Below are 935,297 nucleotides of genomic sequence, written 5' to 3'. Positions count from 1 at the left end.
ATCTCTGAATATGGCACACTGCTTCAAGAGGGAGTGGAGTTTCTACAAAGACTTCCCGGTGTTAGATTTGTGAATTCTTAAGCAGCTTCATAATAGAAAGTCACTATCCTGGAACTTTGTGTGGAAGGTGTTTGATGGCAAGTGGATAATGTTTTTCAATCCTGTCTGGGTCAGATACACTATTTATTTCTGATTTAGTAATATTCTGGGTCATCGTACTTCTAATGTCTGTATGATCAAAGTAAAAATGAAGACAGGTGGAAGTTAAGTGCTAGCCGATATACAAGAGGTCCTAGATGCATGAGACAAGTGAGTAGGGAAGACATAGTTGGAAAGTTGAGATTAAAATGAATGAGTGAAATATCAACTCGATTAAGAGCAGGCTGGTTAAAGGCCAGGTAAAAGACCTAAATGGATGCTAAAAGTGGGTAGGAAGGCATGCTAATACTTATTAGGAGAGTGGTGACTAAAAATTAGAACTGGGTAAAATGATTCACTTAAGTTGCAACTTGAATCTCAGTAAATAAAAGCATGCACATTTTCAACGGGTTGACTTCACTCAAGACACAGATTTCAAAAAGCATAAAAATAGAAGATAAAGGGTGTCGTGGGATAGTGACTGTGTTTCTATCTCTGGGCCAGAAGCTGACAGTTCAAGTCCCACCTGTGATGGAGGCTTTATAACATATCCAAAGAGATGGGTTCAAAATTTGAAAAAGTGAAATAATTTGTCACTATTTTGGAGATCGTGCAGTTTTCAGTTGTACACTACATTGTTTATATACAGTCAGTTTATCAAACTGTATTAATTGCACATCCATGAAACCTGGTGCTCTGTGTTCTTGAACGTATATTTTAAATTGATCACTGACAAAGCTATATAATGTGAAAAAAAATCTGAAAAAAATAGTTTTTCAATTCCAGTTTTATCTTCATGTTTTGAAGCATTTCAATACAACTATTCAAGCTCCAATGGCAAGGTAATACCTCCACAATGAATACTGAAGCAAGGGAATTAATGTTCCGAGATGATGCTTCATTAATTTGAAGATGAGATTTTGTTGTCTTGTCGATCAGTCTGAGTAGGTGACTTTCCGATAGCCTTTGTGTCTCTGGATGGCTTCGAGTCACCAGGCAACAGAACAAGTTTCTGACTTTTTAGTTTCTTCATTTCTCTTCTCTGTTTTCGAGCTGTTTTCAGGGCTTTTGACTTCAGAAAATTATCTTCTAATTGATAGATAAGCTCCTCAATTAGCCCAACCTGTAATCAATCATCTATTAATATTTATTTAAATAATTCCTCTCCTTGGAATGCCAATGAAAAATATTGCATACAAATGGTTCAATTTTGAATTTTTTTTTTGCTTTTGAACCTGACTGGAATTCGTTACCAGGGTAAAATATGCCCTGAACTAGATTTATCCTAAACAAATATAGATAGTGGAAAAAAAAATAATTTATGGACACTAAGAAAATTCAGCCAATCTAAGTGCTTAAATCAACATTGTACTATAGTCTGGACGTTGACAAATGGTCAGGAAACGATTCTTGTTTTTCATGGCATCAGGATAAATGCAAAATTGTCAAATCTCAAGGGATGAGAACAAATTATACCATCTGTGGTAAATTGATTCTGGCTCAGCTATTGCCATAAAGAAAGCACTGGTGAAATATAGGTCCCCAAGCTCCTGGGTAATCAAAAAAGGTGCAATAAAAGCCAAGTTTCTGGTATTGAGACTGGCTGTAATGGAATGAGGGGTATGTCGGGTTCTAAGAGATCAACTGTGTTAGGGGACTCTCGAGTTTGAGGTACAGACAGACGTTTCTGTGGCCAGCAGTGAAAAATCAGAATGGTGTGTTGCTTCCCTGGTGCCAGGATCAAGGATGTCTCAGAGAGGGTGCAGAATGTTTTCAAGGGGGAGAGGGGCCAGCAAGAGGTCATTGTCCACATTGGAACCAACGACATAGGAAGGGAAAAGGTTGAAATTCTGAAGGAAGATTACAAAGAGTTAAAAAGGAGGTCCTCGAGAGTAGTAATGTCTGGATTACTCCCAGTGCTATGAGCTAGTGAGGGCAGGTATAGGAGGATAGAGCAGACGAATGCATAGCTGAGGAGCTAATGTATGGGAGAAGGATTCACATTTTTGGATCATTGGAATTTCTTTTGGGGTAGAAGTGACCCCAAAAGAAGGACATATTGCACCTAAATTGGAAAGGGACTAATATACTGGCAGGGAGATTTGCTCGAGCTGCTCGGGAGGATTTAAACAAGTAAGGTGGGGAAGGAGGGGGGGACCCAAGGAGATAGTGAGGAAAGAGATCAATCTGAGACTGGTACAGTTGAGAACAGAAGCAAGTCAAACACGGCAGGCAGGGACAAGGTAGGACTAATAAATTAAACTGCACTTATTTCAATGCAAGGGGCCTAACAGGGAAGGCAGATGAACTCAGGGTATGGTTAGGAACATAGGACTGGGATATCATAGCAATTACAGAAACATGGCACAGGGATGGGCAGGACTGGCAGCTTAATATTTCAGAATACATATGCTACAGGAAGGATAGAAAGGGAGGCAACAGAGGAGGGGGAGTGGCGTTTTTAGTAAGGAATAGCATTACAGCTGTACCAAGGGAGGATATTCCCAGAAATACATCCAGGGAAGTTATTTGGGTGGAACTGAGAAATAAGAAAGGGATGATCACCTTATTGGGATCGTATTATAGACCCCCCAATAGTCAGAGGGAAATTGAGAAACAAATTTGTAAGGAGATCTCAGCTATCTGTAAGAATAATAGGGTGGTTATGGTAGGGGATTTTAACTTTCTAAACATAGACTGGGACTCCCATAGTGTTAGGGGTCTAGATGGAGAGGAATTTGTTAAGTGCGCACAAGAAAATTTTCTGATTCAGTATGTGGGTGTACCTACTAGAGAAGGTGCAAAACTTGACCTACTCTTGGGAAATAAGGCAAGGGAGGTGACTGAGGTGTCAGTGGGGGAGCACTTTGTGGCCAGCGACCATAATTCTATTAGAGATAAATAGTGATGGAAAAGGCAGATCTAAAAGTTGAAGTTCTAAATTGGAGAAAGGCCAATTTCAACAGTATTAGGCAAGAACTTTCAAAAGCTGATTGGGGGCAAATGTTTGCAGGTACAGAGACGACTGAAAAATGGGAAGAAGCCTTCAGAAATGAGACAAGAATCAAGAGAAAGTATATTCCTGTTAGGGTGAAAGGAAAGGCTGGTAGGTATAGGGAATGTTGGATGACTAAAGAAATTGAGGGTCTGGTTAAGAAAAAAAAAGGAAGCACATGTCAGGTACAGAGGGGACAGATTGAGTCAATCCTTAGAACAGTATAAAGGCAGCAGGAGTACACTTAAGAGGGAAATCAGGAGGGCAAAAAGGGGATATGACATAGCTTTGGCAAATAGAGTTAAGGAGAATCCAAAGGGTTTTTACAAATACATTAAGGACAAAAGGGTAACTGAGGAGAGAATAGGGCCCCTCAAACATCAGCAAGGTGGCCTTTGTGTGGAGCCCGCAGAAAATGGGGAAGATACTAAACCGAGTATTTTGCATCAGTATTTACTGTGGAAAAAGACATGGAAGATATAGAATGTCGGGAAATAGATGGTGACATCTTGCAAAATGTCCATATTACAGAGGAGGAAGTGCTGGATGTCTTGAAATGGTTAAATGTAGATAAATCCCCAGGACCTGATCAGGTGTACCCTAGAACTCTGTGGGAAGCTAGGGAAGTGATTGCTGGGCCTCTTGCTAAGATATTTGTATCATCGATAGTCACAGGTGAGGTGCCAGAAGACTGGAGATTGGCTAACATGGTGCCACTGTTTAAGAAGGGTGGTAATGACCGCATCTAGACCGCATCAGGAGCAACGGATACAATAAACGATATTAGTGGATGTGCAAGTAAAACTTTGATGGATGTGAAAGGCTCCTTTAGGACCTTGGATAGAGGTGAGAGAGGAGGTGTGAGCGCAGGTTTTACAGTTCCTGCGGTAGCAGGGGAAAGTGCCAGGATGGGAGGGTGGGTTGTAGGGGGGCGTGGACCTGACCAGGTAGTCACGGAGGGAACGGTCTTTGCGGAAGGCGGAAAGGGGTGGGGAGGGAAATATATCCCTGGTGGTGGGGTCTTTTTGGAGGTCTTTTTGGAAATGTCGGCAGATGATTTGGTTTATGCGAAGGTTGGTAGGGTGGAAGGTGAGGGCATCAATGTGGACTTCAACAGTTTCCTCATTTCCCCTTCCCCCACCCCACCCTAGTTCCAAACTTCCAGCTCAGCACTGTCCCCATGACTTGTCCGGATGGTCTCCTCTACATTGGGAAGACTGGGCCCCTCCTAGCAGAGCGCTTTAGGGAACATCTCCGGGACACCCGCACCAATCAACCACACCGCCCCGTGGCCCAACATTTCAACTCCCCCTCCCACTCTGCTGAGGACATGGAGGTCCTGGGCCTCCTTCACCGCCGCTCCCTCACCACCAGACGCCTGGAGGAAGAACGCCTCATCTTCCGTCTCGGAACACTTCAACCCCAGGGCATCAATGTGGACTTCAACAGTTTCCTCATTTCCCCTTCCCCCACCTCACCCTAGTTCCAAACTTCCAGCTCAGCACTGTCCCCATGACTTGTCCGGACTTGTCCTACCTGCCTATCTCCTTTTCCACCTATCCACTCCACCCTCTCCTCCCTGACCTATTACCTTCATCCCCACCCCCACTCACCCATTGTACTCTATGCTACTTTCTCCCCACACCCACCCTCCTCTAGCTTATCTCTCCAAGCTTCAGGCTCACTGCCTTTATTCCTGATGAAGGGCTTTTGCCCGAAACATCAATTTCGCTGCTCCTTGGATGCTGCCTGAACTGCTGTGCTCTTCCAGCACCACTAATCCAGAATCTGGTTTCCAGGATCTGCAGTCATTGTTTTTACCCTGTACATGTATTTGGAAAGGCAAGGACTGATGAAGGATAGTCAACATGGCTTTGTGCGTGGGAAATCATGTCTCACAAACTTGATTGAGTTTTTTGAAGAAGTAACAAAGAAGACTGATGAGGGCAGAGCGGTAGACGTGATCTATATGGACTTCAGTAAGGCGTTCGACAAGGTTCCCCATGGGAGTCTGATTAGCAGGGTTAGATCTCATGGAATACAGGGAGAACTAGCTATTTGGATACAGAACTGGCTCGCAGGTAGAAGACAGAGGGTGGTGGTGTAGGGTTGTTTTTCAGATTGGTGGCCTTTGACCAGTGGAGTGCCACAAGGATCGGTGCTGGGTCCACTACTTTTCGTTATTTATACAAGCGATTTGGATGTGAGCATAAGAGGTATAGTTAGTAAGTTTGCAGATGACACCAAAATTGGAGGTGTAGTGGACAGCAAAGAAGGTTACTTCAGATTACAACAGTATCTTGATCAGATGGGCCAATGGGCTGAGAAGTGGCAGACTTTTCCCTGGGGTGGGAGAGTCTAGAACTAGAGGGCATAGGTTTAGGGTGAGAGGGGAAAGATATAAAAGAGACCTAAGGAGCAACTTTTCATGCACAGGATGGTACGTCTATGGAATGAGCTGCCAGAGGAAGTGGTGGAAGCTGGTACAATTGTCATATTTAAAAGGCATTTGGATGGGTATATGAATAGGAAGTGTTTGGAGGGATATGGGCCGGGTGCTGGCAGGTGGGACTAGATTGGTTTAGGATATCTGGTCAGCATGGACGGGTTAAACCGAAGGGTCTGTTTCCATGCTCTATAATTGAATTATGCAAAAACTGGGAAAAGAAAATTTGCAGGCACAATTTGCAAAGCAATTCACTCAAACCTAAATATTTCACAAACCATTGGTTTAGTTCCAATTGCATAAACCATTATATTGATAGTGTTACCTTTTCAGCTTTGTTCCAAACACATTCTCCATTATTCCTGTTTCCTTCAAGTGTGTCAACAGCATCTGTCATTAATGAATGCAGCTGTGGTGTAAACAAAAATCTGATCAATTGAGTACCCACAAGAAAGTAATATAACTGAACCTAAAGTTCTACCAAAAAATCCTAAAATATTGTGTGATCAGCCATTCTAGATTAAGTTGTAGTATTTTTCTCGACTGTTAGTAATGAGAAAGTAACAAGCAGCGAGTTGCATGGGACATTGGTATGTTTCTCAAAGTTCACTGGTGCATTTAAATAAGATATAAACTATTTTCCCAAAACTGACTTTGAGGGAGTACAGCCATAATGCTTCAACAGCTTGATTATTTATAATGAGACAGCCAATCTTTCATTGAGACAATCAGCATTACATGATTAGCATTTTAAATGCTATTTTGTATTCTGTTAAAGGAAGTAATTTCTCATTAAAACATGGTCATGACTGATAGCAACTTTCAAGATACCTATGATGCAAATTGTCTGTGAATTTGCCAATAATTCACATGATAATACGTGGTTTGGAATCTGACATACTTCAATACTTCAATACTTCCAACCATTGCAAGCCTTATCTAGTTTCAATTATGCAATAATTGGAGATATCAAATTCAAAGATTATAAACAATGAAATTCCTACTGCTGACCAGCAAGGAAAAAGGGGTTGTGGATTTTTTTTGGAATAGATCATTCATAAGATGTAATGTAATCATTCAAAATCTGAAAGCAACATCCCTTGTCTCATTTCACAAATCATGCAGGGCAAAAATAAACTCGTACTTATCTACTTGCAAGTGATAGCTGGTATGACCATATGCAAGAAATCAGGGCAGTCAGTACCTGAAATCCTGGCAGCAGATTGAATGCCTTTGTTTGTATTAGTCCGCTATGTCAGCTGCATCAAATAATGGCTATTGAACATGAGAGACTTTCGTAATATGATTTATATTTTCAGTGTACTGCCAATTCATATATGGGCAATATGCAGCATGTCCTCACTTAAACGTTGTGATTAGATTAGATTACTTACATTAGATTAGATTAGATTAGATTAGATTACTTAGATTAGATTAGATTAGATTAGATTACTTACAGTGTGGAAACAGGCCCTTCGGCCCAACAAGTCCACACCGACCCGCCGAAGCGCAACCCACCCATACCCCTACATTTACCCCTTATTACCTAACACTAAGGGCAATTTAGCATGGCCAATTCACCTAACCTGCACATCTTTGGACTGTGGGAGGAAACCGGAGCACCCGGAGGAAACCCACGCAGACACGGGGAGAACGTGCAAACTCCACACAGTCAGTCGCCTGAGTCGGGAATTGAACCCGGGTCTCTGGCGCTGTGAGGCAGCAGTGCTAACCACTGTGCCACCGTGCCGCCGTGGTTCCATTCCTGAATATTTTATTGCAAATTATTTCAATTAAACAATTTTTAAAAATAGAATCAGTTAAAATCAGTTATTCCTTCAGCTATTTCTCACTTGGGGACAATCCATACACTGATTGAAATACTCATCATACATGAACTGCAGAGTTCACTTCCAGCTGAAATAGAGTGTAAAACAACATACAAGATAGTTACAATCTAAGTCCAACATGTTATGAAATGTTTCATGGCAGCAGGCTAAATGTAAAATTGTCAAATTTCAAAGGATGAGAACAAATTATACTGTTTGAGAGAAAGGTTCTGAGTGGTAAATTGATTCTGGCTCAGCTATTGCCATAAAGAAAGCACTGGGGAAATATTGGTCCCCAAGCTCCTGGGTAATTCAAAAAAAGTGCAATAATTGAATTATGCAAAAAAACTGGACAAAAAATGTTTGGGTTATCTGTGGTACCGTTCTTCAAAATTGACCACGGTCCCTCTATTGCATGAAGTTGGTTGGTGCAGATAGTAGTTGAAATCCCAGGATTACCAGCATCAACTACATTGATAGATTCCAACACTTGAGTTATGAGTTTGGAACAGAAGCCAGGAGAAGAGCAGCTCCAGAACAGTCTCTCAATTGAGCAGACGGTGGAAACAGGAGCCAGGGAGATGAGCAATGGGAAGTGAGACAGATGTGAAGACATGGTTAGGAGCCTGGGCAAATTGGGACTCCAGAGACTTTAAAATGGGAATGTAGGCTGGGAATGGGGGCGTGGGATGTGTGTGTGCACGTAGATTGGTGCCCTGTGATAAATACATCATTTATATTTGATTAAGGGAAGAACGAAATTGCATTTTGTTTAATTGTGGTTAATCTTTAAACTATTTCTGTTGGGAAGGAAGTTTCTAAAATAAAAAGTAAGCACTGTGCTTTTATTGCTATTTCAAGGCTCAAACTAATGTAACCTTTGGCGAGCAAATGAAAATGCTTTCGGATGAGAAGTGGATAGAACTTTTACACAAATACACAGCTATGTTTTAAAATGGTAACTTAAAAGTATGTAACAAGTCTATTAGTTTGTACAGTTATATTGAACTTTGGGTGTCAAAAGTCATTGTTGGAATCATAGGTGAGTCTTGTAATTTAAGGGATATTGATAAAGCTGAATGCTGTCCCAAATTTATCAACAGGGCTATTTAGGCTGAAACTTATTTACTGGGAGGTGACATTACATTTTCCAAGAATGAGCACTGTGTGTTTGCTGGTGCCATTTTCGTACAGCTGTATGGAATTGGTAAACTAAGAGGGACACGTTGCTATAAATGGATGATCTTATAAGTTGATTTAGCATGTGAAAGAATGAATGAGGAAATGGTTGGAAGTGATATCAATAACCTAACAATTACTTTGAAAGAATCCAACCAGGAATTGGGTATTTATTGTTTATCCAATCTAAGACTGACCACAAACAATTCATGCACTAAATAGTCAATTAGACTTCAGAATACCGTTGATGCACTGGGGAGCATGTAGTAAGGATCAAAAGGGCCTTTGTTTTAGTTGTTCAGAGCACATGCAGGAAGACAGAGAACTTCAATCAATAGATCAGAACAAGAAACCAGTGCACACTGCTTTTACTGAGTATTATTTCTTTTGTACTTAGGATGTAAAAGTTATTTCTACCTGGATTTTGTTTTTGTAATAATCAGGACTAGTAAACAGTTGATTGGTTCTCTGAAACTCAGTCTGTGATTCTAACTGACATAGTTCTTATAATTAAAATTAATTTGCACCCCAAAATCTTGCAGGATTGATGTAGGAATGGAGAAAAGGTAACAATGTGCACAGCGTAGGACACAACAGGAGATTCTAAGACAAACAATTGTTAAACAGAAATTTATAACATTAAGTGGACATATTGGCACTACTTTTACCAGATAATCCCTTCTGAAGCATAGATGGGAGATGCACATGTGGATCCTGCAGAATCTCCAATCACAACAGCCGGAACAGCCTGAAAGTTTAAGGATTCTTCTGGGTAATTATCCTACACCCCACCCTGTCAAAAGTATCTATTCACAGAAACTGAAGTATTCTGCTTAAGTTAATAGGTACTCATGAAAGATTTGATTATTAAATATATAGTCTGACTCCTGAATAAGTATTCAACTGGTGCATAATTTAATACTTGTACCTCTAACTTTAAGATCCTGGGATCCAAAATCATCCATCCACCCGAAAGTACCCAGTGTTGCCCTCATCCTAATGGTTCCCTTTGCACGTGGATGCATGAAGCTGTGCACAGACACAAAGTATCACTGCAGGTTGAGGTTCTACCTGTTCCCAATGTCAAAGGATGGGTCTGGCCTTGTTGCCATGGAACACTCCAAGTAGTTGGACCGTTCTATATCACCTGACTTTTATGGAGAAATTTGCAAAGAAAAATACCTTTGACCACAAGTCTATCAGGAAGTGGTCAGCACATAGAATTCTCGAGAACCTGCAGGAAAATAAATCCTCTTGGGTTGTTCCCTGAGCAGACAGTCAAAGTCATTTGGTACAATGCCTCATTACCAGAACTTACCAACAAGCACCAAGACATAGTTTGGTTGGTGGCAAGAAGGGCACTACCTATGAGATCTTTCATGTATGCCTGGACTCTATGCGCTGCTCTCCAAGCACTTGTGGGGTATAGGGACTAGAGATTGTCACACATCTCCTGCTGGAATGTGCCTTGGCAAAGGAAGTTTGGAGGAAGTGGCAGTGGGTTTTGTAGAGGTGTGTCCAGAGTAGCTGCATGAGACAGGATTCTGTGCTCAGCTGTCTGTTCCCCGAGACATACACCGAGACAAATGGGGACTGTGCCTAGAGGACCACCAACTCTGTGAAACATGCTTTGTGGACTGCCCAAAACTTGCTAGTTTTCCAGAGCAAAGAGTTGACCTTGAATGAGTGTTGCAGATTGGCACATTTCAAGGTCCAGGACAATGTGCTGAGGGACCCACAAAAGCTTGCATCAGCTCCCGTCAACGCTAAGTGGGGAAAGGTCACCGTTTAAGTTCTTTCAGTCTGTTCGGTTATTGGACCCTTCTGGTGCCTCAAATGTATGTAAATATAGTCTTGTGCAAGTAAGAAATGCCTTCGGTTTGTTTGTTGGATACAGTCAAACTCTAATGTTTGGTTCTTCATATGCTACTGTACAGAAATGAACTGCTTTAGTGGCTATGTGGAGATATTTTCTATGAATAAAATAAAGTTTGAAATAAAGAAATTCTGAAAGCTGTGGCACATTGATTTAGTGCCAAGAAGTGAAATAACCTTCAACAGCAAAGTAAATAAGAAAGTCATAAAGAACAAGAGAGGTCCAATAGAGAATTTTCCTCTAAACATGTGAGATTTTTATTCTTTTTGATGTGCAGTGTAAATACTAATTCACATAAACAGTGCTTATTTGATTAGTATTGTTTCTTGTCAGGTAGAATTTATTGTTTGAAACCACCGCACCTGTGTGAATAATTTCAGTCAATTACTAGATCTTTGAATTTCTCTTTAAATGTTAATGGTCAGAAAATGCTAGTGCCACCCTCCTAACATCCTGGATGTTTTAACCTCGGTGTTAGTTATAGCCTACGCAATACAGGCATACAACATCAACTACAGAGGGTGAGGACATTCAGCCATATCTGTACGGTGGCTCAGTGGTTAGCACTGCTGCCTCACAGCACCAGCGACCCGGGTGATTCCACCCTTGAGCCACTGTCTGTGTGGAGTTTGCACATTCTCCCTGTGTCTACGTGGGTTTCCTCCGGGTATTCAGGTTTCCTCCCACAATTCAAAGATATGCAGATCAGTTGAATTGGCCATGCTAAATTGCCCATAGTGTTAGGTGCATTGATTAGGGGTAAATGTAGGGGAATGGGTCTCGGTGTGGACGTATTGGGCCAAATGGTCTGTTTCCACACTGTAGGGAATCTAATCTAATGTAGGGAATCTAATCTGTTACCTGCTGGTTAGTCTTGTTACTGGTAACATGTCAGATGGCAATTAGAGGCAAGTTTGATGAAATATGTGTTGATGCGCTGATGAGATGTGGATGTGCTCAGATGAAGGTGAGGTGAAGTTATAAATGTTAAGAGTGACTCATGATTGATAGGGAATATTGGTAGTTCAGCGATTGGGATATGATGAAATTGAACAGTGTGTGAAGCTAATGATGCAGTTGGTGATACATGGTCAGTGAAGAGCCATTCTTTGTACTGAACAACTTGTGACAGGTCATGAAACGCCTTGCAGAACTTTGTCCTGGTCCTGGAGGTTAGATTTCTGACACTGACCACAATGGCTACCAGATCACATTGCCTTCACAACATTTGTGTGGAAGGATTCCTTGACCCTTGTAAATAGATGACACATCCTCTCCACTTTCTGCATGAAGACCTCCAGTGCAATATCTTACCAAGTCTCTTATGAACATCGAAGAAATATATTACATGCCACATTGTGTTAAAATCACTCATATGAGTTACACAGCATTGGGTCAAAACAAAAGTTCACCCCCCAGAGCAGCAGACTGATTTAAGTGTGCTGGTAAGCTTGAACTATCATTCTAGTTTCTCAAAATTTTGTACAAGTAGCTACTCAACAGTGCACATATCACTGACTGCAAACCATTAAATTACCAGGCAGCAAAGTTAAATAAAAATTGGAACTATGGAAGCAAAAGACATTGTTGAAATGGAATTTGAAAATAAATGGCACAGACCCCAGTGGATAAAAGAGGAACTAATAACAGCAAAATGTGTGCACTACAAAAAAGGTGTTACAAAAAAACTTACAAGGGATTTCAAAATGAAGATAAAACTCTACACAATTAGTAAAAACAGAATGGTAAGGTGCAACGTGGGATCATTGAAAACTGAACACGGTAAAATCACAGTGAAAATAAAGAAATGGTGAAAACGCTTTGTGATTACAGTCAAGCCTGCTTGGCAACATCAGAAACTCGATCCCCTGACCTGTCCGGACTTGTCCGACCTGCCCAGCTCCTTTTCCACCTATCCACTCCACCCTCTCCTCCCTGACCTATCACCTTCATCTCCTTCCCCACTGACCTATTGTACTCTATGCCACTCTCTCCCACCCCCACCCTCCTCTAGCTTATCTCTCCACGCTTCAGGCTCTCTGCCTTTATTCCTGATGAAGGGCTTTTGCCCGAAACGTCGATTTTGCCTGTCCTCGGATGCTGCCTGAATTGCTGTGCTCTTCCAGCACCACTGATCCAGAATCTGGTTTCCAGCATCTGCAGTCATTGTTTTTACCTCTTTTACAACATCAGAAATCTACAGGTTCTCCACATTTTACATTGCCATGATTTACACTGTTTTGCTTTAATGCCCTTTTTCAGTTTTGTCTGTTTCCCCAGTTAAAACTGCAGTCCTTGCTTTAATATTACAGGCATTGGTTCTGATATAGGCAGCAAGGTTTGCTTACTGTCTATACCAGAACCAATGCCACATATGAATCATGCATCACGACTCCATGCTGGTTTTCAAAGGTAATTGAATTTGACAGCTGGAGGATGTAGGCCAGGAAGAATAAAGCTGGAAATATAAAATGAGAAAATTGAAATCAATTACACAGAAATTGGGAAGGATTAAGGATAATGGGGGACATAAAGAGAAATGAAACAGACAGAAAAATAACTCTTGTTTTTATAAAAAATCTCCCAAAAATAATTAATTAATTTCCAAAGGAACAAAACTTCAATATCAATGTTTCAGACCAGAGAGATCAGTTGACAATAATTATCAATTAGCACATGGTTTAAAAAATCACTTCCTCTTGAATACACTACCCCTCACTTTCTCCTGAAGAATTGGTAAGGAATTAGTGGTTTAATATCCAAAATTCATGCCATTTTATATTATTCAACATAGGTCCATTGGTAAGAATGGTAACAATAAACCCAATAGAGGAGCACAGGTAATTGACAGCGATTGACTGTTTCCATGTTTAAATACACATGTCAACACCTGTTGATCCTTGATTTACTCCATAATAATGGATACTGCTATCAGCATCACTGAATTTTGGGTCAATAATAGCAAACATATATTTCATTTGCAATTTAAAAGATCAGAGGCGGCTAAAAAATGACTAGTGGCAATAAAACCAACTAGGTTAAATATTTGTATGATGTTATTCAGCAGAGACAGCAGCAGCTGAACCTGTACTGCAACTTTTATAACTCAACCCATCAACCACAAATAAAGCAAAATCCGAAAAAAAGAATAGTTATTTACTATGAATTACAGTCAGCAATATATAATTTACAAATGTATAAAAATATAATTATAGGAGTTAAACCAAATAAAAATTGGAATTATGGAAGCAAAAGACATTGTTGAAATGGAATTTGAAAATAAATGGCACAGATCCCAGTGGATAAGAGAGGAACTCATAACAGCAAAATGTGTGGACTACAAAAAAAAGTATGACAATAAAACTTACAAGGGGTTTCAAAATGAAGACAAACTCTAGACAATTATTGAAAACAGAATGGTCAGATGCAACATGGGATCATTGAAAACTGAACATGGTAAAATCACAGTGAAAATAAAGAAATGGTGAAAACGCTTTGTGATTACAGTCAAGCCTGCTTGGCAACATCAGAAATCTACAGGTTCTCCACATTTTACATTGCCATGATTAACACTGTTTTGCTTTAATGCCCTTTTTCAGTTTTGTCTGTTTCCCCAGTTAAAACTGCAGTCCTTGCTTTAATACTACAGGGGTTTTAATCTTTATCATGCTGCGTACTTCAGAGTATTTGGATTTGTGAGCCACCATCCGTGTTCTTTGTTTACACGTGCATCATCAGTGTCTCATGGGGCCATATGAATCGCATCACTGTACTTGCGGTTGGGAAAACTTTATTCACGAAGATTGTAAATATTTGTGCAAGTACTTTAAGACTTTTATATCAGCATGATTCATGGACTCCTTGAATTACTTCTAATTTACAGAGTTTTCTGCAGTTAAAAAGAAAAGCTCCTGTACAGTACATGACTTACAAAAGTTGCTGGGAGACTGCTTTTATTGCATACACGTGAGGGGCCATTTTAAGTCAGTGGGAGAGCACAAGTCAGAAAGTGATATTAGAATCTCTTATTCAAGACTTGTCTTCCAATCCCTTTCGAACATGAGCCAGAAACACACAGCACGTGATGCTGACAAGGTTAAGCAAATCGTGAGAAGTGTTACATAATTAGATATTCATTAGATTAGTGAGAAGCAGCATCTTGAAGAACATGGAAAGACTCTTGATGAAGATCTTTACACTGGAAAGACAGATTATGATGTCATCTAACTGTTAGAAATATACAGTGTCCGTCTGATCTGGAACTTATACAGTTATACAACATTCATCTTTTTCCTTTAAATAATAAGAATCCTTTTTTTGATAATATATCTTTATGAATATCTTTTACATTATTTCTATAAATTAAGGTAATGCCTTGGTGGGAATATGATAAGAATGGATCTAGTCTTGTTCCATTTGTTGCAATTTGCTATGTAGTTTTATTCTAGATGTGCTTCTGCTATCACAGACGAATGCATATCATTTGTCATAGATGCGTACAGTAGTTGGCATCTGGAATTATATCTATTGTTGTCATCCTGTGTAACAGGTGGTCGATTATCCCAAGTAAATACTTCTGACATATTCCAATGGAAATTAGTATGACAGGAATCAATTCTTGCTCAGTTGAATAAAATGACATGGCACATGATAACCAGGAAGTGGTGTTCCACTAGGATCTGTGCTATCACTTTCACCATTTAGATAAATAAAGTGAAATTAGGGATCAGAAATATCATTTCAAAATTTCTAAAGAAACAATCAGTTTGTGGTATAATTAATGCTTAGGAAGGCGAAGGATGAGATCAAAACTTGAAGCCTTTAAAAGTAGATAGTCACTAATAAATCCAATAGAGAATTCAGGAGAAGCTTCTTTACCCAGAGAATGTGGATGGTGCCACAGTGATATGAATACCCAACTAAGTTCACAAACATTATCCTATGTGACCAAAGCAAATAACAGTGTTCTGCAATGTTGCCACCAAAGATTCCTCCCCTGTCAAAACAAGTATCAAACAGGGTTATGTCATTTGCAGTTTTATGCCCCAACCTATGATAAATTTTTACCAAGCAATACTTAACATTACTTTGCACAGTAATATACTGAATTTGGAAATAACATTTTTAATATGTGAACATTTAAAGCAGAAGATGTACAGAAAGTTGTTTTACCAGTTCAATTTCATGTTGACTCATTTCGTGCAGATACGGCATGGTCGCTAGTTCTGCAATAGTTTGATTAATCACTTGTGCTTGTTCCTTCATACGTTTTAGCTGACTCAGGTAACTGGCGTACTGTAGTTTTTCGATAACACCTGCACCAGGGCAAATCCCCCCCTGACCCTCATCAAAGAAAGACATGTTAGAGAGATGATATCAAAATATTTCAGATCACTGACAACTTACTCAGAGTTACTTTTCAAATATTCATTTCCTATTAATAGAAGGTAAATTGATTTCAAGCAAGTTGCTTTCCTAAATTGTTTGAACTCTGCATGCTTAGTGTCTAACAGTCTTACCGAACATTATATCTTTTATTACTGAAATTACAGCTTAAAATTAATTATATTTTAAAATTATTCCTGCTATAAATTTAATCTTAGGTACACAATGAACAGTTTTCAACATAAACAAAATTCAATATTCGATGTATAACCATTGGTTTCATAGTGCAGATACTGTACTGTGACTTATGCTTATAAAAGTATGTTCAATGCATGCACATGTTCTGGTGCAGAGGAATAGGTAGTGCATTGGGTCAGAACTAGACTTGAATTATGTCCAATAAAATAGAATGCAAGTCTCTTGTCTGATTAATTTTTATACATATATGTTAGTAAATATCTTGAGACAGCACTTCCTGTTGACAATACCATTGGCCACCATTTTCAGCACACTGTTCATAAAATAATATTGCAGAAAATTCTTTGAAAATGCCATCCTATTTGCCTCCATCCCCATTCATTTTTCATAACAATGCAACATTTTTTTGTTCAGGCAAATATCCAATCTACCTTTGAATGTTACTGTTGAATCTGCTTCCACCATCTTTTCAGGCAATGTATTTGAGATCATAACAATTAACCAGCCATGTCATAAGAACAATGCTAAGCAACTTCCTCCATTCCCACCACCAAACCCCCTTGCACCTCAAAGCTAGTGCCTGAAATCTATTCATTGTTTATTGATCCTCCTATGAGTAAAAACATTTTCTCCCATTCTACTTGATCAAAACATTAATACTTTGCAACTCATTTCTAATGAAATACTTATGTCCACGCTTAAAATAGAAACTCTGTAATTGCATCACCCAGTAATTCTGAACTGTCTAGAAATAAATCTAGAAATCACTCAAAACATTTTGAAACAAATTTCTCATCTGGAAATTTTAGAACCAATAGTTTTTTCAATAAATTTATAACAAGCAAAATATATTTTGAAACATTATGAAGTTCACTGAAGTGTATATTTTCACATTGTCTTTTGTGTCCCAACTTTTGGCATGGCACAAATGGAATGAAATTATAAAGTAATCGATGAAGCTAGTGATCAGCAGTGGGAACCACTGTGATGGAATATCTAGTGGCCACTCTGTCAAGACCAATAGAACTTCAGACCACCGATATTTAAAAGTACAAAGAGGTGTGAGAATAGAACTTTAAGTATCATACTTTATGTGTGATTCTGTTCTTATATACAGCAATGGGCATAGTGAGGCTCACTCCACTGAGAGTGTCATAGATGTCATGGACAAGGCAGCTGACATCATCTCTCAGGATGATAGCTAATCTGTTTCTGCTGCTAGTTTTACATCTAGTGCCCTCTCGGTTACAGCCAGCCAGCTGAGTTAAGTCCTGGCCAACATCGACATTTAGAAGTCTGTTCTATTGGCACAGCTCCTTGGGAGCGACCTAGCACTGGTATCTCAAATACCATCAGTCGACATTCAGCAACCTTCCAATTCCCAAACTGACACTAGAGGGAAATCACGTTGTTGGAGTATTTGAATAAGTAAAATATCACAGAAGTCAAGAAAAGAGCCTTGCATTGATGTGGTGATTGTTTCACAATTGATAATTATTTTGAAATATGGAATTAAGAGTGACAGAATAGCTTGCTGATGTGTTTTGTTTTCTTAGCTGCTGACCTTAATATTTTTAATTATGTTTGTACATTACCAGAGAAAGTGTATATTTTCAGGACATTCATGTGGTTTGTCTGCGTGTACCTTTGCTTTGGTAGGAAGGAGAGATTATTCAGCTGAACTTCTCGATAATTACTTGCTGGCACATGATTCTAGCACATGGTGGGGTTGCCTGCCTTTTCTCTTGATTAACACCTTCATTTTCCTGCTGATCTTCATACCACTTTCATGCATTTTTTTTCTTTTAGATGTCTGGGGGCTAGCCTTTTTACAGAGCAAAATTATGCTATATACACCAGATGACAATAAATCTATTTGGGCCTGTACTGCCTGTGAAAGCAAACAGGCCTCTTTTGCAGAAGGTCAATTATTCTATTATCTTTGCTGGCAATAATATTCAATAGCATCTGTGCTCAGATAACCACAGGAATCAAAGTCAGCTGATCGAGAATAAGTCTCATCCCCAGTCAACTGACCTGACTTCCTAATTTCCGGGTGCAAGGGAGATAACAACACTGTGCCCTAGTTGTAGTAAGCTGGGCAGGATGTACTGTTTATTGTTGTGTACAAGTTGCACATTCAGGAGTGGAATGTCTTCCTTTACATGCACAAAAAAATATGGGTAGTCACCGAAACCTTGAAAACATCTCTGGACTTAACATTAAGTGGGTTTCTCTCTGAATGCTGTTACCAGATCTGTAAAGTTTCCATCATTTTCTGTTTTTATTCTCAGATTTCAAGCATCTGCAATATTTTGCTTTCATCAGTATAGTTACTGGTCACATACAGTGTTAGGTCTCCACGCTTTCCCGTTCTCATATCAGCTGGACTGTGCAATTTTTTTGATGAGGATACTCTTTCATCTCATCCAGCTACAATGGCCGACCAATGGAACCCTCATTTATAAAATTAACTGTGCTGAAAGCAAAGTACAGAAAAAACTCTACATTTCCAAAACACTTAATGATATATTTGCAAACACTAACACTTGCCTAATATAAGGGATGGGAGGGACAGGTCTTATGAATTTGCAAATTAAGAATAGTACAGAACGACATGACAGAACAGCAGACTCCCATGATTTAAATAGTTACAAATCACACAACAGCAGATTAAAGTCCAACAGATTTAATTGGAAGCATGAGCTTTCGGAGTTTCGCTCCTTCATCAGATGGTTATTGAGTGCACAATTGTAAGATGCAGAATTTATGGCAAAAGTTTAGTGTGATGTAATTGAAATTATACATTGAAAAATATATTGTTAAGTCTCTCATCTGTTAGAATGACCATGATAGTTTCACTTCTTTCATATGTAAATCACAAAACTTTTTTAAAAAATTACATTCTCAGGTTAACTGTAACAATTGGTGTCAGCGCAGATAAGATGATGAGATGTTGAAAGTCATCCTTACTTCCATTGGGCTAACAATTTGGGCATCCCATAATAAACTTAGGAACCTTATCCAGGGTCTGGTTATAACAACAAGGACCATTTGAGCTAATATTGTTGCTCTTCAATCTAAAATGTTGCTGGCTAAGTTCATTGAGGATCTGCAATTTGCAGGACAAAACATGGGTCTCCCTTTCTATTCTTCCCTTCTAGCTCTCCACACCCCCTTGTTTCAATGATAGAGTCATAAAGATGTACAGCATGGAAACAGACCCTTCGGACCAACCTGTCCACGCCGACCAGATATCCCAACCCAATCTAGTCCCACCTGCCAGCACCCGGCCCATATCCCTCCAAACCCTTCCAATTCATATACCCATCCAAATGCCTCTTAAATGTTGCAATTGTACCAGTCTCCACCACATCCTCTGGCAGCTCATTCCATACACGTACCACCCTCTGTGTGAAAATGTTGCCCCTTAGGTCTCTTTTATATTTCCCCTCTCACCCTAAACTTATGCCGTCTAGTTCTGGACTCCCCAATCCCAGGGAAAAGACTTTGTCTATTTATCCTATCCATGCCCCTCATAATTTTGTAAACCTCTATAGGGTCACCCTTCAGCCTCTGACGCTCCAAGGAAAACAGCCCCAGCCTGTTCAGCCTCTCCCTGTAGCTCAAATCCTCCAACCCTGACAACATCCTTGTAGATCTTTTCTGAACCCTTTCAAGATCCACAACATCTTTCTGATAGGAAGGAGACCAGAATTACATGCAATATTCCAACAGTGGCCTAACCAATGTCCTGTACAGCCGCAACATGACCTCCCAACTCCTGTACTCAATACTCTGACCAATAAAGGAAAGCATACCAAATGCCTTCTTCACTGTCCTATCTACCTGCGATCCACTTTCAAGGAGCTAGGAACCTGCACTCCAAGGTCTCTTTGTTCAGCGACACTCCCTAGGACCTTACCATTAAGTGTATAAGATTTGCTTTCCCAAAATGCAGCACCTTGCATTTATCTGAATTAAACTCCATCTGTCACTTCTCAGCCCATTGGCCCATCTGGTCCAGAACCTGTTGTAATCTGAGGTAACCCTCTTCACTGTCCACTACACCTCCAATTTTGGTGTCATCTGCAAACTTACTAACTATACGTCTTATACTTGCATCCAAATCATTTATGTAAATGACAAAAAGTAGAGGACCCAGCAACGATCCTTGTGGCACTCCACTGGTCACAGGCCTCCAGTCTGAAAAACAACCCTCCACCACCACCCTCTGTCTTCTACCTTTGAGCCAGTTCTGTATCCAAATGGCTAGTTCTCCCTTTATTCCACAGCTTCCACTTGCTTCGCTGAGGTTAACTTTTTAAAAAATTAACAAGTAATCTTTCTCTTATCCTGTTCCTTCTAATCTTGCTCATTTTCATTACCAAACCTACAGCTCCCCCGTTGATTTACATTATCAACATATCACTCAACTTTATCCTTTCTCTTTTTCCACCTTGACTAATATTCAGTTCGTCTTAACCTGATTCCATTTCCATTGCTCCAGTAATAAGTCAGCCCTCAACTTCAACCTGCTATTCCCTTCTACCCTTATTCTCTTGTACATTCTTTATAAAGATGCTCTCAAAGTTCTGTTTAGCCCTCTCTATTTAGTACATTTACATACAGTTGTTAAGTTTTAGAAACTGTTTCTCAGCTTCAAATAACTTAACGTTTTTAACTGTCAACAAATCAGAAATGAGCTAAATAGCTGGTTTTGAAATTCAACCGTTTATATAAAATTGAAGTTAGCATTGAAAAAGACAATTGCTCACCTCATGCTCCCTCCCCAACCAGTCTCTTTTTTATGTCTTTATTTATACAGCCTCTCTTCTTCTGATCCCCATCTCTCCTATCCTCTCCCTCTCAGCTTCATATGAAATTGTAGAGTGCAAAATTATAGCTGCAATACTGTTATTTATTTAATTATTTTCTCTCTTGTAGGAAGGCACATGCAACAACATAAAAAGCTTCACTTCCAAAACAAAACTCAATATAACTTACGTACTAATTTTTTCATTTATTCTTTCATGAGATGTGTATATTGGTGGCAAGGCCGGCATTTCTTACTCATCCCAAAATAGTAGTCTACCGGGGTGGATATGTCAAAACTACTGACTGCTAAAAAATATTTTGATTCAGTGACAGAAACAGCAATGTAGCCCCAAGCCAGGTATGGGGTGAGTCTTGGAGAGGAACTTGTCATTGATGGTGTTCCTATGCATCTGCTCTCTTTGATCTCCCGGTAGTACAGGCTGAGTTTGGAAGGGAATTAGAATCCCTAGTGTGGAAACAGGCCCTTTGGCCCAACAAGTCCACACTGGCCTTTTGAAGAGTAACCCATCCAGACCCATTCCCCTACCCTATATTTACCTCTGACTAATGCATATAACCTACACATCCCAGAACACTATGGGCAATTTAGCAAGGCCAATTCACCTAATCTGCACATCTTTGGATTGTCGGAGGAAACCAGAGCACCAGGAGGAAACCCTCGCAAACATGGGGAGAATGTGCAAACTCCACACAGACACAGAGGCTGGAATCAAACCCAGGTCCCTGGCGCTGTGAGACAGCAGTGCTAACCACTGAGCCACCGCGCCACCCTAAATTGATAGGAAACTTGTAAAATTGTTGTAGTCATCTTATTGATGGTGCACACTGCTACCATTGTATGTTAGTGATGGAGGGGGTGATTGTTCAAAGTGGTGGATGGAGTGCCACTTAAAAGGGTGCTTTGTTTTGGATGGTGATGAGTTTCTTCAGTGTTGTCGGAACTGCATTCACTCAGGCAAGTGGGGGTTATTTCCATATGACACAGGAGCAGAATTAGGCCATTTGATCCATTGAATCATCAGACAACTGACTTGTGCATTTCAGATGATTGGAAGGTTTGGGTAGTAAATTGTCATACTCAGTATCATCTTATCAAGACTAATTAAGGAAATATAACAAATATAAGTCTTGTCAGCTCACAGCCCAAGACAAAATAAAAAAAATAAATCCCAGCCTCTGACCTGCTCTTGTAGCCACAGTATTTCTTTGGCTGGCTTATAGTTGGTTAGATCTCCAACTCTGATAAACTGCAAGGACATCCTGGCCTGATATGACTGGCTTCCAAGAACCAAAAAAGAGCTGAATTCCAGAGATGACGTGGCAGTGATTGCCCTTGACATCAAGGCCATATTTGTGGCATCAAGGAATGGTTGTGGTTGTAGGAGTTCAGTCATCTCCACTGCAGGACATCTCTGCAGGATTCCTCAAACTAATGTCCAAGGCCCAGCCATCTTCAGATGCTTCATCAACAACCTTCCCTCCAGTGAAGAGATGCAGAGGAATAAGGATCACCTTAATGTTTAGCTGTCAAGGATGATAAGTGCACAACAATTTTACTCATTCCCCTACCTTCCATCTCCATATATGGTACATCTGCAAACCGAATGACCACTCCCTTAAACCTCTATTAAATAAAACTGAAAGTGCTCAGTCAAGTTCTCAATCAATGACAATGTAGATTTAGAAGTGCCCTGAAAAGATACTGTCGACCAAACAGCCAAATGTATTAAAGGTAATAAACATGATGACAAATGCATTCCTCAAACATGTCAAACAATAGTTCTTTTCTTTAGAGATTTTACTCACTCTAGCATTCCAGGTTCGATTCCTGCCATAGCAGATGACAGAATTCGAATTAAATAAAAAAAACCTGAAATTAAGAGTCTAATGATGATCATGAAACATTTGTCAATTTTCAGAAAAACACTGGTTCACTAATGTCCATTAGGGAAGGAAATTGCCATCCTTGTCTGGTCTGGCCCATATGTGACTCCAGACCCACAGAAATGACTTTTAAAAGCCATCTGAGGAATTCGGGTTGGGCAATAAATGTTGACCTAGCCAGTGAAGTCTCATCTCGTGAATGATTTTTTTTCAAAAATCAATTGAGATGCTATCCTTACGGTATGAGGAAAGTTGATAGAAGACATTCGCTGCTCATATTTGGATCCTTATGATTGCTCATGGACAACAGTGTCCCAGTACTTTCAGCTGATAAAACCCAGCTGCACATCAGTTTCCACCACAGCAATCTGGTCCTCTCAACTTGTTGACACCATACATAATTTGAGATGTGGTAGAAAAGCAGATGTAAGCATCATGTACTATTTCTACTCTGTGTCAGAGCAAAAGACCTATAGTTCATGATGTCTATGAATGTGTGGTGATTTGAAAGCCACTATTAATGTGATCCACTATTTCGAAAGTGGAGTCAAAAGTCTGGATGGAAATTGCATGAGCTTCCACTAAAGGCACATGGGCTAGTAGCACAGATTCATGTAAAGGCTAGGTTATATTGTTCCAGAAGGGGACAAACTGGAACTAGACTACTCCATCATACAGCCTTGATGTGGCAATGCCTTGACAAGCCTTACAATACTTGCATTATTTGTTAAAAGAGGTTTTCTTTTTAAGCCTGTATCCTTGAGGTTCCCATCTTTGTTCTGATCAGCAGAGTTGACAACTTCTCTGTTTGGTAAGTCATTTCCTGGGCTGATCCTGGCATGCATATCTGCTCACCCTGACTTTTGGGTGTTTCACCAGAGGGGAGTACCTCTCCCTGTCCCCACCCTAATATGCTCTTGCCTGAATTGGTACCAATCATAGTGGTAGTGCGTGGGAGAGATGCAGCACTAAACATCGCATCCTCTGGAAGACTGACCTGAGATGTGTTTAACATCACCCATTTTGAGAAGTATCTTGAGGAAAAAGAAGAGATAATAGTTAGTAAAGCACTGCAAGGTTGGACATTGGCAGTTGGAAGTCTTCAGAATGAAAGATAAAGTTGTCAAGCTGTTTGAAAGTGATTTTTGCTGAGATGAATGAAGAGGTACAAGTAATAAGTAGACTGCTCAAACAAAATGCATGCCTTGCCTGTCCTGATGTGCAATGCTTTACTATACTACTAAGGTCCAGGGGTTTTTGATTCATCTGGATGAAAATTATGATTCCGAGCATTCCTCCCTTTACATTGTGTGCTTAATGCAAGATTGACCCTTACTGTGCAAATTATCATCATATAAGGCAGAAAGGAGCTACCACTATTGCGTGCTTTGTCCTGTAAAAAGTGAGAATTAGCATCAGTGGGTAGCTTATAACCAAATATGTGTCGGTAACCCCATACACTTGGGAGCTTGAAAAAATATTGCGATCAGACATGATGAATAGACACCTATATATTTGGTATATGATAAAAGGAATTGTCATAATCCACTTGGGAAAATGTACTGACATTCGAGCCCTACTATTCCTAGGGTCATCACGAGTGAATGATTTAATCAAGTTACTGAAAGTTCCCCAATATACATGTATGATAGACTCAGGTGAACAGAAAACACTGATTAAGATTCTGTACATAACAAGAAACTACCATTTATTACAAATAAATCAATTCTAATCTTAGAAACAAAATATGAATTATCAAATTAAACCATTGCTGGCTAATCCTCTCTTTCCTAAACCCTTACATATATGCAGACTGATACAAACAAACAAACGTAGATGTATTGGGTGGACAAAAAAAAAACCGAGGAGACAGTTCAATAACTCTAGACGATAGGATTTGATGAGGTATTCCTTTTGTTTTTCCAATCTCCAACCTCATTATTTCCCAATTCTATCAGTTCTTTAATAAAGACACAAAGTGGGTAACACATTAATTGTTTATTCTTTTGATCACTCATTCAAGGCAACTTTCTTACCTCACTGCAGACAAGAGAGAAAAAAAGAGATGCTGTCTCTTGAAGTCTCGAGACCTTCTGCCACAGTATTGTGCACGCACAAGCTGTACACTGTCCCAAGGATCAATCAGAGAGTTGTCATGCTGATAACTCTTAGCCCACAAAATTGGTCCTGATTGGACAAACCAATCAGAAATCTGTTTCGAGATGATGTTTGCTATGTATACACACCTATGGCATCTCAGACATCTCCCCCCACTGTTTGAACATAGCAACAGTGTAATCACAATTTAATGAATTCTAGTAAGTTGTTTTTCAAAGTGCGTAGTCCTTTGTTTAAAACAATCTTAGTCCACAGTCCAAACAGAAAGGTGTGGTCATAACAGAGTCCTGTGAGGACACATTGATTTTGCAACAGCTATCATTGCACATGTTTGGCACATTTCATTCTGCTCAAATCTTGCTCCATGTTAAAGGATATCATTAAAACAATATGCTTTCAATAGGAAGACATGTCCTATAAAGATCTTAGCTGTCTCGTATTCTGTTCTGATGTTTACATGTTCAAGTTACACTTGCAGACTATTCTTCCACTAATAAATAAGAGAATCTGCCCTGTTCTTGTTACACTACTTTCCTTTATCTGAATACTCAACAGATGAATTATTTCCTAAATCCATTCTGTCTACAAACAAATCCAGGCACACATTTAGTTCCATTTCATGATTTATTCATCATGATTAGACTGCGGCCATCAAAATGGTTTTTCCTACCATTCATAGAAAGACTTGCCACAATTATCAGAAACGCAATTGATTCTGAATAACAACCTAAGGTACACACCAAACTTTGACCCACTGTGAGAGAGTTTATAAAAGAATACAAGTTAATGGACTTTAGTCCTTTTCACATAACTTTAAGTGTTAAGCATAATAGGGATTAGAGCTTGAAATGAAGATTATAAAAGCTAAAAGTATAAATCCATATGTTTAGCCAGTATTTAATGTTTATTTTCTTTAAAGTTTCAACATTAAATTGAAAATATACAACTTCAGTTATAATGTTTATTAATGGTAGGAAAACAATTCTTTAAACATAGTGGGAGTAATTTTCATTGACTGTTCCATCAATCCCACTACTACTGTAGTTATAATAGAATGATTTCAAACAAAGTTTAAAACCTGGATAAGGTGGATCTTGGAACTTAAAATTTCTCATTAACCCTTGGAAGATTCAAAACCTGAGCACACCTTAACCAGATCAAATTAGACGGAAGTACAAGTAGCATGCTCTTTATGGAGGAAGTGTCCTCAGCCCTTAAATTATAGAGATAAGACTGAAAAACCATTTAATCTCATCAGACTTGCCTTCTGAAAAATACCTCTGAACCCTAATGAGGGATGTAGAGGTAGGATGAAGATAGCAGTTTAAAGATCATGTGATGCCATGCGTGAGATAGGCTCCTTCTATCTCTCAGCAAGTGTGGACAGTGCAGCTGGAATGACCTCCATCCACCAATTGTACTCTTTGCCACCTTCCCCCACACTCCTCTCTGACCTATCACCTCCATCCCTACCCCCATTCACCTATAGAACTCTTTGCTACCTTCTCCCCAGCCCCCCCCCCCCCCCCCCCCGCCCGCCCAATTTATCTCTCCACTCTGGAGACTCCCTGCCTCCATTCCTGATGAAGAGCTTTTGCCCGAAACGTTGATTTTCCTGCTCCTCAGATGCTGCCTGACCTGCTATGCTTTTCCAGCACCACTCTAATCTAGACTCTGGTTCCCAGCATCTGCAGTCCTCACTTTTGCCTAGTGCAGCTGGAATGCCTACCTGTACACTGCAGGTTCTTTGCTGTTGCTCCAAACGTTTTCACTTTGTCAATGGCCTTTCCAACATCTACAGCTTCCAACTTGCTCTCTCCATTGTAAACCCTGTCTTCACCATTTGCTCTTTCCACTTGTGACATATGAATCACCAGGTTAAAACCCAATCATCATCTTAGCCAGGCCCATTGAAGAGTCACAACTGACATCTTGCAGGTTTTTGAAAGCCATGTGGGTGATTACACACTCAAATTCGAGGTGTTAAGGGAAGAATCTTAACTGATCATTATTTACATGAGCATGTTTCAGTAATCAGGTCAACTCTGTGAGCACTGTATGTCACACAGCTGTCTGACATTTAAGTCCACAATCAGGTAGCTGGGAGGATCCCACTTCCAAGAGCTAAGCACAGCTTGATTCCATTAAGGTTCAACATCTCCTTATCTGTTTTGTGAAAGCTGGAGGGTTGCCTTTAATTGCCTATCTTGGACTATGCTCTTTTTGACAAGAAACAAATGAAGTGACCAATGAGTGAGAGTAAAGTCATGGTTCGAATAGGTGGTTAGATAGTACTAATGTGTAAAGAAATTGCGTAAGGATGAGGTAAGTATCAGTGGTTAAATGACATAAGGATGTGAAATATAAATATAAAGGAGAGATGGGTGTACTTGTACGTTATGTTGGCATCTGGAGTGATCCATACAGTAGGATGCAGTTGAGTGTGCCATTCAGTATTCCTGCTTTACTTACATCACTAAATTGCTTTTGACATTAACCCCATGCATGTGGTACCACGCTTGTACTGTTACTGACCTTGTGGGCAACTTCCAGTTATACTTAATACTTTCTTAGTTTCGCTGGTTGGCTTCTACTTCCCATCAGTAGGGAATAATATCTCCTGTAGACCCTTACGCCTCCCAGCATTACATTTATGGTGACATGACTAAAACAAAATAAAACCTTTGAAGTTTGCACTCCATTTTGTCAATTTGTTGTCATTCCGTTCTTGTTTCCTGGATCCATCAAATTTTATTTCTAGTGTCCTTTTAAATAGCAAATAGAAATTGATTCATGAAGGTCAGCAACAGACTTCTGGTTCAAGTTAAATGGTTGGGAAGGCTGGAAATAATATGTTAATGAAGATGCTGGGAAAAATAAGCCATTGCTTGTGGATTTACAAGTCCTTCCAGGCTTCACGTGTGTTAGTTACTGGTCTGTACCTCCTGCCCCAAACTCCGTGTGTTGGGAACTTACAGTCCTATAGCGCTTAAAATCCTTTAATCCTATAGCGTGGAAAATGAAAACATGTCACACTACTTGTCAACAATAACAAAGAAGGATAAAAAAATAGTGTGAGGTTATTTACTCTGCTTTTGTCCAAAAGTTGTAACAGACACTTGAGAGAACACCTGAAGACACTTTATCTAACTTATAGGTGGCAGTTGCTTAACACTTTCAAGGCACAATAAAACAAGATTATGAGAATTATTAACAGGATGGAGCACTTGAAGCAACAGTTTTATTGAAACTAAACATGTGTGAATTTCCGAAAAAACTAGAAAGCATCAAGAAAAATATAAAGTTACATTTTAAAATCTTCACTTGGATTGAATTATACACTTTGGTTAAGAATCAGCGGGAGATTCAAAAACAGTGTAAGTTAAAAATAACTTGCAGTTTGTTTGCAGCAAAACTGCGGTTTAGCACTTTGCACCAGAAAGGTGAAGAGTTGGAAAGATACAGGACAGAATCTTTGGCTTTCTAAAGCTCCAAATGACAATTTGAGAAACAACCTAAACTGATATTAATTTTTGGATAATGATATCAAAACATTCAGTCAAAAAGAGGAAAATGTCAATTTGCAATAACTGAAGCAAACTGGTTTAAGTATGTAAGAGCATCCTGCATTTATAGTAAGATTTATTTGTCTTATTAATATAAGTCTGAACTACAATTTTGAGAATAAATCATTACTATCTGTTCCTTATATTCTTTTGCTTAGCTTCCCACTTCCTTAACACATTGAAATTTGTGCTTCTCCAATCTAGGCCTCTTACTCATTATGATCTAAATTGAAGTTCCACATTCATGATTTCAATGAACCTGGACAAGGCTTAAATAATTTAATTTTAATAAGTGTAATGCTGTGACATCTCCAAACTGACTTGAGTTTTCTCTGTTATTCAATTTTGCATTCTACAAACTTCTGGAAACAGTAGGCTACTTGGCACATGAATGAATTTGAAATATTCATCTGTATAAATTTGGCTAATTTCAAGTTGCAGATGTGATAGGAAGGAATTTTATAGTTTCAAAAGAAAGAACTTGCATTTATATGATTAGATTAGATTACTCACAGTGTGGAAATAGGCCCTTCAGCCCAACAAGTCCACATTAACCCTCCAAAGAGCAACCCACCCAGACGCATTCCCCTACGATTACCCGTTCACCTAACACTACAGGCAATTTAGCATAGCCAATTCACCTAACCTGCACATCTTTGGACTGTGGGAGGCAACCGAAGCACCTGGAGGAAACCCACGCTGACACAAGGAGAATGTGCAAACTCATGCAGACAGTTGCCCGAGGCGGGAATTGAACCCAGGTCTCTGGCGCTGTTAGGCAGCAGTGCTAACCACTGTGCCATCGTGCTGCCCTTGCCCTTCCTTTGTCTCCACACACCCAAAAGCTGTTTGTAGTTTGGTTTATTTACAACATTAATAAATATTTACAAGGCTATGATATCATACAATAACACATATATTACTCATATTAATGTACATTACACACCTATGATTGACTGTGCTGACTTCATTACGGAGAGAGTGTGACTGAATTTGAGGCAGCTACCTTTATATCCAAAATGACATCACGTAACTGTCTTAAATATACAGGCCTATTTGGTTGGGAATCTGTGTCATATACTTCCCTCTTTTCTCTTTAAACAAAAACAACCCTTTCCAATTACATGTACAAAGGTACATATCCATAATTGTCTCTATGTATTCAGATCACAGCTTGATGGGCATATGCTATAACCAAATCTGGTCCTTATACAGTTATCACAATTTGTTAGCATAGCTTCACTCTGCAGTGTGCAGATGAATGTGTGTAATGTGTCATTGATATGTAGTGTTGACCGGCATCTTCAGTAGGAGAAAGTGAGGACTGCAGATGCTGGAGATCAGAGCTGAAAATGTGTTGCTGGAAAAGCGCAGCAGGTCAGGCAGCATCCAAGGAACAGGAGAATCGACGTTTCGGGCATAAGCCTTCCTGAAGAAGGGCTTATGCCCGAAACGTCGATTCTCCTGTTCCTTTGATGTTGCCTGACCTGCTGCGCTTTTCCAGCAACACATTTTCAGCAGCATCTTCAGTATTCAAGTTATCATGCTGTGTGATAGGTGGCTAATGATATGCAATTTGGATATGTCATCTATTTCTTCGCAGGACTTGATCATTACTCATTACTACATATGACCTAGGTTGGACACAACACATCTTCCCATGAGCCCATGTTTTTGTATGAAAGTCTCTAAATTGTATGATTTGTCCTGGTGCAGGTTTGGATAATTGCTGCATGCTGGTTGACCATGTTCTTGCACCTTGTTTTTCTTTCTTTCTAATAAAGCATTGAGCACGTGTTTTGGTGATGAGAATGTGGGAAGGATTGATTGTGTGAATCTGTCACCCAACCAAAAGAGATGCTGGTGAAAGTAAATCGTATCCTAGAGTAACATATAGATTTAACATAGCTATCCAAAAATCTAGGTACATTGCTTTTCATTTAGTGACCATAGGTTTTTTTTATTTATTCATTTTTGTGGGATGTGGGCATCACTGGCTAGCCAGCATTTATTGCCCATCCCTAGTTGCCCTTCAGAAGGCGGTGAGCTGCCTTCTTGAATCACTACAATCCACCTACTGTGGGTTGACCCACAATGCCATTAGGGAGGGAGTTCCAAGATTTTGACCCAGCAACAGTGAAAGAACGGCGATATATTTCCAAGTCAGGATGGTGAGTAGCTTGGAGGGAGACTTGAAGGTGGTGGTGTTCCCATATCTGCTGCTCTTGTTCTTTTAGACAGAAGTGGTCATGGGTTTGGAAGGTGCTGTCTAAGAATCTTTTGCAAATCTTTTCAGTGCACCTTATAGATGGTACGCACTGCTGCTACTGAGCATTGGTGGTGAAGGAAATGCATGCTTGTGGATGCAGTGCCAATCTAGTGTGTTGCTTTATCCTGGATGGTGTCAAGCTTCCTGAGTGTTGTTGAGGCTGCATTCATCCAGGAAAGTAATCCATCACACTCCTGACTTGTGCCTTGCAGATGGTGGACCGGTTTTTGGGAATCAGGAGGTGAGCCACTTGCCACATGTTTACATGTTTACATTCTGGTGACTGAGTATATCATCAAATTCCCTTTAATTCTTCTCAACTTTGACCTGTTCTTGTAAATACCGCATTTCTGTGGTGAGTCCAGTTGAGTTTCTATAGTATGATCAGTGCATGCTGCAAGATTGTTTGACTGAGGATAAAGAGGAGAAGAGGTCATGTAATAAAAACTTATTTCCTTCATGTTTGTTGGTAGGATGCACCAATGTACTGTGGACCTCTACTGGGCACAATGCATTGGGTTACACTGTACATATTGAATATAGTTAATGCATAATACCTGTTGAAGTCGTAGTATCTTTGATTTGAAGAATTAAAGGGAATTTGATGATATACTCAGTCACCAGAATGTAAACATGTCTTTGCACAAGGATCAATGCCTCAGAAGCAATTTTGTATGGAAGGAGACATTCTCTTGATTATTGAAATTTATGTAATTGATCTATTTCACACGACTTGATTAACGGATCGATTATATGTATTTGGTCTAGCATGTCTGGGTTAGAGCTTGTGGAATTATGACTTTTTACTCTTGAAGATTACATTCTTGGAAAGTCATATTCATTTCTGAATGATCAAAATTAATGTACTTTCCCAGGGACCTGTTGGATGTGTTCAGGCTACCCACTGATGATTTTCTTGTGCTGCTGTAACTGGTCATCATCTGATGAATGCTTGTTGAACCTGCTGTGATTGGCTGTGACCAAAATGTCTGAATTAATGTTGCAGTCTGAAATCTTTGATGTTGAAACTGAGGACTTTGTCATGTCGTGCATCATATTAAGTTGCAGACCTATGCATGTTGGTAGACTGATAATAACCAATTTCAATGATGTATAAGGTTTCAGGTGTCAATCCTGAGGATCCATATGGCGTTGGAGGTGCATAATGCCCATACATTGGATGTCAAACACATTTTAAGTGCTTAGCATTTTTTATGTGGACTCCACCCTCTAGTGCCTGTCTCCTGAGTACATCTTGCATAATATGCGTAAAGGGGTGAAATTTATGTTTGCATTTACACCAGTACCAATCTTGGGAATATATCATTTGGATGGAGATAAAGGTTCAGCTTTTCTGATGGCATCCATGTGGTGTGTCAAGTTTACCATATCTGCCATCTGACCAGAGTCTCTAAGTTGTAATAGTGTGGTTACCTCCTGGGATTTTATTGGCACGCTTATGTGCCATAGATGGAACTTTGAATGCTTTTCTGGCATTGATCCTTGGTTGCCTCTTCTTCATATCTTGCTGTGAAGCACTATGTTGCACTTTGCATTTCTCCAGGTACTTGCAGTTCCTACACATTTTTGCACCATATCCTTTAGTAAAACATAATTTTTATATCTCAAAAGTACTAGAGACTACCTTGGTGAATGAGACAAACCACACCTCATGCAATATTTGGATGTTTCACTGAACCTACAGGTAGCGACAATTGTTATCGCAAAGTCAACTACTTACAGATGCTGCTGGTTGGCTACAATTGCTTCAAACCTGTGTCCTTCTGCTGTCAATGGTATACCATTTTGAGTTTGTTCAGATGTGCTATTTGGAAGAATTTAATGGGTGTTGAGGCAATAATCAGTTCCATAAGCCTTTCAGCTAAGTTAGCTTTGATGAAATCACATTCCGTACTCTTGCATCAACATCTGCTTATTAATTGGTCAGAACTAAACGAACTAGCTGTAACAACTAGCTTTTAGTACACACTTGCTGTAACTGTCTTCTGGAAGTTACACACTGCACCATGATGCCATTTATGATTTACTTTTTTGTTAGTCCACATATAGGTGGGTTATTCTTGAGTCAGATACCTGAAATTTATTCACAAAACTAACTAGTTACATGCAACAATATCATGCAATTACACACATAGTCAGAGTTCTATGTTTACTTCTGCTACTGTACTACATTGACTGACTATATTGGCCATGTTACACACAAAGAGTAACTGATGGTGAGGCAGCTACATTTATATTGGAAGGTTACATATTATGATATCATGTAACAGTCTTAAATATGCAGGCCTGTGTCTTCTGAAATCTTTGATATAATATAACATATTCCAAAGTGTTTTACAGTCAATTACCTACTCTTTGAAGTGGAGTTACGAGTTTAAGGTAGATGGCAGTTAATTTGTACACAGCAAGTTCCACAAAAAGCAGTGAGATAATGATCAGACAATCTACTTCAACCTTGTTTGATAACGGATTAAACATTGGCCAGAACACTGGGAAAAACTTCCCTGCTCTTATCAAATAGGGAAAATCACAGGGATATTTTACATTTGCATGAGTCAGCAAAGTATAGGATGTTGGTATAATGCTTCATTTGAAAGGTGGTAACTCTGATAATGCAGCATTCATTTCTGCTTGTTTTCTTTTATTCACTCATCTGTCAATGTACTGGACAGGCTACAATTATAAAATAAATTTAGTGGTAGACTTCCAATGGTGATAATTCTCCCAAATTATTACTATAACTTTGCAGAACCATAAGACCATAAGACATATGAGCAGAAATTAGGCCATTCAGCCCATCGAGTCTGCTCTGCCATTCAATCATGGTTTTTCAACCTCATTTTCCTGCTTTCTCCCCATAACCTGTGATCCCCTTGGCAATCAACAGCTTATCTATCTTTGATTTGGAGAGGGTGGTGTTGGAATGGGGTGGACAAAGTAAAAAAAACACACACCAGATTATAGTCCAACAGGTTCATTTGGAAGCACCAGTTTTTGAAGCGCTTCTTCTTCATCAGGTGGTTGCGAAGCAAGATCATAAGACACAGAATTTATAGCAAAAGATAACGGTGTCATGCAGTTGAAATGATTTGATCTTATGATCGGCACGGTGGCTCAGTGATTAGCACTGCTACCTCACAGCGCCAGGGACCCAGGTTCAATTCCAGTCTCGGGTGACTGTCGTGTGGAGATTGCACATTCTCCCTGTGTCTGCGTGGGTTTCCTCTGGGTGCTCCGGTTTCCTCCCACAGTCCAAAGATGTGAACGTCAGGTGAATTAGCCATGCTAAATTGCCTGTAGTGATAGGTGCATTAGTCAGAGGGAAATGGGTTTGGGTGGATTACTCTTCGGAGGGTCGGTATGGACTTGTTGGGCCGAAGGGCCTGTTTCCACTCTGTCGGGAATCTAATCTAACCATAATCATCCTGCTTCACGACCACCTGATGAAGAAACAGCGTTTCAAAAGCTAGTGCCTCCAAGTAAACCTGTTGGATTTTAAACTGGTGTTGTGTGATTTCTAACTTTATCTGTCTCTGTTTTAAATACATTCATTGACCTGGCCTCCACAACCTTGTGTGGCAATTAATTCCACAGATTCACCAATCTGTGGCTAAAGACATTTTTCCTTATCTCAGTTCTAAAAGGTCTTCCTGTTACTCTAAGGCTGTTCCCTCAGATCCTTATCTCTCGTGCCAATGGAAACATCTTCCGAATGCCCACTCTGTCCAGGCCGTTCAATATTCGGAAAGTTGCAATCAGATCCTCCCACATCCTTCTAAACTCCATCATGTTTAGTCCCATAGTCGTCAAACGTTCCTCATATGTCAAGTCTTTCCTTTCTGGGATTATTCTGGTGAACCTCCTCTGGACCCGCTCCAAGGCCAATACTTATTTGTGAAGTATGGGGCCCAAAGTTGCTCACAATACTCTAAATGTTGACTGACTACAACCTTATGAAGCATCAGAAGTACATCCCTGCTTTTATATTCTAGTCCTCTCGAGATGAATGACAACATTGTATTTGCCTTCCTAATTACTGACTCAACCTGCACATTTACCTTGAAAAATCTGGACTAGGACTCCCAAGTCCCTTTGCACTTCAGATTTCTGAATTTTCTCTCGATTTAGAAAATAGTCCATGCATCTATTCTTCCTACCAAAGTGCATGTTGTATTTCACCACCACTTCTTTGGAGGTTGGTGGAGGTTAGGGCCAGGCCACTTCTAGAATGTCCTGAAATAGACAATAGACAATAGGTGCAGGAGTAGGCCATTCTGCCCTCCGAGCCTGCACATCCATTCAATATGATCATGGCTGATCATCCTTAATCAGTGTCCTGTTCCTGCCTTATCTCCATAACCCTTGATTCCACTATCCTTGAGAGCTCTATCCAACTCTTTCTTAAATGAATCCAGAGACTGGGTCTCCACTGCCCTCTGGGGCAGAACATTCCACACAGCCACCACTCTCTGGGTGAAGATGTTTCTCCTCATCTCTGTCCTAAATGGTCTACCCCGTATTTTTAAGCTGTATCCTCTGGTTCGGCACTCACCCATCAGTGGAAACATGTTTCCTGCCTCCAGAGTGTCCAATCTTTTAATAATCTTATATATCTCAATCAGATCCCCTCTCAGTCTTCTAAACTCAAGGGTATGCAAGCCCAGTCGCTCCAGTCTTTCAGTGTAAGGTAGTCCCGCCATTCCAGGAATTGACCTCGTGAACCTACGCTGCACTCCCTCAATAGCCAGAATGTCTTTCCTCAAATTTGGAGACCAGAACTGCACACAATACTCCAGGTGTGGTCTCACCAGGGCCCTATACAGCTGCAGAAGAACCTCTTTGCTTCTATGCTCAATCCCTCTTGTTATGAAGGCCAGCATGCTATTAGCCTTCTTCACTACCTGCTGTACCTGCATGCTTACCTTCATTGACTGGTGCACAAGAACATCCAGATCTCTTTGTACTGCCTCTTTACCTAAATTGATTCCATTTAGGTAGTAATCTGCCTTCCTGTTCTTGCCACCAAAGTGGATAACCATACATTTATCCACATTAAACTGCATCTGCCATGCATCTGACCACTCACCTAACCTGTCCAGGTCACCCTGTAATCTCCTAACATCCTCCTTACATTTCACCCTGCCACCTAGCTTAGTATCATCAGCAAATTTGCTAATGTTATTACTAATACCATCTTCTATATCATTAATATATATTGTAAAAAGCTGCGGTCCCAGCACTGATCCCTGCGGTACCCCACTGGTCACTGCCTGCCATTCTGAAATGGAGCCGTTTATCACTGCTCTTTGTTTCCTGTCAGCCTACCAACTTTCAATCCAAGTTAGTACTTTGCGCCCAATACCATGTGCCCTAATTTTGCTCACTAACCTCCTATGTGGGACTTTATCAAAAGCTTTCTGAAAGTCCAGGTACACTACATCTACTGGATCTCCCTCGTCCATCTTCAGAGTTACATCCTCAAAAAATTCCAGAAGATTAATCAAGCATGATTTCCCCTTCATAAATCCATGCTGACTCTGACCTATCCTGTTACTGCTATCCAGATGTGTCATAATTTCATCCTTTATAATAGACTCCAGCATATTTCCCACCACTGAGATCAGACTAACTGGTCTATAATTTCCTGCTTTCTCTCTCCCACCTTTCTTAAAAAGTGGTACAACATTAGCCACCCTCCAATCCCCAGGAACTGATCCCGAATTTATCGAACTCTGGAAAATAATTACCAACGCATCCATGATTTCTCGAGCCACCTCCTTCAGTACCCTGGGATGTAGACCATCAGGCCCCGGGGACTTATTAACCTTCAGACCTAACAGTCTCTCCAACACTAATTCCTGGCAAATATAAATTCCCTTCAGTTCAGGTCCTTCAGCCACTGTTACCTCAGGGAGATTGCTTGTGTCTTCCCCAGGGAACACAGATCTGAAGTACCAATTCAATTCTTCTGCCATTTCTTTGTTCCCCGTAATATATTCCCCTGTTTCTGTCTTCAAGGGCCCAATTTTAGTCTTAACCATTTTTTTTGCCTTTCACATACCTAAAAAAGCTTTTACTATCCTCCTTTATATTTTTGGCCAGTTTACCTTCGTACCTCATTTTTTCTCTGCGTATTTCCTTCTTAGTAATCCTCTGTTGTTCTTTAAAAGCTTCCCAGTCCTCTGTTTTCCCACTTATCTTTGCTATGTTATACTTTTTCTCTTTTAATTTTATATGTTTCTTAACTTCCCTCGTCAGCCACGGCCACCCATGCCTCCTCCTAGGATCTTTCTTCCTTTTTGGAATGAACTGATCCTGCATCTTCTGCATTATACACAGAAATATCTGCCATTGTTCCTCCACTGTCATCCCTGCTAAAGTATTGCACCATTGAACTTTGGCCAGCTCCTCCCTCCCATAATTCCCTTTATTCAACAGAAACATTGTCACTTCCGATTGTACCCTCACCCTCTCAAATTGCAGATTGAAGCTTATTGTATTATGGTCACTACTTCCCAATGGCTCCTTCACTTCGAGGTCCCTGATCAATTCTGGTTCGTTGCACAATACCAGATCCAGAATTGCCTTCTCCCTGGTAGGCTCCAGCACCAGCTGTTCTAAGAATCCATCTCGGAGACACTCCACAAAGTCGCTTTCTTGAGGTCCAATACCATCCTGATTCTCTCAGTCTACCTGTATGTTGAAATCCCCCATAACAACTGTAGTAGCATCTTTGCGACAGGCCAATTTCAGCTCCTAATTCAACTTACATCCGACATCCAGACCACTGTTTGGGGGCATGTAGATCACTCCCTAGAGGGTCTTTTTACCCTTAGAATTTCTCAGCTCTATCCATACTGACTCTACATCCCCTAATTCTAGGTCTCCCCGCGCAAGGGACTGAATATCATCCCTTACCAACATGGCCACCCCACCCCCTCTGCCCGTCAGTCTGTCCTTACGATAGCACGTGCAGCCTTGAATATTAATTTCCCAGGCCTTGTCCACTTGAAGCCACGTCTCAGTTATCCCCACAATATCGTATCTGCCAATTTCCAAAAGAGCCTCAAGCTCATCCATCTTATTTCTAATGTTTTGTGCATTCATGTATAGTATTTTTAATTTGTTACTGCCCTCACCATTCCCATCAACTCCTATTTCACTCAACCTTACAGCATGATCCCTTTTTGAGTTTTCTGTGGCCATTCAGCTGATACCTGCAATAAACAATGGAGAGAAGACATCTAGGCCAAAAATTCGAAATGGTGTGCAACAAATGACACTTGCAGCTGGATTAATATGAGAACTGTAGTGGACAAATTGGTTATTTGGTTAGTGAGATATGTATGTCTCAGCATCACAACAAAAGTAGTTCTGGTCTTCTACAAGGAACAGGATTCTTTGTGCATTGTGAGTGTTGAGACTGATGCTGAGCACCCTTCCACCAATCATGGCTCTTTCTGCCGTGATATGGGCTATTTGTTCCTATAATGGGAGACATTAAGTGAGGTGAAATGGGGTTGGCTCAGTGGATAGTACTGGTTGGAGGGAATGAAGGTGGTGAGATGGACTGGACGAGTGAGTAGGTGGTATTGAGACCATGGAGGATTTGTGGTGTGGTGTTTGGGAGAGAATGGGAGCAAGCGAGTTACATGCAATTATGAGTGTGCTACAGCCTTGGTGGGAGGTGAGTGTGATGACAGAAATAGAGTGAGCGTGAGGTAGCACAGAGCAGAGTGCAGCACTTACACTAGCAAACCGGAGAATGTCGCTGACTTCTTGCAGGACTGCTTGCCATTCCTCAAACTACAGATACAGCATGCACCCCAGCGACAACCTTGAACCTGCTTGGGTCTGGTGGTGTGGCCTCCTCTCCTGTCCTCTGGGGAAGTGACTGCCCTCATTTAGGCAACTCCACATCCCGGTCAAAGAATTACAGTGCCATTCTCCATTGTCAAGCATTATTGGAAAGCCTATCCTTCAATAAGCAGAATAGCTCTGGTAAGTCAACGGTTGTCTGGGTGTACAGCAGCTTTTTAAAGATGGACTGGGTGTCAGGCTCTAATCTTTTGGTGGCAATCTGGTGAGTGATAAAGTCTTCTGGGAATGGCAGGTGGAAGGATGGGGCTAAAATTGGGCAAGAGAGGCATCATTGGAGCACGGTAGGTAATAAAATGAGGCGAGTTTAATAAGATGCTGAGAAAATCACTTCATGAAACCAGATTATACTGACACATAGCCAGAAAGCAATTCAGCCCTTTGATTTTAAACTCTCTGCACTCAAATATAAAACTGAAGACCCAATAAATTTCATTAATTTTTATATTGTGACGATAGATAGTTCAGATCATTTTCAAAGTTATTGAAAGGAAACTGAATGAATCTCATTGCCAATTATACTTGTGCCAGGGCTTTTACATGGTGTCCTGATGGAAATGTCTTTAATGTGACTTTAAATGTTTATGCATCCAGACACCTGGTAAAAATATGGGCTCTCTGTTGGCAAACAAAGTTGTAGTGAGTTTCTTGATATAAGTAACAAAGACTTAAGTAATCTGAAAACTATTACTAGAAGACTCTATGATAGTGAAAAAGGCATTGTTATGCTTTCCTTTATTGGTCAGAGTACGGAGTACAGGAGTTGGGGGGGGGGGTCATGTTGCGTCTACAGTATACAGGACATTGGTTAGGCCACTTTTGGAATAATACATGCAATTCTGGTCTCCTTCCTATCAGAAGGATGTTGTGAAACTTGAAAGGGTTCAGAAAAGATTTACAAGGATGTTGCCAGGGTTGGAGGATTTGAACTATAGGGAGATGCTGTTTTCCCTGAGGCGTCGGAGGCTGAGGGGTGACCTTATAGACGTTTGTAAAATCATGAGGGGCATGGATAGGATAAATAGAGAAAGTCTCTTCTCTCGAGGGCATAGGTTTAGGGTGAGAAGGGAAAGATATAAAAGAGACCTAAGGGGCAACTTTTTCACACAGAGGGTGGTACGTGTATGGAATGAGTTGCCAGAAGAAGTGGTGGAGGCTAGTACAATTGCAATATTTAAAATACATCTGGATGGGTATATGAATAGGAAGGGATTGGAGGGATATGGGCTGGGTGCTGGCATGTGGGACTAGATTGGGTTGGGATATCTGGTCGGCATTGACAAGTTGGACCGAAGGGTCTGTTTCCGTGCTGTACATCTCTAGACTCTATGACTCTAAGTGTCTTGAAATCAGCCCACATCACAAAGTACAACAGTGACTTCAACTTCAACAGACAAAGCTGCAGTAGTACTGGCTTTTGCCTGAATGCTCTTACCAATGCTCTTTTTTATAGTGCCACTCAGTGACTGCCAGAGAAGACCATGATGTCAGACTATGCTGGTCTGGTCCAGTCGCTGCAAACCAAACACTCTGAAGGAAAGTCAAGCCTTATAGGAAGATGATCAATGCTCCTCTGCTCTGCCAGGCTAAATGCCACATCTTCCACCTCGTCTCATGCTCTATCACTCTCACTACTACATGCAACATCTTCCTTCACACTGTCATCCACTATGAATATGCATCGCCTCAACATTGACTACTTAGTCACTCAGGACACCTCATCAATTTTTCCCACCATCTGCCATGTTGGGATTCGAATCTCTATCCTCAGAATATTAGCCAGAGTTTCTGGATTACTAGATCAGTGAAATTACCACAAAGTCTATACCTCCTTATCAAGATTAGTTAGGATTTGAACTGGGTGTGTAATAACCAATAACAACAATCCACAAGTAACAGTACAGGGACCATTGCTGTATACAATTTGCACTCAATTTTGACTTGAAATACAAACAAAGACCTGCTAATTTCTGTGTTTTGTGCGCAGGGAGGGGAGAGGTGTTATTGGGTATGTATGGGAGGTTTGGGACAGTCAAAACTGAATAAAACTACAGCAAATTACAGAAGGACAGTAAAAAAACAAAGAATCAGCAAATAATTGGCAAGTGGATGTTCAACAAAGATAAATAGGAGATAGTACATGATTTTGATAGAAAGAATAGAGATTTATTATAAATAAACTCATTAACTTTGAAAGTACAAGTCGAGGATGAATAGTAGAGGAAAAAAGAAAAGGATCTTCAAGTACAAGCATAAATACCTTAATCACTAAAAATTGTGCCACAAGTTAACAAGGCCTCAGAAATAGCAAACCAAGCATAAGGCTTTATTGCTAGTGAAATGGAATTGAAAAGTACAGAACTCAACTTGTATCGAACCTTGGACTATAAATGAATACTGAATGCGAGTTTTCTCATTTTATAAGAAGGACAGAGAGACACTGGAGAGGGTGCATAGAGATTTATGAGGATGACAGCACAATTGGGTGGATTCACAAATCAGGAAAAGATTGACATGCTTGGTCTCATCACTTGAACAAAGGCTTAGGGGTGACGCATTAGATATTAAAGATGATAAAAAGTTGTTGATAGAGTGGTTACAGACAGAATGTTTGCTCTTACACTGGATGAGTGTAATCTGAGGCTATTGATAAAAGTTAGTAACTAAGGTATCCAAAATAAATTGCTTTATTCAAAGTGTAGTGAGAACATGGAACTTGCTATGATAAGTGATTAAAGTGAACACTTGCACTTTAGGGAAGTTTGGACAAGCACATGAGAGAACAGAATAAAAGGTTATGATGATAGATTCAGATGAGGAAAGATTGGAAAGAGGGTTGAGTGAAAGATAAATACCAGCATTGACTGGTTGGGTGAAATGGCCTGTTTCTACACCACAGATCCTCTGTAATTTCATGTACTAAACTGAAGTCAATGTACTGGGATAGCTGTGACAAAACAAAGTCATTTTATTTATGAAACTATTGGCATAATTAACAAAAGGCAGCACTGATTGAAAATATTAGAAATCAACTGATTTACTGTTCCTCTAAAGTAATTAAATTTTTCATAATACCCCTAGAATGGTTCACTTGGTTAATTTTATAACATTTTAAGATAATTAAAACAGAACAAAATATCAATGCCATGGGTATAAAGTTTCAACTCCTTTTGCAATTAATTGTAACATTTTAAAATAATAAAAGGAATAAAGCATCAAAGAGGCCAACAGACAAATAAAAACTTCATTCAAAACCAATTTCCAATTCTTCCTATCATTTTACACAGTTGAATCAATCTCAAGAATTTTACCAACATTTGGTTAAGAGCACATTTACAGGGTCTACTGCAATAACATTATACCAGCTACATTACATTACCAATCTGAATTTTCAATAAAAACTAGTTATCTCAGATTACTGCAATTTGAATTATTTGAGTGGTGTCCAAAAGTTACATTGTAAATAAATATCTTAGAGTTTATTTCTGCCTCAGGTATTCAAAATATTAAGACAATATCTAATTCGTGTTAATTTCTCCACAAATTTTAAATGCAAGTGGCACACTCTAGCTTTTCCCTTTAAAATATCTCATGAGTGCATGTAATTTTAGGCATTTGTACAGCTCACTTCATGATAGTATTTCAATCTTTCTAGCATTAGCTACCTATCACTGTTAACTTTAATGCTTCCTTCTCGTCACAATTCCAACACTTCATATTACTCAGAAGTTCCTCAGAGATCTGTGATCTTTCTTTCTTTCATGGGATGTGGATGCCACAGACAAGGCCAGCATTTGTTATCCATCCTTAATTGCCATTGAACTGAGTGGCTTGTTAGGCCATTTCAAAAGTGGTTAAGAGTCAACTACATGTATACAGGCCAGGTAAGGTTTCCTTCCCTGAATGATGTTATTGAACTAGATTAACAATAGATGATAAGTTTCATGATTAAATTACTGAGAGTAGCTTTATATTTGAGAATTAGATATTTTGGAAAAAGCAAACTGTTATGACATACCTCTGGAGCAGATAGGAAGTAATGAATTCAAGTAATTAAATTCAAATCACCTGCCCTTTGGGAGTTAAACCCTGTCCCCAGGCCATTAGCCTGGGCCGCTGGATTACTTGTCAAATTGCAACGCCACTGTGTCATTGTCTCACTTAAACTGAAAATTATTCACTTCCATACAACATTAACTAAAAGTCGAACAGAAGTTGGAAGCATACCTTCCTTTCAATGGTGAATGCAATATACAGAACCCAATCTATGGGTGATGCATGGGCAGGAATAAAATGTGAGAACTTCCTTTAACTGTTGTGCCTAGGTTTACTCACTGAGTAATGGTGAAAGTAATATAATCTGTAACTTTTTGCTTTTATAATCATTTATAATCTTTGAATGTAGGCAATAATATTTTAGATGCATATATATGTGCCATGAAATTGCATGAGGTGGGAATACCTTGTTAAATTGTAACTTGTGACAAAAGTCAGGCAAAATGAAGGAATTATAGGTCAGGTTTTGTACATATTACCAATCCACTAAATGAGTGCTATGGATGAGCAGGTTGTTACAGAAATTTATAATTTTTGGCCTTATTTTCATTTCCATTGATTGGATAGTATCTGTAAGGTGACTGTAATGCTTGGAATGAGGCCAGTCAGGTGAACCCAAAAGAATAAGTTCTCTGATTGGGGGTGTTATAGAGTCATGGAGTAATACAGCATGGAAACAGACCCTTCAGCCCAACCTGGCCCATTCTGAATGTGGTACCCACTCAGTTAGTTCCAACTGCCCACATTTGTTCCATATCCCTCTAAACCTTTCCCATCCACATACCTACCGAAATTTTTAAAAAATGTTGCTACTGTACCTGCCTCAAATTATTCTCTGGCAGCCAATTCTATATGTGCATCACGCACTGCGTGAAGAAGTTGTCCCTCAGGTCCTTCTTAAATCTTTCCTCTCTCACCTTAAACCTATGCCCTCTAGTTTTCAACGTCCAACCCTGGGGAAAAATAAATTATATACATTCATCCTATCTATGCCTCTCATGATTTTATACACTTCAATAAAGTCATCCCTCACTCTTCTAAGTTCCAAGGAATAAAGTCCTATAACTCAGGTCTGCAAGTCCTGGCAATATCCGTGTAAATTTTCTTTGCCCACTTTCCAGTTTAATTATGTCTTTTCTACAAAAGGGTGACCAAAATTGTAAACAATACCCCAACTGCAGCCTCACCTATGACTTATCCAACTGTAACATAATGTCTCAACTCCTATACTCAATGCCTCGCCCGAAGAAAGCCAGCAGGTTAAATCTACTTTTGATGCCACTTTCAAAGAACTATGTACTTGTACTCCTAGGTCCCTCTGTTCCACCACAGTCCTCAGGACCTTACCATTTATTGTATAAGTCCTACATCGGTTTGACTTTACAAAGTGCAACACCTCACATTTATCTGTACTGAATTGCATTTGCCAATCCTTAGCCCAGTTTTCCATCTGATTAAGATCCCTCTGTAATTTTGGATAATCTTCCTTACTATCAAAGATACCTCCTAATTTTGCATCATCTGCAAACTTACTGTCAACCTGCTTCAATCAGGGAGTCCTGGATGACAGACATAAACAGTAGTGTCAGGGGCTCTATTCACTCTAGGAGCCAGCTCTGAGCAAAGCAAGGTCAGTGTCATCCACTATGCATGTAAGAATAAAGGGTGACTTGGTGACAGGATACTGGCCTTTGTGGACTTATTTCAGTGGTGATGAGGATGGGATTAGTGATGTGAGCATGATAAAGTACCTACTGGCTGAGCTCATCAAACCAGTCCAGTTTGCAGAAAAGGGCTGCACCAGTTGTATTAATTGTGAAGTCCAACAGGTCGGTTGTCCTTCCTGAGGATTTTAAACAAACGGTAAATCGCTCCTCGCAGCTGGACGAATACCCAGTTCCTTGCATTGAGCATTCATACGCAAAGCTGGCAGGAGTGGGTGGAAGCTGTTCTTCACAAAGCTAGACATGAGATATGCATACCCACAATTGCAACTGATAAGGATTCCCAGAGGAATGCTACAATTAATACCCATAAGGGTTTGTATCAACACACGAGACTGCCTTTTGGTGTATCTTCAGCCTGTGCCATTTTCCAGCGGATGATGAAGAACATTTTACGAAGTCTACTGCAGGTCACCATTTATCTGGAGGATGTGCTAATAACTGTGAACACCAAAAAAGAGCATTTAGAGGACTTGGACATACTGCTGAAATGTTTCTTCCAGACAGATGTATGCCTTAGAAGGGAAATATGGATGTTCCAGGAATCCCAAGAGAGCTACTCGGTCTACATAGTTGACAAGACCAGGTTACACCCATTGGAAAGTGTCCCAGCTCCCACATCTGTACTGGAGCTTAGATCTTTCTTTAGATTATTATTATGGAAAATTTATAGGTAACCTGCCCTCCATTCTGTCACCCTTATATCTCCTCTTGAAAGGGTCAGCTTTAGGAATGGTTTTGTAGCCAAGATGTAGCCTTTAGGAAAGTGAAGAAGCAGCTATCTTCCTTTAATACTTTGATCCCAAGCAAGATATGGTGCTGACATGTGATACCTCCCTGTACGATATTGGGGTAGTGTTGCCTCACTGGTCGCCCAATGGAGAGGAACACCCATCGCTTCAGATCAAATTCAGTGGTTCAAATGCTGAGTGCATATGATTAGAAGTTGGAACACTGTCCGGGAGGACAATTAGCAAAAGTGGATGCCTTGAGCCGCCTCCTACTGGCGGATTCACCACCAGTGGTGCTGTCACTAGAAGTGTGTATTCTGGTTTTAAATATTCTGTTCAGACTGTGAACATAAAAAGATCCCATCTGTCAAAATTAAAACAGCTGGTGGTGATGGGGGAAACAAAAGGGCCATTACAACCAGAAACATTTCTGGACCTGGCAAGACGAGATCGCCATATTATTATGAGCAAGAATGATTTTTCCAAGAAAAAGTCACTGCCAGATACTGGCTGAACTCCAAGGTCATCCAGAGGATTCCAAAATAAAGATGTTGGTGAGAATGATGGCCAGAATTGGATGTCGACATAGCTGCATTGGTGGGGCAGTGCCCAGAGTGTCAACAAGGACAAACATTAATGCCAGCAACTCCCCAACGTTCATGGGACTGGCCAGGTAAACCGTGGACTCAGTTACACTTCAACTATGCGAGTCCTTTCATAGGCTCTATGTTCTTAGTCATTGTGGATGCTTCTTTAAAATGTTTGGATATGCATACAGTTCATTCGGCAAAGACAGGGACAACGATTGAAAAGCTGCGAGCATCTTTTCCAATATATGGACTCCCAGACCATATGGTCACAGACAATGTGCTATCATTTATCAGTAGCGAATTCTCGTATTTCCTAAACTCAAATGACATTTGGCATATAAGAACAGCTTAATATCATCCATTGTCCAATGGTCTGGCAAGAAGAGCAGTCAAAGCTTTGAAGGCAGGCTTAAAGAAACAGCCTACAGCTTCACTCAATACAAAACTGTCCCAGATCCTGTTTGATTAGATCCATCCTTCAAGCAACTATGGACAGCTCCAGCAGAATTGCTAATGGGGAAAAGGCTCCATAACAGGTTAAAGTTAAACCTCCCGGACCCTTGGGGGGGGGGTAGAAGCAGCAGGTATGCCAATGCCAGACACAAAACTCCTCTAAGTGAGAGAGGTAATTTACTTCAGGATTCGGAGTTTGGTGTTGAAACTACGGGAATGGCCCTGCACGTGTAAGGAGCATGACTGATACGATGTCAGGTCGTATGTTGTACAAAGTTTGGGTATGAGAGGCTATACTGAACAAGCATCCAGATGACATGAAAGCTGCAACTGCACAAACAACACAGGAGCAAAACATACCCGGCTCCTCAGAACATCTGGCAAGGAGTTCATTCCTGAAGAAGGGCTTATGACCGAAACGTCGATTCTCCTGTTCCCTGGATGCTGCCTGACCTGCTGCGCTTTTCCAGCAACACATTTTCAGCTGTGAGTTCTCCCCCTCCACCTAACTTCGAAGAAACCTTTAAGGACAAGATGGACACAGCAGATATTGCAACTTTGATGCCGCTACCACCTGAAAATGAATAATTTCAGCCTAGATGCTTGACATGCAAGAAGCGGTCTACAATTCAGTACATATTGCCAGTATCCAAGTTAGAGGCGGAGGAAATGGACTTGTACAAAAACACCTCAGGGAAACGAGAGGAAAAGAGTTGGCCTACTTCCCAGGACTTCGAGGGGGAGGCATGCTCTGATTGGAACAAGGTCAGCCAGATGGACCTCATAGAATGAGTTCCCTGATTTGGGCTGATAACACCCTGGTCTAATTAGAGAGTCCTGGCTGACAGATATAAACAGGAGTGTTAGGGGTTCTGTTCACTTTAGGAGCCGGCTCTGATTTGGCAGGTCAGCATCACATACTATGCAAATATAAATATGGGGTGATTTGGTAATGGGATATCAGCTTTCCTTGAGTTATCTCAGTGACCTCAAAGCAAATCAGAAAATGAGAATGTACAGAAAATTCAAATGTGTCTGAAGAAAAGCTCATTTAGAGAGAAAACTTTATTAAAATGTCGTCTCAGGTCTTTCAAAGCACTTTGAAAACAATTAACTAATTCAAAATGAAGTGCTTCCTTGGGCTGAGTTAATATTGTCCCCAGACAGGTTTGGTGGTAAGGAGGGTGGTAAGTGAGGACTCTGCCAAACTCTCTTTTGGCAATACATTCTAGGATCAACTTATATTGTATGCTCAGATACTTGAGGGGAAGTTTGAGCTTATGACTTTGTGACTTTTATTCACAGAAACAAGCTGAAAGGTTGCAACTTAAATAAGGGTATTTGTGATTTGGATTTTAGGGACCAGGTCAAATAAGTGCATCCACAGTTACACCCTCATATGATGTTGAAAGAAAATGGGTAATCCTGATTTATTCATATCTACATAGGAACACTTCAATATACTTTTGGATCTAATGTGGATCTGATAAGATTCAGATAGTTTTCATAAAATGAGTAATTAAGAAAAGAGTTACTAAGTAAGTTAGTGTAAGAGGATCAGAGAGTACTGAAACTGCACAAATGGACCTGGGTTTAGCTGGAGATTGAGGATTAATACAGATATTTCAGCGTTTTACAGATATTATCGAATACACCAGTTAATGCTGATTGGCAGTGAACTGCTAAGCTCTGTTTACGTTTTAGTTTTAAATTGGTCAGGCCTTTCCCCTGGGAAATGAACCAATGAATGGTTATCTCCTATTTTGTTGAGTTGAAACAGGTACAGTGGAGGTACGTGTTCTTTCTGCCTGCAAAGAATAGGGCGCTGTGTACTAAAATGTGTAGTAGGTACACCACGCTGCAAGCCTAATTGACAATCCTAAATTGGTTAGAAGCATAATTCTTCACACACTTACAATTACCCAGGAAATGATGGCTAATTGTAGAGTCACACATAGTATTGATTATTGTCTTGTTAGTTTTGCAAGTGTGGGCTGGTTGGGTGCAGTCAGTACCTTAATTGCTTTGAACAGCCAAAGGGATATGCTGTTTGATACGATCTGCCAGTCAATGTAATATGCAGCCTACATACTTGACATCACACTGGCCCTGAAATTCAGAAACCACATTACTCATTTTGGTTAATAGGCAGAATTTATTTTTGGCTTGATGGCAGCATCCTATAAGTGGTGAACAGACTGCATAGTAGCATTGTGAAATATCTAGCTTCCCTATTTCTAAAACTATACACACATTACCATTTTTTAAAGTTCATCAAATAAGTGATAGCCATTCACAAGTTCATTTCTCAGGACAACGCCCTGGCTGATCAGAGTTAATCTGCCTAGGTTAAAACTTAAACTAAGCCTGGGTAGTTAATTGACTGTCAGCATTAATTGATACATTTTCCATGGTAACATCTCTACAAATCAGAGTCCACTTGGCAACCAATCAGCATTCTCTTCTTATGCAGTATAAATGTTGGTTCTCTTCTTGCTTTGGTATTGTTGCAAATTGTCCAACTGATTGCAAGGTGAAAAGCTTTGAAAAAAAAGTGTTTTTTCAACAGTATTCAAGTTCTGTACTACCAAGCTACTATTAAATTTAAAATGATTGAGGGATGCAATTTGCCTGGTGTAGAGAAGTACTTAATCTAGTTGAGGAATACAGAACAATGGGACACTGTCTTCAAAACAGAGCTAAGTCATTCTAGACTGAAATCAGGAATATCTTTTCAGACATAGGATAATGGAAATCTAGAACTGACTACCCAAAAGGCTATGGTGTAGGGCCAATCAAAATTTTTAATTTCAAGTTCGATAATTAAGGATGCAAGAGGATACATAGTATAGGTAGGTAAGTGGAGTTGAAATACAGATCAGTCATGATTTAATTGAATGATAGATCAGACTTGAAGGGATGAATGGCCTTTTCCTGTTCCCTGTGTTCCTATCTAAATCAGCTGGGTGTGAGCAGGGTGAAAGCAATCGTCATCGCAAGGTGTCATTCTGGATTCATCCCAGTTTTCAGGTTACCTTTCATTTTCAAGCCATAGGTGATCTGCCAGGTCAAAATGCATTTTCCATATAAGCAGCTCACTGATTAAGAGGTCACAAGTTAGGCTGCAGATTTTCAAGGGCCTGAAGTAGTTTAAAGAGAGGACGTAATTGTTAGTGGACAAAACAAGTAAACAATACCGAACTTTTAGAAAAAATTACTAGGGGCACGTGGAGTTGCACAAGGTCCCAAACGTTTGTTAGACTTTGGAGAATGCTCAGGCTGAGCCTCTCAACTTCACTATCATTAGTCTTTCTTTGAGCTACAGCATATTAATTTTCTGCCTTTTACAAACACTATGGAACAATTCATGACTAGATTCAAAACTAGAATTGGTAAACGAGCATTTCAGACAAAAACTGAAGTTTTGTACCAGATTGGAAAAACTTTTTACATCTTTTTGTAAGCTACGAAAAGTATAATGGTGCTTGCAATGTTTTTGTACAGAGCTTTCCTGCAGTAGGTGGTAATTTTTCAATGTTAGGTAAGAAAAACAGGACTGTGAGTATTCAGGCAGACACAAACAATCATTGGTGGAAGACGTGGGATGGATGCTACTATTAGCAAGGACTCTTGGATTATTCATCTGATTACTCAGCAATCACCCAAAAGCATTGGCTGCAGCATAGTCATCATCTATATTCTGTCATCTCTCAAACAGCAGGGACAGAAGCTTCGTATAACTTAAAAACATTATGCAACTATTGATAAAAATCAACACAGACCTGCATAGATATTTTTTAATCAACCTGTTTAGAGATGTTATTATACATGTCTGGAGCAGGGGGGGAACTGAACCCAAGCCTCCTGGCTAAGAGGTAGAGACACTATCATTGTAGACAAGATCTGCATAATGTGTTATTGTTCGTTACAAACAAGTTGAATAGTAGTTGTGTGATTCCTGAAGAAAGCCAACTATGTTGCTTGAAAGAGCCTGATAGGTGATGTGAGTACAATTGATGATATCCTAGATTTTGGTTATTCCTGAAATCTGTAAAATACAGAGCCCCGTCCTGGTCCTTTTGGATATCTACAGGAAAGTGATGAATATATTAGCTGTATCAATTGTCTGTTTAATATAAGATTGTAGACTGATTGAACATAGGGACAGAAGAGGACCAATCAGCCCATTGAACCTGCCTCAGCGTTCTAGTCATGGCCGATCATCTCCTCAATGCCATTCTCATAAACTATTTCCAAATCCTTTAATGCTTAGTCTCCAAGACAATTATCAATTTCTGTCCTGAACCTGATGAACTACACTTGAGTTTCTACAGCTCTCTGAGGTTGGGAATTCCAAAGATTCACCACCCTCTGAGTAAAGAAATTCCTTCTCATCTCAGCCCTAAATGGCCTGCCTGTAATCCTTAAAGATATCTCCTGGTTCAAGAATTATTAGCTCAGAGAAACATCCTGTCTACAACCACCTCGTCACGCCTTTTATGAATGTTATGTTGAATGAGACCACCTCTTTTTCTTCAAAACTCTGGAGAATACAGATCCAGTTTCCTCAATTTCTCCTCATAAGGGAATCCCAGGAAAGAATCTGCTAAGCCACTGTTGCACTTATTCTATGGCAAGAATACTCTGCGGGAGGAGACCAAAACTGTGCACAATACTCTAAAACTTACTGAGCCTCTATACCACTTCAGAAAATCATCATTACTTCTGTAGTCAAAGGTAATCAAAGAGGGAAGGAGGAGGAAGGATCTGTGATAGGATACAAGTGATTGTAATCAAATGATGAATGGGATGCTAGTACAAAGCAAAAGGGGATGGTAATGGTGCACATAAAGAAACAAATGGTATATCTAGACAGGTGTAAAAGTGAACAGCTCTGTCAGAAAAAAATACAGCAGTGGTTGTGATCTGAAATTGTTGAGCTCAGTTTTGAGTTTGGAAGGACGTAAAATGTCTAATTGAAAGCTAAGATGTAATTTTGTGAGCTAAAACAGACCTTTACTGAAATAGTTCAAAGTAAAAACAGGTGGAGAACTAAATATGAGCCACAATATGAATAATATGTGCCACACTTGCAGACTGCGTAGAGGTTTTCCACAAAGTAGTTATCCCATCTATGTTTGGTTTCCCTCATGCAAAGCACACTGCAAATGCAACACACTAAGTTGGAAGAATAAATAAATAAATGGCTATTTCCAATTTCCATAGTAATATGTTTTTGTATCAATGAGTACTTACCCTGTACTTACCAATTCTGACTTTAGACAAACTCAAACTTGTATGCAATATTAATCATTGCTCATGCCTCATAAATCTCTATGTTGATTTGAAAGACTGTGCTGAATTTGGACAAAGTTTTTATTTGCCTCTTGCAATGTATTACATTATATTCATGTTGATATTCTCAGTGCTGCAAGTAAAAACTAAGGAAGATTGATGCAAAGCTTTTTAAAAACATGTTGATTACGTACTATTTTGTATAGAAGATAAATTGTGTTAATACCAAAGCAGGCACCAGAATTGGCTGATACTATACATACTATAATTTGCACCCAGATCAAAATATTCTGTTGCTGTACATCAGATGATAAGAGTCAGAGTAGTCATGTCAAATTAGAGAAAATTAGGGCAATATATTGTAGAACTGGGTTACCACTATTTAAGAAAAAAATATACAACATACACATATAGACATTGAAGGCAAAAATTCTAATTTATCGTGGAAACTGTCCCAATCTTAACAGATATATTATGTTACAATGATTGACATTTTGTGAATTACTTCCCTTGGGGATTTTCTATTCCGCTGCTATAGCTTGGGCCTCATCCTCATTTACATACATAATTGGGGCTTCTGCTAAAGGTATGGCAGTGGGTAAGGGAAGCCCCAAAGAAGTTTGTGGCATTTTATTTTGAAATTAACTTTAATGCTTCTTTAATTCTTACAACTGACTCTATAAACAATGGATAATTCACCTGGTTGTTTGCTCAATTATATAAATACTACAAAACAGTGAATATTACAGATTTCATTATTTAATAGTTTTCTTCTAAATAGGTGGGAAGTCTGCATTGTGAAAATATGCATTATATAACATATTGAGCATTTGTAGAACTGGTGTGTGTTGTAGGGCATGTTTTATGCACTTGAAATTTGATAATTCAGTTTAAGATATAAATGGAGGCAGACTAACAAGAAGAAAAACTGCCATAATCAGTTGCCTTTGTAAATCCATCTTTCTGATGTAAATCTTCAATACCAATAAAAGTTTTCAGTTGTTCCATGAGTCCACGAGTCAATTTAATAAATTTAATACCCACAGCTAGTTTAGTGCACAGTGTAAAATCTAAAACTGGCAGAATTTTCCTCCCAAGGATATCCATGTTCTTCTCAACTTCTTTTACAGTAAGTGACCAAAAGGGTGTTCTAGATTCTAGAAAATATTAAGAAACATATATAGTTTTTCCATCTGATTTTGGAAAGGGCCTTAAAGTACGTAAAATAAAATTACATTGCGTATGTGTATTAAAAAAGATAATTATCATAGAGTCAAACATATTGGTAACAGGCTCTTCGGTCCAACCAGTCCATGCCGAACATAATCCCAAACTAAACTAGTCCCATCTGCCTGTACTTGGTCCATATCCCTCCAAACATTTCTTATTTGCAGACTTATCTAAATGTACTTTATACATTGTAACTGTACCCACATCCACCACTTACTCTGTAAGTTCATTCCACACACGAATCACTCTGTGTAAAACAATGCCCCTCATGTCTTTTTAAAATCTTTCCCCTTTCATTTAGCACACTTAAAAATAAACCCCGAGTTTTAAAATACCCCACCCTAGGGAAAAGACACCTGCCATGCACCTTAGTTATACCCCTCATGATTTTATAAACCTGAATAAGGCCATCCCTCAACCTGCTATGTTCCAGTGAAAAAAGTCCCAGCTTATCCAGCCTCTCGCCTTAACTCAAACCCTACATTCCCGGTTACATCCTAGTAAATCTCTTCTGAACCCTCTCCAGCTTAATAATATCCCTCCTATAATAGGGCGACCACGACTGGACACAACCTCAATGTAATGTCTCAACTCCAAACTCAAAGATCTGAGCAATGAAGGCAAGTCTGCTAAATGCCTTCTTAACCACTCCATCGATATGCGATGCAGACTTCAAAGTATTATGTACCTGAACCCCGGATCTTTCTGTTCTACAACATTACCCAAGGCTCTACTTTTAATTGTATAACAAATGTTTACAATTTTTACCAAATGCAATACCTCACATGTGTCCAAATTAAACTCCAACTGTCAATCTTTAGCCCACTGACCCAACTGATCAAGATCTCTTTGTAATCTTAGATAACCTTTTCATATCCACTCTACCACCAAACTTGGTATCATCTGCAAAATTACTAACCATATTTTCTGTATTCTCATTTATACAAATGACAAAAGTGGACCCAGCACCAATCCCTGTGTAACACTACTGGTCACAGGCCTCCAGTCTGAAAAACAACCTTCCACCACCACTCTCTGTCTCCTGCCATTAAGCCAATTTTGTATCCAATTGGCAAGCTCACCCTGAATCCCATGTGATCTAACTTTACTAATGCAGAAGGAAAACTACCATGCAGAACCTTTTCAAAGGCTTTACTAAAGCCTCAAAAAACTCAATCAAGTTTGTGAGACATGAATTCCCTTGCACAAAACCATGCTCACTATACTTAATAATTCCATATCGCTCCAAATGCATATAAATCTTATCTTTCAGAATCACTTCCCATGTTTCGAGTTGTCTGACCTTTTTATTTTATGGGAAAAATTGGAAATCAACTAAGCTTCTTTAAAACAAGGTGGATTTGCATAGTTTGAAAATCACAGGGCAGCAATTACAGAATTGTTTTTAAAAAAATCACTCAGCCCCTAGAAATGCATATAAAAGCCAAATGAGCCACTTCTTAAGGTTTGCAATTTGGAGACGACTTTAAACTCAAATGATAAGTTAATTCATACCAGGCTTGGTAAGGCAGGATCACCTGTACTCATTTTGGAAATGGCAAAAATGTTTCCTTTAGGTTCATTTCCAAAGAGAGGGCAGAATGATTATCCAGTATCCTGACAAATCTATTTGGAAATCAGTGGTCAGTTAATCAGCCAGTGAACAAACATTCCATTTACTGGGAACATAGAGGGATAAAGCCTTGAATCAGACAGTCAATTTTTAAACAGATGACTGCAGTAGAAACTAAGAATCAGAAAGCTTGTTTTTGCAGTTCAAATTTGCCTAAAGAAAAAGGCAGATGGCAATTTTAATCTAATCCATTAAGTGGAAATTGAATGATATTGGCTTAACTGTCCATTTTATATTTGATATAATTATATTTTCCACTGAAATCAAAGGAGAGTAAAATGAGATGGAGAGGGACTGGACAGGTAAGAAATCTCGCTGATGTAATTCCATCATTTGCCCGCTTGCCAGATTAGGTTAACATTGCCCTGCAGTGTGAAAAATCAGAACGTCTTCTCATAAAAGGGACAAAGTGTATGATTTATTATTTTTCAAGGAGAGAACCAAAAGTTAACAAAAGAATATAAGATTTGTTTCCAACTGTTTCGCTGCAGGTTAATTTAAAGTGACAGTCATACAGCACAGAAACAGACCCTTCGGTCCAACTTGTCCATGAGAATCAAATTTTCAAATAAAACTAGTTCCATTTGTCTGCATTTGGCCCATATCCCTCTAAATCTTTCCTATTCATGTACATGTCCAAATGTTGTAACTGTACCTGCATCAATCACTTCCGCTGGCAGTTCATTCCACCCTCTATGTAAAAATGTTGCCCCTCAGATCCCTTTTAAATCTTTCTCCTCTCACCTTAAAAATATGCCCTCTAATTTTGAAATTTCCTACCCTTGGGAAAAGACCTATGCTGTTTGTCTTATCTATGCCTCTCATGATTTTGTACACCTCTATAAGGTCACTCCTCAACCTTCTATGCTTTAGTGAAAAATGTCCCAGCCTATCCAGCCTCTCCTAACTCAAACCCTCCATTCTCAGTAATACGCTTCTAAATCTTTTCTGCAATTTGTTCAAATTAGTAATTTCCTGCCTGTAGCAGGGCAACCAGACATTTGTAAACTGTTAATTCATATCAAGGTCACTAGACCAGAAACGTTAACTCTGATTTCTGACCACAGATGCTGCCAGACATGCTGAGATTTTCCAGCAATTTCTGTTTAATTCATATCTGGCTTTGTTCTTTTAACTTACATTTTCATCTACTATTGAAAGATTGAAAAAGTACATTCAGGAAGATAAAATATCCAGTTCAGTTCACAACAGGGCCCCATTGTTACAATTCAGGGCACACAATTATATAATAAGCTCTGATATTATAGGATCGAGGCACTGGTCGAAATATAACATAACAAAATTACTTGCAGTGTGATTAGCCTTGTTGCAGTCAGAAGAATATTTAATATAAACCTGAAAACCAATAATTATAAAGATTTTAAAACAATTCATCAGGCTTACTTACCAATGATTTTTATTATCCAAACATTATGAAGGCAATGAAATTAGAATGCAGGAGAATGTCTGCACTAAGTTATAATTGATATTCAAGTACTGAACTTGCTCAATCAATGGATTCATAGAACCGGAAACTAAGGGCCTTCAAGCAGTCCAAATGTGACACATTATTCAACCACAAATCAGTTGTTTTCCAAAGGTGAAAGCTGATCATTGCCAAAATTCACATTTGTACTAAATATATCTCCACCTAACCTCAGCAATACCATGCCTTAAATATTTTGAATACAATCAGAATTTAAGTTAATACCATAATTTTAGCATACACTATATGGGCACGTGTAAAATCACATGCAAAGTTCAATATACTGCTAGTTACTACTTAAGTCTACAATCAGTGTGTGTCCATGCTGTTTTTCTAGTTTTCTCTCTCTGTCTCCTGAATGAAAATAATTTGTCTTCTGAACAATTCTGCAGTTCGATATACAGCTTGAAGTCAGAGTTCAGTGAATCACAGTCAGAATGGGTCACAAATGGATTAAAAGCTAGCAATCTGGTAACAATAGTAGATTTGTGGTGAGAAGGAAAGCGATTCTCATGCCATCATCAAAAGAAAGCATTGAACCTCTCAAACTGAGAACACAAAAGTTAGCATCCAGTTTTCATAACCAGATGCCTTATAGTTAGATATTTATTGAGTCGCCTCTGCATTTAAATGTTTGTGGCACTGGACTAATGAGGGCAATGCTGCCTGTTTGGGAGCACTCAGCAGAAATTTTAAATCATGCACTGTCAGTACATGGTGCAGCGTGGCCTGTCCCTCTTAAACTTTGTACTTATTGGAAAGAAACTGCTGCTGATTGCTTATACTGACATTGGCTGGAAATAAAAGATAGACAAATGAAACAATGGGTAGTCTGCTTCTAGGTTCATAGATCTAGTGCTGGAGGCTTTAATGGTGAAGATTAAAGGAGGTGAGGGATCCTGGGCTATATTTTGGATGAAAACCATAAGTACCAACACCGATACCAGAAGGGAACTATGATTCTATGTTACTATCACACAGTCAGCCGAACATGATCACAATAAGTAGTCATAGAGCCATAGAGTCAGAGAGATGTACAGCATGGAAACAGGCCCTTTGATACGATTCATTCATGCCAAACAGATATCCCAACCCAATCTAGTCCCACTTGCCAGCACCTGGCCCAAAACCCCCAAACCCTTCCAATTCATATATCCATCCAGATGCCTTTTAAATGTTGCAATTGTACTAGCCTCCACCACTTCCTCTGGCAGCTCATTCCATACACGTATCACCCTCTGAGTGAAAAAGTTGCCCCTTAGGTCTCTTTTATATCTTTCCCCTATCACCTTAAACCTATGCCCTCTTGTTCTGGACTCCCCCAACCCAGGGAAAAGACTTTGTCTATTTATCCTATCCATGCCCGTCATGATTTTATAAACCTCTATAAGGTCACCCCTTAGCCTCCAACGCTGCAGGGGAAACAGCTCTAGCCTATTCAACCTCTCCCTATAGCTCAAATCCTCCAATCCTGGCAACATCCTTGTAAATCTTTTCAGAACCCTTTCAAGTTTCACAACATCTTTGTTCAGCAACACTCCCTAGGACCTTACCATTAAGTGTATAAGTCCCAAAATGCAGCACCTCACATTTATCTAAATTAAACTCCATCTGTCACTTCTCAGCCCATTGGCCCATCTGATCAAGATCCTGTTGTAATCTGAGGTAACCTTCTTCACTGTCCATTTGTCTAATTGAAAATTAGCTTCATTGAAGCCTAGGGCTATTCAATTAAAAGGTAGAGAAATAGGAAATGAGGTACCAATTAAAGGAGGCAATGGCCTAGTGGTATTATCGCTGGACTGTTAATCCAGAGACCCAGGTCATGTTCTAGGGACTGGGTTCAAACCCCGCCACAGCAGATGGTGAAATTTGAATTCAATAAATATCTGGAATTATGAATCTAATGATGACCATGAATCCATTGTTGAAAACCCCATCTTGTTCACTAATGTCCTTTAGGGAAGGAAACTGCCATCCTTACCTTGTCTGGACTACATATGACTTCAGACCCACAGCAATGTAGTTGACTCTCAACTGCCCTATGGGCAATAAATGCTGGCCCAGCCAGTGACACCCTCATCTCATGAATGAATAAAACAAAATGGCAGCAGCAACTGACTTAATAGCTGACACTGACACTATAATTAAAGGGATGCCAACCCTGCATGCGTTCCTGTACTCTTTTAAATAACTGCCTGACTACTATGCAGAAGACACTCCTTGCTGACAATTGGCACAACACCCACTCGCTGCTGACTACTGGATGGAAGAACCTGCCCTCAGTCCTGTGTACCAGACAGAAGAATACCCCACTGCCAGTATCTGCTGACTACCAGGTAGAAAAGCCCTACTGCTTACTACTAAGAAAGCAGCAGATTACTAAGCAGAAGATGTATCCTGTTGACTATTGGATAGGTGATCCCTCCCGCCTGCTGACAACTAGGCAGAAGACCTCTCCTGCAAACTACTGAATAGAAGAACTCGAAGGAACTGAACAGAAACTGCTGCAACAATGGCAGATCGGACAGCTCCACAGTTTAGTGATGCCTCACCATATATTCCCCTTAAACTGCAAAGGGAAAAGCAGGAGGTCTGTTCCCCAAAAGTCCAGAAAGCAGACAGTACAAGCTGACCAAGCACGCCTGGTAAGAAATTGCAAAGGTGAGCAGCAGTAGGGTGAGCCAGAGAAAATGTATTCAATACCACATGACCACCTTCTCTCTACCAAGAAGGGTTCACTATTCTGCTTTCCTTTTTGTGGGATATAGGTAAAGCAGTGTTACTTCTGCAACCATAATTGCTTATTCACATCAGTATATAATTGCTTCAGCCAAATTAATAATTGCTTATAAAATAAACTAACACAGGAATTAAAACTATGTGGAAGAAATACATAGTTACTTTTCTTTAGCTAAAATGTGCATACAGGAATGGAAGCCTGCAAATAATGGAAGATGTTACAGACAAACAGATAAGGTGAAAAGAACATCAAGATATGCCAAGCTCAGCACACTTCCCTCATGTCAGCACTGGAACAAGACAAGTCACTTACAAGTCACTTGCAAGAACATTTCAATAAAATTTGCTGCTTCAGAATTTGACTCGGACTGAAATTTATTACATTGTGAGCTCTGTTTCTCACACTTTTTTTGAGCTTTCATGTGGCTATGTGAGAGAAAGTGACCACCCAGTTGTTGGCAAGTGGATCAGCCGCAGCAGCAAATCCCATCAGGTGCGACGTTGCATCTAAAAGTATTTGTGGGCTCCCAACAGGTCCCTATTGAGAAGATATATGGAGGAAGCATTTGTGTACCAAATGGTTGCCACTAAAATAAATGTTGTGTTAATCTTCATGGGAAAACAACAGTATTTCTCCTTCAGTTTATAGGAGAAGTGGTCACTGAGCAATACAGGACAAGACCAACTTGGACCTCTCAGACCTGTATGTACTAACTCTAGCAGAGGAAAAAGCCTGGAGAATGGAATGTCACATTATTCTCTGCACCCTTCATCAGCACAGGTACTCTCATTCATTGCATATGTGCATGTGAGTAGATTCAGGGTCACAAGCTGTCCACGTATGTCACAGAAGCAACCTAGCAACTGGCAGATGCTGTAACAGCTGAGAACACTGGCAGTCAGAAGACAATGGGCGACCAAGTCCATGGTGAGCCCCCTAATTGCCTGCCTCTGCAGTTATCAACAATTGCTGCAACTGAATAAGGAGGTGAGGTAAAATCTAAGAGTGCTGCCAGATGAAATGCACACATGATGAAGGAGCTAGTCAAACCATGAGCTCCAGGAAGAATGTCAAAGTGAAAAGAGATGCAGTGTCCACCATGTCCTTGTCTGTCTCAGGTCAGTAGGAGGTGACAGGATAAAAATGAGTCTTTATTTCACTGATTGTAAAGGCCATTGGACCACACAAATAAGGTGAATGAGATTGTCATAACGTCCCTTCCAAGTCTCTCAAACCTTTCCCCTGTAGTGCGAGGATTTTTCATCATATACTGTCAGTTAATCAGTCTTCTCCACATCCTCATCATCGAATTTGAAGTAGTAATCAATTACATCATTATTCAACATCTCCTTCCTCGGTTGTGCTAGGTTGCACAAAGCATACTATTCAAGATTATGCCTGGAGACTACTGAAGGACTTCACTAGATCAATCTAGGCATATGAATCTCATCTTCAGCAATTCATGTTCTGCTTGACAGTTGCCAGGGCGGTCTCCCTGAGGTAATGGATTACTCCTCTGCTGTGATACATAGGGTTGCTCGCTGGCATGGTAATCAATGTCTTCAATGGGTAGCCCTGGCCCCTATAAATCCATCCCTGAAGTTCTGGAACTGGAGTCTATCTGAGTGTATAGGCGTTATGGCTGTTCCCAGAGGACTCAACACACATCTGAAAGATGCACTTTTGCTGGCAGTAAACAACTGTATATTGATGGAATTTATATTGATATTTATATTATATTGATTAAGTTCATTTACTAATCTGTGAGAGACTTCATGGCTAGGCATATGCAGTTGCTAGTCACCTTGTCCCTGGGGAACCCAGCAACATCGCTGAAGCTAATGAACTTCTCTATCTGACTGTCTGAGGTAGCTCAGGTTTGAATAGAGTCACCAGCCCCCTCAAAATTGGCACTGGTGAATTTCCTTGATACAATGACGGGCTGCCATCAGGGAGATCCCATAAATATCTCCAGTGGATCGTTGGCAAAATAAGGAGGTGCAAAATTCAGATTGACAGTGATCTTTGGAGTCAGTGGCAATGAGTGTCCAAAAACCCCATGATTTCTGAATCATGGTGCATAAATTCATTATTTCCCCACCAAAAACTTCAGGCTGCACTGACACTACTGCTTGAATAGCTGGAGATAGTAAGCTGTGTATAGTAGACTTTCTTATGATTACATGTTGAAGTTACAATCTGGTCAATTGGAATGGTATGGATTCATGCATGGCACATCTGTGCTTTCACCCTTCCCAAAATGAGTGCAATATAGCCCGAGTCAGAAACAACTGAAAGTATGGCCTGTGGTGTTTGTAGCACTGTCTCGAGCAACACTAGCAGCCAAAATAACTTCAAGGAGCAAATAGAAAAATATCAGCCTAATTTAATACATTAAAATAAGTTTGATTTAATTTACATCAATTTTATTTTAAAAATCACCCTACTTCTAAGGAACATTTTGGAAAGTTGTTTTCAAATAGAAAGGGGGCACTGTGACAGAATGCCTGCAATTGCTGTGCCATTTGAGCACTTCAGGCCATTCACATGTTCTGGAGATCCATATGTGCAGGACGTACCTCGAGCTACTCAGACTCAAGTTGAGGGTTTCCAAGTTTAAAGGATAGCTTGATTCACTTCCGACAATAACGAATGCTGAATATTTTCAAAATTATGGGTTCCAAGAGGTGATCACCCTTTTACCCAGATAAAGTTAGGAATTTGTGAACAGCCATTCAGAAGGGTAGGATGAGAAAGACGGAGTAAGAATTCTAAGGAAGAATGGCGGTCTTTGAAGAAGTATAGTCCTAAATCTAGCATAGTAGAGGTATAAAAGGCATTGGAAGAATAAAACAAAGTTAAGGAATGCAGTAGTAACTGAGGATTCAATACTCAAGGAAAAAGTAGGCAGTTCTGCTACCATCATCTTGATTCTTATCCTGTCTCCCAAGTGTTTGGGAGAGGGATGTTACTAAAAGGCTACAGAGCTAGAAGTCATGGTCCACTTGGTATCAACAACATAGAGAAGAAAGTTGAGGTGCTGCAGTTAGCTTAAGAAACTGTGCAGGAAGTTAAAAAGCAGCACTTTACTAGTGCCATACGTTAGCAAAAATAGAAACAGGAGGAAATGGCAATTTAAGGCAATGGCTAGAGACAAGAGTTAAAGATGAAAATATTCAGATTCATGGGAAAGTGGACCAATTCTGTTCAAGGTGGATAGCTTCTACCTGAACAGAGTGACTAGAAATATTGTGGCAGGTTATATAGTGCTGTGGGAAAAGGTTTGAACAAATTCAATGGGAAGTTGGGCAACAAGATATAGCATTAAAAGCAAAACAAATGTATACAGAGGATTGGGCGGGACTTGTTGATGAAGCCTTAGCATTTTCCTCAATGCCTGTAGGGACATCAATTTAATCTGATATTTCTTTGTATTTTCTATGATTCAATCTAATTTTGTATTATTTTTAACTCTGATTTCCCTAGTCCTCTGTACACCCTGTTTTTGCTTTTATTGCTATATTTTGTTTCCCAATTTCCTGTTGAATTTGTTCAAAACTTTTTTTTTAATAAACCTCTTCAGGTACATTACTACACACCTCTGGAACAGTTTAGACTTCAACCTGGGCCTCCTGGTTTAATATTTTCACACAGCACTGTTGAAATTGCTATCGTATTTCTAGTCACTCTGTTAAATAAGGTGGACCATCTGTGTATCATTTTAGGGTATAGAGGATTGGTAGAGACTGAGTTACAAATGATACAGAATTAGGTTGAATCACAAAAAATATTAAGAGATGTTAGGTTAAATTGCTGCTCCTGCAGGCAATCAAGGAAGATGCTAAGGTTTGGTCAACACCAGCAAGAGACCTACAACACTTCGATTCTTGATTCCCAAGGAGATGAAAATTATTGGTAGTATGCAAGGATGTAGAATTGAGAGTGACTCCAGATCAACCCTAATCTTATTGAAGGATGCAGCAGGATCAACGGCCAACTGGCCTACTCCTGTAAAACTAACATAAGATCAACTAAGCAGTGATTCTGTGTATTATTTAGAATATAAAATTAGGAAATGGAGTTAGGAATAACAGCACAGGGTGTCGACTAATGTAACTGCAGTTAGACTGTACTGTGATGAGCATACTCCTTCTCAAAGGATTGCAGATTATTTAATAAAGTGATTATGAGTTGCCTTGCTAGTTATTCTGTTCAAGTGATACACTTGTAATTCTGGTTTCACAAACTTGAGCATTTGGAGTTTCTTTGAGGGATGACGAGAGTTCCCAAATCGTGGAGAAAGTTAAGGAGCACTGCAGCAATGGTGATCAGAGTATCATAAGATTGTTGGGGAGATTTCACTGGGGCGTTTAATGTAGGGCTAGGGAGGGAGACACTTCTAGCCCTGAAATGGTTAACAACAGCCAAGCGAGCTGCTGCAGGCGACTGCATGACTACCTAGCTGGAGCTTGTAAGGGATGTGCATAATGTTAATTAAATCTTGGAGCCTGTAAATACCAGCCAGTATCAATTGCCCCATCGAAACTCGGGATTAATAAAGAAACCGATCGGAATCTGTAACTGTTAGACAAGTGTGAATTGCTCTATCGGAACCTGTAACTATTGAGTGTGAATGGCTCTATTTAAGTCTAAAGTTGATAAGTGTAATTGACAATTTAGTTAAACTGAAACTATTGAAAATGGCTAGCCTGTCAGACGCATAGTAATTCCTTGAAACAATGAACTATTGAATACGGGATCAGAACCGCTCCCGGGGATGGCTGAGCCGTTGTCAAGCACAGCAGGAGCTGGACAGGCACTTCGATACGGCCAATAGGAGGACGGATCCCCAGCGCGCGCAGATGAATGGACCAATGGGGAAGGCGAACTGACCGGGGACTCCAGGCAGCGCGAAGTATAATTGTGTCAAGTTTGAACAGGAAGGGAGAACGCCTTCTCCAACAAATGCATGCTTGTAGATTCGTTGTACCAGTTAAGATTCTGTGAATAAACTGCTGTCTGCGTCTAACCATAGCTGCCAGTGTGAGTCTCTCCTTCCGAAAGAACACGCAAAGACGGGACCCCGCGGGTCCGTCTTAACAAGATTTAGATTAATTAAGGAGAAGGACAAAGAGTAATCTAGAATAAAAGTACATAACAGAAGCATAATTCCAAAAAATTAAGGAAAGATTTGCCAGAGTAAGGTGGTTTGAGTCAAAGACTATAATGGAAAAATTGCTGGCTTTTAAAGACCATAACTCTGGAATAATCTTACTACATTGCCACAAGGAGATGGGGAGGGCAACCAAAGATGTCAGTGCGGAGACACAGTGAATCTTGGCCACCAAGAGATTTGGCAACAGAACCACACTGCCACCTCCTAGGAAAGCCTGTACATTATGTGCCAATCTGACAACTGGAAGGTCATCAGTCGGCCTTTCATGGGATTAGGACCCCAGGCATGGGAAGTCCTTCCACTGCCTCTGATTGGCGACAGCTCTTTTGTATAGCAGTATCACTGAAGAGGTGATGACCATTGAGGAAATACATCCTCTAGATGCCGAAGATCATGGAATCACTCAGATCAGAGGTGAGTCGAATCCAGAACGGTTTTGTGCTGGTATATGTCACTGGGGAGAGGGGTATAGAAAGATCAGTAGCAATGTAGAGTGTAGCTTTTTGTGGGCTTCCCTTCCAGGTCCCTTGATTAGGTATTTAATAGTCTTGAACACGGCATTGTTAATATAAATGGCAGTGGGAAAAGGCTCTTAAATGTGTAATAATTGCTCTCTTAAGGACCTCAATAGTCATTGGGACTGTAAGATTGTCCATGAGCTGCCCTGTCACGGAAACAACTGAAGTGAAGATGGGAAGGGGGCTGGTATCCCACTCACTAGCATCCCACCTGACTAAACTTCACCACTATCAAACATGTCATGAGAACATAAAATACTATGTCTGGATGAGAATGATATTACATTTCTGTGGAAAGTAAAATTGAAATTGCAGAGGCACTGCACAATCTTCCAATCCTTAAGGAATGGTATCGAGAGAACTGGGGCATTTATAAATTAGATTTTTTTTTTAAGAAAGGTAAAACAGCAAATCTGGCAATTGCAAATGACTCCAATTCACATCAGTTGGGAAAGCTTTTAGAACTATATATCTGGGATTAAGAGGGAGGATAGATAAAAGCAGCACAAATGGTGTTGAACATGTGTACTTTCAAAAGGTGTTTGATAAGGTATCACATTTTTTCTTTATACTTTCATTGGTGTTGCTCGCAACAGCCATATTTTGCTCATCCTAAATCCTCTTTAAGTGGTCTGATCAGCTATTTTAAAGGGCAGTCAAAAGCCAACATAACATGTGGTGGCGGCTGGTACAATTGCAACATTTAAAAGGCATTTGGATGGGTATATGAATAGGAAGGGTTTGAAGGGATAGGAGCCGGGTGCTGGCAGGTAGGACTAGATTGGGTTGGGCTATCTGGTTGGCATGGATGGGTTGGACCGAAGGGTCTGTTTCCGTGCTGTACATCTCTATGACTCTAAAATTGGAACCCATGGAGTAAAAGGCACAATAGTAAAATGGATACAAAATTGACCGAGAGTTAGAAAATGCTATCGTCATCTTTTGGTTTGGACTGAAGAATACAATGGTGTTCTGACACAATAATAGTTTGGATTTAGGAGGACAGGGCACAATTTTGACATCTGCAGATCACACATACTTTGGAAGAGTGGCATCCTTTAGCAGTAGGGAAGATAGTAATATATTTCAAAAGGACATAGAAGGTGGAAGAGACATACAGATGGGAGGTGAAATTCAAAGCATTTTAGTACGAAACATTTTGGTTGGAAAAATGCACAAAGATAACACAAGTTTAATGGCATGATTTTAAAGGGAGAACAGAGAGACTTGGAGATGTTTGTGTACAAATTTGTGGAGGTAGCAGGACAGGTGAACTGCAGTTAATAAAGCACATGGTATTCTTGGTATAATGATTAAGAGACAAAGAGTACCAAAGCCAGGAAGCTATGTTACATTTATAATTATAAAACTAGTTATACAATGAAACTAGTTCTACTTCAGAACAGTACATTTGCTCATTTGAGAAATTTTATAAAAATATAGCTCTTATTTTCTTTGCTTCTGGATTAAAAGTACCACGGTCAATTGTAGTGCCCATTGGGATGGAATTTATAGGTGGCTGAGCAATGTGGCAAGATATGCAGCACAATCAGGCGACAAGTATGATGATCCAATCTCAATACTGGGAACAACTTGTACCATCTTCATGCTTTTCACAAGCAGAATGGTGAGCTTCTCAGTAGGTGAGTTGCCAATTTACAGTTATTATTGCTGTCAAATGTCTTGTTAGAAACCCAACCCGCCTCATTAATAATCAGCCACTCATCTTATCAAACTCCCAAATAAACTCAATGTCAGGAAAACTTGACAAGAAAACCAGTGCCAGCACCTAATGTTTTCAGCTCACTTCTTGTTCAAATTGACATCTGTGCAGGTACTCTTCATGGATTCTAGTCATATGCATTGCATGCCTGCAGAAATTAGCATCTCACACTTGACAACCTCTGATAACCCTCATGACACATCACTAGTCCATCTACAGAATGCTTCTACACTTCAATGCTGTACCATTAGCTCACATTGTAATGCTGCAGCAAGCACACTGTACTCTCAGGGACTCAAATCCAGCTCATGAACTGGACTAGGTTGCTTGGTCGGACTCTTAGCTTTCTCTCACAGTACTCACTGACTCTTAGCCCCCCAGAATGCTCACAGAATTGCTGTTTTGCCTTTCTGTGCTTTGTCCCTTGAGCCAGAGTTACCAGGCTCACATTACTTCTGTCTTGCTTTGCTGTTTGGCACAAAGCCAGTTAAGTTGTCATAGTTGTCAAGAGGCCTCAGTCGGATCATGAGTACAGTCATAGCTCAGGGATTCCTGGCACAGTAAGTCAAGAGCAGCCTCTTATACCAATACAGACCTTGCTTGGGACAGGCAGAGTCAGGACCCTCTCTTCATAAGGGATGTGCCGAATGACAGGCAGCACACCATCCATCCTGACCTTATCTGCCTTATTGTTGGCTGTTCTCCTCATTGAATGGGAGAGGCAGGTAATATGCAAGGTGAAAATGGTTGGAAAACTAATACTGGAGGCAGGAGGGGTCTTGAATTAATGAGTAATTAGCATAAAGGGCATGCAATATTAGTGGTGTCAGGATTTGGGATGGGTTAGAGTGAGTGGTCAAGATGTTGCAGGCAATAGTGACAGTCATAAAATATGAAGTGGGTTCATTAGCAGAGACAGAATGAGTTTGAGGTATTTGAGGGAAAATGGTGGAATCTACCTTGCCGATTGGAAAAATGCACTGACCTTCTTCTTAGTGTTGAGTATTCCTGAGATGGTTGAGAATGCTTTAATCAGGGTAACAACCCAGACCAGGCTGGCACTGTTTGGGGATCGTGGCCTCCACCCTCCTGGGGGTGAGGACATCCCATGTCAGCATCCTCGTCCAACAGGACCTTCAGGACTCTGCCTGCAATGCAGGATGCCAATATCCCCCGTCTGTCATGTCTGGGATAAATATTAGTAACAATGCAGCAACTGTGGACTGACAGTTTTCGTCTGGATGCATAATGGGTTTTTAAAGAAGTTGCTTGTGTAAGAAATGCCAGTCAATTCTGTCACATCCACTGCTTAGCAAGTTGTTCCAGGAACAGTGTGTGGTAAGACAGGGTGGATGTTGAATGTCAGAGATGCTGTGAGGGCATGGTAGGTAATTAATGAAGAAAGTTTGGTAATATATGGCGAGAGAACTCACTAAGCCACATGGTGTCAAACCCTTCAAAAAATTTGACACAACTCAGACTTAAGAAAAAAAAACTTAAGATCAGTCCTTCAAATCAGATATCTGGGATTGAGACAAAGGTCAAATTAGCACAATATCACACCAGGCTATCCTTCTGCCTCTTTGGAGAAAACATTTTAGTCACTGGCGTAATCAAATGTGAATGTCGCATTATGAAGACTGCAATTAGCATCATTTAATGTGCAAATCTGGGAAACATTCTGTTCTAGAAGTTTGCATTCCATGTGTGTTTGACAGAAATTGCTGTCACAAATGACTAATTTTAGCAAGTTGTCACAACTCTTCATTTCTGGTGAGAAAATGATTCACAGGAACAAAGTTTAACAACTTGAAGAATTACTTCATATGAATAAAGTGGACCACAATAAGACAGGATATTTGAACATTAATTCCCTCATGTTGCTTAGTATTGTAGAAGTGGAGGCTAGAGGTTTTCCAAAAACTGAAAAGCAAGTTATAGGATCTGTGATCATCAGGACACATTTGTATTACTATGGAAGCAACATTTATATAGCATCATTAGTTTAGCAAACATATCACGTAATATAACCAGACAAAAATCAACACTGAGCTAAAGGATAAGATATTAAATGGAATTTTAAAAAAAAGTTCTAAGGAAGATCTTAAAGGAGAGATTAATATGATGATTGAGAAGAGAATTCTAGACCTTGTTAGTTAAAGGCTGGGTCATCAATAGTGAAGAAAATAATCAAGTATGCGTTAGAGGTCAATGCCAGTGGAATGCAGATTTCTCAGAGAATTGTAAGGCTAAAGGAAGGTGCAAAGATAAAGGGTATAGCCAAGAAGGGATTTGATTTCAGGGTGAGAATCTTAACATATTTGCTCAACTGGGAGCCAACACTGAGTTGTAGAAACTGGGATAGGATGTGAACACCAGAGTTTTGGATCAGTTAGAGTTTACAGTGACTATAGAATGGGAGGATGCCCAGCAGTGTATTTAAATAGTTAGATCTGGAGCTAACAGAAATGGGAGAGAATATCAGTTTAAGAGGTAGAAGCAAAAGTAGGTAATGTTGAGGAGGAGGAAAACTTAGTAATGGAGAGAATATGGGTCAAAAAGTCCAGGTTATTGAAGTTGCAATGGTTTTGGTTTAAACAGAAACAGAGGCGAAAAAATTTTCTCTGTTGAGCTCGGACTAAAGTATAAAATTTGTAGTGGCAGCCAAAGGCAAGAGTTCGATATATCGTTGTGTTTAATTCAAGGAAACTGTGGTCCTTTGAAGGTTGACAATAGAGACAATGGAAAGATTGAGGGAAGTCGTGGAGAACTTGAGTTGTACCACATCAGCATTTATGTTGTACCTAAACCTATGTTATCAGATGTGGTTGAGGGACAATGCATGGGTGAGGAAGAAGAGAGAGGTAAGAATAGAAAAATCAGAGGATTCTAAGTTAACAGCACAGGAGAGCGAAGAAAAGTCATGACTAAAGATGTTCTGATTGTGATTGGATTGAGGACGTTGGGTCCCAATGTTATGGGGCATGTTTGATATTTATTTTGAATAGTGACAAGCTTGGAGGGGATCTTGTTTTATTTTTTGAGTTGGAGGAAAGCCTGCTACGAGCAAGGTGAGTTGGAGGAAGGTTTGCAATGAATAACTTGCCCAGCTGAACTCTCTCATTCCTGAAAAGAAAACTCTCTACATCAGTTCAAGGTAAAAATAATTTAATTTTTCAAATGAGTGATTTAAAAAAACCTTTTCAAGATTGTATTTCCTGAACAAGTTGTGACTGCAAGAATTCAGAGGCAACCTGGCATATTTCCTTTTCAAGGGTGTTTATATCTACACCATCAATTCCAGGCCCCCACAATGTTGATTAAAACCAAAATGGGTCTGTTTCAACTTAGTACTGGCAACAATGGCCTGCTGAGTTTGAACTCTTGTGTGAATCACACTTGCTCTTTTCCATCTACTGGCAAAAACTGGGTGTGTCAGAAATAGGGTAAGATTTCCATTTTGAATCCTGCCTGCCAATTTTAAAGACCTGCATAGTCTTCCTGACACAGTGAAAATCCAGTCCCTGATCCTTTGGAGTAAATTTGGAAACTTTTGAGCTTAGTGATTTTATTTTTGTATTTTATAAGTTCATTATAAAATAATGTCTATGGCTCATTCCAGAGCAACATCAATCCTGAACAGCGAAAAACCAAAATGTAACCAGCCTTTTTGTTCCTCTATATCCTATTCAGACTGTATTCTCATTTACTATTTTTAAATTTAATGCATACTACTTAGTGCTGTGTTGCAGTACACTATCTGCCAGCACACTGCTCATTTGCTTATTCTTGCTTCAACACTTCTGAGATTTTTTTGTTTTTTTCTTCAAGTTTCTTAGATAAGCACAATTGTAAACTTTAAATCATCTTCCTTTATTGGTAATTTCAGAGAATTCATGAAAGAATGAAACCATGAAGTCCAAGCACTAATCCTGAGAGGATATCAATCTGATAAAGGCATTCCTAGAATGTCATGGTCAATGTTTTGATTTTCAGATTGAAATTTTGAAACTAATTAATTATGTAAGGAGGAGTTAGGAGCTAAAACCAAAGTTTAGCATCAAATCAAAACTCATACAAAACATCTTAAAATATCAGTTTAAAAATGTCTAATGAGCAATTAGAATACTAGCTGATATTCGTGAACAAAAAGCGAAATACTATGTTCAGTTTTAACCCCTCATCCATCATGGTGAAAACCAAGAAAGGGGCCAACCAAAATGCAGTGATGATCTCCCTAGCATCATTTTTCTGCCTTTGTTTGACTGTAATTTTGAATTGCAGATAGAAATGACATTTGTTCAAAGTAGCCAAGGTCCTTTTTACATATCCAGAATGAGTTCTGATGACTACCAAATGAGCCCCGATTTGCTAATTTCATCTGAAGTCTGATTGCTTGAGCAGCGATGATTGTCCCACGGGACATAGGAGTCAAGGTCAGAAGATGCCCAACATCTCGTTTCCTTTTAGACCAGGATGAGTGGTAGTGCTCCCAAGGGCTCACATGAAAACCCTAGGACACCCTTGTCCTGAATCTCCTTTCTAGAATACTGACCATATACCAGATATTGTGAACATGAGTCCCATGGTGGCCTTATGCCTCACAATTTTAAATCTATGGCAGCTACTTCGTGGTGAATTTCTGGTTATATTCATTGACTATTACCTACGTGGTGTAAGGTGGCTCTTTGGGATTGTGAGTAGTGCTAGTTGATTAAAATTGAGGCCCATTCAAATTTAGCATTGGCATTAAATTTTAAAAGAATGAAACTTCATTAACTAAACAAACAGTTATAAAGAAAGACTTTCTATTACACGTAGTAGGCTGGATTTTAACTCTGATGTAAGAATGTAGTAGAGTCTTGCACCCAATGGGGTGGACTCAGAGATTTTAACCATTGATCTCATTATCACATGGCCTCTCATACTCATTGAGAAAAGTAAGTGTAGGAACAACACTGATTCACAAATCTAGCAGTATAAAACAAAATTCTATTAACTCCTTTATGTAAAATAATGGTTTTACATTCTTAAAATGCAGACAAAATATGGAAAAATACATGGAGAGGAATAGAAGTTCAAAAAAACCTTGGGTATTTGGATGCGTGAATGAATGACCATGTTAATATGAAAAATAAATCCTATTGACATAATTTGAATAAACTTCAACTACCAAAATTAATTTATATTAATTAATATTTTAACTAAACCAATGATTGCATTGATTGTGCCCTTCTGTGGTTTATTCAATGGAAACTGAATCACTGAATTTATGTAGTTACTTTTTAAAAAATTTGTTCTGTGGATGGGCATTATTACCAAGTCAGTATTTACTATTTGTCCCTAATTGCCCATTAGAAGTTGATAGTGGGACGTCTTTTAGAATTGCTGCAGTCCTTTCTATGTTTTTATATATTATTTGTACCTGATGTTTAGGCATAACATAGCCTAATATGGTCCTGATTTTGTGTTCAAGAGCATGCACATATTTCCAACTAGAAGTATGCTGCCACCATATTGATTAAGGCAGATGTTAACATTGAAAAGGTAGAACAATTCATTTCAGTGTTCAATTTTTGAATGCCATAGTGCTTCACTCATTGCATCCTAAACTTACAAAGTTCAATGTTCAAGGAAAGTTACCTAATTAGAGATATTGAAAGTAATCATCCAGTATTTGCAGCTTAGTTAAAGTTTGTTATTTTAGACTGCTGTTTGACTTCCGGACATTTCTCGAATGCATTGTACTGCTCTGGAAAATTAACATTATCTAAAAACAAAGAATTTGCAGTTTTTGTGCTGATATTGGCTGCCTCAGAAGTAGTTTGACTATGTATATGAGTGGGACTGCCCACGTTATTTTAAAAAGAGGGAAAAGGGAGAAATTACAACGCAGGGTAGCTGGGAAAAGACAGAGGAGGGGACTAGAAAAAATCCACATCAACAGAAGTTATTAAAAGACCAATTCTACATTAACTTTTGTTTTTTAGGAGCAATAAATGAGATCCCTTCACCTCACTAACAAAGCTATCTTCCAGCCATGACTCAAGGATTGGAACAAAACATGGCCAGACTGTCAAGGTCACTCATGGCCTGGACTTACTTTTCACAAGTTCTTGGTGGGTTTCAACAAGTCAGCTATGTATCTCCATTCAACAAAACTTGCCTGGAATCACACTCTTAGTGTGAATACAATATAAAAAACACAATTTAGGACCTGAATATGTTAAAGACTGTTAGTGGTGAGACTCCGAAAATCACTCCAATCATGAGCCTTTATCTGCCAATTCTGTACTTATTTTTGTGCTTCACAGTACTTGCATAATTTCTGGAAATAAAATTAGCAGGATGATTCATAATTCACGAGAAACTTGAGATATTTAAAATTAACTTCTGCTGGAATAGCTTGTCGAGAAATAAAATGCAGTTGGCACTAAAGAGCAGAATTGTGAGATTCCGAAAGGAAATCATCTGGTATTTGTAGGGACTAAAATCAATACAATTGCAACTTTTGGCTGGTATGTGCAAAGTTCAGTTAAGAAAATATGTTGAGATCAATGCATGACAAAGTAGTTCATTAAGTAAAGCCATAGTTACACTTAAATGACCGCAATAACTTTTGAAAAGATTATTTTACCAGGGTTAAAAGGATTATACTTAACTTCATATTTTTTCTAGTCCACCCCTGTTGAACATGCTATTGACACTCTTAACATCTGAGACTAACTTAAATTTTGATGAAACTAATATTAAATCACAGTTACAAAAAATACTGTGGTAGAATTTTCATTAAGATTTCTTCAATTGTCCTCTATAACTTTTAGGCAGATGAGAAATCCCAGAGAAATAGTAGAAATGCAATTTGTGCAGTACCTCTAGGATTGTCATTAATTGTTGGCTAAAGCTATAGCAAATATTTGGGACAATGCCTGCCAAAGCTTTACAGTAATATAATCCATGTTTTACAATCAATTTACAATGAATGCTTCCTCTAATTTCCCATCATTGTGTGAACTGGTTTCTTGCACTGTATAACCCCACACGATTGCACATGCACACACTGTCTATGCATTGTTTGTCCTCGCATGGTGCACTCCTACATCTACTTAGCTTTAAGAAATGTTTCATATCGATTGATAATTTCTTTATCACTTACTGTACCTGTGAAAGTTGGTGATCTTCTGTTTAGGATCTTTTCTAAGAAGTTGCCATCCTCAGGATTCTTAAAACCAAGTAGCAGCATGTAATGTTGGGAAAAGGTTTCGGACCAGTCAACAGTCTGAGGCAAGATATGATTTGTGCCAGGATCTGAAATATTATCATACATTTCAATATCATATTTCTTGTTTCAAAGTTATTAAGTCTACCTTCAACGAAATTAAAAATCACACAACACCAAGTTATAGTCCAACAGGCTTAACTGGAAGCACTAGCTTTCGGAGCGGGGCTCCAAAAGCTAGTGCTTCCAATTAAACCTGTTGGACTGCCACCTGGTGCTGTGTGATTTTTAACTTGGTACACCCCAGTCCAACACCGGCATCTCCAAATCATACCTTCAATGAAATTAGTGATAAGATCAACATTTCCTGAAATAGTACGTATGATTTTGGATAAATAAATTTACATTGTGGTACTAAGATATTGACAATGGAGGGTTGAATTTCAAAAGATACATCCAAGGTGCATCTCAGGCACACCTTCCTCAATGTGATCCATACTACTGAAATATCTTTAGATAAATTGTAAGCAGAGAAAAGATTTAGAGCAGGACAATACAAGAACATTTCCATATAAACATTACTCAACTCTTCAGTTAATTTGGATGCAGGATATTATATAATATTTTTCATTATGAATTTGGTAGGCAATTTGTCACAAAGACAATATTCGTCAAATATGTTTATACCACTATGGTACACAAAATGTAATATAGGTTAGAAACTCTAGAAATTAAAAGCAGTTTCTATTGACCACATATTGTTATTTTTAATTATGTTCTGAGAATAGCATGGAAATCGAGTTGAGCATGGTCAGGGTTTGCAGCAAGACCTGATCACATCTTATCTGTATGTCATTAAATTTTTCCTGGGGTTTGAGTAGATTGACTATGATGGTACACCATGAAATTGCAATGAATCAACACTAAGTTTAAAGCATGCCTGTGATTCCTTGAATTGTGAGGAATTTGGCAGCAGTTCAATTTCAAATGGCTGTTTTCCTTTATTATAAACATAACAGTGTGTTGTTAATATCACGAGTGTACTTGCTATTCTCTGGAATTCTGAATAACTGGCTTTTTAAAAAAATACATCATTCTTTTTAATCTGGTTAAGTATTTTATTGCACAATATCTACTAATTGATACTGTAAACAGATGGCATTTTTTCTTCATTTGTTCTCGGAAAGAAAATGGTATTGACACCAGCTAGTGTATGATATCCATCACAAACTGCAATTGAGAAAATAATGGTAAGTCATAGAGATGTCCAGCACAAAAACAGATCCTTCGGTCCAACTCGTCCATGCTAACCAGATATCCTAACCTAATCTAGTCCCATTTGCCAGCACTTGGCCCATATCCCTCTAAACCCTTCCTATTCACATATCCACCCAGATGCCTCTCAAATGTTGTAATTGTACCAGCCTCCACCGCTTCCTCTGGCAGCTCATTCCTCTCTCACCCTAAACTTACGCCCTCTAATTCTGGACTCCCCCACCCTGAGGAAAAGACTTGTCTATTTACTCTATCCACGCCCCTCATGATTTTATAAATCTCGATAAGGTCATGCCTCAGTCTCTGACACTCCAGGGAAATCGGCCTCAGCCTATTCAGCCTCTCCCTATACTCAAATCCTCCAACCCTGGCAACATCCTTGTAAATCTTTTCTGAACTCTTTCAAGTTTCACAACATCCATCCAATAGGATGGATACCAGAATTGCACACAATATTCCAAAAGTGGCCTAACCAATGTCCTGTACAGCTGCAACATAACCTTCCAACTCCTATACTCAATGCTCTGACCAATAAAGGAAAGCATACCAAATGCTTTCTTCACTACCTTCTACATCACTTTCAAGGAACTATGAACCTGCACTCCAAGGTCTCTTTGTTCAGCAACACTCCCAGGACCTTTACATTAAGTGTATAAGTCCTGCTCTGATTTGCCTTCACAAAATGCAGCACCTCACATTTATCAATTTGCCACTCATCGGCCCAGTGGCCCATCTGATCAAGATCCTATTGTACTCTGAGGTAACCTTCTTCACTGTCCACTACACCTCCATTTTTGGTGTCATCTGCAAACTTACTAACTATACCTCCTATGTTGACATCCAAATAATTTATATGAATGATGAAAAGCAGTGTACCCAGCACCGTTCCTTGTGTCACATCACTAGTCACAAGCCTCCAGTCTGAAAGGCAACTCTCCACCACCACCCTCTTGTCTTCTACCTTCAAGCCAATTCTTTATCCAAATGGCCAATTCTCCCTGTATTCCGCGAGAGTTAACGTTACTAACAAGTCTACCTTGAGGAACCTTGCTAAAGGCCTTACTGAAGACCATATAGATCATGTCCACTGCTCTGCCCTCATCAATCAAGTTCTTGAGACATTATTTCCCATGCACAAAGCCATGTTGACCATCTCTGATCAGTCCTTGCCTTTTCAAATACGTGTAAATCCCATCTGTTAGAATTCCCTCCAACAACTTGCCCACTGCCGATGTCAGGGTCACCGGTCTATAGTTCCCTGGCTTTTCCTTACCACCTTTCATAAATAGTGGTACCACGTTAACCAATCTTCAGTCTTCCAGCACCTCTCTGTGACTTTTGATGATTCAAATATCTCAGCAAGGGGCCCAGCAAACACTTCCCTAGCTTCCCACAGTTCTATGGTATACCTGATCAGGTCTTGGGGATTTATCTTTTTTTTATGTGTGTTAAGACATCCAGCACCACCTCTGGAATATGGATACACCTCCTTGAATTACTGGAAACTGTTAGAGTAGGCATTCCTACTATACTGTTACGTAGGGAGTTCAGGATTTTCATTAAGTAAGAGAACAATGATATTTCCAACTCAGGATGGTACATGCAGGGGGTGCTGACTCCATATGTCATCTGTCCTTGTCCTTTGAAATGGTAGAGAAGGACCGGTCACATCCAATCCTGAATGGTAGAGGACAACTAAACAACTGACTGCAGGAGGTGGGTTCAGAAATAACCTCAAAGAAGGGGGATGCTAATACATTAATGCAAAATATGTAGATGATATATTTGCATCCAACTTTAGCCAGATGTATGTAGTTGATGAGCCAGTTGCTTCGCCTCTCCTGAGATCCCCAGCATCACAATAAAAAAATCCAGAATTGTTGCAGATGCTGGAAATCTGTAATAAAAACATAGGGGAGACAATAGCCAAGTGGTATTATCGCTAGACTATTAATCCAGAAACTCAAGTAATGTTCTGGTGACCAGGGTTTAAATCCCACCATGGCAGATGGTGGAACTTAAATATGATTTTTTTAAAAATCTGAAATTAAGAATCTACTGTATGACCATGAAACCATTTTCAAAAAAGCCCATCTGGTTTGCTAATATCCTTTAGGGATGGAAATCTGCCTATAGGGACTATTAGTAGCTGACAATGGATAGTGTGTGATAGCACCCATATTATGACAAGGCCTGATGTCTAGGAGTGGGGGCAGGTCCTCAAGCCCCAAATTGTTGAACTCGATATTAAGTCTTGAGGGCTGCAGGGTACCCAAGCAGAAAGTAAGGTGCTGTTCTTCGATATTGTTCTTCAAGCTTGCACTGAGCTTCGTCTTCTGCCTCATTAGAGCCCATCTTTGGGGATCTATCTCGACCGATCATTTACTATCTCTCTCTGTCTGTCTGTAACCACCTCCAACCACCCCCGCCCCAAACCACCACTACCAACCCCGATACCATCTTCTGTATAAAATCCATCCCTTTCCTAGCTACTATCAGTTCAGAAAGAGAGTCACTGGACCTGAAAGGTTAACTCTGATTTCTCTCCACAGATGCAGCCAGATCTGCTGAGATTTTCCAATTTTTGTTTTAGTCTTCAATCAATTTGATTCATGCAAGAAATGGCTAAATGCACGAAATACTACAATGGACATAGGATCTGACAACATTTCAGCAAAAGTACTGAAGACCTGTGCTCCAGAACCAGCTGCATCTCTCATCAAGCTGTTCTTTTACAGCTACAGTAATGGTACCTACCTGGCATTGTGGAAAATTTTCCTCATATGTCATTTCCAAAGAAATCAGGATGAATACAATCCAATCAAATGCTGTCTACTCTCCATTATCAGTAAAGTGATGGAAGGGGTCAAGAGTTATCAAACGTTTTACTTCCTGTCACCATTGCTCCATTGCCAAATAATTTAAACCTATGCTCTCTTATTCTTGATACTTCTACCAAAGTTTTCACCTATCCACTTTGTTCAGATCAATCATGATTTTGAATACCTCAATCATAACTGAAGGTCTTCATCTTTGCAGTCATTCTCATGAATCTTTTCTAAACCCTCCCTATTGGCTTTGTATTCTTAACATGAGATGCCCAGATTGAATGCAATACTCCAAATAAGGATGAGTCAGCGTTCCATACAAATTTAACATCACTTCCTTGCTTTTGAACTGTATGTTCTTATTACTACAGCCTAGAATGATGCATGTTTTACTAAGCAATATCTCAACCTGCCCTGACATCTTCAATGTTTTATGCATATCGGTCTCTCTGCTCCTGTATCTCTTTTGAATTCTAATCTTTATTTTGAATTGTTTCTCCTCATTCTTCCTACTAAAATGACAGAATCACTTCTTTGTGAAACAATTACATCTCTCTCCTGTTCACCATTTCCACCAACTTGTTCATGTCACCTGGAAGTTCGACAATAATCTCTTCACAGTTCACAATACTTCCATATGTTTCGTTGTCTGCAAATTTAGAAATTGTACCCTGTACACCAACATCTAGGTCAGTAATATATATCAAGAAGTGCAAAGGTCCTAAAGTCACCAACAGTTATATATATCGATTCACTGTTTTCAAGGAGTATAAAATACACCTACTAAAGCAAACAAATCCCACGCAGCTCTTTGAAGGAAAACATAACTGCATAGTGGCTAATGGCTACACAATTAGAATTTTGTAAAGAATTCAATTTTGTCAGAGAGTTCCATTATCAGATCAGTTTTATTATGAAATAACTGATAACACATCACCAATATTATGCATTATTATCGATCAAATGTTTAAAGGGAGGAAAATAGTACAAATAACAATATAACTTCATTACCTGCATATAAATAGTTGGCATAAGCAGGATGTTTTTTCCTGAAAACATCTTTTATTTTTTCGATTTGTGCAGCAGTTGGTTTCACTGCAAATGGTGTGTACATAACTGAAAATGTTTCAGCTTGTGTGATACCCTCTTCCAACATTGCCTAGTTTTAAAAATAGCAAAATACTACATTTAAAATGGAACAAGTTCATCACAAACAACAAGAATTTAATTTCTGTAACACTTTACTAGTGCAGGCATTTCAGACCACTGTACAAAATAGTCGAGACAGGTTGATTGAATCAGTTGACTCAAGCAAGGTGAGGAAAAATGGAGGATGTGTTAAAAGCACAAAGAGAGAGTGTTACATGAATTTTTATACCAACAAGTTTCAGATGTTGGGAATAGTGTTAGCTGAAAGAGTTTTGTTGGTAGTAAATTAAAGAAAGTAAAGAACAAGTAAAGTAGCAACTAACAAGTAATGTCAAACAACAGAGAACCACTACCAAAAAAGCAGCAAGTTCTTGCAGGGATATACAAATAGAAGAAAACAAAATGAAGTTGGGTGTGGCAAAGGCAAGAATTATTTTTGTGGTTTGCTATGTAGCTCATTTGAGAACTAGCTTGGGGTCTGGGGATAAGAATGCAAATCATAACCTTTTGAATGAATTGTAGTTTGTGAAAAGTGGAAGCAAAGAAAGCTTCAAGGAGGACATTTTATCATGATCAGTATTCAAAAACCATGAATATCCTTATGGCTATTTGTGTGTCTATGCATTACACAAAAATTAAACGTGTCACGTGCTTGAGGGTTCATAGGTTTGGCTGGGCACAGCATGTAAATTTATAATTTGCATAACATTTAATATTACTGGTTCCCATTCTGGCTGAAAAAAACTGCAGCTTTGAGTTCAATCAGATGTTTACCATAAATATGCATGCTTTATTTATATATGCTACTCTTGCCTTTATACAAACTAAAAGTTAAAGGAAGTGAAAATCACATTGCCCTGATCAGGTAAAGTTCTTAAACATAAAATTAAGCAATATACAGACAATAGTAATATCATCATTCAAAATTAAATGTTTGGTGATGCATTCCAATAAGTTGCTCGTTTGAATTCATGAAAGTATACTTAAAGTTCCCAGGATTCTGCTTAGATATTATTTTATTCTATCACTGCACTTTTAAAAGAAAGGCTTGATTAGCTCATTTGGCTGGAAAGCTAGTTAATAATGCCAACGGTATGGATTCAGTTCCTACACTAGTGGAGGTTACCATGAAGGACCCTCTTTCTCAAAATATTTCCTTCCTGAGACATGATCACCCTCAAGTTAAACCGCCAATCATCTCTCTTTAATTAAAGAACAGCCCTATGATTTGTGGGCGGCACGGTGGCACAGTGGTTAGCACTGCTGCCTCACAGCGCCAGAGACCCGGGTTCAATTCTCGCCTCAGGCGACTGACTGTGTGGAGTTTGCACATTCTCCCCGTGTCTGCGTGGGTTTCCTCCGGGTGCTCCGGTTTCCTCCCACCATCCAAAGATGTGCAGGGTCAGGTGAATTGGCCATACTAAATTGCCCGTAGTGTTAGGTAAGGGGTAAATGTAGGTGTATGGGTGGGTTTCGCTTCGGCGGGTTGGTGTGGACTTGTTGGGCCGAAGGGCCTGTTTCCACACTGTAATCTAATCTAAAAAAAAATGATTCAGGTAATCTATGGCACCTTTACCTATTCTGAAAATAGCTTGATTTCATTAAGAATTAGTAACATTAAATACTAAGTTGGATGTATTGCAATTGTTTTAGTTTAATACTCAATGATTCAAACAGTTTATTCCTTTCAAAAGCAGAATTTAGTTAATTTATCTAACCACTTAATTAATTTCCTGGTATATTTTGATTCTGCATAATTAACTATAGTTTCATTTTGATCTTTTTTTGTGATGGTGAAATGGAATGTGTTTGTAACCATTGAAAAACTATTTCTATAACAATGGAAGAAAAAGGCTGTCAGCGCAATCCATATCCATTCTGTCTCATTAGTGCCCATGAAGTGATACCAGAGGATGCAACAAAAAGTCTGGGCCTGACACAAAGATGAGAACAACCACATGAATGGTGGAAAACAAATGCTTTTATTTATTTCTGAACCATTTTCAGAACTGTTTAACCGTGCCACCGACATGCCTCCGTTCATGTTCCTATTCCTTTTCCTCCTGCCCCATTGTAGTAAGCTTCCTGTTCCATAGATGGGGTAGAGTCTGCTAAGCAGGGCAACCTATTAGCCTTGGATGTTTGGTGAGGTGAGCCCAGAGGGATTTGTGTATGTATGGCCCAAACATGCTAGAGGCAAGTTGACCTTCCTCAACCTCAACTTCCAAGGGTTAGGGTGGGCAGGCAGGATGGTGTTGGAGGACCTGGCAATCTCTGGAGCATCCTGAGCGGAAACTGCCAAGAAGCATGTGTGTAGTTCCTCCTCCAGTTGGGTGCCTCCATGTGAGGATGGGTAACCTGGACTGGAGTTTAGGTTCCCCGTCCCCACTCTCACCATGATTTTGGTCCTAAGGATTAATGGCTGGGGCATTGAAGTGTGTCCCTAGAGCATTCTGAGGGTATTGGATCTGTCTTTCTATGGCAGTTGTCAACTTGTCCATAAAGGCATGGTTTGCTGCACTGCTGCAGTTTTTGGGCAGAGGGCCGATGTGTTTCGCATGCTTATATGATTTGTCTGATCCATCTGTATATATAGTTGAAGCCCCTCATTGCTGAGAGCACAGGGTCGTCTCCTGCTGAGAGGATATGAGCAGGTGCCTCAAATCTGACAGTCCTCCAAGTGCCATAGCCTGGGCATTTCTCCCCCATCCATCTGTGGAACAGTTACTGTGTGGCCCACAATCTGTGCACCTATCGATTTCACAGTCAGATTCGGAGCAAATGTGAATGCGCCTCTCGATGCTTCCACCAGATCCTTGACGCTGTTGTCATCAGAGATTAAGGGTGTGTGTTCTGGGGTAGACAGGTAGTTCTCTGGAAATGTACTTGGAAGATTAGCTGCACCTGTAAGACACAAAGGGAGAAGGTATTATGGCTGGTGATTAGAAACAGTATTTGAGTGTGACTCTGCCTAGTTAATGTCAACATTTCAGCTTAACAACTGGTACTTACTCAGAAGGTAGGAGGTGAACTTCCCTTCATCTCCACAAGTGCAGATCTATACTTCCCCTCCGAGAACAAGAATTCTGTTCTTCTTTAAAGTTTTCATGAAGGTCTGTAGCTCAGGAGCTGGTTGGATTCGTTGCAGGTCTGTTCACCGAGCAGGTAGATTTGTTGGTAGACATATTGTCCCTTTTCTAGGTGACATCATCAATGCTGTTTGCCTCCTGTGAAATGCTGCATAAATGTTCTGCTTTGAATTTACATAGTTCTGTTCGAGTTGTTTCCGGTTGATGCCGGTCCCAGTTTTCCGTTACAGCAGTTTGTATATTGGGTCCAGGTCAATGTGTTTGTTGATGGAGTCCAAGGAAGAGTACCATGCTTCCAGGAATTTCCTTGCTGTTCTTTGTATGGCCTGTCCTAGTATTGTTGTTTTGTCCCAGTCAAACTTGTGGTTCTTGTTGTCCGTGTGTATGGGTATGAGGGAGAATTTGTCGTGTCACTCGGTTGCTAGTATTCCTGGATGCGGCTCGTGGGTTATGTGCCTGTTAGTTCTACATTGTGCTTAGTGCAGTCACTGCATGGGATTTTGTAAATTATATTGGTCCTGCACATAATAGGTTTCTGGTCCTTTATTCTAGTGAGCCACTGTCTGAGAATGGTTGCCAGCTTGTGTGCTGTCAAGATCCCTAGTGTTCGGAGTAGTCTGGTTGTCAGTTCTGAAATGTTTTTAATGTATGGGAGAGTAGCCAGTGTGTTGGGAAGTATCTTGTTTTCTTGCTGTTGCTTGTCCACCAGCCATCTGCGGATGAAGCTGTGGAGGTATCTAATTTTGGCGAAGACTTTGTATAGGTGTTCTTTTTCCTGTCTTCAGAGTTCCAGGGTGCTGCAGTGTGCTGCTGCTTTCTTCAATAGAGTCCTATTGCAGGTCCTCTTTTGGGCATTCAGGTGATTGCTGTTGTAATTTAGGATCTGATCAGTATGTGTGCACTTTTCTTGTGCATTCATATTCTGTGTCCTTGTAACTATTACATCTAGGAATGGGACTTGATTGTTGTTCTCTTCCTCTCTCATAAATCTGATCCCAGTGAAAATGCGGTTGATCATCTGGTTGTGTGTTTTCTATTTCAGGTCTTTTAATTATCACAAAAGTGTCATCTATATACCTAATTCATAGCTAGGGAGGGCTGTCTGTTCGAGTCTTTGCATTACTGCTTCAGCTCTGAGCCCCAAGATGGGTAAGCCCTTAGGTGTCCCATTGACTTGCTCATATACCTGGCTGTTGAAGTCTGTTGTTAGCCAGAGGTCGAGTAGTTTTAATTTGCTGACTTTGTTGATGGGTTTGTATTTGGTTTGTCTTTTCTGGTTGTCCAGGACTTTTGTTATAGTATTTTTTTAGCTAGAGTATACCAACTGAAGTAAATCATGCCGTAATATCGAATGAGATCATCAGCTCGTCTTTGTCGATCTTCATGTTCCCGATGTTGTCCAGAAATTCCTGCGATGAGTATATCAAGCGTGTCGCTCCGCGAATAAGGTGTTGAAGTCTTCGCTGTAGTTCCTTAACTAGTCTGTGCATGGGCATTCCTGGGAGGGACACTGAGTCTGAGTGGGGTGTCAGGTTTATTTACTTTTGGGAGTCCACATAATAGTGGGGTGTTCGTATCTTCTGGTTTCATACTTTGTAAGTCTGTCTTGGTTATGAGTCCATTTCGATGTGGGTTCCGTAGTGTGTTGATGATACTGTTAGCTATACTGGTGTCAGATCTGAATTGCTCTGTTGGTAGGCGTCGCTATCTGTGAGTAGTTGCTCAGCCTTTTGGATGTAGTGTGTCTTGTCCATTACCACTGCCATTCGGCCTTTGTCAGCTGCAACTATTACTATATTTGTGTCCTTTCTTCATCTTTCCAGGGCTTTTCTCTCCTTTATGTTCAAGGTGTTCGTTTGTCTTCTTTTTGTCAATGTGGGTATTGTGATTTGTCTACTGGTCTACTGTAATGCATTGATGAAAATGTGTTGCTGGAAAAGCGTAGCAGGTCAGGCAGCATCCAGGGAACAGGAGAATCGACGTTTCGGGCATAAGCCCTTCTTCTTCCTGAAGAATTGTCCATGTGTCCAATAATGTGAAGCAAAAACAGCACTTCATGATATATACAGTGAATACTTAATCAGGGTAAGAGTAAAGAACCAGGTGAACATAAACCTGAACTTTAGAGGGCTAGGAACTTTACATCAAGTGTCAGTACATGTGAATGAAAGAAGTAAAAAGTGCCACATGTTGATAATCTAACATGAACTCTCACATTAGCTATGATTTGAGATATTTGGGGAGCTCCAAATGATAGGCGGGTATGCAATTTAAATACTCAAAGAGGGAATCATCTGAAACTTCAACCGTGCATTCTAGCTTCAATCTCCATGTTCATGGGATTCCCAGGTTTTCCGCATCTTGCCAGGATCCATAGGCACGATGACAATTGGCATTAACAAACCAGGTTGTCAGTCCCAACTCCTCAAATGCAATACAGCCAAACACCCTACCCCTACCCACTAGGCAACCACAGAAGATGCAGGATTTTCTCTTTTACCTCCTGCTTCATCATTGTCCAGATGAAGTAGCAAATGACTTAACCCCCATCAATCTAGTCTACTCTACTCACTGCTTAAATGTGGTCTCCTTCAAATTGACAAGACCAAATGCAGGTTAGATGACTGCTTTACAGAACATCTTCACTCTGTCGATAAGAATGAACCTGAATTCCAGTTGCTTGCCACTTCAATATGCCATCTTGCTCTCATGCTAACTTCTTTATCTTAGACTTGTTGCAGTGCTCCAACAAAGCCCAATGCAAGAGAGTGAAACAGCATCTCAATTGCTGTTTAAGCACTTTAGAGGCTTCACAACTCAACACTGAGTTCAACTATGTTATTATGAACATTGTCCTCCATATTCATTAACAGAGATTTACAGAGAATTTGATGCGAACACACTTTTAAACACGCAAGAGATTTATATGCTGAAACTATAACTACAACTTCCTTTTTGTTCCATATGATTATATTCCTGTGGCTTTAGCAAAGCTAGAAGCAGGCAGCTTGTTCATTTGTTCTGATAACTAAAATGCTTATGACTAATACCTTCTCAATTCTGGTGAAAGTGAGGGCCCACCAATGACTGCCCCATATAAAATCAACAATGTTGATATTTTGTTTCATTTAAAGTGTAGTTATCTAATTCTGTCATTAAGACTTGGAGACCATACCTCTTCATCTCCAAACACCATTCACTCTAGCAGTCTGTTAATTTCTGGAGTTTTATTTTCTGCAGTGGTCAGACAGAGTACAACTGAAGGGAGTGCAGCATGCAGCTTCCGTGATTTTTTTCTGTGATTTCTTTTTATGCAAACCAAGTTATGAAAGAAAGAAATTAATTGTGATGAAAGGTTGGATGTTATGTGGCATTAATATGTGGTTACAGTGTCGGCAGTGGCTGCTCAGATTGGAATGCGAGATGTCCTCAGAGAAAGAGATGAGGAGAACAATAATTTGTATTGGTCTATGGAGTGCTGTGTAGGAAAAAGCTTGTAAAGTCAGAGCAAGGGAGTTGGTACTTGTCATGTCACTCACCTCCCCTGCCCTGATGAGGTTATTGAATGAATCTCTTTTATCAGTGTATTTGTGAGCAAAAACACTTCCACTGCTCACCTCTTCAGCCAGATCCACACACACACACCTACTTCTGTTTGAAGACTAGTGTCTCTTCCTCCCATCTGTTGGGAGGAGTTTCTCTTTTCACGTCCATTTAGGAATCAGTAGTTCTCCAAGAATGCCTCAGAAAACATGGAGGTGGCCTTTACACACTGCAGGCACTGTTGCATCCTCGCAATTGAGTATAAATCCCATTCTGATAAGGTCCCTTTACGTAGTGAGACAAAACTGGACTTAAACAATTAAGCGGCCACACCTAGTTACTCCAATTGGTCATAAAACTTGGAAGTGGGATATTAGTGTACAGCTAAGTTAAAACACTACTCCACTAACTTTCAGGATCTTATTCTGTTGGCGTCCTTCTCCAATCTGAGCAAATCTATCAGTTAAAATCCTACCCTCGGAATCAAAATTTTGATTCTTCAGATCTGAAGTCCAACACAACCATCAATGCCTGAAGGATGTACTCTTACCTGATTTGTAATGAATTTTTAAACTTGTCTGCACCTGTGTATTGACTATAGTGTACTCATACTCCTATTCTTGAGAACACATAAACAAGGAGGACTTTCCTGTCGGCTTTGAGACCCCAATTATGGCCCACACAGACTGGAAGAAAAATTAAGGCAGCTATGTTTTCTGAAGTGGTCTCCCAATTGGCTCTCTCTGCATTCTCCAACCTGGTAAGGATGGTGGATAGGTTCCCAACTGAATGGGTTGAGTAGAAAAGAAAATCACCAGGATCAATAGCTCTAGAGCCTTGGCTGTCCATTGCAATGTATGGCTGAGGCAGGTAGGGGACTTCTAGGGCACATCAACAATAAGATGCCCTTGGAGGCGTAAATTCAAACAATAAATTCAAGGGATTCAAGCAGGCAGGCTCCTCAGACCTCACGGAATCCATCCAGCAGCAGCATTTGGGCCCTAGTTCACCCGTTGCTATTTTGGCTCCCTCTTTAGGGAGTGACACCACTAGCTCCAATAGCCTCCCCTACAAGTGGGAAGCAGTTCCACTGGTGGCTAAATGCTGGTGAGCCAGAAAAATTGTTTATTATTTTAAGGATTTGTTATTTTGTTGCCTGTCTGCATTCTGGTTCACATCTGGGAAATTTCTCTAATTGTGGAAATCCCAACTATTTTGCCAGCCCCCCCCCCCCCCCCCCCCATCACATTTAGATGGCAATAGTTCAAGGCTTAAATAAAAATACACCATGTCATTTTGCAATACTGCAGTTGATAAATGTATTTTGCAATAATTTATCAATTTTGTATTCTAATACCAATTCAGGTCATTTTTCTTTCACTTAACAAACCTCACCTGCCAGTAAAGCTTGACGTGTTTACTAATGTTTTGCTCCTTTGCTCCATGCAGCCAATAAATGTAGTCAGCAATCATAGCGCTTCTAATGATAAAACAGAATACACAAATAAAATAATACCACTGATGTTTTTGTGGTTTTGAAGAGGGTTTGACCTTCACTTGCAACATACACATTTAGATTAAATTCACAGCAGCCCGAAGTTTCATATTTCTCTGTAAATTAGGCAAATATAAGCAGTTGTAAACACACTGCAAAGTAGTATAATTTAAAACAATCAAGATAATGGTAGCCAATAAAATTACATTATTATTGGGTTGCCTGTCAAGCAGGGTTGCTACACATTTTATGCCAAAAATGAATGTGTTGAGAGCCATTGTGATCATTTAAGATCCAGTTAAAATCTATGTTTCAGCTATTTTGCAGGACTTTTGGAAGTACCATGTGGAAGATCTGGAATCTGATAAGCAACACTACAAGATACATATTCTGAGACTGAAATGTGGCCCAAGAGATATGGTGCCATAGGTGTGGAGGTGGAAATAGGATGAACAATAGCACTTTGTGTTGGTGGAGTGGGGTGTGGAATAAATCTGTTTTCTTTTGCACATTTTTAAAATGTGAAATTGGAAGGGACATTCCAACTCCTTTTGGCTCCATATTCAGGTCAGTAAATTTCAAAACATTTCAGTGCTACACCAATCGGAAGTCTGGTTTTACTCAGCACAGTTACGCCATCATTTTTTTCTTACGGCAAACTAATCTTGCATTGGAAACATCAAACAGGTACAAAGCTCCTTAGTTTTTACATATCATAATGGCCTAATGTTTGTTTCAGATCTATCTCAATGCCAATTCTTTGCTTCACTAATATGTGAATATGCATTGATAGATGGAAAGGTGCATGAACTGGTTGTGTAGACAGCACACAAGAAAAGGGTACTACATAGTGAAATTTATAGGCTTAAGTATTGAAAGTGGTGGGGTATGAACCAACAAGACAACAGAATTTCGTATTCTGTTCTCTAACCTTTGTAGCATCTTATTCTGGCACAAACATGCATGTTTCTAATCATAAAGTTTAACTTATGGTTTTTTTAGCTTATTATTGTCAAGCACCAAATATCACCATTAACTTACAACACCAGTTATTTCCTTATTTATTAACCCAAATAGTCTATCACAGTGTATTTCCAGTACAAGATAGAAATGACAATCCATTGGAGGACATGGGTTACTGTGGAAAGTGGATTTATTGATGGTCATAACCATCCTCAATTAGAGGGGACAGTGCAGCACATTGATTTGACTAAACTGTAGTGCTGGGACAGAAGGGGCTAATGTTGTTACATGTGGTCGTAACAAAGAAGTGTGTGGGAATGTGTGGAAGCACAATAGTGATGAGCTTGACATTAAATGCCAGGAAAAGAAAGTCATATTGAGGTTTGGGAGAGAGGGACCTGATTACCAGGGACCTGATGGTTACAGATGACTTGTACATAGAAGATGCCTAACAGACAAACGCAACGAGAACATGCCACAACCTAACTCACTAGCTACTCTACCTTACATAAAAAAACATCTCGGAACTGACAGCCAGACTTCTCTGACCACTTGAATTCATGACAGTCCATTAACTGACAGCCAGACTTGGACAACAGCTCACCAGGACAAAAGACCCTATACCCATCATGTGTAAGATTAATGTAATTTACAGGATTCCATGCAAAGACAGCACAAAACACTATATAGGGCAAACAGGCAGACAACTAGTAATCTGCTTCCACGAACACCATCTAGCCACTAAATGCCACGACCAGCTGTCCCTAGATGACACAGATGACAAGAACCCCAAATTTGATTTGGACAACACAACAACCATCAGACAAGCTAAACATAGGAGAGCCAGAGAATTTCTAGAAGCATGGTACTCAGCCACAGACTCCATCAACAAGCACACTGACCTAGACTCAATATACTGGTCACTAGAGTGAACAACTGGAACCGGCAACTGGAAGCAGCAGAAATGGAACCAAATAAGTTTCAGAAGACACAATACAGCAGCGCTTCATAGGAAGCTCCAAAGCAACTGAAGATGTCACCTAGACAGGAGACAAAACACCTGCATATCAATTTCCCAGCTCAGTGAACACACCCGCAACCATGACAACCCACACCAGAGCTACAAATCTTTACACAAATCTTGTACATAGAAAGCTTGTGACTCACAGTACAGGTTGAAGTCATCTGTAAGCTCAATATCTTGGATAGGAAATGCACACAGTGTCCAACTGTGGGATACAAACCTTGGTCAGAGGCAATCTTAGCCATGTCTTTGGTCATTACAAATTGATCATTGCCATCATAAGCAGAAGTAATCACAGGTGATTAACTTAAAAGTGAAACTTGCAGGCCCTATTCACAAAGACAATCTACGATCTCAAAGGCTACACAAAGGCACGAAGCTGATTTCCTCCTACCTTTAACTGTAAGTCTATTCCAATATATTCTTATATGCAATGTTGCCTTTTTGAGTGATATGGAGTGTGAGGGTGGGGAAACAAAAATCTCAATAATCATGTAGCACTACAATTTCCTACTGTATTTGCATGACATGTCTTGTACTGCATTCATCAGAACGAGATCCTTATGCCCAAGATCCACTGGGCATGAAGATATTCCGTTGCCTCCTTTTCAGAGTTCTTCATATTCCAATGGAGGAGTGTGCTAAATCATTATTTGTGATGCCAACGCTGACTGCTCGCAATATTAAGGACCAAATCGGTTTTTGATATTCACTATACAGGGTCATTGGAACTATGACCAATGGATACTGATGGGTCAGTGGCTGAGGTGCTATGAAAGTGCAGAGAAACAAGTGCACCAGCAAACCTATGACCAGCAGCAATCCAAAAAGCCTACAAAATAAATAAATCACATCTGAAGATCCCCTCAAGATGGACAGGTAGTACATTTTCCAAAGTCTATCAATTTTGATGCTATTTTTCTAGATAACTAAGGTGCAGTCTCACCACTAATTGTGGATGTCCTAGAACAAAAGGAACTAAATTATTTTAGGATATCTAGTTGGCACAGACGAGATGGACCGAAGAGTCTGTTTCCATGCTGTATATCTCTATGACTCTATAACTGCTGGAGCAAGACCTGTAACTATTCTATCCAGTTGGCTGTCAAGGTGATTGCTAGACTAAATATTTTTGCAGCTGGCTGCTTTCATGGATCCCTTGGGGATCCATACAGGATCTCACAAGCCTCAACCCAGAAGTGCATCAAGGCTGTTAGCATTTGAGACATATCAATGGCTTCATCTCATTTTCTTGTGATGACGTCAGTGCTGCAGCTTTAACTGTAGGCATTGCCAACATAGCTGCTTCCCCCAAGTTAATTGACATGTCACATTGAGAGTGCCATACCATAATATGGCCAACTTCATCAACAGTAAAGAGGATCACTCCATCTATGTACAAGTCATCTAGAATCATTAGTACCATATACGAGGAGTAAGTGCCAAAAGTATCCTTGGAGTTGCCACAAGGCTCATATCATTGAGAACTCCGATGTTCCTGCCCCATTTCAAGACTGGATGCTTTACAAAGATGGTTCCTGGGAGACAAGGAGCCTAACCTCTGCAACCATAGGTGATGACTCCATTGCAGGTCATTCTTCAACCAGGGCCATAAGAGAAGGCGATAGCCCTGCTGAAGATGAAGTTCTGATGCTTGGATCGCAGAAGGCAGGACTGGGGGTGGAGTGGCCTTGCAGTACAGTCCAGATAGAGCGTCCTGCATAAACCTAGCATGTCGTAGTCTGCATAACAAGTGCAGGCAATTGAAGAATATGATGGACACTGAAGAGATGGGAGAGTAGAAACAATCATCTAAGGATGAAGATGAGGTCATTGAGAAGGAGGAACATTACTTTCAACATTATACAGTGCTGCAGCTTCAAGCGCAACAAGCGCTAGATATGTATTGGAAGCAGTGTTGTTGATTGAATGAGAGGATCACATGTAATTTATTGTTTTCACATTGTTAATGTTAACTCTTTTTGGTAAACATGAACCATTCTTTGAATTATAATTATCTTAGGGACACTAACTAGTTCTTGAAGTGCACAATTTTCCATTTGACTTAATATTTAAAAATTAAATTCCCCAAACTAGTTATTCTCATAAAACATATGAATCATAAAAACAGCTATTCATAGCAACATAATTTATTGACAGATGATCTCATCAAAGAGTTTAAAATGATAAAGTAATGCAATAGTATAGATAAACAATTTCCTTTGGAGTGGAAACAAAACAATTGCTCATTGGCTGTAATCACATTAATCATGAAAATGTTTACCTTGCATGCATCTCAGTTACAAACATCTTAAAGCATAAATGTTTTATTACTAAAAACTTTTTTGTCAAGTTTAAGCTTGTTACTTTATGTTGTTTTTGTTCCGTGTTAAAAAATACCTTAAAATTAAAACTTACTTCAAACCTTTACTCCAATAGATTCACTGTTTCATATTTGTGGAAGTTCCCCTACCTTGCAGCTTCAGTATATCGTTCCAAACAACGGAAGACTGTGGCTTGACGAAGATGATTACGGAAGTTAATTGGATTCAATAGTATGCTCCTTAGGAATTATAAAACAAATGAAGAATCAGGCAGTTACAAAACTGACTATTGACCTCTGTATGGTTTTTACTGTGTGTGTTTTGGCAAGATGATTGATCAAATATTTAAATTGTAAGTGTGTTGAAAAATTCCAAATACAGATACATCCAGGTTTGTTCCTGTCAGTTTTCCGACACACCAAAGAAGGGTTCACACAATCAACTCACAGAGATGCAGTGATTTCATTCCTTAAATTTGATGTAGAAAACCTTAGTAGTAGTGTTTTCAATGCATTTGTTTTTTTCTGAGAGAATTACTTGCTACTTAAAGAGCTTAAATATAGTGGTGAATAACATGTTGAAAGAGCTGCATGCATTCCTGTTTGCTTCACCAGAGTTTCTGTATCACATTACTAAAGGTTATTTGTTTGTTTGGAGGGATATGGGTAGGTGGGACTAGTTTAATTTGGGATTATGGTCAGCATGGGCTTGTTGGACCGAAGGGTCTGTTTCTGAGCTGTGTGATTCTATGACTCAGCAGCATTCAGCTTAATGACGTTATGGAATTATATGTATTATATTAATTTTATAGAACCAAACACAGCTCCAGCTAGGAAGACACCTTTAAGTTTATTTAGGTGTCTGACTCCAACAATACAAGGCAATTCTATTTCCTCAAAGGAGTGAGTTATAGAATTTTATCAAGAACATCACTAATCCAAAGCAAATAAAGTTGGCCCTAGGCATTTTGTGGCATTAATATCAGGTCAATCAGACCAATGAAAATCTACATTATGCAGTATGCACTCAAAACATATTTGGTGATCTGAGTAAGTCAAATAATAGAATTATAAGATGTACAGCACGGAAGTAGACCCTTCAGTCCAACTTGTCCATACCGACCAGATATCCCAATCCAATCTAGTCCCACCTGCCAGCACCTGGCCCTCACTGTTATTCATACATCAATTATGCTAATACTGAAGAGGTTGGAGTTTTAAAACATAAAACTTAGGGAGAGTGCTCACATAGGCAAATTGCATAAGGAACAATTAAGCAGAGAAAATCATATTCATAAGGATCTTTTTTTAATTTATTAATTTAAATTGACATAAAACTATTAATGCTCACAATCTGCATCATTCAATTTTCCTCATAGTCTACTCCACTGATGCTTTAAATCCAAATGGTCTGCTACCTTTGTTTCCAATACAGAATGGATACTATCACCATAAACAGGAGTCAACAACACTGTAAAGTTGGGAGTGCATTCTGTCCCATTGCTTTATTTTTAAAAGCACCAAAGTATCTTTTATTGTTGAGTTGGCATGTAATGAATTGATTATAAATTCAGTATGGTTATTTATTCATTTAGTTACTTGGAATAATACGAAAATGTAAATACAAATATTTTGAGTATTGCTGAAAAAAGACATCTTCTCTTGCCCTCATTAGGATAATTTGCAAGAATCATCAAGTGGAAAATAACTCCATTGGTATGCTAGAGGAGAGTGATAATAATTGCAAGTAGACTGTGATTGGTGGAGGCATTGCCAGGGAAAATTAAACAGTTAATAATAACTGAAAATTACGACTGATTTGTTTACATTTTATAACAGGAAGGTTGACAGTGATTGGTCAAAGCATTGTTCTGGAAAATGAACCATAAAATGGCTTTCACCTGTTTTGTTAATGTTTTGTCCATCATACAAATGAGTAATGTGATATGTGAATTTCAGTGCTGGAATGATGATTAGTCCATACTGAAAACCGGCAGATCACATTCATCAGCACACCCTGCTTATTTGCAAAACGCAAATATTGATCATACCCAATCAGCCAGTACTTGCAAAACTCAGAAAACAGTGTCCAACATTGGGTGTGATTTTGCAACTGGACAATATTTACTAAACAATCCTGTGAGTGCAAAGAATTATGCTGGCAACCAATTTGGGAATGTCAGTCTGGCTCACGGTATACTTCCATTAAATGGAAGGCCCTGTTCTTTGCAGGAAAAAGAAAACGTAAATCACAAAATAGTAGACAGTCACTCTCAATCAATGTCAACTAGGCTGGTTCAAAATATAAACAAAATTTGACAGTTAACTGTCAGTTATCATTAATTTGCACATTCTCCATTACAAATCCTCTGTCAAAACAATGTTCACTTGTTAATCAATCAGCAATCTCCTCTCATATAGTATAAATGTTGTTTTCCTTTCGCTTTGCTATTTCTTGCGAATTGCCCTGATAAGCACAAGTCTAAAAGCTTTGACTCAATGTATCGTTTTTCTCAATACTCAGATTTTGGATGACCAAACAACAATAAATACTATTAATATAAATACCACAGCTGAAAAAGCAATTTTGGTGATGACCTCCAACCATAAATAAGGATCTTTTTTAAACAGAAAGATTACCAGTGACTTAATGCCTTGATTTTTTCAGAACTAATGAAATAAAAATAGAAAACATTACAAATACACAAGAGCTGGTTCCCAACCTCCATAAAAAGGGATAATCACAAGTCCATGCTGTTGGTGGGAGAACCTCCTCACCAGCAGTCAAAACAAATTCATTAATAATTTCTGACCATGAATTTTGAACCATTCACTTTTATGAGTTTATGGCATTACATTTCAAATTGTGATTCACTACCACTGAACAAAGTTCTCTACTGGAAGCATGGATTCATAAAAATACTATAGGTGGCTCTACATATGAAATATCACCTGCTGTGCATTTCCAGAATTCAGATTTCTACTTACAATTCTTTATTTGCCTTTTATCATTGCTGGATTAAATATTAAGTTCATAAGAAATAGGAACAGTAGTAGGCTATTCAGCCCTTTGAACCTGCTCCACCAAAAGGATCATGGCCAATCTGACATTCTTCACGTCCACTTTCCTGCATTTCCTCACTAATTCTCCAACCGATCAAAAATCCGTGTATCTCAGCCTTAAGTATCCACAAAGTTCCAAAGATGCACAAATCTCTGAAAGAACAAATTCCTCCGCATTTCAGTCTTTAGTTGGTGCCTCTTTATCCCATGACCATGCCCTCTGATCCTAGACTCTCCCATGACAGGAAACATCTCCTTGGCATTTACCCTGTCAAGAACCTGAAGAATTTTATATGCATCAATGAGATCACTTCTCATTCTTCTAAACTCCAATGAACAGAGACCCAACCAGTTTAGCCTTTGCTCATAAGACAATCATTTCATAGTGGGGATCATTCTAGTAATCATTCTCTGAACATCCAATGAAATAATATCTTTTCTCAAATAAAGGGTACCAACACTGCTCAAAGTATTTGAGATATTCTGGAGCAGGACTCACACATTTTGGTTATTATGACAAATGGTCGATTTCGATAGAAAACTACAATAATTTAAAGGTGCTCAGGGTAAATGGTCCAGCAATTCTTTCAGGGATGTAATTATATCATTCAATAACAATCAATAGGCTTTACCTGTGAGCATGATTAAGAGCTAGGTCTGGTCTTCTCATGCGCAGATAGCAGGTTACAAGTTTAGTTTCGATAAAACTGGCAATACTTGAAATCTTTTCATAAGATGCATAAAATGGATTTCCTAGAACTGCTCCTTTACTACAAAGCTATGCAAAGCAAAATAATAGAGTTTATATTAGCAACTGCAACATAGAACTATAATTATTAATAATTACTCCAACTCTATAAGACAATTTAATCTTTTCCATTCAAATTCACAGACTGTACAATATGAATCAAAACAAATTACAAAGCCATACTTAGATGGCTCATTGCACTAGTCAAATGTTGGTATTCTGCCCAGTTCTGGTGAAAGAGACTGAACAACAAGATAAGCTCGTTTATGAACAAATGAATAGGAGCATAAACAGGCCATGGCCCCCTGAGTTTTCTCTGCTTGTCAATAAGACCATTGTTGATCTGATTACAGGGTGTTCTTACTTAAAATTGAGGTTGTGTTCTTGAAAATCATGATATTAAGTGAAAAGACTGTAAGTGAAATGTCAGTTTCCCATGGAATCAGTGCCAAAGCCAGAGATTGATTCCTTAGTGCAACTTTTGTCTGTTAAAAACAATGTAAAAATGAAATATGATACCATAATACATGGGCAACATTGTGCATTCTTAGCTGAAGTAACTTACAACACAAATCATTAAATATAACAGATGCACCATGTGAACTCAAATTAACTAATACTCATCAGTCTTTCTCAAGCAAATCCTCTGTCTTGGAGATGATTTGCTCCCACTCTGGCTGATGGCTTCTGAGTTAGCTGAAAAGTTCAATGTACAAACTGCAGACTCTGACATGTGTGAGCAGATGTTACTTGGAAGATCAATGGCTGCCTGTGTTTGTGTCATCCCAATGAACCTTCGCTCATTTTAGTTGGTCATCATGAGTTGCTGGAGATGTTTAGCGTATTCAGAAATGCTTCAGGTCATCCCAAAGTTAATTCAGTGGAGGTGGCTTTGAGTGATTTAGAGCCTTGCTGCAATATATATTGGCCATGAGGAACACCTTTCCTCTTATTGGATTTTAAGGATCTTTTGAGGACACTGCTGGTTTTGAGTTGAAGGCAGCATGTAACAGCAAAGTCTTAGTAGATTTAATGTAAAATCAAGATAACAAAGAGTCTTGAAAGATGTATCCAAGGGCTGTAGGACAGTTCTGTTTTTCTATTCCTGATAGATCTCCTTCTAAGAGTTAAACATCTTAACTGGTTCTTCTGTTCACTCCGGCACAGCACTCTATTCAGACCGTTTTCTGTCTCAAGTACCCCATCCATGAATTGAAAAATTCTTGCTTGTTGTCTTTGTCAAACTTTGAATGTGTGCAATTTCAGCATATACCACCTCTTCAGCTTGTTAATTCTTGATGCATTAAGTCCTTGTTAGGCAATTACTCTTCGTGGGATGCAGGTAATTTCACCATGTCAGCCTTAATAAATTGGCAACCCCCTATCTTGAAACAGTAGCCACTACTACTAGATTCACCCATAAGAGGAATTGTTCCTTCCATGTGCAACTTGTCAAGATCCCTCAGGATCTATCATAATCAAGTCAACTTTTACTTTCCTAAACCCCAATGGATACAAGCCTAACAGGTAAAACCTTTCCTCAAAAGACAGCCTGCTATTTCCACAAATTAATCTAATAAATCTTCTCTCAACCATTTCAAATGTGTTTACATTCTTTCTTAAAAATTAAACCAATAATGTACACAGTAGCTCAAACGTGGCTTCACCAATATCATGTATAACTGAAGTATAACCTCCCTACTTTTGTATTCATTTCCCCTCACCATCAGTGCTAATAGTCCATTGGCTTACCTAACTTCTTGCTGTACCTGCATACTTACCTTCATGCACTAATACACTCAAACCCATCTCCACTGAGACAGCATCTTTATAATTTAGGTAGCATCTTTAATGTGTTAAAATCTCCAAAAGGTGCTTCACTGTGTAAAATTATCAATCAAAATTTGACACCAAGCCACATGAAGAGATGTTTGCATCGATGAACAAAAACCTTTGTGAAATGGTTAAGTATTAAGGAAAGGGGGATAGAATGCAAATGCAACGGTTTGGTGGGAGGGCATTCTGGAGTTTAGGGCTAAGGCACCTGAATCTAAAATAGTGAAGAAAATTGGGGATATATAAGGTCTGGAATTAAAAGAGTGCAGCCATCTCATTAGACTCTAGAGCTTTAGGAGGTAACAGAGAGACTTGGTGTGCTAAGGCTACAGTGAGGTTTAAATGTATGAGAATTTTAAAATCAAACTGTTACTAGACTGTGAAGAGGAGAGGTGAACAGAACATGGTGAGAGTTAGGCCATGGACATTAGAGTTTTGGATAAGTCCAAGATTTTGGGCAAGCTCAAGCATGATGGGTTGCTGGTTTGCAGCACTGCAATAAATATATTTCGAGTAAAGGTTATAAAGGATTCAGCAGCAGATTAACTGAGGTGGGATTGTAAATGTGTGATAATGGAATTGAAGCAAGCAACCTTGACAATTTAGAGGATAGGTAAAAACAATGACTGCAGATGCTGGAAACCAGATTCTGGATTAGTGGTGCTGGAAGAGCACAGCAGTTCAGGCAGCATCCGAGGAGCAGTAAAATCGCTGTTTCGGGCAAAAGCCCTTCATCAGGTATAAAGGCAGAGAGCCTAAAGCGTGAAGAGATAAGCTAGAGGAGGGTGAGGGTGGGGAGAAAGTAGCATAGAGTACAATAGGTGAGTGGGGGAGGGGATGAAGGTGATAGGTTGGGGGCGGGGGGAAGGTGGAGTGGATAGGTGGAAAAGAGGATAGGCAGGTAGGACAAGTAATGGGGACAGTGCTGAGCTGGAATTTGGAACTAGGGTGAGGTGGGGGAAGGGGAAATGAGGAAACTGTTGAAGTCCACATTGATGCCCTGGGGTTGAAGTGTTCCGAGGCGGAAGATGAGGCGTTCTTCCTCCAGGCGTCTGGTGGTGAGGGAGCGGCAGTGAAGGAGGCCCAGGACCTCCATGTCCTTGGCAGAGTGGGAGGGGGAGTTGAAATGTTGGGCCACAGGGCGGTGTGGCTGATTGGTGCGGGTGTCCAGGAGATGTTCCCTAAAGCGCTCTGCTAGGAGGCGTTCAGTCTCCCCAATGTAGAGGAGACCGCATCGGGAGTAACGGATACAATAAATGATATTAGTGGATGTGCAGGTAAAACTTTGACGGATGTGGAAGGCTCCTTTAGGGCCTTGGATGGAGGTGAGGGAGCAGGTGTGGGCGCAGGTTTTGCAGTTCCTGCAGTGGCAGGGGAAGGTGCCAGGATGGGAGGGTGGGTTGTAGGGGGGCATGGACCTGACCAGGTAGTCACGGAGGAACAGTCTTTGGGGAAGGCGGGAAGATGTGGGGAGGGAAATATATCCTTGGTGGTGGGGTCTTTTTGGAGTGGCGGAAATGCCGGTGGATGATTTGATTTATGCAAAGGTCGGTAGGGTGGAAGGTGAGCACCAGGGGCGTTCTGTCCTTGTTACGGTTGGAGGGGTGGGGTCTGAGGGCAGAGGTGCAGGATGTGGACGAGATGCATTGGAGAGCATCTTCAACCACATGGGAAGGGAAATTGCGGTCTCTAAAGAAGGAGGCCACCTGGTGTGTTCTGTGGTGGAACTGGTCCTCCTGGGAGCAGATACGGCGGCGGCGGAGGAATTGGGGATACAGGATGGCATTTTTGCAAGAGGTAGGGTGGGAAGAGGAGTAATCCAGGTAGCTGTGGGAGTCGGTGCATTTTGGGAAAGCAAATCTTAGCAGGACTTATACACTTAATGGTAACCATTTTAGTTGGTCATCATGAGTTGCTGGAGATGTTTCCAGAGTATGGATGCAAGAATTACATGAACTGGCTTTAATGTCACCAGTACAGTGAAAAGTTTACAAGTTACCACTTTCAGTGCCATCGGTACACATTTTTAAGTACAAATTCTAAGAAAAATAAAGAAATAGGAGTTCAGAATAACAGTGCTACGCTTCATCTTGAGGCTGGGAGTATGCATCTGCATCAAGGTTAGGAGTCCACATTTCACCCCAGACATTGCAGATACCATCCAAGGACAGGAGGAGAAAAGAAAAAAGAGAGAGAGAAAAACTGAAAAGAAACGGATGAGCTCTGGCTCAAGAGTCCTACGCTGCCAACATCTTGGAGACCTTTTTTTGATAGTGGGGATTCAGTAATGGTAACACCATTGAATATCATGGGGCAATGGTTAGATTGTCTGTTATTGGTGATGGTCATTGCCTGCCATCTGTGTGGTGCGAATACTACTTGCCAACTTTCAGACCAGGCCTGGATATTGTCCAGGTATTATTGCATTTTAACATAGACTGCTTCAGTATCCAAGGAGTCGTAAATGGCGCTGACCACTGTGCAATCATCGGCATAAATCCCCATTTTTGACCTTCTAATGGAGGGAAGATCATTGATGATGCAGCTGAAGATGGTTGGGCCGAGGACACTGCCCTAACGAACTCCTACAGGGACGTCGTGGAGCTGAATGACTGACATCCAACAACCTTTATGCCAGGTATGTTTCCAACCAGGGAAGAGTTTGCCCCAATTCCCATTGATTTCAGTTTTACTAGGGCTTCTTGATGTCACACTTGGTCGAATGCGGGCCTTGATGTCAAGGGCTGTCACTCTCACCTCAACTTGAGAATTCAACTTTTTTGTCCAATTTTCAACAAAGGCTGTAATGAGGTCAGGAGCTGAGTGGTTCTGGCAGAACCCAAACTGGACAACTGTTGCTAAGCAGTGCGGCTTGATAGCACTGTTGATGACACCTTCCATCACTTTATAGATGATCAAATAGACTGATAGGGCAGTAATTGGTTAGACTGGATTTGTCCTGCTTTTTGTATACAGGACATACCTAAACAATTCTTGGATAGATGCCAAAGTTGGAGTTGTACTTGAACAACTTGGTTAGGGTTGCGTCAAGTTCAGGAGCACAGATCTTCAGTACTATTGCTGGAATGTTGTTTGCAGAATCCAGTGCTTACAACCATTTCTTGTTATCATGTGAAGTTATTTGAACTGGCTGAAGACCGGTATCTGTGATGCTGGTGACCAGTGGAGGAGGCTGAGATGGAACGTCCACTGCTGGTTGAAGATTGTTGCGAATGCTTCAGCCTTATCTTTTGCACTGATGTCCTTTCATTATTGTGGATGGGGATATTTGTGGAAACTCCTCCTCCAGCATTTTGTTTAATTGTCATTTTCTCATTCACAACTGTAGAGCTTAGGAAGAGCAAATATGTTGAATAATTAAACCGGAGAGAAAAAGAAGTAACATCTGAGTAAAACTTTAGAGCAGATGGACAGGTTAAACTATGTGGTCCAAGTAAGTACTATTTATGCAGATATGAGAATTATATGGGAAAAAAAAGAATAAATTAAAGGCACAACATTGGAGGGTACGACAGAGTAGCATGATTGAGGCATGCAATACAGTAAGAACTATATACACCAGGCAAGATAGGAAAAAATTGCCGAGGGAGAAGGATGGCTTTTGTGATTAAGGACAAAATCGCTTCAATGATAAATGAGCATATTAGAAAAGTTAAGCAGACTGCAAGTTATAGGCAAAGTGAAGAAATTGAACCGGACTTTCAACTGCAGTAAGAGTTGTGAATAGGCCTTTTGGTGGCAACTGTAAAAAGTGCTATAAATGTAAGAATTTAATATGTATACAGTAAAGGCAGAGTTTGTATTTAAATAGGGACATTTAATTTTCAAAAAGGTGATGATAAGCAGACTAGAATGATAGAAAGATAGTGAATTTCTAACATGCATTCGGGATAGTTGTCTGCAGAAACATGCCCAGGAACCAAAAAGAGGGCATGCTGTATTGGATTTAATGATGTGTAATCAGCTAGATTTAGGTAACAGCACAATAGCACATGAACATTTAACTAATAATAAATAATCACAAAGTGATTCTGTTCAACATAATGTTCTGAAGGGAAAATGCAAAATAGCTTCTATGATTCTAAGATTTGGGTAAAGTTGAATTAAATGGAATGAGACAGAAACTGTCCAAGGTCACTTGGGCAAATCAGTTAATGCAGAATGACAGTGTCTGTTAACATTGAAGACTGAACAGAGTAAACACAGGTTCTTCAAAATAATACCAGAATTTATATTGTAAATTATTTGGACAGGTTGCATACAGTTGGCTTAGAATTCCTTGAGTTTGGAAGATTGAAGTGTCATTAACTTGATGCATTTAAGATAATTAAGATGATAAATAGGTTTTTTTATATTAGATTTAGCTGCAAGGAAATTACTTCCTTTTGTGGAGAACCCAAAGCAAAATAGAACTTGTTGGGTCAATTGAAATTTTCAAGACAAAGCATACTTGTCGAGAAAAGTATGGATTTAGAACAAGGGCAGTTAAGTAAATGGAGCTGAGGGACACAGAGAATGGCAGCATAAGCTTGCATGGATGAATAGTTTACTCTTGCTCCTGCGTTTTCCAAGCAGTTAATCTTTAATTTTGTAAAATATGTTTAGAAACTTGTGTTTTCTTAACATTTAAAGATAAATGTCTAACATTGAAAACTATTGTAAGATTTCAAAAGAAATCTTTGAACAGTTGACTTTGATGTGTCACGAGTTGTTCTCAAACTGACATCCAAGATTTGAGTTATACTGACACTTTTGAAGCTGCTTCATACTTATACAATTGTGGCATTATCAATTCAGCTGGTTTACTCTGTGAATGAGAGCTCTAAGACATTTGTTTGAGCATTCATCAGATGGAATCAAATATTTTATCCATGCTGAATGGGCAACTATTTATAAGGAGCCATAGTCCCAAAAGGGCCATAGGCATCACTTTCCATTAGAAAGAAACAATTAGTTTTATATAGCTTGAGGATAACTACACCACAAGCATGGGGTAAGATGACGAGTCTGGTGTCCAGTTGGTGCAGGGATTTAACCTGTATTGTTGGCTTTTATTCTGAACCATCTACCAACAGAGGCTACTGCATACAAATCAATAAACCATCAGGAAAAACACATATAATAATGAAGAATGTAAAAGCATACAGACAAATAGCAGAGAATGGAAATAGAGTATAAAGGTACAGCCAAAGAGATAATCCACCACATGTATGATGGGCTGAATGGTCTTTCTCCTGCTAAGTTTCTACCTATCAATGGATCACAAAGCTGCTGCTGTGGTCAGCATATCATCTGTATCTGCTGTGTGCCATAATGCTGTATTTTTTGAATACCATATTGTTACACACTTCAAATACTTGGTACTATTTTTAAAGAGTAAGTAATGTGCAAATGACACAGGGAGTGATTGTATAATCTATCTAATGTCCTCTTCAATTAACCATACGAAATGAGTATTGCTCATTTTCTTGTGGAAAACTATCATGTAATTAATGGACTTTTTATGATTTGTACTGAATGCAAATGTTTCTTAGTTACTTCAAATGGAGGAATTATGAGACTTCAAATGGGTAGAAATGTTAGTTTCCTTTGAATATTCTAACAGCAAAGGACCACAAACCAATGCATATGTATCAATTCATCAGACTGACTTCAATGTTTCAGCATTTCAGCATTTAATTCAGTTGGTACAAGATTTTGATTTTATTGTCACGTCTATCTTACAGTAAGGACAGAATATGAACTATTGCTATAGATTCATTTGTACATTAACAATAGTTTGAAGGAAGTGAAACTTGAATTTTCAAAAGTAAAGAAGCAATATATGTCTGGGTATGCCATTTATCTTGGGCTCTAATTGTTAAACCTAATTTATGTTTACTTTATAATTTGGTGTATTCAAATGAGATTGATTGAGATACTTGGCAGTAACTTGATAAGAGCAACATGGACACCAACATGAGGGGAATTTTTGGATCTAACATCTCAATTATGTCAAAGGAGGGAACTCCAGGCCACAGTCTAACACTGAATTTGATTTACTTTGTAGCTCAATTTAGACAGCTGAACATCGTCCAGCTCCAAAGGCAGATGTTCTAAATCACAAGCTTAAATGAGATTGTACATCAATTTATAAATGCATCAGTCTTCATATGTACACTGACAACACACAGCTTGATTTCACCATCACTTCTCTCAACACGTTCACTATTTCCATTTATTTGATATTCAGTACTGGATGACCATAAATTTTCTCCGAATAGATACTGGGAAGATTGAAGGCATCGTCTGTGCTCCCCTGATATACTCTGTTTGTAGCCATTAATTTTATCACCCTCTGGTCGAATCATTGTTATGACCCCAAAATGACGTCCAACCACAGATAAGTATTATCAATAAGACTGCTCATTTCCACTTCTGTAATATTGCCCAGCTTCATTTTTGCTTCAGCTCATCTGCTGCTGGAATTCTCACTTGTACATTTCTTAACTCTAAATCTGACTGTTCCAACACACTTGTAGGTAAACTTGTAGGTCATCCAAAACCGTGCCGAAATCCTCTTCTATGATCCCTGAACCGATTCACTGAACTGACTGTGAACAGATGGCCATGGAGTGGCAGATGGAGTTTAACCTAGATGAATGTGAGGGACTACATTTTGATAGGGCAAATCAGGGCAGGACTTATACACTTAATGGGAAGGTCCTGGAGAGTGTTGCCGAATAAAGGGACCTTTGAATGCAGCTTCATAGTTCCTTGAAAGGGAGTCGCAGTTGACCGGGTAGTGAATGAGGCATTTGGTGTGCTTGCCTTTATTGGTCAGTGCATTGATACAGGAATTGGGAAGTCATGTTGCAGCTGCACAGGACATTGGTTAGGCCAGGTTAGGATACTGTGTTCAATTTTGGTCTTTTTTTTTTAGGAAGGATGTTGTTAAACTTGAAAGGATTCAGAAAAGATTTACAAGGACGTTGGCGGGTTTAAGATAGATGGGAATGGCTAAATAGGCTGGGGCTATTTTCTCTGGAGTTTAGAGGTTGAGAGGTGAACCTCTAGAGGTTTGTAAGAGGGGCATGGATAAGGTGAATAGTCAAGTATTTTCCTCAGGGTATGGGAGTCCAGATCTAGAGGGCATAGGTTTAAGGTGAGAGGGGAAAGATTTAAAAGGGATTGAAGGGGCAACTTTTTCACAGAGGGTGGTGTGTGTATGGAATGAATTGCCAGAAGAAGTGGAGGAGGCTGGTAAAATTATAACATTTAAAATGCATCTGAAGAGGTATATGAATAGTAAGGGTTTAGAGGGATATGGGCCATATGCCAGCAAATGGGAGTAGATTAATTCAGGATATCTGGTCAGCATGTATCTATTGGACCGAAAAGTCTGTTTCTGTGCTGTACATCATTATAACTCTGTTGTTTCTCCTTATGACAGCAGATATCCTGTTTGGAGAAACTATGAGCAGCTTAGGACAGGGGGCACTATAGGCTTGGTTAGCTCATCTGGTTGCATGGTTGATTTATAATGCAGAATGACACCAAAAGTATGGGTTTAATTTTCAGAAAGGCGAAGGTCACATTGAAGACTCTGCTTTCTTAACCTCACCTCTTGTCTGAGGTATGGCAACACTCAAGTTAAACTCACCAACAATGATCTCGCTATAATGAAAGAGTAATCTATGGTTGTCTGGGACTATGGTAACTTTCATTCATTAAAATCAATTAAAACTACAATTTGGTTTTACGTACATAAGAAGTTTAAACCATTGCAGATAATTTCACTAAATATAGGGCGTCATCCAAAGTGTCCAAACTAATTTAAGCTGTATTTGTAAATTTCATATTTTTGTCTTGTTTCGCAAGATTTGCTGAACACAAGTTACAAACTCTATGCTATCTGTCTTCCGTCAATGCAATTGTTTATATGCTAACTTAAATGATGTAGTAAAGTTCAATCTCCCTTGCTGATAATAAAGCTAAACAGCTGGAGATTAGAGATTAGAATACAGTGGAGGAAAGACTGACTACATGATGCTTTATAAACAAGAAAAATGGTTTGGTGCATGCAAGTTCAGCAAAACCCATACATTATGGTTTGGGAGAGAATCCTTTAGGTTATGTGTCCACCAGTCTGAAAATAGGATCTGGCTAGTTATTGCCTGCAGATAGTCTGGTGTTATTGGAGAGTGAATAAAATGTTTGTCCAAGGCAGGTTTGAACTGTATGTTGTCAATAGGTAATGATCAAAACGAGGAATTCTGATCAATCAAGCTTGGGTACACTGAACCCTAGCTAAGATTGTATATTTACAAACAGTCCAAAGATTGAATCTGAGAACTTAGCCTGCAGAAATTTTGAGGAGAAATACTGGGTCATTGAGATTTTTATTTTGGCATTGCTTTGATACTTCTAAATCAATCATAGAATTGTTACAGCACAGAAAACCATTTGAAATATTATGCCTTTGCTGGCCCTCCTGAAGAACAAATAACAGAATGCTACTCCTTTGCCCTCTCCCCATATCCTTGCTTTTTCTGCATTTCAGATATTTAGAATATTTAGAAAATGTAGAAACAATTATGTCACAGAAGGAGGCCATTATGCACGAGGGCACAAAATAATTTTTTTGTTAAGTTTTCTTGAGAATTTCTCGGCTACATTTTGATTTTCGGGGGCAATTTTATTTCCAGGGACTCATTTTCATTCCAATTTATTCATAAGGTGATGTAGTCATATATGAACATCACCTTCTGTATTTGTGTTGATGTATGGGTTACTTAGGCTCACACAAAAGCAGAATGAGATGAATTTATAAATATCCTCAGTAATGCTCAACTCTTATTAAATGAAAAGTCACAAAACACACTAGAAGTACATGGAAATTCCATCTTCATTTGCGAGGAATTTTTGCCTAAGTGATTTCAAATTTTCTTGGCTCAGCTGCAGATTTCTTGGTCTCCTCTCTATACAACCTGCTTTTCCTCTCATCACTTGTAGTCTCCCTTCCACTAGCTACCGGCTCTCGCTTGCAGCCTCTCTACAGATATATTCTTGTAGTCTCTCCGCCTGTCCCCTATTTCAGTCTACCCCTCTATCCCTACTGCCACTAGTGTCCCCTTTGCCCACATCGCCTTTCAGAATCTTTCCTCCCGCCACTTCCTTCTTTCTTACCCCTCAAATCTTTTGCAGCGTTTCTTTCCTCCACACACCTAGGAACCTGTATTTTCCTAAACCACACAACATATCTTACATCTCCCCATACCCCAGTTCTGACAGACAGAACTCCTGACAGATGGCTCTCAGGCCTCAGCGCTCCCTATCTGAGCGTCCCTCAGAAATGACAAAAGGATCCTGGCTTTGGCATCCACGCTTCTGCCCTCTCCCACTGCTGGCAAAAAAGGCCCCAAGCCTTGACATACTCCTGCCTCAGCATATTTAGCAAAACAGAAAATAAGCCTGATAAATGTATCAGAATTCTTTGGGGAAATAGCATGCAAATAGATAAAGGGGACATATCTGGATTTTCAGAAAATGTTTGATAAGATACCACACTTTAAGCTATTCAGTTAGGAAAGCGGCCATGGTGTTGGAGGTAATATATTAGCATGAATAGAGATTTGGTAACTAATAGAAGACAGAATTGGGATAATGGGCACATTTTCAGATTGGCAAAGTGTAACTAGTGGAAAGCCATAGGGATCGCTGCTGGGGCCACAATTATTTACAATATATATTAATGACTTTGATGAAGAAAGTGAATATACTATAGACCAGATTGGGGACGACATGAACATAGGTGGAAAGGCAAGTGGCGAGGATGGCTTAAAAAGTCTGTAGAGAATAGACACAGGTTAAGTGAGTGGGCAAAAACTTGGCAGATGTATTATAATGTGTGAAAATGTGAAATTATGCATTTTAGTAGGAAGAACAGATTAGAATATCATTCAAATGGAGAAAAACAGCAGAAAGCTATCACACAGAGGGATTTGGGAGTCATCATGCATAAATCACAAAAGGCTAGCATATAAGCTCAGTGGGTGATTGGGAGGCAAATGGAATTTTATGGCCTTTATTTTGAAGTGAATTATGTGCAAAAATAGGCTCTTGCTAAAACTGTGCAAAGAACAAGTCAGATCACAACTGGAATACTGAGAGCGGTTTTGGGTCCCTTATCAAAGGAATGAAAAATTGACACTGGAAGCAGTTAGAGAAGGTTCACTAGGCTGATAACAGGTATGGAGGGACTGTCTTATAAGGAAAGGTTGAGTAGGTTTAGCTTGCGGTCATTAGAGTTTAGAAGAATGATAAGTGACTTTATTGAAACGTAAGATTTTTAGGGATCTTGACAGGTTAGATGCAGAAACGCTGTTGTGCCTCTGGTAGAGTCTAGGAACAAAGCACAGGATTTCTGAGTAAGAGTTCATGCATTTAGGACAGAGATGAGGAGAAATTTCTTCTGAGGGTAGTGAATCTTTAAAAATCCTTTACCGCGGAGAGTTGTAGAGCCATTAAGTATATTCTGGGCAGATTTTTAATCACTAAGAGAATCGAAGGATATGGGAAAAAAGCAGGAAAGTAGAATTGAGGATTACCAGATCAGCCATGATCCAACCAAATGACAGAGTAGACTTGATGGCTGAATGGCCTACTTCTGCTCCTAAGGCTATGGTCTTATGGTACATGAAAACACAAAGGTTATTGATCATTTTGAAAAGCAAAGAGAATTTGGGATTTACAGAAAAAGAATGAACCCTACAAATGCTCAGGTTGTAGTCAATCATTGTATCAGTGTGTTTCAAAGCACGCCACGAACAGTCCCAAATGGTATACTCGAGTATTCAAAACTTAACATGAAATGAAAGTTTTGGAGGAAGAATATGGTGTTATAGATGAAAGAGAGGGTGGTGTATTGGTTACAAGAAGTTCAGGTTAGTGATGAATATGCTTGTGGCAGAGTATTTTCATAGAGTCATAGAGATGTACAGCATGGAAACAGACCCTTCAGTCCAAACCGTCCATGCCGACCAGATATCCCTACCCAATCTAGTCCCACCTGCCAGCACCCAGCCCGTATCCCTCCAAATCCTTCCTATTCATCTACCCATCCAAATGCCTCTTAAATGTTGCAATTTTACCAGCCTCCATCACTTCCTCTGGCAGCTCATTCCATACACATATCACCCTCTGCGTGAAAAAGTTGCCCCGTAGGTCTCTTTTATATCTTTCCCCTCTCAGCCTAAACATATGCCCTTTTGTTCTGGACTCCCCGATCCCAGGGAAAAGACTTTGCCTATTAACCCTATCCAGGCCCCTCATAATTTTGTAAACCTCTATAAGGTCACCCCTCAGCCTCCGAGGCTCCAGGGAAAACAGCCCCAGCCTGTTCAGCCTCTCCCTGTAGCTCAAATCCCCTGGCAACATCCTTGTGAATCTTTTCTGAACCTTTCAAGTTTCACAACATCTTTCCGATAGGAAGGAGGCCAGAATTGCACGCAATATTCCAACAGTGGCCTAACCAATGTCCTGTACAGCTGCAACATGACCTCCCAACTCCTGTACTCAGTACTCTGACCAAGAAAGGAAAGCATACCAAACGCCTTCTTCACTATCCTATCTACCTGCGACTCCACTTTCAAGGAGCTATGAACCTGCACTTCAGGTCTCTTTTGTTCAGCAACACTCCCTAGGACCTTACCATTAAGTGTATAAGTCCTGCTTAGATTTGCTTTCCCAAAATGCAGCACCTCGCATTTATCTGAATTAAACTCCATCTGCCACTTCTCAGCCCATTGGCCCATCTGTTGTAATCTGAGGTAACCCTCTTCGCTGTCCACTACACCTCCAATTTTAGTGTCAACTGCAAACTTAATATTAGACGTTGGAACTGGCTAAAATGCTACCAAAACTCTGAGTAGTAAGGATCAGGACAAAGTTAAGGAATTTGAGAGTTCCATCAATTTCAGATTTGGAGATGATAATACATTAAAATGTTTGAAAGGAGTGGTTATACCTTGTAAAATAGTTGGAATCAATAATTTAATTAGCATGGGTGCTGTGTCCACTAAAACACCTTGATCAATAAGTCAGTCAATGAGGAAGATAGCACAAATGATATGGATGATGGAAAATGACAAAGCTATTGTCTTTTACTAATCTGTAATTTTGCAACTTACACAATTAGGATAGCAATGTGTGTCTTTGAATGAAATATAATCTCTCAACTAAAGAAATTAAAGAAATGTTATTAGCATTAGAATCAGAAATTTAGAGTACAAAATTATGTCAAAATTACATGGGCAAGTTCTCCATCCAATCTCCAAACAGTTAAAAGTTTTAGTGAAGGATGCTGGAATAAGGCATGTGGGGAGTACAATAAATCCAGAGGGGGTTAATGATTGATATGAGATTTGCATGAAATATTGAAGACAGTCATGGCATATACTAAGTCTGCCATTAGGTAGTAGTTACGGATTAATAGGTATGAGATAAAGAAAAATAACATTTTGATTTGTCATTTTGTAGGTTTAGCAACCAGATTTTGTCAGTCAACAATACTATATATTAAAGATAAGAAAATAATTGTGGAATAGATAACAGAATATAGATAGGGACTGAACTTGAATCACAAGCGAACTTGGGCCACTAGCAAACTTTTTCATAGATAATAGGGGTGGAGACTGATAATGATGAATTTAGAGATGTTTGTGTGAAAGTGAATAGGTTTGAACCAAGCAGTAGCAGATGAAATGGTTCACAAAATTTTGGCAGATCAGCAAAACTGTAAATTATCTTCTGTAATACCATGGGCTGTCCATGCTAAGAATTTGTTGCAGATAGCTGGAGGATATAGTCCATATCAGAAAGTTGTTGGTAGGAATCCTACAGTTCCATCAACAATAAATAACTCCAGTTTGGGAATGAGTTACAATAAACTATTTTTTCAGAGCATGTCAATGTACCGCATGCAGGCAGAAAGACTTTCAGTGAAGCCCAAGTATCAAAGATTTCAGCCAGAATTAAGACATCAAGACAGACCATTGGAAACTAGTTTTAATCCAGGAAGTATGGTTTATTGTAAGATAAAGAGGATTGTAAGAGGAGCTCAAATAAAGGAAAGGCCCGGGGAAAATGATTAGTAAAGACAGAAATACAGGAATCACACTGTTCAGGCACACCTTTCAAGATTGCTTGGAATGGATTAGAAATTTACAGGATCTGAAGGCATTATTGAAAATAACGAGGAGCCAGCCACTTCTTATGCCCAAATGTTTCACAGCTACGAAGATCAAATCGACAGCTTGTCCAATGATGGACAGATTGGTTCCGATAGTCAAATAGTTACAAAAGGGAACAGTCAAAGGTAAGTCCTAAGGTCAAATATTTATCAAAAGAGACTAATCAATAGAGAATTGCAACATTATAAGCAAAGCAGGAAAGGCTACTGAAAAATATAAATGCTGGATGAATGTACAGGATGAGGGGCAGGAGGTTAGGTCCCTAGATTGGGATTATGAAATCAAGACAAAATGTAAACTCAAATAGGAAGCGGTGTGGGAGTGAAAATGCCTGGAGAAGAGATACAGACCATCGAAAACAGTCCTATTAAAAGGAGGGGAAACTCAATAAGTGGCAGTCTTCCAAGAGTAGGCAAGGTAGTTTAACTAGGTCAAGGGAAGAGATATAGTACAATAAAGCAAGGCATGTGGCGCAAGGTTTTGAAGAAAACTGGGGAGTCAAGATTTCAGAGTAGATTCAGCAACATCAGGAAAGGTAATTTTGAAAAAGTTCTTCATTAGTAACAAATGCTTGGAATTAAAGACCAATAGATATTAAAGCTGCACTTCTGTTTGTAAATCAGCTCAAGAAAGACGTCTTTCCTCATGCAGCAAAATAGGCACCAAATGCAGTGAAGAAGCTCTGGAAACTATATAATTATGTACATGGCCTAAATGATGCTTCTTGAGTTTGGCACTTCTCAGTAAGGTTTGCCTTCCTAAAACTGCGCTGTCTTTAGTTAAAGTCAGACCCTGCATGTTTATTGAAACCATGACAGGCAACATTCAGACCTTATGATGCACACAGATAATATTGTTGTAGGGTGGTAGCAGCGAATTTAAAAACACTTATAAATGGGCTTATAGCAAAATCAAATTTGAAAGTTAGGCTTTTGAGACTTTTAAATACATTGGATTAGAAATCAGGCAGAATGGATTGAGTCTCACTTTGCATCAGCAATCTTATCTGTAAAATGTTAATTCCATTATTAGTCAAAGTATGGTCTCACAATGATGCAGAGGCTTCCAAAACTGAAATGGAAGAACTCTGAAGTCTACTCAGATGGCAAAATTAGCCAGATGGCAATTTGTTCTTTAGCTTGGGAAGCTAAAATGATTAGAAGAATAGTAAAACATATCCTAGCAGCAGAAATTCTCACGGTCAGAGAGGAGGAAGATATGGTGGCTTTCTTAGTTCAAAAATTGGGAAATCATCTAAAAAGGACTCAGCAGCATTACCCATTGAATGCTGCCTTAATATTAAGTAATTTTTGGGATAACATATACTGAACAAAAGATTGAGGACCAATATTGTAGTTTTAAAGTAAATGTTGGAGTATGGAGAAATTTCCAAATTGAAATGGGCGAATTACAGCAGCCAGCTATCTGGAAGGGGTAAGCTCTAAGAAACTGTTGGATGTACTGGTAAAAGGATGATTGGAAATTTAATTGGCATAAAAGGGAATATAACATGCTGTCATTTTATATATTTTGTTTTGTTGTTTTATTAAATATTGATTTATTTAAAAAGAAAATAATGGGTATCTGTTAACACTTAATATTATCTGAAGGGATATCTGAGACCTAATGGAACAAGAAAATTAGTGATTGATATATTAAGGATTAATTGGGTATGAATTGGCTGTATCAAAATGGGGAGCTAATAATCAGCAGGTGATAAAACTCTCATAATAAAATATGGATTTGGACTCAATTCAAAAACAATTTTCTTCCAGTGTATAACATCTAACAGGTTTGGAGGTTCTGATGGTTGCTATTTTATTTGGATAAGAATGGGGACTTCAAGTTGGATATGCTAACTTACTATGACAGTGTGTTACAGAAAGCAATTCAAGTTGAGTTTTCTAATTCTCTCATGCTATTGATATTGTGCTGGATGACTGGAAACATTGCACCATTCATGAAAAAGACAAGAACGTATAGATTGAGTAATAACTTGGTAGTCAGTTTAAGACAATTGGTGGGAAAATCACTGAATGGTTGAGAGTGACTGCATTATTTAGAAAGGCATGAGTTAACGAAGGTTGGAATGGATTTGCTTGAAGAAAGTCACATCTAACTTAATTCTTTTCAAGTGACAAGGTTTGGAAAGACAGTACATTTTGATTCAGTTCACATGGCTTTTAGCAAAGCTTTTGACACGGATTCATCTGGCAGGCTAATCAGAAAAGTAAGATCCAATGAGATCAGAGGACAAGTAACATGTTGCATTCAAAACTTTCAGTGACAGGAAGCATAATGGTTGACAGGTGTTTTTGTAACTGGAAAACAGTTTCTAGTTGGGTTCTGTAGGGCTCTATACAAAATCTCTTGCTGTTCAAAGTATATTGATGGTTTCTTCTGAAATGTAGAGGACATTGTTAACAACCTGGAAATTGATTTAAAATTTATCAAAATAGTTGATGGTGAGAAAGCAAGCACAATGGGCCAAAGGACCGTTTTTCTGTGTTATTAAAAAAAAACTTTAAAGAAAGCTGTAAACTGCAGGAAAACATGAGTTGGTCATGTTCTAGGACAACTCAATTAGATTACCTACAGTATGGCAACAGGCCCTTTGGCCCAACTAGTCCATACTGACCCTCCAAAGAGTAACCCACCCAGACCCATTCCCCTAACCTATATTTACCCCTGACTAATGCACCTATCACTTTGGGCAATTTAGCATGACCAATTCACCTGACTGGCACATCTTTGGATTGTGGGAGGAAACTGGAGCACCCGGAGGAAACATACGCAGACACGGGAAGAATGTGCAAACTCCACACAGTCGCCGGAGGTGGGAGTTGAACCCGGGTCCCTGGTGCTGCGAGGCAGCAGTGTGCTAACCACTGAACCACCCCAACTCAACCTGATGAAATACTGAAATGCATTTTGGGAATGCAAACAAGCATGGGAATAGATAAGATACTGGGAAGTTGAGAGGAATACAAAAAGCATGGAGTGCGTGACTACAGATCCCAGATAATAGCAAAACAAATAGACAACATGGATGGGAAGATGTATGAACGTTCTCCTTCAGTAGATAAGATAAAATAAAAGGTTACGTTGTGACTGTGTAACAGTGTTGTCTGATAGAATTTAAGTGCTTGTCAACATTGTGGTGATCAAGTCATCATATTTGTGACAATTTTTAAATAATGCAATAAATATTAAAATTCAATCTTTTGAAAATAGATTTGAGGATCCAAAGTGTCAGCAAACAAAAAACACTCACTCCTAGAGCTCAGAGGACAGCCTCAGAAGCTTTTGCAATCTAATTATTCTGTGAAGCAAACCTGCTGTATACATTCTCAAATGATGGTAACAGTGTGTTCCAGTTCACGGGGAAAAAAATTCAAGAATAAACCATCTTTATTTGATCGGAATTGATTTAGGAGGAGATTCTGAGTGGAGCGGGTGATGGGAATTGACATAAAAACATACTGGTTTCTACACTTAATCACATTTTCCTGCTCTTCTTTGTCGGCTTTAATGTACTGTATATACTAGTGTATACGCCGATCTAATGTATATGTCAACCCCTTATTTTTGGCCAAACAAATCTTGTTTTCCATATATCTTGTGTATAAGCTGATCCTACTATGTCTCATTAAATCACATTCATTCATTTATACAGTGACTCTATTCATTGCTCTTGTTTACTATATTGCATCTCTATTCATTCATTCATAACTCTACACTTGGTTTACTACAGCACGGTTTAATTCATTCAGACTGGTACTAAGGCTATCAGAACTTAGCGCACTTTGTTCAATATAATTTTTCAATGTAATCATTTTAATTGTCTTATTATATCTGAATAAAAGTGAGATATATTAGCTACATACCTTTATATCTTTAGTTCTTAACAAATGTGCTGAGATTCATAACATACCAGAGTAAATGGAAGGGGAATGGAAGAATTTGGCGGGAAAGTTCAAGACACTTACACATTCAGAATTTTAAAAATGTTTCATTTTAAGTGTGCCATTATACGAGGCCATGATGATGTTGAATAGTGTAATTTTTGCAGGATTTCAATGAATCTTTGACAGGTTAAATTTTTGTACCGGTTTCTTGCTTTTATCTGGTAATTACCTTTGCCATAATTCATTATGTTTTTCTTCTTTACCCAGGATTAGTTGTGTGATCAAATTGACTTTTGCTAATAATATGGTATTTTGAACTGCAACATGAATTTCAGCCCCTCAAAGCTTGTACCCGTGTATTAGTCAACCTCCTAATTTCATTTTTAAAAAAAGTCTTCAAAATTCGACCTATACACGAGTATACACAGTCGCCTAAACCTGTTGTCCGAAAATTAATATAGTGCATAAATGGGTGACCTAAAACCTTACAAGTTTTTATCTGACCAAGATTGAGCCAGCATGGATTTGGAAAGAGCAATTAATGTTTTATGATGCTGATGAACGTTTTGAACACAAGTGTGGATTGGAGAAAAGAATGGATGTTATTAATATGCATCTCAGAAGGCAAGTCCTTCAAAATAGACCATTAGCTAAAGTTGAAGGCAAATCACGAATCGAATTATCTTTTCTCAGGGGCTCGATTTGAGATTTTCGAGATGGCTACTTTCTGGTTTTCAGGGGCATCTTTTTCATTCTCACCAACTCTGTTACTAAATGATGCAGTAATGTCATTACATTATCATCTGTACTTGTGTTGATGCTTTCAATAGATAAGATAGCATAAATATCAAGGATAATGTGCACAAATATGCTAACAAATGTGTCAGGATACAACTGACATCCAAAGAAGGTTCTTTGTGGTGAAGTAGCAATGTCTTTGTCTCTGAGCCAGGGTTCAGGTTGCATCTGCTCTCGAGGTGTGTTATAACATCTCTGAACAGGTTGTTTAGAAAATATTGACTGACTTCCAAAGATTCAACCGTATAACCAGGAGAAGGGACACAAATTAATTCTGTCGTGTGAAGCTAGCCAACAGATGGCAATGGTTTAATCCACATGCACTTCACATTTTATTGATTTATTTTCCAAGGTCTTCTCTTATGATCAGTCTTGTTTTATTAAGATAGATTGGAACCCCTCAACAGAAAAGACCCCTAATTACATTGAAGAGATTTGTAGAGATGATTAACTCACTAATCATATCCTCCCAATGCCATACTTTATGTAAAATGGACATTAAAATTTGTACACAAATACAGGAAAAGACATATTGGCTGTCCAAAATATCCTTAAAGCATTTCGCCAGCCGGACAGTACAGATGAAGCTATATCCAGTTACTACAGATAGGTTTAACAGAAACAATTTTGAATTTAAAATTGAATTTCTCCTCCAAACCAAGAGCACAGCAGAGCTATACATAAGAAATTTGTTCCAGTCTGTGCAAATTTATACATGGTAAAGTAAAAGATGACTGTATCTTCAAAAGTATTCCAGGCTCCAAACATGTTACGACTTATGATTTGGATAATATACAGGGTATTTGGAGTCACAAAGCAGCAAAATTAGAAGCGTTTATCAATATCTTCAATAATTAGCACCTTTCCATTAAAGACAGAATACACAACAAAAGGTTAATTTCTTAGACACTACAGCAATTGTCTTATTCATTCATGGAACATGGAAATCCACAATGCAATTAAAAGCGGACTTCCAGGATTTTGACCCTGGAACAGTAACTTATCTTCAAGTCAGAATGGTGGTGTTCCCAAGTATCTGCTGCCCTTGTCCTTCTCAATGGAAGTGGTTGTGGGCTTGACAGGTGTTGTCTAAGGATCTTTGGTGAATTTCTGCAGTGCATCTTAATAGATAGCACATAATAGGATTGAGAGTGAAGGGAGTGGATGCTGTGGATGTGGAATGATCAGGCAAGCTGCTTGGTCATGGATGTTGTCAAATTTCTCGAGTGTTGGTGTGTTTCATCCATCCAGGTAAGTGAGGAGTATTCCATCACACTCTTGAATTGTGTCTTGTAGACAGTGGACAGGCTTTGGGGAGTTGGGAGATGAGTTACAGTCGGTTTTGCTATATTGTGCTTTTCTTCAATGCAAATTTGCTATAATGCAACTGACAAATTTAGACCATTATTTGTAGAACATGAATTTTCCTTACCTGTATTGGCTATAATGTAATTTTGGTACCATTGGTTTAATTGGTGCTGCTCTTCCACGATTTTCTAATAGTGTGGGATCATACAGGAACGGAACTATTGCATTATGGCAGAACAGACTGTATTTGCCGCAGTATTCCTTGCCTTTGATCTGCTCTTCTAGCCATTGTAATTATATGGTGAGTCCAGTTCAGTTCAGTTCCTGGTCAATGGTAATCCCAAGGATGTTGATAGTGGGGGGATTGAGGATAAAACAGTTAAATGTCAAGGGGTGATGGTTAATGAAGTAAGTCCACAGAGGCTGGTATCCCATCACCAGGTCACCCTTTATTTAGACATGAAAAGTCCTTGACAGTGATCCAGCTCCATGAGGGTCCTCTTTCTGAGTGAGCAGAATGTCTGACACTCATGTTCTTTTTTTTCCTTTCTTTCCCTGTGCAGGTGTGAGACACAGTGAAAGACACAAGGTGCACAAATTTTTATTCAGTTTCCACCACCAGGAAAAAAGGACATACCCGAGTGGTCAGTGACAAGCGATCCCCTCCACATCAAAGGGCAATGCTGTGTGATCAAACAGTGAAAGGGAGGGCAGGGATTAAATCAAAATCGAGTTGGAGGAGGAAATAATGCACTGCACTGCACTGCACTCCACTCCCTGTGGTGCCCACCTCTCCCTGAACAACTCCAGGGTGTTGGTGGTCACCGCGTGCTCCTTCTCCAGAGACACCTGGGCTCTAACGTAGCCGCGGAAGAGGGGAAGACAGTCGGCCCTAATGACCCCCTCCACGGCCCGCTGCCTGGACCTGTTTATGGCCAGTTCAGCCAAGCCCAGGAGCAGACCCACGAGTTAAAACCAATACCAATTCATGCCGTGACAGTGGCGTACCTGCCAGCAGGAGGCAGCTTAATGCTACTTGGCCTCACGGACGGTGTTCCAACTTATAATTACATGCACACAGTGTGACAGTCCACCATTGAATCTGGCCTGAAGTTATGGGCGGCATTGCCTTGTCCTCTTTAATAGACCTTGCAAGGGTTTGTGATTGGTTGTTATTTCAAACTTATGTCCGTAAAGTTATTGGTGACTCCAAATATGATCACTAAATCTTCTTTCCACACCTGGGCGTATTTACATTCTGCATTAGCCAAAGTCCTGGATGCACATGCTATTGGGTATTCTTCTCCATTGGGCCACTTATAAGCGAATACTAACCCGACGCTGAACTAGGAGACATCACATGTCAATACTCAATCTCATTTGAGATCAATACTTAGAAGATGATAGCTGGCTCTTCACCTTCCTAAAAGCTGTGGTTTGGCTATGTGACCATTTCTAAGGATGACCCTTTTTAAGAGTTGTTGCAAAGGTGCCAGGATGAAGGCCAGGTTATGTATGAACCTTTAGTAATACTTCACTAGCCCAATGAAAGACCTAAGCTCCAGTACACCTGATCACAAGTGAAATCTGGTATTGATGTGCAATGCCTCCCGATTCAACATTGCATTAGTATTAGCTTATAGTTACACATTTGATCACCTTCACTTTACCTTGCAACCCAATCTCATCGACTCTATAGCCCAAGGTCACTTGGGTGCCTGGAACACCCATTTTCCCCTATGAAGGCCTGGGAGAAATGTCTCAGGACTGTGTCCAAGTTCTCTAAGTGCTCTTTACTCATCCTCCCTGTTATTAGAATGTCATCTAGATAAATGGTGACCTGGGGTAGACCCTGTAAAATGTTCTCCATGGTCCACTGAAAAATTGCACAGGCTGGCAATACTATATACTCTTTGGGTATTAGTTATAGCATATCTCTGGGAATACTCATCTAACCGCAACTGAAAGTACGCATGGCTCAATTCGAGCTTCATGAAGGACACCCTCCAGCAGTTTTGTGTATAAATCCTCAATGTGAGGGATTGGATATTTATCAAACTGCAAAAAGCAATTACTGTTTGTTTAAAATCCCCACAAAGGCAAACCAATCTATCCAACTTCACAGTCGATTCGACTGGTGGTTGCCCATTCTGCAAACTAGGCTGGTTTGACTATTCCTTCGCTTTCAAGCCCAATTTCTGCTTCTACTTTTACCCTTAAGGCAAATGGCACTGGGTGGGTATTACAGAATTGTGGAATTGCTTCCTGGTTCATATGCAAGGTTGCTCTGGCTCATTTGATAGCCCCTAGACTTCCCTGAAAAGTGTTTGGGTATTTAATTAGGACTTCACCCAGGCAGCCAGTTTCCAATCCAAAAATGTTGAGCCAATCTAGGTGAATCTTTCTCACCCCATTCAAGCTTGGGCCCGAGCATTTTACTACAATCACTCTGCCAAGGAGATGCAAGTTCTGGGCCTCTTCCACCACCAAGCCTTAGCCACCCGACGCCTGGAGGAAGAACGCCTCATCTTCCGCCTTGGAAGCCTTGAACCACATGGGATCAGTGCAGATTTCACCAGCTTCATTTCGCATCTGTCCCACCTTATCCCAGATCCAACCTTCCAACTCGGAACCGTCCACTTGACCTGTCCATCTTCCTTCCCACATATCCGATCCACCCCTATCTTCATCTATCTATCGCATTCCCAGCTACCTTCCCCCCCAGCGCCACCCCCTCTCCTATTTATTGGACCCCTTGGGCCACCCCCTCATTCCTGATGAAGAGCTTATGCTCAAAATGTTGACTCTCCTGTTCCTCGGATGCTGTCTGACCGGCTGTGCTTTTCCAACACCACATTCTTTAACTCTTCCCCAAGCTGAGTCAGACTGGCTAGGTTATCTACTTCCATCGGAATACACTGCAATGCATACTCTCCACTTTTCATATTTTCCAATGATAAAGCCAGTTGCAGACCCTGTTTGAAGTCCAGTTTTGGCTTCAGCTAATAGACACTTTTGCATGGTTACATCATTAATTCCACACACCAAAATGGTTTCTCAGCATCCTATTAAGGGTTAAACCAAAGTCACATGCCTTGGCCAGTCATCTTAACCTAGTCAAAAATACTGACAGGGAATCCCATGGTTCTTGGTAATATTCCTTAACTAAATCTATCAACTCTTGAAAGGTTTCAGTATCTGGTGCCTCAGAGAAAGTTAGGCTCCTAATATCTGAAAAAGCTGTGGGTCCACAGGCTGTCAGGAGAACTACGTGTTGCTTTTCATCTGCCTCAATGTTTTTTGCTCAGAAAAGAGAAGACATTATTTCCACATACTGGGCCCAGTCTTCAAAAGCACACCTGAACAAGACAAGTGTCCCAACTAACAATATGGTGCTAGAATTGCTGACCCCAATTCAAAGATGACTGTTGCAAGTGAATTTCATCGAATGGGTGTCGCCCATTCTCTTTTGGATGAATTAGTACTTCTCCATGCTGCAGCATGCTTTTCTCTCGTTTTCCCTGCATAACTCTACTCGGGCCAGTATCCCGTCACCAAGGCACCCTTTATTATATGTGGAGAGTCTTGATACTGATCCAGCTGCCTCAGAGACAGCTCTCAAAAGTGAGCATGCTGTGTGACACTTCTGTTCTCATCTGTCAGCTATAGCATCATTATTGGACCAGATTATCAGCCCCAATCACAGAACTCATTCTATGAAATGCACCTGGCTGACATGGTTATAATCATTGCAGTTACATTGTTACTTAGTTAGATGGTCATTTCCTGGCATTTGTGCGGCAGGAATGTTACTTGCCACTTTTCAGCCCAGGAGTGGATATTGCCCATGTCTTGTTGCAGTTGAATATGGACGGCATAGAACCTATTAATATTGTGACTATGATGTCATAACAGCTTGGGGAGCTAAGATGTCCATTGAAAACATTCTCAATTTAAAAAAATCTGGATTGTAAGCTTCCTATTTCTTGGGCGGCACAGCGCCTCAGTGGTTAGCACTGCTGCCTCAGAGCACCAGGGACCCGGGTTCAATTCCAGCCTTGGACAAGTATCTGTGGAGTTTGCACATTCTCCCTGTACCTGCTTGGGTTTCCTTTGGGTGTTCCGGTTTTCCTCCCACAATCCAAAGACGTGCTGGTTAGGTGGATTGGTCATGCTAAATTACCCATAGTGTTCAGGGATGTGTAGGTTGGGTGCATTAGTCAGGGGTAAATATAGGATAATGGGGTAGGGAAATGGGTCTGGGTGGATTACTCTGCAAAGGGTCGACAGGCTGGTTTCTACACTGGATGGATTCTATGATTCTAAAACTCCAAACCTTGATGCAAAGATTACAGAGGTCTTGAGTGAACTAAATTGAAATGATCAACGGAATACAGAGGAAGGATTACTTGAAAGTTGGGCTGCAAATGACATAGTTAAGGTACTGAAGAGTCATGTTAAGACCAAACCGTAAAAGGTAAGGTAAAGGTGATGAAAAACAGCAAAATAGAACTTTGTGCAGCATCTATGATAATTGGAACAATTAAGAGAGAACTTTGAACAAGCTAATCAGAGGAAAGTCCTATCTTGGCTTAGTATTAGCAGATAATAGATATGGCTAATAGGGAAATACACCAAGAGTATCAAGTTGTCAGCTCCAACAGCTGACCAGAATCTGGTTTAGAAATAATTGTGGAGTAACCTTGGGTAAAGCCCTGGGAATGATATGGGGCTCCCAGAAGCTTAATATGCATGAAGGAAAATTATGCTAATTTTACTTAAACATTTGACCAGCTTGCAGTGAAAGGAAGAAGTAAAACCAAATGCTAACTGGGCAGATGGCTGGTGCTAATTGTCATAAGACTTCTGTGATTGCAAAAAGGGATAAAGGAGACTGACAAGAAGAACATTGGAAGCAGGTGTCTCCTGTTTACATGAGCCTTGGAATGACAGACTTATGATGGTCTTGGGCAAGGGTATATAAGCAAAGATTCTGGAAAGTTGGCAGAAAACATTAAAAGAAAACAGGACATTGGAGACATCAGGAATGACAAATTGAGGCCCACCATCGTCACCTAGTCTGAGGAAGGACATTTTTACTATTGATGGAGTCGAGCAAAAATTCACTAGACCGATTCCCAGAAAGGCAGGATTGACATATGAAGAAAAACTGCATTGACCAGGCTTGTACTTACTGTAATTTAGAAGAATGAGGGGTGATCTCATAAAAGCATATAAAATCCTGATGGGACTGGCCAGCCTAGATCCGAGAAGAATGTTCCTGATGTTGGGAAAGTCCAGAATTAGGGGTCACAGTCATTCAGGACTGAGATGAGGAAGAATTCCACACTCAGAGTTGTGAACCTGTGGAATTCTATACCACAGCAAGCTGTTGGAGTCAGTTTGTGAGATAAATTCAAGAGGAGCTCGAAGCAGCCCTTGCTGCTAAAGGGATCAAGGAGTTTGGAGAGAAAGCAGGAATAGGATACTGAAATTGCATGATCAGCCATGATCATATTAAATGGTGGTGCAGGTTCGAAGGGCTTAATGGCCTACTCCTGCAATTATTTTCCAAGTTTCTGTGAAGAGGAGATCCTGAGTTTGGAACTCAAAAGAAGATTATGAATTGTGGAGGTGAGCCTGGAAACGAAATGGATGTGGGAGGTTAAACCAAATATTATCTCATAGATCAGCTGTATGTGAAGCCTTCAGTAATAGTTTCCTCCTGAAAGGAGCAGGGATATCTTGCTGCATTTCCAAACGATCTTGGTGAGATTACGATAATGTGTGCTGTTTCGGTCTCCTTATCAGAGGAAGGATGATCTGGCCATGGAGGGAGTAAAACTAAGGCTTATCAGATTGATTCCTGGGAGAGCAGAACTGACTTATGAAGAGCGAGAGAGAGAGAGCGTGAGAGAGAGAGAGAGAGAGAGCGCTAGAGAGAGAGAGAGAGAGAGAGCGCGAGAGAGAGAGAGAGAGAGAGAGAGAGCGCGAGAGAGAGAGAGCGAGAGAGCGCGAGAGAGAGAGCGAGAGAGCGAGCGAGAGCGCGAGAGAGAGACTGGATTGGTTAAGGCTTTATTCACTGGAGTTTAGAAAGATAAGGTTGAGTCTCAAAGATCTGATGAAATCCTAACAGGACTAGACAGAGTACATAAGGGAAGGATGTTCTTGACAATCACGTAGTCCAGAACTGATGTCACAGTCCAAGGATAGGAGGTGGGCTATTTAAATCTGAGATGAGGAGAAATTTCTTCACTCAGATAGTGGTGAGCCTGTGAAATTCCCTGCCACAATAAATTGCTGAGGCCAAAACATTGAACATTCAAGAAGGAGGTAGACTTAGTTCTCGGAACTAAAAGAATCAGTGGGATTGGGGAGAAGACAGGAACAGGATACTGAGCAGGATGATCTGCCATGATCAAATTGAATATTGGAGGATGCTTGAAGAGCCAAAGGGCCACTCCTCTCCTATTTTCTATATATTGAATTTTATTGCCTCCATCTCAAACTTAACTGTAAATTGAACTAAATTTAACAATGCTATTGTGCTAATTCTTCTACTTCTAAGTGTTATTTCACATTTGGAATGAGCTCTCTAAATGCCTGATTGCATTCTAACCAACCATTGGCATTGTAACAGGAGAAAATAAAGTTAATTTAAGCCTAGTGATGAAGTATGGTAGGTACCTCCAATGCAGTTCTGAATCGCCCTGCTGCAACTGAGTACTTCTTCTGGTGGTAGTAAAAACTTGCATCCTTTAAAGCTTTAGCAAGCCATTTATCCATTTGGGGGGCCAAATTCAATGCACAGGAAGTCATAGATTCTCCTGATTTGCTGGCTTCATCCACTGATAGAGTACTTTTGTAATCTTGGGATTCTATAAATTCATACATTATTTGTTGTTCATCAACATATACCAATTTTGTTTCAACATCCATTACACTTTTTAAGGGCACACGAGTGAGAGATTGAATTACTGGTGGATCTTGATGCTCTACTGTTTTCAATTCCTTTTTGTTGGCACATTTTTCTTCATTCTCTAGTTTTCTTTTTATCCCTAAGCTGTCTAATGTACTCTTTCTCTTCAGCTTGACCTTCCTTGTATGTGTCATTCTTTGGCTTAGATAGGATTCTGGTGTTCTGCTACATATTTTGTCATTCCCATCAGGAGGTCTAGGATGATCAGCTGCATCATCCGACGTACTACCTTGAGATATATTGAAAGTATTTACTTCTTTTTCAATTTTAATGTTGACAGTCACATTCTGTTTTCCATCTGATTTTTTCATAATTGTCGAAGCCATATTCAAACATTGATATCTAAATGAAGGTTACAGAATATGAATGATTAGAATTTGCTTTGTAATGCATATAACTTTTATCACATCATAGTATGCCTCTAAGATTTTGGTCCATTTATAATGTATTGATTCTGAATGTTGCAATGGCAACTTTTATTTTTCAAGGCCCCTTTACGACAAAAAAAATCAAAGCCACTTTATATTAGCAGAAGGAAAAAGGACACAATGGGTCAAAGATATGGTCTTAAAGACAGGTCATATATGGAAATGGGGATGTGGAAGGGGCCATGGAGGAAATCTCAAAACCAGTGAGAGCCAGTGACATTGGAGAACAGAGGAGTCTTCCACAAAAGACCAAAGTCAATTAAATGGAGAGTTTGTGGTTGTGTGCAAACAAGCTGTTGAAGTTACAGGGGGTATGGCATGGATAATATGATAAATATAAACATGAGTTTCAATGGTCAGTGATGGCCCAATGGTGGACAGATTTGTTCTTTTTACTGGGAAAAAAAAGGCCAGTCAAATGCCGAATAATTCAAGGTAAAATAAAGGAATATCCGAGAAAATTGTATCAGAATGTTTTCCAAATAGTTACCTTTTAGAATCTATCACAATCTGTAAGCTGACTGTTCCAATATGGATGTGATTCAAAAGGTGCATAACAGTAAAATGTTAACTGCTGTAGACTGCAACCATACAACACAGGGAAGTTCAGAATGTTGTAATAATGCAGAGGGGAAAATAGATCATCCTTTTGCTTTAGTGCTTATATACATTTAAGCAGCAAATATTTCAAATTTTGAAGTGTTTCAGCACCTAGTGCAACTTAGTGAAAAGTTTAAATGATAAAATTAAATTATCTTTAAATAAGTATACATGGAGATATGGTAGATTGTGTATCTGCAGTAGATTTCTTCACCTCAAATCAATCTACATGAGTAAATGAGGGCAGCGCAACTTGGAAATAGTTCAACACACAAGAAAGAGGGAGTAATACCTGGACAGTTTGCTCCAGATCCTGATCACACATTGTAGAGGGACTGCACAGTCAGACTGGGACTGCTGTGACTGCTATTGTACAAAGTAAAGAAATGATGAGCTATACGAGATAGAGAACACGGAGCCACAAAAACAGATCCTATCTAATAGGCAGAATATACTTGTTGCCTTGGAGTATGACAATAAAGATTCTTGGGCAGACAGCCAAAATGCTTTATATCTTGGAGCTCAAGATCATTCACAGAGAAGGAAGGGAAGTGTAGTGTAATGTGGCTGTTGCACCCAATTCAATAATTAGGGAAATACATAGCATCCTTTGAAAGTAGGATCCAGAGGCCCACATGGTACCATCTCTAATCAGCTTGCAAGCATATTGCACAGAAAGCAAAAGGATCCATTTTTGTGCTCCATGCTAAGAGGTAAAAAAAACGGATAGAATACACAAGGGTTTGGGTCAAAATCCTGGAGTACCCTATCTAACAACAATTTGGTTCTACCTATAGCACATGCACTGGTTCAAGGAGGCAGCTCACTAACATCTTTTCAAGGAACGCAATGGCCTCGGATTTATCACTACACTGTTAGTCCAGAAACTCAGCTAATGTTCTGGGGACCAGGGTTTGAATTCCATCATGTCAGACAGTGGAATGTGACTTCTATACTAAAAATCAAAAATTGGGAATTAAGAATATACCGATGAAACCTTTGTCGATTGTGGGCAAAAACCCATCAGGCTCAAGCAGGGACATATATCATCCTAACCTGGTAGACCTACACTTGACTTTAGAGCCACAGCAATATGGTTGACTCGGATTTGCCCTCTGAAATGGCCTAGCAAGCCACTCAAATGTATCAATCTCTATGAAGTCTCAACAAAAAAATGAAGACCACCTGGCATCGACCCAGGCACCGAAAAAGACGAACGCGGAAACAGCCCGGTCAATCCTGCAAAGTCCTCCTTACTAATATCTGGGAGCCAGTGCCAAAACTGGAGATTAATAACTGACTAGTCAGGCTATAGCCTGACATAATCATACTCACTGAATCATACCTTGCAGACCATGTCCCCGGTACCATAATCACCATCTCTGGCTATGTTCTGTCCAACCAGCAGGACAGACCCAGCAGAGACAGTGGCACAGTGATATACAGTCAAGAGGGAGCTACCCTGAGAGTCCTCATGGCTTCTGGTTAAACGTGGACAAGGAAGGTTCCTGCTGGTTTGAACATACCATTTGCCCTCTTCTTGATATTCTACATCAGTAGAACAATGACACCCTTTGAGATGGAGGCAGTAAAATTCAATATAGAAAATAGGAGAGAAGTGGCCATTTGGCTCTTCAAGCATCCTCCAATATTCAATTTGATCATGGCAGAACATCGTTCTCCATATTGAACACTTGGAGGGAGTACTGAGGGCAGCAAGAGCGCAAAACATACACTGGGTGGGGGATTTCAGTGTCCTCCACAAGGAATGGCTCGGCACTGGTTGGTTGGGTCCCAAAAGGACATAATTGCTACACTGGGTCTGTGGCAGATGTTGAGAGAATCAAAAGGAAGGAAAATGTGCTTACCTCATCCTTACTAATCTGCTGGCTGCAGATGCATCTGTCCATGTTAGTATTGGTGAGAGTGACCACCACATAGTCCTTGTCGAGATGAAGTCCCACCTTCACATTAAGATTGCCCTTCATTATGTTGTTTTGCACACTCACTCTGCTAACTGACAGACTTCAAACTCATCTATCAACTCAAGACTGGGCATCCATGAAGTGCTATGGGCCATGAACAGCATCAGAATTATACTCCAGTACAAACTGCAACCTCATGGTCCCCCTCAATCACTACCATCAAGACAAAGGATTAATCTTGGTTCACTGGAAAGTGTAGAAGAATACATCAGGGACAACATCAGGTGTACCTAAAAATAAGGTGTGAACATGTCCAAAGAGGATGACTTGCATGCCAAACAGCATAAGCAGTAATTGATGGACAGAGTTAAGCTCCTACAATCAATGGATCAGTTCTAAGATCGGCAATCCTGCCACCCCCAATCGTGAATGGTGGTGAACAATTAAAGAACTCACTGGAAGAGGAGACTACAAAAATCCATCTCTGTCTCCTCCCAGTGGTCCCTAGCATCACAGAGATCAGTCTTTAGCCAATTCGATTAATTCGCGTTATTTCAAGGAACGATTGCAAGCCCTAGATCATGCAAAGGCTATGGGCCTTGAGAACATTCCGGAAATAGTACTGAAGACGTGTGCTCCAGAACTGACGTACCCCTAGCCAATTTATTCCAGTAAAGATACACAAGTGACATCTATCTAAAAATGTAGAAAATACCCAGGTATGTCTTGTACAAAAAAGGACAAATCCAAACAGGCCAATTACCACTCTATCAAGGTCATCAGCAAAGTAATGGAAGGTGTCATCAACAGAGCTATCAAGCAGTACTGGCTCAGCAATAACTTGGTCAGTGATACCCAGTTTGGGCTCTGCCAAGGCCACTCAGTCCCTGATGTCATCATAGTTTTGGTTCGAACAAAAGAACCGAATTCCAGAAGGGAGATGGGAAGTGACAGCCATTTATATCAAAGCTATATTGAACCAAGTGTGGCATCAAGGAGTCTTAGCAAAATTGGAATCAACAAGTATCAGAGGGCAAACTCTCCATTGGTTGGAGTCATATCTGGCATATAGAAAGATGTTTAAGGTTTGTATAAACACTTGTAGCTCGAGTGCTGGTTGCTGTAATTATGGGTATGTTCACCATGCTCGGAAATTGTATTACAAATGTTTTGTCCCCTGTCTAGGTGACATCTTCAGTGCTTTGAAGCCTTCTGTGATGTATTGCTGTACTGTGTCTTCTGGAATGCATTTGGTTCCGTGGTTGATGATTCCAATAATTCGTTGTTGTGGCTGATATATTGGTTCTAGGTCTATGTATTTGTTGATAGAGTCTGTGGCTGAATGCCATGCTTCTAGAAATTCTCTGGTTGTTCTCTGTTTAGCTTGTCCGATGATCATTGTGCTGTCCCAGTCGAATTTGTGGTCCTTGTCATCGGTGTGCATGGCTACTCAAGACAGCTGGTTCAGGCGCATAATCGCTAGCTGGTGCTTGTGTATGCGGATTGCTAGTTGTCTGCCCTTTTGTCCTAAAAACTGTTTTGTGGAGTCTTTGCATGGAATCTTGTAAATTATGTTAGCCTAGCACGTGATGGATATAGAGACTTTTGTTCTGGTGAGTTGTGGTGAGCTTACCTTAACCCTGAAATGTACTTGGATGAACACTTGAGGTATAATGACATTCAAGGCTACAGGTCTTGTCGAGTGAAGTGAGACTTGTGTGGATAGTAGTATATTTTTGGCAGTACAGATTTGATAGGTCAAAGGGCTTCTTTTTTACTTTGAGTATGATTCTAACAAAAAAAATCAGAACTACAAAAATGGGAGAATGAATTAACAGAAGCAAAACGACAAGAACAAAGAAATTAATGGCAGGGGAAAAAATGTTTCCATGCCAGCGTTTTAAAAGAAACAGATGAGAATTTTGCGGATGCCTTTATTACAATCTTCCAAAGGAACTGTTGTCTTAGATTCGAAAACTGTTCATTATTTTTTTAAAATATTGAGAGAGAAAAGACAAAACACAACAGAGCAATTAGGTGAACATCTGCATCAGGAAATTACCCAAATCTCTAATTCTCAAAATTGTGATTGAACATCCTGAACACTTCTATTTGAATGGAGGAACTTCTAAAGGATTGGTGACAGCTCACAAATTTGGCTAAACATTTTTAACAGGTGATTTAAGCGGTAGACTGGAGAATGTCTTATGATACTTTTTATCTGGAATTGCAAGAAGTCTTCAAAAAATCTTTCTTGAAGAAGGACCTGGCTATGTTGAAGTGCATGAAACTGAAGGCAAATTGTTGAACTGGTTCGGATTTTAGCTGAGAAGCATGTGACTGAGAGTCGGGAAAATGCCCGAGTACTTAAGTGATAAGATGTGGTAAGTGATGTCCCACTGGGTGGTGTTTTTTAAATACTTAGCTGATGGGATAGAGTCACATATCAAAGGTTGTCAATGACATAAATATAGGTTGCATTATAGATGGAAGCATAACATTACAAATAGTTCAAGCAAATGCATAAAGCTGTAGCAAACTCAGTTTAAGTGAGCTCATTGACTAGTTGTCCACTTTGAACTTGAGAAGGATCAAAATACCAAAAAGCGGAGGTCCTTTAAAAATTATTAAAACAGATTATTAAAATGTGACTTAAACAGTGCAACCTTAACACAGTGCTGGGAGTTTGGAGGATGAGGGAACCTTAATTTCTCTCTAAAAATTTTAATTTGTTTATCGTTATTATTTAACTTAAAGTTACATTTAAATTCAGCACCTGAGAGCCTAAGCAAAGGATACAAACTGTCCACTGTGGAACAGATGTAGTTAGTTAAGAAAACTAGAATGAGCTTGAATGGGGGCTTTTGTGATGCACTGGTAATGTCTCTACCTCAGAACCAGGAGGCCCACGTTCAAATCCCACCTGTAATAAAATCTCTGAAAATATATTTTTTAAAAATGAACTTGGAAGCATTCTTGTGCTGCAGCGACAGTCTCTCTATCTCTTAGCAAGGAGGCCTGGAGGGTTGTGTAATAGTCAACCCTGGCACTGGTTTCATTGAGTGGGATGAAGAATAGTTGGACAGAGTGGAGTATCACAGTTGTTCTGTTCCTGAAACTCAAACTCCTGATCTACAATATGAGTATGAGCTTCAAAGAGTGCTTGTGCCACAATGGCAGTGCTCAGAAGGCCAAACAGCCTGGATTCCAGCCACACCTGCTGCAGAAGTGTGTCACACTTCTGAACTGGTCGATTTAAAAAATATATATAAATTGAATGGAGTGTTCGGTGCTTAGTGAGTTAGATGAGGAGGAGAAGGACGTGCTTCTTTGTTTTTTAAAAATCTTTTCACCCTGTAGAAATTGGTTTTTACTCTTATTGTTGAGTTCTAATTTAAGTGCCTAGGATAAGGATCTGATAGGTGAATAAGGGTGCACAATCTACTTTCTTCCATCTCATCTCTAATTTATAGTAAATAGTCTAAATATAGGTTTAATGTGTATTAGTAGGCATTCCTAGTTTGTACTTAAGAGAATTTTTGACATCACTATGTCTCCATTCCAATGACACAGAAACAGATCTAGCAATGTGTTCTTCAGAATGAACTATGCCAAGTAGATCAATTGGGAGGGGGGAGCATTTAAAGGTAGTATAATTGTTAATGTGTCATAAAATTTAGGATGATGGTTAAAAAAGAATAATGAACAAAACAGAGTAAAATAATTAAGTAAGGGAGAGCTGACATCAATGGGCAGGAACAGAACTGAACTGGATAAACTGAAGTCAAAAGTTGGGGACATAAAATGTAGGTAAACAACAGGCTATTTTCAGGGCAAACAAATCTAGAGTTCCCTGGCTGAGAAAAGAGATAAACATTAAAGGAAAGAAAAAAAAGTAAGCTTATGTCAGGTAGAAAATACAATCGAGACCAAAGCTAAATGAAGAAGATTCAAAAGGAGGTGAAAAAGCAGAGGTAACATCAAAACAGAGTGGCAGCTAAGTAAAATGAAATCTTGAAGTCTTCTACAGGGTACATAAATATTAAAAGGATGGTAAAAGAAGTAGGACAATTAAGGATGAAAAAGAGAGAGACACATGGAGATGGGGAGCATGGTTCAGGTTTGGAATGAATACTTCGCATCTATACTGAACTTGTATTAGACATTGATTGGACCTCAGGAAAAAGTGAGGACTGCAGATGCTGGAAATCACTCAAAACGTGTGGTGTTGGAAAAGCACAGCCAGTCAGGCAGCATCCGAAGAGCAGCAAAGTTGACATTGAGCATAAGCTCTTCATCAGGACTGTGGAGGGGCTCAAGGGGGCTACTCCTCCAATGCTGCCTGACCAGCTGTGCTTTTCCGGCACCACAATGTTTGACATTGATTGGACCTCAGCCAGAGCACTGCATGCTACACTTCTCGAAGGAAACATGTTGGAGAGAGTGCAGAAGACGTTTGCAAGAACCATTCCAGGATGACAAATTTCAGTCATGAACAAGATTAGAGATGTCGGGACTGTTGTCCTTGGACAGGCAAAGACGAAGTGAAGATTTAGCAGAAATTTTCAAAATCATAATAGTCTGTTCAGAGTAAGTGGGAAATACTATTCTTACTTCCAAAAATCAGCAAGATTGAAACTACACAGATTTGTGATTTGGAAGAATATCAAATGTGAGCAAAAAAACTTTTCACACTGCAACTAATTCAGATTTATAATGCATTGCTTGGAAGGGTGGTGGAAGCAGGATCCACTGAGGCACTGAAGAGGGCATTAGATGATTGTTTGAATAGAAACAATGGGCAGGATTATAGATAAAAGACAGGAGAATGGCACTTTGCCAATGCTAAATTGGACAGCCACAGACAAACTAGGCCAAATGGTCTCTTTCTGCATTGAAATGATTCTGCTATTCTGTAATGGACAGGCACAGACAATAATCAAAGGCTAATTGAATGCCAGATTTTACATATGTTTTGATTTGTTCCAAAGATGTGAGCATTTCTGCAAGGTCAGAATTTGTTGCTCATCCCCAGCTTGCTCCTGAGAAAATGGTGCCATTAGGAAGGGAATTTCAGGTTCACTGTCCAGTGGTAGGTAAGGAACAGTGATAATGTTCCACGTCAAGAGGGTATATAGGCAAACCAGCAAGTGATAGTATTCCCAAACATCTGCTGTCTATATCCTTCTAAGTAGCAGCTTTGGAAAATGACAGTGAGGAGGCTTATTGAGTAGTTGCAGTGCACCTTGCAGATAGTACACATTCTGCCACTATGCACAGAGGCGTAGGTTCAACAAGACAATGCTTGAACTTTAAAAATTAAATTCTGAAGGAAGAATTTACACAAGCTAAGGTTGTATTCCCTTGAGTTAAGAAAATCAAGGGGTAATTTGATCACAGTTTTCACAATATTAAACAAAATTGATTGTGTATATAGAGATAAACGGTTTCTGATTCAGAACATAACCAACATATTAGAACTAGACGTTTCAAGAATTAAGTGGAGGTGGGTACTGCAGATGCTGGAGATTAGACTCAAGATTAGAGTGGTGCTGGAAAAGCACAGCAGGTCAGGCAGATTCAGAGGAGCAGGAAAATCGACATTTCGGGCAAAAGCCCTTCATCAGGGATGAGGCCTCGTTCCTGATGAAGGGCTTTTGCCCGAATGTCAATTTTCCTACTCCTCTGCTGCTGCCTGACCTGCTGTGCTTTTCCAGCACCACTCTAATTTTGACTCTTTCAAGAACTAAGCTGGAAGCATCTCTACATGCAAAGGATTGCAGGACGTTGGAACACTTTCCACAGATAGTAATTTATTCTAAATGATTGTTTATTTTACATCTACTGTTGATAATAACTTTAGTTAAAAATTGAGGCAATAGTAGAGTTTTATGCCCAAAAAATCGATTCTCCTGCTCCTCAGATGCTGCCTGACCTGTTGTGCTTTTCCAGCACCATACTCTCGACCCAAGGAAGGATAAGACTAGGTTTTAAATATTCCTGGGTACAAGGCATTACAGTATGCTCCACATACCTTTACTTGTCTTGTAGGCGGAGCAAAAGCTTCAGCTGCTTTGTCTATTGCAGAGAATGAGATATCACCAAATATCAAAATGCACACACCAGTGAGTGGGGTCTAGATAACTCCCATGGTGTTTGATTAACTTAGATTCATGGGTTTCTCCTCACTTCTGCTGCTCTTGCTCTTAAAAGCACCTATGCGGGGGAATTCTTATTGAAAACACTGCTTTTTGTCTAACGATTTAAAACGCAAACTCCAAAACAGCAGTAGCAATTAACAAACGGGAAGAGCAAAAATATTCTTCATCTCAAACTTTGTTAAAGTAACCAACCCAAGGAGGATCTCTTTAACAATAATAATACATCTGTCTATAATGTGTCTTGGTATCCAGCAATATCTCATTTTGATTTTTTTTTTGGGGGGGGGGGGGGGGGGGAGGGGAGCAGACCTTTGAGGTAATGACTGGGAGTCCAACATTAGACTTCAGTAAATCAGTTTGGGCTATTCTGCATTCATACAAGGATCTGTATAAAAGGAGAAGCTCACCTGTTTACTCTTTTGCTACTAAATAGTTTGATTTTTAAGTGTGCCTATTTTTGAATTAGTGAGGTTAGGGATCTCTAGTGTTCAAACAGTGGAATTCAAATGGCCAATAAAAATGATTACCCATACGTGTACCTCGGTACGATTATTGTTTATTCAGTGAAAAAAATCATGGAAATTTAAGCATTCTATATTGGAAGTGAGTGCCACATCATCAGGCAAACGCTCACTATACCAGATGAATTCCCCTAATAAGTCATTTATTTATCGTAGGTCATTTATGCTTATACTGAGGAATGTTTATTAATTACTACTCATGTCTACAAAGCGGACACAAACATAATCTAATATTTGTACAATGCCTAAAACTTAGGCTACAACAGATAGTGAAAGTAATAAAATTTTCCAAAACCTTGACTTATCGTTTCTACTTACTTTTAAAGCTACGGACAGGTACTCCTCCTACACTCCAGATGCTGCGGTACCTTTGACCGTAAGCTTAGGCGCGTGCGCCGTGTTTGAAAGCAAACAGTTGGTGACGCAGAAGCACGCGGCCCCCCACCCTGCCCCGCCCCGCCTCACAACACTCCGACCCGCTCCGCTGATTTTGGTTGTACTATGAGGCGTCTGTTCTGATATTCATTATCTCAAATAGATTCGTATTTAGAATTGACCGGGACCTGACAATTTTCATAAATGTTGAGCATACAACAAATCTCTTCAAAATGAATAAGTTTTCGTTCTGAAGCCAAAAACACAAATTGCTGGAGAAGCTCAGCGGGTCTGGCAGCACCCGTGGAGCGAAACCAGAGTTAATGTTTCGAGTCCAGTGACCCTTCTTCAGAACGAAAATTTCGTTCTCTTCGCCGTGGTGGAAGTAGAATATGGGTGGGTAGAACTCCAATAACAATTTTAAAAAAAACTGCTGGAAATTATAGAATTTCTACAGTGTGGAAAGGAGCAATTTGGTCCTTGAGTCTATGCTGATTCTCAGAAGAGCATCCCACCAGATCCTTCCCCCTTCGCTTTCCCCATAACCCTTCATTTACCATGGTTAATCCACCCAACCAATGCATCTTTGGATTGTGGGAGGAGACTGGAATACCTGGCTGAAACTCATGCATACATGAGGAGAATGTGCAAACTCCACACAGTCATCCAAGGCTGGAATTGAACACAGGTCCCTGGCACTGTGAGGCAGGGATCTTAGTTGAAAATGGAAGATGCTGAAAATACTCAACATTTGAGGCAGCATCTATGAAGAGAGAAACAAAGTGTTTTAAGTTCATAAACATGTAGCTGAAACTGAACATGATGGTCTGGCAAAAGGTGGGCTGGATCCTTATAAATGGGACTGTTCCATCCTCGTTTGTACAGTGCAAAAGGACAGAACAACAGTAGCTTTGTGAAATGTTGGTTGGCATCTCATATTGCTTTTATTGCATCACCCTTCCTTAGGCACCCAGCTTCAAGCTACAAGAAAAAGTTAAACATTTGCTAGATTCATATTCTCGACAGGGATCAAAAATCAATTTAACTCCTTTTTTTTCATTCACTGAATGTAGGAGTCACTGGCCAGGCCAATATTTATTGCCGATCCCTAAATTGCCCAGAGGGTAGTTGAGAGTAAATACCATTTCAGTGGGGCAGGAGTCACATGTAGGCCAAAGAGAGGACTTCAGATGATGGAGTTCAGAGTCGAGAGTGGGGTGCTGTAAAAACGCAGCAGGCCAGGCAACATCTGAGGAGCAGGAGAATTGATGTTTCGGGCAAGAGCCCTTCATCAGGAATTCCTGATGAAGGGCTCTTGCCCGAAACAACAATTCTCCTGCTCCTCAGATGCTGCTTGACCTGCTTTTCCAGCACCTCACTCTCAACTCACAATTAGGCCAGACCAGATCAGAGTGGCAGACTTTCTTCCCTAAAGGATATTAGTGAAACAAGTTGATCTTTCCAACTGGTAATGGTTTCATGGTTATCATTTGACTCTTATCCTGGATTTTTAAAATTAGATTCCAATTCCACTATCTACCTTGGTGAGATTTGAAACTGGGGCCCCAGAACCTTACTTGGGTTTCTGGATTAATAATCTAGTGTTAATACCATTGGTTAATAGCAATAAATAATAATTAAGAGTTACTGATAACCAGTTTGGCTCACTTTTAAAGAAAAAAAATATGAAGGCAACTTTCTGCTTATGTAACAATATATTCTTTCAATTTCAATCCCAACAGAAGAGTTTTCATGATGAAGGCAGGTGTCAAAATAACTGAGGGATCTGACAACCCACCATTGTGGTAACGCCAGGTTGTCTGGAGTTTATTTTCAAACCTGCTGAGGGTGAGATTTCCCACAGGAATCCTCATTGACTTAAATTAATGTTAATGTCTCTGAAAGGTACATGTGAAAAAAAGACATCAGAAATATTAAATGCACTAACAATATTTAGAAAAGAGATATGCAGTATTAGCTATTAAGCAAGTTATCTAAAAAAAATCTTGAATCTGCTGAAGTCAGTTTTACAAACACAAACTGTGCCCAAGAGCCTTTGAAGATGTTTTGAGACTGCAATGTATATCTAAACTGTCGCCTTCAGGAATTTGTGGGTAGGTGAATGTTTGCTCTAAACTGCATAAGAACTGTTTGTTGCAGAAAGAAAAGATCTTTATGTTGTTTCGTAATCTGGTGTACATCCACAGGCAAAATATTCACCCAAGTGACAGGTAGTTAATTGATCTCAGCTGTTATATTCATTCTTCAGGTTATGATATCCATGATCAGAAGTGTTTGTTTAGTGGGCATGTAGACGACTGTTAAAGCTGAGCTGCACCTGGGAGTTTCTGCTGCAAATAGGACAGAGTACCTTGGACAACTGAGTTTTGGATGAGCTCCTGACTTAGGATTTTCTCTCCATGTGTTTTCTTTCTGCCGCTGGTCAGTACTGGCTTTTGGAGGAAGTAGCAGCTTTACTTGATTGTGCCAGATGCAGCGACCTTGGATGATTTTTTTTCCAACATGTGGTCTTCATATCAAAACCTTTAAGTGAGACCTTCAGTGTGCCATTGTCATGCTTCCTTTGACTGCTGTGAGAGTGCATCCCAGACTTGAGTGGTCCACAGAAGATTCACTTTAGTAAGCAAATCATGGCGTCAAGCTTTCTGGTACATGACTAATCCAACTCAGTTGTGACTGTCCACGTGTATTGTGTATATCTGGTGAACGGAAGAGGGTTGTATCTATGAGAGCCGCTCTTTGTTTTGAGGGTTTTTCAGCACTCAGTTAGATTTACCCACTTCCTTGGGGCAAAGTTAAAAATCACACCACACCAGGTTATAGCTCAACAGGGTTGTTTGGAAGCACTAGCATTCGGATCACTGCTCCTTCAGCAGGTAGCTGTGGGACAGGATCATAACAACAGAATTTAAAGATTACAGTTAAAAGATGAACAATATACCATTTCAGTTGTATGATACTGTAATCTTTTGCTACCTGATGAAGGAGCAGTGCTCCGAAAGCTAGTGCTTCCAAATACAACTATTGGGCTATAACCTGGTGTTGTGTGATTTCTAACTTTGTCCACCCCAGTCTAAAACCAGCTCCTTCACATCATTCCTTGGGGCAGTAATTTTTATTTTAAACAAGTTATGCATTGCTTTTGGAACATAAAAAAAATCCTTTAAAAAGGAGGAAGGAGAGAGTTTCGGGAGAGCGATCATGTGGCAAGGTCGGAGACTGAGGAATTGCATAAAGCTCGGAGTTCGGCTTTTAATGAAGCAGCTAACAAGTGTCGTTTCACACCTGTCAGACTGAGAAATTACACAAGGGCTCTGGTTATCGGGGTTTCACTAAAATAACAAAGCAGTGAAGTTTCACAGCTGAAGTAGGAGGTCCAATATCCAGCTTTCTTGTGTAACTGTAGAGGTATCAGTGATTTGAGAAAAAAAACCCTGCCTGAAAGTGTAGAAGAGGGCAACTTCTGGATTTTGAGCCTGGTCAGCTCAGAGTTTGATTTGAAGACTTATAACACTTCTCAGACTGTAATGGTGAGTAAGGTGAGGGCACTTTTTTTCCTTGTCGTGATTACACTGTGAACTTTCTCTTGATTGACTTTTAATATTAAGGATTGGTATTGAGTTATCCCAACGCAATAAGACTGTGCTAATGCTGCGTTTTTGAGCAAAGTGTTATATTTGTTTTTAGATAACTTCTGGGTCTATTTATTGTTAAAGGGGCAGAGATGTGCACTTCCTGTAAGATCTGGGATATCAGGGAAAATTTGAATGTTCCTGTCTGTCTGCAGTGTGTCTGGGTGCGAATTCTATTGGATCGCATGGATTGATTGGAACGGCAGTTCGAGGCAATGAAGAGTTTACAAGAGCAAGTGGGTGTGATGGATGGCAATTTCAGGAAGGCAGAAAAACCACAGATACAATCAGCGAGATGGTTAGCCACTACGAATGACAGGAGAAGTAGCCAGGTAGTGCAGGAGTCTCCTGTGGCTATCCCATCTCAAACAGACATGCCATTTTGGATACTGTAGTCAGGGATGACCTCTCAGGAGTGTATAGCACTAACAGCAAGGTTTCTGGTACTGTGACTGGCTTTAGTGTAATGAAGGGTATGTCAAGTTCTGAGCAATTGATTGTAATAAACAGATGTTTCTGTGTCTGTCAACGAGAAATCAGGATGGTGTGTTGCCTCCCTGGTGCCAGGATCAAGGATGTTTCAGAGAGGGTGCAGAATATTCTGAAAGGAGAGAGAGACCTGCAAGAGGTCATTGTGCACGTTGGTATTAACCACATAGGTAGGGAAAGAGATAACGTTCTGCAGAGAGGATATAGGAAATTAGGCAGGAGGTTAAAAAATAGGTCCTCGATAGTAGTAATACCTGGACTACTACCAGTGCCACTTGCTAGTAAGCGTAGGAATATGAGGATAGAGCAGATGAATGTGGGGTTGAGGAGCTAGTGCAGGAGACAAGGTCATATTTTTAGACCTTTGGAGTCTCTTCAGGGGTAGAAATGACCTGTATAAGATGGATGGGTTTCACCTGAATCGAAAGGGGATCAATATTCTTGTGAGGTAATTTGCTGGTGCGATTCGGGAGGCTTTAAACTAGTAAAGGATTGGAGAGAGGGGTTGGGGTTCTGGTGGGAACCAAAGCAATAGAGAGAAAAGGCTGAGGCTGGTACAATAAAATAGTGGAGCAACTCAATTAATGAAGAGCAGAGAATGGGTTATTTATTAAACTGCATTTAGATTACCTACAGTGTGGAAACAGGCCCTTCAGCCCATCTAGTCCACACCGACCCTCCAAAGAGTAACCCATCCAGACCCATTTCCCCCTAACTAATGCACCTAACTCTATGGGCAATTTAGCATGACCAATTCACCTAACCTGCACATCTTTGGACTGTGGGAGGAAACCAGAGCACCTGAGGAAACCCACGCAGACACGGGGAGAATGTGCAAACTCCACATGAACAGTCACCCGAGGCTGGAATCGAACCTGGGTCCCTGGTGCTGTGAGGCAGCAGTGCTAACCACTGATTATTTTAATGCAAGAGGCCGTTTCAGATAAGGCAAATGATCTTGGGGCATGATTGGGAACATGGATCGAGGATATCCTGGCTATTACAGAAACATGGCTCAGGACTGGGATGGGCAGGACTGGCAGCTTAATATTCCACGGTATAGATACTATAGGAAGGATAGAGAGAGTGGCAAGAGAGGAGGGGGAGTGGTGTTTTCAGTTAGAGATAACTTTATGGCTGTACCTAGGGAAGATGTTCCTGAGAATGTGGAACTGAGAAATAAGAAAAGGAAGATCACCTTGCTGGGCTTATATTATACATGCCCCGATAGTCAGCGGGAAATTTAGAAGCAAATATGCAAGAAGATCTCAGATATCTCTAAGAATAATAGGGTTGTAATTGGATGGGATTTTAACTTTCCAAACATAGAGTGGGGCTATCGTATTGTTCTGGCATTGTTCTGTCCACTGAAATTTTGTGTTCTTCTTTAATCAATCTGTTAGCAGTGCCACTACGCTGCTGAAGTTTGGAACAAACTTCCAGTAGAATCTGCTTGGTCCCAAAAATCGAAGCACCTCTTTCTTTGAGGATGAAATTCCTTAATGGCCTTCGTATTCACATTCCTTGGGGTCAACCTTCCATGTCCGATGTTATGTCCCAAGAATGTCACCCCTGCATTCGCGAATTCTGTTTTCTTTACATTTATTATCAGTTTTGCTTCTCATAATTGTTCAAAAAGCTTGCCAATTGTACCATGTCATCTTTCCATGACTTGCTAAAGATCATTGCATCATCGAGATAAACAGCAGAATTTGTTAATCCGGCTACAACTCTGTTCATGAGTTTTTGGGATGTGGTGGGTGTGTTGTTCATTTGAAAGGGCATCACTTTGAATTGATATCCCATTTGGGGTTCCAAATGCAGAAACATCTTTCGCTTTCTCTGATAAACATCCCTACTAATAACCATGCAGTAAGTCCAACTTTATGATGTAAGTAGCTTGTCCAAATTCCTCTATACAATCCTCCAATCTTGGTATTGGATAGGAATCTGATTTTGTTACAGCATTCACCTTCTGATAGTCCACACAAAATCATTGAGTTCCTTCAAGTCTGGGAACTAACACGATTGGTGAACTCTACTCACTCTGACTCAGTTCCATGACATCTTCATTGAGCATCGCATCCACTTCCATCTGGATCAGTGTGGCTTTGAGACGATTACGCCTGTAGGGGCATTATTTTCTCAGAACAGCATTCCCTATTTCCACCTCATGCACAATAGTATTAGTCTTTCCCATCTTATTCCTGCATATGTCCTCATACTGCTGCAACAAACCTTTCAATTCGGTTCTTTGTTCCTGAGACAGATGGTTCGCTAATCTATCCCACTCCTCAAGGACTTCCTCATTATTTAAAGTATTTTGAGGCACATCAAACTCCATGACACTAACAACTGTTTCTCCAGTTCCCTCTACTTATTATAGTAAGGTTTCAACATATTCACATGACGTACCCAATATAGTATTTTTTTCTAACTGGCATCTTTACCGTAGTTTACCTGACTCAACTTTTTCTCAATTTGATAGGGACCACGAAACCTGGCTTTGAAGGGATCTCCTACCACAGGTAACAATACTAACATGTTGTCCCCATGGGAAAATGTCTGAATTTTAGAGTTTTTATCTGCCACCTGCTTCATTCTAAGCTGTGCCCTCTTCAGGTGCTGTTTAGCTAATTTACCTGCCCAGATTAATCTCTCCCTCACCTCAGATACATAATCCAAGTGTGAGATGTCTGACTTTGGTCCTATCAATTTTTCTTTAATTAATTTCAAAGGCCCTCTCACTTCAAGTCTGACTATTAGCTCAAGGGGAATAAACTGAGTATATTTGTTTGGGGTATTTCTAATAGCAAACAGCACAAATGGGATATCTTTCTCACAATCATTCTGGTAATCCTGACAATATGTTCTTAACATGGTCTTTAGGTTCTGAATCCACCTTTTCAAGACTCCCTGAGATTCAGGATAATGCTGTATGCCTAAGCTATCCATGACTTCCTTAAACAGCCTAGCAGTAAAATTAGGCCCTTGGTCTGACTGAATGTCTCTGGGTAGGCCATACCAGGTAAAGAAAGCTACGATTTCCTCCACCATCCTTTTTGCCTTGATACTCTGAAATGGAATTGCCTCCGGAAATCTGGTAGACACATCCATTATGGTTAGCAAATATTGATTCCTATTTTACTTTTAGGGAGGGGACCTACAAAATCAATCATAACCCACATGAAAGGCCCTTCAAATGTGGGAATTGGCAACAACGGTGCTAATTTTATTACTGCCTTTAGCTTACTTACCATTTGGCATATGTGACATGTACAGCAAAATGTTACCACATCTTGTGCAGTCCAGGCCAATAGGAATGCTTTAGTACCTTAGGCTGAGTCTTCCTCACACTGAGATGACTTCCTACTGGTAATTCATGTGCTATCCATAATACCTCCTGTCTATATGCTCCCAGCAACATAATCTGGTGCACGTCTGCCCATTTTTGCTCTGCACTAATGTGCCGTGGTCTCCATTTTCATCTTAGGATTTTATCTTTAAGATAATAAACCTCAGGAATACATTCGATTACTTTACTGAGTGTGCATCTACATATCTTTTATTGTCTCGTCTTTCTGTTGTACGTCCACTAGCCTTTCAGGACAAAACACTTTTGCCTGACCCTCTACCTGTTAGGTTTTTCCTACACATTACTTCAAACAGGGTATCAGCTAACTGAACTTTAACTCCTTCATCTTTCTCTTTAGTATGTACTTCTTGCTGGACTTATGACAGTGGAATCTTTTTACTACACACACTGGAAAGAGTCAGGGTATTTGTATTTTTATCTCTTGGTTCCCTGGTTTTCCTTTGGCTTCTACACAACAAAGGGTATCACTCTCACCTTGGATCCTGCTAAATCATTGCCAAGAACAAACAGTATTCCTGTAATTGACACTCTGTCGATCACTCCTATTGTTACTTCCCCAGTCATGATTTGGCCTTCCAATCAGTTCTTATACAGGGGAACACAAAATTTCTCTCCATCTACTCCATAAATTACCACTCTCTCAGGTAACATGTCAGAAAGAGTGTAAATACTTTCATCACTTACTATTGGAGACTGATTAGCTCCTGTTGTAATTTCTTTCCCTTCTCCCCCTGTCCTTCTTGAGTAAAGTTTGCCCACAGAGATTAAGTCTTTGTAGAGCTCTGGCTCTAACTCAATACCCAGCCTCTGCCTAGGCTGTGCACACTCCTGCAGCTCCTCAACTTTTACTGGGGTTTCCTTTACTACTTCCACTAATTCCACTGGCGTAACCTCTTTTACCACATCTTTTTCCACAGTGCCTTACTTCAATGACCAGCACCCGTGATTTTATGTGTCCCACCTTACCATCATGAAAACACCTGAGGCCTTTCACCTCGTTTTCACCCTCGTGGGCTTCTTTTTTTCACCTGCTTTAAACTACTCCAAGTGTGATCTACTCTTTGTCTTGTAGTGAAGAATTTCTTCTTCTCCAAATTTCTGTCCCTCACAGGATGAAATTCCTGTCGGATGCTAACTTGCACTTTATGCACCAATGCATAATGATCTGTCATCTCTGCCGCACCTCTCACTTCTTGAACTTTCTGTTCATCCGCATAGGGTTTTATCATCTCAAGAAATGAGTTTTTAAATACCACTAATCTCTCTTAGAGCCTCATATGTCTTATCTATTTTTAAGGCCAGCACCCATCTATCAAAATTGCTTCTGGTTCCTTCTTTATGTTTCTGAACCACTGTCTAGATACTTTTGGTACCAACTCATAAGCACTCAAAACAGCCTTTTTGACACCTGCATAATCTCTTGACCCCTTATCTGACAATGCTGCAAATACCTCACTAGTTCTGCTTACCAGCTTATTCTGAACTAGCATTACCCACAAGTTGTCTGGTCACTCCATCTATCGAGCCAATCTTTCAAATGAAATAACAAAGGCTTCAACATCATTCTCATCAAAATGTGGCAATGCTTTAACAAATTAGTATACATCACTACCTTCACACTTCATCTCCATCCTGTTAGCTTGACTTTCCTGACTAATTGGCAACTTCTGAAGTTCAAATTCTCTCTCACTTTCTTTCTGCTCAGCTAAGAATCTTCTCTTTCTTTCTTTATCTTCTAACTCCAGTTGCCTCATCTGCAATTTAAGTTTTTCTAACTCTACTGCACTTATCTGTGTCTCTGATACACCTAAGTGCTTGACCAACTCCATTACGATTTCTGGGCAAATTTGGGAAGCATCTTCAAACCCCAGAACCTCTTTAGCAATCTTAAGAGCCATTTCTCTCATTTTTAATTTCATCAATCACAAGTAACTGAAATTAAACAAATTTTCTCACCTAAGTTTTATTTAATAATCCAGGACACTAATCAAGTGTTTAAATCTGCTGGGATCTTTCATACCCCAAATCTGTTCAAATCTCAGACTGGATCTGTCTAAACCTGTCCAAATCTATCTAAATCCCGGACCTGACACCTCAAACTGTTATAAGATGGAGGTGAACTCCTTTGTTAATTAAAACGAACACCCAGAAAAGCTCCCCTCACCTCAGTAATCTGTTAACATATGAGTGACAGATTCCACTATTTAAACACAATAACTTTAATTGATTTTTTAATTCTAAAAGTGAATATTCAGCAGCAACTATTCACAAATCTAAGCTTCCATTTCTCTTAACTGCTTACTATCTGCCTCCAACTCTATAACAATATGCTGTTCCAATAAGAGAATTATTAAAATTACATCAACTTAAATTTAAAACCACCCAGTCTCTTTCTTCTTCTGTGTCTTCACTCTTCTGGCTGAGGATCTCCCGGTATTGTCCTCGTTCTTTTTACTGCGAGTATGTTTCACATGAAAAAGTACTTGTGATAGCGAGTGTTTTCTAATTTCTTTGAGAGTAAGATTTTAGATGGGCAATTAGCTCTCCAGCAGTTTCTTTTTCTATGGCAGTTGGTCTCTGACCAAATTTCAAAATTCCACATTCTTATACCCCCTCAACAATGGATCATCTCATTGGTTCGATGTTGGCAAAACAGTAAATTCAAACTTGATTGGGTTTTCGTATCCTGGGACATACATAAACTGTTAAATTTGAATTGTTGTCAAAACAGTAACCAAAACTCATGTATCTTTTTCACAGCCAAAAGTTACATATTTTTAAATTTCCAGTACATTCTGGCACTGCCATCCAGCCATATACACAGGTGCTTGTAAGCTCTCAGTTCAGAACAGCATTGGCTCTGCCTTAAAGGTACAGTACACACGTTCAACTTCATAACATAAAGTAAATATGAAGGTTCAGTGTCAATTACGTACATACAATGTTAGCATTCCTTTCAGGAGGGTTGTCCCTTTTGAAGCAAGAGCAGAGATGTACTACTGAGGCTGTTTAAGGCTGTGATCAGATGCATTTGGCATTTGTGAGCAGTTTTATGCCCCATATTTAAGGACGGATGTGCTGGTATTGGAGGGGAATAGAGGAGATTTACAAGAATGGTCTTGAGGGTGAAGGGCTTGTCATAAGAGGAAAAGTTGGGCACTTTGGGGCTGTACTCAATGGAGTTTATAAGGATGAGAGGGAACTCATTGAAATGAAGACTACAGAGGATCCTGGATAGAATGGATGTGGGGATGATGCTTCTATTAGTAGGGAGACTTGGAGCCAAATACACAGCCTCAAAGTGAAGGGACAACCTTTTGGAACTGAGGAGGAATTTCTTTCAGCTAGAGTGTGGTTAATCTGTAGAACTCATGGCCACAGAGAGCCATGGAGGCCAAGTCATTGAGCCTTTTTAACACAGAGATAGGTAGGTTTTTGATGCATGAGGGCATCAAGGGTTACGGAGAAGGTAGGAGAATGGGATTGAGAAAAATATCAGTCATGATTAAATGGCAGACTGTATTCAATGTACTGAATGGACTAATTCTGCTCTTATATCTTATGATCTAAAATGCTGTTGAAACTCAGAGTTAATGTTTTGAGTCACTCAATCATATTTAAAATGTTAACTCTGTTTCTCTCCCCACAAACACCGTCAAGACTAGCTGAATTTTTCAGAATTTTCTCTTTTCATTCAGTATTACCATCAGCTCGGATCACAACAGTATTCTAATACCTTGAATGGATTTTAAAAATAAAACAGAAAGAATTTACATTCAAAGGATGTATTTGTGTTCACCATCCAATTCACATATCAAGAATGGTGTTGGACGAAATATCAGAAGGTTGTTCACTCTTAAGTGAATTGCATCACAGCACAAGTCTATCTCCAGAAAGGAAAACTGTGCAACAACCAAAGTCTGTGACAATCTTTATGTGGAGCAAGTGAGTAAACTTTGTTGCATAACTCTTGACTTTTTTTCAGTTTAGTATTTCACTTTTCACTTGAAGTATATTTGTAAGTATGTTTCGATCACTCCTAAGCCTCCAAGCCAATCAGTTGTTGCCTTGAAGTCATTCTTTTTATTTTAAAAAATGGATGTGATGGGACAGTTTCTGGTTTGCTCCCTAATTTTCCAAGCCTTAGTTGTCGTTTAAGTTATTGTCAGCTTTATTGTATTTCAGCATTTGATGTGTGATGTTCTGTACTGAATAGTTCTGTTTTAACTGCAAATGAAGATAAGTTACAGTCAATTGCGAAATGATCCATTTTATAATTAGCTGAAACTGGTAGAAAAATCTGGTTCTGTGAGATTAGAAAAGTGGAGATACATTAAATGTCTTCTGCATAAGATATAGGGTTTTTGCTTAAATTATATCAGCTGAGAAAAGTAGTGAATTGCAGGCAACCTGATTGCTCAGTAGAAAAAGCCATGTAAATAGGGATTTTTCATGGTGAATAATTCTTGAATTATTTGAATGTTATCCTCTATGTCAATGACATTCCATCAAAATAGCTCTACTAATCTATTCAATGCACTTAACTCTAATACAGCATTAATGCTCTGATGGATAAATATTCTCAGCAAGTGCTTACAGAAATCCTTTGAGTAAACATTATCATTGATCAAGTTAGTTCCAACAACTTAGAGAAAAGAAAGACTGCTTTTGAAAATATCTGGGCATCTCAAAGCGTTCTATAGCCAATGAAGCATTTTTTAATGTATGGTCATTTACAGAGGATTAATAGTTGTGAGAAATTAGTTGAAAATTATTACATTGAATTGAAAATTCGACTTACATTGGCAAACAGAATGTCGTGACCATACTTGAATGGAATTGACAAAGAAGACTCGATTGTCTTTTCTGAAGCAATTGTGGTATGGTCTGCTCTCTGGTCACTCAAATGGATTAGCATTGATTCCAAGTCAGTGCCCAGAATCAGTTTAAGTTGCGAATGAGCTGTCAGTATTGCTAAATCTTTTGGTAACATTTTACGAATTACTACATATCAAGAAGACTTCATTGTTTGTAATAAACTTTGAGACATCTTAATGACACATCAGGTTCAATATCAGTACAAGTCTACCCTTTTCTGACTATTCAGGCATAGAAAATATTGGAGAAATTTAGCAGGTTTGGCAGCATTTGTGGAGAGGGAAACAGAGTTAATGTTTTAGGTTTGGTATGACTTCTTCAGTTTGTATTGTCAATTCTGTTTATTTCTCCACAGATGCTGCCAGACCTGCTGAGTTTCTTCAGCATGTTTGTTTTAGATTTCCATCATCTTCAATATTTTGTCTTTATTGCTTCAGACATGTCTGCCATTACCCCAAAAGCCTTTGAATTTCCCAGTAAAACATTCATAATATATTCATATCACACATCATATATGGAGAAAGTGAGGACTGCAGATGTTGGAGATCAAAGTCGAGAGTGTGGTACTGGAAAAAGCACAGGAGGTCAGGCAGCATCTGAGGAGCAGGAGAATCAATGTTTTGGCATAAGCTCTTTATCAGGAGTGAGGCTGATTCCTGATGAAGGGTTTATGCCCGAAACATAGATTCTCCTGCTCCTCGGATGCTGCCTGACCTGCTGTGCTCTTGCAGCACCACATTATCAGCCATTATATCTTATGTGTAATATTTAGTATGTTTATATTTTATGTCAATAATATATAGTGTGTAGTGTGGACTCTCCATCATTGAATACATGGAGCACTGCAGTAGATATTTTTGGTCTCCGAGATAATCAAGGGAAACGGGGAGCAGGTAAGACAGTTGAGTTGAGGACCAAGATGAGCCATGATTGTGTTGAATGGAGGATCAGGCTTGATAGGCCATATTGTCTACTCCAACTCCTGTTTATTGTGTTTGTTGTGTTTACTCATTTGTTCTGCTGGTACAGTACATTATAAATGTGTACAATGCATTTTATCTGTTATATCTATTGATCCATTGCATCTACTTGTTTTTTTGTATGCCCCTGGCTATCTTTCAAGATTCCACTTCAGTTGAGGTTCCAAGTCAATTCCGGAGATATTCCATTCAATATTCTGTTCTCCTGACATCACATTACACAATTGCCAGGCTGATCATCTCCAAAAAAAGATAAATTACCAGTTTTTCCTTAACATTCAATAGCATTACCACTGCTGAATCCCCCACTATTGACATTGTGGGGATTACCATTGAACAGAAACCGAACTAGTCATTTAAATACAGTGGCTACAAGAGAAGATCAAAGACTAGGAATTCTGAAATGAATAGTTCCCCTTTTGATGCCCCAAAGGTGTAAATCAAGACTGTGATAGAATATTTTCTACTTGCCTGAATAAGTTCAGTGCCAGCAACACCCAAGAAGCTTGACACCATTCAGAACAAAGCAACCTGCTTGAATGGCACCCCATCTACCACCATAAACATGAAGTAATTTCACCATTAGTGCACATTGATAGCAGTTTGTACAATTGACATGATGTGCTGCAGAAACTCACTAAGATTTACTCAACAGCATCTTCCAAATCAGTGACCATCATCATGCAGGACAAAAAGGACAGCAGATGCATAGGAGCACCACCAACAGCAAGTTCCCTTCAAGCCACACATACTGACTTGGAACTATATCACCATACCTTCCGTGTAGCTGAGTCAAAATCTTGGCATTCCTTTCCTAGGAACACCACGGATATACCTATCTACCTTGGACTATTGCAATTCAAGAAGACAGCTTCTTAAGGCAATTAGAAATAGGCAATAAATGTTGACACAGCCAGCTGGACTCAAATCCAATGAACGATTAAAACAAATGGCTGACAGATTCGGTAATTGTTCCTCTTCTTATTTCAGCTAGATTTGCGCCACTTAGTATGTTTTCGTATGAGAATTCCAATAACTTTTATCTTTGTGATTACTTTTCACAACAATTTCGCTCAAGGCTTTCAGAGAATGTTGTGATTTTGTATATATCTCAGCAGAAACAGACACTGGGAAAATGTTTTGAAATGCTGAAGACACGGAAGTTTTGCAGGATCAGTAACTGTCATTTTCTACTATGTGATCTTAAATTCATATAACTATGGTAGATTTGTCACCCACTATGTATCCGTTAAACCGTCCCTTGCCAGGAGCTGGACTCAGTAATGCTCCATAAATTGCATTCATGCACTTTGGTGTACGTTTAAGGCTGTTATGGGATGCGCTGAACATCCTTTGCAGCCTAATATACATTTTAAGATATCTTCATTGCTGCCCCTGTGTAAATGAGCGTTCTGTTTGTCTTTTGAGGCGTTGGTGTCTTTTCAGAACCATTGCATTTTGTCCAGGAGGTGTCCTACATACTTAGGAAAATGCATTATTATTGCTCAAGTTAACTAGTCATTTCGATGACATGAAATTAACTTAGAAAAATAATGTAGAAGTCATGTGGCTGTGCCATCAGTGGCATAGTGCCAGTAGCGAAACTGGATTGCCCAAGAAATAAAAGACAATAGAAAAATATTTATTTTAAAATCTGGACCATGTTTGAATAATCTATAAAAAGATATTTTTGCTACGTATCTGACGCTGACGTCAGTTCTGACGTTCGAGGAGTACCTTGATGTGTTCCCAATGTTCATGAATCCACTCAAATCGGACTTAAGATGTATTTAACTCAGCTAGGTGTATAATTTGCAGCGCTTGGCTTGGGTAAATACTGTTTATTGAGAAAAAGGATTCTAGTAAGTAACAAACTGCACGTTTGTTACCTTACTTCCGGAGGTATTCTTGAATATACGTCCGTGAATGTATTAAAATTTCCTAGTCTGCATCTGCGAACGATTTAGGATCCGTAACACAAACATCTGTAAATGCAAGCAATATCGAGAAAAGAATGAATGTATCAGCATCATTGAAAAAGCAGAATCGAATAGCTCTAGTCCGCCATTGGATTTCTTAAGGCTTTCAGATGTCGATTGAACTGGAATGCACATAAACAAGGATCGGAAGGTAGCAACATCCGAAACCTTTGTTTCAACAATGGATATTGTTTCTGGATTTCTGTGATGGCTGTGTGGATTTTATTGGAGACCGCAGACATATTTTGAGAGGAGAGAGGTAACGCATGAGCGGATGAGCGCTAAATGTCTGGAGAAAGAATTGGAAGGTGAGTGCCCTGAATGGTTAATATGGAGCCGTATGTCAAACTGTTTCAGTGGTGCTCGCGAAATGAATGAAACTTTGTTTGCGGTGTGCGCTGCTGGCCGAAAATCTTCAGTGCCACGGCTTGCAGCGTTTAACTTGCCCTTTTTAAAATTAGGCCGGGCAGTTCATTGATCTTTGAATCAGGCGTCTGAAGAAAAGGGTACAATATTCTTTTTTTTCAGAAATGGAAAAGCAGCGCCAAATTCCATGTAGTTGATCATTGCCGATCAACTTACGCATTCCCGCGGGAACATTCCATTTGCAAATTTCATGGAGTTGCAAGGGGGAATGCTTGTATAAATTGGCAATATTTGTAATCCTTATTGAAACAGTTTGCCTTGAGAGCTGTCATCGGGACGTGAGAACCAAAATTATTTTTTGATGCCCAAATTATAATGGATGAGTCTAACATACCATTGCAATTTCTATCTTCTTTGTGGCTCTTAAGTGCTATCTATATTCAAGTGTTTCGCTTTCCAATATTGTGTTTTCCATACGCTTTGCATTTATTTTCATTTCACTTTGCTAATCGTGGCTAACCGCTGGTGCTGGTGACTGTAGTAACGCGCATATTTTAATACGATGGGAAAATCAGCGGACGATGTCATAAATCATGCAGAAATGTGTCCACACATAGTGCAAAATAGAGTCCTGGCGTCGTAGAAAATACCTAGTTATTAGATTGAAATTTTTTTTCGTTCGTGGTGCAAATAACTACAGCGCGTTGATGTCGGCCTTGCAAGGTCCTGAACTGTTAGCCAGATTAATGCCAGATAGCTTTGCTTTCATGCGGTAATTACTTTCTCATAATTCACTGACCATGTTTTTATATGTAAATTCATGGCATGCAGTCGGTAATTTGAACAGGTTTACTAGTGTAGACTAGCAGTCAATTCCTGAAATTCGCCTGTAGATTTTTGAGAAAATATATACAAACTTGACAACCAAGGCAGCTTTAGTTTTTAGAAAATACATAAATGAGAGTTTATCAAAATGTATCGATTAATTATTTTCAAATAAAACGAGTACATAACGTTAAAACGCAATTTGAATAATCGATAATCAAATAAAACAAAAAAACTGCGGATGCTGGAGATCTGAATGAAATTGCTGGCGAGTCTTAGCAGGTCTGGCAGTATCTATGGGAGAAAGCAGAGTTAACGTTTTCAGTCCGGTGACTCTTCATCAGATCTTTTAGCAGTTAGGAAAAAAAGGTGCTATTTATGCTGAATAATTTGACACCTTTAATATAATAAAACATTCAGGATACTTCACAGGATGCTTATCAAACACCATTTGGCACCATGTATTAGGGTTGATGATGAAATGTTCGGACAAAGAAGTTTTTAAGGAGCATCTTATTAGAGCAATAAAGACAGAAAAGGTTAAGGAGGGAATTTATGAGCTTGGATGCTTGGCCTCCGGCACAGCTGTTAACCACAGGTGTTCAAGACGCCAGAAATTGAAGAAGATTGTACTATTGGAGGAATTATGGAAATGGGAGAAGAATGAGTTCATGTAAAGATTTGAAAGGATGAGAATTTCAAAATCAATTTGCCCAACCAGCAGCCAGGGTAAGTCAGTTAGCACATAGATAATGGGTAAAGGGGATTTGATATAATTTAGGTGGCAGAGTTTGGACTAGTTTTAAGTTTATGGAAGGAAGTAGAGGGCTAAGAAGTAGAAGCAGTGCTTTGGAATATCAGATCCAAAGGTAACAATGGGATGATTGTGAGTTTCAGTGGCAAGTGAACTGAGGCAGAGTTGAAGATCAGCCATGGCAATAGCTGAGAGAGTTGGTAATGGTAAATCTGAAGGAAAAGGTATATAAGGAGAGGAATTTATTAACAATATCTACGAATCAACTCATCTTATATATGCTCTGGTGGGTTAGGGAAAAGGGCAGAAGTGGTTCTGACAGCTGATTAAAAGGTCTCAAAGGTTACAAAAAAGTATGCAAGCTCTTAGCACGTTGGAGGTGAGAGTTGAGAATGCTGAGCCAGGTGGTTAAGAAGATGATTTTCAGGAAAGAAATAGTGGTGTAATAAAATAATTTTCCAGGAATAATTATAGTTTTGGTGGATGAGAGCAGGACCTAATAGCACTTTATATCATTCAACTTTATGTCGTCTGGCAGTTAATGGCTAAGCCAATTTTCCCTCCTGGCACCTTCCCCTGTTACCACAGGAATTGCAAAACCTGTGCCCACACCTTCCCCCCCACCACGGTCCAAGGCCCAAAGGAGCTTTCCACATCCATCAAAGTTTCACCTGCACTTCCACATATGTCATTTATTGTATCCGTTGCTTTCAATGCGGTCTCCTCTACATTGGGGAGACCGGACGCCTACTCGCAGAGGACTTCAGAGAACATCTCCGGGACACTCGCAACAATCAACTCTACCGCCCCGTGGCTGAGCATTTCATTTCCCCCTCTCATTCTGCCAAGGACATGCAGGTCCTGGGCCTCATCTTCTGCCTTGGCACCCTTCAACCCCAGGGCATCAATGTGGACTTCACCAGTTTCCTCATTTCCACTTCCCCCCACCTTACTCCAGTTCTAACCTTCCAGCTCAGCACTGTCCTCATGACCTGTCCCACCTGTCAATCTTCCTTCCCACCTCTCCGCTACCCTCCTCTCTTACCTATCACCTTCACCCCCACCTCCTTTTTCCCCAGTCTCACCCCACTCCCATTTATCTCTCCAGAGGCTCCCAGCCTCATTCCTGATGAAGGGCTTTTGTCCGAAACATTGATTTTCCTCCTTCTTGGATGTTGCCTGCCCTGCTGTGCTTTTCCAGCACCACTCTAATCTTGAGTCTAATCTCCAGCATCTGCAGTACCCACCTCCGCCTAGTCTCTTTGCATCTCCCCGGACTTGAAAAAGATGAGGATTATACAAGGGAAAGCATGTGTGAGAGAGTGCGAGGAAGAGTTTTAATTGGTTTCAGGCCTTAAAAAGTATGAGTGGTTTAGTAGATTAGTAGTTGCAGAAATTATGTGGTGAATGCAAGGCCAAAGACTCAAGAGTTGATATCTTGATCAAATTGGCAAGATTAATCTCTATTGGGTATGCTTGATGGAAAGGTTTCCGAGGAGATTAGAATGGGCTATTTGAGTTCTCCTCGTAGGAATGCAGCAATAAGTGTCTTGATATACCTGGAGAATGCCAAATGTTAGAGGAATGTTATAGGCTTATCTTAGAGACAGTAGAGCCCAAACAACCAAGAGTGTAGAAAGATCAAGGAGTGGTTAAGGGTTAGGGTCAGGATTTGGAGAGTAAATTAATCAACAAGGAGAAATTAAAGGAGGCCTGAGATGAGACAGAAGGGAGAAATGAAGAATCTTGATATAAGAGAAGCCCAAGAAACCAGAAAGCAAAGACATTAAAGCCTCCTTTAATTTCTCCTTGTTGATTAATTTACTCTCCAAATCCTGACCCTAACCCTTAACCACTCCTTGATCTTTCTACACTCTTGATTGTTTGGACTCTACTGTCTCTAAGATAAGCCTATAACATTCCTCTAACACTTGGCATTCTCCAGGTATATCAAGACTTGGAAAATAGCAAGTGCATGTTAAGGAAAGCAAAGGACTGTCATTGTTAGGAGATTGCCACTTGCAGATTTATCAAGTGGTTACTTGTAATTAGAAGTGAATTGCACCTACTATTAGCTAGGGAACATAAGCAGAGAGGAGACTGGGAGAAAGAGCAGTGTAGGAGAGAAATGACCAGGGAAAAAGATATGCAAGATAAGGCTCTCACTCAGGAACTGTTCGAACAGCCAACTCGAAAGCACAGCAACAGTTGGTGTGAATCATAAGTTTACAATTGCTAAATTTGCACCCTTAACAAAATGACAATCATGACCTTGAATAATGTTCCTTTTTTGAATATCTTTATGTTGAATATCTCCTACCAAAATCAATACCATCATCAAGAGGGATAACGATAGACATGTGCAAATAAAAGGAAGTATTTTAATTTATTGTTGAACTGTATTAATGGAGTAAATGTTTCTGATTTAACTTTATCCATTAAGAACCAAGCTTTTTAGGTATCAGTGAAATAACTGAAACAGAAAGTTTTGCAAACCATTTCAAATGGTCTGTAGGTGGCAGTGCAGATCTAAGAACGCAGTTTTGACAGCAACAATGATCTGCTCTAATTTTGTAATATCACAAATCATGGCAGAACACAAGAAAAAATATTATCAAATCAAATGTATTTAACACTTTGTCTTGTTACGTAAGACTTTGCTAAACACGTTAATGCTATGATTTGAGCCTGTAAATGCACCTTTCTCAAGATTTCAAAGCAGAAATACTGTACTAGATTTTGAATACATTCTATAACGCATTCTAGAAGCATTAGATAAAGTATATGGAAATACTCTGAGTTTGGAGGCAGTGTTGTTACATCATACCATGGTTTGCAAATCTATTACTTTAAAATAGCCTTTCATTAATATTATGGCCATAATTTGATTTGATTAAGAACATAAAACTCATAAATGGTATCAGCATAGTGAACAGATATATTCACCTTGGAACCAAAGACTCTCCTGCTGATTACAAAGAAGAATCATATTGGATTAGAAATATTAACTCTCCATGGACGTTGCTAGATCTGTTGAGTTTCTCCAGCACTTTCACCTTTTATATGTGCATTTTCTTGATTGTTGCAAATGAACAGTGAACTTATGGAACAGGTATTTAAATTATTAGAGGAACCCTATTAACAATGTTGTTACCATAACTTTATGATGAATGCAGAGATATTTATTTTATCAGTATTCAGATTATATAATATATGCACTCTTCAAACTAATTGAAGTATTTCTCATTAAATATTAATTTTCATCCATTTTTGGGAGATAATCATTTAAGTGCACCAGTAACTGACATTGGTTTGATTTGTCCAAAGAGCGTCAGTCTCACAAAGATCACTACTCTGTCCCCTTTTTGCAAAAGAAGGACTCCTCTTTGCAAGAGATGATGAGAATGCAACATCTTGATACTTTGACGTAAATTAGATTGTATATTGTATTGTCTTGATAATTTAAAAGCAGATTCTGGAAAAGCAAAGTCTGCCATAAGTGCCACATGTGAATTTTTCACTGTCAATGGTGGAGGATGATCTTTGCCAATTCCTTACTTGCAGGATTGGTGAATGATTTTTGTGTTTCTGAAATTTATGTTGTTATGGTGGCAAAAGTCTGCCACAGTTGGTGCTGCCATTTATATTGATCACTAGCTGGTTTCCCATTTGTCATGGTTGATGTTAAGGACTTTCATAATTCTTTTGACAGCATGCTTGGATTGGAGCTTTGGTCATCCTGCTGGTCACTTGTCACACGCTAACTTCTCGGATATTATACATTGAGGATTTTGCCATCTTTCTTGTTGTGCACATATCTAAAACTTTGGTTGATTTGTGCATTTTTGGCCTGTTGTCCTGGAAAGAACTGCTTCATTTACGACTTTTTTTTCCCCCTGAGATGCTAAAAATGCAATTTAACACCAGAGATCGAAGTTGTTGACCCATTTTTCTTGGGAGATTGAATTTGTGCAGGCTTTACTGCCATATTACAATGTGTTGAAAATACAGACTTTGTAGATAAGAGTCTATGTTCCGCAGTTCTGTTTGTATTTGAAGGCCTTTTTTTTAGTTAGCTTTATTTGGTAACTGCATTTCCAGTGCATCTTCTGAGCTGTATGTCAGAGGCAGGTGGTTTGATCCAAGGTGACTGCGTGTTTCTGAAATCTGATCACAAGCAGAGGCACAATACCCTTTCATGAACTAGAATTTTCTTCACATCGATGGTGACGTAGGTCACAGGCATCAGGTAGATCACTATTCATTTAGGATCTTCAGATGCTTTGACTTGGTTTGATTATATGGTTTCTCTACCTATACTGGTTCTACTTTTATTTGAGCCTTTTCTCTGCATCTAAATGAAAAGGATGCTGTTAAATGAAGAAGATTCTCCTATAACTGCATCCAGCTCATGTTATACAGCTGCTTTGTGTCCACAGACTCCTTTAAGTTGGATGAGTAACTTTGTTAGGTTTTATTGCTTTTCTGTGTCAGAATATGAAAGAATTGTAAGTAACTTCCTAAATAACTCATTGTTTGTTCACTGGATGGTAGGTCACTCAAGTTAGGAATTGTTCAAGTCTCCTCTTGCCCCATCCTCACTGTATCTTTTATAAGCCACTGTCTTTACTACCTGAATAAAGCGGTGTTGCTTCAACATATTGATGTAACATAGCCTATTCGTTTTCTGGTGAACTGGAGGGAGTCAATAGATAATTTACTTTACCAATCGCTTTTGCTGCCCTAAATGGACCACTGAACTGTGTCTCAATGATTCATCTTGTAAAGATAGTGATACCAACACTTCATCTCCTGGCTGAAATATGGTGGATTTGATATGATTGTCAGCCCAATGTTTCATGGGTATATGTGATGTTCCGAGGTTTTCTAGAGCTACTTTGCATGGTCCTGTGCACCACTCCTGGAACACTGATACATATTGCAAATAGAGAATGCAGCCTTCTATCTTAAAAAAAAAACACTTCTTTAATTAGTTTTGGAGGACCCCTGCTCTCTCTCTCCTATGTACTTGTTCGCATCTCTTGCGAAATACATAGTCTTTTTCTCCTCACTCTCTTGTTCTCTGTCTCTCTAGAGTGTGCTTTCTCTGTCACTCTCTCCTTCTACACCCCTCATGCTTCCTTCAGTATTCGAAGTCTACCTATGTCTGTCACCTTGGAATCTTTCTGCATCTTCTGTACATCTAAGACTTGGTATGACTGTTACTCACTTGGCTCGTAATTGCACCTGAAAACCCATGTTACAATACTGAATTCCTTTTTCCATGTTGATAATTAATTCAAAAAGACTAAGACTAGTGGACTAAAATGTGAATTGCACGTGACAAGCAAAATAATTTCTAGCCCTTTATTCCAACTTTGAGCGTATTCATTTTAGTTTGCTCTGATTATCTCTTTGAGGGTTCGATGACACCTTTCTAAAGCTTATTGTTTCAGCAGGAGGTATGCTGAAGACTTTTACTGTATTATGCATAGTCTGCACAAACTTCCCAAAAACGTTTACACGTGAAATTAATCTGACTGGATCTCCACCATCAATCCATATTGAGTGAAGAATTGGTATTTAACATCTGTACTTTTACTTTAACAGTGATTTGGCCTCTGGTAATCAAGTAGCTATGTCCATTATAAAAAGATATACTGATGTCCTGCTTTTGTTTGTGGTAAATATTCCAAGCTGTCTGCTAATATAATTCCTAAAAAACAATGGTGAGGGAATTAAATTTGCTGGTTTGATGTTATTCCTTTTCCAACAGCTGATATGTGTGATTAGCTTTATAAAACTATTAAAATCCAGCTAATAAAAATGTCAACTTGTATGTGTGTGAGTTTTCTGGATTCCTCCATGTTCTGCTACAGGGATTTCATGAGCTATCTTTAATGCTTGGGTAGTATATTTGACTATATTTTGGTAGTACCACTATCTAGGGAACTGCAATTCATTCTTCCTCTTCAGGTCTTTGATGAAATTTTCGCTTCCTCATCAGAACCCCACATTTAATATGTTAACATTCTCGGATCCCTTGGCTTCAACTTCAGTTTGAGCTGATTGGGTTACTGCCTGGATCGGTTTCCTGTGTCTCAGGATGTTTTCTTTGAATATCCAAATCTCCAAATAAAGTTTTCGATCGCCAAGTATCTGGTTATGGTGACAATTTGACTTTCAACAATAAAAGTTGTTCAGCAACTGCTTGGGTGGGAAGAAAAAAATCCTGGAACCTTTTACTGTAACTGCTCTATCTGACTTCACTTTGTCTTTTGGTAACTACTGGAGAAGCTATGGTACTGCAAAATCATTCCCTAGGAGTTGTTAGCTGCCAGAATGTTCTCATACTCTTTCCCACGGTTTTCGTATTTTTCATGTTCCCTATGATAAGTACAACTAATTTATAACAACTTGCTGGAATTAATTGATATGGATCAAACTGTGAAACACATTTTGAATCTTGGTTTTGTGTTCAACTGAGATTTATTGATATATTGTTGACCAGTGGTACATGTCACAGACATTTTAAAGATTATGTGTCTCTCCCGTACATATGTCTCTATATCTGGCCTCTTAAAATTTTTCATCCTCATCTAAACTTTTTGGTTTTCTGCCCGTTCACTTTACCTCCATCTACGCTCTCTATCTCTCTCTTATGTATTTGTTTGCATCTCTTGCATCCCACCTCTCCCCCACCCCTCTACACCCTTTATGCTTCCTTCAGTATTCAAAGTCTACTTGTGTCTGTCTCCTCGGAATATTTCTGCATCTTTTGCACATCTGAGATTTTGTGTGACTGTTACTCACTTGGCTCGTTAAAAATATAATAAAGAGACAGAAAATAGAGAATGAGAGAAAGCTGGCTAAGAATATAATAACATTTTGAAGATTTTCGACAATTATTTGAATAGGTTAAAGGTAACTAAAGTTAATGTTGGTCCTATTGATAATGAGTCTGGAGACCTCATAATCAAATGTAAAGAAATGGCAGAGGTTTAGAACATTTATTTGAGTTTGTCTTCATGTAATAGACTTTGCAAAGGTAACTAAAAATCAAGAGGTGATAAGGAGATATTAACTTAAAACAATCACTGTCATTTGGGAAAGGTTGCTCAGAAATCTACTGGATCTAAAGGCTGACATGATAAAACCTACTGTTGGCAGATTCATTAATTATGATCTTTCAGAGTTTCTTAAATTCTGGAAAGTTCTCAGTAAATTGGAAAATAGTAAATGTTAACTTCAACTCAAAAAGGGAAAATGTAGAAAGCAGGAAACCATTGGTCAGTTACTCTAAAGTCTGTTTCAAGGAAGGCATTAGAAGTAATTATTAAGCAGGTTATTGCAGGATACTAAGACAATTACGATGTAATCAGACAGAGTCAATTTGGGGAGTGTGAAAGGGAAATCATGTTCAACTAATCCTTTTTTCTGAAGTATCATTCAAAGTAATGGTAATTAGTAGGTGTGATGTACCTGGATTACCAAAAAGGCATTTGATTAGATGCCTTTTGTGCAAGATAAGAGTGCACGTTGCAGGAAATACGTATTAAAGGATGTTTAATGAAGTTAAGTAAGTGTGTATATATTGGAAGATAGGGTTAAGTTTGGGTAAACGTGAATGTGTCCGTTTTGACAGGAAGGATAGAAAAGCAGTTTACTATTTAAATTGAGACAATTTGCAGGACTCAGTGAGATGGGATTTGTGCAACCTGGTACATCCATCACAAGTTAATATGCAGATCTAATAAGTGATTATGAAGATAAATAGAATGTTATCATTACTTGAAAGGGGAATGGAATACAAAAGTAGGAAAGTTTTCCTGAAACTGTACAAAGTATTGGTAAGTCCATGTCTGGAGTCCTGAGTACAATTTTGGTCTCCTTATTTGAAATAAAAGATATAATTTAGAAACAGTTTGGAAATGGTTTAGTCATTTATTTCTAGGTTGAAAAGCTTATCTTTTGAAGAAAATTGAACAAGTTAGGCCTACATTTGAGTTCACAAGAATGTAAGATGATCTGAGTAAAACATGTGAGACCTTGAGGGACTGAATAAGGTGAATATCCGAAGGATGTTTACTCTTTTGAAGGAGATTAAAACCATGGGAATTTTCAGAGAATTTTAGGACAGAAATGAGAATTTTTATCTCTTGGGAAGTTTTTTAGAATTAGAAATTCTCTTTCCGAGAAGGTGGTGGAATTTGGGTCTTTAAATTTACACAAGGTTGAGTTTGATAGCTTATTCATCGACAAGAGTATTCAGGGTTATGGGGTATATACAAGAAAATGGACCACAAACAATAACCAGATCAGCCATGATTGAATGATGGAGAAGATTCGAAGGGCCATGTGGCTTACCTCTGCTCCTAAATACTATATTCAATTGACTTCTACTTCACAGGACTAAATGTCAGGTAGAATTCTGAGATTAATCTCTCTCACACATGATATATTGCACACACATATTTGATAGTAGAAGCTCAAAGTACCTGTGCTTACCTTGGTGAAGAAAGTGGCAAACGTCTGGCAGAAGAAATTTTTGAACCAAATTACATTTCTGCAATACTTTTTAGTTTGGGAATGTTAACTTTGGAGAAAGAAAACAGATTTCCTTGATGCTTTCTCATTGTTCCTGTTTAAACATTTTTAAGACCATAAGACCATAAGACATAGGAGTGGAAGTAAGGCCATTCGGCCCATCGAGTCCACTCCGCCATTCAATCATGGCTGATGTGCATTTCAGCTCCACTTACCAGCGTTCTCCCCGTAGCCCTTAATTCCTCTAGACAACAAGAATCTATCAATCTCGGCCTTGAAGACATTTAGCGTCCCGGCTTCCACTGCACTCCCTGGCAATGAATTCCACAGGCCCACCACTCTCTGGCTGAAGAAATGTCTCCGCATTTCTGTTCTGAAATGACCCCCTCTAATTCTAAGGCTGTGTCCACGGGTCCTAGTCTCCTCGTCTAACTGAAACAATTTCCTAGCATCCACCTTTTCCAAGCCATGTATTATTTTGTACGTCTCTATTAAGTCTCCCCTCAATCTTCTAAACTCCAACGAATACAATCCCAGTATCCTCAGCCGTTCCTCATATGTTAGACTTGACTTTGTCATACTTTTTTTTGGAATATTTGGTCAAGATTTTTGTATGGTTTTACTAATATTTGGAGTGCTCAAAGCAAGATTTCTAATAGTTAACCTTGTGCTAGGTTGAGTGATTTCCTTGACAGTTTTGTTACATTTGCAGATGTTTACCTAGCTGGTGCATCATTTCTGCTTGAAGAAGACAGAGCAAGATTTGGACTGATTTTGTTGCTTTTTGACTCTTTCTGGCTGGTTAATGATAGAAAGAAAAAGTGAAAAGAAAAAGTGCGATTTTGTTGGTCTTGTAAGTGTTTTGAAAGATTTTCTGCACGGAACTGGGTTTTTACTTGATTTCAATTTAGTCAGTACGATGTGTCAATCCACATCATAAACAATGAACGGGTTTTTGAGTCAGCCATGTTTATTTTAATCCCTACAAATATGTTCCACCACAAGGTTTTAAATTATTCTATATGTGCAACTATGAATCTTGCAAGTCTTGCCTGGAAGGATTTGCATTGGTTGATGAAAATCTTCCTGTAGAAATGCAGTTTTCTTGTACAACTTCTCTCATAATAATGGAGCTAGATCATTCAGGACCAATAGCCTTGTGGGCAGAGTAAGGGCGTGTATTGGGTGTCTTTCCCCTTTGGGAAATTATGATCCTAAAAGGTAGTCAGCCCCCATCCCCGGTACTCCAATCCCTGTTTTGTTGCTACCCTTTTCCTCCAGCTACAAATAGAGGGGCCAACTGATTCTCAACTTCTGCCTTAAACTTTCTGAAAATTGAGCAACGTTTGGCTGCTGGCAGAAACATTGAAGAATACTTAGACACGTTAAACAAGCAGAGGGAAATATTTCAAATAATGAAGACACAATGTCTGACACATCTCCATCCTTAACTATAGGATCAAGATTTAAACTAACGAATGACATTGCTGCGTTTTGATGTGTACTTCTTTTCCACATGACATTCTTTGACATTGTCTCCTGCCTTGTGTTGCAAGAATCAAATATTGTATTAATTACTTGCTGCAATCTTCAGATATTACAATCATAATCTGTCAGGTTTCATGGAATGGATGGTAATAACCGTGGGATGAAAGATGTACTGTAATGTGTTAACATGATTTGCAGGATGTGAGAATAGTTGACATGAGCACGGTAGGTGACATGGACAGGGACTAGGAACATGATGGCAAGTAATACCCAAAAGGCTTGATTATGGCACAGAATAATGGATGGAATATTCCTTTATTTTTCTGCATTTCACCCTTGCTGCCCTTTTATTCATCTGACAGTGGCCATCTCCTTCCAAAAACAGCTTATCATGCTGCAAAAAATGCCTTCTTTCTGGTCTTCCAATATAACCGCCCCTCAAGGCACAAATTTGGGATAGCAACACTTGCATATCAAGCTTTGAAATGTAGACACTCCTTTTTCCCTTTTTTCTTTTCAACAGTTGTTCACTTCTTTCAAAATTGTATGCATATTTAGCCTTTTAACAATGTATACATAGTGCATTTTAATTGATTACATTTTTGCATTTAAAAATGAAGCTATCTCTTGTAACGTGAAATCATTGCACTCACAATATAAAATACAATGAAATGAACTGGTATCATCTTGACAGAGAAGAATAAGGGATGATTTGATGATAGTGTTTCAAATCTATGAACAAATGGGCAATGGACTTTTGTTGGCTCATGCCCTTTTGCAATTTTTCCAAACCCATGTATGCACGAGAATAATTTGTGTGCATCTTGTGTGAATTCTTTGAATACTACACAGCTTAGAGTGAATACTGGGATAGAGTGTTCTAATTGACTGAAAGGTCTAGAAGAACTGTACAGAAATAAAAGGTTGAAATGTAAAATCATGAGCAGGGAAACCTGCTTTACAAAGAAGATTGTGAGGATGTGTAGTATTTTCACTGGAGTCAATGAGTGTTTACAGGCAAGTAGAACCGAATATCTTGCTTGAATTTGGAAGTTGCTCAGTTACCTTTGCTGTTTTTATTGGTCGTTCTATTGAAGATGTGGACTTTTTTGCATCACATAAAGACAGGGTGGCTAAAAAAGGCATTTAAGCATGCTTGCATTCATTGCTCAGTCCAATGAATCATATTGAGGTGTTACGGGACCTTGGTGACACCTCTTCAGGAGTATTATGTCCAGTTCTGGTTGCCCAGTCATAGGAAGGATACTATTAAGCTGGAGACTGTTCAGAAGAGATTCACCAGGATGTTACCAGGTATGGAAGCTTAGATTTATAAAGGAAGTCTGGGTTTTTATTCACTGGAAAGTTGGAGATTGAGAAGTGATCTTATAGAAGACCTTATCATGAGGGGTATAGACAGGGTTAATGGTAGTTAGCTTTATCCTAGGATGGGAGATTTCAAGACTATTGGGCATATTGTTGAGGTGAGAGGAGTGAGATTTAAAAAAGGCATAAGGGACAAATTTTTTACAGAGGGTGGTTTGTTGTGGAATGAATTTCCTGAGCAAGTGGTGGATGTTGGCACAATTACAATGTTTGAAAGACATTTGGATAAATGCATGCTTTGTTTGGAATTATGTTCAGACCAAAGGCCTGTTTCCATGCTGTATGATTGTGTGACTCTCAGTGCACGCCTTGTTAACCATCAAGAATAGCTTAGCTATTTAGCTGAAGGATAGGTGAAGAAAAGAAATGTTAAACTAGGACCACTGCTCATACAGAAGATATACATAAATAGGCTTATTGAATTGACAAACACCTTTCTATGTTGTGCCTTCTGCATCTGCCATAAAGAATGGAAAGTTCTGAATTGTTGTGAATCTGAAAATATAGAATGAAGTTTTAAAATAGTAATTCTTCCTCTGTGTATGGGTATGCCTACTTATGTGCATGGACCATGTGTTTCTTCTTGTTTGTTTCTTAGTAGTTTTTGTTTTTGCCATGTCCCATTAGAAATTTTGTTAATAGCGGGAACATTGCTGTGGAAAATGCATGGACTGTAAAATAAATTGGAAGGAATTCTAGTTATTATGTATCACAAACCTGTGTTTGGAGGATTTTAATGTGAATTTCAAAACTGTATTGAATACTAATCTGGAATTAAAAATGAATGAACAGAGACAAAGAAGTGCTTTACAATGTTCCTGATCAGTATTAAACAATATTCAGGTAAAGATAAGAATATTGGGTATCCTTCTTCTCCAAAGTACATTGATATTATATGCCAAGTTCCAAGTATTATAAACTACTTAAGTAATCTCCTGACAGAGCAGTCATCACTTATGCATAAAACATGCCCAGAAATATGCATTTGAGAAACTATTAAAATAACACCAGCAAATTAGGTGATAAAAGATTTTTGAAGTCTGTGCTACAAAGTACAGGTGCAGCTGTTTGAAGAGAAGGATTTGTACACTGAAGTTTGCACATTATGACTTGCCACAGTCATGTGATTTTAGTTGTTTTCAGTATCGAGGCATGAAAGTAATAATCAATGAAGTCAACATATAGAACGTGGTGTTATAAGTGTACATCTCAAATTATATGATTTTGATAACTGTAAGAAAACTAGATGCTGCAAGAAATACTAGAACTAATTAAACACCTCAGTCTGTAATTTTGTACTGGGGGAGTCAATAGACTTTGAATTTTCCAGTCCTTGTTCCTGTGGAGGTGAAAGGCAATTTGTGACAGAATTGAAACTTCCTTCAGTCTGAGACTGAACAAATAAGACTAGCAACTCCATTATCTGTGCTGGGGAAATAGTGCTACAAACTGAATTGCATTCTAAATGTCCCTGAGGAGCAGACAGGAAAGATCTTGATGGCATTGAAGACCCATTTGGAACCCTCTACTGATTTTACTTATGAATGATATGTGATGAACTTTAGAGCTCAGGAAGGAGTAATTACAGAAGGACTAGCAAAAGTATCAAGTCCAGAGTAGAGGATGGAAATATTGTGGGGGCACCAAGGAAAAGAAAAAGAGATATATTCAGCGTGTGGAAAGTATTTCCCTAACTGCAGGGAGCGGGCAGGAATTTGTAGTAGTCAGATCAACTATGTGCATATTGAATGTGGAGCAGTTTTGAGGGGCTTACTCTTGCTTACCCTACTTTTGTGTTTAGAATAATCAAAGATTGATCTTAGTTGAGAAAAATCCAGAGATTGGAAAGGTTTTGGGCAGTTCAAAGGAGACCTGAGTGAAGTTAGATACAAATATAGTTTCTCCCAGAAAAAACAGAATTGTTCAGATCAATGAAGGAAACAGGTTACCTCAGTGAAAGAGTTTAGTTTGTGAAAACTTCCAGGCAAGGGGAGATCTGGTTAAGAAGCATGTATTGGTTATTTAAAACTGAAAAAGTCTAAGATCTCAGTTATATGAGTGTTCAAAGTAAAATACCTCACAGCTCATAGGACTGAAATTGAGAAGAAACAGTTAAGTTAAATCTACAGATTGGATAACAAAACAGTTTATCTGGAGTTTTGAGTAACTGTAAAGTAGTAGTTTTGGGGAGTAGTTGGGAGTTTGTTTTGCTATGTGCCCTGAAACCTTTCAAACTGTTTTATATGTAGGTAGCTTGTTTTGTCTCTCTTGTGTATGACAAACATATGTTTTATTGGTAAAACAAAGTCTGCAGCCTGGCATGCTTATGACTTTAAGCAAAAATCTATCAAGCTCGATTTAATTCTTGAATTTCACTTGTCCCATGGTAACATCAGCTGGAATCATAGAAATAGGGCATAACAGGATAGATGTTGAAAGGATGTTGCCCATGTTGGAGACATAAGAACTATGGGACATAATTCAGAGATCTCCTATTTAAGATGGAAATGAGTGGGACTATTTTTCTCTCAGAGGGTCCTGAGTGCTGGCACTCTTCCACAGAGAGAGGCAAAGGTGGATTAATTGAATATTTTTAAAACAGAGGTGGAGAGTCACTGAACTAATAAGGAATTGGTGGTCCTTGAAGATAGGCAATAAAATTGAGTTGAGGCCACAATTAGATCAGCCGTGATCCTACTGAATGACAGTGTAAACTCGAGCTGAGTGGTCGACTGCTCCTAGTTGCATATGTTCCTAAAAAATCATTCATAAAAGCCATTTCAGAACTATTCAGCCTTGTACATTCTCTTGGCACCTTTGCTGTATCAGTACTTCTCCCTGAAGCCACTCCAGTAATTGCAATGTGGCTGGTGGAAGGCAACTGAGGTTCATTGGGCATACTGCAGATTGCTTCACAGTGTAATCTTAAGCAGTCCTAGGCCGAACTTCAAATTGTACAATCTTATCATGAGTAGCAATAGTCAAAGTCAGTTGGCTGAAATTATTAGCAGTGTGCCAGTGCTGGTAGGATAAATGCCATTAACTTGAAAACTGCATCATAGAGTCACTGGCAACCTCCCCCATCACTAGTTATGTAACAGCAATTCTAGTAATATTTTAGAGGACATTGCAGATTTCAAGACAGCTGTGAGGTGCCACATCGCCTTCCTGAGCACTGCTTTGTGGATTCATGGTGCTACGAATGTGCACGTGCAAGGCATCAAGTTGGGTTTGGATAATAACAGACGTATTTCTTCTGATCTCTGACATGGGCCACCAGATGCTAGATCGCAGATGGATCCACAAGTGCTCTAATGGAGTTGGCTACAAATTTCTTGCTGGATAAAAGAGACGCCAAGCTCCTTTACCAAGTTGGGGATTAACTCCACCATTCTCTGTGACAGTAACAAGATCATCTATGACAGGCGTGCCAATGTACTAAGCACTTGGTTTGCATCTGTATGTACTCACCTGTACATTGGCCCACCAAGGTCCTCTTTAGTACTTGTTTGTGTTCTTGTCCTCTGATAACCTGGTCCTCTTCCCTTCATTTGTGCTGCAGACCACTTGTAGCCCATGACATTCCACGTGATAATGCATGTGGCTGAAAAATGTCGGATCATCAAAGCTTTTTCATTAAGGGGGTATAGTTTATTACTTTGACAATGAGAGTATTGGCTTCCATTGATAAGCTTCAGGCACACAAGCTCATAAGCATTCTTTGACAGTAGGTTGTTCTTTTAACAAATTGCTGTTTACAGTCATAACAGTACCTGTCAAAACACCCTGTAACACTCAAATTGAAATCTTTCTTGGCTGTTTCATCTGTCTCGCAACCTTTCAACTCCATTCTCAAAAATGAAGGCACTAAATCTGCGATCTAGCATCTGGTGGCCCATGTCAGAGATCAGAAGAAATACGTCTGTTATTATCCAAACCCAACTTGATGCCTTGCACGTGCACATTCGTAGCACCATGAATCCACAAAGCAGTGCTCAGGAAGGCGATGTGGCACCTCACAGCTGTCTTGAAATCTGCAATGTCCTCTAAGATATTACTAGAATTGCTGCCTTCAAATTCCTCTTTGGGGACATAATCATTCTTCAAATAACTACAACTTTCTTCTTTCTAAGTTCTTCTTTGGCTAACTCATGCTGTCTAACCTCCTTTCCCTTTGGGATTTTCTTACTTCAATCTCCCTTTGAATTTCTCACTGCTTTTCTCTTCTTAATTCAGGTCTTTTCATTTCTAACTTTTTTCACTTACGGCTGCCTTATGCACTTTAACAAGAAAGATGTAGATTCCTCTTGAATCCAATGAATTCAAAAATCCCACGATGAACCCACATTTCTTATGATCCCAGCTGATGTTATCACTGGACAATTCAATCTCAGGCAGGAACCTAGCTTGGTAGGTTGTATTTTGTTTTGTCTTGGTTTTGACAAAGTGGTATTTCCATGAAACATTAACACTCAATATTGTAGATTTTCCTTTAACAATAAACAGAAGTTTATTAACAAAAGGTAGAAGTTAAAATAGAATAAGTCAAACCATCTACTTCCAATCCAAGATTTTTAAAGACACAATGTAATTATTATCCTATTAATCCCTGTACACCCCTTTATTCAATGAAAAGAAACAAAACAGCTTTTGAATAGTACCCAATCTACATCCCTGGTACAACAACCAAATCACCACTCATACAATACTCAAACCAGAGTCCTTATATCGAGCACCTCAGTAGATTTAAGTCTCTCATGACATCTCCTTTTAAAGTAGAATTGTAGATAGCTTCTTCCAGGAGCTATCCCACACCAGTTAATGTATGCAGTTTTATGTAACTCTCTTAGGATTTTGTCCCAACACTTCCGGTTGGACTAACACTAATTCTTCACTCTAAGGTAGCCTAGTTCACTTTTTATCCTTCCCTTCTATTGATTTTAGGTAGTTTGCAATCATAATTACCTAATAAAGACAGTCGATGATTTGTAGCAGTTTTCTGATAGTGTATTGAGTTTAAGAAATAGCAGTTTAGATCTGATAATGTGTTACATTACATAGTTAGGCAAAGAAAGGAAATATATAGTCCATGACAGATAAGAATGCTACAGTGATCCTACAGCCATTCTGTAGAATGGAGAAGCAGAGGCAATACATTCTCATTTCCCATATATCTTGCATTCTTTTGTGGTAGTCTTTGAAGGCAGCTTTTTTTGTTCTTCAGAAGCGGAAGTCAATGCCATAATTGGCATCAGCATGCCAACACTATTGCTCAGTGTGGAACCTTGGAGCAGCTGCAATATGCACAACCATTCAGCTTAAAGGGAATGTTGTTCTCAGGAGCACTCATGGAGTCATACAGTACAGAAATAGACCCTGCGGTCCAGCCAGTCCATGCAGATCATAATTCTAAACTAAACTAGTACCACTTGCCTGTGTCTGGCTCATATCCCTCCAAACATTTCTTATCCATGTACTTATCTAAATGTATTTTAAACATTGTAACGTACCTGCATCCACCATTTCCTCTGGAAGTTCATTTCACACACAAATCAGTCTCTGTATAAATAAATTGCCCCTATGTCTTTTTAAAATCTGTCCCCTGACCTTAAAAATATGCCCCTAATCTTGAAATCCCTCATCTTTGGGAAAAGACACCTGTCATTCACCTTATCTGTACCCTTCATGATTTTATAAACCTCTATAAGATCACTCTTCAACTTATGAAAGAAGCCCAGGATTATCCAGCCTCTCCTTATAACTTAAGCCCTTCATTCCCAGCAACATTCTGATAAATGTCATTTGAACTCTCTCCAGCTTAAGGATATCCTTCCAATACAAGGGCAACCAGAACGAGACACAGTATCCCAGAATAGGCCTCTCCAATGTCTTGTAACCTCAGCATAAGAACCCAACTCCTACACTCAAAGGTCTAAGCAATGAACCCAACTCCTACACTCAAAGGTCTAACCAGCCAGTCTATATTTGACACAAACGTCAAAGGAATATGTATCTGAACCCAAATATCTCTGTTTACAGCACTAATTTTAAGTATATAAGTCTTGCTCTTGTTTGTTTTACCAAAATGCAATATCTCATATTTATCTAAATTAAATTTGATTGGACACTCTTCAGCCCATTGACCCAATCAATCAAGATCTCTTTTTAATCTTAGATAACCTTCTTCACTGTCCACTATATTGTCAATTGTTATACCACATGTCCATATAGCCACCCCATTACAAAAATGCCCAAAACTCAAATTAAAAACTGAAACAAAAAAGTTTTCCCTTAAGCTGGATAAAATCAAATCCTTCACAAATTTTTTGGCTCCATTATTTACCTTGTGTCATCAATTTTCTTTCATCGAAAAGAACTCTGGCAGAGATCACCCTGTGCATGGGCTGAAAATCTGTGCTGTAAACAAGGTCCAGGCAAATGGTAGAGATTTGTTACTGTCTGTAGGGGAGACCAGTTTCTTACACCCTTTTTAAATGATACTTTATCTCTTTGAAGGGATGCTACTTTTTTTTATAGATATTTTAATTAGAAATTTAACATTTTTAGAAGTTTACAAAAATAAACAAAGCTCTCAAGTACAAACATTGATATACAATTAAATCTTAAATAAATAATAACCAAAATTTAACAAAAGAAAAATACCGAGAAAAAAAACCAAAACTCAACTAACTACTAATCTAACCTACAACTAACCAGAGTGTATATTTTAGTCTCTTACATTATTCAAATAAGAGAAAGAAAAAAACCCAATGGATAACACAGAAATTGGGTAGTGAGATACATGCTCGGAATATATTAACATCAAATATAACAAAACCTGCATTCGTGCGGGATTCCTCTCCCAAGGGGCCCCGGACCAGCCAGGTTCGTAATCTCAATTAAGTAAAAGCCCTTGTTAGGACAGCCGAAATATCTGTATTCATATAATTCAAGAAGGGCTGCCATATTTTATGAAATTATTCGGTCTTTCAATGCACCATATTTGTAAGGAAGTCAAGGGGAATACATTCCATAATTAATCTGTGCCAATTTGAAAGTCCAGGGGGGGCCTCAGCCACCCAGTTTACCAAAATGTTTTTCCTTGCACAGAAAGAGAGAATAGAAAATAGTCTCTTCCAGTGCATATCCAGGGAGGGTAAGTTCGAAAAGTCCAAAAGGAGAGATACAGGGTCCACTTTAATTTCCGTTTCTAAAATTTCTGTCAGGGTACTTGCTACTTTAGTCCAGTATCTATGGATCTTATGACAGGTCCATAGGCAACGTACAAGAGTGCCTTCCTCTATTTTACATTTGGGACACATTGGAGATGCTCCTGCCTTAAATTTTGCCAATCGATCCGGTGCTATATGGGCCCTATGAAGTATCTTCAGCTGGATAGCCTGAGTTCTGTTACAGATGGTGATTCTTCTGGCGTTTTCCCAAATGTCATTCCACGTTTCTAAAGAGATTTCTAGTCCCAATTCCTGATCCCATGTTTTAAGCAGATTGTCCATATCTCCCAATACTTCATCAGGTAGTAAATGATAAATAGTACTGACGGGAGATACCCCCATTGGTCGTAGTACTCTACATTCTCTATCTGATTTATAAAGACTATCTAATAACATAGTCTTCTTCTGTATATAATCTCGAATTTGGAAATATCGAAAGAGGTCTCCATTAGGTAATCCGAAATTCTGACGCAGCTGTTCAAAAGACATCAGGACCCCATCTTTAAATAGGTCCCCTAGACATGAGATACCCCTGGATCCCCAGAGTTTAAAAGTGGCATCTGTAAACCCCGGTTGGAATTCCCATGCTCCCACTATCGGCGCATAGGGGGATGTTTTATGTGAGTTGCCCTCATTTTGCCGTATTATAGTCCAAGCTTTAATTGTGTTTAGTATTATAGGGTTTTTACAGTGATCCGTAATGATTTTCCTCTTGTCTGAAAATAAAAGGTTAATAAGTGGGCTTTTTATTTGAGAAGCCTCGATGTCCAGCCAGATTGATTGCGGATGAGACAAGACCCAATCAGCTATGTAACTTAATAGGGAACTTAACTGATATTTCCTAAAATCTGGGAAGTCCAATCCTCCCCTTGCCTGTGGAAGCTGTAGCTTCTTCAGCTTAATGAGGGGCCGTCTATGATTCCAGATGAGGGAACCCAACCAGCCATATAATTTACGTAGTGCCAGCCTCGGCAACATCACCAGAAGCATTCTCATAGGGTATAGGAGACGGGGCAGGACATTCATTTTAATTAGTGCTATTCTACCCAGCCAGGAAATTGGACGGTCTCCCCATCGTTGGAGGTCCTGCCTTATCCTTTCCAGTAAATGCACAAAGTTAGCCCTGTATAACTGACCAAATACTGGGGTAATAAAAGTGCCTAAATATAAGAAACCCTCCAGGGACCACCGAAAGGGAAAGTGGGATCCGTCCACTAAGTGGGGTATCATAGCAAGGCCACCCATTGGCATAGCCTCCGATTTTGAGAAATTAATTTTATAGCCTGAGAATGCGCTAAATGTATTAATAACTTGGATTAAGTGAGGTACGGACATCAGAGGATTACTGAGGAATAAAAGAACCTCATCTGCATAAAGGGTAATTTTATGTTTACCTGTACCAATCCTCGGGGCCGTTATATTAGGATCAGCCCGTATAGTTTCTGCTAGTGGTTCAATTATTAGCGTAAATAGCAATGGCGAGAGAGGACATCCCTGACGGCAGCCCCTACCCACACTGAAGCTATCCGAACCTAATCCATTGGTAACCACAACTGCTTTGGGATCACTATACAATGTTGAGACCCATTTGGTAAACACCTTTCCAACGCCAAACCTTTCCAATGTGTAAAACAAATATGACCATTCAACCCGATCGAATGCCTTTTCTGCGTCTACTGAGACTACTACTCCTGGTATCTTTCCCTGATGGCAGGCTTGAATCATATTCAAAACCCTTCTAATATTATTGGTTGATCTACGGCCCTTAATAAACCCCGTCTGATCCTCCTTTATGATATGTGGCAATACCCTTTCTAGTCTCAATGCTAATGCTTTAGAAAGGATTTTAAAATCTACATTTAGCAAGGATATTGTTCTGTATGACACACAATCTTCTGGATCCTTTCCTTTTTAAGGATAAGAGAGATATTTGCCTCTTTCAGCGAAGGCGGGAGACAGCCCTGACTGTATGCGTAGTTATACATGTCCATAAGTGGACCAGCCAATATTCCTGTAAATTCTTTATAGAATTCAGCTTGAAAACCTTCTGGGCCAGGTGCCTTTCTGCTCTGAAGTTGCCTGATTGCGTCAAGTATTTCTTGGACTGTTAGGGGAGCATTAAAGACCGATACCTGTTCCGGAGTTAGGTCCGGAAAGGTCAAATTTTAAAAAAATGATCGCATCCTCCTAGTCCTGTCTTCACAATCCTGTGATTTATATAAATCAGAATAAAATTTTCTAAAGATTGCATTAATCCTTTTATGATCATGAGTCAAAATACCCGTACTTTCCTTGATAGACGTGATAGTTTGAAGGGCCTTTTTTTTCTTTGCAAGAAATGCTAAGTATCTACCCGGTTTGTTGCCAAATTCATATAACCTTTGTTTTGCAAATAATATTTCCCTCTTAGCCGTTTGCGTGGTGTTTAGAGCTGTCCTAAGGGCCGTAATCCTTTGCAATTTGATAATAGAAGGTCTATCAGCGTATGCTGTTTCAGCCCCTTTTAAGCGAGCTTCGAGCAGACGCTGTTGTTCTCCCTTTAATTTTTTTCTGGGTCGCTGAGTAGGAGATGATCAAACCTCACTCGTAAGCTTTGATGGTCTCCCACATCATTGATGGGCTGCTAGCCGTACCTAAATTAATTTCTAAAAAAGTTTTAAATTCTTGAGAGAAGTACATTACAAATTTACTATCTTTCATCAGAAAGGGATCCATACGCCAATGCCGAGGGGATGTCCCGTTGTTCCTCGCCTTGATTTCCATATATACAGCAGCGTGGTCGGAAATTGCTATACTACCTATTTTACAGGATGATATGGAATTTTAAAAAATCGAGGGGCAAAAAACATATCAATTCTGGTATGACATTTATGTAGATTGGAGTAAAAAGAAAAATCTCTGCCCTGTGGATGAAGACATCTCCATACATCTACTAATCCTAATTCTTTGTTCAGATCCACCAATTGTCTAGATCTGGGAGATACTCCTGCAGTACTCTTGGGAATCCTATCTATTTCCGGATCCATAATACAATTAAAGTCTCCCCCTATAATTGTATGACAGGCACCAAGAGCCATCAATTTTGAGAAGGTGGAAAAGCACAGCAGGTCAGGCAGGTCAGGAGAATCGACTTTTCGAGCATAAGCCCTTTATCATTCCTGCTTATGCCCGAAACGTCGATTCACCTGCTCCTCAGATGCTGCCTGACCTGTTGTGCTTTTCCAGCACCACACTCTCGAACCAGTAAACTACAGTCAAACTAGAATCACGAAGATAATTCTCCACTGGTTGGAGTCATACCTGGTACAAATGAAGATGGTTGTGGTTGTTGGTCAGTCATCTCACCTCCAAGATCTCCCTGCAAGAAAGAAGTTAGTGCCCTAGGTTCAATCATCTTCAGTTGCTTCATCAATAACCTGCCATCTATCACAAGGTCTTAAGTATGATGTTCATTTTTCATATTGTTAGCTAGATGTCAATGTTGTAGATGTACTGGAATAGCTTGGCTTTTCCGTGCTATTGCTGGAATGTTGTCAGGGTCCACAGCCTTTGCAACGTTCTGTACCTTCAGCCATTTCTTGATATCATGAGGAGTGAATTGACTAGGCTGAAGACCGGCATCTTCAGATGTTCTTCACATCTACTCTATCCAGACCTCTCAGTATTCTGCAAGTTTCAATGAGATTCCATCTCCCCGCCCATCTTTCTAAACTCCATTGAGTACAGCCCAGAATCCTCAACTATTGCTCATATGACAAACCCTTCATTCCAGGATCATTCTTGGAAATGTCCTCTGGACTCCCTCCAATTCCAGCACATCCTTCCTTTGATAATGTTCCCAAAACTGCTCACATATTTCAAATGCAGACTGACCAGATGTAGTGATTGTTATGAAGTCAGCCAGATGGACCTCATAGAATATGAGTTCGCTGATTGAGACTGTTAATCTCTTCCAATTAGGGACTACTGATTGACATAGAAAGAGTGAGTATCTGAAATACTGACACTCTGATGTCTGATGCTGAATGAGGCAGCATTATAGTCAAGGATTGTTCCTGTGTAAATAAGGGGTGACTTGGTCACAAGATACCAGCCTTTGTGGAGTTATTTTAGTGGCAACAACAAAAGAACATGCCCCTGAAGTGATTCACTTGCAACAGTCATCTTTGAGTTGAGGCAAGAATTTCTGGCATCATGCCGATATATGGGAAGCTTGACTTGTTCAATCCTACTGTCGAAGACTGGATCCAGTATGTGAAGAGAATGCATTACTTTTTTCCCGACAAATCAGATGAGGGTATATAAAAGCAATGAACAATTTTCCTGACAGCTTGTGGATGTGCAACTTTTTCGGTTATTAGAAACCTAACTTTCCCTGAGGCACTAGATATTAAAACCTTTCAAGAGTTGATAGATTTAGTTAAGGAATATAACGACCCCAAGGTTCCTCTAATTCTGAGACGCTATTGATTTTACTCAGCAGTTTGGCAACTAGGGGAGTCCTTAACAGATTTTTGATGAGGTTAAGTTGACTGGCAGAGGCATGTAATTTTGATTTAACCCTAAGTAAGATAGTTGGAGATCATTTGATATGTGAGATTAATGATGTGACCATGCAAAAGTGCCTACTAGCTGAAGCCCAACTGGACTTCAAACTGGCACTACAGCTGGCTTTATCATTAGAAAATACATCAAGTGGAGCTTATGAGTTACAGGTTATTCTGATGGAAGTGGATGCCCTCTCCAATCTGATTGAGCTTGGGGAACACCATTGAATGAGGGCAATTTCATAGCCTTACTCAGGACATATCTGAACAGAGGGACTGAAGGTCAACTGACAGCAAAACCCCAAAACAAAGGCAAGCCTCTGCCAAATTGTTAAAATTTTCTGCCAGATTCCGGCTGGCAGGCCATTGTAGTTGCTGTTAGTATGAAGACTTGAGACAGCAAAAGAGTCCCACTAAGCTTGAATTGAGTAAAAGAACTCATAGGCCAATATCCAGGAGAGTATGCACCTTGGAAAATCCACCTATAGCTGGTTTGGAGCAATTAAATTGCTTAGCCACATCTAAGTCATAACTAATCAAAAAAAAACATCTGGTTATATGGTTACCTAGCTCTAGTGAAGGTTAATACCAGCACAGCTGTATAAATGATTGCGAGACCAGTCTTCACCAAAATTCACTTTGGACTCCAACCTTTAAGTTTGCACAAGACCTCAGTCAGGCTGAGAAACTATACCAGGGAATCTCGACAGAATAAGGCTACAATTTTGGTTCCAGTCTCTTATAAGAAGCAGCTGGTTCGTTACCACTAATGTAGTGAAAGTCTCCAGCCCAAACTTGTTGGGGCGATATTGTTTGAGGCAGATTCCACTTGATTAGCTCAATATTTTTCCATTAGAAAATGGCTGCCTGAGTGAAGTCCTAATTAAATACCAGACAGGTTTTCATAAAGGTCTAGGGACTATCAAAGGAGCCAAGGCCACCTTACACATTGGGCGAAAGTGGAGATGCTGGAGATTAGTCAAGATTAGAGTAGTGCTGGAAAAGCACAGTAGGTCAGGCAGCATCCAAGGAGCAAGAAAATCAATGTTTCAGGCAAAAGCCCTTCATCAGGAATGAGGCTGGGAGTCTCGGGGGTGGAGAGATAAATGGGAGGGGGGTGGGCCTGGGGGCAGGTAGCTGAGAGTGCAATAGCTGGATAGAGGTGGGATAAACATGATAGGTGGGAGAGGAGTGTGGAGCAGATAGGTGGGAAGGAAGATTGACAGATGGGACAGGTCATGAGGACGGTGCTGAGCTGGAAGGTTGGAACTGGGGTAAGGTGGGGGAGGGGAAATGAAACTGGTGAAGTCTACATTGATGCCCTGGGTTTGAAGGGTTCTGAGGTGAAAGATGAGGCGTTTTTCCTCCAGGCGTCGGGTGGTAAGGGACTGGCGGTGGAGGAGGCCGAAGACCTGCATGTCCTTGGCAGAGTGCAAGAGGGGGTTGAAATGTTTGGCCACGGGACGGTGGGGTTGATTGTTGCAGGTGTCCTGGAAATGTTTTCTGAAGTGCTCTGCGAGTAGGCATCCTGTGTCCCCAATGTAGAGGAGACCGCATCGGGAGAATGGATGCAGTAAAAGACGTGTGGAAGTGCAGGTGAAGCTTTGATGGATGTGGAAGGCTCATTTGGGGCCTTGGACAGAGCTGAGGGGAGAGATGTGGGTGCAGGTTTTTAATTCCAGTGGTGGCAGGGGAAGGTGCCGGGAGGGGAAGGTTGGCTGTTAGGGAGTGTGGACGTGACCAGGTAGTTGTGAAGGGAACGGTTTTTAAGGAAAGTGGATAGAGGTGGGGAAGGAAATATATCTCTGGTGGTGGGGTCCGTTTGTAGGTGGTGGAAATGTCGGCAGATGATGCAATATATGTGGAGGTTGGTGGGGTGGAAGGTGAGGACCAGAGGCATTCTGTCCTTGTTGCAGTTGGATGGGTGGGATTCGAGGGCGGGGGTGCAGGGCATGGATGAGACGTGTTGGAGGGTATCTTCAATTACGTGGGAGGGGAAGTTGCTGTCTTTAAAGAAGGAGGCCATCTGGTATGTTCTGTGTTGGAACTGGTTCTCCTGGGAGCAGATGCTGCGAATGTGGAGGAATTTGAAATGCGGGATAGCATTCTTGCAGGAGGCAGGGTGGGAGGAGGTGTAATTCAGGTAACTGTGGGGGTCAGTGGGTTTGTAGAAAATATCCATGTTGAGTCGGTCACTGTTGATGGAGTTGGAGAGGTCCAGGAAGGGGAGAGAGGTATCAGAGATGGTCCAGGTGAACTTACAGTCGGGTGGAATGTGTTGGTGAAGTTGATGAACTGTTCAGCTTCCTTGTGGGAGCAAGAGGTGACACCAATGCAGTCATCAATGTCATGGAGGAAAAGGTGGGGAGTGGTGCCGGTGTAACTCCAGAAGAGAGACTGTTCTATATAGCCGACAAAGAGACTGACATAGCTGGGGCCCCCGCGGATGCCCATAGCTTCCCCTTTCGTCTTGAGGAAGTGGGAGGATTCGAAGGGGAAATTGTTGAGGGTAAGGACCGGTTTGGCCAAATGAATAAGAGTGTCAGTAGAAGGGTACTGGTGGGGATGTCGGGAGAGGAAGAAACGGAGGGCTTGGAGGCCCTGGTCATGGCGGATGGAGGTGTAGAGGGTCTTGGTGTCCATGGTGAAGTTGAGGCACTCAGGGCCAGGGAAACATGAAGTCTTGGAGGAGATGGAGGACATGGGTGGTGTCCCGAACATATGTGGGTAAATCCCCACATCCCCAAAAGTCCCTGATGCAGAATCGGAGGAATAGGATCTATTGCAAAAATGGCCCAGAGGTAGCTACAGAAAGAAGAATGGACCTACACACTAGGACTGAGGGGTAAGGATGTAGTTATTGGAATGAGGTCAGCCATGTGGACCTGAAAGAATATGAGTTCCCTGACAGTGGCTGTTAACCTGGTCCAGTCATGGAGTGCTGGCTGCTAAAAATGCAGGAATGTCAGGGGCTCTATCAGTCTAGGAATCAGAGCTAGCTGGGTCAGTGGCATGTACTATGCACGTTAAATAAAAGATGGCCTGGTGACAGGATACCAGCCTTCGTGGAGTTCTTTTAGGAGGGTTTGAGTTATAAGGAGAAACTGGATAGGCTGGGGCTTTCACTGGAGCATAGGAGCTTGAGGAGTCACCTTACAGAGGTTTATAAGATCCTGAGGGGCATAGATAACGTAATTGGTAAAGTTTCTTTTTCCTAGGGGACAGGTGTTCAAAACTAGAGGGCATAGGTTTAAAGTGAGAGGGAAAAATTTTAAAGGGACCTGAGGGACAATCTTTTTACACAGAGGGTGGTTTGTATATGGAATAAACTCCCAGAGAAACTGGTAAATGCAGGTACAGTTATAACTTTTAAAAGGTATTTTAACAGGTATATGAATCGGAAAGGTTTAGAGGGATAAGGGCCAAATGTGGGACTAGTTTGGTTTGGGAAAGGTGGTTGGCATGGACGAGTTGGTGTCTTTTTCCATACTGTATGATTCAATATAATGTCTGTTGATAAAAAATTGGGCATCAAAGAGTTCACTGCACTGAGGATATGATTCTATGCCAACTGGAATTTAAGGGAATTCAATCCTTTGTCGTTCTGGTATTTTTCTGAATTAACATGCTGTGTCTGCATGACAGTGTGCATGCAGTCAGTGGTACATTGGGTAAGGCTACAATCTTTGTGAAGCCATGTGCACACTGGTTTTTCATGAGAAAGAGAAAATGCAATGCATTTCCATCTTATGGTCATTAACTTTCTTTTTACAATAATGGATGGCAAACTTAGATTTTGGAATTTGACCACTACTCCAGACTAGAAGGAGACCAGTGCAAACAGGTTATGTTGACTTTACAGTCACTGGCAATGCCATGTGGTTGCAAAAGGTAGAAGACATCTGGGAGCATGAGAATGGAGCTGCCACACAAACTTTTTCTAGTTTATGGTTGTGTTGGGAGAAATATTCCCTGAACAAACTAGATGGATATGGCCGCTTGCTGATGAGACTCGTAACTCAGTTCTCCTGCTTCTTCTTTAAGCAGCTTGTCCTTCTCTATCTCCTTTTTGTTCAATGTTTCCATCATTTTCTGGTCAGCTAATGTAAAAACATTTGATAATCTCCTTATATAGCAGTAGTGGATAAGATCTGTACTGTTGTCGAATATATATTCAGCTATGCAAATTTAAGAGAGCAACTGAAGTGCTGAGGTTGAAAAATAATATCATTAAGGTCAAATCACAAGGATCTATTTCCGTGCTGTACAACTCTACGACTGACATCATGGTCTGCCTATTCGAAATATTTTTGGATAATACCTTTGGGTAATACTTTGGTGGATACACAACATGACTAAAGCCAGTGTTTTTACAGTCATCTCAACGTGCCAATGCAGCTTCACTCTGTGGTGATTGTCATCCATGATTGTCATCATGGATATCTGTGTATCATTTATTGTTGATGTGTGGCTCTTGTCTGGGATGATAGCTTCAGTATCTGAATGATCATCCAGTGCGATATATGGTTGATGATACACAGTTTGGATATTTTGTTTGCTTCTTCACTCATTATGCCTTCTATGATCGAGGCTGGAAAGAGCAATGTAGGATTTTTCCACAAACCAGATGAGTTTGTTCAAATATCTCAAACATGTATACTTTGTCCTGGTTCAAGTTGGAATAATTGTGTGCTCATTGATAATGTTCTTTTACCTTTTCTTTTCTCTTTGCAGCAATGTATTAGACACTTCTTTGGGTGGTGAGAACTGGGTGAATCTGTCTCCCAACATGAGAACTGATGGTGAAGTTAAACCATTGTCCAGAGGAGTAGCATGTAGATTTAACATAGCTATCTGAAAAACTTGGCATGTCCTTTTATATTTAGTGATCATAGATTTTTCAGTATATATAGTGTGTTCTGTGAGACCATTTTATCAAGAGTAATGAGGAGAATATGAAATAGTTCAAACACCCCAGTTCCTGACATGTTTTGGAAGGATGGACTTGTGGACTGTTGTTGGATGCAACTTGTTAAGAAACACAGAAGATACTGAATCTGATCATCAATGTGTCAACGATCATTGCACTTATAGTATCTTTGATTTGTTGCACAAAAGAGAATTTGGTGAAAAAGGTCAGTTACCAAAATGTAATCATGCCCTTGGAAATGGAAAAGATCAGTTACATTGTTACACCATGGCTCAGAGGGAATCTCGTGTAGAGGAAGAAGTTCTCTTGATTGTAGAGGTTGATGGAATTAATAGATTTTACGTTATTTGATTAATTTACTTCAATATATGGATTCATGTTTTTTGTGCCATTGTAACTTATGTGTGTGCAATATATTATTACTTGATAGAGCTTGGGAAATTATGACTTGTTTGTCTTTGAAGGTTACATTCTTGGACAGTCTTGGAATGACCAAAATAAATGTACTAGCTCAAGGACTAATTGGATGCAGTCAGGCCATCCAGTGATGATGGATGAATTTTTTGACCTATTACAACTGGTCATCATCTCACATAAATTGCTGATCTGGTCTGCTTGGATGTGACCAAAATGTTTAAAACAAAAAAATCTGTAATTCAGAGTGCGTCAGGCAGATCCGTGTGTTTTTCTCAATACAGATTCCAGCATTTGCAGTAATTTGCTCCTACCAAAATGTTTAATATTGATGTTGTAACTATCTTCCAATTCAAATTTAATAATATCCTCTTGTGGGTTTGAAAGAATATCTTTGTTTTGTGGGCTTTGAAAGTCAGCTAAGAGCATTGGAGATGGTCATTTGGGAACCTGGATATTATTGTACTTGTTCTAAATCATACCCTTGGACTTTCACAAGTAAACATTGTAGTCATGGAAGTGCTCAAGAAGTTTAAGACAGATAATTTCTAACAGGTTCTGATCTGTATGAACAATGAAATGCTTTACAAATAGAGTCATCGAGATGTCCAGCACGGAAACAGACCCTTCAGTCCATGACAACCAAATATCCTAAATTAATCTAGTCCCATTTGCCAGCATTTGGCCCCTATTCCCTAAACCCTTCTGATTCATGGAGACATCCAGATGCCTTTAAAATGTTGGAATTATACCAATAGTTTTGAGTGAAGTTATTGTATCTTGAAACAAGAGCAAGAATCTCTCTTTCTGTATTGGAGTAGATGACTTGAACTGCCCTTAACAATCTCAGAAACAAATGCAATAGTTTAGTTGTCCTGTTGCAAAAATGCTCTGAAACTTAATTGAGATGAACATATTTCCAATTTAGTGAACTTGAAGGGCCCATAATATTGAAATACGCACTGTCTGGATGGTAAAGCATTTTGAGAGATTGAAAAATATGCTGATGATCTCTCTGCCGTAGCATGAATGCGTTTTTGAAGAAATTTGGTCATAAATTGAGAACATACTGGGATAAAATAAACTGGGGCAGCTTTGTTTTGCAATATAGATACCTTCTATACATTTGTTTTGGTAGGATCAGTTCTAATAATGGTTGATGAGCAAAATAAACTGAAGAATGTGATTTGTTTGGTGTTGATTGACATTTATTACAGTTGAAAACAGGAGTTGATGGAGGTTTGCACCAACCTCATGTTTAGTTTATCCAGGAACTGCAATGTCATCTGCAATACAGAGGCAAACTAGTAGATTCTCAGTGATACAATCCCATATGCTATTGGAATAGGTCCTGGCTCACGAATAATCTAATGGTAATCTGGGGAAACAGCATCAACCTGAAAATTGTCTGTACTTGTGACTGCACTAAAAGAGCTCTACAGACGAATATTCATTCTTGGCATCCAACTTGGAAAAATGCTTGGCACTTGAGAACTTGGGATCCACCAGGTCAAGTGCAGGAATCTTGTGCATTTTTTTTGTATTGTACAGTCACCTTGAATTTATGCATTTAAGTTTCAAGATGGCTACAGTAATCTGGTCCACAACTGTCTGAGCATATAATCAGCTATTTGCCTCCCTCCCTTACCTCCCCTCCCTCACCTCACACCATGCTTGACTTCTCCTGCTCACATGGCTCCGAGGACTGAGACCCGAGCACCGCTCCTCCTGGCTGCTTCCACACTTGGTCTTTTGACACTCGGAACGGGGCATCGCAGTGGCAGCCCAGCCTATAAACTGCCCGCCCACCAACTGGAATTTCTGTTGCTACTGCAACTTCAGTGAGATTTTTGTAACACACCCCCACTCAGTGTTTATCTAACACCCATAATTTTGAGAACAAGCCCTGAGCCCAGTGTTTATATAAACCTCCCAAGTGATTTTATAACACCCCAACCACCCAGCATTTTTATAACACTCAGTAATTTATTAACAAACCCATAATCCAGTGGTTTAATAACGCCCAACAATTTTATAACACACTTCAGCCCAGTAATTTCTATAAATCCACCCCCAGCCCAGTGCTTGTATAACCCCAGCCCAGTATTTTTATAACGCTCCCTGTAATTTTGTAACACCCCGTCTAACGTTATATTATAACACATTTCTGTTTTTTTTTAAAACCCTGAGTAATCTTTATAATGCCAGCCGGATAATTTTATACCGCCCTTTCAGCCCAGTATTCATTTTTTTAATTAAAAATACCTGAGAGTCCAGTGTTTTATAAAACACCCCCATCCAGTTTGTGCTTTCATAAACACCCCCAGGCCAATATTCTTAACACCCTCCCAGCCTAGTAATTTTAAAAAATACTCAACTACCGGTTCAGTGATTTTATAAACCCCCCCCCAACTGAGTTTAATGGTTGCTTAAATATATATTCCCCCAACACCAGCCCAGTAATGTTTTACAACCCCGCCCCCCCCCGCCTAGTGATTTCACAATCACAGACTGAGAATGACTAGCGTAATGGCAGCAACTGTGCTGTCCTTCTTCTCTCACCTTCCTCTCACTCTCCTCAACTTGGACCTTGCACTAATCCAGCACTGAACTGTTTGGCTGCACTCCACCACAGGCAGTCTGACGCCAAACAACAGTACCTGGTCTCCAATTGTCTTGGACTCCCTGCATCACATAACCAAGACCTTGTGCTGCTAAGTCTGTGTGGTAACTGGTGTGTAATGGTTTCTCCAGGTTAGAAGAACTCTCACACAGGCACCCTTGCACACCCTCGGGATGAAGTTTGGGACCTGGAACATGAGAATTCTCATGGATAGTCCTGCCAGTGACAGACCAGAACCCAGCACTGCCATTATTGCGCAGGAACTCAGGCGCTATGATATTGATATTGCCACCTTCAGTGAAGCCTGGCTGGCAGAGGAAGGACAGCAGGGAGCAAGGTGGTGGCTACACCTTTTTCTGGAGAGGTAAGTCCAAAGTAGAGTGCTACATCTATGGAGTTGACTTTGCCGTTAAAGACAAACTGGTGGACAAACTCAAAAACTCCTCCTGTGGAATAAATTTACATCTCATGACATTCCGATTCACCCTTGCTCGGAACCAATACATCATAGTATTCACCATATGCACCAACACTTGATGCAGTAGCTGAGGACTAGGAGAAATACTACTCCAGCCTTGACCAATCTCTCTCATTGGTTCCTACAGTGAACAAACTAATTATCCTTGGTGACTTCAACACCAGAGACGGCAGAAGTGCAGGTCTTTGAGGTGGTGTAATCAGGAAAGAGGGAGTTAGGAAGCAAAACTCCAATGATGTTCAAATGCTGCGAATACAACCTCCTCATCACCAACACACTGTTCTGCCAAAGGGACAAATACAAAATAATGTGGCAGCACTCACGCTCCAAACACTGGCACCTCCTTGACTATGTCATTATCAGAGCAAGGAATCGGAAAGATGTTAGAATCAACCATGCCATGACAGGAGCCAATGACTGCTGGATGGACTATTGTCTGATCGAAGCAAGGACCAACATAAATATAGCCCTGCCGCAACAGAGACAACAGAAGCAGTGCCACAAAACATTCAACATTGAAGCACTTAAAGACTTGGAAAAAGTAGAAACTTTATTGCTGGAACAGCACAGCAGGTCAGGCAGCATCCAGGGAACAGGAGATTCGACGTTTCGGGCACAGGCCCTTCTTCAGGAATGAGCAGAGAGTGTTCAGCAGGAGAAGATAAAAGGTAGGGAGGAGGGACTTGGAGGAGGGGAGTTGGAAATGTGATAGGTGGAAAGAGGTCAAGGTGAGGGTGATAGGTCGGAGTAGGATGGAGGCGGAGAGGTCAAGAAGAAGACTGCAGGTCAGGAAGGCGGTGCCGGGCTGGAGGGATCCGGCTGAGACAAGGTGGGGGGAGGGGGGATGAAGAAACTGGTGAAGTCCAAGTTCATCCCCTGCGGTTGGAGGGTTCCCAGTCGGAAGATAAGACGCTCCTCCTCCGACCGTCGGGTTGTTGTGGTTTGGCGGTGGATGAGTCCAATGACCTGCATATCCTCGGTGGAGTGGGAGGGGGAGTTGAAATGCTGTGCCACAGGTTGGTTGGGTTGGTTCGTCCGGGTGGCCCAGAGGTGCTCTCTGAATCGCTCCGCAAGTAGGCGGCCTGTCTCCCCAATATAGAGGAGGCCACACCGGCTGCAGCGGATGCAGTAGATGATGTGGGTGGAGATGCAGGTGAATCTGTGGCGGATATGGAAGTTTCCCTTGGGGCCTTGGAGAGAAGTGAGGGGGGAGGTGTGGGCGCAAGTGTTGCACCTCCTGCGGTTGCAAGGGAAGGTGCCGGGAGTGGTGGTTGGGTCGGTGGGGGGTGTGGATCTGACAAGGGAGTCGCGGAGGGAGTGGTCTCTACGGAAAGCTGATAGGGGAGGGGAGGGAAATATATCCTTGGTGCTGGGGTCTGTTTGGAGGTGGCGGAAGTGACGGCGGATGATGCGCTGTACATGGAGATTGGTGGGGTGGTAGGTGAGGACCAGTGGGGTTCTGTCCTGGTGGCGGTTGGAGGGGCGGGGCTCAAGGGCGGAGGAGCGGGAAGTGGAGGAGATGCGGTGGAGGGCACCGTCGACCACGTCGGGGGGGAAATTGCGGTCCTTGAAGAAGGAGGCCATCTGTGTTGTACGTATTTTGAACTGGTCCTCCTGGGAGCAGATGCGGCGGAGACGAAGGAATTGGGAGAATGGGATGGCGTTTTTACAGGGGGCAGGATGGGAGGAGGTGTAGTCCAGGTAGCTGTGGGAGTCGGTAGGTTTGTAGTAGATGTCCGTGTTGATTCGGTCGCCTGAGATAGAAACAGAAAGGTCTAGGAAGGGGAGGGAGGAGTCCGAGACTGTCCAGGTGAATTTGAGGTCGGGGTGGAAGGTGTTAGTGTAGTGGATGAACTGTTCAACCTCCTCGTGGGAGCACGAGGTAGCGCCGATACAGTCATCAATGTAGCGAAGAAAAAGATGGGGGGTGGGGCCAGTGTAGTTCTTCAAGGACCGCAATTTCCCCCCCGACGTGGTCGACGGTGCCCTCCACCGCATCTCCTCCACTTCCCGCTCCTCCGCCCTTGAGCCCCGCCCCTCCAACCGCCACCAGGACAGAACCCCACTGGTCCTCACCTACCACCCCACCAATCTCCATGTACAGCGCATCATCCGCCGTCACTTCCGCCACCTCCAAACAGACCCCAGCACCAAGGATATATTTCCCTCCCCTCCCCTATCAGCTTTCCGTAGAGACCACTCCCTCCGCGACTCCCTTGTCAGATCCACACCCCCCACCGACCCAACCACCACTCCCGGCACCTTCCCTTGCAACCGCAGGAGGTGCAACACTTGCGCCCACACCTCCCCCCTCACTTCTCTCCAAGGCCCCAAGGGAAACTTCCATATCCGCCACAGATTCACCTGCACCTCCACCCACATCATCTACTGCATCCGCTGCAGCCGGTGTGGCCTCCTCTATATTGGGGAGACAGGCCGCCTACTTGCGGAGCGATTCAGAGAGCACCTCTGGGCCACCCGGACGAACCAACCCAACCAACCTGTGGCACAGCATTTCAACTCCCCCTCCCACTCCACCGAGGATATGCAGGTCATTGGACTCATCCACCGCCAAACCACAACAACCCGACGGTCGGAGGAGGAGCGTCTTATCTTCCGACTGGGAACCCTCCAACCGCAGGGGATGAACTTGGACTTCACCAGTTTCTTCATCCCCCCTCCCCCCACCTTGTCTCAGCCGGATCCCTCCAGCCCGGCACCGCCTTCCTGACCTGCAGTCTTCTTCTTGACCTCTCCGCCTCCATCCTACTCCGACCTATCACCCTCACCTTGACCTCTTTCCACCTATCACATTTCCAACTCCCCTCCTCCAAGTCCCTCCTCCCTACCTTTTATCTTCTCCTGCTGAACACTCTCTGCTCATTCCTGAAGAAGGGCCTGTGCCCGAAACGTCGAATCTCCTGTTCCCTGGATGCTGCCTGACCTGCTGTGCTGTTCCAGCAATAAAGTTTCAACTTTGATCTCCAGCATCTGCAGACCTCACTTTCCCACTTGGAAAAAGTAGCCTCATACAACCAATTCCTGTGTACAAACCTAGCAATCTTCAGTGACACTGAGTCATAGAGTCCTACAAGCATGGAGACAATCCCTTTGGCCCAAACTGATCCATGCCAACCAAAATGTCCACTTATGCAGAATTTCCCTGCACTTGGCCTATATCCTTCTAAACCTTTCCTATCCATTTATTTGTCCAAATGCCTTTTAAATGTTGTTAATGTCCCCGCCTGCCGGCCGCTCATTCCATATGCATACCACCCTCTGTGAAAGAAAGTTGCCTTTCAGGTTCTCTTTTATTCTTGCCCCTTGAACCTCTAGTCCATGATTCCCCAAACCTGGGAAAATGACTGAGTGCATTCATCCTATCAATGCCTCTCATGATCTTATATACTTCTATAAGACTCCCCCCTTCAGTCTCCTATGCTCTGAAGGAAAACGTCCTAGCTTGTACAACCTGTCCCTATAACTCAAACTGTTGAGTCCTGGCAACATCCTTGTAAATTTTTTCTGCACTCTTTCCAGTTTAATAACATTCTTCCTTGAGCAAGGTGACAAAACCTGAACACAGTACTCCAAGTGCAGCCTCACCAACATCCTGTACATCGCAACATAACTTCACAACTTCAATACTCAGTGCCCTGACTGATGAAGACCAGTGTGCCAAAAACCTTCACTTGTCCGTCTATGTGACTCCATATTCAGAGAACCATGCACCTGAACTCCAAGGCCCTTCTGTTCCATTACACTACTTAAGGCCCGACTATTCACCATGAAGCTCCTACCTTGATTTGACTTGCCAAAATGCAAGACCACACACTTATCTGTATTAAATTTCATTTGCCATTTCTCGGCCCACTTGCCCAGCTAATCAAGGTCCTGCCGCAATTTCTAATAAACCTCTTCAATGTCCACAATACCGCCTGTTTTAGTGTCAACTGCAGACTTACTAATCATGCCTATACATTCTCATTCAAATCATTGATATCGATAACAAACAGCAATGAACCCAGCACAATCCTGAGGCACTCCACTAGTCACAGGCCTCCAGTCTGACAAGCATCCTTCCACTATTACCCTGTGCTTCTTATCATCAATCCAATTGTGTATTCAATTTACCAGCCTCCCTAGGATTCCATTCAATCTAACCTTCCAGAACAGCCTACCATGTTGAGTTGCAGGATCCTAACAGTCTATAGTCTGCCCTTAAGATCACCATCATCAATGCCAGCAAAAACTTAGTCATCCACTCAATCAGGAAACACCACGACTGGTTTGATAAGAATGATCATAAGATCCAGGAAGTATTAAGCGGAAATAAATAGCATTTCTGAGTATAAATCTTCTGAGTAGTCAGAAGTGAAAAAGCAGGCCTACAGGCACCTAAAGACAGAGGTCCAAAAACAAACCTGAGACATGAAGAACAGATGGTGGGTAGAGAAAGCCAAATGAATGGCTGACAGCCTTGACATGTATCGTTTCTTCTGTGCTGTCAAGACCACATACAGACCAAACACCCAAGGTCCCACCCCTGCTGGCCAAGGATGGAAGTGATTCTTATCAAAGATAAAGAAGCTATCAAAAAACCTTGGGTGGAGCACTGAAGAGATCTCCTCAAGCAGGATCTGTCATTGATCCAAGGTTCCTTGAACACATCTCATAGCAAACTACTTGCCATGAGCTGAGCAACACCACAGCTTCGCTCGAAGTAGAGAAGGTTATCCACCAGCTTCAGAACAACAAGCTGCTGGAGGAGATGGTATCCCCACTGAGGCACTGAAGTGTAGAGGCAAAGAATTCCTACTGCAGCTACTCGCCCTTGTCTGCGTTATCTTAAAAGGAGGAGAGCATCTCAGGAGAGCTTTGAGATGACTCCTACCTCTGGCTGAGAAACTCATCCCAGAGTTGTAGTGAAGCTTTCAGCCATGAAGGAAATCATGAATGGTCATGATTTTCACCATGCAATAGCTGCAAGAGAAATACAATGGAATACCACTATACATGGCCTTCTTTGATCTTGCAAAGAAGCATTATGAAGCTTTTTCCACAGTGTTTACACCATGAAGTTTCTCACTGTCCTTTTCCTGCTCCACGATGACATGCAAGTTGTCGTAATGACAAAAAGTTCCACCACTGACCTATTCCTGTTTGGATCAGTGTCAAGCAGGGTTGGGTATCGCATCAACATTATTCTTGATCTACCTCGCTGCAATACTTCACCTTACTGCCGATACGTTCTCCCTTGGAGTGAAGCTAACTTACAGAAACTGTGGGTCAACCTCCCCCATCTTCCAGCAAAAACCAAAGTCACCAAAACCAGTGTCATTGAGTTGCAGTACGCAGATGATGTTTGTGTATGTGCAATCTCAGAGCATGTACTCCAGACCATCGTCAGTACTTTTGCGGAGGCATATGAAAGTATGGGTCTTACCCTAAACATCTGCAAGATAAAGGTGGCATTGTAGAGAAAACTCTCAATCATCAAGGTTAACTGAGCCTTAGAAAACATTGACCATTTCCAATACCTTAGAAGTATCCTTTTGGCCAAAGCAGCTTTCGATGAAAAGATCCAGCATCGCCTCCAGTGTGCTAGCACAGCCATTAGCCAATATAAGAAAAAGCTGTTCGAGAACAACAACATCAGGTTCGACACCATGATAATTGTTTACAGAGGTGTAGTGGTCCCATGCTTCTCTATGGTTTGGAGATATAGACTGTCTACAGCAGACACCTCAAGGCACTGGAGCAGTACCACCAATGCTGCCTGTTCAAGATCTTGTGAATCTGCTGGGAAGAAAGACACACCAACACCAGCATTCTTGAATGGGCCAATGATCCCCACCATTGAGGCCACAATGGGATGGGCACATCATGCACATGACCGACATGAGACTCCTCAAGCAGGTGCTCTACTCCCAGCTTCAAAATTGCAGGCATGCTTCAGGAGGACAGAGGAAGTGCTTCAGTGATACCCTCAAGGCCTCACTGGCAAAGTGCAGCTTTCCCACAGACACCTTGGAATCACTGGCGTAAGACCGTCCAAAGTGGAAGAAGAGCATCTGGGAAGGCATTGAGCACATTGAGTCTTGCCAACAGAAAAAAGTGAAAGTCAGGTGAAAACAGTGAAAGGAGCATGCTACCATACCAGTGTCCCACTCACCCCTTCCCACGCCCCAAGTGTTACAGAGTGGTAATGGCATCAATCTGTACAGACACCTACGGATTCATCCTGAGAGTGGAAGAGAATTATCCTCATCTGTGAGGACCACCAATGATGATACACATACATGTATAGTGCTATCCTTTTTTAAAACAAATATAATGGAGCCAAGCTAATTAGTATGATGTTTCAGATTCCACCTGATGCTGTTTTGTGCCATGGCGTCTCTTCAACTTTTTCTTGAATGTGAATATTGCACTTACAAGATGGGTCAATGCTGGGTATCATTTTTCAGATGTGACATGGCATCACCTTTCTTGTTAGTAGTTGCTGATAGAATCATAGAATCATATCGTGCCCATCCAATCTGCACTGACATGCAAGAAACACCTGACCTTTCCAAACTAAACCCATTTATCAGCACTTGGCCCATAGCCTTGAATGTTATGATGTGTAAAATGCTCATCATTGTTAACAATATTGCACAGTTTCAAATATCACAGACTTACACACACAATCTGGGTTTTTGATACCACTGTACATTACACACAGCTGACTGAGTGAACACAATACACAGACTCCCTGACACAGAGTGAGTGACTAACATGAGGAACAGCACATGTCATAATGTCATTTAACTGTCTTAAAAATACTGGTGTGCTTTGTTTGAAATGTATGTCATAATACAACAACACCTAAAATACAGTTGCTACCCAAACAATTTTGCAAACATGATTTCAACTCCCTGTTGAAGATTTCAATTCACCCTGAACTCAGTTTTGCAATGGAGGTTTCTTTGAATAATATCTCCTGATGTTATTCAAACCTAAATTGACTTGACCATTCTTCGGATGATGAATTAAATTCAAGGCTGGTTTTGTGATTTGGGTAGATGTAAAGTACCTTATGATATTTCTAAAACAAAACCCAGGGTGATTTTTAGTACCTTGTTCATCATTCTTCTCTTGTTCAATACAATAATAAAGTTAACTAGTTATTCATTCATAACTTGCAATATATCCTGCAGAACCTTTATTTGGATTAATTGACTGCTGTGTTTGTCTATATAACAATCCCAACTAAACCTAAGTCTATGGTCCGGCCCCGCAACTGGATTCTCAACTTCCTGACCGACCAACTGCAATCAGTGAAGATAGGCAACTGCGTCTTTTCCATGACAATTCTTAATTCCGGTGCCTCGCAAGGCAGCCCCCTATTGTACTCCCTGTAGACCTATGACTGTATGGCAAATTTTGTCTCAACTCCATCTACAAGTTTGCTGATGACAGCACCATTGTAGGCTGGATATCAAACAGTGATGAGATGTAATACTGATAAGAGATAGAATGCCTGGTGATGTGGTGCAAATATAACAATCGTTCCTTCAACTTCAGCAAAACCAAAGAACTGATCATTCAACTTTAGGAAGCAAGGAGGAGTGCACGCCCCTATCTACATCAATGGAGCTGAGGTGGAGATGGTTGAGAGCGTCAAGTTCCTAGGATTGATAATCACCAACAAACTGTCCTGGACCACCCAAGTTGATCCAACGGTAAAGAAGGCACAACAACGCTCCTTCTTGCTTAGGAGGCTAAGGAAAGTTGGCATGTCCATAACGACTTTCACCAACTTTACAGATGCACCATAGAAAGCATTCTAACTGGATGCATCATGGCTTGGCACTGCCCTGCCCAGGTCCATAAGAAACTAAGTTGTGAACACAGTCTAGATCATAATGCAAGCCAACTTTCCATCCATTGGCTCCATCTACACTTCTTGTTGTCGTGGAAAGGCAGCCAACATCATCAAAAACCCCTGCCATCCCAATTATAAACTCTTTCAAACTCTTCCGTCATACTGAAGACAGAACAGCTTAAACACACATATCAACAGTTTCAAGAACAGCTTCTGCGTCATTATTATTAGACTTCTGAATGGATCTCTCAAACTTCAAATCTCATGTTGTTCTTGCTTTTTGTGCACCTTCTTTGCAGCCGTAATGTATTCCTTGCTCTGTTCAATCACTGTATGATCTCTGTATGTTATGAGCTGCCTGTATTGCATCCAAATAAAGCTTTTCACTGTAGTTAGGTACCTGTGACAATAAGAAATCAAATCAAATATTGACCACACTTCAAAATCAAATTCATGAGATGTGAAATGCTTATAGGTGGGCTAAAGATGATAAAATAGTGTAAGTCAAAGTTGAATGACTTGCCTATTTTTTATTATATCTGTATGTTTATTAACTTAAATATCTGGAACATTTTTCCTCTGGTTGTGAAAATAAATTTAGCTGCTGGAGCTTCTCTTTTATATGTCTTCTTTTATGGCCATCAATGATTATGGTTGTTATTTTCTTTTGAATGATTCTGTATTGTTTTTGAAATAAGGTGCCCAAGACAGTATTATCTTCCAAAATTACCTTAATTATTGATTTGCACAATGTAAATGTTACTAATTTTCAATTGTAATCCAATGCAATTCCAAATACAATTCAGAAATGACTTTATCTTATTCACAGCTGCTCCGCATTGAGCCTTTAGAGTCAAATCAATTTTCACTTCTAACTACTCTTTCTTTTCTACAATTACCAGTGTTTCTCAGGAATATACTTTGAAATTGCTTGAGTGAAAATGGATAACAAGAATAAATGAACCAATTCTCCAATTAAAATCTTCTGGACTGAATGATTTACAAAGAAATACTTGCAAGGGTTATTTTCAAACTTTTCATTATTGGTGGACAATTTCACTTGCCACCAGAATATTGTAGTTATTCAAGTACATGTTGCATATGCTTTTCTAATCAATATTACTTTTGTTGTCTCAAGATATGATCTTTTTGTAGTACACACAGCAATTGTTCCTATAATTTATTTCCATCTTAAACTCATTTGCTATTTCTCAATCCACATAATTGTTCTGAGTCTCCTAAGAACATGAAACTTCTGAGTACTCATAACACAAAGCAATGTTGGTAGATTAGCAGAAAGTACAATATCATGAATATTCACATTCTGAGAATAGTTGGCAAAGGCATAATATTTTTGCCAGATAGTGCATTCTGTATTTAATATCACACACATCAATTTCTTGATCAGATCTTGATTTTCTGTTTGTAATCTCACATGATGAACTTCATAAAGTGTCTATTGAAAATCCAAGTTGAACTGGATTACCTTCAACTACACTTGAAACTTGATTATCCAAAAGAACTCTAGCCAGTTTGAGAAAGATTGAGATTACCTTGGCTGTGGAGATTTAGTTAATTGTTGTCTTTCCATTGGATGCAATTAAATGTTAGTCTGGAAATTAGGTATTTGTGGAACAAAAGTAATATCTGATGAGCAAGAAGCAAATTATTTTGCACTGGCTTACTGTTTTACACACTTTTAGGAGGGCTATCAGAATTATGTGATAAGATTACTGATTTTACTATATCTTCACAATCCCTCTCTGTAGGTTTATTATTTGGATGTGCATTGTTATTTAACCACCATTAATGATTCTCAAAACTTTTATCCAAAAGAAGGTACAAGTATCTGCCTTAGCTCAGTGGACTCAGTGGTAATACGTTTGCCCGAATCAGAGGGTTATGGTTTCCAGTCCTATTGCAGTGACATTGAAATCTGCATTTAGTATAGAAAATAATCTTTAACTGCTGATCCCTGATATTTAACCCGGATATTAGTCTGGAATGTGGAATCTTGTCTACTGTCTCCGCATACCTTGACACCGTCCTGTCCCCCTTAGTCCAAGAACTCCCCACCTACGTTTGGGACACCACCCATTCCCTCCACCTGCTCCATGATTTTCGCTTCCCCGGTCCCCAACGCCTTATTTTCACCATGGACATCCAGTCCCTGTACACCTCCATCCCCCATCACGAAGGACTCAAAGCCCTCCGCTTCTTTCTTTCCCGCCGTACCGACCAGTACCCTTCCACAGACACCCTCCTTCGACTGACTGAACTGGTCCTCACCCTGAACAACTTCTCTTTCCAATCCTCCCACTTCCTCCAAACGAAAGGAGTAGCCATGGGCACCCGCATGGGCCCCAGCTATGCCTGCCTCTTCGTAGGATATGTGGAACAATCCATCTTCCGCAACTACACTGGCCCCACCCCCCACCTTTTCCTCCGCTACATCGATGACTGTATCGGCGCCGCCTCGTGCTCCCACGAGGAGGTTGAACAGTTCATCCACTTCACCAACACCTTCCACCCCGACCTCAAATTCACCTGGACAGTCTCAGATTCCTCCCTCCCCTTCCTCGACCTTTCTATTTCTATCTCAGGCGACCAAATCAACACGGACATCTACTACAAACCAACCGACTCCCACAGCTACCTGGACTACACCTCCTCCCATCCTGCCCCCTGTAAAAACGCCATCCCATTCTCCCAATTCCTTCGACTCCGCCGCATCTGCTCCCAGGAGGACCAGTTCCAAAAACGCACATCCCAGATGGCCTCCTTCTTCAAGGACCGCAATTTCCCCCCCGACGTGGTCGACGATGCCCTCCACCGCATCTCTTCCACTTCCCGATCCTCCGCCCTTGAACCCCGCCCCTCCAACCGCCACCAGGACAGAACCCCACTGGTCCTCACCTACCACCCCACTAACCTCCATGTACAGCGCATCATCCGCCGCCATTTCCGCCACCTCCAAACGGACCCCACCACCAAGGATATATTTCCCTCCCCTCCCCTATCAGCATTCCGTAAAGACCACTCCCTCCGTGACTCCCTCGTCAGATCCACACCCCCCACCAACCCAACCTCCACTCCCGGCACCTTCCCCTGCAACCGCAGGAGGTGCAAGACTTGCGCCCACACCTCCCCCCTCACCTCCCTCCAAGGCCCCAAAGGAAACTTCCATATCCGCCACAGATTCACCTGTACCTCCACACATATCATCTATTGCATCCTTTGCACCCGATGTGGCCTCCTCTATATTGGGGAGACGGGCCGCCTGCTTGCGGAGCGTTTCAGGGAACACCTCTGGGACACCCGGACCAACCAACCCAACCACCCTGTAGCTCAACATTTCAATTCCCCCTCCCACTCCACCAAGGATATGCAGGTCTTTGGACTCCTCCATCGTCAGACCACAGCGAAACAACGGTTGGAGGAAGAACGCCTCATCTTCCGGCTAGGAACCCTTCAACCACAAGGGATGAACTTGGATTTCACCAGTTTCCTCATTTCCCCTCCCCCCAGCCTGTCTCAGTCAAATCCATCAAATTCAGCACCGCCTTCCTAACCTGCAATCTTCTTCCCGACCTCTCCGCCCCCACCCCAGTCTGACCTATCACCCTCACCTTGACCTCTTTCCACCTATCACATTTCCGACACCCCTCCCCCAAGTCCCTCCTCCCTATCTTTTATCTTAGCCTGCTGGACCAACTTTCCTCATTCCTGAAGAAGGGCTAATGCCCGAAACGTCGATTCTCCTGTTCCCTAGATGCTGCCTGACCTGCTGCGCTTTTCCAGCAACACATTTCCATCTACTGTAATCAACATAACCAATGATATATGGATGTTACAGCATTGACTGGTCAAGGAGATTGAATATGTGGCGTAGCTTAAACAGTACAACTCATACAAGGAAAAGGCATGCAATTGGTCTTTGTGTTCAGGGTCTTATGGTAAGCTGTTATCTCAATGGCAAGAAGTTCTTACTGGGAAGTCTATTTTGCTTCCTGTTGTTGTGGTTGCGAGGAGTGTATGTTACTTCATTAAGAGTTGTTTTGCTGTAAGATCTTGATATATTAACAAGCCAAGGAGGACTATATAAACCATATGACCGGCCTTGTGCAGCCTTGCAAGAAGCATGGTGACTGTATACATAGTTATCTGTAACTGCAAGTTATAGTCTAGACTGTATTTAAACCTATCTCAGCCTCTCTAGTGAACTGAATCTATGATACTTTGGAATCGTGTTCAATAATGACTGAGATCAGTTAGTGGCAAAAATATTCTCTTTATTGAGTATCTGCAGTAGCACAGTTCAAGGTTGCGATGGAATGTGAAGTACAGTTTTACTGTACCTCTTTATACACAGTTCTTATGTACAAACTTTTAGTGCTATGGTGTTACATAATTGTATCTATTGTACACAAAAGTTTGCGTGACCTCTGTCCTGTGGAAGCAGGAAATAGTTTAAGTACGTGTTAATTGCTGGCTGTTACTCCTGATGAGATTAGAATGTCTGTCTAGTCTGACCTTGCATAATTCAGAGGTGTTAGTCATAGAAACATAGAATAGAATCATAGAATCCCTACCTTATGGAAATAGGCCATCAGTCCTAACAAGTCCACACCGATCCTCCAAAGAGTAACCCAACCAGTCTCGTTCCCTTACCTGATTATACTACATTTACCCCTGACTAATGCACCTAACCTACACATCCCTGAACACTATCGGCAATTTAGCAAGGTCAATTCACCTAACTTGCACATCTTTGGATTGGATTGAAGGAGGAAACCAGAGCACATGGAAGAAACCCACACAGACACAGGGAGAATGTGCACACAGACAAAGTTAAAAATCACACAACACCAGGTTATAGTCCAACACGTTTATTTGAAAGTACCAGCTTTCGAAGCACTGCTCCTTCATAAAATGAACCATCAAACCAACTGCTTTAGCTTTGTCCACCCCAGTTCAACACTGGCTCCTCTACATCATGTTCATACAAGTAGTTGCCCGAGGCAGGAATCAAACTCAGGTTCCTAGCGCTTTGAGGCATCAATGCTAACCACTGAGCCACTGTCCCAATGCAGTGTCTTTTTATCTTTCAAGTTAATAATGTTAGTAAAAATACGAAACCTTTATGATCTAAATAAGTGAGAAATTATACATGTACTAAATAAACATATGGAGAATAATAAACTGATCTCCCACAGCTGGGTCATGAGATTTCATTTACTATTGCCGGTTATGACATTCATTCATGCAGCTTCACGAAGTGCTGTTTTGACAGTAAGTTTCATTGAAGGGATTAGTTGCCCTGTTTAATATGTATTTAAAAGTACATGCTAGTAGAGAAAACTGTTTGATGTTCTGCAAGCTATTCAGGTCCAGAAAGATGTTTATTAAGAGCTGATTTATGTTATAATCTTTCCATAGTTTCAAGTGAGTTATGGAAACACGATGGTGGGGATAGCATTGTTCAGAATAGGATATAGTATTAACACTTATTCAGGGGTAGCCTTTGAAACAGAGACACTTCTTGCGGCATAGGGCCAATAAGAATTGAAAGGTGTAAAGAAGCAGTAATGGGTTGGAAGGGATGTTTTAATTTAGTTTGTATTGTAATAGTAAAATGTACTACATTTCTATGAATGAATAAATGGAAACGCATTATAGTAAACATAGTGTGCTAGTAAGTGAGTTGGTAAAGAGTTATGAATGGGTGGATGGATGGAAACATGGTATAGTAAACATAGTGTGCTTGTGAGTGAGTTGGTAAAGCAAATACAATATCTCACAATCTCCCCTTTTGATTCTACTGAGACTCTTCAAAGAGAATCACTCATTTCTTATAACTAAAATGTACCATTTGGGTCTTTCTGATGTTGGACGGTCTTGCGGGGACATGGCTCATAATTGGGAATGGTTCATACTTTTAATAGCTTGTTAGCAACTGCATTTCATAAAAAGAAAGACAAATAGAGATAACTATTTACATGCAAATCTGAATATCCTGATAGTACAAAGACTGCAATAACCATAATTGAAAAAAATGACCGTAGGCACTGTGGTGGTCAGTTAGTCTCTAGTTCCGCTGTATCATAGGATGCCCATGGGAGGTGTGAAATCCAGGCCTTCTTGACAGCTGACTGAGTGATCAGCAGCACCACCTGGCATGGTCCTTCCCACTTCGAGTCTAAGTGTTTCTTGTAGATCTTTTTCACAAGAACCTATTCGCCTGGTATGATGTTGTGACCTCTCTCCAGTGGGTCCTTCTAGGCAACCAATACCTGTGAGGAGGCAGAACTTACAGCATCTGTTAGTACTTGGCAGTACAACAATAAGGCATCACTCATAAAATGACAGTTGGCCCTCTGTAGGTCTGTTGTCCCGGATTGGCACGTTGGCCTCCCTGTCACTACTTCAAATGGACTCAGACCTGTTGTTTTGTTGGGGATAGTCCTGACAATTTACCAATAGCACAGAACTATTGGTAAAGCTTGGTGCCAGAGTCATCCCTCCTGGGGATATTTAGCCAGTTGCTGTTTCAGGGTCCAATTCATTCTTTCCACCTACTCCGATAATTGTGGATGATAGGGACAGTGAAAGTTCCAGTCAGTCCTCAATAACCGTCAAACTTCTTGACATACTGTTCCCATGAAATGGGTTCCCTGGTTGTGGGAAAAGGTTTGCCACCCTGCCAACCCACAATAGGTCCACAAAAGTAAAATTGGCCAAACTGTACAAAAACACCCAGAATGCCTCAGCAGGGACCAAGTGGGCTGACAAGGGAAACTAGACAGCACTTGCAGGCAAGGAAATACACTTCAAGCACCCACGAACAATGACAGAGCACTACAGATATTCCAAAGCCCCGAGGGCAGTTTCACAACCCAGCAGTACCAAAGCCACAAAAAGAGCAGGTCAGACAGAGAGGCACCAGCAAGAGCACTACTCTCAGAACAAGACAACAAAAGCACCTCACCATTTCAGAGAAGACATTAGCACCTACCTGCGAAGAGGAATGGAAGCTCCGAAACCATCGATACTGTCAGGATGTTGCTTTGTATAACGAATTAGGACATTCCTCTGATAACTGTTTTCCAATTAGCACCATTCTAACTAGGTTACTCCATTTCCAGATACATTGTATTTTCCTCATTTCTAATTAGCCTCATTGTATAGGATTATTATCAAAACCGGGTTCTTCCTCAGCTCGAGGAAGAGAAATTCTGATCTACCTGTCAGTGCTTTGTCAGCCTAGTCAATTTCTCAACTTTATTGGGTAAATTCCTCCAACACTGGTCCAAGTCAATATTGGTGGATAGTCCTCACCAGGGCATGTAATTCTAAGACAGTACTTTGGCTGTGAGATTGGCAGTGGCCTTTCTCATGGGAGCAGCTTCCAACTATCTGGAAAACTTGTCGACAATTGCAAGGATGTCTGAATATCTTGACAGTATGGGAGCAAGAAATAATCAACTTGCAAGTGCTGGAATGGCCCTAGAGGCACTGGTGCCTTCAATTGGGAACTTGCACTTGGCTTTAGGGTCGCTCTTTTGGCAAGTGAAGCAGCAGTACATTACTGTTTCAGCATATTTTTTGAAATCTCATCCCCATCAGCTCTGGAACCGGGCTATCATCTATTCAGGCCACAAATGTCCCCATAAATAGATGTTTTGACTGGTCGTTTTGATTCTTGATGTCTCTAAACTCCATCTTTGCATATCCTGTGTTCTTTATCAATCTATTCTCAATTCTCCTTTTGGGAACATTCACTCTTCATTGTTTGCAGATTTTGATTTGCTGTCCCAATGTTGAACCGGCAGACCTGCACTTGAGGCTCTTTGCAAGAGTGATTGGAGGCAGCTGTTTTGGCTGCCTGATCTGCCAGGGCATTATCCTGGGCTTCCATGATGTTATCTTTCATGTGGGCTTTGCATTTTATTCTGGCCACTTCTTTGGGCAGCTGGAGAGCCCCCAGCAAATCCATGACTTCATTCCCATTTCTGATGGGGGTACCTGCAACCGTTTGGAATCCACACTGTTACATAGTTGGCCAAAATTGTGGGCAACTGCAAAAGCATAGTTGAGAGAATGTGTAAATGTTGGCAGGCTGATGCTCTGCTATTCTGCAGGCTTCAATCAGAGCCCATAATTTTGCTTGCTGTGTTGATGCTCCGGAAGGGGTAGGCCTCCCGATGTCATGACAGTGCGGAGTGTCATGATAGTCCTTATACCATTTTCAGCAATACGAGCTTTCAGTGTAAAGGATGGGGTCTGGATTTTGTAAGGCCTCATTCATCATTTGGTTATGGTCCTCCAATTCCTGCAGGATTCCAGCACAGTCATGGTCATCTTCTTCCCTTTCTGCAAGCACCGGTAATAGTGTGGCTGGATTGACCGGGCTTGCACAAACTATTTGTAGATTAGGGGATTCTCGGACTGCTGTTCATCAGGTCCATCTGTGATACATTATTCCTAGACAGCAGTGTGTATACAGCATGCGTGCATTTAACTATTAATCTCTGACACCAGACTCTCAGTAACTTCTACCACCATGCACGTAACTTGCACCGTGCTCAAAGAGATTCCCTCATCCAAGGGCTACACTGTCCAATTTCCCTAAGTAATACCCAACAGCTCTCAACCATCCCAATGTTCGCTGGCCAGCAGCGCTGTCACATAGCTTTCCTTCTCGTGGACAAATAATGTAGAGGGTTTTCCATTACTGGGGATCCCCAATGCTGGTGTGGAAAAAAGTGGTTTCTTTAGGTTCTGGAAGGCTTCTTCCTGTTCCTTTATCAGTGCAATTTGTTCTTTTGAGTCCCTTTCCCCCTTTAGGATGTCTGTTAGGGGCTGGGTTAGTTGGGTATATGAATCAGCACCACTAAAAATTACACAGACCCAGGAAAGCCCTCAGTCGTAGGCTGTTTGGTAGCCTGTATGGCTACAGTCCAAATTTGAATGATTTCCCTTTTCCCATGGGTGATTTTCTGTCCTGGATGGAGTACTTTTTCTGAGCCTTTTCAATACTGGCCTTATGACCTTTTGTTGCAGGTGGTTTAGAAGGGTCTTAAGGTCTATCTCATATTGTTTTTTTCATTTCTGAACCTATCAGTATAGCATCCCCGGAGGTGGTTTTGTAAAGCCCTATGGTATACAGTCAGGCTGTTGTGTAATTGCTGTGGGATCAGATCCATGTGTACTGTTGTTGCTGTACAGTAAAGGCAAACCATGACTGTACTCCAAGTTCTAGGGGTACTGACCAGAAGCCGTTAACATATCTATGACAGAAAACCACTTGTAGTCTGGTGTTGAGGCACTGAATATAGTGGAGGAGTTGGCTACTAATGGGACCTTTTGATCAATGCATTGGTTGGCTTTCCTGTAATCTATAGTTAATCTCATTCTCCACCTGCCTTTCACATGGGCCACAGCAGGTTGTTAGAGGTGCTGTGGGTTTTTACCAAATTCCCTTTTCCCTCTAACCTATAAATTATTGGGAGGATTCCTGCAATGGACTTCAGGCTGATGGGATACTGTTTAGTGCAAGGTGGAGTGGTTCCTGTAAAATCCATGGGTTCCATTTGCAGTAACTCGCAGTCGTCCTTGTCGTTAGCCCTGATGGGGTGATCTTTTAATTCTTCCCTTTGTAGTGTTCTAATGGACCATGTTATCTGTCCATCAACGAAATGTAAAGCCAAATTTAGCTGGCTGAGGATATACATTCTGAGGAGCAGCTAGGCTACAGGTCCTACCATACAAAAGTTATTAACTTGTTGGGGCCAAATTCAGTGTGTATGGGTTTGGGCCTTGTAATTTCAATCCTGTCAGCTCCTGTTCTGTAAGCTGTTTTCACTGTCCTGTTTAGCGGGAGTTTGGTTTTGTACTTCTGGGATAAGCATGTCAATCTGCTCCTGTGTCCAAAAGGCACTCAATATCCAGGTTGTCCACCCTTGTGGTCATGTATAGTCTATCTCTCCTCTGCTGGCATAAAGCTAGTAGGGAGCATAGAGGGGCACAGGGTAAAATTCTCTGTTTTTTGTCATCTTCAGAAACTCCTGCTGCTGCTAGGTAGTTAACTTTCTAAACTGCTCTAGGAGATTGGACTTACACCCAGTTTTTGGGGTCTCCTCTTTCTTATTGCTTATTGGGCGACTTCGCCCTTTTCCCTTTTGCCAGCACCCCCAGCCCAGTGGCCTTCCTTCTCACAGGTGTAACACTTACCTGGGCATTTGTCTTTCTGGGGTTACTGGGGTTTGTCCCATTTGTCCTGTCTGTAGGGCATGCAATTTGGCGCCCTTATCTCGGTTGGATTGGTGGGCTCAGTCCACCAGGTCATTATAATTAGTCCCCCTCTGGTGCAAATCTGTATTGGTGAGCTTTACCATCTTTATAAGCTTAAGTTTAAGTCCAGTCACAAAAGCAGACTTCAGCAGGCCATAATTACAATCTTCAATATTCTTGTCATCCTGCACGTTTGGGACTCCCACATACTCTTTCCAAGCCATCCTAAACCTTTCCTTGTATTCTGGGACTTCCTCTTTAGATTTTTGACAGCAAGCTGTGACTTTAGTCCAATTAGTCTTTGGCGGACTATACCCTTGTAACTAATGCAAGCTGCCAGCTTGCAGCTCTGCTGTTACTCTCCAAGATGTGGAGGTGTTGATGGTGGACTGGGGAGGACAAAGTTAAGAATCACACAACACAATTAGGGCGGCACGGTGGCACAGCGGTTAGCACTGCTGCCTCACAACGCCAGAGACCTGGGTTCAATTCCCGACTCAGGCAACTGACTGTGTGGAGTTTGCACATTCTCCCCGTGTCTGCGTGGGTTTCCTCCGGGTGCTCCGGTTTCCTCCCACAGTCCAAAGATGTGCAGGTCAGGTGAATTGGCCATGCTAAATTGCCCATAGTGTTAGGTTAAAGGGGTAAATGTAGGGGTATGGGTGGGTTGCGCTTTGGCGGGTCGGTGTGGACTTGTTGGGCCGAAGGGCCTGTTTCCACACTGTAAGTAATCTAAAAAAAACAACTGTAGTCCAACAGGTTTATATGGAAATACTCGCTTTCTGAGCACTGCTCCTTCACCAGGTAGCAGTGGAGCATGATCATAAGACACAGAATTTAAAGCAAAAGATCTTAGTGTCATGCATGCGACTGAAACGATATATTGAACAAATCTAGATTGCTGTTAAGTCTTTCATCTTTTAGAATGCGTTTCAGGTTTCAGTTCATTAATATGTAAATCTAATGAACTTCTTTCCAGTCACATCCTTGAGATAACTTGAGGTTTTATAAAATAGATGAGATCTCAGTGTAGACAATACATTAATGATGTGAGGTTAGAGTCTGTTTGTATCCCAATCTTGAGTTGGACTGGTTCTATCTCCAAAGTAGGAATTTATAAAATGTTACGAGGATTGACTGCCTGCAGATTGTGTGTTTTTTTGAACAAAATAGAATGTATCTGCAATTATAATTCTGCAAATGCATATTCACCCCATAGACTTATATGTGCGTGTGTGTGTGTGAGAGAGAGAGAGTGTGCATGGGAGTGTGTGCGTATGACTGCATGTGAGAGTGTGTGTTTGTGTGTGTGTGCACCTCCTGGGGGTGTATGTGTGGATCTGAGAGATAGTGTTTATGAGAGAGTGTAAGAGTGTGAGTGTCTGCTTGTGTGTGAGAGAGTGTATAGTGTAGTGGGGTCACCTATAGTGTGACACGAACCTAAATCCCAGTTGAGGCCATCCTCATACGTACCGAACTTTGCTATCAGCCTCTGCTCGGCCATGCTGCATTGTTATGTTTCCTGAAGTCCACCTAGGAGGATGGTCACCTGAAAATCCACAGCTGAATATCCCTGACTGCTGAAGTGGTCCCTGACAGGGTGGGAACATCCCTGTCTGGTGATTGTTGCACAGTGTTCATTCATCAGTTGTTGTAGCACCTGCTTGGTCTCACCAATGTACCATGCATCGGGGGTATCCTTGCCTGCAGTGTATGAGATAGGAAACATTGGCCAAGTACATGGTATATGGTGCCCCACGTGTAATGGTAGTATCATTGTTGACACTCTGGTACATCGTGCAGTGGTTGCCCTGACAAGGCTGTATGTTGTTGTGGAGAAAGTGAGGGCTGCAGATGCTGGAGATCAGAGCTGAAAATGTGTTGCTGGAAAAGCGCAGCAGGTCAGGCAGCATCCAAGGAACAGGAGAATCGACATTTCGGGCATAAGCCCTGTTGTTGTGGTCGATGTTACCCTGAAGACTGGGCAGTTTGCTGTGGACAATGATCTGTTTACGGTTTGGAAGTTGTTTAAACGCAAGTAGTGGAGGCTTGGGAAGGTCTTGGCGAGATGTTCATCCTCATTGATAATGTCTTGCAGGCTGCTAAGAACATGGCATAGTTTCTCCTCTCCAGGGAAGAACTGGACAATGAAGGTCCTTCAGCACCTTCAAGTGAACGTCGTGTTCCTTCTCATCTGAAAGAAACCTGTATATGCGTAGGGCTTTGTCCGTTGGGGATAGCAGTTTTAATATGTTTAGGGTGGAAGCTAGGGAAATGCAGCACAGAATGTGATTGATATTCTAACAGGTTTATTTGGAAGTACTAGCTTTCAGAGCACTGCTCCTTCACCAGGTAACAGTGGAGCATGATCATAAGACAAAGAATTTAAAGCAAAAGATCACAGTGTCATGCATGCAACTGAAACAATATATTGAACAAATCTAGATTGCTGTTAAAGTCTTTTATCTTTTAGAATAGGTTGCAGGTTTCGGTTTATTAATATGTAAATCTAATGAATCAAATCTGGATCCCTGGTGCTGTGAAGGAGCAGTGCTAACCAGTGAGCCACCATGCCACCTCACACAAATATATATAAGTCTGCGGGGTGAATGTGCATTTTCAGAATTGTAATTGCAGATACATTCTATTTTGTTCAAAAAGCACACAATCTGCAGGCAGTCAATCCATGTGACATTTTATAAATTCCTACCTTGGAAAGAGAACCAGTCTGACTCAAGATTGGGATACAGACAGACTCTAATGCATTGTCTGAGCTGAGATGTCAACTTTTTTTTTAAATAAAACCTTAAGTTATCTCAAGAATCTGATCTGAAAATCTGGGATTGACATATTAATGAACTAAAACCTGCAATCCATTCTAAAAGGTGAATGACTTAACAGCAATTTAGGTTTGTTCAATATGTCATATCAGTTGCATGCAGGACACTGATCTTTTGCAGTAAATTCTGTGTCTCATGATCGAGCTCCACAGCTACCTGATGAAGGTGCAGCATTCCGAAAGCTAGTACTTCTAAATAAACCTGTTGGACTATAACCTGGTGTTGTGTAGTCTCCAAGGGCACCTTCGACTGCCTCATGGAAAAGGAATCCTTTTCTTTTAGTGACAAAGACATTCAGAATCTGTACCCAATTGTAGAGATGAAGCATATATATTCCCCTTAAACAATTTAGGCTTTCCCATGTCTTGTAGGTCGTGGGCAGCTCATTGGGGTCACTCACTCACCTGAATACTTACATTCGAGGCAATTTCTTGCCATAAACAATTTCATCTAATTTGGATGTCTGGACATGGGAGATTTGAAAAATGGCCAACTCACGAGAGGTATAAGGATCGCATTCAGGGCTGAGATCATAACTCTAAGAAGGAGATTCATTACGTTCAGCGTAGTGTCATTGCCCACCCCTATTCACCTATTGTACTCTATGCTACTTTCTCCCCACCCCCATTCCCCTCTCATTTATCTCTCCACTCTGCGGGCTCCCTTCCTCTATTCCTGATGAAGGGCTTTTGCCCGAAACGTCGATTTTCCTGCTCCTCGGATGCTGTCTGACCTGCTATGCTTTTCCAGCACCACTCTAATCTAGACTCTGGTTTCCAGCATCTGCAGTCATTGTTTTTAACTGTAGTGTCAGGGACTGGTCAGTTTCAATGGTGTCTTCAATGATTCTGCCAACCATGCCAAGTTGTGAGATCATGTTCACTAATGGCCGAGATCAGTGAGTAGCGAAAATAGCCTCTTTACTGAATATCCACAGTAGCAGAGTTCGAGGTGATGACAGAATCAGAAGTACAGTTCTTACATAGCATTGACATTTTAGCACGATGGTGTTACATAATTGTATCTATTGTTCACAAACGTTTTCGTGACCTCTGTCCTGGGGAAGCAGGAGATAGTTTAAGCACTTGCTAAATGCTAGCCATTACTCCTGATGAGATTAGAATGTCTATCCAGTCTGAGCTTGCATACCTAAGAGGCGTTAATATTTTTGTCCTTAAAGTTAGTAAAAATACTAAATCTATATGAGCTAAATGAGAAAATATATATGTGTACTAAATAAAAGTATAGAGAATATTAAACTGATCTCCCGCAGCTGGATTGTGAGATTTCATTTACTTTGGCCGGTTTTGACATTTGTTCATGCAGTTTCATGTCATAGTGGACCTATTTAATATGTATTTAAAAGGTACATAGTAGTAGAGGAAACTGTTTGATGTTCTTCAATCTATTCAGGTCCTGAGAGACGGTTATTAAGGGCTGATTAATGTTATAATCTTTCCAAAGTTTTGAGTGAGTTATGGAGACACAATGAATGAGATGGCATTGTTTTGAGTAGGTTACAGTATTAACACTTACCCAGGGGTAGCCTTTGATACAGAGACAATCCAAATACTACTTACAGCCTGGGGCCGATAGGAATTGAAAGGTGTAAAGAAGCAGTAATGGGTTGGAAGGGATGTTTTAATGTAGTTTGTCTTGTAATACTAAAATGTACTATAAAGTACAATTTTATGAATGAATGAATGAAAAATGCATCATAGTGCGCAAATGAGTGAGTTGGTAAAGCAAATGCAATATCTCACAATATACAGTTGCATTACTTACCATTAACAGAAGAAAACACAAGGAAGAAGAAAGTTAACTAAAAGTGTAACCCTTTTAGTGCCGAAAATTAGCAGACAGTTAAATCATTTGGTGTGCTGTCAACATAAGAACGTAAGAAATAGCAGCAGGAATAGGCCATTAGGCCTATCGAGCCTGCTCCATCATTCAATAAAATCACTGCTGTACTTCTTATGGACTCAGCTCCATCTACCCACCCATTCACCATAACCCTTAATTCTTCTACTGTTCAAAAATCTATTAGGAGAAAGTGAGGACTGTAGATGCTGGAGATCAGAATCAAGAGTGTGGTGCTAGAAAAGCACAACTGGTCCGAGGAGCAAGAAAATCGACATTTCGGGCATAAACCCTTCATCAGGAGTGAGGCTTGTGGGCCAGTTGTTGACAGATAAATGTGGGGGGGGGGGGGGGGGGGGGTGGTGGCGGTTGGCTGAGAGGGGAACCTTCATCCAAAGCCCCAAAGGATCCTTTCACATCTGACAGAAATTTACCTGTACATCCACAAATGTCATCTGCTGTATCTGTTACACCCAATGTGGTCTCTTCTACATCGGGAGACAGGACGCCACCTTACAGAGAGTTTCACAGAACATCTTTGGGACACCCACACCAACCAATCCTACTGTCCCGTGGCTGAACACTTCAACTCCCACTCCCACTCCACCAAGGACATGCAGGTCCTGGGCCTCCTCCATCACCAACTCTAACCACACAATGCCTGGAGGAAGAACGCCTTATTTTCTGTCTCGGCACCCTGCAACCACATGGGATTAATGTGAATTTCACCAGTTTCCTCATTTCCCCTCCCCTTACCTTATTCCGTCCCAAGCCTCCAACTCGGCACCGCCCTCTTGACCTTTCATCTTTCCTATCTATCCGCTCCACCATCCTCTCCGACCTATCACCTTCATCTACCTATTGCATTCTCGGCTACCTTCCCCCCCCAGCCACACTCCCCTCCCATTTATCCCCGGCTCATAAGCCTCATTCATGATGAAGTGCTTACGCCCGAAACATCAATTCTCCTGCTCCTCGGATGCTGCCTGACCTGCTGTGCTTTTTCAGCACTACACTCTCGACTGTTCAAAAATCTATGTTTGCCTTAAAACACTCAAGGAAATAGCCTCAGCTGATTTACTGGGCAAGGAATTCCACAGATCCACAACCCTTTGAGTGAAGAAATTCCTCCTGAACTCAGTCCTAAATCTGCTCCCCCTTATTTTGAGGCTATGTCCTTTAGTTCTAGTTTCACCCGCCAGTCCAAGCAACCTCCCTGCTTCTGTTCTATCTCTTGTTTTCGTAATTTTATGTGTTTCTACAAGATCCAATGAGTACAGTCCCATACTCAATCTCTCCACAAAAGGCAACTTCTCAATTCTGGAATCAACCCTAGTGAACCTCCTCTGTACCTCCTCCAGTACCAGTACATCCTTTTTCAATAAGGACGCCAAAATCGTACATAGTATTTCAAGTGTGACCGCACCAGCACCTTATGCAGCTGCTGCATAATCTCCCTATTTTTAACCTCCATTCCTCCAGCAATGAAGGACAATGCTCAATTTGCCTTCTTAATTACCTGTTACACCTGCAAACCAACCTTCTGTGTTTCATGCATAAGGATACCCAGGTCCCTCTGCAAAGCAGCATGCTGTAATTTTACACCATTTAAATAATAGCCCATTTTGCTGTTATTCCTGCTAAAATAAGATGACCTCACATTTACCAACATTGTACACCATCTGCCAGGCCCTTGCCCACTTACTTAGCCTATTTATATCCCTCTGCAGACTTTCAGTGTCCTTTGCACTTTGCTGTACTATTCATTGGAGTATCATCTGCAAACTTTGGCACACTATACTTAGTCCCCAACTCTAAATCATTTATGTAACTTGTAAGCAATTGCAGTCCCAACACTGATTCCTGAGGCAGACACTAGCCAAAACACCCATTTATCCACATTCTTTGCTTTCTGCAGCTATTAGCCAATCATGAGAACTGAAAGAACTTTGGATACTGTAAATCAGAAACAAATACATTCTGCGGAAGGATCACTGGACCCGAAATATTACCTCTGATTTCGCTTCACAGAAGCTGCCAGACCGGCTGAACTTTTCCACCAACTTCTGTTTTTGTTTGTGAGCCAATCATGAGAGTTAGCTGTCTGGTGAAGAAATCATAATTTGGACAAATTCGAGAGGTTAATTGGAAGGAAACCTTGATATTTCCTTTGGTATTCCTACCAACACCAGCTGATGTTTGCACATCCCAGTTATGACATTTTAGATAAGAATCAATCATGGCTGAGGAAATAATGGATTACATATAAGTGTATGTGTAAGCAGTTAAACAGCTCATAATGTAAGAATGTGTTAAAGAGCTTTCACTTCTTGGATACAAATTGAACATAATGTATTTGGTGGAGCCTTCACAGTTGTCAGATTCAAAATGCCAAAACTAAGTCAGGAAGCAGGGAAAATTAAGTGGCACCTTCTTTTGACATTGCGCATGCGCGAAACTGCATGAAGACTGGCACTGACATCGTGCATGTGCAGAATGGTGCAGAGTCTTTGACTTGGACATTGGCGTATGCACAGAATGGCACAAAGACTGGCAAGGATGTTGCACATGCGTAGAATGGCACGGATATTGGAGCATGTGCAGAATGTCACACAGATTTTGGAGCGGACATAGGCATATGTGCAGAATGAATCGCATGAACTGGTGCGAGCTGGAATTGCATTATTGCCAACTATTCTCAAAAATAGTGTTCTCTAATTCTTCAGCAACGTTATAGCCAAATCACGCTGCTGAAACACATGTTATCCCAGAACGACCTGTACTTTTTCTCCTTGTGAAATTGCATGGAAATATTGAGAACTGGGATAGAAGTATAACAAATACAAGACATGACTTAATATTTTTGCACTAAATAGAGCAATGGGGATTAATTACACAATTAGTGGCAATTTAATCCATACCTGCCAGATTATGGTTGAAATTCTGAATTAGTGGTGCTGGAAGAGCACAGCAGTTCAGGCTGTTTTACTGGAACAGTTTTACTGCTCCTCGGATGCTGCCTGAACTGCTGTGCTCTTCCAGCACCACTAATCCAGAATCTGGTTTCCACCATCTGCAGTCATTATTTTTACCTTATGGTTGAAATACATGTCAATATGTTAGACACCATTAGAAAATATACAGTTTTTTTTCTTTTTAATAAAATCATATTGTGTATGAACTCATTTAGTTCGGGATGGTTTTGAGTGATCCACCTTTAGGATTAGAATAATGTTTTGTTATCAGCATGAGTTTGAAGATAATACATCTTTGACAGCTGATTTAATTGATATTTTCATGATTTGTGCTTTTGTAACAGGTTGCTTTCATGGCTATTTAAAAAAAAAAGTGATATTGCTCCCCTCTAGTAGTACCTAATGCAACATCTCCCAATGCGGTATCTGGAAGGTCAGATAGCTCTGGAATTTTTTGAATTCAATCATACTGTTTGTGTAAATTTAATAAGACAGCAGTTCTGTGGTCCTATTTTACATAAAAATATTCAATACACTATCATTAAAAAAATTAGAAATACAAAGGAGCTTTAGGCCAATGGTGTCTAGCCTTCCAACAGATCATGTACAAATCATGTTGTTAGGAGACACCCTCCAACTTTGTTTAACCTCTAGAGGGAGATCAATAACCACAGATGAATCTTTACATTTTATACAAGCTTACTAGGCTTCCAAGAATAACTAAACAAAAATAACAGAATATCAAGCAAATGTTACATCCTTTTTCTTTTTGCATTTCCATCGATGAATTACATTACAGTATTTCTACCAGGATGAGACAAAACTCTTCCAAAAAAATATTGCATACCAAAGAATTCATACGTTCCTAGACTCTTGTGGTGCAGTCATGGTGTCCCTACCTCTGAGCCAAGAAACATGGGTTCAAGTCTTATCTGCTCCAGAAATATGTCAGAAAACATCTCAACAGATTGATTAGAATATATCTAAAAGCATCTGCCCATATGCACAGGAGATAGAGAAGTTAGCCATTTCATTTATTTCTCCTTATCATTTAAAAACTTCTTTACTATTCAATTTAAAAAAAAGAACAATTGTCAACATTAACAGCTTGATTTTTTTTTCTGCATATGAATCTAATGATTAATACTAGACTGGCAGAATTTAATTGTCTGTTGCAAGTACTGCCATCTTCAGCATCCAGGTGTGTTGGTCCTTTAGGGGCCTACATGGTCGAATGTGTAAGAGAGTAACCACCTTCTGATCTAACAATGAAAGCCTTGTAGAGTAAACAAGATGTCATTTATTGCCTCTTTGCAACTATTTACCAGTTGTAAGAATAGGTTCAACTTACTACAAACACTGTTTGGAGAACCTAACCTTAGGTCCATCTGTCATGAGATTCTACTTTACTTTCTCAGCAAGTCCTTGTGACATCATCACAGTGTGTCATGCTTATCAATCTCATATTAACCCTTCCAAACACATCCAGACTCATACATTGTCAGGTAACAGTTACCTACTCAAGGAAGCTTTTCCTTTGAAGTGACTTTTAACAATTTATAATATGCTTCAGTGAAATCATTCTCACTTTCATTATTTCTACTCCATCAAACAAACTAAATTTGCTTCATTGCTCATGCAGCTGGTCAAACTTGTCTTCCATTTCTGGACAGTATTTACACAATTCATGATTTAATTCAAGAATTCGAATTGGGTTCTCATTGAAGATTATCAGTCATAACTGCCCACTTTCTTACGTTCATATTTATCCATGTTTTGTCATATTGTTTATTGCAGTTTGATGTTCTGGAATTTTGGAACACAGTTTTTAACAGAATTACTTTAGTGACTACATGCTGATATGACATTTTATTTCAAGACAATCTGAATAAAGCAATGTGCAATGATAGGAGTATTAAAGAAAGAAAATAGGTCATTGAATATAAAAAAAAGTAAGCAATTTGGTCAATCATATTTGTCCTATTTATTACTTAGTTAGATCTATGTTAATCTGATTTATCTAGTTCCTCATAAATTTCTAACCCTATGCCAGTTTGTTTTTAAATGATGTTTTAACTTGTGTCTGAAAGCATTGTGATTAAGGTCCATTCTTCGAAAAATAAGCAGAAACTGATGGGAAATACTGTATACATATGTTCAATCAACCTCAGTCAAGGGAAAAGGCAGATCTCAGGCATGTACTTTGCATTTTACATTGATTTTCATATTTTGTAGATTTTCTGAATGTTTTTACATTATTACATTTGATTATTCTACACGTGACAATAAGAATAAGCTATTTTTGTGAATGATGGCTGCGTATTTTCTTTAACTCAATTCTTGTATATAAAAAATGTTATGAATTACATTCCCTATTCAAACTGCGGCCTAATCAATCAATGTCTTAAATAAATTCAACATAATCTCTTTGTTTTGAAACAAAGGAATGTTAAATATAAAAACACGTTTTTCTGGCATTTTCTTCCTAACATCGATGACTGTATTCTATTCCGAGATATCTCTCGTTCCCCAACCACATTTAATTTAAGTATATTTCTAATTTGAGTTTTCTTTCATTTTATTTCACAAAATGTGCTGCATAAAAGTTTTCTGCATTGATCCTGACTTGCCTTGTAGCCGGTCACTTTGCTAACTTTCCATTATCTTTCTGCAATCTTTGTTATTTTTTTTCTTGCAGTTTTCCAGGCATTCGAAGCATTGTGAAAGCCTTCAATTATTCCTATCATGTTCATTTTGAAATTAAAAACAAAACTCGTCTCAAATACAGATCCAGAGAAAACACTGGAGTAAAACAAAGAACTGCAGATGCTGGAGATCTGAAACAAACAAAAAGACAGAAATTGCTAGGGAAATTCAACCATAGCTCTGGCAGCATCTGTGGAGAGAAAACAGAATTAATGTTTTGAGTCCAGTGACTCTTCTTCAGACGACCTCTCACAGGGGTTAACACAGTTTTCTCTCATCAGATGCAGCCAGATATAGAGTCATAGAGATGTATAGCATGGAAACAGACCCTTCGGTCCAACCCGTCCATGCCGACCACATATAGAAAACTGGCTAACCGGTCGAAGGCAGAGAGTGGTGGTAGATGGTAAATATTCAGCCTGGAGCCCAGTTACAAGTGGAGTTCCGCAGGGATCAGTTCTGGGTCCTCTGCTGTTTGTAATTTTTATTAATGACTTAGATGAGGGAGTCGAAGGGTGGGTCAGTAAATTTGCAGATGATACGAAGATAGGTGGAGTTGTGGACAGTGAGGAGGGCTGTTGTCGGCTGCAGAGGGACTTAGATATGATGCAGAGCTGGGCTGAGGAGTGGCAGATGGAGTTCAACCCTGCCAAATGTGAGGTTGTCCATTTTGGAAGAACAAATAAGAATGCGGAATACAGGGTTAATGGTAGGGTTCTTAGTCAGGTGGAGGAACAGAGGGATCTTGGGGTCTATGTACATAGATCTTTGAAGGTTGCCACTCAGGTGGATAGAGTTTGTAAGAAGGCCTATGGAGTATTATCGTTCATTAGCAGAGGGATTGAATTCAAGAGTCGTGAAGTGATGTTGCAGCTGTACAGGACTTTGGTTAGGCCACAGTTGGAGTACTGTGTGCAGTTCTGGTCGCCTCACTTTAGGAAAGATGTGGAAGCTTTGGAGAGGGTGCAGAGAAGATTTACCAGGATGTTGCCTGGAATGGAGAGGAAGTCGTACGAGGATAGGTTGAGAGTTCTCGGCCTTTTCTCGTTGGAACGGCGAAGGATGAGGGGTGACTTGATAGAGGTTTATAAGATGATCAGAGGAATAGATAGAGTAGACAGTCAGAAACTTTTTCCCCGGGTACAACAGAGTGTTACAAGGGGACATAAATTTAAGGTGAAGGGTGGAAGGTATAGGGGAGATGTCAGGGGTGGGTTCTTTACCCAGAGAGTGGTGGGGGCATGGAATGCGCTGCCCGTGGGAGTGGTAGAGTCGGAATCATTGGCGACCTTTAAGCGGCATTTGGATAGGTACATGGATGGGTACTTAATCTAGGTTAGAAGTTCGGCACAACATCGTGGGCCGAAGGGCCTGTTCTGTGCTGTATTGTTCTATGTTCTATGTTCTATGTTCTATATCCCAACCCCATATCCCAGCACCCTGCCCAAATCCCTCCAAACCGTTCCTATTCATATACCCATCCAAATTCCATACACATACCACCCTCTGTATGAAAACGTTGCCCCTTAGGTCTCTTTTAGATCTTTCCCCTCTCACCCTAAACCTATGCCCTCTAGTTCTGGACTTCCCAACCCCAGGGAAAAGACTTTGCCTATTTACCCTATCCATGCCCCGCATAATTTTGTAAACCTCTATAAGGTCACCCCTCAGACTCCGACGCTCCAGGGAAAACAGCCCCAGCCTATTCAGCCTCTCCCTACAGCTCAAATCCTCCAACCCTGGCAACATTCTTGTAAATCCTTTCTGAACCCTTTCAAGTTTCACAACATCTTTCCGATAGGAAGGAGACCAAAATTGCGCGCAATACTTCAACAGTGGCCTAACCAATGTGCTGTACAGCCGCAACATGACCTCCCAACTCCTGTACTCAATACTCTGACCAATAAAGGAAAGCATACCAAACGCCTTCTTCACTATCCTATCTACCTGCGACTCCACTTTCAAGGAGCTATGAACCTGCACTCCAAGGTCTCTTTGTTCAGCAACACTCCCTAGGACCTTACCACTAAATGTATAAGTCCTGCTAGGATTTGCTTTCCCAAAATGCAGCACCTCGCATTTATCTGAATTAAACTCCACCTGCCATTTCTCTGCCCATCGGGTCAATATCCTATTGTAATCTGAGGTAACCCTCTTCGCTGTCCATTACACCTCACAATTTGGTATCATCTGAAAACTTACTAACTGTACCTCTTATGCTCACATCCAAATCATTTATGTAAATGACAAAACGTAGAGGACCCAGCACCGATCCTTGTGGCACTCCACTGGTCACAGGCCACAGAAAAACTACCCTCCACCACCAGCCTCTGTTTTCTACCTTTGAGCCAGTTCTTTATCCAAGTGGCTAGTTTTCCCTGAATTCCGTGAGATCTAACCTTGCTAATCAATCTCACATGGGGGTCCTTGTCGAACGCCTTACGGAAGTCCATATAGATCACATCTACTGCTCTTTGTTACTTCCTCAGAAAACTCAATCACGTTTGTGAGACATGATTTCCCACGCACTATGCTTCACCTAACCACTTTCCATCTCACTGTACTAACCGAGAATTCCCTTCACTCAGGTTAATGAAGTAGGGAAACAGTTTTCTGAATATATTCAGCTATTGTTAACTAATCTGTTCAGACATATGAGATACTTCCAGTCAGGTAGGACTTGAACCCAAGGCTTATGGCTCAAGAGTTAGTGTCACCACCACTAGCCACAAGAACCCTAAAAGCAATAGTCATTATTAGTTAACCAACCATTTATTTTAGACATTTTATGACACTTCTCCAAAGCAGGTGGAACTTGAATCCGGACCTTCTGATACAGAAGGAGGGTGCTATCACTATGTCACAAGATTTGCAAAATGATATTTGAGAGACTTCCCCTCTACATTTGTGGATATTTTTAATCAGTCTGTTCAGGCACATTATGACATATGCCTGGGGTATACATGGGACTCAAACCCATCCATTTGGCCCATAGGTCAGGCCATCACTCTGTCACAAGAGCCCTTTTATTATCCTTACGTTTTGCAAAATGCCTTCTATAATCAGCTCCCTTATGTTTTAGCCAGCTTTAATCCTGTCATTTAAAAAAAAAGAACACTTAAAAATAGCAACAGATAAATGTCAATCCTTCTCTGAAAGATGGTCAACAATTTGAAAATGTCACTAGGCCTCAGTTCTACCTTTATTTCTAAAACTTTGCACATTTCTTATAATCACATCAGTTTCACCAAATGCTCTCCTCCTTTCTATTTTCTTACTAAGTTGGGTAATTTTCCTGCTCTTTGAATTTGGCTCTATATACTAAGATACCTCCTTCTCTAATTACCAAGTTTATTAATTTCATTGTCATTAATCTTCACTCCTCTCCCATATATTCAAAGATTTGGGACATAATGTTAATATAACCCACCCTACCATGAGATTGACAGGTTTTGATTAGATAAAGTTTCACACAGCCAATTTTTGCTTCCATTCACTTAATTTGATATAACTAACTTATGTTAAAATTAGCCCCTTAATCCTCCTTCACATACAAATTGAAGTTCACATTGCATCTTTAAATAACCATAGACCGAAAGTATCAGTTTGACTTACCTAAACCCTGCTTGTACATTCATTTTACTGGCTATATATCAAACTGTGGACTGATCTATTCAATCTGCTACTTGTCGCCGAGTGTGGAATACCACTTTTTAGCCCCAACTCCCATATGTCCAAGTTAGCAACAAGTGCAGGCCATTCGGCCCATTGAATTACTCCGCCATTTAATAGTCTCAGTGCATTTTGTGTCTTTTTTATTCAAAAAAAGTTTGCGTCTCAATTTTCAGGGCGGGCTGTATCTTTTAAAAAGACAAACCACGTGTTTTTAGATCTAATGATTCAAAGAAGATCACCAAGATTCCAGTATGGTGCTGCAAAAAAACACGAAGGTAAAATAGAAAATGGCAGAGTAGGAAGGTGCAAGTTATTCAGTTGCCGCTAGGTGAATCTGTGTGCCGTTTTGAAGTGCAGCCGAACGGGAAAACCTGTGTCAAAAAGCTCATCACGAAAAACAGATCTCGAGGCTCTTAGCGAAATGCATCCGATCTGTGAAAGGTTTACAGCGCAAATGTCTTAATTTCTTTCGGATCTTCTATGTTGAAGATGGAAACCTCTGGGGAAGTCAGCAAAAATGAGGTTTACCGGAATCTGAATTGTTGTGGTTAGGATTACCCCGCCGAGATAGTTGTACGATTGCTGGGTTTTAATGGTGGTGGATGGGGAAACTATTACAAATTGGAGAAATGTTGGTATGTAGCCTCTCAACAGCAGTAAGCGGGATCGTTTCGCATCTGAAATCGCCGAATGCATCGTGTCGTCGATTGGGGTGAGAAGGGGAAAAGCAAGAACGATTCTTCAAATCGCATGTTTTTTTTAATCGTGTACGTGAATAGCTAACAAATGCCAACCGTTTGGTAAGCGCAGGGATTGTAGCTTGGAGCTTTGGTACTGGTAAATAATTTTGGTTTATAATTTTGAGCATACGTGGCATACGGATAATATCCAATAGATACAATATTATTTACAATACTTTTAAAAATTGATTTAGGGGCTATGTGATCGGAAACGCTTGTTTACAGAAAACGGTTGTCAAGTGTTGCATTTTCGACTCAAAAATGTTAAAATGTCATTTTTTGTGCTTTTATCTTATACGTTGGTTTGTAATGTCAGTGTCTTATACTGATTGATCAAATATTTTTGTTATTCAGTATAAATTGTAGAAAAGCTTTTGAGTGTATCATTGGCAGAACGAAAACAATTTTCAGCAGCTTTAATTAAGATAAACCGTACAAATTACTTGATATTAATTGACACATAATTAAAGAGTTGAGCTTTCATTAAATACCTAAGTAGGGCATGATGTCAGAAATTCATCTGATCTCCAGAATAATTGTACAAAATCAAATTACGGACTAATGTAGTTTTAATTCTACCTTATTTTAGATTTGCATGTTGTTTGATATGAATTTCCATTATGTTCAGTATTTTGGTTTGGAAATAACAAACGTTTACATAGCTTTAAAAGAGCTACGTAAACATTTGTTATCAACAACAAAACCAATACTCCTGATGTTCTGATTGCTGTGAAATATGGCATTTTTTGCAAGAAAACAGGGTATCTGGTAGCTCTCCTTAACTGAATGTACATATCTTTTAAAATCCAGTAAAGATACACCAAAAGTACATGTTTTGTCATTTTAAGATATATCAAAACTAAATTTCTTTCGTCTTTAAAGCTCCCAAAGCAAAAATACTGCTTTAGTGTTCTTGGGTAATATCAATCTGTGCTGTCACAGAATACATTAAAATACTAGCGTTTTCGCCGATAACGCCAAAGAAAATAAGTTGATCGACCATGGATTAATGAGTAGCTCATTATTTTTCGAGAAAGTGTTAAATGTTGTTAGTCGACTTCAATTGATCGTAAATGTCTTTATTAAAAGTGATAGAAATTGTTCTATTGCTCGATGTAAAAATCGGGACAATGTTTTAGACCATAAAATCGACGCTCGTATTTAAAAGCTTTATTATATCACTGATCTCGGCGAGTTATTTATTCTAATGCATATGCTTTAGAATTCGGTCCAATTCTATGACTACTCTCCATTGAACAATGCTACTTAACTGCAGGCAACAAGCATGAGATTTAAACTCAGAATACTATTGCAAAATATTAAGTTGAAGTTGTGGAGTAGTTTTCGTATTGCTACCGGATTTATTCTTGGGATTTATTAAAATTTGGTTTCACTTGATACTTGTAGTTTTTAAAAGTATTTAGAAATCCTATTGGTAAACTTATAAATGCAATCGAAGGTTCAGAAAATAGCTTTAATAGTCACAAAGCATCTCCAGTGGCGCGGCATGTTGGCTCAGTAGTTAGCACTGCTGCCTCAGCACCACGGATCCCGGTTCGCTTCCACCCTCGGGCGACTACCTATGTGGAGTTTCCTCATTGGATGCTCAGGTTTCATAGTCCAAAATATGCACATTAGTTGGATTGCTTATGGGAAATGCAGGGTTATAGGGATAGGATCGAGGAGTGGGTCCGAATGGGACGCTTTTCGGAGGGTTGTGTGTCCTCGATGGGCCGTATGATAGGCTTCTGGATTAGTGGTGCTGGAAGAGCACAGCAGTCAGGCAGCATCCAAGGAGCAGCGAAATCGACGTTTCGGGCAAAAGCCCTTCATCAGGAATAAAGGCAGTGAGCCTGAAGCATGGAGAGATAAGCTAGAGGAGGGTGGGGAGAAAGTAGCATAGAGTACAATGGGTGAGTGGGGGAGGGGATGAAGGTGATAGGTCAGGGAGGAGAGGGTGGAGTGGATAGGTGGAAAAGGAGATAGGCAGGTAGGACAAGTCCGGACAAGTCATGGGGACATGAGCTGAGCTGGAAGTTTGGAACTAGGGTGAGGTGGGGGGAAGGGGAAATGAGGAAACTGTTGAAGTCCACATTGATGCCCTGGGGTTGAAGTTTCCGAGGCGGAAGATGAGGCATTCTTCCTCCAGGCATCTGGTGGTGAGGGAGCGGCGGTAAAGGAGGCCCAGGACCTCCATGTCCTCGGCAGAGTGGGAGGGGGAGTTGAAATGTTGGGCCACGGGGTGGTGTGGTTGATTGGTGCGGGTGTCCCGGAGATGTTCCCTAAAGCGCTCTGCTAGGAGGCGCCCAATCTCCCCAATGTAGAGGAGACCGGATCGGGAGCAACAGATACAATAAATGATATTAGTGGATGTGTAAGTAAAACTTTGATGGATGTGGAAGGCTCCTTTAGGGCCTTGGATAGAGGTGAGGGAGGAGGTGTGTGCGCAGGTTTTTCAGTTCCTGCGGTGGTAGGGGAAAGTGCCAGGATGGGAGGGTGGGTTGTAGGGGGCGCGTGGACCTGACCAGGTAGTCCCAGAGGGAATGGTCTTTCTGGAAGGCGGAAAGGGGTGGGGAGGGAAATATATTCCTGGTGGTGGGGTCGTTTTGGAGGTGGAGGAAATGTCGGCGGATGATTTGGTTTATGCGAAGGTTGGTAGGGTGGAAGGTGAGCACCAGGGGCATTCTGTCCTTGTCTTGCAAGGATGCCTGCCTTGAAGAAGTTTTCCTCCTCTCTCTACAAGAATCTCAGGGAGTCCGTCTCCCACTGCAACTCCCAGGTCATTTCCTCTGCCCTGAAACATCCGTGATACCTGGTCAGGTCCACGCCCCCCTACAACCCACCCTCCCATCCTGGCCACCGCAGGAACTGTAAAACCTGCGCACACACCTCCTCCCTCACCTCTATCCAAGGCCCTAAAGGAGCCTTCCACATCCATCAAAGTTTTACTTGCACATCCACTAATATCATTTATTGTATCCGTTGCTCCCGATCCGGTCTCCTCTACATTGGGGAGACCGGACGCCTCCTAGCAGAGCGCTTTAGGGAACATCTCCGGGATACCCGCACCAATCAACCATACCACCCCGTGGCCCAACATTTCAACTCCCCCTCCCCCTCTGCCGAAGACATGGAGGTCCTGGGCCTCCTTCACCACCGCTCCCTCACCACCAGACGCCTGGAGGAAGAACGCCTCATCTTCCGCCTTGGAACACTTCAACCCCAGGGCATCAATGTGGACTTCAACAGTTTCCTCATTTCCCCTTTCCCCGACCTCACCCTAGTTCCAAACTTCCAGCTCAGCATTGTCCCCATGACTTGTCCGGACTTGTCCTACCTGCCTATCTCCTTTTCCACCTATCCACTCCACCCTCTCCTCCCTGACCTATCACCTTCATCCCCTCCCCCACTCACCCATTGTACTCTATGCTACTTTCTCCCCACCCCCACCCTCCTCTAGCTTATCTCTCCATGCTTCAGGCTCACTGCCTTTATTCCTGATGAAGGGCTTTTGCCCGAAACGTCAATTTCGAAGCTACTTGGATGCTGCCTGAACTGCTGTGCTCTTCCAGCACCACTAATCCAGAATCTGGTTTCCAGCATCTGCAGTCATTGTTTTTACCCCGAATGATAGGCTTGTATACTATAGGGGTTCTATGGTTACTGTATATTCCTAGTCTTTAATGGTTATTTGAAATATTGAGTACTTTGTTGCTGATAGTGAACTTGTGTGATTGCTTGATTTATTTTTGACCCGTCGAAATTCAGAAGCTTCGTTTACCTTTTTTGTGGGGGTGTTTATGAAGTCTCCTTGAAAGGTCAAGGAATGGCATGTTAGAATGAAGCTGAAACCAGACTGTTCTGCTGCTGTTTGTGGATTGTAAACTGAGAAGCTCAGTAGGTTTAGCAGCACGTGTAGAGAGAGGAACCAGAGTTAATGTATTGAGTCCAGTGGCCCCTCAAAAAACCTTGAAATTCTGCTGCTGTATCTGACTAAGCTCTGCTGAAGGGTCACTGACTTGAGAAGTCTTGAAACTCTTGTTTGTTTTCACTCTACAGATATTGCCAGACTTGCTGAGTTTCTCCAGCACTTTATTTTTACTTCTGATTTCCAGCATCTGTAATTTTTACTTTTTTTGCTTATTGATCATTTTGCTTTTTGACTGAAGATGCAAACATTTTTTGACAAAGCTGGTCATAAGTTATCTCAAACTCAAGTACTTTGACCTTGTGGTTTTTTGCTGTTACTTTGAATACGTCTGCCTGTTCTGGCAGTCTTGTATTTATTTCTCTTTCTCACCTCTTGTCTCATTTCACATGTAACCTCTATTCTTCCCTCTTATTTTGTTGTAGTAGTAACAGAAACAATAATCTCAACCACTTAGATTCTACAATCATTTCCAGTTTCTCCAGTGATATTTTGCAATAGGAATGACCTAGGTCAGGAACCAGGTGAAATTAAAGGGGTGTGGTGTTGAATGCGAGTCCCCTATCCTAAGTACATTGTATTCTTGTTACCCTATTAGTAAGTGGTGTTCAATGCATGGAATATTGATTGACCAGTTAAAGGAGGGTGGTATGCAGTAATCATGAAACTGCCTTGCTTATTTTTGCTTGATTCTATGATATTGTATGGCATCCAGTGTTATATTGAATATCCCAAGGATGACTCACTCCTAAATGTATACTCCAGTGCCTTTTAATAGGTATATCTGTTGGTTGGATAGGATGCACCCAAAAATGACTGGCCAGAGGACTCTGGGATGTTTGGCTGACAACATGGACTTATTTAATGCCTGTAACATTCAAAAGAATTTCACAGTGCTTCATGAGCATTTTAGAACAAAATGACATGAAATCACATGAATATATTGGGCCAGATTAGAAAAAAGTTGATGAAGTAGGTTTTAAGGAATATCAGAAAAGAAGAGATGAAGGGAATTTCAGAGCTTAGCTCTCAGTAACTGATGGTACAGCCACAAAGGTGGAGCGATTAAAACTAGGGATGCTTCAAGTCAGAATTTGATAAGTACAGATATTTCTGAGGACAGTAGAGCTGGGAAAAGTTACTGAGCTAGGGAGCTGCAAGGCCAAGAAAGGATTTGAAAACAATGATGAGAATTTCAAAATCAAAAGTAATAGTTATTTCAAGCCATTGTTTGGAGAGTCTTGGTTGACAGGTGTCAACCAAGAGGGACTTTCCAGATTCATCAGGTCTGGGTGTCCCATGATGTAACTAGGATTAGGTTGATGCTGGTGGTGTATCTTGCTTTATACTTGTAACTTTTTAATTCTAACAGCTCAATACAACCAAGTAGCTTGCCGACCCATTTCCAAAGACAAACGTGAATGAAATACATTGGTGTTGATCTGGAATCCACGTAGGCTGGGCTAGCTAAAGGCAGTAGATTTGTTTCTCTAAAGGATAGTGGTGATCTACATGCCTTTTTAAATTTCATACTCCCCATTACTGATACAGTTTGGTTTATTCAAGATTTATTTAACAAACTCATTTAAATACAATTTGAATTTACTCTGGAGCATTCATCCATGCCTCTGAATTATCAGCCCTTTAATGCTTGAAGTCTGTTTTACTATTCTTTCTGAACTTTGACATTTGCAAATGTTTAAATAATGTGTTCAATACCCAAATTCAAGTCATGTGTATCAAAAGGATCTGTCCAAAATCAACCCACTAGAAAGGTCTTTCCAGCTTGAAAATCAACTATTAACCAACTATCTGTTTGTAACCCATTTAGCTAAATTCATATCCATTCAACCGTTGACTATGTAATTGCATGGCCTTTAACTTTGCAAGTAAACCAATAGTTTGCACTTTTATCAAATGCCTTTTGGACATACATATAAACAATACTAAATTCAGTAGCCCCAATCTTTATCAATTAACTCAACCAAACTGGTCAAACAATATTGGCTGTTATTATAGCAATGATGATTTGAAATTTAATACACAATGCTGGAGAAACTCAGCAGGTTGAGCAGCATGTGTAGAGAGAGAAATAAAGCTAATTATGTGACTTCCTCAGATTCTGAATTCAGGTTAAGAATTTCAGAGCCTAAAATTTATCCCACGTTTTTCCAATGAAAATTCATATTTTTCCTCAGATGAATGGAATTGGGTTTCTGAAGGTTTCTCTAATTTTGTCAGGAGTGTAAAATTTTGCCTTTGTTAAGGCTTCGTAAATCTAACCATGAGATCCAAGGCTACTGCAGTTTTCATTCTTGGTTTTTACAGTCACCTTTGGACTCCTCATCTCAGTCAGACTAGATAAGGTTTTTACGTTGAGCATTTCATCCTTTAAACTGCTTCACCTTTATTTTTTTACCTAATTTAATTTATTTACTATTTGTTCTTTCACTGTGATATTTGCAGCATTCTCTTTGTTCAACATAGATGCACCATACTCATTAAATAGTTTGGCCATGTCCTCTGCTTGCATAAGATCTCCTAGCATGCCTTACCCTTTCTTGTGTTTGTAGAAGACTTGTATTCTCTTTTATGATCCCCTAATTTCTCCTCATTTACTGCATCGGCCCTCTGTCATCTTTTTCAGATACCCACTGTACCTTTTGTATATTCAACTTACTTCATTATTGTTTTATGAGTCTGATATTTATAGTAAGCAGCCTTTTACTGTTTCATTCTAATCTTTAACTTAAGTCATCCAGGAAGGCTGACTGTTGATTCCCTCTCTTTGCTCCTTGTGGGAATGTATCTTGTATATACGCAAACTATTTGAATAATGCCCACCATGCATTCCTTTTTATCTGCAAATGAGGATACTTTGCTCTCAGTTAATGATATTGTGATCACTGTTTCTTAAATGCGGTCCCTCTGAAACTTGCTTGAGTTGCAGCACTTTGTTCCTCAGAGCTAGATCAAGCACTGCTTCCTTTACACATTCCTGTAGAAATTTGAGGAATTCTCCCCTCTCTTTACCTTTTGAAGGCTATTTTTCTAAATACAAAATAAATAATTAACATTCTTTATGAACAATACTGTAAAGCTTTTGGATCTTTCTATATATTGCAAATAAAAATAATTTCTAAAGTTCTGTTTGCTAGTCATATGAATATGGGACAGTAAGTTTCTTAGTGATTCTTTTAAAAGATTTTGAATAGAATTTTTCAAATTCATGTGTTGAAGTTATTGTGAAAAGAAACACTAAGATGCACAATGGGTACAAATAGTGGAAATTTGCTGTGGTGATTGCTTCCTTTGAGGGCAAGGGTAGTTTTATGGATTTGGAGGGCTTGTCACATGATTTTTATTACACTGGCACAATTTTTCAAAATCACTTAGTACTGAACATCATTCATTTTTGAATTTCTTTGCTCGTTGGAATTGGTTTATTTAATTTCAGGCAAATAGCAATTGAAGAGAATAATAAAACAAGCTTGGCAGGATTTTGATAAAAGTAGAGATGCTCGGAGACTGATAGGCAAAGTTAAAATTGGGGAAAATAAGGAAATGAAAGTGACATTAAATAGATACTTTGCATTTGTCATCATGATAGAAATATTCCCAAAACAGTGGTAAATCAAAAGGTCTAGTGAAAATGAGGATTTTGAGTACATAATGTCCCTAGTACTTTCATCTTTAGTAATAATCTGAAATTGTTGACAAATCTCCTGCATCTAACAGAGTGCATGCTAGAGTTGTAGAGTTCGATACATAGCGAATATAATTTGATCTTCCATCATTTCCTAGATTCTAATATAGCTCCCATAGTTTGGAAGATAGTAAATATAATTTTTTTTTTAAGAAACAGAGGGGATTTGGTAGCTGTAGGCCAGTTAACAGCACAGTATAGTACAATAAGTGTAATTTAACCATGTTCAGAAATCTATTTTTCTGAACATGGTTAAATTACAATTACATACTCACTATGATTAAGCACAGTCAACATGGATTTATGAAAAGGAGGACGTGTTGACAACTTATCGTTTTAGAAGATGTGAAGATTGCAGCGGCAACCCAGCAAGTCTGAGTCTGTAGCGCACCTCCCAAGACTTGGGCAAAGTGGGCCACCCGCCTTCACCGCACTCACCAAATCATTTAAAATAGTTTTTACTTAATGTAATTTGTTGCTCAGTACTGAATTTAAACAATCTAATCTCCTGTAAAAATGACTAAAGGGAAGGGAGCTCGCAGTTCTCAGCAGGCAGGAACCCCTCCCCCACCCTTCCCAGCTGCAGCAGAGGCATCCAAAGCCGCCCCGGGGGACTTACCTACGGTGGCGAGCCTCATGGAAATAATCTCCAAACTTGACGCGAAGATCGACGCCTTCATCGAAGAGTCCCTGAGCAGATAAAAGCTATAAAAGTACGACCGAGACATCGAGGAAATCAAGCGCTGAGTCAGGGGCGGGGGCAAGGATATGGTGCTCACTGTTAACTCTAACTCTGTAGTATATTTGAATTTTCTTCATCCTATCGTGGGGTGTCTGGGTCAAGGGTGGGGCACTGGTTGGGAGAGGATATGATGGGCTTTTGGAAAGGAAGTGATGCCCCCCTGGGAACAAGGGGAAGAATCTCCATTTAAATATGTTTTTTATATATTTTTAAATTTAGAAATAGTTTCTTATTATATTGATGTGAGTGTATTAAAGAGCATTTAGTTTTGTGAATTTTATATGCTCTATGCTCGGGATGTTTTGGATAGGGTTTCTTCTCCTGTGGGGTCTCAGACTTGCACGGACAATTATGGTTAATCAGTCATTTAAATGGTGCACCTGGAATGTCAAGGGGAGTAATTCACCAGTCAAAAGGAAGAAAATATTATCAAACCTCAAGGAAGAAAATATTATCAAACCTCAATAAAGAAAGGGTTGATATAGCTCTCTTACAGGAGACACACTTATTGGATAAAGAACACTTGAAATTACCACAGGGTGGATTTGATCAGGCCTTCTTTTCTTCCTGCAGCTCAAAAAGTAGGGGAATTGTTACCCTTATTCGGAAGAATCTTCCTTTCAAAATCCAAAATCAGATAAAAGACGAATCTGGATGATATATTCTGATTAAAGCCTTTGCAAATGGAGAGGAAAATGGGATCTTAAATCTGTACTGTTCCCCGGCACATTCTTTTAAATTTATAACGGAAGCCTTCTCAAAATTGATGGCTCTCGGTGCTTGTCATACAATTATAGGGGGAGATTTTAATTGTATTATGGATCCGGAAATAGATAGGATTCCCAAGAGTACTGCAAGAGTATCCCCCAGATCCAGACAATTGGTGGATTTGAACAAAGAATTAGGACTAGTAGATGTATGAAGATGCTTTCACCCACCAGGCAGAGATTATTCTTTTTACTCCAATTACATAAATGTCATACCAGAATTGGTGTTTTTTGCCCCCTCAATTTTTTTTTAAAATTCCATATCATCCTGTAAAATAGGTAGTATAGCAATTTCCGACCACGCTGCTGTATATATGGAAATCAAGGCGAGGAACAATGAGACATCCCCCCCCCGGCATTGGCGTATGGATCCCTTCCTGACGAAAGATAGTAAATTTGTAATGTACTTCTCTCAAGAATTTAAAACATTTTAGAAATTAATTCAGGTACGGCTAGCTACCCATCAATGATGTGGGAGACCATCAAAGCTTACGCGTGAGGTTTGATCATTTCATACTCAGCGACCCAGAAAAAATTAAAGGGAGAACAACAGCTTCTGCTCGAAGCTCGCTTAAAAGCGGCTGAAACAGCATACACTGACAGACCTTCTGTTATCAAATTGCAAAGGATTACGGCCCTTAGGACAGCTTTAAACACCACGCTTACCCAAACAGCTAAGAGGGAAATATTATTTGCAAAACAAAGGTTATATGAATTTGGCAATAAACCTGGTAGATACTTAGCATTTCTCGCAAAGAAAGAAAAGGCCCCTCAAACTATCATGTCTATCAAGGAAAGTACGGATATTCTGACTCATGATCATAAAAAGATTAATGCAATCTTTAGAAAATTTTATTCTGATTTATATAAATCGCAAGATTGCGAAGATAGAGCTAGGAGGATGCAGTCATTTTTTAAAAACCTGACCTTTCCGGACCTAACTCTGGAACAGGTATCGGTCCTGAATGTTCCCTTAACAAGCCAAGAAATACTTGACGCAATCAGGCAACTTCAGAGCGGTAAGGCACCTGGCCCAGAAGGTTTTCAAGCTGAATTCTATAAAGAATTTACAGGAATATTGGCTGGTCCACTTATGGACATGTATAACTGCTCATACAGTCAGGGCTGTCTCCCGCTTTCGCTGAAAGAGGCGAATATCTCTCTTATCCTCAAAAAAGGAAAGGACCCAGGACCCAGAAGATTGCACGTCATACAGACCAATATCCTTGCTAAATGTAGATTTTTAAAATCCTTTCTAAAACTTTAGCATTTAGGCTAGAAAGGGTATTGCCACACATCATAAAGGAGGATCAGACAGGGTTTATTAAGGGCCGTAGATCATCCAATAATGTTAGAAGGGTTTTGAATGTGATTCAAGCTTGCCATCAGGGAAAGATACCAGGAGTAGTCTCATTAGATGTGGAAAGGCATTCGACAGGGTCATATCTGCTTTACACATTGGAAAGGTTTGGCGTTGGAAAGGTATTTATCAAATGGGTCTCAACACTATATAATGATCCCAAAGCAGTTGTGATTACCAATGGATTAGGCTCGGATAGCTTCAGTGTGGATAGGGGCTGCCGTCAGGGATGTCCTCTCTCGCCATTGCTATTTACGCTAATAATTGAGCCACTAGCAGAAGCTATACGGGCTGACCCTAATATAACGGCCCTGAGGATTGGTACAGGTAAACATAAAATTAACCTTTATGCAGATGATGTTCTTCTATTTCTCAGTAATCCCCTGATGTCCGTGCCTTGCTTAATCCAAGTTATTAATACATTTAGTGCATTTTCAGGATATAAAATTAATTTTTCAAAATCGGAGGCTATGCCAATGGGTGGCCTTGTTAATATATCCCACCTATTGGACGGATCCCACTTTCCCTTTCGGTGGTCCCTGGAGTGTTTCTTATATTTAGGCATTTTTATTACACCAGTATTTGGCCAGCTATACAAGGCTAACTTTGTGCATTTACTGGAAAGTATAAGGCAGGACCTCCAGCGATGGGGAGACCTTCCAATTTCCTGGTTAGGCAGAATAGCACTAATTAAAATGAATGTCCTGCCCCGTCTCCTATACCCTAATGAGAATGCTTCCGGTGTTGCTGCCGAGGATGGCACTACGTAAATTGTATGGCTGGCTGAGTTCCTTCATCTGGAATCATAGACGACCCCTCATTAGGCTGAAAAAGCTACAGCTTTCACAGGCAAGGGGAAGACTGGATTTTCCAGATTTTAGGAAATATCAGTTAAGTTCCCTATTAAGCTACATAGCCGATTGGGTCTTGTCTGACCCCCAATCAATTTGGCTGGACATCGAGACTTCTCAAGTAAAATGCCCACTTATTAACCTCTTGTTTTCAGATAAGAGGAAAATCATCACGGATCACTGTAAAAACTCTATAATACTAAATACAATTAAAGCTTGGAATATAATGCGGCAAAATGAGGGCAATTCACATAAAACATTCCCCCATGCTCTGATAGTGGGACCATGGGGGTTTCAACCAGGGCTTACAGATGCCACTTTCAAACTCTGGAGATCCAGGGGTATCTTCTGTTTAGGGGATCTGTTTAAAGAAGGGATTGTGATGTCTTTTGAACAGCTGCGTCAGAAATTTGGATTACCTAATGGTGATCTCTTCCGATATTTCCAAATTTGAGATTACATACAGAAGAAGACTACGCTATTAGATAGTCTTTATAAATCAGACCGAAACGTAGAGTGTTATGGCCAATGGGGGTATCTTCGGTCAGCACTATTTATCATTTATTACATGATGAAGCATCGGAAGATACGGACAATCTGCTTAAAACATGGGATCAGGATTTGGGACTGGAAATAATGTGGAATGACATTTGGGAAAATGCCAGAAAAATCTCCATCTGCAACAGAATTCAGGCCATTCAGTTGAAGATACTTCATAGGGCCCATATAGCACCGAACCAATTGGCAAAATTTAAGGCAGGAGCATCTCCAATGTGTCCCAAATGTAAAATAGAGGTGGGCACTCTTGTACATTGCTTACGGACCTGTCATAAGATCCGTAGATATTGGATTAAAGTAGCGAGTGCTCTGACAGAAATCTTAGGAACGGAAATTAGAGTGGATCCAGTATCTCTCCTTTTGGGCTTTTCGAACTTACCCTCCCTGGATATGTGCAGGAAGAGATTATTTTCTATTATCTCTCTTTCTGTGAAAGGAAAAACATTTTGGTAAACTGGGTGGCTGAGGGTCCCCCTGGATTTTTGAATTGGCACAGAATAATCATGGAATGTATTTCTCTTGACTTCCTTACAAATATGGTGCACCGAAAGACCAAATTATTCCATAAAATATGGCAGCCCTTCTTGAATTACACAAATAGAGATATTTCGGCCATCCTAACAAGGGCTTTTATTTAATTGAGATGGCGAACCTGGCTGGTCTGGGGCCCCTTGGGAGAGGAATCCCGCACGAATACAAGTTTTGTTATGATCGGATGTTAACACATTCCGAGCATGTATCTCACTACTCAATTTCTCTGTTATCCGTCGTTTTTTTTCCCCTGAATAATGTAAGAGATTTAATTATACACTCTGGTTAGTTGTAGGTTAGATTAGTAGTTAGTTGAGTTTTGTTTTTTTCTCTCGGTATCTCTTTTTTCTATTTGGTACATTTTGGTTATTATTTATTTAAGATTTAATTGTATATTAATGTTTATACTTGGGTTTTTTTTATTTGTAAACATGTAAAAATATGTTAAATTTTCAATAAAAATATCTATAAAAAAATGTAACTTGCTGGCTAGATGAAGGGAAAGCCGGTGGAGCAGTAACAAGGTGGAGGAAGTATTCCATAAGGATCAGTGCTTAGGTCTCAATTATTTGTTATCTATGTTAGTGATTTTCCTTAAAAGGTGAGACTGAGATATGTTTGATATTGTAACCAAATGCTGTACATATCAGCCTACTTTTAAACTGTGTTTTGCCTCTGGACAAGTGGATGGTTTATGGAATGTGCTGAATAAACGCAGCGAGCCAGATTTTCCAAAAAGTGGTAATTTCGCGCAGTGGCCTTCTTTATTATGAAATAAGGGAGCTCTGCATTTCTGATGAAACAGAAATATTTTATTCCTGAGAGTGGAAGACAAGCATTAGCTCTGAAGCTCCTCCAAATACCTTGCAACTAAATTCTGGAATAAGAAAATACTAGCAGTTCTCTGTACATGACTTTTGCTCGCTTAATGTTTATTTTTTAAAAATAGTAACATTGTTTTTGAAGTATGTTGCGTCTTATTAGAAGATAAAACTGCAAAGATACTTGCTATTGCTAACTTGTTACATGAACAAAAAGCAAATTGTTGGAGAAACTCAAAGTCTGGCAGCATTTTTGCAGAGAAAGCAGAAATAACATTTCAAGTCCAGTGACACTTCAGTTTTAGATCTTCAACAGCTGCAGTTCTTTGGTTTATTGTTATATGTGTAATTAAATTCTACCCAGTTTTGAGTTTAAACTTAAAACTTCACTTGAAAGAAATATACCAACAAGTCTGTGGACTCATGAGCAATATCTGGAAATTGAATAAAGCGTGAGGCAAATGTAAGATACACTGTAAATCCTCCAACTCCAATGGTAAATGCAAGGGATAGATGAGGCTTATAGCTTCCTTTAAATTAATGAATTCTTTGTTTATGCTCCTGATTTGGGTCAAGTTGACAGTTTCAATTTTATTACTGGTTTGAAAGCATAAAACTGATGCAAAAATAAATTCTCTTTTAAATTGAATACTTTGAGACAAAGAAATGGAAGATTCTCTGTACATTTAATAAAATTGCACCCCTGTTAGGAGCCATAGAATATTTTCAATATGTAAGAGTTTATTTTCTAAGTTTTTCTTTGTGTTTTGCACAATGTTTTGCAGTGAATTTTGTGATGCACAATTTGGAAGAAGAAAATTAGGCCATGTTAAAGTGTTTATTATGAACAATTGAAACTACTTTAAAAGAATTTTCTTCATAATTTCAAAAAAAAACCCTGCCCCAGTTCACCTCACTGGTACAAGATGTGTGTGTCACCTATATAAACAGGATATGCAACAGATAAAATAGGCCTGCCCTACTTGGATGGCATTCTTGAGCTCAAGTAGGGTGATGCCAACACTAAGGAATGGAACACTTTAGATCTTAGGCATGTAGTTTGCAGCATCAAGAAATGGAAGAACACTGGAAAATGTTTAAAATAGTGATTGTCGAATCCGAGGGAAATATCTATTTATAATCAAGAGTAGACTAGCAAGTAATGATGCACTATTGTTGAATAATGGAAAAGCAAAATTGAAATTAAACGACATACAGTAGACAACAAAAGAGTAGATGTGAAAAAAGAACACAAGCATTTTGAAGTGGAGATATAAAGAAAAACTACAAAAACTGAAATGTTATTGAATGGGTTAAAAAGTTCCACAGAGACACAAATAACAAAAGGAACATTCCAGTAGAGCTACTAAGGGACACAATAAACTCTTAGATATTTAAATGGAAAAACATGGAATTATTACTTTGGTATCGACCATAGAAATAATTATGGTGCACATGACATTAGAGGAAGAAATACCAATATGTGTAAATACATTTAAGTTAGAAAGGGAAGAGACAATGCATACACAAATCAAACTTGGGTTATAAATAAAAAATAGAAAAATATGAATATTTATAGTGGTTCTGTATAGGCCCTGGGAAAGTAGCACTGAAGTGCGAGTACATCTAAATCTAGAGATTAGGTAAATATAGAGAATTTTAACTTTCTTCTATCTTGGAATAAACTAGTTTGAGAGAAATATGGTGACTTTCTTGTTTAGAATACTTTTCTGCAATGTTATAGAACCAAAAAGGAGATAGACTGTTTTAGATTTTGAAAGAGTAATGCTCCAACTTTAGTTAGCAGCTTAGTATTGCATGAAAACTTATCCAGTGGTGGTAATGATCTGATCAAATTCAGTGTTGCTTAAAGAAATAAAATGTAAAATAACTGCTGAAACTTTAAATTAGGAAAGACTAATTAGCCTTTTTTTAAAAAAAAAAGACTGATTCTTCTATTTAACCAAATAAAGAACTGTAATTGCTGGTGATCTGAAACAAAAACAGAAATTGCTAACAAAATTCAGCAGGTCTGGCAGTAATTGTGGCGAAGAAGCTGAGTTAACATTTCAAGTCCGATGCCTCTTTATCATAACTGATAGCAGCTAGCAAAATGTGGTATTTAGGCTGAAGACAAGTTTGGGTAGTGGGAGAGGAGAGTGATTGGGGGAGACAGAATCCAGAGAGAAGGAGGTAGAAAAGGGTAGGCAACAAGAGGATTATTGATTGTAGGGGAGGGTGGAAGAGAAGCTGAATAAGTGGCAATTAGAGCTGAGAGTGTGATTATTGATTGTAGGGGAGGGTGGAAGAGAAGCTGAATAAGTGGCAATTAGAGCTGAGAGTAGAAGAAAATGATAGGCCACGTTGAAAGCATGGGGTCCAGGGTGTACTAGCTAGATTGATAGAGAACTGGCCAGGCAACAAGAGACAGAAAATAGTAATGGAAGGGGGTTTCTCCAAAATGGAGATCTGTGACCAGTGGTATTCCACAGGGATCAATGTTAGGACCTCTGTTGTTTATGATTTACCTTCCTCCAGATCATTTATGTACAGGTGGTCTGATTAGCAAGTTTGCAGATGACACTAAGATTGATGGAGGAGCAGATAGTGAAGGGGACTGTCAGAGAATGCATCAGAATATAGATAGATTGGACAGTTGGGCGGAGAAATGGCAGATGGAGTTCAGTCTGGGGAAATGCGAGGTGATGCATTTTGGAAGATCCAATTCAAGAGCAAACTATACGGTAAATGGAAAAGCCCTGGGGAAAACTGATGTCAATGAGATCTGGGTGTTCAGATCCATCGTAACCTGATGGTGGCAATACAGGTCAATAGAGTGGTCAAGAAGGCATATGGTATGCTTTCCTTCACCGGATGGAGTATTGAGTACAAGAAATGGCAGATCATGTTACTGTTGTATAGGACTTTGGTTCAACCACATTTGAAACACTGCATACAGTTCTGGTTGCCACATTATGAAAAGGATGTGGATGCTTTGGAGAGGGTGCAGAGGAGGTTCACCAGGATGTTGCCTGGTATGGAGGGCGTGAGCTATGAAGAGTAGTTGAGTAGATTAGAATTATTTTCATCAGAAAGATGGAGATTGGGGGGGGGACCTGATTGAGGTCTACAAAATCATGAGAGTTACAGTCAGGTTTGGTAGCAAGAGGCTTTTTCCCAGACTAGGGGTCCCCTGTTCAAGGGAGATATGAATGGAAACGTGTTTACGCAGAGGGTGGAAAATATTGCCAGCAGATGTGGTACAGGTGGGCATGATAGCATAATTAAAGATGTATCTGGATAGATACATGAAAAGGCTAGGAGTAGAGGGATATAAGAAACTAGGCGACAGGTTTAATAGAAGATCTGGATCGGCACAGGCTGGGAAGGCCAAAGGACCTGTTCCTGTGCTGTAATTTTCTTTGTTCTTGTTGTTCACTCCATGTAATGTAATACTAGGTCTGAGTGTGGCTAAGAATGGAATGGCTGTGTTAAAAGCAGCTCATATCATGGCATGATGGTTTCGGGGGGGGGATGGGAAATGTGGTGGTTGGGAAACAAAGCAAGGTCTGAATCACACTTTAAAGTTATTGAATTCAATGTTGAGTCATGGAGGCTGTAGGGTCCCCAAGCAGAAAACGAGATGTTGTTATTTGAGCTTACTCTGAGGCTCACTTGAACACTACATTAAGCCTATGACAGAAGTGTTGGTTGAGAGCACAGTGGTGTGTTGAAGTGACAGGCAACTGGAAGCTCAGTGATTTTCCAAGCTGTCACCCAGTCTTTGTTTGATCTCCCCAGTGTAAGAGAGACAACCCTGAATAGCGCATACATGGAGTAGATTGAATGAAATAGAGGTAAATCGCTGCTTCACCAGGAAGATGTGTTTAAGACCTTGGTTAGGGGGAGGTAAACAGGCAAATGTTACAACTTCTGCGATTGCTTGGGAATATTCCGCTGGGGCATTGGGCATGGAGGAGGAATGGTCCAGGGTGTTCTGGAAGGAGTAGTTCCTGTGGAATGCCGATAAAGGAGGGGAGGGGAATATGTCTGGTTGTGGAATCCTGCTGGAGGTGACGGAAATGGCAGCTTACAATACTTTGAATGTAGAGATTGGTGGGATGGTAAGTGAGGACCGGGGATCCTATCATTGTGTGGGAGGGCAGAAGTACGGAGTGAGGGCGGAAGTGTGGGGAGATGGGTCAAACATGATCAAGGGTCCTTTCAACCATGGTAGGATGGGAACAGTCAGTTGAGGGAAGAGGTGACATTTCTGAAGTTTCCCTATGGAAGGTGACAGTGTCAGAACAGATGAGATTGAAACTTTGGCAGAATTTTGTGGAGTCCTTGCAGGAAGCAAGGTGTGTGGATACATAGTCAGGTAACTGTGGGAATCAGTGGGTTTCTAATTGATATTGGTGGCGAGTATATCCTCAGAAATGGAATTAGATTTCAAGGAAGGGAAGGGAGGAGTCAGAGATGGACCAGGTGAAGGTGTGGGCAGAGTGGAAATTGGAAGCAACTTCTCTTTAACTTCTCATTAATAGAACAATATCTCTGACAGACTCTCCTGCAGGCTGTCAATACTGTGATGATGCCTTGAACCTTGTGTTCAAATCTTGAGGTATATCTTGAACCCATAAACTGGCGGAGGCACAAATGTTAAACAATGAGCTATGATCGACACTTTAGATTGAACATGCTTGAGGGGCTGATTGACTTGTTGAAACGATAGGAACAAAAATAGGTGGCCATTGTTTCTGGTTCAGATGTCTTGCATGATTTCTGTTGAAGGAGTGACTGAAAGCATGTATAGTGATAATTTGGTTGAAATATAGACTTGATTGGCTCTTCTCGTAAGATTCAGTGTTGAGTGGATTGTTGCTGTTTGTGAAGTTATTCCTGACCTGACACTTCTGCACACTTCTCTCATAATATTGCAATCCTATCTGAAACTGAACTGCAATCACTATCAGGGAACTCAGTCAGCATTGAGCAGAGTTGATGAAGACGAGACCCATACTCTTTAATGGTACTAGGTGCCATATGGTAAGTATTAAAATCCAGGGTCGGTGCTGAGAAAGTAGTCAGGGAGTTTAGTGAGGGATGGAGGTTGATCAGAGGGTGTGTTAGAAAGATTGTGGATTACTGAACGTCAGACTAAGTTTTAATTGGTTTAACATTTCCTGGGTAAGTAGTTTGTTAAATACCATGGGCCTGACACAAGCCTCTGACTCTCGTTCAGAATTGCAAACCTTTGCAGAGGATCACATTGCAGGGGGTACTTACGAATGAAAGAAATAGGAGTACATATTGCACCCCAATCAAATAGATCATGACGGATCATTTACCTCTGCAGCATTTTCCCCTACTTGCTCCAAGTCCCTTTGTGTCATCAGCATCCAGAAATCTATGCTTCCTGTCTTGAACATGATCAATGATTGAGCTTCTACAGTCTTCTGGTATCGAGTTCCAAAGATTCACTATAGCCTTAGTAAGGAAATTCATCCTCATCTTAATCTTAAATAACCTGATTAAAGGCAGATTATTTATAGACTCACCAGTCAGAGAAAATGTCCTGTTTTCAGTGATCGTATTGCACCTTGCAATGACTTTTAAGTTTCAATTTTTATAGGCAGGATGTTGTTAAACTTGAGAGGATACAGCAAAGATTTACAGGAATGTTGCCAGGACTGGAGGGTTTGAGGCATAGGAAGGTTGGGGCTTCTTTCCCTGGAATATCAGCGGCTGAGTGACCTTCTAGAGGTCTATGAAATCATGAAGGGCATGGATAAGGTGAACAGCCAAGGTCTTTTTCCTAGGGTGGGAGGGGGTTGGGAGTCCAAAACTAGAGTGCATCGGTTTAAGGTGAGAGAGGTAAAATTTGAAAAGGATCTGAGGGAGCAACGTGTATGGGAATTGGTGGAGGCAGGGGCAATTACCATATTTTAAAAGGCATCTGGATGGGTAGATGAATAGGAAGGGTTTAGAGGGATCTCGGTCAAATGCTAGCAAATGGGATCAGGTCAGTTTGGGGTGTCTGGTCAGTGTGGATGGGTTGGACCAAAGAGTCTGTTTCCATGCTGTATGACTCTGTCTGTAAAGTCACCTCTCATTCTCCCAATTTATAGAGAACTTAGATGTAGTTTTCCAAATATCTCCTAGTAAAATAATCCTGTCATACTAGGGATTAATCTGAGGAATCTCACTCTCTGACAAGTACATCCTTCATTAGATAATGAGATCAAAACTGTATACAACCCTCCACATGCAGTCTCACTAAGGTTCTGTACATTAGAAGCAACCTATCTTTCTTTACTCTTGTACTCCAATTTAAAATCCTTTGTCAATTCCCAGGTAGATCCATGTATCAGAATTGCCCCAGGGTCCTAATGCAAATTTTCATTTCTTTTAGTTTGCTTAAAAGAATGTGATGGAAAAAGAGGAGATCATTGGGTAGTATTCCTCACTCTGCTTAATTAACATGCAAGGTGTATACGTAAAGCAATCAAATGGTTTGAGTAACCAAGATTTGAGTAGTCCAAGATATATTGATATTAGTGATTAAAGGCAGGATACATTCTTGATTAAACAAGAGATGCAACAAAATTCCTCTACTATCACTGTCCGTAGCATCAGGTACAATATGCATTTAAAAATCTATAATGAGAGACTTCTAAGACACTGGGTGTTATTCAAGGAAGACACAGACATTTGTAATGGTATTCAGTGGTAATGCACATGGTGATAAGGATCTAGTTAAGGTCAAGGAATATAAAAGATCTATTTGTTTTAAGTTCAAGAATGACAACACTTTGCATCAGTAATCATTTTTTCAGTGATCTCAAAATAATCCACTCTTTCTTTTGGTGTAGATGTAGCCTCTAGTGATATACCCTTACTGTTGATCAAGCTTTCCATGATAGAAACACAAATGAACCTAGTCATGTTTCATGATTTTTAAAAAGTCAATGATGTATAGTTTACTCAACCAGGACATAATTGCATACACCCTTCATGAAACTTGATATTGTCTAATCAGAATATATAATTTTAAAACAAGTGTTAGTGGATTGACATAAGATGATAAGAATCTACAAAAAAAACAGATGTCTTAATTTTTAATTTGCTCATCCTTTTTATCATAAAAGGCATGTTTGATAATGAGTACACAAGGCTTCTTAGAGATATGTGAAATACACAAGTATTGAAAAATGCTGTCCTATCTGGTTGTGAGATATTTTAGCAAAGTAGTAACGATGGATTTAAAGCTGTTTAATAAGAACAAAAGGATTTTCATTTTTCATATTACTGTCCTGACAACCAGATTCAGTCTTTCTACACATGCTAAGAATTAAAGGGTATTCTAGCTAAACCCATTCAAAAATGTCTGGGTGTCAGACTGGAAGCATTGGCTAGATTTCCGACTGATGATGGGTGGGATCCAGAACTTGCTAGTGATGAGTTTTTAGAGGTGCGAGAGACATTTTCATATTGTGGCCATGAACACTGCAGCTAGAAGTCCTTTCAGCAGTGGACTCTGAAACAACCACCTGATGAAGGAGCAGCGCTCTGAAAGCTAGTGCTTCCAATTAAACCTGTTCGACTATAACCTGGTGTTGTTTGATTTGCAACTTTGTACACCCCAGTCCAACACTAGTATCTCCAAATCATGACTCTCTAAAATAAATCATGTGATGATCATAAAATCTTAACATGGAGCTGAAGGATGTTGCAGGTTATAGAGATTAGATTAGATTCCCTACAGTGTGGAAACAGACCCTTCGACCCTACCAGTCCACACCGATCCTCCGAAGAGCAACCCACCCAGATCCATTTCCCTCTGACTAATGCACCTAGCACTATGGACAATTTAGCATGGCCAATTCACCTGACATGCACATCTTTGGACTGTGGGAGGAAACCTACCTCCAAATCTAACACCTGGCCAGGTTCATTACCCAGAACCAAAATCCAATGTGGCCTTGCCCATTGTTGGCTTGTCTACATACTGTGTCAGGAAACCATCCTGCACACATTGAACAAAAACTGACCCATCTAAACTACTTGAACTATGGTATTTCCAGTCAATATTTGGAAAGTTAAAGGCCCTGTCACTCTCGCTCCTATCCAGAATTATCTTTGTGTCCTTTCCTGTACAGCTTTCAAGTGCTTGGAGGCCTACAGAACACTCTCAACAGGGTGACCTCTCCTTTCCTGTTTCTAACCTCAGCCCATACTACCTCAGTAGACGAGTCCTCAAACATCCTTTCTGCTTCTGTAATACTGTCCTTGATTAACAATGCAACACCTCCCCCTCTTTTACCATCTTCTCTGTCCTTACTGAAACATCTAAATCCCAGAACCTGCAACAACCATTCCTGTTCTGCTCCAAAATGACCACGACATTGAAGTCCTAGGTACCAACCCATGCTGCAAGTTCACCCACCTTATTCCAGATGCTCCTGGCATTGAAGTATACACACTTCAAGCCACCTTCCTGCTTGCTGGCGAACTCTTGTGACCTTGAAATCATATTTCTGACCTCGCGCCTCTCAATCTCCTAGACAGTGGAACAACAATTTAGGTTCCCAGCCCCCTGCTGAAATAGTTTAAACTCTCCCAAAGACCATTAGCAAATCCCTCTTTCCCCCCCCCCCACCCCCCAGGATATTGGTACCCCTTTGGTTCAGGTGTAACCATCCTGTTTGTAGAGGTCCCACCTAGCCCAGAATAAGCCCCAATTATCCAGGTATCCGAAACACTCCCTCCTGCACCATGCTTGTAGCCATGTGTTCAACTCCTCTCTCTCCGTATTCCTCAACTTGCTAGCGCATGGCATGGGCAACAAACCAGAGATAACAACTCTTTGTTCTAGCACCAAGCTTCAACCCTACCTCCCTGAATTTCTGCCTTAAATCCCCAACCTGTTTCCTACCTATGTCATTAATATGCAATTACATTGCTGAGTGTGGTCTATAGACCGCCAACTAGTGAGTCATGGAACAAATATGTGAGGACATTTAGAGCGATATCAATGTTATAAAGTAGGTGGTACTTTTAAAAAGCAGCACCAGTGCCCTAGTTTAATTTGGATGAGGGGTCAGCAAAGGTCAAGTATTTCTAGATTGTGTTCATAGAATTTCTTGTAGCAGTAGGCTCCTTTTAGCTTATTATCTTTGTAGAGACAAACGATTTTTTGAGAGATCTGAACTTTCTGTTGGATTATTGAAAGAATGGCACATCAAAATTTCATGTTTTAAAGCTTGCTGTAGCAAATGACTAAAATATTATTGACGATTTGTTTAGGTAATTTATGCTTTTCAGAAAGGAATATTCCTCTTTCATTCTTAACACCTACCACACAGTCCATTGAATTATAGTCCTGTTATTGATAATACTCTGTAATTGATTCCAGAGTCTAGAGGGTTACATCCCCTCTTTGCCAAGTAGTAACTTACAGTGACCTTCTCCAAGCACTTGCCACAGATTTCAGTATTTGTCTTAAAATTCACTACGAGCAGTAATCCAGTTCTGATGAATCTCTGTTTCCACAAGTTTCCCAGAATCTGGAAGGCTATAGGATGAATTTCTTCAGATAGGGACTGTCTCCCTCCTGCGTCAAGTTGTGGTAACTCACAGGGTTAAGTAGTCTTTTGACTCTGATCTACAGATGGAATATTTGCTTTCTGTCTGTGATATTTCCTGATTAGGGAAACCTGTAACCTGAACTCAAATTAATTCTTCTCCCCTCTTCTTCATGGTTAAAAATCACACTACACCAGGTTATAGTCCAACAGGTTTAATTGGAAGCACGCTAGCTTTCGGAGCGACGCTCCTTCATCAGGTGATGGTGGAGGGCTCGATCGTAACACAGAATTTATAGCAAAAATTTACAGTGTGATGTAACTGAAATTATACATTGAAAAATTGATTGTCTGTTAAGCCTTTCATCTGTTAGAATACAGTGATAGTTTTACTTCTTTCATGTGTAAATCACAAAACCTTTTTTAAAAAAGTTGCATTCTCAGGTTAGCTGTTAACAATGGTGATAGCTAGACAATATGTTGAAGGTGTTGCCCCCCCACCCCCCCGTGTTCTCTGTCTATGCCATGATGTTTAGATTGATTCTAATCTAAAAAGTGAGATAACGGAGTTTTACATAAATTCATGCAGTTTTTGAGCAAAGTACAATGTAACCCTGCAAGTACAAATTCACCCCACAAAATATATGTGTGCATGTGAGTCTTTGTTTGTCTGTCTGTGTGTGTGTGTCTGTCTGGGTTGGGGGTTGTGAGTGTGAGAAAGTGTCTGTGTAGTGAGTGTCTTAAGTCTGTGAGAGGGGTGCATGTTTGAGTATGGGAGTATGTGTGTCTGTAAGGGTGTGTGTGGTTGTCTGTGTGCGCATCTGTGTGTATAGGAGTGCCTGTGTGTGTGTGTAGGAGTATCTGTATGTGTGTGTGTATAGTGCAATGGTGGTCACCTGTAATGTGACATGAACCCAAGGTCCCTGTTGAGGCCCTCCCTATGGGTACCGAACTTAGCTATCAGCCTCTGCTTGGCCACTTTTCTCTGCTGCCTGTCCCGAAGTCCACCTTGGAGGATGGTCACCCGAAGATCCGAGGTTGAATATCCTGGACCACTGAAGTGTTCCCCAACTGGGAGGGAACCCTCCCGCCTGTTGATTGTTGTGCGGTGCCCATTCATCCGTTGTTGTAGCCTTTGCTCGGTTTCCCTAATGTACCATGCCTCCGGGCATCCTTGCCTGCAATGTATAAGATGGACAACATTGGCTGAGTCATATGAGTACCTGCCATGTACAAGGTGGGAGGTGTCCCCATGTGTAATGGTGGTATCTATGTCCACACTCTGACATGTCTTGCAGCGCCTACCATGACAGGGTTGTATGGAGTTGTCCTGAGAGCCGGGCAGCTTGCTACAAACAACGATCTGTTTGAGGTTTGGCGGTTGTTTGAAGGCAAGTAGTGGAGGTGTGGGGAAGGTCTTGATAATGTGTTGCAGGTCACGAAGAACATGGCGTAATTTTTCAGCTCCTGGGAAATACTGAACAACGAAGGGTACCCTGTCGGTTGCATCCAAATCATGTCTTCTTCATGATAACATGAAACAGATTAACCTTGCTTCCAGATAAAAATGCTAATTAGCAATCCTTGATTCTAGCACTCTTTCATCTTAGAAGTAAAGTGACACTTTACAGTATAACTGTTTACAACAAGATACCAACAAACTTTTCCCAGAACTTTGGGAGACTCCGTCTACTTATAGTAAACTAAGAGATGACCACATCATAGTGAAAGCTATTCACACTATGATATCTTCTCTATGAAACCATTTCATCTGCCTCTGATCTGTAAATATCAACCATTAAATTCACTGTCAGGCAGATTGCAGAACAGATCACGTAATCTCCTTCAATTTTGCTTAAATTAGTTAATGTTCCAAAGTATAAAAATACTATTAAAATCCTAATCCTAACAAGCTGTAAATATTTTCATTAGCAAGTACAGAGTCACCATTATATCTGTGGTTGGTTGCGAAACTGAGATGAGATATTAATTATAATTGAATTACATAGGTCTGGAACTGCAATGGTAGGTACTCAACCTTTGTCCTGCACTGAGCAATCTGAAAATAAGTCAATTGCATTAAAATTTGGCCATATTTTATTGTCACTTAGGTCAACAGGTATTTTTCTTTATACACTCAATATAACAATTGAAGGAAATGGAAGGAGCAGTTAATTATTTGGTAAAATAATTGTAGAGCTCCAAAAGGAATACGTATTATATGAGAATGTATTTTAAATACTTTTAGGGTATGTCATAGGAATGTCGCCTCTAGGTAGTACAAAGAGTATGCATGTGCAGAAACTCCACATGGCAATGTTATGTTGCTGCCGAGCAAAGAGTGAAACTGTTCTCTAAATGAAAGTATGGCCTATTTAGCCAGCCTTCTAGCTTTCAGTGAAGCTGCTGTGTGCTGGGTGGGGAGAAAGTCCTCAGTGCTATTAGCACTCCCCACCAGTGCAAACTTGAGTCAGCTTTGACCCCACTCCTAGCTTCTGCCATTCCTGGATTTTCAGTCACCGGCTTCCCTTGGACATGTAGAAATTTGGCCTCTGTGTAGAGCTGCCTCAGTCACGTTCTGGCTTGGATACATCGGTAAGTAATGTCACTGAACCCATTTGTGCAGATGGCTATTTTGACAGACGTCTTTTGTTTGGGAAAGTTACTTTTGTTATTAACTTTTTAGGAAAATACACTTAAACATGTATAATTTAAAAAATATTATTTAAAAGATTACAATTCTCTTTGATGGAAGCAAGGCTTTACAGGGAAACATACACTGTGGTCCACACTTTGCAAACGAGAGTATAGGTTGTTCTACCATTCAGTTAGGTCATCACTGACCTACAACCTGAACTCTACTTACCTGCATGAAATAAAACCAGTAACTGCGGTTGCTGGAGATCTGAAACAAAAACCAAAATTGCTGGCAAAACTCAGTACGTCTGGCTGCGTCTGTGGGAAGAAATCAGAATGTTTCAAGATCGGTAACTCTTTATCAGAAAATGCCTGCATTTGTTTCATATCCTTTGTTATATCTGACCAAAATTAGACATTCTTTGTTGTTCTAAATTCAATATTCTAAACTTGGAGAACTGGAAATTTAGGTCATCGTGTAATTTAGAAAAAAAACTCTGGTGATTTTGTACCAGACACTCTGAGAATTGGTGCCCAGAACTGAATAATGATACTATGTGTATTACTGAAACATTATTCCTCACTTTTAACTTGCAGTCCACTAGAGATAAAGGCCTACCATCCAATAACTGTTTGGGTTACCCTTTGTACCTGTTACACTAGATTTTGGTGATCCATGCATGTTTAGGCATCCTGTCAGTGAACAAAGTCCTTCACATTTGCCTCTCTTGGAATCAATGTCAATTACTTCTCGTTTGCTCACATTAAACTCCGTACACAAATTCAACGGAATTTTGTAAAACAATTGGAGAACTCAGAACAACAGGACCCAATAGTAAAATTATAGCTTAGCTATTCAGGAGTGAAATTAAAACAGTTTACTGTACAGTGGATAGTGGAAAAGGCTGTGGATTGCTAGGCCGATTGAAATTTTGGTGATTGTTGCAAGGTTTTGCTTGAGTAATTAAATAGATCAGATATAATCTGAAGCATGATGGGTTGAATGCCTTACACCTATCCTGTTTTAGGACATGTCTACATAATTTCTGTGGTGAAATTTGAATTAGAGTATCTGGAGCATTGTCAAAGGGGTAGACAATGAAAGTGTGTCCTCTAAAGATATTTAACTAATGTCCTAATTAAAGAATAAAAACAAAGTGCTGGAAATATACAGTAGATCAGGCAGAACTGGTTAGAGTAGTTCTGATGAAGTATCAGCATCGAACTGTAAGTCAAATCTTGTTTCTCCTCACACGTGCCTGACCTGCTAAGTATTTACAGCATTTTCTGTGTTTGTTTCCCATTTATAATATCTGTAGTAGTTTGCTTTGGTAATCGATAATGAATATTCTCATTGTGTTTATTTCTAAGAGGTCCATCTCATTTTAATATTTACAGTTTATCATGTATTATTGTGGTTTGAGTTTGTTAATGGTTTTAGTTTGCAAATCTTTGAAGTCTGTATTTCAGTGACCAATATTTCAAAGATAACACATTATAATATTACACATGGTAAGCAGATTTTGTAGGCGAGGCAGTAGTTGAATATTGGATGCAGTTTTCCAGGAAGACAACAAGAAACTTCTGGATCGTGAGACATGAATGCCTGCTTGAAAGACTACTTTTTAAAAAAAAACATAATGTTAAATACTGCCATTAGTTAGGATTTTGAGTATTTTGGGATGTATTGCTTTCAGGTGAAGCAGTTACTTAAAATGTTGAAATAGACTCATTGAAATAAGTTTTTTAAATTCATTAATAGGACGTAGACATTGTTGGCTGGCTAGCATTCATGCCAATGCCTATTTGTCCTTTGAGAAGGTGGTGGTGAGCTGCCACCTTGAGCTGCTGCAAAGGGAATTCAAGGAGCAATTGCATTACCATAGGAGTTAAAGAAATTGCTATAAGAGATTAATTAGGTTGAGGTAAAATGATGTGATGTTGAAAGATGAGAGGATTATGTAAATATGAATTGCTATAACTTTGTAGAAAAAGTAGAATGACCATGTTTATTGGTGGAAGGTTGGGTGATGTGGAAAACCAGATTTATTTGGGACTTGGCTTCACACAATATTTTAAAATCAGAATTTTCAAGAATAAGGTAATTTTACTAAAATTACTAATGTAATACGGAAATTTATCACAGGTTTTATAGTCCACACCTTACCTTAATGGTAAATTCACGGAAAATCATAGGCAACAGATGGAGTGCCTTGTGCAGCTTTGTAATTTGCACTACATGAAGCTTATTGAAGTGAGAGTGTAAGGCAAATTTACTGGACTGCTGCTTGGTATGAGGAAATGCAAGTATGGAGAATTTTGACATCTCGGGTATTTACATCTGAACACAGGAAATTAAGGACATTTAAAGCTATTAAAATGTGGCAGAGTACATAAACCGAATGGGATGAAATTGATTTCTAGCAAAAGTGCAAAATTAACAGCAGCAAATCAGTTAGCTGTTCTTAAAAAAAGTGGGCATATAATGGGTTACTGATTCATTACCATCAGTTTAGCACTGCCACCAAAGATCAAATTTCACCCACAGTGTTTCTAGTTCTAAAATGAAGAGTAAGTAAGTACAAGAAACTTAGGTGAGACCACAAATAACATTTTTACATAGAGTTGAGAGACTGGAATGCACTTATAAAATGACTGAAACAAGATTGTGGCAACATTTAAGAATATGTTAGATATGTAGTTGAGGCTAAAGGTGTAGGGTGTTGATAAATGGAGGAAGGAGTATTTTGGGTCGATGAGCTATGACTATTGCACTTTTTAAAAACTCAATCATGGGGTGTGGCATTATTGGCCACCCCTAATTATTCTTGAGAAAATAGTGAGCCATCACCTTTATTTGTTGCAGTCCAATGATTAAATATTGTGCACAAGTTTAAAGAGTTTAGACAGACAAGCAGTGGAACTGTAACTAAAGATTCAAACTAACAAATATGATACAGCAAGAGTTCCTTAGAATATTCTTCCACGAAGCCCCAGTCTCATGTGATATGATGTCAATAATGATGCAGTTTAGTTTTTAGGGTGCAGACATTAACTCCATATGTTACACTTCCCTCCTATGTTTGCTATATATCCATTAAGTGTGCTTACTACAGAGCATAAATGATGGACATTTTCATTCTACTTCTATCTTTTTCATCCTGCCCACGCTTCAAGTCTTTGTGATCAAAGGTATTAATCTCCCAACAGTCTTCTCCATTTGTTTTAAGAAAATGAGAAATTTACATATTATCTTGCCTTGGTTTTAAAGGCAAACACAATGCAGAATAGAATGCCAGCTGTTCTCAACAGCAAGTAACTGGGCTGTGATACCTATGTTACCATAAAAGGCAAAAGCATTGAAGATTGGTCAAATCAAAAAATGACTTGAGAAATAAACCTTCAGGACCTGAACTCTCAAAAACAAAAAAAAGAAAGAAGGCAAACTGAGTTTCCTGCTCTTATTTGTACATTGTAGAAAGGTGAAAGCAGTGGCTTGGTGGGGAGGGGGGAGGTGCTGGTGTTGGGAAGAAGCATTTTTCTGTTCCCATGCTGAACTTGACTGGTGTATTTTCCACTGCTGCAACGATGAAAGAGCTACATGGCACTTCATCTGAAGGAAATGGATAGATGGAAAGAAGAGCAAAGAACATTGAAAGGAAAGTTCTGAAAACATAAAAATGATGCCTGTACGGACCCTACGCTATTAAGTTCTCTTTCTGTAGGTATTGCAACAACTTCCATAGTCTCTTCAGTTTGTAGCTGGTAATCTGCAATGATATCTCAGGAGCTCCAACAGAAATTATGATTTCCCATCATCAATAATAGATTAAACTTGAAGAATTAAGGGAATTAACCCCATAAGACTCTTTATTGTGGGCGGCACGGTGGCATAGTGGGCGGCACGGTGGCACAGTGGTTAGCACTGCTGCCTCACAGCGCCAGAGACCCGGGTTCAATTCCCGCCTCAGGCGACACACTGTGTGGAGTTTGCACATTCTCCCCGTGTCTGCGTGGGTTTCCTCCGGGTGCTCTGGTTTCCTCCCACAGTCCAAAGATGTGCAGGTCAGGTAAATTGGCCATGCTAAATTGCCCATAGTGTTAGGTAAGGGGTAAATGTAGGGTTATGGGTGGGTTGTGCTTCGGCGGGTCGGTGTGGACTTGTTGGGCCGAAGGGCCTGTTTCCACACTGTAAAGTAATCTGTAAAGTAATCTAAAATCTAATCTAATTTATAATGAGGGTCTTTGGTAGCTCCTCCATTTTAAAATTATGATCTGTTGACTTGTTTGAAGAATCCAAACGATTCAGTACTATCATTGGGTATTTTGTCTGCAAGAGCTAACTTGGTGTGAGACAGATGTATAGTTTCAATACGACTGTTTAAGAGCATTTCTATAACAGGTTACAATTGTTATAGGACATTGCTGGGTTCAATGAAATAAAAAAAAATCACCCTCTGTTTGTTGTCTTCAATAAATTGCTGATTATCTTGAAATAAGACAACAGAGCTTTATCAAGGCCATAACTTACACTGTCTGGAAAGAGTATAGCAAGATTCAGAACCATTTCTTGTATCTTTCAACTTGTTCTCCTTTCCGAAAGAAAATTAAGATTTAAAATGTCGTCTTGTGACTGGTTAGTTTTATTTTTGCATATTTTTCATGCTTTTTCTACCCTTTTACTCAAATAAAAGTCTGCAATATTTTCTTGTGGTCCTAGGGAATGGAGTCAGTGTAATAAATCCCTTCCTGTTTCTACTGCAATTGGTAAATAAAAATTATTCAAAGCTTCGCAAGCCTGTGTTTTTCTGATTTTAAAAAAAGAACTTGATTAGGAATAATACATGCAGAGTGTCAGTAATCTCTTCCTTTTGAACGTAAATGACAGAGTTCACATCAAAATATGTAACTGCTCTCATTGCAATGCCTCCAGCAACCTGAAGTTAAAGATTATGAGGACATAAGACAGTAGCAGAATTAGACCATTCAACCTATTGAGTCTGCTCACCATTTGATCATGGCTAATATGTTTCTCAACCCCATTCTCCAGCCTTCTTCCTATAACCCTTGATCTCTTTACCAATCAAAAATGTATATATCTGTCTAAAATCAGAGACTTGGCCTGCACAGCCTTCTGCGCAATATGTTCCACACGATAACCACCCTCTGGTTGAAGAAATCTCTCCTCATCTCACTTCTAAGTGATAATCCCTTTGCTCTGAAGCTCTGCCTTTTGGGCCTTAATCTCTCCTACTAGTGGAAACATCATCTCTATGTCTATGCAATTCAGATCTCTTGGTATTCTCTAAGTTTCTGTGAGATCCTCTCTCATCCTTCTAATCTCTATCATATACAGACCCAAAGTCCGCAATAGCTCCTCATACAACAAACCTTTCATCTCCTGGATTGTTCTTGTAAACCTCCTCTGGATCCCTCCAGTCTTTCCATAGATATAGGCTCCAAAACTGCTCGCAATATTTTAAATGCGACCTGTTCAGACTCCTGTACTGCCTCAGTGGTATATCTCTGCTCTTGTATTCTAACCCTGTTGAAATGAATACTACCCTGCATTTCTCTTCCTAACTGCCAACTGCACCTGCATGTTAACCTTCAGAGAATCCTGACTCCCAAGTCCATTTCTGAAGCCTTTCCCCATTTCGAAAATAGTCTTAGCCTCTTCTGACCAAAGTGCATAATCTCACACTTTCCCACATTGTATTCCATCTGCCACTTCTTTGCCCACTCTCCTAGCTTGTAAGATCTTCTGCAACCTCCCTTCTTCCTCAACATTACCTGTCCTTCCATCGACCTTTGTGTCATCTGCAAATTTAGCAACAATACACGAGTCACTGTCTGCCATCCTGAAAAAGACGCCTTTATCCTTACTCTCCTGCTTTCTGCCATTCAGCCGATCTTCTGTTCATGTCAGTACCTTGCCCTTTAATACTGTGGGCTCTTATCTTATTTGGTAGCCCCCTGTGCACACCTTGTCAAAGGCTTTCTGACTAGAGAAATTCAGGCTTCAACCCCTGTGTTTCACTTGAATGTGCCGTCTTCTGTATCCAATTCAAAACTAGCTTTTTTTGTCATTAACCATGGTTTCTGCTTACTAGAAGCAGTCTTGTAGACCTAAAACTTTCCCTAAGAAATAAACAGTCTTGTTCTTCGTTATTCTCTGCTTAATGAACTGTTGTACATTGTAACAGTGTTTTTTTTATCCACGGATGAAAGTTACTGTCTGGTTTAGCATATTACCTTTTAAAGTGGCCTTTCTTACGACATGCCATGACTGTGCTCTCTCCCTTTTTGCTCTGGAGTCTGGTGCATCTTCTCCTCCCTCACTGTCTTTCTCTTTCTTTCCCCCAGCAAAAAAATCTAAAGCAACTGAGATTGGAAACTAAAAATTCCAGGTTAAGTTAAACTGATAAATCAATTTAAAAAGATACAGCACCCCACCAGAGCTCAGATAACGACCCTAGTGCAGTACAGGCTTGGATGTAGAAAGCAGGCTGTTTCCAGAAATTGAGAATAGACAAATGTGTAGTTGCTGCAACTGTTTCTGTTATCTGAGGTAAATATAACTGATTCAATGTCCATCATAAACAAGTTCTGGTTCTGCAAGAATGTAACATCTCCGGTGGACCTGATGGATGTGGAACTTCTAATGGTTGTGCACTGCTCTTGGCTAGGGATCAGGCTAAATCCATTAAGAGAAACTGAAGTTCTTCATGAGGCAGACAACATTTTGAAGGTCTTTGTGACTGAGATTGACACACATGCTGAGTGGATTGCTAAACCAATTCATAACATCTGTCTTAGTTATATATATTAGTTAAATATAATTTACGAAACAGTTGCAGTAAGCTCAGTCAGTTGTTGTTTTGCAAATGAGCTGGGAGGCCCTAGTTTCAAATCCTGCTCATGGGGTTGGGAGTGTTAGTGACAGGGTTAGATTTTAGGAAACAAAATCTGACAAATGTGAAAATGAAGACTCTTATGAAGATGTTCAATGAAAATGAACATGGGGAAAAGTTGAAAGGGCACCAGCAAATGTTTATAACGTAATTTATAATTGAGCAATTTATTTTTTACCTAATGTTTAACTTTTATATTGATTTTGGGTTATAAGGTAAGAGTGGTTACCCATGATATTTAGTTGTAGTTTTGTTTAATTATTTGTATAATAAAAACATTTATATTTAAATCTGGAAAGTTGTGGCTTTATTCATTTAGTAAGTAACTGAGGTTTCAGATTTTAAAAAAACCATTAGAATGTTCCTGTTCTTTGAGATCAAAATATATTAACGACTTAGACTTGGTGGTGCAAGGTGCAGTTTCAAAACTTACAGATGTCAAAGCCTAACAATATTGTGAACTGTGAAGGAAATGCAGAGAAAAAGAACACAAAATTGAGCAGCACTGTAGACAGTGACAACAGTATAAAATTATGACAAGATATTGTTAGATTATGTGATTGCAGTCCTCACTTTCTCCTAGATTATGTGAATGGGCAAGCCATGGCAGATTTATTTTAATATAGGTGAGTGTGATTTTGGATTGAGAATAGATTAAAATATTATTTTAGAAGGCACAACATTAAAAACAGAAGATGTCTAATGAGATTTGGGGGTTCAGGTGCACAACTTTCTTAAAATTCCAGGTGCAGAAAATAGTCAAGAGGGCTAATGGATTGCGGACATTCATATCTAAAGGACTGGTATATAAGGATGAAGACATTATGCTGCAGATATACAAACTCTAGTTAGACCCCACTTGAAATACTGAAAGCAGATCTGGGCACCACACCTTAGGAAGAATGTTTTGGCCCTGGAGTTAATTCATTACAGATTTACAAGGATGATACCTGAACTTTAGAGTTAAATTATGAGGAGATATTAGACAAATTAGGCCTTTATTTTGTAGAATTTAAAGGTTAAAGGTGATCTAACTGAGGTCTTCAGCATATTTAGGGAAAGACAGGTTAGCTGAAGATAAGTTAATTCTACTGTTTGAAGATTCTAGAACTGGGGCATAGTCTAAGAAATAGGGCCAGGGCTTTCAGGAGACATATTAGAAAGGAAAGAGTAAGGGAGTATTGGAACTTTTTTTTTCTCAAATGGCAGTCAATGCTAATTCAATTGTTGCATTTACATCTGAGCCATTTTTAAATTAAGCAAGGGTATCAAGGGATATGAGTTCAAGGCAGACCTGAGAGTTAGGCCACAGATCAGATATGATCTTATTGAACAGCAGGGCAGGTCGAGGGGCTGAAAGGTCTACTCCTAGGAACAGAGGAATAGGAAATAAACAGGCTTGTGTAATAGGTAGATCTGTGGTAGACAATTTTTATGCAGCCAGTGGCTTTGCCTTGTTGTTTTTACCAGTGTAAAATGAAGGATACCATTTTCTAGAGAGTGTAGGAATTGACCGACCTGGGGCTTTGTATGCTCAAATCATTAGAGCTAACAGGACAGATCGTGAAGGAGGTTTAATAAAGTATATGAAACCTGAGTTTTGCAAATAGAATACAAAAGCAAGAAAACTATGGTGAACTACATAAGTTACTGGTTTAGTTTCAAATGGAACTCTGTGCAATTCTGGGCACCGCACTTTCAGAAGAATGTGAAAGCATTGGAGAGGATGAAGGACTACAGAGGACTTCAAATAAGGAAGAAGGATTGCAGATATGTGGACAATTTGGAAAAGTTGGGGTTGTTTTCCTTAGGAAGGTTTCAGAGGAGATGTGATAATGATGTTGAAGATCACTTGAGGCTTAGACAGAGCAAATGTAAGGGAACTGTTCCCTTTGGAAGGGTCAAGAGCCAAAGGACATCCACTTAAGCTGGCTGGCAAAAAAAACTAACAAAGATGTATGTAGCACTTGAGAAAAAAGGAATGTGTGGCTACAGGGTGCAGACAGGGGAGTGGGACAATCTACAAGGAGCTAGTGTGGAAAGAATTGTCTAAAAGGCCTCCTTTTACAAAATACAAAAGGCTGTACAAACTGATGTCCAGAAGCAAAATTAAGAGAAAAACTAATTTTTCTCTTGTGAAAGAGAAAGGAAACAAAATGCTGAAAGAGTTTATGGATTGAAATTGTGTAGGTCAGTGCTGAGTCTATAAGGCTGTGAAGTGTGTATTTGAAAGATGAACTACTGCATTTTGAGCATATGGTGGACTGCATTGAAATGCTGTGAGAAAACCGAGCAGGGAGGTCAGTTTGAGAGCATGTTCGAAAAGTAAAATAATATTCAAAATTTTCTTTGCATCTACCCTATGCAATCCCTTCAGTGCATTGAAGAAATCTAAAATTCATTTGTCTGTTTTCTCAAAAACACCCAGTCAGTTCAGATTTTCCTCGTATTATTCTTGTATGTCACTTTAAGTTCTTCAATAAAGTCTCTGTAATTTTTCGCACAGTCAAGAACAGAACTGTGCATGTTATACTAAGTGTTTTGCAACCAGAGTTTGATATAAGCTGAAAGTATTTGCTTTTCTTTTCTATTCTTCTTGAAATTAACTGAGTGCTGCATTTTTATGGTCTTGTTATTCTCCTTTGCTGTTTTAAATTATTTTTAAATCTGTACTACCAGGAGACATTTGTTTCCAAGGAATATTGTGAATGCACCATTTCACATTATATCCAAATTCATTATCCATATGCTTTCCTAATCTGCAAATTTATGAACATTGGATGGTATTGTTGTCTTCCTACATACAGATCATTCTGTATAAAATGTGCATTTCATCAATGCTAATTTGCTGGAACGTAATTGCTGAATTGGGGATGCTGATTCCACAGCACGAACTTTTAAAACGTATGTTGGGTGTAATGTACTTACAGTGTCAGCACTTTAAATACTGTTTCTAAAGCGGGATTTTTCTCTGTCGTAGGGTTGCACAAGAATACAACCATTGCATTATAGAAGAACTGACTCTAATAATTATAGCCATACCCTATGACTACAATTAACCCCAATTTGATATTATCTGCACGTCTTGAAATTATGTTTTTGATTTTCAAGTTCAGATTATTTCTACAAATGGTGAACAATAGTAGTCACAGCATGAACCCTGTGAAATTCTACTTCCCACATTCCATTGGCCTGAATAAATATCTAATCTCTACTTTCTATGTAGCAGCCAATTTGTCCCCATGATTCATTACACTTTGACTTTCATCGGGATTCTAATTTATGGTATCTTACCCAAAAACTTCTGAAAATTTAAGGAAAGAATATTTTGTTTGCTGCATTGTTAATAACTTAGTTGCCTCAAAGTATTTCAGAAGAATATTCTGAATGTTCCCGGTTTTGTTTATATCCAAGATTATCTCATCATTATGACATTATTGTTCGTAGGAACTTGCTGCCATGTTTCTGACATTTAAAGAAAATATTGCACCTTTAAATATGCCTTTGGGCATGAGAACTTTGGGATGTTCTGGTATTGGAAAAGTGCTAAATAACTAAAAATCTTTCCTTATGCATGTTTCTGTGCAGATTCATTTTAAAATAAGTGATTTGAGAAGTTAGTTTGCATTGATGATTCACGTCGAAGATGTTCTTACAAATTTAAATGAAGTACTTGGTAGCTGGTGTTTTATGTGCTGGGAGTCCAAGGTTCCCAACGTTTATTTCACTTTTTAAAATGTCTTTATGGGTATGAATATTGCCAGCATTTATTGCCCATTCCTAATTGTCCAGAGGACAAGATGACAATTTGTTTTAGTGATGTTCATTGTTGTCATATCAGCATGGACATGAGTCTCAAAGATTTGAGCATGACCTCAGAGTCAACTATATTTGCTGTGGGTCTTTGTCAGACAGAGAAGGTAAAGATGATAGATTGCATTCTCAATGGACATGGGTGTTTTGCAACAATCAGCAGTTGTTACGTGGTCACCATGAGGCTAGCTTTCTATTAGAGACTTTTATTGAATTGAAATTTCACTATCTGACATGGTGGTATTCAAATCCATGTCCCTCAAACATTAACCCAGGGTTTTAGATTGCTAGCCCAGTGACACCAAACCCTCTCCTCTGCACCTCTAATCCTTGGGTGTAAGGGAAGTTTTCAAGATTATGATGATTGAATGAGAAACATGCCAGTCACCTTATCAAAAATAGGACTGAAGGATCATGCAGCAAGGTTCTAAGGTTGAGACTTTAATTGGAACATGTGAAGCAACATTGTCTAAATATTACTTACTCAGCAACTTAGAGTAGTGAAGAATTGTTTTTTGGACTGGAGGCTGTGACCAGCAGTGTTCCAAAGAGACCGGTATGGGTCCAATTTTGTTTGTCATCTATATTTTCATCTAAATCATTTATATAAAAGGCATGGTTAGTAGGTTTACACATGACACCAAGACTGGTGGCATAGTGGACAGTGAAGAAGGTTTTCTAAGATTACAAAGAAATCTTAATTAATTGGATCAATGGGCTGAAGAGTGGCAGCTGGAGTTTAATTTGGTAAAACAAACCAGGGCATGACTTATACAATTTAATGGTAAGGCCCTGGATAGTGTTAGAACAGAGAGACCTAGGGGTTCAGGTGCAGAATTCTTTTGAAGGTTGCATCACGTGTAGATGCTGTGGTTAAGAAGGCATTTAGCACATTTGCCTTCATTGCTCACAATTTTGAATATAGGAAATGAGATTATATTGAGGTTGTACAGGATATTGGTGAGGCCTCTCCTGGAGTACTGTGTGCAATTCTGGTCACCCTATTATCAGAAGGTTATTATTAAACTGGGGAGGGCTCAGAAGAGATTTACCACGATATTGCCAGAAATGGAGTGTTTGAGTTATAGAGAGGCGCTGAATGGGCTGGGACTTTTTTACTGTAGTGTAAGAAGTTGGGAGGTGACCTTTAGAGGGGTACAAATAAGGTGAATGGCAGGTGCCTTTACCCTAGGCTGGGGGAGTTTAAGACTTAGGGACATATTTTTAAGGTGAGGGAGAAAGTTTTAAAGATCATGAGGGGCAAATTTTTTTAAAGAGTATAGATCATATGTGGAATGAAATACCAAAGGAAGTGGTGGATACGGGACAGTTTCAACTTTTAAGTCATTTAGATAATTACATTAATAAGAAATGTTTGGAGAGATATGGGCCAAGTGCAAGCAGGTAGGACTAGTTTAGTTAAGGATTATGGTCAGTTTAGACTAGTTAGACCGAAGAATCTGTTTCTGTGCTGCATGACTGTCTGATTCCATTATACTTCCAAAATTCAGAAGAGACATTCGCCATTTAAGCTTTTAACATGAGTGGTAAGGAGTTGTATGATAATTCCATGTCACAGTTATGCTTAATATTGTCCCTTAAGTGGACACTATTTTTCTGGGAGTAGCTCTAAGCTATTCACCACTCTCAAAATGACCTGGTTCCCTTTTCCTTTCCCATCTGGGTAACTTGCACTTCTAGAACTGACTTGCATTGAGATTTTTTTTTCTCTGAATAACCTAAACTAGGTGAATTTTCCAACCTCCCTTAAATCCTCATGAATATTGTCTCTTCATTCGTGTGAGCTCCTATCCATGTTCTGCATGGTGACTAGTAAAGTCAGTATAGTCACTGGTTCATGTGAAGGATTGGCTATCTTTGTCTCTTGTTGTGTCTTCTAAATTACTACATAGTAAATTGTGGCTGTGAGGTTCATGATACTTTTGAAACCCTGTAACTCAATATTTTAATGGCTTTTAAAAAAACATTCACTCACAGGCTGTGGCGATTGCTAGCCAGGCCCAGAAACTGTTGCCTAGGATTGGTGTAGTTTGTGTAGGGTTGATATACTCTCGGTGCTGTTAGAAAGGAAGTTAGAGGATTTTGACCCTGTGAATTGCAACTTTCCCTTCCCAAAACCCATTCCATTAAATCATATTTCACATGGGCTTTAGGTCTTTGGATTTGATTTCATTTATTGTAGTCACATGTACCTAAGTACAATGAAAAGTTCTGTTTTGCGAGCAGTACAGGCAGATCATAACAAAGAACAATATACAGATAAAAGATGCTTAGACAGAGCAAGGCATACAAGGTTACAGCTGCACACAGGAGGTGCAGAGAAGCAAGGAAGAAGCTGTTCTTGAAACTGTGTGTGTTCAAGCTTATGTCTCTTCTGTCTGACAGAAGAGGTTGGAAGAGAATATTACCCGGGTGGGAGGAGTCTTTGATGTTGGCAGACTTTCCACTGCAACAAAAAAGTGTACATGGAGTCCATGGGATGGGAGGCTGGCTTCTGTGATGGTCTAGGCAGCAAACAGTTGCCAAACCAAACCATTATGTACCCACATAGAATGTTTTCTATGATGCTTCTTTAAAGGTTGGTGACGGTCCTTACGGACATGCCGAATTTCCTGAATCTTGCTTCAGCAACTGAGGAAGAAGAGGTGTTGTTGTGCCTTCTTGACCGTTGCATCTACGTAGGCTGTCCAGGACAGATTATTGGTTATTGTCACAACTAGGAACTTGATGCTCTCAATCCTTTCCACCTCAGCTCCGTTGTTGTCGATAAGGACGTCTCCCCCACCTCCTTTTTTCCTGAAGTCAATGGTCAGTTCTTTTGTTTACACTGGGGGAGAAATTGTTTTCATTGCACCACAATCAAGCAATTTAACTCCTTCCTGTATTCTGTCTCATCCTTGTTTAATATGTGGCCTATAATGGTGGTGTTGCTAGCAAACCTGTTGATTGGTATTCATATGAAATTTGGCTATACAGTCGTGAATGTATAGGGAATACAGTAGGGGGCTGAGCACTCATCCTTGCAGGGTGCCAGTGTTGAGGATTATCATGGAGGTGATGATATTGTCTATCTTCACTGGTAGGGATCTGTGGGTCAGGAAGCTGAGGATCCAATTGCAGAGGATGGAACCAAGACCTAGTTCTCGGAGTTTTCAGATTAACTTGGTTGGGACTGTAATGCTGAAGGTGGAATTACAGTCAACAAGTAGATGTCTAACATAGGTGTCCTTGTTATTCAGATGTTCCAGAAATGCATGTCGGGCTAGGGAAATGGCATCTGCTGTGGATCTGTTTCACCGGTAGACAAATTGCAAGGGATCAAGGCAAATTGGGAGGCTAGAGTTGATGTGGGCCATAACTCACCCCTTGAAGCATTTCATGATTATGGAGGTCAGAATCACTGGGCAGTAGTCATTGAGGCACATTGCATGTGTTTTCTTTGGTACTGGGATGATGGTGGTCTTTTGAAGCAGGTGGGGACTTAATATTGTAGTAGTGGTCTATCTTCTAAATTGGAGACCTTGAACTTCATTCTATTGGAATTAACTAGACAGCCTGAGGTGTGATATGTTATGAATTGAGACACTAGTCTACAGGTCTCAAAGGAGTATTAGTAAAGTCTCCCCATTGACTGCAGTTAGCTCTCAATATTGTTGTCGTGTAAATATCTTGCACTACCTTCACAATAAGTCAGACTATAAAACATCGCAGCAAAAATCGAGACTGCTCCATCATTCAATGAGATCCTGTCTTATCTGCTAGTTTTCAGCTCCACTTTTTTGCCTTTCCCTCCAGAACTCCTGATTCCCTTACTTAAGTCAGAACCAAAAAGACATAGCTACTAGGTTGGGTCTAGCAGGCAGCAGGTGATGAGGGGAAAAATATACTTGTCCTTATCCTTGCCAATCTTCCAGCTGCAGATGCATGTGCCCATGACAGTATCAGTAAGAGTGACCACTACACAGACATTATGGAGACAAAGTCCCACCTTCGCATTGAGAATACCTTCCATAATGTCACCACGCTAAATGGAACAGACTTCGAATAAATCTCGCAACTCAAGACTAGGCATCTATAAGGCATCATTGCCATCAATAGAAGCAGAATTGTACTCCAGCACAACCTGCCTGGCATGGCCTGGCCCATCACACTTTCAACCATTTCTATCAAGCCAGCAGATGAACCCTGGTTCAGTGTGCGTACCCAAAAATGAGGTGCCAACTTGGTGAAGCTATCAAACAGGACCACTTGTATGCTAAATTGCAGAAACAGCGAGTGATAGACAGAGCTATGCAATCCCGCAGCCAAGAGATCAGATCTGAACTGCAGTCCTGCCATATCCAGTCATGAATGGTGGTAGACAATTAAATAACTCCCTGGAGAAGGAGACTCCACAAATATTCCCCTCATTAATGATGGAAGAGCATGAAACATCAATGCAAAAGATCAGGCTGAAGCATTCGCAGTAATCTTCAATCTGATGTTCCAAGTGGATAATTTCATCTCAGCCTCTTCCAATGATTCCCAGCAGTACAGATATCAGTCTTCAGTGAATTCAGTTCATTCCATGTGATACCAAGAAACAGTTGGAGGCACTGAATAGTGTAAAGGCTGTGAGCCTGACAGCAAGACAACTAAAGAATTGTGCTCCAAAACTTGCTGCTCCCCTAGCCAAGCTGTTCCAGTTACAACACTAGCATCTACCGACAATCTGGAATATTGTCCAGGTAAGCCCTTTACACAAAAAGCAAGTAAATCAAAACTGGCGGATTACTGTCCCTCCATCAGTGTACTCTCAACCATCAGTAATGTGATAGAAGGCGTCATTAACAGTGCTATAAAGCAGCATCTGTACAGCCATAACCTGTTCAATAACATCCAGTTTGTGATATGCCAGGGCGACTCAGTTTCCTGACCTCATTAGAGCCTTGGTTCAAGCATGGACAAAAGAGCTGAATTCCAGTGGTGAGGTGAGAGAAACAACCCTTGACATCAAGGTTGCATGTGACCAAATGTGGCATTAAGGAGCCTTATCAAAACTGGAGTCAATGGATATCGAGGGCAAGCCCTCTGCTAGTTGGACAATTGGTTGTTGGAGGTCAGTCAGTTGAGCTCCAGGATATCTCTGTAGGAGTTTCTGAGGGTCGTGTCCTTGGCCCAACCATCTTTAGCTGGTTTTACAATAATGATCCCTCTATAATACACTCAGAAACAGGTATGTTCACTGATGATTGCACAGTTTTCAGCAGCACTCACGACTTCTCCAAATTGAAGCAATCCATGTTCAATTGCAAAATGATCTTGCACATATCCAGATTTGGGCTGATAAATGGCGTAATATTACTGTTTTAAATAGTAATGGAAAACAATAGACCAGGTCTAAAAGTTGAAGTTCTAAATTGGAAGAAGACCAATTTTGATGGTATTAGGCAAGAACTTTCAAAAATTATATGGGGGCATACATTCACAAGTAAAGGGATGGCTGCAGAAAATGGGAATCCTTCAAAAATGAGATAACAACAGTCCAGAGACAGTATGTTCATGTTAGGGTGAAGGGTAAGGCTGATAGGTTTACAGAATGCTAGATGACTAGAGAAATTGAGGTTTTCAGCAATAATAAGTAAGCATATGACAGGTATAGACAGCAGAGATCGAGGGAAAACACGCAAGAGTATAAAGGCGGTAAGAGTATCCTTAAGAGGGAAATCCGGAGGGCAAAAAGGGGACATGAGATAGCTTTGGCAAATAAGGTTAAGGAGAATCCAAAGGGATACATTAAGGGCAAAAGGGTAACTAGGGAGCGAATAGGGCCCCTCAAAGATCAGCAAGGCTGCCTATGTGTGGAACCGCAGAAGATGGAGGAGATACTAAATGAGTATTTGCATCAGTGTTTACTGTGGAGAAGGACATGGAAGATTGAGAATGTTGGGAATTAAATATAGTGACGTCTTGATAAACATCCATATTAGAGAGGAGGTGGTGATGGACACTTTAAGATGCATAAAGGTGGATAAATCCCTGGGACCTGATCAGGTGTACTCTGGAACTCTGTGGGAAGCTGAGGAAGTGATTGCTGGGCCCCTTGCTGAGATATTTGTATCATCGATAATCATAGGTGAGGTGCCAGAAGACTGGAGGTTGGCTAATGTGGTGCGATTATATAAGAAAGGTGGTAAGGAAAAGCAAGGGAACTATACACCTGTGAGACTGACATTGGTGGGTAAATTGTTGAGGGAAATTATGGACAGGATTTATATGTATTTAGAAAGGCAAGGGCGATTAGGGATAATCAACATGGCCTTGTGCATGGGAAATCATGGCTCATTAACTTGATTGAGTTTTGGAGCAGTAACGAAGAGGATTGATGAGGGCAGAGCGATGGATGTGATCTATAGACTTTAGTAAGGCGTTTGACAAGGTTGCTTGTGGTAGACTTGTTAGTAAGGTTAAATCACTCTCAATACAAGGAGAAATGGCCATTCAGATAAAGAACTGGCTTGAAGGTAGAAAACAGAGGGTGGTGGTGGAAGGTTGCTTTTCAGAATAGAGGCTTGCAACTAGCATGGTGGTGTTGGGTCCACTGCTTTTTGTCATTTTATATGAATCATTCGGATGTGAACATGCAAGGTATAATTAGTAAGTTTGCACGGCACCAAAATTGGAGGTGTAGTGGATGCTTCCTTAAGAGGGAAATCAGGATGGTAAAAAGGTTACCTTAGAGATCAAGGAAACTTGATCAGATGGGCCAGTGGGCTGAGGAGCAGCAGATGGAGTTAAATTTAGATAAATGTGAGGTTCTGAATTTTGGAAAGGCAAATCAAGGCGGGAATCAGACACTTAATGGGAAGTGTTGCTGAACAAACTGATCTTTGGAGTGCAGGTTCGTAGTTCCTTGAAAGTAGAGTCGCAGTTAGCAAGGATAATTTAGATTAGATTAGATTCCCTAAGGGATAGAAACAGGTCCTTTGGTCCAACAAATCCACATCGACACTCCAAAGAGTAACCCACCCAGACCCATTTCCCTCTGACTAATACACCTAACACTACGGGCAATTTAGCATGGCCAATTCACCTGACCTGCATATCTTTGGACTGTGGGAGGAAACCAGAGCACCCGGAGAAAACCCATGCAGACACAGAGAGAATGTGCAAACTCCACACAGACAGTCGCCCACGGGGGGAATCGAACCTGGGTCCCTGGTGCTGTGAGACAGCAGTGCTAACCACTGAGCCACCGTGTCGCCGCTAATGAAAAAGGATTTTGGTATGCTTGCCCTTATTGGTCAGTACATTGAGTACATGAGTTAGGAAGTTATGATGCAGTTGTCCAGGACATTGGTTAGGCCATGTTTGGAATACTGCACGCAATTCTGGTCTCCCTGCTTTACGATATTGTGAAACTTGAAAGGGTTCAGAAAAGATTTACAAGGATGTTGCCAGGGTTGGAGGATTTGAGCTGTAGGGAGAGGCTGAAGGTATTTTCCCTGGAGTGCCAGAGGCTGAGGGGTGATCACAGAGGTTTATAAAATTGAGGGGCATCAACAGGGTGAATAGACAAGGACTTTTTCCTGGGGTGGGGGAGTCCAGAACTAGAGGGCGGATAGGTTTAAGGTGAGAGGGAAGAGAACTAAGGGGCAACATTTTCATGCGGTGCGTGTATGGAATGAGCTGCCAGAGGAAGTGGTGGTTGCTGGTACAGTTACAACATTGAAAAGGCATCTTGTTGGGTATATGAATAGGAAGAGCTTGGAGGGATATGGGGCAAATTCTGGCAAATGGGTCTCGATTTATTTAGGATATCTGGTTGGCATGGACAGGTTAGATCGAAGGGGCTGTTTCTAAGCTGTACAGCTCTATAACTCCAATTAACATTCACACCACACAAATGCAAGGCGATGATCATCTCCAATAAGAAACAATCTGGCCACCATCTCTTCACGTTGTGAATAGTGTTATCATTAATGAATCCCCCTCTATCAACATTCTTGGGGATATGGTTTACAAGAAACAACTGGACTTGTGACATGAACACGGTGGCTACAATAACAGGTCAGAGTTGGGAATACTGCGGTGAGTAACTCAGCTCTGGACTGCCCAACTATCCATCATCTATAAGGCACAATCCAAGACTGATGGAATACTCCCTACTGGCCTGAATGAGTGCAGCTCCAACAACTCTCGAGGCCTGACAACCGTCTTGATTGGCACCACATCCATTCACTCCACCACCGATGCTCAGTAGTAGCAGTGTGTAACGTACTTCAGGATGCACTTCAGAAATTCACCAAAGATCCTTAGACAGTACCTTCCAAATGCACAACTACTTCCATTTAGAATGACGAGGGAAGCAGATACTTGGGACTACCACCACCTGCAAGTTGCCCTTCAAGTCACTCCCCATCCTGACTTGGACGTATATTGCCAATCCTTCGCTATCACTGTGTCAAAATCCTGGAATTGAAACTCTAATAGCGCTGTGGATCAACCTACAGCACATGGCCTAAAGCAGTTCATTAAGGCAGCTCACCACCACCTTCTCAAGGACAACTAGGGATGGGTAGTCAATGCTGGTCTAGCCTGCAATGCCCATGTCCCATGAGTGAATTTAAACAATACAGAAATTTTATGCCTTCTGAAACAATTTGGACAACGAGTAGAAAGTGCAAGACAGAAACAAATGTATTTTTCCCCATGTTATAAAGGAATGATTAATTGACAAGTACTTCATCACTCACTACTGAACTCAAAATGGTCTGTTAGAGAAAACCATCTGAAATTAATTGCCTACTTATGCTGGCCATTTGTTGAGTTGAAGATGTAACACAGCATGGTGCGAATGGCAGGGCAATGGGCTTGTCATGCATGGTTTGGAAACATGTAGAGTGGATAGATGATGATGATAACCAGAATCTAGCATTGATTTGGCACTGAATCTGCTTAGTAAACAATCCCAGTGAAACATATGTTTTGTTCCAAGTGGAGTCCTCATCAGACCATTATTTATAAGATCAAGGTCCAGATGAGATGCCCTTTCAATTGTTTTGGATTTTTGAGTGAGTATTTCTAAACTCAGCAGGAAGTCAGCAAAACTGTTTTTTTCCTCTCGAGCATCTGCCTACTGGAATAATGGAAGCTACAGTTATAGCAGCTATGGTACGGAATGAGTTGAAGCAAAGGCAGCAAAAAGGAATGAAGTGTGCAGAGAGTAATGGAAGAGAATGGAAATGACAGAGGTGCCAAAGCTCTCTTGATTCTGCGCAGAGAGTGAAACTTATTTCTGTGAGGTATCAACCCAGGATAGATGTCTTATAGATCACCACCCTTCAATCCACCTGTTCAGTATCATCATAGCGTCATCTTGGCCAACACTCGAATTGCAAACTACTAATGAAAAGTGCCTTCCAAGTTAGTTATCAAATATTCAACTGGCATTCCCATTAGTGGACTGTTCACCTTGAAATACTTTATTGCAGAGGCTTGTTAGTTATATGCAGCGATTTATCCATAATTGAGAAGCATGCTACTCAATTTTCTTTGAAGTGGTGAATATTACTAGAAATTCAGTTCCAAATAAATAAGAAGCATCACAAACTAAGTAAATTTCGTATGCAGAATCCTCTTTCAAGGTGATCAGAGACTTCCAATTTTTGCTATTTATTTGAATTTTTAAGCAAAACCACATTGAATTTTAAATTTGAAATATTTTGTTTCATTAATCACAACATTTGATAATTGGCTACAAAAATTGATGTATAATCATAATTCAAATGGCAGTTTAAAGATCTCAATCTTAGAAAAAAAATGAAATTCCATTGCTGCTATTTAATAAAAGGTGCAGTATTTATATATAAGATATTTTATATTCCAACTAAACCTCCATAGAATGCTTGTGGAATAATGCAAAGCAAGTGATAAAGTCCACCTTCAAATCATCACAGTTCAGTATCTGTGCCACCTATGCTCTTTGTCCATTAGTATGTCTGGGGATCAGCTTCAATAACTTTGAAACATGGAAATAGATGGTTACTTACATGGATTTCTTCTGATTTTGAGGGTGAGAGAATTAAATGGTTGTTTAACTACAAGCAGAGATTCTGCATCCTCTGTAACAAAAATGGATATGGCATATAAACATATCTCTTTTGTCCTGTCAGTCTTGTCATACAAAGTTGATTGCGAAGAACCAAAGTCTGAGAATAGTTCTTGTAGACTTTAATGCTTGAAATAAGATCTTCCTTTGATTACTTTTGTAATACTGGGGTGATCGTAACATCTGTATTGCATTTTTTTAAAATAGTGGACAGTCAATTATCATATGTCTGATTATTGCAAACAGTAGTTTAACTAAAAAATATATTTTAACATGTAAAATAATGTAAAGTTTCAATGTAAACTGTTAATAATTTAGGAATTTATTTTGATATTTACATTATTTATATTTTACAGGCCACAGATATCTTGATACGCATAAGTGAAAGGAAATCCACCGTGGTCAATCAATTTCTTCATGTTGGCACAAAAAAGAAATTTTATGATGCTGACTGAAAAATAGCAACAATTGTCAATTATGAAGCCCATAGGGGAATACTGCTGATTTTAAAGGCTTCTGGGATTTGCCTTAGGACTCTGTATAAACTTGTAGCTTGCTGAGATTTCAACCAAATACCAAACAGGATCTCTATATTTCTGGAGACCCATTGTAGAAAATGTCACTTCACCTGGAGAGGCAACCATGGCTCAACTGCATATTTAGAAGGGTGATGGCTCATCCAGTGCGAATGGGATTTGATATAACCTTCCTTCTATGGATTCTTGGATTTGCGTTAAAAGGCAACCTGGTGCTCTGCCAGAAATTAGATGACACTTATCCAGTTGTGAACACCAATTATGGCAGACTGAGGGGGATTAAAAAAGAACTGAGTAATGAAATCTTGGGCCCAGTAATCCAGTATCTAGGTGTACCATATGCTGCTTCACCAACAGGAGATCGTCGCTTCCAACCCCCTGAACCCCCTTCTTCTTGGTCAGAAATCCGAAATGCCACACATTTTGCACCAGTCTGTCCCCAGAATATACATGGTATGTTACCAGATGTTATGCTTCCAGTGTGGTTTACTGCCAACTTGGAAGTAATTGCCTCTTATGTCCAAGAACAGAATGAAGATTGCCTCTTTCTAAACATATACGTACCTACTGAAGATGGTGAGTGTAAACCACAAGGAACAAGGAAACCTAACCTTAGTTTTTACTCAGTGTTTTATCTTTACTTTATTTAGGATGCATGACATAATATTTGCATGTTTGTATGTGTGTGTATGAGTGTGTATCAATGTGTGCATATGCATGAAGCTTTCCTGATGCATCAAATCTGTATTCTGTCCCCACTCATTTTTTACCCCTATGGCACGACCATTGAGGTGGATATTGGTCCTCCATCCCCCTCTCACTGACTTAAGAAAAGGTGCATAAATTGCTCATTGTGTGTGCAGACACAATGAGTTGGAAACCTGTCTTTGCAGAAAGGACAATTTTAAGTCAGTTGGTGGTGTTGCATGCTCCTGCTGTCTGTGATGGAGCTCATGTTATTTTTTAGTCTTTTATTCATTTTTCAGTCAAAAGAATATCGAAGGAATGTGCCAGAAAACCCGGCAAGAAAATATGTAGAAAAGGAGGTATGTATAAAGCTTGGAGCAGAAGAGGTTGCACTTCTCATCCAGAGACCACCACTGATACTTTAAGGCAAAGGTCAGCAAATGTCATGTAATTTATGACATTAGTACATAAAGCGGAAAACATGGATTTAAATCTTGCTAAAAAGGCAACACCCACTAAAGGAGAAAGCCTAATTTTATAATTTGTCTTCCATTTTGCCACCTGGCCAATAAGAAAAGTTATATTTTACTAGACTTTTTCATGTGTTCCATCTGCTATTTATATATGTTATTATTTATAAACTCAGATTTCAAATGTTTGTTTTCTATAAAATATTCTGCAAACCCTTATAGATGCTACCATAGCAAACAACTCAGAGGTGATTAAAATCTACCATGAGTTTGTCCAATTTAGATTTTCTTTCTCTGTATTTGAGACTTTTTTTATGAATGGTGATATTTCAGTGATTTATTGGCTGAGATGTGTCATAGATTCTTGTGATCAAAGAAAATATTATCTTTGGACTGGCTGTCACTGCACTACGGCAACTTCTCATCCTGTTTGCATGAGTATAAAAGGAATTTCTGGCAAACTCCTAATGAAGAGGCAAACTGACAGAAAGTTGACAGATATTCAGGGCCATTGAATTTCCCTGCCAGATGTGAATTGTGTTCTACTACTACCATAATATGATATACTGAAATACTTCAAAGCAAATTATGAAAACAGTGCATCAATGTGTAAGCAAACTGGTTTTACAGAAGGCTCAGTTAGATTTAAAACAGCAAATAGATTTAAATATAAATGCAAAGAAACCCACTTTTTAGTAGAGAAACAAGGTTGGATCATTGTTCATGCTTTTTTTTACTCTATATGTGGAGTATATAGAAATTTAATACAGTCTCATGTCAATTCAGTTCATAATTGAGCTCTGGTCTAAAATAGTGCATTTTATGTCAGATTATCCTGATGACATTTGATTAGCAGGAATGTGGATTAAGTAAGGGTAGTGTGAAGGAATAGTAAAGTATTGAGTCTTAACAGCAGAACTGTAGTCTTCTATTGTAAGAACCTCTCAGGGATCTTAGAATTAAGGTCACTATTACCTTCATGTTAAATTGACTCCTTGAATTAGCATGCTTCATTTTTTTTAACTCATGCTGTCATTACCACTCTCTACCTTCATACTGTTTTTGCCATTCTCTACCGATTATAATGCTAAAAACTTCACTGAAAGACTAAAATATTTGCTCCGCAAATAATTTAGAAATAAATCGGGGTGCCCCATTTTAATCTTGTTAATCTGTCATTGTCATAATTTTTAGAAAAATTATTTACATGTTAAAATTGAATCTGACATCTTCAAGTGTTTCGCTTTTCGTTTAAAATAATTCAGTAACTGATGTTTATGTTGATTATCAAATATGATAAACTCCATTCTACGTCACATTACCTTTAATGGACTTGTAAACACTCTCGTTGAGCAATCTTGAGCAATGGTTATGGCTCATAACATAGAATAACAGTGAGATTACAAACACTAATAGATAGAACTAGTATAAATTTTACTTTGCGGACTTGATTGACCTCTTCTGGACTGTATGCTCACCAAGACATTTCACAAAACTGAAACCTCGGGAACAGAATTGGAATAGAGTGTTATGTCATGAGCTGTGATTTGACTGCTAATATAAAGAAATAATATAGAGGCGGGCTGAAAATGGGAAATTCACATCAGTGCTCATCATAGTATTAACAAAACAGAGAACCATGAAAACAAAATTCACAGGCTGGAAGTTGGAGACAAAGATCAATTTGAAGAATAAGCTGAGAGAAATGTTGATAAACATCTTCAAATGTTGCTGCACTTTGATGTTGCTGATATCTGTGTGGCACTGAAAAGGGATGGACACCTGGGAGGATGGCTTTTATACAATGTTGAAAGCCAGTGCATATGTGGAAAGACTATAGAGTTAGAAAAAACGCTCGAAATATTAAGCAATTTTAAGAAAAAGGATTTATTTTTCTCTCTGGATTCTTTGTAGATTAGTCAGAATTAAATATATTAAGTGAAAGAGGTTTTTAAGAGTGAAATTATTGTGCCCCTGATAAGAATAAAAATGCTCTTTATTTTTATTGAGGTGGTCTAGTATTGTCTAGATACTAAAGAAAAATTTACTGATTTTTATTGAATATGCTATACTTTATATTCTAATGTGGAGTGATACATTTGGAACATAATTATCAAATACTATAAAATTAAAGTTGCAAAGTTTAAAAGGAGTCACGTCTGTCTATAACATCTCTTACTAGGATGGTCTTACGAGGATAGGATTTAAGGCATATAACTGTATCCTTTGTATGTTTTGCCTGGTCACCTTGACTTTAATTGGATAGCAGTGAATTCCAATTAGGAATCCTTTATGATTTTAAGAGGAAAGACTGAAATTCTAAATCTGCAATGATTTTAAAATAAAATTAATTGAAATTGGCAATGAAGTTAGAATGCAGTTAGTTAATTTGTTAACAGGCTCTAATATAATTGAATGTTACAAAACTTGAAACTCATTTATTTAACTAACTGCATAATACTTCAGAAATATATATCCGTGCATCTCATTTGTTTGCAAAATGCATTTGTTACCTTCCCTGTGAGAAACTGTAAAACAAATAACAGTATTTATCAAATAGTCCCCAAATCAAAAAAAACATCAATATCCCCTTTGTAGCTTTTACTTGAAGTTGAATCAGAATCAGCATACATTCCACATGAGCTAACAAATAGATAATTAGTAGGCAATTTACAGTCCGTATGAAGTACAAATTATTCGTGGAATAGCATATACTACAAAAACAAGCTGAAAAGATTACAAGTATTCACACCACTCCCTGCACAAATATGGCACGATATGAATGCTCAATTGTTTAAACAGTGCCTTCATTACGTTGTCCTGTTTCTTTTTTCATTAAGTTTGGTTCTTGGGACATTTCAACAGTAGCTCTATTCCTTCCAAGTTCCCCAGATCTAGGCACTGGAAACAACAACAGCAAACATAGCCATGTTGTCTCTGCAAAGTCTTCCTTACTAACATTTTGGGGGCCACTGCCAAAATTGGAGAATTATCTCAAACTAGACAAGCACAGTCTAACATTGTAAAATATAATTCCATGAGTATGACTATTTCCCAGACACCAGATCACCACCAACAGGACAGACTCAACAGAGATTGTGACACAGTGGTGTACATTAGGTGAAAACTGCCCTGGGAATCCTCAGCATTGACTCCAGACTGCATCTGGTCTCATGGAAGAAGGAAACCACCTAATTACAACATGCTGTCCTCCCTTGGTATTACTCCTCCTCCACGTTGAACAACATTTGGAAGAGACACTGAGTACAGCAAGGCTGCAGAATATACTCAAAGTGGGCAATTTCATTGTCCACCACCAAGAGAGGCTTGGAAGTAGCAACACAGATCGAGCAGGACATCTTCTAAAGGATATTACTGTTAGACTGAGTCTGCTGCAGGTGAAAGTGAGGACTGCATATGCTGGAGATCAGAGTCAAAAAGTGTGGCACTGGAAAAGCACAGGCGGTAAAGAAGTATCCAAGGAGCAGGAGAGTTTATTTTTCGATCCTCGGATGCTGCCTGACCGGCTGTGCTTTTCCAGCACCACACGTTTTAACTCTGAGTTTGCAGCAGGTATTGAGGGAAACCAAAAGAGTGAAAACGCTTGATCTCACTATGCCTCCTGTCCATAAATTATTGATAACAGTGACCACTGCTCTTTCTGAAGATGAAGTCCTGCATTCACGTTGATACCACCTTACATCATATTGCATGGCATTATCACTGTGCTAAACGGACAGACTTTGAAGAGATCTAGCAACTTCAGGCAGGGTATCCATGAGGCAGCATCAGCCATTGTCAGTAGTATTGTACTCCAACTCAATCTATAGTCTCATGGCCCGATATATTCCCCACTCTATCATTGCCATCAAACCAGGAGGTTGATTCTGTTTGATGAAGTGTAGGAAGCCATGCCAGGAGTAGCACCAGGCATATCTAAACACTAAGTGTTAACCTGGTGAAACTACAAAACCGAACTGTGTATACCAAAGAGTATAAGGAGCAAGTGATAGACACAGCTGTATTTCCACAACTAACAGATGATATCTAAGCTCTGCAGTCCTGCTATATTAAGTCTGAATGGTAGCGGACTATTAAACAACCCAGTGGAGGAGGCTCCTCAAATATTCCCATCCTCAATGATGGGGGGTCCCAGCACAACATTGCAAAAGATAAGGCAGAAGCATTTGCAGCAATCTTCAGCCAGAAATACTGAATGGATGATCCATCTTGGCTTTCTCTGGTGGACTTTGGGACCTGACAACATTCCAGCACCAGTATTTCAGACATGCTCTAAAACATGTCACACCCCTTGCCAAGGTGTTCCATTACAGTTATAATAATGGCATCTACCCAACAATGTGGAAAATTACCCAAGTATGTCCTGAAGAAAAAAATCAGGACAAATCCAACCTGGCCAACAACTGGCCTATCAGTCAACTCTTGATCCTTTGAAAAGTGATGGAAAGTATCATCAACAATTTAACAAGCAGTTCCTGCTCAGCAACAACTTGCTGAGTAAATCCAGTTTGGGTTCTACCAGAGCCACTCAGCTCCTGACTCTATTTGCAGTCTTGGTTCAAAAAAAGACAGAAGAACTGAATTCCAGAAGTGAGATAAGAATGACTTCAAATGCAACCTTGTCATCAAGGACAGATTGTGATGTCAAGGAGCACAAACAAAATTGGAGTCAATGGGAATTTGGCGGGGGGCAGCTCTCTGCTTGGAGTCGTATCTGGCACATTGGAAATGGTTGTGGTTGTTGAAGGTCAGTCATCTTAGCTCCAAGACATCTCTGCAGACATTCCTCAAGGTAGTGTCCCAGACCCAACCATCTTCAATAGGTTCATCAATGACCTTCTCTCCATCGTAAGGCGAGAAGTGGGGATGTTTGCTGATGACTGTATGATGTTCAATATTGTATGCAAGTCCACTGAATCAGTCCATGTCCAATGTGACAAGACCTGGACATTATCTAAGTTTCAGCTGACAAGCATTAAGTAACATTTTGTGCCCCATAAATGGCAGGCAACGATCATTTCCACATGAGAGAATCTAAATACCACCCTGACTCTCAGTGCTGTTTCCATCAGTGAATCTCCTACTAATCAACACCCTGAGGGTTACCATTGATCAGGAACAGAATCTGACTAGCTTTAAAAATACAGAAGCTACAAGAGCACATCAGCTAGCAATCCTCTTCTGATAACTCCCCTCCTGACTCACTAAAGCCTGTCCATCATTTAAAAGATAAAAGTCAGGAGTATGATGGACTACTCCTCACTTTTGAGTGCAACTCCAACAACACAAGAAGCTTGGCACCAGCTGGGACAAAAAAAAAATGCTTTGTTGGCACCATGTTGACAAATATCCAATTCCTCTACCACTGATGCTCAGTAGCAGGACCATCTACAAGATGCACAGCAGAAAGCCACTAAGACTCCTTAGGTAGCATCTTCCAACCCATCCACAACAACCAATCCATCTATAAGGACAAGGGCAGCAGATATCTGGCAAAACCACCATCTGCAAGTTCTCTTCCAAGCTACTGACCATCCTGACTTGGGAATATATCAGTGTTCCTTCAGTGTCTTTGGGTCGAAGTCCTGCAGTTTCCTCCCTAAAAGAGTTGTGCGTCTACCTCCAGTGCATGGACTGTAGCAGTTCAAGAATACATTTCATGACCACCTTCTCAAGGGCAACTAGGGGTCAGCAACAAATGCTGGCCCAGCCAACGATGCCCACATCCCATGAATCAACTGGCAAAAGAAGTCAAAAAGCCATTTTGCATAATCCAAGAAAATTGTAATTGATTTCTTTTTAAAAGTCCTTTTCAAACATTGTTTTAAAAATGTGAGGAATCTGTAATTATTTTTAAGATATTCCAAATTTTCCTTGCTATATGAGTTCTGCGTTACCACCCCTCTTTAGGAAAAAAAGGGCCAATTTTATACATGAAGCTAATAATGCTTCATACTTCTAAAACAAGCTGTGGTACAGACATATAGTCATACCTTACAATCGTTCAAAATCCAATATGTTCACTTGAGTAAGACATTAATACCATCTTTTGTTCTTTGAACCCTTAAAAGGGTATCTGTGATATTGTTGTTTGACTTTTAATGAAAGCTGAGTCCAGTGTAATGAAGAATAAATGTTCTTGAACTTAAAGTAAAACTTAAAAACAAAAAGGCAAAACAATCTTTCTAAAATTAAACAAAGCTGAAGTGTAGTGTAAGGAAGTAAAGCAGAAAGTGGCCTTGCTGAAATGGCTTCCAGTTGTTGGCTTTAAATCTTTTCTGTGAACTCTTAGGTTGTGATCTTGTAGACTAAACTTTTTATTTTTCACTCTTCATGCTGTTTTTATTCAAAAGCTTTATTGGATTGTACACAGTTTGGGCAATGAAATAGCATTTGTGAAGGGCCCAATATATTTTATCCCTTTTGGTTTGGTTAACTTTGTCAAGATTGTTGATGAGCCACTAGGCTTTTGGGAATTGGCAGTGTGAATTGGAATCCAAGAAGTCTCCTTTTCATTACACATTTGATTCAGAAAGCATACTTTTTTTAACATCAGAAAGTAAATTATTATTCACTTTTTTCAAAGAAGGTACAGATCCACACTGACAGACTTTAATTCCCAGCCTCCATTTTCTTGCATGCCAGCAGTTTTTGCTTTACACTTTCAGATTTTAGGCAAAAATATTTCAGTCAATGAAACATTTGAGTTGTCCAGAATTGAATATATTGCCCTATTTAACATTAGGACCTTTCTTAAATTAGAACCAAAATGCTCAAAAGTTAACCCGTTGTTTTTCTTTTTCAAGAATCCGTACCTGCTTTTGTGCATGCTGTTGAAATTTTGTTTGGCTGCATCTAAGAATTTTAAGGTTATATCGATGTTCAGCTAAGAAAGCTTGAAGTTCTTGTAATGCAGCTCACAAATGTTCTTGATTTTTTTCTCAGCTTTACTTCTTCACACTGCACTTCAGCGTTGTTTAATTTTAGAATGATGATTTTGCATTTTTGTTTGTAAGTTTTACTTTAAGTTGAAGGTGATTTATTTTTCTTTGCACTGGATTCAGCTTTCCTTCAATTTCTTTATTGGTTTTGAGGTCCATTGTAAATTATATTGCCTTGTCTTGCTAATACTTTGCATTTTTAATTCTGATGGCTTTCAGCATCCCCAGCTGTGAAGAGCTTTTCATCCTAATGCTTCATGTCAGTTTTAAAATAAATGGGATAAGTTTCTGATTTTTTAAATAACTATTCTACAATAATTAATATTTTGAATATTATAAGCTGTTCTAAGTTTTTCAGCTTTTCATATACCGTTTGTTTCAGAAGCCTTAATGGGCTTTCCCTAAGTTACTGGAAACAGGAATATCTTTTCCCCAGGCAAGTTGTTTCCTAACAATAAATCAACACCTTCAATGGGTAGATGAGGTGTTTTAATCCCAGTAGGCACTGCTAACATTTTTCAAGAGAAATCCTAACATCTACATTTAACAGAAAATACTTTACAATAAAAACAGGTTCCATGATGTTCACAAAAAAACTCCATATAAGCATTACTCACGTAACACAATAATTTTACTTATTTGTATGCTATTAATCCAGTTTCATTTTTAATCTAACCAATAAAGTAGTCCTGATTTTTTTTGAATTCCTGATCACATTCTTCACTTTCTTCCGGGGACCAACCCAAATTTATCTTTCAGCCCTGCTTGTTATGGACTAGGCCAGACCAACTCAAAACATTTCAAGAAGGTAGCCCAGACCCTAACTTTGATAGCTGTTTTAAGCGGTTGAAAAGTCTATGTACCAGGTGTGATTCAGCTGGCCCAGCCACTTGGTTTTAAACAAAATTTATTTACACACAAACCAAAGAGAGCAGAATATAGAATAAAATAACTTATCTGAAAACCCAATTGACTCTATTGCAACTTAATGTTGCTGTACCAAATACTTGCTACATTTCCATAAACACATCCTTGGCAAAAAATCAAACACAGGTTCTTATAGGAGAGATGTTGGAGAGAGAGAGAGGATCAGCATAGAGCTGTTTCTTTGACCAGTAGCCTCAATAAAACCAAACCTTGAACTGGGAGAACTTGCTATTCCCGTTTAACTATACAAATGTTTTAAAAGAAAGACTTAAAAACATTCTCAAGTAGATAAACCCAGACATACTGGAACCTCTGGCTTTACAACCCCTCTGAAAAAAAGTCAAGGACAGAATACATTGTTAAAGGAGCAATATCGTCACATTCTGAATTTATTTTTTTTATTTTTAGTATTCCAACTATTCTTCAAGGTATAACATTTCATGGGGATCCTTAGATTAGATTTTGACTAAGCGATTGGGATAAGGAATTTCTTCTCTGAGGTTTGTGTGTCTTTGAAACTCATTGTCACAGAGAGCTATACGGGTAGAGTCTTTGTGCATATTTACGACTGAGATAGACTCTTGATTATTAGGGGAATCAAAGGTTATGGTAAAATGCAAGAAAATGGAATTGAGGAGTGCAGGATCAGCCATGGTCCTACTGCATGGTAGAGTAGGCTCCAGGGACTGACTGGCATACATCTGTTCCTAGAGGTAAAAACAATGACTGCAGATGCTGGAAACCAGATTCTGGATCAGTGGTGCTGGAAGAGCACAGCAATTCAGGCAGCATCCGACGAGCAGCAAAATCGACGTTTCGGGCAAAAGCCCTTCATCAGGAAGGTTCCTGATGAAGGGCTTTTGCCCGAAACGTCGATTTTGCTGCTCGTCGGATGCTGCCTGAATTGCTGTGCTCTTCCACCACCACTGATCCAGAATACATCTGTTCCTATCCTTATTATTTTCTAATCATCCAGTTTCTCTCCAGAAACTTAACTAAGGACTTTTCAGTTCAAATTTGAAGCTTCATTGCATTCTCCAACTGTTGGTTTCATTCAGGTTTACTGTGGTTTTTTTCTCAAACTTCAAGTGTAGCATATCTTGTAAGGTCCAAAAAGGTAAGTAACTTTTTTTATTGAGATTCCAGGACGACTACTGATGCTGAAGGCTTCTGACTCAGTTCTTTCACCAACAAGCAGAAGGCATTGTTGCCAATTATCATTTACCAACACTGCAGACCTATCAACCTGCTTTGAAAACTTGAACCCCTTCTCATAACATTGCAAAATAATTCTGATTTCTACTGAGAATGTTCAAAATTAGGTTTTTACTTTGGGAAATCTAACAGAATCATAGAATTGTAAAAGTAACGATCTTGAATTCAGTTAAAATCAGCATGGGATTTCAAAAAACAAAAGCTGCATTAATTGACATTGCAATATTTGGGGTACTACTCAAACAAGCAGATGCAATCTAGCCTTTGATCTACAAATTTTGTGAGCATAGTCAGAATCAGTCAACTGTCACAATTAAAGAAAGGTTGTGGTTATCAATTTTATTGTTGAATCATGTGGTGAAATTCTATTCTGGAGATTCACACCTGTGAGAATGCTTGTTGTGAGATGCTGAGGGGTGTTCTAAAATTTCTCAAAGTTAAAAAAAGTAATGAAATTCAATTGTAAATTCTGCTAACGTGCTTTTGAAAAAGCTAGCCCACATGCCCAGCTTCTTTCACCACAGCTGATCTGTTGAAATTATCCAGTTCTCTCAGTAGATGCTTGTTTCTTGACTGACACTCTTTTATTCTAAGTTAAAGATACAAAAAGCATGTCATGTGGCAGTTGCACATATCACCTGATCAACTTTATTATTAAGAGTTTGTGAGCTTTAGCTCTGAAATGTTTTAGTTGTGATTCCAGCAGTTCTTTTCTAACAATGGAGAAACCATGATCAGGGTTGTTCCCCACTCGTGCAAGACTGCTCTTTTTCTTGTGCAGATTTCTTTTACTGTTTGGAAGGTGTTGAGAATGCTTTTGTCTTTCAACCTTTGCTGGAAGTTTTTCTGCAGTTGTTTGTGCTTCTTTAGTGGGGCTTCATTGCCTAACATCAGAAATTTAAGTGGTGACGATGGCAGTCAGTGAAGCCCCAAGCCAGATTGTTGAGGTGACAATGACAGAGCATGAAAATGATACACTCACTGACCACACTTTCTTCAATAAGATTTGGATCCTGTAGATGTGAAGACTTAGACATTAGATTTGAAGAGTTGGACACCTAGTCTGCAAAATAACCCAAGTGCTGGAATATTTGATACAAATTTCGAGAATGAGGGGCATGGATAGGGTAGATAGACAAAGTCTTTCTCCGGGAGTGGGGGAGTATAAAGCTAGATGGCTTGGCTTTAAGGTGAGAGGAGAAAGCTTTAAAAGGGACCTAAGGGGCAACTTCTTCATGCAGAGGGCAGCACGTGTATAGAATGAGCTGCCAGAAGAAGTGGCAGAGGCAGGTACAATGAAAACATTGAAAAGGCATCTGAATGAATATATGAATAGGAAGAGCTTAGAGAGACATAGCCAAATGTTGGCAAATGGGTCTAAATTTATTTAGGATATCTAGTCAGCATAGACGAGTTGGACCGAAGGATCTGTTTCTGTCCTGTACACCTCTATGATTCTACAATATCACTGCACCCATGAAATTCTTCAAGGAGAAGAAAAACATGTCACAACTGTGAATCCCCAGCAGAGCTGCAGCAACAGGACTGAGTTGTAACTGTACATCTCTACAGCACCCTACACCTGTCAAATATGTGACATTCCTCACCAGGTGTGTTGAAAGTGCTGGGAACTTCATTGAGGTTAAAGATGTCTTGCTGATTTGAACCAGCAAATATGATGTCAAAGTGACTCAAGGTGAACAGAAGGGAGCAATACTTTTCACTCCCTCCAGCTTTGCTACCTGGTCTTATGGTTATATAACATAGAAGATACCCTTCAGCCCATCAAATTTATGCTGACCTAGTGAAAGTAATCCTGCTTTACAGCTTTTAGCCCGTTGCCTTAAACATTGACATTTCAAGTATTCATGCACCTACTTTTTAAAGGTTGAGGTTTCTTGGCACCACTACCTTCCCAGGCAGTGAAATCCAGAGCTAGTCTATGTTGAATAGCCCAAATGTTTGTCATTCTTGTGACAGATGTGACTATGTACCAGCTGACTGCAGCATTCACCTGTAAGGAAAGTAACCAGAAAGGCCATCAAACAAAGCTCTGCAAGAAAACTAACTGCTGTGCCTCTGTGCGGACGTAGACCATCTCAATAACACCTGTCAAATTGAATTAGCTTTATTGTCACATCTCAAATGAGTAAAGTGAAAAGTTTATAAGTTGCTACTTATAGCACCATCTTAGGTACAATCCTTTGTTACAGAATAGAGAAACAAAGAAAATAACTTGTATTACAGCTATGCACAGAATGGTCATAGGTCAGAAAAAACAAGTAGTAAAGTTGAAAAGGCCAAACATCATAGTCTCTCTCTAAAGGCTCTCTGCAGCAGACCAATGTAGGCAGTCTCCACGTGGTCTGATCGCTGGCTGCTGCAATGCTCTGAGCTGGGTCACTATCCTCGCTCCCACACAGAGCTGCTACCGCACCAGACTGCTACCTCCGCTCTGCACTGGGCCACTGGTTGTTGGCATCCCCGCGCTGGCCGCCAGTGTCCTCGATTTGGGCCGCTGGCTGCTCCCATCCCAGCTCCTCTCGCTTTGGAGGCTGGGGCCAGTTTTCTGAGGCGGAGAGAGTGAGAAAGAAGAAAAAGAAATAGCAGAGTGGAGGAGCTCTTGCCGAAGCATATGTTGCTGCCACCATATTACCAGAAGTGCTGTCTCAATTGCACAAAAGCACCAAAACACAAGGAGGGAAATGCTGGGAACCATGTATGAAACCACCACTGGGGTGTTCTGCAACTCTCCACTCTCTCAAAGTATTTCAGTGAGCATATTAAGATGAGACAATGAACAGCACAGTGAGGGAGAAGAGGAAGAAAAAAAATTGTGTTCTGCCAAACCAGTACTGATCACTGGGCCACTTGATCTTTCCTGACCAGATCAAAGGAGGAGGAATCGACAGATGAGCATCTGGGTGAGTAGCAGTTGCTGAATTAAAGCAAAAAGATGGGGCCAAGAATGAAGGAAGCCAGTTCCCAGACCAGGGACAGAAGTGACTCTCATTCTCATCCAAAGAATAGTAATCCCTTTCATCACACTGTAAGGACCTAAGTGGCATCTCCAGAAGAGGTGGCAAAGCTCTAGGAAGCAGATGACAGAGCCAAACCATCTGAAGACAGCAAAGATGCCAGAACACGTGAAGTGAAAAGGGCGGTGGATCTCAGCTCTGTGCCAGCAGCATCTGCACTCTCAAAGGGGAAGACTTCACCAATGAGAAACCATCCAAATTTCTCATTGGAGTGAACTCTTCCAACCTCCTCCACCTTTTGATGTCACCTGAGTTGAACAGTTCTGATGTGCCAGACCAGGGCAGTTTTCCCAGCCTTTGCAAGTGAGACAATTTGTAAATGCCAAGGAAATGTAGGTACAGACCTAAGGACTGAAATTGTTGGAGACAATGTTTGCAGGAAAGGACAAAACATTGTAAAATGGATATTAACATTGTTTCAATTAACATGTGTTAATAAGTCCACTACATGATGCCACTCAAACTTGGGTCACCTGGTCAGGGTTAGAACTGAATTGCTATTTCGACAGAATCATCTGATACCACACTTCAGCTCCTACTTGCAGTGGCCATGGTGATGGTCATCTTTAGGGCGGCACAATGGCTCAGTATTAGTACTGTAGTCTCAAAGCACCAGGGACCCAGGTCAATTCCACCCTCTGACAACTGTTCATGTGCAGTTTGCACATTCTCTCTGTGTCTGTGTGGGTTTCCTTCAGGTGCCCTGGTTTCCTCCAACAATCCAAAGAAGTGCAGGTTAGGTGGTTTGGCCATGCTAAATTGCCCATTGTATCCAGGAATGTGCAGGCTAGGTGGCTTAGTCATAGGAAATGCAGAGTTACAGAGATAAGGTAAGGGTTGGGTCCTGGTGGGATGCCCTTTGGAGGATCAATGTGGACTCAGTGGGCTGAATGGCTTGCTTGCACACTGTAAACATTCTATGGTCTGGGACATCGATCTGATTGGAAGGAAACCACTCCCATTCCTGCTGACTAGATGTTCTATTGCAAGTAGATGTTCTCACCATTTCCAATATTAAGGTGGCAGTAGCAAGTACCCCTTACAAAGTGTAACATGCAGACCTGCTCTCCTCTAGTTAATTGATGTAAAAACCTTGAAAGCAATGAGCGGTTGGCAATCGTTTAGCCTCCACTGCTGCAGGTGATACCCAAGCCAGTCGCTTTGGATAGGGACTTCAACAAGATCATCAATGCAGTTGAAGGCTTTGGCAGGACCAACAGCATACTGAATGCCATGTCCCAACTCCTGATGGTAACAGTATGTTGTTGTTGTTTCTGTATGTTCACAGTTTAATTCATTGATGTCAGGCTAGTAGTCTTCTCTGATCATGCTTCCTACTGGCAGACTGTTGCCCACATAAGTTTTAGATTGGCGGCAGGTAGAAATGGATGCTGAAGGTGAGTTTGCTGACCCCAAAAACATTGAGGAACCCAAAAGGAATTTCAAATGTTGGGTAATCATGAATCCCCTGTTTTCCTCTCACTAGAATGTAGGAGACTCGATTAAAATGTGCATTAAGAAATTCTTCATCCTCAAAAGCATTCAGAAGACAAAAGAACAACAAAGAAAAAGTGCAAATTCCAGAAAATTATCCAGAATCTTTCAGTTGTCCAGTTAATGGGGATCAATATCCAGGGGAACTTGAAGAACCCAGAAGCCAGAAAGTCCTAATCTTTGTCTTAGATGCCTCTAAAAATTATATTCTGATCCAAAGTCCTTTCTGATGAGTAGGATGAGATATACTTTCATTTCCCCTTTGTGATCAGCTCTGTCATTAGCAGCCTGAAGGAAGATGGCTTAGTAAAGGTGTCAAAATCTGACATTTCAATGATCAGTGAATCCTTTCATGCCTCAAATCTACAGACAGTGCAGTTTTGCAGCCACTTCTGTCCTCTATCACTTCGATCTTAGATGACAGTGGCCCACTTGTCCCACATCCTAACTCGAGAAGACCAGACTAAAGCCCGTGAGTCCTTTTTGAGAAGAGGAAATCTCCCAGAATTGACAGCTTATGGCCAGGTTGTATGCAATGCTCTGGATCTTGATCAGCCCAAACCTGCTGAAATTATGAGTATGTTTCTAATGAGCATCAAGCCAGAATCCACAAAAAAAGGCATCATTGCCCTCAGTTACAAAGGAAATGGGAAGTGAAAGAAGTTAGAAATAGGTGACACATTTCGCTGCTGAATATCAATTTTAAAAATCTGTCCAAAGTCATTGCTGATTCATTCAAGTTTACTCTGCAATTGAAGAATCACCCTGTTCTATACACCGCAAGAAGAATTCTGGAACCATCACACCAGCCAGGGATATGACTGCTTATGTGTGAGACAGAGGAATAAATATCTGCCTTATCAACCTGGACCAGGAGAAGACCTTTCACTAAAAATAATGAATCTACATGATGGAGGTGTACACAAATCAGCAGTCAGTGAGAAAGAATCAAGAAAGGCTACTGTCTCAACTCTGCCTGGTTCATGCATTACATTGACTCAGCAAAACATTCTATCAGGAAGGATGTGGGGATAAGAGGAGTAAGGTAAGAGGACAATCCCTGGCAGCAGAGGACTCGGTTGAAATTTTCCTTGTAAGTGGATTACATCACCTGCTTCTGCTTGCATCTATTTTGGAAGCATAGGCTGATGAGCATCTGAGACCAGTTCAAATATGTCTCTGGAGGCAAGATAAATTACAGCAAGAGTGAGGCTGTGTTCTTTGGGAACAGGGTAGACTGATCATTTCACTGTTGAGTCAGATTATTTGAAGGCACTGAAAACGTGGTTTGGAAGAGTCGGGATATGTGCTAATAACTGGAAAGAGCATGTATCTACAGTAAAATAAAAAAATTAATGCTATATTAACAAAAATATTACAATCCATTTGTACTTTGTGAGCTGTTATGATCTGGAATGCATTGCTTGAAAGCATGGTGAATGCAAATTAAAAATTTCTGAGGAGGGATTGCTGAACCTGGAATGTTACTCTGATTTCTTTCCACAAATGCTGCCAGACCTGCTGCAGCAATTTCTATTTTCGTTGCAAATTTAAAAGTAACTTTTACACGGAAATTAAATAAATATTTGAAGTGGAGAAATTGGAATGGATGTGTGCAAACAACAGGAGGAAGTGGGACTAATTGCTAGCTCTTTCAGCAAGCTGGCACTGGCATGGTGGATCAAAGGGCTACCACTGTGCAAGGCAGATTCCAGAGTGAGGCCTGGTGTGATACACCATAAGTTGTTATAATTTTGCAATTTGTTTAACATGGTGGTCAGTCACTGAACATATTTACAAGCAGTTGTCAATGTCAGTTTAACAAAATAATGGCAAAATGTATTACATAGAAAAGGAAACAAACATTAACAATGTTATTATATGAGAACTATTTGAATTAGTTTTCTTACAACTATCAGAAATAAAGATTCAACTGTTTATCCTCAGCAAGAGTTTACAGATATGCCAAAAGGTAACAGTGTTCCACTTTAAAATTCTTTGCTTGGGGGCACATCTATAATTGTTTTCTAGGGATGCCATCCTGATTTCAAAATACTTTTTCAGAATAAACTTTTTTTTTTACCTTCAGCGTCCTGTAGTTTTCTGCTTCTGGAGTTACTCAGGCCTTTTTCCCCAGCCATGACTGTTTTAGAGCCTGCTGTTTTAACACCTTTTTCCTCTCACTGAACCAGTACACACTTCCTGACCTTCTGTGTGATTGTGTCTTGCCATGAAACTGGAGCACAGTTGCTAGGCTGCAATGTTTTTCTTTTTCCATTTCTAATGCAGAGAACTGATTGCCATAAGCTCTAACCTAAAGTTGTAAACCTGCATTTTCCCCTTGTTAAAAATGCATACATCAACGAACCTTTAGATAGCCATGCACCATTCAAAACTCAAAATGAAACTAAAATAATGTAGAAATACAACGCACTGTTGAAGATGTACATCATTATTTCACTTTGGAACCCATATAACAATATATCTTAATCTTTGTAATATTTATAATCCCTTTCCTGCAAATAGACTTAAGATGATAACTGCTTTTAACTTCTGTAGCTCAGGACCCTTTCAAGCAAATTTGAGAAACAAAAGCAAGAGCAGAATTTAGAAAGATATGGACATGCAGATGCAAATTATTGACTGGCTTTACACATGAATCATCCATCTCATAAGCTCGAGCCCCACAGAGATGCAGTAGATGGCAAGGGCCATATAGTTCTTTGGAGTTTCTGGCTTTCCTTAGAATCCTGGGTGTTATTGATAGCAGCGATATTGTAAGGGAAATGATGCATAAGTGAGACCGTTACTTATAAAACAGGAAGGGATTTCACTCTAAGAATGTGCTGATAGTTTGAAGATCTTTTTCAACACAGATGTGTAGGAAGTTGCCATGATCCTCCAGCATTCATTCTTCATGGTATTTTAAAGGAATAAATAAAGAAAAAAATAAAGACCTACTGGATGGCATTTCTGACATGATGGAGAACCCCGATCTGACAGCACCAAACAGAATCAGAAAAGCCCTATGAAAAAATATGTATGGTTTGTGATTCAGAGATCCATTGAGGTTCTGAAAACTCGTCATGTGCTGTGTGCCGCAAATGTACAGTAATTTGATTGTGTGCTTTACCCTTTCATTGCTGATTGTGCACTGAAAACTGAAAAGCATCAAAAAGCATCTAATCGTCAGGCTTCTCTTTTGTAACATTTTCTATCTGTTTTGCACAGGTCAACTGCTTCCTCTTCTGGTTAAGATTTTTTTTCTTTCAGTTTGTGTGTTTTATTAGTAAGGTGGCATTTGGTGCCAATCAATAGTTCCCTTGAATTGAATAGTTCTATAGGCAATTTCAAAGGGGAATCTGGAGTCAACCACGTTGCTGTGGGTCTGAAGTCCAGTGAATGCCAGAACAGGTAGGGATAGCACATTTGCTTATCTAAATTACAGTAGTAAACCAGATGGGTTTTTATGAAAATCAACATCGGTCACATGGTTACCATTAGACTAGGTTTTACTGTATTCACTTTTCACCATTTGCCATTGTGGTATTTGAACTTGTGCCCAGACCATTAGCGTAGTTCTTAGGATCGATTATTATTGTTAATGATCCAATCACATGACAACATATTGCTGGAATAGTTATTATTTTCATAAATAGGTGCTGTATTTTCTATACTAAATCATTTTCTCAAATGTAAACAGCATATTCACATTTTATCCTGAGTACTCGTACCTATTCCACACTCTTTCTAGTATTCCAATGACGTGCCACCTTAAGGGCAGAATCACCACCTTACAGACAGTGTATGATAGACCTGGTAAGTTTGGTAAATGGACACCCAGGAATATAGATCTCTTATATCATCAATCATTTTGGAGTAGGAATTAGAAAGCTGCATCATTGAATTCCTTTGTTTTCCCTCACTCACCTCTGATATGAATATGAGTTACATTACCAGGACTCTTTCCCGATTTAATCAAAATCTTGAGAAGATATGCAGTGTCTAACTTGAAACAGGAATCAGAGTTATCATCTAGAGTGCTGCAAAACCAAGCTGAATAATTCTTTGAAAAGTTTCCTGCAAAATTATCTAGCTGAGTTGCCTGACCAGCCTTTAGGTACGTGTGGAAGGAATAGAAGTGTGAAGAAGAGTAGAAGAATGTTAGGGATGAACTTGGGCCAACAGTTGTGGAGCGAAATGGAAAGCAAGTGCTGTTACTGTCTGTCTTCAAAGCTAAGATTCTCCAAAATATGTGGCTGCAATTCTAAAATAGGCATTAGAACCTGATTAGCTTATTCATGTAAACCCAACTGTTTTAGCTGATTGCCTTGTGGACACTCAGTCTGCAGCATCCAGTTTGGTAGCTGATTTACCTCTACAGGAATTGTATATGGAACACCCTTCCCTAAAATCCATACTTGCAGACTTTGTGTCTGGGGTGGCACGGTGGCTCAGTGGTTAGCACTGCTACCTCTCAGTGCAAGGGATCTGGGTTTGATTCCAGCCTCGGGTGACTGTCTATGTGGAGTTTGCACATTCTCCCTGTGTCTGTGTGGGTTTCCTCCAGGTGCTCCAGTTTTGTCCCACAATCCAAAGATGTGCAGGTTAGGTGAATTGATCGTGTGAAATTGCCCAAAGTGTTCAGAGATGTGTAGGTTAGATGCATTAGTCTGAGGTAAATATAGGATAATAGGGTAGGGGAATGGGTCTGGGTGGGTTTCTTTTTTGGAGGGTCGCTGTGGACTTGTTGGACCGAAGGGCCTGTTTCCATGCTGCAAGGATTCTATAGATTCTAAGTATTTGGTTCAATACAGGTCAGTCTCTTACCCTATATGTTGGAACAAGATCAACATTATATAAAATTTTGAGAATACCAGTTACTGTTTTATTTTCCAAATGTAATAATTCTCCTTATTGCTCCTCTTGCTTTTTACAGTTAAATTAATTTTTACTTCTACTTTACAGTGTCATTTTTTTTCAAGATTTTTAAACAAAGGACTCAAATAAAGATATCTTTATCTACAATTAAGCAAGAAAAGATATCTTGCCCCTCTTTGAACAAACAGTTTGCAATAAAGTTTCAACTTGGTTAGAGGAATAAAACAGTCAATAGAAGATTAGTTCAGTTTTCCCTTCCATTGTCTGAACTTTTGTTAAAAGTTCATATTTTTGCTTTTTAACATTTGACTTATTCCATGTACTCAGTTTGCTATGAGTACCTATTTTGTGTAGAAGTTTGTTTTGTTATTTGACAATTATTTCTCAAATGCAAATCTAATCTGAACTTTCATATCAAAGTTGCTGTTGTTGATCACGATTGATTCCAGTCTTTGATTCCCATTAAAGTCTTGGTTAATACATCTTGTTAGATTGTGTCTCTTCCATATTTAACTGCATTGAAGGCTAACAGAGGATGTGAATAAAAGCAAAAATAATAACAATGTAGCAAAAATATGAAGGGCAAATGGAGAAGTCAGGAGAGGATTTTATGTTCACATCAAACATGCAAGGAATAAATTCCATCTCAGCAAACATCATTGTTTAACTTTTACTGTTAGCAGTACCAGAATGGTGCCCACTTTTGACCTTGCAGAAAACCGCCCACAAACATTTAACAGGATCTGTGATGTTAATTTATTCTTTTATTCTGATGTCTTTTTTAATCCGGCTTCATCATAAGGACATCTTCAGTTTACAAGATGGTGAAGTGGTCAAGCAGGCTGAGTAGCTAATTCAGTTGAAAGATTCAGTAAGAAAACCAGGAAACAAAATAGCTTGACAATTCATATTTCATTTTTGTTAAAAGCAAAGTGAAGATTGCTACATTAAAAAGAATATTAAGGTTACAGTTGATATATCATACTTGATCAGTTGGACCAATGGGCTGAGGAGCAGCAGGTACAGTTTAATTTGGATAAATGCAAGGTATTGCATTTTGGCAAAACAAACAAGAGCAGGACTTATACAATTAATAGTAGGGCCCTAGGTACTGTTGTCAAACAGATACATAATTCTTTGAAAGTTATGTCACAGATAGACAGGGTGGTTAAGAAGGCACTTTGCACGCTTGCCTTCATTGCTTAGACCACTGAGTACAGGAGTTTGGACATCATGTTGAGATTGTACAAGATACTGGTGAGGCCTCTTCTGGAGTATTATTCTGGAGTTCTGGTCGCCCTTCTATAGGAAGGATATTATTAAATTAGAGAGCTTTCAGAAAAGATTTACCAGCATGTTACTGGACAGGAGCATTTGAGTCATAAGGAGAGGCTTGATAGGCTGGGACTTTTTTTTCACTGGAGTGTAGGAGGTTCAGGGGTGACCTTACAGAAGTTTATAAAATCATGAGGGAAACAGATATAGTAAATAGCAAGGGTCTTTTCCCTAGGGTGCAGGAGTTAAAAACTAGCGGGCATATTTTTAAGGTGAAAGGAGAAAGATTTAAAAGGAACCTAAGGCGTAACTTTTTCATACAGAGGGTGATTTGTGTGTTCCAGCAACTAACCATACTGTTAAAATCTCTGGAACTGCCAGAGAAGTGGTAGATGCAGGTACAGTTACAACATTCAAAAGACTTTTGGACAGCTACACTAATAGGAAATGTTTGGAAGGATATGGATGAAACGCAGGCAAGTGGGACTAGTTTAGTTTGGAGAAACTTGGTAGGCATGGACAAGTTGGACCAAACGGTTTGTTTTCATGCTATTTGACTCTATGAGCTAATCTTATTAATTTTAAAAATCAATTGCATCGTCGTTATAGCACAGAGGGAATGAGACCCCATGCTTAATAAATTTACATTTCAGTGTCAGAACGTTTGTTAGTTATGACTTAGTTTGCTATTAAAACAGTAAGTCTCATCTAACAATCCTCCAAATTCTCAATGCATTTTACATGGAGAACATAAGTAAACCAAAGTTCATGTGAAATCACTGATTGTATCAATTACATCATGAAGCTGGCTGCACCACATTCTCTATGGAGCTGACAATCTCTGACAGCAATTTCCGGATTTCTCTATTTGTGAATATGCAGAAACCACAACTTGATGTCAGTTGTGTATCACAATGAAGGCCGATGCTGTCATTTTCACCACTTTTACAAATGTGAATTCTGGCACAAAAACTGCAAATTTGGCTGGCCTTTGCACTTAGCAAGTTTTAACGAATGCTAATGAAAGACCAGTTAATCTTCTGCTGGTGACACTGCTGAAGGAGGAATATTTACTATGCAGCTGGAGCATTTCCTTCTCTTTGAAAATACCAACAGAAGAACATATGTTTCTTAGCATTATATAATGAACAGAAAATTTTATGAATGGAGATTATCACTAAATATGCAGATATTTTAATTTCATATGTAGTGTTATGAACAGAAAATTAACACATTGGTGCAACCTAGACTGCAGAAATCTCCATGTTTTATGTAGTTATTTTTGTTCCCTGTAGCTTAAATACCTTATCCTTTAAATATGATCACTCATGTTGCGCATACCTCTACTAAATTGTATTTGAAGTTTTATTATTTAAATCAACTCCTATATATGACTTGCTATTGTAGCACATGATGAAATGTGACATTTATCAGCCATCCTTTGCGTTGCTGACCTTACCTAACTTTTCTGAAACAACACTTCATACAAATTACTAGCTTTGGAAATATACTTCACTTTAAAGCCTCATTAGTGTATGATACTACTTTGATTTGATCTGACAAGTGGAGAGATGCACCCTCTCAAAAATAATAGATCAAGACAATTGGCGAACACAGTATTTCACAAATGTTGTAAACTGGTTTAAAAGTTGTCAGTGGTGCTTTTATATAGCTATTTAATATGCTTCTAGTGGTTCCTCTGTTATTTTAACAATGGCATTAATAACTTCAAATTGCAAAAGAGAATTTATTAGAAATGCCTTGCACTTTTGTATGATGTGGTTCAATGTAATTTACAGGCACATGTACTAAATTCCTTATTCCAGAATTTGAAAAATATGATTATAACTCTACTTAAACTCCTTGAAGAAAAAATAATTTATAAAACTAATTTATGGCTTTTTGATCAGTTAACTCAGAAAAATTATGGTTCACAACCCAACTAAAAATTACTGTCATGATTAGGAAATCTGCTAGTGGATATATTTTTTACATTTCATAGAATGCGGTAAGAGGAGTTATTCTAAAGTTGCATATTGTATTGGAGCACAGAATGTACCAGTAATGACTTAGGTTATGGGTGATTTGGGACATCCAGAGTATGTAGTTAAGATACAATAAAATGCATGTTCTTCCTTTTAGGGTTGTGAAAATTGAGGGAATTAACTGGCTTTGCATCTATTTGTGTATGAAATACTAATTAGTAAAAAGGAAACATTTTACATACATTTTCAATTCAATTGCCAGTTTCCTATGTGGATAGGCTATGTTACATTTATTTGACCATTCTCCTCTCTATCGTTTCATTGGTGGCTAAGGCTTTAGCCATCTGGATCATATTCGGGAATTTCCTCCGTAAGCATTTGTTTTTTCAAATAAAAAAATTTCCTCAACCCACAGTTTGGATATGTGGAACAACTTTTGATGCCGATATGTTAAGCACCTTGGGCCATTTTCAGTTAGAGGTGTATTCCTTATTGTACAGATTCCTCAAACCTTGATCAGAAGCCCACACAAATTTACAATTCTGTGAAACTGGTTCAAAAACTTGGATCAGGAAACATAGATTCAGCTTTGTATATTCATTCATATTTTACTAAAAATATTCCTAGTTCTCTGACCCTGTTTGTAATGGCATTCCCTAATCTTGAGTGTTTCTTAGCAATAGGTACCAAAAAATACAGCCATTGTTGAAGGTGGTGGTCTTAACAACTTGCTACGCTGTAGCAATTGGCTTGTTTCTATTTTTTTAAAATTGTCTTTTTTATAGTTTTATACTGTAAGTGTAAACTTTAAAGTTCAAATGGAATATATATTAACATTTTACTGAACAGCATAAGTAGGGGTAATTTGTACTTTCAGAATTTTAAGAGCCATTTTGATTTCCTTTTAACCTGGTAACTACTCACTTGGAGCAGCTTCATTTGGTCAATAACTTTAGTTACTAAGGTTAACATTTAAGTAACTGATTCAACATTGATGGGTCACAGAGATGCTGCAGTTGTCTAAAAGCGGTGTCAGTAGGTTATGGTTAGCTGTGATTTAATGGATCTTCGGAGCAGGTTAGGCAGTAGATGGGCTCACAAATTGAATGGCCTATTCTCACTGGCAGGAAAACTGACCCAACTTCTTCAGTGGTAGGAATGGGTGGATATAGGGTACCTTTATCTACTTGTTATTAACTACTTGTTAATTGTGCTCATTATTGAGCCACTTAAAAACTATTATTTCTAATCCCACCAGGATTTAGTGGTAGTTGAGAGATCCTCCTGAACTTGAGCTGGTCTGCCACCCTCCTGGAGGCCACCCTGCAAACCCAATTGGTATTTCCTCTTTCAAAAGCAGCTGTTATCCAATTTAAGGCATCCAGCACCAGGAATGGGATGCACATTGAGAGCTGTCCCAAACCAAGGTGATCAATTTGCCCTTACTGATTAGGACTTGAAGCAATTCAAATCAGGATCTAACAACTAAAAAATAAGTGTGTTTACTCTAAACACTTATAACACATGACAGATAAAACAGTCAGTACTAGCAGGGCAGCGGTAGACGTCCGGTACATGGCCACCGCCATCCGACGCCTTAAAACGGCGGTGCTTGGACCCGACGTAGTGCACCAGTTGGAGGACGCTCAGGTGTGCGGTGGGATCCCATCTGCGCTCACCCCAGCCCGGACGGAATTTCACATTGGCCCCAAGGTCCCGTACTTCCTGCGGGAGCCCGTGCCCCACAACCTGAGCCGCCTTCAGAATTTTAATTTTGTTCCCTTTCGGGGGTAAAAAGGAGGGCCCTGTATAGACTGCTGCTGCACACCGTCCACCTCTTCTCCCTCATCCACCATCCGGACACGCCTTGGCATGCCCATTTGCCACCGGGCGGTGGGGATCCCCAGTGGAGGGCTCTCTACGCAGGAGTCCTCCCCCTTTCTCTCGGGGATCTGGGGTGGAGGGTGCTGCACGCAGCAGTCCCCTGCAACCGCAGATTGCGGTGGTTCACGGACTCCCAGCCCAACTGCTTGTTCTGTGGCGCTCTGGAGTCCGTGGACCATGTATATATTGGGTGTGGGCGTTTGCACTCCCTTTTTGATTTTCTGAAAAACCTCCTCCTCTGCTTTTGGTTGCACTTCAGTCCCACACTCCTGATCTTTGGGCACCCGGTACGGAGGAGGGAGGGCAGGTCTGAAGACCTCCTCGTGGGTCTGCTCCTGGGCCTGGCCAAACTGGCCATCAACAGGTCGAGGCAGCGGGCCGTGGAGGAGGTCGTTAGGGCCGACTGCCTGCCCCTCTTCCGCGGTTACATTAGGGCCCGGGTGTCCTTGGAGAAGGAGCACGCGGTGTCCACCAACACCCTGGAGTTGTTCAGGGAGAGGTGGGCGCCGCAGGGAGTGGAGTGCATTATTTCCCCCTCCAACTCTATTTTGATTTCGTCCCTACCCTCCCCTTCAATGTTTTGATCACACAGCATTGCCCTTTGATGTGAAGGGCAGTGCTTGTCACTGGCCACTTGGGAGTCTTCCTATCTTCCTGGTGGTGGAAATTGAATAAAGATTCATGCACAAAAAAAAAGAAAAAAACAATCAGTACTCCACCAACTGTGTGATTTTAAACTATGCCAAATCCAAGTGAACATTGATTCACGAATAAGATAGACAAGGCTCAGATGGTTTGACACAAATATTATGGGTAGAAAAATCTTGACGAGGAAAACAAAATTGTGCAGATAAAGGTCCAGATTACAAAGTGGGGAGTTATTTCTCGTTGCCATTTTGATTTTATTGACGGCATGCTGTTATCTTTATAGCAAAAGATATTCTTCAGTGTTATTGTACATCAAATGGATCTAGGTCTTTTGTATTAAACTCTTCCCTTTCAGTTTCTTGTTTTTCTTGTCTTTTCACTTTTACAGTGTGAAGGATGAGAGATGTTTGTCAACTCTAGGTTTTTTGGCTGCATTTCTGTTACAAATCTGTAGCAAACTACAGCTGAACCAATCCAAGGGCTGTCATCAGCTCAACTGCTGGTGTTACTCTGTCTCAAAAGCAAACTCGCTGCTCCATTAGCAATACAGTGAGGTAGTTGGTTAGCTCGCCTAGCTGTTGGATTATTGTGCAGATGTTTCATTACCACAGTGAGTAACATCAGTGCGACTTCCATGAAGCGCTGTTGTACTGACCCGCTTGGTTTTTATATTGTTTGGTCTATTGATGCAAGTGTCAGTTCTGAGTCTTCTCTGCAGCAGTTTGTTGTGTTTGTTGGTGGCCTTTTTGGTTAAAAACCAGGCTTCCAAGAACTCTCTCGCATATCTCTGGTTGGCCTGTCTTAGGACAGTAACTTTGTCAAAGTTGAATTGATGGTCCTCTTGGTCTGTGTGGATGAGGGAGAGTGGATCATGTTGTTTAATAGCTGGTTGATGTTCCTAGGATAGGCCAACCAAGGGAATTCTTGGAAGCCTGGTTTTCAACTAAAAAGGCCGCCAACAAGACATAGACCCAGTTTACAAACAATTGCAGAGAAGACCTAGAAGTGACACTCACACCAACAGTCCAGACCATATAATAACCAAGTGTACAGCACAACAGCGCTTCATGGAAGTTGTGCTGATGATGTTACCCAGCATGGTATTGAAACGTCTACATGACCCAACGGCTCGATGAGCTATGCAGCTACCCCATCCACAACCTGAACTATAGATCTTTGCGAAAACCTAAAAGAAAGCAATATAGTCATGTAAGGCAAAATCTGTACATCATTTGATTCTTCAATTTGGAAATTTCTAATATTTTAGCTATCTCGTCGTGTATGATTTCTATTCAATTTACTGTCCAAAAAGGAAAATATTTGGCACCTTACAATGTGCAGTTGCTTGCCGTATACATACAGGTCCCAAATTTTCATAAGGAATGAGGGAGGGGATGGTGCTGAGAACCATTCTCTGTCCTTGCTGCTGTACGCCCTCTCCTGCAACACCCATCTTGCGACCTCCGTCTAGTAATCTCTGATCTGTGTCTGGGCCCGCCGTTGATCAGTGCTTGGAAATCTCGTTATGATTACCAGTCTTCTATCATATCAGGATAGGTGGAAAATGTTCGCGCTCTTGAGCAAGTCTGCTTCTGATTACCAAACCTGCTGTTTCCTTTTATTTTATTGATGTTTAACATCAACATTCATCTTACCTCCACTAAAGCCATTAGAAGGTTGGATGTTTCGGGAGGCTGCAGCAGCAGTAAAGGTGGTGTAGTCTGTTCCTTGTGGCCATTGCAGCTGTGTCCTGGTGGATCCTGCGGAGTAGAGGTCTGCTTTATTGGATTCAGTATCTTCGGCGGTGTGATGTGGCCAGCCCCGGATTCCTTGAGACGGCTTTGACATTATCTTCCGGCCCGGGATTCCAACAATCTGGCGTGTTGGTCTGCTTGAGTAGCGGCTTTGGCAATGAAGTTGGTCCAGCCTGAGTTTCCAAAAGCCCGAGATTTAACGATTTCAATATCTTACTGCTTTCTGTAGCGTGGAAAATGCGGTTCCTATCTTTTCCTCGACCCTGGGAAGCTATGAGCTGTGAATTGAACAAAGATGGACTCGTCCTAATTTTTTTTAAAATATGATTTTTGTAATTTATATGGGCGCCAAAGTGTGGTGACTGAAACACTTTTCACCAGTGATAATAAATTGTTATTCTGTTCTGCACAGATGATCTGGAACCTGTAATTGAACAAGCAACTCTACCTCCTTAGCCAATCAGATTGAAGAATTGTCACTGAGCTGGACAGGGTCTCAACCATGAATTGCAGGTCATAATATTTAATTCAATGCAAAATTACAAACTGAAAGTGAGGGGAAGAAAGATGTGATTAAGGTAGGGCAGTCAAAGTGACAAAGTATTTGAATTTTTAAAAAAATCTCTGACCATAATTAAAATCTGAAGGAATGAGATTTCAGGCTTTCAAAAGTTCAATTTCTCCCCCTAGTATACTTGATCCTGACAGTAGGCCTTTCCCTGGCCAGTTAACTACCTAACTGGCACAAAATGTGGTGGGGTGTCTCACCGGCTCTTTAGCCAGCTGCTGGGACCCTGGTCCCTTCCATGAGATTCCACCTATTGTATTTGATGCAGAGTTTCGGGAAGATTTAAATATACCAGTTGGCTTGAACTGAGTGAAATAGTAAGTGAACAAACAGATGGATAGATATCACTCAAACTTAAATGGAAGAGTACCTTTTCAGCAGTAGTGTCACTGTATGCTTATGTTTGTGATGAATTTTGTTAATTTTCGCAAAAAGAATCATAGAGATATACAGCATAGACGCAGACCTTTCAGTCCAATTCGTCCATACCGACCAGATATACTAAATTAATCTAGTCTCATTTGACAGCATGTAGCTCATCTCTCTCTAAGCCCTTCCTCTTCACATGCCCATCCCAATGCCATTTAAATATTGTAATTGTATCAGTCTCTGGCAGCTCATTATATACACAAACCATCCTTTGTGTGAAAAAGGTGTCCCTTAGGTCCTTTTTAAATCTTTCCCATCTTACCCTAAACTTATGCCCTTTATACCTGGACTCCCCCACTCCAGACAAAAGAACTCGTCTATTTATCATATCTGTGCCCTCATGATCTTATAAACTTCTATAAGGTCACCCTTAGCCTCCGACACTGCAGGGAAAACAGCCCCACCCTATTCAGCCTTTTGCTATAGCTCAAATCCTCCAACCCTGGCAACATCCTTGTAGATGTTTCACCTTGTTGGTCTGTTCAGCATTGTAGTAATGAATGCTTAGATTTACATATCCAAATGCTAAAAATATTAAGTACACTATTAACATTAGTTTATGCATTTAGTTTTAGTGTAGAGTGCAGATCAAGGGAGTGGTATGTAGAACAACTTCTCCACTCTCCCAGTGAATGTGCTGGGAGGCATGATACATATTTGTTGTCATTTAAATGTAATTATGAATTGTGAGCACTAGCTGCTTATTGGGAGATGGAACATTCATCTGTTTTCCATTGGCTAGTGACACTTGATAATCAGAAACTTCACATAAAATTATTTTGTTACGGGTCCAAGGTATTCTGGTGTCCATGGAGCAAATGTGAAAAAGAAAGAAGTTAATCTCTCTTTCATTGGACAATTATTCCAGACAAAATTGTCAAAAACAATAGAGAATGATGGAATAGCATGTCAATTTGAGCAGCATTAAATGTAGTATGTTGCAACATTGCAGGAAGAAAGTTAATGACTTCACCAGTACTGTCAAGGGAAGACTCTTCTTTGCGTCACTCTCTGCACAACCCTACTCTGCCATACTCTATCCCTAACTTCAAACCCACAAGGGGTCTAGTCAGTGTACAAAGTTGGAAAGTGTTCCCATTCATGGAAAAATCAAGAATCAGGGATCACTGATTTGAAATGATTGATAAAAGAAACAATGGTGACACGAATTTCATAAATGTCATGTTGAATACGTTCTGGAATGTGTTTCCTGAGATTGTAGTGGAGGCAAATACTTTTCAAAAAGATTGGGATTATTTTCTGAAGAGAAAAGAAGGGGAAACATAGGGTATGTGACAGTAAGTTGAATTGATCTTGCAGAGAACTGCACAGACATGACAAGCCAAGTGCCTTCCCTATCTGTGTTGTAACCATTCTATAATTCACTGCACCTCCTTCAGCTTGCCTTTGCAAATTACTACAGCTCTCAAATACTTTAACCTGTTGCCCACATTTGTCATTGTTCTATATTGAATACAATGCCAAACAACTTACAACAGCACTGCATGTAGTAATCCACTACCTTTCTTGCAGAGTAAAATTATGCAGAAGGGAGAGTGCTGTGTTGCACCTGCTTGCATAAGTCACCAACATGATTTGTGCAGAAAGTACTTAAAACTGTATCTTACTGTCAGGCTTGTGCAACTGCGTAGTTTTGCTATTGCATGCTAGCCTTTTCCTACTTCATTTTCTAAACCACTTAGACATCACGCACCTTGCTGTATCACATGGAAGAGAATACTCCTGTAAATGTGGCACCACTCATTCTCACTCTTCCAAGCACTGATACAAAAATTAGCACCCATGTTATTTGGAATATGAGTTAATGGGATCTGCAGTAAATGATACACCAGATTCAAATGAGAAAAAGAAATCCTATCAGATAGGGACAGAGGGTTGGAAAGTCAAAGCTACAATTCACCAGAGGACAACCTCTCCTCTAAGCTCTGTTGAAGAGAGCAGAAATGCAGGCTGCAGGAGTCCAACCGTAAAAGAAAGATACTTTCTGTGCACTGTACATGGGCAGCAGTCCAATATATTGAGCACTGAACTTCCAAAACACATCTGAGGTGGGTGGACTGGTTCGTTCTCAACTTGTGTAGTTTTTTAGATTACTAAAGATTAGATTAGATTACATTACAGTGTGGAAACAGGCCCTTCGGCCCAACAAGTCCACACCGACCCGCCGAAGCGCAACCCACCCATACCCCTACATTTACCCCTTACCTAACACTACGGGCAATTTAGTGTGGCCAATTCACCTGACCTGCACATCTTTGGACTGTGGGAGGAAACCGGAGCACCCGGAGGAAACCCACGCAGACACGGGGAGAATGTGCAAACTCCACACAGTCAGTCGCCTGAGTCAGGAATTGAACCCGGGTCTCTGGCGCTGCGAGGCTGCAGTGCTAACCACTGGGCCACCGTGCCGCCCACCCAGTTTATATCAGTGGCCCAGTATGGAGTGTGGTGGCAGATAGTGGTCAGACCATGTGGAGGCACCCTGTGCTGGTCTGCTGCAAAGATCCTTTAGACTGAGACTGTGATGTTTGTCTCTTTAACTTTGCTTCTAGTTTTTCTGACCTATAGTTATGCTGTGTATTGTTATAATGGATGTTTTCTTTTCCTTACTTCTCTATTCTGTAACTAAAAATTGTACCTAGGTACCTTTGTACCAGATGGTACTGTAGGTGGTGACTTATAAACTTTTCACTGTACTCATTTGAGTACATGTGACAATAAAGCTAATTCACTTCTCTCAAAAATCCTTTTATCGATACTTCAAATCTGTGACCCAGGTTACCGATATTTCTGATAAAGGAAATGTGGCCTTCCTATCCAATCTGTCTAAGCTCCTAATAATTTTCTATGCCCAAATAAATCTCCCTCAGCGATCTTTGTTCCAAAAAAATGGGTTTAACTAATTATTGTCACATTGTGCCTGGGAGCTTGAGGATGTAAATTGTTTGCCATGTTTCCTATTTTCATCATGACTACGCTTCAGAAATACTTGATTGGCTGTAAAATGTTTTGGATACTTATTGCTTGTGAAAGAAGCAATATAAATAGATGTCTTTTAAACAATCTCTGTCTTTCCTCATGACCTGAGAACATTATAATAAATTTACTCTGTATCATCTGATCTTATCATATTCTTTTGTCTTTGGTGATCTGGACTGCTACACAGTATTCCATCTGTGAGCTAACTGATGCATTATACAGTTTAGCATAATGTTCGGATCTTATGCCTTGGCCACCAAGGAAAAGTAGTCTGTATGTCTTCTTAAATATCTAATCTCAACAATTTGGAGCCCAGAGTCTACATGATAATCATTTAACCAAAATTGGATAGGTTGTTACTATTGATCCCTGCTGTGCAGATTTGGATGCAGCAATCCCAAAAGAGGACATCATCTTGATAAAAACATGAAGATGTTGATGGTGTGAGAGATGATTCTATATCAAGTAGAAATGGACTTCTCCATCGGTGATAGCATAGTGATAACAACAATGGACTAGTAATTCAGGGGTCCAGGCTAATGTTCACCTTCCACCATGGCAGATAGTGAAATGAGTTCAATTAATACATTTGGATAAAACTTGATAACCATGAAATTATTGTTGACTTGTCATAAAGACCCACCTGCTTGATGTCATTCAGAGAAGAAAAACAACAAAAGTGGTTGACTCTTAGCTGTATTCTGAAATGGTTCAGCCAAGTTTTTGATTATATCAAAGTATCACAAAGTCTAAATGAAATGAAACTGGACAGACCACCCAGATTGACCTAGACACTGGAAGTGGCGATGACAAGCCCATCCCCCAAAACCCTGCAAAGACATCCCTTACCAGGACTGTATCGGAATTTAGAAAAAATTGGAGCTTATTGAATTGCAGGATCCTGATTCACTTAACAAGGTGGATACTCTTCAGCTTATAGGCAAGGTCAGAACTAGGAGACAGAGTTTAAACATAATGTTCTCAAAAGTTTTTTCTTGAGGGTCGTGCATCTTTGCAACTATCTTCCCAAGAGGATTGGAGATGGGGGTCAATGAATACCTTCAAGGCAATGGTTTGTAGATTCTTAACACACAAAAATGAGTTCTAGATCATTGCAGGTAGGTATGAATGTGGAATTGAGGCTACAATCAGACCAGTTACAATCTGATTGAATGTTGAAGCAGGTTAGATGTGTTAAATGGCCTACTCCTAATTTGTGTGTTCGTAGGACTACACATTCGTATACCCTCCGTCTTCACATTGAGGATTCCCTGCATGTCTGCGTCTAGTATCCTGCTAAATGGAATAGATTTCAAACAGATACACCAACTCAAAACAGCACCCATGAGGCACTGTGGGCTATTCAACAGTAGCAGAATTGTATTCAACTACAGTCTGTAACTTCATGGCCTACCACTTTGTATGATTACCATAATCTTATGGATCAATCTTGCTCAATGAAGAGTGCAGGATGGTATGCCAATAGCTACACCAAGCATACTTCAAAAATGAGGCATCAGTGTGGTGAAGGTACAGTGCAGACTACTTTAATGTCAAACAGTGGAAGCAGATAGAACTAAACGATCCCACAATCAAGATCAGAATCAAGAAGTGCATTACTGCCACACACATTTGTGATTTAACCACAGACAGGGAGACGAGATTCCATAAATATCCTCATTCCCAGTGATGGGAGAGTTCAGCACATGGTGAACTCTCCCATCATGGATTTGGTTCTGGGTAACGAACCAGGCCAGGTGTTAGAATTAGAGGTAGGTGAGCACTTTGGGGATAGTGACCATAATTCGGTGATTTTTACTCTCGTGATGGAGAGGGATAAGTGTGTACTACAGGGCAAGAGTTATAGCTGGGGTCAGGGAAATTATGATGCGGTGAGGCATGACTTAGGATGTGTGGCCTGGAAAAGTAGACTCCAAGGCAAGAGTGTAAATGATATGTGGAGCTTGTTCAAGGAGCAACTATTGAGTGTCCTTGATAATTATGTACCTGTCAGGCAGGGAGGAAAGGGTCGTGCGAGGGAGCCGTGGTTTAATAAGGAATTGGAATCCCTTGTTAAATGGAAGAGGGCGGCCTATCTCAAGATGAGACGTGAAGGTTCAATTGGGGCGATTGAGAGTTATAGGATAGCCAGGAAGGACCTGAAGAGAGAGTTAAGAGCAGCAAGGAGGGGACATGAAAGGTCCTTAGTCGGTAGGATTAGGGAAAACCCTAAGGCTTTCCATAGGTATGTTAGGAATAAAAGAATGACTAGGGTAGGAATAGGTCCAGTCAAGGATAGTAGTGGGAAGTTGCGTGTGGAGGCGGAAGAGATTGGGGAGACACTGAATGAATACTTTTCTTCAGTATTTACTCAGGAACAGGGCATTGTCGTCGATGTGAATACTGAGTCACAAATAAGTAGAATGGATGGCTTTGAGGTATGTAGAGAAGAGGTGTTGGAAATCCTGGAAAAGGTGAAAATAGATAAGTCCCCTGGGCCTGATGGCATTTATCCTAGGATTCTCTGGGAAGCAAGGGAGGAGATTGCAGAGCCATTGGCCTTGATTTTTATGTCCTCTTTGTCTACAGGAGTAGTGCCAGAAGACTGGAGGATAGCAAATGTGGTTCCCTTGTTCAAAAAGGGGAGTAGGGATAACCCTAGTAACTATAGGCCGGTGAGTCTCACTTCTGTTGTGGGCAAAGTCTTAGAGAGAATTGTAAGGGATAGGATTTATGCACATCTGGATAGGAATAATGTGATCAAGGATAGTCAGCATGGTTTTGTGAAGGGCAGGTCGTGCCTCACAAACCTTATTGAATTCTTTGAAAAGGTGACGAAGGAGGTTGATGAGGGGAAAGCGGTAGATGTGGTATATATGGATTTTAGTAAGGCGTTTGATAAGGTTCCCCATGGTAGGCTACTGCAGAAAATACGGAGATATGGCATTGAGGGTGAGTTGGAGGTTTGGATTAGGAATTGGCTGGATGGAAGAAGACAGAGGGTAGTAGTTGATGGCAAAGTTTCTTCATGGAGTGCCGTCACTAGCGGTGTTCCGCAAGGATCTGTTTTGGGACCATTGCTGTTTGTCATTTTTATAAATGACCTGGAAGAGGGGTTAGAAGGTTGGGTGAGCAAGTTTGCGGATGATACGAAAGTCGGAGGAGTTGTTGACAGTGAGGAAGGATGTGGCAGGTTACAGCAGGATATAGAGAAGCTGCAGAGCTGGGCAGAAAGGTGGCAAATGGAATTCAATGTAGCTAAATGTGAGGTGATTCACTTTGGGAAGAATAACAAAAAGATGGGGTACTGGGCTAATGGTCGGATACTTGGTAGTGTGGATGAGCAGAGGGATCTTGGTGTCCATGTACACAGATCTCTGAAAGTTGCCACCCAGGTAAATAGTGCGGTGAGGAAGGCATATGGCGTACTGGCTTTTATTGGTAGAGGAATTGAGTTCCGGAGTCCTGAGGTCATGATGCAGTTGTATAAAACTCTGGTGCGGCCGCATCTGGAATATTGTGTGCAGTTTTGGTCGCCATACTATAGGAAGGATGTGGAGGCACTGGAACGGGTGCAGAGGAGGTTTACCAGGATGTTGCCTGGTATGGAAGGAAGATCGTATGAGGATAGACTGAGACACTTGGGACTGTTTTCATTAGAGAAAAGAAGGTTTAGGGGTGACTTGATTGAGGTGTACAAGATGATTAGCGGGTTAGATAGGGTTGACAGTGTGAACCTTTTCCCGCGTATGGAGTCGGGTATTACAAGGGGGCATAGCTTTAAATTAAGGGGGGGTAGATATAGGACTGAAGTTAGGGGTAGGTTCTTCACTCAGCGAGTCGTAAGTTCATGGAATGCCCTGCCAGCAGCAGTGGTGGACTCTCCCTCTTTATGGGCATTTAAGCGGGCATTGGATAGGTATATGGAGGATAGTGGGTTAGTATAGGTTAGGTGGGCTTGGATCGGCGCAACATCGAGGGCCAAAGGGCCTGTACTGCGCTGTATTCTTCTATGTTCTTCTATGTTCTAAAAGATGAGGCAGAGAATTTTGCAAGTATATTCAGCCAAATTACTGATATGTTGGCTTCCTCTTGATTTGAACATGACAGATGCCAGTTTTCAACTAATGTGATATGAAGAATTGCTGAAAGCTCTGAATACTGTAAAGGTTATGGGCCCTGGCAATGTACCAGCATTGGTCCTGAAGGCATGAGCTCTAGAACTATTCAGTCCCCTAGCAAAGTTGTTTCAGTGCAATCACAACATAGGCGATTATCCACATTTCCAGGTAGTTGCCAATATTTGTCAGGCATACAAAAGGCAGGACAAGCTAATCCAATCAGTTACTTATCCATCTACTGTTCATTAGCAAAAAGGCAATGAAAGATATTGTTGACAGTGCTATCAAGTAGCATTTACTCAGTAATAACCTGCTCACAAATACTCAGTTGGGGTTCTTTCAGGGTCATTCAGCTACACACTTCATTGCTGTCTTGGCTCAAACATGGACAAAAGAGCTGAGAGGGAGAGAGATTGACCTTGATATCAGGGCAACATTTATCTAGGTGTGGCATCAAGGAGCTCTAGCAATAAGAGTCAAAATAGGGATCACGAAAAACTGTGTTTAGAGTCATACCTCATACAAAAGAAAATGGTTATCATTGTTGGATTTGTCAGTTATCTCAGCCTCAAAAATCACTGCAGGAGTTCCTCAGATTAATTTCCTGGTTCCAACCAGTAAGTTGCTTCATGAATGACTTTTCCTCCATCATGAGGTGAGAACTGGGGATGTTTGGTGATTGCATGATGCTCACCATTTGCAATTCTTCAGAAACTGAAACAATCTATATCTATGTGTAGTATGATATGGATAATATCTGGCTTGGGTTGACAAGTGGCAATTGCCACTGCCTGGCACTTCTGTTGCACAAATGACCACATCCACCAAGAAAGAATCTAACCATCTCTCCTTGATATTCAATAGCAGCATTAATGTCCAAAGGATCACAATTGAGCAGAAACTGAACTGAAATTTACATAAATTCTCTATCAACACAAGTGGATCAGAGGCCAAGAGTTATGATAAGACCATAAGGCATAGGAGCGGAAGTAAGGCCATTCGGCCCATCGAGTCCACTCCACCATTCAATCATGGCTGATGGGCATTTCAACTCCACTTACCTGCATTCTCCCCCTAGCAAATGATGCAAATATCTCAATGACTATTTCCTCCATGCCTGACCACCATCTACAGAAGTTAGGAGCATGATGTGTTTACTTGCCTGATTGTTATAGGAGCTGCACCCGGTCAAGAAGCCTGATGCTAAAACAGGACAAAGGCTATTTGATCCACACTTCATCTGTCATTTTCTGCATTCACAAATTTCACCACCAACACAGTGAAAGCAGGTGGTCTCATCTACTAGATACACTGCAGTATTTCACCCTTGGACAACATTTTTCAAACCTACAATCTCTACCACTAGAAAAGCAAAGGGGCAGAGACGTGTGAGCGCCAACACTTGCAAGGTCCCACCCAAGTCAAACAGTGCTCTTCAATATTGACGTTTCTTCACATCTTGCATTTACACTTCTAAAAACACTCAATGCTTTCATCCCAATTGAAGGAGGCAGCTGATCACCCTCTTAAGAGTGAAAATTTATAAAAATATCTGGGATGATTGACAAGCTTTCCAGTACCTCCACCTTGCATAAATTACGTGCATAGAATAAGTTTTCTTTTTTTGAGCCTTTGAGTTATTATCTCTGTCTTGAAATACATGGCTTTGAAAGGATCACCCCATCTGTCGATCTTTTTTTGGTTGTCTTGGTTCCAGTGAACCTTTTGTGGGAATATATGGAACAAAATAGATCCTTTGTGGCATGAGCAATTAGCATTTGAATCACTCAAATGATGGTTCAGCATACTTACTCATAAAATGGTATATGGACAACTCCCAACGAGGAGCACCATGGAATGTTTCTACATTGCCCTTTGACATAGTCAACCTTACCCCAATGAGTACAAAACAAGTCATGTTGCACAAGTACTGTAGGAGATCCTCAACACTGTTTGATTTCTGATACCTTGTTTTCCCAACCATCACATGACCCACAAAAGGCAGAGTTGCAATAAGAGCATGTTAGGAAATATTTACAGTTTAAATTGAGAGGAAAACAGCTGCTTGCCCTTGTGCAGCTATGCGATCTCAAATTGACTTTGTGAATTGTGGCTTGCAGATATTGCTTTTAGGGTAGTCTGTGTTGACTTCTGCTTTACAGAGATGACTATCTGTAATGACTTATGAATGGTCAAGATTGATTGATTGTAACCAGGATTTTGATCCTACACAATTGGACTCTGCATGCATTTCCCATTTAGATTTCCATGTTGACAGATGACTTCAGCCCATGCCAGTGCCTCAACAATGCAAGGCCCTTCAGGGGAAAGTTGCATAATCTCAAGTAAAGTCGGCATATTTAAACGGAATGAAAACATTTGTTGTTCCTACTCCAGTGTGGTCACAGCCACTTTTGACTTCCAGTGTACATTTTACAAGTTGCATGAGTATAGAATGCAAGTCACTCTTGGCATAATGAGTCCCAGATTCAGCCTGATAATCAAGCCTATCTTCATGAAGAATCACCACATTCCTTTCTTGCACTCTCTGTCAAGCCCATGAGTACTGAAACTCCATGTATACCCACATACTTCTTTGAAATCTGACTGTTGCGATACGGGGTAAATCCTCCTGCTTAATGTAAAACCAGCAACACAAATGATTTATCCCATGCAGTAATCTGTAAATAATTGTGTGGCCAAGAACTATTTAAAGTAAAAATTAACGACTTTATTTCTTAAAGTGTAACAGAGAATAATTAACTAACCACTATTTACAATTTCTTCCTCTAAGCAATCGTTTACCTTCCCTCCTAAAATGCTAGTCTGATAAAACTCCCAATTAAGATTTACAAAACTACACTTCATGTCTGAAAACCAGGCAGCTTTCATTCTTCTTTTCGGACCTTCCTGTGTTGTCTTTTCTTCTGAGGAATTTCTGTGTCACAGGTTACTGATCAAAACGGTACTTTTAAGGAAGCTATTTTCAGGCAGTCTTTACATGCTGAGCTTGTCAGTTCTCCTCTCAACTGTTGTATTTGTATACCCCAAAGCATCAGATTTTGTCATTGGCTTTTAAGATTGTCAATATATTAAACTCAAACTGGATTGGAGTTTGATATTTTTCAGAGTATAATTTAAATTGACTGGCCGAATTTGAATTTGTTTTTTTCTCCAGGCAACGAGCTAATGGAGTTGTTCAAGCAAGTGTTACGTTGTTGCCTTATTGAGAATACTTGATGTTGTGTCCGGTAGTTCTGCCGCTTTTAACTCTCTTAGAGTACACCCACATCTTCATAACATAAAATTGCCCTCTGAGTTCTGGCCACGTAGCGTAGTCCTGCCAATCATCATGCTGCCTAGTCTCCAGCACCTGTTGAGGTGAGAATGGTTGCAATTGTCGCTAACTACTTCTCCTTTCTGCAGTAATTCATGTTCTCCAATGCACTGCCATCTTTGCCCTCACCCTACCCAGCAGATATATGCTGAGTTCTGGAAATGTCAGGTGCTGAGAAACGGAGAAATAAAGAGCTGCATCTGCCTTTCCTCTTGAAGTCATCGAAGCTCTCCCAACATTGGTCCTGGAAGGTCTTCTGACATTATTGTTATCCACCAATCTATTGCTTCCCCAAGCACAATTTTACTGCTGTTCCCTGCCTGAAACAGATGAACTGCTGTCAGTGGAATTTGAGTGAGTTATTAGAATTAAAATAATCTGGGCCTTAGTTTAAAGTGATGGAGCTTCTAAAATCATGCCCCTGTTCACAGTGTGTAAAATTGCTCTGGAGTTAAAATGTGTTATTTTCTTTGAAAAATAAATTGTGATTTGTTTTAAACACAAGATGAGTAATTATGGGCTTGTGGTGTGGTTAACACAGTTGGCTGGATGGTTCAGACAATGGAAGACTGAAGTGTTCAGACCCTGTGCTGGGCTGAGGCAGACTTGGAACTTGCTGCTAACCCTGCCCCATAGTAAAAGCACAACATATGTTGTGGTTCAACAGTTCTCGAATAAGATAATACTAGGGAGGAATAATTGTCTTTAAAAAAAAATGTTCACTAGTCTGTGGTACAGCAGAAATGCTGTTATTCATTGCAAGTTGTGAGTACTTTTCATAATTCACATAAACAATTCAAATCTTACTCCAGAAGTAACAATGCAATCAAATGAATATAACCGCACTGGTGCATGAAAATCATGGTTTCCATTGTTCTTGTAAGAAAATTATCCTAATCTCACAATTATGGGCATGAAACAGAGGTGAAATGTATTGCTCATATAAATTTAATAATTTTTTTGAATATAGTTCTGAAATTATCCAGAGAAAATACAAGGGCAAACATTTAGGTGAGGCAGTGGGTTGGTGGTGTTATCATTGGGCTATTAATCCAGGGACACAGGTAATGTTTTGGGACCTGGATTCAAATCTCACCATGGCGGATGATGGAATTTGAATTCAATAAAATGTCTGGAGTTAAGAAGTGAATGATCACAATAAAACAGTTGTCTGGAAAAACCTGATTCATCAGTGTCCTTTTCGGGAAGGAAACTGCCAACCTTACTTGGACTGGTCTGTATGCAATTCCACGCAAAAGTAAGAACTGCAAATGCTGGAGATCAGAGTCAAAATTAGAGTGATGCTGGAAAAGTGCAGCAGGTCATTCCTGATGAAGGGCTTCTGCCCGAAATGTCGATTTTCCTGTTCCTCGGATGCTGCCTGACCTGTGCTTTTCCTGCACCACTCTAATCTTGACTCTGTATGCAATTCTAGACCCATAGCAATGTGGTTGATGCTTAACTATCCTTTGGGCAATCAGAGATAAACAGTAAATGCTGGCCTAGCTCGCTTCACCCACATGCTGAATGAATAAAAAACAATGCAAATTCTACCAAAATATTTGTTTAGGACTTGTAACATTTGTATAGGATAATGTGGGCTAAGTACCCTTAAAGGAATGTGCAATATTTTTCAACAGCCACTCAATACCATTTATATTCAGTTTTTAATACTAGAGTTTATAACACGTTGATGAGTCTGCACAATAACAACCAAGACGTCTATCCTTGCTGCAATCAAATGAAAATACGTGGGAGGTACTGACTGATATCATAGGAATATTGTGCACTACAATTTCTTCAAGTATAATTTATTAGGAAGCATTGTTTGCTAGATTTGGAAAGAAAATTAGGATTACAAAAGCAATATATCATAATACATTGCATTGACTGCTTTGGATACACTTAATAATGACCACCCTTTACTAATGAACCAGTTTTTGTACCAGTGTAGGATCTCTAATGTACTGTAACAGTCTAAGTGGATGAAACTGTAGCTTGCCTTGATTGTTTTACAGGCTCAAAATGAATCTATAATATATTAAACTGTCATCTACGTCATGTATAACTGAAGCTCACCTGAAGAACATCAGTTGAGTTGTTGAATTCTTTCTGCATTGCAGGTGCCTGCTGAAGTAAAGCATGGAAGTAATTAAAGCATTGTGCTGTGATTTCTTTTTCTGATTAGAACCCATTTGGGAAATTGGCATGTCCTAGCAGCTGGTTTGTCAGCTCTTAAACCTACCCTGTAAGCCATGGCAGAAATAGTCAAGGATCAATGCATGCAAGTATTGCTGAAAAAGGTCCGAATTGAATTCGCTAAGACTCTGGTTAGCCATTTCAAACTTACTCAGCTAATTTTAGCTTTAATTGCAATTTTATTTGAACTGTTCACAGGACATAGATGTCACTGGCTAAGCATTTACTGCCCATCCCCAGTTGCCTTGAATGAGGTGGTGGTGAGCTGCCATATTGCACAGCTTCAGTCTTTGGTGTGGAGGTACGTGCTGTGCTGTTCGGAAGAAAGTTTCAGGATTTTAACCCAGCACTAGTGAAGAAACAGCAATATAATTGCAACTTGGAAGGGAACTTGCACCTAGTGGTGCACCTAATCATTTGTCTTGTCCTACGAGGTGGTGAAGGTTTTGGGTTTGGGAGGTTCAATACAAGGAACCTTTGTGAGTTAGTACAATGCATCTTGTACGTGGTGCAGACTGCTGCCACTGTGGCATCAGTGAATGGAGTGAATGTTGAAGATGGTAACTGAAGTGCAAGTCAAGTGGACTGTTTTGTTCTGGATTGTTTCAAGCTTCTTGAGTGTTGGAGCTGCATTCATCCAGGCAAGTGGAAAGTATTCCAGAACAGAGCTGGTGTGTGCCTTGTAAATGATGGACAAGCTTTGGGGAGTAGGAGGTGAGTTACTCACCACAGGACTCCTAGTCTCTAACGTGTTCTTGTAGCCACTGTACTTAAATAAAAATATAAGAAATAAAAGCAGGAGTAGGCCACTTGGCTCCTGCCATTTAACAAGATCATGCTTTATCTGCCTAGGCTTCACTCCTCTTTTGTGCCAGTTCATCTTCGACCTCAAATCCCTGATATTTCAAAAATCTATCTCCCTTCTCTTTTTAAATATTTTCAGTCATTGAACCCTCACAACTCTTTGGGTAGAGAATTTCAAATAATCATGATTCTCTGGGAGGAAAAAAAAATCCTTTGCATCTCAGTTTTAAATTAGTGTTCCTTTGTTTGAATTCCCCCATTGGTAGAAATTTTTTTTGATATCTATCTGGGGAAGCCTCCTCAGAATCTTGTAGAAAGATATAAAAGGGACCTAAGAGGCAACCTTTTCACGCAGAGTGATGTGTGTATGGAATGAGCTGCCAGAGGAAATGGTGGAAGCTGGTACAATTACAGCATTTAAAAGTATTCTGGATGGGCATATGAATAGGAAGGGTTTAGAGGCATTTGGGCCAAGTGCTGGCAAATGGGATTAGATTAGTTTAGGATGTCTGGTTGGTATGGACAAGTTGGACTGAAGGGTCTGTTTCCATGCTGTACATCTCTATGACTGACCAGATTTTCTTCCAACAATGACAACCAATCCCATTTATGTTAGGTCTGACTCCAACTAGGAGAGAGTTTTCCCTTTTTATTTGCATTAACTCCAGTTTTGCTACATCTGTATTACCTTTTATAGTTCTTTGCTTCAGGTCAGTCAGCCTAACATCAGGAATTGTGCCTGACTAGCTTGGTTGCTTTCTTTAATAGGGTAACAGAAAGATCGATCAAGGTTGAGAGTGGATATGCACCAGTGGAAAAAAGTGGTGGGTGTTTTTTTTCCAAGATAGTTCCTCAGAAGATCAGTATGTACCTGTTACTGTTTACATTGTTTGGCAACTCTGGTTTCAGGAGCAGTGTGACAAAGCTGTAAATGATTTGAAACTTGGCATAGTCATAGTTCATAAAGAGGAAATTTACAGGCTTCAGGTTGTTACAGACAGGATGGAAATAGGGGCAGAATCATGACAGATTGAGGTAAGTGCAGAAAAGTGTGGAAAGATGCACATTGGGAAAGCTAATATTGAAAGGTAGTAAACTGTCATTGGGCAATTGCAAATGGTTTGATAAGCAGAGGTCTTATTTTCCATGTACACAAAACCTTTAAAAATTGCAGGCCATGTTCATATGGTAAAAAGCAGATTGGGTAGTAGGGATTTTAAGGACTGTAATAAAATATAATAGTGAAATGATCATTCCAGAAATTCATAAATTATGTTTATATCTCAGCTGGACTATTGTGTACAATTCTGTGTCCTGAACTTCAGTTAAGGCAAAAGGACAGAACAATTGTACAAGTTATACATAGTTCCTTAACTATGTGCTTTTATATAATGAATTTCCCAAAGTAATTTAAAATTGCCAAGATTGATACAGGACCATAAGATGCAGAGTTTTCAACTGTATGATCAACACCATTTGAAATGAATTAAGTTTTGCTTGAGACAGTTGTAATCTTTGCGTAAGAGAAACAGTCTATTATTGAGAAAATATAAATTGAATGTTCATATCATTACTACAACCTTTCAGATTGCTGCATAGAACTCAAAATGCTTGATATGGTTACAAATACATATTGATCTTTCTTTAAGATTCATACAAACTCCAACAATTTTCAGTTTTTGCGATTATAGTCATCATGGGGGAGGGCCTTCAAAATGCACGTGAACTGAGGAAATCAGGTTAGTAATGGATCCCAACAAAAGAGATTTGTGGAGTGAGATGGTTTGTTGAAGCAGTTTGTGGTAGAACCCTCTAGGGAATAGGCAATTCTGCATTCGGTGCTGTATAATGGGGCAGACTTGATTAGGGAGCTTAAGGCTGAAGGAACCCCTAGGGGGCAGTGACCATAATAAGATAGAATTCACTTTACAATTTGAGCGGGAGAAGCTTGGATCAGATGTAATGGATTACAATTAAGTAAAATTAACTACAACGACTTGAGGAAGGAGCTGACCAGAGTTAATTGAAGGGGAACCTAGCAGGGAAGACACTGGAGCAGCAATGGCAGGAGTTTCTGGGGTAATTTGCTATTTACCACAAGCAGAAACATATTAAGGAGAGGACAAGACAACCAAGGCTGACAAGGGGGAAATTGGCAACAGCGTAAAAGTAAAAGGAAATGCATAAAATGTGGTGAAGATTTGTCGGAAGCCAAAGGATTGAGAAGTCTTTAAAAACCAACAGATGTCAACTAAAAAAGCAATAAGGGAGAGAAGATAAAATGTGTGGATAAGCTAGTCAACAATGTAAAAGAAGATTCTGAGAGTTTTTTAAGAGATGTATAAAAGGTAAGAGCAGCAAGAATTGATATTGGACCACTGGAAAACTACTGTCGAAATAGTAATGTGGAACAAAGAAATAGAAAAACTGAATAGGTATTTTGCATCAGTCTTCATGGTGGAAGATACCAGAACTTAGAGTGTCGGGGGAAGAGGACAGTGTAATGGCCATCATTAAGGAGGTGCTGCAAAGCTGAAAGATCTAAAGGTGGATAAATTACCCAGATTGTATGGACTACACTCCTAATTTCTGGAGGAGACAGCTGAGAGATTGTAGATGGTGGTGATCTTTCAGGAATCACTGGAGTCAGGAATGGTCCCAGTACACTGAGAAATGGCTAATGTAACAAACTTGTTTAAGAAGGGAGGGAATCAGAAGACAGCAAATTATAGGCTGTTCAACTTGACCTCAGTCATTGGTAAGATTTTGAGTCCATTATTAAGGATAAGATTGCAGAGTACTTAGAAGTGCATGGGAAAGTAAGGCTGATTTAGCACAGCTTTGTCAAGGTGAGGTCATGCCTGACAAGACTGTTAGAATTCTTTAGAGGAGGTAATGAGCAAGTTAGATAAAAGTGAGAGAGTAGATGTGATCTATTTGAATTTCCAGAAAGCCTTTGACAAGGTGACGCGCAGGAGGCCGCTAAATAGGAAAAGAGTCCATGGTGTTAAGTGTGAGGTAATGGCATGGACAGAGAATCAGCTGACTGGCAGGAGGCAGACAGAGGGGATAAAGAGGTCTTTTTCAGAATGGAAGCTGGTGACAAGTGGAGTTCTGCAGGGGTCAGTGGTGGCACCACAACTATTCACATTATACATTTTCACTCTGGATGAAGGAATAAAGGGAATTGTTGCTAAGTTGGCAAATTACACTGGTGGAAGGACAAGTAGTATTGAGGAAATAGGGAGGCTACAGAAGGATTTGGATAGGCTAAGAGAGTGGGAAAAGAAGTTGCAGATGGAATACAATGTGGGAAAGTTCGAGGTTTTGTACTTGAGTCAGAAAAACAAACATAGACTATTTTTTAAATGTGGAAGACTTAAGAAACCTGAAGCACAAGGGAACTTAGGCACCCTAGTTCAGCATTCCCTTAAGGTTAACATGCACATTTGGTTTGCAGTTCAGAAGGCAAATGGAATGTTTATGTTCATTACAAGAGGGCTAGATTATGAGAGCAGCAATATGAGCGGCTATATGAGGCTCTGGTCAGACTGTATTTGGAATATTATGAACAATTTTGGTTCCTGTATCTGGGACAGTACTGACCTTAGATATGGGACCCAAAACTGTTCATAATATTCCAAATGCAGTCTGCCCAGAACATTATACAATCTCAACAATACATCTTTGCTGTTGTACTCTAGCCCTCTTGTAATGAAGGCTTTCTGGAAATCCAAAAAGATCACATCCACTGGCTCACCCTTATCTAACTTGTTCATTACTTCCTCAAAAGGAGATTTACAAGACTGATCCCGGGGAAGATGGGCTTGTCATATGAGGAGATTTGTACTATATGGAATTCAGAAGGATTGGGGAAGGAGGGCATGTGGGATCTCAATCAAACTTAGGGAATACTGTGAGGACCAGGTAGAGTGGACATTGAGAAGATGTTTCCAATAGTAGGAGAGACCAGGTCCTGAGGGCACAGCCTCAGATTGAAGGGATGAGCTTTTAGAATTTAGATGAGGAGGAATTTCTTCAGCTAGAGGGTGATGAATCTATGAAACGCATTGCCACAGAAGGCTGTGGAGGTCAAGTCATTTAGAGTATTTAGGCTATGCATAGATATGTTCTTGATTAGTGAGGGGTGCTAAACATTTTGTAATCATCAGCAAAGATCCCCATCGAGAGTGTAGTTCTGGAAAAGCACAGCAGGTCAGGCAACACCCAAGGAGCAGGAGATTCGACATTTTGGGCATAAGCCCTTCATCGGGAATGAGGCTTGTGGGCCGGGAGAGTGAGAGATAAATGGGAGGGTGGTGGGGCTGGAGAAAGTGTAGTTGAGAATGCAATAGGTTGATGAAGGTGGGGGAGAAGGTGATAGGTCTCAGAGGAGGGTGGAGCAAATGGATCGGAAAGATGGACAGGTCAAGAGGGCGGTGCCGAGTTGGAGGCTTGGGACAGGGATAATGTGTGGGGGAGGGGAAAATGAGGGGAAACTGTTCATCAACTTCACTAACACCTTTCACCCCAACCTCAAATTCACCTGGGCCATCTCTGACACCTCCCTCCCCTTCCTGAATCTCTCCATCTCATTCTCTGGCGACGGATTAACCACGGACATCTAGTACAAACCCACAGACTCCCACAGCTACTTGTACTACACCTCGTCTCACCCTGCCTCCTGTAAAAAAAAGCCATCTCTTATTCCCAATTCCTCTACCTCCACCGCATCTGTTCCCAGGATGACTAATTCTGCCATAGAAAATCCCAGGTGGCCTCCTTCTTGAAAGACCGCAATTTCCCCTCCCACATGGTTGACGATGCCCTTCAGCACATCTCCTCCACTTCCCGCACCTCTCCCCTTGAACATCACCCCTCCCAATGCAACAGAATCCCCCTGGTTCTCACCTTCCACTCCACCAAACTCCGTATACAATATATATCATCCTCCGTCACTTCCCACACCTACAAACAGACCCTACCACTCGGGATATATTTCCAACCCAACCCCTATAGCATTTTGGAGAGACCATTCCTTCCACGATTCCCTTGTCAGATCTACGCCCTCCACCAGCCCTCACCCCACTCCGGCACCTTCCCCTGCCATCGTAGGAAGAGCAAAACCTGCGCCCACACCTCCCCCCTCATCTCTGTCCAAGGCCCCAAAGGATTCTTCCACATCCGACAGAAATTTACCTGTACTTCCTCCAATGTCATCTACTGTATCAGTTGCACTCGTTGTGGTCTTCTGTACAGTGGGGAGACAGGACACCAACTTGCGGATCATTTCAGAGAACATCTCTGGGACGCCTGCAACAAGTAACCCCACCTCCCCATTGCTGCACACTTCAACTCCCTCTCCCACTCCACCAAGGACATGTAGGTAGGTCCTGGGCCTCCTCCATTGCCAAACCCTAACCATCTGATGCCTGGAGGAAGAACACCTCATCTTCCACCTTGGAGCCTGCAACCACAGGATTAATGTGGATTTCACCAGTTTCCTCATTTCCCTCCCCCCACTTTATCCCAGCCCCAAGCCACCAACTCAGCATTGCCCTCACCCTGTCCATCATCTTTCCCATCCATTCTCTCCACCCTCCTCTCCGACCTATCACCTTCACCCTCATCTTCATCTACCTATTGCAGTCTCTCAAACCTTTCCTCCAGTCCCATCCCCCTCCCCTTTATATCTCAGCCTCTGGCCCACAAGCCTCATTCCTGAGGAAGGGCTTATGCCCAAAACATTTATCCTGGTGCTCCTTGGGTGCTGCATGACCTGCTGTGCTTTTCCAGCACCACACTCTCGACTTTGATCTCCAGTCCTCACTTTGTCAAAGCAAAGATCCCCATTTCTGGTTTCAATTTTCATTTTTGCTTGCATTAAAACCTGTTGGGCAAATTGAAATGGACTGAAAATTTGATCTCCCCACATCAAAGTTCTTTTGAAATTGTACGAACTAGCAGAGACTTTTTAAAAAAATTCTTGCTTGAGTGGGCTAGATGGTGAGATAGACAAATTGTATTTAAAAAGCTATTATTTGATGTACAAATGTAAATGCTTTGAGGACTGTATGTTTTGTAGATTAAAGTTTTCTGCTAAACAGGTCTGTTATGAACAGCTCTATTATATTGTTGTAGGTGATAAAAGCCATCTGTTACTTGCTATTAAAAATGACAGTGAAATGAAATGAAATTATTTTGGATGACCTCCATCTTTCCTACATTATAAATTGTAAAAGTTATCTATATTTAAATTCCACTTGTGAATCCACAATTATTTTAGTAGGTTAATGTTAGGTAGGGGTCATGTTTTCTGTCTCCTGATGGAGTTGTGAATTGGATTATGAAATGCTGAACTTAAGTTTGTTTTTATTGGAAACATGTTTTTTTTTCATCTGCCCAAACTCACTCATGTGGCCTTTTGGCAGGTTGGGAAGTCTCTGGATATGAATTGCTCATGTACCTCATATAAGCTCAGGAACCCCAACGTTAACTCTGGAGAAAATTGTACTTTCCTCCACACAGTTTGTGTGTACTATTATGGCTTTTTGTAAGCCTGAAGAAGAAAACACAAACCCACACCAACCACCCCCATCCCCTGGAGAGTTTGTGGCTGAAATGACTGCCAGAGGCTGCTATCCCATCACCAAGGCACCATTTATTTACTTGTGCACAGTACAATGGCTCCTGCCTGCCAGCTCTGAGTCAGTCACCTGAACTGAGGAGATTCTTAATCTCCTGTTTATTTTTTTTAAATTAACTAGTACAAATTACAAAACTTAACAGTAAACAGCAGTTTACAAAAAAGAGTAATTTACAGGAGAAAGGGGCAGCAAAGCCGGAACCCCACCATACAAGCAGTTCACAGGGAAAAGAGGACAAATCCCAACTCATCATATAAAAAGGAAACAGTAGACAATCACATATAAACAGTCCGATAAACTGAACGATAAAACAGTTTGTAACACAGACACCCCTGTCAACCTAGTAAAAACACCCATCCCTCTCATCTTCTGATCACTCAAAGGCAGCCTGCCCCTCCCAGCTCTCAGTCCACCCCATGCCCCTACTGATTCTCCATCCGCCCTGATGGACCTTCCGGTCACCTCAGCTTGTCCTGTTTCCCCACTCCATCCCAGGACGACAGCAATCAGGACAGTCTACCCATCTTCCGGCTTCCCTAACCGCCCTTCTGGCCACCTTTTAGAACAGCCTGCATGGTATCTGCCCGGGTTGACAGCCCTGAGGTCACCTATCCACCGTCCAGCTCTTGGTCTGCCCTTACATGCCATCCAGCTTGTTGACTACCCTGACACACCTTCCAGCCACCTCTAGGACACCCAGCCCCTTTCCTGGGACGATGGTATGCAGGGCAGCCCACAAGTCTTCCAGATCTTAGTCTGTCCCTACTCTCATCTTCTGGCTCCTGGCCAGTCCGGCACACCTTCTGGCCACATCTAGGACAACCTGTCTCAATTACGCCTTCTTGGGAAGACAGCGCTCAGAATGGCCTACCCACCTTCCGCCCTTCAGGACGGCCAACCCACCCTCCAGCTCTCAGGGTGACAGCTTTCAGGACGACCTGAGCCTCCCGCTCAGTGAGGTCTGCCAGACCCAGGGATATCCAAAACAGTGCAGGTGATAAACCCAACAAGCAACAAGATAGAGTCAATTACCAACAAATGGAGTCCCTTCTGGTGCAGAGAGTCCATTACCATAAACAATTCTCTTCAGAATGCAGAACCCATTCCCAGGAAGAGTCTACTCCAGTGTGCAGACTGCATTGTCAGATATTAAGTCCACAACTAAAGGCAGAATCCTCTTCAGTATGCAGAGTCCACTTCTGAAGGCAGCAAATGCACACCCCACCTCACACAAACACATGTTCAGTCTCCATAGAGGCCTGGTCTATCCAGAGAGAACCTGGTCCACTCCGACAGGCAGCAAATGCTCACCTCTCAGCACACACACACAGGAATTCAGTCTTTATAGAGGCCTAGTCTACCTACAAAGTGCCAGATCTACCCACACAGGAACAATTCATCTGGAAAGGTGTATTATCTCACATGGACTCAGTCCAAACACCAAAAAGAAAAACAGAGTGCAAGGGCTAAGCCCTGCCACAAAATCAGCATTGTCCTTTTCTCAAAGTGGGAGAGAAAAACAACAGTAACACACAGGCTGTAACCAGCCAGTGAAACAACAGGTTCCTAGTGAAAACTGAAATAGATCTGAAACACATTGACTGTGAATGCCAGCCAGTTCAGAAATCAGTCCTCAATTAAAAAAAAAGAATACAAGTTAACAAACTGGCTGTATAGATCAGCCAGTTCTGGAATCAGGATTCCCTAGAAAGCAGCAGTGCACACTGGCTATATCCAGTTAGCTCAGAGTTAGTCACCTGAATGAAAAACATTCTAATCTCCTGTTTATAATTTTTTTACAGTAATTGAGACCGGACCCAGGCACCAGCAATAGTGTTCAGCTGTGGGCATCTCATGTTTGTACTGGTCAGTCAGGGCTTTCCTGATTGGGGTTGTTAACCTGTGCCAATCAACAACCTCGTAGTTCCAACCTCTACACTCTGTCCACCCCCTACAAAAAGTCTGGGAATATAGGCCTGGTCTTTGGCTTTCGCTTTTCCTGCACCATTTTCATCCCAAGTTGGGTTCCTCTGATTTAAACTCTAAAAAGAGAGGGAGGGGTGTGGTTGTACCAGACCATAGCCCACCTCTTGCATCCATAGCATCTCGGGAGAGTTTCCTCCTCCTCTTCTCGATGTAACAGTATCATCGTTACATCCACCTCGAACTCTGAGGTTTGCTCAACATGAGATGGAAGGGAGAACCAATGGTTTCTGACAGGCCTTCTGGCTGTTCTGAAGGTCCAGATATGTTTTGCTCCTGCCCTGTTTACAAGGTTACAACTTACAAGTGATCCAAGTGTTTGTTCAGGACTGTATCACGTATCCAAACTTTGTAAGTCACATGACCTCATGTGAAAAAAGCCTTGTACCCATACAGGGCCATTTCTGGGGTTCTGGCACCAAACTTTGTCCCCTGAATCTCTGTTGCTTCATGGTGGCCTGTGACTGGCACTGGCATTTCTGCTGCTGTTTCACCACCACCGTGCCCCACCACACCATTCCTCCTGGGTCTGGGAAAATCAGGTTTAACCTGATGCAGAGTCTTCTCCCCATCAACAACTGTGCTGGAGCTATCCCTGTTGTTGCATGTGGGTCATCCTATAATTGATCAAGAACTAAGACAGTTTGGTCTCAATTGACACTATAGTTACCTTCTTTAAGCCTGCCTTTAACGTTTGGGCTGCTTTTTCCACTAGACCATTGGATGATGGATAGTATGTGCTGAATGCCATTTGACTTCAGGAAATGACATTGCACTGTTTGTGACTAATACTTCCAGAAGTCCACACATCTTAAATAATGCTCGCAGCTTCTCAATCGTCATCCCAAATTTGCCGAACAAACTTTATGCACACCCAGCCATTTTGAATGGGCACCTGCAATTCCAGGAACACTGAGCCCATGAAAGAACTGGCATAGCTGAAAATGTGTTGCTGGAAAAGCGCAGCAGGTCAGGCAGCATCCAAGGAGCAGGAGAGTTGACGTTTCGGACATGAGCCCTTCTTCAGGAATGTGGACGCTTCTTCAGAAAGAACTGGCATAGTCAACATGCTACAAAGTCCAGGGTTTTCCTGGCCATTCCCACAAATGTGGGGGCACTAATGGTGCCAATTTTGATGGCACTCTTGGCACTGCCCCATCAATGTAGCTAGGTCGGCATTCAACCCCATCACAAGATGTGCTTCTTGCAAGCATCTTCATCTTGGGATAACCCTGATAACAATTCAGCCAGTATTTGGGTTGCGATGGCCTTTCTGTTTTGTGCATTACCACCAGCTGTTATAGTTTCGCTAGGACAGGATATTTTTGTGTCCACAGTCAGGTATTGTCCGCAGTGAATGGAAGAGTGTCCAGGAAGTTGTAGATCAAAATGGACTGTTCCGGGGACACACAACCTGTGAAGTATCTGCCAGTGGACAGCGGCTCAAGGTATCCACATTCGCCACTTGGCTTCTTGGTTCATGTTCTAATTTGAACTTGTATGCACTGAGAATAAGGGCCCAACGCTGAATTCTACCATAAATGTTTTTTGACGGTACCAACTTGTCTTCCTTTAGTAGCCCTGGCAGGGGTTTATGATCTGTTACTATGACAAGTTCCCAACAATAAAGGTACTGATGGAAGTTTCTTACCCTAAAGGTGACCACCCAACTATCCTTCTTTATCTGGGCGTATTTGCGTTCGGCATCAGCTGAAGTCTGGGAAGCATACGCTATTGGTCATTTCTCTCTATTGGGCCAGCAGTGAGCCAACATTACCCTGATACTGTCTGGGAGGCATCGTCTGTCAGCACCGCCTCTTGTTTCAGAGCATAGTGGGCCAACACTTTAGATGACGATAGCTGCTGTTCCACTTCCCTAAAGGCTACTTCTCAGATAAGTGACCATTTCCAAGGCTGACTGTTTTTCAATAGCAAGTGTAAGGATGCAAAAATGGAGACCAGGGTATGTATGAATTTTCCAAAAAAAATTTCATTAACCCAAGGAAACACCTACGCTATGGTACAGATATGGGAGTTGGGGCTTCTTTGATCACCCTCACGTTCTCTTCCAACGGGTGTAGCCCAGTTTTGTCGACTCTGTAACCCAAGTAGGTCACTTGAGGTGCCTGGAACACACATTTTTCCTATCTAAGGAGTATGCCCACCTGGAAGAAATGTTTAAGCACTATGTTCAAGTTCTCCAAGTGCTCTTTATTGGTCTTCCCTGCTATTAGTACATCATGCCAACCTCTGGTAGTCCTTGTAAAATGTTCTCCATGGTCTGCTGGAAAAGAGTGTAGGCCGATAATACCTCAACTGGCAGTCTGGTATGTTGATATAAAGTCTAGATTAGAGTGGTGCTGGAAAAACACAGCAGGTCAGGCAGCATCCGAGGAGCAGGAAAATTGATGTTTCGGGCAAAAGCCCTTCATCAGGAACCTTTTGCCTATGTTAATATAAACCCTAATGTTAATTGTAATGTAGTTCTAGGATTCCTCATCCAATTGCAGTTGCAGGTAGGCGTGGCTCGTGTCCAGCTTCATAAAGGACAGCCTCCCCTTGCCAACTTTGCATACAAGTCCTCTCCAACCGCGAGAAATGGTTTACGATTAGTTTAAAATCCTCACAAAGGCGAACTGAGCTGTTAGGCTTCACAATCGGTATGACTGGTGCTGCACACTTTGCAAACTGCACTGGTTTGATGTTTCCTTCACTCTCCAGCCTCCTGATTTCCTGCCTCTACATTTACCCAGGAGGCAAATAGCAATGAATGGGACGTATAAAATCTTGGAATTGCTTCCTGGTCAACATGTAAAGTGATTTTCACCCCCTTGACAGTCCCAAGCCCTTCTTGATTACTCCTGGATATTTTACTAGGACTTCACTGAGGCAGCCATTTTCTATTCAAATAGTATTTAGCCAATCCAGGTGAATCTTTCTCAACCAATTCTCTCCCAAAAGTCTTGGGCCTGAGCCTGTTACTACCAGCAGTGGTAACTGCACCACCTGCTTTTCATAGGAGTCGGGAACTGAAGTCGTACCCTTAGTCTGCAATGGTTCCCTAGTGTACATTCTCAGTCTGTCTGAGGATTTGGCAAACGTATAGGTTGGCGTCCCAGTTAAGACAGATATAGCTGTGCCAGTATCGACCTCCAAGGGAACTGGGTGACCATTTAACCAAACATTAATTTCAATTTGTTCCAAATTGGATGTCACTAAGCACATTAATTGTTTCAACGCACATCTCTATGACTCTATGTAGGGGGACTTTCCAGGATGTGCACTCTCCTGGATACTGGCCGACAAGTTTTCTTACTCAGGTTAGGCTTTGTAGAGAAAGTGAGGTCTGCAGATGCTGGAGATCTGAGCTGAAAATGTGTTGCTGGAAAAGCGCAGCAGGTTCAGGCAGCATCCAGGGAACAGGAGAATCGACGTTTCGGGCATAAGCCCTTCTTCAGGAATGAGGAAAGTTTGTCCAGCAGGCTTTGTAGGACCACTTTGCTGTCTCGAGTCAGTGTACCAGCAGCAAATACAATGGCTTGCCAGCCCAGCTCCTGAAGACTTTTTTAGCCACTTAGCTGAGGCTTGACTTTGTTGTGGGGTTCTGCTGTGGGTTGGCCTAGGATCCCTCTGCTCAGGATATGATCTGTGTGAGGCTCTGTGATTACTTACATTAAAGTGGTGTTCTCCAGGCTCAATTGCACTAGTGAGGGAGTCCACTTCCATTGGGATGCACTGTAGTTCCCATGCTCCACTTGCCTCGTTTTCTAATGAGAATACCAATGAAGTGCTGGTTTGAAGTCCAGTTAAGCCTCCGCTAGTAGGCACTTGTAGATGATTATGTCATTAATCCCATATACCAATCGGTGTTTCAGCATCTCATGCCTCTGCCAGTCTTCTCAACCTCATCAAAAATATGATAGAGATTCCTCCATTTCTCCAACAGCTGAATAAAACCAATAGCATCTCAGAATTACAGGATGTTTGGGATTGTAATATTCCTTAACCAACTCAGTCAACTCATGGAAGATTTTAGTGTCTGGTGCCTGTGGGAAAGTTAAGCCCCTTATAACCAAGAATGTTGTGTGTCTGCAAGCACTTAGAAGGATTATCCATTGCTTTTCATCTGCCTTAATGTCACTTGCCTGGAAACATTTTTTCCATTTACTGGGCTTAGTCTGCAACAGCAGGATCAAATGAATCAAGCTTCCCAAATAAAGGTACGATGCCAGAAATGCTTAGCCTAACTCCAACGTGACAGTTGTAAGTGAATGTTGTTCAGGCATGTCCTGTTTTCTCTAGTCACCACTGAAATAATTACATCGAGGCTGGTATCCCATCACCAAGTCACCCTTTATTTACTTGTGAATAGTATGCTGGCTGTGGCCAGCAAGCTCAGAGTCAGTCGCCTGAACCTAGGATTCTAACCAGGTCCCCAAAAACAGAATCCAGAGTAACACACTGGCTAATTTTCTCTTTTGTATTGTAATTACATTAATAATTGAGAACTTCAACTACCCAAATATCAACTGAGATACAGGTAGTCTGAAAGGCACATACATCTGTGTTCAAGAGATTTTTGTTTTGCCAGTACGCAACAAGACTGAAATAACTGCTCTGAGACACTATCCAATCACCAAGCCACTACTATTTACATTTGTACAGCAGACTGGTTGTGACCAGCCAGCTCAGTCAATCAGTCGCCTGAACTGAGGAGATTCTAATCAGGTCTCCAAAAAAGGAACCCACAGTACACAGTATCCCTAGTACCCATGTTGTGTGTGTGCAGGTGTAGGACACAGTGAAGAACAACAAGTGCGTAAATCTTTATTTATATTCCACCACCAGGAAGAAAGGAAACACCCAGTGGCCAGTGACAAACAGTACCCTTTTTAACAAAGGGCAATACTGAATTGTCAAAAAGTGAAAGGCGGGGGGGGGGGGAACGCAGGGATTAAATCGAAATAGAGTTCGAGCGGGAAATAAAGCCCTCCACATCCCATGGTGCCCACCTCTCGTCTCCTTTTTTGTTATTTTATTAACCAGTACAAATTACAAACAAACAGTTAACATGAACCGCTGTATTCAAGAAACAGCAACTTACAGAGGAAAATGGTGGCAAAGTCAGACCCCAAACCCCACTGTTCAACCAGTTTTCAAGGAAATGAAGACAAACCTCAAATCCCACTTTCAGTCACCACAAAAGTAACTGTAACAAATACATACAAGACAGTCCTATCAAATGAGAAACAGATCCCCCAGCAACTCACCTGTTCTTCCCACCCTCCGCCCCTTTCGGTTCCTGGTCCGCCCCCATGCCCCTTCTGGCTCTGTATACCCCATGCCCCTTCCAGCCACCTCTTGGACAGCCCATCCTGTCTGCCCCCCAGATGACAGCAATCAGGATGGCCTACCCCACCTTCCGGCTTTTCCAACCGCCCTTCCGACTACCTTGAGGGGAGCGCATCCTGGAGTGACAGCGCTAAGGATGGCCTACCTGCCTTCTGATTCTTGGTCTGCCCCTATATATCACCTGGCTCTCGCCCTTCCCAATGCGCCATCTGGCCTGTGGACTGCCTTGGTAGACATCCAGGCCACATCTAGAACAGCTCGTCACCCTCCCTTGGGAGGGATGTGCAGCGATGTGCTACTGAGATTTTCTAAAGCTCTGGTTAGGCCCCATTTAAAATACGATGTCCAGTTTTTGGGCCCCACACTTCAGGAAGGACATACTGGTACTGGAGCGTGTCCAGTGGAGATTCACACGGATGATCCCTGGAATGGTAGACCTAACATACAATGAACAGCTTAGGATCCTGTGATGGTATTCATTAGGGGTTAGAAGATTGAGGGGAGATCTGATAGAAACTTACAAGATAATGCATGGCTTAGTAAGGGTGGACGCTGGGAATTTGTTTCTGTCAGGCGGGGATACTAAGGCCTGTAGGCACAGCCTTAGAATTAGAGGGGGTCAATTTAAAATGGAACTGAGGAGACATTTCTTCAGCCAGAGAGTGGTGGGTCTGTGGAATTCATTGCCACAGAGCACAGTGGAGGCCAGGACATTAAATATCTTCAAGGCAGAGATTGATAAACTCTTAATCTTGCAAGAAATTAAGGGATACAGGGAGAGTGCGGGTAGGTGGCATTGAAATACCCATCAGCTATGATTGAATGGCGGAGTGGACTAGATGGGCTGAATGGCCTTACTTCCACTCCTATGTCTTATGGATGATGGCGCACAGGTCAGCTCACAAGCCTTCTGCATCTCAGCCTGCCCCTACATGCCTTCTGGCCCTCCGTCGCCAAACAAAGTGAAAAGAAAGGAAACCAGAGTTCAAGGGCTAAGCCCTGCCACAGATACAGCATAATCCTTCTCTCAAAGGACAATAAAAGAGTAACACACAGGCTGTAACCAGCCAGTGAAATGACATGTGCCTCATGAGAACTGAAATACACCTGAAACACATTGACTAAGAAGGTCAGCCAGTTTAGATATCAATTAAAAGGAATACCAGTTAACAAACTGGCTGTAGAGATCAGTTCCCCAAAAAATCAGAAACCAACAGCAGCAGTACACACTGACTGTGTGGCCAGCCAACTCAGAGTCAGCCACCTGAACTGAGGAAATTCAGTTGCTCAGCCAGGGCTTTCCTGATTGGCCCAGATTAACAACCCCAATCAACGACCTTGTAGTCAACAGTGTCAACCTAGTTCTAAGTTCCACTGTGGCCATTCAGGGACCATGCTGAGGGAATGATTTTTGATAGTTGAGTGTAAAATGTTTTGACATGTTCAAATATCACAATTGGATACTGTTAAATGAGGAAAATTTATTTCTAGTGCAATAACCGATCATAGGAATCGCTCCTGCAGAGGTAAGTTGAACCTTACACTGACTAGCATAGCGTACTTATTGTCATTATCGTTTTACAATTGCCAAAAGTGAAATAATACATTAGAGAGCTTAAAAAAAATCATCTTACTCCCTGCTGTCATAGTTGGTGCTGCGATTTAAATCGACTGACAGTTATAGCTGTTTAAAATAAACCTGCCTTTGAAAGTTTATAAACAATCTCCAGATCTGGGAAGCAGTCCCTGAGCAGCATGAGAGGAAGTGAGTCCTGGAGCAGCACAACTTATCTTGGTGCAGCTGAATGCCAGTGCGGGACAGACTGGAGGCTTGCAGTGGAGTAGGACAGTTGTTGGACTGGGGCCTGGTGTGGGTGGTCAGACGACATGCTGCACTGCTGCTATTTGAAATTCTTTATTGGACTGTAATGTCAATCCTTTAACTATGTTATAACTATCTTATTTCTAGCTCAATTTTTAGACACTAAGTAATGGTACAACTTCTCCTTTTATTCCTCTTTTGTAACCAAGACTTGGACCGAGGTACTTGTACCTAAGATAGCGCTATTAGAGGCAGGAGAAAGTGAGGACTGCAGATGCTGGAGATCAGAGTTGAGAGTGTAGTGCTGGAAAAGCACAGCAGGTCAGGCAGTGTCTGAGGAGCAGGAGAATCAATGTTTCAGGCATAAGCCCTTCATCAGCTATTAGAGGCAGCCAAGTACACATGACAATAAAGGATATTCTAATTCTATTCTAATTCCATTGATTTATAGGCCCTCTGCTTTGAAACAGAAATAGTCAGTATTCTGCTTTATCAGCTTTAGATAATGTAGCTAGAAGAATTTGTTGTGATGGCTGTAGCCATTATGAATCCTAGGCCTGTCTGCAAAAGCTTCTGTTATGTTTAACTTAGCAGGTGATCTATGATCCAAGAACACATTAACATTTTAAGAAGCTATCATCACAAATTATAGGTTCTCATTTGTTTACAAAAGCAAAGACATTTAAAGGAGCACAGGGCCAGTGTTTTTCTTTCCAGAAACACTAATAGTGTTTTTGAATTCAGAGTTTTATTAGATTGTCAGCGATTTATTTTCTAATGAATTAAATTAATTCCCGTTCCAATTTTTTGCCTGTTGATGACTGTACGTAGTGTGCATATTCTGAGTGGATATGAAGGGTGCAAGCAATGGACCTGTCATAATGATCAGAGTTGAAATTAGATGAGTGAGGTAAGTAAGGGATGAGGTTTAAGAGGCATTTAAATGGTATTGGGAACTGGGATAGGGAACCAAAGTAGACCTTTGCACCCACATATTGTCTGTATTCCATTAATCTGTATTACAACATGCACCATGGATCAGATTCCCCAGCAAAGTCTCACAGGGGCTTTCAAAGGTTTCACCAAGTCACAGATAGGGTTTTCCAAGCCCATGGGAAAATCTGGCTCACTATGTCACCATGTCCCTGGGTTGGGGGAGTCCACAACCAGAGGGATTAGGTTTAAGGTGAGAGGGGAAAGATTTAAAAATGACCCAAGGGGCAACATTTTTATGCAAAGGATGATGCGTGTATGGAATGAGCTGCCAGAGGAAGGGGTGGAGGCTGGTCCAATTACAACATTTAAAAGGCATCTGGATGGGTATGTGAATAGGAAGGGCTTAAAGGGATATGGGCCACATGCTGGCAAATGGGACTAGATTAATTTATGATATCTGGTCAGCATGGACGAATTGAACTGAAGGGTCTGTTTCCATTAATTACATCTCTATGACTCTATATTAGGGTAAATCTTGAAATCTTCCATTTCAGTAGGGAAGCTACGCTCTCAAACAATGTGGACTTGTGCTGAATTTTTTTTTTGGCAAAGTACAAATTGGTTCAGGATTTTTGTAAGGTTTTTTGCCAGGAGACCTAGCAAGATTTCTCACAGCATCCAAGCAAAATCACCTCAACAATTACCTACCCCAACTCTATTGTCCCACCCTCCCATCCAATTCATTTTGATTTTACCACGTACTGTTGTAGAACAAATCTCCTTTAAGTGAATTTCTGCCACAAATCCATCATCCTTTGTGGCCTTGCTGTCTTTGTAAGGCCACTGTGTGCCTGGAAGAATGTTGGCAATCTGCAGTACCCTTCACGGGCTATGTAATAATGTGGAAGCCATTAAACCAGACTGCTATGGCACATACCCAGCACGGCTGATACTCCCTTACACATATGATCACACTCACTCAGTCTTGTTGCTATTTAACGACCAGACCATACAGTTTTTTTTCTGTTCTTAGCTACATCCCATTGAAACAGCACCTAGGATTATCGCTACTTTGCCTCCAATGTCCCCTCCACACTGAAATCCCGTCATTAGAAGATCATCAGACAAGCAATCCATGAAATCCAAAGGTGAGCTTTTATATATAGCCAGCAAAAGTGGTTTCAAATGAAATTAAGAGGCTTCAGGTTGCAGTCCCAATGCAGATCAAATGTTGGCACCTTGACCAGCAGTAAGTTTAGGTTCCATAATGGTCTGCTGAAACCAGCTGTCATCTACGGAACTGTGTGTCAGTCAGGTTCTACCTGGTTAGTAGTGCCCAATGCAGCTGTGCTCAATCATGTATAAAGTGAGCTTCCTCCTCTCCTTTGTCCTCATCCTCCCCTCCTTCAGAAACATGCTCCTTTTCCCCCAGTTCCTCAGCACTTGTCGCTGCCTCAGTACCTACTCCAATTGTGCAGCAGCAAAACAGGATTACGCGGCACACTCCATCTAGATTATATTGGAGTCCCTCCAGAATAATTCAAGCAGCAGAACTAATTTTTCAGTAACCCGATCACTTGTTTTGCAATGTCTCTAGTTGAGGCATGGACAGCATTGTTTCTGTATTCTGTATCAATCAGGGCTTTGCATAATGATGTCATGAGCCAAGGTCACAGTGGGTAGCTTTTATCCCCCAGTAATTAGCTTTGTAAGGCTCCTGGATTCTCATGAGAGTACTCCAGGATGTAGGAATTATGGTAGCTTCCAGGCGAGTAGGCATGCACTTCCAGGAATGGTAACAGTGTTCACTAATCACTTAAACATTAAGACAATGGGACCCTCCCTAGTCATAGAGTCATACAGTCATACAGCATGGAAACAAACCCTTCAGTTCAACCAGTCCATGCCAAACAAAATCCTAAACTAAACCAATCCTATCTGCTTGCTCCTGGCTCATATCCCTCCAATTCTTTCCTTTTCATGTACTTATCCAAATGTCTTTTAAGCATTGTTATTGTACCCACATCCACCACTTCCTAATTTCACATGCGAACTACCCTGTCTTTAAAATATTATTCCCCATGTCTTTTTTAAATCTCACTCCTCTCACTTTAAGATTGTGTCTCCTAGTTTTGAAATGCCCCATCCTAGGGAAAAGATAACTGTTGTTAATTCTATCTACACCCTCAATTATTTTATAAAGTTCTATCAGGTTACGTCTCAATTTCCTATGCTCCAATGAAAAAAGTCCTAGCCTATCCAGCCTTTCTTTACAACTCAAATCTTCCATACCCGGCAACATCCTGGTAAATCTCTTTTGAACCCTCTTGAACTTCTTACAACATGGCAACCACAACAGGATACAGCATTCCAATTGGAATCTCTTTTGGGGTAGAAGTGACCTGTACAAGAAGGACGGATTGCACCTAAATTGGAAGGGGACTGATATACTGGCAGGGAAATTTGCTAAAACTGCTTGGGAGGATTTAAACTAGTAAGGTGGGGGGTTGGGACCCAGAGAGATAGTGAGGAAAGAGATCGATCTGAGATGGGTACAGCTGAGAACAGAAGTGAGTCAAACAGGCAGGGACAACTAGGACTAATAAATTAAGCTCCATTTATTTCAATGCAAGGGGCCTAACAGGGAAGGCAGATGAACTCAGGGCATGGTTAGGAACATGGGACTGGGATATCATAGCAATTACGGAAACATGGCTCAGGGATGGGCAGGACTGGCAGCTGAATGTTCCAGGATTCAAATGTTACAGGATGGATAGAAAGGGAGGCAAAAGAGGAGGGGGAGTGGCAATTTTGATAAGGGATAGCATTACAGCTGTGCTGAGGGAGGATATTCCCGGAAATACATCCAAGGAAGTTATTTGGGTGGAACTGAGAAATAAGAAAGGGATGATCACCTTATTGGAATTGTATTATAGACCCCCCCCCCCCCCCCCCCCAATAGTCAGAGGGAAATTGAGAAACAAACTTGTAAGGAGATCTCAGCTATCTGTAAGAATAATAGGGTGGTTATGGTAGGGGATTTTAACTTTCCAAACATCGACTGGGACTGCCATGGGTTTAGATGAAGAGGAATTTCTTAAGTGTGTACAAGACAATTTTCTGATTCAGTATGTTGATGTACCTACTAGAGAAGGTGCAAAACTTGACCGACTCTTGGGAAATAAGGCAGGGCAGGTGACTGAGGTGTCAGTGGGGAGCACTTTGTGGCCAGCGACCATAATTCTATTCATTTTAAAATAGTGATGGAAAAGGAAAAGAATGCTGGATGACTAAAGAAATTGAGGGTTTGATTAAGAAAACGAAGGAAGCATATGTCAGGTACAGACAGGATAGATCGAGTGAATCCTTAGAGTAAAAAGAAAGTAGCTGAAAATGTGTTGCTGGAAAAGTGCAGCAGGTCAGGCAGCATCCAAGGAGCAGGAGAATCGACGTTTCGGGCATGAGCCCTTCTTCAGGAATGAGGAAAGTGTGCCAAGCAGGCTAAGATAAAAGGTAGGGAGGAGGGACTTGGGGGAGGGGCGTTGGAAATGCGATAGGTGGAAGGAGGTTAAGGTGAGGGTGATAGGCCGGAGTGGGGGTGGGGGCAGAGAGGTCAGGAAGAAGATTGCAGGTTAGGAAGGTGGTGCTGAGTTCAGGAGTTGGGACTGAGACAAGGTGGGGGTAGGGGAAATGAGGAAACTGGAAAAATCTGAGTTCATCCCTTGTGGTTGGAGGGTTCCAAGGCGGAAGATGAGGCGCTCTTCCTCCAGCCGTCGTGTTGCTATGGTCTGGCGATGGAGGAGTCCAAGGACCTGCATGTCCTTGGTGGAGTGGGAGGGGGAGTTGAAGTATTGAGCCACGGGGTGGTTGGGTTGGATGGTCCGGGTGTCCCAGAGGTGTTCTCTGAAACGTTCTGCAAGTAGGCGGCCTGTCTCCCCAATATAGAGGAGGCCACATCGGGTACCATTGTCTTGGTAAAAAGGCTGCTTGCTCTCCTAATTGTATTGCCTTTCAGTACAAATGTTTCAATTTGGGTGCTTCCTGTGTACCTGCAAACCCTGAAGCTGCTCACGAACGTCCCTTTTTAAATCTCTAAGCGCAGAAAAAAGACACCTTTTAAAGGGACCACACAATTCTTTCCCCATTTTACAGTTTTACAAATATCAACTTTGCAACAGTGCTAAATGTCTTTGAAACACCCTGTGACACACATTTCAAATAATTATGTACCTGAATCTCTAGATTCCTCTGTTTCCAAAACTAACTTGATGAATTCTGCAGCATTGTGATAAGGCCTTTTCACTGCTAGGTGTGTACAGCCAGTTATGTTCCTTATTGCCTGAGTTGTAGCAGAGAGGATGGTGCCCCCATTCCTGCAAACCACAGTTTCTCCCTCCAGCATCAAGCATACTTCCATCAATGTCCCAGGACATGCAGAGCTTGTGCCCTACTTGTACCTCACCTATCCCCAAAAAACAGAATAGAAATTGGAAATCTTTGGTTTTCCTGTGGACCCCATACATGATACATGTCTCCTTCAGCTGAATGTTCTTTCTCCTTTTCAGTGACTTGCTACTGCTCCTGGGCTTGATATCAGCCGTGGTTTCTCTGTATCAGCCTTTGCCAAGACATTCTATCAAAAGGGAGAGCCTGCTGGGCCCTGATCCCTTTCCCATCCCAGACCCATTTTAATCATTCAATATTTTATTGCATTCAGTGCAGACCATCATTAAACTTAGATGACAGACTCTTGGAGTAATTGGGGAGAAAGTGAGGACTGCAGATGCTGGAGATCAGAGCTGAAAATGTGTTGCTGGAAAGGCGCAGCAGGTCAGGCTGCATCCAAGGAACAGGAGAATCGACGTTTCGGGCATAAGCTTCCTGAAGAAGGGCTTATGCCCGAAACGTCGATTCTCCTGTTCCTTGGATGCTGCCTGACCTGCTGCGCTTTTCCAGCAACACATTTTCAACTTGGAGTAATTGGTCAACTTTGGTCAGCATTCGCCTCTTAAGATCATTACTGTTAATTTTAGCAGCATTCAGATGCCACTGTTCAACTTGTATAATGGGATGGTGCAAATTGTTTTTGATCAGTAGTTGAACTGCCAGCACATTCATTCTGCATGAAAGTGGGAGCCAAATTGATTGCAAATGAAATGTGGCTGGACTTAGCTTTATTTATTTGCGTCTTCAATGACCTAGTGTCCAGTAGTTGTGAATCCTGTGCTTTTGCCTTTGAAGTGACACTAAATCTGCCCACGCAGGATGTTACACCAGTCAATTTCCAGTTGCATTTCACATCGTGAACACCAAGGGATGGCAGTGCACGCCATCAGCATTGGGCTCAGCCAGCCAGTCACCAAAGTATTCTTGCAGCAACTTTTCAATGTTAGTTGCAGGTGTATCCTGCAATGCAAGTCTCTAATTCCTAAATGACTTGCAAGTGGATTGGAGAGTTGCCACGATGCTTGTGGATGACAGGTGTCTGCTTGATCCTTGGCTACCAGCAAGCATATACCTATCATGCTGCCTTGAGATGCTGTTTGGTGATGAGCAGCATGAAGGCTTCTTATGTTGATGTGAGGTCACTAGGTACCTGCTCTGACTTCCATGTCAAGAATTCTTAACTTCAAGATCATTTGGTGCATTTGGTAAGACAGTGGAAGTTGAATATCAATAAGTTACTTGAATATCAAAGAGGTGAGTTGAAGTGTTAGTAAGGGATTTAACAAGTTATAATTCCCCTAATTGACAACTTGTTGCTGCCTAGCCAAAAAAATGGTCTCGCTGCTCAGAAACAACAAGATGTATTGAGTTGCTCATGATGTCAATGTAGATCTGATCAGATTCCTCGTTTGATTCTGCCACCAATCTTGCTGTAGCCCACATTGGTCAGGTCCCTGGAAGGTTCTGTCCAATGTCACTGTAGACTCCAATACTCTGACTTGTGTTTTCTATAACAGCATCTTTACTGGAAGTGCCTATCATTGTTTAGAACTTAGATCATAACCATAAGACCATAAGAACTTCAATTTGAATCTCATCCAGCCTGATGGAATTAAGTTTCTCTGAAATTTGGTTATTCTCAATGCAAAGAAAGTGGATTTGAATCAAATTTTCAGAACTGTCTGTAGTTCAGCAGTTATGGGCAAGCTTGTTCTGGTCAGATGATGTAGATGATTTATACTGCAAATGTGTCACTTTGGTTTAGTTAGATCTGTTTAACTGAGGTTTAGATTCAGGTATATATGATTTGTGTGACCTGAGGAGACATATGGAGCTGAATTTTCCAATATTTTGGCTAAATGCCAATTTCAGAGAGTTCAATAGAGAGTTTCCTGGGATTTCTGGCTGTCACCATGCCTCCCTGAAAGCTTGTCCGGGATCTTTCAATATGATATCAGAAACTGCAAACCTGAATGGTACTGGTATAAGTGAGAACCTCCTGGCTATTCAACTTTCAAAACAACTTGCATCCATATGTAATGAGCTGAAAGCATGTGATAACACAAAGAAACCTTTCCTGATGACTTGTTGAAGTGCCAATCTCTGCGTGGCAGCCACCATTTTTAAATTCAAAAATAGAAAATCCTGGTTTATAAAACTGGATTTATGTCAGTGCTGCCCGTAAGGAAGTTGAATTAAATTCCATACATATTTTGTTGACTTGTGTATTGAAGTTAGGTGAAGATCACCTTTTCTGACCTGATTAGATCAATAGATCATTTTGCATAATTGTTTAGACAATTTAAGCATTTTTCGGAAGCCTCATTGAAAACAGGGTCAGCAGGGTCCAAAGGATATTTCTATGGGTTATTAATCTATACTGTTTGAACTGGCCATATGTTGTCTTCAAGTGAGTGCATTGAAATCACTCTGTTGCCAGTCATGTTGACTTTTGGCTCAGTTGATTCTTCAGAAAAGTGAATCAGTTTTTTTCCTAGTGTTACTGGTGTTACTTAAATCAATTAAATGAATATTCAGAGTTGGAATCAATTTTGTATACTCACGAGTATTTGTTTTCATATTTGACAAACTGGAACAAAGTTTTATCTGTTTGACTGCAGTCTTAATTCTACCATGAGTACTTTTCCAGTCCAATACTTTAGTTATACTATTTTTGTTTGGCATTGATTACAAATATTTGTATTGTAGTAATCATATTTTATACAATAATATATTTGTGTATTTAACAATTAATTCACCATTGTATTTTTCATTTTTTATCCATTGGCCTGCTGTTTGAATCAGTAATATTACTTTACAATATCATGTTTGAAAATTCTGTATTTAAATTTGATGAATTTTTAAATCATTTGACATTATACATATATTTTAGAAAGCTAAAAAACTAAAAACTGCAATTAGTTCGAACATGATTTCACAATTTTAGAACGCCAAAACACACACATTTGCTGTGTTCTTGTGTTACATAGAAAACATGAACAACCAAACAATATTATTTGGTGCAGTGAAAGAAATCAGTGAATTGTTATGTCTGTGAAACATAAAATCCCGAACAGTGTGGAAAGAGGCCATTTGACCAGTCGATTTTGCACCAATCCTCTGAAGAGCATCTCACCCCCAACCCAGCTCCTCACCCAATTCCTGTAACCCTGCATTTTACTATGGCTAATTCACCCAACGTGCATATCTTTGGACTGTGGGAAGAAATGGATCACCTGATGGAAACCCACACAGACACTGGGAGAATGTGCAAACTCCAACAGATAGTTGCCTGAGGCTAGAATCGAACCCGGGTCCCTGGTGCTATGAGGCAGCAGTACTAACCACTGAGCCACCATTAAACGCCTTAATCATTAATCTTGGAAAATATTGAAAATATCAGTGGTTATAATTTATTGGGACAAAAGGACATTTTACTCCTGTTTTCACTTGTAGGACTCTCTGTCTTGCAACTCCAATTAGTCCAAGGAGGACATTTGTTGAGGGCTATGGTGGGGCGGAGTACTATCATCAAGGCGAAGGCACCTGCTTTTCTTTCTGAAAGGAGTTTCTTCTTATAAAATTTAAAAACATTTCAGGAAAATACCTGAGTGGGAAAGCCTGCCATGAGAATCAATTTCGTAAAGAAGTGCTATAGTTGCTGTTTCTCTGCATGATTACATGTTATTGTGCACAGTGAGTAATTCAAGCATGTATCAAATTTGAAACATGTCCCAGGTCAATTGGTCTTAATCCATGAACATTCAAATTTTTTACACTCTGATTTTTAATTTCCCATTGGGATTGAGGTTTGCAACCTCATTGTAGGTGTGCATGCGTATCTGCTCAAGTTTCTCAACATAGGTGCTCAGAAGTATGTTGTCAAGAAATGAAATGAGTTTTACTTCTTAGCCATTTTTTAAACATTGACATGTTTTGTGACAAAAAGTAATTAGAACTGCGTTTTGCTTGCTTGACACCTTCAAATTCTTATTTAGAGTAACCGAATTTGAGATGCTTCAGGTTTACACACTAGTTCAAAGTAATTAAAATAAAAACCAAATCTGGGATGCACTCTGATCTGGCAGCATTGTTTATGAAAGAGATAGAGTTAACATTTTGAGTTGAATGTGACTCTTCAGAAGTGAAGGAAGGTAGAAACATGATGGGTTTAATCTGGTTGAAAGGGGAAGGAAGAACAAAAGAGAAAAGATAAGGCAGGACAGGAAAGATTAAATGTCAAAGATGTCATGGAAGAAAAAGCAAAGGGATTTGTAGTCATTGTAGTAAAGAGATGAAACATTTGTCCAGTACGAGAATCAGTGCCAGATCATTAAAGAGCTTTGTCTGAAAACAAGAATACAAGAAGCAAGATTCCATTTGGCACTTGGCAAGAAAACAAAATCAAATTGGGAATCAGCCTGTGTTGTGAAATTGTTGAACACAGTGTTAAATTCAGAAGGTTGTGAAGTGGCTAATCAGAAGATGAGGTATAATACTTTGAGCATTGAACTTCACTGGATTGCTGCAACAAGCTGAGGACTGAAATGTGAGCTTGAGACCAAGGTGCTGATTTCCAATAAGCAACTGGAAGTGTGGGGTTAGGCTTGCAGACTGAGTGAAAATGCTTCCTCAAAGCAGTTACTAAATCTGGTTTGGGCTCCCTAATCTCAAATTTCGAGACAACAGCATCAATCGCCCCAATACCTCAATTTATTCCCACTCCTAAATGTTATGCTTTAAGCCAATATTCCTACTTATATTTTGTCCTGGAACATTTCACATCATTAAGTTAAAAATCACACAACACCAGGTTATAGTCCAACAGGTTTAATTGGAAGCACACTAGCTTTCGGAGCGTCACTCCTTCATCAGGTGATAGTGGAGGGCTCAATCCTAACACACAGAATTTATAGCAAAAATTTACAGTGTGATGTAACTGAAATTATACATTGAAAAATTGATTGTCTGTTAAGTCTTTCATCTGTTTGAATACCATGATAGTTTCACTTCTTTCATGTGTAAATCACAAAACCTTTTTTTAAAAAGCTGCATTCTCAGGTTAGCTGTTAACAATGGTGATAGCTAGACAATATGTTGAAGGTGTTAGCCCCCGTGCTCTCTGTCTATGCCATGATGTTTAGATTAATTCTAATTTAAAAAGTGAGATAATGGAGTTTTACATGAATTCATGCAGTTTTGAGCTCAGAGTTCTACATGAATGCATGTAGCTTTTGAGCAAAGTAATGTAACCCTGGAAGTACAAATTCACCCCACGAAATATATGTGTGCGTGTGGGTCTTTGTCTCATGTGTTTGTCTGTCTGGGTTGGGGGTTGTGAGTGTGAGAAAGTGTGTGTGTAGTGAGTGTAGAGTATCTTAAGTCTGTGAGGGGGAGTTTGAGTGTGGGAGTGCATGTGTCTGTAAGGGTGTGTGTGGGTGTGTGTGTGCGCGTCTGTGTATAAGTGTGTCCGTGTGTATGTGTGTATAGGAGTGCCTGTGTGTGTGAGAGTGTGTGTGTGTATATGTGTGTGTAGGAGTGTCTGTGTGTGTGTGTATAGTGCAATGGTGGTCACCTGTAATGTGACATGAACCCAAGGTCCCACTTGAGGCCTTCCCTATGAGTACCGAACTTAGCTATCAGCCTCTGCTCAGCCACTTTTCACTGCTGCCTGTCCCGAAGTCTGCCTTTGGGTGTCCATCCTCCAAGATGGACTTCGGGACAGGCAGCAGTGAAAAGTGGCCGAGCAGAGTCTGATAGCTAAGCTCAGTACCCATAGGGAGGGCCTCAACTGGGTTCATGTCACATTACAGGTGACCACCATTGTACTATACACACACACACAGACACTCCTACACACACACATACACACACACTCTCACACACACACAGGCACTCCTATACACACATATACACAGACGCGCACACACACACCCACACACACCCTTACAGACACATGCACTCCCACACTCAAACTCCCCCTCACAGACTTAAGATACTCTACACTCACTACACACACACTTTCTCACACTCACAACCCCCAACCCAGACAGACACACACATGAGACAAAGACCCACATGCACACATATATTTTGTGGGGTGAATTTGTACTTCCAGGGTTACATTACTTTGCTCAAAAGCTACATGCATTCATGTAGATCTCTGAGCTCAAAACTGCATGAATTCATGTAAAACTCCATTATCTCACTTTTTAAATTAGAATTAATCTAAACATCATGGCATAGACAGAGAGCACGGGGGCTAACACCTTCAACATATTGTCTAGCTATCACCATTGTTAACAGCTAACCTGAGAATGCAACTTTTTAAAAAAAGGTTTTGTGATTTACACATGAAAGAAGTGAAACGATCATGGTATTCAAACAGATGAAAGACTTAACAGACAATCAATTTTTCAATGTATAATTTCAGTTACATCACACTGTATATTTTTGCTATAAATTCTGTGTGTTAGGATTGAGCCCTCCACTATCACCTGATGAAGGAGCGTCGCTCCGAAAGCTAGTGTGCTTCCAATTAAACCTGTTGGACTATAACCTGGTGTTGTGTGATTTTTAACTTCGTACACCCCAGTCCAACACCAGCATCTCCAAATCATTTCACATCATGGTTGTCTGTGAATTCACTGTTCCTGACCATCTTTATCAATTACGTAAACCTGTTCAACTCTGTGTTGTAATGCTCCTTTATTTACATCAATACATGGGTTCTCAAATGCAGTTACTTAGTGCAGTGTTTAAAGCATTTCTCTTCACATTCAATTTAGATTGGTTTGTTCTCTCTTATTGATGTCAGTCATGTAATTAGTTACGTGCGGATTTGCTTGAATCCCAGAATACCACACACACGGCATCTTCTCTTGCTGTCTCCTTACCATCCCAATGTCCCAAATATACTTTCCAAATGAAGCAGCAATTAATTGTTGTAGAGATTGTCAACATTACTGGCAAGGCCAGCATTTGTTTCCATCCCTAGTTGCCTTTGCACTGAATGTTTTTCAGAGCCAATTCATAGGGCAATTAACAGTCAAGCACATTGTTGTGGTAATGGACTCACATGTAGATCAAACAGATAAGGATGGTAGATTTCCTTTCCTAAAGGACATTAGTGAACCAGATGCATTTTGACAACAATCACCAGTGGTAGTCATTAGGCCAGCTGTTATTTTAATTCCAGATTTTCACTGAAGTGCAATATCACTATTTGCCACGGTTGGATTGCAACCAAAGTCCCCAGAATATCTCTCTGGGGCTCTGGGTTATAGTCCAGTGACATTGACTCTGTATGGCTCAGCATATGTCAGTTCAAATTAATTTGATCACAACTAAACTTGTATGAAGTTTGAAATGTACATTTGCAAATGGTACATTTTGTGATATGTGTAAATTAAAAAATTATATTGTGTAACTTTTCTAATATTATTGGAGTCATAAGATTAATTTATAGTGTAGAAGGAAGCTTTTCAGTTACCCATTCTGTCCCAGTTCTCCATGGAGGAAATCCACTTACTCCCATTTCCCCTATTCAATACTTAAGCTACAACTTCCTTTCATTTAAGTGCCATGTCATTGTTTCCATCACACTTGAAGATAGATAGTGAGTTCCAGGTCATTAACACTCATTGCTTTTTTTTAAACTTTAGCAGCTCTAGTTCCCAGACCAAATGGTTAAATCGGTGCTGCATGTTTCTACCTAATGGCCCAATGTTTACAATGCAATGACAACAGTTTACCTGGTGAGCATTTATATGGTTGAATGCAATGTGATGTTGATTGGTAAACTGTGCCTGTCTATTATAAGCAAGTTGGCAATATATCTGTCTAATGTAGTTTTACTGAAGACCATTGAAGGTTCTGAAAATTGCATCCATTTAATAAATTATGTGGCAGATGGCTGATGATAATACTCTTCTCTTTTATCCCTGAAATAAAATGGCCACTGATGACCTCTGAGCTTTAAAAACACATCTTTAACATTTAGCATGCAGTCTACATGCATGACAAAAACAAACAATAATAACCACACTCAACTGTAATTAATATCTTCACCCATCAAAGTTGTTAGCAAGCATTCAGTGAAAAACTATTTAGACAGTATGCCAGAATGATAGTTTTAGGTGATTTAAATTCACTCACCCCTAGATGAACATGTTTAACTAAGAAATTGATCATTTTCATTCTTGGTAAACAACTAAAGAGTACAATAGAATCTGATAAATGAGTGGAAGCAATAGTGTACATATCGGTTATCAAAAAAAATCAATGTTACTTCCTTAAAATTTGATTGGCTGTTTATCCAAGAATACTCATTTCAATGACAAATCATGAGCAGAGAATTAAATGGGGAAAAAAAAAGATGTGATAAAGAGAGAGCAAGAAAAAGGGATAGTTTAAAATCTTAACAATAATTAAAACATGGAGTAAGCCTCAAACTTGTGAAGTAAATTTTAAGTGCCATAGAGGTTGCTTGGTAATGATGAAGACTTAGTGTGCCATTAAAATTTACTTTATTAGAACATACAAACCCTACCATTTTCTGGCAAGTTCAGTGTGTACATATCACACAAATCTAGCAATTTGATGGCATTTTGTGCATTTCAATACCAATGCTTGCAGCAAGACACTGTTATTCCACTGCAGGCCAACTATAAAGTCATAGAGATGTACAGCATAGAAACAGACCCTTTGGTCCAACCCGTCCATGCCGACCAGATATCCCAACGCAATCTAGTCCCACTTGCCAGCACCCAGCCCATATCCCTCCAAATCCTTCCTATTCATATACTCATCCAGATGCCTCTTAAATGTTGCAGAGGTAAAAACAATGACTGCAGATGCTGGAAACCAGATTCTGGATTAGTAGTGCTAGAAGTGCACAGCAGTTCAGGCAGCATCCAAGGAGCAGCGAAATCGACGTTTCGGGCAAAAGCCCTTCATCAGGAATAAAGGCAGTGAGCCTGAAGTGTGGAGAGATAAGCTAGAGGAGGGTAGGGGTGGGGAGAAAGAAGCATAGAGTACAATGGGTGAGTGGGGGAGGGGATGAAGGTGATAGGTCAGGGAGGAGAGGATGGAGTGGATAGGTGGAAAAGGAGATAGGCAGGTAGGGCAAGTCCGGACAAGTCATGGGGAGAGTGCTGAGCTGGAAGTTTGGAACTAGGGTGAGGTGGGGGAAGGGGAAATGAGGAAACTGTTGAAGTCCACATTGATACCCTGGCTTTGAAGTGTTCCGAGGCGGAAGATGAGGCGTTCTTCCTCCAGGCGTCTGGTGGTGAGGGAGCGGCGGTGAAGGAGGCCCAGGACCTCCATGTCCTCGGCAGAGTGGGAGGGAGAGTTGAAATGTTGGGCCACGGGGCGGTGTGGTTGATGGGTGCGGGTGTCCCGGAGATATTCCCTAAAGCGCTCTGCTAGGAGGCGCCCATCTCCCCAATGTAGAGGAGTCCGCATCGGGAGCAACGGATACAATAAACGATATTAGTGGATGTGCAAGTAAAACTTTGATGGATGTGGAAGGCTCCTTTAGGGCCTTGGATAGAGGTGAGGGAGGAGGTGTGGGCACAGGTTTTACAGTGCCTGCGGTGGCAGGGGAAGGTGCCAGGATGGGAGGGTGGGTTGTAGGGGGGCATGGACCTGACCAGGTAGTCACGGAGGGAACGGTCTTTGCGGAAGGTGGAAAAGGGTGGGGAGGGAAATATATCCCTGGTGGTGGGGTCTTTTTGGAGGTGTCGGAAATGTCGGCGGATGATTTGGTTTATGCGTAGTTTGGTAGGGTAGAAGGTGAGCACCAGGGGCATTCTGTCCTTGTTACGGTTGGAGGGGTGGGGTCTGAGGGCGGAGGTGCGGGATGACTGTCCTATAACCCCTAGTCCAGAAAGTCCCCACATACGTTCGAGACACCACCCACGCCCTCCACCTCCTCCAAGACTTCCGTTTCCCCGGCCCCCAACGCCTCATCTTCACCATGGATATCCAATCCCTCTACACCTCCATCCGCCATGACCAGGGCCTCCAAGCCCTCCGTTTTTTCCTCTCCAGACGTCCCCAACAGTACCCTTCCATCGACACTCTCATTTGTTTGGCCGAACTGGTTCTCACCCTTAACAATTTCTCCTTCGAATCCTCCCACCTCCTCCAGACCAAAGGGGTAGCCATGGGCACACATATGGGCCCCAGCTATGCCTGTCTCTTTGTTGGCTACGTAGAGCAGTTGATCTTCCGTAATTACACCGGCATCACTCCCCACCTCTTCCTCTGCTACATTGATGACTGCATTGGCATCACCTCGTGCTCCCGCGAGGAGGTTGAGCAATTCATCAACTTCACCAACACATTCCACCCTGACCTTAAATTTACCTGGACCATCTCTGACACCTCCCTCCCCTTCCTGGACCTCTCCATCTCCATTAATGACGACCGGCTTGACACTGACATTTTTTACAAACCCACGGACTCCCACAGCTACCTAGATTATACCTCTTCCCACCCTACCTCCTGCAAAAATGCCATCCCTTATTCCCAATTCCTCCGCCTCCGCCGTATCTGCTCCCAGGAGGACCAGTTCCACCACAGAACACACCAGATGGCCTCCTTCTTCAGAGACCGCAATTTCCCTTCCCACGTGGTTAAAGATACCCTCCAACACATCTCGTCCACATCTCGCACCTCCGCCCTCAGATCCCACCCGTCCAACCGTAACAAGGACAGAACGCCCCTGGTGCTCACCTTCCACCCTACCAACATTCGCATAAACCAAATCATCCGCCGACATTTCTGCTACCCCCAAAAAGACCCCACCACCAGGGATATATTTCCCTCCCCACCCCTTTCCGCCTTCTGCAAAGATTGTTCCCTCCGTAACTACCTGGTCAGGTCCATGCCCCCCTACAACCCACCCTCCCATCCTGGCACCTTCCCCTGCCACCGCAGGAACTGTAAAACCTGCGCCCACACCTCCTCTCTCACCTCTATCCAAGGCCCTAAAGGAGCCTTCCACATCCATCAAAGTTTTACTTGCACATCCACTAATATCATTTATTGTATCTGTTGCTCCCGATGCGGACTCCTCTACATTGGGGAGACTGGGCGCCACCTAGCAGAGCACTTTAGGGAACATCTCCGGGACATCCGCACCAATCAACCACACTGCCCCGTGGCCCAACATTTCAACTCCCCCTCCCACTCTGCCGAGGACATGGAGGTCCTGGGCCTCCTTCACCGCCGCTCCCTCACCACCAGACGCCTGGAGGAAGAACGCCTCATCTTCCGCCTCGGAACACTTCAACCCCAGGGCATCAATGTGGACTTCAACAGTTTCCTCATTTCCCCTTCCCCCACCTCACCCTAGTTCTAAACTTCCAGCTCAGCACTGTCCCCATGATTTGTCCGGACTTGTCCTACCTGCCTATCTCCTTTTCCACCTATCCACTCCACCCTCTCCTCCCTGACCTATCACCTTTATCCCCTCCCCCACTCACCCATTGTACTCTATGCTACTTTCTCCCCACCCCCACCTCTAATCTCTCCACACTTCAGGCTCACTGCCTTTATTCCTGATGAAGGGCTTTTGCCCGAAACGTCGATTTCGCTGCTCCTTGGATGCTGCCTGAACTGCTGTGCTCTTCCAGCACCACTAATCCAGAATCTTAAATGTTGCAATTGTACCAGCCTCCACCACCTCCTCTGGCAGTTCATTCCATACTCGTACCACCCTCTGAGTGAAGAAGTTGCCCCTTCGGTCTCTTTTACATCTTTTCCCCTCTCACCCTAAACCTATGCACGCTAGTTCTGGACTCCCTGACCCCAGGGAAAGGACTTTGTCTGTTTGCCCTATCCGTGCACCTCATAATTTTGTAAACCTATATAAGGTCACCCCTCAGCCCCCGACACTCCAGGGAAAACAGCCCCAGCCTGTTCAGCCTCTCCCTATAGCTCAGATCCTCCAACCCTGGCAACATCCTTGTAAATCTTTTCTGAATCCTTTCAAGTTTCACAACATCTTTCCAATCGGAATGAGGCCAGAATTGCATGCAATATTCCAACAGTGGCCTAACCAATGTCCTGTACAGCTGCAACATGACCTCCCAACTCCTGTACTCAGTACTCTGATCAATAAAAGAAAGCATACCAAATGCCTTCTTCACTATCCTATCTATCTGTTACTCCACTTTCAAGGAGCTATGAAGCTGCACTCCAAGGTCTCTTTGTTCAGCAACACTCCCTAGGACCTTACCATTAAGTGTATCTGCTAAGATTTGCTTTCCCAAAATGCAGCACCTCGCATTTATCTGAATTAAACTCATCTGCCACTTCTCAGCCCATTAGCCCAGTTGGTCAAGATCCTGTTGTAATCTGAAGTAACCCTCTTCACTGTTCGCTACGCCTCCAATTGTGGTGTCATCTGCAAACTTACTAACTGTACTTCTTATGCTCGCATCCAAATTATTTATATAAATGACAAAGAGTAGAGGGCCCAGCACCAATCCTTACCTGTATTTAACTGCTACAGTTGCTTGAAGTTGTTTTTCAATTTGCACTTCAATAGTAAACATTGTTAGCCTTATCACGATTTTCATACCAAAAATAAATTCTTAAAATATACACCATTTGAAATAAAGGTAAGTGAGGGCTGATTGCCAATGTGGATGTTTAAGATAAGGCAGATAGCTTTCTTGGAGCACTGATTTATTTGGATATAATGGATCCATAGTTCCTGATTTACTGTCCCAGTGAGTGCCATTTAATCAGAAGTGAAAATCTAGGTGAAATTCTGTACCATCAGAGCATTGTAGAATCCCTACACTGCAGAAGCAGGCCATTTAGCCCCTTGAGTCTGCATTGACTCTCCGAAGAGCATCCCTCGCAGACCCACCCTCTACCATGTCCCCCTAACCTTGCATTTCCCATGGCTAATCGAGCTAACCTGCATATCCCTGGACACTATGGAGAATTTAGCACAGCCAATCTGGCAAACCTACACATCTTTGAAGTGTAGGAGGAAACTAGAGCACCCGTTGAGAACCCACACAGGCAGTTGCATGAGGGTGGACTTGAACCCAAGACTCTGATGCTATGAGGCAGCAGTGCTAAAAGTGGAGCAACTGTGCTACCCCAAACTTGTATGTTAATTATATATTAAGAGCAAATAGTTTTTTGAGGAAATACATGTGACTGGGTTCCAAAAGGGTTTTAATAAGGTGTCGCACAACAAACTCATGTAATTTTAGAGACTGTGAAATAAAAGGAACAATACCAACGTGGATACAAATTTAAAGTTATTTTCAGACTAAAGGAAAGTTTATAGTTGAGCACAGCAGAAATCAGCATTAAACACCTGTTATTCCAGATATATTAGAATAAGCTCGACTTGGATGTAGAATTTCAAATTTCACTGTATCAAAGTTTGGAGATGCTAGACAACTTGGAACTATTGCAAATCATAAGAGTTTGGAAAAGTTTGAAGAAAACCTGGCAACATGGTGAAGTGGGCAGAAAAGTGGCAACAAAATTTAATGCAGAAGAGAATTGTGAAATAATTCCTTTTTAATATTTCCATGTTACATTTCTACATCTATATTTTTGTAATGTAAATTGCCTATGTACGTTTTTCCCACAGCAGTTATACCCTTCCAATGTTAGTGGTCCTGTGTCCACACTAGCAGCAGGATGTAATTGCTGTCTATTTACATTGGCAATTTTCTTTATAAATGTAGAAATAGGAACTTAGAATGAGAAATAAAAGTTGACAGGAAGTGATTATGGATGCATAATTTTACTAATTTGTATAAATTATACATGATTACTATAATTAAGCCTTTGATTATTAGCTAAAACTTTGCTGATTTTTCCAAGTAAACTATAATTTAGGGTCATTTCCTACAGTGCAAACCACTATGATTTCTGAAAGTTTGTAACTTTTCTATTTCACGAGAAAGGCAGTGAGGACAGAGCATGTTGTTTTAATATACTTGAAGAGGATAATGATCATCAAAATAGATTATTCTTCTGAAGTGTGCAACATATTGTTTAGAGTGGTGTTACAGTCATCATTCAATGTTACTACAGTCCTTATTGTTGCATATGAATTGCCATGATGTGTGACAAGTATTTAGTTAAATCTAAAAACCTATACAAAAAGTAAACAAGATAACATTTTATTTTCAAACTTCTTACTTTCTTCCATCCTTCATTCCTTTGAAAAGTGAAATCCTTATCACACTGTCTTTCTTCACTGAAAATAGGTTCAATTTATCACTCCTGTACTTCTGTAGGCACTGACAATGTTTAGCACTCTTCAGGTAGTAAGCTAAAATAGAAGATAGACAGTGAAGACTAGTGTTGAATAGAATCAGAATATTACTGAATGAATCAGAATTTTTTGTCAACATTAAAAAGACAATTAAAGGCACTCTGCCTGTGTACAATATAGTATAATAAAGCATGGACGAGTCAGACCGAGAGGTCTGTGTCCGTGCTGTGCATCTCTATGACTCTAAATGGGTATAATTTAATTTCCATCACAGAGACGTAGAGACAAAGTAATCATGTTAGGGAATTAAACGTTCAATAATATTTGCCATTTAGGATGGATAGTATGATATAAATTGTGTGGTTTCTCTATACTTTTAAAATTGTTTATTGTAAATTTAGGTATTTGTTTTGAAATTAATCTGTACATTCTGTATGTTGGAGTTTAATGATTAGCTTGAAAACATTTCTGTAACAATGATGGCTTCTTTTAAAGGTGTTTTTGAGGCCTAGCTTCAGAATTAATCAATTTTTGTTAACCTTGGATTATTTTGCAAACCAGCAAGATAAATAAAGGCATTTCAGCGTTTTGTTTTGGAGATTCCTGGAACTTTTGTATTAGCTGAAAGAAAATATCCATAGTTTAGGAAAAAAAAACAGAAAAAAGAATTCTTACTAAGTTTCGAGTAATCCTTTGAAGCCCTTCATGAAGATGGCTATATTGACTAGCACTCCAGAGAAAGGAAGGTGATAGTGGTTACCTAAGACTACCTTGGAGTGAAGATTAGTGATAGTCCCAGACGAGAAGTGTTGAGCTAAAACTCTGTAGAACATAGAACTGAATATTTAATCTCAGGTGTCTAATACCTCCCTATGAAGCTAGTTATAGTTCCAATCTATACATTATAGTCACAAAGCTATTGAGATGTTAGAAATAAGGATTTGGTGAGTGTATTGTATGATTTCTATTTTTGAGTACTCTACAAGGTGTGTTTTGGGCACAATGCAAAAAATTTGCTTTTCTTTTCAAATTAGAAAGGAATGTTTTGGGATTATATTTTTACTATCTGCTTAAAATATTTTGAACTTATGTTATTAATACATTTTTTGACTTATTCTACTTCAACTTCATTTCTTTTCTTAATAACTTAGATTTTATTATAGCAATAAAACATGTGGCATCGCATGTTTATGTTCCGGCGACCAACCATGCTCTTAAACTTCTGAATGAAGTGGGAGGTGCAGGTACAGTTACAACATTTAAAAGACATTTGGACAGTTACTTTAATGTCTAGAGGCATATGGGCCAAGTGCAAGCAAATTGGATTAGTTTAGTTTGGGAAATTTTATCGGCATGGACAAATTGGACCGAAGGGTCTTTTTCCATGCTGTATGATTCTATGGCTGGAAAACACATTAAAATTAGATTAGATTACTTACAGTGTGGAAACAGGCCCTTCAGCCCAACAATTCCACACCGCCCCGCCGAAGCGCAACCCACCCATACCCCTACATTTACCCCTTACCTAACACTATGGGCAATTTAGCATGGCCAATTCACCTGACCTGCACATCTTTGGACTGTGGGAGGAAACCGGAGCACCCGGAGGAAACCCACGCAGACACGGGGAGAACGTGCAAACTCCACACAGTCAGTCGCCTGAGGCAGGAATTGAACCCAGGTCTCTGGCGCTGTGAGGCAGCAGTGCTATCCACTGTGCCACCGTGCCGCCTATCAAGCCAGGTTTCAGCTTTACATCTGACTTGTCTAGCTGGGAATGTAACAATCGTCAAAAAGGAAAAAAAGAGATGGGGTAGCATTCCTAATGAATTTGTATTCCTAATAAGATCAATGCATTAGTGTGAGAGAGAAACCTAGACTGAAGGATAAAGTTGTGGAATTGGTTTATATGCAGCTAAGAAACAGCAAGGGACTGTATACATTGGTTTAAGTTGTTTATAGGCCACCAAACAGTAATGATAATGTTGGGCATGGTATGAATCAGGAAACTAAAGGTGCATGTAATGTGGTAATACTGTAATAGTGAATGATTTCAATTTACATATCGACTGGGTGAACCTGATCAGCATTAATTCTGTGAAGAGTGAATTCCTGGAGTGTGTATAAGATAGGTTTCTGGAGCAGGAATCCGTTAAGAATCTAACTAGTTTATCTTAAGTGTTACAGAATGAGAAAAGGCTAATTTAATAACTCTGCTGCAAACTAGCCTTTGGGAAATAGATGACCGAATTTCATTATTAGTTTGAATAGGATATACTTCATTCTGAAAATTAGGATCCTAAATCTGAAAAAAAAAGAAACTCTCAAGGTATGAGGGACAAGTTGACTATGATAGTTTGGGAAAATACTGAAAGATTTGACAGTAAACTGGCAATGGCGAGTATTTAAATAAGTCTTACATGGTTTACAACATGTTTCCAAGGTACAAACATCCAGTGCCAAAGGTAAATCATCTGTGGCTAACAAGAAGTGTCAAGCCTGTGTAGTAAGAGCAATTAAGAACTCAGTAAAGGCAGACCAAGGAACTGATGAAGTGCAAAAATAATACAAAAGAAAGCTAGCAAGGAATAGAAATGCAGTCTGCAAAAGCTTCTTAAGATAGGTAAAAAGAAAAAGATTAAGTTTTACTATGTGGGGATTTGTAGGTGGAGACCAAAGAAATTACAGTGGAGAACAGGAAATGACAGAGAAATTGAAGTTACTTTACAGAGGAAGGTAGAGAAAATCTTCCAGAAGGACAGTGCAACCAAGGGACTTGTAAAACTGAGAAACTGAAAGAAATGGTATTAATTAAGATATGCTTGATTGATAAAACTCCTGGAGCTGATGCGCTTCCTCCCAGTTTTGGAGTAAGTGATTGTAGCGATAGTAAACATATTGATGGTTGCCTTTCAAAATCCTGCAGACTGGAAAGTATTAAATGTAACATCACTGTTTAAGAAAGGCTGCAGAATACTGTTAGTTTAACATAAGTAGAAGGGAAAATCTTATTATCTACTATAAAGGTTATGATAATTGGACACTTCAAAAGTAATGGTATGTTCAACATGGATATATGAAGCAGAAATAATGTTAGACAAAACCTTCCATGGAGCTTTTTGAGGTTATTGATTGTAGCTTCAACAAAGGAAAATCAGCGGCCACAATGCCTTTGAATTTTTAGAAGTATTTTAACAAAGTCTCACACTGATTGCATGGTACGGTGAATGTGGACTTGTTGGGCCAAATGGCCTGTTTCCACACTGTAGGGATTCTAATTCGAAATAAAATCAGAGTTCATGGAGTTGGGTATAATATACTCGTATGGATTCCAAATTGGTTAATGGCCAAAAACTAGGGAGTGGGAATAAACGGATCATTTTCTAAAAGGCAGGCAGTTACTAGTGAGGCACTGCAAGTGCAAGGATTGCAAGTTCACAATCTATGTAAGTGATTTGGATGTAGGGACCAATTTTAATATTTCCAAATGTGCCAATGCCAAAAACTGGGAATGAATATAAATTGTGAAGAGGAAACAAAGAGGCATCATTCTGACTTGGACAAGCCAAGTGAACGGGCAAAAACATGATAGAATTTAATGCAAATAAGTGTGAAGTTATATTCTGTTTTTTCACCAAAGTGCATATCTAATTGTGAGTGGTTTGGCATCCTTGGCCGGGAGTGGCTTGGTGTCCTTGTTCATGAGTCACTAAAAGTCAGCATGCAAGTGCAACAATTAATAAGATAGGCAGATAGTATGTTGACTTGCATTGCAAGAAAGCTTAATTACAGAAGTGAAGATGTTTTGCTGTAATTGATGAGACGGCAATTGAATCATAGTTTTAGTCTCATCATTGGAACACAGAAACAGGAGTAGCCATTCAGCCCATTGACCACTTTTTTCAATGGGTCAGATTTTCCAAGCATTGACAATCTATTGAAGGTAACCAGTCCCACACTTATTTTTTTTATATGAAAGAAGGCAGCTGAGAGGTGATTCCCCTCAGTGCTCCCTCAGAAATGGGGAGCCATATTTCTATTCTGAAAGTTCTCCCTTCAGTAGTTATGCTCTGTGAAAGACAAACAAACCCTCCTTTTCACAGAAATCAGTTTGGTCTGGTTCAAGTCCCATCTGCTCCGGACGTGTTTAATAACATCTCTAAACCGGTTGATTAGAAAATAACAATAAGGTAAGTGTGGTGTTAGAGTGCGGGGAGAATGGGTTCACAAATAGGTAGGGGTAAGGTGCCAGGTAATTAGGGTGCCAGCTGAGGATGAGTAGGGTGCAAGGGAGGGTGGCTAAGAGATGCAGTGGTTAGGATGGGATGTGTGGGAGAAAGCTGATCAAGCAGATATGGGGTCTGGGGCAGTCAGTTCTGGCAGCAGGGTTTCGGAGGGATGGGGGGAAGGTGGTTAGGTATGGTGACAAGGGATTAGGTTATATCTGGCAGGGAAGGGTGGTCAGATCGTTCCAGTGGGGAATGGGTTGTGGAAGGTCAGGTTGGACAGGGTGAGGATGTTTGGAGGAGGGTTGGAGAGGATTGATGGTCTGGTCTGTGTCGGTGTGGTCGGGTCCATTCTGACAACACTGATGTGATAACTGGTAGGGGGAGAAGGGGGAACTGGGTCTGCACAATTCCCTTGAAGTCTGCTATGACAAGGATTCTGCAACCCACATCCACACTGACTTAATGGGGGCTTGGCCAGCAGAGAATCTGCCCAAATGTGTTCTTCCCACAATAATCACAGATCTCTTTACACTATTGATTTTTAGAAATCTGTTGATTTCTAAATAAAACAAATAACTGAGCTATCATAGTCCTCTGTGTTAGAGAATTTCAAAGATTCACAATCCTCAGAATAATAAAATGTTACCTTGTTTCAGTCCCAACTGGCTTCCCCTTTATCTTAAGATTGTATCTCCTGGTTTAGACTCCCCAACCAGGAGAAACCTCTACCTTGTCTATCTGTTTAAAGTATATTGTGGTTTCAAAGAGATCATTCTTGATACTCAAGAGAAAACAAGCCTAATTTCTTCAGTCTCCCTTCATAGGATAGTCTCATGATCCTGGGGACAAATCTATAGAACATAGAACATTACAGCGCAGTACAGGCCCTTCAGCCCTCGATGTTGTGCTGACCTGTTATACCAATCTGAAGCCCATCTAACCTACACTATTCTATGTACATCCATATGCTCGTCCAATGACGACTTAAATGTACTTAAAGTTGGCGAATCTACTACCGTTGCAGGCAAAGCATTCCATACCCTTACTACTCTCTGAGTAAAGAAACTATCTCTGACATCTGTCCTATATCTATTACCCCTCAATTTAAAGCTATGCCCCCTCGTGCTTGCCGTCACCATACTTTGTAAAAGGTTCTCCCTGTCCACCCTATCTAACCCTCTGATTACCTTATAAGTCTCTATTAAGTCACCTGTCAACCTTCTTCTCTCTAACGAAAACAGCCTCAAGTCCCTCAGCCTTTCCTTGTCAGACCTTCCCTCCATACCAGGCAACATCCTAGTAAATCTCCTCTGTGCCCTTTCCAAAGCTTCAACATCCTTCTTATAATGCGGTGACCAGAACTGTACACAATACTCCAAGTGCAGCCTCACTAGAGTTTTGTACAGCTGCAGCATAACCCCATGGTTCCGGAACTCGATCCCTCTGTTAATAAAAGCTAAATACACAGTATGCCTTTTTAACAACCCTGTCAACCTGGGTGGCAACTTTCAAGGATCTGTGTACCTGGACACCGAAATCTCTCTGCTCATCTACACTACCAAGAATCTTACCATTAGCCCAGTACTTTGCATTCCGGTTACTCCGACCAAAGTGAATCAGCTCACACTTGTCCACATTAAACTCCATTTGCCACCCCTCAGCCAAGCCCTGCAGCTTATCTATGTCTCTCTGTAACCTACTACATCCTTCGTCAATATCCACAACTCCACCAACCTTAGTGTCGTCTACAAATTTACTAACCCACCCTTCTACGCCCTCATCCAGGTCGTTTATAACAGTGGACCCAACACCGATCCTTGCGGTACAACACTGGTAACTGGAGTCCAGGATGAACATTTCCCATCAACCATCACCCTCCGTCTTTTTTCAGCAAGCCAATTACTGATCCAAACTGCTATATCTCCCACAGTCCCATTCCTCCGCATTTTGTACAATAGCCTACTGTGGGGCACCTTATCGAACGCCTTGCTGAAATACATATACACCACATCAACCGGTTTACTCTCATCTACCTGTTTGGTCACCTTCTCAAAGAACTCAATAAAGTTTGTGAGGCACGACCTACCCTTCACAAAACCGTGCTGACTATCCCTAATCAAATTAATCTTTTCTAGATGGTTATAAATCCTATCTCTTATAACCTTTTCGAATACTTTACCAACAACTGAAGTGAGGCTCACTGGTCTATAATTACCAGGATTGTCTCTACTCCCCTTCTTGAAGAGGGGAACCACATTTGCTATCCTCCAGTCTTCTGGCACTATTCCTGTAGACAATGACGATTTAAAGATTAATGCCAAAGGCTCGGCAATCTCCTCCCTGGCTTCCCAGAGGATCCTAGGATAAATCCCATCCGGCCCAGGGGACCTATCTATTTTAACACTGCAGGATTTCTAATACCTCTTCCTTGTGAACCTCAATCACACCTAGTCTAGTAGCCTGTATCTCAGTATTCTCCTCGACAACATTGTCATTTTCTAGAGTGAATACTGTCGAAAAATATTCATTAAGTGCTTCCCCTATCTCCTCTGACTCCACACACAACTTCCCACTACTATCCTTGATTGGCCCTAATCTTACTCTTGTCATTCTTTTATTACTTAAATACCTATAGAAAGCTTTAGGGTTTACCCTGATCCTAACCGCCTACAACTTCTCATGTCTCCTCCTGGCTCTTCTGAGCTCTTTCTTTAGGTCTTTTCTGGCTACCTTGTAACCTTCAAGCACCCTAACTGAGCCTTTACATCTCATCCTAACATAAGCCTTCTTCTTTCTCTTGACCAGAGGTTCCACTTCCATCGTAAACCACGGCTCCTGTGCTCTACAGCTTCCTCCTTGCCTGAAGGTACATACTTAACGAGAACACACAGGAGCTTTTCCTTGAATAAACTCCACATTTGTAATGTGCCCATCCCCTGCAGTATCCTATGCTTCCTAAATCTTGTCTAATTGCATCTTAATTGCCTTTCCCCCAGCTGTAACTCTTGCCCAGTGGTATGCACCTATCCCTTTCTATCACTAAAGTAAACATAACAGAATTGTGATCGCCATCACCAAAGTGCTCACCTACTTCCAAGTCTAACACCTGGCCGGGCTCATTACCCAATACCAAATCTTATGTGGCTTCGCCCCTTGTTGGCCTGTCTACATACTGTGTCAGGAAGCCCTCCTGCACACACTTGGACAAAAACTGACCCATCTATCGTACTTGTACTATAGTGTTCCCAGTCAATATTTGGAAAGTTGAAGTCCTCCATGACAACCACCCTGTCTCTCTCACTCCTATCAAGAATCATCTTTGCTATTCTTTCCTCTACATCTCTGGAACTATTCAGAGGCCTACAGAAAACTCCCAACATGGTGACCTCTCCTTTCCTGTTTCTAAGCTCAGCCCATACTACCTCAGTTGACGAGTCCCCAAACATCCTTTCTGCAACTGTAAATACTGACCTTGAACAACAATGCCACACCTCCCCCTCTTTTACCATTTTCTCTGTTCTTACTGAAACATCTAAATCCTGGAACCTGCAACAACCATTCCTGTCCCTGCTCTATCCATGTCTTCGAAATGGCCACAACATCGAAGTCCCAGGTACCAACCCATGCTGCAAGTTCACCCACCTTATTCCGGATGCTCCTGGCGTTGAAGTAGACACACTTCAAACCAACTTCTTGCTTGCTGGTGCCATCTTGCGTCCCTGAAACATGATTTTGGACCTCCCTACTCTCAACCTTTTCTATACTTGAACTACAATTTTGGTTCCCATCCCCCTGCTGGATTATTTTTAATCCACCCCAATAACCTTAGCGAATTTCCCCCCCAGGATATTGGTACCCCTCTGGTTCAGATGAAGACCATCCTGCTTGTAGAGGTCCCACCTACCCCAGAAAGAGCCCAATTATCCAAGAATCCAAAACCCTCCCTCCTGCACCATCCCTGTAGCCACGTGTTCAACTCATCTCTCACCCTATTCCTTGCCTCACTAGCACGTGGCACGGGCAACAAACCAGAGACAACAACTCTGTTCATAGCTTTCTCTTTATGGCAGTAGTGTCCTCCGACTGAAAAGTGTCAAAAGTATTTCCGATATTCCAAATGCAATCTAACTAAGGCAGTTGAAGCAAGACTTCTCTACTGCTGTACTCAAATTCTCTAGCAATAAAAGCTAACATCATCCCTAATTGCTTGCTGTGCCTATATTTTACATTTCAGTGATTTATCGAAGCACAACCATGTCTCTTTGGAAAGGTACACTTTGTAATCTCTTACTATTTAAGAGGGACTCTACACATCTGTTCCTCCTACCAAAATAACAAACCTCTCAGTTTTCCGAAATCCATTCCATTTGCCACATTCATGCCAACTGACTAGGTCTGTGCAAATCCCTTTGAATTTGCTTTTGCATTTTCTTCACAGCGCCTCACTTCACTTAGCTCTTTGTCAAATGCAAACTTGGAAAAATTACATTTTTTTAATCACCTTATTCAGATGGTTTTTTTGAACAATTGGGCCCATTTACTGATCCTTGAGGTACCACACTAGTTGGAACCTGCCATTTTAAAAATGACCCATTGATGTTTATCCTCTGACTGACAGGGAGAATCCTGAATTCTTGCATTAAACATTTCCTTCTGTCAGACATGTTTTAATTTTGCTAATCAAAATGCAATGGACATTTTTATCAAGAGCTTTCTGAAAATGCAAGTCTGTTATGTCAACTGATGCCCTTTGTCAATTCTGTATGTAACATCCTCAAAACACTCCAACCAGTTCATCAAACATGGTGTCCCATTCACTAACATGACGAATATCCAGTCAGGTCATTAGAATAGTAGATGTGATCTATACGGACTTCAGTAAGGCGTTCGACGAGGTCCCCCATGGGAGACTGATTAGCAAGGTTAGATCTCAATGAAATACAGGGAGAACTAGCCATTTGGATCCAGAACTGGCTCAAAGGTAGAAGACAGAGGGTGGTAGTGGAGGGTTGTTTTTCAGACTGGACGCCTGTGACCAGTGGAGTGCCACAAGGATCAGGCTGGGTCCTCCACTTTTTGTCCTTTATATAAATGATTTGGATGTGAGCATAAGAGGGTACAGTTAGTAAGTTTGCAAATGACACCAAAATTGGAGGTGTAGTGGACTGCGAAGAGGGATACCTCAGGCCACTGTTGGAACATTGTGTGCAATTCTGGTCTCCTTCCTATTAGAAAGATATTGCGAAACTTGAAAGGGTTCAGAAAAGATTTACAAGGATGTTGCCAGGGTTGAAGGATTTGAGCTATAGGGAGAGGCTGAACAGGCTGGGGCTGCTTTCCCTGGAGCGTCAGAGGCTGAGGGGTGACCTTGTAGAAGTTTACAAAATTATGAGGGGCATGGATACGGTAAATAAACAAAGTCTTTTCCCTGGGGGTGGTGGAGTCCATAAGTAGAGGGCATGGGTTTAGGGTGAGAGGGGAAAGATATAAAAGAGACCTAAGGGGCAACTTTTTCACACACACGGTGGTACGTGTATGGAATGAGTTGCTAAAGGATGTGGTGGAGACTGGTACAATTGCAACATTTAAGAGGCATTTGGATGGGTATATGAATAGGAAGGGTTTGGAGGGATATGGGCTGGGTGCTGGCAGGTGGGACTAGATTAGGTTGGGATATCTGGTCGACATGGACGAGTTGGACTGAAGGGTCTGTTTCCATGCTGTATCCATGTGCCCATTTATACCATTCTTGATAATAAAATTTAACATTTCCTCTCAATATGATACAAGGTGTATAGTTCCCATTTTCTTTCTCTCTCCCTTCTTAAATAATGGGATGATATTTGCCATCTTTGAATCTGTAGGAACCATGCCAGAATCTATAGAACTTTTCAAGATGATGCATTCACAATTTCCATAGTTATCTCTTCCAACACTCCAGGAATTAAAATATCAGGGACCAGAGACTTGTCAACTATTACTTATCAAACTTTAGTTATGAATACTAGTTTCCTTTAATTCCTCATTCTCCTTAACCTGTTAGATTGTGAATTCTAGGAGATTAAATTTATCATTAAAGACAGCAATAAAATGATCATTCAGCTTCCCTAATCCCCATTTTAAATTCCCTGACTTTGCTTTTATGGACCTTTATTTGTCTTAAACAAATGTTTCCTTTTTATGCAGATGTGGATGCTTTTACTGTCTTTTTTTGTAGTTGCATTCACATTCCATCCTCCCTTTCTTTATCACCTTCTGAGTCCTCCTTTGCTATATTCTAAAATCCTCCAATCCCCAGGTTTATTGCTATTACTAGAGCTTTATGGACTTTTTTTTATAATCCTTAATATTTTTGTCTGCCATGATTGACTAATTGTTTTAGGTGTTTGTACCTTTTAAAGAAGGTACGTTTGTTGTAAACTATGCAATTGTTCATTAAAGATGATCCGTTGCCAATGTACCGTGCTACTACTTACTGTAATCATCTCAGTCAATTTATCCCTTACACCTAAAATTTTTGTTTTGTTCAAAGTTAGCACCTTGTCTTCAAATTGAACTACCTATTTTTCAAATAAAATGTTAAATTATCACTTATGGTTATCTCTGTGAGGATAAAGTTGCCATACAAGGATTGCAACATGACCTTCACCTGAGTAATCTTTTGGGTGATGGGATTTTCTTGAGGAGAGATTGAAGAAACTGGACCTGTAGTAGAGTTGTGAAGAATGAGAGATGATCTCATTGGAACTTACAAAATTCTTTCGGGGTATAGCAGATAGAGGGAGCTAGGATGTTTCCGCTGGTTGGTAAATCTATAACCAGGGAATATAATCTCAAAATGGGGAGTACATCATTTTAAGACTGAGAACTAGAGAAATATCTTTACTAATAAGGTGATGATCTTTTGGCATTTTCTACCCCAGAGGCCTCTGAAAGCTGAATTATTGAGCATGTTGAGTATAAAAATTGATACTGCAGGAAACTGGCATTTTGTTAGATGAGTCACCTTGATCAGAATGAAAGGCAGCGCAGTCCTGACAGGTTGAATGGCCTTCACCTATTGGAAGGAGTACTTAAGCAAGCTGGCAGTATAGAATATTCTGCTTTGCAAGAACGTTTTTTCCTCTCCCCTCAAGCTTATTGGTAGACTTAGTATCCTTTCCTCAACTTCGCAGACACTTTGAATGTGATTCTCATTGATGTCTGGATTCAAACTGCAATTTCCTGCTGCTAGGTTAAATGTTCCAAGAATGAAATCCCTGGTCTAGGGGATAAATTATTTTGATCTATAACTGTTTGCTCATTTACTTGTTTCAGAACTTATTTAAATCTGTGATTAATATGGAATTCTAACTTTATCATGACAGTGTACAAAATGTCTGCACGTGACTGCATAAACCCTGTGATAATGTATTACACTATTCCAAGAATTCAATAAATGAAATTGTTCAAAACATTTAAAATCACAGGTACAAAAGTAAAACATTTTGCTTCAGGAAATCTGAAACAAAAAATACAAAATAATCAGGTCTGGCAGCATCTGTGAATAGAGAAGCAGTGTTAATGCTTCAAGTTCTGAAGAAAAATCACAGACCATTTAGTGTGCTAGTGTTCTCTTTCAGATATTCTCATCCAGTTAAGTATTCCTGGTGTATTTTGGTTTCAAATTCAGGAACACTTCAGATAAACAAGGGAGAAAAATGACCTAATAACGAGTAGAAATGGATAGGAAACTGAGTTTTTGGGAAAGAAAAGTCCACACAATATGGAGATTTAGCTTATTTTGACTTGCTGGTGCTATGTAAATCTACTAAGTGTACAATGGTCAGTTTCTATTCTTTTATAAAGCTCATAACTATTTAGTACCAACGAGATGAAAAGCATACAAAGTTGAATTTGTTAATCCAATCATAAATTAAAGTAAGCTTTTAGAACTTTTAATTTACTCTTACCATTGATTTATATAATTAAAGGTTTTCGCAATTCCACCATTCAAAAGTAGTTCAAAATTTCTGGGAAAATAAATTATGAAGAGTTGATAGAGCTCAATTCGTAGTTGATGCAAGAACTTGTTTTATTAAATAGTGATGATCACACTCAAACCGGTTATCTTTTTTCAATTTTGATAATGGCTTTCTATTTGTATATTTCATATTTAATAATGAAGTATAGACTAATTTATATTGATGTACAGAAAAGCAATTTACTGTTCCTTAGATCATTCATTTAGTTTGTACAACCATGTTTGCATGTTGTTAGCCTATTTGCATAGTAATATAATTTCTCACAGTCAAACTTTATGATATTACCTAATCTGTATTGTGCACATACACCAAAGGTCCATGTGAAACACAGAAAATCAGCCTTTTGAAGTTCAATCAACATGTCTTTGTTCATTGACAGATACTTACACGAATATTTGGGGCCGGTCTCTATCCTCCAAATTTAAAAGAGCATCCTTTGTGTTTATGTGATTGTTTGCTTTTTTCATCCTATATGTGCTTTTTAGGTATCAACTCAATGCTCAGGTTTAACATTTTGAATTGTTTTCCAATAAATATCTGACTCATCTCAATATATGTTGAACCTTGCCAAGAAATATTTGGACTTTGTGTTAATCCAGAATTTATTCACAATCTTCATTTGTTAAGAACTCATTGTCCATTGCTCAAAAATTGAAATCCCAGCATTCTTGATAACTCTTTAAGAGCACATTTAGGTTGGTGGTGTTGATGAAGCTGGATGATGGGAAGGCTTAATTTGGATCTCTGCCCTTATTAAATATGTGTTTTCCCCAAGGAATTTGAACCAACTTCCCCTATGGCTTTCAGAAGTTTGCCTTTACTAATCCAGTATCCTTACCTTTGACTCTTCACTATCATATTCTACCTTAATTTAAACCATGTTGTGGGCACATATCATCTGTTTGCAATGGTTATCTTCCCTACATAATTTTGCATGACTATTTCATTCAATGTTTCTTTCTTGGACACGAAAAATACAAATCTAGGTAGCAGCTCTTGATATGTTAAAACAAACCTTTATCAATTGATCACTTACGTTTCCTTTTATGCTTTGTTTTGCAATTGCTAAAACTACCAACATTATTGTTCCTGCACAGCTGTCAAAAATGCTCTGCAAATCCTCTCTGTTAGCTCATCCTCAATCTTTGTCTATAATAGTGTTTTACTATTTCTCTTCATTATTCAAAATTTCATGTAGAGGAAAGTCCCTGAAATGTCTTTGCACAGTATGTGGTTTGACCACAATGTGTTGCTACAAAGGCTAGTAGGAGAAAGTGACTTAAATATGTTTGAAAGCAAAGTTGCTAAATAATTCATTGATGATTCTTAAAATAAATAAATATCACAGAGCTGATTGTCTAAATTAACATCTCTTGTATTTTGTGATTTAAGACTGCTTAACAAATGATGATCCCAGACTTTAGTACTACTTATGCCCAATCCATTAAGTTGTTGAGGAAGTTTGAGGATATGTTAAGGGAAATGTTTTGTGAACTGTCAGAACTCTGGGGAGATGCAAGTCCATTTTTTGTGTATTGAAAGCTGTAATGTATGATTGACACCAGTGTTTGCAAAAGATAAATGAGTAATTTGTTAATGTAGCCTCAGTTGGGTCCCTAGGTATAACTCAAAAAGAGGTCTTACAGTAAAGATGTCAGCGGAACTTAGCATGGAACACCTTCCATGTAGCTGTTTCTTTGACCAGCAGCCTCAAAACTGCCTGACTGCTTGCTCTGAACAGCCAGACTGATAAAACCAAACCAAACCGGAAAAAGCTGAGCTGGGAGAACTTGCCAGTCCCCTTTCATTGTACAAGTGTTTTTTTAAAACTGGAAAGCCTTTTTCCCCGAGGCAGTATTTGTTAGCTATAATCGAATTGGTTCTGAAACCCATAAAAGCCAGACCTCTCGGAGTCTCTGCATTTACGACCCCTCTGAAAAAAACACGAGGGACAACCTAACCTTGTTAAAGGAGCAGCACATTAGGTATTAAACTTGCATTCACTGATTCTGTTATGCCGTACAATTGGCATCATTTTGCACTTCATTGGCAGGCCATTTATTTTTCAAGAATGAACATTACAAACAAAGGCCTTAAGCAATCATGACTACTACATTGTTCACACTAATTGCTTCTTTATCCTGTCAGCTAGGAAAATGTAATTAGGCATTAACTTCAAAACATTATTTGCATTTCGTATCGGTATTTCTGTAACGTATTCCACAGCTATCACTCAAACACAGTGCTTTGGAGCTGCCACATTCACAGACTCAACTTAAGTGCATAATTTGTGATAAGTAAGGGTGTTTCTTTTTGAGTAACTGCGAGAATTCTATGCCTTCAATGTAGCATGAAAACTTTGGTTGCACAACATACGTTTGGATAAATTTACATACCACAGACTCCTCATCAAGGCATGTCATTGACTTCCTTGCAAAGTGTCCCATGGTACGTTGTATCATGACACTTCATTGTGATTGATCAGAAGGCTTAGGCGTACTTGTAGTGAAATGGTGTTCTCTTTCTGACATTCCCCACAGATCATCTAGTCATGCATCTGACTTGAATATTGCCAAGGTTGGAGTCCTTGAGGCCTTGCTTCAAATGTGAAGACAACATTAAAGGAAAAAGCAATTTCAACATAGTCAGAACGCCCAGAAGGATAATACCCTCCAATGGCTGCCATACAGCCTCCTGAAAGAGAAGCAGCAGGTGAAGACCCCAATGGAGGCAGAAGAGAATGATCAGACCCTGCATTCATATGCCTCACTATCGTTTTCTACAGCACTCAAAATCACAGTGAAAATTCAGATTAAGGATGTCTTGGGCCATCATCACTGAATTGTGTAATCTGCTGGAGCAGGGCTTGTGATCAGAATGAAAACCTGAAAGAACTGCAGATGCTGTAAATCAGAGGCAAAAATAAAAATTGTTGGAATGACCCAACAGGTCTAATAGCATCTGTGGAGTGAAGATGTTTCAGAGTTAATGTTTTGGGTCAAGTGACCTTTTCTCAATACTTATTCAGAACTTGTGCTAAACATGATTGGGTTACCATCCAATCTAATTGGACATCAAGTTCATAACTGCCCTGAATTACTATACCAGTGGCTCATTTCAAGGAGCAACTGACAGCCTGAGTGGCATCTCCGAATTCTGAACCCATAAGTACATCTGGGATGTTACTGATACCGTTTTTGCCTGGACCACCCCATAACAAAATGAGGGAAGCAGGTAGTGGGATTCTGCAGTCTTGCTGGTATTCCCCCAGCTGCAGGGTGCTATGCTGCTTTGTGAGAGGGCCTTATTAGCATCCTGTAGAACATGTCAACAGAAAGACGTCTACTCCATTAATGTTCAACTAATCTGTGACTATAGATATCAGATTTTGGTGGAATGTACTAAATATACTAGGAGCTACCATTATATGTCGATACTAGAGGACTCTTAAGTTCCCACCTACTTACAAGGGCATCAGGTTGTAAAAGTTGGCTGTTGGGAGATGAGCGCTATCCCTCCACACAGACACAATTACAAAACCTCAAAATGGCAAAGAATGAAGATGCAATGCTGCCTTAGGTTTGACCAGGGATGTAGTGGAACAGACCACAGGCCTCCATAAAGTGAGATTTTGATCCTTTAACCATTTTGGTAAAGTCTTATAGTATAAGCCAGCAAGATATCTGGCATCGTGGTGACATGCTGAGCCCTTCACAACTGGAGCTGACAAAGTGATGCCGTGGATGCAGAGGAGATTGATAATAATCTTCTGAAGATGAAACTGAAGGTGCTAATCAAGATATTGATCAGGAAGGATATCCAGAAGAGTTATCATAAAGCAATGCGTTGTCTTGCCCGATAAGCCATTTCCTTTTATTGTATAACTTTCTGCTGATTATTTGACAAGCAGCTCATACAAAAGACATGGATCATGTTACTTTTGCTGTGCTTCACTTTTTCTATTGCTGAATAAATGTTTAATTATCCATCTGAGTGCATGCTTAATATCTTCAGGTGATTCTGCTTTCAAGACCTTTTGCAGGTCCTGCTGACCATGGGAAAAAACAGCAGTAAGTGAAACAAGACACTAATATCACATGGCACTCAGATTAGATTAAAAATCAGACAACATCAGGCTATAATCCAACAGGTTTAATTGGAAGCACTAGCTTTCAGAACACTGCTCCTTCATCAGGTGGTTGTTGAAAGTTGGTGCTTTCAATTAAACCTGTTGGACTATAGCCTGGTGTTGTGTGATTTTTAACTTTGTACACCCCAGTCCAACACCGGCATCTCCATATCACTCAGATTAGGTAATTCTTCAGGCTTCAATTGGCCATCCTAATATCCAACTGTTGTATAGTGAAGTTCCTCATGATAGGTAGCAGGTTGAAAGCAATCCCGAGGCATCTTCTTTTGACCCTTCTGTCATTGGTTGTGAACAGATTGCTAAATTACCCTGAAGCTCAGAAATACTTGAGCATCTTGTAGACACCATTGAACTTGAGAGAGGCAGCATTTGTACAGCTTTTCTTGGTCGAACACTGCGCCGTAAAGGTGAGTGGATATGTGAACTGCACATTGTGTATCTTCCTGCCTTGAATGGTAGATGTTCTCATGGAAAGCTGATAGAATGAACATATTCCTCCAGAGATGTGTGGAATCATCGCTAATTCCATACCTTGTGAATGAGAGTAAGTGTGGAAGATGTGTGCAGGCCAGAACCTATATTGCATATAGTGTCCATATTTTCCACATTAAAGTCCAAAGCCTTGGCAGTAGTCATCAACATCATGATTCAACGATATCTGATATCTGAAGCTATCTGCAGTCAATGAGTTGGTTGCTAGTAAAAATAAGTAAAGATTAGTCGTTACAATTTCTCTCATTCTTGGGATTTCTGAAGAGGATGCTCATTTCTCACATAAGCATGCCTTAACCATGTCCAACAGCAACAAAGATATAGACTCATAGAGATGTAAAGCATGGAAACAGACCCTTCAGTCCAACTTGTCCATGCCAACCAGATATCCTGACTTATTCCAGACTCATTTGCCAGCATTTGGCCCATATCCCTCTCAACCTTTCCCATTCATATATCCATTCAGATGCCTTTTAAATGTTGCATTTAAGAGCAGACATTTTAGGACTGCAAGTGCATATAATTTTACAAGATTATTTACAATTAGGTGTCACCCATCCCACATATATGTGCGGTTAGACATACAGAGAGGAAGAGAAGAAAAATATTAAGCTTCAATTGGGGTAGAGGAGGCCAGCAGTGATTGGTCCTGTTAACCTGGAAGACTTGGGTAGTGGTACCTCAGAGGAGGAGTTTGTGTCTGGTAGGCCCAGATCTGCTGATGGTATCCTGTTAAGGAACAGGTTATCCTCCTTACCTGGAGTTCCTGCAGGTTTTGGTATCATAGGCAGGGTGGAGCATGGAGGACTAGGTCTTTCTTGGAGTGTTTTCAGAAGAAGCTCCTTGATGGCCTGTGGGTTGCTTCTTCTCCTTATGGGTTCCTGCTAGCACCACCTTGTCTCCCTGAGTGGAAGGGCCATCTGGAGTGAGGTTGAGGTCCCTCATCTGAACCTTTGCCTTGCCATCAATGCTGAGACCTGTCGTTGCAGGGATTGAGTTCAGCACCACGTGCATATCCAGTAGACAGTGAATTTGCTGGACCTGGAACTCCATGGCAGTTTCCACCCTCTTTATCGTGACAACCATAAGCATACATGATAATGTTGGAGAACTCCTAAATCTTTCGATCCATTTTTCCAACTGCCTTAGATAAACCAGCCTGCTGTTCCAGTGCCTGACTCTGCATTTTCGCAATTCTCAATGGCTCAGACAAAGGATTGTCTTCTGCTTGAGCTTGAGTTGATGCATGTTGTACAGTCCCCTAAGTGCAACATGCATCAACTCAGGCTCAGGCAGAAGATAGTCCCTTGTCTTAGCCATTGATAATTGTGAAAGTGCAGAGTCAGGCATGAGAGCAAGCTGGTTTATCAGATGGTGAGAGTTTTGTGGAGCATGCTAATATGCTAAGGTGGATAAGCCCCAGGGCCTGATTGTATCTACCCAACGTTATTGAGGGAGGCAAAAAAGATTGCTAGGGCCTTGACCAAGATCTTTGTATCCTCATTAGCCACTGGAGAGGTCCCAGAGGACTGTTGAAAATAGCTAATGTTGTTCCTCTGTTCAAGAAGGAAAATAGGGATAATCCAGGAACTATACACCAGTGAGTCTCACATCTGTGGTTGGGAAGCTATTGGAGAAAATTCTTAGGGATAGGATTTACGTGCATCTGGAAAAGCATGGCCTAATTAGGGACTGTCAGCATGGCTTTGTGCAGGCAGGTCATGTCTTAGTAATTTGGTTGAATTTTTTGAAAAGTTAATCGATGGAGGTAGAGCAGTTAATCGATGGATGTTGTCTACACGCATTTTAGTAAGGCTTTTGACCAGGTCCTTCTCGGTAGGCTCATCTAGAAGATTAAGATGCATGGGATTTCACAGTGCCTTGGCTGCATGGATTCAGAATTGGCTTACCTGTAGAAGGAAGAACATGGTGGTGGAAGAGTATTTTCAGGCTGGAGGTCCATATATGTATATATATATATATATATATATATATATAATAGGATGAGAATGTAGATGAGTGGGTTAGTAAGTTTGCAAATCAGACAAAGTTTGGTGGAGTTGTCTATAATGTAAAACGTTGTTCAGGGATACATCGGGATACAGATTAGTTGCAGATATGGGCAGAGAATTGGCAGATGGAGTTGAATCCATGTAAGTATGAGGTGCTGCACTTTGGGAGATCAAGTATTAGGGAAAAGTATCAGTTAATGGTAGGACCTTGAAGAGCATTGATGTACAGAGGGATTTTGAAGTTCAAGCTCCCTAAAAGTGGCCACACAAGTAGATAGGGTGGTAAAGAGCATGTATGGCATGCTTGCCTTTATTGATCCAGGAACTGAGTACAAGAGTCAGGTGAGGAGAAAATAAGCACTGCAGATGCTGGGGATTAGAGTTGAAAAGTGTGGTGCTGGAAAAGCACAGCAGGTCAGATCGCATCCGAGGAGCAGGCAAATCGACGTTTCGCGCATAAGCCCTTCATCAGGATTCCTGATGAAAGGCTTATGCCTGAAACATTGGTTTTCCTGCTCCTTGGATGCTGTCTGACCTGCTGTGCTTTTCCAGCACTATACGTTTTGATACAAGAGTCAGGATGTCATGTTGCAGCTTTATAAGACATTGCTTGGGCCATACTTAAAAATATAGCATTCAATTCTGTTCACCAGATTACAGACACGATGTGGAGGTTTTTGGAGAGGGTACAAAAGAGGTTTACCAGGATGCTGTCTGGATTAGAGGGTATATGAGTTATAAGGAGAGTCTAGAAATACTTGGATTGTTTTCTTTGGAGCGGGAGTGGCTGAGGGGAGTCTTGATGGAAATTTATAGAATTAGGAGATGTGTAGGTTGGGTTGACGGTCAGAATATTTTTCCCAGAGTTGAAATGTCTAAAACTAGGGGGCATGCATTAAAGTTGGGGGGGGGGGGGGGGGGTTCAAAGAAATGTGAGGGGAAAGTTTTTTTACACAGAGTGGTAGGAGTTGGAACACACTATCAGGGATGGTAATGGAGGCAGATACGATAAGGGTGTTTAAGAGACTTTTAGATAAGCACATGAATATGCAAGAAATGGAGCGATACAGACCACAGGCAGGCAGGAAGGATAGTTTAATTTGGCATCATGTTAGGCACAACATTGTGGACTGAAGGGCCCATTCCTGTGCTTTATTGTTCTATGTTCTATCTTCTATCCCAACATGAACGGGCGTATTCTTTTTTAGCCAGCTGGAGTATTTTCTCCTCAGGTGGTGATCGAAGCCTTATGTCTGCCATCCCTCCAGTTTGTGGTGGGGTTGGAGCATTTGCAAATGTTCTTACAGTGTGACAAAGGGAGGGATCAAATGCTCGAAGTAGGAGCAATGGATCCTGTGGTTGATTAGAAAGAAGGGAGCCCTGAAGAAGCCCTGAAGAAGGGCTTATGCCCGAAACGTTGATTCTCCTGTTCCTTGGATGCTGCCTGACCTGCTGCGCTTTTCCAGCAACACAATTTCAGCTCTGATCTCCAGCATCTGCAGTCCTCACTTTTTCCTCATTGATTAGAAAGTGCAGAGGGAAGTAAAAATTCATAGTTTGAAGTTGAAGTAGGTGAAAGCTATTGAGTGCATGTGATTCATTCAATACTGAGATATACAAGTTGGCGAATACAAGTGCAGTTACAGAGTTTGAGTGGTGGTTTGAGAATGTGAGGTAGCAGAGCGTAGGTGGTGGCATTTATGATTGTGGAGTGCTGAAAATCATGATCTTTCTTTCTGCACTGCTGTACATTCTGCATTATACTAGGCACAGCACTGCCACAGGCTAGTAACTCAGTCGTGGCACACTGGATCTTCTGGCATGGCCTCTTTTGCTAGTGTGTGAGATAAAACACTCCCCTCCTCTCCACCATTCTGTAGATCACTGTGAGCAAAGGAGGGAGTTAAGATGCCTTTTTGGGTCATGTAATCTCTGATAACGATTCAACCTCAGTGACACGGTGTGAAGCGCAGTTCGTGACTACCTTGTATGGAGTCATGTGCAGCTGAGCTTTAAATATGATGCCAGCAGTATGGTTGCCAGAAGTTCTGGCAGCAACAAACACCTCACCTGCTGTGCAATTTTACAATAAGGACATCAAAGCACACAAGAAAATAATTGATGAGGTGAAGAGCAGAAGATTGAATGAGGGAAATTGCAGTGAGCCATGGTGAATCCAGCAGTTAGACTGTTGGAATATTGGTTAAAATTGTGCATAAGACATCATTTCAAAATTTTCTGAAGTATTGGTGTATTGTAAACTGTGAAGACCATAGTGTTAAACTTGAGAATGACTTAGGCTGGTGGAAAGGTGGACACATGGAAATTGAAATTCAATACCAAGAAATGCAAGAAAATTCATTTTGGTAGGAAGAACAAGAGTCAATCCAAATACTGTTATAATTGTAAAGGGTCTCCAGGAGGGATCTCTGGATATTTGTACACTAATCATTAAAAGCGCAGGAGAAGTTGATAAAATAAACTGACAAGAAATCATACAGGGTCTCAGATTTTATAAATAGGAGCACTGAGTATCATCGTAAGATATACTTCAACCAAAGTATTGTGTCCAGTTCTGGGCACCACTCTTTGTGGAGGATGGGAAGGAACGGGGAAAAGAGATTTGTAAGGATTCCAGGGATGATGAATTTCATCTATTTTGATAAATTAGAGAAGTGGGTCTATTTTCATTAGAGAAGTGAAGATTATGAGGAGATTTCATGGTGATGTCCAAAATAATTAGAGGTCTAAGGAGGTAGATGAAGAGATGCTGTTCTTCTTGCAAGAGGTTTGAGAACTAGAGGGCACCAGTTTAAGGGGATTGAATAAATGAAGCATCAGTGACATGAGGAAAATTCATTTTATGTAGCGAGTTGTTAAGAGGTAGAATGCCCTGCCTGAGAATGTGGTGAAAGAAGATTCAATTGAGTCCTTCACCACAGACATAGAATGGTAGTGCCATTTATTTGATGTGCATTAGTAAGTCATTATTAACAACACTCTTTAAACCCACCACCTCTATGACCCAGAAGAATAAAAACTTTGGAACATCTTTACCTGGAAGTTCTCTTCCAAGTCACGTGTCATCCAGACTTAGAAATATATTACTGTTACTTCCGTATCATAGAGATCAAATCTTTTAATCCTCCCCACCCCGTACCTGCACTGTGGTAAACTTGCTCATCATGGGTTGCAGTGGTTCAAGATCAACATCTTTCCAAGGACAACTAAGGTTTAGGAAATAAATGCAAGCTTTGCCAGCAATAGCTGTATCCCATAAAAGTTGCATCTATCACATTCATCGGAAACACAATTAATTCGATGGCTACAACAGCAGGTCAGAGGCGAGGAATATTGCAGTGAGTAACTTCCGTCCTGACACACCTAAGCCTGTTCATCATTGAAAAGGTACGCATGAGGAGTGTGATAGAATACTCCCTGCTTCATGGATGAATGCAGCTCCAACAACATTCAAAGGTTGGTACCATCCAGGACAAAGCAGTCTGCTTGACTGGCACCACACTGACAACTACCCAATCCCTTGAATAGCTGGCAGATTGAGAAATCCAGGTGGATTCGCAAAGCCCATAAGAAGGAATTTCCATGATTTTTACCCAGTGATAGCACCATTTAACTTCTCAACCACTTCCATCTAGATGGACAAGTATACCAGATACATGGAACCACCACCCTTCCAGTCACTCACCATCTGACTTGCAAATATATCATTGTTCCTTCAGTGTCACTGTGCCAAAATCTTTGATCCTCTTCTTCGTCCTCCTCCTCGAGTCTACCTACAGCACATGGACTGCAGCAGCTCAAAGTGGTAGTTCACCACCACCTTCATAAAGGCCACTAGTGATGGACAATAAATGCTGACCAGTCAGTGATGCACACATGAGAACATTTAAAAAAATCTACAAACAGTTGGGTGGTAATATTGTGAAGTCTCGAAGTTTAGATCAGTGTTGGATACTTCTGCAAATAGTTTTGGGGTAACAGAAGAATTTACTATCAGTGTTTCAAGCTTCCTGGACAATTTCCTGGGAGTTCAATATGTCAGGACTTCCACATGATCCTAATGTTCGTCTTGTGTCACATGTCTGTCTCCAGAATATCTGACCCATATTCAGCTATTGATAATTATTAATAGCAGTACAATTGTTTGACGTTATGTGGTATAATGTGAACTGACAGGATTATGTATACATCATAGATGCATTTTAACATGACTGCAGAGTATGTTGAGCTGAAATTATTTTAAGTCCAGTACTGAAAATGTTTGATTTCTTAAGTGTTTGTATGAATATATGAAGTTTCTAGTCTTATGAAAATTCAACTTAGATATGTCTTAGAAGTAGTAATGAATTCTACAAAGAAGTCAACTGTGATTATAATTTCAAGACATTGATAGAAAGCTGTTACCAGTTTATAGATGATGTAATTTTGCAGTCCCCTCAAACCACCACCACCACCATTACCGTTGCTGCACCTTTAGATACTTATTCAACTTTCAATCAATTCGCTGCACCATTAAGATGATCAGATTTTGACCTTGCACGAAGAATCTTGAATACTTGGAAATAAGATATAACTGCCTGAACTTGCAACTGTCCCTGTAAGAAGTCCTTTGAAAACTGAAAGGCTAGTCAGTCACTTGTATGTGTTTATGTTACAATGTCCTCCTAAAATTTTAGACATTTTTCATAATTTATCTAACTAGCAATTTTTTTAATTTGCTCTATAAAGAATATTAATTGTTTTAACTTTTGTACTGTGAAAAACACCAAAATTATTCTTTGCCCAAAAATGGTGCTTTTGAGTACGACAGTCATTTAAGCCATTGCAGAAGGCACTTTAAACATTATTGTATTTGTTTGGGATCTTGAACTTTATACATTTAATCATATTTAAAGCATATTTGTGCACTCAAAATAGTTGTTCGTGATACAGTTTTGACAAAAATAGGAGGCAAAGGATGTCAATGTTGTACTTTTGATCAATGTTCAGAAGTATCACAGGAAATCAAAAATCAGTGAAACGTTTTATCAAGAAAAACGTACAAAATTTGCACTTTCAATCTTCAAGATTTGTTCTCGCTGTTTCATCTTGCCATCCATGTTCATTGTTCCTAATTATCCTTCCTTTCAGTGCATGCAAAAAACATTGATACTTACCCAGCATGAGCATTTAACTTATTTGTTAGAAGTATTTTCTGTAAGAATGTTGTTGGACACACTGTGATTGTTCCCATTAGAGCTTGCTTGACACTAAAATGCTTGTTGGTGTGTATTGTATCCTGTTCCGGCTGCTGAAAGTTTATAAGTGCTTGTATTGCATCTCTAAATGTTATAAAATGTATACTCTGCTACAGGAAAAAATGAGTTTCCATAAGTTTTTAACTTTCTGCTAATGGACAATATCTAAAAATAATTATTAAAGTAAAGAGATGAAATTAAATAAAAAAAAGTTTACATTCAGGTACAAATCTATGATCTACATATATACTGCTTATTCAATGTCTGTTGTCGTTGTGATCCTTGACTCATACATTATGTAATTTGTGACTTTATGTTATCTAATTTAAATGTTATTACTACATATACCTTCAAAAGGTATATAATTAATTTTAAGAATTTTGGTTGACATTTAATATAGACTTGATATTAATATATTGAATTCTTTTGATTTTATAGTCGATAACATGTTCAAATCATTTCACTTTAATTTCAATCAAAATTATTATATTCTAAGTTAATGATGCACTACAATGCAGAGGAAACATATTTAGGAAAGGTTAAATGTAGATAATAACTTTGAGAAAGATTCCTACCCAAATTAATTTGGATGTTTTTTGCTTTTGGCTAGTAAACATCACAAGGTGATGGCTTCAAAAACCCTTCTTTGCATTGCATTCCATATTTTTATTTCTGGAAAAATCTCTGGTGAAAAGGTTTCTCTTCTGCATTTTGTGAACTGCATTTAAAAGTTATTTGAGAGCTATATATATTACTTTCAGAATGAGAAAATAGTTAATTGATGTAAAGAAACTTGAGACTTTTGATATTGCGACCTGTGTAATGGGTCGAACAGGTTAATTATTAAGAAAGGATTTGAAATTTTTTTTCTTGAAATGGTGGGTATACTGATATAATATGACTTTTTGTATTTGGTGCATAATATTTTCTATACATAATGGTTGAAAAACTTATAATGTAACTCAACTTCTTAAATATGTGAAGTGTTTTAATTTTTTATCTTTTTATATATTTTCAGATACTTTATTTTTTAAACAAATGCGTTTTACATTTCAATTTTTCAAGAAATGTTTTAAAACAATATTTTCTAGATCTTCTGAAGTCTTGTATGTTCTTGAATTCTCGTTTTTCCTCCATTTTCTTCATTTTTAATCCTAGGTCCCCTTGCAAAGAAACAGGCTGATGATTTAGGTGATAATGATGGCGCAGAAGATGAAGGTATTTTTTTTTGACGCCAAACCAATATGCATGACAATGACTGTCTAAATTTTTCGTCCCTCTGAAAATACATTTTTAATGCATTTTTGAAGTGCAGATTTTTAGCACTTAGTTTTCAAACTTTTTGTCTTATTGCTTGTTATTGACATTTTATCATTTTTTTACTTAAATGCTTTAAAATTATTCTTCCACATTACTTGAGTATAGCAATTTAGAAAAAAAGCCTCCACGAATCACTATTTGAACAATTCTTTTTAAACACTCATTTATGTTGATGTAAGTGTTAGGTCCTTACGTGGTATCAGCTCAGAAATCATATCATTTAGCATATTAAAGTAGTATTATATTTCTGCTAGCATTAATGCATGCCTTCATATTAATTTTTGTAGATACTAGACTAACCGATCAGGTGCATATGGTTTCTTCTTGAGTTATGTCACAGCCACCTATAAATGTTATCAATTTATAGATCTGTACTATTTTATTCTTCACATAGGGTTAATTATTTCAAATCTAAGTGCTTCTCAAGCAAAGATCTTTTTAAATCTCTCCTATATTTGTTGGAGAGATTAGAGTGCTGGACATGTGGAAAAGGACCACCATTATGTATAGTTAGATATAGCATTAAGATGTACGTATTTTGTATCATATAATAACCGTTGGCTTTCTTTATAATAGCTTTCAGATATGTAAATTCCAATTTGATTGTACGTTGCCTATTGGCTTCTCGCAGCAATGCTGCACCCATATATGATACAAGCATATTAAGATCAGGAACAGAATGTAGATTATATGGTTGTACAGGTTTTTATCAAATTTTGATGTTCGACAACTCCACCTTTCTATGTCCTCAAATAGTCCAAAGTAGCTTGCTACTTTCTCCAGTTGCCTCTCTGACTCATTAAGCTACGACCAAAACTTTAAATGATTACTTTAGCACAGTAAAGATTGACGTTTCTAATGCTCTGCCAGGAGGCTTTTGTGCCTCAACAATGCAGGTTTCAATGTGTCAGCCTGCACTCTCAGGAAAACTTCATATTACCACCACTCCCAAAGTCTCTATGTCCAACTTGTGCATCTGTGAGCTTATTTCAGAATTTTTACAGATGGATTCATATTCCTGTATTGCATGCTTCCACCTAATTTGGCAATTGTTCAGCCTGCCTTATATCACTGAGATCCACTGCACCATTGGTGGCAATGCATCGAGCTGTTACACTTCTGCTTAAGAACTCTCAGGCTAGTTTCCTTTTCCTTGCAACCTTTCACTATGTTTAAATCTCTCCTCAAACCTTTTATTTCAATGAGCTCTTGATATCCGACTCAACTGTCTCGACTTTTCATACATTTTCCTCCAGTGTTCACTGTTTGCTTGCTTCCTTTTCATTTCTCCTACATAAGTGGAATCTGTTGTTTATATTTTCAAATTTTCTTTCTTTATATTGTCACCCATACTGCTGCTGTGATCTTGCAGTATACTTTAATGAAAATGCACCATTTCCAGTACAATATTATATAATAATAATGTTTCACAGCAGAAACATGCTTCTGTCATCCATCATCAGGAGAACAGCAGGTGTCTTTCTAAGCATAACTAATCTTAAGAAATTTGATGAATTAACTGAAAGAAACTATTTACCATATTGCATCATTGTAATCAATGTACTTCTGTGCTGTGTAATCAGTCATATGTGTGGCATCTTTTAAATATTTTCGTAAGTTTGGGTCTACTTTAATTTGGGTGGAGCATTATCTCTTTAAAAGTAATAAACACACTTGTTTGATTTGTATTTTAATCTATCTATAAAGTCACCTGACTGTTAATTAGAAGGATCTTAGCACTCTTAAGTTAAGTAGAATGCAATTTAGTGATCAATACTGTTTTAGTTAACTTATGAAGTAATTGTAGGGAAATTAGTTTAAAGAAGCCATCATCTGTATTTGTGTAGATTGGAGTAGTTTGTTCTGCTACCGTGCCATCATTATCATTTCCATATATTCTATTTGGAATAAGGATTGTACCTCATTGCTTATACATATGATCACATTAACTTTAGGACTTATTTCTGTTGTCAAATCCGACACAATTCCAAATATTGCAATGTATATGCTAATTACTTTTAGTAAAGCACTGCTTGTTCATTAATAACATTTTAAATTGAGTGTCACTAGCTCCTAAAATCAATCATAATGCAACATTAGAAAAAAGTGCTTTGACGGATTATTAATAAAATTATCCATAAACATTTGCTTGAGAAACATACTGCACGTTTTAAAAAAAGGTTAGATACCACACAGCTTTTAAATTAATAATTGCTTAGTGTATAGAACTTTAACATTGCTAAAAGGAGACATGCAGCATTCCAGTAGCAATGTCCTGACCTGTCAGAGTCTATGTGCCTAGCTTGAGAGCTAAGATTGACAGCTAACTGTTGTTGTTGCATCTCCTTGACAACAATGGCCCAGCTAATCAGCACCGTCTTCTCATGCTGTATAAATTGGTGTCCATTTTCTCAAGTCTGTTTCTTGTATCACTGCCTTGATGAGTCCAAGTCAAAATGCTTTGACTTCCTGTCTCCTTTAAGCAAACTTCTCATTATTACAAAATGAGCAATTTTCTTACACGATCCGTCTTTCTGGTTCCAAACCTTTTGAATTATGTGTCATTTTTCAGATATTCGAGATAGTGGACCTAAACCTGTTATGGTCTTCATCCATGGTGGATCATACATGGAGGGCACTGGAAATATACTTGATGGAAGTGTACTTGCAAGTTATGGCAATGTCATAGTCATTACTGTCAACTACCGGCTTGGTGTTTTAGGTAAGACTGTGCTTCCTTGGTGATTCAGGTCAAATTCTTTGGTGAATAGTATTTGCATCTTCTGTGGAGCATTTCTGTGCTTACAATATATCTGAAGTATGCTGCTGAAAGGATGAAATGTGAGATGTGGTAAGATTTTTGGATTTTTATTAAGATCAGCTGCAGTGTCACTATAGTGTTATTAATGATTCACGAGGATGAAGTGATAGCCATAGATATTGAGCAGTGTAATGCCCTCAAAAATTTGTTAAAAATCTGGCTTCATTCCCAATCGTCCTCTAAAGTGAAATAGTTGGTTCCAGACAGATGTAAGTTGAGTTAATACTTCGGTTCTAGATTGCTATTATTGTCTTATTGATCGTCAAATTCTGAGTGACATTAAATTGGTGACTCAGCAGTGCAAAGGGACAATTGTTCAGAACTTGATGTTCGGATATGCTGCTTTGTATGCGAAATGTTCATTACTTGCGCTGTTGTTATTTCTAGCCTAACATAGTCAACAATTAAGCTTTGAATCAATGTTTATTATAAATGTAGTATTTGTTCTGGAGCTTTAAACAAATACTTTTGGTCGAAATCAAATCATTTTTAGTCACATGATTTATCTATTAAATAATGAGTACTCTATAAACCTTTGCTTACCTTTGTGCAATGAAATCAACCAACAAATGCTTGGTGTGTAATGTTATCTTACATATGTAATGTACAGTTTTGTGCTTCATTTTGTCATCTGACAATTCTAGCATATTTGTACCATTTTGAACTAAAACTTGCGATGTAAAAAAACATCAGAAGAATGAATCAGAGCAGCAGGAAAAGGGTGAGGACAGTTGAAGTTTTGGATTTTCGTCACAACAAATGAACATTGTAAGTCTTTGACTTAGAAACAATAAAGTCAAAGAAACTGTTTTACACCTTTAGCTTCACACTGCATAATCTGTGGCAACAGTGTAATGTAATATTTTTAGAAAATGTTAGGCAATCAAATAAGTATTTCAATCAAGAGTACACCAGATTGTGGGAAAAAAAATTACATGGTCCATAACTTCATGTTGTTCCATCGGCAGCTCAAAAAATGTAATGGATTCCAAAATATTGAGCATCTGAATTTCATAATGCTGGCTCAACTGGAGACATTTAATAAATCTGACGGAACTTGCCTGAAGATGGTGGTCCTGCTCAACTTCTGATATATTGCAGTTTTGCATGCGGAAAGGAGTTGGCAGACTGTGATTCATTCAAGCAGGAAAGTTAGACTAAGCATGGCAATTTGAAATTAGTTCCAAATTCAAAATGACCCCATCTTCACTGTTCAAATCGGAATAACCCACAAAGCAGGAGTTGAAAATTAATGGAGTAGATGAGGCCTATTTAAGTTTCATGATCTGAAGATTTTAAATTCTCAGTCTTTTAAATGTAACAAAAAACACAGGCTAAAACTCTGAGTTTTAAAAAATATGTTCTGCTCACAGCTTTGATCGACATGTTATCTGGTGTAGTTTAGAGAAAAGCATTAACTACAATTTCAGAAAACTTCTTTGTTGACACCTCGCAAGAGCTGTTACTATATTGACGCCATTATCATAAGCTGCAAAAACATTCATTCCAAACATGATTGGAGAACCAGGGATGGTGGAGAAGAATGTTTAGTGCTCTCAGACATTGAATAGCTTAATGACTGGTCCTTACAGTTCAGTAGAATTTGTGCAGAAAGTTATGTATTCTGCTCAGTTTTACAAAATTTTCTGTGACTCTGCTGAATGCTCATTTGTCATGCTGCATCTAGGCAGTTGGTTTATACTACCTCAGAACTTGCACTGTTTTCTTCTCCAAAACTTTTTCTCCTGTCTTCCCTCACCCTTCTGCTACTCTAAATGGAAATATCGGATCACCGGAAAAATGTAAATCTGGCTTGGATCTGCTAACGCTTTGAGTCTCCTGATCGTGGCCTTGGGTGACAGTCTTTCATGGCCATTTTGAGCACAACTTCAGTCTCATTCTCACAGTCTCATGTGAATTAATAAAAATATCTTGTTTGGGCAGCACTAATTGATTATTACAAATATTGGAAAGGGAGTTATTCAAACTATTTTGCGCTTAATAGAAGCAGATGTTTCATTTACATTGTATACAACAAGAATGTTAAATTTATGTTCTAAATAAAATTCATAGGCGTAATTGTAACCTTAGCTGCCTAGAAGGCATGTGGTAAATTCAGGTTCAACCCCTACTTTACATTCCACCCAATTTTACGCTCCATTGATTTCACTCGAGTACCTTTTGATAACATCTTATTAACTGACGTTGTACTTGAGTCTACTGACCATTTAATACTTCCCATTGATTTTAAACAAGACACGCTAGCATAGTATTATATTGCTAGATTAATAATCCAGTCTTGAACTTGTGGCCTAAGCACAGGTTTAAATCCAACAAAATAATGTGGAATTGGCTTCAATTCTCCCCCCCCCCCCCCCCACTCTTTCCCCCCCCCCCACTCTTCCCCCCCATCCCCCCCACTCTTCCCCCCCCATCCCCCCCACTCTTCCCCCCCATCCCCCCATCCCCCCACCCCCCCACTCTTCCCCCCCCCCCACTCTTCCTCCCCTCTTCCCCCTCCCCCTCCCCCTCCCCCTCCCCCTCCCACTTCCCTCCCCACCCCGGTTAGTGTAGGGAGAGGGCCAAAGAATCTTCCCTGAATTTGGCTTTGACATGAGAACACAGTTGTTCTCTTAATCTGCAGCTCAGATTGGAAGAGAGGTCAATGACACATTCTGATTTTTATTGTGAAATACAGCATTTTTATACATTGTTATAATAATTACATACAGTGTGGTCACTGTCCTTTCCCTTTATTCCATACATCCAATCCTGTGAAACATCATCATTAATGATAGGCATTCTAGTGAACAGCCCCAGATTCCCATGATCTCATGGTGTTTAACAGACATTGTAAGCTCCAGGCCTTCAGATATTTCTATGCATCCTCGTAATTTGCATTCCAAAGTTACTGCTTATACTCCTTTGGGTCTGTCTCAGACTTGCATATCTCTAAGGATTGCTTAAATTCTGTTATTTGTTGTATTTCATGTGCTATCTCTGTCAAATTCTGTTACTCTTCATTATTTTCCACTGTCTCAATTACAAGAGAGTTGGTTTTAACAAATTGATATAAGATTTGTAATATTAATTTCTGTTATAAAGTTTGTTACGAAGAGTAAAGTTATACAGCTACTTCTATGTTAGCTTTTTTTAAAACTAATAAATTGGGAACAATATATTTTGTTCAGGACATGTTGGGCATCGTTTTAGAGATAAAGAAAGTGTTTCTTGAGATTAATTAACTTTCACATCTAGGTTTAAATCTCTTTCTCCTAATGTTTCTATGATACTTTGGTTATATGTGTATCTATCCTTATGTTGAAATCTATTTCTGATTATCTGAAGAATCTTTAACTTGAACCTATTTCTTAATACTGTTAATAACTTCAAAGAAATGACTAATTATGACAAAATAACCTTACCTATTGTTTTCATAGCTGCTTAACGAGTTAAGCTGACTTGTTCATGGACTGAGATTTACACTCCTTGTTCTAATGGGTGCTATTTCCCCCAATTGGACAATATTGTTTCATTAATGAGAATGGAATCAATCACTTGTCTATCCTTAGGCATCCTTTTATCAAACTGTCTCAGCTGATTGCTTGTCGGGCCTCCCATTCACCTTGGAGTAGCCCTATTCAAAAGTACCATTATGTTTCACTTAAATGCTGGAGCAGGCTGTTTAATTCTATATATCCCTTGCTGACCATTTTGTGTCTTAATGCTGGAGCCAGTTGTTTAATTTGACATATCCCTTGTCAGCCATTTTATGTCTTTCTTTCAAACAGGCTGCATAACACCCAGTCTGTCCTTTGCAACACAACATAAGCAGTAATGTGATTAACACCTAGTTACTCTCCCAAATAGCCTAGCAAACCAATATGAATAAAACCAGACTGACAAGCAAGTATCAGATACAGAGACATAGCACATTAAAAAATAGGAGGAGGAGGCCCTTCAGCCTTTTGAGACTGCTGCACTATTCAATGAAATTAGGGTTGTCAATTTGAACTTATTTTGCACAAACTCATTCATATTTTTTTCAATGTGTAGAAATTTAGCAATCTCTTTCTTGAACATACTCAACGACAATGCTTCTATAGATCTCTGGGTTCATGGATTTCAAGGAGTTTGCAATGCTTTCAGTAAGAAATTCCTCTTTTCAGAGTCTTAAATGGCTTGCCTCATTTTGCTAAGACTGTCCGTTCTGCTTCGAGGCCCCTCAATCATGAACATCCAACTCCTACTTACCCTGTACATCCCTGTAAGAATTTTGTTTGAGATCATCTCTCATTCATCTAAACTGTAGAGAATAAAACTCAAATATGGTTAATATTTTTCCCAGGATAATTCTTTCATCCCAGAATTAATTTTGTCACTTGTCCTCAATGGCATATATATCTTTTCATGGGCAAGGAGACCAGAACTGTACACAATATTGCGCATGTGGCCTCACAAAGATTCTATGTAATTGTAATAAGGCATCTTTACTCCATTACTCAAATGCTCTTATAATAAAGGCCAGCCTACCATTTGCCACCTTAATCACTTGCTGTCCTTGTGTTTTATATTTCAGTTACTTCTGAATGAGGGCTTTAGGTCCCTTTGCCATTACCACTTTCAAATACTTTACCATTTTAAGAAAGATGCCGTGTTTCTGTTTTACTTCTAAAAGTGGTTATCTTCCCATCTTTCAACATTCTTTTCCATCTACCAAATTTTTGGTCATTCACTTAGTTTATTTGAAATCCCTCAAAGCATCTTTGCACCTGACCTTCCTAGTTTTGTATTGGTTGCAAATTTGGAAATATTATATTTCATCCTTGTATCCAAATCATTGATAGAGGTTGTGAAGAGCTGGGACCCATGCACCAATCGTTGAGGCACCCCACTTGTCACAGCCTGCCAACCTGAGAATGACCCAATTATTCATGCAGTCTGTTTTTCTGTCCATTAACCATATGTCCATATGTTCCCCCCCAATCCAATGCACCCTAATTTTATTCACTAACCTCTCGTGTGGGACCTTTCTGAAAGCAATTGGGGCTACATATTTACCTGTATGGATAATATGTACATCTGGAAGATATTGAACTGTTTGGATACTTTCTGGATTGAACAGGGCCTTTACTAAGAAATGGGGTCAAGTTTAATGTGGGTTGTATTCCACCTGCTAATTATAATATGTCAAATGACTTTGGAAAAATAGCCAAGCAAAACTTTGAGGGAATTATGAGTTGGGCTTTACTGTCCTTAATTGCTGGAAAACTAGATTTGAAAGAGACTGTGGAGTCTGTGTTGAATACCTTGGAACCCTATCCAATCATTGTTTGTAGTTCAAAATCCAGGGAGTCAGAAGAAAGAAGACCTTCCAAACCTTGCTCTAAAGTTGAAATTCTCACTTGCTCTCTTTTTCTTGGTTGAAGTGATTAGAAATCTGACAAAGTTCCCATATCTCAGTATTTAGTAACCTTGTAAAGCTTGAGAAGTTGAACTATGATCATTCTCCAACCACTTGGATCCAGCTCAATTTCTAGCCAAAGTGAAGCTTGCTTGGAAGATCATATATCTGTATACAGCTGCCAGCAATTCAGTTTCACAAACAAGAAACCTGATGGATTGTGAGAATCTGACATTCTACCCTTTGTTTTCAGTAAATAAAGTTGAAGTTTTTATTTTGCCCTTTAGAACATAGTGTCTCTGCAATGTCTTTGTTGCCTTTTGTGTTGTGTATGTATGCTTGTGTTGTCATTAAAAAGAGGATGTAGTGCTAATTCCAGATGATATATCTTTGACTGTACTCAATTTTGCAACTTCATTTTTGGTTTTATAATTATTTTTTAAGTTCATTAAAGAAACCTAGTGAAAGTATCTTTATTCTGGCTAGCAGTACAAAGGGCAACAAATGGCCATTTTGGTGATGGAATCAAAACATTCTCATGAATGGTGTGACTCTTGGAGTGATGGGTCTCATCCTAGCACATTCTTCCCATCACAGTGGGAATGCACCCCCTGAAAAGCTCCCTTTTCTGCTCTGGTGATTCAATCCTTAATAAAACTCCAGCAGGTTTGTTAAAACACAATTTCCTTTTTACCATTTCTGCCATTTTTCTCTAGATGTCTTGTTATCACATTATTTAGTTTCTAGGATTTTTCCCATGACCAATGGGTTCTGCAGATCCCTATTTTTTGTCGCCCTCCTTCCTCAATAGCGTCGTTCCATTTATCACCGTCCAATCTGCAGGATGCATTCCAGACTCTTTATAGATTTTTAAAATGACCACCAATGTATCTACTATCCATATAATCAATCATTTCAACACTCTGACATAGATCATGAGGTCCGGGAGATTTATTTACTTTAAGACCCATAAATTTCTTTTGTATTTTCTTAACCAATACTCATATCTTGAAGTTCCTTTGTTTATACTAGTCTTAGATCTCCATTAGTTTTTGTAGATTTTTAAAATGTTTTCCTCCATGAAGACTGACACCCAATTCAAATTCTCTGAATTTGCTTCTAATGCACTTATATGCATTTTTGCAAATGGCTTCCTTCTTACAAACTTATAGGACCATTTACAGTCCATTTTTTGTTTCACACTAATTTTATACTCCTTCTATAACAGGTGCTTACTAAGTCCAGTAACCTTGCAAAGACATCTTCACTAGAAGCATAGAAATTTTATGGCCCAGAAAGAAGCCACTAGCCAAGCCATCCAGCCTCCTTCTACTTGCCAGCATTTGGTCCATAACCATGCAGGTTGCAGACTTGAGAAACATGTCTAGGCATCTTTTTTGTAAAAAAAAAAAATTGAGGGTTCCTGCTTCTGTTACTGTTCTAGACAGAGTTCCACATGCCTACCAGCTTCTGGATAAAAACATGTTTCCTCATCTCCTTTATGATCTTTCTTCCAGGCTTATGAAATCCATTTCTTTGAGCTGAGGTATAAAGTGTAAGAGCAGGAAGGTTATGATGCAGCTGTGTAAATCATTAGTTGGGCCACAACGATTGCTCTGTGCACTTACAGAATGGACATAATTGAACTGGACAGTGGACAGAGAAGATTTACAATTTGAAAATGCAGCTATGAGAAAAGATTAGATATTTTGTAATTGCTCTTCTTGGCAGAGAATGTCAAGAGGAAGTTTAATTGAGATGGGCAAAATTGAGGGGCCTGGCTAGAGAGATTAGCAAAGGTCTATTAACCTTACCAGAAAGATCAGTAAGTCTGGCTCAAGGGTTTAAAATGACACTTGTAAAAAGGTCGTCGTTCCTTCAGTGTCACTGAGTCAAAATCCAGGAGTTCTATCCCGAACAGCACTTTGAGTATACCTATACCAAATGGATTGCGATGGTTTTAAAATGGAACTCAACAATAGCTTCTAAATGGGAACTAGGGATGGGCAATTAATGCTTGCCTAGCCAGCAAAGAACCAATCCCATGATTGATTTAAAATCAGGTTAAACCTTTGTCCCTGGTCAATAACCTCTTTGGTAAGATAGATAGGAACTATCCATTTCCTCTACCCAGGCCCCTCTCGACTTTTGCTATTTCAAACAATTATTCTGTTCACCATGAGTACCAAGGATAGCAACTTCAGCATTTCCAACCTTTTTATCACTGCTGCAATTTCCAGTTCTGGTGACATTCTAATTAGTCTTCTCTGTATTCTCTCAAGTGCAATTACATGCTTACTGTGATGAGGTGACAATATTTGCACATACGAGGCAAATTGTGCTTGCTTAATGATTTATATAGTTCCATCATGATCTCCCTGCTTTTCTACTTTGTTCTTTAGCTATAATCGTAAGGATTTCATATGCCACCTTAAACACCTTCTTGATCTGTCCTGTTACCTTCAGAGATCTGTGGACAATCCGTTCTTTGAAGACAATTCAAGTAGTTCTTAAGAATCGTACCAACGTAGAGTCATACAGTCATAGAGCTGTACAGACCCTCTGTCCAACTTGTCCATGCCAACCAGACATCTTCAACTAATCTAGGTCCACTTGCCAGCATTTGACCCAATATCCCTTGAAACTTTTCCTATTTGTATGCCCATTCAGATGCCTTCTAAATGTTGTATTTGTAACAGCCTCCACCACTTTCTTTGGCAGCTCATTCTGTACATGCACCACCCTCTGCATGAACAATAGCAGATCCCTTTTAAACCTTTTCATATTAAACCTAAGCCCTCTAGTTTTGGAATCCCCAACACTAGGAAAAAGACCATGTCTATTTATCCTAACCATGCCCTTAATGATTTTATAGACTTCTACCAAGTCATCCCTCCATCTGCGACACTTCAGGGAAAATAGCCCAGCCTATTCAGCCTTTCCCGATAGCTCAAGTCATCCAACCCTGGCAACAACCTTGAAAATTGTTTCTAAACCCTTTCAAATTTCACAATATCATTCCTATAGCAGGGAGACTACAACTGAATGCAGTTTTCAAAATGTGGCCTAACCAATGTCCTAGACGGCCATGACATGACTTTCCAACTCCTTTGCTCAATGCACTGACATCTTCCACCTCTGTTCATAGGTTATCTTTTTGCTCTTTTGTGATGCCTTTTTTCTTAGTTATCCTTTTACTTTTAATTTATTGATGAAACATCTTTGGGCTTGTCTTGATTTTGCTTGCCAATATGTTTTCGTGCCTTCTCTTTGCTTTCTTAACTTCCTTTCTGATTCCACCCCAGGAACTTCCAAACTCATCTCTGCTTTCTATACTTCTAAGGTCTTGGCATTGTACAAAGCTTTTCTTACTTTGAAAGATCCTTGACATCCAAAGGGCTGAGATTTGGTTGTCCTATCCTTTTTTGTTTATTGGAATATTTTTAATTTGAACAACTTGAAACTGTCCCTTGAATATAACATAAAATTTAGCGGCCTCAATGAAATCTCCTCTCATCTTTCTAAATGCTAGTGAGCGTCAGCCTAAACTGTTAGAACTCTCCTCATAAGGCAGGTCTCACATCTCTTAAATTAATCTAGAAAAACTTCTCTGAATTACTTCCAATGCAATTACATCCTTTCTCAAGTAACAAGCAAAACTGTATGCAGTACTCCAGATGCCATGTCACCAATGGCATATACAATTACAGCAATTTAATAAAAATCAGCAAGAAGAAATATTAATGAGATTAGCATAATTAAACATGGATAAATCACTGAGGTCAGATGAAAATGTACCTCAGGATGATAAAAGAAATCAGGGAAGAAATAGTGGAAAATTTGATGATTTCTTTCTCCGATCCTTACTGGAAAAAGATGCGGGTGCCAGAGGACTGGAGAACTGCTAAAGATTGAGCTTTGTTTAAAAAGGGAGTGAGGGACAGACCAATAATTATACAGGATCATCTGTCTAACGTCAAGAGATGACAAATTACTGGAATCAATTCAGAGTGATAGGATAAACTGACAGAGGCAAGGAGTAATCAAGAATAGTCAGCAGAGATTTTTTTTTAAGGGAAGACAGTCTATTTAATGATTAATTTGTTAACAACTTAACTGCTTTTAAGTTCAATTTCATTTTAAAAAAATATTTCCCTTCTCTTATTACCTGTTGTACCTGCATACTAACTTGCTACACTCTTGCACGAGCACACTCCAATCCCTATGCATGGAAGCACCTTGATGTTTCTCTCCATTTGGATAACACACTGCATTTTTTTATTCTTCCAACCAAAATAGATGACTTCTCACTTATCTATCAAATTTTATAAACTCAATTTGTCAAATTTTAGCCCATTCACCTAACCTATCCATCTCCAATTGTAACTTTCTTATTTTGTCATTGCAATTTTCTTTTCTTTTCCACCTATTTTTGTTATCTGGCTATAGTGCATTCTACCTCTGCATCTTAGTCATGAATATAGATTATAAATGGTTGGGCTGAAGAACTGAACCTAGTGCCACTCCATTAGTTAAGCTTGTCATCCAGAAAAAGACCTATTCGGAGGAACCATGATTCATCAGAATTTGATTATCCAGCAAGTTTGCAAGGTTCCGATGCTTGACGAAATGATTATCCGGCATTTGATTATCCGGGAATTCGATTTAACTGAACAAAATACTTCCACCATGTTCTTCAGGTAATCGAGGTTCCTCTGTATATCCTGACTCCATGCTTTCTGTTGGTTAACCCATCCTCTATCCAAGCTGATATATTACTCTTAACCCCATGCGGTATTAACCTCTTATGTGGCATCTTATTGGATGCCTTATGGAAGTCCAAATATACTTCATTAATAGCACCTCCATTATCTACTTTTTGTTATATCTTGAAGAATTCTAGCAAATTAGTCAAATGTAATTTACCTCTCATAAAATCATGCAGATTGAAATGGATTATGTTTTGATTTTCCAAATATCCCATTACTTGTACATTTAAATACCTAATGCAAATTGGAGAAACAACACCTCAACTTCTGCCTGGTCACCCTTCAGGCTGGAGGAGTCAAAATTTGAGTTCTCCAGTTTCTAATAATCTGCCTTCCCATCCCCGACTACCTTTCCAGCACCTCGTCCTGCCTTTCATTCCCCTGACTGATCGTTCCTTCCAGCTACCAACAGGATTCATTTCTCCCACTGACCAATCAGGCTGTACCCTCTACCTGTGTTTACCTATCACTACCTCACCACTCTCTGCCTCTCTTACCCCCTGCCCCCCCATCTCTCTTTATCTGCAGCCTCCTGTACCCCACCCCCAATCCTGAAGAAGGGTTACACCCAAAACATTGACATTTCCACCTCCTGATGCTGTCTGGTTTGCTGTGCTCTTCTAACCTCCTGCTTGTCTACCTTGGATTCCAGCATCTGCAGATTTTTTTTTGTCTCCAATTGCTCTGGCTGATTTACCTTCAAGTAGCTGTTTCAAGTTCACTTTTCCTGAATCCTACCTCAGCTTAGTAAATTCAGCCTGACCTCAATTCAGAACTCTACACATCTGTTCAATCTTTTTCATTAGTATGCAAAAACTGAATTAAGATCACTACTGCCAAATATTTTCCCGCTGCCACTTCTTGCATTTCCTACTTTCATTTCCTAAAACTAAATCCAGAATTGTACCCTGTCCTACTGGGCTTGCTACATATATGTGTTGTGAGGATGATACAGGGTCTTGAAGGTGAACAATCTGAGTAAATGTGCAGGAACATAGAATATTGTTTTAATAAATGTGAGATTATTCACTTTGGTAGAAGAGATTGGGAAGTGTTGATGCCCAACAATGTCTGCTGTCATTGTACAAAAGTCACTGAAAATGAACATGTAGGTGTAGCAAGCATTTAGGAAGACAAATGGTATGTTGCCTTTTTATCGAGAGATTTTGAGTACAGGAGTGAAGAAGTTGACGATACTTAGGACCTAGACAAGACTCTATATGGATAGGTGTGTACATTTTGTATCCCCATCTAAAGAAAATATACTTGGGTAGTACAGTGGAGGCTCACCAGACTTATTCCTGGAATATTAGGACCCTTGCATGTGGAGAGTTTGCAGAGTCTAGGCATCTAATCGCTAGAGTTTAGAGAATGAGAGATGATCTTGTTGAAACACACAAAATTCTGAAAGGGATAAAAGGAGTGGACGCAGAAATGTTTCCTCTGGATAGAACTGGGGGCTTAGTCACAGAATAAGGGGCAAACTGATCAGGACTGATTTGAGGAGAAATTTCTTGACTCAGCGGGTTGTGCATCTTAAAATTCTCTTCCACAGTGGAATCTTCATCATTGACTGTGTTTAAACCTGTGATCACTTTATTTCTTGATACTATTGACTGAAAGATTTTGTGATAACATGGAAAATGTCATTGAAGCAGCTGATCATCTGCAGTCTGGAATGTTGGAACAGGCCTAGAGGGGTGAATGGCTTACTCGTGCTCTACTTATTCTATTTTAGTTAACCCTTTTTTGTATAAAAGTAACATCAGCACAGGAAATTCAGTGTAGTAGCTGGAATATTCTCAGACATGACAGCACAGCTTAGTCTCGGAGTGCACATCATTCGCCACAGGAAACTTCAGGATAGTTCTTGTACACTGGAACAGCACGTGTAACTGGCATCACGACAGCATATCTAAGTGGTTCAAGGATTCCTGGAAAGCCCTTTTATGGTGTCAGCCTGCAGAAGATCTGTTTGCTTACAGAGGGAGAACAACCAACTGTCAGGCAGCCAAAAATAAACAGTTCTTCCAATTAAAGACCTACTAAAATATGCCAACTGAAGCCAACTGATATTTTGTAGCTGGCTTTCAGATTCCTGAAGGTGCTGGGGACAGATTAGCTGTCTAGAGTGAATTCCTTATGGCACCTGAGGGATTAATGGGCCAGGGTTCTTGATAGGCTTAGAGGCCCTCGTTCTCTAATTGGATGCAGGAACAACCATGGCAGGGTACCTGGGAAGAGCACTACTCCCCTTTTACACCACAACCTATCAAATTTCAAGAATACCCACATCCTGAAACACCTTTACCCTCACTCACTAAACCTGGCATCCAGCTCTTTCAATCTAGAATGCCCGTGATTCACCCTCTCACTTTGAGAGCCAGGTTGCTATCCTTCATTGAATAGCAAGCCATCCCAAGATATTTATTCTGGAGAATTCACGTTGATTGTTCCTCAGGCAGTATTGACTACTGTCTTCCATTTAAGCCTTGTGGTGAGGATCATGAATCCTCGAGACAAATTCATTTCTGGGATGTGATTGGCTAGCCAGCATTTATTTCCCATCCCTAGTTGCCCTTCAGAACGTGGTAGTGAGCTGCCTTCTTGAACTGCTGCAATCCACTTGCTGTAGGTTGACTCACAATGCCAATAGGGAGGGAATTCCAGGATTTTAACCCAGTGACAGTGAAGAAATGGCAACATATTTCCAAGTCAGGATGGTGAGTGGCTTAGAAGGGAACATGCAGCTGGTGGTGTTCCCATATATCTGCCACCCTAGTCCTTCTGGATGGAAGTGCTCATGGGTTTGGAAGGTACTGTCTGAGGATCTTCAGTGCATTTTTGCAGCTGGTCTTGCGGATAGTACACACATCTGCGACTGAGCATCCGTATTGGAGGAGGTGGATGCTTGTGGATGTAGTGCTAACTAAGTGGGTAGCTTTGTCCTGCATGGTGCTCATTGAGCGTTGTTGGTGTTTTTATCCATCCAGGCAAGTGGGGAGTATTCCTTCACACTCCTGGCTTGCATTGGAGATGGTGGACAGGCTTTGGGGAGTCAGGAGGTGAGTTACTGTCACTGTATTCCTTGCCTCTGACCTGCTCTTGTCGTCACTGTCTTTATGTGGTGAGTCCACATGAGTTTCTGGTTAGTCATAACCCCAGGATGTTGATAATGGGGAATTCAGTGATGTTAACACCTTTTGAATGTCAAAGGACGGTGGTTAGATTATCTCTGTCTCTGTCTCTTATTGATGATGGTCATGGCCTGGTATTTGTGTAGCATGAATGTTGCTTGTCAGCCCAAGATTGGATATTGTCTAGATCTTGTTGCATTTGAACATGGACTGCTTCAATACCTGAAGAGTCGTGAATGGTGCTGAATGCTGTGTGTGCAATCATTGGAGAACTTCCCTACTTCTGATGTTATGATGAAAAGAAGGTCATTGATAAAGCAGCTAAAGATGGTTAGGGCTGGAACACTATCCTGAGAAACTCTTGCTGAGAAACTCTTGCTGAGATGACTTGCCTCCAATAATCATGACCATCTTCCTATGTGGCAGGTATGACTCCAACCACCAGAGACCTTTCCCTGAAACCCATTGATTCCAGTTTTGCTAGGATTCTTTGATGCCACACTCTATTGAATGCAGTCTTGGTAAGGGCTGTCACACTCCCCTCACCTTACCTCAAGAATTCAGCTCTTTTGTCCATGTCCAAGCTATAAATGAGGTCAGGAGCAGAGTGGTTCTGGCAGAACCTAAACTGAGTGTCATTGACCAGGTTATTGCTGAGCAGTTGCTGTTTATAGCACTGATAACAGCTTCCATCAGTGTACTGATGATCTGGAGTAGATTGAGGCAGTAATTAGCTGGGTTGAATTTGTCCTTTGGGCAATTTTGCCCATTGTTGGGTAGATGCCAGTTTTCTTCCTGGACTGGAAGAGCTTGGCTAGGGGAGTGGCAAGTTCTGGAGCACAATCCTTCACTACTATTGCTGGAATGTTTTCCGAACCCATAGCCTTTGCAATGTCCAGTATCTCCAAACATTTTTTGCTATCACATGGAATGAATCAAATTTGTTGAAGGCTGGTGTCCATAATGCTGGGGCTGACTGGAGGAGGCCAAGATGGATCATCCACTTAGCACTTCTGGCTGAAGATTGCCATCCTTTGTATTAATCAGAAACTCACACCATCTGTGCTGTAAGACCTGTCTACCATTTACAAAACACAAGTTTAGGATTATGATGGAATATTTTCCACTTGACTGACTGCAGCTCCAGCAATGCTCAAAGATCAAGATTGATCTGGACAAGTCACCTTGCTAAATTGGCATCTCATCCATCACCAGCAAATCATAGCTACAGTGTGAACCACCGCACAAACTGTACAGCAACAATTTGCCAAGGCGCCATTGACAGCATCTCTCCTCATCCCCAAAATGCCATAAATTCTACCACATAAAATAAGAGAGGCTGCACCACCATGATTACCATCAAGTTTTCCTTTTAAGTCACTCACCATCCTGACTGGAAAATATATCACTTTTTTCACTGGTCAAAATCCTGAAAGATTTTGCCTAAGAGCATTGTGGGAGCTCTTTTGCTGCATGGAGTGCAGTCTTGCAAAAAAGCAGCTCAACATTGCTTAAGGTCAATTTGGGATGGGCAATATGCTGGACTTGCTTAAAAACACCTGCAAAACACTTTTAAAGATAAAAGACTAATTGTATGCACCCAATATCCAACTGCTGAATTTGTGAAGATGTGTCCAATTTGCTGAGCTCCTTCCCATGGAAATGGTGTCACAAGTTAAAATCCCCACCAACCATTTTTTTAACTGCAGTAATTTCATCTACTTTATTGGCTTGCTCAATTTTGGTGGCTTTACTTCACCACACTCCTTGGTTTGTTTGATCATTTTGGGTTGAAAATTTATTATAATCTCAAATGAAAATCTGAAACCTGGATTCTTATTGCACATGGGCCATCCATTCTACCATGTTCTGGCCAGATGATGTACAAAAACTTACTTGCTCACAAAAATAGAAATTGCTGGAAAAGTTCAGCAGGTTGACAGCATCTGTGCAGGGAAGTCAGAGTTAGTGTTTCAGGTCTGGTGACACTTCTTTGTTCCATTCAGCTTTTTTTTTGTTACATTGTAAATCTGTATCTTATTGTGACTTAGAGTTTATTTTTAGTGATATATCTGTGGGTTCAATCCCAGAGGTTACTGACAGTAGAGTAAATTTCAGACTCCATTTTCTGTTGCTGACTTGCTATGATATCTGCTCGTACAGAGAAAATATGTTTTGATTTAAAGACTTTTTTCTTCTTTGTGTCACACAAGTCACTTGCAAATTGTGTGGTACAGGAACTTAATACTACAGGCCATTCTCCTATAATGCACGTTTCGTCAAAGTGATTTGGTTGCAACACGATTGGTGAGTTGGGAAAGATTTTCTTAAAATGTGAACTCCAGTAGACTATTACATGATTCTATCCCTGTTATCTTAAGTCCAATCTCGGTGTTTACTTCAGGTCAAGCAAAATAGGTTGGATGATGGGGCAATTTTATTCTTACCTGACTATTGATATTTCAAGGATATTTTTAGTAATTATTGCAGGAGAAAAGATTTGGATTTCAAGATTGTTCTCATTCTGGACAATGCATCAACCATCCTCCTACCATTTGTGAGCTTTCTGAAAACATCAAAGTACTATTTCTACCTCTGAACACAACACCTCTCATTTAACCCATGGATTAGGGTGCAATAGCAGCTTTTCAAGCTCATTATTTAAGGTGCAAATTCAGGAAGCTGATTTGCAGTTACTGAGGGGGATATTGAAGACCATATTCTTCAATTTTGGAAGAACTTTAACATTAAGAATGCTATTGACATCACTGTAGAGGCTTGGGTGATAAGGACTGCTTGCTTGCAGTTTGGTGGAAGTTTCGCCCAGACTTTCTTGATTTTAAAGGCGTTGAACCATAAGAGGTGTTGCTCTTGCAAAGCAAGTTGGATTTGAAGAAGTGGTGACTGATCTACAACAACTTGTTCCTGTGGGGGGAATTGAAGCTCTAGATGAAGACTATGATGTCCAAGATGCAGCACCACAATAAATTTTTCGCTTCGCCTTTGTCTTCTATCCTAAGGGAAGTCGACAAATAGTTGCAGCTCTTAGAAGACAATGACGACAATACAGAATGCAGCAGGGTAGCTGTTTGTAGCATAAAGTCTTATCTGGCAGCCTATGAACAGCTGCTTCATGAAAGAAGAAAGATGGCAAAGCAGCAAAATCTAGATGCCTTAAGCCACGCCCCAGGAAACAGACTGAAGATGATAAACCACAGCCATCCACTTCTGAACTATTTTCTTTCATCGTGCGCCCGGAACTGCACATGAAAGTAATGACAATGACCCTCAGCCCCTGCATTATACAGTACTGTCACTCAGCAAACTCAAACTCATTAAAGTGTTAAATTTATTGTATTATTTCATTAAAATATTTTAACATCTAATTAGACTGTGCTATTGTTTGTCTTAAGCTAGGGATTCCTGAAGAAGGGCTTATGCCCGAAATGTCGATTCTCCTGCTCCTTGGATGCTGCCTGACCTGTTGCGCTTTTCCAGCAACACATTTTTCAGCTTAAGCTAGGGTGACACGGTGGCTCAGTGGTTAGCATTGTAGCCTTACAGCACCAGGGACCCAGGTTCAATTCCAGCCCTGGGTGACTGTCTGTCTGTTGTTTGCACGTTCTCCCTGTGTCTGCATGTGTTTCCTCTGGGTGCTCCAGTTTCCTCCCACAGTCTAAAGATGTGCATGGTGAATTGGCCATGCTAACACTATTGCCCATAGTGTAAGGTACATTAGTCAGAGGGAGATGGGTCTAGGTGGGTTATTCTTTGGAGGGTCAGTGTGGACAGTGTTGGGCTGAAGAGCCTGTTTTCACACTGTCGGGAATCTAAATCTGAAGCTACTTTCTTTGTTTCAATTTTTACTGATAATTTTGGTAGCTTCTCCCTAACTCCGTTTTTCCCACAGGCCTCTTTTATTTCTGAGCACGGTTTTCTATAACCTGAGGTCGCACGAGAAAGCAACTATCACATTACAGCAGAACAGTCTGTATTACAAACATTTGCTGTGACTGGTGCTGAATAAAGATTCCAAATCTCTAATCTAGATTTGGTCAAATTATAATCGCTTCTGTTAGAAATGTGAGCAATACATTGTTAAAACATTCATCTTTGGCATACATAGTGGTCCTTTTTTCCATTGATGTTTTGAGACTTGTTTTGTTTGTCTGCACAGATTAAAATTCTGAACTATTTCTTCACATTTCATGGCAATGTAATTGCTGGTGTGTGTTCTATGCTGACACACCCCAATAATCATAATAATTTCCACTCAAAGGCATCACACTATTAGCAATTATAGCTGGGCCAAAAACCACTAATTAAATGAATAACCTCAGACAGAAAGTCTTGTTTAAGACAGGGCAAAAAAAGAATCATATAGTGCCTCAGTAGTTGGCAAGTACTGGCACAACATAATTCACTCTGTAGCTTATACTTCATATATGGTACCAAAAATGTTATTTATTGTACTAAAAGTAAATATTAAATGTTGATAAAATTGAATCTAATTTAAAATGGCAGCATCGTGTCAGGATAATATAACAGATGCATATTAGGGAAGCACAGAGCAGAAGACATCTTGGACACAGGACTTACAGCAACAAATCTGTCCAATTCAGAAGCCATTAGAGTTCAGTACCTATGCGACTGCCATATAGAGTCAAAGTCATAGAGATGTACAGCACAGAAACAGACCCTTCAGTCTAACCCAACCAGAAATCCCAACCCAATCTAGTAAAATTGTCATCTATACCACTCTGTCAAGTCTAAGGATTATTCAGGGTTTTTTTTGCTGGAAATTGTAGTTTCCTGATTTTTCAATATTGAGGATTAGTGGTTGAAGAAATAAAAATTGAAAGAATAGCAGATGCTGGAAATTAGAAGCAAAAATATAAATAGCTGGAAAAGCTCACCAGGTGTGACAGTGTCTGTGGTGAGAAGTCAGAGTTAACGTTTTGGGTTCAGAATACAAGTTGTGAGGAAAAGTCCCTCATTTAGCCTATGTAATTTCCAATCACCTCTGCAGTGCTTATCACATCACCAATCTTTCTGTTATTGGTAAGGGTAGATATATAGCTATCTATCATGTTCTAAGTTGTATATGAAGAACAATTGATCTTTGCAGAACAAAAGTCGCTTCCTTTGAATTCAAAATTCCCTACTTTCTGCCTTCTAATACTTAGCCAATCTCCTAACCCAGGTCAATAATTTCTTTCAATGAGCTTTAGTTTTGGCTGACAATCTCTATTGTGGAACCTTATCATACACTTTCTGGATGTCTGTATAAATTACGCAAATCTTAATACTGTTGCTGCCCTGCCCATTACCATTAACTAAAGCACCTATGTTCAGACAAAATCATAAAGTCTCAGAGTTTGGAGCTGAATTTGGCTGGAATTAGTCATAGTCTTAGAGATGTACAGTACAAACACAGACCCTTCGGACTAACCTGTCCATGCCGACCAGATATCCCAACCCAATCTAGTCCCACCCCAGCACCCAGCCCATATCCCTCCAAACCCTTCCTTTTCATATACGCATCCAAATGCCTCTTAAATGTTGCAATTGTATTAGCCTCCACCACTTCCTGTGGCAGCTCATTCCATACACGTACCACCCTCTGTGTGAAAAAGTTGCCCCTTAGGCCTTTTTTAATACATCTTTCCCCCTCACCCGAAACATATGCTCTCTAGTTCTGAACTCCCCGACCCCAGGGAAAAGACTTTGTCTACTTATCCTATCCATGCCCCTCATGATTTTGTAAACATCCATAAGGTCACCCCTCAGCCTCCGACGCTCCAGGGAAAACAGCCCGAGCCTGTTCAGCCTCTCCCTACAGCTCAAATTCTCCAACCCTGGCAACATTCTTGTAAATCTTTTTTGAACCCTTTCAAGTTTCACAACATCCTTCCATTAGGAAGGAGACCAGAATTGCATACACTATTTTAACAGTGGCTTAATCAATGTCCTGTACAGCCGCAACATGACCTCCCAACTCCTGTACTCAGTACTCTGACCAATAAAAGAAAGCATACCAAATGCTGCCTTCACTATCCTATCTACTTGCAATTCCACTTTCAAGGAGCTATGAACCTGCATTCCAAAGTCTCTTTGTTCAGCAACACTCCCTAGGACCTTACCATTAAGTGTATAAGTCCTGCTAAGATGTGCTTTCCCAAAATGCAGCACCTCTCATTTATCTGAGTTTAAACTCCATCTGTCACTTCTCAGCCCATTGGCCTGTCTGATGAAGATCCTGTTGTAATCTGAGGGAACCTTCTTCGCTGTCTACTACACCTCCAATTTTGGTGTCATCTGCAAACTTACTAACTATACCTCTTATGCTCACATCCAAATCATTTATATAAATGATTAAAAGAAGTGGAGCCAGCCCTGATTCTTGTGGCACTCCACTGGTCACAGCCTCCAGTCTGAAAAACAACCCTCTACCACCACCCTCTGTCTTCTACCTTTTGAGCCAGTTCTGTATCCAAATGGCTAGTTCTCCCTGTGTTCTGTGAGATCTAACTTTGCTCACCTTGTCAAACGTCTTACTGAAGAGCATGTAGATCGCATCTACCACTCTGCCATCATCAATCCTCTTTGTTACTACTTCAAAAAAACTCAATCAAGTTTGTGAGACATGATTTCCCATGCACAAAGCCATGTTGACTATCCCAAATCAGTTCTTACCTTTCCAAATACATGTACATCCTGTCCCTCAGGATTCCCTCCAACAACTTGCCCACCACCGACGTCAGGCTCACTGGTCTATAGTTCCCTGGCTTGTCCTTACCACCCTTCTTAAACAGTGGCACCACATTAGCCAACCTCCAGTCTTCCAGCACCTCACTTGTGACTATCGATGATACAAATATCTTAGCAAGAGGCCTAGCAGTCACTTCCTAGCCTCCTACAGAGTTCTTGGGTACACCTGATCAGGTCCTGGGGATTTATCCACTTTCATGCGTTTCAAGACCTCCAGTATGTCCTCCTCTGTAATATGGACATTGTGCAAGACGTCACCATCTATTTCTATATCTTCCATGTCCTTTTCCGCAGTAAATACTGATACAAAATACTTGCTTAGTATCTTTCACCACTTTCTGCAGCTCCACACAAAGGCTGCCTTGCTGATGTTTGCTAATCTTTCCCCAGTTACCCTTCTGTCCTTAAGGAGAATCCAAAGGGTTTTTACAAATACCTTGACTCTATTTGCCAAAGTTATGTCATGTCCCCATATTGCCCTCCTGATTTCTCTCTTAAGTATACTCCTACTGTCTTTATACTCTACTAAGGATTGACTCGATCTATCCTGTCTATACCTGACATATGCTTCCTCCTTTTTCTTAATCAAACCGTCAATTTCTTTATTCATTCAGCATTCCCTATTCCTACCAGCCTTCCCTTTCACACTAACAGGAATATACTTTCTGTGGATTCTTGTTATCTCATTTCTGAAGGCTTCCCATTTTCCAGCTGCCCCTTTATGTGCGCACATTTGTCCCCAATCAGCTTTTGAAAGTTCTTACCTAATACTGTCAAAATTGGCCTTTCTCCAATTTAGAACTTCAACTTTTAGATCTCATCTTACCTTTTCTATCACTATTTTAAACCTAATAGAATTATGGTCACTACCACCAAGGTGTTCCCCCACTGACATCTCAGTCACCTACCCTGCCTTACTTCCCAAGAGTAGATCAAGTTTTGCTCCTTCTCTAGTAGGTACAATACATACTGAATCTGAAAATTTTCTTGTACACACTTAACAAATTCCTCTCCATCTAAACCCTTAACACTATGGCAGTCCCAGTCTATGTTTGGAAAGTTAAAATCCCCTACCGTAACCACCCTATTATTCTCTCCGATAACTGAGATCACCTGACAAATTTGTTTCTCAATTTCCCTCTGACTATTAAGGGGTCTATAATACAATCCCAATAAGGTGATCATCCCTTTCTTATTTCTCAGTTCCACCCAAATAACTTCCCTGGATGTATTTCCAGAAATATCCTCCCTCAGTACAGCTGTAATGCTATTCCTTATCAAAAATGCCACTCACCCTCCTCTCTTCCCTCCCTTTCTGTCCTTCCTGTGGCATTTGTATCCTGGAACATTAAGCTACCAGTCCTATCCATCCCTGAGCCATGTTTCTGTCATTTGCTATGATAGCCTAGTCCAATGTTCCTAACCATGCCCTGAGTTCCTCTGCCTTCCCTGTTAGGTCTCTTGCATTGAAATAAATGCAATTTAATTTATTCTCGGCTTTGTCCCTGCCTGCCCTGACTGTGTTTGACTTTTTTCTGTTCTCAACTGTACCAGTGTTGAAGACGAAGCTGTAATCAATGAGTAGGAGCCTGAAGTAGGTATCCTTGTTATCCAGATGTTCCAGGGATGAATGTAGGGCCAGGGAGATGATGTCTGCTGTTGTGACAGGACATGAATTTCAAACGATCAAGGCAGGCTGAGAGACGAGAATTAATGAGCCACGACTATCCTCTTGAAGTACTTCATAATTATGGAGGTCAGAGCCTTCAGGCGATAGTCGTTGAGGTATGCTGTGTGAGTTTTCATGAAGGGGATTTCAGATTGTTGTAAGGAGAGGTTTAAGATGTCAGTGAATACTCCAGCCAGTTGGTACACCCAGGATCTGAAGGCATGGGTGGGCACTCCATCTGGGCTAGTTGCTTTCTGTGGAAAAGCCTACATCTGCCTTAATAAAGAAAATTTCATGCTGGGTAAAATTCTGCTATTCTGTATCGAGTAAGATTACTAGTGCTATCTCGTTTTAAAGAGAGGAGAAATGGGTGGCAGCACTTGATGCATTCAGTTTTCAGCTTACAGATTAGCTATTGTATTTCTAGGTATTGTGCCATACTAGATACATATTGATATTAAAGAAATGTGAAATCCATTTATGGCCGTGGCAGTGTGCTCATTCTGAGCCAAAACAGTCCATTCTAAACTGACAAGTGTGCAAACATAGCAAAAAGGATCAACAATTTCAAGATTATTGACACATGAATAAAACCGAATATACGCCATATCAAAGAAGACAGAAACTTTTGCAGAAAATTAATCTGCTGATGGGCTTACTTTTGGTGTCTGCAAAATGTCAAGTACTCAAAGGTCAGATGAGATGATTTTGGAATGATTAGAAAGGGGTGAGAGTGTTGAAAGCAAGCTTTAGAAATAAATAGAGCCATCCTTTTTGTCACTGTACCATAGGTGAATTTTCTCCAAAATAACATTTGATGTCAAAAGTAGTAGTGGAAGCTGAGAAAGGACTGACAAACTTTTTTTTTACATTAAAAATTTAAGTAACTTCCTAAGAAACATCAGCTTGAGTCCTAAAAAAAGTTGTCTTGTATTAAAATGTACGTCTGGTCTGTAATGAATTATGGATGCCATGTTTTGAAACATTGGCAAAAAGGTTGTTAAAATCAACAGCTTCAAAATATGGTACTTAACAACCCTAAGGATAATCTGGCTGGAAAGGAGAGCTGTAAAAAAAATATTGAGAGAAATTGAAAACTCAAATCATATCAAAGAATTAATGGTGTTGAGGCAGACAGTGAAGGAATTAGCTGGACAGCACTAAAGACTAAATTAACCAGAATTCCAACAATGATGTCACTCACTTTTACCACAATCAGGCGGTTTGAAAGACAGTAATACTCTGTACCATTTGGCATAGTATTTGGGCAAGGATAATTCGATGTAGCTTCCAGGATTTTCATGTCTGTAGTAATTCATCTTTCAAATTTAAAATAATTTCTGTGTTCTGCAACTTTTATTCAAATTAATGATTTGGGGGAATCCAAGATGGCGGTGATCTGAAAGATCTGCTCTGCTGAGCTTTACACAACAACTCTGGCGAAGTGGTACTTTTGCCCTCCCCACCGGAGTTATTTTGGGAAAATTTGATAATTAGACAATTGTGGAATTGTTGTAAATCTTGTTTTGGTAAGTGAAGATGACAAAAGGTAAAGGTTCAACTAAGTCAACGTTCGTCAGCAGCTTCAGGCACGCCCGCGACTGTGATCATAGATACAGCCTCCTTTGCAACTTTGTTGGAATCACTTACCCAACAGATCTTGGCTGCAGAGTTCGTGAAGTTCCAGGAAACGATCGAGGCATTGATCGAGGAGAGTCGCACTACGCTGGGACTGATCTTGACCATGCTGCACAAGCAGGAGCTTGAAGGGCTCTGAAAGTGAATGCAGGATGTCAAATGGCGAACTGCAGCATCGGAGACTGGGATTGAGTCCTCGACAGAGCGGATCTAGGCCCTCGAAACAGGTCCGGGCTTAACCGAGCAGGGAAATGACCTCAAACAGATGTAGGAGAAAGAATATCCAGATCATCAGGTTGCTGGAGGGAGTGAAGGCAAGCAGCCAGTAAGCTTTTTGGAAGACTGGCTGCCACAATTTCTTCGTTAGGAGGCCGAGATGGGCCAGGTGAAGGTTGACAGAGCTCACCAGGTTGCGGTGCACAGGCTTGGTTTGGACCAGCGAGGAAGGAACTTGCTTTCGCGAAACAAAGGTTGATAGACTGGGCAAATATTTGGCATATCGGGTCAGGAAAAAGCACGCCCTGCAATATATTACCTCAATCAGGGAAGGGACCAGGATTGTTACTTGTGATTCTAAAAAGATCAATGCTGCATTTTGGAGATTTGACTCTCCAGTTGGAATGCTGTGAGGACAAATGGGCTAAGATTGAGTCCTTTTTTTCGCTCTTTGGCTTCTAAATTCTGCATTGAAAAGTGTGGCCAAGTCTCTTCCATTAAGGCTAAAAAAGATGTTGCCTTCCATTGTCAGAGAGGACCAGCCAGTTTATAAAGCGCCGCTGATCTTCCAACAACGTTAGGTTACTTATCTCTTCAAATACAGAGAAGGCATTTGACTGGGTAGAGTATCCATATCGTTTTACACCTTGGAACGGTTTGGTCAAGGTGAAGTCTTTATTAGGTGGGTAGGGGTCCTCTTGTGGTGAACCTCTGGCTGTGGTTCTCACCAATGGTGTAGGATCCAGTAATTTTAGTATCTGTACGGGCAGTCGGCAAGTTTGTCCACTCTCACCTCTATTTTTTATGTTAGTGATTGAATCACTGGCAGAGGCTATCTGTAGGGATCTTAGCTTCCGCAGAAGTGGGATCAAAGGCACATAAAGACATCTGCATATCATGTGATCTTATCTTTTTGTCGAACCCATTTGATACAATGTATTAAGTTATTTGGCTCCTTTTCAGGCTATAAGATTACTTTTTTCAAAATTGGAAGCTACGCTATGGTGGGGGGGGGGTGTACTTGGGAACATCTGACGTTGAGGGTGAGTGACTGTTTCCCTTTTAAGTGGTTTCTTTTATTTCGGTATTTTTGTTACTCCTATCTTCGATCAGTTATTTAAGGCTAATTTTGTCTGCTTGTTTGACAAGATTAAACAAGATTGTTTAAAGTTGGGAGGCCCTCCCTTCCAATATCCTGGTTAGGTCAAGTAACCCTTATTAAAATGAATGTCCTTCCTCGTTTGCTATACTCTATGCAAATGCTCCCTTTTGATTTTTCCCAGGCAAATATTTCAGAGACTTAATGGCTGGTTTAGTTTTTTTTATCTGGCACCACAGGCAGCCTGTTATTAAGCTCGCCAAATTGTAATTGCCCCAAGGGCTGGGGGGGAGTGGATCTCTCAGATATTAAAAGATATCAATTAAGCTCTCTTTTTATCTTTTTGTGAGTGACTGAGCTTGTGAGGTCACGGCGTCAATATGGTTGGATATTGAGGCCTCCCAGGCAATGTGTCCTCTTATTAACCTGTTGTTCATTGATAAAATGAGGACAGTTACAGAATAGTATTGTAATCCAAAAATTATTAATACTGTCAAAGCTTGGAAGGAAATGCATCAGAGTGAGGGTAATATATCTAAAATTTCTTTTCTTATCCCTGTATTTGCTATGCCAGGGTTCCGGGCAGGGTAGTGGACCCCGGGTTTAAATTCTGGGCAGTTAAGTGAGTTTCCTGTTTAGGTAACTTATTTGAGGGCAAAGCAATGATGTCCTTTCACCAAATAAGCCGCAAGTATGGATTATCTAGCAGAGACCTTCTTTGTTTTTTTTCCAGATTAGGGATTTTATTCAAAAAGGAACTATGCTTTTGATCAACTCTACTGATCGAATGTAGAGAAGAGGGTGCTTCAAGCCAAGAGCAGTCTCTCAGTTAGTACTCTTTATCATTTGTTGGGGGATGGTTGCCAGGATGATATTGAGCAACTATGTGGGGGCAAAATACTGACTTGGATGAAAATTGGCTGGCTGATAGGAAGCAAAGAGCAGTGATAAACTGGTCCCTTTTGGAATGGCAGGCAAATTTGCTGATGACGCAAAGCTGGGTGGCAGGGTGAAATGTGAGGAGGATGCTATGAGAATATAAGGTGACTTGGACAGGCTAGGTGAGTGGACAGATGCATGGCAGATGCAGTTTAATGTGGATAAATGTGTGGTTATCCACTTTGGCAAGAAAGAAAAGGAGTCTAAATGGAGTCAAATTAGGTAAAGGGGAAGTACAACGAGATCTAGGTGTTCTTGTAGTGAAGAAAGCTAATGGCATGCTGGCCTTCATAACAAGAAGAATTGAGTATAGGAGCAAAGAGGTCCTTCTGCAGCTGTACAGGGCCCTGGTGAGACCACACCTGGAGTATTGTGTGCAGTTTTGGTCTCCAAATTTGAGGAAGGACATTCTGGCTATTGAGGGAGTTAAATTCCTGAAATGGCGGGACTAGGTTGAAATATTGGAGTGACTGGGCTTGTATACATTTGAGTTTAGAAGGATGAGAGGGGATCTGATTGAGACGTATAAGATTCTTAAAGGATTAGATACTCTGGAGGCAGGAAGCATGCTTCCGCTGGTGGATGAGTCCAGAACCAGAGGATATAGTTTAAAAATAAGGGATAGGCTATTTAGAACAGAGTTGAGGAGAAACTTCTTCACCCAGAGAGTGGTGGATATATGGAATGCTCTGCCCCAGAAGGCAGTGGAGGCCAAGTCTCTGGGTACTTTCAAGAAAGCGATGGATAGAGCTCTTAGAGATGGTGGAATTAAGGGTTATGGGGATAAAGCAGGAACAGGATACTGATTGTGGATGATCAGCCGTGATCATAATGAATGGTGTGCTGGCCCGAAGGGCCAAATAACCTACTCCTGCACCTATTGTCTGTTGTCAATGTGAGGTCTGGGGGAGAGGGTTAGGAGTTGAGGTCTACTCTGAGACATTGGAGGATATTTGTGAAAATGCAAGAAAGATTTTGGTCTGTAATAGGACCCATGCCCTACAGTTGAAGATTCTTCATAGGATCCACCTGGCTCTAGATTATCTCTCGAAATTTAAGGTGGGAGTATCCTCAGTATGCCCCAAGTGTAAAATAAGTACTGGTATTCTTAGTCAATGTCTGTGGTCCTGTCACGGGCTTCATATATACTGGAGTGCTGTGGCAGGAGTAATAGAGAGGGTCTTGGGGATTGAAGTTAAGATGGACCCGATATCTCTTCTCCTAGGCCTGCCCAGTTTATCATCTTTAGATACTCATGGGAGAAATCTTCTTAAGGTCCTTACTTTCTGCGAGGAAAAACATTTTGATGTGTTAGCTGTCCGAAAACCCCCTGAGACTGTTAGATTGGCATAAGCTAATCATGGCAGAAATCCCCCCTGAACCTTCTCACAAATATGGTGTACCAAAAAACTGAAATCTTATAAGATATGGCAGCCCTTTCTGGATTACCTAGACGCAGATTTGTCTGACACTTTCATTGGGGCTTTTGTGCGACCATGACAAACTGAGTCACAGGGTCACAGAGATGTACAGCATGGAAACAGACCCTTTTGGTCCAACCTGTCCATGCCTACCAGATATCCCAACCCAATCTAGTCCCACCTGCCAGCACCCAGCCCATATCCCTCCAAACCTTTCTTATTTGTATATCCATCCAGATGCCTTTTTAAATGTTGCAATTGTACTAGCCTCCACCACTTCCTCTGGCAGCTCATTCCATACACGTACCACCCTCTGTGTGAAAAAGTTGTCTCTTTTATATCTTTCCTCTCTCTCATCCTAAACCTGTGCCCTCTAGTTCTGGACTGCCCCACCCCAGGGAAAAGATTTTGTCTCTTTACCCTTTCCATGCCCCTTGAGTTTATAAACCACTATAAGATCATCCCTCAGCCTCCGACGCTCCAGGGAAAGCAGCCCTAGCCTATTCAATCTCTCCCAAATCCTCCAAACCTGGCAACATCCTTGCAAATCTTTTCTGAACCCTTTTCAGGTTTCACAACGTCCTTTCGATAGAAAGGAGACCAGAATTGCATGCAATATTCCAAAAGTGGCGTAACCAATGTCTGGTACAGCTGCAGCATGACCTGCCAACTCCTGTACTCAATACTCTGACCAATTAAAAACATACTGTTGTGGGGAAAATTACCAGCCTCAGAGTCAAAGTCAGGGTTCAATGACAGAGTTTATTGTACAAGGAAATACTGGAGCTCTGGGGAGAAAGACACCAACAGCACAGTGGTCAGCTGCGATTCTTCTCTCAACCTGGAGCATATGTCAAGATACCCCTTTACATTTTGTAATATAATAGGTCAGTGATGAGGTTATTGTCTTCGTAACATGGTTTGTTTATGGTAAACATTGCAGAATCATTTAATAGTTTTGGTGCAGTCATTGTCAGTTCCAGCGCAGCCTTTGTTAATTTCAGCACAGTCATTGTCAGTTTCAGCGCAAACATTATCAGTTTCAATGTCTGTGTGGAAGTCCATTACTATAGTCCATTACATGCTCTTCCTGAGAAGGATGATACTAATCAACTAGGTTGTGAGTGCGTTGTGCTGGCATTCTGGTGGCCCCAGGCAGTGTCTGTGTTTGCTCTGCTGTCTCTATCCATATTGTAGTCCGGTGGCCATCTTGTGTGTCAAGTGGCCAACTTATGGCTCAGCAGCCATCTTGTGTGTCTGTGTGCCTACTGTCACCCTGTCCTGTGCCATCTCCCACTTCACTCCCACTTTTGTAGTCAAGGAGGCGACTTCGGAGATCTACCGCAGACCACTCAATTCACATATAGAGGCAGGTCATCTCTCTGAGCTCCTTCTCCCGAGAGGTATCGTGGAGTGCCAATTTTGTTGGGGGCTCTTTGAGGTACACTCGCTGCTGGTACAGTTCTCATCAGTAGCATTTCACAGCAGAGCTTTAAACTCCTGAGGCCCCCACAGAATACCAGCATCAGTACAATGAGGAGAACTATCCCGTGTGCCAAAGAGGGTCCCCAAGATTTGCCTAACCACCAATTTAGCCAGCCGTAATTGTGGCTCCCTGTCGGAAATTTTCTATCTGGTCTCTGATATTCTTGATGTCTTCTGTAACATTATAAGAATCATCAATAACATGGGCGATACAATTGTCACCAATAATTGTACAAACACCCTTGCTGTGCTAATTGATGATCCACCACATAATATGTCTGCTGTGTGTAGAGTCTGAGTTCAGCCCAACTCTGTATTAACGCCACATACAAGGTAATTTGGGTTTTTAGTGCTGACAACCCCTGCTGTGCCCCCAAAGATAGAGATCCCAAGAATCCTTATCCCAATAATGACCCCAAAGTGGTGGAAACCTGCCAGTCAGCACAGAACTCCTGACTGATGGAGCAGGTCACCATCTTCTCCGGACATGTTCCCCCACTGGGGCATGGTACAGTATGGGGTGCAATTGTCCCTATTGTGAACAGGTTTGGGAGTCTGGGGTTTCTGTCACGCCAGTCCTCTTAAATAGGAAAACAAATCCCTTTGCCACTCGGTAACATATATTGTCCTGTCCTTTTGTCTGTAAGTCCACCCATGTTGCCCTGATCCCTCGGGTGTTCCCCCCAGCTGGTAAGTGTCAAAAGGGTATGTCCATGTGGTAGAGCTGATATGGGTGCCATTGCACTGACGACATGTGAATTGTCTGCCCGTGGTCACATTCAAGCATGCCTGCTCACTGCAGTCCCCTAGTGACTGTACAGTGCTGAGAAATGCACTGTCCGGACAAGAGTCATTTTTGGGAGCCAGAGCATAAACCCATCCACTTCCCTGCCCTGTGAAACAGAGTGCGTCGTTACTGGGTTTTAAATGGGTCTTCCCCCTCCCAAGGCTGGGGGGCCCGGCCCCATGGGCTGGTGGTCCTATCCAGCTGCACACGTCTTCGCTGGAGTCCCCGTTTGTATTTTCCTATCTGCCCCTTACACGGTGCTCCCGAGGTGTCTACTATATACAGGTCACGAGGGGTCCACGCTGGGGTGGTCACAAATAGGAATTCTATTGATCACGTCAGTGGTTAGCAAACAGTTCAGTTCTCATGCAAACTTAGGTGAGTTTTATCGAAGAGGTTATCTTCAAATCCTGACATGCTCCCAACAGTCACGACACTTAAACACAATAAAATATATACAGGTATATACATTTTATAGTTAAATGAAGTTATCAGTCAAAGTCTTTGTTTTCGTCAGGAGGTGCAGTTGTGCTTCTGTGTGATTTTGTTCTGTTGTGTTTTCAGTACTCTCCCCGGGATGACTGTCTTGTCCGCCGTTCCTGTCTGCACCTGGGGAATGGTCAATGACATTAGTTTGGTCATAGGAATCTTTAAATGGTTTTAGTTGGGTCCAATGCTTCCATGTGCCTTTTCCTTTAATATCTGTGCAGGCACAGGCGTCCCCACTTATTACCATGTCGTATGGCCCATTCCATTTTGGGGCGAAGCCTGGTTTGTCAGACAATGCTTGCACTAGGACACAGCTTCCTGCTGCTGGGACCTCAGGGAAGACTTCAAGTTCCCTGCCTTGTCCTTTTTGTCCTGTTTATCAATTACGGATTCCTGCATCCTTTTCAATTGAGCACTTAATTCTATTAAATACCGCCGAATTTTGACTTTTCGTGGACCCACATCGGTGCCACCTGTGATTATTGTCTCTGGCAACTGCATTGCTTGTCTGGTCATTAATTCATATGGTGTTAGCCCAGTTGCCTGATTTGTGGTGGCTCTTAATTTCATTAGTACGGCTGGCAGCACTTCAGCCCATGTTCTGCCTGAGGTGTGTGCATAGCCTTAGCTAAAGTATTTTTGAGCATACTATTTATTCTCTCTACCATCCCTGAGCTTTGGGGGGGTGATAGGGAATGTGAAATTTTTGTATAATGCCAAGTAAATTGCAAACAGTTTTCATGACTTTGCCTGTAAAATGCGTTCCTTGGTTGGAGTCGATCTGGAGGGGTACTCCTCCACCTCCAATTATCTCCTCCACTAATACTCTGGCTACAGTGGTCACAGTGCAGCTTTTGGTCAGGAATGCTTCGACCCATGGGGTGAATTAGTCTATGATGATCAGGCAGTACGTTTTCCCACGGGAAGGTGGTAGTGGTCCTGTAAAATCCAACTGAAGGTGTTCCCAGGGTCCCCAGGTCTGGGCTGGTGTCCCATCCTAACTTTCATAGGTTTCCCTGGGTTATATTGTGCACAACCATGCATCTGTGGCAGTACTGGGCCACATCCCTTCCCATTTTGTTCCGCCACCACTCTCCCTCTGCTTGCTATCATGGCCTCTCTACCTGTATGGGAGAGCCTGTGGTGCAGTTCAAGCAATGTGTTCTGAATACATGCTGATGCTACCACCTTGTCTGCTCACCTCCAGACACCATCTTCCCCTTTGAATGCCCCCTGCAGTTCCTATTGCTCTCTATCTTCCTACAGGGTGTCCTCCTGTACCTACTGAATTTGGATAGCATCTTTTGCTAATTTAGTAGTGGCTATTGCAGCCTAGTCAATGGCTTCTTGTTCTAAGGCTTTTCAGAGCTGCTTGGTCTGCCTGGTTTCCTTTGAATTCTAGCCAACTTGGAGTCTCTTTTGCTGGCTTCTTTTGATAGGCTTTTTATTTTTATTACTGCAGCCTCTTTTGGATGTTCACTGGCATGCAGTAGTGCCTGAATTCTTAATTGGTGTCTGATAGGGGATTTCCCCCCGGGGTGGTAAACCCTCTTCTACTCCATGCCACTATGTAGTCATGGACCACACAGAAGGCATATTGACTGTTGGTGTATATATTATATATATATATATATATTCACGATTTTTCCTTTTGTAGTTCCATTGCTTTGGTGAGTGCTACCAGTTCTGCTGCCTGTGCGGACTGACTTCCATCAATCCTTCCGGACATGGCTGTTTCTAATTTATCACTTTATTACAGCCCATCCTGTTTGGGGCGACCCTGCTATGTATTTTCGTGATTGTTTTACAAAGAGGGTCTCCTCAGCTGTGTCTCTGTGGGAATCCTTTACTTTCTCCCTATCTTCATCCCCATCTATATTCCCACAGTTGTGTGGTTCCCCTGTGCCCAGAGTTCCTTCATCTGGGTTTTCTCCCGTATCCTGACTTGGGGGTAAAAGAACCGCCTCCCACTTTCTCCTTCCTATATTGGAGACGGCCCTCAGTTTCCCTGTGTTTAGCATCTCTACTAGGGTGTATTTAGTGTGGAGGATGTCATTCACTGTCATTACTGTGGTTTCGCTAACCCTCATGGCCCAAGCAGCACAGTCTAAGGCTGCTATGCACCTGGGCAACCTGGTGACTACTGGCCCTTCTTTAGTTGTGTAGTACCCTATCTGAAAATGTGTTGCTGGAAAAGCGCAGCAGGTCAGGCAGCATCCAAGGAGCAGGAGAATCGATGTTTCGGGCATGAGCCCTTCTTCAGGAATGAGGAAGGTGTGTCCACTATCTGCCCGATCTGCCTTCTCCTGCTACCGTGGTCTTGGGTCACCACTGCAGAGTAAAACCCTCCCTCATTATAACAGCGGATGTGACGATCCTTGTTGGGATCTGGCAGCGCTAGCCCGAGGCTGATATGAGTCCAGATTTAAGCTGACTGTATGCCTCCTCCTGTTCTGGCCCCCAGGTTAGAGGTTCCAAGGTGGGCTTGCCTCCTTTAATTAATCTCCGATTCAGTTCAGCCAACTTTGTGAACACTGGTATAAAGCTCCGACTGTAGTTGAATAGCCCCAAGATCTTTCTGACTCCCCTGGCAGTGGCAGGACATGGCATCAGTTGGATTGCCTTCTTGTGGTTGTTGGGCATTTCTTTGAGTCCCTGGGATAGAGGGTGTCCCAGGTATAAGACTTGTGTTTTGCCAGTTTGTGCCTTTGTGGGGCTAGCTTTTAACCCTGCTGTTGCCAATTCCTGTAATACGGGACGTAAAGCTTCCTGGTAAAGAATCCTGACTTGGATTCTGAGGCAATTAGGATATCATCTACATATTGGAGGGCAGTGCTACCTCTGGTAAATCGAATCTCTTCAGAATGATGCTCATCACTCTGTTTAAAAAAAGTAGTGGGGCTGTTGTGGAACCATTCTGGCAGGTGAGTTCACGTGTACTGCCTATCCCTTCCTGTAAAAGCGAATTTATTCTGGGACTCTGGGTGTAACGGAATAGAACAGAAACCGTTGGCTCTGTCTAAAACAGTAAAAATCTTGTGTTCGGGGGGGGCCAAGCCATTTAAAATGGTGAGGTCTGCTACAATGGGGTGCAATTTAGGGTTGACCTTATTTAGTCCTGTATAATCAATGGTGAGCCTGTAGCTCCCATCAGGCTTTGTTACTGGCCACATTGGGGAATTAGTTGTACTTGTGGTTTCTTTCAGGATTCCCTGTTTTACTAGTCCTTCCACTGTCTCCACAACTGCTTTTTCTGCTTGGGTTTTATTGGGTATTGCTGGTGGGGCTTATGCTCGGTCCAGGACCCCTTAGTAGGTCTATGTTAACCAGACCTGTATCTAACTTTGTTTCTGCCCTTGCTCTGGGGATGGAGGCGCAGATGGCTCTGAATCCCCCCTTTGAGGTTCCGGTCCCTACTGGTGACTGCAGCCACTTTAATAGCTTTAGGAGGCTTGCAGGTTTCCCAATCTCAGCTTTCCAACCGTCCTGTCTGGGCCAAATCAATTCCCTTTAGCACAATCTATTTGAACATTATATTTTCTCATGAGATCATTGCCCATTATGGTGCCCTCGTTATTTTGGCACACATAGAATTTCATGGGGATAGATATAGTGTTTATTTCTATGAGGGTAGTTTCACTTAGGTAAGCTAGTATTTTATCCCCTCATACCCAGTTAAGTGAATAATTTCATTTGTGTGTTGTAAGGGTAAGTTGGTGATGGATACAGCTGCTCCTGCGTCTACGAACACTTCACATTCCCTCCTATTACTGCGGGCACATAAATTCTCCCCTCTCCTTACCCTCACAAATGGGGGCAGCTGGTTGTCAGTTCTGCTGACCCCATGGTTCTGCAGTGTTCGAGGTGGTGTTTTGGGGTGCCCATGCTTTTCCCAGCACACTGCTTCTATGTGTCCTATTCTGTTGCAGTGGCTGTAGTGTTTTACATTGTTCCCTGCTCCTGGGAATCTAGCAAAGTATCCCTGTTGGCCACAGTTGTGTCAGGATACTTTTGTTCTACTCTCTCCTCCATTCTGGTAGGCTGCTTTGTTAGGTCTTGCGTTTGTCACAGGAGCTTTTGCCTCCTGCACCCTGATAGCCCACTTAGCTAGCTCATCATAATCCTGGGACATCATTACTCCCATTTTCAGGATTGCTTTGTGGGCGCTAGAGACCGGATGAATGACCGGTCCCCCCCAGTGTGAGTTTGCTTGACCTGAGCATTCCTGATAGACCCAAAATAATCTTTCCCATACTCAGAGGCTCCTACCCCTTTACATTGCTTTGTGGTTGTGATCTTACTCCAGTTTGTGGGACCATTTCCTTGCTCCCTCTGGATTTCTTCTTTAAAATTGGCAAAGGGGACCTTCTATTTCAGCTGTAAAGGCAAAGGCATGTATCCACCAGCTACCTGTCTCCACTTGTCCGCTGGACAAGCTACCCGGACCAGTTAGTGTATATCGCTTCAGGTGTAGTTGGTGCCCTACCCATACACCATCCAGCTCTTCCCAGAACCTGGTGTTTGTGCTCCAGAGCTGTAATTTTCCCAAGGAGGCCAGAATTTGCTGCCTTTCCCCAGGGTGAATGGTTTATAATTCACTTTGGGCTGTGAGTCGTATACTCCTCTGCTAAGTTATACTCTTGCACGATTCGTCCAACAGAGAGAGCAGTTGGTCCCTACTAGATGGTTTAATAGGAGGGGAGAGAGTCAATCTCCCTTTCTTCCTGTACTTTTTCTAATCTGTGTTCTAGCTCCTTTATCCTGTCCTGCAGCTTCTCAATTTGCCTGAGCCTTTTCTCCACCTGCTAGTGGAGGCACCTATTTGTTCAGTTAGGTCTGCTAATTGATAGTTAGGTCTACTAACACTTTCCTCATTCCTGAAGAAGGGCTTATGCCCGAAACGTCGATTCTCCTGTTCCTTGGATGCTGCCTGACCTGCGCTTTTCCAGCAACACATTTTCAGCTCTGATCTCCAGCATCCGCAGTCCTCACTTTCTACTCGAAGATTTTAACCTACTGCGAATCCTCTTACAAGGATGCCTTCCTTGAAGAAGCTCTCTTCCTCCCACACTTTCCTCATTCCTGAAGAAGGGCTTATGCCCAAAACGTCAATTCTCCTGTTCCCTGGATGCTGCCTGACCTGCTGCGCTTTTCCAGCAACACATTTTCAACTCTGCTAATTGATACACTAACATTACTCCTATCTTTTTAGTTCTGTTTAACTGTCCACTCTCTCTGTTGTGCCAATATCTGGGATGGATCCCAACCACTTTTTTTTTTCTTCATTTGCTCTGTCAGTCCTTGTCTGTCTGCCTTGTATTTCTCAATAAGGGAACCTGCAGTATCCCCCTGAAAACTTTGATCTGCCATTTAGCAGATAGTATCCAGGGGTACACAACCTACAGTAAAGTGTTCCTAACCAGTGGGGACTTCTCTACTCCCTGGCCAATAATACTGTCCCAGCACCATCTGTAAGGCCGTAGCAGCCTCCTAGCAAGGTGTGCTCTCTATCAGTGAGACTTCTCTATGCTCTTGGCCACCATTACCAGTCGATAACAACTGGTCGCCTGGGAATGCTGGCTCAATAGGGTGTGCTTTCTAGCGGGACTCCTCTACCCTCCTGGTCACCCCTACTGACCCAACACCTCCAGATAGGCCCAGACAGCTACCCCTAGCCTGGTGTGTGCTCTCTCCCGGTGGCATTGTTTACCACCTCCACCATCCCCCACCCTGGCCACTGCCACTATTCAGGCTCTGTTGTTCTACTACAGACTGACAGGGTATCACGGTTACTCAGTGTCCACATTCCCCACCTTAGTAATGTGCGCTCCACTGAGTTTGGCTCTTGGTCAGAGAAATCAGCTCCCATTCCTCACCACATTGGAAATTATAAGTACAGACAGCACCCAACGTTTAACTTGAACTCTAACTGGACTCCACGTTGTTCGCCCCTACAGAGTCCATTGTTACCTGACTTTGCCATTTGTGCTTCACAACTCCTAGTGCCCTTGGTACCACAATTCCCACTTCAAATTCCAACCTTCACATGGGGTGGGGGATGGGGGGCTACCCCTCTTAACAACCAGTTTAGGGCAGGGAATTTGAGACAGGCAGTACCTTGGCTTCTGGCTGTTCCAGCACAAGCAGCAGGTTCTTACAACAGTTAATGTTTATTCTCCACAGACATGCACTTAAATTTTTTTTTAAAACTCTGCACTGCAGCAAATTAGACATTACAATCGGTATACCTATTAAACTGTGTCTTTGGCCCAGTCTGAGTCTTCCTGTTCACAGATAAAATTGGTTCTTAGCCTGGCTCCCTGATCGTGGCCTTTGACCAGGGCACCAGTAATAAGAACCCTGCTTGCAGCGCCAATTGTTGTGGTGAAAATCGCCAACCTCTGAGTCCGAGTCGGGGTTCAACAGCAGAGTTTATTGTACAAGGACATACCGGAGCTCCGGGGAGAGAAAGACACCAAGAGCACAGTGATCAGCAGTGATTCCTCTCTCACCCCAGAGCATATGTCAAGATACTTTTATACATTTTATAATATAATAGATCAGTGATGAGCTTATTGTCTTTGTAATATGGTTTATGGTAAACATTGCAAAATCACCTAAGTTTCTGTTCAGTCATTGTCAGTTCCATTGCAGCCTTTGTTAATTTCAACACTGTCGTTGTCAGTTTCAGTGTCTGCATGGAAGTCCATTGCTGTCGTAATCGCTCTTCCTGAGGAGGATGATTGTTATGGCCCTGGCTATTATCACTCTGTATTGAGTCCATATCAAACAGTTAGCACTTCTATCAAAGGTGTTGGCTGGACCCAGACACTTCGGCGGGCAGTATACACTACTAATGTGTATTCTCTCCCCCACTCACCTTAAATTAATCAACTAGGTTGAGAGTGCATTGTGCTAGCATTCTGGTGGCTCTAGGCAGTGTCTGTGTTTGCTCGGTCTCTCTCCATATTGTAGTCCAATGGCCATCTTGTGTGTCAAGTGGCCAACTTATGGAGTAGCGGCCATCGTGTGTGTCCATATGCCTTGTGTCACCCTGCCCCATGCCATCTCCCACTTCAACACCAATGCCACCTTCACTATCCTATCTACCTGCGACTCTACTTTCAAGGAGTTATGAACCTGCACTCCAAGGGCTCTTTGTTCAGCAAAACTCCCTGGGACCTTACCATTAAATGTATAAGTCCTGCTAAGATTTGCTTTCCCAAAATGGAGCACCTCTCATTTATCTAAATTAAATTCCATCTGCCACTCCTCAGCCTGACTTAATGAACTTGGTACTCCGAGAGGAAGAATTTTGAATAAGTGTGGGTGTAATATTCAATGCTCTCGAAGGTCAGGTGCTAGTGTTTCGTTATGCTGAGTGGTGTTATTTATTTATTACTTCTACTGGGCTGTTTATGTTGCACGAGTAGTTTTGTTTTGTTTGTGTTGTTCTTTATAAAGAACAACAAAAATAGAGTAGCATTATTCTTGGTTTATTGTTGTAATTTTGTTATTTTATAAAATATTTTTTCTCAATAAAAAACTTGAAAAAAGAAACTCATGATTTAAAATCCATCCTAGAAATAGTCTTAACGCTGACATTTGGTGTATTTGGACTGTGGCAGAGTTTTTGACCAAATTGTGAAGTTTGCGCTGAGGTGCAGAAATCCTGTATGTTTTGACTATCTGTCACCTTATTCTCCTCCTTTTTTTTCAATAAGCAAATAAGTTTTTTTTAGTCTCCATAATTGGTAGGTGAAGCAGAATCCACTTACTGAGAATAACGAGTATTCTGGAAGTATAGTGACCATGAGTGAGCTTTCTATTCGGGGGAAATGTTTTAGAATGCCATCATTCAGTTGTGGACCTTAAATGACATTATCTTTTTGTTCGCATTCTTTTCTTTTCTTTTTCACACTGGACAATAGTATAAAAAGAGAAATCCAATTGATTTTTTGTTTTTTCCTGCAGAGTTTAACTGGCGTCTTTGTCTGGCCAAATTTGTTCTTTTCCTACATTGTTAAACTATTCAAAGAGAGAACTTGGGAAATATTTTTAAACAAAATAGTTTCTGTAATGACTAGCCAAAGTTTTCAATTTTTTTTTAGACTTAGACAGTGGAATTTGAAAGTTAAGGTTTCTTCAAATAATCTAATATTTAAATAATATGTGAATAGCAAGGAATAAAGGACACAAAGAGAGAAAAAGTAGTTCCTCCAATTGCTGTTCAAATTGACTCAGTATGCAAGTAGATATTCTTTTTAAAAAGCATGATCTGAAGGTATAGAAGAGATTATTGCATGAAATGTCACAGACTTGAAACATTAATTCTGGGCTGAATCTTTGGTTTCTTTCATTTGAGTTGTTTGGAGGGTTTCTTTCCACGAGGCCATATTGAGCTGTCTTGTCAAGCTCCCCTCTTAACCACCTACCCCAACTGTATGGCATCCATCTCACCTGATTCAAGCCCCATCTAACTGTGTGCTATTCTGGAAGAACTCACCAGTTTCGAATGTTTGCCAAAGGCCAGTATCCCTTGAGCGTGCGCCATCTTTAAAAAGGCCAGCATGCACCTGGGGAAGCACTGGTAATCTGGCAGTGTCCCGTACCAGGAAAATAATGCCCATCTGCCACAGTCATGCTGCTCACATCACTCCATACACGTACAACCCCATTTGCTTGCCCTACTCGCTGTTCAACCACCAGATCACACAGTTTACCTGTCCTTAGCGGCATTTTGTCTCAACACCTTCAGTGGGTCACTGCTCCTTTGTCCCCAGTATTCTGTGGAGAGCTACATTTTTGTCATTGTCCAGCAGGGGAACATTACAAAACCAACTGCTGGAAAAGCTCAACATGTCTGGCAGCACCTGTGGAGAGAAATCTGAATTAACATTTTAGGTTCAGTGACCCTCCTTCAGAACATTGCAGCCAGGCAAGCAGTCAAGCAATTCCAAAGGTGATCTTTGATTTACAGTAAGCAAAAGTGAATGCAAACAAAACAAATGGGGGGGTGCTGATTGTTCCCACAATGCAAACCAAATTCTGGCATGATAGCCAACGACTATTTTAAATTCCATGATGGTGTCCTGCACCCAGCTCTCATTTACTGGAATTCGTGTCAATTAAGTCCTCTCTGGCTTGCAACACAGCTGAGCTCTGTCATGTACAAGGACAACCACCTCCTCCCCAGTGTCCTCATTGGTATTCATTAAAGATATATCGTAGAAAGCATTCTATCCAGGTATGTAATGGCCTGGTATAGCAACTACTTTACCAGGACTGTAAGAAACTACAGAAAGTTGTATGCACAGTCCAGACCATCACAGAAGCCAACCTTCCATCCATGGGACTCCATTTACACTACTCATTGCTGCAGAAAGGCTGCCAAACATCATCAAAGACCACTCCCCCCTGCCCAGCCTGGTAATGCTGTCTTCCAACCTCTTCCATTAAGCTTCTGTCTGCCTGAACACGCATGAACAGCTTCTTCCCTGCTATTATTAAATATCACACAACACCAGGTTATAGTCCCACTAGGTTTATTTGAAGCCACAAGCTTTCAGAGCTCCTGATCCTTCCTCAGGCACCTAGTGACAATACATCGGGCACAGAATTTATAGGTACAAGTTCAAAGGGTCATACAACTTATGCAAATGTATTGAACAAACCTAGATGGCTATTAAGTCTTTAATCTGTTAGAATGGAGGTACAGGTTTTGATCGATTAATGTGTAAATCCCAGAATTTCTTTCAAGTCACTGCCCCAAGATAACTTCAGGTTTTATCAGATAAAACTGACAAAGCAAGGCACAGATTATGTGAGTACGGACGAGCCATGAAATACAGCCTGTCCAATCTGTGAGCTGGGTATCTGTCCCTGCATGCAAACAGACCCTGCAGCAGCCTTTTCAATACTAGTTGCTGGTGTGCCCTGAAATTCAGGTCAGTACTTAAGTGTTCTGCAACTGTACCTGAGGGAGGCTTGAAAATTCTGATGGATTGGATGCCAATGTCTGGTTGATGGATGCATGTGGCTGGTACCGGTGGGTTGTGCATTGAAATGCTGTTTGATACTGAGTAACGTAGAGGCTCATTATAGCCAGCTGCAAGCTGAAGTTCCAGGTACCAGCTCTGATCTCAGTGTTGAGAATTCTCAACATCCAGTTTGCTCGGAGTTTGGAAAGATAGAAAGCTGCATATGCATGAGTCAGATATATACTTTATCAGATAAAACTGACAAAGCAAGGCACAGATTATGTGAGTACGGACGAGCCATGAGATACAGCCTGTCCAATCTGTGAGCATCTGTGAACAAAAACAGAAATTGATGTAAAAACTCAGCAGGTCTGGCAATATCTGTGAAGAGAGAACGTGTTAACATTGAGTCCTGCGACCCTTCTTCAGAACTGATTCTGAACAGGGCTGGAAATATTAGCTCTGTTTTCTCTCCACTGTTGCTGCCAAATCTGTTGGGATCTTGCAGCAAGGTTTTTGTTTTTGTTTTTGTTTTTTTTTGTTCATACACTCAAAGTTGTTTACAAGCTATAAACCCCCTTAATAGGCAATTCCCTACTCCTTAGTGAAAATCTTACCTTGATGCTGTGAATTGCTCCTAATGTTGAGAAATGCCTCATCAGACTTTTCACTTGATTCTGCCACAAATCTCACCATAGTCCACAACGTTCAGGCCCCTCAAGGTTCTCTCATTTTGTCTAGAATTTTTTTGTTCCCAGCATTTTGTCTAGAATTTTTTTTTAAAAAGCATTCAGTCACAATCTAGTTGTTTGGAAAGTAAATTTATATACTATATATAAATGATTTTTCAACTAAGAAATGACTTTTTCTAGATAGGTTTTAAAGATCTAAGATTCAGTTTACATAAATTGGAGACATGCAAGAACAGAAGGCGTATTTTGTCTGGATTCTCCAAAAGGTTTTCACTGATGGTACCCCAGATTAGTCTAATGAATAAGATCAGAATGTGCAGTTAGCAACCAAATGGCAGAATACATTGGTAGCTTCCCTCAAAAGAAAGCAGGGGTTAGGAGTAAAGAGAAGTTTCAGGAGGTGGGAAGTGGAGTTTTGCAAAGATCAATGTTTGGATCACTACTATCCACAAGTTACATTACATTAACAATTTAGACTTCCTAAATTTGAGGATGAACCCAAAGACACTAAACTCCTTGGGTAACTTTATCAGAGATGGCATGTAGAGATTTCCTTAGAATGTCAGAATTACTACAAAGTAATCTATTTTCTTATAACACTAACTCAGTCGTCTTGAAAGTAATATCATACTTATTGTTTTTGATATAAGAATATTTGTTAATAATTTTCTTTTGCTGTTTAATCATGAGGAGCACAGTTCAGTATAATGGAGCTGATATTGGTTTTATGCAATTTGGCTAGGTCTAAGGGAGGCATGGTGCATAACTATCATCTTAAAGGCTGATTTTTTTTTTAGGTGGGTGCTTTACAATACTCCTTTTTTTAGTACTTTAATTTTTTCATATTAAAGAAGAATTTTTCTGCAAAAATTCCATTTTGGACAATTGTTCTGTCTTTCTTTCCAACGATTGTACTGGCATAAATATCTCATAGAAAGATGACTGCAATGAAATGATGTACAAAACTACAGCAAGATGAAAGCTGAAATAAGACAATGTAACAAAAAAGCTGTCAACCAATTTTTAAAAACAATGATGTATACCAGCAAATATCCGAGTGACACTGTTCACAAACCTCTAGCCAAACTGTGCTTATAACAGTCATGTTCATTCCTTCAGTTCTTTTGATAGCATTTCCTGAATGGCACAGATGCCCACTGTGGAAGAAAGCCCTGAACTGTCAGACATGGCACTACTCCATTTCAACACTACTTGCAGCTGTGCTTCAAATTCAGCAACTTTCAATCAGGAAGAACAGGGGGCCCTGTCCACTTTGAAGGATAGCCATCATTAACAGGAGACTTTTTCGTGGAGAACATGTTCCCTAATAAAGTGCTCATGAAGCTGTTCTCAGTACAATGGGTAATTTTAACATGCATATTGCACAATGATTATAAAAGAAGAATTCTTTGTTCCACTGGCAAAGAATCTGTATCAACATTTATGCAAAAGTATAACTGGAAAGGATGAACAATTGTTCAATGGATTTTCACCTGATATTTTAAGTTCATGAAGATACTGTTCTGAAATTTAACTCCTGAGCTCTGATTAGCTGAGTAGTGAGCTTGGTTGGAGTGACATCTCCAATTAATTTCCTGTGACCACCTAACACATACACTAGATATATTGAAACTCAAGGGTTTTGCCTGGATGTTCCACTTAGGTCTCAATTATTGGTTCAATCCTCTACCATCTCCCAGATTTATACCCATTGTAAAGCATATTGATTTGCACTGTTAATGTTGACCCACCAGCTTGCAAATTCCCAACAATCTTTTTTTTAAAAAAATTTGTTCATGGAATAAAAGCATCACTGGTTAGACCAGCATTTATTGCTCATCCCGAACAGCCCAATTAAGTTTCAGCCACATTGCTGTGGGTCTGGAGTTGCTTGTAGGTTAGACTGGGTAAGCATGGCAGTTTACTTTCCTAAAATAACACATGGGTCAACCAAATGGGTTTTTCTTGACAGTTGACAGTCATCAACATTAGTCTCTTAATTCCTGATTTTTTTATTGAATTCAAATTCTAGCATTTGCCATGGTGGGATTTGAACATTTCTTAGGTCTCTGGATTAGTAAATCTACTAATAATACCACTAGATCATTGCCTCACCAAAAACGTATCTTATTGTTGTCACAGAGTTCCATCGGCTGCTCTGTCTCGTTAGAGAGAGACAGTTGGTGGTGAATTTAACCTGAGAGAGTCATCACACCTTGGGTAAGGTTGAGAAGGCAAGCCTTTAGCCAGTATGGGTATTGAACCCACACTGACATCTTGCTACATTACAATTTAACTGTTAAACCAACTGAAGTAATTAACCCTCTCTTAAATCACCTTTACAAGAAGGGTATCACCACCTTAAAGTCTAGATTGGGGATGACAACTTGTAAAGCATTAACACATTAATGCCAAGTGTTCTGGAAGCTGCCACCATTTGTTAATTCTTTGAAAGCAGCCTTTAAGGTAGAAAATGATACCAACAGATGGTTCTAGGTAGATGTACCTCCTACTGCTATGGATGAGTCAACAGCAAATTGGTGAACAACAGCAGAAAGTTAATAAGAGTTTCAGCATTCTAAACTTAACACTTCAGTTTTCTCAACAGGTCAGCTGTGCTTTTCAATCTGTTCCAGTTTGCCTATCCTGCATAATTACAATCTCTTGGGAGCTCTGGTGTTTTGCAGCAGTGCAAGTATTCTGAAGAGTAAAACGATGGTGTTGTCGGCTAACTTGTAGATGGCACGTTATGAAATTTGGCCATATAGTCATGACTATAGAATGAGTACAGGATGGGGTCAAGTACGCATCCTTTGGGGCTCTGGTGTTGAGGATGATCATGGATCATCTTCACTGATTGTGATCTGTAGGTCAGGAAGCTAAGGATCCAGTTGCAGAGAGTGGAGCCAAGACTTAGATCTCAGAGTTGTGAAATTAATTTGGTTGAGATTATAGTGTGGATGGCAGAGCTGTAGTCGATAGGTAGGAGCCTTATTATTCAAATGTTCCGGGGATGAGTGAAGGGACAGGGACAGGGAGGAGGCATCTGCTGTGGACCTGTTTCATTGATAGGCAAATTGCAATGGATCAAGGTACGCTGGGAGACTAGAATTGATGTGGGCCATGACAAACCTCTGGAAGCACTTCATGATTATGATGGTCTTCATTTGAGGCATGTTACATTTGTTTTTTTTTGGTACTGGGACGATAGTGGTCTCCTTGAAGCCAGTGGAGACCTCCAATTGTAGCAAGGAGAGGTCAAAGATATCAGTGAATACTTCCGCCAGCTGGTCTGCACAAATTTGAGTGCATGGCTGGGGACTCTGTCTGGGTCCATCGCTTTCCTCAGGTTTACTCTCAAAAAGGCTGATCCAACATCTGCAGCAGTGACTGAGGGAACAGGTGCATCCAGGGCTTTCGGGACAGATGACACTGTGCCATGGTATTCTGTTTAAACTGAGCATAAAAAGCATTGAACGCATCAGGGAGGGATGTGTTTTTTGTCTGCTATTTTGTTCTGTTTCATTATCTGCTTATGTTGTGAAGGCCTTGCCACAGACTATTATTAAACCTAGAGTTGCAGCATTATATGCTTGGTGTTTCAACCCTCCACATGAAATAAAAGAGCAAAATGATCTACTAAGCCTGATTTCAGCCTGGTGTCTGACGTCTCCAATAATAACATCAGCTGGGGTCATAACAATATCGAAGACATTTGATCCAGGCCAACCTTGGTCTTAAATGCCAGTAATTTCCCAGGTTACCCTGCCCACTGACCAATGTTACTTGATCAAAAACCTTGGTAAATCATATGAAAGGATTTTGCTTTGATTATCCAGCAACAATAACTTGTACTTAATGCTGTTTATGTAACAGAAGTCAGAAAATAATTTACAGGAGTATTCTGAAGCAAAACTTGATATCCAATACCTCGGATGATAATGGGACTGGTGAAGAGGGAAGTTTTAAGGAGCAACTTACAGCACGAAGGAAGGTGGAGTTATTTAGTGGTGCAGTTCCAAAGTTTGGGGCCTTGATCGCTGAAGTCACAGCTATACTTGGTGTAGCAGTTAAAGTCAAGGATTCTAAAGTAGCAAGAAATACCAAAGATCAGGAGTGGGAAGTATATAAATAAGTATTCGATACGAAAAATAAGAATTTTAAAATCAAGACACCACTTAACTTGAAGCTACCATAGCTCATCAAACACCAGAATGATCAGTCAAAGGGACTAAGTGCAACTTGGGGATAAGGCAACAGTGTTTTGGATGAATGAGTTTACAGAGGGTAGGAAATGGGAGGCCAGCCAGGAGTGCTTTGGAATAGCCAGTTTTATACGAAACAAAGACGAAAATCGTATGAGGAAAGACTGAGGCACTTGGGGCTGTTTTCACTAGAGAAAAGAAGGTTTAGGGGTGACTTGATTGAGGTGTACAAGATGATTAGGGGGTTAGATAGGGTCGACAGTATGAACCTTTTCCCGCGTATTGAGTCGGGTATTACAAGGGGGCATAGCTTTAAATTAAGGGGGAGTAGATATAGGACTGATGTTAGGGGTAGGTTCTTCACTCAGCGAGTCGTTAGTTCATGGAATGCCCTGCCAGTAACAGTGGTGGACTCTCCCTCTTTATGGGCATTTAAGAGGGCATTGGATAGGTATATGGAGGATAGTGGGTTAGTGTAGTTTAGGTGGGCTTGGATCGGCGCAACATCGAGGGCCCAAGGGCCTGTACTGCGCTGTATTCTTCTATGTTCTATGTTCTATGTTCTAAAGACATGAATGTGAGCTTCAGCAGAAGTTAACCGAGGGTAGCGGTGGAGCCTGGCTACGTTTTGGAGGTAGAAATAGATGTTTTTGTGACATGGATAAGTGGTTAGATATTAATCAGTACCACCAATGTTTTGGGGGATGATCAATAGTATCCCTGAGGAAACATTTAATGTAAAAAGTAGAAAACAAAGATGTTTTCTGTGCAAGCTGCTGGTGGAGTAGGGCTGGCAGGAGCTCGTTGGCTCAGACCGCTTTTCTCTTTGTTTTTCTTTTTTTTTTGTCCATCTCTTTTGTCAATCTCCACAATTGAAATGTGGAGCTTATTCAAGGACCAGCTATTGTGGGTCCTTGATAAGTATGTACTGATCAGGCAGGGAGGAGCAGGAGCTGTGGTTTACTAAGGAAGTTCAATCTCATGTCACGAGGAAGAAAAAGGCTTGTATTAGGATGATATGTGATGGCTCAGTTAGGGCACTTGCGAGTTACAAGTTAGCCAGAAAAGACCTAAAGAGAGAGAGCTAAGAAAAGCTGGAAGGGGACATGAGAAGTCATTGGCAGATAGGATCAAGGAAAAACCTAAGACTTTCTATAGATAAAACAGCAATAAAAGAATGACGAGAGTAAGATTAGGGCCAGTCAAACATAGTAGTGGGAAGTTGTGCGTGGAGTCAGAGGAGATAGGGGAAGCGCTAAATGAATATTTTTCATCAGAATTGACACTAAAAAAAGACAAAGACAATATGGTCAAGGAGAGTACTGAGATAAAGGCTACTAGATCAGATGGGATTGAGGTGCATAAGGAGGAGTTGTTAGCAATTCTGGAAAATGTAAAAAAATAGATAAATCCCCTGGGCTGGATGGGATTTATCCTAGGATTCTCTGGGAAGGCAGGGAGGAGACTTTCGAGCCTTTGGCTTTGGTCTTTATGTTGTCATTGTTTATAGGAATAGTGCCAGAAGACTGGAGGATGGCAAATGTTGTTTCCTTGTTTAAGAAGGGGAGTAGAGACAACCCTGGTAGTTGTAGACCTGTGAGCCTTACTTCGGTTGTGGGTAAAGTGTTGGAAAGGGTTATAAGAGATAGGATTTATAATCACCTAGAAAGGAATAAGTTAATTCGGGATAGTCAACACGGTTTTGTGAAGGGTAGGTCATGCCTCACTAACCTTATTGAGTTCTTTGAGAAGGTGACCAAACAGATAGATGAGGGTAAAGCAGTTGATGTGGTGTATATGGATTTCAGTAAGGCGTTTGATAAGGTTCCCCACAGTAGGCTATTGCACAAAATACAGAGGTATGGGATTAAGAGTGATTTAATGGTTTAGATCAGAAATTGGCTAGCTGAAACAAAACAGAAGGCGTTGGTTGATGGGAAATGTTCATCTTGGAGTTCAGTTACCAATGGGGCATGGCAAGGATATGTTTTCGGTCCACTGTTTTTTGTCATTTTATATAAATGACCTGGATGAAGGCTTGGAAGGATGGGTTAGTAAATTTGCAGATGACATTAAGGTCGGTAGAGTTGTGGATAGTGACAAAGGATGTTGTAGGTTACACAGAGACATAGATAAACTGCAGAGCTGGGCTGAGAGGGTGGCAAATGGAGTTTAATGTGGAAAGGGTGTGAGGTGATTCACTTTGGTCGGAGTAACCAGAATGCAAAGTACTGGGCTAATGTTAAGATTCGTGGTGGTGCAGGTGAGCAGAGAGATCTTGGTGTCCAGGTACTTAGATCCTTGAAAGTTGCCAGCCTGGTTGAAAGGGTGTTAAGAAGGCATATGGTGTGTTAGCTTTTATTGGTAGAGAGATTGAGTTTTGGAACAATGAGACCATGCTGCAGCTGTACAAAAACTCTGGGTGCAGCCATATTTGGAGTATTGCATGCAGTTCTGGTCACCGCATTGTAGGAAGGATGTGGAAGCTCTGGAAAGCGTTCAGAAGAGATTTACTAGCATGTTGCCTGGTATGGAGGGAAGGTTTTATGAGGAAAGGCTGAGGGACTTGAGGCTGTTTTTTGTTAGAAAGAAGAAAGTTGAGAGGTGACTTAATTGAGACATACAAGATGATCAGAGATAGGTTGGACAGTGAGAGCCTTTTTCCTTGAATGGTGATGGCTAGTACAAGGGGACATCACTTTAAAGTGAGGGGTAATAGATATAGGACGAATATCAGAGTAGTAGGGGTGTAGATCGAGGTGCCTACAACTGTAATAGACTCACCAACTTTAAGGGCATTTAAATGGTCATCGGATAGGCACATTGACAAGAATGGGTTTGTGTAGGTTAGAAGGGTTTCAGATTGGTTCCACAGGTCGGAACCAACATCAAGGGCTGAAAGGCCTGTACTATGCTGTAATGTTCTATGTTCTTTTCTTTTTACTTACTTTTGTCCTGACTTTGGACAGCATCAGTGGCAACGAGAGCCGAGGGTGTGGACCTCATATGGGCCTAGGGCACAGACATAAAATGAGAACATTACATGGCAGTACATGTGCAACAATCTGAAGCCCATTTAATCAACAGTATCCCATTATCATCCATATGTTATTCAATGGCTATTTAAATGCCCTGAGAGTTGACGAGTCTACTACTGTTGCAGGCAGGGCATTCCACGCTCCTACTACTCTCTGAGCAAAGAAATTATTTCTGACATCTGTCCTATATCTATCACCCCTCAATTTAAAGTTATGTCCCCTCATGCTAGCCATCGCCATCAGAGGAAAACGCTCTCACTGTCCATCCTTTCTAATCCTCTGATCATCTTGTATGTCCCTATTAAGTCACCTGTCAACCTTCTTCTCTCTAACGAAAACAGCCTCAAGTCCCTCAGCCTTTCCTCATAAGATCTTCCCTCCATACCAGGCAACATGCACATAAATCGCCTCTGCACCCTTTCCAAAGCTTCCACATCCTTCCTAAAATGCAGTGACAAGAACTGTACACAATACTCCAAGTTCGACCGCACCAGAGTTTTGTACAGCTGCAACATGATCTCATGGCTCCGAAACTCAATCCCTCTACCTTTAAAAGTGAACACACAGTACACCTTCTTAACGACCCTATCAATTTTGGGGAATCCTACTATGGACCTTGAGTGGGCCCAAAGTGGACCTCAAGTGAGCCTCTACTTATTTTTCCAGAGCAAGCAGAGGATCTGGAATTGGCAGCTGCTACGTCAACCCTACTTTGAACCCATCTCATGAAATAAAAAAGCAAAATGATCTGCTCTGCCTGATATCAGGCTAGTATCTGATGTCTCCAAAATAACATCTGCTGGGGTCATAACAATAGTGAAAATAGTTGATATTGGCCAACCTTGGCGTTAAATGCCAGTAATTTCTGAGGTTACTATGCCCATTGACCAATGTTACTTGGTCAAAAACCTTGATAAATCATCTAAAAGAATTTTGCTTTGACCATTCAGCAACAATAATTTGTACATGGTGATGTTATTGATGTAGGCTGAGTGGCACAAGATAGCGCTTGAAGATTGGCGACTTTGCTGGTTGGGTTCAGCAGTGGAAAAGCAGTGGTGGGAGGATATCATAGCAGCATCAATGAGGTGAGCCTAGTGGCAAGCAACATGACACTGAAGCTGGTTGGTCTGGCACCGGTGGGGGTGATTTGATGGTGGAGGGGTATCTGTGCCTCGATGTTGGTTGGGTCTGATGTACATGGTGACAACTCAGCAGCTGAGGGATGGTGGCGCATGCATCGTTAATGGTGATGAGCTGGCTTAGGACTGACATTATACCTTTCTTTTTTTTCCCTTACTCTTAAATAACTCAACTGAGCAATATCATGGCATCAAATAAAAAGCTTTCCATGGTGTTTTATTGTATTACTGTAAAAGATATGACAATAAATGAAAATCAAAGAAATGAAACCTGTTGATCATGGTGGTAAAAATAGCAAGTAGAGCAGCACAATATCATGGTGAATATTATACATATATTTGTACTTTAAAAGTTGTGGACGATGTTGTCAGGAGTCTAACATGCATTATGGTTTGGAAACATATTAAATGAAAACACTTAACTCCCATTAATTGTAATTGCCAGCTTAGTCTCTCGAGTTATACCTTCATATCATACTTTATTTCGTAGATCTGGCAGTAATTTTAAATTATTCCTCTTGTATGTAGTATTAATTCTAAAGCTTTATTTCTTTAAGTACACCACACCTGAACTCAGCTCAGCTGATGTTAAATTTCCTGAACAGTATTCTAATTATGACTGCTTGGATTGTTTGAACAGACTGCTGGTAGGTTCCAAATGCCATTTTCCCTTGATAAAATTACATTAAATCTTGTCTGTTTACTCTGAACAAAGTTGGGTTTAAATAGAAGTTTTAATACATTTTGAAAACTTTTGATAATTTGAACATGACCCATCACGCCAATTTATTTTTGAGCCTGAAGGTGAATGTTCTTTCAGCCCACTGCCTTAGATTCTTCTCAGGATTCTATTACAGTACGAAGCTGTAATGTTACTTCTACAATGCTCTGAGTCAGAGTTTATTTCCATAACATAGTCAGTAAGGCCTCCTACCACCTTAACCTCCTTCCACCTATTGCATTTCCAACACCCCTCCCCCAAGTCCCTCCTCCCTACCTTTTATCTTAGCCTGCTTGGCACACTTTCCTCATTCCTGAAGAAGGGCTCATGCCCGAAATGTCGATTCTCCTGCTCCCTGATCTGCTGCGCTTTTCCAGCAACACATTTTCAGCTCTTACCAGTAATGCTGGTTTCCTTTATCAGTGTTTTGAAATGGTGTGCTAAGTGCCATTGGAGATGAGTATCCTAAGGATCTCCTGGATTAGTGTTTTATATATATATGTTCAGATATTTGTCTAGCAGACATTTATTGCTAAAAGCAATCAGATATTTTGCTTAAAGAATTTCACTTCTAATTGAAATGAAGGTCTGCATCTTGTTGTGTTTGTCTACTGAAGCTAAGAACTTAATGAGAAAATAACATTTAAGTAGTTGGATAATCCTGCAATCAATATTACAAATGTTCAAAATTTTTTATTAGTGTTATAACAGAGGCAAAATACTGTGGAGGCTATAAAATGAAGTGAAAAACAGAGACTTCAGGAATAATCAACAGACCTACAGCATCTCCACAGAGAGAAACCGTGTTGAACTGAGTTCAACACCCATGGTAGTGATCCTGTCTAGTGGCAATGCTGCTGCAGCCAGTTTTCAGAGCCCTGATGGAAATCAATGTGAATTGATAAGTTAACTACCTGCCATTAGGTTGTTCTTGCATTTAGAGGCAATCACTAGCATACCACTTCAAATACCAGCAGCATGGAATAAGGCTCTTGTGATCATTAATTGGCCACCTAAGGACTTCTATTAGCCTCTGAATGGGTAAGCCATCTTGAGTCTTCCTTGCACCTGACTGCAACAGGAAGGCAATGTCACTACTTCTCCTCTTGTCTTTTTTCCCCCAATTCTTCCACTCGCTTCCTTGCACTCTGCTTATAGCTGCAGTGGGGTTTGGGGGTGGGTGGGGATTTCTGCCTGTTAATTTAGATTTACATCCTTTCACCAGAACATGAGTGCCACCACAATTCACAGCCACATTTTTGACAATAAACCAACATGCACAGAATATAATGGAAATTCAGTGCTTTGAAATAGCTTATTTAATTTTAATAGTTCTGTCAGTCCCTTGTCATGACACTGCTTTCACTGTGGAAAAAGTATTACTCGACACATTTTCATTCCATTTGTTCTTTTAAAAAAAATCTGGAATTCATGTCATTTTGGTTTTTCTGCATTCTTTATATAATAATTCAAAATAATAATAGTTAAAAGACTAGTACATCTTTCTCATTAAACATTGAAGAAAAACCAAGGTTGCACTTGCTGCAATCTTCGTGCATTGTAATTGTGTAAACATTTCACTGTAAAACAGAATGAGAAAGGAAGCATGTGGAGTGGACAATATTTATTTGTATGAGACTGGGGTTATCTTTGATCACTTTAACTGCCAGATTGTAGTATTGTAAATTGTCAACAACTATGAAACTTGTCACCACTACAGTGTTGTTCCTCATGATGGACATGTAATCATTTTACAAACTTTGATATTACCAATAGCACTTCCCTGAAAGTGTATCATTGCTCCTTTGCAGGTCAACACCAGTGGCATTAAGATTGCACTGATGTATTTACAGAAAACCACTGAATTTGAGTACTGTTGTACTTACCCAAACATCGAGACTTGGTATTTAGGAATTATAGCATTGTTGAAACTGCCAGATCATGGTATTCAATTCAAAAAGGCACTCATTTCATAGGAAGAGTAGCAAATTACAGATTCAGATTGTTCCGTTACTTCATTATTTTTGTACTTATCATAATCCAATATTTAGTTCCTGATATCCATGTATAAATTTTACCACAATTATGGAACAGCAAATACGACAATTTGAGCATTACGTTGCTTTTTTTGAGGCCAGTTGGTATGGATAGGATCATGTTGATTCATTAATGGTTGGTTCTTTCACAGCATTCTTCCATTTGTACTACACCTCCAATTCATGAATATTATTTTAAACTAATTTATAAATTTTCTCCTTGGCACTGAAAGGCAAGTTGCTCCTATTATGTTGATGCATTTTGTTTTTTATTAGTATTTCTCTTCACTTTTTAACTTCCACTAATTTTAAGTGAAAGCTGTTCTCAATCTTGAGTGTTCATGTGCTCTTATAAATGTGTATACCAGGAGTTAACAGATCCAAATCTGTTATTTGTGTACAGAAAGAAAAGTTTGATTTGGGTATGGGGCATCAGATTCAGAATTTGCTGATGACACTCAAGTGGGAGATTCAGAAAATACTGAAAATTGTAAAGGAGTCAGGAGAATCTGAACAAGACAAAAGAATAAGTGGTTGGTAACAGATCAAGCTTAAAGTGAATGTGTGAGGCTACACACTTTGGCAGGAAATGAATAAATTGAACAAAAAATTCCAAAGGGTTTGGATGAACAAAGAAACCTACAAGGAAGAGGATTGTTTACCTAATACTGTTTCTAGCAATGGTGCACATTGTTATGATTCTCCAAGGACAAACAATGCTTTTGGCTACAGCCCATGTAGCATGCTTCAGTAATATCAGTGACAAACCTCCACACACTCTGTGACTAGAAGCTGGTGGCACTGTCTATCTCTGGGTCTGTCTATCTCTGGGTCTGTCTATCTCTGGGTCTGTCTATCTCTGGGCCTAAGGTCTGCTGTACATACAATTTTCTCCCAAAGAATTTAGAAGCTGGGAAACATGAATACATGAAAATCCCAATAGAAGTTTAATTTGCATAAGTACTGACATTAAGTCAGCGAGTTATTACATCACAGTAAATTTGTAGAAATCACAGTACTGTTACCCTCAAGGAAGTGGTAGAAATAAACCATTTCGGCCTGCAATGTTTTAATCTTAAAGAATTAGTTAAGGATATATGATTTGTTCCCTGCTTTTCTGTTAATAGTCAAAGTGTATGCAAAATCTCTAAAAGTTGTCTTTTCTAGTATGCATGTGTTTGTGGGTGAGGGGTTGCATTCATGTTTTGGGTATTGTGCTGTTGAGACCATCATTATTTTTATTTTTTGTCAGTTTGGTTTGTAACTGAGCTGCAGTTGAGAATTGAACTGTGAAAAGCACCTTTTTAAGAAAGGAGAGAATAAATGTTTGCTGTTGGGAACTGGCCTGAAAAGATAACACAGATTAAGAACATTACAGATGAACAGTACTGAGATGTTGTTATGCTCAGGGATGGGCAACTGACAGCTGAATTGGTCAGTCGAAGGAGGTTGAGTGCTGGCTGGCCAACTAGAAGGAACATTGAGAAAGATAGAGAGAGGGAAATTAATTTTGATTTGTATTTTTTGAAAATGTTGCTTTGGAAGCTGCAGACCTGGGTCTTTTTGGCTTTGCTCTTTCTACTTATCGATTTGTTGAAAGTTCTCAGAAAAGAATTTTAGTCTCTAACAAATCGGGATAAGTGTCTGGAAGTCTGTGGGAGATGTTTGCAGCAATGACTGGTAACTTGGGAATTCAAGCAAAATACAATTCTGCATGTCGATAGTACAACCCATGAGATTTCAAGAAAGCTTGGTATTTATTATTGAAATGGCGATTACAATGGCAACTTATGATTCTTTTTTAAACAAAATTATCCCTTAACTGTGTCTGTATGTTGGTAGTTGTGTGAGTGGGTGTTCATTGATCAAAGAAGATTGTGCTTAAATCATATTAATTAGTTTGTTTTGTAGTTCATCTGTGTTCTGCCAATCATTACATTTTTAATAATAAATTGTTGATTTGGGTTTAAATTATAAACTTGATATCCAAAATTGGTTATTTGTGAAGTCTGATTGGGACAACTGAGCAATTTTGAAGGTCATCCAATGTTTCAAATTCACTGTGGTGCAAATTCAGTAATACCAAGCCTGAGTTGATCTGTCGTGCTATCACTATGTTGTAACAGTGCAAATAAATGTTTATTTTTGTTTTTGATTTAAACTTAACCAAAAAGCCTGTCTTTAATGCCCATCCTTTCCTGTTTGTGTCCAGCCAAGGTTTCAGAAATACCAACTGCGTCTTGCATTAAAATATTATCGGTAGCTAAAAGCCTTTTCTAAAGAGGAAATATTTAAAAGAAAGACTAATAAAAACATGTAATGACAAAAGGATAAAGAGCTGAAACTCTGTCTTTTTATCTTTCGTTCATCTACATTTATCCCCTTTTCAATGTATCTGAAACTACCAATGTACAGTAGGTTTGGATGTGTTTCAAGCTATTATCCTATTAAAAAGTCTTTATAAGAATCATCATTAATAGCTGCATGATGGTGTAAAATGGCAGTGAATTGTAGGTTTCCCTTAAACAGTTCTGCCAACCAGTTGTGTCAGAAACTGATTATCTAATCCATCAAATAACAGGAATACTGAAATGGAATGTTGTCCATCAGTATGTATTGTATTGATAAATTTTGAATTGTATTTGCTGGCATAGAATTTTAAAGGAAATGATATTTTGATGATAGTTATATACAGGGGTATTAAGACATAACTAAATGGACAGTTTAAAAGTTATTGCAATTGAAAGCAATCAGACTGTGTGCAAATCTAAATGATTCAGTTTGCTAAGAGGGAAGATTTTGATGGTAAAACATTGAATATTTTGTTGTAAGTTTTGATTATTTTGTATTTAATGGGATAGTGTTGATCTAAAGTGATTGAAACAATAAAATAAAGCTACTTGCATAATGCATGCCCCTTGATTTGTGAACTGAAGTGAAACCATACTCAGATTTCTAAGCCTTCTATGCCTATTCTCTCTACTACATGGTCACCACCCTTGCCTTGCTTGTGACCAGTGCCTTCTGGGTGTTTGGTCCCGTAAGGCCCTAGTTACAGACTAATGCACCTCAATGACGAGGGGGTAATTTGGTTTATCTGAATTTCTGGTATCATCTGAGGCCACAGGTCAAGTCTCCTTTCTCATACTTTAGGGACTCTGCTGTTCAGATGGAATAGATTCAATGTGTCTTTTGTCTGCCAAAAAAGCAGCATCAGCAGGAGGTGAGAGAAGCAAATATGTAATGTGTTCTTCACCAAGTGAGGCAGCTATTCTGATTGCACATGAGGACTGGCCGAAGTAACTGTCTGTGTTGATGGAGATTGCTTGCTCTGATATCTCTGAAACTAGCAGATGTCCCACTGCAAACACAGGAAACAGACATGTGATGATACAGAATCTGAATTTTTCAGAAAAGAGAGAGAATTTGGAATTGGGAAATCCTCTGTTTGACCAGTTGAGTGGAAGAAGAAAAATTTGGCAACGCAATTCTCTTTTCAGCAATACTAAGGAAATTGTTTGACCCTCAATATCAAACTCCGTGGGGACACCAGAAGGAAGTATGCAAACTGGCTTATAAGACCAGAAGCCTATGCAATACTGAGGCTTTCCAGTGCAGCTGAGTCCTTGACTTAATCTAACTGATTCATTTATGGATACAGCACAGTTTTCACCCTTTCTACTTGAATGTCCATCTTGCATTCTCCTTTGAAGACAGGTCCCTTATTAGTCTCCATAGCTCCTTCCTCCATGGCAGTCTCCAAATGTGAATGGGGCATCTCACCATACAATAGATCACTTTCTTAGATGTTTTCAGCTATTTTCTCCTGCAAGGATGAAGAAAGAGGGAGAAGGCATTCTTGGTAACAATAACCAATACTGTCATCTCATTGAGATAGCAAGTTGTGCGCATTAGGTGTGGCATGTTTTCTGAAGTGCTACAAATCTGAATCTTGCTGGAGGGATCAGTAAATAATCAAGGCACACATTTCCATGTTATAGAGCAGCATTTATTCTCCAGCTCCTCAGCTGGAGTGCCTTCTGGAGTTTGAACATACAAAACCTGTCCTTAGGGTCTCCTGTTGTACTCGCCTTGCCAGAGCAAATAAGGCCATTGAATATTTTCTTACACTGGTTTCAATTCCTCCACACTACATTCTATCTGCTAATGCTGTCAGTGTTTCTTCCTATTGTCTTGTTAGTGTTAATTGTGGACTACCAAATTTTAACTTGCATCATGACTGTCATACCTGAGATCTTTTCATGTAATAAGCTGGTTTTCTTAAAAGACAATTATTGATGTAACATAGCTATTGTGAGTACCTGACCACAGATTAAAGCAAGTCCAGAAAACCATGTGAAATAAATGAAATAGTTTTCATTGAAATTACTATTTTATTCAGAGACATCCAGGTAACTGAATCAGTGTTAGTAAATTCACATTTCTTTTAATTTGTGCTTTTAATTTCACATGAAGAGGCGAAAGGCTCACCTGCCAGTTAACCATCTTGAAACAACATTGGAGTCAAACATGAGACTATGCAAACAAACCATATTTCAGTGACAAAATTGAAAGTGCTAAAGAAACTAGGCAGGTCTTGAAGCATATGTAGTTGAGAGTGTGGTGCGGTAAAAGCACAGCCAATTAGGCAGCATCCAAGGAGCAGGAGAATTGATATTTTGGGCATAAGTCCTTCTTCAGGAATTATACCTGAAACGTCGATTCATCACACTCTCGACTCTGATCTCCAGCTTCTGCAGTCCTCACTTTCTCCTGGAAGAATACGTAGAATGAGAAACCGAGCCAATGCTTTGAATCACTGTTTACAAGCATGGAGCAGAGAGAACAAATGATGGAACTCAAAACAGGTTTTCACACTTTATTTCTCTTGTTCCTCTTTCCTCCTTATATAGTAAAAATAGTACCCTGTGATAAACAACGTTGGTGAAACAGACATTCACTAAGAATTTTTTTAAAAATTACAACTTCTCTGCTGAGGATCTGAGTTAAAAGTTAAACAACAATGGTCTCAGCTTAATAATCAAATGCTTCAATGACCTATGGTCTTTAAACCATGCAGTCTTTATTCTAACCATCTTTAGCAGACACTTGCCACTTCTAAACATGGACTTATTATTGTTGTTTGCTTGAAGTTGCATTTTCATTACATTTTTTCTGTTTTAACTGGTTGTAAAATTCCTCTTTCAAGCAATAAAAAGATTGTATTTAGCTTCTGCATCTTTATCTATTTAATTACATTTTTAATTGATGTATGATATAATTATGTCTGAATAAGAATTAATAACGTTTGTTCAGAGGGGAATTAAAAGCAGGGGAGCTTAGTCATAACAGTACTTACTATCTAGACCCCTCCCGAATTTGTATACGTCTATACATCTCCTCTCAACTTTCTCTGGAAAAATTAAGCCCAACCTCAACAATATACTTAATTCCTCATCCCTGGAACCATAATCAGAAATTTTATCCACTCTAATGCCTTCATATCTATCTTAACTGAACTCCAATTGAGACCAAACTAATGTTCTATGTAAGTTTGATATAACCTGTTTGGTTTTATAAGTTATGCTCCAGTTAATAAAGTTAAAAATACTGTATGCTTCATTAACTGCAACAACATGTTCAGTCAGCTTTTAATGATTTTTACATATGTACACTTTCTGCTCCTGCATTCCCTGAAGAATTGCACCTTTTACTTTATATTAGCTTCCTGCATTCTTCCTACCAAAATTAATTACTTCGTACTTCCATGCATTTAATTTCATCTGACCATTGCCTGCCAATTCTACCAACTATATATATATCCTTTTGAAGTTTTATACTGTCCTCCTATTTCAAACATCCTGTGATTAATGGATGGAACGGTGTAACAAGAGTTGATGTTTTCTTTTTAATTTAAGCTTTTATTTACTTAGGTTGTATATTAGTATCTTCAGCAAGCTTTTCTGTTTATCTTAGATTTATCATGTTAACCTAAATATATTTCTAAAGCTAAAAGTTCTATTCTTAAACATAGGTAGTATTTGCAACGTGTCGCAGTTTGCAAATCTTCCAAGTTTTGATTGTCCACAAATTTGAATTTTTCCAATATACACCAAGATCCCCATGCTTTATAACTTTGTAACAATGAATATGTTTGTAATTAATATATCAGGAAAAGCAGAGTATGATGCCACCCGTGGAAACTTCACTACACATGTCCATCCATCTAAAATACATGCATTGAACATTATTCTGTTTCCTGTTACTCAACTGGTTTTAATTCCATGTTGCGACTGTCCCTGTTATCCCATGAGTACTATCTTTGCTCACAAGTCTATGTGACACTCATCAATGCCTTTTAGAAGTCCATTTACATCATAACTGCAGAAATTCCCTCATCAGCCTTCTCTGTAATATCATCAAAAAAACTCCAATAAATTAGTTCAACATTATTTGTCTTTAAGTCCATGCTGAGTTTGCTTAATTAACCCACATTTGTCCAATTGACTATTCATTTTGTCCAGATTTTTTGACAGAATGACCAAAATTCAATTTGGTCTCGTACCAATGAGCTTATCAAGCTACACACCATTCGCAGGAGAATAATAGTTCTGCAACTTATCCAGTCTCCAAGAAATTGACTTCAGGGTGCCTTCAAAATTATGTGCCGAGTTTGTCTGTGCCCACTACTATATATGGGAGGAATCCTGCTCTCTGTGTCTGATATTGGGCTACCTCATCTTAATGGAGAAAGTGAGGACTGCAGATGTTGGAGATCAGAGCTGAAAATGTGTTGCTGGAAAAGCGCAGCAGGTCAGGCAGCATCCAAGGATTTCTGAAGAAGGGCTTATGCCCGAAACGTCGATTCTCCTGTTCCTTGGATGCTGCCTGACCTGCTGCGCTTTTCCAGTACCTCATTTAATGACCTTGCACAAAAAATATTTGTGGAACAGCAGATTTATGCACTGCTTATTCTTGCAGTGGGTTGATTTGTTAAACACTTCCATTTCCTTTCATGCACATTTTAAGTTAAAGTGAATTACTGAAGTTCCACTACACCTGAAAGATACTTACTAGAAGCTTCTAATTTCAAAGAAATTAAAATTTTGAATTCAACACCTTTTGACATCATACTTCATTATGTCAAAAGAATAAAATTTAATGCAGATAGAAATTAGAGGCAATTTAGTCCATTTCACCTATCTCTCCATCTCGAAAAGTATAAGTTCCCCATCACAGCATCTGACTATTTCTTTGTTAGAACTGCTTTCTGTCATCAGTTCTGAAATACCTGAATGCCCACTTATCTCCAGTTGTGCCTTAACTTGGAATAAATCTTGGGACTAACGTTTTCAATTTAACCTTTCATGATCACCTCTACCTTTTTGAGGGCAATTAATGATTCTCATAGCAATGTCCACTGACTGTGGAAGAATAAAAATGAAGTAACTCTAAGGTTTTCTCACATTTGCTTCCTTTCAGTGTTAAAGAAGGCAAAATCTTTCTCACTTGCCTCAATGTCAACATTCCTCCTCACAATGGCCAAGGTTTCGTTAGTTCTCTTATGCCTTGTTAAATGAAACTGAACATAGTTTTGAGTGTTCCAGGTGTAGTCTGACTAGTGCCTTGTATAGGGAGGTCTTGCTAAAATTATTCAAGGTACAAGATGGAACACACCAAGAATACTGTGAGCAGTTTTTTGTCTCCTTATGAAAGACCAGATACACTGACAGTGGAGGCAGACGAGAGAAGGTTTACTCGGTTGATTCTGGGTAACAAGGGGGTTTCTTAAGTGGAGAGGTTAAGAAGGTTAGATTGTACTCATTGGAGATTAAAAGAATGAGTGGATACCACATGAAAAGACAAGTTTCTTAGAGGATTTGATAGACTGCATTCAGTTGTTTCCCTTTGTTGGAGAGTCTAGAACCATAAGGATAATTTTAGAGTAGGGGGTCACTCCATTAAGGTAGAGCTGAGTATTTTTCCCTATAGGTAATGAATCTGCATTTTTTTTAACCACAGAGAGCTGTACTGATTGTTGAATCTGCTCAAGGCTGAGATAGATAGATATCTAACCAGTAAGGCAATCAAGGGTAGCGTAGAAAAGATATGAAAATAGAGTTGAGAATTATTAGACCAGTCATTATCTCTTTGAATGGCACACCAGACTCCATGAGCCATATGCCAAAAGGGTGTGGTGCTGGAAATGCACAGCAAATCAGGCAGCACCCGAGGAGCAGGTGACTCTCCTGTTCCATGGATGCTGCCTGACTTGCTGTGCTGAACCATATGGCTTATTTTTGTTCCTGTGTCTTATACATTTAATGTTAAGGCCAAGTAAGGGTTGAACAAAATATATGGTTATTTAAGCATAATGCATTCAACCTTGAACTATCATGATTTTAGCATGATGTGGAGGTGCCAGTGTTGGACTGATGTGAACAAAGTTAACTATCACACAACACCAGGTTATAGTCCAACAGGTTTATTTGGAAGTACAAGCTTTTGGAGCACTGCTCCTTCGTCAGATAGTTTGTGGGATAGGATCATAGGACACAAAATTTATACTAAAAGATCGAAGTGCCATACAACCGACAGGTTGTATTAAACCAACCTAGATTACTGTTAAGTCTTTAATCACTTAGTAATGAATCGGAAGCTGCATCCTCATTCTATGTAAATCTCAGAACTCCTTTCAAGTCACAGTCCCGAGATAACTTCAAGTTTTATAAAAAAAAAGTGACATCTCAGCTCAGGCAATGCATTAAAGATGTGAGATTAGAGTCTGACCATAACCCAACCTTAAGTCAGATTGGTTCTCTTTCCAAAGTAGCAATTAATAAAATGCTTCTGTTGCGACGCTACAGATTTCTTTCAGAACTCAGCACCCATGGACTAGTCAAACCAGGAACATTCCTCGTCACAATGGATGTTTTGGCACTGTACACCAGCATCCCCTACAATGACGGCATCACTGCAACAGCCTCAGTACCCAATATCAACAGCTGCTAATCTCCACGCACCATCCTATGGCTCATCTGCTTTATCCTCGACCACAACGTCTTCACTTTGGACCATCTTCACCAACTCTTTATTCAGACACACGGGGCAGCAATAAGGACAAGACTTCTTTGCTGCACAGGACCTCTAACCAACACTCTACACCAGATACATTGATGACATTTTCTTCCTCTGGACCCATAGCGAGGAGTCACTGAAACAATTACACAGTGATATCAACAAGTTTCATTCCACGATCAGACTTAACATGGAGTACTCTTTAGAATCAGTCACATTCTTGGACACACACATCTCCATCAAGGACGGGCACCTCAGTACCTCCTCACACCACTGCAAGCCCAAGGATAACCTCATAATGCTGCACTTCACCAGTTTCCACCCTAAACATATTAAAATAGCCATCTCCTATGGACAAGCCTTTCGCATACACGGGATCTGTTTAGATGAGGAGGAATGCGACAGACTCCTGAAGGTGCTGAAGGACACCTTTATAAGAGGAGGATATGATACTCAACTCATCGCTCACCAGTTCAGATGTGCCACAGCGAGAAACCATAACGACCTCCTCAGGAGACAGACATGGGATTACGGCCAATAGGGAACCCTTTGCTGTCCAGTATTTCCGGGAGCGGAGAAACTACACCATGTTCTTCGCAGCCTGCAATACATTATCGGTGAGAATGAGCACCTTGCCAAGATCTTTTCTGCACCTTCACTTCTCGCCTTTAAACAATGACCAAACTTTAAACAGACCATTGTTCACAGCAAATTGCCCAGCCTTCATGACAACATTGACCACGACACCTTACAACTCTGTCATGGCAATCACTGCAAGACTTGCCAGAATGTCGACATGGATACCACCATTACACATAGGGACACCAGCCACCACGTGCGCAGCATTTACTCATGTGACTCGGCCAACATTGTCTGTCTCATATGCTGCAGGCAAGAATGCCCTGAGGCATGGTACACTGGCAAGACCAAGTTGATGCTACAACAATGGATGAATGGACACTGCGCAACAATTGCCAGACAGGGATGTTCCCTCCCAGTTAGGGAACACTTCAATGGTCAAGGATATTCAGCCTCCAATCTTTGGGTGACTGTCCTTCAAGGCAGACTTTGGGATACGCAATCTCTCTCACTCTCTCTCTCTCGCTGTCTCCCTCTCTCTCTCTCGCTCTCGCTCTTGAGCTAAATTGAACATTAATTGTCTGCTTAAAAGTCTCAATTGGGCGACCCATTGGTAGTCCACCCACACCTCACCCACTACTCATAAATTATGGTAGAATGAGAATGGGCAGGATGTTGGCAGTCATGCCATCAATGACTTATTTTACACCTCTTTGTTCTCCTGACCATTTGGCCCATAAGTCTCACCAGAAACATATGAATACATTGCAGAATTGGAGGCATTCATAGTAAATATGATGAAACATATAAAATGGTGTAGAAAGATTTACTGAAAAAATGTCCATCCTCAGAAACATTTCAGCACTTGGTTACAGAGATTAATATCATTTTTTTCAAGCACTCTTCAAGAGTTTCTTCTTTTATATACGGTTTGCAGTGTAGATAATACCAAATTGAGCATTGAAACTTCCAGTTGGACAAAACCAGTTAGATTAATTAACATTGGGCCCAGTTTTAGGTGTTCCCAATGAACGTGTTTTTAGTGGTGGGGTGGGTGGAGGGGGGTAGCAAGGAACGGGAGGTTAGTGGCAAGCCCACCATCTCCAACGACCCTAAACCGAGCTCCATATCCGCAGAAAAGAAGCTGTAATACTTGGAATTAAACATGCTGTAACTTCACTTTGAAGTATACATACACAACTTGGATCACTATCTCTCATTCACCATATTGTTGGTTTCCTTCTGGGTAGTACATTTAAATCTTTAATATGAATATTTAAATCTTGTGAGCAATTTTATTGAACTGAATAATGTTTTTCCCAGGCAAATATGATTGGCATGGGAAATTGACTATGAGTAGGCCATAAACTGCCTGCCTATGTAGAAACATTGTGAAGGAAAGAGGTTGCATATCAGAATGGAGATGATGCTCTATGCCCATCAGGTGCATGCCCCCACCACCATGTTATTTTCCCTCCTTTGTGCTGACTGCTCGACAAAACCGATGGCACTTGCCTTTCTCTCCATTCCTCAATTCTGGATCCTCTCTTTTCCTTACCCTAGAATTACCTTACTAGGGAAGCTTGTTGTAGTTGGTGGAGGTCAGTCATCTTAGCTGCAGGATAAATCTAAGGGAGATCGTCAGTATCATATCCTAGGCCTAACCACCTTCCCTTACCTGTAAGGTCAGAAGTGGGCATGTTTGCTGATGAGTGCACAATGTTTATTTGCAATTTCTCAGATGTTGAAGCCTGTTAATATCCAGGCTTGAGCTGAGAAGTGGCAAAAAACATTTGTGCCACTCAAGTGACCCGTCCCCAACAAGAGTGAATCTAACCACTTTCACTCACCAGTCAATGATACTACTGTCTCTGAATCCACTACTATCAATATTCTAGGGGTTAACATTGATCAGAAATGGAGCTGGGCAAGCTATGTGAATATTATGGCTACAATAGCTGATCAAAGGAATGTTGCAGTAAGTAACTCCTCTCCTGACTCAAAGCCTGTTCACCATCTACAAGGATAAGTGAGTGAGTCTGATACTTGATGCAGCTTCACTAACACTCAAGAAGCTTGATACTATTTGGGATAAAACAGCCTACTTGATTGGTACTACATCCACACATGTTTATTTCCTCACCCACTGATGCTTATTAGCTGCATTGTACACCCATCTCCAAGATACAGTTCTGAAATTCACCAAAGCTCCTGAGATAGCACCTTTCAAACCCAAAAACAATACCATCTTTAAGGACATGGGCAGCAGATATATGGGAATGGCAGCAGATGCAAATGTATTGCTGTTTCTTCAGTGTCACCAGACCAAAATCCTGAAACTCTGCTCTGAACAGCAATGTTGGTGTATCTACACCCAATAGACTACAGGAATTCAAGAAGTCAGCACACCATCATCTTCTCAAAGACAACTATAAATACTGGCTTAGCTAGAGATGTTCACATCCCATGGATAAAACAAATCAACCTTTATGGATGTGAATTACGTTTGCTCCAAATGTTAGCAGATCATTTCATGCTACTTCTACCTCATTCATGACAGCTCTGATAATATCTTAAAAGAATCTTACATGTACAATTAATCAAGCAAAACACAACATACTATATACTAAGGTGCAGAATAATGTGGTACAATCCAAACTCATTGTGATACAGTCATACCATCTGTTTTCTTGACTATAAATGTTGAGGGCATTGAGTGCCCTCATCAATTGTTTTGGTTGATATCAAAGCATCTTTCTACTGAATACCTTTGTGACTTGATGCTGAAAAATTGTATCAGGAAAGCTAGTAGAATCAGAATCAGATTGTCATTGCCCAAAGGTATGAACACATTAAAAAAAAAAACAAAGAACTGCAGAAACTGGAAATCAGAAACCGAAAAAGAAATTGTGAGGAAACCTCAGAGTCTGGCAGCATCTGTGGAAAGAAAGCAGAGTTAAAGTTTAGGATCCAGTTATCCTTCTGCAGAACTGGAGAACTTCTGTCCAGTTCTGCAGAAGGGTCACTGGATTTGAAATGTTAACTCTGTTTTCTATCCACAGATACTACCAGATCTGCTGAGTTTTTCCTGCAGTGTCTGTTTTGGCATGAGGATATTGTTGGCTAGAGTTTATATATTTAATGTTCCTCCTGCTAGTGTCTCGTTTGGCTTACATCTGTTTATAAATGATGATTCTTTGTAGTCCAGGATATCAACTTTTAGCTTGTGGAGCTGACATAGTTGGACCAAGAGTGTCCTGAGCAGTGAGAAATGGTAAAATACTTTTCCACAAGTATTAACAGATGTCTTACCAGATAACTATCTAGAAAATCAGAGGTAGCTAGCTATTCAGTGTATCATCTAGTTGTAACAACAGTTAGAACTTTTTTGGAAATTGTGTACTTCAGGTTAAAATTGAAGTCAGAGAGACACACACAGCTCGGAAACAGACTCTTTTGGTTCAACTTATCCGTGCCAATCAGATGTCCTAATTAATCCAGTCTCATTTGCCAGCATTTGGCCCACATCCCTCTACGCCTTTCCTATTCATGTGCCTTTTCACATGCCTTTTAAATGTTGTAATTGTACCCTCTTCTACCACTTCCTATGGCATTCCATATAAACACCACCCTCTGTGTAAAAAGGTTGCCCACAGGTCCCTTTTAAATTTTTCTTCTTTCACCTTAAACCTACACCCTCTAGTTTTAGACTTCCCTACCCTGCGGTAAAGACCTTGGCTATTCATCCTATTTATGCCCTCATGATTGTATAAACCTCTATAATGTCACCCCCCAGTCTCCGATGCTCCAGGAAAAACAGCCCTAGCCTATTCAACCTCTCCCTATAGCTCTAATCCTCCAACCCTGGCAACATCCTTCTGAACCTTTTCTGAACCCTTTCGAATTTCACATCATTTTTCCTACAGCACGGAGACCAGAACTGAACACAGTATTGCTAAAGTGGCCGGACCAATATCATGGACAGCTACAACATGACCTCTCAACTCCTATACTCAATGCACTGACCAGTACAGGCAAGTGTACCAAATGCTCCCTTCTCTATCCTGTATACCTGTGACTCCACTTTCAAGGAACTATGAAGCTTCTCTCCAAGTCTCTTTGTTCGGCAGTGCTCCCAGATCCTTAACGTTAAGTGTAGGTTCTGCCCTGATTTGCCCTACCAAATTATGTGGTTCTATATTGGAACCATGGGTTTGAGATTGCACTCATGGAATGTAATAGTGTAAAAAAGCAAAATAGCTGAGGAAGTACACTTAACTCACCATGTCAAGGATAAACTTCTTCATATGGATTCGATAATTTTCCTTTGTGGAGTGGGACAGTGATTATCTGTTCTGCTCAATGATAGACCATCAAATTGCACATCAACATAAAGAAGCGTTGCTCAGAATGCTTAGCATGTTGTGTCAAGTTATACTTCAGTGCTTTGTTTAATTTGGACATAGATTCCATATCTGCAGGCTTGGAAGGATCTTCATTGTAAACAGACTGATGTAATTAATGGTATAAGCCTGCACTGTGAGGCTAAGTTTTTATCTTGTAAGCATCTTTTTGCTTTTGTGACACAAGATTACAATCAATTTAAAATGCATTTTATGTTAAACTTGTCAGATGAAAATAAATGCAATGCAGTCTTATTAAAACCAAAAACAGAAATGGCTGGAAAAACTCGGCAGCATCTGTGGAGAGAAAGCAGAGTTACCATTTTGAGTCCAGTGACTCTTCTTTAAACGTATATAACAGAACTGATACGTTGTAAAGAGTGATTGATTGTGTTTATTTTGATGCTGTCTACATTCTGATCGAAGTCATGAATAGAGCACGCAAAAAAGGTGTTCATTGTGCAGTCTAACTGATATACAGGTAGTTCATCCTTAAGGCGATGGTTGCATTCTTACACAATCCCGTGCTATATAAACATCGGGCAATAAAAATAACACTTAAAATGTTGTTGATGCAATCACGTTATAGCCAACAAACTTTCTAAAAGTTTGCACTTTAGAAACAGCATCCCTGATTCGTCAATTGTGTTGTGGCCAATTTGTGTTAACAAAATGTATGTTATGGCAGAACAATCTGTATGTACTCTTTTCAATTTTTACATAATAGTAACACTAATGTAAAGTTGTTAAGAACCAATAATTTGAAATTGGCTTTGCTTGATTTTTTAATTTATTCTTTCATGAGATGGATTCTGGGTAATCCAAGATGGAGGACGGGAAAAATTTCTGGCTGTAAGAGCTGCTCCTTTTTCTTTGAGTTATTTTAGGTGCTGGAGGTGATTTCGTTGAATTCCAGGAACAGCAATTACTGTTTTATATGCTGTTGCATTGTTTTGGAACTTTGGAAAAAAAAGTCAAAAGAACAGCAGCTTTAAAAGGAAGAAGAGCAGACAAAGGAAGCAAATGGTGAGGACAGTGCAGCGGAGAGAGAGACACAGAGAGAGAGAGAGAGGGAGATAGGATAGGATAGATCGAGTGAATCCTTAGTGTATAAAGGAAGTAGCAGTATACTTAAGAGGGAAATCAGGAGGGCAGAAAGGGGACATGAGATAGCTTTAGCAAATACAATTAAGGAGAATCCAAAGGGGTTTTACAAATATATTAAGGACAAAAGGGTAACTAGGGAGAGAATAGGGCCCCTCAAAGATCAGCAAGGCGGCCTTTGTGTGCAGCCACAGAAAATGGAGGAGATACTAAATGAATATTTTGCATCAGTATTTACTGTGAAAAAGGATATGGAAGATGTAGACTGTCGGGAAATAGATGTTGACATCTTGCAAAATGCCCAGATTACAGAGTAGGAAGTGCTGGATAAATCCCCAGGACCTGATCAGGTGTACCCGAGAACTCTATGGGAAGCTAGAGAAGTGATTGCTGGGCCTCTTGCTGAGATATTTATATCATCGATAGTCACAGGTGAGGTGCCGGAAGACTGGAGGTTGGCAAACGTGGTGCCACTGTTTAAGAAGGACGGTAAAGACAAGCCAGGGAACTATAGACCGGTGAGCCTGACCTCGGTGGTGGGCAATTTGTTGGAGGGAATCCTGAGGGACAGGATGTACATGTATTTGGAAAGGCAAGGACTGATTCGGGATAGTCAGCATGGCTTTGTGCGTGGAAAATCATGTCTCACAAACTTGATTGAGTTTTATGAAGAAGTAACAAAGAAGATTGATGAGGGCAGAGCAGTAGATGTGATCTATATGGACTTCAGTAAGGCATTCGACAAGGTTCCCCATGGGAGACTGATTGATTAGCAAGGTTAGATTTCATGGAATACGGAGAGAACTAGCCATTTGGACACAGAATTGGCTCGAAGATAGAAGACAGAGGGTGGTGGTGGAGGATTGTTTTTCAGAATGGAGGCCTGTGACCAATGGAGTGCCACAAGGATCGGTGCTGGGTCCTCTACTTTTTGTCATTTACATAAATGATTTGAATGCAAGCATAAGACGTACAGTTAGTAAGTTTGCAGATGACACCAAAATTGGAGATGTAGTGGACAGCGAAGAGGGTTACCTCAGATTACAACAGGATCTTGACCAGATGGGCCAATGGGCTGCGAAGTGGCAGATGGAGTTTAATTCAGATAAATGCGAGGTGCTGGATTTTGGGAAAGAAAATCTTAGCAGGACTTATACACTTAATGTTAAGGTCCTAGGGAATGTTGCTGAACAGAGAGACCGTGGAGTGCAGGTTCATAGCTCCTTGAAAGTGGACGCAGGTAGATAGGATAGTGAAGAAGGCGTTTGGTATGCTTTCCTTTATTGGTCAGAGTATTGAGTACAGGAGTTGGGAGGTCATGTTGCGGCTGTACAGGACATTGGTTAGGCCACTGTTGGAATATTGCGTGCAATTCTGGTCTCCCTCCTGTCAGAAACATGTTGTGAAACTTGAAAGGGTTCAGAAAAGATTTGCAAGGATGTTGCCAGGGTTGGAGGATTTGAGTTATAGGGAGAGGCTGAACAGGCTGGGGCTGTTTTCCCTGGAGCGTCGGAGGCTGAGAGGTGACCTTATAGAGCTTTAGAAAATTATGAGGGGCATGGATAGGGTAAATAGACAAAGTCTTTTCCCTGGGGACAGGGAGTCCAGAATAGAGGGCATAGGTTTAGGGTGAGAGGGGAAAGATATAAAAGAGACCTAAGGGGCAACCTTTTTACGCAGGGGGTGGTATATGTATGGAAGTAGCTGCCAGAGGATGTGGTGGAGGCTGGTACAATTGCAACATTCAAGAGGCATTTGGATGGGTATATGAATAGGAAGGGTACATCTCTATGACTCTATGTTAGTATCTTATTCCCATCCCTAGTTACTATGGAACTGAGTGACTGGCGAGGCCATTTCAGAGTTAATTAAGAGTCAACTACTGAGAGTCTGGAGCCACATAGGCCAGACCATATAAGGATGTCTGATTCCCTCCCTTAGTGTGAACTATAGGATTTTTGCAACAAACAATGGTAGTTTAGTAGTCACCATTACGGAGACTAACTTTGTATTTCAGGTTTATTTAACTGAATTTTAATTCCACTAGTTATTGGGATAAGTACCAGTGATTTCGAAGTAATTTCCTTACCCCTGAATTGCTAGTCTATTAGATTTACTGAAGGCACCAATACAGACTTGACACAATACAATGCTTGATTCTAAAGAAACCTCTTGCACAACAGAAGTTTCTGCATGCAGAGATAAGGTCCTACAACGCTAACATTGAGACAATATGGTAGGATTCTCCACTTTCAAAATATTATTGAAAAATCATACCAAATTTATAAAGGGTCTGAGAGGTGGAATTTTTTAAATACAGGTAGTTCTTCAATAATGTGTGTTTCTTAAATATGATTTGTCTATAACGTGGTTTGTGAATTGCTGACATTTTTAAAAATGCAAACTCCCATTCTCTGTTACGCAATTCTCAACCTTGTAAGATGGTGTAACTAGGTGTCGTGGTGAGCAGAGGACTGGACTCCACATCAATATCGAGTGATCAATCTGCTCATGCGCTTTCTTGTGAAGAGATTCATGAAAGATATTGTGAAATGTTTGTGCTAATAGACTTGGAAAAGCATCATGAAAATGTCTCTACAGCCTGAGGACAAGAAGCTGGGAACAATCTGTTAATTTAAAAGCTTAAAGAGTTGAGATAAGCATGAAATTTCACTGGAATTGACGAACAGTAAAAGGACAGTATTGAGCAATTTGAAACTTGGTTTTGTTTGTATTAAGATTTTTTTAATCTCTTTCTGTTTAAACAATATCTTTAGATGTTAAAGAATTTCTGCAGACTCATGTGAATCTGTTTCAGTAACTAATCAGCATGGTAATTAACTGCAAAAATATACCAGTACAGGGGCATGGACATGGTCAGTCAGCTGCTCATGATGATCAGCATCAGGAAACTTTGCACATAGAGAGTGAGGGAGAGAAAGGTGAGTGGCACACTGTTATGTTTGGTGCATGTGTGGAGTTGTCCTGAGGGGTGAGTAGGCTGTGCAGAAGAGATTCAAGGTTAGTCGGGGTCCGATATTAGTGAGCATGAGAGTGAGTGGGGAAGATGTTGCATGAAATGGTGGGTACAGTGGTAGAGATAGAGTGACTGAGGTATCAACAAGAAGATAGTGGCGCTTTCACTTGTAAAGTGGAAAAGGCCATTAATCATCTTATGTTCTGTGCATTCCTTCAGATGGTTGAGACTGCACTGGCCTGGGTTGTAACACTGGACCAGATTGGCATGGTTCCAGTAGAATGGCATCCTCTAGCCTGGGAGAAAAGGATGTCCTGTCACTGCATAATCCCATCCCCATCAACAGTATCTCCATGTCTTTGCCTACAAAGAGAGGCACCAATTTTCCATTATCTGCCATGTCCAGGGCCAATGTGGGAACCATGCAGGGCAGCTCTGGACTGACAGCTCTTGCCTGGATGCACAATATCTTTTTAAAGATGATGCTGCACCACAGATGTTGGCCAATTCTGGGATATCCAGGAAGTTGTGAGTTGTTTTGGAAATGGCACATGGTATAATGGTGCTAGGATGTGAGAGGGACACCAAAGGGTAGGGTAGGTAATAAATAAGGCGGGATTTGCAAAATAAGGTGATAGACATCCCCAAACATCACTATGTGAAACACTCTGAAAATCTTGACAAAACTTAGCAAAAGAAATTAAGATTTGGGCCTTGATTTATCAAGGCAGGTTTCATTCTGGGATCTGACTTGTGCAGCGTTGCCATTGGATGGGATCAGAAGACTGCCTAGAATGTAGTGCATCCAGCAGGTATCTATGCCAAATGAGAGTAATTAATTGAAGATTCTGATGAATTGCAGTATACGGTACCATATAATAGGTCAAAATTTACATTGACTGCTGTTGTTTGTGTTAGGCTAACTACTATTTTTGTTTTGAGTTTTACTGGTATTTTTGGTGATTCGCCCCAACCTTATTTTTCCTATTGGCCACATTATTTCTATTGCACGATTTTCTATAACATGGCATTGCACAGGAATGCAAATCCAGCATTACAGGAGAACTACCTGTACAACAGGCTACAGTTCTAATTTACATAATGAAACCTAGAATTTAATTTGATTTCATGGAAGGAGCCATATATTCTTTGCATTAGCTCACTTTGAGGGTCAGATTAGAATCGACACTTTTTATTAATGCAGGTCTGTGTAAGAATTCAAGGGCAATCCTTAAGTCAGGTTATTTTGCTAATAAATGAAAACAATCTTAAATATGATGACTTACTGTATACTTTGTTAAATTCATTGTTCTACGAATTAGAGATTTTTTTTCCCATTTTGCTTGTAATACACTCTGGATAAAAACGGCTGTGAGATGACATGATAGGAAATTTCAATTGGGCCAAATGTTTATTAAATATAACAAAATGTGAAAACAGACAGTTTTGCCAATGGAGTACAAAGACAAGCACACTCTAGACACTCAGTTGCAGATAAGGCTGGCAAAAGGTTTTTGAATCCCAAGATCGCCATTTGGCCAAGAATGAACATTGTAGTATCTACAAACGCAAGATTGTAAGAGATTAGCCTGGCTTGGGTGGGCACTGATGGTTCAATGAGACCTTTCAAAATTGAACCATTCAAATATAGTGAGGTAGTGATTAGGTTTAAACTTCTCTATAAACTTTACAGAAAAAAGAAAAAGATTCTCTGGATAGAAAGATGGAGATTTTCAGCCGAGGAAAGTTTAGGATCATCCAATAAATGGACTTTAGTGGAACAGAACTGAAAGGGGATCTTCTGTGGTTTGTGTGGAAAGCAGTGGCAGAGTGTTAACGTCACTGGACTAGCAATCCAGGACCTCAAGCAAATGTTTTCAGGAACAAACAAAAACAGAAATTGCTGGAGAAACTAAGCAGGTTTGGTAGCATCTATGAAGAAAAACAGGAGACGTTTCAAGTCCAGTAACAGTTTTTCTATTTTCTCTTCACAGATGTTATCAGACCTGCTGAGTTTCTGCAGTGATTTCTGGTTTTGTTCATTTCAGATCTCCAGCATCTGTGGTTATTTGTTTTACTTTAATGTTTTGGGGGATTGCGTTCAAATCTCACCATGAATTCAAGAAAAATTTAAATAGACAGCTCACCCTAATGGTAGCTGTGTAGTCATTGTCAATTGGTGTAAAGGTTCATCTGATTCACAAAGGGCCTTTAAGGAAGGAAATCTGCCATCCTACTTGGTCTAGCGTACACATGACTCCAGCACCACAGCAATGTGGATGACACTTAAATATTTTTTGGCCAGTTAGGTACAGGCAATAAATGTTGACTTAGCCAGTGACTCCCAGATTTCTTTAACAAAAAAAAATACACAGATTACTCAGCAGGAAAGAATAAAGTAAATCAGTAATATTTGGAAATTAATTTTGAAGTATACAAGAGAAATCAGATCACTGTGTCATGTGCAGATATGCAGGTTTTAGTAAGTTATATTTCTGGGTGATGTGGTCATGTAGTAGTTACATGGTGGTCATACTTTAGCCAGAGTACTATAATAATAATAATGCTGCTTTGATTAGTTTCTGTTCAGTCATTAGCACATTGTCAAGTTTTACATATAAGGAATGTAACACCACTACCATTCTTTAAATTGTTTCCAAGTTCAGGAGACAGGATAAATTAATCTCCTATATCCTGAATTCCAATTTCTGAGATCAGCTTATAAAGGTACAATGGTATAACCAGAGCCAATTTATATATTTTATTGTAACCTTTGCTCAACTAATTGATGCAGCCAGTGGATGAGCGATGAAGGTCCAAATTCAATCCATATAATGTGCTGTTAGCTGAACTTGGATGGGTTAGTTGTAAGGTTGTGGTGTCCTTGGATGGGTTAGTAGTGAGATTATGGTGTCAGAGCTCACAATGAAGTACAAAGGTGTGTGAAATTACTCTAGCGTGATCTTAAAAGTGGACAAAATTGGTGACAGATAATAAAAATAGTCTTTGTAATAAGAGGACTATTTTTTCAAACAAATGAATTAACTTCAGAATCCAGTTGTTTCCCCCATCATATGCAGTACTCGGTTACTGAAATGTTATTGTTTTGAGAAATAATTTATATTTTCACCTTAGATTTGTGCTGATCCATTTCAATGTCATGAGCTCCTGTATTCAAACCTTTTGAGGTAACTCTCATATTCATGGCAGGTCAACATTGTAAAATAATATCCTGCCAAGAACCATATGGCAGACAGCATTCAAAGTCTAGGAAGGTGACAGTTTAATTCCTAACAGAATAATATTATTGGTTAAATTATGAGGACTGATTGCAAAGATTAGGCTTATATTTCTAAATCAACGTTTCGGGCAAAAGCCCTTCATCAGGTTCCCGAAATGTCAATTTTCCTGCTCCTCGGATGCTGCTTTACCTGCTGTGCTTTTGCAGCACTACTCCAATCTTGACTATAATCTCCAGCATATGCAGTCCTCACTTTTGCCTTATATTTCTCAATGTCCACATAATTAAGAAGTGGCATCATTGCGATGTTCAGGCTAATAAACAAATTGCAGCGTATATAGAGAGAAACTATTTGCAATAACTGGGGACTCCAGAACAACTTCAATGTTAGGATGTTTTGATATCAGGAAATATTTCTTTACATTGAATGCAGTAGAAATCTAGAACACCTGCTTCAAAGCTAGGTCAAATAAAATGTTAATTGAGATTGCGACACTCCAGATTTCTTACAGAAACTCAGCACCCACGGACCAGTCGAACCAGAAAATTCCTTGTCACAATGGACATTTACACTCTACACCAGCATCCCTCACAATGACAGTATCATGGTAACAGCCTCAGTATTCAACATCAACAACTGCCAATTTCTGAGCACCATCCTACAACTCATCTGCTTCATCCTCAATCATAACGTTTTCAGCTTTGACAACCAGTTCTTCACCCAGACACACCGAACAGCCATGGGGACCAAATTTGCACCCCAATATGCCAGCGCTTTCATGCACAGGTTCGAACAAGAATTCTTTTCTGTACAAAACCTCCAACCAGCACCAACCACCAGATATATTGATGACATTTTCTTCCTCTGGACCCATGGTGAGGAGTCACTGAAACAACTAGACAGTGATACCATCAAGTTTCACCCCACCGTCAGATTTACCATGGACTATTCTTTAGTATCTGTCTCATTCTTGGACACATGCATCTCCCTCAAGGATGGACACCTCAGCACCTCACTCTACCACAAATCCATGGATAACCTCACAATGCTACACTGCTCTAGCTTCCACCCAAAACATTAAAACAGCCATCCCCTATGGACAAACCCTACACATACACAAGATCTGTTCAGATGAGGGGAAACGTGATGGACATCTGATGGTGCTCAAGGATGCCCTCAGAACAACAGGGCATGATGCTCAACTGTCGATTGCCAGTCCAATGTGCCACAGTGAGAATCTGTAATGACCTCCTCAGGAGACAGACACTGGCTGCAACCAACAGGGTATCCCTCGTTATCCAGTACTTGCTGGGAGCAGAGAAACTACACCATGCTCTTTGCAGCCGACAACACATTATCAATAAGGATGAGCACCTCGCCAAGATCCTCCCTACACTTCCACTTCTCGCCTTTAAACAACCACCAAACCTTAAACAGATCATTGTTCACAGCAAACCGTCCAGCTTTCAGGGCAACATTGACCATAACACCATATAAAACTGTCCTGGCAACCACTGCAAGATGTGTCAGAATGTCGGCATGGATACCACCATTTTACATGGGGACACCACCCATGTACGCGTCAGGTATTCATAGTGACTTGTCCAATGTTGTCTATCTCATATGATGCAGGCTAAGATGCCCTGAGGCATGGTTCATTGGCAAGACCAAGCAGACGTTATGACAATGAATGAATGGACGCCACAAAAGAATCACCAAGCAGGGGTGTTCCCTCCTAGTCGGAGAACACTTCAGCAGTCTGGGAAATTCGGCCTCGGACCTTCGATGACCATCCTCCCAGGTGGACTTCGGGATATGCAACAACACAGAGTGGCCGAGCAGAGGCTGAAAGCCAAGTTCGGTACCCATGAGCATGGCCTCAACTGGGACCTTGGGTTCATGTCATACTACAGGTGACTCCACTGCCCTATACACTCTCTCACACTCACTCACTCACTCATGCAGCCCCTCTTTCATACACAAGTTCTCTCTCAAACGCGCACACATACACCTACCGCACTCTCACCCATGCACGCACCCTCTCACAGACTTATGCCCTATCACACTTACTTTATTAAGTTTGCACACACACAAACACACACTTTCTCACGTGCACTCACAAACTCACTCTGTCGCTCTGTCTCTCATGCACATGCGCACACATAAGTTTGGGGCGAATTTGTATTTGCAGAATTATATTTGTAGATACATTCGATTTTGTTCAAAAAATGCAGGACCTGTAAGCAGTCAATGCAGGCAATGAATCCATATAAAATTGTAAATTCACTTTGGAAATAGTTCCAGTCTGATTCACACCTTCTGAACTGAGATGTCACCTTTTGTTATAAAACCATAAATTATCTTGAGAATGTGACTTAAAAGAAGTTCTGGAATTTACATATTGAAGAACTGAAACCAGCAAATCCATTCTAAAAGATGAAAGACTGAACAAACCTAGATTGTTCAATGTATCATTGTATCACTGTAATCTTTTGCTGTAAATTCTGTGTCTTATGCTTCTGCTTCACAACCACCTGATGAAGAAGCAGACTTTGAAAACTCATGCTTCCAAATCAACCTGGACTACAACCTGATGTGTGTGATTTTTAATTTTTTGTCATGTTATTCTTTCAGCTAGCAACTTGCACTTAGAGCCTCTTTTATAAACGTTACTGGTCTCTGTGAAGACAATTCCTAGAGAGTGCACCCAAAGCAGCAGTATTGTTTTTCATTGAGGGCCTTTAGGATATTTATGATTAGAAAATTGAGAGTGGGATGTTGACTGAAAACTCCGATCTAAATTAGTCAGTAAAAACACAATCCAATACACTTTTTTTTCTTTGTGCCTAGAATTTATTTGTTACTCAATCTTACAGTTTCTTATGCACCAGTGCTACTTTCCCCTTTTATGTCTACTCAGTCAATTAATAAATCATTCAGTCCCAATCAACTGCTTAACTAGTTATTCTCTTAATAGATTCTCCTCTTCACTTAAAAATAAAACTTCAACATGTGCAAATAAATCTTATCCAAAATTAATGAAATTTATGCAGTTTATTTTCCATTGAGTATCTCTTACGTTCTCAACTGATCAGTAACAAGATTTTTTTTCTTATAATCAAGAAACGGTTTAAACTAGCTCAGCAGGGGATGGGAACCTGAGGTATAGTTCCATTGCACAGGAGGATGAGAGTAGGGAGGGCATGGACAGAATTTCATGGTCACAGGAATGTACTGGCAGACAGCAAGCTGGTTTGAAGTGAGTCTACTTCAACACCGGAAATATCTGAAATAAGGTAGGTGAGCTTGCAGCATGGATAGGTAGCTGGGACTTCAGCGTTGTGGCCATTTCGGAGACATGTATAGAACAGGGTCAGGAATGGATGTTGCAGGTTCCAGGGTTTAGATCTTTCATTAAGAATAGGCAAGGCAGTAAAAGAGGGGGAGGTGTGGCCTTGTTAGTCAAGGATAGTATAACTGTGGCTGAAATGACTTTAGATGAAGACTCATGTTCTGAGATAGTATGGGCTGAGGTTAGACACAGGAGAGAAGAAGTCACACTGCTGGGAGTTTTTTTTATAGGCCTCCGCAGAGTTCCAACGAGGTGGAGGAAAGGCTTGGCAAAATGATTCTGGGTAGGAGTGAAAGGAACAGGGTGGTCATTATGGGGGTTTTGAACTTCCCCAATATTGACTGGAAATGCTATAACTCTAGTACATCGTATGGATCAATTTTTGTTCAATGTGTACAGGAGGATTTCCTTACACAGTATGTTGAAGGGCTAACAAGAGGGGAGGCCACACTGTTGCTTGGTAATGAACCAGGCCAGGTGTTTGATTTAGTAGTAGGTGAGCACTTTGGAGAGAGTGACCATAATTCAGTTACATTTAGTTTAGCGATGGAAAGGGATAGGCACATGCCAGAGGGCAAGAGTTATCGATGGGGCAAAGGCAACTATAATCCGATTAGGCAAAACTTAGGATGCATAGTATGGGGTAGCAAAATGTAGGGGATGGAGACAAGTGAAATGTGGAGCTGGTTTAAAGAACAGATATTGCATGTCCTTGATAGGTATGTCCCTGTCAGGCAAAGAGGAAGTGATAAGGTAAGGGAACCGTGATTTACTACAGAAAGTGCATTTCTTGTTAAGCGGCAGAAGGAGGCTTATGTGACGATGAGACGAGATGGTTTAGATGAGGAGGTGGAGAGTTACAGATCAGCTAGGAAGGATTTAAAGAGAGTTAAGAAGAGCAAAGAGAGGACATGAGCAGTCTTTACCAGGTAGAATAAAGGAGAACCCAAAAGCTTTCTATCGGTATGTGAGGAATAAAAGGATGACTAGGGTTAGAATAGGGCCAGTCAAAGACAGAAGTGGGAAGTTGTGTGTGGAGATCAGAGGGGTGCTAAATGAGTATTTCTCATCGGTTTTCACTTAGGAAAAGGAGAATATTGTAGAGGAGAAGAATGAGATACAAGATATTAGACTAGAAAGGATCGAGGTTAGTAAGGAAGCAGTGTTATCAATTCAAGAAGGAGTGAAAGTAGACAAGTCACCTGGGATTTATGCCAGGATTCTCTGGGAAGCTTGGGAGGAGATGGCAGAGCCTTTGGTTTTGAACTTTGAATCATCACCGTCTACAGGTTTAGTACTAGAGGACTGGAGGATTGCAAATGTTGTGTTCTTGTTCAAGAAGGGCAGTAAAGATGACCCAGGTAATTATAGACCAGCCTTATGTCTGTTGTAGGAAAAGTTTTGGAAAGGATTATAAGAGATAGGATTTATAATCATCTAGCAAGCAACCATTTGATTTCAGATAGTCAACATGATTTTGTCAAGGGCACGTCATATCTCACAAACCTCATTGAGATTTTGAGAAGGTGACCAAGCATGTGGATGAGGGTAGGGCAGTTGACGTGATGTATGTGGACTTCAGTAAAGCCTTTGATAAGGTTCCACATGGTAGGCTGTTGGAGAAAATGCAGAGGCATAGGATTGAGCATGATTTAGCAGTTTGGATTAGAAACTGCTTTCTGAAAGAAGGTAGCAAGTGATGGTTAATGGAAAATATTCAGCCTGGAGTCCGGTTACTAGTGGTGTGCCACAAGGATCTGTTTTGGGACCACTGCTGTTTGTCATTTTTATAAATGACTTGGACGCAGGCATAGGTGGATAGATTAGTAAGTTTGCAGATGACACTAAATTCGGTGGAGTAGTGGACAATGTGGAAGAATGTGGCAGGTTGCTGGGGGACTTGGATAAACTGCAAAATTGGGCTGAGAGGTGGCAAATGGAGTTCAGTACAGCTAAATGTGATGTGATTGGGAAGAATAATGGGAAGGCAGAATACTGGGTCAATGGAAAGATTCTTGGTAATGTGGATATGCAGAGGGATCTTGGAGTCTGTGCATAGATCCCTGAAAGTCACCACCCAGAAAAAGAAACAAAAGGGGTAGGGGAGTTGAATTGTTGATTAGGAATCCCATCACAGCTGTTTTGTGGGAGGACACTTAGAGGGATTTTGCACTGAGGCATTATGGGTGGAGTTCAGGAAAAGGAAGAGTGGAATCACAATGTTGGGAGTTTTCTATAGACCTCCCAACAGCACACAAGAGACAGAGGAGCAGATATGTAGTCAGATACTGGAAAGGTGTAAAAAAAAAAGCAGGGTAGTTATGGTGGATGACTTCAACCTTTCTCTTATTGACTGGGACTCTCTTAGAGCCAGGGGCTCGGATAGAAACCAATTTGTTAGATGTGTGCAGGAGGGCTTTTTGAAACAGTATGTTGTCAATCCAACCAGACGGGCCATATTAGACTTGGTGTTAAGGAATTTGCCAGGATAGGTGATCTGTGTTTCAGTAGGAGAGCATTTTGGGCTGAGTGATCATAACTCCATAAGATTTTGAGTAGTCGTGGACAAGGACAAGAATGGCCCTCAGGTGAGAGTGCTTAATTGGGTAAGGGTCAATTACATCCAAATTATACAAGAACTGGGGAGTATGGATTGGCAGCAGTTATTTGAGGGGAAATCTACATCTGGTGTGTGGGAGGCTTTTAAAGACCAGTTGATTAAAGTGCAAGACATGCATGGTCCTTGCAAAACTGAAGGATAGAAATGGAAGGATTCAGCAACTATGGGTGACAAGGGAAGTTGTAAGCTTAGTCAAAAGGAAAAAAGAAGCATATGATATGTCTAGGCAGCTACAAACTGATGAAGCCCTTGTGGAGTATAGAGAAATTAGGAAGGAACTTAAACGTGGAAGTAAGAAGGCTAAAAGGAGCCGTGAATTATCTTTAGCAACCAGGGTCAAGGAGAATCCCAAGGATTTTTATGCATACATTAGAAGAAAAATGATAGCAAGGGAAAGTGTAGGCTCACTCAAGGACATGGAGGAAAATTATGCATGGAGCCACAGGAAGTGGGAAAGATCTTAATGAGTAATTTGTATCAGTATTCTCCAAGGAGAAGGACATGACTGATGTTGAGCTTAGGGTTGAGTTGTGAATAATTTAGAGAATGTCAATATATTGAAGGAGGAAGTTTTGGATATCCGAAGTTGCATTAAAATAGACAAGTCCCCAGGACAGATGGGATCTATCCCAGGTTACTGTGAGAGGCAAGGGAAGAAATAGCTGGGGCATTAGGAGATATCTTCTCAGCTTCTTTGACCACAGGCAAGGTTCTAGAGGACTGGAGATTAGCCAATGTTGTTCCTTTTATAAGGAAGGAAGCAGAGATAATCCAGAAAATTATAGGTAGGTGATGCCTCATCTCATGAATGAGGGGGACAAGATATAGTTGGAAGGGAATGGAGTAGTTAGTGACAGGCAGCATATTTTTGTATGGGTATGGTCAATGCTCACCAACCTAATTGAAATTTCTGAAGAGGTGACAAAGATAATTGAGGGAACAGCTGTGGACGTAGTTTATATGGACATTGGTAAGGCATTTGATGAAGTTCCACAGAGCAGATTGGTACAAAAACTAAAATCACATGGGATTCTGGGTAGGTTGGCTAGATGGATACAAAACTGACTAGGTTATAGAACACAGAGGGAGTGGTAGAAGGTTGTTTTTCAGAATGGAAACTAATAATTAAGTAGAGTTCCACAAGGATCATTCTTAGGTCCTCTGTTGTTTGCAGTGTATATAAATGATTTGGAGGAAAATGTAGGATGGCTGATTAGTAAGTTTGCAGATGACATGAAGATTGGTGGAATTGCTGACAGTGCCGACTATTGTGAAAGGTTATAACAGGATATAATTAGATTGGCCACTTGGGCACAAAAATGGCAGATGCAAGGTGATGCTTTTTGAAGGATCATATTTAGGTGTGAACATTTGGGCGTGCAGGTCAATAGTTCCCTAAAAGTGGCCACACAGGTGGCCAAGATGATTAAGAAGGCATATGCCATGCTTGCCTTTATTGGCTGGGGCATGGAGTACAGGAGATGGCAAACCATGTTGCAGCTATATAAAACCCATGATAAGCCACATTTGGTGTATTGTGTGCAGTTTTGGTTGCCACACCATCAGAAGACATGGAAGCTTTGGAGAGAGTGCACGGAAGGTTCACTAGGATGTTGCCTGGTCTTAAGGACATTGGCTTTGAGGAAAGGTTAAGAAAACTAGATTGTTTTCACTGGAACGACAGCAGCTGAAAGAAGACCTGATAGATGTCTACAAAATAGATAGGATAGAGATAGTCAGGGGCTTTTTCCCAGGGTTGAAACTTCAATTACAAGGAGGCAAAGGTTCAAGTTGAGAGGAGATAAGTTTAAGGGAGATGTGTGAGAGAGTGGTCAGAGCCTGCCTAAAGAGGTTGTGGAAGTAGGCATATTGGTGACATTTAAGAGGCACCTGGATGGTTGCATTAGTAGGGAGGGAATAGAGGAATAGAGACCAAATAAGGGCAGAAGGTTTGTTTTTTTAGTTTAGTTGGGGCATGACAATTGGCACAGGGTTGGAGGGCCAAAGAGCCTTTTTCTGTGCTGTTCTTCTCTTTTGTTCCTTTTGAGTGTGCCACAAGTGTTCTTAGAGTCAAAAAACTGCAGATGGTGGAATCCAAGGTAGACAAGAAGGAAGCTGGAAGAACACAGCAAGCCAGGCAGCATCCTGCTTGTCTACAAGTGTTCTGAGAAGGTGGCACATGAGATTCTGTGGGTATGGGATATGTGTGACTGGTACCCATGCAGCATACCCTGAGATGTTGGTTCCTGGTGTCCTTTGGACAAGTGGTGAGCAGAATTCTCCATGTACCTTCTCTGACTTCTGTGTTGCAAACTCTCAATTGTCAAGGATATTTGGCAAGATAAGAAGCTGTGTATTAATAAGGCAAGATGTGCATTAATGAGGTGATTAATGAGCAAAAAAAAATACTTGCTGCCTAGTGGGAAACTCGCCTCAATGTTTGGCAGGTACAGCAACTTCCTTCCAATATCAAAATAAGCATAGTTGGATCACGTGCAAGATTCAGTCATAAATCTCGCCATAGCCCAAGGTCAGACATTTATAATCATCACATCTTACCCATCCCCATCTCCAACCTGTTTGTTCTAAAATAACCCGAAGATGAGAAATGTCAGTATCTTGACGTACCACTGACAGTGGAAAATTTTCAGGTCTGCCTGCCTTCCTATCTGCCTCTATTTCCACCTCTGGAACCCCGCACAAATCTTCTTCCCTGCTGTTGGAGCTCAATGACAATATACTTCATGGTAGACTGATAATCAATGGCAGAATGCCACACAAGCTAGAAGCAAACACCTCCAAAATTAGACCTGGTGGAAAATTATGCAGTCTTCTGATTTCTTATGATATCCCATTGAGCTTAAAAGTGAGACCAAACATTGTACTACTGCTTACACTCTGCTTTCTACTAAACTGTGCAATTATGTATGCTGAGTGCTTTAACTAGTGCAGATCTTTCTCACTGACACGGAAATATTCTGCTCCATAGGGCTTTGGTTGCTTAGTCATTAAGTAAATTTTACAAATTTATTCATTCATGAGATGAGGCATCACCAGCTAGGCCAGTATTTATTGCCTGTCCCAGAGGGCGGTAAAAAGTCAAACATATTGCTGTGAGTCTGGAAGGCAGATTTTCTTGCTAAAGAGCATTAGTGAACGAAATGTATTTTTCCAACAATCAACAATGGATTCATGGTCATTCCTATACTCTTAATTCCAGATATTTATTAAATTCAACTTTGACTATTCAAACCTGAATCCCCAGGACATTCCCTGGATCTCTGAATTAACAGTCCAGCGATGATAGCACTTGACCATTGCCTCCCCTTTTAAATTCAAGCCTAAGAACCATAGATTTTTGGGCACAAATAGTCATTTGATTGACATATCCCTTGATTCTAAGTCGGGTTGATGTATAAATTCATCCATGGTTTTGTTGAATGGTGCATTAAGTTCAAGGGCGACATGTTGAACTCTTGTTCTATCTCATTATTATGCAACACAAAGTTGTCAACCTACTTGAGTGGCTAAACCTCGAGGTCAAAGAAGATACAAGTGCCACACCTTGCCATTACCAATACCTCCCTTTTCAGAGTGACAGCTGTCATCTTTATTTTGATTAGTGCCCAGATATTTGCTGGTTCTACCCTAGTCTTACTCCTCTTGCTTGTATTGTGAGCAATGTTGTCTTGAAGAATTACAAGCAGAGAGTTGAGTAACTCTTGAAAGTGAATGTATATGTACTTAGTTCCTGAATTATGAGAAGAAGCAATTTATGTAAAGTATAAGAAAGAAAGTGAACAGAGAAAACCTTTTTTAGAATGCAGTCTTTGGCATTTGCTACCCAGAATCATAGAATGATTACAGCATATATGGAGGCCATTCTGAAATAATTTATAGATTTTAACTCTAGATCTAACATAGTTCAGGGATATTTCCTCAATAACTTCTGCTGCTGAAGTTGAAGCTTGCCAATTTCACAAATACTTAATTTTGGATTATTGAGACTTTGATTACCATCCCACAGGAGAAGAACATGCCTGAGAATGTTACCTTCTTCAAATAGCTTTCATAATTTTCATAAGCCCTGGCTATGCCATAAGTATTCCAGATATTTTAAGGATCTGGGATTTCTTCAGAATACACCTTCCCTCAGTAAAGGAAGTGTGTATGATATTAGGGTTCATTTCAGTTGTAATAGAAATTAACAATTAGTGCACTTTAAGTGCATAAATATGCCACAGTGCCAAAAATGATCAAAAGGTGGAATATAAAATCTAATAGAATCCAGTGTGATGTTATTTATAATTATTCAAGGATATCTAAGAATAGGATATCCATCAACATTTAAAGTATAAGTTTATCTTAAATTCTCAAGTGAGTAAGATATTATCTCCTGGTAGGAAAAAGTGTCTTCTGAAAAGTATTCTGAGGAGTATTATTTCAGGTCCCTAATACTTCTGAAATTTTGGTGAAAGGATCTAATTTTAAATGATGTGGAACCTTCCTGCTCTGCAAGTATGAGTGTTAACCCTCAAAATAAGTTCCTCCCATTATCATGTAATGTCGTATCATTAGCATTATTCCTTAATTGTTCAGTGAAGATTCCTTTATGAAGTTGAGCTTTTATCTACACACAGAAGATAGGAGCAGGAGTAAGGCATTTGATCCCTTGAGCTAGCTGTGCCACTCATTATCATCATGACTGATCATTAAGCTCAATTCCCTTATCCTGCCCGCACCCCATATCTCTTTATCCTTTAAGCCCAAAGGCAAGATCTATCTCTTTGAAAATATCTCTTTTGACCTCAATCTCTTTCTGTGGTAGCGAATTCCACAAGTTCATCACTCTCTGGGTAAAGAGGTTTATCCTCATCTCAGTGCTAAGATTTAATCTTTATCCTCAAAATGTGACCCCTGGTTCTGTACTCCCCCATCATCAGAAACATCCTTCCCACAACTAATCTGTCTAGTCCTGTTAGAATTTTATAGGTTTCTATGAACATCCCCTGCCCCTCATCCTTCTAAATTCAGTGAGTACGATTCTAATCAATTCACCTCTCCTCACATGTCAGTTCAAGTTATGCGGTGATTTTTATTTGTTTCTCACTATTCCTTTCATCTCTTCCTTATTTTTTCAGTCTTAAAAATCATTTATTAAATGCTTATCATTAAATATATTCTATTTTCTGTCTGAGTGTTGCCTTATATTTGGTTTCTAATGGTGCTAATGGCATGAAGATTTTTGCTATCCTTATCAGTTGGATGGCACCAGTATTCGTGCTGTTAAGTTACATTTTGCTTTTGTGTCCAGGTTTGATGTTGCTGTGTGTCTTTCCAGACCTCCTTTTCAGTGATTAAGGGATCTTTATTATCTGTGCTGAATACGAATTTCATTAATAGCATATGTGTATCCAACCTAATTAGTTGTACTTATTTCTTAGTCAGACCCTATATTTCTATCCAGGTATTGTTAGAATTCAGCATGTTGATCCTGGACCAGGTTACCTGGTCATAAAATAGTTATTTAGGTGGCAGCAAGTAATTTGTCACTGATTTAGTAACCAGAGCCCTGGATTTTTGATCCAGACACCAGATCCAGATCTTAATTCTTATGGTACCTGGGGAATTTAAATTTAACTAATCAAATAAATGTTGCCAAAAGGAGTCAAGAAACTGGAGCTTTTTGTTTTGTACTTGAACTAGGAGCCAAGAAAGTTGTTTGATCAAAGGGACACCATTTTAAGTAGCATGAGAAAAGCGTGCTGATTGGTTCAGCCAGAAGTGTCATGGAAACACTGCAAGAGCAGTTACCAACCCATCTTAATTCATAGGCCAGGTAAGTAGATTCTGATTGGCCAGGGATGTTAACATGGAATTGATCAGCGATTGGCTCTATCCAGAACTCCCCTGCTTTTAAAATTAAAAGGTGCAATATATGTACAAAACCTAAATGTATATTGACTGGTAAATGCAGGCTTTCATTAGATAGTAGTAAGAACTCATTGTCAGACTTCCCAAATAATACATTGAGGAAGGGAAGATTATTTGATTGCTCCATTTCAAAAGTAAATTTGTCTGCAGGATGAAGTTTATTTAAGTGTGTAAAGAAATCCTTTAATGCAGATACAAATTGAAACATTGCAAATATGTCACTTGCACACCTATGATGGTGAAAGACTCTCTTCTCATGCTGTACAACGTGGAGCCACTTTAAGTCTGTTTCTTATGTCTTAATGCTGATGAGTGCAAGATAAAAAGCTTCAACTATTTGTCTCCTTTTAGCAATATTTAAATTTTGTGCAACAAGCAATTATTTAAATAAATCTAGAATGGAAAGCTAATATCAGTAATAGAAGCCATTAAACTGCAGGATCGCCATAAAATTAAATCTGATGAACTAATACCTTTTGGAAAAGTGGATTTACTATCCTTACTCAGTCTCAGCCTATATACAACTTCAGACCAAATAAATGTTTATATGTACCTCTGAATTGGCTTAGGGAGCCACGCAGATATATTCAAGAAGGTGGGTGACTTATCACCACTTACATGAGGATAATCCAAGCTGCGCAGTAAATACAAGTCCTGCAAGTAATCACACAGCCTTTGAATGAATTAAAAAGAGCCTTTTATGAAGGCAGCAAGCAACAGGTGAGCAATTCAAAGTAATGTTGATACTGTGTCACTTTGTAATTGATGGAAATGAGTCTGGTGCAGGGGAGGGAAGTGTATTGAGTGTTGATTGGGGGTCTTGTAGTACAGTGCTGTGTCCTCACCTCGGGGCTAGGAAGCCTGGATTCAAGTCCCATCTGCCCTAGAGGTGTGTCATAGCATCTCTGAGAAGGTTGATTAGAAACTAATATAGAGTGCTCAAAGTGGAGACCTGCAAGGAAATGAAAAAAAAAAGGACTGTGTTATCATTACTCCTGTGGTCAGCATCAGCTGGGAAGAATTCCAACCTTCATGCTGTTATTCCCTCAGCAAGCATCTCCATGGCTAAGTCTGTATACCTGATTCTCTAATGACTACTTTTATAGTAGCATATCCTTCCACAAAGCCATCCAGAAATTTTAATGGTTTGAAAGTAACCATTTTTGATCAAGTATGTTCACACTCTAAATAGTGGGTTGGTGATCTGCAGAAAATTCTGTTTTCCTGTGGACAGGCTGCCTGGTATTGTTCTCATACTGATATTGGGTGGGTAATCTGTTGGTGGAAACTGTTGTCAGAAAAGAGATCCCTCTAGCTGCCCTCCATACTACTCTGATATAACAAGTTAACTATTAATTGCGGGTTTTCTGAACTATTTTGTTATTTGTTTTTGAGTTATTGAAGCATCTTTTTTTGTGTATTTTTGGTATAATGATGAAAAAAATTCCTCTCAGTATTGAAATTTCTTTCTCTTTCCCATTTCTAAGCAATGTTGACAATGCTACTTCTAAAATCGTAAATACAGAGTCAGAATAGAATTTTATATCAGGTTATTTATTCATCAGTCAGACTAAATTGGAATTGATAGGTCATGCGAACAGATGTGGATTTTTGTATTAAATTTCAAAAATTGTATTTTCGGGTCGCTACCTATTTATTTCAGGCTAGATTATCGAACTAAACAGTTTGGGAAATTCTATGTGCTTACTTAGCTCAGACAAAAATAATCTTTCATACAAAAATCAGCGTTCAAATGAAAAGTAAAGCATGAAAAAAATCGATCTACCATCCATATTGAATGTAATTGTGTGCAGGCTGTGTTTTTGTAGGAAACATGTTGACTACATTTTAGGTTGAAGATGTAATCACTACCTCTAATGGTTATAGAACTTTAGTGGGAGATGCTGAATGTTTGTGTCATCAGCAGACAGTGCCCACTTGTTTATACTTCAAATTCTTATACAAATGATAAGTCTATCAGATAATTCCATGGCAGGAGATGCTCGAAGTGTGTATATTGACAATTTTGTACTCATTGTAATATATTAATGAAGACTATATTCTCTTCTCGCATAATTCTATTTTGCTGCTTACAGAAATAAACTTGTAGGATTATTATACAAGACAGACATAATGCTTTATGGAAAGTCCAACTTCAAACTATATGTTATGATCAGAACACTTTTAAGTCAGATGTGTGGCAAAATAATGACATTTGGCTTCTGTGGCTTGAAGAAAATGGTTGAAGATAGCATACTTTATGCTAAATTACATCACTGTTGAGTCTTGAAGGCTGAAAAGTGCCAAAGTGGAAAATGAGGTTCTGTTCCTTCACCCTGTGGTGGGCTTGACTGAAACACTGCAAAATATCCAGGACATTGGCACATTCACCATTTGTTTCACTTATTCCTCCCCTCACCTTTGTCAAGAACAAAAAACCCAATCATTTCCCAACCCCATTCAAATATGAAAAAGAGTTATAATGGACTCAAAACATTAACTTTGTTTCTGTCTCTGCAGGTGCTGCCAGATGTGAGCTACTCTGTGCTTTTTATTTTAGATCTCCTGTTCCTGCAGTAATTTGTCATTATTTAGGTTAGATTCCGTACAGTATGGAAACAGGCTCTTCGGCCCAACAAGTCCACACCAACCCTCCGAAGAGTAACCCACCCAGACCCATTCCCCTACATTTGCTAAAGTACTTAACACTATGGGTAACTTAGCACGGCCAATTCACCTAACCTACACATCTTTGGATTGTGGGATGAAACCCACACAGTCACAGGGAGAATATGCAAACAGACAGTCGCCCGAGGTGGGAATCAAACCCAGGTCACTGACGCTGTGAGGTTGCAGTGCTAACCACTGAGCCACCGTGCCGCTCATTTAACTATCATATTACCCTACTCTGTATTAACTAGCTACTAACTTTTCCGACAAAGTACTTAATTAGTTGTGAAGCTCTTTGGGATATCCTGTGGACAGGAATGGTATTGAAGAAATGTAATTTGTTCCTTGTTTATCAATTCAAAATGTAAACTGATCAGGACTTAGCAGACTTTAAAAAAAAAAATAGCATGAGACTTTGTTGGCTAAACCAGCAATTATTTTCTATTCCTAATTATCCTTGAAAAGACGTTCGTGAGTCGAGAAGTGATCTTATTGAAACATCTAAGACCCTGAGGGGATTTGACTGGTTGGCTGGAGTGGGGAACTGCTTTTTGGAAAGTCTAAATGTTGAGGACATTAAGGGGTCTGACATATAAGAGAGATGTAAAGTTTTTTTTCTCTTAAGTCCCTGTCAAGTCCCTTAAGAATCTTGTACATTTCAATAAGGTTGTGTCTCATTCTTCTAAATTCCAATGAGTACAGGCCCAACCAATTCGACCCTTTGTCATAAGAAAATCCTTCCATACTCAGGATCAACTTAGTGAACCTTTTCTCTAATGCTTCTAATGCCAGTATGTTTTTCCTGACATTAAAGGGACCGAAACTGTTCATAGTATTCAACATATGATCTAACTCCTGACTTGTATGGTTTTAGCAACATTTCCCTACTTTTATACTTCATTCCTTTGGAAACAAAGGTCAGTATCACAATTGCCTACTTTCTTACTTGCTGAACTCACATGCCAGTCTTTTGTGACTCATGTACAATGACCATAAAATTCCTCTATGTTGCTGATTTTTGTGGTCTTTCTTTATTTAGATAACATTTAGCTCCTCTATTCATCCTGATAGTGTGCATAAATGCATATTTTACTGCATTATATTCCATCTGCCAAGTTACTGCCCACTCAACAAGTCTATAACCCTCTTCAAATTCTTTGTTATCCTCACTACTTGTTTTCCTGCTTAATGTTTGTTTTATCAGATGTGGTGATAATAGATATACTTTCATCATCCAAGTCATTCATATATCATGTAAATAATTATGCCCCAGCACTGATACCTCTGGCACTTCGCTGGTTACAGGTTGCTTTCCTGAAAACTCTCCTTGTCCCAGCACTGTCTTCTGTTAGTTAGCTTTCCCCTATCCATGCTAACATGGGTTGTTACATAATTAAGTATCCTAATTTGTGTTGTCTTATCAAATGCTTTCTGAAAATCCAAATGTATAACATCTATTGGTTTCCTCTTTATCTGTTCTGCTTGTTAGGAGAATTCTCACAAGAACTCTAATAAATTTTTCATGGGATAGTATCCCCTTCAGGAAGCCATGCTGGCTATGCTTGATTATGTTATACATTTCTAAATTCTCTGCTGCTACATTCTTTATAATGAAGTCTAACATGTTTCCACTGACAGGAATTAAACTAACTGATCTGTGGTTAATGTTTGTTTGTCCCCTCTTTTTGAAGAATGATGTTATATTGGCAGTTATCTATCCTCTTGGACTTTCCAGATTATAAGCATTCTCAGAAAATTACTACCAGTGCATCTGCAATCTCTGCAGGTACTTTCCTTAAAACCCTTGGATGCAAGCCATCAAGTCCAGGGGATGTATTTGACTTTCGTCCCATTAGTTCTCTAATAGCTATTATTGAGTGACGGTTCTTGTACTTATTTTCTTTCCTCCTTTTGCTCCTTGAATTTTTAAGAATTTTGGAATTCTCTTTAGTGTCTTCTACTATGAAGACTGCTGTAAGTTTTTTAATCCCTCTGTCATTAATAGATCCTTATTATTTTTTCAGCTTCATTCTGTAAGGGTCTTTATTCATTTAGTTTCTTTAAAAGAAAGAGACCAATCACTGTCCATTTCAATATTATTTGCAAGTTCATCCCCAAAATTTATTTTCTCCTTTTTTTTGTCATCTTTTGCTGTTTCCTATCCTTGTGACTTTGCCATGTTGTATGATCTATCTTGCAATTTGATGGTATCCTTAATTTCCTTGGTTAACCATGGTTGGTTTATCCATTGTAAAGAATTTTCTTCCTCAATGGGACATATCTTTGTTGTGAGTGGTGAACTATTTTCTTAAAACTCTAACATTGTTCATCAATTATCGTTTTGGTTGAACTGTTTACCTGATCCAGATCAGATTGCTGTGCCCTCATTCCTTTGTAATTACCCTTAGTTAAGTTTTGCACGGTTGTTTCAGGCCCAGATTTCAGACTCTCAAAGTGAATACTAATTTCTACCATATTATAGTCACTATTTTCTAGGAGATCCTTGACCTGGACCATTTATTAATACTGCTTCTTCGCATGTTACCAGATCCAAAATAGCTTGATACATGATTGGATTCATAAAGTTGTTCTAGTAAACACTCTCGAATACACTCAAATTCTTTCTTGTACTGATCTTCCAAATATGAGAAAATTAAAACCACACAATAATGTACTACCTTTTCTATATGCCCTATTTCCCCTGATTTATTCTCTGTCATACAATATATCTATTTTTAGGGGTCCTATAGGTTATCCTGATCAGAGTCTTCTCCCCTTGTTATTTCCTACCTATATCCATATAGTTTCTACATCTTCCAATCCATGATCATTTCTTATATTGTACTTATTCCAATTTGTACTAAGTTATCCTTCCATAGGTTCCTTCCTGAGTGTAATTTTGAAGAGTCACAAACCACTGAATGATAAATTTCCAGCTTTAATCTTCTTGTAACTATGTCTCTGTATTGTACAAGATAATGTTCATTAAGCTCTACTTGTGCCCTTAATTCATTTATTTCATTCCAAGTACTTTGTGCATATAAATAATGTTCAGTTTTGCTTTTTTTTTAGAATCAATTTTTTTCCCTCCCTGCACCCTTTTGTTTTTGCTGCCTTTTTTTCTACCTTTGCATATTCTGTCACTTTTTGGCTCAGTGTGGGTATCATTACCTAACTAGCTATCTGCAAAGCTGCTATATTCTTTTGCTTTGTTAGCCTGCATTTCCTTGTCCCAAACCCTCCCCACCACCCACCCTAGTTTATTTTAAAACTTTCTGCACAGTCTTAGTTCTCTTTACTGTGACACGGGGCCCAGCACATTTCAAGTGAATCTTGTCTCACTATCTTTTGCACTGATGTGCTGAGCTGCCCAAGGATGAAGGTGTAGATATTTGTGGATCCTCCACCTTCACCTTGCTTAATTGACCACTACCATTCACAACTTGATGTGATAGGACTGTGGAACTTACATATAATTGGTTGTGGGGTCTCTAAGTCTGTCTAACTCATGTTGGTTCTACAGTTTGGCATTCAGGTAGTCCTGTTTGACTCATTTTTAGGTATGCCTGGTGCTGTTCTTGGCATGCCTTTTGAACTGTTCACTGACTCAGGTTGATTCCCCCAGTTTAATGATAGCGGTCAAGTGAGGGATATGCTAGGCCCTGAGTTTCCAGACTGTGGTTGAATACAATTCTACGTCTCCTGATGGCCTACAGATTGTTGTCAGGTTCTTAATATATTTTATGTTGAAGTGAAATGGCACAGTTGTGCTTTGAATTTTAAGATTGTGTCAATTCAAGTTAATCTTGGTTTTAGGTACCAAAGATGGGCATTTCTGTAATTTTTATAGCTCTTAAAAGGCAAACTAAAATGGGTGGTTTAGAGACATCATGAAGAAGCTCTTAGCATAGCAATACTCCATCAGCTGATGACAACAATCAACAGATTGCATTGGTTTCCAAGAAATAGTTTCATTGATGTTTCTTTGAATCTCCCATATTGTACAACTAATCGAATAAAGTTAATCTTCAGAAAGTAATTGTTTTTGTACATAGTTCTCCTATTAGTTGAGAACTTTGACTAAGCATTGCAGTCATTCTCTTCAGTTTGTTCTCGCTTCCAATATATTCATAGTATGAGTGCTTGGCCTTCAAACATGAGGCAGAGCTATCTTTAAGTTACAAGTGAAATTATATAGATGCCTAGGCTGTTGGGAAGAACCAGCCTAATAAAGATTCACTGCAAGCTACAATTAAACAACTCAGTGGAGGAGGAGGCTTCACAGATAACCCTATCCTCAATGATGGGAGAACATAGGACATCAGTGCAAAAGAGCTTGCTGAATCATTTGCAATAATCTGTAGCCACTAGTGTCAAGTGGATAATCCATATCGGCTGCCTCCAGTGGTGTCAAGCATCACAGATGCCAGGCTTCAGCTCTTTGATTCAGTAAATGTGATGTCAAGAAATAATACAGGCACGAAATACAGCAAAGGCAATAGGCTCTGACATATGACAGTATAGTATTAAAGGCATGCACTCCAGAACTTGCTGTGCCCTGAGCCAAGCTGTTCCACTACAACTACAACACTTGCATCCATCCAGCAATATGAAAACTTGCCCTGCTGTGTCCTGTACACAAAAATAACATGACAAATCCAACCCGGCCAATTACCGCTCCATCAGACTGCACTCGATCATTGGTAAAGTGTCGGTGTCATCAACAGCGCTATCAATAACCTGCTCACTGGCACTTTAATTTGACTTTCCCTAGAACCACTCAGCTCCTGACTTTATTCCAGCCTTGGTTCAAAGATGGACAAAATTGCTGAATTCCAGACATGGGGGTAAAAGCAACTGCCTTTATCATCAAGGCTTCATTCAGCCACATGGAATGTAGGAAGACTAACAAAATTAGAGTTAATGAGATGAAGTGGGAAACTCTCCATTAGTAAAAGTCATACTGAGCAACAAAGAAGGATGGTTGTGATTGTTGGGGGTCTGTCATCTCTGCTGTAGGACATCTTTGTAGTAGTTCTTCCTGATTCTCCAAAGCTTGATTAGATTAGATTAGATTCCAAAGTGTGGAAACAAGCCATTTGGCCCAACAAGTCAACACCAACCCTCCGAAGAGTAACCCACCCAGACCCATTCCACGACATTTACCCCGATTTAATGCACCTAACACTATGGGCAATTTAGCATAACCAATTCACCTGACCTGCACATCTTTGAATTGTGGGAAGAAACCAGAGCACCTGGAGGAAACCCACGCTGACAGGGAGAATGTGCAAACTCCCCAGATACAGTCACCTGCAGCTGGAATTGGTGACAGGTCCCTGGCACTGTGAGGCAGCACCTTTTTCAAGGCACAAGTCAGGAGTGCAATGAAATGCTCCCCACTTGCCTGGATGAGTACAGCCATAACAATCAAGAAGTTTGTCACTATCCAGAACAAAGCAGCCCGTTTGATTGGCAGGACTTCTACAGATAGTCATTCCCTGCACCAGTGACATTCACTAGTAGCAGTGTGTGCCAACTACAAGATACACTGCGGGAATTCACTAAGGCAGCTTAAACACCACCTCCCAAACCCACAAACATAATCACTACCATCTAATATAACAAGGACAGCAAATATGAAAACACCTCGAGCTACAAGTTCCTCATCCAATCCACGCACTATCCTGACATGGGCGTATCGCCAATCCTTCACTGTCGCTGAATCAAAGTTGTGGATTCCCTCTTTCACAGCATTGTGGATCTACCAACAAGAAATGAATTATTGCAGAGGTTCAAGAAAGCAACTCACCACTACCACCTCAAGGACAACTGGGAATGGGCAATAAATGCTGATCCAGTTGGCAGCACCTATTTTCCATGAATTATTAAGTAAAAAGAGCTTGGAGTTTTCTTACTTGACACTTTCAAGATGAATTTTTATCTTGAAGTGCTTTTTTTTGTGTATGTTTCTTTCTCACAAAACATTGGAAAGTCTCAGTATCTCCCCCCAACCTTAAGTGTTTAATGGTCATTTAGAGGAATGTATTTGAGTTAAGCATACAATTTAATGATTATTGGTGTCTTTTGGGGGTTTGTATTCTGAGATTTAAAATGCAAAATTTAGGAGATTGAATTAATGACTAGGATATTTTCCAAAAAATTAAATACCGACAAAGATTAGTTTGAGTACATCATTGAAGAGATTATATTTCCTTGTCCCCGTTGTATCTGTTCTGCCTAACAATAATTTCAGTAATTAGAGTTAGTGGCTGGATCACTCCCTGTTGTGTATGTTATGCATAATAAGAATCTGCAATAACATCTTTTTTAACTAGCATGTGCCAAACTTGGATGATATAAACTCATTGTAGGAGTTTTAATGAAAAGATTCGGTGACTCTACTCTTAACTATTTATCAATCATACTTGCTTGTTGATTACTCTATCATTACACTTTTTGTACATAACCTTTGAGAAGTATTCAGTCTGACATGATAATATTGGAAAATATGTTTTGTGGTAACAATGACATCATGAAAAACCCAACTATTTTGTTTGATGACTGAAGTTTAATTTGTATTTATTTCATAACTAAGTAAAGGGGCATACTCAGATTTGGCATGGCAGAATTTAAAGCTGCATAGGAGTACTAGTTCCCCGTGCACTTTAGATACCTTTCCACTAAATACACAAAGTCTGAGGGAAGGGCATGAGTGGGAAGGTGGGTGCAGTCCCAGGGAGAATTGATTGTTATGATCCTACTTAACTTGAGGAACTTCATTGCCTTTGTCGTTGATGTCTAAGGAAAACATACCTTTGCTTTTCATATTTGAATCATGGATTTTTACTCAAAATTGAAATATTCCATTAAAATAAAACAACTTTCAAGCTTTATTTTGGTATCAAATGCTTTTACTTTAAACCTTTTTGGTGATAGCTTTTTTTTCATTAACTGATCAAAAGGAGACAAACTTCTTTCCTTTGTTTGTACCATTGAATAGCTTTGAAGTTGATAATTAGTGGTAGTTCATTGCAAAGGAAACTGTTCAATTTTGTGGTACAGATGTACCATTGTTGTTAACTGTTAAATATCTGACATTTTAAAAAAATGGTATCTTATGCATCCGTTTTGAAGCATACTCTCCTTTCTTGGATTAGCTTACTTGTAAGGTATTGTACCCAAAAGTATATGCTATTTTTATAACTACATGTACCTTGTAGGTAGGCACTGCAGACATTAACTATTTCTAGCATGTCTTTCTGTAAAGTATAGTAACCCCAGCAATAAACTTCCATTTCATGAGTGTATTAATTTGTTGAAATCGCCTGGTTGCAATTCAAAGACTTAGCACTCAGTGTGCATTTACATGTTTTTGGCTGCTCACATAGACACCCAGCAGTCTTTTTTATTCATTCACATTGCCATTAAGCAAGGTTTGAAAGTTGGCATCTTTGAAATCCGAGCTATTCTCTTTTGCCTCCTTGTCATGCCTTGTTTTGTTTTGCCATCTATACCATGACTTCTAGCAGGAAGCAATGTTGAATCATGGGCTAAAATGACACATTGACTATTAAGTGTAGTTATCTGTCTATTAACTGAGTAAGCAAAGATTTTGCTATCATTCAGCTACTTTCCTACTTTGCTGTAATCTTCGGTCAGTCGTGGTGTTTTAAGATTGCAAACTAATTTCTACAAGCCCTATCTCCCCAATCTCAACCGTCATATTATTTCTGGTGTTAGTATTTTGAATCAACATGTTCAAACATGTGTGGCGTATCTCTGGTGCATGTGGGACTTGAACCTGGATCTTTCAGTCCAGAAACAGGAACTTACCCCTGGCGTTACTTGTCGAAATTCCTGATTGTTAGAGTAGAAGCAACTCATGACTCATTTGTGGAAATGTAGTGCAGCTGGAAAAGATGAAGCTGCTATTTTGACAAAGTAATGGATAATGTGTTATGAATTCAACTGCTTCCTGGTTTGACAAATTGTGCTGTTTAATGTATTGCCCACGCCACTACTAGAAATTAAAAATACACCCAATCTTCTATAATATGTGCTGAGGTCTCAGGTCCCTCTGATCTGGTGTGGTCCCAATCTTTGCACGAAAAATACGTATCAGAATTTTCTTTTATGTTTTTCCATGCACACCACAAAATCTGGCCTCCCTCCCTGTTAACACACTTCAGAATTGTGGGAACCTGAAAAATTAGGCTACAGGTTGGAAATAAATTGGAGTACAATAGTGGACTCTATTATGGTGCTGCTTGGGAAGGGGCAGTTGAATTGGCTTCCCTATGTCGGATGAAACGTTTTTAAGATAAAAAAGGTGCATAAGTTATATATTATTTTGTGCAATGGTAGAACAATTCGGCACATAAAGCCTATTCACCCATAAGCTTCTTTCCTTTTCTTTTAATTGACATGAATTGATGTTCAGCAGTGCAAAAATAGCTCTCTAAAAGGTTTGCTCAAGATTTCCTTATGATGAAATGTCAGCATTTGCCTTCTAGTTTAAAGTTTTACAATACACTTGATTGCCTGATGTTCCCATGACGTTACTGGTGTACTGTTCACCCACTTAAGTGATGCTTTCAAATGCTCGTAAGAGTGATTTGTGTTTCCAGTTGCATGTAATAGCGTCAGTCACAAAAATAAGTATGACACAGGTGTAGCTGCTGAGTGTAGGACAGCACATGCACTGTTGGAGCTGTTATGATAGGTACCCTATCTCTGAGCCAGAAAGTCTGGATTCATCTACTAACTGCTGCAGAGGTCATAAAGTCATAGAGATGTACAGCATGGAAACAGACCCTTCGGTCCAACCTGTCCATGCCGACCAGATATCCCAACCCAATCTAGTCCCACCTGCCAGAACCCGGCCCATATTCCCCCAAACCCTTCCTATTCATATACCCATTCAAATGCCTCTTGATTGGTGCGATTGTACCAGCCTCCATCACTTCCTCTGGCAGCTCATTCCATACACGTACCACCCTCTGCATGAAAACGTTGCCCCTTAGGTCTCTTTTATATCTTTCCCCTCTCGCCCTAAACTATGCCCTCTAGTTCTGCACTCCCCGACCCCAGGGAAAAGACTTTGTCTATTTATCCTATCCATGCCCCTCATGATTTTGTAGACCTCTGTAAGGTCACCCCTCAGCCTCCAATGCTCCAGGGAATACAGACCCAGCCTGTTCAGCCTGTCTTGATAGCTTAAATCCTCCAAACCTGGCAACATCCTTGTAAACCTTTTCTGAACCCTTTCAAGTTTCACAACATCTTTCCGATAGGAAGGAGACCAGAATTGCACGCAATATTCCAACAGTGGCCTAACCAATGTACTGTACAGCCGCAACATGACCTCCCAACTCCTGTACTCAATACTCTGACCAATAAAGGAAAGCATATCAAACACCGCCTTCGCTATCCTATCTACCTTCAACTCCACTTTCAAGGAGCTATGAACCTGCACTCCAAGATCTCTTTGTTCAGCAACACTCCCTAGGACCTTACCATTAAGTGTCTAAGTCCTGCTAAGATTTGCTTTCCCAAAATGCAGCACCTCACATTTATCTGAATTAAACTCCATCTGCCACTTCTCAGCCTATTGGCCCATCTGGTCCAGATCCTGTTGTAATTTGAGGTAACCCTCTTCGCTGTCTACTGTACCTACAATTGTGGTGTCATCTGCCAACTTACTAACTGTACCTCTTATGCTCGCATCCAAATCATTTATGTAAATGACAAAAAATAGAGGGCCCAGCACCGATCCTTGTGGCACTCCACTGGTCACAGGCCTCCAGTCTGAAAAACAATCCTCCACCACCACCCTCTGTCTTCTACCTTTGAACCAGTTCTATATACAAATGGCTAGTTCTCCCTGTATTCCGTGAGATCTAACCTTGCTAATCAGTCTCCCATGGGGAACCTTGTTGAACGCCTTACTGAAGTCCATGTAGATCACATCTACCGCTGTGCCCTCATCAATCTTCTTTGTTACTTCCTCAAAAAACTCAGTGAAGTTTGTGAGACATGGTTTCCCACGCACAAAGCCTTGTTGACTATCCCTAATCAGTCCTTGCCTTTTCAAATACATGTACATCCTGTTCCTCAGGATTCCCTCGAACAACTTGCCCACCACCGAGGTCAGGCTCACTGGTCTATCGTTCCCTGGCTTGTCCTTACCACCCTTCTTAAACAGTGGCACTACGTTAGCCAACCTGTAATACTATCGCTGAACAAATTAATTTGAAATTATCAACACACACTATTGGGCTCTTGAGGTGCAGTATGAGAGTCCCTACCACTGAGCCAGAAGGTATAAGTTCCAGTCTTGCCTGTGTTGAGGGTGTGTTGTAAATTGTTCAAACAGGTTGATTAAAAATATGTAGCTAATATGTTGTATTTTACAACGTACACAACCTTTGAGGAATTGAGATTGTAATTTAAATCTTCATTTGCATTTATACAACACTTTTTAATGTAGCAAAACCCAACCCCTTCAAGACATTTAAATTAGTGTGTTGTCACGAAAAATCATTTATGACACAGAAGCAGAGAAACTAGGTTCAGGGTAGGTGACCAAACATTTGGCCAAAATGTAGGTTGTAAAGTGCATTTTTAAAGGAGGAGAGAGAGAGAAAAAAGGTAGAGAGGTTGAGGAAATCTTTTTACTAACTTAGAATGGAGGAAACTGAAAGCATGGCCACCAATGGTGGGTCACTTTAACGTCATAGATGAGTGAAAAGCTAAAGGAACACAAATGTCTCAAACTTTTAGATCTTAGTTATATAGAGAGTTGGGGAGGAATGAGAACCTGGAAAGATTTGAAAATAAGGATCAGACTTTGAAGGGATTGTAAGATTAGGAGCCAATAGTGTAGGTCAGCAAACAATGTGTGATTGATGGATAAGACTTGGTGCATGTGAAGAAATGGGCAGAAGAGTTTTAGATCAACATAATTTTATTGAGGTAAAAGGAGGTTGGTCTCAAAGGTCATTGTGCTCATTCTAAACAATGCATGATATGGATGAGGATTTCAGCATTAGATGACCGGAGGCAGCATTGGAGTTGGGCACTTTTAAGTAAGTGGAAATAGGCTAGGTTGGTGACCAAGCACATTTATGGTTGAGAGCTTGTCAGAATCAGACATAATACCGAGATTGTGTAGGATCACGTTCACTTTGAGACAGTTACCACAGGTGAGAACTGATCAGGAAATGGATGTTGTGTGGATCAAAGACCAGGCTTCAGTCTTGTCAATATTTAGTTGGAAGAAATTGCAGTTCATCCAAAATTGGATATCAGACAACCACTGTGCAAATTGTAGATGGTACTGGGTGAAGAGAGGTGGTAATGAGATTGAATTGAGTGTGGTCGATGTAAAAATGGAGGATGAAATGTTGTGGTCTCAATGTCAGTGCAATTTTTGAGTGTTTCTGATGAAAAGGCACAAATAAAATTGCAATCTGCTGAATTTGGAACTACTGATTTTATTCCATTTCTTGCAAGTTTTAGCATAATGTACATGGAAGGTTCTTTGATCTGATCGCATAATTTGAACTTTAAGCCACTCTCTTCATGCATAAATGGCATGTGCTATATGTACTGATGCTTTAACAGACAACATCCTTGTGTACAGAGCAGGCATGTATACCCAGTTAATTTGAAAAGTTTTTGTTGCAAGACGTGAATGGACTTGTAGTTGTCTTTCTTACCTTAAAATCATTTGTAATTCCATAAGTGAAGGATATTTTTGTTTGCCATTATATTTTATTTCCTCTTTTCAATTAAAGTCTTCACATCCTTTTCTCCACTACGTAATTTCTATTTCCCCAAAATATTGAGATTCTCAACCCATTCCTAGATTCATGCCAGTGGTGCTCGTGAGTGACAATAATAATTTCTCAAAGCATTATTAGATAATCCATCCTTAACGTGTTCCCAAATATTTCCCAGAAGAGATCAACCAGTGAGACAGGACAATAACTATGTAAATAGGGGCTATGTTTTAACCCTGAGGCAGCAAATTAAAGGCAACAACACTGCGCAGAATCCTGTGCTGGGGTTAGACCTGTTGCCAATTGAATAGCTTGCAAGAGCTCCCTTTTGTGGGAATTCCAATCAGGCATTTTATGGGCTACCAGCTGGCCTGTCGTAGGATCAGGATGCCAGGGGTAGAAGCCTTGCTTGCTGAGAGTTGCTGCCCCATTAGAGGTCAGTAGTTTCAGTAAATGTCACTGCTTCCAGGTGGCTACTGCTGGAACTATGGAGCCAAAGAATGAAACCGTTTAGCTCAGCTGGATAACTGGCTTGCAATGCAGATTGATGCCATCAAAGGACCATAATCCAGGCCATGGCTGCCTGAGCGAAGATGGAACAGAGTTCATCGGTGAAGTATTTTATGAGAGTGATTGTAGTGGGATATAGGGGAGTTGGCAGCAAGGACAGGGGGGTAACTCAGTGACGTCCTCTTCTTCCCACTACCAGGTCGCTCAATCAGACAGTGAATCCCTTCAGAAATGAATACATACCCTCCAATCTGGGAGCTGGTAAGAAAACTTGCTGGGGTAGAAACAGAAAGATTGCCATGCTCCTACCTGATTAAATGCCCCACCACCGATAAACTCGCCACTCGGTGTAATTCTATTGATTTGTGCTCTCTGATGATCCATGTACTGCTGACGCCTGCTGTAGCTATTAACCAGCTTTGTTGCATACCCGAGGAGCAGATATCAAGCTGGAAGCAACAAACAGGAAATCCTAGTATTCCAATAAATCACTTGAGAGGAGGAAGATTTCTTTTCAAGGCAGTATATCTATTCTGGAAGCTTTTGGTTAAGCACTTAAATATGGATAAATTTAGATGATACTAATATTTCTCTATTAGTTATTTTACAAATAAAAATCAAAGAATTGTGAAATTAAGTTGTTAAAAATGAACCAGAAATTATTTCAATGTAAGAATTCAACACTTGCCATGGAAACATGTCTTTGGACCATTTCTATATTATACATGATAGTACAAGTGAAAGCAGCATTTATAAGAAATATATAGAATTTAAACTTTATGATTCTAATCTGAAAAAAATAGAGGATCAATAAATTTTATTCCCATGAACTGAAATTAAAAGATAAAGTCGCCATAGTCCTGTTACAGAGCTGTTCTCTCATTAGAGAGAGACAACTGGTAGTGGTTTAACTTGGTGGTCACTACACCTCAAGCAAGGGGGAGAGGTTGAGAGGGAGAATCCTTTGTGGTAAATTAAACTAGTACAGGAATTGAATCTACACTATTGGCATCATTCTGCATTACAACCCAGCAGTCCAGCCAGCTGACGTAAACTGCTCCATAGAAATGGTATCTTTGTTTGGAAAAAAGATGGTATGCCCGAAGTTACTTGGTTTTCTCTTAGAAACTTTTCATCAACCTGTTCAGATGTGCTACAATGTATGTCTGGGGCAGATGGTATTTGAACCCGGACCTTCTGTCCTCGAGACATTACCACTGTGCCTCAAGAACACTATTTAATTATTTTTTATGTCTTCTGGTCACCCAGTTGTTCTTGATAATTTCGATCACTTTTCTATGATACTCATAATAACAGCAGCAAGTTCAATCATTTGCGGTTAATTTTTTTAGGGCTTAAATTCATTTTGCACTTAATGAAGTAAACTTTTAAATAGAAACAATATTCTGCTAGAAATATTTGTTAGTGATCAAATGTGATCACTTATTTTGAGCTCTCAGCAACTTTGCAGTGGAATTACAATATCTAATTTTGCACAATAATGATTGCAGATCTCTCGCCAACTGTTCTAACTAGAATACAGGTTGTGGTGGTTATTTCTAAACATTATTTTCTTCACTCGTTACATCTTATTTGTTGTCAGGGCCAATATTTATTGTCCATTCCTTATGGGTCCTGAGGAGATGGTATTGAACTGTCTTCATGAGTCCCATGCAATTTATCTGTGATCAGCAGGCTGCTGTGAGTGAGTTATGGAGTCATAGAGATGTACAGCATGGAAACAGACCCTTCGGTCCAACCTGTCCATGCCGACCAGATATCCCAAACCAATCTAGTCCCACCTGCCAGCAGCTGGCCCATATCCCTCCAAACCTTTCCTATTCATATACCCATCCAAATGCCTCTTAAATGTTGCAATTGTACCAGCCTCCACCACTTCCTCTGGCAGCTTATTCCATGCACGTACTACCCTCTGAGTGAAAAAGATGCCCCTTGGGTCTCTTTTATATCTTTCCCCTCTCAGCCTTAACCTATGCCCTCTAGTTCTGAACTCCCCGACCCCAGGGAAAAGACTTTGCCTATTTACCCTATCCATGCCCCCATAATTTTGTCAACCTCTATCAACCTCAGCCTCCGACGCTCCAGGGAAAACAGCCCCAGCCTGTTCAGCCTCTCCCTATAGCTCAAATCCTCCAACCCTGGCAACATCCTTGTAAATCTTTTCTGAACCCTTTCAAGTTTCACAACATCTTTCCGATTGGAAGGAGACCAGAATTGCACGCAATATTCCAACAGTGGCCTAACCAATGTGCTGTACAGCCGCAACATGACCTCCCAACTCCTGTAGGAGAAAGTGAGAACTGCAGATACTGGAGATCAGAGCTGAAAATGTGTTGCTGGAAAAGCGCAGCAGGTCAGGCAGCATCCAAGGAGCAGGAGAAATCCAAGGAGATTTCCTGAAGAAGGGCTCATGCCCGAAATGTCGATTCTCCTGCTCCTTGGATGCTGCCTGACCTGCTGCGCTTTTTCAGCCAACACATATTTTCAGCTCCCAACTCCTGTACTCAATACTCTGACCAATAAAGGAAAGCATACAAAATGCCTTCTTCACTATCCTATCTACCTGCGATTCCACTTTCAAGGAGCTATGAACCTGCACTCCAAGGTCTCTTTGTTCAGCAACATTCCCTAGGACCTTACCATTAAGTGTCTTAAGTCCTGCTAAGATTTACTTTCCCAAAATGCAGCACCTCGCATTTATCTGAATTAAACTCCATCTGCCACTTACAGGATTTTGATTGTGCAGCAGTGAACAAATGGTGATACAGTTCAAAGTCAGAATAATCTGTGACTTGGAGAGAGACTTGCAGATGGTTTTCATGCATCAGCTGCCCTTTCCTTTAGAGTGATAGAGATTGCGGGTCAGGAAGGTACTGTTGAAGGAGCCATGGTGAATCACTGTAGTGCAGCTTATTTATCATACACATAGAGTGCGTCAGTGTTAAAGGAAGTGAATGTTTAAATTGACAGGGTGCCGGACAATTGGGCAACTATGTCTTAGTTGGTATAGAGTTTCGCGTGTATTTGTTGGAGTTATACCCATCCAGGCAAATGGAGAGTATTTTGTCATCTTCTGAAGTGCCTTGTGGCTGCTGGACAAGCTTTGTGAAATTAAGAGTCAACTCACTAACCTTAGAATTTCAGTCTCTGATGCTGGTCTTATACCCACACTGTTTATTTTGCTGGTCCAGCTCAGTCTTTAATTAATGGCGAGGCCCACAGAATATTGATAGTAGGGATTTCAGCAATGCTAATGTCATTTACTGTATAATACATTTTAATGGAAAATTGTTAGATTCTCTTTTGTTGTAGATGTTCATTGTCTGACACTTGTTAATATTACAGATACACATGTATTTGCCTAAAGGTGAAGAGAAATTACATCTATTTGATTTATTCAAAGTTATTTGTTCATAAAGTGTACGATTCCAAAATCCAATTTAACTTAAGTTGTAAGACTTAAAACTTGATTAAGTATGAGATGACTCCAGGTACATGTAAATGCAGACTAGGCTCACCAATTTATTAAGTTATCAAAACAAGTTCAACAGAAATTATACTTAACTGGTCAATGGACTCAGCCGCTCCACAATGGAATATCAATAATCTCAGTTAGACGGGGTACTATCTCTTTCTTCTTCTTCCTTATGTCTAGTTTTCACTTCCTTCTTTCTGTATACACGATTATTGAAAATTATGATGTATTAACCATTTCCAAACCACAACATGTAGCATGAACAGAGATGTTTCTGAACCATGTGTTTTGCAGGTATTGCATAATTAGATTCTTAATTGGTGAGTTGATGTTTATACAGTGCATTAACAGTTCATGGTCAATCTTGGATTGGTTAGGTAGTGTATTCCCAAATTCTTTAGAAACTCAGGTCAGACAACATCCGTGGAGTGACAGAGTTAACGTTTCAAATCCAGGATGACTTTTCTTCAGAATTGAAGAAGTTCTGCTAAATTTCTCCAACATCCAGCAATGTTTTGTTTCAGAATTCCAGCTTTTGCAGTATTTTGCTTGTATGTCCAATATCTGATTGGTTCCTTCACAGTGATATCACTTTGTGTTGTCTCCAGATTCATTCACTCACATGTCAATAATCTTATAATATCAATCCTTTTTATCACAATTTGTTCTTGAATAACAGGCAGAGTCAGGCAAGTTGATCAGCCAGCCCCATCTCAGTGTCAAGATAATCTCACTGTGTCATGTATGCTTTTTACCAGGCACTGGCAACTTCACAACTGAGGCTCATTTGCTTGTTAAACCGTTTTGTTAACTGTCAAGATCCTTGGCTAATAAGGGATAAGGGGAGGAATAATGGGTGTTCTATCTTCAGCCTTGACTCTTTGTTCTAAAACAGCCCACAAAAGAGCATAGAACATAGAACAGTACAGCACAGTACAGGCCCTTTGGCCCTTGATGTTATGCCAACCATTTATCCTACTCTAAGATCAAACTAACCTACATACTCTTCATTTTATCATGTGCCTATCCAAGAGTTGCTTAAATGCCCCTAATGGATCTGACTCCACCACCAATGCATCCATCAATCTCTGTATAAAGAACCTACCTCTGACATCTTCCCAAACCTCCCTCCAATCACCTTAAAATTATGCCCTCTCGTGATAGCCATTTCTGTCCTGAAAAAAGTCTCTGGCTATCCACTTTATCTATGCCTCTCATCATCTTGTACAGTTTTACCAAGTCACCTCTCATTCTTCTTCACTCCAATAAGAAAATCCCTAGCTTCCTCAACTTTTCTTCATAAGACCTGCCCTCCAGTCTAGGCAGCATTCTGGTAAATCTCCTCTGCAACCTCTCTAAAGCTTCCACATCTTTCCTACAATGGGGGACCAGAACTCAATGCAATATTCCAAGTGTGGTCTAATCAGGGGTTTATAGAGCTGCAGCATAACCTTGCAAATCTTCAACTCAATCCCCTAATGAAAGCGAGCACACTATATGCCTTCTTAACAACCCCAAGATCCCTCTGTTTCTCCACACTGCCAAGAATCCTATCTTTCTCCCTGTAATCTGCATTCAAATTCAACCTTCCAAAATAAAGCACTTCACGCTTTTTTCCAGCTTAAACTCTTTAACTTCTTTCAGAGTTGTTTATCAGTTTCTCACTGCTGATTTGCAAGGAGACCTGGTGGACTTGTGCATGAATCGCATAAGGGTGGTCTGCAGATACAACAAGTAATTAGAAAGGCAAATGGAATTTTGTCCATCAATGCTAAAGGGGTTGAGTTTAAAAGCAGAGAGATAATGTTGCAGCTATACAAGGTGCTGTTGAGGCCATACCTGGAGTACTGTGTGCAGATTTGGTCTCCTTACTTAAGAAAGGATGTACTGGCACTGGAGGGGGTGCAAAGGAGGGTTCAGTAGGATGATTCTGGAATTGAGGGTCTTGATTTATGAGGAGAGGCTGAGTAGATTGGGATTATATTCATTGGAATTCAGAAGAAAGAGGGAGCATCTTCTAGAAACATAGAAAATTATGAAGGGAATTGATAAAATAGAAATAGATAGAATGTTTCCACTAGTAGGTGAAACTAAGACAAAAGGGCATGGCCTCAAGATTAGAGGAAGCAGGTTTAGAATTAAACTGAGAAGGAACTTCTTCACCCAGAGGGTTGTAACTCTATCTAATTCCTTGCTCAGGGAAGTAATTGACGCTACTTCAGTAATTACTTTTAAAGCTAACGTAGATTTGTTTTTGAAAAATAAAGGAATTAAGAGAGATGGTGAAAACATGGGTAAGTAGAGCAGAGTCGATAAAAAGATCAGCCATGATCTTATTGAGTGGCGGAGCAGGCTTGAAGGGCCAGACGGCCTTCTCCTGCTCCTCGTTCTTGAGTTCAATCAGATGTTTTCTATTTATCTACCTTTTAAAGTTAACTTATAAAACTGAAGATACCACTGAAAGCACTACTTATGAATTTAGATATTCCAAGCAATAGATAAATGTCTCTGCAACTGCAGGTGTGCATCCAGGATGGTTCTCTGATGCCAGAGTCAAGGACATCTCTGAATGGTTGCGGAGCACTTGGAACGAACAAGTAGAGATTGTGATACATTTTGTAAAAGAAGATGAGGTCTGCAAGAATATTTTAGGCTGCTAGGAAAGAAACTCGCAAATAGGATCTCAAAATTGCAATGTCTAGATTACTTGTCAACTGGTAATAAATATACAAGTTGGAGAATAGAGCAAGTGAAAACATAGAATCATAGAATCCCTATAGTATGGAAGCAGCCATTCAGCCCCTTGAGTCCACACCGATCCTGCGAAGAATATCCTACCCAGATCCAGCTACATCCTACTCTATCCCTGTAACCCTGAATTTCCTGTGGCTTATCCATCTAGCTTGCATATCCATGGACACTAAGGGCAAGTTAGCATGGCCAATCCACCTAACCTGCACATGTTTGGACTGTGGAAGAAAACTGGAGCACCTAGAGTAAACGCAGACATAGGAAGAATGTGCAAACTCCATACAGTCACCCAAGGCTGGAATCAAACCTATGTCCCTGGCCCTGTGAGGCAGCAGTGCTAACTACTGGGCTATTGTGCTGCCCTGAATGGCCGACATTATGGTGCAAGAAAGAGAATTTTAGATTCCTAGGCCTTTGACGCTGGTTCAGGGAAAGATAGGATTTATACAGAGCACAAGGATGACACTTGAACAATCGGCAAGAATGTCCTTGCAGGGAAGTTTGTTAGTACTGTTGGGAGGGTTTAAACTAACTTGGCAAGGATATGGGTGCCAAGAATTAACTTTAAAGAGGAAATCAAATCCCGAAAAGATCAGGAGTGACAGTAGAATCAGAGTAAAACATTAAGAGGGGTCAGAATAAGAGAGGCTGTAATAAGACCTAAATTATAAGGTAAAGTCACTGTAATCCTACTCCCTCAATAAAGAGGTGGTTTAACTTGAGGGTCAGCACACCTTGGGCAAGGGGAGAGAAAGAGAAAGGATGCTTCATGGTAACATCAGGCAGTGCAGGAACTTAGCCCATGTTGAGGGCATCATTCTGCTCTACATCACAAGCTGGCTGTCAAAGCAACTGAGCTCTCTGACCCCCCAGACCCAAGGTGGGTGTGCATGTATATGAATGTGTGGATGTAGTAAAGAGGGTTGGTGAGCTAGATGTGCAAACAGCCAAGTGGGATTAAGATGATCTGAGGATAATGGAGATTTGGATTTAAAAAAAAGAATGGGACAGAGTATAGAATATTTATGGATGCAAATAACTGAACTAGGCTCATGAATAGAACATAGGAGTTAGGAGCAAGAGAATGCCATTCAGCTCTTCAAGCCTGCTGTCAGATTTTCTCATGTCTAGACAGAAATTTGGCTCATATTATCACTTAACTTGGGGGAGGAAGGAAAGGAAGGGAGATTTTCAAAGCTTCTATCAATTCTCCTCTTAGCCTTTTTCTCTCCAAGGAGAACAATCCTGACCTTTCCATTCTTTCCTTGTAACTGAAGATTCTTATCTCTGGCAACATTAATAAACTTAAATGTTCATGTAATTCTTTACTGTAGTGTATCCTCTGCATTCACATTCTTCTAACAGTGTGCTGGCCAGGATTACTCAGTAGTGCAGCTGAGGCCCAACATAGTCTTATGCAAGTTCCACATCACCTCTTTGCTTTTGTTCTCTGTGCCCCGTTAATAAATCCCAGGATAGTGTATAAACTGCTCTCTATCTATCCTGCCATCTTCAATGATCTGTTCACATAAACACCCAGATTCCTCTACTGCTAGACTCCATTTAAAGTATACCTGTTACTTTATATTGTCTGTTCATATTTTTCCTACTTAAATACATCACCTCATATGTTTCTGCACTGAACCTCAGCTGCAGCGTATCAGCCCACTCCAGCAACTTGTCTATGCATTTTTGAAGTTCGACACTGTCCTCCTCACAGCTTACAATGTTTCCAAGTTTCATATCTGCAAACTTTGAAATTGTCCCCTGCACATTAAGGTCTTTATTATTACCATATAGCAGGAAAACCACGAGTTGCAATATCAACCAATCGAAGAACACCACTACAAACTTGCTTCAGCCTGAATAATTTCCATTAATCATTATGTTCTCCTATTATTCATATCCTATCATTCAGTCAACTTTAGAACCACACAGCTGCTGTTTCTTTTATTCCATGAGCTTTTTTTCTCTCCATTCTTTTGTGTGGCACTATATTTATCACTTTCTGAAAGTCCATATTAGCCGCATCAACAGTGAAATCCTCATCGATCCTTTATGTTACTCAATCAAAGAACTCCAAAAAGTTTTTTAAACATGACATCCCCTTTAGAAATCTATGCTGGCTCTTCTCACCATTTTTCATGTGGCTATTAATTATTTCCTGAATAATTGTTTCCAGAAGCTTCTCCACCACTGAAGTTGAACTGACTAGTCTTTAATTGCTGGGTTTATCCTTACAACCTTTTTTAAAAAGGACATGGTGTTTGCAATTCTCCAGGCTTCTGCCACCTGTCTTGAGGTCCAGTAAAGACTGAAGGACTATGGCTTGTGCATCTGCAATTTCCATTCTCACTTCCTTTAATATGCTGGGATGCATCTCATCTGGTCGTAGTGCTTATCAACTGGAAGTACCAGTAATCTATCCAAAGTTAAAAATCACACATCACCAGGTTATAGTCCAACAGGTTTATTTGGAAGCACTAGCTTTCGGAGCGCTGCTCTTTCATTAGGTGGTTATCAAATAAAGTTGTTGGATTATAACCTGGTGTTGTGTGCTTTTTAATTTTGTACACCCCAGTCCAACATCAGCATCTCCAAATCAACAATCTGTCTAACATTTTCTTCTTATCAGTTTTGAATCCTAATGACAGGGTTTCTTCCTCTGCCCCAATGGTCTGGGTAGCATCTGATAAAGATAGCTGTAAAGTGTTCATTCAATGCCAGCTCTATCCCATGCCTCCTTGTGTAAATCCTCTTTGTGGTCCCCAGTCAGCCCTTCTCCTTTCACCAATGCTTTACTATTTATATGCCTAAAGAAGGCTTTGGAATTCCTGTTTATGTTGTCGATCATAATTTCTCATAATTCACCTTTGCTTCTCTAATATGCTATTTCACCTCCCTTCTGAATCTTTTAGTTTCCCCTTGGTTCCCACAATGGACCTGATTCTTTAGAATAAGGTAGGTCAGATGTTGATAAGAGTAAGTTCAGGAAACAGTAATCATAGCATATTAACGCTGAGGTGATATATGGAAAATGCCATGGAGAAATTCAAGGTAAAAAGAATTAATTGGAAGAGGGCCTGTCGAGAGGTGTTTGTTGTTGAAGAATGTTGAAATCAATGATTGGCAGGAGAAACAGTAATGGAATAATGGGCCACCTCTAAAGATAGATACTTTAGGTCTAGTTGACATATGTTCCTGAAGGGGAAAAAGTAAAACAAACAAAATCAAAACACGAAAGAGCAAGGGAGTAAGATGAAGTGGAAACAGGCTGCATATGACAGATGCCAGATTGATAATACAGGTTAGAACCAGGCTGAATATCAAATGCAAAGTAAAGGAAAAGATAAGTGTATTAAAGAGACAGCATAGCAGTATGTTCACAACTAATATGAATAGTCTTTCTTAGGCATATAAATAGTGAAACATTAAAAGTGTGATATAATAAGAGAGGTCAGTTTGGGATCAAGAGAGGAAGTAGAGGTCTTGACTGAGATTCTAATTGTAAAAAAAAATCACTGGCATTTTCAGTGCTATATTATCCAGAGACCAGTGCTATATTATCTTTTGATATGGATTCCTTCCCATTGAGCCATGCTTGCACACCATCAGTCAGCTCATACCAGATCCTCTCCAGTCTAAAAGCTTAAAGCTACATATACCTTTTACTAAGGAAGATGACGCTGCCATAGTTACAATGAAAGAACAGGTAGTTGAGACACTGTATAGACTGGTATTGCTGAAGAGGATATATAAAAAAGCATTGCTAATATCATATCCTTTTTCAATAAAGGATCTCGGGATTTCTGCATTATTCTTTTTGGATGAATACAAATGAACTGAAGGGCATGCACAAAGGTTGAACATAAAGCTTCAGTGATGCAGTTTGTTGCTTTACCTGACATATGCTAACCGATGTAAGAGAACTGAATCATATGGTATGATACGGTATCACTTCCTGTGATGACGTATTTAGTAGCGTAAGCATGTATTTAAATGGTTAGATCAGACACATCACAAAAGCACAATGCAGCATCCTATTCACCTCACTTAACAACTTAATGCAGTATAATGTAATATTTATACACATAAGTGCCCTCTATGGAATATAAGAAATTTGATAACTATAACAACATTTAGATAAAACTTTCTAATGTAACTAATTTTGGGACCTTCCTCTTCAAGACATTGCCTACATTTGGAACCATAATGTTTGTTGGCTGACTCAGCCAGACTCTGTGACAGTATGTAGGTCTCAAACTGTCCAACTTCTCTTCAAGAAAATTGTATTTGGGAAGACAGACCTGCAAAGCATTCACAGTTACCCTTAGCTGATGCTCATTGGTCACCTTGTGCATGGCTAGCAGTGAGTTCCCTGAAGTGAGATCGTTTTCTTTGCAATACTGCAATATTTTGTCTTGTGACCTCATATGAACAATGTTCTTTGCACAACTTGGACACCTTTCTGGGATCCATGTTTGTTTTGTGATATAAGACCCTCATTCCACTGGCCAACATATACTAAGGGTAATTCTGTGCCTGCTTGCATGTCTTGTGCACGTATCATTAGAAACAGGACATAATGTTAGAGTTCTAAGATAGCTTGGTCAGCTAACAGCTTGGTGTGCAACGATGCAATATGCAACTTGGGAATCTTGCCTTGTGTCCAAACACTTTCTAATCTCTGATCAGAGTTTTGACTGTTCTGCAATAAACTTTGAGCTTTTAGACTGGAGAGGATCTGGTGTGAGCTGACTAATGGTGTGCAAGCATGGCTCAATGGGAAGGAATCTATATCAAAAGATAATGTAGCACTGGTCTCTACAGCTGAAAATGTCAGTGATTTTTTTTTTTATCTTGAGGCTAAGAGCAAATCCTGGAGTGCACCTAAGCTGCCTTCAGTCTCTACACCCACTCTCCTGATGATGTCTTCCGATTGTAGTGATTCAGTTAAGTGTGTGACCTAAATTGTCATTTTCAGCTTCTGGTCAATGTCATCAATTCCCTTGCATTATCACCATGCTATATTACCTCTTCATATATTATTCAGGTGAAACTGAACATCTGGGATCGAGGTTGGGCAGAGGGTTTTAATGGAAACTCTTTGTTGCTTCAGCTTATGTGTGTTATAAATGACTGTGCAAGAGCGCTGAATCATAATTTTACATTTCATCTTTATAGGCATAAACATATCTTTTAACATTTGAATGTTTTAATGTATTAACAGATATACTTTCTCAATAAAGATAAACTCAAAATTCGAGGCTAGTCAGTTAATGTCAGTGGTGGAAAAGCTTTAAGAAACAATAATCTGGGACAACGTTAACAGTCATTAGATAAATTTGTACCAATTAAGGAAAGTTGGTGCCAATTTCTTAAGAGCACACGAATCACATGATCGAGCATCTTGATGAAGTAACATAAGAGTTCAGGTGAGTGTAATGCAGTTTATGCAAAATGCCTGGACATTCAAAGACATTTGAGGTACCACATAACAGGCTTGTTATCAAAGTTAAAATGCATGGATTAAAATGGATAGAAAGAGCATGGATACAAAGCTGCCTATGTGACAAAAGATCAAGTTATTGACCACGGTTGCTTCATTGGAAGAAGATATATATGGTTACCCAGGGACCAGTATTATGATCACTGATTTACTTGATCTACATTTACTTTTACTGTTTACTTTGGTGTTTGGAGAAAAATTAAAAATTTTACAGATAACAAACTTTGGAAGTATTGTGAAGTGGATAGACATGGATTTCTGGCGAACCTAGATTGGGAGAATTTAAGAATACAAGACAAATGAGATCTAATGCAGAGAAATGAGAGGTAGTGCTAGGAAGAATGATCAGAAGCAATATAAAATAAAAGATATAAATTTTAAAGAAGTTTCAGGAGCATAGGTTTCTACATGCAGTAATCACTTAAGATAACAGGATGAATTAAGAGAGAGCAGCTGATTAGACATAAGGAATTCTGGGCTTCATCAATAGAATCATAGATTACAAAAGAAAGGAGATTATTATGAATGTTGGTCCAACTATGGACACTACACTTTCAGATGGAAGACACAAAAATGCCTCGAATAAAAGATTTAAAGAATGGCTCCAGAAATGATGGATTTCAGGCACAAAGATAGATTTGAAAAGTCGGCGATGTTCTGTGTGTAAAATAAAGGATTTCTTTAGGAGATTTGATCGAGGCATTCAAAATCATGAGGGTAAGAATTGTTTCCATTGACAAAATGATTGAAAACCAGAAGTTATCAGTTTAAGTTGATCAGTAAAAAACAAAGGCAACATAAGAAAGATGTATTTAAACAGTCAGTAAATACAATTAACATTTAGGATGCACTGCACTGTGGTGTACAGATTCATTTGAAGCTTTCAAAGAGTATCAGCCAATCATCTAAAAAGAAAAAATATTAGGGCTGCAGGGAAAAGGCGGGGCGAATGAGACCACCTAAGTTGCTGTTGATGAAATCCGGCATGGACATGATGAGCCAAATGCTTTCCTTTTATGTGATACCAATTCTGTTTTTCATTTCAGTATTACCACATTCACACTGGTTACAGGGTTTAGCAAGGTTGTGTAAAGATCATATCTTTTATATTTCTGTACTTTTGAGGACTGAAATGAGAAAATAACTATTTTAAAAAGAAAGGATTACTGTAGTTTTTAAAAACAAGTTACCTAACACTCATTGTGAACATCATTTACACAGCTACTTGTTCAAGCACTGCTTGAAGTAATTTACGGGTAAGCTGGAGCCAAGGGCTGTGTACAAATGGAGATTCACCCAATAAGTGATGGGTGAAAGGTGCCTTTTGCCTGCGAGCAACCATGTGATTACTATTCGGGTAGCTGAACAATTGGGGCTGTGAACAAGACATAGAGAAGCCACCATACTGTCACATGCTCAGAACATCTCTTTATTCTCTATAGCAAAAGCCACTTTAAGCATGAAGGAAAACAGTTACTTTTTCTTTCAGCAGTTGCTATGAGCTGTAGCTTTAAATTAATAAGTCACAGACATTTTACAAGTGTGAACCAACCATTTTGTGTCTCTTGTATACCAGTGGAAGCATCCAAATAAGGAAGACTGAGGAGCAGCATTCAGATCAACACAAGAACCATATCAGCAGATCCTGTAAACAGAGACCACTGATCTGCCTTTCCAGTTTTCCCTCTCTCTGTACAGCCTGTTATTTTTATTGCTGTCAGTGTGTGTGTGTTTGTGTGGTGGGGTAGATCTTTAACTAGTACAGTTATATCCTGACAGTTCATAATTGTTTTCTTGTAGTTACAGTCAATTTAATTGTAATTAGTAATAAATCTTGTTAAGTAGAATCACCTGCTGCATGCCTTCTATCAAACTGGGTCTCAGAATCAGCTAATTTGGGGAATATTGCACAGTTGTGATAGCTCTACAAATACTGGGGCATGATTTCCAGTGCACTACCTCAGTGAGGTGCAACAGTTAAAATTAAATCAAACTTACTTGTTGAACAAGCAAATACATTTTAATCAAGTACTTAATTTTCCTGTTTCTGCATTAATGTTAAATTATTATCTTTTCCTTAAAATACTTTACTGGTGTGTTATGATCCTAGTCAATAATAATACTTGACAAGTCAAATCCCAGAATGGAACCTGGCTTGAAAGACTATAGGTCTGATTTTTCTTTCTATTTACCATGGAGGTCAATCAGTGAACATATTCACAATATTCTGCCAATGTACATTAACAAGAACCATAAAACTCGAATACACAAGAGAAGAACACAAATTGTAAATTATGAGACAATAACTATTGGAACCTTCTCATTATATACTGCAGAGAGACATTCATCCCTTTTTTCTACCGCAATAACCTTACAAACAGAAATCTCAATGAAGAGTCATCCCTAGCTCAACACTAAAGTTGTAATTAATTTTAGTTTGGCAACTTTCTGCATATTCACTAGATGTCATTTTCTTCAGTTTATGTCTCTCCAAAGACCCTTAAAAGCAGTTGCTAACACAGCTCACAGGTAGCTTACCATGGGTTCCTTAAAACTCATGTCTTTAACAGCTTTACAGGATATTTTCTCTCTCACCTTCATGACTTTCTGCTAATGGAGCTTTCTTTTCAATGACTCCTAAACAATTCAGCCCTGATTGCGTGGCGATTGCTACTAATAGCATCTCTGCTGCTGTAGCTCTTCATTTTGAGCTGTGTTCAAAATTATTTTATGACCTTTTCAAAATAAATTTGAATCTTTCATTGAACAGAAACTAAAATAATTTTTTCTCCACTTGAGAGCCCAAGTTATATTAAAAAAAAACAAAAATATTATTGTTTTCATCACAACTGTTTCAAGTTATTTTAAAGAAATTTCTTATTGGGAAAGTAGAATAATCTGATACTGTTTGGACTATATTAGTAATAATTTATATCGTACAACAATAGTGAATAATCTTAATCCCTTGAAAAAAAATTGGGGAAATGCTATGTACTGCTGTCAAGAGCATCATCTACTCAAGCTGTCAATCTCTTCCTCTGACCTTGCTGTGTACATCACTATATGCTTAAGCCAGTTCAGCATTATTTTCTCTAAGCCAATTATATTCAGAATGACATCTAAATGCAGCCTTTCTAGAGGTTTGGCTATAATTATTACATTTGAACTGTAAAAACAAAACTGAATTCTCAACTTTCAACAGTATTCAAATTACACGCTAATTGTATGGAATTTTTAAAAAGAATTTTAAAAATCCATTCCTGTTGTTTGCAGTGAACCTTGTGGTATTAATTGTCATTGTATAACTTAAAATGAATACCAGTCCTGCAATATCATAATGCTTGCCCTCAATTGTCCTGTTTTAGGCTTTTGACAATTGTTACTATTAGAGAGAATCTGTCTTAGGAATGCCAGCATTGCACTTGGTCTGGTCATTAACTACAGGATCACAGCAGCTATCAATGAAAGGCCAGTATCCTGTCAAATGCATTTTTTTCAGATGTGAGGGCTATGTCTTATCACTATGTGTGATAGCTGTTGAAAAGCAAATGCACAGCTTTGAGCCACATAGATGTTTCCTAATTAATTTGCCTGAAGGATTTAAATATTTTTATGCAGGAAAGTAAACCACTCCTGGTATCATGGCAAGACTCAAGTGTCATAGCAGCAAATAAATAAGTTCCATTAGGAATTGGCTGCAAATGAAAGTGCTTCAAGCAAGCACCTTGCAGGCCATCTACGTGAGCAGAATACTTAGTAGAAACTAAGTAATTCATCATAGTCCAGTTACCAAGGCAACATGAGTTCTTTGAGATCATGTGACCTGAGGATGTTTCTGTTGACTGGTTCTGACTGATTTCTCTTCAGCAAAGGCCTAGTGTTTTGCTACTGAAGGAGTGTGTGTTGGTGTTTGTTGAAAGGCACAATACAGCGCCTCTGCAGCTATGAAAGCACCTCTCATTGAATGAATTTTTTTTGCTCAGCATTGGGAAACCCCTAATTTTGAACATAATATATTCTTGTAATTTGTCCATTTATTAGCTCTAAGTTCATATGTTCACTGGGGGAAAAGAAATGAATTACATGAGTAAGTCAGTGTTGCACTGATAACAATTTTTAACAGACCTACATAAAACTAGTATTGTAAGTATATTCCTTAGATTGAATTCTGCAGGTTTTCTTTTTGTAGAAATAGAAAAAAAGCTGTGTTTCATCGCTCCTAAAGGATAGAATCTTGAGGCCCCCTTCATGGCACATTGATAAAACTTAAATTACTTGGGACTCCACACCAAAATGTTTCAGATTCAGATTCTAAAGTCTACTAATTTCATTGAACTCACCTAGATAGAAGGTGCATTATTATTCAACCTCATGCATCTTGGATCAGGGTCCCAATTCCTGGAAACTATCCTTTGGCCCCCATTGGAAGATGCAGGTGTACGAGAATTGGATCTTGATAGGAGTCAGGTTGAGCTGTCAGGAGCCCTACAGCTGAATGTAAACATAAAGCTGGACATGAAAAAACACAGCTGATCTGTTGAGTCTATTTCATCTACTCATGTTGCAACCAAGCAACATGACCTTCAACTCTTGCCTTCCAGTAGTATTTTCCCAGATAAATGTAAAGCAGATTTTAAAAAACACAATTTTAGTCCACTCAGGGCTAATACAATTCTGGGAAATTTCTCTCTGATGCTTAAAGCTAGACAAAATGGTTTAAGGAGGTAGCTTTACCATGAGGTACATTTTAACCTCCACTCTAGATTCTCCAGTGAAAAGAATGATCTTTTAATGTCGGGTACTGGTGGACTCCCACAGTGTCGAGAGTCTCAAGAGAAGAGGAATGGACAAAAGGAAATCAGATTTGCTAAGAAATTTAAAATATTGTAACCTTTTAAACAACGTTTTCTCTTCTGCTTCATTTATATTTTTGATTTATTATGTTAGTGAGTTTTGAGAAGATTTGTAGCTCAAGTTGAGGTTCTGGATGTAGGTTTGCTTGCTGAGCTGAAAGGTTCTTTTTCAAGTGTTTCATCACCATACTTGGTAACATCAACAGTGACCCTCTGGATGAAGTGCTGGTGGCATGGCCTGCTTTCTCTTTGTGTTTAGATATCCTTGGGTTGGTGATGTCATTTCCTTTTTTTCCTCAGAGGGTGGTAAATCAGTCCTCACTTTCACCTGTAAGATTTTGGAGTCCATTGTGAAGGATGAAATTGGAAGTGCATGTTAAGATAGGGCCAAGTCAGCACAGTTTCATCAAAGGGTGGTCATGCCTGACAAATTTATTAGAATTATTTGAGGAAGTAATGAGCAGGTTAGGCCAAGGAGAACCAATGGATGTTATCTATCTGGATTTCCAGAAGGTTTTTTATATGGTGCCACACAGGAGGCTGCTGAGTAAGATAAGTGCAGATGGTGTTAGAGGTGAGGTACTGATATGGATAGAAGATTGGCTGTCTGGCAGAAGGCAGAGAGTGGAGATGAAAGGGTCCTTATCAGGATGGAAGCCAGTGACTACTGGTGGTTCCGTAAGGGTCAGTCTTGGGACCACACTTTTTCATTTTGTACATTAATGATATAGATGAAGGAACTGAGGGCATTCTGGCTAAGTTTGCAGATGATACATAGATAGTTGGAGGAACAGGTAGTATTGAGGAGGTGGAGAGACTGCAGAAAGTTTTAGACAGGTTAGGAGAGTGGGCAAAGAGGTGGCAAATTAAATACAATGTGGGAAAGTGTGAGATCATGCACTTTGGTAGGAAGAATAGAGGCATGGACTATTTTCTAAATGGGGAGAAAATTCATAAGTCTGAAGTGCAAAGGGACTTGGGAGTCCTAGTCCAGGTTTCTCTTAAGGTAGGAGAAAGTGAGGTCTGCAGATGCTGGAGATCAAAGTTGAAACTTTATTGCTGGAACAGCGCAGCAGGTCAGGCAGCATCCAGGGAACAGGAGATTCGACGTTTCGGGCACAGGCCCTTCTTCTGGAATCCTGAAGAAGGGCCTGTGCCCGAAACGTCAAATCTCCTGTTCCCTGGATGCTGCCTGACCTTCTGCGCTGTTCCAGCAATAAAGTTTCAACTTTGATCTCCAGCATCTGCAGACCTCACTTTCTCCTCGAAGATTTCAACCTACTGCGAATCCTCTTACAAGGATGCCTTCCTTGAAGAAGCTCTCTGCCTCTCTCTACAAAGATTTCAGTGAGTCCCTCTCTCACTGCACACCCCAGGTCATCTCCTCTGCACAGAAGCTCTTCAGCCACATTCTGAAGCAGACTCGTTACCACAGCCATATCATTCCTGAAGAAGGGCCTGTGCCCGAAACGTCGAATCTCCTGTTCCCTGGATGCTGCCTGACCTGCTGCGCTGTTCCAGCAATAAAGTTTCAACTTCTCTTAAGGTAAACTTGCATGTTGAGTCAGTAGTTAGAAAGGCAAATACAATGTTGTCATTTGTAGAGCCATGGAGATGTACAGCATGGAAGGAGGCCCTTCGGTCCAACTTGTCCATGCTGACCAGGTATCCTAAATTAATCTAGTCCCATTTGCCAGCTCTTGACCCATATTTCTCTAAACCCTTTCTATTCATATACCCATCCAGATGCCTTTTAAATGTTGTCATTGTACTAGCCTCCACTGCTTCCTCTGGCAGCTTATTCCACACACGCACCATCCTTTGCATGAAAAAGTTGCCCCTTAGGTCCCTTTTCTATTTTTTCCTTCTCACCCTAAACCTATACCCTCTGGGTTCTGGACACCCCCCCCCCCCAGGGAAAATACTTTGTCTATTTATACTATGCATGTCCATCATGATTTTATAAACCTCTATAAGGTCACTCATCAGCCTCTGACACTCCAGGAAAAATAGCCGCTGCCTATTCAGCCTCTCCCTACAGCTCAATTCCTCCAACTCTGGCAATACCCTTGTAAACTTTTCTAAACATTTCAAGTTTCACAACATCTTTCCTATAGGAGTGAGACCAGAATTGCATCCAACATTCTAAAAGTGGCCTAACCAATGTCCTGTACAGCGGCAACATAACCTCCCAACTCCTATACTCAATGCTCTGACCTATAAAGGAAAGCATACTAAACACCTTCTTCACTATCCTATTAACCTAGACTAGAATATAAAAGCAGGGGTGTACTTCCGAGGCTTTATAAGGCTCTGGTAAGATCACATTTAGAATATGGTGAGCAATTTTGGGCCCCATACCTAAGGAAAAAGGGGCCTTTGGAGGTGGTCCAAAGGATGTTCATGAGAATAATCCTAGGAATGAAAGGCTTAATATATGAGGAACATTTGAGGACTGTGGGACTATACTTGGAGTTTAGAAGGATGAGGGGGCATATGATTGAAACTTTCAGAATACTGAATGCCTGGATGGAATGGACGTTGGGAAGATGTTTCCATTAGCAGGACAGACAAAGACCAGAGGGCACAGTCTTAGTTTCCTTGACCTTTTAGGATGGAGAAATTTCTTTAGCCAGAGGGTGGTGAATCTGTGGAATTCGTTGCTACAGAAGGCTGTAGAAGCCAAGTCATTGAGTATATTTAAAACAGAGATAGATAAGTTCTTGATTGCCATGGGGATCCATGGCAAAGGTTATGGGGAGAAAACAGGAAAATGGGGTTGAAAAACCTATAAGCCATTATTGAATGGCTGAGCAGACTTGTTGGACCGACTGGACTAATTTCTGCTCCTACATCTTTTGTCTTATACCTTGCCACTGGATAATAAAGCATGTGATTTGTCAGCATTTATTTAATGACACCCCTCATTCTTATATTGTAGTTGAAAGATTCACAGGCAAGTCATTTCCCTTAAAAGTAGGAAAGATTATCAGTTAGCCAATAATGTAAAATGTTGTCATCACATCTCATAGTAGCTGCCTCCAAAATGGCCACATGCTTTTTGTAGAGACAAAAAAAATTGCAGATGCTGGAATCCAAAGTAGAAAGGCAGGAGACTGGAAGAACACAACAAGCCAGGCAGCATCAGGATGTGGAGAAGTTGATTTGTTTCAGGTGTAATCCTTCTCTAGTAACTGAACTCCAGGATGAACATTTCCCATCAACAACCATCCTTCTTCCAGATAGCTAATTTCTGATCCAAACCGCTATATCATCCTCAATCCTATGCCTCTGTATTTTGTGCAAGAGCCTACCTTACCAAATGGCTTACTGAAATCCATATACACCACATCAACCACTTTACGCTCATCCACCTGTATAGTCATTGTCTGAAAGAACTCAATAAGATTTGTGAGGCACGACCTACCTTCACAAAACCGTGTTGACTATCTCGAATCAACTTATTCCTCTGTCGGTGATTATAAATCTTATCTCTTATAACCTTTTCCAACACTTTTTACCCACAACTGAAGTAAGGCTCACAGGTCTATAATTACCAGGGTTGTCTCTACTCCCGTTCTTGAACAAAGGGACAATATTTGCTATTCTCTAGCCTTCTGGCACTATTCCTGTCGACCATGATGACATTAAGATCAAAGCCAAAGGCTCAGCAATCTCCTCCCTGGCTTCCCAGAGAATCCTAGGATAAATCCCTTCCGGCCCAGGGGACTTATCTATTTTCACACTTTCCAGATTTGCTAACACCTCCTCTTTGTGAACCTCAATCCCATTTAGTCTAATAGCCCGTATCTCAGTATTGTCCTAAACAACATTGTCTTTTTTCAGTATGAATATTGACAAAAAATATTCATTTAGCACTTCTCCTATCTCCTCAGACTCCATTCACAACTTACCACTGCTATCCTTGATTGGCCCTAATCTTCTCTAGTCATTTTTTTATTCCTGATTTACTTATAGAAAACTTGAGGATTTTCCTTGATCCTATCTGCCAATCACCTCTCATGTCTGCTCTTAGTTCTCTCTTTAGGTCTTTCCTGGCTAACCTGTAACTCTCAAGTGCCCTAACTGAGCCTTCATGTCTCATCCTAACATAAACCTTCTTCCTCTTGACAAGAGATTCAACTTCTTTAGTAAACCACGGCTCCCTTGCTCGATTGTTTCCTCCCTGCCTGACAGGTACATGCTTACCAAGGACACACAGTAACTGTTCCTTGAATAAGCTCCACTTTTCAATTGTGCCCATTCCCTGCAGTTTCCTTCCCCATCCGATGTATCTTAAATCTTGCCTAATTGCATCATAATTGCGTTTCCCCCAGCAATAACTCTTGCCCTGCAGCATATACCTATCCCTTTCCATCGTTAAAGTAACCATAACCGAATTGTAGTCCCTATCACCAAAGTGCTCACCTACCTCCAAATCTAACACCTGGCCAGGTTCATTATCCAGAACCAAATCCCATGTGGCTTCGTCCTTTGTTGGCTTGTCTACATACTATGTCAGGAAACCAACCTGCACACTTTGGACAAAAACTGACCGATCTAAAGTACTCGAACTATAACATTTCCAGTCAATATTTGGAAAGTTGAAGTCCCCCAATCTTTTGCATTTAATGATCTCAGACTTCAGGTTTAGCTTGCCCTTGCTTTTCACTACTTTTTGTCATCCAACCAAGTGTATGATATTTACAGAGCACAGTTCCATGAGTGTCACAAATTCAGCTGCTCAGTAAGGCACATTTCCACTCTGTTTTGAACAAAACTTCACCTTTTCCAGAGTTACCGTGACATTTCAGTCCATTATCACTGAGTTACAACACATGAATTAAACACATACACATTCCTTCAGCAAAACACAGAAACATTTTAAAACCAGTGACCTTTCTAATCATTTGGTCATTGTCAGGCTTCATGTGTTTTCTTCACGTTTCATTTCGTTCAACTCCATTTTGTCCAAGCACAAATATTAATTTAATATCTGCATCATTCCCTTGGTTGAGAAATTATGATCTAAAGAGAATGATTAAGTACACTCTTAAAATGGAATGGGAGGTGAATAAGTACACTTAGATAATATACAATACCATTTTGAAGTTCAAATTTCGATTCAGTACAGGCAGTAAGGAGATTGTGTCTTGATACACAAAAGACCAAATTGGTACAAACAGGATCTAAGCTTACTTAGATAAATGTCAAATTCAAATAAAGGATTTTAATTGATTCTCCAAGAATTTGAATACCCTTTGCATGTTCGTAAATTTTAGGTAATTCATGAGTGAATAATTAATGACGGTCTGTTTACAATGAGGACATATGGAACCATCCATAGAAAGTCTTAAAACGTCCTTATGTCCAATATGTAAACCAAACCGTCCCTTTGAGTGGAATAAAAAAAAAGAAAAATGAGAAGCTCCAATCAGATTAATGAGAAAATGGTTTATATATACAACTTCGATTATATCACATCCTCAGAATGATAGGTAATGGATTTGGCCAACCAAGTCTTTGAGGATACAAAGCACCATTATCGATACCCTATTAAATTTGGAATATTAAATTCCTTGTCAGGTGTTTTGAGCCAAATACAGCTGTTTTCAAGAAATATTACCTTTGGGAACACTAGTTTTGTTTTGTTGAAGTTAATTTCTGGAAATAATCTGCAGTGATGTCATGGTTGAAAGTCTAGTTTTTGCTGTACAGTGAAAGACCGAATCCTGCCTGATTTAACAGGTTTATTTTGATGGAAATGGAATTCAGTATGCTTTCATTATGAAAACTCAAAACTCCTAGCAGAGCTCAGAAACATTCATCCAAAATAGCTTGTGTTAACGTAATGTCATTGATTCTTTTCTTCCTTTGGATGCACAACTAAAAGGGAACATTTGCCATGTGGAAGTTAAAAGTGTAGGTCTACATCCCAACCCTTGAGTATACTTTCTGCATCACTTGTAAGCTAAAAACACTGTATATTTTCTAAGTCACTGGTATCTCAGCAAATGTGGTGGATTTGGCAGACAGATAGCCATGGATTAAGGAACAGTTTTGATTTTTTTTTTGTTTTCTACTCCAGTGTTCTTTCAGGCTTTCCTTCCAGTTCTTCTGAAGTTATTTACTCCTTTCTGGGGTCCAGATCCATGGTTAATGACATGGGAATAAGAATTTTGTAGTGGTTATGCTCATCTTGGAATACTTTGCTATTCATTGATGGAATATTCAAAATGGTATGGAAATAAAACCGGCAAGTTGTCACCACAAAAATTTGAGTGTTTATCTAGACATAACAGCCAAATGATGTTTGAGTCCCATATGATTGGCTATTATTTGCATATGAACCTCAATAGTCTTGAAAACATTCTATGAAAAGAGGCATTGTAGCAAGCCTTGGCTGCAGGTCACTTGCACATATACAATAAGGGTCACTGGAAATTGATCACGCACTCTTTTGTCAATATTAACTCAAATGAGGATGATCAATAATAAAACTAACAATGGATTGTGATAAGTCACTTCGACTTTTTTTATTCATTCATGAGATTATGGATGTCATTGATTGGACCAACACTTCCCTAATTGCCCAGAGGGCAGTTGAAAGTCAACCATATTGCTGTGGATCTGGAGTCACATGTTGGCCAAGCCAGATAGGAATGGCAAATTTCCTTCCTTGAAGGACATTAGTGAACCAGATGACCCAATGATTTTCTGGTCATCAGTAAACTCTTATTTCCAGATTATAGTTGAATTCAAATCCAGATTATAGTTGAATTGGCAGAAGTGCCAATTAGAGAATTAGAAATCAATAAGAATCGATATATGTTTAAGGTTTTTCAATCAATTTTTCATAAATCAACTATTACTTCAAAATATTCATTCTTATGGCTGTAGTTCAAGTGCTTTTGCTTATTCAGCTGAGCTAGGATGTTGCATTCTTATTTCAGAAATTTGTGTGAATAAAACTTTTAACTCTCTGTGAACCTCATTGCCTGTTATGATGTTTTCATTATACAGTAAATGCTGTAAGCGGAGTGGATTTTATGCAGCAGTGATTACTCATTCCTTACTGATGTTTCTTTAGTTGAGAAAAAAATTGGCATGGCAATCCATCTCACCTAATAAAATATCAAAATGTTGTGACCAGAAGCAGCAGAAAAAAAAACTGGAATTAAATGATAAGATGCATTAAAAAATTCTCCACTCAGATTAATCTATGTGTCAGCGAAATATGAAATGCATTAATTTTTTACAGATGCAACAAAATAAAATGTTCAACTAGAATTTCAATACAGCCAATATGAATAGATTTAATCTTTTTGTGATAGGAAGCATAGATAATGTTTAGGAAACTGAAATCAGACAAGGCTCCTGAGGAATATAAAGGAAGCAGGAAACAATTAGACAAGGAATTAGGAAGGCTAAAGGGGCCCATGAAATCATTTTGGCAAGGAAGGTTAAGGAGAATTCAAAGGCATTTTATACGTACCATCTCAGCAAGTGGATAGCTAAGGAAAGGATTGGTCAACTCGAGGACAAAGGAGGGAATTGATGTGTGGAGACAGAGGAAGTGGGTGAGGTTCTTTGAATCAGTATTCATCAAAGAGAAGGACATAGATGATGGTAAGATTAGGGAGAGGTATTTTGATATTCTGAGGTGTGTTGACATTAAGAAGGATGTGGTGTTGGGTGTTTACATAAACATTAAGCGGCACGGTGGCACAGTGATTAGCACTGCTGCCTCACAGTGCCAGAGACCCGGGTTCAATTCCCACCTCAGGCAACTGTCTGTGTGGAGTTTGCACATTCTCCCCGTGTCTGCGTGGGTTTCCTCCGGGTGCTCCAGTTTCCTCCCACAGTTCAAAAAATATGTAACAGGTTAGGTGAATTGGCCATGCTAAATTGCCCATAGTGTTAGGTGAAGGGGCAAATGTAGAGGAATGGGTCTGGGTGGGTTGCTCTTCGACGGGTCGGTGTGGACTTGCTGGGCCGAAGGGCCTGTTTCCACACTGTAAGTAATCTAATCTAAAATAAGTCACAAGACACAGAGGGAGGCAAGGAAAGAGATCCTGAGGCCTTGATAGAGATCTTACTTTACTCACTTTAACCACAGGTAAGGTTCCAGAGAATTGGAGAGTAGCCTGTGTTGTTGCTTTGTTTAAGAAGAGCAACAGTAATAATCCACTGATATAAAGTTCACCTTACATCAATGATAGGGAAATTATTACAGAAGATCCCTGGGACATGACTTCTCACACTTGCAGAACAATGGACTCATTAGGCATAGTCAGCATGGCTTTGTGTGGGTCAGCTCTTATCATAGAATCCGTACAATGTGGAAAGAGACCACTTGGTGCATCGAGCCTGCACAGATCCTCTGAAAAACATCCCACCCGCTGCCTTTCCCCCGTAATCCCACATTTATCATGGCTAAGCACACTACAGTCAATTAGCATGGCCAATCCACCTAAACTGCACATCTTTGGACTGTGGGAGGAAACTGGAGGACATGGAAGAAACCAATGCAGACACCTGGAGAATATGCAAACTCCACATAGGCAGTCACCCAAGGGTGGAATTGAACCTGGGTCCCTGGTACTGTGAGGCAGCAGTGCTAATCAATAAGCCACCATGCAGCCCTGACAAGTATTGGGTAGATTATATTTAAATTAAGCCACTTAAAATTACTGAGGCCTCCTAGTTGTCAGTCTAATTGGTTTCCTACCACAAATTCGTTCTGTGCTAAAAGTATTGAAACAAGTTGCACCAAGTGGCAAGATTCCATGTAAAATATAAGACATCTACAAAAGACAAAGGACCATCATTCAATTTGCCATCTTGAGGCCACTTCATCTCGTAAGTTGCACCAAGGTCAGTAGCTTGGCTACTCACGTATTGAGGGAAAAGCAAAATTATATATTTTTTTAAATGTTCACTTCGTAAGAATGACTAGCCCAACCATTGTTGTGCACACCTCATATTTCATCCTTGCCTTATAGACCTAACTTGATGAGGAGGAGGAGGAGATTTCAGACCACCTGAACATAATGTAATTGACTCTGGAAATTTACCTTTTAGGAGTGAAAATAGAGTCCTAGCAACACTTAGAACATAGAATATTGAATAGATTAGATTAGATTACTTACAGTGTGGAAACAGGCCCTTCGGCCCAACAAGTCCACACCGACCCGCTGAAGCGCACCCACCCAGACCCATTCTCCTACATATACTCCTGCACCTAACACTACGGGCAATTTAGCATGGCCAATTCACCTAACCTGCACATCTTTGGACTGTGGGAGGAAACCGGAACACCCGGAGGAAACCCATGGAAATACTTCCATGCTCAGAGGCTAACATCACTTTTTTATTGTTCATGGCATGTGGGCATTGCTGGCTAAACTAGCCCAGATGGTAGTTCCAAGTCAAACACATTGCTCTCAGTTTGCAGTCATATGTAGGACAGACTAGGTAAGAATGTCAGATTTCCCTTATTAGTTATACAGATGGGTATTTATGATGATCAACAATGGTTACATGGTTGACATGAGCATAGCTTTTTTATTCAAATTTCACCATCTGCTATGGCCGGATTTGAACCCATGTCCCCAGAATGTTAGTGTGGAGTTATTGATTACTACCAATGTCCAGTGACATTACTACAACTTTGACTTTGTCTTCTGACCATGGAAATTCTTAGAAGGGATACCTGTTTATGAAATAGAAAGTGGAAGGTGTTGAGAGAACAACTGATCACAGCAGCACTATATAACATATGTATTAAGGAAAAATATATTGATGAACATTAGCTTCATGATGTTAGCCAACTCGTTATGAACCTGTTTCAAGCAGGTCTTTGGGAAGAATTAAGATCTCATACTTGAATTCTTTTTAACTGCAGTCTGAATTTCAAAAGTCAATTCCAGTGTGTATTGTCTTGACATCTTCATTTTCATTTTCTGTTTCTATTTCTTGCTGCTCCTTTGAATCAATTTATTTGCAGGCAAACTTGTAAAGAACGCAGAAGACAATGGTAATAAATTCTATCATTGGGTTGTACATAGATTTCAATGAGTCGATAATTAAAACAGAATTTCAGTTTGAAAATCCTGAAGTTATTTCCAGCTATGGATCTATAAATCATATTGCACCTTTGCTGAGCTCTCAAATTGCATTTATGGGACAATTGGCTGCTCGCCATACAAAGTAATTCGGGAACCAACTAACGAAAAATTATCCATCCTTCAGGGATATTACACTGTTGATGGTATTAAAGGCAGGGTGGGACTTTTGCTCCTCAGTGAGAGGAAGTCCTGCACTGCAGTGCTGGCATTGCAAGAGCCCAGTAAACAAAGAAGAAAGCTTTGATCTAAGTGGGTTGGGGACACTTGGCAAGGAGGAATTGACTTTTATTTACATACATATGACAGGTGGGCTTGTGGCCTGTAAACATGCCTTCGGGATGGTATGGTTCCTCCCTGGATGTCAAGTCTATCATAGAATAACTGCAGGACAATTTTTGGGGGGACAGTGAACATAGATCTTCCTCCATGTTGGTATCAATAAGTTAGGTGAATTGGGGATTGATGTCCTGGAAGCTGATTTCAAGGAGCTAGGAAGGATGATCTCCAGTGCAGTAATTCCAGGATTACTCCCAATCCCACATACCATTGAGCACAGAGACAGGAGAATTGTATGATTGAATATGCGGCTGAGTAGAATGAACTTCCTGAAAAAGTGGTGAATGTGAGTACAATTACAATGTTTAAAAGACATTTAGGTAGGTACATGAATAGGAAAATTTTGGAGGGATATGAGTCAGGAGCAAGCAGGTAGGACTAGTTTAGTTTGGCATTATGTTCACCACGGCCTGTTGATCTGAAGGATCTGTTTTCATGTTGTATGACTCTATGGCTGGCAAAATGTTTAATTTGTTGGCTCCTTGTAAATTATACTGGTATTAGATAGGTGCTGTGGAGTATAAATTGGGAGGAATTGTTCTATGGGAAATACACAACAGAAATGTGGAGGCTGATTAAGAAGCACTTGTTGCGAGTGTTGGAAAACTTTACTCACTGAGTCAGGCAAGGAATGGTAAGGTAAAGGAGCCGTGGTTGACAAGAGAAGAGGAGCTTCTCGTCAAGAGGAAGAAGGAAAAGTACTTAAGGTTGATGAAGCAAGGATTTGGTACAGTTTTAGAAGATTCCAGAGTAGCTAGGAAAGAACTCAAACGGACTGAGGGGAGCTAGGAGGAGGCACGAAAAAGCCTTGGTGGGAAGGATTGGGGAAAACCCAAAGGCATTCTACACTTGCGTGAGGAATAAGAGAATGATCAGAGAGAGGGTAGGGCTGATCAGGGAACTTGTTCCCGTAGTCTGAAGAGGTAAGGAGGCCCTAAATGAGTTTTTTGCTTCAGTTTTCACTAAAGAGTTTTCATTGTTGATACTGAGAACACTGTGGACAAGGTTAATAGGCTTGAACAGATTGATATTAAAAAGGTGGATGTGTTAGAAATTCTGGGAAGCATCAAGGTAGATAAGTCCCCACGGCCGGACCAGATATATCCAAGATTACTAAGGAAAGTGAGGAATGAGATTGCTGTGCCTCTGGCAATGATCTCCGCATCCTCACTCTCTACAGGAGTAGTACTGGGTGATTGGAGGAGGCAAATCTTGTTCCTCTGTTCAAGAAAGGGAATAGGGAATTCCCTGGGAATTACAGACTAGTCAGTCTTACATCTGTCGTAAGCAAGGTACTGGAAAGGATTCTGAGAGATAGGATTTATGACTATTTGGAAAAACATAGCTATGCTGACTATCTTTAATCAAACTTTGTGAGGGGCAGGGCAAGCCTCACAAGCCCTATTGCGTTATTTGAGGATGTGATGAGACATGTTGATGAAGGTCAACCAGTGGATATGGTGTATATGGATTTTAGTAAGGTATTTGATAAGGCTCCTCACAGTAAGCTCATTCAGAAAGTTAGAAGGTATGGGATACAGGGAAATTTGGCTATCTGGATACAGAATTGGCTGGCCGAAAGAAGACAGCGAGTGGTCGTGGATGGAAAGTATTCCACCTGGAGGTTAGTGACCAGTGGATCTGTTCTTGGGCCTCTGCACTTTGTAGTTGTTATGAATGATTTGGATGAAAGGTGGAAAGGTGGGTTAGTAAGTTTGCCGATGACACAAAGATTGGTGGTGTTGTAGATAGTGTCGAGGGTTGTTGCAGATTACAACAAGACATTGACAGGATGCAGATCTGTGCTGAGAAGTGGCAGATGGAGTTCAACCTGGATAAATGCAAAGTGATTCACTTTGGAAGGTCAAATTTGAATGCTGAATAGAGGGTTAAAAATAGGATTCCTGTCAGTGTGGTGGAATAGGGGGATCTTGGGGTCCACGTACGTAGATCCCTCAAAGTTGCCACCCAAGTTGATAGAGTTATTAAGAAGGTGTACGGTGTTTTGCCTTTCATTAACAGGGTATTGAGCTTAAAAGCCACAACGTTTTGCTGCAGCTTTATAAAACCCTGGAATATTGTGTACAGTTCTGGTTGCCTCATTATAGGAAGGCTGTAGATACTTTAGAGAGGATGCAAAGATTTACCAGGATGCTGCCTGGACTGGAGGGTTTGTCTTATGAAGAGAGGTTGAGTGAGTAAGGGCTTTTCATACTAGAAAGAAGGAGGAAGAGAGGTGTACAAGGCAATGAGAAGCTTAGATAGAATAGATAGCCAGAGACCTTTCCCAAGGGCAGAAATGGCTATCATGATGGGTCATAATTTTAAGGTGATTTGAGGAAGGTATAGGGGAGATGTCAGAGGTAGGTTCTTTATGCATTGGATGCGTGGAATGCACTGCTGGCAGTGGTAGTAGAGTCAGAGACATTAGGGACATTTTAAGCAACTGCTGAACAAGCACATGGATGGCAATAAATTGAGGGATGTGTAGGTTACATTGATCTTAGATTAAGATTAATGCTTGGCACAATATTGTGGGCCAAAGGGCCTGTACTGCGCCGTACTGTTCTATGTTCTAATGCTTGAAAGTTAGCTCATGCTTTTGGGCCAAAATGGAAGCTCAGCTTTAGTGGATATCAGACAGAGCTGAACACACCTGCACAGTCAAAAACAGCAGCAATTCGTGTAGTTGATTAACAGTTACCCATGATTTTAATTGAGGGAAGTACTTTGCATTATTAGATCACCAACAAAAGATATGGTACAGTTTTTAAAGTAGTTTCAAGAACACCAATACATTTTAAGTTGTTCCTGCTATATTTCAGATAAGAAAGCATTAATTAATAAAAGATTATGTTGTACCTTCATTTTCAGGGTAGCTCCATTGCATTGTGTGGCACTATCATCATAATGAAGGGGATAGATTTCAAAATAGTCTGACAGTTCAAGACTAGGCATCCCTGACGTTCTGTGGGCCATTAGCAGAAACATAATTGTATTCAATCACAATCTATAACCTCTTGGCCAGCATATCTTAAACTCTACCAGTATCATCAAGCCAGCAGATCAATCCAGTTTCAGGGAAGGACATAGGTGGGCACAGCAGGAACAGCACCAGGCATACTTAACCATGAGGTGTCAACCTGATGAATCTCCAACACAAGACTACCTACATGTTAAGCAGTATAAACATCTTATGATACACAGTCCTAAGCGATTGCACAATCAACAGATCAGATCTAAAACAAAAAAAGAAATTGCTGCGGAAACGTAATAGGTCTGGCAGGATCTGTGGAGAAAAAATAGAGTTAACATTTTGAGTTCAGTGACCCTTCTACAGACCCCTCAGTTCTGAGTTTCTGCTGAATTTCTCCAGCAATTTCTGTTTTTATTAAGATTTCCAGCATCCACAGTTCTTTATTTTTTATTAGATCAGACCTAAACTCTGCAGCCTGCCACATCCAGTCATGAGTAGTAGTAGAAAATTTAATAAATCATCGGAGCAGAGGGTTCCACAACTAACCCCATCATCAAGGATGGGGGAGCTCAGTATATTAGTACAAGTTTAAAGTATTTGCAGGCATTGTCAGCCAGAGCTGCACAATGAATGATTGATCTTGGCTGCCTGTCTAGGTCCCTGGCATCACAGATGCTAGTCTTCAGCCAAATTGATTCACTCCAAGTGATATCAAGAAACAATTAAAGGTACTGGATATTGGAAATGCTATGGACCCTAACAACATTCTAGCAACAGTATTGAAGAATTATACTTCATAACTAATCATACCTTAGCCAAGCTATTCCAATACAACTACAATACTAGCATCTACCTGACAATGTGGAAAATTGCCAGGTATGTCCTGTGTATAAAACACAGATTAAATCCAACTCAGTCAGTCACCATCCCATCAATCTACTCGAGATCATCAGCAACTTATTGGAATATATCAGCAAAAGTGCTATCAAGTGGCACTACTCAACAATAACCTACTCATTGGCACTCTGTTTAGGTTCAGCCAAGACTGTTCAACTCCAGTCCCATTACAGTCTTGGTTCAAACGTGAATGAGTGAGTATCTGCACCACATCAACTGTAACTGGTGAGGAAGGAGTCTCATCACCAACTTCTCAAGGACAATTAAGAATGGACAATGTCTGCTGGCTTAGCCAGTGACGCTCACATTCTGTGAAGGAATTTTTTAAAAGTGGCAGCCAGTTTGTGCACAACATGGTATCATAACTAGGAATGAATATCTAAATAGTCTGTTTTAACAGACTAGGCTGAGGTATAAATGTTGCCCAGAACACTCGACCAACTCCCTGCTATTCAAAAAGTCTAAAGGAATCTTGAAGCTGCAGACATGGCCTCAGCTGAATATTTGATTTAGGGAAATAAAATTTGAACGGTGACGTGTTCCCTCAGTGTTGGATTGTCCTATCAGCATAAGCTCTCTACTTGAATCTTTTGGAATGAGACAAAAAAACTGCAGATGCTGGAATCCAAGGTAGACAAGCAGGAGGATGGAAAAAAACAGCAAGCCAGGCAGCATCAGGAAATGGCGTAGTCCTAAAGAAGAGTTATACCTGAAACATTGACTTCTCCACCTCCTGATACTGCCTGGCTTGCTGTGTTCTTCCAGCCTTCTGCTTGTCCACCTTGAATCTCTTGGAGTGGCTGAAACCTCCTTGATTTGGCTGAGTTTCACAAGAAATTTTTCTTGCATGTCTTGAATTTTTCAAACATGAACATGTTAACCATTTGTGAATGTGTGAATTTGTTTTTGGAGTTGATACTTTTAAAATTATACTTTTAAGACCTTAAAAGATTGACAGCCAATATTGCAATTGTCAGCACCAGCTCAGTCTAAAATGGTCACTGAGGAGAAAGAGGCAGTTACCCCCCGAGTGCCATCATCAACATGGTCTCTTTGATTTCTATGGTTGAGAGATTTCCATGCAGCTTTCCTCAATGATGGAAGCTGCCCTTGCAGTAACTCAAATCCTTCAGTCTTTGGAAGTGCTCGTGATAATGACCACCACCATTTGCATTTCAGCTACAAGCAGATAAACACAAGCAGATTGTTTCAACTTTACCACAGCCACAAAGGAGGCACAATGTGACTGAAAGCAGAGCCAAACACTTCAGTCAGAGCAATTCAGGAAACATGGGGGGAAAAAAAGGAGCAAGAGTAGACCATCTGATCTGTTTAGCTGCTGTATCATTCAATATGACCAGCCCTGACCCTTTTATCTCAATGTCACATTCCTGTGCTCTCCCTATAACCCTTGATGCCTTCAGTGTCCAGATATCAATTTCTTTCTTAAATATATATAGTGACTTGGCTCCATTGTATTTTATGGTAGAGAGGTCCACAGTCCACCACCATCCTCTAAATGAAGAAATGTCCTCATCTCATTCTGAAATAGCCTACCCTGTATCCTCAAACTATGACTCGTGATTCTAAATGCCACCAGCCAAACGGAACATTATCCCTGAATCCAATCTATTCGGCCCTGTCATACTTTTATACTTATCAGTGAGATCCCCTCCCATTCTTCTAAGCTCCACTGATTATAGTCCTAGATCACACAATCTGTCCACGTATGATAAATTTGCCAATTCAGGAACCTATCTGGTGAACCTGTGCTGTATTCCTTCTATGACATAAATTTTATCTTGGGTAAAATGGAATGCAATATTTCAATTGTGGTCTCAACAAGGCCCTCAAAGCTGCAACAAGGTATCCTTGCTTCCACACTGAGATCCTCTTGCCCTCCGAACTGCTCATTACGCCTGCATGCTTGCCGCCACTGATGTACGAGGGCACCCAGGTCTCGTTTACACATCAAGATTTCCTAATCTATCACTGCCTGCTGTTCTGTCTTTCCTACAAAAGTGGATAACGTCACATTCACCCACATTATACTGTATCTACCATGTACTTACCTATTTTACTTGTTTAAATTGCCTTGAAGCCTCCTTATATCCTTCACACCACTCTGAATTCCTGCTATTTGTTGTTATCAGCAAATTTGAAACTGTTACATTTGATTCACTGACTTACATTGTGAATAGCTGGAACCCGAGCACTTTGCCTGTAAACTGATATTAGGCTAACCAGTCTATGATGCCCTGTGTTTTAAAGAGTGGGACTACAGTCTGTGTTTTTTAAAGAGTGGGACTTCATTTACCACCCTCCAATCTGGCAGGAGTTTTCTATAATCAGATTTTTTGAAGATGACAACTAATGCATCCACTGTTTCCAATACCACCTCCATTAGTTTCTGGAGATGGAAATGGTCAAGCTCGGAGGTTTTATTGGCTTTCAAGTCTCATTATTATCTCCAGCATTTTTTTTAAACTCATACCCAACCAGTCCAGGCACTGGAACAACATGTTTGGAAGATTGATGACTTTGGTTATAAAGTCTCTGTTCTTCACAGTCAATTCAGAGGTTGAAAAATCCTCTCATCAATTACTTGCCTCTCAAAATCCATCTACGCAGTTTGGGTGCTTCCGTGAAAAGCTGCAGCACCATAGACTGGGGAAGGACGAGACAACTATCTGAACAGTGAGCATAAGTGTAAAACTTGTTGTTTTCACTCACCAGTTGAATATTGTGGGAGTTTAAGTCTTTCTTGTTGATGAATCTCACAGGGCAGTCACTTGGTGATCACGTGTGCAATCAGTGATGCGCTGTACTTGCAAGAATCCAGCAATGGAGACAAATTTGACTGCACTTTACATCTGTGAGACCCCCTCTGTTTGAAATTGAATGTACTGTTCAGCTGACACTGCTTGTGTATCAGTGACCTGCAAATTGCAATGCAATGATTCTTGGGCGAATCCACTAAGGTGTACTACTCATCCATTTAAAGAGCCAGAGGCAAGGAGGTTCAAGGCCACAGTAGCTTTGATGGCACCTTGCAGGACATGGTAAACAGTTTTGTGAGATCTGAAGTCTTTTTTAGCAAAGGCACAGATCTTGGTGACCAGCTACGTGCATTGGCTCAATCTTCTGGGCACTGATTCTTGATCATATTCTAGTAGGTAACTTCCTCCAAAGAAGTACGCACAGTGTTGAAGATGCGCCCTCCTTTATCTTTCTGCCCCTTTGTCCTGTCCTGTGTCCACTTTGTGCCTGGGATTCTGTGTTTCTCCGGAAGATGTTGATTTTCATCGCTTGAGCTCTATAATCCTATGGCCTGCAAACAGCTGTATTCACAATGCTGACTGTAACACCACTGCGCCCACCCATCCACCCAAATTTTTATGGTACTACTATCTTTGGAATTTCATGATCTTTAGAAAGTTTTGATTCTTCTACTGCCCAAACATGCATAGAATGTAAGTCATAATTACTGCCCACTTAGAATAGTGATCCACAGCTAGAGACTGCTGCTGTTGCTTCTGCTGCTGCTTGTAGCTGTTCCTATTAGGAGTTCCACTGTCGTGATAAATCATGCTTTTCTGTCTTTCCCAATCCTCTCACATCCACTGTAACCCATCTGCAATACTCTCTGGCATCTGGCATCCAACTATACCTACGCTAACCCTGCCTCCTGCTGTCCTCCAATTTTCCCTCTGGTAAAATCTCTGTAGCTTTTCAGCTCAAATTAAATGACTTAAATACTGACCTTTTCTGGATGTGATTTGTTAAGAATTCATTTGGCTCTTAGGATTTAAGGTAAATCTTCATTTGTCTCATCGTCTATATGAAATCCACGTTTCAAAGACCTTATTTATTTTTCCATAGATCTTTACTTGTGCCCAGGTGTCTGAGGCATTCCTGAAAGCAGATATAATGCATCTTCTGAAGACTTTTTTCCTTGTTGCAAGCTTAGATTTTCGTGTTCTTAACACCTTTCATCTTTACAAAATTTCTTCTGTCTGAATCGATCCTTTTTCTAACATCTGGATCACATCTTCTGCTATTATTTGTCTTAAATAGACAGTCTTACATATTGACACCATCCATTCAATCATCACTCTTGGTTTTTTCTCATATATTTCTCCCAGCTACCATTGTTTTTGAATTTTGATGTTCATATTCATATGTTAAACTTCTGTATTTTACTTGATCTACGATATTCTAGAGGGCATCTTCTGATTCTGCAAGTAACACTGTGCTATCAGCACACCACTAGTTTATTATGTTTTTTGTCTCCGTTTCTTTCCCCTGGATGCCCATCTAATTCTGTCTGGAAATATCTAGCAATTATCTCTGTTGTGAAAACTTATTTTTGCAAAGGTTATTTGTACATAAATCCAAATAGTTAGACTGTCAAATCATACTGACTTAAAAGATCCTGCAGCTCCCTTTCAACTGTGTCCAACTTGTGGATAGTTCTTACCAAGAATTATTTGTCCCAAGGTTTCAGTTGATCCAATTCAAATTTTTATTCTATTCAGTTTGATACTTGTCAGAATGAGTAAAACTAGAATGCTGAATTCTATTCTGATGGTTCATAGTTGGCCTGCCTGCGCTTTTGTTACCTCCTTCCACTTGGGGCATTCCCGTTCTCTCCAGTAAGCCGTACAGATATTTTTAAGCAACCTGTTCAGACATGTTATGATACCTCTGGTGTAAGTGAGAGAAATATTGAAGGCTGTTGTAATCCAATAGTAGGAGCTTTGAACTCCTTACAAATTGTACCAACTTCACCTATCCCTGTATGTGAAAAGTACATATTTCATTATTTTTGAGGGTTCTGACACGAATCCTAACACTTGATGTCTGAAGAACTGACACAACCTGTTATTCTCATAATTTATGACACATTTATGCAGGAAACAAAATCAGTTCAACTATGGTGCAAGTTGTGATGGACTTTTGTTGATGAATCTGATAAAGTTCTTAAATTACAGATTATGCTGATGACTTTTATGACTTTTAATCTTCAAAATACTTGCTGTTCAGGAACTTTTGTTTTATTCCATCATATGCCCATAAAACCATGACCACAAATCGAAAGCTTCTGTTATGATTTGTTTTAAAATCTAGAAAATCTAATTGTAAATCCCTCCAGTGCAAAACCTGTTTCAACAAGAAGACAATTGGATACAGATAATAGTACATCTAGTTCACTGCCTTCTTGATAAGATAATGGAAGGGTTATGAATTAGATGCAATGACCTCTACACCCAGTTATCTTATCTGCCTTCCAAATGGCATGGCTCTGTGCTGCGAAGATTAACTTATCTTCCAGGGTACAAAAGTTCAAACTCATAAAATTGCACCAGTAGTTTATTCATATCTTAACACTTGCTTTATTGTGAATTAGAAATGGACCATGCTATGATTTTGACAAATTCATTTCTTTTAAATTCTAGTTTATAAATTTCCAGGCTTGACATCTTACGCTTTTAGAGCTGAAAATGTGTTGCTGGAAAAGCGCAGCAGGTCAGGCAGCGTCCAAGGAGCAGGAGAATCGACGTTTCGGGCATGAGCCCTTCTTCAGGAACCCTGACCTGAACCCCTCTTTCCTGAAGAAGGGCTCAAGCCCGAAACGTCGATTCTCCTGCTCCATGGATGCTGCCTGACCTGCTATGCTTTTCCAGCAACACATTTTCAGCTCTGATCTCCAGCATCTGCAGTCTTCACTTTCTCCTATCTTACGCTTTTATTTTGATTTGCAGTAATCACTCTACCCTTGAAGTACATAACAAATAATGGGGACAAATATTGAGCACAGAATGACCGAGTAATGAACTGTAGAATATGTCTTAATAAATATTTAGAATTAGGATGCTGAAATTATTAACCCTGTAAGATCATCACATTTCAGTTGATGTCAGTAATTCACAGAAAATGAAAATCAAACATAGACATTGACTCAATACAATGTCCACATTAAATTTAATCAATAGGTGAGTATATTTAGATTTGCTTTCTAACTTCTAAAAGTAATAACCGAAATCTAAAAATGTAATTTCTACTAGAACAAATATAAAACCGTCTTTGAGCTATAGGAACATAGCATTTAGGAGTAGTTGCGTACCCTTCTACGCTATTAGCCAGCTCCGCCATTCAGTAAGGTCATGACTGTTCTGGTGGTGATCTCAACTCCATTTTTCTGGCTGCATTCTATAACTCTTGAGTCTCTTCTGTATCAAATGTCTGTCTTCTCTGCTTTGAGTAACCCAGTCTCCAAAGTTTTCTGGGGCAGACAATTCCACAGATTAACAGCCCTCTAAGAGAAATTAATTCTCTTCATTTCTATCTTAAAACAGAGATCTTTATACTTAAACTATGACCCTTAGTTCTTGTCTCCCCTTGAGGAAGTATCTATCTAACAAGGCCTCTTCAGGATCTTCATGTTTCAGTATGTTTAATTCTTCTATATTACGTGGATTTAGGCCCAGCCTCTTTCCACTTTTCTTTATAAAATAAACCCTTTATTTCAGAAATTAATCAACTGAATCTTCTCAGAACTGCTTCCAATGCATTTTATCTTTTTTTTCAAATAAAGAGACTAAAAACTATAAATAGTAATCCAAATGACTCTCTATAGCTGCAGTAAAGCTCACTTACTTTTATATTCCTTCCATCCGACCACAAACACCAATGTTCATTTACATATCTAATCACCCAGTGTACCTGGTGTAGTAAATTACTGTAATTCATGTACTAACACACTCTGACCCCTCTGTAGTGTTCTGCAAACTGTCTCAGTTTAAATAGTATACCAAATTTAATCTTAAACTATACCAAGTTCATATTTCCCACATTATAGGACCCAAACTTTATACCTTATTTCAAGGCAAGTGTAAGATGCTGTATTCCAGATGTAATTCAATTGGTTATACTACTCAGCTTCAAGCAAAACACACTTTATTCTTAGGAGAAAGTGAGGACTACAGATGCTGGAGTACCAGAGTTGAAAAATGTGGTGCTGGAAAAACACAGCAGGCCAGGCAGCTTCTTCAGGAATCAGGCTTATGCCCGAAACGTTGATTCTCCTGCTCCTCGGATGCTGCCTGGCCTGCTGTGTTTTTCCAGCACCACATTTTTCAACACTCTATTCTTACCCTATATTAAAATACAACAAAAAAATTTAGTTTAACTTTAGCTCTATTGTAAAACCTAACAGAATAATAGATTATTTAACGACTAAACAGCAACTGTTCCAATATTGTAACATCCCACAAACATGCCTTTGGCAAAAGCAAATTCAGTAAAATGGATTGTCTCGCTCCAATTCTGGCAGCAGAGAGAGAAAATTTTGGTAGCGAGACTGAGACTGAGACTGAGCCAACTTTAAATTCCTAACAACTGCTGAAAGCCAATCTAAAATCCACGTTCTATGGGAGCCTGACTCCACCCATTCATGCTACTTCTATTGTTCCAACTTTTAAAAATCCCAAGGCCTCACAAGCTGTTAACTTTTTTTAAATTTTTTTTTCTTGCTGCGGTAGTGCTTATATTTTAACTGTTTACTTTATTGGCTTGAGGAGACAATACGATTCCTCTGGCTCAAAATATCTAAAAAAAAAGGGCAAAATACACATCTAAAAGCAATAACATTATCATACACACTCAGTTACTGTGTTGATTTGAATTCTTGTTGATACATATATCTAAGTACAGTGAATTATGGTTTTGTGAGCAGTACAAGCAGATCATAATATACAAGGACATACAGATCATAGTGTGTTTAGGCAGAGCAAGGCATAAAGGGCCACGGCTGCAGAGGAGCCAAAGCAAGATCAGCATTGATTTGAAATTAGAGATGTCCATTCAGCAGTCTAATAACAGCAGGGAAGAAGGTGTTCTTCATCCTGTTGGTACATGTGTTTAAGCTTCTGTATCTTCTGTCTGACAGAAGAGTTTGGAAGACTGTGTTACCAGGGTGGGAGAGGACTTTGATGATGATGGCAGCCTTTCTGTGGCAACAAGATGTGTGGATGGAATCCATGGATGGGAGTTTGGCTTTTCTGATGGTCTGAGCTGTGTACACAGCTTTCTGTAATTTCTTAAGGTCCTGGGCCAAATTGTGATGCACTAGATAGAAAGCATTCTTTCTGTGGTGCATTTGTAAAAGTTGGGGAGGGTCCTTATGGAGATGCTGAATTTCCTAAGCTGCCTGAGGAAGGAGAGGCGTTGTTGTGCCTCCTTTACTGTTGCATCTACGTGGGAGGTCCAGGACAGATTGCTGGTTATCATCACTCTGAGGAACTTGATGCTCTCAACCCTCTCCACCTCAGCTCCATTATTGTAGACTGGGTTTGTCCTTCTCCTTTCTTCTTGAAGTCAATGATCAGTTTTTTGTTTTGCTGACATTGAGCGAGAGAGAGAGAGAGAGAGAGAGAGATTGTTATTATTACACCATGGCACCTTGCACTCAATCTCCTTCCTGTATTCTGATTCATTATCATTTGATAACCAGCCAACACCAGTAGTGTCATCAGCAGATTTGTGGATGGCATTTGTACAAAATTTGGCCACACAGTCATGAGTGTACAGGGAGTACAGTAGGGGGCTGAGTACACATCCTTGTGGGGTGCCAGTGTTGAGGATTATCGTGGAGGAAATGCTGTTCCATATCATCAGTGATTGCGATCTGTGGGTCAGGAAGCTGAGGATTCAGTTGCAAAGGACAGAGCCAAGACCTAGGTCTCAGAGATTTGAAATTACTTTGGTTGGGATTATAGTGTTGAAGGCGGAGCTGGGGTTGATAAGTAGGAGCCTGATGTAGGTATCCTTTTTATCCAGATGTTCCAGGAATGAGTGTAGCGCTAGGGAGATGGCAACCGCTGTGGACCTGTTTCATTGGTAGGCAAATTGCAAGAGATTGAGGCAGGCGAGGAAGCTAAAGTTGATGTGGGCCATGACTGACCTCTCAAAGCATGGTTATGGAGGTCAGAGCCACTGGACAGTACTCGTTCAGGTACATTCCATGTGTTTTCTTTGTTTCCGGGATGATGGTGGTCTTCTTAAAGCAGGCAGCAACTTCAGATTGCAGCAAGGAGAGGTTTCTGACTGCTGGTTTGCATAGGATCTGAGTGCAGGACTAGGGATGCTGTGTTGGCCAGTCACTTTCCTGGGGTTTGCTTTTAAGAAGACCAATCTGACATTTGCAGTGGTGACTGATGGAACAGGTGCATCCATGGCTGTCGGGGTAGGTGACACCGCGCCACTGGCATTCTACTCAAACCAAGCATAAAAGCATTGAGTGCATCAGAGAGGGATGTGTTTTTGTCTGCTGTTTTGTTCTGCTTCATTATTTATCCCATTATGTCATGTAGGCATCGCAACAGGTGGCAAGTGTCCATGTGGTTAGTTTGGGCCTCTAACTTGCTAATGAAGTTTGTAACGATGGTGGTATCCTCACCTAGTCTACTGAATTCCTGAATATGGTCAAGTCCACCAATTCCAAGTAGTCCCAAAAGAGCTCTTCCACCACCTTAGACCAGAACTGTAATACTATCTGTGATGGATCCTCTTGTTTCAACTTCTGCTTGTATGCTGGGAGAAGGAACACAGTGTTGTGATTGGATTTCCCAAAGGGTGGATGGGGTATGGAGTGGTAGGAATACTTTTTACAGACTTAGAATTGAGGTTTAAAAATGTGTAACGATTGTAAGAAATGTGAGAATAAGATCTGCTGTAGAGATCTCACAAAGACTCACCCGATATCAGCTTCTATCCCTTTGTAGATTCTCTACCTTCTCTTGACAAGTTTCTTTCTTACCTGTCTTGGTGCCATCAGCAAATGTAGCTATTGTGGATTCAGTTCCTCTATCCAAGACATTGAGGTAGTTAAGATCACACTTTGGTCCCCGAGGCCTGCTACTAGTTGAAGTTTGCCAATCTGAAAATGACCCATTGATCCCTACTCTTTGCTTCTTGTTGGCTAACCAATCTTTTATCCATTCCCATATGTTACCTCACTAATCATATATAATTGATGTTGTAACTTTTGGATATGGCACCTAATCAAACGCCTTTTGGAAATTCAAGTGTACCCCACCTAGTTGCCTTTTATCCACCTTGCTTGTTAGTTCCATAAACACCCTAATAAACGATTTCTCTTTGATCACATTATGAATTGCTAACTATCCAATTTTCCTGAGAATAGATTCTAGCAATTCTCACGTTATATTAACTGGCCTATAAATTCCTTTTTCTGCCTCTGTCCTTTCTCTAATTACAATGTTATGTTAGCTATTTTTCCAATCCACTGGCATCCTTGTTGAATCTGAATTCTGGAAGATTATAGCCATTGCATCTATGATCTATGCAGTCTTTAGGTTGCTAACCTGCAGTTGGAAGTGGGAACTTGTCAGCTTTTCAGTTTAATAGTTTTCCAGGATTTTTTCCCTGTTGATGATGATTGTTTTAAATACATCCCTCCCATTCACCTCTTGATTTTTTTGAAAAGTTTTCTAAGTCTTCTCCAGTGAAGACAGACTCAAAAACCTTTTAATACCTCTGCCATTTACTTGTTTTCTATTATCAATCCCAAATGTCACTCATTAGAAGACAACAGAAGCTTTTATTACTATTTTCCAATTTAAATACTTGTAGAAATTCTTACCATCTGTTTTCCCTCATACGCATTCACTTTTTAAAAAAATGTTTTAAAAATAATTTTATCAAACATTACATTACAAAGGCACGGTGGCACAGTGTTTAGCACTGCTGTCTCACAGCACCCGAGACCCGGGTTCAATTCCTGCCTCAGGCGACTGACTGTGTGGAGTTTGCACATTCTCCCCGTGTCTGCGTGGGCTTCCTCTGGGTGCTCCAGTTTCCTCCCACAGTCCAAAAATGTGTGTCTGGGTGGGATGCTGTTTGGAGGGTCAGTGTGGACCTTTTGAGCCAAAATGGCTTGTTTTCTCACTTTAGGGATTCTATAGAGATTCTATGATAAAGGCTGCTGGGAATTAGACCAGGGGCCAAATGGGGTCTGGCCAAGTTTAAAGTTTTAAATGTTTCTCATAGCACAGGAGAAATAATGCCCTTGTGCTGCCAAATTCTAGCTCTTGCCATCCTATCAGCTTGATCAGGAATCAGATCTGGGTTCTGGAAATGAGACCCTAGAACTGAGACCCTGGAACTAAGATCTCTATGGGTTTCCAATGGTGTGTAATATAATCTTCACTCTTGTCTTTGCATCTGTCTGGCTCCTCTGCATTTAAAAAAAAACTCTTTTACTTGTGGTTGTTGCCTATCAAATATTAATTGCATTTAATGAATGAGATAAATTCAAATAAAAAAATAAATTGGATCATGATTAAAATAGTGTACCTTTACAATATTTTTAAGTTTAACTCCACTGATGCAGATGCAAAGCAGATGTCATAATTTATATGTTCATTCATATGAATAAATATATCTTTATGATTGACATTTTCAATTTATAATATTCTATGGAAATGGAGGCGATTATCTGACTGGAAATTGTATCATGGAGAAGTTATCAATATTCACTACATTGACTGAAATCTCTTCACTGCCATAACATTTGACATTTAAAACGAAAGGCACTTTTCTCTTCTCATTCTGACCACTCAAAATTCTATTATTAGGCAAGTGGTGATGTTGGTAATGTCTTAGATTCTTGCATCAATTCCACTGTCAACATGCCTATTAAAGGGTGACTTCAATGAACTACAGGTCCTACTGTGAAAGAACATTGGCTATTTATTTTGTCCATTTTATTGCAATCATCCCAGCTGATGCTGAAATCGAACAAGTCAGATTCCAAAGTGAAACGGGGCTTGATAGACCAGATGTTTGCTTTCTGCCATTTGCTCAATGTGGTGGTTAGTCATTGAGTATATCTGCAGGAGGCTAATAATTTACTTTAACAAAACTACATTAAAGTTTATTGCACGTGAACAAAATCATGATAATTTGAAATGGATTTATTACTGATGTTTTAACACTTCTAACTTTAATAATAACCGTACACATATTCAAACCTCAGTGGTTTATCTCCACTTTAAAGTTCATTGTTCAGTTGGGAGAGCTATGATTGGTTTCTAGAGCTTTCCTTTTACTAACTTCTAAGTACTTTCATACACTCTTTGTCCGGCAGTTTTCTGATTCAGAAGTTTTCTTCTCAGTGACTAAGGATCTATTTGCAGCCTTGACTATTTTTGAGGACTACTGAACTACCAGCACCTTCTCACTCTGACTGAACTCTCTACTTGCCTGGCTTTCCGAATGGTTCTGTTTGTCTTGAGACTGGTTTCCTGTTGCTAAGCAACAGCAGTTAATTTTTCTTGTCTTTTTTTTCCCTAATGGACTGAATTCTTGGCCTCAAACTGTACTCCAAGAATGCAAATCTTCAACAAAAATATATGGATCAGTACATAACTCTTCACTACTCAAAAGTAAAACACTTCCTCTTCTTTACACATAATGTAGAAATATAAATGAAACTTTAAACTATACATGGTTCTGTCCATTTTTGAATTTGTGTTCCCAAATAATTAAAATTTTAAAATGCGCTTCTGCTATGGGTATCAAATGTCCTTTTTAAAAGGGAAGGGGCATTCAGATGGAAATAACAAACAGGATGAAATCCAGCAAAATGAGCAGCTAGCAATGTTTCATCAACTATGCTGTTGTTGTATAGGGCAAAATGTTCCCATTATTAGTTAAAGTATTTTATCGAGTGAAATTTATGGGTGCCTGGTCCACCATATTTCAAAATGACTTTTCTTCAGAAATGTTCACCTTATTAATTATCCACCAGGCCTTTTGGTGCCTTTCTCTGGGTATTGCATGACCACTGTTGTGATACATCCATGTTTTTGGCACGATATTTTAAGCCCAGCTGTAAACTAGATCAGAAGCTGCAAGTCCAGACCAATACCTCACACTATAGTGTTTGACTGTCATTGTTGAAAATGTCACCCAGTGGAAAGGAATGCTTGCTCCCTGTTTTGTGTATAGGGACAGGATGGTGGAGAAGAGCAATGTTTCAACCACATGATCATCCAAAGCTATGCGTAAGTACCACCATCCTCTCTTTGTTACCTCATGGTCTCAGCCAGCACTAAGTTTAAGTCTGTGACACACACATCTCACCTAGTCTAATAAACTATAATGTTAAATATTGCAAGCATCATGTTCAATCAATGGCTTTCACCCACCTCAACACCATTATCCCACCAGATTGATCTCAAAACTACAAGACCTAGGTCTCATCTCCACCCTCTGAAACTGGATTCTTAGCTTCTTGACCTATAGACTGAAATCAGTGAAGATGGACAATTGCATTTCCTCCACGGTAACACTCAACACTTGAACCCAAGGACGCATTCTCAGCCCTCTACTTTACCCCCTGTGCACCCACAGCGGTGTTGCCAAATTCTAAACAAAAGCCATCTACAAGTTTGCTAATGACATCAGTGTAGTAGGATGGATATCAAACAACAATGAGTTAGAATACAGAAAGGAAACTAGAGGGCTTGGCGACGTGGTGCAATGAGAATAAGCTCTCTCTCAATGTCAGCAAAACTAAAGAACTGATCATTGAATTCAGAAAGAAAGGAGGAGAACACACCCCCATCTACATCAATGGAGTTTGAGAGCGTTGAGAGTGTCAAGTTCTAAGCATTGACGATAACCAACAGCCTGTCCTGGACCTGCTATGTAGATGCAACAGTCAAGAAGGCACAGCAACGCCTCTTCTTCCTCCAAATGGCTCAGGACATTGGCATGTCTATAAGGACTCTCACCAACTTTTACAGATGCACCATCGAAAGCATACTGTTCGGGTGCATAAAGGCCTGGTATAGCCACAGCGCTGCCCAGGACCAAAAGAAACTACAAAAGGTTGTGTGCACAGCCCAGATCATCATGGAAGCCAACTTCCTATCCATGGACTCCATTCATGCATCTCATTGCCACAGAAAAGCTGCTAACATCATCAAAGACCCATCCCACCCTTGTAATCCTCTCCTACAACCTCTTCTGTCAGGCAGAAGATCTAAAAGCTTGAAAACACACACACACACACACACCAGCAGGTTCAAGAACAGTTTCTCCTCTGCCATTATTAGACTAATAAATGGACTCTCTAACTTCAAATAATGCTGATCTTATTCATGTTGATCTTGTCTAGCACATGTCTTGTGCAGTGTAACCTGTTTGCCTCACGCTTTCCAAGTTTTTTTTCACCCTGTGATCTGTATATCTTTGTTCACTATGATCTGCCTGTACTTCTTGCCAACAAAGCTTTTCACTCTACATCAGTACATGTGACAATAAATCAAATCAAATCAATCATCCTTCCTGTACTCTGTGCTCCCTTTTCAATCACGGGGGCACCTCAACACCTCTCCTGCTCAAACGTCATCACTAACTGCTCTTGCATCCATTTCCATCATACTCAATCCTTTCTTTCGCTTATTACTGAAAAACTGGCCCCAAACTCCAGACTGATTTCTCAACAGCACTCTGACTGACCTTTCTGAAAACCCTAGACTAGTTCCACCTGATCTGCAAGACTGACTGCCCAATTCCTGGACTGCAAGGACATAGATATGCGAGTCTGACTTTGGTTTTTGATAAAATGTTGGAGGTGATTATAAAACTTAGGATTTATGGACATTTAGAGAGGCAAAAATTGATTAACAATAGCATGGTTTTGTGTGAAGAAAATCATGCCTCAAACTTGATTGAGATCTTTTGGGGAAGTTACTAAAATGATTGATAATGACAGAGCAGTCAACGTTTGAATTTTAGTAAAGCTTTTGACAAGATTCTGCTTGGTAGACTAACTAGTAAAGTTAGGTCAAGTGGGATTCAGAGTGAGCTTGCCAATTGCATACATAGTTGGCTTAATGGAAGGAGATGGAGAGTAATGGTGGAGGTTTATTTTTCAGACTGGAGGCCTGTGACCAGCGGTGTTCCACAGAGATCAGTCTGGGTCCTCTTTTGTTTGTCATTTATATGAATGATTTGGATGAGCGTATAGAAGGCATGGTAGTAAGTTTGCAGATGAGACCAAAATTGGTGGAATTGTAAACAGTGAAGAAGATTTTCAAAGATTACAAAGGGATCTTGATCAAATGGGTCAATGGCTGAAAAAAGGCAGATGGACTTCAATCTGGATAAATGCAAGGTATTGCATTATGGTACAATAAACAAGGGTAGGGCTTACACAAGTAATGGTAGGGCCTTGGGTAATGTAACAGAGGGACATGGGGTACAGGTATATAATTCTCTGAAGTTTGCGTCACATATAGACAGGATGGTTAAAAAGGCATTTGGCACGCTTGCCTTCATTGCTCAATCCTTTTGAGTATAGGAGTTGGGAAGTCATTTTGAGATTGTATAGGACATTGGTGAGGGCTGTTCTGGAATATTGTTCAGCTCTGGTCATCCAGTTATAGGAAAGATATTGTCAAGCAGGAGAGGGTTTAGAAAAGATTTACCAGAATGTTGCTGGGTATAGAAGGCTGGACTGGACAGGACTTCTTTCACTGGAGTGTAGGAGGTTGAAATGCAATCAACAATGAGACATATAGAGTAAATGGTCGTTGTCTTTTCCCTAGGATGGGGGAATTCAAAGGTAGGGGACACATTCTTAAGGTGAGAGGAGTGGGACTTAAAAAAGACATGAGGCAATTTTCTTTACACAGAAGGTAGTTTGCGTGTGGAATGAACTTCCTGAGGAAGTGGTGGATGTGGATACAGTTACAACGTTTAAAAGACATTTGGATAGATACATGAATAGGAAAGATTTGGAGGGATATGGACCAGGAGCAGGCAGGTGTGACTAGTTTAATTTGGGATTATGCTCAGCATGGACCTGTTGGACCAACAGGTCTGTTTTCATGCTCTATGACTGTATGATCCTTGGATTCGATTCGGATCAAGTGCCTGAGTGACATGGTAAATCCCCTTAGTGATTCAAGTTCCCCTTCACCCCACTAAGGAGACTTCCTTTTAATTTTTACACATAATTATTTGCTTGAAACACATGCAGTATGTTTGTCATGTAAACTCCTGATAAATCTTGAAAGTTTGACACTGGCATGGCACTATACAATACAGTGATATGTCCACCCCTATCTGGCTGGTTGACTTCAATGTTCCAGCTCTGAAAGCATCACAAGCTGTCTGCCTCTCTATCTGCTCTGAAATGTAATGCAAGCCACAAAGGCTGACAGGCTGCAAGTGCGTACTAAAGATATTGTGTATTAAGAAAACAAAGATCTCCCAGAGGGAAAAAAAAGGTTACATGTAAACAGCAATACTTGGAAATTAATGCACAGGTCAGACTTGGGCACTGTTCTGAAATGTACAAGCCTAAGTTGGACTAGTATGTGTCATTTACAAATTGTATGGTTTTATCTTTTGGTAAGATACATATGTGCAGCTCTGTGTAAAGCAACTTGGCAAATTGTAGGTACCTCAAAACTCAAAGTAAAATATTGAAGGACTGATGTGCTATCTGAGTTGATCAAAGAGTAGGGGTTTGGATCAGAGTGGTGCTGGAAAAGCACAGCAGGTCAGGCGGCATCCAAGGAGCAGGAAAATCGACATTTCGGGCAAAAGTCCTTCATCAGGAATAGAGGCAGGAAGTCTCCAGAGTGGAGAGATAAATGCGGGTGGGGAGTGTGCTGCATCCGAGGAGCAGGAAAATCGACGTTTTGGGCACCAATCACCTCCATCCCCACCCCCATTCATCTATTATACTCTTTGCTACCTTCTCCCCAGCAGCCCCCCTCCCCTCCATTTACCTCTCCACTCTGCAGTCACCCTGCCTCTATTCCTGATGAAGGGTTTTTGCCCGAAACATTGATTTTGCTGCTCCTCAGATGCTGCCTGACCTGCTGTGCTTTTCCAGCACCACTCTGATTTAAACTCTGGTTTCCGGCATCTGCAGTCCTCATTTTTGCCAAAGAGTAGGGGTGATGATCTGGGGTGTGGTTAGTAGTTTACTGCTGCTGGCTTGCATGGATAATGAGTCAGGAGGATATTGACATGGAACATGCAGAGACTTTGTTGTGAAGAAGCAGTTGCTGTGACAGCCAAAATAAATTCTCAGTGAGCTGTTCCCACCAGCTATCCACTCTGATTTAACTTGTTGGAAATTAATACCATCTAATTTCTTGCTGAAGGAGAGGAAGCTGAATGGCAAGATCCTGAGCTCGCTATTTGTGGCTTGAGGGGAAAATCAAGTAAATTTTTCTTGGTGCAAAGATTCAGACTTCTTCATTTTACTATATTTTTCTATCTTTTTTGCTGTATGTCACACCACTACACAAAGGGACGAAGTCTACCTGAAGTTTTTAAACCAGCTTGAAAGTTTTTAAATTGTATCGTCAGTAGCCAAAAGTCCTGAGATTTATCTGAAGTGCTCTTGTGACCATTGACAGGAGTCTGGCAGAGTGGCTGGCAACGCTCTTGAGACCCAAAGACATTGCGAACAGCAGTTTTAAGTAGCCTTACTTGGGAACATAGTATCTGCTCATACAAATGTGAGCACTACTTAAGGGGTGGTAGGTTGTGTGTAGGATCTCCCCATATTGAGTGTATTTGCCCTTCTTGGAGCACTGTGTATATTTGGAACAGGATGAAGTAAATTGGGTGGAGATTGGACATTGGAAACACCATAGGTGTGCAGTAGGTAATTAATGAGGCAGTTTTGGTAAGATGCAACAAGAGAACTTGCTATGCCTCACAGTGAAAACTTTCCAAAAGTCTGAATGAACTTGGACTTAGCCAAAATTCTAGCATTCAGTCCAAATTTACGATTGGCCCTCTTATAAATCCATCATTTCTCAATTGATTTCAAAATAAAAACACTTTAACTTTTCAATCAAAAATCAGATAATTGCATTATCATTTCTAAAGTTTGAATATTGTTCTGCACACATTGTTCTGATGGAAAGTATGATATATTAGTTAAAAATGAGAAATGTGTAAAGTATATTTGGCTCTTTAGGGCATCTAATTTAACAGAGCTGCATCGGGAAAGATATCTGAGAGTCTAGGGTTTACATCAGGAAGTGTTTGCTTACATTGCAAAAAACCTATATGTGAATAACTAAGTGGGAAGGGTTAGAGTTAGAGTGCAGGATATTGCAAAATTTCATAGAAAGCTCAAGATCAGAGAGGCTATTCAAGGAATTTGAGTCTGTAATAATTAATTCCACTTCTTTGCTTCCTGCACATAGCTCTGTAAATTTATGCTTCTCCAATATTTATCCCAAATGTTACTGTTGAATCTACTTTCACTGAACTTTCTTGCACAGTAATCTAGGTGATAACAATTCATCTATTTCCATAAATTCTGTCAACAGAAACTTTTACCTTCAGGTTGAACATATATTTTGCATTGTTGTCTTTTGAAATGCAACATTCCAGGACTATTGTTTATGCCACCAGATGATATAAAATCAAGTGAATGAATCTGAACAGTACAAGGCCCACATATCAAGCAGTGGTTATTCAAACATCCTGGTATTTCACACCCTGGAAGAGTTAAAGTAGATGAAATGTAAGATCTCCTCTGAGCTTAGTCCATCTTGCACCTGTGGCTGAAATGATAGGGTTTACAGTAAAATGGCAAGGATATACTTGATAATCTTTTACAATGCACTTCCAAAATCTGTGATCTTTGCACACCACCAGCTGCTTCAGTCTAGTCACAAAAGCAGAAAGGAACTGAAGCATCTAGTTGCCATTGGAAATACTTAAATCATTACCTCATTGTTATTTAATTTGTAATTGTGTTGGAAATTAATCAAGAAGTGTATTATGAGACAATGTAACCAAATATCTTTATAAAATGTGTATTACGTTTTTGTTTGTTAAAAGTGTTGTTTTAATAACTTGAAGAAATTTGAATTCTTGTCAACAGTAACAAAAAATCATGAAGGGACTGCATAAAAGGAATGTCATGATGAAAGCATCAAAGTATCACGTTTTGGTTAATCCAAGATATTTGATTTGCAGCAAAAATAGAGTACCCCATTGCCATCATTTCTGAAAATAAATGAGGCTTTGTTTTTAATATTAAAAACAGAGTAACTGATCAGCAAAATTTATATTTTTATATGCAGGCAGGTCCTTATTGTGCTATGTAGTAGTTCTTATGACAACACTAATGTTATAAAACATTAATTTATTATCCACATTTGTGTGCAAAAATACAAATTCGGTAATATTGCAATACATTTTTAGTCTTACTCACAAGTAAAAATGGAAAGGTCAAACTGCCAAAGAAGTACTGTTTCCAATGGCAACAGAGCAACAGTCATTTTTCTGTGTCACTGCTGTTGTGTTGAGGTCTATTTAATTGCAACTTCATGTATTAGGAATTGTTCTCAAGTACGTCTCCTGAACGTCAACTTACTAAAATAGATGTATTGCTATCCCTCTGAATTTCACAAGGTAGGAAAGATAAATGACAAAAGACATCTGCTAGAAATTCTAGTATCCTTTCAATATTTGTGGAATAATCTGAATCAGGTCATCTCCAACCTTCCTGTTCTAGTACTATTATTTACATAAAGATGAAATGATTCATATGATTTTAATGATCCCTCATGACTCCCAAGGTTTGGTTAGGGGGTCAGTAATGATTTAGATAAATGTAGTTTGGGAATCCCAAATGTTATTAATAGGATAAAACCCAAAAACATCTACAGATTTGAAGAACAAAACATAAATTTTACAATAATGAGATCGTAGAGTAAAATAGCATAAAAAATCTGTCACAATCTCTAGTATCATTAAGCACATTAACACATTTATTAACTGATGTTACCAAGCAGGAAAAGTCTTGTGGATATATTCACAATCCACCAACATGTCAGTTATGCTGACATCAATTCTTTCGCTATCCTTCAGTTTTTTATCAGCTCTATGAGGATCTCTCTTAGTCTTGCTTACATGGTGCCTGCTGTAGCACCAAAGCACTGCCTTGAGCCACTTACTCAGTCCCTGTATCGGTGATGTCAGTAATGTCTGCCTCAGCCCCCCAGAACATTTCCGCTTTTCACATGGTTTCTTCTGTTTTCTTTTTTTGGAATTTCTGCATTTTTCTTCAACTGCTTCAGACCAGTTTTGGAACCAGGTTTAGAACCAACTTTTCACAATCATTGAACACCCTGGAATCACAGACCACCAAAAAATCTGGAATCTTACCTGGAACACTGCTCTGATACCTTTGGTAAGGCTCATACTAGGTCCTATGACTCATGGTTTTATAGCTAGATCAGCACACTCCCGATTACAATGGTGGCTGGGTCTTTTAAATGACCATAAGACCACTGAGCTGTTTGTATAAGGCCTGGCTCACTCTGCAGGATTAAAACGGCATGTTTGGAATTAGCAGTCTTGGCCTCCTGCCCTGATATCTCATTGTAGTCCCAATTGGAAAGTTTCATAACATTATATTGACTGAAAAAGCACTTAAGGAAGACATTTTGAGTGAAGGCATCATCAACTTACTTATGACTCTGTTACATATAGTACATTGAAGAAGCCTGTTGATAGCAAACAGCATGCATTTTTGAAACACTTGGAATGACATTTAAGTATGAAGAAGAAATAGTAAATGTCAATCTACGCTCCAGTGGATACATGACAGATGTGCTCATTGCAGAGTGACTTTTAGATTATGCTTGAAAAGTGTAATTTGCAAAACCTACCAAAGGGGAATTGGCAATCTATTTGTCAAGTGTTGGCTCTTTCAATTTTTGGAGCTTTTGCATCTCTCTAAGCAGTATTGCTTATTTGTTAATTGTTACAGTAAAAAATATACAATGATGTCAGTTTATTAGAGTATGCCTGGCCTATGCTGTGGAAGTAATCTTTTAAAATATTTGTTAACTTTTCTTATCCTTGGACCCAAGCCCATTCACAGCTCTTAATGTTGTCGCCTCTTCTTTGTGAATTTTTCAAAGAAAGGTAATCTTATCCCGCTTTTTTTTTTACAATTGAATTTGCCTCTACATCATTGCTTTTTATTTTATCCCTCAGATCAACCTTTCAGCATTTTTCTGTGCACACAATTTTCACCCTAGTGAAGCTTTCCATGTTTATCCTGAAAGGTTGTAGAGATAATTTTCAATTTACTGCTTTATTCCAGTTTTAATTTGTTAATTGATTTAACATTATGCTTACTTAGTCTCAATTTGTGAATATTTAATACATATCTGTTTTACATATTGTTATTTGCAGATGCTACATTATTGTCGCCTGAAATGTTGGTGAACATCCTTTTCCCATTTATTGTTTAATCGATCCCTTATTTCTATAAAGTTGATGTTTTTAAAGGAATAAACTTAACTACTAGTCTTAGTCTAGGTATCTGAATCCTAGATCATTTTAAACTTGTCATTCTATGATCACCATTCCCCCTTTCTTAATTTTATCTTCTTCAATAGGCTATGCATTCCTGAACCATCATAAATAAAGCCTGGATTTTGCTATTAATAGCAAAAGATCAGAATTTGCTATTAACTTCATAACTTAAATGTATAAATGTGTAGAAAAGTTCATGCATTCAAGAGGAGAAAAGATTCATGAGAAAAGTTTTCGGGGATCTGAAACTTCATTAATGTAGAAAGATTGGAGTTCTCCTTGAGAAAGGTAAGTTAAAAGGAGATTTGATAAGAGTTATTCAAAATCATGAGAGGCTGGGAGAGAATGTTCCCCTTGTGTGAAACATTGAATACCAGAAAGGAAAGTTTAAGGCAATTGGCAAAAGAAACAATGGTGACATAAGGACTTTTGTTTGACATAGCAAGTAGTTTGGATCTGGAATGCCAGTGCATGTGGATGTGCTGGAGGCAAGATCCACGAAGGCTTTCAAAAGGGAATTGGATCATAATCCAAAAAGGAAGTATGCGCAGGGAAAAACGTTGACAATGACACCAGGTGAATTGCTCCTCCAGTAGACCAGCATAGATACAATGGACTGAAAAGCATTCTCCTGTACTGATTCTATGATCAGGTGAAGTACTTGCACCCAATTAATGAGAGGCTTAATGACAGCAGATCGCGAGCTGTGGAATTAGAAATAATTACATTTGCATAATCTTGCTTTTTGAATAAATCGAAAATTAAAGATTGGCTGACTTTACTGTAATTGAACAATGAGCTACCTTGAAATGAAAGGTGGTTTGGATACAATAAAGTTACATTCCCTCAAAAGGGAAAGATATGGTAAACAATCCCCAGCTCCCTGGGTGAAGAAAGAGTTGGAAATTAAGATAAAGAAGATAAAGGGACTTATGTCAGGTAGAAAATAGAATTGAGAAACAAACTGAATACAAAATGTATCAATTAAGAGAAACAAAGAGGACTTTAAAAAAAGCTAATATCAATGCAATCCCAAATTCTGGAACAGGCTGTACAAATGGTAAACGGATGGTAAAAGTTAGAGGCTATCACTTATATTAATATTTTTATGTGAGGGAATATTGGGACCAAAAAAGAGAGAGGGGTCATAGCTGGGGTAAAATAATATTTTTTATTTGTCTTTACCAAGGAGATAGATGTTAGCCAGGTAATTGGAGTGAAGTAGGAGAAACCACAGTCACTAGAAAGGTTCCAAAATTTGTAAGACAGAAGCGCTGCACGGTGGCTCAGTAGTTTGTACTGCTGCATCACAGTGCCAGGGACTCAAGTTTAATTCTAGTTCCGGGCGACTGTCTGTGTGGAGTTTACGTATTCTCATTTCCTCTGGGTGTTCTGGTTTCCTCCCACAGTCCAAAGATGTGCAGATTAGGTGGATTGGCCATGCTAAATTGCACATAGTGTCAGGGATGAGTAGGTTAGGTGGATTAGCCATAGCAAATGCAGGGTTACAGGGATAGGGGAGGGGGGTGAGTCTGAGTGGGATGCTCTTTGGAGAGTTGGTGTGGACTTGTTGGGCTGAATAGCCGAGTGGCCGAATCCCACTGTAGGGATTCTATGATCCTATATAGAACTTGCTCTTGGCACTTCGACATCATGATATAGTTGGATTAGATGAGATGCATCCAAGGATATTAAAGGAGGTGAAACTGAAAATTACAGAGGCATTAGCCATAATCTTTCAGTCTTCCTTGAACTCAAGACAATAGGAGAATTGCAAAATGCCAGATCCTTGTTCGATAAAAGGTTGTAAAAGCCCCAAAATTATAGGTCAGTCAGGTAGAACGTTGAGTACAATTCTGGGCACCATACTTTAGGAACGATGTGAACACATTGGAGAGAGTGCAGAAGAAGTTTACAAGGATGGTTCCAGGGTTAAGAAACATTCAATATAACATTAGGTGACAGAGGTTAGAATTATTTCCCTTATAGAGGAGGTGGCTAAGAACAGGTTTGATTGAAATTTTCAAAATCATGAGAGATCTGGATGGAGTGGAGAGAGAGAAACAGTTCCCATTTATAAAAGGGTCAAGAATGAGACGGCACTTAATGGCATTTGCAAAAACATCACATTTGGATGTGAGAAAGAAATGTTTTGCAAATGGTTCAGGACTGGAATGCACTGTTTCAAGTGTATGGGAGACAGATTCAATTGAGACATTCAAGAAGGCATTAGATGATGAAATAAATAGAAATAATGTGAAGGGATAAGGCAAAAGAGTGAGAGATTGACACTAAACCATTGTGCTAGGCCAAAAATGTTTTAATGGCCTTGTCCTGCATTAAAACATTTCTCTGACTTTTGGTGACTCCTTCACCATCTGTAATAAAACTCATTACTGACATCAGGTTTAACCTAAGAGTAAATTCACATTACAGCTCCGAAAACATTCTGGAGAATACGGCCAGACCTGCTGAGCTTTTCCAGCAATTTCTGTTTTTGTTTCTGATTTACAGCATTTACAGTTCTTTCAGTTTTTGTTTGGATTTTCTTGGTCCTGGTCAAAGCTGTAGCATGAGTTGTATCTGTATTCATTTGATCAGTCATAACAGCACAATGATTGGAATATACATCAACCCCTTAAACAATGTGTTTGACAGATTGTTATTTCTATCAACTGACAAGCTGTTAAGTAAAAGATTAACATTGTGATTGTGGAAAAGCCCCCAGGTGAGTTAGGAAAGCTCATCCAATGGAGAAAAAGGGAGAGTACATTTCACACTATTGAAAAAGTAACCTACTCTGATACCACTATGTGAATGTTTAATCTTTTTTCATTGGTTTTATGTTGAGATATTTATTTGGATAACATTTCTGGAGTCTATTTGTTTACTTAGGGAATTTTATAGACAGTTGGCTATAATCCAACTGCCTAATCATTGTACAATTCTTGTTTTTGTTTACACAGGTGCTTTGAGTCTATTTGTTTACTCAAGGATTTTTATGGGCTATTCAACTATCCAATTGTTGTAATGGTTTGTGAGCTCTGTTCATAAAATAGATCACAAGGATGGGAGGAGTATACATTGGGGACGTGTGGTTAAGTCATCAGAAGGTTCACCTATTAAACATGAACCAAATTGCATTAAACCACAAGGTAGGGTACTTTAGGAAAGTGAAACATGCCTTTTAAAATGCTCACTCTGGATTCAGTCCATTTCCATTTCTGTCATGAAAGACCTGGACTAAGTTCCTGGCAGTCTTAAGACTTAACTGTAATCATAATTTGTGGGACTAGTTCTATCTTCCAGTTCCTGCCATTGGTGCTAAAATCTATTCCAAGTCCTGGATTTCTGCATTTTTCTATGTATGATCACCAGTGCAAATTCCTGACCATTATTCCTAATTCCAAGAAGCACTTTTTAAAAGCAACATATTTTAACAAGGCTTTTTATTTTGCTGCATTTTAAAGCTTTCAAAAATTATGATCCATTAAAAAATGCTATGAATTAAAGCTTATACAAAAAGTTGAATTGTTCACTTCTCTTGCTCATAGTAGTATTCTTCCATGTCACTTTTATAAAATGGTTCGCCTTTGAATTAGAATCCCTACTGCGTGGAAACAGGCCCTTAGACCAACAAGTCCACACCAACCCACAGAGTATCCCACCAGATCCATTCCCCTACATTTTACCCCTGATTCATGCAGCTAACCTACACATTCATAAACACTATGGGCAATTTAGCACAGCTAATTCACTAAACCTGCACATCTTTGGATTGTGGGAGGAAACCGAAGCACACCCGCGCCAACACAGGGATAACGTGCAAGCTCCACACAGACAGTCACCCGAGGCTGGAATCGAACCCAGGTCCCTGGTGCTGTGAGGCAACAGTGCTAACCACTGAGCCACCATGTTCCATTTCTTAAAGTAGGTGGACATTTACCAAACACTGCAAAATGGCATTACCACTTTAAATTACACCCCTTTGCACTTTGGGACTGTATGTGTGTGAGCAATTCATTCCCCTGACATTTTGACTATTTTTATATAATTCACACATCCTCCTCCACTGACACCAATTGTGAGAATTTTCATGAGTGGTGTTTACAGTTCCAGTTGAATTTATTTTCAGTTATATTTTGTCTGTCTCTAAACAACAGTAGCTCTGATGCAGCACAGAATAACAACAGATTCTGAAGGAAACAGAATCCTTTTAGGCAATTTACAATAAACCTCTTTTTGTCAGTTAGGGAACTTCATTGCTCCTTTCCTATGTTCATAAGCAAGAGTGTTTTTATCATTTAATTTTCTTTAGTTATTCATATTAGGAGTTACTAGTAAAAAAATTAATACAATAATTGAATAAATAGATATTGTAAAGAAAAATGACTCCATGCATTATTTATAAGATCTGTTGAAAAATGCCAAATGGCAGCCAATAGTTAGGTGAGATAGGATGTCATACTTCTACTAGCAGTCCAACTATGACATTCAATACATAACTTGTTACTGATCTCTGTTTCTTTTGAAAAATAACTCCGAATTGACATGGTTGGGATCATTGAAATCATTTCCCCCAGTGTAACATAATGAACTCTGTGAGAGTTTACGGAGCACAATAGTTAAACAATATTTTAAATGGCATTTGAACAACACATTTTTTTATAGATAGTGGACTTTAAATTTGGAAGTCTTCATCATATTATTTTGTTTTGGCTGGTTCCTAATTACAATAAGAATATATCAATGGGGAACAATGGTTTGGAGGTAATGTAGTCTAAAGTGAAACCAAGATTTCTTTCCAGTAAAGTGGCTTTAATTTCATTGTAAATGTGATTACAAGGTTTTTTTTTTGCATAACAAACCATGCATTTATTGACTTTTGGCACATGTTATGCTAATTTTCACTGCTCTAAGATAGAACATAGAACGTTATAGCACAGTACAGGGCCTTCGGCCCTCGATGTTGCGCCTACCTACAAAATTCATCTGTTGCCCATCTAATCTACACTATTCCATTATTATACATATGAATGTCCAATGCCCACTTAAATGCCCTTAACGTCAGCGAGTCTAATACTGTTGCAGGCAGGCCTTTCCATGCTCCTACTAGTCTCTGAGTAACGAAACTACCTCGGGTATCTGTTCTAAATCTATCAGCCCTCAATTTAAAGCTATGTCCCCTCATACTGGCCTTCACCACCTGAGGAAAAAGGCTCTCACTGTCCATCCTATATAACCCTCTGATTACCTTATACGTCTCAATTAAGTCACCTGACAACCTTCTTCTCTCCAATGAAAATAGCCTCAGTTCCCTCAGCCTTTCCTTGTAAGACCTTCCTTCCATACCAGGGAACATCCTAGTAAATCTCCTCTGAACCCTTTCCAAAGCTTCCATATCCTTCCCATAATGTGGTGACCAGAACTGCACACATTACTCCAAGTGCAGCATTACCAGTGTCTTGTACAGCTGAAGCATGACCTCGTGGCTCTGAAACTCAATCCCCTACCAATAAACGCCAACACAACATATGCCTTCTTAACAACCTTATCAACCCTAGGTGGCAACTTTCAGGGATTTATGCACCTGGATACTGAGATCTCTCTGTTCATCTATACTGCCAAGAATTTTACTATTAGCCCAGTACTCTGCATTCCCGTTACTTCTTCCCAAGTGAACTACCTTACACTGTTCCGCATCTCAGCCCAGCTCTGCATCTTATCTATATCCCTCTGTAACTCGCAACATCCTTTGGCACTATCCACAACTCTGCCTACCTTAGTGTCATCTGAAAAATTTATTAACCTATTCTTCTATGTCCAACTCCAAATCATTTATAAAAATGACAAACAGCAGTGGCCCCAAAACAGATCCTTGTGGCACACCACTGGTAACTGAGTTCCAGGATGAACATTTCCCATCAACCACCACTCTCTGTCTTCTTTCAGCTAGCCAAATTGTGACATCACCTTCCAATCCCGAAACTCCTTTTTTTTGCAATAGCCTACCGTGTGGAACCTTATCAAAAGCCTTACTGAAGTCCAAATCCACATACACCACATCAATCACCTTACCTTCATCCACCTGTTTTGTCACCTTCTCAAAGAACTCAATAAGGTTAGTGAGGCACAACCTACCCTTCACAAAACGTATTGACCATTCCTAATTGAATTATTCCTTTCCAGATAATTATAAATCCTATCTCTTATTACCTTTTCCAACACCTTACCCACAACCAAAGTAAGGCTCACTGGCCTATTATTACCAGTACTCCCCTCTTTAAACAAGGGAATAACATTTGCTATCCTCCAGTCTTCTGGCACTACGCCTGTTGGCAATGATGACATAAAGATCAAAGCCAAAAACTGTGCAATCTCCTCCCTGGTTACTCAGAGAATCTGAGGATAAATCCCATCTGGCCCCATGGTCTTATCTATTGTCAGATCTTCCAAAATTTCTAAAACCTCCTCTTTGACATGTTCTCACTAAAATTGCCCTTTTCCAATGTGAGTACTGTACTGTTGAAAAGTATTCATTAAGCGTTTCCCTTATGTCCTCAGATTCCACACACAGCTTTCCACTATCTTAGTATAGTCATTCTTTTATTCCTGATATACCTATAGAAGGGTTTTTCTTGATCCTGTTCGCCAACAACTTCTCATGTTCCTTCCTGGCTCTTCTTAGCCCTCTCTTTAGATCTTTCCTGGCTAACTTATAACTCTCAAGACCACATAACTAAGCCTTAATGCCTCATCCTCACTTTAGCCTTCTTCTTCCTTTTGACAAGTACTTCAACTTCTTTAGTAAACCATGGGTCCCTCTCTCAACAGTTACCTTCCTGCCTGACAGGTATATACATATCAAGGACCTGCAGTAGCTGTCCTTGAATAAGCTTCACATTTCAAAAGTGTCTATCCCCTGCAGTTTCCTACCCTATCCTATGCATCCTAAATCTTGCCTAATCACATCATTATTGTCTTTCCCTAAGTTATACTTCTTTCCCTGCAACATATACCTATCCCTGCCCATTGCTGTTGTAAACAATACCGAATTATGGTCACTATCACCAAAGTGCTCACCTACCTCCAAATCTAACATCTGACCGGGTTCATTTCCCAGTACCAAATCCAATATGGCGTCGCCCTTTGTTGGCCTGTCTACATATTGTATCAGAAAACCCTCCTGCACACATTGATCAAACAGTGACCTCTCTAAACTACTTGAACTATTGTATTCCCAGTCAATATTGAGAAAGTTGAAGACCCCCATAACAACTACCCTGTTACTCTTGCTCCTATCGAGAATCATCTTTGCTATCCTTTCCTCTACATCCCTGGAACAATTCCGAGGTCTACAGAAAACTCCCAGCAGGGTGACCTCTCCTTTCCTGTTTCTAACCTCAGCCCAAACTACCTCAGTGGATGAGTCCTCAAACGTTATCTTAGCTGCTGTAATACTACCCTTGATTAACAATGCCACACCTCACCTCTTCAACTTCTCTGTTCTTGCTGAAATATCTAAATCCCTGACTGTGCAACAACAATTCCTGTCCCTCCTCCAGCCATGTCTCTGAAATGGCCACAACATCGAAATCCCAGGTACTAACCCATGCTACAAGTTCACCCACTTTATTGTGGATACTCCTGGAATTGAAGTACACACATTTCAAACCAACATCCTGATTGCCGGTGCCCTTTCGCGACCTTGTAAACCTATCCCTGACCTCACTACCCTCAACCTCCTGTATGCTGGAACTACAATTCAGGATACTATCCCCCTGCTGCATTAGTTTAAACCCCCGAAGAGCATTAGCAAATTTCCCCTCAGGTTCATGGTACTCCTCTAGTTCAGGTGAAGACCATCCTGTTTGTAGAGGTCCCACCTTCCCCAGAAGGAGCTCCAATTATCCAAAACCCTCCCTTCTGCATCCCGAAAACACCTTAAAAAAAATCACAAACCCTGGCACCTGGGAAGCAACACACCAATCGTGAGTCTCTTTCATTCCCACAAAACCTCCTATATATCCCCCTAACTCTGGAGTCCCCAATGACTAAACCTCTGCTCCTCTTCCCCCTTCCCATTTGAGCAACAGGGACAGACTCTGTGCCAGAGACCTTGCCCCAATACTTACCATTGGTAAGTCATCCACCCCCCCCCCCCCCCCCCCCACCCCCCACCCCCCCCAGGCAGTATCCAAAACAGTAGAGTTGTTGTTGAGGGGAACCACCACAGGAGATCCCTGGACTGCCTGCTGGTTCCCTTTCCTATCCCTGACGGTAACCCATCTACCACCTTCACGTGGCTGTGGAGTAACTACTTCCTTGTAACTCCTCTCAATAACCCGGTTCGCCTCCTGAATGATCCAAAGTTCATACCACTTCCCACAAATGAAATCAACAGGGATAGTAGAGGTGACCCTTACCTCCCACATACTGCAGGAGAACATCAAATGCCCTAACCTCCATTCCCGCTATTCTAAATTCCCAGATAGACTACTGGAAAAAAAACACGAAAGAAAATACTTGTCACCTTACCAAGCGACGCACAGAACTTTTTTTTTGGTTAGAGGAGGAGGATGGGTGGGCGACACTACCTGAGTAGTGTTTCGGGTAAAGCAACTGCTCAAATATGTAACCTTGTGACCTCTCCGACTGCATCCAGGAACTGAAGAAAAACCGAACTAAGAGAAATTTAAACTGCAATTCTGGTCTCCTTCCTATCGGAAAGATGTTGTGAAACTTGAAAGGGTTCAGAAAAGACTTACAAGGATGTTTCCAGGGTTGGAGGCTTTGTGGTACAGGGACAGGCTGAACAGGCTGGGGCTTTTTTCCCTGGAGCGTCGGAGGCTGAGGGGTGACCTAATAGAGGTTTACAAAATTATGAGGGGCATGGATAGGATAGATAGATAAAGTCTTTTCCCTGGGGTCGGGGAGTCCAGAACTAGACAGCATAGGTTTAGGGTGAGAGGGGAAAGATCTAAAAGAGACCTAAGGGGCAACTTTTCCACGCAGAGGGTGGTACGTGTTTGGAATGAGCTGCCAGAGGAAGTGGTGGAGGCTGGTACAAATCCGACATTTAAGAGGCATTTGGATGGGTATACGAATAGGAAGGGTTTGGAGAGATATGGGTCGGGTGCTGGCAGGTGGGACTAGATTGGGTTAGGATATCTGGTCGGCATGGACAGGTGGACCGAAGGGTCTGTTTCCATGCTGTACATCTCTATGACTCTATGTATCCCGACAGGCTCTGCTGCTCCCTGGAGACCTCGTGACCTCTCTGACGTATCCAGGAACTGGGCGATGAACAAAACAAATTGAGAAATTGGAAAGAGAAATTCTTGCCACTTCACAATCATAGTATTGAGCTATGGAAGACCATTTCTTTAGCACTTATGACAGTTTTGATCTGGTTACCTGAGGAAGGACATTAATCCTCTTAGAGGGAACGCAACAAAAGTCCCTTAGATTGATTCACGACATAAGATGTCATAAACCAAGTCCATTTTCTCTGGAGTTTCAAAGAATGAGAACAGATCAAATTGTAGCATATAAAATTCTTAAGGGGCTAGATAGGATGGATGGAGAAAGTGAGGATTGCAGATGCTGGAGATCAGAGTCAAAAAGTGTGGCGTTAGAAAAGCACAACAGGTCAGGCAGCATCTGAGGAGCATTTGAGTTGATATTTCGGACATAAGCCCTTCATCAGGAATGTTGGGATGGATGTTAAGAAGATTGTTCCCTTTGCTGAGGAATTTAGAAAAGAGGGTCATGATATCAGAATATCAGGTTTTGAAATGTTGGAATTCACTACACAAGAGAACTGTGTGTTCTCATTAATTGAGTATATTCAACATAGAGATCCATATATTTTTGAGCATAAAGGGAATGAAAAGATTTGGGGCTTGTGCAGGTGGTAGATTTGAAATAGTATTTCAACCATGAATTTATTGAATGAAGTAGCCTTCATGTGTCAAATGGATTATTCCATCTCTGATTTCTTATGTTCTTATCTTCCTCATTCTCCTTTCTGCACAAAAGAACATTTAATTTTGGCTCAGCTGTTGATATTTCAGCTATCAAGATTATTACTGTGGCTATCACACTGAATTTCATACTGCAATTATGCAGGGCCCAGACGTACCAGGAATCAGTTGCATGAATACTTGGGGTCTCCAACTAAGTCAGACAGAATCTTCATATGCCTAAAAAAGAAGGCATTTTAAAACTGAAGAATTAAAATTCCCACCAGAATCTTGCTTGGTGCAATTTTGGAATAGACTATTAAAGGCATATCTCTTTATTATAATTGGATATATAGGCTAGCATCAGCCATGAAATAATTAAAACTATATGAAGGAAAATAAAATGTAATACTGTTGCTACCTTGCCCTGGTGGCAATTGAAATAGATTTTACTTGACTTGCTGTAGTTTACAGTGAAGAAACAAAAACTGAAAATGCTGGAGAAACTCAGCAGCAAATATGCAGAGTGAAGCAGTTAACATTTCAAGTCCAGTATGACTCCTATTTAGAACAAAAGAGATGGAACATTGTTTTTTTTATGCTCGTGGAGGGGTGTGGGGGTGGAGAAGAGGGTCAAGTATTGCTTAGTGACCATGGCAGAGCAAAAGACAAACGCAGTGATAATGGTGTAAAAGGGATGATAACCATGTAAAATTGATGTAAATGTTAACTATGAAAAGGAGAAACTCTGTCCTCTTTGCTGAGAGCAACATACAGTGGGGATGTGAAAGACCCAGTGATGGTGAAGAAACTATGAAGGAACTCCAAACCTTGCAGATGCTTCTAGTCACAATCTGCCATGAAGAGCAAATCAGCCAATTTACCCTACTATATGTTCCTGCCAGGTAGCTTCTCCAGAATAAAGATGTTGAACATGCACGACATTGAACAGCAGTGATGATTGGAGATGTACGAGGAACAAGGTTTAGAGTGCACTTCATCTATAGTCAAATCCATTGAAAAGGAGTGTGAGGAGGAAGCAGATGATGAAGATCTGCAGTGCCAATTACTGCTTGGGATGCATACACCTCCTTCAGTTTCATTCATTCAGTTCATTGGTATGCTGGATTATTGTACCAATCACATCCAACCACTGTTCATTACCCAAGGAGAAAGTGAGGACTGCAGATGCTGGAGATCAGAGCTGAAAATGTGTTGCTGGAAAAGCGCAGCAGGTCAGGCAGCATCCAAGGAATAGGAGAATCAACGTTTCGGGCATAAGCCTGATTCCTGAAGAAGGGCTTATGCCCGAAACGTCGATTCTCCTGTTCCTTGGATGCTGCCTGACCTGCTGCGCTTTTCCAGCAACACATTTTCAGCTCTGTTCATTACCCAACCCAATCTCAGTCTCACTAACACAAAACAGTTGTGTAAACGTATTCATCATTAACATTTCTCATTTTTCATAAATTCATACATTTCTATAGATCAGCCTGCCACTAAAAGATGACTGGCTACTCAACTTAAAAAACAATGTTCTGCAATATCAATTCATTCATACTTGAATTGAACCCCTCCATTCTGTCATCAATAATTGTTAGTATGCAGAGACAGTCTACTGGTATGTTACAGTAATGACCTGGTATAAAACATCTCTGTCTAGGTGAGCAGTGAATGGAGAGATCTGCAGGCTTCAAAGCTAATTATCCATTGCTGTCCCTGTTTGCTACCCCTCAGTTGAGAATGGTGATTGGCAAATGAAAACTCTGCTAGCTACCTAATTTTACCCACCAAAGGTGAGTATCTCTGATGGTGCACAATAAATATGAGTTCACTGGCAGTTCAACCTGGGAAGGCATTAACTCCTTTAAAAAGTTGTCATCTCAGAGGTTCAATGATTGCTGCTGTATACATGGCAGCCCTAGCTTAGAGAAAAGGTATGCTGGAACTGTGAGAATGGTGCAATTTAGCATTATGAAGATAATATTTCTGCCAAAAACAGATTAACATGACAGAGTGTTATGATGTGTGTCACTGGCAATTAATTTTCTCATGGCATTTTTGAGGTCTCAAACTCTCCACCTCCAATGGTCAAGAATGCTGAAATGTCACTGATTTACATCACTTTCTAGTTTGTAGCAATCAGTTAAGAAAGAGGACCACTCTTTGTTCTCCCTTTTTGTAGTGTTCTATGCTGTCTTCTCCTGCAACAGGAGAAAGAACAGATCTATAAATAATTAAGAATATGTGTTCACCAAAAGAACATAAAACATTTATAGATGATAAATATCAGGGAGTTGCATCAACTTGCATAAGGATCTGATTGGCAGTGATTGATAGGATTGTTGAAAATGTGTGGAAGTGCATAGAAAGAGATCAGAGGAGAAATTTGAAATACAAGTAAGAAAGTGAAGAGTTATGTAATGCAGTCAGCTTGACTTGGCAGAGTCAGGATCTGGAAGTGGGATCCAGTGAGATGCGTAACAGGTTATAAGTGAATTATCAACAATGTTTACTTTCTCTGACCTGGTTGTAAAATTAAAATGTTGCCTGACTGAATCTAGGAATGTCGCACAATGTTCCAGCTGCTGGCTGACCTTTTTGGTCATGTCCAGTGAGACCTTTTTTGTTGCAGCATGAGGTTTCTTGCTTGCTCTGCTGAAGAAGAGTATCTTTCTCCATTTCTCATTGTTCTCAGCATTTATCATTAAATCCTGGTGCAGCCCACAAACATCCTGAATCCATTTAGCATTTCTTCATGTTACTGCAACTCCTAAATCTTCCAAATTCCATCCTTGGATTCACCATTTGAATCTGCTGGTTAAGGTTACGTAAGAAAGAAATAGGCCAGGCAATTACTGTTTACAGAAGAAATTTGTAAATGTCTACCCCATCCCACCCTTTTTCATTATCTCATTCATTGACTTCACTGTTGAAAGTTCTGGCCCTAACTTTTATTCAATGATTTCTAGTCTTAAACTCCCTGGCAATGTAAATACCATATATACTTGTGGAAAAGTTGATTTTTTAAAAGACTATATTTAAGGTTTAAATTTATAGGGTTGACTATTACACAGGCACTAGTTTTGAGGGGCTGAAATTCATGCTGCAGTTCAAAATACCATATTATTAGCAGAATTCAATTTGACCACTTAACGAATCCGGGTAGAGAAGAAAAGCACAATGAATTACGGTAAATATAATTACCGGATAAAAGCAAGAGAAACAAGAATGAATTACTTGTTGTAAGTTTTATTTATACATACCGATACGAAACTTTAATATGTCAAAGGTTTATTGAAATCCTGCAAAATCACACTGTTAAACATTGTCATGGCCTGGTACAATGGCACACTTAAAATGAAGCATTTATTTAATTCTGAATGTGTAAGTGTCTTGAAATTTCGTGCCAAATTCTTCCTTTCCCTCCCATTTACACTCATACATAATGAACCTCAGCAACATTAACAAATTTATCAAAGAATTAAAGGTATATGTAGCTAATATATCTTACTTTTATTCAGATATAATGGCACAATTAAAATGATTAACTTTTTAACGATATTGACTTTTGGATATATGGTGAACAGAGTGCGCTAGGTACCAATAGACTTAGTACCGGACTGAATGAATGAATGAATCAAGACGTGCTGTAGTAAATCGAGTGCGGTAAGTAGAGTTATGAATGAATGAATGAATGAATGAATAGGGATGCGATATAGTAAACAAAGAGCGATGAAGTAGAGTTACCGTTATAGACGAATGAATGCAATTTTGTTTAAGTGGGTTAATGGGAACATGCAGTTTCCTTTGTAAGAGGTTTGTAATGTGATAACATAGGATTCAATTTTACATGACATACATGAAAAATACAAGATTTTTTGGCCAAAAATAAGGGGTCGACTTCTTCCTGAGATCGTCTTTCACACGAGTATATACAGTAGTTTGCCTCTATCTAACTATCAGGTTCCTTTTTTAACATGTTGAAACTTCAAAGAACTTGATCTTAAGTTTATGAGTTATGGCAGAAAATGATCCTAGTTCATTTACTCTCTTATCATAGCTTAAACCTTCCAGCCCAGATATAGGAAATATACGCTGCATTCAATCCAAGACCAATATATTCTTTGTCGGGTATAATGGCCAAAACTGCTCCCAGGACTCCAAGTATTATCTGACTAGCCCTTTATATTGCTTGAGCATAAGGTTAAACTTCTTGTATTTTATTTATTCTGATATAAAACCAGAATTCCAATGGTTTTATTCAGGGCCTGTTTGTGATATTTTAACATTTGTGTCTGGACCCCAAGGTTCTTTGAACTTCCTCTGTTTCTAATTTTTCACCATTTAGAAAGTAACCTTTCATCTTTTTTAGGGTTCAAAGTAGATAACCACACATTTGCTAACATTGAAATGTAATTACCATACCTTTAAATTCTCCTAATCTGTCAGCAGTGTTTTGTAATTTTATGCTTCCAGTACTACTGTTCTTTAGTTTCTAGCCCATCATCTAACTCATTAATTAATTCAATGAATGGTTAACAGAAAGTCAGATCCTTTCACAACATATCTATTTACATCCTGTCAATTAAAAGAACCTGCCCATTATTCCTTATGTCCGTGCTTCGTGTTGCTCATAGGAACATAGGATTTCAGAGCAAGATGAGGCTATTTAGCCTTAAAACCCTGATAACATTAAGGATCTTGGCTGATCTGGTTAAGAGCTCAATTCCACTTCCCTCCGATTAATGTTGACCCCATTGCTTATCAAAATTCTATTTTACTCAGCCTTGAGAAAATTCAATGATCCAGCATTCACTGCTTTCTGGGAACAGAATTCCTCAGAGTAAGGACCCTCAGAGAAAAATTCTCTTAATGTTTTCACTTAAAAATGAGACCTCTAATTCTTAAACTGTCTTCCCGGTTCTAGTCTCTCCTACATGAGGTAACATCTTCATGATATCCATCCTATCAAGTCATCTCATGATTTTAAAGGAGCATAGGAAATAGGATTACGAGTAGCCATTCAGCCCCTAAAGCCTGCTGTGCTATTCAGAGGTTCACCTGCCTCTCTCCCAACCTAGTTTACTGCATCAGGTGCTCCCGATGTGGTCTTCTCTCCATCGGGGAGATCAAAGATAACCTTAGGGAACTGTTCGCCGAGCATCTCAGCTGGGCCCACAGGAGCCAACCAGACCTCCCAGTCACTGCTCATTTTAATTCCCCTTCTCATTTCCTTTCGGACATGACCATCCTTGACCTCCTCCTTTGCCACAACGAACCAAACTGCAAATTGGAGGAACAACACCTCATCGTCTGTCAGGGCAGCCTACAGCCCAGCGGATCAACATTGAGTTCTCCAATTTCAAATAACCTCCCGTCGCTTCCCCAACTCCCTTCCCAGCCCCTCCCCCCCCTTCCACTCCTCCCAGCCACCAATCGGATTTATTCCTCCCATTGACCAACCGGGTTATATCCTCTGCCTGTCTTCACCTATCCCCACTTCACCACCCTGCCCCGGCCTCCCCCTTTATCTGCAGCTCCCCCTACACCCACCCGCAGATCTGAAGAAGGCTTACACCTGAAATGTCACTTCTCTACCTCCTGATGCTACCTGGCTTGCTGTGTTCTTCCAGTCTGGTGTGTGCCATTCAACTAGGTCATGGTTGAAATTCCACTTCACCATTTTCCCCCAGAGCTCCATGTCCTTTGTCAACATGGAAGAACCAATTATACCAACAGCACTTATTTCAAGATTATCATGTAGTTTTATTTTAACTCCACTGGTAGCAATCCCTCATCTCTATTCAATCCCTCCTTTTTAGGCACCTGGTCAAGACTAACCTGACCCATGGAGGACATTCATGAGATCCTTTATCCACTAATAGATCCAGGGATCTTACTGCAGTTTGCTGGGTTCCCATAGAACCATAGAAATGATACAATACAGAAGGCAGCCAATCAGCCCATCTTATCCATGCCAACCAGACACCCAGCTGTCCTTTCTAAATTCATCTTCCTGCATATGGCTTATAGTCCTGCAGCTTACAGTACTTAAGGTACTGATCCAGATAATTTTTGAAATAGTTAGGGTCTGTCCCTCCACCGTTACCCTGTGCACAAAAACGCTTTTCCTTATGTGCCCTCTAAACCTTCTGCTATTTTGCTTGAATGTATGACCCCTGATTTTTGAACTTTCTGCCAAGAGAAATAGATTCCTCCTGTCTACTCGAGTTAAAGATCACACAACACCAGATTATAGTCCAACAGGTTTATTTGGAAGCACTAGCTTTGATGAAGCACTCCTTCATCAGGTGATGGACACTAACCTGGTGTTGTGTGATTTTTAACTTTGTATACCCCAGTCCAACACCGGCACCACCAAATTCTGACTATCTCTATTCCTCACAATTTTGTTTACTTCAATCTCACAAACCTTCTCTACTATGTGGAAAACAACCCAAACCTCTCCAATTTCTCTTTATAGCTCTAATTCTCTAGTCCTGACAGTATTCCAGTAAATATTTTCTGCACTCTCTTCAAAGCAAGTACGTCCTTCCTGTAACGTGGTGACCCGAACAGCACACCAGTTCTGGCCTCATTAGTGTCTTATACAGTTTCATCGTTATATCCCTGCTTTGTAAATTAAACCTCTGCCAATAAAGGATTGCAATTCTTATGCCTTCTTTACAGCCTTATCTACCTGTACTACTACCTTTAGGAACCTGTCGCTTACATACCAAGATCTCTGACTGCATCTACCCCTCTCAGTATATTCCTGTTTATTGTGTATTCCTTTTTACTTTTGACCTCCATAAATGCATTAACTCACACTTATCAGATTTGAACTATATCTGCCACTTTTCTGTCTTCTCCACCAACTCATCTATGCCATTTTGGAGCTTATAGCTATCTTTTACACTATCTACCCAAAGTGAATTTTTGTGTCATCTGCATCACTTGAAACAGCTTTCCATTTGCAAGGGCAGCCACAGATCATTATCCTCTGTTTCCTGTTACTAAGCCAACTTTGAATCCAATTCAGTACATTAGTTCATGTATTCCATGGGCTTATACCTTTTTTGATCAGTGTGCTATGTGGGATGTTGTCAAATGTTTTTTTCTAATTTAGAGTTAACTTTTGGCTCCATTGAAGTCCAAATGACCTATGTTGAACCTGGAATTGCTTTCTCATTAGTTTGGAAAATCTTTGTGAATGTTTCTGAATTTCAATTTCCCTGGGAAGGTGGGCTTTGATTAAGGATCAGGATGGATACTCAATTGACAGCATTACCATCCTCACCACCTGGGATACTGTCAGTCTCTGGGAGCAGCAAAACTGGGATTGACCAGTTAGATTGCAATGGATGCAACAACTGCCACCTTTTCTACTTCCCACTGTTATAATGCATTCTTGCCATGTTGACTCAGTTATGAATAAACCCCTACATACTCTAGCCACATCTTAGCCTGTTTCACCAGCACCTTAGACATTGTGATGATTTGATGGCTTTTTTGATAAGCCTCTTGGTGGTGGCTAGGGCCCTTTTCACTGTAATCCAGACCATTCTTCCCAGGCCATTATCGTTAACTGATGGACTATGATCCTTGGTTTATATTCTTTTCCTCTGGCTGTGTACCCTTTAGCCACCAAGGAGGTACAATGGTGTCTCCTGGAGATTTGCACCTTAGAATAAATTAGCACTTCCCACAAACCCCCTACCCCCCACATGTTCTGATAATTTATTTTTCTCCCTTCTCTTCTGGGTAGTCTTGACCCCAGGGCCTGTTGAGTCTGATGGTGCTGACAATGCATAACATGATCACTACAGTCAGCTAATCAGACTGAGTCAAGGCTAGTCAAATTATAAGTCAGTTCTGAAGTAATCATTAATAACACCACATAATATTAAGTTGTACTTGACAATTTTAATTATCCCATTTGCAAGGATTGGTACAGTGACTGGACACTTAGTAGGTTTCTTATATCTGCAAATTAACAAATGAAAGCACCACATATTGCATAAACTAAGCGCGTGACAAAATTGTTCCTCTAATCATGGCTCCCAGACAAATGGAGGCACTTGAGTCAATTTTGCCATGAAGTTCACTCCTGTGTCCCCATCTGTGAACACTGATACAGAATTGTCCCATGCCTGAGCTGGTGTTGTACACTCCATCAATGTTCTGCTATATCATTGGCAAAAGATATGTTGGTTTCGTCCTGACCAAGAGCAAACCTTAGTTGGGTGAACAAATTGGGAGGCTTCCTGAGTCTCGGAGCATAACCCATCCCATTGAGCTAGATGCCAGTGATTTTGGTGGAAACGTGGTGATGGTGGTGCTGTTGAAGGTTAAAAGGAGACTCATGAGTCTTTTTCATTGGAACTTGATAGTGAACATGATGTATTCAAGCCTCTGAACATTTACACAACACATGTTTTACTCCATCAGCTCATCGTCTCCCATGCCAGCTGCTAATTCCCAGCAGAAAGATAAGCGGACAATCTGTTTTCAGGCCTTTACTTAATCCACAAATGTGCTTGGGAACTACTAAGGGCAAGATTGAAATATTTTTCAGCATTTGTTGTATCAGTGAAACAAATCATTCTGATTCATTCAAAACAACCTTCACCTTTCCCATTAAATTGTCAGAACTCCAAAGCAATTGCAGCACTGATTTTAATGATCGTCCTGCAACTAAGCAAGGCATTGCTCGCAATGACTGATGAGTCTCAGAATTCAAATAGATTCACACATTTCTTAGAGGATATTTAATAAAACACTCGCGTAAAATGTACAAAATGTTTTCAAAATAGTTATTAATTCTGATAAATATACAATTACTGCTGACTCTTAAATAAGTATTTTTCCCTACTGTAGTAAAATTATCAGTTGTTTCTATAAGATAATTGTGAGGCTAGCCCAAGAAATTGATTCCCCATTTCCTATTCCAACATTGACAACACTCCCTCCATTGCAGAAACAAGCCAAAGCTTGTGTAGCTTTTAAAATTCATTATTAAGCTTTTAATGATAAGATTTTAAGCTCATGATTTCACATATTTGGAAACAGTCCTCAGCAAGAACTGATATACTTGATACTGCTCATGAAAGTAAGATGTCAGTATCCAATTTGCCCTGATTTTTTCAGTATGGCACTAATGTTATACAACATTGTTTGAGGTGTCATCCTTTGGATAAGTAAGGCTTCTATTACCTTAAGATACTAAACATCCCAAAGCACTATTTGAAGAAGCATTCGATTAGACATAAACACAAAATGTACTGTTTTGGAAATTTTATTTTCACAAGCTGATTGCTCCATTTTTAGACCAAACATATATCTGATAGGTAGGATTTGAAGACCAGTAGGCCAAATAAACAGTTTATGGACTGTTAGTCTGAGCCTAGGAAAGTGGATCAGAGTGAAAGTGCACAGATTATCATGAAGACTTGGAGAAGGTGAGAAGGTTAATGATGACAAAATATGGAAATATAGACTTGAAAATTAAGCAAACTATCACTAAAACTGAAAAGAATGATATACAATGTCATTATCAGATCGGCTTTATATTGTGCAGAAATTTAGGCAACATCAAGAAGAGAGTGGCAGTGACAGGATACTAATAAATGCAAATGCTTGAGTTAGCTGTGTGAAATAAAGAGAACATACAGAATTAGGAGCGATGCACATCAGGTGGTCAGTGAATAGCATTTGAGAGACAACTATTTTGGTTTATGTAACTTAAGTCATAAGCCAGACATGTCAGAATGCAATTTTTCATCCCTAAAGGACAATATTGAACCAAGGGGCTTTAATAATAAACATGCTAAGTTACACAGTATTGCTTAAAATTGTTATCGTCTTTATTTCTTCTTCTTTTAAATATCTTAATCATTTAACTAAGAATTTGGCTATTATAAATGTTTTTGTTTTAATTTGTGTTTGCTAAAAACAAAAGGCTGATCAGTTACATTGTCATAGAAGAGAGTGTTTCCACTTTATGTTTAAACTTCAGGAAGGGCCAACCTAAAACTATTCAGGTCATAATACTGCAAAAATCTGTTTTCCTGTGAGCTTGCTGAGCTTGGTATCTCTGTGGGCAGAATCTCTTTTTTTATTCACTGTTACTACTTTCACTTTTTCATTCTGTATTTTCCTACAGCTTCAAAGGTTGCTATGCAGGCTCCTTTTGGGACCAATTGTAGAACACTGTCTGTCTACTTTTGGCCCTGTTACTCACTTGCTATAGATAAATCATACAACATGCATGGCAGCCTGTTGGGATTATGTCAATATAGCAACAGAATTGGCCAACTATCTAATTGAAAGCAAGGAAATAACAGCTAATGTCTAGATGTAAGTGTTGGGTAATTTTCTTGAGGTTTGATCATTTAACTTTTAATGAAAGAGGGGTGAATGTGAATATACTCAGGAAAGTTAATCTGGTGCTTTGCAGTGATGGCTACATGCTATTATTGATAGATCATGCTGTCTGAAAGACTTTTATCAAAAGGCCCTGAGGACACCATTATGACCACATTGGGTGAGACAAAGCATTCATATGAAATTAGGTTTTTCAGTTCTATAGATGATTACGAGGAGCTAAATTTAGATCGTGTGAAGTTGAATAAACTCCCTACCCCTTATTCCTGCGGGTTTAGATGTCAATCCAAATATGATGACACAGTCTCTTATATCGGGTAAAAATGAATCATTCAGTAAATGATTAGAAGTTGTGTTGGAAGAAATGTAAGTTTCTAAAGATCTGCAAATCTAGCCAAGGTAAATGGGTTAATCTATAATTGGAGACCATTGTAGAACAATGTATGGCATTGTGTGAAAACATCTGATTGAAATAGCACTTGCTAGGAATGACTGGTCCCTTAAATATATAAAACTATTTTAAATTTTATGAGTGAAATAATTAAAGAGTTACATAGATTCACACAGATTGGGGTAATGTGAAGGTTTACACTACCCGCTGTACTTTACATTACCAGGATGGGAGTTAGATTTCTCTGGCCAGGTCCCTGGTGATATTGTGTGGATGTCACAAAATCTGACTTAGCATCCAGCATCTTGTTAATTGTCCGTTTTGCCTTATATGGATTAACAAATAACTTAGGTTTATTGTTTATCTGTATAAGATGAAAAATGGTTATCTTAACATTTGCATCTTATTAGTATCTGGCCATTGTCACTTCCTTCTTGATGTTGTCCAAAATTCTAACAGGACCACACAGAGTAAGGACAGGAAGGACATTCCCAATAACCAGGGAGTCCAGAATCAGGGGCCATTGTCTGACGATACCAGGTAGGTCATTTAGGACTGAGATGAGGAGAAATTTCTTCATCAGGATAGTGGGAATCTGTGGAATTCTGTCACAAAAAGTGGTTAATGCAAAAACTTTGACTTTTTCAAGAAGGTGTTAGATATAGTTATTAAGGCTAAAGCGCTCAAAGGAGAGAAATTGAAAGCACATTATTGAGTTTGAATGGTGGAGCAGCTCAAAGGGCTGAACAGCTTATTCCTGCTCCTATTTTCTATGTGTCAATTTCCCCAATTCAGTTTTGTTAATCAGGTTAGTCCAGAGTTAGAATGGAAAATCCTGCAAAGTAGCTATAGTAAGGCCTGCAGTAGCAACAGAGATATTTTTTGCAATAAAGGCAGCTGAAGCATGAATTTCCATGATACATTTATTTCTGGTTGCGAGGAGTAGTGACCCAAAGAGAAATCCTTCAATTCAAGAGACTCAGACAAGATCCAGGACCAAAGGAAACCCTATCCTAGCATACTGCAGCTTTCTGATTATGGTCACGGGACTTTGGTTAATTTAAAAGAAGTCTGTGAATATATTCATAATGATTATTTCTGCCATACAGTATAAGCAGCAAAGGCTACTTAACACTAACATAATCAAAATGGAAAGTCAAGTCTAAACCCATTTAAGATATTCTAGTTCACTTTGGTTTACATGAAGTGTATATTGTTTAATATACATCTAAATCAATATTGAATTCATAGCTATGAGGTAATGAAGACCATAATTTCAGACCCAAAGTATGAGCATGTTGAAGCTTGAAGAAGAGAATGATATAATAAAAACTTTGATAGCTTCAGGATTTATTATTAGATAAAACTTGCAAAAAAGAAATTTGGCAGTGAGCTGTGGTTTGATTCTATCACAGAACAGAGTGACTCTGGATTTTAAGAGTTCCTTACTGACTTTTGAAATAACTCCACATGGGCTGAATTTTCAAGACAACTTCAAGATATGGTGAGCCAATGCTGAATTTTGTATGCACAGCCATGTACTGCCACGTGCACACACCCAGCCCCTCTCCACGTCAGCATTGGTTCACCATATCTTGAAGCTGTCTTGGTTTACAGCTCCATTTCATTCTTTGTCTCCTCCAGTATCTTAACAAGAAATGTTTTCTCTTTCGTTCAGGTATTATAAAAAATACGCTCCAGTAATTTATGGGTACTGACACCCCTTCCTTCTGGTATCCCATCACCAAGTCATCCTTCATTTACATGTGAAAAGTCCTTGACACTGGTTGAGCTCCTTCAGAGACAGCTGACAGATTCAACAGAACCTCTAACACTCGTGTTTATATATATATTTTCTTTTTTTTGTGAAAAACAACAAGTGCATAAATCTTTACTCATGTTCCACCACCAGGAAGAAAGGAAAACACCCGAGTGGCCAGTGACAAGCAGTGCCCTTCACATCATAGGACACTTGTGTTTGTATCTGTCAGTCAGGTGTTTCTGATTGGGCCAGCCCCAATCAGGGAACTTATATTCTATGAGTTCTTTGTTACAATTACTACAGCCTTTTTATCATAAATACTGTAAGAATCCATTTTCTCATAATCTACTACAAAACTAAATACGGTATGTTGCAATAAGGTCTCCCTGTGAACTTTAAAGAGGTACCACAATCTCTGATATCATGTGTATTATTATATTCTTCCTCAATGATAGAACAACAAAAAAAAGAAGCTTATCTGTAGGTGTCTCCTAAAGATAAGGTTATCACCACTTCATTTGGAAGAGTTAACAGCTTACCATTTATTAGATCTGCACTGTTGTTTCAGTTATTTTCATTTTTCTTTGCTTTCAGCGGCGTCTTCTTGCATTATATTACATTGTCAGTGGGAAGAGTTGAAAGATGACTTGCTTCCATTTCTTCAGCAACACTTCTTATCAAATAACGAGAATGCTCCAGATGGTGAGCAAACAGATGTATGCAATTTGAGTAAATTATCACCAAATATACATGAATAATGCAAACCTCCATGAGCCTAATTAAATATTGTATAAAATGTAAAACATTGCGCCTTTCCAAATTCAATTTGTAAGTTGCATCCTGTTGCAGGTGTTAAATGAGGCCCTGCAAGAAATAGGTACCTTGTATTCTTACAGTAGAATAAACTACAGTTTTCAGAAGAATTGTTGTTACAATGGTACTGTTGTTATGGTAATACCAGTATAAAGTAGCTTAACTGAATACCACTGAACCCAGAAGATGCCATCGTGATAATATGCAAGAATATTTTATTGTTTGTTGCCTTGAGGAAATATTGTTGTAAGCATTGGCAAGCATGGGTTATGTGCCACATCAGGGAACAGATGGTCAGAGGGCATTTCACATACATGGTGAGAAGTGGGATTAGTACTCTCTCCAGCTCCAATTTACTCCATGTGGATTCCAACTGAAGTTCTATCTTTCACGTTTTGAATCCACCCAAGATTATAGCTTTGTCTGAGATATACAATGTTCCTCAGTCTATACATATTCTGAATTTTGTATGCACAGCCATGTACTGCCACGTGCACACACCCAGCCCCTCTCCACGTCAGCATTGGTTCACCATATCTTGAAGCTGTCTTGGTTTACAGCTCCATTTCATTCTTTGTCTCCTCCAGTATCTTAACAAGAAATGTTTACTCTTTCGTTCAGTTATTATAAAAAATACGCTCCAGTAATTTATGGGTACTGGCACCCCTTCCTCCCATAATGTTCTCTCTGACCCCCAGCCCTTCTTCTAATCCCATTTCTTGTCATGTATTCACCATATACTTTGACCTTCTGCTTGCCAGTGCTGAGCATTATGTGCTCAGCACAGGATTCCATTTCATTGCCTTATGTTCCACCTTGATGAAGTTTTTGTACATTAAACATTAAACTCTTCCTTTGTCACTTTTGCCTCCATTTTCTCTTATGAAGGCAGGAGTCCTCTTCTGTCTCCAATATTGTCCCTCCATAGTGAAACTACCTCTGACCTCTTACCCACTCTTGGTCTTTTCATTGAGAACTGCCAGCATGACATTGGCTACCTCAATTTCTCTGTTCCCATCTAACTTGTCTATCTCTGAACTTTCTGTTCTCCACCCTCTCTGGTCTAACCTGACTTTGTTGAAAACCTGCCAACAAAGATAGTGGTGCTATCATCTGAACATCAACTGTTGAACATTTCTTCCAATCACCCCCTAGACTAGGATCCCTGCACTGAACGTCAAACCAGTGTTTCCAGGCCTATATTAATCTCATCTCCTTTAGCAACCTTTTGCTACACAGCATCCCAATTTATAGTTCCCCTACCCTGTAAATTTTATTTCTCCTTTCTTCTCTCTATCCAAAAGCAGGACTGACCTGGTAACCCATGGTTTAGTCTTCCCTTTGAGCTTATTTCTTCTTACCTTGACACTATTTTATTCCTCCCTTATGCAGTCTCTTTCTACTTACTTTCATGATTCTTTGACACCATATGGCATTTCAATACTGTCCAGTTTCTTAGCCCTAACTACATCCTCTTCACAAAGCACACTGGATTCCGTGACACCTCCAACCTCCAGCAGGATAGTCTGAGAGCTCTCCACTTCTTGAGTCGAGGTCTGATCAATCCTGATGCATGACCATTACTCTCCACCTGGCTGAGCTTGTTCTCTTATTGATTGAACAATTTTTCCTTTTATGTGGCTCACTTCCTCCAAATAAAATCTTTTCCATGGATACCCTCATGGACCCTAACAATGCATGTCTTTTTGTGGGGAATTTGTGGAACATTCCCTGTTCTAGTACTGTTTAGGGTCTCACTCCCACAATTCTTTTTCTAGTATATCTAACTGTATCAGTGTCACTTCCTGTTCTCAGCCCAGAACCGGAAAAATTGATCATATTTGTCTCCAAATCTCACCTTTCTCCTAACTTCACCTGGTGCATTTCTGGACGGTCGCTTCCCTGACTTCTCTGCATTTTCAGGGGTCAACTGCTTATAATATTCACCAATGTCTCTTTTAAACAATCATTTTCCATAATTTCCACCACCTACAACATGACACCACCACCAAACACAGCTTCCCCTCCCTGACTTCAACGCCAGAGTTGGCAAAAGTGCAGACCTTTGGGGTGATGTGATCAGGAAAGAGGGAATTGGGAAGCAAAACCCAAGCACCCTTCTCTTGACCAAATCTGTGAATACAACCTCCTCATCACCAACACACTGTTCCGCCAGAGGGACAAATACTAGATAATGTGGCAGTACCCTGGCTCCAAACACAGGCACCTCCTTGACTATGGTCATTGTTCGAGCGAAGGATTAGAAAGATGCTAAACTCATGTGCCATGACTGAAGCCAGAAACTGCTGGCTGGACCATCTCCTGATCGAAGCCAAGATCAACATAAATATAACCCTGCTGCAGCTGTGCCACAAAAAAATTCAACATTGAGGCACTTAAAGATCCGGAAAAAGTAGCCTCATACAACCAACAAACTTAGCAACCGTCGGCGACACTGGGTCATTCGATCCCCACAATCTCTGGTCTGCCTTTTACACTGTCATCATTTATGCGTGCAAAATCTCAGATGGGCATTCAACCAGGAAACACCAAGACTTGATGAGAATGATCATGAGATCCAGGAGGTATTATTTGATTTGATTGATTTATTGTAGTCGCAATTACCCAAGTGCAGTGAAAAGCTTTGTTTTGCAAGCAATACAGTGGTTAGCACTGCTGCCTCACAACGCCAGAGACCCGGGTTCAATTCCCGTCTCAGGCGACTGACTGTGTAGAGTTTGCACATTCTCCCCGTGTCTGCGTGGGTTTCCTCCGGGTGCTCTGGTTTCCTCCCACAGTCCAAAAGGTGTGTAGGTCAGGTGAATTGGCCATGCTAAATTGTCCGTAGTGTTAGGTAAGGGGTAAATGTAGAGGTATGGGTGGGTTGCGCTTCGGTGGATCGGTGTGGACTTGTTGGGCCAAAGGGCCTGTTTCCACACTGTAAAGTAATCTAATAAAAAAAATCTAATCTAATCGAACATGCAGATCACAGCAAACAAAGACATATAGATCATAGGGTGATTTGGCTACACAGTCATGGGTATACAGTAGGGGGCTGAGAATACATCCCTGACAGTGTTGAGGATTATTGTAGTTGGCTCAGTCGATAAAATGTGGAGCTGGAAAGCCACAGCAGGCCAGGCAGCCTCAAAGGAGCAGGAAAGTTGACATTTTGGGTCAGGACCCTTCATCAGGTCTGGATGCAGTTGTCTGTTGCCTATCTTCACTGATTGCAATCTGTGAGTCAGGAAGTAGAGGATCCAGTTGCAGAGGATGGAGTGAAGACCTAGGTTTGGAGTTTTGAAATTAATCCTGAAGGGATTATGGTGTTGAAGGCATAGCTGTAATCCATGAGTAGGAGCCTGACATAGGTGTCCTTGTTATCCAGATCTTCCAAGGATATATGTAGTGCTAGGGAAATGGCATATGCAATAGACCTGTATTGCTGGTAGGCAAATTACAGGGGATCAAGGCTGGGAGGCTAGAGTTGATGTGGGCCATGACCGGCCTCTCCGAGCCCTTCATGATTATTGAGGTCAGAACCACTGGGTAAGTAGTCATTTAGGCATACTGTATTTGTTTTCTTTGGTACTGGGATGGTGGTGGTCATCTTGAAGAAGGTGGGGTCTTCGGATTGTAGCAAGGAGAGGTTGAAGAGGTCAGCAAATACCTCCACCAGTTGGTCTGCACAGGGTCTCAGTGCACAGCCAGGGACTGCATCTGGGCTTGTCGCTTTGCTTGGGTTTTCTGAAACAACAACCGCATTCTGAAGAGAAAATGCAGGCCTGCAGGTGACTGAAGGCAGAGATAAAAAGAACCCTGCGATATAAAGAAAGGTAGTCGGTGGAGAAAGCACTGCAGGTCCAACAAATGGCCGACAACCATGACATGTTGGGCTTCTTTCGTGTTGTCAAGATCACTTAAAGACCAATCACCCAAGGCCCCACCGCACTGCTGGCCAAAGATGGAGTGACTCTCATCAAAGATAAAGAAGCCATCAAAAAATGCTGGGGTGACCACTTCAGAGACCTTCTCAACCAAAAACCTGTCATTGATTCAAGCATCCTTGACCACATCCGGCGCATACTACACATCATAAGCAACAGCTCAGGCCTATATGAAATAGAGAAGGCCGTCTGCCAGCTTAAGAACAACAAAGCTGCCAGAGCAGGTGGTATCCCATTGAGTCATTGGAGTGTAGAGGCAAAGAGCTCCTGCTGCCCTATCTGGAAGGAGGAGAACACCTCCGGATAACTCTAGAATGCCGTAGTCATGAATATTTGCAAGAAAGGGAACAAATCCAATTGTGATAGCTACAAGAAAGTCTCCCAGTTGTCGACCATTGGAAAAATCATCACCAAGATCCTCCTCAATCTGCTTTTCCCTATGGCTGAGGATCTCCTCCTGGAGTTGCAGCGTGGGCTTTTGACTACAAAGGGACTCAATGGACATGATTTTTACCACACAACAGCCTTAGGAGAATTGGAGCTAACTTACAGAACATGTGGGGAAATTATTCAATCTCTGCCACCTTCAAGCCAAAACCAAAGTCATCCCAATCACTATCATAAAGCTGCAATACATGAATGATGCTTGTATATGTGCAGTCTTAGAGATGTACTCTAGATCATCTTCAACACTTTTAGGGATGCATATGAGAGCATGGCTCTCACCCTGAACATCCACAAGACAAAGGTATTCCATCAACCTGGCCTGGCGCTGTGGAGCCAACAACCAGTCCTCAAAGTCCTTGGGGAGGCTTTGGAGAATGTTGACCTCTTCCAATGCCTTGGAAGTGTCCTGTTGGCCAAAGTAGCTCTTGGCAAAGAGGTGCAGCATCAATCCAATGTGCTAGTGCAGCCTTCGGCCAGCTGAGGAAAAGGGTGTTTGAGAATAACAACATCATATCCGATACCAAGAACATGAGTTTACAGAGCTCCTATATGGCTTTGAGAGATGGACTGTCTACAACATACTGCTCCAGCACCTGAAGGTGTATCACCAATGTTGTCTGCGCAAGATTTTGCAAATCCTCTGGGAAGAAAAACACACCAACACCAGCATCCTCAACCAGGCCAACATCCCTTGCATCGAGGCATTGACCATCGTTGATAGGCTACAATGGGCTGGGCACATTGGCCACATGACTCCCCAAGCAGGTGCTCTACGCTCAGCTCTGAAATGACGGGCAAACCCCAGGTGGACAGAGGAAACACTTCAGTGATGTTCTCAAGGCCTCACTGGTGAAATGTGGCACTCCCACATACACCTGGGAATCACTGTCCCAAGACCGTCCAAAGTAGAGGAGAAGCATCCGGGAAGGTGTTGAGCATCTAGAGACTTGCCATCGGGACAAATGGAAATAACGAAAACAATGAAAGGAGCAGGCTGATACACCAATGCCCCCACCCACCTCTTCCCATGATCACCACTTGCCCCAACTGTAATACAGCCTGCAGTAGCTGCATCAGTCTATGCAGCCACTTATTGACTCACGCTGAGCGCGGAAGAGAATCATCCTTGTCTGTAAGGGACCACCAGTAATGATGATCACTGTCCTAGGAATTCCCATTGTCTAGAATCTGATATTAACTGACAGTGTAAATACGTAGGTTAGAGATTGGGAATTCCCTGGCAAGTAACTCACCACCTATCTTATAAAAACTTGTGTATCACCTCAAGGCATAAGTCAAGCATAGGATGGGATATGCTTCACTTGCTTGGATTAGCACAGTTCCACCAACACTCGAGAGGCTTGACATTATTCGTGATGAAGCTGCATGCTTGATAGGCATACGATCTAAAATACTTACAACAATCACAAAGCAGTGTGTTCCATCCACAAGATGCACTGCAACAATTCACCCAGGCGTCCTCATCAACAGTTTCTAAATCTGCCACCTTTACTACCAGATACCTGTGAATATAACCATGTTCAAGTTCTCCTTGAAATCACACACCAATTTGTCTTGCAAGTATAAACAGCATTCCTTCACTGTTGCTCAGCTGAAATCCTGAAACTTCCTTCCAAAGAGCAGTGGGCATAACCTACACCAAATGGACTGCAATGGTTTAAGAAGACCTCTTATCACCACCTTCTCAAGGATAATTGGGGATGGGCAAAACTACTGGTTTAGTTAACGTCATGACACAAATGAATGAATAAAAACAGTTTGTTCTGTTACATTTCATTAATAGAATTTGATATATTTTCATAGCATTATGCAATTATGTTGCACATTCAAATAAGAATTAATTATAAATATAAACAAAAAAATCGAAGGGTATTTAGTACGTACTAAAAGCAGGCAATGTAATCTGTAATTCCAAAAGAATGTTTATGCCCGCAGGTAGTAAAATGCACTCCCTTGAATATGGTAAGGTCAATACAATTATCCACACAATATTTAACAAGCTGCTTGTGAAATACTCTTCAGTATTAAAATATTCTATTTTTTTCCAACAAAAGGTTAATGAATACAGTTGAACTGTAGTTTTAGAGAAATTAGTTCGAAGGACTTAAATGTTATTAGCAATGACAAACAGCATTCTATATATGCAGCAGATTTTGTGCTTAAAGCATTATTGCAAAATTAGCTAACTAAAATGGCTGTGTTGACCTTGTTTTCATGTGTTAATCTAGATCACAGTGCAGATCAGAGTGGATTTTTGAGTTTCTGTAGCTGCCAACAAAAATTAGATGATCAAAAATTATTGTACAATCATGATTTGTTTTTTTCCAATTTCTTGTGTTCATAAATATCACAGCTGCTAAGTTAAACGAAAGTTAAATGTCATACGAAAGACAGGTCTGTTTCACTGAGTCCCATTTATTCTTTTGAGTTTCATATTGAATAATTGAAAACCTTTAATATAATCTGCCTTCCTCATATTTCCCTTAGCTTTTAATTCCTATTTAAAGGAAAAGCTTGCATAAAAAATAATTTAAATAAGATGATATTTGAAATCCAATACAATTCTCTCATGGCTTTATTATGAACTCTTCTTGCGCTTAGTTTTATGAACTTAGATGTTGATCCTTTTGTTCCAACACAATTAAAATGTTCAGGATCATTTTGTGCTTCAGTCCATGCCAGTAAGTAATTTAAATGGTTAGGATCTATATCAGGAATCATGAAGGAAATTTTCCATATCCTAACAACTGAAGGTGGGCCTACTGCATAAAATATAAGCCTGCAAAAAACACCATTACAGCATTTGATGTATCTTTCTCTGTATGGTATTTTCATAAATTTGTATGTACCAATCACTATGCTGTTCACCTGATTAGATAATTTGGATGTGTTGAAATAATAAGTCTTCAGTACACTCCTTTCCCATGAGGAAAGTGGGAATTTGACCACATAAAGAACAGTGCTGATTTAGGTATGGTTTAAAATATGTCTCAAAGCTTGTTTCTCTGTAGATCATAGAGTAATTTGGACAGTTTGCAAATGATTTGAAACCTCAAAAAAATATTAGTTTTTATTCAAGGTTGTGTTATTGCTGTACAGGACACTTTTCAAATACTGCTTTCAGTTCTGGTCTCCAAGCTATAGGAAAGATGTTGTGAAACTTGAAAGGGTTCATAGACTATTTACAAGGATATTGCCAGAGTTGGAGCTATAGGGAGAGGCTGAATAGGCTGTTTTCCTTGGAGCACCAGAGACTCATGCGGGGCATAGATAGGCTGAACAGCTAAGGTCTTTTCCCCAGAGTAGAGAAGTCCAAAACTAGAGAGCATAGTTTAAGGTCAGAGGGGAAAGATTTAAAAAGGACCTAAAAGGCAAGGTTTTCATGCAGAGCGCAGTATATGTATGGATTGAGCTGTCAGAGGAAGTGGTGGTGGCGGTACAATTACAACATTCTAAAGGCATCTGGATGGTTACTTGAATGGGAAGGATTTGGAGGGGTATGGGCCAAATGCTGGCAAATGGGACTTGATTAATTTAGGATATCTAGTCGACATGGACTGAAGAATCTGTTTCCATGTTGTACATCTCCATGACTCTAAGTACCTGTGATGTCAGAATGCAACTGTTTAGTCAGAAGGCCAGTGATAATTATGGTTTTTGATAATTTGTCAACATATTTTAAAGCTCACTAATAAAAATGTAATCACAAACTATGAGATGCAGAAGAATATACATTTTATTCCAAAATCATTTTAAAACAGCACACAAATATTAATCCACAAACTGTTGATACTGGAAATCTTAAATAAGATAAAAAAGAAACTCAGCAGGTCTGGTAGTATCTGTGGAGTGAGACACAGAGTTAATGTTTTGAGAATAAGCTGACTCTTGGTACCAAAGAGCAAGATTGAAGGGAGATGGAAAGGAGTTTAACACTGTGGAAACAGGGGAGGAGGAACAATGGAACTGAAGGCAAGATCAGGGGAAAGTGAGGACTGCAGATGCTGGAGATCAGCGTCAAGATTAGAGTGGTGCTAGAAAAGCACAGCAGGAAAATTGGCTCCTGCCCGAAACGTCGATTTTCTTGCTCCTCGGATGCTGCCTGACCCGCTAAGATCAGGGGAATATTCAAGGATAAGGGAGGAGATTTGAGATCACAGGTGTTATTACATAGATTCAGGACCAAACAACAGGCAGTCTACTTCTAAGACAGTTACATGATGTTATGAAGTGGAGGTGCCAGTGTTGGACTGGGATGGACAGGGTCAGAAGCCGCATGACACCAGATTGCAGTCCAACAGGTTTATTTGAAAATGCAAGCTTTTGGAGCCGCTCGTTCGTCGGGTGAAGTCACTCGTGTGACTTCTGACCATGACATTATGAATTCGACGATCCAGTATAAAGTTTCTCCCTTAATACATGGAGTCATTGTAATGTGTTCAATCAGTCAATTCTACGTGAGTAATGTACAATAATAGATATTATGTACCAAACCCAAATTGATGTGATAGCAATCCAAATAGTTAGTGTTCTTAATAAGCTTTTAGCTAAAAACAAAACCCAGTCTTTGTGGTAAGTGTTATGTAAGCTAACTTACGAGTCAGCACTCAGACCATATAATTCTGGCAATGGCGTTTGACCCAAGAAATCACATCATAATGGCAGCAAGTTGGTTTAGAAAATGGTTATAGTAAGTTGATTCCAAAGACTGCATGAATCGCTAGTAGTCACGAAACGTTATTTTTCCTGATAGTGACTCAATATGGGTCTAAGTTCAGAGCTCAAGTTCTTATTTAGCAATCAAAACTGAAGAGTACAACTGTACTGAAGGAAGAAATATTTGTGTGTACTTGCACTATTTCTTTAAAAGAAAGATAGGCCTCAGCTAATTTGATTTTTTTTTTGCAGAAACAGCAGGTTCATTACCTTTGAAAGATAACTCCTGTCTGATTAAAAAATACTTGAGGAAAGCCTTGGTAAAAACACGCATAAATACATTTTCTACATCAGAAACATCATTATCATTGCTGAGATGTCAATCTGAGTGGGATGCTGTTCCGACAGTTGGTGTAGACTCAATGGACTGAATGGTTTGTTTCCACACCAGAAGAGATTCTATGTAAAGGTGCTGACAAATGTGCACAATTTTTGGAAGATCAACTTGAAGTCTGAGTCAACTTCAGGATTCACAGGTTTCAGTTCCTGTAATTTTACCAACAACCAGATGAAAATATCGGTGAATTTGGAGGCAGATGTCAATACAAAAATAGAGAATGTGATGGTTGACCAAAGTGAACTTAGCTGAAAAGCTGATGGAACTGGTCATTATCTGTACGCTTATCACATCTTTCCAAAAGATACTTGTAGATAAACCTAAAGATGTACCATTGATTCATTGCTAGACATTGTAGCACCTGCAGGTGATGACCACTATAACTATTGTAGCCATTAGTAGGAACAACAAAATATCCAAATATTGTTTGGGATATGGATTGTCTTATTCACCAAAAAAATTACTCAGCATTTCATATCATCTGAAAATTATGTTCTCTCAGAAGACATTGGGCTAATATGAGCAAGAAGACCAGGTATTCAGAAAAATACAGCGAGATGTGAAGAAGAGTCAAACAAAGAAAAATGCCAAAGATTTTCCAGATTTCCATCAACAATATGTAAACATGTCAAAGAAATCCAAGAGATAACTATGATGTCACAATTTGTAGAATCCAATCAGGCAGTAGTTTAAAAATGTGTTGCTGGAAAAGCGCAGCAGGTCAGGCAGCATCAAAGGAACAGGAGAATCTTGTCTTCTTCAGGCTTATGCCCGAAATGTCGATTCTTCTGTTCCTTTGATGCTGCCTGACCTGCTGCGCTTTTCCAGCAACATATTTTTAAGCTCTGATCTCCAGCATCTGCAGTCCTCACTTTTTCCAATCAGGCAGTAGGTGGGGTCAATTTGATGCACCACATGGTCTACATCAGAAAAGTGAAACGTTCACATCTGTGCAAGTGAGATACAAGAGATCCCTGATTTGCAAATGTCCAACTTTTGAATGTGACCCTACATAAGGGTGATTTTAAAGGCCCAACATAAGAACCTGTACTTACAAGTGGCTGATTTTCATTGTCTAACATTGTGTTTTGACATACAGACAAATGACTTGTGGTCAAACTCCAGAACAGAATCTGTTCACAATGCAGTAATTGCCTGTACCTCCAAAGGAATGGATAACATGCGATTGATGCAAAGTGTACTATTGGTGCCAGTGTGAATATTATCCCTTTACTGTTCTACAAAAGTTGTACTCAGGAAATTGGCACAATGTTGCTCAAACATGAGAAGCAAACCTCTCCCTCTCCGATTCTTTAGCATTAACCATCATAAATATCAATACAGCTCACCAGGATGGATATCTAAAACCTTTTAAACTGCTGATAATCTTCAATCACTGGTCTACCAGCATAGATGGATCTGCATACCATTATGATCCACAAATTTATTAGTACATAGATTCCAACACCAAAGATTGCATAATATTGAATTAGAGCTTTATCCAAACCAGTTTGATTCTGTTAGCAAATTTAAATGTGGTGCGATATTACATCAAAAAGGTGATGCCTTGCCCATCAGTACTCAAATTCAGGAAAAGCTCAAACTAGAATTGTACTCCAATTTACAAAACAACATTGTCACAAAGTTGATCGTCACACACCTTTCTATGCAATTCTGTTACTTGTGTTGTGACGAGAAATGATATCCAATGTGTATGTTTAGATCCAAGGCGACTGAACATTGAAATAAAAAGATGTTCACTCAAGATTACTTGGATGAAAGAGCTTAATCCCAGGTTTTCACGTGCAAAGTATTGTTTTTCACATCGTGCTAAGAATGGGTATTGACCCATATGTCTTTTCTCAGAGCCACAGGAACTGACAACTTTTAAAACATCTTTTGGTGGATCGTGTACCATTTGGATTATCCATTAGCAAGGATATGTTCCAACAACATATATCATAGAGAATCTAACAGGTTGTCTCTGTATTGTAGATGACATTGTTGTTCTTAAGGAACACTAAACATGGGCATAACACAAACCTTACAAGCATAGAAAAATTGAATATAGGAGCAGGAGGAGGCCATGCATCACGATCATGGCTGATGGTCCAACTCAATAGCCTCATCCTGCTTTTTTCCCATAACCTTGGATCTCATTCGCCACAGTGCGATATCTAACCATCTCTTGAATACATTCAGTATTTTGGCATCAATTACCTCTAGTGATAATGAATTCCACAGGCTTACCACTCTTTGGGTGAAGAAATGTCTCCTCATCTCTGTCCTAAATGCTCTACCCCGATTCCTCAGACTGTGATCCTGGTTCTGATCACACCCACCATCGAGAACATCCTCCCTGCATCTACACTGTCTCATCCTGTTAGACTTTTAAAAGGCTCTATGAGATCCTCCCTCATTCATCTGAACTCCAGCAAAAACAATCCTAACCTAGTCAATCCCTTCTCACACATCAATCCCGTCTTCCTGGGAATCAGCTTGCTAAACCTTTGCTGCACTCCCTCGAAGCAATAGCATCCTTCCTCAGGAAAGGAGACCAAAACTGCACACAATATTCTAGATGTGGCCTTACCAAGGCCCTGTATAACTGCAACAACACATCCTGGCTCCTGTTCTCGAAACCTCTTGCAATGAAGGCCAATATACTATTTGCCTTCTTTACCACCTGCTGCACCTGCATGTTTACCTTCAGTGACTGGTGCACAAGGACATCCAGGTCCCGCTGAACACTCCCCTCTCCCAATTTACAGTCATTCAGGTAGTAATCTGTCTTTTTCTTTGCTTCCAAAATAAATAACTTCATATTTATCCAAATTATACTGTATCTGCCATTGTTTTGCCCACTGGTCCAAACTGTCCAGGTCATGCTGAAGGATCTCTGCACCCTCGTCACAGTTCACTCTCCTATCCAACTTGGTATCACTTTGTGATGCTACATTTTGTTCCCTCATCCAAATAATTAATATTTTTTGTGAATAGCTTGGGCTCTGGCACCCCACTTGTTATTGCCTGACATTTTGGAAAGGACCATTAATTCCTTCTTTTTGTTTCCTCTCTGCCAACCAGTTTTCTATCCATCTCAATACACTTTCCCCAATCCTACGCATATTAAATCTTGCACAATAATCTCTGATGTGTGATTTTGTCAAACACTTTCTGAAAGTCCAAACATACCACATTGACTGACTCCCCCTTGTTAACTCTATGAATTGCATCTTCATAGAATTCCATCATCAGCTCATGGCAGTGGGAAGAAAACAGCCTCATTTTCAACAGCACAAAATGACAAACTGATGTGATCCAAATTCTTTGGATAAATCTAACCTTCAAATGAATTCATAACCGATGCCTAAAACGAAAGACAAAGGTGACTTACAAAGGTGGTTTTGTTTTTTCGAATTTCTTTCTCTGCATACTCCAAGCTTTATTGTCAAAGTCTCTCCTTTTTGAGATTTACTTCACAATAATACATCATACACATTACACCAACAGGTCAGGCGGCATCCGAGGGGCAGGAAAATCGACGTTTCGGGCAAAAGCACTTCACCAGAAATGGAGGCAGGAAGCCTCCCAGGTGGAGAGATAAATGGCGGCTGGGGGAGGGGGGGCATCAATGTGGACTTCACCAGTTTTCTCATTTCCCCTCCCCCCACCTTACCTCAGTTCCAACCTTCTAGCTCAGCACTGTTCTCATGAGCTGTCCTACCTGTCAATCTCCCTTCCCATATTTCCGCTCCACTCTCCCCTCTGACCTATCACCTCCATGCCCACCCCCATTCACCTATTGTACTCTTTGCTATCTTCTCCCGCACCCCTCCCCACCCCCCCATTTATCTCTCCACCTTGGAGGCTTCCTGCCTCGATTCCTGATGAAGGGCTTTTGCCCGAAACGTCGATTTTCCTGCTCCTTGGATACTGCCTGTCCTGCTGTGCTTATCCAGCATCTGCAATCCTCACTGTTGCTTACGTTACACCAACATATCACTAAGATCACCAACATTCTTGAGAGATTTTCAATCTCTCAAGAATGTCTTATCTTTCAGGAAATGTATTCTTCAACATTCTGATCTCTCTGAGCTTACCACATTGAAGTAAATGTATCTGAGAAAGACTTCAGAGGATGTCTCTTTCAGAATGACAAGCCAATGATGTTGTGATGTCCTTGTGACAGCTCAAGCGAACTACTCCAAAGAAGAAAGAGAAACTCACACTCTAGTTTTTGGGACAGAAAGATTCCGCATGCACTGACTCAGCAAGCATTTCATTATTCATACTGACTATAAATTGTTAAAAATGAATGTTAAGCATCCCTCACAAGTGCATGTTATCAGAAAATCATTTTCATTCATTAAAGGGAATGAGATGGGAGTGTAGGAGGATGTTGTATTATTGCATAGATTTCAGACCAAACATGCAATGTATGTTCAAGAAAGTTACCTGTTATCCAAACATGTAACAAAGGTACTCATCTTACCTTCAGTCAGTCTTTCAGTGCAATAGAATTAGTTTAATTTGTTAATTTAGTCAGTTGTGTATGTAATGTACAGTATTGTTGAAAATGCTGAATCCTAGACTATTGAACATCTGTGATATTAAGCAATGTAAATACATTTTGTTGTTAGTAAATTTAAAGATGTGCCTCTAAGCAAGAGTCAGATATTTACAGGAAATGTCAAGTGAACTAATGTTCAGACCAAACTTGTGTTTGTATTTTAACTAAGAAAACATATCTCTTTCCATTACCACTCAAATACCAAATTCATAGTTCCCGTCATTCAATATTGTACCTATCTTCTGCTGGAAAAAGAAACTATTCCATACCACATTGCATTAAAAAATTATCATCGTCAATACCCTTTTAGATGATCTTAGATTAACCTTTGTGCAAACTTCACTTTAGCGAAGACATTGTGGTCTATGTTGTTGCCGACACAAATTTTTCATAATCCCCATGCTGTTTAAGTTCTATTAGTGCCCTGTGTAAAGAATGTTAAATTTAACATTTTCAATTGAAATCGATTTCTGCTCTCACTACCCTGTTTTAATGAGCCTCATGTCCTTGCATGTGTCTATGATCTTTTGATATTCGGCTTAGCCGTGTTCCCTCTGCACCATTATTAGTAGTCACTTAGTCAACAAGCTCCCTTTCTTTGAATTTTGTGGACAGTATCCTTAACCTGACCACGTGACTGTGATTCCAAAATCTTTTTCAGCCATTCACATTCTTCAAAATATGACTGTTGGTAATCTATTTCATGGAATTACTCTGTACCAGATTTGACACTTACACTAAAATTACACAAACATTCTTATTTGCATAATTCAATATCAAGATTAATGACCTTTTTCACACAGTAAGATGATTTTGTTCTTGTTTACTAGAATCAATAGCTCAATTAGTGTCTAAACCACCACATTTTAAACCAAAATATTTGTGGAGAGATTAGACTGAACACCAGATTGGCTATAGTTTCCATGATCTCTTCTTTTCTAGAAGTAGATGTGCCATCTGAAAGCCAGAGAATAAAACACTACACCTTAGAGATAGCGAGTATGAATTCCCAGACCAAAAGGCATTTTGAGTTGACACTATCAGTTGAAGCTGTACATTCAGCTACTCTAAAACATCATTATAGCAATTACATTTTTTCACATATTTTTGGTCAATAACATAGTCTTTATATGAGCATTAGAAATCAATTTTGAGGAAACGAATGTTTTGAAATTGGCTTCCTGATGTAGTATACACCAAGGTCAAGCCTGACTGTGACAAAGAGATGAGTTGAAGAAGCTTTGTAATGTCGCTGTATCAACTGTAGTGACAGCTCTGAATGGATGCTAAAATGAATAGGATTATCTCTTGCTAAAATTAATTGTGCTGTATGACCACAATTCATTAGCTATAATTTTAGTGACAATGTTACATGCAATGGATGCTAACAAGAAAAATAATACCTTTAAGATGGACTAAAATGGTCACTTCCAAAATCTGACATGTTTTTACATTGTTTCAGAATAAAATGTTTTTGAACATTAGCAAAAAAAATCTCCCTTTATGTAACAAACATTTTTGAAAATATATTAAGGCAATGTTTTTTAAGCAAGGTCACACTGTCGTCTCCACAATGATTGTTGTTAACGAGCAGTCAGTAATTACAATTAAAAGAAAATTACAGACTGGGTTCAGAAGTTAGGTAATGATAATAAAAAGGGAGATGCATGCAATTCACAGTTCAAATGCTTCCGATTTCCAACTGAAAATAGATTCAAAATAAATATTCCTGTTTTATTATGTAAAGTTAATATTCAATACATCAAATTCATTAATAAAAAATCTGTTGTTAATGGTTGAGTGTCCTGGGGAACATGATTTGGAACTAGCTGATTTTCATACATTAATATCCACCTTTAGATTAAACTGTTACTGATTGACATCTCAAGGCTAGTCCATTTCTCTCTTAATTATAGCCATTCATTTACTTCTTTTTCATAATTTGATGATAGCAGTGCTGAAGGTACTGTGTCTATGCATTGATGCACCAAACCATTCCCAGGCATTTGCAATTTGGATCCTATTAACATCAGTGAAGAAAAGCTCTGAACTTAATTGCCTTGAAATTGAAATCAAATTCCAATTATAGGATGGAAGTAGTGCCGTTCATGTCTTTAGTATTTTTATATCAAAACAAATTTAAACTACTTGATCATATAGAGTTTAGCAATACATCAAATATGTCAGTAGACACCAGAGAGCTGCCAACTAAAGAATGTAAGTGATTAAACACAGAGTATAATGAAAGTTTCATGCCTGTTCAGCTATTGATTTAAATATGCTCAATCTGCTTCTAGTACTTAACGCTTCAAAACCAGTATTCATAATTGGTTGGTGGAGCTTGTTTTTGATATTGCTGCTTTCAAAAACCATTGTTGATCCCATGTGGGTCAGCTTTAACTAACATTTTTATCTAATATTCGTAGATGTCATGCATCTACTCGTGGTAAGATGTAAGTGAAATCTGACTTGATATGATAGGCTGTTTCTTCTGCATTGAAATTGCTTTCTAATCTGTAAGGAATAGAAAAACCTTTACTGCAGGATAAAGAACAGCAAATCAGTTCATCTTAAGAATATCAGTGAGTTGTATAGCAGAGAATTGAGATGGGACAATGGTGGATTAATGGTGATGTAACACTGAAAAACCTGAAGCTGAGGGCAGGGGCAAAGAGGTAGAGGAGTTGGAAATCGGAAGCATTTGAACTCAAAAAATAGGGTAAAACAAGAGAGCATCATTAGTACAGGGACCTTCATAATGATGCTCCCTTGTTTTACCCTATTCAAGAAGCAAATATCAAAGATCTCCGAATGCTAGAAATCTGAAACAGAAACAAAAATTGCAATAGAAGCTCAGCAAATCTGACAGCATCTGTGGATAAAAAGCAGAGTCAGTTCTGAAGAAAGGTTATTGGACCTGAAATATTGACCTTGCTTTCTCTTGACAGATGCTGCCAGACCTGCTGGTGTTTTCCAGCAATTTCTATGTTGTTTCTGGTTGTGGAAGGTAGCACACCACCTTCTTCTCAAGAACAACCACGTACAGGCAATAAATTACTGGCCAGCCAGACAAGCTCACATTCCATGAATGAATTAAAGAATTACAAATTTTGAAATTAATTCATGAAGAGATAGTTAATGAGTAAAGTTGGCATTGAAGTAATATCTAAGCAACATTGTGTATAAGAAAGTTTGCAGGTAGTCGAGTTCTATATAAGTAGGAATTATTTTACTGCAGCTTCCAAATTTGACTTGTACCACTTCATTGCTCACTATCAATAGGGAATAATTTCAACAGCAATGTACAGCATCTGCATATTTGTGCTCAAAGACAGAAATCCAGAATTTGCTGTCAACTTTGATTGATGCTCCACAAGCTTTTCTGGTCAGTATCTCATTAAAAAAGAGGGCATCAAATGTTTTCAGGGAAGGAAGCTGCATAATGAACATGTTAGAAAAAAATCATTGCCTCTACACTTAAGTGTTTGTGAGTACTTAAGACCATTAGGATGCAAGGAATAAGAGCAGCAGTTGGGCATTCAAAACTTCAAGTCTGCATTGCCATTCAATTAAATTGTGGCTGACTATCATCTTTAATTCCATTTTCTCATTCTAATCCCTATCTCTTGATCCCCTTTGTATCCAAAAATATAATAATTCCCGATTTGAATATATTAAATGTAAGGTACTGCATATTTTTCCCATTTGGAACTGTAACCTGATGCTGAAGTTGAAATGTAGCTCAGATACCAGAGAAATGAGCAACTTGGAAAAATCAAGGAGTGCACGTTTTAGCTGAGCAAGACAAGGCTGTTGCTCGAAATAGTGAGATTATTACTTTGAGACAGAGGAATTTTTGAGTTAAGGAAGAACTACCTGATGACAGCACTTGGATTGGTCGAGATTCAGTTTGCTGCAAATCTGTAGGTGCAGAGCAGCTGGCAACCTCCATAGCCACTGAACAGAAAATACCTCTTTCTCTTAGCGTGAATAAAATGGTTGAAAAAACATGAAATGCAAAAGAAATAATTCTAACAAGAAAAGATGAAGTATCAAAGTGAAGAATAAGCAAATTTAACAGATAGCTGTGTCATCTTTGTTGAAATCAACAGAAACTGTGCAAGACAATTTAACCCAAACTTGTGATCTGGAGTTTTGATCTTCACAACTTTGTTCACTTGCTATATGTTTTGCACCAATAAAGCCTATGTCAAACTGTCTGTCTTTTGTCTTGACTACTCACTAATAATTGTGACAATATTTGGCATTTTAAAGGGGTACCGTTTAAGTTGCATAGTAGTATATTAGCAATCCTTTATTTTGGCTGCCATTTGTTAGAGTTAAGTGTCTGACAATAAATCACTGCTGTTTTGATGAAGAAACCTGATGCAAATTACTTTTGTTCTGAGTAGCAGTCAATCAGGCAAAATGGTTATCCTTGGTGGTCTAATTAGATTTCAAATATTTTGCAATGGCTAGAAGAACAATGAGGCACAATTATCGATAGTCTTCGCAGTTATGTCATGTCATTAACTACTTGAGCATCCACAGTTCTCTATAATAGAAAAATTTAAATGTTCCTAATTTTCTAAATTATTCTTATTATCAAATTCAAAAGGTCAACTACTGCCATCTTGCTATCCCTGTTGTTCATTATACCTTCTATATCAATTCATGCCCCTAGTCAGCATTTGTATTACAAAGGTCTCACTGCATAATCCTTTTATCAGAATCTTGGCTCTTAGTTTGTCACTTTTATAGAGTTGAAAAATGTGTTGCTGGAAAAGCACAGCAGGTCAGGCAGCATCCAAGGAGCCGGAGAATTGACGTTTCGGGCATAAGCCCTTCTTCAGGATTCCTGAACAAGGGCTTATGCCCGAAATGTCGATTCTCCTGCTCCTTGGATGCTGCCTGACTTGCTGCACTTTTCCAGCAACACATTTTTCAGCTCTGATCTCCAGCATCTGCAGTCCTCACTTTCTCCTAGTTGACTTTTATAGAGTTGTTGGAACATTAGCATGTTTTTTAAAAAATGTATTATTATTTTCAGAAAGAAATTCACACATTAGTTCATTAATTCCGTACATAGTCAATACTGAGTTAATGGGAATGGAAGGGCCATGGGTGAAATAACTCCACAGAGTCCAGTGTCCTATCACCAATTCACCCTTTATTTATACATGTACAATCCTTGACATTGATCCAGCTTCCTCAGAGCCAGCTGTCAGAGTGAACAGAACCTCTGACACTACTGTTTACATTGGTCAGCCAGGGCTTGTTGATTAGACCAGATTAACAATCCCAGTCAGGGAACTCATGTTTTATGAGGTCCACCTGGCTAAACACATTACAATCATTACATTCTCCCCTTAAAATTCTGAGAATTTAGGCCATTTCTTCCTTTGTAGCACCTCCTGGAACATTTTAGTACCGGGTCAGGTTCCTCCAATTTTCCCTCTGCTACAGGCAGTGTGTAATGCACAATAGCTCACCTGTTGTGTCCCGGAGCATCTCAGAAGAAATTCATTCTCCTCTCCAGGTGGCAAAGGTGTTGAGGTGGTGACACCCGCTGTGTCAAACTCAGCTTCCAAGGTATCTTCACCGCTTGACACTGAGGGAGAACCCATGAGTTTTGAAACAGTCGGAAAGTTGGTCAAGAAGTTGGATACATTTTGCTCTGGCAGTGTTTGTGCGTTTGCTGCTTTCGTATAATCCATGTGCTTGTTCAGGACCATTGCACCTACCCGAACTTTATACCTCAGTGGATCTGACCTCATGTCGACTGCACCTCTTATTCATGCAGAGTCATTCTTGTGGTTTCTACACCAAAGTCGTCCTCCATGAAATAAACTGTCTCTCTCGCATGGTGAAGTCTTATGTTCCGCATTGCCGTTCCTGATGCCATTTCAGCTACCCCCAGTCAGAGAAGATCAGATTTAACTTGGTACAGAGTCTTCTACCCAGTAGAAACATTGCTGGAATTATCCCTGTAGTTCCATGATGGGTCGTCCTATAATCAAATAAGAACCGGGACAGTTTGGTAACTAATGAAGCTGTAGGCTGTTTCTTTAAGCCTGCCTTCAATGTTTCGACAGTTCTTTCTGCCAGACCATTGGATGATGGATTGTATGGAGATGTCCTTCCATGATGAATACCATTCGACTTCATGAAATACTCGAATTCCCTGTTATCTGTGACCAACACTTCCAGGAGTTCATGTATTGCAAAAGATGCGGGCAGTTTTTCTATCATCCCCATGTTTGCTGAATGAACTTTATGCACATCCAGCTACTTTCAGTGGGTGTTCATAATAACTAAAAACATTAAGCCCATGAAAGGACCTGCATAGTCAACGTATAACAGAGACCAGACCATTCCCATCAATGTGGGGATGTGCTGGCAGTAATTTTTGTTCTTGTTGGCATTCTGGGCACTGCCGCACCAAAGCAGCTACGTCTGGATCCAATCCTGGCCACGAAACAGAGCTTCTCATCAGCATTCTCATTTTGGAAACCCTGGATGACCCTGATGGAATTCAACCAGTATCTGGCAGCAATCTTTGCTTGGGACCATCACTCTTGCTACCATAATAATATGACATACTCTCCTGTGATCTGGTCTCTCTGGTTTCAAAAAGATTTCAAGTTTGGTTGTGACGGCTCTTTGGTTTCCTTCATCACCATTAACTGTCTTGCCAGGGCCGGATCTTTCTGCATCCAAAATATGAGATTGTCTGTTGTGACTGGAAATATGTCCAGAAAATTTAAAACCGTTACGGACTGTTCCAGTAGCAGTAGCACTGGCAGGGTATCTGCCTGTGTGAGGTAGTTCAATGCATCTGCATTTGCTACTCGGCCTACTGATGTTATGCACTTAGCAGTAGAGCTGAATTCAGCCTAGCAGCGGTTTGTGGTCTGTTATTATTTCAACTTTACATCCATAAAGGTTTTGATGGAAATACATGACTCCAGATCTGACCACCAAACCCTACTTCACGATGTTTACAATCTGCAATAGCCAAAGTCCGAGATGCGTACGCTATTCGGCCACCTATGAAGTAATACCACCCCGATGTGTATGGGGAGGCATCATATGTCAATAACAGATCTCACAGGGGATGACAGTATGCCAAGGGTCTATAGTACAATCCTAATAAGGTGATCATCCCCTTCTTATTTCTGCATTCCATCCAAATAACTTACCTTGACATAGTCCCAGGAATAGCCTCCCTAACTGCAGCCGTAATGTTATCCTTTATCAAAAATGCCACTCCTCCTCCTCTCTTGCTCCCTTTTTTTTATCCTTCCTATAGCATTTCTATTCCGGAATATTAAGCTGTCAGTCTGTACATCCTTGAGCTATATCTATATAATTGCTATGATATCCCAGTCCCATATTCCTAACTATGACCTGTGTTCATCAGGCTTCCCTGTTAGGCCTCTTGCATTGAAAAAAATGCAGTTTGATTTATTAGCCCTACTTCATTCGCTGCTTTTTCCCTGCCTGCCCGGACTATTTGACTTGCTCCTTTTTCCAACTGTAACAGTCTCAGAATGATGTCTTTTTCCTCACTATCTCCCCAGGTCCCAACCCCCGACCTTACTATTTTAAGTCCTGCCAAGCAGCTCCAGAAAATCTCCCTGCCAGTATATTAGTCTCCTTCCGATTCAGTGCAATCGGTTCTTCTTATGTTGGTCACTTCTACCCCATATTCCAAAATGTGAATCCTTCTCCCCTGCTCCAACTCCTCAGTCATGCATTCATCTTCCCTATCCTTTTAATCCTACCCTCACTGGTCCGTAGCACTGGGCGTAATCCAGATATTGCTACCGTCTAGCACCTCCTTTTTAAATTCCTGCCTAACTTCCTATACTCTCCCTTCAGAATCTGATCCTTTTCCCATCATATGCTGTTATTTCCAATATGTACAATGAACCCCTGCTAGTCCCTCTCTCCTTTGAGAATATTCTGCACTCTGTCAGAGATATCCTTGATCCTGGCACCAGGGAGGCAGCACACCATTCTGATTTCTCACTGTCAGCCGCAGAAACATCTGTCTGTGCCTCTGACTAGAGAGTCCCCTAACACAATTGATTACTTGGAACCTGATGTATCCCTCGTTACATGACAGCCAGTCTCAGTACCAGAAACATGGCTGTTCGTGCTACATTCCCCTGATAGTCCATCACCCCCTACATTTTCCAAAGCAGCATACTTGTTTTAGATGGGGATAGCCACAGGAGATTCCTGCACCACCTGCCTCCCTCTCCTACCTTTCCTGGAGGTAATCCATCTACCAGACTGTATCTACAGTTTTTGTCCCTTCCTGTAACTGCCATCCATCATACCCCCTAGCTCCTGTAAATTCCTCATTGCCTCTAACTGCCGCTCCAACCGATCCATGCGATCTGATAGGATTTGCAACCAGTTTTACAGCAGACATAATCATCAGTAACATGGAAACTCTCCCCATTCCCCCTCATCTGACAGGAAGAGCACATCACTCTACTAAAGGCCATCTTGCACCTTAACAAACGACAGACCCAGAAAATAGCACAGTCTTACTGCTCTTAAAAAAAAACACTGTTCCAAGCTAACTTAGTACCTATGTTTTATATTTTTAAAATTTAATCAAGAGACAGATAAAACATATAATCAAAAAAGAACCCACTCTACTCACTATTCTAGATTTGCAAAGAAAATGAACAGCAAGTTTATACGTAAAAATAGCACTTAGCTGCTATTTTACTGTGAACTCTCTAACACCGGTTCCTCCAAGGTCAGCTGTGAATTTCACTGTTTGATCATTTTTCTTAGACGCACCCCAATGTCCAGTGATATTTGAACTCAAACAGTTAAGGCAGTAGCTGTGCAGATTCACTGCTGTGTCAGGCAACAGTGTAGGTTTCTTTTTCATTTGATTCACTGACTATGTGATCTCTGCCTTTGTCTCTCTTCCTCTTTTTTTTTTGACCTATTTTTCCCCAAAGTTCCAAAACAATGCAACAGCATATAAAACAGTAATTGCTGCTCCTGGAATTTGAGGAAATCAACTCCAACACCTAAAATACCTCATAAAAGGAGCAGCTCTTAGAGCCACAATTTTTTCCATCTTTCAGAAGGCCATTGAGTTGGTAATAAGTGCTAGCCTACAGAATGCCCACATCCAATGAGAAAAGAATAAAAAAGAAATAAAGCCTCAGTAACACAACCTTATGGTAAAGTGGATGTTAATTTACAAGTTATAATGAATATCTTTCAGTCTGTTACCAGCCAGAACATACGAACATTTATTGTCAGTGTCACCTTGACATCTACTGGAATTGCAGTCCATAGTCTGTTTTGAGAAGGCAGTGATGGTTGCAACAGATGGCAGATTTCAGTGAACACATCCCTATTTAAACGTAAGAACCTACACATTGCTCCATTCTGATATTCAAGTAGCGAAATTGCAACTGAACACCACTGATGATCGTATCTTTGTGCTAGAGTCATTCTTCTGTTGTTCCTCTTCCCTTTTCGAACTGTTGTCCAACTTGTTTGGTCTCTGTTCATTCTTTAAGTCATGCTGTATTCCAAGGGAAATACCTACTGGTGTGCGCATGTATTGAGCACTTAGTGCAAAAGCCTTAAAGTCAACAAAAACAGTACTGTGCACACTACTCTGTATGTTTTTGTAACTTGAAACAACTATAGAAAGCCCCAAGCATTTGTGGAATTGTGGCAACAGGTAAGAGGTATCAATTAGCAATGAACCTGTCAATGGTCAATGATCCCATTAAACAGCAGTGATGGCAAGGTGTCTATTTGTAGCTAAATGTGTGATCAGCTGTATAAGCTCAAGAGAGTGAGTTAACTGAAGAACTGAGCTCCAGCATGGCATTGCTGGTTTCAAATCAGTGCAGCATGCTGAGTGATGTCAAAATGTGCCTGAACTGCATATTTCCAGTAGAGGTTCAGGCCTGCACTAACATGTGAATTGTGGTTCACTCCAGAAGAAATATGCACTCTGCAAGTGTCATCTTGAAGCATCAAGGGTGCCTGAGCACCAAAAAGAGGGCCTTAATCTCTTGAATGTGTCTGAATAAGGATTTTTCTGTCTAGTTGGTTGAAGAAACATGCTGCTATTTTACATTCTTAACAGAGATTACAAATTTCCTGTGTTTAATGATCTGTAATTACTATAAATTGCTGACTAAAACACAAGTTGCTTTAAACATTATTAACAAGGAGAACACTTGGTTCACTGATGACTGCAAAATCTCTCATTGTTTCCTTGCACTAGCAGTAGTCAGATAACCTTTTCTACTCCCATCCATTTCTGTGCTCCATTGATGTTAGTCCTTTCCTAACCTCAGAGACTTTTGTTACACTGTTGTGAATAAATCGCTTCCTAAAATATAACATACTGAAAGCATAAAGCACATAAAGACAGAACTGAATTGCAGACAGTAAACCCTATCACCATGGTTCATTTAAGGTTATTTGGATTATTAATGAATTACACTTTTTCTCTGACATTAGCTACACGGAAAAGCTGTATCAGATCAATAGCAACAAGTGTAAATGCAGCTATATTCAATTTTGGTTCTGCACTCTTCTTATTTAATTTACTCATAGTTGGGCAAAACAGAATCCACCCACATCTACTTTACCCTAAACTGGTTATTCATGTTGAAATAATTTTTTCACACTGCGTCTTCAAGCTTCTTGCTAATGCAGAATTTGATGCAGCAGATGGTGTCAGTGACATCTCCGTAATCACTAGTATGATATACCTCTGTCTATATTAGCTTCTCTTGCTGCATTTTCCCTCTCATTTCTCCACCCATGATTTTACTTACACAAAAGGAAAATCAGTACCTGGTCAAATACAAAATAAAAAAAAAAGACTTGGACAGCCAGACTTATTCTTTGAAAAAAATAGAATCTGAATTTGTATGTAAATCTGACATCCCGAAAATGCACTTTCATTGACATTGCACTTTTATTTCCTAGTCCTTATTGTCCTTTCAGACAGTTTTCTCGAGTACACATCCACAAACATCAGGTTCAGAGTGATAAATGTGAATTAAACTACATATTGTAAAATGTAGACAGTATACCATCCAAATATATTGTGAGCAGGTCATTAGGGAGTAAAAGATAGTGTTACGTAGGCTTTGTATACTGAGTCCTTACTTACAGAGTATTCCTTCATTTATTTGGAGGTGCAAAGGTTCAAGGGAAATTCTAATTTTTGAAGCTCAAAATTGATAGTGTATTTTAACGTGTTGGAATGTTCCAGAGAACAATTTTGATGTTTTACATAAGATGCTGTATTCTGATTAGTTTTGACTACTCTTATCCTTCACAGTTATTGATTAAATTAGGAAGAACGATATGTCTTTTGGATTTTCACAGACCTGCCAGACTACTTATTAGCTCATCAGTTTTCATTGTCTTCTGCAAAACCATTGGCTTATCGAGGCAGTCAACTTATAAGGATCTGTTTCTTTTCTCTTCCAATTCTTTTTGAAGGATTCAACAGTTAGTGCATGATAAGAGAGATCTGATTTAGAGTTATTTTAATGTATTCTGTTGGTTGGCATTTGACCTATTAGTTTCATTTGGGTTTGAACATCAGAGGTGTCTTCCTGTTTGGGTACAAATATCTGTTTGTTATTCCTTTGATAATTTTTGTGGCACTTCTGAAGTTGGACAAGCAGGAAAGTTACCTTTAAAGTTAAATGCCCAGTATACTCCAGATGATAGAGATATATCATATAATTTCTCAACATCTGAAAAACAACAGTTTAGCATTAATGCCATATCAGAACACAGGGTTAAGAGCAGACCTCAGTCCCTTCTACTCCCAAATTTTAAACCTAAGGACATGATGGTTTCAGACCACATACTTTGAATGAAAAGAATTCTTGTCCCGTTTGGATTCCAAAGTGTCAACAAAGAAGCACTTGCATTTATTAGGTGCTTTTCAGGACTGTAAGACATTCCGTAAATAGCGAAGTACCTCAGTAATGAAGTCACTTGTAGTATAGGAAACAGAGCAGCCAACTTGCACACAACAATTTTCCATCAGCAACAATGAGGTGACTGATAACCTGTGTTTTGGACTAGTGACTTAAGGGATAAGTGTCATGGGCTCTTGGTCTAATTTCAGAGCTAACACTGCCATTAGTGCAGCAATCCTTCTGTAATGTACTGGAGTGTCAGTCTTGATAAAACTATAGGTTCAAATTCTGGAGTAGGGCTTGAACCTGCAACCTTCTGACTTGGTGACAAGAATGCCACCAACTAAATCACAGCTGACAAAATAGTGCCATGAAAGTTATTTTTCCAATTGTCAAGAATCATCCCTACTCTTCTGGAGAAATAAAAATAGAGGAATATATATTCAGACATCTGAAGAAGCTAGGGTAAAGCGCATAAAATAGACTGATCCTCAGAATAAAAGATCAACTGTACTATAACATTAAGAAGGCTATCGGGTAAAATAAAAATCCTGAAAGCGGAAAATGAATTTCAAACTGACAGGAAACGAGAAATGAAGTACTCTGAAGGCATATGCCTTCTAAGTACATGGTGATACGACACGGTGGTGAACTCCTCTGTTAATTAAAGTAAGCACCCAGAAAAGCTCACCTTACCTCGTAATCTTTTAAAATATGAGTTACAGAGAACTCCCAAATTCCACTATTTAACAAAAATAATATCAATTTGTTCTTTAACTCGAAAGTGAACATTAAACTGTTCACAACTCTAAGCCCCTCTTTCTTTTAACTGCCTATTACCTGACTCCAACTCTATAACAATATACTGTTCCAATAAAACACTTATTAAAATTACATCAACTTAATTTCAAATCCATACAGCGGCTGTTATCTTCAGTGTCTTTCTTCTTCGGGCTGAAGATCTCCAGAGTTGTTGTCTGTCTTTTTACTGTGAATATATTTCATGTAAATAGTTACCTTTGATAGAAAATATTCCTTACTCCCTTGGGTCTTTCTCAATGGTGGTTGCTCTGTCTAATTTTCAAGATGCTTGCCTTTTTTATCTCCCCAACGTCAGATCATCACATTGGTTCGATGTTGGCAAAGCAATCAATTCAAACTAGTTTGGGTTTTAGTATCCTGGGGCATAATTTAAACTGATTGATTAAATTTGAATTGTTGTCAAACAACAATCAATTCAGGTATCAATTTCATAGCCAAATGTTACATATTTTCAATTTTCCAGTACACTCTGAAACTGCTCATATAAGCTCTATGTGCAGAACAGCACTGACTGTATCTTAAAGGTACAGTACATGTCTTCAATTTCATAACACATGAGAAGACATCAAAAATGTGCCCACAAAAATAAAGATAGCCCAAGCAAAACTAACACCATTGATCTCAATTAAATGGAAATGCAAGACTGACTAAATAGTCTAAGAATAGATAAATCTGCAGGTTTTGTCCTATGACAATCAGATAGCCCAGTCAGGGAGACTAGAGAGGTGCTAACAGTTATTATTAGGGAATTATGAAGCAGTGAAGAAATACTGCGCATAGGAAATAGACTGTTACGTTCTCGATGATCAATAAAAATAAGACACAGTAGTTGCTGGAGTGCTGAAATAAAAATGGGAGGAGTGTTGGAAAAACCTCTGAAAACAAGATGTTGGAGGTCCAATAGCATTTGTAGAGAGAAACAAAGTTATCATTTCAAGTCTGAGATGACTTATTTTCAAGTTTACAATGTTAACTTTGTTTATTTCTCCCCCAGACCCGCTGAGTTTCTCTAGCACTTTCTATTTTTATGTTTATATTCAAAGTAGGGTGACAATTCAAGCACTAACAATTACAAAACTATTAGTTTTACTTTCATTACATGTAAAATAATGAAATCACTAATAAGAGAACTTAAGGGTAATCTGCACAATGATAGCCTATTAAACACAAGTCAGCATGGAATCAGAAAGGACAGATCATGCCAGATCAATCTCGTTAAAATTGAGAATATAACAAGCCAAGTGAACTGTCAAAAGGCTCATAACTTCTTGTAGCAACGCTTTTAAAAGACACATGCAATGAATATTCATTAAAGTTATGTTACTGCAATTTTTGAGAAGATTTGTAGCTCAGATTGAGGTTCAGGTTGTAAGTTTGCTCATTGAGCTGGTAGATTTGTTCTCCGATGTTTCATCAGCATTCTAGGTAACATCACCAGTGAGCCTCAGTTGAAGCGCTGTGTTCCTGTCCCGCTTTCTATTTATGTATCTTGGTCTGTTAGAGTGGGTGATATCATTTCCAGTTATTTTTCTCAGAGATTGGTAAATGGGGTCCAAGTTGATGTGTTTATTGATGGAGTTCTGGTTTGAATGCCAGGCCTGTGCATTCCTGTGCATGTCTCTGTTTAGCCTGTACTAGGATGGATGTGTTGTCCCAGTTGAAGTGGTGTCCTTCGGCTGTATGTAAGGATACTAGTGATAGCTGGTCATGTCTTTTGGTGGCTAGTTTTCTGCCTGTCTGATGTAGTGTTTGTTGCAGTCCATACAGGGTATTTTGTATATGACATTCAATTTGCTGCTTGTTGGTACAGGGTCTTTTAGGTTCATCAGTAGCTGTTTCAGTGTGTTGGTAGGTTTGTGGGCTACCAAGATGCCAAGAGGTTGGAGTGGTCTGGTAGTAATTTCTGAGATGTCTTTGATGTATGGTAGTGTGGCTAGAGTCTTTGGACGTGTTGTGTACTCTTGTTTGGGTTTATTGTTTTAGAATGGGTGGACTGTGTTTATTGGGTACCCGTTGTTCTTGAATACGCTGTATAGGTATTTTTCTTCTGTTCATAGTTCCTGGGTGCAGCTGTGTGTTGTGGCTCATTTAAATAATGACCTGATGTGCATCCATTTGTGGGTGTTGGGATAATTGCTCCTGTAGGTGAGTATCTGGTCTGTGTGTGTTGTTTTCCTGTATACGCTGGTCTGCAGTTCTCCATTGGCTGTTTGTTTCACAGTGACATCTGGGAAGGCGAGTCTGTTGTTGTTCTCTTCCTCTTTGGTGAAATTTATGCCAGTAAGGATGTTATTAATCATAGTGTAGGTTTCCTCTAATTTGTTCTGTTTTGTGAAGACTAAGGTGTCATCCATATCGCGGACCCAAAGTTTGGGTTGGATCGTGGGGAGGGCTGTTCATTCTCGTTTCTGCATCACTGCTTCTGCTAAGTATCCTGATATTGGTCATCCCATGGGTGTCCCGTTGATTTGTTTGTTGATCTTGTTGTTGAAGGTGAAGTGGGTATATGCTACTGGGCTATGTTACCGTGCAAAAGTATAGAGTATGATGCCCCAGCACACCTTGTTGGGATCACCTACTGATTTTAGTTTGCATAAATAAAAATCTGATGTTCCAGGCAAATTGGGTTTGAGAAAATAGGAACAGGAGTAGATCATATGGTCACTCAAAGCTGCTTTTGTTGCATTTCGTTTAGTGCCATGTTGGTTTTTCTAATTTGTAATTAATGTTTGCAATTTTAACTTGCTCTTATTTTAATTAACCATCATTTATTGAGTCATCTTCTCAAGTCAAATAGCTTTTGGTGGTGGGATAATAATTCTCTGGGAATTTCTCTCAATCTTGGGGAGCCAGAGGGAATGGAAGAGTCTACCTGACAGCACACAACTATCAGTGCCTAGGTTAGACTGATTATGACTTGGCCTGCTCTTACCCAAATAGCTGAGCCATTAATTACTTGACAGAATTGTTAATTGTCTGAGGAAGTATGCTTTTGCCACTCATTCCAGTACACAAATGGTATCAGAATGTGACCATATCATATAATTCAACTTCCAAACTTTGTTCCGTGTTGGGACTACTTTGCCAAAGAGGGCAATTACTCCCTTTACCTTCTATTAAGTTGAGCCCTTTCAATTGCTATGGTAAGCTCTGAGAATCAGTTGATATAGAATGGACTTATATTTATATCGAATGATTGATTGCTTGTTTGTCAGAGTCTGGGACTTGATCACTTTTTCAAATAAAAGCAACTATCACAGTGAAGATGCAGGAAGGGTAAGCTGTTGGTAACATCATTGGCATTCCAAGTGCTGGGGAAACAAGTTCAGATCCACATGGTAGCTAGTGAAATTTAAATTCAATTAATGGATCACAAAACTGCCATTAATTGTAAAAATCCACCATGTTCACTAATGTCCTTTAGGAAAGGAAAATGCCATCTACCACCCTCTAGCAAGCCATTCAGTTCAAGACAATAAGGGATAGTAACAAATACTCGCCTTGTCAGTGACACCCACATTACATGCAAATTAAAAATAGCTTTTCTTGGATGAACACGTTCCCAAAAATGAGAGTCTTGATACGTATGGTCACACAGGCTTTCTTTCAAAAGGTTACATTCAATGAACATATTAATTGTGACATATATGAATATTCGCACCTGACTATCAGGGAAAAGGTTGTATTGGTTCCTGGAAAATACTATAATTTATTTATTCTGTGACAGTCAACAGTGACAGTAATTATATGATGGGAAATTTAAAATTTCAGGACTAGTTAGGGGATGGTTAGGGATATTACTTGAGACATGACTCATGATGAAAACTTGAAACCTACAAACAGCAACAGAAAGTAAATGCAATCATGTATCACAAATTCAGAACTCTAATGGTATGCTATGGCAATCATTCAATTTCCTAGATAAGACCAGAGGTACTGAGATATCTAGGTTTATAGCGACATAGAAATATTTTTGGATGAAAAGTCACAATGCAGTAAGTGAACAAGGATGCTTGGAACAAGCCTGAAGCAAATAAACTGTAACCAATAGATTTCCATTTCAAAAAGATTGCTTAATCACAAATACTAATGATTATTTATTTCTAATGAAGTGATACTTTGTACCCAAATAATGCCAATATCACCAATTTGACTTCAACTATCATTTATAATAGAAGTTCACCTGATTTGTTTCCTTCTGGAGTAATCTATCATAGTACAAGTGACATTTATCTTTAAAGCAGAAATCCAATTCTAAAAATGTATTAGTCTTAAAGTGCTTGGTTCTGATTGCATGATATGAGTTTGCATAATGCTCTTTCTTTATGCTACCTAGTTGGAGAAATGATGTGAACGTGCTGGTGTTGGACTGGGGTGGACAAAGTTCACCTGACAAAGGAACAGTGCTCTGAAAGCTTTTAAATTAACTGGTTGAAAAAAGGAATGAGATGATGTAACTGATTAGCCGTTAGGGCACAGGTGTTTTGTTACTTTCTAATGTCTCTTAAAAAGATCCTGAAAATGTAGACAGTAGATCAGATACTATCTGGATCTTTTTCTTTTTCACTTAAAATAGACCATTTCAGTGGAGTGATTACATTGTACAATGTTGACTCACCTTGAGGAACAGACTTGGATCAATGCCTATTTCTGAGCCAGTCCTGTTGTATGCCATTACTTTATGGAGTATTTACATAAGCATGATGAGGAAAAACCTTTGATCCCAAGTGTTCCTCTGGGTCCTAAGGCTAATTTCACCTTCCCATTACAATCAACCCTCCACCCACAATCCAGTAGAGACAAATAGAAGGAACAGCATCAAATTTCTATATCACTTGTGACCTGAACCTAGGGTTTCAAAAGGATTTTAACATTTATAAAGCATGCATATATTAAGAGAAAGAGTGGCTTGCTTCAAGTGTGAAGCCAAAGTTGGGTGAGTGAGACCATCTTAAGGGTTAAACTCTCTCTGTAGTCTAAAGTTTGTTTACATTATTCACCTAACTAAAATTTACTGATTAACAGAGGAAAGTTGCTGATTAGTAGAAGTAATGGAAGTTTCTTATGTGCTCAAACAGGCATTTACAACAACTGTAATAATAACTAGCTTAAGCAGGTTTGATCTGTACAAAAACAAGTACAGTCTTATGATGCAGTTGTAGTGCCTCACCCTCTGGCCAGAGGGGAGTTCAAGTCCTACTTGTCCCAAAAATATACTAAAACATGTCTGAACTGTTTGATTAAAATAACTACAAAAGTTTTGCAATTTTGAGCTTTCTTCCTGCTTGAGGGCAGCAGTTAGAGTTGGATGAGCAAGGAGTTAATAGAGACACCCTTTTAATTATCCAACTGGTTCGAGATTCCTGTAACTTGTATGGATGAGAGTGAGGACTGAAATGTGGATGAGTAGACTGACTATTGTTGGGGAAGGAAAAGTACCATTCTCTGCAGCTGAGAATAAGAGTTGAGATAGCTGTATTAGCTATTGGTGCCAAATTTTGGAATATCTGTTTACTGTTAGAGAGAGACATGCAGTTGGAGGGGGAAGATCCAGTAGTTGTGCTGCATTTAAGTACCAACACAATAGATAACTGCCGGAACTGATTTTGCATAGTCAATATGAGGACCTGAACACTAATTACAAAGCAACATCTTAAAGGTATTAATCTCTGGATTAAGATTTGAGTTGCATGCAAATTGGTAGAAGTCAAAGAAGATCTGAGATGAATGCATGGATCAAATACTGGTGTGGTTTTGGATTTGTGGTAAACTAGCACCTCTATTGGGGAAAATGGGGTTATACCATTGGAACACGCTTTACCTGAATCATGCTAGGGTCAGTGTACTAGCAAATCAAATTGCTAGGAAATTAGTTTACGCTAAATATAGGGGGTAGGAATCATGTTGTGGAAGTTTGAGTAAATCAAAGAGAAATTACAAGGCAATAGGTCAAGGTAGCAATAAAGATATGGAGCTTTTGTCCAGAGTGTGGACGAAAGGGATAATGATTATGAGCTTAAACATAATGATTGTGCAATAAAACAGGCAAACTGTCAGCTCAAACAGAAATTTGAGGTATATATAAATGACTTAGACTTGAACGCAGGATCGTTGATCAGTAAGTTCACAAATGATACAAGAATTAGTGGATGAGTAAATAGTGATGAGGAGAGCCTTAGATTACAGAGGGTACAGACTGGCTGGTCAGATGGGTTAGTTAGTAGCAAATAGGATTCAATCTGGATAAGAACAAGATGATGTACTTGTGCAAACCAAACAAGGAAAGGGAGTACATGATGAAAGCTAGTTGCATATCCAATGGACAGTTATGGTAATGGGACAGGTAGATAAAGCGGCTAAGAAGGCATATGGGATAATTGTGTTTATTAGCCGAGATATCAAGTTTAAGAGCAGGGTGGTGGTTAGGCACAGCTAGTTTATTGTGCACAAATCTGCAATCCACGCAATAGGAAGGAGGTGATTGCACTGAAGAGGGTACAGAGGGAATTTACCAGGATGTTGCCTGGGTGGAGAGTTTTAGTTATGAGGAGAGATCCGACAGACTGGGGTTGTTTTCTTTAAAACAAATTAGATTGAGACGGGACATGATTGAGATGTTTAAAATTATGAGGGGCACGGATAGGCTAAGACAAGAAGGAACTTTTCCCCTTGGTGGTGGAATCAGTGACAAGAGGAAATAGATTTAAGATAGGGGCAAAGGTTTGGAGGGGATGTGAAGAAATTTATTTTCACCCAGAGGGTGGTAGGAATCTAGAACTCACTGCCTGTCAGGATGGTGGAGTCAGAAACCCTCATAACATTTAAGAAGTATTTGAATGTATATTTGTGATGTCAAAGCATATAAAGCTATGGGCCAAGTGCTAGTAAATGGGAACAGAATAATTAAGTGGTTGTTTATTGACTAACACAGACTTGAAGGGCCAAAAGGCTTTTTTCCTAAGCTGTAGACCTTTATTACTTTATGAAATTCTTACGTTTACAGCTCGCACTAGCGGAGCACTCCCCCACCACTACATTGCTGACAGTCTACATTATAGGCTAGCGCTGAAATGGGACTTTAATCTTTACTGTCTCACAGGATAGATTGTTACCATTGAGCCCAATTTATATCTATAAATTGGATTTAAGTGATTGCTAGTCAATGTGTTATGATCCCAGATCAAGGTAATACTGGACAAGCCCATGACCACTTTCATTTAGAAAGATAAGGATAGCAGATACACAGGAACACTGCCACCTCCAAGTTGTCCTCTAAACCACGCACCATCCTGACTTGGAAATATATCATTGTTCCTGTCACTAGGTCAAAATTCTGTAATTACCTCCCTAATGGCATTTGTGGGTCAACCTACTATATGTGGATTACACCAGTCCATCACCTCTCAAGGGCAACTTGGAAGAGGTAATAAATACTGGCCAGCCAGGAATGCCCATGTCCCACGAGTGAATAAAAATAAAACTAATGTGGAGGAGAATATAATCTAGAAATGGATGCTTGATGATTTTCTAGAGCAAAATATTAAGGAACAGCTTTGGGAGCAGGCTAATTTAGATCTAGTACTTTGAAATGATAAAGTGCTAATTGAGGAGCCTTTGGGAAACAGTAGCCATAACATGCTAACATTTAGATTAAATTAGAAAGTGATGTTATACAATTAAAACAAGGGTCTTAAATCTAAAGAAAGCAAGCTATGAATTTATGACAGGCAAATTAACTATGGTAGGTTGAGAATCTACATTAGAAAGTGTGGAAGGAGAAAGGAAATGGCATACATTTAAAGATCTAATCTGTAGTTTACAGCAAAAATGCATTCTTCGTTGCAGAAAAACCCAGCAAGGAAAATATTTCAACCATGGCTAACAAAAAGAATGATGGATTATGTTAGGTCAAAGCATAGGACCTTTAAAGTTAACAAAAAAAGAAGGTAAATGAGAGGATTAGGAGTGTTTTAGAATTCTGCAAGGAATGACTAAGGAAAAGATTTTTAAAAAACTGAATGTGAGAATAATCCAGTGAGAAGTATAAAAATAGATTGCAAAACTTTTATGATTGCATTAAATAGAAAAGATTATGAAAAAATATGGATCAATTAGAAGCAGTGTCAGGAGATTTTATAATGGGGTATAAGAAAATGGCAGAGAAACTAAACACCTAGTTGGTATCTGTCTTCATGGAGGAAAATTCCAAAAGAACTCAGAAATAATTGATTACTTGTTGACTGGTGGAAATGAGGAATTGCAAGATATTGATATCACCAAAATAATATTGCTAGAGAAATTAATGGGACTGAAGTAGATGAATTCATGAATGAGATGATCTATATTACAGTGTATTGAAAGCAGTGGCTGTAAAGATAATAGGTACAAAGGTGGTCATCTTTCGGAATTCTATTGACTCTGGAATGGTCCCTGCAGGTAGGAAAATGGAAAATGTAACACCACAATTTGAAAAGAGAGAAAGAAAACAAAATAAATCTGTTGTTTGAACATCAGATACAGGGAAAATGCCAGAATCTACAAAAAAGAACGCAATAACAGAATCAACACAGATTTACGAATGGGAAATCATCTTTGACGAACCTTTTGGTAACTAATAGAGTACTTTGGAGAAACTGATGAATGTGGTCTATTTCAATTTTTAAAGGCTTGTACTTTTTAAAAAAATTGTTCAGATATAGTATGTGGTTGTCAAAAGTAAATATAGCACCTAATATTGGGGAAAATGTACTGGCATGGATATATAACTGGTTAACAAATAGAAAACACATTGGGATTAAATAGGTCATTTATGGGTTGACAGGTTGTGACTGATGAACTACCACAAAGATCAGTGCTTGGGCTCCAGCTATTCACAATCTACATCAATCATGTGAATGTGGGGTTTAAATGTAATATTTCCAAATTTGCAGTTTATGCAAAATGAAGTGGGAGTGAGTTGTAAGAAAAATACAAAGATGCTTCATGGGGATTTGAGTGAGGAGGCAAATATTTGACAGATAGAATACAATTGAAAAGTGTGGCGCTGGAAAAGTTCAGCAGATCAGGACGCATCCGAGGAACAGAAGAGTCAACGTTTCGGGTACAAGACCTTCATCAGGAATGTAGAGAGGGAAGGGGGCTAAGAGATAAATAGGAGGGTGGGAAGAAGATAGCTATGAAGATGATAGGTAGATGATTGGTCAGAGGGGAGGATGGAGCGGATAGCTGTAAAGGAAGAAGGATAAGTAGGACCATTCAAAAGGGCGGTGCCAAGTTGGAAGGTTGGATCTGGGATGAGGTGGGTGGAAGGGAAATGAGGAAACTGGTGAAATCGACATTGATGCTGTGTGGTTGGAGGGTCCCAAGGTGTCAGGTAGCTTAAATTTGGCGCTGGAGGAGGCCCAGGACATGCATATCCTAAGCAGAGTGGGAGAGGGAGTTGAAGTGGCCACAAGGCAGAGGGGTTGTTTGGTACATGTGTACAGAGATGTTCCATGAAACATTCCGCAAGTTGGCGTCCTGTCTCCCCTATATCGAGGAGACCACATCGAGAGCAATGGACACAGTAGATGAGGTGTTTGGATGTGCAGGAAAATCTCTGCCAGATGTGGAAGGATGCATTGGGGCCTTGGACGGAAATGAAGGAGGAGGTGTGGGCTCAGGTTTTACACCTTGTGGCGGCAAGGGAAGGTGCCAGTGTGGAGGGTAGGTTGGTGGGATTGTCGACCTAACGAGGGAGTCGCAGAGAGAATGGTTTCTGTAGAATGCAGATAGAGGTGGGAGGGAAATATATGGGATCTGATTGTAGTTGGAGGAAATGGCAGAGGATAATGCGCTGTATCCGGAGATTAGTGGGGTGGAAGGTGAGGACCGGGGTGGGGGTTCTATCCTTGTTGCGGTTAGAGGAGTGGGGGTAAAGGGCCAAGGTGCAGGAAGTGGAGGAGATGCACTGGAGTGCATTGTTGATCACATGGGTGGGAATATTGTGGTCCTTGAAATAGGAGGCCATCTGGGATGTCGTGGTGTGGAATTACTTCTCCTGGGAGCAGATATGGCAGAGGTGGAGGAATTGGGAGTAAGGGGTAATGTTTTTACGGGAGTGGGGTTGGGAGCAGTGTAGTCCAGGTAGCTGTGGGAGTCGGTGGGTTTGAAGTAGATGTCCATGTTAAGTCAGTTGCCGGAGAAGGAGACCGAGAGGTCCAGGAAAGGGAGGGAGGTGTCCAAGATGGTCCAGGTGAACTTGAGGTCGGGGTGGAAGGTGTTCATAAAGTCATCAATGTAGTGTAGGAAAATGTGGCAGATGGTGCCGGTGTAATTGCGAAAGATGGACTCCTCCATGTATTTGATGAAGAGGCAGCCATAGCTGGGGCCCATGCAGATGCCCATGGATACCCCTTTCATCTGAAGGAGGTTGGAGGATTCGAAGGAGAAGTCGTTGAGGGTGAGGACCAGTGCCACCAATTGAATGAACGTGTCGATGGAGGGGTACTAGTTGGGTTGGCGGGAGAGGAAGAAACGGAGGGCTTGGAGGCCTTCACCATGGTGGAAAGATTTGTATAGGGGCTGGATGTCTATGGTGAAGATGAGACGTTGGGGTCTGGGGAAACAAAAGTCATAGAAGAGGTAGAGGGCGTAGGTGGTGTCCTGAATGTATGTGGGGAACTCGAGAACCGAGGGGGACAGGATGGTGTCAAGATATGAGGAGATACGTTCAGTGGGGCAGGAGCAGGCAGAGATGATGGGATGACTGGGGCAGTCAGGTTTGTGAATTTTGGGTAAGAGGTAGAACCGGGTGGTGCAGGTTTCTGGAACTATGAGGTAGGAGGCTGTGGATGGGAGATCCCCTGAGGTGATGAGGTTGTGGATGGTCTGGGAGATGATGGTTTGGTGATAGGAGGTGAGACTGTGGTCAAGGGGGCTGTAGGAGGAAGTATTTGTGAGTTGGTGCATGGCTTCAGCGGTGTAGAGGTTGGTGTGCCGCCCCCTCCCCCTTGTCTGCTGGTTTAATGGTGAGGGTGAGAGGTTGGAGTGGGTAAGAGGGGTGGACAAGTTTAGGCAGTTAATGTCACGGTAACAGTTGGAGATAAAGGGGTCAAAGGCGGGTAAGTGGCCAAGACAGGGTGTCCAAGTGGATGGAGTATATTGGAGGCAGGAGAAGGGGCCCTTGGAGGGTGGGTGGGAGTCCTGATGGAAAACGTAAGCGCAGTGGGTGGAGGGAGCAGAAGAAAAGATGGAATGCAATGTAAAGAAATGTGAGGATATCCATTTTGGTAGAAAAACAGGAAGATATGCTATTTGTTAAATGGTGAGAGATTGGGAAGTGTTGAACTTCAGAGGGACTTTGGGTGACCTTGATCATGAATCACTGGAAGTTAACATGCAGGTATAGCAATCAAGATGGCAAATGATATGAGAGTCTCTCAACAAGAGAATTTGAATGCAAAGATGTCTTACTGCAATTGTGTAGAGCCTTAGTGAGGTTACACTTGTATTAATCGTACTGTTTGATCTCTTTACCTAAGCAAAGGTACACTTTCCATTGACCGAGTGGAATGAAGGTTCACCAAATGAATTCCTTTGATGAAGAGATTGTCCTGTGAAAAAAGATTAAATAGACTGGGCCTAAACTCTCTGGAGTTTAAAAGTACGAGAATTGATCTAAATTAAATATACAAAAATCTTACGGGGATCAATAGTATAAGTGAAGGAAAGATGTTTCCTTTGGTTATGGGATCTAAATCAGGGGACACAGTCTCAGAATAACGGCCAGCTATTTAGGACTGAGATGAGTTATTTCTTTACTCAGAGGAGGTTGGAATTCTCTCCTCCAGTGAGTGGTGGAGGCTCGGTTATGGAGTATGCTAAAGACTGAGATCATAGATTGTTACTCATTCAAAATATCCAGAGATTTGGGGATAACATAGGAAAATGGTATTGAACTGGAAGAGAATGAGAGGAGATCTTATCAAAACATGCAAGATTCTTAGGGGACTTGCCAGGGTAGATACAGAACAGTTGTTTCCCCTTGTGGAAAAGTCAAGGATTAGAGGACATAATTTTAGAATAATGGATTGCACATTTAAGACAGAGATGAGAAGGAATTTATTCTGTTAGAGGATAGTGAATCTGCAGGAATTCTTTACTACAGACAGCTGTTGAGATTGGGTCATTAAGCATGTTCAAGGCAGAGATGGACAGATTTTTACTCAGTAAGGTAATCAAGGGTTACAGGGAAAAGACGAAAATTGGAGTTGAGGACTATTAGATTAGCAATAATTTCATTGAATGGCAGAGCAGGCTCAATGGGCTGGCTGGTCTACTTTTGCCCCTATATCTTATGGTCTAATAATCTTATCAGCCACGGGCTCGTTGAATGGCATAGCAGGCTCAAAGGGTTGAATGGTCTATTCCTGCTAGTATTGCTTACATTCTAATGTACCATGTTATGTAAAATTATAAAGGGGGTCCATAGGGTAGAGACAGAGTCACTATTTCCAGCAGAGAGGAATCTAGAACAAGAAGTGTAATCTTAAAATTGGAGTTTGGCTATTTAGTAGGGATGTCAGGAAGGATCTTATGCTGAGATTGAAAATTTTGAATTTTCTCCTTCAAAAGCATCTAGATAGGGCATCAATTTAAATAAAAACTCAAGGATAAAATCAATAGATTTTGTTAAATTATAGACTAGCAAGGGTTATAGAACTAAAATGGTTAAATGGAGTTAAAGTGCACATCAGCAATGATTTAATTTAATGGTAGAACAGGATTGGATGGCTAAATGGTCTACTTCTGTACTGTGTAGCACCCAGGGATACTCCCTTAATCCATAGACTCAGTGACACTATCAAATGATTTAAGTAGATTATACAGACATGATTTGTCCCTCACAAACCCACATACTTCGATAGATCAGGTCATAATTGTTGAATTCCTCATTTCAATCAACAATAGCAACTAGTATTTATAAAGTATCATGAACAATGTGCAGTATCCCAAGACACTTCACAATGGTGTAATTAAGCAACATTTAGCACTTAGTTACACAAGACATACTAGGGCAGAGAATTATAAACTTGGTCAAAGAGTTAATTTAATGAACTGTTAGAAAAGAAAAGTAAGGCAGAGAAATGTATGTGGGAATTCCAAATCTATGGTCTTTTCAGCTAAAGGCTAGGCTACCAAAGATGAAGCAATTAAAATCTGAGATGGTTTAGGTCATAAATAGAGTAGCACAGATACTTTGGAGTATTATAAGATGAAAGCACATTACTGAGTTTTGGAGAAGTGAGATCATGGATTTGAAGGCAATTTATGTTGTGTAACTTAATTATAATTTCTATTCATAAGTTCTAGAAATTTCATGTAACTGATGGAATGTTAGTGTTACTCAGTAGACTATCATTCAGCATACTGAAAGACTTGAGTAATGCAGTGCAAAGTTATTGTATATTTTCTACCATTCTGAGTTCTAGATCTAAGACAGTGATATTGAGTAGTCTTTTTGGTTTTAAGCAGTCAAAGAACATCTATACAGAACTCAAGAATTAGTTCGTGAGTGGTTTTGGTAGAAGCCTGTGCGCAAGATGTTTGCCAATTAATGGTGTGATAGATTTACATCTTAAATATTGTTTCATTAATTCATGTAGAGCATTATCAGCGATTGTACTATATAAATCGACATTTGAACCATCAAAAAAGTCATTCCATAAACATGGGTTAACTTATATGTTAATATACATTTTGAGCTGCCATTGTTGGCTATCACTTTGAAATATGGAAGAAAAAATATAACATGGGCACTTCAAATTAGATCAATATGATATGCTTTATTGGATGAATTAAAATATTTTTTAAAATTCCAAATTCGTTGTTTTCATCATCAGCACAAATTTATTGTGAGTCACTTTGGAACATAGGAGTCAGAAGCAGGAGTGGGTCATTTGGCCCTTCAACTATACTCTGCTATAAAAAGATCACAGCTGATCGGATTGTGGTCTTAACACTACTTTCTTGTCTGCTATCTGCAACTCTTGACTCCCTTGTCCATCAAAAATCTAGCTAAGTCAGCCTTGAACAATTTCAATGAGCTAGCCTTTACTGCTTTCTGTGAAAGAGAGTTTCACTGGCTATTGGCCTTCTGAGAGAATTCTCTTAGCTTAGCTCCATTAAAGGAGACCTCTTATTTTTAAACTGTGGCCTTTAATTCTATTCTCACTCAAAAGAGGAAACAGCCAATGATTATCAACCCAATCAATTCATTTCATTATGTGGTTCAATAAGATCATCTTTCATTCTTCTGAGCTCCAACCAATGTAGGCACAACTTGTTCAATCTTTCTTCAGTTCCTCTTAAAAATGAGTTGAGCAAACATCCTTTTAAATGCTTCCAACACAATTGATGTCTTTCTTTAAATGAGGATACTAAGACTGTACATAATAATCCAGGTGTGATCTCACCAATGCTCTATCTGGCTGTATTAAAACCTTTCTACTTTTTATCCTCCATTTCCCCTTGCAATAAATGCAAATATTCCATTTGTCTTCCTCATAACTTGCTGTATTAACTTTTTGTGACTCTTGCACCAGTACATCCATATCCTCCTATATTACCGAGTTATACAATCTCTCTCCATTTAAATATGTTACTGTTTATCTATTCTGTCAAAGCAAACAAGTTTAGCTATATCCCTTTACCTACAGTTAATAACTTATTGTCCAACCTATCTTAGTGTCATCAGCAAAGTTAGCTATTTGTCATCCAGATCATTGACATAGAATTAAATAATTGAGATCCCAATGCTGATCCCTGTGACACTCCATTATGACAGCTTGCCAACTCAAAATTTACCCGTTGTCTTAACTCTCTGCTTCTTATTATCTAACCAATCCTTTATTCAGATTAACAAATTATTTCCTGCAATATTACACCCTTATTTTTGTGTGGTACCTTTTGTTGTCACACCTTATCAAATGACTTTTGGAAATCCAATTCCATCACATCTACAGGCTCCCTTTTATTCATCCTATTTCACTTTATCATAAACTGTAATAAATTAATTAGATACATTTTCCCTTTCAGAAAATCATGATTACTGTCTCTGATTGCATTATTATTACATCAATATCCTACTATCGTCTCTTTAATAAATGGATTATAGAGATTTCTCTGTGGCAGATGTTTGGCTAATTGGTAAATTATTTCTTGTTTTTTTGACTTTTTCTTGATTAGTCATATTACATTTGTTATTTACCAGTCTGTTGGGTCCTTTTTAGAAATTCAGGAATTTCACGTAGTAAAACTCATGCTTCTACTATCTCTGTAAATGCCTCTACCATCTCTACAGCTACATCATTTAAGATCCCAGAATACATGTCAACAGGTCCTGAGGACTTTTGGTGTTATGTTTTCACTATACTTTTTTCCTTGGTGATGGTGATTGTTTTAAGTTCCTTCCTCCTATTCATCTCTTCGTATTCTTTGGGTAGCTTTCACATGACTCTTTCTCTAGTTGTCCAACACTCACTTTACTTTCTCATATCCTGTTTAGATATTTGTAAAAAGAATCGTATCAGGTTCTTTATTTCTAACTGACTTTCTTTCACATTCAACTTTCTCCTTTTTTCACTAATTCTTTGCTCTTTCTTAAAATCTGTCCAATCTTTTCATCAACTACTATTTTTGCCGATTTGTTTCTTTTAGTTTGGTGTTATCCTTAATTAGATCTAAGTGATGTATTCTTCTCCTAGACTCTTTATTTCTCATTGGGATAAATCTTTGCTCAGAGTTATGAATGCTTCCTAAAATTGGACCACTGCATCTCTGCCGTCCTACGTGTCAACCTATTTTCCTCATCCATGTTAGACAAGTTTATCTTTATATCCTTACAGCTTTACTTATTTAAACTTAAACCATTAGTCTTAGACCCATACTTCTCATCTTCAGACTTAATGCGAAATTTTATCACGTTCTCAACTCTTTTTCTGATTCCTGTTTCCTTGCATGTCACCAGGTTTACAATAGCTTCTCTATTTTTTATTAGTGCATACTACTTTAAGAAATTGTATTTAACAATGCACTCTAAGAATACATTTCTAGAATGCCTTTGAAAAATTGATTCACCAAATCTGGATATAGATTAAAGTCACCCAGAATAGTCATAGTAAGTTTCTTATGCAGCCCATTGATTTCAGTCTCTCTACTCATGTCCTATATTGTGATTGCTGTTGGGGCCTTTGGAATTATAAAATCCCTACAGTGCGTAAAGAGGCCATTCAGCTCATCGAATGTGCACTAATCTTCCAAAGAGTATCCCCTACTTTATCCTGGATTTACATGACTAATCCACCTAGCCTGCACATCCCTAGACACTACAGATAATATAACCTGGCCAATCCACCTAAATTGCACATCTTTGGACTGTGAGGGAAACTGGTTCACCTGAAACCTATGCAGACGCAGGGAAAACCTATACACTCCACAGTCACCCAAGGCTGGAATCGAATTCTGGTCTCTGGCGCTTTGCGGCAGAAGCGCTAATCACTGAACCACCGTGCCACTCCTTAAACTTCCTTAAGTGATCTTTAACCTTTTCTATTTCTTATTTCTACCCAAACTAATTCTACTTTGCCGTTTCCAACTAAACTTATCTCTTACTACTTAATTCATAGAGATATCCCAGCACGGAAGTGTCACTTGTCTTTCAATTTTCAGATCCTAGCCTGGATGATTAAGCCACACAATACATCAAATGGGGCAAAATATGTATTTCCACCCTTTATTAATTTTTTTTTTCCCTTTATCTACCTATTCTATTTGGTGCAAGCATGATTTTGAACAGCTTATTGTGGCATCCAAAGGATGAACCACAGATGTGAGAACCCCGACATAATTGCAATTTATATGTCATTTCTTCACAGGCATCTCTTGATCTTATTAGTCATATGGGATCCGAACATGGCCCACACTAACAAGCTGTATTGTTTGCATAGGACACCAATTTTGCAAGGCATCAAACCACAGTTTCACTCCACCCTCCATCCAACTGTTGTGATGGATATGAACACAATTTCCTGCAGCGAATTTAGTATTAGGATAATTTTATATTTGAAAATTACCATAGACCTGAATTTCATTCTGTTGGCCATGTAGTCCAATAATACTGTTAACCTTGTCTTCTCTTGCTCTGTGGTTCCTGCAAAAACTTTTCAAACCTTTCCATTCCATAGATTGGTTGTTGGGCATTTCAATCTTTATGCACGATACAACCATATTGCTAATTTGACGTGATGTGTATTGATGTCTTTCCTGCCACTTGATAATGAATCCCTGCAAACCAGTGATTTTGGCATCAAAATAGTTTGGTGGTTGCCAAACCAACTTTGCATCCTACTGCTACAATTGATGTTTTCATTTTATAAAGTGCTACACCAACAAAGTAGTACTCTGAAATTGTTGCTGGATTCAGGGATTAATTTGGTCCACTTAAGTTCTATGAAATGCATTTCCTGTGAGAATGTAATCATTCAAACGTTTTTTGATACAATCTTGTCAAGATCAGGAGAGTGGGTGGTTTTTCTTCTCAAGATACTTTTGGTCTTCCACACTACAGCTCATAGTTTCCTGACTTTTCCTTACTAGAGCACCACTATATGTTGCTGTGAGAATGCCTCATCAAGCTTAGTGATATAACTGTGGCTCCGTGCCTAGAGATCCTCATGTCTAGGCATCAAATTCAAATTGATCTCAAGAAATGGTAAATCAATACCACAGAGATTGCTAGATCTTCATGGACAGCCTTTTTAAAGGTCAACAGTAAGTGACAATACTTTATTACTGGCTACAAACTCTTAGTCCTTCACTTTATTACATTTTATGTGAGAGTGTTTTACTGCTACAGTGAAACTGTAGCTGAGAATCAAAAACTGATTGCAGAGGACAAAGGGCTGCTTGAGGTGGTAATGATTTATTTTTTGTGCTGGTGCTAGCTCTACAAGAAGAATTTTCCTCTTACCTCCTTGGTGCTATTCCATTTTATTTGAAGATTCTTGGGATTCAGATCTGCATACTGCATTGACGCTCTCACATGATTCAGGCAGGTAGCTGGAACATCAAGTAACAAGGGCCATTGCAGCTATGACTTTGAAGTATGAAGTTTGCCCATTCCTCTGCTGATCAGCACTTGCATGGGTAGTTCAAAGATGGATATACTTACGGTGATCAAGAAATGGGTTTCATGAGACTCATAAACCAATTAATAACAAACCAGAAATAATAAGAATAATCAAAAAATAATTATTTTCTTATGTACTGTTTTCTAATTTGTCACATTTCCTGCCATTTCTATCTGATTTAGTTATGCAACATCTCACAATTTCAGTCATGTGTAGGAAATGTATCGACATAATTCCACAGTTTCTAGAAGGACATCTGTTCTCAATAATGTAACGCAAAGGGGTCCGCTTACTGAAAAATAAGTCAATAAATTGTTATCATGTGAAAATCATTTACTGATTTGTGTAAATCAGTAGCATATGATATCAGGTTATTTCATATTTGATTATTAAAGTGCAAGAAACATTTTTTGATGTTTTATCAGAAGATGAAACCATTAAAACAAGGTAAATTTTTTCCTCAACAAAACACTGCCCATTATTGAGTTTGTTGTTTCAATAAAGATAATAATCAAAAACTGATTATAATTTTCTCAGTATAGTATTGATTTAACACCCTGAAATTTGATTGATGTTCAAATCTTCCAATTTGATTGATGCTATATTTTTCATAGTCTGATGCCAGAACAACACCTTTTATTAAAGATGAATAGTATGTGCTTCTGGCATTTATTTGGCTTCTCTAAATGCTTGAATTTCAAATGTATATGTAAAGGATTATGGTAATTATGCAGAAGATCAAATCCAGTAACATTTCTTATATGCTGAATAAAATTATACAAAGTCAGGACTTGCATTCATATTGAGACTTTTGCAACCTCAGGTAGAGCAGAATACTTTACATCCAATGAAGTCTTTTTTAAAGTGTAGTCACTGTTGAATTGTAGGAAATGCAGCAGCTTATTTATGTGCAGTTAATTGTGGAACCAAAAATGTATTAAAGGGCAGAGTGTATTATATCAAATAAAAATTAGCTTTCAGTGTTAACTTTTAAAGGTAGTAGAAAACAATACTTTTGATAATTATAAAGCAGTTTGGGTAAACTACATGAAAGTAAGCAAGTAGCAATTTAACAGCTTAATTATCTTGTAAAACTTGCCTAGAAGATCTGGAGTGATTTGAAAAATACATATTGTAATTGAAGATGTGTTATCTAAAATGGTAATCCATATATATCTTGAATAATTTAAAAAGAATGCCTTACAAAGCAAAGAACATGGCTACGTCACCAACAGTATTATCTTTGCAAAGAATAAGCTACTTGAATTGGTTGCATGAGGTGGGGGAAATATTGTAGATGTCTGAGCAATGTTGACTATGGCAAGACTTAGTGGCAAAATTGGAAAATAAATCTGGCCTGGCCCATCTCGACACCAAGCCCATCTCACTGGTTCTTTAATGTTTTTAATCAAATGGATTGTGAAGCACCTTGTTAATTACTCAAGTCACCTCACTAGCTTCATAGGAGAAAGTAAGGACTGCAGATGCTGGAGATCAGAGTCAAAAAGTGTGGTGCTGGGCATTCCTGATGAAGAGCTTATGCTCGAAACATCGACTTACCTGCTCCTTGGATGCTCAGAATAGCACACTTTTTGACTCATTAGCTTTATATCTTACTAAATATGCCAAACATGCTAGACACCAAGAGAAGTCAACACGGGATTCAGAGCAGGTATGTTTCAAATTCAGCTTGCTGCTTGCTCTGATGCCGCTCCCTGTTGCTTAGACCAAACAGTACCTCAGGCAACAATCCACGGCCACCAACCACAAGCACAATCTGTCCATAGAGTTTGGTACTGGGCATTTGCCAGCCTCTCATGACTTAAATGACATCTATTTGATAATCTTGCATGCCACTCTGGAAACACAGACTTGTAGGGCACACCAGCAACTAGCATTGAAAGGCTGCAGCAGAAACACATTGCGCACAAGGACAGGGACTCAGGTCATGGAGTTGACCAGGCTGCATCTCAGGGCTGCTCATTTCTGTCTTAGCACTCGCTTACTTAGTGATCACCTGCATACGCACAGCACTCATGTCTTGCCTCGTTATGTCAATTTGTGCAGTCATGCAACCAGTCAGCTTGTCTTGCTGCTGATCAGTCTTCAATCAAGAAGGTGTACATCTTGCTGTACGGTTTTGTGCCCTGTCAATATTGCACTTGCACCATGTGCCAGATAATGTGCAGTTTGTAGCATTACTGATGCTTCATCTGAGGCCTCATTATTCCTACCTTCCAAGGTTGAAGAAGTGGCTTCTGGAAGAGCATGAAGATAGTGGACATGCTTGCAGTATGTGGTTAGATGTAGTGTGCGATAAATGAGACTGACAGTGTTGTTAATCTGAGGGTCGCAGTGCAATGATGGAATTTGGTTGATAGAATGTGATGACTTTGTGCCCTCACAGAAACAGTCCCAGTCTTCTCCTTCAAAGCCCAGGATTTGATTCTCCTATGAGGTGAGGAGCCTAATGTCAGACACCCCTGCAACCTTCTCCTTTGCAGGTTCACTGTGCCATCTTATTGGCTGCCTTCTGCTGTAATGAGAGAAAGGGAGCAATTGACTGAGATGACAATGGGTGCCATAGCTGTAAGTCTTATATATTCATGAATGAAAGATGGTGAGGTGGCCCGAGCAATCAGTAGGCTGCCTAGAGAGTATGCAGAGTTATTGGTGTGGAGGGTGGGCAGTGAGGGAAGATATTGCATGCAATAGTGAGAGAGGTGGATGTAGTTACAGAGAGAGTGAATGTGAGGTCACAGAGATGAGTGTGGCACAGCAGAGAAGGTTATTGATCTTTTTACAGCACTGCTGGCTATTATTCCAGACCATGGAGATGGTGATAATTGTGTGTCAACCTCAGACCAGGCTTCCATGGTGTTGTGGCATGGCCCTCTCTGCTGGTCCTCCAGGAAGATAACTCCTCTTCACTGTACTACAACCAGGTCTGTGTTGGAGAATCTCTGTGCCACATTCCCCTTTTCTACCACATTCTGAGATAAGAAGACAAAAGCTTCTATTGCAAGTGACTTTGGCTGCATCCCAATATTTGGGCAATCCTTGAATGTGATTTTTATTTCTTCTGAATATAACTGTTACTTGGCCAAAGTGCTCTTTAAATAACACAGCAAAGTTTGATCTGTTTTTCAGGCTTGTTGGAGGTGACATGTGGGTCTGTGCATTACTCTCCAATGTCAGCTTGGTTTAAATTCAAACCTTGTTGTTAGCTAGTGAATTGGAAAAAAGGAATCAGTCCATAATTGCCACCTCTGGTCTAACATCATCTTAACCGGATTACAGTCAGCATGTTTAAAATCATAGCTTGAAGTGCAGTACTAGACGTAAGACATTAGTTTTTTTTTTCAAGATGACAGTTGAGTAGCAGCAGAACGTGAAGGATCTCCAGCCCAGGACCCTGGAGCTCACCTACTCTGTCCGCTTTCCTTTCTTTTCTCTCAATGATTTTTGTTTCAGCGAAGGCGTCTTCTCCCAGCCCAAGCCCAGTGATGAGTGGCTTCCAACAATGTGAATAGGCACGATAGATCTGGTGCCTGATGGGGTAGTCTTCCAGTGTGGCAGTCTTCCAATGTGGCAGTCTCCCAGAGTAGTGGACTAGTCCAGGAGAAGTGGCCTTCTTGACCTGACATGGACATCTCGTCCCGTCGTTCAGTTCTTTGGCAGTTTCTGTGTATCCCAGCAGTATGGCATGAAGGTCTAGTCCTGGCATGGGCATGTTGTCTTGATGTGGCAGTCTTGTCTTTGTTTCAAAGGTGGCTTCCGGGTCTTCCAACAGCACAGCGAGGAGGTCTCATTTCAACGAGGTGGTCTTGTTCCAGCCCCTGCGTGATGGTTTTGGCCCAGTTTTCCAGCACGCTCCAATCCCAGAAGTCATTAACTGAACTGTGATGATGTTTCACTTTATTTTTCTTATTATTTGTGGCTTCCGTCATTAATTTAGGGGCTGTGGTATGGCGACTTATAAAACTTTTCACTTTTTTTTGTAAAAATACAGGTGATAATAAATTGCTATTCTATTCTATTTGAATATAGTATATCATTTATTTGAACAAAATCTGGATAAGACTTGCTGCTGCTTTAGCAATACATAAAACTTAACTCACAAATTTGTGGGAGAATTTGGAGCACACCCATTTGAAATTGGCATGTGGATGGAAGCACCATTTATAGGCAAACGCCCATCAACCAGCAATGGAGCTGATTCTGAAAAACTGTAAATTAAAAAGCTACCTCTCAGTTTCTTCAAATGTCGACATTGGTCAGTACTCTTCACCTCACTGATTATACAGGGCTTCTATTAGTGTGATTGGAATTCCAGCTAAGCCAAAAGAACAGAAACTGAGCTGAAAATGTGTTGCTGGAAAAGCGCAGCAGGTCAGGCAGCATCCAGGGAACAGGAGAATCGACGTTTCGGGCATAAGCCCTTCTTCAGGAATGAGGAAAGTTTGTCCAGCAGGCTAAGATAAAAGGTAGGGAGGAGGGACTTGGGGGAGGGGCATCGGAAATGTGATCGGTGGAAAGAGGTCAAGGTGAGGGTCATAGGTCAGACTGGAGTGGGGGCGGAGAGGTCAGGAAGAAGATTGCAGGTTAGGAAGGCGGTGCTGAATTCGATGGATTTGACTGAGACAAGGTGGGGGGAGGGGAAATGAGGAAAGTGGTGAAATCCGAGTTCATCCCTTGTGGTTGGAGGGTTCCTAGGCGGAAGATGAGGCGCTCTTCCTCCAACCGTCGTTTTGTTGTGGTCTGGCGATGGAGGAGTCCAAAGACTTGCATATCCTTGGTGGAGTGGGAGGGGGTGTTGAAATGTTGAGCCACAGGGTGGTTGGGTTGGTTGGTCCGGGTGTCCCAGAGGTGTTCTCTGAAACGCTCCGCAAGTAGCCGGCATGTCTCCCCAATATAGAGGAGGCCACATCGGGTGCAGAGGATGCAATAGATGATGTGTGTGGAGGTGCAGGTGAATCTGTGGCGGATATGGAAGTTTCCTTTGGGGCCTTGGAGGGAGGTGAGGGGGGAGGTGTGGGTGCAAGTCTTGCACCTCCTGCGGTTGCAGGGGAAGGTGCCGGGAGTGGAGGTTGGGTTGGTGGGGGGGTGTGGATCTGACGAGGGAGTCACGGAGGGGGTGGTCTTGATGGAATGCTGATAGGGGAGGGGAGGGAAATATATCATTGGTGGTGGGGTCCGTTTGGAGGTGGCGGAAATGGCGGTGGATGATGCGCTGTACATGGAGATTGGTGGGGTGGTAGGTGAGGACCAGTGGGGTTCTGTCCTGGTGGTGGTTGGAGGGGCGGGGCTCAAGGGCGGAGGAGCGGGAAGTGGAAGAGATGCGGTGGAGGGCATCGTCGACCACGTCGGGGGGGAAATTGCGGTCCTTGAAGAAGGAGGCCATCTGTGTTGTGTGTTTTTGGAACTGGTCCTCCTGGGAGCAGATGCGGCGGAGTCGAAGGAATTGGGAGAATGGGATGGCGTTTTTACAGGGGGCAGGGTGGGAGGAGGTGTAGTCCAGGTAGCTGTGTGAGTCGGTCGGTTTGTAGTAGATGTCCGTGTTGATTCGGTCGCCTGAGATAGAAATAGAAAGGTCGAGGAAGGGGAGGGAGAAATCTGAGACTGTCCAGGTGAATTTGAGGTCAGGGTGGAAGGTGTTGGTGAAGTGGATGAACTGTTCAACCTCCTAGAGGCGGCGCCGATACAGTCATCGATGTAGCGGAGGAAAAGGTGGGGGGTGGGGCCAGTGTAGTTGCGGAAGATGGACTGTTCCACATATCCTACGAAGAGGCAGGCATAGCTGGGGCCCATGCGGGTGCCCATGGCTACTCCTTTCGTTTGGAGGAAGTAGGAGGATTGGAAAGAGAAGTTGTTCAGGGTGAGGACCAGTTCAGTCAGTCGAAGGAGGGTGTCAGTGGAAGGGTACTGGTCGGTACGGTGGGAAAGGAAGAAGTGGAGGGCTTTGAGTCCTTCGTGATGGGGGATGGAGGTGTACAGGGACTGGATGTCCATGGTGAAAATAAGGCGTTGGGGACCGGGGAAGCGAAAATCATGGAGCAGGTGGAGGGCATGGGTGGTGTCCCGAACGTAGGTGGGGAGTTCTTGGACTAAGGGGGACAGGACGGTGTCAAGGTATGCGGAGATGAGTTTGGTGGGGCAGGAGCAGGCGGAGACAATGGGTCGGCCGGGGCAGTCAGGTTTGTGGATTTTGGGCAGTAGAAGCGGGCAGTACGGGGTTGTGGGACTATGAGGTTGGAGGCGGTGGATGGGAGATCCCCCGAGGTGATGAGGTTATGGACGGTCTGGGAGATGATGGTTTGGTGGTGGGGGGTGGGGTCATGGTCAAGGGGGCAGTAGGAGGAGGTATCTCATGGTCAAGGGGGCAGTAGGAGGTGTGGAGAACAGAAACTCCCATCCTAAATTCTGGGTGCTGACCATTGTCCACGTTTGACATATAAGTGGAAGAAATGGCACTTCGGCTCCCTGCATATGCAGAGTTATGGCAAAAGATTAGCAGAACTTCTGAGGAATTTTGGTTGCACCATCTTGATTCATATTTGGCATATGTGAGCAATTGTTTTGAAAATTTCCATTTGGTGATGCAATGACCTTAATGTCTTGTGGAAAGTGAGGTCTGCAGATGCTGGAGATCAAAGTTGAAACTTTATTGCTGGAACAGCACAGCAGGTCAGGCAGCATCCAGGGATCAGGAGATTCGACGTTTCGGGCACAGGCCCTTCTTCAGGAATGAGCAGAGAGTGTTCAGCAGGAGAAGATAAAAGGTAGGGAGGAGGGACTTGGAGGAGGGGCGTTAGAAATGTGATAGGTGGAAAGAGGTCAAGGTGAGGGTGATAGGTCGGAGTAGGATGGAGGCGGAGAGGTCAAGAAGAAGACTGCAGGTCAGGAAGGCGGTGCCGGGCTGGAGGGATTCGGCTGAGACAAGGTGGGGGGAGGGGGGATGAAGAAACTGGTGAAGTCCAAGTTCATCCCCTGTGGTTGGAGGGTTCCCAGTCGGAAGATAAGACGCTCCTCCTCCGACCGTCGCGTTGTTGTGGTTTGGCGGTGGATGAGTCCAATGACCTGCATATCCTCGGTGGAGTGGGAGGGGGAGTTGAAATGCTGTGCTACAGGGTGGTTGGGTTGGTTCGTCCGGGTGGCCCAGAGGTGCTCTCTGAATCGCTCCGCAAGTAGGCGGCCTGTCTCCCCAATATAGAGGAGGCCACACCGGCTGCAGCGGATGCAGTAGATGATGTGGGTGGAGGTGCAGGTGAACCTGTGGCGGATATGGAAGTTTCCTTTGGGGCCTTGGAGAGAAGTGAGGGGGGAGGTGTGGGCGCAAGTGTTGCACCTCCTGCGGTTGCAAGGGAAGGTGCCGGGAGTGGAGGTTGGGTCGGTGGGGGGTGTGGATCTGACAAGGGAGTCGCGGAGGGAGTGGTCTCTACGGAAAGCTGATAGGGGAGGGGAGGGAAATATATCCTTGGTGCTGGGGTCTGTTTGGAGGTGACGGCGGATGATGCGCTGTACATTTGAGTCCTTCGTGATGGGGGATGGAGGTGTACAGGGACTGGATGTCCATGGTGAAGATGAGGCGTTGGGGACCGGGGAAGCGGAAATCCTGGAGGAGGTGGAGGGCGTGGGTGGTGTCACGAACGTAGGTGGGGAGTTCTTGGACTAATGGGGACAGGACCGTGTCGAGGTATGCCGAGATGAGTTCGGTTGGGCAGGAGCAGGCTGAGACGTGGTCGACGGTGCCCTCCACCGCATCTCCTCCACTTCCCGCTCCTCCGCCCTTGAGCCCCGCCCCTCCAACCGCCACCAGGACAGAACCCCACTGGTCCTCACCTACCACCCCACCAATCTCCATGTACAGCGCATCATCCGCCGTCACTTCCGCCACCTCCAAACAGACCCCAGCAATAAAGTTTCAACCTTAATGTCCTGCTGTGCTTGCCCAGCAATAAAGTTTCAACCTTAATGTCTTGTGCCATGCGTGCATCATTAAATGTTTGAAATGAAGACTTCCCACAGATCTTCAAAGGTCAAGCAGAAAGTTGTAACCTAGTGAGGTTCAGAAGAATTATGGTGCAGCAGATTGAGGCATTCATTCTGTGTGATATTTGGTAAATCATAATTTGCTTTGTAATATAATATAAAATTATTGAACAAATATTATTAACGTGCAGTTAATAAACACCACCTACTTTGCTTAAAGTGTTTTTATTCTGCAAAATATTGAATATATATGTTATTAGTGTTTGTTTCAAATTGTTAGCAGCAGTGAACTGAAAGTAAGTCATGACATGAGTGTACCAGAAATTAATTTTGTAGTACCATGGTTGATGTGGATGTGAACTTTGTATAGAAATCTCCATTTGGCATGATTTTATTGCATCAATAGTATCAAAATTGGTCACATGATACTAGATGTAAAAATTGCTTTGAATATCTAGTTCATGACCTGTGTATTCTAGTTCAACTGTAATTTTTAGTTTAATTAATTAAAATTAATGGAAAAAATGGGATACAGTACTTTGAAATTCAGGTATTGGAAAGGTTCAGGTCATTTTGCTTTAAGAAGTTATCCATGTTTGTTTAATAGAATTAAAATAGAATAGATTATTTTTTTGAGCGTTAGAGAAAAATTAGCTTAAAACATTCAGTGAATTCTGAAAGGCTTTTAGACACAGTTGAGAGCAGGCTATGTTGCCATGGAGCTGGTTGGAGCTTGAGGCTGTCTAGTTTTAATTAATGTGTGTGTTTAATGGGAAGGGTTAGTTTTAGTGCAATTTGAAGCTAGGAGAGGGATGAAACAAAAGACTGATCTCAGGAAGCACGAATATTGCTGTTAGCAGACTCCATGCAGTTAGGGCTCGAGAACTATTGTGAACTACTCATAATATAGAGGAACTTCAATTATCTAAATATCGATTATCCGAATTTCGGATTATCCGAAGCAGATTTCAAGGTCCCGCGTAAATGTTACATCAAAGTTGTAAGTGTATTTGATTTATCTGTACTGAAGAACATGTGAAAACACTGGGAAAAACAAAGAAACACAAGTAGCTCAAGCATCAGTGACTGGATGTTTTTTTAGATAAGGGTTGTTACAAAGCCCTTTGCAAAGGTAAGTATTTTTCAGTACTGTATTCCAGTCACTTTATCGGGCCATCCATGAAAAAAATGGCTGAAAATGTAAACACATGCGTGAGGCAGTGCTTCTGTCTTCCTGTTGTGAGACTGAGTTCCTGGAAACTGTCAAAAGCTCTTCCGACTGCAGAAGCTGTTCGGGAGCTTGTTTAATGCTGTCTTCACCACTCCTTGCCAAATGCTAACTACTACTGCATTTTTAAAAAGTTTTCTCATGTTATCATTGCTTTAGTTTGTTCATCATGTGAAATCTGTGTCCTCTTGCATTCAATACATTTAAATTATAGAATTAAATTATCCGGTAGAACATAGCATTAGATCAGCATGGTTTCCTTTGTTTAAGGTAACATTGATTATCTGAATAATCAATTACCGAATGAAATAGTGCCTGCCGATCTCATTCAGATAATCAAAGTTCCTCTGTACAATGCAGTTGAGAGCGGGTGTGAAAGAAACTCATAAGCAGTATTTGTATGGTACAGCTGAAAAATAGGACCATAAGACACAGGTGTGAAGGTAGATCACTTGGCATGTTGAATCTGCTGTGTCATTCAATAAGATTGTGATTAATCTGATGAATGTCAACTCCAATTGCTGCCTTTTCTCTATAATAGTCATTCCCTTATTGATTAAAATTCTGTCTATCTCAGCCTTGAATATACTTAACTGTGTCTCTACAGCCTTCTGTGGTAAAGAATTCCATAAATTTAGTATCCTCGGAGAGAATAAATTACCCCTCATCTCTGTCCCAAATGGATGACCCTTTTCTCTGAGAATATGTCCTCCAATTCTAGACTGTTGCACAAAGAGAAACAGCTTCTCAGCATCTATCTGTCAATCATCATATGTATTTCAATAAGGTCAACCCTCATTCTTCTAAATTTCAAGCTTAATCTATTCAACCTCTGCTGATAGGAAAATTACTTAATACCTGAGATCAACCAAATGAACATTCTTTGGACTGCTTCCATCGTCATTATATTTTTATTTATATAAGGGGAATAAGATGGATCATAGTATTCTTGGCATGGACTAACTTGTGCATTATAGAGGTTTAGCTAGTCCTCTTTATTTTTGTAGTCCATTCCCTTTTAAATAAATGCCAACATTGTATTTGCTTTCCCTATCACTTACTGAAGTTATGCATTAGCTTTTTGTGATTCACATACCAGGGCCCTAAATCCCTGTGTACTGCAGCATTAAGTGGTTGTTCTCCTTTCAAATAATATTCAGCTTCTCTATTCTTCCTGCCAAAATGCATAACATCACATTTTTTCCACATTATTATTCTATCTGCCAAATTTTTTTAATCATTCACTTAACCTCTTTATTGACCTCTGTAGAATCTTTGTGTCAGACTCACCACTTGCCTTTGCACCAATTTTGTTTCATCTGTAAACTTGGTGATTCGCTTTCCTTACCCAAGTAATGAGTCTACACTGCAAATAATTATGGCACTGATTCCTGTGGCATTCCATTACTTAGATGTTGCCATCCTGAAAATGCTCTCCCTACCCTTACTTTGTCTTATTTCATTAGGCAACCCTCTTTCCATGCGAATTTCCTACTTCAAGCACCACAGGCTATTATCTTATAAAGTGGACTTATTTGTGGTTTGTTATCAATACTCTTTTGAAAATCCAAATACATTACATCTGGTGGTTCCACTTCATTTGTCCTGCTTGTTAACTCCTCAAAGAATTCTAGTAAATTTGTCAAGCATGATTTCCCCATAATGAAACTCTGTTGACTCTTCTTGGTTGTGCTATGTTTTTTTAAATATTGTGTTTCATATCCTTTATATTCAATTCTAACATTTTTTCAATGATAGAATTTAAGCTAGCTGGCCTGTTTCTTTTTGTCTCCTTCCTTTTTTTGAATAAGGGTGTTGCATTGACAGTTTTCTAGTTCTCTGGGACTGTTGCAGAATCAAAATATTCTTGGAGGGATAATACCAGTGCATCTTCTACCTTTGCAACTAATCCTTTAATATCCTAAGATGCAATCCATCAGGACCAGGGGATACATTAGCCGTTAGCCATGTTAGGTTTCCGAGTAAATTTTCTCTAGTAATAATAACCCATGTTTTGCCCCTTGGTTACTTAGTATTTTTAGAATGCATTTGTGTCCTCTGCTGAGAAGACATACAAAGCAGTTATTCAATTCCTCTGCCATTTTGTAGTTTGCCATTATTATTTGTCCAGCCTCAATTTCTAAAAGGCCTATATTCACTTAGGCCTCTTTTGTTTTTTAAATGTAGATTCCTTTCCTGTCTCTTTTTATATTGCTAGTTAATCTTCTCTCTTTTTTGGTAGTATATATTTTTGTTAGTTTTAAAGTTTCCCAATTCTCTGGCTTATCACTATTCATTGTTACTTTGTATGTTCTTTGTCTTTCAATTTGTTACTATCCTGAAATTCTTGGTTAACCATGATTAGTTTATCCTCTTCATACAATCTTTGATGTCTGGAATATATCTTTGTTGGAAGTCATAAACTGTTTTCTGAAATGTTTACCATTGTTTCTCAATTTCTGGCAGGGTAATCTGCTTCAGTCGGAGTTCCTCTGCTCTGCCCATTCCACTTCCTTTTTAATCCCTTTTTTCTCAAACTTCTAACTTCAGCTTATTTGAGATGAATAGAGGAGACCGGAGCTTATGGCAAGTCACAGAGACAGTCCCGAGGCATTGGAGCAGAGAACCCAGGCAAGGTCCAGGGGTGAGTCTATGGGGGTGGCGAGCCCAGGGGAGGCCCAGATGCGGGTCTTTGGGAATGATGAGCCCAGGCAAGGCCCAGAGGCAAGTCCACAAGTCTTAGAGGTGATTCCCAGGCCAGGCTGGCTTAGAGGTGGCAAATCCAGGTGAGTCTCAGAGGTGAACCCCAGACCAGACCAGTGTGGGGATGGTGAATCCTGGAGGTAAGTCTCAGGCCAGGCCAGCATGAGGGTGGCGAGTCCAGGCAGGTCCCAAGGACTTGGTAAATAGACTAAAAATTGAGGGCATTTTGAAAAAAACTTCTCTATTCCTAGCGCTAATGCTGAACTTTATTAATGATTTTCTGAACAAGTCTGTAACAAACATTTAAGTATTCTGTACCTGGGTACCCCATACCTAAGATGGTGCCAAAGTGTTGACTTTACAAACTTTTAACTGCACTTATTCAAGTGCATGTGAGAACAAAGGCTATTCTATCAACTCTCTTACCTGTGAAATCCCTTTCCTGGACTTCTATAGCCAACTCTCCCCTCATTTCTTTGGAATTACTTTTATTAAAGCTTAACATGTTGTTTTGGACCCAAGTTTCTCATTGTCAAACTGAGAGATAAATTCTATGCTGTTATGGTCACTGTTGTCTCAGGGATCTTTTACTAGGAGATCATTTATTAAAACTATCTTATTGCACATCACCAAACTGAAAATAGCCTGATCCCTGGTTGGATCCACAATGTATTGCTCTAGGAAACTGCCCAGCTTGACTATGAATTCTCCTTCATGGCTACCTCTGCCAACTTTGACTTTCCTGATCTATATGATAGTTAAAATCACCCGTGATTCATGTACTGCCTTTTCTTTTGTACATACACTCATTTTCTCCTGATTTATTCTCTGTCCTGCAGTATTGGTTTTCTGAAGAAGAACTGTAAACTAGTCAACCATTGTTTTCTTCCCCTCTTACTTCTTATTTCTACCATAAGGATTCTATATATTTCATCCATTTCTTTTCTGCTATCATATGTGTTTCATCTTGTACGAACAAATCTACCATATCGGCCTTTTCTTCCTGCTTGTCCTCTCAAAGACTCACATAGCCCTGAAAATTTAGTTCCCATCCCTGATCTCCTTGTAACCATGTCTCTGTAATGGTTATAAGATCGTGCAACTTAAAGATTATTTTTGCCAGTAATTCATTTATATTGTTCCAAATGCTATGTGTACTAAAGTAGTGAGCTATTAGTTTTGCTTTTTTGACATTTTTCTTCCTTAGATCCTAGTTGTTGCTTTTTTTTATGTTTGTACACTGTTCCTTCCTGTCCCACTCCAGGTATCATCACTTAAGTAGCTGGTCTGGAATCCTGTCATATCGTTTTGCTTTGTAAGCTTATGTATCCACTCTCCAGAATTGTATCCCTCCACTGGTTAGTTTAAAGCCTTCTCCACAGGCCTAATTTTCAATTCAGCAGGATTAAGCGCCATCACAGTTCAAGAGAAGCGTGTTCCACTGGAACATCTCCCTTCTATCCATGTAGTAGTGCCAGAGTCCTATGAACTGAAACCTATTCTTCCAACACCAATCTTTGAGCCACACATTGACTTCCTTAATTGACAATATGCAAGTTTGTCCTTGGCTGAGTTAGTAATCTCAAAATTATTACTGTGGAAGTTCTGCTTTTTAAATTTAACTTCTGTTCAAATTCTTGAACTAAAACCTCCTTTCGAATCCTTCAAGTTCCTCTTCAGCCTTGAGTTCTTAACTCTGGAATCTGGCAGGCAACATCACCTTCAGGATTGATGCTTCGGTTAGAGAACAGTATCTGTTCCCCTAATTATATTGTCCTCCATCATTACTGTGTTCCTATTTTCTCTGTGCACTTGAATGGTTCCCTAGGCCATGATGTCATGGTCAGTTCACTCAAACTCCTTGCTTTCATCCACAGGTCTTGAAAGATCTTCAGAACTGTTGGATAGCTGCAGGGGTCTTAAATGCTACTGCCTGGGTTCCCATATCTGTTTCACTTGCAGTCACTTGTCCTGTCCCTGAGCACAGATTTGAATGACCTAAACGGAGGGATATGACTACTTCCTTGAGCAAAATGTCTGACTAAATTTTCCCCTCCCTGATGTGGTGCAGCTCTTCACCTTGGATCTGAGATTCCTTAAACTGTAAACATTTGCTGCAGATATATTTATTCTGGATCATCACGGTGTCCAGCAGCTTCACATGCTTTTGTAGCAGCAGATCCCCCATTCTGTGATCCCGAACATATTTTATTTAATTTCTTAATTAATTACTCTAGTATTCTTGCTCTTTACACTTGAAGAATTTTCTGTTCTTTATACTTGAATTTTATTTTAGTTTTTCTTTACTTACTGGTCATGGAGGCAGCAATTGCAGCAGCTGGGGGCATTGGTGGTTGGCCACAAGACATCTGGTGTGCCCAGGCAGAACTCTGACAGTCAGCAGTGAGAGCAGGAGAGACAGCCTAGGGTGGCAGTAGGGGTGAGGTTGAGCCTTAAGCGGGGAGTTTCAGCTCTTTTGAGGAGTGCGAGCCCAGCATGGTCAGGCACTTATGGACTGTGGTGTTGAACTGTTAACTGTGTTCTTTGTTTGTCCACTTTTTAGAAAGAAGGATTGTAAAGTTTAATTTTTTTAACTTTGTTTTCTTTATTTTCCTGCTTTGTACCCAAGTTTCTGCATCCAGGTATCTTTGTACTTAAGATGACACGTAAGTGGTGACTTGTAAGTTTTCACTGTATTCATGTGAGTTCATGTGACAATAAACCTAATTTAATTCAATTTTTTTACACTGGTATCAATCTTAAACTTAATAAGCTAATTTGAAGGAAAAGTGAGAATAATGATCAGAGACCTAAACACCTTACTTTCACTTAAAAGACTAGAAATTCTCACCAATCCTACACACTAATCAGCTGCTTTTCCTAACACTTGCATCAAGCTGTTATTTGTGACATCACTCTGTGGCTAGTCTCACTGCAGGTAGGCCTCCAAATCTGCATCTTTTATCCTTTCCTGCTCAAAGTTCTCTCAAACATTTACTAATGTGAGCCTTGAGAATTGAAGAAATATTAATCGCTGAAAGATATTCTTCAATTAAGCAGCTTCTTTTATAGCAGAGCAAGCATCAATTCATGGAGGTGAAAAGGATTTTGGCAAGAGCAACCAAACATCTCTTTACCTTCATCTTCTTTCACTCCCTTAATTGCTAACCCTGGCACTTTTGTAAGTTGCACTCAAGTGCTAAGTTGCACAATGTCTTTACACAATGTCTTTATCAGTTAAGCTCAGTGTGATTCTTTTGAGCATTCCAGAACATTTCTATATAAATGCACTTCACCCTGTTTTATAGTGGCAATAAGAATGTGTACACATATTAAACCTATTTCATAAAAAGGGGTCATGGAAACAGTCAATCTGGGTTTCTTCCCAGAACCCAGCCTAGTTTCTCTGAGAATTAAGATAAGAGTTCTTGCTGCATCTCCTTCCAATAATAACTCAACTAGTATTCTTCCTCTTCTTATGTCGAATAAATTGGCATCCCTTTCAAGAGTGTTTCTGTCATGCTAATCCGGATGAATACAAGACAAAAAACTTCAGCTTCTAGTTTCCTTTTAACAATGATTAAGTTCTGTCACCTTAGTGAAGCTAGAGACAAAAAAAAAAATGCAGATGCCGGAATCCAAAATAGACAGACAGGAGGCTGGAAGAACACAGCAGGCCAGGTGGCATCAGGAGGTGGAGAACTTGATGTTTCAGGTGTAACCCTTCTTCAGGACAAGGGGTCCCCCACACCCACCCCAGTCCTGAAGGAAGATTACACCTGAAACTTTAACTTCTCCACCTCCTGATGCTGCCTGCTGTGTTCTTCCAGCCTCCTGCCTGTCTATCTTAGCGAAGCTAGCCATCTGCATAAGAGCTGGAATTGTGCCTGTGAGTAGTTGCTAAAGTGCAGTTTCAGAAATCAATTGGAACACTGACCTCAAGGATGTGATTGAATTACATGAACTTGTAGTTATTAAGGTAGTTTGTGTTACAGCAACCATGTTTAAGAGAGTTTTAAGGATAGATCTTTGAGAATGAAAAGTTGGAATACTTGCAAAGGAGACAGACTTTTAATGAGACAGAGTTTTGTGATCTCATCATTAACATCTAGGAATTTAATGAAAAATCTATGGGATCTATCTTGACCACATTTACTATCTGAGATGCTCTTTGGCAATTCAAACACTTTGTCACACATCTTTAACTTATGTTGAGAGTAGCCTTTAATCAACATTACAAAAATAAATGATCACATTACTGTTTGTGGAAGATTGGTGAGCCCAAAATTGGCTGCCCAATGTCTTGCGTTAGGACAGAGACTACAGGTCGTTCTTCTGCTCTAACAGGACAGTTGTGTTCCTCTGCAACCTCACACTACAGAAAATCTCACTATGGAAAACTGCTACAGAAAATCATGCTGTGGAAGATTGCGAATAGAAAATTGCTATACCAGTCTAGTATAAAGTTCCCATTATCCAAACAACATCGACAATTCGTCAATCGTGTTATAGTCAATTCTCACTGATAAAACACATGCTTTGACAGAATGAACTATACATCGAAGGTATATAGCTGATACCATCAGTGACTGTGAAGATAAACCTTACAAAAATCCCTTCAAAAACAGGGACCAACTTATGCATGCTAATATAAAAATGAAACACTGGTGTGCATGATTGAATTGGGTGCAGATGACATTTCAAAATGGCAAACCATGGCAAGTTCTAAACTCGTGTGCTTTTGTAACTCAGCCTGTTGTTTGCTCCTTGAATTTGTGTTCCAGTTGTAAGGTGTTGGGATGTAAAACATTTGTGAGGAGAAAATTTGAGTCTGACCACTACTGAGAATATAGTATGTTATGGCTGAAAAGGAGATCAAATAATAGGTCAAAGATATGCAAACAACATAATTTTTAGGAAAATGGGCTGTCTGAGCTGGCAGGTTGACTTGTAAAATGTGATTTATGGTACATTAAAAGAAAAATGTCAACAATATTAATTAGGTTAAAGGAATACAAAGTGCTGGGATCTGGCATTAGACATTCAAGGAAGCTGAGGAAAAGGAAACCAAAAACACAGAAATCCTAGAAATTGTATGGGTAAGTACAGGGCAGTGAGGTCAACGTATGTGTTAGGGATAATTTTGGAAACATTAATTAAAAATTAAGTTAATAATTATGTAAAGATCCACAGAAACATGGAAGTTTACCATGCAGAAGGAGCCTATTCGACCCATTGTGTCTATCGGCTCCCAGAAGTTATCTAGCTCGTTCCATTCTCCAGCCCTATGTCTAAATTCATCACTTTCAAATATATATCCAGCTCACTTTGAAACCTCTTAGAGAACCTGAATAAAGAAGTTTCTCCTCATCTCACTCCTAGCTCTCTTGCTGACAATCTTGAAATTGCGAGCCCTAGTTACGAACAGAACACTTAATGGAAACAGAACATCCTTCTTCACCCTGTCAAAATTGTTCATAATTTTGAACACCTCAGTAAGATCATCACTTAATCTTCTCTGCTCCAAGGAGAATCAGCCCAAATTCTCTAATCTTTCTAAAATTCCTCCTTCCTGGTATTAATCCAGTAAATCTCCTTTGCAATCTCTCCAGGGCTTTAACATCCTTCCTTAAATAAAGTGCCAGAAGAGATAACAACACTTCAAATACAGTCTGACTAATAATTTGTACAGGTGTAACATCACTGCCTTATTTTTATAATCTATGATTCTATTTATAAACCCAAACATCCAAAAAGCCTTCTTAACAATCGTTTCAACTTGCCTTGCCTTCAGGGAATTATGCACTTGAATCCTGGAGTCCCTGTGCTCCTGTACTCCCTTCAAAGGTCTACCATTGAGACTGTATTGTCTTTCCATATTTCTTCTACCAAATGCATTACCCCACATTTTTCTATTGAAATTCATTTGCCAAGTGTCTGCCCATTTGGCTAACTTGTCAATGTCTCCCTGAAGTTGCTCAATATCTTCCTCCCAATTCACTACTCTCCCTGGCTTAGTATCATCTAAAACATTATTGATTTTGCCTTAATTCTCATCTCCAGATGATTTATATACATCGAAAAACGTACCGATCCCTGGGGCACATCACTTTCTGAGAATACCCATCTCTACCTTCCTTATGTTTTCTATCGTTTAGCCAACTTCTAATACATGCTGCTAAGGACTCATCAATCCCACAAGTTTCTAGTTGATAACCAACCTACTATGTGGGACCATGTTGAATGCTTTCTGAAAGTCCAAATATACAACATTCACAGCACTATCCTCATCTACTACTTGTCAGTTTGTCAACAAACTTAATTAAATTTGTTAGACCTGATCTGCACTTGATAAACCATGTTGACTGCCTAGTATTAAGTTATTTTTTCTCTAAATGAATATTTATTTTATCTCTATTATGGCCTCTAACAGTTTCATCCACTGTTTTATCCACCAAAATGCAATTTTACTTTAATTTTCAGACCCCTAAATTCTGCCCTTTTTCTGGGATCTTTATCCTTGACTGTTAACATAATAAGAATTAATTAACATAGATTTCAAATATACAGGATAACAGAAATGAGATAGATGTGATGCTCACTTTTAGAAAGCCTTTGGAATATTGAGAAGATGGCAAAAGAAATTTGGGAAAGGACATTAGTTGGTTTAAAGAAATGAAAGGATATATTTATACAGTATCTTTCAAAACCACTGAAGTGCCTTATAACCAAAGATGTACACATTGGAATATAGTCATTGCTATAATCCATAGAAACATGGTGGCCACTTTATGCACAGCAAGGCCCCCCAAGCAGCATTGAGTTACTTGGCGATATGATCTGTTTTAGTAATGCGGACTGAGGAATAAAGCTTATCAAGCACAGCAGGACAATGCCTCCTCTTCAAAATGGATTTTTGTATGTCCAACTGAGAGGAAATACTGGTATAAAGACACATTTAAAGGACAGAGAATCCAACTGTGCAGTTCTTCCTCAGTCCTGGACTGAAGTGTCAACCTGGATTATGTGCACTAGTCTCTGAAAAATGGGTTGAACTCTCTTTTTCTGACTCAGGGTGCTACCACTTAGCAAATGCCATCACTTGGCTAGGAGACAAATAGAGAGGAGAAGTTAAGGGCAGTTTCTCATGGTGACTGAAAGTGGTTCACACTGTCATAGAGGGCTCTGTCTCTTACTGTATTCCTTTTCACGCTGGCCAATGATTTAAATATAGGGTTAGAGGGAGTGATGTTCAGTTTTACAGATGATGGGTCAAATGGGTAATAGCAAATCATTTCGAAGACAGAAAAAAAATGACAGGCATCGATTAATGAGGATGTTGCTTGATAAGATGAAATACACATATAAATACAAAGACATGAAAAATTGAGGCAGCCTTCATTGAATGATGTGGTTATTTTCTACATAGCATTAATAGAAGATGCAATGGAGAATGAGGACAGAGAGCAGGAGGATGTTTGTTTCACATTAGGTTGTGAGGGTAAGTAATGTACAACATAGGCTAGTGACTTCCAATTTATTTAGTCATTGAGTGTGTGTGTCAGGTTTTGCACAAATGGGCACAATCTGAAGCAGAATTTCAACGGGTAGCATGATCAGCAGCCTACTAAATACTTGGTCTGACTTTCTTTTCCATTTATTTTCATAAGGTTGTTTATGGGCCGAGATAATTTACAAATCTGAAGCCCCATGCTTTCCATTCTCACTATAATTTTCCAGCTACCTAACCACTACTCACTCTGACAGCAGGCAACCTTTCCTCTGAGTCCATAGTCTTATGCCATACTTTTCCAACTCCCATCCAGTTATGGCCTAATCTCATTGGTGTGGGGTTTGGACAAAAGGTAATTTTGATATTTTAACATAAGATTTGAAAATTAAAGTGACCTTGACTTGATAGTCAGCAATTGTGCTTGCACCTGACTTTAAATGGGAGTTGGGTGCTCATAATTAATGATACATACTTCTAAAACTTCCATAACATATGCCAATTCATAAGGACAAAGTTTTCTGCTTATCTTATTTTCTATGAAAATCTTTGGAGATATCAAGACTGATGAGCATCAATCTTCAAAGGTCTTATTTGTTAATTGTTAGATCACCTGGTTTTGAGTAAATTCTTTGTCTTACTTCCTTCTTTCCCTCCATTTATGTTGAGAAACACTTTGCACATTGTGTAGAATCACCCTCCATACACACAAAAAGCTCAGAAAATCAAACTGACAAAGATTTTTTTAAAATTGGATCTTAAAACAATTAGAATAAGCAATTACTAAGCAATAACCATTTTAGTTCTCTGGTAGCTCACGTATCACTTTTATTTTCGGAGGAACTTCCCCAATTTATGTGAACATTGAGAGTAGACTTCATTTTTCTGATGTCAGTCACATGAACTATCCAAAGTAATATTCTCTATGACCTTGATTTAGTGGCTCACAAAATCCAGAATTGCCACGTGACAATTTCCATATCATCTAAATCTCTCTTAACAAAAAATAGCAAAGTCAGATAAGAAGTTACATTCATAGTTACAAAACAAGTTATTTAAGAGCTTGCGGTCTTAACCATATAGCTGTTCAATGACAAAAATGTCAACTTGAACTTCTTTGCATCTTCATAGTGATAAAATACGCCATGCACTTTTTGCAGAAATGTTATCAGACAAAATGAGATGTTGAGCCTCTAGTTTCTCAAAGAAATGCCTTATTTCACTGAAGTATTCCTGCATTTAGTTCGTATTTGTCATTTAGCTTTCTGTTAAATGTGGAAAAATAATCATTATGGTATACTGTCCATGCTGCCAGTTATTTTCCTAAGCAGATATTTTTGCCCAAGTAATAATAATTTTAAAGATGTTATGTAAATTTGCATTAGAAACACAGTCATATTTGTCATGAAGCCAGTTACAAAAAGCCAAATATGTGCAATTTTTAATCCAGTTCTGTAAAGAGAAATATCCATTAATACAACTAAATATAATGTATATAGAAAATAATAAAAATTATTCTAGCAGTTCAAAAAGTGGGCTTGCCATTCCTTATCAAGTGTAATTGGGGATAGGCAATAAATAAACACTCTCATCCCATGAAAGAAACACAAACACTCTATTTAAATGAAGAACGTATTCAGGACTTCGTGTATGTCATGGCTTTAAACCATTGACAAAACACTCGCACAATCTTTGCTGTATCTCCATTATCCTGAATGCGTGAAAGCTAAAATTCAATAAGATCCATTACTGGACACAGAGATCTCAATGCATGATTAACCTGTGCCCCCTGAAAGCAATGGAGCACCATGTTTGGATAATTGGATTTTTTTCCATTCTTAGTGGCAAAACTCTAAATTAATACAGATTTAATTTTAAAACCTGAGCAAATATTAATATCAGTGCTAGGAAAAGAGTGCTACCAGCTGTATTGCAACCTGGATTTCACTGAGGAGCAGAAAATATCAGACTGTGAAGATATACTTTGAACCCTATATAATTTTAATTATGAACTGTGTGTTCATCATCAGAACGCAGGAATAGGGAGACTAATGATCAGAATGTGACTGCACTGATACCCCTAAATGAATCCTGAGAGTTTGAATGACAAAGATCCTATTTTATCAGAGAAACAATTGTTTAAGGCATATGAGATCCTGCCATGAGAGCAAGTCTGTGGAGAAGGGATAAATTCACTCTCAAAAAAACTATTGACACACTCTAAATCAGTCATCAGCTAAACCGTATTAATGGGTGAGTAGATGTGGCTTAATATTATGGTTAAATGAGAACAACATATTGGAAAAAAGAAATAAATATTTGTGGAAATGTCAACAAAAAGACCAAGGGGAGATGTCAAAATGCAAAGTAAGCAGTGTTCTAATTACAAGAAGCTGAATTATTTTGCATAACAAGTGCTTAAATAGAAAGAAATAAAACAAATCTATAAAGATGACAGCTGAAGGGATCTAACCTAACAATTCTGATTAAGCACTCTGTACCATGCCACAGCTTGGCATTGTCTGGTCTAAAAGCGATTAATGTTTTGTAATAGAATGATGACTGTAGAAGGAGAGCATCAACTACATGTGAAGTATTAGATAGAAATCATGAGTTTCACAGACCTCTGTAAAGAGGTTCATGATGGTGACTGACTCAAACATTAAGCCCTTGAAACTAAAGTTGAAACTATATGATGGAATGATACTCATGTGTGGAGGACAAATTAAGCTTAAAGCCTGCTGCAATGGGAAAAATGAAGATCCAGTGTTCCAGATATTAAAGGATCAGCAAAACCCACTCATTTCAGCTGAAGCATATCTAAAGCTCAAACTGGTAACCTTATATGTGCCAGAAGAGAATTGCACCATTCAATAGACCATTAAACCATTGTCTGTTGAGCAGATCATAAAAGATTGTGAAAATGTTTTTACAGGTCTGAGATATTTTCCTGATGAATGTTATCTTGAATTTGATCAGAATGTGAGACCAATTCATGATTTGCTGCGATAGTTCTAGCTGTTCTTGTGTCCAGCCTGAAAGACAAGATTGAATAGCAGGAAAAGAGTCATCAAGAAACTGACAGCTTCGCCAGGTTAGATTAATACCATTCTAGCATTGAAAAAAATGGGAAACTGAGTGCTTGCATAGGAAAAAGTGAACTCAGTAATGTTTTGAAAGGATCTCACTACCCTGTGCCAACCATTGAAAAAATGTTGCCACGACTTGCCAAGGCAAAGGCCTTTACTCCCCTTTAAGCAAAGCATAGGTTTTGGCAAGTGAAGCTAGATGAAAGTAACAGTCTTCCAACAGCATTAGGTTGTCATTCAGGAGATACAGTTAGTTGCACCTGATGTTTGGCACTTTCACTGCTCCAGAAGAGTATCAATGCAGACAATACAAGATACTCAGCGATCTGTGGAAACTATTATGGATTATCTGCTATTCAATGTATGTGGTGATGTATTGGAAGAAGTTATTGCAAATTATGATTGCTTGCAAAAGATGACCCTGAACAAGAAAAAGATGCCCAAGTTAACAATATATGCCATGCACTGACAACAACAACTCAATATACTCTGGAAGTCATTAACCCAGCACAGGCATTGATCTGAAACTTAAGAATCTCACTTAAATCAATCAAATTGTGCAACAAGATTCATCTCTCCTAGTACTGCAGGAAGTAATGATGAAAGGAAACATCAAGGAAACACCTGTTGGTACAAGACAGTATTGGGATAGCGAGGTGTAGAGATGCTCAAGGTGTGCAAAGAAAATAGAATGATTATGCTGAAGGTCATACAGCAACAGAGTCATGCAGCATAACAACAGGCCCTTCAGCCCACCATGTCTCTGTCGACCAACCACGCCAAACTACAGTAATCTAATTTACCTGTACTTGATCCATAGCCAACTAAGCCTTGACATTTTACATCCTCATCTAGATGATTCTCAAATGTTGTGAGTGTACCTGCCTCCACCATCCTCTCAGGCATTGTGTTTCATATTTCTATCAGCCCTTAAGTGATAAATATTTTCTTCTGATCTCCTCAAAACCACTTACTCATCACCCTAAACATGTGCTGTTTGGTCTTAGACATGCCTGCCCTGGGGAAAAGATTCGCATGAGCTACCCTATCCCTCTCATACTTTCATATACTTCAATCAGATCCCCGTTTCAGCCTCTTCTGCTCCAAAGAAAAGAAACCCAGTCTATCCAGTCTCTGCTGTTAACTAAGACCTTCCCTTGTGAATCTCCTCTGCTCTCTCTCGTGCAATTACGTCATTCCGATAGTGTAGTGATTGGAACTACATATAGTAAGATGATGAGATAAGACATGCTACGGTGCATCATGCAAACTATCAAAATGTTGAGTCCAGTCAAGGGAAGACTAGAGAAGCGCTCTCTTTTCCAACATAAGCAGTGAGATTAAGTTAGAATGGGTTTTGGGGACTAGGTAGTGCCAACTTAGAATAGTTGTTTAAATGGACTGTAGCTAGTGGCAGGTGAGGTTTTTGGTGTGGTAGTCAAACTGCAGTTAGATGAAAGAAAAGGGTCTGTGTGCGAAGCAGTGTCAGCCATGACGGTTATATGTCGCAGACAGCTTGGCTATATGGCTTCTGTGCCACTATGCTGCTGGTAAGGGACTATGCTGGAATGCCTACACTTATCCAGATGCAAAGCGGTCTTTCAAAGATGCCACACTCATAAGGGATGTTTCAGTGGATATCCATTTAGTGGCAGGTTGTTCTGGGAATAATATGTGGAAAGGTGGGGCAGAAATCAGATGTAAGAGATGCCATTGGGATGTGATTGTTAATTAATGAGGAGTTTTTCATAAGATTGTATGAGAAGTGATAAGGTAAGGGAACTTACTACAAAAATTATGTCTTTTGTTAAGAAGAAGAAGAAGAAGGAGGCTTGTGTGTTGATGAGGCAAGATGGTACAGATGAGGCAATAGAGAGTTATAGATCAGCTAGGAAAGATTTAAAGAGAGAGTTAAGAAAAGCAAAGAGAGGACATGAGCACTCTTCAGCAAATAGAATAAAGGAGAACCCTAAAGCTTTCTGTAGGTATGTGAGGAATAAAAGGATGACTAGGGTAGGAATAGGGCCAGTCAAAGACAGAAGTGGGAAGTTGAGTGTGGACCCTGTAGAGATCGGAGAGGTGTTAAATGAACATTTCTCATTGGTGTCCACTCAGGAAAAGGTGAATATTGTGGAGGAGAAGAATGAGGTACGAGATATTAAATGAGAAAGGATCGATGTTAGTTACTCACAGGTGTTATCAATTCAGGAAGGAATGAAAGTAGACAAATCTCCTGGGCTGGATGGGATTTATCTGAGGATTCTCTTGGAAGCTAGGGAGGAAGTAGCAGTGACGTTGGCTTTGATATTTGAGTCGTCATTGTCCACAGGTTTAGTACCTGAGGACTGGAGGATTGCAAATGTTGTGCCAGGTAATTATAGACCAGTGAGCCTTACTTCTGTTGCAGGTTTTAGAAAGGATTATAAGAGATAAGATTTATAATCATCTAGCCAGCAACAATTTGATTACAGATAGTCAACATGGTTTCGTCAAGGCAGGTCATGTCTCACAAACCTCATTGAGTTTTTTGAGAAGATGAACAAGCATGTAGAAGAGGGTAAGGCAGTTGATGTGGTATACACGGACTTCAGTAAAGCTTTTGATAAGGTTCCACATGGTAGGCTGATGGAGAAAATGCAAAGGCATGGAATTGAGGGTGATTTAGCAGTTTGGATTAGAAACTGGCTTTCTGGAAGAAGGCAGCGAGTGGTGGTTGATGGAGAATATTCAGCCTGGAGTCTAGTTACTAGTGGTGTGCCACAAGGATCTGTTTTGGGAGCACTGCTGTTTGTCATTTTTATAAATGACTTAGATGCAGGCGTAGATCGATGGATTAGTAAATTTGCAGACGATACTAAAGTCGGTGGAATAGTGGACAGTTTAGAAGAATGTTACAGGTTGCAGGAGGACTTGATAAACTGTAGAATTGGGCTACGATGTGGCAGATGGGGTTCAGTGCAGCTAAATATGAGATGATGCACTTTGGGAAGAATAACAAGAAGGCAGAGTACTGGGTCAATGGAAAGATTCTTGGTATGTGGATGTGCAGAGGGATCCTGAAGTCCATGTGCATAGATCCCTGAAAGTTGCCCACCCAGGTGGATAGTGCTGTGAAGAAGGCATATGGTGTATTAGGTTTCATTGGTAAAGGGATTGAGTTCCGGAACCGCAATATCATGCTGCAACTGTACAAAATGCTGGTGCAGCCACACTTGGAATATTGTGAACAATTCTGGTCCGCACATTTTGGGAAGGATGTGGAAGCATTGGAAAAGGTGCAGAGGAGATTTACCAGGATGTTGCCTGGTCTGAAGGGAAGGTCTTATGACGAAAGGCTGAGAGATTTGGATCTGTTCTCATTAGAAAGAAGAAGGCTAAGACGGGATTTGATAGAGACATACAAGATGATCAGATGATTAGATAGGGTAGACAGTGAAAGTCTTTTTCCTAGGATGATGACGTCAGCTTGTACGAGAGGACATAACTACATGTGGGCGGCACAGTGGCACAGTGGTTAGCACTGCTGCCTCACAGCGCCAGAGACCCGGGTTCAATTCCCGCCTCAGGCGACTGACTGTGTGGAGTTTGCACGTTCTCCCCGTGTCTGCGTGGGTTTCCTCCGGGTGCTCCCAAAACAGGTTTCCTCCGGGTGCTCCGGTTTCCTCCCACAGTCCAAAGATGTGCAGGTCAGGTGAATTGGCCATGCTAAATTGCCCGTAGTGTTAGGTAAGGGGTACATGTAGGGGTATGGGTGGGTTGTGCTTCGGCGGGGCTGTGTGGACTTGTTGGGCCGAAGGGCCTGTTTCCACACTGTAAGTAATCTAATCTAAATTGAGGGGTGATAGATTTAAGACAGATGTCAGAGGAAAGTTCTTTACGCAGAGAATGGTAAGGGCGTGCAATGCCCTACCTGCTAATGTCGTCAAATCAGCCACATTAGGGAGATTTGAACAATCCTTAGATAAGCACATGGATGATTTTGGGGATAGTGTAGGGGGACGAGCTGAAAATAGTTCACAGGTCGGCGCAACATCGAGGGCCGAAGGGCCTCTTCTGCGCTGTATTGTTCTATGTTCTATGTTCTATGTCTCCCTCCGTCTTGCTGAGAAAAGCTCTCCAAAAAATCTCGACACAACATAGACTTAGCTAAAACAAACATCAGATTCAGCCCTATCTGTTTACTTCTTGACAGTTACTTTCCTGATGTATGTAAAAATATTTCTGCTTCAATCTAACTTCTCTTTGGAGATGAGCAGTCAGCCACTTTGTTTTACTTTGTATTTTTTAATCCAAGAATAACAGGGCACAAAAACTATGAAAATACTTCCATCAATTTCTTCAGTGAAGATAATTTAATAAGCTTGAGAATTTAAGGTGATCATTAAATTGAATCTCTCAGTATGTTAATATGCCAAGATGTTTTACAAAGTTTTAAATGTGGAGACAATGTTGCCATACTTCTCAATGATACAGAAGAAAGTAAGTTTGTTTAACACAAATATCCAAAATATTCCAAAAGCAATATTTTCCAAGGAAAGGCACAGTGGAATGAAGGTAAATTGAACAACTAAATCTTGATGTTGAAACAAAATTTATCTTATTGAATAGTTGACACAAGCTGACTCATAAGTCAAAGTTACAGTCTTTTTTTTAAACATATTGTTAGTGAGATTCTCAAAGAAACCTCTTGAGTTTGTTAGTTGAGTACTTTGTATAAAAATGATTTAATAGAGCATTCAGATACAAGCATTATGTATTTCCCAGTGTTATAAGTCTTCCCTGCCTGAATGGTCATCTAACACAGCCAAATGTCTGCCCTTTGTTGAAGTCACCTGCTTTACATTTGTAGAATTGGGTGGGTGATCCATTCTGCCAAATTACCAACCTGGAGATGAAACAAACATTTACCTTCATGTTTATAGAACTGATCATGATGTTAAAAAAGCAATTAAATAGAGGTATAATTATCTGATTTAATGCTGCCTTTTTGAGGTTCCCATATTGTAGAGCTCTGCAGTTCTCATGTAGGGAAACCAATTAGAAATGCAGTCATTACACAGTGGTACTTGGCTTCTGGACTATTAGGAGCATAGGAAGAGAAGGAAACCATTCAGCCCTTTGAACCTGTTTTACCATTTGGTGGGATCAGAGCTGATCTGTGGCTTAACTCTCTGTATACCTTTGCTTAACAAAAGTTTATCTATTTCAGATTCAAAATTAATAACTGATCCTGCATCCGCTACTGTTTGTGATCGACAGTTCCAAACATCTATCACTCTTTGTACGTAGAAATGCTTCCTAACATCTCTCCTGAACTACCTGGCCCTAATTCGCAGACTATGCCCCTTAGTTCTAGAATCCCCAAGCAGCAGAAATAGTTTATCTCTATTTGCCATGTGTGTTCCTGTTAATATCTTGAAGACTTTGTTAAGATCACCCCTTAACCTCTAAGTTCGAGAGAAAACAGGCCAAATCTGTATAATCTGGCCTCATAACTTAGAGTCATAGAGTTGTACAGCATGGAAACAGACCCTTCGGTCCAACCTGTCCATGCTGACCAGATATCCCAACCCAATCTAGTCCCACCTGCCAGCACCTGGCCCATATCCCTCCAAATCTTTCCTATTCATATACCCATCCAAATGCCTCTTAAATGTTGCAATTGTACCAGCCTCCACCACTTCCTCTGGCAGCTCATTCCATACACATACCACTCTCTGCATGAAAAAGTTGCCCCTTAGATCTCTTTTATATTTTTCCCTTCTCACCCTAAACCTATGCCCTCTAGTTCTGGACTCCCCAAACCCAGAGAAAAGACTTTGTCTATTTATCCTATCCATGCCCCTCATAATTTTGTAAACCTCTATAAGGTCACCCCTCAGCCTCCGACGCTCCAAGGAAAACAGCCCCAGCCTGTTCAGCCTCACCATGTAGCTCAAATCCTCCAACCCTGGCAACATCCTTGTAAATCTTTTCTGAACCCTTTCAAGTTTCACAGCATCTTTCCGATAGGAAGGAGACCAGAATTGCACGTAATATTCCAACAGTGGCCTAACCCATGTCCTGTACAGCCGCAACATGACCTCCCAACTCCTGTACTCAACACTCTGACCAATAAAGGAAAGCATACCAAACGCCTTCACTATCTTATCTACCTGTGACTCCACTTTCAAGGAGGTATGAACCTGCACTCCAAGGTCTCTTTGTTCAGCAACATTCCCTAGGACCTTACCATTAAGTGTATAAGTCCTGCTAAGATTTGCTTTCCCAAAATGCAGCACCTCACATTTATCTGACTTAAACTCCATCTGCCACTTCTCAACCCATTGGCCCATCTGGTCCAGATCCTGTTGTAATCTGAGGTAACCCTCTTCGCTGTCCACTACACCTACAATTTTGGTGTCATCTGCAAACTTGCTAACTGTACCTCTTATGCTTGCATCCAAATCATTTTTGCAAATGACAAAATGTAGAGGACCCAGCACCGATCCTTGTGGCACTCTGCTGGTCACAGGCCTTCAGTCTGAAAAATAACCCTCCACCACCAAAGGTCTTCTACCTTTGAGCCAGTTTTGTATCCAAATGGCTAGTTCTCCCTGTATTCCATGAAATCTAACCTTGCTAATCAATCTCCCATGGAGAACCTTGTCGAATGCGTTACTGAAGTCCATATAGATCACATCTACTGCTCTGCCCTCATCAATCCTCTTTGTTTAACCCTTGAAGTCCAGGTATCATTCTTGTAAACCTACATTGTATTCCGTCAAAGGCCAATATGTTCTTCCTAAGGTATAATGCTCAGATCTGCTTCCAGTACTCAAACATTGTGTGTTGTATAACTGTAGTATAACTTCTGTATCCTTGTACTCCAATCCTCCAGATATAAAATTAAGCATTCTACTAGCTTTTTTGATTTTTTTTCACTAGTTTGTGACATTTTACAGATCTGTGCACCTGAACCCCAAGTCTCTATGGATATCTACTGTATTTAATTTCATACCATCTAGAAAGTACCCTGATCTTTCCTTTCTTGGTCCTAAATAGATAACAACACACTTGCTTACGTTGGGCTCCTCATGTAGTATATAAATATCCCTTTGTGATGTTAGACCATCATTTGCCACCTAACTTTGTGTCATCAGCAAATTTGGATATATGGCTTTCTATTCTAATTTCCAAGTCATGAATAAATAATGTGAATAATTGAGGCCTAACACACATCCTTGTGGGACACTTAGTTAAAAGTATCTTATGTAGGAATTTATCAAAAGCTTTATGAAACTTCATATAAACGACACTGACAGACATTTCCCTGTCCACTACCTTAGTACTTCTTCAAAAATTAAAGAGGTTTGTCCAGTGTGGCCTACCTGTTATGAATCTGTACTAGCTCTGCCTGATTTAACCAAAAATTTTCAAATGTTCAGTTACCTCATTCTTGATTATATACTCCAACAATTTCTCCACCATAGATGTGAGGCTAACTACCCTGTAACTGACTGGTTCTCCTCTTTAATGCTGAAAAAGTGGAGTGATGTGCAATTTTCCAGTCCAGAGGGAAAGCTCTTGTATCAAGGCAGCTCTGAAAGTGTATAGTTAGAGTGTCTACAATGTGCTCACCTTGAAAACTGTTAATGATTAATTCAAATGTTTGGAATCATAAAGTCAAACAATTTTCAGAAAATGCCCAAACATGTATTCTTACCTTAAATAATAATGTCATAGTTGGGTCAGTTTTGTCATTTATAGTGTATCAAAATTAGAAGATACAACAGATACAATTACAACTGAAATAGATCCTTCATGGTAGCCCATACTCACCTGTTGGACAGACGTAGCACAGCTTTTGCCAGCTGGAACAAAAATCACTGCGGCATTGAACATTTTTGGCTTTGGCACTTTTGAGGATATCTTCAGAGATATTAGTTACATCTGTAAGTCTAAAGTCCATTTTGTTTTAGAAGTTACTGCTATTTGCTCAAGTCTATTTTTATGTTACTTACCCCACATGAATCTGCAAGCAATAGGATAATATTTTGGATCTGCTGATATTCGAGAATATGATTAATTTCAGCTACCTCAATTTGCAGGTTGTCTAACACTAAGTTCAAGAATTTCAAGAGCTCCAGATCTATTAATATTCAAATGTCATATAATGAACAACAGCACATCAGGCAGGTATTTTGTCTATTTTCTTGGAGAATGCTATGATTCATAAATTGCATCAGTTATCCATCGCTTCCCTCACTATTTGAGTCTCTCCAAAAAATTTGAGTTTTAGCACTAAGAGACCAAAACTATCTCCTACATCTCCGACTTATGAAATTCTTAGAAATTTAACATTCTTATGAAATCAATTCATTGACATTCTAAGTAACAATGCAAATTCTTGGACAGATCTGATTGCTTCCTACAATGCAGCCCTCAACTTTCAATGTGTAACATTGCTGTGCAATGAGGACCTGTACTGCATAGGAATGACTGCTGGAGGGCCTCGCTCCTTATGAGAGACAGGATGCCAATAACAGAGGATGCCATGAAAGCTGAAGGATTCAGCAGGTGTCGGCTACCACCACAATGGTGTTTATCAAAGAGAATATTAACTGAAGAAACACTATTTTCGTGCACAAGAGTGATTTCAGACATCTGTTGGAGACCTTCCACACAACAAGCCATAACATCTGTCATTTCTCAAGGGCAATTGGGAATAGGCAATAAATGCTGGCCTGGCCAATGACAGCCGTGTTCCATGAATGAATGATAAATGTCAAACCTGTTTCTAATGTGACAACACATTCTGAAGTCCCAAGAAGCATATTTTATGTAGACACAATCTGCAAATATGATTTTACTGGCATTCAGAAAGGCATGTCAAATTTTGTGTTACCCTTCTTTCTGTCTTCAGTGCCAAAAAGGCTATTTTTCTCAAATCAGCTCTAAGAGCACCAACTGTTGGCTTCAATCATTTGTTATCTCTTAAGGCTGTCTGGCTTTGTTGATAAAAGGTTTTGTTGAAAGGTTTTGGAAAGGATTGTAAGAGATAAGATTTATAATCATTTAGCAAGCACAATTAGATTACAGATAGCCAACATGGTTTTGTCAAGGCTGGTCATGTCTCACAAACCTCATTGAGTTTTTTGAAAAGGTGACCAAGCATGTAGATGAGGGTAGGGCAGTAGATGTGGTATACATGGACTTCAGTAAAGCCTTTGATAAGGTTCCACATAGTAGGCCTCGGTGTCTTTACACTAATTTTCAACTCATTGAAACCTAAAAACAGCATTATTTTGATGGCAGTATTTCCCATCTCGAGTTGTTGGGCTATGCATCTGAATCACAGCAACCCCCATAACCACTTAACATTCAAATGATATCCTCCTTCAAAGCCCAGTTTTGAGAGCTGCCAGACAATCATATTTGACAGCAGGTTTGCAGCCCTGGCAGCAGCCATAACCAGGAACAGGATTATGAGCAGTCCCCAGATTCTAGATCCTGGAGCCCAGGACCAGGTAAGTGCAGGAATCTCACGCAGGGTGAGTCCAGGAGGAGGTGTAGTTGTGGATTTGATGGTTCAAAGGTAGGGAGCCCCGACAGGTGGCAGATATTGGTGGGAGACTCTCAGCTCTCAAAAAGGGATTGTTGAGGGATGTGCCACATTTCCTGCCAAAGACCAGAGTAGGATGAATGCCTGGGTTTCCGCTCTCTCCATGAATGCCTCCCACCAGTCTCAAAATTGATGTCAGACATGAAGTGGCCTTTAAGTGGCCTGATTGGTTGGTACCCAATCCACCACTTTAAACATTTACTCCTTCCACCACTGATGCACAACAGCACCAGTGTGTACCATCTGTAAGATGTAATTTAGCAACTCATCTAACCTTCTCCAATTGCACCTTTCAAGCCAGAAACTTCTGCCAGGTTGAAGGACAAGAGGAACAGATATATGGGAGCATCAGCACAGCAAGTTGCCATCAAAGCTAGACACCATCTGCTGTGCTTTCACTGTCTTATTATCAAAACCCTGAAATTCCCTTCAAAACAGCATTTGGGTACACCTGTATCACAGTGTTTCAAGAAGGTACCATTTTCTCAAGGGTGAGTAGAGATGCCATAGCAGTGAAACCCACACCCTATGAATGAATAATTTAAAAATGACTACTTTAAGAACACAACTGGGGCTATCATGGACTGTCCCATATAAAATTACTGACAGGTCAGGGGCAGGGGAAAGGGTGGTAAGAGGCCACCCAAGGAATTTTACAGCCCTTTCTCCTGCAAATGCTTTGAATGGACTCCCCGACCCCAGGGAAAAGACTTTGTCTATTTATCCTACCAATGTCCCTCATAATTTTGTAAACCTCTATAAGGTCACCCTTCAGCCTCCGGCGCTCCAGGAAAAACAGCCCCAGCCTGATCAGCCTCTCCCTGTAGCTCAAATCCTCCAACCTTGCAACATCCTTGTAAATCTTTTCTGAACCCTTCAAGTTTCACAACATCTTTCCAATAGGAAGGAGACCAGAATTGCACGTATTATTCCAACAGTGGCCTAACCAATGTCCTGTACAGCCGCAACATGACCTCCCAACTTCTGTACTCAATACTCTGACCAATAAAGGAAAGCATATCAAACACCTTCTTCACTATCCTATCTACCTGTGACTCCACTTTCAAGGAGGTATGAACCTGCACTGCAAGGTCTCTTTGTTCAGCAACACTCCCTAGGACCTTACCATTAAGTGTATAAGTCCTGCTAAGATTTGCTTTCCCAAAATGCAGCACCTCACATTTATCTGAATTAAACTCCATCTGCTACTCCTCAGCCCATTGGCCCATCTGGTCCAGATTCTGTTGTAATTTGAGGTAACCCTCTTCGCTGTCCACTACACCTCCAATTGTGGTGTCATTTGCCAACTTACTAACTGTACCTCTTATGCTCGCATCCAAATCATTTATGTAAATGACAAAAGGTAGAGGGCCCAGAACCGATCCTTGTGGCACTCCACTGGTCACAGGCCTCCAATCTGAAAAACAACCCTCCACCACCACCTTCTGTCTTCTTCCTTTGAGCCAGTTCTGTATCCAAATGGCTCGTTCTCCCTGTATTCCATGAGATCTAACCTTGCTAATCAGTCTCCCATGGGGAACCTTGTCGAATGCCTTACTGAAGTCCATGTAGATCACATCTACTGGTCTGCCCTCATCAATCTTCTTTGTTACTTCTAAGGTGGGACTAGATTGGGTTGGGATATTGGTCGGCATGGACAGGTTGGACCAAAGGGTCTGTTTCCATGCTGTACATCTCTCTGACTCTATGAATAAAATCTAACCTCATGAATTTGATTGTTCTCCTATTTCATGTATAACATTTCACCCGATAGAAGTATAACCACTAAACAAACTTACATATTGTGCATATGTTAATAGCTGAACAGATGTTACCTTGGAACATGTCATGCATCCAAGTGAAAAATGGACATTCCTTCTATCTTAGGTTTGCTCTCTCAAGCTGTGACTTTGGGCTCTGCTAAAATTTCAGTTATCTTTTGGCTGCTTCACAATGTTCTTCCTTAACTTTGAACATTAAAAAAAACTATTTTCTCTTTTTATTGTTGCAAGCCCTTGAGAACTTGCAGCAGAATCTGACATCCCACCTCCCAACGAGCAAATTTCCTATTATATGCACATTTCACATTGTCTGCTCACTAAATCCATGTACACGAGTAATGATTTAGCAATGTAATGGTGCTCTAATCAAGACCACTGAATGGTTGTTCCTTTACCTGCCAATATTCTTCCAGTTGTAAACTGGGAGACCAACATTGACCGAAGTTTTGCCACAGAAACATAATGGAATAAAATACTTGGAATTTTGCAATTTAGAAAGTGCAGGATATTGGCTTGAAGTGCCATTACACTGTTATATTGCACATGATATTGTCTTTGACACAGTTACAACATGAAACTAAAATAACAATGTGAAGATAATGGATTACACTTCTACAGAGGACAAGTGTAGTGTTTCCTTTTGCATTGTGAAATGGAAAATGTGCTGATGTACACTCAATCCTGGCCAGTACACATTCTGCAAACTATAGTTTTAAAGAACAAACCCCTCTGAACTGGAAAGAGAAAAGGGCAGACTTCTAGCCAATTAATTATTTGTTGGCACATAGTGTGCACACAAGGGCCAAGAAATCTTTCAGGGCTACCTTTTGCCAGAGCTTTGTTAAAAATAGTTTATGTGTCAAAAAAGATAATTTTTTAATCATTAAATGCAGTTTTCATTCAGACAGTGAAGCTTAGAAATTAATGTTTGGCTGAAGATGAATTATGAGTTATGCAGTACTATTTTCTATATTCTTTTAAGTAAACAGCTTGGCACAATAGACAGAGGACTGTAATTTTTAAAATTAATTCCTGGGACATGAGTATTGCTGGAAAAGCCAGCATTTATTGCCAATCCTCAATTGCTGTTGAGAAGGTCATGATGAATTACTTCTGAAGCTGCTGCAGTTGTTGAGATGTATGCAGAACAATATTGCTAATAGGGAGGCAGTTTCAGGAATTTGATCCACTGACTATGAAGAAACAATGATTTTATTCTGAGAGTTTTTTTTCAGTGATCACAGTTGATGTATTAGAGGATAAATCAGATCGCAGACTGAAATCTGGCTTGATAGATCATATTTTATTTTGTTTTGTTTTAACAAGGTATCGCTCACTGAGACAGAAGCAATACTGCACATTTTGTTTTAACAATAAAATAAGTTTATTTAACAAAAAAAATTAAGCTAAGATAAAATAAACCCTCGGCTGAAACCTTTGGTTGATTATTCCTGGAGCCATCATACACCTGAGTTTAAACAAACTATGCTTCAAGTCTTCTTCAGTGTTTTATTCCAACACTCCCAATTTGGGACTATCTCTAACATCTTGCTCCATGGTAATCTAGCTTATCAAATTCTCCCTTACTGAGCAGCACTGCTCTACACATGAATCTCCATCCAAGGGCTTCACATATTTGCCCAGACTAAAGTAAAACTTAAAAAAAACCCTAAGCTTTAAAACAAAATCCAGAATGAACATTTTTGACAGGCCTTAATGCATAATGGTTAATCTTGCTAAATTATAAAATATCCTAAAGTAAACAAGCATCCATTAGACAGGCAAAGTAGTTCTCTCAAATTGTTTCAAAATGGTTTCTTAGAAGTTAATTATTAACTTCAGACACAGAAAACCCATATGTTACTAATTCAAATCCCAAACTTAAAGTAAATGATATTAAATATATGTACAATTCAGATAATTTATATTACAGTTGTGACTTGGGGAGAATATGCAGGTGTTAGTGTTTCCATGTGTCTTTTGCCCTTGTTCCTTTTAGGAGTAGAGGTCTTGTATTTCAGAGGTGCTAAGCAAATTGCTTTTGTACATTTTGTTGATGACACACACTGCTATCACTGTGCAAATGAAGGCAGACAGAGTGAGAGTTTCTGCAGTGGATGTACTGCTGATCATACAGCTGCTCTATTTAATAGGGTGTCAGATTACCTGAACGTTACAAGGGTAGTCACCCAAAAAAGGGTAATGGGGTGGGGGGGGAATGGTGATGGAACATGCTTCTCTTGCTGGGTGAGTGCTCCCCCAACATTACTCAAAAAGCTTGACAACATACAGGAAGTTAAAAATCACACAACACCAGGTTATAATCCAACAAGTTTATTTGGAAGTACAAGCATTTGTGAGTGCTGCTCCTTCATCAGCTAGTGGGGCAAAATCATAGGACACAGAATGTATAGTAAACGATCATCATGTCATACAACTGATGCGATATATTGAACAAACATAGATTGCTGTTAAGTCTTTCATCCTTTAAAATAGGTTGCAGGTTTCGATTCATTAATATGTAAATCCCAGAAATTCTTACAAATCACATTCCCAAGGTAACTTAAGGTTTTATAAAAAAATGGTGACCTCTCAGCTCAGACAATGCATTAAAAATATAAGATTAAAGTCTGTCTGTATTCCAACCTTGAGTCAGACTGGTTCTATTTCCAAAGTAGGAATTTATAAAATGTCACATGGATTGACTGCCGACAGATTGTGTGCTTTTTGAACAAAATAGAATGTATCTGCAATTACAATTCTGCAAATGCTGTGCAGGATCCCGCCCCACTAGCTATCTAACAAAGGAGCAGCACTCCGAAGGCTTGTACTTCCAGATAAACCTGTTGGACTATAACCTGGTGTTGTGTGATTTTTAACTTTGTCCACCACAATCTAATGCCGGCACATCGATATCATAACATTCAGGAAAAGAGAGCCACTTGATTGGGAGCCCAATCCACCACCATAAATATTCAATCTCTTCACCACTGGCCCATTGTGGCAGCAATATGTGCTATAAACAAGATGCCTTGTTGCAACTCACCTAGCTTCCTTTGACACCACTTTTCACAAGGATCATGGGTAGTAGGCCCTTGGGAACATTTGCAAGATTCTCTCCAAGTTCCACAGCATCCTGAATTCAAAACACATCTCTGTTCCTTCTCTGCTACTAATTAGAGCTTGTGGAATTCCAGCTTAAATACAATAGTGAATATACCTACCCCATACAAAATACTTATCCAAGGAAGTGTCTCACAATCATTTCTACATTTCAGAATGGACAGCAAAACTATCTTCTCAGGATGATGCTCACACCTTGGGAAAGAATAATGAAAACAAGTTTTCAACCTCTGTTCTGATTTTTTTTTTTTAGCCACAATATTTATACATTTGTTCTAGTGAAGTTTTTGATCAATTGTGATCACCAAGGATGGTGCATATTCAGTAATGGTATTGCCATTCAGTGTCACATATAGCTGATTAGACTCTCTATTATGGAAATGGTCATTGCCTGGCACTTAGATAGTGTAAATGCTTCTTACCACTTAGCAGTCCAGTCTTGAATGTTGCCCAAGTCTTGTTGTATACATGTATAGACTGCTTCGGACAAGCTGTGACTGATACTGAGCATTTTAACATAAGTTGTATTTTCATACTTAAATTCACTTGATAATAGTAATAAAACTGACAATTACCAATGTTTGCACCACAGCTGTATGAGGTCTGGAGTTGGGTGGTCTTGATGAAACTCGAATTGAGCTGTGATAAGCAGGTTATTGCTGAGTAAATGCCATTCAAAAACATTATTAAAGACCACTTCTATCCATTTGCTAATGACCAACAATAGACTATTGAGAAAGTAGTTGGCCATTTTGGATTTGTCTTTCATTTTTTAGTGGAATGCCACTGAACAATTTTCCATGTTGGGTAGAGATCAGTGTTATGGATGCACTGGTACAGCTTCTCCAAGATTATGGCTAGGTTTGAAGCATGGACTCATGGCTGCAAGGGGATCACGATTGGGAGCTGAATATTCAAGGACATACATCCTATCGAAAAGGTCGGCAGGTGGGCAGAGGGGGTGGTGTTGCCTTATTAGTAAGAAACAAAATTAAATCAATAGTAGGAAACAAACTAGGGCCAGACTACAAACTAGTGTAAGCTTACCTGGGTAGGTTTTTTCCCCCTTTAAAAGCGCGAAGGAGAGGAACCCGAGGCACTACACGGGTAGTGCCTCCCACCCGCCCTCCTCCTCTAACCTAATAATAACACCTGTTGTGGTAAGTAGGTAAGTGCTGAATTTTGCTTGTTGTATTCTTTAGACCCAGTTTTTTTAAAAATAAAAGTTAGCTTTAGAGGGATGGCAGTGAAGGCAGTGCAATGTTCCTCCTGCAACATGTATGAGGTGAGGGATGCCATCGACGTCCCTGCCGATTACACTTGCAGGAAGTGCACCCATCTCCAGCTCCTCCAAGACCGTGTTAGGGAGCTGGAGTTGGATGAACTTCGGATCATTCGGGAGGCAGAGGGGGTCATAGATCAGAGTTATAGGGAAGTAGTAACTCCAAAGATGGCAGATAGATGGGTGACAGTGAGGGGGACTGGGAGGAAGCAGCCAGTGCAGGGACCCCCTGCGGCCATTCCCCTCAAGAACAAGTATACCGTTTTGGATACTTGTGGGGGGGATGACTTACCAGGGGTAAGTAACGGGGCTCAGGTCTCTGGCACGGAGCCTGTCCCCGTTACTCAGAAGGGAAGGGTGAAGAAGAGCAGAGCAGTAGTAATTGGGGACTCGATAGTTAGGGGCACAGATAGGCGGTTTTGTGGGAACGAGAGAGACTCACGATTGGTATGTTGCCTCCCAGGTGCAAGGGTACGTGATGTCTCTGATCGTGTTTTCCGGGTCCTGGAGGGGGAGGGGGAGCAGCCCGAAGTCGTGGTCCATATTGGCACCAACGACATAGGTAGGAGGAGTGCCGAGGATGTTAGACAGGCTTTCAGGGAGCTAGGTTGGAAGCTCAGAGTTAGAACGAACAGAGTTGTTGTCTCTGGTTTGTTACCCGTGCCACGTGATAGAGATTCGAGGAATAGGGAAAGAGAACACTTAAATGCGTGGCTACAGGGATGGTGCAGGAGGGAGGGATTCCGGTTTTTGGATAACTGGGGTTCTTTCTGGGGACGGTGGGACCTCTATAAACAGGATGGTCTACACCTGAACCTGAGGGGCACCAGTATCCTTGGGGGGAGGTTTGCTAGTGCTCTTGGGGGGGGTTTAAACTAACTCTGCAGGGGCATGGGAACCCAGATTGTAGCTTCAGGGTGCAGGGCCTGGAGTGTAGGGAGGTTAGGAACATGGCATCAATTTCCAAGGAGGGTGTCTGTAAACAGGAAAGTGGCTTGAAGTGTGTATACTTCAATGCAAGAAGTATACGAAATAAGGTAGGTGAACTTGCAGCGTGGGTTGGTACCTGGGACTTCGATGTTGTGGCTATTACGGAGACATGGCTAGAACAGGGACAGGATTGGCTGTTGCAGGTTCCAGGATTTAAATGTTTTAGTAGGGTCAGAAGTGGGGGTAAAAGAGGGGGAGGTGTGGCATTGCTTGTCAAAGATAGTATTACAGTGGTGGAAAGGACGATGGATGAGGACTTGCCATCTGAGGTAGTTTGGGCTGAGGTTCGGAATAGGAAAGGTGAGGTCACCCTGTTAGGAGTCTTTTACAGGCCTCCCAATAGTCCTAGAAACGTAGAAGAAAGGATAGGGAAGGTGATTCAGGAGATGAGTGACAGTAATAGGGTGGTGGTTATGGGGGACTTTAACTTTCCTGATATTGATTGGGAAAGCTATAGCTCAAGTTCGTTAGATGGGTCAGTGTTTGTTCAATGTGTGCAGGAGAGTTTCCTGACACAATATGTAGACAGGCCAACAAGAGGTGAGGCCATACTGGATTTGGTTCTGGGTAACGAACCAGGCCAGGTGTTAGAATTAGAGGTAGGTGAGCACTTTGGGGATAGTGACCATAATTCGGTGATTTTTTACTCTCGTGATGGAGAGGGATAAGTGTGTACTACAAGGCAAGAGTTATAGCTGGGGTCAGGGAAATTATGATGCGGTGAGGCATGACTTAGGATGTGTGGCTTGGAAAAGTAGACTCCAAGGCAAGAGTGTAAATGATATGTGGAGCTTGTTCAAGGAGCAACTATTGAGTGTCCTTGATAATTATGTACCTGTCAGGCAGGGAGGAAAGGGTCGTGCGAGGGAGCCGTGGTTTAATAAGGAATTGGAATCCCTTGTAAAATGGAAGAGGGCGGCCTATCTCAAGATGAGACGTGAAGGTTCAATTGGGGCGATTGAGAGTTATAGGGTAGCCAGGAAGGACCTGAAGAGAGAGCTAAGAGCAGCAAGGAGGGGACATGAAAGGTCCTTAGTTGGTAGGATTAGGGAAAACCCTAAGGCTTTCTATAGGTATGTTAGGAATAAAAGAATGACTAGGGTAGGAATAGGTCCAGTCAAGGATAGTAGTGGGAAGTTGCGTGTGGAGGCGGAAGAGATTGGGGAGACACTGAATGAATACTTTTCTTCAGTATTTACTCAGGAACAGGGCATTGTCGTCGATGTGAATACTGAGTCACAAATAAGTAGAATGGATGGCTTTGAGGTATGTAGAGAAGAGGTGTTGGAAATCCTGGAAAAGGTGAAAATAGATAAGTCCCCTGGGCCTGATGGCATTTATCCTAGGATTCTCTGGGAAGCAAGGGTGGAGATTGCAGAGCCATTGGCCTTGATTTTTATGTCCTCTTTGTCTACAGGAGTAGTGCCAGAAGACTGGAGGATAGCAAATGTGGTTCCCTTGTTCAAAAAGGGGAGTAGGGATAGCCCTAGTAACTATAGGCCGGTGAGTCTCACTTCTGTTGTGGGCAAAGTCTTAGAGAGAATTGTAAGGGATAGGATTTATGCACATCTGGATAGGAATAATGTGATCAAGGATAGTCAGCATGGTTTTGTGAAGGGCAGGTCGTGCCTCACAAACCTTATTGAATTCTTTGAAAAGGTGACGAAGGAGGTTGATGAGGGGAAAGCGGTAGATGTGGTATATATGGATTTTAGTAAGGCGTTTGATAAGGTTCCCCATGGTAGGCTACTGCAGAAAATACGGAGATATGGCATTGAGGGTGAGTTGGAGGTTTGGATTAGGAATTGGCTGGATGGAAGAAGACAGAGGGTAGTGGTTGATGGCAAAGTTTCTTCATGGAGTGCCGTCACTAGCGGTGTTCCGCAAGGATCTGTTTTGGGACCATTGCTGTTTGTCATTTTTATAAATGACCTGGAAGAGGGGTTAGAAGGTTGGGTGAGCAAGTTTGCGGATGATACGAAAGTCGGAGGAGTTGTTGACAGTGAGGAAGGATGTGGCAGGTTACAGCAGGATATAGAGAAGCTGCAGAGCTGGGCAGAAAGGTGGCAAATGGAATTCAATGTAGCTAAATGTGAGGTGATTCACTTTGGGAAGAATAACAAAAAGATGGGGTACTGGGCTAATGGTTGGATACTTGGTAGTGTGGATGAGCAGAGGGATCTTGGTGTCCATGTACACAGATCTCTGAAAGTTGCCACCCAGGTAAATAGTGCGGTGAGGAAGGCATATGGCGTACTGGCTTTTATTGGTAGAGGAATTGAGTTCCGGAGTCCTGAGGTCATGATGCAGTTGTATAAAACTCTGGTGCGGCCGCATCTGGAATATTGTGTGCAGTTTTGGTCGCCATACTATAGGAAGGATGTGGAGGCACTGGAACGGGTGCAGAGGAGGTTTACCAGGATGTTGCCTGGTATGGAAGGAAGATCGTATGAGGATAGACTGAGACACTTGGGGCTGTTTTCATTAGAGAAAAGAAGGTTTAGGGGTGACTTGATTGAGGTGTACAAGATGATTAGGGGGTTAGATAGGGTTGACAGTGTGAACCTTTTCCCGCGTATGGAGTCGGGTATTACAAGGGGGCATAGCTTTAAATTAAGGGGGGGTAGATATAGGACTGAAGTTAGGGGTAGGTTCTTCACTCAGCGAGTCGTAAGTTCATGGAATGCCCTGCCAGCAGCAGTGGTGGACTCTCCCTCTTTATGGGCATTTAAGCGGGCATTGGATAGGTATATGGAGGATAGTGGGTTAGTATAGGTTAGGTGGGCTTGGATCGGCGCAACATCGAGGGCCAAAGGGCCTGTACTGCGCTGTATTCTTCTATGTTCTATAGTGTAGAATCTGTGTGGGTAAAATTGAGGAACCGCAAAGATAAGAAAAACCATAGTTGGACTAATGTACAAGCCTCCAAATAGTAGTCAGGAACTGGGGCGCAAGATACACCAAGAGATAGAAAAGATGTATAAGAAAAGCAAAGTTACAGTGATCATGGGGGATTTCAATATGCAGGTGTACTGGGAAAATCAAGTTAGTAGTGGATTGCAACAAAATGAATTTGTGAAATGTCTACGGGATGGCTTTTTGGAGCAGCTTGTGGTGGAGCTCGCTGGGGAACAGGCAACAGGATTTAGTGTTGTGCAATGAGGCAGACTTGATAAGGGAGCTTAAGGTGAAGGAACCCTTAGGAGGCAGTGACCATAATATGATAGAATTTACTCTGCAATTTGGGCAGGAGAAGATGGAATCAGAGGTAACGGTATTACAACTGAATAAAGGCAACTACAGAGGCATAAGAGAGGAGCTGGGTAGAAATGACTAGAAGAGGAGCTGAGCAGGAAAGACAGTGGAGCAGCAATGGCAGGAGTTTCCAGGAGTAATTCAGGAAACACAACCGAGATTCATCCCAAGGAAAAAGAAGGGAGGGTGAAGCAACCAGGGCTAAGGAAGTTGGGGATAGCATAAAAGCAAAAGAGATAGCATATAATGTGGTGAAAGGCATTAGGAAACGAGAGAATTGGGAAACTTACAAAGACCAACAGAAGTCATCAAAAAAAGAAATAAGGAAGGGGATGATGAAATGTGAGGGTAAGCTAGCCAGTAATATAAAGGAAGACTGTAAGACATTCTTTAGATACATAAAAGGGCAATAGAGTGGACATTGGGCCACTGGAAAATGACACTGGAGAGAGAGTAGTGGGAACAAGGAAATGTCTGAGGAACTGAGCAATTACTTTGCATCAGCCTTCACGAGTAATATCCCAAACATTCAAGAGAGTGAGGAGGCAGAGCTGAGTACAATAGCCAGCACCAGGGAGAAGGTGCCAGAAAAACTGAATGGCCTGAAGGTGGATAAATCACCTGGGCAACATGGACTACACCCCAGAATTCTAAGGGAGATAGCTGAAGAGATAATGGAGATGTTAGTGGTGACCTTTCAGAAATCACTAGAATCAGGGAGGGTCTCAGAGGACTGGAAAATCACTTACATGACACCCCTATTTAAAAAAGAGAGTAAGATAAAAGATGGAAAATCACAGACTGATTAGCCTAACCTCAGTTGTGAGTAAGATCCTGGAATTCATTATGAAAGATGAGATTTCTGAATACTGTACTTGAAAGTGTATGGTAAAATAGGGCAAAATAAGCATGTTTCATCAAGGGGAGGTCATGCCTGACAAATCTGCTAGAATTGTTTGAGGAAGTAACAAGCAACTTAGACCAAGGATGTTATCTACCTGGACTTCAAGAAGGGCTTGGACAAGGAGGTTACTGAGTAAGATAAGGGCCCATGGTGTTAGAGGCAAGGTGCTTGCATGGATAGAATCTTGGCTATCCAGCAGAAAGCAGAGAGTGGGGATAAAAAGGTCCTTCTCAGGATGGCAGCCAGTGACAAGTGGTGTTCAACAAGGTTCAGTGTTGAGACCACAACTTTTCACTTTGTACATTAACTGGTAAATTTGTAGATGTTACAAAGATAGTAGAGGAACAGGTAGCATGAAGGAGGTGGGGTGGGGGGGGTGGGGGGGGGGGGAGGCTGCAGAAGGATTTGGACAGGTTAGGAGAGTGGGTAAAGAAGTGACAGATGGAGTACATCATGGGAAAGTGTGAGGTCTTGTACCTTGGTAGGAAGAATAGAGGCATGGACTATTTTCTAAATGGGGAGAAAATTCAGAAGTCTGAACTGCAAAGCGACCTGGGAGTTGTAGTCCAGGATTCTCTCAAGATAAACTTGCAGGTTGAGTCAGTTGTTAGGAAGGCAAGTATAATGATAGCATTTATTTTGAGAGGACTTGAATATAAAAGCAGGGATATACTTCTGAGTCTCTATAAGGCTCTGGTCAGACAACGTTTGGAGTACTGTGCGCAGCTTGCCCCATATCTCAGGAAGGATGTACCGATCCTGGATCGAGTCAGAGGAGGTTCAGTGGAGTTTAGAAGGATGAGGGGGATCTAATTAAAACATACAGGATATTGAATGGCTTGTTCAGAGTAGATGTTGGGAAGATGTTTCCATTGGTAGGAGAGACTGGGACCTGAGGGTATAGCCTTAGAGTAAAGGGAAGACCTTTTAGAATGGAGATAGGAAGAAACCTTTTCAGCCAAAGAGTGGTGAATCTGTGAAATTTATTGCCATAGAAGGCTATGGAGGCCAGGTAATTAAGTATATTTAAGACTGAGATAGATAGGTTCTTGAGGATCACGGGTTACATGGAGAAAGTGGGAGAATGGGATTGAGAAACATATCAGCCATGATTGAATAGTGGAGCAGACTTTATGGGCTGAATGACCTAATTTCTGCTCCTATGTCTTATGGTCTAAGTCTCCAGTAACCAGGATGTTATCAAGACCCAACATTTACTGGTTCTTATGCCTTCAACCATTTCTTGATATTGGCATCAAGTTGAGTGCATCACATTGACTGAAGACTGATATATGTTCTGCTCAGGAATCATAGAGTCATACAGCATGGAAACGGACTCATTGGTCTAACTCAACTAGATATCCTAAACTGATCTAACCCCATTTGCCAAAATTTGGCCCTGATCCCTCTAAACCATTCTTATTCTTGTACCCAGCCAGATGCTTTTTAAATGTTGTAATGTACAAGTACAAAAAGAATTATCATTTCCCACTGAAGATGTTACAAATGCTTCAGCTCTGTCTTTTGCACTCCATTGTTGAAGCTAGGCATGTTTGGAACCTCTAGTCCACTTAGACATTTAATTGTCTACTACTGTTCACAACTATATGTGACAGGAACTGATCTGTAGTGTGGGACTGCTTAGCTCTGTACATTGCATGTGATTTCTGTCGTTTGATGCACCCTGCCTTGAGTTTTACCAGGTTGTCTATGAATTTTTAGATATGTCTGGTGCTACTGCTGCCATTCTCTGCAGTATTGCTATTTGAACCAGGATTGTTCCTTTCGCTGCAGAAATACACTGAATTGTGAGGTTAGAATTGTGGTTGTTCAAGAATTTTAAATGGTTGTATGTGAACAAGAAACGGTTGTCCTTTATTTAGCAACCAAAACTGAAAACCAACTGCTCAGGCAGAAGAGAATTAGGCACCTATCTTTTCTTCCCACTCTGCATTTGAATAGTACTCAAGCTGAAATTCCTGTATAGTCTTTAAGGATAGTTCCACCTGAATATCCCCAGAAAGGACATGGCTAACATTTCTACAAAAATAAACAAGATAAGTAAACATTGACTTCCAGCAAGGATTTTTTGTAATAATTGTGTTTCTGTGATAACTTCCTCTTCATCACTGTAGTGCTGTACTTTTCCCACAGCAGATTTCTGAGCATGCTCATGCTCATTATGAACTTCTCTCTCAGTTTCCTGCAAATGGAAGTTGAACATTTATCTGCTACATACTGGGAATGAGGTATGGCCCCTGATGGTTTAGCAATGATTTATAGATTCAAGGACAGGTTTGTTCAGCCTGCCTTTTGACATTTTGTCACACAAGCAGGGTGAAGTGAGATGCACGAAATGATGTTAAATTGATAGAACATCACTGTCAATGGTTATATGAATCTCAAACATATTTGCAGGTACACTTGCTATCTCTTTAGATAGTAGCGATATGATCTGGTATCCTGAGTTTCTTTTGCAGGAGTTCTGATACAGGCCCTGGATTTATCGACAAATTCAGAGACTTTACCTCCAGCTACTCGGAACTGTTGTGCCTCTTTGTAATAGCTCTGTTGGAAACATCTTGAAAATTCCATCATCACCCACCAGTGTCATATTGTACTCAGGAAGAATCTTTTGCTTCATTCACAATTTGGCATTGGAAATCTAATCCTCAAATCTAAACAACTGAGGAAAAAGACTCTTCTGTCAAGTGTTTCCTGCCTTTTTCCATTTGTCTGCTATTCTTCCAAGTCTGATTTCTTTGTACTCTATGACACATTGCTTCTGCTGTGTTTAGGGTGGAATTAATAGTGTTGGCGGATATATTGCCATTTCTCAGAGGGCTATTGTCAGACAAGCTCTGGGAAGGGGCAGTTTTTGAAATTTAGAACATAGAACATAGAACAATACAGCGCAGAACAGGCCCTTTGGCCCTCAATGTTGCGCCAACCTGTGAACTATTCTCAACTCGTCACCCTACACTATTCCATCATTATCCATGAGCTTATCTAAGGATTGTTTAAATCTCCGTAATGTGGCTGAGTTGACCACATTAGCAGGTAGGGCATTCCTGCCCTTACCACTCTCTGCGTAAAGAACTTTCCTCTGACATCTGTCTTAAATCTACCACCCCTCAATTTGTAGTTATGCCCCCTCATACAAGCTGATGTCATCATCCTAGGAAAAAGACTTTCACTGTCTACCCTATCTAATCCTCTGATCATCTTGTATATCTCTATCAAATCCCCCCTTAGCCGCCTTCTTTCCTATGAGAACAGATCCAAATCTCTCAGCCTTTCCTCCTAAGACCTTCCCTCCAGACCAGGCAACATCCTGGTAAATCTCCTCTGTACCTTTTCCAATGCTTCCACATCCTTCCCGAAATACGGGGACCAGAACTGTACACAATATTCGAAGTGTGGCCGCACTGGCGTTTTGTTTAGTTGCAGCATGATATTGCGGCTCCGGAACTCAATCCCTCTACCAATGAAACCTAACTCACCGTATGCCTTCTTAACAGCACTATCCACCTGGGTAGCAACTTTCAGGGATCTATGTACATGAACTCCAAGATCCCTATACACATGCACACTATCAAGAATCTTTCCATTGACCCAGTACTCTGCCTTCCTGTTATTCTTCCCAAAGTGCATCAACTCACATTTAGCTGCATTGAACTCCATTTGCCACCTGTCAACCCAATTCTGCAGTTTATCAAGTCCTCCTGCAACTTGTAACATTCTTCCACACTGTCCACTACTCCACTGACTTTAGTGTCATCTGAAAATGTACTACTCCATCCACCTATGCCTGCGTCTAAGTCATTTAATAAAAATGACAAACAGCAGTGGTCTCAAAACAGATCCTTGTGGCACACCACTAGTAACCAGACCCCAGGCTGAATATTTTCCATCAACCACCACTCACTGTCTTCTTTCAGAAAACCAGTTTCTAATCCAAACTGCTATATCATCCTCAATTCCATGCCTCTGCATTTCCTACAACAGCCTACCATGTGGAACCTTATCAAAGGCTTTACTGAAGTCCATGTATTCTACTGCCCTACCCTCATCTACATGCTTGGTCACCTTCTCAAAACACTCAATGAGGTTTGTGAGACATGACCAGCCCTTGACGAAACCATGTTGACTATCTGAAATCAAATTGTAGGAAGGTAAATTACAATAAAGTCATTGTAAGTATTTAATAACTTTGTGCAACTGTGAGGTATGTGAAATTATTGTTTTTTTGAAATTGTGTTTTTACTTTAGGGTAAAATATATGTGGTCATGCAACTTGTTCCAAAGCCTGCTAGAAAGCAAGCTTGTATGGTTTTATTGTGGGGACTAAAGGGGCCCAGATTATTTTACTGGCAAGAAATTGTGAAGCACTTACATTTGGAGTCAATAGCATGTGCGCTAATAGTGATTCTAAAGACCCAGAAGGGTTGAAAATATTAGATTTTTAACAGTTGTGCTTCAAATTGCCCATTTAATTCCAAGGTACAAACAAGTTGAGGTCTCAAGCCAACTAACCAGCATCTCAGTCTGATGCGAGACCCATGAGAGTTGTATTACCATAATGATGGGCTTTGAAATGAGAAGGTACAAAGAAAGATATTGTGGTATCAGGTTACACGCTTTCCTAAAATGTCATCCAGGGTCTGTGAGAGAGAGGGAGAGCTGATAAAGGCCTAAGTCTCTCCTTCATCTCAATGGAATGGGTGTACGAACTTGTGCTTAGATTTGAATGCTGAAAATGTGTTGCTGGAAAAGCGCAGCAGGTCAGGCAGCATCCAAGGAACAGGAGAATCGACGTTTCGGGCATAAGCCCTTCTTCAGAAATGAGCAAAGTGTGTCCAGCAGGCTAAGATAAAAGGTAGGGAGGAGGGACTTGGGGGAGGGGCGTTGAAAATGCAATAGGTGGAAGGAGGTCAAGGTGAGGGTGATAGGCCGGAGTGGGGTGGGGGCGGAGAGGTCAGGAAGAAGATTGCAGGTTAGGAAGGCGATGCTGAGTTCGAGGGATTTGACTGAGACAAGGTGGGAGGAGGGGAAATGAGGAAACTGGAGAAACCTGAGTTCATCTCTTGTGGTTGGAGGGTTCCTAGGCGGAAGATGAGGCGCTCTTCCTCCAACCGTCGTGTTGCTATGGTCTGGCGATGGAGGAGTCCAAGGACCTGCATGTCCTTGGTGGAGTGGGAGGGGAAGTTGAAGTGTTGAGCCACGGGGTGGTTGGGTTGGTTGGTTCGGGTGTCCCAGAGGTGTTCTCTGAAACATTTTGCAAGTAGGCGGCCTGTCTCCCCAATATAGAGGAGGCCACATCGGGTGCAGCGGATGCAATAGATGATGTGTGTGGAGGTGCAGGTGAATTTGTGGTGGATATGGAAGTATCCCTTGGGGCCTTGGAGGGAAGTAAGGGGGGAGGTGTGGGTGCAAGTTTTGCATTTCTTGCGGTTGCAGGGGAAGGTGCCGGGAATGGAGGTTGGGTTGGTGGGGGGTGTGGACCTGACGAGGGAGTCACGGAGGGAGTGGTCTTTTCGGAATGCTGATAGGGGAGGGGAGGGAAATATATCCCTGGTGGTGGGGTCCGTTTGGAGGTGGTGGAAATGACGGCGGATGATATGCTGTACATGGAGATTGGTGGGGTGGTAGGTGAGGACCAGTGGGGTTCTGTCCTGATGGCGGTTGGAGGGGCGGGGCTCAAGGGCGGAGGAGCGGGAAGTGGAAGAGGTGCGGTGGAGGGCATCATCGACCACATCCGCGGGGAAATTGCGATCCTTGAAGAAGGAGGCCATCTGGGTTGTACGGATTTGGAACTGGTCCTAGTGGGAGCAGATGCAGCAGAGACGAAGGAATTGGGAATATGGGATGGCGTTTTTACAGGGGGCAGGGTGGGAGGAGGTGTAGTCTAGGTAGCTGTGGGAGTCGGTCGGTTTATAGTAAATGTCCGTGTTGATTCGGTCGCCCGAGATAGAAATGGAAAGGTCGAGGAAGGGGAGGGAGGAGTCTGAGACGGTCCAGGTGAACTTGAGGTCGGGGTGGAAGGTGTTGGTAAAGTGGATGAACTGTTCAACCTCCTCGTGGGAGCACGAGGCAGCGCCGATACAGTCATCGATGTAGCGGAGGAAAAGGTGGGGGGTGGTGCCAGTGTAGCTGCGGAAGATGGACTGTCCCACATATCCTATGAAGAGGCAGGCATAGCTGGGGCCCATGCGGGTGCCCATGGCTACTCCTTTGGTTTGGAGGAAGTGGGAGGATTGGAAAGAGAAGTTGTTCAGGGTGAGGACCAGTTCAGTCAGTCGAAGGAGGGTGTCATTGGAAGGGTACTGGTTGGTACGGCAGGAAAGGAAGAAGCGGAGGACTTTGAGTCCTTCGTGATGGGGGATGGAGGTGTACAGGGACTGGATGTCCATGGTGAAGATAAGGCATTGGGGACCGGGGAAGCGTCTTAGATTTGAATGACTAAATTTATAGGGAGCTCAAATAAGGTTGGGAGTAATGGTCTTGTTTAATCTATTGGGAAAAGTCTTCAGCAAACTCACATTAATGAAAGGTAGTTTGGGAGTTAAAGGTTTCCAGGCTAAAAACAGAAAAAAATTTGGAAGTAACTGCTCAGAAGCTAAGAATAATTTTGATCCGATTCTGGTAAATTTGAATGCCCATTCAAAGGAAAATGCATTGTATTCCTTACTTTATTTCCTGATTTGTACAATCTTTTTCTGTATTTTAAAATGCAGGTTGCATACAAAAATGGTGTTTGGTCAGTTGTGTTTCCAGTTTGTTTGATGCAGTAAATGTCTTACAATGTGAAATATTATATTTTTTTTATCTATTAACTGGAAGTTTGATTTGCTCTTTATAAAAGTTATTAGTCTCAACTGGGATTATAAAAGCAGCAACACTGGTATGTTATATTATTATTGTGCTCCTGGATTATGTGACAGCCTTTCTGAAAGGATGTTATTTTAATACATTTCAAAAAGAATCTTATTATTAATAAAACTGCTTATTGGTTTCATTTATCACAATCTTTTAAAATTTAGTGTCCTTGATCTGACCATTTCTTCAAAGAGATGAAGTCTCTGGTAAAGTCTCCACTCCTGTTCAACACTGTGTGTCCTGTTATTGTCACTAGCTTCTGTACAAATGAAGCAGGGTGACAGTTATAACCTTTTGAGAAATGACATTATAGAACTCCTTTCAAATGGGGGAGAAAAATGTTTCACTTAATTTGGATTAGTTGGTGTTTGGGAGTTTTTAGAAGAAAACATACTAGTTCATTGAACAGATTGGTTATGAAAGACAATTGGAAAATGGAGGATTGGAGGGCTTTATTATCCCTGAAAAGCATTAGAGATAGTGAGGGGACAAAATATTTTTTGCACATAATTTTCACTTATGTTTTGGTAAGAGGCCTGGTCACCAACCTCTCATTTATCTACTTCTGATGAGATCAATGAATTTGTTCCATGGTAACCCTAAACTGTTTTGGACAGTAATGTATAGAAATTATAAATACCATTTCGTCTAACTGGTCCATAATGTCATATGTCTTTTACATAGAATCTCTACAGTGTGGAAGCCAGGCCATTTGACCCATTGAGTCCACACTGACCCTCTGAGGAGCATCTCACCCAGACCCAATCCCCAAATTTTCCTTGTAAGCCTGCATTTTCCATGGCTCATCCACCTAACCTGCACATCCATGAATGCTGGGCAATTTGGCATGGCCAGTTCACCTAACCTGCACATCTTTGGATTGTTGAAGGAAACCAGAGCACCTCCACACAGACATGAGGAGAATATGCAAATTCTACACAGACAGTCACCTGAGGCTGGAATTAAACCCGGTCACTGGCGCTGTGAGGCAGCAGTGCTAACCGTTGAGCCACCATGCTGCCCCCCCCCCCCCCCGCCCCCCCGCAAACAATAATCCTAACCACATTTATCAGCACTGTCATCATATCCCCTTATTTCCTCTTCCTCCAAGTACCTATATAACCAGTTCTTAAGTGCTTCACCCACCAGCACTGGTGGCCTTAATTTACATGTTTGTTTAAAGAAGTATCTGAGAGCAAAATTCTGTTAGATAATAAGATGCAGTTAAAAAAATGACAGGAGGCTACAGGTACAAAGTTTCTGTACTAGGTCATAGAACAGTATTGCAGAGGAATTATTCTGTTTTAAGTTAGAATGATTCCCAGAAATTGTGGTAGTAAGATTTGTCAATCTTTATTTTATGCTATAATATTATAAATTGAGCTAGGCAACTTTAATTGTCTTTGGTCATCTTTATGTTTAAACTTACAGCAGAATAAAGAAGCTGAACTCCTAAAAACGGTCACTGGCAGTCCAGAACTTGTATTGTTGTGGAATGTTTTTCAACTTGCACTGATCAGGACAAATGCAAGAATGTCAAATTTAAAATTATTTCAACAATGCAGATGGAAAATGTACTGTTTAGAGAAAGCAGTGGTGAACTATACGTTCCTCAAGCTCTCAAGTAATTCAAAATGGTCTTACAGTGTACCTCAAACTATCCTGGAAAGTGAAAGTATTTCAAAAACTTGAAAAAGTTAAGCAAGTCATTTCATATTGCTACTGTACAGTGTATGTGACAAGTGGTCCTTTTCATTTTCAGAATGTTGCCTTCAATTTAAAACAAAATGTTCTGCCTACAACACAGTTGCATATGAAATTCAACATTGATACCCGTAATGTATTCCATTAAATGGCCAATTGAATAAAATGGCAAATTCCTTTGATCATTCACATTAGGCAGAGTGCAAACCATATTCAACCAACCTACACTTGCAAAACCCAAAACAAAAATATCTACTGTTAGATGCGATTGTGCAACACTTGCTGAACAAACCTGATTGTGCCAACAGGTACATGAACAGCCAATTTAAGACAATCAGTGGAGCCTGTAATGTAACTTACACTTAGTAGGAATAACAAGCATTCATGCACAGGAACCTATTCTCTGCTATCAAAAGGAGAATGTTGAAGCCTTAATCCATTTCTTATTTATCAAGAAGCATTGAGAGTCTAAACTTCATTACCTTTTCAATGGCAGTGCCTCAGCCAAGTAGATACAACTTGCCGACTAATCAGCATCTTCATATACTGTAATATAAATCTTATAAAATGGTTTAGTTATTTCTTTCTTTTGAGCAATGTACTACGAACAGATAAATTTTATTGAATCTAATTTTATTCCACTTCTGAAATACGAAAAGAATACAGAAGTAAAGCATACAATTGATCCATATTACATGAGAAGTCCATTTTTTATTGTCCTGGATTCTGCTGTTTCACTGATAGATGTAATGCATTGCAGATCAATTCTCAAAGAAAATGCTCAGAATGTCTGATGTCAGAAAATCTAACAAGGTGCCTTATCACGATGATGTCACTTTAACAGGTTATTTTGTCCTTAGCTTTTTTTAAAGAGAGGTTGTAAAGGCAGAGGTGCCGAAATGTCTAGTTTAACAATGGTAGGGGAATGGCCACTTCTCTTATTTCAGGTTTCTTTCTAGTTGTAACAGAACAGTAAATTAGATGCAGCAGAAGCTGCTGCCGTGCAAAAAGGTTCCATGCTTCAGCAGATCATTCCTGGCTGACTTTTATCTTGGAAACCTCTGTTGCTTGTAAGAACTTGTGTTTGAATTTATCTTTTGCAAAGGGATGTGTTTTTGGGATGTTACAGGAATTGGAACATTCCCCTTAGTAAAGTTGCTGTTTTGCAACAGTTAAGTTTTCCAATAGTTGAGGTATTTTAAATTCCATTTTTTTTTTGTTCGTGTTTCAACTGTAGTGTCAAATAAACTATGTTTTGCGTAAAGCTGAGTGGTTTGAGCAGCTGCATCATACCTGGGATATCCACTGTGCATCTGTGTTTTAAATAAGATAAATTTAGGGTCTAGGCTACCTTCTTAAAACATTATGAGAAGGTCTGGCCTGGTCCATAACAGCCTTGTGTTAGAAATAGAAGACAGAGAAATTGACCACAATGTCACAGTAGAGTAGAGAGAGGTCTTGCCATAGTAGGTGCTTCTCGAGTAAAAATACAGCTTCGAGTTCAATGTCAGATTGTTTAATCTGATACTATATCTCTTGCCCTGGCTCCAAATTCTTTCACATGGTGCTCCAAAGCACAAACCTAAGTAATTAACTTCTACGCCTTCTGACAAGAAACTTTTCTGGTACTGTATTGTACACAAAAATTGCCCTATTGTAAGTCTTTCATTATAAGACTGAAACTTGAAGATACCCATTATGTATAGATGTAGTTGAAATTAAAATTTTGCAATATAAATAATTTGCCATACATTGATCATCCTTTTCTCATCAACCCACAGTGGTTCTCAGTACTCTTTTGAATCAAAAATCAGGCTCTTGTCTTCATTTTCAAATCTTTTCTAAAACTTCAAATCATTCATTTCAGCCATTATACTGCAACACTTTCAAACAATTTTTATTACATTTTACCTTGTTACATATTTTGCTGTCTGCAAAAATCATATACAAAGCTACTTCTTGCTCAATACTTTTGGTCCAATCCTGACCCTCTTTATTGTCTGATTAGCATCCATCCCTTTTCCATGTTAAGTGTATTGTGACTTTGTTCTTTGTGGAGTATTATACAGATACAAATTGTTGCAGTTTCCTACAACAGATCTTACAATCACATTTTGCATATCCATTATTTAAATAATGATTAATATTTTTGTGCAAAGATTAGGGACCATCTTTAACAGTAATCTATTTGGGAGAATTTCAGATGGTACTCTTTTACTATGATTTAAAAACTCTTTAAAAAAAGTCTTTTGCTCAATTGAAAATTAATCACATACATTATCCTGAAATTATCAAACTGCTAATACTCAAGTTTAGAATACTTATTTCGTCTGTGACTAAAGACGCTTTGTATTTCGAATTTTGCGTTGCTTGTTTATTCTGTGAAATGTTTTGGATAGCTTACATACTGTTCAGTCCCCAGAAGAGTGTCACCACTATTACTATGCTTGCCAATACATTCAGAGCTGAAAAATGTGTTGCTGGAAAAGCGCAGCAGGTCAGGCAGCATCCAAGGAGCAGGGGAATCGACGTTTCGGGCATAAGCCCTTCTTCAGGAATGAGGAGGGTGTGCCAAGCAGGCTAAGATAAAAGGTAGGGAGGAGGGACTTGGGGGAGAGGTGTTGGGAATGCGATAGGTGGAAGGAGGTTAAGGTGAGGGCGATAGGCCGGAGAGGGGGTGGGGGCGGAGAGGTCGGGAAAAAGATTGCAGGTCAAGAAGGCGGTGCTGAGTCCAAGGGTTGGGACTGAGATAAGGTGGGGGGAGGGGAAATGAGGAAGCTGGAGAAATCTGCATTCATCCCTTGTGGTTGGAGGGTTCCTAGGCGGAAGATGAGGCCCTCTTCCTCCCGGCGTCGTGTTGCCATGGTCTGGCGATGGAGGAGGCCCCTCCCCCAAGTCCCTCCTCCCTACCTTTTATCTTAGCCTGCTTGGCACACCCTCCTCATTCCTGAAGAAGGGCTTATGCCCGAAACGTCGATTCTCCTGCTCCTTGGATGCTGCCTGACCTGCTACGCTTTTCCAGCAACACATTTTTCAGCTCTGATCTCCAGCATCTGCAGTCCTCACTTTCTCCTGCCAATACATTCAGACAAGCTGTAGAAATAGGCTAAAAAGGCACAGAACAAGCAGCAAAGAGTGAGGATAGTCGCCTGTGCTACTATAGCAACAGTAGAACAATGGGAAAGAAGAGGTTTCAGTTGGGGTGTTTTATATTTTAAGGTGGAGGGATGGAGTGTCAAAGCATACAGAGAATGCTGCAAGCATGCAAGAAGAAATTATTTGATTGAAAACAGGAGAGCAATGTCAAAAAGCATTCAGAACAATATAAAAGATACGCTGAATTTAAATTTGGAACAAATTCAAATCACTTATCCTGGAGTTGTGTAATTGAACAAACATGGTCAACAGATAAATATGAGGCATTATCTAGCTGAAAGGAATGGCTCTTACAAATGCATACAGAACAAAATTCAGTGGATTGGAGACGTGTAAAAGGCAATAAAGGATAAGAAAGAAATTAATGAGAGATAGTATAACCCCCAGAGATGTTAAGTATTTAAAGAGATAGTCTAAATTTCCATTATTTACAGAAAGTATGAAGCCAGAGGATTCCGAGATTTAAGGACAAATTATTTTATGACACGAGTAAAACAAAAATATACTAATTCAATACGATGTTAGCTCATTAATTATACTTGACAAAAATAAAAGAACAAACATAATCACAAACTTTATGCCTCACCTCATTAATTGAAAGTTCAGTTTTTAATTTGACTTATGCCTGAAATTCTTTGGCTACTTAGTAATCTCTTGAAAGTATTTCTACTTACTTGGGACCAATTACAAATTTTTAAAGAGCTAATTTTAAAGGTTTGATATATTTTAAACCTATTTTATACTGGAGATCAATCATATAATTTCTTTTAAAATTTCTTCAACACGCACATGATTGTGAATTCTTCAGCTCAAGCACGGATCTCTGTGCACTTTTGCTTAGAAACCACCTCAGAGACACCTTTCAATTTTGCTTCTCGTCTACAGCTGCAGTATAATTCTTGGCAGAATTTCTGTTCCACTCTCTGCATGTTCCCTAGATAAACTGTCTGTTACTGTGCCAGGTGCTACAAGCCAGACAGACCATCATTGACACCACTTCCAATAGAAGAGAGGGGAATGCAGCAGACAATTGTGAACTGTGCGGCATTCTTTGTTTGTAGCTTCTTCTGGTCATAGCTACAGAGAGGTAAAGTGTGTGATGGTATATAGTGATGATGGTAGGAGAATGGGATTGCATGTGCAAGAGAGTGTGGCTACTGTGCCATTAAATTGCTGGTGAGGGGAAACGCAGGATTGCCAATGTTTGTCTGGGTGTACAACAGCCTTTCAAAGATGGCACAGGTGCAAGAGATGCTAGTCTTTTTGCTAGACATCTGTTGAGTGGCAATTTATTCTGGAAATGATGCATAGTAAGATGGTGAAGGGCTTTTGCCCAAAACGTCGATTCTCCTGTTTCTCGGATGCTGTCTGACCTGCTGTGCTTTTCTAGCACCCACTCTCGACTCTGATCTCCAGCATCTGCAGTCCCTACTTTCTCCTTTCGCATAGTAAGATGGTGCCAGAGTCAGATGTGATGGGCACTATATGTGGGGAAGTAATTAATGAGCGAATTTTGTTAGACATTGCAATAGAAATTCCTGGTACTCGCAGTGAAACACCCTCAAAAGAACTCAGACTGAGCAAAAAAAGAGTAAAATTCAGTCTGTTGAATCTTTCATTTGGATTAATAGACAAATAGAACTATTTCCTTTGGTTTAGAAATCCAGAACAAGAGAGTACCACATCCAGATTTGTGTTGCATCATTTAGGAAAGAAGTAAGGAAACACTTTTTCCTACAATGATATTAAATATCTGGAATTTATTTATAAGAGGCTTTGGATGCAGAATCAAGTGAAATTGATCAGATTGAGATCATTTTTAGTATGTATTAAGCTATGTTACAAAACTGATTTATTGTCCGATGTACCAAAGTACAGTGAAAAGCTTTGTTTATGAACAATACAGGCAGATCATAGTAAGTAAGGATGTACAGATCAAAAAGACTGAGACAGAGGCATACAGGTGCACAGGGCGTGCACTAGGTGAAATCAACCTTAGCAAGATCAGCATTATTTGAGGCTGGAGAGTCCATCCATCAGTCTAAAAAAGGTCAGGAAGAAGCTGTACCTGAACCTGCTGTTGCATGTGTTCAGGTTTCTGGATCATCTGCCTGATGGAAAAGGTTGTAGGAGATCATTACTGGGATGAGATGGGACTTTGATCATGTTGGTGGCCTTTCCGTGGAAGCGAGCTGTGTTCGTGGAATTCACGGGTGGAAGGTTGGCTTCCATGATGGTCTGGGCTGTGCACAGCATCTTCTGTAGTTTCTTATGGTCCTGGGCAGAGCAGTTGCGATAAGGCCGTTATGCACCCGAACAGTATGCATTCTACGGTGTAGAGGTTGGTGATGGTCCTTATGGACATGCCACATTTCCTCAGCTGCCTGAGGAAGAAGAGGTCTTGTTGTGCCTTCTTGACCATTGCATCTACATGGGAACTCCAGGACAGATTGTCGGTTATCGTCACTACGAGGAACTTGACGCTCTCCACCCTCTCAACCTCCGCTCAATTGATGTAGATGGGGGCGTGTTCTTCTTTCTTTCTGAAGTCAATGATCAATTCTTTAGTTTTGCTGACATTGAGAGAGAGATTGTTCTTATTGCACCACGTCACTAAGTCCTCTAATTTCCTTTCTGTATTTTGACTCGTTGTTAGAATTCAGTCCTACTATGGTGGTGTCATCAGTAAACTTGTAGATGGCATTTGTTTGGAATTTGGCAACAGAGTGGTGAGTGTACAGGGAGTACAGTAGGAATTGAAGATGCATCTCTGAGGGGGCTCCATTGCTGAGTGTTATTGTGGAGAAAGTGCAGTTGTTATCTGTCTTCACTGATTGCAGTCTGTGGGTCAGAAAGCTGAGGATCCAATCGCAGAGGGCGGAACCGAGACCAAGGTCACAAAGTTTTGAGATCAGTCTGGAGGGGATTATGGTGTTGAAGGCAGAGCTGTAGTAAATGAGTAGGAGTCTGACGTAGGTGTCCTTGTTGTCCAGATGTTCCAGGGATGAGTGCAGAGCTAGGGAAATGGCATCCGCTGTTACATTGGTAGGCAAATTGTAGGAGATTGAGGCAGGCTGAGAGACTGGATTTGATGTGGGCCACAACAAACCTCTCAAAGTACTTCATGATTATTGATATCAGAGCCCTGGGGTGGTAGTCATTAAGGCACGATGCATGTGTTTTCTTAGATATGGGGATAATGGTGGTCTTCTTGAAGCAGGTGGGGACTTTGGCTTGTAAGAGGGAGAGATTGAAGATGTTGGTGAAAATCTCCATCAGTTGGTCCACTCAGGATCTGAGTGCTCACCGGGGACACTGTCTGGGCCTGTCGCTTTCCTTGGGTTGACTCCCAGGAAGACTGATCTGATGTCAGCAGTGGTGACCGAGGGATTGAAATCCAGTTGAGGTAAAAATCTACTATGATCAAATTGAATGTCTTCAGATCTGTTTCCATGTTTCTTTGGGAAATCCTCTGCTTGGATTTCTGGACAGCTAAAGATGACGGCATAATGTGATGGATAATTTTGGGATGGTAACGAAGAAGATCCAGCTTTTAAAATAGTCCAAATGGACTGTGAAGTCTTCTCCAGTCTTATAATTCCCTACATTCCAATGGTCTTTTTTTATATTCAGCCACTCAAACACATATCTACAGATAGAAGGCACATGTCTGAGTTGATTAACAAGCTATTGGAGACGGTTGTGTGGAAAAGTCATGTACACTATTTGCCATCCAGCAGAGTATGGAAATATGGATTTTACCAGACCCAACAGAGCAATCAGAACCCAGCATCCTCTCAGCAAGAATAAATGGCTTCACACGGAGTGCACACACTTCTGTTTATACCTGAAATATGCATGAATCAATAATATTTGTAGCAATATACCTTATGTTTAGGTATATGACATTTTTGCATGTCCTGTGCAGATTTGCAGATCATGATGAATACATCAAAAAAAATTTGAAATCTCTGAAGCTGTCTGAGCTCCTATCAAAAACACTAGAAATGACTGTGATGTCAAAACAAGACGCACAATTGAAAGATAAATGAGCTTCAGCAGAAGTAGCCACAATTTTCTTACAAATTAAAAGGATAAGGGAACTGGCAGATCAATCGAAATATATTGTGCATCAAACTAATGAACCTCAATGTACAAAATAATGTCTCTCCATGTGAGCAGAGTTGAATTCATGAGAGTGAGAAGACAGAGTGAGATGAGAACTGAGTGAGATGGAGAAGAATCCTAAGCGAAGAATTTGTGCAGGTGGGAATCCATTGCAAAGGGAGAAATGGGTTTTACTTTATATACCCTTTGTACACTCTCCAGTAGCTGATATGTGACCTTCTTTTGTCTTCAGGCTCAGAGACCTGCTACAACTTCAACAATGTGAATTAAGAACTATTGACCAATTAAATAAATAAGGCTTGACAGACATAGCAGGGATACTGGTGTGCTGTAGTCCTGGATGATTCTAAGTGTAGTGTTTGTGGTTTGGGCCTTTTCAGCTCAGAGATGCTAAGTGTGAATCTGAGTTGAAGGTAAATGGAATGTTGAATTTCATTGCAACATGATTGCAGTACAGGAATTGAGAGATCTTATAACAATTGTACAGGGATTTCTGAAACCTACTAGAGAAAGAAATTGCTTGTGTTGGGATCAAAACCCATTTTAATCAAAATGGGACCTGTGTGTAAGGATTCTTCAGTATTGTAGAGACATAGTTTTCCAAACCATATGGGTGCCACAAACGAGAGAATGCTCCACAAAATGACACTCCAATTACTTTAGTTGCCTTGAAAAGTTCCATGTGGGATTTATGGTCAGCTGTAATTATAATGAATGGGAAGCACATTAATGGGCTGCTAAGAATAAAATCCAGGTCAATAAGTGACAAGATACACTTGAAATTCACTTATGGATCTAAGGGCTCCCAAATTGATGACATCCTTGCAAAGCACAAATAATAAAACAGCATAACAAATTAAAACAAAAAGTGCTGGATACCTGCCACAGGCATGGTAGTCTCTATGGACACAGAAATAGAGGCTCAAATTTTCCAATGGCCAGATAGTCATTTCTGCAGCAGATAAGCATTTCTGCATCTGCTGACATAGCAGTCTCTTAAGAAATTGCCTGGGAAATAAAAATTCTGGTAAGCACCTCCTCTATGCTTGGAACCCTCCACAAATGTCCATTTAATTCATGAATTTGGAAGTACTAAACAAAAGAAAACTAGCCTATTCAAATTTTCCTCACAGCTGCGATTTTCAAGCCTTCTTGTCAATTTCCTCTATATTCTCAATAGTACAATGATGTCCTTCCAGTCATGAGGTGCCCAAAACTGGACAAATTTCCAGCTGTGGTCTAGCCAATGTCATAGAGGGTTCCAACATTGTGTTCCTGCTTTCGTATTCAATGACTCATCCAGTAAAAAACAGCATATCATATCATCATTAAAAATCACACAACACCAGGTTATAGTCCAACAGGTTTATTTGGAAGTACAAGCTTTCAGAGCGCTGCTTCTTCGTCAGGTAGCTAGTAGGGCAGGATCATAGGACACAGAAGCTATAGTAAAAATTCAAAGTTTCCTGAAGAAGGGCTTATGCCTGAAACGTCGATTCTCCTGTTCCCTGGATGCTGCCTGACCTGCTGCGCTTTTCCAGCAAAACATTTTCAGCTCAGATCTCCAGCATCTGCAGACCTCACTTTCACCTTAAAAATTCAAAGTGTCAGACAACTAATGCGATGTACTGAACAAACCAAATTGCTGTTAAGTCTTTAATCACTTAGAATGGGGTCGCAGGTTTTGATTCATGAATATGTAAATCCAAGAACTACTTTCAAGTCACATTTTCAAGGTAACTTAAGGTTTTATACAAAAAAGGTGACATCTCAGCTCAGGCAATGAATCAAGTGTGAGGTTAGAATCTGTCTGTATTCTAACCTTGAGTCAGACTGGTATTATTTCCAAAGTGGGAATTTATAAAATGTCACATGGACTGACTGCCTATAGATTATTTGCTTAAACAAAATAGAATGTATCTACAAATACAAATCTGCACATGCAAAGTCACCCCATAAACTAACATGTGTGTCTTAGGGAGTGGAGGGGAAGAGAGGGAGTGTGTGTATGTGCTTGATAGAGTGTGCATGGGTGTGACGGAGTATATGCCGTGAGGGAGTGTGCGCGTGAGTGTGGGTGTGTGTTTGTGTCTGAGAGACAGCGTGTGTATGAGCATCTGTGCTTGTGTATGAGTGTGGGTGTGAGAGTGTATAGTATTGTGGGGTCACCTGTAGTGTGACATGAACCTAAGATCCTAGTTGAGGCCATCCTCATGGGAACCGAACTTGGCTATCGGCCTCAGCTCGGCAACTCTGCGTTGTTGCGTATCTCAAAGTCCACCTTGGAGAATGGTCACCTGAAGATCGAGGCTGAATATCCTTGACCGTTGAAATGTTCCCCGACTGGAAGGGAACATCTAAGTCTGGCGATTGTTGTACAACGTCCATTCATCTGTTGTCGGAGCATCTACTTGATCTCGCCAATAATCATGCCTCAGGGCATCCTTGCCTGCAGCGTATGGGACAGAAAACGTTGGCCGAGACAGGTGAGTCTTTGCCATGCATATGGTGGGTGGTGTCCCCACGTGTAATGGTAGTGTCCATGTTGACACTCTGACACGTCTTGCAGTGGTTGCCATGACAGGGTTGTATGATGTTGTGATCGATATTGCCCTGAAGGCTGGGCAGTTTGCTGTGAACAATGATCTGTTTAAGGTTTGATGATTGTATAAAGATGAGAAGTGGAGGTATAAGGAAGATCTTAGCGAGGTGCTCATCCTCATCGATAATGTGTGAGTTGAAAGTAGTTCTGGGATTAACATATTAATCAATCGAAACCTGCAACCCCATTCTAAATGATTAAAGACTTAACAGCAATCTAGGTTTGTTCAATACATCGCATCAGTTGCATGACACTTTGATCTTTTATCATAAATTCTGTGTCCTATGATCCTGCCTCACTAGCTACCTGATAAAAGAGTAGCGCTCCGAAAGTTGCTTCTTCCAAATTAACCTGTGGGACTAAAACCTGGTTTTGTGCGATTTTTAACTTTTTCCACCCCAGTGCAACACCAGCACCACCACATCATGGCTCTCATATCATCATCATAGAATCCCTACTGTGTAGATGCAGGCCATTCGACTCACTGAGTCTACACCGACCCTCTGAGGTGCATCCCACCCAGATCCGCCCCTCGACCCTCTCCCTGTAAGCCTGTATTTCCCATAGCTAATCCAATTAGCCTGCACTCCCGGACATTATGGGTAATTTAACATCGCCAGTCCACCTCACATGCACATCTCTGGACTATGGGGGGGGGGGGGGTGGGGGGCGGGAGGAACCAGATCACCCAGAGGAAACTTACACAGACATGGGGAGAATGTGTAAACTCCACACAGATAAGAGTGATTGAAACCCAGGTCCCTGGCAGCAGTGAGGCAGCAGTACTGACCACTGAGCCAGTGTGTTGCAAGCAGGCATGGGCAAGACAAGACTATTTACTCGTTCATATTATTTGTAGAAACTGTGATGAAAAAAGCAATCAGTGATGTGCAGAGAAGTATCAAAACAGAAAATCATTTATGCAAGGTAGTAAGATTTGTAGATGACCAGGCCCTAAATTCACTAGCACAGCAGAAAACCTACAAAATACAAGTTGATAGTGTTACGACATGGGGTAAACCTTCCTGCTTAATTTAAACCAGCAACACCGAAAAGGTTTATCCCATGCAGTAATCTGTGAAAATTCGAGAGGACAAGTAAAACTTAACAACTTTATTTCTTAAAGTATAACAGAGAATAATTAACTAACAACTATTTACATATCTTTCCCCAGCCTATCTTTTACCTTCCCCTTCTACAATACTAGTCCAATAAAACCCCCTAATTAAGGTTTACCAAAAATTCAAGTTTACAAAGCTAGCCAGATGTCAAATCTTCTCTTCTTTTCTTCTTCTTCGAGATTTCTGTTTTACAGGTCACTGATCGATAAAGGTACTTTTAAGAGAGCTATTTTTCAGGCAGTCTCTACATGCTGGTGGCATGGCAGTTCTCCTTGTACTATTTAATTTTCCCCGGTCTTATACCGTCAAAGCATCGGATTGTATCATTGGCTTTTAAGATTGTCAATTTACTAAATTCAAACTTGATTGGTTTGGTATTTTTTGGGGTCTAATTTAAACTGATTGGCCTAATTCGAATCTGTTTTGTCATTTCCAGGCAACCAGCTACACTAGCTAATGAATCACATGTTATGTAATATCTTGTTCAGAACACTTGGTGCTGTTAGGCAGTTTAGCGAGCTTTTAACTCTCTTAAAGGTACTGTACATCCACATCTTCATAACATTAGAATGAGTGCAGCAGTGAAAATGTATGGAGTGAAAACTCGTGTGAAAAAGACAAAAGTTATACAAATCAGAAGAAATAATATTTGGATAGCAGAGGATAAGATAAATGGTCAAATACTGGAACAGACTGTACATTTTAAGTATCTGGGAATCATCTGGTCGGAAGGTGATTCCTGTCATGTAGAAATCTGACCTAGAATAGCAAAAACAAAGCATTTTCAAACATATAAATAATTGTTTAGCATAATATGTAGAGACTTTAAAACATAATCAAAACTAATTTGTAATGTTTGATTTTAGGGCCTGATTTCTCCCATGTCCTAGCCCCCTACTTCATACACCATGTCTTGTTATCCCATAGTCTGCCATTACACATTTCGGGATCAGTGGTGTTGGAAGAGCACAGCAATTCAGGCAGCATCCGAGGACAGGCAAAATCGACGTTTCGGGCAAAAGCCCTTCATCAGGAATAAAGGCAGAGAGCCTGAAGCGTGGAGAGATAAGCTAGAGGAGGGTGGGGGTGGGGAGAGAGTGGCATAGAGTACAATAGGTCAGTGGGGAAGGAGATGAAGGTGATAGGTCAGGGAGGAGAGGGTGGAGTGGATAGGTGGAAAAGGAGCTGGGCAGGTCGGACAAGTCCGGACAGGTCAGGGGATCGAGTTGCTGGAGGTTAGAAGCTAGGATGAGGTGGGGGAAGGGGAAATGAGGAAACTGTTGAAATCCACATTGATGCCCTGGGGTTGAAGTGTTCCGAGGCGGAAGATGAGGCGTTCTTCCTCCAGGTGTCTGGTGGTGAGGGAGCGGCGGTGGAGGAGGCCCAGCACCTCCATATCCTCGGCAGAGTGGGAGGGGGAGTTGAAATGTTGAGCCACTGGGAGATTTGGTTGATTGGTGCGGGTGTCTCGGAGATGTTCCCTAAAGCGCTCTGCTAGGAGGCGCCCAGTCTCCCCAATGTAGAGGAGACCGCATCGGGAGCAACGGATACAATAGATGATATTAGTGGATGTGCAGGTAAAACTTTGATGGATGTGGAAAGCTCCTTTGGGGCCTTGGATAGAGGTGAGGGAGGAGGTGTGGGCGCAGGTTTTACAGTTCCTGCGGTGGCAGGGGAAAGTGCCAGGATGGGAGGGTGGGTCGTAGGGGGGCGTGGACCTGACCAGGTAGTCACGGAGGGAAAGGTCTTTGCGGAAGGTGGAGAGGGGTGGGGAGGGAAATATATCCCTGGTGGTGGGGTCTGTTTGGAGGTGGCGGAAATGTCGGCGGATGATTTGGTTTATGCGAAGGTTGGTAGGGTGGAAGGTGAGCACCAGGGGCGTTCTGTCCTTGTTGCGGTTGGAGGGGTTGGGTCTGAGGGCGGAGGTGCGGGATGTGGATGAGATGCGTTGGAGGGCATCTTTAACCACGTGGGAAGGGAAATTGCGGTCTCTAAAGAAGGAGGCCATCTGGTGTGTTCTATGGTGGAACCGCTCCTCCTGGGAGCAGATACGGCGGAGGCGGAGGAATTGGGAATACGGGATGGCATTTTTGCAAGAGGTAGGGTGGAAAGAGGTGTAATCCAGGTAGCTGTGGGAGTCGGTGGGTTTGTAAAAAATGTCAGTGTCAAGCCGGTCGTCATTAATGGAGATGGAGAGGTCCAGGAAGGGGAGGGAGGTGTCAGAGATGGTCCAGGTAAATTTAAGGTCAGGGTGGAATGTGTTGGTGAAGTTGATGAATTGCTCAACCTCCTCGCGGGAGCACGAGGTGGCGCCAATGCAGTCATCAATGTAGCGGAGGAAGAGGTGGGGAGTGGTGCCGGTGTAATTACGGAAGATCAACTGCTCTACGTAGCCAACAAAGAGACAGGCATAGCTGGGGCCCATACGTGTGCCTATGGCTACCCCTTTGGTCTGGAGGAAGTGGGAGGATTCAAAGGAGAAATTGTTAAGGGTGAGGACCAGTTCGGCCAAACGAATGAGAGTGTCGGTGGAGGGGTACTGTTGGGAACGTCTGGAGAGGAAAAAACGGAGGGCTTGGAGGCCCTGGTCATGGCGGATGGAGGTGTAGAGGGATTGGATATCCATGGTGAAGATGAGGCGTTGGGGGCCGGGGAAACGGAAGTCTTGGAGGAGGTGGAGGGCGTGGGTGGTGTCTCGAACGTATGTGGGGAGTTCCTGGACTAGGGGGGATAGGACAGTGTCGAGGTAGGTAGAGATGAGTTCAGTGGGGCAGGAGCATGCTGAGACAATGGGTCGGCCAGGGTGGTCAGGCTTGTGGATCTTGGGAAGGAGGTAGAACCGGGCAGTGCGGGGTTCCCGGACTATGAGGTTGGAAGCTGTGGGTGGGAGATCTCCTGAGGTGATGAGGTTCTGTATGGTCTGGGAGATGATGGTTTGGTAATGGGGGTTGGGGTCATGGTCAAGGGGGCGGTAGGAAGAGGTGTCCTCGAGTTGGCGTTTGGCTTCAGCGATGTAGAGGTCAGTGCGCCAGACTACCACTGCGCCCCCTTTGTCTGCTGGCTTGATGGTGAGGTCAGGATTGGAGCAGAGGGATTGGAGGGCTGCGCGTTGTGAGGGTGAGAGGTTGGAGTGGGGGAGGGGGGTCGACAGGTTGAGGCGGTTAATGTCCCGGCGGCAGTTGGAAATGAAGAGGTCGAGGGCAGGTAATAGGCCCGCGCGGGGTGTCCAGGTGGATGCAGTGTGTTGGAGGTGGGCGAAGGGGTCCTCGGAAGGTGGGCGGGAGTCCTGATTATGAAAGTAAGCTCGGAGGCGGAGGCGACGGAAGAATTGTTCGATATCACGGTGTGTATTAAATTCATTGATGCGTGGACGGACGGGGACGAAGGTGAGTCCTTTGCTGAGGACTGATCGTTCGTCCTCAGTGAGGGGGAGGTCTGGGGGGATGGTGAAAACTCGGCAGGGCTGGGAGCTGGGAGCTGGTGTGGGTGTAGAGCTGGGAGTGGGGTCGGAGCCAGTACCTGGAGTGGGTGTGATGGTGGGGGGAATGGCGGTAGAGTCATGAGCAGGGGTAGTGTTCCCCTCGGGGTTCTGGGGGGTGGGGATAGTGACAGTGGGGTCTGTGGGGGGCGTGTCAGCAGAATGCAGGTGAGTGGCGCTGGTGGGGTCGGAAGTGGTGGCAGACACGGCAGTAGGGGTGGCGGAAGTCACTGAGCGTGTGGCATCGGCGATGATGTGAGGGCCGGAAGTGGCTGTGGGAGTGGCCATGATGGGGGCAGAAGTGACATCATCAATCAGCGTGGGGGTGGTAGCTGCATCAGCCGCATGGCTAATGATGTTTCCGAGGCCAGGGGAATCTTCTGGAATGTTCAAGGAGTGCTGGTTATGGAGCTGGGTAGATAAAAGTTTGTTGTACTTACAGTTTTTGATGTTTGACATGGAATTGAAATACTGTTTGTTGAGAGTATGAATTCTCCTGAGGATGTAGTACAGAGTGGGTCCTTTGCAATTCTGAGAGAGTGTGGCCCTCAGCTGAGGCAGGGCAGACTGTAGAGAGGTTAGGTACCGGCGCATTGCTGCAAGCGTGGAGCGGAGGATCTTGATGGAGAACCGTTGCTGGTGTTTTTGAATCTGTAATCTGTACTGTTTTACCTTTGCCATTACACATTACCTATTGTTAGCCACTAACAGAATCCATTAACAGCTATTCACCCTCCTTGCCAGATTGTTATCCACTCCTTTGTCTGTCCAACTGTTCTTCTCTCTCTTTGGTCTCTACCCCAACTTATCATTTACTCCTTACCCCCACCCCCCAACCCTTCATCTGCATATAAACCACATTTTCCTAGCTAGGAAAGGGTCACCAGAGTCAAAACAGTAACTCTGATTTTTCGTCACAGTTGCTGGCAGACCTGCTTAGCTTTTCCAGCAGCCTCTGTTTTTGTTTCTGATATACAGCCTCAGCAGTTCTTTTGGTTTTTATCTCATTGCATGTGGCTGAAACCTAAAATTTCAGAAAAGCATACATCCAAACATTAGAAAGTTATGAAATGTGGTTCTAGAGAAAGATGGAGCCAGTTTGTTGAACAGAACACAATAGCATGAAAAAATTCCCAATGGTGGAGAATAAAAAGTAATTAAGCATCATCAGAATAAATTAATGAGATAAGATTAGCTATATTCTAAGGCATGAGGACTTGCTGAAGGAGGTGATTGAAGGAATATTAAAGGGATATCAATCAAGAAGAGAATATTCATGAAATTGAACATGAAGGAGCAAGCAATTGAAGGAAAGAAATGCAAGACTGCATAGCATGGAGAAATCAACAAAGGGCAAAGATCACCATCGGCTTTATATGAGGGAGGTTATGGCCAAGTGGCCTAACTATATCTCTAGACTATTAATCCAGAAACTCAACTGGGAACCTGGGTTTGAATCCCATCATGGCAGATGGCTGAATTTAAACCCAATTAAAAAAAAATGACTATGCTGATGGTTGAAAACCCCCACCTAGCTTATTAATGTCCTTCAAGAAAGTGAATCTGCCATTCTCACCTGGTTTGGCCTACATGTGACTCCAGATCCACAGCAATGTGGTTGACTCTCAACTGCCCTCTGAAATGGCCTAGCAAGCCATTCAGTTTAACAGTAGTTAGGAATGGGCAATTTGTGCTGGTCAGCCAGCAACGCCAGTGTCCCATGAAAGATTAGAAAATAAATTGAAGAAAGAATTGTGGCTTTTCATCAATGTTCGTAGAACTACTGATCTAATAGAGAACTATTGAGCCTTCAATTTCTCACTACAATTTATTGGTGAAATTAGCTTCTGAATAATCCTGCTTAGATTTTCTTCTTATTTGAGCCAGAAACAGTTTTGTGTTTTCACAGGATGAAATAATATTGACTTGCATTACTTAAAAATTACAAGACATAACAAGCTTGTTGGGCTGTTATGGAGGTAAAAACAAGGACTGCAGATGATGGAAACCAGATTCTAGATTAGAGTGGTACTGGAAAAGCACAGCAGTTCAGGCAGCATCCGAGGAGCAGGAAAATCGATGTTTCAGGCAAAAGCCCTTCATCAGGAATAGAGGCAGAGTGCCTGTAAGGTGGAGTGGTTAAGGAGTATGGAGTGCTTGTCCTCCTGACAAGAATATGTTCTAATCTCATGTCTCTATCAAGTTGCCTTGTTCCTTTATTTGTTTTTGCTATCAATTATCCATCTAAGCTCTTTTTAAGTGTTGACATAGAATCTGCTTTTGTCCCTGGTAGTCTCCTGTTCTTAAGCAATCCCTTAGATTCAAGGAACTCGTCCACTCTGTCTTTATAAGTTCTGAAATGACTGATAAATCCAGTGTATGATCTGCAGACTCTGCCAAATGTGGGGCAGGTTGTAATTGAGGTTTGGGAAGGTGGGTTGTTAGCTAGTAGAGGATAGTTTGTACAATCTCTCTGATTTTGTAAGTAATGAGGGAGCATGGATTTATTTCTGAAGACACGTGTAATGATGTTGGCTCAAAACCAGTTATAATGCCACAATTAAAATATTATGTATTAAGGTAATTAATTAGTACCAGCGATTTCTGGTGTTTTGAACATGCTTGGAATGTAAACAGGAAATCACTTGGTGACCCTTAACTTATGTAGAGATTTTGTTTATGGAATACAAGACCAGTACATCCATCTTCTGTAACATGGGACTACATTTCAGATCTAGCCTTGGATAGAAGTCTGTCATAATTAATAATAGTGCAGCACAATAGGATGAAACCCAGCTACAACAGAAGCCCATTTGATTCAGTATCGGTAAAGAAAACTCTAATGCAGGAGAGCATCTAATTCCGAAGTCAAGGATGTGTGTTTGTTAATTTCCAGTCTTCCATAAAAAAATCCAGCCAGTGACGTTCTGATAGATCTTATAGAACTACTGGCTGCTGCAAGTAGGCAGAAATTATGAGCTTGATAAATGATCACAAGTTGCTGGAGAATGCAGGTGGCTAGAGGAATTATTTCTTAAAATATCATGATGAAACCTTTGGGAGCTGTAAAATAACGCTTCTTGTTGTATAAAGAGGCATTTTCTCATTTTCACTTGTTGCATTCTGCCACTCCTACTATCCGGGATTTCTATTAGATATTACTAATATGCTATTACAGTACCGGGAGCATCTCAAGTACAATAAGAAACCAACTCTGCGATTTAGGTCAGGTCCAATAGTAGGTTCCAAGAGTGGCCAGACTACTGCTTTGTGTTTTTACCCCAACTAGATGAAATCTCTCGCATCAGTGATGTCATCAAGCAGGATAAGCTGCCCATTGCATTCAAGAATTTTCAAAGACAGCAAACGAGAAAGCAAGATATGCTGATTGTCGTTCACTTGTAGATCATTTTACACAGGTTGAAATAAAGGTTAGAGTATTCACACAGAATTAGAGTAAAAGCTAAAATATTATGAACTTTTAAAAAAGTGTAAATTACAGCATCTTGACACCTTTCAAATACTTACAATAGTTTTTATTCACAACTGGGGAGGTTGTTTAGCAGCAAATATCACTTCGTATGTCATTGAAATCCCAAATACTGAGCAAGGTGTAATTTTTCAAAAGATTACTACATTGAGATTAATAATGTAAGTGAAAGTTCATGCCAAATTTACTAATTTTAAAGACTTCAAGACTTGGGAACTTCAACAATGCATCCTGCGAAGAAGCATGGGGCTACTGTTGTTAATTTCTGAATTTTCAAACTTAACTTCATGTGTGCAAATGTCAGAGGTTACTGCCAGTTTCACGGTTATAATGGCACAAACACTGACCATTCCATTTTCATTGCAACCACAAAATTGAGGCCAATATCGTTGATGGTGAGGTACTCAAAATGTACGAACATAATAACTCCTTTACGGCAAAACTGTTGAATAATCTGGTATTTTTCTTTTACAAAGAATGCATTACAAGAACTCCTATTCCTTTCACCAATAATTTCGCTACTACATGAAATGAACTTGAGATATCCTACATTTTCCAGGTAAACTGGTAGGTTTCATTTATATTTGAATGTTCTTTAATTAATCTATTTCAAAGTAATCTTAAAACAATACCTTGATGCAATGTGCCATGACATCCTGGAAAAGTAAATCTCAAAAAATCATTTTTGAGTCACCTTGATATTTAGTTTAATAATTATTTTTTGTCTTGTTGGTTTTGTTCCCAGCAGAGCAGACCCATTTTCCTCTTTTCACTGCTAGCATTTATACCTATTTTACATTGCTATCACCAATACCATTGCCCTTGTTTTTTGTTCTGGACACCCTCACAATTTATTCCACTTCTTCCTTCTCCCCCTCTGTCTATAGCATAAAAACACCATTTTCCTGCTCTTCCCTGTTTTGAGGAAGTAATTCTGGACATGAAATGTTAACTTGATTTCTGTCTCCACAGATGCTTCCAGACCAATTGAGCTTCTCCAGCACTTTCTGATTTTATTACACTCTTTCCTGTCCTTGTGACATCAGGAAATAGAACAATCACATATATTGGTCCTTTTGACTAAGTCATGATTGTAAATAGTTCAGGCTCAAACACCAATCCCTGTTGCATACTAGTGATTGCTTCTTGCCAGGATAAAGCATAGAATATTCTAAAGCCTGTCATTTTGATCTTCTGACACGTGGTCAATTCACTAACCACACGCAGTTATCTTTGAAATCTTAGCAGATATATTTGCTCAGGAAATGCATCATTGACAAGTTCCTGGAGTCACTCTTTTAGAAGAGCAAGGTCACCCAGAAGTTAACAAGAGTGTTCTTTTCAGAAATTAGAGAGAGATTGCTGAGTAATCATTCCTCACAGGCTTCTTTCTTTGCAAGTAATTCCAGTTACCAGAGCACATTCAATCCAGTTAATGTTCAAATAGCCCCTGAAAGGTGTCCACAGCAGAACAAGCTGTTTTTCGCATTCATATGATTTTTGGAAGCCTCGCTGACCTTTCAAATATTCTTAAAAAAACCACTCCAGGTATTTCCACTAAACCTGAAATAAATCAAAATTTATGTCCTCCAAGAAATATTAAACTTGAAGCATTTTCATAACAAAATGAAGCCCACCAGAATATGGAGGTGTCAGCTTTTAGTTTTAATAAATTTCTTGGTACCTTTTCCTGATGATTATAATTGTTTCAAGTTCCTACTCCTTTTTACCTATTGTAATTATTTCTGGAATGTTACTTATATACTCTGCAGTGAGAACAGATGCAAACTATATGTGCAATTCACCTGCCATTTTCCTAGTAACCATGAATTCCACAGACTCTAGAGGATCAATGCTCACTTTAAGTTGTTTTTTAAACATTTGGAGAAACTCTTATAGTCTGCTTTCATATTTCCAGCCAGCTTTCTCTCACATTCTTTTTTTTTTCTCCTTGTTATTCTTCATGACACCCTTCACTTTTCTTCTGTGCAAACTTCTGACATGCTGTTGATCTTTATGGAACTGTAAGCTTTGTCTTTCACTTTCATACAATCTTTAGCATTCAGAGTAACCACTCATCCTTTCCCTTGAGATTTTTTTTGAACTGGAATATATCTTTTCTGAGATGTATGAAGTATCTCTTTAAATATCTGTCACTCATCTCCGCTGACCCAGTTCACTACATCCAGTTCTTTATTCTCATCCTCATAATTGCCTATATTTAAAATTAAAACCTTTACTCTTCTCTACCTCAAACTAAAAGTGAAATTCATTCATTTTATGATTACTATTGTTTAGATGTGCCTTTGCTATGAAGTAATTAATTAATCTGCCCTGAATCTGCTTTACTCCTAAGGGAACAAAACTAGTTTCTCCAACCTAACCTTGGAAATAAAAATTCCCTATTTTGCAACCATTCTTGTAATTCTTCTCTGAACCCAGTGTCATGATCAGAATGGAACACAACACTCAAGTTATAAAGGTTCAAAATAACAAAACTTAATATCTCTGTTTATAGTACTCATGGTTTGATATGCCTTGCTAATTACTCTTGAATATGCTGTACCATTTTTAAATACATCTGCAGGTTTTCTTTTCTGTCCTTGCATACTCTAAAACTGTGTCATTAACTATATAGTGCTTATCTCTATACTTGCTTTTAAAATATATCACCTAACACTTCTTTGTATTATACACTCTTCCATTTGTTTCCCTATTCTCTTTGGCTTTTCAGGTTGTGTTGCAATTGACTGGTATCATCATCACCATTTGTAATTTCTTCAAGTTTGGTACCATTGGCAAAGTTTGAAATTTTACTCTGCATACTAATATCTTAGACATAAGTAAATCACATTTGCCACTCTTTAATCCTCTGGTGTCTCTAGGGGACATTGGAAAATTATGGAACTCTCTGCTGTTATATCCATCCCCTTCCTTCAGCAGCATGTGATACAAGTCACCTGAAGCAGGTGACTTATCCAAATTAAGCATAGCCAGTCTTTCCATGATATCTTACCTGTCAGTTTTCATCCCATCTATTGCTACCACCATCTCTGCTTTGAATAGTTTCTATTAACACTCAGCTCCTTAGGAAATGCTGATATAAAGTACTCATTAATCTATACTGATCCCGCATATCCATATGTATTACCTTGTCCTCACCCAGCCTCTTTCTGTATGTGTACCATTTTGACACCAATAGAAGACTCCTCAGTTCCCTTCTAACAGCCATTCAGTGCTCATATTCTTTTTTTGCCCAGCCAGGTGTTAGATTTGGAAGTAGGTGAGTACTTTGGTGATAGCGATCACAATCCTGTTATGGAAAGGGATAGGTGTATACCACTGGGCAAGAGTTACAGCTGGGGGAAAGGCAATTACGATGCGATTAGGCAAGATTTAGAAAGCATAGGATGGGGAAGGAAACTGCAGGGGATGGGCACATTAGAAATGTGGAGCTTATTCAAGCTTATTCCTGTGTGTCCTAGATAAGGATGTACCTGTCAGGCAAGGAGGAAGCTGTAGAGCGCGGGAGCAGTGATTTACGAAGGAAGTGGAATCTCTAGTCAAGAGGAAGAAGAAGGCTTATATTAGGATGAGATGTGAAGGCTCAGTTAGTGCACTGACGGTTATAAGATAGCCTGGACAGACCTAAAGAGAGAGCTCAGAAGAGCCAGGAGGAGACATGAGAACTTGTTGGCGGATAGGATCAGGGTAAACCTTAAGGCTTTCTATAGGTATTTAAGGAATAAGAGAATGACGAAAGTAAGATTAGGGCCAATCAAGGATAGTAGTGGGAAGTTGTGTGTGGAGTCAGAGGAGGTGGGGAAGCACTTAATGAATATTTTTTGACAGTATTCACTCTAGAAAACGACAATGTTGTCGAGGAGAATACTGAGATACAGGCCACTAGACTAGGTGTGATTGAGATTCACAAGGAAGAGGTATTAGAAATCCTGCAGAGTGTGAAAATAGATAAGTCCCCTGGGCCGGATGGGATTTATCGTAGGATCCTCTGGGAAGCCAGGGAGGAGATTGCCGAGCCTTTGGCATTGATCTTTAAATCATCATTGTCTACAGGAATAGTGCTAGAAGAATGAAGGATAGCAAATGTGGTTCCTCTGTTCAAGAAGGGGAATAGAGACAACCCTGGTAATTATAGACCAGGGAGCCTCACTTCAGTTGTTTGTAAAGTGTTGGAAAAGGTTAGAAGAGATAGGATTTATAATCATCTAGAAAATAATAATTTGATTAGGGATAGTCAGGTTTTGTGAAGGGTAGGTCATGCCTCACAAACCTTATTGACTTCTTTGAGAAGGTGACCAAACAGGTAGATGAGAGTAAACCGGTTGATGTGGTCTTTATTTGGACTTCAGCAAGGCGTTCGATAAGAAGCCCCACAGTAGGCTATTATACAAAATGCGGAGGAATGGGATTATGGGAGATATAGCAGTTTGGATCAGTAATTGGCTTGCTGAAATAAGACAGAGGGTGATGGTTGATGGGAAATGTTCATCCTGGAGTCCAGTTACTAGCGGTGTACCACAGTGGTCAGTGTTGGGTCCACTGCTGTTCATCATTTTTATAAATGACCTGGATGAGGGTGTAGAAGGGTGGGTTAGTAAATTTGCAGACGATACTAAGGTCAGTGGAGTTGTGGATAGTGATGAAAGATGTTGTAGGTTACAGAGAGACATAGATAAGCTGCAGAGCTGGGCTGAGAGGAGGCAAATGGAGTTTAATGAGGACAAGTGTGAGGTGATTCACTTTAGTCGGAGTAACTGGAATGCAAAGTACTGGGCTAATGGTAAGATTCTTGGTAGTGTAGATGAGCAGAGAGATCTCGGTGTCCAAGTACACAGATCCTTGAAAGTTGCCACTCAGGTTGACAGAGTTGTTAAGAAGGCATGCAGTGTTTTAGCTTTTATTAATAGAGGGATTGAGTTCCGGAACCATGAGATTATGCTGCAGCTGTACAAAACTCTGGTGCGGCCACACTTGGAGTATTGTGTACAGTTCTGGTCACCGCATTATAAGAAAGATGTGGAAGCTTTGGAAAGGGTGCAGAGGAGATTTATTAGGATGTTGCCTGGTATGGAGGGAAGGTCTTATGAGGAAAGGCTGAGGGACTTGAGGCTGTTTTCATTAGAGAGAAGAAGGTTGAGAGGTGACTTAATAGATAATATAAGATAATCAGAGGGTTAGATAGGGTGGACAGGGAGAGCCTTTTTCCAAGTATGGTGATGGCGAGCACGAGGGGGAATAGTTTTAAATTGAGGGGTGATAGATATAGGACAGATGTCAGAAGTAGTTTCTTTACTCAGAGAGTAGTAAGGGTATAGAATGCTTTGCCTGTAATGGTAGTAGATTCGCCAGCTTTAAGTACATTTAAGTCGTCATTGGACAAGCTTATGGACATACATGGAATAGTGCAGGTTAGATGGGCTTCAGATTGGTATGACAGGTCAGCGCAACATCGAGGGCCGAAGGGCCTGTACTGCGCTGTAATGTTCTATGTTCTTTTTTCTTTACAATTCACCTCTCAACTTATTTATTTGAACCTTGTTTTTATTTTATTGAATTTTACACCAGTTCTGCATCATGTACTCGGTTGCAATTGGGTTTCCATACAGCCAGTGGTGTGCATATATTTTGTTTCCTTCCTTGTTATTTCCTTGCTCCCACACCTTGCTTGTTAAAATATAATAGCATCAAGGTGCCAGCTAATGTTAAATCATCAGTACTGTTAGTATTTTGAAAATAGGTTGTATTGAAATAATGATAATTTTATATATATATTATTTGTTTGTGCCAAACCTATTTCTGCAAAATGGTTAACCTATTGAATTATTCTTTCTGAAAACAAGAAGAAATAAACAAGTTTGTTTCCACGATTGTTTTCAACCAATTATCACCAAAGATTTAAAACAAAATATGAAAACTATTCTGAATTTTCAATAGCTTACTGTCAAACAACTTGAGTGCATCTCTTCCACTTCCACTTCCATAAGGCATTTTTACAGGAGGCAGTGTGGGAGGAGGTGTAGTCCAGGTAGCTGTGGGATCTTTGTTGCAATTGGAGGGGTGGACCTCCAAACAACCCAAACATTAGGAACACCCTCAAACAGACCCCACCACAAAGGATTTATTTCCCTCACCATCCCTACCTGCATTTCGGAGAGACCATTCCCTCTGTGACTGCCTTGTCAGATCCACGGCCCCCCTTCCCACCACCCACCAGCCCACACCACACTCCTGGTATCGTTCCCTGCCATCGTAGGAAGTGCAAAACCTGCACCCACACCTCCCCCTCACCTCTGTCCAAGGCCCCAAAGGATCCTTACACATTTGACAGAAATTTACCTGTACTTCCACCAATGTTATCCACTGTATCTGTCGTGCCCAATGTGGTCTCCTCTACATCGGAGAGACAGGATGCCAACTTGTGGATAGTTTGAGAGAACATCTCTGGGACACCTGCACCAACCAAACCCACCTGCCCATGGCTGAACACTTTAACTCCCACTCGCATGCCACCAAGGACATGCAGGTCCTGTGCCTCCTCCATCGCCAATCCCTAACCACCTGATGCCTGGAGGAAGATTGCCTCATCTTCCGGCTTGGGACCCTGCAACCGCACGGGATCGAAGTGGATTTCAATAGTTTCCTTATTTCCCCATCCCCCACTTTATCCCAGTCCCAAGCTTCCAACTCGGCATCGCCCTCTTGACCTGACCATCTTTCTTCCCACCTATCTGCTCCACCCTCCTCTCCGACCCATCTCATTTCCCCCCCCCCCAACCTTCATCTACCTATCACATTCCTAGCTACCTTCCCCCCAGCCCCACCCCGCGTCCATTTATCTCTCAGCCGCCTGGCCCACAAGCCTCATTCCTGATGAAGGGCTTATGCCCAAAATGTTGATTCTCCTGCTCCTCGGATGTTGCTTTACCTGCTGAGCTTTTCTGGCACGACACTCTCAATGGAAATTTGAAATCAGTGGAGCTAAATAATTTAATGGAATTATAGGTGTTACAGTAGGGAAATTTGAACAGATAGAGACCATTCAGATCATTAAGCTTGACAATCATTCTACATCATGGTTGATCATTTCCTCAATGCCATTTTCTCACACTATCGCTATTTCCCTTAATGTCATTAGTCTCCAGAAAGCTGTCAATTTCTTCCTTGGACCTGCTGAATAATTGAACATTCCCAGTTCTCTGAGGTAGAGAATTCCAATGATTCACCACCTTCTGAATGAAGAAATTCCTCCTCACCTCATTCTAAAGTGGCCTGCTGGTTTATCCTGGTTCTGAAATCATCAGCAAGAGAAATAATCCTATCTATATCCAACCTTGTCATTCCATATAATAATTTTGTAAGTTTCAGTGAGATTCTAGACTTCGAGAGAATACATACCCAGATGTTTTAATCTCTCCTCATAAAATAATCCTGCCACCCAGAGATTAACTGCTGAACCTCCGCTGCATTCACTCTATGGCAAGTATAGATAAGGAAACCAATTCTGTTCGCAATATGCTGTAAGAGGTTTCACCAAAACTTTATACAACTGCAACAAGATATCGATACATCTGTACTCAAAGCCCTTTCAAATGAATGTCAACAGACCATTTGCCCTTCTAATTGTTTTCTGCACCTGATTTTTTAACTTGTAGTGATTTATGGACAAGATACTCAGATCCTTTATATGCACCTGCACTTCCCAATTGCACAGCATCTTAGAAATATTTAGCCTTTTTTTAAACCATCACACACATTTTTATTGTATTCCTTCTGCCATGTTCCAGCCCATTCTGAGCCCTTAAAGGCCCTCTTGAAACCTCCTTGCATCCCTCTGACAACTTACATTCCCACCCAGTTTTGAGTCAACAGCAATAAGTAGGAAATAATTTATTATAATTTGTATTGGAAACAAAAAAATTGGACTTTGGACTTTTAGTAGATTGTTGTTTTATTGATGCAAGCATATATGCAGAGGTGTTGACATTCCGTCAGACCAGAGAATTCAAAATAATCGACACCTAATATCATGATTGAATGGTAAAAATCAACCTAATTTATTTGAAGATGAAAAATCAATAGCCTACTCGATTCATCAGAACAAAAATGCCATTGTGCCTGTGCCAGATCATGCTAAATAACCAACCACCTCAGAAAGGAGCCTAGAGAATTAAAATGACAATCAAAATCAGGCCCAAAATTAATGAAGTCTTAACAACATAATGCATGTTGACATAGAAGTAAAATCGTTTATTGATGCAAGTTCACTCCTGAAGAAAAACCTTGGTGTAACTGTTTCAAAATAATGTGAAGTCCTAGGTTTGTGCAGTGATTTGGCCCTTTCTGAACTTGATATTAAATTCCATCAAATTAATTGAATAATTGATATTTTCAAACATCAATATCAGCACTTCACAAAAGACCCAAAACACTTGTGTTTTTGTTTTGTTGACATTTTTTGTATTATATTTCAGTTTCGATAATTTTGTTAAAATTGATCATTTTAACTCTGAATTTCTACCTACAAAACTGTCTGTTCTTCTCATATGTATTTAGAGGTATATTTCAGAGGCAGTAAGTCAGAAAGAATTAAAGGAAACCATGGGTAAGTGTTGCAATTACTTGGTAAGGAAGTAATTGAACAGGGAAAACTCACTCACCTATTATAGATTTTATTGAAAGGAAGTATGTTCAAGCCAATTACCACTCAATTGAAGAGGACAAATTATTTGAAATATGGTATAGCCTTTGTCAGAAGATCATAAAGCACAGGCACAGAAGTAGGCCATTCATCACATAAAGTTTGATCTACCATTCAATGAGATAATGGCTGATCTGATTATCCTCAACCCCAATTCTTTTCTTCATCTCTTTTAACCTTTTTACTCTTTCTGATTAAAAAATTGTCTATCTTGGCCTTGAGTATACTTAACAACCCAGCCACTACAACCCTCTGAGGTGAGGATTTCCACAATTCACTACACTGTGAGGGAGGAAATTGTCCTTATCACTCTCTTCAGTGGATTAAGCCTTAATCACAAATTATGCTGTCTGGTCCTAGTTCCTCTCACAAGGGAAAAACATCTACTTTGTCAAGCCCCTTAACAATTTTTCATGTTTCAATTAGGTCATGTCTAATTCTTCAATGATAAAGTGAGGACTGCAGATGCTGGAGGTCAGAGCTGAAAATGTGTTGCTGGAAAAGCGCAGCAGGTCAGGAACCATCCAAGGAGCAGGAGAATCGACGTTTCGGGCATGAGCCTGAAAGAAGCATTCCTTCCTGAAAAAGGGCTCATGCCCGAAACGTCGATTCTCCTGCTCCTTGGATGCTGCCTGACCTGCTGCGCTTTTCCAGCAACACATTTTTAGCTCATGCCTAATTCTTCTAAACTCCAGGGACCACAAGTCTTTTTTACTTATCTTTCCTCATAAGAAAATTTCTCAGTACCTGTAATCAACTTAGTAAACCTTCAATGGACAACCTCTAATATGAGTATATTTTTCTTAGGTAAGGGGACCAAAGCTTTCTACAGTATTCTAAGTATGTTCCAACTAGTGCATTGGTTAATTGTAGCAAAACTTCACTATTTTTATAATTCAAAGGTGAGCATTCCATTTGTCTTTTCTATTCTCTGTTGAACTTGTATGCTAGAATTTCGTAATTCCGAAGGAATTTTGTAATTCCTAAGGAATCACTAAGTACTGCAACTTTCTATAATCTTTCCTCATCCTGCCAAAGTGCATAATCTCACATTTTCTGACATATTGCATCTGCCAAATTTTACTCCACTCACTTAACTTGTTTCTGTCTTGTCTAATCCTAACCACTTACCTTCCGACCTGTTCTTGTGTCATCCAAAATACTTGGTGATACTACATTCACTTCCCTCATCTAAGTCATTAATATATACTGTAAATAAGTTTGGCCCCAGCACTGATGCCTTTGACACTGCATTAACTACATTTGCTATTCTGAAAATGTACCCTCATTCCAACTTGGTATATTTTATAGGGATCTGAGCAATGTGGCCTATAGCATAATCTGATCAGAATCGTAAGATAAATATGGCAAGGCTCATCTCAATGTTAACATTATCTAATTCTATTGACCAATTCGCTCACGTGTTGCTTTTGCACTTCAATGCTGCTTCAGTAGTTATCATTGTAATGCTGCAGCGGTGACATGCATCGAGCTCATGGACTGGATCAGGCTACAGCACTAAGCTCATTCCGATGATTTTATGATGTCATAGCACTGACTCATTTTGACCCTAACTGGATGTATGCAAATTTCTGGCCTTGCATCGCCTTGTATGTTTTGTGCTTTGCCTTCTCAGAGATACCAGGCTCATATTTCTGTCATCTTGTTGTGCCACTTGGAGATGCAAAGCCAGGAGCTTTGCTATTTTTGTCAGCAGTCCTCAGTCAAGAGCCTTTGCTTTGGGGGAGGGGTCCTAGCTCAGTAAGTCAAGGGAAGTCTATATTACCAGTTCAGGCCCTACCTGTGATGGCTTGAATCTGAATGCTCTCCTCATGAGAGTGCAGAGCTGAACATCAGGCAGCACACTACCTGTCTTGATGCTTTCCACCCTAATGTGGGCTGTTTTCCTCCTGGAATGGCAGAGAGACATGTATTAAGAAATTTCAAAGTGGGTGAAATGGTTTTTACTGTTCATGCAAGTGTGAAAGTGTCCGAATGAGTGAATAGACAACACTGAGGATATGAAGAGGTAGTGGTGTCAGGGGTTAAGGTGGGTGAGAATGAGTGGGAAGATGTTGTAGCTCATAGTGAGGGTGGCAGAGCCTGAGCTCTGGTGAGAGGTGGGTACATTACCAGAGGTAAAGTGGTATTGTGGAGAATATGGTGAAATACAGTCTGGCAGGATGGAGAAGGACAATGACATTCTCCTTTTAGTTCTGGGCATTCCTCCAGGAGTCTGAAATTGTTTTAACCTTGGAAGTAATCTTAGACTAGGTGTGTGTGATCTGTTGTCATGGCCTCCACTTCTGGTCCTGGGAGAGGAGGTCATCCTGTGTCAACATTACCCCATCAATTAGGTCATCCAGGACACTGCCCACAAAGCACAGTATTGATCTCCCTGTTGTTTTTTCATGTCCAGGGCAAATGTCAGCAAACTTGCAGGTCAGCGCTATACTGATAATGCTTGTCAAGGTGTACAACGGTCTTTTAAAGATGGCCTGGATGCAAGGAATAATGGTGAATTCTGGGATATCCACTGAGTAGGGAGTTGTTCTAGAATGGCTCAGGATAAGATGGGGTGGAAATTGGACTTGAGACATGCCATTGGAGCATGTTAGGTAATTAATATGACAAATTTGGCAAGATAGGGTGAGAAAATTCACTAGGCCTTGCAGCAACAAGCCCTCCAAAAACCTTGACACAACTCAAACTTAACAAAAAAACTATAAGATTCAACCCTCTGTCTCTATTAGTTAACCAATCCTCTACCCATGGCATGGCCGCACGGTGGCACAGTGGTTAGCACTGCTGCCTCACAGCGCCAGGGTCCCAGGTTCGATTCCAGCCTTGGGTGACTTACTGCGTGAAGTTTGCACATTCTCCTCATGTCTGCGTGGGTTTCCTCCTACAGTCCAAAGATGTGCAGGTCAGGTGAATTGGCCATGTTAAATTGCCCATTGTGTTAGGTGCATTTGTCAAAGGGCACTGGTTCTGGGTGGGTTACTCTTCGGAGGGTTGGTGTGGACTGGTTGGGCCGAAAGGCCTGTTTCCACACTGTAGGAAATCTAATCTAACCTCATAGACTTTGAACCTTTTACATAGCCTTATGTGTGAAGCCTTCTTGGAAGCCTTTTGGAAATTCAAATATATTACATTTACTGGTCCCCCTTTATCTAGCCTAGTTGTTATCTCCTTAAAAGATTCTCATATATTTTCAGACATGATTTCTCTTTCATGAAGCCATGCTGACTCTGATTATTTTATGTATTCCCAAATTCTGTACTATTGCATCCTTTATTACAGACTCTAATATTTTCCCAATGACAGATGTTAAATTAATTAGTCTAGAGTTACTTTTTCTCTCTCTTTCTGTTTTTGAATAAAAGTGTTAAATTGGCAATTTTCCATTCCTGTGGGACTTTTCCAGAATGTAAAGATTCTTCCACCTATTTGAATTATTTCAGTTTCTAAATGTGCTAAAATTGTTTTTGGGGAGAAAGTGGCGAAATATAGTCTGGCAGGGTGGAGAAGGACAATGATGTCCTCCCTTTAGTTTATTGATTTCTTTAAACTGGTAGAACGGTTTAAATAGATTCAGAACTATGTATATGGAGAGTACAGTTTTTGTTATTATTTGATTTTTGGTTTACTTGAGAAATTCTTAAGAGTGCTTAATTTAGGTGACATCTGTTTATATATATATGAAGTATTTAAAACATGCATTAAGCATCAGACACTAGAGTTTTCATACCTGACAGGAATTCCACTGGATCAGTGGTGGCATTATAATCAGGCTGCTCAAAACTTTTTAGCAGGTTCTTGTGTTCCATTGTAAAACCTAGTTCAGATCATGAAAAGAAAAACTCCGCAGAAATGCTGAATAGATGGCCAGATGCCTTGTTCAAAAAATCGACTGGAGTTTCCTTTGAGTATTGCTGACAAAAGATATCTAGAATCCCTACTGTGTGGAAACAGGCCATTCAGCCCATCAAGTCCAAAGAGCATCACCAATCTCCAAAGAGCATTCCACCTAGACCTAACCCTGTAACCCTATATTTCCCATGGCTAACCCACCTAACCTGCACATGGACAATTTAGCATGGTCAATCCACCTAACCTGCACATCTTTGGACTGTGGGAGGAAAACCATGCAGATATGGGGAGAATGTGCAAACTCTACACAGATTACACAAGGGTGAAATCAAACCTGGGTTCCTGCTGCTGTGAGGCAGCACTGCTAACTACTGAACCACTGTGCCATGTTTGTGAAAGCTTTTAACCTTGCACTCATTAGAGCTATTCACAAGTCAGCAAAGGGAAATCAACATTTATAAGAGAAGTGTGCAATTTATTTGCAAGTGTACTGAAATCTAAAGTAGCATTTCCTTACATTTTTAAATAGGCCAGGTTGATTCTGATTAGTCAAGGCTTTGCTTCAATAATTTAATCATAGAATGCTACAATGCAATAGCACAGTGCTTTTATGTGTTAGCAATATGAGTGCTGTTTGCCACTACCAGGATGCTGTTGTCAAGCCAAAAAAGGTTACCTACTATCACACAAATGAATGATGTGATATGTGAATGTCAGTAGCAGTGTGATAAGGCTGGTGTAAGTTATACATTCTGAAACATATCCCTTCAGCTATTTACAGCAGTCAAAGTATTATCCATACCTAATCAGCCTGTGCTTGCAATACTCACAACACAAAGTGTCCAACATTAGATGTTCTTTTGCAATTAGACATCCTTTGCTACATCATCATAAGTGTGTGAAAATTTGTGCTGACAACCAATTTAGGATTGTCAGTCATTGTACATATGATACACTTGTGTATATTAAAAGTAGCATCTGTTAATACATGTTCTTTGTTCTTTGCAGACAGGCAAAAGACATACAAACCTGTATCTGTTTCAATGCAACAAAATAAGTGGTAGCCATTCTGTGGTTTATTTCTCAATGAATTGCCTTGACCAATCAGAGTCAACCTGCTTTGTTCAAAAATCTAAACAAAGCTTACCAGTTAACTGTCACTCATCATTAACCAGTGCACTCTCCATGGCAAGGCTTTGATTGTCAGAATCCACTTGCAAACTTCTCTCATACAATATAAATGCTACTTTCCCTTTATCCTTATTATTTGCAATTTGCCTGACAAGCTTCAACAAAATCTGTCTCTTCTCAGCAATACCAAGTTCTGATTTAGCAATGATTAATTTATTTTTATTTAGTTTTGATTTTAATGTTATCATTTTGCTTAATACAATCACTGCAATGTATTGCATGAAGCTGTTGCTTGTCATGTTTTAAATTTTAAATGATCCTGTGTTTAGTAGCATTGAGCTGCAATGGGATTCCTGAAATTCAGAGTTGCATAAAAAGCTAAGAATTAAAAAATGTCATATTTATAACACTGACATTTTGTGAGAATAAACCCATGCCTTTCTGGATTGGAATATTTAGCAACTGTTATCTGTGTGGCAAAGTGGAAGTGACAGTGGGTGTCTGAAGATGGTCTCTCCATCACTTTTATTGTTTTTCTTGCCAAGTAACTACTGGGAAAATGGACATTTAATTATGGGAAAAAGTGGATTTCAGTTGAGGTGTCAAAAAGAGAAAGAAAGCAATTTCATGCTGAGGTCATTTAAAGTTTGGTTGCCCTTTATGAGGAAAGCCAGACGATTGATAGCAGAAATTTCCAAGTACCAAGACAATTTACAAATTCTGTCCCTAACTACAATTGAACTTGACCCCAGGCTATTGCTGGATTACTGCAACTAGGCTACCTATTTTTATACTTAACATTTATTCTCCTAGACTTCCTCATGTTTTGAAGCTGACCAGATGGCAGACCACATTCCTCTAAGTGTCTATTAATTTCTGTGTGACTATTGGTGACATACTCAGCAATCCAACATGGCAATCTGCCCAGGAAGAAGTGCCCAGACTGGTATTGCCTAGAGAAGCCAGCCAAGTTCAAGACTGCAGTGTACTCAAATTGCTGACAAGAGCTGATAACCTAATCAGAAGTGCCAAAATTCAGATCAAGTTGAAGTGATAGATTGCCAGTGAATGTGCTTTATTCACCCACTTAAACAGACAAAATAGGTCAGCTGGTATGCTAAAACATTAAACAACTCAAATCTAAATGCAACCTGACTCAAAACTGTCCAATTCCAGATTTTATAGAGCCAGCATGGGTAAAAGAGTCATGATAGTAGGGATTAAGAGTGTAGGCATTCACTCTTAATTGCAGCAAGTGGATTGCTAGTGCAAGTATTTTAGTAAGTTTGTGTGATTCAAAGTTTATCCACATTTTAATTTTTTTTCATTGGTCACTCTGTGCTCATAAGCCTTTCAAAGTCTGCCAGGTAAAGCAAGGCAAGTACTGCTGGATCCAGCAGGTAATTTCCTTTCCAGCACTGCTTGTGAGCCAGGAAGAACAGAATGCTTTGCCTAGCCTAGCAAGCTTTTCTGTAAATGTCCACACTCAGCTGAAACTTTCTCTCCTTCCATGGTTTGTCTACATTTCATTGATCCATAAACTCCTCACCAACCCAGCCATTCAGATCTCCTCTTACTTCACCTCTGCTGGTTCTTTGCAATATCTTCCTTTCTCTTCTCCAATCCCCAGCCGTGCCTTCTGGTTCCCTTCTGATTACTGCTCACAACATAGGCTTGCAACGTATCTTACATTATGGTCCCCCCTAATTGCCTCCAATTGCTCGACCTCCACCAGAAATCTCAGACCTCCACTCAATTCCTTCCATCCCCTCATTGGTGTGTACCTCTTCCTTCCTCATCTTTTCAGAAAAATCAGTTTTTAAAACAGCCTTTACACTCACCCCACCTGCCATTGCCCAGCATTTTCTGATAGTGAAGATGGATTGCGGCTCTTAATCAACACGTATTTTGGTCTAAGGTGAACAGATTAATGGGTGCCTTACTCACCTCGTACTATTATGGGGAATAGGTTGGGAGTGGGCAGGGAAGAGGTGGACTGACTACTCAACATTTATTAGTGCACCCCTCACACAAGCCCACAACCATTGAAAACATGCAGGGGGCTGTCAAGTTGGGTTGTTACATCTTAATATGTAGTGTGACTCTAATGTTCATGTGCAAATTTCCAAAATCCTTAAATATAATGGAGGGGATCAACAGAATTCTGAAAGCACAGGTCCAGATTTCTGGGGGTCTTCCCTGCTCCAATCTGATTCTATGACCATGGGTCTGAATATTTTGCGTTGTCTTCAAGCAACCCCATGTACTATTTTGATGTATAATAAACTATTTTTAACCATGGAAACAAGAAGTTTATTGATTTTCATTATTTAGATTTTTAAAAACTGATATTTGACCATTTCTCTTCTAAAGTCTTTTGTTCGCTTGTATAGCTATATACTCATTTATCATGCTTCCAAACAAAGATTGATTTGGAGTACAGAAATTAACTAAGGTCATGCTCATGCAAAGGTCAGAGGTCTCCATTTAAACAGTGCTCTCCAGAGAACCTAATTTGTAATGCGAAAGTGCCTCTAGGCATCAGTATTGACTACAGTCGTATCCGTGATATTTGATTTTAAACTACAGCCTTCAGGATGGTTTGAATTGCTAGAGATCAAATTAAACCACTGTCAAGTAGTTGGAGACTGAAGAGATTGGGATTGAAATTATGTGAACATTTAACTGAAGTGTTTACATGGGAGAATTAATCATGTAATACACTGGGGTTTATGCCAAATGATTATTTACAGCTGTCGATTGTCTGATGTATTATAGCTGGTCAAATGTCATAATCATCTAGTTACTCTTCAGGGTGAAATGAATTTTAAAACAAAAAATAGTATAATATTATAACTTAAAAATTCAAGTGCTGGATGAACTATGCCTGAATCATCCCTGTAGAATGTAGCACAGACAAAGATACATGATTTTATATTCCAACCCAAATAGTTGCATTTATATTGCATCTTTAATGTGGAAAAATATTTCATTGTTGCTTTAGAGATTCATAAGGAAATAAATGGAAATTCAAGAGAGAAGGGAATTTAGATAAAATATATTGTGGTTTGCAAGGATAGGTGCCAAGGTGCTTTTGATAATATGAGTAATGATTATGATTTTGAAAAGAAGGCAAGTCACCTCGAAGGAAAGGATGTCACTAATAATGTCAGCTAGCCATGAAAGCTAAGAAGGAAAGGAGATTAGTAGTAATGAAGATGAAAGAAGGCAAGAGATAGATTTCATGGATATCATCAGTTTAAAAAGATCATGACAGGAGATAGCTAACTATTAAAGGCAAGACAGGTTCTGGCCTGGTCACTGGGAACATGTCTGGGGTTTTAGTTGCATTGTTTCCAAATGAAAATTGAACAAAAATGACAAATGGATTCTGGATTAGTGGTGCTGGAAGACCACAGCAGTTCAGGCAGCATCCAAGGAGCAGCAAAATCGACGTTTCGGGCAAAAGTCCTTCATCAGGAATAAATTGACAAATGTCTGCGTTGGAAAGATACTGTAAAACTGTTATTCCCTCAGTGACAGCACTTGACAGAAGGGGAACTAATTTTTAAGCTACCCTTATAAATGAAACAGATTTTGATTATTCATTCATGGAATGTGAGCATTTTTGGTTAGGCCAGCATTTATTATTGTACCTAATTGTTCTGGAGCAGATGTTGCTGGACTGCTTTATCAATCATTTTAAATCACTTGATATAGTTTTCCCCACAGTGTTGTTAGTGAAGGAGTTCTAGAATCTGACCCAGTGGCATTGCAAAACTGGGAATAGTTCCAAATCAGAATGTTGTGTGGCTTGGAGAGGAACTTGTAACAGTAATGTTCCCCCATGTCAACTGCCTTTGACCTTCTAAGTCCCAGAGTTTGTGGATTTCAAAGGTGCTATCTAAGACGCCTTGATGAGTTCTTGCAGTGCATTTTGTAGATGGCATACACTGCTGCCATTGCTCTAAAGGTGGCAATTTCACATTGTTAAAAATCACACAACATCAGATTATAGTCCAACAGGTTTTTGTTTGGAAGCATTGGCTTTCGGAGAGCTGTTCTTTCATCAGGTGGTTGTGGAGCAGGATCATAAGACACAGAATTTATAGCAAAAGATTACAGTGTCATACAGCTGAAATGTCACTTTTTTTTGTAAAACCTTAAATTATCTCAAGATTGTGACTTAAAGAAATCCTGGGATTTACATATTAATAAACCAAATCCTGTAACCCATTCTAAAAAATGAAAGACTTAACAGCAATGTTAAATATATAATTTCAGCTGTATGACATTGTAATCTTTTGTTATAAATTCTGTGTCTTATGGTCCTGCTCCACAGCTACCTAATGAAGGAGCAGCACTCCAAAAGCTAGTGCTTCCAATTAAACCTGTTGGACTATAACCTGGTGTTATTTGATTTTTAACTTTGTCTACCCCAGTCCAAAACTAGCACCTCCACATGACAATTTCACATTAGTCAATGGTGGTATTTCTGCTGATTAAATTCTGAATTCAGGAGACAGAAACTTCATTGAGTTTGTATTTTTTATTCTGTTCCTTTGAAACTACAGTTCATGGAGTATGCCTTCTTAATCTGCATTACTGGATCTGCATGGTGGAGATAAAATGTACAAATTCTAAAATTGTTCCATTAACACTAAGAATATTAATAAATGAAAAAAAAAATTCATCATTTTAACGTTTAATTCATTAGAAATATTGAGTGAATAATGTTTATTGCTGAGCAGTTTTTTTTTCTGTGATTGAAAGGTGCTGATGTTTTGGTAATTAGCTCAGACTTACATCCACAGATCATAAGACCATAAGACATAGAGTGGAAGTAAGACCATTCAGCCCATCGAGTCCACTCTGTCATTTAATCATGGCTGATGGGCTTTTTAACTCCACTTAGCCGCACTCTCCCCGTATCCCTTAATTCCTTGCAAGATCAAGAATTTATCAATCTCTACCTTGAAGATGTTTAACGTCCCGGCCTCCACTGCGTTCTGTGGCAATGAATTCTACAGGACCACCACGGTCTGGCTGAAGAATTGTCTCCTCATTTCCATTCTAAATTGACCCCCTCTAATTCTACAGCTGTGCCCACGAGTCCTGGTCTCCCTGCCTAACGGAAACAAATTCTCAGCGTCCACCCTTTCTAAACCATGCATTATCTTGTAAGTCTCTATTAGATCTCCCCTCAACCTTCTAAATTCTAATGAATACAATCCCCGGATCCTTAGCCGTTCATCGTATGTTAGGCCTACCATTCCAGGGATTATTCGTGTGAATCACCGCTGGACACGCTCCAGTGCCAGTATGTCCTTCCTGAGGTGTGGGGCCCAAGATTGGACGCAGTATTCTAAATGGGTCCTAACTAGAGCTTTATAAAGTCTCAGAAGCATGTTGCTGCTTTTATATTCCAACCCTCTTGAGATAAATGACAACATTACATTTGCTTTCTTAATCACGAACTCAACCTGCAAGTCAACCTTTCGAGAATCCTGGACTAGCACTCTCAGATCCCTTTGTACTTTGGCTTTATGAATTTTCTCACCATTTAGAAAATTGTTCATGCCTGTATTCTTTTTGACAAAGTGCAAGACCTCACATTTGCTCATATTGAATTTCATCAGCCATTTCCTGGACCACTCTCCTAAACTGTCGAAATCTTTCTGCAGTCTGCCCCCTGACTTTCCTTAATAGTTGGGATATTACTCATGTCTTCCACTGTGAAGACTGACACAAAGTACTTATTAAGTTCTTCAGCTATTTCCTTATCTCCCAGCACTAGCCTTCCTGCATCAATTTGGAGCAGCCCAATTTCTACTCCCTCTCGTTTGTCTCATATGTATTATATTACTGGCTAGCTTACCTTCATATTTGATCCTCTTCTTCCGTATTTCTCTCTTTGTTATCCTCTGATTGTTTTTGTAGTCTTCCCATGCTTCTGATTTCCCAGTGCACTTGGCCACTTTATAGGCTCTCTCTTTTTCTTTGATACATTTCCTGAGTTCCTTAGTCAACCATGATTGTCTATTCCCCCAGCTCCCCCGCCCCCACCGATAATCTTTCTTTTCTTTGGGATGAACCTCTGTACTATGTCCTCAATTACACCCATAAACTCCTGCCATTGATGCTCTACTGTCTTCCCCAAAAGGCTCTGGTTCCAGTCAATTTTTGTGAGTTCCTCTGTCATGCCCCTGTAATTACCTTTGTTTCACTGTAACACCATTACATCTGCTTTTGCCTTCTCTCTTTCAAACTGCAGTCTGAACTTTACTATATTATTATCACTGCCTCCTAAGTATTCCCTTACTTTAAGATCTTTTATAAAGTCTGGCTCATTACAGAGCACTAAGTCCAGAATAGCCTGCTCCCTTGTGGGCTCCATCATAAGCTGTTCCAAAAAGCCATCCTGTAAGCATTCCATGAATTCCCTTTCTTTGGATCTATCGGCAACCTTATTCACCCAGTCCATTTGCATATTGAAGTCCCCCATGATCACTGCGACCTTGTCTTTCTGACATGCCCTATCTATTTTCTGGTACATCTTGTGCCCCTGGTCCTGACCAGTGCTGGGAGGTCGGTACATAAGTCCCGTTATGGTTGTTATGTTTTTGTGATTCCTCAACTCCACCCACACAGACTCCACATCATCTGACCCTATGTCATTCAGTGCCACAGATTTAATTTCATTCTTAACTAACAAGACAACCTTGTTAGTTAACCGTGGGCAGCACGGTGGCACAGCAGTTAGCACTGCTGCCTCACAGCACCAGAGACCCGGGTTCAATTCCCGCCTCAGGCGACTGACTGTGTGGAGTTTACACATTCTCCCCGTGTCTGCGTGGGTTTGCTCCGGTTTCCTCCCACAGTCCAAAAATGTGCAGGTTAGGTGAATTGGCCATGCTAAATTGCCCGTAGTGTTAGGTGAAGGGGTAAATGTTGGGGAATGGGTCTGGGAGGATTGCGCTTCGGTGGGTCGGTGTGGACTTGTTGGGCCGAAGGGCCTGTTTCCACACTATAAGTAATCTAATCTAATCTAAGTAATCTACTTTAATCTAAAAAAAACCCCATCCCCTTTGCCTACTTCCCTTTCTTTTCGATAAATTGTAAATCCTTGGATGTTTAATTGATAGTACTGAACCCCCTGCAACACGTCTCTGTGGTGCCTTCCACATCATAATCATTCACAATGATTTGTGCCATTAATTCATCTACTTTGTTATAAATACTATGAGCATTCAGGTAAAATGCCTTAATGCTAATTTTCTTATCCTCATGATTTCCAATATCTTTAGTAATATGGCCTAAGTTATCCTTCCTTTTTGCTTCATTCCTAGCCTGCCTTGAACTTAAACCCTGCACACATGCTAACCTGCTGCTTATCTTTCTACTTGACTCTATACTCCCTGTTGCCTTCCCTTACCATCAGCCAGACTAGGCAAATGATTCCCATGATTGTTGTTGGATGATGAGAAACCTTGCCTGATGCAGTTTTATCAGGAACTGCAAATCCACTGTGGGTAATTGGAAATATATCCTGATTATCTTTATAAGTTAGCAACGTGTTCTTTTGGAATTGTTTTCCTTGCCTGGACTTCACAGGGGTCATTGCTACTAGTGGTTTGTAGATGTGCTGTGCAGACTGGAAGCCTACTTTGAACAGAATATGATATTTGCTTATGTTACTGCAGAAGAGAAATGTTTACAAAATTCATATTTAACCATGACAGTGTTGACCATGAACATCCAGTTGGTATAGCCACTTGCTCCATTTTACCAGTTTGTTCCATCAGATTTCAATCTAAGAGTAGCTTCAAGTAAATTACTTAAACCATAAGCTCTGATGTTAGTTTTGGTGTGCTATATTTTTATCTTGTGTGATATATGTAACATTTGTTTAAAAGAGCTTTGGATTAATATATGTGCTACTCTTGAGTTTGGATTTTCACTACCAAGGTAGAAATCTTATGACTTGACAGACCCAGCACCCCCTTGGTTTAAAGAGCAATTTGGGTGGCACAGTGGCTTAGTAGTTACACTGCTGCCTCATTGTGCCACCTTTGGGTGACTGTGTGGCGTTTGCACATTTTCCTCGTGTCTACGTGGGTTTTCTCTGGTGCTCTAGTTTCCTCCCACAGTCCAAAGATGTGCAGGTCAGGTGGATTGGCCATGCTAGATTGCCCAGAGTGTCCAAATATGTGCAGGCTAGATCAATTATGCATAGGAAATGCAGGGTTACAGAGATGGAATGGGTCTGGGTGGAATAGTCTTCGGTGGGCCGTTATGGACTTGATGGGCTTAATGGCCTGCTTCCACGCTTACATCCAACGCTCATTTCAGAGAAGTGGGGGTGAGATGGATTCAGTGCCAATGATCCTATAGACAGATCAAAGGTGGTAATCGGGACAGGCACTTGTCAAGGTGGGCTAGTTAGAAGGCCTATCTTAGTCCTCTGGGACCTCATCCCACATGCTTTAAAAGCTATTAGGCACTATAGCCCTTCTCCTCACATATCCTCTGCCTCATTCACCTCCATGGTTCTTCCCTACCAAAGTGTGCACCTCACCTTCACCCCTACTGCTTCATACGTGCATGCCATTCACAGTCACTCATCCAACATTCACCATGAGCAGATTTCTGGAGCAATGTGAAGATCAAAAACCAATTCTAACAAGCTAATACATCAATCTCTTGTGCATACTTGATGGTAGTTAAAAAAGCCCTATTCATGAAACCATTTTTTTTTCATTCATTTGTGGGATGTGGGCGTCACTGGCTGGCCAGCTTTTATTAGGTAACAACAAGGACTGCAGATGCTAGGCACGAGAGTCTAGATTAGATTGGTGCTGGAAAAGCACAGCAGGTCAGGCAGCATCGGAGGAGCAGGAAAATCGACATTTTGGGCAAAAGCGCTTCATCAGGAATTGAGGCAGGATGCCTGCAGAGTGGAGAGATAAATGAGAGAGGGGTGGGGGTGGGGAGAAAGTAGCATAGAGTACAATAGGTGAATGGGGGTGGGGATGGAGGTGATAGGTCAGAGAGGAGGGTGGGGGAAGGTAGCAAAGAGTACAATGGGTGAATGGGGGTGGGGATGAAGGTGATAGGTCAGAGAGGAGGATGGAGTGGATAGGTGGAAAGGAAGATAGGCGGGTAGGACAGGTCATGGGAATGGTGCTGAGCTGGAAGGCTGGAGCTGGAGTGAGGTGGGGGAAACGAAAATGAGGAAACTGGTGAAATGCACATTGATGCCATGGGGTTGAAGTGTTCCTAGGCGGAAGATGAGACGTTCTTCCTCCAGGCGTCGGGTGGTGAGGGAATGGCGGTGGAGGAGGCCCAGGATCTGCAAGTCCTCGGCAGAGTGGGAGGGGGAGTTGAAATGTTGGGCCACAGGGCAGTGGGTATGATTGGTGCAGATGTCCCAGAGATGTTCCCTAAAGCGCTCTGCTAGGAGGCGTCCAGTCTCCCCAATGTAGAAGAGACCACATCGGGAGCAACGGACACAATAAATGACATTGGTGGATGTGCAGGTAAAAGTTTGATGGATGTGGAAGGCTCCTGCCTTGGATGGAGGTGAGGGAGGAGGTGTGGGTGCAGGTTTTGTAATTTCTGCGATGGCAGGGGAGAGTACCAGGAAGGGAGGGTGGGTTGTTTGGGGCTGCGTGGACCTGACCAGGTAGTCACGTATGGAACGGTCTTTGTGGAAAGCAGAAATGGGTGGGGAGGGAAATATATCCCTGGTGGTGGGGTCTGTTTGGAGGTGGCAGAAATGTCTTTGGATGACAAAAACCCCTGGTGCTCACCTTCCACCCTACCAAAAAAAGAGACTGCAATTTCTCTTCCCACGTGGTTAAAGATGCCCTCCAATGCATCTCATCCACATCCCGCCCATCTGCCCTCAAACCCCACCCCTCCAACCGTAACAAGGACAGAACTCCCCTGGTGCTTACCTTCCACCCTACCGACCTTCGCATAAACCACATCATCCGCCGACATTTCCGCCACCTCCAAACGGACCCCACCACCAGGGATATATTTCCCTCCCCACCTATTTCCGCTTTCCGCAAAGACCGTTCCCTCCGTGACTACCTGGTCAAAGTTTCACCTGCACATCCTTTAATATCATTTATTGTATCCGTTGCTCCCGATGTGGTCTCTTCTACATTAGGGAGACTGGATGCCTTCTAGCTGAGCGCTTTAGGGAACATCTCCGGGACACCAGCACCAATCAACCCCACCGCCCTGTGGCCCAACATTTCAACTCCCCCTCCACTCTGCCGAGAACATGCAGGTCCTGAGCCTCCACCACTGCAGTTCCCACACCACCCGACGCCTGGAGGAAGAACGCTTCATCTTCCGCCTCGGAACACCTCAACCCTCCAATGCTGCCCGACCTGCTGTGCTTTTCCAGCACCACTCTAACCTGGCCAGCTTTTATTGCCCGTTCCTTGTTGCCCTTGAAAAAGTGGGCTGCCTTCTTGAACCATTGTAGTCCACCTGGTCTAGTTTGACCCACAATGCCTTTAGAAAGGGAATTCCAGGATTTTAACCCAGTGACATATTTCCAATGTCAGGTGATGTATTTCCAAATCAGGATGGTGAGTTGGCTGGAGGGGAAGTTGAACGTGTTCCCAGTTATCTGTTGCATTTGTCATTCTAGATGGAAGTGGCTGTGGATCTTTGGTGAATTTCCACAGTGCATTTTATAGATACTGCTGTTATGAGCAATTAAGTCTCTTCAAGCGTTTAGTCTGTATTAAGAATAGGCAAACTTTAATACTGTATACACCTCAAAGACAGCTAATCCTTTAATTAACGCATTAAACTATACACCTAACTCAGAACACACTGCTGAGATAATTACTCATATAGTTTTTGGAACACAGCCAAATATTCACAATTGTATCAGTTGCAATAAGAGTCCTGAACATAGAAATGTTTTAAAACTGTGGAACAGGTGGTCATGGACTTTCCTAACCTTCACCAGATGGCCTGTCAATCAAGATAGTTCAACAGATGGTGATTTTAAATTTTAAATTGGAGCAAACTTATGCTTATACCTTTTGAATTATGTTTACTTCATCTACTTCATCAGTTCATGACATTCACACTGCACTAAAATTCTCGAAGCAACAATAATCAGGCCCCTTATTTGAACTTGGCATTAGTTTCAAATTATCCTGCAGAATTTTGGTTTTCTCGCCCGCATGATTCACATACTTCCATCTCCCAGTAAGAACTGCAACTGTTAGAAATGAGGGTCACAATTCTGCATCTGAATCTGCCCTCTATTTTAAAGTCTCCAGAGTTGGCCCAACTGTGCAAAAACCCTGTTACAGATCATTAAATTTCTCACAGGTTCTTCTTCACCTGTCCAGATGTCCATGGCAACTTCTCTCTGTGTTTCCACTTAACCACTCAGTGTACCTCCTCCTTCACCTTTGAATCTGACCTCTATCAGCATTGTTCACTTGCATAATGCTGCTTCTGGTCAAAGAGGCTAATTGCAGATCTTAAACCAGATCAAGAGGAAGGAAATGAATCTAGGAAATCTAATAATGAAAAAGGGAAGGAAGAAGGAATCGCGTTTTAGCTGATAAAAGAATTAAGAAAAATTATGAATAATAAAGAAAAGACATAAAATGATATAAAAGATCAGAAATAAATGACGTGTATAAAAAAACAAGAATGACAGATGAGAGGAGAAAGTAATTGTGAATTAACAAATGGAAAGAAGAAATAAGCATAATTAAGAAAAGCCAAAAGTCAGGATGTAATGCAGAAAAAGATGAGGACAAAAATGAAAGGAAACAATCAATGCTAACTCATGCAATGGAACTGGGATATTTTGTCCATTTACAGAAACATGGCTTAGGAAGGGACAGGACTGGCAGCTTAATGTGCCAGGGTACAGGTGCTTTAGGCCGGACAACAGTGGTGGAAGGAGGGGAGGAGGAGTTGCATTTTTTATTAAGGCGAGTATCTCAGCAGTAATCAGAGATGAAATAATTGAAGGATCATTCAATTGAGGCTTTGTGAGTGGAAATAAGAAGGGGTTGGTGACGTTATTGGGGTTGTACCATAGACCCCCAAATAGTCAACGGAAATCAGAGGAACAAATATGCAGGGAGATTGGGGAGACTTGCGGGAGCGCAGAGAGTTGTGAAGGCATGGAATGTGTTGCCAGGTGTTGTGGTGGAAGCAGTGTCATTGGGAACATTTGAGCGACTGCTGGACTTGCACATGGATAGCAGTGAGTTGAGGGGTGCGTAGGTTAAGTTACTATATTTTATGTTAGGATTAAACCTCGGCACAACATCGTGGGCCAAAGGGCCTGTTCTGTGCTGTACTTTTCTATGTTCTATGTTCTATATTAATATTTCTTTGACATTATTTTCTAATGGTAAACCTGAATTTAGAAAGGCAAACATTTTCTAGCATGTTTGGCTGCATCTAATCCACATTTAGTAAGGAAGTTACAAATTAATCATAAAAACCCATAAGCACTTTAATATATATTGCAAATAATGGCCCTGAACCCCACCAGAAATTTAGTGTCCCTGAAACCCCATCAGGAATTGTCTGTTAATACTGTCTGGCAAAGCTCATATATAAGATCAGTAAATTGGTTGAACATTGGTGGCTGCTGAGCCCACAGAAAAATAGCCCATCATAGTTTACTAGCTTTCAAACTGAAGTATAAAATAAAAAATTAGCAGAATTAAAATGAAACCTTCATCAAAATATATTCTGTTCTATATTCTGATGACTTATTGAGTTGTATGAATTTACTTGTTTTATAATACTATGATTTTAAATTTATGACATTGATTTCTTTCGCATTGCAAATACTACCTGCATATATAAATGTTTTAAAGCAATGAATCTTTTGCCACAGCTCCACATAAAATAATGTCAATTACAAAAGGTTGCAATTTAAATATTGCATAGTGATAACATTCACTGGACTTCCTTGATTCATCTGATGGAGGTTCGGAAAGTCCATGACCACCTGTTCCACAATTTTATACATCATCAATGAAATGGACCCTTTGGGAATTAAATTATCTTTTTAGCTTTAAAATGTATAATTATTTTGTATATCTGTAAAAACAATGCTGTGCAATTTCCAATGATGAATGCTTAAGTGAAATTTGTGTAGTAGATGTAAATGATCCATATTGCTTAATTGAAAGCAATCCTAGAATAATACTGTCATTTAGATATATTTTGATACTGAAATTGTACTGTATATTTCAGGGATACGTTTCTCTGAAATGGCATATGAATTGATGGTTACTATAGAAACTAAAGTACTTTAATACAGTGTTAGCAATGTGGCAATTTTTTGAGGTTTGATAAGAGGTAGCATTTTTACTCTAACCCAATGCAGTCGTTCTATGTTTAATTGCTGAATGCAGAATTATTATACAAATAGAATGAAGAGCTTGCAGTTGTATAGCTTCTCGGAGCATCATGAGGCACTTTACAACACTGAATATTTTTTCTAATGTTAGGTGCAGATATAACGGTGGCAAACACAATAATCAATCTGTTGCCGACAAGGTCCGAAACAACAAAAATGAGATAACTAATCAATTAAAATATTTCAACGATGTTGTAAATTGGATTATTGCTTGGCCGTCAAGAGACCTTCCTTACTCTTGTCGTGAATTCACCTACACCGTTTTAAATTCACCTACACAGAAAAGCAGGTGTAACTTGTTTTCAAATTCTGACATTGCAGTGCATTATGCTTATGTATCATTTTGCATAATGTGCTCACTTTTTGCACTGGAGTTAAAGCCAGACTTTCTGACTATTGACAGGTGCTACCATAGGATGAAGATGGTGGTTTAGAATTACTAAACCTGTTGTTCCAAAAATATGAAATGAATTACTGCAAGCGCAGAAAGTATGAGGTTTTCAAAGTGTTGAAGTTGGAATTTTTATTAGGCTGTACCCACCTAATGATGTCACACATTCTTTGCTGAAGAATCAAAGACTGCAGCTTTTAGATCCCAATAGGGTCAAATTTATCATCTCTGCCTCCTGTTATTCTTGTAATAATGTCTAGTTAGCCAATATAACTTACACCCATTGCTATCATGCAATAAACTGCACCTTAGTATTTAGACAAGTACCTCTTCTTGTAAATACTCATTTGTTTTTTTATCCTCAAACAATGTTAACCAGACAGGTCCAAGAACTCAGTACAAAAAACAATTTTAGTTGTAATACTCCACACCAACTAAAAGCTGCTAGCGGATGGTTTTGTAAATGTACAATATGGTGATCAGTAATGAGATCATTGAGTAGATACCTCAGGTTAACAATAGTGACAAAAATCCCCATTGATCTAAGATAAAAACTATTCTAGAAGGAAATGAGTTTATCATTTTAATAACATTTCCACTTTAAAAATACTTAGGCAGTAAGTCTGCAGCTGCAAGCACATAAACAGAGAAGTAGTATGCAGAACTCATTAAAAGAATGACAGAATAGAAGCAATGCTTCAGGCTAAAACCTTCAGCTCAGAGGTAATAAGAAGTGCAGGAAAAACTGTGGAAAAGTAAAAGATTAAAAAGACTTGTCACACTTGGCAGTTACAGAGTTCTTTGGATATAAGGATTTGTGGGTACAGAGTCTAGATTAGAGTGATGCTGGAAAAGCACAGCAGGTCAGGCAGCATCCAAAGAGGAGGAAAATCGACGTTTCGGGTAAAAGCCGTTCATCAGGCTGATCAGCCCAAATGAAGGGCTTTTGCCTGAAAAGTCGATTTTCCTACACCTCAGATGCTGCCTGACCTGCTGTGCTTTTCCAGCACCACTCTAATCTAGACTCTGATCTCCAGCATCTACAGTCCTCACTTTCACCTTTGTGCGTACAGAACCAATTTGAAGTTTGATTGGAAAACAATCATCTCAGAACTCTGGGAATAAAGTTAATCATCCCCACAGGCAAAGGGAAAAAAGTTCAAATTAACGGTGTACGGAACAGCCTGATAAGGAGATAAGTAAAGAGGGACACTTATTGTTCGCAGCAAGTGATGTCGCTATAATGAGTGCACACCATGAGGCACAGTTACAGCAGTGAAGTCTAGGGCCATTAAATGAATTTATACTGAGGCCACAGCAATGGAAACATCTCAGCACTGATTTATAGTTACTGGAAGGCAATTTGAAAGATTTATAGCATGGACTCTGACAGAAGAAGAAAGTAAGAAGAATTTTAGGATTGTGATAATGTCGTGAAATACATAATTTAAACTGCAGATTTAGTGGAATGATTTATTAAGGCCATAGCCATGGAAGTTTATTTGAAAAATCAGGAAAAGGGGTGTACATTGTACATTTGGCCATGAAGAATGAGTAAGCATCTGTTTTGTCTGAAGAAACTGCACTAAGCTGTAAAAAGGAGAAAAACTTCCATTTTGTTCACAGAAGGTAGTAAACCAACATCTTGATTACATAAATTGAGGAGAAATCTCCAGCAAGCAATACAGAGATACAGAATTTAAAACACAGATAAGTTTTTAAAAGCTTAACATCAAGCAGATTACAAACAGCTCAGAGTTGCTGCAAATTTTTAAAGTGCTGTATGGTAATGAAATGTTCCCAGATGATTATACTGTCCTGTGAAGAGCGATTGCGCAAACTGAGCCTGTATTCTCCAGAGATTTGTAGAATGAGAGGTGATCCCTATAAGCTTGTTTAAATATTTCAAGGGATTGATAGGATAGATACATTTAGGATTTCCTATAGTTCGAGAGTCTAGCACCTGGGAGCTAAGAAAAGCTCCCAGAACTTAAATAACTAAAGAAGGTGCCATTTTGCTCTGAGCTGAGGAGAATTTGTATGTACTCAGAGAATCGTGAGCTTTTGGAATTCTCTACCATAGACAGCCATGGAAACTGAGTCTTTGAGTATTTTCAAGGTTATGATTGATAGATCTATGATTACCAGTGATATACAGAGATATGGGAATGGGTGGGTAAAAAGCATTGAAGTATTTGATCGGTTATGATCGTATTAAACTTGGTGGGTTGAATGGCCTACATCTCCATTTTCCTGTAGGATTAAACAATCGCATTAAGAAGAAATGGAGGTAGAAATAATACTACCTCAATGATTCAAGGTCAGAGATGACCCAAGCAGAATACAGCATTGTAAATCTTGGAGAAAATAGTTCTTAAGATACTTATATGATTCAAAATTAAATACTAAATCTTAAGGTGAACAAGTAATTACACTAATATGTTTAATACGATCTATAGCTTATGATGGTATAAATCATGAAAATGTAAAAGAAGGTAGAAATTCTTTAAAGGAATTCTAGAAAGCTTTGCTAACTGCTTCAATCTGAGGGCAACGTTTTGGAATTTAAGAGAAGAATTCAGCATCCATGAGAATCCACAGATTATTTCGTTAATGATCTCAACACATTAGTGGAAAATTATGATGAGGGATCTTTGAAACCAGAATTCACAAAAGACAGAATTGTTACCGGAATCATTGACGTGTCTTTGTCAGATCTGTCACATTCTAAAGAAGGTATGTTTTTGAAAACATCTATTCAAATTGTGCGGGAAACAAACACCAGGAAGATTCATGAACAAATTATAAGAGGAGAAAGATAATCTTACTATAGGCAAGCAACAGAACTTATCCCATTAATAAGATATACCAATATGGATCAGGCCAGACATACCATCAAAACATTCCAAGAAAGCAGCTAACTTTTCTAGTTGTTTTAAGCAGGTATAACATGGATATTCCAGGATTGATATAGCTGGCCCAACCACTTTGTTTTAAACAAAGAATTTATTTGCAAGATTAGTGAATGAAACACAAACAGAAGAGAACAGAAATACAGAATAACTTAACCTATCCAAAAACCTAACAGACTATTCCAACTTACTGATGCTGTTCCAAATTCCTGCAACAATCCCCATAACCCCCCCTAGGCAAAAAGATAAAATCAAGCACAGTGTCTTACAGGAGAGAGGGATGGCAGAAAGATTCAACATGGAACATCTTCTTCCATGTAGCTGTTTCTTTCGTATTCTCAGGTAACAACTGACAAGCAGCTCTGAACAGCCAGACGGCTAAAACCAAAACAACCCAGAGAAAAGCTGAGATGGGAATACTAGCCACTCCCCTTTCATTGTATAAGTGTTATGTTTAAAACTTAAGCTTCTCCAAGTAGATAAACACAGACAAAACAGAACCTCTGTCTTTCTGACTCCTCTGGAAAAAAAACCAAGGACAACCTAGCAGTTGTCTGGCCAACTCCCCTGCTCTATTTAATCATTCCCTAAAATCTGACACATAATCGAAATATATCTGCGCATGGGACCACTAGAAAGGTGGCATCAGACATTAAAGACCATGTTGAGGGCTTATAATCAAGACTATCCAGATTGGGATAAGGAAATTCTATTTGTACCTTTTGCAATCAGAGATGCATCAAATGCATCAACCAAATTCAGTCCATTTGAATTAAATTTGGGCATGAAGTGAGAGGATTGCTGAAGTTGTTGTGCAATGGAATGGTATCTGGAAATCTAGTGGACACACGCATTTTGGGGGTGGCACGGTGGCTCAGTGGTTAGTAATGCTGCCTCACAGCACCAGGACCCCGGTTCAATTCCAGCCTCAGGTGACTGTCTATGTGGAGTTTGCACATTCTCCATGTGTCTGCGTGGGTTTCCTCCGGGTGCTCCGGTTTCGTCCCACAATCCAAAGATGTGCACATTAGGTGAATTAGCCATGCTAAACTGCCCATAGTGTTATGTGCATTAGCCATGGGTAAATACAGGATAGGGGAATGGGTCTGGGTGGGTTACTCTTCAGAGGGTTGGTTTGGCCTTATTGGGCTAAAGGGCCTGTTTCCACACTGTAGGAATCAAATCTAATCTATTGTTAACAAATACTGTTTCCCACATTTTTTTTAGCTCGGGGTCCTATGCAATCAATTAAGATTCTTGTAAAAGGTTTCTTAAATGCAGGAATAGGTATCAAAGGTGTAGGCTTTATTACCGCCTGTAGTTTTCCAATTACCTGACAGGTATGACATGCCTGGGAAAACTCATCTGCTTCTTTGTGCAGTCCAGGCCAGTAAAAACATTTTTGTATTTTCGCTTGAGTTTTTCTCACCCCTAAATGACTCCCTACTGGTAGTTCATGTGCCACCCACAACACCTCCTTTCTGTAATCCACTGGTAATATGACTTGATGAACTTCTGCCCATTTCCCTTCTGCCTGAATATATGATGGTCCCCATTTCTTCATTAAGACATCATTTTTAAGATAGTAGCATTCAGGGATACATTTGGATTCATTCTGTGTGTATGCTTTTTGATACAATTGTGTTAAAGTTTTATCTTTCTGCTATAATTCAGCTAATTTATCTGAGCTAAAGATTTCAACTTTGACAGCCAATTGCTGCTGTTTTGCGTAAACCATGTGATCAAACAGGGTCTCTGCTAATTCCACGTCAATTTTTTTCAATATACTCTTTGATTTCTCCTATTTCAATTAGTGACTTTGTGACCTTGTTACTACACATCGGAGAAACAAAAACAGGATATGTATCCTACAATAGTTCAGTTGCCTGAGTTTCCACTGTCTTTTCATAATTCAGCACTTCTTGTCTCACCATTTCTGGCAATAGACCTTCAGAGATACATATCTCCTCATCTTTCAACATCAAAGATTGAGAGCATCCCATACCTCTTAATATTCTAACCTCTTTACCTGCTGCTCCTGGTCTATGTGAGTAAACTTTACCTTTGGAGGTATATGGTTTAAGAAGATCTGGCAGTTCCTTCTTAACCAATTTCTAATCATGTTGTACATTCTTGTGCAGCTTTTTAGCTTCCACAGTGCTTTCCATTACCACTCCAACCAAATTCACTGGCTTATCTTGTTTTCATACATTTGGCTTCTCAGTGCTTTTCCTAACCCACCAACATTTTGATTTCATGTGGCCTACCTTATTGCAGTGAAAACACCAGAACTTTTTAACTTCTTTTTCCCCTTCAAAGGTTTCCTTTTTACCCAGTGATAGGTTACCTTTATGATCTTCACCAAGATTTACCTTTCCCTTTCCACGTGAGGATTTCTCTTTTCCCCAATTTCCATCTCTCATGGATTGATATTGATTTTGGAAGCCAAACTTTGATTTGTGGACCAACTCATAATCATCAGCCATTTCAGCTGCTAATCGTTTTAACTCGCTGCTCTCCCACATGAGTTCTCACTACCTGAGGGAGTGAATCTTGAACTCCTCCAAAATAATCATCTCTCTAAGAGCATCATAGGTTTGCTCTATTTTTAATGCTCTTATCCACCTATCAAAATTACTTTGTTTGATCCTTTCTGGCACAAGCTGATGATAGCTTTCTTCATACGCCCCAGACACCTTTTTGATAGTGATGCAAATGCCTCACTAGTTCTACCTACAAGTCCTGTTTGGATCAATAAAACCCACATGGTCACTGGACACTTCATTTGTTTAGCCACCTTCTCAAATGAGGTTAAAAAGGCTTCTCCATCCTTCTCATCAAATTTAGGTAATGCTGGATGTATTTAAATAGATCCTCACTAGGCCTTTGGCTACTGTGAGTTTGTTCATCTTCACTAAGTTCACCTTCAGCCTTCATCTCCATCCTTAAGCTGACTTTCCTGTCTAAGTGCCAGTTTCTGAAATTCAAACTCCCTCTCTTTCTTCCTTTCCTCCTTTTCCTCTCTCTCTGTTTCTCTCCTTTACTTTTTGCTCTGCTAAAGCAATTCATTCTTTTACACTTTTCTTTTCGTCATAATTAAAACAGTTTCATTTCTTTTGCCCTTTGCTTGTCTTTTGCCTCTAATTCAAGCTGCTTCGTTTTTCAATTGAATTGTAGCTAGCTCTAAAGATTCTGATGGTGTTTCCAGCAAATTTAAATGCTGAGCTATTGCTGTAATCATCTCTCCTTTCCTCACAGAAGAAGACAGCTCCAAGTCCAGATTGTCTGTTAATTCCTGCAGCTTGATCTTATTCACCTTTTGTAAAACCCCCAAAGTCACTTCTTCCAACCCCAGAAAACTCTTAGTGACTGAAAGAGCCATTGCTATCCCAAAGCACTGTTTAAACCACCGAAATCAACATCCAGAACAAACAGTAGATAAACACAGACAAAACAGAACCTCTGTCTTTATGACCCCTCTTGAGAAAAAAACCAAGGACAACCTAAAATTATTCAAGGAGCAGCATCATCACAATATACAATTTAAAGACAATACAGCAAACACAACATGTGTACAAAAAAGCAGATACTATGGGCTGAATATTACATTCTTCTGGCTAAGTTTAGTTATGTTGAATTTTTTAGAGGTTTCTCATCTCACACTGTCTTACCAAATATGCTTCATTAATTACCTATTCTGCCCTGCCGGCGTCTCTCACATCCAGTTTCTACCGCATCTTACCAAGCAATTTTCTGCTCCGTAGTTATCTGCTAAAACACTGGCATGCCTTGCACCTGTGCCATCTTTAAAATGCTGCAGTTTATGCAGAGAAATGTTTGCATTCTGACGCCACCCTGATTGGTCACTGACAACATTTGAACATGGTGGAGAAGTGGAAGATGATACTGTGATTCTCTGACAGGGACTTGGAGTACCTGGTCGGCAGAGTGGTGGAAAGGTGAGAAGTGGAGCACTGCAGAGGAGGGTGCACACGAGACCCTAGTCAGTGCCATCACCAAGGTCGAGAGTGTGGTGCTGGAAAAGCACAGCAGATCAGGCAGCATCCGAGGAACAGGAGAATTGACATTTCAGGCAAAAGCCCTTCATCAGGGATGAGAAGATGAAGGGCTTTTGCCCAAAACATCGATTCTCCTGCTCCTTGGATGCTGTCTGACCACACTCTCAACTCTAATCTCCAGCATCTGCAGTCCTCACTTTGGCCATCATCAAGGTGCAGAGGTACAGCCAGCAGTGTAGAAAGAAGGTCAATGGCCTTTTCTCCTTGATCAGGATAAGTGCCACATTCCTCTCTACCACCTCACACTCACGCCATTTCTGCTACTGAAACTATCTTGTAGCAGTACTCATGTCACATAAACTCACTATTGCCTGCATAGTGACACTCTGGGAGAACAGTAGACTTAGAGGAAGTAGTTCACAATCTGATGAGCACTTCATAGCAGTTGGCCAAGGCAGGAATGCACCAGGCCACTGGTACTCAGAGGACTGCCAGAGATCAAATACCTATCAACCCCAGGAAAGAGATGATCCTATAGTGTCAGGAATCAGGGATTTCATCCAAATACACAGACAGAGGGCAGATAGGCGTTTGGGGCATAATGGTCATCCTTGGCCAAAAGCTACAACAGTGCAGCAAATCATGCAAAGGTTTGCCTGCTGCCTTGGCTGGTGTGGAGAGCCAAGCCCAGCACACTTAGAATCTACTGGAGAGGCGAACAAACCTGCACCATGATAACTCCAGATATTGGTCCCTCGGACCCACAGTGGCTTCCACTTAGGGTACTGCGGAGATGGCAGGGCTTTCCACTTGCACCCTGCCTGCCCCTCTCTTAACACTTGGATGTTCAAGCACAGAAAAGTCAACTCGCTCTCTGACAAAACTAACCCAGCATGTTTGGCAAGTCTGGACACGAGAACCCCACCGTTTGCCCTGCCAAACCTCCAGAGCCAAAAGACGCCATCAGAGCAGGCACTGCCTCTCCAAACCCCAACTGCTGAACCAGGGAAGAGGCAGTGGGAAGGAGAGAAAGAAGCAAGCTTATTATGAACAGTTTGGTGGCCTGGTGAAGAAGGCTGTTTGTAAATAGAATGGTGTATGTGTATGTTAATGACTTTGACTTAAATGCATCTGCTTTGAGTCTCTCTCTGAAGGCACTTAATGCATTCCCATACCAGCTGCCATAGTTCATGGCCAATCATGAGCCCTACTGAATGGAATCTGAACATATACCCTAATTCATCATCAGCAAGCAGGGGCAGTCAGAGAAATACCATGTGCAAAGAGGGTCTATGCTGTAAGATTGATAAGCAGTAGGCAGCCTGCATGCCTGTATACTAAACTTTTCATGGGCCTGTGATCTATGTTGCTCTCCTTTAAAAGCCCTATGTGCAGTCATTGTGACAACTTCCATCTCTTGCAGGTTAAGTCACTTGTCCTGCCCACTCCGAATATGATTAAAGCCATTTGCTTCCCATTTCACACTTGTTTCCAGCGTGGTGTAAGGTGATAGTGAGTGCTCTTCCAGCAGCTTCCAGCTTCAACCTGACTGTGTTGTTGAGCCCCAAATATCCAATTTCCCTTCCTACTAGACATCTTGCCAATCCCATAGGATTCATGCTTCACAATGTCAGCACCTAATCTGTCTACATTTGCCTACACCTGCGGACAACACCCACTCAAACCCAGGCATGTGAAGTGACCATTGCTTTGTGGTCATTCTCTGCCCCAATGGAGTGTATATACCTTGTATGCTGCCAGCCCATGATGTAGTGGGAGATTGATGTAACACACTGCTGTGCAGCAAGCTATCTCTGCACTACACTGAGGATTGCTCAGCAGCAAAGCAGGTTGCCTGATTGTGTGACTGCACTAATTAGCATACCATGGCAAGGCACAGCAGGGATGCTGCGAGGAAGCAGATATACACTAAGCTAGCAAATGTTCAGAGAACAAGGGAACAGCATTGGTTTACATCCTAGTCCATTCTGCAAGCTGGGTGTCTGTCTCTTTGTGCAATGAGCCTTCCTGGAGTCTTTCAATGGTAATTGCTGGTGCCTCCTGCAATGTACCTCTATGCTTCCAAAGCACATTGCCAGTGCATATTAGAAATACCAGATTGGTCATGAGGGATTGGAAACTAGTGGTTGCAAACGTCCATTGAGGAAGAATATATTTGGTTAGGATTGTGCTCTAGGATTGTGCCCTGAGATATTGTTGGCCAGTGACCACAAGGAGATGTTTCAGAGGAAGTGGAAAACTTAATACGCCAGTTACATACTCTGGTTTCTTTGTTGAGCTTTCCTAATGCCTTGCTTGTTAGGTGAGTTTGTTAAATTGGAAGTCTGAATATGAATGATGTCAATATGAACTGTGCCAGTCTTCTCATCCAGTTCTGCCAGATCTTGCCATAGGCCACATTGCTTGGACTCATATAGGATTATATCCTGTGGGTCTGTGAGTGCTATGAAACAAAAGGCCCTCACAGGCTTAAGCAATGTCCAGCTGTGTTAAAATAACACTACGTCTGAAAAACTATGGGTCACTTTAAGTCAGTTCCAGAAGATGTGCAGAAGTACCGTATAATTCCAGAGCAGCTAAAAGCCAGATATGTACTGTAAGAGAGAATTTAACACAAAAGGAGCTCCACTGCTAGAAAATATACTCAAGGCTTTCCATTTGGAATTTGGTGATTAGGCTGACATGAATTTGATTGGACTTGTTTCTGTCAAAGGACATGTCATTAAATTTAAGCATGACAGAGGCAAGTGTCACACTCCTGTCAGATCAAATACCGTGGCTAAAGATCTGCAGGTTGAATTTATGAAGAAGTTCTTCTCTAAAAGCATTATTAATGTTTGAAACTTGGCTTGAGAGGTTGAAAGGCATATCTCTCCTATTCTTATGCTTTTATCTGACAGTTGTGCACTAAGAATGACAAAACTGGGGGCTTGGCCACTTGCAATATGAAAATTGCTTTCCCCTGCTCCACAGACTGTAAACAAATTCCTCAAGGAGATCAATGGACACTGAATTGGAGGCAAGTGGATTTGACTGCTTCCCATCCCTGACCACTCTGCGTACACTTTGAACATCATTCAATATCCTTGAGGGACCAGGACACAGACACAGATTCTGGGAGTGATATTTTTAAAACAGCCTGCACCCATTCAAATTTCCATGTGCAATTGAAAATGCCAGTATAAGTCATGTTCCACACAATTATTGCCACATCTGAAAGTACAGTGGTAACAATGTGGCTGCATTAAGATGCAACTCACAAATCTGCTGAACTTGCTTTTAGGATAAACCACGCAATGTCAGATTCCTTTCAATGCCAGTGTCTCTCTGTGTTACTAATGAGGGCATAGCATGATCGGTTATTTATTGATGTGATGTGAATAAGAGCTGTTTTGCCCTCCCATCAATATTATGAGACCAAGCACAGTGCACCAGGGCCCTAAATTCAAATCACTAATTCATCTTGCATAGACTATTATCGAGATGCCTGGACAAACTTCTTTGGAGACCATGTTGCAAATACCTTTTTAAACAAGTTGGGCTCCAACAACATATTCAACTGTTCCTGATGGATAGCTAATACTATGAAGGAATTGCAGCATTTGTTGTTTTGCACTTGTTTTATTTTTATTTCTGCTGTAGGTATTAAATGTGCCAGAGGAGTGCAGATCTGGGAATTCTGTTTCTTTGGTGATGTTTGTATTAAAATATGTTTGGAGCAGTTCAAATTTGCCAGTAATTAATAGTTTTTTTTCTTAACCTTTGTAATTCTCACTATTTTAGGAAGTTAGAATGCATTCTGACTTGAATATACCACCTACATTATACTACTCTTTTGTGTTTGAATTGTCTGCTTTTAGCAGAGCTGCACAAAGCCTTTTAAATATTCTAAAGATAAATAATTCTTTAGACTGCTTCTCATTGTTTTGGTAGTGCAGATTGGAAGGCAATTTGCAGAGTAATTTAATGTATTATCTATTATAATCCACAAAAGCTTTGGTCATCTGAATTTGACTCATTTACATCAATAAATAATTTTTGGTGGAAAGAAAAAGTAAAAATCTTACTTGCATTCAGTGTATATTTAGCATAGTGGAGTATCTCAAATTTGGAGCCTGGGTTCTGAAACCAAATTGCTGGCTGAATTCTATTTCAGTAGATAATTTTGCCATAGAATAGAATCCTGGCAGTGTGGAAACAGACCATTTGGCCCAATAAGTCCACACTGACCCTCCGAAGAGCATCCCCTGACCATATCTCTGTAACCCTACATTTCCCATGGCTAACACACCTAACCTACACATCCCTGGATGCTTAGGACCAATTTAGCGTGGCCAATCCACCTAACTTGCACATATTTGGATTGTGGGAGGAAACCACAGCACCTGGTAGAAACCCAAGCAGACACGGAGAGAATGTGCAAACTCCACACAGATAGTCACCCAAGGATAGAATCAAATCTGGGTCCTTCGTGCTGTGAGGTAGCAGTGCTAAATATTGAGCCACCATGCCAACCACCTATTTGCAAAGGTTCTTGTACGTAGCAAGTCATCTGTTGTGAGTTCTAACATGGTTATGGAGCCTGATTGCAGACCTGCGTGGCTTTCTGCTGTTTGGGCAGGGTGAATTATGTGATTTATTGGGACCATCTGGTCTTAGCTTGCTTTTCATCCTTAGCTGCCTCTATTCCACTATTTAAAGGAAGCACACCACTACTTGAGATTTTTCCCCAAATGTTTCTTACATGAGCGTTTTTCTCCCCGAAGTGAGCATTTTCTAAGGTTCACTGTATATGTTTGTTAAGCCTTAATTTCAGCCTCTGAGATGGTTTCCAAGTGTAGATGTAATACTACGGATGTTGGATATCTGAAATAAAAATAGAAAATACTGGAGAAACTCGGCAGGACAGACAGTATTTATGGAGAAAGAAACAGAGTTAAAGTTTTCAGTCTGCTATGTGTCTTCAGAACTGAAAGGAGTTGGAAAATTGTTTTATTAAGCAAAGGGGAGGAAAAGCTAGTGATATAAATTGTAAGGATTGTCAGAGCCAAAGACAAAAGGATTTGCTAATTATGGTGACGGTAGAGATGTAAAAAGGATATAAGAGAACATGCGAAAAGCAGAAAAGGAGGCTTCCAGGTTTAAATTGTAAATTCATGACCACCTCAGGGATTTTATCATCTGTCATTTATGTTACAAGCCCACTCCATCTGAGTAGATCTTTAATAGAAGAGAAAGGATTTTTAAAAAGCCCAAATGTGACAACCACAGAAATAACGAATGCTTCAATTCTAGCATTTCAGTTCATTAGAAGTAGCTGTGTACTAAGAATTTTGCCATTTGTCAATTCTGGATTTAATGTATATTTCACTAATGTTTCCATGAATTGTCCCAGAGAGCATGGCACCAAGGAATATACTGAGAAAGGTAGCAGTATATGCAACATAGTCAGCAACTTTGACGTGATTCTATTGTGCAGCAAATTTACAGCTATACTAGGGCATCCATATTTGACTAAGTCTTTCTGCAAATTTCTCTTACATGTCGAAGACCTTTGTCAGGCCAATAACAACATAGTAGAATCTCATCTCTTACAGCATTTCTCTTGGATTTGCTGAAAGACAAAGATCATGCTGCACTTACTTCCATCTTTCCTGAACTTACTTTGACTTTCTGGCAGTATATCTTCTATGTGGCTTACCAAATCATTGAGTAGGACTTTTAATAGAAGGTTAGCTACTATCATGAGCAACAAGATTCCTGTGTGGTTGTCACATGGAACTTTTGGTCCTCCTCTTTTGTACATATTAATTATAATGGCATCAATAAGTCACTCAAGAATGGGTTATTAATTTGATATTCTATGATATAATTGTGAAAGTTTGATGCTTAGTTACGTTCCCCAGATTCGTAAATTCCTCGTAAGATCCTGTCTGAACCTGGAGCCTTACTCAAGTGTGTGGATCCAATAACATTGTTAATTGATTTAATTCTATATAAAATGATATTTTTCAATAAGATATTTGACTTTCAGGTAACTGACTGAAAAATATCTCAAAAATAGTTCAAGTTTTAAAATTATTACTGTAACAAACTGAAAATAACACTGATTCATTGCCACTTTTGTAGGCAATCTAAAGTTTTATTAGTACAGCCATTTTTCATGTTTAACTTTTAAAGCAACTGAAAATCCTCTTTCGCTGTTATAATTTAGCCTGTCTCTTTAATCATTCTCGAGAAACCAATCCAAAACTACTCTTAGCTCCAGTAGCTTGATTCCTTTTTCTTATTCAAACCATTTGCATTTTACTCCCTAAAGTGAATTTAATGATGAAGGTTTCCCTGGAAGTTTTGCTCTCTCACCAACGCTCGATGACTCTCCCAGCCTCTCTTAAACCCTCACAAGTTTGACCAGTTCAACCTGAGCATGGGCTTCCAACCATATTCTGCATTGTGAACAAAACAATAAACTGTTTGTCTCTATCTCTCTGCACTGTCAGATTCTTGCTGGCTTATTTATCTGTAAATTTCAGGAATATCTGAAAAAAGACTATAAGACAATACTTAAATGGCTTGCTGCGATCTCTCTTCCACTCAAAGCTTACCGCTATGACGATGTATGTCTTGTATGCATGTGCTAATTAGCTATCCTAAAGATTCCATTCTGTTTTGGAGTTCAGTAGACAATTAATGTCTAACTATTTGCAAACTGAGTTGTTGGACAGTATTCAGTACAGGTCACACAGCCCCTTATACACATACATATTATCCATAGTGAAACAGAGAGTCTGCATAACTAAAGATTTGCTTTCAAGATTTTCATTTGTGCTAATCTGGAAACTTATTTTGCTGTGCCATTTGCAGTAGAAATTGAAATCTGGATGATAACCTTTTTTGTGAATGTAATAAATCTGCAATAATGTAGGTGTTTTATGTATGCTGTGGATTAATATAAGGATTGGGTTTTGGCATCCTGACAAATGTAGACAAATCTGTAATTCCATTCTTTAACTCTTTCCTAAGGTATTGTCTTGGGTTTTGAATTCCAAGATATGCTTAACATTGGAAAATGTTTTACACTTAACCCAGTTGAGATTAATTCAAAATTAATTTGATTTACTAACCCCCATTTAAATTATCCTCAAGCTGCTGATTGAGTGAATGAACTTTTACTTGGCAAGTTACCAAAAAAGAAGCCTGACCATAGGTTATACACTAAAAATATTTTAATGGTTACAAATCTCAACTTGGGCATTTAAGTACTTAATACAGAAGCATAAGGGTGAGCAAGCTACCTAGCAGATCAGCAGTAAATCAAGAATAGACAGTTACTTAACAACAACAACTTACATATATATAATATCTATGATGAAATAAAATATCCCAATATCTTACACAAGAATATTATCAAACTATGACTTTGAGCCGCAAAGGAGGAAATTCAATTGGATGACCAAATATTTTGTTCAACAGGTAACTTTTAAGGAATGTCTTAAAGGAGAAAACTGAAGTAGAAAGGTGGAGAGATGCAGGAAGTATTTCAGAGGAAAGGAATTTCAGAGCATGCAACTGAGGGCATATGTAAAGGTGGAGCATTTGGAAGTGGGGATGCTCAGCAGACCAGAATTGAAATTGCACAGATGCATCTTGGAAATAAAAGATTTTACACAGATAAGGAGGAGTAAAACCATGGAGAGATTTGAACTCAGGTTTGAGTAACACACATTACATAGGCAAATGAATTTCACTGCAAACTAGCATTAGCAGATGCTAAGCATTATACGTAGAAGTAATGAACAGAGCCTGAAGTTACAAACCAGTGCCATAACTTACAAAACCATGAAGGGAATTATTCTCAAAGTAAACAACTTTGGGTAGATTGTCTATTAAGTCATTGAAATCTCTGTGCTACTGGCAGGACTTGCCTGAGCACCAGGTTAATCATTCTATTTTCTTGTATGTGTTGGCTTCTCATGAGTTAAATCATTGAGTCCCCTTTCAGCAGAGCAGGAAGGCTGTACATTTTACTTAGATCTTTGGTTTTCATTCGAGATGCATTGTACACTAGTGATCGTGAATGATCTTTACTTTGACTTTATTCTGATTTTCAACATTTGCAGATATATGAAGACATGTTTCAAGTTATATTGATTTTTTTTGTGGGATGTGAGCATCATTAGATTAGATTAGATTAGATTACTTACAGTGTGGAAACAGGCCCTTCGGCCCAACAAGTCCACACCGACCTGCCGAAGCGCAACCCACCCATACCCCTACATTTACCCCTTATTACCTAACACTAAGGGCAATTTAGCATGGCCAATTCACCTAACCTGCACATCTTTGGACTGTGGGAGGAAACCGGAGCACCCGGAGGAAACCCACGCAGACACGGGGAGAACGTGCAAACTCCACACAGTCAGTCGCCTGAGTCGGGAATTGAACCCGGGTCTCTGGCGCTGTGAGGCAGCAGTGCTAACCACTGTGCCACCGTGCCGCCCACTGTGAGCTAGGTCAACATTTAAATGCCTAGAGAGCAGTTAAGAGTCAACCACATTGCTGTGGGTCTGGAGTCACATATAGGACAGACCTTGTAAGGATGGCAGATTTCCTTCCCTAAAGGGCATTAGTGAAGCAGGTAGGTTTTTCCTGATAATCAGCAATGGTTTCATGGTCATCTGCTATGATGGAATGAGAAGCTAAATCCCCAGAACATTCCATGGGTGTCTGTATTAAAGGGCTAGCAATAATACTAATAGGCCGTCATCTACCCTATTTGTTGTTTTGGATGCCTGTCTGGACCCAGTCACTCTCTGTTCCTCCGTGTGCATCCTTATTGAGAAAGCAGATGGAATTTTTGAACTCCAAGGAGAATAATGTCACTGAGCTTTTCATGAGCTTCTGTTTTAAGTGCCTGCCTCTATTGGTCAAAAGAAACTGCTAAGCTTTGCAAATTCCAGATATGACTGGTCAGGTAGTTTGACAAATGTGCAGAATATTTTGTTCGTAAGTCTCTGACACTAACTAGTATGCACTTAAGATACTGTTTCACCGCTTGATAATCTGTGGCACATTCCTCAGGCAAGAGAGGGTAAACATTGTGAGCATTCCCTGAAAGCTTATTCTGCAGTAATAAGGACCAGTGTTGTGCTCACCACTTGAATTCTGTGCTGGGCATTTGAAAAAGCTGAATATGACTTTCATCTCTGCCTTCTCAAATTTAAAAATTAGTTAGCAAACCAAGTTGCCTCCATTCTTAATCTGTGCCAGTTGTATCTTCAGAGGACACAGTAGGGTTCCTGCTTGTCAGCCCAAGAGCCCCTGGTTGGTCAATCCTTTCTCTGGTGGATGAGTTCATTACTATTTCTTCTTACAGTTAGTGAACTAATTTAACACATAGATTCTGAGTAGGAAGTGAGTCAAAATTAACATAAAAGTTGAAAGAAATACAAATTGGTCTCTGAGTCATTCACAATGAGTAGATAATGAAACATTAATAGTGGAGCCATAAAGTTTACGTAGATAGAAGAATGTTTTAGCTAAACAGTCAATTTCAAGATCCTCAGCTTATTTGCAGGTTGGCTGAGATTGTTTTGTCCTGGTACTTTTCAACAATAGCTAGCTAGTACTCAGAGTGAAGAAGAGTACTTCCCTTTGTTTTACCGGCAATAGAGGATTTTAATGGCTGTTCTCAGAACTGTGACCTTCACAGTCCATACGCTAGAAACTTTTGCCACCAATATACGCAGAGCATTGTTTTTTCATATCCCTGGAAAGATAAAACACAAACATCTGTAGGAGATGGCTTCCTGCTCGGAGAGTGTTGGGTAGTCAGCCCATCTTTAACTCCTTTTTAGTCTTTCTGTTTGAAGTTTCCCATGCTCTGTATGAGTATGACATTCCATAAGTTCATTCAAGTCTCTGCCTGACAAACTCTGAATTTACACCTGCAATTATATTACTTGCTGTAGCAATCCTGACACTTAAAAAAAGCATCGAAATTAAAAATTCAGTATGACCGGGGAATCCAAGATAGCGGTGGTCTTAGTGATCTGCTGTGCTGGGCTCTGTGCTGGGCCCCGAGCAAGGTGGACCTTTATCCCCCTTACCAACCACCCCCAGGAGAACAAAAACTGCTAATTTAAACTTGCTGATCATTTGGAACTGCTAAAATTGTGACAACTTTAAGGCCAGAATGAAAATGAATAATGGAAAGGGGCCTAAAGGAATACAGCAGAAGGGGCATTCCTCTACTACATTGGGACTGCCTGCAGCCAGTGCTCAAACTCCCGTGGTTGCCCCTTTGGATCCAACGGGACAGCAACATTTACTCTCAGAGTTTGCCAAACTCTGACAGAAGATCGAACCAACAGTAGAACCACGATCTGCCATGCTGAAAAAGCATGAGCAGGAAATCCAACTACTGGACAGAAGAATAGAGACCTGTAGGAGAGGACAGCGGCATTGGAAACTGTGGCGGAGGTCTCGGGAGGACGATCCGAATGCTGGAAGACCAAGTTCGGGTCCTTCAGAAACAAATCGACGACCTAGAGAATAAAAATAAGAGAAAAAAAACCTTACAGCTCGTGGGTCTTCCGGAATGCGAGCGAGGCAAGAACCTCGTCAGCTTCCTGGAGAAGTAGCTCCTGAAGTTCCTGGGGCTGGAGTTGGTGTCGGGCCTGGTGAGTGTGGAGCGGGCCCACCAGATTGCAATGCGCAAGTCCGAGTCGGATCCACACCCCTACACGGTCCTAATGCAGCTCCTGTATTAGAAAGAAAAACAGTTAATAATTGAAACAGCAAGAAGACTGGGAAGAAATTCACAGATTTTAATGTACAAAGGCTCAAGGATAATGTTTTTTCAGGACTTCTCATGTACCCCAATTGAGAACAGAAGGACATTTGATGAAGTTAAGAAAGAATTAAGGGACGTGAACATTCAGTATTCCTTGAGGTACCTGGCTTGTGTTGCGTTTCACTCATGGAGGGACGGCATATAACTTTGACTCTGCAGAAAAGGTGAAGGACTTTGTGAATTCTTTGAATCAAAGGACTCAGGTCGGGACTAGGAGGTGAGGAGGCATTGTTACAGACAATGGTTTTTTTTATTGTCCCTTCTTTTCTCTTCTCTTTCCCCTTTTTTGTGGTTATTGGCTTTATACGCCTTGATGTAAAACCGGAATTATTTCTTATATCGGTCTGTTGGATATTGTCGAGGGCCCTTTTCTTTTAACTGCTGCCCTTTTGTTTATGTATTGGGGAGGCTATATCTGAGGTTAAGATGAGTTGGGGGGTGGGGGGGAGGATAGGCATCCATTGTTAACTCTCAGAATGTAATAACAGGTTTTCCTCATTTGTGAATTGCATGGGGCTGAGGCACGGTCTCAGCCTGAGGGAGTTGAGATGGTAGCAAGGATTAGGAGGAGTGCCCCCTATTGGCAAGGGGGAAGATCTCTAGTGAATTGGGGGTTATTTGGGTGTTTGCTTCAGTTAAATGTAGTGATTAGCTTTTTTAGTTGTTGTTTTTATAGGAGTAGTTTTTATACTTCATAGAGTTAATGTCTTTGTTGCTCGTCATGCCTCAGATAAGCTTCTGCCTTTTGGGAAACTATGGGCTGCCCTGGATGGCCATGGCTAGTGATTTGTTCAGGTGGTGCACCTGGAATGTAAAAGGGAGCCATTCCCCTATTAAAAGAAAGAAAGTGTTGTCAAGCCTTAGGAAGGAAAGGGTGGACATTGTCTTACTACAAGAGACGCATTTAACTGATAAGGAACATCTGAAGCAGCAGCAGGGGGGTTATGACAGGATATTCTTTTCCCCCTTCAGCTCTAAGAGTAAAGGAGTGGCTATACTGGTAAGAAGGAATCTCCCTTTCCAGGTAACGGAGCAAATTAAGGATGAACATGGACAGTTTATCATTCTTAAAGCATGGAGAAGAGTATGGCATCTTAAATGTGTATTGTCCCCCAGCACACCCTCTTAAATTTCTAATTGAGGCAGTTGCTAAAGTAATGAATCGTGGGGTGTGCCGCATGATCATAGGAGGGGATTTTAATCACCTAATAGATCCCAAAGTTGACAGGGTGCCAAGGGGCTTGACAGGTACACCCGCACAATCTAAGCAGTTGGTGGACATGTGTGAAGAGTTGTGACTAGTGTATGTGTGGAGGCATCTCCACCCTAATGGAAGAGACTTTACTTTCTACTCCACTCCACACAAGTGCCATGCACGAATTGACATGTTTTTAATGCCAAATGACGGTCTGGACAAAACATTGGCGTGCAAAATTGGAAATATAGCTGTCTCAGACCGTGCCCCAGTGTGTTTAGATGTTAAAATCAAGGGTAGTAAAATGGATGCATGGCACTGACACATGGGCCCATTTCTGTTAAGGGATAGCAAAGTCGTTGAGTACATCAGAAGAGAGTTCAGGGCCTTCTGGGATATCAATTCGGGTATGACCAGTAATCCAGCAATACTTTGGGAGGCCACAAAGGCATATTTATGACATCTGATCATTTCGTATTTTGCGACTAGAAGGAGGCAGAGGGATGAGCAACAACGGATGCTGGAGGCCCGGCTGCAAATAGCTGAGGAAGTATATTATAATAGGCCCTCAAGCTGCAGGGGGTCACACACAAGTAGCAAAAAACGAGGTCTCCTTCGCTAAACAAAGACTATTTGAATTTGGAGACAAGCCAGGTAGATATCTGGCATATCTGACTAGGAGGAAAAAAGCTTCCCAATCGAATATATCTATTAGAGAGAAGGCTGGCACGATTACCTGTGAGTTGAAGAAGATCAATGGTAGATTTAGGGAATACTTTGCAGAGTTTTATCGGTTGGAGGGGGGCAAGCACGGTGCAGCGAGAATGCAATCCTTTTTTAAGAATCTGGACCTCCCCAGTATAATCATGGAATAGACTTCTTTGTTAAATGCACCTATGACAGTATAGGAAGTGCAAGAAGCAATAAAGCATCTCTAGGGTGGCAAAGCACCAGAGCCAGAAGGATTTCCAAGTGAATTCTATAAGGAGTTCATAAATGTGTTGGTGGAGGCACTTCTGGGAATGTATAGCAATTCATATGCACAGGATTGTCTGCTACCCCCCCCTTAGAGAGGCTAATGTATCCCTCATTTTAAAGAAGGGGAAAGACTCTGAAGAATGTGCTCCATACAGACCAATTTCACTGTTGCATGTAGATTTTAAAATTCTATCCAAGACGCTAGCTCTGAGGTTGGAAAAGATCTTGCCCCATATTGTAAAAGAAGACCAGACAGGTTTTGTTAAGGGCCGTAGCTCCTCCAACAATATCAGGAGGATACTGAACATAGTGCAGGTATGTCTTCAAAGATTGATCCTGGGTTTGGAAGTCTCCCTAGATGCAGAAAAGGCATTTGACTGGATAGAATGGCTGTATCTGTTTGGGGTCCGAGAGCGCTTTGGTCTGGAGGGATCCTTTGCCAGATGGGTGGCACTATTGTATAATGATCCTAAGTCGGCAGTCATTAAAAATGGTGCTAAGTCAGATAACTTTAATATTGGGAGAGGTAGTAGACAGGGGTGTCCTCTGTCACTGCTATTATTCACCTTGGCAATTGAGCCATTAGCTGAGGCTATCAGGAGGGATCCTAAAGTAGTGGTGCCAAGGGTGGGAATGGGGGAGCATAAGATCACCCTATATGCTGATGATGTCCTTTTGTTCTTGGCCAATCCGGAGAAGTCTGTTCCTCAATTGATTCAAACAATTAATTTATTTGGCGGTTTCTCAGGTTACAGGATCAACTTTACAAAATCGGAAGCCGGTGGGGGGGATTAGTGGAGATGCCTAATCTGAAGAATGGAATGCAGTTCCCATTTAGATGATCGTCAAAAGGTTTTTTTTTTGGAATTTTTATTACTCCTGCCTTCCACCAGGTGTATAAAGCCAACTATGCCCAACTATTGGAGAGGATAAAACAGGATTTGCAGTGGTGGGAAGGGTTACCATTAGCATGGTTGGGCCAAGTAGCCCTGATTAAAATGAATGTTCTTCCTCGCCTGTTGTACCCCATGAGAATGATCCCGTTGTTGATACCCAGACGTGTGTTATGGAGGCTCAATGGTTGGCTAGGGTCCTTTATTTGGCATCACAGGTGCTCTCTAATTAAATTTACTAAATTGCAGCTTTCACAGGGTGAGGTTGGGGTAGATCTTCCAGATTTGAAGAAATATCAAATAACCGCCCTGTTAGCATATGTTAGTAACTGGGTATGGGGGAATCCGGAGTCAATTTGACTTGACATTGAAACCTCGCAGTCCAGATGTCCCCAAGTTAATCTATTATTAATAGATAAGATGAAATCTGTGACCGAGCAGCATTAGAATCCAATCATTTTCAATACGGTGAAAGCCTGGAAGATAATGAAGCAAGATGAGAACAATTGATCTAAGACCTCGCCGTTTACCCCGTTGGTGGGAGCCCAAGGGTTTAAACCTGGGGCAATGGACTCCAGCTTTAAGTTATGGGAGAATAAGGGAATTTCTTGCCTGGGAGATTTGTTCGAGAGGGAGGTCTTGATGTCATTTAGCCAGTTAAATTAGAAATATGGATTGTTTAATAGGGACCTTTTCTGGTACTTTCAGATAAGGGATTATATACAGAGGAAGAGCATGCCCCTGGCTCAGGTTTACAAGTCAGACATGGAGAAATGGGTACTCCAGTATATGGGTGCTCTTTCAGTCAGTACTTTGTAGCATTTATAGAAAGGTCCTGCCTTGGAGGATGTGGAAGGACTTTGTAGGATGTGGAATTGAGAGCTAGGAGAGGATATCTCATCAGAGGTATGGGAAGATTTATGGGGAAATGTAAAGAAAATTTCAGGATGTAACAAAGTGCAGGCCATGCAATTGAAGATCTTACACAGGGCTCATATGACACCAGTGAGGCTAGCAAAGTTCAAGAGAGGAGCATCATCAGGGTGTCCCAAATTTAAAATCAGTGTAGGCCCTCTTACACACTGCTACTGGTCATGTTGTAAGATCCAGAGATACTGGAGTACTATAGTAGGGGAGCTAAAGGACATCCTCGGGATTAAATTTAAAGTGGATCCGGTTTTTCTTCTTCTGGAGTTGCCAAATTTGCCCTCTCTGGGGGAACACGGGAAGAGACTGTGTAACATTCTTACACACTGTGCGAGGAAGAAAATTTTAGTGAACTGCACGTCAGAAAAACCACCAGGGCTTATGGGGTGGCGTAGGCTAGTGATGGACCATCTCCCCCAAGACTACCTCACAAATATGGTGCACTGCGAAACGGAGCAGTTTTACAAGACATGACGGACCTTTCTAAATTATATTGACACAGACTTATCAGCAATATCATTTAGGGCTATGGTATAGCCATGGGAATCAGTATGGGTGCCTGTGGGGCCCTGAGAAGGGGAGGGGGGGGGGAGCTAAGGGAAAAAAGATGGGTACTAATTCTGGTACTTCCAGGGTTGGGAGCCTCAGTGGAGGTGTGATGAGTGAAATAGAATAAAGTAGTGAGATATAATTTAATTCAATTTTAATTTAGTTTAATTTAATATTTATTTAATGTGTTTGTAGTTTAGTTTAAGTTAAGTAGATATGTTTGTTCTGGTAGTATAGTAGGTCATTCATTACTAATAGTGTCGCAGTATGACTTTGTTGTCCTACCTCTACTTTTCTGTTTTCTCGTGTTTTTTTTTAGTATATAGATATTTGTAAAAGATTTAAAAAGGTCTCTAATAAAAATATTTTTTTTAAAAAGTTCAATATGTCCATAGTTGATCAGGTTTATGGTCTATGGTCGTGGCTATATTTAATTGGAGCTGTGTGAACTGGAGAGTGTGAAGGAAAACATTTCAATACTTTCTTGCTACTCCTAGATAACCATTCATACCATAATTGCAATTGCATTCAAAATTTGTTCCTTTCCATCTCTTTTTACCTCTCGACGCCTGAGTCTTGAGGAAACCAGGCATTAGTTAATTGTATTCTTTTTTAAAGCCATTTTTATAATGGAGATTTACATTATAGATGTCAGTGGCATGAGGATGAATTGAATGCCAACCACCCCTTCCAAAGTTAAAAATCACACAACACCAGGTTATAGTCCACAACCACCTGATGAAGGAACAGCTCTCTGAAAGCTAGTGTTTCCAATTAAACCTGTTGGACTATAACCTGGTGTTGTGTGATTTTTAACTTTGTACACCACAGTCCAACACCGGCATCTCCAAATCATTGACCCCTATAAACCTCAACTCATCTCCATTGAAACTGAAAGGGCAGGGTTTGAAACTTTACTTTTTTTTTATTTCCCATTCATTCATAGAAGTTAGAATTAATCTCGAGTTAAAATTACCCCGAAAAATCTCTCCTCAAATTATTGGCCTGTCTTTCTTTGAGCTGATTAGTCTGTCTCTATATTTGAGCATATTGTGTTTTTTTATTTTAAATATATATTGTACTCCTTTTTTTCCTGAATTTTGTACCAACAGTAAATAATATGATTCAGGAATGGCTTTTCTACTTTTGTGTCTCGGCATAACAATTTTTCAGCCGTACTTCATGTCAGCAAGCCCTGCTAATCAGCTGGGGGCTATTGGAAGCACTTTTATGTTATTTTTATCATAGTGATTGAAGTAGATATGTGAAGGTCAATGAATTTTTCAACATGTTACTGTAACATTCTCAGGATGATCACAAGTTCCATGGCCCTCAGGCCCAATCGAGTGATGCTACTACAGAATTATTGATAAATCATAGTTCAAGGCATGGTAGGAAAGTAATGCCAAACATATGTTGTCAGCTTTGAAGGATGAATGATTTAAAGTAATTAAAAATACCCAACTATGGTATTCAGTGGAAAAATAATGCTGGATCATAGCTCTCCAGGGTAAAGAATTACTGCTTGTTTGATGATATGCACATAGTACAATTTGAAGTGCATACTAATAATATTCAAATTCCCCTGCATTGACTAAGATGTTGTTTGTGGCAAAGTTTTAAATGGATCAAATTCAGATTGGTAAATTCAGAAAGTGACCTGGTTGTTTTAATCATGAATAGGACTGAAAAATTGTTATTAAAAGTGTAATGCAGTGACATTACTCATTGCTGCAAATCTTGAGTGAAAGATTGTTGCAAAGCCTGCTTTCTGCACGATTTCAAGTGGGAACTTCCAATTAAGTAGCTAGTTTAAAAAACTACAAGTTTATCTAATTAAACTATGTTTTAATTGCAAAGATGCAAGCAAAATGAAGGAAAGCAAAATGATTCTTGTAAGCAGCTTCTTGATTACATTTCTCAACAACTAAACAGTAGCTTGGATGAAGCAGTGAGTTTAAAATTCATCTTGCACAATTATTTTTCAACTTTAGTTTCTGATCTAACGATTTTAGTTCCTTATTATTTCCATTCTCTTCTTCAAGGCTGCATTTCTGTTGTTACTGGGAATTTACAAGTTTTGTCTCCTGAGTCATTTGGATTATCTCAACATACTGCTAGCAGAGGCTTACTCCTTGCCAAACATCAGAAAGCTTCTACCTGATTATCATTACATGGATCTTCCAGTTGCTACTGGTTTTGGAGGTGGTTGGTAGGAGGTCACCTTGATTTCCAAAATGTCACAGAGACTTGTATAAGCATCCTGCTTCAAGCCCTTGTAGTAATTCTCTCAAGGTGCATCTCTGCTGGACATTTGGTGGAAGTAGGAAGAGCAAATTGAAGTGGATGCCTTGGCATACCACTTGTTAACAATGCAGTGCAAAGGTCTTGCTACAAGCATAGTGCCATTCACATTGAGAAGATTTCAGGAAATCCATACGCTATACAGTAGGGATGCAAATCTGAAATGTTGGTTCCTCCCCACAACTGGAACACTGAAATGAAAGTGTGTGAAAGCAATTCTATAGTTGTGTCCTAGTGAGCTCTTACAGCACAGGGGTAGTAACTCCACTTGCCTCAGTTGTACATCATAATACCTCTGAACAGGTTGAATAGAAAATACTTAAGTTGTGGATAATGAGCTTCCATTGGACAAGCACAAAACTGGACAAGCTACTTAGAATTTTCTTTTGAATTTGAGAAGAAATTATCAATGCATAAATTGACCTCATTTTAAACATGAGGTATTTAGATGGTAATTTTTGTAGTATAGCTTGGGCTGTAAAATAATTTTAGGTGCTTTTGATCATCATCTTATGTCAGTTTCTTGCAGAATATCCTGCACACTTTGAATCATCCATTAATTGTTTGACACTACAGGGCTAATAAGGCAATTTAGTATTTCAGTCACATTGCCACATTCTAAATAAAGAGTGGTATATTGCTTGTAATTTGAGGCCTTGCATTCATGAACAAACTTGATTAAAACCCTCAGACTTAATATAGAAATATTTCAATCTATATCAAGTGCCTCATGAGGTAGTTATGTTAAGTTTGCAATATTTTACACCACTACCTGTTTGGAATAAAAGCAATGGAAGAAGTTGTGGACAAGAAGTCTTGAAGAAGCAAAAATTTGATTTTAAAAAAAAATTCAGATTTATGATCTAATTTTAGTGAAATGTAATTATATATTTTTGACTTTTAATTTAAAATATTGTGGGACTTTTTCAAGATTAAATTGGTCTTTAAATTTTGAAATACTGAAGTACAAGTGACAGAAGGATGCTTGGTGATTAGTAGGCTTAAGTACGCATCAGAAGATCTTGACAAACTCTCTGACATTGGCCATGGATAACTGCTTCAAAAGTTTGTTTGTCAAAAGGTTTCTTTTTGCAGAGCTTTGCCATCTTCATCAATCATATCTAGAGGAGAACTGCTACATAAGAGGACTGCTGTTTGCTCAGCTATTACACTTGTAACTTGTCTCTGGTATTGCTATGTCAACAAGTGTACTGCTCACAGATCAAAACAAAAATGTGCCTGATGGGTTGTTCAGCAAAGACTGCACCTCCATATCATTGCACTATTAGGATAAAGCTGCCCAAAGTCACTGCCGTGCTGCATTTCCCAAGTAAAAGGTCAATGATGGCAGCCAAATGTCACATGAAAACATTCCTCTTGTCACTATGTGTCAGGTTTATGTTACAGTGATTTGATATGTGAAAAGTGTGAAAGATATGAGTGTGACAAGGCTTTCCACCAGAATTTGTAGCTTGAACATGTGCACTGTTGAAGTATGGCAATGTCTGATTTCCAATGAAAAGATGTAGGCTCATCTGAACACCTTGTTTGTATGAACAGAACCTGTGAATGCAGTAGTGGGCAAGCAACAGTGAGTAGTCTAATTGCCAGAGTTTACCCCTCCCTTCCATCCTTTCCCAGATCTTGTATTTATTTGGTTTTTGGGTTTATTCTGCCTACCACCTTATACAAGATTTATAAACAGCCAGTGTGTAAGGAGGCTGCCTTTGTCACATTTACCTTATGTAGCAATTCATTCAATTCACTAAACATCAAACAAAGTCAGGGTTTGTGCTAATCCATCACATGACAATACCCCAGACTGTTTGAACATTAGGTTGCTTTGGAATGTCATCTTTTCACTACCACCATCCAATCAATTTCTTTTTCGTTTTAGTTCTGTAATATTTATGGTTCCTTTTCTGCCTTTTATTTGCAATCTTTGAAAAAGGCTGATACGTATTTTTTTTTTAAAAGTGAAATTCATCAGAAGATTAATGTTTGAATCATTTAAGTCATTCAGTCTCTCCCAATGTGGTATATTTACCCCTAGTTTTCTACTTTTAAAAGCTAGGAGAAAGTGAGGACTGCAGATGCTGGAGATCAGAGCTGAAAAATGTGTTGCTGGAAAAGCGCAGCAGGTCAGTCGGCATCCAAGGAGCAGGAGAATCAACGTTTCGGGCATGAGCCCTGAAGAAGGGCTTATGCCCGAAACATCGATTCTCCTGCTCCTTGGATGCTGCCTGACCTACTGTACTCTTAAAAGCTGCCAGGCTATGTCCCAGTTAGTGAACTTTTCAGTACTGGTCACAAAACACAACTAGCAGTGGATGCTAACAATACATTGAATTGATTTAAATTAACTGGCATTCTGTTGTTTGCCCTGTAGGGCAGGAGGCAAAAACAAAAGCTCACCACCAACAGGAAAATAAATGCATTTCACTGTGGAAGAATTTTTGCCTTGGTTAATCTAACCTGCAAATGAAAATCAGCAGCCACTACCCAAAGCGTCTGTCAACAATCTTCCAGATTTTAAGTGCCAAATAATAACTATTTCACTAATAAACCTCCCTTCTTGTTAATTTATCCAATAACTCTCCTTTTACTCTTGCCAGTGCATAATTAACAAAAATAAACATTATATTGCCATTAAATTGCAGGAAGCGTGTTGACAGTATATTTTGTTTCGATATATGGAAAAGCAAACTATATATCCAATAATATGACATAGATTTATGTCTATAATTCCCAATACAATGCTCATGACCTTAACTTAAGGAGACATTAGGGCACAAGGGGACACAACCGTAGAGGATAAACATTTAAACTGGCCAGATTGTATGAGAAAAACAAGGAATGACTCAAAGGTTGATAAGGAAGGAGAAAATGGAATGTGAATTAAAGCTAGCTACAAATATAAGCACAGATATTATACGTTTTTACAGTTTTTAAAGAGGATAAGAGTAAGTAAAAGGAATGTTTGTCTCTGAAGAGTGAACCTGGAAATTGACAAAGGAAAATAATGAAATGGCAAATAAATTGAACAGATAGTTTGTCGAGGTTGCAAATAACATCCTAGAAATAATTGTGAGACAGGAGTTGAAAGGGAAGGAGGACCTTAAAACAACTACAATCACCAAGCAAAGCATGTTGAAAATTATTCAAACTTCAGGCAAACATCTCGTGAGGTCCTGACCAACTTCACTATATTGAAAGAACTGGCTGTTTAGGTATTAGACACATTGATTTTCATTTTCTGAAATTGTCTAAATTCTGGAAATGTCAGTTTAGCAATAGTGAATGTAGATCAAGCCCACAACTGTATTAATATCAGAGAAGGCTGGATTTGACGCTTTAAGAGGGAATTAATTAACTACTTAAGGGCCTGAATTAGCAACAAGTCAGAAAATTTAACCATTGACCTTCCTGCCCAGAACATATTTCCAGTGGAGTCAGAAACTCATTCCATCTAATTGCATGATCTGTTCACCTCCAAGAATGCTAGCACTGACAGCAGAAGATTCCAGCCTATTCAATATTTATCTTTCAATCAACATCACAAAGCCGATGATCTTGATATTATCAGATTGCTAATTGAGAGAGGTTACTGTGTTCAAATTGGCAATCATATTTCCTTCATTACAAGTGATTATATTTTGAAAGAACTTTATTTTTCAATACTTTTAAGGCACTTGATGTCGGGGAAGTTTTGTCATACTTCTGATCATGAGAACATGACATAAATGCAAATTCTTTTAAAATGAGATCTCATCTGCCCTCTTAGGTAGATATGGAAAATCTGACAGCTTTATTCAAAGGAAGATTATTATCCTGTTCTAAATTTATCTCTCAAGCAGTGCATAAACTCACGATCTGACCATCGGTTTAATTGCCATTTGTGGGAACTTGCTGTGTGCAAATTGACTGCTGTGTTTCCTACATACCAACAGTAACTACACTTCAAAATTGCTTGTTTATTTATAAATCACTTAAAGACATTTTAAGACCATGAAAGATACTATATAATTCTGATTATTTCTTCAAGGCAACAGTACAAGTAGACTCCCATTTCGATTTAGAAGTTGTTTCTGGAGATTTAATTTACTGAGACAGAAAAAAATTACTACATAGAGAAGTAATAACAATATTGTTCAATATTTGGCACTCTGACACTGTCAGACTGGAAACCAAATCTAATTAAGAACATACATTGCAAGAATTTCAAAATCAAAATGAAGCTGTATTGTTGCCAGTCTATACAATTAGTTTTTTTTTTCATGTATTTATGAGAATGGCATTAGAAAACTTCACAACTAATATTCATTTTCAGTAAATGAGCAAATATTAAACAAGAAATAAGCTTTTCCTCCTGTATGTTAGCAATGTTTCAAAAATGCTAATTGCATTTAAATCAAATGTGCACAATGGCTTGATGCTTCAGGCTGTCTGCTTAAATTTTAACCCTGAATATTTATTGTACTATGAAGAGTCTCTTACTAAATCAGATATCACAATTGACAGTGATGGATAGTTTGGCTGACTTTGAATTTTCTGATAAGATTCTGCAGTCAGTTTGAAAATGCATTATTCAGTTCTGTGCAAAAATAACATAGCAGGCAAAGAACTTCAAATTTTAAAAAGAAAATTGTGTCTGAGGGAAACAGGATTTATTGTTCTCTGAGAAAAAAATTGAAATAAAGATATTTTACATGTGTAGCAAAATTCCTCAAGCTCACTCTGCCAGTAGAAATATTGCAAGGAAATTAGTATTGACCTTGTCTGAATTAGGTGTCCAGTTGTAGCCCTTACTAGAACAGAGACAGGAAAATAGCACTATATAGTTCTGGCAGCTCATGACATTTTCTGAGTGTAAACATATAAAATATTGTCGCCATTTTTGTTTGGAGCTCTGTGTTTGGATCCCAACATCTGTTGCTAAAGAAGCCTCCACATTGGATTCCTTCTAGCATCCAGATCACTTAACCTTAGGATATTGGAGTCAAGAAATGTTATTACATACAGCAGCTTTGCCCAATTTTCCTCTCCCTTTCCTGCCAAATGTTTGAGTGACACTTCAAAGGAAAGGAAGTTTCACTCCCAAAATAGTCCCAAGTTGTGACAGCCCAACTTTCCAGTGGCTGGTTAATTTACTAATCTAAGAAGTTTACTTGAAAAAGAGGTTTATTCAATTAAACATGTCATTTGAAAAGAATCAGGAATGATGTACAATATTATTCTTGAGCTACAAATGAATGTCATGTACTACTCAATTTTGGTGCTGTGGATTACAGATTCTTCAATGAGCTGAAGGTGATGAGAAGCCAAGTGGGAAAACATTAGAATATGGCTTGAGGTGACAAAGTATGTCTCCTACATCAATCTTCTACATTTATCTCTCTAACCTTATTTACCCTATTCCAATTTGTACGTCTCAGGTAGTAAACTCAAGATTGTTACCTTTGTTGTTCTGTTTTTTAATTTAGTCACGAGCAACTTGTAATCCCTCACAGAACCTCTTTCCTCGTCATACCTATGTCATTGGTACCCACCTAGACCATGATAACTAGGTCCTTCCTCCCACTCCAAATTCCTCTCCAGCCTAGAGGAGATGAATGTTGGTACCACTTAGGCAACGCAGTCTTTTCGACAGTGTCCTTGCAGTGAAGAACAGTACCTATTCCGCAAGCTATGCAACCTCCTCTTACTACTGCATGTCTCTTTTCTTCCCTCATTCTGTACAATGGTGCTTTTGTCCAGTCTGCACCTTCTACCACACTGGAAAGAAGAGCTGCATACCCACTGGACAACAGCACTGGCTGAGGTTCCTCTGAAGCTAAATTCTAGATACCTGTACTTTTTTCACTCAATCACATGCTCCTGACCCTGACCATGGATCAAATTTGATGTAATTAAACAAAGTAGTGTAACTGCCTCCTAAAACATAGTTTCCAAGCAACTCTTCTTCCCTGATGTAATCCAGAGTCCTCAACTCATCTCAAGCTCATCAACTCAGAGCTGGAGTTACTTGAGCAGCCAAGAAGATGTGTTCACCATGTACAGGGTATTGCACTTGTTTTCCATCAGTTCTACGTACTACTGCTGCAAATAACACCTCCCCAACTTAACTAATCAATTTGGATTTTAAAAATGACTGTTCAGCTGTAATAATACCCCCTGATTTAAACCACGGCCAATCAAAAGAGACATGCAAGAAATACCATCCAATCATCTACCTGTTTTCCTGCAACATCACGCTTTGGCTCTGTCAGCTCAGAACACGTTGAAAGGGCTCTCTGAGCTGCTGTTGCCCTTCTCATGCAAGTCCACTCTCCTGTCCATTATTTCCCAGAAGGGGAGTAGAATTTGGTAAAGCGAGGGTACAGAGTTTACAAGAAAGCCAAAGATGGTGGTTTCTGTCTTGCCTTTGTTTTACTGGACTGAAAAGAGGCTGATCTAAGACTGGAATTTGGAATTACAAGGCAACTTAAGAAACAGTTGCTGGATAGGTACAGCAGTACACTTGCGGAAACATATATAGTTCAATTTAAATACCATCCTTTCATTTTTGAAACATTAGTTCAAATCATCTGTAAGCTTCTGCATTCAAATAATGTGTTTCCAATGAACATAATAGTACTTAGTAAAAGGCATTGTTAGCACAGCACAATTAGACGTGAGATTTCACCACGGTACTGTCTGTAATTTAGTACTAATTGGTATTCATTTGGCAGTCATACTTCAAAAGATGTAATGGGATGGCTGTTAGGATTAATGTAAAATGTTAAATTAGTGCACGAGGGAAGCTTTACTGAGGTTAAGGGCATGATGTTGGGCAAAAGTATAGAGATCATCCAACCGATGCTGTAACTGATTTGATGCACTTGGTATACTTGTTATGACACAATTTCTAAAATACAAATCTTTCATTCCTTATTTAAAAACATAATGAGTAAAATTTTCCTATTCTGAGTTAGTTTTGTTGAATAGGATTCATGGTGCCAGTCTGCCATACCTCACAGCAATATTTCTCATGCAATTTTCCATCTTTCACATCATTAGTTATGCATCCAACAGAGACAGTACCCTTCTCCTGGAATCACATGGCAGGAGAAGAGGAAGTGCTTGCACTGCCAAGACTTTGAAGCCTTCACAACGCTGGTGCCATATTTAGTATCCAGCAGGACGCCACTTCAGGTGCTGCAAGCCGGGAACAGTCCTTCACACTCAACCCTGAGGTGTTGTCTATTATCACCAAGAACGTGGCCCAGCAAGGGAAGCTGGAAAGCTGCTTTGCTAACAGGGGCAAAGATGTGTTGGTGAGGGAAGGGTGCTGAGGAGGAAGGTAGTGCATTATCCTGTGGACTATCAAAGGAAGCCACAGCAACAGACCCAACCAGACTGAACTAAGATAGGATTCCAACTTAGTGCTATGGCCAGCACAAGATGACACAATATTGCACAGAAGTGTAGGAAAGATGTGACTTGTTTTCTGTGCTCCACAAGGGTCAGTGCCACAATCTTCCCTCTCCTCCCCATACTCACAGGATCATCTCTATCACTCTCTAAGGTCCATGAACTAGAACTCTATTATTTCATGGATCATGTCCACTCAATGGTCTTCACCCACCCCATGCTCCCAAACTAATAACCTGCCCTCTGCACTTCCTGCTCACTCAGAGGACACTCCCATCACCTCTCCTGTTCCTGCAACTCCACTAAAAGCTCTTCCACACATACCAAGCAAATTTAATAATACCTTTTGTCTCAATGCAGGGAAAATTGACCCACAATTAGCTAAGAGGGCCAAGACCAGTGGAGGTGATGAGGAGGGAGGTGTCAAACATAAGGTTTCTCACACCATATGATGAAAAACTTAGTTCAAGCTTTCACTGTGTCTTTCCAACTTTCTTGCCATTGCTCATGCTGCTCAGTATGTACTTTACCCACCAATGACCAACTTTGACCCAGAATTTTAATGTAACTTCAGCATAACTTTATCTTTGTCACAAAATGTTGTTTAGAGCACTATCCAAAATCATTAATTTGATCATGTTTTAGCATTTTTTTCCAGTTATTGTTTATGGATTTTTCAATGGCAAATTGTGCAACAAAGCATTGTTAGTCTGACAACAATAGGTCTGTTTGTGATTCATGCTACTTTATTTCAGCTACCAATTTGATTTTCTATTTTTATAAAATGAACTACAAATAACACAGGCTGACTCTCACACCTTGTCTAAATCTGAGAGTGCCCTATCTCCAGCCCTTTCAACAGTCTGTACTGATCCTGTGCTGCAGTTAAAGGGGGCCTAACTCAACACTTGCTATAATACAATCTTTCCTGTGCTTTTATGAAACTTAGTTTGCAAAGTTAGCTGAGTTTGTAGCTGATATTTTCAGCCTTTGCCTCTCAGCAGCAAATTTGTCCACAGTGCTGTAAGTGCTCAAGTCAAATATATATATATAGAGAGTTAAGATTATGTATCGTTTCTCTCTCACATTTGCTCTACAATTAAAATTGCCAAAAGAAAAGAATGCTGGAATAGTTTATAAAACATGTCAAAAATCTCCAACAGTGGTTTTTATATGTATCCATCTCCATATTGAGACCTGGTCTTTTGAAGATTTTCAATGGCATCAGATGTTTTACATTAAAATAAGCAAAGTTAATTGCATTTTCTCGAACATGCTGTGCTTAATGTGAGTAAATGGTGCTTGGTAGCTTCAAACTTTACTTTTCATAACATCAAGACAGTAAAAGAGGAATTAAAGAAGGAGGATGGTACACATTGTGCATTTGATTCTCAAATTTCTCTACTGAATATGACTTGTTTTTAATTTTGTTTGTTTTGTGTTCCAAAACTTGCTAATACCAATTTTCAGAAAATTTGGTTGCAAGTTTATATTGGCAAGTTTGAAGTAGTGACCAGATCATATTTTAACACAATTTCTGTGTAATTGAGATTTAGGAAATTTCAGTCTTATTTTTGCAGCTAACCACAACTTAATCATTCAATGAAGATTCATGTCCAAGAGTTATTCACATTGATGAGTATATTAAAGATAGACAGAAGACCAAATGGTTCTTGACAAGAAAGTGCTAATGTTTCTTTAAGTTTTCAATGTTTATATAGTCAATGCATTTGTATGGAAATAAACAATATTAACCCCAGAGAGAACATCCTTCATTAAAACAAGTTTCTTTGAGTCTTAGTTGGGCCTTCACAGCAGCCCTCTGATTCCAGTTCATATTCCAGGTTCATTCTCCAACATCAACTTACAGAGAAATCTACTGCGTATATTGCCATTCCTTATTTGTAGTTCTAAAGTCAATCCAATTCAATTTTATCAGTGTCTAAAACCAATTGTGTATCAGAAAACTGATTATACTGTCTCTAACATTTTCCCTGGAATAATTGTAGCAAGTTGATGTGGGTTGGAATGTACTTCTGAGATTCCCACTGGCTTAATGCTACTGGGTGTCACAAACGCATTTCCTGACATAAATGACAGGGAACTTGTAATTCATCCACTCATATACAGTAGGGCAGCTGAGAGCTCCTCATTTACTTGGGATTCATTTGTGCCTATGCCTTTAAAACAAATCAATAGTATCTGCCAACCTGCTCGGGATGGAAATTTGGCCAGCTATTCTTTCAGCAGATGTGGGTCACTACCTAATATAATTCTTCCAACCCTCAAATGGATTATTTTGCTATTTCAATCACCTTTTTGCAAGGAATCCAAAAGTAAAAAAGTCTCTCTTTTTTGGATTAATGGAGCCCACCAATAGCACTTACCTCGTTCAGTATACCAACATCCAATAAATACCATCCCGGTCCTCACCTTGCACCCACGAATCTCCACATACGGCGCATTATCTTCCGCCCTTTCCAACATCTTCAGTCAGATCCCATCAAAGATATATTTCCCTCCCCACCTCTACTGGCGTTCCACAGAGACCATTATGTCCATGCCCCCTCCCCCTCCCCCACCAACCCACCCTCCAATCCCAGCACCTTCCCTTGCCATCACAAGTGGTGTAAAACCTGTACCCACACCTCCCCCCTCACCTCTGTCCAAGGCCTTAAAGGATCATTTCAAATCTTGCGTAGATTTTCCTGCACATCCACTCTCGATGTGGTCTCCTCTACATCAGGGAGGCAGGACACCAACTCACGGAGTGGTTCAGGGAACATCTCTGTGATGCACGCACCAGCCAACCCCACCACACTGTGGCCAACCACTTCAACTCCCTCTCCTACTCCCCCAAGGACATGCAAGCACTGGGCCTCCTCTACCACCAAATCAAACCCACCCATCAACTGGAGGAAGAAAGCTCATTTTCTACCTTGAGACCCTCCAACCATACAGCATCAACATTGACTTCACTAGTTTCCAAATATCCCCTTCCCGCACCTCATTCCAGATCCAACCTTTCATCTCGGCACTGTCCTCTTGACTTGTCCTATCTGTCCATCTTCCTTCCCATCTATCCATTCCACCCTCGCCACCAATCTATAATAACTACCTACCACCTGCATCCACCTATCACCATCCCAATCCCCTATTTATCTCTCAGACCCTTCCCCCTCCACATTCCTGATGAAGGACTTATGCTTGAAATGTGGACTCTCCTGCTCCTTGGATGCTGCCTGACCTGCTGTGTTTTTCCAGTGCCACACTTTTCAACTGACTCTCCAGCATCTGCAGTCCGACTTTCTCCTACTTTCCAAGAAATTCGGGAAGTCTATACCCCACTCTGTCCCCCTTTTTGAGAACCCTGATAACTATTTATGGACCTAAATACTTGATTGTGTTGAAACTATTGCACTTCATGAGAAATCAAAGCTAAGCCCAATCATACTCTCATTCACACCTGTACATATGTATACCTCAAATAGTCATTGGATGTTAATAAGTTTGAATCCTGTATGATTTTCTGCTCTCTAGCTCAGGGAAACCAAACTTCTTGCCTCAGCTGAAATCAGTTAAATCTGCAAAGACCAATGATTGAAGCAGGGATATTCTTGTTCTGCATGATCCATCTATTCAATTTTTAACTGACCAAACCATCCAGGAGCCCTGTAAAATAATTTTCATGCACTCTATATCTCAGATTTTAATACTTTGTGAATACTTCAAAGAAGTGGCATTGAAAAATAATGCCAGCTTTAAAACGTCTTGAATAATATTAGATTAGAATCCCTACAGTGTGGAAACAGGCCCTTTGGCCCAACGAGTCCACACTGACCCTCCAAAGAGTAACCCACTCAGACTCATTCCCCATCCTATATTTATTCCTGACCAATGCATCTAATGTACACATCCCTGAACAATATAGTGTGGCCAAATACCTAACCTGCACCCCTTTGGATTGTGGGAGGAAACTCATGCAGACATGGGGAGAATGTGCAAACTCCGCAAAGACAGTCGCCCGAGGTTGGAATCGAACCCGGGTCCCTGGCACTGTGAGGCAGCAGGGCTAACCACTGAGTCACTGTGCTGCCTTAATTTTATTAATATTTGTAGTGTTTCATGTAATTGCAATATTTCCATCTGAAAGTGGAAATGGCAGATGTCCATAGTATTACAGAGAATTGAAATGGTCTTTGTTTCTCCTGGCAAATAGAATAAAAACTATTGAACCAAAACTTTCACATATTCCTTTTGTTTTGATCATAAATAGACATAGTTATTAAGCCACGAGAGTTTATCATTTTGAACTGTTTAAACATTTAACCTTCATAATATAACTACAACTATTGAAATACAGTATTGAATTGAATTAGAATCCCTACTGTGTGGCAACAGGCCCTTCGGCCCAATAAGTCCACACCGACCCTCCGAAGAGTATTCCACTCAGACCCATTCCCCTACACTTACCCCTGACTCATGCACCTAACCTACACATCCCTGAACACTACGGGCAATTTAGCATGGCAAATTCACCTAACCTGCACATCTTTGAATTGTGGGAGGAAACCGGAACACCTGGAAGAAACCCACACAGACACGGGGAGAATGTGCAAAATCCACACAGACAGTCACCTGAGATTGGAATTGAACCTGGGTCCCTGGTACTGTGAGGCAGCAGTGCTAACCACTGAACCACCATGCCGTCCCCGCCAGTAGTTTTATGAGTCACAATGTTCCGAGTCATGACCACTCTGGAGTCATTTATAAATGATAGATGGGACCTAATTCTCGGATTCCCATCCTCTTTCCTAGCATCAGCAATTTGTGTCAATGGTGTCATAGCAAGTGTACTTTCAAACTGAACATTTTCATTGCATGATTAGGCATAAACCCATCCTCCGCAATATTCATGGAGTTGGGTCAACTTCTCCAAGACTCTTGATTTACAGTCTCTCAGAGAACACATTAATCATGTTGTATAAGGCAGTTGGCATGAAAGTGTTAATTTGAAACCTTTGTATAGCTCTGCTCACATTTATAAAACTATCTCTGGGAGGAGCTAATGAGTTCTAGATTTCTAAGATTGTCTTAGTGTATTAGTCTGACTGCTATTGTTAACAACAATATGACTTAGATTAGCCTGGTATCTCTTACTGAGTGTAATATAGTTAACCAGTCTTAAGGTAATGTACATGTGGGGAAAAAGCAAGGTTAACATTTCGAGTCCAGTGACTCTGCATCAACAACAGCAATTTCTGTTTTAGTTTCAGATCTCCAGCATCTGCAATTCCTTGTTTTATTTAAGCTAATGTAACCTTTGTTATTTCTGTTAGTGTGTAATAATCTACTTCCTGTTACTCAGGTTTGTGTCATATATCAAGATGATCCCCTTGGTCCTTTGGACAAACCTGACAAGCATCCTGTCTCTGTATCTGTCTCCACATTAGAGTGCGCATTAGTATGGCATTACTGAGAGCTTTAACTCTGGTTGAAGCACCAATGTACTAACTGGCATGGCCTACAGATTACAAGGTAAGGCAAGGATACTGCACACATGCTGAGAGCAGCAAAGAGGATAAGTTTTTTTTATTTCAAAAATATACTTTATTCATAATATATTTTGATGATCTGTACAATTGGTCATGCCATACTTATGTACACATTTCATTTCTTTGCATACAGAGATCGAGTAATCATTCATATATACAGGTCTGTACATTTACTATCCATGTATTTAGCTGAGGCATCAGTGGAGCCCACTAACTGCGTGGGCCCCCTGTTCTTTGGCAGGCAGACGTTACACGGTGGTCTTTCCCCACCGCGCCTTGGCAGCAGCTACCCCAAGCTTCAGCGCGTCCCTCAACACGTAGTCCTGGACCTTGGAATGTGCCAGTCCGCAACACTCAGTCGGGGTCAGCTCCCTCAGTTGGAAAATAAATAGGTTTCGGACAGACCAAAGAGCATCTTTCACCAAGTTGATGATCCTCCAGGCACAGTTGATGTTCGTCTCGGTGTACATCCCGGAGAACAAACCGTAGAGCAAGGAGTCCTGCTTCACAGAACTGCTCGGGACAAACCTCAACAAGCATCACTGCATTTATCTCCAGACTTCCTTTGCGTAGGCACATTCCAGAAGGAGGTGTGTAACAGTCTCATCTCCCCCGCAGCCGCTTCAAGGACAGCGTGCAGTGCGGCAGAGCCCTTCTCACCACCAGCCATAAGCCATGTCTTGGTGCTTGTTGGAAAGTTCTGACGATGAGGCATTCTGCCAAATGACTTTGACAGTCTGCCCAGGGAATCGCACAACAGGATCTGCCCTCTCCTTTACCTGAAGGGTCTCAAGGACACTACGTGCTGACCACTTCCTGATGGTCTTGTGATCAAAGGTGTTTTTCTTCATAAATTTCTCCACGAAGGATAGGTGATACGGAATGGTCCAACTACTTGGAGTGTTCCATGGCAGCGAAGCCAAGCCCATCCTTCGCAACACCGGGGACAGGTAGAACCTCAGTACGTAGTGACACTTTGTGTTTGCATACCGGGGATCCACGCACAGCTTGACGCATCCACACACAAAGGTGGCCATCAGGGTGAGGGTGGCATTTGGCGTGTTTTTTCCCCCATTACCCAGAACTTTGTACATTGAGTCCCTTCGGACCCTGGCCATCTTTGATCTCCATAAAAAATGGAAGATGGCCCGGGTGACTGCGACGGCACAGGGTGTCACAATTGTCAAAAGCCAATTTCTGTTGACAAGTTTAGTACCTGTGGATTGTGCCCTGACATATTGTTTAGTGCTATGCAAAATGGCAGCCCTTTGCAGCCAACGGTGAGCTAAGGTCACTAGAGCCCAATTCTGTATTCCATGTCTAGAATTTGCGACGTCTGGCTTGTTTGATGAACTTAATAAATTAAGAAACTACATGCACCTTAACTGGCAATTCACCACTGCCAAGCAAGAAACTTACCACACCATCAGCAAATGTATAAAGATGCAATGAAATGCTACCACTATCAAGATAGTCCTTGCCAGGGGTCTCATCTGATTCTACCACATATCACACCATGTCAGCCAAACCCCTATAAGATTCTGCCCAGTGGCTTCAGTTTTGGCAACGGGGGAAAAAACACACCAACTGCCACCCTCACCCTGATGGCCACCTTTGTGTGTAGCTGCATCAAGCTGTGCGTGGATCCCCGGTACGCAAACACCAAGTATCACTACGTACTGAGGTTCTACCTGTCCCGGGTGTTGCGAAGGATGGGCCTAGCCTTGTTGCCGTGGAACGCTCCGAGTAGTTGGATCATTCCATATCACCTGTCCTTCGTGGAGAAATTTATGAAGAAAAACACCTTTGACCACAAGTCCATCAGGAAGTGGTCAGCACGTAGTGTCCTTGAGACCCTTCGAGAAAAGGAGAGGGCGGATCCTGTCAAGTGGTTCCCTGAGCAGACTGTCAAAGTCATTTGGCAGAATGCCTCATCCCCAGAACTTTCCAACAAGCACCAAGACATCGCTTGGCTGGTGGTGAGAAGGGCTCTGCCTGTGAAATCTTTTATGCAGGCCCGGACTCTCTGCCGCACCGTACGCTGCCCTCGAAGCGGCTGCGGGGGGGACAAGACTGCCACACACCTCATTCTGGAATGTGCCTATGCAGAAGAAGTCTGGAGAGGAACGCAGTGGTGTTTGTCGAGGTTCGTCCCGAGCAGCTCTGTGACACGGGACTCCTTGCTCTACGGTCTGTTCCCCGGGATGCACACCGAGACGAACATCAACTGTGCCTGGAGGATCATCAACTCGGTGAAAGATGCTCTTTGGTCTGTCTGAAACCTGTTGATCTTCCAGCTGAAGGATTTGACCCCAACTGAGTGTTGCAGACTGGCACATTCCAAGGTCCAGGACTATATGTTGAGGGACGCGCTGAAACTTGGGGTAGCTGCCACCAAGGCGCGGTGGGGAAAGACCACCGTGTAACGTCTGCCTGCCAAAGAACAGGGGGCCCATGCAGTAAGTGGGCTCCACTGACACCTCAGCTAAACATATGGATATATGATTGGTGAACGTACAGACCTGTATATGCAAATGATAAATTCTCATCTCAGTATGCAAAGAAATGAAATGTTTACGTATGTATGGCATGACCAATTGTACAGATCATCAAAATATTTTATGAATAAAGTATATTTTTGAAATTAAAAAAAAATTCCGTTTTGGCATCCGACAGAAGTTTACCTGTACCTCCACTAATGTCATTTACTATATCCATTGCACCCAATGAGGTCTCCTCTACATCAGGGAGACAGGACGCCAACTTGCGGATTGTTTCAGAGAACATCACTGGGACACCCGCACCAACCAACCCCGTGGTTGAACACTTCAATTCCCACTCCCACTGCACCAAGGACATGCAGGACCTGGGCCTCCTCCATAGCCAAACTCTAACCATCTGACGCCCGGAGGAAGAACACCTCATATTCTGCCTCGTGACCCTGCAACCACATGGGATTAATGTAGATTTCACCAGTTTCCTCATTTCCCCCCCTCCACCTTTTCTCAGTCTCAAACCTCCAACTCAGCACCGCCCTCTTGACCTGTCCATCGTCTTTCCCATCTCTCCGCTCCACCCTCCTCTCCAACCTATCATCTTCTCCCCCACATTCATCTACCTATTACATTCTCAGCTACCTTCCGCCCCCCAGCCACTCTCCCCTCCCATTTATTTCTCAGACCCCTGGCCCATAAGCCTCATCCCTGATGAAGGGCTTATGCTTGAAATGTCGATTCTCCTGCTCCTCGGATACTGCCTGACCTGCTGTGTTCTTCCAGCACCACACTCTCGACTCTGCATCTTCAGTCCTCACTTTCTCCTGGCTTCAGTTTTGCCCATGTTCAGTTGGATGAAATTTATTTTCTTCTCATCTTGGTTATTATGTGAGCAAATTAAAGACGTGAGACTAAGAGAACTGGTAATAAGATAAAGCTGGATGCCATATCGGAATCAACGCTGCACTAGTACATTAGACAGGACACAGACATTCTGTCTAAACATGAACCCTCAAGTTAAGTTCCCTGTGAACTCGCTTATCAGAAGCAGCAATCAATATTTCACAGTGGATCAGTTCCCTCCATGTGGGAATGAAGTCTATGTGTATGTGCTATCATTTGATCAATGGCAACCTGACAGCAGATTGTGAGTAATTTAAGCGAACTCATTCTCCAGTTGTGCTGCCCAGGGAACAGTCAGGATATTTATTCTCAGACAGTCTAGGATACTTGCAGTTCTCAGCAAAAGGACTCTGGCAGGGCAACTGTTGGGGATCTGGAATTGGCTTTAACACCATAGTTAATGACTCCCTTCCATCATCAAAGTGCAGAAGGCAGAACAGATAAAATGAAGGATTGATTGCTACAAGGATAGTAGACCAGCAGGAACGTCATTGCACTTTGCTTTCCTTGAGAAGTCAGTAGTAGCATAGCAATACCATGCAGCATGAATTACACAAACCATTTTGGCTTGTTGACTTCTCCATGATGTCACTCTTATTAAAGGGATTCAGTCTTCCCTCAGGTTAAAAGGAACTTACTACTTTTTCGGTATGCCAATAGTATTGATGACATTTACTCATTTTATTTTCTGACTTCTGATTTGGGAGATCCACTTCAGACAGAAATAATTTGTTATTTGTAGAAACATCTGAAACACTAATATGTAAGTTCTAAGCAAAAAAAATCAACTTGAAGGAAAATTATCCAGTCTCAAATTAATTTCTTAAATGAGTGTACCTTAAAGGCCAGGTTTGAGATTTGAACTCTGTACCATAGCTAGTGCAAGCACCATGGAAGTCCCAAATTCAGAAAACTGCAGCCTGGATTTAATGCTGCACACACACCAAAAGCATGCAAAATGGGTCGATTGTGATGTAAAATAGAGAAGTAGTCAATGAAGCAGACAGTGCACTCAGCTTTATTAATAGGGGCAATCGAGTACAAGAGCAAGAAAGTGATGTTGAACTTAAACAAGACACTTGTGAGACCTCAGCTGGAATATTGTGTACAGTTATGGGCATTACGTTACAGGAAAGATACAGACGCACTGCAGAGAATGTAGAAGTGATTCACTAGAATGGTTCTAGCTATCAGAAACTTCGGCTGTGAAGATAGATTGAAGGGATTGGGGCTGTTGTCCCTGGAGAAATGAAGGCTAAAAGGAGATTTGATGGAGATTTTTAAAATCACGAGCTGGACAGAGTAGGTTGGAGGAAGCTTGCTTTTGCTTATAAAATAAATATGACTGAGACAATATATATTTAAGGTAATGTGAGAAAAATGATTTTCATACAGCAACTTGTTTGGTGGAATGCCCTGCCTGGAAATATGGTGGAGGCAGGTTCAATTGAGATATTCAAGTGGGCATTGGATGTTTCTTTAGATAGTAGTGATGTGTAAGCCACAGGGTGGTTGGGTTGGTTGGTCCGGGTGTCCCAGAGGTGTTCTCTGAAACGTTCCGCAAGTAGGCGCAAGTTCAACTCCCCCTCCCACTCCACCAAGGACATGCATGTCCTTGGACTCCTCAATCGCCAGACCATAGCAACACGACGGTTGGAGGAAGAGCACCTCATCTTCTGCCTAGGAACCCTTCAACCACAAGGGTTGAACTCAGATTTCTCCAGTTTCCTCATTTCCCCTCCCCCCACCTTGTCTCAGTCAAATCCCTTGAACTCAGCACTGCCTTCCTAACCTGCAATCTTCTTCCTGACCTCTCCGCCCCCACCCCCACTCCGGCCTATCACCCTTACCTTGACCTCCTTCCTATCACCCTCACCTTTACCTCCTTCCACCTATCGCATTTCCAATGCCCCTCCCCCAAGTCCCTCCTCCCTACCTTTTATCTTAGCCTGCTGGACACACTTTCCTCATTCCTGAAGAAGGGCTTATGCCCGAAACGTCGATTCTCCTGCTCCTTGGATGCTGCCTGACCTGCTGCGCTTTTCCAGCAACACATTTTCAGCTCTGATCTCCAGCATCTGCAGTCCTCATTTTCTCCTCGAGGAGCTACTTTTCACCTGGGAGGTGACCTTAGAGGTCTTAACTAGCATAGATTTGGATGCTGTAGGCAGCAATGAATCAGATGAGACAGAATTGATTTGATTATGCTCTTGTCTCTGAAACACCACTGCTAATATCATGTACTCTGAGCAATCCACATATGTTAGCTCCAAGAATCCCAGAGGTGCAAGGTGCAATCAATAGAAACACATGTTCAAAGATGTTTCATAACCATAAGTTCTACTACTCTATTATCATCTGATCAGTGTGCAGCCAATTCCAGAAGATCCTCCTCTTGACTAACTTTGCTGTCAGCGACCAATCATCCTTCACCACTCTGTCACATCTTTGATCCACTTGAATAAACAAAAGATTGGTTACTGGATGCAAGGGATACCATCTTTACACCTGGTTAATGTCTCACTTTGGCCACTTGCCCACTAAAGACACGATATCTTTTATTCTGCCATCAGGAACGTATTTTATAATCAATTTTTCAGGCATGCTATGACATATCTTGTGAGAGGTGGAATTTGAACCTGAACCTTATGTTCCACAGATAGGGACACTGCTGCTGAACCACAAGATTCTTTGCCATCAAGAGTGCCATGAATAATAGTATCAGAATACTGAAGCAGATTTCAACTGCCTGGAGGAAGCCATCCTTTACACTCAGGGTTTTGAAAGTCACAGTTCCATCAGCAAGCAAGTTTTCTATAATATTTTATTCAAGAATATCTCTAAGAATATCCACAAAGCTGAACTATTTATTCTCTTAGTGCCTGTCATGTAGGTAACTGTATTGTCCTATTGCCCTTGAAGGTACAACCAGTATCTGTTTGTTGTGATTGCCAGATTAAGTAATGGTGCATCTTCATCAGAAGTCTGGAACAGCTCTCGCCCTCATCAAATGACTGTTCTTAGATACAGTATATGAAACCAAAAATGAGTGTTGGAAATGGTGGCTTGGAAAGTACAAAGTCTATATGACTAGATCATACACAGCTTTCACTTCATGTCAGACAGCAGGACGAAGGTAAAGTAGCATTTTAAAAGGAACTACAGTCAAGAACATACCACATCTTGAATGATGCTGAATGCAGTAAACTCTGCCACAAGCAGCCATGTGATATTGAGCACAATTTCCTCTAGAGGGTTTAGGTGGTGCAAGTATGTCTTCACCCTCCCAACCCAATCCCCCCCCCCATTCCCCCATTCCCATCCCCCCATTCTCCCATTCCCATCCCCCCATTCCCCCATTCCCATCCCCCCATTCCCATCCCCCCATTCCCATCCCCCCATCCCCATTCCCCCATCCCCCCATCCGCATCCCCATCCCTCCATCCCCCCACCCCCATCCCCCCACCCCCATCCCCCCATCCCCCCATCCCCATTCCCCCATTCCCATCCCTCCATCCCCCATCCCCCCATCCCCCCATTCCCCCATTCCCCCATCCCCCCATTCCCCCATCCCCCCATTCCCCCATTCCCCCATTCCCCCATCCCCCCCATCCCCCCATTCCCCCAATTCCCCCATCCCCCATTCCCCCATCCCCCCCATTCCCCCCATCTCCCCCATCCCCCCGATCCCCCATCCCCCCCATTCCCCCCTCATCCCCCCTCATCCCCTCTCATGCCCCCTCATCCCCCCAATCCCTCCCATCCCCCCATTCCCATCTCCTCATTCTTTACCCTCCTGTTATGTAACACTCCGTCCACAAAAGAGCAAAATATCAGTGTTGTGTTTTACTCCTGCACCTCCAAAGACTGAATTATTGGGATCATGTGAATGCAATGCGAAGCAAGTGTGATTGTTGATGGTGAAATCACAGGTGATTTGATGATGGAAAGAAAATGTTCAGTTGTGTGGAAGAGCACTTCTGAAGATAAAATAAGTGATGGATAAGTGGGGCATATGAAGGATTGATGATGTGACAGATAGGCAATGTACTTTGAAGATTCATTAACATTGACCACTTATGTTGAGCTTATTGAATAGCTTGCAGCATTGCTGCCAAGTTTGCTGTGGCAGATTGTGTTGCTCTCGCTAGGCAACAATTAGTTTCCCAGCCTTTACCTTGCGGTCCGACTGATCCTCTGTGGAAAAGATTTGCTTCTGTCCTTTTTTTTGAACTTTCTATACTAATGCATCCAGCAAAGCATCAGAATATATGGGAGCTGTCTCATAGCTGTTACTCAATTTGATGTATTTCTCCTTGTAGCTGGTTCCTGCACAGACATCAACAACAGCTCTGTGTCTGAAAATATGAAGAAGGCTGGTTCAGTTGAGGCATTCAAGAGAACAATGGATGATTTTCTTTTGGACAGTAATGTTGTGCAGGGATATGGGAAAAATACAGGAGATTGGTACTAGATAATAGAGCCAGATGAGCTTATAGAGATAGTACAGGCACAATGGGCTGAATAGCTTCCTTCTGCACCATAATAATTCTGCGCTTCTGTGGTAATAAATGCAGCTGTCCTTTAAGACAGGCAGGCAGGCTGCCTCTGAGAGATGCAGGCTAGCTGAAACACATGCTGCGGAGCTCCCTTTGAATGTGCAGGCAGCTGGCTACGTGTTTAGCAAAGGGCTACGGGCTGAAATCCCAGCCTTTGCGATCCAATAATCATGAATTATGGACCCCTAACCCAAATAAAGCAAAATTACAATTTTTGTCCCAAATGCTCAAAGGTAGAAACAGAATCGAAGCAGCATTTTTTAAAAAAAATTGAACAATAGAACTATGGTAGAGAAATAAATAGGGAGCCGGGCTTTTTGGAATGTCAGCATGGTGCAGTGGACTAAATGGCTTTCTTTTGTGATAGCAATTGTAAATAGTTCATTAGTTTCAAGTGTATTCTTTCATGAACATGTAACGGATAACATTGTCATTAAGAATAATAGTTTTGGACAAGTAACATTGAGCAGATGTTTTCCACCTTCATGGGATTTTTGCGACTTGAATCATGATTCACCCTGATGAGATATCAATTTGGAAACTCTCACTCACTATCTTTGTCAATAATGCTGTAAAGTAATGAGATAGTGATATGTATCATGATGTAACAGTGACATTAGCAGTTTTGTGCAAGAGTCTGACAAGTGAGCTGGAATGGTCTTCACAAGAGAGAGATGTACTTATCAAAAAGTGTAGCATGTAATGTCGTGTAAATGAAGGAGTTATGAAGAAATCTATGAGTTAGACATCAGTCACACATATGTAGAGGGAAAATCTCCTGATCCAGAACAGGCAACAGGTTTCCTGAAGAGAGATCCAAATAGACATTCAAAGTGGAACCAAAGCAGAAAACAAAATATTTTGAATTGGTAATTTCTATCATACTTGTTTTTGTATTTGACATCCTGACTTCGTTACATTCCCATTGTTTAAGTTTGTTTTGGTCATGAAATGAATAGTATTATTATAGTTTATTATTTATTATTTTCTCTTGAAATGCCATCACCTGAAGTCCCATTCCCATAAGAATCTAGGCTGATGCTGCAGTGCATTCTTACAGTTGCCAACTTTCAGATGAGGCATCAATGCAAAGCCTTGATAGTCCTCAAGAACCCAAGGTGTTAATTTGAAGAAGAGATGGGGAATTATCTCCACTGCCCTTGCCAATGTTTATCCCTCAATCAACTTCAGAAAAAGTGATTTCATTATCAATTTGCTGTCTGAGTTAGTTTGCTGCATATAACTTAGCTGTTGTATTTCTAACATTGTGACAGTGGCTTTTGTGAGAAAAGTAATTCATTGGTACTCCATATCTTAGACACCACTAGACATTTAAAATTTGAATCTGCATTAGTTCTGGAGGCCAAAGGACAGAAGTCCCTTCCCGAAACAGCATTGACCATTTTTGAGGAGGCTGGTCACATTTCACACATGCACGTTTCATGCAAGCAGCTACATATATACTCGTGTAATTTTGGTGACCTTGTGTGAAACATGATATGTATAGATTAGACCTGGTTGGAGCAGATCTGAATCTTTCGGAGTCCTTTGGCATCCTCTTTTGGAGAAGTAAAGTATGCTTTTGGGATGGTCCTACAACATCTATCAGGGGTTATCAGGTGCTCTTTAGAAGAGGTAGGTCACCATTTGTGACAGCAAAGGAACCCCCTTGGAAGAGGTAATGTGCCCTTTGATGGAGGTCATGTTTGTGTTGAGATAGTTAAAATTACACATGAATATGCTGTGTATTATCTCATTAACTATGAAAAACACAATCGATGGCAGCTAGCAGAAAGACTAATCAACACCTATATGATAGCAGTAAATAAGAGAACATTTACAAGATAAGCCTACAAAACAATTTCCTTTAAATTTGTAGACTTTCCAAAAGCTGGTTCATTATAATTTCTTCAATATAAAACCAGTTCACAGACCAGGGACTGGGAAATGGAACAACAGCCTTTCTTCATGAATATATTATTGATGCTCTGGTATACACTGGATTAAAGCCTTGAACGCCCACCCTACATCCATGGAGTACATGACATAGCAGTCCAGCAGAATGGATTTCCAAAGATTTATGCTGTTTCATACCCTTTCTGTGTCAAAATCAGAGTAAAGAGGCATGGGGAAGAAAAACCTTAAGAATGTTGACACTTTTAATGATTCAAAATAAAAGCATTCCAACTATTAGCACAGTCTGTTTTCCGATATACAGAGAACGGTTGTGGCTCTTTGGACAAGGCTGCTTTGACAGAGATTCTGATTATGAAGAGAGCTACTCGCGTGAATTTGCAGTAATCTGAAGTAGATAAAATGGGGATTTGATACAAAGGAATGGGTCTTGTAGGAAATCTCGAGAATAGTCTTTTAGATTTACAAATTGAATCATTTGAGTGAATGTAGATTCTTCTTCAATTTTACTTCAACAATTATGTTTATGAAGTTAAGCACAATATAATCCCTCAATTATGAAGAGGGCTCTCTCGTGTACTTTAGTTTCTGTAGAATCAATGCTGTTCTACTTGTTCTATTTCACTATGAATATACTCCTGAAGAGATGTTTGGAATGTACAAGTAGTTTAAGCATAGATAATTGATGTTTTCTTCATACAGGTTTTTAAAAATGTTTTTAGATGTTCTGCAGTTGCACCACATTTATAATTGAATACTAGCCACCTGCTGTAATTATAATTTGTTTTAGTGGTAGATTTTTGAGCAACTGTTTTATTTCTTATGTGTTTATCCTGAGTATCCTTGATACTCTTTCTTCAATATTTAAAACACTATAAATGAGGCAGGATGCTTATAATAATTTTATTACCTATGTTAATTTTCTAATGCTATGCGTTGATCAAGACTTCAATGTGAGTGAATAAATAAGCACGTCTTGTTTGATTCATTGACATGTTTCTTTCGAAAAGCCTCAATTATTCATTCTGTTCATTATGTGTTGTCCTAGATCATGATGCAAACAATATAGTTTGGATTCAAAACCTCATTTGTAATTGTTTCCTTTTGTTCAGGTTGAATTTCCATTATATATTTACATTGGCACTTGCATCCCATTCCCCAGCCTCCTGAATCCTTATCCTATAACAGGAAGCTATCAGTAAGATTTAGTGACACAACTCAATACTGTGCTGCAGATCAATCCCCATTGCTCCCTGGAATCATCACAAATATGAAAAATTTCAATGATGCAATCCATTTGTTGTAGGGAGACCATTACCCTGTTAGGGAGGATTTTGACCCAATGACACTAAAGGGACGGTGATATATTTCCAAGTCAGGATGATGAGTAGTTTGGAAGGGAACTTGCAGGTGATGGTGTTCCCATGTATATGCTGCCCATGTCCTTCTAGAAGAAAGTGGTCATAGGTTTGCAAGATGCTGTCTAAGGAGCCTGGGTGAAGTTCTATGCTGAATCTTGCACACCATTACTACTGAGTATTGATAGTGGAAGGAGTGAATGTTTGTGGATATGGTGTTTTGTGTTCTTAACAAAACAAACTATTTATTGTGAACAAATTGACTTTAACCAAAGGTTTAAAAAAAGCAAATAAGAATTGTGAATTTATATCCTCTAATCTAAACTGTAACCCTTCTTAAATTCCCACTCTTCGTGTACAAATAGACGCAGACAGGAAAAGGCAAAATGAAATTAGGGATACAGAGTTTGATAGCACTAATGTAGACCACAAAATTTTATGAGCAAACAGACAGAAATTACTGGAGAAACTCAGCAGTCGAGCAGCATCTGTGGAGAAAAAACAGAGTTAACATTATTCAGCACTGATAGAAGCTCGGAAGAAATAGGGTTTATGCTGATGGCAGGGGATGGGGATAAGGACTGCGGACAGGGAGAGATTCATTCCCTATCCACTCACTGGAGCCCAGTGAGTGAGAAATAAAAAGGCATGGCTGAAAAAGGGATTGTTAATAGTAAGCAAAAGAAGAGATGCTAGATGGATGACCTCACTGCTCAATCTTTTCTCCCCCTCCACCAGTGTCATCAGCATAAATACTGCCTTTCTCTAGTTGTCCCATGCTGTCTGCCTTTGCTCTCACTGTTCCTGGACAAGGCAAGATTGTGTTTATAACTCACAATATGCTCCAGTAAACATGTTTTTTTTAACCTGCAAGCATTTCTTCACAAGTCTCCTTGGTTTAAAGCAGTACTTTTACTCCACAGTCCAAAAAAAGTAATAGATATGCTCTTTATTCTGTTAATTTCTGACCTTGGATACCATTACTACTAAAGGACACTTAGTAGCACAACGTGCATGAGTTATTCATGTTTTTGTCAAATCAGCAATAGCACGGCTTTTAGGCTTTCAACAGACAAAACACATACAATAATTTCACTTAAAAGAAATAAAATGCAAACCAAACAACATTTTCTTAATGTAATTCTCCATCAATAGTTGTCTTGTAGAAAGGAAACAGCTTATTATAATTTTGGCTACCTGACAATGTAATGGTGTTGTATTCCAGACATATTCAAACCCACTGTTTTGACTATTGGGTTTTAAGGAGCATTGCCACCTTTATCCCATCCTTGCTGCCAAGGAAGGCCCTCATGATATCCAAACCTCGATGGGAGCTAAACTGTCAGATGTGGCCTTATTGTGCTGCATCTTTCTTACCATTTCAAATAATGCCAGATGTCCTGTCCTGAAGGGTGTTAGTGAACTGAATGGAGCTTTATAACATTAAGACGAGAGATACTTATTAGATCAAGGCAGCATCTGAGAACAGGACAGAAGTAATGATTCAGGTCATTGAAGACCTTTCATTGGAAATTCATCATTCACCTGAGACATTATCTCTGTTTCATTGTATACATACTGATTAGATTACTTACAGTGTGGAAACAGGCCCTTCGGCCCAACAAGTCCACACTGACCCGCCGAAGCGAAACCCACCCATACCCCGACATTTACCCCTTACCTAACACTACTGGCAATTTAGCATGGCCAATTCACCTGACCTGCACATCTTTGGACTGTGGGAGGAAACCGGAGCACCCGGAGGAAACCCACGCAGACACGGGGAGAATGTGCAAACTCCACACAGTCAGTCGCCTGAGTCGGGAATTGAACCCGGGTCTCATGGCGCTGTGAGGCAGCAGTGCTAACCACTGTGCCACCGTGCCGCCCACAACTGCTTGACCTGCTGAGTATTTCCATCATTTTCTGTTTTCATTTCAGATTTTCAGCATCTTGCACTTGTGTTAAAGTTCCACAGTACTTCAGAAGTTTTAGTAATGTATATGAGCATTTCATTTCAGATTTAATAATTTTAATAATTATTTTTTCTTAATAATTTAATATTTTAATTAACATGAGTTTTACTAATTGAAATTTCTGTGAGTGGTCTAACGTTTAAGAGCTGTTCGAAAATTGATGACCTGAGAGGCAGAGCAGACGCTGGAGCTGATTCCATTACATTGTCCTGATGTTGTTATGGCCAAGAAACTACTCACTACAAAATAGTGAATTTTAATACTTTAAAATTATTTTTATGTGAAGTGAAAATAAGCAGATGTGTTCCTACTAGTAAGATAACTAGATCTAAATTATGCCATTTCAAAGGGTCTGAAAAAATGAAGAGCACCACCAGTTTGCCCTTACTATTTAGATAAACCTCAAAACCCAATTACAGATGGGCTTTAGATTCTTGGGTTCAGTCATGCTCACAATTTTTTTTAATGCTGGGATTAGTGAGTCAGATATAAAGTTCAAATTATAATTAAAAACCTCCAAAGTATTTGTTTTGACAGTCTGAGTAAACTAGATACAATGTGATGGTATTTGTTTGAAAATAAGATGTTCAATTAATTTCATATACTCGTAATTACAGTTTTATTAAAATGATTGCTATGGAAATAAATAGATCTTTCACCCCTTTATATGCTTATTTGCCTGAATAATTGCATTAACAGTGCCCTGCTCTGCATTAATCTGTTAGAATGGGTAACCTTTATTTTATTTTCATTTTTATTGTGCCTATTGTTGGAGTAAGTGTCTCTTGTGTTGATACTTAAAGCAAAAATTACTTCCAGGTCACAAGGATCTAAAACAGGGTTCGAACACCATCGGTTTAGTTCACAGTTTTTATACTCAGCAGTCCTGTTAGATGTATGTATTTCAGGTGTATTCAGGAATGAAAATAGACAATTTTATTTATGGTTCATATATATTGCTGCTCCAGGAACTGAATTAATTCATTGGGACCATAAAATTGCATAGTGGTGAATAAGTTTTTATATATCTTAGATATCACTTTTGGAGTTTACTTTTGCTTTGAGATCATTTGCCAGATGCAATGATTATCTACAAAATTAGAATCTTTGTATGTAGCACATGACTGCATATTGACTATTTCATTCAAATACAGTCATGCCTTAAAAAGTAGTGAAAACACTGGCAGATATGAGTTATCTACATTTCAAGGTCCGCATATTTTAAAAACCTTCTACACACACACACTACCTGTTAATCCTGCCTTTTATATTAGTACACAGTCCAGATCGATGGCAGGTAGACATGTCATTTCAGCTGCAGGCCTTAATGCTAGTTTTATCCCACAGTCCTAATACAAAGCTATTTTCAATAAAGGTGAGTCAGAATCAAATGATCTGTCTACTGGTTCTTGACAGGCAGCCACTGATGTTATTATTTTCAATTACTGGGTCAATTAAGGCCCCTGTGCCAGTGCCAACTGAGGTTTTCAGTCGGCTATGTTGGTGGCCTATGATGACCCTGGACCATATCCAGGCCAATGTGGTGGACTCAAGGAGGGAAGTCAGATGTTAGGTGGGGTTAACATAGGCATTGGATCACCTGATGGAACCCTATCACCACAATCTACAATAGCTGCTCGGTCAAAGCTGTAGTGGTTAGATTGCCTCCCAGGATAATATCTTCGAGGAGAAAGTGAGGTCTGCAGATGCTGGAGATCAAAGTTGAAACTTTATTGCTGGAACAGCACAGCAGGTCAGGCAGCATCCAGGGAACAGGAGATTCGACGTTTCGGGCACAGGCCCTTCTTCAGGATAATAGCCAAGCAGCTGTGACATTTTTTTAAACCATGCAAAAATATACCACAGTCTTCATCTTCAGAATGGCAGGTCCTAACTTGGCTAGTGAGCCACTGAATCTTTGAACACTGGTGAACCTATTAACCCTCCAATTTAAGAAACCCTCCCAAATCTGTCCTTAATTGGAAGCAAGCTCACTCTCTGGCTTTTAATTGGGTCTAAATCCCAGTGAACTTGCCTAAAACACATCATGCAGCCTCAGAGTTAAGCATACTTCCAGTTTCTGACCCCTGACAGAAAATCAAGTCCCCGATTGTTGAAATAGAAGAACATTTCATTTCCACCGGAAATATAGGCACAGATTATCATGTGAAACAGATCATTTGACTAACATTCAAATGGATGCTGCAGAGCAGAGACATTACTGAAATGAATATTACCTCAAGCTGCTTTCCTTATTATTGTATTTAATATAATAAATATTTAATATAATAAATTCAATTATAAAAAACATTTGTATTTACTCACAACATACACATGAATAGTGGAAGAGATTGCAATGTATTTTTACCTCTTGTATTTGTCTCATAGTTTTGAGGTTATGAGCAACATTTCAACAATACATGTTTTCTAATTAATCTGTTCAGAGATATTATTACACAACGCTGGAGCATCTGGGATTTGAAATTGGGAATCCTGGTTCAGACACGACTACTGTGCCACAAGAATCCTTGAATAACTATTTAAAATCTCTGAGATATTATTTGATGTGCAATGAAATTCAAGCTTTTAATATTTTTTAATCAACCATGTGTCATAACATTTCTTGGGTAGTTGGGCCTGAACCCAAATCTTCTAGCCCCGAGGTGCAGGCACTACCATTGTGTCACAAGATCCTCTTAAAGACAACACAGAGCAGAAAGGGGTTTAATCAGATTGTTCAGATATGCTATGTCATACTACTGGAGTAGGTAGGACTTGAACTCAGGACTCCTGTCTCAGAAGTAGGGGCATAAGAGCCTGGGATGTGTTTTTAAACTGAATAGTTGTCTGGCACAACTTTCCATCAAAGTCATAGTGTCCCTATAACAAATCTCCAGACATCATTTCATCTGAGAATTATACACTTTCCTTTTCATCCAGGCTTACACCTGCTGAAAGATGGAAGGTTGAATCTTCAGCCTTATCAATGGACAGCATTTAGTTTTTTCATCTGTCAAGGATTTTTAAGCATTTTATCTTTGTAACCTTTCAAAGTGTCCTTTTGTGAAAATGTTCAAATTATGGTCTGACCCACAAGTCATAAATATTGTAGCTGAAAGCAATAACTCAATTCCTTTCTGTCAATGTAAACGGTTCTAAATTGACAAAATGCCCTGCAGAACTAGCAGTCAACCAGCCACTGAAAGAATTAAGCTGAACAATAGCATCTTGTCCTTCTAACTGGAAGAGTGCAATTGTGATATGCAATTCTGTAAGGAAGAACAGAAGTGGTCAGAAGTGTATTATTATGCAATCAGAGTACTGATTTTATGTTAACATAGTATTATGTCACACTAAAGTTAAAATATAAACAGTGCTGTTGGACAAAAAAGCCAAAACCCATCTTTTTCTTAGGCAAATATTGTCTAAATGAGATACTTGTGATATTTCGGCCCGAAACATGTTAAACCCATGACAAATGATAGCTTCACTTAAAATGGCTAATCTCTGAAACCTTGGGAATTTTTTTTTCATAATCTGTTGGTGGGGCAAACATATTTTATTGAAAGTATTAGTTCAAAAAGGAGAACTGAATGCATAAAATCATAAATTCTGAAAACTAACCTCAATATTTTTCACTTGAAACAAATACAGTTTTATAGCCAATTCAACTGGTCATCCCTTTTTTTTGTGTTTGATAACTGAGCGCTAAACGTTGCGTTATTTGCCTTCCTATGTTTTAATTAGTTAGGCAGTTGATTTCAAAAGACTGTCTCAGCTGTTTAAATTTTCGGTTGGCCTTGATTTTCAAGTGGATCCTTAAGTTTTTCAAAAGCTGATTGTTTTTATCCTTTTCATTAATGTTTAAATCAATTGACTAGAAGCATCTGATTAATTATTTTTGTTCCAAGTTGTAACCGTTTACCAAAGGATAAAGAGTTGCAAGATGATTTCTCAGAACTCCTTGTAATTTTTAGTAAGTTTCCTTCAACTCGAGAAAAAATGCATTATCGAGGATGTATCTCTGTCTCTTTTATGTGTACAGAACACTGTATGGCACGTTGGTGATGTGATGAATTACAATTAGCTTGAAGAGCACTATTAAAATGGTTATTAAGAATCTCCTGAGTTTACAATCATATACTTCCATGTCTTGTTTACAAAAGACTGGACACCAAAATCCTTTATGACTCGGGAGCCTGTGATACTCATACTCGGGCCACTTTTATCTTCAGTTCTGGGTTTAGAACCTGAATGTTCTGCAAATGTTTGCTATAGTTGATTAAAATGTCAAATATACCAAAAATTGATAAAGAATTCTGAGTGAAATTACAATGCAAGACTATTTGCATGCCAAACACCGATAGCAATAGAAAAGGACAAGTGACCCTGTAGCCAATGGATCAGATCTAAATTCTGTAGGCCTGCCATATCCAGTCATGAATGGTAGTAGACAACTGAACAACTAATAGGAGGTGGTGACTACAAATATTCCCTATCCTCAACACTCGGACAGTCAGGCGTATCAATAAAAGGACCAAACTGAAAATTTATGTGCAGCTTCAGCGAGATGTGCCAAGTGGATAATCAATTTCAGCCTCCTCTTCCAGATGCCAACCTTGAGCCAATTCAGTTCACTCCATGTTATCAAAAAGTGACTGAAGACATTAGATAATGGAAACACAATGGGCAGTGACTGCATTCCAGCAATAGTACTGAAGGCGTGTGCTCTAGAACTTGTCACACCCCTAGCCAAGCTGTTCTAGTACATTCACTACACTGACGTCTACCCAACAGTAGGAAAAATTGCCAAGGTATGTATGCAGGACAAATCCAATCAGGCCAATTACCATGCTATCAGTCTACTCAGTAAAGTGATAAAAAGTATCATCAAAAAACTATCGAGTGGCATTTAGCGATAACCTGCTGTGGGCCATTCTCACCTCATTACAGCCTTAGTTCAAACATGGACAAAAGAGCTGAACTTCAGAGGTGAGATAAGAGTGACTACACTTGACTTAAAACACAGCATTTGCCTAATGCAGCATCAAGGAATCCTTGCAAAACTGGAGTCAATGGAAATTGGGGAAAACTTCCTACTCATTGGAGTCATAGCTACTTCAATGGAAGATTGTTGTGGTTGTTGGACGTCCATTATCTTAGCTCCAGGGTATCTCTACAGGGGTTCCTCAGGGTACCATCTTCAGGTGCTTTGTCAATGACCATCCAGCAGGAGGTCAAAAGTGGACAACATTCAGATTTGAACTGATAAATGCCAAGTAATATTCTTGCCACAGCAGTGCCAGGTAATGACCATCTGCAACAACAGACACTCTGACAAATATTACTTGATGTTCAGTGGTACTACCATTGCTGAATCTCCCACTCTCAAGGTCCTGGGGATTACCATCAGAAACTGAACTGGGTCAGCCATGCAAAAACTATAGACCACCTTCTGACTCCCCAGTGCCTGCCTACCATCAACAAGATACAAATGAGGAGTGTGACAGAATACTTTCCACTTGTCTGTTTGAATGCAGCTCCAGCAACACTTAAGAGGCTCAAACTATCCAGGACACAGCACCCTACTTGATTGGCATCCCATCCATCCCTTTCAACATTTGTTTTAGGTAAACCATTTGATCTTCTGATAGTTTACTGGTGGTTGTGTGTGGGGGCTGGTGGTGTAGGATGCTGTTGTTTCAATGACTAGTCCATGGCTCATGTAATGGCCGCACTGCAGTTCTAATTCTTCTGCTGGCGACTTCACTCCTTTATTCACTTTGTCATGTCTGCCTTGCCCATGAAATACTTTCTGGATTTCAAGTGTCTCTTCCTTTTTCTGTAGTTTCAGCAGTCGGGCTGTTTCAGCTGTGACCTTTCAATTGACTGGCACAGGTATATCCAGGATCTACTTCCCACCAGTTTTCAGTCCTGTCCTCATGGCAGACTATTACAAAAAGTGGTATTGGGGTGAGCTGGCAAGATGGATACAAAACTGGTTTAGTCAGATGAGACAGAGTTAATGGTGGATGGATGGAACCTTTCGGATGGAGGTTGTGACTAGTGGTGTTCCACAGCGATCAATGCTGGGACCTCTGCTGTTTGTGTGGTCTACATAAATGATTTGAAGGAAAACATAGCTGGTCTAATTAGTAAGTTTGCAGAGGATACAAAGATCGGTGGAGTTGTAGATAGTGAGGAGGATTGTCAGAGGATACAGCGGGAGGGTCAGTTGGAGGCATGGGCAGAAAAATGGCAGATTGAGTTTAATCTGGACAAATGTGAAGTGATGCATTTATGAAGGTCAAGTACAGGTGGAAATTATGCAGTGAATGGCAGACCCCAATTTATAAATTGGAGCATACAAACAAAAAGAAAGGAACTTATGCCAAACCTTTGATTGATGATTTTAATTTTGGTCACTGTGTGACAAGAAGGAGCTTTGAAAGTACAGAAGATCTTACCAGAAAAGTACCTGAGCAGGACGTGAGCTACATAGAGCAACAAAACCAGAGCTATTCTTCTTAGAACAGTGGTTAAGGGGATATTTAATAGAGGTATTCAAACACATGACAGGCCATGGCAGATTTTGTTAAGAGGTGTAGTCATGAGGAAAACATTTTTATGCAGAGAGTAATTAAGATCTGGAACTCACTGCTTGAAAAATGTAGCGGAGTCGGGTTTAGCTGTGGTTTTAAATTGATTATTAGCTTAGCAAAAATCAAAATCCAGAGATTCAGGAATAGGGCAATGGAGGAGAATTAGCTAAGCTGCATGTGGGGAACTGGCACAAGTTCAGTTGCTGAGCGGCTGCCACTGGTGCCATAATAATTCAATGGATAAATAGAAGAAAGAGATTATGGCAGCAGCAAATTCAATAACAAAAGACACAGATTCAAGATACTTAGCATGAAAACCATACGTGAATGAAAATAAATATTTTTTATGCAGTGAGTATCCAAAAGCATGGTGATAGCAGATTCAGTAATGAGGAACTGGACAATTAATTGAAGGAGAACAATTTGAAACACGATGATGAAACAGTGAGGGAGCAGATCGTATTGAATAGCCCTTTCACAAAACCAGGAGAGGCAAGATGGACTAAATGATATTATGTACTGTAGTATTCCGTGATGCTATGATTTGGATCTGTTCCAGGGACATAAAACAAACTTTATAATTTTGGCTCTCTATTACATGTCCTTCTGTAACTGAATGCAATTAACCTAAATGGAAAAAAATAAAATATTGGCCACTTACATTCTCCGTGCCAAATAATGCTAACCCATGCCCTACACTGGCACCTATGGCTCTTTACCACATTCATACTAATTTAATGCCAACTGATTGTCCTCTTCTCATGCCATCTCAACTAATATCCACCATGGGCAGATTTCAGGAGCCAAATTTAGAATAAACAAAATCAATATCTAAATATCTAATTCTTTGTATTCATTTGTCGGATGTGGGCAGTAATGAATATGCTGGAATCTATTATCTCTCCCTGATTGCACTGGGGGAGGTGATGGTAAGCTGCTTTCTTAAAATAGTGTAGTCTTTGATTTGCAAGTCTGCCCGTAATGCTTTTAGGGAGGGAATTTTAGGAGTTTGACCCAGCTTTCACTATGATAACCAAGCACTTCTATTCAATACACTTAAATTCCAACAATATTTACTATCTTTTGAAAAGAAACATTTGTATTTATAATCTCATGTCAAAGACAGTTAATACTTTGTGATCTTTTGGAGCCATCAATCAAACTGTGAGTTTACAACATCCCTACTGTGAGAATGATAGATTATGGTAAATAGCCAGGCACAAATAAAGGTAGCACCGAGTGTTATTTTAACAAATGAATATTGAAACTGCCAGAACAGATTTTATTTAGCCTTCAGAGACCGAGATAGTGTTTTTAAATTTCATTTTTAACAAGCTTGCTATTGAACTAACTTGGCACTTTCACAGTTCTACATACATTATCCACCTTTAAAGAGCATTTGTTACCTTTAAAAAAGTTCATTACCGTCACAATGCAGAATAAAATTTTTGCTGGACAGAAATTGATGCACTAAGTTCAAGTGGCCCTGCTGAGTTTGATTTTTCCATTTGCGTAAGTCGTATTCTGCCCTGCACCCAACCCAATCAGTGAAAACTGGAGGTAATGGAAATAGAGATGGGTCTTCAAGATGCAAGTTCTAAACGTCATTTTAAAGGTCTGCAGAATCTTCATGATTTCACAAAAACGGGCCTCAACAAAGCTTAATATAAATTAAGTTTGCGGTGTTGACTGGAAAGGCTAATAATTGTGCAAAAGTAAAATAGCTTGTGTTGCTCTGGTGGAATTTGAAACCATGTTCCCAGAGCATTAATGTGTTTACTTGGATTGGTAGTCCAGTGAAATTACCACTGTGTCACCACCTTATGGAGAAAGATATCTGACAAATGATGATGAAGAATAAATGTTCCAGCAGAGGGAAGTCAAGAAAGTGACCTCACCCAGGGTAAAAGACGGCAAAATGGGTTAATAAGAAATGACAAAATGGTTGCATTTATCATCCACAGTCAGCAGAATCTATACCTGAGTGAAGTGAAGCAAGATGGTACTCCAAGCTTCTAGGCCAATGCTGAGTGACACGTGAACTTTATAAAAAAATTATGGTGTATTGCTTTGTCAAACATTGACTATTTTAGTCCAGGTGAATTGGCTGCTGTGGTCAAAGCCATGCACATTTCACCACAATATTTGAGGTACAAGTTAAAAACTGGCAGCAAGACAGGTATCAAAGGGGAAAGGAGTTCTTAAATAACAATCAAGGCTGTTAAAAGACCTTGATTTAACAAAACATGTTTGGATAAATTTCTGGAAAGACTGAAAAACATGGTGAGAAAGTTAGATATGCTAAAATTGCAAAAGAAAAAAGCTTGTTAGGCTAAGGGTTTCTTCTTGATGTGTTTAATGTGAATAATAATTATATGTGATCATTAAGTATTAAAAGTACATTGTGAAAGTATGTATGGATTCAATTATACAGCTTATTCTGATCCACTTAGAGATTCAAAAGGTAGCTACTCCAAATTAATGTCCACCAATAATCTTGTTTCATGTTATATTCCCAACTCATTTTTTTCCTGGTTTTTCTATTTGCAGTTCTGGTGCATCAATTTTTGCACTCTTGCCTAGAAAATGTTCTTAACTTAATAATTTAAGTGATTTAAGACAGAAATCTATTTATGGTTTGATGCAATTGATCATTTTGATTGCCGTTTTCCTATTACTGCAGATAGGACTGCAGCTATAGCAGATTCACGCGCAGTCTCTATTATTCAACATGGTATGATGCCTCTTGTTGGTAATGCATCAAATTATGTTGCCAACAATAGGTAATAATTGTTGTTTCCACCCAAAGCATTGCCTGTGAAGTGTTGGCATTGTTGTAATATGTTGAAATTTATTTTAAAAAGTCTCTTTACTACTTATTGTCAATGGAAAGCAAATTGATTTAAAATCCCATTCAAGGACTAGAATCTCGTCTTTGTAGGAATCAGTAGAGCAATAATATGGTGAATGAATCAAAAATAGCTCCAGTTTAGATTTCAGCAACGTGAATAGGGAATGTAGACCTGACAATGTGGAATGTTCATTATATAACGATGTCACTGTCACACTTGTTTTATGCAGTGAAAATGCAGTCTAATTATGTGTAAGAAGGAGATTTTTGGCTGAGAGTACCTTACCAAACTGTTTCATGCTAATAGTACATGAAGAGTTAATGCTACAGGATGGAAAACATATTAATTGCATGCATAACATATTATCTTTAAATCATTGATCATTTTAGACTACTTGGGAGTGATAGATTTCCCATGGGTTGCTTCCACTAGACCAAATGCAGGCAGGTAGGCCAGAACCCCCAGCCCACCCAAAAGAAGCATCCTGAGGGATGGACCTCATTCGTATTCCATTGGAAAGTTGTTGAAGGGTTTCAGCAGCTTGTTGATCAGAATAGACTGTAAATGTAGTATCTCCATCACAGAACTCAGACAGTGCAGGTAAATTTAAAGTGGCAATGATAGAGATTTGGGATTGAGATGGGGTTTCAAGTAAAAACATGAAAATCAATCATAAATCTCTCTTTAAAAAGAACATCAGCAGTTCCTTTGAGTAGACTGGTTAGGCTAATGGGTGGAACAACAGTCACAATTTATCCATTAATACCAGAAAATAACATTAAGTCTTCTTGATTTCATACTAATTTCAATTTTTCGGCAGCAAGTGAAAGTGGGTGGGAAAGTTTTACTTAAAACAGAGAATTGCAAAATGGTTTCTAAATTAATCAAGACATAAGATAATTTTTCTTTTAATGCAGAACCTCAGCCTAGGAACACATTTTAGCAGCAACTTTCCAACTTCACGATCCCAGTAGGGAGTCTTGTCAACCGAAAAAATATATTAGAAATTCTAGCATTTGTTGCACACCGTTTTCTTACTGAACATGTCAGTGGTCTGCATTCTAGTTTTTTTTATGTGCAATCTCACCAGATGAGACCTGTGCAACAGGACCAGGAATGGAAAAACATAATTCCAATTGGAATCTCAGAAAAATACAAACATTTTTCAATCATTTGTATTGATGAATAAAGCATATTGCAATCATGCATATGGTGTCCTCAATATGTGTTTCAGTAGGTGGGGCACACTGTTATGAAAACATATTTGAAAAATTTGACCTATCTGGAATTAACACATTGTCTACAGCAACTCTTTCTTAAATAATTAAATCAAAACTCCTTATCACGGTATTCCAAATGAAAGAATCATCTTTCCCTGTTTCCTCAAACAAAACTCTCAATAATTTTCAAACCTGTGCGAATCGTTTTGGCTTTTTCTGCTTTAATGTAAATTACATGGAATTGCAGAAATGGACCAATTGACCCAAAGGTCTGTGTGAGTAATTATGCTCCACACGAGCCTCCCCCAAACCTATTTCATCTTATCCTACTAGCATGGCTTTTATTCATTCCTCCCTATGAGTTCAACTAGTTTCCCCTTAAATGGACCTATTCTATTTCTAGTCCCAGTATTTCAAATCTCAGCTCATAATACCATAGTTTCCCTTGTTATCCTTGTTACCATCTTGGTGAATCAATGTATTTTTCTACAATTTTAACTAGAATCCCTGCTGAAAACCAGAGCCCTTCGGCCCAAAAGGTCCACACCGACCCTCTGAAGAGTATACCACCCAGACCCATTACCCTGCAAATTTTTGACATAAATTTGCCATTACTTCTTCATTCATATACTCTATGTCTCTTGTAAAACTCAAACTTTTGTCAGTCATTTTTATGGGTTGATCTATCTGCCCTTGCATATTCAGTGAATTTCAAAGTCTTTTCAATAAGAAAAAACCTTGTTTCCATCACAAAGCGTATTACATCTAATTGTACATTCCCACTAACCTTTGTTTTCTTTAAATCTTCATTGTTTGCCATACCACCTAATATTGTGAATGTTGAGATAACAACACAAATTTAAATATATAAGTCCAAATCTAAATGTACACCAAGGACAAAAACAAACTCACCAAATGCAATTACCATGTCTAGCCCTTCACCAATTTGAGACAGAAGAGTTGAACTACTCCCCAAAATTAAGTTCCATGTAGAAATATTGTTTTATTATTTTTAAATAATTAATGATGATTATGAAGTGAAATTCATTACACCATCCTCTCCAACCAGTCCTCAGATATAAGTAACTCCCATTTAACGTTATCTAAATTAAAAAGGTTAAGAAAATAGACATTGGAAGCAGATAAATTTTAATAGCATCAAAGGAACACAGAAGTGGTTAAATTTTGAGCTGTTAACATCTTTAATAATGTAAGTATCATGGATCATCATTTTACTCAGGTTGCCACTCCCACATGATTACCCTGAACAGTGTGCATTCGAATCTTGAGATATAGGGCAAAGACTACAATCAGAGCTGTGATACAGGTAAGATTGTCATTCTACGGTCCTTAGCTTTGGTTACGTGTGACAAATATTGAAAAATTGTATGAGTGACAGGGAATCTCAAAGCTAAAACTTAATTAACTTTGATGGCTAGAAGTAAGATGCTATGCAGGATCAGTGCCTACAAAAAAAATCAAAATCCTATTTTTAGTTTATTGCAGTCTGTCTAGACCATAAGATGAGATACAGGGGCAGAATTAGAACATTCGGCCCATCAGGCCTGGCTCACCATTCAATCATGGTTGATATGGTTTCTCAACCCCATTCTCTTGTCTTCTACTAATCACAACCTTATGTATCTCTGTCTTAAATGTACTCAATATCTTGGCCTCCACACCCTTCTGCAGCAATGAGTTCCACAGATTCACCATCCTTTGACTGAAGAAATTCCTCCTCATCTCATGCCTAAATTTTTGGCCCTTTCCTGACACTGCACCCCTTATCCTAATCTCCCTCACTAGTGGAAACATCCTATCCACGTTCACTCTATTCAGGCCACTCTATTCTGTAAGTTTCAATGAGTTCCTCCCTCATCCTTCTAAACTCCACTGAGCATAGACCCAATGTTCTCAGTCCTCCTCTATGACAAGCCATCCATCCCCAGGATCGTTCTTGTAAATGTCCTCTGGACCTCCTCCAATGTCATTCTGGATTAGTGGTGCTGGAAGAACACAGCAGTTCAGGCAGCATCCAAGGAGCAGTGAAATTGACGTTTTGGGCAAAAGCCCTTCATCCTCCAATGTCAGCACATCCTTCCTTAGATACGGGGCCGAAACTGCTCACAATATTCCAAATGCAGTGTGCCAACAGCCTTATACAGCCTCAATAGTCCAACACTGTTCTTGGATTCTAGCCCTTTTGGAATGAAAGCTCACATTGCCTTTACCTTCCTAATTGCTAATTGAACCTGCATGGTAGCCTTAAGAAAATCCAGAACCAGGACTCCCAAGTCCTTTTGTGCTTCAGATTCTGAAGCCTTTCCCCATTTAAAAAATAATCTAAACCTCTATTCTTTCAACCAAAGTGCATAATCTTACACTTACCCACATTATATTCCATTCTCTGCCTCTTTGCCCACTTTCCTAGCCTGTCCAAGTTCTCCTGCAGCCTCCCCGCTTTATCGACATCATCTGTCCCTCCACCTATTGTTGTGTCATCTGCAAATTTAGCAACATTTTTTTTAGTTCCTTCTTCCAGATTGTTAATATCTAATACTGGCCACTGCGGAACTTGTTACTGGCTGCCATTTTGAGAAAGACCCCTTTGTCCTCGCTCTTTGCGTTCTGCCAGTCAACCAATTCTCTATTCATGGCAGTGCCTTGCCCCTAAAACCACAGCCTCTTATCTTGTTTAGCAGCATCCTGTGTAGCATCTTGTCAAAAGCCTAATGGAAATCCAATTGGATCATATCCACTGGCTCTCTTTTGTCTAACTTGGGTGTTACCTCTTCAAAGAATTCTAACAGATTTGTTAAGCATGACCTCCTCTTGACAAGGCTGTGCTGACTCAGTCTGGTTTACCATGCGTTTTCAAGTACTCTTCAATCTCTTTGTTAACACTGGACTCTAAAATCTTACCAACGACAGATGTCAGACTAATAAATCTTTGATTTCCTATCTTCTGCCTCTCTTCCTATTTAGAGAGGTTTTAGATTATACCTAATCATAATATATAATAAATAATATGGTCACTATATAATTAACTCATATCTGGAGATCAATGGATTACTTACCAGACTTACTAGATTTTACTATTTAAATCATTGTGAATTGTGCTAATTTATCAAATGGGAAGTATATGACAAGTATGTAAGAGTCTGTTCTCTTGTTAGCTAATCGGAGTTCAAATTTACATTATTTGTTTGTAAATACTTTTCAGGTTACAAATCAGTAATGTGGGTGTAACGTACAGCAAATCCACATCATATTTTTGACATGAGATATCAATGGACATATTAATGGACTGTCCTCATTTTCATATAACTGACAGGTTGCCCTTGCAAACATTTCAGCCCACCCATGTGAGAAGCACATATCCTACTATTAGTTGAGATTGATCTCTTAAACCATGGCTGCAGCTCCTGTTTGTCATTTTGCTTACACAATGCTAGTAGACCATTTAGCAAGTTAGGTCAGTCAAATGACTGCCCCACATTTTTCAAATGCCTCTTTGAAGATCCCAGTGGAGGTAGTGAGGGTAAGGAGAAGTTCAAGTGCATGTCTAAGGCCACAATGACATTAGACTAGACAGAGATAGCTGAAAGGGCCGACACCCTCAGCATCATCCCAGTGCAGAAATAAATGTCGCGCCTCATGAAAGCACCAAGAGTGAGTACAGCTTTTTTTCTTTCTACTTCAATTAGCAGCATCATTCAACATATCTGCATGCTCTCACGTACAACTCCATTTTCTCCTTTCTGGCATATAATTAAACACATAAGGTAGAATCTTAAAGGGATCCAAGCAATGTTGGCTATGGCTAGATTTGTAATAGAATTACATGAGCATCTTACTCCATCTTCTATGCTTTTCATGTGACATGGCAAGTGTCCGTCTAGGCAGCAGTGAAGCATTGAGAGAGATCATTGCGTGTTTAAATGCTGTTGATGGAAAACTTACCTCATTAATATTCAGTTTTCTGTCTTACCAAATTTCCCAAGTAAGCTAGTCACTGTAAAAACTCAGTCTGAAACTGGAATGTGTACTTGATTGATTCAGCTCCATCAAAGTGGAGCTCTGGGCATGATCCACAGGCACCAACCACATTAACCCTTCATCTAGAGACATTGATATCTGACATTTACCTACCTCTCATGACCATCAGGGTATATATACAATGCACTGTTAAAATGCTCTGGAAGCATTGACTAGCACTGTAGGGCACACTGGCAGTGAGCTTTGAAAGGGTACAAAAGGGACACTTTGCACTCACAAACAGGCATCCAGCTTGCAGACTGTAGTAAGCTGCATCTCAGGGCTGTTTGGATGTTCCATTAACACTTGCTTAATGCCTACCTACTCGTTCACAGCATCCTTGCCTTGCCATTGCCAATCAGCGTAGTCACACAAACAGGCAGCTTGCCTTGCTGATAGCTGTCCATGGTCAAGAGGGCAGCACAGTGGCTGGAGCAGCACAGGCACTGAGTGGTTAGCACTGTTGCCTTATAGCACTAGGGACCCAGGTTCAACTTCACCCTCGGGAGATTGCCTGTGTGGAGTTTGCACATTCTCCCCATATCTGCATGGGTTTTCTTTGGGTGCTCCGGTTTCCTGCAACAGTCCAACGATGTGCAGGTTTGGTGGATTAGTCATGGGAAATACAGGGTTATTGGGGAGGGGGGGGTGGGGGGTGGTTTGGGTGTGGGTGCACTGTCTAGTTGGGATGCTCTTTGGAGGCTCGTTGCAGACTTGATGACCCAAGTACTTCCACAATGTATTCTATGGATTTGTATTATATGTATTTTATTCTATTCTATCTGGATTCTATGATTCTACTTCTTGCCAAACTACAGTGTGCTGTATCAGCCTCACACCTGTACCATGTGCCAATAACATACACATTGGCACACTGAAGTCAATGGAGGCAGCCATCAGTCAGGTAGGAGGTCTCAACACAGCAAAGGCAGTGTCACCCCCTGTCAAGGGGATTGACCATAATCATGCATTCAGTCATGATGATCTTGGCCAGGGTGTCCATGCCACTGCAGTCTAGGGAGTGGGCCATGGTCACTCAGTGGCTCCACAGTGACCTATCTGGATTTAGAGCAGACGCAGTTAGAAAATAGTCTTGAATAACTTAAACAGCTAGCCAGGTCAAAGAGGTAGCTTTTGGCAGTCAGGTATTTCTCTGCAGTGATCCAGAAATGCTGACTCTATTTGCAAGACTAAAGAGAGAGAAGGCCAGAGATTAAATGTGGTCTCCAGTGGATAACACCAGCACAAGTATTAATGTGAGATTTGCAGTGGAACAAAGAGTGGTAATTGCATGGTTGGAGAGACATAGATGGTTCCACATCCATGCAGGAGTGGTCTGACTCTTGTGAGGAACTGGTTTTTAACCTTGTATGGATGAGGAGCCTAATGTTGGGTACCCTTCCACTGTAAGGGCTCTGTGTGCCCTGTTATGGGCTGACTTCTCCTGTAATAAGAGAAAGGGAGAAATTATTGAGGAGAAAGTGAGGTCTGCAGATGCTGGAGATCAGAGCTGAAAATGTGTTGCTGGAGAAGCGCAGCAGGTCAGGCAGCATCCAGGGAACAGGAGAATCGACGTTTCGGGCATAAGCCCTTCTTCAGGAAAAGGGAGAAATTGAGTGAGGTGAAAGTGGGTGACACAGTTCTTAGTGTTGGTGCAGATGGGTGAAAGATGGTGAAATGTTCTGAGGTATTGGCGATGTAGAATTAAAGATGTGTGAGTTTGGTGATGCTGAAAGGAGGCGAGGGAAGAAGTTAAAGGCAATAGTGAAAGTGACTGAGCATGAGCCATGTTTATATTCAAAAACATGGATGAGACCTCAGACTGTTACGACGCATGTTAAATCCTTCTGCAATTTAAACCAGACACACAGAAAAGTTCACCTCGTGCCATAATCTGTTAAATTTTGAGTGGCAAAGAACTACCTCAAATATGGGCAGCACGGTGGCACAGTGGTTAGCACTGCTGCCTCACAGCGCCAGAGACCCGGGTTCAATTCCCGCCTCAGGCGACTCTCTGTGTGGAGTTTGCACATTCTCCCTGTGTCTGCGTGGGTTTCCTCCGGGTGCTCCGGTTTCCTCCCACAGTCCAAAAAATGTGCAGGTTAGGTGAATTGGCCATGGTAAATTGCCCATAGTGTTAGGTGCAGGGGCAAATGTAGGGGAATGGGTCTGGGTGGGTGTGCTTCGATGGGTCGGTGTGGACTTGTTGGGCCGAAGGGCCTGTTTCCACACTGTAAGTAATCTAATCTAATCTAATATCACTATTTAAAGAAAAAATGTGCAATTTTATTTTTAAGTCCAAAAGAGAACATTAAACATCAAATATTCACAACTCCCTTCTAAATCTATTTTTACCTCCCACTCTACAATACTGGTTCAATAAATTCCCTCTTAAATTTACAGCAAATCACTTTCAAATCTAGTTGTCATCTTTGGATGTCAGACTTCCTCTGTAGATTCCTCTAGGTCATCTTCGATCTTCCGCTGCACAACTTTCTTTTGGACAAGTACCTTTCAGAGAGCTATTCTGCTGGCAGTCTGTTGGTGCTTGGCTGCTCTTTGCTGTTCTCCCCAACTGTTCAAAATACCCGATTTTATATACCTCAAAACATTGGACAGTTCACTGGTTTGATGTCATCCAAACCAGTAAAATTCAAATTCGGTTGGATTTTGGTATCTGGGGCATATAATTTAAACTGATTGGCCAAATTTGAATTTGTTGTGTACCATGGCAACACAACTCCAGCTATTTGTTTCACAACCAAATGTTACATTTTTAAATTTTTCAGCACACACTGTGCCAGCCAGAAGTTTCAGCTCCCTTAAAGGTACAGTAGATGTCTACAACTTCATAACACTTCCCACTTTAAGAAAAATGAACCTTTAAATGTTCTTTAAAGCGGGAGGAATGAAATAGTGAAGAATGAGACAAGTCTGCTCAGCTTTTTGTACATTTTGAGAGTGAGGAAATATGAAAGAATCACTAAACAATTAACTTATTCCTCACATCTCTCATTGAAAGCTGTTGAGGTGGTGCTCCTCCTTTTAGTTACTCATTGCCTGGATATTCCTTGTCTGATAAGGACACTGCTTTGCAACCCCCTGCCTTCTCTCTGTAATGCAAAGTTATCCAGCACACCACAATAATGCAGGGCACACTTTCTTGGAACATATTTTGAATTGATTTACTTCATTGGTCAAGGCACCAAAACATTTGCATCAGCATCCTTGTGTGTTCATTGATGATACTGCTGTTTCGTGCAGCCAAGGTCAGACAAAAACAACAATGAATTATATTTATCTAGCGCTGTAAATGTAATAAAATGTTCCAATTCCTTTAGAGTAGTATTATAAACCAAAATACAGAGGTACATAAAAGCCAAGTTTTCTGGTTCAAATCAGGAATACCCTGTGAAAGTTCTGGCTCTTTAGGAAAGTCTTATTTTCTGGGAAGCTTAAAATTATGATAGACAATTCATTTGCTCACCAAACTATCAGCAAATATCTCTGATTCAGTGCTAGAATTTGAGACTTTGAACAGTTGCACGGGCTTTATCTGGATAGTTAACCTGGAAATGTTACACCTATATTTAAAACCAAGTAAAATGCCTGGATAAATCTAGAGAACCCACACAAATGACCACATATCTGCATCCCCTGACTACAGTACCTGACCTACTCTCCAGACTACCAGACTATTCTAACTAGCTGACTGTCCCCCAACCTGACGCGCCTACTCCTGACCTGACTTCTCAACTCACCCACTTATTCAACTCATGGACTGACTCACCCAATACCATTTCACCCATTTATCACCTTGCTACCTACCAACCTCACATGCATCTAGTTACCCACCCTATCTATTTACTATCACCCACATCGCCCACTCACCCACTTATCCACCTGCCTTACCTGTCAATTTATCCACCTCCTATTCACTATCTTATTCACTTACACACTACACCCATCTATACCTTTATCAATCCCACTTACCTACCATTCACCACCTATCCACCTTACCCACCAACCACCTATCAAATCAGCCACTTACTTATCAATCCACTAACATTCAAAGACCGGATCCTTAAATTTATCACGTGGTATTTAATGTCACAAAAAAGGGGCATATCCTACCTTTCACCACTCCACTCTGCTCCAAAAAGGTTTTCAGAGAGAGGCTACACAGTACATTTTTTAAAAATTAGGGTCAAAAAATAATTGAAGATGTATACGACAGCTGGCATTAATAAGGGTAATCTTTGTACACAGTGGCACAATGGCCAACTCTGCCGCTGACCAGAAAATTTAGATGACCAAAATAAATATATAGGGCTCATGCCCAAAACGTCGATTCTCCTGTTCCTTGGATGCTGCCTGACCTGCTGTGCTTCTCTGGCAACACATTTTCAGCCATAAACAGCAGTGTACAGATCATACTCAACTAGCCTGTACTTGCGGAGCCCAAAATGAAATGCTAGATGTGAGTGGGGAACACTTTGTGAACAACCCCAAATGTGCTAACAAAGAATGCACAAGGAAATTATTGTGTCCAAGGTTTTGTTTAATTTTAAAAAGTTCCAATGCCTGAAAATGTTCCTTTTTCTTTCAGAGGATAACTCCCTGTTTATGAATTTCCTGCAGCAGATTGCTCACTGTGTATGAATACGTGTAGCTTCTGTCAAGCATAAGTGAGCCACATTGTGAGCTAGACTGATAACCTTAAATTGATAATGCACACTGGAGTTGTTCAATCCTGAGGGAATACATTTCCTAGTGCATTCTTCATGGCGCAACTCAACCCTCAAAGTCACTTGCAAACTAATCAATGACAAAACTCTTACAGTAAAGCTGGAATGACATGAAGTTAGGACCGAAGATCAGCCAGATTGTATGGAATGATAGAGTAAGCTTGAGATGTCTTATGATCTAATCCTGCTCTTATTTCTGAGGAGGCAGAAATTGTTAGCTATCTAGGCTGCACAATCTGGGAGGTACGGTGGCTCAGTGGTTAGCACTGCTACCTCAGTGCCAGGCACCCGGTTTCGATTCCCGACTTGGGCAACTATCTGTGTGGAGTTTGCACATTCTCCCCGCGTCTGCGTGGGTTTCCAGTCACAATCCAAAGATGTGCAGCTTAGTTGAATTGGCCACACTAAATTGCCCATAGTGTTCAGGGATGTGTAGGTTAGGTGCATTAGTCTGGGGTAAATGTGGAGTCATGGGGGAATGGGTTTGGGTGAGTTGTTCTTCGGAGGGTCGGTGTGGACTTGTTAGGCTGAAGGACCTGTTTCCACACTATAGGGATTTGATTCTATTCTAAAAATCTAACTTTCTAATTTTTACTTGTGTTACTGTGCTCCAACTGTATGTCCCTGGGAAAAAAAAAACAAATGAACTGCAGATGCTGTAAATCAGAAACACAAACAAGTATATGGAAAAGTCCAGCAGATCTGGCAACATCTGTGAAGGGAAATCAATGTCACTGGACCTAAAGTGTAAACTTTGCTGCCAGACCTGCTAAGCTTTTCCAGCAACTTCTGTTTTTGTGTGTGTACCTTGATTTGATTTAGAAGTTACGATCACCTTATCATTTTAGGCTCATGAAATCCCTCTCCTAGTATATTCATCATTTGGAGATCAAGGTGAAGTCCTTTATTCTATCAGATAAATTACAGTTTATTTCATTTTAGTCTGACCATATTATTCAGCCATGGATGATGCCAAATACTATATCTAGTGTGTTGCTCAGCATCATTGTAAGTATAAGATGGTATGATTTTCCTGTGTTCAAGAGCATAGTAATTTGTGAAATCTTAGTTTACAGGTTTTCCTCCTTCCCCATCTCATATGGTGACAGATGCTTTTTGGCTGTGTTCAGTAGAGGACATTTTCTTCTGCAAAATACATAATTAGATCAGAGCCTTATTACTGTAATTAACTTGAAAAAGGTTTAGCCCTCTTAGAAAAAAAATTCACATTTAATTTGGCATTTTATAGCAATTGTGAGAATCTAAATGCTATTTAATTTATTTACAAATATTTAGAAAGTCAAACATTTGGGGGTAAAAATTATTTTCTGTTAATGTTTGAAATGATATAGATTCTAAATGTGGTCTAATGCTGCTGACAGACCAGGTGAATCCTGAATTTCAAATTCTGACTGTGCAAGTATCTAACATATTCCACAGCCCTAAGGCAACATATTTTTAAAAGCTCATTTCTCAAAACAAAGCATTAGTGACCATTCATACAGAACAAAAAGGCGACAATAAAAAAAATTGATGTTCCAAACGGTAACAAATGAGGGAATAGGAAAGCCATAACATGGGAAATTGCAGGCCTGTTCTCTGGAGTCATTTTGGTCAGCTTTCTTATGCTTAATGTAACTTTAGTTCTATTACAACCTCTCTAATTTATTAGATTGTGGGATAGACCAATTTGCAAACTAGTGAGTTAAGTGCCACTGGGACTTTGCAAATGAGGAATGAATGGAATTCGAGATTGAACTCTCTAATCACCATATTGCAGTTTGTTCAATTTTTAATGTTTTTTGCAGTATTATTACCTAATAACTTCATTATTATTCAGTTCATACAAATTGACAATGATATAATGACAGGCATAGAGCCTCTTACATCACAGACATTCTGTTAATGACATAAGTAATCATTATGAAATAAATTCTTACAGAACTTAAGCATCAAATATTAATTCTTTGATGGGACCAGAAATGTTTATAATATCAGAATTCAATGTGAGAGATTTGGTGATAAAACATTGATCATCCAAAGGCAAAATAACATGATTATAAAGCAACAGAGTCAAAATATAAAATATCAAAACATAAAACAATCCTTTTGACTTGTGTTGTGTCCTATTGTCTGTTTTGGTGAGTGTTTTCAATTCAAATTTAGCACTTTTTCAATTTTCTGAAGTATTTGATTTCTAAAAAAAAGCTTTACTGTTTTGCATGCAGTAACCTAAGTATTTATTCTAAGGTATATTTAATAGCTCTAAAGAGATAGGAGTCAAATCACTTTCAGGACTTACAATTGAATTTTTTGAAAACATTAATTCAACAAACAGCTTACATTTCATTACAGTTCCTCAATTCCAGATCAGATCACTCAGAAAATTAATAATAATTGTGTCGATCAAAAATCTAGAGGGAAGAAAGATCTTAATGCTTGTGAAACGAGGTTACATGTCAGATTTATTGTAATGTCCTTTGGATTCTCCTCCTTTAAGCTTCTTCAATTCCCAATACCTTCAATATTTATTTGTCTTTATGAATTCACACGGCTAGCTCAGAGTTTTGAGTGACAGCGGTAAATATTAGGATGTTAACATGGATGTTATTGAGCCCAGCATAATTTTCCATCTGCTAAAATTAAAATTAATGGATGGAGAATCTTAAGGAGTATGCTGATCTCAATGTCCAATTTCCCAATATGTATTCATATTTTGCAAAACATTGTGCCAAGAATACTAAATCCTAAAATCTTGTACTCCACTTACCTCCTCAATTCCATCATAATTGTTCTGTTCAATTCCCCAACTGCCTGAAGTGATATGATTAAGCATTAAACTAAATAGTGATAATGCTAATTTTTTTTGCATTTGAAGTATTGTCTTCTTTCAATGAATACAGATAAACAAAAGAAAATTAATTCCACAGTATGTATTCTACAGGTTAAAGTGCTGCCCAAACTTGAATCTGAACTCTCAATTAAACAACTAAAAGGCACAATCTTAATTAGGATTTTGAGGCAGTGCGACCATTGTTAAAATTAAGTATACTGTTAAGTTTCGATCATTGCTGTCTTTGAATATTTTCTCAATTGGTCTGGTCATAATGGCACACTTGACTTGTTTGCTTAAAAATATATACAGAATGTTCCTTAGACCTAACAAGTGCTGCAAATGAGAACAATTCTTTCTGTATTGAACTCATAAACTTTTAAGTTTCATTCCATGTAATCTTTTCAATTGGCTAAACTCGTGTTTTTTTATGATGTGAAATACTGTCAATTTCATTCAAATACTTTCCATGCTTATCACAAAAGGTTAATGGAGGATGGTTCTATTTGTAAAGCAAATGTGCCATTCATAGAATGTCTGTATTGGATCCAAGTAAGATACAATTTACCCAAGGAATTGTCTTTGAATTATGAAATATGAATTTGTTAATGCAAGAACATTCAATGGACCAGATTTTGATGCAGCTGAGCATCTCTCACTGTCTGCCATTTGTTAGACTTTAATGATGCAGATTCCAGCTCAAAAAGACATTGACCACAATTCTGCTGAAAGTTTCAGATGATAGTAGAGCAATAAAACAAATGGCATTTGGGACCTGAGGTGATCAGCTTTCTACCTCCCTAAGTAATGAGATTTAAGGATTGAGAAGTAAACATTGGAAGCACTGAGATTAGGAGTGACAAAAGAGAGAAGATTTCAATTCCAAATGAGATACAAGAGGGAAAGAATGACTGGATTAAAAGGCAAATACAAAAGAGAAAATTGAGGAAAACTGTTTTAATTTGAAAGTCAACATCTTAAAATTCTCCCTGAGAAATGCCAATGTGAGGGAATACGAGTCCACACTTAGGAGTTACTAACAGTGCCAGAGGGGTTGATTGGCAGTAATGAACAATTATATTCTTAAAAGAATATTTCAGCTACTGGTTTCTTTTTACGAGTTCTAAATACATGCAATGATTTACTTCATAGTTGCCATAAATAGAGCAACCTTACATCTTTATTGTCAGACAGGTGCAGAGTGATGCAACTCGGATAGCACCCTTTGGATATTTGTGTTTAACTGCACATGTACCTGAGACCTGAAATTGTTGTGCCACTCATCTCACAATCATTTTCACAACAATTTATGTTTTGGTTTCAGCAAGTGTCCAAATTATGTCATGTATAGCTGGTGTTAGATTTTTAAATATGAAACTCCCTGAAGTGGGGTGCATTGTTATCAATATTCATTTGGCTTTTATGTAGTGATCATCATATTCTAATGCTTTGCAGGAGAAATGCTTTTTTAAAAATAGCTTTTCGTATAGTTTCTCATATATTTTGGACACAAGTAATATTTAAAGCCCTTCTGAGTCAAACTGAGTGACAAGGAATTTAATCGGGGGGAAGGTTGGAGGTGGGAACCTGCTAACTTCCAATTCTACCCCATTGAATTTATAGCACTAAGGCCTGTGGGTGGTCTTCTTACCTTACCTCAAATTAAACCTTTTACGGGCCAATAAATGTCCACTTAAGAGCCTTATTCCATCCTTTCTGATATAACCCAGCATTGGACTTGCTATTCAGGAACATTGCAAGAAAACCTGTACAGTGTTGTTTGCAGACTCGTGGAGTAGGGGCAAGGAAGTCTTTATTCCAAGAGCCAATCATCATGAAACTCAGTACTGGCAGGGAGGGGGCCTTCTGAGAACCATGACTGCGCCTATGCTACTGATATGCTTACACCTCTTTACTAGACCGATGCCCTGTGACCCCCCCTCACCCACCATCACTCATCCGTGGCGTGGAACCCAGCAACAGGTGGATGTAACAACAACACTACTATTCAGTAGAGCTGCTAGTTTAAGATTGGTCAAGTGACACCCCGTTGTGCCTTCTTCATATGTCTGTGTGTCATATAATGTAACAAGCCGCCCTGAGGAAAGGCAAGGCAAGGCTTTTGCTGGCTTTTCAACAAACTGATGAGACACCCATCACCACCATTTGATACCATGTATTAATTTCTGAAATTCAGTATGAAATCATGCTGTAAAACTGTTAGCAGTGGCTGAGGGGTTGATAAGGGGGCACAGGTTCAGGGCCCTCGATGTTGTGCTGACCTTTTATCCATCTCTAAGATCAGACTATGTACCTACATACCCTTCATTGTACTATTTTCCATGTGCCTATCCAGGTGTCGCTTAAAAGTCCCTAATATATCTGACTCCACCACTACTGCTGGCAGAACATTCCACGCACCCACCACTCTCCATGTAAAGAACCTATCTCTGACATCTCCTCTAAACCTTCCACCAATTACACACCCTCATGGTAGCCATTTCTGCCCTGGAAAAAAGTCTCTGACTATCCACTCTGTGTGTGCCTCTTGTAATCTTGTACACCTTTATCAAGTCACCTCTCATCCTGCTTTGCTCCAATGAGAAAAGCCCGAGTTTCCTCAACCCTTCTTAATAAGACATGCACTTCAGTCCAGGCAGCATCCTGATTAATCTCCTCTGCACCCTCTCTAAAGTTTCCACATTCTTCCTATAAAGCGGCGACCAGAATGGAACACAATATTCCAAGTCTGGTCTAACCAGGGCTCTATAGAACTGCAGCATAACCTTCCAGCTCTTAAACTCAATCCCCCTGCTAATGAAAGCCAACACACCATATGCCTTCTTGACAACCCTGTCAACTTGAGTGGCAACTTTGAGGGATCTAGGGACATGGACCCCAAGATGCTTCTGTTCCTCCACACTGCCACGAATCCTGCTTTAAACCCTGTAATCTACATTCAAATTCAACCTTCCAAGGTGAATTACTTCACAATTTTCCAGGTTGAACTCCAAAGCCACTTCCCAGCCCAGTTCTGCATCCTGTCAATGTCCCGTTGCAACCTACAACAGTCCTCCACACTATCTATCACCCCACCAACCTTTGTGTCATCTGCAAACGTATTAAACCACCCTTCCACTTCTTCATCCAAGTCATTTATAAAAATCACAAAGAGCAAAGGTCCCAGAAACAATCCCTGCGGAGCACTACTGGTCACCAAACTCTATGCTGAATACTTTCTATCTACCACTACCCTCTGTCTTTTATAGGCCAATCAATCTGTATCCAATCCGATTTTCCTGTATTCTATGCTTCCTTACTTTCTTGAAAGAGGATTCTACCATGGGGAACCTATCAAACGCCTTGCTAAAATCCATGTACACCACATCCACTGTTCTACCTTCCTCAATGTGTTTTGCCACATCCTCAAAGAATTCAATAAGATTTGTGAGGCATGACCTGCCCATCACAAAGCCATGCTGATTATCTCTAGTAATCATAAATCCTGTCTCCCCGAATCCTGTCCAATATTTGACGCAAAGACATGAGACTGACTGGTCTACAATTCCCAGGATTATCCCTGTTCCCTTCCTTGAACAAGGGAATAACATTTGTCACCCTCCAATCATCTAGCACTACTCCAGTAGACATGAGGATGCAAAGATCATCACCAAAGGCACACAAATCTCTTCCCTCATTTTCTGTAGTAACTTAGGTTATATCCCTGGCCCAGGGGATTTACCTTTCTTCATGATTTTCAAAATTTCCAGCACATTCTCCTTTTTAACATCAACCTGTTCAAGCATATCAGTCTGTTTCATGCTGTCCTCAGAAACTCAAGGGCCCTCTCAGTAGTCGAGAGTGTGGTGCTAGAAAAAGCACAGCAGGTCAGGTAGCATCCGAGGAGCAGGAGGATCGACATTTCGGGCATAAGCCCTTCAACAGGAAGGACTCTACTACCACTGCTTCCTGATGAAGGGTTTATTCTTCTGCCCCTCGGATGCTGCCTGACTGCTGTGCTTTTTCCAGCACCACACTCTCAACTCTGATCTCCAGCAGCTGCAGTCCTCACTTTCTCCCTCTCAGTAGTGATTACTGAGGCAAAATATTCAATAAGAACCTCACCTACCTCCTCCAACTCCAGGTATAAGTTCACTCCACCATCCCTGGTTGACCCTGCCTTCACTCTGGCCATCCTTTTGTTCCTCACATAAGTGTAGAAGACCTTAGGGTTTTCTTTAATCCTACCTGCTAAAGCTTTTTCATGCACCCTTCCAGCTCTCCTAAATTCATTCTTCACTTCCTTCCTGGCTACCTTATAATCCTCTAGAGACCTGTCTGATCCTTGCCTCCTCAACCTTAAGTAAGTTTCCTTCTCCCTCTTGACTAGATGTTCCACATCCCTTGTCACCCAAGGTTCTTTCACCCTACAATCTCTTCCTTGCCTCAGTGGGACAAACCTGTCCAGCAGTATCAGCAAATGCTCCCTAAACAACCTCCACATTTCTGTCTTGCATTTCTCTGAGAACATCTGTTCCCAATTGAGGCACCCCAGTTCCTGCCTAATAGCATTGTGATTCCCCCTCTCCTAATTAAATACTTTCACATACCATCTGCTCTTATCCCTTTCCTTGGGCATTGTGATCACTATCACCAAAATGCTGTCCCACCAAGAGATCTGACACCTGGCATGGTTCGTTTCCAAGCACCGAATCCAATATGGCACCCGTCTAGTCAGCCTGTCTACATATTGAGTCAGGAACCTTTCTGGATACACCTGACAAAAACTGCTCCATCCAAACTATTTGAACTTAGAAGGTTCCAATCAATATTAGGGAAGTTAAAGTCACCCATGACAACAACCCTGTTATTTCTGTACCTTTCCAAAATCTGCCTGCCAATCTGCTCCTCTGTGTTTTTATTGTTATTAGGGGGTCTATAGAAAACTCCCAATATCGTGACTGTTCCATTCCTGTTTCTGACTTCCACCCATACTGACTCTGTAGACAAACCAGCCTTGATGTCTTCCCTTTCTGCAGCTGTGATACTATCCTTGATTAGCAATGCCACTCCTCCACCTCTTTTACCTCCCTCCCTATTCCTTTTGAAACATCTAAGCCCTGAAACATCCAACAACCATTCATGCCCCTGTGATATCCAAGTCTCCATAATGGCCACAACTTAATTGTTTCAAGTACTGATCTATGCTCTAAGTTCATCATCCTAATTCCTGATACTTTTTGCATTAAAATCGACACATTTCAACCCATCACACTGACTGCATCTTTGCCCTATCAAATGCCTATCCTCCCTCACAGACTCTCTGTATGCTGTATCTGGCTGTTCACTACCTACTCTATCACTTGAACCATAACTCCAGTTCCCACAACCTTGCCAGTCTAGTTTAAAACCTCCGGAAGAGCTCTAGCAAACCTCCCACCCAGGATATTGGTGCCCCTCCATTTTAGGCATTACCTGCCCTTCTTGTACAGGTCCAACCTTCCCCAGAAGATATCCCAATGATCCACATATCTGAAGCTCTCCCTCCGACACTAGCCCTGCAGCCACGTGTTCATCTGCACTCACTCCCTATTCCTAGCCTCACTAGTACATGGCACCGGTAGCAATCCTGAGATTACTACTGTGCTCACCCTGCCTTCTAGCTTTCAACCTAACTCCCTGTATTCTCTTTTCAGGTCCTCATCCCTTTGCTTATCTATGTCATTGGTACCGATGTGTACCACGACTTCTGGCTGCTCTCCCCTGCCTTAAGAACCCTGTAGACTCAATCCAAGATATCCCTGACCCTGGTACCCAGGAGGCAACATACCATCCGGGAGTCTCCTTCACGCCCACAGAACCACCTGTCTGTTCTCTCACCATCGCTTTCCTATTCTCACTCCTTCCTTTCTGATCCACAGTGCCAGAAACTTGGTAGCTGAGGCTTTCCCCTGGTAAATATTCCCCTCCCACCAACAGTATCCAAAATGTTATAGGTATTATTGACAGGAACGGCCACAGGGACTCCCTGCACTGTCTGCCTATTCTCTTTCCATCTCCTGACGGTCACCCAGCTACCTTTATCCTGTAATTTAGGTGTGACTACCTCCCTATAACTCCTCTCTATCACCCCCTCAGCCTCCTAAATGACTCGAAGCTCATCTAGCTCCAGTTCCAAAAGTGACAAAATAATCAGAGGTGACACGAGGAAAAGCTTTAAATATGCAAATTTAATATGCATTGCTATGTACAATGATATTTTCAGAATCAATAGTAGTTTTCAAAAAATAATTTGATAACTTCTTGAAAGAGGAAAAAAAAATATTGCAGAAATATGAGGAGAGAAAGCAGATTATACGGATTATACTCTCATAGAGCTGGCTTAGTCCCAATGGGCCAAATGTCCTTCTTCTGGACTTTGTTATTCTGTGATCAGTGGTACATTCTGTATTATTACATGTAATTCGTTATCCAGAGGTGATGGATAATTCAGGCCAGAAGAAAATCTCATTTGAAAAGAGCCAATGCTGTTTTGGTAAATTGGTATTCTGGAAGGATGGGATTAAATGAGCTGAATGGCTTTTTGCATCCAAACCTATTTTATCAAATTGTATCTGTCCCAATAAAGCATCATTGCATGTTGGTTCTCATGAAGACCAAGTTACAAATTCTAGTTGATAACTATAAAAATAATTGTACCTCTTCTGAAATTAGAATTAGGTATGTGTTCAACATGGTATTCAAAGAACGAATTTAATACAAATGAATAATATTAACTCTTAAAACTAAGATTAAGTCTTACCTGCCTGGTGGAAAATGAGAGCTTTCCGGTTTCACCACATGTTTTATGCCCCAGTTAAGTTAATGAAGAATAATATCAGGTGGATAAAAAATGGACAGCCAAGCCAAAACAAACTGATCCATCTTCTACCCACAGATTTAATTATGAACACAGTTAAAGTATTTATTTTGCATCTTTATATCCATGATTGGTGTAATATTCTGGGATCCTGGGTTCAAATCCTGTCCCAAAGTTGGTAGAATTTGAATTCAATAAAAGTCTGGAATTACAAGTCTAACGCTGCCCATGAATCCATTGTCAATTATTGGAAAAACCCATCTGGTTCACTAATGCTCTTTGAGAAGGAAACTGCCATTGTTACCTGGTCTGGACTCACAGCAATAAGGTTAACAGCCATCTGGGGTGGGCAATAAATGCTGGCCTAGTCAGCAACACCCTCATCTCATGAATGAATTACGAAACAAAGTTGCTTCGAGAAAAGCTGAGCTTCCCATAACAATGAAACCTGACCATAATTAAAAGTGCTATGGGCCTGTGTCCCATAGGTTAGTCAAGACTGTTCAAACTCATTTCATGCAAATGAAGAACACTTCATGTGATCAGGCTGAGTCAGACTTGATCATAAAACCATAACATCATTAGATATGGGAGGAGAATTAGGCCATTTGACCTATAGTATCTACTCTGCCATTCGATCATTGTTCATTTTTATCTCCTGCCTCCTCCCATTACTCATCAAGAACCTATCTATCTCTGTCTTAACTACACTCAATGACTTGGCCTCCACAGCCTTCTGTAACAATGAATTTCACAGATTTGCTACTCCTCTGGCTGAAGAAATTCTACCTTATCTCAGTTCTAAAAGGTCATCCCCTTACTGAGGCTGTACCTTTGGGTCCTAGTCTCTCTTTCTAGTGGAAACATCTCCCCCACATCTACTCAATCCAGGCCTCTCAGTATTCTGCGTGTTTCAGTGAGATCCTCCCCTCATCCATCTAAACTCCATCGAGTACAGACTCAGAGTCCTCAACTGCTCTTCATATGACAAGCCCAACATTTCCAGGATCATTCTTGTGAACCTCCTCTGGAACCCCTCAAATACCAGCACATCCTTCCTTAGATGTGGGGCCCATAATTGCTCACAATATTCTGAATATGGTATGCCAAGAGCCTTACACAGTCTCAGCAGTGCATCTCTGTTCTTTTAGTTTTGCTTTCTTAAAATGAATGCTAACATTGCATTTGCTTCCAAACTACAAACTGAACCTGCATGTTAACATTAAAAGAACCCTGAACTAGGACCCCCAAATCATATAATCTCTATAGTGCAGAAACAGGCCATTTGGCCCATCAAGTCTGCACCAATCCTCTGAGGAGGGTCGAAGAACATCTCACTTGACCCAGCCACCCATCCTATCCCCATAACCCCACATTTACTATGGCTAATCCAACAGCCTGCACATTCTTGGACACTGCAGGACAATTTAGTGTGGCCAATCCACCTAACCTGCACATCTTTGGACTCTGGGAGGAAACTGGAGCACTCAGACAAAACTTACACAGACACAGGGGAGAACATCCACACAGACAGTTACCTGAGGCTAGAAACAAACCCAGGTCCCTTGCACTGTGAGGCAGCATTGCTGACCACTGAGTAACCATGCTGCTTCAGATTTCTGAAGCCTTTCCCCATTTAGAAAATAGTTTATGCTTCTGTTCTTCCTGCCAAAATGCATAGCCTCACACTTTCCCACATTGTATTCCATCTGCCACTTTGTCCACTCTCCCAGCCTGTCCAAGTTCCTCTGCAGCCTCCTTGCTTCCACTACCTTTCTCTACACCTATCTTTGTCTAAATAGCAACAATGCCCTCAATTCCTTTGTCCAGATCATTAATATATAAAGTGAAGAGTTGTTGTTCCAACGTTGACCTTTAAAAACTTCACTAGTCAGCAGCTGCTATCCTGAAGAAGACCCCTTTATCGTGACTCTCTGTCTTCTGCCTGTCAACCAATCCTCTGCCCATTGCCAGTTTTCTGTCACTAACACCATGGCCTAAAACCTTATTTAAGCAGTTACCCTTCTGTGACCTTGTCAAAAGCCTTCTGGAAATCCAAATAGATCGCATCCACTGGCTCTCCTTTGGCTAACTTGCTCATCACCTCCTCAAAGAATTCTAACAGGTTTATCAGGCATGATATCCTCTTAACAAAGCCTTGCTGACCTCGCCCAATTAACTATACACTTCCAAGTACTCGGCATTGTCATCCTTAATAATGGACTCCAAACTTTTACCAAAACAGAGGTCAGGTTAACTGTCCTAATAATTTCCCAACTTGAACAAAATTCAAAGATTTGGGCCAAACGACAGAGTGTTATGTAAACCATTTCCTGTATGTTGTAAACTTTGACTGAATCTTTATATTAATAACATTTTTAATTCATAAAGTTCTTGAGAATTTTATTTTAGAAATTAGATGAATATATTTCCATGAATATTGTTGTAATTTAGTCTATGATTATTGTTGTACTTATACACTGAAAGACATTAATATGGATACCAGCATGGCCCAAACAGTGTTTACTGTCATACATAAACTAGAATTAAACAATAATGTCATTTTCAGGTGGGACTTGCATATAATTGCAGGCTTCATTAAAGAATTGATATGAAAGTTGAACTATTTCCACATGACATGAAAGAAGATATTTATTAAAATTATTATGAACTAGAAAAGTTTTATTTTCAATTACAGAAGTGAACATGTAAAGATTTCAATTCAGTAAAAATATTGAGTACTGTATGCTGATTTCATACTAAAATACACCTAAAGGTTGTTTCATATTAATGCAGTTTAGGAAAGCTGTAATGGTTCTGATGGTTTCACTTCTGCCTAAAGCTTAGATGATTCTTTGGAGCTTCTGTCCGAGGACATCACCAATGGAAACTGATCGTTGTTTCAGCCACTAACAGATCACTCCTTCATCCTTAGAAATTGAACACCATCGATACAATCTTATCTGAGAAAAAAAGGCCTTGCCATATGCGAGCCTTATCTTGTTTTCTGTTGACCTTTTATCGTATTTTTTGTTTGTGATTTCCTATCTTAACAACAATGAGAAAAGAATTGTATTTCAGGTATTACATTTCAGAATCCCATGGCACCTCCCATGACTGGAGCACAGCTTTGCTAATATGTTGCAGAATGCGATGCCAGTGATAGAACCTAGCTGGGAATTTGAACAGATTAGATTAATATGAGCACAAAATGGAAACAGCAACATTAATCAGTTGCTGTCTGATGCAGCTGTTGCACATTTCTGTCCTAATTCTGTACAGAATTAGATTGGATTTCTGCCATGGTTTTCTTATATCAAGCACAAACCTGCCTATTTGCATTGAACTTGCTACATATTGTTGTGTGCATATTGGTGTTGCCTTGATTATTATATCAGTGGTGTAATTGTAATATTGTGCAGTCTAATGCATTATCTCCATATCAATTTATACCTTAACTTATAATTTGTATGTTGATTTTTGTTACGATTTGGAGGTGCCGGTGTTGGACTGGGGTGTACAAAGTTAAAAATCACACAACACCAGGTTATAGTCCAACAGGTTTAATTGGAAGTACACTAGCTTTCGGAGTGGCACTCCTTCATCAGGTGGTTGTGAGCAGCGCTCCAAAAGCTAGTGTGCTTCCAATTAAACCTGTTGGACTATAACCTGGTGTTGTGTGATTTTTGACTTTTGTTATGACATTTACAATCAAGGAATTAATATGCAGATCAAATCCACTTAAATTTGTGTCAATATGTAAATTCCTGCTTTAGAAAATTGGTTATGATAGAACTGAAATAATGCTTGTGAGAGTGCAAACATCCTTTGCTATAGTTTATGCGATGGTGCTCTAACCTTTCCCTGCAAGAGCCCATATTTCAAATATTTTCTTCCTCAAGGGACTGATAAGCAAAGTTTAGAAAGATAAAGTTTGGCACAAAACTAAGAGTGAGTTTTAAAATAAAAATTCAAGTGTTGAAGAAAACATAATTTATTTGAACAAAAATAAGCAAAACAATAAACTGATCATGGAAGAAATGAGTGATTAGTAAAAGATGATAGTTGAAATGTGCCAGATAGCAAAGCAAATTGTAAAATCGTTTTTGCCTTTTATTTAAGAATCAAGTTTGAGAAACACATGCTAGCTCAAACCCCGGTTACTAGGGAAATGGGAGGAGACAGAGACCAAGCTAAGCATTGAGTTTGTCTGACACAGCCCTTGTATATTGCCCTCTGGTTGTGCACAATCTGAGGTGGCCTCAGCAGACTTCACAAAAGAGTGAGGGGTCAGAATCAGGTTGCCTTTCTGGTTAGACATTCCTGCTCTCCGATCCAGTGTATCGAAAGTATAAAATAATGGGTTCTATTCTAAAGGGAATGATGGAGCAGAGAGACCTGAGTGTTATGTACATAAGTGATTGAGAGAGCTTTTAATGATGCATGTAGTATTCTAGGATTAATAAATAGGGCATTGAGTTCAAGAGCAAGGAGGCTTTGACAAACCTTTACAGGACACTGGTTAGATCTAAACTGGACTATTGTGTACAGATCTGGGTGCCAAACAATAGGAAGGATTTAAATGAAATGGAGAAAGTGCAATAAAAATTGTGAGAATGGCTCCAGGGATGAGACTTTCAATTATGAGAAAGCTTGGAGAAGTTGGAACTGTTTTCCTTGGAGAGGAGCAGGCTAAGAGAAGATCTGATAGAAGTTTTCAAAATAATGAAGGGTCTGGACAAAGTGAATAGGGAGAAGCTGTTCTCATTCATAAATAGATCGAGATCCAAGGAACATAGTTTTAGTGTTTTGCAAAAGAAGCAAAAGTGAGGTAAGGAAAAGCTGCGCCCATTTATAAATAGATCAAGAACCAGAGAGCACAATTTTAAAGAGTCTCGCAAAAGAAGAAAATGTGATGTGAGGATTATGTTTCCACATAATGAATAGTTACAGTATGGATTGCACTACCTACAATTGTGGTGGAGGCAGATTTTAATTGAGGCTTTCAAGTGATATTAGTTGATTGTTTAAATCAAAACAATATATAGTATCACCGGGAGAAGGGAAGAGATTGGCACTAAGTTAGAATGTTCAGAGATCCAGTGAAGTCACAATGGGCCAATTGGTTTCCTTCTGCACTGTGATAATTCTGAGATTACACTTGTGTGTACATGCATTTGTACTCCCACACCAGCAGACTTACTCATTCATATGCACACACACAGACAGACTCCCTCACACACAAATGCAGACATATACGCTCAATCTCTCTTTTATGCACACACACATATACACAAAGAGACTCACTAACACACAAACAAATTCAGTGGGTGGAATTTTCAAACACCCTAACCGATGTGAGCATTGGTGAGAGAGCTGGGTAAATAGGGTAGATTGGCAGTAATGAGATTCTCAACGGTGTGAACATTCAGGTTGATTCTACAACTAAATATCGAACAGGTAGTTCAAAATCTTGCTACTGAGTAGACAGAGGCTTAATTATACTAAGTTGCATGCATTAGCATTTCGCTATTAACCAAACCCACCTCATTGATGTGGAGTTTCCCAATCTCCCACTCACTAATAGAAACTAGCCACCAACAATTCCCAGGATTAAAGTCAGAACAAGAACCCGGCAAGTCCAGCTTACTGCTTCCTCCTCCGAACCTCCATCTCGGACAAGTTGCCAACATCTCAGTGCATGCTCCATAGGTCGCAACCTCCAGAACATTCCATGAACAGAGTTAGCATTAGACACATACCAGCCTCACTGTATCCTCCTGGAAGATCTCTGACCCACTTATGGTGTGATTCTGCACTTCATTGGCACACTTTGGAACACACTGGCAATTTCCTTTGGAAAGCTGGTGCCAGGAGATTTTACCATGGATTCAACCAGGGTGCAAATCCCCTCAGAATCATATATGCCTTAATTTATTCACTTCTGAGTCTTCTAAACTCCAGAAGATACAGGCCTAGCCTGTCCAGTCTTTCTTCATAAGACAATTCAGGTATTGGCCTAGTAAAAGCTCTGTGAACTGCTACCAACATATTAACATCCTCCTGTAGGTATGGTGACCAGTACTATACACAGTATTTTAGATGTGGTTTCACATCAATTCCCCTCACACTAACATCATTCTATTAGCTTTCCAGATTACTTTCTGCACCTGCGTACTAACGTTTTGTGATTTAGGCATGAATTGACACCCAGATCTCTCAAAATCTCAGAGCTCTGCAACATCTCACCATTTAGATAATAGGCTTAATTTTTATTCTTTCTGCCAAAATGGACAATTTAATATTTCTGCAAAATACTCCATTTGCCAAGTGTATGCCCACGTTCTTAACCTATCTATATCCCTTTGTAGGCCCCTTATGTCCTCTTCAGAATTCACTTTCCTACCGATATTTGTGTAAATTTAGCTCATAAAACTTTGGTCCCAACATCCATATCATTCATATAAATTTGGAAGAGTTGAAGCCTCAGCACTGACCCCTGTGGCACACCACTTGTGACATCCTGCCAGCCTGAAAACAACTCATTTAGTCCTGCTGTCTGCTTCCTGTTAACAAGCCAATGTTATATCAATGCCAATACGTTACCCCTTACACCATGAGCTTTTATTTTCCCCTTTATTCTTTGATGTGGTACCTTATCAAGTGCCTTCTGGAAATTTAATATGAAATATCCACTGGCTCCCCTCTCTCTACAACGGAAGCTACTTTTTCAAAGACTGGCAATAAATTAGTTAAAGTTAATCTCCTTTTGACAGAACTGTGTTGGCTCGACCTAATTATCTTGAACTTATCCAAATGCCCTGTTATAAAATCTTTAATAATAGCTTTTTTCATTTCCCTATCAGAGACACTTCCTCGATGAAACTCACCAACACTCTCACTCTCATGTACACAAACAAAGGTTCATTCAAGTACATAAAAACAGGCTCACTCACACACACAGACAATTTCACTTTCTCTATTTCTCTCTCCCTCTCTCTCTCACACACACACAAACCCATTCATTCAATGCTCCCAGTACCCAGATGATCGGTCCACCATCTTGACTAGTATTCAGGAATGCATGCCTGTGTAGAAGGGCAAGAGCCTTTTATTAGATTGTCTCTCATGCCCTATATGTTATTGCTCCTTTTGGAATGGGTATCCTTGCATATTTCCTAATAACTGCAAAATGAAAAGCTTTAATGCATGACTTTTTTTTATCAGCAATACACAAGCTTACATTACCAAATCACTATTTACTACAATTGCGGAATGCATTCATTGACAAGAAATGTTGTTTTACACCAAATATGAATGCGATTGCCCTGAAAAGATCTTCAATAATTGTGAATTATTGTTGAAAAGATAATAATGTCCAGAACTCCTAATATTTTATGATAATGTATGAACAGTTGAAAGGTTCAATGTCTGATTTGCTAATTCATCTGCTGAGCCCTAGTGGTTTCAATTCAACTGCAGTTCTTAAATACAAGCGAAGCCAATAAAATAGAATGGGAAGTTGGCTTTATTCCTTCGATGTCGCACTATAGGGAGAGGCTGAATAGGCTGGGGCAATTTCCCCTGAAGGGTCAGAGGCTGAGAGTGACCTTATGGAGATTTATAAAATCATGAAGGGCATGGATAGGGTGAATACCTAAGGTCTTTTTCCCAGGATATAAACGGGATCTAAGGGGCTATTTTTTCATACAGAGGGTGGTGTGTGTATGGAATGAGCTGCCAGAGGAAGTGATGGAGGTTGGTACAATTACAACATTTAAAGGCATCTGGATGGGTATATGAATAGGAAGTGTTTAGGGGGATATGGGCCAAATGCTGACAAATGGGACTAGATTAATTTTGGATATTTGGTCGGCATGGACAAGCTGAACCAAATGGTATATTTCTGTGCTGTACACCTCTCTGACTCTATATAATCTATATATCACTGCACCAGCGTGTAGTTGAAGGAAGAATTTAAAACTAGATTAATCTAACAGGATCACTCAGGCAGGAAAACCTCTACAGGAGCTATACTCCAGTAAAGTTGGTCTGAAATCTTACAAAATAACACAAATTATTCATACGAGATTCTCGATTAAAAGTTGTCCCAGGAAGGTAGTGTAAAGCAGGTATGTAAGAAACAGAACCTGATATTCAGTTCTGTTGAATTCAGTATAACCCATATTGCACCACCACCTGAGTTTAATTTGTATGCCGCTAGCAAAGGGGCATTCATTCATAAGATGAATATATGCTACATCCAGTGAGCATGAAGATTTAGAAATGGAATTATCTCAAAAGCTGATGTATTATGTAAAATCTAAAAGTGAGAAGATTTACTGAGATCAAGATGAGTGTTTGGTGAAGTAACAAAGATCCACTGCATTATCTTGAAATATCAATTGTTTCTTTAAGTTTCTTTTCCTTCCTTGCTCTAGAAAATGAAAAGGTCCTTTTGCTAGAGGTAGTATTTACTAATAAATTCTACTGTATTAATTACTTGTGAGAAAAGCTGCTCTGGTCTCAAAAGTGTTGTATAATCTTGTTTCTGGAGCACTGCAGTGGTTAAGCACTAGGATTTTTAAAATAGATAATTCTATTATATTGAGTCACCCATGTAGAATGAATGTGTAGAAGGAGGGGAATTATCAGTCAAGGATCCCTCTGGGTCAAATAGAGCTAAGGGAAATCCAATTAAACCAGCAGGAAACCTGTTCAATCACTTAATCAGTATTGCAGTACCATAGACACATTTTTTAAAAAATGTTTAATTGCAAAAAGTCAACCATCCAAAAATTACTGTAATAACACCTTGTTATTGCTATTTGTGACAATTTTCAGAGGTAAAGAATTGAAAAGTAGATGCAGATGTCTGATGTTTGTCAGTGTAAATGTTAGACAGTGTTTTGCTAAATTAGTTGAAGTGCATTTTTCTAGTAATTTTAATACATGCTGAGTATTAAACTGTGAGATGAATACAAAATACCTCAAGTGACGTAAACAGTGAGTTTGGATTATAAACGCCAATTGTAATTTGGGTATGGATCATCTGAACTCAGTAGTTTGAAGCTCAGACATTTTGAACTTTGGTTACTCATCAGATTGGTCAGTTGAGTGTCTAAGACTGACAAAGAAAGTACCCCTCTAGCAGGGTGTGAAGAAAATGTCCTTTGGCATTCAGGCCATGGGAAAAGCAATCTGCCAGCAACTTTTAAAAGGAGTGTGGGGACATGCTGAGCAAGTTATGCCTGCGGAAGTAGCCTTGCTTTTCTTCCCTCCAGAAGGAAAGCAAAACTAAGTTAAATTGATATCATTTTAGGCTGCTCTGACTGCGCTCCTCTTCTCCCTAAGTTAACTTGATGAGAAAGACACAATTGCTTCCTGTTCAGATTTACAGTTGAAATAGCAATGGGTACACCCAATGATAATAATGGGGCCCAATCTCTATATTTAAAGCAGGACCACACCATCCCTGGCGGATATGCTCCCTGGCAGCTCAGAAGAACATGGGAACATGGGCACTTAAGGGTGAACTTAAAATCACTCCTATTGCTTTGGATTTGTTTTTTTTTTATTGAACACACAGTGCTCAATATTTTTATTCAACTGTTTGTCCTTGTGATTAATTTATCATAACGTACATATTTTAGAATTCAATGTGCCAAATACTGTGTTGGACTAATTTTAGCATAGAAACTAAATTATCTCCGGCATGCACAAATTACTGGTTCTAATATGTAATCTATCCTGACTATATCTGTTTAGTATATATGCAACCTCAACATAAAAATCATGCTGACTACTGACTCTTACTAATTAACTGTAGATTTCTGTATACCACAAGCCATCCATATGAAAATAAACGGAAATAAAGATCTCACATATATTTCAGTCATTAAATTCTCCCATCTCCACTCACTCCCCAGCAGCATGCGTTCATGGATTAGACTGAGCCTGATATAGGTCGCGAATGTTATTAGGTTAAAATTTACTTCAATTGGTTCAATGGTTTAAATTTAATGCTGACACTTTTCATGAGTAGATTAGCAGTGAAGAACAGTACAGTATTTGACTGAAAGAAAAATAAGAAGTAATGTTTCAAATTCATGGCTGCTACTGCTACATTAAATTATGAGCATACTTTGTATTAGTATAATGCAAGTTTATTCATTCTCTCATTTAGAAAATAGTTATTATTTGTGCTAAAAAGTTTCAGCATAAAGAAAGGCATAAAAATGTCTTCTTCTATCTCATAACCTACCACAGTTGATCCTTATCTGATGAGTTATTAACTCAGTTCACATGACATATGCCCTCATGACTGATTTAATACTTAAAAATCCGTGTGCTGCTATTGCTGCTTACTGCTGCTCCAACCAGAAGATCTGCCGTTACGGTATGCCACACTCGGCTCTCCTGTACCTTCTGCACACATCCACGGTAGCTTACTTGTAACAGCTTTGTAATGCCTGACATCCAACCATGGCTGGATCAACCCCTCTTTCTGCTGGCCTCACTTTGTCATCTCCAATTAGGTATTTAGCTCTAATTAAATGGACAAAGTACTCACATTTTCCTTTCTGATGTCCATCAAGTTATGTGGACATGTTTTTCTCTCGTTCAATATAGAATTTTTAATTGAACTGTGCAGATGTGCTGTGATACACCTGTGAAGTAGGTGGGTCTTAAACATCCATGTTTAATAGGCATTCTGACTCAGAGGTCGGGGCCCTCCCACTTCACCATAAGAGGCCTGCTCATTCAATGTATGTTCAGGGATTTATGCTGTAAGGAATCTTTTTATTAATATCAGCCTCAATTATGAAGTTTCAGCTGTGATAAACTGTTAACGCAGAGAATGAATACATGCCATGGCATGGCATGCTTGAGCTTTTATTAATACAGGTCGTTCTACTATAATGCAAGTTTTGTTAATGCAAATTTGCTGTAATACGATTGACGAATTGGGGACACTGTTTCTAAAGTGCGAGCTTTTAAAACATGTGTTGGCTGGAATGTAATTACATCCCCAACACTTTAAGCACTGTTTCTAAAGCAAGATTTTTCTAAAATTCAGGGTTCCACAAGAACGCAACCACCGCACCATAGAAGGACTGCCTGTGTGAAAAGCTTGGCCCTGTTGTGTCATTGGAGCCAGCATCTGCTATGTACCATCAGAGTGCCCCCTTGCCCAAAATCTATCACAACAGAAATAACTTATATTTAATGTCATGCCTTCATCATAATTAATCATCCAAAGTGGCTTCACTGAAACAATATAAATGATATCTAATAACTAATCATATGTATTAAATATTAGATGAGAAGACCAAAAGCTAGTTTTGAAACAGTACCTTAAAGGTAGAAAGCAACATGGATTCGTGTTTTTTGTGTACAGGGTATTTCTAAGCTTAAGGTTGAGGCACCTGAAGCCTCGGCAACCACCAAAGAGATTGTAATTAAAATTAACAATGCTCTCAAGGCAAGAATCAGATGAGCATGGAGATTATGGAGGATTGTGGGGTTAGAGTAGATTACAGACATAGGGAAAGACAAAGCCTTGAAGTATTTGAAACCAAGGTGAGAATTTTAACATTGAGGCATTGCTTGTCTGACAGCAACAACAACTACAGGGTGATAGGTGAAAGGAACTTAGAGAACTTAAGACTAGGTCAGCAAAGTTTTGTATTGCCTTAGTCTTATGGAGGTCAAATAATGAGAGATACGTCTGGAGTGCATTGGAGTCAATTCTGGAAGTAATGAAGTCATGACTGACCACCTAGCAACAGATGAGCTAGACAGGGTGATGCTGGGCAATGTTACGGAGGTGGACATTCTGAATTAAAAGCCACCAACAAAGCACCATTCTCAACTTTATCTAATAATGCATTCAATGATATTTACAGAACTGTGCATTCCCATAGTATCAGCCTTCAACATGCTTTTACTAGTTCTAATCTGTTTATGCAGTGCTTCTGTAATGGCTGCAAAATGTTAACTTCCACTGAAGCTGATAGCAGATGATCTCACTTGAACAGATTTCATGTGGCTTCTTTCTGAGTTGCAATGAAAGTTGAGGCTGTGGCTACCAGAAGCTGCATTATGGGTAGATCACAAGTTCTCTAATGGTGTTGGTCACCACATTTTGCTGGAATGGTTGAGCTCCAATTATTGCATGGTGTCCTGTGCAGTATTTTTTAACAATCATTCACAGGATTTAGGCATTACTGTCAATTATTGTCAATTCCTAATTGCTCTTGAGAAAGTAATGTTGAGCTATCTTTTTGAACTGCTGTAGTCCATGTGATATCGGTACACGCACATGAGGGTCCAAGAATTTGACAGTGCATGTAATCAGTTTAATATGTAGCACTTTGCAAAATACACATTGGAAGCATTTACCTTGCAAATGATACTGTTTGGTACAAAACTAAGATGAGTTGGTTGAGGTTTACAAATATTAATAGGAATAAATAATGTAGTTAGAAAATATTTCCACACAAAACTATTTTCACGAAGTCTGGAATTTTGATAAGTGTAAAAAATGACTTCGAACTGATAGGAATGAAATTAGGAAACATGAGTATGGTAGAGTTTTAGAACTTTTCTGCAAATGGCAAGTTATACTAAGTAAATTGTTACATTTATTTCTGAAATAGATTTTATTAATGAAAGGTTCTACAGGATATAAAAGTCCAATAAATGAATTTAGAACGTAAAACCATCATGATCTTATTCACTGACAGAATAGCTTCAAGAATCGAAATGGCCTACTCCTTTTCCTCTATTCCTGGGCCCAGTTAGAAGCTATGTTCTTCAGGATTCTACCAGCTAAACAGTTGCGGTGGTATGGTAATGCTGTTGAGGGATATTAGTGTTCATTGCCCAAATGCCCACCTCTCTGAATGCATTCTGCACCTTTGCTACCTTCAGGGCCTTCTCCAACTCATGTACAACATAGATAGGTATTGATGTACCAGCTGAGGGAGGGTAGATGATAATCAGCAGTATGTTTATTTCTTGTGTGTGATCTGATGCATAAACTTAACAGGGTCTGAAGACTAGAGAATTTTGCAGGGTTCACTGGGCTAAGTGTGCCTTTGCAACATCCGGTAATTGGTCAATGCAATTTGGTTATCTGGTTTTGTTGTTAGAAGACATTTTCATCACCATTTGATACAATACAGGGTTTTACTCAGCTATTTCAGACAGCAGTTAAGAGTCATCAGCCACATTGCTTTTCGTCTGGAGTTATTTGTAGACCAGACCAGATATGAACAGCAGATTTCCTTCCTACATGAACATCAGTGAACCAGTGCATCACTCCATAATTTTTTTGAACAAAAATAACAATATTTTTTCTATTTCTTAGTTGTGCAAAACATTTCTAAATGCATTTCAGTTTAAATTTCATTCTTACATTTCATTTCCTGTAAGTTAGATTGTGCTGGAAATGTATAGCATCCAAAATGGAAAAAGATGGACTAATATTTTGAGTTTATTACTTTTCTTGGAAGGGTTAACAACAACACCAACAGATCCACATCACATCTCCAGAATTTTCTGTTTTTCTTTCAGATTTACAATAGTTCCAGATTTTATATTAAAATTTATGTCATCCTTTTTAAATAGACTATATTTTCATGCATACAATTTCACTTTTAGCTTCACTGATAAATACAAAATAACACTATAAAGTATTGTACAATAGCATCTTAATAATTGTGGTATAAAATCATTCTGATAACAAGAGGGCAGTGATCAAGCCTAAATAAATTCAATGTTATCATGTTAAACCTGCTAGTAATTTGAATCTTTGGATGTTACATTTTACTTTGCATGAGAATGGGAGCTACCTTATTTCAAAGGCGTCACTTCGTGTGCTTCAATTCTGTGTGGGCACACCTGTCGCTGCAGTGTGTCATCATTTTGTTGCTGTATTAGCTACATGCATAACTGTTCTAAAACTAACGGGGCATGAAAGTAGATCTGTTTGCAGCTAAACATTAATTCAGCTGGCCCACCACAATCTTTCAATAATTGGCATTTTTACAGATTGGTGTCCTGATTTTCTTCACAATCAATTCAATTTTGATTGATATAATTCTAAAATCTCAAGGATCCTGATTTATCCGCTAATATCTTTTGTGTAATATACAGTTTTTGGAGTTATGGATATTAGATGTGTTTTTACTTTTCAATTGTATAAAACTAGTGTTGACATAAGAAGAAATAAAATTCTTATTGATTGCATCCCTAAGTTCCCAGCACCAAATGTTGACCTAAATCTTCTATTTGGAAGATGTGAATTGGGAGACCTCCAGACACAGCTGATTCCAAGAATTGAAACATCCATTAGGCAAAAAGTCCCCAACTGCAAATTAAGAGTCAGAGACTTCAGAGCATCCTGACTTAAATAGCTTAATGTTATCCACAAAAAGTTAGAGGAACTAAAAACTGCATTAACTCCTGGGGAACTATTAACCAATAATCCCCCAACTCTACACTAACCACACCCTCCCCCTCCCCTGCCCTGACTACCTGCCAGCCTTTCATAGATACCCAACCTCCACCCCGCCCCTGAGATGACCCCTGACTGTACTCCAGAGCCCACAGATGGCTCAACAAATCTGATCTGACCTGACCCAACTCTCAACCCCTTTTCAAACTCTGGCTATAAACCAAAGGTCCTGATCCCCCAAACACCACAGCACCAACGCCCTCACCCAACTGCTTCCACTTCCTTCCTGATTTGATTCCTTCTCAACTACCTTAAATCCTCACCTCCTTACCCACCTCCATACCTACTAGCCTCACTGCCCACTTGGCACTGGACACCCTAGCCACCTGATACCCTTCCCTATTATACTTAAATCGCTCCCCATACCCACTTATTTCACTCATCCATACTTATTCACTTGAAAGCATTAAATAGCATTTAATGTTGAAATAACTAAGAAAATCAAATTACGCCTTGGATTGTTAAATGACAATCGCAATATATGTTTAAGAATTTTTTTAAAAAATTGTTACTTTTATAATTAATCAATAAAAATAATATTTCTTTGGAAGAAGAAATGGAAAAAAAAAGCTATAAAAGTCTTATTACACACATCTTGCAATTTAAATCTCTATGCTCTTGTTGCCCTTAAAGGGAATTTCCAGGTCCTGTCATGTTATGGAGTGGGTGGGAGGCTGAATGCTGGCTAGCCAACAATGTTCACATCCCACAAGAGAGTATAAAAAAAAGTTGGCTGCACCTCGCTTTCATTGCCTTGAGGCTGCAATCAAGACATCTGGTACTGACCAGACTCAGATGTGTGGCTGTTAAAAATTCAGAAATGTAATATGACTACTATCAGACAAATCTGATCTAACATTAATTGGAGGTTCTGGACTATTACTGTGAAAGTTTGGTTTTCTTTTTATGCTGATGGTCAGGAGTCCAGTTTATTTGTACAGTGACATGAGATTTTCAACTTGTTGTTTGCACTGAAATTGCTGGGGAGAAATTCATGCAGTGTTGGAAATCATCATGAATTACGTGGTACAAGTGGAATATACACCTGAAGATATCAGCGAGAGCTTGAGTGGAAATTGGCTTTGGCATTGTCTGCATAAAACTGGCAAGTCAGGGGAAACTATTTTGGGCTCCAAATTCTGCTGCTCCTGACTGAAAAGAAACAGAAGTTTTAAAAAGTGTAACTAATTTTTACTTAAAAATGGAAAGTGAAAAAAGTTTTGTACCATCGCAAGGGAAAAAGGAGAGAAAGAATAAACAAAGGGTCTGTATGGGGAAGATGATAGGAGAATGTAAATAACAGAGCATGAAACTAAAGACATAATATATGGTATTGACAGTAGTGAACAAAATATTCATTCAGAGGTAATGTAAATGGCAGAATAATCAACAGTTGTCAAAAAGAACCCCAAAGAAAGTCATGTCTAAGATTGCATATGGCTAAGGATTGTGCAAGGAAACCAGAGCACCCAGAGGAAACCCACGCAGACACTGCAAAACGTGCAAACTCCACAGAGTCACCCGAAGCAGGAATCAAACCCAGGTCTCTGCTGCTGTGAGGCAGCAATGCTAACCAAGCCACTGTGCCAACCCTATCAGCAGAAATGGAGACTGGTAAAGTAAAGTAATGTCTGAGATGGATCAATTGAAAGTGAGAGAATGGTGGAAGTTAATGTGTTTTTCATTTCCAGGAAATAACACCAATACAGTAATAAAGGGGGAAAAGTATTGGGAAAAGGAGCCTGAGTAGGCTTGGAACTGCACAACATGTGTGGTATGACTAGGATCTATGCGGGTACCATAGCAACAGCTTTAATTTGGTGGAAATGAGATATACTAAAGAATGACAGAACAAGTTCAGCCAGATAGAGGAAGATGCTAATGATTGGGTTTATGTTCAAGGAAGAAGTGAGGAGTCCTCAGACTGTATTGGTAGGAGGTGGAGGTATGAAGAAATTCAACATCCAAGGTGAAGAGGAGCTGGTTATGATCAGGAAATGTTAATTGTTGAAATAACACCAGGTGTCAGAAGAGTCAGAGATAAAAGAACTAAAAAATAAAGTCAAATAAGAAAATTAAGTTCAGTGTGGCAGGAACAGGCTGAAAGCTTGGTTATTAGGACAGTCCTGTAATTGGATTTTGGAAAGGAGGTGAAAGTGGGCTGTTCTGTGTTGGAGGCCTCTGAGGAAGCAATCTGTGGAGGGTAGATCTCCAGAAGATCATCACACTTATTAGCAGATTTGATAGCCATATTAGGGCTCCATCTGACAAAAAAATTCAGAGGGAGACAGTTTAGCATGAGTGAGGAGAACAGAGAAATTAAGAAGACAGCTTTCACATTAACAGTTCACAATTAACGGGCCAAAAGTAGACAAGAGACCAAAGAAAGGGAACCAGACGGAGGAAGAAATCTGGAGGCAGGTCAAAGAAATGAGGATTCTGAGAAACATAAAAATAGGTGCAAGAGTAGGCCATTTGCCCTTCGAACCTGCCATACTTTTCATTATGATCATGGCTGATTATTCAACTCAATAGCCTGAAACCTGCTTTTCCCTGATATTCTTTGATCTCTTTAGCTCTTTAACTCTTTCTTGAAAATCTACAATGTTTTGGCCTCAACTGCTTTCTGTGGTAGCAAATTAATGTGGATAAATGTATGGTTATCCACTTTGGTAGCAAGAACAGGAAGGCAGACTACTACCTCAATGGAATCAATTTATGTAAAGGGGCAGTACAGAGAGATCTGGGTGTTCTTGTACACCAGTCAATGAAGGCAAGCATGCAGGTACAGCAGGTAGTGAAGAAGGCTAATAGCATGCTGGCCTTCATAACAAGAGGAATTGAGTATAGAAGCAAAGAGGTGCTTCTGCAGCTGTACAGGGCCCTGGTGAGACCACACCTGGAGTACTGTGTGCAGTTCTGGTCTCCAAATTTGAGAAAAGACATTCTGGCTATTGAGGGAGTGCAGCGTAGGGTTCACGAGGTCAATTTCTGGAATGGCAGGATTACCTTACACTGAAAGACTGAAGCGACTGGGCTTGTCTACCCTTGAGTTTCGAAGATTGAGAGGGGATCTGATTGAGACGTATAAGATTATGAAAGGATTGGACACTCTGGCAGTAGGAAACATACTTCCACTGATGGGTGAGTGCCAAACCAGAGGACACAGCTTAAAAATACGGGGTAGACCATTTAGGACAGAGCTCAGGAGAAACTTCTTCACCCAGAGAGTGGTGGCTGTGTGGAATGCTCTGCCCCAGAGGGCAGTGGAGGCCCACTCTCTGGATTCATTTAAGAAGGAGTTGGATAGAGCTCTCAAAGATAGTGGAATCAAGGGTTATGGAGATAAGGCAGGAACAGGATACTGATTAGGAATGATCAGCCATGATTATATTGAATGGCGGTGCAGGCTCGAAGGGCTGAATGGCCTACTCCTGCACCTATTGTCTATTGTCTATTGTCTATAAATTCCACAAGTTCACTACTATCTGGGTGAAGAAATTCTTTTGCGTCTCAGTCCGGAATAGTTTACCCCATATCATTAGACTATGACTCCTCATCCTTTCTATATCTACCCTGTCTAGTCCTGACCAAATAAGTTAATGCAGAGGAGAAGACAACCAAAGAAAAAGTCAAATTGAACTAACTGTGGAAATAATTGAGGTGGAACATGATGGAGATAAAGATGAATCCTTTGCTGGGTAACAGTCATTCAGCATCAGATAGGGAAAGTTCAGAGAATTTTGTAAATGTACAGCAAAGATGGGAATTAGAAAAAGGCAAATCAGAAATATCTGGAAAAATCTCAAATGTTCTGAAGAAGTGTCACTGGACCTAAAATGTTAGCTCTGATTTCTCTCCATGGAGGCTGCCTGGACCTGCCGAGACTTTCCAGCAATTTCTGATGTTGTGATCTGATTTCCAGCATCTGCAGTTCTTTGGCTTTTATCAATTAGAAGAAGGGATGGGGTCAGAGCGGGATAAAGGGAAAGAAAGATTTGGAGAGACATTGATACCTGTGAATTGTTGGAGCTTGTGTTCCTTTCCACTGAAATGAAGGGAAAATTTTTGTTTTGTTATAACATCAGATGAGACAAATGATGAAATGGAAAGTGGATCATGACAGTTTAGAAATGGTGAGAGTCAGTGCTGCTGAAGAAAGTGTACAAGTGATGGCATACAGCATTGAGTGTGATCTTTGGACATGGTAAAAACTGAATTCTAAGGAAAATTACATGTGTCAGATATAACTAACCTTGATGGATTCAAAAAATGAACAATAAAAAGCTGGAATCCGCCTGGACTGTGCCAGACTGGAGACACTCACTGAGGAAATGGGTGTGGCTGTGATTTGGGGTTTGGATTGGCACCGTATCAAATACTAGGAGGGAAATACAGTAGAAAGAAATGAAGGTGAAAATCTTAAAGTAATATACACATTCTGTCAGAGAGAACAGTTCTTCTTCAAGGTAAATTTTCCTGGCAATGAATTAAACACTAAAACTAAAACCTGGAAAATCTAACTTTGATTTCAGCAGGTGTGGCACACGCTCTACCCAGTTGATCACAAATTTTGAGCAGGACCATTAAATAAACATTAGAATTCTAATCTGCATTTTCAAAGCACCTAATGTCGAGATAAAACATCCTGGTTGTTATTATCTGCAGTTTAGAAGGATGAGAAGTGTTCTGTTTGAAATGTATATAATTCTTAAAAGGCTTAACAAGGTAGTGGTACAGAAAATGTTTCCCCTAGATGACGGAATCTCTGAAAAGAGTGGACAGTGTCAAAATAACAGGTTGACCATTTTGGACTGAGATGAAGAGAAATGTATTCAATAAAAGGATTGTGAATCTTTGGAATTCTCAATCCAGAGAGCTGTGCATATATGGTAAGATAGAAGAACAGCCATAATCTTTTGGGACAAGAGCGAAGCACAAAATAGTCCACTGCATCTCTTATTTTCCTTTGTTCAACATCCTCATGATGGAGTTGCACTTTTTATAAATATTTTTAAAAATGCAGGGCAGTGTAGAGGGCCCTACTCAGGAAGGGGCAAAACTTAACGTACTCTTGGGAAATAGGGCAGGACAAGTGACTGAGGTGACAGTGGGGGAGCACTTTGGGACCAGTGACCATAGTTCTATTGATTTTAAAATAGTTATGGAGCAGGACAAAACTGGTCCACATGTTCAAGTTCAAAATTGGGTTAAGGTGAATTTTGATGGAATTAGACAGGAGCTTGCACGATTGATTGGAATAGTTTGTTTGCTGGCAAAGGGACCTCCAACAAGTGGGAGGCTTTTAAAGGTGAGATAACTAAAGTTCAAAGTCGTTATGTTCCTTTGAGGATGAAAGCAAGGTTGGCAGGAATAGGGAGCCCTGGATGAGAAGAGATATTGAGTCTTTGACCAGAAACAGGAATGAGGAATGACTCAGGTATAGGCAGCTGGGATCAAGTGAATCCTTGGAGGTATACAAAGAATACAGGAGTTTACTGAAGAAAGAAATCAGGAGGGCAAAAAAGGGGCACACTGATAGCCTTAGCTGAGAAGATTAGGGTGAATCCAAAGAAGGTCTTTCATTATATTAAAGGAAAAAGCACCTTTAAGTATAAAAGGCAAAAGAATAGAGAGAAAATAGTATCCCTCAAGGACCAAAGTGGACATGTTTGTGTAGAACCACAGGGGATGGGCTAGGTCCTCAATGAATATTTCTCCTTTGTGCTTACCATGGAGAAAGGCATGAAGACTTGGGAACTTGGGTAAGTTAGTGGTGATATCTTGGGGACAGTCCATATCACAGTAGGCATTTTAGAATGTATGAAGATGGATAGGTTTCCTAGTCCTGACCAGATATATCCAAGAATACTGCAGGAGACTAGAGATGAAATTGCGGGGGCCCTGGCTGATATTTTTGCATCATCATTAGCCATGGATGAGGTCCCGGAAGACTGAAGGATAACAAATGTTGTGCTCTCATTCAAGAAGGACTGCAAAGAAAAGCCTGGGAACTATAGACCAGTTAACCTGTCATCTGTGGTAGGTAAGTTACTGGAGAAGATTCTGTGAATAAGATATGACATGCATGTGGAAAGACAGGGCTTGATTAGGAGTAGTCAGCATAGCTTTGTGTGTGTGTGCCTCGCAAATTTGTTTGAGTTCTTTGATGAAGTGACAGGAGGATTGACGAGGGCAGGGTGTTAGACAAAGTCTGTATGGATTTCAGTAAGGCCATTGAGAAGGTGCCACATGGTAAGTTGTTGTGGAAGGTTAGATCGCATGGAATCCAGGGGGAGCTGTCAAATTGGATACATAATTGGCTTGACGGTAAGAAGCAGAGGGTAATAGTGGAAGGATGCTTGTCAGACCGGAGGCCTGTGACTAGCGCTGTGCCTCAGGGGTCAGTGCTGAGCCTATTGCTGTTTATTATCTATATCACTGATCTGGATGAGAATGTACAATGATTGGAATAGTTTGTTTGCTGGCAAAGGGACCTCCAACAAGTGGGAGGCCCCTTTATAAAAATTTATAAAAAGTGTAACTCCATCGTGAGGATGATTAGTAAGTTTGCAGATGACACTAAAATAGGCAGTGTCATGGACAGTGAGGAAGGTTCTCAGAAATTGCAGCAGAACCTTGATCAGCTGGGGAAGGTGGAGAAATGGCAAATGGAGATTAATATAGTTAAGTGTGAGGTCTTTAATTTTGGAAAGTCAAATCAAGGTAGGAGTTTCATGGCGAATAGTAGGTCCTTAAGGAGTGTAATAGAATAGTGGGACCTTGGAATTTAGGTACCTGGTGCTCTGAAAGTGGAGTCACAGGTAGACAGGGCAGTGAAGAAGGCTTTTGATACACTGGCCTTCTTCAGTCAGGGCAATGAGTATGGAAGCTGGGAAGTTATGTTGCAGTTGTACAGGACGTTGGTGAGGCTGCATTGGAGTATTGCATTCAGCTCTGGTCACCTTGCTAAAGGAAGCATGTTATTAAACTGAAAAGATTGCAGAAGAAACTTACAAGGATGTTGCCAGGACTCAATGGTCTGAGTTATTGGGAGAGGTTGGACAAGCCAGTCCTTTTTCTTTAGAGCATAGGAGACTGAAGGGGGCTCTCATAAAAGTGTATAAGATCATGAGAGCCATGGATAGGGTGAATGTACTCAGCCTCCTACCCTGGGTTGGGGAATTGAGGGCATCAGTTTAAGGGTAGAGGGGAAAGAATAAAAGGGAATCTGAGGGGCAACTTTTTACACAGAGGGTGGTACAAATATGGAATGAGCTGTCAGTGGAAGTGGTTGAGGCAGGTACATTAACAATATTTAAAAGGCATTTGGACAAATACCATGGATAAGAAAGCATTAGAAGGATAAGGGCTAAGTGTAGGGAAATGGAGTTAGCATGCAATGAGCATTTTGGTCCTGATGAAGGGCTCCTGCCAGAAATGTCAATTTTCCTGCTTCTCAGATGCTGCCTGAAGCCTGTGCATTTCCAGCACCATTCTAATTTTGGTCGGCATGGACCAGTTTGAGCCAAAGGACCTGTCTCTGTGCTGTAGCACTCTATGACTCAAGGCAGGGCCACTGTCATGGAATAAGCCTACTCCAGAGTGTCACCAGGGACACAGCAATGGCTAGGCAAGTGGGTACTGCCTCAAACCTGTCTAGTGAACTGTGCCTACCAGGAGGTGCATCAAATATTAGAGTTCAGATATTCATAGAATTGGAAGCAACACTCAGTCACTTAAAACCATTGGTAGGTAAGACTTGATTGCTGATCCCTTCAATTTTCACCACTGTAGGATCAGGGTGCAAGCAGTGAGCATCTTGAATTCCTGACTTGTTCGGCTCCTTTCTGAAGTTGGCATCTCCCAGCCCTTGAAGGTTTTGTGACTTCTCCATGACTTGTGGTGCACAGATCTCAGAGGAATTATGAACCATGGCCTGAATTCTAGAACATCCATGCCAACCATGGTCCTTTCTTACATTTTCACCCCAAATATACCATGTGTGACTTCAGGCCCATAGCATCATGGTTGATTCTGAATTGCCCACTGAAATGGCCCAGCAAGCCACTAAGTTCAAGGACAATTATTGATAGACATCAGCTGCCTGCTTTGTCAATGATGCCCACATCCCATGAAAGAATAAAAGAAAAGCAAATATGTGCTCAGAAAAGTAAATGATGTTTCTACAACTCTGTAAAAGTGTCAATAAAAAAGACCATGAAGGAATCAGTCACAGAAATTGTGAGCACTTCACTCCTCCTAATCTTGTAAAAACAAACATTCAGACATTGATAAAATAAATCACAGAAAAATAACTTTTAAAAATATGTCACTCAAGAAAATGCTGTCTACATCTGTGTAAACAAAACTTCCAAAGTTAATCATTTTAAGAGTTTGGCTTTCAGCCATGGAACCACCTCTGATCTGCTCCTGCAGAGCAACAGATTTGACTCCATGCTATAGTCCCTGAATCCACTAACCCCACAACCTCAGAATGAAGATCTTGCTGGTCAGGGCACTTTCTACTGAGGGAATTACTTAGCTCAAACGTCCCACCTCATATGAACATAAAAACGAGGAGCAGGAGTTGCCATTCAGTCCCTCGAACCTCTCTGCCATTTAATAAGGTCGTGGCTGATCTGATTTTAACCTTAAATTTGCAATCCCGTCTCCCCTGATAATCTTATCATCCTTTTCTTAACAAGAATACAGAATGACTCATTAGCAAAAATCGAACTCCAGATCTTAATTGACTTTAAATTCCAGTTAATTGCCTACCAATTGCTTTGCCTGATGTGGGATATTGCTGGTAAACTGGCAGGTAAGTCAGTGACTTGTGTCTTCCCCTCCCTGTTCACTTCCATTGGGGGTTAAACACCTTGCCAAATTTGATACTCAGGTTTCAGTGTTCGTGTCGTTTTATTTATATTCGCCGCCTTTTGTTTTCTATTTATTTGTACACTTAATCATTGTATACATATATTTCATACATATGTGTCTATGACTTAATCTTAGCTAAATAATATGGCTAGAATTTCACAAAGAGCATGACCAGCACAGACTAGTTTTGTGAAATGACCTATTTCTATTATGTTAATCTACCTAATTTGTTCCCTTGCTGGAAAGACAAATTTTAATTAAGTTATAGCATCACAGAACTTGAAGTTCATTTTTATTTGTTTAGTTGTTCTATATCAAGGTGAAAGTATAGTTTGTATCCAAAACACATTAGGGACATTTCTTCAAGCAAGGCAACTCAAATTTCTCAGAATTGACAATGTGTAGAGCATAACTCTGGAGTAGCTATCCAATGGACTATTGGCACTTGATAAACTTAGTATTAGGTTTATTCATCCCATGGGAAAGTGATTGTGGCAGCCACACTCTGCTAAGATATTTAAAAAAGGCCTTGAAATGGCTGTCTGCACATGTATTTGAGCATGAATGAAAATAGCTGGAAGGAAGAATGTAATTCACAGCCAGTCTCAATTTCGAAAGAATGTAGGTCTCTTCAACTGCGTTTACAACTTTGTTCTTCCAGGTCCATAGTGTAATATAACTGCAGTTGTGGAGCTTGCTATTGGTGCTGATTTATATAAGACAAAGATAACATGCAGCAAAACGTGTATTTAAGAATATGTTAAATTATTTTTCTTCTTGAGTTGTCTGCCTGAGGTCTTGTCTGATGCAGAGGGCCACAACCTGTACCATATGCCAGGCAAGGAAGCTGGTCCTAACTCCATCTCAGCTGAAACAGGGATCAGCCCCCCCTTACTTTTGTCACCAATATGACCCACATCAGCTGTTGAGCAAATAAGCTAATTACTCTCGAAATTGCAGCCTAGAGCTATGTGGAATCCCTCCTGCTCTTACCATTTATCATTGATGAATTCTGGAAGAATCTACAAGTTAATACTAAATCTGTTTGATAACACACAAATGCACCTTCCTTGGTCATCAAGTCCTAGAGGGAGAGAATCCAAGCTCACTGACTTGTCTTCAACAATACTCAGCCACTTATGTATTTTGTTCATAGAGCTGTAGCCTCAAACCAAACTACTCCACTTGGAGGTTCTGTTGAGCTGCAGGCTCTTTGATTGTGATAGCAGTTTCTGGGGTCGGACAGCCATCCACAGCTGAATGTCAGTCCTGCGTATATCCTTTTATTTGTGCTGACAATATGCTGCATCAGTACCGACCGCCTGCTAAAGTAGGATCACTTCCCCCTTTCAGCCCCAAAAGGAGCAAGACCTGCTGCTAAGCGATAAAATTCAGCTCTCTGTTCCAACAACTCTGACCTCTTGTGCATCCTCACTTCCCGTGTCTCACCACTGGTGGCTGTACCTTCAACACCCTTAGCCTCAAGCTCTAGAAATCCCTCACTAAATCTCCCCACATTTCCACTTCTCTCTCCTCCTATAAGACGCTCCTTAAAATTTACCTTTTTGGCTAAGCTTTTGGCCACCTGTTCTAATTCCATTTCACTGTCAGTTTTTTTTTATTTCATGATGTAGCTGTGAAATGAGTTGGAAACCTGGCTACATTAGGCTCTATTAATGTAAGTTGTTGCCATTGAAAGCATAGCAGGTTGCATTAAAATCCCTGAACAGTGTTTGCTCCATGTGAAAATTAGACAAAAAAAGGACCACCATTAAAGAAGTCAGCCTTTGCTCCAGAAACCCATTATAATTTGAGCAGCAATTCTTCACAGTTGACACCTAATCTATGAATATAAATTACTTCATAGGCCATTTATTTCTTAATTAAAGTACACCAAGATGGAATTATAGAAGATGTAGATTAACTCTTCCATCATTAGTTAATTTGAGGAATATACAATAGCATTTGACTTCCTTTAGGACCAATATATTATAAGTTTACATTTGATATTGATTTCTAATTCATTTTTAAAATATTTATAGCAAATAGCAAACAGCAAAGTGCACTGCAGATTTTGTTGCTTTTTTATAGACCACCATGTTCAATCTTATCCCTATTTTCAGGCAGATACAAGTGCCGGAAATAAATGTTTAGATTAATTCATTAGGCTGGATTTTCTTAGTCCTGTGAAGTTGTTTTTGGGAATAGCATGGACAGTTTGTAGTGCAGCATGATGGACCAATTTAGTGACATCTTATGACCTCCATGCACATTATTTGGAGACTAGTTCCTTGTGGCACCAGCAGGAAGCCAATTAAGACACCTAAAGGAGCAATTAAACCATATGTTTTTTTCAATAATGCAGACTTTGGGAGTGGTGCATGCTCCAACAATTGGAGATCAAAGCCCTAAACCTTTCAGGCTACTGATAAGCCCAGTGGCAGTAAATGGCAAAGTTGCTTTCTGCCCAAATTGCATTCTTACTATTAAGCACTGCAATAATGTTATTTGTTGCTTTCCAGCCACACCACAGATGCTAATGGAATGCACAGCGTGCCTCGCTATTTCATCACCCTGGCCTTCAGCAGCATTTCCACCAGTCTTACAGTGGGAATAGTGGGCTGCATTGAAGCGAGTCATGATGTCTTGCATTCCTGTCTCAGTGGCCTGGTGTTCTTTACTAATTGGATAGTGAATGCAGAAGCGGCCTGTTAATTGGCTGCTTCCCATAAAGTGAGGCTCAAAGTTTGTGAGAAGATTTGTAGCTCGGGTGCTCGTTGTTGTGGTTCTGTTCGCTGAGCTGGGAATTTGTGTTGCAGGCGTTTTGTCCCCTGTCTAGGTGACATCCTCAGTGCTTGGGAGTCTCCTGTGAAGCGCATCTGTGATGTTTCCTCTGGCATTTGGAACCGGAGTTGTTCGTATGTGGCGCTTAGGCGGTTGGCACAGGATTCCCATTTCCTTGCTTGTCTTAGCGTCTCTTGCCCGTAGGTGTTCAAAGTTTGTGAGAAGATTTGTAGCTCGGGTGCTCCGGAGGAAGCCGGAGGAAACATCACAGACGCGCTTCACAGGAGGCTTCCAAGCACTGAGGATGTCACCTAGACAGAGGACGAAACGTCTGCAACACAAATTCCCAGCTCGGCGAACAGAACCACAACAAAGTGAGACTATGGGAAGGATGCGTTCAAAATGTGCAGGGTAACGACCCAGAAAAGATTCCACTTTGTTGAGTATCAAATGTCTGGGGGAAAGTTCTGACTGATTCCACTGATAGTTTGTTTTTAACTGGTTCAAATGTACACACTACAGACACTTTTATGTTAAATTAACATTATTTAAATTTCAAATAGGATGGAATAATTTGCTAGCAGGCAACACATTTATGAATGTAAACAATGAAAACTTGTCAATAAAGTACTTTTGTGGCAGAAAGTCTGTTTAAGTCATGGCAATTTAAAATACTTAAAGTAAAGGAATTGATTTTTATTATAATTTTAAGATGACTGAGAAATTGTCATTTTCAGAGATTAATCTTGTGTTCATTCTCAGCCCTATACGGAAAAGAATGAACACAAAATTAATTTGCAGAAATCTGAAAAGAATAACACGTGTCAAGGTCATCTATCACAAGGAATATCTAACTTGACATTTTTAGGTCTGTAGTGCTATCTGTCTCACCACCAGAATGTCCATGCCTGTAGGCCTGTTATGCAGAGATTAGTTTTAGATAAAATGTAGATTTCTGAAAATGGTTCACTGTTGTTCCTGACTGTAACATGAACTCAACTTGTTAAAGTGATTTATTTCAAAGTTGTATTTTCAGATATTTTGAGTAAAACTGTATTCACGTACCATTGCTTTTTTTTTTGGCATAAATGAGGGAATGATATAGTGAATAACCTGCAGATAGAAAATAAATGAATTCTGCTGTGAATATTATAGCGCAACAGGCTTAAATGAGATGTTGGATATTTCCGAGTATGAATTAAATCAAATAGATTTATATATTCCACTTCAGTTTAGTCCCAGTGTGGCAGTTCCCATTATTCAGTTATTTTTCTCAAACAAAGCCAACATTCTAGACTATGGGAACATTCTGTGAGAATGTCCCAGGACTATTGTTAGTATTGATTTTAAATTTAAATATTTAACTTCTGGAATGCCATTCAATTTTCAATCCTTCAGTCCTGATGAAGGGTTTTGCCCAAAATGTCGATTTTCCTGCTCCTCAGATGCTGTGCTTTTCCAGCACCACTCTAATCTTGACTTTGATTTCCAGCATCTGCAGTCCTCACTTTTGCCTATTCAGTTTTCAATCCTGAGTTGACTCAAATGTATCTCATATATAAAATCTTCATGGAAACCAATTGTCTCTCCTCCCTGCAGAGTTATAATGTCAACTTCCCCAGCAATTCTGAACTGATTATTATTTCCCTAAAAAATGCATTCAGCAAATCATAATTCCTTGTTATTGATTAGGAAGATGGTTTATAGATCTAGGAACAAATTATTTTTAACCCTTTCATTCTTGGTAATAGTTTCGTGTTCGCACCCTGTATTTTAAGAAATTGTTACTCTAATTGTTTTGTTTAAGATTAAATACAGCATTAAAAGTTAAATTGCTCTTACATAATATGGGCATTCTGATTAAACATGATACTGTCGTTCACAGTTACATTGCCTTTGTACTTAACATTAGTTTGTCTTTGTATTTTACATTGGATAAGGTTTATTATAACCAGGCAAAGCAATGCTAATCCTGATAACGTGAAAATATTTTTACTTTATTTAATAATTTGTACTGAGTAGGTTAATGCTCCAAAATAAAATGCAGAACATTAAAAGTGATTATCACTGAATAGCTATCCATATCATGTGCCAATCACCATAGGGTCAAGCAGATTAGAGAATTAAATGTGTGGCTCAAAGATTGATGTTGGAAAAAGAGATTTGAATCATGGTTTTCTGGAAATGGTACTCATGTATGAGTGAAATATTTCATTGGGGAGGGTGCCACTTGAGTATGACTGTAACTAATGTCCTAGTGATTAAATTTGGAGCTTTTAAAAAAAGGCAATGTAATAATTGTGGAGGATTTCAATCTTCATATAGACTGAGACAATTAAATTGATAAGAATGGTCTAAAAGATGAGTTTTTAGAATATTTTTTGGAAAAATACTTCATGAAACAAATTTGGGATAAAGCTAATTTAAGTCAAAAATCGTATAGTGAAGCAGGGTTAATTTGTAATGTCATCGAATCCATGGGGAAATAACCATATTAACATTGAATTTGAAAGTGGTATGCTCCAATCATAAACAAGAATCCCAAACTTAAGTAAAGTTAAGAGAAGAGAAATGACTAACGTTAATTAGGGAAGTACACTAGAAGTTGCGACTTTAAATGAACAATGGAAAATATTTAAAGAAACAAAATGTTCTCCAGAAGTACATTTCATTGAAAAACAAAAACTCAGCAAGAAAGACCCAACTTTGATTTGCTCAAGAGGTTAAGAATTGTGTTAGATTAGAAGAAGAGACATTACAGTACTACAAAAAGGAATAACTGTTTCAGGTTTTGGAGCCTTTCAGAAAATAGTAAAGGTCTAGCAAAAAGTGCAAAAAAGGCAAGAAGCAGAGTATACGCGTAAATGAGCTAGAAATGTAAAACCCAGCATTAGGACTTTCATAAGAACACGTTAAGGTAGAGACTAGTTAATGCAACTAATGGTGTACTAGAAGCAGAGACAGGACAAATTTCCATGGGTAAATGAGGAAATGGTAGAGACATTGAACAAATATTATTTGTCTGTATTCACAGTAGAAAAAAATGACAGCGAGATTACTGTTTAAAAGAGAGAGAGGGTATCAAGAAATTAATACCAATAGAGAAAAAGAATCATAGAATCATAAAGATTTACAGTACAGAATGAGATCATTCGTACTGGCTCCCGAAATGTGGTCCCATTCTCCAACCCTATCTCCATTAACCTCTCTGTTCATCCTTTTCAAATATATATCCAGCTCTCATATAGAGTCCGCCTCCAGCACTCTCCCAGGCAATGCATTCTAAATCCTAACATCTCTGTAGGTAAAGGAGTTTCTCCTCATCTCACTCTTTCTGACATTCTTGAAATTGTAGCCCCTAGTTACTGATACCAACCAGTGGAAACAGAATATCTTTCTTCAGGCCTGGGGAAAGGTAAGAGACTAAAGTGTGACAAATATCCCGGACCTGATGACCCACAAACCTAGGATTCTGAAAGAGATAGCAGTTGAAATGTTAGATGCCCTATCTGTAATTTTCTAAATGCCTTCGATCCATGAATGCCCCCATCAGATTGGCAGTTGGCAAGTATTACACTGCCTTTCAAGAAGAGAGTGAGAACCGGAACCACCAGCCAATTTGCCCAACATCAATAGTTGGGAAAATGTTGCAATCTTTTCCTAAAAGAGTCTTAACAGTTCACTTCAAAAAGCATAATATAATTAGAAGAAGTGCATGGATTTTGCTGAAATGAAATCCTGTTTGACAGATTTACCATAGTTAGAAATTTCAACTCGTGAGTTAAATAAGGCGCCACACATATTGAGTTGGGGTAATATATTAGCATGAATAGAGGGTTGGTTAATGGATAAAATGCAGAGAATGGGCATAAGCAGGACATTTTCAAATTGGCAGGCAGTGGAGCGTGGATTTCATTTGGTTTGTTATTGTCACATGTACTGAGATACAATGAACAGTATTGTTTTGTCTGCATACTTGACAAGTCCCACCTTACATAAGTACATCAGTGTATTAGAACATAATGCAGAATACTGTGTTACAGCTACAGAGAAGGTGCAGAGAAAGATCAGCTCAAATTTATGAGAGGTCCATTCAACAGTCTAATAATAGCAGGGAAGAAGCTGTTCTTGAATCTGTTGGTATGTGTTTTCAAACATTTGTATCTTCTGCCTGATGAGATAAGTCATTGCTTATGTTAGCTGCTTCCAAGGCAACGGGAAGTGTAGAAAGAGTCAGTGGAAGGAATGCTGGTTTGCAAGATGGACTACACTGTGAAATTTCTTATGGTCTTGGGGAGAGCAGTCTTCATACCAAGCTGTGATACATACAGATAGGATGCTTTCTATGGCGCATCTATAAAAATTCATAAGAGTCATTATGTTCATGCTGAATTTCCTTAGCCTTCTGAGGAAATGGAGGCATTGGTGTGCTTTCCTGACTGTAGTGTCAACATGGATGGACCGGAATAGATTGTAGGTGATATTTAATTCTAGGAGCATGAAGAGGGTGATGGTTGAGGGTTGCTTTTCAAACTGGAGGCTGGTGACCAGTGGTGTGCCACAAGGATCAGTGCTAGGTCCATTGCTTTTCATCATTTATATAAATGATTTGGATGTGAACGTAGGACATATGTTTAGTAAGTTTGAAGATGACACCAAAGTTAGAGGTATAGTAGACAGCAAAGAAGGTTACCTCAGAGTACAACAGGATCTTGATCAGATGGGCCAATGGGCCAAGGAGTGGCAAATGAAGTTTAATTTCGAAGTTTAATCACAGAGGGTTGGTCTGCAGGTGCAACAGGTAATTAAAAAGGCAAATGGAATTTTGTCCTTCATTGCTAAAGGGATTGAGTTTAAAAGCAGGGGGGTTATGTTGCAGCTGTTCAGGGTGCTGGTGAGGCCACACCTGGGTACTACTTGCAGTTTTGGTCTCTTTATCTGAGAAGGATATACTGGCACTAGAGGGAGTGGAGAGGAAGTTCACTAGGTTGATTCTGGACTTGAGGGATTTGGCTTATGAAGATTCATTGAGGTAGTCTGGGAATATATTCAAAGGAATTTTGAATAGGGGCAGGGTTCTTGTTGAAACTTAAAATTATGAAAGGAATAGAAAGATAGAAGTAAAGACAATATTTCCACTGGTGGGTGAAACTTGTTCAAGAGGGCATAGGCTTAAAATGCGATCCTCAGGTTTTGGACCAAATTGAGAAGGAATTTCTTCACCCAGAGGATTGTGAATCTGTGCAATTTTATGCCCAGTGAAGTAGTTGAAGCTTCCAAAGTGAATGTTTTTAAAGCTAAGATAGGTAATTTTTTGAACACTAAAAGAATTAAGGGTTAAGTTGAGAGGACGGGTAAGTGGAGCTGAGGCCATGAAAAGATCAGCCATAATCTTATTGAATGACGGAGCAGGCTCAAAGGGCCAGATGGCCTACTCCTGTTCCTAGTTCTTATGTAGATAAATGTGAGATACTGCATTTTGGAAAAGTAAATCAGGGTAGCCCATATACAATTAACGCTATGGTCCAGGAGGTGTTGCTGAATGAAGAGGCCTTGGAGTCCAGATTCATAGGTCCTGGAATCCCAGGTAGACAGGATATTGAAGAAGGTGTTTGGTATGCTTGCCTTTATTGATCAGTGTCTTGAGTATATGAATTGGCTGTGGAGGATATGAGTTAGGCCACTTTTGGAATACTGTGTGCAGTTCTGGTGTTCCTGCTGTAGGAAAAATGTTGTGAAACTTGAAAGGGTTCAGAGAAGATTTGCAAGCTTGTTGCCAGGGTTGGAGGGTTTGAGCTGGAGGGAGAGGCTGACTAAGCTGGCGCAATTTTCCATGGAGCTTTGGAGGCTGAGGGGTGACCTTGTAGAGGTTTGTAAAATCATGAGGGGCATGGAAAAGGTCAATAGACAAGGTCTTTTCCTTGGGGTGGGTCAAAACTAGAGGGCATATAATTAAATTAAGAAGGGAAAAATTTAAAAAGGATCTAAGGGGAAACTTTTTCACATAGAGGGTGGTGCGTATATGGAATAGGCTGCCAGAGGAAGTGGTGGAGGCTGTGACAATTACAACATTTAAAAGGCATCTGGGTGGGTAAATGAGTAGGAAGGGTTTAGATGAATATGGACCAAATACTGGCAAGTGGGAATAGATTTATTTAGGATATCTGGCATGGATGAGTTGGACCGAATGATCTGTTTCTGTGCTGTACATCTCTATGACTCTATGAAGTACTCGACTATCTCCACCTCAGTGCTATTGACATAGACAAGGGCATGTCCTCCACTCTGCTTCCTGAAGTTGATGACTCATTCCTTAATTTGCTGACATTGAGGAATAGATTGTTGTCTTTACACCATGCCACTAAGCTGTCTAACTCTTTCTGTACTATAGTCTTTCTGTAGCATTCTCTGTACTCTTTCCTATGCAGAAATTCACCAAAGATCCTCAGACAGCACCTTGCAAACCCAAGACCACTTCCATCTAGAAGGACAAGGACAGCAGATACAAGGACACCACCTTCAAGTTTCTCTCCAAGCCACTCACCAACCTGACGTGGAAATATATCGCAGTTCCTTCACTGTCACTGGGTCAAAATCCTGGAATTCCCTCCCTAATGGCATTGTGGGTCAAATCACAGCAGGTGTACTGCAGCAGTTAATGAAGACAGCTCACCACCACCTTCTCAAGAGCAATTAGGGATGGGCAATAGAGTCATAGAGTAATACAACATGGAAACAGGCCCTTCAGCCAAACTGATCCATGCTGACCATGGCGCCCACTTAGCGAATTTCAATTGCCTGCATTTGGTCCATATCTCTCTAAACCCTTCCCATCCATGTACCTATCCAAATGTTCTTTAAATGTTGCTATTGTACCTGCCTCAATCACTTTCTCTGGCACCCGATTCCATATACACACCACTCTCTGCATGAAGAAGTTGCCCCTCAGGTCCTTCTTAAATCATTTCCCCCTGGGAAAAAGATGATATGCATTCATCCCATCTTTGCCCTTCGTGATTTTAGACACCTCAATAAGGTCACCCTTCATTCTCCTATGTTCCAAGAAATAAAGTCCTATCCTGGCTAACCTCTCCCTATAACTCAGACCTACTAGTCCTGGCAACGCTCTTTGCTCTCCCTCCATTTTAACTGTGTCTTTCTTATAACACAGTGACTAAAATTGTACACAATACTCCAAGTGTGGCCTCATCAATAACTTAAACAACATGACGTCCCAACTCCTGTATTTAATACCTTGACTGATGAAGGCCAGCATGTAAATACCTTCTTCACTACCCTGTCTACCTGTGATGCTGCTTTCAAAGAATTATGTACTTGTACTCCTAGGTCCCTCTGTTCCATAACACTCTTCAGGATCTTACCATTTACTGTATAAGTCCTACCTTGGGGTTTGACTTTCCAAAGTGCAACACCTTACACTTATCTGTATTGAATTGCATTTGTCAGTCTTTAGCCCAGTTCCCATCCCATCAAGATCCCTGTGTAATTTTTGATGACCTTCTTCACTATCAATGATACCTCCTAATTTTGTATCATCTGCAAACTTATTAATCATGCCTTGTACATTCACATCCAGATCATTTATGTAAATAACAAATAGCAAAGGTACCAGCACCAATGCCTGTGGCACACCACTAGTCATAGGCCTCCAGACCAACCTTCACTCTCTACTTCCTACCGTCGAACCAATTTTGAATCCAATCAGCTAGCTCTGTCTGGATCCCATTAGACCTAACCTTCGTGACTAGCCTTCCGTGCGAGACCTTGTCAAAGGCCTTACTAAAGTTAATTTAGACAACATCCACTGTCCTAGCTTCATCTGTCCTCTTGGTTACCTCTTCGAAAACTCTAAAAGATTTAAAAATCTCACAACACCAGGTTATAGTTCAACAGGTTTATGTGGAAGCACTAGCTTTCAGAGCGCTGATCCTTCATTAGGTGGTTGTGGAGTATAAGATCGGAGAACACAGAATTTATAGCAAAAGTTTACAGTGTGATGTAACTGAAATTACATATTAAAAAAAAACAATCCAGGTCTTTCAACCCCTCAAAAAATGAACAGGAAATGACATCATCACAAACCCCAGGAACCCCATCCAGGAGAAAGATATAAATAGAAAGCAGGAGAAACAGCCTCGCTTCACTTGAAGGTCGCCACTGATGATGTTACCTAGCCAGGTAATGAAACGTCTGGATATCAAACATACAGCTCAGCGAGCAAACCTACACCCTAAACCTGTTGGACTATATCCTGATGATGTGTGATTTTTAACTTTGTACATCCCAGTTCAACACCAGCACGTCCACATCTAAAAGATTTGTCAGACATGACTTCCCAATCCATGTACCAATCCATGCTGACTATTCCTAATCAGACTTTGACAGTCCAAATATTGGTTGATCCTGTCCCTCAGTATCCTCTCCAACAACTTGCCGGCCAGCACTGCCCACATCCCAAAACAAATAATTTTTTAAAACCTCTGTTTAAAATCTGACCCACTATGGAGGTATCGCCAGCAAATTTGTAAATAGAATAAAAGTTGCATTTGGCCACATATAAGAATAATAGTAAGAGATTGAGTATGTAGCCTTGTGGGGCAATGGTGTTGAGGATTATTGTGGAGAAGGTGTTAGTGCCTATCCTTACTGTTTGTGGCCTGTGGGTCAGGAAGTCGAGGAACCAGTTGCAGAGTGTGGAGCAGAGTCCTAAGTCTCTGAGTTTGGTGAGAGTTTGGTTGCAATTATGGTGTTGAATGTGGAGTTAGAGTCAATAAATAGGAGTCTAACTTAGGTGTCCTTAATCATCCAGATGTCCAGGAATGCATGTAGGAGTGCCACAAGGGCCAGTGTTGGTCCTCAGTTTGCAACTTATATTAATGACCAATGAAGAGACAGAGCAATATGTGTAATTTTTCTAATGGTACAAAAGTAGATTGGAAATAAGCTGTGGGGAGGGCACAGCAGGTGCGCAATGTGATATAAAATGTTACATTAGTGGGCAACAAGACCGGAAATGAATTATAATATAGAGAAATGAGAAGTTCTTTGCTTTGGTCTAAAGACTGAAAGGTGTAAAACTTCTAAATGCTGAAGTTCATAGTGACTTGGAGTGTGCTTGTTCAAGAAATGCAAAGATTTATTGGTAAGTGACAAGTTGACCTTTATTGCAAGGCAGTTGGACTGGGAAATAAATAAGTCCTAATGTAGTTGTACAGAGTTTTGGTAATAATACATCCAGAGTGCAGGTTTAGGTCTCCACATTAAAGAAGATATATTTACATTGGAGACACTAGAGCAAAGGTTCACTAAATTAGTCCCTGAGATATGTGTGTTGGTCTTAGATGAGGGACTGAACAAATTGATTCTAGATTCTCTGGAGTTTAGAACAGTGAGAGGCAATCTCATTGAAATTTATAAGATTTTGAAAGGGCTTGATAGGGTGGATTCAAAGAGATTGTTTCCACTGGTCAGGGAATCTAAAACACAGGATGAACATAATTTCAGAGTAACAGCCTTATAATTTAGGGCCGAGTTAAAAAACTACTTCACTCAAAGGTTTTTTTGCATGTTTGGGTCTAACTCTATTTTGTCTGTCAAATTAATGCTGCTAGAGTTCATGGGACTTACTGCAAAAACTCTTCATTTACAGCTTTGTTTATATACACATTCTCTCAGACCTCAGTTAGAGCTTTCAGTTCTTTATGCTTGAACATGTTTTGATACAGTATGGCTAATCATTCGCTGTGTATTCATTTCACATGGCTATTGTAAACCAATCTCAAACTCAAGATATTGGTTTGGAAAATAATATATTGTGTTGGCTTAATAGTTTAAACATTAAAACACCAAATTCAAGAGCTTCATGTATTTAATCATAATTAAGACTAACATTTTCTTTTAGTTTCAAAGTACTGGCGGCAGATTGCTAAGTCTTTATTACCTTTTTGACAGTAACTACAGGTGTTCTCACGTAAATGTGCAAATACCGCACATTTTATGATCTAATCAATAGAATTTCATAAATACCCAGTAGAGATAATTTGGTTCAAATAAAGCAAAATTGGAAGTAGTGGATGATCATTTAACCAATTAAAAATATGCATAATCATTAAGCTGTAGATCCTTACCTATAATTCTCTGCATAATATATCTTGGTAGGAGTGGAGTTTTCTGGGAATTGGTGAATGACCTTAACAGATGACAATGTTTTAATCTCTTCAGGGAGAAAGATTAGCTGTGGTGTGAAAACAAATAATTAGAACTCTTTTTACAGTGACTCACTTCTAAAACTCTGAGGGAGACGTTCATTCATGTTAACACCATTTACGTCAATTAGTAGGACAGACAGTGCTCTGGGCCATTATCAGCTCTTCAGTGATGCCAGTAAGGGATGCTGTGTCTATCATGCAGCTGTTGGCTCACGGTAAAATTTTATATTCTGTATATGAATGAATTTATCCTCTTATCACCTTACTTAGAACCAGTTTTTCTAATTTTTTGGTTTACTGAAAATCAAAACCTTGTGATATTTTGAAATCAGATCTTCTTGTATTGTACAAATAATGAAAGTACAGCAGAAAAATTGCTCAGCATATTTATTTCTTTTAATCTGTCAACTAATTAGTCTAAATTTATTTCTTTATTCTTTCCCGCACAGGATTTTTAAGCACCGGTGACCAAGCTGCTAAAGGAAATTATGGGCTTCTTGATCAAATACAAGCATTACGTTGGATTAGTGAAAATATTGCTTTCTTCAGTGGCGATCCATTACGAATAACTGTTTTTGGATCAGGCGCTGGTGCCTCTTGTGTCAATCTGTTGACTTTATCCCATTATTCTGAAGGTAACCGTTGGAGCAATTCAACCAAAGGTATTAAGCAGGTTGAAAATTTTGACAATTTTGGTGTCTGCATGTCACCGCCATTAGTATCATGTGATGCTCTGTATATATTTCTATATAATTGTTTACTGAAACTCAGAAAAGAGCAATCTCTTTGGCTGTATTAGAGTTTTTTTATCCTGAGTCAACTCTTATGTGCATGCTCACATTTTGAGTGACACACTTTCTCTAACCTGTTGATCTTTATAAATAACAGCAAATCACAAATTCTAGTGGACTTCTGAACAGCACACCAGCACATCAAAGTAGCTGATGTTTTTTGGTTCTTACCCTTTCTTATAAAAGTGGTTGTCTGTCAAAGTAAGCCCACTTCTTGAAATATATGCTGCCAAATTATATTACTAATGACGGGCAGACATATGAAAGGCCTTTTGTCATGCCGCTGCACTTTCTATTTTCACTTTGGCACCAGTGATGTTATTGGATTTGTAGAGTTTCAAATAAAATGAAGGAAAAATTTCTGTGCCTGGTTCAGAAATCTTTTGTTTGAGAATGCATGAGCTGCTTGCTGTCATCTGAAAAACGTTTGAATGTTTTGCATGCATGATCCAAAATTGTCAAAGCATCGAGGTCACAAGCAGACGTTTATGTGCGTGAGTATCTGTTTACCCCACATGCCTATCACTGGTAGAAGTAGATTAGATTTTAGGTAGAAGGCAAACTTTGTTGTCCATTAGGCCATCAAATTTATTTTCTGCATCCTGCACCAGCCATCCATCATTCACCCATTTGCATGACCATTGCCTGCCTATCAATTATGTTCTGTTAGTTCACTGTCATGTTAGTTCACTGTCATTACTGTTGTGCGTATTCTTTATCTTTTCTTGTTGAAAAACAAACTGAAACAGGAGAACGTATCCTGAAAGAACACCGCAAATGAAAAGTTGTGCCTTTCATCAATGCCTATCAAATGAAATCGTACCAATAGTTCCTTCATATTTTCAGATTCATAGAAGGCACGTCTGAAAAGAGACAGAATCCTTATATTGGATATTCTTATTGAGAAAACTTAGAACTAAATATACTGATGAGAAACCTTGAAATACGAATGACACAGATAATTTTGTCTCAAGATCTTTGCTGTCTGTTGCAATGATCTTAAATATGCCTGTGCAGTGATGCTAGATTTGACATGAACACTTTTTAATGTATTGATGTATTATTTGAAGTGGTATTGAGCTCCAACTTGAATCATTTTACAGGGATTTCATTGACACACTGATCAATTTGTGTACTTTGAGTTTTGAATACTTCATCTTCCTTCAATTTTCATCTGTCATGCTGATGCATAGAACCATCTTCACATGGGTGCAATAACTTGGTTAAAGATTTGAAGTTGCCTTGTTATTCTTTTTTTCTAAAGTATAGGTTGCTGGTTAGTATTTCATATCTTTTTCTGAAATGAAACTATTTTTATATTCTTTATTTGAACTGAAATTTAAAATATTTTATTAAATTAGCAAATGTAAATAACTTATTTTGTGATTTAAAGACTAATATAAGAAACAGAAACATTCTGAAATGTTCTCTTATTTCATGTGTTTAAAATTGGTGGTGGCTCCGAGGATTCTCAATTATTCTTCTGCTTTTCTGTATTTTCTAACAAATTCCTTTGTGGAATACAATGTGATCTTATTTAAAGCACCTGGCTTTGTCCTCATATTTTAACTGAATTCGTAACTATGTTCTTACACTTGAAATATATTTTGAACTAGATGGAGAGTCATACAGATGTACAGCACGGAAACAGACCCTTTGGTTCCACTCGTCCATGCCAACTAAATATCCCAACCCAATCTAGTCCCACCTGCCAGCACCTGGCCCATATCCCTCCAAACCCTTCCTATTCATAATTCCAGTAGGTTTTGTGGTCTCATTTTATTAACCCTCTAGAGTTGAGTTACCCACTTGTCCTCCAATACAGTATTTCAACCAAACTGTAAACCTTAAAAGAGAAGCTTGTGTGAAGATATGTTTTTTTCCCCACAATATATTTTAAATATATATTGGCCCAGAGTTTTATGAAGATTTTATTGTAACACACACATATTAACATAAAATATTATTTCTTTTTATTATTTATGTTTCATTGATTTCTCCTAAATATTATTGCCCTAACTTATAATGTTGTTATTTCTAAGCTCTTTGTTGGTGTTTGAGCTACTGAACGAACAGGTATATTGAGTCATATCTGCACTTTTCAGTAACTTATCATTATTCAGAGCTTGCAGATAACCTCTCATCTAATACCAAACAAACAGTTAACATACTCTAGGAACCATCAAGAACATCTCCCCGTAAGTCTTTGCCACAGTGCATTAGGTTATGAGTTTGATACTTTATGTAATAAGTGATGGTCCTTCCCAGACCTTAAAGAAACTAATACTTAAGAATCCTGCATAAAATCAAAAATAGAAACAGAAAATGTTCAAAATACATCTGCACCCAAAAAGAGAAATACAGTTTTTGAGTAATTCTATAAAATTTGTCATAATTGGAAGCTGTGTTATATGGTGAAACAAAATGTTTGATAAATCATGACTAATAATCTTAAAATTCTAACCTTAAAGGTTGAATTATATATATTCTTAATAAAGTTGAAGTTAAAAATTCTTGCTAGTTAGTTCCTGGGGTAAAAAGCATTGTCATTGGAACATTGATGAATTTGGCAGTTCTAATGTCAGCTGTACAGAGTTAATAGAATTTATCAACTCGTCAAAGGTAAATGATAATGAATGATTGAGTATTATAAAACACATAATAAAAAGGGAAATTTCTTCTCTTGATGGGCTTAAGTTCTAGCTACCTGTAGGACTATTTCCACTTAGTTTGGATGGTTAAGAAATCTGAATCCTTCTTTAAGAGTTTTACTGAGAATTATTTATGTGTAATAATCATTTTGAACCACTCTGATGACCAGGTGCCACCACTAGTATTCATTCATTTCTAACAATTAAATGTAATTGAAAGCTTTGATAACTGTCTTAGTACCCTTTATGATATCTGTCCACAGGACTTTTTCAGAGGGCAATAGCACAAAGTGGTACCGCTTTGTCCAGCTGGGCAGTCAGCTATCAGCCAGCAAAGTTCGCAAGGCAGTTAGCCACTAAAGTTGGCTGCAACATGATAGATACCATTGACTTGATAGAATGCTTACGTACTAAGCAGTACAAAGAACTTGTTGAACAAGACATCCAGCCTGCAAGATACCACATTGCTTTTGGACCAGTCATTGATGGAGACGTTATACCTGATGATCCTCAAATTCTAATGGAACAGGGTGAATTTCTTAACTATGACATAATGCTGGGAGTAAATCAAGGTGAGGGATATAAATTTGTCGAAAGCATAGTGGATAATGAGGATGGAGTTTCAGCCAGCGATTTCGACTTTGCTGTATCTAATTTTGTGGATAACTTGTATGGTTATCCTGAAGGAAAGGATGTCCTGAGGGAGACCATCAAATTCATGTACACAGATTGGGCAGATCGACATAATCCAGAAACACGGAGGAAAACATTGCTGGCTTTGTTTACTGACCATCAGTGGGTGGCACCAGCAGTGGCTACAGCTGATCTTCACTCAGGCTTTGGTTCACCTACTTTCTTCTATGCCTTTTATCATCACTGCCAGAGTGACATGATGCCAGCTTGGGCTGATGCTTCTCATGGAGATGAAATCCCTTATGTATTTGGAGTTCCAATGATTGGCGCTACTGAACTGTTCCCTTGTAATTTCTCCAAAAATGATGTCATGCTAAGCGCTGTTGTGATGACATACTGGACTAACTTTGCAAAAACAGGGTAAGTAAATGGTAGGAGCCATTGGAATTGACAAAACAAAAATGCTCATTTTTGATGCTATGTTGGAAGTATTCCATTCTAGCCTATTGCCTGCCTACAATCTCTTGCCTAATTGTCATTTTTTAAGAAAAAGTAAGAGACCAAAGCACTCTAAGATTGATTTCATTTAGATTATATTAAATATTTCTGATCATATTTGCCTATTACTGAAATGGCATATTTCATTACAGGCAAGTTGCTAATAGTTAAAACTGCATTCTGTGCAAGTACTTAGAGTCATTGAGACCTAGAGATGTATAGCACAGAAACAGACCATTTAGTCCAACTTATTCATGCTGACCATATATCCTAATCTAATTGGGATTCATTTGCCAGCACTTGGCCCATATCCCTTTTAAACTCTTCCTATTCATAAACTCATCCAGATGCCTTTTAAATATTGTAGTTGTACTAGCCTCCACCACTTCCTCTGACAGCTCATTTCATACACAATCACCCTGTGTGTGAAAAAGTTGCCCCTTAGGTCCCTTTTAAATTTATCCCCCTCACCATAAACCTATGCCCTCTAGTTCTGGACTCCCCCACCCAGGGAAAAGATGTTGCCTATTTATCCTTTTCATGCCCCTCGTGATTTTATAAAACTCTATAAGGTTACCCCTCAGCCTTCGTTGCTCTAAGGAAAACAGCCCCACCTTATTCAGCCTCTCCCCATAGCTCAAATTCTCCAACCCTGGCAACATGTTTGTAAATCATTTCTGAAACCTTTCAAATTTCACAACACCCTTCCAATAGGAGAGAGTGCAGAATTGCACGCAATATTCCAAAAGTGGCTTAACCAATGTCCTGTAAAGCCACAACATGACATCTCAACTCCTAAAGTCACTGTTCTGACCAATAAAGGAAAGCATACTAAATGCCTTCTTCACTATCCTGTCTACCTGCAACTCCACTTTCAAGGAACTATGAACCTGCATTCCGAGGTCTCTTTGTTGACCAACACTCGCCAGGACCTTACCATTAAGTGTATAAGTCCTGCCCTGACTTGCCTTTCCAAGATGCAACACCTCACATTTATTTAAATTAAATTCCATCTGCCACTCCTCAGTCCATTGGCCCATCTAATCAAGATCCCATTGTACTCTGAGGTAACCTTCCTCACTATCCACTACACCTCCATTTTTGGTGTCATCTGTAAACTTACTAATTATACTTCCTATGTACACATTCAAATCATTTATATAAATGATGAAAAGCAGGGGGCCCAGCACCGATTCTTGCGGCATACTACTGGTCACAGGCCTCCTTTCTGAAAGGCAACCCTCCACCATCTTTTCTTCGACATAGCCCATTATATTTTGAAAATCTCTTCATTAAAATCTTCTTTATTTTCTGTCAAACTGAAATTCCCACCACAGCTGTTGAGTACACTGTCAGCAATCCCAGTAGAAATCTATAAAATATAGGACAAGGAATAGCTCTATTCATTCTGGCTAAGATGTACAGCATATTAAAATTGTGATTGGCAGATTGTAGTGTAAACAGAACAATTTATTGCATTTGCAATATTATATGAATGTGTCAAAAATAGAATTTTGCATTGGGATTTTTTTAAACCAGATAATTAGTCATCATTTGTGAGTATTATTATTCAAAATTACAGAGTCACAGGAAGATATAATGCAGAACGATGTAATTCAGGCTATCGTGTCTTTGTCAGTACCCTTTCCAAACAGCCCTGCTCCGTAGCCCTGCGTTTTTCTTTTCATGTATATATCTAATTATCTTTTGAATATTACAGTTGAATCTGCTTCCAACACAGTTTTGGCTAATGTATTCCAGATCACAACAGCTTTAAAAGTATTATCATGTTGCCGCTGGTTGTTTTGCCAATCACTTTAAATCTGTATCGAATGGTTACCAATCCTCCTGTCACTGCAAATCATTTTTCCTTATGTGCTCATTTCTTCTGTGTAAACTATTCATGATTTTGGACATCTCAATGAAACCTTCTTTTCACATGATTTGCTCCAAACAGCATAATCCCAACAATACCAGTTTTGCACATAACCAAGGTTCCTAATCCTTGATATGTGTTCTGCCCTTCTCTCCAAGGACTTTATATCCTTTCTGTAATATGATGCCAGAATTAATCATTCCAGCTAAGATCTAACCAGTGATTTCTAATGTTGAGACTAATTTCTTTGCATTTGTACTACTTTTATCAATAAAGCCAAGTATCCTATATGCTTTTTTAACAACTTTTCCAAATTGCTTTGTCACCTTCAAAGATTTGTGTACATACCAAAGGTTTGCCAATGATACAAAATTAGTTTAAAATGTTAGTTTTGAGGAGTATACAAATATGTATCAAGGGGATTTAGATAGGATCAGTGGACAAGACATGGAAGGTGAAACATAATTTGGAAAACTGTGAAGTTATCCACTTTTGTAGAAAATATCGAATTGTAGGATATTTCTTAAATAATGTGAGGTTTTGATGTCCATGGAACCCAAGTATCCCTGTTTTTAATTAAATTCCATAGATCTTGTGTGTTTTTACTAGTCTATCTACATTCGCATAGAATCTATAATTATCCTTACAGTTAACTACATTTCCAAGCTTCATAACGTCTGCAAACCTTTGTAGTCATGCCCTATATAGCTAAATACAAGCAATTAATATACAACTGCAAGAGTAGTTGTCCTCACATTATCCTGTTGGGAACACCATTGCATATGTCCTTCCAATCTGAAAAGCAGTCATTCTCCTCTACTCTATGTCTCTTGGGCAATTTTGCACCCAGCTGCAAATGTCCTTTGAATTCTATAGTTTTTAATTATCAAATGCCTTTTGAAAATCCACATACACCACATTATCTCTGTTATTCATTTAAGTTTTTCATTAAATATTCATTTTTACAACTCTATATTGAATTTAATTTGTTAGAACTTATAGCCCATTGTTTTCAAATACCAATTAATTTTCTCCAGATTATTGTCACAAACAACTTCTCTAGCATTACCAATAGTCTGAATAGCTTTGAAGCAGGATATGCATGCCTTCAGATTTTTGAACAGAGATGCAATATTTGCAATCATCCAGTCCATTGACACCAATAGGTTTGTGTGATAACCTCTGTAATTTCCATCCTTACTTCCCTGAGTCACTGAGGACACATTCACATGAACCATAGCTTTTCTACTTTGAGGATTTTTAAAATGCATTTTTATTTTTTAGCCCTATGAAGTATTGTTACTGCTTCCTCTTTTCATGCCACATTGGTGGCATCCCATTCTTTGGTAAAAACAGATGCACTGCTCTTATTTCGTTCCTCATGCCCTCTCCCTCCATAAGAAGATCTCCTGTTTGAACCCTAATCAACCCCACCCTTTCTTTGGCTGCCTATTTCTTGCTTACTTTATTGTAAAAGACTGTTTCTCTTGAATGTTATAATCTAATCTAATCTTATATTTTCATTTTACAATTTTATTCACATTTTTGGAACATTTTACTTTCTATATTCAGTTTGGTTTTCTGTTGTGTTATGAACCTTGTAATATTTATAAATCTCCTTTATTCTGTCTCATTTTAAATGTTAATCACTTAGATACTCTAGCTGTAGATACCCTTCTTTGTCCCTCATGGGAAAGTATTTATTCTGTACTGATAGCACATCCCCCTTTACTGTTTTGATGCTATTCTTGATATCTTTCCAACTGCACCTGCTCTTTTCTTAAACTCACCTCTTCTAGTTATGCATTTTTATGCTAGATTGAACCATGGCATTTTTCATAAATACTCTAAACCCAATGATTTTATGATCAGTGTTCCCAAAATGCTCTTTCACTGAAAGTGCTCAGCTTGCACCACCTCCTTCCCCAGAACAAGAGCCAACACTGCTTCCTACTTTGTTGATTAGAATTTCAGGAATTTTCTAAATATTTCAGGAATTCTTCTTTCTCTTTGCCCTTTACACTGTTATGATTCCTGCCTATATTAGGTAGCTGCAATCATCAATCTTCACTACACAACTTTCTTTTTACATCCTTCAATAATCTATTTACAAACCTTCTCCTCTGTTTTCTTTTCACTGTTTGACCTCTTATAGTCTACACAGTATAATAGCTGACCCATTGTTTCTTAATTCTAACCAAATAGACTTTACCCCTTAATGATGTTATCCCTCTCCAGTGCTATGTGATTCCTTTGGTTGACATAGTTTCCAACCCTCCTTCCCCACCCGTACCCTTATTCCTTCCATGCCTTTTCTGAATGCGTGTGGCCAGGAAGGTTTAAGTTCCCAAGCCTTCCTTCTTTGCCAGGTCTCTGTATTTGTCAGTAAACCATATTTTCATATGGTAACTTAGATTACCAATGATATTTACCACAATATTTATATTTACATGCACGCATTCCAGGCTTATCTTCGGTTGTCTTGCGTTTGCCTCTGTACAATCCCTTCTGAACATAAAAAGTGAGGGATTCTAGCTTTGAATATTTATTGAGCTGATTGGGATGCATGATTGAGTAAAAGCAAGCCAAATAATTTTCAAAAAAGGCAATGTTTGTGTTATACATAGGATTCACCTTGAAGGTAATGAAAGATTATATTGCCCAGTTAAATTCATGTTAATTTTACTATATATGGCACAAGCAATAATTACTTTAAAACATATGCAGCAATATGTATTGCCAAGTCCATATACAAGTGTCCAGTGTGTAAATATAAAATTTGATGGCTGAGGAAAAACGTTTTTTTTAATTTATGTAATTTCTCCATGATCGATAAAGTCCAAATTTATTCCCTACAGAGACCCAAATCAGCCTGTTCCTCAGGATACAAAATTTATCCACACAAAGCCAAACCGTTTTGAAGAGGTTGCCTGGTCAAGATATTCTCAGAAAGATCAACTTTATCTTCACATTGGACTGAAACCACGAGTTAAAGAGCATTATAGAGCTAATAAAGTCAATTTATGGTTGGAGTTGGTTCCTCACTTACATAGTCTAAATGACATTTCTCAATACACTTCTACAACAACAAAAGTTCCTTCGGAAATTACACACAGACCATCAAAGAAATGGTCTGTTACTACCAAGCGTCCTGTGACATCAGTCTTTCCAACTGTCAAACAGGATGACCAAAAGCATTCAGCCGGTCCTTTCTTGGTTGATCAAAGAGACTATTCAACAGAGTTAAGTGTTACTATTGCAGTTGGAGCCTCCTTATTATTTTTGAACATCCTTGCCTTTGCAGCATTGTATTATAAGAAGGATAAGAGGAGGCATGATGTGCACAGAAGATGCAGCCCTCAGCGTAACACTTCCAATGACCTGACTCATGCACAAGAAGAAGAGATTATGTCACTACAGATGAAGCACACAGATCTTGATCATGAATGTGATTCTATCCATCCACATGAGGTTGTTCTGCGGACAGCCTGTCCTCCGGATTACACATTAGCAATGAGGCGATCTCCAGATGATATACCTTTAATGACCCCCAACACCATTACAATGATTCCAAATACCATACCTGGAATGCAGCCTCTCCATACATTCAACACTTTTACTGGAGGACAAAACAACACACTTCCACATCCTCATCCCCATTCACATTCAACAACCAGGGTATAGCCAGACAAAGATTTTAAGAAAATAAGAAATTGAACAGGTATGAGATTGCTAGTGAAGATCATATTTAAATTGGTGTTCATGGTGCATGACCATTACTACATAATAGCAGAAAACAATCTGTTGGAAATTGTAACCAATATCTTTGGGCATATTCCTGAGAGGCAAGTAGGTTTGGAAACATCTGATCAATGTAAAACAAAAACTCTCATAGATGGCAATCTTTCACAATTCTGTTGGAAATCGAGAAGTATTTTTCTCTGAAGATTTGGAACTACATGTTAAGCTTTGGTGCCAAAAGCAATGTTGTACCATTAGGCATGTGTGATGCAAGTGAAGATGGATTTAACAAACAAAATGAAGCCTACACAAATGCACAAGGAGCAGATTCAAAAGATAACACAAATTCTGTTTATTTTATTTTTGGAACAGTGCCATTGTACAAATTTACATATGAATCTACATGAAGTACATACTATTAGGTTTTGAGTAGAGTATTCATGCACAAGGATTTGACTGCTCTCTTTCAGTAAGACAGAAGAAAAAAACAGTTACTGCCATGAACAGCTTTTTGCAAAGTGTTATCGACACAATTTTGGCAAATATGGGAACAGGACATTTTTAGCACGATACGCATGATTATTTATCTGCTTGGTGACTGTGCTGCTCAATAAGCTGTGATAAGAACATACTTTGCATCCCCACTCAAATTCCCGTTAAAAATATTTCCTTCATCAAATGGCACAAACTGAGGAAGAGTTTGATGCAAATCCAATACAATAAGCTCTTAGTAGTTTTAATGAAAAAAGATCAAAGAAAGTAGTTTTGTATAAATGTGTGCTAGAATAATTGTTACAGTGAACACTCACAATCATAAGTTCTAGAAAAGGGAATTTTCAGTGTTGTAATTTTTTTCATCAAATTCCTTTCCTTTTCTAGCTTTCTTTAGTGTCAATTTATGAGACAGGTCGTGCAGTAAGGGAAGTCTGGTTTGCTGTAATTTATCTATAGATATTTTTGAAGTTGTTTACAAGAGTATCTTTGCCCTATAAGTTTGTGCAGAGGCTGATGAGGAAACAGACCATATGCCAATGTAAATGGAAGTTACAATAAATGCTGATTCAGAATTAGTTTTATTAATGGACAATTTGATAGGATTTTATAAGACTGTGTATGCAGTGAGAATGACATTTGTCTTTCTAATAATTCAAAACTACAAATGTGAGATCAGTCATGTTGTACTCATATGAGATATATGGAAAAAAAATGGCAGAAAATTATTATTGCTAATCATTCTTGTTTCTATTAGCCAAGTGAATTGAAAGTTTACAACTTGCTCAATATAATGTTACCATGTAGCATTGATTGGATGTAACACCACTGCCACTTTTTCAGAGGATATTAATGTTGCCAGAAGTACTTTTGCCAAATTATTTTTTATTTTCTGTGGTATGAATAGCTTACAACATTTGTTTGATTTGCTGTGCATGCCTAAAAGCTCTTTGATTTAACTGAAAGCATGTTACCACAAAATTTAGTTTTGTCACTTTTTGAATATTAATTGCTGGCATTTTTGTCTTACAGTCATTTAAGTACTTGTCTGATCATCCACTCCATACTTACAATCAGTGTGTAATAGGTACTATATGATTCACTATAAATCATAAAGATGTCAGAGACAAATTAAAGTTAATAATTTAGTGTCACATATATATTTGCTGTTCACTTAAAGTATTTTCTAGTAACTGCAAGAGTCAGAACTGATTTAGAAGATTTTTTTTCTGATAAAAGTTTTTCCAGAATAGTGGCAATAAAAATGTAATTGGAAGAAACTCTAAACAGGCTTGGGATTTGTGAGGCAATTTGTAAAGGGAAGGGATAACGCTCACTAATTACTTAATGCAATGTTTAAAATTAAGGTTTCTGACTTTTATGGTTTCTCTGAAGTCTTAACACAGTTAATTAACTCTCACATAATAGATTGTGATATGAAAAGCAATTGTTTAAATGTTAACATCCATTGTTTTTAAAAAGGTGACCTTGGACATTAGACATTATTTTTGAAGAAGTTCCCTTTTGATAACCACATGCTTTGGTAATCTGACATTCATTTAAAATAAGAACTTAGAAATTTGTCTTCTGAAATATTATTTAGTTTATATACATATATATTATATATCTTTATATATATATATATATGTGTGTGTGTGTTTCTGTAAATTGGTTACCTGGAACTGCTGTAATTTTATAGCACATGCTTTTATTGTGTTGAACATAAAAAAAGGTAGATTTCAAAAACTATTCGATAGCTGGCACAATAGAAACTTTAATCATTCTGTAGTAAACACCATTTTTTCTTAATATTTTGTTCATGAAAAGCTTGAGCAGAAGCAGAACTGTATGAAAATTTTGTAAATACTAGAAGTCGAGCACTCTGTTCAGCCAGCTTTCAGTGATGTTATCTGTAAAATGTATGTAGAAGGTTGAAAGATGTTTGTAGTTGAAGGCATGCAGTATAGCACAAATTGAAATTCCCTTTACTTTTAGTAGGGATGTGCTATTTTTAAAATCATACAATAATGAAAGTTCTAGGAAGAAGGTTTAGAATCTGAATGAATGCTTGCACCTAATTAAACTTTTTCCTGCAATATTGAGATTTCATCATTTATGTTGATTTGGAATTTCTTTTGCATTAGAATTATAAAGTATTAGCTAATATTCAGATTGAACTTCTGACATATTTCAGCTTTAATGTTGTAAGAAGATGGTTACTGAAATCTGTTGTGTGTATTTCACATGAATATTGTGACACAACTAGGGAAATTAAAATAATAAGACCATCAAAAGTGCCCTGACACTTCTTGTTGCTTGTAAATTGTTTCTTCTGTGCTGATTGTTTCAGGCATTTTGGCTTTTTCATTTTCCAGTAATAAGTTGTATTTGAATATTGCTACTTAATGTAAGTGGCACTAGATAAGTTAACTGAGTGGTTCTTCTTATGGAACATTCACCAAAAAAATTTGATTATTAAAGTGCACAATAATCATTTGTTTAGGATATTTTCACAGCCAGAGTTCATAACATAATGCATATTCTACAAATATTTGGCATTACACATTTAATGATTTTGTCATTTGTATTTATCAAGCATATTCCTGCCATTTGGCACAAGCAGGTGCAACCATTTTGTTTTGTTTTTAAAGGCTTGAAAGCCTCAAGTGACGATATGAATTGTGTTTAAACATCCATGACTTTCAAGTTTTTTTTAATATCAATAAATATTATCATATTTTTAACTTGTCTAGGCTATTCCTCGTTCATTAGTCACTTGTCACATTTTATCATGGGCATTTAATATTACTAAAATGTACACTAAAATCTTATTCACAATGTTTTAATATTAAAATGTCTTAATTTTCTACTTGGGACATGATATATTTGTCTAAAATTCTCCCTGCGCCTCACAAAGATGGTGACTTAGGCAGGAGTATTGTTCAACAAATGCTCGCAGCCTTCTGGTATTTTGCCAAAGTGGGATTTTTTTTCGGGTGTAAATCCAAATAACAAATTTCCGCAGCGTATATGACAATGGTACATTTTCTTGTTCTCATCAGCATGTTCATTTGCCAGAAGTCACTGGATAGCTATCAAGAACAAGAACTCTAGTTTATTTTGCAATGCTCCCACTGTTGCCCAGCTTAGTCTGATGGATCAAAACTATAAGCTTCCTGTTCTGGACAGTTCATCATTGTACAAGTGCAATCCATTACAGGAGCTCAGATATAACAGATGGCTATTATCTTAGAGTTGTTATTTTGAAAGAACTGTATAATTGGTAGTTGGAAACCTCCTCACTTATATCCACAGCTTAAAATTGAATTCTTCCCAGGCTGGCATGATCAAGGTCTCATATTATCTCTCTCTCTCTTTCGACACACGTTAAAGTGGAATTAGTTTGGGCAGCCTCAATTTGTTTGATTTTGGGCACTGACCTGTGGACTAACAGCCAGTATTACTCAGATAGTCTATAGAGGATTGATATTGGAGAAATTGAGAAAAATTATATGAGTATTCTTCTGAGGTGGTGTTGAAATGCACTGTTGGAACAATGTATCAGTAAATCCATTTGATACGTAATCTCAAACTTTGCTGGGTGAGTAAAACAGGCAGTTTCAATTTCCACATAAGTTCTACACCCTGACTGATATCCCTTTGCCTTGAAGATGATTGATGTTCTGCCCATTGTATATATATCTGATCTGGAGTAAATACTAAAACTGGATCTAAACAATAAAAAGGAAATGCAAAAAAATCCCGATCCCAGAATCAACATGTCTCTTTAAGAGCACATTATAAACCTAAAATATTTTTACAAAACAAAATGTTATTGTGTAGCCAGTGGTCCTACATGTTGATGTCTTTGCTGATGCTGCCAAGCCTGATGATCAGTGCAGTTTAAAACTCTGTACCGTATTATACTGTCAGTTTACAGTGTTTATATCTGTATATAGTTTTATTATTATACAAATAAAATTTCTTAAAACAATAATTTCAAGCTTCTGTCTTTGATTAATACAGTTATACCCCATAAACAATTCTTGTTATATATTAATCATAACTTTACATGACAAATTTAATACTTAATTTAAAATGAATATCTACTTGTGTTACAGTAGAGATAAAATGACAAAAGGAGTTTTCTTTTGATTTTAATTCCTCAGTGCAGACGATATGAATTTTCATATTCTATTCAATAACTCTTTATTTATGGACCATTTAACATATAAAAAGATTCCAAGTTGCTTTATAGCGTTGAAAAGAAAACATTGATATGGATAAAGTTAGGAAAGATGGTCAAAGTCTGACCAAATGCTTTAAGAAAGATCTTCAGGGAGGAGACAGAAGTAAAAAAAAGAACAGAGGTGTTGAGGTATGTAATCCCATGGAAGCTGGGCAGTTGGAAATATATCTGCTGCTGGTGAGTTGGTGGAAAGTGGGGAAAAAAGGGCAAAAGCATTGGAAACTTCATAAAGCTGGAATGGATTTCAGAGATGGAGATTTGTGCCGGCAGGAATAGATTTAAATGCAACACAATAATATTGAAATCTGGAGCTAACTAACATATATAAGGACAGGAAATTTATGTGTATATCATCTAAAAATTGTATTGCAGCAACTGACCAAAGTCTCTTCGACAGCACTTCGTCATGTCCTTAATCACCCCCATACCAACTCACTTTCTCATACCACCATTCCATCCAGGTCCAGGATATGCAACATTTGTTTTTGTTCCTCTTCTCTCCTCACCATCCAATGCCCCAAACATACTTTTCAAGTGAAATTGGGATTAGCCATTGTATTTGTTGTTCATGATGTGGTCTTGGGATATTGGAGAAATTATATGGGTAGTCTTCTGAGGTGGTGTTGAAATGCACTGTTGAAACAATGTATCAGTAAATCCATTTGATACCTAATCTCAAACTTTGCTGGATGAGTAAAACAGGCAGTTTCAATTTCAACATAAGTTCTACACCCTGACTGATATTCCTTTGCCTTGAAGATGATTGATGTTCTGCCCATATATATATCTGAAATGCCCAACACACAGGCTGAATGACTGCTTTGCAGAACACCTCTATTTGATCCATATGATTGACACCAAGCTTCCTGTCATCTGTCAGTTTTAATTCTCCATCTCGTTCCCTTTCTGACCAGGCATCAAAATATTTTTTGAGGACTGTTCTTAAAATTTTCTCAGGGGTTACTTTTGACTTTTGGGGTTTTTTTTTAAAGCTTTTAGGTGCTCCTTTTCCATTTTTATTAACACATTTATTAGTTGATGCAGTCACATATTTACAGTGTCTTCTGCATTTGTGTTGAAATAAGAGCGTTAATCTTTCCTACCCATCACCCAATCACATACACTCTCCATTGTTCTTCTTTCCAGTTTCATTCCTTTCATTTGCTTAAGACCTATACATTTTAAACATTCCCAGATATAAGAATGATAAGATTTCATCAATCACGTCAGTTATCGACAAAAGTTTGTTTTTTCGATATAACTGACATCCACTTCTGCAGAAAAATAAACCATCACCCTGAACATACCTTCTGCAGATCAGTGACATCAAAGTAAATGCATTTCCATCACAAATCTGTAAGATTTTAATCAAGCAGTTACTATTCTTTCCACTGCATCTCTAATCTCACTGCTCGACTTGAATTTAAAATCGGTATAGTATTCATTTCAAAACAAGGCACTACATCTTCCTCTTATAGAAGCACCTGAACATACACAGCTTAAGCTGGAGATTTCTGTGGCATTCTGGAGAGGGGTTTTAAAATTTTCTGATTTCAAGTTAGCGGAGTTTCCTTTGTGGTCAATTTTAAAATTGCTCAGTTTCCTTCTCCAAGTTGTAATCTCCTTACCCCTTGCAGCATTCTTCTTTCACTCCCATGTAGTCCCCATCTTCTTGTCGCTTGCAGCCCCCTTCTTGTCTCTTGCAGCCTTCTCCAACCTTGCAGCTCCATCTATTCCCTGACCCACAACCCCTTACAGACCCGTCCTTCCACCATTAGAATTACTTCCCATAGGACCCTCTCCCCAAGACTTGGCCTACAGAATCACACCCTTCCCCCATGCTCCCCAAACAAAGACCTGGACTCAGCTCAGCTCAGTCAACCTATCATCAACAAGTGCAGTGGAGAAGCATCCTGGGATCATAGGAGCAAGTCCCAGATTCTGCCTCTCTCTCTCTCTCTATCTCAGATAGTGGCAAGTTGACTTTTGTGCAGTTGGTTACCCCTGTGGATTTTGCAGGCAATGTGTGGCTTTCAGGACTGAATTTGTTCACTGCTCCTCTATATTTGAGTTACAACTCTGATGTTTTCATCCTCATCCTCCTGCAGTGTTCTAATGTGGCTCTTTGTAAATTTGAGGAACAGCAACTCATCTTTTGATTGGACGCTTCTAGATTCAACAAATTCAAACATCCTCCCTTATTTTGTTCTATGTTTGGCAGGTTTTCTCTTGCTTTTTACTGTTTCATTTACTTTATGCTTAGACAGCAGCATCCTGTTCACACACTTCTAACACGTAAGTTCTGTTTCTTTGTTTGTTCCATTACCATTCCCTATAGTCCTGCACCATTCAACATTTCTCATTTAATCTTTCCTACCCATCACCCAATCACATACACTCTCCATTGTTCTTCTTTCCAGTTTCATTCCTTTCATTTGCTTAAAACATATACATTTTAAACATTCCCAGATATAATGAAGACTCACCGATCTGAAACAATTGACTAGGATTTCACAGCACAGAACTAGATGGCAGTAGATGTAGGAAGGCTGTAACTTGCCTCAGGATGTCATAGGGTTGGATCCTCAACATCATCTCACTTGGACACAGTTTTATCTAAGTGGTTGATAGCAAGCTGCTTTAGGACATTGCTCATATTCTTGAAAGGAGTAATTGAGAGGAATTATGATAATTGAGAAGATAATGGAAGTCATTTTTATGAGATCCTCCAAGCTCTTCATGTAGATGGAGACCATGGAACATGGCGGTGGGGTGGGTGATGCCAAATCTCATTAAACTTTGTAAAAGAAACAAAGAGTTCCATATCTTCACTTCAAAGATCTGGCTTTAAACTCACTCAAAAGCCACTGCATTACAGATTGACTCAACATCCTATCGCTCAATCTCCTCCCTTACAATTACATTCACAGGTTTTCCAAAACTGAATTCCAGCTGCTTTTCACAGGTTCAATTCTACTTCTTTCACAAACTGCTAGTTTCACCCATCTAACACTACCCAGATTTGCCTGAGTGTCCATATTTTTCAACTACCCCAGTTAAATATGGACTTATTATGCTCCAAATCCTGGCTGCGCAGAACCAGCAATAGTTCCTAGAGTATTTTTCTGAGCCCTAACTGTTCTGAACATTTTCTGAGTCCAAATTGCTAGTCTTAGCTGCATCTATTGGCTCAAGGCTTTTCCTGAGAGCTAACAGCCCAGAATCAGCTACAAAATTCCCTTTTTTCAATATGTAAGAAAAAGTATATAAGTGACTAATATTAAAGGGAAACCAAGTGTTTTTTTAAACATCTAACTAGTAAACAGCAAGTCAAAGGAAGGGAAGGGCTAATTAGAGATCTTGAGGGGGCAGAGGGCATGGTAGTGGTATTAATTGTTTTCACAGAGGAGAACTGCTGCCAAGATAGAGTGAAAGAAAAGATAGTGGTGACATTAGGTGACATAAAAATAGATGTAGCAGATGTACTTAAAAGATTGGAGTTCCTCAAGTTAGAAAAGTCACTTAGTAGAAATGAGAGACATCATAGCATACTGAGAGAGGAAAGATTAGCTTGAATAATTTTCCAATCTTCCATAGATATAAGGATTGAGTCAGGGGACTGGACAATTTTAACTATTGCATACTTCTTTGAACAGCAAGTAGTATAAACCTAGCAATTGCATGTTATTCAGTTTAATATTAGCAGTGGTAAACATATCTGTACAAGAGGCTGAATAGGCTGGGGCTGTTTTCCCTGGAGCATCGGAGGCTGAGGGGTGACCTTTTGAGAGGTTTATAAAATCATGAGGGGCATGGATAAGGTAAATAGACAAGGTCTTTTCCCTGGGTTAGGAGAGTCCAGAACAAGAGGGCATAGGTTTAGGATGAGAGGGGGAAGATTTAAAAGGGGCAACATTTTCACACAGAGGGTGGTGCATGTATGGAATAAGCTGCCAGAGGAAGTGGTGGAGGCTGGTACATTACAACATTTAAAAGGCATCTGGATGAGTATTTGAATAGGAAGTGTTTAGAGGGAATTGGGCCAAGTGCTGGCAAATGGAACTAGATTAAGTTAGGATATCTGGTCTACATGGACAAGTTGAACCGAAGGGTCTGTTTCTGTGCTGTACATCTCTGACTCTATAAGAATATAAGAACTAGGAGCAGGAGTAGGCCATCTGGCCCTTCCAACCTGCTTCATCATTCAATAAGATCATGGCTAATCTTTCAATGATCTCAGCTTCACTCACCTGCCCACTCACCAGAACTCTTAATTTTTTTTTACTGTTCAAAAACCTATCTTCAGAAACATTCAACAAGATAGTCTCAGCTACTTTACTAAGCGGGGAATTCCATAGATTCAAAATCCTTTGGGTGAGGATGTTCCTCCTCACCTCAATCCTAAATCTGCTTCCCCTTATTTTGAGGCTATGCCCCCTAGTTCTGTAGAGAAATTCAATTGTGTAATATCTGCTTCTTGCTTCTAGTGGCTCTATGCAGACACAGACTAATTACTGCAAGGGGAGGGAGCACTACAGGTTACTACCTGTACAGCCTTAACAGAGTTCTTCAATGGTATCAATTACAGAAACATCACTAAAGAAACTATTGAAAAAAGATCAGGTACAAAATAAATTGACACTTGGAAAACCATGGAATAATAAATGAAATGTCTGTTCAAATTTGTTAAATCAAATCAAGATTGATGAACTTGATTAACAGAGGGATGCTAAAGGTAAAGTAATTGATGTTTTATGTGTGGATGTTTGAAAGGTCAAACACATAGTAAACTAATTGATGTAAATATAGCCCAAGGATTGCCATTTGGCTTTTTATAAAGTATAGACTACATAAACAAGAAAGTTATGTTAAATATTTATAAAATACCGTTTAGGCCTCAACAGCAGAATAAAGCTCAATTTTAGGCATCACCAATAAGTAAGGATGTCAAGGTGGTAGAGAAGATAGAGAAGAGATTTGTTAGAATAAGACCAGGGAGAAGGAACATTTGTAATGTGAAGACACTAGAGAAGTGGGAGTTATTTTTCTTGGAACAGGTGAGATTAAGGAAAGATTTCATAGCTATGTTCAAAACCATGGGGTAATATGAGAAAATTTTAGAACACGTAATGAATTTTTATAATCAGGAATGCATCACCTGAAAAAGTGATGGAAATAGATTCAATACTGACTTTTAAAATGTAATTGGATAAAATATTTGACAGTGAATAAAGTTCATACTATGGAGAAAGAAGAGAGCAGTGAAACTAATTGGATAACTGCCAAAGAGCAGACCCAAGCACAACAGACTAAATGGGTTATTTCTGTGCAATTTCATTCTATGATTTCTTATAGAATAGAGTAGATTCCCTACAGTGTGGAAACAAGCCCTTCAGCCCAACAAGTCCACACCGACTCTCTGAAGAGTATCCTACCCAAACCCATTCCCCTAACCTATTACTGAACATTTACCCCTGACTAATGCATCTAACCTACACATCTTGTACCTTGTTTGCACAGTCTGGCTGTCAGCCACCACTAGCATCACCAGCGTTTGTTAAAAATATTACTTTATTCATTCACAGGAAATGGTCAAATCTGACAAGGCTTGGATTTATTGCCCATTCCTGTTTGCCCATAAGATCAGTGTGCTCCTTCCTTCCTTCCTTCCTCCACTTATCTTGCAGTTTGTGAGCTGCTGTGGAACCTTAGTGCACACTTCAATGTAATTCATTATATGTCAAGTGTTAAGACCATATGGTTGACAAATGATTTGATACAGAAACAAGAAATAGGAGCAGGCAAGTTCAGAAAAAGGGTGCTTAAAAGCAATGCTGTTCAGGCCTACATTAAATGCAGGGAATGGGTCTGGGTGGGTTGCGCTTAGGTGGGTCGGTGTGGACTTGTTGGGCCGAAGGGCCTGTTTCCACACTGTAAGTAATCTAATCTAATCTAAAAAAATCCCAGATGGGGAAATCCCTGAACACTATGAACAATTTAGCACGGCCAATTCACCTGACTTGCACATCTTTAGATTGTGGGAGGAAACCTGAGCACCCCGGAGGAAACCCATGCAGACACGGGGAGAACATGCAAACTTCACACAGCCTGAGGCTGGAATTGAACCCTGGTCCCTGGTGACAATAGCAGAAGGAACATTCTGTTCTATTTTGAGAAAAGTACATTGAGGCACACAAACAAGCTCTCCATTAGTATAAAGAAAAAAGAACAGTACAGCACAGCAACAGGCCCTTCAACCCATCAACATTGCACTTACACAATGCCTTTCTAAACTAAAAATATTTTGCCTCTATGTGGTTTGTAACTCTATTTTCTGTCTATTCATATGTCTATCAAGATGCCTTATCAATGTTGCTATTGTATTTGCCTCCATCACTTCCTCTGGCAGCACATTCCAGGCACTCACCACTCACTGTGTAAAAGAACTTGCCTCTCAGATCTCCTTTAAACTTATTCCTGTTTACTTTAAAGCTATGTCCCCTAGTAATTGACATTTCTACCCTGGGAAAAAGATTCCAACTTCCATTCTGCCTGTGCCTCTTATATTTTTGCAAACTAATATCAGGTTGCCTCCTGATCCTTTGACATTCAAGTGAAAACAAACCAAGTTTGTCCAATCTCTCCTCATAACTAATAACTTCCAAACCAGGGACCAAATCCTGGTAAACCGTTTCTGTACCCTTTAATACTGTAATAAATGCCAGTAATACATGTTCAAGTGCTAGCGTTGAACTTGACTTCACAACTTTCATTTTAGAGTTGAGAGTACTACTAAATTAAGCCAAACTAGCCTATTCACTTTTAGGTTTGATTGCCAAGTGAGTCAGTGAGTATCTATTCTCGAAATGCTAGAAGCAAATGCTCAGTTTGAAACAGGACGTAAGCTTCCCTATCTCCTTTTCACTCAAAATTGTCCATTTCCTGGATCTCATGGGTTATTTCATTGAAAAGAATGAAAGACTGCAATGTGCTTTGTCTGATTTGAGTTCGTGCCTCTTATTGTAAGGCATTTTGAGTTGAACCATCAGTAGAAGGGATAAATAATGGCCATAGGCATAAGGGTTTTCACCCTTTGACATGTCAGCCTGTAAGGTGACAGGTACATGAATCACACTATTGCTGTGTATAGAAATAGTTATCAAGTGCAGAAGTATTTCAGGGTGGCGAGGAACATGAGGAATATAGAAATAAGTCCTTTTTGCTTTGACATAGATATTTTAAAGAAAATAAAATTGTGTAAAGGAAAGCATTAGACATGGTCCTTAGCTAAATCAATGAGAGATCAACATGGAATTTTGCATCTTGCATACATCTGATGTAATAAAATGATTCCTTTGGCAACTGTAGCCAGATCCTTGAATATATTTTGCTAATATTGACATGGATAGGATCATCCAGCTAGGCATCTTTCCTGTTAAACCTGTACTCTTGCATTCAATGGAATATCCCTCTTTCGCCAATTCTGCTCATAAAAGACTTAGACTGCTTCATCGGGAAACTGTCAGATCATTTGAAGATACAGAAACTGAGAAGAGGCATTATAATGGACAGTTATGTGAGCAGAATTATGCTGAGGCACTCGGGTCCACTGAGAGATTGGATTGCAGAAGGTCAGCAACTTCTGTCTCTACCAAATAAGGATGAAACATTCAGGACTGGTCACATGCATAGATAATTCCAAATAAGGCATTTACCTGGCATAGAGACCTGTGTATAAGCAGCCCAGGAGATCCCTGACTTGTTTGGTAAAATAACACTGCAAGTGGAACCCTATGTCAGGAGGTGTGATGTTTAAAAGAGTTCTAACCTGGCCAGTTACCAACTCTTCCAGGTAATAACATTTTGGTTAGTTACAGAACCCATGGTAATGAAAGACAGTGATTGAGGAATTTCTAGTAGTTAAAAGCATGTGTTATTTATTTAAGTATTTAATATATTAATTGGATTTTATTGAGCTCTAAGTGTCTCTGTTATATCTTATATGTATAGTAGGACGTATGGAGACACTCTTTGGAGTATGGCAAAATATGATATGGGATAAAAGAACTTTAAAAGAAAGCTGTAATTGTAGGCTGTATGTTGGAAGACTGGCAGAAAGCCAGTAGCAAAAGCTGAAGCTATGAACAAAAGTAGTTGAGTGTAAGAAGAGACAGAGACTGACGGAGAAGGTCGGAGATTTACAAAGCCAGAGAGATACAGATCTCATGCATATGAATCAGTGTCAAATGAAGTCTGAGAAAATGATGAGATAACAAGAGAAAAGTGAAGAGGAAACTATAAGGCCTCTCAGACAGACAGAAGAGTTAAAGGAACATTGTAGTAGTTTGAAAATGGCTATGAATGTAGTGCATAAGTCAGTGCAGGAGTGATAGGAGACCTCAGACAATCAAACAAAGGGTATGAATAGATAGACGAGTTACAAAGAGGGATATCTGCACAAAGAGGGATAATATGTGCATTTCCAATCCCACCCTTTGAGTTGGGTTGGCAAAAAGATGGTGACACAGGTCGGGGAGGGCTAGCTGATGAAACGGCCAGATGTGGAAAGGAAGACCCAGGGAATGGGGTCCCCTCTGGTGGAAGGGGCAGGAGAAAGGCCCATTGCTCCAATGCATGCCCCCATCACCAGGAGACAAAAGCCAGCAGTACCAGGAGGTGCTCGTGATATCACATATACCACACCTTATGATGTTCAACAGCAAAGCGATATAGCCAAAAGTATAGGAGATTGTCAGCCTGGGGATGATCCCCTGGAGCTATTCCAAGCTTCCCATAAATAATGAACCATACACAGGTTAGATAATGAGGAGGAGAAAAAACTAATACTTGTGTATTTCTATCTCACACTACATTCAGCTTTGCCCAAACCACAAAATGCAGGAGGAGAGCATTAGATGAGGTAAAGGAGGCTGTACTGACTGGGAGATAATAGAGGTTTCCCAGTAGAAACCCTGAATAAGTGTAGGCAGAGAAAACAGGAGCATCCAACTGCATTTGCCACAAGGCTGTAGTTAGTGTTCCAGAGTATGTACAGCCCAGAGCTAGACTGGCGAAATTTGGTTGCACCTTTTGACAATTGGTGGGTCTGTATATTGGTGTCCCATGGGACAAAGGAGTTGTGAAAGGCATGTAACATGTTTGACCCCTCCAACAGCACATGCACTGAGGTGTGAATGTTGAGGAAAATGGTCAGAGCTTGAGAGAAGGAGAAAAGAGGATATAAGGCTCAGGGCAGATGAATGACACGCCTTAGAATTCAAGGGGTGGTATGGAGTAATGAATACTTAGAATCCCGACAGTGTGGAAACAGGCCATTTGGCCTAATAAGTCCACACCAGCTCTCGGAAGAATAACCTACTCTGACCCATTCCCCTATAATTTCCCCTGACTAATGCACCTAACCTACATATCTCTGAACACTCTGGGCAATTTAGCCAATTCGACTAACCTTCACACCTTTCGATTGTGGGAGAAAACCAGAGCACCTAAAGGAAACCCACACAGACACGGGGTGAATGTGCAAACTCCACACAGACAGTTGCCAGAGGGTGGAATTGAACCCAGGTCTCTGGCACTGTGAGGCAGCAGTGCTAACTTCTGAGCCACCAGGGACCAGTCCTAAGGGGATCATAACCACCCTATCAAATGGTAGGAATGGGATGTGGGCGTGGATGAGGAGTCCTACCTATTGCTGCAGAGAGTGGTAGAACCTCCAGGGCCTCATGAAAGAGTTTTAATTGTGGTGAAGAAGGAGACGATGCTAGAGGGGCAGGATGAATCAGACACAGGCCCAACCCTTGCCATTAGATGACACCAGCTGATGCTGAAGAACAATGGGGAGAAAGTGAGGTCTGCAGATGCTGGAGATCAGAGCTGAAAATGTGTTGCTGGAAAAGCGCAGCAGGTCAGGCAGCATCCAGGGAACAGGAGAATCGACGTTTCGGGCATAAGCCCGCGTCCTGACAATATGGAAAACTGCCCAGGAATGTCCTGTACACAAAAATCAGGACAAATTCAAACCAGCCAATTAGCGCCCCATTGATCTATCGACGTTTCGGGCATAAGCCCTTCTTCAGGACGCGGACTTATGCCCGAAACATCGATTCTCCTGTTCCCTGGATGCTGCCTGACCTGCTGCGCTTTTCCAGCAACACATTTTCAGCAGCTGAAGAACAATGTGCAATTAATTCAGGTGCAATGTGCAACTAAATAAAGTTGCGCCCCAACCTACACTGACGGTCTCAGGCTTCTCTAATATGGATAGGTGATGCAAAATAAGATGGGACAGAGAGACCCTTAGTGGATGATAGGGCTGGAAGCCTCTCTGTCATTTTCCTTTGGGACATGGGGAATCCTGCACCATCCTGAGGACACCTGCTATAAATAATAACAGTTGGAAAATTCATAAGTAGGAAAAGTGACTAGCCCTTTAAATATACAAAAGGGAGAGTTAGTGACAATGCATCCAATAGTATTGTTATGAAGATGTGGGTGTACTGTAGCTCTAAGAGAGTTAAAAGCTAGCAGAACTACCTGACACTGCACCAAGTGTTCTGAACAAGACATAATGTAACATGTGGTCAAACAACAAGATTAGCTGGTTGCCCGGAAATGACAAAACAAATTTGAATTAGGTCAATCAGTTTAAATTATACCCCAAAAAATACCAAACTCCAATCCAGTTTGAGTTTAGTATATTGACAATCTTAAAAGCCAATGATACAGTCCAATGCTTTAGGGGTATAAGACCAGGGAAAATTGAACAGTTGGGGGGAGAACTGCCAAGCCACCAGCATCTGCAGGCTGCCTGGAAAAATAGCTCTCTTAAAGGTACCTTTATCAATCAGTAAGCTATGAAACAGAAATCCCGAAAAAGAAGAAAAAAAGACAGAAGAAGACATAACGAGAAGATTCAACATCTGGCTGATTTTGAAAATTTGAAATTTTGGTAAATCTTAATCAAGGGTCTTATCAAACTGGTATTGTAGAAGGGGAAGGCAAAAGGTTAGAGGAAGGAATTGTAAATAGTTGTTAGTTAATTATTCTCTGTTATACTTTAAGAAATAAAGTTGTTAATTTTTACTTTAGATAGTTCTTTGCCTCTTGAATTTTTACAGATTACTGCACAGGATAAATCTTTTCTGTGTGCCTGGTTTAAATTGAGCAGGAGGGTTTACCCCATATCATAACAGTGTTGATAAAACTCCCGGCAAACCAGGAACATATCCTGGGGAGTCATTACATGGCCAGTGCAGGACTATGCTTTGATCCAGTGAACTGTATGATATGGCAAATGCCAGGAATATGTCAAACATAAGTTTGACTGTGGGCAGATGCAAGGTGGGTTTTATATACTGGGCCCAGATCCACAATCCCAAAGGCAGAATGGATTTTCAAACAGGTGGAAGGTGATATAGAAAACGTAGTGCAAAGTCACGGAGCACAAGGGGTGTTAAGGCAAGTCACTTTCATGAACAATTCACCTATTTAGACACTAAAGAAACCAGGCAGGAGTTCACGACTGACTATTGATTATTAAGAACTAAATAAATTAACATCCTTAATGGCATCCACAGTGCCTACCAGCCCCAAAACCATGATTAAACAGATTGAATCTGTCCAGTGGTTTACGTTGCTGGATATAAGTAACAGATTTTGGTCAATCCCTTTGTCCGTGGAGTGTCAGCACAAATTTGCACTTACTTTTAAGAGACAGCAATATAAAGCATGTGGACAGCTTTGCCACAGGGATTTCACAACTCCCTATCAATATTTCATCAATGGTTGAGCAACGGGTTGTGGGACTGCCTGATATGGTGTGTTGATGATTTGCTTTTGCAAACAGGAACCAAGCAAGAGCATTACCAGCTCCTGAATGAGTTGTAACAACTACTAAAAGAGCTTGCTTTAAAAGTGAACCCTCAACAGGCTCAGATAATGAGATAAGAACTGAGTTACTTAGGAATGTGCTAACAGTGAGAAAAAGAGAAATAGACAAATAACAGATTGAAACAATATCTGGACTTCCCATCCCCACAGATGTGAAGGGATTAAGATTGTTTTGGGGCTTGATTGGGTGTAGTAAGGACCATATTGATGGTTTTGTCGCAAAGACAGCGTCACTAAATGTTATGGAAGAAAGATTCCCCATGGGAATATTAGCCAGAACACACAATAGCAACAGTAGCTTTGAAACAGGGCTTGACGAATGCTGCTGCCCTAAAAATCCCAAACCCAGCTGAACCATTCTCTGTGGAGGTGGCTGCAACAGACTCCCCAAAATCAATAGTCTTATTGTAAGTGCTGCATGGTCAGTTAAGACCAGTAGCCTATGCCTCGTACACATTCATGCCAGTAGAGCAGGGAGAATATGGCAGGTGGTCAGTATTTGTTGACAGAGTTCTGGGCAGTACAACATTTTTACTTACATTGTAGGATTGAACCTGTTGACTATTTTGGAAGAACATACTTCCATTTAAACACTGCTGGATGGACATATTAACAATGGCAGAATGAGCCAAATCAACATTGCTGGATCGACACTGTTATCATAAGGAAGAAACATAGAGGGAAAGAGGATTAAAAGTACTACCATGTTAACAGATAATTTACCAGGGGACACCCCATAAGTGGCAGATGATGATAGGAAATGATCCCAAGGGACAATTTGTATCAAAACAAGAAGGTGGGTGTACTGGTAAATAGAAAGCAGGGAATATCTGAGGTAAGAGACAGAGACAGAAATAGGAGAATGGCAAAGGAATGCCAAATCACTCTTAAAAGTTTTGCTGATGGCTCTACATCTGTACAGTTGGAGAACAGAGAACTGGCTGTGAGGATGAACAAGGTTGGGAAGTGGATAGTAGAGCCCTCAAGCTGGCAAGCAGCTGAATTGGCAGCAGTGGCCTATGTATTGATCTATCCAGATAAACTCCCCCCCAGGGTCTACTATCTGTTCAGATTGTATATACATGTACAATAGTCTGACAGAATACGTACCTTTGTAGGAGGTGAGAGCTTTTGTGTCAGTAGATGAGAAGGTCCTGCCATCTGCCTCATTGCTGAGATCTCAGTTTACGAAAAGGCAAAAGGGAAAGAATATGGAGTGATGAAAGTAAAAGTTCAATTGAAGTTATCTCCAGAGGAAAATAGAAAGGATGAACTAGCCAAACAAAGGGCAATACCTGAAGAAGAATGGCAGCTGCAGATCAAAGCAATAGGAGCGCAGAAAGAGAAAGGTACAGCTCCAATTGTTTTAGCAGGAGAACAAAGAAGGTATAAAGAAGTACAGAAAGTATTGGATTGGAAAGAGTCAGGAGAATGTAAAGAACAAAATGGCATACATGTAAGAGAGGATGTCGTACTGTGTGGATAAAAATTTGTAGAACCAGATAGAGAGAAAAGAATCAGGTGATTTATTGGTACCATGATCTATATAAACACCAACAGTTGGAAAAGATCTTGGAGGGGTTGAAGGATGTATATTGGTCACCATGAGTAAAAGGGGTTGTGGAACATTATGTGAAAAATGGTCTGATATTTGCCCAAAATAGCCCTAACAAAAATGTGAAGAAAGGAACCCATAAACACACAAGGTCAGTGAAGAAGCTCTGGGCCAATCTACAAATTGACTCTGTGGGTCCCCTACTCCCAACAGCAGGAGGATATAAGTATATCTTGATGAGAGTAGATACCTTCACAAAATAGATAGAGTCATTTCACACTTGAACTGATACCGCTAAAATTATGGTGAAGGTCCTGTTAGAAAAGATTGTTACACATTGAGGTTTACCGAGGTGTATCGAATCACTTCAAGGGATTCATTTTATAGCACAGGTGATGCAGAATGTCATGACATTGCCAGGGATGAAACAAAGATTCCACAAATTGGGGCAGCATGGTGGCTCAGTGGTTAGCACTGCTGTCTCACAGCACCAGGGTCCCAGGTTCAATTCTGACCTCGGGCAACTGTCTGTGTGGAGTTTGCACATTCTCCCCATGTCTGTGTGGGTTTTCTCCGGGTACTCCGGTTTCCTCCCACAGTTTAAAGATGTGCAAGTTACGTGAATTGGCCATGCTAAATTGCCCATAGTGTTAGGTGCTTTAGTCAGAGGGAAAAGGGTCTGGGTGGGTTACTCTTCGGAGGGTCGGTGTGGACTGGTTGGGCCAAAGGGCCTGTTTCCACACTGTAGGGAATCTAATCTAATCTAATCATGTATAGGCCCCAATCCAGTGCGACAGTCAAAAGGATGAATTGAACTTTGAAGAATATGTTGGCCAAGATGGTGCAGTAGCACCAGACCAGTTGGCTGATGTTTCTCCCTTATGTCCTGATGATAATAAGAAGCACTGTTGTTTCCTCTACAGGATTTACACCTTAGAGATTGATGATGGATTGGGAGATGCGTGGCCGGGAGCCACTGCTGGGATTAGATCTATTTGAGCTGATAATAGATGGAATAATGAAAAATAAGTGGGTGCAATAGCTGATTGAGAATGTAAAGACGCGAATTATATGGTTGCAAATAGTATGGGAAAGAAGAAACACACAGTAAGGCCCATTTTGACTCCAAGACAAAGTCAATGGAGTTGCAAGTGGGGCAACAGGTAATGCTACCTGCACATCAAACAACATCCTTCCTTGCTCCTAGATTTGCACGGCTATATGACGTGATTGAAAAAGTAAACCCAGCAGTACATGAGGTGCAAACAGCCCCTAACAAGAATAGTTGATATCATATTAAGCAGCTAAAGCCACTTGGAGCTGGTGGGGGAACAAGATAATTATCGACATTTGCACATTATGTTGGAATAATGTGAAGACCCAGAGTTAGGAAACTTAGAGTGGGACTGGTTTTGGAACCCAAACCAGGGATTGTGGGACCAGAGCAACCTGAGCAAAATGTAGATCCGGCAAGTGCACCATTATCTCCTAACCCCTTAGGGGTCAAATGGACTCCTCAGGCTCATCAATGGAAATGAAAATGAAGGAAAAAGAAAAAGAGGTACACAACAATTGAAATATCCACCATCCAACCAAAATACACAAGGGGAAGGGATGGAAAGCTAGAACCGGCCATTGATGTATATGAATTGGCATGGGTTGAGGAGATTAACACTTTAAATACAATAAAATGTATAGAATAAATGGTAAATAAAAGCAGAAACTATGATTGTTTTGCAGGAAACTAAGACAATGTGATAAAATAGAGGAAGGGACAAACATTGGAGAATTGATGGTCATCATCACCTTCCCTGGAATTGTGATTGGTGTAACTGCGGGACCTTAGGATGGGCGACTGACAGACTTGTATTATAGTGGGAAGAAGGCAGCGACGATTGAGCGTGAGCATAAAGCCTTAAGTGTTCGAACGATTGTCACGGTAGCAATTGCATGTTGGGATGAGATGTGGGTCTTTTTATTGAGTTCTGGGATCCATCTGTTCCTTCAGGCAATGGCTTTGCTTGGTAAAATGAAGGTGGTATTCTTTACGTGGGCTGAGATGACAGTTATCCTTGAGGATTGGATCTGGAGACTTGAAGTATTTGATGGCTCAGTTGAATGGACGAGAGTGTAAGCCCACACATAAAGCTAAATGTAACCAGGGAGGATGGCGACAATTTGGATAGGTGCCATTGGCATCACCATCATGACCCCCAGCACTACCTCAGAACCACAGTATAGAAAATCTCAGAGAGATCCAGGGCAATAGGGTTAGTTTTAGAAGAAAAGGAAGAGATAGTTACTCTAGTACCAGGACAGTAGTGTTTAATCTCACAGACGTATACGTGCCACCCTGATGTGACAGCACAACCCAACAGCTCTTTGACTGACTACTCCCAAGATAAATTAATCATAGTGAATTTGTATCAGCAAGAAAGGAGAGAGTTGATAGAATTGGCAGAAGCAGGCTATGCATCAGCATGGCCACTGTTAACACACTTGACAAAGCAGAATTAGAGGCTCAGTTAAGTTCCCTCCAGGGAAAGATGAGGATTACAAAAGGGCAGGAATACCATAATCAAGAAAAGATGGGTAGCAGAGCAGGCAGCCCAGGGAGCTTAGCACCATCAAAATGTTGAGACCTTTTCAGAATACTAACAAGGAGATTATAGACAGGATGGCTCGTAGAACAACCCACAGTAATAAAATGGCATTTTGTTCAACATATATTAGCTCGTCAAGAGTGTGGTGTTGGAAAAGCACAGCCGGTCAGGCAGCATCCAAGGAGCAGGAGAATCGATGTTTTGAGCATAAGGTCTTCATCATGAGCATTATACCTGATGAAGACCTTATGCTTTTTCAGCACCACACTCTCGATTCTGATCTCCAGCATCCACAATACTCACTTTGTCCTATCTATTAGCTAGTTCCTGTCTATGGTTAACTCATATATGTTGCAATTAGATGGTGACAGAGTACAATACTGGGTGTCGGATGAGCAACTGAGGGCATGTGTGGGGAAGAAAACGCCCCTATGTCACCTCAGAAGCCTCATGCCTACTAACCAGGTCTTGATCACCTGTGATGATAATAAAGATCAGCTTTACGTTGATGCAGTGCTCCATAAAACTAAACATGGGGACAATCTGACACACCCACTAATGCAAGTTCATTATGTGGGTAAATACAATGAAGGAAATAGTGAGAACTGCTGATGCTGGAAATCAGAGTGAATAAAGAGTGGAAGCTGGAAAAAGCACAGCAGGTCAAGCAGCATCAGAGGAGAGGGGGAGTTGATGTTTCAGGTCAGAAACTTTCATCAGGACTGGGGAAGTAGAAGGGGTCTGTGAAATAAATAGAGGGATGGGGCTGGGACTGGGTGGGATGGACAGGTAGGGTGTGGTTAAAGGGGTGGGATGGAGAGGGAGGGCTGAGCCTGGGATGAGGTGGGTGGGTGGAGGGTTGGGGGGGGGGAGATTTGGAAGCTGGTGAATTCTATCTTAAGGCCATATGGTTGTAAGCTCCTGAGGCGGAAGATGACGTATTCTTCTATGAAGGAACTTGGATATCATCAAGTAACCCACCAACCTATGCTATATTTCTAGAGGGATCTAGCACGAGTGTGGATTTGTCTCAATGCCATCAAGGGGGAAATTACTGAGCATGCCCAGAAGAAATTATCAAAGAAGGGCTAACTCAGTGTGGGTTTCCCTTTTATGAAAATTGCTAGTTATCTATCTGCTGCAGAAGAAACAAACTTTTCTTAAGTATGCCTTAGTAGGAATCACCTACTATATCACCATAGCAGCCTCAGAATACCAACAAGGATAGACATGGTGTGCCTCAAATGGACAGAATAGGGCTATCAGCAATATCTCTTCTGACTTAACCATTAGCCAACAAATTCTGTTTAAGCCAGAACCATATGAGAAAGTAACTCTACCTGTCCACCCAAGTGATACAAATGAGGATTTACAGCAGGTTGTAGCTATTGAACTTCCACCTACTCCACACCACCACAGACTGGGCGAAAATCATTTTTGAGGCAAAGGAAGTTATCCATATTCAGGAGGAAGAAATTAAAACTCACACAGAAGGGGAGGGCAGGGACTTGCAGGCTGCACGTTTCTGGAGTAAAATTTGGAACACTAAAGTCCATCTGTGGATCAGGATTGTGTCTCATGTGATTGTTATTCTGCAGTTTTCTATACTTAGTGATGTAATAGTCTTACTTTGTTAAAATGGAAAGTTAATAAATGGAATGGACTGACAATAGGGATAGTCTCAGATACCAAAATATACCAAAAATGGAAGAGGGTTTGTGATGGTTGCTTACTATAGGATAGGAATAAGATAGACATAGCTTTTTTGTAGTATTTCTTACTATTCATTCATTGTCATTTGCATTGATTTTATGTATAGTTTGTAAGATGTGGAAAGCATGTAACAACACATTTGCCGCAGAATGAAAGGAAAATGGGTAAAATATTGTAAACTGCTTTGTAACTTTGTTTACATTTCTGACCCTGCTTTTGATAAGTACAGTGATCTAAATGGCATTTCAAACAACACAAATGAAGTCATGCTCTGCTGGGAATACACCTCTGCTAAGAGGTAATGCTTACTACTGTCTGGAGGTGCCCTGGAGGATGTAGCAAACCCTTTAGGGATGATGTGCAGATAAATCTTTGGATCAAAAGGGGGGAAATCTTGGATAAGGTTTGAAGATGCAGCAACTCATATGAGGCTTTACAATGGGCTGGTATGGGAATGGAATTATGTTGAGTCATTCAGTTCTGCTGAAAGCCCAGATTGCAAGAAAATAGCAACTGCTGTCTACAAAATAAGGTTTAAACATTCAGGAATGGTCATGTGCATAGATAATTGCAAACAAGGCATATACTTGGCACAGGAGATCCCTGATTTTTTCAGTGTAACTCCCGACAATAACACTACAAGTGGTACCCTATATCAGCAGGCATGGTGAAGATGTCAAGAAGAGTTCCAATCTGTCCATCTGCCAACTCTCCCGGGTACTAATATTTGGGGTTAGTTACAGAACCCAGGGTAATGAAAGACAGTGATTGAGATAATTCTAGTAGTTAAGAGTGTGTGTTATTCATTTAGGTACTCAATAAATTATTTGGGTTTTAGAGAGTTCTAAGTACCTCCACTATACCTTTGGCTATGTATATACTGTTGTCTTACAGAGACGGGCAACAAAATCATGACTGTCATTGGGCATGTTAAGCTAGTTTGAGTGAGTTCACCCCTTCTTTGGCTTGATAAACAGTCCATCACTTTAAATTGTTGCAAGTCTTTAAGATCTGCAGCAGTGCATGATCTCCTATTCACAAAGAAGACATCTGTTTACACCCAAGAGTTGTTCAGATGTCCAGCTTGCTTGCACATATAAATTAGAGTGAAGATAATGTTATCCTGAGCTGGTGGGAAATCTACCATGTGATGCTCCTCTAACATTAAATCTTATATGTTAAAATCCACTTCCATATTTTTATTAAAACATTACAATTATTAATTTGTGAAATTGGCTGCAACAGATTGCAGTCAATATTACTGCGGTTGAAATATTCAGAATGGGATGCATTCCTGCATTAGTAGTTTAGGAGTATGGGATCAATAAAACGTAAGAGACATGTTGTGAACATATTCTAGTATGGGATCTTAAAATTCACCATATTAAATAAACAATCTTATTGAATCACATTACTGTGATGTATATAATTGCCTTTTCTCACATTACCATCTTAAAGGACTTGTACTTAGAAAAACACTGCATTGCTGTCTGGAGAATACTGCAGAAGAAGGTGGGTTTGAAACATTGTCAAGCTGAAATTGAAAGAACCAGGGCTGGTGCAGCCACAGAACAAACTAGGTGGCCGCCAAGTGTAGCAACATTTATGGCATGGGAAAAAAACTGAGCAAACTATTCATATAACTACATAATTACATAAATAGGGTTCAGCAATGATAATGAAAGGTCCAGAGTTATTTGTGTATCGACATATACTGCACACAGATAGTGTTTACACTGCAGTCTTTTCTTACTTTTCATGTATATCTTTATTCTGTTTATGTGATAATTGTGTAAATTTGTACATCTCCATGACTATTCCAAACCTGTGAACTAGTAAGTAATATCAAAGAATTGATTTAAGATAGTTCATTTTAAGTTGATGATTATTGATTGTGCATATTGTACAGAACATCACCTCTTACTTAGGGACTAAAAGGTTAACTATAGATTGGTTAGGCGAATGGGCCAAAGTCACCAGATGCAGTTTAACATTGATAAGTGTAAGGTTATCCATTTTGATCGGGAGAATAAAAAGGCACCTCATTATCTAAATTGAGAGAAATTTCAAAATGTTTCAGTGTCGAGGGATTTGGGAATAACAGAAAACTATTACACTGATACAGCAGGTAATAAAGAGGGCAAATGGAATTTTGGCATTTTTTTGCTGAAGGAATGGAGTATAAAAGTGAGGAAATATTTTTGCAACTGTACAAGGCATTACTAATACCACAGCTGGAGTACTGTGTACAATTTTGATCCCCTTAATTGAGGAGGGATATAATTGGATTGGAGACAGTCCAAAGAAGGGTCGCTATGTTAATTCCAGTGATGAAAGGTTTGCTTTATCAGGAGAGATTGGGCAGTTAGGCCTGCAGTTGCTGGGGTTTAGAAGAATGAGAGATTTTATTGAGGTATATAAGATACTAAAGGGGATTGACAAAATAGATGCAGAGTGAGGTGTCCCCTTGTAAGGCAATCTAGAATGACAGTCTTCAATGAGGAGAAGTTACTTCTCTCAAAGGGTTGTGAATCTGTGGAATTTGCTATCCAGGGTGTGCTGGATACTGGGACACTGAATACATTTAAGAAAGAGATAGACGGCTTTTTATCTAGCTCAGGATAAAGGCTTATGAGGAGCAGGCAGGAAAATGGAGCTGAGGCTGGGATAAGATCAGCCATGATTGTATTGAATGACAGACCAGGTTCAGTTTGAGGGGCTGAATTGCTTTCTCCTGTTCCTTTCTTATCTTCTAATACTAATACGCTGACAGCAACAGAGAAAGTGCATAAAGAGCTATGTCTTCATGATGTTAGGTGCATGGGACTGAGACCTGATGAAAGAAAGCAGCTGTAAAAGCCCAGCTCCTCCATAGATATCCACATAAGTTATAGCCAATAAATGTTAACAGTTTGTGTTAACTTATGTGGTTGCAAAAAATTACTTTGCAGCCTTCATTTGTCAAACTGCAATGCCCTGGAGGAACCAACCTAAAATAAAAGGCCAGCTTCAGGTAGAGAAAGGCAGTGGAATCTCAGAGACATTTATGTCATGTGTAACTAACCATGTTCACTGCTAGACGAGAATATGTCTCAATCTTATTTTCAAAATGAAAGAAGTAAATAAATTGGAGCCAGTAAATAAATGAAAATCTTCAAAACTGTCCATCAGCTTGGAAAAACTGAACATTGTGTACAGATCATGCTGGAAATAACTATCAAACCTATCTGCTTGTTCACACCTAGCAATGTCCCACACCCACTTCTGAAAAGAGTGAAGAACGGAGAATGAGGTCATGCTTGAACAGGAGTTATTTTCACTCATCACAGAACAGACTACGTGGTGTTCTGCTGTGATGCCAGTTTGCAAATTGAATGAATCTATTAGAATGTGCATCAACTTAATACATCTGAAAAGGATGGTACAAATTTGAACATAGAATCCCTAAAGTGTGGAAACAGTTGCTTCGGCCCAACAAGTTGACACAGACCCTCCAAAACGTAATCCACCAAGACCCATTCCCCTACCCTATTATGCTATATTTATCCCTGACTAATGCACATAACCTACACATCCCTGAACACTATGGACAATTTAGCATGGCCAATTCACCTAACATGGACATCTTTGGATTGTGGGAGGAAACCGAAGCACCCGGAGGAAACTCACACAGGTATGGGGAGACTGTGCAAATTCTACACAAACAGACGCCCGAGGATTGTGTCAAACCCGGATCTCTGGTGCTGTGAGGCAACAGTGCTAACCACTGAGGCACTATGCTGCCCCATGGTGTCTGTGGACAAGATCTAACTAAACACACAAACAGCACAATCTTCATCAAGCCAGATGCAAACAATGGATTCTAGCAACTTCCGCTAGCTGAGGAATCCAGACTTTGAACCACTTAAATAACACCCTTAAACTTTTATTGTTTCAACCATCTGCCTTTTGGAATCATATGTGCACCTGAGATTTTCCAAAAGACAATGTCCAATATACTAGATGGTATGGAATGTATCGTATGCCTCATGGATGATATTCTCAGCCATGGATCCACAAAGGAACAACATGACAAAAAAGTACAGGGAATCTTAAAATGTTGCAAGTTGTTGAGTTGATACTCAATTGCAGGTGTGAATTTTCATAACCAATAATGGAATGTTTGTGCCACATTGCAATAAAAGGTTCAAAGTAAACCCAGAGAAGACAAAAACCCTCAGGGAATTTCCACCACCCAGGAATATTACCAATGGCTTAAAGATGAACCAGATGGGAAAAGTCTTACCCCTCTCGAATTAAGTAAATGAACCTCTAAGATATATATTGAAGCAAGATCATGTGTAGTATTAGACTGATTATCAACAGACATCATTTGACTGAAAGTAAAAGAAGCCTAAACAGAAACAACCAAAGAGCCGCAAATGCTGGAAACCAGAAACAAAAACAGAAATTGCTGAAAAATCTCAGTAGGTCTGGCAGCATCTGTGGAGAAGAATCAAAGTAAATGTTTCATGTCCGGTCATCATTCTTCAGAAAAAGGCTTATGTTTCAGAGGTCTTAGTATATTATTATCCAACATACGACTAATGAAACAGGGATGAATCAGTCAAAGGTCTGGGACCGTTTTTTTATTCCAGATTCAGTACAATAGAAGAAGAAAATCAGTCTTTATTGCTTCAAGTGTCTCATTAAAACCAAATAACCTTAGGCCATAAAAGAGAAGGAAGAACTAACAGAGATTTGTGTGTGTAAGAAATTTTCTGAATGCATGTAATTATTCCATTTTTGATTACAACTGATCACAAACTGCTGACAACTTTATTCAATTCAAAGAAAATCACAATGATGGCACCCAGAATCCAAAGATTTCAAATGCAGTCAATGTGGTGTGATGTTGTTAAACAGTGTGTGCAGGGGATATATCAGACTACAGCTGACAGGCTATCATGGATAGAGTACAAGATGCACAGGGAAAGAATGTCTAATGTTTTGTCCAAGAAGCTCTTTGTGTGTTTAACTGGACTCTTGTCCACAGACACCACTTAACATTTGTGAGTAGCAGTGAAGAAGTTACAAAAATTTCAAGAGACTAATTTGTGCAGTGAAGAATGTATATAGTTTTGCAAGTATTATGTTGATGGCTGGCCAGAGTATGTCCCATTAACTCTATCCTACAGTAGTACTTTGAGCATTGCTGTCACATCAGCATTATTAATGACGTTTTAGTCTATGAGGAGAGATGGCTGATCTCACAAGCTCTTTGTCTTGACACCCTCCAGAGACATCTTTGTATTTTCAGGTGTTGACCAGTGTGCAGTAATTCTTGTGGTGGACAGCTGTCTCATGTTTGCTCAAGGACATGGTTTCCAACTGTGCTACAAGTGACATTCACAAGTAGTAGCAGAGAAAAACCTCTGCTGCCCTCTTTCCCAGCTCAGCATGGGAAATGCCTCCATATTGAAATAAAAATAAAATACTGTGGTTGCTGGAACTCTGAAACAAATGCAGAAAATGCTAGAAAAACGCAGCAAGTCTGGCTTCATCTGTGGAGAGAGAAACAGTGTTAATGTTTTGAGTCTGATATGACTCTTCTTCAGAGCTTCCTTAACAAAGCAATAGCGTAAACACAACTCGTAATGAGTCCCTGCCAATTATTTTAAAGTGAGGCAACTCCTTCTGGAGTTTTGGTTTAAAACTGTTTTTTTTTATTTTGGTCCACCACCCAAAATAAATGTTAAAAGAATGTGCTTTTTAACAATAGATAGCAGGGATAAAGACTTTGGGGCAATTGTGGAGTTCAGGTTAAATATGCTAACATTCTCAAAGTACTAACTGTGGATTTAAGATGATATGACATTATGATGTGAGCTCACATGGGACTGAAGCCTGATAGAAGAAGGCACTCGTGACTGCCTCCTGCTGTATCATGTTTTTTTCACTGTTTGTACTAACCTTGTGTTCAGCCTCATACGTTGTACAGGCTTACCCACTCTCAGCTGCTGCTCATGTTGGCAGATGTTCCACCATCCTTTTTAAGTGTAGGAAACTCAAGGGCCTACCTAATCTGAAATGGGAGAGGAAAACCCTCTTCTGGCCTAGTTAGATGAGTTTCTTGTGGTTACAATATGGCTTATTGAATGTTGGTTACTAGCTGCAGGTTACATTGATACAATCAACACTGTTGCAAAGATGTTAAGAAGAACCAGTTGTTAGGTCTTATTCCTTTGAGATCCTAAGATGTTCTGCATTAAAGTCTATCTGACATTGTCATAAAGAGTGATGTTTATGGCACCCTTTCAAACCAATATACAGCAATATGTCTCAGGCTCCTAGGAGCTCCATAATATTCACACTGGAGCAGTTGCATTGAAATCAGTTGTCCAGGGAAACTAAGACTGGGCAATAAAATTTGGCTTAGCCATAAACATCCATGTCCCATGAGCAAATAAATATAAAATCAACCTGGACGTATCAGGCTCCAACTCTAACTCAGAGTTGGGGACGTTTTACATGCCAGGTAATTGTCCATTGAAATGTTCAACTTCCCACTTGTTCCTGCAAAGTCAGCTGATTAGCAGTTCCACATGGTCCTGACGGTAACTCCTGATTATACTTCATAATCACGTGACTTCCCACCAGAAGATCTGGACCATAGAATTGCATCATATGAGCCATATTACATATTATAATGTGCATTTCCTGTGAAAATTATAGAATAATGAGAATATACAATCAGTATCATAGCATCCTTTTCTTTCATGCAAACTAAATTTAACCAATGAAGAAATTTTATTCATACTGATCCACAATATTCATTTTTGAAAGTTAGTTTTGGTGAAGACACAAAGTTGAAGGTTTGCCTAGGATATGTAATACTCCTGCATTAGTCTTGGAAAATACATCATTCACCTGATCAAAATGCTGCACTTTTTGAATGCTGTGATAATTCTTGCAATCATTATCCACCTGAACTGTTTATGATATTACATAAACAATTCAAAAACTAAAGATTCTTGAAAAACACAATCAAATCAGGTAGTACTTAAAATTAAGAGCTACTTCTCCCTGACAAGGTGAGTGGATTCCGATATGAGCTGCAGGTTAAATTCATGCCAGAAACTGTCAACATCTCGGGAAGAAGGTACCCACCAACTTGCAGTAACCTGAGCATATGTTTGGGTGTGGATGAACTCCCTCTAAGCTGCATTGGCATGGGTTTCCCAGGATTCATGGAACTCGTCCAGGGAAAACAGGACAAGTGAACAGTGGAGGCTGACAGGGCTATGCACTTGACAGACAAGAAATGCTTCCAATACAGCACCGACTTCTTTGTCCAAGACTATTGCTCACAGGACTTGTTCTACAAATGCGCTTTCATTTCTTTGGAGATGATTTTTAATACTTTGGAGTTCACTCTTACCTTTTTGGAGATTATTCTCTTTGATCTTACTTCCCAGTTGCCAATTGTCATATCAGCATGGAAGTCACTTATGCAGTGCTACTTTGGAACATGAGTGAGAAATAAGATCAACAGTAGCAGCTGCAGCCTTCTCCTCAACCATCTGCTGCTTCAAAGGACAGTGGAGATGAGCAGAGAACTCAAGTCACAGGAGGTTAGAATTCCAATGCAGGATATATTTGCAGAAGGTTATTCCTGGACATGGAGGCAAGCAGCAGTCCCTCAGGAGCCTGAAACCCATCCTATAAGGCAGTCTCCTGGAAAAAGATCTCATTCCAAGTAGATCAGGTGGGTAGATTTTGTCAGTTCCCATCACAGCCCTATTTTTCCAGTGATCAACTGGTGATAATTGTTAAATCTTGCAATCTGCTGTTTGTAAGAGCTTCTAACAAGTGCCATGTTAGCACTTTGGCACTGACAAAACCTCTTCAGAAGGAGTGGACTCTCAAATTTGCTGCTCAATTGGATTCTCACAACTGCAGAGAATCATTGACACTACATATGTTGAGGAGAAAGTAAGGTCTGCAGATGCTGGAGATCAAAGTTGAAACTTTATTGCTGGAACAGCACAGCAGGTCAGGCAGCATCCAGGGAACAGGAGATTCGACGTTTCGGGCACAGGCCCTTCTTCAGGAATGAGCAGAGAGTGTTCAGCAGGAGAAGATAAAAGGTAGGGAGGAGGGACTTGGAGGAGGGGAGTTGGAAATGTGATAGGTGGAAAGAGGTCAAGGTGAGGGTGATAGGTCGGAGTAGGGTGGAGGCGGAGAGGTCAAGAAGAAGACTGCAGGTCAGGAAGGCGGTGCCGGGCTGGAAGGATCCGGCTGAGACAAGGTGGGGGGAGGGGGGATGAAGAAACTGGTGAAGTCCAAGTTCATCCCCTGCGGTTGGAGGGTTCCCAGTCGGAAGATAAGACGCTCCTCCTCCGACCGTCGGGTTGTTGTGGTTTGGCGGTGGATGAGTCCAATGACCTGCATATCCTCGGTGGAGTGGGAGGGGGAGTTGAAATGCTGTGCCACAGGTTGGTTGGGTTGGTTCGTCCGGGTGGCCCAGAGGTGCTCCCTGAATCGCTCCGCAAGTAGGCGGCCTGTCTCCCCAATATAGAGGAGGCCACACCGGCTGCAGCGGATGCAGTAGATGATGTGGGTGGAGGTGCAGGTGAATCTGTGGCGGATATGGAAGTTTCCCCTGGGGCCTTGGAGAGAAGTGAGGGGGGAGGTGTGGGCGCAAGTGTTGCACCTCCTGCGGTTGCAAGGGAAGGTGCCGGGAGTGGTGGTTGGGTCGGTGGGGGGTGTGGATCTGACAAGGGAGTCGCGGAGGGAGTGGTCTCTACGGAAAGCTGATAGGGGAGGGGAGGGAAATATATCCTTGGTGCTGGGGTCTGTTTGGAGGTGGCGGAAGTGACGGCGGATGATGCGCTGTACATGGAGATTGGTGGGGTGGTAGGTGAGGACCAGTGGGGTTCTGTCCTGGTGGCGGTTGGAGGGGCGGGGCTCAAGGGCGGAGGAGCGGGAAGTGGAGGAGATGCGGTGGAGGGCACCGTCGACCACGTCGGGGGGGAAATTGCGGTCCTTGAAGAAGGAGGCCATCTGTGTTGTACGTATTTTGAACTGGTCCTCCTGGGAGCAGATGCGGCGGAGACGAAGGAATTGGGAGAATGGGATGGCGTTTTTACAGGGGGCAGGATGGGAGGAGGTGTAGTCCAGGTAGCTGTGGGAGTCGGTAGGTTTGTAGTAGATGTCCGTGTTGATTCGGTCGCCTGAGATAGAAACAGAAAGGTCTAGGAAGGGGAGGGAGGAGTCCGAGACTGTCCAGGTGAATTTGAGGTCGGGGTGGAAGGTGTTGGTGTAGTGGATGAACTGTTCAACCTCCTCGTGGGAGCACGAGGTAGCGCCGATACAGTCATCAATGTAGCGAAGAAAAAGATGGGGGGTGGGGCCAGTGTAGTTGCGGAAGATGGATTGTTCCACATACCCTACGAAGAGGCAGGCATAGCTGGGGCCCATGCGGGTGCCCATGGCTACTCCTTTTGTTTGGAGAAAGTGGGAGGATTGGAAAGAAAAGTTGTTCAGGGTGAGGACCAGTTCGGTCAGTCGAAGGAGGGTGTCGGTGGAAGGGTACTGGGTGGTACGGCGGGAAAGGAAGAAGCGGAGTGCTTTGAGTCCTTCGTGATGGGGGATGGAGGTGTACAGGGACTGGATGTCCATGGTGAAGATGAGGCGTTGGGGACCGGGGAAGCGGAAATCCTGGAGGAGGTGGAGGGCGTGGGTGGTGTCACGAACGTAGGTGGGGAGTTCTTGGACTAATGGGGACAGGACCGTGTCGAGGTATGCCGAGATGAGTTCGGTTGGGCAGGAGCAGGCTGAGACGATGGGTCGTCCGGGGCAGTCAGGTTTGTGGATTTTGGGCAGGAGGTAGAAACGGGCGGTTCGGGGTTGTGGGACTATGAGGTTGGAGGCGGTGGATGGGAGGTCCCCTGAGGTGATGAGGTTATGGACGGTCTGGGAGATGATGGTTTGGTGGTGGGGGGTGGGGTCATGGTCAAGGGGACTTCCGCCACCTCCAAACAGACCCCAGCACCAAGGATATATTTCCCTCCCCTCCCCTATCAGCTTTCCGTAGAGACCACTCCCTCCGCGACTCCCTTGTCAGATCCACACCCCCCACCGACCCAACCACCACTCCCGGCACCTTCCCTTGCAACCGCAGGAGGTGCAACACTTGCGCCCACACCTCCCCCCTCACTTCTCTCCAAGGCCCCAGGGGAAACTTCCATATCCGCCACAGATTCACCTGCACCTCCACCCACATCATCTACTGCATCCGCTGCAGCCGGTGTGGCCTCCTCTATATTGGGGAGACAGGCCGCCTACTTGCGGAGCGATTCAGGGAGCACCTCTGGGCCACCCGGACGAACCAACCCAACCAACCTGTGGCACAGCATTTCAACTCCCCCTCCCACTCCACCGAGGATATGCAGGTCATTGGACTCATCCACCGCCAAACCACAACAACCCGACGGTCGGAGGAGGAGCGTCTTATCTTCCGACTGGGAACCCTCCAACCGCAGGGGATGAACTTGGACTTCACCAGTTTCTTCATCCCCCCTCCCCCCACCTTGTCTCAGCCGGATCCTTCCAGCCCGGCACCGCCTTCCTGACCTGCAGTCTTCTTCTTGACCTCTCCGCCTCCACCCTACTCCGACCTATCACCCTCACCTTGACCTCTTTCCACCTATCACATTTCCAACTCCCCTCCTCCAAGTCCCTCCTCCCTACCTTTTATCTTCTCCTGCTGAACACTCTCTGCTCATTCCTGAAGAAGGGCCTGTGCCCGAAACGTCGAATCTCCTGTTCCCTGGATGCTGCCTGACCTGCTGTGCTGTTCCAGCAATAAAGTTTCAACTACATATGTTGATCAAGGTGCCTCGTGATTACTCACTCAGGAGTTTTCATCAACAGAGGGATTCCATTTCATCATATGTTCAACTGATCTGCCACTACTGAAGAATCATATGAACACAAATGAATGTACAAATTAATAGAAGGAGAAGCTCTGAGATGAAAATACTTGAGCTGCAGACTTGTTTTCCCTGGATCACAATGGCATTCAACAGTTCCCACATGCTTCAGTAATGACACATCACAGGTACTGACATCACTTAATGTGTTTTAATTAACTGCATAATTTATTCATTTAAATTTTCAATATTTTTTTCTTCACCCAACCATCAGTTTCTGTGCTGTTTTAAAGTTTGGGAATAGATTGGATCTTAACCACTTACTAGTTGTTCACTAAACTAGTTTCTTCCCCTGTAATTGAGTAAGGACCACTTTCTAGTGGTTAAAAGAGTAGGAAAACCAAACCAAAGGAGCACTTCCTTCCCCTACTCTGTGAACACCCTTATCATTCAACGGCCACCAATTGGTGCCAAAACACGCTCATGCTAAGTTGCACAGAGATCTACTTATAGCTCTTGAGCCAAGCCATAATTAGGGAAAGAAAGTTTAAATTGATTTTAATTAACTAACTTTAGCTGCTCTTTAGTGAGCTGAGATATCCTTGCTTAAACATAGATGACATTTAGAATTTAACAACAAATTTCAGTTAAATATTAAATTAAGTGCAATCAGAAATTAGATTTTTTGAAAAAGTTAAGAATTTTCTCGCTCACGAGCAACAATCTCAGCATGTCTGTGTCATCTGCTCACAAGAATCCTTGCTAGTGTCGATATGTCACTATATGTCAGGCTTCTTCTACCCCAGATGCAAAACCCGGGGCTGCACCTTTAGAGTGTAAAAATGTGATACCTGAAGAAGGGCTCATGCCCAAAATGTCAATTCTCCTGCTCCTTGGATGCTGCCTGACCTGCTGCGCTTTTCCAGCAACACATTTTCAGCCAAAAATGTGATAGCTCAACATGAGAGGTAAGCAAGTCCAGGATCTCGTACAGCCTCAGAACTTGGAATATTGTGAACTGTAGGACACAGGGAATATTTTACAACTCTCCTGATATTAATTCTAGTTTACTAGGATTAATTTGTAATGATCAATTATATGGTCAAAATTGCTCGTGGCAAGCATTAATAGTCAAGATAGTTGGTCACTCCATGAAGTTCACATGCAGAATCTAGGATTACAGATGTCTTTAGCTTATACTGTGGAAGTACTGACAAATGCAATGCTCCTTGAAAAGTTGCACTTTATTCTCAAGGAAATCCTACTCCATTAGACAAAAAATACACACTGTATACTCCATGTATGATGGCAGCTAATTTTAGTTTCCACTGTGCATTCTTGATTCAGATGACAATGTTAGCACTTCACAGAGTGAGTTACAGGCTCAGCCTGACAATCAGGGCATTATGACTAATCTAGGGAATCAGGCAAAGGTTTTTCCCATGCTTTGCCAGCACTGCACAGCCTAAGTCTGATGCCTAGGTGGGCCTTGAAGTCCAGCACCGAATGTTCCTTGTTGCAGCCATGTTGCCGTTTAGGTTTCTCCCACCTCTGTGGTTGGATTGTTAGTTTGGTCTCATCTTTCGCCTGTAGCACTGTATTGTTGATGGACTTCACTTCAGGAGTTTTTTCTCACTTGTGTCTGGATACATGTGTCTGGTCACTGCTATTGCCCTGAAGTCAGATCAGGTTCACATTCAGGTGAATGAACATTAACAGGCTTTATTAAACATAACAATATACAAAGCATGGTAAGAGAGAGCATCTTGTAGACTCAGGTTCCAGTTCCATGTGATCTGATGTCACCATGAAGCAGGCATGCTAAATAGGTATTCTTAGAGTAAAGACAAAATGAACACTTTACTCCCCATTGCTCATCTTTAACTTGGAATGCTATCTTTCACAAAATTGGATAAAATTGGGAGATGAAAGAGTGAAATCAAGGTTACTGATATAGAAACATAAATCAGAAATGTAACAATATTACACTGTGTTAAAATCCAAGTTACTACCTTTTGAAATGACAAACCCTTCTTCTACCATGTGGTGCTACACAAATATCTCCAGCAGAGTCACTGAGATGCTGTTCTGTCCACTCAACTGGGTTTGGAAGCCCCAGTGTCTTGCCGTTGCTGGGTTAACAACATATTACCAGCCGGTTCTGTTGTACACGGGAGTGAAGGTTAAAATTCAGTCCATGGAATTAGTCAAGAAAAAGGCAATATTTACATGGAACAGTTAAACAGTTAAAAAAGGGATAAAATTTTTTTTGGATTAAAATGAATGCATTTGGAATTTTTTGGAATGTATAGTTTTAATCACTTCATTTGATATACATCTTTTTATTTACGTTTTTAAGGAATTCTTTAGCCAATATTGTATAGAAAAATCTGAATAAAGTACCGACTGCACAGTGTAATCACCTCATAGTACAGTTGTCTCGAATGCAATATTGCAAGTTGAATTCTCAACCACATTGATATGGGTTTCAGTACACCAGGGAGAGGATTTCAATTTGCTTACCAAATGTATATTCTCTAAATTTATTTATTTAGTGGAATTCTTCAGGATATTGTTCACTAGTTCATCTACTGCATATTAAAACGTTTGCAGGCTTCAAATTTTAAAATTTTCACCATTTTATTATATTGTGCTCATTTTTTTCCCTTGCCTCTTTGTATCATAAAGATGCTATATAAATGCATATTGCTAATGACGTACATAGCTAACAATAAAATGATAAGATGGCTTTGTAGAAGAAAGTAGGGGATAATTTACATATCAACTTCAGATAGAAAAACATGCCTTGCTGAAATTTGGCTTCACATTTCTCATATCAATGCATGTTCTAACCCATCTGTTTTCATGCACATTCCTACTTGAAAAGATGTGCATTTCTTGCATGGAAGCTCTTTCACCAGAATGTTGTATTGTGAAATTAAAGATATATTCCCTTATAATTTACCTTCAAGGATGGGTGGAAATGTACGGGCAACAATCCTATAGTCTAGATTTACATATGGAGTGGGCAGAACTATATATTTGGAGAGTGGATTTATAAGATCAGCATTATAATTTTGTAAAGAATGACTCCTATTTACATTATCATAAGATTATAAGAAACAGCAGCAGGTGTGTGCTATTTGGCTCATTTGCTTGATCATCCAATACAATCACCTTGAATATCTTCAATGACACAAGTTCCAAGACTGTTTGCAGAAGAGAATTCCAAAAATTAACTACCTCTCCATCTTAAATGGGATGACAGTTATTCTTAAATTGGGTCCCTAAGTCTAGATTCTTCCAACAGTGGAGAAATATTCTCTCAGAATGAATCTGTCAAACCCCCTCAGAATTTGCATGTTTCAATAAGATCTTTATAACTGAATTCTCAGAAACATGGAAGAATTCCTGTATCATTACAAAGAATTCAGCTTTCTTCTTTGTTACAATTAACATAATTGAAGTAGAAATGTGAAAGGACTCAGCAGATTGGGCACACAGCTTGCTCACAAAGTGAACTTTGGATTTGCAATAGAATAAAAATAGTCTTAAATTCTGGAATTATTTATAAGTCACTTTTCTACTTTTTTTTGACCTTCAGCAATTCGAAGTTTACTAATGACAGCAGAAAATACATAAAGTACCAAAAAAAAACTCAAGTGTGGGACAGTGATTGGAAAGTATTGGCACATGATTTGTGAAAGAAATTGAGTGCTATAGCCTGAAATGCAAATAAGTTGGTGTCATATGGTTACAGTAACTTTACCTCTTATCACTTTAGAATATTTCAATTGTTACAAACGTACATACTATATACTGTTAATTGTGTAGTTCTAAAAATGTTAAGAGGAGTTAAGAGTTAAAAGTTAAAAATTAAGTTGTATGGTTGTAGTCCTTAGGCAGTTATAACATTTTGAAATGCCAGTTGAAGGTATTCCAAACAGAAAAATAAGGTATGGAATTAATAATTTTTTTTTCCTACCTTGATGCTGCCCTTGTTCCCTGAGTTGTCTTTTGGTCTTGTTTTAAAATGCTGTTTCTTTTATTTCTCTCCTGACTCCTCTATTCTAATTCTTTGATCTCTTCCTCAGCTGTGACCCATCCTATCTTGATTCACTCATCCTTTTTACAAATATTTTTACTCCATTCCATCTCTCTGATTTATGTCCTGACTGTATCTTACTCCATCCTGGCTGCTGTCTTTCACAGACTTCTCATTTCTAATTCAGATTTGCCTAAGCCTCTGATCTTTCTGCTGGTAGCAAGCTGTCAATCAGCAGTATTAATGAAAGGCTGAACATCAACTGTCTGGAAGATTAGAGAGAGAATGAAAGAAGTCGAAGTGTATAAGAGTGGAATAGACAAAAGAAGATGACATTTTTTTGTGAAAGTAAGCCAAGAAAAACCCATCAAATAACATCAGAATCATTCAATCACTATCAATTGGCTGAAAGAACCACAATGTGAACTTATATATTTTGTTAATAACATTTTCAACACTTCATTAGGGTAGGCATTCCCCAATTTAGTGAAATTCAAACTAGAATGGCTAGAAACTAAAACAAGTATAGTTTTTAGACAGCTAAAGGTAAATGGCAGCACTGATGGAGAAAATTCTCAATGTTAATAAAGGTAGAAGCTGTATTTCAACCTATTGATTTCCTTTATCAACATAAAAGAAAGAAGGAAATAACAGCCAAATATGAAAAAAATTGAAATTAATATTGAATGACAAGCCATAACACTGGTAGGTCACTCCAAAACTCAAACGTGTTTTGATGGTAACATTGATGTGGTTTGTGGGCTACTTTACAACGTCAAATCCATAAGTCAGTATTGCAGCATGCCTGGAAGAGGTTGAAGCTGATATGAGATTGCTGTTGTCTGTTACTGGGTGTGACACCCTTATGGTATATTTCAGCAGCAGGTGCCTTTATATCAGATGGCATTGTTCTCTACCTTGCGCTCTGCTGGCTCAAAGCCTGTAAATATGTTTTCATGTAATACAGCCTCCCCAGAGAAGTGCATCCTTTTCATGCACTGCACCTCAAGTATATTATTCTGGACATTGACACACAATTGTAAAGGCCATGACTTCCATGAGTATGTCTCCTTTGAACTAGTTGCCCAACAGCTACTACTCCTCCATCTTCTTGTCCTTTAACCAGAGTGGAACAATACATTGTAGTCATGTGAAGAAAATAGTTCGTCTTCAAGTGCACATTAGTGATCAGAACTCTATACATCTAAGGCAAATTTGAAATAATCTAGATAGCAGAACAAAACTAATGCAAACACAAGTATCACCTCAATCTTTGTAGCAATTTGCCTAATTTTGCCTCAATTGCCTAACAAGCATCCCAATGCTTCCCAGTTCCCAACAATTAATTTGTGAGCTTTTTAGAAATGTTGGCAGTAAATAAAAGTTAAGGTGCAAATAACATTGAGTGCTGACAATGACATTTGATCCTGATACATTATTGAGACCTTTATCTGTTTCCAGCAGAAACTGATCACCTGGACCAAAATCCACTCAAAATCAGAACAAATGGACCTCCGGTCATTGATGCTTTCAATTCTTATGTGATTTTAGTTCAGTTCCTGCTCTGTTTTTATTTAGGCCGGTAGAGCGATAAAAATCATGTCCAATGGTTTGGTTTGATGAGCATTTAAGTTCTGTTTTTAATAAACATAATGCTATGTAAACCACGTATTGATTTTGTTTTCTATTAACCACATTTTAGTTTTATTTGCTAACAAAACATAAACCAGCTGTTCAGGCAATTTAATTTGCATTCCCAGGTGCTTGAGATTGGAGGATTTAACACTTTTTCGAAAGAAAATCCCAAGACACTCTGCATTGGGGAATTGGAGTTTCAAATTCACTTCAATCGCAGCTAACTTTAGAAGTTATTTTAAACTCCAATAGTCTAGTCAACATACTAACTATTTTTTTCTTGTTTTGTAATATGCAGCAGTTGTAGATGATGCAGGGAGGTCATGGTACAAGAGACTTTTAGCAATATTATGAATTAAATAATTGATTTAAAAGATGCCTATCATGGTTCATAAGTGAACTATGTGCTGGAAAGACATCAACATCTCCATGTAAATTCATGAACATCTCCATGCAAAGCAATAAATATCCCACAAAAATTGCTGATATTCAATAATTGTCTCACATTTTACACTTCAAGGCTTCCTTTCTTGTGATTTTTTTCATTTTCACTCACACGTTTCTGTTTAACCTTTCAGTTCTTACACTGGGCCCATGCTCTGAGAACAGAAGCATGAATAACCAGTAATCCTGTTCATACAAATCTCTCATCTCCTTTACATGTGTGCATTCTGTGTTCAATGACCATTTATAAGGCTATCTTGGTAATTGACCATTGACCAGATTTCCACCACTTTAAATCTTTCTAACTCTAATGCCAGCTTCCACTCCACCTGAAAATTACTATTTTGTTGACTCCCTTTTACACACCTCTTATCCCTTCATCTCAATTTTAGTCCAACACCTTTATCTACCTATGTTTCACTCTCTGGAAATTCTTTCCTCAGCATCACTACTTATCCACTTAGTTTTCTTCTTCATGACTCCCTACAAATGTAACGTTTTGGGTAAAAGTATCATCACCAAATAATTTGTCCTTCGTGCTCAGCATTTATTTTCCTCACAGCTTTGAGAAAAAGATTGCGGCTACTTCTAATGTAGAAATATAAAAATGCAAGTTGTTCTGTTATCAACTCACCAACTTCTTATTCATGTCATGTCACAACAGTAGCATTCCTTTCCAAAGACAAGGGCATGATTTTCCCCACCCTGATGTGGTGAGTATGTGAGTCTAATGACTTAATCAGGCGAAATTCCAAAAATCTGATTCTCACCCTAGAGAAAAACTGTTGCAATTATGTTATCCCTCTTGATATGGTGAGATCAAAATCTTGTCATCAGGTGGTGAGAAGCCTGTATACATTCATTTGCATTTCATTAATTAACCAACTTGCTGTATTCACTTCTTCTTCCCCATTAACTTCTGCCTAATTGAGAAACTCAACATTTCAAAGCCTCAACAACAAAAACAATAGAGTTGAGTCCTCAGCTTTGAATGTACACAGCTGTACCATTCATCTTCCTTCTTTTCACTTTAGCTGGAACCTCCTCACCTGTAGATGCCGCCCAGGTCGATGAACATGATATCCCTGGACCCACCAACCACCTAACTGGGCAACAGTAATGCACCAATGTCAGAATATCAGCATGTATGTTCACAGGAAGACTTGGGCAGCAGGTTTTCTCTCACAATTAACTTGGCAGAGGCAGCCAGCAGCTTCTGGCTGAGAGAGAAGAGTTTAACGCTGAAGGAATGGCACGCAAACTTGTGTCAGAGAGGGAGAAGTCTGATTAAGACGGCAAGATAGGCAGGTTGTGACTGTAAATCACTGAGCAAGAAATAATTGCTACCTTACTATATTGCTCCAAAAATCAAATGTGCAATAAAGATTCCATTAGTCTATAAGACTTAAAAGCAGACAAAGGTCATTTGGTCCACTGAGTCTGCTCCACCATTCAATGAGATCACAGCTCAAATGATAATTCTCAACTCCGCTTTCATGTCATATCCCCATAACATTTGATTCCCTTACTGATTAAAAATCTGTTTATTTCAGCGTGAGTCAAGAGTGTGTTGCTGGAAAAGCACAGCAGGTCAGGCAGCATCCAAGGAGCAGCAGAATCAACGTTTTGGGCATAAGCCCTTCATCAGGACTGAGGCTCGCGGGCCAGGGGGCTGAGAGATAAATGTGGTGGGGGGGGGGGAGACTAGCGGGAAGGTAGCTGAGAATGCAATAGGCAGATGAAGGTGAGGGAGATGGTGATAGGTCAGAGAGGAGGGTTGAGCCAAAAGATGGGAAAGCTAATGGACAGGTCAGGAGGGTGGTGCCGAGTTGGAGGCTTGGGACTGGGATAATGTACGGGGAAAGGAAATGAAGAAATTGTTGAAATCCACATTGATCCCCTGTGGTTGCAGGGTCCCAAGGGGGAATATGAGGCGTTCTTTCTCCAGATGTCAGGTGGTAAGGATTGATGGAGGAGGCCCAGGACCTGCATGCCCTTGACGGAGTGGAAGGGGAAATTGAAGTGTTCAGCCACGGGGCGGTGGGGTTGGTTGGTGTGGGTGTCCTAGAGATGTTCTCTGAAACAATCCAAGGGAGGCATCCTGTCTCCCTGATGTAGAGGAGACCGCATCGGGTACAATGGATACAGTAGATGACATTGGTGGAGGTACAGGTAAATTTCTGTCTGATTTGGAAGGATCCTTTGGGGCCTTGGATGGAAGTGAGGGGAGTGGTGTGGGCACAGGTTTTACACTTCCCGCGGTGGTGCATTGGAGTGGGCTGGTAGAGGGTGTGGACCTGATGAGGGAGTCAAGGAGGGAGTAGTCTCTCCAGAACACTGATAGGTGTTGGAAGGGAAATATATCCCTAGTGGTGGGATCTGTTTGTAGGTGGCGGAAGTGGGAGAGGATGATGCAATATATGTGGAAGTTGGTGGGGTGGAAGGCGAGGACCGGGGGGAGTTCTGTCCTTGTTGTGTTGGGAGAGGTGGAGTTCAAGGGCGGTGGTGCGGGAAGTGGAGTAGGTATGCTGGAGGGCATCATCAATCACATGGGAAGGGAAGTTGCGATCTTGGAAGAAATAGGCCATCTGGGATTATCTAAGGTGAAATTGGTCTTCCTGGGAACAGATGTGGCAGAGGTGGAGGAATTGAGAATAATGCATAATGCTTTTACAGGAGGTGGGGTGGGAAGAGGTGTAGTCCAGGTGGCTGTGGGAGTCGGTGAGCTTGTAGTAGATGTCTGTGGTTAGTTGTTCACCAGGGATGGAAATGGAGAAGTCCAGGAAGGAGAGGAAGGTGTCCGAGATGGTCTGGGTGAATTTGAGGTTGGGGTGAAAGGTGTTGGTGAACTTGATGAACTGTTCGACCTCCTCATGGGAGCACGAGGTGGCACCAATACAGTCATCGATATAGCGGAGGAACAGACAGGGGATGGTGCTGGTGTAACTGCGGAAGATGGATTGTTCCATGTACCTGACAAAGAGCCAGGCATGGCTGGGTCCCATGTGAACGCCATGGCTACCTCTTTGGAGGAAGTGGGAGGATTGGAAGGAGAAGTTGTTGAAGGTGAGAACCAGTTCAGCCAGGCGGATGAGGGTGACGGTGGAAGGGTATTGTTTGGGATGGCATGACAGGAAGAAATGGTGGGCTTAGAGACCTGCAGATAAATGTGTACAGGGACTGGATGTCCATGGTGAAGATGAGGCATTCGGGGCCAGGGAAATGAAAATCTTAGAGGAGGTGAAGGGCGTGGGTGGTGCCGTGAACGTAGTTTGGAAGATCCTCGACTAAAGGGGAACAGGATGGTATCAAGGTAGGACGAGATGAGTTCAGTTTGACAGGTGCAGGCTGAGACAGTGGGTCGACTGGGGCAATGAGGTTTGTGAATCTTTGGTAGGAGATAGAAATGGGCAGTGGGGGGTACACAGACAATGAGTTTGTAGGCTGTGGATGGGAGATCAATGAGGTGATGAGGTTGTGGATGGTTTGGTAACGGAAGATAAGGTTCTGGTTGAGGGGGCAGTAGGAGGAGGTGTCTGCAAGTTGGCGCCTGGCTTCAGCGATGTAGCAGTCGATGCGCCAAACTATGACTGCTCACCCCCTCTCCTCTTTGTCCGCGGGTTTGATGGTAAAGTTGGGGTTGGAGCGGAAGGAGTGGAGGGCTGCATGTTGTGAGGTTGAGAGGTTGGAGTGGGTGAAGGGGGTGGACAGATTGAAGCGGTCGATGTCACGGCAGCAGTTAGAAATGAAGAGGTCAAAGACGGGTCACAGGCCAGCACATGGTGTCCACGTGAATGGGGTGTATTGGAGACGAGGGAAGGGGTCCTCAGTGAGTAGGCAGGAGTCTTGATTGAAAAGGTGGGCCCAGTGGCGGAGGCGGTGGAAGAAATGTTTAAGGTTGCGATGCGTGTCAAACTCATTAATCTGGAAGCGTATAGGGATGAAGGTGAAGCCTTTGCTGTGGACTGAATGTTCGTCCTCAGTGAGGGGGAAGTCTGGGGGAATAGTAAACACATGGCAGGGCTGGGAGCTAGGACCTGGCATGGGGCTGGAGCTGAGTGAGACTTTCTAATTATTTCAGCACGACCCAGTCCTCTGCAGCACAGAATTCCACAAATTCACTACTCACTGAGAGAAGAAATTTCTCCTCATCTCTGTCCTAAATGAGTGAGTTCTTCTGAATGCTTTTTGGTGCCACTCTACTCCTTTGACAAGTGAAGTCAAGGTGTCTCATCTCCCTGGCACTTTGCCATGGCTACTAAGAATCTCGAGAGTGCTATCGTTTGCGCATCTGGACCTAAGTCTCTGGGGTGGCTGCAACTCTTTCTATAGTGACAGCCAAGTGCTCACATGTTGGTACAGTGGTGAGAAGGTGGATGGACTCCTCCATCTTTTGTTCCGGCCTGTCAGGCACACTGTTTGTTGTTCCATGTTACTTATAGCAGAGAACAGATACATGTATTTTATATGGAACTGAGCTGGTGCCTGGTCTTTGCAGTCCTCTGAGTGTCAGACTTTGAAATTTTTTTTCCTCAAAAGGCTGTGAACACATCAGCAATATGCTTACCAATTTGGGTCCTCAAACCCATTATAGGCAATGTAGTGGTTGTCTCCATGCCGATGGTTTTTATTGGCCTCTCATGTTGTAGGGATTATACCACTGAGGGAAGGTCCTGGTTTGCAGTGTGACCAGTTTGGCTTTAAATATAATGTTGGATCTTTCAAACTCAAAAGGTCCTGTAAGTCTTGCAGGCACCATTGAAAGCATCTATCAAACTCACAACCATGACTATCTTGAAGGACAAGAGTAACAGATGGGTGGGAACACAACCGCCTGCAAGATTCCCTCCAACCCACTCACCATCCTGACTTGGAAATATGATGAAGTTTTCTGAGTATTTCTCATTCCTAAACCTCTCTTTCTGCCATGGCAAAATGGGTATACTTTCTTCAAATGGACTGCAGAAGTAACTCATCCAATACATCATTTGTACGGAAAATAAGCTAAGAAGCACACGATTGGATGAGATAAGTTGTCTCAGGCATTAGCAGATATGATTCTATTCCACACAATATTTTAACTTCAAAAGGGAAAATCCACCCAAGGTCTATGTGCACAATTTAAGTGCAATGATTATTCAATCCAAAACAAAATAGTTTTAAAAAGTTGTCAGTCATCCTGCTGTAACTTTAGAAACAACATGCTGCTTGATGCTGAGGGCATTGAGTTGAAATGCAAACCTAATGGTACTATTAAGTTCAGTGAAGCCGAGCATCATGATTCTTTGCAACTGGTTTCTGGGTGCATTCAATTCAGAAACAATAGCTACCTCCCAAAGCCTGAGTAGCAATATTTTTAAAAATTCATTTCTGGGATGTGGGTGTCGCTGGCTAGCCAGCATTAATTGCCAACTTCTAGTTTCCCTTGAGATGGCAGTGGTGAACTGCCTTTTTGAACTGTCACAGTCCACCTGCTATCGGTTGACCCACAATGCCATTAGAGAGGAAATGCTAGAATTTTGACCCAGCAACAGTGAAGGAACAGTGATATATTTCCAAGTCAAGATGGTGAGAGACTTGGAAGGTAACTTGAAAGTAGTGATGTTCCCATGTGTCTATTGCCCTTGTCCTGTGAGTTGGAAGTGGTCATGGGTTTGGAAGGTGTTGTCTAAGGATCTTTGGTGAATTTATGCAGTGCAACTTGTTGATACTACTGTTATGAAGTTGAGGGCATGCACAGTACCTTGAAGAGAGAGTAAATGCAGTTTTACACTGAGAGTTTACAAGCACCTGCCATATGACTAGCAGTCTCAGAGTGTACTGGAAAATTGAAAATGTGTAACATTTGGCTGTGAAATGGATACCTGAGTTGGTTGCTATTTTGACAAGAATTCAAATTTAACCAATCAGTTTACATTATGCCCCAGGATACGAACACCCAGTCACTTTTAAATTTATTGTTTCGCCAACATTGAACCAATGAGATGATCCCATGTTGGGGGGTATAAAAAAAGTAGGAATTTTGAAAGTCAGACTAAGTAACTGTCATGGAGAGAAAGTGCCATTGAGAGAGAGAGAGAGAGAGAGAGAGCAAGAGAGAGAGGGAGAGAAAAATTCAAATGTACAAATCTTTAAAGTGTCATAAACAAATGTAGAAAATAATAAGAAAGCTAATGGAATGCTGGCCTTTACATCTAGAGGACTGGAGTGCAAGAATGCAGAGGTTATCCTGCAGTTAGACAAAACCCTAATTAGACCCCACTTGGAATACCATGAGCAAATCTGGGCACTACAACTTAGGAAGGATTGATTGTCCTTGGAGGGAGTTCAACTTATGTTTAAAAGAATGATACCTGGACTTCAGGAGTTATGTTATAAGGAGAGATTAAAGAAATTAGCTCTGTTTTCGGTAGAATTTGAAGGTTGAAGGATGATCTGATCAAAGTCTTCAAGATATTAGCAGAAAAATACAGGATAGGTAAAGATAGTCAACTTTCACTGGTTGGGGATTCAAGAACTTGAGGGCCAAACCATTCAAAAGAGAAGTTAGGCAGCACTTCTGCACAGAGGGTGGTGAATGTTTATAACAATCTTCCACAAATGGCAATTAATGCTGGATCAGTTATTAGTTTTAAATGTGAGAAAGATAATCTTTTGTTAAGCAGAGGTATTCAGGGATATTGGCCAAAGTCAGGCATATGGAGCTAGGCCATCTCATTGAATGGCAGAAGAGGTTTAAGTGACGAAAAGGTCTACTCCTGTTCCTTTGTTCCATCACAGATATAATGCATACTAAGATGGATGACAAAGCTGTCAAATTTTCCCCTCATGTAATTGTACTAGTTGCTGGTGAATTCCTTTCTTTAACTTTGTAAATCTGTGACACAGTCTGATTTGATAACTGACACATCATGCAATAGCAAAAATGCTCATGGATGAATAAAATAAGCTACATTAATAATATGTACAGGACTGTTGATGGATGACCTTATAGAGGTTTGTAAAATCATGAGGGGCATGAATAGGATAAATAGACAAGGTCTTTTCCCTGGTGTGGGGGAGTCCAGAACTAGCGGGCATAGATTTAGGGTGAGGGGGAAACATTTAAAATGGACTTAAGGGACAACTTGTTCACGCAGAGGGTGGAGCATGTGTGGAATGAGCTGCCAGAGGAAGTGATGGAGGCTGGTACAATTACAACAGTTAAAAGGCAGTTAAATGGATGGAAATATGAATCAGAAGGGTTTAGAGGGATGTGGGCCAAGTGCTGGCAAATGGGGCTAGATTAGGTTGGGATATCTTATTGACGTGGACAAGTTGGACCGAAGGCTCTTTTTCCGTGCTGTTCATCTCTATGACTCTATGACTCTATGACCATTGTAAATCAGGCATATACAGTACTACCATCTTACTAAGCAACAATATAGTTGTAGCTATGTAATGAAATTTGACCAACATATTTATATTTTAAATTACTGTATTTTATTTGGGTATGAAGCACATAAGTGAATTTAAAGTTCATCACAGCAAATATAAAAATTATAGAAAGATTTGCATTTTTATAATGGTTTTCACAAACATCAGATATCTCGAAGTATTTTACAGCCAGTAAGTATTTTTGAGGTATAGCCACTGTTGTAATGTGTGAAATGTGGCAGTCAATTTGTACATAGATGCACCCTCAAACAGCAACATGATAATAATCATGTAATCTGTTTTTGAGATATTGATTAAAAGCTATTTCTTGACCAGGACACCAGGATAAATGCCTGAGTCCTCTTTGAGATAGTGCCATGGGATCTTTTGTTTCCACCTAAAAGGGATATTGGAGCCTTACTTTCAAAGATGGTATCTTCGTCCTGCTGATGCATTTTACAGATTTTGGAAGAGTGCGGGAGGAGGAGGATAAAGGAATGGTTTGCTCATTCCTGCCACTGCTAATGTATGTTAGCCAACATATCAGTAAGATTACAACCTCTTTAGAAATCTCAGCAGGGCGAGTTAATCATCGGACAACCATTTAGCAGACTGTAGTGAAAAGGCTGCCAATTACTGGAGTGAATTGAAGCTTTGCACCCAAACAGGTGTCCAGGAGAGAGGGTATGCCTTGAAAAGGAATTCAGCCATGGCATCCTTTGAAGGCCTCCTGTTCTCCCAATGTTTCCTTATTTCTGATATCAGGTTCACAACAGAGAATAAATGAAATCAACAATGCATAAGCACTGCCACCTTCAGTTGTAGACTGCTGCTAAATGTCATCATGATCCCATTGACACGTTTGTTGTTATGGCACAAAGCAATCTCTTTTTCCATTTGATTCCTAATAAAGATAATGGACAATAACAAATTGCACTCAATTTGTGATAAGCTCAATAGCTTGTTAGTTAGCTATTTCAAAATGGCAGGGGCTTCCAATTTCTGCATCTGCTGACTTTCCCCAATATCAGAGACTGGTGTGATGACCAGATTTGCAACGGTAAAATACCAGTCCTTGGAACTGGATTTGAACACAAAACCTTGCAACTTGGTAGAAAACGTGCTACCAACTGAGCCACAACTGTTTATATATGACAATCTGTAGCATGTGATTTATAGTAAAACAATTTGCAGTGCCCATGAATATGACTTGTCAGGAACACACCACATTTAAGATTTAATTTCCTGGTGCCAAATTGACATGACAATGCAAAATATTTACATTAGCCAAAACAGAGGTAAGGTTACAAGTTTAGGTTTTCTCTTTAGAAATCACATAGGTTTACAGTTAATATTTAATTAGGTAAGATTCAATTAACATTTATATGGGACTGGAAAGGACTGCACATATTGCAGAAGAGCAATGGCTTTCATGTGAAGGTAGTGATTCATGATATTCCCCAAATTTCCAGTAAGCTAGACATTGCTATAATGCAGTATGGTTGCACATTCTGTGTACTAAGTATATTCTATCGGTGAAATATGCTGTTTTCACATTTTTCATTACAGTGAGTGGTTTACAATTTTTTAACCACTATGTAGAGCTAGGAATAAAAGTGCACACATAATTAATTTTGGAATATTCTTTTGCTAGATTCCCCAGTCAGGGCATCCATTATCCCATACATTTTCCAACAACTCTCTCCAAATAATCCAACCTGCATCCCGTGATGCCTCTTCCATCAACACACAAAACAGTGTATCTCAAACAAAATAAAACCAGTAAAAGACAGAAAGAAAAGCAAGGCAAACAGCTAGAGAGACTATAATGAATGGGAAAACAAGCAACAGCACCATATAATCATTTTTTTAAAATGTCAGAAAATCGTTGCTATTCATTAATTAATAATTCCTTATAGGATATATTAAATGATGTATACATTCTTTGCTCATTTGTTGTCAAAAAATAGTTTGGTTGATTTATATTGTTGCTTCCAATAGCTTCAACTACTGAAAGCTGTAGTAATTTTGGCCATATACAATCTACATTTATTGCTCACAACCCAAGACATTCTGATGGAGGTTACAGAATGTATGATAGTAACCTTTAAGGAAAATCGCATTGTAGTCAGAGACTATTCTGAAAGACACTTATTGAGTTTTATGGACTAGGCCAGACCAATCAAAACATTCTTAAGCAGGCAGCCCCAAACCATAATTTTGCAATTTATTTCGGTAAGTGTACAGTGAAAATTACCCGGAGTGATGTAGCTAGGTTGATTATTAGATTTTAAAACAGACAGAAATTTATTCACAAAATTGCACAATGAAACACAAGGAACAGAATAAAGAACCCCTACCCCTACAGAATTCAGTGTATCCAAACTAGACTTAATTATGCTGTTCTGAATATACACAACAGTCCCAATACGCAAACCCCCTTAGAAACTAGTATAAATGAATGGAACAGATGCTTACAGGTTGAAGTTAGAAGGGCAGAGAGAGACAGACAGAGAGAGTTTGTTTCCACACAGCTCACTGTTGAACTCCCAGCACGTTCTGGACTGAACTAAACTGCTCAGCTAGAGAGCTGACCACTCCCCTTTCATTATGCAGGTCACTTCTAAAACATGACCACTTTGGCTTGAAGTCTCATCTATTTACATATAAACAAAAAGGCCTCTCAATACCCTTTAATCTCTGTAGAAAACCAGACTAATCAGCATTGAGAGTGGTTTATTAGCCCTCTGAAAAAAAACAAGGACATAGGATCCTTGAAAAAAGGAACAGCTTTTAGAAAAAAAACAGCTTTGTGACATGAGAAATATGTTAGATTTTTTTTAAATTAGGTTTTTTGGTGTTTTTCTTCACATCCAGTGTTAGGATGTGAGTGTAATCGGATGTTGCTGGGGCCTTGTATGAAATTTTGTATCCTCTTTAGTCACAGGAGAGGTCCTAGAGGACTGGAGAATAGCCAATGTTGTTCCTATGTTTATACGGGCAGCAGGGATAATCCAGAAAATGTCTGGCCAGTGAGTCTTACATCAATGGTAGAGAAATTATTGGAGAAGGTTCTTATTGATAGGATTTACTCACACTTGGAAAAATATGGACTTATCAGCAATAGGCAGCATGGCTTTGTGAGGGGCAGGTCGTGTCTCACAAACTTGATCGCATTTTTTGAGGAAGTAACAATGATTGATTGATCAAGGCTGTGTAGAGGGTGTTGTCTATATGGACTTTAACAAGGTCCCTCATGGCAGGCTGATACAAAAGGAGAAAGTGAGGACTGCAGATGCTGGGGATCAGAGCTTAAAAATGTGTTGCTGGAAAAGCGCAGCAGGTCAGGCAGCATCAAGGGAGAAGGAGATTCTCCTGATACAAAAGGTGAAGTCACATGGGATCTAGGGTAAGCTGGTAAGATTGGTACAGGTATGGAAATGTGTTGCTGGAAAAGCGCAGCAGGTCAGGCAGCATCTAGAGAACAGGAGAATCGACGTTTCGGGCATTAGCCCTTCTTCAGGAATGAGGAAAGTTGGTCCAGCATGCTAAGATAAAAGATAGGGAGGAGGGACTTGGGGGAGGGGCGTCAGAAATGTGATAGGTGGAAAGAGGTCAAGGTGAGGGTGATAGGTCAGACTGGGGTGGGGGCGGAGAGGTCGGGAAGAAGATTGCAGGTTAGGAAAGCGGTGCTGAATTTGATGGATTTGACTGAGACAGGCTGGGGGGAGGGGAAATGAGGAAACTGGTGAAATCCGAGTTCATCCCTTGTGGTTGGAGGGTTCCTAGCCGGAAGATGAGGCGTTCTTCCTCCAACCGTCGTTTCGCTGTGGTCTGACAATGTAGGAGTCCAAAGACCTGCATATCCTTGGTGGAGTGGGAGGGGGAATTGAAATGTTGAGCTACAGGGTGGTTGGGTTGGTTGGTCCTCAAAGATTGGTACAGAACTGGCTTGGTTGGTTGGTCCTCAAAGATTGGTACAGAACTGGCTTGGTCAGAGAAGACAGAGAGTCACCATGGAAGGGTGTTTTTTGGATTTGGAGATCTGTGAGGACCAGTGGTGTTCCACAGAAATCAGTGCTGGGACCCCTGCTGTTTGCAATGCATATAAATGAATTGAAAGAGAATGTAGGTGGTCTGACGGTTTAGTTTGTGGACAACACAAAGACTGAGTGAACTGCAGATAGTGAGAATGATTTCTAGAGGATACATCAGGATATAGACAGATGAGAGATTTGGGCATGTGTGTATGTGTGAGAGAGAGTGCAAACATGAGTGTGTGAGTGTGTGTGTGCTTAAGTGTGAAAGAGTACACACTTCTGAGAGGCTGTGTGTGTGGGTGTGAGTGTGAGTGGTGTATGTGTTTGTGTAAGAGACAGTGTGTGGATAAGAGAGGGCCTGTGTGAATGTGTGAGTATGGAAGGGTGTGTGTGTGTATGTGTGCTTGTGTGTGAATGCGTGTGTGTGAGATTGTATAGTGTAGTGGGGTCACCTGTAGTGTGACATAAACCCTAGGTCCCGGTTGAGACCATCCACGTGAGTATCATATGAGGGAGAGAGAAAAAGAGAGAGAGAGAGAGTGTATAGTGTAGTGGGCTCACCTGTAGTGTGACATGAACCCAAGGTCTCAGTTGTGGCCATTCTCATGGGTATCAAACTTGGTTATCAGCCTCTGCTCAACCACTCTGCATTGTTGTGTGTTCCGAGGTCCATCTTGGAGGATGAGCACCATGTCCCTGACCGCGGAAGTGTTCCCCGACTGGGAGGGAACATCCCTGTCTGATGATTGTTGCGCAGTGTCCAGTCATCCTCGGACATTGGGTTTCGGATCTTCAGGTGACCATCCTAAATGGCGGAATTTGCACAATTAGAGTGGCCAAGCAGAGGCTGATAGTCATGTTTAATACCCATGACAATGGCCACAACTGGGACCTTGGGTTCATGTCACACTACAGGTGAGCCCACTACACTATACACTCGCTCTCTCTTTCTCTCTCCTCACATGCACACATACACACGTATAAGTCTATGGGGTGAATTTGCATCTGCAGAATTGTACTTGCAGATACTTTCTATTTTGCTCAAAAAGCACACAATCTGCAGGCAATCAATCCATGTGACAATTTATAAATTCCCACTTTGGAAATAGAATCAGTCTGTCTCAAGATTGGAATACAGACAGACTCTAACCTCACACCTTTAATGCATTGACTGAGCTGAGATGTCACCCTTTTCCATAAAAACGTATGTTGTCTTGGGAATGTGACTTGAAGGAAGTTCTGGGATTTACATATTAATGAATCAAAACCCGCAGTCCATTTTAAAAGGTGAAAAACTTCACAGCAATCTAAGTTTGTTCAATATATCGTATCAGTTGCATGATACTATGATCTTTTGCTATAAATTCTGTGTCTTATGATTCTGCCCCACTAGCTACTTGATGAAGGATCAGTGCTCTATAAGCTAGTGCTTCCAAATAACCTTGTTGGACTATAACCTGGTGTTGTGTGATTTTTAACTAAGCTAGACTAATTTTCCAGCATTTGATCCATATCCCTCCAAACATTTCCTATTCGTGTACCCATTCAGATGCCTTTTAAATGTTGTAATCGTACCAGCCTCTGTCACTTCCTCTGGCAGCTAAATTCATATATGCACCAGCCTCTGTGTGAAAATATTGTCCTTCTTTTAAACCTTTCCACTCTTACCTTAAACCTATGCCCTGTAGTTTTGGGCTCCCCTACCCTGGGGAAAAGACTTTGTCTATTCACCCTATCCATGCCCTCATGGTTTTATAAATCTCGATAAGTTCACCTCTCAGCCTCCGACCTTCTAGGGAAAATAGCTCCAGCCTATTCGGCCTCTCCCTATAGTTCAGAGCCTCCAACCACTCTGCCAACAAAAGAAAAGCGTTGAAGCTTGAGTATTTGGTAAATCGATGGGATTCACTGTGCTATAATTTAAAGTAAAATAAAAGAGATCACATGTCATGTTTTAAAATCTACTTGACATCATGCCTAAGTGGTCAGATTGTTGGAAAATATAGGAGGCGCAGATTTTTTTTTGGGGGGGGAGAAGGTGCAAGGGTGTTTATACCTGGAAACAATGTGTGATTATTGTAATTGGGAGCAGCCAGCTGAACTTCACAGAATATGAGTTCCCTGATTGGAGCTTTTAATCTAGTGCCATCTGGGAGCCCTGGATGATAGTTAAAAAGGGGAGCATCATAAATACTAACACTCTCAGAGTTGACGCTGAATAAAGCCTAGGATTCTTCATGTGTAAATAAAGGGTGACTTGATGACAGGATACTGGCCTCTGGTGAAGCTATTTTACAATGGCTGCTCCCTGTGTATGAAAATGAATGGACCTTCAGTTGGGAAAGTCCCAGAGAAGTAATGAGAATTTTAGTTTGTAAGTAGCTGTGCTCTAAACTGTTCATTTACGTCCAAAATAACAGAAAATTGGGATAATTAACCAGCATTTCTATCTGGATACAAGACCCAAGTTATTCACATTGGCACAGAGATGGATTTTGAGAGTGCATAGGTTTTTATGAAACCTCCCAGTCACAATTGGTCAGACCTAGTCTGGGAAAGAAAACAACAGGATGCCATAGGTCTCTATAGTTTATTGTGTAATAAAGTGCATGAAAACTCATGGCCAGATTGGAAAGATCAAAATCGTGAGGAATGAAATTGAAACTGGAAGATTAATTCAGTGTACATGAGAGAAGGCATCTCCAGGGCAAATAAATCTCAGTGCAAGAGACAATTCTGAGCTTAAAAGTTACCAGGCTAAGAAAGGACAAAAACAGAATGGAATCCTTATGGCTAATGATTATCCAGGACTGGTTTTGGAAGAGTTAGATATCAACTTAAAGGGCAGAATGAAGTATACCTGTGAAGTGTGTTTTGGTTGTTCTAAAAAGTGAGGCTGAGTTTCTGTTTAGTGCTTTCAAGTATAAGTTTCCTACAAGATAATGTTCAGTCAATAGTGGTTTTGCATTATGTTTTGTTATAGTAAAATACTTAAAACATGTGATCTTTTTTGTGCCATCATTTCTGCTATTAACTAGAAGCATAAATATCTTTTTAAAAGTCTTTGGTCTCTACCATGCTGATAACAAATGTTTCACTGGGTAAAATTCTTGAAATTGTGTTTCATCAAATTGTATTGTTGCCATGAAGAAATGAATAAAGTGGGAAAACAGATTGATTTTGGAAGAAACATGAACTAAGAAAAGGCCTCTAACTTCATAATCTCTATTTCTTGAACAGTCCCTCTGCTCTGGACCTGATATATCATTTTCTAAAATGAAGTCATAAAAAGGGAGTTGGGAAGATTATTTTCCCATGTGAGTTCTTTCCCACTTGTTATGCATGCCATGAAACTGTAAAAACCATAGGAGGGATTGCCTAATTGAGTTTGCCGAAAGGACATGCATGGAAACTCATCTATCAGCATGCTGCCCACAGGGAATGTGATGACAGGATCATGCATCATGCAAGAACAATACACAGAAGGAATTGACAAGCAGAATGGCAATTGTTAAGAATGGTGCTGCTAGTGAGAAAAGGAATTGCTACAAAATGTGGGCACGTATGAAATAGACAATCATGATAAGCTAACAAAGTACTGAAAAACAATGTGAATGGAGGAAACAACTCGTGGCATGCATATTTAATACAATTCATTAGCATACTGAAATCTCTTAGTACATTTGATGAAGTCAATAAACATCCTGTTGCATTCTAACCATGTCTTTACACAGTACAATTTGCATTGAAATGTGCTCCTACTTTCTGTAAGATATAATGATCCACACTTCTGACCAGCTGGGAAAAATAACAGCTACCTTCCCTGCTGCATTTGACCTAATAAAGTTTCTATAGCTCCATCTGAAAAACAGGACATTTTTCTGCTCTCATGACTGCTGGTTAATATGGCTAAAGGTTCAGAAATACAGTTGATTTCCCTAAGGCCCACTTTCAGCAGGAGAAATTCGGTTTTATGCTGCTGAATGAATATTAGCAAACCATTGTTAGACTGGTGTCTACATACATTACTGCAGCACAATTCAAAGGACAGGAACCTTCTCATTACTTGATCAGATTTATAGAGGAGTTATAAAGCTGTTGGGTAACAGAAACATTGACTTATTTGTAGATACTAATGAATAGGCTTCTTGCTTACAAAGAACCAAAATTAGTCGAGGGAGAAAAGCATGGTTTTAGAAAGTATATTTTCTGACCCTTTTTTGATCTTTCTTTACATGTGCTGAAGGCACGGCATACTGCACAGCAGATGTTTCAAATATATTTAACATGTTTCATTATATTTAAAATTATCTACTGAATAGCTCTGGATTGAGAGCTATCTTAAACAACAAGGGAAAACTAAATACTTTTCAATGTATTCTGGATTTCTTATTAGAAAAGTATTTTACTTGAATAATCCAGGTAATTTATTAGCTCTTCCTGCTGCTATATTTATGCTCCTTTTGAAAGATTAATTCTTTCTTTCTGCATTGCAATAACATGCAGTTTATGCTTTCTGACTCCAACATTCATCCCATCAGTGACGTTTTAGGAAAAGAATCATTTGACTTCGTTTGAATAGATGACTATCTAGTAGAAAGTGTTAGATTATGGATTAAGAGTATCAGGTAAGCCACTAATTTTTGAGTGATTAAATTCAAGTTGACTTCTATAGCTCTGGCAGATTAATTAGCATTCTGGTGTTATCAATCTTCTTGCAAAAATACCCTGAGTAAATGTCTCAATGTCAGCTTACCAATTTTCCAAATATCAAAGGCATTTCACAGGTACTTTGAGGACATATATTCACTTGGACATTTTGTCGGGTGGTACAGTGACATTCCCTTCACAGTACATACATAAACAATGTCTAGGTTAATTGTCAGAGCTATCTGAAACCTGTTTCAGAGGTTTTATATTCTAGACTTATTTCTAAAACTTTATTATTTAGTTTTAGAATTGTGGATGTGCTAAATATAAACTGTCAATTTTAAAACAGATTTACAAAGCCAACCATTTGTGAGAAGAATATATGGAAGGAATTAGACATGAATGTTTACTTCTTTAATTAGATAGAAGGATTAAGTCACCTCATTAATTTTATCTGTCCAGGATTGTTTATCCTTAACTTACAGCTGACATTATGATTTGGGTAACATATGTGGCAAAGGTCACATAAGCTGTACTTTCAGGACCTTAAACAGAGAAACATTTGATTTCAACTGAATGTCTGTCGCTCGGACAAGAAAGTTGTCATCTACAGTTAAGGTGGAATAATGTCTTGTGCCTCTAAGATTTGGGAGCTATCAATCTATTCAGTTTGTGACTCTTTCTTATTAGTTGAACAATGTTTTACATGCACAGTCTTATATGTATTTTCCATTGAATAAATAATATTCCTGCATAATCTTTGCATAATAAATTATTTGGTTCATATTCTACTATATTAACTTTGTTGCTCTGGAATCTATTTTTTAAGTAAAACCTGATTTTCTATGCAACTTGTATTTGAAACTTTGCTAAAAGAAGACTAGAAGTTTTTAGGCTTGCACTCATTAGAATTAGGATGGAAGAAGCAAACATAAAAAGTGTCAGCATTTTACATATGTCTTTTCAAATAGAATGAGTGTCTTTTTTTCCAAGTCTGTTTCTTGCTTCCTAGTTCTGATGAGTGCAGAATAAAAAGCTTCAGATTCTAGTCTCCTTTCACTAACGTTTAAGCTCTGTACTACCAAGCATTTATTTATGAACATGTGTTTTTGAAGTGTCACTCTTGAGAGCACCAAACCAAAATATCTGTAGCACTTTACATTAATCTATCAATTCACAAGAGAACCTTGTAACCTCCCCTGTTTCCCCTCTGAAAAAGTCCAGCTGCAAAAGCATGCTAAACTTCTCACTTGCCTGAAAAATGAGGATGATGGATCTGAATTGGAAAACCACTGGGGCATAGCTCCAATGTATTCAAAGATAGTCTTGCTTGGAATACTTTGTAAATCTTTCACCAACAGGTCTGAGTGCAGACCAATTAAAAAATTGTAATGAGCATAACCTTTTCATCACTTTTCTTTCCAAAGAAATTGTAAGTATTTAATCTCTGCCTTGTGCTGGTGATTCACCTTGCATCAATGAGAGAAATTTGGAAGCAATGTTTCTCAAATGATTATTAAATTCCTTGGAAGCAAAGCTCCAAAATACTTTCAAATGTACTAACCTTAAAAATACACTACATTTCTAATCTAATCTAATCTAATTTCAGCTGAATAAATTAACACATGATGTGTATATTGAATCTGCATCTTATGCATTTGGTGGTGATGGTTATAAGTTGGAGTTTTACACAGTTTTTATAACACTAATCGTTTTAGGCCATGTAATCCACTATGACCTGAATTTTCCATGAATGTAGCACCAGCAAACAGGAAGCTTTTGGGTGCCTGTGATGAGAAATGTAGCTTTAAACTAGAAACCCTTTCTGTACAAATGGTCCATAGAAGTGATGAGGTGCACTGAAACTGCCAGATTTAATTTGGATAAAATGAAATGATAATGAGAACCTGTCATCTGATGTATTTTCTATCATTATTATTTGACTAGCATTAAATATCTTGAATGTTATTGCACTCTTGACATTGACTGTATTATAAGGCAGGGCAAGGGAGCTTTAAAATGATAGGTCTGAGCTGCCTCATGCAGACAGCTGCATTGTGCACCAGACAAAACAAGATATTTTCAAAAGATTAAACTTTCTTCTTTATGGCAGTTTTCTCTACCAAATTATGTCAAGAAACCTAACATGTTGATTTCCTTCATTCCATTTTGTGGGTGACCTGTCAAGAACCAATGTAAAATTTAAAATCAGCCTGACCTCAGCATACTCACTGAGATGGGTGAGCACAAGATCACAACACATTATTCCAGCATCACTGACTTCAAGGTGCTGAATAAGTTAAATTTGTTTTTACATGATGGTATTTTGGAACTCGTCTTTGCTATTCAGTCCATCTTTTTGTAAACTAAAACCAGAAAGGATGTCTTTGAATGTGATTGTAAGTTTCTTTTATTTTCATTTTGGACTTACATCTGAATATACCAAAAGCAGCAGTAGACCATTGGCTGCTCGAGCCTAATTGCCTTTTAATAAGTTCATGATTAATTGATTGTAACCTTAAAGCCACATTCCCTTCTATACCTGACAACCTTTTGCTCACTTCCTTAAAAACAATCCATCCACCTGAAAAATACCCAAGTACTTTGCTTCCTCCACCTTTCCAGGAAGAGACTTCTAAAGACTCATGACACTCTGAGAGAAAAAAAAACCTCATCTCTAATTTAAATGGGCAGCCTCTTATTTAAAAACAATGAACTCCACTCTGAGATTTTCCTTTGAAATGAAACATCCTGAGAAGACCCTTCAAGATCTTATATTCTTGAATCAAGTTGTCTCTTACTTTTCTAAACTCCAGCAGATACAACCAGTCCAACCTTTCCTGATAAGACAACCAATTCATTCCAGGGATTAGTTTTCTCAACCACTTCTAACCTACTTCCAATGCATTTACATTCTTCCTTAAGTGACCAACACTGTACCCAGTACTTGCGATGTGGTCTCACCAGTCCCTGATTTAACTCATAGGAACATTTTAGTCAATATTGTAACAGATTGGAGGTAAGAATGGGTAAATTAGAAATAATGGCATTTGGGTACTTTCAATCAGTTGTGGGGTATTTTTGGACTTTGATGGAAATGAGGTTGTCTTTGGGCATGCAGTACTGTGAAATGTAAACTTTCTGCTTCTTATCACTGTAGAGGTGAAGATTCAATATTGTGACACATTGAATGAGGGCACTGGGAGTATAGAGAGAAGGATGGAAAAATGGTTTAGGATTCTAGAAAGTCTAGATAAAGCCACCTGAGTGCAGGGCAATTGATTCTAAGGTCAGACTGTGAAGATAATGAAGAGAATGGGGTTTGACTACATTGAAAGAAATTCCAGTCTCAAAGAGCACCAGGCAGTAACATTAGTATAATAGCCCACAATTCAAGAGCATTGAGTGAGTGGCTAAGATGAGACAACCAGGTCTGAAAGATAGCAAAAGGCTAGGTCAATGTTCTCATGGAGCTCTAGGACCCATTTTCATTTATTTTACAATTCTCAATGTATTTGTGAGCTTCAGAAGTAGATATACTTAATATTATAATTACTGAATTTGCACTAATCCTGTAACTAGACTGGTTACAATTAGTTAAAATGTTGCAATTAACATGTCAAAATCAAAGGGTAAAAGTAAACAAGCAAAGTAAAGCAATAATCTTCTCAATCAGACTGGTTAAAATATCTCTTCTGCTTGTAATTAGCATTTTCTGCTTAACTGGAACATTTCCAAACATAACTTGTTTGTCTTTAAGACAAAAAAAAGTTTTCTGGGAGCAAATATATTTTTAAAAGCATATTTCATCATGAGGTATGTAATTTGGTGTCTCCCAAAACTTCCATAGCTGATTGCATTCTCTTCCATGTTTGGTTTGTGTATTTGTACTGAAGGAGATGTCTCGATTACTCATCATAATTTCAGTATAAGATCAGTGAGAAACTTGGTTATTTCTCTATCCACATTTTTCACTCCAAAGTTCCTGTAGCCGATAAAGACAACCCAATAGGAAATTCCTTGTGGATCTTTATCTCTGACTGTAGTTAACATCGGTACAAAAATATTTTGTTTTGTGTCTGACTGAGTCAGGTTTTCACTCATCCCATGGACTGCAGGTAGGTGAGAGGATGGAGCAGAACCCCTGAGCTTCTCTTCCTGCTACACTTGTGTAGATTACCCAGAATGCCAGCTTTAAGCAATTCAGGTGGTTGGCAATTTAGAGGTTAATTTAATTATTTCATGAGGGAGTTGGGGACATAAATTCCACAGAGCTCACCTGCCAAGACAAGACGAGATTTCAGTGGCAGGTGTGTGATGACTAGAGGTGAAAGTTATTGAGAACAGGAAGGTTGAGGTTTATTCAAAGGAGTGGAAAATTGGAGGGATTGCACAGACGGAACTCATATCGAAGAGTAACTATTGGAAGGCTGTCTCCTCATCTTGCCTCATCTAATGTAGGCAACATTTAGGAATTGGCATATTTTGAACCATGATGATTGAAATTCTCTATGAAGTGTCTGATTTTTCCAGAAGGGCTGAGGGACAAGTTCAACTATGTGGAGTGGGGTTGCAACAGCCAGGGGAGGAGAAGCCTCATGACAGAGCAGGAAGGGTCTGAGAAGAGATGTCTGAGACATAAGATGACATATCTTCACTCTTTCAAGGTCCACCTAGCCTTCTCTGCTTGCCGGAATTATCTCACAGCCTTCATTTCGACCCAGTACTCAATGCAAATCACAGGTGAATCCATGCAGTGGAGGTCAGTGCATATTTCCTGCAGCCATAAAGTGATTTATTGTACGTGACTCTTCGTGAGGCCCTCTACTTTCTCAATGGAATAAACTAAAGATACTTAGTCAAGAGTGAATTCCTTAGTCATTCTGTGTGTAGGAGTCCCTCAGAATTCAGACATGTTAACACATTTCCCAATGTTACTGCAGCACCTGCCACTTTACCGATAACTACGAAGATCACCACCCACTTAAGGTAGTTACGGCTGAGTCTGTCACAGTCTTTTGATGAGAAGTGGTTGGAACCGTCTCTACATCTGTTAACTGCTTGTGCACATCTGTGCCATGCTGAACAGCTGGTGCTACCCTTTCAAACAATACAAATGCACACCAACATGAAACTGTCTGCACTGGTGGAGGTGATGTTTTTTTTCTATGACCAAGCTCCTCTCGAATCCACCTATTCCACGTAAGTTTAATTGTTTGACCCATGTCCTAATGTAGCTAATTATATGCTTTTCTACATTGGTCTTTGAATAAAAAATAACCTTCAACAAAACTGGTTAACACACACTATTTGTGCACTTCTGAGTTACCCTCTGTAAGTGACCACTCAGTCTTAGCAATGCAGTGGTCAACTAACTCTGACTGACCGTAGGCTCCCTGTATAAGGCTACTCTGTCTCACCGTGGATGTTGCTCCCTGCTTTTGCCTGACTCATAGGTTTGCTGTATGGATTCCCTTCTCGTGGATGTTATTTATGTCCTGAAGGGCTGTGAGCTTACTACTTTTAATGCCACACACCTTGTCACACCATATTGGATCACTGATACATTTGTAGCTCTGCGTTCATGATATGTGATTATGCCTTAGTTGCTAACTTGTTCCTTCACATTCAGCCATGCCTTATGGGTTAGGCTTGCTGACTTTCTCTTCCCATCCACTGGGAGGAGCCCCCTCTTTGCTCCTTCACAGTCTGCAGGCATACTTCCATGGTGGCATCACTAAAGCCTTGGTGCTATCCTTCCTCTGACCGCTATATCATTATGGCATCATCCTTTCTCCTGCCAGAACCTCCTCTAACTCACCATCTTCATTAGCAGGCTTCTCTATGTGCCAGATATTAATTGGGTGTTGACAGCAAAATCATTGAGGATTTTCCGCCAACTGATATAGAGACAATAGAATCCAACAAGTCCGCACTGACCCTCTGAAGAGCATGCCACCCAGACCCATTCCCCTACTCTATTACTCTACATTACCCCTGACTAATGCACCTAACCTACACATCCCTGAACACAATTTAGCATGGCCAATTCACCCAATCCGCACATCTTTGGACTGTGGAAGGAAACCAGAGCACCCGGAGGGAACCCATGCAGACACAGAGAGAATGTGCAAACTCCATACAACCAGTCGCCCGAGAGTGGAATCGAACTGGGGTCCCTGGTGTTGTGAGGCAACAGGGCTAACCATGGCGATACAATCAGTTCTGCTCTAATTTGCATTTCTTCAATGCAAATTGGCTTTAACACAATTGAAGAATTTAGACGGTCATTTGTAAAACATAAATTTTCCTTGACTATATTGGTTATAACGCTATTCCGGCCCCACTATTTTAAATGGCATGGCTATTGCATAATTTTCTTCAAACACGACATTGCACGAGAACGGAACTATCGTGTGATATCAGAACCAACTTTACAATCCTTATCCAACACTGATGTCAGAGCTTCCTCTGGCTTCTTAAAAGTCCATCCAAAGATGAAGGAAAGATGGAAGTACTTATCTCAAGTTGCATTCCTTTTTTTCATCCTAATGGGAAAAAATCCTGGATGGCATAATCTTAATTTGGTGATAATGAATATCAATTCACGAACTTCTTTGCAACAGGTGCTGAGGAAACGTCTGTATTATATTTCTTTCAAGTTTAAAAAACACCGGGATTTACTTGGTAATTGTTTGAACACAAATTAGTATCAACATTTCATATTATGATTTATCATGTTGATTTTCTAATAAATTTCAAATATAAGGCAAAACATAAACAATGCAATAGAATGAAGGGGAAAATTTATATTCACAAAATGTGGACCAAAAATCAATGATTATGCAGTGAAACATTTGCAAATTATATATAGTCAAGTTGTGCAAGTGCGGTTGGTAACTCCCTTCAGTTGTTTGGAGAGGAAAATATCCCAACATGGACAATGGCGAGTCAGTTGGGAAAATGGCAAGAATGGAAAAATGAGTTTAACATCTAATTATTGCCTAATCTCAGTTCAGTTCTGTATTAGTTGTCATTTTCCGAGGCAGTGGAATGAAGCTAGATGGCAGCAATTCGAGATATGAAAGTCTGCATGGATACCTGGCAACTGCAGATGACAGCGTCTTCTCTGCGCATCCATCTTGGCCAGCAGTCCCCAGCATCTCAAGGCTCTATGTGCAGTAACTGCCTATACCATCTGTCTATGGATGTTGCCATAGCAAAGCATCAGAATCACTACATCAGCTCAACAGGGAGTCCAAAGAAGAAAAGGAACATGAAGGCCTAGATGGGTTACCTGGATTACCAGGCTGACCCTGCAACTCACTTTGATAATATACTGGCGGAAAGATTTGCTAGAGCTGTTTGGGAAGACTTAAATGAATAAAGGGGTAGGGCGGGGAGAGGTGATGTGGTTGTGGGATCCAGACAGATAGTGAGAAAAGAGATCAATCTAACACAGTTGGGAAATGAAGCAAGTCAGGGCAGGCAGGAAGAAAGCAAACAATGAGGTAGGACTGATAAATTAAACTGCTTTAATTTCAATGCAAGAGGCCTAAAAGTAAGGCAGATAAACTCCGGGCATGGTTGGGAACGTGGGACTGGGATATCATAGCGATTACAGAGACGTGGTTCAGGGATGGGCAGGACTGGCAGTTTAATGTTCCAGGGTATAGGTGCTATCAGAAGACTAGAAAGGGGGCAAGAGAGGTGGGGGAGTGGTGTTTTTGATTACGGATAACATTACGGCTGTAATTAGGGAAGCTATTCCTGGGAATACGTTCAGGCAAGTTATTTGGGTGGAACTGAGAAATGAAAAAGGGATGATCATCTTATTGTGGTTGTACTATAAACCCCCAAAATAATCAGCAGGAAATTGAAAAACAAATTTGGAAGGCGATCTCTATTAGCTGTAAGAATAAATTGGGTGGTAATGGTAGTGGATTTTAAATTTCCAAACATAGACAGGAACTGCCATAGTGTTAAGGGCTTGGATAGACAGGAATTTGTTAAGTGTGTAATTTTCTGATTCAGTACGTGGATGTACTTACTAGAGAAGGTGCAAAACTTGACCTACTCTTGGAGAATAAGGCAAGGCAGGTGACTGAGGTGTCAATGGGGGAACACTTTGAACCCCGTAACCATAATTCTATTAGTTTCAAAATATTGATGGAAAAGCTCTAAAAGTTAAAGTTCGAAATTGGAGGAAGGAAATTTTTGATGGTATTAGGAAAGAACTTACAAAATTTGATTGGGGACAGTAAAGCGAAAGTTGGAAAATGGGAAGCCTTCAGAAATGAGATAAAGAGAGTCCAGAGACAGTGTGTTTCTGTCAGGGTGAAGGGCAAGGCTGGTAGGTGTAGGGAATGCTGGATGACAAGAGAAATTGTTGTTTTGGTCAAGAAAAAGAAGGAAGCATATGTCAGGTATAGACAGGATAGATCGAGTAAATCCTTAGAAGAATATAAAGTCAGCAGGAATATACCTAAGAGGGAAATCAAGAAGGCAAAAATGACATAAGATAGCCTTGGCAAATAGGGTTATGAGAATCTGAAGGGATTCTATAAATACAAATGAATAACAATGGAGAGAATCAGGCCCCTTAAAGAACCCCTGGAGATGGGGAGATACTAATCAAGTATTTTGCATCAGTGTTAACTGTAGAAAGGACATGGAAAATATAGATGTGGGGAAATAAATAGCGACATCTTGGAAAATGTCCATATGACAGAGGAGGAGATGCTGGACATTTTAAAACACATAAAGGTGGATGAATCTCTGGGACCTGATCAGGTGCAGCCTAGAATTCTGTGGGAAGCTAGGGAAGTGGTTACTGAGACCCTTACGTGAAGTGCCGGAAGACTCGAGGTTGGCTAACATGGTGCCGTTATTTAAGAAAGGTGGTAAGGAAAAGTCAGGGGACTATAGACCGGTGAGCCTGACTTCGGTGGTGGGGAAGTTGTTGGAGGGAATTCTGAGGGATAGGATTTACATGTATTTGGAAATGCAAAGACTGATTAGGGACAGTCAATATGGCTTCATGCATGGGAAAGCATGTCTCACTAAATTGATTGAGTTTTTTGAAGAAGTAATGAAGAGGATTGATGAGGGCAGAGCAGAGGATGTGACCTATATGAACGCCAGTAAGGCATTTAACAAGTTTCTGCATGGTGGGTGATTGATTAACAGGGTTTGATCACATGGAATCCAGGAGAATTAGCCATTTGGATACAAAATGCCTCGAAGATAGAAGACAGAGGGTGGTGGTGGAGGATTGCCTTTCAGACTGGAGGCCTGTGACCAGTGGTGAGCCACAAGGATTGGTGCTGGATCAATCGCTTTTTGTCATTTATATAAATGATTTAGATATGAACATAGGAGGTATGATTAATAAGCTTGCAGATGACACCAAAATTGGAGGTGTAGTGGACAGCAAAGAAAGTTACCTCAGATTACAATGGGATCTTGATCAGATGGGCCAATGGGCTGAGAAGTGGCGGTTGGAGTTCAATTTAGATAAATGTGAGGTGCTGCATTTTGGAAAAGCAAATCAGAACAAAGAAGGCATTTAGTATGCTTGCCTTTATTGGTCAATGTATTGAGTATAGGAGTTGGGAGGTTATGTTGCAGCTGCACTGGACATTGGTTAGGCTACTTTTGGAATATTGCATGTGATTCTGGCCTCCCTGCTACAGGAAGAATGTTTTGAAACCTGAAAGGGTTCAGAAAAGATTTACAAGGAAATTGCCAGGTTTGGAGGGTTTGAGCTATAGGGAGAGGCGAATAGGCTGGTGCTGATTTCCCTGGAGCATCAGAGGCTAAGGAATGATCTTCTAGAGGTTTAGAAAATCATGAGGGGCATAGCTAGGATAAATAAAAAGGTCACAACCCCAGGTGGGTGAGTCCAAAAGTAGAAGGCATAGATTTAAGGTGAGAATAGAATAAAATATAGAATATTCTTTATTGTCACATGTACTCAAGTGCAGAAGCACAGGTGTACAGTGAAACATTTTACAATGTTGCCGCTTATGGTGTCATGTTAGGTACAATTCCTAGGTACAAATTTTAGATACAAAAGAAGGATAAAAAAACTTTATAATATTTAAAGAATAAGTTAGAAGTAACACAAAGTTAAAGGATTGAAATTACAGTCAGATAAACAAATAAAAAATAAACATTACATTGCAGTGGCTCAGTGCAGGGGTTTCCACACATGGTCTGACCACCCCCGCCATGCCTCAGGCCAAATGTCATCGCTCTGCTCTCAGCCTGCAGTCCTCTCCGCATCGGCTCTCAGCTGCTCCAAGGGAGGTTTTCTCTGAGACTCACTTCCCGGCTCCAGCCTCCGCCCACAGCTCAGTCCTCAATCCAGCTGTTGCTCTCCCCACACCGGACTCCACCGACAATTCACAACTCACTCTAGTGGCTGTTCCGGAACTGAATCCTCTCACCTCCTGCTGTTCCGGAACTGAATCCTCTCACCTCCTGCTGTTCCGGAACTGAATCCCTCACCTCCTGCTGTTCCGGAACTGGATCCCCTCGCCGCCCACTGTTCCAGGACTTAATCCTCTTACCTCCCGCTGTTCCAGAACTTAATCCCCTCACCGCCCGCTGTTCCAGGACTGGATTCCCCACACCTCCCTCTGTTCCGGGACAGAATCCCCTCGCCTCCCGCTGTTCCGGGACTGAATCCCCTTGCCTCCCGCTGTTCTGGGACTGAAACCCCTCACCTCCCGCTGTTCCAGGACAGAATCCCTTCGCTTCCCACTGTTCCGGGACTGAAACCCCTCACCTCCAGCTGTTCCGGGACAGAATCCCCTCGCTTCCCGCTGTTCCGGGACTGAAACCCCTCACCTCCCGCTGTTCCGGGACAGAATCCCCTCACTTCCCGCTGTTCCGAGACTGAATCACCTCGCTTCCCGCTGTTCCGAGACAGAATCCCCTCGCTTCCCGCTGTTCTGGGACTGAATCACCTCGCTTCCCGCTGTTCCGGGACAAACCCCCTCGCTTCCCGCTGTTCCAGGACAGAATCCCCTCGCTTCCCGCTGTTCCAGTTCAGAATCCCCTCACCTCCCTCTGTTCCGGGACAGAATCCCCTCACCTCCCTCTGTTCCGGGACTGAATCACCTCACCGCCTGCTGTTCCGGGACTGAATCACCTCACAGCCTGATGTTCCGGGACTGAATCACCTCACAGCCTGATGTTCCGGGACAGGATCCCCTCACCTCCTGCAGTTTCGGGACTGAATCCCCTCACCGCCCGCTGTTCCAGAACTTAATCCCCTCGCTGCCCGCTGTTCCCGGACTGGATCCCCTCACCGCCCGCTGTTCCAGGACTGAATACCCTCGCCTCCCGCTGTTACGGGACAGAATCCCCTTACGGCCCGCTATTCTGGGACAGAATCCCCTCACCGCCGGTTGTTCCAGGACTGAGTCCCATCACCGTCCACTGTTCCAGGACTTAATACCCTCACCGTCCACTGTTCCAGGACTTAATACCCTCACCGTCCGCTGTTCCGGGACTGGATGCCCTCACCCTCGCTGTTCCAGGATTGGATCCCCTTGCCACCCGCTGTTCCGGGACTGAATCCCCTCACCACCCGCTGTTACAGGACTGGGTCCCCTTGCCACCCGCTGTTCTGGGACTGAATCCCCTCGCCACCCGCTGTTACAGGACTGGATCCCCTCACCTCCTGCTGTTCCAGGACTGAATCCCCTCACTGCCCGCTGTTACAGGACTGGATCCCCTCACCTCTCGCTGTTACAGGACTGGATCCCCTCACCTCTCGCTGTTCCAGGACTGAATCCTCTCACTGCCCGCTGTTCCGGGACTGGATCCCCTCCCTGCCCGCTGTTCCGGGACTGGATTCCCTCACCTCTTGCTGTTCCAGGACTGGATCTGCTCACTTCCTGCTGTTCCGGGAATGGATCCCCTCGCTGTCCGCTGTTCCGGGACTGGATCCCCTCACCTCCCGCTGTTCCCGGCCTGGATGCCCTCACCCTGGCTGTTCCGGGACTGGATCCCCTCACCTCCCGCTGTTCCTGGCCTGGATGCCCTCACCTCCCGCTGTTCCGGGACTGAATTACCTCGCTGCCCGCTGTTCCGGGATTGGATCCCCTCACCGCCCGCTGTTCCGGGATTGGTTCCCCTCACCTCCCGCTGTTCCTGGACTGTATCCCCATGTTGCCCGCTCTTTCGGGACTGAATCCCCTCGCTTCCCACTGCTCCGGGATTGCTTCCCTTACTGCTCACTATCCCGGGATTGCTTCCCTCACTGCCTGTTGTCCCGGTACTGCTTCCCCTTGCCAGCCTCCACTCTGAAATTCACTTCCAAGAAAGGAGAATAAACAGAAGAGAGTGAAAGAAAGAAAAAAGAACAGAGTTAAGCAGAGGAGCTCTGATCGCAACATCTTACTCAGCTGCCATCTTGAACCAGTGGGCAGAGAGAAAATTTTAGAAGGGACCTCAGGGACAACTTTTTCATGCAGTGGGTGGTGTGTGTATGGATTGAGCTGCCAGAAGAAGTGTTAGAGGCTGGTACATTTAAAACATTTAAAAGGCATCTGGATGGGTATATGAATAGGAAGGAGTTTAGAGGAATATGATCCAAATGTTGGCAAATAGGACAAATTAATTTGGGATATCTGGTTGGCATTGACAAGTTGGATCAATGTGTTTGTTTCCATGCTGACATGTCTATAACTCTTTGACTCTAAATAGGGAGATACCTAATGGGAAACTCACTGTACCCTATGTCATGACATAGGGTAAATCCTCCTGCTTAATTTAAGCCACACAGGAAATATCTTTCTGCAGTAATCTGTGAAAGTTCCAGAGGCTAAAAACAATTTGAAGTACAAATTAAAGTATAACAGAGAATAATTAATTAACAACTGTCTACAACTCCTTCCTCTAACCTATCTTTTACCTTTACCTTCTACAATACTAGTCTGATAAAACCGCAATTAGGTTTTGCCATAAATTCAAGTTTTCAAAACCAGCCAGCTGTCCAATCTTCTATTTGGATCTTCCTCTGTCTTCTTTACTTCTTCTTAGGGATTATGCTTCACAGGCCATGGATCAATAAAGGTACCTTTAAGAGAACTATTCTCCGGGCAATCTGCAGATGTCGTTGGCTTGGCAGTTCTCCTCCCAACTATTCAATTTTCCCTGTTCTTATACCCCCAAAGCATTGGATTGTATCTTTGGCTTTTACAATTGTCAATATATTAAATTCAAAATTGATTGGAGTTTGGTATTTTTCAGGGTATAATTTAAACTGATTGAACTAATTCTTTTTTTTTGCTTCCAGGCCACCTAGCTTATCTACCTTTCAACCTTGTGTTTACCTTTTTACCTTATTCAGAACACTTGGTGCTGTCAGGTAGTTCTGCTAGCTTTTAACTCTTTTAAAGGTATAGCACACCCACATTTTCATAACACCTATGTGAAATGGAATGCATTAAATGGAAAAACAAGAGTAGGTAGCAATTTAGTAAACACCCCTTAAAAACAAAAATGCAAAATTGACTTAGCATTTTTTTTAATGTAAATGCTTAACAAGTATCTATTGTTGTACTTAATTGCGCTTCTTTCTTTGTTGCAGAAGTATATAACTGTGGGTGCCTCATATTGTTCCTCTGAGCTGCTCCTCTACGGTTTCAGCATCAGCAGTGGAAAATTGCTGCAGGTTAAGCAAGGGCTCTTGAGATGCTTCTGGTATCATACTTTAGAAGTTGGAACTTAAGAGGGCCCCACTGCACATTGCAACAATCCATGAATCCCAGAATAGTGTGGTGCAACTGACATCCTGACACCAGTTTGTGCATTAGTTAACTGAATGACAAAATGGTGTAGACCCACTATCATGCTGAGAAACAGCGACAGGTTATAATTTGATTGCATGACTGCCCCTGCCACAAAGATATAGTTTAGTGTTTCCATTCTACAACTCCTTACTTGTTCTTTGGTTGTATGCCAGTTTCTCCTGTACTTTGAATGCCAGCATATTAATGTGTACCCTGGTGAAAGAATTTGAAAATCTATGATATGACTTAAATTAATGCGAGTGCTGAAGGGAAAGAAGCAACAAATTTGGCCAAAGAGTGAGGACATGTTATGGAAGGTAACAGGTGAAAAATATGTCAGTTTACCAAAAATAGGTTTAACAAATATCTCTTTGTGACTGGGGGAGAGAAAGATGATTATGTTGGGACAGTCGGCTGGTGTGAGTAATACCGAGATAAACTCAGGTGCAAAGGCAGGACTAACCTCATGTCCGGTGACATCGGGTGGAATATTATAGGGTTTGTGATGACATAGGCTATGGCAAGATGTGTGGCAGAATTGAATGAGAGATTGGAAGTGCCTATCTTGACATCGGAAACAGCTCACTCCATTTCACAAAGCACGGTGTTGAATTTCTAACTAGGCAGTGACGAAGTGCCAATTAACTTGGATTCTAGATTATTAAATGTGTTGTTGGCATCCCAACCTACACCATTAAAATTTTGCTTTCTATCTTACCAGACTTGCCAAAGAATCCAGAAGTTGAGAAAGCTTGACATAGTAACCTTGAGCAGGTACCAGCTGGATTCAGTTCACTGCTTGCTGCAAACGGCCTCCCTGAGATCATCTCTCATCCTGCTCACCCCATGAACTGTGGAAGCACAGACCAATTGCTGACTCTACTGGGTCCTCTTCTGTCTGAAACTTAGCAGGTACCTGGTCTTGAGCAATTCTTCAAGCTGCCAGGGTCTGGTGGCACAGCTTTCTCTGTCAGTCCACTGGGAAATAAACTCTATCCCTTTACACCAACCTACGCACTATGGTTCCTCCTCGAAAGTTATGGTGCCATTTTCCCGTTTCCCAACAGATTCCATCCTTCATCCAGCACAACAGATTCAGAATGCCTGATTTCGTCCAGGTGTGCAGCAGACTATTAAAGATATCACAGATGCAAAGGATGCCTAACCTTTGGTGGATATCTGGTGGATGGCAGGTTGTTCTGGGAATGGCGTATGGTAAGGTGGGTCCATGGAACCATCCATGATGGATGCCATTTGGGTAGATAATTAATGTGGTTAGTTTGGTAAGAGATTTATTGTGAGAGAACTCATTAAGCCTCGTGGTGAAAAATCTAATGGGCCCATTGTAAGACTTCTTTCCTCATTGCAATTACCTCCTCAAAATAATTCTGCGGCGTTAACCTGCTGAGCCACATTTCTTCATTGCTTCTGGTTAATTTGATAGGGCAGTTAGCACTTATTGCAGGGTTACAGATACATGATTTATAAGTTTGTTATGTTTTGGGATAGTCTTTTTTTAAGGTAAAAGAATAAAGATGAGGTTATGTGACCTGTTCTGAAGAAGGGCTTATGCCCGAAACGTCGATTCTCCTGTTCCTTTGATGCTGCCTGGCCTGCTGCGCTTTTCCAGCAACACCTTTTTAAGCTCTGATCTCCAGCAGCTGCAGTCCTCACTTTCTCCTGGTGAGTATAACAAATGGAAGAGGAGCTCCTACCTCTTTCTCACTTTCTCCAGAGACAAGTCTTTATAGTGATTCAAAATATCAACACTACAGAATCTTGTGACTGGGAAATAAGCTACATAAATGGATTAAATTGTGTTTCTATTGACTGTGTATGCCAAGGTGAATTAAACTATGCTTCAACAAGCCTACAATGGCAGAGTGAAAATTAACTATAATTCTAGCTTAGCAATTCCCCAGTAAAGTTACAGAGCAAAGACTGCTGGAATTAAATTTTAAAAGATATTATTCAACCTGTTTGTTCAAATTGGGTAGTCAGTATAAAACCATTGGAAAGGGCATTGCTTGTCACTGGGCACTCGGGCATTTCCTTTCTTCCTGGTGGTGGAACATAAATAAAGATTTACGCACTTGTTTGTTCTTCACTGTATCCTTCACCTACACACACATGGCTTGGGTGAAGAAAATAAAAAGAAAAACAAAATAAAATATTGGGCATCAGTGTAAAACTATTGGACAGAGTCAGATAGTACTGTGAAAAAGTCCATGAGTATCTGGTTCAATTTACATTGCAATTTAGTCCCACAGTGCAACTTTTACTTCTCATCTCTCAGAAATGAAGTGTTCATCTTCTGCAGAATGTAGGCTTTGGAGGCTTCTGATATACTCAGTCAACACTAACAACTGTCTACTTCAGAAATGTATTGAGCCAAGCTGGACTTGGCATGCCAGATCTCAACTTGACTCAGGCCTTTCTGCTGCTATCATTGCAGTTTATGCAAGGAATGTGCAAGAAAGTGCCATGGAATTTGGAAGATCTTTGTTTCAGAATTCGGAAGTGTAGCATGATGGAGATGGAATATGTTATCAGTTGTAATGTCATGCACCACATAGTCATAACACTCTTGGTTGGTAGTACAAAAGCTAAACATTGTTAAAAACAGACAAGAAGTTGAACATTTTGCCTTCCTTATTGGAATGAATACGCAAAAAACAGGCCTGAACAAAGTGACATCATTTCGTACAGTATGCAAAGAGAATATCTTTTTACCTCCTTTTAGCAATGGTTAAGTTTTTAAATTATTCAAAGAGAGACAATATTGCTTCAATGTGACACCTTTAATAAAGTTAGAAGTCCAAAGGGTCTTGGACCAGAAAATTAAGCTTTTTGTTGTTTTTCTTATCAGGCCAGAATGCATTTTTAAACTTATTGTCAAATGCCTGAATATGTTAGGAGAAATGGTATTGTGCAACCATAAGTTAATGTATTCTGCGGCATCCATACAATATCATCCTTGAAGGGGTTATTCTATAATGCAGGTAGAAGAAGACTGACAGCAACAACCAGACATCAATTTATACTAAATTGGAGACAGAGTTTCTGACAATTGGTATAATTCAGTACTGGAAGCAACCAAAACACAACAGTTATTCGTATACGTCCATCTCCTAAAAAAGACAGTAATGTTCTGGTAATGTTGCGTGACTATTAACCACTGGTTCTTGTTAAGGCTTTGGGGGACAGGATCAGACCTCACAATAGTAGCTGGTGGAACTTAAATTTAATTAAGAAATCTATAATGGAGAGCTCAGCTTGGTAATGGTGACCATGAAACAATTTTGATTGTTTTAAGAGCCCATCTGGTTCATTGATGTTCCTTCAGGAAGAAAACCTGCCATCATTTCTAGTCTGGGCACATGTGTACCCACAGCAATGTAATTGAAAAAGGCGTAACAAGCCACCCAGTTCAAGGGCAAATAGGGGATGAACAACTGATGCCTTTCAATTGATGGGCACAGACCATGAAAGCATAAATAAAAACAAATTCCCAAAACTGCCTCCAGCTTTGTCCCAGCATCCTTGAATACAAAATACTGGACAATTACTTTAATATGTTCCATTTTAAGAGAATTGTTACAACACATTACAGATCCAGCCAACCAAAATTGTATTCATCCAATAATGCTGTACAGGAAATTATTAAGTAAAATCCCATGTGGGATGGGAGAAGATTTTGAACTGGATAGAAAATTGGTTACATTCCAAGGCAAAAAGTCATAGATAATGTAATGAATTTTGTATTGTTGTCACATGATGTTCCACAGAAATCGTTAACTATCTGAATTATTTAGATAAATAAATTAAAGGAATAATACAAGAACAAATCAAGTTTGGTTGTAGGTAAACAAATACAGGAGAACAGAAAGTAGGTCAAACAAATAAGTCCTGACTTTAGGTACTGTTGGAAATGGACTATTTCTGCCTATTTACTTCAACAGGGGTAAATCTAATGTCAACCGTTTGAATCTGGTCATAGGTGATAAAGTAAGTTATCACAAATGAACCTCCATCCAAATGTGATAAAGATTACAAAGCAAGAGGAGGTGCTGACAGTAATATCGAGACTATTAAAAAGCCAAAAGGTTGTGATGGTGTATTAGTAGAATAATACAAACAAGTTTTAGCTTGTATGACCACAATGTTAGTACTGTGTATGGTTTTGTTCCCTCAAGATTGTGGGATAGTAATGCTCTGGAGACAGTCCAGAGGAGGGATAGCAAAATAGGCTTATGGATTAACACTTTTTCATTGTAGAAATATAGGTTTTAAAAAGCTAGGACCAAGACCAGTCAGTCTCATGTCTGTTGTCTGCAAGGTGTTAGAAAGGATTCTGAGGGATAGGATTTATGACCACTTGGAAGAGCATGGCTTGATTAAATGCAGTCAGCATGGCTTTGTGAGGGGGAGGGCATGCCTCACAAATCTTATTGAGTTCTTTGAGGATGTTACTAGACAAGTTGATGAGGGTCAAGCGGTGGATGTGGTGTACATGGACTACAGCAAGGCATTTGATAAGGTTCCCCATGGTAGGCTCGTTCAGAAGGTCAGGAGGAATGGGATACAGGGAAATTTAGCTGTCTGAATACAGAATTGGCTGGTCGACAGAAAACAGCAAGTGGTAGTGGAAGGAAAGTATGCTGCCTGGCAATGTCAGTGGTGATTGGTGTTCCACAGGGCTCTGTTCTTGGGCCTCTACTCTTTGTAATTTTTATTAATGACTTGGATGAGGAGATTAAAGGATGGGTTAGCAAGTTTGCAGACAACACAAAGGTTGGAGGTGTCATTGACAGTATAGAGGACTGTTGTAGGCTGCAGCGTGACATTGACAGGATGCAGAGATGGGCTGAGAGGTGGCAGATGGAGTTCAACCTGGATAAATGCAAAGTGATGCATTTTGGAAGGTCGAACTTGAAAGTTGAGTACAGGCTTAAAGACAGGATTCTTGGCAGTGTGGAGGAACAGAGGGATCTTGGTGTGCAGGTACATAGATCCCTTAAAATTGCCACTCAAGTGGACAGGGTTGTTAATAAAGCATACGGTGTTTTGGCTTTCATTAACAGGGGGATTGAGTTTAAGAGCCATGAGATCTTGTTGCAGCTCTATAAAACTTTGGTTAGACTGTACTTGGAGTACTATGTCCAGTTCTGGTCGCCCTATTATAGGAATGATGTGGATGCATTGGAGAGGGTTCAGAGGAGGTTTACCAGGATGCTGCCTGGAATGGAGGGCTTATCTTACCGAAGAGAGGTTGACTGAGCTCGGACTTTTGTCATTGGAAAAAAGAAGGAAGAGAGGGGACCTAACTGAGATGTACAAGATAATGAGAGACATAGATAGAGTTGATAGCCAGAAACTTTTTCCCAGGGCAGAAATTGTTAACACGAGAGGTCATAATTTTAAACTGTTTGGTGGAAAGTATAGAGGGGATGTCAGAGGCAGGTTCTTTACGCAGAGAGTTGTGGGAGCATGGAATGCGTTGCCAGCAGCAGTTGTGGAAGCGAGGTCATTGGGGATATTTAAGAGCCAGCTGGACATGCATATGGTCACAGAAATTTGAGGGTTCGTACATTAGGTTTACCTTACATCTGGATCAATGGTTGGCACAACATCGTGGGCTGAAGGGCCTGTTCTGTGCTGAACTGTTCTATGTTCTATGTTCTATGTTCTAAGAGTTTTGAAACCACAGAGGGAAACCATGCTCACTTAAATTGAAATCTCCCAGATGACCTTAGCCAGAATCCCTTGACATTAATGTTGTGAGAGACAAATACAAATCAGAATATCCCAACCCTTGCTCCTTTCACACAATTGATGTATCACTAGTAATGTGCTGTAGTACTGTATTGAAACGTTAATAAGCTGACCTCAGATAATAATGTACGGTTTGCATGTGGAGTAAACGTATTTGCACAACCTGTTTTCAGACTCCCTACTGTGCCCAAATCATTTTGTAAGCCCCATAATTAAGTCCCCTTGCAAGTGTGCTAGGCCTTTGTCTTTCCACTGCAGAGCTTTACCAACCAGAAATGCAGACCAAAATTTGGGCATGTACTGACATTAATTTTGATTATTACCAAAGCTCATCACAAAGGAATTGCAGTTTTGGGAGCATAAGCACTGTGCTCATTTAATTCTAGATTACAAATCTGCTTTTATGTGAAGTGTGTGTTTGAGTGCATTCATTCATTATCTTCATTAAGGCCCCTATCACAGCTTTGCTTGACATTTTCAGGTTTTTCTGTTTTGGGTGTGTAGTTAGAAAATATGGAACAGGTTAATAAGCGATACTTGGTTGATTGTAATTGCTGGCTAGCAACTTGGTGCATGCTTTTGTTGAGTTGATGATGCCACATTCTGCCAACTACATGACCTTAACCAAGTTTTTTTGCAGTGCCCCATCTCTAAGCTAGGAAATCCCATCTACTCTCGAAGTGTGTAATAACATGATAATTGGGAAAATGTCAACATCTATTTAGGGCCTGCGGATGCTACACATAGAACTCCACACGGCTGCCAGATTTGACGCATGACCAAAGTTGGGGAGGGTGTCCTGGAATTCCAAGCATGGAAATCCTCTTCCGTCAATGTGATGCAGTGGCATGTCCCTTCAGTAGGTGTTCGGAACATTATGAGCATTTACTTGCTGCTGTCACTAGCCCACACCTCTTTTTTACCTCCACCGCATTTTCTTTTTGCCTTTTGTCTTTCAACATTACTTAATTAGATTAACATTATTTGGGATAGAAATGCAATATTGTACTAATGTGCTTCCTTACTTCTCACAATCATGTGACTGCCAACATGAGGCAATTCACTGGGCACATCCATCTTACCATCAATTTAATAAAGACACAGTACAATCTAAATTGTTTTCTTGTGAGCCTGTAACCTGGGGCTGAATTTTGCCAAAACTCAGCTTTGCCAGCTTTGGGGAGTTACATGGAGAGTTTCTCTCTGTAAGTTCTAATGAGTTATCTCACACAATCCTCCACTGCTCACCCTATTAAGCATCCACCATGAACATAGAACAAAGAACATTACAGTGTAGTACAGGCCCTTCGGCCCTCGATGTTGTGCCGACATGTGGAACCAACCGGAAGCCCATCTAACCTACACTATTACATTCTCGTCCATATGCCTATCCAATGACTGTTTAAATGCCCTCAAAGTTGGCAAGTCTACTCCTGTTGCAGACAGTGTATTCCACGCCCCTACTACTCTGAGTATAGAAACTACCTCTGACATCTGTCCTTTATCTATCATCCCTCAATTTAAATCTATGTCTCCTCATACTAGCCATCGCCATCCAAGGAAAAAGGCTCTCCCTGTCCACCCTATTTAACCCTCTGATTATCTTATTTGTCTCAATTAAGTCACTTCTCAACCTTCTTCTCTCTAATGAAAACAGCCTCAAGTCCCTCAGCCTTTACTCATAAGACCTTCCCTCCATACCAGGCAATATCCTAGTAAACCTCCTCTGAATCCTTTCGAAGCTTCCACATCCTTCCTATAATGTGGTGACCAGAACTGTACACAATACTCCAAATGTGGCCGCCCCAGAGTTTTGAATAGTTGCAGCATGGTCTCATGGTTTTGAAACTCAATCTCTCTATCAATAAAAGCTAACACACCACATGCCTTCTTAACAACCCTATCAACCTGGGTGACAACTTTCAAGGATCTATGTACTTGTACACCAAGGTCTCACTATCAAGAATCTTACCATTAGCTCAGTAATCTGCATTCCTATTACTCCTTCCAAAGTGAATCACCTCACACTTTTCCGCACTGAATTCCATTTGCTACTTCTCAGCCCAGCTCTGCAGTTTATCTATGTCTCTCTGTAACCTGCAACATCCTTCCTCACTATCCATAACTCTACTGACCTTAGTGTCATCCGCAAATTTACTAACCCATCCTTCTCTGCCCTCATCCAGGTCATTTATAAAAATGACAAACAACAGTGTGCCTAAAACTGATCCTTGCAGTACCCCACTAGTAACTGAACTCCAGGATGAATATTTCCTATCAACCACCACCATCTGTCTTTTTTCAGCTATCCAATTTCTGATCCAAACCCCTAAATCACCCTCAATCCCATGCCTCCGTATTTTGTGCAATAGCCTACCATTGGAAACCTTATCAAATGCCTTACAAAAATCTATAAACACCACATCAACTGCTTTTCCCTTATTCTCCTGTTTGGTCACATTCTCAAAGAACTCAATAAGGTTTGTGAGGCATGGCCTATCCTTCACAAAACCGTGTTGACTATCCCTAATCAACTTATTCATCTGGAGAGGAATATAAATCCTATCTCTTATAACCTTTTCCAACACTGTACCCACAACCAAAGTAAGGCTCACAGGTCTATAATTACCAGAGTTGTCCCTACTCCCTTTCTTGAATAAGGAAACAACATTTGCTATCCTCCAGTCTTCTGGCCCTGTTCCTGTAGACAATGATGACATAAAAATCAAAGCCATACTTCTACACTACTGCTATTGTGCTCTCACCAGCAGCAGATGTGCTCACTGTTGCTGGGACTTCTGTCTTTCCTACAAGTGAAGCCATGTTTAAAGCCCAGTGGTGTCTCTGGTCAAATGCTACAGCCAGGAATAGCACCTTACACTACATGTAATGGGAGGGAAACTAGAAGAAAAGTTTCTGAGGGCACTGAGGTTGCTCAAATGATCCTTCCCTGAATACAAAATATGACATTCATAAGTATATTGACACCTGCGATTATGTCTGCATTACAGAGATCAGTTTGACTTGGTCACAATGGCTTATGGTCCAAATTGGCATTTGACATCGTTGCCACTGCATGCGGTTCACACACAGAAATCTGATTACAGATATGATTAACCTATTCTATGTAAGTGCCTGATTATTTGCCCATTTAAAAACCCCATAAACTAGTAGCATCTGTTCTCTAAGACAGAAAAAAATGCGCCTGCTCCGTCCACTCTGCCAGGGTGGGGAATGGTAGCAGCTGTTTTTCTTTTCCAATGCACTTTTACAATTTGAATTAGGATGGAAGGCCACAGGCTCAGCCTCTCAATCTAGGTAACCGTAAGAAACCTTCGAGTTCTGTTCTTCCTTGTTGACTGTCAAATTCATGGGGTTTGAGTTTCTATATATTCACTGTAGGGAGATGTTTACAAGGTGTATTGTTCCTTAAAAGAACAAAATAGTGGACAGCAGAAAAGTTGGAAGCCTTGAAGAAATGCTTTGAACCCTGAGTGGATATTAGCTATGAATGGCCTCTATTCAAGATTAGAACTCCAGGTGACAGAGTTGTGTCTCAACATGTAATTGTGTAAACATAGCTTGCAGAATCCTGTGAATTTGCACAATTAAAGATCAAATTCAAGACTGGATTGAATTAGGTACAAGAGATGTCACAGCATGAACACATTTGCTGGGAGAAGAGGAATCTACTCGCAGCAAAGTAATCATAACTTGCAAAGCACTAAGGGTGTAAATTAACATATTCAGAAGCATATTCAGAAGAGATCACGTCTTGATGAATGATGAAAGACATTCCAGATCAAAAGGACAGAAAGATCACAGGCAAAGGTCATATTGCAAATAGTGTAAAGCATATCACATTGAGGAAAAGAAGGCATATCCGGTGTGGGGGCAGCAATGTTCTTGATGCAAAACGCCAATTCATTTTGCCCATGAGTATCTGACTAGAAAGAAGAAATAGAAGCAGGAATCAGCTGAAAATTTTGAAGAATCACTCTACACCATGAAACAGTTGGTTCAGTTAGATCATTAGATGATAAATGGCTTGTGACTGTTGGATCGATGACTGCAGAAGTAAAACATCAAGTTGGTATAAATTGTCAGATAGAAACCAATGCATCATGCAACATCGGGACATTGATGGACTTGTGTGAAGTAACTCAAAATGGTGATCAACAAATGAAGCCCTGAAATGTTGAGATAACGTAACGGCACTCCACTAATGCTAGGAGGACAGTTTACACTGAGAGCCCGATACAATGTCAAGAACTAAGATCTGGATTTAGACAGTAAACATTTCTCTCAGCTGGGGCAAGTTAACAGCTTGGACAGGTAATACTCAACATGGGAAAAGAGATTTCCAACAAGTTGCAGAATAATAAATTATTGACAATGGAGGAATATAACAATGTGTTTCTTGGTTTACCATGTATTGCCGGATTGTCTCATCATGAAGTAGATGAGGATGTATTACCCATTCAGCATCAGCTGAGGAAAGTTCCAGGTGCATTCAGGCCAGCCTGAAAGACAGATAGAAGGACTAGAGAAAGAGAAAGTAATCCAGAAAAGTCTGACACCAATGAATGAATTCACAGCATGGTTGCAGTGAAACAACCTGGGCAGCTGAGAATATGCATTGATTACAATTGTCAAAAAAAAGCTCTGAAGAGATCCAATTACCCTGTGCTAACCATTAAAGGAATTTTGCCACAACTTGGAAAGGCAAAAATATTTATTCCACTACTGGTGGAAGATGGTTACTGCCAATAAAGCTGGATGAAAGCGATAGCTTTTTAAGATCATAAGACAATACAATATAGAAACAGAGTTAACCATTCAGCCAATTGTATCTGCTTCACCATTAGATCATGGTTAATACATTTCTCAGACCCATTCTCCTGCTTTCTATCTCACCAGTACCTTTTCACAAACTCTATGGGCTCTTACCTTATTTAATAGCCTCCTTGCATCATCTTGTCAAAGGTCTTGTGGAAATCCAAACAACTCACATCCACTGGCTTCTCTTTGTCTAACTTGCTTGTTGCCTCCTCAAAGAATTCTAACAGATTTGTTAGATATGACCTCTCCCTGACAAAGCCATGTTGTCTCAGCCCCGTTTTTCCCATGCATTTCCAAGTACTCCACAATCTCATTCCTCATAATGGACTTTAAAATCTTGCCAACAACTGAGGTCAGGCTAATCTGCCTATAATTTCTCCTCCCTCCCTTCGTAAGTAGCAGTGTTACATTGGTCAGTTTCCAGTGCTCTGGGACCTCCCTGACTTCAGTTGATCCTGAAAAATCTGCATCAATGCCTCCAGGATCTCCTCAGCTATCTCTCTCAGAACACTGGGGTGTATTCCATCTGGTCCAGGTAATTTATCCACCTTTTCCATGGTGATGGCCACTACACTCACCTCTGCCCCCTGACTCTCTTGATGTTCTGGCATGCTACCGGTATCATCCACCATGAAGACTGATGCACTACATTCTGGATGCCATTCAGGACTATAGATGGTTACACTTACCATTTAGCTGTTCCACAGGGGGATCAATAGAGACAGTATGAGACAGTGATCTTCCCAGAGTGGATATGATCATGGATGAACTATTAGTGTATGAATGCAAAGATTCAATGGAAGAAATCATTGTCAACCATGATCAAACCTAGAGTGACTGATAGACAGAGCCTGCCAATTGAACTTTAAGCTGAGCAAGAAAAAAACTGCATTAAAGAGGTTTGAAGTCAAATACATAGATCATGCATTGGCAGCAGAAAGTTTTCTTCTTGATCCTGAAAAGTTATGAGCTACAGCAGCAACCAAACAATGTAAAGCACTGCAATAATTTGTTGGATTTGTCCATTATTTGCAACATTCATTCTAATTTGTCATTGAAGTATGAGCTATTACAAATCTGAGAAGTGGCACTGGGGTACTAAACAAGGTGCAGTGTTCACTAAAATCATGCAATTAGTAACAACAACACCAGTGCTGGAATACAATGACGTAAATCATGAAGTCATCCGGCAGTGTGACACCAGCAGGATAGGATTTTGAGCAACACTCATGCAGCAAGGACAACCAGTTGCATGTGCATTCAAGGTATTAACATAAACAGAATAATGATGTGCTCAGATCGAGAAGGAGCTTCTGAACATTGTCTCTGCTTGTGAACATTTTCATCACTACCTATCTGGAAGAAACAAAGTGACATTAGAATTGGACCACAAGCCACTTCAAAGCGTTTTCCTCAAATCATGATGATTGCTCCAAAGCAACTGCAAACAATATTAATCTGCTTCCAAAATGATCACTGGGGCATGACACAAAAACAAATGTACGTTACTGGCATACTGTTAACAGCAGTCTTCACCATAAAGAAAACACAGGATGTTACAATAACATGTAGCAGCAGCTCAAAGTGAGCTGAAAGTCCTCAACCCAGCAGAGACAAGAAGTCTAACAGTTAGGTGCTATGTTCAAATCAAACAAATTATCCAACAAGATGCAACTCTCCAAGTGTTATGAGAAGTTGTGGTGAAAGGAAAGCACTAAGGATATCCTGTAGTCACAGTGATCCCAATGAACCCACTGACGAACTGGAACAGTTATCACAGGCAACCGGATGAGAGCGACCAAAGAAGGAGTCAACTTGGACCCCTCTGGAGGACCACTGCTCTGGGATTGACATGTATGCTCAACCCATCAGGAAAGGTGTAAATGTTAGATTCATCAGCCGCACCCACAAGGTAGAGCAAAACATCACCCACTCACAACGCAACACCATCCATGCTCTCAAAACCAATCACAACATTGTCATCAAACCAGCAGATAAAGGAGGAGCCATCGTCATTCAGAATAGAACAAATTACTGCCAGGAAGTGTACTGAAAACTGAACAACCAAGAAGGCCGTAGCAGTCATCTATGCGAGAAGTACATGAGATCAAAGTGCATAGGAAACGCTGAAGGACTGGATCCAATGTCTTGATCAATACCCCTGACCACTGAAATATTCCCCAACTGGGAGGGAACACCTCTGCCTGGTGATTGTTGTGCGGTGTCCATTCATCCATTGTTGTAGTGTTTGCTTGGTCTCGCCAATATACCATGCCTCAGGGCATCCTTGCTTACATCGTATGGCACAGATAATGTAGGCCAAGTCACATGAGTACTCATCACATGTACATGGGATGAGAGTGCCTAGGGAATATTGAAGGACTGGATCCAAAGTCTTGATCAATTTTTTAGCTCTTTGGTTGGATCGGCTGGTAGTTGCCTGTAAGTGTTCCTGGTTGTTCAGTTTTCAGTACACTTCCTGGAGATTAGAATCAAGATTAAAGTGGCAGAAACAGTGACATCGGAACACCATTCTTCTGACAGCTGCCAATGTAACATGTGCATATCATTCAGAAACTTGCCCAATCTCTACAATGTAGAGATTGACAAGAAAACAAACTGTCTATGCATGATAACATTTGATTACATTGGTAAATTGGATAACACACAGTGTAAACAATAGTGAATGCATTTTCTTTCTTTTTGACTGGCAGACATAAAGGTATTATGTTCTAATGTGCCTTACTGCTTGCTGTAGTTATTTGTGTGACTTCTCCAATGAGGCACTCACTGCAGGTATCCACCTTACAGCTGATTCAATGAAGACTCAGTACGAGCAAAACTGTTCATAGACTCACAGAAGTGTGACACCTCAGAAGGAGACCATTCAGCCTATCATGCCTGCACCAAATTGGCATTAAGTGCCAATCTCCTGCTTTTTCTCCATACCCTTGCACATTGTTTTTATCGAGATAATCATCCAACATCCTCTTTGAATGCCTCAATTGAACCAGCCTCCACCACATTTCCAGGTTGTGCATTCTATGCCCTCACAACACACCCAAATGAAAATGTTTTTCCTGACTTTGCCTTTGCTTCTTTTGCAGACTATTGAGTCCAATGAGTTAATAAGAGATTTTTAAAAAATATTTACTCTTTTAGGAAACGTCGGCATCACTAGCAAGGCCAGTATTTGTTGCTTAGCACCACTTGAGAAGGTGACAATGAGCCACCTTTTTGAACTGCTGCAGTCTGTGTAGCGTAGGTACACTCACTGTAAGAACAGTACTTAAAGATTGAAGGATGCCATTATTGCTGTATGATTCTATCACCTGCTTGTCTCTGTTTCTTCTGCTCAGGTGATTATTTAATGTCAGCGACAAAAGAGGAAAATTTGTTACAGTGACTTATCTGCAGCAGAGATCAAGAAAACCTCAGTGTGCAAGATTGATTATTGATGGCTGTAATGTTTTGCAGACATCCAGATTATCTGTAAAGACTTGGAGAAATTTCACGAATTGTTACAGTGCAGAAGGAGGTCATTCAGCCCATCTTTTCTGCACTGAAATTTCATTGTGATTAAATGAATGTGGGTAATCCATATTGTTCCTGTTGAGGCACACAATATGGAATCCATGGAATTAAGAAGTTTGTTGGGAGAAATGTTATTTTCATTCAATACTTTAAGATTCAGTATTACAAAAAGGTTTGCAGCAAGTGTAGGATGGAATGGTAAATTAAAGGATAATTGGAGATGAAAGTTCAATTCAGCAGAAAGCCTTGGGTCATAAAAATTGCAGCTCAGCTCAAACTTAAAGTTAAAAGCAAAGGAATTAAAGAAACGGAAAGCAATAAAGCTAAATCAACAAATATGGTAAGGTGTTTACTGGGTAAGGAACTTTGAGTGTGGAGATTGAACAGCTTGTGCCAATGGGACTGTGCAGGATATCTATTCATGATGCAGCACTAATTTATAGAATTGGGGTGTGAAAGGAGATTAATTTATTATTCAATTTAGTTTATTGGGCCTAAACTTGAATAGAGATTAATTTATTATCCTTAGTAAATAATTTATTTGGAATCTGAGGTGAACTTGATTAATTGCTCAATATCGACTGGTTCTATTGGAGGTCGAAAGAAAGTAAGTTAGGGCACGGAGTAACTTAGGAAGTGGAGCAAAGACCAAACAATTTGTTTATTCAAGGCTAAATTCTTACTAAGATTGCTGCGGTTGGATGGGGGCGGGGGGCAGTGGGTGGGCGGTTGATGAGTGCAATACAATTTTGTGAGAACAGATGGTGAATTGATTTAAAGAGAGGTTGAATGAGAGGCTTTTAATGAGTAAATGAAGTGAGTGTGGAAGTGGATAAGACAATGTCAGATGAACACAATCAAAGTGAATCTCTGATAATGCAATGAAGGCAGGCAATTTATAATTATTTATGAGGAAATTAATTTGTTATTTTGGAAGAAAGGTTAAACTGATTAATTTCCCGAACAGTCCAGTCATCAAAGATAAATTATTAAGATGCTTTATTAAGTGAATTGAGGATCATGGAAATATTGATTTATATATTTATTAATGGCTCGTATTGGCGATAAAAGGAAGTGCTTGGGAATGAGGTTCAAGTTGTAGCAGTCACAGAGGACAGAATGAATAGTGATATTCATTCCAAAAGCCTCACCTGTTAATCAAACTGAAATCCTACAGAGGCTGTAAAGTGTCCTGAGATACAATGATAAGTCAGAAAATAAAGCATCTCAAGATATTCTTAAATATTTAGATATGAAATTATTTGCTATTCATAATATGAATGCTACTTTTATAAATGGCTGGAACTTGGACATTTTGCTTGAACTGAAAATAATAGGAGAAAGTGTGAAAAGTCTCTGCTTGATTCCTGCTATTATGACAATGGGTCAGACTGTGAAATACTGGGAAGAGTTTAACTGGGAAGAGTTAATTCCAAAATGTTTTTTTAAAGAGTGTTGGAATGCCCAGAAAGGGCTACAATTATAAATAAGTGGCTATTCTGGTTATAGGTTTGCTTGCTGAGCTGCAAGGTCCATTTTCAGATGTTTCGTCACTAGGTAACATCATCAGTGAGCCTCCGGATGAAGCACCGGTGGAGTAGCCTGCTTTCTATTTATATGTTTTCCTATAGACACCGGTTTGAAGTTTCTTTGAGTTGGTGATGTCATTTCCTGTGGTGATGTAATTTCCTGTGGTGACGTCATTTCCAGTTCTTTTTCTCAGGTGCTGGTAAATGGGATCCAAGTCAATGTGTTTGTTTACAGAGTTCCGGTTGGAATGCCAAGCTTCTAGGAATTCTTGTGCGTGTCTCTGTTTGGCTTGTCCTAGGATGGATGAGTTGTTCCAGTTGAAGTGGTGTCCTCCCTTATCCGTACATAAGGATACAAGTAAGAGTGGGTCAGTCATTTTGTGGCTAGTTGATGTTTGTGCATCTTGGTGGCTGGTTTTCTGCCTGTTTTTCCAATGTAGTGTTTGTTACCGCTCTTGCAAGGTATTTTGTAAATGACATCAGTTTTGCTTGTTGTCTGTATAGGGTCTTTCAAGTTAATTAGCTGCTGTTTTAGTGTGTTGGTGGGGCTACCATGATGCCAAGGGGTCTGAGTAGTCTGGCAGTCATTTCCAAGATGTCTTTGATGTAGGGGAGAGTGGCTAGGGTTTCTGGATGTGTTTTGTCTGCTTGTTTTGGTTTGTTGCTGAGAAATCGGCGGACTGTGTTCATTGGGTAACCGTTCTTTTTAAATACACTGTATAGATGATTTTTCTCTGCTCTGCATAGTTCCTCTGTGCTGCAGTATGTCATGGCTCATTGAAATAATATTCTAATGCAGCTTCATTTGTAGATGTTGGGATGATTGCTTCTGTAGTTCAAAATTTGATTTGTATGCGTTGTTTCCCTGTAGACACCGGTTTGAAGTTCCCCATTGGCTGTTTGTGTTGATTCCCTGTAGACACTGGTTTGAAGTTCCCCATTGGCTGTATGCTCTACTGTGACATCTTGGAATGGCAGTTTGTTGTTGTTTCCCTCTTCTTTATTGAATTTTATGCCAGTAAGGGTATTATTGATGGTCTTGAAGGTTTCCTCTAATTTGTTTCGTTTAATGATGACAAAGGTGTCATCCACATAGCAGATCCAAAGTTTAGGTTGGATGGTTGACAGAGCTGTTTGTTCGAGACTCTGCATTACTGCCTCTGCTAAGAACCCTGATATCGGAGATCCCATGGGTGTTCTGTGGCTGTCTAGAGAGAGAGAAAGAGGGACTGCAGGAGTGTAACAACCAAAGGGTTCAAGAAAACTTCATGACAACAAAGATAATGAGGGGCTGACAATAAACACAGAATGCTGGAGAAACTCAGCACATCTGGCAGCATGTTTGGAGAGAGAAACATAGTTAACATTTTAAAGCTGACAAGACTTTTCAAAACTGAAAGGTGTTGGAAAATAAGTTCTTTTTTGTTTTTTTGACAGAAGCAGAGGACAAGCAATATGGCTGCCATTTCTTCTACTATTCTGTTGCCTCCTGCTGGATGTCATGACTAATCACATCTTCCACTCCCTTGCACTGTCAGCATTCCACAGGGACCATTCCCCTCAGTGGCATCTTAACTACGCCTCTGTCAATCCTAATGCTTTCTCACTGCCTTGAGGCACCTTCCCTGGCAATCACAGATGGTGTAACACTTGCCCATTCACCTCCTCCCTCCTCACTGGCAATAAAGGCTCTGAACATAACTGCCACGTGAAGCAGCAATTCATTTGTACTTCTTCCAATCTTGTCTGCTGCATTTGCTGCTGACAATGTGGTTTTCTTTACACTGGCAAGACAAAAGACAAACTGCGTGATTGTTTTACAGAAGACCTGTGCTCTATCGAGATTTGAGAAGATTTGTAGCTCAAGTTGAGGTTCTGGAAGTAGGTTTGCTTGCTGAGCTGGAAGGTTCATTTCCAGACATTTCGTCATCCTACTAGGTAACATCTTCAGTGAGCCTCTGGATGAAACACTATTGATGATTCCTGCTTTCTATTTACATGTTTGGGTTTTTTTGGGTTGGTAATGTCATTTCCTGTGGTGATGTCATTTCTGGTTCTTTTTCTCAGGGGATGGTAGATGGGGTCTAACTCAATGTGTTGTTGATGGAGGTCCGGTTGGAATGCCATGCTTCTAGGAATTCTCGTACATGTTTCTGTTTGGCTTGTCCTAGGATGGATGTGTTGTCCTAGTCGAAGAGGTGTCCTTCCTTATCTGTATGTAAGGATACTAGTGAGAGAGGGTCATGTCGTTTTGTGGCTAGTTGATATTCATGTATCCTGGTGGCTAGTTTTCTGCCTGTTTGTCCAATGTAGCGTTTGTTTCAGTTCTTGCGTGGTATTTTGTAAATGACATCAGTTTTGCTTGCTGTATAGGGTCTTTCAAGTTCATTACCTGCTGTTTTAGTGTGTTGGTGGATTTGTGGGCTGCCATGATGCCAAGGGCTCTGAGTAATCCAAAGATGTGCAGGTCAGGTGAATTGGCCATGCTAAATTGCCCATGCTAAATTGCCCATAGTGTTAGGTGCATTAGTCAGAGGGAAATGGGTCTGGGTGGGTTACTCTTCAGAGGGTCAGTGTGGACTGGTTGAGCCGAAGGGCCTGTTTCCATACTGTAGGTAATCTAATCTAAAAATATCTAGTCTGGCAGTCATTTCCAAGATGTCTTTGACGTAGAGGAAAGTGGCTGGGGTTTCTGGACGTGTTTTGTCTGCTCGTTTGTATTCAAAAAGAATGGGTACCCAATGAAGACAGTCAGCCGATTTCTCAGCAACAAACCCAAACATATAAATAGAAAACAGGAATCATCAACAGTGTTTCACCTGGAGGCCACTGAAGATGTTACCTGGTATGGTGATGAAATGTCCAGAAATGAACCTTCCAGTTCAGCGAGCAAACCTACATCCAGAACTTGTGCTCTATCCGCAGGAATGAGCCTGACCTCCCAGTTGCTTGACATTTCAATAGAATCCCTTGCACTCGTGTTAACATTTCTGTCCTTGGCCTGCTGTAATGTTCTAATGAAGCACAACTCAAGATCGTGGAACAACACCTCATTTTCCACTTCTGCAATACAGCTATAAGGTCTCAATACTGGATTCAATAACCTCAAAAGCTGACCATATTACATCTGTTCTCCTTTTTTTTTTACATTTTCTGCCCCTCCCTCCCCACAGCCATGTCATGCTTGTGTCCTGTATACACTTACTATAATGGAGCCATTCTCTCCTATCAGACCCCAATTTGTGTCCTTTTTACATCTCCTTTCTTTCTTCTGATTAACAATCCTTTTGCATGGAACCCTTACACCATCTTCCCTCTTGCTCCTCCTCTGCTTCTATCTAAAGAATAAAAAAAATACTATTTTCCAACAATTGTCAGTTTTGAAGAAGTCATATTGACTTGAAAGGTTAACTCTGTCTCTCTTTCTCCAGTGATGCTACCAGACCTACTGATTTTCTCCAGCCTTCTCTGTGATTGTGTCAGATTACTAGCATCTGCAATGCTTTGTTTCCTGCGAGGGGCTGACAACCCCTGCTGGACAGCAAGCCACTTTGTGTGGATAATATGCCAAACTCCAGACACATTTCATGTTTTTCCCTTTGAAGAATACAGGTGCTTAAAAAAGCAACTTCAGCTGTACTACAGTGAACTTGCATGACTGGACGCTCTCATGTGTAATTGCCTAAGGTCAAGCCGTGACATGTTGTCAAGATCACAGTTGATTCCACCCGCCAATCTAGTTCAGATGTTCCCCAGAGCATTAGCAAATATCCTTATGAAGATACTGTTCATGTTCCTATTCAAATGTAACTCCACCAACATCTACAGGTCCCATCTGCCTCAGGAATCTAAAGCCCTCAGTCCTGCACCAACTCTCCAACCACTCATACACTTGCTCTAGCCTTTGAGTTCCATACTCGTTATTGTGCAGCACTGGGAGTCATCCAGAGATTACTACTTTTGAGGTCCTGCTTTCCAATTTCCGACCTAACATCCCAAAGTCTGCTTGCGGGACATCATTTCTGTCCCTTCCTGTAGTGGTCCCAACATGGATCATGACCTCTGACTATACGTCCTTCCTCTTCAGAATGCTGTACAACTATTTCTAATATCCATGTCCCTGTCACCTAGGAGGCAGCATACCATGCTGGAGTCACATCTTGAGCTGCAGAAATGCCTGTACACTTCCCTCACTAATGAATCTCTGACCACTGTTGTCTTTCCATGCTCCTTCTTCTCCGCTGAACAAATGGACCATGCATACTGCCATGGGCTTGGCTATGGCTGGCTTCCACAGAGGAACAATCACTTACAGTATTTCCAAAGGCCAGACAATGTTTTGTGAGTTGGATACATTTGGCAGATTTCCTCACTATTTCCTTGGCCCCCTCTTTATTCTGGTGGTTACCCATTACCTCACTTCCTTAAGCTGCAGGGTGTCCACCTATTGAAACATGGTATCCATGAAGGCCTAAACCTCAAGAACTCACTGTTCTGCCTTGAGATATTATTCAAGCTATAAATCCTGGAGTTGGAGTTGTTTCAACCAGAGTCAACCAGAGTCATTTCAACCAGGAGCATCTGGGATTTCCCACATAGTGCAGGATGTACAAATCATGGGCCCAAGCTCCCTAGACGTACCTTAACTACATAGAATATGAACCCTTGCTTTTATTTTAAGTATGAATTAGAAAAAAAAGCTTTTACTTGTTTATGATTCAGATGAACAACCAAAATATCTTAAATGTATCAAGTAAAGAAATTTAGATTTGGCATTATAAAAGTATTCATTATCTATCTAAAGTTTTCAAGCTGTACTTATGGTCTTAACTCCAAGAGACTTATTTACCTAATTTCCTGTCATGTCACATTCTCATTTTTTTGAAGCAGTTCTATTGCCTGTTTGTCTGTTCATGGGACTTATCTTGGTCTCAGTGCTCTTTTTCACCACACTGTCAACAGCTCCAAATCCTTCCCTGTTCCACCACTGGTCTGTCTGCTTCTGGGACCTCTCTGCTCCTTGCTACTCCTTCTAATCTCATTGCCGTCTCTCCCAAGTCCTCCACAGGTCTGTCACTGGTCTGTCTGTTTTACTACCTGAATCCTCACCTCACCTGTTCCTCTTGTGAAAATGATTATAATGAACAAAATATTAATCAAGTGAAAGTTCATTTGATCCATAAAGGCACCAGCCCCAAGCAGAAAAACAAATTCTACATTATGGAAAACAGACCATAATCACTGCTTTTTAGTCAAAAATAAGACCATAAGACACAGGAGTGGAAGTAATGCCATTTGGCCCATTGAGTCCACTCCGCCATTTAATCACGGCTGATGGGTGTTTCAATTCCACCTACCCACGCTCTCCCCGTATCCCTTAATTCCTTACGAGATTAAGAATTTATCAATCTCTGCCTTGAAGACACCCAACGTCCTGGCCTCCACTGCGCTCCATGGCAATGAATTCCACAGGCCCACCACTCTCTGTTCTAAATGGACCCCCTCTAATTTTAAGGCTGTGCCCACGGGTCCTAGTCTCCCTGCCTACTGGAATCAACTTCCCAGTGTCCACCCTTTCTAAGCTCTGCATTATTTTGTAAGTTTCTATTAGATGTCCCCTCAACCTTCTGAACTCGAATGAATACGATCCCAGCATCCTCAGCCGATCATCATATGTTAGGCCTACCATTCCAGGGATCATCTGTGTGAATCTCTACTGGACATGCTCCAGTGCCAGTATGTCCTTCCTGAGGTGTGGGGCCCAAGATTAGATGCAGTATTCTAAATGGGGCCTAACTAGAGCTTTATAAAGTCTCAGAAGTACGTTGCTGCTTTTATATTCCAACCCTCTTGAGGTAAATGACAACATTACATTTGCTTTCTTAACGTCAGACTCAACCTGCAAGTCAACCTTTAGACAATCCTGGACTAGCACGCCCAGATCCCTTTGTACTTCGGCTTTATGAATGTTCTCACCATTTAAAAAATAGTCCCTGGGCCTGTATTCTTTTTTCCAAAGTGCAAGACCTCACACTTGCTCACGGTGAATTTCATCAGCTATTTCCTGGACCACTCTCCTAAACTTCCTAAATCTTTCTGCAACATCCCCACCTACTCAGTATTACCTGCCTGTCCACCTAACTTTGTATCATCAGTGAACTTCACCAGAATGCCCCCAGTCCCTTCATCCAGATCATTAATATATAAAGTGATCAGCTGCAGCCCCAACATTGAACCTTGTGGACCCCACTTGTCACCAGCTGCTATTCTGAAAAAGAACCTTTTATCCCAGCTCTCTGCCTGCTGACAGACAGCCAATCCCCAATCCATGCCAGTAGCTCACCTTGAACACCGTGGGACTCACCTTACTCAGCAACCTCCTGTGAGGCACCTTATCAAAGGCCTTTTGGAAGTCTAGATAGATGACATCCACTGGGTTTCCCTGGTCTAACCTACTTGTTAACTCTTCAAATAATTCTAACAAGTTTGTCAGGCACGACTTCCCCTTACTAAATCCATGCTGACTTTTCTAATCTGACCATGCACTTCCAAGAAATTAGAAATCTCATCCTTAATGATGGATTCTAGAATTTTACATACAACTGAAGTTAGGCTAATCAGCCAATAATTTTCCATCTTTTGCCTTGATCCTTTCTTGAACAAGAAGGTTACAACAGCAATTTTCCAATCATCTGAGATTTTCCCTGACTCGAATGATTTTTGAAAGATCACAGTCAGTGCCTCTGCTATTTCCTCCGCCACCTCTCTCAGAACTCTAGGGTGTAGCCCATCGGGGCCAGGAGATTTATCGATTTTTAGACCTTTAGCTTTTCTAGCACTTTCTCTTTTGTAATGGCTGCCATACTCAACTCTGCCCCCGACTTTCCTTAATTGTTGGGAAATTACTCATGTCTACCACTGTGAAGACTGACACAAAGTACTTATTAAGTTCTTCAGCTATTTCCTTATCTCCCATCACGAATCTTCCTGCACCAATTTGGAGCAGCCCAATTTCTACTTTTGCCTCTCGTTTGTTTCTTATGTATTGAAAAAAACTTTTACTATCATTTCTAATATTATTGGCTAGCTTACCTTCATATTTGATCCTCTCCTTCCTTATTTCTTTCTTTGTTATCCTTTGTTGGTTTTTGTAGTCTTCCCAATCTTCTGACCTCCTAGTGCTCTTGGCCACTTTATAAGCTCTCTCTCTTTTTCTTTGATACATTTCCTGACTTCCTTTGTCAGGTATGGCTGTCTAACCCCGCCCCGGATAATCTTTCTTTTCTTTGGAATGAACCTCTGTACTGTGTCCTCAATTACACCCAGAAACTCCTGCCATTGTTGCTCTACTCTCTTCCCTAACAGGCTCTGCTTCCAGTCGACTTTCATCAGTTCCTCTCTCATGCCCCTGTAATTATCTTTATTCAACTGTAGCACCATAACATCCGATTTTGTCTTCTCTCTTTCAACCTTCAGAATGAACTCTACCATATTATGATCGTTGCCTCCTTACTTTAAGATCTTTTATAAAAAATGTCCAGGATTTCAGTGCACTATGAAGCAATTGGACCTACCATACCTGTGTAGTCTAGCTGTAGATTGTTTTGCACAATATGATACATATCTGTTACAGAAACTCAACTGGACTCACCACGTAAACACAGTGGTTACAAGAGCAAGTCAGAGGCTCGGAGTAACAAGTAACAATTGTGACAAGTAACTCATGTCCTGATTCCCCAAAGCCTGTCCACCATCTTCAATGCACACTTCAGGTGTGTGATGGAATACTCCTCACTTGTCTGGAAGTGTTCAGCTCCAACAACACTCAAGAAGCTTGACACCATCCAGAACAAAGTAGCCCACTTGATTGGCACAACGTCCGCAAGAGTCCATTTCCTCCATCACTGATGCTCAGTAGTGGCAGTGTGTACTATCTATGACGTACTGCAGAAATTCACTCAAGAGTCTTAGACAGTACCTTTCAGACTCATGACCACTTCCATCTAAAAGGACAAGGTCAGCAGATACATGGGAACACCATCACCTTCAAGTTCCCCTCCAAGCCATTCACCATCTCGACTTGGAAATATATCAACATTCCTTCACTGTCACTAAGTCAAAATCCTGAAATTCTCTTCCTCGTGGTATTGTGGGTCGACCCACAATAGAGGGACTTCATGGGTTCAAGAAGGCAACTCACTGTCACCTTTTAAAGGAAACCTAGGAATGGGCAATAAATGCTGGCCAGCCAGCAATGCCCACATCCTACAAATGAATAAAAATAATAGTGAGGCATACCTTTCTTATCTGTATATTAGATTCAGGGATACACGAACTTCCATCTATTTATGTAACTCAAGCAGCCTCCCTGTATTCTTCATCCTTTCATACTTTTTTTCAAGTTAGCTAACTTAAGAGGGATTTCCATATTCAGACCCAATATTGAAGGATAAAGCAGCTTTCAAAGACTTCAAAACTCAGGGTGCCCAATCACAGTACTGAAACTATTTTTAGAATCATAGAGTCATAGAGCTGTGCAGAAACAGACCCTTCGGTCCAACTTGTCCATGCCGACCAGATATCCTAAATTAATCTAGTCTCATTTTCCAGCATTTGGCTCATAAACCTCTACAGTCTTCCTGTTCACATACGCATCCAGATGCCTTATAAATGTTGTAATTGTAGCAAGCTCCTCCACTTCCTCTGGCAGTTCATTCCATATGGGCACCACCCTCTGTGTGAAGAAGTTGCTCCTTAGGTCCCTTTCTCCTCTCACCTAAAACCTATGCCCACTAGTTTTGGACTTCCCTACCCAGGGTAAAGACCTTGGCTATTCATCCTATCCATGCCCCTCATGATTTTATAAACTTCTTTAAGGTAACCCCTTAGCATCTTGGAAGGAGAATCAAATGGGCTCAAATGAGTAGAAGGAAGAACTACAAAAGGGGCAAATGTGCACTTAGGTTTGTAAGTTCGGGCCCCTAACAGTCATAGGAAGATAGAGGATTAAATCTGTAATCAAATTTTGGAGATATATAAGAATATAAAACAGTAATATTAGGAGATTTTAACTACCCAATTATTAATCATGACTGTTTAATGCAAGGTAGGTTGGGAGCAAAATTCTTTAATTGTCTCAGAAGAACTTTTTTAGTCAGTCTGTTGAAAGCCCAGTGTGGACCTCTATGCCTAGATTCTTCTGTATGTTGATGTGAATAAGGGTTCTGCTATTTACTACGTACTTCCCTCTTGTATTAGATTATCCATGGAGGGGACAGTTCTGGACCGAATATTTGGAAATAAGACCTGGTAGATGGAAGGTATTTTGGAGATTGTGATTCTAACTCAATTCGATTTTGCATAATATTAGGAAAGGATTAGGATGGACCTGGGAAAAGGTTAATTCACAGTCTAAGAATAATGGGCAAACCATTCAGGACTGTGGTGAGGAAGTATTTCTTCACTCAGAGTCGTATAGCCATGGAGTTCTATACCATAGCAAGCTGTTGGGGCCAGTTCATTAGATATATTCAACAGAGAGCTGGATGTGGCCCCTGTGGCCACAGGGATCAAAGGTTATGGGAGAGGGCGGGAATGTGATACTGAAACTGCATGATCAGCCATGATTGTATTGAATGGTGATGCAGGCCCGAAGTGCAGAATGGCCTACTCCTGCACCTATTTTCGATGTTTTTATGTTTGCAAGAAGGAAATAGTGAGTGTAGAGGGAAATCTATTTTATAAAGGTCAAAAGGTGGAACAAAGACAAAGAATAGTATAGCAAAGGAACAGGCCCTTCAACCCACCAAGATTGTGCCAACACATGATGTTGTTCTAAACTAAAAACCTTTTGCCTCCATGTGATCCGTATCCTTCTATTCCCTACCTATTCACGTATCCATCCAGATGCTTTTTAAATATTGCTATTATATCTGAGTCCACGATCTCCTCTGGAAGCATATTCCAGGCACTAACCATATAGTGTGTAAAAAACCTACCTCTCACAACTCCTTTAAACTTCTACCTTAAACCTATGTCCCCAGTAATTGATATTTCTACCCTGGGAAAAAGACTTTGCTGTTCTTTTTCTGTACCTTTCATAATTTTGTAAATTTCTATCAGGTTGCCCTTCATTCTTTAATGTTTCAGTGAAAACAAAACCAAACTTGCCCAATCTCTTTGCGTAGCTAATGCCCTCCAAAGGGCAACATCGTGGTAAACCATTTCTGTAACCCCTCCGAAATCTTCACATCCTTCTCTTAATGTGGTAACAAGAACTGTACATAATAATATTCCATACATGGCCTAACTAAACTATGCTGCAACATGACTTGCCAATTTTTATACACCATGCCTCAGTCAATGAAGGCAAACATCCTATATGCGTGTTGAGTACCTTATCCACTTGTGTTGCCATTTTCAGGGAACTGTGGACCTGTATGCCTAGATTCCTCTGTATGTTGAAGTTAATAAGGGTTCTGCTATTTACTACATACTTCCCTCCTGTATTAGATCTTCCAAAATGCATTATTTCACATTTATCCTGGATTAAACTCCATCTGCTATTTCTCCACCCAAGTCTCCAGCTTATCTATATCCAGCTGCATCTTCTGGCAATCCTCCTCACTGTCTGCAGCTCCCCCAGTCTTTGTATCATCACAGTTGAAACTTTATTGCTGGAACAGCACAGCAGGTCAGGCAGCATCCAGGGAACAGGAGATTCGACGTTTCGGGCACATGAGGAAGGGCCTGTGCCCGAAACGTCGAATCTCCTGTTCCCTGGATGCTGCCTGACCTGCTGTGCTGTTCCAGCAATAAAGTTTCAACTTTGATCTCCAGCATCTGCAGACCTCACTTTCTCCTTTGTATCATCACAAACTTACTAATTAAGCCATCTACATTTTCCTCTAATCATTTACATAAATTACAATAGCATGGTCTCAGCACTGATTTCCATTGGTCACAGATTTCCAGATGGGAAAAAAACACCCTCCACCACTAATCTCTGTATTTCTGATAGAATTGTGATGGATTCTGTATCTATCTTACCAGTTCACCATGAATCCCAAGTAACATCACCTTTTGTATCAGCCTGCTATGGGAAACATTTACAAAAGGCCTTACTAAAGTCCACGTAGACAACATCCACTGCCATGCCCTCATCAATCATCATTGTCACCTCCTCAAAAAGCTCAGCGAAGTTTGTGAGACATGACCTTCCCCCACAGAAAGCCATGCTGCCTATTGTTGATAAGTCCATCAATTTCCAAATGTGATTAAATTCCATTCCGTAGAATACTCTCCAATAATTTCCTTACCACTGATGTAAGACTCATGGACAGTAATTTCCAAGATTATCTCTATTGCTCCTCCTAAACAAAGGAAAAAAACTGGATATTCTTAAGTTCTCTGGGATCTCTCCTGTGACTGAGGATAGAAAGATTTTGCAGAATGCCCCAGCAATTTCCTTACTTGCCTCCTTCAGCATTCTGGGATAGATCCTATCAGGTCCTGGCACTTGTGTACCTCAATGTTTTTCAAAACACCTAACATCTCCTCCTTTTTCCTATCGACATGTTCTAGAATATTAATGTACCCCTTCCAAGACTCATCATCTACTATGTCCTTCTCCTTTGTAAATACCAATACAAAGTACTCATGAAGAACCTCACTCACTTCCTCCAGCTCCACACATGAATTCTCGACTCTGCCTTTGAATGGACCTACCCCTTTTCATAATTACTCTCTTCCTTCTTTTATATTTATAATATGCTTTTGAATTTTCCCGAAAAATGTCTATTTTCAGGATGTCTACTGTCATAAATTTAGGAAGAAGCAAAAAACAGAAGATTGTGGCAGATACTAAAAGCACAAAATGGCAGAATTCCAAGAGTAGTATGAAAAGTGGAGGAGAGAACTTAAAAAGGAAAGTATGAAAGCTAGGAAAGTGCGGCGGGATGGGGGTAGAATAAAGTAAAACCCAAAGGGGTTTGGAGAATAAAGAGTAAGAGAAACATTAGGAAAGGGTTCGGGTCCATTCAACATGTAGGAAGACATGGGCACAATCCTCAATGAACACTTTGCATCAGCCTTCACATAAATACGTGGATATAGGAAGTCACACCTTTCATTGGTAGAAGAGTCAATAACTCGGGGGCATGGATTTAAGGAAAGATATAGAAGGCTAAGAGGAGACTTGAGGAGAGGGCAGTGGGAGTCGAGAACGCACTGCTTGTAAGATTAGATTAGATTACTTACAATGTGGAAACAGGCCCTTCGGCCCAACAAGTCTACACTGACCCTCCGAACAGCAATCCACCCAGACTCATTCCCCGACATTCACCCCATCCCCTAACACTACGGGCAATTTAGCATGGCCAATTCACCTGACCTGCACATCTTTGGACTGTGGGAGGAAACCGGAGCACCTGGAGGAAACCCACGCAGACACGGGGAGAACGTGCAAACTCCACACAGACGGTTGCCTGAGGCGGGAATTGAACCAGGGTCTCTGGCATTGTGAGGCAGCAGTGCAAACCACTGTGCCACCGTTGAATCAAAAATTCTCTGAACATTTAAGTGGTAGATACTCATTTTATGGTATAGCCTTCAGGACTATGGGCCAAGAACAGGAAAATGGAATTAGTGTAGTCCTACCTTTGATACCCTATGTGGACACAATGGGCTAAATCGCCTCCTTCTGTGCTGTAAATGCCTACTCGTCTAAGTTTATTCAGAAGAATTCCTACTACCTGTCCAACTGTAGTGAAGCTTCTTCCAAATGGCAATTTCACAGTCATATTTTTTAATCATCTAAGGAAAAAAGCTCAAGGTGCTCTAAAAGGAATAGATCCTGTGCCTTGTAAGGATGTGAACTCAAAGGTTTACACATGTTGTTGGCACATATTATTAGGCCAAGGGACTGCTTTTTCATGCTCTAGTAACACTTTCAAATTGTTATCCAGCCAACCTCTTGGATAAACAGTCCTCTCCCACTCCAAGTATATTAGTTCTGTCATCTGACTATACGATATGGAATGCTGTGTTGATTCTCTGTACTATGGTATAACTGGAACTGTATAATAAATCAACTTTCTACAGTCAGCCCTCTCAGCTCTGTGTTTGTCTAGTACTATTCTGGCAGCAAACTGCCATTCATTTACCTCTATTTCTTTTTATAGAATTGGTGCGCTTGAGTGAACATATAAGATAAAAAAGACGAGACTGTTATTGTGATGCCAATTCCGAAACAAAATCAACTTGGTTCAGAACAAGAACAAAAATCACAATTACATATGGTCCATCATAATACATATCTATTATTTCAGATGGCCAGTTTCTCTTGTGTTGTTTCGGCACAAAGGTTGTTTGACACCTTTACCCTCGACCTGATAATCTATCCAAATGCACTTCCTGTAAGAATACAACATTTTATATTGTCCCGGGTTGTGTGCTGGTGCGGTAAATCACTGCACTTTAAATGACTTTTTAATATCTGGATCTTTAAGATCTCGATAGATTGCTTGTGTGACTCGTGCAAAGTAGTTTTTTTTTAAACAAAGAGTTTGCTTGAAGCTTGCACTGTGTACACGTCCATTCCTTTAATGCTGCTTTTAATAATTGAAGTGGGAGGGGAGGGAATGAGTTTGGGAACCTGCTGTAGGGAATGAAGTAAATTGAAAGGGTGTGTCGGACAGTAACTGAGAGAAACACGGAAAAAAAGAAAAAGAAATGGCAGCTCTACACAACTTTCCCTAGAAGGTTGGTAAAATGCTTCCTCCCCAGAGTTGGAGCTTGGAGGGAGTTGACTGCTGAGTGGTAGTTGGTGTGAGGTTTTGGGCTGCATCTTCTCTGAGGAGGTGTGAGGGTCTTGTTCCCCTGCGCTGCTGCTGCTCCGGCTTGGGGCAATGCACTCGCTTGTCGGCTCAGCTCCTCTCTTATTGCCGGGGCCGCTCTACCTTCGCAGCCTCGCCTGGGTTTTAAAGCCACCGGGAGCGGCCGTGGCGGTCTGCAGCGCGGGTGGAGGAGGGGAAAGCGAGGCCGCTGTCCCACTGGCTTTAAGGCCGCGGCGGAGAGAGGAGTGCGTGTCCCGAACACTGTTCAAAGTTGTCTCACGTTTGGTGTTGGGAGCAGGGATCGGTTAGCACGAAACTTCTTGATTTAGAAGGAGTGAAGTTGATCGTAACTTTACGGGAGTACACTGTTTAAAACAAAAACGGTTAGGACCTTAATAAATACATCTTTTTCGCACAGTGAGTGAATAAAGCTAGTTTGAGTAGGAAAGAGACTTCCCTGGCTCAAGGTATGACAAAGTGCACCCTGTCTGGAACTGACGCCGTGTTACAACTAACATTCAGCCGTGCCAACAAGTTATGCCATTGTAACACCAGGCACACTGTCTGCGGCAGATAGTAACGAGGTACTTTAGGTAATGCTATACCTCTAACTCTACATGTGGCAAAAACCAGATGAAAGCTGGAGAGATTGTGAACCTGTGCTCTAAATCAGAGCACCTTTTAAATTGACTTTTGTTTTGGCTTAACAGCTCCTAGTTAAACAACGACTTTTGATTGACTTAATTCATTTACTGTCCGTTCAACTTCGATTTGACAATTGCTTCTCAACGGGCACACACTATCAAAATGCATGCTGAAATTAGTTGCAAGAGTGAGGAGTATTAAAAGATATTCTGGATTAGTGGTGCTGGAAGAGCACAGCAGTTCAAGCAGCATCCGAGGAGCAAGAAAATCGACGTTTCGGGCAAAAGCCCTTCATCAGGAATAAAGGCAGAGCCTGAAGTGTAGAGAGATAAGCTACAGGAGGGTGGGGGTGAGGAGAAAGTAGCATAGAGTACAATAGGTGAGTGGGGGAGGGGATGAAGGTGATAGGTCAGGGAGGAGGGTGGAGTGGATAGGTGGAAAAGAAGATAGGCAGGTAGGACAAGTCATGGAGGTAAAAACAATGACTGCAGATGCTGGAAACCAGATTCTGGATTAGTGGTGCTGGAAGAGTACACCAGTTCAGGCAGCATCCGAGGAGCAGAAAAATCAATGTTTCGGGCAAAAGCCCTTCATCAGGAATAAAGGCAGAGAGCCTGAAGCGTGGAGAGATAAGCTAGAGAAGGGTGGGGGGACAGTGCTGAGCTGCAAGTTTGGAACTGGGGTGAGGTAGGGGAAATGAGGAAACTGTTGAAGTCCACATTGATGCCCTGGGGTTGAAGTGTTCTGAGGCGTCTGGTGGTGAGGGAGCGGCAGTGAAGGAGGCCCAGGACCTCCATGTCCTCGGCAGAGGGGGAGGGGGAGTTGAAATGTTGGGCCACAGGGTGGTGTGGTTGATTGGTGCAGGTGTCCCGGAGATGTTCCCTAAAGCGCTCTGCTAGGAGGCATCCAGTCTCCCCAATGTATTGGAGACTGCATTGGGAGCAACGGATACAATAAATGATATTAGTGGATGTGCATGTAAAACTTTGGATGTGGAAGGCTCCTTTAGGGCCTTGCATGGAGGTGAGGGAGGAGGTGTGGGCGCAGGTTTTGCAATTCCTGCGGTGGCAGGGGAAGGTGCCAGGATGGGAGGGTGGGTTGTAGGGGTGTTGTGGACCTGACCAGTTAGTCACGGAGGGAACGGTCTTTGCGGAAGGCTGAAAGGGGTGGAAGGGAAATATATTCCTGGTGGTGGAGTCTTTTTGGAAGTGGCGGAAATGTCGGCAGATGATTTGGTTTATGCGAAGGTTAGTAGAGTGGAAGGTGAGCACCAGAGGCGTTCTGTCCTGGTTACAGTTGGAGGGGTGGGGTCTGAGGGCGGAGGTGTGGGATGTGGACGAGATGCGTTGGAGGGCAGGTGGGAAGGGAAATTGCGGTCTCTAAAGAAGGAGGCCATCTGGTGTGTTCTGTGGTGGAACTGGTCCTCCTGGGAGCAGATGAGGCGGAGGAATTGGGAATACAGGATGGCATTTTTGCTAGAGGTAGGTCAGATAAGTCCCTGCTTGGTGACTCAACTTTTTAATGTCTTACATTACCTGGAAGAATTGTTATTGTTTGGAGAAGTCATGTGGGGGGAAGCGAATGTGAAAATCTAGGCATTTAAATTTAAATTAAGAGGTTAATATTGGAACTAAGAGTTTGCTAGTTGTTACTGGGTAGTTCATGACCCACTGTGTTGTACCACAGTAATTGTGCTGAAACAGTACATCACATGATAACTTGAGCTACACTTTTAAAATGCTCTTCTGGTAGAGAAATACAGGCTTTAAACATTTATAATATTAACTAAGTATTTTACAAAATGTGGTTGAGGTGCAAATAAATAATTATTTTTCCAACTACTTACATTGTTCCTATGCCTACCATATTGGATTTGCATATTTTTTAATATTCCAGTTCACTGTTTTCCCTTTTTCCACTGAAAAATCCAAAACACCTCCACTTCACTTTGTTCTTTATGTGATTTATAATAAAATTCACTTAGATTTTACAATTAAGATGTAATTATTGTGGAATCTTTCACAGATGTGACCTTTCCTATTGTTGAATTTACAGCATCTGAACGTCGTTTTGTTGTTTTCAGGACCTGATTAATTCTTTAAACTCTATCAACAGTGCCCATGGTTATCTTCACAATTACTTCAAAAGTGGATATTGACTTGAAAAGTAGTGAAACAGTGCTCCTGAGTCAAGTTGACCTATTTTCTCTAATGGCTTTGGACCCTGAGGTTTACAGAACATAATCTGTAATTGGAATCCTGAACACTTATCAGCAAAAAGATGTACAAATTATTGTTTGATTTGGTCTTCTAACAGTTCTGACCCATGCCTTCACCCAAACATTCATCTGCCAGTCCATACATTATTATTCTTGATAGGGTCTCATTCCTTGATTTGTGCTAGATGACTTTGGGCACTTTTATGAAGGCAAGTTGTGTGTGCTTACCTAAGGAAGAATATACTAGCTTTCATGGGGGTGCAACAGAATTCACCAGGTTTCTTTCTTGGATAAAAAATTGTCTTATGAGAAAGGATTAAGTGGAATGTATTCTCTGGAAAATTTAGAATGAGGGGTGATGTTACCGAAATACAACATTCTTAAGGGGTATCATGGGTAGCTGCTGGCAATGTATTTCTCCTGAGTGGGGAGTAAAGAATATGGGATCACAGTCTTAGAAAAAAGGGCATATCATTTAGGACTAAGATGAACATTTTTTTTATCTTTCATAGGGCTGTGAATGCTAAATTGCTGAATATGTTCAAGACAAAATTTGATACGTCTTTGAGTACAAAGATGATACAATACTGATGAAAACCATTAATGTTTAAATTAAAAAAAATTCTGAATCCCCAGCAATGAGTTGATATAAGTGCACAGTCGGACGACTTCATTATTTTTAAACAAAGACAAACTCTGTTGCATTGTTTCGATTCCAGATACTCTAAATTGTTAAGCATCTGGATGAAGATGGATAAACTGGCTTCCCTCTTTGTTCATTCAGCCTCTTGGTTGGTTGCAGCAAGGTTAATTTAAAAGCAGATCCCCTCCTTTCTCCTAGACCAAGGGAATTTAGGTTTTAAAGGAGTCGATTTAACTAAGCTTTCTTGCATTAACACACATTTGTTAGTTACTAAACCTGAAAAAAACCCAACACATATGTATAGGTCTAATTGAGTTAAAAAAAATTTGCAAAGAAATATCGCATCATCTCTGCATCATTCATGAAGAGTAGCTTGTGAAAAACAGTGGTTGTTACAGTGAATGTTGCTGGTGGTGTTTATTTTTTTAGCTGTCCCAAAGTTTCACAGATGCTAGTCCATACACTCAATTGCCGAAGGGGAAACACAAACATATCTGCAGAAGATCTTCTGCTGCGGAGAGGTGATTTTATCTGTTGACCTTTGTTTACCTCATGTAGGGCCTTTCCACAAGGCTTCTCGAGGTAGGGGTCACAGACAAAATTGGATTTAAATTTTGGGGGTCATATCATCCAAGGCATTAATGGCTGCCTTGCAGTTCAGACTAAGTTACAATAGCCATACTCTCACTCTTTTTCTCTCTCAACTCTGAGTGAGGGGTCATGACAATTTTCAAGCATTGAAATATGGTTCCCATGGGAGAAAAGCTTGTGGTGCCTTGCTGTCATGGTTTCAAAACATATTTGCTTGTCATCATGGTGATTGTATGTTTGCATCTCTCTGGCTTTATCTTCTGGATTTGTCTTTGGATGTTCATCTTGAACTGTTGAAACCCTGTGTTTTTTGCATGCAATATTGGGTTCTTCTGTTAGGCCATGAAGGCTTGTTCTTTTTTGCTCTTTAAGTCCACCTATTTCAGAATAATTTCTGCTGCACCTGCAGTGCTCCTTGTGTTTGGACATAATGGTCTGTCCATAGGATTCTGGATATTTTTAATCAACCTCTTCATACGTGTTATCACACACCTCTGGAGCAGGTGGGACATGAATCGTGGCCGGCTGGCCCAGAGGCTGGGACACTACCACTGTACATCAACAACCCTCGTCCACAGGATTCTAGTGCAACTGACTTCATTTGATCCCTCTGTTCTGGAATGAAGCTACATGTGTGAAGATTTTCCTGATTGGTCTTGAGCTGTATTTTGAATTTCTCTCTTCAGATGCACTGGTTTTGAGGTGAGACTTTGATCTTCTTTATCTCGAACCTGCAATACCTTAGTATAATGTACCTCACTGATCAAGCTAGTTGATGATTTGTCTAGTAGGCATCAGTCCCCATGTGTATCGCATGATACTGACATCATGTGGATCTTTGTTCTGAACTATGACATGATGTAGGAGGTACTAATTCTCTAATCTTCTATGCCACCATTTGATTTTATATTTACCCTTCTGTTGTAAGGGGGTATTGATTATAATGGCACCATACTGAGGATAATTTCTCAGTAGGAAGATGCTTTGTGCATTGGGTTTTTGCACTTATCTTTTGTTCCAGGTGTAAAAGACATGGCCAACTTGGTGTTAAAGTCCCCCAGAAGGATAATCTTTCCTTTGTTTTGTATGGCAGTCAGGAATTCAAGATCAGTGTAGAGCATTTCCTTAAAATCTTCAATGGTGTCGAGAGTCTTGGCAGAGGTGCTGATGTTAGTAGCATATTGGTTATGGCTGTGTTGTAGGTGGTTTCATTAATCCTTTATGCAATTGCAGAGTTTAGGAAATGCATTCAAGACTCTATTTGAGACAGCAAAGCCAACTCTGTGGGAATCAGAGTCACTACAGCCATTGATTTAAATTTGAAGATTTATCGCCAGATGTGTTTCTTTAGCTGGCCCATGCCAGCAAGGTGAGCATACCTGAGGATGACTATACCCATTTTTCGGTCTTGGTAACTCACTCATACGATTGCAGTTCTTCTTTCTGGACCATTAAATAATGGTAATACTTAATTAGCATTAAGTATTCTAACATTCCAAGTTAAACAAAATTACAATTTACTTTCATTGACTACAAAGCTGCTGATCCAGTTGGGTATGATTTCCCCAACCAGGTGAACATGGGACAGTTTACTTTCAGGGTACCTTTTTGAGCCCTATCCTCATTTTGGCAACAGCTTAGAAGCTTATCATGAAGAGCACTGTCCAGTTGCAGATGCTGCTGCTGGAAGACATAAAGGTATACCATGCGTTGCATGTACCTGATGTCTGTGTGTGTACAGATTCTTGACTAGACAATTGTCTCAAAGGACAATTCTTCATCATTACAGAATGCGGCAAATTGACCCAGAGAGAAACCCACTGCGACTTTATTTAATGTGGGGATCTTGGGATGCTGGCCATGCAATCTTGATGGAATTCAATGACATGCCAAACCATGATGTATGTGACCCCTTTCTGCTATTGCTTTCCTCGGTTTTCAAAGTCAGTGAGACACAGGGTGTTTCTTTGACTGTTCTGCTGCTGAGGACATATTTCATTCATAACACTCCTCCTGATCAATCTTGCAAACTTGAGTGGCCCTACTCTGATGAAAGAGCTCCTGATAGCATCCCTCAAAAATTGTTGGGGTGTACAAGACTCTTGGTTGGAGTCATGGGTCAACGGCACAAGTCTACGAGAAAATGATGATGATAAAGTCACATGTCCAGAGTCTGGAGAGAGATCTCGTGGAAGAGACTCTCTAAGTTCATGTGGAACTTCAAGTGTGTAAATAGGAAGTCTCTCAACTTGTTGAGCATTGAATCCAGTAGATTCATTTAAAGGCAGTCAGGCTCCTAACATTCCAGCAAGAAGGCAAACCATTTTCCAGCACATTAAGGGGTGACGTGGTGGCTCAGTGGTTAGCACTGCCTACTCAGTGCTAGGGAACTGGGTTCAATTCCAGCCTTGGGTGACTGACTGACTGTGTGGAGTTTGCAAATATTCCCTGTGTTTGCGAGCGTTTCCTCCAGGTGCTCTGGTTTCCTCCCACAATCCAAAGATGTGAAGGTTAGGTGGATTGGCTGTGGGAAATTCAGGATTACAGGGATAGGGTAACTAAGGTGAGTCTGGGTGGAATGCTGTTCGAAGGGTTGGTGTGGACTTAATGGGCCAAAAGGCCTGCTTTCACACTGTAGGGATTCTAAGATTCTATAAGGTGTAAACGTGAATTTACTTTGTTCAGCACATTGCTCCTGACCTCATGAAATACTTTTCCTGTGAATTACCATCAGTTGTACTTTGAGAGATTTGCATATCTGTTAGTACGATGAAAAATGTTGCATTCTCGTATATCTGTAGATGTCATTCTTTCATCTTGTGACATTGAAATTTTTTGTCACACTTTCGCAAAAGACAGCAGTGAATGCAGGCTGTGCAGATACATTATTTTGGAGAAAGGGGCTAAATGTTCCTATTGCGGAGTGATGATCAGCAGTGACAATCTATTCTGAATGATCCAGCAAGAGAAGAAGTGGATTACTTGAAATGTTTAGAATATAGCTGCTAAATGCTTTTCTTGCCAAATAAACATTTCATCTAATGCCCATGTAACAATATGGCTTTAAAAGGTAATATTTCATATATCATGATAAATAGAGCTCTAAAATTGACTGCTTTTCTGTACTCTTGTCCATGGTTTTACTTTCTCAATAAAATCTTAGATTTGGACTTGGTTATTCTTGCTTCAGAATGCTCTGCTACAGTGCAGAGCAGTTCCTGTATTCATTTACATGATTTCTTAGCATTACTCAATGGGATTTTGTCAGCCCAACTGTTTAAGTGCTTCTCTGTATCTCCAAATAGTGTCTGGTTGATTGCTTTTTCAATGCTGTCTGCTGCTGTTGACTGACTATTCCACCTTGAGTCCCTTAATTTATTTAGTACCATATGTCTTACAGTCTGGTGGCAAACTCTCTGGGCAAGGGATAAATCTTCTAAGAAATAAAAAAATCTGACTTGTATATGCAGTTGTTGCGGCTCATTGAAACAACAATTATTTACAGAACTACGATAACTGTGCAAAGTTGATTTTGCTTATTAAACTTCAAAAAAGACTGTTAACCTAAGTGAAAACTGTTTTCTAAGGCAATTCCTTATAATTTTATGATTGGCTGGAGGAGAATGGATTATTTGATTGTAACCAGTGACTCACACTTCAATTTCCAAAAGATATCAAATTACGGTAATTTTGCTGATTGAATATAAATTTTACCGAGACAGCTAATTTACCATTGTATGTAGAAAGAGAAAATTCAAATTTGTATATTTATGCAGTTGCACTTTTCAGGTTTACATAACTACAGCATACAGGCATTGCTATATCCTTGGTGCTCCCTTTGACATATTATAAAACAGAGACTCCCCTATTTTCATACTTCAGACTTCCCTCCCCATATTTCAAATTTCCAGCTTGCCTCCAAGGGCTAGTGTCTACAGCATTACTGATGGCCGTATCACCATAACTAATGTCATAAGAATTTGGATTATTTGTGCTGCAACTTTGCATTATTTTATCTCCAACAATTTTACGGTTTGATTTTTTTGTAGAATGCTAATAATTGGTAGACTTTTTGTGAATGTCACATACTTGTGCCGATTATATCAGTTCTTGACATTTGTGATAGAGTTTATCAAGAAAGATAAAAAAGACAAAGTTAAAAATCACACAACACCAGGGTATAGTCCAACAGGTTTAATTGGAAGCACACTAGCTTTCGGAGCGCCACTCCTTCATCAGGTGATTATCAGGAGCGTCGCTACGAAATCTAGTGTGCTTCCAATTAAACCTGCTGGACTATAATCTGGTGCTGTGTGATTTTTAACTTTGTACACCCTAGTCCAACACCGGCATCTCCAAATCATGATAAAAAAAAACGTTTTACCTTTTTTAAAAAAAAAGGTCATTTGCATTGGGTGTTGAATTTTGACCAGAATGAATGCCTAATTTTGGAAAACCTGAAGTATTCTCTCTGGAAATTTAGACAGAACATTGAAGAAACTTGGCTTTTGCACATCCTTTTTCTGAATGTGTGTTTTGGAGGATAATGTAATATCTTGTACCAGATGATTGAGATTGGATATTATGAATTCAAGTTAAAAGGAGGAAAATGCTGATGGGTATACTGGAAGCCACGTATGTTAATATATACTGGGTCATATTCTTTGGAGACAAATGTACACAAACTATACTTGTTTCAACTCCAAAACATGACTGACAGCCGTTGTGTAGTTCATTTCTCAAGGCAATGCCTTGACCAATCAAAGGAGAAAGTGAGGTCTGCAGATGCTGGAGATCAGAGCTGAAAATGTGTTGCTGGAAAAGCGCAGCAGGTCAGGCAGCATCCAAGGAACAGGAGAATCGACGTTTCGGGCATAAGCCCTGAAGAAGGGCTTATGCCCAAAACGTCGATTCTCCTGTTCCTTGGATGCTGCCTGACCTGCTGCGCTTTTCCAGCAACACATTTTCAGCCTTGACCAATCAAAGACAACCTGCCTTGTTAAAAATGGAAATAAAACTTGACAATACTAGCCTCCACCCACTTCCTCTGGCAGCTCATTCCATACATGTACCACCCTCTGCGTGAAAAAGTTGCCCCTTGGGTCCCTTTTATATCTTTCCCCTCTCATCCTAAACCTATGCCCTCTTGTTCTGGACTCCCCCAGCCCAGGGAAAAGACATTATCTATTTATCCTATCCATCCCCCTCATAATTTTATAAATCTCTATAATGTCACCACTCATCCTCCGACGCTCCATGGAAAACAGCCCCAGCCCGTTCAGCCTCTCCCTATAGCTCAAATCCTCCAACCCTGGCAACATCCTTTTTTGTAAATCTTTTCTGAACCCTTTCAAGTTTCACAACATCTTTCCGATAGGAAGGAGACCAGAATTGCACGCAATATTCCAACAGTGGCCTAGCCAGTATCCTGTACAGCCACAACATGATCTCCCAACCCCTGTACTCAATATTCTGACCAATAAAGGAAAGCATACCAAACGCCTTCATTATCCTATCTGCCTGTGACTCTACTTTCAAGGAGCTATGAACCTGCACTCCAAGGTCTCTTTGTTCAGCAACACTCCCCAGAACCTTAGCATTAAGTGTTTAAGTCCTGCTAAGATTTGCTTTGTCAAAATTCAGCACCTCACATTTATCTAAATTAAACTCCATCTGCCACTCCGCAGCCCATTGGCCCATCTGATCAAGATCCCGTTGTAATCTGAGGTAACCCTCTTCGTTGTCCACTACACCTCCAATTTTGGTGTCATCTGCAAACTTTATGTACACCTCTTATGCTGACATCCAAATCATTTATATAAATGATGAAAAGTCGTGGACCCAGCATCGATCCTTGTGAATCTTTGCTATTTCTTGACTAATCTAAACTTTCACCATCTGGTCCTTTCCCTGGAAGGTAAATATTTAAATTTTCAATATTGCCTGAAATTCCTATGTGTTTTGTATGCATTTAACATATGCATTTAAAAGAAATATTTGCATCATTTTGAATTGGGTTTTTAATCTTATAATTACAAGTTGTTGTTCTGGCATTTCCTCTGTTCAGATAGATTTACATAATACAAAACCAAGCATGAACAGATGAACTCCACTAACTCAGGATGCATAAAATGTGAATACTGGTCACTTCATCTTTTTTCACTTATGGAGGAATTTCTTGAACTTGTTTGTATTTGTAGGAACTTAGGAAAGTGGGGAATAGGCTCTTCAGCCTATTTCCATATTAAATATGCAGAAGGCTGGCTGATCTGTGATATAAAACCACTTGTTTGTCTTTGTCCCATATCCTTCAATATCTTTGGTTAACAAATCTGTCAATTCCAGATTTAATATGATCAATCGATCGAGCAACAACCGTATACAATTCCAAAAGTCTATCACATTTAGTGTGTAGAACTACAGGTACTATACATAGTCCTGAAAGGTCTGGCTCTAATTTCTAGACTACGCTATCTGGTCTTAGAGTCTACAGCCACAGAAATAGTATTTTTTAAAATAAATTATTTATAATATCTTGAAAACTTCAATCAAATTACCTCTTAATCTTTTCAGCTCAAGGGGATACCCTGATTTTTGCAATGTCTTCTCATAATTTTACATTTGAAGTCCAGGTAGTATTCTAGTAACTTTGCCTTATGTCTTAGATCTTATATTTGTTCAACATTGCGTGGTGGAATTCTTGCAACCTCTGAACATCTTGGGCAGTGATAGCATCAGTGGGGAAAATATGGAGAAATCCAAAACATTAGATTCTCAGTGTCGAGAAAATGTCTGATTTACCACCCCAGGTTTGAGCAACAAAATGAAAATCTTGAGTTAGCAGCATGAGGCTTATTTGCATGCATTATTACCTTATTATTCCTTATTCTGAACACATTTATATGCAGCTTGCTATTGTCCTATATACAAGGCAGGGAGAATTTACAGTGTGAAAGTCAGAGCAGGGATGTTGCGAGTCCAGCTTACTGCTTGTTTGTCTGAATTATGATCAACAGTCCCAAACACTACAGAATCTGCCTGCATACCCTGCCCATGGAGGTTGGCATAAAATATGTACCAGCCTCACCACATCAACCTGACACATTTCCAGCTTACTTAAAATATGCTGCACTGTGGGATACACTGACAATTTGCATTATAATGATGCTACCAGGCTTCTGAACAGACAGGGCTAGGTACTCCTCTCCTGCATAGGAGCAGGGTTTACTTCAGAGTGCTTTGCATGTTTTCTTACTGTTTACTCACTTTGTGCCACTTGAATACTGTCAACATCACTGCCTTTTCTTGCCTTATTTGCACTTTGCTTGTTCATTCAGAATGTACAGGCTCACAGTAGATCTGACTCTCCTTTTAATGCAGACAAAAAGCCAGGCAGCTCGTCATGGTTGTGAGCAGTGATCAATCAAGTACATGGCTATGTTGCTGATGAATATGTTATATCATTGTCATAACCACAGCCTGTGCCAAGATCATAGGTGGCAGACACACTGCAAGAGTTTCAGCCAAATGGCAGTGTCTCTCATCCCAACATGTTAGTCCTTAATCAAGTCCTGGTGACTGTTGTCAGTCAGTCACGGCACTGTCCCATCTTGATCCAGGAGCTTGGAGAGGGACAGTTGGCTCTTGAGGTGGACAACATTAGAGTTTCTGTATCATTACAGTCCAGGAAGTGTAGAAAGTGAGGACTGCAGATGCTGGAGATCAGAGCTGAAAATGTGTTGCTGGAAAAGCGCAGCAGGTCAGGCAGCATCCAAGGAACAGGAGAATCGACGTTTCGGGCATAAGCCCTTCTTCAGGAATTCCTGAAGAAGGGCTTATGCCCGAAATGTCGATTCTCCTGTTCCTTGGATGCTGCCTGACCTGCTGCGCTTTTCCAGCAACACATTTTCAGTCCAGGAAGTGTGCTGTAGTCAGTCCTGATTCAGCACGACATGAGGATTAAAGGTAAGTCAGTTGGGGAGCTGTACAGAGATTGATTAGTGGCCTGGTCAGTCATTATTCAGTGCTGACCAAGTCAGGGGAAGGTGTGACCCAAGCTTAGTCCCATCGGTCCTTTCACTGAAAATAAAGGCAGATAATCAGGCTGCACCACTGTACTAAGGAGGAGTTCAATAGTCAGGAATGGAGACAAAAATTCTGAAGGAGGCAACCTAACATCTAGTGGTGCATTAGAGGACATGGACTACTGTGGGAAGGTTTGTTGACATACATAGCACCTGGCTTCGATGGGAGGATAGTTCATCATGATAATTGGTATTTCAAAAGTCTAGGTCCAGGGCTTCTAAGGTTCAGAGATGAAGACTTAAGTGAAAGAGTTGGATGGAACAGCGAGCAAGAAGGTTTGGGAGTCGTCGAGATTACTTAGCAGTATCAGCTGCATGCAGCAAAGAGGATACAAAGTTTCATAGGCTACACAAGGGCATGGAGCTGATTGTATCTTATTGTGAAATATAATTATTTGCCAACATATTCTTGTAAGAAATGCTGCCTACCTTGAGTTGATTTGGTGGGGATGCCAGCTATGCCTTCTACTTGGGTTACAATGCTAATCCCACCATGGGGAAATGAGATGAAGCAGTGTGATCTAGCACAAGTTACATCAGTAACAACTTTCAAACATTTATGGGTTGCCAGTAGATTCTTGGAAACAGCTAGTTGCAGAAAAACTTAGTGCAGCTATCACCTTGTTGACAGCTGCATATCGTTAATATTAATTTCATCAACAGAATAGTGTTCCATCTGGCGAGTACACAAGTTATTTGGAATAATCAGTATCACATGTTAGGAATCTGCACAAGGTACCCTTGGAAGCTACTATTCCTGCCTATATTACTAAGAGCTCTCATCCTGCTTAATTTCAAAGGCTAAATGCTTTACAAGGATGGTTATCGGGAGACAAAGGCTGCTTTCTGCAACTGTGACTGATTACTCCATTATAGACCGGCAGGAGGCTGGAAGAACACAGCAGGCTAGGCAGCATCAGGAAGTGGAGAAGTTGATGTTTTGGGTGTAACCCATCTTCAGGACCATTAAACAGTTTCTAGCTGAAACAGAGTGTAGTTGCAATGCCCCCCATAGTACCATTATGGAGCAGATATAGGCCTTCTGAAGATAAATTTCTGATGCTTTGATCAGTCTCTGAGTTGGGTTGGGGATGTTTATGGGTTATGCCGCAAACTTTGAATTTCCTTCGAGCTGGGAGAGTGGCAGCAGTTTTTCCAAGGAAGAAGATCAGGACAATGAACAATGGGAAACATCACCTTTGGCACGATAGAGCGGTGCACAGTTGAACACATCAAGCCAGGCAGTATTTAATTGTTGCCCGTTCGGGTGAAGTGATCACTCATTGACTGTAAAATTTGATGTTGCTTGAAAGGCAAGCAATTGCTGTTTGTTCCCAGAAGCAAGCAGAGCTTGGGTTTTTTTTTTGTTGTCTTTTTCTTAACTTTTACTGAACAACAGAAAAAGCCAAATGTTTGATGCTCCCACATTGAACAAAGAAATGTTCAGTCACATGGACATTGGGCAAAGAGTGGCACTCCCTTAGCCAGAGTTCTAACATTGTATGTTGCAAAGGACTATAACTGAATTCTTGTAGCTGCAGTTACAATGTCAGTTGATAAAACATCACAATACATTTAGCATGTGCTCTTCTATTTCCAAGACAAAGTCACCGTGCCCCTTATGCACCCTCAGATGCTGTTCCCTTTTCGTTTCCTCCCACTATGTATACTCTGGGCTATTTGTGATTGGATACAAATGACCTGGTAAACAGTTGAGTTTTAAACATGATGCCATTGGTGAAAATGCTGAAAGGCCTGGCAGTGGTGAGTATCTGCTTCTGGTGAGAACAAAATAGTGTTAGAGATGTAGTACGTACATAATGAGGTCTGCAGTGGAGAATTGCATAAGCTAAGTTTCTAGAGCTCAGTGAGAGAACACTTTTCCCCAAAATTAACTTAGAGGAGGGTTGGAGGCTGGAACAACTTCCACCTCAGCACTGTCCCCATGACTTGTCCTACCTACCTATCTTCTTTTTCACCCATCCACTCCACCCTCCTCCCTGACCTATCACCTTCATCCCCTCCCCCACTCACCTATTGTACTCTATGCTACTTTCTCCCCACCCCCACCCTCCTCTCATTTATCTTTCCATCCTTCAGGCACTCTACTTGTATTCCTGATGAAGGGCTTTTGCCCGAAACGTCGATTTTACTGCTCCTCGGATGCTGCCTGAACTGCTGTGCTCTTCCAGCACCACTAATCCAGAATCTGGTTTCTAGCATCTGCAGCCATTGTTTTTACCAAAATTAACTTAGCTGATTTTTGGTAAAATTTAGCTCTTGATATCCAGACTGATCTCTAACTCCAGGTGTGACCTAATCAAGGCTTTATGTAGCAGCATTATGAATTTAACCTGTTTTAATTTTATTTCTATAGATAGAAGTATCAGTTTTCTGTTAGTCTCTAATTATTTTTTGTACCTGTTCATGACTTTTTAGCTATCGCTGTGTCTGAACCCCCAAATCTTTTTGAACTCCACTCTTTCTAGCTTTTCATGTTTTGGAAAGTAGTCTCTCCTTTTTGAATGCATAACCTCACGCATGCTTACAGTGAGCTCTATTTTCCTCAGTTTGTGTATTTGCTGAATCTAGTCAAATCAATACTTAGGGCAGAGTCTTCCCAGGTCCTGAACGATGTAGATTATGATGAGAAGTTTGGCAAAATCAAGTGAGGAGGGAGGGGTTTTCTTCCCATCAAAGACAAAAAATTGCATTGTCCAACTGAAATCCAGCTGCTGAGATGAAATGTTTGCTTATGAGTAGTGAGAAACTTATTAATGGGTATTATCACTTATTATCACATTCTTTGTTACTTAATATCAGTTCATAAATATATACTCTCCCATTCTACTACATGCTAGCTCGAAACTAGTCATTGTGAATTCCCAACATGAAAGTCAGAGTGGAATACCTGGTGACTCCAGTTTGCTGTTTGCTTCTCTGGACCTCTATCTTGGACACCAGATAACAAGATCTCAGGGCACACTGCATAGGCAGCGATCTCACACACACACACACACACACCATGCAATCACTGCTGGCATTCGACATATGCCGACCTCTCCACACTCCCATGACACATCTCCAGTCCATTTACAGTACACTTTGGCATCGTACTTGGAAGTGCACTGGCACGTCTTAGTATTACAATTGTACTTTATATGCGGGGAACAGGCAGCCAGTTCGTGGAGTTCACTGGGTTCCATCTTGGGCTGTTTGCTTGCTTTCCTGTCACTCACTCCCTTAGTGCTTACCTGGATGCTCACAGCATCCCTGACTTGGTTTGCCTTTTCTCGTTTGTCCTCTATGCCAGAGATACTAGGCTCACGGTATTGCTCTACTGATTTGCACAGATACAAAGCCAAGCAGCTTATCCTGGTTGTCAGCAGTCATCAGTGAAGAGGTGGGGGAGGGGTTGAGAAAGTGGAATTTCCCTGTGTGGTGTCACGTTTGCTGGGAAATGGCCATGTCAAATGAATTTATTTGAAGAAAGTTTGGTCAAAATATTGGGCATGAGTTTGGTTTAGATTTGTTACAAGTTAAAAAAGCTAGAAACACCTGTATAACCTAGAATTGTCTATTGTGGAATCGGCAATTTGCATCTTGCTGTCATACTGTAATTACATGATGACCATATGTAATGGTTTCTTCATACATTTCAAAACAAGTTAAAGTGCATCTTTTATTACACAGCATTAAAATGTTCATATCTGTATAATTGATTTTTAGTAGATCTGGATTATTTTGTTACAAAGTTGAAGAAAATGTTTGCAGAACATTTTTTTAAAGTATTATTTGTGATCTGTCGTTTGTTGCAGAAAGAAAGATGTCTTTGAACTGTGATGTCCCTGTTCTCTGAATTATGTTCTGATTGGTAATGTCAACATAAGGTGATTCTGAGTCACATTTTTGCTTTGTAGTGCTTCTATGAAGTATCTTGTCACATTTTAATTATGTTGATTAAATGCAGCTTATTGTAATGGGGGTTACATTCGCTGCTGCATCATTGGAAGATCTCTATTTTGCAAATACCTGCTTTTAATAAAATTCAATTGGAGTTCAATTTATGTATGCAGTTTAGTGTGCAGCACGAGGTGTGGCACTTGCAGAATTTATACTATTCATTGAGCATATACTGTAAAAGACTATAGTCTTGCCTTCCTGTAAAACTGGTTACATCTGTTCGTGTCAGAAGCATGTGATTCAGTATTGAACTGAGGTTTTTGTTAAGAACATACCTTTTTTATTTCATAGTGTCATAGAGTCACACACACACCACAGGAACAGACCCTTCAGTCCAACTCGCCAATGCTAACTAAGTTTCCTAAATTAAATTAGTCCCATTTGGCCCATTTCCCTTTTAACCTTGCCTGTTCAAGTACTTATCTAAACAACTGTTAAATATCGTAACTGTACCTGCATGTACCACTTCCTCTGGCAGTTCATCTCATACACACACCACCAACAGTGTGAAAAAATGCCCCTCAGGTCCCTTTTAAATCTTTCCCCTCTCACCTTAAATTTGTGCCCTCTAGTTTTGAATTCCTCCAATCCTAGAGAAAGGACGTTTTGCTATTCACCTTACCAGTGTCCCTCATGATTTTATAACCCTCTGTAAGGTTACCCCTCAACCTCCTATGCTGTACCCCTTGCTGAGATATTTGTATCATCGATAGTCACAGGTGAGGTGCCAGAAGACTGGAGGTTGGCTAACATGGTGTCACTGTTTAAGAAAATTGGTAAGGACAAAGCAGGGCGCTATAGACTAGTGAGCATGATGTCAGTGGTGGGCAAGTTGTTGGAGGGAATCCTGAGGGACAGGATGTACATGTATTTGGAAAGGCAAGGACTGATTAGGGATAGTCAACATGGTTTTGTGCATAGGAAATCATGTGTCTCAAACTTGATTGAGTTTTTTGAAGAAGTAATAAAGAGAATTGATGAGGGCAGAGTGGTGGACATGATCTGTATGGACTTCAGTAAGGCATTCAACTAGGGTCGCCATGGGAGACTGGTTAGTAAGGTTAGATCTCATGGAATACACAGAGAACTAGCCATTTGGATACAGAACTGGCTCGAAGGTAGAAGACAGAGGGTGGTGGTGGAGGGTTGTTTTTAAAATTGGTGGCCTGTGACCAGTGATGTGCCACAAGGATCGGTACTGGGTCCACTGTGTTTCATCATTTATATAAATTGTTTTGGATGTGAGCATAAGAGGTATAGTTAGTAAGTTTGCAGATGACACCAAAATTGGAGGTATAGTAGACAGCGAAGAAGGTTACCTCAGATTACAACAGGATCTTGATCAGTTGGGCTAGTGGGATGAGGAGTGGCAGATGAAGTTTAATTTAGATAAATGCGAGGTGCTGAATTTTGGGAAAGCCAATCTTAGCAGGACTTATACACTTAATGGTAAGGTCCTAGGGAGTGTTGCTGAACAAAGAGACCTTGGAGTGCAAGTTCATAGCACCTTGAAAGTGGAGTCGCAAGTAGATAAGTCAGTGAAGAAGGTGTTTGGTATGCTTTCCTTTATTGGTCAGAATCTTGAGTACAGGAGTTGGGAGGTCATGTTGCAGCTGTACAGGACCATTGGTTAGGCCACTGTTGGAATATTGCATGCAATTCTGGTCTTATTCCTATCAGAAGGATGTTGTGAAACTTGAAATGGTTCAGAAAAGATTTACAAGGATGTTGCCAGGATTGAAGAATTTGAGCTATAGGGAGAGGTTGAATAGGCTGGGGCTGTTTTCCCGGAGTGCAGAGGCTGAGGGGTGACCTTACAGAGGTTTATAAAATCATGAGGGGCATGGATAGGATAAATGGACAAAGTCTTTTCCCTGGGGTGGGTTGAGTCCAGAACTAGAGGGCATAGGTTTAGGGTGAGAGGGGAAAGATCTAAAAGAGACCTAAGGGGCAATTTTTTCACACATAGGGTGGTTCATGTATGGAATAAGCTGCCAGAGAAAGTGTTGGAGGCCTGTGGAGACTAATAAGATCTCAAGAGAAACTGGAGCTCTGAGTTGTTTGTGGAAAGAACTGGTCTCGAAGATTTCATGTTGTTTGGCAAAAATAACCTTTTCTTACAAAAATAAACTAAGCATAGTAACAGCATAATCTTTCAAGTCAAAAATAAATCACTTAATTTTACCAAAAGTTCCCTTATACATTACAAGATCTGGGATTCAACCAAGTATGCTTCAGCACCCCAGAATTCACTTTGCTTTCTATGCAGTGTTGCCACAGTTTTCTGAGGTGAGATTTCATGTGGATCCAACCATTAACTTTTGACTCAGGGACCCTTCAGTAAACTTTTAATACCTCCTGAGTGCAGAATTCTAAACTCAAGCTTGGGCCTCATTGTATTTGTGTTCAGTGATTTGAAAATCAGGAGTACCTTTGGTTTCTGATGCCCTCACGTACATTGTCCTGCCTTTGAACAAGATCATGGTACTTTGGCTGATTGTGATCCCAGAAGTGCTTTACAATTTCATGGAGCATCTCTTGAACTCTCCCTGTTCTTCAGTTAATCTGCTTGTTTCTGTGAGGGTTACTATATGTTTCTTCCTAAAGCTCCAAGTTAGACAATCATCCAATATCTTTGCTCTTCATGACCTCTGTCTCAAAATGCAGCATGAGTGCTCTCCCTCATTCTGCACAGTGAATGGTAAAATTTACTACTTTCCCTTCTTAAAGTGCAGGCCTGACTAATATTCGTCTCTTTGGTTCCCTCAACTCTGTGAGTTGCAAATTATGGGAGTTCTAAGCTGCCACTACCTGTTTTCTGTCTGAAAATGTCCATGTAAATGCAAAACACAAAATATATCACCCTGTGTAGTTAATTTTCCAACAGAAATAGAAGTGCATTATTTTGCCCTCAAAACAACCCTTTGATTCATTGACAGATATGAATGGGCTTCTTTGCAGACTTGCTGATTTGACCATAGACTATAAGATATAGGAGCAGAATTTGTCCATTTGGCCCATCAAGTCTGCTCTGATGTTCAGTCATGGCTGACCTGTTTCTCAACTGCATTCTCCAATCTTGGTTACACCAGAAAGCCCATTTGTTTACACAGGTACAGTTACCTTTATTGATCTGGGAACTTAAATGAAAAGTTGAAACTTCTCAAGTTTACAAACCAGCGTCAAGGCATTTTCCAAGTTACCTTGAGACAAATTGACTCTTCTAGATAGAACCAAAATAGCTATTATAAGCCGAGCTGCAAATGCCTCTTCCCACCTTCGCAGCAAGATAATAAGCCTTCCACTTTGAACTTTAGTAAATCTAGGTCTGTTTTAGGGTGTTTTACCAAGTGTTTCTATTTATTTACATGCAAATTCAATTCATAAACAAAAACAAATTCTGAAAACAGATGAATTATGAAATTAGATGTTCACAACAGGGGACATAGATTATGAGTGGAAAATTAGTTTTGATTTATAACAAGATTTTAGTCAGTGAAAAACACCTGGAGTTTTTCTGATTGGAGTACTGGAGTTGAAACTTAAGAGTTGAACAAGGATAGTTGGCTGATGTAAGCAAATGTAAATGTTCTAGTCCCCGTAGCTTGAATGGACCAAATAGCTTCCCTTGTTTGTGCCTGACCTGGTGTTTCTATTTTCTCAATGGGCTTTTATATTATAAACAAAGAAATGTAAAGAACACAGTTTTATTGACAGAACATGCATTTCTACTTTGTTTTAAAGATACAGTACGTCAGCAGGCATTTTGGTAGTTTGATTTATAAAAGGAAAAAAGTCTTATTTAGTGAATTAGCAAGTATTCTGCATGTTTCCATTTAACTGCCAAATATGGTCAAAGCAGAGTTTAACATCCATTAAATATTGATGATTGAGCAGGTTGAATATATTTGTTTGAGCCTTCCTCAGGGCCATGTTTTTACTGAGGTGAACTTGACCACCTATAGCTTTTTGCTATTTCTTTTTATATTGCTAAATAATTTATATATCTAAGCAAGGTGCTGTTAAAATTTTTAGTTGTAGTCAAAGAAGATGTTTGTAAACTCGTTGAAATAGGCAAGAATATCAGGGAATACAAACATTCCAAGGGAATCATTTTCTTAAAATCCACACAGATCGTTTAGTGTTATAGAGAAGAGTCCATTAAGTTTCTTTTCTGAATTGTTGGGAAACACTTGATGGTGCATAGCATGTGGAACTGCACTGTTTTCATCAAAAATAATGAGAATAAAATGTGTTTTTGCCAGCATAAAAGCAATGAACAATAACACAATATTTGCAATAAATATTAGATATAGAAATTGCTCCATATTTTTGTTGACAGTTTACATTTTATAATATTGGAGTGTAATTGTTTTTTAATTGATTCATGGGACAAAGGTGCTGTTAGTTGCATTTATTGCCTGTCTTTAGTGAAGGTGATGGTGAGTTACCTTCTTGAACTGCTGTGGTCTGTGTGCTGTAGGTGACCCATAATGTCATGAGCAAGGGAGTTCCAGAATGTTGACCGAGCAACATTTGAGGGAATGGCAATTTACTTCCAGGTTAGGATGGTGAGTGGCTCCGAGGGCAACTTACTGGTGGTGTTCCCATGTATCAGCTCCCTTGCCCTTCTCGGTGTATTATTATTGGTTTGGAAAGTGCTATCTGAGGATCTTCGGTGAATACCGTAGTGCATTCTCTAGATGGTATGCACTGATGCTGCTGAGTGTTGACATTCAAGGGTGTGGATGATTGCGAATATGATGCCAATCAAGGAGTGGCTTTGTCCTAGATGGCGTCAAGCTTTTTTTTGTGTTGGAGCTGCATTCAACCAGGCAAATGAAGTGTATTCCAATACACTCCTGACTTGAACATTGCGGGTCGTGGGCATACTTTGGGAGGAAGGAGGTAAGTTACTTGCTGCAGAATTCCTATCCTCTGGCCGGTTGTTGAAGCCACTGTATTTATATGCTTGTCCAGTTCAGTTTCTGTTAAATGGTAGCCCCCAAGGTGTGGATAGTGGGAGATTCCGTGATGGTAATGTTATTGAATATCAAGTTCTTTTGTTGAAGTGATCATTGCCTTGCATTTGTGTGGCATGAATGTCATTTGTCAACTGAAGTCTGGATATTGTTTTAAGTTTTGCTGCATTCTTCTTGATTAGTTCCTAATTCATTCCTTCCTTTTAATTTGATGGGATATATAAAGGTGTTGATCGTGGTTAGACAGCTAGAATAAGCAGGAGTAACATTTTCAGGGGAAAAAAAAATCACACTTTTGGAACAGATGTCAGAAACTCTTAACGTTTCCTTGTAAAACATTAATTTATTGTCACATTGGCACAAATGGGACAATCAGCAGAAGTACAAATGGAGGATTCACAGTAGTGGCAATGTGAGACTGTCCAGATATAGGGCATGAGTGTCAAAAAAAATCATCATAAAAAGGATTCAGGATTAAGACCCACTTGACAATTATGTCTGACAACACAAAATTGGGGAATGAACCCAGGAATGTCAGGAGAATGATCAACAGATGTTTTAGATACAACTCTAAATGTCATTAGGCATTGAGTTTTCTGAAAGATATGAGTTTTTCCAAATGACCCACAGCACAGGAACATTGAGAATGAGAAGAGGGTGATACTGATCAGACAAAAGGAATTGTACTGGTCCCAAGGACCTTCAACCCAGTAATGAATGTTTTGTTTAATGTGCAATTAATTGTCTTCTGTTGGACAGTATGTGGAGTGAATTGGTTAAACTGCTACTTCGATGCTCTAAATAATAAAAAGAAAGTAAGGCTAGGTCACTACTACTTGAGATTTGGTAAAGTAAAAAGGAAAGAGTGGTAATTCCAGGCTAGACCACTTTATCAGCACAGATGTGGTATCTCTTGCATTTGAACTGACTGTCCATGAAAGAGACTCAAATAAAATTGGCTATTAAATATGACAAGCAATTATTTTTGGGAAGTCAGCAGTTTTTAAAGTTTATATGATCTGCATATAACCATATCGCTTTACCAAAACCTAACTTCTCTAAACAATATGTTAAAGAATTACCATGGCGTTATGGAAGAAACTTAAAAGCAAAACAAAAACTAACAGTCTTAAAACAACATTGGAAGTTTGGCATTTCATCTCATTGGTTAAAAATTCTATGAAAGAGTGCAGGAGTAAGGGACAATGAGTGAACTAAACCTGTTATAAAGATCAGTTATAAATGTTGAAAATATAGGAGGACGCCATAATTGAGTACGAGAGGTCATCCATTACCATATCATTAAAGTCTCATGAAGGTAGGGCTAAGGGAAAAATAAATTTTTCATACTTCAGATAATAGATGCAGCAGCTGGATTTAACCAATCCATTATCAGATATAGTGAAGAAAATAATTGGTTGTGAACACAATAATGGAGAAATGGATAGGAACAAGATGGAGGACCTGCTAAGTTTCTAATTTACAATGAGAGGAAATTTGCCAATTTTGAATTTAAAGATATGTGTGAAAATATGAACATTATAATAACTATCATAGCAGTGAAAACTTCCATTAGTAATTGAGTTTGACATAGAAATCAAACAGTAGAAACATATCAACATAGGAATAGTACTTTCGATCCCTCCAATCTGCTCCATCATTCAGTACAATCGTAGCTAAACATAAAGCTCAAGACCTTTTAATCCTGCCCTCCCTGTATCCCTTCACTCTTCTAGCCATGAGCTTCCTTCTCGAAAATATATAATGTCTTAGGCTCAACAATTTTTTGTGAAAGTGAATTTCACAGGTTCATCACTGTCTGGGTGAAGAAATATCTCTGCATCGCAGTTCTAAAATGGTTACCTCTTATCCTTAAACTATGACGTAGTAGTTGAGATGCTTTTGTAAAACTTGGCAGACCAACCAAATTGTAAACTAACACCTGCCTTCACTTGGGCAAAGCTTCCAAAGAACTCGGCACAAATGATTAAGGGCTGCAGTCTATGTAAGTTTATTTTTCTGGATTTCTCCAAAAAAAAAATTCAGTTCATAATGACTGATTATCACCCAACTTTGGAAGGAGCTACAGTTGACTTCAGTATTTCTGAAAAAGGGCATTCATTAAAACAGAGAGGCAGTAAGTGCCTGGAATTGTACTGCCAGAGGAAGTGGTGGAAACAGATACAATTGCAACATTTCAGAGGCATCTTGAAAGGTACAAGGCTGTGGACTAGATAAAGGCAAAACGCTTTCAGTTTAGAAAGGCATCATGTGTCAGCATACATTTGATAGGCCGAAGGTCGTCTCTTCTGCTGGACTTTTCTTTGCATTTGTTCTTTGTAAAATTCAGTTAACATTCTGACTTTGTACAAGTACATCAGAAATAATGTTTTTCCAGGAATGTGGGATATCACAAAAGCAAAGGAAAGGAGGAATGGAAATGTTCTGTAGTGATTGAAACAGGTTGGCCTCATTAATCACAAGGTTTTTGATTGGAGTTGTTAACCTGGGCCAATCAGGAAAGCCTTGGTTGATGAAAATAATTCAGAATCTTACACACAATATGGGTGCTGGGGAAAGGATAAGTGGCAGTAGTGCAGGGGGCGAAAGGGAAAAAAAAAAAGAAAAAAAATATTATTCCGAATCTCCTCCAAGCAGGGAATTTATAATCTCCTCAGTCTGGGGGAAAAAAAAATAACCTGATGAGAATTTCCTCTGTTGAGGCTGTAATTCTGAGATTTTGCACAGCTCACCCGGTGCCATTTGCTTTGTGAATGAAAGTAGAGGCAGAAATCAGGAGCCTGGACAGTTAAGGAAAATCAAACCAGTGCAGTCTGCAGAATGGGTGGCACCAGTCATACCAATTGTGAAGCCTGATGGCTCAGTTCACCTTTGTGGGGATTTTAAGCATACCGTAAACTGTTTCTTGCAGCTGGATATATACCCAATCCCTCGCATAGGGGACCTGTACGCAAGATTGGTGTGGGGTTGTCCTTTATGAAGCTGGACATGAGCCATGCCTACCTGCAATTGTGACTGGAGTGGTGTCCCAGAAGTAAGTTACAAATAAAACCCATAAAGGTTTACATCGATATACAAGACTGCCATCTGGGCTATCATCAGCCTGTGGTCATTTCCCATGGACCATGGAGAATATTTTTATAAGGGTTACTCGAGGGTGCCATTTATCTACTTAATAACAGGGAAGATCAAAAATAACACTTGTACATTGTGCTTAAACATTTCTCCCAGGTGGGCATACACCTTAAGATGGGAAAAATGTGTGTTCCAGGCACCCCCAAGTGACCTACTTGGATTAGAGTCAACAAAACTGGGCTACACCTGTTGGAAGAGGAAGAGAGGGTGATCAAAGGAGCCCTAGTTCCCACAACTGTACCAGAGCATAGGTCTTTCCTTGGCTTAGTGAATTATTACAGAAAATTCATCTGTAACCTGGCCTCTGTCTTGGCACCCT

At 40.2% G+C, this 935,297-nt stretch overlaps 3 protein-coding genes across 23 annotated transcripts in view; 2 read left to right on the top strand and 1 right to left on the bottom strand.

Moving 5' to 3' along the window:
- Positions 1-919: 919 nt before the first annotated feature.
- Positions 920-123,116, bottom strand: LOC122555930 (spermatogenesis-associated protein 16-like). The gene is made up of 10 exons (XM_043702210.2): positions 122,489-123,116; positions 94,583-94,728; positions 91,038-91,127; positions 86,478-86,562; positions 78,313-78,460; positions 73,141-73,287; positions 52,515-52,627; positions 15,636-15,800; positions 5,905-5,988; positions 920-1,261 (listed from the first exon to the last, which is right to left on the bottom strand). The coding sequence occupies exons 1-10, from the start codon at positions 123,104-123,106 to the stop codon at positions 1,040-1,042; spliced, it is 1,818 nt and encodes a 605-aa protein (XP_043558145.1). The 5' UTR covers positions 123,107-123,116; the 3' UTR covers positions 920-1,039.
- Positions 123,117-147,851: 24,735 nt separating this feature from the next.
- nlgn1 (neuroligin 1) lies at positions 147,852-816,194 on the top strand. Of its 13 annotated transcripts, none has more exons than XM_087993586.1 (8): positions 147,852-148,453; positions 261,377-262,132; positions 262,543-262,602; positions 364,007-364,066; positions 366,741-366,890; positions 801,965-802,177; positions 805,221-806,010; positions 810,823-816,194. In XM_087993586.1, the coding sequence occupies exons 2-8, from the start codon at positions 261,637-261,639 to the stop codon at positions 811,646-811,648; spliced, it is 2,595 nt and encodes an 864-aa protein (XP_087849712.1). In that variant the 5' UTR covers positions 147,852-148,453; positions 261,377-261,636; the 3' UTR covers positions 811,649-816,194. The 13 variants fall into 13 exon arrangements, with proteins under 13 accessions (XP_087849712.1, XP_043558148.1, XP_043558147.1 ...); XM_043702213.2 differs by lacking the exon at positions 147,852-148,453 and adding an exon at positions 214,282-214,666 and having other exon boundaries at positions 801,965-802,150; XM_043702212.2 differs by lacking the exon at positions 147,852-148,453 and adding an exon at positions 214,284-214,666.
- A 94,338-nt stretch (positions 816,195-910,532) lies between these two features.
- The window catches only part of naaladl2 (N-acetylated alpha-linked acidic dipeptidase like 2), a 1,006,049-nt gene continuing 981,284 nt past the window's right edge, over positions 910,533-935,297 (top strand). For 6 of the 9 annotated variants that reach the window (XM_087993578.1, XM_043702223.2, XM_087993582.1 and 3 more), the window contains exon 1: positions 910,533-910,622. The gene's annotated coding sequence lies outside the window, so the exon portion shown is untranslated. The remainder of the gene's footprint in view (positions 910,623-935,297) is intronic. The other 3 variants (XM_087993577.1, XM_087993579.1, XM_087993580.1) reach the window with 3 other exon arrangements.

The sequence above is a fragment of the Chiloscyllium plagiosum genome, unplaced genomic scaffold, assembly GCF_037043375.1.
Source record: "Chiloscyllium plagiosum isolate Xiang-an unplaced genomic scaffold, Cpla_swu_hap1 HiC_scaffold_13, whole genome shotgun sequence".
Classification (NCBI taxonomy): Eukaryota; Metazoa; Chordata; class Chondrichthyes; order Orectolobiformes; family Hemiscylliidae; genus Chiloscyllium; species Chiloscyllium plagiosum.
This window is presented reverse-complemented; position numbering and strand designations above follow the sequence as displayed.

What these genes read in the sequence shown, in the direction of transcription:
- LOC122555930 (XM_043702210.2), bottom strand. Translation starts at nt 123,106, where the DNA reads ATGGCTTCGACAATTATGAAAAAATCAGATGGAAAACAGAATGTGACT. An exon ending in GCTCTTAATCATGCTCACAG is followed by an intron (nt 91,128 to 94,582) that starts GTAAAGCCTATT and finishes ATAATTCCTAAG; the next exon opens with GAGCATACTATTGAATCCAA. An exon ending in GTCAACATGAAATTGAACTG is followed by an intron (nt 5,989 to 15,635) that starts GTAAAACAACTT and finishes TTTACACCACAG; the next exon opens with CTGCATTCATTAATGACAGA.
- nlgn1 (XM_087993586.1), top strand. Translation starts at nt 261,637, where the DNA reads ATGTCACTTCACCTGGAGAGGCAACCATGGCTCAACTGCATATTTAGA. An exon ending in ATACGTACCTACTGAAGATG is followed by an intron (nt 262,133 to 262,542) that starts GTGAGTGTAAAC and finishes TTCATTTTTCAG; the next exon opens with TCAAAAGAATATCGAAGGAA. An exon ending in ACTAACTTTGCAAAAACAGG is followed by an intron (nt 806,011 to 810,822) that starts GTAAGTAAATGG and finishes TATTCCCTACAG; the next exon opens with AGACCCAAATCAGCCTGTTC.